General features: G+C 42.5%; 1 protein-coding gene, 4 non-coding genes and 1 pseudogene across 5 annotated transcripts; 2 read left to right on the top strand and 4 right to left on the bottom strand.

Annotated features, from left to right (window-relative positions):
• Window positions 1–120,685: 120,685 nt before the first annotated feature.
• Trnat-ugu lies at window positions 120,686–120,759 on the bottom strand. Its single transcript has one exon. It is a non-coding gene; the product is annotated as a tRNA-Thr (tRNA).
• Window positions 120,760–367,225: 246,466 nt separating this feature from the next.
• On the bottom strand, window positions 367,226–367,299 carry Trnat-ugu. Its single transcript has one exon. It is a non-coding gene; the product is annotated as a tRNA-Thr (tRNA).
• A 94,922-nt stretch (window positions 367,300–462,221) lies between these two features.
• On the top strand, window positions 462,222–462,340 carry LOC124723756 (annotated as a pseudogene).
• Window positions 462,341–472,832: 10,492 nt separating this feature from the next.
• LOC124722245 (zinc finger protein rotund-like) lies at window positions 472,833–979,435 on the top strand. Its single transcript, XM_047247435.1, has 8 exons — window positions 472,833–472,936; window positions 602,400–602,664; window positions 650,047–650,190; window positions 751,054–751,128; window positions 783,947–783,992; window positions 872,951–873,189; window positions 970,875–970,955; window positions 977,081–979,435. The coding sequence occupies exons 1-8, from the start codon at window positions 472,833–472,835 to the stop codon at window positions 978,407–978,409; spliced, it is 2,283 nt and encodes a 760-aa protein (XP_047103391.1). The 3' UTR covers window positions 978,410–979,435.
• Window positions 516,891–516,965, bottom strand: Trnat-ugu. Its single transcript has one exon. It is a non-coding gene; the product is annotated as a tRNA-Thr (tRNA).
• Window positions 794,900–794,974, bottom strand: Trnas-uga. Its single transcript has one exon. It is a non-coding gene; the product is annotated as a tRNA-Ser (tRNA).
• Window positions 979,436–1,153,433: the final 173,998 nt, after the last annotated feature.

The raw sequence follows: 1,153,433 nt of genomic DNA, 5'->3' as shown, positions 1-1,153,433 counted from the left end.
GTTTTCAGTTGAATGGGCAGCAGCAGGATCTCGCGAGTCCAGTCTCCAAGCGTACAGAGACGGTGCGTTAGGAGAAGACGTCATGGGACCTGTTGTCTAGTTTGAAGCGAGTATACGGAGCTCATTTCCGATATCTAGTACATTCAAAATCTAGATAGACATCTTTTGGCAGTTTACTTCCATCTGCTGTCTACGACGCATGGTGTATGCATAAAACAAGCTGGGTTTCACACGAATATTTTCTCATGAATATGTGTTGGTTCTTAACAAGAATCTCGTTTTGTACCAGGAACGTTGTAATGTTTAAGCTTAGAGCATTCTCTAGACTCCTGTAACAGACGAATATCAGCAATATCGGTCGTTAATTCCGAATATCCGTTTCGTACTCTTTTTGTAAACAGGAGAGACTTCCGCTCTTTTGCACTCACGCAGGACCGTACGGTGCGGAAGACAGTACGAATAAAAAAGAAAACGAGTTCGGAAAGAGTCTGATTCCGCAGCGTATTCGTTTAACATCTATTTTATGTAACTGGAATACCGTCAGGACCTGATGCGTTTTCCCATTGACTAGTCTTCTCTGTGTTTCAGTAGCGGTGCTTATACAGGGGTGAACCTGAACTCTAGCAACATAATTTCGAAAGTTGTTCAGAGATATTTTCTGGCTGCTCTCCGTAGTCTCTGGTGACTCATTACAGAGTAATTACATTTCGTCTGATTTCTTACTGCCTTTTATTTTTGCATCTGTACTGAACCTAAACTAGCTGCACAAGGCAAGCGTAGACGGTATGTGCTGTGTCTCCTGTTTGGAAAGAAAATTTTTCCATTCACTCATAGTACTTGATGTTGACAACAATAATGCCGACTGCTCCCCACATCCTGTCTCGGATTTGTATTTTGAGCAATATTAGGGATATCTTTACTAGCGAAGAACTGACCGATGTGCAGTTCGTCTGTAGGATCCCCGAATGCAATGGTGAGCGGCACTTTGCTGAGCTGCTCCCGCATCACAGTATTTATCTATCTGTACATAGACGCCTACGTCAAAGTGGATTCTTCTGCGTTGGAATGGAAGATACTAACCGTCCGGGGTATACCAGAATATCCAATCTGGAAGAGAAGGTAATACACTCGATTGGTGATAATCTTGTTACCAGTAGTCGGCGCCTTGCGCTAACGTAAATCGTAATCACATTATTACACTATAACGAACAATCGGAGACCACTCATCCCATATGCTAAAACCACACTTACTTTTACAAGTAAACGCGGAATTTAATATTTACGCTTTGTGTTTACTGACTTCAGTTTTATGACGAGAGAGATCCACAAAAGACTAAATGGACGTTGTCACAAGTACGCGAAATGCGCCTATTTCTTAGGAGTTCTCCGAACATTTGAACAGAAAGGGAAAGGATTGAATCACGAAACATGTTAGTTCCTTCAACATACGTCTCGGGTAACGACCACGAGGGCACATTAGAAAAATTTGAGCTTGTACAGAGTTTTCTGGCAGTTTTTCTTCCCGCGTATCAGAATAGAACAAGCGGTGAAAATGATATAGGTAGAGTAAGTAACCCCCACCACATGCAGTACAGATGTGCTGAATGGAGCCATTGAGTTTTCTTCTGTGACTCCTGATGAGGAGCGACGCGTCAATGAGCGGCAGGCAGCCTCCGCGTAGCTCTTTGTTGCTCGGTGTTGTGACAGTGTTTTTACAGGAATTCCGTGAATAAACATTTAGAAAAGGTTGGTGCCTGACCGCAAACTACGTGTCGCAGCCGCCAAATTACACAGGCCAGCCTCCTGGCCGCTGCTGGCTGCTCCCTTTCACTTCTGTGGCCTCCACAGCGCACCTGCTCCCGGCTCCACTCTCCACTCGACCCCAAACACATTGTCAACCAGGAAAATGCAAAAGTTATACTAAAGTGGCAACGGCTCGTTAGTACAGAGCACCGAGTTCGAATATATACTGGATTAACTGAACCCCCATTTTCATGTAGCAATAAATACGTGGGTTTCGCCACCTCCACGAAAAGAGTCCTAAACACGATTCTGTTTACCTGCGATGTATACATGTACATATTTACTTGCAATGTTTCTCTCCAAAAAGAATGATTAGGCGTTAACGTCCGTCGACGACCTGGTTTTTACAGCCTGTAAACAATCTAGATTGTGGAATGACAGGAAAAAATTCGGCCCTTTCATTTTACAGAAACCATTCCGGAATTTGTCTTAAGCGTATTAGGAAACTGACGGAAAATCTGAAAGAGCGGACGAGTTGCCTACACACACACACACACACACACACACTACTATTCACCTGAAGGTCTCCACACACGACAACGCATACTAGTCAAGTTCATCCCGTGAAGTTTCATTTCGTTTGCTGCTTCCCTTCTGGGTGCTTCAGACTTTTTGTCAGGCAATGTGAGTAGCGTGCCTACAACGGCCAACGTGTTTTCTTCACTCACTGCCAGGGTCACAACTGAAGTTGAGAACTTCTGTTGCGTCGACGGTAGATCTGTACACGTACCTGAATCCCAGGGTATGTGCTAAGGAATCTGTAAAAGAGAACAAGACAGTATCGCCGACCGGAGAAAAATGTAAATTTCACTTTTTCTCCGTTCAGGAGTCCATACCGACAGGTCTATAAGAATCGCGTAAGCAGGTTTCAAGTCAAGAGCTAGCAGTTTGACCTATGTCTTCACGTCATCGGGTCAGTACGTGATAACTTCAAAGGTGAGTTCTGTTGTTTACGATGTCCCATTTCTAACGCAGTTTTTAGTGGTTTTTGTCCCAAAAACACCACCGACGAACTTGTTGAACGTTATAAACCGTCATCGTGTTTATTGAAATTGAAAGGTAAAGAGTACTGCGATCGAGGAAAGCTAAAAGCTCGTGAAATACACGTCTTGACAAAAAAGTGAAGCACCCAGAAGACGTGGTCGGATGTCAATGTAAGTTCGTAAATGTACATACCATTACAGCTGTTGAGTGATCACCGTACAAGACACAGAGACTCCGCGTACTCGTCTGAGACAGCGTTATCGGCACGTGACAGAGTTTGACAGACCTTACTTTAGGGCGATTCGTGCAATATCCAGATTAGTACGGCATCTATATGTGACAGTGGCCCGCTGCTGGGCTGCATGGGACATTAAGGGCAGGCATACTCGTCGTTAAGGTTGCAGTCGATCACTTCTGATCATCACAAAGAGGGATAGCCGTATTGTGCACCACGCGCATCGTAGTCCTTCATATGTGCACCGGCCACCCAAGTACAATTAACAGTGTCCCAGTCAGATTCTGTGTCATCGCACACCTAGCAGCAGTGGGGGTAGGCAACTACTGCACACGCGTTGGCTGCCTGTAACACAACAGCAGGAACGGCCGCGTCTGAAGCGGTGCCGTAATCGGGAAGGAGGGGCTGCTGGTGAATGGCGTCGCAAGTTTGTTCAACACGAATCGCAGTTCTGCACTCCCCGGATGACCCTCGTCGGTGAGTACAGCGGCCACATGCTGAAACGTCCCACTTTTCAAACGTTTTTGAGAGGCACAGTGGTGTTACTCCTAGCATCGTGACGTGGATCGGATATGACTTCACGTCATGGCTGATGGTATTTGATGGAATTTTTGCGGTACGATGATACGTCACGAACTTGCTGCGTCTTCATGTTTTACCTATCATGCAACAGTAGCGCGGTGCTATTTTTTGACAGAACATTACTCATCCACACACGGGAAATGTCTGTGTCAACTGCCTGGGTGATGTTGAGGTACTCGCAAGGCGAGCAAGATCACCAGATCTGTCTCCGATCGAAAATGTGTGAGACAAGCTCGGACGTCAGCTCGGTGCCGGTGCAAGTATTCGGGATATCGTGTACCAGAATGAATGCCAGAGAACATCTGTGAAGTATGGAAAATAGGAGAAAAGTACCAAAGGAAGCAGAGCAGTGAGGGCGGGTCTTGAGTTGTGCTCGCACAGCTCAGACGGTAGACCACTTGCGTGCTAAAGGCAAAGAATAGTGTTCGAGACCCTATCCGGCACATAGTTTCCATATCGAGGACCAGTAACAACTCCAATCTCGAATAGCGCGGAAAGTACGAACACGTATATATTTCCGTACGAGCTCTGATTTCTCTTATTTTATCGTGGTTAACGTTTCTCCCTATGATGGACGGTATCAACAAAATAATTTAGCACTCAGAGGAGAAAGATGGTGATTGGAATTTCGTGAGAAGATCCGTCGCACGGAAAACGCCTTTCTTTTAATGATGCCCATCCCAAATCCTGTATTATTTCTGTGACACTTTCTCCCATATTTCACGATAATACAAAACATGCTGCTTTTCTTTCAACTTTTTCGATGTACTCTGTCAGTCCTATCTGGTAATAATCCCACACCGCGTACCATTGTTCTAAAAGAGGACGGACAAGCGTAATGTAGGTAGTCTCCTTAGTAGATCTGTTACATTTTCTAAGTGTCCTGCCCATAAAACGCAGTCTTTGGTTAGCCTTCCCCACAACATTTTCTATGTGTTCCTTCCAGTTTAAGTTGTTCGTAATTGTAATAACTGAGGTCTTAGTTGGATTTTCGGCTTTTAGATTACACTGATTTATCGTGCAACCGAAGTTTAACAAATTCCTTTTAGCTCTCATGTGGATGACCCCACAACTGGATCAACTGCCAATTTTCACACCATTCAGATATCTTTTCTAAACCGTTTTGCAATTTGTTTTGATCTTGTGATGAATTTATTAGTCGATAAACGTCAGCGTCATCTGCAAACAAGCTAAGATGGCTGCTGAGATTGTCTCCCAAGTCGTTTATATAGATAAGGAACAGCTAAGGGCCTATAACACTATCTTGGGGAACGCCTGAAATCACTTCTGTTTTACTAGATGACCTTCCGTCAATTACTACAAACTGTGACCTCTCTGACAAGAAATCACAAATCTAGTCACACAACTGAGACGATATTCTATAAGCACGCAATTTCACTACAAGCCGCTTGTGTGGTACACTGTCAAAAGCCTTCCGGAAATCCAGAAATACGGAATCGATCTGAAATCCCTTGTCAATAGCACTCAACACTTCATGTGAATAAAGAGGTAGTTGTGTTTCACACGAACGATGTTTTCTAAACCCATTTTCACTGTGTGTCCATAGATAGTTTTCTTCGAGGTAATTCATAATGTTTGACACAACATATGTTCTAAAATCTGATACATATCGTCGTTAACGATATGGGCCTGTAATTTAGTGGATTACTCCTACTACCTTTCTTGACTATTGGTGTGACCTGTGCAGCTTTCCAGTCTTTGGGTACGGATCTTTCGGCGAGCGAACGGTTGTATATGATTGTTAAGTATGGAGCTAATGCATCAGCATACTCCGAAAGGACTCTAACTGGCATAGAGTCCGGACCAGAAGACTCGCTTTTACTAAGTGATTTAAGTTGCTTCACTACTCCGAGGATATTTTATTCTACGTTACTCATGTTGGCAACTGTTTCGATTCCAATTCTGGAATATTTACTTCGTCGTCTTTTGTGAAGGCATTTCGGAAGGCTGTGTTTAGTAACTCTGCTTTGGCAGCACTGTCTTCGATAGTATCTCCATTGCTATCGCGCAGAGAAGGCATTGATTGTTTCGTGCCGCTAACATACTTCACATACGACCAGAATCTCTTTGAATTTTCTGCCAGGTTTCGAGACAAAGTTTCGTTTTGGAAACTGTTATAAGCATCTCGCTTTGAAGTTCACGCTAAATTTCGAGCTTCTGTAAAAGATCGCCAATCTTGGGGATTTTGCGTCTGTTTAAATTTGGCATTTTTGTTTCTTTGTTTCTGCAATAGTGTTCTAACCCGTTTTCTGTACCAAGGAGGATCAGCTGCGTCGTTTGTTAATTTATTTGGTATAAATATTTCCAATGATGCCGATACTATTTCTCTGAATTTAAGCCACATCTGATCTACACTTATATTATTAATTTGGCATGAGTGGAGATTGTCTCTCAAGAAGGCGTCGAGTGAATTTTTATCTGCCTATTTCAATAGGCATCTTTTTCGTTTATTTTTCGAGGATTTGGGGATTACAATATTCAATCTTGCTACGACAGCCCTGTGTTCACTAATCCCTGAATCGGTTTTGATGCTCGTTATTAACTCAGGATTATTTACTGCTAAGAGGTCAAGTGTGTTTTCACAACCGTTTACTATTCGCGTGGGCTCATGAGCTAACTGCTCGACATAATTTTCAAAGAATGTGTTTAGCACAATTTCGGATGACATTTGATTCGTACCTCCGGAATTAAACATGTATTTTCACTAACATATCGAGGGTAAATTAAAGTCACCACCAACTATTATTGTATGGGTCAGGTACGTGATTGAAATCAAACTCAAGATTCCTTTGAACCTTCCAGCAACAGAATCATCGTAATTGGGAGGTCGGTAAAAGAATCCTATTATCTTATTCCCGTTGCCGACAATGACCTCTGCCCATACTAACTCTATAGGAAGTATCTATTTCAATTTCGCGACAAGTTAAACTACTTCTGACAGCAACAAACACGCCACCACCAACCGTGTTTAGCCTATCCTTTCGGAACACCCTTAGGTTTCTCGCAAAAATTTCGGCTGAGCTTATATCCGGCTTTAGCCAGCTTTCAGTGCCTACAAAGATTTGAGCATCAGTGCTTCCTGTTAGCGCTTGGAGCTCTGGTACTTTCCCAACACAGCTACGACAATTTACTACTGTTATACCAATGGTTCCTGTATCTACGTTCTTCCTGTGTTCAGCCTGCACTCTTTACGACTGAAGCCCTTCTTGCGTTTTTCCGAGACCCTCTAACCTAAAAAAACCGCCCAGTCCACGCCACACAGCCCCAGCTACCCGTGTAGCCGCCTCCTCTGTATAGTGGACACCTGACCTATTCAGTGGAACCCGAAACCCCACTACCCTTTGGCGCAAGTCGAGGAATCTGCAGCCTACACGGTCGCAGAACCGTCTGAGCCTCTGATTCAGACCCTCTGCTCGGCTCTGTACGAAAGGTCGCAATCGGTCCTGTCGACTATGCTGCAAATGGTCACCTCTGCTTTCATCTTGCAAGAAAGACTGGCAGCCTTTTTACTACTTCTGTTAGCCGCTCGAAACCAGAGAGAATCTCTTCTGATCCAAAGTGACACACATCATTGGTACCGACGTGAGCAACCACCTGCAGTTGGCTGCACCCTGTGCTCTTTATTGCATCCAGGAGTACCATTTCCACATCTGGAATGACTCCACCCGGTATGCACACGGAGTGCACATTGTTTTTCTTTCCCTTCTTATCAGCCAAGTCCCTAAAGGGCCCCATAACGCGTCTAACGTTGGAGCTCCCAACTACCAATAATCCCACCCTCTGTGATTGTCCTGATCTTGCAGGTTGAGAAGTTTCCTCTGAAACAGGACTGGCGACAGCATCTGGCTCAGCGACAGTGTCAGCCACAGACAGCACCTGGAACCTGTTTGTCAGAGAAACCGGTGAGGCCTTACATGCGGCCGTCTGGGAAGTCTTTCGCCACCTGCTACGTTCCGGGGCGACCTCCCACTCGACCACATGTGAGGGGTCAACCTCAGTGCGAGCAATAACTGGGCTGGCCACCGGTGAGGACCGATCGAGGGACTCGGACGTGCTGGACGTCCGTTGGATCCCCATGGCCGGCGCACAACAGTGGTGCCCATCCACCGCAGCCTCAAGCTGTGTAACCGAAGCCATCACAGCCTGAAGCTGAGAGCGAAGTGTCACCAACTCGGTCGCTTCCGCCCGCAACAATCGCAGTCCCTGTCCATTCTAAAGAGCGTGGAAAACTAAACTATGCAGATAAGCGCACTATCGGCACGTGCTGCACAACTCTTCTGTAGACCATGACGAAAACGCACGAACTGTGTCTAGTAATATGCAGATATTCAAAAACCTAACTACCGAAGCACTCAGGTGAAACGAAATAATTCGCCTTTGATTAGGAACTCGTAATATGTCACAAAATCGGTTTACCTTCCGATGCAAACGAAAACGCGAGAACTGTGGCTATTAAATATTAAATTTACACGCAGAAACTCAAGAAACTGAACTATTAAAGCAGACAGATGATATAATAAAATTCGCTCCTGGTTAGGAACTCGTAAATGTCAGAAAAGCTGTTACTTCCCTGTTGTTGCGTCTGTCTCGGTCGGCTACTACTGCCTGACTGATACAGTTCCAAACAGAATCATTGCGTGGATCCAGGCCAACGTCACATTGGTAAGTGAGATTATACTACCAAGCCTTTGTAAATTTTATTAAATATCGTATGTTAACCGGGGACCTAGAAACGACGGAGAGGCTCCGTCCCCGCCGCAGCCACAGTGATCGACAACCCCACGACGACTACCGCAGTCCACTTCAACCCTCCGCCGCCCCACACCGAACTCAGGGTTATTGTGCGGTTCGGCCCCCGGGAACGTTTCACACCACACGAGTGTAACCCCTATGTTTGCGCGGTAGAGTAATGGTGGTGTACGCGTACGTGGAGAACTTGTTTGCGCAGCAATCGCCGACATAGTGTAACTGAGGCGGAATAAGGGGAACCAGCCTGCATTCGCCGAGGCAGATAGAAAACCGCCTAAAATCCATCCACAGACTGGCGTGTTCACCGGACCTCGGCGCAAATCCGCCGGGCGGATTCGTGCCGGGGTCCAGGTGCTCCTTCCCGCCCGCACGGCCAACCGGGCGGGCCAATCATTGAAGTAACATCACATGTACTCTCAACCCGTGAAGTTTCATTTCGTTTATTATAGCCCTTCGAGGTGCTTCACTGTTTTTGTAGTTTGCCTACTATGGTCAACACGTTTTCTTCACTCAATACCATGGTCACATCTGAAGTTGAGCACTTCCCAGTTCTACCTTAGCGTGTGTGCGCATCACGTCTGTGGAGGTAAACCTATGCAGGTAAGCCAGGATGTGTCTGGGGCCCTTCAAGTGCCCTATGTTCCGGCGTAAAGTCAACCGCCGGCACGCCAGGCGGGACTGAGAGCAGACGACGTCAGCCAATTGCACGCTGACCTACCCCTCTCCACGACGACAACACGACAGCAGCGCCGTCTACACGAAGAGGACATAAGCGCCGCCCCGCCTGGTCGCGGCCAGTTCTGCGACTTATACAGAAGCATCAATACCAGCGACCTGGATAGAAGCATCCACTGTATTACTTGTATTAGGACTTGTTTATGCTGAAGATATTTCTTGTTTTGTCCGTCGCGCTTCGCTTGCGACACATCTGCATTTCCTAAAGTTAAGTATTGTCATTTATTTTCTGTAATAAATTTCACTAACACGATTTGCCCGAATTGTTATCTAGCGATCCGGGAAAGCAGGTTCCCTAAGCACACCATATTTGGCGAGTAGGCAGGATAAAACACCCTACACACTGTCCTGTGCACGTAACGCACATGTTTACCTCAGCACAAGCTGAGAGCAACCGCTGGCTACAATACAGATGTGTCCATAGCATTGAGCGATAATACAGTTTGGCCATTATACATTTGATACCTGCTTTTTTCTTCATCTGTGTGTGTAAGCAACTACTCGTTTCTGGTACACCTACTATAATCATTCCCACAACAATGCTGGATGCAGAAGTGGCCTCACATTGTCTTTTGGGCGAATGCTGGTTCTGTGTGAAGCATTACTATGGACTTTTCCGCGTGTGGAGTCTCCGAAGACAGGGAACACAGTCGTGATAGTATGGGGTGACGCTATTTACACAACACAATCACCTCTGGTTCGTATAGCCGTTACTTTCGACATTTGCTGTTTCGCTCATGTGCATTGTGCCTTCGAGGACTCCGTGATGTTTTTGTTGTTGCTGTTATTGTCTTCAGTCCGAAAGCTGGTTAAATGCAGCTCTGCATGCTAGTCTGTCCTATGCGAGTCTCTACAAATGGTTCAAATGGCTCTGAGCACTATGGGACTTAACTTCTGAGGTCATCAGTCCCCTAGGACTTAGAACTACTTAAACCTAACTAACCTAGAGACATCACACCCATCCATGCCCGAGGCAGGATTCAAACCTGCGACCGCAGCGGTCGCGCAGTTCCAGACTGTAGCGCCTAGAACCGCTCGGCCACTCCGGCCGGCGAGCCTCTACATCTCCGAGTAACTGCTGCAATCCACATCCATTTGAGCCTGCTTACTTAGATGCGTCTCTTGGCCTCGCTCTGCAATTTTCCCTCCTCCGCCATTCTTCTTACCATTACCACCCTAAACACTCCTAGATGTCTAAGGATGTGTTCTGTCAGCCAATCCCTTTAGTCATGTTGATGTCTACATGCAGACTGAAGCGACGAATGAAAATTTGTACCAAAGTCGGGATTGTATCTCGGGTCTCCTGGTCAGTAGCCAGATGACCTAACCACTAGGCCACCCTATCACAGTGGCTTTGCACAACGTACGGACTACCTTAGCACGCCTCCCACCTCAGTCCCAACCCCCATTCACACCTCATCCTACTTGCTATTCACCCCTAAAGCACAAATGCCTGGGTTTCAGGCAGGATCCACGTTTCGTTCGATGCTGAGGTGCTACTCCAGTACAGTTAGAGAGGTTCTGCAATGCTGTCCGAGTTTAGGGACATAGCAGTTGGGCTGAGGCGTGAATGGGAATTAGGACTCAGGAGGAAGGCGTGCTAGGGTAGTCTGTCCAGTTGCGCAGAGCTAATGTTCCAGGATGGCGCAGTGGTTAGCGCATCTTTGTAGTGAACACGAGATCTGAGTTCGAACCCTGGCCTTGGTACAAATTTTCATTCGTCGCTTCGGTCTGCATACATGCATCATAGATGTTTGAGGCTTGAAAAGGTCTCTGCGAACACACAGTTTCATTCGTTTAGCCCCTGTGTTAGAACACAACGCACTTTTCTCCCCGATTTCATACGGTAGCTCTTCATTAGTTGCCAGTCTAATATTCAACGTTCTTCTTTAACATCGCACTTCAAACGCTGTTATTCTCATCTTGTTAGTAATGCTATCGTTCACGATGATAAAATCTTCTCGGGCTGACAGCCGAGTCAATGCGTTGTTCTCCAGCAGCGGTAAGAAACTTGCTGAAACGTTGCCGGAGAACAACGCATTGACTCGGCTGTCAGCCCGAGAAGATTTTATCATCGAGATACGCCGAGAAAGCCTGCATTCTCATATAGCTACCGTTCACGTTTCACTTTCATATGAGGCTCTACTACAAGACAAATACTTCCAGAAAAAATATCCTAACACATAAATTTGTATAAAAAAAATAGATGCAGTTCATTTTCAAAATGACATCCTAGCTGTTGCAGATATGAAATTTATGTTCTTTATTTCAGTTATTTGCTGCTTAAGTGAGAAAACTCTGTTTCCACCGCCTCATTTCCTAATATAATTTGCTGAGAATTAAAAGAATTAATTCGACTACAGTCTAATATACTGTTCTACTTCGGTGCTGTTCATCATACAACCTTTTTTTCAAAGCACTATCCACTCCGTCAAACTGATCTAAGAAGTCCTTTGCCGTCTCTGGCAGGATTACAATACCATCGGCTAGCAAAATTTTTATTTCTGCTACCTCAACTTTAACCATGTTTGAAATTTCTCCCTGGATTTATTTATTGCTTGCTCTATGTACAGATTAAATCACATTAGGGATTCCTGTACTTAAATTCTCACAACTGCTGCCTAGTTTCTGTAGTAAATAGCCTTCAACGTTGCCAAAAAGCTTTTTTCAAACTGAATATCCTATAACTGTAAGTTTGTAAGTCGCATGGTCGATATTTACTTTGCATGTACTTTCATTTCTCCAGGACCCAAAATGACCATCCTGCAGGTTGACACTACCAATTGTTCCAGTATTCTGAAGGCTGAGAGGAAGAAATTTAGAGTTTATAACGTGCCACTGAGAGTGCGGTCATTAGAACGGAGCACAATCTCGGATTACGAAAGGATGGGGAAGAAAATCGACCACGTCCTTTTCAAAGGCACCCTCCTGGAATCTGCCTGGGGCGATTTAGGGAGATCTCGGAAAACTTCATTCTGAATGGCTGGTCGGAGATTTGAACCATCGCCCTCTCGAAGATGAGTCCAGTATGATGGCCACTGTATTAACTCGCTCGGTCATTCTTCTGAAGATAGTGATGTGATGATAATATTCTATCTCAGCAGTGTAAACAGATGATGTTCCTGTTATGTTGATACAGCCTCTCATGTCTGATGTAGAAGAGCATGTACAACAATTTGGGATAGGGAATGCTAGTCCAAAAACAAATGGGTCGAAATTATAAGCAAAAGAAAGAAAATGTCAACATCCTTCACTGTAGTTCTCCTGATGATGACAAAAATCGAAGGAGGTAATTTCTTTGTAATTTAATTTCTCTGTAACAATTTCTACAACTGATGGAAGATGAGTCCCTCTCTTCAGCGCAAGCATAACATCATATCAGAAAATTTTCTTATAGCCGTATTAACAAACTTGGACTTCCATTAATTTTCTTGTACAAAGGTCCACATTCGCAGTAGACATTATGAAGCTTCATTTGTTTGAAATTGAACGTTTACCTATTTCATCATTACTTTGTGTAGTATCAGCTTATTTAGGCTCGTAATCACTGTCAAGTTTTCCGAAAGGTAAAACATGTGAAGCTAATGGCTGCGGAGTGTAGATGGAGCTTTCATTTTTAATCACTTGGTACTGGTCACACGCCAACGTCAGATGATAATCTACAAGTGACTGATCAAACAAAGGAAAAAATATTAGAAGTAAACGTCTTGTCGACATCGAGGTCTCTGGAGACAGATCACAAGATCGGTGTGGTGACATCCCAGTATTTACCTTAAGTAATTTAGAGGCACCATCTAAAACCTAAATTTGGTAGGCTGGAAGAGTATTTGAACCTCTGTTGTCCCGAATGCGAGTTCAGTGTCTTAACTACTGAAATAAAGAAACAGCGAAGACAGCAAAATAGTTTCAACGTTCAATAGCTCCAGAGTAATTCTGAAAATATCACAACAGTGAGAAGATCCTCTTGAGTCTCCACGAGGTTTTCGTACGCATGACTTTTCATATTCTTCCTACCAGCCTTTGAGGGATCATCTGACCAATGTGTAGATGGGGCTCCGTCTTGTTGGAACCACCCAACTTCACGAAGATTAAGGAGGATATCTTGCAACAACGTGGGAGTATGTCTTAGAAATACGGTGAGCTCTGGTCCAGTTCAGCAGATGCCGGCCTGTTGATCAGCCGTTGACGACGCACACAAGTTATCTACAAATTTGTGTCGACGGCTCTGCATAATCATATCTTGGGATTCTCAACGGCATCGAAGCGCTCGACTTGGTAGTCTTGGCATCAGCGTCCCTTATCTCTCATTCCATTTGCCTTTCGCTACCACCCCTGAAAGTTGTATCACCATCAATAAAGCATCCTGTGCACAGTGTGTCCCATCATTTAGAATTAAACTTATACACACAGTACGGGATCCTAACATGAGTATGCTGAGCTACGGAACCAAACGTTAGAAATTAACATTACAGAGGGTATGGGGTCTCGAGTGAGTAATAAGTTTTATGTACTTATTTTTAAACTGCTTGTGTTTGGTAACGAACATTTGCCATCTGATTCATTGCTGGGGGAGCTACCTTGAGAAACAGTACACAATCCTCTCCAATACGACCTCAGTGGAGTTTACTATTATTTACAGCTCATGGCTGGTATTCAGAGACAGAGGATTACACTTAACAAGAACTTGCTGACACGCATTTCCTATATGGTGCAGCATAGAGTAATGTACAAGAAAAAATTTCGCGACAGGCACCATCATTATTGGAAGAAATTTCTCGCCATGGATTAAATATTACGAGAAACTGCACCGTTCAAGCCACAAGCTGGCCATGATTCTCGCTGAAGAATTATTCGCACTTAGAATCTGAGGAGTTGGTGTTGAATCGTGCGTAAGAAGATGTGCCAATAAATACTTCCCAACTGGACCGTGAAATGGACGCTTCCAAGAATACAGTTGGTAGAGTACTGGTGCAATGGGAACACTCCTATCCTCAACAACGCGTGCAACTAGTGAGGCCAAATGATCTGAAACCCAAATTTCAGCTTTGTCAATAGATTATGTCTAGTGCACGACTTGGTGCTGGCGGTAATTAAGTCAATATAAAACTAAATATTATTTACCAATCTTTAGTACTTAACGAACAATACCAATCTGCACAATCTTGCATTTTGACCCAGAAGGGCTGAGGCATCCAGTAAGTGTTGGAAATAGTGTAATATTAGCAACATGCCTGTACTCATGTATAAAACTAGCCAATAATGCTCCTTCGCAGACATAACAGCAGATACTCCTTGACGATTGTAGCTGTACCTCTCCAGTAGTCGTTAGAAACGGCAATATTCAAAGAATTAACGAAGATGGGCCGTGAAAATTTACAAAGTGGCTGTGGATGCTGGGATACAAATCTAGGTGTTGTAGCCGTGTGCTGAAGCCACGTTAGACGAAAAGGAGACAAGTTGGGGGCCAGCGGCGGCCGTATCGATTCCGGCGTTCCAGCGTATCGAGCAGGTACTTTTTGTCGCGCCGGATCCCGGCGGAGTAAGAACCGCGACACAGGCCCGACCCGGCATGCCCCCTCCCTGCCCCAACAAATCTGGCACAACTACCGCGTGTGACCAGCTAACGCTACAATATCGAAGTAGCGTAGACATTCGTCATTGTCCGGCTACCTCGACATATTTGGACCACCACGCGAGAGGATTGTTACTTGTCGTGCACTCCTAACTAGCTGTGCTATCGCAGAATAGAAATAACGTGGCACTCACTGTTTCGGAATGTCCTCCTCACGGTGGCACGATGTGCTGCTGTATCTCAATATGCGAGTCTCTTCATACCAGCGTGACAGTGGATACCTACTCAACAAATTTCCGTTGTTACAAATGGTCATTTGAAGCAATAACACTGTCTTAGACATATTCTCTATTTCGCATGGTTCTTGAAAATAGAAATAAAGCACCACTCAGAGAATACCAATGTACGTGAAATGTATTCCGGCGTATCCACCTATCCTCTTTGCTCCTAACTTTACTTTTTGGAAAACAGGTTAGTTGAACAAAGAACATTCCGTTGGCCGCACAATGAGCTTCCAGCACTACAGAGCGCCTCCGCGTTCTACCATTCTTACTAGACAACGTTTCAGCCAGTTTCCCTACCCTGGTGTTTGGTCCTGCCCTCCAAGATTTCCAGACCTGTGACGGTTAGATCGTTGGTTATGGTACTGAACAGAGGCATGAACTTTGATTAGAAAGGTGGAAGCACAAGGCTGTCAGCTAGTTCACATCGTAAACACTACGGCAGTCGTAAAGAAACGTAGAGATACACCAAGACAAAAAAAAGACAACTACTTCTCCTGTGACGTCTAACTTAGATCTAATTTCGCGCGTGGACGTTTTTAAAACTTTTTGGACTGTTGTAAATGTGTTATTAATTTCTAAGCTGAAAAATGAATATAAATAATAAAAATTTGGCAGCAGATATTGGGCACTTCCAAGTCGTGAACAAAGTTATAATATTTAGTAATGAGTATGAATTATCTATTAATCATATCTTTTCACTCAGCTTCAATGAAAAAAACAATGAACTGATTCTGTCTGCTTTATTATACAGAAAACTACATAAGTCTGTACTACAACTTCCATTCCAGGGAAATTCGGTACTGAAAGACAAATCAGATAAGGAGATTCCATCCTCAACAGTCCAGGTGAAAAGTTTCTGATACTTAAACTAGAAAGCTGCAGAAGGAATACGTATTACCGGAGTATATCTAAACTACGTTAGTCTTCCTGATAACATTCTACAACGTACTTCGAGCGCAAGTACATTTCAGCAACTGATGATAGAATTTAATACAGAAAGTTCCAAACGCGTCCTTATTATAATCAAACTTAAACAATATTCAATCAACAGAGTGAAAATAAAATAGTACAAATGAAGAAAACAATCAAAGAACTACTGATGAGTTTACGTATTTATGGAAGTTGTGCCGTAAGTGGAAAGGCTACTATCAGTCCCTACAGCCAGGTGTGACTTAAGACATTGAGACGTGGTCTTTTGCTATGAAACCCATTCAAAAGCGGGACGCTGAGCTAGCAGTGGGGAAACGAATGTTGCCAATTACTTGGAGAGATATGGATTAAACAATGGTCAAGGAATAAACACAGATGGAACAGTTGATTTTGAGTGTAATGAAACTGACGTAGGTGGGCAGGACTCCTAGCTAGACCAGTGGATCCTATAAGAACCGACGAGGCTGCTGTCGGATTTCGAGGCATAACAATAGATCAACAAGACTTCCTAATCGAAGGCAGGTATATGACATTACAAACCACGTAGAAGCAGTATGGATGTGTGCTGCTGAAGCCGGAAATGCATGGAGAAGTCTAGGAGAGGCCTTTATCAGCCGCATTATTCTTTTTATTATAACCCATAGACGCTTTTGCCTAAGAAGACTCTAACATTGCTTATGTAACAAAAGGGACCTCTAGGATTCTAAATTACACTGCAAACCTTGATACACTGTTCTGTTTCCAGCCTCAATTTCTTTTCATTTTCATTGTCTGAACAGCAAATGTAATATACTTTTATCACTGGTATGGCTCTGACCCATTTGCTCTAGCTAATTAAAAAAGCGTTTCAAACAGTTTCACAGCAAGTTTTATTTCATCTGTTTCTAATGAATTTTTAACTTCCCCTACGTCATGTCGTACCTGAAAACATCTATAACTTTTGTGGTTACTACTGCATTTTTGTACGATTAGGAAACCTATGTGAATAAGATGTGTAAAAGAGTATGTGTTCCCCAAGGGCAAGTGAATAACTATCAATTACCAGAAAATACGACGGCGTACTGAAAATTAATGCCTCCGAATGTTTTATGCGAAAACTCCTAAAGCTGTTTCAAATAAAATGAACTTTAAAGACATTCTGTATCCTTACTCTTCATGTCTACATATTTATTTCTCAACATAGTCACCCTGGCGACGAATGCATTTCCTCCAACGAGAAACCAGTTAGTTAGTCGACACTGTCGCTGTAGAATGTTTGACTTTGTTGTCGGAGCCACGACATCACCTCTTCTTGCACTGTTTCATCAGTATTCAGGTGAAATCCTCGAAGGCATTCTTTAAGTTTAGGAAAGAAATAAAAATCGGATGTGGCCAAGTCGGGACCGATCCATGACAGTGAACTCAAGGCGTCGGATTGTTGCAGATGTCGCCCATTACTGACGTCGATACAATCATCACCAAACGCAGCCTCATTCTTCTGTGGATTTCAATTGAAGGCGCGTTTTCTGTGGTTAGACACTCGATTACAGCAGGCTATTTCTCACGCAAGTTACATATAACCACGATACGCGCTACAATCCGGAGCCCTCCAGCAGCAGAGGATTGCAACTTGCATCAGCGAAGAGGGAAAGTCGACTGTGTAACATGTATGACATGTAATACCTCAACCAATATTGATAACAAAACAAGACATTACTTTTCAGCCCTCCCACGTATGTACGTAGTAGAATACAGGCGAGTCTGATAACAGGTAGAAGGATGCGACTGCTACTTGCAGCCCGGCCGTGACAGTTAATCTTGTACATACCACTTCGCGTGTATACTGATTTTTTACCTTTTAATTTAAGTTTGTTGTCTATTCTATCTCATGGAGCCTGTATTTTCGTAAACACTTAAGTTCGCAACCGAGCGAGGTGGAGCGGTGGTTAGCACATTGAACTCACATTAGGGAGGACGACAGTTTAATCCCGCGTCCGGCCATCCTGATTTAGGTTTCCAGTGATTTCCCTAAATCGCTCCAGGCAAATGCCGTGATGGTTACTTTGAAAGGGAACGGCCGATTTCCTTCCCGTCCTTCCCTAATCCGATGAGATCGCTGACCTCGCTGTTTGGTCTCTTCCCGCTAACAACCCAACCCACAACTTAAGTTCGGCCCAAGGTCTCACTGCTGTCACTTTCTGGACTGAGTTAACTAGCTGTAGCTAGTATTATGGCAACCTCGCTGCTTTAGGATTGACACTATTTCTCTCGTTGTAGAAAACCGAGGTTCTAAGCGTAAAAATCATATATTTCTTACTTTATATAAAACGTTCGAAACTTTCAATTTAACATCCTTTTCCACTGCAATAGTTTACCATTAGGCTTTCCACCTCGACCTCATTAACGCGCCAACCAGCAAAACGAGACTTGCGTGATATGAAGCAACCGCCATGATGGCGTGAACCTGTTCAGGTAGAAAAACCTTAGTATCGTAAAGAGTGTCTGTCTTCTCGCTGCAGGAAACTTACAGTTTAATGGCGCGATTAACGAGATACCATAACGCCTTCAGCGTCATGCCACGCTGCGGTATAAGCAGGAATGGAATCGGAGAGAATTATGATCTTCCAACTAAATGAAGAAAATGATGTTCCAGGTGTCCCGTTTGGAACGTCAAAAGTGTTCGATCTACCATAGATATGGGTACTTACCACGCGACGAGATGTGTTTACTCCGAGGTTCACGAAACCTGAAGAAAATGACGTTCTGGAGTTCCTACGGGAAAGAGAGAAAAACGTTATCAGTGGTCCCTGACTGGCCTCCACAGCAGACTTAGAGATCGTCTGTGAGCAGATTTTAGCTTCTTATTTCCAAATCTCTTGATAGCTGAAAGAAGGAAAGTGTTTTTTCATACTGCCGATTTCCATACTTTTTGTTTTAACCACAACATGCATTATGTTTTTAATAGGAAATGCGAATCTCTACCTAAGAATTAAAGAAAAACATATGTTATGTTGATAAAATATGCAGTTACAACCTACACACTTCATATGATAATATATTTTCTTTTTGAGGTGTTGACCGTGTGTTTATTTTGCGTTTAGATGAGGTCGTCAGCTAGGTTATCAGAGCCCTTACAATTCTGATGTGGTGAAGTGCACCTAGTCAGAATCGCGAGGTACGGATTTTGGGGGGACGCCGATATTAACTTAAATCAGTAAAATGCAAAACATATTGTTTATTCGGGAGGACGATTTTACTCACACGAAGTGCTGTGTGCTGTTGACAAGAGATTTCAAATTGATTCCATACTTTTAGATTTCCAGAAGGCTTTTGGCACTGTACCTCACAAGCTGCTTGTAATCGAATTGCATGCTTATGGAATATCGTCTCAGTTTTGTGAAAGGTTTCGTGCTTTCCTGTCAGAGAGGTCACAGTTCGTAGTAATTCACGGAAAGCCATCGAGTAAAACAGAAGTGATTTCTGGCGTTCCCCAATGTAGTGTTATAGGCCCTCTGCTCTTCCTTATCTAAACTACTGGCCATTAAAATTGCTACACCAAGAAGAAATGCAGATGATAAACGGGTATTCATTGGACAAATATAGTATACTAGAACTGACATGTGATTGCATTTTCACGCAATTTGGGTGCATAGATCCTGAGAAATCAGTACCCAGAAGAACCACCTCTGGTCGTAATAACAGCCTTGATACGCCTGGGCATTGAGTCAAACAGAGCTTGGATGGCGTGTACAGGTACAGCTGCCCATGCAGCTTCAACACGATACCACAGTTCATCAAGAGTAGTGACTGGCGTATTGTGACGAGCCAGTTGCTCGGCCACCATTGACCAGATGTTTTCAGTTGGTGAGATATCTGGAGAATGTGCTGGTCAGGGCAGCAGTCGAACACTTTCTGTATCCAGAAAGGCCCGTGCCGGACCTGCAACATGCGGTCGTTATGGCAACCTCGCTGCTTTAGGATTGACACTATCCGCTGAAATGTAGGGTTTCGCAGGGATCGAATGAAGGGCAGAGCCACGGGTCGTAACATATCTGAAATGTAACGTCCTTTGTTCAAAGTGCCGTCAATGCGAGCAAGAAGTGACCGAGACGTGTAACCAATGGCAACCCGTACCATCACGCCGGGTGATACACCAGTAAAGCGATGACGAATACACGCTTCCAATGTGCGTTCACCGCGTTGTCGCCAAACACGGATGCGACCATCATGATGCTGTAAACAGAACCTGGATTCATCCGAAAAAACGACGTTTTGCCATTCGTGCATCCACGTTCGTCGTTGAGTACACCATCGCAAGCGCTCCTGTCTGTGATGCAGCGTCAAGGGTAACCGCAGCCATGGTCTCCGAGCTGATAGTCCAAGCTGCTGCAAGCGTCGTCGAACTGTTCGTGCAGATGGTTGTTGTCTTGCAAATGTCCCCATCTGTTGACTCAGGGATCGAGACGTGGCTGCACTCTCCGCTACAGCCATGCGGATAAGATGCATGTCATCTCGACTGCTAGTTATACGAGGCCGTTGGGATCCAGCACGGCGTTCCGTATTACCTTCCTGAACCCACCGAGTCCATATTCTGCTAACAGTCATTGGATCTCGACCAACGCGAGCAGCAATGTCGCGATACGATAAACCACAATAGCGATAGGCTACAATCCGACCTTTATCAAAGTCGGAAACGAGATGGTAGGCATTTCTCCTCATTACACGAGGCATCACAACAACGTTTCACCAGACAACGCCGGTCAACTGCTGTTTGCGTATGAGAAATCGGTTGGAAACTTTCCTCATGTCAGCACGTTGTAGGTGTCGCCACCGGCGCCAACCTTGTGTGAATGCTCTGAAAAGGTAATCATTTGCATATCACATCATCTTCTTTCTGTCGGTTAAATTTCGTGTCTGTAGCACGTCGTCTTCGTGGTGTAGCAATTTTAAGGGCTAGTAGTGTAATTGTGACTGGTTTAAATAAAAGTGCCATTTGCTCTGGACACATACACTGAACTCGTAGGCTATGAACATATTCAAGAGATGTTGTCCTCAGGTAATTAAACACAGGGTGTCTGCTGCTTCCTCCCAGAGTGTCCAGCACCCCTTGCCTGATATCACATCCACAAGCTACAAGAGGGTGCGTTTACTAAATCATTGCAACTTAAAATAACTTTTTATCACATACATAAATATTTATTATATTTTAGCAGAGTCTGTGACTTGTACTGTCGCAATAACCCTCCAAATTCAGATAGGAACAAAATTAAAACATAATTTTTTTGAAAAACGGCTACTGCTTATCAGCTATGTAACACTGAAATGAAAGAACAATAATTCTGTAGCGTTTAGAGCGAACAAATTGACACTAATAATACTAGTAATGATAATAATGTGCTGAAGCCATGGAACTAGTAAACAAACAAAATAAAGTTAAAAGATAACAGTAAATACTCATTCTGTACATTGTGTAATTTAATTGTGAAATGTGTGACTGCATTGGCATGCCTTCACTGGGTTTGCTGTTCAGCAAATCGAATATCTGATTACAATAATAAGTGAAAATAGCATCTAACATCAGTTTTAAACAGAAAATGTAGATTAGTTCTACTGAATATTAAATAATCATATTTCCGGTGTACCTTTGCATTTATGAATCTAAGTTTATGAGTATTAAACCATTGCACTCTACGCTTCAGCCTTCATAATAATAATAATAATAAGAGGAATGGGTATTTCACTCCATTTGGAACCACTTTGACCACGCTCACTTAACATATTCTTGAGTTTTTGGGTGTACTATCATGCTGCTTTCTTGCTATATAATATCATGACGCAACCTCTCCTGTTATCTTCAGTGCTCTGAGCCAGGACAGCTTCAGCTGTTTGTACATACCAATGATTCAAATTAGCTTCACGTCTATTACCCACTGACAGTATTAATCAGTCTCAGTCACTCTGACGTAAGGCAAAAATCAAGCAGCAAAGTTAGATTGCATTAATGCAAGAAAAAAATTATTTACAACTACATAGACATTATAAAAAACTGAATTCATGAGACTGAATGCTCAGCTGAATGCATCATTTCAGGCTTTGGTCTCCTGAATGATGCAAATGATGATTTATGTAATTTATCTAGTTCATATCCTGATGAATATAAAGGAATATAGTGTAATTTACACAAGCACGCGCAAAGAAACACATTGCAGACATTAATAATACCAGATCTGTCCAAGTGATATAATACTACACCCTATATAACTGTTAACTACAACTATTCTAGTCTACATGGCAGCAAACAAATGTTTTATGTCCACACACGCCACACATATAGTACCCCACGTCTCTCATTTGCCATCGCATAGTACCTCATTTTTTTATTCTCATTTCCCATTAATAAGTGCTTTTTACATAAACTACAGAAAATACAATTAATCATCGCCCTTAGAATTATGAATACAATGAATCCTACCCCCCCCCCCCCCCCCCCCCCCCCAATTCTATATTAAACAGTCCCAAAAACAGAAACAATATCAGCTGATAAACGTAAATCAGATAAATACATAAAAAGAATAAAACATCGACAGTCCTTAATTCATTCACACTACCCAGACCCAGGCACTTTATCACACAGTCAGCTCTTGTATATTTCTGATTTCCTGGGCCCTTCCTGGAGCTTTAGAGGAATTAGTACAATACTTTTTTCTAACACGTAAGAGAGTTTCTCCCCCTGTGCTTCATATGTTAAACAACTCTTTCAATTCTCTCGCTAAGTGCACGTAACTCCAGATAAACCCCACAGCCCACAGTTGTCAGAAGACTCATAGTATAGATGAATGGATGCTAAAGCGTCGTTGCCTGACAAAATCTTCTTAAATGGAGCTGTACAACTGTTATTTCCTACTGTAAATTCAGACTGGTTGCCTACTACAATTGATAATGGGGCATACTTTTGTCATTCATTAAATTTGAATTTTATATACCTAATATAAAATTCAGATTTAGATTGCGTATCACTAAACCAAACCCCGACTATAAATTCAATATCGTCTATGCTGAGTGTTAGGAAGAACTGCTTCAGTTCATTTGTTGCTCCTTGCACCTTCACACCAGTGACTGACATCTTAACTAACTCAGTGTGTGCTCATGTAATCTAAAAAAATTTATGACACACCACAAACCTGGACTCCCTGTATTCAGTAAAGCCTCTGCTTCCGCCTATTTTTTACATTACCACTGGCTGTATTCTGGTACTAATTCTATTGTCAAGCTACTCATCCTCTAACAAATCCTTCTGAATTTCCAGAATGAGATTTTGACAGCGGAGTGTACGCTGATATGAAACTTCCTGGCAGATTAAAACTGTGTGCCGGACCGAGGACTCGAACTCGAGGGACCTTTGCCCGGCGATAGGCAAAGGTCCCCCGAGTTCGGAGTCTCGGTCCGGCACAAAGATTTAATCTGCCAGGAAATTTTCTTTCTGAATTTCTTTCAGAATTATCTTCACAACCAACTGACCTGCATGCTACCTACATTACTTTCCTTCTCTGGCGACTATTTCTACCCTCAAAATCTTTTTGTATATGTCTTTTTTCCAAGAAATGTTGTGCCTCACAAAGAACTCCCATGAAAAACTTGAATTTATTAGCTTCCCAATAATTCACACATGTCTTCTGGCACAGACAAGCAAATTCTTCCCATTCCCACTGACTGTAGGTATTTCTATTTATATAAAACCAGCTATCTGTTCTATAGTATCATATCCTTCCTACAGTTTGTTAACTACTATTCTAAGTCTCCTATACCTTTAAATTTTTTCGGCTTAACCAATCTTATGTGCTACATATTCTCTATAATTTTTCTATTACGGCACAGAATGTTCGATCTAAACCTCATTGCTTTCACAATATCATCTTCATTTTCCCCAAATGTCGCATCTGACCTCCACCACTAGAAGGACTTCAGCCCTCATTAACATTTTCCCTATCATCAAAAATATCAGCTACATCAATGCCTGAATCACTACCAACTACATCATTAGCTGCTTCAGAGTCATTCGCTTCATCATTAACACAAATAAAATTATCAACACAAGGAATCAGCAAGGACTATCACAAGAAGTATTTCTTACTTCTGAAACCGCAGGAAACGTGATCTACATCAACATGCATATTCTCTATTCACTTTCGCACATTCATTCACTTTATTTCGTTGCTGCAAACATTTATTCCCATCACTTCCTTCCAATGGTGCTATACAGGGTGAGTCACCTAACAGTACCGCTGGATATATTTCGTAAACCACATCAAATACTGACGAATCGATTCCACAGACCGAACGTGAGGAGAGGGGCTAGTGTAATTGGTTAATACAAACCATAAAAAAATGCACGGAAGTATGTTTTTTAACAAAAACCTACGTTTTTTTAAATGGAACCCCGTTAGTTTTGTTAGCACATCTGAACAGAGTGGGTGGTAGCTGGGGGGGGGGGGGGGGGGGAATATGACTTTGGCGCGAATTGTGCCCTCCGCTACACACCGCTTGGTGGATAGCGGAGTATATATGTAGATGCAGACCACCTAGAATCATTTTCCATTAATCCCTCATTTTCTCCCCATTATGTCTATTCCTTTCTTCTGTCCCATTTCTTACTACGTCTGCATCGAAAGCATTAAAAAATTAGCATTTCATTCTTAAAACTTTTCTTTACGTCATTTCTGATTCTTCGGTGTTCTTTCTTTCCAGTTTTTTCCTTATTTCTGTAATCCATGCTATTGTCGATTTCTTATTCCAGAAACACAGGAATATTGGCTTCGTTATCCTGTTCTCATTCATTCGTCTGAGGTTTCCAAGAAAGATTAATCTTTGCTTACGCATTACTTCTGATATTTTTGTATATTTTTGTAGACCTTCTGATTACTTCTCATTTTCCAACCATCAGTAGCCTGTGTTGCAACCCTTATTTTCCTAATAATCCGTCTTTGAATTACCTCTATGCTATCCAACTTATAGTTTATCGTTAGTCATTCTCATCCATGAAAACATTAAAGTCACATCCCTCTGGTATACTGCTTTAGTTTTGTTTTTCTAGTTATCCTTTTTTTGTAAATACTATTTTGTTGCTGTTCCCATTTTGTTAACTCTACATCTGCTGAAAATTTTTTTAGCCCTTGCGGAGGTATAATTTCCCCAAGATATTTAAATTTACTTATTCTCTATTTTATCTATTTGTGTTCCTATGTATTTTAGTGCATTTTTACATTCGTCATGAATTTTGGTTTTTCAGCTGAAATTTTAAGACCAGTTCTATTTGATATTTTTTCCACGAGATTTATTTGAATAACTTCTTCTGTCGGATTTTGTGAAAGTATTGCAAATTCGTTTGTAAACGCCAAGCATTTTACCTAAAATCCATTTGTAAAATGTAAACTTTATTAATTGTAAATTCCATTTGTTTTCCCCCTCAGAATTATTAGTTAAATTTTATGATTTCTTACCACCAAATTCCATGTCCTTACATTTTTTACTAACAGTGTGAAACAGGAAAGGTGGTAAAGTATCCCCTCGTACAACACCAGTTTTCATTTCAAATGGCTGAGATACTTCTCCCATAAATTTCGCTTTAGATATCGTATTTGTTACAGTTTTATGATTTATATTTGTTAATTTTGCTTTAACAACAAATTCTCTAATGACTTTATCTATTGTTTCTCTGATCACCAAATCAAATGCTTTCTTGAAATCAATAAATGATGCTGTTATGGGTTTGCCGTTTAACGTACGTGATGAATTATTGATACTAAATTAAAAACCTGTCCTGTGCAGGGTGCATGTCTAAAGTTTCTGCAACTCTGTCCCAGAGAATTTTTGATAATATTTTATATGCTACTGGCAGAAGCGACGGTCCTCTGTAATTGTTGACATTTTGTTTGTCTCCTTTTCATGTAGCAAGTGGATTAATACCATGTTTTCCACTCTACTGGAATCTTTTCGGTTTTCCAAATGTTCTCAAAAAGCAATTGTAGATCATTTAAAATATTTGGTTTTGATCATTTCGATAATTTTGCTGTACTGGATTCTTCGCCACTTGCTTTGTTATTGTTGAGCTACTTGATGGCTTCAGGAGTTTCTCGCTACGTTGGAGGGAAATTTTCCTCCAGATTTCGCGACACTGCTGGAAATTCCAATCAGTTTAACTGTAGGAACTGAATAATTAACTATTCTGTCAAAAAAATTTGCTTCTGTTTACTTTTATCTCGATTATTGTTGATTTTCCTTTGTCTCTGAAGTGTTGTAAGTATTGTTGTTTTCTTTTGTCCTCTCCATTACCTCCATTTTTGAGCTCTTTGTTCAAGTGTTTCTTCGCACTCTTCGTTCCACCATGTCTTCTTTTTATCCTTAAGTTCTCTCAGCTGATTTAGTAATTTGTACCTAGAGTTCATATCAATCACCAGTCTTGTTGCCCCCATTTCTTCTCTAAATTTTCCTATATGTTCTATTGTAATATTACCTGTGGTGGACTTGTATCTGATTATTTTCTTAGTTGTCCCTCTTATTTTAAATGGGAGAATAATTATCTGAATCAAATTCTCCGTTTCTGATTACTGTAACATTTATAACTTTCATGGTATTAGATCTACAAAGGCTATACGATCCAGTGGAAGTTTTCCGAAGCTTGCTTTCGGAGATATTCCAATTTTGGCTTTTCTTGGTAGTTTGCGAAAATGTGTGGACACCAGTTTGAAAACTGCACCTCTTTGGTCACTTCTGATGAATTCATCTCCACATGGTTCGTGGATTTTACCATTTCTAGTTTTTGGATTTACATTAGTTAAAACGTCATCAGTACCATTTTTGCGATTATGTCCAAGTTTTTCTTCTAATTTGAAACACTCAGCTCCCAACTTAAGATCTATTCTATTTATCTTGTCCCTAACTTCGTCATTCAATCTTACGCATTTGCTTGATTTACTTTCTCTGACTTCAGCTTGTTTCCAACAGCAGTTAACAGATTATTCCACACATTTTCCGTTACCTGGATGTTATTCTTAAATTCAAGTACCTGTTCTTTAATACTCTCCTTAATCTCAATGATCTGTACATTCACTTTAGCTATAGCTTCCAGTATTAAATTTACTGCATCCACTTTTGTTTCACAGCTACTAGGTCAATGTACGCTAATCTCTCATTGGTTGAAGTTTCGCCACCACTGGTGACTCTTATCATAAATACCGTCTGAATTATTCATTTTTATACGTTTTATGAGCCAAACACGTATTAAAAAACACAACGCTACACAAGACAGTTCACTTTTCGCCGTTTGTACTCAACTTTCGGTGTCTTGTGTCCGTACGCTGCTCTGCCGCTGGGTTTCCCACTTCCTGGTTTGGATGGACTGTTACCGCTAGCAGGGTTTCCCGCTGCCTACAGCTGTTCGGAAGCACAACGTGGTTTGCTGGTGGTTTGTACTCACCAACTTCACTGGACTTCAAACGACCCTCTTGAGTTTCTAGTCGTCTGCATACTCTTCTGATATCGCACATGAAACAATCACGACACTGATTCTTTTTCTTTTTTCCAGTTTTGACAAACTAATCCCCGACAGGGCCCCATACTGTGATGTTCTCGTACTGTTTTAAAAATAGCAACAGTCACATATTTTAATAACTGTAGTGATTGGTAAACTACCAAGAGCCCGAACTTGGAGGTTCCACACCTCCACTGTCCTCCACACCTACAAAACCTTGATCCAACCGATCCTCTCTTTTGCAAATTTTGCATGTATATCTGTCTCACCCAAGTTCTAGAAGTCCCTTAAGATCCTTGTACGCCATACACTCCGACTCGCTTTCGTACCCGTTTACCTCCCCCTACACGAATCTTTTATCACCTCATCAAACTCCCACCTGTCCTCACTCATATTCAACATCTATGAACAACCTACACCATCCATAAACTTGACTCCGATAACCTCATTCATTCCCCTATAATTTCCAATTCTAATACGCTGCCGCGCCTCTGCGGACGCATCCCACCAATCTTGCACCTTCACACCCTCCACATCCTCTTCAAATGGAATTTCAACTGTCACAATGTCCCAGACCATGGACGCCTCCCCGACAGTTAGCTATGCTACCGTACTACCAACGAACTTTTTAATTCATTTGTAAATAAAACACCTTTATTCTTGCTTTTTCTTTTATTTTTTTTAATTTTTTGTTTATTTTTAATAGAAGGCGTAATAGAATACTTCCATGAAACAAATGCCATATCACCAGCAAATACAGAAAAATTTGAGTGTGAATTAATACATGTACTAGAAACTGTTGTACATGCCTTTTAAATGTAGATTACTAAGTGGAAGCATGTCGCGACACTACTCTCATGACAACACTTCGACAAACTTCGAAACATGCTGCAACAGTTCATGAAAGTTCAAGACCCTTTTCTGACCGCAAAACTACTAATCACGTGATATATAACTGCAGATCACATACCCTACCACATGACGATATCATGCTGTGAGAATTAGGACATCCTCAGGCACTGTTGCCACTGCTTGTATGTCTGGCCTCATATTAAGTGAACAAATTTTAATTACAGGTAATAGCTGCAACTGAAAAACTAGAGCTAAAACGCGAAATTTAATGCTAGTTTAGAATTCAGTCAACAACCTTTAGCCTATTTATTTTCTATAACTTTTCCTGTTGAACAGTGTAATCTTTAATTATCGTCTCTGATTGATGGTATCACACACTGTTGACAAATCTATGAAAACTACCCTTGTGTTTATTGCCTCTCAAAGCCATATTCAGTGGTATGTATAAGTTTCAGTATCTGTGTAATACAGGCTGAATCTAAATTGTTACGGTAAAAGCTATGCTCCAACATTTTTGCTAGCGGAGCCAAACTAGGCACCTGAACACATCCCGGGAGGTATTAGAGAAAACAGTGCCAAACGATTTTATTTACAAATCTCCCACGACAGCAACTAGACACGCAGGTTTCTACGCGACTTTTAATTCATCTACACTCTGATTTAACAGTCGTCTGTTCTCAGAACGAAAGTCTTTGGTCAGTAACCCAATATTACGTAGTGTTTCAGTTAAATGAGAAGTACATAAGAAGTTGTGAGTCACTTACCAAATGTAGCTTTTCGTAATCAAATTTTTACAGATATATCAGCAAGAACTTTGTTTATTCATGGTGTATTTTCATTTAAATCAATTGTTACCGAGATGCTTTTGATGTCACAAGTATCAGCAGAAAATATTCCGCGATATTCTTATTCAGTTCGTTCCTTAGGTGCCAATTATCAACTGAATAAAATTCAGTGAAATGGAATGAATGTAATCCCTTAGAATGAATACAGTTAGATACAGTAACGTGAAATGATATCAGTGAAATATGTTCAGAACTTCGCAGCGTGTCGTAAACGTAGTGAAAGTCTGTATCAGACTGGGATTCGAACCCGGATCTCCTGTTTAAAGAATGCAGTCGCTCAACATTAGGGCATCCGAACACATCTCCAGACCTAACAGAAACACAAAACGTCACTACTGCTCCCTTCATTCTCCTTCCGACAATTTTAACCGAACGTTTCCATGCAAGACATGTGGAAATAGCATCACCAGGGGCATGGATATTATAAGGTACAGTGACTTCATTTGTCCTCACATATTTATTACATTGCAGGTTCAGCATTTCTGAACAGATTATTCAGATCTCATTTCTTATAATTGTATTCCATTGAGTTCATCCTCACTGATTCATGCACTCAATTTTAATGCGTTTAATTCTGTGTATGTGCAGGGTATAAAAAAAAGGTAGGGAAAAATTTTCAGAACATACTCGTATTCTTCCACACAAAGAGAAAGAAGAAAATATGTTACACGAAAGTGTTTCTGGAATCGCTTTATTTTCATATTAGAATTAAATTTCTTAACCTTCTCATACAATATTAATAATGGAAAGCACACAGGAAGAGAACGTAGCACATGATACTATTTCTTACATAAAATCTCCAACACACCCTTCGTCAGCACTCACGCATCCATCAACCCCGCGCCGCACTGAATCTCAGTTACGCTGATATGTTTCTTGAGTACTTATTGTTACGCTGCCTTCCACAACAAGGGCACAAAGATTCTGTATATCTTGTACTGGGGTTCGAGGCATAGAAGTTATCAAATGCCCTCATATATTAAAGTCTAATGAGGTTAGGTCCAGAGAACGTCGAGACCAGGGAACAGGCCATCTCCTCCTGTTCGTAAGTAACATAACTTGTTGTACAGAGGCCGTCAGTCATTAAATTGAAACCATTCTTAATCAACTGGTCATCCTTACCATTTCAAATAAGAAAGACTTACATACACTGTACTGTTACGTTCTGTTTATGTATGTTTCCCACGATTGATGTGCTGTGAAAAGTTCTAAAAAATTAACACTAACTTCGAAATAATGAGTATCTGAACCCACGTCCACATAAGATATTTTCCTATTCACCCAGGAGGCATCATCTTATCGTAGCACTGTCCGTGCGGACGGGAGAGTTCGTGCGCTTCAATGAACCCGAGAAGTATACCAGAGCTACCGGTAGGTCCAACCTAATCGGAAACATCTCAGCAGAGGAGCTAGACAAAGTGGGCCTCACTGCAACTCGTATTTCCTATGCCATATTTTTTTGTTCCCCTCGGGCAGAGGTGGGGGGGGGGGGGTGGGGGGCAGGGACATGGGCAGTTTTTGATGTGTAGTGAAACCCATCCGTCTGTGGGAGAAAACACTGATGACAAATTCTGCCAGGTCTGGGCCAGAAGATAGACGTTTCCACAACTGGGCTTATCCTGAGCAACAGCCGAAACGTGGCCAAAGGACAACCTTACAAAAGGTGACAAGTATGCCTCGGAATAGGCCGGAGCACTGTAAGACGAAACAACTAGACCCACTGGTTTACGAGTCGGCACATAGAAAGTTAGAGTACTATACAGACCGGAAGCTGCCAAAATTGTAGAGCTCCAATTGACGCAAAATAAATTTGATGTCACAGTGCTACAAGACACTAGATGGTGTAGGGAAGGAGGTTTTGCGTGAGAATAAATGTCATCATTTATAGAGACTGCGAAGACAATGGACGCATGAACTTGGGGCAGCATTTGTGGTGAGCGACCGTTTGGTAAGGCAAGTGAAGAGCCTCAATGCATTCAGAAAGAAGATGTCATGTGTCACTATATAAGTATGGAGATGCAGCACTTCTTAACGGACATGCAGTAACAACCGTAAGCGACGAGCAGGAGAAAAGTGAGTTTTATGAAAAAGTAGAAAGAACTGTGGAACACACTGGTACCAGAAATATTAAGATCATGTCGGCGGGTTTCAACGCCAAAATGGGGCAGGAAGACATGTATAGGCTAACAATCGGGAAGGAGAGTATACATTTCGAAAATGTAAAACAATGGACATTGTCCAATCAGTTTTGCGCTAAGCTAGAAACTAGTGGCGAACCTGATGACCTTCCCCCACAAACAGATACACAAAGGGGTTTAGATTCTCCATGTGGTAGTACAATCATTATCTCGATCGTACGCATATATATATATATATATATATATATATATATATATATATATATATATATATATATATACTCCTGGAAATTGAAATAAGAACACCGTGAATTCGTTGTCCCAGGAAGGGGAAACTTTATTGACACATTCCTGGGGTCAGATACATCACATGATCACACTGACAGAACCACAGGCACATAGACACAGGCAACAGAGCATGCACAATGTCGGCACTAGTACAGTGTATATCCACCTTTCGCAGCAATGCAGGCTGCTATTCTCCCATGGAGACGATCGTAGAGATGCTGGATGTAGTCCTGTGGAACGGCTTGCCATGCCATTTCCACCTGGCGCCTCAGTTGGACCAGCGTTCGTGCTGGACGTGCAGATCGCGTGAGACGACGCTTCATCCAGTCCCAAACATGCTCAATGGGGGACGGATCCGGAGATCTTGCTGGCCAGGGTAGTTGACTTACACCTTCTAGAGCACGTTGGGTGGCACGGGATACTTGCGGACGTGCATTGTCCTGTTGGAACAGCAAGTTCCCTTGCCGGTCTAGGAATGGTAGAACGATGGGTTCGATGACGGTTTGGATGTACCGTGCACTATTCAGTGTCCCCTCGACGATCACCAGTGGTGTACGGCCAGTGTAGGAGATCGCTCCCCACACCATGATGCCGGGTGTTGGCCCTGTGTGCCTCGGTCGTATGCAGTCCTGATTGTGGCGCTCACCTGCACGGCGCCAAACACGCATACGACCATCATTGGCACCAAGGCAGAAGCGACTCTCATCGCTGAAGACGACACGTCTCCATTCGTCCCTCCATTCACGCCTGTCGCGACACCACTGGAGGCGGGCTGCACGATGTTGTGGCGTGAGCGGAAGACGGCCTAACGGTGTGCGGGACCGTAGCCCAGCTTCATGGAGACGGTTGCGAATGGTCCTCGCCGATACCCCAGGAGCAACAGTGTCCCTAATTTGCTGGGAAGTGGCGGTGCGGTCCCCTACGGCACTGCGTAGGATCCTACGGTCTTGGCGTGCATCCGTGCGTCGCTGCGGTCCGGTCCCAGGTCGACGGGCACGTGCACCTTCCGCCGACCACTGGCGACAACATCGATGTACTGTGGAGACCTCACGCCCCACGTGTTGAGCAATTCGGCGGTACGTCCACCCGGCCTCCCGCATGCCCACTATACGCCCTCGCTCAAAGTCCGTCAACTGCACATACGGTTCACGTCCACACTGTCGCGGCATGCTACCAGTGTTAAAGACTGCGATGGAGCTCCGTATGCCATGGCAAACTGGCTGACACTGACGGCGGCGGTGCACAAATGCTGCGCAGCTACCGCCATTCGACGGCCAACACCGCGGTTCCTGGTGTGTCCGCTGTGCCGTGCGTGTGATCATTGCTTGTACAGCCCTCTCGCAGTGTCCGGAGCAAGTATGGCGGGTCTGACACACCGGTGTCAATGTGTTCTTTTTTCCATTTCCAGGAGTGTATATATATATATATATATATATATATATATATATATATATATATATATATGTGGTAATGTGGACACAGACTGTTACGTAGTAATCGCCAAACTATAGCTACAGTTATAGCACAAAAGGAAGAAGGAAAACATGGTCAGCGGACAATTTGATATTGAAAAGCTTAAGGACCCATAGTTGTAACACCAGTATAATATCAGATTACAACACAAATTTGAGGTCTTGGAATCAAACCACAATGTTAAAAGAAGGCTTAATGATCACCGGAAAAATACACGATCCACTCAGATTAATGTCACCATGTCAACGTGCAATAACCACTCGCAGGCGGCAGGAGACAGTACTAGAAGTGGACGGTATATAAAGCGTGTCGGCGAACGCGGAAAACAGTGCAGCCGTTGTCCAAGGAACTCAGCATTAGAACAAGTGTGGGACAAGGTAATGTCATTTCACCATTGCTTCTTCATTTGCTCCTGCAGATACTAATTCGAGAAATGAAAAAGAGAAGGTAAAGAGGTGAAGCTAAATCGAAGAATACAGTTACTAGGATATGCAGACGACACTGCAGCATTAGCGGAAGATATCGCAAAAACTGTTGGCTACTTAGCAAAGAATGCCAATAAGAAAAGAGTGAGGGTTATTGTGGAGAAGAGGAAAAGACTGAATTGACATAATTATGCAGAGGAGCCCCTAACAACGCCTCATTAGTGGTGGAAATACAGAGTATAACCTGAGTGGAAAATTTTAAATACCTTGGCTCCTGGTTCAACAGGCATAATAATTTAAAACAACAATTTAAACAACGTATTGTCAATAGACCTAAAACTTATTTCAGACTGATGCAGATAATGATGTCAAAAATCCATAAATTTAGAAGCAAAGGTAAAACCTATAATCTTATGATAGTACCAATGTTGTTATAAGGAACAGAAACTTTAACCACAACAGAAAAAGATGAAGAGTGCCTGATGATATTTGAACGGAAAACCGTAAGAAAGATCTTTTCAAGTTGTCCGCGAAGAGAGAACCTGCAGACGTAGAAAGGACCAGGAGTTCTTGGTCCTTTCTACGTCTCCAAGTTTTCTCTTCGCGGACTGATCAAACTACTGAACATCGTGCGGAAAATGGAAACTTGCAGAATAAGCCTGGCAGGACAAAGTTCCAGGAGGCCAGAAACTTGCCTGACCAAAGCTCTGCTAACACAAGGCTCTCATGGTGCCTGTCCATTTCGAAGACCAAGGAAGTAATGGGAGGATGAACTGCAAAAGGACCTTCAGCAGCTGGCTGCCCATGAGAACTGGATCAGCAATATTTACATGCCAACATAGTGTGAACGCAACTTACACACACATGTAGTGTGCAGTTGTGCAGTTACTCACATGTACTCAGACACACAACTATGACAAGCAGTTCATCCAGAGCCTCACGATCGGAAGACTACCTGGCACACCATATGTAGTGTGGCATCGACGACTTCGAGCAGGCACCTCTTGTAATCCTCAATGGTGAGAGCATGTAATGCTGCACGATGCACATCCTACCACTTTTGATGGCACCTGCATCTGTGTTGTACGCATACGTATTTGAATTGAGCTTTATAAACTCCGCAGTTTGTAAACCACTGACCTCTTCTTTGATCAAGCCAACAACCTTCGTGTTCTTTGGTGTTATTCCATAAGGATTATCGACAGCATATCCAGAAGTGTCGAATTCTTCGTGATTGTATCTAATTACTTCATATGGATCGCAGCCATTCACCCAGTAGACGCAACTGTCTTTTCCACATCAGAGTTTGAAGAGGCCCAGAACACACACACCAGTACAGAAAGGTTTTCTGAACAGCACTGAAACCTTGGCCATCTCCACAGTGACTAGTCCTGGCCTATGTAATTTCTTGCGGCATGGCACCCCCCCCCCCCCCACTCCTTACCCCGATAAACTAAATGAATTTCGTTGAATTCCCTAGTATCTGCATTGTTTTTCCGAAAACTGGACTTTTCACCTTTTTTCAAGGTCACACGTCGTGATAGCCCTCAGTCTGGTGCTTACACAAATGACTCCTTCAACGAGCAATGCTGCTTGAAGGAGATACTCTGGATTATTCTAACAAGTTCCATCCCTAAAATGAGACGCTGCTGGAGGTTCCTGTAGTGTAGAATATTTCGCTGCTTGTTCCCCAGCGTTTTCATCAGGTAGCAGCTTCAGGAAAAGTAATTACGCCGGACTAGGCTTTCTGGACAAATCAGTAAGTTGCTGTGCATGTCACAAAAATGGACAGGATGAGCCAGTTCTGCCTCCATAACTGATCCCTCACCAGCATCAGAAGCCACATCATGGATCTTTTCCTTTAGTCCGTCGATTTCTTCCTCAGACAGCCATCAGAACACCCCAAACGCTAGTTTTTTTCATGGTGTACCTGCAGAAATAGTTTACATCCTAGTAATGTATATATCTTAAACAGTCACATGGCTTGTACCCCTCCTGACTCGTTCATGGGTTATTTGCCATGTTGTACCCGTGTACACACTGGTACAGACCCCCGCGAATCCCGCATTCGTAAAAGGGCAGCATGTCAACGTCGGGTTCACACACTGATACGTGTTCTTCTTAACATTGCGTCCTACAAAAGCCCTAATATAGTGTAGTAGAAGGCAGCATCCTGAGAGTATGATCCCAGGCATACATTCCAGAATTTCTCAAAGATGTTTGTGAGCAATCGTATATCAGTCTTCATGTATAACCTTTGCATATCCTCCTAAATCAGATATGCCGAGCTCCTGCCAAACGTTCATCGCATGCTCATACTCCACATCCGTTATGCTAGTGCCTGTTAGTTTACTGGAGAATGCGGTTACGTCGGGCAGTGTGGTTTTGCACAATCTCTCAATCGAATCCAGGTATTCATGTGGAAAGACCCACTTCTTTGTTACAAGTTGAAGGTTTGTATCATTGGCATGTGCTGCTCTGGTGACATGCATGACATCCTGAAACATCGTCTCTGCAAGTTTCTGAAGAGAAGCATGCATGAATTATATATAATCCAGGAAGCAGAGCGATATTTTCGGCGCGATTCTCTTGGAAAATGAGACTTACTTTTCAATGGTGCCAGGAAAACACTGACTTTGTCATCACTCAAGCCAAAAGCACCCAAGTGTTCAACGAGGAAGTGTGTGTCATATCCACTCAAACCGTGAAAGCAGAAGAGTATGTATCATGGCACTTGGTACTTTAAGTTTCATGCACTGTGAGCTGCACCGTGGAACTTCCCTGTTACATGAAAGTGGTCTCTACATGGAGTTTGCGCTCTTCTGTCCAATGGCAGTCTTCAAATATGACAGCCAACTGCGTGCTTGCATAATGCACAATTCTACTGCCAGTCTGTTATGGGAATATTGTTGGGATGGATCCCATCGGGTTCACACGCAAATTTTTCAGGTTCAGAGAGGAGCCATCTCGCAGGATTATCTCCTATGTATTATTACTGTAATTGATGCATACGATAATAATAGTAATAATAATAATAATAATAATCTCCTATGTATGATTCAAATTTGTTGCGATTTGAGTCTTACACTCATACAACTTGACACAATGCCACATACAGTATGTGCCATTCTGTGAAGATAGTATGGCAGGCAGTGGAGTCACCTTCACAACGTGCCATGGGAGGTAGGAAACATTCGAAGTCAGTGTATACGATGAAAAGACTTTACTCCTGCTGGTGGACGTTCTTAAACTTCACGAACTTTTTATCTTCGATAGGCATTTCCACATGTACCCATTCCTAGCTCAAGCAGTCAGTGAGGTGCCATTCAAGATACTTACTCTTGATAACAGGACTGAGGAATCTATGGCAAAAATAGATTGCATCTTTGTTTTTTGACAATTAGGAGGAAAGTAGGCTTTAAATGTTTCTGAACCACACGTAATGTTGCTTCTCACCCTCGGAGAACAACAAGAAATTACGTGTTTTGGGTGATAATGGCTATTTTTCAAAGGTAGATTGGTCCAACTATTTTATGCCTTGTCTCTTTGGTCTACAAGTGTGCTCATGGCCATCATCATCATCTTCCAGTGGCTATTATCACCATCGAGGCTGTATACTTGAACTGAATAATCAGAGTTCTGCGCCTCTCGAATTTTGGTAGGTCCTGGAGTTTTACGTCGAATAAGATGCTTTTGAAATCACAATTCCTGCAGACATTAGGTTTAACGTATTTACTTGTAGGCTACGAATGTTTTGTGTAACTTTTATTTAGAGGTGACCATACAAGGTAATATTCATTCCACTCATCTAGACTCTTAACATTAACACATGCCTGTTGAACGGCAATATCCTTTGGAAGAGGGATGAAAGAGGACCCCCTCCCCCATTAACTAGATCAAAAACTTTTGAGTATATAACAGAGTGAAGTCCATGTGTGAGTGCCTTACCCGACCCTCTTTCCTGCATATTGTAGAAATGGCCGAGTATGGCACTCTTGACAAAAGTACCGAACCACTCTGCGATTGAATCGCCCCTCGATATCATGCCATTTCTCCCCCATATTTGGACGATGCTCTTTTCCTCACCGGCATCACTACTCCCCTTTGGAAGTAGCATGAGCTTACAGTACAGAGCATTGTTACACTTAACGGCGAAATACTGTGTGTCGTTGACTATTTTGGGACGCACTTCTTTCAAATCGCCTTGGCAGGCATCGAGAAAAGCTGGAGGTTCTCGGTAGCCCACATTGTTTTTAATACTAGCCTGTGAGATCCTGTCCAGCAAAATGCACCTGCAGCTACTTTGCAGTCGAATGCGTCTGCAGGATTTACTTGGTGACATAACAAAGTGGGCAGATCTACCGCTGCTGCTATAGCTAGACTGATGTCCAATGACGACGACTGCAAGACAATCCAGGACGCAGAGAACAGCTTCATCAGAAAATGAGCCCCTGTGATCGGCTAATACCACACTGATGATGACGGACACGACTGCGGTGGTGTTTGTGGACGTGGCGAATATAACGTCAGCGAACCAGGCTGGGGTGACAAATACATCATCATTGTCTCAGCTGGTGGAGAAGTTGCAGGTGCAAGCTGCAAGCTTTGCAAATAAAGGAAACATTATTAACCAGCATTAACCAGCATGCTACAGTAGTTATACTTACGTTCAAAATTAGCGGCGTCCGAATAAGTTCAAAATGGTTCAAATGGCTCTGAGCACTATGGGACTCAACATCTTAGGTCATCAGTCCCCTAGAGCTTAGAACTACTTAAACGTAACTAACCTAAGGACATCACACACATCCATGCCCGAGGCTCCGAATAAGTCCACGAGGCTGTAGTAACATTGTTATTTGCCACGATGCCCTGTAATAATATATCCTGCCGATCCATCTCAACATTATCATCGAGTGCGCCTAGAAACAAAAATTCATGATGACTGCGAGATGGTCCAGGGCGTGGAGAGTATGTTGGAATTGGTAAACGAGCTGATGTCATCAGCCCATACCGTAGTGATGACGACCGAATGTGGTAGTGTTTTCATTCTCGGTGAATACATCGTCGACAGAACCGAGCTGGAGTGACGAACTCATCATCATTGTGCCAGGTTGTGGAGCAGCTATTGCAGGTGCGGTTCCACACACAGCTCTCACATATGAAGCAGCAGCAGAAGAACAAATTAAACATCAGATTGCATCTATAACGAACACTCACAAACGTGCAAAACATTCATCTTAAATACATACCTGTAGAATGGCTACAATCAAATTGGAGACGCTTATTTCCCACAGAACCGTCATCATAACCCTTTCATTTATAGCGTTTCATTTCTGCTGATTCTACCAGTGATTCTGATGTTGCTGCTACCAAGTCCCAGGCTGGAATGACTTCCCGTAACGAAACGACTCATATTTATAGCCGAAAAACACGTTCCTCTGCTTATTTCAACCAACAGGAATCGAGTCACGTAGTGTAAGGCAGGATAGCACCGGCTATGTTTAAGCAAGGCTATCTTAACACCACTACCACCGATTGTCTTAAATATAGGGCCATATTTCAGCGCAGGTGCGCGCACTGGTCCATCATATGGAGGGTACATCCACTGATGAAAGAGAAGAATAATTCTCCAGTGCTTTGAAATTTGCTGCCCGCCCCGATCTGCAAAGTAGTAACCACGCATCAGATGCCGCTACCAAAAAAAAAAAAAAAAAAAAAAAAATGTTTCAAATGGCTCTGAGCACTATGGGTCTGAGGTCATCAGTCCCATAGAACTTAGAACTACTTAAACTTAACTAACCTAAGGACAGCACACACATCCATGCCCGAGGCAGGATTCGAACCTGCGACCGTAGCGGTCGCGCAGTTCCAGACTGTAGCGCCTAGAACCGCTCGGCCACCCCGGCCGAGATGCCACTTTCGATTCTGTTCAAAGAATACCACACATATATTAGTAACGCGTCTTTTGCAGGTGTTTGCTAGCGCAGAAGCCACTGATGTCACATGAAAGCATCAGACGTCGCTCAAAGCCCGGTAGCTATCACGGTACGCATCACTTCCGCATTATTATGAGGACGTCCTGAAAAGTAATTCCTCAGAATTTTTTTGTGGGAAAACTACTGAAGCTTTTTAAATGAGAAAAATTATTAACATTCCAAATCTTTATTCATGACGCCTGCTTATTCAGTTAACATAATCATGAGGACGACAAACACATTTCTCCCAACAAGAGACCAGTTTGTTGATACATTACTGTAGACAGTTTGGCGTTGTTGGCAGAGCCACGTCACATCTGCTTCACTATTAAAGTGAAGTCCTCCAAGATGTTCTTTAAGTTTTTGAAACAGTTGAAAACTGGGTGTAGTCAATTAATTACTGTATGGTGATAACCAGTGACAATGAACGTTTGTTTCTCACGCAATGATACAGTTATGTTACAAGTCACATGCTACAATTGGGAGCCCCCTAGTGCCAGAGCGCCGAAGCCATGAAGATTAAAGATGCAGAATATTTATAAAAGCTATTTCATTTAAAAAGTTTTAAGAACTTTCACATAAAAATGCTGAGGTATTAATTTTCAGCACGCCTTCATACTTCACAAGATTTCTCCACTATTAAAAACAAATATACCTAAAATACCACAAAAAGAAAAACATAATGCCTCCATGAGCCACATACAGTTGGAATCCACCCGTCACGGCTGATTGAGGTTCTGGTTTCAGTATAATGACGTCATGTGCGATCTGAATCGCCTATGGTCTAGGAGAATAGGTTCTGGCGTGCAGGTATGCGGAGATGTTTGTTGGTGCTTTAAATCGTTCGGTTCTTTTGTGATTCATATCAACCTTTGAGGCTTACACTATCCGTAGCAGCTGAGTGTTAATACTTAGATGATGATGATGATAATGATGATGATTGGTTCTGTGGGGCGCTCAACTGCGGGGTTATCAGCGCCCATACAAATTTCCAACCTTTGCTCAGCCCAGTCTCGCCACTTTCATGAATGATGATGAAATGATGAGGACAACACAAACACCCAGTCATCTCGAGGCAGGTGAAAATCCCTGACTCTGCCGGTAATCGAACGCGGGACCCCGTGCTCGGGAAGCGACAACGCGACCGCGAGACCACGAGCTGCGGACTTAATACTTAGAATTGTGAACAAATTTTGCGTTCTTGATGTGTCAGTAACTGCAAAAGTGAATAACAAAATAAACTTTTTTTTAATTCCCAGGCGATGATGATAACCTTACGAAATCTCCATAATCGAGAGGGGATAAATTCCGTTCCAAGCATTCAGAGGTAAGTAGATACATTTTTAATGTAAGTGTCTCGTAGTTACAGTTTGGTTCGCAGTATAAATTTAAGCTGTGAAAGTACAAAATGTTGTTCTGGTCTTCAATCAGAAGACTGGTTTGATGCAGCTGTCCTTTTTATTCTACTCTGTGCAAGCAAGCCTCTTCCTCTCTGCATAGCTGCAAACTGCATCCGTTTGAACCTGTTTGCTGCGCTCGAGCCTTGGGCCTCTTTACCATGTTTATCTCCGGCACTTCCCTCCAGTAGGAAACTGACTATTCCTTGATGTCACAGAATGTGTCTTATCAACCGATCCCTCCTTTTAGTCTAGTTGTGCCATAAACTTATAGTCTCCCCATTTCGATTTAATGTCTCTTCATTACTTACACGATTTACCCATCTAAACTTCAGCATTCTTCCGTAACACCCCGTTTTTAAGGCTTTTATTCTCTTCTTGACGGAACCATTTATCTTGCACGTCTGTATAAGGCGACAGGCCAGACAAGTACCTTCATAAAGGACTTGTTGTTGTTGTGGTCTTCAGTCCTGAGACTGGTTTGATGCAGCTCTCCATGCTACTCTATCCTGTGCAAGCTTCTTCATCTCCCAGTACCTACTGCAACCTACATCCTTCTGAATCTGCTTAGTGTAGTCATTTCTTGGTCTCCCTTTATGATTTTTACCCTCCACGCTGCCCTCCAATACTAAATTGGTGATCCCTTGATGCCTCAGAGCACGTCCTACCAACCGAACCCTTCTTCAGATCACGTTGTGCCACAAACGTCTCTTCTCCCCAATCCTATTCAATACTTCCTCATTAGTTATGTGATCTACCCACCTAATCTTCAGCATTATTCTGTAGCACCACATTTCGAAAGCTTCTATTCTCTTCTTGTCCAAACTATTTATCGTCCATGTTTCACTTCCATACATGGCTACACTCCATACAAATACTTTCAGAAATGACTTCCTGACACTTAAATCTATACTCGATGTTAACAAATTTATCTTCTTCAGAAACGCTTTCCTTGCCATTGCCAGTCTACATTTTATATCCTCTTTACTTCGACCATCATCAGTTATTTTGCTCCCCAAATAGCAAAACTCTTTTACTACTTTAAGTGTCTCATTTCCTAATCTAATTCCCTCAGCATCACCCGACTTAATTCAACTACATTCCATTATCCTCGTTTTGCTTTTGTTGATGTTCATCTTATATCCTCCTTTCAAGACACTATCCATTCCGTTCAACTGCTCTTCCAAGTCCTTTGCTGTCTCTGACAGAATTACGATGTCATCGGCGAACCTCAAAGTTTTTATTTCTTCTCCATGAATTTTAATACCTACTCCGAATTTTTCTTTTGTTTCCTTCACTGCTTGCTCAATATACAGATTGAATAACATCGGGGAGAGACTACAACCCTGTCTCACTCCCTTCCCAACCACTGCTTCCCTTTCGTGTCCCTCGACTCTTATAACTGCCATCTGGTTTCTGTACAAATTGTAAGTAGCCTTTCGCTCCCTGTGTTTTACTCCTGCCACCTTCAGAATTTGAAAGAGAGTATTCCAGTCAACATTGACAAAAGCTTTCTCTAAGCCTACAAATGGTAGAAACGTAGGTTTGCCTTTCTTTAATCTAGCTTCTAAGATAAGTCGTAGGGTCAGTATTGCCTCACGTCTTCCAACATTTCTACGGAATCCAAACTGATCTTCCCCGAGGTCGGCTTCTACTTGTTTTTCCATTCGTCTGTAAAGAATTCGCGTTAGTATTTTGCAGCTGTGACTTATTAAACTGATAGTTCGGTAATTTTCACATCTGTCAACACCTGCTTTCTTTGGGATTGGAATTATTATATTCTTCTTGAAGTCTGAGGGTATTTCGCCTGTTTCATACATCTTGCTCACCAGATGGTAGAGTTTTGTCAGGACTGGCTCTCCCAAGGCCGTCAGTAGTTCCAATGGAATGTTGTCTACTCCGGGGGCCTTGTTTCGACTCAGGTCTTTCAGTGCTCTGTCAAATTCTTCACGCAGTATCGTATCTCCCATTTCATCTTCATCTTCATCCTCTTCCAATTGTCCTCAAGTACATCGCCCTTGTATAGACCCTCTATATACTCCTTCCACCTTTCTGCTTTCCCTTCTCTGCTTAGAACTGGGTTTCCATCTGAGCTCTTGATGTTCATACAAGTGGTTCTCTTATCTCCAAAGGTCTCTTTAATTTTCCTGTAGGCAGTATCTATCTTACCCCTAGTGAGATAAGCCTCTACATCCTTACATTTGTCCTCTATCCATCCCTGCTTAGCCATTTTGCACTTCCTGTCGATCTCATTTTTGAGACGTCTGTATTCCATTTTGCCTGCTTCATTTACTGCATTTTTATATTTTCTCCTTTCATCAATTAAATTCAATATGTCTTCTGTTACCCAAGGATTTCTACTAGCCCTCGTCTTTTTACCTACTTGATCCTCTGCTGCCTTCACTACTTCATCCCTCAAAGCTACCCATTCTTCTTCTACTGTATTTCTTTCCCCCATTCCTGTCAATTGTTCCCTTATGCTCTCCCTGAAACTCTGTACAACCTCTGGTTCTTTTAGTTTATCCAGGTCCCATCTCCTTAAATTCCCACCTTTTTGCAGTTTCTTCAGTTTTAATCTACAGGTCATAACTAATAGATTGTGGTCAGAGTCCACATCTGCCCCTGGAAATGTCTTACAATTTAAAACCTGGTTCCTAAATCTCTGTCTTACCATTATATAATCTATCTGAAACCTGTCAGTATCTCCAGGCTTCTTCCATGTATACAGCCCTCTTTTATGGACTTATGGACTTATTAATGCCTAAAATGCTATTAGATGTTAAAAAAACGCCTCTTTTTCAGAAATGCTTTGCTTGCTATTGCCAGTCTGTATTTTATACCCGCTCTACTTCGGCCATCACTAGTTTTTTTCTACCCAAATAGAAAAATTTATCTACTAGTTTTGATGTCTCATTTACTAATTCCCTCGGAGTCGCCTTCTGTATAGCGTTTACACTACATTACCTTTGTTGAAGTTCATTTTACAATCTCTAGTCGACAGGCGTATTTCCTCTAGTGTTTCGGCACATAACTGCAGCTTCGTTTTCACAATATGTAGGCAGGAGATTCCCCAACAAAAATGGCGTACGACATGATCCAAGCAGCCCCCACCGTCAACGGAAACATCATCTGTTTATTGTTGCAAACATTTCTGTAATTTTGAATTTTATGTGCACATTCAACGGAGCGGTTCAAAATTAGTCTAGTCCGAAATGCGCTCTAGTACTTATCGTACTAGTAAACATTTGTTAAGCACGTATTTCTTGTCCGAATCGGCCATTCTCGTTTCGTGTGCCAGCCGGCTCGGGGATGTCTGATTGTAACAGCCATGCAGCAGTGCTACTCAGTGGCTGCTCGGGGTCTTGGTGTTCTTCGTGTCCTAAAGTCCCTGTTAACATGACGTATTTTTAAATCGAATGGCGCACTAGAACGATTTGGAATCATTCTGTCGAACGGACAAAATTTCAGTGATTCGCGTACTTAAGAAATCAGGCACAGATGGTCCAGCCAGCAGATGGCATTTCGGTACGAGATCCTTGACTAATGCTCGTCACTTAATGAGACTCACCAGAATTTGAAGAGGAGGTAGCCGTGATCCAGAGAAGAGCGGCACCTTTCGTCAATGGTTCATTTAATGAGAACGAGAGCGTCACGAGGAAGCTCGTCAAACTTCGACTGCAGCCACTACAAGAAAGACTTTGAGAGTCACAAAAATGTTTAACAAGAGAATACGTTCAAAACTGATCACGCAATTCCTCTCACATACATCTCGTCAAACGACCGTGGTTAGTTCATACGCAGGCTTAGCGCTGTCGTTCTTCCCGTGCACTGTTCATTCATTTAAATATTTTACGAAAACATTCGGTTTGCACTATTACGCTGAGAAAAGTTCATATAACATACCCAGCTCATACGTATATAACTGAAGTTCACTGCCGATACGATACGGACGTTGGGACTGATATAAACCAAATAATCCTGGGATGCGTGAGGTCCACCGCTCAGCAAATAAATAGAGGACTGTATGTCTCTCGACTTATCAGAGGATTTACTTCGCTACAGTGCAGTCGATCAAGGAGAGCATATCTCGATGGCCATGTACAGGTGGTAGAAGATTTTTTCATGTGACAGTGAAACAATATAATTCTATAAACGACTGTGTGTCTATAAGTGATAGACTGAAATCATAGTTTTTAAATTATAAGTTTATGTAACATCTTGAAATTTATGCTCGTGCGCACGTGTGTGTATGCGCGTCGGTGTGTGTGTGTGTGTGTGTGTGTGTGTGTGTGTGTGTGTGTGTGTTTTCATTTTGAACTCGTTTGCGCTAATGACTGTCACTTAAAATTTTTTCATAGTGCTTCATTTAGTCGCTGAATAAATTTTAAACTTTTGAAAGGTCGACACAATAATTCACACTCATGAACTATACACGTACTTGCACTTGACGTCATGAAATTTTGAGCCCTGAAGTGGACTGTTCATTGAAACGGATAGCTACAGACCACAGCATGACGTTAATCGTTCAACACAAAAGTGTCTTTTTCATTTGTAGTTAGTACGTGATGTTTGTTGTTGCTTTAGGTGCTTGGCTATTAACACCAGCTCCAAAATTCATTACAATACTTAGGCTGCAGTAGAGATAGCAGGTGTATCATACACAGTGCGAGAGTGAAATAACGTGGCCACTGGAAACTTACTTCAAAGCTGAAATGCGTCGGACAGGGTAGGGCAGGAAAGTATTTCATAACTTCTAATCGGAAACCCCGCTCGTAACGTTGTATTTCTCCGACATACCGAACAGGAGACTACTCGACACGCCACTGTGGTTGTGGCTTGAGGCGAACGATGGTCTACTTTTCCAATTAGAGTAAGTGTTGAAACGAAGTTCCACCAACTTCAATACACTTAGGATCCGATTTTCAAATGACCGCATACAGGACAGAAGTATATCTGCGGGAATGTCAGCACAGGCGTTTCTGATGCGGTCGACCAAATCTTCGAGGCCTGTTGACACTTGCTGGTACACCTTCACTTATAGCTGTCCCCACAGAAAGAAATCGGGCGACGTCAAATCCGGCGACCTAGCGGGCAAATTAATAGGGCCACCTCTGTCGATCCACTGATCAGTGTAAACATCTAATATATACCGTGCTTCAGTTGCGTAATGCGCTGGACAACCGTCATGCTGATACGTTGTCGAACGTCCAGGGCAACTTTCATTCGTCAGCGCTACCTACCGTGGCAACGATGCATTTGTGGACACATGTTCGTAGGACAGTTTTCCCTCCATTTCCGGACAGTAATCTGTCCCTGCAGTTTGTCGGTGTTATTAATGTCGGTCCTGTATACGAATGACGTTCCACTTAACATTCAACAAGCAAAACTGGTACTAAATCCCACTAGAGGGAAAGCAACAGAAGAGATTTTTAATGATTTTTTCAAAGAATTATTAAGTGATTCTCTGAAAACGAACTTTCCCTTTTTTGAGAAAACACACTACAGAATATTCAGTTCTGTACAACAAACAGAGTCATAACAAAACTTGATGTACCACATGAACAGGAGTGAGTTAATAGGGTAGAACGCTCTAATTTTATTGGTGTACATACTGATGAAAACTTGAACTGGAAGAAGTCTATTACTGAGCTTCTCAAACTATTAAATTCAGCTATTTTTGGTCTTCATATAATTTCTAGCCTTGTAAACAAACGAATCAACCTCCTAACATATTTTGCGTATTTACACTCTGTAATATATCAAGGAAAATTTTTCTGGCGTAACTCACGACTTACAAAGAAAGTATTGCTTGCACGAAAGCAAGCAGTAATACCTACAACACTACGGGGAAAATGACCTTTATTGGGTTGGGGTTGGGTTATTTGGGAGAAGAGACTAAACTGCGAGGTCATCGGTCTCATCGCATTGGGGAAGGATGTCGGCCGTGCCCTTTCAAAGGAACCATCCCGGGATTTGCCTGGAGCGATTTAGGGAAATCACGGAAAACCTAAATCAGGAAGGCCGGACGCGGGATTGAACCGTCGTCCTTCCGAATGCGAGTCCAGTGTGTAACCACTGCGCCACCTCGCTCGGTAAATGACCTGTATTGTCCATTATTAAAGCTGTCAGTGGCTCAGAAAGGAGTTCAGTGCTAGCAACAAGGAATTTTGATCATTTGCCTAACAAACATAAAATGTGTCACAGGTGCAAAGAATGTTTTCAATCTAAGGTAAAATCTGTTTTTATGGACAAGTCCTTCTATTCCGTCGACGAATTTCTATTTAAAAACTGGTAGCCCGTAAGAAAAAATTAAAAAATTAGTTTTTAAGCGTAACTGCATAAGTAGGACTAAAAATAATGATTCATTAATTTTAACACTAAATAGATACACATATCCTGCAAACTGACTCGTTTATTATCATTCCGATGAAAGAATAGTTCAGATGATCCATGTAACATGGAACATGTAACTAACTAACTAGTCAACGAGGAACTGAAGACTAATGACCTTGGAAGTTAAGTCCCATAGTGCTCAGAGCCATTTGAGGAACTGAGCGATTGATGGAAGGTTACGATCGTAGTTGAAAGTGACTTGGCTACTATGTTGAAAAATAGTGTGAGGTATCTGTGTCACTTTGAAATGTGTTGCAGCACTGAGTAAACGTTTGTTGTCGTGCCATTATCATGTATAACTTACTTTCTGAAGTACACTAGTAAAGTCTTCTTCATCTATATACGCATTCTGCATGACTATAAGTGGTGGAGTGCGGTTCAAAACGGTAAAACTATTAAAATAATTCAGCAAAAAAGAGAGAGAGACAGAGAAAAGCACCAAGATCATGTTTACAGTCAGTTTTAAAATCATTTTTTAGAAATGTGACAATGGAAAGATCTAAGGTAGTACAACAGATAATTGAGGCTCGCTGATCACTGTACTAAAAAAAGGATGAGAAAGACGCTTTGTTACACAGTCAAGTCTCAAACCTAACGTTAAGTTCAGCCACCGACTTCTTTCCTCTTTGGTACGTCCTTCCTCGCTTCTACTGATTTCTGATAGTCCACGTATCATTTCTAATAGTGCCGTGCAACAGACGTACACTATCAAGTACCTCCTCCTGATTTTCATACTAATATCTGACATCAGAGGACCTCTTTCATTAAACAAAGCTTCCTTCGTTTTTGTCAGCCTACGCCTAATATTACCCTTGCTTCTGCCACCGAATGTAATCTTGCTTCCTAGATAGAAAAATTCTTTCACTTCTTCCAGTACAGTTGTAGATCACGATTTGATGTTCAGCAAGTCATTATTCTCCTTCCTACTGCTCTTCTTCATCATCCTTCTATTTACTTTGTTTACCCTAAAGCCGAACTCTGTTAAATGTCCATTCCTTTCAAAGTCCTAGTGCCATCTATCCAGAAGCTCTACGTCCCCTCTGAAACACAGCATTGCTTTTCGTACTCCTTGCACGTTTATTCTGCAATATTCTTTCACTTCCATCATCACTTGTGCGGGGTACAAGATATCAGACATGAAGACTCATTTGGTGAAGTACGTCGCACTTGTGGTTTATGCAAAACCTACAAAACGTACTGCAAATATTCGGCTACAATGTGATAACACAGTTAAGTGCGCGTTTTTTATCCGCGGCGTGTGTAAGTGGTGTTTCCCTCGTTGTCGTGCTGAGCACTGAGCCGCAAGCGCAGCGGTCGCCTCCTAGCGAACGCCCAACACTTAAAATCAGCTGCCGCCTGACAGGGTGCACGAGAACCTGTTCCCTGCGACTGGCGCAAAATAACGGGCTCTGGCACGCTGGAGCCTTCTAAGACGAGAGCTAACCTTACCTTCGACAAAGCCGCCAATACCGTCACCACGTACCGAAGACCCAGCCAACGTTGTTTAGGATCCAGCGGCTCCTTACAAAATAGGCTCACCGCAGAATATGATATCTCAGTTCTGTATTCTTCAAAGACACTTATACCAGAGAAGCAGCACCAACGGCAACCTGTTCATTTCACCCTCGACGCTCTGTTACGCCAACAGGTCTCTCGTCGGTATCTCGCTAACGATTTCGGAATACATCTCTTATTGTTTGAGATTTCTGCAAGTCATTATAGATGATTTGGACGAGGATGGTGGAAGTAACATTGTGTGTCTCTTGCATTTCTAACTAATCACGGCAAATATCTTAACACCTAAATGTGAAATCAGACCTCACTGCGCATACCAGCTAAACCACACAGAAACAAACATTATTCAGTAAGTCTATCATCATTTTTCGATATGACAGCTCACAAGAAATTAAAACCTTAGACTAACATACACACTAATTCGTCTAGTACTATCAGTTCCCCATACAAACTCAAAAAGTTGGGTAAGAATATCCGGACTGCCTTGATTGAAGACTGAGCTGACATTTTGTACGAAATGAGCTCGTAATGGTCTCAGTTGTTGCATGAATTCTTATGTCTCCTCTTACGAGAGTAAGAGAAAATTTATAACTCCAATCTATGCATTTAGAAAGTCACAGATGGTGTTTTCTCGATAGAATTTCTATGCCTATAACAGGGAAAATATCAATGGACAGATGTACTTCTACAAGTCACAGTGATGTTGACAAATGCAACCTTTAAACGAGTATACACTAATCAGCCAGAACATGATGACCGCCTAACTAGTAGTCTGTATGTCCTCCTTTGGCACGGAAAGCAGCGGTGACGAGACGTGTGATGGACGCAATGAGGCCCTGATAGATCGCTGGAAGGTGTTGGCACCACATTTGCCCACACAATTCACCTAATTCCCATTAATTCCGGGGAGGGGTGCGATGAGCTCTGACTCCACGTTCAATCATATCCCAGATTGTTTCGATCGGGTACAGATCTGAAGAGTTAGGTGTCCAGCACGTCAACTGGAACCCGCCACTATGTTCCTCCTAACACTCCAACACATTCCCGGTCTTGCAACGTAGCGCATTATCTTTGTGAAAAATGCCACTGTCGCCGGGAAACATGGTCCTCATGAAGGGTATACGGGGTCTACGACCAGTGTACGATACTCCTTGGCCGTCACGATGCCTTGCATGAGCTCCACTGATTCCATAGATGCGCAAGTGAATGATCCCTAGAGCGTAATGGAGCCGCCGCCAACTTATCTCCGTCCCGCAGTACAGGTGTCAAGGAGCAGTTCCCCTGGAAGACGATGGATTCGCGCCCTCCCATCGGCATTACGAAGGAGGTATCAGGATTCATCAGGCCATGCAGCGATCTACCACTGCGCCAACGTCCAGTGCAGATGGTCACTTGCCCTTTCCAGTCGCAGTTGCTGATGTGGATCGTCGGCTGCAGAGGCCAATCGTTAGTAGTAATCGGTGCACTGTATGTTCAGACACAGTTGCACTCTGCCCAGCTTTAACGGCTAATATTATTTCCGCCACAGTTCACCGCCTGTCCTATTTTACCAGTTTATTCAGCCTATGACGTTCAAGATCTGTAACTAGGGCTGGCCGCCCAAGCCGACGACGTCTGGACTTGATTTCACATTGATTTCGCCACGTCTTGAAGACACTCACCACAGAGCTCCTCGACCACCCAAGTCGTGCAGTTTCCAAAATGCTCATGCCGAGCCTCCAGGCCATCACAAGTATGAAACTCAGCTAGATCGGGTGCCTTCTCAGTTCTACGCACGGACACCACACTCACTGGTATCAGATGCACCGTTCGTGCGTCTGACTATCAGTCATTCCTCGCCCAGCTGCCGTTGCTATCACCTGGATGGGTTTATATCAATAGCAGGTCGGTGGTCATAATGTTCTGACTTACCAGTATATATATGGGAGCGAATTTTGCATCTGTTCGTAAACCATTCTCCCAGTATTTTTAGACGCGTTCCATTGTTGTTGCCCTGCATACGCAATTTTGGACGCTACACAAGTATAAAAGTCTTTGTATAGAAGGTTCAGAGTCGGACATAACATTTTAATTGCTTTCTTTGTTTCTGATCGACTGTCTCATTATCAAAGTGTATTTTATTCCATTATTACACTTTCTACATCTGTATCTCCATAAAAGTCGTGGTACAGTGAATAGCGAAGTGTGCTTCATAATAATTTGAGAGATTCTCTGTTCAATTTTAATCACGTAGAGATCAACAGAATAGTGACTGCCTATATGCCTCTGTACGTAGCCTAATTTTTCTCTACGCGATATACACTATGGATGTAACAGAAATTCAATGCGTATGGCTGCTCTATATTAGCGTAACAGGAATGCCGTATAAACTTGAAGCTGTGCAGTTCGCAAATATTAAAAATATGCTGTTCTGCAAAACTTAAGGACGAGATAGATAATGCAATAACATATTAGTAACTCGGTGGGAATGAATGAAAGTGCGGGAGCATTTTACCAGAGGTCTCCCAGTCGGGAACAGAGAGATGGACGAAAGATGGCGCGAGATCAACGTGACTGTAACGGCAAAAGGGCTGACCCCGCATCATGAGACAGTTGTGGAACGGCAAAAGACAGTGTTTTACGATGAAAGAGCAGTTACGGTGCACTGCGGTGGTCTTCGACAACACTTCGATGACTTCACACAGGGAAGTACCATCGAAAAAGTGGAAGAAGGTCGCAGTTTGACGAATGTAGCCCTGTAGTTTGGTACTGCTCACAGCACTGTTTCACACGCATTAGGATCGTTCCGAACCAGAGGCAGTGCTGCCCGAAGCATCGGAGATGGTCGATCACGGGTAGCTACAGCAGCAGAAGATCGCTACAATATGCAACAACAGGCAAGAAGGGACCCACGTCAAACAGTGAATGCAGTTGCTTCCACATTCAACATAGTGCAAAGCACGCGTTTCCACGTTCCACAGTTGCACAACGCCTGCACGAGGTGGTCTTTTTGCCTGTAGACAAGTACACTGTGTTCCGTTGACACCCACATCCGAGATACCGGTCGCGATGGTACTAAGAGCATAGGAATTGGGCTGGAGGGAATTTTGGTCATGTGCTCTTCTCACATGAGCGCAGATTCAGTCTAACTAACGATTCTCGACGTACTCCTTTATGTCGAGAATGGGAACACGTAATGCAACCAGGAACATTGTAGAACATAATCGTTTGTGGTGGTTAGGGTGTTATGGTATGGGGAGGCATAATATTGCACGGGCGTACTGACCCACAGATCTTGGAATACGGTGCACTCACCCGTCGATATTGTTGGGACACTATACTCCTTCCCAATGTACATCTTTTCAGTGGTGCGTTCGGCTCTGACTTCATGTTTATGGGCGACAGTGCGTGACGATATCGAACAGTGGAGGTGGAGGAGCTCTCGGAACGAGAGGATATTCAGCGAGTGGAATGGCGAAACCCACTGATATAAACGGCTTTGAAAAATGGCAGATTGTTGTGATTTGACTCTTGGGAACGAGCACCTCGGAGACGATGAATCTGGTCGAATGTTCGCGTGCTGATATCGCGAGCATCTATGGAAAGTGGCTGAAGAACGGTGTAACCACGAGTAGGCGACAAGACACTGAATATCCACATCCCATCACAAAACGTGCAGGTCGGAAGGTAGTCCGATCTGTAAAGCAGGATAGGATGCAATGCTGGTGCAGGCACAAGTGTTTTGGAACACACACTTCAGTGAACTTTATTGAACATGGAGCTCCGCAGCAGATGGCCACTACGTCTCCCGCGTTGACCCAGTATTGTCAGTTACGATTGCAATGGCCACGGGATCATCCAGATTGGGCCTTGTATCAATGGAAACGTGTCGTCTGATTGGATGAACCACGTTTCTAGTTTCGATGGTTGTGTCCGGAAACCGTCATATAGGAGAACCCAGCTGCTCGGTAAGTGCACCGCGCCACGGGCGCAGGCCGCTGGGGCAGTACCGTGCTGTGGGGACAATCGTGACAGCTGTACCCCACCTGCATGACTTCACGACTGATGTCTTCCACGACGATAGTGACATCTTCCAGAAAGAAAGCTGGCGCAAGGCCAGAAGCGGTTTTAGGAGCAGGATAGTGAATTCGCCAAATTCACCTGGTCTGAATCCAATGTAGCGCATCTGACACGCTCTCGGGCGCCAGGTCGGTTCCTTTGCGTAGACATTCGCAGCCACGTGCCTCCGGAAACCTGCATATTACTGGCTGAATCCGTACCACGCAGAATCGCTGGTTCATTGTGTTCCAAAGGTGAATCAACACGCTGTTAAGCAGCTTGTAATAATGTTATGGCTCATCAGTGCATAATAAGAGAATATATTTTCTATATTATTTCACAGGATTTCACGAAAGCAATGTCGTCTTTTTTCGGTTCCCATTTTTGTTTCATTGTCATCACCGTCAGCGACGTGTTGCCATTAAAGGCATGTGTCTGTGAGATGGCACAACGCCTGCCGTCATGCCTACCTAACAAGGGCACCGAATGTTAGTACAGTACTCTAGAATGGGTCGTGGCAGAGTCTTTTATGCAGCTTCTTTTACAAAAGTACACTACACTTTTCAGAATCCTTTTAACAAATCTTACTCTTTCAGTCACCTTCGCTACCAGTGATGTTATTTTTTTTCGCCCCATTTAACATTACTTCTCAGCCGACATCACCAGCCACTTGACATGTGCTGCTACATAAAGGCGTCCTCTGGACTTTGCCGTCTTCAGCTACATATCTTCAGCTACACGCACCCGTATTGCTCCTTCACGTTTTGTATTAGGTCGTTGTCTCGGACTTTCCTTACTTCTTAGAATGCGGCAAAGAACTTCCTCGAGTCATCTGCCATCTCTTTGCATTGCCTCGTGACCCGCCCATCTCTGTTTCATTTTTGTTACAGTCAGATTGACGTCCTGCACGACAGTCTCTTTCCTGGTCCATTGTTTTATTTTTCTGACCCTCCCGGTCATTCCCGTTCCGCGTATCCACTGCTTGCTCAGTAACCGTCAATGCTTGAATGGATTTGACGTTAAAAGTCCATATCTCACTGCAATAAATGAAATCTCGTAACACTCACTGACGTAATCATTCTTGTTCAGACGCACCAGAAGTTTAGTTTAGAACACGTTAGCTATTATAATTGCTCGTTTTTACTCTTCCGTTTATTTCTTTTGTAGTCACCACAGCCGTTGTCTTCAATTGCGCTAATTATGAAAATTCATGAAGTGCTTCTAGCACTTCGTAGAGTATTTTTACAGTTTTCTTTTCGATGTTTTCACGGAACATCACTTCAGTATTATTAGCATCAATCTACTGAACAACTTTCCAAATTTCACTATTTTTGGTATAATCCTTAAATACTCAAACGGCAAAATGGGCTCCACCAGTTTACCATTAATCTTGTAATCGGCGATTATCAGTATTTCTGTGTTTATTATAGGCACTATCTGGCGTTCATCATATCGGTGATCTCTCGAAATTAAGTAAGGAAAGAGCTGCGGCTAGAAGGCGATTTACACTTCGTCGTTCCGGAAGGACCCGGCTCTCACACTCTCGCGGAAACGGAACAGCTGCTTGCGGAATGACTTACGAGCGTCATCGCATTACTATCGCCCGTTCTTTCGAGCACAGAAATATCGTGCTTTTGATAGCTCCGTGTCCGTTTGTTGAAATACTAGGCTTGCATTCGAGTGGCTGAAGTTGACCTCAACGTCGGATTGATTTGAAAATCATGGCGTTCCACTGGACGCGGTACGCTATGATCTTCCTCCGAGGTCTGAAGTGAGTTAAGGACGGGTGCACTGGATCCCAACGGACCGTGACGGAACGGAATGGAAACTCTGCGTCAAAGAGCGGTGTGTTCACATGGAGCACAATGACACGACGCTCAGTGCAATACCGAATGTTGAAAGTGAAGTTATGAGGGACCGTTCGCCTCACAAGGAGCCCTAAGGTAGAACTAGGATTAATTAACTTCCGATGGTAGAAGAGAGGTCAAAGACAAAGCAAAATTCGTAGTAGGTGCTCTTGACGAAGGATGTATGGTATATCTCACACACTGTTACGAAATTAAGAGAGCAGGGAAAGTGGCTTGAAAATATTTCAAATGGACAAGGTTTATATATACATACAATATCCAGAAGGCATTATCTAGCGCCTTTTCGTCTTTACCTTAGCGTCTTGTATTCGTTTTAACTGTTGACTAGCTTCAAAAAACTATATTTCTCCCTATCCACAGAGGTAACTTATTCGCTGTCGAAGAAATTTTCTCTAAACAATATATTTTTTCTATTAACGCTGCTTATGCACAGTATAGGCTTTTTAATAGGTGGGTCCGCCTTTTCGCAAGTACACAAATCATTGTTTTGCTTTATCACCCTTTCTTCGCTTTCAGATATTGGCTCATCATGCAACCTTCGTAAACGAATCGAGCAGTAAAATAAACACTAAGAAGAAAGATGAGCAAAAAATTCCGGTAGACTACTAAAACATGAGAATAAGTTTAGTGGCATCTAGACACGAGGCCGTTCCTTCAACTTCAAAATGTTCTTCCCGAGGACCCTTGACGGTGAAGCTCCGTTTCGCTGACGGCATGTGTGAGTGCTGTTTTGATGCTGGCTCCGTGAAGACTATCGTGAACATATCTTTAGCCACCCCGTGATTCCTTTATAAATTCTGTAATGACACCGTAAATTCATAAACCTAAGAGTACTGTGGTAGCGCAAAGAGATAGGGCTGATTTGACGTTCTCAATTGTATTATAAATTCCTAGTTTATACGATTTAAAGCTTTTACGATGTCTCATCGCAGTGGAGTGCTGTGTCTCTGACACACTGCAGATCATAGACGTTATAATATTTCTGGGCATCACACTATTGGAATACTACACTTCTATGGGAATAAAGCGCTGTACGCAGGCGTACACCCGTCCTCTAGTGGTTTTCGCAGTATCCCATCCCCCTTGTCAGAGACGAATTACACGAGTCAGAAATTTCTCGCGGCAGTCCGTGTAGGGGATTTTCAGCATTACTGCTTCGCTAGTTCGTGCTGCTTCTTTTGCTAATTAACTTGCCTTTGCACTGTGTGTATTACCGAAAGGTAACAGCCATTCAAATTTAATTACCTTTCCCGTTGTTACTGCTAGGAAATAAACCCGTCTATTATTTCCACAGTTTATTTATGAATACGGCAACTCCACTTCAGATGCGTTACAGCTTTTAGAACTCTCTCGGAGACACCAATAACTAAAGCCTTCAGTAATTCAATATATTCTGCTTATTTAACGACCTACATTGTAACAGTAGTCTCCGACAGGAATGCTGACAATTCTTAAGGTAATTCGATTGCTTTTCAGAAAAGAAGCGATAGGACCGACTCATAATCGAACCCCGGACGTTTGGACATGTAGTCTGACGCTTAACCATCTTTTTTCAAAATTTAGTTTTTATTTTCTCAAGCCAAAATACCTTATTTTTGTGTATTTTCACAGACTATGTTTTTTACATATTCTTATATTGTCTTGTATTCTTGATTCTTACCAAGGCACTTGCCCCTCACCAATAAAATATTCGTTAACATTCCACGAACAAGCTTAGCCGAAGCACACGAGTTTCGAGGTCTTAGTAGGCTGCAGTGGGTCAGCGAAATAGGAGATGAAAATTGACTTTCCCCTTCTGTCTGCAGTATTCCACAGTATGTGTGGAACAAATATTTGTCAGAAATGCATGTAAAATACCACACATTAGAACAACAAGATCGACACGATTCAAAGATAAATTAATGATGTCATGAAGTATTCGAAAACAGTTATCCATGATTCCGAATTGATTCCTGGCTAATTTTCAGCGGTAATAGAAACCTAGCCTATCCATCTTTAAATTTTTTTACTCTATAGCTTGATGAAGTCCGTTCTTAACGTAATCATCTCCAACGAAAACGTACAGTAGGATAGTCTCCGAATCACCTGCAACAGGTTCCGCATGAGTTAAATTCAACTGGCAACAAATTACTTTGATATTGGAACGTTCATACGTATGTCAACTCACAAGGGAAACATGCATTCAATGGGTCATCCAGTTTGCTCTTCTTTCACACTATTGTAGTGCTTATTAGATGTAACAATGCGCTTCTCACGTGTTTTCGAGAAATCGAGGTCCAAAGTTCTTCTAGTGTGTTGAATAGAGTATGTGGGCGCCAGTCATAAGCAGTGCCGTTAATGCAACTGGTTACACATCGTAGCACCAATATTACTTTTGACCTAAAGAACAGTCAAAGGATGCATTGTTTGAAATTAAAACATAAACAATGGCAAAAGATCCTAATAATAATAATGAGCGTATGGCATTGGTGGCCGGGAGACCCCTCGCGAGGCGGTTCGGCCGCCGCTCCACAAGTTCTTTAACGCCACTGCGGTGACTTGCGAGCGAATGAGGATGAAATGATGATGAAAGACACAGAACACCCAGTCATGTCGAGGCAGAGAAAATCCCTGACCCCGCCGGGAGTCGACCCAGGACCCCGTGCGCGGGAAGCGAAAACGCTACCGGAAGACCACGAGCCGCGGACTAAAAATCGTTTAATAAATTTAGTAAATTGGTTTGTTCATTAGGTGGACGCTTCAGATATTGTTAGGTAAAGCTAATATCGTCCGTACTATATTTTTTGAAGTGGCAAGGCCGGAAACTTTGTAATTCCCCATCAACTGGGTCAAAATAAAGTTCAGGACAAAATTTGTAAAAGAATTTCTCATGGAAACGAGCTACATACGAGAATATTGGCAGCCTTGAAGGAAAAAAAAAACAAACAAACAAAACAAAAAATCAAATGAGGAAGTCAATGAAAGAGGAAACAGTGGGAGACAAAATAACATTGAGGAAAAGTATGCTGATAAAAACTGACCATAACACTAAAAAAAAACCATAAGCAACCGACTTCATACATCTTATTTTAAGCCGTCGTGGTACAAAATAGTTCCTGGAACTGCGCGACCGCTACGGTCGCAGGTTCGAATCCTGCCTCGGACATGGATGTGTGTGGTGTCCTTAGGTTAGTGAGGTTTAAGGAGTTCTACGTTCTAGGGGACTGATGACCTCAGATATTAAGTCCCATAGTGCTCAGAGCCTTCTGAACCATTTTTACAAAATAGTCAATAAAGTAGTAGCTAAATGATTTTATTACGTTTTTGGTCACAATTACACAAGCAACGAAAGTTTCACCAGCCACATACGGGAATATATTAAACACACTTTTCGCAGATACTGCTTAGTAAGATGACATGAAAAAAAGACCTTTAATATCCAAACTATGATCAGAGACGTCTAAAAAGCGAAATTGGTCGAAAGTGCAAAATGGCTAGGCATAAATGGCTGGAGTCCTAAAGCAAGTCCATAGATGCATACACCGTATTTTACGGACTATAAGACGCACTTTTTTCTTCGAAAAATTGCCTCCAAAATTCAGGTGCGTCTTAGAGTCAAAATTAATATAAAAATGTTCAATGCTTGATTTAAAATTCTCGCCAGTCTTAAAAATGACCAGGTATTAGATGTCGCGGGAAACATATCTCTATCTGGCAACATTGGATTCAACTGGCAGCAGCAGTGCACCGATGCGACGAATTGTGGGTATTCACAAGCTTGCAGTGTCTCCCTGCCGCTCCGCCATCACAAACCCTGAACACTGTCTAGCCTATGATGCGTCATTGCAGTCTACGGTGCCAGTGAACTTAACTGATAATGATTTGTGTTATCGGTAACAGTACAATATTTTTGTTAGTAGCTGATTCCGTAATGGAAAAAATAAAAGGTATTTGTATGATGCAGGCTACAAATTGAAAGTAATAGCATATGCAGAAGAACATGGAAACAAATGAGTTCAGCGGCATTTCGGCCTTCCACCACAGAAAAAACCATTCGTGCTTGGCGGACTAGTAAAGAACTGAAAAAATAAAGACTACATGTGCAAACAGAGGACTGAATGAAAAATGGCCAAAACTAGATAACCTACTGAAATGGATTCAAGACCACCGTCAAAATGGCATTGGAATTAATATAAAAATGATTCTAATACACGCTCGTAAACTAGCACTACGGTGGCAGTTAACAGACTTCAATGGTGGAGTTGGTTGGTGCTACAGGTTTATGAAACGTCATGGACTTAGCATGCGAAACAGCCGGCCGTGGTGGCCGAGCGGTTCTAGGCGCTACAGTCTGGAACCACGCGACCGCTACAGTCGCAGGTTGGAATCCTGCCTCGGCCATGGATGTGTGTGATGTCCTTAGGTTAGTTAGGTTTAAGTAGTTCTGAGTTCTAGGGGACTGATGACCTCAGCAGTTAAGTCCCATAGTGCTCAGAGCCATTTGAACATGCGAAACAAAACCAAAATATCTCAGAAAATTTCACTAGAGGATGAGGAGAAAATATTGTCTTTCCATCGCTTTATTATTCAGCATCGAAAGAAAGCCAGTGTGGAACTAAGCCTAACAGCGAATGTAGACGAAACTCCTCTGACATTCGATGTGCCGAGTAACAGAACTGTTGCTATGAAAGGTGCTAAAACTGTAACTATAAAAACAAATTGACATGAAAAAATTGCAGTACATTATTGTCTTTTCATGTTGTGCTGATGGTATTAAAATGATCATTTTCAGCCGCAAGACAATGCCGAAACCTTCTGAAATAGCACCAGGTAGTGTTGTTCACGTACATGACAAGGGTTGGATGCACGAGGCTGGTATGATATTATGGATTAACGGAGTCTGGGAGAGAAGTAAAGGTGCTTTGTTGAAGAAGAGTTCCCTTCTTGTGCTACATGAGTTAGGTAGTCAGTTGAAAAATTCTGTGAAAGAGAAAGAGAGCCAGGGAAATACAGAGCTTGCTGTTATTTCGGAACGACTTACTTCAAATTGCAGGCTATTGACGTCTCGATAAATAAATCAGTCAAAGTGTATATGAGACAGGAATGGAAGAAATGGATGATGGATGAAACTCAACATGAATTCACGTTGAAGGTAGTTTTAAAACGATCTACAAGCAAACACGTGTGACAGTGGATAAAACACTCGTGGTCTAGGGTGAGAAAAGACATTGTTAAATCTTTCCAGAAGTCTAGCATAAGTGACGCTCTGTGAAGACCATCTTATATATGAAAAGGACAACGATAACGACGAAGAGGAGGAAGAAGAAGAAGAAGAAGAAAGTTCAGATGCCGATTTTCAGGGATTTTAAAGGTTACTTCGGTTTTATAAACTAAGAATTTTTTTAATTTGGCTTTGCAATGCAATAATAGAAATGGTAAAAATGTTAATTTTTTTTAAAAAAAAGCTTAACACTTAAGATGAGTCCTACAGTCGGTAGCGTCTTGTAGTCCTTAAAATAGGGTAGAGGGTGGTCAGAAGCAGTCTGAAAAACTTGTAATGGTGCTGCAGGGTAGGTTGTGCTGACAAACAATTGTTAAGAAAAACTTCGATATGTTGCGCCGCTTTCGAGCCAGTTTGCATTGTAATTAGTCAATCAGGCCGTTGCGAGCAGAAATTTAAGTGGACCACCAGATAAAATTAGTCTCAGTTGTTTTCATAGCGTAGATGAAAGAGCACGTGACTGCGTAGCCTTTGGCTCAGGTTCGATCCTTACTAACGTCCCATGCTCTATCACTGTATCGCTGACCTGTCGCGTTTTAGGAAACCAAACGAAGAACACATTCGGCGTCACCGTCACTGGCGGCCGCTAGAGCGCGCAACGACTTGATTGGATAACTTCAAAGCTAACTGGCTCGGAAACGGCACAACGTATCGAATTTTTTCTTAACAATTATTGGTCAGCACGATATACTCTTCAGCAACCTTATAAGCTATTCAGACTGTTTCTGACTACCCTGAATGACTCGGAGTAAGATCGATACCGCCTAAAATTTAATTAGAGCGGCCTTCGGAGAAAAAAATAAGCAGCTATATGAATAACAAGAGCTCATACGGAAAACCAGGACTAAGCAAAGATAGGAAAGCTGAAAGGTAGAACTAATACGTATAGGGGCTGCACAAGGAAAATGAAGGCAAGACTATTATGCGATGAGGAAGTAGATTTAGATGATATGGGACATATGGTATTACGAGAAGAATTTGACTGAGTGCTGAAAGACCTACGTCGAAACAAGGCTACTGGAGTAGACAACATTTCCTCAGAACTACTGATAGCCTTGAAAGAGCCAGCCATGGCAAAACTTTTCCACGTGGCGATCAGGATGTTTGAGACAGGGGAAATACCTACTGACTTCAAGATGAATGTAGGACTGTCATTTCCAAAGAAAGTAAGTGCTGGCACATGCGAATATTACCGAATAATCAGTTTAATACGTCACGGTTGCAAAATACTGACAAACTATTTACAGAAATATGGAAGACGGGGAAGATCGCTTTGTGTTCCCCTCCACATTTGCCAAGGTTGTTTCGACTCCGCTGCAAAAGTCCCGCAGCGAAGCCCTTACACATCCTCCATACAGTTCCGGTCTCTCCCCAAGCTATTTCAACATTTTTGGAGACCTGAAGGAAGACGTTCGTGGCCGTCTATTTGCTATAGACGAAGAGCTGAAAAACTGGGTGCAATCACGGTTCCGTAGGCAACCGCAAATATTTTTCCTTGAAGACATAACCATCTTGTCTCACAGTGAGATAAAAGTATTAACAGTTACGGCGATTACTTTTAACATAATAAAGAGTTTACTTACTTTTTTCTATCTGACTGCCCCTTACAGAGACACGCGAGTCAATACTGACATTTCGATTTATCTTAGAAGATACATTAAATAAGGATGAACTTACGTTTATAGCTTTTGTATACTTAGAGAAAACTTTGAAGATTGTTGAATAGAACACACTCTTGGCAATCTTAAATGTTACAGAGATAAAACGCAGGGAGCGAAATGTTATATTCCACTTTTATAGAAACCAGACGACAGTTGTGAGACTCGGAGGACATGAAAAGGAAGCAATGGTTGGGACAGTAGTGCCTGTCCCCGATGTTATTCAATCTATGCACTGAACTTGCAGTAAAGGAAACCAAAGGAACATTTGGAGAAGAAATGAAAGCTCAGGAAGTAGAATAAAATTTAGAAGTTTACCCACGATTTTGTAGTTCTGTCAGAGGCAGCAAATACTTGGAAGAGCAGTTGAATGAAGGATATAAAATGAACATTAACAAAAGCAAAACACAGGCAATGAGATGTAGTCGAGTCAAATTAGGCGACGCTGAGGAAATTAGATTGCGATATGAGGCATTGAAAGTAGTAGATGGGTTTTGCTTTTGGGCAGTGAAATAACTCATGATGGCTGAAGTAGAGAGGATGTAAAATGCTGATAGCAATTGCGAGAGAATAATTCCTGGAAAACATCTAATATCAATTTAAGTGCTAATAGTCTTTTCTGAAGGTGCTTGTAGTGTACCCTTGTACTGAAGTGAAACGTGAGCGATAAGACGTTCAGACGAGAAGAGAATAGAAGCTTTTGAAATGCAGTACTAATGAGAAAGTTCTGAAACTAAATGGAGAGAAAGAAATTTGTGGCATAAATTGACTAAAATAAGCTATCGATTGATGATGAACATTCTGAATCAGTTTAGTATTGGAGGGAAGTGTGGGGGTAAAAACTGTAGAGGGAGACGAAGAGGCAAATACAGTAAGCAGATTCAAACAAATGTATGTTGCAGTAGTTATTCAGAGAATAAGAGTCTCGCATAGCACAGAGTAGCGAGGAAAGCTGCATCAAACCAGTCTACAGCAGCAACAACAACACAAGAGCTCACTCTATATACAGTGTATAAATAGGCTGGATTAAGCTTAGTTTAATTTAAAAATGTGTATATATTAAAGAACGGAAAGGTTTCTGGTGCGAACAAAGGAAAAAAATTAGTCGTTCAGTTATTTGTTTAAATCACATTATTATGATTTATTTATTCAGTTTGATGTAACGCGAGGTCACTTACTGTGAAGTGTCGGCTAGGCAAGAATAGGCCTCACCTCTCCAGAGACACAGTCGAAGATTCAGGGAGAAAAGCTGCAGATAACAAAGACAGAAATATCCTTTGTGAACCTCCAGTCTTAATTTATGAGTGAATTGAAATCAAATGTGTGTGTGTGGCTAGCGCCTACCGTCGGATAGATCAGTCGCCTCATTCTAGTTGACGCCCTTCCGGCGACTTGCCTGTCGATGACGATGACATGATGATGAAGACAATACAACATCTAGTCCCCGAGCGCAGAGAATCTCCGACGCGGCCGGGAAATGAACCCGGACCCTCGCAAGGCATTCTACGGCGCTGCCCACTCAGCTAGAGAGGGGAAAAAACGCTGTCTGAAATTATGAGTCGGGCAAGGAACACATGTCACATTCAAAAGGGCATATAATATGCTGTAATATACGAACTTCATTTTTATTTTGTATTTTATTATTTTAAATAAACTTCAATTAGTATCAAAAAATGTTCACATGCCAGACTAGAAGTCTTTCTTTTTTCCAAATCTTACACCAAGCACCTGTACCATTACAACGAATCATTTTTTTCGGAAAGGAATCATAATAATGATAATACTTATCGATACATTTGTGCACTTATTCCCATGAAGTCATTGCTCATGGAAAGCAGCTGTGTTCCCTAGTCGTGCAGGGGGCCGGCTTTGCCTGTTTTCCTAACTGCTGTTTTACAAACCGTTTCATTTCGATGCTAGAAGTGAGCCAGCTGTTATACAATTGTTCACAAGCGCTCAGGACGATAGTTCGCTACTGTGCACTGCAAAATTGGAAAGGAGCTGTGACCGGGATCTTCAGCTGAAGAGTCATCGTACGATACTAAGTGGCTGACTAGAAAAAAAAATGATGAGATTCAGCCTTAGAACGGAAGGATTGTTATCTGCAGCCTTGGGGGAAAGGAATAGAATGCCAAAATAATCCATAATACATTTCAAATGGCGGCATTCTCAAATGCTGTTAATGGAACGGGATGTAAACAACATCGGACTTTTATTTATTTTGCCAGATTGCATAGGTTACATTATGACTTCGATATTTCCTGCGACTGTTCGTGCAAAAGAACAGGCCAGATATCTGAAAGAGACAGATATTTAGATTTTACAACATCTAGACACTAACAGAGCGTATATTCTGAGTACATAGGAGCATAAATTGGAGAAATAATGTTCATTGAATAACTTTTTTTTAACAGCGATAATGTCAGTTGTATTGAAATAGAAAAATGGAGTTGTTTTGACGTTACTTGGTACCGAGATATATGAGTAAGGTGCCGGGAAGGCACTTTTTCTATTGCTTGACTTCTCAGCGGCTTACCTTACAAATTTCGTCAAGAACATCCGTTATGAATTTCCTTTGATCATTAATATATTTTATCAGTGCTATTTCCTTAATTCTTATATAATCCGATCTTTTGCATAACGGACGTTATCTCATAACTTCACTTTCCCTGTCCGCTATAGGCCTAAGTGAAGAGACTTCGTGTTGACGTTCCGTCTAGTTTGAACACGATTTGACGTTCCGTTCTGTTGACGTCCAGCGTGAATAGACCTTAATGCTGTTGCGCTAACGCCGCTACTGACGACTAGCGCTTTCGTACGTACCAACAGCCTTGTAAAATTTCGAACCTCGATATCTCAAAAACGGCAGAGAAGCCCATCGTTCTAGAGCAGCGTTTGTTACAAAAGCGTGCGAAAGATGAGCGGGGTGGGTGGATGGCAGATAAGGTGATAGTCGGCCTCAGCAGGTTTTGTGGCGCAGCCTTGGAGTCAGAGTGGCCGGCAGCGGCAGTGAAGTCGCCGCCAGCGCTGCCCGCGGCGGAAAAAGTGACGCGCCGGCCCACCAAAAGAAAAAAACACGCCGCTCTCCCGCTCATCCGGAAATGTACGGCAATCACTTAGCCCCAGCTCCTCAAACTACACTCGTGTTCAGCTAGCGAGTATTTCAAACTACATCTATATCCATACTCTGCTAACCACTATCAAGCGGTACTTCCCACTGTAACATACTTTAGGGTTTCTTCCTGTTCCATTCGTTTATGGAGTGTGGAAGGAACGACTACTTAAATGCATCTGTGCGCTTTGCGCGCTATAATTAGCGACGTTCCGATATTACTTTTACGAGTGAGAGTAGTTTGTTATACAGCTTTCATTATCACCTCGAAAAAATAGTTATATAATTAAGTCGTTTGTCGATAAAGCATACAGGGATTTTGTTTCGGCTCCTGTACTGGTGTGCTACGATACTGCAGCGGGCGCTTTCAGTTTGTACCAGCACCAGCACTGCAAACATGTACCTCCAATTTAAAAAGAGGCTATTACGAAACTTTTATTTCGAGGTGATAACTAAAACTTTATTATCACTCCTTGTAAGTACAATGGCACAATAAGTGACATAAAAATACGGGAATTAAGTCGAGAATGTCTACGTATTTCATGCCACCGAAGATGCATCAATAAATAATGGTGCAGCGCATCTGACAACACGAAATTTCTGTTTACTTAGTTGCACATTTACAGAAATAAACTAAGACTTCTTAATATTAAATCGGTAATTCTGTACTATCTTAGGAAATATCAGAGTAGCAGCATCGGAAGTATCGCGTGTGTATCGTGGACAATAACAATCTTTCGCAACAAAGTTAATAAGAATTTAAATATATGCAGTATCTTTATAGCATCCTGGAAACACAAGTGTAGTAACTTGAATTGCATTCCATTTGCAGTCTGTAATGAAATGGTACATGGCTCTTAGCACTATGGGACTTAACATCTGAGGTCATCTGTCCCCTAGACTTACAACTACTTAAACCTAACTTAAGGACGTCACACACAACCATGCCCGAGGCAGGATTCGAACTTGCGACGTTCGCAGCAGCGCGGTTCCGGGCTGAAGCGCCTAGAACCACTCAGCCACAGCAGCCGGCTATAATCAATATCTTTGATTTCAGAAAGGTATATCATTAATGTTAAGTATCTATGTAGTATACAGAAAACACAAGTGCGTTCCCGAGAAATTCATTCTACAGTGTACAGCTCAGGTTTCAGAACTGTGTAGCACTAATATTACGTATCTCCTAAGCTGCCTTGGTAAAGTGATTCGAATACTGATTTCGTACAGAAGTTGGTTCATGACAACATAAAAATTTCCATATTTTTCCTTGTATTCCAAATAACTCCTTTTGAATTCAAGATAAACTTAAAAAAAGGAAAGGTATATTAATTAATAGCTAACGACAATTCCAGTATCAATGCTTTTGTTATGATGTTGTCGAGGTATCGTAAAAAAATTGTATTGGTTTCAGTACCAAATACCTTAGCGAATCCTATACTGAAACGTCCTTAGTCTTGTTTTGCCCTCGCAGTAACTACGGAAGCGATGTGCAGGGAGTTGTAGTTTATTCCTAGAGTCGCCCCTTAATGCTGAGTCTTGGAATTTTGAATGCCAGCCTTTGCGTGACAGAAGGCGTCTTTCTAGAACCGTCTACCACTTGAGGTTTCTCATTATTCCCCTGACACTCTCAAACAAATCTTTGGACCTTCGCCGTCCTTTGTATACCGTGTTAGACCTATTTTGTGTAAGCCTTTACACATTGCAGAAATATTCGTAAGCAATCTTCTTTGATGACTGACTGCATTTTGACAATACACTAACAATATACTACTCGAGTATAAGCACAACAGGGAACTGCACGGTTAACGAGGAAGAATGTACGTAGACCAGCTAGCAGCAGGGCGCCTCACGCCGCTAGAAGTCAATATTGGCTGGCCGCGTCGTCCTGTCTCCACAAGCTTCCTTTGTCAGCTCCCTGCACTTCGCACTCGATAACGGCACGCGAGACAAGACGTTGGAGATCTGTTGTACGAAATGGACAGTGGCTTCAAAACAGAGCATTAGATGTACAGCAACAAAAGTATGACACGGGTAATGGAGCGTCGTCGTATCGAGACAGGTGGTGCTGACGGAACTGAGACACAGAAAGTGTAAACGAGTTTTGATATTCGGGCGGCCAAGTAACTGACAACGTGAGAACTAAACAGAATACAAAATACAAAATGGCAGCAGCAAGAAACACGTTCCTATAACGGGGAAATAAATTAACACTGAATATAAATTTTAACTGTAAAGAAGTCTTTGTCAAAATTATTTGTTTGGAGTGTAGCGTCATATGGGTGATAAATCGCACATGGAGGAAGGAAATAGAAGCTTTTGAATTGAACGCTACCAAAGAATATTGTAGGTTAGGCGAGTAAATCGGTTATTTAATAAATATATGCTCAAACAAATCATTGGGAAAACCATCTTTAAATCACAAATCGAGTAAAGGAAAAAGTATGCTGATAGTACACTCCCAAGGCATCAAGATTAGTTAATGTGCTAATGGAGTGTAAGAGGTACTAACTAAAGAGGGAGATGATAATTTGAATACAGTAAGCAGATCAATTGTTTGTAGGATGGTAGTTATGTAGTTATAAAAAGACATGCATGGGGCGGAGAGCTACATCAAAAGGGTCTTCGGACTGAAGATTAAAACAAGTATGGAATATATGTTTCGGAGACCGCTCATAAGCATTCGAGGGGCTAGTATACCATCGACATGAGTAAGCAATACTGAACAATAAAGAAGCGTTTCATTGTTGTTGAGGTATGACGCCTGAAAATATTTTAGACATCCCACATTTTAGTCATACAAATCATGCAGACGAAAAAGGACTGTTCTAAGACAGGGAATCATTGATCAAAAACAAAGTATTTCATGTGGTATGAAGTCTTCAGTGAACAATGGCTGCAAGGCACGCATGTGTCTGCTGTTTGCGTTTCGTAACAAGCAACTGAGTGTCCCACAGACGTTGGTGACGCTACATTGAAAAATAATGCACAGCCGTCTATTACGCGCCAACAGCGGAGTTTACATCAGTTTATGGTATATGACTTTTTGTCGACGACGGAGTATTACTCGTTGTGGAAATTTTCAGACATAATTTCAGTGTATGGTGCAGCAGGATGCAGTGCCCGAAAAGGCGAACAGAAGTTCAGATAAAGCAACAGGGGCAAATTAACGTGGAAAAAATTTATTGCTATGAAAATTAACGTACGAAAAATTTAGATATTTCAAGCCACCTGGGAAAGGTTCTAAACAAAGAATGAGTCGCCACCTAATATTGAGAAGGTAGCGTTGGATTGCGTCGGGAAAGACCCGTCCGATTGCCCGTGAACCACACGCTTCGAAAAATACGGTGTAGACCGCTGGTAGCGCAACAGTTACACTCCTATAACACAAACCGTGTTCAGCCAATGGACCCACATGATTCTGAACCAAAAGCTCAATTACGGCAATGGATTACGTTGTAGGTCATGCACTGATAATGGGAGTCTTCTCTTTGAACGTTTGTTATGAGCTCAAGTTGTTGCTATAAAGGGTCAATTTCTTTTGTAAAAAAAAAAACCAAATATTCATTTCCGACGACTGGTGCCTTATATCAGAGAACTCAGTCTAAGATCATCTAACATCTGCGTAATTTTCATCTCAGAGGCTATAGCCTGTGTAACTCTAAAAATATGTGTTGTGAACTATGCGTGCGTGCTATAATAAAACACAGTTCTATACATTTTATAAGTTGTAGTAACTGCTGATAAATCGTCTATTCCAGTGTCAATAGTCCAGTTAACATTTATTCAGCAACGCTGATTGAAGGGAGAACATCAGTTACTATATTCAATCTAACACAGTGCAAAACAAGAACCCTGACAATGTCAAAGGAAAAACCAAAGAGGTAATAGAGAATTCGGAAAGTGTGAATTTAAAAGAATGGTAACACGCACGCATTGACGACTGCTGAACAGTCCCATCATTTAATTCTGATTTACACGAATTTAGATACATCGAAATCTATCTACCAACATTTGATAAAAACTAGAATGTTTTACAGTTAAGACTTTTTTTAGAATTGAAATACATTTATACTTACCTCTGCACTGCGTTACGAGTCGTTAGGTACATAGAAATAGGTAGGGTAAAGTATTATTGACTGGTCAGTAATATAATACAGAATTTTGGCTTAAGTCTTTCACTGCTTCGAACTAGAGACAATTCTGTCTTCGCGTACGGTAGGCATAAACTGTGCTCTATAGCAAGCAGTGACCAGTATGACAGAACGATTTGGTGATGGCTATCTTACTGTTCGAGTGCGCCTTAAACGTAGACAAACACGTGGCGCATATAAATTCATACATTTCTTCTCTCGAGGGGCAACGGAAAGAGTTCAGCACCCTGAAGTGGCGATTCGGGAGAAATCGCTCTGGTTCTGGCAGTGTAAGAAACGAGTAAACAAAGCAAGGAGCGCATTTCGGAAGGTAATTTGGCTGTAGATGTGCTGCGATATCGAGCAGCGTGGCAGCGTGCATCGGAGCGCAGCGCATTATGAATGGCGCTACGCGAGTGGTAGCCGCGTACATGTGCCAGCCGGTGGTGGGGGCAGCAGCGGGGCTGGAGGAGGCACCCTTTCCGTCATCACGCACGACAGTAGCCGAAGGGGGCAGCCGAGAGCAGCCGAAGTGCCGCCAGCCAGGCGAGCGGGAGCGGGAGATCGGGGTGTCGCGTGCGCCTTCTTGTTTGTATTTCGTGCGGTGTTCCAAACGAAACGGCCAGATATACACCTCACGGCCGCTGCCGCCTGCGCTCCCGCGTCACATTTTCGCCCGTTATTCTGCATGTCAGCCGCTGCGAGCGCCGTAACGATGAAGAACCCGCCGCCGGCGTCCGACGCTCGCATTTCGAAGCGACTTGCCGCCAGACAGTGTCGCCCGCTGTTAATTTGAGTGTTATATTGCCCGAAAGCAACCGCGCGCGCGCGCGGCCGGGTATTTTGTGAAGTTTCCGACAGTTGACAGTCGTCTGCGGCGAGTGACAGTTGCCGCGAACTCCAGTGTCGTCTGCACGAAGCAGAAGCACTTTTCCTGCAGGGGCCTAAATGGCAACAATAGCGATGGGAAGCTGTCAGCACGGCAACAATTAGGCGCGCGGTTGGGGAGCTGGCGCCAGGAGAACTGGCGCGCCACCCCACCGTGTCAAAACAGATTTGCAGCAGCCGACATCGCGTGTGCCAGTGCGTTTGCCAGCTTGTCAGCATAGTTAAACTATATCTGTCTGTTTCTCCCGACATGTACGTTACGACATTATCGGGGTAGACTTTGTACCTACGTACATACGTCATCGTCCCAGTACTGCACCGCCGGCCGCCGCAACAATCGACGCCAGCGAGATGTACCCGTGGTATCGAGATTCTGTGAGCCAGCTGGGGCAATTCTGCCCGCCGGCGAACCCCATGTCCACAACCATCAAGACGGAGAACGGCTACAACGACTGCATGCTGGCGCTAGATTACGCTGCACAGACCAAGGTAAGTCCAGTGCACAATACAAATAGCGCCATTTTCAAACGCACCTGTTTCCCGTGCATACCTGTAGTTGTCAAACACAACCCGTGGTACCGGTATGCAAGATAAAAATACATGTCTTCTGTGTGCTAGGCCAAGATAATCTATCAAAGTAGATGAATACAAAGTGATAACTTATTTATTTACTAATATGCAAGTACAGATAACTAGTTAAGCACGTAACAGTCATTGCGAGTGTTGCATGTAGTTGGCGTCGTAAAAATTATAACTGGCATTTGACGCAAAACTACATGGAAACTGCTGAAACGATATGCACATGAAATTCTTTGAAAACAAATTTACGAGTGTAAACGTACAGAGTTTTTTTTCCCTGTGTATGTAGTATGAGATAAAATTAGCTAGAAAAATTTCGTTTACAAAACATAGTCTTTGATCATCTATGCCTGTGAAATACAGAATAATAAATACAGTAGACGAAGCGAGTCACGAAAATGTTTGGAATTTGCTTCTATTATCTGCATCGCTGACTTTTCTACAAAATTTCATTAAGACTGTAATGCACTAATATAAATATTATTTTTTAAACAACATGTCGTTGTAGTGATTTGTGGATAAGAGCAGCAGCGTTTTGTGCTTAAATCTTGGACAATACAATTGAATCATAATTAGGTACGAGTATTTCGATGGTAAGAAGTGACCATGTTACACCACCAGTGAATGTGCTGCCCAACTGGAACTTAAAATTACTGTCCAGAAGCAGCGCCTCTGATGGTATGCCCCCTGAGCATTTTTCGCAAACAATACTTTGATAACGTTTAGCCACATTTCTTGGAAATTTTCGTCAGTTTCACAAATATTGAAGACCAATGCTCGAGATGAGTATTATTAGCCAACGTAGGTGCATTCAGACATGATATAGTTGCGCAGCCCAGTTACGTACTTACTGAAACATCTTCTACTTTTGTTTAATTGTGGGTTATGTTATGAATTATAAACTGCTTAGATGCGCTGTGGTATTGAGTATAGCAGTGGAAAATTTTGATCCAGTCCACCTGCTGGCGGTAAACGTCTCTGTTGTCATAATTCTAACAAAACATGAGGCATGAATCAGATTGAATCCGTTTAACGTCAGTGAAAAAGACACGTGAGCTGACAGATTGATTCCCTCGTCGTGTAAACATGCGCGGATAAAAGTCCATCTCTTTTTGATATGCTGTAAAATGTCTTGCGTATTGTTTTTGCATTCCTCTGTGTAATTTCGCATTTGATTTGCGTAAAACCATAACATTTGCAACATGAAGTGCGCAGATAGGCGTCGTTGTTCAATTCCTAAATTTCGCTTTTAAACATAGTCACCCACTTCCCACAAGTCTTTAGTTTCGAATTAAATTTTTTGTGCGCTTACTTTCCGGTTGTTATTGTTACGGGTTATAAATTTCATTTTTTCCTATTAACGTTTTTTATTCTTCTATTATTGCGGAAGAACTTGTTGAAGATCAACATTAATTTTTTCAGCTACAACAGTGACGTTACATCTTCTAGCAATTATTATAATTAAATAAATACAACAAGCAGCTGAACAGCTTATAACACATGTCCGCGTGATAGGCATTCGAAAGATATCAAGATATCCACTCTTCGGTCTTGCGTAGAGTATAAATGAAAATATAAATATTCGGAATTGTAACCTGACATTTCTTTGCACCCGAGTCAAATGGAACATCAGCGGGAAACGTGGAATATTGTTCCATATTGGAAGGCGATGTGTTGGCCGACACTTCTGTGGTGATTTGCAACTAAGAAATATATTTCCCCCTCTGGAAACATACACTACGAATGTCATCAGCAAGTGATGTCAGTTAACACACGTTGTATAAGTAAAATGCAAGTTCTCTGTTGTGATTCGTGTAGGCCCGTTAGTAGGATCGTGTATCTATTGTTGTACAGCTATCCGATGAAATGTTCATTTCGTCCCCACATTTCAGTACGCTAGAAGGTACTAAGACAGTTAATTTGTTAATACACTGCACAAAACAGACACGAAGTATCTTTTTACAAGGATCTTCTGAAACCCATTTCCTCCTTTGTTGTTCTTCGTTTTGCCGCCATCTGGCAAATATTTATAATTCATGTTCGCTAGACAAGAGAGTAGTTAATCTTATAACAGAAGGGGATATTGCAAACATATTACGCCACCTTTACTTTAATGGTAGGCACATACAAATTAATTGAAACATAAATCATGAAAACCAGTCGGGAAAACCTTAAAAGTCTTTTTCTGTAATGTTTACTAATTAGAGAGAGAGAAACGAAATTTAGTAGAGGCTGAACGCGCCAGTCCCCTTTCCTGTGAAAACTGAGTTTTCTTTGTGTTTTAATATGAAACAGAAAAACATATTTGAGTGGCAGGGGGGAGGGGGTGGCAGCGTCAATAAACTCCTGCAGTGATAATGCTACACCTAAAATATTTTCAACAACATAAAATATTAACTTATCCTTTTCATCTAGCAAAATAGGTTTTATTATTTGTCTGCTGTATGATCTCGTCCGTGTTGTCTACCACATTTTTTCCAGATATGAGCAATATCACTTACTACACCAACCTCGTTTTATGAGCGTTCCTTGCAAAGCTAAGTAATGAAAAATTAAACACAGATTTTACAACATACTGCCACGCTCCACTTCCGTTCTTTGAGCGATTTTCTAAATAGCCGGAATTCGTTTGCAGACTTCTAGCTCCTGAAAGAATCAACACTTCAGATTCATCATTTATCATCGTTTTAAACAGGTAAATTTGAATCTCTGGACGTGCAATGTGTTGCGCGGGAAAATACCGTTCGCAATTCAGCCGCCGGCTCGGCGTTATTATATTCTACAGACAAGACCACAGTTAGGCCTATACCAGGCAGTTTACAGTTCGCTACTGCATTTCTTCTTCAATCAAGTATGAAAGTAATACTGTAAATATGTCCACTAGTGCGTTCTAGAAAATTCTACTAGCAAAGTAACAGATGAAAAGTAGTCGATTCTTCTGTCGGTAGTAGGAGATACTAAAGTTTGGACAACTGGATGCGTGTGCGTGCACCACTTCCAGATAGCTTTCCATCCACATTGAAATACGGAGGGCACTGTACAAAGCTAACAGTTTTCAAGTGTATTCAGCTCGCCATCCCGACGCAGTTGTCTTTGTCCACATCTTATGTCTTTGCAGGTAATTCACCTAAACTGGCAAATGTTCTTCTCAGTATCGATGCCCAGACCATATGAATTTCTGGTTTCCTAATAAAACTTCGATATGACTGGAAAAAAGCAACCAAGCCACTTATCCCGCTTTACAGAGTACAGTGGACAGTGAACAACGTAAGATGCCTGTAAACGCGCTTGAAAATTTCTCGGGAATGCTTACTTCTTTCATGTATCGTAAAGGTGGTTTTAACCAAATAGTAGAGCATAAAAATTTCGTAATAATTTTAACCAAGAGTGAAGGTTGCAAACACAGTGAAAAGGAAAATAAAAATAAAGTATGAACTCTGGGGCAAATGGCAATGGCAAAGTAGATAAACATAATATTAACTTATCTGTGTCGCTACTACATTAATTTGCTATTACGTGTCATGTATTACAAGAGCTGATCGTAAGTATATCTAAATGCTCCTTATGGGGCGTCGGGTACACCAGAACAAAAAATTAGTGCCTCGAAAAATTTTAAATGTAAAGGAGAACAGTTTTGTTTACAGACGTCTGAAAGAAATTAACTTCACTCGAAGAAAATTCAAATTAGTAACATTCAAATATGCTGTAATTATGTTCAGGCCCAATCCTTAAACGTAATTTTCAAACATATATGATGTTCTTACGACAAGATTTCCATTTACGTCAAACCATTTTCTTTGCGTGGCTGATTTGAGTTAAACGACAACAATAAATTATACGTCAGGATGACAAAGAATTATGTGGACTAAAAACAGCCGTAGAGGAAAATAGTATCATTTAACAAACATTAGTGCGAAGTCAGTGCGGTCTTGGGCAGAATGAGATTACTGTTTCAAGTAACAGAACATTATGAACTTGTGCCTGAAGATGACATAGCCCACATTCGTAAGTGTGGTAGACAACCAAAAGTACTGTAACACGCACAGATAAAAGAATATATCGGTAAATCTAAGCAGTATGTACCAAATAACGTCAATGAAACGTAAATGTAATGCGGCTAGCAAGTTTTAGTCCAGTGAGCACTGGCGGCTAGATTGGCCGAAGAAATGTTCACAGAACGGATCGGTCGGGCGCCCTTCAGTCGGCGCAGTGCATTAAAAAATAATGGCCCGCAACAGTTTGTGGAAAGAAGAGGAGCCCGTGACGCGGCCGTGGCCGGCCCAACTCCTTTCTTCTCGCTTCTCGCCGAGAACGGCCGAAAATTTGTTGCTCGTCCGCTTCTTTTTAACATATTCCCGGCTGAGACTAATCGGCGCGACAGAAGGGCCGCATTAGCGACGCGCCCTCACACCGCCTCTTTCAATCAAACATCCTCGCCTCCACACCTGTAGCCTGCAACCTACTCCACATCACAGCCCGTGCAAAGCAAATTTAAATTGCTGCTCTTTACAGACGATTGCTAGATTCGTTTTCATTTGACAGTTTCGCCCTCTGTGCCTTATATGGAAGCAAGTATCTGGAACCACAAATAACTTTTGTACAAGGAAACAGGGTGTCCGTTAATAGATGAATTTGCATAGTGTTCTGTTGCAGTTTGTCGTAATATATTCAGACAAACTGAAACTGCCGCTTGTTATGGCGGAATGGTAACTTCGTGTCCAGCTGATAATTTTCAAGCTGCAACTTAATAACGGAAGCACGCATCAGAACTCAAAACTGATTTAGGGTCTCGGGAACATACTGCTCATATATGTATAAATTTCATCGATACTAAGAATCACTTTATTTTTATAATAGTAGTGAACTTGTATAAATTAAATTCTGCTCCGGAAGAGAAGGCGATGCCATTAATAAATATTTCGAATTTGTTTGTGAAGCTAATTTCTGCACTTGCTAGTTAATTTAAAATGTAAGGCAAGTGGTCGAAAATTTTTTTCACAGCGTAATTCACTCCTTTTTTCGCAATAAACGTCATTGTAGCAATGCACATTACTATTCGTTTTGGTTCACAATGGATTATTTGCGACAAATTTCATTAGATAATGTATGTACTGCATCGGTAGGGAAAATATTTAGCGCCTCACAAAGCCTTCGTCGGATTTATTATTTGTACGCTACACGTATGTACGCAGTTAAAAGATTTAGTCTGAACTATTATCTGCCCAGGAATATTCATCCAAAACTCACAATCGGTATAAATAGGCAAAACATATTGATTTGTTTGTCTCCAATACTTGCGCTGACAAGAAGGACTAAAGTTGGTGAACCTAGTTGCTCTGTGTGCTAAGACAAGCTCATTCTACAGCTTGGTTATATCGCAGTTTTGGCTTCTCCGCGGTGTCAAATTTAATCACGGCTTCCGGCTTTTAACTGAAAGCTAAATATACTTTTATTCAAAAAACAAAAAAACTTTATAAATACGATACGTCCCGCGTCTGGTTAGAACAGGTGGTCTTTCACACGTAGCAGCTGCCTTCAGAGCCTTGTACAATAACTACACCGTCAGTGAATTTTAAACATTTAGTTAAGCACCTATAGCACTAAGTGCGACTCCCTGGCCAAATATCGAAACAAGGACCACGTTCGCTTTTGCTACCCATTTCTGCTCCGGATAATATATTATAAAGGTTTCCAACGTTAAATGTTTAACTGCCATTGTCGAGTATGAGAAACTGTTAAGAGAAGGAACCGATCCCTAGAACTAAGTGTTGTGTACTTCGTTTCTCTGACAGTATCCATTGCGAAACAATAATTTCAATGTTGTAAAGGCAGAATATTTGTTACCGTACGATTGCAGCGTTGCCATTGTTGGATTTCTTATTATTTGATTTTATATTTTGTGCATCGCTACATTTCTGTTGTCTAAATCAATCTTACTGTAACATTTATGATATAAAAATCATACAAATTATATGTGCCGCTTCTATGCGCTACTGACGGTCTCTTTCAAATATTCTTAAAGCTGCCATCAAAGTAAACTTTCATCCCATTACGTCCAATAGCAAAATGTTGGTGGAGCCCTGTGTGCTTGCTATGTATTATACAGAACACACTTCCAGCCTGCTGGCACTCGTACCCATACAGTATATGACAGAAATTGTTTAAGTATTATTCCTTTTAATAACAGTTAAAATTAATCTCTAATAAGAAAAACGGGAAACATATTTCGCGGCTTAGTCCAAACCGTCATGTAGCGCCGTGGTTATATTACTGAGCCCGCATTGATAATGTTTTAAGGAGCGTTGCGTTACTTACTACGACTCAATTTAAAATTCCATGTGTAGCTGTGAAATATTCAATAAGAGCTAGAAAGGATAGTGTTTCACGCGAACTTCTTGCCTTTCCGAAGGACATCACCAAGCGGGTATGAAATAAATGATTTCAATTTACATCACGTTAACTGAAAATAAATATGCGGCAAAATTTACTTTCTGACGCTAAACAAAACGTCATCATTCTTTAGACTTTCTTAGTTTTTTAAATAAACGCAAACCAAACAATACACTGTAGAAGTGAGCCCGGCGAGATTTACTTCAATCAAGCCATACATCGTCCCAAACCGTATGTACTGTCTTCGGTGGAATATTCTTGGTGACACTAACAGTCACAGTTTTTGTGTGTCTGGTTAAGAAAAGATGTTTATATCTTTTTTCGAGCTATTCTTGCTCTATGTTATTTTATGCGCGAAATAGGGAGGTCTTCATTCGTGTATCTGCTGCAAACAGGACATGTTCATTGACATCACTGGCGAACCACACACTGTACAATCACTTACAGTTTCGCTGTTCACTTCTCCCAACGTCGTATGTTGGTCCTCGCAGTAGTTATAGCTGTATTCATACGATTGGTTGCAACGCAGAGGTATTGTTCTTTCTGACTCTGAAGGCTTGTTGTTAACACGTCAGCCTATCAAAACTAATCCAGAAACCCATCGCGTCCGTATTCCTTCGGTTATGAGACAGCTTCAGCTTCGTACGTTCTTGTTTTACTACTCTGTCACCTCAATCTTTTAGAAGCTTTAACAGGGTAGTCAGACAGCAGTGGAAAAAGATAGACCAAAATTTCGTTCCGTTTTCTTTTCATCTCTAGCTAAATCGGCCTGATCTGGCCACTTGTAAAAAGTACAAAACTTATCCTTTCACTGTCAGACCTCTAAACAAAAATTGAAGAAATCACCAAGTTTCGTAAAGACGATTAGGAGTTATGAAATATCTTCTGGCTGTTATTTTTAGAGGTATTTTAACGTCGTTTGGTAGCTGAACTTCATTTCTAGAGTTAATATTCAATTTTCTTTTCCGTTAAATCTCACTTTACACATATCTCTATATAGTACCGTACGTCATCCGAAAACAGACTGCTGTTTTATTAAATGTTATCGCTGCAGGCTTTGCTTTTTGCTGGTAATAGGAGACTGCTGGAAACTGACTGAGCATAAAAGATTAGTTTTTATGGATGTATAAAACTGAATGACAATGAACCAGAAAAAGCTAAGCGTGAATGAGTTACGCGACAGCACTCTTAAGGAATGTCATCTTTTTTATCACCCTAAACAAACATACAGAAGTACGACACGTCCGCATGCATTATTAACATTTCTGTGCCTCAACTTAGACAAATCCTCAAGGAGAATTTCTGTGTATCATGAGTCGATCTTAACTTGTTTCGGATTTTTTAAAAATAAGTTTCTGCTCTCCTACAGTTTAATAATAAATTATAGATTGGTACACATTTGTAATGACACGCGAGAAGACATCTTTTCTGTCACCCGGTAACTCCGACAACACTAAGAACAGAGGCATCCGGCCAACGTCACATATCGTATTACTTTGCAACAGCGTCAAACAAAATTCGATCCTTTGTAGAAAGGTCAACAACGAGAAACATCGCTGAGATGAACAACAATCTTTTGATGTGGCTTCCACTATAGACGCCAGAACATGGCGTGTTTCTCAATAATTTGGTTCGTGCTGATGAAAAATAGACTTTATTCACCAAGTGTTTCGGCGCCCATAGTTCAAAATCCTGTAATGAACTTTTTTTGTTCAGTTTTATACCTTTCTGGCATCCTGAACCTATGTAAAAACCTGTTGCTCACTTCGTATAATTAACGGATTTTGAAATATTGTCTCTTTCAAATCAGCTATATTGTTTCCAGACAGAGGCACTTTTTTTAAATTGTGCCACGAAATATATGTGACCAATGACCTGCAATGAAAAACTTAACCGATTATTAGCGTGTGCTCCCATAGAAAGGTTAATCAGTCTAAATTTAGCACAGTCAATAACACATTTTAAGTGATTTTTCATTACCAATCAAATGAGTGCTAGTGGGTATGTAATTGTAATTTACGCCATTGTGTAGAAACACGTTTTATGCACGCTCGTGTTAAAATAATAATTAAAATGCAAAGACTTATTTCACACTCTAACCCATACGATACATGAGTCAGCTGTCAGGTAGCTTAACTTGAAAGGGGAGTTACAGTTACTTGACAAAAGAAGTTTTAATATCAATATTAAAGCCAATAGCAACACGTTACTCGAAAAACATAAATTTTTTCATTACGAGGTTATCTTGGTTTGGACGAATAAAAGCTAGGTCTTTAAATACCCACGTAGTTAAAATGGCAATACAAAGAAACATTATCAATAACTAAAGTATAATAATTACCCAAAAAAATGTTCATACACACACACACACACACACACACACACACACACACACACATTTTTCTATAACGAGGATAAAAGCATGCGAAAGACCTAAAATACTACATCAGGTAAATGCGGCTGTCCAATCACTAGACTAAAACAGAGTGAAAACCATTCTGCAACTCATTTTTTCAAAAGTTTTTCCTGACTAGTCTCGTCGAAAGCCTAAGCAGAAGGTACGTCTCCATCTAAACTTACTTCTGACCCCTCACCAGTGACTTTTACGGACAGGCAGCACAGTCTGGAGGAGTATACTCCCCACTCACCATGAAATCTTTGTATATTGTATATATAAATAGAGACACTTGAAGTTTGAATGTAGCTAATTCATCTGCCCAGCATATATAGCAGAAAGTTACATTATCGACAAAAATCTCGATCACGGTGAAAAATCAGAGAAATTAGAGCTCATAGGTGGGTTTACAAAGAGTCGAGCTCCCTACACACCAATCGCGAACTAATTTGGATATTGGCACGCGAAGTACCTTCCGCCATATATCGTAAGGTGCCGCGCAGAGCACAGATTTAGATGCAGATTCTGTATTTTTCGCTGATTTCTCCGATAACACAAATACATTTTTGACTCAATATTAAAGAATAAAGTTCTTTATTTCCGTCTATGATCACGAAATTGGTAGATCCTTTTCCTAATAATTTTGTGATTATTGACGGAAATAAACTTATTCTACATTTTTCTGGATCACTGACCATGTCGTATCTTGGCAATACTAAAGTTTGACTTAACAGTTACCGGTTTCAGCGCTAGAGATGGAAGCACGCAGAACACTGTGGCTACACTATACTAAATATAAGAGTAGTCACACCTAGTGACACACACAGTCAGCAAAACACACAGAGAGCAAAATTCAACAGAAAATATAATAAAAGTATTTGACAAACTTACGACAACTCTAGCGAATACGACGTAAGTTCGTATTTGTTGATACACAAAATTACCTTTGCAAGTAGTTTCGTTCAATAAGACAGAATTGAACTGATGTTCTGGAATTAAAAGTACTATCTTAGTAAACTTCAGCATTGTTGAATCCATCAATTTAGTATTGGTGTATGACACATTTTGCTTTGTACTTCTGAACTACCCGCGTGGCACTGAGGACACTAGAATAGCACGCTGTAATGAGAAATATCTAAGTCTCTTTTTGATTGTTGCCGTACAAGAGTGTCTATATGAATTTACCACAGTAGCTAACTACATTTATTATCGGCTACAATTACATTTGCATAAAAATTTCGAGTTAAGCGTCTGTTTATTGGCTACGGTTTATTACTAGTCCACGATCGCACGTGGTTAAAGCGTTGACGCTAGAAGGCCGCTATGCAAATCGCCCGAGACGTATACCACTGCTTGGGCAGGTGACCCGCGCGGGATGTCTACACATGCGCCGTGCTGGGCTGTTCGTCTCCTGTCCTCCAACCCTACCACTACATCAAATGCCCCAAGTTTTCTTTTGGAAAAGCGAGTCGTTATATCGGAATACCGGGATACACAGTTCTGTAGTAGTCACGTGTATTATCGAATCATTAAAATTTAAGTGGTTGGCCAATCAAAGAATTATTGTCAGTAGATATTTAAGCAACTATTGCCAACAACAAAAGGTTAATTTTTATTGTTCTTTCTGTTCTTTCGAATAGCACGAATACCTTCCAAATGCTATCTACTAGCGATTCTGGATATAAAAAGACTATCGTGTAGGATATTTATCTCATACCGAGTCTTAACAAGAAAGTGTCACATCCGCTCCTAATTAAAACTTTTAAAGGGTTGGAATTCCTCGATACGATGCTTAGAGACATACTGTAATCTGACTGTCATTTATTCTCTGTCTATATCAAAAACTGAGTTTGTCGCTATCTTTCAAGAGCTTCAATTGTTATCAATTAAACTCTGCTGCAGTTGATGTGTTCTGCCACGAAATATTTCACAAATGCATAATTTTTTTATGGCTTCTATCAATGGAAGGACTGTTCGCATCGTACCTTCCACTCTGTGCCTACCTAAAGCTCCTCAGAGTGCCTCGTATTAATTTCTACAAAGCTTAAGTTCTGTGGTTACAATATTCTTGCGATTACGGAACTCATTACTTCTGAAGTAATTCTTTAGTCGAATCATTTAAGTCAATTCACAATACAGTACTGATTTCTCTTCCTTCCATAATTTTCATCGCATTTCAACCGCTTGATTGAATTAACTTAATATATTTCTGTAACTCTAAATTAAAGATGTCGAAGTGATATAGAGTGAAAATCAATCAAAAGGTTATTACACTTCTTATGCCGATCTTCCACTTTCGAGGCGTAGGGGATTTTTCTTCTGAGTCACAATTAGGTGTCGTGTTTATTGCAACAACGTTAAAGATCTTTAAAATTGAAACCAAATCATGACTCGTGTACTATCGTTCTACAAGGTGATTTTTTTGCAGCTTCTACCGAAAACTGAGTTTTTCTTATTCCCTCGACCGCTGCCATGGTGCTCATGTAAATGTTACTGTATTCTACGTATTCTGTCATCAAATGTTTCAAAAATGCATCGTGACAGCACGGTTTATGCAACCGTTGAAACTGTTTTGCAACTGTCTCTTCATTCACTACGTATATAGAATTTCTCAATATGGCTGATATTAACTTCTGGAAAGTCTAAGCTCTGTGGCTGCGATCGGCTTCGGAACACAGAACTCAAACTTTACGTAGTTACATATTTGGAGCACACGTCACATACTCTCTCTACATCTGGCATAACTTTCTTTTCTAATAATTGTATTGTCAAATTAGTTAAATCCCTCTTCTGCATTGAATTTCGAACTATCGACTGGATGATGTTAACATATTTTTGTATCCTGAAGTCCAATACAACGAAGAAATATTGGGTGAAAATAGAAAAAACAGTAGATCTAATAAGAGGGAGGATGTGACCCTGTTGATGGTGACTCGTCCGTGCAATGAGGCGTGATACGAGTTTTTTATTCTCGCCCTTCCTTTTATTCTATAACAAAATCAACAAAACATCCTTACCATAGTCATTTAGACAAAAAAAACCTTATAGCTAAGAGAAAGACTTCCACTAGGACGTTGCTCGGGATTAAAGTGACTCAGTGTGAAACTGATTTCGGCTTTGTACTTGGCGCAAATAGTCAGTGTACGACGTGCAACTATTACGGTTTTAAAATAATTGTTTTGCACATGTTTCAATGTTTATAACATTTAGCTCTAAGTAACTGGACACATAGAAAAAGCTGCAGTTCATTATTAATAGTAATAAGAAAGCACCTTAGTAATACTGGTACAAATTTATTATCTCACAACCTGTTTCGTTAGAAAGGACATTGTTAGAATACACAACCAACAGTCTTCATAACAAATTCCCACAGATTTCTGCCAATATCATGACTTAAGAACGCTAATTATCTTATATAACATTAAAGGCGAATTTTGGACCGTGACAATCATAACACTCACTCCGGCGGTCAAATTTCTGTAACATGATAGTCACGAGCTGCAAATTAAAAGGACCAGCACTATAGTACACTTGTGACAACATTCCGTGGCGTTTAGCAGTTTACTAAATCGACTGTGCATCGCGCAGACCCCTGTACCGTGTTGGGAGAGGAACAGCGCTGATAGTGCGCTGTATTAAAATGTAGGAAAGATATTGCGTAAAAGATGTAATACAGTTCACTTAAAACTGAGAAGCAGTTAACACGATGCAGCTAACTTTGATACGTGAAACATCTTGTTAAAAGTCATAATTAAATTAAAACATTTATTGCACGCAGTTTTCGCCTGAGGTGTACTTTGAGCTGAGTGTGCCTGCAGCCGCGCTGCCAAGTGCGGCACCCTGCTACGACTCTTCTGCCGCTTTCACTATAGCAAAGCTGCTGACCAGTTAAATGTCATAAGATGTTGATGTCTAAAATGAATGATGCATTTTGTAATGTTCTATACCTAGAATTACTACTGCTTAGGAGTTGTTTTGGTAGTAATACATTAATGATTGTTATCCTACGTCTCTTGGCAATTGAATAAACGCAGTCCTATATCTCTAAACCCATTTCTCTTAATTTATTAGAGCATCTTGGGCGGCCTGAGATACATTTTTTTATTTTAATGCAGCACTTTTAACTTTCCTGTACACATATGTTTTGTTACTTATAATGCCAGGGGAAGAACATTTTATAGTACATAAGTACAACGGCACAATAAGTAGGTTAAAAGTACTGCTTTAAGTAAACACGAACATGTACTTCATGATATCTCAGTAAATGAAGCCGAAACGCTTCTGACAAATAGGCATTTATTCATTTGCACATAGACATAACCTAATTACCCCCAGCAAATGAGGACTGACAGAACAGCACCTGTACTGGCGGAGGACGTGAGGCAGGTACTCGCACACAATACGTGCTTGCTTGCAGCTGCCTAGATCAGTCACCACAGACAGTTTGCGTATTCTGTGCGTGTAAACTTATGAAGGCGGGTTAACCTTATGCGTAGTTCCACAGTAGGCGTTTCCCTTGATCTTGAAGTTCTGTATACGGAAGCTCAAGTACTGTCTGCGTGCTGTGACTCAATGCAGGACGTAGACGAAACTTTGTATGCAATTCCTTTCGGAGTGCATACTTTATTTTATTATTTCATAACCACCACACTGCTAAATCAATGAAGTTGGATACTATTTTCATTTGACTGCAATATTATACTAGTCCTTGTCGTCCAGTCAGGGCGTTTGGAATATTTTAGAGCTGTTAATTTAGTCGTTAGAGATTTACGAAGAGGACACCATCATCTAAGGACTGCTGTTACAACCTATTATCGAATATCAAATTCATACTAATTTTGCTTGTGTTTTGGCAGTGATGTTGACGCGAAGCATGTCCATTCCAGCAGAAAGTCTAATATCATCGTTGTTTTCCAGGATCTTTTAACCAGCTCTACGCTTTTGTAACACTGTAATCTTCATTTTTCACATCATATTGTTTTATAAAGTAGTTTAACGTTTTAAACGTAATCTTTTAAACGTAATCAAGATATTAGTTTCGAAGTTTTAGAAAATCTTCGCTTCTTAAGTTTGAGTAAATAGTTATTCCACGTTAACATGTACAACGACGAACAAACTGACGTTTGAGAAGAATTTATTAGTCTTATAGTATGTTATCACTGTGTCATTTCCTGAGATCAAGATACTGAATAACAACAATGCTGCCATCTGCATTCTTTAGGCCATTCGCTCACAAGGCGAAAATTAAATGTATTGTCTCCTTATTATGTGAGGCCTGTCCCTGAGAGTCTGTTTCTTCCATTGTCATACGTGTTTCGTTTCTTTTATTTTGAAGCATTCTAAGTGGAAAAAATTTTATGTGTTGTTTCGTATATTGAGATAGTGGAGAAGCTCTTCTTCAAGGAATAAAGAAGATGGCTTTTTTTTGTAATATATAAAATGGGCCTCCTACCTCCCCTATAGCCCTACCTTTTCCTCTCCAAATATGCCGCCATCCTCTAGTGTCGACGCAGCACGTAAAGCAGGGTGCTGTTAGTAGCAAGATTTATTGCCATAAACCTAAAATAAAAGTGGAGGCATACTCTGCTATGCCTCAGGGGGCGACGATACACTACTCAGAAACACACCTCCCTCTGCAGGTGTGAAGCAAGTGATGATTTTAGAAACTAAAAAGAAAGAAAGATATCGTCTGAAGCTGCATTTTCATGCAGGTTGTATTCCTGGTGTCCAACGTATCTATACCAAGAAAAAGTTTCTGCATTCGGATAGTCTCGTCTTCAAGACAGGTGACAGACCCGCCGAAGGATGTGTTTTGCGATCGAAGGCTCTTTTAACACGTCACTAAAAATATTTTGCCGTCGTATTTCCGCATTTAGTGCTAGCGCGAGTGGGGTAACAATTGTTTTACATCTTTTTTTTACGTTTCGTTACATTAGTATATGTTTCCAGCATGTAACCCAAAGTTTCAATACCACGATGCAGAAGATTCTGTAGCTCTCTTCGCTAACTTATGGAGACACCAGACGGTTGTTTACCGTATTGCTACTAGCTATTACCTAGCTAGAACACAAAGTACGTTCTGTATTTTTAAAACCGTACTTTCGTCTAGCTCATGCCATTCCATTATTTTACTTCAAAATGATCGAAATTACATCAACTGTCGATCTTGAAAAGTAGCTGTTGTCTCCTCTACCTTTAAAATAGGTACCCCGCCTTATATTTGTAAGTAGCCTAGTCGTACTGCTGTCATAAACCATTCAATTGACTTTTTTTCTATTTCTAATTAATGAAAGAATTTTTATAAAAATGTAACTTATCTACGGACGAGTCCGCTAACTAATCTCTCTTCCAAGTTCTTCGTGAATACTGCCTGCTTTTCAGCCTGTGATCGTTACCGAAAACGTTTAACCAAAGAAATGGGAAGTGTCAAGGGAGAGCTTATCGGTTTGAAACGGAGTTTTCTAGCCTGAGCTAGTCGAATATCATCGACATACGAATCTACGTACCGAAAAGAGTCGAGGGATCCATTACAACTCCTCACCTAGACTTCGCATGTCACGGTGGTAAAATTAGAGAAATTTTACCCATACAGAGGCGCCAGAAACATGCTCTTTCCACACAACATTCACAAACAAATAGAACGGAGGTTGTTTATGTTGGTAATTTCCGCGAAATATTGCATAATGGCAGACAGAATGCGAAGACAGGCGTTGATATAGAACAGATGCATAAATTTTGGAAAATTAAACAATAAGAACAACGATGGTGGAATGCGAAATATTTGAAGAACGCACTTTTTTTTTTGGATGATTCAACTCAGCTTCTACAACGTTTGTATGATTTCTAAATTATTTGCATAACGCTATAAGTCTATCTCAATCGAAATTTATTGTAAAATTAACAGTATTTAGTTTTACCACCTAGGAAACAAATCTGAATAATGCTTTTTAATTATACGGTATAGAATTGTATTTTGAAAGTACCACTTGATATAAACAAGACGTTACCGGTGAGTGAATTTCAACCGATCACATTTAATCACTTACAATTGATAGTTTCTTTCAGTTTGAGTCTTAAACACAATATGAACGCTGAAGCACTCAGAAATGATTAATGTTTTTAAAGCGTTACCATTAGTTGACAAAAATGAAGAACCATTACCTCTCAAAATGTCAAACCCAGAACTTAATAGTTTCTCCGCCACTTCCTAGAACAATCTTAAGTATTTCACTTTCTTCCATCGGAACCCGTCTTCATTAAACGTTAGCAGCATTCAGCATCAGACTTTCGTGATGTACATACTCTTGTGAGTCGACGGGAATAACTTGCAATATGCCGCGCAGGATTAGCCGAGCGGTCTAAGGCGCTGCAGTCATGGACTGTGCGGCTGGTCCCGGCGGAGGTTCGAGTCCTCCTTCGGGCATGGGTATGTGTGTTTGTCCTTAGGATAATTTTGGTTATGTAGTGTGTAAGCTTAGGGACTGATGACCTTAGCAGTTACGTCCCATAAGATTTCACACACAACTTGCAGTATTAACATAGCGAGTATCTTACGCGACGTGAACTAGTTTTTTATTTTTTTTTTAAGATAAACATGCCTACGAACTTGCGATTCTCGCCAGTTCTTGTAGGAGAAACACGTATTTATTCTTCCCTGAGGCCCATAGTTATCTAAATCGCTTGCGTGATCAAAAAATTAAATGTAATTGTACCACTGGTATTTGCTCAAGGTAAGACAGTTGTACATTAGTAACGTAATATTTAATGTCAGTCCTACGCCCTCCCTTCTAACTGAATCTGGATACTTAAGAGTGTTTACATTTCACCGTCTCATCGAGAACATTGCCCTCAAAAGATGTGCTAGACATAAGGCAAATAAGAAGTAGTAAGAACGCAATAACGTATCCGTAGGGCTTCTATTTTTTCATAATAATCTCTAAAGGCAGGGTGTTTCTTCTTATCACAAGCTACCGACATGCATACCTGTTTGCGACACCACACAATACAGCTAAATGTTATACAGGTTACATTATTTAGCTGCATTCACCATTCCAAACGCAAAACTTACAGTACGCAATCATTCCGATAGCTCGTTATAAAATTTATATTTTTAGAAAGTGGAGTAATATATGGCGAATTGTGTACCACAAACATGCAGGGAAACCAAAGATCACCCACGGACAGATTCGCGTACGCTTGCAAGCTGCAAGGTCTCTGCAGTCAACCTCTGGATCGCTGTCTTCGGAATTTGTTTCAGCTAGGCGTATGGCCAGGCATACATTTCACCGAAAACATGCTAGTCCTGTACACCAAATTAATTCTCCATTGTGGACCTGACTTGACGTTGTGGTTGTGCACACAAATTTAGGTCTGATTTAAGGAGACCTTATCGAGTCATTCATCTGTTCTGTGGTCAGATGGTTGTGAATTTGTTTTTACAGGAAATTCTTTTTTCGGCAGTCAACGCTCATTCCTGTTTCACCATTGCAAAAATACTGTTTGATAAGCACTATGTTCTAAATTCCTTATTAATGAGCTGTGAAATTAAGATGAACTCAAATGCAGCTACATGTTCATATTGGTGTAATCACGTGGGCATATGAACGTTATGTATGTATTTTGTGTCTTTCGCCGCTCTGAAGTACATAGTAGATATAAGAATAGGAGAATACAGACGTGTCACAAATGTTCAAGAGCTCTTACATAATTTTCATTACTCGAATGTAGTGAAAAACAGTAAAAAATTAAGTTATTTCGTTAAAGTGATTTTGCGTCGGTCTTATACACGTTAAATATATATATTTTTTTAATTTTACAGAAAGGAAAATTTTTCGTTAAAATTTACAATTATTATGACAGTAAGATGTATTTGCTGATAATCTCACTGTTTTGCAACGTCTGCTATGGCGCATAAGAATATTTCTTAATGACATTAGTAGGAACTTCTAAAACAGTCTTTCCACGTAATTTTTTGCTTCGTATGGCATGGCCGTTGATTTCTTACATCTTGGGTAAGATAACATATCTTACGAAGAGGGAGGACAATTCTTTATACTGGCTATAATATTCACGAAGGTGGCAAGATTTGCGATGACGTGTAGGTATGTTTGTACGTTTACCATCCATGTAGTGTGTTGTTTTGGATGCAATGTTTAACGTAAAAATTGATCTCGCATACATTGGCGCTCGCGTAGCTCCACCATCTTTCATTTGTTTAGCTTTTACCTGATTACATTCAGCCGTTCTTAAACAAGAGGCACGGTTTATTCTTCCCGTACTAGTAACATCTATATCGGCACCTTTAAAGTTATAGGAATCTATTTTAATTTTCCCTTCCAAAAAGTAATATTTGTAAGATTAATTTCTCGCAACTATAATGGTTTTCGAGGTGCAGTTAACATTATAATCCGTGCACTGTACTCAGTAAATAGATGAAACTAATGGATTAAGGATCGGTGACTACGTTATTGCCTCGAAGAATTTCTTAGTACTTTAAATCAGGCACGAGATTTAATAAAGTACCTGCAATTATGGCTAGCCATTTGCCATTATGTATTTATCTTTTGTTTCAAAGACGATATGAACAGAAGGTTCGTCAGCAGCAAGTCTGTGAGTAACAGTTATTTACTTTTAGAGGCGTAACAGTTCAAAAAGACATGCTACTCCCGTATCATAAACCGTAACCACTGTCAATTCCGCTTTTCGTCTCATTCATCCCTTCTGTTTGAGATAGAAAATAAAGTAACACCGACGTCTTCGTAGAGCTTTTACATCGATGTCCACCAAGGAATACGAAAGGACATACCATGGGTGGGGACGACGACGCAAACAACGAAACTGACGTCGTCAGAAACTGTACGTATGTTAGTATGAACATATATGTGGCTAGGTAATTTCAAGCGCACGTACAAAAATGAGATACAACTGCTTAAAGTGCATTTCTGTGATGTATAGAAAGTACTTCGTTGTGCTGACGTCTTCGTGTAACTGCATGAAGAAAAAGCTAAGGCGTGAAGTCGGTGGTAATCGGTGCACTTTCACAGGCCTCTTCTTCTACATCCCTACCCTTAGGAATTTGAAAATAAATGGAAAATCACTACGCACTCACGAAAATGATATCACACTTCTTACAACGCAAGCCACTGGGCGTAAAATCTACAAGCAAAGAAGTTCTTATGCATTGACTGCCTGTTAGTTTATATTAAACTCGTAAGCTACACACCACGATAATTATCAACAGTTTTATTCAACAAGCGATCAGTACAAAACTCAAATAATCAGTTACTTAAAAGAGCTTTCCTTGTTTTCGGTACCGCTGTTCATGAGTTTTGCTACTTTTCTTTATGAAAATGGCAGAGTATGGGGAATGATTGAGTATAGGGAAACGTGTACTAAAATCCATGTTAACATCATCATCAGAAGTAGCAACTTGACATCCACTACGGAGTAAACGCCTCCTTTAGTATTTTCCATTATTACTGTTTCAGCAGTACGCATCCAAGTGTTTTTCCCATATTTTGCAATGTCTTCTATCAATTTTCCATAGGTCGTCGTTTCTTTAGTTTCTGACCTCTTAGAAACCCGCAAGGAAATTCCTCGGTTGTTCTGCTGTCCATTCAACTTGTTATGTGTCCTGGCCACCTCCATTTATCATTTTCTTTTTTTCACGATCATAATTATGCCATCCACTTTTGTCGCGTCTAGTAATTCTGAAAATGCATCTCTTCATTGATCGATGGTCCGTCCTCAGTCTTGGATTGCTTTACGCATTAAAAGTATCAGGCTTTATAATAAGCACTAACTGTAAACTATCCTCTTCCGACAGAATGGCAGCTTTCATCCGAAAATCCTGTTTGATTTATAAAAAACTCCACTCAATTTTTATCCATCTATTTCTTTTCCTGTCTATCCAGGCATTATCTTCAACTGCCCTCTATCTAAAAACTCATCCATTGGTTCTATGACTTTATTGTTAATATGTAGGGGAGACTGGGGCTAGTTGACACACAGCTTGTTATGTCCTGCCATCGTGATAGTGGGGAGCGTATGTAAAAGATCACGATCCACCGCAACTTTAGTCTACTTGGAAGCACGACGAAGGAAGGACCCCTATTTTATCGTTTCTATGACTAGTGAGTAAATGTTTTCGTCTTTTTTCTGGTGAATCTGAAAATCTAATGGGGGCGCTACTAAGAGCTATTTTCAAAAGAGTGGTTAATTTTTGTTGTATGTACCTATCATAATCTTTTTTTCTAATGTTTGGGATTGTGTGGCAACCATTTCCTTTTTTATATCGCCTTGGGATTAGTTGGCATAGTTAGACATGGGGTCAGAAGGCATACATATGGCAACTCATCCAATATGTATGTCAACAAACGCCCTCGATTAACATTCGTTATAAAATAAACACTTCCTGTAAAAAGTACATAAATACACATCACCCCAGTAGAAAATCGCCCAGCCCCACAGCTATGCCAAAACAACAATACATCCATGGGCGAAAAAGAAGATTCACTGCAATTCTGACAGACAGTCCTATGAAGGAAGGTGACGTGGCTAAAGTTGACAATTCGAAGAAGAAAAAGCTTCCCAGAAAACGTCCGTCTGCATTTTCTTCCACGTATTATGATGACGGCGTGTCAGACATTAGCTACGTCGAAACTGACAAGAGCTAGGCCTTCCTTAATGATAGTTCATAGGCTGAAGAACTTCTCCGTGGCGAACATCTTTCATCCTCAGCCTCGCACCTAGACGATGGTGAGGGTTCTCATTCGACAGTTCCCACACATCCTGGAGAACGTCAAAAATATGCCAACACGTCACGTCGAATAAGACCAACAAAAAATCCCCCACAATCTCGAGGACATCCTAATCCCGCTGAATTCCATGTAAATGACTTTCCTTTGATGAAGTACCAGCCTCACCAACACCTTAGAAAGATAGTCAAAAGTGGAAAGAAATTCGAGTGTCCACCACAGACAAAAAGGGTAGAAATTAAACTCGTGTGCTTCATTAATTTCTGGCGTTATTCTATTGCTTGTAAGCAACTGAGTATACTTTTTTAGCCAAATAATGGGCCATATTTAAAGAACCACTTCACAGTTCTTTTAAAATACTGTTAAAATTTCTTCTGTTGTTTTCCTTTTAACAGGATTAATTATAACACGTATAAAGTCTGTGGACAGTACAAATTCTGCTCGAGTTATGTTCAGAGGAGGGGCATTCACCTACGTGGGGAATAGTAGTGAACCTATCATCGAACCCTCTGGCATTCCCCTTCGTAATTTCTCCAAAATCACTAAACTTTTCGCACGCTTCCAGCGTTGTTTAAATTATTCGGCAGAATATTTTGCTTTACGAGTTGTTTATTGTAATAGGGATGTGCTGCAGTAGGGTACGAAGTGCGACAAAAGAACGGCAAGCAGGACTTGCGATGACGGGGCGAGTTCCGCAACAGAGATGGGATAGCCTTGGCGCCTGTCACGGCGCGTTCACCGCAACATTGCTCGCCACGTTTAACAGCCGGGCCGCAGGCGCTACTACCAAGTACGTGCCTTTTATAAAGCCTTGTAATTCAATAACCGGACAACTAGCCAATATTCGCGGACCCATAACTTACGATCAAAACACATATCATTCGACACGTCGTAAACCAGTACTTGGACAGCAATGCTGCGAGCTAGAAACTCCAGGAACGCTCTGCACCACTGTCCAAAGGGCTGCTTCATATGCCTAAATGAACCTCAGGAAAAACAGACGTGAAAGTAGATGTGTTTCGCAAGATTTAATTCTTTGTTGGGTTATCTGTATTTGCAGCTGCATTTTTCTGCTCACTGTCTGTCGGCAAGTAATGTGCAATCTGTTTATGATGCTTACAAAGCCCGACTTTTCAAATGGTTCAAATGGCTCTGAGCTCTATGGGACTTAACTTCTGAGGTCATCAGTCCCCTAGAACTTAGAACTACTTAAACCTAACTAACCTAAGGACATCACACACATCCATGTCCGAGGCAGGATTCGAACCTGCGACCGTAGCGGTCGCGCAATTCCAGATTGTAGCGCCTAGAACCTCTCGGCCTCCCCAGCCGGCCCGACTTTTCAGTACATTAGGTTCCTTACTGTTGTTCCCTCTGACAATGACGCCATTTTAGATAGAATATGTAGTTACACTCGATAATGATATGATCTGTGCTGACAAGCCTCGCAGAATAAAGACGATAACTGATGATCTGAAGTAGGAAAGGTAGACCCGTGAGAAAGTGGTCCAGCGCTCGATATGTGTCCCCTCGCTTCACCCTATGCCGCTAGTCAGTTGCAGACCTTTATTTCTCTAGGAAATTCATTTCCTTCTGTACCCATGTTGATCTTACAAAAAAGGAAAAACAGGAACTAGCCAGTGTTAATAACGCCATTTTCCGAGAACAAACAGTGCTGTTGCCGGTTTCGAACCGACAAGTTTATCATCACGCTTATAGTGACATTTTGATTCTGCTTTACATGCAGTGTCGGCTGCTTTTCGTTGTGGCGCATGTTCCTCGAGATGATGCTGCGCTACAGCAAAAAAAAGCGATGTAAGAAAAAGATGTTACGTCGAAAATCCTGCATTATTTGATGGCACAGTCAACAGTGTCAATCAAATTGACTCAGTCCTTATCTTAGTAAGCTATCAGTGTTGTTTTAGTTGTATGTTACATCCAGTTACAGTAACGTAGCCCTCTTATAAATCGTTTTTTGCTGTAAGGTACCACCAACGCGAACAACTTTCGCCACAAGGAAAAACAGCCTACACCTCATCTGCAGCATAAGCCACATGTAGTTTGAAACTGGAACAGCCGTCTGACGAGGAACTTGTGACGGCAACTGCGTCGTTAGTTCTTAATAAATAGCATTATTGACAGTGACTGGTACCGAGCGGGTTGGTGCAGTCATTAGCACACTGGACCTGCATTCGGGGGGCGAAGGTTCAAACCCGCGTCCGGCCGTTTAGATTTAGGTTTCCCGTAGTTTCTCTAAATCGCTCCATCCAAATCCCACGATGGTTCCTTTAAAAGGGCACGGCCGATTTCCTTCACCATCCTCGATGCCATTCGAGCTTGTGCTCTCCGTCTGTAATGACGTCGATGTCGACGAGCCGTTAAACCCAATCTTCTTCCTTCCTTTAACAGTTCCTGGTTCCCGTTTTCTTTTCTTTTCTTTTTTGTAAGAATTAACCTATATTATTACACTGCACTAGTCTCATCATGTCAGTTTTTAACAAAACAGCATTAATAATGTGTTTAAGCTACCCGACATCTCTGCTAAATACTCAAATATAATTAATTTAACTCAACGTTATATTCAATTTAGCGAAGCAAAGGTTATGTTTATCACCATCTTAAAGAACAGTGGCTAGTTTCGTTAATACACTGCTGTCGGCGATTTAATTAAAACATGTGCTTATAAAATTCTAACATGCCTTACGAGCCATGTATCAATCGCTTAAAGTAATAACAGTTGATATTACACTCAAAGAACCACTAATACGAACCATTTACACGCATAAAATGTCTGTCGTTCGCCTTCAGATTTGTCAATATTATTGTCTTGTTAGTTTTAATATGTGCATCTGTTTTAGCGTTAGTTATCCTCTTAAAGTTTAGGTGTCCGGAGTGCGTTTGTACAGCCATACGCGTACAGTTCTTATTTCATACGCTTCTCAAATAGCACAAGGAAGTGGGATATGTACCCCTTTCCTTCTGTTCAGATTTTTAATTGATCATTAAAGTTGATTTTAATTGCCACTACAGACAAGGATGCTGTCGTAAGTGGTGAGCAGAGAGTATTCTTAAGATAATTTTCACCTATTAGCGGTGTACTGTATACTGCTGAATCATTCGCACCTCGAACTGCTACGAAAGTACTTGTAATATCGTGTGCTAATCTCTGTGCCAGCATTTACACTAGTTTTTAGAGTAAAAACCCGTTAATCATCTTTGTGCCATAGAGTCCTCAAACTAATAAGCTTTTTTTAGTATTCAATAAGAAACACTCTTTTCTGTTCCGCTTAATGCAAGCAACCTTTCATACAGACCGATCTCGTGTTCGGATATCAAGAGCTATCTCGAACGAGTAACAAATAATTGCTGTAGCTATGCGACAATCCACGTGAGAACATAATTGCACACGTCGGGCTGTTTCTCAGTTATTTCGTAAAATGTCTGGAGCTCGTGCTCTTGTGCTTAGCGTCGCAACCTCTAGATCGCAGGATCCCAGGTTCGATTCCTAGCCGGGTCTTGAGATTGTCTTCCCTCGGGGACTGGGTATTTGTGCTGTCCTAACCATTTTATGTCATCTTCATCGCCGAAGTGATGTCAAATAAAAAGCCGTCCACTAGGCAACCGAACAACCGCAGACAGCACATATCATTTCATTTCGTAAAATTAGCCACCATCATTTCATTTCATTTCGGAAACTTAGCCATCAGAGTTATTATGTTTCCAAAACACAGATATAATGTTTCTTTCCACAATGGCGATTGAAATTAAATCGAATTTGAGATTTTATGGACTACAGGTGAGTAAAATCGTTATATGGTCTCAAAAATCTCAATCATAGCTAATAACTTACTCATTGTCTAACTGTCAAATATAAGCGATGAATAATTTGTTTTCTTGTATCACCTGTTACTGCTGTTTGGTGTAATACAGTCTGCTGTTAATACATCTAATAAAATAATTCATAGTCGTGCACTGGAAGGACAGGTCTTTCATATTTTACGATCTTCCAGTCGACTGTTAAAAGGCGTTTTCTTTCAAATACATCCAACATCTGAGTTCTGCCGTTCGCTATGCTTAGTTACTTGTTTGAATCACTTCTCAGTATCTTCTCTACTTGTTATGTCTCAACAAAATGATAGCCTACAAAGTTTCTAAGCAGAACAGTTGCTAAACCAATGCCTCCACCATCTATGCAGACTGAACCACACAACTGTAGTCAATTTGTCTCCGGAGTGGAACTCTTTGGAAATACAATCGGCTTAAAGCTTTTAAATTAATCTTTCTGGCACCGGATAGAAGTAATTCCTCTTGCCACGATTTCCGGTAAACAAATGGACTCTGCTAACATTTAGCGTCCCAGTTTTATGAAACGAACACTCCGAGCAACGCGCATACGAATCAAAACAGAGCAGGCTCAAACAAATTGTAACTTCATTAGCTCTAAAGTACTATACATTAAAGTTTGTAAAGTAGTAACACAGTACTAACTTCGCTCGTTAAGACACAATGTATCAACTAGATATTTATTTGTCTTCTTTTGTGGTCTTGCACGCCTGAAGTTATGTAGCGTAGACGTCGGTGTAGTACGCCTCAAAGATTTTGTACTTATTACGGACTTTACAACGCTTTGGTACAGGCGCGGAAGAAGATGGCAGCGAATGTCCATCCACAGAACCTGCACTTCCTGTAAATTCCGAAGAAGCGGTTTGTAAGCCATGAGCTAGCATGTCCAGGAGAACTAGTATCCGGCTGAGTTTAGGTACGGGACAGAAACCGGAGTTGATCAAACTGTATGGCACACTTATATTCTAACATGTTGGTATAACCAGTTGTTGCTCTCGTGAAATCCTATGCGCTGAGGACGACAACATCCACAAACGAATGCAGTAAAGGTAAAACTATCATAAAACCAAAGGTTGGTTTGAACACCGCAGAAATATACTGGCCATGTTCCTGGTACGCCCTTCCCTTAAGAAAAACTTTTGATCTCTTAAGTATAAGAGGACCTACAGTTTCATATGGACTCAAAACAACGGTGCAAACTGATAGTTTTTACAATAAGAAATCATTGCCACAGGTGTAAGAAGGGATACGTGACAAAGAATTTCCAGCGTCAGATAAGAATTGAAACCCATATATTCGGATTTACAGTTTTACATAACCTATTGAGCCATGCATGTGCGCAGATTGTGTAACAAGCATAGGTTACCTGCAGCGGCATATTGCCATCACCTCTCGTGTAATTATCAGGTCACGATTAAATAACACCCATAAAATACACTTCATCTTTTCACCTGCTTTTAATCTACGTTCTCAGTATCATTTGTGAATTCTGTTTTCATTCAATACATATTTCTGTCTCTTTTCTCCTTTCTGCGTAGTCATTTCTCGACTCCATATATTAGCATTAGCATTTTTTTCACACCATAGCTGCTACTCATTGTATGTTTACGTCTTTGTCGCTTTTGTGATACATTTACCACGCCTGCTACACGAGATTTAAACTTAAGTGTTTGTATCATTATTTCACCAGCTTCCTAATGTGTAAGGTATATGCAAAAGTAAATAAATTCACACTACCACAAGCCACTGCTCTTACACAGAACGTCACAGCTTTATATTATTGAGTGGGTTACATCTCACGTAAGTAGCTTTGAAATTTTCATTTTCAACGTTTGTCAGTTTCATATTTACTTGTGTTTACTGACTGCCTTCAGAATGCTTGAAAATGACCACGTTTCGAAATTGCAGTAAATAATGATTTAAGAGCCTAAAGTGGAATTATTTCATTTAAAAATTTCACGATGGCTGTGAACCCAGTCATCGTCAAATTTCTAGATCCTTTTATATGACAGACTCGGACGACACCATGGGTGTGATGTTCCAGGGAGAGCGAGTCATGTGGCCAGGTAATTTAATTCCCACGATATTCCCATGTCAACTCCAATCGTCATACAACGCCACCCTGTCATCAGGAGCGCAGATACCCCGAGAATTCCCAATCCAATAATGCTCGAGTAACGGTGAGCTGCGAAAAAATTATGCTTTCTCAGCACTGTATTCAACGGCAGGCACACAACAGATTGGCGCCCGCACTGCTCTACACAGGAAGCAAGCCATTGATTTACATATTCTTGGGTGAGATCCTCTGTCGTTTACTTATTCACTGTTGCTCATATAGTTACGATACTGGTGACGGCATCATTCTGGGGAATCGGTGTTCAAATCCCGCTATCTGGCTGTTCAGATTTAACTTTTCGTGGTTTCCCGAAATCGCTTAAGGCAAATGTCAGGATGGTTCCTTTAAAAAAGACACGACCGAGATCGTTACACTTCCACGATATGAGCTTGTGCTCTGTCTCTAATGACCACATCGTCGACGGGATATTACACCCTAATTTTTCTTCCCCTCCTTTCTTCTCCGTTTCTCTGATACTTCCCTTCGTCCCGCGCTCTCACATCGTCTCTTGTCAAAGTATCTTAAATCACCAACCTTCCGTACGCCTCGTACACGGAGTGAAGGCCCTCAACTGTTACACGGAAAGTTTCAAATCTTTAAGAGGAAAATGACACAAATGGTGGAGGATCCTAAACTGAGTAGTATGAAATGAGCATTAAATGGTGGGAAATGAATATCTGCTTTTTATTGACATAAGTAACTGTCATCTGCTAACAACATGGTAAACTCATAGCAACTTTTCAGTGTGACTACCGCCAGTGTGAATGCACGCATTAAAACACAGTGACAACACAAATGAAGCCTGATATCTAAACCATTTCGCCCCAATTCTTGCACACTTTGTTCATGATGGGTTGCATTTGCAGCTATGCCGTTTCCTACGAAGTGTGCTTTTCACGGGAAGAGGTAGAGTGCTTCGCGATTGATCTTCGTAACTGCAACTACGAGTATCGGAAAAATTCTTTATCGATAACCGCGGTCAACTCTACGTCGCTTCAACGTCCCAATATGTCACTGTTTCCAACCACAGCGGGAAGCTATATATACATATTGTCCACTAGATTGACGTTTGTTGCAGAATTGTTCTATGTATGAACGTTCGGCTTTCTAGACAATACGCCCTGCTGCACTCCAAAGGGTACATTAAATATGTTTCTGTAACGAATAATTCTCCATCTTCGGCAACTGTTCGTGGACCGTAGAAGAGTCCACCAAAGACACATTACAGGCCACTGTGTATCGTCTGTCAGTGTATGGAATGCGGTGAACAGTTGACAAAGACCTGCCTCACATGCGTTGCTCATTCGGGACCTAGTATCGTCTGAAATAGTCATACCCGACCGTAAACGATATTAATTCTGCACATTTTCATGTGAGTTATTACCACTTGAGTTGTGCGTTTTTAATCCCAACTGTAAACTGTAAACATGGTTTTCATAAGACTGCATTTATTCTATGGAAGATCTGACTGCTGCTAATCCCGGAATACTCTGGTACTAACAGAATACGGCGGTTTGTGAAAAGGACGTCGTTCAAGTAATATTTAGTAGCTTCAAGGCTTGCAACCCAGCAAAGTTTAATAAAAATCAGATAGAAATTTCTTTGTTACATTGTCGATGAATTTGGGACTATAATTAGCAAAAACGCGAATGACGGCTGCACATGCACTCAGAAATCTTTATTTGCCTTAGATTAGTCTCAAATGTGAAGATATTTTCGTATCATCCGTACAACTGCTGAATAAGAAGGACCGCTGAGACTATTAAACATCTTTATTAAAATACATTTCGGGAACTACATTTGCATCATCAGATATTAATAATCAGTCCATAAAAGCGATATGTTTAAAAGCCGGATAAGCACCTTCCCCAACATTCTCATTAAGGTATTTAAAATTTCTGACTTTTTCCGGCTTTTAACCAAATCGCTTGTATGGATTCGTTGTAAACCCCTGATAATGGAAGTATAGCTTGCAAAACGGTCATGTCTTTGAATAAAGATTTTTAACAGTCGCAGTGGTTCTTTTTATTCAACATGGAAAATTTCAACTGTGGATGCCCTATATATAAAGCGTTATATTCAAACACATGTACAGTTGGCACGCCCAAAACGGAATTTCAGTATTAAATAAAACGTTGCTAACTGGAAAGCTCTTTGCAGATAGCTGACAGTGTCTCAATAAACCGATAGTTCATATGCTCTTTACTTTTTTAATGAGTACTGTATGCGAAATAAGTGCAAGCACGCTAAAATTCTCTTGAATGTAATTTCTAGAAGTATATTAATATGTATTAGATAAACTAGTCAGCAAATTCGAAACTGTTTAAAGGCACGAAAACATCAATGGACGAAGAAACCGACAAAACCGCACCAAAAAAAAAAAAAAACATATATCAATTAAATGACAGGTGAGACTCCCACCGATGCAGTGCAGCAATCTAGGATGCTCTCAGAGTTATGAACATACTGCTCAGATTCACGCGAAGATTAACAACAAAGCCTCGAAAAAACAGTCAAATTCGTCAAATTGGTTTGCGTAGAATGACATCCCCTAACTTTAAGGAGAAATCTGGGTTCTTTTTTCCTGAAGAATAGATTGCAGCGTGATCCTACGATTTGTATTGACACAAGAATCGCACAATATAATATCTTTGCAGTATTGAAATATGCTAGCCTCCATCATATGTCTACAGCGAAAATAAAATGTTACTACCGTATAATAGCGAGTCTACACGATGTGGTACATGTTTCGAATTAAGGCACGTCAACTTTTCGTACAGAGCAATTAAAAATGGATACAGCGATTATAAACGGCTATAACTATTTAATTACAAGTATGCACCGATAATAATTACAGAGAAGGCAAACTAAAGTTATTTTTTTACACATTTCGTAGGTTACACGAATAATATGAAGTGATAACCCATTTCGCGCCGTATATGGAGCTAAAACCATTTACTTGCACATGCATCAACAATGGCCATTGCCACAGTTTGATCCGAATTTCACAGATTACAACTCTCAGCAAAATGAAGCACCACCTCATTAGAGTAAGGAATTTCGCACATTTTTAAACCAACATCTTCCAAATCGTTGGATCGGTCGCGCTGGGCGTGAAGAAGTTCAAATGGCTCTGAGCACTATGGGACTTAACTGCAGTGGTCATCAGTTCCCTAGAACTTAGAACTACTTAAACCTAACTAACCTAAGGACATCACACACATCCATGCCCGAGGCAGGATTCGAACCTGCGACCGTGGCGGTTACGCGGTTCCAGACTGTAGCGCCTAGAACCGCTCGGCCTCTCCAGCCGGCCGTGAAGAAGTGCTTGGGATCTTACACCCCTGGATTTACTTTATGGGGTCAAATGAAAGACCTCGTGTACGTGCCACTTTTGCAAAAAATTCTAAAATTCAAAATGTGCGTATCTAATGCTCTTGCTTCGGTGACTCCGATATGGTTCAGAATTTACGGCTTATCGCTTAGATTTATTTATGTGTATAAGGGGAATAACATAGCACACCTGTAAACCATATAACTTTTTGTAACTTTCTTTTAGATTATTTATAGTTATTATTGATATATCGCTATGTTTTAAGAGTTGTTTTACATTTCCTGTATTTCCGTTTTTTATTTACCTAAACGTCTTTCTGAGCGAAAGTTCCAACTACAGGTCTTGCAAGTACGCCAAAAATGTAAATAAAAACCGAAATGAAGACGGTTCGCCAACTTTTATTCAGAAAAATGTATATCTGTCTACTGTCTCTCCGTACCAAGCGAAACCATTATGAATTCGTTGAAGTACACAGTTTTGGTTTGTAACAATCAGATAATAGCAAATGAATTTCACTAAGAACCTCAAGCGAATAACATTAGCCTCGCATGTTTTAATAACTGCAACTGAGCGCGTAGCATTTCCTTAAACCCTGTTTAATTTATCGCTGTGGTGGACTGAACTATGATGGACTATTATATAGCACGACACTAAAACACTCAAAATATATGGCTACGTAACTCTTTGTACAGGTATGTTTCTGTGTGTAACCCGGGAGACAGAATCTTTCACTGTGCGTCCGTTTCTCAAACCGGCAGCTCTTGGTAAGCGACAGTATTCACATAAACGTCAAATTGGAATAATTACCTGTGTACGAAAAGTCAGCTGTCTCTCTCATAGTTTTGTAAATTGTATTCACTGAAAATGGACAGAGAATGAAAACACAGTTTAACGTCCCGTCGACGACAATATCAATACAAACGAAGTACAAGGTCGTATTGGAGAAAGATGGGGAAGAATATCAGCTATGCCCTTTTTAAAGGAACCATCATGGTATTTACCTTAAGCCATTTACAGAGAACAAGGAAACCTAAATATGGATTGCTCGATGGCGAATTGAATCGCCGACCTACCGCAACCTGGTCCAATGTGCTAAACCTAGCTCCGCCTCGCTCTTTCTAAAAATCTAAAGCACTATAATGTTGGTCTGAAAGAACATAGTGATTTTCTGACAACGAATTACTCTTTTGACTTCTTAAAAATCTGGCAATTATCTGTGGAAAGTTTTGCTTCTCGCTACAAAATAAAAGATAATTATTGAAAATTTGGTACAAAATTCAGAAATAGTCTCCATTATTAACAACAGTTTTCATGGAATGAACGTGTCTTCTAAACAAGTAACAATTACCACTGGAGAACTCTTAACTTAATTCCCAAGACAAACAGTGACTTTAAGACACTCCACCATGGAATCGCATGATGCGCCTTTGACACTGAGTTGCGGTTTCACACTTACTTTGCCGGATTTCCTTCTTGTCTCTACACTCTGTCTTACTTCTCTCTAGGTGTAATTGTCGTACATATTTTCTCTGGTTGCTTCACTAGCTTTAAACTCTCCCTTTATACTGTTTTGTTGTTTCGCATCCTTAGAGATTACACTCGTACAATGGAAGTTACTTAAATCCTTCTTGTTTCTGCAATTTCTTTGAACAGAGAAAGACTTCAGACATGTCGGACACGATGTAGTGTTCATGTAATATTTGTACAGTAATAGCAATTTTCTAGAGAACTGAATTAAGGTTCGACAACACACGTGGCCATCTCTCGCTACACTTGGAAACGGGAGGGTTAAGTCACGCAACGCTTTTTGTCCTGCTTAGCAAAGTAGATGTATATTTCCTATACAACTTGTATGAAGAAAAAGTATTTACCAAAATTGAGCAGGTCTTAAACAGAGGAGGTTTTACTGATACTTTCTGTTTTATGTACTGCTTCGGTGCATACGAGAGGAAATGGCGGTGTGTTTTAATGATCAGTGTAACATTCCCACTGATTCAAGTATTTCGGTATCGAAACAAAGTTCTAAAGCATAAACAGGTAAAGAAGCAACTCTATAATAAACTTACTCTTTTGTGACTTGAGCATAGATTTCAATTTCTGAACACGGTCCTAATAAAACTTTTAAAAAACTAGCTGCAGGCATGCTGCACGCATTCGCGACATCGATTTTTTCCTTCTCCTACTACTTTTTGCAAACGTGTGCACTTATTAGTTTCAATAAATGACGGAACCGTATTTTAAACAATCAGTTCAGGTGCTTTATAGCAATACCTAGCAAACTGCATTATTTCGGACTTTTGTAAACAATCATAAGATCATACTCGTATATTTTGTTCGTTTTTCTTCCGTTACACGTACGTCGTTTGCAATAAGATTTTTAACTACAGAATCGAAATATATCTTTAAAATACGATTAGCCACTGCGGGGAAAAAGAAATGTATTCGCAGTACATTCATATAGGAACTGTTTGACATGACTGCCTCAGACATACAGTCTATAGGATTATTTATCGTACACATCACTAGACGCCATCCTCTCTGTGCTAACGTACGATGATTTACTATGACACACGGCTACTAGTACTAATGTGACGATGGACAATATCCATTCGAAGTTCATAATATTAAATTACATTTATCGCTCAGACAACAATTCAAATAATTTTCTTTCAGAAGAAAATAATCATTCGTTACTACCACGTGTAAGAATGGTTGACCCAAGTTCTAGTGTAAGAATATTCGTAGGGAAAGAAAAGGTTGTCTTCGAAAATCAACCAAGTTTCACTGAAACACTGCTTGATTTAACTAAATTGAAAACCATTAGCTACCGGTAGTACACATCGATCGTCAAATATTCGATGTAAAGAAGGACAGCAGTCAGCCGCCGAATCCGCAACTTATTGCAGAACTATATTTCGACTATAACAAAGTCATCATCAGTGCATTACCAGAAGGACGACGTACGCATAACCATGTCAGGGCATAAACATGTGACATTTACATTGCATAAACAAAACTGCTTGCTTTTCTCAACGCAATAGCCTGCAAACTGTGGACACAGACAAAGAGACGGATACAGACAAAGAGACAGATAGTGTATTCGTGGTTTCTCGGAAGGCGTATCATACTTTCTAGTGAAAACAAAGGTACGAGTGCATGGTATTATCTTCTGAAATACGTGAGTGGCCTGCAACATTTTCAACTATTAGAAGCTAGTGCGATACTGTATACGGGGAGCACCCCGAGGAAGCGTTTTTGCTTTTACTTCGGGTGAGCAGCACTTTCAGGCTGTTTACTTGTGATGTTGTTACGAATATATTACTGTTGATAACTGTAATGAAAATCAGAAAGCCTCAGACAATCATGTCTTTCTGCAGATGAGCGTGGATTTGGTTATATGTGAATAAATGTAAAATATTGGGCACGAATAGGAGGTAGAAATCGTTAACGATCGCGTGCAACATTGGTGGTCCACCACAGGACTAAGCCACATCGATTACATTCCCTAGTGTAACGTTCTAAATACTACGAATGACTTCATTTACCTAGGAGACACAAAGGAGATTGATTACAAGAAATTAGTGCGACCTGTTCTTTAATAATACGCATGCGTTTAGGAACCTCTCCCGACAAGGATAAAAGACTAGACGGAGAGCGTTAAGAACCGGGCTGCTAGATTTGTGACTTCCAACTTTTTCATGATGAGTGTGTTTATACGGAGATCTTCATGGAAACCATTTAAAGAAATTACTTTTGAATGCATTAAGGGAACAGCAGTGATCAATAAAATTGTAAATAATTACTATTAAAAACAGTCTTGATCACAATTTATTTTATAAGGTGACCGGTTTCGACCACTGCTGTGGTCATCTTCAGACCATTGAGTGGAAACCCCTTTCTGTTGGGTTTCCACTCAATGGTCTGAAGATGACCACAGCAGTGGTCGAAACCGGTCACCTTATAAAATAAATTGTGATCAAGACTGTTTTTAATAGTAATTATTTACATTTAAAGAAAGTCAATGTTTTTTTCCCAAAATGCTCACGAGTAATTGTAGCAAACCAATGTTTTGCGTAGACAATACAGTAATTTTAGTGCATCTGTTACGTGTTTCGTTTAATAATGAGCATAAGAACAAGTCAAAAGAGATTAGAACGCACACAGTGATATTTTCCTCTTACTCTGTCAATAACGACAGAACCAAGCACCTTATACTACGTAGTACTCAATGGTTTTCAGGGTATATCGCCACATGCAGCTCAAGACATACATAATCGTCTTCCGTTCTTAGTATCAACATACATATGAAAACTGTCATGTCACTTTGTTTCGAATAACAAAAACACATTTGATTGTCATCATCACCACCACCACCATCACCACCACCACATCCACAACCACCATCCCCACCATTCCCACCATCATCATCACAACCATCACCAACCATTTGACATCAAACGCAGTTTTCCATGCATTACGGATTTCAGCTACAAGCATCTTTAATGTCATCTACCCACCATCCGCCGTCTTGGCCTTTCCGTCTCTCGTAACCGCGAAAAAAATTCTGTTGGTGCATCTGCCATCTACTCGCCTGGCTAGAGGTCCAGCATACCACGGTTTCATTTTCACTGTAGTCATAATTACGTCTCCAGTCCGGACTGTTCTGTGTACTTCTTTTGCTGTTTTCTTTGTAGAGTACTTCCCAGCAAGCAATTCACCATTGTTGGCCGAGAAAATCTAGAATAAAACATTTATGACCTTTCATTTTCAGACTTATCAGAAGCTTTGTTTAGAAAACTCTGTTTATGCTACTAGAAGTGCTGCAGGCCATTTTCACTATTCTGTTCATTATTTTCTTGTCCATCCAGTCACTGTCTTCAACTGCCCAGCACAAAAAAAAAATCATCCACTCGTTCTAAGACTTAATGATTACTTTTCGCTATTTCCTTTTCTATATGTTGCTTACATATTATTGTAGTCTTAACATAATTTCGAAGCCCATTCTTAAATTTTTGCCGGTTACGTTTTTCCATTCATCACTGGATTTTATCTGCACCTGTAGCAAATAGTACCATGTTGCCCGCAAGACGAAGGTATTTCAGATGTGTTACATTAACACGCATTGCTTCTTCATTTTCCCAGTGTCAGCATTTGAAGACTTCCTCTAGGACAGATGAGACTAGTTTTTATGACATTCAGCCTTGCTGCATGGCTCCTCTTTACGTTCTCAGTTTCTCATTGGTCTTATTATGTCTGTCTAGTGGTAGCTGTGGCAATGGTGTATACGTTCTTGATTATTCTGACATAGATTGAATCCCTGACTTACTTCTCAACGGCGATTATTAAAAATTTTTCGAAATCTAGTCAAACGCTTCTCAAAACATAGTAATCGGAGACAAAATGATAATTCATACTTATCGCCCTGTCCTATAATGTAGTTCTCAACTCGCTGACTGTCCTATATCCACTTCTAAGCCACCATGTGCTTCTATTTAATTAACCTCATTTTTTGCATAATATTAGTGGATTTCTTTGTATTACCTAGAGAAGGATGATAGATGTATAGTTCTTTATCTCTTGTCTGTTCTCTTTCTTGTGAGCGAGAATAATTACAGCGTTGTTCCACTTTTGGGGAACCGTTTTTTGTAATCATTCTGTAAGTAGTTTTACGAGTTTCTGTTATTATTTTCATCATTTCTACTGAAACCCCACGATTTCCTGTCTTCATGCTTTGTACACTGCATATGGCGTCACTTTCGGAATTTCATTACATTTCTTATGGTCTGTCTGCGTTTCCCTCTCATATAATTAATTATACAACCATTTTAGGTTACTCTGCTCTTTTCCACCTTAATTGACGAAATGTGGTGTTTCCCAATAACATTATTTTTTGTTTTCTTCATAGTTTAATTATTTGCAGTTGCATCTCATACCAAATTTTCGTTCTATCCTACCACATCCTCTCGTCGGACAGGCTTCATTTTCATTACGCGAGCTCGATGGATATTATTGCATTATTTAGCGTCCATATGGTTCAAATGGCTCCGAGCACTATGGGACTTAACTTCTGAGGTCATCAGTCCCCTAGAACTTAGAACCATATAAACCTAACTAACCTAAGGACACCACACACATCCATGCCCGAAGCAGGATTCGAACCTGCGACCGTAGCGGTCGCGCAGTTCCTGACTGCAGCGCCTAGAACCGCTCTGCCACCCCGGTCTGCTTAGCATCCAAAACCCTTTGTGTGTGTCTTAGATATTAATAGCTGTTTTCCTCTTGTTCAATAGAGTATTACAAACAAAAAATATTAAAGGCCAATTTGTACATGAATCTCGTTGTTTCATGTAAGCAATAATGTTGCACAACTGTAATCTGAGGCATTTTGTTACGGGTGTACGCCATTTCCGTAAAACTGTTGCCTGTTAAACTACGGTAACAGATGTTTATAAGGCGAACAGAAGTGTAACGGAGTCCGCATTCTGTCATTAAATCGTTTTCTGTTTGCTTGCGCCTGTAAGTTTGTGTTGTTTTCTTCATAGTTTTCTTGCTAAAAATTTTTCTTTAACAAATTTTTTGTCTCTTCCTACATCCTTGCAACACCACTTACAAATAGTTTTGTTTTATTCAGCATATTCTGTCATAAAAACTGCACTTACATCTGTAAAACTGATCGTTAGTCGTCCAGAGTTGCGGTTCATTTCGTTGGCGCTTCCCGCCATGTGTTTTGCCACGTTCGTCCTGTTGTTTCTTATGCGGTATACTTTCATAAGCAGATGCTCTCGGCAGTCGTTAATAGCTGCGAGATATAAAAAGGAAGGCGCTACCTGATAGTGCAGCAGTCGCAGCTATTTATACGGAGTTTCGTTTTTACTAGCGTGGGCGCACGTCTTGTGAGACACCTGTCTGGCACGCCGGCTACTACTCCAGAAATCAGCTAGTGGCCTATTGTCTCACCATCTAGCACTGACAGTCTATAATACAGCGGGCAACGTTAGCAGTTGGCGACTATTACACCTCTTCTTTCGCCCCTCGACTCTTGTCCACGTCACGTTAATTCCAAAGATTTGAAAAAGGAATTGTCTTATTTTATGAAGAAAATACCATCTTACCATTAAATTTTGAATATGTTAGAATATCTTGGGTAGGCAGAAGTACTTACCGAACTACAAGAGAGCTCCTGTCTTCTGCACGGAAGCCTAGAAGAGCTGTGATGATTCTGTGTTGTGACTGACTCACCTCATTCGTGGACTGCTGAAATCCTTCCTAGACTTCACGCCCTGATTCGCATAGGTTTCGCGACGGATTGACACTGAACTTTGTTCCAGTACGTCAAAGTTTCGATTTGATGATGGAAGTAGCAATTCTTGAACAACGTAATAAATTTAAAAAAAATATTACGCGATCTGAGCAGCATTATTCGCAAAGGCGTGCAATCATCGCAGACTTCTTTCAGGAATTTATTGACTCTATTAATAACGTAAGCCGGCCGGAGTGGCCGAGCGGTTCTAGGCGCTACAGTCTGGAACCGCGCGACTGCTACGGTCGCAGGTTCGAATCCTGCCTCGGGCATGGATGTGTGTGATGTCCTTAGGTTAGTTAGGTTTAAGTAGTTCTCTAGGGGACTGATGACCACAGCATTTAAGTCCCATAGTGCTCAGAGCCATTTGAACCAATAACGTAACTCCCTGTTGCGGCCACTAGAGTGGTTTGCGTGTCAGGTGCCTTAACCGTAACTACTTCCTGCACGTGACTCTGAGAAGCGCACACATACTATAGAGTCTGTGTTGTTGATCCTGAGGGAAGGAAAAGGACGAAAGCTAGTGCCGCCAGAGGCCTACTCCACATCCTCATCGCCACCAACGGTGTCATATGTCCTCACTCCATGACACAACGCAGAAAAATTTTGGATTTAACCCAAGTCAAGGTTGCAAAACATGTGGATCAGACATTCTATTACAGAAGACACACAGTACTGCATTCCATCTAGTATATTTTTACTTAGGTAGTGCAAACAACTTGTAAATGTAGACATAACTTCGTATTCATCAATATAAGCTGCTGACTGAAGTAAATTTTATTTACTACCAATTTCAGTCACACAGATAATAGTCAGCATCTTGAAAACATGTAACTTCCTTATCATAAAAAAAGAAATGCTTTGTAGTAACATACAAATAAAACTAAATTACTAACATGAAATGAAAATACAGCACATTTAAAATAGGTAATATATGGCCGACTAACAAATATAACATTCAGTGTTCTTTTAGAAGACAATCTCAGTTGAAAAACAGGGAAATTTTTATATTGATCCCTAAAATAAAGGCCGGTTGGTGTGGCCGTGCGGTTAAAGGCGCTTCAGTCTGGAACCGCGTGACCGCTACGGTCGCAGGTTCGAATCCTGCCTCGGGCATGGATGCGTGTGATGTCCTTAGGTTAGTTAGGTTTAATTAGTTCCAAGTTCTAGGCGACTGATGACCTCAGAAGTCGCATAGTGCTCAGAGCCATTTGAACCTAAAATAAATGTGGACAAAAATTTCGCTATATCCGTCATTATGTGATCAAAAACATGTAGCATTAATAAACACGAATCAAATTATCATACACATCACGTTCTTTTGACTATCAACAGCTCTTGTCATTATATGTGCAGTAAGGATATTTGAAATCACCCGAAACAGCTGAATTACTCTGATGAGTCAATTAAGAAATATGCATGACAGTACTCAGTGAACAGTGTTAAAACGTAACACTTAAAGATCATGGAGGAGCTGTTCTCCTCACTGACATTCAACCGTATTCATGAATAAACTAAAAAGAATCATAACAGACTTAACCATTACACATTATGCGACGTAATACCATGTGTATGTATCAACAAGCGGTATAGGTATTTACGACTTACAGTGCACACACATTTCGCATCCTTACCCAAAGGATTATGTGATATTACACACCATGACCATTAATGAAACCAGAAACGTAATAAGAAAACAGAGCGCTGCAAATTTACATATTAAGTAACAAACGTTATATAACTGATTATCTTAATATTTGCCGTCAAACATTCAAATTCAGTACGTATATACCTAAATGCATTTAATGAACACAGATGTTAATGCCACACGAGTGCTCTGCAGACTGTTATACTGGACATCTAATGATGATCTGTGTGGTCGAAACCACTAGCAAACAATTCATTCAGTTCCAAACGTTTTGGTAAAAGAAATCGCGTTTTTCGAAACGAGTTTGCTGTTCATTGGTGCCTAACACGTTAAATTAGCAGTGTAACGTTGTTTGTAAACTTTGTTGGTTGGCATACGCGTTTGCTACCCAGCGAGGTAGTGATGAGTAACTTGAAACCAACAAACACCCGGCCGATGCTTCATGACTCTGATCTAATCCCTTCTCGATGGAGTTAATATCATAACCAGACTTGCATCGAGGTTATCCTTCGCCCCTACCTGAACTATACACCTGTGAGTCCTTTCCCTTAAAACTACAATACTTTTCTGCGGTTTTATCTACGCTGATTTAGCCTTTTTAAAGTCTGTAAGTGGGTTTAATGAAAATGAAGCATTACTGAAATTACTATGTAAATGAACTACACTGATATTGCACATAACAAATTGAACATATCATTGCAGTAAATAAATTATAAATTTTATAAAGTACTTAAGAAATTCAATATAAAACAAAATCTCAGTCTTATCGTTTATTATAGCTACTATTCATTTCCTTTAGCACGAGATGTAGTAAACAACAAATTTTATTTTCGCCTTATAAACTATTAGTATTGCTTAAATTATTAATGTGAAATACATAGAAAGAGGTTTAGTTGAAAATTAAGAAAAAGTTGCTATTACGTTCGTTTGCATGGTGATTCAACAGAAGGCTTATTCTTGAATTCTTTTTTATTGACACTGTAGGAAGTATCAACCGAGACATGGGAGCAGCAAAACTGATGGCTGGAAGAGCAAATAAATTATATACCTCTCCACGTTTTTTCATTGATTCCTCCAATGACGTGCCTTGCTCCAGACCTCAGTCGTAGAAATCAGCAAGAATCAGAAGCCTTCGGTCCAACAACATATTTACCTCAGCACGCTCCCGCCGACCTTTGGGACTGCAGTGCCGTAGCGAAGTAGCAGCTACGACTTCATTGTTGATCATAAGCGAGCTGCGTAGGCGGCAGCTGAATGTGTGTGCACTGTTGCCACATAAATCACGTTAGCGGTAGTTGTCTGTTCGGTAGTAGTCGTTTCCTTATGATGCTACTGCAGAAATGTCGTTTTAAGAACAGCGTGCGTTCACAGTCGCGGGCCGAGGGAAGGGCTTTTTTCTCGTACGCAGGAGATAGGAACACGAAGGGTGAAAACTCACGTGCCTCTCTCGGTAATTTTTTTCTTTTTTAATACCGTGTCATTTTCATACTTCCGTGAGTTTGTCATACATTTTTGTCTTTCCAACAGCATATTCTGCTATTAAGATCGTCGCTTTGCATGGTAGTAGAATATAGACAGACATAGTAGGAAACTGCTAGTTCCCAGAGACAGACCTTTGCTTATTAAAGCCGACAGAGTTTCTACCAGTGGTGTTGCTCGTTTGTAACGGAGAGTAAAATCACAAAACCAAACCTATCCACTATTCGCGACAGCAACTGATCTGCGACTAGAAACATTTTTCAGTTTTATGGTGAACTTGAGTGACAAGCATAAGACTCTTATTCTAGTCAAATTTTAAGACGGGTAGAGTGTTAAGAAATAACTCTAGAGAGTGTAGCATTTTCACTGAAAGGTACGTCCGGAATTTCTACCGACAGAAGGATCAATACTGCAGTTACCTTTGACAGTAAAAGCTAACATATGCAGCTTGCAACAAAAATGTTTCTGCCCTTCCCAAACATTGTCAACTAAATTTTAATGTTTACGTTGCTTCCTTAGCTCTTTTACTACTTATTCCAGCTTAAACAACCGTTTTATGTGAAATGATTCTCTTATCTGGTCGGAAACATTTAGTATTCTTAACGTGCTCTTTACAGTGCAACGTCTCAAAAATGAAACCTCGAAGATGAGACGGTTATGAAATGTGTCATACCGAGGGAGAAACCATAGTTTCACTATTTCATAGTTTCATACTTACATATAAATATGGGTTATGAGCTGTTAAATTTAAGACATGGATTTAGATTCGACATAATAACGCACTGCTTAGCTGGGGCGGTCAGGTAAAAGCTTACATTATTTTGTGTGTACTTTTCGCTTTACGTTCATTATTTTCACGGTGTTAAGACTTGACTACGTGTAGAGATATTTCCTCGCTCCAACAGTGAACAAAACAAAGTTATATGTACGTATAAACGTTGATGGACTTTATTTCTTCCAAAACAGCTAAATGTGTTAAATTACCCCTTTCCACAATCCCCTCCTGTTCTCAGTTTCTTAGTTACTTATGGTTTGGCACAAAGTGGTCATGCCAGAGCAACACAAGAATGTTTCTTTCCCTGTTTCGTGAAACGTTAGCTAACGAAACAGCACTGAGTAAACAGAAAGTGCGAATCGGCTGTGTCGAGAACGGCACACTCCACCGTGTGCTTACTGTCTTTCTCGCCTTAAGTTAATTACAAGCAGCGTTACATGCATTTAAAGTTTGTTTAATTGCTGCAGCTCTGCTCCTACCTCCTAATCAGTTCGTGACTTTGCGCTCTGGCCCACATTCCTTTCGGTTAGGGCTAAACCTAAGATTTGGAACGGTTGTGATGTTTCAACGATTTGCAATTCTACTTCAGGCTGTACAAGGGGCACAGAGGCAATCAGCAAAGGCGGTTCGTCGTCGTCGTCGTCGTCGTCGTCGTCGTAAACGGAAAAATTTGGACACTATGTAACGTGGTAGTGGAGGGACTACTACCTTGGACCTACAATGCAAGCCTGCTAAGGTTACACAAATTCGCAAAAGAAAGACAGCAGAGCCTACGGTAAATTATTCCCTAGATCCGCGGATGTACTGCCTTTCAGTTTGTCTTAAGCCACTAACATAATCTATAAATCACGGACTCTATATCACTGAGGGGCATACTATCTTTTACTAACGAAATTTCGTAACAGTTGGAGAACTTTGCGGATTTCATGGGAAGCATAATGCAGTAAGTTGTTATCAATTGATACGGAGGTCACCTAGCGTACGATAGACTAAGAGACTAATGTTACTCACTTATTCACTAACAACGTGGAATTCTGTGAATTTTTAGTCCTACAAGTCTATAGTTTTCTGCCAATAATGGAAATTATCCCTAAAACAAAACTATTTTAGTAAAATAATGCGATGTTAAAAATATGGCAGCCTTCGAGAAGCGGAACTGGCTATCTCATATAAACAACTGCTATTAACAATATGTGGAGGAATGAAGTGTCATAATAACATTAAGTAGAAAACATATCCTGGTATTCGAATAATATATGATGGTCTGTCAGAGGATACTGCCCACATCATGTGATCTCTATTAACCTGGAACAACATACCGTATTCTACACATCGGAAGCCACAGGATTGTTCAGTCAGTTGAATAGTACACATATACTGCACGAAGATGTAATTGAAAAAAGAAATAAAATTAAAAAATTCGAGAATTTTGTTCTGTCAGTGAACTTCCTGCAACAGTGATCATGCCTTTTATGTAGGAAAGCTGAAGCCATTGTCCGCCTGAGTGTCAGACATCGAGATAAGTACACAAATATTAAAGTAAATGACATCGCAAATTTATGTCCTTTGTGTGAAGTTACTGACTACTTTACTGTCTAATCAGAAACTATTCGAACATTTTCTTTTGTCTCTGGAGATGCATACTTGACTCACTAATCAAAACCTATCTGAACACTTTTTTGTTTAGGGAGATGCATAGAACTACAATCATGCCAACATATACTCAGAAAGAAGAACGTTCTGTATTCTTCCTTAATAAGTAAAGGGCTCTCATTCTTCTCATTGTACCACCTTTTCTGCTTTTTTGAAAAACAAGTATAAATATCCCTGGAATTATCGCCGACGGCTTTTGCCCAAACTTACGAACAATACTGAACAACGTATCGGCCATTTGTGATTTAAGCAACTCCTTTCGCGGGACAATTACATTCTCCCAATAAAAGTCAGTCTACTACCGGCCTTCCTCAAGACTTGATTTATGTTGGCTTACGCCTCAGTCGCTTCATACGGATACCCTTAGACATTTGACGGTTGTAACTGGTCACCGATCGTGTAGTCAAATGATGACGGAGTTTTCGCCTATCTGATCATTTCTTGGTCTTTCCGCCCTTCGCACGAACTGTGTAGAGTTGTGATCTCCATATGTACAACTTTGTCATCAAATATCAGTTCTCGCGTTATCTAAGTGTGTCGTAAGCATATATAGAGTGTAAAAAACTACGCGTACAAAATCTCAGAGTTTTTAGAGAAGATAAAAAAAATACTCCTTGTATGTGACAATGTGACGAAATGTTTCAGGTTCACTGTTTCCTAGCAGTTGGTCCATGAAGATCTAGTAATGATAAGAGACGGTGTTCAAACTGGTGTCTGATGAATCTTATTTTAGAGATGTTCCTGGACAAATATGACTACTTTTCATGGGAAGATGAATGGTTTGGTATACGAGACACCGATAGATGCTCCAGAAGAGCTGGTTGCCTTTTTAGCTGAAAAATTCAACTGGATGTTTCGGTCGTGTTAGGCAATCATTAGCATGCAGATGGCAGTTGAGCATTAATGTAAGCGGACGACATTTTTAGCAACATCTCTAAAACAATATCCTTCACACTGCAGGTTGAACACCGTTCCTGATCATCACCAGTTCCACAATCTTCATGGACCCTTACCGGTGAGACTGTTTACCTGTGGCATTTTTGTCAAAAAATGTGTTTCTTTTCATCGCCTCTAAAAATTCTATAATTTTACATACGTTGTTCTTTTGCACCCTGTACCCGCCAGGGTAGCCTAGAACGCTAACGCGCTGCTTCCTGGACTCGGGTGGGCGCGCCGGCCCCGGATCGAATCCGCCAAGCGGATTAACGATGAGGGCCGGTGTGCCAGCCAGCCTGGATGTGGTTTTAAGGCGGTTTCCCACATCCCGCTAGGTGAATACCGGGCTGGTCCCCACGTTCCGCCTCAGTTACACACGTAGCAGACATTTGAAACACGTTAGCACTATTTCACGATTTACACTAGATGCAGACAGCTGGGGTACACTGATTCCATCCCTGGGGGTACGGGGTGGCGGCAGGAAGGGCATCCGGCGACGCCTAAAACTAACCTTGCCAAATCCGTTCTAACCGCGCCGACCCTGCGATTGCTGCGGGACTGTCGGGTAAGCGAAAGAAAGAAAGAAAGAAAGTTCTTTTGCACCCTGTATAGTGAATGCATTGTGCATATTAACGATCCTAACACTTTGTGACACGCCGAACGCTTCTTTTACTTCTGACAATGCTTGAAAAGAACGCCTATACCGAGTATCATGTGATAAGTCGCATGAGACGTTTGGTTGCTCGGAAATCTACGATAAACTTTTGCTAGATCATGTGTCAATGTCTGCTAATAAAGCACTTTTCTATATCTTTGACTTCTACTGCTCTGTTCTGTAATGGATGGGATGAGCGCCAGTATAACACCTCAGCGAGGCGTAACAAAAATAAACTTTCCTTTATAACTGAAAATACTATCGAAGGGAGAGTCACAGCAGAATTATAGCAGCAGCCTCGCTCTAGAAATCATTTTGAAACTTACCTGGACAGGAAGCTGGACCACGGAAGATTTGAATCAAAATCAGGGATGGCAATGATGAGGTAATTATTGTGAGGCGTTTCGCCGTAAATATGAGGTATGTTGGACATGGAAGTAGTTTCCAACCGTGCTACTCTGAACTTACTTTAGTTATTTTCTCTCGCGGTTGCCGTTTCTTGAGAGACTTGACAAGTGGTCAACTTGTGTAACGATCTTGTAACGCACAAAACGGCAACAAAGTAATGGATCTACAATTTTGGATGGAGTGGCGCCTTTCAGAAGCTATTACGTACGACTCACCATGTAGATAGTACAATGGTTAACAAATTAGACTTCTAATTCCTATAAAAATTACTTGGCGAGTCCCTAAATGATACCATTTGAGTTGTGACGAAGATTATATTACATATATATATACAGACATTCTTGTAATTGCAAATATAAGTTAAAAATTCCAGAATATAATGGATAAATTTTGCCATGTTCAGGGCCATAGTTTGCGCCGTATTCTCTTTGTCTTCTTTCTATACTTTGCAACGGATCATAACGGAAGACCCCTTTCGTGTTTCAAAAAATTTTGCTCTCGCCGTTAAACTGAAACATTGTTAAGGGACGAGTATTTTCTTTTTATTTTTGGTTTTACAGATTTACAGCACTTTTAAAGTTCTTTATTGTAAGTATAGGTACTCCCCAGCGAACTTTTAATTTTTTTTATATGCAGAAGAATTGTCAGTTCGCGGGATACTACAGCTTTTAGAAAGCTTGCTGAGTTACCTGCAAACAGCTATATTGGTATCTTTTTGCAAAGAAGATTTCTTTGGCCATGTAAGAATGCCTAAGCTTCGACGGACGGCGCACAGCGATAAGCGAGCCGTACTGTTCGGCGGGCTGCCTGCCACCAATGACTCATCGACACTGACACCAGCCAACGTCTGCATTCACCATGAAACTCGCGAGTGAGCGTACATACTGTGTATTTCAGCTATGAGTACAATGTGCGAGTGAAATTCAGACGTACGACCGACAAAGCAAGGCAAAGAGGGTGACCAAGTGAACAATCAAACCAACTGGTTTGACGCGTGTACTACTAAGTCTATGCTGTATCAGAAAGCAGATCTTTTGTAGAATAGAAAAGAGCGAAGAGACTTTTCCGACTTGTCTTCGGTATGAAAAATCTTACTTGGTAGACTACTACAACGGTAGTGTTCGAAAACTTATAAAACTTTCCATCCAGTATTGTTTATGGACAATCGTAATTGATTTTATAAGCTTTAACTTCACTTCTCTGGTAGATTTTACTTTCAAAAACAATCCGAAACTACGGATCAGTATTCATAAGTGCATACCGTTTAATTAATACCAAATTTACACTTTATAAGCAACCGAATTGTGCATTGCGAAGCGTACACATTATACGAGAATCATTTTTCTTCCTTCCCATTGTCTTTTCAGATTGGCGAGGCAATAAAGAATGCCAGTGCCTCTGAATTAGGGTAATTTTGCAGCCATGGTCATTACGTTGGATGTAAAATGCGAAAGCTGGAAACATATCCTGGTGTTCGAGTAAGAAATGGTGGTCTGTCACAGGATACTGCCCACATCATATGCTCTCTATTAACTTGGAACAACATACCGTATTCTACACATAGGAAGCCACAGGATTATTCAGTCCATTGAATAGTACACATATACTGCACGAAGATGTAATTGAAAAAATTAAATTTCAAAAATTCGAGAATTTTGTTCTGTCAGTGAACAAAATGGTTCAAATGGCTCTGAACACTATGGGACTTAACATCTGTGGTCATCAGTCCCCTAGAACTTAGAACTACTTAAACCTAACTAACCTAAGGACATCACACACATCCATGCCCGAGGCAGGATTCGAACCTGCGACCGTAGCGGTCACGCGGTTCCAGACTGAAGCGCCTAGAACCGCACGGCCACACCGGCCGGCTTGTCAGTAAACATCCTGCAGCAGTGATCAGGCCTCTTATGTAGGAAAGCTGAAGCCATTGTCCGACTGAGTGTCAGACATCGAGAGAAGTACACAAATATGAAAATAAATGATACCGCAAATTTATATCCTTTGTGCGAATTTACTGCCTACTTTACTGTCTAATCAGAAACTATTCGAACATTTTTTTATTATTTTTTTTCTATGGAAATGCATACTTGACTCACTAATCAAAAACTATCTGAACACTTTTGTGTAGGGAGACGCCTAGAACTACAAAGTTCTGTATTCTTCCTTAATAGGTAAAGGACTCTCTTTGGTTGGTGCTTTACTGTGTATGTTCCTTTTGGAAATCGTATGTCCTCATCTCCTTCTGGACTGTCTATTGATGTATGCAGTCAGTTATAAGTAGATGTACAGTTCAACATGCATTCCGTTCCATAGTTCAACATAAGATTTCTCGCATATACAAAGCAGTGCCAAACATATGAGAAACTACACTGCCTGACGAAAAAACAAACACCCAGAAGACATGGCCGGATGTCAATGTACGGTGGTACACGCACACACCATCTCTCTGCGACAGGTAGAACGGCCAGCAGACAGCATTACTGCTGTTAGTGTTTTGTGCTGTAAAGCCGGCCGATGTGGCCGTGCGGTTCTAGGCGCTTCAGTCTGGAACCGCGTGACCGCAACGGTCGCAGGTTCGAATCCTGCCTCGGGCATGGATGTTTGTGATGTCCTTAGGTTAGTTAGGTTTAAGTAGTTCTAAGTTCTAGGGGACTGATGACCACATATGTTAAGTCCCATTGTGCTTAGAGCCATTTGAACCATTTTAGTGCTGTAAACAGGCCTGTCATTGTAGCTCTCAGTTTGGCCGGCAGGCCGAATCGCGAGGTATTTGTATGTGGCAGTAGAGCGGGATTGGACTGAATGGCAAGCTGAGTGCAGGCATACCACGTCTGTTCAGCACAAGGGAGGATCGCCGTGTTGAGCACCAAATACATAACATGCCTTTCAGATTTGCGCTAGCCTTTCGAGAATGAGTAATGGAGTCTCTGCACCATTCTCCGTCGTCTCACAATATTGGTCCAGATTAGCACCAGCTGCACTAGGGAATTAGGGTGACATGCTTAGGCCGTCGTCAACATCACAGTACAAACGGCTGCGTTTGCAATGGTGCCGTCACCGAGAAGCACTGATTTCTCGCCGGCCGCGGTGGCCGAGCGGTTCTAGGCGTTTCAGTCCGGAACCGCGCGACTGCTACGGTCGCAGGTTCGAAACCTGCCTCGGTCATGGATGTGTGTGATGTTCTTAGGTTAGTTAGGTTTAAGTATTTCTAAGTTCTAGGAGACTGATGACCTCAGATGTTAAGTCCCATAGTGCTCAGAGCTATTTGAACCATTTTTTTGAACGGATTGATCGTGGATGGCGTCGCATTGTCTTCGGCGATGAATCGTATTTCTGTGCAAGTGTGTATGATCATCGTCAGCGAGTACGGTAGCGACTTGGGGATAGATCCCATTTTTCGAATCTTTTGGAGAGGCAGAGCGTTGTTACTCCTGGCTACATTTTGTGGAAAGCCATTCGTTATTTCCTGAGGTCACGAATGGTAGTTATTGAGGGAGCTGTGTCAGCACAACGGGACATCACGGACATTCCGTGTCCTCATGCAACAGTGTCTTACGGCCATTTACCAGTAGGACAACGCTAGTCCATACGTGAGACGTGTTTCTATGAACTGTCTACGCGATCGTGGGGTACTCTTGCGGCCAGCAACACCCCCAGATGTGTCCCCGACAGAACACGCATAGGACCAGTTCGTACTTCGAGACCGTCCCAGTACCAGTACGCTGAGTATAAAGGACCAGCTACAACAGTTATGGGCCAACTTGCCTCAGGATGGGATACAACGCCTTTATGACACCCTTCCGAACCGAATCAGTGAATGCACCCAGGCTAGAGGGGATTGCAACGCTATACTGCCACTTTCTTCATAAATTCGACTCGATTTTGTGATCACTGAAAAAAACATCACATACATTGTCAACTCGTGATGCTTTATTTCGTTTCCTCCTACGTTTCTTGGTGTTTCACCTTTTTTGTCAGGCCGTGTTTACAAATTGCCGAAAGTTATGGACAGGATTTCACTAGTTTGCTCAGAGCGATGTATGTACAAACAGTGTTATTGTAGTATAAACAGCAAATTGTAATTGCTAGTGATGTTTTACATTACATTAAGTGATTAACTGATAAAAGCAGACTCATGTACGGGCACACGTTGCAACAGCTTGGACTGGAGCTAATAGCTGTAATAGGTACGAGATCTTTCCTTTCGTAAGTTAGATCGTTCTAAACAACTGATTCTTCTCAACGATCTACTACTTGTAACAGTGGCTACCGCTGTTTTCTGCAGTGAATAAAGGAATAACGATGTTGCTGTATAAAAAATATTCTACCTAAGGCCAACAATTGTATTGATTTGTTGTACAATACTACATCTACATACAGGTGTTGGACAAAAATATGGAAACTCTACGAGGAATATATGCTCGAATATAATTGCAGATGCTAGCCAAGCATGCACGTTGCACTGTTCTATTTTATCACGAATGATACCCGGCAATGTCCACACTACGTTACTACTATCAGTCGTGGTCACAACAGTGTTCTGGCCGGCCGGAGTGGCCGAGCGGTTAAAGGCGCTACAGTCTGGAATCGCACGACCGCTACGATCGCAGGTTCGAATCCTGCCTCGGGCATGGATGTGTGTGATGTCCTTAGGTTAGTTAGGTTTAAGTAGTTCTAAGTTCTAGGGGACTTATGACCACAGCAGTTGAGTCCCATAGTGCTCAGAGCCATTTGAACAATTTTGAACAGTGTTCTGTGTAGTTGTGAGTGCATTACGACAGAGCTTAGTGAATTCGAATGTGGGCAAGTTGATGGTGCTCATATGGTGGGTGCTTCCGTAGCCAAGGTAGACAAAGATTTATACCGCATACAGGGAAGGCGGAAAAAATTCATCCGCCAAGTCACAACGCGGACGAAAGTGCGTGCCGAGTGGTCGTGACGGATGACCGTTGAAAAGGAATGTGACAAAAAATAAGAGGACGACAGTTGCAAAAGTTACTGAGGTACTGAATGTCGTACCCGCAAACCTTGTCAGTACCAAAACAATACGATGGGAGCTCCATAATCTACGATTTGTAGAGCGAACTGGAGCTGGAGCTCCAAAACCACTCATCAGTAGTGCAGATTTCCATAATAGGAAAACGTGGTGCTTAGACGTACAACCTGGGCTATTGAGCAATGGAAGAATGTCATTTGGTCGTAAGAGTCTTGTTTCACAGCTTTTGGCCGAGTCTCCCTCCAAAGAAAGAAATATAGAGGTGGCTGGGTAACAGTTTGGGCAGTCTTATCGTGATATTCCATGGGCCCCATGGGAACCTTGCAAAATCGCATCAATGCCAAGGATTATGTGAGAATTCTGACTGATCAGTTCCATCTCATGATACAAGGTTTGTTCTCAAATGTTGGTGCAGTGTTTCAAGACGACAGGGCCTCGCATCGTCCAGGACCACCTTCTTAGCACGAAAATCAGTTGTCGCATGTCCCCTGGCCACCAATCACCTGATCTCAACATTACTGAGCCTTTGTGGAGAGAAGGTCGCGTTAGCGCTATCCACCTCCATCATCGTTACCTGTGTTACAGTTTAGTATGCGCTAAACTCACCTATTACGAGCCTAGAAGCGCCTCTCTGAATCATTTGATATCTGCTGCCAGGACTCCAAACGCTGTCGTAGTTTTCTAGAATTAAATTACAATGAAATCCAGACCATTAGCTGCTTACAGGCGTTTATAAATATCAACGAGGACGGTTGAAAATGTATGCCCCGACCGGGACTCGAACCTGGAATCTCCTGCTTACATGGCAGACGCTGTATCCGACTGAGCCATCGAGGCCACAGAGAATAGTGCGACTGCAGGGACTTATCTCTGGCATGCTCCCCGTGAGGCATTCATTTCCAACTTACTGTCCACACAATGTGTGTGGCAATGTGAGTGCATCTGCACTGAAGAAGATCATTCGTCGGTAAGCCTTATCTATATGAAGATGGTATCTGTTCTTTCGGACTGTGTCCTCGAAGGCTCAGTCGGATAGTGTGTCTGCCATGTCGGTAGGAGATTCCAGGTTCGAGTCCCGGTCGAGGCACGCATTTTCAACTGTCCCCGTTGCTATTTATCAACGCTTGTAAGCAGCTAATGGTCTGGATTTCATTGTAATTTCATTTTTCGAGAGCTGCAAGATCACCAATGGTATCTGTTCTCTTGGACATGTCCGAAAGAAAAAAATGGCTCTGAGCACTATGGCTCTGAGCACTATGGGACTTAACAGCTGTGGTCATCAGTCCACTAGAACTTAGAACTACTTAAACCTAACTAACCTAAGGACATCACACACATCCATGCCCGAGGCAGGATTCGAACCTGCGACCGTAGCAGTCGCGCGGTCCCGGACTGCGCGCCTAGAACCGCGAGACCACCGCGGACGGCACATGTCCGAAAGAACAGATACCATCTTCATTTTCTAGAACTGGTCGCACTAGCATATTGTATGCGGTTTCCTTTACTTATGCAATCAGCTTTCTTACAACACTTTCAGCAAATAAAAGTTTTCCATTCGCCTTCACTACTATCGATTCACCGCATTTCATACTGCTCCGTGTTATTATTCCAACAGATGTAAACTAGGTTATGGGGCACCAAGTGTAAGTTTTAGCCGCTTCTTCTTACATTTCTTCACGATCGTCCAAAGCCGATAGCTTCCTGTAGACGAAAGCATCACCGATGAACTACTTGCTGCTGATCATATTCAATAAATCCAGAATGTATATTGAGAATAGTACTCTCCCTGTTGCACTTCCTTGGCCACAATATTCATAATGTCCTCGTTAGTAAAAGTAGTAGCTTGTTTGCTGGTTTTTACAAAAGGAGAACTGTTGTGCCAGAAAAACTTTATTTATTTTTCAATTTTTTTTTTTATTCTGTTGTCGCCCTGTTGTGAAATAGTCAGACAAAGATCTGATAACAGCCTCGCACATTTTTGAATGATACTATGTAAGTATTTGGAGCAAAATTGCATGAAGTGTAAATCGGGAAGTAACACAACATCCGTTTGTCTAACTGCGAAAAAGCTACATGTGGTTTCTATCTTTAATTCATCCCGTCGACTAAGTGGACACGAGAAGGTATATCAGTACGTCAGTTTCAACAATGTTGTCTTAAGAATAGACCGCAGCTGTATCCACATAACTTTTCACAAGGCACCAAAAATAATGTAGACAAGGCCTATCACACTGGCACATAGATCTCCCAGTGTTCCGCGTCGCTGAGTAAGTTGCTACTCCGCATAGGTCTGCGCCAGTTCAACAGTTCCAGCCAAACTAAGGCGCAATTCCACAACTTATAGAAACCCGTATGTCCTACGTATACTCTTTCGTTCTGTGCCATTATAGCGTATCTATTAACCAGACGCATCTTTGGAAAAATACCTACAACCTAACATTAGCAAATCAACAGCTTAAAACATGGTTTGGAAAGAGTGGTGTGTCAATTACGCATGAACGTTTACTAATTATGTCCCGAAAGTAAGAATTACAACAGCTATAACGTAATGGATCACTCGTTTTCCTTACTTAACCATGAAAACCGTGCATAATGATCACTTTTTTGTTATCGTCATTGTTCAAATAGATTACATTGTTCACTGACATTTGTCTCGCAATCGTAGCCTATTTAATGGGGCAACGGACAGTTTTGAACTAACTGTTCGTTGCTTAGTTTACAATTCCTATTTTCTCGAGAGGCGTCGAAGGTCAGAACTGATTATTTCCACCATGATTTTTATGTCACTATCTTTGGATTAAAATTCCTTTGTAAGTTACTTTGTTCTCCATCCTAAGGACGTGCTATTCTCTTAAATCTAACCACTTGCGAGAAACAAGACGCAATTTCCATTGCAGTCATGTAAAATGGAACATAGTTATATATTCTCCGACACCTGTCTTTAAGTCGTGAGACCATTTGCACATACTTGCTATAAAATACAGTAAAATTAATTGCGACTGCTCTGATGAAAATTTGTGGTAAGGTACTATGGGACCAAACTGCTGAGGTCATCGGTCCATAGTCTTACACACAAATTAAACTAACTTATGCTAAGAACAACACACACAACCATGCCCGAGGGAGGACTCGAACCTCCGGCAAGAGGGGCTGCGTAGCCCGTGACAGGACGCCCTAAACCGCACAGCCACTCCGCGCGGCTCTCTTGTTTACTCTATATTGCGTACTATTAATGTACTAAAAGTAAGTGAAATGTCCCAAAGTTTTAGTGACCCGTTATTATAGGCTCCGTTTCCAACTATGTCCTCCCCACAGTCTTAAAGCGAATCAGTCCGTAGGACACTCAGCAACTAGATATATCTTTTATTATTTAATTATATTATCTGTATGATAACTGCAACACTTACTCGAAATTACGTCAAAACTATAACAACGAAAGCAACAGATTCACTGTTTCACATCAGAAGCACCTAAATAAGAAAACGAGGTAATACCTATTGTGGTTTATCTCTTCAGGTCTGCCTGGCTGAAAACGTAGGACTAAAACCACTCTGTGTGCCATTATGTTACGCTAAAAACAAAGAGAACGCATAATTATGACCTAACACGTCGAATACGATAGTGGAAGGGGAGAATCATCTGGTAATTTCTGCATTCTGACAATAGTCGTAAACTATTACGGACGTTTCTCTTTTAGAAGTGATTGATTTTTTATAAGTAACACGTAGCAGTGTAGCACTCATAATTGTAAATCCATTTAAAGAATACTTCATGGCTATAAAAGTTACGAGGTGTCCCATACAATTCGCATAGGCAATGACTCAGACCTTATTTCCCTTCCTTGCTCAAGTAGAACAATTACCCAGAATGAGCTGCTGTTGTGAATCGCATAATTATACTAAATTCTTCTACTAAAAGATTAAAATGTACATCACTAGTTTTGTAGATTCAGACCTTAAGAATATTAAAACTATAGTAGCAGAATCTTCTCACCACACGGACGTGTTGCACAAAATACTTCAGCTTAGTCTGGTGTAAAGCTGTCTAATACTCCAGCTTTAAACCCCTTGTCATGTTACTGTAGACGCCACAGAAAGCCTCCAGGTGAAAATGTCCTTTCAAAATTACAGAGTGACTGTGACATCAGCCGAAGTTTCAAAAAATAAAATGAAATAAAACTTTGTACAACGTACTTTTCGTGTGATAAGGGCACGCCAATCTGCCTATTTTTTGGAGTTCATTCTCTCTCTCTCTCTCTCTCTCTTTCTCTCTCTCTCTCTCTCTCCCTCTCCCCCCTTCAGTTTTCCAGGCTGTTATTGAATAGAGACTCAAAAACTTTTAAATACTGTGCAAAACAAACGTAGCAACGTTTCTATGGGTAATTGTATAATCTTGTGTATTTACGATAACTATCTATTCGCCGGAGCTTCTTGTATAGTTTAAGAAGCATTCGCTCGCTTGCGTGTCAGAGAGGTGAGCGAGACCTGTAACTAGTCCATGTGGCACATTAATGACCGATCAGCCGGAGTGTGGTTTCACGTGATTTTCTACGCTCGTTTTGCAAATACCGGGCTGTTCCCGATCACCATCTCACAAAGCACGGTACGTTAACACTTAAAGTACGATCACACACAGAAGAAAGTTTCCGCGATTCGCAGACAGATGGCGCCCACCATTTGCCTCCTTATATGAGCTTTCGACTGTGGCGGCAAAGTTACTATAGGTCTGACAAATCATGAAAACAGCGAACACTACAGAATGGGACAAACGATAGAAAAGGAAGAGATATTAATATTTATTCTTGGATCCTGTAAGCCACCTCCACGTCCTAGTATTTTATTTCTTTTCTCTATGAATATAGGTAATTAATACTTGCTATAGTCTAGCTGATTAGAAAAATTAGGCATCGGGCATTAATAAGGAGCAGTTATAGAGCACATACTTCTTCCCAACATACTGCGCCGCAAACTGAAGTTGTGACAGTTAGCACACGACGTATGTTCTTTCTGTTCCCACATTGTTCTATGATTCTGTTCCTTCCAAAACATTCTATTAATAATGAAAACTGGTTAATACGTGAACACTTTTGTACGATACAGTTATTTTATTCTGCTTTAATTTCAACTAACACGTCTCTACTGTTTCAGATTTCATCCATATTGCAATTGCAGTCATTCACTTAGCACGCGCTTGTATGAGTTCACCATTGCTGCTTCATTACCGTACGACAGCTATTTTATTACGCAACAATTCTCCCGGACACGAAATATTCTTCTGAACTTGAAAATTCTAACTTTGTTCACACACATACGCGTTCTACTCGTCTTTAACCGTGGCGCGACTATCATTAAGGTCTTTCACTTTTATGCGCGACAGCGAGAAGCGCAGGCACTCGAGATGTACCCTGTTAAGCATGCTCCTGCACGACTGACTCACTGCTTCGCGCCAAAGATATCCAGAAGCCATCTCTCCCATCTAAAACTTTGGGGCATCCCTGCCAGCTATGCCGCTGCCCTGTAGTAAAAGCGCGTAAGGGTAGATTCGATCCTTCCAATTTAGGATCGATATCTCTACCCTTACAATCCATATTTCGCAGAAGTTAAGTTTTTCTACACTATCAGAGCTTTCCGTTCATCGATAAAGGTTTTGTTTGTTGCTCCATTTTTAGGCACTGGAATTATATTATTAGATTACAAGTTAAAAGTCGCTCAGCAGCTTATTGTGTTTACCGCATTTTTATTAACGTACGCGGCGCCGAAGAAAATTCGATTTGCGGCTTAAGGATGTAAACGTGATTCATTTATGTTAACTTGCTTTACCACAAGAATCAAGCCCCATTTAGAAAGCTATTTGAAGAACCAGGAGGTGCTTTTCCAGATTGTTGCAGCTTTTTCTAGACGTAAAGAGTACAGCGCACATTACCGCGGTATTTTGTTTGAACATCACAGTACGTTATCGGGCATGCCCCTATTGGAACATGCCTGTTCAGAGTATATTTTCCCTCTATAAGACGTAACTTCCGAGGCCACTGTATTACAGACTATAAAATTTTGACTCTTATTGCATCACGCAAAGCACTGAAATTAAAAAAACAAAAGGAGATACCAAAATCACTCATTACGTGTGGAAATGAGGGTGTTTAGATACTCTGATAACACACAGGCATGATATAGCAAAGTTGTGATATCGTCTTTCCATTTATACATTCCACGCAACTAGTGTTCATTGTTTTCACGACATATATCGAGGTCCAAAAACTAGCGTGAGAAAGAAATATAAGTTTTAATATTCCACAGCAAAAGCAGAGAAGTAACGCGTACTGATACAATTGAAAATCGGATTGTGATCTAAAATTTTAACCATTATGAATGAGGATCACTGCGACTGTGATGAATAAAGGTTACTTGAAATTACTGCAACCAGCCGCTTTTTATTTTGCTCTTCAATTTTTACTATCCCATTTCCATTTTCGAACCACCTAGCGATTCATGATCAGATGGTATATAGGCATTGACTGTTTGTAGCAGTGTATAAACATTTTGCCACAGCTACACGACTCCCACACACTGCTGCAAACAATCAATAAATACATATCATCTGATGATGAATCGCTGGGCGGTTCGAAACCGGTAATGGGATAACAACAATTGAAGATTGTGGTCTTCTTCGACAAAATGGGCTCTTTCAGTAACTAAGTGTGCTTCAAAGATAAAAACATTTTTGAAAGCTTATATTCCACTTTTTACGAGTTCCCCTGGTTTCTTATTGCGTGGGGTATGGAAGAGTAATAAAATCAGAATGCTGTCGTAGAGGGAAGGAACCAATGGTTTCTAAGCAAGTAATTTATTTCACGGTGCCTGCGAATATTAAAAGTAGTGTTATAATTTAGGTGTGAAAGAAGAATACCGACGTCTTAACAGCCTGAGGGCTCCACTCGAGCATTTGCTCAAAATTACGAACAAAAGAAACTTTCTAATCTTTCCGTGCAACGAAAATTAGTGAACCAAGTTGGCTGCAAGTTATTTTTCCTGTAGTTATAATCGACAAAGGAATATTTCAAAAACGGCAGATAATGTTTCGATCAACTGACACTGGATTGGAACGGTACAGTCTGATACAAATTAACGTGCCTCCTTACTTTATGGGCTCAAAGGAAAATCTCTACCTCTTCTCCGTCAGTTTCAGAGCTATAGATGGAGCTGCATGTTGAAATACGATCGGACAGTACCCGCTAGGGATGAGAAATCGTTTTAACTACCACCGTAAACGTTCGCAGGGTTCTGCTTCATGCATTCTATAGAAGGAATGTGCAACAAACGTCATAAATTCCAAATTTTTCTCACAATAATGAATAACACCTAAAAGTTTAAAAAATTAAGTTTTTTTTTACTTTACTTCTGTAGGCAGTCAAATTTAGAAAGCATTAGCATTTCTCATGTGAATTAGCATGGCGATTGAGGGAGAGAGAGGGGCAGACGCGTAAAACAACGTTCGTTGGTCTCAATACACTGTTGTCTTTACCATCTGCTGAAAAAGTTCCTTCTGGGCAACTTCCTCTACTCGACAACAGAATTTTTATTTAGAAACTTGTAGTTTATTTAGTACAAAAGTGCCGCGCGGAGTGGCCACGCGGTTAGAGGCGCCATGTCACTGAATGGGCGGCCGCTCCCGCCGGAGGTTCGAGTCCTCCCTCGGGCATGGGTGTGTGTGTGTTGTTCTTAGCATAGGTTAGTTTCAGTTAGTTTAAGTAGTGTGTAAGTCTAGGGACCGATGACCTCTGCAGTTTGGTCCCTTTAAGAACTCATACACACATAGTACAAAAGTGTTACATATTTATGTCTGTAATTAAAGTAAATGAGTTTTCTGTTTGTGAACTCATCCGCAAATGGTCAGCATTCAACAATATTTAAATAGCAATTAAAATGATAATCTGAAAGCTGAATCGTTGCACGTCATTACGCTATATCGTGCAAGGTAGCCCATGGAACAGCTAACTATGTAACTTACAACTCGACAGTAACCATTGCTTCTGACCAAACCATACGAAAACAAATTAATTGGCTCGAAATTAAGTTTTTTCGGTATCTACTTTTCCCTAAATCTCTTTGTGAATTCGTTTTCTCAGTGTAACTATTTCGGCATAAACAGAATACAAACATGAATTATATTACTTTCTGAACGATCGTATATGTGCCTCAGAGAAGTGTTTTAACCGGTACATTATGTTGATGATTATGACCACCATATCAAACAAGTTCACAAATACAGCCTACAATCTTCTCAGTTGGTAGCAATGTTTCAGATGACTTCTACTCAGTATTTCGATAGCGTTGCTGTAATCTTCAGCAATGTGCGTCTAATGTAACTGAACACTCCTCGCCCATAACGTGAGATGAAAAAGGATTGGGCCGTACCCGAAGACAGTAACATAGGTCCAACGCTGTTCAGGATGTGTGTAAGTGGTGTGAAACATAACATCTGAAACTCTGTAATGTTACTTGCGGAAGAAAAAAAAATGTTCATATGTGTGTGAAATCTTATGGGACTTAACTGCTAATGTCATCAGTCCCTAAGCGTACACCCTACTTCACCTAAATTATCCTAAGGACAAACACACACACCCATGCCCGAGGGAGGACTCGAACCTCCGCCGGGACACTTGTGGGAGATTCTGCTGTTTTTATGGAAGTCGTAACGCCAGAAATTTGTACCGAAATTCAGTAACACTAAAAATAGACGCTTAGTGCAGGAATTTGAAGCTGATCCTCAATGTAAAGAAGTTAAATGTGAATGTGGATTGCCTTACTGGTAAACAATTACTAGAGACAGACAATCGACATTATCAAGACTTACTCGTCAGGACTGATCCAAAGTGGAACAAGCGCATTAAACTTGTAGTAAAGGCATATACCAGGCTGAGATTCGTAAGAAGAATCCTAACGAAAAGCTATCCACCACGAAGGATGTAACATCGTAGCGCTGGTGCTTGAGTACTGACCGTCAGTATGGGCCTATCATTAATGACAGAGGGAGAGGAGCAGCACGTTACTTTACGAGAGCGTCATGGAGATTTTCACCCATCTCCAGAGAGAGACGCTACGAAAGAGGCTTTGTGCATTACTCAGAAGTCGTCGTCGTCATGGAGCTACGTTCAGGGAAACGGCCATCTTTCCTTTGCCTCTCCTTCCTTTCGGGATTTTCATGCTTAGTCTTTCATCTCTTATTGTATTCACACGATCTTTCCATTTGTCTCTGTATATAGTGGTTTCCTCATCAACAGCAGGAACAAGTACATTCAAATCATTTCGAACGTTACCGTTTATATTTAGATTTCTTTTTGCACAGCTTTGCCCTTTACTCTCTTGAAAAATCTCATCTCAGCTGCTTGCATTCATCTTTCTTTTTTATTTATCCAGCTCTCGCATAAAAAACACAATAATAGCGTTGCCAGGGTTCTATGAAATAAGATTTGGCTATCTTCTCGAGTTTTATGCTTAAATTTTCTGTTGTTGTTCCATATACTGCTTGAAATGTGTGCAGGGTTTGAACTACGTCACTACCACTTTCATAATCGCTGTTGCATCAGAGATATTTAAAATGTTCAAATTTCTCGTTGTTGGTTACTGTCTCCTATTCTATCGTGTATTTACCGTAGATTTCGTCTTATGTGTTGAAATTTTAAGACTTTATTCTGTACGTTATTCTGTAAGGCGATGTACTGCACCTACACTTTCTCTATCTCTACCGAGAGTGAGAATTTATTTTTATTGATTCGATCGAAAGATTTCTCAAAATCTATAAAAGCGATGTGGGTTTCAAGATTAAAATCTGTTTGTTTTTCTGGGAGTCATTTTATTGCAACAATACTGTTACTTTTCTAAATCCACTTTCATCCTAAAGAGGTGTCTCAGCTAGAACTGTTATCCTAATGTTCAAGATTTTTCAGTAGATTTTGAACGAAAAGAGTTAAGTAACTTATTGCTTCATTGTTGATACTTCTCACGAAATGATCTTTATGGAAAAATCAGCGAAATTCAAACGGACAGTTATACCGACAGCTGTTATTCCCTGCGGCATTGATGAATGGAAAGGAAACGAGGAAATGGTTGGACGCAAACGAAGCCCTCCGTCACACACCGTAAGATGGTTTGGGAAGTATAATCGTAGATGCGGAATGTTAAAAATGACTATCGAAAGGTTTCATGTAGTCTGAGTAGTTCCACAAAAGCCTCCATACGTACGAAGATCAAGTATGTTAGCAAACTTCTGAAATTAGTCGTAACCCTTGGAGCCTGCTTCAACTATGAACGTCTGTAGTGATAATTTGTTGCGCGAGCTTTTTAAGACTAATGCCTCGTGTTTGTTCAACAACGACATAAGTTCTTCCTCTTTCCCAGTAGACTGCAGATGAACAAGGGTCGAGGTGCTCCGAGGTTTCGCGATTTGCATTCCATTGCTCTGCGTGGTAAAGAAACTGGATAGAAAAAGGAAGCGCGCAGAAACCGTTACTGCAAATCAATTTTTACGAGTTCTTCTTCTTCTTCATTCGTGTTTGGGGGTTTGCAGGTAGTTTTTCCTCCAAACTTACGCAGCTCCGTGCACTATGTATTACGTCAGCGAAGGGACAAAAAGTGGAAACCCCGACATTAAGCATGCGAATACTAGGTTAACAGAAGGAGTACACCGTGGACGGTACGAGATGCACCGGCCGCGGATCTCCCCGTTGTTATTTTGGCCAGCAGCTGACCATCTGATGATTCACATTATTCTTATCGTTATTTGCATACACTTCTTCTGCGTGCTCCGAGGCGCCGCCGTAATCGTAAGTGGCTTTCCCAGGGCTGCGGCCAATGTGAATATTAATGCGTCTCTCCCTCGCGAATACGCCACAGCCTTCATTTTACTCACCTGCATGAAAGCATACTGTTCCAGCGAGGCTGAAAATTTTAGCTCCAGTTTTCTCAGTCGAGGGTTGTTCAATCAGAAATTTTGCTCGGAATGTTTATGAAGGCACTTGTAAACAGATAACAGCTGGTCCGCAAAATGCGCCAATTTACATTTCGACGCCGGATGTGAGACTCGGCGCTAGACGCACGTTACATTATTCACACAGCGCGCTCTACCGAATTTTGCAGTTTGATGAAAGAAGTGCTGGATCGTCCTGAGCACGTACAACGCTTTCCCTGAGTATTGTAAACAAACAGTCCACTGTATTCGTGTTAAACTCTAGATGTTAACAGGAAACGTCAGATTATTATAAATCGTAGTGAAAAGTTTACAATAAAAGTCAGCTGTTTGTGACAATGAAACTGCTTTCTGGATGTTGATGCTGTTCATACTGCATAATCATTAAATAAGTATTTCCCTTCCTCTGATGTAACTAGTCATTATGTAACTTTTCTTAATGTAACTAGCCTTCCTTTCGACTACTGTATTCTTTTGGAGTCTCCGATTTCATTATTAGTGTGGCAGCTATAATCCAGATTTTATCGAACATCAGGTAACTTTTAGTTGATGTACAGATCGTTTATTACATACAAAACATTGCTCATGTTCTTTTAAAATCCAAGGAATCCGTGGACTACGTATTCTGGTACGGTTTTGTTCGTTTTGAAAGAGGTTTATGCGAAGTTACGCGTGTTAGAAACAATAACTTGAACACATGTACGGATTAAAATGTCATACAAAACAGGCTAAAAGCGTCTGTCTCCTTCATAAGGCGTGTTCGATACATTTTGGAAATATTCGTAATGAATCCTGCTCGTCCGGAAATGACTTATCAAGAAAACTCATTTGCCCATATGCAAGAAATTTAGGAAGCAGGTGTTTTATTTCTGTTCATCAGCCAACGCCCTTGCTAACAGAAGAACTACAGTATACAGAAAAATACTTTACCAATTATAAACATAAAACCGCGAATACTATGAGGGACGAACAAGTTAGTGTCTACTCATTTAATGACCGCTAAACGATTTCTTCCTAAAAAAACTAACTCGTACCGTCTCTCACTCTCTCTCTCTCTCTCTCTCTCTCTCTCTCCCTCTCCCTCTCCCTCTCTCTCTCTATTTCACTTTGATACGCATTTTCGTGGTTCGTGCGTCGTAGAGCTTCATCCCTCCTGTATTTTAGATTATGATATTTTTGTGACCGCATCCTAATAATGCCATCACGACTGCACTGTAACTTAGGATGGGAGTGTAAGTCGTAAATGCCACCTGTCAGGGAATAACGAAAATCTTATTCAGTATGTTTTAATGTTGTTTGAACGAGAGACAGTTCATCTTTTGCCCTGATAACTATATGAAACTGCCTTAAAACCGACCCAGTCGGCACACGGCTCCATTCGAGTCTGGTCTACCTCCGCGTCTCGCCAACTAGCGCTCTGTGCGTTATTTTATACGAGCATGTTGTTTTATCGGTACATTTCTTATTTACAGTGAACAAAGTGCGACTATCACAAAATTTCAGAGTTCAGATATTTCACATGGAATGTTAGGAATAACAAAAGCACACCTTGACCGCGATTTGCCTTTTTCATAAACACAGTAATACTAACATTGTAACCCTATTTTGTCAAAAACTGAAATTTTGCGCCCGTGGCTATGTATAGAATATGGTTTGACTCTTACACAGAAGATTACAGCAACCAGCCACTTTTTACAGTGTTATTTATTGATTTAAACAGCGCCATTACCGGTTTCGAACCACCAGGTTCATCTTCAGACGACTAGTTCACGTTAAACATTACATTTCGTCTTTTGCTTCCCCATGTGACGAAAATTCCTAGCCAGCCGGAGTGGCCTAGCGGTTCTAGGCGCTACAGTCTGGAACCGCGCGACCGCTATGGTCGTAGGTTCGAATCCTGCATCGGGCATGGATGTGTGTGATGTCCTTAGTTTAGTTAGGTTTAAGTAGTTCTAAGTTCTAGGGGACTGATGACCACAGCAGTTAAGTCCCATAGTCCTCAGAGCCATTTGAACCATTTTTGAAAATTCCTAGGGGTGGTGGTACCGATGAAGAATTATGTTCCACAGCAGGTTGCTCATCATCTTGCAGCAGCGAAAGCTGTATAATGCACTTTTTTGTGTACATTTATGCACATAATATAAGGCACCACTCCCACACTAAGAAGTTTCGTCACATGGAGGTATCATTGTATACAACATTATGTGCATATATATGAACAAAAAGTGCATTATGTAGTTTTCGCCGCTGCATGATGATGAGCAATCTCCAGTGGAACATAACGGCGCGGATTCTTCATCGGCACCACCACCCCAAGCAACGTCAGGTGGAGAAACAAAAGGCGAAATCTAATGTAACGTGAACTAGCCGTCTGAAGATGAACCTGGCGGTTCGAAAACGGTAACGGCGCTGTTTAAATAAATAAATAAATAGCATTATAAAAAGTGGCTGGTTGCTGTAATTTTCTGTGTAAGAGTCAACCCATATAAAATTATAAAAATGGGGCTGTATATGGAACTTCAAATTTCTTTTAGAATTATGGTAGTTCCAACAAAATTTAAAATAAAATTTAACCAAAGTAGAACCGTGTCAGGATAAAGGCCTCGAGTATTTTAGGCCGGCCGCTGTGGCCGAGCGGTTCTAGGCGCTTCACTCTGGAACTTCGCGGCTGCTACGGTCGCAGGTTCGAATCCTGCCTCGGGCATGGATGTGTGTGATGTCCTTAGGTTAGTTAGGTTTAAGTAGTTCTAAGTCTAGGGGACTGATGACCTCAGATGTTAAGTCCCAGAGTGCTTAGCGCCATTTGAGCCATTTTTGAGTATTTTAGATCAAGTGTATCCATCATTATATCAATACGTATCGAAGGGTTTGGAATACACACAGTTGCCTCAGCTGTTTATGTAATGAAAAAAGCTACTCATGAGGTGCAATTAGTGAGAAGATGAGTCAGTAAACAAAGTTTGCAGGTGGTGCAACGTTGGATGCCAATCAAAATGGCTCAAATGGCTCTGAGCACTATGGGACCTAACATTAGCGGTCATCAGTCCCCTAGAACTTAGAACTACTTAAACCTAACTAACCTAAGGACATCACACACATCCATGCCCGAGGCAGGATTCGAACCTGGGACCGTAGCAGTCGCGCGGTTCCAGACTGAGCGCCTAGAGGGTGCCAATCCATCCGCGGAGTTGTGCAGACAATCAGAACTCCTCATCCATGTTAGGTACGCCAAGAATACAGCACTGAAGGAAGTCAAGACTGCTGGCGAGGAACGGGGTTTACATCTCTACGTGATAATCTAGATTTAGGTTTTCCACGGTTTCACTTCATCACTTAAGATGACTGCCAGGATGGTCTACTTGGAAAAAGAGTGGCCGATTTCTTTCCCCGTTTGACCTCAGACCCAAACTGCACTGTGTCTTCTTCGTCGGAAGGAAGTGAAGTCTAATCTCAGTTCCTTTTTATAGGAACGCCTGCCTTCGTAAATACATCTATATCTATGCTGTAGAGTTTGCTGGTGACGCTCAATATATTACGACGAACTCTAGGCCGAGACCCATTCCATGGCCTGTCAAAATAAGGAAAAAGTCGAAATCGCTGTAGCCGCAGCATTATTTTACGCCGCATTTGCCCGCAATAAACTTGATTGTTAAGAAAACCGCACGGCGTTGTTCTCCGCCTTAACAAGTCACATATGAAGGCCAAGGCTTTCAGAAGAACAGAAACTTTTAGGATTAAGATCGGTTTAGATTATTCAGGGGTAGAACTAGAGTAAGACGTTTGGTACCTGGGAGTGAAATCACTTGACCCGGACGGAGATAGACTTACTAAACTGTCCACATATAAGTACATTAGTGGAGCAGTAGAAGGAACATTTTGAAAAGAAGTGACATGAGAAACAAATTCAAAGTTAAACCTAACGTGCCTTCCACGATGTTTACGTACGACAGGAAACATTCGGTGTTTACCAAAACAGATACAAGGATGAGCCAGAAAACAGAGATGAAGTTTCTGAGTAGAGCCCGCTGAATTGCAGTGTGAAATAAGCGCAAAAAATCCTAACGGAAAGATAAAAAAATATTTTCAACATAAATGATAAATTCCGGAAAAAAGGTAGGAAATGGAAATCGTATCTGCAACGAATGGATAATCAAAGGTACGCGAAATATTTATAATCATACGGTTCGACAGAAAGAAGCAGCAATGGATCATATTTAGAAAGATTGTAAGATATGGAAGATACATAAAGATGGAACAGGAATTTATGCCTACTCCGTGAAACGGAGACGACGGCGTCTCTGTTACACTTGTTGAAAATCTATGTCATGGTGCATAAAAACATTTAGTTCAGTTGAAATGGAACTCACCTAGCCTTACGTACCTATGCGATGATGTGTTCCATTAGTAAAGTTTACAATCTTCTCAACTGAATAATTTCCTACAGCATTTGATAATGCCATTTGCTATAACTTTTTACAAAACCAAGAAATTCGTACAAAACGCTAAGGGAATGTTTGCTATGACCCCACATTGAACGAATAAGAACAACTGTGCATTTCATCTCAGACTGCAGTACGATATTTATTCAAATAAAAATTTTCAAGTCAGAAAATAAAACTTCATGACGATCTAGCCTTTTTGTTTTTAATTTTTAACGAATCTTACATTAAGAAAGTGGGAGGAAGGAACGGGGACACTTTCTAGGGCGCCAATATTTAATGTTTTTAGAGTGTACTAGATACCCGACTCGCCTTCGCACGGCTGACACCGAGTACCTACGGCAGGATGATTTATCTGGCCTAACGGCAGCAGACTATAGACACAAATCTTCCTCACGAATAAAGTGGAAACCATATCAACATCCCTTAAGTACTTCCTGACATACAGACAGGAATATACGGTGGGAGACTTTAATTTAGTATTATGTACAGATTATTGTATTTCAAGCTGAGGATGTCATACACTATTTACAGAACAGTATAAAAATGAGTGAACTTGCAATCATATCTGTGGCTTTGTCTATATATGTTATAGGCAATCACAGCACTAAACAAGTAAACAAAAATATTTTTCACTCGTAATAAATGCTTTCCTTCCGGGCAATTCGGCAACAGTATAAAATCAATAACAATTAGCAAGACAGCTCTTTGTCATTACCGAATGCTATTGTTTCCCAACAAGTCTCCCAAAAAGTAATTGCAAATAAGCACGAATCCTTGTACAGTCGACGACTGCATCTTTGCGTTCAGTTGCCTCAGTCGGTATCACGCGCCTGTGCACTGGGGCTCGACTCGGTTGTAAGCCGTTTCTCACCCTGATGGTGGCTGAAATTCTGTCAGTATTTGGCTGGAAAGGGGAGGAGATGTGGGGGCGTCAAGTTCCTATCACCAGTCTTTCAGCCAATGACCTCGATTAAATTCCTAACACCTCCGCAGTGTCTCCCGAAATGAGGGCATGTGCTCATTCAGATCCACGTCTAGCAAAACGTCTGGCAAGGCAAGACGCTGTATCTTTCGTGCTTCTACAAAGACTTTGAGACTGCAGAGGGGACAACACGTGATCGAGCGTTCTATTGTTCAACTGGAATACCAGAAGCGAGCTGAGGGAACGATGTAGATTGGTGACCGAGTTTACTAACTACTTGTAGCGTCTGAGAGCGTCGATGGTAAGAACAGTGTTGACCAACCCATCAGAAACTTGAAAAAAATGACGTAGCCTAACATGAAAAAAATAGTTCTCAAACTAAATGTATTGCATACAACGATGTGCTCATTGTAATAAGAAATATCGATACTCGAGAAACAAAGGGGCCCCATTAAAAGATGCACTTGTACGCAGTCTTTAAAACAGCCAATAACGCGGAAGAAATATCTTACTGTCTTCTCCCGCTGTTGGGCAACGCTCACAGGTCTATAATAGGAATCACGGCGCGGTTTTTCCTTCGGACACACACTACACCAATAAAGTAAAGTAAATTCGTATGGCATTGTTGATTGGGAACCCCAAGGGACAGGCTCAGCCGCCAACATGTTTTCCATTCTTCATCTCTACATTCCGAAGTGTGAGTGTTACGTCTTAGGTGAATCTGTCCAGTGTCTTTTTCTGTGCGAATAGCACTTAATATCAGGTTTGTCTTGCTGATGACGATGAGAAAGAAAGGAAATGGTGTAATTTGATGCAGGGGCATAGCCTAATGTTTTCGAATAGCAAGAATGGGGCTGCCGAGCTTAACATCCCAATCCCACGGATAGGTCACCATCAACAGTGTATCATGCTGTTACACCTCGAGGCACCCTAAAAGCGTGCGTTGGTCAGCCCTGATACAGAAGCGGGTTTTCTACGCCGTTGAGACACAGTGACATCTGTTAAACAGTTCGCATCTCGCAGTCAACGTATCTACTGGGTGTGTAGAGACATCGCGGAGTAGCTCAAGCATGCCACCTGACACTGTTGTGTTAGCTGATGATTGCTTTTCTGATATGATTTCCTTTTGACAATGTCTTCGAACTTTCGCAGTTATTACGAAATTGCTTGTAAATCTAACTCAGAACGTCATGTCCTTCTTTCTTTCCTTTCACAAACTAAGAACTAATTATGGTTTGAACACCACATCTAATTACGCGAGACAATTTTTTTTAAATCCTCGCAGCAAATAAACTAACAACATTGTTGAATGTCATCATGTTTACTCAAAACTGCACTGGCTATGAAAGACCAGAATTTCCGCCATCTTGTAATCTTCAAGCAGTCCGCGGTGCTACATTCAACGTCAGGATTCACCTTGGAGGCGACTTGATGTTTAACGCGACGACATGGAGATAACAGGCCAACAACAACGAACCTCAGCAGCAATCGCTGAAACGGTGAGAAATTTAAATATGAAGAAGAATAACAATAAGTATCAAAGACGATGATCGTCAAGACACACACGTTCTAGTTCTCCGTCCGTGGTCCAGTCAGTTCACAACGCTATGTAGTCCTAAGGTGACCACCATGTTGCCCCCTAAGAGCCATAGCGATTCGTGGCCTCAGATTCACTTTCAAGGAACTTTATCTTCTTTTGATAAGACTTATGTTAACAGCCCTATTCGTGTAATTAACCACGACTTCGAAAGAGAAGAAGATGAACTTCATCCAGCGCAGAGCGACTAGTATCACACAAACTGTGACCAAAAGAAAAAAAGATCTGGCACGTGAAACGGTAGCCCAAGCTACTTATCACTCTCCATAAGAACCATTATTTGTTACCCAAGTCACCTGGCAGCATGACAATTACAGTTTCCACCATTCTTACCATTTACCACCACGTCGTGAATTGCAATCTTTAGAAAGTTTTTTTTTTTTCGTTGTTTCTGGTAAACACACCAGTAACAATAATTATGAAGGAATACAGGATGATTACTGTTTACTTCCCGTCGAGGGCGAGGCCATTACAGAAGGAGCATAACTTCTTCTTTTCGAAGGACTAACTCTTGATTTAGGGGAAGTAGATTGTGATAATGGAAAGGGAATTTGAACCGCAGGCCTCCCACTGCGAATTGAGCGCCTTAACCATTGTGCCACCTCGATAGGTAATAATTTTGATTGCCACTGACGATTAAATAAATGAACATATCTCTGTACTATTATGTTTATGATACTGTGTGATCTCTAACCTGACGATATACCCTCTTTTGTACTGAAAGCTGGTTTCGCAAGAGCTATTTACATTTTTGGTCTTGGGCCACCCTTTGCACACCTGTGCTTCTCTAGCACATAAGTGGAAGGAGACTTTCGTCTGTTATTACTCTAAGACGTTATATACTAGGCATAACAGTTATTTTAATCGGTGTATCAATGACTTCCGACTGTAGCAATGGTCTTACAAATGTTTTGGGTCCTGACTAGCCCATCCTTATCTTCTAACGCTGGATGTCAACGGGCTAGCAGTCTGAAAAAGAAATCATTTCCCTTGGCGAGGTGGTGCAGTGGAAGACACCAGATTATCATTCGGGAGAACGCTAGTCCAATTCTAGGTTTAGATTTTGCGTGCTTTCCTGAGGTCACTAAAGGCCGCTGTTCCACTGGCGAGCTTTTACTCCGTCTCTGATGACCTCGTAGTTGACAAGACATGGAAACTTGATATTTCTTCCTTCTTTGGACCATTTTCCAGTGAATATAAAAAGAAATATTAGAATTTAATGTCCCGCAGACATCGATATTATTAGGGACGTAACACAAGCTCAATTCGACAAGAATGAAGAACGAATTCGGTCGTGGTCTTAGTGAAAAAATCAACCCGTCGTTCACGTGTATAGATTGAGGGAAATCATGAAGAAACTGAATGGCTTACGGAAATTTGTAACTCTCTGTTCTCGAATCCGAGTTCGATGTCTTCACCACAGACAAAGTGAAGTCCTCAGAAACGGCCAACCTATTCGTCCCGTATTTGGAAAGTCGCTTTTGTACAACCTAAAATGATAGAGTCTAAGGCATTTTGGCCAACAACCCTGCCACCCCCCTTTTTCTAGAAAATTGCCCTAAAGTTCAAGACGCGCAATCGGCTCTTAATTTACGGAATCGTCAGATAATTGGAAACTGAATTTTTTTGTTTCAACGTAATATAAGGGGTCAGCAGCCACATATTTTCGTACAAATCGAGGAAAGAAACTTTTTTGACTGCCACTTACGTAACGAAAAGATAGGCGCTGTGAAACGTAAGCGCCGATGGCATAGCGACCGAGGCAACTGAACCTGTGGAGAGGACCTGTGTCCAATTACCAGTTGCAGTCTGTAGTTTCTTTTTCTTTTGCATTTTTCCGCATCGAAAATTGTAGGAATATGAGGCTTTAATAAGATAAGTGAATCAGTAAGAAACAATAAGAAAGTAGGTAAATCAATTTCTCAAACGACTTGGATTAGTTACGAATTAAAATTTTAATCCCTGTTGTATGCTAATAATAGCGAATAAGATTGCTAAGAAGACAAGCATCCGGCGAACGTTATGGCATAAGGTAGGAAAACTAACCGTCGTCGTAGTTGGTAGTGCATATAAAATAACGCATTCGTACACCGCGCAGTATTCCATCATACTGCCTAAAAATTTGTTTCCCACAGTTTATCCCTAGTTGTAAGAAACTAATTATGAATTTGGGCCTCGGGATACGTAAGAGGTCAAGCGTCTAATCGACTGGTTAAAAATTTTTACTTGACTTGCTCCAAATCCGGTAAATAGATCAATTCAATTCACAAAATATATCTTTAGAACATTTTAAAACCATACGTTGCTGATAACACGTTTTGTCTGATATTGGATTCCTGGAGTGGATAAACTAATCCATCACGAATGACAGCATGCTCATAAATGACGAGGGTCAACCGATACGCACGGTGGAAGTAACACCGCCAAATTGAACACCTGTGTGCTATCCATGTGATCCTTATTTTTACCACCAAGTGAAAAACTTTATTTTGAAGCTTCAAAATTACAGTCTGCATCTGGAAACCACGAGGGAATAGCACAACCTAGAGGATGCAATAACAATTGAAAGGATCAACTTTCAACACCGATTTTTCAGATACTGTTATCGTGTAAGTAGTATGCTCAAAATTAATTCCCGAAAAAGAAATATTTTTAAAAGTAAACTAAGTTTGTTTTCCTTCGAATCTTCCAAAGAATCGATGTAGTTGTACAAAGATGCATTCGTTTGACGTTCTTCATGTCGCGAGTATATTTATTTCGAATGCTTATATCCATCTAGTTGTGAATGAAAAACTCATTGTTAAGCGACCACGATTAAATTTTTAATTCCTTACTAATCCAAGTCCATTGAGAAATTTATTTGCCTACCTTGATATTATTTCACACTGCTTTACATAACTTATTAACACTCCTACGCCTTCCAGTTTCGAAAGGGAAAGAAGTACAAATAAAAAAAATGCAAAATGGAACTGGGAATCGCACACAGGTTCATAGCTCCGCAGGCCGATGTCTCGGTCGCTACGCCAGCGTTGAACGGCGCGTACCTTACGGGTGCATAAGTGGCAGTCGAAAAAGTTTCTTTGCTCGATTTCTAGGAAAACATGAGTTTGCGGATCCCATACATGTCACGAAGATTGCTCAGGTTTCACTTAGCCCGTGATGGCTGGGTGTTGTGTGATGTCCTTAGGTTAGTTAGGTTTAAGTAGTTCTAAGTTCTAGGGGACTGATGACCTAAGATGTTAAGTCCCATAGTGCTCAGAGCCATTTTTGTTTCACTTAGCTATCGAGCCCGTCGATTATGAGTCGATTGCCCGTCATGAACTTTACGTGTAATTTTCTCAAAAACGAGGGTTTGATGACCCTAAATATCTTGGAGTCTTTCATTTTATGTCTTACACAAGCGACCTGCCAAATATGAGCCGAATCGGTTGGCCGTGTCTGAGGTCTTTCCTTGTCAGCCATCTCGCTGTGTAACAAAATTTATATTTTCCACGAAATACGACAGTATTCTTGTATAGTAGATACGATTTTCAGTTACCGTTTCTTCCCCATTTTCTTCTATTACTGATCTTAGGTAGCAGCATTAACGGCAACTGATGGTGTTTAGCTTATTCTAAGCGATACAGTGACAGAGCCGGAAGGTTTCGTTTCCTTCGGCATATATTCATCGTGATGCTGACGAATAGTGCCGGGAGCACTGTTATATCATTAGTCTGCAAACACGGTGCGCAAAAGACCGTTATTACTGGTTGACGCAGAAAGAACAAAAGATTTTTCTGCCCAGAGAGTATAAATCAAAGAGCCATTACACAGAGCTACAGGCGGTACGCGTAAGAGAGCAGAATTGATTACCGGCCGCAGCGGGAAGTGTTGCACAGGAAGCTGGTGGAAATCAATCAACTGCATTACATAGCGAGTTCGGAAATTCCCATCGCAATTCCAGACCGGTCGCCTGGCGCGACATACCTCACCGCTTCGCCCGCTGCCACCAGTAAGCGTATGTTTGGCCTTCTCACTCACCTGTATCTATCCATACAACTATTTGCACGTTTATCGTTGATTTTCAGTGAAAGACAATGTGCCCTGATACGTGCTATTACTAAAGTGTTGTTCTTATTCAGTATTCAGTAGCGCGTTTATGGAGTCTTTTTTTTTAGTTTCCTATGGAATAAGCAGAAAATTTGAATTTGAGTGAATAAACCACAAAGTGTCCCCTAGATATGTGTTGTTAAGTAGAGTTTTTAAGTCATAGGATCGGCCTCGGAAAAGGTCCGTCACCCACAAAGGCTAGCGTCTAGAAAAACACAAACATGTGTTTTAAAATCAAGCAGTTGGTCCCAGAGCAACTAGTTTTCACGTCAGTAGTGAACATGAAAGAGTTTATTCTAAAGCAACTAAATTCATTTTTATTGCCTTCAGAAGGAAGAAAGTATAAACTAATTTTGTCCATGTTGGACTCTTTCTTTGGTTTGTTTATGTTATTGGTTCGTGTTTTGTGAAAAATTAAGTTAAAAATGTATATTTATGACGATCCGCAGGGTTCTGTGCGCTGAAACAGTTTCAAAATGAAACCACAACAGACAACTGGCTGCATACAGATAGCAAATATATAAAACAATATCACTGTTCCAGCTGCAGATAGAAGTGTAAACTCTCGAAACGCGTCGTGGAATGAAATAAAAAGGAATATTGACACAGATAATTATTTTATTTGAACTTTTCTGAGCTATAAGCTTCCAAATTTTGTGAAAGAAGTGCCATTTAGCAGTTTCAGAAATCGGCATCGAATTTTTAAGGTTATATCTCTGTAAAAGCAGGTATAGCCGCTTGTGACTTTTGATTTATTTACTGTGCAATGATTACAGAAGCAGCATACACAGCTGGAACTAGGATGGATTTTGCCTCTAGTAATGTTTAAGTCTATGACGCTGGACCTTTTCTAAAAGTACTCTTAATATATCTTCATAATACGGCATATTTTTAGACGGTATCTGTTTCATAACCTTCTCGATGCCTTGAATTTTCGTACGCTTCATTCGAACGCTTCTGTCGTACATTGACCGACCAGGAATAATAACACGTTTTGTTATTGGCAAACTTGAGACTAAAGTATGTTTTACAAGCCCACCAATTAATATAAAAGTGATGACTGTGTCAGCTCTGAACAAATAGAAACAGAGCGTCCCACTTTCCTTCCTCGAGATTCCATGGAAAGTCGTCCCCTCTTGCAGAAGTTCGACCACCACCCCTTAAAATCTAAAATTGCCGCAGGATTTACGATGCGGATCGTACATTTGTTATTCTTAGTATGTTAACAATGACGGTTCTCTGTTAAATTGCTTCATCAACAGGAATAGGGGCCTTTCCAAAATGAATGAAAAAAATTTTGTCATCCTCTCATAAAATTAGCAGCCTTAAGAGCCCTCTTTAGTATAGTGTGATTAATTACTCCTGGAGACCGCAAATCACAATTAAAATGATTGATTCAATTTCGTTATGGCCTTCAATTTAGTGCGCCTGTTAGGTATATTGACTCATATACCATATAACAGAAAATAGTACGATGTTATGCATACATTGTTCATGCTTCAAAATTGGTCTGACGATCTTTGACAAATTGTCTTATGTGATAAGCACAAAACATTCGTGCCAGTAAAATAAAGACATCTTAGCAGTAGGAGGTACATCCAAAAATGATGCTGAAACATCCCTATCCCGTTATTATACTACTTAAAACGACTGGCGCTTGAAATTATAAAGGAGAAGAAAAGGTATCTTTTATTTTGCTCTTGTTGTTACACTTTTAACCGGCACAGAAGAGCCACAAATGACAGCCATCAGAGCTAAATCGACAGAAACACTTTGTTCAAAGTCTGATCGCATTCCTACGAGGTACGAGGTCAAAGCCTCATGATTTGTGCAAAGCGCATGCGTTAAATATGATTTAGGCAACAACTGAGCGTGGCTTTCAAGGGCTGGGCATTAAGAGCACGCTAGCGAGGCTCAAGCAAATCATAGATGGTGTGAAAGTGCCTCAAAGCATCGAGTAATATAGGACAATTTGCACTGAACAGGTACGGACAGAACACCACTTATTATATTTTCTCGTCTGAGAGCAGGTGACGTAGTGTATACAGATATTATCGTAAGCCAATACCAAGTGAGAATAACCAGACTTAGAATTAACGCTAACATTGTTTAATAGATCGTAAAACAATATAAATACATTACCCCTAATCTCAACAAGAATAAAGATGAATGAAACATCATAATAGTAATTTTGTGAAGAAGCGGCCATGTGAGTACAAAAATGGCTCTTCAGAAGCGAGGGTAAAAGAAATGGAAACCACAGTTGTAGTAAACCACCAGTTTATATCATTGCGTCTTATATGGTTTCTCATAACCCCAAGCGAGTTGATCACACGTAATTAGATAAAATTAAAAAATGCAGAAGACTGGAAAAGCAAGTTTGTGAAAGTAGAATATGTATTAAAACTGTGTGATTTATCTTTGTTTATAACGACTAACAGAAATGTATGTGTCAGATCATTTCGAATTACTATGAAAGAATATACCCGCTTGAGAGTTTTGCAGTGGCAGTAATGTTGTCCAGCTATGAAGAACTTCATTCCCATATTGCAGCCGCACGGGTTTTCCACTCGGTCTCAGGCGCCTTGTCATGGTCCGTGTGCCTCCCCCCGTCGGAGGTTTAAGTCCTCCCTCGGATATGGGTGTGTGTGTGTTGTCCATAACGAAAGTTAGTTTAAGTTAAATTAAGTAGTGTGTAGGCTTAGGGACCGATGACCTCAACAGTTTGGTCCTATACGACCTTACCACAAATTTCCAATTCCATATTGCAAAAAATATTTTTGAAAAAACAGAAACACACATCTCGTGGATAATTAACATAACTACAATTGTGCCTGAAAGATATTCAGTATAAAGTCGAATGACAAATATAACTGCACACATTTATTCACTCCACCCTTGGTTTACGTTTGAATCAAAATTCTAACGATCCTCAAAACAGGACTGAAAGTAAACGCTACACTTTTATTATTATTTAGTTTTTCATTACGTTCTGAGAAATTATTATCCGTACTCGTAGTTTTATTGTTGTAATTAGTTATTCTTCTGGAGGAAACATTTTATTGGGAGCTGACGTGCGTGTAGTCACTTACTTGTCAATTATATTCAAGGATGCTGCGTAAATTTTTGTCATCTGTAATAATAATAGAAGTACGTGTAACACATGTTAAGTGATCTTATTGAACAAAGGATAGCCAACAAAAAATCATTTATTTGGAATTATTTGGCCGCAGTGTAGCTCGAGGCTCATTCGTGTCCAATTTACACTTGCAAGAATAAGTTTCTTGGGAACACAAACAATAGCAATAGCTGCTATGCAGTTTCCGTTCTGGAAGAATTGTAGAGAACAGTTATTGTGCCGTACGGCCTTATTCGTGGGGTAATTTTAAGTTACTTAAGAAAGCTGAAATTCAGAGTGTTATTCCTTTTCTGCTATGTGCAGGAAGCCGACAAATCATTGAGTCATTAGGTGATAGTAAACTTTAGGTCCCTGGAACTTTTTACATGCTACTAGATTTTGCAGACTTGACGTGATATCGAAAAGTTATTTGCTGTTTGGGTTTTGAGGACTGAAACCGCTGAGGGGTAGTAACGGCCCTGAGCAAAACTTACGCCGGCTGCACAGTATCTGTGACCTGTGTTTCGATCTAGACATTCAGTAGCCAATTTATTACAGTTATTTGATGCCTCACATGACAATGATAAATTGCCTGCCATTATTACTTCATTTCTGTGAAAAGAATCCACACTTTTAAGGTCCCGTACTTCAATTGGTAAAAAAGAGACCATTATGGCGTCACTTCGCTGTACTCATTCATTAAAACCCGTGGGATACTTTCTGTTTAAATAAATCTTGAACTTTGTCTAGAAGGAAGGTTTCACAGTACACGATAAGGAAAAAGTCCTAAAATTGTTAATTTATAATTATAGCACATAAAAAAACTTTTTTTTTTTTGGCATCACAAACTTACATTTCATTTGTAAACCATCAAGAATCTGAGGAACTACAATAGAGATTTTGATCTAGTTTTCATTAACATGTAGAGCGATTCACGAGGAGGGGTTGTGTATACAATTTATAAATATTTCGTGCTAATTCGCAAAACTACAATGAATAGAAGTCTCCTGTCGCTGTAAAAACGATGCCTTTGTCATTTAGCTGTGATGGGCCTTAGGCCGGTCGACTTATGCGATTTACTTGTTGTCCGTCTGTCGGTCTGTCCGTGTGTCTGTCTTCCTTTTTCTCAGGAGAGGGTGGAGGTATCAAGTTCAAATTTATGTCAAATAAACTTGGCGATGTGAAAAAATTAAGACAGGAAGTCAATGCAGTCAAAAGCTACGGCCATTTATGTCTAATATTTTGATACTCTCAAACCTACACATCAAAACCTATAAATGAGCTGTCTATGTACAAAATTAAGTTTGTACGGGAATCTCGGAGCATCATTCCTACTCGTACTTGTCAGATTTCTTTTCTCAGATATTGATACTAATTTTCAGTTTGTTTCACACATTTAACACAAGGTAAATGCCGATCCACATTAATTAATTTGTACAAAATAGCAACATTTTCTTTTTTGCAAGTAAAAATATTTTCGTTGCGTGTACGAGTTGTGGGTTAATTCGGTTCCTGCATTTCTTAAGGAATAAAGGTATTTGCTCCAGTGAAGTAGACGTCATCACATACGAAAATATATCTACTAAAATTTAGATCTTGAAAAAATCATTAGAAAACTGGAGTCAGAAACGTATCTCAAGGCTACGAAGAAAATGTGTTTGATTGCAACGAACCAATGACGTAATTCTAGACCTTCAGCGTTATATCCGTATTGCATAAGCTAAAGAAGGTGTCGTTTTAGATGTACAGGAATGTCAGATTACATTTAATGAAACGAATTTACATCAGCTCACAGTAAGTGGAGCTTCCACTTAAATTATCTCACAGCACGAAGCAGCACTGTCACAAAGAAATGTGAAAACCAAATTTAAATCAGCGATACAATCACACACATCCGGAAAGCACTGCATTACAAAAAACACGAACGTTTGTGTGGTGAATGAAATATGGACCGATGACAAAGTTGTTCATAATCTTTCGCTCCCTGTATTTTATCTGTGGTATCTTCAGAATTTCAAATAACGTATTCCAGACAATATTTTCAAAATCTTCCTCGAGATCTACAAATGCTTTAAGCATAGGTTTGTCTTTCCTCATTCTACCTCCAAAGATATGTCGAGGGGTCCGTATTGCAGCATGGGTTTTCCTTCCTTCATTATATCTTCAGAGATAAGTCATGGTATCAGTACTGCCTCGTGTGTCTCTAAACTTTTCCAGAACTCCCTCGGCTTCTACTAGTTTTCCCTTTCTCCTGTAAATAACTGTTGTCACTATTTTGCAACTGCGATTTGTCAAACTGACGGGCACGCAGAGCATTTTAAAACTGTGGGATAAGTGAAGTGAGCTCTTGTTACAGACGACTGGCAAAACCTATTAAAGGTGATCTGCATATGATTCATGATAGTCTGAAGTGTTTATGCTACACAATAATGAAAGCCATATTTTATCAATAGTAGTAGAACGAAGAAAGTTATTTAGTAGAAAGACCAGCATTTTATCGCAAGGGTCGTTTATAGCGTGTGTGGGTGTAATATGTGATCTCGCTAGCTTTTACTATAATCGGAGCTGCAGGCTCAGGCGTTCTAGCGAGGTTTGTTTGTTTACTTTATGGCCAATCACACTGTAAACCAGTACAACATGATGCGGCGTCCGTCATGCCTATCGCAAAGTGCCCGCTTCAGCAAGGCTTACTGATGTTAAAAGCTCTTTTGCCAATTCTCCGTGTTTACATACTAAATTAGGTTTTAAAAACTCCACCTTTTGCAAAACGAAGGGTTTCTATTTTATCTTATTATTTAGGAATACATGTTTCTCCATTTTGGACAAAAACAACGACATTAACAAGCTACCAACTGCAGCAACATAACTCCTCGATGAATGTCGCGCCGTGGGTTACTCTAAATTCGTTTTGAGACTGACACTCCGCGATACCAGGTAGCAATGAAGCGAAAAAAATGTGGAAAACGGCGTTTACAGTTACACTCTTCAAAACTCACCGAAGATGCACAATATGATAAAAAACGTATCTATCTAACATCCACTATTGTTACCACAGGAAGATGTATACAAAAACAGTTACTTTCTGAGTAAGGCAACACACTTTTTTCCGACTCCTTAGCAGATAAAAAATGGTTCAAATGGCTCTGAGCACTATGGGACTTAACATCTGAGGTCATCAGTCCCCTAGAACTTAGAACTACTTAAACCTAACTAACCTAAGGACATCACACACATCCATGCCCGAGGCAGGATTCGAACCTGCGACCGTAGCAGTCGCGCGGTTCCGGACTGAAGCGCCTAGAACCACTAGGCCACCGCGGCCGGCTAGCAGATAAAATCCTGTCAAAGCATGAAAAGAATAAAAGTATGCCTTCATTTACAATCAAACTTCGAGTGAGCAGTCGCAATAAAATAAATGCACATGTTATAGTTTTAGGCCTAAAATAGAAAATCAACAGAAGTTTGTATATTATATAAATATACATAAATAAAAAAGATATCCACAGAATATGACATATAGGCGATGAAACATGTAATGATAAATAACGAAAAGAAGAAAAACATTGTGCTTTAGGCACTGCAAAGTTTTTCAAAACAAAATTTTCAGACGGCTGTTTACGCTTCCTTATTGGACAAAATCGTAACCGAACTTTTCTTCAAAAGATTCACTTTCGACACGATGGAACTGCCAGTAGCTTTCGTACGACATCCATCTGAAATTAAATCCAAGCTTCTATGTTTTTGAGGATGTTGAGAGCAAAAGTCGTTGCAGGTGCTATTAGATGAAGAACCTTTTATGATCAGAGTATATTTTGGTTACTAAGAAAACATGTTAGCAATATGCCAACAGATCCACGACAGAATGTTTGCCGGCCGTGGTGGCCGAGCGGTTCTAGGCGCTTCAGTCCGGAACCGCGCGAATACTACGGTCGCAGGTTCGAATCCTGCCTCGGGCATGGATGTATGTAATGTCCTTAGGTTAGTTAGGTTTAAGAAGTTCTAAGTTCTAGGGGACTGATGACCTCAGCTGTTAAGTCCCACAGTGCTCTGAGCCATTTGAACCATTTTTGAAAAGAATGTTTGAGTAGATTTTGTAAATATAGCTAAGAAAATCACTTATGCTGACTGTAGCAGTAGAGAAGAAAAGGAAACTCAATCAGATACAGAAGACAGAATGTTACCCAGTCACGAGAGATGAATTTATAGATCCTTCAGAGCGATTAAAGTTTCCGTTGAAAGAGAACGAGACGTATGGCTGCCTAATATCAAACTTTTCTGCCTTCGAACAAACTGGCCCTTTTCCTTCGCGAAATGTACCAATTTGTCCTAAGTGTACCTGTTAAATGTAGATGACTGTGATGAGAATCCTTGGAGTTTTAGCGTTGTTTACGAAGTTAACAGTAGGAAGTCACGTAGCCTATTCTTCTGTAATAGCACCAGTGGTGCCACTGGGCACAATGTCCCAACCCGACGGACGGACCACCAACAAGTGTCTCATACCTTCATTCCATGAGATACAGCAGAGCTGTTTGAAATATAATCCAGGACCAAGTCTGGAGGTATGAAACATAAAGCCACAGTCTCTCCTTCCACTCCCAGCGAAGTACTAAGGGTTGTTCAAATGTGTGTGAAATCTTATGGGACTTAACTGCTAAGGTCATCAGTCCCTAAGCTTACACACTACTTAACCTAAATTATCCTAAGGACAAACACACACACACACATGCCCGAGGGAGGACTCGAACCTCCGCCGGGACCAGCCGCACAGTCCATGACTGCAGCGCCTTAGACCGCTCGGCTAATCCCACGCGGCTGTACTAAGGGTGATCATTTATTTTACCACAAAGAATCTAGCGCTAGCTCCGACTCGAAAACCACTACACAAGCATACTCCAGCAACTTCAGCTACGATTATAGTTTTCGTTGTGAACGGAAATGATGGCAAAGCATCTAACGTTAGTTTCTAAAACTGTATTAGTGGTAGGTAACCAATGGAAGTATATGGAAGGAATTGTCAAAAACAATGCAAAGTCCTGGTGGTGTTCAGAGATTTTGAATGGAATGAACGTGCAATGTTATTTTCCCGCACGTATGAAGTCAAGGCTCTTGGGGGTATACTCCCCCTAGATAAAAATTAACTGTATACTAATGTGAAAAGCTAGAGACATTTGCAGTGCCGAAGCAGCTGGCGGGGAGCCTCTCCTAACAGATCCCGCTTTCCTGGAAAGAAGCCCAAGACGAGGGTACAAAAACTCTCGATTCGGGAGAAATGAAAAGAGGGAGCACCTTCCAAGAAAGTCTTTGCACGCCACGCTACGTACGTTCTTAGGACACCATTCTTGTTCTTGACGCTGGCTATTCGTAATTGCGAAACCCGTTAAGAACGTAGCAGAAAATCTCCTACGCATTTCACATACGCCAGTAGTTGAAATGTAACCGTCCTTAGAAGTTTCTTCTTATATTTCCAGACTTCCAGACACATCCTTTCAACAAATGATATCTTTTTCACCCACTTGTAGAATATAAAATTATTTTCTTGCGATCTGTCACCGTGGATTATTAATGCTTACAGTATATACACCGACGAGCCAAAACATTATGGCTACCTGTTTGATAGCGTGTTGGTCCACTTCTCAAACACACTGCAGCAGCGATGCTGCTTGGCATGGACTCTGCAAGTCGTTCATAGGTTTCCAGAAATATTTGGCACCAGATGTCCACTCACAGGTCACTAAATTCCCGCAAATTACGGGGCGGTGGTTTTTGGGTACGCAGCTGGTGCTCGATACGTATTCCAGTGGGTACAAATGAGGTGCATTTGCTGTCTAAGACATCAATGTAAGTACACTATCGTGCTCCTCGAATCACTGTAGTACGACTCTGGCTTCGTGTCTCAGAGAGGTACTCTGCTGGAAGATGCCATCGCCATCAGAGAAGACTTCAACCACGAAGGGATGCCAAGTGGTCCGCAATGATGTTCACCTAGTTCGCTGCTGTCACGGTGTCTTTGAGTACTACCATAGTTTCCACAAGTCCAACCCAATGCACCCCATAGCAAGATTCTGCTCTCACCAGCCTGTATCTGTGTCGCGGTGCGCATTTCAAGCAGCCATTCGCCTGGATGACGACGAATAGGGATCCAACCACCGGCCTGGTGTAAAAAGAAATGCGATTGTATTGATCCACGGTGAAAACTCAGTGATGCTGTGCTCTCTGCTATCACAGACGATGCTGTTGGGTCAACACTGGAACACGTGGGGGGCGTGTGATGTGGAGCTCCATGTTCAACAACGACCTTTGAACGGTGTGCTCTGAATCATTTGTTGCTGCACGAGCATTGTTCTCTGTCGTACGATCTGCCACAGATCGCTGCCTATCCTGGATTACACAGTGGGTAATCCCCGACGTCTACGTTTTGTGACGTATACGTCCAGTATCAACAGCCTACGTGTTATTCCCCCATCCTTCAGTCACGTTCCACAGGTGTTCACGATAGTAGTACGCAACAGCCGACCAGTTTGGCCGTTTCAGAGCCACAGCAATGTTCCCCTTGTCGAAATGCGTGGTGTCTGTTCTTTCGTACGTTTCCGAAAAATCAGACACTACGCATTCATATAACTGATTCGCCGCGATGGGCAACGATTCCGTCTTCTTCAGTGCAGGGATACACGATTACGTCTGACGTCCTGCGGGAATCTTAAGCAGCGAGCATGGGGGACGTGGACAGGGACTGCAGATAAGTGGCGCTAGGTGGGAATGTGCGTCGGCCGAGAGGCCTACCGAGATAGTGGACTCAATTACGATAAACGCTGTCTCCGGGTGGTACGGTGGTTAACGCAACTGCCTAGTAAGCAAGAGATCCCGGGTTCGAATCCAGGTCCGTATTACATTTTCACTCGTCTTCGCTGATTCTGCGAAGAGTCCCGATGCAGCTAGCATCAGTAGCGCCTTCCCTTTCCTTTCCTTTCTACCCCGCAGCCTTCAATTGACATATAATGTGCCCCTTGTCAATACCGCGTCTATCAGTCGATTTCCGCATCTGCGGCCCGTATCTTCGCTATAATGTCTGCCCATTCGTCTCTCTTCCGCTTATATTCTTCCCTTACTGCGTCACGTGCCCTCAACACCCCCAGGAGGTTTTCAACCTCGTGGTGGGCAGTGGGCAGAGCGTTTTGGCTCATCAGTGTGGTCGGCTCGGCAAAACTTAAGGACGAGACATACAAAGTGAGTGAATTCCTAATGGACTAAACTGCTAAAGTCTTCGGTCCCTACACCTACACACTACTTAAACTAACTTATGCTAAGAACAACACACACATCCATGCCCGAGGGAGGACTCGAACCTCCGGCGGGAGGGGCCGCGCAGACATATAAAGTAACGTAACATGTTAACAACTCGGTGAAAATTAATGAAAGCGCAGAATATTTTCTCGAGGTCTTCCAGTCGTGCACAGAAAGGTAGGGGTTACATGGCGTGCGGTCAGCGTGACTATAGCGCCAAATGTGGCTGGCCCCGTAATCTGTCCCCACCTTACCACTTGCAGCTACTATTCACATTAGTCTTTTATGAAGATTTGAGAGGAGCGAAGATTACAATAAACTTTCTAGTTAACTTATCTTTTCACGTAGAGTTGGCTTCAGTTCTTCTCGTCTAGTGGTCTGATTCTTGACGCTGAAATTCACACATTTTAGGTCCTAAATTAATTTGAAGTCTTTTGGTGCAGAATTTTTGTTGTTACGTTAACATATTTTGTCACATTTTAGCATATCATAGTCTTTTGATTTTTCACATTAACAAAGCCGAACTTACATTGTTCACATAAAATACAAAACTACGTCTGATCACATCAGAGGCATGCTTACTACTGTCTCACTCACCGGAAATAACAATATTGCAAAGGGTTTACAATTTTTCTTGACAAATTAATTTCTATCAGTTTCGATTATTATTTAATAAATGAATCAAGACGTGAACATAGGAAACAGTACTAGACTGCGTAATTAATAACAGAAATTTTAAGTGTGCCAAATAACTTGTAATTTCAAATGTTTCTAAAAAAACTTTAACTGTACATTCAGAACTAGTAATTATCGATTATAACATACAAAATATCGACAACTACTGCTGAGGAAAAGTAATACTACAGGAGGATGTCCCGTTACACCCCGCAACGCGAGACAGCTGAAGAAACGGGAAAAGACCGCGTGTGTCAATCAGCGAGCAATTATGGTGCAATGAGGTGGTGTTCTTCATTAAAACACAGCCCGGCGACAACATTTGGATGATTTCGCACTGGAAAGAATCATCGGGAAACTGGAAGAAGGCGGATGTGACGACTACAGCCTAGGTGTTTGGTATTGTTCACAGCATTGTTTCACGAGCGTTCTGGATCCAAGGTACTGCTGCCCGAAGCAGAGGAGGTGATCGACCACGGTCAAATATCGCAGCAGATGACCGTAACGGGCAAAAAGGGACCCACGTCAAACAGCAGGTGCAATTTCAACAACATTTAACAGGACAGCAAGACACACAATATCATTCTCCACAGAGACACGGCGACTGCATGGGGGTGGTCTCTGCCCAACGACCAGTTCGTTGTATTCCGTTGACACCCGCACATCGGCGATGGTGACAAGACAACAGGAACTGGACCAACGAGGAGTGGGGTCGGATGAAAACCGATTCAGTCTGAGTAGTGATTCTGTACGAACTCTCATTGGCGAGAAATGGGAACAAGTAATGTCATGGTCGAACATGATCCTTTTGGTGGTCTAGGAGTTATGATGTGGGAAGACATAACGTTGCATGTCCGTAATGGCCACAGAATCATTGATCACGGTACACTCACTTGTCGACGCTAATCTGACACTGTACTCCTGTCCTACGTGTGTCTTTCCAGGGATCCATTCGGCGCTGACTCCATTTTTATGGATGACAATGCGCGATCGCATCGGATAGCGCAGGTGGAGGAGCTCGTGGAGCGAAACGTTATTCGGCGAATAGACTGGCCTACCCGTTCCCGCGACTTCATCTAATCGAGTAGGTGTGGGATATATTGGTGAGACGTATTCCGTTACGTCCACACGCACCAGCGAACACACAGCAGTTGTCAACCGCGCTGGTGGAGGAATGGAGCGCGCTACTACAAGGACTCCGTACTAACCTTGTAGCCGACATGAGAGCACGTTGCAGACCATGTAATGCCTTCCGTGGTGATCACACATCCTATTAGGAACAATGTTCCACCATTTGTAATGTGTTGCGGACCATAAATCGCGGTGACTTTTGTGGGTCTTGTCTTTGAATAAAATGTCATTTCTATTCGTCTCATTGCGTATTTTTCAGCTACATTCTATACTATACTGTAGCTGTTCTTTGTACGAGGGCTTCTCAGAAAGAAATGTCCGATCGATCCCGAAATGGAAACCACAGTGAAAATCAGAAATGTTTTGTTTTGAACAGTTAAAACTTCTTCCTGGTACCTATCTCTATAGTCGCCGCTCCGACGTAGACATTTGTCATAGCGTTGTACCAACTTTCCAATACCCTCACTATAGAAGGCAGCCGTCTGTGCTCTCCACCACTTCCTTACGCTGGCCTGCAGTTCGCTGTCTTTGCCAAAATGTTGTCTACGTAGCATAGCATAGTGGTTCAAGTGAGCATAGACAAACATCAGAAGGAGCCAAGTCCGGACTGTAGGGTGTGTGGTCAAACATTTCCAATCGAAAACGCTGCAGCAGCGTCCACATTGCCTCTGCAGTGTGTGGCCGAGAATTGTCATGAATAAAGTAATACACGACTGGTATATTATGTGGAGCTGCATTAAATCAGCCGAAACTTCGCGGCCGATAACCATACTTGGCGGGAGAAACTATTGTTCTATGCATATTTATGTGCTCACTGTGCACTCAGAACTGGAAAGAGCAACGTGACGCGATCGACAGGGATACTAGAGACACTGCCGAACATATCTGTGCAAATCTTCGTAGGATTTTTACTTACGCTTCCATCTCTCGACCTATCCGAACTTACTTTCCGAATAGGTTTCCTGCACGTGGTAAAAGTTTCGACCTATGTTACTTGGCAGTAACATATCTTGCGAAAGTTACATTCGTTACATACATCAGTGTTCAATCAACAGTGAACACCACAAGATCCTGAAGAAGATGCCAGCAGAGGGGTCGAAACGGCGAGCGTTTAGAAGAAATATGACGCGGCCTAACAACCCAGAATTTTTAACGTCAGTTACAATGGCCACTAAAGCCTGCAGACTTATGTATATATTTTCTGCCCTTCTCAAATGTTTCAGAAAGTTTATATTGGCCTAATCTTTCTTTTTTAAAACACCATATACATATATCTGAACATCAGTAAGTACTTACGTTTGCATCTACATATTTCTGAAATAGTTGCCATATCATCATATGAAATGACAGGTTTGTCACCGTTTATTCGCCAGCTATTTCTTAATTAACTACTAAGTCTGAAATAACATACTTTCGGTCATTAAATTTTCCTACAGTTATTGATATCTTGTTAAGATGCATAATAACTTTTCTTGTATTGAAGTCACCTCGTTCTTTTCTCTTTAATATAAAAGTCTACGGTAAAAGAAATGGGTACCTGTTGATGTTAGAGTAAGATTACAGGCTGTTTATGAACTGAAAAGATTAGTAGTAGTAGTAGTAGTAGTAGTAGTAGCAGAGGGTTTTTTTTGGGCGCACGACAGCAAGGTCTTCAGCGCCCTGAACAGATTAGCGTGGTTATATCGATGGATTTATGGATCTCATCTATCGAAGTATTTATTACAATCACGAGAAATGATACTTACTTCGCAATCACTGCACAGGTTACCATCAAAGAGACAAGGTACTTAAAGCGATCACCGAAGAAATTTTACGTTTACGTGTATACTGCGCCGTTCACTATAAAGTGCGTAACAGAGGTTCCTTTTCTTTTACTCTATCTTCACATTTCGTCTCATTCCGGAGTGTGGCAAGAATGAGTGCTTGTCCACCTCTGCTCGATTTGTTGTTTGCTTCATTTTATCTGCACGATTCTGCAAGAAACATACATAGGGGCTGAAGAATATTTATAGTTCCTGCGCTGAAAGACCGTTCTTCAAATTTATTAAGTTCTCGGCAGATGTACACATCTGTTACGTCCTCTCGCTAGTTTAGCAGGTTTATAGCTGTTTCCGCCGCTCTTGTCTGTGTTCCATGTAAATCCGACCTGATCTGTGTCCCACACACCTGAACAGTATTCAAGTATGCAATTGCTTTTGAAGGAAAGCTGCAGTTGCCCACAGTCATACCGCGAAATCGCATCGTAACCTGTCATTTGCTTACCTACAACTGAGCCCATATGGTCGTCCACTGTATATCACTACATAATTTCATTTCCTAATATCTATGCGATATCACTGACTATTTGTGACTCAGTAATCCTGTTGTCAAAATTCTCCATGATTTTTACGTTTAATGAAGTGCAAATATTATAGTTCTCTACATTAAGATATATTTAATTTTCATTATTTGGATTAGGATGATATTTTGTCGAGTTATAGCTGGATATTAGTACAATTTTTACGGGATAGAATATTCTCGTTGACAGCTGCATCAACTGAGAAAATCTTGAGATTGTAGCTATTATCATCCGCAGAGTCATTAATGTATAACACGAGCCGGAACTCCCTTGGGATGCACCACATATTACTTCAGTGACTGAAAGCTACGGATTTTGTGGCCAGGCGCAAACCTGGGCAGATATCCTACAGGATGATTTGGATTATACGATCGACCTCCAGCTTCCACAGTTCAGATGACAAGTCCTCCAATCGGAGCCTTTAACGATCGTGGCGTTGAATCAAAGAGGAAGTATTTGCTTTTCTGGGGAAGCTTCATTGCGCTGTTCCGCATTGCTTTACCAATTGTTCTTGTAAAACCATGGCAGACATGTCACGGACTAGAAGCATCCCAGACACTTTCGACAGACAACATACCAAGTGAATATATTGGCCTAAGGGCAGCAGCACTCATTGTTATTAGAAAAAGGTTGTGGTGTGACTGTAATCTGCCGTACAGGAGGACTCTAAAACAGCTCCGATATGGCGACTGCTTTTCAGATTTCGCTCAATACGACCGAATCAGTATCACACATTGTATCCTGTTGTGTCTCAAACCGTAACATATGTATCTTGTCAGCTATGACGGTCACCAATGCCGGATGTCTGATTATTGTCAACGTAGTAGCGTCTAACAAGTATGCAACCATCGTTGTAGGACACCTTTCCACTCAGCACGCCAGAAATGACATTCACGCTTCCAACGTAATCTGACGCACTTCAGGTTTCTTGAGAATGGAGTACAATGAAGGTTCAGATTTGAAGTCCCATCGATGACGAAGTTATTACAGGCTCGGACAGGAGAAGGATAGGAAAGGAAATTAGCCGCGTCCTTTACACCATAAGATGTAATGGGTTAAGTGAAAACATGGAGAACCCATCTCACGATGCATGTAAGGAGACTTGATTCCTGTTGCTACCGAATGTTATACCAGTGTTTTAACCACTGCACCACCTCACACGGTCTGTGCAATGGAAACCGATGCACTGGCGCGCGTGGCAGAACTCCAACCCACATACGACGCCGTCCAACAATCTACGCAGATAGCCTGTTGGATTACTCCAGCGTCGAGCAACACTCAACACGAATCCGTAAGGTCTGTTGTTGCCATGCGGCCATCTCTCGCTATAGAGACACTAAATGTCCAGGGATGCCTTCTGCTAGCAAGATATTTGTCCACCGGTTCTACGCATGCGCCACTTTCTTCGCAACATGCACTGCACAAGCTGAAATGGCTTTGTGTAGCAAACACATTTCCCGGAGACGACCGTTTTACCCCAACTGAACTATTTTACACGCTCCATTTGAAGGCTACGAGGCATATTACGGTGATGCTCATATGAGACGACGAACGGGGGACCGATGTGCAGGAGTGATTCACAGTGGCTACTCCCGTCATTAGCATCATATTCAGTTGGGCGTAGAATACTTAGCGTTGGTATTTCGTGATAGTCTATCTATCTGTTTCTCCAGTCTAGTACTTATTGCTAGAAGCACATGACTGTTACAAGAAATGTAAAGTTCACAAGCCACAGCGATACTTTCCAGGTGTGTATATATATATATATATATATATATCTCCAGACGAACGAAAATGAGAAATAGAGCCCCAATACCGCAGCGTTATTTGTTGTCACGGGAGCAGGGGATACAACAACGGGAGCGTGTGGTGTGGCAGGCTGTCAACACATTATGACACTGTCGTTTTACTTGCACATTGCTGTAGCAAAATTTTTGTAAACTTCTGGTAAGATCTTATGGGACCAAACTGCTTAGGTCATCGGTCCCTAAGCTTACACACTATTTATTCTAACTTAAAACTAACTTACGCTATGGACAACATACAGACCCATACCCGAGGGAGGACTCGAACTTCCGAAGGGGGGAGCCGCGCGGGCCGTGACAAGACGCCCTAGATAGCGCGGTTACCCCGCGCGGCCACTGCTCTAGCACTTGCCACTGCTGAGCTTCATTTAAAATCTCTTCAGTGACTGACTGTGGCGTAATAGAACCATTCTTTACAGAAGGGTAAAAGCTACTCGACATCCACGCCAATGTTCTATCTGCAGTCTTATTACCTGCCGGCATTACACCGTTCTACTTTCTCTCCAAATTTGGATTCATTTAGCTCTTTGTTTCTAGTTCCAATTTTCCTAAATGATAGTGACATTTGTATAAATTTATACTTTTTTCGTAACTAAAACCGCCTTATCTTCCTGCAACTTAATTTATTTTTTTCCAGACGTGTTTCACCTTTTTCTTGCTCTAAGGCATCAAAGTGGGATCTATATCGATACAGTTTTGTTATTTTTAGATTATCAAACAGTTCACATCGCAATTTTTTATGCCAATAAGATATTACTTACGGTTTTATGTGATCTGCGTTTCCTCTCATCTGGTCTGGAGGACGCACTACCAAAGGTCGCACTACCACTTTATTTTTAAGTCCCATAGTGCTCAGAGCCATTTGAACCATTTTGAGCCACTTTATTTCCGACACATAAGCAAAATTTTGTATTCCAAACTTTTTCATTCTGTACACCATGTTTCTCCTTTTTTGTAGTGTACTATTATTCTTTTGACACTCGATATAGCTATTTCTTCAGACACTGTGCTTTTAACAACGTAAATATTGTAACTTCATTACGTGTTTCCTCCTCTTTGGTGTCTGTGTGTGTGTGTGTGTGTGTGTGTGTGTGTGTGTGAGAGAGAGAGAGAGAGAGAGAGAGAGAGAGAGAGAGAGAGAGAGTGTATGTGTGTGTGTGTGGGGGGGGGGGGGGAGGGTTGGGGGGGGGGGTGGAGTTGGTGTGATTTGAGTTGTAGAGTGCTGAATATGAACGTAATGGAAGCTTTGGTGACAGTTGATTTGACTTTAAGTTTCAGTGTTCAGGGTTTATTGATAAGTGAGTCTAAAGATGTCGGGTGGTATTATTGTTATATTGGGCGGTATTATTATATTAATCCTCTTTGGAAGCGTTATTCTACTATTTTATCTATTAGTGTAAACAATGTATTGTTTGGCATGTTAACTTGATAATTCGACAGGGTTTTCCTTTTTGCTTTGGTTTCTGTATGTGGTAATGTTCTTGCATGGTTAGGAGGTGTTTTTTTCTTGTTGATTCTAATTATTTTCATGTCTTCTTCTCTAGTGGTTGGTTTGTGGTTATGTTCTCTTAGGTATTCTGCAAATGTGGAGTGGTTTGTCCCATATTTCCAGGCACTCATGAGTTCTTTGTATCTCACATCAAATGTTCTACCTGTTTGTTCTATGCATCTACATTCACGAGTATTACACTGTAGTTGATATATACCTGCTTTCTGGTATATGTCTATTTTTGTACAGAATTGTCTGTATGAACATCATGAGTAAAAGTTGGTTTTGAACATATACTTCGTTAGGTTGGCAACATGTAGGTAAACAAACCAAAGAGGAGGAAACACGTAATAAAGCTACAATATTTACGTTGTTAAAAGCATGGTGTCCGAGGAAATAGGTATATGGAGTGGAAAGAGAACAATAGTACACCACAAAAAAGAGAAACGTGGTGAACAGGGTGATGAAGTTCATAATACTAAACTGTGCTTGTGTATCGGAAATAAAGTGGTAGTGCGACCTCCAGACCAGACGAGAGGAAACGCAGATCACAGCAAACCGTAACTAATTACTTACTTACATAAAAAAATCGCGACGTGAACTGTTTGATAATATAAAGATAACAAAACTGTTTCGTTATAGATCTCACTGATGATGTCTTACAGCAAGAAAAAGACTAAACCGCCTGCCAGGGTGGCCGAGCGGTTCTAGGCGCCACAGTCTGGAACCGCGTGACCGCTATGGTCGCAGGTTCGAATCCTGCCTCGGGCATGGATGTGTGTGATGTCCTTAGGTTAGCTAGGTTTAAGTAGTTCTAGGTTCTAGGGGACTGATGACCTCAGATGTTAAGTCCCACAGTGCTCAGAGCCATTTGAACCAAAGAGTAAACGCGTCTGGGAAAAGTAAATTAAGTTGAAGCAAGATAAGGCTGTTTTATTTACAAAACAAGTATTTCTGTGCTTGCTGCGGAGTATGGGCACGCAGATAAGCTTTTATAAAATTACTGTGAACTGTTGACTAGGCATTGTAACTGGATCCTACTTCTCGTCGCCAGACTCATCGGCAGAAGTAACTCGAAAATTCAATCAAGACATTAGTTCACTACAACGTATGTTCTATCGATATTCGTAATAAATGGAAGGATTTTAATCATTACAAAGTAAATTGGGAAAGTTAAAAATTCAAAAGTGAGGAAAAAATGAAACTTTACAAAAACGTGTTCATTATGGGAAAAGCCCTTCTCGGAAACGTTTTGTTAGAACTTGCTGTGTGTAGCACTGTGAAATTTTTCAATTGACTGGAATAAAATATTTTTCAAATAACGGCACCGTTGGCTACTTTTCATTTTTCTTTTCCAAGAAAACAGTTACTTGTCGCTGATGTGAATTTTCGGTGTATGCAGTCTCTTCTAAATGAAGTGGGAATTAATTACATTACTGTCGTTACCTTAGCTTATGTTTGATTACTTGATAGCCTGTTTGCCATTATATTCGTCACAGAATGGTGACTTTCGATGTTAAAACTGTTTTCGCGCTGGGGTGCTGAGATGATCATTTCTGTGCGTGTTCCATCTTAGCAGATGTTGGTGTTTCCAACATGAATTTAACGAACAGAATTTTGCCTTTGAGGTTTTGTAATCCTCCACTAATTTTTCTGGTCGCGTTACTCACTTGTGCTTTCTTGAACAACCAATTTTGTGGCACACAGATAAAGCATGAAAATGTGGTGTACAAGGATCCATGTATATGATGACACATATTTCTCTGAGAAAAAGTCCTGATAATCATTCGGTTTTGTGTTTGCGCTGGCATTCCAAATATGGACTATATGGCCTTAGAACGGAAACTTTTTTGTGGCCCCTTATATCGGACAAGGACCTGATCTATAAAGTATACAAAAATAAAGGTTTCAAAAAATCAAATTTGATAAATACTTCGCGTATGTTTAAATAACGTCAATATTTAGTAGCTTGTGTAAATACATAACCGAAGTATTTTTTGCGAGAAATAAAGCCAGAAACAGATACGTAGTACTCAAAAAGCTCCAGATTTGCAGACTGAATCGTTGTCCAGACCAGGAGCCGGCCAGAGTGGCCCAGCGGTTCTACGCGCTTCAGTCTGGAACCGCGCGACCGCTACGGTCGCAGGTTCGAATCCTGCCTCGGGCATGGATGTGTATGACATCCTTGGGTTAGTTAGGTTTAAGTAGTTCTAAGTTCTAGGGGACTGATGATCTCAGAAGTTAAGTCCCATAGTGCTCAGAGCCATTTGAACCCGATCAGGACTGTTGCTGAATAGAAAAAAAGTTCATTCCAGTTTTGATACTACTGACAAGCCACTGTACGTATCTAAACAAGAACTCACGAGTACATTGTATTGAGTATAACATAAAGCTTTCAAATATAAATGTGGTGACAACAGCGTAAATGAAATCATAAATATGAACATGGTATCACAACATGTGATACACATTTTCTGGTGGTGGAACTCGAATGCATCGTAAATCAGATGGGATTCTTCCGCGTAAAAGGGCACTATGTGTCAAAGAGACGTCTGTAGATTCACACAAACAATGCGCACTGAATGTAAGGTGAACCACAATAAAAACCTGTGTTCTGAAGAATATTCGCTGTGAAAACGTGAAACATTCTATGGAGGAAGTTGTTGATTAAAATGGAGAATCTGAAATCAGAGATGTAACTATTGATTACAGGGCATTCAGCTCTGAACGGTGTTGTTACAGGTGTCTCGGATGACATTGGAAAGCGCTAGACAGTTATCGACCACTCAACTTTTTGAGGAATTGAAACGATATGGTGGTCCAGTACAAAAATATATCCGAACTAGTTACATCAAAAGGAGAATATGATTTTATTCGAAACATTTTAAATTTAAATTGGGATAAACGGTTACGCGATGTGAAACCAATTGCAGGAGCGCACAGATTATCATAGAAAGCCATAGGAAAGCTGCAAATATCTAACGATCCTGACATTATGCTAAACTCGTGAAGTTTAGCAGAAAGTCGAACGTCAGTGTTGATGTTTTTCAACCGAGACCAACTCCGAATATAACAATTGCCCAACCGATACAGACAGACCGTGTAAATAGTACAATACGCGTGAGATAAAAGGAGGCTCTTGCAATCGAAGACGTTTTGAGCGTTTATATACTGGGAAAACTCAAGCTGGGTTCAAAAATCTTTACGAGGCTGAATTTTTAGAACAATGTTTGCATGGAAAACTCGAACACTGTTATAAAAGTGCAAACAGTGTCTTTGGGGCAGTATTCCTTAGAGTGTTTCTGTAAAACTGAATACTCTGTACCCATGTAATGGAGCCGTTTCATGGATCAGTAGAAACGTAATTTAGTGTAATGCGTAGACAAGCATAGGAGTGGAACCGAGGCACTTTATACCCACTTCAATGTGCTGCCGTGTCGACCACTGCGGGAGGGAGGAAGAAGGTGAAAGCAATCCGAAAATGGCGACGAAGCAAAAGCGTTAAGAGCAAATTTCAAGGAGTACGGATGACGAGGTAACTTCTTCCCTTGTCCCACAGTCTCAAAGCTTTGTTCGTTCTATCTTTCAAAGTAACATTATTTGGTCCACAAGGACCATTGTCACAAAATTTAAATACTTAGGAAAAATCGTCTTACACAAAGAGCACTTTTACATATGTGTATTTACCCTGAACTATGAGGTGTTCAACGACCTTATGTTGGGTCATGTAATAATGACAAAATTATAAGCTGTTCAAGTTTCATTTTAATAGTACTAATGATTTGCAACAGAATTAATGTTCTTTAGAACAAGGTCGTTTTTCATTGTCATAGAACACCCTTACGGCCCACTTTCTTCGATCACTAGCAGCTAGATGTGTTATTCACTTGCCCTTCTTCTAATCGTGTTTTGATGTTCTGTAGGCAACCATATACATAGCAGTGAATTACTGAAGTTGCCGTACTGAATTTGTATGATCAGGGATGAAAACGGCAGACCTTACCAAACTGGTACGATAGGAAAGATTCAAATAGCATTTGCAGGAATTGTCGTGGATTTGTTTACTAGTAGTTAGCGTACGAGTGTCACAGGTAAGTTCAAAACAATTCTGTGGGAGACGCTACAAGTTCAACGTTATGCAGCGCGGAGAGACTCACGTTCCGGAGCAGACAAGAAACGTAATAATCTTGCGTGATGACAACTATGGTAAAGCTACAGAAAGGAGACAGTGTTTCTTCACATTAGGGAGGAGTGGAGGGGTGGGGGGACACTGATATACTATGCTGCTTCCGCCATACATAGACTAAAAATCGACATTAAATTCAAAAATTAAATTCTGTAACATAATACGTCGCAAAAATTAAAATTTTAATCATTGGGGCTAAGGACTACGAAGTCATCACCCTCCTATTCTCACTTTATGTCAGTTTTTAATAAACGTAGACAATATGCACGGAAAGATAACAACTACGTGATACTTCACTAAATCGTTTATTTGGCTTGCACAGAATTCTGGTGAAGTAATGTAAACACGTCACTTATCATTGTGGTCGGTAATCTAGCGTTGGAAATGGCTATCAGTGAGTTCTGAGTGGCCCACTTAAGCCTTTTTTTCAACCGGAATGAACCTGCGAGTCAGTTCGGATGATCACAAAAAGTACGACCAGATTATGTAGAGAGTAAAATAGTTGACGTATGACCTCGCGATTTGTTAACAGCTCAATAAGGCCAGTACAGGAAACACGAAACATTTATCTCGGAAGGGAAGGCCGGGCGACGGCACTGCCAGAGAAAGGGACAGGGCATCGACGTACGTCGAACGAGGAGAAGTAAGTTATCGGCGTCGAAAGAAGAGCGGTAAAAAAAGCCTGGCAAAAAGCTGGAGCGCGTCCAAAAACGGCGACGCGACAGGAGGCGCCGCCTCCTTCACTTCCGTACGCTATCGAAGCCAGTGACCAGAATTGCAGCTGCGGAATATCTGTAATAATGAGAAAACTGGCTTCTTTCACTGGGAGTGGGGCCTAAGCTGTTCCTTCCTGTGGAGATATTTTATTTGTTTTTGCGGCGGCGCTTAATGATGTGTTCCCGGCGCCAGCCGCGCTCTGCGCTCTCCCGCGGAGCCGTTTTTGCCGCCCCAGCCACACGCGAACCTTCTTACGGCCGCTAATGTCTCCATTCCGTGTTGCATCGCGCGCTGATGACATGCACACATGCGGCAAAAATTAATGCCTGCACACCTTACGTAACAACCCCGCCGGCAGATAAAAGCTAATTGCGAAAGGTGCTAAACAAACGCGCCGCGTCTCATCCGCACCTTCTCCTGATCTTTCCGCCTGCTCTCCCGTTTGTGGGATCCTGCGGGCTCAGCATCGGATGGCCCCACTCCGTCTTGCAGTTTCCCTCGCCAGCTTCTCCTCCTTCGATATAAATAAAATACTAGTAGCAAAAGTGGCTTACTGTTTCCATCACGCAGTCCTTATCTGAATCACTAGGCCGTAAGTATCGTCAACACTTACTCGGTGGTGTGAAGAACCTAATAGGTAATGAAATTAACTTCTAACAATGACAGAAACCTATTTACTTGACAATTCGTGTGTGTGTGTGTGTGTGTGTGTGTGTGTGTGTGTGGTATGAGAGAGAGAGAGAGAGAGAGAGAGAGAGATCGTTAGAAGCACTTAGAAAGATTTAACGTTAGTTTAAGACTGATGTAAAAGAAGATCATGTACATTGTCAGCATATTGCTATATTTTTCATTGAAGGGTTATTACATTTGTAAATTAACTGGTACAGGTTAATTAACGTTAATTTAAGACTGATGTAAAAGAAGATCATGTACATTGTCAGCATATTGCTATATTTTTCATTGAAGGGTTATTACATTTGTAAATTAACTGATACAGGTCGGTTGAACTGCCAATACCGGACGTTAGCTTGGACCCGTAAAGTAATGTGTTGGAGCGTGATACGTGTGATAAAAGAGATGGGTAAGAACATTAATAATGTTTAACTTGCTTTTTATGAGTTCAGCTGAGTGGTCAGTGTGGCTGACTGACATGCGAAGGACCCGAGTTCGATTCCCGGTACTCCCATCTATTTTCCGTTGGTCGGAGGAATGGAGCAGGGTGCATTCAGTGTCGTCTGCTCACCCGACAACGTTCGGGATTGTTCTGTACCCTCCATATCGCATCTGCATGACGCCATTGGCTACTGGATGACACGTCGATCGGTTGCCCCGATCGACTATCCGTCGCCAGAACGGCGGTGGTGTTATCTTTTTGGGATGTAGCTTGTGATGTAAGTAGTGTAAGCTGAAGCATAGGTTAGGTTGTAAGATCACAGTTTGATTGTCAGATGCTGAAGCATACGGATGTGAATGCGGAATCTTCATTGTGTTGACATAGTGATATCTAACGTAGCCCAGATCTATGTTAGCACAAGTTCAATAGCCTGGGCTGAGCTGACGATACCAGCAACGTGAAGCGATGGGAATAATTAAAATTCTTGTTATGGCATGTATTTCACGCATATTCGAAGTCCACGAGTTGCTTGTTTCCGCCATTTTAATGAAGACACAGGTCAAAACAGGCGTGTGGCATTTGTTTATTCAATATTTTCCGCACACATTCCACATTATGTTCACCGTTACGATCCACGGAATATGTAAAGCTATACTTTACCTCTTATTCGCCACTGCCTGCCTTTCCTTCTCTCTAATTGGGGCTTTGCGCAGTTACTCTCACGTTTCACAAGTCATTTACTGAAGTTAATTCATCTATTCAACATTTAACGTTTGGACTCGAAGATCATCATCTTTCATATCTTCCAACGAACATTTTTGTTCAATCAGCAGAAGAGGAGTCAACTTTTAGCCAAACTCCGAAAGTAGCAACTCACTCTTTATAATCTTCGACATAACGATGTCAAAACTTTGAAACGTATCGTTGATTATACTATTTGAGTTACTCGCCATCGAAATTTCAGCTTTCAAGACATTTCCATGTCGAAAAAAATGCTCTTTTGCTATTGGTTTCATTTTTCGTCAGTCTCAACAAAGAATGTCGTATAGTATCCCGATTATCCCCATATTCCGTTGCGGTATTATTGCTGTTTTAGTAAACATCCAATGTTTTACAGACAGAGGCGAATTTTGGAGTAAAATGCTGTTTGTTTTTGCCGCACTTCACTCCTGTAAAGATAGAAATTGGTCGCAATGACACTTCAGAATGTGTTTCCAGTTAAATTTCTCATTATCTTTCTTTTTTTTAGTTTCACTTCAGGCCACGGCATACGAGCATACGGCAACACTGATGGCATACCCCTTCTGCATGAATGCCAAGTTCGGCGGCCCCTTAGGCTGTTTCTCATACGCCCTTCTCTCTCTCCCTCTCTCTCTCTCTCTCTCTCTCTCTCTCTCTCTCCACATATTTACCTCATATCATTATCAACAACACAACGATATCACAAACATGCACTTACCACAACTACCCATACGAAACGGTTACTCTTAAGACACGAAATTCACATAGCTGGATGGAGGGATACCAAGTGCGTTCGAATAAGAAACCATCTTCCGGTTTGGACAGCTGATATCGCATTGACTATCGCAGTCAGTAATGCCACACTATAGTTACAATAATTTGGTTGGGATTAAATTTTAAATTTGCTTATCTTTTTGAAATGGTGATTTTTTCAAAGTTTCTTAGTCGTGGCATTGCAAGACGAGGACAAAGTCTATCCCTGATTACAAAAATTAATTTCTAATGGATTATGCTAGATACAGCAGATACACTTCCCCGTTCGTTGCACGTGGAACGTAATACTAGCAGCCGCCTGGGGATGCCAGAGACGACCCAAGTGCCAAATTTGTACACAGAGTATCGTAACTAGTAACAGAAATAACCTATTTCTAGGATGAATTACTTTAGATTTATTTTTAAAAGCCTTAGCAGGAGCCCAAAGAACGGCAGCAAATGTACGAAGGCGGAAAGGGTGCCAAATAAAATGTTCGTTTGTGTGGAAAAATGTTCCGGAACGTCTAGGCGGTACTCGGATTCTCTCTATGTCTTTACCAACATCCCTTCCGTCGCCGCCTCTACTGCCTTGGTGTCCGTGCCAGTGAATTGTTGATATAGTTTATTACGTGACCCGTTACAGCAAAGGGAAAACTGTTTGATCCTCTCAGTGCCCGTTGACTTTCGTGATTTTTTTATCGTACCTGATTACAAATAAGCGATCATTCCAAATTTTACAAACGAGGGACAGTCTATGACAGTTTCTTCCGACACAGTTAAACACAAAACGAGAAATAAAACGAAGGGGAATATGTATCATTACGCTCTGATACCGGTCACACAGTGATTCACAAATGTACTTTAGGCTATGCGAATGCTTTCTTGCTAAGTGTAATCATTTCCGAGGTTGACTGAGTGATCATCTATGGAAACTACAATGAATTAAGCCAGTGTGGAAAATTTTACTAAAGAACTGACTGAAGCAGTGACAAGAGAGATATTAATATTAGTTGTGAAAATGCCATAGGTGTAATCACCCATTACACACTCAAGTCCCAAAAAAGACTGAACACACTGTGGGTTGACAAGGCCCCGTTTTGCAGTACTCTCAAATAAAACTCATTCTGTCCGAAAAAAAAAAAGATGCAGCGTAGGAACATATGAGAGGAACACAGATAGATGGGTGCGAGAACATACAGGATGCTTCAAAATTCTACGCGTAGTAGAGGTCCCTAAACTGAGTACTTTGAGATCGAGAACTATTGTTAGGAATATAGTATTTTGTTTGTTACCAGCACAAAGAACATAAACCGTACAGTAACAATTTAGAATCTAAGCAACTGTTCACCGCGATTGCCGCCATTCGCAATGCACACATTACAATAACGCATAATATTTTTGCACACTCTCTGAAATACGCCTGCCATCTTCTTTACAATAAGGCATAAAGCTGGGACCCAACGAACACTTTCCTGTTCTTTATATGCTGAGCGTTCATAAGCCCACGACATGCAACATCATACAAAGTGTACACCGTGGAGTATTGTCTTTCAAGGTACAGCCACCATCATCGACGCATAAACATAAAAGCTTACAAACATGCTGCACACACGGTATGCTTATTCAAGAAGTTGAACTGCCTGAAATATTCATTTCTCATTATTGGGTTGTTATCTGAAAGTATTTCGTTTAGGATCCTCTACCGGCTGTATAATTTTGATCCTAAAGGTTTGGGACACCCTGTAGAAAATAGCACCGGGGTAGTAGACAAATACAGTACAGGGACGGTAAGCATGTGGGGATAATTTTTGCCTAACGTTTAACATCAGGTTTTGATTTAAATCGAAATGATTGCGTCTCTTTAATACTGAAAGAAATGATGAACAACAAATGTACTTTAATAGTCATCAAAGACATGAAAAACAACATATTAGCAACAACGCTGTTGATAATATTAAATGTAAGAATAACGGTACTGAGTGCTGAAGATTAGACTAGTAAATCGAATAGCTAACGAAGAGATGCTCAATCTAATCGTGAGAAAGGTGTAGTAATGGAGGTAACTTGACTACAGCAAATACGTTCGAATGGATGTAGGTTGGAGTAGTTATCAGATATGCAGAGACGACGAGATCTTATCCAGGATAGGCTAGAGTCAAACCAGTATTTGGGATGAATACCACAAAATAAAAACTGTATTTAGAGTGGCAGTAACAGCGCAGATATCAGGGAAATTTACTTTTTTTCTTTCAGTATTGTCGAACATTTCGGAAGGTAAAGTCTCATCTTCACTAACTATATCTGGAGAGCTGGCAAGTAAAATTAAATTATCTAACTAACAGAACTCAAGGATCTTTCAGCATCAGTTTATCAGCACTTCTCCTACAGTGCAACATTGACGGAATATTATGTGAGATTTTTTCATAGGAAGCTGACCCTTTTTTATTCAGTAATTCTCGAAGACCTCCAAATGCACTAACCGTTAACGAGAAAAAAAACAGCTTAAATCCAGAAAGGTGAATCGAACTGTACGTGTTTCCTGAAGAATTTTTGATACAATCACGGCTCCATAATCCGCTATTCGCTTCCCTGCAGCGAATAATCGTCCAAGCTTTGGCAATTTAAGATATTCTTCGTCAATAACACGTTATCTAAAAGTACCCATATAATGACATTGTGACATACACGAAATATTTGTACCGGAGGACAGGCCAAAGTTTCAATGACTCAGGTAGCTGAGTCTTAACCGAAGATCGGTCACAAAAGGTTTAAGACTATCGCTTATTTGACGTCGTAAGTTCAGTTATTATTCTGTCGCAATGGCATCAAAACTAAAAATAACAAATGGGAAACTTAAACCTGCAACGATGTTTTTAGAACCCGGATTATTTTTTTGTACATTCCTTCCGAAAACTTAACAAAATTGAGCAAATAATGGCTTACCAACAAATGCGCATTCTGTTCCTCATATTTGGCTATAGAGAACCGTCAAAGCTATGCAGATATATCCGACTGTAAAAGCTTTAGTTAATATATGTCACACGACGAGAACTGTAAGGCGAGTCTGAAGTAAGCAACGACAAAATTTTCTTGCGTATTCCAGCTTCGGCCAGCCATATCTAGGTTTCTCGTGGTTAACATAAATCGCTTAAGGCGAATGGCGAGATGGTTCCATTAAAAACAAAATATGGGTAGTTGCTTTCTTCAATCTGCCCCAGTCCTAGCATGTCCTCCGTCTCATATTCGGGACGTTAAACCCTATCTTCCTTCCTTTGCGTTCGCAAATGTTTTTTTTTTTTCTTCCGTCCATAATTACAGCGGTCATCAAGGATACTTTACCTTTCAGATCAGCAGCAACTCCAAAATTATCTAGGAAAAAGGAAATAGCAGGGAGACAATTCTATTTCTGATATCTGCACCCAAACCTTTCGCCGACTCGGAAATCATTACTTTTAACATCATTATAGCTACTGTGCAATATTTATTATGATCAATGTGATGTTATAGCTGTCCATTGTAAAACGCCTCCCTCAGTGAATACCATTACAATTACGGCCTTCATTTTTCTGAAAACCGATTTGCTGCTAGACGTAGATACTTCAAGTTATTCTCGATAATGCCTCTTCCTTCGCAGGAACCGAGCCCAGAAAGAGCTGACATATAAGCGCTTATTTATTCTGTACTGTTCGTTGATGACAACGGCCAATTTAACTCCTTCTTCGGAGGATGTAGTTGGATGTCTTGTCATTTCTTTGTCATCCAGATCTGTCCAAGTGTTTTCTAAACACTCAATCCATTCGCGTGAACTGTTCCACATCGCCGTCTCGTCGCAGAAGTTCAGGACTTGACAAAAAAAAAAAAAAGTGGTTCAAATGGCTCTAAGCACTATGGGACTTAACATCTGAGGTCATCAGTCCCATAGACTTAGAACCATTTAAACCTAACCAACCTAAGTACATCACACACATCCATACCCGAGGCAGGATTCGAACCTGCGACCATAGCAGCAGCACGGTTCCGGACTGAAGCGCCTAGAACCGCTAGGTCACATCGGCTGGCTCAGGTCTTGACACATACTCACAAGTCAAAAACCTGTCCGGAGTTCTGTGCTTACTTGCGCTCACGGTAAGAACAACAGTGTTTACTGTCGAACAGAAGGAAATGAATTGCCCGGAAACTTCTAACGTGCGCTGCCCAACGATAACTGCGCCTAACCTTACCTTCCACGAACAGAAAGCAATTTCACCTAGGCCTACCAATAGATTACAGATGCGATCATAGGTGTCCGTAGACTTATATTTTTCATTAGATGCTTTCTTGCTGCAGGTTCCTATTCATTTACTCCTAATGAATATGAAAATAAGAATGCGCGTGAGCAACAATGAACAATATACTGAACGCCTTACGGTAGCCACATGACGGCAACACCCATCACAGAGGTCCAAGTTTATATGCCATCTAGCTCCACAGATGATGACAAGATTGAAAGAATGTATAATGAGATAAAAGAAGGGAATACAGACATCTAAAAAATGAGACTGAGAGAAAGCGCAATATTGGTATGAAAAAATGGCTAGAGGAGAAATGTGCATGATCGATGGTGTCTATGTGGACCGCCTCGTGCCGCCCCCATCTAGGAATACTAGCAGTGAGAATACAGCTACGAACTTTGGACGACGTTATTAACATTCAACAATGATACACAACTATTTTTGAAGCGCTGTAGAACAGACAAACAGTGATAATGAAGATACGTATAATTTTACTGTGATGCACATACTGTAAATAAATGTGTTGATGTTTTAGTCGTTTATTAAATGTTTGGTTGAGGTCGATAACGCACACTTGTCCGGTGGCGCTCGACCTGTAAATAAATGTGTTGATGTTTTAGTCGTTTATTAAATGTTTGGTTGAGGTCGATAACGCACACTTGTCCGGTGGCGCTCGACCTGGGGGCAAGATGGTTCGAATCCTGGTAGTGGAAGAAATTTTCGCTACCAGTATTTAGCCGGTAAGGGGAAGAGAGATGGTTGGTTCAAATGGCTCTGAGCACTATGGGACTTAACATCTTAGGTCATCAGTCCCTTAGAACTTAGAACTACTTAAACCTAGCTAACCTAAGGACAGCACACACATCCATGCCCGAGGCACGATTCGAACCTGCGGCCGTAGCAGTCCCGCGGTTCCGGTTTGCAGCGCCTAGAACCGCACGGTCACCGCGGCCAGCAAGAGAGATGGTGTAAAGTTCCTGATCACCAGACTTCACGCCAATTTCCTGGTTTAAATACAGTGCTGAACCTCTCCGCAATGTCTCGTGAAGTGAGGGCATGTGACACTGTTGGTGATTCCTCCGTCGGGTGGGGACGTTAGACTTGGCGGCCTCCTTGGTGCTATTCGCGAGAAGTAGGCTATGTGCCGGCACAAAGTTTCACCCTCTCCCTTCTCATCGTCGTCGTTATCATCATCATCCAGCACAATCATTTTTTACACACAGAAACGCACACACGCACACACACACACACACACACACACACACACACACACACACACACACACACATGTAGTATGTAGTAGTTCTAAGGGTCAGTTTTCGCTTATAAATGATCGTGGTTGGCGACCGGACTCGTAACTGTAATTCTCGGACGCTTCCATGCAGTAAGACCTCAGTGTTGATTTCACTAATCGCTCTAAGCTAAGCTCCTACCCCACAATATTTAATTTTGAATAATGAGAACCGATATAGTAACTCGACGAGCAGTCAAGAGGGAGGAGAGTACATAATAGAAGTCATAACCACTTTGAAATAGCGACATACATTGCATTTGGACAATATGGATCCTACACATGTATTACTTTCACTACGGCAGCAAAAGACACTTTCATCAGCACAGAATAAATCTATTTTAAACTTGAGACACCTTTGTGTAAAATAACACTGAAATGTTGAGTGAAATATCCTGCTAAACATTGAAGTTGCGTAGCTACCGTGGTAGTGTTATTTGTAATTTTTATAATAATAAACATCTTTCTCTAACCTTATCTTTACACAGAATTGACCACTGACTGAAAATGAGTTTTTACACTGATGTTTCCTGATAATTTTCAACGTGAAGAATTTTTGAACTGATAGTACTTCAATGAAATGTGACAATAACACTTTCCTGCACTTTTTTTGAAACAAAAATTTAGTTCGTCAGGCGCAATGAATTAAATCGTATGTTCTGAACACCATAGTAATAATCTTTTTTGTAGTAATGAAAATGTGCACAACACCTTTTGTTGTCTTTTTCTGCAACTGCTTTTATTATCCTTGTCAGTGTAATAAAATAGTACTTCGTACACAATCTGATGCTTTGCTGAATAGGGCAATAATAATTTTAAGCACTTGATATAGGCCTAAATATAACCAGCTTATGACCTGAAAATGTTGCTGATTAAATATCACAGCATGTGAAAAGGACACACTAAGTATCTACTGAAATAACAACACTGCCATAAAACTTGTTGCTTTTAAACACTTAATTTTGAGTACTTAACTTGTGCACAAGGACGGCGAATCACGACGTTTACAATATGTCCGTCACTATGAAAAACAAAATATACTTAACTTCACTATAGCAATAAACACTTCAGTCCTTTTGTGGTGTTGAGCAACGTATTGCAGCCACTCATTTGATTTTGGTACCGATGGATGGTTTAGCAACTTGTACACAGCGGCTTCCGGGTCGTTCCGAGTCGTAATTCCCATCGTAATATTTGGCCAGTGCAGTGGGTAATGCTGCAACATAATGTATGCCTCCTTCACAGCAAACTACTTCCCATTGGTCCTCGTAATAACATTGCCACTTCTGCTTGGTTGACAAACAGCTTCTTCATACTGTCAAATAATGTGTAGCAATAATTTCCCGACCATCCGACACCGTTTAACAATTATTGTGCTCATTTTAACCACCACACAGTACAGTACGTGGGCATCGCACCACACACTTCTTCACAACCCTCACAAAGAGAACTGTTCTGGAACTTTCTGTCGCAATGTTTCTCCCGCCTTACCCTTCCGCAGGGATGTTCCTTTACATTTTAACTTCAGCCTATAGCCATGACTCGTTACAGCTTTAAGTATAAGGGTTCATAATACACTCCTGGAAATTGAAATAAGAACACCGTGAATTCATTGTCCCAGGAAGGGGAAACTTTATTGACACATTCCTGGGGTCAGATACATCACATGATCACACTGACAGAACCACAGGCACATAGACACAGGCAACAGAGCATGCACAATGTCGGCACTAGTACAGTGTATATCCACCTTTCGCAGCAATGCAGGCTGCTATTCTCCCATGGAGACGATCGTAGAGATGCTGGATGTAGTCCTGTGGAACGGCTTGCCATGCCATTTCCACCTGGCGCCTCAGTTGGACCAGCGTTCGTGCTGGACGTGCAGACCGCATGAGACGATGCTTCATCCAGTCCCAAACATGCTCAATGGGGGACAGATCCGGAGATCTTGCTGGCCAGGGTAGTTGACTTACACCTTCTAGAGCACGTTGGGTGGCACGGGATACATGCGGACGTGCATTGTCCTGTTGGAACAGCAAGTTCCCTTGCCGGTCTAGGAATGGTAGAACGATGGGTTCGATGACGGTTTGGATGTACTGTGCACTATTCAGTGTCCCCTCGACGATCACCAGTGGTGTACGGCCAGTGTAGGAGATCGCTCCCCACACCATGATGCCGGGTGTTGGCCCTGTGTGCCTCGGTCGTATGCAGTCCTGATTGTGGCGCTCACCTGCACGGCGCCAAACACGCATACGACCATCATTGGCACCAAGGCAGAAGCGACTCTCATCGCTGAAGACGACACGTCTCCATTCGTCCCTCCATTCACGCCTGTCGCGACACCACTGGAGGTGGGCTGCACGATGTTGGGGCGTGAGCGGAAGACGGCCTAACGGTGTGCGGGACCGTAGCCCAGCTTCATGGAGACGGTTGCGAATGGCCCTCGCCGATACCCCAGGAGCAACAGTGTCCCTAATTTGCTGGGAAGTGGCGGTGCGGTCCCCTACGGCACTGCGTAGGATCCTACGGTCTTGGCGTGCATCCGTGCGTCGCTGCGGTCCGGTACCAGGTCGACGGGCACATGCACCTTCCGCCGACCACTGGCGACAACATCGATGTACTGTGGAGACCTCACGCCCCACGTGTTGATCAATTCGGCGGTACGTCCACCCGGCCTCCCGCATGCCCACTATACGCCCTCGCTCAAAGTCCGTCAACTGCACATACGGTTCACGTCCACGCTGTCGCGGCATGCTACCAGTGTTAAAGACTGCGATGGAGCTCCGTATGCCACGGCAAACTGGCTGACACTGACGGCGGCGGTGCACAAATGCTGCGCAGCTAGCGCCATTCGACGGCCAACACCGCGGTTCCTGGTGTGTCCGCTGTGCCGTGCGTGTGATCATTGCTTGTACAGCCCTCTAGCAGTGTCCGGAGCAAGTATGGTGGGTCTGACACACCGGTGTCAATGTGTTCTTTTTTCCATTTCCAGGAGTGTACTTTTAAAACTAAGATCTACTTAACAATATATAGATATTAATACAAAAAACCATTCTTGACAGCTATACATTTACAACACAGTTACAGATTACTAGTTGCGTGCTTCGCAGGCTGGTGGTAGTACGTTAGAGCAGCGAGCTGTCTTTTTATCCCACTGCATATGCGCACTCAGCGCACTGCTAGCTTTATACAGGTTTTTGCAACTTCCCTGCTACTGATCGTATTTTTTTAGTTATGACAAAGAATAACGAAATAACTTCTAAAAAATGAAATGGAACAATTCCTACACTGTGTGACGTATACTTGTGTCGTTACAAGTATTACAAATAATGTAATGGAACATGTTTAAATAAATAAACAAAATGAAAACTCTGCCTAACCTCCAGCTCCAAATTTTGTTGGAATACTTATTTATCGAGATAATATGGTCTTTGTTCGTGTTCGGGTTTTTGACTCACAGAAAAACATAACGGGTGCCATACATCCTATAACCACAAAAGGGGGGAAAATACGCGTTTCATGGTTTAATTCTTTTGTCATTACTGGAAGACATACTTCTGTGGCGCACTGTGTGTCCGTATAGACAAGAAAGAAACAAGCTGTAAACTCGACCGTGACAATACCACAGACGACACAGTACCGTTTTTAAGGTAGCGCTAGTAATATCCTTGATGCAGCAGTTTACAAGCACGTGCTTCACACAAATTATTCATTCGAGACATTGTAGCCTGAAATATTCATTTCCGATCATTAGTTTCTATCTCAAAATATTCACTTTGGGATCGTCTAGCGCCTGTTTATTTTTGGCCTGAAAGGCCCTTTTTAAAAACTGTGTGACGAAATTACTGTCTTATTTCCATCTGACGAATTGTTATTTGCAATGAAATGATAAGAACTAATGTTTTATGAACAGCGTGTCTAGCTTCTAATAAAAATTTCCCGAATTACATAAATGTCATGAACACCACATAGCTCCCACAATACTTCATCTATCAACACCAGAACATGTTTCGGAGTAAATCCATTTTTAACTGTGAGACGTGAAAATGTGCAGCGTTTAAGTTGTATACACACAGATGCCACGTTGAAAATACTTCTTAACTACATAACTGTGAAGTTTTGAAGGTAGCAGAAATTAAGGCCCTGAATGGTGCCGCCGCGCGGTCTAGGGCGCTTGTCACGGTCCGCGTGGCTGTCCCCGTCGGAGGCTCGAGGCCTCCCTCGGGCATGGGTGGGTGTGTTGTCCATAGTGTAAGTTAGTGTACGTTAGATTGGCTTAGGGACCAATGAACTCAGCAGTTTGGTCCCATAAGACCTTACCACAAATTTCCAAATTTCCTGAATGGTGCCCAGATATTTTTGCTGATACGAAATTGCCCCCGAAAGTTTAGATGCTGCCTCGAGTCCTAATCTGACACACATTTTTAGTCTGGCAGGATGTTTAAGAACAGCTTATACAACGATGCTGAGTGCAGCACTCATTATGTAAACCACTTAAGATTTTAGGATGACTTCCTAGTGGCAGCGGGACTCGAGCTCAATTTCTTTTTCTGCGCGTGATCAGTTGCACTGCGTGAGGCATAGTAGCTGTAGTAGGTGAACATATAAGCTGACCGTCTCTCAGACAGTACTGGCAGATCCGAAAAGGTTTCCGCGAAGAAAACGAGCGGATCATTTACGGAAATGATGGCACAGACAATGGGAGGGGAGGCTGCGCACAAGTTGATACACACGAGGGCTCGCGTGACGCCGGCTCCAGACATGCGAGTCGACTTTTATTTTTCGGATCGCTAAGATGTCGACTCCGGCTTCACGGAAGTGTCCAGTTCTGCCCCTCGTCGGACGTCTGCAGGGCCCCAGACCCGACAGCAGACACACGCACCGCCATATACTCGTTCCCCCGAGCAACCCAGTCCTCTTCTTCACTATCGTTATCTGTAAACGAGATCACTTACAAAACTCCGAGTGTGATCTGTTCTTGACTAACGCTCGTGTGCTCACTCGCGGGTAGGGTTCAAAGAGGCGATCTTAGTTATTTGGAGGCGTGCTGGTAGACAAGTAAACTCCGTGATTAGTCAGCACGGGAGTGTTTCGGAGATGATTGAAGACCTTATGTGCGGACTGTGTGAAGGAAGGCAGGAACCGTTGACGAGTAACTGTGGAAAAGTATTTTAATCGTATTCAGCATTACCCTACATAGTCCAGTGTAAGTGAAGAAAGATTAGAAACCACAGAAACAGACATTTTTTCTCAGTCTGTGAATAACGAGTGAATCAAGCATCTTAAACTACGTAATGTTCAGCGTGTCAGTGTCATCTACCCACATTTCATTAGCCGTGACGTTTAAGAAGTTTCGAACCCCAGACGTCAAGTAATGCAAAGTTAGAGCTGCCTACCAACCCCAAGACTGGTTTGAAGAGAACAGTGCTCAATTAGGTGCGGTCCAACTGGTGGTGTGCCCCTACACACGGTTCCGTCCCATTAATGTGATCACTACTTGGTGTTTCGGTACATGCGTGGAGAGAAGATGAATGAGGAATCGCTCTAATGTCGTGAGCATCTATGGAAACTGGCTGAAGGGAAACCACGAATAGGCGACAACATGTTGGACGTCCACCTCTCATGGCAGAATGTGGAACTCGAAAGCTCGCCTACTGCATAAAGTAGGATGGGTGGATATCTGTGGCAAATCTGGCGTGTCATTCTTTAGGGCTCCAAAAATACGGAAATCGAATGGAAAGGGATAGAGACTGTATGAAGGATGTGTAAGAGGTTCCGAGAAAAAGTTCTGCAGCGTAGTCGAAACAATGTTGGCAAAATGTGGGCGGACATTATCCTGCAACAGAATTATGCCGTCTGTCAACATTTCTGGGCGTTTGGACTTGATCGCATGCTTCAATGTCTCCTAAGTGTCCACGTACCATTGTGCTTTAATTGTGGCGCCGTGTTCCAGAAATTCAGTGAGCAGTGGGCCCTTGCAGGCAAACAACAGGTCATATGCCTGTCTCGGAGCTGGCGTGTCCGTTGTTTCGACTACGCTGCAGAAGTTTCGCTGGGAAGTACTTACACATCATCCATACAGTCCCGATCTCTCTCATGCGATTTCCAGATTTTTGGAGCCCTGAACGAAGACATTCGTGGTCGTCGATTTGCTTTGCACAAAGAGGGGTGGTGGGGGGTTTAAGGTTGAAAGGGAAGGGACCAAACTGCATGGTCATCGGTCCCAGGACGAAGAGGTACTTGCCTGGGTACAATCACGGTTCCACAGATAAACCGCAAACATTTTTCCATGAAGGCAATGACTGCCTTGTCTCACAGTGGAATAAATGTATTAACAGTTATGGTGATTACTTTTTAAAGAATAAAAATGGTTCAAATGGCTCTGAGCACTATGGGACTTAACATCTGAGGTCATCAGTCCCCTAGAACTTAGAACTACTTAAACTAACTTACCTAAGTACATCACACGAATCCATGCCCGAGGCAGGATTCGAACGTGCACCCGTAGCGGTCGCGCGGTTCCAGACTGAAGAGCCTAGAACCGCTCGGCCACACCGGCCGGCTTTAAAGAATAACGAGTTCACTTAAAAGAAGTACTACATGGAAAACAACTGACAACACACATCTTCACATAAACACCCCATTAACAGAACACAGTGGAATATTTAAAGTTTTACTATGTTCTACGTAGACAAAACAGGAAGAACTTCCCATACGCGTTACAAATAAACTAATGGTGGCATCCACAATAGTGTAGCTGTGCTCCACACACAATATAATCGAAGACAACTTGATCTGGTAGAACGATTAGGAATACTGTTACACAAAGAAATGTAGTCCGAAAGCATGCTGAATGAATAAACAATGTTTAACAGCCTATTTTTCAGTAATTTCAAAAGTTTATTTTTTCTAAAGAAACAAGTATTTGATAGTTGCAACTTTTCATAACATAACGTCATATCTGATATCTGCACAAATAACTGTTTCATAATGACATCTATGTATAAATAATAAGGTTGCATCTTTCTGTCATCTTGAAATAACAACACCTGTGCAGAAATGTAACGCTTTACATTCGGATATTCTTTGAGTTGTTTGAATTTTGTTTGCAAATGTGCTATGAGCCGAATACATAACGTACTTAAAAACTTTGTAACCACTACTGGAAACAGTAAGTAAATTTTTACTTTTGTAAAATTTTTAGTCACAATGAGACGCTTTGTAATACACCTACGCACTCTTAACAGAATCAATAGTAACCTGAGCTTGAAAAATTATGAATTCTGATCAATCTCTTGAAGATGAGCCCTAGGGCTCTAAATACATCGTTATTGATATAAATATCACGATTCGTGACTGAAGACGGTTTGTTCTGAGCACTATGGGACTTAACATCTGTGGTCATCAGTCCCCAAGAACTTAGAACTACTTAAACCTAACTAACCTAAGGACATCACACACATCCATGCCCGAGGCAGGATTCGAACTTGCGACCGTAGCGGTCACGCGGTTCCAAACTGAAGCGCCTAGAACCGCACGGCCACACCGGCCGGCTTATCAAAAGGACTGCAGGATGTTTTTACTCCTGTTTTGTATCCTGCAGTTATCAACTACTCTAAACCGAACAATTCGTCGTTTTTTCTACGAATTCATCGTTAATTTCAGCTATTTAGTCCTCGATATGTAACATAAACATCGTTTTTGTGTTATTACCATTACTTCCTAAGTCCATTTTCAAACTTGCTACATGGAGTAGAGTATAGTGCCATCAGTGAAACGAATGCGGTTCCAGTGGGATGTGTTAACAAGTATTTCTCCTTCGTATTCCAAGTTTAAAGATCTGAAACTTTCTCTACAACTCTTGAGAACACCTTTCGTAATGCGATATCTTCTTCAATGGCTCATCTTTTAGTTCAAATTTTTGTTACCATGTTGAGAGTCTAATGGAAGCTATAACCTTGACACATACATTCTTCAGTATATTCTTGTATCAGTGCTTCGTGTTTCTAGAGGTATTGCTAGAGACTGAACCGAAATTAATTCAAAATCTTTCTCAAGATCTATGAATACTGGACAAGTTGGTAATTCATACTCATTGCCCCGACCTATGATTTTGTTCTTAACTTGCAAATGGTCCACAGTGCTATATCTACTTCTAAATAAGCTTTTCCCTTCTCTGATGTTTCCTTTCTTTGCATTTGGTGATGAGTTTAATAAATATCTTATACGCTACGGAGACGGAGCTAATAGAACTACATTTTTTTACCTCTTACGCGTCTCCTTCATTGTGAAGTAGAATAGGTACAGGATTGCTAAAGTATTGGGGGATTTTCTAACTCCACAGACATGCTGCAAATAATTTCACATGTTCTTTTCGTATAATTTTTCCTCCAGTTTAAATCATTTATACTGAAAGCCTGTCATCTCCAGATGTCTACTCTTTCTCCATGCGTCGAACGGCTTTTTGTAGTTGTAATAGCTGGTATTTGTTTGATTGCTGGAAAATGGATTTCGTGCACCATCGTGTTATTTTAAATAAACAGTACGATTAAGTGATTACCTCGCAATATATTATGTTTATTTGGAATTCAGCATCGCTTCAAGACATTCTACACTACTGGCCCTTAAAATTGCTACACCACGAAGATGACGTGCTACAGACGCGAAATTTAACCGACAGGGACAAGATTCTGTAATATGCAAATGATTAGCTTTTCAGAGCATTCACACAAGGTTGGCGTCGGTGGCGACACCTACAACGTGCTGACATGAGGAAAGTCTCCAACCGATTTCTCATACACAAACAGCAGTTGACCGGCGTTGCCTGATGAAACGTTGTTGTGATGCCTCGCGTAAGGAGGAGAAATGCGTACCATCACGTTTCCGACTTTGATAAAGGTCGGATTGCAGCCTATCGCGATTGCGGTTTATCATATCGCGACACTGCTGCTCGCGTTGGTCGAGATCCAGTGACTGTTAGCAGAATATGGAATCGGTGGGTTCAGGAGGGTAATACGCAACGCCGTGCTGGATCCCAACGGCCTCGTATCACTAGCAGTCGAGATGGCAGCCGTATTATCCGCATAGCTGTAACGGATCGTGCAGCCACTTCTCGATCTCTGAGTCAACAGATGGGGACGTTTGCAAGACATCAACCATCTGCACGAACAGTTCGACGACGTTTGCAGCAGCATGGACTATCAGCTCGGAGACTATGGCTGCGGTAACCGTTGACGCTGCATCACAGAAATGAACGCCTGCGATGGTGTACTCAATGACGAACCTGGGTGCACGAATGGCAAAACGTAATTTTCTCGTGTGAATCCAGGTACTGTTTATAGCATAATGATGGTCGCATCCGTGTTTGGCGACATCGCGGTGAACGCACATTGGAAGCGTGTAATTGTCATCGCCGTACTGACGTATCACCCAGCGTGATGGTATGGGGTGCCATTGGTTACATGTCTCGGTCACCTCTTGTTCGCACTGACGGCACTTTGAACAGTGAACGTTACATTTCAAATGTGCTACGACCCGTGGCTCTACCCTTCATTCGATCCCCGCGAAACCCTACATTTCAGCAGGATAACTCACGACCGCATGTTGCAGGTCCTGTACGGGCCTTTCTGCATACAGAAAATGTTCGACTGCTGCCCTGGCCAGCACATTCTCCAGATCTCCCACCAATTGAAAACATCCGGTCAATGGTGGCCGAGCAACTCGCTCGTCACAATACACCAGTCACTACTCTTGATGAACTGTGGTATCATGTTGAAGCTGCATGGGCAGCTGTACCTGTACACGCCATCCAAGCTCTGTTTGACTCAATGGCGAGGTGTATCAAGGGCGTTATTACGGCCAGAGGTGGTTGTTCTGGGTACTGATTTCTCAGGATCTATGCACCCAAATTGCGTGAAAATGTAATCACATGTCTGTTCTAGTATAATATATTTGTCCAATGAATACCCGTTCATCATCTGCATTTCTTCTTGGTGTAGCAATTTTAATGGCCAGTCGTGTAGGTTAAGGAAAGATAAGGGAGAAAACTAATAAAAAATCTGCGATTTGTTGCAGCTGTGTGAGATGTACGGTTGTTAGTTTTACTATGACGTGGAAGTTGGAGATTAAAGAAATTGAAATAAAAGATGGGAACAAGACTTTCCTACTTATTATTAAATGCTGAACAAAAAATGGCCGCATACCTATACAAAGTGCTTTGACCTTACATCGTTGTAATGAAAGAAATTCAATTGTCACTGTTTCTCTAATTGACAGTATGTCATAATAGTGCTTAAGAAGGGAACACGTCGCAGTTTACGTAGTTTTTTACTGTTGTACAGGAAAACATGTTATTTGTTTATTGTTATGAAGCAACATAGGATTAGACACGGAACACAAGCTCTGGTCGGGAAAAATGGTAAAACTAACTGACCGCGTGCAGTTCAAAGCCACCATCCCTGCTGAATTAGAGAAATCGGGGAAACCCTACATTCGGATAGCCGGACGGGGCGTTGAACCGCCGTCCTCCAGAATATGAGTTTAGTGTCTCAATCATTGCGCCACCGTCCTCGTGGATTTTATGTTTCTTACACATACCAAGGCGTCCATGACAATTCTGGAATGCTGGGGCGCTTTTTATACAATGGTACTTTTATCTTCTAAAAAGCCTGGGCCCTGAGTTTCATTATCGATGTTCACATTTACTTTCATTCAACTACAGCGATGTTCTAATGTTCTACTTTTGTAATCGCGAAGGATTTACAAGCACTCCACTGTCACAAATACCCTCTCACATAGTGGAAATGCTGGTTCACTGCTGCAAACTCCAGGCTCACAGTCTCTCCTATCATTTTTAAAACTCTGCTCTGGTAGTATTCTACAATAAATTGCATTTTTCACGTTATGTGAATACTATGGGCTAAAAATGCTGTAGAGTGTCGTCTCAATTATGTACAAACGAAAAATTTACACTACTTGAAAAATTCATTTACAGACCATCATAGAACTTCTCCTCTATACACCCGGCAGGTAGGTAAATACAACTGACATACAAAACCGTCCACCTCCTACGTTTTGCGCATACACACGAAACCTCAGATGGACGCTGAAACTGGAAATGTCTGCTGCAGCTGAAAACAGTACAACGAAAAGTCATCATTTATACATGTAAAATTATTTCCCAGTGGGGCGCTTTCTAGTAAAATATTGCAGGAAACATCACGATAGGCTGATTCACGGTACAGTTATTCCACGTAGGAGAAAAAGGTCAGTTTTCATGGAAGTTTATGACCATTGTGGAAGCGTATGAATAAATTTATCTTCCGATGACTGAATAAAACTTAAAATACATTCAGTAGTTTGTGCGAATAGGAAATACATACGTCAGAGTATGGATTATAAAGAAATTTTGTATCGCTGCTAAATTTCACGATATGTGGCTATATAGGTGTACCAGCTCAAAATCATCGAAAGCAAGCAGGTCAGTACTTCACAAAAGACACGAAATTTTTTAAAAACCCTGACAATTTGTTTTGGAATCAAGCCGTTATTTCAGAGTGTGAAAATACCGAGACAGTGCTAGACAAGCAACTACATGTCTAACCGAGATAGCGCATACGTCGACTATGAATGCAACGTTTCTCCAAACAGTTACACCATTGGCAGCGATCCTCGTAAAAAATATATCGCCAAGTATGTGCACCTTATAATTCAGTCCAATTACGCTACACTGTAACTCCACAGATAATGAAAATAATGCAAGATAATTACCAAAAAAAGTCGGATAAGTGCGAAAATACTCAAACGCTAGCAGAACATCAAAAAAAAGCATCGAAAAGCCGGTTTCCGGAAGAAGACGAGCGGTTTTAACTCTGCGTTATAACGAAGAGTATTGCGAAGCTCGTGTGTACGGCGAATATTTCATGTCAAAAATGGCGCGTCGGGGTTGGTCGGCTGTTTCCGGCCGCTCCCTCGCCTTCGATCCCCTTGAGCTTCTGGCCGCCTAACCAGGTGGCAGCACACGTCGCGTCGAACGAAGACTGCCCTGACGAAGACATGTGATGTGCATCCCTCAAGTAGGATAGCGTTATTCGATTTTCAGCGTTTCTACGTATATGTTGAGTAAAATATGAGAAATCTTTAAAAATAATTTCTTAAATGGACAATAGTTCTTTCAACGGTAGACCACTGTGCGCGCCCACTTATAATCTAGATACAGCACCTGAATAACATTCCTGAGTGAGGTATAACCACCAGAAAAGGGTTAAGGATCTTATTCCGTGTTTATTAGCAAAAGGTAAAAAAAGGATGAAACCAGATCAGTACTAACAAAGTTGTATGCTTTATGGATTGAAAAGATTCCTGAGTAACCACGTGAAGCATTGCCATAAAATGTAGCAACTTTTGTTGCTTTTTTTCCTTTCTCTCTGTCGTTTACGCCTGTTTTGGATTTCATTCCATATATTTCGTGATGTAAGGATAACAACTATGATAAAAATACCGACTTTGCTTTTGTATCCATTGCTAGTAAATATTTGTACAAACAGCTTATGATGTGGTATACAGTGAAGATATAGTCCTTAAAATCGCAACGATAAAGAGGTGATATTACACACGGTGTTTGTTAGCTACCACAACGTTTCCGAATACCATCAGGAAACGTTCTAAGATAATTAAAGTAAATAATAGTTTGGGACCTTATCTGGCAACAACCGTTGATTACGGCTCCGTACATTACAATATTCTGCTTCTCTGGAAGATATAATTCACCAGAATCGCAGTAAATTATTTAAGCCATCTACGCCAAAGACCGACAATTGCAACAATGAAATTTCAGTATCGTGGCAGAACACATTCTATACAGGCTATACTGAATACGTCAAGAGAGATGTAATAAGCATTATGTGCCACCCCCTACCATCGAAAATATTAAAAAAATAAAACTAGGAACAGGTAAATTCTCATTTGCGGAAACGACACGAATTGCAGGTGAATTCGCCTTGGTTCATGCTTCCAGTTCATTCGAACAGAGGGCGCCGCCACGCTTGTAACAAAGGAGCTACTTCCAGTTTCTAACGCCTTCTCTTTTAGTCGGCAATTAAACTCTGAATGACACAATTTCCCATGCAAGACGAACACAGTGATTCATGTGCACCTACAATGATCTTATAGCATCTGACTTTCATTTAATTAGACTATACAGTCATCACCTCACAAGTATTGGAATACCACGAAGAAATGCACTTACAGAAACAGAAAGTAGCTATAAAGGTAAATTACAGAACGACAGTATAGACATCTGGTGATTACTGCCCCTTACTATGTAGAAAGGGCCGCCGACGGACGTATGCGTAGCGCGACAGGTTACTACGCTGCTTCAAAACTGAAAAGAAGCAATCCTTTTAGTTACGGAGTAAAATCTTAGGTGAATGGTTGAACTCCATGAACGTGGTTTGTAATTTTCTGTAATTACCGCATACAAGATGTGTAATGCTACTACAGTGATATGGGCTGAGGGCAACAGGATGTTTTCCACTATACCCTTACAGCAGACTGGAACAGTAGATGATGTGTTGGAGCGTTACGACAGGTCAGTCATTGTCTGCTTCCAGCACTAGCTAGCACAGTGTACTGTGTATGGCAGTTATTTTACGTAGGACACCGTTCCTCAAAACACAAGACGTGTCCTAATACAGTATGCTCGTCACTGTATAAAGCGATAAAACCGTTATCAGCAGATTCTTGTTTCAGCTATAGCATGGCCGAGTATACCAGAATCAGAGACACATTCCATCCCGATTTGAGCCCAACTTGCAGCCTGGAGCCCATTGCACAGCGTGGCCGAATTTTTAAAGCGATCACGTACATTAGCACGTGTGTTCACTCCAGAAATGTTTCCCTATTCTGTACATTTCTGAGGATCTGTTTCTACAAGGAACTACTTGCCCACATTCGAGCAGTGTTCAAGACTTCTTTTCGCGGTTCGGAAAGAAACTGTCTGACAAGGTAATATTCAGGGACATATTCCAAGCCATTATGACTATATTCTTCAGAATTTAGATGGTGTTAGTGAAGCGGATAGAGTTTTCACTTCTCGTCACGATACACTGCTATATAGCTCTCTAACTTCTATGATTCTTTTTCGTATGGCTATATAGTATTTGGACTGTATATTATTGAGTTTTGATCATCACTTAATGTAATTTTTACAAATAGTAGTGCGGTTTTCCATTTGAGGTCTCGTTCCAAAGTTCAATGAAAAATGAAAGAGCTCGAGGCTCCTTTTCTAAATGTATAATTTGTTCCAGTTTTCTCTTTTTATTTCACAGTGTGCGAAAGCAGACATTGTACAGTTTGTGACAACGCATAGTCCTCAACTAAGGCATGCCAGTCGTCAACAAAATTACAGTAATGCACACTGATCGTAAGACGGCAGTTTGACACGGATGAAACTGTTAATATAAAAACATAAATGTGAATCTGTCAAGAAATGAAATTATTTTAGTATATGTAGCCATCACAGTCTTCTCCTCCTCCTACACTTGAAGTATTGGGCGATTGCCTCTTGCGGTACACATCGTTCCCCCGGTCCTCCTCGATTTCCTCTTCCTTTAGGTTTGTGTTTTATAATTTGGAGATGAGGTCTTTGGCTACTCATCTCATTCATTCCATTTTATTCTGTTTTCATGGAATATATTTCCTAATTTATACATATTCAATTCATTCCTAATGTGATCATTATTAATTCTGTCTACTCTCGTACATACTTCTACAGTTCACAGAAACTCATTTCTGCTGCCTCAGTTCTGGTCTCTTATTGTTTATATGTGATCTATAACTCACATCCATACAATAAAGTAGGAAAAGAACATGGTCCTATAAAATTTCTGTGGTTTTGCTTCCAATGGATTTTTATCCACGGACCTGCTTATTTTTCCACATTACAGTTGTCTCCCTGACGAAAAAAAGCAGACACAGTTTCTATAGGAAAAAGACAAATTAATATATTATAATTATGATAAATAAAACACTTCCAGAATTCATCCAAAATATTTGTAAACTGAAACTATGCGGCATATTACGAAGGCTCTTGTATGTCGGCTGTTATATAGCACGACCAGTTCAGAATTTCTCCTACATACTCTTTCTTAATGCAAGTACGGGTGGGGCAAATAAAAGTATCCCGAAGAACAGAGTGCCAGGGTACAAGGAAACACGGCAGAGGAAAGGAAATACAGTATTAACCTGACTATACCAGATGTTGAAAACGACCACCATTAATCTCTCGGCACTTTTGGGCCGTGGTCAGCAAGTTGCTGAAGGTCGATCGAAGCTGAACTGCTGGAATTGCTGCAGTCTCATTCGAAACGTTCTGCCGTAGTTATTTAAGACTACGAAGGTGGTTGTGATACTCCCCACAGAAAGCAATCGCACACTGACAGATCAGGTGACTATGCTAACAACTCTGTCAAACGTGAAGATTATGCAAATTAGCTCCACGGTTCGGCCGGCTGTATGGACAGTTGCTCCATTCTGTTGGAAGTAACTGTCCGTCTTTTCTTCCTCAGTTAATGCTTTCACAATTGGTTTCAAACTGTTGGCAATGTAACGTGCCAAAGTCCGAGCCACTTTTATTTGCTCCACCCTGTATAACGAAAAACTTGCTGTTAATTACACCGATGATTTTTATTTGCAAGCTTATCGGCGATCCCAACAATAATCTTAGGCTGTCCCGTAGTTTTTTTTTGTATGCTAGACTGTTTTCTATAGGTATCTCCAGTTTTAGGTTATCTTTAAGAAAACAGGCCAGAAATCAGGGAGGGAAGACAAGTGTAGCGTCCCATCGGCGATAAGGGTATTACAGACGTAACACTAACTCGAAATAGAAAATAATGGGATGGAAATCAGCCTTACCCTATGCAAAGGAATCATCCTGGCACCAGCTTAAGCGATTTAGGGAAAACCTAAATCTGGATGGCTGGATCGGCGTCTCTTTCCTTCCGAATTTGACTCCAGAATCTCGACCACTGCGCAACCTAGGTTCGATAAGAAGCAAGCTGATCGTGGGAGGAGCTTACTGCGCCTCCTTGTGGAACGTTGATCTCTAATCGGTTTGTCTGTACTCCTGGATAATGTAATGAGGAAGCATGTCGAGCGGTCCTGTCTCTACACTTAGATGACTAAAGTTGTGTGTAAGAATCAAAATAGTGTGTGCCGTGTCAGTACAGAGAACCACGCGAGACTTCTCAGGCTACTGTTTAATGGTCCACGCACAGGTCTCGCCTGTTACGTGAGCAAGAAGGTGAGGCTTCCCAGCAAATGGTCATGTACGCACTTCATCCAGAAGAGGGAACGCGTTCACTTTTTTTTCCGCCATACCCTTTGCAACGATAAATTGTCGCGAACAGTAACTGTAGCGCCTTTTGTTCCAGGCTACATCCTAAAATTACCGCGATTACACTTCGCAAGTTGACTGCGGTGAAGCTTTCGGCTCAGAATTTTATTCTGGATTCGTCAAAATCTTTTCATTTATTTCGACAATAGCCGGCATGAATGCCACTGCAACCTATTTCTATACACCGTTAAACTTCGGATGAGTGTCCCAAATATCGCACATCCTAACTGCTTTTTATTTTCCCCTCATGTGTATTCAGATAAAGCGGGAAACTCAGAGGCTGGTAAAATATCTATTCTGCTTCAGTTTTCTGTGTGAAATTATTCAAACGACTTTAAAAAAATTGAAGATAGGAATTTTCCAAATAACTGATCGCATTTGCGCCATCTGTTATAGAAGTTGCCAGTTCGAGAAACATATCAGTTACAAAATCAAGGTTATATAACGTTAACTGGATTTGAAGACTAACACACAGCTGTTCTAATAGTTTTGTTGAAAACAATCGGTAAACAGTCTGTTCTGATTGTACTTTATTTTCTTATAAATCAGTTTTTTAGACTGAGAAAGTGAATTTGCGTTTTCTTCAATGTACCTTTAGACCCTAGCTCTTGAAAGGCTCTGACAAAAATTTGGATCCTTCTACAAAACTAAAGCCAACTATTTCCAGTCAGCACTGTCGTTTACTTTAGAAACCAAATAAGGGAAACGGGTCCTTATAGTCAGTCGGAAAGTCATTTGCTTTGACATTTCGTAAAGGTCGAAGAAATTATTTTGCATGCCGATGCAATAATTAGCAAGCTCTGTTCCCACACACACTGTCGGCACTTGTTTTCTATAAACCTTTTTCATTTCTAATTATGATTTTATGTCATTTGTTAACAGTCTTTTCTTTTTAATAATCAATTAAAGAGGGGGCGGTCTTCTTGCAAGAACACAATTTTTTAATATTCTTTTGTTTCTTTTTACTGCAGTTACTGCATTTTCCCTTTCCTTACTTTATTGTACAAAGTCTGGAGTAGTTAATCTTAGTACACCTAACGTTTTGTTAGCTTTCAGCGTTGTTATTTCTTTATTCTGAATAGCCCTACATGCAGTCGGAAAATGTGATGTGGACAAAGTCTACCGTTTCGTACTCTTATTCCTCAACATCTTACTAGCCTCAGGTAACAAAAACATAGCGGAAATATATTAAATTGATAAAATTTAGATGACGATGATGATAATAATAATGTCGTGGTGGTCACACAACGGTGTAAGCCTTGCGATTTGACGCCATATCGGCGATTCGTTTCGATAAAAGATTTTTTGTGCAAAATATACTGCTGGAGTCTTCTTTCACATACTGTTACAAGGAAGAAGATGTGTTGTACGCACCTGATCTTTCCGCAGCCAGAATGGAAACACAAAACGGCGAACGAGACTAGAAAGCTTGAAACTCCAATGTTTTATCTGCCAGTGAAAACGAGCTCGATGCTGACGCAGTCTGCAGTCGCGCCCAAAGCTCAAAGTTTACCTTATCAAATCAAGGGTACATACTGCCTTCAAAACAGATGTAGGCCATATTTTTTTTCCATTGCAGTTCATCAACACACTGTGTTTAGCACGGCGGTCATCTGACTATTTGGTACCAGTTTTCGCAAACATGTTTAGATTTCGTGTCTATTGCCTGCATACTCATTTATTCGCGTCTTTTTTGACATTCACGTACCAGGGTATACTTGTTTCTATCTGATGTGTTGAAAGTAAGTTTCGTCCATTTGGAATCGTACATGCTTCATGTGTGGTCGTAACGTAAAACTTTACGTATGTGCATTGTGTCCGTAATTTTATGTTAGACTATGTTCATTGTTTATATTGTTGTTGTCGTCATTGGTAGTTGCCATTTGCTCATATTGTATCACACACTAATTTTATGAGTCGTCTGTCGGATCTTCCACATGACACATGACACATTTTCCCTGCACTGGCTATTTCTCTTTATTCACTCTATTCGTTCCTGTCTCTTTGAAACTTAATTTTCCGACTGTACTAACAAACAGTCTACCTACTGACTGAAAAAGTTCCTGTTTATTACTTCTACTTATTTTGCGTGGGTCTTCTCTAGATGTTGTGTGTACATTTCGTCGTTAGTAGTCTTTGAACGATTCATAGAAATTTCGATCTGCATTTTATAATATCTTCGGTTAGGTTAGACAACTTGCCTGTTGTTTTACAGGATTTCAGTTTGGTCCATCTCAATAGATCTAAGGCTAAGCATTTTCTTCATAATCCTCCGTTCTTCCTTCGGGATGTTTTCCAGATAACTATATAAATAAAAGAAGAAAGAAAAAGGAAAGGTATAGCGAGGCGAGGGGTATGGTGTGACGCAGATTCGCCCTCATTAGCTACGTTCTTCCGTGTGAAACGGACTGCTTCAAAGCAAACTTATAACACCTACATCTACATCTACATCGATACTCTGCAAATCACATTTAAGTGCCTGGCAGTGGATTCATCGAACCACCTTCACAATAGTTCTCCATTATTCCAATCTCGTACAGCGCGCGATAAAACGAACACCTGTATCTTTCCGAATGAGCTCTGATTTCTCTCATTTTATTATTATGATCGTTTTTCCTTATGTAGGTCGGCGTCAACAAATTATTTTCGCACTCGGAGGAAAAATTTGGTGACTGAAATTTCGTGTAAAGAATCCTCCGTAACGAAAAATGCCTTTGTTTTAATTATGTCCACCCCAAATCCTGTATCATTTCAGTGACACCCTCTCCCCTATTTTGCGATAATACAAAAGGTGCTGCTCTTTTTTGAACTTTTTCGATGTAATCCTATCTAGTAAGGATCCCACACCGCGCAGCGGTATTCTAAAAGAGGACGGACGACAAGCGTAGTGTAGGCAGTCTCTTTAGCAGATCTGTTACATGTTCTAAGTATCCTGCCAATTTAACGCAGTATTCGGTAAACCTTCCCCAGAACATTTTCTGTATGTTCCAATTTAAGTTGTTCGTAGTTGTAACTCCTAGGTATTTAGTTGAATTTACAGCCTTTAGATTTGACTGATTTATGGTGTAACCGAGGTTTAACGGATTCCTTTTTAGCAGTCATGTGGATGACCTCACACTTTTCCTTATGTAGGGTCAATTGCCAATTTTTGCACCATACAAACAGTTGTAACCTACGTACTGCATTTAAGGACAGTTATTATGTTTGGTTTATGTAAGTTACGAAGCGCCTTTCTGCTTAAGGCACATCAGGCTATATTTTGACTAACTAATACCAAGTCTCTTGATGTTAATGCTCACACCCATATTGTTACTTAGCTTCAATACAGCTATCAACATTAAGCTAGTGAAATAAATTCGATAAGGAAATTGTTTTAAATATTAGGTTCAAATGTGTGTGAAATCTTATGGGACTTAAATGCTGAGGTCATCAGTCCCTAAGCTTACACATTACTTAACCTAAATTATCCTAAGGACAAACACACACACCCACGCCCGACGGTGGACTCGAACCTCCGCCGGGACCAGTCACACAGTCCATGACTGCAGCGCCCTAGACCCCTCGGCTAATCCCGCCGGCTTAAATATTAGGGGTTTTTTTTATTTTTGTACCATACACAAAGCCAATAATCCCTGTACTAAATCAATTAAACGTGACGGTGAATCATTGTTTAATTTCGCGCACGTAAGGACACTGCGAGAAAATAAACTATCACACGTAGAATTTTAGCAATAGAGGGATGAAATTTAATAATTGCTCTAAATGTAATTTGACTCTTCACGAAATTTCGCTAACATCTATGTCAGGTTAGCAGTTTAACTGTTGCTAATTGAAGTTATTTAACTTGCAGCGCATTAGCTTACTCTCCCTTAAATTATCACTATCTCCATTGGAAAGTAATTATTCTCAGTATAAACTGTCTATTCAACGAACGATTCGAAGTTAACATCGTCAGCAAACACTTCCTAGTTGCAAGAGCACCAGGATGCTCGTTACCTCCTCCACCTGAGTCCAACAACCAAGTGTATCTTTCTGGATGCTGTCCTGGTCATGCGCATTCAATGTTGTCCGATACATCAGCAGTGCTTCGCTTTTCCTCGCGCTTGCTTAAAGATCTCAATACCACCTCAAGGCATGGATATTCAACTTAAATATTTTAAGAGTATAAACATGAAAGTGGTGGTTTTTTTTACTCGTTCCGAAGGACCATAGATGCGAAAGTCAGTTGTCCAAGGAACGAGTCAATGCGCAGTGCACAAAATGTCTGTTACAAATTTATAAACAAAATAAACTAAAGAATTAATGAAACCCAAAAAGTTGAGAAAGAATATATGAATAAATAACACATCAAAGAAAAATGTCCGAACTACTGCATCCAACATCTGTACTGAATAAGTTTGCCATAAGGAAATCTTTCAACTTGGATTTGAAGACTTAGGACTTGTAACTCAATGTTTCCAGTTATTTCGAAATGTTACTGGATATGAAACCTGCTGAACAGTGCACACATTTCTGTGCAATGGTTAAGAAAGTGTTATCCAAGTGCGAATATTTTTCCGTCATATGTTCACTGAATGAATGTCGTTGCTTATTCTGAAGGAGCCAATATTGTCAACAACAAATCCACCGGTGGAGTACATGAACAGGGATAGGAGTTAGGATTCCAAGAAAGGAAGGAAGGAAAATTACGGGCATTTGAGAGAGAGCACAAGCTCAGAATGATTTAAGGCTGGGGGTAAGAAATCGGTCGTGCCCTCGTGAAGGACTATCCCGAAATTTGCCTGGAACAATTTAGGGAAATCACGGAAGATCTAAATCTGGCTCTGGATGGCCGGACACTGGTCTGAGCCGTCGTCCTCCGGAATGCAAGTTGAGTGTGATCACCATTACGCCACCTCGCTCGGTGGATTCCAACACACATGAACCACGACCTACACTGACAAAAGGTAAATCTGCCTGACTTCTCTTTCCTGGGTAAAACTAATACTGAGAAGTCGACACAATTGTCCCAAAGCATGATGCCTTAGAAGAGAAACAGAGAAAGTAAATTAGCTTTCCCGTTCCAGTGTCAGAGGCAGTGGAGATTATTCCAACAGTGAAGACAGCGGCATTCAGTTTTTGCACAAGATCTTGAACGCGATACTTCCAAGAAAACGTCAATCCTTATCATTTACAATTGTAGACTTCACAGACTAACCGACCACGTCGGGACGATATAATTCAGCTTTTATAACACTTCCATGTTAGAAACTGCATGCATTGTGTTTTGTTACAGTTACAAGCTAACCCGTTACCTGAAAGCTACTTGTTGATGTTACGCTAATAGCCACAGCATTTATTGTACGTTCTACGTCTTTCACAGCACTTGTGTCATCCGCTAAGAGAAGAATTTTTTGAATCATTCATCATGTTTAGCAATATCAAGAAAAGCAACGGAACGAAAACAGAACCACCTGCAACCGCCCCCCCCCCCCACACACACACACACACACATTACTCCAGTAAGATTCATATCTCTTCCCTAGTTGTTTGCACTGGAGGACAACCTTCTGTCTCCTTCTTTCCACAGGTGACGTATACAACTGTTAAGGTTGTGCCGAGATCCTACAATATTACTACTTTATCAAAACTAGACATATTCCTCTTATTGCAACTAATTTCGTAAGACTTTTGAACCTTAGTAAACATACATCCTAAACCAGTTGTAGTTCAAACCAATTATAGTTAAAGGTTTTCGCAACAGACCTGAAAATGGGCATTCCCGAAACCGGTCATACGGAAATAAAGGAAAGCGATCTGGAGACTGAATTTGAACAGTTTTATACTCAACTCAGCAGTTTTCGAATAGAATTTGAATAGTTTCTCAGCATAGAGAGACAGTCCCAAGGTGATACGCATCACACCATTGATGCTCGAGTCGAAGACAATCCAGTATGAAGCAGACACAGTTCCCTTCCAGGAGCGCTAATCGGTGCCACGGACGCGGCCTGCTGTCGTCTCACTGAGGCCCGAGCAGGATGATCAGCAGACAACGCAGCAGGCGCGTTCTTTTGGCATATTTACGTGTCCTACCTTCCGCGGCATAAATTACTCTTAGGCTACACCACGAGCCCTTCATCTTATCTCATCTCGCCTGCTGACTTAAGCGTCATCTCGTGCAGGCCACTTGTAGAATTTCCTTAGCGTTCCTCGTAAAAACCTGGTTCTCATGGTTGAGTGTTCATCGTCCGCCTTATAAGGAGTACGCCTACATCTACTGCTCAAGCCACTATAGGCTGCGTGGGAGAGGGTACTTGGTAACAATATTAGAGATTTTCTGTTGTCTACACGGCTCTCATCGTGACCCAATATTCCTTGAGTTATTATCATAACCTCTGAGAGTGGTATACGATACTGGCAGAACAACTGCCGCACCGTCTTCCTCAAATATCGTTTTTCTAAATTTTGTCCAAGTGGGATTCGCGAGAACGATATCGGTTTTCTTCCAGCGATTCCCATATAAGGAACTTGTACATTTCTGTTACAATTACAGTATGGACTACACCGACTCGTTGCGACCCTAGTAGCGCGGCTCTGAATTCGTTCATTGTCTTCTCTCATACTTACTTGATAGTTTTCTCAAGTCTGGAGGAATGAAGCTTCCTAGCAGATTAAAACTGTTTGCTGGACCGAGACTAGCTAGAGACCTTGAAGCAATGCTCTAGATTTTGCCACAGTAGCATCTTCTATGTGATATTCTTTACGAAGGCACTACTCTTCCTCAGAACGTTTCCAACATATCTAAGTCTTCTGTTCACCTTCCCTGACACTGATTCTACGTGTTCGACAAATCTCATATCGCGTCTATTATCTGTAAATGTTAAAATGATATGATATAATCTAATCTTGCAATATGATAGTATCGGCTGCTTTCTCTTTGATATAGGCATTTTCTCACGTTTAAAGAGGTCTGCCGTTCCTTACACCTAGTGGAAATGTTGTCTAAATCTTTCTGCATTGCCTTACCATAGCCCAACGACGACACTTTCTTGTAGACGACAGAACCGTGAGCGAACATTCTTTTTGGGCTGCTGGGCTAGAAATCGGTTATGTACAGTATAACACAGCTCAGAAACCTAAAATGCAATTGGTGAGAATTTTTCATTTTATCTTTAAATTATGTGTTCCCTGATATTGCCAATTATGCAATTGCTTGGTACTACAACATTTAACTCAAAACTTGATACACGCTGTTAGTAGTTTATAACTATTCGGTGTCCTTTATTATATTCGCACGTTTATGACGTGACGTTTCTGGTCCTAAGTAATGAGTTTAATAATTTATTCATTTTACGCAACCGTTTCTCGTGCAATGTGTAAAACGCGGAACACATCTGGCATACATACGTACATGGCCGATTGCATGCAGTCGAAGGATTTCCTTCATACCTCTGTTTCAACAATCTCTCACTATAAACAACTTGTGTGAGTATACTTCAGCATTATGAAACTTAACGCTGCGTCCCTTAGTAACAGAGTTCTATGCTTTGTCCTTAACTTTGTCTAAGTGCGTTGCAATTCGAAGATGTATTTTTGAATGTGAGAAACCATGTAGTGTACGTGATTACCATTAAGAACACATTATTCCAACATCAACAACTGTTATTCGAATAGCCTTAGGAAGTTTACCTTCACAATTACGCTATCTGTCGAGGTGAAAGGCGCTCTGTGAAAGGTTTCTTGCTGATTTTCCAAACTCATCAACACAGTTATTGAATCTGTGTACTGACAACTTTTCTTCACACAGACACATCAAATAATACTTCGTTCCAACGACCGACTTAATACCCCTGCTTGTGATAGTCATAGTCATGTGTAGGGACTGTGGTTGTTGTGAGCGGACGCAAGGAGAATTGGCCACTCTTCGGGGGCAGGTGGAGGCTTTGTCTGTTAGGCTCATCGAGCTCGAGGCGCAGGCGTCGGCTCGTAGTGGCGTTGGGGCAACTGTGGTGAGACCTATGCCTACTTCGGTGGCCTTGGAATCACATGGAACCCCTGATGTCGCTGCGTCTTCCGTCAGTGAGCATCTTACCGGTCAGCCATCACTCCAGGGTGAATGGCGGACAGTGGTGGGCTCGCGCGTGCCTGGCCGAAAGGCGAAGGTGGGATCTGGCCGCGTGGCAGCTGCCTTACCCCTTTCCAACAGGTACGGGGTGCTTCCTAGTGGTGATGACATCGTTTCCGAGCCACCACAGGATGCCTCGCCTGTTGGGCCAGTGGCCGATTCTCCGGCAAGGTCCCGACAGTCACAGAGGGCGGGCCTATTAGTTATAGGGAGCTCCAACGTTAGGCGGGTTATGGAGCCCCTCAGGAAAATAGCGGGTAGGTCGGGGAAGAATGCCAGTGTGCACTCGGTGTGCTTGCCGGGGGGTCTCGTCCGTAATGTGGAGGAGGCCCTTCCGGCAGCTATTGAACGCACTGGGTGTGACCGGCTGCAGATAGTAGCACATGTCGGAACGAATGACGCCTGCCGCTTGGGTTCTGAGGCCATCCTTGGTTCCTTCCGGCGGCTGGCTGATTTGGTGAAGACAACCAGCATCGCACGCGGAGTGCAAGCTGAGCTTAATATCTGCAGCATAGTGCCCAGAGTCGATCGCGGTCCTCTGGTTTGGAGCCGTGTGGAGGGTGTAAACCAGAGGCTCAGACGACTCTGCGACTATAATGGTTGCAAATTCATCGACCTCCGTTATTGGGTGGAGAACTGTAGGGCCCCCCTAGACAGGTCAGGCGTGCACTACACACCGGAAGCAGCTACTAGGGTAGCAGAGTACGTGTGGCGTGCACACGGGGGTTTTTTAGGTTAGAGGGACCCCCCCTTGGGCGAAACGATAAAATACCTGACGGCTTACCAGAGAGGACATTATCATCGTTGATAAAGAACGTCCGTCCTCAGAGACCAAAAACAGGAAAAGTTAACGTAATATTGGTAAACTGCAGGAGTATCCAGGGTAAGGTTCCTGAATTAGTATCTCTTATTGAAGGAAATAGTGCGCATATAGTATTAGGAACGGAAAGTTGGTTAAAACCGGAAGTGAACAGTAACGAAATCCTAGACACAGAATGGAATATATACCGCAAGGATAGGATAAACGCCAATGGTGGAGGAGTATTTATAGCAGTAAAGAATTCAATAATATCCAGTGAAGTTATTAGCGAATGCGAATGTGAAATAATCTGGGTTAAGCTAAGTATCAAAGGTGGGTCAGATATGATAGTCGGATGCTTCTATAGACCACCTGCATCAGCAACCGTAGTAGTTGAGCGCCTCAGAGAGAACCTGCAGAACGTCGTGAAGAAGTTTCGTGATCATACTATTGTAATAGGGGGAGACTTCAATCTACCAGGTATAGAATGGGATAGTCACACAATCAGAACTGGAGCCAGGGACAGAGACTCTTGTGACATTATCCTGACTGCCTTGTCCGAGAATTACTTCGAGCAGATAGTTAGAGAACCAACTCGTGAAGCTAACGTTTTAGACCTCATAGCAACAAATAGACCGGAACTTTTCGACTCCGTGAATGTAGAAGAGGGTATCAGTGATCATAAGTCAGTGGTTCCATCAATGACTACAAGTGTAATAAGAAATGCCAAGAAAGGAAGGAAAATATATTTGCTTAACAAGAGTGATAGGGCACAAATCGCAGAATATCTGAGTGACCACCATCAAACGTTCATTTCTGAGGAAGAGGATGTGGAACAAAAATGTTAAAAATTCAGAAACATCGTCCTGTACGCCTTAGATAAGTTCGTACCGACTAAGGTCCAAAGCGAGGGGAAAGATCCACCGTGGTATAACAATCATGTACGAAAGGTACTACGGAAACAAAGAAAGCTTCATCATAGGTTTAAGAGTAGTCGAATCATAGCAGATAAGGAAAAGCTGAACGAAGCGAAAAAGAGCGTAAAGAGAGCAATGAGAGAAGCATTCAACGAATTCGAACATAAAACATTGGCAAACAATCTAAACAAGAACCCTAAAAAGTTTTGGTCATATGTAAAATCGGTAAGCGGATCTAAATCCCCTATTCAGTCACTCGTTGACCACGATGGCACCGAAACAGAGGACGACCGAAGAAAGGCAGAAATACTGAATTCAGTGTTCCGAAACTGTTTCACTGCGGAAAATCGTAACACGGTCCCTGACTTCAGCCGTCGCACGGACGCCAAAATGGAAAATATTGAAATAAACGATATCGGAATTGAAAAACAACTGCTATCACTTAGTAGCGGAAAAGCATCCGGACCAGACGAGATACCCTTAAGATTCTACAGTGATTATGCTAAAGAACTTGCCCCCTTTCTATCAGCAATTTATCGTAGATCGCTGGAAGAACGTAAAGTACCTAGCGACTGGAAGAAAGCGCAGGTCGTTCCCATTTTCAAGAAGGGTCATAAATCAGATGCGAATAATTATAGGCCTATTTCGCTTACGTCAATCTGTTGTAGAATAATGGAACATGTTTTGTGTTCTCGTATTATGACGTTCTTAGATAATACAAATCTCCTTCATCATAACCAACATGGATTCCGCAAACAGAGATCATGTGAAACTCAGCTCGCCCTATTTGCCCAAGAAATTCACAGTGCCGTAGACACTGGCGAGCAGATTGATGCCGTATTCCTGGACTTCAGGAAGGCATTTGATACGGTTCCGCACTTACGTTTAGTGAAAAAAATACGAGCTTACGGAATATCGGACCAGGTTTGTGATTGGATTCAGGATTTCCTAGAAGAAAGAACATAACATGTCATTCTTAACGGTTCAAAATCTGCAGATGTAGAGGTAATTTCGGGAGTACCGCAAGGAAGCGTGATAGGACCTTTATTGTTTACAATATACATAAATGACTTAGTTGACAACATCGGTAGCTCCGTGAGGCTATTTGCAGATGACACGGTTGTCTACAAGAAAGTAGCAACATCAGAAGACTCGTACGTACTCCAGGAAGACCTGCAGAGGATTAATGCATGGTGCGACAGCTGGCAGCTTTCCCTAAACGTAGATAAATGTAATATAATGCGCATACATAGGGGCAGAAATCCATTCCAGTACGATTATGCCATAGGTGGTAAATCATTGGAAGCGGTAACGACCGTAAAATACTTAGGAGTTACTATCCGGAGCGATCTGAAGTGGAATGATCACATAAAACAAATAGTGGGAAAAGCAGGCGCCAGGTTGAGATTCATAGGAAGAATTCTAAGAAAATGTGACTCATCGACGAAAGAAGTAGCTTACAAAACGCTTGTTCGTCCGATTCTTGAGTATTGTTCATCAGTATGGGACCCTTACCAGGTTGGATTAATAGAAGAGATAGACATGATCCAGCGAAAAGCAGCGCGATTCGTCATGGGGACATTTAGTCAGCGCGAGAGCGTTACGGAGATGCTGAACAAGCTCCAGTGGCGGACACTTCAAGAAAGGCGTTACGCAATACGGAGAGGTTTATTATCGAAATTACGGGAGAGCACATTCCGGGAAGAGATGGGCAACATATTACTACCGCCCACATATATCTCGCGTAATGATCACAACGAAAAGATCCGAGAAATTAGAGCAAATACGGAGACTTACAAGCAGTCGTTCTTCCCACGCACAATTCGTGAATGGAACAGGGAAGGGGGGATCAGATAGTGGTACAATAAGTACCCTCCGCCACACACCGTAAGGTGGCTCGCGGAGTATAGATGTAGATGTAGATGTAGATAATATATCAAAAATTGGTACATTTTCCATGTGAAGCTACACAGTGTAAAATGAAAACACAAATTATGACTTTTATAATAATTTACAGGGAATGTGGCGAGTTTCCGTAAATTCGAAGAAGTTTAGTAAAATTTATACCGATTCAAATGAATCGATATTCCACCTGCGTACAGATGAAGTAGCAAACTACAGTTCTCATTACACTGCCTCAAGCACCTTCTTTAAAACCACTCACGCACAGAATACGCGCAGCAACAATCAGATGACTGTATTTCGTTTCGTCTAACACCACTAAAGGAATTGACTGGGCATATCTTAACATGCGAAATAGCTCAGAAACCTATAGAACATGAACTTTGAACTACGTATTAGCAGGCGCCGGCCGGAGTGGCCGTGCGGTTCTAGGTGCTACAGTCTGGAACCGGGCGACCGCTACGGTCGCAGGTTCGAATCCTGCCTCGGGCATGGATATGTGTGATGTCCTTAGGTTGGTTAGGTTTAATTAGTTCTAAGTTCTAGGCGACTGATGACCTCAGAAGTTAAGTCGCATAGTGCTCAGAGCCACTTGAACCATTTTGAACGTATTAGCAGCTGTTCTGCTACAAATCATTCGTACCGTATCAAAGGTTGTACTTAATTTTAGGACACAGAATAAGAGGTATTCCATTAATCTAGCTACCTAATCTATTTCTCAGGAATGAACCTAAATAGATTTGTCATGTGCAGTCATGATTTGGTCTCCATTGTTGTACGCATCTCTTGTTGGCGAGTCATGTGTTTCAAGCAAAAAGTGGCACGGCATGTAGTATAAATGATTCCATTTTATGAAGGTTTGTTGATGGAGTTGTATCGTTTCCCAGATATAAATGAAGTTACATGTTTGTTGCAGGAACAGAGGATCTAGTATTAGCGCCATTTTTATCACACTAGATTTACTAGGCTTTTTGGTCACGTTAGTTCTACGTTTTTCTTACTGACTCAGAGCTCATATTTCACCGAGTCACTGTAGCTTTGAAACTTCAAGGTATTATCGAGCTGTTAAACGAATAGGACGCGAATGAATCAGGGCTGAATTTTACTGAACACGTTCGAGAACATGGTCTTCAGCAAAAGATGAGATTCAGACTAAGAAATTAAATGGCTACCGACCCCTATGTCTCTAAATCAATCATTTTAGCTGCTTATTTATAAATAACAAACCATCCATATTGAACGCAGTTTAGTCATGTTCCTTTATCATTTCGGTAGCTTGTGCAGTAACAGCCATTGCTCTGCTGTTTGAATCCTGAGACTTAACAATGAGAGGGAGGAATAAATTAACACAGGCATTAAACAACGCGTTAAGAGCAGACACTTAGCGCTAATGTGGTCATTAACGAAAGCATTTACTCGTGATGGGAAGGGGTAATAAGTAGTATGTTAATGCCATTTTGAGATACTCAAGGTGCCAAACCCAGGAGCGCTCCTCTGACGTTTACTGTTTTGCAACTTCTGTGTTCTACCACAAGCAAGGGTCCAGTAATCCAGAGCAGCCATCAGTTTGTTAATTTGTATTAATCTATCCAGCAACGGAACCATGTATAACAATCCGTCTACCAAATGCTTGTTAGCGAATGGAAGAACTTTGAGGACAACTCTATAAACGCCGTATACGTATGAAAAGTCTATGTATCGAACAATAGCAAATTTTATATTTATTTTTTGGCGTTAACAGTAACAGAAAATGAAAGTATCTTACTGCCTGCGTCTCGAATTTCATTTCTTCGGGCATCAATAAGAAAGTTTACTCATAATATTTGTTATCTTATAAGGTTTGCACATAGGTATGTGTATGTGTCGATAATGTAGTCTTATACGATTAACGTCGACATCTCAGTTATGTACAATGCTTGTCTTGCAATGTATGCCAGTGTTTGATGAACATCAACCTAACGATCTCCCACGTACTAAAGATGCCGTTGACGAAACGCCCCGATCACCTTTGGATCTCCTGTCTTCTCTATTAAACCTAATTGGTGCCGGCCGCCGTGTCCGTGCGGTTCTAGGCGCTTCAGTCCGGAACCGCGCTGCTGCTGCGGTCGCAGGTTCGAATCCTGCATGGATGTGTATGATGTCCCTAGGTTAGTTAGGTTTAAGTAGTTCTAAGTCTAGCGGACTGATGACCTCAGATGATGTCCCATAGTGCTTGGAGCCATTTGAACCATTTTTGAGTATTTTAGACCAAGTGGATCCACCGTTATATCAATACGTTTCGAAGGGTTTGGAATACACACAGTTGCCTCAGCTATTTATGTAGTGAAAAAAGCTAGTTATGAGGTGCAATTTGAACCTAATTGGTAAGCAATACTTAAGACTCTAAAGAACGAGTGCTTTGTAAACAAATGTTTTCATTGATGAATTACATTTCCTTAGGACGCTTCCAGTTCTGGTTTCTGCTTTTCCAACAACTGGTTTTATCTGGTCGTTCAACTTCAGGTCGGTCCGGATGGGAACTCCTAGGCATCGTATGGCTGTCGCTTTTCCAGTGATTTATGGTCACTAGTGAAATTAAAAAAGCCGTGAGTCTTTCCGCTCATTCATGTGCAACAGTTACATTTATTTGCGAAGAGGGTCAGTTGCCAATACCATCACCAAGCGTCGATCCACTGCAGGTCTTCCTGGACTTCACCACAGCTTTCTGACTACAACTTCCTTATATGGATCATCTACATTGAGCTTCCAACGTAGTCCACCAGATCGTTCGTACACATCGTTAAAAGTAACAACCTTCCAACACTCCACTGGATAACTTTGACGTCGCCGATTTCTCTCCGTTAAGAACGCGCTGTTGAGTTCTATTGGCTAGGAAGTCGCGAATCCAATCACGAAGCTAGTCTAATATTCTATATAATAATATGTTTTGGTTAGCGACGTGTGAGACTGTATCGAATGCCATCCGGAAGTCAATAAAAACTGCGCAACCTTGGCTTCGTTATCTACAACCTTTGGACCCGTGGATACACAGAGTGAGCTGACTTCATAAACCCTCTTCTCGTTGAACCTATGTTGATTCCTGTTTTCGTTTTCCGAGAAAACGTGCACCATAATTCTACAACAAATTGTCAGTGGTACAGGATTATAAGTATGCGTATATGCCCGACGACCCTTCGTGAAGATGGAAAAAAACTGTCCATCGAAAGCAATGCAAGACACCGTACAAATAGTGTACAACATTGGTCGCCGCCGCGAATGCTCCCCAGCCACGTTTAGGGCACGTAGCACCTAATAGATCGTGAACAGAAAGAAGCCAGAAAACAGACAACTACTCTAGAACGGGAGTGACCGCAAAAATGTAGCGAATCCGCTGCGAGATACTTGTGATTGCGCAGGCCGCGTTGCTGGCTACGACTTTGCACCTGAACCGTGGGAAGTGCCAGCTTGCAGCTTACCCTCCGCAGTTAAGCGTTCCCAATCGCTCATCAGCGACTGGGCCTGAAACGCAAGAAATCTGGCGTGCTTTTATACTCGATTAGCTCCATTGCTACGGAGTTGGGTAACATTGCCGATGTTTTATGACACGCTTCTATAGATTTAAATCGAAATATAATAGCAGACTCGACGTGAGGCAGTGCTAAGAGCGATCCCGTAAACCCGAGCGCCGTTAAAAATGTGTAATTAAACGCTACGCCCCGGGAAATTAACGCATCGGCTATCTTGATAGCGCGTTTTTTCTTATTGCAGCGAGCTTAATTTAATTGAACCAAGTTTCCGAGGGAGTCGTATATGGTTGACCAGTTGATCCGGTTCCAGAGCAGCGGCGCGCCCCATTACACGGACAAAAGCCGCGGCGATCGCATTTTGTAAGAACGAAATTTTCAGTCGCGGATCCCTCCTTGCAGAATACGATGCGATGCGCTTCACTACTAATTAGGATGGCAGACGGCGATCGGCTGGACAAAGAATGTTGCCAACTGCGCCGGTACCAATAACTTGTGCAGTAAGGCAACAGAAACAGACAGCAGAAATCGAAAACTCTGCAAAACTCTGGTGCGGTTGACGCAACATAGTGTATTTATCAGTAAACTCTTCCGGGCTAAGTTGCCGTGGTCGATCTGTAGAACTTCTTCTCCCTGACGTTTCGTTCTCAACTACGGAGAACATCTTCCGAGGTGAGTCGACGACTGGCTGCTAGGACCTGGGGCCGCCGCTTATATAGAGATCGTAGGGGGCGCCACCACACGTCACATGGCGTCGATGTGCAGCTATCTCTGGCTATCGTCTGTTCTCTCGATTGCAGGCAATCGATTGTCACGTGATTGATGCAACGTCGACCGCCATATCTTATCCAATTTTAATCCTTCTTCTTTACGATTAAAATTGTATTGATGTTTGTGGATTTCAATTGCCTCTCTATACATACGTGTATAATAGTGCGACGTCCTCGCTAGCACGCTTGTTTCACCAAATTTTATGTCGTGATCTCCATCCTTAAAAACATGTTCCGCTACTGTGTGTTCGTATGATCGGTGGATTTCTAGACAAGCAACGATTTGCAGCCTTTATCAGTTGAGGACATGACGTTAGAGTCCAAGTTCGTGATCATTTTCAACGGCTCTTCATTCGTGAAGATTGCATGAATGTATCGCAACCAGTCACAAAGTTTACAGATTATTAATCTTAGAACATTACATTATTGGCGACGTGCCACTAGTGCTGATCTTCAGGCATCAAGGCCTACAAATCACGTGAATATTATTCATATTACTACGACTGTTAACGAGATTATCGCTAATTTGTTGAGTTGCCAGGATCTTCCACATAGAAATGGTAAAAAAATATTGTGCATTCCTCGCCAAACAGTTGTGCTTAAATGGAGCTGTTTATCGGCGATATTATGCTAGTGACAAACTTTGCAACTTTATAACACAATCAAAGAAAACAGTTCTGCCAGCATGACTATTGATCAGCGTTTTATTTGTACTTTGCGGTCTAGTTCGTTCCGTGGGCCATGTAGTTCACAATATTGCCGAATTTGGCCCAAGCCATCATAATATTTTAAAGTGAAAAAACTCTAATATGACAATAATCAAATGGTTTGAACGTGGTCTCAAGTGTGTGACTAACAAATTCGTACAATTCTTTATTTTTTAAAATACGTTCCATTCTTTGCACCTAAAGATAGACGGGGCGAGCATCTTTCCAGACAAACTGCAAGCAAGATGGCAAAGAGGCACACAGTTTTAAAAGGGGATTTTCAGGTTTGGCATTTGCCTTACAACCAACGGAACTCTCCCGAAAACATTGGCCAGAGCGGAGAAATGGGAAATATTTTTATTTACTTGCAGAAAATTATATCCCAGATGGGAACAGCAAAGCCTTGGATATGTGTAAGAGTACTTGTTTATGAGAATAAGCAGTAAAGTCGATGACTTGCTCCATATATGTAGCGTACCTGTGTCGTTGCCGGTATCAGGCGATGCGATCAAGTCGGCGAAGCCGCGGAGTTAATGGAAGATAAGGTATCACGCTACACATATCAGTAACATGCATACCTAAAAACAGAATAAATATAATTAATTTTAATATGCTAAATATTTTTAATAATTTATGGGCACCACAGAGGATATAAAAACTCAAAGTTATTAATATCGAATGGCTCCAAGTGCTATGGGACTTAACATCTAGGGTCATCAGTCCCCTAGACTTAAGAACTACTTAAACCTAATTAACCTAAGGACATCACACACATCCATGCCCGAGGCAGGATTCGAACCTGCGACCATAGCAGCAGCGCGGTTCCGGACTGAAGCGCCCAGAACCGCTCGGCCACAGTGGCCTGCTGTTATTAACAGTGATCAAATAATATGAAACAGTGACTATTCAGCTAAAAATGTAGTTAGTTTTTGACCAATGTAGAGCAAATTCCGGATGGTGTCACAATTTCGTCTGTGTGGTATGTTTTTCTTTGGCGTTGCTTCCGGACCAAGGCTCACAGTGTACTTATTACGAATTGCTATTTGTGTTTTAGATAACAGTAACTATGGCCATCATGTGCATCTCTCTTTCCCCACTCTGATTCAACCTAATTGTTATAGGCATCGTCAGCAATCTACAAAATAAATAAGAGAAATAACTATGTGCTTTACTTGAGTCTTCCTGCCCAGTCTACATCCTTTATTTGTAAATAATGTTGAGATTAACTTAAACTAAAAGTGGTGCTAGGAAACGCTGTATCTCAAAGCACAGTAATTATAGTTATGAAAAGTATTAAGTCTTTAATTTTCTTTGGCACTGAAGATGCCACCAACAGTTAGGTTACATGTTTGATTAAAATCAACGACAAAATTCAGTAGTAGCTTTTCTTTCACAAGATAAGCAAATCTTTTCTAGCAACTGAAAATAATGGCAGAAAATATCAATATTTTGTACTGCTTGATACTTTCCTCATTAGTTGCTTTTTCCGTTCTGTTTAACAGAATCTAATGGTAGGTTAGGCTAAAACAGAAAATATCAAGAAATATGTCTAGCAAAGTCCTACTTTTACTGACAATTACAAATAAAGATTAGCATGTGTGTGATGAAACAAGAAATTAGTTCTAGACTGACATTTCTTATTGTGAGTTTGCTCCGTTTTACACAGCCTACTCAAGATACTGGAAACATTCAAAAATATAATGACAATTCACGTGTCTCACGCTGTAAGTACGTTGTTCGATTTGTGTGTTGAATTCCAGGGTCTTACACATGCCACTCTTGAACGAAAATGGATTTACGAGTAACTTCAATAAGAAGCGTACGGTGCGCAAAGTGCTACTAAGCATGAACATCTTTTAAGTTAGCGTCTCATACAGACCGAAGTCTAGAAGGGTAGAGTTTAAAATGCTGTAGGTGAAAGATTTGAAATTTTGGGTTAAAGGAGACCATTGACGATCAGAGAGATTGATCGAGTAACGAATTAAGATCTCCTTCGGCGAGGAAAAATAGCCTAATAAAGAATATAATGACTCGATGAGACAGAACGATTGTGAAAATACATAGCACAGAAGAACGTACCTGATAATGACAGGTCAAGGTAGTGTACGTCAAAACGAACAAAATTTGTCATATAATAATCGGTCAGAGATCTACCGTTGTGGCCACAAGACTGCAGCCAATTTACGAAAAGTGCGCTCATCAAGAGCTGATCACAGTAACGTTTGAGGCGGCAACGAACGTTCGCAACATGCAAGGAAACGTTGAGAGGGTGATCAATAATTTCTTCCTTTCTTCGACGGTGTCACCTTTGTACCACTGGTAAAGGCGGAAACTTCGAGTATTTATTGTAAGCATATTTGAAAAAATTAAATGTTCAAATTTAATCGCTGTTTTCTTTTAGGTCAGTCTCTTACTTTACATTTAACTATCTGCTTGTTAGAAGAAGAAGAAAATGATGATTTGGGTTGAGGGGGCGCTCGACATCATGGTCATCAGCGCCCCGACGGAAAGTCAGCATGCAAATCTACTGGGTGGGGACAAAGGCTGTTCCCACATGCGAAGCAGTTTATTACGTATTAAAGTCTGCCGCCCTTCTCCACCAATTTAGGGATGTGACCTGACAGTTCACAAAATTTCACCACTCTTGTAAGACTGTCATCGGTACCTGCAAGGATGGTGGGCAGATCTCCAGCGAGACTGAGGTCTGCCCTCATATCAGTATATAGGACACACGTAGCCACAATATGCTGAACTGAAAGCGGCACGCCACAAACTTCACAGAGTGGTGGATCCTCCCGCCGGAGGAGGAGGAAGCCATGTGAGAAAAGGCTATGCCCGATGTGCAGTCACTTGTTAGAAGAAAAGCTTATTCATGCTCTTTACACGACAGTCAATATGAAAACAAGTGACCTTTAAAATTCAGTATTAAAAACACTGCATCTCTTATGTTATGTCGACAAATTAATTCCAGCACTGCTCTTGTAACGCGGCTAATACCTAGACAATTTAGTTTTATTACGGAACGTTGAGCGTAGGCTTTACCCAGTACACATACAGAAATCGCGTCTGATGAAACCAGCCGTGGACAACAGGAATTTAGAGTTTGTCTCACTTTGCCTCTTCGGCCAAAACAATTACCTTGAGCCAATTTAAACAACAGCTGTCCCCCTCGGCATAACAGGTACTAGGTGGGAAAGTTAGCTTGCGTCTACCTTTTATGCCTTGTTATCCACAATGGTGCATTTCCGACCTATGCTCACACATCAAATTTTGCTCTATTCGGCGTTCTGTATCCTGCGCTGACCTGCAATCTTTACTCGAAAGGAAGGAGGCAGGAATAGATCGCAGGGATGTGTCTAGAAGTGAGTATATAAAGCAGACTGTTACTATTTCACAATATAGCACATACGCGGAAATTAGGGGAATGGCTGGCATGTGACAAGTAATGTAGAACCACTCAAACTAAAAGTTACCAGACTGAATTTTCACTCTGCAATGGCGTCTGCGTCGAATTAAAATTTCCTGATAGCGTACACCTGTGCGCGGAACGGGGCGCAGACCTGCAGCCTTTCGCTTAATTTAAGAAAAGAGTGAAGCTGTGGGGACGGGTTGTGAGTCGTGCTTGGGTAGCTCAGTAGGTACAGCACTTGTCCACGAAGGGCAAGGATTCCTACTTCGAGTACTAGTTAGTCACAGTTTTACGCTTTCAGGAAGTATAAACCATAGTGTTGATGATGAAAACAACAACTGGAGGAAATTGGTGGTGACTTTGTATAGGAACTACCGGCATAGTGATTTGGGAAAACTTAGACAAGCAAGGCCGTATGGAAATTGAGCCCCACTCTTTCCAAGCATGAAAGCAGTGACTAATCGCGGAGCCGCCTCGCTCTATACATAATAAAAATACCAATTACATCAGATGAGAATCACAATTATGAACCAAACAGTCTTTCAAGATGATAGTGAAGGATACTACAGGAAGAACTCGATGCCCAATTACGACCAAGGGCTTCAGCCTAGACAATAAATTGTTAAAATTATCTTGATTCATTAATGGGGTAGAATAATAAGTGCGTGTGGCACAGTGGCCCAAGGAGCCGTTCGAATGAACGCCTTTTCGGTGATGCCTGTACCTAACGCACCCCAGTTATCCGAGCGAAGTAAAGGTTTCTCCACTTCAGTATGGTATCCGAGTCACAAGTCGTTTCTAGCGACTCTTCACATCGTTCAGAGCTTAATGTTAGATTAACGGCAGACTGAAAACTTCCGTGGTCCGGCTGGATTCCAGTCCGCCATCTATCGGTTTCCAATCAGGCACCTTTTGGCAAGACTACCAAGCCCGACAATGATGGACAAAACCATAACAAACATCATTACAGATTTCGTTATGGCAACTGAGGAGAACTTGAACTAGGAGCTCCACTAGCTGAATACCGTGGTCGGTTTAGGAAAGCACGATCGTGCACAGTCTGAGAAATTCGATTGAATATTTCCGCAACACAGCTGGTAAATGGTATTTCATCTCGTTTGTCGATATGAAAAAAAAAAACATCACAGACCAAGAATCATTTAGTAATAGGCCTACTATTTGCGTTTGGATTAGAACAGAAGACCACACACATTTTAAAAGAGAATCTCACAAAGTCAAAAGTCAAATTTATGGAAGAACATGAAAAAATTATTTAAAACAAACACGGGGACATGCAAGGCAATGGTCTACCCCCATTACTATTCAGATATGCCCATGAACAAATTTCAAGACGATAGATGTTCCGACACATCGACTCAAAAATGTAGAATTAGATTGCCTAGCCTCTGCAAATAACATGGAACCATTTGCTAAAAACGTCAGCTGCGCACAAACAGAACTTGAAGTGTCACACAATCAAGTAGGGTAAATGGAACTACCAACATCTGGTTCACGACTGTTGCCAATACAGAAGCAAGTCTGGTAAAAACTGGGAAAACGTACTCCGTGTCAAAGAAATTAATTACATAATTGAATGTATCACAGAAAATTGTTACGAAAAAAAGTTCATAGAATACAGTCTTGATAAAACAGATTTCATCTAACAAGAACGCCTTTCCCGAAATTTATGCACACATAAAATACACTTATTCTGCAGTACAAAAATATTTAAAAATCCCATTTAGAAGACCAAGAACGTACTCGTACAATCGTGTGAAAATCTTTGGAGCAAGATAAAAAGCTGCATCACCAAAACCATAATACAGAAATCGACAGGAAAATGCTTAAAGTCATTGTTACAGTGCATGTACTAAATATCCACCTCATAGGGTGCACAGGAAACCATGTTTCAAACAGACGACCTCATCAGATTTACATATTCTTCAAAAAGACTACTAGACACAAACAAAGAGAAGAGTACATTACGGAATCTGAATCGCAAATCTACAGGCCTCAGATGTAACCGGGGAAGTCATAGCAACAAGCAGTTTCCAAGAACAAAATAGAGCAAAACAACATACACGAACAAAGTAAGATATTCACTTGTTGCGCACAAATGAATATTGGTGAAATCTTTTTATAAATCTACAAATGGTATTACAATTATTTTTTAATAACGTATTACGTAAAGGAATAGTCACAGTTGTGTATAAAATTAGAAATACACAGTGCCTTGTTCACGAACTTCTAACCTGCAAATATTGTTAGAGGAAAGGGTCCATATATTATACCGTGTTTCAACAGTAACGCTCTCATAATTAGTTCTTATTTCATTTCCATGAATATAGAGGGTGCCTCAAGTAACATATTGGGCGCAGTAATACAGAAGAGCACTCTTACTAGATAATCGAAAGGCTGTTTACGCGCGCACTGAAGCAACGAGGGCGAAGAGCGTCGATTTGGCTGATACGTGTGAGGGAGAGCACGCCATCTGTCGTATGTAAGAAGGCGGAACACTTGACAGGCCAGTTCCCGGGGGAGCCACTATCGCCACGGGAACCTCGTCGCATCAAAGAGCGTACTCACAGCTCTCCACCTCCATCTTTCCTTTCTGCCTTCTACCATTCCCACCGTACATCATACATACATACAAACACACACATTGCACGAGACTTCCGTTGTATTCATTTGGATTCATATACCTTATCTCACATCGTATGCTGAATCTCGCGTCGTAAACTAATTAGATATTTAGTAGTATATTTAGCGCAAGTATTCATAACATGATGCGCATGGATTTGCACTCGACCACAACCATACCGCTAGCTCAAAATCTTCGAAAGCCATACACTCCGCCCCGCCTGCTTCCCCACTCGCATCCTTCATGAATTTATTTTTTTCTTCCCACCCCCCACCCCCCGCCCTACCACTCTCAAACTGAATAACTACCGATGCAATAAACTTCTCACTAACGTGACACCGATTGCAATATCTTTCATCACTAATTATCAAACCTCGTACTCTGCACATCCGATCACTAAAACGAAATCTGCTGAGATGTCTACCTATTCTTTCTTCCGGAAACACTCTCCCAGTACAACGCTCCTAATTCACTGCTCACTTCCTCCTGCTTAGTGTAGTAAAGTGGTCCTTTTTTCTACAGGGTGACAATTACTAAACTACATGAAATAAAATCGTCATAACTTCTGAACGGTTTGCGTTAGGACGTTAGAACTGCACAGTTGGCCGCGGGGGTTGATGGGAATTAGTATGCGTTGTATGGTTTGGTTTAGCGACGAAGCCCACTTCCATTTGGGTGGGTTCGTCAATAAGCAAAATTGGCGCATTTGGGGGATGGAGAATCCGCATTTCGCGATCGAGAAATCTGTTCCAATTTCAGTGAATTTGCTGCTTTATTTTTTCCCGATCCATCTCTTTATGGTGATTGCTATCTCTTTAATTTCACAACCAAAAATTAAACGATTACATTTTTAATACGATCCATCAATGACATATTTTGATAATTTTAAAACCACTTGTAAATGTTTAACCTATTAAATTCTACTGTTTGAATTTTGCGTATATTAAAATTCACCAGTGTGATGACACTTCCTCCCCCCCCCTCCCCCCCCCTCCCCCCCCCCCGCTCTCCCACACACACACCCAAAAACATACGTATCAGGCGAGAGAGATGAAACAACAATAAAGGAGAAATACCTGTTTATATAAACAGCAAATCAGAGTCCTGTTAATGGACGACTTTGGCGTCTGTAGGAAGGCTGCAACCCGAGAAGACTGTAGCGAAGTACAGGAACACCGGCAGAGGTTCGATAACTGGCACAGGGCCGGACATAGGTAAATGTAGCGTATTACGTACAGACAGGCTAAGACACCAACTAACTGTTCGATTACACAGTTAGTGACAAATCACCGCAAACAGTAACTACCGTAAAATAACTACGAGTAAATATCCATAGCGACCTGAAGTGAAATGACTTCATAAAACAAATAGTAGGAAAATCAGATGCCCGGCTGAGACTGATTGGAAGCGTTTTAAGGAAATAAAGATCGTCCACAAAATAAGTAGCTTACAAAAAAAATGGCTCTGAGCACTATGGGACTCAACTGCTGAGGTCATTAGTCCCCTAGAACTTAGAAGTAGTTAAACCTAACTAACCTAAGGACATCACAAACATCCATGCCCGAGGCAGGATTCGAACCTGCGACCGTAGCGGTCTTGCGGTTCCAGACTGCAGCGCCTTTAACCGCACGGCCACATCGGCCGGCAAGTAGGTTACAAAACACTCATTTGACCAACTCTTGAGTATCGCTTGTAACTTTGGGACCCTTACCGGGATAGGGTTAGTAGAGGAGGCAGAGAATACTCCACCACGAGGGACGCGTTTCATCGTAGTATCGGTTACTCGGTCCGAGACAGTTAACAAAACGCTCGACATACTGCAGCGGCAGACGCTACGAGAGGGGGTGGGGGTTGTGCATGAGGGCCACGTTCAGTGTTGAAGTTTCGAGAGTATACGTTCCAGAAGCCCCGCCGACAACGAAGTCATTAATGACCAAGAAGAATCTCGATTTATTTCAAAGGATGGAAAGGAAATTGGGAGTGTTCTTTCAAAGGAACCGTACCGGCATTTGTTGGGAGCGATTCAGGGAAAGCGCGGAAACCATAACTCAGGAAGATCGGGCGCGTATTTGAAACGCCGTCCTCCCGAATGCGAGTCCAGTGTTCTAACCACTGTGCCACCTCGCTCGATCATGCGTTCCATCAACAGTTGGGCAACATATTGCCACCTTCCATATACGTTTTGGTGGGAAGTGAATCAGAAAATTCCAGCACATACTTAGCTTTGTCGACAGTCATTCTTCCCACGCGCAAGGTGGCATATGGCGTGGAGATATAGCTTTAATTGTGACTACAGGCACGACTTCTGTCAGTTATTGTTTTCTTAACGTAGCTAATTTTACACTGTCATTGTAGTTTCAGGAAGCTGTGTTGTCAAGGCGCACAAGAAACTGCCATTGCAATGTCTTCAGCGAACAGTAGTATAAGTTATTCTTGAATTCCAGGCAAAACTATAGGGTATATACGAGTTTCAGAAAGGAATTTGTGAGGAGTCGATCTGTGCACCACTGTAAAAGCAAAGCAAAGCTCCACGTTCAGGCCTAGGCCGACCGTCGTGTCAACCTCTGCCAATACGTCATTCTGACGCGGTATGGAGAGACATGGGGTCAGCACAACTCTTTCTCGGTAATTATTGCTTTGTTGATCTCGGAGCCGCTTCTTCTCACATGAGTAGCTCCCCCATTGACATTATGAGGCTGAGTGCCACCCATACCAGTCCTCCAGATAAGGAAAAATCCCTGTCACCACAGGGGATCGATCCTGGATACCCCACGAAGCAGCCAGACACGCTGACCACTCAGCTATGGAGACGAAATACGAACCAGTGTATAGCAGTATATCCCAGACTGAACCTCGTCAATTTGAGAAAATGAGATTTATCGTTGCCAGGGTAAAACATGCCGGTCGGTCGCTACCTACGGAACCGCTAGGGACTGTGGGCGTAGTTTGCGTTGGATGACCGTATGCAGGATGAACCACAACTCCACCGACACGATTAATGAGATTGTTCAGGGATGTTTCCTCAACGGTAAACTGGACCTGTGATCTCCGAAGACTCGTTACAGAGTAATTATGTAATTATAATCTATTCGGCTTCGTAAAGAGAATCATCTTTTTTTTCTATGGAACTACTTTCACAACAGTGGAAAAGCCTGTAATATGCAGTCACCAAACCGTAGTAGCGCAAAAGGATACGGTTATTCGTGGGCGCCTATATACAGATGCAAAACTACTGTGCTGTGGTTGCCGTGCCGGCCGAAATGGCCGAGCGGTTAAAGGCGCTACAGTCTGGAACCGCACGACCGCTACGGTCGCAGGTTCGAATCCTGCCTCGGGCATGGATGTGTGTGATGTCCTTAGGTTAGTTAGGTTCAAGTAGTTCTAAGTTCTAGGGGACTTATGACCACAGCAGTTGAGTCCCATAGTGCTCAGAGCCATTTGAACCATTTGTGGTTGCCGTCGCTGCGGGGACAGTTGAGAATGGCGTCGTTGTACACTATGTGATTAAAAGTATCCGGACACCTGGCCGAAAATGACTTACAAGTGAGTGGCGCCCTCCATCGGTAATGCTGGAATTCAGTATGGTGTTGACCCACCCTTAGCCTTGACGATAGCTTCCACTCTTGCAGCCATACATTCAATCAGGTGCCGGTAGGTTTCTAGGGGAATGGCAGCCCAATCTTCACGGAGTGCTGCACTGAGGAGAGGTATCGATGTCGGTCGGTGAGACCTGGCACGAAATCGGCGTTCCAAAACATTCCAAAACTGTTCTTTAGAATTCAGGTCAGGACTCTGTGCAGGCTAGTCCATTACAAGGATGTTACTGTCTTGTAACCACTCCGCCACAGGCCGTGCATTATGAACAGCTGCTCGATCGTGCTGAAAGATGCTTAAAACATCAATGTAGGCCTGTGCTGTGATAGTGCCATGCAAAACAACAAGGGGTACAAGCTCCCTCCATGAAAAACATGACCACACCATAACACCACCGCCTCCGAATTTTACTGTCGGCACTGCACACGCTGGCAGATGACGTTCACCGGGCATTCGCCATACCCACACCCTGCCATCGGATCGCCACATTGTGTACCGCGATTCATCACTCCACACATCGTTTTTCCACTGTTCGATCGTTCAATGTTTTCGCTCCTTACACCAAGAGAGGCGTCGTTTGGCATTTACCGGCGTGATGTGTGGTTTATGAGCTGCCGCTCGACCATGAAATCCAAGTTTTCTCAATTCCCGCCTAATTGTCATAGTACTTGCAGTGGCTCCTGATGCAGTTTGGAACTCCTGTGTGATGGTCTAGATAGATGTCTGCCTATTACACATTACGACCCACTTCAACTGTCGGCGGTCTCTGTCAGTCAACATACGAGGTCGGCCTGTACGCTTTTTTGCTGTACATGTCCGTCCACGTTTCCACTTCACTATCACATCGGAAACAGTGCTCCTAGGGATGTTTAGGAATGTGGAAATCTCGCGTACAGACGTATGACACAAGTGACGCACAATCGCTGGACCACGTTCGAAGTCCGTGAGTTCCGCGGAGCGCCCCCTTGTGCTATCTCACTATATCTAATGACTTCTGAGGTCGCTGATATGGCGTACCTGGCAGTAGGTGGCAGCACAATGCACCTAATATGAAAAACGTATGTTTTTGGGGGTGTCCGGATACTTTTGATCACATAGTGTACCTGTTTCCGTTGCTTTAGGTAAATCTGTAAACGATATGCACATCGGCCGATTTTCCAGCACTAAACCTATCCATACTACTATGTATCACTGTTAACGTACAACAAAACTACCTGGAAAACAAACCCGAAACAGGACCGAAATTTTCTCAATGCAAGCTTGAGGACCAAGAGTAAAGTAGGCCTTACTGTTCTCAGTAGCAAGTACCGCGTGTGAATGGAACAAGTCTGTTTCTCAACAAGACACACAGCGCATAAAGTCGACATTTGCACTGTTGTGCAGATATCTTCAGTGCAATACCAATACAAAGCGTAAAAATCAAACTAAATGATTATTACTCTGTAACAAGACACCTCAGACCACGGGTCCCTTATACGAAAATACTACGGAAATACGCCTCAACAACATCAGAAATACTGTCAGTGTGGTTCTGGTTCACCCTGTATAATTCGTATTCTGGAGACGACAGCATGCTTACAAATATGTTCCAAAACGCCGCATGTAAAACCTGGATTTTCCGATGCTCATACCTCGCGGTCTATTGGTGAGAAAAAGGTAGGGTCAAGCGTTTTGGATAGTCCTTGGGTTAAGGACCATTTGAATACCAAAACAGGGGGATCGTCTTAGTGCCATTCTTATAAAGTACAGGTCAAAGTGTGAATATTACATACTTATTCCGTTTGGTTGACGATAACATTATGGATAAAATTGTTTATTACAAACGTTATGTTGACGACACTCTGTTACTTGTCGATGGTTCCCGTGAGGACATTGAGGAAATAGTAAAAAAGTTCAACGACGCACATAATAAAATAGAATTTACCGTGTAGTATGAAACTGACAATTGTTTACAGTTCCTGGACCTGAATATAAAAAATCAGGGCAACAAACATGTGTTCTCCGTTTATAGAAAACAAACTACGACTGATGCCGTGATCCCGAATGATTCATGCCATCCGCAGGCTTATAAAGAAGCTGCTTTCCGTAGTCTCGTGCATAGGGCAGTCAATATACCTATGAGCGAAAAAGATAGGGAGACTGAAATTAATACCGTTAAGAGAATAGCGATGAATAATGGTTACAGAATAGATATGGTTAAAAAACTGTTACGGAAAAGTAATAAGCGCAAAAAGAAAAAAACCTGATGGAGAGAAAGAGAAAATTATCACGATGCCATACTACGGAACAGTCTCACAAAAGATAGCAAATATTTTTAAGCCATACGATGTTAAAATAGCTTTGCAGACTAATAACCTAGTGAGGTATAGCCTTAAGCACGATATTGGTGAGAAGAGAAATAAGTTTGAAAGATCGGGAGTTTATAAGATTCAGTGCAGAACTTGTGATGCAAAATATATAGGGCAGACAGGAAGATCATTCGCGATCCGGTATAAAGAACATAAAGATGCGTTCAGGTTAGGAAATTATGACAAATCAGCTGTTGCGAACCATATATATGAAACAGGCCAGCCCCTTAATAGCATAGAAGATAACGTGGAAATATTGCACGTAGAAAAGAAAGGGGGGAAACTTGATTTACTAGAGGAATTCGAGATAGTTATCCATGAAAAGAAACAAAGCAATATTCTAAATGCACAAGATAATTTTAAAGAAATGAGATTTTTTAGCGGGTTTTTAGAATTATTTTAGGGTAGGTATGCGACTTTAAGTTGGTAGCATGTCACTGACGGAGTTGCTAGAGGCTAACGATGGCAGACCAATGCAATAAGGAAATAAGGCGCCCAACAGCATAGCGTTAATGTCAAGCACACGGCTGTAACCACGCCACACCACCTAGGCACGTCAGTCCACAACAGCTCCCGGGCTGGCACAGTGCGACAGCATACTTGGTAGCTATGGGACGGCCATCGACTTGTGTCAACAACTTCAATGTAAGACGAGAACCCACAGTCCGATATACTTTCAATTCTGTTTTACTATATGGACTTCACAACTGTTTGTGATGGTATTTTGTCTTTTTAGTCCGTTTAATTTCATGACATAGACTTTACAACCTGATGATGAGAGCATTGTCTCTTGAAACGCGTTGTTAAAATATATGTATAAGAATCGCGGTTGAATGCTAACAGTGATAACCAGTATAACGACAACTGCTACCTCGACTCCATGATGGATTATATTAAATACTTATTCCGTGTTAGGCAAATGAAGAAAATCGGTTGGTTCTTTTTGCGTTTGATGTAGCCTACGGAGGGCTTGGTGGGCACCGTTAGTTCATGGGAAGATACTCGGAAAACCCAAAAAAAGGTGTTTTCTTACTATATTTTCGCCGTTGCCAGTGGACCAAAACCCACGAGGATTCCAAGATGGCTATGCACAGCGAATGATTGAAATTTTTACAATATGTACCTAAGATCCCGGTCTCCAATAACGGTCAAAATTTTCTTGATATCTTTATCGCTTTTCCAGATACAAAGCTTCAAATTTACCCTACTCGTATACGTAAAATATGCACATAAAAATTAAAAAGATAGATCGATGACGGGTATACTCGTGATAAAACCGTGATTAATTACACTGACGGATATACCCGTGGATGGATGAATGAGTGAAATGAATTAATTAACGATGCATTTGCGAAAATTCATGGGTGGTTCCTGAGGAAACCCCAAAAACAGCGTTTTTCACCATATTTTCGCCGTCAACGACAGACCACACCCCAATCGCGGATTCCAAGACGGCTATGTACAGAAAACGGTTGTAATTTTTATGATATATTCCTAAGATTTCAATTTCGAACAACCATGAAAATTTTCCAGATCTCTTTATCCGTTTCCGAGACACAGAGGTTCAAAGTTAGCCTCTCTGTGCACGTAAAATACGCACGTAAGATGGGTGTGAGGCGGAAACGTAATTTATGAAGTGACGTAGCACGAAGAAATGTGGTGTAAAGTGGTACCGTTATCATCAAAACGGTTTTGGAAGCCCCACATTGTAGTGCTGAAACACACGCACGTCTGTGCAAGTAAAATCCGGCCTGAGGTGTAAAACTAGTTTTGCGTTATTTCAGTTTCACATAAGTAAACTATCAAAATTTTATTGACCAGTTGAGTTCTTTTCATATGACTGACGTGCCCTGCTGTGACAGGAAACACAAGGGAACCAGCGGAAAAATGTTCCTATCGGGGCACAAAAAAGACGAATATGCTCCTCTTTATTAAAAAATTCTGACTGAAAAGCGAGGTACCAACTGCTTCAGTGTACCTTCCTCATCACCTTTAAAAATGTTCCTAAAATTTTTGGCATGCAGACATATTCGCGCTGTTTTATGCTGAGAAAGGAGAAGACAATGGCAGCGGGAAAGAGATGGAGAAGTAATGAATATTGGAAGATAGTAGACAGTAGTTGTGGTTAGAGAGAGGAATGCGGCAAAAATATTATGAGACAAAGAGAGGGACAAAGTGGCAGTGAAACATAGTACTGTAGACAGTGAGAGAACAGTGCTAGGAAAAGGATGAAGGAGACAGTGCCACAGTGCCAGTGGGAGAGGAATATAGAGACGGAAGTGGGTGAGAGCCACTGATAATGAGAAGCTGAGTCTGTGACAGTGACAACGGGGAAGGAAGAGACAGTGACAGTGAGAAGAGACAGCAGTAGTAGGAAGGAATGAATGAGATAGTAGCGGTAAAAGAGAGCAAAAGGGAGGCAGTGACAGTGAGAAGAGACACTAATAGGAGAACAGAACATTGGAGACTGTGCTGAGACAGGAGACAGTGACAGTTTGAGAGCCACAAAGAGATAATGAAATCGAGTTGGGCCAAATGAGTGAGCGAGAATAGGCAGTTAGAAGTGGATGGGTATGAGAGATTTACAACGATGGACTAGTGAGCGTGAGCGAGTTGGGTGCTTGTGGGAGGGAGGAGTGACTTACATGTTAAAAAATAGCGTGAATATCTTCACATGCCAATATTTTTGCGAAAATTTTTAAACACGCCGAGGAACGTAGAATGAGACACCTGGCACCCCACTTTTCAATCAGATTCTTTTAATAAATAGGAACATATTCGCCTTTTCTATGTTCCGATAGGAGAATTTTTCCTCTGGTAGAGACTTTCAACGTGAGATACTATAGTTTCCTCTGGCACATTATCAAGTGAAAACTGATTCTTGTTGTATGTTTATTCAACACCTTACATTGAACACTGAAGAATTTTTGAATGTCTTTTTCATCTAGAACTCGTTCCTCACTCCAGAAGCCACGGCAAGCTGTGTGCCAGACTGTACTAATATTATTTCCCACCCCCATTTCTAGCTGAGTTGCGTACGATACGCGCCGGCTGTTGGTCCCCTCTGCATGATTAATTTTGGCGTCGTTCTCTTATGTAGTACGAAATATTGTGATTCTTGACTCGTTTTGGAAGATAAACTGTCGGAGTTTTTGAGACCAATTCTTTCCGCGATGCAAACCGACTTTCTTTATGCATCTCCGACTGAAAGTTGTTAACGAAAGGAAGATTACTCTTCAATGGCCAGCGAAGACCTAAAATTCCTTCTTGTCGACGACGTTGCATGTCTTTTGCCGATTATAAATCGTGTTTTTCCGTCAAATATGAATTCTGAAGAGTGAAAAAGCTGTATTCGAGTGCAGGCATTCTAAGCATCGTGTGTTAGGCTTACCTTCATTTCTGTTTCCAGTGTCATATTATGATTTCCAAAACACTGTTTCGTACGTTTAACTTTTTAATTTCACACGGTCGTCTTGCTTACACTGCACTGGAGGGCCAACTGCCTGGTACTAACACGGCGGTCGCCTTACACACACTTCCTTCAAGTCTGAACATTTCAGATACGTCCATCATGATTTCCTGCTTCCTGAAACGACCCTGTCTCAGACAAACGGCGAAACACTGTTGCAAACATCGGATGCTGTAGTTGTCGTCGGCGGGGACAGGTCTCCTGATACAACCATGGTGCCCGTCACCCACTGCCATTTGCCTTTCCGTAAGTAAACATCATGTCGTCAAGCTCTCGATTCGAATACTGAACCATTGTGTACAACGCTATATCACATCCACTTCAAGGTGAGTCAGAAAGAGAAGTGAATCGGACACAACATTACCAATTACTATGGCAGGAGAATACGCTAGGGCATGACGTATGAGGAACAGTACCCCGTTCTAGGAGCAAATCATGCGTACTGTAACTGTGGCTGCATGGTACAGCGTGTATTAGACCACACTCTCTGTAACGGGGGTACGACTGAATGAATGGTCTCTAGCATGGAAACCATACATTTCCGGAAATCAGTTCATTAGACATTTTTTGTACCGTATCCTCTCATCGATCACTCCCTAGAGTTTGTACATGTTGGAAAAAATCACCCTGCATAAAAAGCGTGATTGCAGAAAGTGCAAAACGGCTAAGGAAGAGTGGCTAGAGAACAAATGCAAGACGCTGCGAATAGGAAAATTAAAGGGCCCTTTGCAGTTAAGAGAAGCAGTAACGTGACTGTCAAGAGTTCCGATGGCGAAGCCAATACTAGGCAAATAAAAGAAAACTCAGAGACGAAAACAATATATAGAATGTTTATGTAAGGGAAACAAACTTGTGGTCAATATTATAGAAAGAGAAGAGAAAATAGGTGAAGATGAAATGGGAGATGTGACACAACACTGAAACACCTGTCACAACTGACAAAATTATTGCACCTGGTGTGCAAGATGTATGGAATAGGCGGAATAGATTCAGACTTCAGGAAGAATGTAATAATTCCAATGCTAAAGAAGGCACGACCTGAGAGGTGTATATGCTAACGAAACATCAGTTTAACAAGAAATGGTTACACGTTACTGAGACGAATTATTTAGAGAAGAATGGAAAAAGTGGTAGAAGTCGACTTTGGAGAAGATCTCTTCGAATTCCGGAGAAATGTAGGAACACGTCAGGCAATACTGACAATTCGACTTATACTAGAAGATAAGTTAAAGAAAGGCAAACCTACGTTTATAGTCTTTGTAGCTTTAGAGAGCGCTTTCGGCAGTTTTGACTGGACTACACTCTTTGAAGTTCTGATGGTAGCAGTGATAAAATACAGGGAGTGAAAGGTTATTTAAAACTCGTGCAGAAACTATACTACAATTATCCGAGTCGAATGAGACGAAAGAGTTGCCGTACATGAGAAGGGAGCGAGAAAGGGCTATAGCCGTTCTCCGATGTCAATCAGTCTGTACATGAGCAAGCAGTAAAGGGAATGTAGGAGAAATTTAGAAAGGGAATTCAAGTTCATGCAGAAGAAATAAAAAAAGCTATGCGGTTTTCTGAACACATTGTTATTCTGGAAGACAGTAAAGGTTCTGGAAGACAGCAAAGGTTCTGGAAGACTATTTGAATGAACTGGATAGTGTCTTGAAAGCAGATTGTAAGATGAGCATCAACGAAAGTAAAACAAAAGGTAATGTAGTGTAACCGAATTAGATTAGGCAATGAGATATTAAAAATTGTAGATGTGTTTTGCTGTTGGGGAAATAAAAAACATGATGGCTGAAGTAGAGAGGACTCAAAATGCTTATTGGTTATAGCAAGGAAAGCATTTCTGAAAAGAGGATCTCTGTAACATATAATATAAATTTAAGTATTAGGAAGTCTTCACTGAAGGTATTTCTCTGGAGTATAGACTTGTACGCAAGTGAAACGGCCATAGTAAATAGTTCAGAAAAGGAGAGAATGTAAGCTTTTGAAATGTGGCGCTACAGAAGAATGCTGAATATTACATGGCTAGATCATTTAAAGAGGGTATTGAATCGAAATGGGCAGAACATTTATGGCATAGATTGAGTAAAGGAAGTGATCGGTGGATAGAACGCATCCTGAGGTATCACGGAATTGTCCATTTGGTAATGGAGGTTAAAACCGTGGAGGGAGACCAAGGCTTGAGCACAGCAAGCAGGTCCAAATGGATGCAGGCTGTGGTAGTTAACTCAGAGGTGAAGCGGCTTGCACAGGATAGAGCAGCAGGAAGAGCTGCATCAAACTAACCTACGCACTGAAGACCACAACAGCAACAATTCCTCAACAATTGTATTGTATAGAACGGTGTTCACAATTAAGCAGATTTCATTTTCAACAGGCTTCCCAAAAAACTGAAAAAAAAATGAGTTATACACCCCAAGTCTTCAAATCTAAGCAAGGCAGTCCTCGCAATAGTTGATAATTTATCCCTGTATTGCGTTATTAATTCGTACAGTCTTTCACAATTTTTTGTGTTTTATTCATTCTTTCGTTCCTTTTATTTATCAATCTTCTAATCAGCATTCTATAAGCTACTTACTGAGTCGTTCGATGACCGTGTAGTTCTGGCCCGAATGATCCCAGGGAACCTGACAAATAAATGCACACTCATGAGCAGTTGAGCAGGTAACCATTGTGGTAGGGCGATGCAAACATTAGATTGGCCTGTACCGTAACTGCAATGTCGGGGATTTTGCCTGCAGACCGGAGAGACAGGATGGGCAAGGCGCGAGGTATCGGCGCATTTGATCACTTTTGGCTGGTGGCTATCCATGTTGTTGGACAGTCCATTCCCGGCGTGGTGCAGGTAATGGGTTTCCTACGTGCCATAGTGGGATTGCATAACGAGAGCACTTCGGTTCGAGGAAATAGTCCCCGACGGAGTCAACTGCCGTGAGCAATAACGTGTTGACCACTAAAGTCACCGTCGACTATCGCCTAAAAACCGAGCACAGCACAGCAAGCTACTCCCCAGTCCAACAACAATCGGTGAGCAGTCATACCAACCGGCCCAGTCTGTAGCAGCACTACTCAGTCGCTTCTGGTGTACTGCTTATTCTACCTATTTTGTAGTCGCTGTTAAGATTCAGTTTCCTACGGGACCAAACTGCTGAGGTCATCGGTCCCTAGGCTTACACACTACTTAATCTACCGTAACTTAAAACTACTTAATCTAACCTACGCTAAGGACAACACACACACCCATCAACACCCATCACTCACCCATGCCCGAGGGAGGACTCGAACCTCCTGGGGAGGGGGGTGGAGGGGGGGGGGGGGGGGGGGGGGGAGCCACCGCGCCAACCGTGTTAAGGCGCCCTAGACAGCGCGGCTAAGATTCATTTGACACAATGCTCCACTACAAATTGTTAACGAAGGTACGAGCATACGTTATATGCTCCCAGATAATTGATTGGCTCCAAGGCTGCTTAAGTAATACAACGTTGTCCTGGCGGCGAGTGGTCATCAGAGACATCAGTATCGTCAGGACTGCCCCAGTTACGAGTGATAAGAAAGCTATTATTCTCTGCATACATAAATGATCTTACGGACAGGTTGAGCTGCAATCTGCAGCTGTTTACCGATGATGCAGTGATGAACAGGAAGATTTCGTCGTTGAGAGACTGTAAGAGGATACAAGATGACTTAGACAAAATTTCCAGATGGTGTGATGAATGGCAGCTAGCTCTAAATGTAGGAAACTGGAAGGTACGCAGATGAGTAGGGAATCCAGCAAACGTTCGATTACGACTTTAGTAGTGTGCTACCTTACGCGGTCAGGCCGATTAAATATCGAGGCGTAACGTTGCAAAGCAATATCAAATGGAAGAAGTATGTAAGGACTGTAGTGGGCAAGGCGAATGGTCGATTTCGGTGTATTGGAAGAGCTTTAGGAAAATGTGGTTCATCTGTAAAGAGTACTTGTGCGACCCATTCTCGACTGTTTGGGATCCCCATCACGTTGGATGAAGGGAACACATCGATGCGATTCTGGGGGCGGGCTGCTAGATTTGTTACCGGTAGGTGCGATAAACACGTAAGTATTACGGAGATGCTTCGGGAACTCAAATGGGAACCTCAGGAAGGAAGCAGACTCTCTTTTCATAAGGCACTATTGCGGAAATTTAGAGAACCGGCAGTTCAGGCCGTCTACACAACGCCTCTACTGCCACCAACGTACATTTAGCGTAAAGATCATGAACATAAGATGCGAGAAATAAGAGCTCGTACGGGGGCATATAGACAGTCGTTTTTCCGTCGCTCTATTTGTGAGTGGCTTGCGGAGTATCTGTGATATCCTAAATCGAATATCGTACTACACGAATTTACGGCAGCTCTATTCATGTCAGTTTTAAAAATATATAATTTATAAAGAGAAACAGACAATAGTTTTCCGCTGACGCCGGGCGTCGCAGGCATTATGTGATGAACAGTATTTTATTCTCCTGACGCTATCTACGTATTGCATAAACGAAACTGCAAATATCTATCAAAGCACGAAGGGAAATGCGCCTGACGACTTTTAGAAGAATTACACGGTACATAAGCTACACAGTGCGACCTTTCCACGCGTACGAAAAGGATGCCTGGGTAAAGAACAGAAAATTCTCAGACGAAAATCCCTCTTCCATTTGTTGTACGATCAATGATTTAGTCAGTATTTAAGCCAAAGTATATATTTTTTTCAAGGAACGACCTTTGGAAATTACTTGGTGCGAGAACAGGTAGACGAGTGAAGATGTCAGAACAACTAGGAGCGCAGATGAGTTCATAGTTCACGTTCACAATACGCAGTGCATACCTACAAGATTATGTATGTCGCATTTTCTCCGCGACATTCGACAAGTAGTATTGGCAACCAAGCCCCAAAATACAGTGTTTCCAAAGTTACAACCTACTTTTGCTTTGTTCAACACTGAAAATTTTTGTGCATTTTTCTTTCTGTTAGACAAATCATCTCCATAAAATCTTTGTAATGTTAATTTACGTATGAATTAGTTTTTTTCTCTTGTGACTAGCTGTTTGTGAACTACAGGAGTGCAGCTATAGCTCCACAAAATTTAATGTACTTGAAAAATGAAACGTACCTTTTCGATTCCAATCAACGTTTTTTCCAGAGATAAAATAAAGAATGTATCGAGCAAATGTTGTGTGGCAACCACGGGGACAGTAACCAGCACGACGGCATTTCTTGTAAGTCTGTCATTACGAAGATATGAACAGGAGTACTTCTTTTTTAAATAGCACCCAATATTTTTTTATTCGGTAATTCACTTCCTCTGCTCAAGACCGGCTCAAAAACAAATCACAATGTACCATTAACGTAAATACAAAGTTGTTAAAAACGTAACATAAAACTGACTTCGACTCTCTGGAGTTAGCACACAATGCAGATATCCGGGAAACAGAAAACGTCCACTTGGTGGAGTTTCCAGTGCAAAAATGGAAGCGCACGTAATATGCACACCGGTCATTCACTCAATCGTTTTCATTTCTTCTCCACAGACAAACAACATTTCGTTATGGTACATTCTGTTCACACAAACCATCAACTCAAGAAGGTTGACTGAACGACTATTTGTTAGCCTCTGTGTACTGTCCACTCCAGCTAGTGAAACAGCTAGTACAGGACATTCAAAATCAGTTTTGTGTTACTTTTCAAATACTGTCATGTTTACGTTAATCGTACAGTGTGATATGTTTTATCAAAAGGTCTTGAGAAGAAGAAGTAGCTTACCGAATAAAAAGTGTAGGGTGTTATCTTAAAAAAGAGTTTCTGCCCATATCTTCGTAACGAACAAAGGTACAATAAAGGTAATCATACTGGTTAATGTCTCCCTGGTATGCGATAACATTTGCTCGGTATATTTTCTTTACTTTGCTTCTGGACGAAGAGCTACTTAGAGTGGTCAATATAAACGTATTTAATATATAGGGTGACTATATATATCACACTTCAACAGCCATCTAACACCCTCCAGTGAGCGAGGTGGAGCAGTGGTTAAAACTCTGGCTTAACATTCGGGTAGATGGCTGTTCAGATGCCAATTTTTTCTTTGTCTAGGACACGGCCGACTTCTTTCCCCATCCAGCTTCAACCTTAGCCTGAACTCAGACGCTAATGATACCGTTTTCAATGAGCGTTAAAAAGTAATGTTCGTTCCACATCGATTTCTGGATATAGGCATTGTTGGCCTTCATGTGTACACATCTGTGTTGCAGGCTTCTTTCTTACTGGCATCTGCTCTCTTTCCATTACTAAACTTTATTACTTTTACACTTTAGTACGTCACCAACAATGTATCACCATTTTAACTTTCCCATCTGTCCGACATTTTTTACGCCCTTCAGACTCATCGGTATCAGTGATGCGCCCTGAAGATCGTTCTTTGGACTTTATGAACAAATTTGGTGTACCAGCAGCTTCAGATGCGACTTGATAATTACATATGCTCCTGAGAAATGTTCGTGTAACATTCACTAAGAAGGGAATTAATGGCTTCAAATGCTCGAGGAAATTGTGGCAGCAGTAATATACATACTGTAATCACTGCTTGAAATGTTGTCTGAATCATTTCTAAATCTAACCGTAGTCATTGTCTCCAGAATAAACAAAAGATCATTTCAGCAATAATTCATTGGAGGATAGTGGTCGACATTCCGTAAAAATAACAGGGATCTAAATACACTACTGGCCATTAAAATTGCTACACCACGAAGATGACGTGCTACAGACGCGAAATTTAACCGACAGGAAGAAGATGCTGTGATATGCAAATGATTAGCTTTTCAGAGCATTCACACAAGGTTGGCGCCGGTGGCGACACCTACAACGTGCTGACATGAGGAACATTTCCAACCGATTTCTCATACACAAACAGCAGTTGACCGGCGTTGCCTGGTGAAACGTTGTTGTGATGCCTCGTGTAAGGAGGAGAAATGCGTACCATCACGTTTCCGACTTTGATAAAGGTCGGATTATAGCCTATCGCGATTGCGGTTTATCGTATCGCGACATTGCTGCTCGCGTTGGTCGAGATCCAATGACTGTTAGCAGAATATGGAATCGGTAGATTCGGGAGGGTAATACGGAACGCCGTGCTGGATCCCAACGGCCTCGTATCACTATCAGTCGAGATGACAGGCATCTTATCCGCATGGCTGTAACGGATCGTGCAGCCACGTCTCGATCCCTAAGTCAACAGATGGGGACGTTTACAAGACATCAACCATCTGCACGAACAGTTCGACGACGTTTGCAACAGCATGGGCTATCAGCTCGGACACCATGGCTGCGGTTACCCTTGACGCTGCATCACAAACAGGAGTGCCTGCGATGGTGTACTCAACGACGAACCTGGGTGCACGAATGGCAAAACGTCGTTTTTTCGGATGAATCCAGGTTCTATTTACAGCATCATGATGGTCGCATACGTGTTTGGCGACATCGCGGTGAACGCACATTGGAAGCGTGTATTCGTCATCGCCATACTGGTGTATCACCCGGCATGATGGTATGGGGTGCCATTGGTTACACGTCTCGGTCACCTCTTGTTCGCATTGACGCACTTTGAACAGTGGAGGTTACATTTCAGATGTGTTACGACCCGTGCCTCTACCCTTATTTCGATCCCTACGAAACCCTACATTTCAGCAGGATACTGCACGACCGCATGTTGCAGGTCCTGTACGGGCCTTTCTGGATACATAAAATGTTCGACTGCTGCCCTGGCCAGCACATTCTCCAGATATCTCACCAACTGAAAACATCTGGTCAATGGTGGCCTAGCAACTGTCTCGTCACAATACGTCAGTCACTACTCTTGATGAACTGTGGTATCATGTTGAAGATGCATGAGCAGCTGTACGTGTACACGCCATCCAAGCTCTGTTAGACTGAATGCCCAGGCGTATCAAGGCCGTTATTACGGCCAGAGGTGGTAGTTCTGGGTACTGATTTCTCAGGATCTATGCACCCAAATTGCGTGAAAATGTAATCACGTGTCAGTTCTAGTAAAATATATTTGTCCAATGAATACCCATTTATCATCTGCATTTCTTCTTGGTGTAGCACTTTTAATGGCCAGTAGTGTATTTCCATTTGTTCTTAGTTCGCCGTATATTTATTAGTTACGCAGTTTTATCATGTTTGAAAGGATAATCTAACACGCATCACAAATGTGGTCACAAAATTACTTGTTTGGAACTCGAAAACTACATTATTGTTAGCTATAGTTAGTCTGTTATCATAGTAAGTGCAACGTGGGTTTGTGTTCGTCCAGCTCGAGGACAGTACGTAATGCTTCCTGACGTTTGCCTCTAGGTAATGTTTAAGTATCTTCTATGTTCTGTGTTGTAACTTCTATTCGATTCATCAGCCTGCTCATTAATGTAACGGATTTATGCAAACTTATACATTTCTATAATTGTTGGAAGTATTGTGAAAGACACCTTCTATTGTGTATAGAAATTACTCGCAGCACTTGAGAACTTTCCTCTTTAATTCTCTCCTGCAACAGATTTTTGCGTTTTCTTAATTTTTTAGTTTTTTTACATTATAAATTTTCTGGGCAACATTCTGAAAACAATGATTTGACAGGTTCATGACCAAGTAGCTTTCGTTCACACGGTCCCACGAAACTTGATAAATGAATAATTCAACTGGTTTCCTCCAACAGAAAACGCTACATGTAACGCAGCTGTGTAGCACGAGTCAGGTACAGAGTCCTACAGTTCACTCTTCCGTTAGCCATTACCCTAAACCTTTAAGCTACGAGAACTGACGCATTTATCATCACATTCGTCTATTAAATTAGTACCGACTGAGGTCGAGGTTACTGACGACGTTGGACTCCAGTTCCAGTCCATACACTGATTTGGCTATTCCTAAATCACTTGAAAACTCGCTTGATGTGAATGCCGATCAACTTTTCCCAAGCTTCTCTTTCAGAGTTTGAGCTTCGCATTGCATCATGACTAGTTGTTAAACTCTCTCCTTCAATAAGCATTGCTATTGAATCTTTACGCCTGATATTTTATGTTCTAACGCTCTGTCACTAAGCACACGCCAAGCTAACGTATCTCGCCTCTAAACCCAAACAGAAGTTGCGGCTGTGGTGAACACTGACATTCTTAACAAGTGAGAGTGTAAATGCGTTAGGGAGCATTTTCATTCACACACAGCGATTTGTTACATGGGTTACTACTACTGCGCAACGTTTCGATGTAGACAAGTTGTTAAGCTCTTCTGTACGGGAGAATATAGGCCATTTTACAAATGACTTGCTACGATGTATCACATCTGCATTTTCCCTTACCGGTGGCGCTGGTACGCAAAGTGTTGTCGCGCAGCTACATGACTTGCTCCCCACAGTGGTGACACTAACAGCTAATTGTTCATTCGGCACACACTGCAGCCTCTAGCTTGTACATCCTTTTTGACTCGGGGATACACAATAATGTAAAGGCAACGGACGTGCGGGCCATCATTATGTAATTATTTATCAGACAATTGATGGATTCTTTTGATCCGAGCCGCGCGGACGTTTGGAAGTCTAAACTGCCTTTTTGTATGCTTATACGCCCCTTACTGCAAATTCTTGTGCGTGCGTTCTTTGTCTCGGCTCTTGACGTGAATTCTTTTTTTCTTTTTCTTTTTTTGATGCTGCGGTCAGTCCGACCTGTAACTTTGCGAAAAACAGTCTCCTCCTGCTTTCTCGCCAATGCGGTGGAAGACAGAGCCTGTAATGGACTCAACTCTTCTGTAGTTTCTTATTTTATTCTATTTCTGACGCCAGAGATCTGCAGAAGCCATCGTTGAGCGAAACTCACCGTGCTACTGATCTTCCGACTTGGGTGACTATCTCTAGAAATTTACTTAACTTGCTTCAAAAATGTTTGCGTCGGGGTTTCTGCATTAAAACAACAACAAATTAAGATACTGCATTCAATGCACACAGCTTTTACGCAGATTTGCTACAAGCAATAAATTTTTTCAGTACATATGTACATCAGACAATTTTAAGAGATTCTTTTATTTATTGTGCCCAGTTAGAGAGCGCGTCGGAACTAATGTTCCACTTTATTTCGTCTTGTCTTCCCAGTATCTCTTCACCTGTTTGCTTTGTTTCTTTTACCATCCATTCGTCCACCCTGAGCATAATTTGTCAGAGGCGGCTTCTCAGAAAATTGTTTATTGTTAACTATGGCTCCAAATATTTTTCTGTCTTGCAAGATTTCTCCATGCATGTCAGTTTCCCTTAGGTTTTCACACATTTCTGTTAGCTATTTTTTTCAGTTATTCGAAAACAAGGTAAATTTCAGTATTTTCTTTGTGAGCCATTTATATCCATTCTATGAACGTGACCACGGCGTTGTAATCAACATTTTGCGATTGTGACGGTGATTTTTTCTATAACTTCACAGGTTTTATATGATTTCCTCTTCATCTAAATTACGTTTTCACATTTTGGAATTTATATTTGACGATTTACGAGTGTTTTTATTTTATTTGAGGTATGTCACCAATTGTAATTGTCATAATTACAAACACACAAAGAACTCCTTTGTAATAATTGTAATACAATGCCGCAAGTTTCCTTTTTTTAAAAGATTTTTATTATATTTGTTCCAAATGAGGTTATGTGTACTTTCTACTTTTGCAGTTCTTTGTTTGTTAGCTTCCCCTTTTATCCCTGCAGATTCAGTAATCTAATGGAAATATTTAATGACCAGTTGGAAGATTTTCCCGAATCTAGTTAGTAAAGGTTGATTGTTGAATCCCGATCTTGTTTCTGCTGTAACTGCGTCTTCTTTTACTATATTAGGTGTTCGGTTTTTTCCGCTATTTTGTGTAGTTTCTATCATTGTGTGATAGCAATATCATCAGGAAATCCTTGGCAATGAAGATGAATTTTATAATGGAGACATTTACGAAAAATCATACGCTTACATTCATTGTACCTTCTTCTCAACATTTGATCTCAAGTTTTATCCCATGTTAATTATCATTAACTGTGATAAATTGAAGTATGTAAGTATAAAAACTACCTTCACTGCAAAAACTTATATTGTTTACGTCTCATGATATTTATGGTGCCATGATACCAAAGTCAAGTGCAGGTAATTTTCAGTAACTGTTATCCTTTCGATAATATGAAATAACTAACATAGTAAAATACTTATTAATTCTACCTGCGCACAAACTAAATTTGCACTCTCGACACACATCACCGTGTCAGCATCACCTTTGGCATTCTGTGCTCAGTACACGAAGCAGTGCCGTTAAATAGAAATAAAGTATCATCAACTTGTCTCCTGTTACGTAGTATTTGTCAAGTCATGACTTACGGCAAAAAATTCATTGATATTTAATGGCACCGAAGAATAAATCATTAATTTGTTTGCTGAGTTCAATATATTACACAAAACCATCACATTTACTGTAGAGCGTGAAGCAGGAATATAATAAAATCCTCAAGCAGGTCATAATGAATAAATATCAAGTACACCACGTTCTAATCCATAAAAGAAGAACGAAAGAAGTTCACATTTAGAGCTGTATTACATGGAAAAACGTTGTCTTTAGCGAGAGCTTAAGGCCGAGGTTCCGATGTTCATGCAGAAAATTCGTGATCATTGTCGTTTAAAGAGCATGGATGTATAATAGAGTCATGAAGGCCATTTAAGTAGTATCGCATGTAGTACTTATTATTAAAGACAACAGTTATCAGGAAGTTCTAAACAGTTTAATGTTTCAATTAATTATTATATACCATAGTAAGGAAAACAAAAATTCTGTTACTTGTGGAGACCCCTTACCAAGGCTTTGTGTCATTATCATACTAATTATCAAGCATTTGACACGAACAACTGAATAAAGGCGTCCTGTAAACTATTCTATGCATTACGGACTTCATTACCACGCATACATGTTGCTCTTACTTGTTTGCGAAAGTCGTGTACCAACTTTCTGTTATATCGTAGTCTCAGTCTTTCTTACTCCTTGGAATCCAAAAAAGATTTTCCTCGGTCCAGTTTGGATTTTTCGGTTTGCAACATATGCTGGCCACTTCCATTTATTCGCACTGTGATTATCTATTACTCCTGTCTGTCCCCTGATCAGTTTCTTTCTTTTCATATCTCTTCGGTTTACAAACAGAAATAAATACAATTAAAACCAATGGAATCATTATCATAAGGATAAGAGATATCACAGTCCAGGTAGTTGAATTTTCGGACTTGGTCCATTATGTTTATTCTCAATCATGATTTTTAGTTCTAACGTCCTCATTTTCCACTAAAGGCCATAACTGTAATTTTCTTTGTGGCTACGGTGAAATTACATTTTTCTGCCATTATATGTAAGAACCATACAGCTCGTTGTTGGTTGTCTTTCGTATCCGCCTATACAGCCTGGTCATATGCAAAAGGAGTGAATTAAGGGCTGCACATTTATTTGAGCACATATCTTACACTTTTTTAGCCATTTATCGACAATGTGATTTCCACATATGTTAAATAGTGTGGGTGATAAAGGACATCCTTGTCTAACTTATTGCGTGATTCTTCTCATTCCTGTACTAATGGTTGAACTGACGTTTCTCTTGATGTTGTTATCGGCATGCAAACTCTGAATTGATCCTATTAAATGCTGAAGAATACCATACTCTTTTAAATATCCAATAACTTATAACGCACCACGTGTGACTGCCTTTTCATAACCAGAGAGCGAGATGGCACAGTGGTTTAGCACAATGGACGACCATTCGAATCCGCGTCCGGCCATCCTGATTTTGGTCCTCTGTAATTTCCCTAAATCGCTCCAGGAAAACGCCAGGACGGTACCTTTGAAAGGGCATGGCCGACTTTTCTCCCCATCCTTCAAATAATAATTTCAGCCCGCGCTCAGTCTCTATTAACCTCGTTGTAGACGGGAGGTTAAACGCTAATCTTGTAGACGGTGCGCTAAACACCAATCTTTTCTTTTCATAATCCACAAAAGCTATATACGTCGGGATATTAAATTCCCTGTGCTTTTCTGTTATCTGGTTTTTAGGGATAACTTCAAACAAAATTACCCTGAAAAGAATTAAAATGTTAGGTACGATTAAGAGAACGCTCCTGAACAAAGCCTGCAAAGAGACAGTAGTTAAATTCTATAATACTATGATTTACGTTTACTGCTCTATGGATCCAAAGTATGGAATTTAACAACCAAACAGTTAAAGAAATTTGAATCTGCAGACATGAGACTTCTAAGACCTTTGGCAGGATACAAATTAGAAGATCATAAGAGGACCAGTATGATAAGAGAGGAGCTTCATGTTGTACGAATACTAGAAAAGATCCCACAGTATAGAAAGGAATGGCATGGCCATCTACTACGCATGGCCAAAACGGTATTCAAAGGCAAACTTATGACTACGGACGCTAGGTTCGAAGAAGGGTATGACGACCACGAAGAATACGGTGCTATGGGCTTTAAATTGCTTGCTATCGGAGAAGGCAAAGATGTTCATCTTAAGATGTACGAGATGTCTTGATGATGGTAAAACCTACCTCTACGTCTACATTTACGCACTGCAAGCCACTTGCACAGCACATGACGGAGGATAATTCGTGCCGATATTATCCAGTTTTATCCAGTCTCATTCGTGTGCTGAACAAGAGAAAAATGTGTAAATGCCTCCGTACGCGCGGTAGTCTCTCTCATCTCATTCTCATTCTCATTACACTACGCGAGACATACGATGGTGCCAGCAGAATGATCGCACTGTCTTCTTCGAAGTTTACCCAACAGGAAATGGATACTCAAACAGGCCCCCTGGTTCGTTATGGTTGCTGTTCCAGGTACCCACAAACACAATTAACATACAAGTGATACTGAATCAAGGAAATATATCAGCATCTCCTCACACGACGATTTATCTCAAAAACTAGAATATTTATTTTAGGAGACTGATATATATGCACGTACCCTTTTAAATAAACGTCTCCAGCTTTCATTAACATACAGTTTAAGGTAATATATATAGGGATCTGGTATGTGTAGTTATATTACAAAGACTACTTTGCTTTACACATGGTACAATCAGAGAGGAGGTTCGGATAACGTTTCAGAAAACACGGAAGTGCTACTAGTCTACATTATTTTGATACATAATGTGTGACGATACACAAGCAGGATGCTCCTATCCACAAAAAAGTGTCTGTTATATAAATTGCAGGTTGAAATACAAAAATAGATTTACTTCAAGAGGTCGGAACTTATTTACACTAAGTAAGATAGCTGAATGGTATTAATAACTAGAAATCAAATTTTATTTCCACCATTTCTTCCGTAGTATTATGTACACATTGCCCAACCTTCTGCCCGCACCTACAACGTCATCTATATAGTGGTGTTTATAGTGTCAGCGGCCAGGGAGAAAGCAAATAGACTAAAATTGTTGCATGCTGTATACTTTGCTAGGTTGTGTATCTTTGAACTGTTTGTCGCCTGTAGCTAGACAACATCTGCGTATGTTGTATACATTTGACGTGTTTATGCTTACACCACGTTGTACCTGTCTGTTTGCCTTGACTGCACTGTTCTGTGTACTTTTTATACCTCGATGTACAGCAGGACACTGAAGCTGACGCTGCACGAAGCGGAAGTGAATGTTAAGCGTGCAGTTTTCGTTTGTACACCCGCAAAACAAATTTTATTATACAATTTACTTCATGTTACCTCATGTTAACAGTGTGTTTTCGGAGCAGAAGGTTGTGAGGTTTCAGTAATTCCCAGATTACAATGGTACGCTTTTATGAGGACATAGTTTTGGACAATTGTAAATGAATGGTGCTGAAAGTTAGGCAGCGTTGTAGGAGCCACAGTGAATCTGCGAGGGCGCGTTGAACTGAAAGGCAGTAGCCGCGGCGCGCGGTCGTGAGTTGTGTATTAAGCGACCGTTTAGCTAAAGTTAAATGTCAAATACTGTCACATCAATTAATAACCAAATAATTAACATTTAGTGCTCTATGGAATTGCATCATTCTTGCGTTTACTGCAGACCAGAAGTAGCTGCGAATAAACGTCAGTTCATAATTTATGTCTGGACGACTCAGTTTTAAAATGTGCTAATCGGGATCCCACAGGGTGCGTGCAACAGTCGAAAATAGGATTGTGACGTCATATACTGTACGTACTGTTGACTGCACCAGAATCCAATTTACTCCTTAGCTTGCATACAATCGGCTACCTAAGGCAGCGAACGATCCTTTATTTCTGAGGGACCATATCTTCGGAACCTAATAAATAATAGGATCGTCCTAAAATTTCTCTGTGAAGTTAACAGCTTGAAAAGACTCATACACTGGCATAATACGTTGTAGAAGTAGATGAAACACTGAATAAACAAAGGGGAATAACTTCATACTCATTATGGTACTGCTGATTCCGTCGAGTGTTGATAAACTTCAACAATAAATGGAGTAATTTAACAGAGAGTGTTTGAAAGCAGGCCTGAAAACTATGATAGTAAGACCAAATTAACTTGTAGACAATGCATCAAAAAGAAAATTCTTCGAATGAGCCATGACGTCAAGTAATTAGTTGATTTTATTTGGGGGGGCGTTGGGAGTGGGGGAGGGGGAGGGTAGCTGAACACCACGACTGAATGGGCAGGAAAACAAAAATATACAGAACAGTAAAGTGAACCTGGAGCTCTTCTGCTCTTCTGGTAAACTAAACAGTGCCCAATGTATTGGAAAAGAAAAGTTTACTATCCAGTGTATTATCAGTTTTTACTGACGGCGGCGAGTCATGGACTTCAATCGCGTAAACCGTTTATGAACTGAGTTTTTCACAGCGAGAAATGGAGAGATGCAAGTTAGGAAGTACGAGACGAGACAGAAATAGAAACAAATAGATTGTGGAACAGACTGCTAATAATGACCGTAGTGAAAATGAAATTGAGGTGTGTGGGACATGTCAGACGAATAAACAAGAAATGGATAGTGGAAGTTGAAGTTTCTATGTCAAGTGATAATAACAGAGCGTGATGGAAAGTGGGCAGACGACTTTCGAAAACCCACAGGAGCAACATGGATACCCCTCACTGGATTGAGAAGTCACGGGAAGTTAACTGCGCCCTTTGGCTGTCAAGAAGCAGCATGTCTTTGCTTTGGGGTCATTCATCACATGACACCATATGTAATGCACCGACGGAACCAGTTTCACAAGGATCTGGAATAACAATTATTCCCTTAAACGATGAAATGGCACAGCAGAAATTCCATTATTGCTACAATTTTTCACTTCACAGCCAGCAATGTGCTTTCGATAACTGAAAAAACTCACTGAATTATTAACACTTTAATTTCAAATGTATTTCATTGGTTCACTGCACACCCACTTCGATTTTACGTCGTCGATAAATACAATCAATCGTAAAAGAAAAACGACGCGACGCAAAAATGCTCAGAAACTTACGGAAACGCAAACTTTTTCTGCAGTTCGCGTAGGTTACTGCTGTCTGAAGTCGATATAATTATTCAGGGAGCACTGAAAAGAAGAAAACAGTGGAGAAATGGATATTCTATAACGTAGATAGCACGTATTGTCGCCACGAAGCTAAAAGTATAGTTTAATATTACGGAATCTGATAATGATTTTAATCTTCGCATACTGTATATTAAAGAAGCATATTATCACTTGAATACACGCGTTAGCACTTTTAATTTGAAGGGACTGATTTCACTTTATACTTTAATGAGTTACGGCGGGAAGGTATTTGTGATGTTGCGTTCGGCTGTATAGGAAAGTCAAGATCGCTGCAGAAGTCCATCAGCTTGAACAAACAGGAAGACAGCGAGAGCGTTTTTCCACTTCCCGCTCGTTTGCTGCAGCGTATGCCTGCACTCACATCCGTGTATATCTTTGCTGGTAGACATGCTTCCAATGATTACACTGTAAGATGGGAAACAGATTATTTACGGAACTATTTTTCAGACTCTAATTAGCACTTACGACCTCCGACAATACCAAAAATGTTAAACGTCACTGCGCGCAGGGAAGTCCTGCGAAAACCTGAAGAAGCGAGGTAATTAAATTTCTAATTTTCTGGTAAAGGTGACCGAGAATCCCACAGAGCACAGGCGACCGAAAATCTCCCAGAGCACAGTCAAATTGTTCTTTTGGCACTCGGACACGCTACCAATGTCAGCAATAGTCTGGCAAAACCTCGTATTCTTTGAGTTAACGATCTAACATACCACAGTTTCCACTGTAGTACGAGTCAGAAACTCTAACAAAATACGTTATATTTGGTAAATTGTTTTCTGCATTTCAAAGTTTTAAATCAGTCAGTGACTATCTGCGGGACATAATAAGAATTAAGAAACACGGCGCCTGAAAGATTCTTGATGCGCAAATCGTGTGTGGTTGCTAGTGGTGATAGATGCCAGGACATGTATCTATTGAAACTACGTGTAAACATGATTCGTTCGCTGTGTGGTACTCTACTTTGAATTTGCAGTTTAACTTCTAAATTTCTACGTTCCTCACTGACAGACAGGGTTTCATTAGTCTTACAGTTGAATTAATCTTGACTTTCAGCATCTTCTTGATAAATTTCCATAATGCAAAAACACCAATATTCGTAACTAAATTTGAACAAGTACAAAATTGTTAATTAAGTCTTTTATCGTATCGACGATAGACTACACTTTAAATCAGGTTATCTTAAACGAAATGGTTTTCTCGTAATTACAGTAACGCAGGACAGAGAAACTCCTTAGCATTTTAGCATTTCTGTGAGAAATGCTTCAGTTGTGAATCATTTGTCTGTTAGAAAATAGAACAAATACTTTTAAGTGGCGCAGTCGTTTGGTAAGAGATTTTTATGAGCATGAGAGAGGCCTCTCACCTTGCTGTATGAATGATCAAGTTGCTAGCAAGCCACAGTTTGTCAAACCCCGTTCGACCGTATGAAATACGCCACAGCAGGCACTGCTTTACCACAGTCTTTCCAGGATGAAAGGCTCTGTAGAGACGACACTCGTAGTATAGCATCTACTTTTCGTCGTATGGCACTATCCTATACGAAAGAATGCACAGACATCCTTTCAATAAGTAATCCATCTACCCATCTTATTCCAGGTTCTTGTGAAAATGCAGAATGACGTACAAGTAATGCCGCCACTATTTACCTTACAGCGAGGTAAGGATAAAAGACTGTTAGTTCATGTACTGCACTACTATGGAAAACCGCAAATGCAAATTGTCTAAAGGATCGTAACGTCGTGCGGCATCGATTATAATCACCACCTCACGGGTTTTTCAATTGCTGTATAGGTATAAATATTGACATATCTGGTCGCCTCTGCTTCATAGTGACCAAACGTACTTACAACCGTTAACTAGAAGTAAGCGAATTTGATTTACGGCCTTTGGTATATACAGACATAAAGCGGCGGCTGCCCATATGCACACATGTTCGATACTCCCTTCTCAATAGACAGCCACCTCCTAGCAGCAGTTTCGTAATATCGTTTCTCTCATTAATGATTACACATCCAATAACACCTCAGCTTTGCCATTACTTTAATATACACGTTGTAAATTTTAAGTTTCCAGTGAGTCCCCTCGCCTCTCACTTTCGGCCTGCTTGTTGTCCGTAAATCCCTTGCATCTCACCGTTTTATGAAATCAAATGTTCAAAGTGATGACCTCCGACTCGATGCATTTATTGTATCGTGCAGGAAAATCAGTTCAATAACTATTGTAAAATACTAACAAGAATTATTTACAGAATAATGGAAAGACCACTTGAAGCAGGTTAGTTTGGATTCTGGAGAAATATAAGTACACACTAGCCAATGGTGACACTACGGCTTACTTACAATGTACACTTTTTAGCATTTTTAGATTGAGAGGAAACTTTTGACGTTGTTGACTAGAATAAACTATTTGAAATTCTGAAGCTTTCAGGGGTAAAATACACTGATCGAAAGGTTATCTGCAACATACACAAACCAGACAGGGGTTATAAAAGTCGGAGGACAAGAAGGGGAAGAGACTGAGACAGAATTGTACAGAAACCAAAGAAATTTGGAAAGGGAATTAAAGATCAGTGACACTGTAATTCTGTCAGAGATTGGAAAGGACTTGGAAGAGCAGTTGACCAGAATGGATAGTGTTTTGAAACAAGGTTACAAGGTGAGCCTAATCAAAAGTAAAACAAATGGTATTGGAATCTAGGATTAAAACGACTATTCTGAGGGGTTAGATTATAAAATGAGACACTAAAGCAATAGTCGAGTTTTGCTATTTGGGGAGCAAAGATATGACTGAAGCTGCTAGAAAAGAGAGGATGTAAAGTGCTGACTTGCAAGAACACGAAAGCTTTTCTGTAAAAGAGACACGTTTTAACATTTAATATGTATTTAATTTGTAGAAAATCTTTTCTGAAACTACTTGTGTGGAAAGTAGCTTTGTACAGAAGTAAAACGCTGTCGATGAGCAGGATAGATACGATAAGAATAGAAGTTCAAAATTAGATGGGTATATGGAGTAAGCTATGAAGATATACGTAATTAAATCGGTGAGAAACGAAATTTATGGAAAACCTTGAATGGAAGAAGGGATGGAATGATAGGATACTTCTTGAGGCATCAACGATTAGTCAGTTTGTTATTGGAGGGAAGTGGGGAGAGGGTGGCAGAGGGGTTGAGGGGGGGGGGGAGAATTATAGAGGTAAGACAAAGCCTGACGACAGTAAGTAGGTACAAACGGATTTATGTTGCAGCAGCTATGGAGAAACTTCCACAGGATAGATTAGAGTTGCGAGTTGCATCAAACCAGTCTTCGTACTGAGGTCCACGAAGGAAGAACACGAACAGATAGGTCAAATCTGTATGTTTCACAGGACATTTGGATAACATTTCATAAAGCGATGATTTTAGGAAGAGCGGCTCGCAAGGAGGAAGCAGAAGGCGCGTCCCAATTAGGTCGTGGTTGCGGGTTGCGACGGTCGGCGGTCCGCTTGTTTGCAGACGCGACGCACATGTGCGCCGCTTTTTGCGACCGCCGCGTTCTCACACTCGCCGCAGCCACCGACGCCGACGCATATGCTGCCTTATCGCACTCTTCTATGCGTGCCTTGCGACACCAGCCGTTATCTGCACCCACCGACTGACATTTCCACTCTTGCGCAGAGGTTCGCTAGGATTTTCATTGCCAGTTAGGCTGGCGGTGACTGCGCTCTTAGGCGACAGCCCGATACAGTGCTGGCGCGAAGCGTGGAGTCCGATATTTAAAATGTCATAAAGATAACCAGAAACAACGAGCTCTCTTTTGGCAATAGCGAGATATCTCTTAGTAGTGCCAAAGAAATCAGATAAAAATTCTTTCCAAAGAAAATGAGTCGACTCGAATGCACTTTCCGTTTCTTGCTGTTAGAAGACATATTTCAACCCACAGTACTGAATTCGAATAAACAAGATCTTAAGGCGTATCTAATACACATAACGAAACTAATAATCGTATAGAGAGTTTTATAGGGCCGTTACCGTTTAACTGTACATAAATGATCCAGTTGACGACGACGGAAGTTCGGCGAGGCTGTTCACAGACAACGTTATTGTCTAGAAGAAGGTTTCGACGCCAGAATATGCATTGGATTCCGCCAAGAGCTACACAGGATCGGCGATCGGTGCGAGGACTCACACTTAACCCTGGACGAAAATAAATATAGCCTACTGTTCGATCACGCTGTTAGAAGTAAATCACTGTAAACAGAAATAACTGTAAAACATCTAAAATTGACGTTATGCGAGACCTGTAGGAACAGCAGCTGACAACCTGAGATTTATTAGATGAACCTTAAGGAAATGTACTCCGTCCAAGAAAAGAAATGGCTTACAAAACATTTGTCGCACCGATTCTTGTTTATTGCTCCTCCGTTTGGGATCGTTCCAAGTTGAATTAATAAAAGAGGTAGAGAAGATCCGACTAAGAGCGGAGGGTTTCGCCACGCTTTGGCTGAGTCAGTGCGATGGCGTTACGAAGGATTGCAACAAAGTTCGCTAGCAGAAATTAAGAGAGAGATATGTTGTGCCTCACGGACAAGTTCATTATTACAATTCCGAGCGCATATGTTAAAAGAAGTGACGGGAAACATATTAGTTATGTATGGTGAAATAAGCACGAGAGAATCAGAGAAACTAGGGCTCACACGGAGGATTACCGACAGTCTTTCTTCCCAAGCGGCGGTAGTGAATGGAACAGAGAAAGCGAGTATAAGACAGTGGTACCACAATTATGCTCTACCACAGACCGTAAGGTGGCTTCCATAGGTCGTATAAAGTCAGTTTAACACGGTGACCGCCCGCACCTTCTCGTCATCACCAGTTTCGTTCAGATTTATGCTACATACAGGGCTTGGCCACAAACGGAAGAGGCAGAACGGGAACTCCAGATGGCTAAGCGTTTAAAAAAATAGCATTTATGGTGTGGGTCGGGTGTGACATGAGCCACATGTGTTTGTGTAGTTCCCAGGCAGCGGAAAGAGCACAGAATGGCTCTGAGCACTATGGGACTTAACTGCTGAGGTCATCAGTCCCCTAGACTTAGAACTACTTAAACCTAACTAACCTAAAGACGTCACACACATCCATGCCCGAGGCAGGATTCGAACCTGCGACCGTAGCGGTCGCGCGGTTCCCGACTGTAATGCCTAGAACCGCTCGACCACCCTGGCCGGCAAAGAGCACAGAATCGGGTCCATGTGCGGAAACGTTTAGTTGTTTTCACTCTGAAAATAAACCGAAATAACGCTCAATATATTGTATTTATTCATATTTTCATTAAAGTCATGAAAAGAATAGCTTCAAAACTTCCGCTGTCTCATCGAGAGAGAAAAATACACTCCTGGAAATGGAAAAAAGAACACATTGACACCGGTGTGTCAGACCCACCATACTTGCTCCGGACACTGCGAGAGGGCTGTACAAGCAATGATCACACGCACGGCACAGCGGACACACCAGGAACCGCGGTGTTGGCCGTCGAATGGCGCTAGCTGCGCAGCATTTGTGCACCGCCGCCGTCAGTGTCAGCCAGTTTGCCGTGGCATACGGAGCTCCATCGCAGTCTTTAACACTGGTAGCATGCCGAGACAGCGTGGACGTGAACCGTATGTGCAGTTGACGGACTTTGAGCGAGGGCGTATAGTGGGCATGCGGGAGGCCGGGTGGACGTACCGCCGAATTGCTCAACACGTGGGGCGTGGGGTCTCCACAGTACATCGATGTTGTCGCCAGTGGTCGGCGGAAGGTGCACGTGCCCGTCGACCTGGGACCAGACCGCAGCGACGCACGGATGCACGCCAAGACCGTAGGATCCTACGCAGTGCCGTAGGGGACCGCACCGCCACTTCCCAGCAAATTAGGGACACTGTTGCTCCTGGGGTATCGGCGGGGACCATTCGCAACCGTCTCCATGAAGCTGGGCTGCGGTCTCGCACACCGTTAGGTCGTCTTCCGCTCACGCCCCAACATCGTGCAGCCCGCCTCCAGTGGTGTCGCGACAGGCGTGAATGGAGGGACGAATGGAGACGTGTCGTCTTCAGCGATGAGAGTCGCTTCTGCCTTGGTGCCAATGATGGTCGTATGCGTGTTTGGCGCCGTGCAGGTGAGCGCCACAATCAGGACTGCATACGACCGAGGCACACAGGGCCAACACCCGGCATCATGGTGTGGGGAGCGATCTCCTACACTGGCCGTACACCACTGGTGATCGTCGAGGGGACACTGAATAGTGCGCGGTACATCCAAACCGTCATCGAACCCATCGTTCTACCATTCCTAGACCGGCAAGGGAACTTGCTGTTCCAACAGGACAATGCACGTCCGCATGTATCCCGTGCCACCCAACGTGCTCTAGAAGGTGTAAGTCAACTACCCTGGCCAGCAAGATCTCCGGATCTGTCCTCCATTGAGCATGTTTGGGACTGGATGAAGCGTCGTCTCACGCGGTCTGCACGTCCAGCACGAACGCTGGTCCAACTGAGGTGCCAGGTGGAAATGGCATGGCAAGCCGTTCCACAGGACTACATCCAGCATCTCTACGATCGTCTCCATGGGAGAATAGCAGCCTGCATTGCTGCGAAAGGTGGATATACACTGTACTAGTGCCGACATTGTGCATGCTCTGTTGCCTGTGTCTATGTGCCTGTGGTTCTGTCAGTGTGATCATGTGATGTATCTGACCCCAGGAATGTGTCAATAAAGTTTCCCCTTCCTGGGACAATGAATTCACGGTGTTCTTATTTCAATTTCCAGGAGTGTACATCCCATCCCGAGAAGACTGCATCAAAATACATTGCACTGCACATAATCAAATATACTCGCCAGTATCTGGCGAAATGATGCGTTGTGCTCGGTTTGCTGCTACACTGTGCGATTAAACAGAAACTTCTATAAAAGTAATACAAGTTTTTTGTATAGAAACTTTAAAACAACCAAGTAATTGTAAAACGCGGCGATTATAAAGTGTGCAAGACGCCGAGAATATTACTCCTTTCCTTGTTTTTGCGATAAATATACCCCCAACACTTGTGAATCATCGACGGGAAAATAATAAAAGTATCTGATTTTATGCAGACTACGAAGTTCTCATGTACGCTTGCAATTCCTTCCAGGAAATTTATTTGCAATTCTAGATTTTCCTTTGGCTTTACGAAATTATTAATAAATCCAATATCTTAAGTATTATTTTTGTTCATTTTCAACGTAAATAACGTAAAACATGAAGATAAAGGTATAAATTGTTTATGCATAGAGACTTGACTCCACGACCTTTGGATTACGTTTATGTACTCTCTCCGCTGGGCTAACGCCTGCCTGCAAATTACGGTGAGAGATGGCTCACGCCTTCCCCGACACGCGCCAAAAATGCTTTTTTTTTTTCTAAATGCTCCCACGCCTGTCGCTTTCATTTGTGGCCTAGCCCTGCATGTACCATAAATTGAAAGAAACGGATGAGAACGAGTAGGCACGCCCCACTTATAAGTGTAATTTCAAAATGTAATTCGTCACCAACTGTGTTCTACAATGAATTGTGGCCTACTCAGTATACACAGAGGATATTTACCAAAATCCTCTACATTTCTTAAGTTCAACATTTGTAGCTATCTTTTTCTCGGTCCTCCGAAGATAACCGATCGTTACTACGTCACGCGATTTTCAGTCTCTCAAGATGTGGTGATCTTTCCAAGTGTTTAGCTGTTGTAATGTTTTCTGACATTTATCCAGAGCTACTTTTTCGTTCTACAACTGACACTCAAAACTTGTTCTTCTGATGTCCCAAACTGAACTACAGTGTCTAACTGTGATTTTCAAGCTTTTTTTTTCTTTTTGAAGTGTTTGGAGGACTTTGTCTGCAGTAATCATGCAGATTTCGCAATGTATTTTGTGGCTCGATTTGCCGTCGCCGTGAGAGGATTTGAGAATGCGTCCCGAAAAGTTTAGGTCATGCAGCGTGTATTCAGTACAATGTTATGTAGTTAAGCCTATTCTACGTTTAAACAAATACCTACATACGTTTCCCCTTTGCTAGTTTTAAGCTATAGCCCCACTTCTGAAAACTCAAAAGTCGTACATTTATTTATTTTCTCTACCACGCAGGAAAGAGTTTATAAACATGAAATGAGGGGGATAGAGCATGAGAATAATGAGACGCACTTTTTAGGTTCATATTCTGGGAGCAGAAGAATTGTGCAATTGAATTACTGCCTGGATAAACTTCAGCAATGAACGAACCGCCTTCGCCGGTAGTCGCTCGTATTAAAAACACCTCGTAATTCTCTCGTATACATATTGGCGAAGTACTCTCTTGCATTGTCCAGGTCTTTTCGTTAGTTGTTATTTCACTAAAAGAATGTTTCCATATATTGTTCACATACCTATTGGAAGTTATGGTTTGATGGAAGAAGTCAGTCCAGTAATCCATGTTTCCACAATTTCACATCACTCTCCTCTTTTCAATTATGCAAAATCTCTTGATGTAGCTGATGAAGATTTTCATACTTGTGATACGCAAGTTCGCACGTTCCAATAAATGCAGCCAAGCTTCATCAGTAAAATAGATGGGTTTCAGGATCAAACTTTCCGTCACGCAAAGACAGCAATGGCCAGGTGCAGCAATGATGCTGAGGAACACTATATGAGTTGGTCAATCGATGCACCATTGTTACTATATAAGATTTCAGTATGAATTTGTGCACAGCACCGGCAGCAGATGATACTGACGCCAACTGCTAAATGACGCAGTCCTTTGTTTAGACTTCTTGGTAAGGCTGCACTTGAGTTTTACAGTTTATTGTCGGATGGTTTTCTCAGACTTCTTGGCAAGATCGAACTTGAGCCTTACAGTTTATTCTCGATTAAAACGGAAGCGCTACCTACCGCTGTATTCGAGCATGAGCTGGAGCGCCATGAGTTGATCAGAGCCTGCTTAGGGGGACCTGCTTCCCAGGCAACGTTGGAGACAACACTTGCGTCACACAAGAACCATCACATCTGTAATAAGTTAAGAACAATAAAAAGTATTATGTTTTAATACAAAGTCATCTCAGTTAAAAGGTGGCGTAACTCTAGCCAGGAAAAAATGAAAAACAAAGAAAAGGTAATAATTCAATCACCGATTCGTGACATTAGTGAGGAGCAACAAGCAGTCTTACTGAGTATAATAACAGTATATTTCAATTTACTTTTCTGGCGTAACAATAAGCCAGCGTACAATTTCAGGCATAAAATCTGGCCGCCAGCCGGCCACCGTAGAGAGTATTCGAGTCGTTCACTTAAGACTCGAATTAAACTGGCCACCCCTCAGAATACTTTATCCGACCATCTCCACGATCTGGAAAAATTTTACTATGCAGAAGTGTCTGAAGGAGGTAATGTCTTCCACTCGAGATATTACAGTCCTGCATCTGAGCGTCGTCTACTGGTAAAAGTCGCAAGATGTAGACGCAAAGTAACGAGTTAAAATTCACTCAGTTCATTAATTTTTAACCGTATTTTAGCAAACGTTTACCTTTCAGACTCTGTGTTGAAAAAATGTCAAGACAATTCCCCTCCGGACGAATACGCACCACAAACCTGGCGTGATGACACCTTTCAAGTAGTTTTCTACACACGTGTAAGCGATAAACTGCCTGAGAATTGTCAGACTGTTGTAGATCGTGTTAGAGAATATATTGTTGAAGACTAATTTTTCTCTTATGTTGACTGTTGTGTTCAATAAACTAATGGAAAAACGCTATTAAAATGTCCTCTACACTAACACAAATGAATTACAACTTACTGCACCCACCTTACGACGGGAGTCTGTTTTAATAAAACGTTAAGTATCTGTAACACGAACGTATCTAAACCAGCATGAATTAGTAAAATGCTAAGCACTTTGGGCTTCTAAACGGTCTTTGTTTATGTGTTGTTCTGTGTCATACTCAAGTAGTATGGAATTATTCAGTGCCACAATTTCAAAAATAAATTTTTGTATCCATAAAAACCATAAATTATGTCGATAGAAGCAGAAAAAGCATTACCAAGTTTGAACACTACATACGTTTTTCGCCCTTACACTATGGGCTACTGGAAGTAGAAAGCGGGCTTAGAATGGAGACATTTTCTTACGACATTCTTATCGATTTTTGATCTGGCTTATGGACGGTATGTCACAAAATAGATAAAAAAAACTGGTCTCCATCCAGGCTGGAACCAAGACTAAACACAAAAATGGTTCAAATGGCTCTGAGCACTATGGCACTTAACATCTGAGGTCATCAGTCCCCTAGACTTAGAACTACTTAAACCTAACTAACCTAAGGACATCACACACATCCATGCCTGAGGCAGGATTCGAACCTGCGACCGTAGCAGCAGCGCGGTTCCGGACTGAAGCGCCTATAACCGCTAGGCTACAACGGCCGGCGACTAAACACAGAATTTACTTTACAGCACAACCATACTGCCTCAGTGATAGCGAAGAGTTGCGCTATTCATCTCTTTCATGATTCTCCAGATCAACTGCGACGTGTAAGACAATAGCAGCTGCAATTTCCGCGTGACACGACTTCCCTAGGTCCAAAACAATAAATTGATAACCCGAAGTCACCCCTTAGATGAAAATCCCTGAGACTGTTCAAAGAAAATGACAAGAAAATAGCCAATGAATTTAGCAGGATGATTTTCTACCATCTCCGAAGTACCTCAGAAGTAACACAATTGCCCAAACATTTTCTACGTTGTTGCAAAGTTTCATTTACACTACCAGCAGGAAGAAATCGTTTCACCAGCTGATATATTCCATGATCGGGAGCGGAAGATACTACAGCCTATGTTTGAGAGATGTGGCCACCAAGGTCCACAATACCAAAATTACATATCATTGAGCTTTAGTCCAATTTCTGTAACTAGGCTTAGAAAGCAGAGAGTAATATTCAGATGTACCAAATACAAAATAATCATAAATCAATAACTCTCATGATTACTTTTGTTTGTTCTGTCTTATGCATACTGAAAACTGAAAAGGAAACAGATTTATACCTACTTTAGCAGCTTCTTGTTACAAGTTTTTCTGACTGGGTATTCTGCTGTTTCTCTCAAGATGAATAGTTAAGGTAAAAACGAATATGCTGTCAACTAGCATCCCATGTTTACATTCATCCAGTTCCACTATTAAAAAGACGGTGAAAATAAGTGACAGAATACTGTCTACGTACTAATAAATAATAATTTAGTTATAACTAGTGAAGTCTGGTAAACTCCATCAGTCATCTGACGATTATAAAAATTTTTATGTACACAGCACTGCAGTGCGAACTCAAGGGTTTTCTTCACAATTCCATTACTTAATTTCATTGTGGTTCTTTTAGATTACAGTAAAGCAGACGAAAAACATCTGACTTTAAAACACATGTCCAAGTAAATATATAGTGAAATTATTCGATGGTTTTCCGGAACTGAAGCCGGATTATCTCACTATCACTGATTTGCCAAACTTTTTCTGGATGTCACTTTACAAATAGGATATATATTTATTTTTTGTGCATTACAGGTGATTTACGAATATTTGTCTTGTGTAATAATACTTGAACGGCATTCTCTCATTAGTCATTGTTTTGTGATGGTACCAAGCCATGCCAGACACACGTGATTCAGCGTGCGCCACCTATTTTGTAAAATAACTTATGGTCAGTATATTTAAGAACAGTGGAAGTAGGAGTGCAGTGAGCTGATTATTTACCTAAATGTAACATATAAAACTTCTTAGTGACTGTCATTTCAGTTGCATAGGGGACAGTAGTATAAGTTATGCAGATATCTGCAGAATTAATGAAATTAAAACAGTGAACTTTGTTGTCATCTTTGTATCATTAGCAGCTCAGGAATTGAGAAATTCGTTATATCAAATTTTCAAACTGATCCCAAGTACAGGAGACTTTTTCAAATTGGTCTTGGTGTGTGTGTTACAAACAGCGGTGCACGATTTGAATGCAAACTGAGCACTATTTAACCTGTCGCATAATACGTAACAACGTTATTTGTGAAAGGGGGTGCATAAAGAAGCATTACATATGAAAAAATGGTACTGCAACAGGCGAGATACTGTGTGAATGCAGCAGTGCTGAGTAGTATTACTTATAGTAATTGCTTATTTGGAGAAAAATCGCAGCTACCATCTCTAAGTACACTTTTGACTAATTTGCTATACAAATGCGTGTTGCAACTACACAAGGCAAATTTAAGTTAATTTTCTATCAGCAATGCATTTTAAAGGTGTCATGGAAGGGTTATTTGCAGTTTCTCAGAAACTAAGACGCAACAATTTATATCTCGACGTTTCGCGATCAGAAATGTTGCAAGAACGAAGAAGTTCTCCATGCTTCCATCCCACAGTCTGTTTCCATTGTTTCCATTCATATCGCTCGCAGATTCTTTTTTAAGAAGTTCCTGACCCTAAGCTTTCCACCCGAATGAGTCTAACGGTATTTTAATAATTATGGAATGGGGAACATGCAGGAAAGGAGAGTGACCTCCTAGAACAGCGAAGATCTTTGCGTATGTCTGGATTCAGCACTGACTGCCAACTGCCACAACGCTTTACACAATTCCTGAGACAGGCAGCACAACAGTCAGAGCAGTTCGGAAATAATTCAGGATGTCGAGAGGAGATGGACTGAAAGTCGAATTAACGTTGCCTTCCGAATCATATTCGATGCCAAATGGAGTACTGCTTAAGGCAGTAGTGTTATAGTTATTACACTTGGATAATTCCTATATCCATAATCTTATACCCTAAAGATCCCTTAAAGTGAAACTATCAGGAACTAATTTAAACTCAGACTACAAGGACTTGAGTAAATGGATGAATACTTTTACATTCGCTGAGTATGTTTAATCTCTTATTGTTATTTCGGATTCTCTCTGCCTAAGGCATACCGCAAACAGGTAATCTCAGACATAAGGCGCTTTGTGCTCTTCGCTTTTCTTGGAAAATCTTCAGCAGCAATTATATTGTAATCTTTGCGAGTTGTTGATACAACTGTATGGCCAGAATGGCATGGGTGTTCAGTGAATTGGGTGGTATTACACCGCCTACCTGCTTTAAATGAAATTAGTGGTGGTGCATGCCATGACATATTCCAATCCTAATGATGTCGTTGATTTTCTTATTTCGCAGTTAGCCTGTTAATGTAATGCCGAGTGACAGTTACAAGCACCACCAAAGTTAATTGTTTCTCCTTCACTGCTATTTAATGTTTATTTTGATCCTGATACTGCAAGCTTATGTCTATGGGAGTAAAGATAAATTTTGGCTATAGTCCTGGGCAATCTATCAGTTCTGGAAAATTCACTTACCCTATTATTGCTACCATCTCGCTTCGTGGGAAGTATACTTTTGACTGTAACAAGAAACTTTACAGCTTCTACAGGCTGACAAAAGAAAAACTAAAGACCCATATAATATCTCTGTAACTATGCAAACTCTTCTGTGCTGCTTTCAGTGAAATTGTAAATAAGTGTTCCATCACAACTTTACAATAGCAAACTGGAAGAAAGAAAGTTAAATTTGTCCGTTGTAGCTGTAATACATACTCATGCTGCAGTTTGGTCAAAAGGATACTTACAGACAGTAGCTGCAATCTTTCATCAAGTAATTAATTAATGTAAACAGTAACACTCAACACAGTTTGCTTCACACTTCATTTCACCTGTTATAGTACCATTTTTGCACATGTAATGCTTCTTTATGCACCTAATTTCGTAAATAATATTTTTACACATTAAACATTGATGGCTTCGCAGTTAAATCATGCATCGCTGTTTGTAAAACACATCTCAGGATCAACTGGAAAACAACGTTTCCTACATCACTTTGAACAATCTGACCTAGCCCTCAATTTATGAGCTACTAATGATACAAAACTGGCAATAGAGTTCATTACTGATGATATTTGTTGTATGGGCTTGGTCGAATGCATATTTCACTGCTCATAAAACAAATATCACCAGTAACGCAAATACCGGTTGTGAAAGACTGCATTCTATGATTAAAGAGAGTTCAATGTTGTAATTACACTCATTCTGCTGATAAGTGTACAACAAATATTACTGTCTGCTATGCAACGCAAATGACAGTCATTACACATCATCTGTATGTTACAGAGAGATAAATAATCACTTCGCTACATTCCTGCTTCCATTGTTCTGAAATATACTGCCCATTAGTTGTTTGAATAAATAGGCGCTGCATCTGATTCACGTGTGTTTGACATGGCTTGTTGCCATCACAGAACAATGACTTACGAGTGTAAAAATGCGAAACGGGAAAATGTTTTCAACTCACTGGTAGTAGGATAGTCCAGTTCCAGTCCTCTAAGATCGTCATATAACGTCACTAGATATTTGCTTGAAAATCTAATGAAACATTATGAACAATTCTTGTATAGTAAGAGACAGTAAGTTAGAAGATTTAATTTTTCGACTGCAACAAGTTTATTTTACACGTAAATTATAATTTCTCTCATCTTATATTACAGGAAAGAGACAATGTTCACATTATCGCTGCTTCGATAGGTGTGTGCTACTGCAGCTATAGTCATAGAGTCTCACAGGAAGAAATATTTGAAGTTAGATGTTTCTGAAACGACCACAACGAAATTGAATAACAAAGTCCTAAGAAACCAAACACTTCATACTGCAGTGCTGTGTAGATTAAAAAAGTGGATTTTCATAATCGTCATATGACTGATGGAAATTACGAAGCATCACTAATTATTACTAAATTATTCTTTATTAGTTTGTAAGCGCTTTTCTGTCGCTTATTTTTACCATTTTTTATGGTGGAGCTGAAAGAATGAAAATACCGGATGTTCGCTACACAAAATGTTCATATTTGTCTTAAGTATCTATCTTCGGAGCAACAGCAGGATACCCAGTTAGAAATGCTGACAACAAGAAACCAGTAAGACATTGTCATAATTTCTGATACATTCACAGTGGGTGTGCTGGTCGAGGGACGAAGTGGACCTGATCGGTGGTGCGGTAGACAGTAACATATCCACAGTGACGTGACAGTCTGCAGGAAAGAAATTGAGTCACTGGCAGAAAGATGAAAGCATAGGGCATTTCGTTGTGATTAATTGGCATACAAAAGGCCGTATTATGTGTGGATCATGATGCTATTCGCCCACTGTTGAGAAGTTCTTTCACAGGCAGATATTAAGTTCAAATGTGTGTGAAATCTTATGGGACTTAACTGCTGAGGTCATCAGTTCCTAAGCTTACACACTACTTAACCTAAATTATCTTAAGGACAAGCACACGCACCAAGCCCGAGGGAGAACTCGAACCTCCGCCGGGCCCAGCCGCACAGTCCATGACAGATATTAAGTCTCGGCTATAATTCGACATAAAGGGTAACAGAAGAAGTACTTCAGCAGGTACATTGAAGAATACAGAAATACGAGTCACTGAGGAATGAAATAAATAGGAAGTGCAGGAAAGCTAAGATGAAATGGCTGAATGAAAAATGTGAAGAAATCGAAAAAGAAATGAATGTCAGAAGAACTGACTCAGAATATAGGAAAAGCAAGACAATCTTCGGTGAAATTAAAAGCAATGGTGGTAAAATGAAGAGTGTAACGGGAATTCCACTGTTAAAAGTAGAGCGGATAGGTGGAAAGAGTACACTGAAGGCATCTATGAGGTGGAAGATTTGTCTAATGTGATAGGAGAAGAAACAGGAGTCGATTTAGAGGAGATAGAAGAGATAGGACATCCAGTATTAGAAACAGAATTTAAAAGAACTTTGGAGGACTTAAGATCAAATGAGGCAGAGGGGATTGATAACATTCCATCAGAATTCCTAAAATCATCGGGGAAAGTGACAACAACACGTTTGTGTGTCGAATGTACCAGTCTGGCGACATACCATCTGACTTTCGGAAATATCTCATCCACACTATTCGGAAGACCACAAAAAAGAGGTGACAAGTGCCAGAATTATCGCACAATCGGCTTAACAGCTCATGCATCGAAGTTGCTGACAAGTATAATACACAGAAAAATGGAAAAGAAAACTGAGGATGAGTCAGATGACGATCAGTTTGGCTTTAGGAAAGGCCAAGTCACCAGAGAGGCAGTTTTGACTTTGCGATTGATAATGGAAGCAAGACTAAAGAAAAATCAAGATACGTTCACAGGATTTGTGACCTGGAAAAAGCGTTCGTTAATGTAAAATGGTGCAAAATGTACGAAATTCTAAGCAAAATAGCGATAAGCTGTAGGGAGAGACGTGTAATATACAAGAGCCATGAGGGAATAATAATAGTGGACGAACACGAACGAAGTGCTCGGATTAAAAAGGGTGTAAGATAGGGATGTACTCTTTCGCCCTACTGTTCACGCTGTACATCAAAGAAGCAATTATGGAAATAAAAGAAATGTTCAGGGGTGCAATCAAAATTCAAAGTGAAAGGATAACAATGATGCGATTCGATGATGACGTTGCTGTCCTTAGTGAAAGTGAAGAAGAATTACATGATGTGCTGAATGAAATGAACCGTCTAATGAGTACAGAATATGTATTGAGGGTAAATCGAAGGAAGAGGAAGGTCATGAGAAGTAGCAGAAATAACAGCGAGAAACTTAATATTACGACTGACGATCACGAAGTAGATGAAGTTAAGGAATTCTGTTACCTAGGCAGCAAAATAAGCGATAACGGTCGGAGCAAGCATGTCATAAAAGCAAACTAGCAATGGCAAAAAATGCATTCCTGGCCAACAGGAGTCTACTAGTATCAAACATAGACCTTGATTTGAGAAAGAAATTTCGGAAAATGTACGTTTGTATGGTAGTGAAACATGGACTGTGGGAAAGACGGAACAGAAAAGAATCGAAGCATTTGAGATGTTGAAAATTAGGTGGACTGATAAGGTAAGGAAAGAGGACGTTCTGCGCAGAATCGACGAGGAAGGGAAATGTGGAAAACACTGACAAGGAGAAGGGACAGAATGATAGGACATCTGTTAAGACATCAGGGAATGACGTCCATGGTACTAGAGGGAGCTGTAGAGGGCAAAAACTGTAGAGGAAGAGAGATATTTGAATACATCCAACAAATAATTGAGGACGTTGGTTGCAAGTCCCACTCTGAGATGAAGAAGTTGTCACAGGAGAGGAATTCGTGGCAGACCGCATCAAACCAGTCTTTGCTGTCATGAATCAGCGGCGTATGGATAGTCTTTGCACATATTAGAACCATCTGCCCATATCTGCCATCGCATTACACCTCGATAACTCTCATGTGAATATTGTAGTAGCCTAGAGGCATCATTCGTATGAAACCATAAGTGACCCAATTAATAACACACTGCTTCGACTGTGAAGCGCTGCGTAGAATATGAGCACTAACCTCAGCTTGGTGAACCCATTGTTATTTCAGGTTCTTTCGGTCAGAAGAGAATCGTAGGTTGAAAAGCACTTCAACATAGGTGCTCTTCGCTTTTATTGACAAAACATCAAGAGCCGTTATACTGTAATCAGAATGAGTACGTGATACTTGTTATTCGCTCTGTATTTATAGCCTCAATGACAGTTTTTTAAAGCATGACTTAAGTTGTACATTATTGTCTGTGTTTTGTGTTCCTTGTTCAACATTCTGATGAAAACAGCTTCTTCTCTCGTGTAGCAGATTCTGGAATCGAACTCGTACTGCACATATTCACTGGTATCACTTTCTCCGCAGCTTTTTAAGCGCACTCTTTCGGTCATTCTTGATCTGGAACTTTATATTAGTTGTAATTTATGAAGTCTCTGCGTGTCGCTGCCTCGTGATGACTGGGTGTTGTGTGCTGTCTTCAGGTTAGTTAGGTTTAAGTAGTTCTAAGTTCTAGGGGACTGATGACCATAGATGTTAAGTCCCATAGTGCTCACAGCCATTTGAACCATTTGAATCTCTGCGTGATTGTTTCCGTTTTGCAACCAATTCTCTGTTACTGTCTTTTCATTTCTGCCACTCTGTTTTGGGTTCGAATGGTTCAAATGGCTCTGAGCACTATGGGACTTAACATCTGAGGTCATCAGTCCCCTAGAACTTAGAACTACTTAAGCCTAACTAACCTAAGGACATCACACACATCCGTGCCACAGGCAGGATTCGAACCTGCGAGCGTAGAGGTGGCGCGGCTCCAGACCGAAGCGCCTTGAACCGCTAGGGCCACAATGGCCGGCTCTGTTTTGGGGATAGTGCCAATGACAGCATCTTATGAAAAACATTTACTAAGCCTATAACGACCAAAGAGCGTATCGCTTACTCATAATGTTACAGTACAACCACTGGAGGCATTCCAAGCATCCGAATTGAACTGGTGAATTACCTTTACAATTTTCAGTATACAAGGGACTGAATAAAATATTCGTGATAATGATTTATGACGTTTAGTTTGGAGTTGGTGCATCTGAATGTCATTAATAGCTGCACTCTACTCGCTAAACCTAGTTACAGAAACAGGAATAATGCTCATTGACATGTACCTTTGGTATTCCGGCCTTCGGTGGCCGCGTGTCTCAAACGCTGGCCGTAGTGACTTACGCGCCCGCTCTAGGAAAACATCGGCTGGTGAAACGATTTCTTCCTGCTGATAGTACGATTGAAATTTGGCAAGAACGCAAAAGATGTTTGGCAGTTGTGGGACTGTATATACATGATTGGTGTCCGGCAGAAGAAACACGACTCAGACATATAAAATGCTCAGGTAGTTTACCGATTCCACGCCTGTAGAAATCTACTGGAAAGATGGCATCAAACTAGATTAGAGGTGGGTTTTCGTACGGATAAGAATTTTTATAAGTTTTTTTCGATACGGGGCGTGAAAGGTTTGAGGGCGCAAGTTCATATGAATAAGTGCTTGAGAAATGGCTTCCTAAACAACCTCCTGAACAGTTCTGCTTGTTAAATCAGCAGAATGCGTTATCGTTTAGTAGCGACACTTGATGCAGTTTTGTTGATCGTTTTTCCTACACTGCAACCAAATGCGGTATCGGCCGTCATCCGGTCGGCCGCACTATAAAATACGCGCGCCGCCGCCACTGTGGCATGAGGGTGATGCCACGGACGCCTACACCGCTGCCAGTGATATGCAAGCATCCCTCTCCGGAGCTCCAGCGGGGAGTTTACGTAAGTTCAAACGCCATTTTCTGTGTTTGCCACTTCATAACATTTGCAGACTTTCATAGCGGTCAGGGCTCCTCGTCTACGGAACGGCCATTGTACTGAAGACTGACTGAATTGTAAATCTTCGTAACTGTATATATTCCAACATTCAAACTACTGTTAGCAACTGACGCTGCAATTACAGCAATCGAAGTTATGTATTACTTTTACTATTTGATATTAGATGTAGAGTAAATTAATGTCTGAATTCTCTGTCCACGAACCGTATCTGTTCCTCGCTCCTGTATCCATTAAAGAAACACAAAGCGTGCAAGTTACAACACCAAAGGTGTCTCAGTTGTTGGCAAAAATGCGAGCTGCGATGGAAACATCCCTATGGAGGTGTCTGTAGTGTGCAACATTATTTTATGCCACTAGATGCAAGATATTATGTGATCGCAATGCCTGTTGCTCGATGGACTGTCTTTATGACGGCTCACCATTAATTCTTTCTTAATAAGTTAACATAAAGGTACCGCAACTAGTCACCGCTAACAGAATTGCTTAGGAATGTTCATAGAGCAAAATGATTACGTTCGTACGAGAATTTAGTGACAGTCACACCTTTAATTTTTGTTGCTTTGAATTAGCATACACCCTACTTCTGAACGTAGCCTACTGAATCCAAATGCCGTTGTTCACCACATATATCAACCATCGAGACTTCCTGAATGTGGAAAACCATTCGTGCCTGAACGATGTGTCACGAAACAAGAAAACCGTTTCCTTACGTGATTTGTCCGGTTGCACTAGTTGCACACACCGTACAAGTGTTCCGATCAGTTTCAGCTTCCTGTACTCCTACATTAAACCCAAAGCGACCAATATGTCGCAAGCGTTAAACTTTTTCCACTATCGACTCTATTTTATAGTTCTCGATAAATACACCCGTAGCAACCTACATGTCCTGTGTAACAATGCGGTGTTCATTCAGTTTATCGAATTTATTTCACTTGGAATGTCGTACAACAATAAGAAACTATGTTTGATAACAATGCGAGAGCAAAAACGAGCCGAACTGCGCCGCGGTCACTTGATTGAGGCGGCTAGTGTCGGGTGGACGGCGGCCGCTGTAGAGCGGGGAAACACGAAGGTATTTCTATTAATGGTCTGTTAAAAAGTGGAGCGAATTATGTTTGAGGTTCCTCAGAGCGATACCTTTAGCAGACAGTGGGAATGAGGTGGAAAAATATAATATACTGGGTGGATTCGAACGGTCTGTTTCGCATCTACACAACGCGACTTTGCCATTATACTACGAGCAGGCATATCACTGTAACATTTTGAGCAGCAGACAACTGACTGATGACCTCAGAAGTTAAGTCCCATAGTGCTCAGAGCCATTTGAGCAGACAACTTTTCCTCCAGACAGTTTTGCTGGTGCCTTAAATGGAAAACTCGCACTAAGTCTCTGGGGTGGTCAGCCGGTGGCCAGGTTTCGTGTCTAAGACTGTACGTCACTTTATACGTACTAATTAAAATCTTACTTATTTACTGATGCAGTCTTATTGTCACGATGATTATAAGTAACTGAATACATATAATTAGCAACTGTGTTGTGCAAAATAATACAGTTTGTAGTAGTAGATGATTTTCGGCTTTTCGTTTTGCTATCGTCTGCAGTTTCTTCTAGTAGCGTATATACTTCAATAATTTTAAAATCATCAACCTTTAAACTTATTCAGAAGAATCCGAGAGTACTGACACTCATAATGGTCAATAACCTTTCTCGTATAACCATCGTTAGCAATCACTGTACGTTGCTGTAGAAAGTATACGGACGTCTGTTTTTCAAATGGCGCATCTCACGGAACCACATTAGAAACCGGCGTTTATACCGTGGCGACGTTTCGCTGTGCATTCCCGTGCTCCTTTCTCCAAAGCTTACGTTTTTAGTTGTAGATCAAGAGCAGCAGAAGTAAAAACTGCTGTGAAAGAGGCGGCATCAGGTAGCGATATCGCCGAAAGCGGTTGCGAGCCTTTCTCGCTGCAGCAAGTCACCTCACTCTCGCACAATGTAACAATGAACTCGGTACATTCTTTAGTAGCATTTTCAGTTCTGGCTCTACTGCTCGTTACAGTTATTCAGCACAATGTCACATGTACTTCCATCCTTTCCCGTAAAGAAAAAAGGAGGAGACGAGGGGGATAACGTCACGTCAATGACGACACTATTAAAGGCAGAAAACGTGCTCGGATTGTGAAGAGACACTGGCCGTGTCCATCCCAGCATTTGTCTGAGTCGCTTCGGGAAGCCACGGGAAACGTAAATCTGTTTGGCTGGACAAGGTTTCGAATCGCCAAGTCAATATCTTCCCTGTTGCGTTATGTTACTAATAGAGCATCCGCTATACTTTCTTCTCCGATCAATCTTCTTTTCTTAAACATTTCCCGTTTCATCTAAAGAAGTGTCGGCACTAGAACTGTAACTCCACGGCGGCCCCGCTCATTTTCTGGAATCTGGACATCTCTTTCGTTTCAAATCATCCCACTTGTACAATACTCTGCTCCTATTCTCCCACTTTCGACATTACTTCAGAGGTCTTGAAAAATATTTTGTAAGCGTCCTGTTTCATATAATAAAAACTCTTCCTGACGATTCTTCCAATAAATCCTTGGCCAACGTTAGCTGTATGTGTCCTTCCCGCAAACAAATCGCTCCCGGCAGATACTCCCGGTCGTAGAAGGATAAGCCACGGTCCTCCAATGAGTCCACTACGGCAGCGGTGCTGTCCCTCAATCCTCGTAGGAGAACCTCTGCTAGTAGTGCGCGGAAATCATAGAACCATGACAATTAAAGTTCGATCAGGCTCGGATAGGCTAATGGTTAATGCGCCTACTCTCGACGAGCAGAAAATTCGGATACGAGTCCCAATTTGGCACAGATTTTCAGTTGCGTCTACATATTCATTACATTCCAGGTTCAGCATATCTGAACGGTTTATAGTAATATCCTTTCATGTTACTGCATCTTTACTGATTTCGTCCTCATTAATATATTCATTTCATTTCAGTGCATTTAATTCATCTCACATTTGACGCTGCATAAGTCCGAGATGAGGCCACAAGCAAGAGTATACAATAACGCTGTACACAGGATGGCAGAGATGTGACTGATATAAATTTGAAATCATTGACCACGACTAAGCGTGGAACCTATACTTCTTAATGCACTGCAAATTCTGTGGATTTCACGCTTATAGTCACTTTACAGCTATCGAACGACGTGTCGCAGTGATTAAGACACTGCACTCGCGTCAGAATGTGCTGGTTTCGAATACCTGTTCGGGCAGCCTCATTGTGCATTTTGCTGGATTCCCTTAATCGATTCTACATCTACGTGCCTTTGAATGCGAATTAATCTCTTACCTTCTCATGGGCCCTACGCAAAAATGACTGTGAGCACTATGGGACTTAACTTCCGAGGTCATCAATCCCCTAGAACATAGAACTACTTGAACCTAACTAACCGAAGGACATCACACACATCCATGCCCGAGGCAGGATTCGAACCTGCGACCTTAGCAGTCGCGCGGTTTCAGACTGTCTCTAGAGGAACGGAAGGTTCCAAATTATTGGAAAAGAGCACAGGTAGTCCCAGTATTCAAGAAAGGTCGTCGAGCAGATGCGCAAAACTATAGACCTATATCTGTGACGTCGATATGTTGTAGAATTTTAGAACACATTTTTTGCTCGAGTATCATGTCGTTTTTGGAAACCCAGAATCTACTCTGTAGGAATCAACATGGATTCCGGAAACAGCGATCGTATGAGACCCAACTAGCTTTATTTGTTAATGAGACCCAGAAAATATTAGATACAGGCTCCCAGGTAGATGCCATTTTCCTTGACTTCCGGAAGGCGTTCGATACAGTTCCGCATTGTCGCCTGATAAACAAAGTAAGAGCCTACGGACTATCAGACCAGCTGTGTGGCTGGATTGAAGAGATTTTAGCAAACAGAACACAGCATGTTGTTATCAATGGAGAGACGTCTACAGACGTTAAAGTAACCTCTGGCGTGCCACAGGGGAGTGTTATGGGACCATTGCTTTTCACAATATGTATAAATGACCTGGTAGATAGTGTCGGAAGTTCCATGCGGCTTTTCGCGGATGATGCTGTAGTATACAGAGAAGTTGCAGCATTAGAAAATTGTAGCGAAATGCAGGAAGATCTGCAGCGGGTAGGCACTTGGTGCAGGGAGTGATAACTGACCCTTAACATAGACAAATGTAATGTATTGCGAATACATAGAAAGAAGGATCCTTTATTGTATGATTATATGATAGCGGAACAAACACTGGTAGCAGTTACTTCTGTAAAATATCTGGGAGTATGCGTGCGGAACGATTTGAAGTGGAATGATCATATAAAATTAATTGTTGGTAAGGCGGGTACCAGGTTGAGATTCATTGGGAGAGTCCTTAGAAAATGTAGTCCATCAACAAAGGAGGTGGCTTACAAAACACTCGTTCGACCTATACTTGAGTATTGCTCATCAGTGTGGGATCCGTACCAGATCGGGTTGACGGAGGAGATAGAGAAGATCCAAAGAAGAGCGGCGCGTTTCGTCACAGGGTTATTTGGTAACCGTGATAGCGTTACGGAGATGTTTAGCAAACTCAAGTGGCAGACTCTGCAAGAGAGGCGCTCTGCATCGTGGTGTAGCTTGCTCGCCAGGTTTCGAGAGGGTGCGTTTCTGGATGAGGTATCGAATATATTGCTTCCCCCTACTTATACCTCCCGAGGAGATCACGAATGTAAAATTAGAGAGATTCGAGCGCGCACGGAGGCTTTCAGACAGTCGTTCTTCCCGCGAACCATACGCGACTGGAACAGAAAAGGGAGGTAATGACAGTGGCACGTAAAGTGCCCTCCGCCACACACCGTTGGGTGGCTTGCGGAGTATAAATGTAGATGTAGATGTAGTGCCTAGAACCGCTCGGCCACCCCGGGCGGCGGGCCCTACGCCATCGTATGTCTAATACGATGGCGGCAACAAAAACGTCTCACACACATCCTCGAATACAGCTTCTCTGAATTTCCTCAATAGAGATTCGCGAGAACAACGTCGCCTGTTCCGAAAATTCCTACTTACAGTCAGTCCCAGAACGTCTATGTTATACTTCCCTGTAGGTTACAAGGACCCGATACGAACCTAGAAGTAGACGTCTCAATTCTTTCGATATCTAGTGTAATGCCTACTTGATAAACATTCGAAAATCTGGAACAATACTCTAGAACTGGTCGCAATGTCCTCTGGTATGCGACTTCATTTAGAGATGCTCTGCACTTTCCCAGAATCCTTGCAACAAATATAAGTTTTCAATTCGCGTTTTCTGCTATTGATTGCCCCATTTAATACCGCTCATTAATATTGGCACTAAACATATAAAGCGAATGGCGGGTCGGGGTTTTTGAACAAGACAATGCCGATTTACTTTCTAGATCTTGCTTTGTCCGAGTTTGTGCTCCGCCTCTAATGACCTCAACGCGTGACGCTGCACGATAATCTTCTATATCACTTCGATGAACTAGCATCGGAAAGTCTACCGTACACTGGAGATCAGTATGCTTTTCTCTCGGCATTTCAAGCGCTAGAATTGTCGCGGCGGCTAGCGTGTTCTTGGTCCGCAGTATTGACTGCAGTGACGAACTTGAAGACTGCAGCTGGGGAAGTTAAACAGCCTTGACCGCAATAACTTCACTCTGGATTATCTCGGCAGAGATCGAGCACACAAGACCCGGCTCGGAATTCATCCGAATTTCGCCGGCTTGCAGATACGAGCGTAGTAAGTCTGAAGCGATTAAATCTGCCGACAATGCTTAAAAAATTTTCAGAGATCGAAAGCGGCCTCCAGCCCCCCTCCCCCCCCCCCCCCCCCAAAAAAAAAAAAAGTTGTTTCGGGACACCGGAAGCCTGCCCTCGAAATCGACGGCACAACCGTAGACAAACAACCCGCGTCTTACTACGGTTGGGCAAAATAAAACTCAGCCAAGCCACTCACTCGGCAATGTTTTCTAGTGCTCTAACTCCTTTCGGATAGTTACGGTTTTATTTGCTACAGAGCCTGTTTCACGCCATTTTGCATTGCAAACTTTGCTGGAGGTTTTATCAGGACAGTTTCAGTCTTAAACTCTTGCGCAAACAGTGACGCGTATGTTTTCCACGAATTGTGCTGTCCATAACACGCGCTGTTTTATCGTAACCATAATTTTGTGTTGCGTTCAGCTGGTCACTAAACGCGTCTGCTCACCTCATTCGCCGGCCGCGGTGGTCTAGTGGTTCTAGGCGCGCAGTCCGGAACCGCGGGACTGCTACGGTCGCAGGTTCGAATCCTACCTCGGGCATGGATGTGTGTGACGTCTTTAGGTTAGTTAGGTTTAAGTGGTTCTAAGTTCTAGGGGACTGATGACCACAGAAGTTAAGTCCCATAGTGCTCAGAGCCTCGCCCTCACCTCATTCGCATAAACGTGATGACACATCAGAATACTCGTGACAGAGCATGTGGCAGATGCGCATGAACAGACATGTGGCAGTAACCGATTTGTGCATAGAAATAACGATTTCCGGCATTTTCTATGACGGGCAGTTCTGTTCATTAACAAGCGTCAGTTCCGCGCAGTGTTAGAATTATTTTGCGGCCTAGTTTTATTTTCACATCGTTATATTTACTACTTATTTAGCGTATGACATAGTGACTCACTAAATATCTTATATATGTGACCAAAAATACAAAAGAAGGTATAAAAGTTCGTAAATTGTTCAAAAATAATTTTGTACCGAACTCGTGACTTATATAGTTCGTGATTCTTTGATCGAAACCTCTCTGTCAATATTCTTCCTATTTTAGTAATTGCTAAGCACAGTCGTCTATGTCATAGGATTAAACGTGAACGTATATTCTCAGTAATCGATGTCGTGAGACACAAAATCATTGAAGATCTGCCTCTTAATGGCCGCCAGTGATCAATAACACCAACTGACAACCACAATCTACGAATTACGGCTCCCAGGTACTCCGAGAGGAATGCAGCAGAACTGCGGACTGCCTTTCGGAGGCTGTGTCGACCGAGACAATACTCAGCCGAATCCCCACAATCAGGTTTCGTCTCTAACCGTCAATGCCCGCAGCACCATGATGCGCGAAGAATGTAGGCAAAGGAGCTCATTAAATCAGTGGCGTCTGGTTCTCTTCATCAACTAGCGCAGAATTTGTCTGACGCTGATGATAGTGATAGAACAGTGTGCAGGAACCAATGGATGTCTCACGCATGCATTTCAGAAGAGGGAACATCAGTCGTGGTAGACGACTATCATCGCTGTCGAGGTTAAATTTAAGGGCTGGGCAGTATCGGGATTTCTTTCTTCAAAATACTGTCGAGCCCGACAGTCAACATTTCGGCGGTTAGTTCAGCTGTGAAGACAAAGTGGTGCTAGCACATCGCGTCCTGGTCTAGGTTATCTGGCGACGTGAGTCCGATTGAGCATGGACAGGATTCGGCAGCAACATTTGACCACCTGCTCGACATCATTCCGATGAGGATCCAGCTCAGTACTGAGTGTTACCCAGCAGTCGATTTTGATTTCACATATGTGTACTTTCGAAGGGAGAGCGATTATTTTTGTTAGTATTTTGTTTTAATTCGTAGTGAAGTTACTTTTTCAGTTTTTCGTTTCCTGCTCCCCTCGAATTTGCGCCCGCAAACTTTGTACATATGCCACTAATGTGAAACTTTTTCGAGACGATTTTTTAAAAAAAAGACTTCTCCAGCATGTATGTCAACATTGTATGCTGAGCATCCCATATTTTCCGATAATTTTCGTATTGAAAGTACATGTTTGACTATCATAATGCCATACGGCAACAAAACTGCTAATGCACACTGATTGTAAAGTTAAACTTTCAGACACATCATGAACTTAGTTTTGGAAACTGTATTTAGTTTGCAAAAATCACCCCGTATCATTTTTATTGTTCCATTTATTTCTTTTCCTACACGTCCAATCTTTTTCTTAAATTGTCCTAAACATAAAAAGTCGTCAACTGACACTGGATCTCCATTACTAATTTCTACTGTTCTTTTCGATATGTGCATTATAAATTATTTTAATCTTATTAAAATTTATTTTCGAACCTCCTCGATGACTTTTTTTTTTACATTAAGTTATTTAGCTAGTTACTGTAGTTAGTTCGAATTAGAGGCAAACTGTAAAGTATCGTCAGTGTGACGAAGCTACTTTGAGCAGTTTTCGTTAACACGCATGCCTTCTTCTTCCTATTCTACTACTAATTCCCAGTTTAGCGATCTCAAAATTTTATCTACACCTGTTGAGATTAGTTTCTGCAGTGACTTCAAATGTCAGCGTTTTTGTTTGTTTAAAATCCTGTGTTACTGGCGACAATTTCAGCGAATATCCTATACATTTCTAAGAAGAAGCTATTGATGTCTTGCCTTTCTCCTTTCTTCAGAAGTACAATATTTTAGGGCTTTGCTTTTAATTATGGGAAATTTTCTTCCACAGACTCTATAAGTAATTTGCAAGTTGTTTTTATATAATTTTTCCACCAGTTTGAATCATCATTATTTTATGTCTAGACCTACATCCATACTCTGCAAATCACGGTGAAGCGCAAGACAGAGTGTGCTTTTTGTCGTATCGTATAGTAGGGTTCGCTCACGTTCCATTCGCGGGAGGAGTATGAAAAGAACAACTGTATGCCTTTGGCCGAGCTGTTATTTTTTTTCGCTGTCTCCACGGGTTTACGTAAAGGACTGAAGACTATTCGTAGTTTCTGTTTTTAAAGACGATCCTTCAATGCTTGTAAGAAGGTTCTTGCGAAATGTAGGCCGTCTTTCAAGTAGTGTCTGTCAATTAAAATTTTCACCATTTGTGTTACAGTCTCTCACCCGAGAAACAAGCCTGTGACCCCTTACACATCACTTCTTTGTGTGTACTTTATGTGCCACGTAAGTTCAACCTGATGTGGGTCCTATACACCAGAGCAGTATTCCGTATGAGCCGCACAAATGTTTTGTATGCAATCTCTTTTGTAGACAGATACCCTGAATTCCATCAATGAATCGTAGCCTGACATTTTCATTTGCTACAACTGAACCTGTATAGTCGTTGCACATTATACCTTACGCATTGTTGGTCTCCACCATTCTTATGACATGACTGATTTGTGTCATCAGTTCAGTATTCAGAAGATAACATGGTTTTATGTTTAGTGATTCATAACAGACGTAAAAGTAATTTCACGCGTGGAGCACGGAAGTGCATTGAGACCCTGTGTTGCTCATCAACGAGTTGGTAAACAGTAGTAACCTCAGACCATTTTTTTGCAAGTGACGCAATTACCTATAATGAGTGCTATACCATCTGATCTTGATAACGTTTCAAAGTGATGCAACCATGGACAACGTGCTTTAAATGTCCAGAAATGTAAAACTCTGCGCTTCATAAAACACATTTAAGTAAGTATCCTACGACTACATTAACAGTGAATAACAAATGGAACTCATACAATATAGGGTAGGTGTAGCAATTTCTGAGAATATGAAATGGAATGACTACATAAACCTATCTTTAGTTAAAGAATGTGTCAGGTCGTGGGTTGCAGGAGTCAAGCTTCATTCTGTTGTTATCATAATGGGAAAGTGCGGTCTACAAAAAAGTTTGCTTACGTGAGAGTCGTACGACCCTTCTTAGAATATTTCTCAAGAGTGCGCGACCCACACTAAGTAAGTCTAACAAGGGATTTTGAAAGCATACAGAGGAGGGACGCACGAGTGTTCACGGGTTTGATTAAATCTGGGGGGGGGGGGGGGGGGGGGGGAGAAACCTGAACTGGCAGCGACTGGAGGTAGACGAAGACTATACCGCCAAACCTCGCCTACAGAGTTTAAAGATCCAGTATTAAGTAATAACTCTAAGAATACGCTACGACCGCTCTACATGTCGGTCACGTAGGAACCACCAAGGTGAGATTAGTCTAATTACAACCCGCACAGACCCATTGGAGCAGTCATTCTTGCCGCGCTCCCCAACGGGTAGAAACCCACGCAAGTGCTACAGTGAGGAGTACCTCCTGCAAACCACAATTTTGTGACGAGCAGAATACGGCCAAAATTTAGAAAAGGTTCAACTTCGCATTTCTCGAAACACTATCATGTCCCAACTCCTTTCTTACTTCATTCCTCAGATGACTTATACTCCTTATCTGGCAATAGTTTTGTAATTCTGACCACCAGTAGGAAACGAGATTAGGGTGCAAAGTTCTGTCCACAACCGAGTCATTGGAGACGGAGCACAAACTCGGACAGAGGAAGCGTGTGAAGGGAACTGTGTCCTGCTCCCGGTATTCACTTTAAGACGAGTGCAGCCCTCGGAACAAAAGCTGGTACGAGCTCGCGGCAGCGTCTGTCGCGGCGCGGCGCTGGGCCGCGTGTGTCGGCAGCCAATGAGGCGGCGGCGGCGGCGGCGGCGGCGGCGGCGGCAAGGTCATTTGCCCCGGCGAAGGCCTAGCTGCGGTTTCCGCCGCTGCGGTCGCGCTGTCGTTTACCACATCCCCTCATAAAAGTGAGCCGGCCCGTACTCCCTGCTCCACTGTCACTGGTCGTTGCTCATTACACGCCTGCACTCCATCTCGTCCGCTCCCGACTCGAGAGGCGAGTACGTGAAGACCAGTTCCATCGCGCAACCGCTAGCAATTTTAACTTCGCCGTATTTTATTTACTTATTTGTTTATTGCCCCTATCTGTGGAGAAGTGGTTAGCGTGTCAGCCTCCTATATCTTAGCTCGCGGATTCGGACTTATCCTTTTTTTTTAGTTTAAAAAACCGACTCCATGATATGCCTACTGAAAGCTCGTCTCCTCGAGCTCGGAAAAAGTAAACTTTTATTTTTTGCGTTCGAGTTCGAAATCGCACAGAGGACCATTTTTCTTTCATTTGCTGTCGACGGTGATGTCATAAGTTAAAACTCTATGACTTTCTCGAGGTGCTCTTAAAAGATAAAAGTCGATTTTTTTGTGATTTGGAGGCGAGCAATACGAGATGGAGTTCCACCAAAATGACGCAGCCGCAGCCCGTACGAAGTGGAGAGGGGCCTGCGACATTCTGGCTTGGCCCACTACCTGCGTGTTTTAGTACTGTGGCACAGAAATAACTACACATATATACCTGCAAACAAATAATAAATTGATTATGTAACCCAATTTATTCGAGGTTGTAATCAAAACCTTTATCAGTTACCCTTATATGTCAAAAGGATTTTTGTGCAAGGCTGCTTTGCAAAGGATACAGTATGAAGAAGGTAGGGATGAGAACAGCGAACAGAGATGATGAAGAGGGGCGAGAAGAAGTACACTGACATGGACAAGAAAGACGTATTCTTTTGGGCGGCTTACATCTCTACGCGGATGTCGCGCTCAGGTAGGGCGACGAGCTTAGAGTATTGTTGGGATAGGATTTTGACAGTATGTATGACTGGTTGTCAGTATCTGCTGGTGCAAGTGCGGCAGAATAAGATATATGATATTCGAGGATGAATTAATTGGATGATTGGTGTCAAGTTCACGGCAAGTGTAGAGAATCCCTAGGTGTTCGGTGAGAAAAAGGAGAGCCGGGGTTCTATTGGGGGAAGCTAGACGGGTGCTGAAGTAACTCACATGTTATAGCTAAAGTGACCGATGTCTACAACAACTAACATTTCCCCTCCTGCATTTTGGAAGTTAATGTAAAGACAAGAAAAAGACTTCCTTTCTGCTCACTCACTTCCATACGTAATAAGAGCCTCTCAGTGGACATTTGTAGCTATGAGTACACTAATTGATCAAAAGTATCCGGACACCTATTAGTGGCCATTCATATGGTGTGCGTCCACTCTTCACCTTATGACGGGTGAATTCTGCTGGGACACTTCCAGTGAAGTGACTGAATGTGTGTGGGCGACTAGCAGCCCGGTCTTCCTCAGCAGCCGGAACCAGAAGTTTCACGCTGGCGTCTGGAGCGAAATGACGTTATGACTCATCCCAAAGGTGCTCCAGTGGTGTCCGGTCGAGACTCTGGGCAGGCCAGTGCATTTCAGCAATGTCACTGTCCATAAACCATTTCCTCACATATGCACTTTCATGGTGATATAATCATCGTCTCCGAACTGCTCCTTCACTGAACACAGTACAAAATGATGTTAAATATGTTCACAGCCTTCCGCAGTTACGTTTTCTTAAGCAAAATAAGTGGAGCACACCCTAACTACGAAAAACAACCTCATACCGTAACACCATCTCCTCCGTTCTCCACGGCTGGCATTGCACGCGATGTCAGGTAACGTTCTCCATTCTTCCGCCAGACCCATACCCTTCCATCGGATTGCCACAGGCTACAGTATAATTCATCACTCAAAATCATTCGTTTCTGTTCATCAGCAGTCCAGTGGTGTTGCCCTTTACACCATACCGAGCGTCGCTTGGCATTTACTACAGAAAATTGTGGCTTACGGGGAGCAGCTCGACCATTGTACGCCATCCTTTTTAATTCCCCGCGCTCTGTCGTTGCGCTAGATGGACTGCTGGTTAACACTTTGGATCTCTTATAATTCTTTCCGCTGAATTCGTGCGACTTTTATAGCCAGCCTCCTCGACGCTCGACGGTCCCTGTCCGTTAGTAGATGGGGTCTGCCTTGTTTCGCCTCAGCTGCGGTTCCTTCGAGTTTCTACTTCGTAGTCACACCACCAACAGTTGACTTGGGCTCCTTCAGAAGAGTTGGAATTGTTACGCAGGTGACATCCGGTCACTAACCCATGTCCGACGTCAGTAAGCTCCTGTCCGACCCATTCTGCTGATACCGCTTCACTACTGACAAATCAGTACTTCACGTCTCCTTCTACACCGGCGGATCCACCCTTCGCGATATCTAGAAGTCACTTCTGCATTACATAGGGCTGCCCAGGTACTTTTCATCAGATAATGTATTTCCTTCAGAGATCACATCCAGATTTAGGTTTTCGCTAGTTTACCTAAATCGCTTAAGGGAAGTGCCAGTATAGTTCCTTTGGAAAGGACATGGCCGAGTTCCTTCCACTACCCTTCACCAAAATCGAGCTTGTGCTCTATCTCTGTCGCTAACGAGACTTTAAACTCTAATCTCCCTCCATTTCCTTTCTTTCTCAAGTTCCTACTACATTCCTGCCAACATTACAGTTACGCTATCTGAGCATGTCTCCAGCCTCGATTCAAATTTTTAGTTTCGCTGTTTCCTTCCTATTATTTCAGAACTTAACAGACATATGGTCTGACGCAGGTATGTGGGAATAACGTCACTGGGGGAATAGATTTGATGAAGTACTGTGCCTTACGCAAACATATACTCGGTCTAGTCACATTAATATGACCAAGGCCTGTGTTGGACAACAACGTGCAGTAACCACTCACAACGGCAGGTGGCAGCACTAGCTGTGGAGGGCATATAAAGCGTGTCGGAGAGGGATGCACAAAACATCGCAGTCGTTGTGGTAATACGGAAAGCGTGTCGGAGAGGGATGCGCAAAACATTGCAGTCGTTGTGGTAATGCGGAAACGGTGCAATTTATCTGACTTCCAAACGGGCACGGTCGTTGACATTCGTGCCTAGGGTGGAAGCTTTTCCGATGCGGCTAAGGCTGTAAATTGTTCCCGTGCACGGCAAAATGGCCCTATCCAAAACCTGCGCTAAGGCAACTGTGGTGCACCGTGCGCCGTAGACGACATGAGTGAAGGATGGCTGAGGCGATGTGTACGGCCGACTAGACGTGGAACTGTTGACCAAATGACCGCCCATATGAACCAAGGGGCTACGAACAGTATCTCCTCCACGAGCTTTCAGCAAACGTTGCAGCGTGTGGGTCTCCGCAGAAGGCGCCTAATTGACGCACCCATGCTACTACCTGCAGTTCATCGGCGACGAAGGCTGGAATTTGCACACCGGTACCACAACTGGACGTCCACTGACTGTGAGTGGCGACAGGTAGCCGTTTCAGATGAATCACGGTTCATACGCCATCGGACAGAAAGCAAACAATCTGCACCAATTGTCGGAAGGGTCCAGGCCGGGGGAGGGAAAGTTACGGTCTGGGAAATGTTTTCGTGCCATTCCCTGGGCGATATCGTCATTCTGGAAGTTACAGTGGCTCAGCATACGTACGAATCTATCCTTGGAGATCATGTCCACCCATACATGCACTTGACACGACGGCATCTACCAACAGCACAACACGATGTGCCACACAGCTCGCAGTGGAAGTGCGTGGTTCGAAGAGCACCAGCATGAGTTTATTGTCCTCTTTCGACCACCGAGCTCCCTGGTTTTAAACTCAGTCGAGAATCTGTGGGACCACTACGATCAGGCTGTTCGTGCCATCGATCCTCAACCGAGAAACCGACTGCAGCTATTCAAGGCACTGGAGTCGGCATGGCTCTGGATCCCTGTTGGTCTCTTCCAGAACCTCATTAACTTTCATCTTACAACTCTCGCAGCAGTCAACACTGCAAAAGGTTGACAGGTGATCACATTAATTTCACTGAAACGAAATGGAGGTATCTAATGAGAATTAAGTGCAATGACATGAAATGATGACAATGACATCCCATAAGAAACGGTGAACGACCCTGTCATAGAAAATAAAAATTTGCGCTAGACAGCGATTCGAACCCGGATCATCTGGTTATGACAAGTAGTCGTGATAAAAATATAGATCATCTGAGTATATATTTTCATTTCTCATGATACGTTCATTTAATTTTGGTGGCTCGTTGCGAAACATTAGTCTACTGCTTAAAAAGTGCTGAACATAATTCCCTTGTACTTAACTATGTTTCCCAGTACCTAATAATAGTGCAGATCTCATATCTACTAGAAAACGGATAACTCTGAAGTAAGAGTAAATTCTCTGCTCTACAAGTAAGCTGGAAATCTTGTCTCGTCGTCACAGTAGCCGTGGCTTCTGGCTGCGGAAGGCTGCAGAAGCACGTAGGAGTTAGGCCATGAAACTTACATCGTAGGGACGTAACTTTTGAGTCTGGAGAGGCTGACGTTTACAACGTAATCTGCCTCCCGGCTGTTCGGCGGCGTCTTCTCAACTACCCACACAGGAGCGTAAATAGCGAGCCACAGCAAGCGGAACGTACGCATCACAGCTGATGTGCAACCAATGCTGAAATCTCCGAATGCTTGCAATCTTGCAGTTCGAAAAGGTCCACCAAACTGAAGACGTGTACACATCCTATATTCTGTCACAGACTCTTAGTTACACGCACTTGACGTCTACTGCTGAATAAATGAGTCATCGTCAATATTAACATCAAAGATTAAATTATCTCCGGTTTCTTCCACTCACAAGTATTTGCCGTGATCATCTTTCCGTTGCCTGACCGATCGACCATCTCCTTTGTTTTGGCTTGTAGTTCAGCAGCGACTCTGTTATTCTTACACGCTCTGTCCATTTCTTCCGATAATTCATTATTTTTTCATTCAGTATGTTTATTTTTCTGGTATCTTCACTTCTCTGCCTATCAAATAATCAGTAGCCAGCTATTACTCTCAGAAATCTCATACCTGCTTACTTTCGCCTAGCGTTTATCACATCCATTTCGGGGGACACTTTTCGAGGATTTGTCCAATTTTATTTTGTTACAAACTCTCTGGGGGGAGCCCTAACTAACGCCACAGTCCTGAAGCTAACCTGAGAGAGGGAGATAGTGAGTGCCTTCTGTCTGTGTATTCACCTATGTAACCGACTGCGTTTCTGCTCTGAGACGGAAGCTAGGGACCAGTGCAGCATTTGCCTAAACGAAAATGAGAAACCGCTTAAAACCACTCTCAGGCAGACCGGTGTCCCACCCCCGGTCGTTAATCCGCCGCACGGATCTGGCTCACTTCCCTGTCTCGTAAGCCAGCGCGCTGTGCTTTACATTATACACTGAGATGATAGACGTCATGGGACAGCGATATGCACATATATACGCATGGCGGTATTATAGCGTATACAAGGCGTAAAAGGGCAGTGCATTGGAGGAGCTGTCCCTTGTTCTCAGGCGATTCATATGGTCGTACGACGGACATTAACAGACTTTGAACACGGAATGGTAGTTGGAGCTAGACGCATGGGAATTCCGTTTCGGAAATAGTTAGCGAATTCAATATCCTGAGATTCACAGTGTCAAGAGTGTGCCGAGAATACCATATTTCAGGCATTACCTCTCACCATGAACAACGCATGAACTAAACGACCGACAGCAGCAGCAACCGCATAGACTTGTCAGTGCTAACAGTCAAAGCAACACTGTGTAAAAATAATGGCAGGAATCAATGTGGGACGTAAAGCGAACTTAGGACAGGACAGTGTGGCGAATTGTGGCGTCAATTGGATACGGCAGCAAACAACTGACGCGAATGCCTTTGTTAACAGCCCGACATCGCCTGCAACACCTCTCCTGGGCTCCTCATCATATCGGTTGGATCCTAGACGACACCATGGCCTGGCCTGATGAGTCCTGATTTTAGTTGGTAAGAGCTGATTTTAGGATTCGAGTGTGACGCAGATTCCGCTAAGCCATGAACCCAAGTTGTCGACAAGGTATTGTGCAAATGGTACTGGCTCCGTAAAGGTATGTGTTGTGTCTACATGGAATGGACTGGGTCTTCTTGTCCAATTGAACCGATCATTGACTGGAAATGATTATGTTCGGCAACTTGGAGACCATTTGCACCCATTTGCGATGGAATTTTTATGGACGACAGTGCACCATGTCGCTGGGTACAGTTGTTTCCGTATGGTTTGAAGAACATTCTGTACAACCTGAGAGAATGATTTGGCCACCCAAATCGCCCAACATGGATTCCACTGAACATTTATGGGACATAATCGAGAGGTCAGTTCGTGCACAGAATTCTGCGCCGGCAACACTTTGGCAAATACAGATGGCTACAGAGGCGGCATGGCTCAATATTTCTGCAGAGTCTTCCAGCGACTTGTTGAGTGCATGCCAAGTTGAGTCATTGCACTAAGCCCGGAAAAACGGAGGTCCGACAGGATATTAGGAGGCATCCCACGACTTTTGGCACCTTGCTGTAGGAACAGGTCATAAATCTCACATCCGCACTTCCTATTATTTTGATCTGTCGTTTAGTAAATGTCCACAATTGACACCCGTACAAAACTCTAGAACTGTCATTAGTTTAAACAATGTACTGTTCTGTTACTTTTAAAATACCGTTTGATAGCTCCACATAGATACTAGATTTCTGTAACTTTCTAATCACATCATCAAGTAATTAATATCATATGAAAAATAAAGGAAATTATGTTAACGCTCCCCATTGTTTCGTTACTAATCACTATTTTGACCCATTGCTACACACCATCTACACTGAAGAGCCAGAGAAACTGGTACACATGCCGAATATGGTCTAGAGCCCCCGCGAGCAAGCAGAAGTGAAGCAGCACAACTTGGCATCGACTCGACTAATGACTGAAATAGTGATAGAGGGAACTGACACCATGAATCCTGCAGGGCTGTCCATAAATCCGTAAGAGTACAACGGGGTGGAGATCTCTTCTGAACATCACTTTGCAAGGCATCCCAGATATGCTCAATAATGTTCATGTCTGGGGAGTTTGATGGCCAGCGGAAGTGCTCAAACTCAAAAGAGTGTTTCTGGAGCCACTCTGTAGGAATATGGACGTGTAGGATGTCGCATTGCTTGCTGGAATTGCCCAAATCCGTCGGAATGCACAGTGGGCATGAATGGATGCATACTTATGTTTCACATGTCAGAGTCATATCTAGACGTATCAGGGGTCCCATATCACTCCAACGGCACACGCCCAACACCATTACAGAGCCTCCAGCAGCTTGAACAGTCCCCCGCTGACATGCAGGGTCCGTGCAATAAAGAGGTTGTCTCCATACCAGTACACGTCCATCCACTCCATACAATTTGAAACGAGACTCGTCCGACTAGGCAACACGTTTCCAGTCATCAACAGTTCATTGTCGGTGTTGACGGGCCCAGACGAGGCGTAAAGCTTTCTGTCGTGCAGTCACCAAGGGCACACAAGTGGTCCTTCGGTTCCGGAAGCCCATAAGGATGATGTTTAGTTGATTGGTTCGCACGCTGACAGTTGCTGATGGTGCAGCATTGAAATCTACAGCTATTTGCCGAAGGGTTGCACTTCTGTGACGTTGAACGATTGTCTTCAGTCGTTGTTGGTCCAATTCCTGCAGGATTTTTCTCCGGCCTCAGCAATGTTGGAGATTTAATGTTTTACCGGATTCCTGGCATTCACGATACACTTCTGAAATGGTCGTACGGGAAAATCCTCACTTCATCGTTACCTCGGAGATGCTGTGTCCCATCGCTCGTGCGCCGACTGTAACACAACGTTATAAAGTCAGTAACGCCAAACGTGTTCTTCGTTTGGTTGCCTAAAACCGAACAAGAGAGCGATACAAAGAAAGAACACGGGATGGTACTAATGATCGAACCCGAGCCATGGGCTGAACAGTATTTAGTGCTATAATCTACACTATGAGAACAACTGACACTAATTGTATCTGGCGGGACGCTTGAATTTGTGTGCGCAACGGCCTGTTGGTTAAATTCAGTGCTAATTAACTCAGAAATGGCGTAACGTACCGATTTTTTTCTCTTAACAATCATTTCTCAGCTACACCCTGACAAGATTTTCAGGCTGCTTCTGACCACCCTGTAGACAACCAGAACGCACCTGCCACCGTTCTATGGGGGATTCCTGCCAATACCTTTGTCTCTAATGAACACTCGCCGCACAGAAAAACGTACTGGGTTCTATTGCTTGAAAGTCTTCGAACTACTCACATATCTGAGAACCTATTCCATGGGAGCAGACCATCGTTAATCGTTCACAATGCGGCACCGTGTCAAATATTTACAGAAACCTAGAAGTATTATACCTCCCTGTTGTTCTTCATCCATGGTCTGCAGGATGTCGTGCGAGAAAACGGCAAGCTGAGTTTCGCACGAGCAACGTTTTCTGAATCCATGCTAATTTGTGGATAGCAGCTTTTCTGCCTCAAGGAAATATTTTATATTCGAACTTACAATATGCTCAATAATTCTGCAGCAAACCTATGTTAACGATATTTGTCAGTAATTTTGCGGACCCGTTCTTTTGCCCTTCTTATATACAAGAGTCACCTGCGTTTTTTCCCAGTTGTTAGGGACTACGGTTGGCGACAGATTGACAATAAATGGAAGTTAAGTAAGGGCCAATGCCGTCGAGTACTCTCTAGGAAACCGAATTTGGATTCCGCCTGTACACAGCACGAGTTACCATCCCACTTTCTATTATTTTCAGAGATACGTACTGGTCTGAACCCCGTCTATCTATGACCGGAGCTGGTTACCAGAAAAATTAAACACCATCTGCAATCTGCTTTTTGTTATGCGCCACTTTCTCTCCTCTACAGTTTTGATTTAATTTAATATTTTATTTTGTTGATTTCAAACTTTAAGCCGATGAAGAAATTCTGTGTAAAATTTTCACTGAGCTGGTTAATCCTTTCGAAACAATTTTTGTTATAATAGACGCGCATTTCATTAGAACAGCTGAGAGACAGTGACATAGATGATTCAAATACAGACCAACATTCGGTTTGTGTTAGCCAACAGTCTACTATGGACGAAGTGATGAATAAATCTATTGCTACAATCCATTGTAGAGTATCCATCATACATTATAAACGGTGTCTAGATCTTTAAGTTTATTACTTTGAGATACCCAACTTTATCTTTATAATCACGTAAAAAACTTAGGAATAATAGTACAAACTAAAGTTCATAGAATATGTTAAAAGTGACAACTGCCAATCTCGAACCATGCACCACAATGGCGTATAAATCTTTGAAACATTTTCTCAAATATTCTTGTTACATGACGGCATTCAAAAAGTACGTAATATTATACTATAGCAAGCCAAGTAACTTTAATTGAATGCTGCGTTAAACTTTAAAATTACTCAGATACAAGACACTATTTTTTAACGTGGTCACCTCCAGATGAAACAGAAAACTTAACAAAAAATCTGAGTTCGCTAATACGTGTAATCCCCCAATCATGCTGCCATCCTTGGAGGAGACTTTTAATCATCTAATATCAACTGGGAAAATTACAATTTTGTAAGTGTTGGGCGTAACAAGATATTCTTTGAAGCATTACTAAATGCGTTCTCTAAGAACTACCTAGAACAGACTGTTTGGAATCCCACTCGTGATGTAAATATATTGGATCTAATAGCAACAAATAGATCTGACCAATCTCGGGATTTCCACATAGAAACTGCGATCAGTGACCACGAAATAGTTGCAGTAACAATAATTACCAAAGTACATAGGGCAACTGTATTGTTATGGCCGTAAATCCGAAGACTGGCTTGATGCAGCTCTCTACGCTACTATATTCGTCTTCGACTAACTACTGCAACCTACATTCATCTTACTGTATTCGTCTCTTAGTCTCCCTCTACAATTCTTCCCGCCGCACTCCCTTCCCCCCCCCCCCCCCCCCCACATACTTCCCACCAATACTAAACTGATGACTCCTTGCTGTGATAGAATGTGTCCTGTCAACCGACACCTTCTTTTAGTCAGTCAAGTTATGCCAAAAATTTCTTTTCTCCGCAATTTCGTTCTGTACTCCCATCTAATATTCGGCATTCTTCAGTAGAACCACAGATCGAAAGCTTCTATTCCCTTTTTTTCTGAACTGTTTATCATCCACATTTTACTGACGTACAAGGCTACGCTCCAAATAAACACCTTCAGAGAAAACTTCTTCACGCTTAAATCTGTATTCCATGTTGACAATATCCTGTTCTTCAGAAACGCTTTCCTTGCCATTGTCCGTCAGTCTGGACATCATCAGTTATTTTAATGGCCAAATAGCAAAGCTCATGGACTATTTGCTTTAAATGTTCAAAAATGTAAAATTGTGCATTTTACAAAACGAAGAAAAAGTACAACACTATCAATGAAGCACAGTCAATTCACATAAATACTTAGCTATAACATTTGTTGGGATATGAAATGGAACGATCACATAGGCTCAATCGTAGGAAAAGCAACCGGCAGACTTCGAATTATTGGTAGAATATTAGAGAAATACAATCAGTCTACAAAATATATTGCTCAAAGATCACTCGTGTGACCATCCTACAATATTGTCGTCACAGGTTTGTTTGGCCCTTGAGAGAGTGTCACAGAGATGCTGAAGAAATTGAACTGTCAGACTCTCGAAGACAGACGCAAACTATCCCGAGAAAACCTACTTACGAATCTTAAAGAATCGCCTTTAAATGACTACTCTAGGAATATACTACAACCTCCTACGTTCCGTTCCCTCAGAGATCGTGAGGAACAAGATTAAATTGACTACGGAGCGCACGAAGGCATCTAACCATTCTTCCTGCGCTTCATACGTGCCACTGGGTTGCAGAGTATAGATGTAGGTGTACAAGTACCTACGAACAACGGTTAGAGCGTTCTACCAATCGTTCAGTTCCTCGACGATAGAATTCCGCTCCTCGGTCACGGAACAATTCGACGACTGAGTGAACACCCTCATCACCGGAAACCCACGTCTGCTGCCAATCAGTTCCTCGATTGTGTGTACATTGCCATCTGTTGTCGATGTCGATGGTCTTTCTTCCTGATCGGTTTCACCCACGTCGATCAAGTCGTCGGTACCATTTCCCTACGGCTGAACGCAACATTCCATTCGGTCGATATACTACCAGCATTTCACAGTGAATCAGCGCGGAATTTCCCACCAGAATCGTACTGTCCTGCATACTTAATCTCTGGAGAACGTTTCCAAATGCCTCGCCACTTCTTCGCCACGGTGTGAGTCACCTGTTATCCGTACCGCAATAGAACTGCGCTTGCAGGAAACCTAGAACATGTACTCTCTTCTGACAATGCGTCAGTCTTGTTGCACGATGGTCTTAATGTGGAACGACAGGTGTAACTAACTTTCTGACGTCCCCCCGTAGATATGAAACGAAATTGCTATTATAACCTTACCGAAACAGTTCCCTTCTAAATTCTTCTGAAGTTTATACACTAACACCTTCATGTAAAACCAAAGAAGAAAATCCAGCGTCGACACGCCAGAAATGAATGTGTATTTTTTCCAGGTCAGTGTGACCAGTGTCAATGCAGAAACAAGCAGTTTATTGCCTGAAATACTGATTTCCGACCATTCTTCCGACGCTCAGTTTATGTTCCTCTACCGTCTGCACAACTGTGAATCTTACGAATCTAGGACAACCTTTCGTCTGGACCACAGGTAGTGTAATTATGAACGGCCCAATAAGAACTATACTCTATTCGTCTAATAAACTGTATCATTACTGCGCTTGGAATACTATCGTGTGTTACAGTCTCTTACATATCCTCACGGTTTTGATCCTGAAAATATTTTTTGAATTTTTTTCGACATGAGAAAAAAGCTATTAAAGCACTGACTGTTAGATGAAATTGGCACGAGACATTCTCAGCGTTACAGTTATTTGGGCAGGTCTTCTACTTTCGGACTGTATATCAAATATTAAAAATGTTACCCCATAAAACATTAAGCAACTAGAAGTAACATGAACATCCTTCAGCGAAATCAATAAATTCTAAAAAACAAAAGTTCATGTAGTTTTGACGGAATTTCAAGCAGAATTATGAAAAGTTGTTCCTATTTTATAAGTAGTGTCCTCAGTGACATACTTCATGCATCACTGGCACATCAGAAACGTGACAAGGCAGACTTAAACAATTACCGTCTAGTTTCCTTACTGACAGATTTCCAAAATATGGGAAAAAGTAAGGTACTCCGGAGTAGTCTCACACTTAAATACAAACATTTTGCGTAACATATCACAGTTTGGATTCCAGAAAGATTGTTCGGCTGGAATGCTGTTTATACATTCATCAAATATTACAAATCTTAAATAACAAAATTTCGCCACTTAGTATTTCTTGTTACCTTTTCAAGGTGTTAGATGGTGCAGATCATGCTATTTTCTTAGGAACACTCAAGTTTTGTGTGAGTGATAGATTTACACACAGCTGATCTGAATCACAAGTGACAAACAGAATGCAAAAGGCTGTCCTGAATAATTCAGACAATGTCGGAAAGGTAGAAAATTTTAGTGACTGGAGTAAAATCATAATCGGAGTGCAACAGGGTTCAATTTTGGATCAACTCCTATTCCTTATATATGTTAATGATCTTCCACTTAACGCTCAACAAGCAAAATTCGTTCTTTCTGCTGATGAATAAACGAAAGAAAGAAAGAAATATAAGAGATTTTAAATGATGTTTTCCAAAGAATTATAAAGTGGATCTCAGAAAATGAATTATCTCTAAATTTTGAAAAAAAAACACACACTATGTTCAGTTCTGTCAAGCAGATAGAGTCATACTAACAATTAATGTAGCATCTGAGCAGGAGTCAATGAATAGAGTAGAATGCTCCAAAGTTTTGGTTGGAAATATTGATGAAACTCTGAATTGGAAGAAGCATATTACTGAGCTTCTCAAACAGTTAAGCACAGCTACCTTTGCTCTTCGTATAATTGCTAGTCTTGGAAACAAAGATTCAAGCTCCTGACGTATTTTACATATTACGGCTTAATAATGTCTCATGGAATAGGTTTCTGGGGTTACTCACCTATTAGAGAGAAAGTATTGATTGCACAAAAGCGAGCATTAGGAATAACATGTAGTGTTCACTCGTGGACAGCAGTGGGTTCCTTTTCAACGAGCTAGGCACTTTAAGTATGCGTCCACGATACATACATTAGCTAATGGAATTCGTCGTAAATAATCCATCACAATTTGACAAGAACAGCGATGTCCATACCTACGACACTAGAAGGAAAAATGACCTTTATTATCCATTGGTAAAACTGTCAGTGGCTCAAAAAGGAGTTCAGTATGCAGCAACAAAAAGTTTTCACCATCTGCACAATATCATAAAATGTCCGACAGGTTGCAAAGCAAGTTTTAAATGTAACTTTAAGTATAGTCAGCTGACTAAACACGGATCTTGCCGGTTACAGACAACCATAATGAGTGACTGTTGTAATATTATGTTCAGGAGATGACAAAAGGAAGCAAGTGGACAAATGAGATTTCCCGTTTATTGCTGTACTTGTAGCTCAGCCAGATTTTGACGTTGCTAACCTCAGTGCAAAGAGGCCTAGATTTCTGTTCACGCACCAGTGCAGCTGAGCGCGCCACCACAGAGACAAAGCACTCTGACGTTCTTTTAGCCTTTGTGGTTACTCTAGTAGAAAACTGCTTCCGAGTTGCTGTTTTGTCCCAATTCCCCGCAGCGGAGAGCGCTTGGTATGCAAACACCTACCGACTTGTGCGACAACTATCTTTCTCCCTCCCTGCGTATTTCCTCACGGTGTCTCAGGTAAAGGCTAATTTGTTCACCATGAGGTACGAAGTCGCACGTGATCATTAAAATTTATTCGTCATCGGTTATAGATGTCAAATGTCCATAGCAATCTTTCCTGCATATAGGTTACTGGCACTAATGGGCAAGCTCTAGAAGAAAAGTAAGTACCTACGAGGTCAGGCTGAAAAGTGATGCCTTCGAATTTTTTATGTGACAGCAAATGAAGCTATTTAAATAAAAAACGTTATTAATGTTCTGTATATTTATTATTCATATCTACAACTTTTTAGCCCTCTGCTGGTAGAGGGCTCCGACTTGTATCGTGTAACGTGGCTGTATATAACGTAACTGTGCCTGTGGGCAAGAAACAGCATGCTGTAATCGAATGACGAATTCGAAGAATACGTCCACATGTGGAGCATCTCTCCTTATGCATGACAATGACAGACCACAGACAAGCGCTGCGACGTCTGCAGCAATCCGACGACTCGGGTTCCCTGTCATCGATCATCACCCATACAGTCCCAATTTGGCTCCATCCGATTCCAAACCTTAAAGAACAGCATCGAGCACTTCACTTTGATTGTGATGAAGCGATGTAAACGGAGTTGAGGTTGCGGCTCCGTCAACGAAGTCAAACATTCTACAGTGACGGTATCAACAAGCTGGTCTCTCGTTGGGAGAAATGTGTTCGTCGACAAGGTGGCTGCATTGAGACATAAATATGTAGAGATGAAGAATAAAGATGTAGAATGTTAATAACGTTTGTTTTACTTAGAAACCTTTACAAGTTTTAACATAAAAGATATGGAGACATCACTTTTGAGCACGGGCTCGTATATCATTATTCCGGAACACGATACGAGCAGCAGTTTGCCTATGTAATGGCTTCCAGGGCAACAAAACTTTGATTTTCAGTATTTCGCGGAACTACTGACCGAATTAAAAAAATGAGATGCTGTCATATTCTACTCATTAAAAGGTATAATGTTATTCTAAAATTTTGACACAATAAGACAAGTATTGCAGGTAGAAATTGTGTGTGTGTGTGTGTGTGTGTGTGTGTGTGTGTGTGTGTGAGAGAGAGAGAGAGAGAGTGTGTGAGTGTGTGTCTAGAGAAAGCGTAAATGGCGGCGCGCCAGATACCCCGACTTGAGCATGAGAGCACTTAGTGACTTCCACCAAACTTTACACATAATTGCAAATCTTTATGAAACTTTTTCTCGCTGACACCCCTACAAAATGATGAAAGGAAAAAATGTTCATCGTTTACTACATAAAGTCACACTTAGGCATCAGCATGACGTTTTACCAAGAGCAGTCAAATGAAAATGAGAAACATCTAAGAAAAGCAGATAAATTGTTTGTTATTTCAAAAGTAATTGCCATAACCGTTAATACAACTATCTCACTCTGAAATAGGACGGTCAGTGCCTTTACAAAAAAAGGTTTGCGGTTGCCTGCGGGACCAGGACTGTATATCGGCGTGCATCTCTTCGTCCGAAGAAAATCGACGGCCACGAATGTCTCTCTTCAGGACTCCAAAAATATGTAAATCGCTTGGGGAGAGATCACGACTGTATAGAGGATGGATAATGGCTTCCCAGCGAAACTTCTGCAGCGTAGTAGAAACAACCTTAGCAACATGTGGGCCCGCAGACTGCTGCTCACCCTGTCCGTCAGTTCATTTGTGTACACAGAGAATGAAAACGTTCCTATCACACTCCCATGGGACACTCCTGAAGATGCCGTTGTCTCTGATGCGCACTCGCCGTCAAGGACAATATACTGGGTTCTATTACTTAAGAAGTCTTCGAGCAACTCGCATGTCTGGGAGCCTATTCCGTGCGCTTGTACATTCTAACAGCCTACAGTACGACAACGTGTCAAATGATTTTCGGAAATTTAGCATCGTCGTGCCGCTCTTTCATAACGTTTAGAGTGCTCATATTCGGGACGCTTGTCGGCAACTCTTCATCAGTTAACCTCGCTGTTAACGCACAGCTGACGCTTCGGCAAAAACAGACTCGAGCAGTACTGAATGGAAGTTTTGGGGCGGGATGTTAAAGTGAGCTGTTTTCAAGAGCATGTACCGTGTATGAATGGAACAAGTCTCTTTCCTAATCAGGCAAACAGCGCATACTGTCGGTATTTTCACGGTTGTGCATATATTTTCATTACAATACAGATACGAAGATAAAAGGGAGTAAGAAATCAAACAAAATGCGATTACTGTATAATGAGCCACCGTAGAGCACGTGTTGCTTGTACCAAAATAGTCAGAAAATATCCGTGTACGACCTTGTAAATTTCATCGGTGAGTTTCCGTTTCTCTCTACAGATGAGTGACCCCGATACTACCTGGATGTAGAGCTCCGCGTAGTCGTCATCATACCTGCCGATTCCTGTTGTCGTATTATTATTGTTAGGCAAAAAGTTTCAGTCGGTCAATACGGGACTATTTACACATTTCTGGTCATTTATTGTAATGGTCTCTGAAGCATGGAGCTATGCGTTAGAAGAAGCCCATAAACAAAAATAATTTCTTCCTTCGGGTAAGTACCAATTTTACAATGTGTCTTGTTATTTTATTCCCGCATATTATTAGAAAATATTTAGTGCTCCAGGAATATTTTGCTTGCTTTTTATCTTTACTGAGTATACCTTGCAGGAAAGTGATAAGCATCTGCTACATTATTCCCATTGTTCGTCACCTGGCAAATGTACTTATGTTATCAAAATAGGCCACGTTTGGTACTGAGAAGTGCAGATAATCTCCGTGAAACTTATATATCTAAGGTCCTACTGACAGAAATATATTGTCGCATTTACAGTTAGTAGCAGCCACCTTGAAATTAGGCAAATAACGATGTACGAGGATTTATGGGTGGCACGCTCAGACAGTAGCCCACTGTCATAGATGTAAGAAAAGTAGTACCAGTTTTCAAGTGACTCGCTGCTATTTTTTAATCGAATATATTGTCCACAGTTGCTGTGAGATATTACAAACGCGCGTCCCTCGAGTTCCACACTGTGAGTTGCTTATGTGACTCTGTTTCTGTGCCACAGGTTGGCGTACTGACCCTGAAGACCTAGGTAATGCTTTTTATTTCATCACACTATGAACGATGGAACAAAAATCACTAATTTCTTTCCCACACGTTTATTGAGTAATGCCACAGGTTTTTGGGAGCATTCATTTCCACTTCCTCGATTGCATCGAGCGATGTACCTTTTCCTACCTGTGTGGCACTTTTAACAATTTTTTATTCCTGCGTTGTCGTGGCCTAGGATTTCAAGAAAAGTGCCACAGTAAGGGCTCTATCGACTGTAATACCCTCTATGTGCTCACACAGCCTATATTTTACACTTTACATACTTCTTTTGTGGAAAGTATTAAATGTGTGTACCACGTCTAATTGCCGTAGAGCCGCGTTAAGGGATAAATTGTCTTCTGCGGGTGTAACAGCGTCGAGGTTGGCTAGTCGAGGACAGAAGAGCAAGGGAAGATAAGTTGCCGGATTGTGCTCATTCGATTCCCTCCTTCATAGGTCTGCAGTCTGAAGAGCTAGCATGTAATTCCCCGCTCTATCTGTGCAACTATGTTACAAGACGCAAGTACAGGATGTTTCACAAAGTTATACCGACCCTGCGCAGTGCGCGCGCCTTGTGAACACTGGTGATGCATGTGCAGGCAAGCACGAGGGGTGGGGGCTATTTTCAACAAATTACGTTAACACTACATGGAATACGGACGGAATCTCTGCACACTGTTCTACACTGCTGCAGGGTAAATTAATGATCAGTCATCCTGCACAGTAGCTTCGTCTTCCTGTACAGCAGTTGTAACATTCTTCTGGGAAAGGAACCACGAGCGCTGCGGTACCCTTCCTGTTCTCTGATGTGAGTAGACAAATTAACTTCACTGAGCTCGAGTTTATATACTGGAGTTATTTTCTGTGTATTTCAGGAGTACATATTTGCAGTTATTGTGTTCAAATGTGTTTGAAATCTTATAGTACTTAACTGCTAAGGTCATCAGTCCATAAGCTTACACACTACTTAACCTAAATTATCCTAAAGACAAACACACACACCCATGCCCGAGGGAGGACTCGAACCTCTGCCGGGGCCAGCCGCACAGTCTATGACTGCAGTGCCTTAGCCCGCTCGGCTAATCCTGCGCGGCTTTGCAGTTATTACATGAACATTTATACACCTGATAAGTGCGTAATTTGTAAGTATGATGTTGTCAGTGACCTTTGTAATGTTGGTGGGAAAGGGACTGGATTGGTAAATGTGGCACGTTGCTGCTGTCTATTGTTGGCAGTGTATTGTAAAGCCGTGTAATTGTATTGTCGTCACTTGTTGGTGAATTAATGAATGACCAGAAAGTTACTGCACTTTTACACCATCAAACTGTGTTACTGACAGACTTCATGAATATCTTCCATTGAGGAAATGCAGACACTTGTATAATGGGCAGCACTGAGTGAGGCCACAGGGTATCTTCCAAGCTGAGTGTGAATATGGCTGATGGAATGGAACTGATCAAGTTCAAGTCTAAAACAGTAATCTACTGTTATACATTGCTTGGCTTATGGTGAAATATCTGAAGTTCCGTAACACCTTGGTGACCTTCTTCTGTTGCAGACGGAGTTAATTAAAGCCTCTGGGCTTCTTCAGCTGTTGGGAGAGCTGAGGTTGGGTAATGCATCTGATGCCCCTCATGCTGGGAAAAGTTTTCCACCTAATGATAGTGAAGACAATAAAATCAGCGTTGACGAGTACATATTAACAGCATTTTACAGCTGCGACAGCCTCGAACATTTTCACAAAATGGCTCACTTAATAATTGTAAATGAGGTCTCTCTTAATAAACTGAAACTCGCTCCACGATATAAACACGATCTCGGTGAAGCTAAGAACCGGTCAGGAAATGCTGGGGACGTATAGACTGTCTACAGAATGAAAAGAGAGCAGCGCTCGTGACTGGGGAAGCTGTCTTTCCCTGAAGAACGCTAGACTTGCCGTAAAGGACGATTAACAATCAGTTTCCCGTCTATCAGAGTAGAACAGCGTGTAAACATTTACGTACATCTTGTCCATATGCATTTCTTGCGTCAGTACTATAAGTAATTCATATGTGTATTCCATGTAGTGTTAATGCACTAAGTGAAAAATAAACACGCCTTGGGCATGTCCGCGCATTGCGTCGCCAGTGGGTCATGAGGCGCGCTACAAAGGGTCGGTATAACTTCGTGATACACCATGCAGTTGTTTTTTGTGACGTAATGGGATTGATAGAGTGGGAAATCACCTGCTCGTCTTCAGTTTGCGACCTATGAAGGAAAAAAGTGCATGACTCCGACTCGGCGACATACCATCCTTCACACTTGTACCATCCATCCACGCTCGCTTCACCGTGTTCCATGCCCAGAACACAATTTATCCCTTAATACGGCTCTACTGCAAGCAGACGCGGTACATACTTTTAATTTTTGTTCTTAGCTCTCACTTCATTTAATAGAAACATTACTTTTATACTGTTAAAGCAATATTTTTATTTATCTGCGATTTTGCATCCCCTGCTACGCGTAGGCTATTAGTCCTAGAGAAAAAATGAGTAGGTCCTTTTTTGTAAGAATTTATTTAATTTAATTTTGTGTCGGGAAACATTTTCGCTAAAATGCGGTGTTTCGAATTATTCAAAAAACACGTAACTGGTGACCTTTAAACGCCCCCACCATGCTCACTCCCCATCGGTGGGAGTTTTTAGTATGTTGTTTATTCAGTCCCTCCAACCACTGTACAAAAATTTGCAACTACAGGAATTTTCTTCCCTATTCGACCTTTTTTGGACTTCGTTGAGTAGATTATCTGAGATTATTTGTAGAAACATCATACCCAGAAAACGGCCAGTGTTACACGTAATCCACATTTACGTATTGCTCTAACCATTCTGCGGGAAGACCAAGCAGATCAGTCATCCCCATTAAAAAGCAGCGCAATGCAAAAACGCCACCTGCCGGGCGGCTGCAGTTAACGCGTGACGTGTAATAAGGCGACCAAGAGGTTCGTTTGTGTTATGCACCAGCGAAACAATGGTGGCCATTGATAAAGGCTGGCCAGGGCACGTAGCGCGGCCGAGGACACGGCCTATTAGACGGCCTGTACGCTTCACGGCTCACGATGATGATTCAGGTTAGATACTTGGTGGTTTTGGTTTTCTGAACCAGATTCCGCGCCACTCTCTTTTTATTTCCTCCGCGTTCGTACCGTTTCTTTTTGGGTGTCTGAGAATGGTAGTTTGTGGTGAGTCATCTCCCGGCCGGCTTTTTATCTACAAAAAAATCCATTTTAGGTACGCTTCGACACCGGGGATAGAATGATCCATTAGCGTTCTGCACTCCAAGTCCTTCGTTGTGCCTAACGGAAGACTAGTCGCAAAAATTACGAAACATGTGACGAAAGGGTGCCTACTCTTCTTTGCCAAGGGCGCTTCATTCCATTGTGCCCCTTCTCAGAAGACGAAGAACCATAATTCATAACGTTTTCCTTCACATAGAAGAATTAAACCTGGCCAGTGCTCCCGAAATGTTGCAATTCATCGTTATACCAGTCTCAGTGTGTTACGCTGACATATTTATTATAAGATTAGGATATGAAAGAGACGCAGTAATAGACAAGGGAGTGAGGCAAGGTTGTAGCCCGTCCCCCCATGGTATCCATTATGTATATCGGGCAAGCGGTACAGGAGATATTTGAAATGTGGATTGAAGTTCTAGAAGAAGAAATAAGATCTTTGAGATGACATTTGACAATGACTTTGTACAGTGAGACGTACCGCTGCCATGCACTTCACAGTGGTTAGCATGTGGATGGGTATGCAGATGTAATTTTGTCAGAGACGTCAGACTTACGAAGATCAGATGAACGGAGTGTCTCTTGAAACGAGATTATAAGATGAATATAATCAAAACTAAAAGGGCGTTCTCGAATTAAATCAGATGATGCTGAGGGTATTAGACTAGGAAATGAAACGCTGAAAGTAATATACGAGTTTTGTATTTGACTAGCAAATTAACTGACGACGGAATAAATAAAGAGGATAAACACCGTAGGCCCAACAGCAAAAATCTTTCGTCTGAAGAAGAGACATATGTTAACATCAAACGTAAATTTAAGCGTTATGAAGTCTTTTTGAAAGTATTTATTTGAAGTGTAGCCTTATATGGAAGTGAGACATGGACGGTAAACATTACTGACACAAGAAGAGAATAGAAGCCTTTGAAACGCGATGTTGCAGAAGAATGTTGAAAATAAGTTGGCTACATCGGTTAACTAATGAAGAGGCACTGAACAGAGTTATAGAATAAAGTTTTTTGATAGCATAAATCTTGAGACATCTAGAAATAGTGTATTTGACAACAGAGGGAAACCGTTTGGTATAGGTTATTTAATATTGCAGAGAAGTGTGGAAGGTAAAAATTGTAGAGGAATACCAGGGTTTGAACACAGTAAGATGGTTCAAATGGATTTCGCGCGCAGTAATTATGCAGATATGAAAATAATCGCGCAAGACAGATCACCATTGAGAACTGTATCAAGGCAGTCTTCGGACTGATGATTGCAACAACAATATAATAGTTCATAAAACCACCATAAAATTTTGGAAACTAAGAAACAAAAGGATGATGTTGGTTTTTGCGGATTCTATGAAGACACATGACCCAGTACGCAGACAAACAATATTTAATGTCTAAGATACATTCGACATAGACCACATGGCTGGAACAGCGATCAAGGAAACGCTTATAATGAGTAAGTGTGATTTACGATTCCAGGGAGAAGATTGCCATGGAGACAGGAGTGAGACAAGGCGACTGACTTTCACCAAACATTTTTTATGTAGTTTTGGAAAAAAACTATCCGGAAATGGAGAGCAGACTGTAAGAAAGAAAGAGTGACAGGCAAAATACTGGGTTCAAGAAAGACGATTTGAACATAGATTGCTTAGCCTTGGCTGATGGTATAGTTATCCTAAATGAAACAGGAGAATAGGGAAACATGACGTTTCATAAGCTCCAGAAAACAACCCTGAAAATTTCTTAACAAAATAAACAAGTAATGAATGTAATGATGGACTGGGGAATTACAAGCGGAATAATTAAGCAGGTATACGGATTCGAATACATGAAAGAGTGGATACAGTCAAAAGGTGACGACAAAGAAGACAATAAGAATTAGACTAGGGAAATGGAACTGGCAAAGAAACCCACACAGCAGATTTACACTATCCGCCGAAGTGAAACCGATTCAGAACAACTATAAGAACGAAAGTATTATATGCATGAAAACGTCTAAAAGAACAAAAAGTTTTAGTCATAGAAGGTTTAAGAAGTACTGAAACCATAATTTTTCGTTACTAAACATTGACAAAGTACAATGCGCATTTTCAATATTTATGGAGATTCTTTACACACAAACCGATAGCTCGAACCAAGGCAGTACAGTTCACTCAGGCGTGTTTCTCCAATACTAACACAGCTATCAACCCCACATATTTTGCAGCATTTGTTTACAATATAGACCCGGGCGTAGAGCACCTACTTTTTGACTAGCGACAGCGTTGATCAGAGACAAATGGAGCGATTCTAACTGGACATAACCAAGTGAGACTGGAAAACACATAAATGATTCGGAAACAAACTGGAGCGAATGGCATAATTATGGTTCGTTGGTCTGAGGGAGGGGACCAAACAGCGAGGTCATTAGTCCCATCGGATTAGGGAAGGTTCAAATGGCTCTGAGCACTATGGGACTCAACTGCTGAGGTCATAAGTCCCCTAGAACTTAGAACTACTTAAACCTAACTAACCTAAGGACAACACACACATCCATGCCCGAGGCAGGATTCGAACCTGCGACCGTAGCGGTCGCGCGGTTCCAGACTGTAGCGCCAGAACCGCTCGGCCACCAGCGGCCGGCGATTAGGGAAGGATGGGGAAGGAAATTGGCCGTGCCCTTTCAAAGGAACCATCCAGGCATTTGCCTGAGGCGATTTACGGAAATCACGGAAAACCTAAATCAGGATGGCCCGACGCGGGTTTGAACCATCGTCCTCCCAAATGCAAGTCCAGTGTGCTAACGACTGCGCCACCTCACTCGGCACGTAATTACGACTGTAATGATTATTACATGGAGGAGGCTGAGACATGTAACCGGTGAAAGATGGTACGACGTTATCTGGATTCCAAGTGATAAAAAGGGAGTGATACGATGGGCTTCACAATGGTAGGTACAATGGATCAGAAGTCATGCACGAGCAACGTGGGTGTTACAAGAATACCGTAATGTATGCAAAAGTCAAGAAGAGGGCTCATTCAACAGTAGATGTCAAATGACTGATGATTCTGATTTTACTGTTTCGGTGTCTAGGAGTGAAGTTTCATACGCCGTTGTGTCAGAAAGTAGTTTCGAGTCTATGGCTTGTGACTACTCGGATGCGGCAAGATAGACAATATTACAGCGTTTGTATTAGTTGGCGAACAGTGAATTGCAAACGTTGCCAATGATGGTATTCTACTCAGTAACAATAACTTCGTGTGGCTCACAGGTCTGATACAAGTCTTTCAATTGGAAACCACTTCGGCCACTTGCGTATTCTTAACCTACCCCCAGTTATCCAACTGGCGAAAGGGGACCTACTTTAACGTGGAATCCAAACCACGTGTAGTTTCTGTTGATCTTCACATCGTTTGGAGGTGAAGGCTAGGTTAAAACGCAGGCTGAAAAATCCAGGAATCGGCAGTGATTCGATACCGCGACCTCTCGATTTCCAGTGAAGTACTTTCCTGCTAGACAACTACGCCCGACATTCTACTCTATTTGGTGAGACATGCACATAAGCCTGGACGGTACAGTGCGAGTTTTTGTTTAGTCGTGGCAGTAGAAAATTCACTGAAGCCCCAAAGACACTGGTATAGGCATGCGTATTCAAGTACGGAGATAGGTAAACAGGCAGAATACGATGCTGCGGTCGGCAACGCCTATGTAAGACAAGTGTCTGGCGCATTTGTTAGAGCGGTTACTGCTTCTACAATGGCAGGTTATCTAGATTTAACTGAGTATGAACGTGGTGTTATAGTTGGTACACGAGCGATGGGACACCGCATCTCCAAGCTAGCAATGAAGTGGGGATATTCCCGTACGACAATTTAACGAGTGTACCGTGAATATCAGGATTCCGGTCAAACATCAAATCTCCGACATCGCCGAGGCCGGAAAAAGATCCTGCAAGAACGGGAACAATGAGGACTGAAGAGAATCGTTTAACGTGACAGAAGTGCAACCCTTCCGCAAACTGCTACAGATTTCAATGCTGGGCCATCAACAAGTGTTAGCGTGCAAACCGTTCAACGAAACATCATCGATATGGGCTTTCGGAGCCGAAGGCCCATTCGTGTACCCTTGATGACTGCACGACACAAAGCTTTACGCCTCACCTGGGCCCATCAACACCTGCACTGGACGGTTGATGACTGGAAACTTGTTGCCTGGTCGGACGAGTCTCGTTTTAAATTGTATCCAGCGGATAGCAATTCCAGCAGTACAATGCGACACCCCAAACGTCCAGAATTGCTACAGAGTGGCTCCAGGACACTCTTTTGAGTTTAAACACTTCCGCTGGCTACCAGACTCCCCAGACATGAACATTGTTGAGCATATCTGAGATGCCTTGCAAAGTTCTGTTCAGAAGAGATCTCCACCCCCTTGTACTCTTACGGATTTATAAACAGCCCTACAGGATTCATGGTAACCGTTCCCTCCAGCACTACTTCGGACATCTGTCGAGTCCATGCCACGTCGTGTTGCGGCACTTCTCCGTGCTCGTGGGCGCCCTATACGATGTCAGGCAGATGTACCGGTTTCTTTGGCTCTTCATTGCAGATTTTAAATGTAGCTCGTCCATTGAACACCTGGCTCGGTACTTAACTGAGGCGGCTCAGTAGTGAGGCCGACTTGTCGTGGGAACAGTTAGTCTCCTTTTCCACCTCTGCATTTATTGCTGGTCTGCTGAGCTGGGCTAACCAACACACGGCTCTTCCATAGCTGCCTCTTTGCATGTGCTGGACTGGGGATGAAAGCCACTGCTGACAATAATTTCTATGCTGTATGAGGATGGGTCGCCTTGATTCTTTTCAATTAGAGTGCTTCGTGTGTTCACAGCGATTAAATCGCATCCATTACCTCGTGCTAAACACACTCATTTTCAATGATGTAAACCCTGCAGTGCAGGTAAGTGGGGCTCGTCACGATACTGTTACATATTACACGCCAGGTTACTGATGAAAATTCTCGCCCGCAACGAGTGCCAATAAATTATTTCAAAACTGCGGTACAATCAATTCAGATGAGCTGGACGTCCGGACTAGGAAGTATACACAGTGAATATCTCAGAAATGGAGCAGAAAAACTGTCTGAATTGCTGTTGTAACTATTTTCATTCATTCATTCACGCACGCGTTTCGAAAATCCCACCATGAAGGAGAACATTGACGGATGCGGAGATTGTCCAATTAGAAACTAACAGGCATTAGCAGTAGTAGCCACCGCAAGCTATTTGCGTGAAGTATAGTAACAACCGATTACAGCTAGACTACTGAGCATGGTTAATTATCGGAGGTGTTAAAAAGTTATGAGGTACCGATTTCCACATATAGAGATGGCGGTAGAATCGCGTATGCAAGATATAAAAGGGCAGTGCATTGGTGGAGCTCTCATTTGTACTCAGGTGATTCACGTGAAAATATTTCCGATGTGATTATGGCCGCACGAAGGGAACTAACAGACTTTGAAAACGGAATGGTAGTTGGAACTAGACACATGGGACACTGAAATTCGGAAATGGTCAGGGAATTCAACATTCCGAGGTCCACAATGTCAAGAGTGTGCCGAGAATACCAAATTTCAGGCGTTACCTCTCACCACGGAGAACGCAGTGGCCGACGGCCATCACTTAACGACCGAGAGCAGCAGCATTCGCGTACAGTTGTCAGTGCTAACAGACAAGCAACATTGTGTAAAATAATCGCAGAAATCAATGTGGGACGTATGACGAAAGTAGCCGTTAGAACAGTGCGGCGAAACGTGGCGTTAATGGGATATGGCAGCACACTACCGACGCGAGTGCCTTTGTTAACAACCCGACATCGACTGGAGCGCCTTTCCTGCACTCGTGACCATATCGGTTGCACGACTTCGTGGCCTGATCAGATGAGTTCCGATTTCAGCTGGTAAGAGCGGATGGTAGGGTTCGAGTGTTGCACAGACTCTACAAAGCCGTGGACCCAAGTCATCAACTAGGCACTGTGCAAGCTGGTGGTGCTTCATAATGGTATGAGCTGTTTTTACATCGAATGGACTGGATCCTTTGGCCCAGCTGAACAGACCATTGACTGGAAATTGTAACGTTCGGCTACTTGGGGAACATTTTCAGCCATTCATGGACTTGATGTTCTCAAATGTGACGGAATTTTTACGGATGCCAATACGCCATGTCACTCGGCCACGCGATTAATTTTAAGAACAATTTAGACAGTTCGAGAGAAAGGTTATGGCCACCCAGATCGCTCGACGTGAATCACATCGAACATTTATGGGACATAATCGAAAGGCCAGTTCGTACACAAAATCCTGCACTTCCGCAATTATGAACGGCTATAGAGGCAGCATGGCTCAATATTTCTGCAGGGGACTTCCAACGACGTCGAGTTGCTGCATTAAGCCGGGCAAAAGGAGGTCCGACACGTTGTTCTGAGGTATCCCATGAGTTTTGTCACCTCAGTGTATACGGGCAACTACTTTTAAGATTCATGTACAGCTTGCCGTTCCAAACTCGAGAGGAAACTGCCATGGCATGGGAACACATGTTGCAGGCAGTACTCTTCATATTACGCAGTTTGTCGATGATCAAGTTATTCTAGCCATAAGAGAGAATAATGGTCATCATAAACTATGCAGATTAATACAAGAGCATGAGAATTGGGATTTAATAATTAATGTAAATATGTCATAATAGGTTGTAGTTGTATACAAGGGGCGTCGTCTGCATATAGGTCGGAAGTAATCAAAATTAGTGTATTATATAAATAAGTAGGAGCGTCAATAAAAACAAAAGGAGGCAACGAAATAAGTAAGAGAATAAGAACTGAAATTTATATTGCAAAGACAACTGAAAAATAACGGCTCATGTGGTTTTAGCACGTTGAGAGAATGTCTTTCGACTGATAGACCAAGGAAATAATACTGTGAACACCGCGATGAAGACAAGGGAAAAAGGACGGCTAGACAGAATTCGAATAAGGAAGATCAAGCAACCAAGGCAGCGCGAGGTCTACAATCGGGGAATTGGGAGGACTGACATGAGTGGCTACTGAGTTGCGAGAGACGGCAGCAGCTGAAACAAACCCTCCGGTGGATGGAGATGGTGATGATGATTATCATAATGGCGCTGAAGATAATGATGCTAACTTTGACCACGCGTGATTTCTGGATTGTCCCCACGCTTTCGACACTCTGAAACATGTATCACTCCTTCCTCAAATGTTGTGCATTAGGAAATCAAACTAAATGTGTTATTAATTTAGGATTTAGAATTAGCGTACTTTCTTCGTTTAAGACGAAGATATTATTTTAAATATACTTGGAAAATGAGAATGCACGGATAAATCTTTAGAGGAACTGCTGTCACTGCAGCAGCTTTTTAGAAAACAACCGAGTAGCTCCGTTTACACACAAAAACACTATAGTAGGTTTAATTAATTTTCTTTGCGCTACTGGATTTCGATGTTTCTTTCATTTGTTAACTGCCTCTGAGAGCGGTATTTAATAAATAATCTTTTTCTTTACAGGTAAGAGGTCACACCGAATGGCGAAACGTACGCTCGATTTCTTCTTGTGCCTTCGTACGTAAGTAGATCTAAATTGTTTAATATAATCGAAGTATAGAGAGAGTGTAGAAAACAAAAACGAAAGTAATTTACTGTTTCCGAAGATCTCATACGCTGTCTCATGGCTTTTAGCTATTTTCGAAAATAGTCTTACATTACGCGAGAGTCCGCAAGGATTGCAATATATACCACTGGCTGTTCCTGTATTGCTATTTTTTTTTACACATGAATCCACATCCTTCCGTACATGTCAGCACCGAGTGGCAGCAAGTTTTTACGGAGTTTAATTGAAAGTAAGTCCGAATTTCAATTTGAATTGCAGACACATTTCAAATGCCCCGTCCACAGCCACCTGCATTGACTTGTTTGTTGGCACCTGTAGCTGATTCCATATTATGATCAGTAGGATGCTTTTCATTTCATTACACTTTATAGATATACATTAGTCTCAAAACTGCATTCTTGATACACTAAAAATAGTTGATGTTTCTAAGAAAGCTTTGCAATCACAAATCAGTTTCGTTGTTTTGTTATTCACAACAACAGTTATATAAGTCCCTTTTTATACAGGGCGAATCAGAAGGAGAGCTACATGCTTTGGGGCGTGATAGTGATTCGGAACCAAACACTTCATATGGACATAGAGCATATTCCGAGATACATGGTTCAATCACATTAATGTGATCGCCTGTCAAAAGGCAGAATAATGACCTTTTGCAACGTGGACGTGAAGGAAGAGAATTAGTGAGATTCTGGAAGGTCCCGACACGGATGTGGATCCATGTCGACTCCTCTGCCGTGGCCATCTACGCTAGCTTTCTCGGCTGAGGATCCATGGCGTGAACCGTCCGATAGATATGTTTCCACAGACTATAGATTTGATTTAAGTCCGGGGAGGTTTGTGGCGAGGGGAGTGCGGTAAACGCATCCTGATGCTCTTCGAACCACGCACGTGCACTTCGAAATGTATGACACATTGCATTGTCCTGTTGGTAGACGCCATCGTGCCGAGGAAAAACAGACTCCATTTAAGAGGGATCATGATCCCCAAGGATAGATTCATACGTGTGCTGACCCTTTGCACCTTCCATAACGATGGGATTGCCCAAGGAATGACACGAAAACATTCCCCAGACCATAACGTTCCCTCCTCCGGTCAGCACCCTTCCGACGACTGATACAGAGTGTTTTCTTTCTTTCCGATTGAGTATAAGCTGTGATTCATCTGAAAAAGCCACTTTCGTCACACAGTGGACGTTCAGCTGCGGTACTGGCTTGCAAATTCCAGCATTCGTTGCCGATGAACAGCAGTCAGCATGTGTGCATGAGCAAGGTAGCTGCTGCTGAGGCTCATACGCTGCAACGTTTGCTGAACTATCGTTAAGGAGTGCTGTTGGCAGGCGCCTGGTTATCTGGGTGGTCAGCTGCAAACAGTTGCACGTCTATTTGTCCGCACGCACATCCGCACCAATCGTTCACCCCTGTCATCTATGACCGTGCTGCGCCATAGTGGCCTCGGCGCCTGTTTCTGTAGCGTCATTTTAACACTTTAATAACGCGAACAGTTTACAGACTTAACCGTTTCGTAAATGCTTTCACACCTGGACCGAAAGCGAATGACTGTGTCCTTTTGGGCGTCAGATAAATCGCTCCGTTTCCGCATTATGACAATGAATGCAATGTTTTCCTAGTCCCCCGACACAGTGAATGCTAGTACTGGCTTTTTGCGTCTGTGTGTGGTTATTGCACTAAGACGTCGAACGTAGGTGGTCACAATCATGTGAGTGGTCGTGTTGAACACATTTAATATCACTTTTGTACGTTTTTCTTTAATAACTCGAAAACCGCACCCTCCAGCGAAAACGTATCCCAGCACAAAATTAAACTAATTCCGTACAAAATAGGTCCCATTCATTTTTTCTGTAGGACTAATAGTTTGGGCGAAGATAGTGCGAGGATACTGAAAACCTCGCTTGACGTGTATGCGCTGTAGCTTAGGTGTGTCCGGTATTACACTATCATATTTCTTTGTCAGAGTTGATATGTCAAATATTTATTTCAAAGAAATTTGATAGTGTAATAGGGAACATTGACCAATGTCGCCTCTCCTCAAATAAATATGATCAAATCTAGGGCCTCGTCGTAGATTTGATCATAAAAGTCGTTCGTCTTCTGTTCACTGCAATGCGAAATGTAACCGCTTGGAGCGATGGCGTCGCTACAGCTATTTGACGTCTCTGTAGAGTGTTTGTAAATATGGCTTCAAAGTTGGTGCTTTCCTTCGACTCTTTTTTTTTATTTTTATTTTTAATAAACTTGCCTCGACAAGGGTGGGGGTGAGCAAGGGGCACAGTGCATGCTATTAATTGTGTGTTGATGGGCAAGTGGAATATGCTGCAGGCGACTTCATGTACACGTTCACAGCTACAGCCATCCACCTCTACATCTGGAATCATCCAGGCAGCTTTTCAAATGGTTCAAATGGCTCTGAGCACTGACTTAACATCATAGGTCATCAGTCCCCTAGAACTTAGAACTACTTAAACCTAACTAACCTAAGGACATCACACACATCCATGCCCGAGGCAGGATTCGAACCTGCGACCGTAGCGGTCGCGCGGTTCCAGACTGTAGCGCCTAGAGCCTCTCGGGCACTCCGGCCGGCGACAATGTTTGAACGATACAGAAAGTAAATAACAACGTTCATTAAATGTGTTCACTCTCCGAAACCATAGGGCACATGTCCATATGACGTTTTTGTGTTTTTTGTTCAGGATCACTAAAACTATAACCCACCCGCCCAAAGCATTTACCTCTCTGCTGACTTACCCTGTATAACTGATATTGCAAGCCGCATGTCCGTGCTGAAACGAGGGGAAACCTAGTAAGAATAAACTTTTTCGTACAATATTCTTTTGTTTAAAAACAAACTTATCATGAATTATAAGTTCCTTTTCATTTTTTAACACCTTTTCTTTTCTAATGCTCTATAAATTGTAATTTTACGCTCAGTGATGGTTAAATTGTTGTCTTTTTAATTTAATTGATATTTCGATTTTGTCGACAATGCGGTACTTAGCAGCGTTTAATTTGTGTTATCTTACGTTTAATGGAGGTGACATTCGCGTTTAAGTTTTTAATCATTGTACGGAGGCTTTTTTATTTATGTTGTTTTTTGTTTAATGGAGGTCACATTTGTGCGATAAGTTTTCAAAGTGAAATTTTTCTGTAATCGAAAATTGTATTCCGCTGAATTTTGAATCCTGTAGATCAGCCTGGAAATCAGTGTATCCGTACTTTTAGAACAGCCATTCCTGATTAGGCTTGTGTGTTGTTTCTAACGGAGACACCGACCATACTACTTAACTGACATGCAAAATACGGTTCTCAGGATGATACTTCTTAGAACCCAAAGTCTAAACTGAAACACCCCAACACCGGTAAGTTTCTAATCAACTGCAAGGAAAGTATAGGTTCATTTATTGACTCTTTAGTAACACGACCAATAACGTCAGTAATATAAGGTAATTGAAAGGTATTACATAAATCCGAGCTCCTTTGACAATGCGTAAGATGTCCCACGAGTAATTCATCTCCTATGCTTTGACTAATGAAACCCAGATTTCCTGCTCTCCGAGAGCAGTCGCTTCAACCACTAGGCTGTTGTACACAACTCCAGCCTAAATGAAACTGATCTTTGCACCAAGTCCTTTCCTCAGTGACATTAAAGACCTAGAGCCGAGCTCAGATAGTATAATGGTTAATCCTGTAAGTCATAACAATATGAAAAAAGTATAATTTTAAAATTTTTCAAAAACTTAACCCTCATTATCACAGTAAGCAATGAATATAAGAAGAAATTGGCAAAAAGTAAACAACCAACAGTTGTAAGGTTGGAGGTCGTTTCACTTCCAAATAAATTTTCAAAATTTCACAAAATTATTCATTATTATCACAGTAAACAACGAATAAAGCAAGAATTTGGCAAAAAGTGAACAATCAGTTTCTTAAGGTGGTGGTTTCACTTTAGAACCAAGTTTTCAACCACCCTTCATTTCATGTAATATACACTCCTGGAAATGGATAAAAGAACACATTGACACCGGTGTGTCAGACCCACCATACTTGCTCCGGACACTGCGAGAGGGCTGTACAAGCAATGATCACACGCACGGCACAGCGGACACACCAGGAACCACGGTGTTGGCCGTCGAATGGCGCTAGCTGCGCAGCATTTGTGCACCGCCGCCGTCAGTGTCAGCCAGTTTGCCGTGGCATACGGAGCTCCATCGCAGTCTTTAACACTGGTAGCATGCCGCGACAGCGTGGACGTGAACCGTATGTGCAGTTGACGGACTTTAAGCGAGGGCGTATAGTGGGCATGCGGGAGGCCGGGTGGACGTACCGCCGAATTGCTCAACACGTGGGGCGTGAGGTCTCCACAGTACATCGATGTTGTCGCCAGTGGTCGGCGGAAGGTGCACGTGCCCGTCGACCTGGGACCGGACCGCAGCGACGCACGGATGCACGCCAAGACCGTAGGATCCTACGCAGTGCCGTAGGGGACCGCATCACCACTTCCCAGCAAATTAGGGACACTGTTGCTCCTGGGGTATCGGCGAGGACCATTCACAGCCGTCTCCATGAAGCTGGGCTACGGTCCCGCACACCGTTAGGCCGTCTTCCGCTCACGCCCCAACATCGTGCAGTCCGCCTCCAGTGGTGTCGCGACAGGCGTGAATGGAGGGACGAATGGAGACGTGTCGTCTTCAGCGATGAGAGTCGCTTCTGCCTTGGTGCCAATGATGGTCGTATGCGTGTTTGGCGCCGTGCAGGTGAGCGCCACAATCAGGACTGCATACGACCGAGGCACACAGGGCCAACACCCGGCATCATGGTGTGGGGAGCGATCTCCTACACTGGCCGTACACCACTGGTGATCGTCGAGGGGACACTGAATAGTGCACGGTACATCCAAGCCGTCATCGAACCCATCGTTCTACCATTCCTAGACCGGCAAGGGAACTTGCTGTTCCAACAGGACAATGCACGTCCGCATGTATCCCGTGCCACCCAACGTGCTCTAGAAGGTGTAAGTCAACTACCCTGGCCAGCAAGATCTCCGGATCTGTCCCCCATTCAGCATGTTTGGGACTGGATGAAGCGTCGTCTCACGCGGTCTGCACGTCCAGCACGAACGCTGGTCCAACTGAGGCGCCAGGTGGAAATGGCATGGCAAGCCGTTCCACAGGACTACATCCAGCATCTCTACGATCGTCTCCATGGGAGAATAGCAGCCTGCATTGCTGCGAAAGGTGTATATACACTGTACTAGTGCCGACATTGTGCATGCTCTGTTGCCTGTGTCTATGTGCCTGTGGTTCTGTCAGTGTGATCATGTGATGTATCTGACCCCAGGAATGTGTCAATAAAGTTTCCACTTCCTGGGACAATGAATTCACGGTGTTCTTATTTCAATTTCCAGGAGTGTATTAGAAAGGAATTTCGCATTTCTCGAAGACAAAATCCCATGTCTCGAGATTTCCAAGAACTCATAATACCTAAAACAAGTTATTGCCCTAAATAACAAGCAACAATGGTTCTAAAATATAATAAATGTACATCAAAAGTCCATACTGCCCGCAGTTCTTCATTTCGAAACCACTCATAAAAGTAGTAGTACAGACTCAAATTTCTGTTATAATAACTTTAGATATACTTACATTTACTGTCAATGGCTCCCTCAACATGGCCACTATAAGGAAACTCAATGTCACGATTTCCGATAATCACGTAGCATATTCTTCGCGCTGACGGATGCTTTGAACGCTGTGAGTGAGTGCTACAATTCAATGTCTTCATAGAAGTACCTCAGTATACCACTAGTTGTCTTTGTCTTGCAACAGCATCGGTGGTTTCATGCGAAAGGCAGTGGTACTTCGAAACAAAATCAATAAAATGGTGGTGTGTGGCTGAAACCATTGGTGCTCAAATGGTTAAAGCGACTGCTCGCGAAGAGCAGAAAATCCGGTTTCACGTCCCAGTTCACCACAGATTTTCCGTAGTCACAGCATATTCATTAGGATTTTTATGAGGTAAAAATCACCATAATATGCAAAGAAAATGCTGTTATCAGCAAAAACATATATAATAAGCGCAATAACATAAAAAAATATGACCGAACGATATTAAGATGACGTAAAACTTCTGTTGTAAAATAAATTAATAAGTCAGTTTAGTATAATGAACCATTTATTTGAGAATAAAATGCACATGAGAAGCAGGCTAAACTATGGAATCTGATGTTGTGGTATGATTTTTATTAACAGTATCAGAACACAGTTAAACTTTTGTTTGTATCTGCTCATTTTTACTTCACTTTATGAGGCTTGAGTTACAATATACAATGAATACTTTGTGCAAATTTTCAGATAATAAAGGTTTTCTACTGTCAGCCAAAAAAGCCTTGTACTTCAAAACATTTCATTCTGCTTCAGCTGACCCAAGAGGAGCGTATTTAAAATGGACGCTATCATTTGAATGTAAATCTAAATGATTAATACAGGTCTTTTCGCCTAACAAATTGAAATGAAACATAGTTTTTTCCAACATATTTTCTATTTTCTATGACACTTCTTTTCTACTTTACCGTAAAGAGCGTCTAATTTACTCATATTTTTTCTATTTATTCTACCTGCTTTACTAGTGGCACCTCCGATTGCTACTAAGCAGTTTTTGCAGCAGGAATAAATCCAAAATTTCATTTTATTTACGAAGGTGTGCCCGAAATTTAAGCACCGGACGTTAATTATTGGCCTGGCCCAATTGAAGCGGCTTCTCTGGTACCGAATGAATCTATATTGCTTTTCACAACTTTGAAGTTACAGGTATCAGTCCAGAAAACCCATTTGTCAGAATGGGAGATGCTGGTAAGGAACAACTTAAATGCTGCAACACGCGAAGGTACTTTCAAAAACACCAATTTGACACCCCCAATAAAATTCTCAGCATCTCTGAATTTACTACGAATCTCTTCCGTACTTATGTGGGAGGCGTGAAATAAACATGTCACATGCACCATTTTTCTGTATAATGCTTTTAGTGAATCTTCAGCTTCCACCATATAAAGCGCAGCATCCGATATGAAGATTAATACTTTGTCATGCCCAACGGCGTTGGACCATATGACACGCATAGACCTGTCGATCAATTTACTAATGGTGGAAAAATTTACTTTTTGTACGTGTTCAGTGTTCAGCGTTCATTACAAACTTTTCGCCTGAACCATCTTCTTCCAAAATTCCTACAGCGACATTTGCAATATGTGTAGCCTGTTTATTCATCAATGCCACATTTTTTACTCACAACCCGTAGTCTGATTTGTTTCATTGTTTCTTCGTAGTTTCTGATGATGTAATCCTTTCTCAGTGTCGAAAAACTGAAGGTGTTGTTTATTGAAACTGGACAAAAAGTGATACGAAACGAGGTTAATGACCTGTCTGTCGCTGATCCGCTATTAGCTGGAAAATTAATCTCACCTACTAATCCTATGTTCTTTCGACCGTGGTGACACTGAACTTCTCGCCTAGCAAGTGATTCAACTGCAAAGTAGGAATTTATTGATATAGGGCAAAAGGGGAATGTTACATACCAGCAAACAGACAGATTTGGTGCATAATTCAGATTCATTCACCATGAAACTCAGGAAATGTGAGGTAGCCTGTTACATTCTACGAGAGATCGATTCAGTCTCAGTTCAACAAATAACCAAGCCCGACAACGTCTTGCTGTAGGTCAAGATAAAACAATAAAACTGAATCGAACATAAGAAATGAAATACGAGCATTTCGTCCAGCCCTTTTGAAAGTGTGTGCTCACAGAAAATCGCAAGGAAATTTTAGAATTTTTAATCAAAAGGGAAACAGTTAATAGTCATGAGTTTTCTGTCTGACAGATAGCCCGGACAGAGGCACCCCGAAGTAGCTTATCCCACCAGCACGGTAAAATTCGTCATGTCCGACGATGGTGACGTGAACAGTTGCATCGCAAAGAAGTTGGAACCGAAATTACCGCGAGCATTCCACTGAAAAACTGTGATACTAAGACGAACTACTCTGCCCACTGGTGCTACTGAGTAACGCTGGCAAGTGCACAGACGCTGAAAACGGCACACCACCTGCGCTACTGCTAACACCATGTGGCTCGGTCTAAGAACTGCAACGCAGTGGGGTGCTGAGAGTGTCTTTCAGCACTTTTGTAGATTCGGACGCCTCAGCACAGTAGTTGTCCCCGGCAGAAAGTGGTCCCACAGCCAACCTAACAGAGCTGGCGGTTGCAGTGACAACCCGGAAAGGGGGAAGCCTCGAGTACTAGCGCGCTGACGTAACTGTGGCTTGAAGTTCAAAGAACGTCTCGAAACCGCTACACAGTTTCACCATTTTGTAAATTATTAGCAATAATTAATCCACAGGCCTTAAAATCTGTCCGCCTTCCCAAGTCGCTCTTTATTCAGGCAAGCTATCGGTGGGCTCAGATTCGCGGGGAAAATTGATTTAATGTCGTTTACTCAAGAAATAATTTTGTCGACTTTCAAATTACTTACTCGATCAACTAGTGACGAATATCATTAGATCCGTAGTTCCAAAAGCAATCCGAATCTGTGATCGTAAATGTAAATTACATTTAATTAGCGACTCTCTTTTCGTCAGGAGACCGGACAGAGCCTCTCACGAAAAGCATCTCTGAGTTACAGATTCACTACAGGATTTTCCTGCGTATTTTTCAAAGAATTCACGAATTTTCTGAAGATTCAGTTTAATTGCGGGAGTGTCAGCACAAAGGAAACCTGTACGCAGCTCTAGACAGTTTGATGAATAAGATTGGCAGGACTCCTCTAGAACAATTCGCTGTAGTGTTTTCACCTTTTCAATTTGTTGTATTCCACGTTTGTGTTTCACTGTTGTCAAATGACTTCTTTGCAGCTACTCTTACGACGTACAGTTTATAACATGGTATTTTACCGTCAGTCGCAAATACTTCCTCGTCATATTGAGACTCGAGCTATTGTAATTTTACTCGAATAATTTGCTTCCCTTTAGACATATTTTCTGAATTATTCCGCACACACTTCTGACTTTAAGAAGACACTTGTCTTCAATCGGGGGTCCACCGTGGCCTAAGCAGTTACCTGCTCATATACTAACTATAGGCTACACAAACTCACTACTGCGTAAGGATGAAGTCTGTATAGTAAATTCGAGCAAAATACGATAGTAAAGTGGATATTTGCCATTTTCCAGGAAACAAGATTAGATGCTATTCTAAGAAATATAGCACCCAAGAAAGACATTGAATGTGAATAGCTCTTTACGTCTCGAAAGAGAGAAAATATAAAGAATATGGGCATTTACTTGCTAAAATACGTTCTATTAGAGAGCAATGGCCATATATTCACAAATGTGACTTAACAAATTACAGTAATTCAGTTAGTTTTGTCATAACAAGCATTTATATGTATTTAAGAAAGCTGTCAGTCTTGCCGAAAAATATACGCGCCATCATAAAAATCTAACCCTATTCATTACACTGGCGTTCAACGTTTCTGCTCAGTACTTCACTGACGTCATGTCATTGCATCTCCGTTGATTTCATCCTCATTATCTCCACCAATTTCACGTCAGTAAATTCAATGGAATTGTTAATTTAGTTCCGCCCATTCCGCTTACTAAGTAAGCTACCAAAATCTGAGCGGCATGAGCACTTTCCGCACTTTTCGTGTTCTACGTGTTTAAATACTCTTCTTAAACTATACAAAAAGCGTGACGTCAATGTGCTTTATCAGCCCCTCTCATCCGAGTCGGCTAGCTGGAACCCGTTCTTCCAGGGCTAGGCGCACATAGAGGGAACAGTGGACTGGAGCATTGTCCTTTACGTTTAAGATTATTTTCCGCTAAAGAACCAGAATAGATCCGCAACAAATCAACACACAACTAACACACGAGAAGGTATTTCATAACGAGATTCAGACGCAAGATAATGCTATTCATTAAGCTACACAAGAGGTTCAGTTTGAACCATATGACGTCTTCAGATCCACAGATCCAGAAATTACCCAAATTTATTGCACTGAAATGTGGATTATTTGTCCATATTTCACATAACAAATGCAATAGAGCATTCCTTGCCGATTAGTTGCATCATATCACAAGAAAACCTTTGTTTTGTCGACTTGGTACGGAAACAGCAGCTAACCAACGCCATTCACAGAAAATGCAAACTTTGGCTCCTGGTGGCTTAATTAGGTACCAGGCAAAATACGCAGGTTTCAAACGTAAACAATAAACCAGACAGTAAATTTTACTTTTACAGCAAAGAATGTGGCCGACATTTTAGTCCGCTCTTACGGCACTAGCTGAAGGATAATGCACCTTTCTGAAAGTACACTGCGCAACAAAATTAAAGTATCACTTCTTAAAAACCCCATAATTGTCCCCCATTCTGACGTATAAGTTTCAAATTTGATGAAAGATGCCTACAACCTTCCTCTACAATGACGCACAAGCGTGGCGGCTTGCGAGGTTACCCTCAGGCTCGGCGATGCTTCAAAAAGCAAGCTGATGACACATGTAAGGAAAAAGTCCACAGCTCGGAACGTAATGTAAACTGTAAGGTGGCTTAATAGTGCCACATGGGCACCAAATTTGACCACAATTCTGCTCAACCCCACCATACACGTGTCAGACGATGAGAAGGTCGGTCACACCCGCACTTACCGACATTTCAGTCCTTCTTTTGACGCCACAGCAGTGGAGTTCAGAACTGCGACAACCAGTGTTGAAATCACACGGTTTTATTACGGATGGTTGAGGAAAACATTTAAGACACTCCGCCGCTCAGAATCAACACGAAAACGCCTCAGGGAGTGGCATAAAGGGCGTCAATGAAACCACCTACTAGGCTTCGGTCGTTGGTGCCCATACATTTGGCTGTTGAAAACGGCAGTTCACAGTGCGATGAGCAGCGGGTCGATGTTCTTCACGACGTCCGACACTGCTGCGGCCGTATTCTCAGCACATCGTGGAGGAGGAGGGGGGGGGGGGGGGGGTATTTCTGCTTCGAATCACATTTCAGATTTCGTCGAATCGTTTTCAACGGTCTCTAGTATCTCCATCATGTATACTAGAGCAAAAATTGCAGTCGCACTACACTCCAAACGGGTCAGATCACGTTCAATGTGATTTCAGCCCCACGATGTCCTTAGACTCGGGTTGAAACGTCCGGGTGGTAGCAGGAGAGTAGAACTCTGTCAAGGACGTCATCGTGCTGCTTATCACACTGCGAAATGTCGACGCTCCTGAGACGTTTTCGTGTCAGTTGTGAACGGCAGTGTGTCTCAAATGGTTTCTTCGGCCACCCGTAAGAAAATCGTGTGACTTCAACGCCAGTTGTCGAAGTTCTGACCTCCACCACAGGGTGACAAAGAAAGAGGTGAAATGTGGGTAAGAGGGGGTGTGAGGATCTACTCATCATGTGACACGTGCACGATGGGATCGCGCAGGAGTGTGGTGAAAATTGGTGACAGCGTGAGAGCGGTACCCTATCTGACAGGTCTCATGAACTACTGAGCTGTGACCTTATTTTGCGTGTCGACACCTTGTTGTCTCAAGCGTCGAGGAGGCCGAGGGTGAGGTCGCAGGGAGCCACTCTCTTGCACCATTACAGAAGAAGATTGTACGCATATTTGAGTCAAATTTCGAACTTATGCGTCGAAATATGTCCCCTTGAAACGCAAAGCATTACTTCTACTCTCGCAAGGAGTTATCAGAACTACGTGGCACCAATTTTCTATACCACGTGTTTCTGCTTCCAGGAGTTTAATTATTTTCTCGGATTACCTGCAATTTAACAAGTTCATTGCTTTCTTTAGTCTTTTGTGTGTGTGTGTGTGTGAGAGAGAGAGAGAGAGAGAGAGAGAGAGAGAGAGAGAGAGAGAGACTGCTCCTGTTGGAGTCTGAAAATCTTCTCTTTTGGAATTAAAAGGTTCTCTGCAATGAGTTTTCAGTACTAGATGTTACAAATTTTGTCTGTCATGTGTTTCTGCTATCAGGATTTTAATTATTTTCTCGGATTGCCTGCTATCTAACAGCTTTCTCTGGGCTTGTGTGTGTGTGTGTGTGTGTGTGTGTGTGTGTGTGTGTGTGTGTGAATGCGACAGAGAGAGAGAGAGAGAGAGAGAGAGAGAGAGAGAGAGAGAAGACCCTGGACGTAAATAAATTCAGCGCACTGAGCTTATATAAGCGTAAAGGTCCATTATTCGCTGATTACACGATTGGCGACCAACCACAATGAAACATAACAACCGTAAAATAGATAGTAACATGCTTGGGGGACGATCTATAAAGTGGAACGATCACATAAAACGAGTTGGAGGAAAAGCAGATTCTAGAATGAGATTCACTGGCATAATCTTGAGGAAATGTAATTCACCCACAACATAAATCGTTCAACTAATTCTACAGTACTGTACGTCAGTGTTAGGCCATTATCAGGCAAGATTCAGACCGGAAATGGAACAAGATGCAATGAAGAACGGAGAGATTCGTCACGAGATCTATTAGTAAGCGCAACAGACGTTACAAGTAAGTCGTAGTACAGCAAGTAGAGGTTTACAATTAAGATTACAAAGGCGTATGTTACATAAAGAGTCAGTCAACATATTGCTCTCTGAGGAAACTGGGTAACAGTTTATTTCAACCGTCTCAGTTGCACTGATATAAAATTTTGTATCAATGCAACTGAGACGGACGAAATAAAACAATTACTCAATTTCCTCAGTACTGAACAGCTGTGGACCTACCATCGAATAATCAAATATTGCTTTCTACCACCAATATTTCGCGAGGTGACCATGATGGCCAAAATCAGGTTTATTCGAGCCCATACGTGATGCTTGCAATTCGATTATTTCTTTTTTTTATTCGTCCTACGAACGAGAGCTATTTCGGTCTCCTTGACTTCGTGCGTGAAAAATGTTGTGAATAAAAAAACAATCTAAATTTAAAACATTTTGTTGCATGTGCGAATTCAAGGTCTCAGTTCATAAGACTGGGACCACACACTGGTGAGCGTGGCGCCGAGTTTCATTGGAATTTTATGCGCACCAAACTTCCAAACGGCCACCGCACTTTGAATCATTGATCTCAGTCGGCTATATAACTCCAATTAAATTTTATTATTACTTAGTACAAGCGCTAAAAGTCGTCGTTGCTGCAGCAGGGTGTTACTGATGAGCAAAAAATGTCGGCTCCGAACAAAGCCGCTTCGTTTTCGAAAGACATTCGCCACGATAAGCGACAACACGCCATCCGGTCCTCATTAGCCCGTCTTCTTGCTGTTTAGCACGCCCTCTGCAACAGCATGTTGGTCGTACGGTAAGAAACGTGCCGAGGCGTTTTCCGTATAGTAGGGGCAGTATTACGCTCTTTCCCCAGTCACGTTTTATCTACTCACCCGATAAACACTCTTCGCTGCCTTGCACTGCATGAAACGCTATGTTTATGAAATTTATTTTATTTATCTGCATTCGTAAATCGTGTAACCAGAGCAGTATCAGTGTTAAACCTAAGAGGATTTCTTTGCTTACTTAATACACTTAACTTGCTATGTTGGGACGTAGTATCTAATCGACAGAGTCGTCATTAGGGGTGAAGAATTAGCGCACTTTGAGAAGAATGGCTTTTATGTGAAAGAGATGAATCTTACCGGAATTCAAATGGTGATTTCTCGATTGCGAGCCGCTACTTTTGGTCGCTACAAACTCCTTTTGGAAAAGGTTATTGTCTCTCTTTACAAAAATGATCCGATTTTAACAATTATAATCAAATACTACTTGAGAAAGTAACGCTGATATAGTTTTTTCACGATATCTGCTATTGGTTCACATGTCCACTTGTTACGTAACCATACAAAAATTTGAAGAGATAGGAAATCTGATGCCGACAACGAATTCTCATATTCTCTCTACTCTTTTATTCATGATGACTGAGTGGTGTGGGTCGGCAGCCATGCAAACTGGGATATATGCGAAAAAGTATTTTTCGAACAGTTGCCATTACTATTTCAGTAGCTAGAACGTAACTAGTTTGATAACGTAGTAGTTCTGTTATCAAGCGTATATCGGAGCGCAGTGCTCCAACATCTAATGCCTGCAAATTCAAAACTTGATAGTATGCGTTTAATACGCCGCTTATGCTCTCATAGATGAGACAATAAGGAAAGAATTTCTTCTCATACATCTAAATTCTCGTATTCATTCTACAGTATGGACAAAATCGCAGCTTACTGAGATTTTTCTGAAACGTAAAGCAGTTATTGGGTTTGCAGTTCCTTTGCGTATCAGCAGTTGATTAACAGGATTTCCAACTCGCATTCAACTAAGAAACTGTTTCAAAACTTTCGGTAAGTGGTAGTTCGTACAGCTCCAAACCGCTCCTCTCTGTTTACCAAAAAAGGCAGGACAAACTGGCCAGACAGAAGTTTTGATTTCCCCACTAAGCTATCTCTATATCATCACTTCGATAATTTTTACTATTTCCAAAGTTAATTGAAGGAACTTATGGTAAGTTCTAAGGTCAACATGTGAGAATTATACTGCATCTTTTCTCTATCGTCTTTTACTTATTTAGTTAATCATGACCTTGCTTTCGGTCTTACACCCACCCTCATTCGTGGGGTATGAAAGTGCTCCAGTTCCACTTCTTTGACTAGCCGTCGCCTCTGACTTCCACTGTGAAAGCATCGGAATGCATTCCACACATTGACAGAATAAAATCTTCAATGCCTTGAATGTACTACGTAGAGGTATGTAGCAAAGGGTGTCGCTGTCACTGCACCCATATTTTTTTTTTTCTGTTCGCGGATGGGTCGCAGAAAAAATTGCTGTTGATAAACCCTCAAATGGGCTCAGTATCTCTAATTTTTTCATTACGACAGTTTCACTAGATTTGCGTGGTAGGAACTAATATGTTGTGTGTGTGTATTTGGAATGCTCGAGCACGAAAATTTTAATATAAACTTCACCATGGTTGACAGAGCCTCTGTTATATCATCTGTCGTTGAATTTAGTGAGTTTCCTGTATGAACCCACAACGAAATACCGCACCCTTCTTACTCTTCTGTGGACGATGTCTATCCCCCTATTACTCCACCTGTTAAGGGTCACAGACTGACCGGAATACTAGAGACACGGTCGAATCGTTATGCAAGCTACCTCACTAGTGAGTCAACAGTATTTCAGCCATAAGACGTGACCCGAAGTCAATAATTTTGTATCCACACATACCATCGGCGAAAAAGTAAATGATTACAGTTGCAACTCTCTGTCAAAGGTACAATGGACACCAGAGTGCATTAGTGTAGTCTGTGTTTAGTGTCCTTGCCAGGATTTGTGGGATACATAAAAAGTGTGAACGGTGTGAGATATCGAGTGATTAGTGTGAAGGATACTGGGATGATCTATATCCCGTCATACAGCGTTATCAGCACGTAACAGAATTTGAAAGGAGTCTCATTGTAGATCTCCATTTGCCAGCTGGACAAATCGCACAATATCCAGATTTTTGGGCATTCAGTTGTGACAGTGGCCCAATGTTGAACTGCACGGGTAGGTGAGGGCAGGCAAACAAGTCGTCAAACTTCCAATCGGTCACGTCTGGCCAGCAGAAAGGAGGATCGCTGTTCTGTGCACAAGGCACATCGTAAGCCTTTCACGTCTCTGTCTGCCATTCGAGAACAAGTAATGAACTCGTAGAAACATTGTGTCATCCTGCCCTTTGGTCAGAGAGTAACAGCAGCAGGACTAGGACTTACCGTCTACAGTATAGGCTGCCGTTAACACCAAAGTATGTGCGTTTCGATTGGTGCCGTGACTGGGAAGTATGGAAGGTGATGAATGGTGTCGCACTGTGTTCAGCGGTTCTGCATTACCCCATATGCCTTCTTCCAATGTTCTGGAGAGGTATAGCGGTATTACTGATGGCGTCATAATGTGGACACCAATCGTATATGACTTTGGTCGTGGCTAGTAGTGGCTGAGGGAACTCTGATGACACAAAGATGCAACACAGCCAACCTCTTATACGACAGTATCGTGGTGTCATGCTCGTCCACATGTGGCACACGTGCCTACGTTGTCAGCATGATGCTGAGGCACTTCCGTGGCCAGCAAGTGCCCCAGATCTGTCCCCGGCGGAAAATACTTGGGACCAGCTCGGATTTCATCTCTCTCCCAGTGCCAGTATCCAGAATATGAAGGATCGGTCAGAGCAGTTGTGGGTCATCTTGCCTCAGGAGGAGATATGACAGCTTTGGGCTCCTTTCTCAACCGTATGAGTGCATGCATCCGTAACAGAGGGGGTGGTACGTCGTGGCTCATACTGCCAAGTTGTTCGAAAATTTCGCTCGGTATTATATTCACTGAAGTAGCATCATATACCCTTTCTACTCATTTAGTTTGATTCTGTTTTCTCCGTCCTTTTTGCATATGCACGGTGTCCCAGGAATATTGCAACGAACTTTGAGGGTTTGTATATGGTGTTCTGCAGATAAGATTCCATGTCCGGAGACGTCATCTAACGACGCTACAGAGGCGCCGGCGCTGGCCACTAGGTCCCTCTTTCTTCAGCAAATGTAACATTGTACGCAATGTTGTTTGTTATTCAGTGACTGCGACTGCTGCCACTATCGCCAGTGGAGAAGTGGCGCTAACTGCTACATAGAAAGGCCTTGTCTCCAATGAAGGTGATGCTCTGTTGCCTCGGTGGATGAGTGTTTCTCGCACGGGTTTCCGTCTGCATTTTATTTTTCCCCTGTATACCGAAAAACACTGAAGATTTTAAAACAGTTGCTTTCGCTGCATCCCAGAAGAAAGGTTCAGGTGGTGTTAGGTCAGGCGATCGTGGAAGCCAAAGTCCCTGTGAAATTATGCGATCACCAAAAACATCAGCAAGCAGTGACGTCGAAACGCGAGCTGTATGCGCGGTTGCACCATCTTGTTGAAAATAACCGTTTAGTATTTCACTTAACACAAGTTCTCCTGTGAATGGGTACAGAATATCACTACAGTATCGTTGTGCGTTTATTGTTTCGTTGAAAAATATGAGACCCACAATACGACGTCTAGAAATTGCAATCCAAACTCCTATTTTCATGCTGGATAAATGAAACCACGCCTCATCAGTGAAAAACGTTCCATTAAGAATATCCTTTCCATTTTGTTGAACGAAATTTTTGAACCATCGACAATAATGCAGTCTCTTTCCAAGATCAGTATTTTTCAGTTCTTGCACGACTGTCACATTGTGTGGGAAAAGTTCTAATTTTTTCCTTACAGCAGTGTGGGCCGTTCAGACACTAACATCGATTTCCTGGACGAATTTTCTTACTGACTTGTTCGGACTCATGGACATTTCATCGGAAATACCCAGTAGTGTATCCTCAGACAAAACGCTAGGACGACCGCTTCTCGGTGCATCTGTCACTGAACCCGTACTTCGAAAGTTGTTAATCAAATCTCGCACAGTATTGCGTTGTGGGAGTGTTGTCTCCGAAAAAACTGAATTAAATGTTTGACGAACTGAAACAGTGTATTTACCGCCAGCTTTGAACACTTGTTCGACTAAAAACAAACGTTTTTCAATGGTTAGCATTTTAACAGTGATAAAAACGAAACAAACGAACAAAAGAACTAAACTTAAACGTTCACGTCAACACGTAACGACACACACCAACGATACTACTGACGCTGGCTGAGATAAACGAAACAGTGGAATGCTGGGAGAGTCCACTTGAAGGGAAGTAACCCTGGCAGGCGAACAATCATACGGCACTCGCGGCTAACAATCATACGGCACTGCGGAGAGACTTTTTGAACACCCCGTATATACAGGGTGTCTCTCCTAAGAGTCGTCAGGCGCATTTTCTCTTGTGTTTCAGCAGATATTTGCAATTTAGTTTTTGAATTGTGTAGCTACAAATAGTGCTCATCACTTCTTGCAAGCGACGCCCATTGTTGACGAAAAACGTCGGTTTGTTTCCCGTCAGAAACAAAATCATTTTTAAAGCTGAATTTAACAGGCCAGTCGATAGAGTGGTCCCAGATTTGCCTAGTGTGATATTTGTTTTACCGGTATGTACAGGGACGGTAAAACACGAAGAATTAAAAGCTGCCCAGCAGCGACGCAGTAGCGCTGCATGCTCGACTGTAGTAGTCAACGAGGCCCAGGACGGTGCTGTCGCTGCTAGAGTCCTGATTACTCTTGGAGTTTTTTTTACCTCTCTTAATACTTAACGATTAAGCAGATAACGCACTAGACTAATCTGGGACTGCTCTATCGCATGGCCATGCAAAACTCTGCTTTAAAAATCATTTTGTTTGTAACAGGAAACATAACGACACTTTCCACAGACAACGGGCTCCGCATGTGAGAAGTAAGGAGCACTATTTGTTCGGACTGACTTCAGCTTTAGAACGCAAAATCGAAATTGAAAGTATCTGCCGAAATACCAGAGAGAATGCACCTGGCGACTTTTAGCATAGATACCTACATACCTATATACGAGCGCTGCTCGGAAAGTAAGGTCCGATCGGTCGCGAAGTTAAAACCACAGTGAAAATCAAAAATTTTTTATTCGCAACAGTTAGCAACACCTTCCACGTACCTCTCTAAATAGTCAGCACTCCGACTTAGACATTTGTCGTGGCGTTGTATAAACTTTCAATCAACTTTCCGGTACCCTCGTCACAGAAAGCAGCCGCCTGTGCTTTCCGCCAATTCTCTACGCCGGTCTGCCTTTCGTTGTTTGTGCCAAAATGTTGTCTTCGTAGCCAGCGGTTCATGTGAGCAGAGATGAACAACGGGAAGAGCCAATTAAGGGCTGAATTGTGGGTGACTAAACACTTCCCATCGAAAACGCTGCAGGAGCTTCTCCGTTGCCCCTGCAGAAAATTGTCTTGAAGAAAGAAACGCATGACATTAATGGTATGTGACCTGCATAGCTTCAGGCGAAATCTTTCACCAGATCCACATACTTGGCAGGAGACACTGTTGGTTGATCACTTTGCGCTCTGAACTGAAAAGAGCGACTTGAAGCGATCAACAGGCACACTGAAGAGACTGCCCAACACATCTGTGCACAGTTCCATCGAATTTTCACTTTTGCTCATATCCATCAAATTATTTACATAGGTGTTACTTAAAATCCAGGAAATTCAGATCATCCTACAGAAAAATATATGTGGTGTCCTGATAAGAATATTGGAGAAAGTAACATTATGTCATTTCAGGACATAATTAAAACGAAGATACAATTTAAAAAACACAGAACGCACTCCAAATATGTACAAATTAAATTTCAGTACGATAGAATACGGTAATACCGTATCTTAAAAGTATTTTCTTTTGTTCTACATCTACATCTAAATCCATACTCCGCAAGCCACCTGACGGTGTGTGGCGGAGGGTACCCTGAGTACCTCTATCGGTTCTCCCTTCTATTCCAGTCTCGTATTGTTCGTGGAAAGAAGGATTGTCGGTATGCTTCTGTGTGGGCTCTAATCTCTCTGATTTTATCCCCATGGTCTCTTCGCGAAATATACGTAGGAGGTAGCAATATACTGCTTGACTCTTCGGTGAAGGTATGTTCTCGAAATTTTAACAAAAGCCCGTACCGAGCTACTGAGCGTCTCTCATGCAGAGTCTTCCACTGGAGTTTATCTATCATCTCCGTAACGCTTTCGCGATTACTAAATGATCCTGTAATGAAGCGCGCTGCTCTCCGTTGGATCTTCTCTATCTCTTCTATCAACCCTACCTGGTACGGATCACACACTGCTGAGCAGTATTCAAGCAGTGGGCGAACAAGCGTACTGTAACCTACTTCCTTTGTTTTCGGATTGCATTTCCTTAGGATTCTTCCAATTAATCTCAGTCTGGCATCCGCTTTACCGACGATCAACTTTATATGATCATTCCATTTTAAATCACTCCTGATGCGTACTCCCAGATAATTTATGGAATTAACTGCTTCCAGTTGCTGACCTGCTATTTTGTAGCTAAATGATAAGGGATCTATCTTTCTATGTATTCGCAGCACATTACACTTGTCTACATTGAGATTCAGTTGCCATTCCCTGCACCATGCGTCAATTCGCTGCAGATCCTCCTGCATTTCAGTACAATTTTCCATTGTTACAACCTCTCGATACACCACAGCATCATCTGCAAAAAGCCTCAGTGAACTTCCGATGTCATCCACAGGGTCATTTATGTATATTGTGAATAGCAACGGTCCTATGACACTCCCCTGCGGCACACCTGAAATCACTCTTACTTCGGAAGACTTCTCTCCATTGAGAATGACATGCTGCGTTCTGTTATCTAGGAACTCTTCAATCCAATCACACAATTGGTCTACGTTGAACACAAAAAATGGACTTTTGTTAATGTCTTAACGAGTTTTTTTTTTTTTTTTTACAGTAACATCGCCACTTCATCACATTCAGAGAGGTAGCTCATGGAATATTAATGTAGACGAATTGCTTTAGGCTCATGAAGGGAGCCAAACAATCAGCGTTCGAAATTACACCTTGGTTTCCAGCTGTAGCAAGATACAATACGGTTTCTGATGAAAGTGTAGTGTAAAAGGGTTGCACGATAACATTTGTAAAAGCACTTCATGCCTTCTCTTTCTCTTAGTGGTATTAGAATAATTGCAGCGACTGAAACGACGACGAACACTGTTACGTTGTGGGTAAGATTGCCCGCGGGACTGTTACGGTCGCAGGTTCGAATCCAGCCTCGGGCATGGATGTGTGTGATGTCCTTAGGTTAGTTAGGTTTAAGTAGTTCTAGGTTCTAGGGGACTGATGACCACAGATGTTAAGTCCCAAAGTGCTCAGAACCATTTGAACCAATTTTTTTTTTTTTTTTTTGGGGTAAGATTGCAGCTCGCTATTGAGGGTGTTTCCGTAGTACTTAGGTTTCCTGTAATACTGGGGTTAGTTGTAGAATTGATTTTGAGAATTAATTTTGTAGCAGAGAACGTCGAAAAGTTCGACTTCTCTCAAGGAAACTTAGTTCTGAATCTGAAGAGTAAAGAGTGCATTTCAAAACGGTTGAATGCACCAGCAGGAACGAACGTAAACCATCACCGGCCAGAGTGTGAAGTGACAGCTACGAGATAGGAAGTTCGCGAACGACGAGAGTTTTCCAATGTAAATTAAGTTAGGCAGAGCAAAATAGAGACAACGTAATGCCTTAACGTGCAAGGAAATGCTGTACCACGTTTTGCTTGTGGAACTCCAAAATATAACTTGTCATATTAGAAGAGGAAACACCTCTTACGAAAAAAAATTGTTACGCACAGCTATACAGGGTATTTACCTACGCCCTTTAACCACATTAAAGGCTCATACTGCGGGTCGACTGGGTGTTACTTCAGAAAACACATCAGTGCTGAAACAGAATTGTCTGCTACACACAGATGACGCACTCGGAATAATTTAAAATCATTCGAGGTCACTACAGTGCTAAAGATTCATTCAGCTTTCGAGTCAATTGCTTCTTTTTTTCCTGAATGATTTCTGTTCTCTCATTTGTAGAATTCAGTGTATGTAGTTGGAACTATTTCGCGAGTTTAGCAGAAAGTTTTTACGAAAATAATTGGCCTTCCTGTAATTACATACCCAATTGACCCACAGCGTCATTTCAAAGATGTGATCCATTATTGTCTTTGTGTAAGTACCCAAATGGGGAAGTCGCTATTCTCTTAGCACTACAACTTATGCTAAGATCAGAAATTTCCGCAATGATTTCTTCATCTAGTGAACTTTCGAAATAATTTACGCAGCGGACGGTCTACTGAAGCGTTGTTCTCATGACACTAAAGTACAAAAAATTTCCGAGAACATTTTATTCTTTCAAAAAAGAACTTCCAGAGTTCAGTTCCATGTTTATAAATTGTAGTTTATCTTCTCTTAAACGTCGCTCATTAGTCTGACGATAGTCCAAATTTTTGCTTCATTAAACCGTCACATACAAAGACAATGTTAACGACTGGCAGGTCCGGTCAGACCCTTAATTAATGGCGCAGCCCAGTGAGAATCAGCTAATCATCTTGTGCAAGATACGAGATTTAAGCCTTGAATATTGTTGTGATCGCAAAAAGTTGTGTGGTTATTTTCAGCGGTGGTATCTTCAATTCTTCTCATATAATGCAACAAAACTAGATTCTTAGTTCGACCTCTGCATTACTTATTTTTGACTTTCTCCCAATTTTTGCTTCGTTAAACACACGTTGATTATGCTGGAGGGCTGTTAATTGCAAGTGTTTCTAACAACCGTGTTTTGTGCACGGTGCACAGTGGAGCAAGTTTCCACTACAACTCAACGCGCCAGTTCTTAAGCAGGAAATGAAGCAAGGACTTAAGAGCAACAAAAAAATAACTGAATGGCTGTCATGACCCTGGTTTTCTCAGAAATCACCTTTACTATGAACCATGGCTTCTATAGAGTTTCTTTATGTCACGGCAAATAATATAGTTATTAACACAATTCCTGTTTAACTGTTACTTGTCTTCCACACTAAATTTCATTTGTTTTTACCAAATACGTTTCACCTAATATTTTTAGGTTCCTATAGTCGTCCATGAAAGAAATACAACAAGTAATTGTTTCCTTAACTATAAATATTTTGCTGCATGATAGTTGTGTTCGTCAGTAGCAGTCCTAGGTTAATTTAAGATCCACATTATTTATAAAGATGCAGAGTAACCCTTACTTTGATTTTAGAAATGAGGCTTTATAACACCATTAGCGGCTCTTTAAATTATACTTTAATTAGAATACCAAAGCTGGAAAACACATTAAACAACAAAAAAATTACTTTTATGCTTCTTATTGTACATCCGTTAGCAGCTGTGAAAGAATGGCTACAAATATTAACAATAAGAAATAATTCAGGGATATGTAGAAATTGCATTAATCGTTTCCATGACCCCGTGCAGAGGTGTGTCTGAGATGTAGAAAGTAGACAAAGCTGTACAGTTCGTTTAAGTACAATACAATGAAATGACTTTACATTATAAAATATAATTGTCTTACAATGCTAATGTTCATGTGAAATAACCTAAAATATAAAATTTAAGAGTTTCGGTGAAAGTTGGCTGCAGTAGAGTAGATGAAGTTACCGCAAAAAATTAATCTTTATTGCTTCATATACTATTTTACGTAAATGAACCATGATGTCTGTAATACGTTTCCCGTTTTGTGCTTTGATAAAAACCCATAGGGACTTTAAGACGTCTGCAGAATTACAAATCAGTTCATTGGAAATAGATCAAAGTCGTTTATGAACACGATAGAAGCCGACTTCTGCTTGCAAATCTTTAGAACCTATGTTAATATTATGCGTCGGTAGTCTTTGGTCTCCATGCAAATACGTACGTTCCTCTGACCACCAAAAAGTACATAATAAACAACAACACAGAAAAATCGTCATCCGAAAGTGATTTATATTCTGGAATCTATTTGTATGTAGCTTGTCATCTGCAACCAAACGATGTTGATGAGAACTTATGTTGGGCGTTAACATTTTATGCCCTAAACGTGGTTTAGTTTGTCGCGATATTTCGCGCCTATATTCGTTATTACTTACGTTTTTCTGTGGCAAGCCCCTTTTTCTCAGCTTCATGGTGATATGTTGTGAAGTACACGTAAATATAACACATATGTTCACAAATATGTTCGTAAAAGCACTTTTAACTTCACAAAAATCCAATGTAATTGTGGTTGTTGTGTGTCCCAGCCCGGTCAATGTTCACATGTTCACCAGTGCGCGCGCGCGCGCTTGTGTGTGTGTGTGTGTGTGTGTGTGTGTGTGTGTGTGTGTGTGTGTTCTGTAGCTTCTTAGCTGTTTGTGTTGTCTTTTACGTGATGTTCCTTCAGTGTGTAAAATGGTGAGTCTTTGCAGAGTGTAGTGGATCCATTTATCGTGTATGTGTGTGTGTGTGTGTGTGTGTGTGTGTGTGTGTGTGTAGACTTTTAGCCGTTTGTATTGTCTTTTTTGTGAAGTTCAGCTAAAAAGTCTACCACCCCACCCACATATATATATAATGTAAACAAAATTCGAATTTGGCGCCAAACACACTGGTGAACAAATGAACACTGACTGGACTGGGACACACAACAACCACAGTTACAGTGTATTTTGGTGAAGTGCAAAGTGCTTTTACGACCGTATTTGTGAAAATATGTGTTATATTTACGCGTGCTTCAAAACACCCCACCATGAAGCTGAGAAAAAAAGGGCTTGCCACACAAAAACGTAAGTAGAAACGAATATAGGTGCGAAATAGCGCGACAAACTAAATCAGGTTTAGAGCATAAAATGATAGGTTAATCCCAAACAAAATTTCTCATCAACATCATTTGGTTGCAGATGACAAGCTACCTGTAATAAATAATACGCAACTGGTCCTGAGAAACGATGCAAACCGAGTGTACAGGTATTAACAAAAAGAAACGAATTGTTGTTTGAACTAAATATTCCCGTAATTTTCTAATAATTTTGTAAAAAGGTTCATGTTACAGATTAAATAAAACAGAAACCCACTGATAATGGCACAATGGTGCTGAAACATGTTTGAAAACGTGGGAAAAACGGTGTTTTGCATAACTGGCGGACCTTACATCCAACAACTTTATAGCATTTAACATTAAATCAACTTCTTGCGTGTGTTAATTCGATGAAGTAGAGATATTGAGAAGGAAATGATACCCACGAGTCGAAAATCTTGTACTGTTAGCTTGCAGAAAATTTGTCGGCAACCATCTAAAAGAATGTGGTTTGACAATCCTCAACGCGAAAGGAAGGAACGCAGAGTGAGACAGGAGCACGCTGCTGGAGACAATCAACCCACCGCCGCGTTCCTCTCCTGAACCGCAATTAAGGGTAGCAGTGAGCGCTAACACTAATGAAATTCTTCCTGGTTTTGTCTAAAATGCTCAGGGAAGCGGAAAAAACCAAATCTGATCTAACCTGAAGAAACTGTACCGATCAACCGGCATTCTTGCACACGATACGAAAAATTGGCTGCTCATATGAATGGTAGACTGACATTGTTCTGACAGTACAACGCCATATTTCTGTTTTCTTTTGATATACGGAAATTATTTCACCGAAAACATTTTGTGTCCCGGAACCACAACTTGTGCTCCAGAAATTCTTATCTAAAGTATAGAGCGAGTGAGGTGGCACAGTGGTTAGCACACTGGACTCGCATTCGCGTGGACGACGGTTCATATCCGTGTCTGACCATCCAAATTCAAGTTTTGCATTACGTCTGCAAATGCAGAGATGGTTAGTTTGAAAGGGCACAGCCTGTTTCCTTCCCCACCCTTGAAAGAATCTACATCTACCTCTAAATCTACATAGATGCTCCGCAAGCCACCGTACGGGCGTGGCGGAGGGTACCCTGTACCACTACTAGTCATTTTTTTTCCTGTTCCACTAGAAAATAGAGCGAGGGAAAACGCCTGTTTATGTGCTTCCATATGAGCCCTAATTTCTCATTCCTTATTATCTTCGCGGGCCTTAGGCGCAGTGTATGTTGGTGGCATTAGAACCGTTCGCCAGTTACCCAACTCATCAGAGGACCCAAAACAGAAAGTTGTGGTACACCATGTCTGACCGCTTCAAATTCTGCATATGTATTGAGCGATCGTATGGGACAGATACGCTGTGCTGTCTATCATTCAAGTATGATAAAAACAGTGAACCTGCTGTGTTTACTATTCCTCAGTATTTTAATTTTCGCATTTGGAGGCTGCACATGCAGACATATGTTTCACCTATCAGACTAATAAAAGAAAATTAATGGGAAACATTTGCACAGAATCCGCATCACAGTCGATAGCAGGCAACGTTCATAAACCATCGGCGTCAAAGAGCTGAAACAGACTGGTCTAAGGTCCTCGTGAAAAGCGACCCACTTTACGACGTGGAAGGCATAACTGAGACCAAGTCGTTTTTTCGGCGTGATATACAGTGTAAACTGTGCTGCATGCATGATGGCTAGCGACGCATGATGGCTAGCGACACTCCACGAGTGATGGGCGGTGGCACTGATAGCAGGTTGTTTACGTTTCGAAGTCTCTTTCGGCAACGGTAGAGACAGGTCCAGCAGCCCGTGGCCTCGGCCGCAAGTCAACGCTCTATTGCCGGGGGCAGTCGAGGTGTGACGTCACGCCGCAGGCCGAGTGAAAGCCGCGTCGCGGAGCGGCCAGTTAAGATTCTCGGTTCGGCCATCACTTAGGCTTTGGGCTGCTGCTACATTACTTGCAGCTGGATTTTAACGCGGCTACACTACAGGTCAACAGCCTTCTCCCACCAATCTAGTCTACGCCCTAGCAGTTATGGCTCACCACGTCGCTAGTAAGTAGGTAGTAGATACCAGTGCCCTGGTTGATGCTTCAGGAAGATGTTCGACGGAGTTCCTACTGTAGCTTCAAGAACAACTTGCGAGCGTACGTAATATAAGACTAGTTTTCTGACTGGACTACAAATTTCCTGTAAAGTTGAATGCAGCATGTCGTTCTCAGCAGAGACAAATCTTACGATGTAAAAGTACCTTCGAACGTACCACAGGCTAGTGTTAAAGGATTATTATTGTTCACAATATAAATAAATGACCTTGTAGGCAACGTCGAGAACTCCACGAGGCTGTTCGCGGATGCTATTGTTGTATACAGATAAGACGAAACGCGAGAAAATTCTACTGAAATGCAGGAAGATCTGCAGAGGAGCAACGCTTAGCGCAGGGTTTGACAGTTAACCTTCGACATAAACAAATGTAGTGTGTTGCGTAAAAATAGGTGGAAAGACCTGTTATTGTTAGATTACACGACTGCCGAAAAAGCACTGTAAATATCAGTTAAATATTTTGGATAAGTGTTATAGAGCGATTTTAAGTGGAACTAAAGTATAGAAGAAATCGTAGGAAAGGCAGATGCCACGCTGTGAGTGATTAAAAAAATCCTCAGTAAGTACAGTGCATCCACGAGGAGGTCTTCCATAAAACCTTCGTTCGTCCGATATTTCAGTATTGTGCTTCAGTCTGGGACGCTTACCAGGGAAGACTGGTAGAAGAAATAGAAGAGGTCCACACCAATTCGTTACTGGTTTCTATAGTAAGCCCGAAATCGTTAAGTAATGCTCCTCTCACTCTAGTGGCAGACGCCGCAAGAAAGGTGTTGTCCAACATGAAGTGGTTTACTACACACATCAAAAAAAGTTTTGCATCACCTCGGTTCCCAGAGTTCCAGAACCTGTGCACAAAATTGGACTAGAGATCAACATAAACATCATTTCCGCCCTTTTTATTGCTCATGAAAACCACATATTGCATGTTGTACCACCACACAGCGAGACCTTCAGAGGTGGTGGTCCAGATTTCTGTACACACCGGTATCTCTAATACCCAGCAGCACGTCCTCTTCCATTGATGTATGACTGTATTCGTCGTGGCATACTATCCACAAGTTCATCAAGGCACTGTTGGTCCAGATTGTCTCACTCCTCAACGGCGATTCGGAGTAGATCACTCAGAGTGGTTGGTGGATCACGTCGTCCATAAACAGCCTTTTTCAATCTATCCCAGTCATGTTCGATAGGGTTCATGTCTGGAGAACATGCTGGCCACTCTAATCGAGCGATGTCGTTATCTTGAAGGAAATCATTCAAAAGATGTGGACGATGGGGGCACGAAATGTCGTCCATAAAAACGAAAGCCTCGCTAATATGCTGCCAATATGGTTGCACTATCGGTTGGAGGATGGCATTTACGTGTCGTACAGCTGTTACGGCACCTACCATGACCACCAGCGGCGTATGTCGGCTCCACATCATACCATCCCAAAACAGCAGGGAACCTCCACCTTGAAGCACTCACTAGACAGCGTGTCTAAGGCGTTCAGCCAGACCGTGTTGCCCCCAAACACGTCTCCGACGGTTGTCTGGTTGAAGGCATATGCGACACTCATCGGTGAAGAAAACGTGAATCCTGAACGGTCCATTGGGCATGTTGTTGGGCCCATCTGTACCGCGCTGCATGGTGTCGTCGTTGCAAGATGGACCTCGCCATGGACGTCGGGAGTGAAGTTGCGCACCGCGCAGCCTACTGCGCACTTTTTGAGTCGTAACCCGACGTCCTGTGGCTACACGAAAAGCATTATTCAACATGGCGGCATTGCTGTCAGGGTTCCTCCGAGCCATAATCCATAGGTAGTGGTCATCCACTGCAGTAGTATCTCTTGAGCGGCCTGAGCGAGGCATGTCATCCACAGTTCCTCTCTCTGCATCTCCTCCATGACCGAACAACATCGCTTTGGTTCACTCCGAGACGCCTGGACACTTCCCTTGTTGAGAGCTCTTCCTGGCACGAAGTAACAGTGCGGACGCGATCGAACCGCAGTTTTGACCGTCTAGGCATGGTTGGACAACGGGCAACACGAGCCGTGTACCTCCTTCCTGGTGGAATGACTGGAACCGATCGTCTGTCGGACCCCTTCCGTCTAATAGGCGCTGCTCATGCATGGTTCTTTACATCTTTGAGCGGGTTTAGTGACATCTCTGAAGAGTCAAAGGGACTGTGTCCGTGATACAATATCCACAGTCAACGTCTATCTTCAGGAGTTCTGGGAACTGGGGTGATGCAATACTTTTTTGATGTGTGTATAAAACTGCGAGAGCGTACGCTTGCACGAAGTCTCAAACAGTATGTTTTTTCCTCCTACATCTGTCTCATGAAGAGCTGAAGAAGGTAAAATTAGAGAGAATCTAGTTCACATGGAAGCTTACCTGCTGTCGTCCAACCATCATCCCATTTGCAACCGGTCCAGAAAATGACAAGCACACTCAGTATGGTGGCTTGTGGAGTATAAACGAGGCGAAATTCTCATATGTCAGATTAACTTCAGGGACTTTCCAGAGGAGCCTTACTGTGCAGTTACTTTCCACAATACGCGTGAATGGACGTCTATTGTTCCGCACTTACCCGAGTATAAAATCATTTAAATGTTTCAAAGTTCTCTCGGAAGAATTTTTCGATGTGGCAAACATAAACCGGATCAACGAAATATTTCGATAATTGAAAAATGTTTCGAGGAAGCAACTATGATGATCGAGTGGTCCTTTGTGTACCGAAATTTCATGTTTGTTTTATAACAACCGCTCAGTAATACAACGGTTTCCTCTCGTTTTACACTATTTCAGAAAGTTTATTGCAAACCACATGTCTGCTGCAGCAGGGCATTACGTCGAACGTAGCACAGAAGAGCAGCTAAAGAAACGCCGTTACAAATATGGTGCACTGAGTGACTGGGCGCAGGCACTTTAGTAACGCGTGTCAGTTGTTGGAGCGATTCAGCTCAGACTGTGCCATTCTTCCTCACTTAACAGTTGTCGTTCACGCTTGACCGAACTGCCTGTACTTCTTGGAAGGCCCGGAACAGCCCAAAAGCGTGGCCGTTAGAACTCTGCGATATTTCTACGGTGACCCAACAACAGTCATTGAAAGGCTTCAGTTAATGGACACTGAAATTGTAAGCAGAAGGACTCACATCTCAAATTACACTTCGGTTGCGGTAGTTTAAGTTTCCTGTGCGACTCTTAGGATTTTGTTCACTATTTCCTTTCCAGTTTCGTATACTCGTTAGGTACAGCGTCGTAGTATATTTTGCTGGAAACACAATTTCGTTATTCATCATGGTTCAAATGGCTCTGAACACTATGGGACTTAACATCTGTGGTCATCAGTCCCCTAGAACTTAGAACTACTTAGACCTAACTAACCTAAGGACATCGCCGGCCGCGGTGGCCTAGCGGTTCTAGGCGCTCAGTCCGGAAAAGCGCGACCGCTACGGTCGCAGGTTCGAATCCTGCCTCGGGCATGGATGTGAGTGATGTCCTTGGGTTAGTTAGGTTTAAGTAGTTCTAGTTCTAGGGGATTTATGACCACAGATGTTGAGTCCCATGGTGCTCAGAGCCATTTGAACCATTTTGAGCCTAAGGACATCACACACATCCATGCCCGAGGCAGGATTCGAACCTGCGACCGTAGCAGCCGCGCGGTTCCGGACTGCGCGCCTAGAACCGCTAGAGTCTAGACCACCGCGGCCGGCTGATATTCATCATCTTCCACCGTTGGACACTCACTCTTCGCTAAATTCCAAATGCCCCCTCTAGTCTATTAGGTGCGTTACGGTCTTCTCTCCATGCTTATCGTATATATTTTCTACTGTCATCTGCCCATCGCTTGGTCTTTTATTATTTTCTGGAATCAAGTAAAAAACAAACTTTAGTGGTTCATCTACCAGCTATTCGGTTGGTTACATATGCCACTTACCTCAATTTCATTTTCACTGCGGTCATAAACATATTTTTCACTGCAGTCCAGTGCCTTGATTCATTCGTTTGCTTTCATTACCTCTCTCCGTAGTTTTCCCTCATATATCTCCTCATTGCTCAGTGAGCGGACCTAAAATATTGAACGGTCTTCTCTTTACAAGTTCAATTTGAGTACCCATTTGTCAAAACAGATGCATCGCGCTCTGTTTCGGACACTTCCGTTTAACACAAGTACTTAATGCCCTTTCTACTGTTACGTTTATTTTCTCCGGTGTTCGCTACGTCCCTGTGCACAACTGCCCCTAATTACAAAAACACATTAGCTGTTTCTATAACTTCATTGTTAATATATTCTATTTTACTCGATGTGTTATGCATTATTTTTATCTGGCTGTTATTAAATTTTAGGCCTGTTATCAAACGTTGTCTATTAAGTGCTTCCATTCGTTGTTGAAGTCTACCTGTACCTGGGAAACGAAGGTGGTTCAGATATGTTCCATTATTCTTCATCCTTTATCCCAGTTCAGGGATCTGAAGAGTTCATTTAAGGCTGCTGAAATTATTTTGGTGGTAAGGACTCACCTTGCCGGGCGCTCTGTTAATTCTGAATTTCAGCCCTATCGCGATGAATTCTGATGGAAAATGTTGCACTGACGTATGCTAACATAGTCAAATCAACGCTGGTAATTCATATCCAGTGCTCCGTTCTATAATTTCGGTTACGACTTACACAAGCCAGCGTTTGTAAATCTACCTTTCTCGTTTCTCAGACTGAAGTTCAATAGATTATCTCAGCAGATGACGATAATTTTATTGAACATTTACATTCAGCACCGTAAAAAAAATCAAATCATGATTGCATCTGATCCCTTTGTTCTTATACATATGCATGAAACGATTGTACCTTGAGATGAGAACTCCAACAGGCATAATTCATTTGTTTCATTCGGTATTGGTTGGACTATGAAACTGAAATTTCTAGCCTGGAAAAATAATTACGGATTCGTTAAACTTCCTTCGTTGAAATCTTTATCAGTTAACCATACATCCCACGCGTCGCGTTTCCCACTTCATAGTCAAACCACGTAATATTTTAATCTTTTGGTAAAGATTGTACGCAATATCTGTTCTATTTCTTCTGTGCCCTAAGAAGTCGAGCAAAAACACATTAAAGTAACCTTCTTAACGTTTTCTCTCGGCCTTTCTTCTATCTGAGATGATGTAAACGTCTCAAACAGATGTTACACCTCTCGCTAGAGAGAAACGGGCTTCAACTAACTCACAAGCTATGACAGGGAGCCTTACGTGCATTACTACAGTCACAGAGATATTTTTCTATGACGAGGCCGAGTGCGACTTATGCGGTATAGAGCAAGTGCAGGATGCTCGCTGTACGAAGTGTGGGGACCCAGGGCAGTGCTGAAGCGAGATGTGATCTTGGGCCCGGGGCTGCGTTCCGTGAGTCAGGCGCGATGATGTCACATCCGCCCAATTGCTTAAACAAAGCCGACATACAGCAGAGTATGTGTCAGCTGGTGGTGGCCGCCGATTGCAACCTGCAAAATAAACCCTCCCTGGTCCACGCCTATCGTTTAAAGCGCCCACTTCATGCTGCGCCTATATCACAAATTGTTGGACGGTCATTACCTCCTATACTAGTACTGCCTGTACCTCTATAAGCGGTCGGGAATGATTATATTCCAAAACAGCAATGGAATATGATAAGTCTCTGATAATACTGTCTTTGCAGGGAATGTAAGCTCGGTGTTCTCATAAATAGATAGAAAATTGGACCCAACGGATACTGACGCTCTATATCTGACAAATACTGAAGAACAGTAACGTTATTCATTCGTGCAAGTACTAAAATCAAACAGATCCTTAGCGGCTTTTCTGTCAAACTGTATTACCTTTGCAGTCATACCATAGGAAGACCTGAACCGAAATGAGAAAAGCTACGGAATACCGATGGGCGTGCGCCGATAACCTTTTTTCTCTTACTTTATTCCTGAAACATGTAGCAAGAGATACAGCATATCAAGAGCGAATGTCTTGTGACATACTGATATGGTTCTATTGCTGCCGTTTAGCGGCATGCTTCCAAAGATGAAGCAAAACCTTCCGTACCTGAATTTGCATCTGTATCACGTAAACGTTTCTTACAAGCATAAGCTGATTCTGACGTTGCTGTCTACTATTCCAGGTTACATGCTCAGCCGAAGTTCGTCCTCTGAATAAACACAAATCGATTACACACCTTGCACGGAATATCCCATTGTACAGTTGGCAGAAGGTCCTAAACATAGTATCTTGAGCTAAAGAAATAATGTTCGTAAATCAACACGAACTATATTAACGTAAACAACTTACACTTAAGTTGATAACAACTGTTCAAAGTTACGACCGCCAGTCTGAATTCCTGCATAATCCAATATTAGAACTGAACTCTGGATTCAAAATCATTTGACTCCACCGCTTGCACATGTTTACGATTCGGATGTAATTGCTACCACACAAATGTCATTCGCATTGATTCCTTCGAAGATTGCCCTTCACGAGTGCTCATTGATAACTCTTCAATCACGCGAAGGAACGCCATGCCTTCAGATTCTTGTGTTCGAACAATTCTTTTGAGGTTTCAGTGAGCCAGTTTCTCGCAAGTTCGTATGCGTGGTGATAAATTTCTTCCGATTAGGATGATTCCTGTTGCGAAACGTTTCTCTTTACGTTGGTTCGGCTTTCTGAGTACTGACTGCATCCTCTTGCACCATACATTAAATAGAGTTGCAGGTTCCTGTAACAAATAATGCTCCACGTCAGTAACGAACTATCAACAGTGAGACAAACTGATTTTGAACGCAGAGTTCAGGTATGTCAATGGACTATGTTGTAACGCTTGCATTAAAGCTGGTGGCTGTCAGTTTAAAAGTTGTTTCTGAAAAACAAAGTAATTATTCGATTCCAACCATCAGTTATTAACTTCAAATACTCGGTTTACGATCTCCTACCATATATAATATTTTGACCCTATGGTGTTGGGACACTTTATGTATTCACACACTGCAGCAAAGAATTTTTTCTCTTTCATTATGGGTAATTGCTTCAATTCTCGTAAAGCTTAGTAACTGTCCCTACATTCAAATGTCTCATTTCTATTCAGGGGATTTTTCTTGGTGTATGGTACCAGCTAAGTATGTAATCTGTGCTGTTTTATTTCTCTATTAATGTCGTCATTAGACTGTAACCAACGACTGAGTGTTACTGGTGACGAAGTAACTGACTCCTGCCAGATGCCAGCTACGGTGATATCCGATTGAAATAAAATTTTGCGTAAATCAGCGTTTAATGTTTCATTATTATTATTATTATTATTACAAAACGCCAAAAAATGAAATGGTGTCATCCAATTTCGACAAATGAGAAATACCAGGACTCTTGGGTGTGAGACTGTGGGAAGCACATAACTCTCAAATTTTCTTACCACTGTCGTTCAAGAATCTTTGGATCTTGCCTTTCGAATGACCTTTTCACCACCGAGATATTATCCAATGTGAAAAAAACGCGTTTTTGGTTGACGATGAAGATTAATTCAACGGCTTCTTGGTTGGCTGGTTGCATGTATAAGGCGCTCGACAGTGAGGTTATCAGCGCTTTTACTAAACCAATTTGATATGAATATGGCACCCACGTTTAAAACGGGCTGTGCTGAAAAGTAATACCTCCGATTTTTTTATGTGAAAACTCTTTAAGCTTTTAAGATAAAACAAACCTTATTAGTATTGTACATCTTTATTCTTCATGTCTACATATTTATTTGTCAAGATAGTCTCCCTGGCGACGAACACAATTCTCACAACGAGAGACCAGTTTGTTGATACCGCCACTGTAGAATGTTTGACTTTGTTGACGGAGCCACAACCTCACATCAGCTAGCCCCTCTTTATCACTTATTGTTGTTTTTGTTGTTTTTGTTGTTGTGGTCTTCAGTCCTGAGACTGGTTTGATGCAGCTCTCCATGCTACTCTATCCTGTGCAAGCTAATTCATCTCCCAGTACTGACTGCAACCTACATCCTTCTGAATTTGCTTAGTGTATTTCTTCATCACTATCAAAGTGAAATCGTCGAAGATTTTCTTTGAGATTTGGAAACAGATGAAAATCTGACGAGGCCAAGACGGGACTGTACAGACGATGATCGATTACAGTGAACAAAAGGCATCGGATTGTTGCAGATGGCGCAGCGTTCGTGTGTGGTCTGGCATTGTCATGCTGGAGGTCAGGGTGCTCCATGTGTGGATGAACTCTTCGAATTCATGCCTTCAGTTTTCTGAGGGTCTCTCACGCACCATCATAATTACGTTACACACTGCCACGTTAGAGGCTACAGTTCGGAGCCTTATAGTAGCAGATGTTTGCAACTTGCGTCAGCGAAACGGGCAAGTCGACGAGCAACATGCACGACATGTAATACCTCTACCTGTACTGACAACAGAAAAAAAGTCCGGAAGCATTACTTTTCAGCACGCCGTCGTATATTTCAAAAGGTAAAATCCGTACGTATTATATAAGTGGATGTATGTATGTATATTCCACATCTCCTTCTAAACCCCTGGATCGATTTCAACCAAACTTCTTACACCTACCACTTTCTATCTGGAAAGAACCACTGTGAGGGTAAGGGCCACCTACCCCTAAAAAGGGTAGGGTGTTTGGGGGGGTGGAGGAGGGGTGGGGGGGGGGGGGCGGGTGAGAAAGAAGCGTAGCTCAGGACGCGCACATATCCAGACTACACTGAGGTGACAGAAGTCACGGGATAGCGATATGCGCAGATACACATAGCGATAGTATCGCTTACACAAGATATAAAAGGGTAGTGCATTACTGGAGCTGTCATTTGTACTCTGGTGGTTCGTGTGAAAAGGTTTCCCACGTGATTATGGCCGCATGAAGGGAATTAACGGACTTTGAACGTGGAATGATGAGCAGGGCTTTACTCGGAAATATGTTTTATCAAAACAAGAGCAATAGTGCTGCTGCTCTTCGCGAGTATCGACTCATTAAAGGAATACGGAGAGGTCCTCTTTCCGCACCGTCGTTGAAAGACGTGATTCGGAAGTTCGATTTAACTGGTGATTTGTGGATTGCTCCGACGGTGAAGCGGCACGACAGTTTATTGAATATGTTACCGTTGCCACGGCTGAGAATTCTGGACGCAACGTGCGGTCTTCAAGCTGCGCACGAGCTGTGTCAGGATAGCTGAACATTCCGTGGTCCACCGTTCGCAAAGTGCTGAGAACAGTATTATAGAATGATATCTCTAGTGCAGATCCAGGCTGTTGTTGATCCAGATGGTCGTCACCCAGAACGTAAACATTGTACGCAAATATTACACTCGTGTGCAAATTAAATGTGTTTCTTTCACTGACTTATTCGTTATTTATCCTTCCCATGTCCTTACAAATGTTTCCACAAAGTTTCATTGCCCTACGATCACCAGTTTTTCATGGGGCCCCTCTCAAGTAGTAAAGATGAGCACAGAGATGACGAGATGAACATAGAGAGGGCGAGGGGAAACGGACACACGGGAGGGAGAGGAGGAGATGGGCAGAGAGAGGCAGGAAGAGCAGATGGACAGAGAAAGAAAAGAGGAAGAAACTGGAGAAATTTTAAGAGAGGGGGACGAGGAGATGGACAGAGAGAGAGGGGGAGGAGATGGACAGAGGAAGGGGGAGGACAAGATGGAAATAGAGAGGGTGTGTGGCAGATGGACAGAGAGAGGGGCAGGAGGAGATGGAAAGAGAGTGGGGGGTTGAAGAGGTGGAAGAGATATAGGGGAGAAATATAACTACAGGGAGAACGAGGAGGAGATGGACTAATAGAACTGGAATAAAAATATACCTGTGCATTACACGACATTTAAATCAATGTAACAGCGAATTGTGACTGATTGATGAATCACTAACCCTGAAGATACATTTAAAATCCTCTTTCTAATAACATATTCAGAAGGTCATACATTACACAAAATCTTAAAACACAAACCACATTCGTTTCATAGTCACCCAAAGTAGAGGGTAGATCAGCTGGTAATTTAGTTGCAGCCCTCATACACTGACAAAAAACCCATTCTTTTCAAGTTTAGTGTAAAGATAACAAGCATTTCACACGGGCAGATTCTCTGGTCAGAGGACAGGCGCGATAGAAGTACTTCCTCCTGCTTCAGCGGCCGGAAGGAGGAATGGCACGGCCGTGTCACTTATTTCGCCGACAGTAGCTTATTTACGTCTCAGTCCCAATCACTTCGCCTCCAACAAAAAAAAAAAAAAAATGGTTCAAATGGCTCTGAGTACTATGGGACTTAACATCTATGGTCATCAGTCCCCTAGAACTTAGAACTACTTAAACCTAACTAACCTAAGGACAACACACAACACCCAGTCATCACGAGGCAGAGAAAATCCCTGACCCCGCCTCCAACAGATGCAAGATCTTGTGTCTCAACAAACAGAGAATTGCATACAAGGGTGCAGCACATTGGAAAATTGTACTTTCCACGCAGGCATACTTAGCTGCTGCCACAACATGTAAATCTAATTCAACACACATAGCCCACAAGCCACTACTAGTCATTTTCTTTCCTGTTCCACTCGCAATAGAGCGAGCGAGAACGACTGTCCACATGTCTCTTTACGAGCCCTAATTCTCTTACCTTAGCTTCGTGGCCCTTACGCAAAATGTACTTTGGCGGCAGTAGAATTGTTCTGCAGTCAGCTTCAAATCCCGGCTCTCTAAATTTTCTCAACAGTGCCCCTTGAAAAGAACATCGCCTTCCCTCCAGGCAATCCCGTTTGAGTTCCCAAAGCATCTCCGTAATACTTACATGTTGATCGAACCTACCGGTAACAAATCTAGCAGCACGCCCCTGAATTGCTTCGATTTCTTCCTTTAATCCGATCTCGTGGGGATCCCAGGCACCCGAGCAGTACTCGAGAAAGGATTGGACCAGTGTTCTGTATGCGGTCTCGTTCTATTTACAGATGACCCACACTTTCCTAAAGTTCTCCCAATAAACCGAAGTCGACCATACACGTTTCCCACCACAGTCCTCGGAAGCTCGTTCCATTTCACATCGCCTTGTAACGCTACGCCTAGATGTTTAAATGACCTGACTGTGCCAGGCAGCTCATTACTAATACTGTAGTCGAACATTACGAGATTCTTTTTCCTACTCATCTGCATTAACTTACATTTTTCTGAATTTGGAGCTAGCTGCCATTCATCACACCAACTAGAAATTCCTTCTTGTCATCTTGTGACCTCCTACAGTCGCTCAAAAGCCACACCTTCTCGTACACAACAGCATCATCAGCAAACAGCATGCTGCTCTCCCAGTCCCGACGGCAATCAGGTAGATTTAAATTGAGGGCACTGCCACCGACGGACCTGAGGGAGGGAGTGGCAGAGAGAGAGAGAGAGAGAGAGAGAGAGAGAGAGAGAGGACAGTCATAGCACCGAAGAGAGTGGGAAAGAAAATTACATGACTGGCTGAGAAACGAAGACAGACGGAAGTGTAACTGGGAGGCTGTGGGGGCATTTGCTTTACTTGTATGATAGAGGCAAAATACGCCGGATGTGTTGATTGTTAGGTAAAGGTCATTACGCTGACAGAAGGAAGTGCTTCAGCATTTATCAAGTGCAGCAAAGCACTGAATTGTATGTGGAATGCAGAGTAGCTTGTTCCAGAGAGGGAATCTGCCAATGTTTTCGTTTTGTGCGTGGTGACAGCTAGAATACTTACAAAAGTGAGACTTTCCACATCTACATCTCCAACTATTAGTCATTCCCGTTCCTATTCCACTCGCAAATGGAGCGAAGGAAAACGACTGTTTATATGCCTCCGTCCGAGCCCTAATTTATCTTATGTGGTCTTGGCGGTCGTTACGCTAAATGGATGTTGGCGGCAGTAGAATCGTTCGTCAGTCAGTTGCAAATGCCTATTCTCTAAATTTTCTCAGTAGTGTTTCGCGAAAAGAACGTGTTCCCTCAAGGAATTCCCATTCGAGTTCACGAAGCGTCTCCGTAATAGTCGGGTGCTGATTGAACATACTGGCAACAATTCTGGCAGCTTGCCTCTGAATTCTCCTTTAATCCGACTTGGTGGACCCATAACACTCACGCAGTACTCAAGTATGGGTCGCCACAGGGTTCTATACACGGTCTCCTTCGATGGATTTCTGTTTCATAAAACTCCAATAAACCGAAATCGGCCATTCGCCTTCCTAACTTGCTCGTTTCATTTCGTGTCACTTTGCAACGCTACGTCTAGACAGTTATACGAAGCGACTGTGCAAGCAGTACACCACTAACACGACATTAGGACATTACATGAATGTTTTTCCTATTCACCTACATTAACGTACATTTTTCTGCATTTAGAGCGAGCTGCCATTCATTACACCAACTGGAAATTCTGTCTAAGTCATGCTATTTCCTCCTACAGTCACTCAAAGACGACACCTTCCCATACACCACAGCATCGTCAGCAAGCAGCCACAGATCACTTCTCATTCTGTCTGTCAGATAATTTATGTACGTAGATAATAATACCGGTCCTATCACAGTTCCCTTTGCTTCTTCAGAATTTTTCGAATTTTGTTATTAAATCACGGTGAGTCTTTTGCGTCCTTAATGCACTTAATCTGCACATACTTCTCGAGAGCGCGTTTTGTAATCCGTTTTAACTTCGCCCACAATTCCTCTACGTCCACCATACTGGAACCAAATGGAATCAATTCACTGTTTAATTGGGATGATAACAACTGCTTATCTTCTCTTGCTAGCAAAAATACTCTCCTAGCCTTCTTGACTGATTTATCAACTTTAGTAACCATCGTTGCAGTGATGACATCAGGATCACTAATCCGTGTCTTTCTACAGACACCGTCGATAAAGTCGGGCCAGTTAGTAGATATAAGGTCTGAAACATTTCCATTGCGTCCGAGTTATGTAACTATCTGTTCAAGACGGTTTTCGGAAAATATATTCAAAAGTACCTAAGAAGACTGCCTGTTCATATCCTCTGCAATGAATCTATAGACTTCCCGTTCTGTACTCGGCAGGTTAATGTCACCTCCATTTAATACTGCCTGAACTGGGCATTTCCACGCTACTGAGCGTAGACTTTCTTTGAATTCCCACGTGCTCTAGCACCCAGTGAAATGACGGCACCTATCCCCTGGTTCAGTAGATAGAAAAGGCCGTCGTGGATGATCTGTATACTTTTTTCCCCTTTGAGCAGTGTGAGGACTAAATGCAGACTTGTGTAGCCTCAAATGAAGTCGACCACCACGAACTTGAACATCTTAAGTTGTTACATAAATTACCAGGATCAATCCCGTAAAATATGAAATACAAATCTGGTACACTCTGCTCCATTCTTTTATTTGATGGACATCGTGAAGGGCTCTTCGGCAGTCAGTGCAGAGTATAAATTTGGTAGTAAGATTACAGTTGATTTACTCCAGCGCCCTCTAGATCGTATATAATTCAGCACCACACATCGTGAATCCACTAGATAAGCGAATCTTAATGCTATGTTCGGGAAATAAAACAGCGCAGCCCATGGAAGTCATCTGGCGCTATTATGTTAAGCCTCGCTTCCATATCAGTGCAGGTTCCGCTGTGTAACACGCATCAAATTACACATTATCGATGTGATAGACCCCTTTTCAGGTCCATACACTGACGCCTAGTTGAAGCACGTTATTTCAGTCTTCTATAGCTCTTCAGAGACTGTGTGAGTTGGTACAGTATTGCACCGACAGTGAGTCGTTCTCACAGTCCCGTCGCTCACAAGACAAGTACCTCCGCTGGAGCGGCTAAATCCGAAGAAAAAAGTTACTTTAAGATACAGAAATGTGTCTGTTCTCTCACCTTTCAAGACGATGTATGTCTATAATTCGGCATTTTTTTAAAATCTATGGTTGAAAGTTAACGAATTTGAAGACTGCAGAATCCGAACTCGATGACGAAACAAAAGCGTCTAACAGCAAAAGTTTGAATGAACGAAAACAGGGCTGTCAAATTGACCAGAGTGAAGTAATGAGAGTACTTAAGAACAAATTGAAAGTTAGAGAAAATTCCGAAATTTTTTTTTAAATAGTTTGTCTAAAAGTGAGAAATAAAACAATATAGAGAAACATTTGTCGCGCCTTTGAATGATGCTGAGTTACGTAGAAAGATCATTAAGTTGAATCCGTAGTTCGAATGAAGCTGCTCTTAAATTTACTTTTTTATTCTTTTGTCGGGAAAAGTAAGCATGGACAATGACTTCGGCAGCAGACATTACTTCTTGCGCCACACGCATTCTCTTTCCCGCTTTCCTGATGCACTTGCGGCACACATCTCTGTTGCTCTTGAATGTTTTTCAATGCAGCTAAAATTACTAAGACAGAAAAACTGTTGGACCTTTTTTTACATCTTCGGCATAGCTGACAGAAAGACTTCAAGGCCCCACAACAGTACAACAGTAGACTGCATGTCTACATCATCCGCCAGATCTTTAAAATTCTGCCGCGCGTTATTAGCCGAGCGGTCTAGGGCGCTGCAGTCATGGGCTGTGCGGCTCGTCCCGGCGGAGGTCCGAGTCCTCCCTCGGGCATGGGTGTGTGTGTTTGTCCTTAGTGTGTAAGATTAGGGACTGATGACCTTAGCAGTTAAGTCCCATAAGAGTTTACACACATTTGAACATTTTGATTTTAAAATTCTACACTCCTGGAAATGGAAAAAAGAACACATTGACACCGGTGTGTCAGACCCACCATACTTGCTCCGGACACTGCGAGAGGGCTGTACAAGCAATGATCACACGCACGGCACAGCGGACACACCAGGAACCGCGGTGTTGGCCGTCGAATGGCGCTAGCTGCGCAGCATTTGTGCACCGCCGCCGCCGTCGGTGTCAGCCAGTTTGCTGTGGCATACGGAGCTCCATCGCAGTCTTTAACACTGGTAGCATGCCGCGACAGCGTGGACGTGAACCGTATGTGCAGTTGGCGGACTTTGAGGGAGGCCGGGTGGACGTACCGCCGAATTGCTCAACACGTGGGGCGTGAGGTCTCCACAGTACATCGATGTTGTCGCCAGTGGTCGGCGGAAGGTGCACGTGCCCGTCGACCTGGGACCGGACCGCAGCGACGCACGGATGCACGCCAAGACCGTAGGATCCTACGCAGTGCCGTAGGGGACCGCACCGCCACTTCCCAGCAAATTAGGGACACTGTTGCTCCTGGGGTATCGGCGAGGACCATTCGCAACCGTCTCCATGAAGCTGGGCTACGGTCCCGCACACCGTTAGGCCGTCTTCCGCTCACGCCCCAACATCGTGCAGCCCGCCTCCAGTGGTGTCGCGACAGGCGTGAATGGAGGGACGAATGGAGACGTGTCGTCTTCAGCGATGAGAGTCGCTTCTGCCTTGGTGCCAATGATGGTCGTATGCGTGTTTGGCGCCGTGCAGGTGAGCGCCACAATCAGGACTGCATCGACCGAGGCACACAGGGCCAACACCCGGCATCATGGTGTGGGGAGCGATCTCCTACACTGGCCGTACACCACTGGTGATCGTCGAGGGGACACTGAATAGTGCACGGTACATCCAAACCGTCATCGAACCCATCGTTCTACCATTCCTAGACCGGCAAGGGAACTTGCTGTTCCAACAGGACAATGCACGTCCGGATGTATCCTGTGCCACCCAACGTGCTCTAGAAGGTGTAAGTCAACTACCCTGGCCAGCAAGATCTCCGGATCTGTCCCCCATTCAGCATGTTTGGGACTGGATGAAGCGTCGTCTCACGCGGTCTGCACGTCCAGCACGAACGCTGGTCCAACTGAGGCGCCAGGTGGAAACGGCATGGCAAGCCGTTCCACAGGACTACATCCAGCATCTCTACGATCGTCTCCATGGGAGAATAGCAGCCTGCATTGCTGCGAAAGGTGGATATACACTGTACTAGTGCCGACATTGTGGATGCTCTGTTGCCTGTGTCTATGTGCCTGTGGTTCTGTCAGTGTGATCATGTGATGTATCTGACCCCAGGAATGTGTCAATAAAGTTTCCCCTTCCTGGGACAATGAATTCACTGTGTTCTTATATCAATTTCCAGGAGTGTAATTTAAACATTAATTTTTAAATTCTCAGTCTGCACTTCCATTGCTATACATGATTTCGAGCTTCCTACAAATACGTGTCAAATGTTTCTGCAATCTATTTTTTGTCATACTTTTAGACAACTCATTTAAAAAAACATTTGACAGTTTTTTTCTAAATTTTTCTTAAACATGGTGAAAACTCTAAGCCAGACGTTTTATTCGTTTCCTACGCTTCAAAATGGCAAATTGCTGGTTAAATGATACATATTTCATCATCCGTTCTCATTCTGTTACCTAAAAAGAACTTTCCGTATCGAGATTTAGAGCCGTGCCAATGTATGTGTAGCTGATAGCTTCGTAATGAAGTTGATATTCCTGTTTCATGGTAACATAATGTGATCACTGTGGTTTTTGATACTGGGAGTAATGCAGTGCGGTTTCTTTACAAATGATGTAGCATGTCTACAAGTTTTTGTTGTCAAGTGTACATACTGTTTCATTCTGCTATGTTTTAATCACATCATTCATATCCCACATTTACAATTCGATGACGAATAAGGAAGGAACGTGGGACAATATAGCAACTTCTATTTCTGGATATAACTCTGTAAGTACTGAATGTGTTACTACAAATGTGTCACGCAAATATTTAGCATTTTGCCCAGCAATGAATCATTTACTACTCGTGTCAATCTGCTGGTCATAATTGTGTGTCAGATGGTATAACCTCTTCAGTGATTCTCGATTCCGTAGTCCTTAGATTGGTTAATAATCGAACACCGATTACACATAAATAAAGAGCTTTACAGATAAATAACTGGAAGAACAGACACATGTCCACATTCTGATATCATATTAATTCCGTTTTAGTCATTCCAGGTGGGGTACTCCCCTTGTAAGGAACCTCATCAATTGATTCTCGGCGAAAGAGTCAAACGTAATGACGAAACGTAAACGAAGTAACACTTATACTGTTTTGTTAGTAACTTGTGATACGATCATCATAAGACTGATCCCTCCCCCCCCCCCCTCCTCGTCTCTCTCTCTCTCTCTCTCTCTCTCTCTCTCTCTCTCTCTCTCTCTCTCTCTCTCTTACGGGATAAAATTAAGTTCATCCAAAGAACGGTAACATCGTATACCAGAAGAGACGTCCGTGTGCAATGGCAGAGAGCGAAGACAGTCTGGAGTAGACGAAGGCAATGAATAACAAGGGCGCAAAGAGAAATGAGAACGAAATTTGTGTGTCTGCACGGCCACTGCTTGATTCAGGCCTGCTCCACATTTCTCCCGTCTTCTTCCATACACACCTCTGTCGCTGTTTCTAACGTCGCTACCAACAGCCGCTTCAGTCTTTTCCCCATCTCTTGAAATCTAACAGAAAATTTCCTTGGTTCACCTGTCATTCAGTGTCCCGGCCACATGTAACTTCCGAAACCATTTTATTTTCATCCGTTGCTTGCTGAGCATCCCTGAATTATTGAATAGTTTACTCGTATAAAGCTGAGTGTCTCACTGCTACAAGACAAACTTAACAGCACACACTAATTGTAAACCTCAGGTTTCAGACATGTCGAAAGCTTAGTTTTCAAACTCAACTTAGTTTGATAACATAGGGTGAGCCAATAAGTTCTTTTTCAAGGTCTTCCCGTAGATTTTGTTGATATTGCGCCGAAAGCTTTTTCAAAAACTGTGAATCCCAAGAGAAACTGGTAATTCACACTTATCCCTTCGGTCTATGATTTCGTACACCACTTGCAAATAACCTATTCCACTATATCCACTTCTAAAGCCAGCTATATCCTTTCTACTCATTAATAAGAGTATCAAAAGTTTCCTCTAGGTGGTTGGCGGTAATTTTAGTGAATACGAGGATGCAGATGGATACACAGTCTCTTATATCTTGTCAGTCTCAGTTGTTGGGAAGCAGCACTGTTACAGTTCTCTAAATAATTTTACAAGATCATTTCACATTTTCTCTGGCTTCAGTCACTCCTGTGGTGTCATCATCATCTCCTGGTGCCTTCCCTTTCTCCAATCTTGAACGGTTTTATACGTTTCCTTAAACATCATTATTTTCATTGCGAAATATTTTTATTTCTGATTCATCTCTTCAGCTATACAAAACATACAAATCTGATGTCTACTCAATTTAAGTTTTTGTTTTGTCTTCTACATACTCTAGTTTTTTGCAGTCGTTTCTATAATCAGATGTTCATTATATTGTCGCAAATGATATCATGATATATTTATTACTTCATGAAAATAAAACATTTTGTCTGGCTCTTCGTAATCAAAGAGTAGCATGCCCTTTTTTTCTTATGGACCTATATTCCAGTATAGCTCATTTCACTGGAATGCTTACACTAGTTCGATAATCTAGATGTCTGGAACTGTCTCCTTCTCATTACGCATGGTGTGTGTGTGTGTGTGTGTGTGTGTGTGTGTGTGTGTGTGTGTGTGTGTGTGTATGCTGTGTATGTTACTGAACCGTTGCGAATAAAGCCTACGCTAAATAGCCGGCCGCGGTGGTCTAGCGGTTCTAGGCGCTCAGCCCGGAACCGCGCGACTGCTACGGTCGCAGGTTCGAATCCTGCGTCGGGCATGGATGTGTGTGATGTCTTTAGGTTAGTTAGGTTTAAGTAGTTCTAAGTTCGAGGGGAATGATGTCCACAGATGTTAAGTCCCATAGTGCTCAGAGCCATTTGAACCAACCCTACGCTAAATACCATCCACAATCTCACAATGCAACTTAGTTTTGGAATCCGCGGAGGAAAGCGATAATGCCACAAGCATGTCCTCATCGCGACTGCACACACAATGTGTGAAATCGATTCGGAGACATGTAACATACGTCAATACGGACGACACGCTGTCGGCAGCGCTTTAAATTACGATCATTCCACAGCCGGCAACTCTCATAGAAGCTCACTTTCCCCGTCACCACCAGCTTCACCAGTAATTATTCTTACAACAGAACGGACCACTACAATTAACAATACGAGACAGTTTTCTATTTACGTTGTTCTCTACGCGAAAGCATCGTCGTTGAATGACTATAGAGGGATTCGGGATGACTTGGACTGAATTTCTGTCGGTGCGATGAATTACAGCTTGCCGTAAGTGTGGATAAATGGCTGTTAATGCCGATGGGAAGTACAAACATTCTCATAATAATCAACTTCAGTAGGTATCTCTTTTTACGTGACATGTACTACAGCCATAAATTTATTAAAAGAGAATTCCGTTTTGCACCGTAGCTGTCATTTACATTACACGATCACCTAATTTCGCCACTGTGCAATTCTCAACTGCTATACCTATCGTCGTAATTTTACATCGTCGCCTAGTGTTGGCGTACAGAAACGTGCATCTGTCATTTTAATATGTAACTGATACAACATTAGGCACGAGCGAGAACAACGTTCCATATTCGTCGACGATTTAAAATAACATTACTGTGTCAGTCAGATCGATTAAATATCTAAATTAAACGACAAATAATGGAAGGAAAACGTAAGGGCATTTGTAGGGAAAGCGAATGAGCGATTTCTGTTTACTGAGACAATCCTGGGGAAGTGCAGCGTACTTTAGTTCATGCGACCCGGTCTTGAGTACTGCTCAACTATTTGGCATAACCACAAAGGCGGGCTAAAGGAACACATCGAGGCAATTCAGAGACGTGCTGCTGCTAGATTAATTGGTTCAAATGGCTCTGAGTACTATGGGACTTAACATCGGAGGTCATCAGTCCCCTAGACTTAGAATTACTTAAATCTAATTAACCTAAGGACATCACACATATCCATGCCCGAGGCAGGATTCGAACCTGCGACCGTAGCAGCAGCGCGGTTCCGGACTGAAGCGCCTAGAAACACTCGGCCACAACGGCTAGATTAATTACCCATCGGTTATATCAGTAGGAGAGTGATACGAAAATTCGATGGGAATCACCCGAAGGAAGAAGACGGCGGGCCGGGGTGACCGAGCGATTCTAGGAGCTACAGTCTGAAATCGCGCGACCGCTACGGTCGCAGGTTCGAATCCTGCTAGGGGACTGATGACCTCAGAAGTTAAGTCCCATAGTGCTCAGAGCCATTTGAACCATTTTTTGAGGAAGACGATCTTTCGGGGGAAAACCGTTGAGGAACTGGTTTGTTTGCGTGGGTATCTTCCGCACCAAGCACAAAAATTTTTGATTTGTAAATAAAAAACACCTTCTCTTGCTGCACTGCATTTTGTTTCTCTCACCCAGACGCGTTTCGCCTTTTTTCACTTTAAGGCATCATCAGTGGGAGTTTTTAGTTGGCATCTGCGTTCCCCCTCATCCGGTCACATATTGGAGACTGCACTAAAGCTCTATTTACTGTCACTAATTACGGATAATTGATCGAAAACTATGGGTTCACTCAAAGTAGTCTCGAAACCACAGTTTTCAATCGATTATCTATAATTTGTGAGAGAAAACTGATAGTGCGTCGCAACAATAGGGGCAAACAAGATGGAAAATGGGAAGAAAAAAGTTAGGAATTTGAAAACATGCTCATGTTTCGTAAACAGAATTTTAGTGCGACCTCCAGCAGGTGACAAGAAGACAGCGAACCCAGATGCCACCTAAAAACGCGAGGAAATATCCCACTGATGACGCCTTGAAGTGAAAAAAGGCGAAAAGCGTCTGAGTGGGAGAAATAAAATACAGTGCAGCAACTGACGGTGTTTTTTACTTACAAAACAAATACTGCTCTTGAGTACGTTCACAGAAACAGCTTTTCAGGCAGATTGCAGAACAATTCTACTCCATCCGTCATTTATATCAAGTGATAGGTAAGAACAAAATAACGAAAATTGGGCTCATACAGAGCCATTCAAACAATCATTTTCCCTCGCTCCATTTGGGAGTACAATAGAAACTGGAAGACAGTGGTTCATAAAATAGACAAGAAACCAATACCTACCATAGTTGTTGTTGTTGTTGTTGTTGTTGTGGTTTTCAGTCCGAAGACTAGACTGATGCAGCTCTCCACGCTACTTTATCCTGCACAAGCCTCTTAATCTCCGAATAATTGCTGCAACTTACATCCTTCTAAATCCGCTTACTGTATTCATCTCCTGGTCCCCTCTAAGATTTTTACCCCCCGCGCTTCCCTCCAGTACTAAATTGGTGATCCTTTGATATCTCAGAATGTGTCATATTAACCGATCCCTTCTTCTAGTCAGGTTTTGCCAGAAATTTCTTTTCTCCCCATTTCTATTCAGCACCTCTTCACAAGTTACGTGACCTACCCATCTAATTTTCAACATTCTTTTGTATCACCACATTTCAAAAGCTTGTATTCTCTTCTTGTCTAAACTGCTTATCGTCAATGTTTCACTGCCATATACCATAGTATACAAGTTTATATGCCAACTAGCTCAGCAGATGATGAAGACACTGATTATGTAATGGTGAGACAGTGATTTCGGAACCAGACTTTAAGCTGTGAGACATTTCCAGCGGCAGATATGGACTCCAAAGATAATTTGTTGGTTAGGAACTATAAATTAAAACTGAAGACATTGCTAAAAGGCAAGAATTAAGGAGATGGGACCTCGATAAGCTGAAAGAGCCGAAGTTTCTTGAGAGTTTTAAAAGGAGCATTAGGGAAAGGAAAACGATATAACACGAATGGGTAGCTTTGAGGGATGAGATAGTGAAGAAAGCAGAAGATCAAATAGGTAAAAATCGAAGGCAAAGTAGAAATCCTTGGATATCGCAGGAGATACTTAACTGATGGAAGGAGGAAATAAAGAAATGCAGCAAATGAAGTAGACGAAGGTAACACAGTCGACAAAAATGAGACTGACAGAAAGTGCAAAATAGCTAAGCAAGAATGGTTACAGGACAAATGCAATTCTATAGAAATGCGTATAACTAGTGGCAATAAAGGTAGCCTACCACCTCTAGGAAAATTAAGGACAATCTTGGTGGAAGGAGTTGCAGCTGTACGAGTGTGAAGACCTCAGATGGAAAACCAGTACTAAGCCAAGAAGGGAATGCTTACAGGTGGAAGGCGTTCAGGGAAGAGCTCGTAGATGAAGATGAAATGGGAAATACGATACTGTGAGAAGAATTTGACAGAGCACTGAACGGCCTAAGTCGAAACATCTCTCACAACTACTAATGTCTTTGTGAGAGGCAGCCATGACAGAACTTTTCCACCTGGTGTGCAAGATGTGTGAGACTGGGGAAATACCCTCAGACTTCTAGAAGACTGTAATAATTATAATTCCAACGACATAAGGTGCAAGACAGTTTAAAGCAAGGCAAACCTGCGTTTATAGCATCTGTAGACTTGGAGAAAGGTTTTCACAGTGTTGACTGGAATACACTCCTTGAAATTTTGAAGATAGTAACGGTAAAAAATAGGGATCAAAATGTTATATACAAGGGACAATCAAAATGTTTCCGCTTATGGGTGTTGCTGCGGCGTATATGCAACGTACCGCGACTATAAGTACCGACATGTAGCCAAGGGATTAGTAAGTCATCTGTCTCTTTCCGACAAGCGTGTGGTAAATGCGGGAACGTGAAGTATGGCGATGTTATTACGAAATGCGGCCAAACAGGGCCATCGTGCTTTTATTCTTTTCTTTACTGCCGAAGGACAAACACCGGTATACATCCATCGCAGAATGAAGACTGTGTAGCGGGCAGCAGGTCTGTCTAAAACCTCCAGCCCTATAGCCCTGATCTCTCTCCATGCAACTTTCACGCCTTCAGTCCCTTCAGAAATGCCTTAAAGGGTCGACGATTCCTACAGGACGAGGACGTGCAGCAGGCAGTTACGGACATCTTCACACAACAGCTCAGGAGGTTTTACCAAACAGGCAATAGCTTGAAAAGCGTTTCTAAAAAAAAGTAATTTTGTTAACATTGAATACACATTTCAGTATTAGGAAGTCTTTTTCGAAGGCATTTGTCTGGAATTTAGCCTTGTGTGGAAATGGAACATGGACAATAAGCAGTTCAAACAAGAAGAAAACAGAAGTTTTTAAAATGTGATGCTACGGAAGAATGCTAAAGATTAGACGGATAGAGCGCTTAACTAACGAAGAAGAACTGAATCAAACTGGGGAGAACACAAGTTTATGGCATAACTTGACTAAAGTAGGGATTGGTTGATAGGAAACATCCTGAGACATCAGGGAAAAATCAGTTTAGTATATGAGAGAATTGTGTGTGCAGGGGGAGGGAGAGGGGCAGAGGCGGTTAACAGTTCTAGAGGGAGACGAAGAGGTGAATACAGTAAACAGGTTTAAATGGCTGAAGATTGTAGTAGTTATTCCGAGATGAAGAGGTTTGCACAGGATAGAGTAGCATGAAGAGTCGCATCAGAACTGTCTTTGGGCTGAAGACCACAACAACAACAACAATGACACGAAGTACCTTCCGACACCGAATGAACAGTGGCTTCCGGAGTATGTATGTAGATATAGTACGTGATTCATCTTCAAATGAACGCTCTTAAAATTTTAAGAGCAAGTTTTCATGGCCTTGCTCCACATACACAAGATTTGTTATGCAGGACATCCGCAACCAAGAAGCATGATAATTAATTTAGAGAGATCTGCTTCAGTTGTACTAATTATTTGTTTAAACCACGACCGGTTTCAGGATATTAAAATCCCATCCTCAGGCGTATAACACAGTAACATGCAAAGAAGATCTGGAGGCGCCAACGGTGTACAAACAAGGAAACTGATGTTGGTTAAAATGGCTCTGAGCACTATGCGACTTAACTTCTGAGGTCATCAGTCGCCTAGAACTTAGAACTAATTAAACCTAACTAACCTAAGGACATCACACACATCCATTCCCGAGGCAGGATTCGTACCTGCGACCGTTGCGGTCGCTCGGTTCCGGACTGTAGCGCCTAGAACCGCACGGCCACTGCGGCCGGCGAAACTGATGTTATTAGCGAAGATAAAAACAGTAATTTTTATCTCTGTTGTTATCTGCAGATCTCCGGCGTGGCCCTCCACTCAGTCGGCTGCCGGACGGCACACAGTGTGAGCACAGCGTTCGTTCTAGGTTTCTGTTTCCTTCGTCCCACCCGCCCGGACGTTACACTTTTAGGTCAGTCTGATTATCAGGCCCTCTTCTTTTTTCTAGTTCAGCCAACATGCAGCGATATGGAGCTACTGCAGTGACTGGTACGACCGCATGTTAATGCATTAGCAAATACAATAAGAGAGTCGCCTTGTTTTTGACCTGATTTTTAGAGGTATGTTGCATTATATTTCTTCCCTCCTTTCCTTTATATGTTACAGTTTTATACACCCGAAGATTGGATTTTAAAATCCCGACACTCCTCGTCGTTTGAATAAATAATTAGCACAACTGAAGCAAATCTCTTTCAGTTAATTGTCGTTCCTACAGACGAATGCCCTTAATACTTGAAGGTTGTGTCTGTATCGAACTGAGCCCAGTAGTACGTATCTCCAGACTGCAGGTACTCTGCATAATCTCCAGTCATGGGTTGTGTACCAGAGTGCTTCGCTAACAGTATGGGATACTGAGAGAGAATGTATGAGAGCAGAAAGCTGTGGGTGAGCTTCGCCAACGCCACTTCAGGCCGGCCGCAGTTAGCGCGGCTCTGCCTCCAACCGGTCATGGGCTAATTAATGAAACGACATTAAATAATGTTATGTAGCCAACCACGAGAAACTCACTTTTCTGTTAGTCCTGCGATGAACCATGTCTTTCAAATTTGTCGCGAATAAAATTTCCGTGAATTCTTACGTCTTTTACTAGGTTCTGAGCTGTGGAAAGCCGAACGATATTGCCGAATGTTTTCACATAAGCACGTACGCGTTGGTAGAGGTCGTCATTATCCATAACAATAAAAATTATGGGAATGTTTAAACATACGTCAACACAACTGCATTTATAGCAGCAGAAATGGGCATTGCAACAAACTACAACAGTAGACATTACAAGAGATACGTTGTACATCACGGAGAGATCTGCTACTGAAATTTCGAGAGATTACATTCCGGTCAAAAGTCTGGCAACATATTGCTTCCTCCTATGTACGTCTCGCCAAATAATTACAACGAGAAAATCCGAGAAACTAGAGCTAATACGGAGATTTACATGCAAATACTCTCTATTGGAACAGGGAGGGGAATCAGTTGTTGGTACCAGGAGTACCCTCCGCCATACACAGCAAGGTGGCTGGTGAAGTATAAATGTGGATATAGGCGTTACTCATAAAATACTAGCGAAAATAAAGAATTCAGCCAAGTGAGCTGCCATCATTCTCCAGAATCTCGTTACAAAAAATGAAAAAAAAGAAAAAGCCTACAAAAAGCGGTCGCAGTTACAAACTTGTTAAGAGGACAAATATGAGAGAAGTGGCATATGGCGAAAACAGACGCATCTCCACTTTCAGCTGCATATCTTCCTTTATTCACACATCCAGTCTATTACTAGTCGTTAATATGTCTCACACAGACTGTGCTGCAGAAGCAGCTTGATGCCGATATTTTGTTGCAGGGACCACAAATATATCCTGTTTAATGTAATGCATGTTTGATCTTTCTTTGAGTATCGCATACTGTTCAAACATATTCTTAGACTGACTATATTACCATTGGTTTTTGTTTACACACTGACAACACCTACAAAAATCTATAAAATGGCGGCAACAAAGGCAACGAAAATACTTAGTAAAAGTTGTTCGTGATTTAATCATATCAATTTTGTCACATATATACAAAATCATTTATACCCCATTACAGCTATCCGATTCCAATTACGTCACACGTACTAGAAATATGCACTGACTCTCCATTTTTCTAGACTTTATATTGAAATTAAATCTGCAGCGGCTTGTGGAATATCGCCTCAGTTGTGTGACTAGATTCGTGATTTCCTGTCAGATATGTCTCAGTTGGTAGTAACTGACGGAAAGACGTCGAGTAAAGCATACGTAATGTCCGGTGTTCCCTAAGGAAATGTTAAAGGCCCTCTGCCGTTCCTGATCTGCATAAACGACATAGGAACAATTTGTTCAGCCACCTTAGATTGCTTGCATATGATGCAGTCATTTACCGTCTTGTAAAGCCATCAGATGACCAAATCCAATTCCAACATCATTTAGACAAGATGTCTTTACAGGGTGAAAAGTGGCATTTGACACTAAATAATGAAAAGTGTGAAGTCATTCACTTGAGTACTAACAGAAGTGCACTAAATTTCAGTTACACAATAAATCTCATAAATCTAAAGGCTGTAAATTCATATAAATACTTAGGGATTAGAGTTAAGAATACCTTAAACTGGAACGATCACGTACAGAAGAATGTGGGTAAAGCAAACCAAAGACTACGATTTACTGGCAGAACACTTAGAAAGTGAAACAGGTCTACTAAAGTGACTGCTTACACCACGACTGCCCGCCCTCTTCTGCAGTACTGCTGTGTCGTGTGGCTCAAACTCAGATTGGATTGTCAGAGGACATCGAAATATCTTAAAGAAGGCCAGCTCGCTTTGTATTATCGTGAAATACGGAAGAAAGCGTGGATTGGGGTGCAGTCACTAATACAAACGCGTTCTTCGTTGCGACAGGATCTTCTCGTGAAATTTTAATTACCAACTTTCTCATCTAATTGCGAAAATATTCTGTTGTCGCCTACCTACATAGAAAGAATTGATCATCATGGTAAAATAAGAAAAATCAGAGCTCGCACAGAAAGATTTAGGTACCTCACTTTTCCTGCATGCCGTTCGAGAGTGGAACGGTAGAGAAATAGCATGAAGGTGGTTGGATGAACCCTCTGGCACGCACTTAATCGGGAATTGCAGCGTAATCACGTAGATGTAGATGAACAGCTGCAGTTCTTTAACCAAATTGATAACATAATACCTCCTTTCATCTGAGATTTTCTTTTGCTCTACTTACTTCGGCTCTGTACCGCATTTTGTTACTTCCTCTTCTGTGGTTACTGCTTTCATTTTAAATATTCGGAAACTTTTGCTAATTATCCTGTTCTTTCCCTTCTTAAATAGATTTACATGAACAGCATTTCTGCATTCCTGCCTGGAGAACATTTTTTATAGCTTTATATATATATCAAAAAAAGTTTTGTATCATCCCGGTTCCCAGAACTTCTGAAGATAGGCGTTGACTGTTGATATTATATCACAGACACAGTCGCTTTGACTCTTCAGAGATGTCACTGAACCCGCCCAAAGATGTAAACAACCATGCATGAGCAGCGCCTATTAGACGGGAGGGGTCCGACAGACGATCGGTTCCAGTCATTCCACCAGGAAGGAGGTACACGGCTCGTGTTGCCCGTTATCCAACCATGCCTAGACGGTCAAAACCACGGTTCGATCGCGTCCGCACTGTTACTTCGTGCCAGGAAGAGCTCTCAACAAGGGAAGTGTCCAGGCGTCTCGGAGTGAACCAAAGCGATGTTGTTCGGTCATGGAGGAGATACAGAGAGAGGAACTGTGGATGAGATGCCTCGCTCAGGCCGCCCAAGGGCTACTACTGCAGTGGATGACAACTACCTATGGATTATGGCTCGGAGGAACCCTGATAGCAACGCCGCCATGTTGAATAATGCTTTTCGTGTAGCCACAGGACGTCGTGTTACGACTCAAAAACTGCGCAGTAGGCTGCATGGAGCGCAACTTCACAAACGGCGTCCATGGCGAGGTCCATCTTTCCAACGACGACACCATGCAGCGCGGTACAGATGGGCCCAACAACATGCCCAATGGACGGTTCAAGATTGACATCACGTTTTCTTCACCGATGAGTGTCGCATATGCCTTCAACCAGACAACCGTCGGAGACGTGTTTGGGGACAACCCGGTCAGGCTGAACACCTTAGACACACTGTCCAGCGAGTGCAGCAAAGTGGAAGCGACCTGCTGTTTTAGGGTAGTATGATGTGGGGCCCACGTACGCCGCTGGTGGTCACGGAAGACGCCGTAACGGCTCTACGATACGTGAATGCCATCCTCCGACCGATAGTGCAACCATATCAACAGCATATTGGCGAGGCTTTCGTGTTCATGTACGACAGTTCGAGCCCCCATCGTGCACATCTTGTGAATGACTTCCTTCAGGATAACGACATCGCTCGACTAGAGTGGTCAGCATGTTCATCAGACATGAACCTACCGAATATGCCTAGGATAGATTGAAAAGGGCTGTTTATGGACGACGTGATCCACCAACCACTCTGAGGGATCTACTCCGAATCGCCGTTAAGGAGTAGGACAATCTGGACCAACAGTGCCTTGATGAACTTGTGGATAGTATGCCACGACGAATACAACCATGCATCAATGCAAGAGGACGTGCTGCTGGGTATTAGAGGTACCGGTGTGTACAGCAATCTGGACCACCGCCTCTGAAGGTCTCGCTTTGCGGTGTTACGACATGCAATGTGTGGTTTTCATGAGCAATAGAAAGGGCGGAAATGATGTTTATGTTGATCTCTATTCCAATTTTCTGTACAGGTTCAAGAACTCTCGGAACCGCGGTGATGCAATACTTTTTTTGATGTGTGTATAGCACCGTCAAAAAATGGTTCAAATGGCTCTGAGCACTGTGGGACTCAACTGCTGAGGTCATTAGTCCCCTAGAACTTAGAACTAGTTAAACCTAACTAACCTAAGGGCATCACAAACATCCATGCCCGAGGCAGGATTCGAACCTGCGACCGTAGCGGTTTTGCGGTTCCAGACTGCAGCGCCTTTAACCGCACGGCCACTTCGGCCGGCATAGCACCGTCACAAACCATGCAATGATTATATTGACCTTTCGGAAGACTGTACTGAGGGCAGCCATGTTGATCTTCTCAGTGAATTCTACTGACGTATGAGTTCTCTCATTCCTGGTGTCGTATTCGAAATTTCCTAATAATGAATTCTACTTTCGCATAAAAATTCCGTATTATTACCTTTTAGCGGAATCTGCTGTCACTCTCCACAGAGATCATCTACCTGGTCTCCAGAATATGAGCACGTTCGGGCACGCACCTGAATGATGTATAGGGAATATCTTTTGGAGCGGACGTCATTTCCGTGCGGGAGCTACCATCCATATATATATTTTTAAAAAGAAGTTTATTTCTACAGTCCCACTTGCATGGCATAAATGATGACTAGTTTCGATTATATACGTACAATAATGACAAGAAATCAGCGGAACTAGTCAGCAGTGATGTCATGTAACTGACACGGTAAAAATTAACTTTTCTTGAAAGCGATACCTTTCGTGTATTTTTAATATAAGTCTTGTTATTGTATCTCGTTTAAGAACCATAAACCGCAGAGGCGAAGATAAATTATTTTTCGCCCATTACATTCGCAAATAGAATAACAAAGGAAGTAACATTGGTATGAAGCACCTTCTGGCAGTGACAGAATAGGGGTCGAGGGAATGCAGATAGGAATCTACTGAGGCGATAGAAGCTGCTTTACTGTCTGCTCCTACCTCCAGACAGGTGTCGCCGCTTCCGGCGCCTGCTCTCTCGGCAGGTGAACATCGTCGAACCGGGATTCCGATTGCACACTCGTCCTCCTATTTTAAGCTTTGTAACGTCTCTCAAAAGAGGTATAAAGCCTGTTTCTACTTGTTCTTCATTTAAACAGAAACTTTTACTTGGCAAGTACTACACTGAAGCGCCACAGAAACTGGTATATGCACGCGTATTCAAATACAGAGATATGTAAACAGACAGAATACGGCGCTGCGGTCGGCAATGCCTATATAAGACAACAAGTGTCTGGCACATTTGTTAGATCGGTTACTGCTGCTACAATTGCAGGTTATCATGATTTAAACGAGTGTGAACGTGGTGTTATAGTCAGCGCGCGAGCGATGCATCTCTGAGGTAGCGATGAAGGGGGGATTTTCCCGTAAGACCATTTCACGAGTGTGCCGTGAATATCAGGAACCCAGTAAAACATCAAATCTCCGACATCGCTGCGGCCGGAAAAACATGCTGCAAGACGATTGAAAAGAATCGTTCAACGTGACAGAAGTGCAACCCTTCCGCAAACTGCTGCAGATTTCAGTGGGCTATGAACAAGTGTCAGTTCGCGAAACATTCAACGAAACATCATCGATATGGGCTTTCGGAGTCGAAGACCCACTCGTGTACCCTTGATAACTGCACGACACAAAGCTTTACGCCTCGCCTTGGCCCCTCAACACCGACATTGGACTGTTGATGACTGGAAACTTTTGCCTGGTCGGACGAGTCTGGTTTCAATAGTATCGAACGGATGGACGTGTACCCTTATAGAGACAACCTCATGAATCCGTGGACGCTGTATGTCAGCAGGGGACTGTTCAAGCTTGTGGAGGCTCTGTAATAGTGTGGGGTGTGTGCATTGGAGCGATATGGGACCCCTGATACATCTCGATACGACTCTGACAGGTGACACGTAAGTAAGCATCCTGTCTGATCACCTGCATCCATTCATGTTCATTGTACATTCCGACGGACTTGGGCAATTGCAGCAGAACAATAAGACACTCCACACGTCCAGAATTGCTACAGAGTGGCTCCAGGAACACTCTTCTGAATTTAAACACTTCCGCTGGCCGCCAAAGTCCCCAGACATGAACATTATGGAGCATATCTGGGATGCCTTACTATATGCTGTTCAGAAGAGATTTCCACCCACCCGCACTCTTACGGATTTATGGACAGCCCTGCAGGATTCATGATGTCAGTTCCCTCCAGCACCATTTCAGACATTAATCGAGTCCATCCCACGTCGTGCTGCGGCACTTGTGCGTGCTCGCGGGGGCCCTACACGATATTAGGCAGGTGTGCCAGGTTTTTTGGCCCTTCCGTGTATATGGTCCATGTTTTAACGTCATTAACACTAGGAAGATTATAATTACTTTACAGAAATCGGTTAATAAACTTGAATAATCGGGTGGGGATTTATAGGACACCCTTTGATACGTCAGGAGTGCACCACACGAAGGTAGCAACTACTCGGGTAACAGAGTACTTGTAGAGTGCACATGAGGTTTTTTTAGACTAGGCGGTAGTTTGAGGTACTCTTATGAACACTCTACAGTCGATACGCATCAAGGGAGTCAGACCGCGTTCAGAGTAAAGACGCTTCGACTGTCAAAATTTTATCAGTCATTTGTCGAAATATTCGTAATAAAGGACCCGAATTTACTGCCATCCAGAGACGTTCTCGCGCTCAAATTATTTTTGGGACTGAAAGCTGGCTGAAACCCGAAGTGAAAAGCTCTGAGATATTTAGTGAGTCATGGAACGTATTTCGAAAAGACTGATTAGAGGCCATAGGAGGGGGAGAGTTCATTGCAGTTGACAAAAATAAATATTGCCTCTATCCAGGTCGAAGATGAGTGTGACAGTGAAGTCATCTGGTCGAGTATAATATGTTTAGTTGAAACCAGGTCAACCGTTGGATGTTTTTACCGGTCGCCCGATTCTGATGTAACAGTTCTAGAATCATTCAAAGAAAATCTACGGTCAATAGCGGGCAAATACCCAGATCATGCAATACTAGTTGGAGGCGACTTTAACCTGCCGAGTATAGACTGGTATTTCTATCGATTCATTGCAGGGGGAACGGACAGACAGTCGTACGCGATACTTTTGTACTTGTTTCCTGAAAACTGTCTTGAACAGCTACCTCGATAGCCCACACGCTGTCGTAGACCTTGTAACTACGTATAGGCGAGATCTTCTCGACAATGTCAGTATAGAATCGGGGATTAGCGATCATGATGTCATTGTAGCAACTCTGGCTACGAAAGTTAATAAATCAGGAGCGTATTTCTGCTAGATACAGCAGATAAGCAGTTGTCAGCATCTCAGTTATAGAGTGAATTGACGTCAGTTAGTTCCAGTAATATGGACGTAGAGGTTCAAATTGTTCAAGTGGCTCTGAGCACTGTGGGACTCAACATCTATGGTCATCAGTCCCCTAGAACTTAGAACTACTTAAACCTAACTAACCTAAGGACATCACACAACACCCAGTCATCACGAGGCAGAGAAAATCCCTGACACCGCCGGGAATCGAACCCGGGAACCCGGGCGTTGGAAGCGAGAACGCTACCGCACGACCACGAGCTGCGGACTGGACGTAGAGGGATTAGGGGCAAAGTTCAAGCATAATGAAAGTTTCACTCTGCAGCAGAGTGTGCTCTGATACGAAACTTACTGGCAGATTAAAACTGTGTGCAGGACCGAGGCTCGAACTCAGGACCTTCGCTTTTAGCGGGCAAGTGCTCTGCCAACTGAACTACCCAAGCACGGCTCAGGAAACGTCCTCATAGCCATACTTGCTCCAGTACCTCGTCTCCTGCCTCCAAACTTCACAGAAGCTCTCCTGCGAAACTTGCACAACTAGCACACCTGGAAGAAAGGATATTGGGGAGACATGGCTTAGCCACAGCCTGGGGATGTTTCCAGAATGGCTAAGCGATGTCTCCCCAATATTCTTTCTTCCAGGAGTGCTAGTTCTGCAAGTTTCACAGGAGAGCTTCTGTGAAGTTTGGAAGATACGAGACGAGGTACTGGCGGAAGTAGGACTGTGAGGACGGGTCGTGAATTGTGCTTGGGTAGCTCAGTTGGTAGAGCACTTGCCCGCGGAAAGCAAAGGTCCCGAGTTGTAGTCTCGGTCCGGCACACAGTTTTAATGTGCCAGGAAGTTTCAAAATTCAAGCAGATTATAAATCGTGGTCTGCAGAATTCTGTCCCTAGTTACTAGATAAAGGATGGGAAAGACCCGTCATGGTTTTATAAGGATATTCGGAAGATGATGGGGAAGCAGGGGCTGTTGCACTTGTGCGTCTGTGAAAAGATGTATGCGCGAAGCATACAACTACCACTGTCATACCTTAGCAAAAGAGCTGGCAGAGAACACGAGAAAATTCTGGTCCTATGTAAAATCGGTAAGCGGGTCTAAGGCTTCCATTCCGTCCTTGGTTGACCAGTTTTGTGTGGCAGTTGAAGACAGCAAAACGAAAGCCGAAGTTTTTCATTTCGCGTTCAAAAAAACGATCACACAGAGGAATCGTACAAACATATCGTCATTTGACCATCGGACAGGCTCCCGTATGGACGACATAGTAATAACTATCCCTGGCGTAGAGAAAAAACTGAAAGATTTGAAAGCAAATGGGAATAAGTCACCAGATCCGTTTGGAATGCCAGTTCGGTTTCACAAAGGGTACGCTACGGCATTGGAATTGCATTCATCTCGAATCTCTCACCTAGCAAGAATTCCCAAGCGACTGGAGAACAGCGCAGGTGACTCCAGTATTTAAGAAAGGTAAAAGAATGGACCTGAAAAATTAGAGACCAATATCCCTAACTTCAGTTTCCTGCAGGATCCTTGACCATATTCTCAGTTCGAATATAATACATTTTCTTGACACTGAGGAGCTTACGTCCACGAATCAGCATGGTTTTAGAAAGCATCGCTCATGCGAAACTCAGCTGCCCTTTTCTCGCATGATATAATGCGAACTATGGATCAAGGGCAACAGGGAGATTACGTAATTCTAGACTTCCAGAAAGCATTTGACACGGTGGCCCATCGCAGGCAGTTAACGAAGGTACGAGCATATGGAATAACTGCACAGATATGTGAGTGGCTCGAAGACTTCTTTAGGAAAAGAACTCAGTATGTTTTACTCGACGGCGAGAGTTCATATGAGACAAGGATACCTTCAGGAGTGCCCCGGGCAAGTGAGATATGACCACTGTTGCTCTTTATGCACGTAAATGATTTGGTGGAGGGGGTAGGCAGCAATCTGCTGTTGTTTACTGATTATGCTGAGGAGTACGCTAAGGTGTCGAAGTTGAATGACTGTGGGAAGATGCAAGATGACTTAGACAAAACGTCTAGTTGGTATGATGAATGGCAGTCATCTCCAAATGTGGGGAAATGTAAGTTAATGCGGATGAGTAGGAAAAACAAACCAGTACTGTTCGGACACAGCATTAGTAGTGTACACTTTCACGTCGTTTAAATATTTGACCGCAACGTTGCAAAGCGATATGAAATGGAGCGAACATGTGAAGACTGCGGTACGGAAGGCGAATGGTCGACGTCGGTGTACTGGGAGAATTTTAGGAAAGTGTGGTTCATCTGTAAAGGAGACCGCATATAAGAGGCTCACGCGACCTATTTCTGAATGCTGCTCCAGTGTTTGGGAGCCATACCAGGTCGGACTGAAGGGGAACATCGAAGCAATTCAGAGGCGGACTGCTAGATTTGTTATCAGTAGGTTCGAACAACACATAAGTGTTACGGAGATGTTTCGGGACCTCAATTGGAAATCCCTGGAGGGAAGGCAACGCTCTTTTCGAGAAACACAAGTGAGAAAATTTAGAGAAGCGGCATCTGAAGCTGACTGCCGAATGGTTCTGCTGCCACCAACATACACTCCTGGAAATGGAAAAAAGAACACATTGACACCGGTGTGTCAGACCCACCATACTTGCTCCGGACACTGCGAGAGGGCTGTACAAGCAATGATCACACGCACGGCACAGCGGACACACCAGGAACCGCGGTGTTGGCCGTCGAATGGCGCTAGCTGCGCAGCATTTGTGCACCGCCGCCGTCAGTGTCAGCCAGTTTGCCGTGGCATACGGAGCTCCATCGCAGTCTTTAACACTGGTAGCATGCCGCGACAGCGTGGACGTGAACCGTATGTGCAGTTGACGGACTTTGAGCGAGGGCGTATAGTGGGCATGCGGGAGGCCGGGTGGACGTACTGCCGAATTGCTCAACACGTGGGGCGTGAGGTCTCCACAGTACATCGATGTTGTCGCCAGTGGTCGGCGGAAGGTGCACGTGCCCGTCGACCTGGGACCGGACCGCAGCGACGCACGGATGCACGCCAAGACCGTAGGATCCTACGCAGTGCCGTAGGGGACCGCACCGCCACTTCCCAGCAAATTAGGGACACTGTTGCTCCTGGGGTATCGGCGAGGACCATTCGCAACCGTCTCCATGAAGCTGGGCTACGGTCCCGCACACCGTTAGGCCGTCTTCCGCTCACGCCCCAACATCGTGCAGCCCGCCTCCAGTGGTGTCGCGACAGGCGTGAATGGAGGGACGAATGGAGACGTGTCGTCTTCAGCGATGAGAGTCGCTTCTGCCTTGGTGCCAATGATGGTCGTATGCGTGTTTGGCGCCGTGCAGGTGAGCGCCACAATCAGGACTGCATACGACCGAGGCACACAGGGCCAACACCCAGCATCATGGTGTGGGGAGCGATCTCCTACACTGGCCGTACACCACTGGTGATCGTCGAGGGGACACTGAATAGTGCACGGTACATCCAAACCGTCATCGAACCCATCGTTCTACCATTCCTAGACCGGCAAGGGAACTTGCTGTTCCAACAGGACAATGCACGTCCGCATGTATCCCGTGCCACCCAACGTGCTCTAGAAGGTGTAAGTCAACTACCCTGGCCAGCAAGATCTCCGGATCTGTCCCACATTGAGCATGTTTGGGACTGGATGAAGCGTCGTCTCACGCCGTCTGCACGTCCAGCACGAACGCTGGTCCAACTGAGGCGCCAGGTGGAAATGGCATGGCAAGCCGTTCCACAGGACTACATCCAGCATCTCTACGATCGTCTCCATGGGAGAATAGCAGCCTGCATTGCTGCGAAAGGTGGATATACACTGTACTAGTGCCGACATTGTGCATGCTCTGTTGCCTGTGTCTATGTGCCTGTGGTTCTGTCAGTGTGATCATGTGATGTATCTGACCCCAGGAATGTGTCAATGAAGTTTCCCCTTCCTGGGACAATGAATTCACGGTGTTCTTATTTCAATTTCCAGGAGTGTATATTGAGCGTAAGCACCACAAAAATTAAAAAACGAGAAATTAGGGCTCATTTGGAGGCATATAGAGAGTCGTTTTTCCCTCACCGTATTTGTGAGTGGAACAGGAAAGGCTCTGGCTCTGAGCACTATGGGACTTAACAGCTGTGGTCATCAGTGGAACAGGAAAGGAAATGACTAGTAGTTGTACAGGGTATTCTCCGCCACGCACCGTACGGTGACTTGCGGAGTATCTCCGTAGATGTATATGTAGATGTAGGCTTGACAGCAGTCACCGAAGGAATACAGATACGCGCTGATTGGAGATAGTGATAAGTTTTTACATATTCATCTTTTAGCAGCAGTTGCATTAGGTCATTAAAGTTATGAAATTATTTAATTTTATGGTCTTATTCATGATAACATTCTTAACTTCTGTCTCTATATTATTAACTTATAACCGAACAAATAATTTACTTTTTGAGTAGAAGTGCTGTTTGATTTTTTTAACTTTTTTTGTAGTGATACCGAAGTTCAGCCATCTGTTAAATAACATAAATTTGTTGTAACTGTGTTAAATGCGACATTTATTAGCCAGGTTACAAGAAAAGAGAAGCAAATAAATAAACGTTTTGGCCGTAACAGAACACTAAACTCATAGGAAAAGAAATTTAAACAGGAATTTTTGTAAGAATAGCTTCGTAGTTCTCGCAAAGCCTTGTTCGTAAATTTAGACAACCGGTAAGGACACCATCGCATTTTTCATGTAGTGATGGTAAGAATAAAATTTGAGAGATTAGGATGAGTAAGGAGACAGTCATTTTGCCCTCACTCCGTTGGCGAACAACTTAGGTATGTGTATGACCAATACAGGCCCTAGTGCCCTCCGTGGAGCTCTGTATAATGGCTTTCGGAGTATGTAAGGGGACGATCAGAAAATTACCGTTTCAGTGCGTTGCTGCAGCTATAGGCAAGCCAGCGCTACCCCAATGTAGGTATATAAGCACCGACATGTGAACAAGGATTTAGTGTGGCTTTCGAACTGAAAGTTCCTACAGAAATGCCCTGTTCTTTTTCCTGTAGGACTAATAGTGGGTGCGTAGCGATCGTGAGAATATGAGAATCTTAAAATCTGGCACGTAGTTTTTGGCTAGATATAACAATTGTGGACTGCATAAAATGACATCGTTTTGAAGGCCAGATATAAAATTATGGGTTGCACAAGACGACATCGGTAGGAGAACCTCATTCACCTTTTATATGCAGATGTAGACCGATAGCTGACTAAACAGTGGTAAATTCAGCGTGGAAATAACATGGAGACGAATATGCGCTGTTTTTATGATTATAGACTCAGCGATAAATCATTGACGTCGTTCCAGTATCGTGGTGTAACGTATTAAGATATGCAGTATTAGATGTAATGTTTACGGGAAAGTGATTGTAGCCTGTGCTTTATTGTCAGGGCCTCGGACAGATGTAACGGAATATGTATTATTAGCGCTTGTCATCCTTGCCGGTTTAACGAGTGGAACTACTGAAACGTCTCTGACAATATCTGCGGAATTGGTTACAGCTTTCTAGCTTTCTGTATTGGGGGTAGTGCGTTACGGAGATAAGCAACGAATTGCAGTGGGAAGCTTAAGCAAAAAAGTGCCGTGCTCCTCTGAAGGGCTACTGAACTTTTCTCTGAGGAACCTAAGAATGCACTATTTTTCTTTACACACGTGTCGCGCCAAGACCTCAGTAATCAGCGAAATACGAGTGCGTTGGGAAACCTGAAACTTCAGTGGTGTGTTTTTGTGCGAACGTCTTTAACAACGAAAAATAGATTTTTAAATGTTTTGTGGTTATTTCTTATATATCCGAACGTAATGCACCATTTCAAATACAGAAGTTTTAATGAAAATGGTTCAAATGGCTCTGAGCACTATGGGACTCAACTGCTGTGGTCATAAGTCCCCTAGAACTTAGAACTACTTAAACCTAACGAACCTAAGGACATTACACACATCCATGCCCGAGGCAGGATTCGAACCTGCGACCGTAGCGGTCGTGCGGTTCCAGACTGTAGCGCCTTTACCCGCTCGGCCACTCCGGCCGGCTTGAAAATATAAGAGATGTACTGTCCATACGTGTGGAAACTGATATCGAAAATTACAAGGTGAGTCTGAAAAGTTCGGTGAATTGACCCAGAAAATAAATGAAACAAAATTTACAAACAAAATACCTTTAATGGCCGTCAAGGTAATCACCAGTAGCTACAACACACGTCTGACATCGGTTGTAAAGCTGTTGAAGACTGTCAGCAAACTCTTCTTGTGGAATCGCTCGAAGCACCGTGGTCATGCGCTAATTTAAGGCGAGGAAACAAAAAGTAAACTGCCGGCGTCAAATCTGGAGAATAAGGAGGGTGTTGAAGAACAGTCGCCTTGCACTGAGCGAGAAAGTTGAGCACACAGGAGTTGCGGATGTCCAACAACTAGTGAGCACGTTACTTCGAGCGATTCCACAAGATGTTTCCTAGAGCTTTACGACCGATGTCAGAAACGTGTTGTAACTGCTGGCACATCCTTGAAGGTCAGTAAAGGTATTTTGTTTGTAACTCTTGTTTCCTTTACCCTGTGGGACTATTAATCGAACTTTTCAGACGCACCTTGTATTCAGTCAGGCACTGTTTGTTATCAGTTTATCAGATTCATTACGAAAAGAAAGATCATACACTGCCAGAAAATCTGTCCGTTGAGAGTTGGGTGGTATATGTACATTCTTGATGTGGACGATCGTACGTAGTAGAAGCTAGCGCGTTTTCAGACGATAGGACAATGTAGCAGCGTTATGACACATCTAAATTCAGTTCAGGTATTCTGGCTGTTTCTAAGCTGCAAACGTAAGAGCAAACAGGGAGGAGCGGAGGTATTATGGTCCGAAAATTTGCATGATTGTAAATTACTCCCTCCTTCGTACGCGTGTGTGTTCCTCTTTCATTATGCGCTATTATTAAATAAGTGACCAAAGGCCCGTACACACAGCAAACAAAGCTGCTTAGGAGGGTCGCAAGAAGGGCAGCGCTGACGAGGCAGCGCGGCATTGCTCCCTGGCTGCAGAATCGCGAACGCTCACTACTCAAGCCTTACGCCTCAGTCTTCTGCTTTAGGTAACCAGTCACGAATCTGCTACGGACATAGGATCCAACATGACGCTGTACTTAAATTCATATTATATCTTTCACGAAAGAGAACATTATTTCTCCTTAGCCTTTATAATTCCACAGAACCGTGCTTATTTAAACCAGTTTCGACTGTGTAGCCATTCTCAGATGCGAAAGTCAATGAATATGTGTCATATGCCCTACAAACAACAATCAGGCATCTAATCCTGCGGACTATCACACAGCTGGGAAATGTGTAATCGCAAGTTTTGCAAAACTGAGCAAAGTACACGTTATTAATTATCCAAGATTCACACGAACCGAAGGGAAAGGGGGATAGGCAATCGGCAATCCGCACGTCAGGTGATAGGACCAATAAAATTCGAGCTCCCACTCCCGCTAATCATCCTTTGTAATTACTTCAGTTGTGTAGGCCTCTCCATTCGAGGTCTGTGCATTGTGGGGGAGGTTCAGGTATGTTATAAACAATCATTGACAGTAATTTTATAGTGGAAGGGTTCGGAAATAAGAACAATGATACAACATATTAACTAATGATTTATTATTAACAATTTCTTTTGCAATACAATTTTTACAATAAATTTTGTTACTTGTTAACATTTTTCCTATTGCGTTGTTGTTTGCAAAGCTATTTGCTTCTGATGACATACACACAGTGGTGTTTCTTTTACAAAGCTATTTTTTCTTATGTATTGGGTTGGTGCATAAGATCGTAGGGTTTTTCCATCTAAGAAACACAACAGACGCACATAAGCCGGCCAGAGTGTCCGAGCGGTTCTAGGCGCTACAGTCCGGAACCGCGTGACCGCTACGGCCGCAGGTTCGAATCCTGCCTCGGGCATGGATGTGTGTGATGTCCTTAGGTTAGTTAGGTTTAATTAGTTCTAAGTTCTAGGGGACTTATGACCTCAACAGTTGAGTCCCATAGTGCTCAGAGCCATTTGAACCATTTTGACGCACATAACAGAGTCCTTAGTCATCAATATGTTATCCTTAACTGTCTACAACTGTCTACCAACTCTGGGGTAACTTTTCGATTCCACCACTGAAGAAATCACTTGGTTTTGTGGCGACAAACTCGTCGAACCATTTTCGGAGCGCATTTTCATCTGGAAAGGAGGGTCCTTGAAATTTCTTCGATAGAAAGCGGAAAAGATGAAAACCTGAGGGCGCAAGATCAGGTGAATAAGGTGGGTGCGGAATGGCTTCCCAATCCAACTCCTGTACAGTGTATTTTGTCAGTCTAGCAGAATGCGTGTGGGCGTTACTGTGGAGTAGCATCACTTCACGCGGTCTTCCTGGCCGTTGTTTTTGGACTGCGTTTGCAAGACGTTCAGTTGATGTCAATAAATTCCGATAGTGGTGGTTACACCTTGGAGAAGCAATTCGTAGTACTCCACACCGTCGCTGTTCCGCTAGATGCACAACATTATCTTTTGTGGGTGCGCGCAGGTTTTGTACGAGAAGCTCTGCTTTGTTTGGGCTCAACCATTCCATGCACATGTGGCCACGTGCTGATTTTTGTGATTTTGACTAAGAGCATGCGGTACTCAAACCCCCGGGTTTTCAACCTTCCGCATTGCATAAAAATGTCGCACGTCGGCGGAATGATCACAGTTCTCCATTACACTGACGTAGATCGTTGTGGATTAATGCATTGAAACGATTTTCATCAAACCTCGAAGGTCTCCCTGAGCGTGGAGAGTCACCAATTTCAAAACGAGAAGGGCTGGCGGTAACACTCCACGGAGGCTCGAATTTCTCTAATTTTAGCACCATGATGTTTATGTGAGATGTATGTTTTAAAAAAAGAGTGCGTTTCTGGATTTATTTTGAATCGTGGACTCCAGGAACTTTGTGAGGAAGTCGCTCTGCGATGATTATCACAAACTTGCAACGTATCGTACTATAATTTGTTGAGTACATTCGTTATGCTCTCAAGACGGCTTAATAAACATGTGACGAGTCGTGCAGCTCTTCTTTAAGCATTTTACACGTCATCCGTTAATCCAACTTCGTAAGAGTTCCAGACTGACGCACAGTACTCAAGAATTTATCGAACGACGGTCTTGTAATTGATGCGTTCGTGTGTGAGCTAGACTTCCGTAGATTCCTCCAATAAATCTGAGTCCAAGATCTACCTCCGCAAGGCAGATTTGCAGCTGATTGCAGTGACTGAATGCCAATCGAGGAGACTAACCACGTAGGACAATTGCATCCATTTCCACGCATTACATTACATTTATTTACGTCAAGCGATAGCTGCCAATGTTTGTTCCAGACGCTGATTTCCGCAAGTCGCTCTGCAGTTAGTAACAAATTTTAAACAGTGTCACGTCCCTGTACACCAATGCGTTGCCTGTGAAAAGAAACAGAACATTATCAGCCAGGTTATTTATATAGATCGTATCGCTCACTGCGTCCATCACTGGTAGCTGAATGCTCAGCGCGACGGAATGTCATACCTAACGGTCCGGGTTCGATACCCGGCTGGGTCGGACATTTTTCTCCGCTCAGGGACGGGTTGTTGTGTTGTTCTTATCATCATCATTTCATCCGCATCGACACGCAAGTCGCCGAAGTCGGGTCAACTCGAAAGACTTGTACCAGGCCAGGGCCCAACGGACGGCCAAATAGCAGAAGATGTGTTGCTGCTGGCGGCGAGAGAGCCTCGGTGGGGCGGGATGGGTCCTGGCGTCGAGTCCTCAGCCCTCTGCCTCTACTGCTTTCGCATCACAGCCTTCCTGGCAGCCCGCCGGAGTGGCCGTGCGGTTAAAGGCGCTGCAGTCTGGAACGGCAAGACCGCTACGGTCGCAGGTTCGAATCCTGCCTCGGGCATGGATGTTTGTGATGTCCTTAGGTTAGTTAGGTTTAACTAGTTCTAAGTTCTAGGGGACTAAAGACCTCAGCAGTTGAGTCCCATAGTGCTCAGAGCCATTTGAACCATTTTTTGAGCCTTCCTGGCGTATTTTTGCTGACGCCACATAAGCCAGTAAGATCGCCGCGTACTCTCATTTCCAAAGGTCGAATCCCAGAAACCGTTGGTGCGGCACAGCACCTTTGTTCAGGAACACTGTGGATGCCGTGCTTTGCCACTACAGAGTTCTCGGTTTGTCCGAGGCGAACGCTCCTCACACGTTCTAAGAGGCGCTACGAGATGCAGCTCTGCGTATGGTCGATATACTGCATACCACACTCGCAACTGATGTTGTAGACGCCAGCTGCCCGCAGCCCTAGTTGTCTGACTGACCCAACATATTCGTGATGTTAACCGTTGAGCTGAAAATAGTTTTTACCCGGTGGTTCTCCACCGTCCTGACAATGTTGGCTGTGGGCGGCTCTGCGTAGTGGAGGAATGCCAAGCGTTTGGTTTCTTCTTCTCGATTGTTTTCTTTCTTCTTCTTGTTCGGATGGAGAGCGCGTGTTATATGTATCTCCGAGTATCCGGAGGTTTTGCGCAGATGCTGCAACTCGGTAGAGAGACTTCCTCGTCGCATGTGGCTCACGCTGCGTGTACCAGGGCACTCCAGTGTAAAACGCTCACGCGAAGATGGCAGTATGGTTGTCAGCCGAAATATTGTGGCAAGGTGTCGAAGCCATCCGGTTGCATTCCTGCAACTTTAAGTATCGAAGATTTTTCGATGTCAAGAAACATAGCTTCAATCTGATTCTGAAAATCTCCAGAACGCGTAAAAACTCAGATTGCACAGCGTAACTGTCGTCGCAACTGGTTTCGCTATAGGTCCCAATGTTCGAGTTCTGTGAACGTCCGTACGCACTGAAAATCTCCTCTTGCGTGGTAAACTCATTGCTGTTGCACAAGTTTTTACTTCGCTTCGTACTTTAGTATACAGCGTGTTGTGAACCGACGCCGGGATGTTTGCTGCGACTAATCCATTATATCGGGGTTTAATAAAACCCGGAACGGCCCGTGGAATGCAAGTCCAGAAGCTAACACTTCGCGCTGTGTCATGCCGATGTGCTCACCTGCTGGGAGAAAGCCTCAACAGCGCCTGGCAGCATTCACCGGAAACTACGGGCCTCTGGTTTTGCTACCAACGTTTCCATAAACAAATCAACTCTTCGAGTAACCAAGATACTTTCATACTTTTCACTTCGTGTCCTCAAAAAAAGCTCTTAAGCTCTTATCTCTTAGTTGCGATACTGTTCACTGGAGAAATTGGTGAAAACGTGATCAGTTGTTCATCTCGCAAAATCCCCGCAGAACACGTTTTTATTTTTATCGTTTAGATATACATGCCATTTTCGTGTAAGTAAAACATCAATAATTATATGGTAATGGAAATATTGGGGCTAGGTCTACCTGATCCCCATAACACAACGACAAAAAATAAATTTCACCTATTAGTCCCTAAATGTTGTAATATAGTACTGTGGATGTCAGCAGTAGCTTTATTGTGTGTGTATCTTCAGCTACCAATGACGAACAGTGGTTTTCGCAAAAATACTCTAATAACACTGCTCAGGAAAGAGTCAAAACGGGCTTTAAGGATATTTGCACCTAGCAGTGAGGAAGCCGACTCGCTTAAAAAACTGGACAACTGTAAGTAGGACTGGCGCCCCGCCAGTTGGGTACAAACGTATATGGATATTGATAGCAATAATTATTTCGCGTGGCTCAATGGCCTGGTGCAAGTCTTTCCATTCGACGCCACTTGGGTGAATCGCGTATCCTAACGTAACCCAGTTATACAACCGGGGAAAGGAGACCTAAAGTTAAACGTGCAATACGAACCACATGTAGTTTGTGGCGACTCCTCAAAACGTTAAGAGGCGAAGGCTAGGTTAAAACGAAGACTGGAAAATCCTTGGTCCCTAGGAGATTCGAGGCTGCAATCTCTCGGTTTCGAGGCACGCACTTTACGGCTAGGCCACCAGCCTCAACATGTATGTAGACAGCTTATCTGTAGGTTTTGATGAGTGAGTTTGCGCGTGGCAACGTATGTGAAGTTTGTGGCCGTATCTTCTGATTGCATTGACTGAGAAGTTTAAATGTTTTACACCGCTAAGGGACCGTAGACTTTAGTATTTGACATAAATGTCAACTTCCTGGAAAAAGGGACTGTTAACGGACGGACAGACAGACAGATGGACTGACGGAATGGCAAAGAATTTATTTTCATGTGATATAATTACAATTCACAATTGTAATTTTGACATTTTTGCTCTACTCGTACTGTGAAACCTGGTTTCTTGTCTAATTACATGAGTTTAAGTCAACAGGAAGTGCGCTATAGATTCTGATGAATGAAGTTGCGAGTGTTGAAATATGTGACATAAACGGCCGTATCTTTTGAATGCATTGACTTAGAAGCTTAAATCTTTGATAGCGGGAAGGAACCATAGATCTTTGTATGTGACACAAATTTCAACTTGACACCTCTAAGCGTTCCTGAGAGTAAAGGGGATCTAACAGTCAGACAACCAAGCGATCCTATGAGCGTTCCGTTTTTTACCGACTGAGGTACGGAATCCTTAAAACGAACCGAATATTGGCGTTTAACATCACGGCGACGACGAGTAAATACACACGACAGATAAAGTATAGGGAAGGAAATAGGTAGTGTCTTTTAAATGAAACCGTTTAAATATTCATCTTAAATGACTTACGGAAATCACGGAAAATCTAAATTAGCATGTAAATGCGGGGATCTGAATGCCGCTCCACCTCAATGTGAGTCCAGTGTCTTAACCACTGCGCCATCTCGCTTAGTAACTCATTGCAGTGTATCTAGCTACGACGTACACTTTGTTTTCATACTGTTGTGTAGAGCTGTTCGTTTGTGCGTGTCCCGAAGAAGGCAATTCATCAGTAACGAAACTGAACCATACTTAAAACGGAATTAGAATGAAATTAATACCTTCAGCTGCTGACGGGCGTTGATATTTATCAGCGAGGATAGGTGAAAATGTGTGCCCCGACCAGGACTCTAACCCGGGATCTCCTGCTTACATGGCAGACGCTCTATCCAGCTGAGCCACCGAGGCTCAAAAGATAGTGCGACTGCAGGGACTATCTCGCGCACGCCTCCCGCGCGACCCACATTTCGGACATATCCGAAAGAACAGGCATCATATCCATGTAAGTATATAGTTCTGGCAATACCGGCTATGACCATCTTCTGTGCGGATGCACACATATTCCCCGAACTCTTACGGGACTTGGTAAGAATGTCTTCCACGAGTAATGAGTGTGTTTGGATGGGACACTACGAATGTAGTGTGTGGACATACAAGGTGAGAATGTGGGTCTCGCGGGAGGCGTGCGCGAGATAGTCCCTGCAGTCGCACTATCCTCTGTGCCTCGGTGGCTCAGATGGATAGAGCGTCTGCCATGTAAGCAGGAGATCTCGGCTTCGAGTCCCGGTCGCGGCACACATTTTCACCAGTCCCCGTTGATATATACACTCCTGGAAATTGAAATAAGAACACCGTGAATTCATTGTCCCAGGAAGGGGAAACTTTATTGACACATTCCTGGGGTCAGATACATCACATGATCACACTGACAGAACCACAGGCACATAGACACAGGCAACAGAGCATCCACAATGTCGGCACTAGTACAGTGTATATCCACCTTTCGCAGCAATGCAGGCTGCTATTCTCCCATGGAGACGATCGTAGAGATGCTGGATGTAGTCCTGTGGAACGGCTTGCCATGCCATTTCCACCTGGCGCCTCAGTTGGACCAGCGTTCGTGCTGGACGTGCAGACCGCGTGAGACAACGCTTCATCCAGTCCCAAACATGCTCAATGGGGGACAGATCCGGAGATCTTGCTGGCCAGGGTAGTTGACTTACACCTTCTAGAGCACGTTGGGTGGCACAGGATACATCCGTACGTGCATTGTCCTGTTGGAACAGCAAGTTCCCTTGCCGGTTTAGGAATGGTAGAACGATGGGTTCGATGACGGTTTGGATGTACCGTGCACTATTCAGTGTCCCCTCGACGATCACCAGTGGTGTACGGCCAGTGTAGGAGATCGCTCCCCACACCATGATGCCGGGTGTTGGCCCTGTGTGCCTCGGTCGTATGCAGTCCTGATTGTGGCGCTCACCTGCACGGCGCCAAACACGCATACGACCATCATTGGCACCAAGGCAGAAGCGACTCTCATCGCTGAAGACGACACGTCTCCATTCGTCCCTCCATTCACGCCTGTCGCGACACCACTGGAGGCGGGCTGCACGATGTTGGGGCGTGAGCGGAAGACGGCCTAACGGTGTGCGGGACCGTAGCCCAGCTTCATGGAGACGGTTGCGAATGGTCCTCGCCGATACCCCAGGAGCAACAGTGTCCCTAATTTGCTGGGAAGTGGCGGTGCGGTCCCCTACGGCACTGCGTAGGATCCTACGGTCTTGGCGTGCATCCGTGCGTCGCTGCGGTCCGGTCCCAGGTCGACGGGCACGTGCACCTTCCGCCGACCACTGGCGACAACATCGATGTACTGTGGAGACCTCACGCCCCACGTGTTGAGCAATTCGGCGGTACGTCCACCCGGCCTCCCGCATGCCCACTATACGCCCTCGCTCAAAGTCAGTCAACTGCACATACGGTTCACGTCCACGCTGTCGCGGCATGCTACCAGTGTTAAAGACTGCGATGGAGCTCCGTATGCCACGGCAAACTGGCTGACACTGACGGCGGCGGTGCACAAATGCTGCGCAGCTAGCGCCATTCGACGGCCAACACCCCGGTTCCTGGTGTGTCCGCTGTGCCGTGCGTGTGATCATTGCTTGTACAGCCCTCTCGCAGTGTCCGGAGCAAGTATGGTGGGTCTGACACACCGGTGTCAATGTGTTCTTTTTTCCATTTCCAGGAGTGTATATCAACTCTCGTCAGCAGCTGAAGGTATTAATTTAATTCTAATATCGTTCTAGACGGCTGAAGGTCATCAATGGTGTCTGTCCGAAAGAACAGACACCATATCCATATAAGTACATACTTGAAACGGTTTACCGAACGGTGTGGATCCCGATCGGGGAGAAGGAATGAGGTGGCTCTGTGATACGGCGCTTGACACCCCCGTCGGGGCGTCCAGATTCAGGTTCAATGCTTTCCCTAAACCGCTCAAGGCAAATACGGAGGAGATTTTTTTCCTTTGAACAGTTCATTGCCAATTTCATCATATCCCTCTATCGTAGTTTCCAAATCCGACACTGTGCTCCGTCTTTAATTACTTGCACGACGACAGGACATTGAAGCCTAACCCTTCTTTAGTTTTTCGTAAATAAGTAAGTCTGAATCAGAATACAGTCGACAGGAAACTGTGACGACGCAATAGAAGGACCAAAGTGTACGCTTCAAGAATTCTTTTGCTGCAAACTATAGAATTTATGCAAAAATTAACAATTACTTCTCTAAAGCTGTCAACTTAAAATGCCTGTAAAACTATTAGCAACAGAACGATACCAGTTGTTTTATAAGGGTGATTCGCCACACTTTTACTGAGTTGTGTGTACAGTAAACTTGTCACAGTGCTCATTGCACGTAGTTCAAGAAAAGATGAATTACAGCTTTGTCACTGAAATATACCTATCATTTACAATATTCCATTCAATTTTTCGTTATATTTCTTGCCAATTCCATTAATTAACTATCTAGGATAAGTGTTTTAGTTCTGTACGTCTCAATTCACTGCCAGCCTGAACACGTTCTTTTTGTCAGAACAAAAATACTAATTTGATATTGTATCTTTAATTTTTGACGTAGCAATGTAGCTTTGTATAGTGTGGTCAGTAACAGTCTGAAAAGTCTGTAAGGGTGTGGCAGAGTAGTCTGTGCTGAGAAATAATTGTCAAGAAAAAAATTCGATAAGCTGCGCCGTTCTAGGTTTAATTAGCACTGAAGTTAGCTAAATAGGCCGCTGCGCGCGCAAATTCAAGCGGCCCACCAGAGACGGTGGTGCCAAACGCGCTCTTCATTTGTTTTTCTAAAACCAAACTAAAGAGCGATACAAAAATTGGACCTGGGACGGTAATAAGGATCGAACCCGAAGCAAAGGCTGAGCAGTCTCGTGCGCTGTCATCTACGCTATCACTAAATGTACCTGGCGGGCCGCTTGAATTCTCGCGCGCAACGCCCTGATTGGATAAATTCGATGTTAATTAAATCGGAAAATGCACAACATACCGATGTTTTTGACAATTACTTCTCAGCACAACCTCCCCTGCAACACCCTTACAAGCTCTTCAGGCTGTTTCTGACCACCTTGTATAATTAGCGGCATAAGTTTAGTCATAGGCAATTAAATAATATGATTAATAAATAATAATATGTACCTTGATAAAAATTTTAATTTAACATTTTGGTCAGTAGTGCAGTATTAAATTAGATTAATAATCCTGATTCACTGATCAGGATTCAGCGACCATTCAGTTAAACCGAGGAGTACTGTTGACGGCAAGAAAGGTCTTTTCTGAAGCATTAAAATTCACAACTAAATATTTGTGTCAACATAATGTATCTATCACCTAATTATGAAACTTCGGTCTTAGTACGAAAATGCGAGTGCATTTGCTAATCGCCGTGCCACTTCGCACGGCGAATGGAAGAGTGAGGAAACGAAGGTTCAAATGGCTCTGAGCACTATGGGACTTAACTTTTGAGGTCATCAGTCCCCTAGAACCTAGAACTAAGGACATCACACACATCCATGCCCGAGGCAGGATTCGAACCTGCGACCGTAGCGGTCGCGCGGTTCCAGACTGTAGCGCCTAGAACTGCTCGGCCACCCCGGCCGGCAACGAAGGTGGAAAGGGAAATTCAGTGAGAGTGCCAGCACAGGACTCTATGTACCCTACGTTTGAAGACTACTGCGCCCCATAAACGACACGTAGGTTCGTATAAAGAATGCCGAGTGTTAACTGCAGTCCCCATAATATATGAAGGATGAAGGATGAGGAAAGTGCTTAGGTAAATACACACTTCACCCTGAGTCGAATGGCAGTGGGTGTGTAGATTGCGTCAACGCAACGCATAGTTGGAAATTACAAATGTGCATGTTTCTTATTAGCTGTATATTGTCAAGGATTTATCCTTTAGAAGAATTTTGATTCTTCTTGTTCTTTCTCATTGAAGATTAACGGAAGCCTGTTGATTCACCAATATATTGATCTCACGTGTGCTTTAGTCCAGAGAGGGGCTAAACAGGAGTATGTACGCGGGAGAGAGTGAAATGGGAGTGGTTTTGGAAGTTAGTGGGTATGGCGTTCAAGTCAGATACGGAGCTCATAACCATTTCAATTTCTTTAAAGATACGTGATCCTTTAAAGGAGTTGATATTTTGGAGGGCGGTAGAGGAAAAGAAAAATGTATTATGTATTCAGTGGTACGTGCGGGGCGAAGGGAATATTTGGGTGCAGTGGTGTATCGATTGGACGGATCGGGACTGTTGTTTGAAATATTATGGTGAGAAGGCTGTGCCTAAAATGTGTAGGAGTGTGTCAGGTGTGACAAATTACAGAAATTCTGTTTAAGTGGTGACTGCAGGTTGTGGTGAAGCGATGTCCTGGGGCCACGTGGAACGACGTGTGACCGTCTTCCAAACTGCTTTCTGGAGTCAAGCAGCGATGATCGTTGGCGAGTCCCGTGTATCGTCCGACTTCGACAGTGTACAAAACTTGCGATAATCCTGAAGTGAAATGTTTACATTGCAATATGTATGTGAATCGTCTACAATGGTCAATGTGGCCAATGAGTTATTCATGATTCTAAGCTGTGTGTTCGCCTACATAGTTCTTTCAACGGCCAAAGATTAATCAAATGTCGAGTCTGCCAGAAGTCGTCCATCGTTGCTATCAGCGCTTTCCATTCAGTGTGGGATGAGTTCTCAAATGTTGGAGGAAAGTAATGAACACATTCATCTATTCTACAACATTTAGGATGAAAATAATTTTAGTGAAGCATTGTAGTTCCATTTTAAAATAATATCGTTTGAGAATAACCCCTTTTACATTTCAAAGGACGAAGTCTCTTTATCGGTGTTTCAGCCGGTAATGGTGCGGTGCCGGATGAGGTTATAAATAGAAATGCTTCAATAATCATTTATTTAATTAATATACTGGTTCTCATAAAAACTTATTTTTCTTAGTTTAACCCCACGATTACATTTCGGGTCAAAGAGTTTGGAGCATATTATCAGTGGAATTAGTGCGTATAAAGGGGTTGTTCCTCAGTTAAAGCCACGTGGCGATGCAGCCACATTACCCATTCTCTTGAAGAAGCAGTTTGTGCGAACGCCGTACAATTTGTAAAAGCAACGCAGAAGCATGCAGGGGACGCTGCAAAGGGATTTCGTAACGCACGTCTCCCATTGCGGCCGTAATTCGGGCGCCGCTATTCTCGAACCTTTTGCTGCTTTACGAAAATGTTCTGACACTCTCTCCTGCTTTTTATTAATGATTATGAAAAATAAATTTTTTTAGTCGTGTCTCCCACTCTTCAGTCCATTTCCTATATGTTTTTATGCGGATTACGAAGTAACGGCTTCGGTATACACAAATATTTTTGTATTATCTTTGACACTTCGCCGATTTAGTTCATTCTGTCGCTTGTTTAGTTTCGTCGTCCTTTTGGATGCAAGGAAGAAAAGTTACAGTTTAACGTCAATTATAGACGGAGCACAAATTCAGACTGGAGAAAGACGAAGAAGGAAATTAATGGTGTTCTCTTCAAAGAAACCACTCCGGAATTCGTGTTAAAAACATGATAGCGGTTCGGGGATTCGTCGACAACGCGGGGCAGTAGTTCAGACGCTAGATTCGCTTTGGTGGCCTCCGTTTGATTCCCCATCCGATCAGTGTTATTTACGTTTCCCGTAGCTTCCTTAAAATGCTTGAGGCGAATGTCGGGATGGGTGTTTGAAAAGGTCGCAGCCGACTTCCTCTCGCAGCGTGGCCTCTGGCTCTGCTAACGTCGTAATCAACGAGACGTTGAAAACTAACGTGCTTCCCTCTTTCTTCGTGATGCGAATCTTGGTCCTCTCAAATGTGAGCCGACTGCACCACTTTACTCGGCTATCGAAAAGATCACCTACGACTGTGTTCCCATTTTCTCTCTGAAACCATGTATTTCCCAGCACTAATTTTGTTCTTGAAACCGTGTTGCTGAGCTTTTTTTCTGCTTATATCTTTGACTTTGTGCTTTTCACCTAGGAACACCTATTTTCCGTTCCGTGTGTTTCACGACTCTGTGATGACATGCAGGTTGAGCAGACTCAAACTGACCTTGAAAATATTTCGTGCAAACCATTTTCCATCATCCGCTGCAGGATACGGATGATGTAATCTGGGTTACCTGTCGTAAGGAGCGTTGTAACCGCCCTGTACATACAGGGTAAGCTGCGTAAGACGTAACACCGCTTTCATTTCGCGAACGGTTCAAGAAATCGAAACAACGTTTTCAGAAAATGAGAGGGGGACTTAATTTTGTTACATGGTCAATGTCCTTAACTCCTGTATCGACCGAGATGGTGAAGGAAGTATTTTTTTAAATGTAACAATATATTTTTAACGGTATTCTAAAGCTCTTGAAAGAACAAATACAGTGATGTAACACTTGTTACTATTAAACAGTTACGCAAAAATATGTGGGAAGCGTGCTAATATTGAAAGGCGATGTCTCTCAATTGCCTTACGCCGACTCATATTAAAATTTTCAGATGATTTTTGTGTATGTCCTTTGTTAATCGGGATATCACTTCCTTATCTTTAGTGGACACTTCAGCTATTTAAGACACTAGGTTTTCGCTGCTTGTTCTTGTCCATATTCATGATCCTTTGTGTTGCCCTTACGTTTGTTTGCGTAGTCTAGTCCAATGGGCAAGTCTCTGTAGCCACTTTGACTTCGTTCAGATGGTTCAAATGGCTCCGAGCACCATGGCACTTAACTGCTGAGGTCATCAGTCCCCTAGAACTTAGAACTACTTAAACCTAACTAACCTAAGGACCACACACACATCCATGCCCGAGGCAGGATTTGAACCTGCGATGGTAGCGGTCCCGCGGTTCCAGACTGTAGCGCCTAGAACCGCTCGGCCACTCCGGCCGGTCTTTGACTTCGTCTTGCTGCTGATCCCATCTTTCACTTTATGCACGTTTTCCTCTGCAGAAAAGAGTATAATCTTTGAGATATTCATGTTGTGTAACGCGAATGTGCAAAAACGCGAAATACCTACTATACAATAGCTAAATAGTACTACAGTATAGTTACGTAGTTTTAAAAGGTGAATTAATTTTGTTCATCGGTTTACAGTCAAAAATAGACGAAACAAAACTTAAAATGCAGCACATCACTCGGGACTATCAGTCAAACAGAGGATTACATATAAAAATGTCAGAACAACATTCACAATATGAGTGCTAACATAAATTTCTTTCTTTTTAAGAATTAACTTATATTCATACAGTCACACGGCGTCCTTCCACCATTGTATATAAACCACTGTATGAAAAAAATCTAAGTTCACTTTTTAAAACTATGTAACTGTACTGTGGCAGTATTTAGCTACTGTATAATAGGTATTTCGCGATCTGGAACATCAGGGTCACACAACATAAATTATTTACAAAAGAACACGGATATCTCAAAGATTATATACTTCTCTGCAGATGAAAACGTGGCTGTGGTGAAGAGGGCATCAGTTATTTCACGATATTTTATTTTGTCAAAACGTCTGTAATTGCCGGCCACGGTCGTCTAGCGGTTCTAGGCGCGCAGTCCGGAACCGCGCGACTGCTACGGTCGCAGGTTCGAATCCTGCCTTGGGCATGGATGTGTGTGATGTCCTTAGGTTAGTTAGGCTTAAGTAGTTCTAAGTTCTAGGGGACTGATGGCCACAGATGTTAAGTCCCATAGTGCTCAGAGCCATTTGAACCATTTGAACCGTCTCTAATTCTTCTAGCAGGTGCATTCTCTGGCCATTGTTCAAATGATGGAGCGCAATGAGACATGTCTGTTATGGGTGCACAAAATTGATGTGTTCACTGTATCCGGTTCGAGAATCATACATATGATAGGGATAGACACACTGGGGAAATAAAAGCAAACATTTCCAGTGCTTTTAGCCCGTCTGAACAAACCCGTTGTGAATAATGTTTCTTATTGATTACAAAGTGCAGTCTTAAATTCTGTAGTAAAACTAAAGTCTTTAAGACACAAAGGAGTTACAGACATTGGTTGCGAGTGGGCATATTGATGTAATCAGTGGGGAAAGTTGAAAATTTGTGCCGGACCGAGATTCGACCCGGGTCTCCAGCTTACTAAGCAGATGTGCTGACCACTGCGACATCCGTACAAAGCGGTCATCGCAAATGCACGGACTACTGTAGCATGCCTCCCGTCAGACCCATATTCTGAACTTATCCAGGCAGTACTAATGTAGTGCCCCTTATTACTCGCAGCATCTTCACCAGTTCCCAAACAGAGGATTACATCTGCACTGAGGAGATCGCTGTTTGTCCTCGCCTTAAGTATGTATAGTGGTGTCTGTTCTTTCGGACATATCCAAAAGAACAGACACCATGTAAAGTGTTTGTGGTTTCGTCAGCTGTATAAGTAGATTGTGGTGGCATATCGGTAGTGCTTCCGTCCGATTCCCTAGTTAGTTTCTTGATCACTAATTTCATGTTCCAACGGCATTACTACCATTTAAAATTCCCACCTTATTAAAGTATCACAATGGTGACATTCCTGCGCCGTATTTTTAACATTTGCATATGCATTACGTGTGACTCTGTCGTTAGGCGGCCAAGTGACTTACTAAAAAAAAGTCCGTGAATAATATTTTGATTTTATTAGGAACACCCAATGTCATTATTTTAAAGAGTACTTTCTACGATGATTTGATTTGCCAAGTAATTTTTAAGCTTTCCAATGATGTCCTGAAAATGCTTGCTTCGGTAAACCACATTATATGTTGAGAAAAAAACCTACAGTAAGTAATATCCTGGATATTGTTTATTTACTGTAAATACAGAAGCTTGCATTTCAAATACTTTTGTACTAACGAGGGCAAAAGTGTAGACTGAAGCTAGTAGCGGCTCGTAACTTCACATTGGCAGTTACGTTGCACACAGCTCGTTTGCGGACCCATGTTTACCGCAAAGTGTCCGCTTCTGTTATGGATTATTTTTACCTGTTACCTGTGTCAGTTGTCGCTATTAATTATGCTACACCCCGTACAGGCCATACCTATTGCTCAGAACAAGGAGTCTCTCACTCCCTGTCCCTTGACGGCTCGAGCAATTAGTTCAGATACTTACCACCGCTAAACGTATAACAAAAAGTCTTTATAACTAGGGGTCTTTTTCCAACAAGTTAGCAAGATATTTTTATATAGCAGCTGTCTTGCCCTTACTCAACAGTGACTGAATAGGTGGTGCAGCATTAAGACACTGGACACATACTTGGAAGGATGGCGGTATATATCATTCCCTCTAGACTACCTGAGTAGGTGTCCGATAATTTCCGTAAATCTATCAAGATAAATGCCAGAAGGTTCCTTTGAAAGGGCACTACTGATTTTCTTCGTCATCCTTCCCTCACCCGTGTCCAGCGAACGCGAAGTAGACGGGACATAAGAGTCTAATCATCCTTTACTTACGAGCGGGTTGGAAGCTCAAGTCGGAGGCGAACAAACTTTTAATCTGTTGATGGCGTCTCCGCAGAGTGGAAAAACACGCATCGGTGGAGCGGGCGGGACGAGCACATGTGTGCGTTCAAATACTGTTGGCAGCCTGCTCTGACGGCGGCGCGGCGGAAGTGCCACGTGTGACCAGCAAAGCCGTAATGTGTATCGCCGCTGTGGGAACGTAATAGACGGCTGCCACACAACATCCTTCTCCTTCTTCTGTAAACGTATTCTCACACGGGGCTACTTTAACTAGGTACTCTAGGTGCTCGGTCACATCCATTAGGAGGGAAATGACCGTAATTCTGTTGATTCAAATGAATGTATAATTGAACTCCGCCTTCAATCGCCCGTCAAGTACTTCCAGAAGTTGATTTTCGTACTAGTATTGTATTCACGTTCTGCACTATTTTTTGAGAAAACAGAAATATTGGTAACGACAAAGGACTTTAATTAATGTAATTATGTATTGTGAAGCAGTTGTCGAAATTTCAAGTTTTTTTCGAACGGTCTCTACATGTTGTTGTAGAATTAATACCAAACGTAATTCTAGTACCACACTTTTGTATTCTGTGTGTTACAAATTTCATCTTTCGAGCACACCTAATTTGTCGGTTTGACTAGAAAGATCACGAGAATAGGATAGGGGACCTTGACTGTTCGACTTTCGGAAAGATTGAGCTTTCAGAGCTCTGTTACAGATTGTGAAAAAACTCTGTGTTCAGTACATTCTATACTATGTCTTTGTGCATACAAAAGTTCTTGGAACGAAAATTGTCTTTATTGCCCGGTAACGTAATGAATGGAGTTTCAGTACAGTCACCAGGCTACAGCGCAGTCACGTTGTAGTTTGTCTTCGTTCAAATGGTTCAAATGGCTCTGAGCACTATGGGACTTAACATCTGAGGTCATCAGTCCCCTAGAACTTAGAACTACTTAAACCTAACTAACCTAAGGACGTCACACACATCCATGCCCAAGGCAGGATTCGAACCTGCGACCGTATCGGCCGCGCGGTTCCAGACTGAAGCGCCTAGAACCGCTCGGCCACTCCGGCCGGCGTAATTTGTCTTGTTTTATACTTTTTGAACTCTTACAACGGCTTGGTACAGAATTTATGAAATTCGAAGCCGGATCGATAGTTATATGGGTTTTCCTTCCGTGGATTTCTGAAGGCCTGGGGGCGAAGAGAGTATGAGATGACTGGAGAAATAATCGATCAATGCGTGCATTCCGTGGAAACTATGGAAGTGCTGCCAATAACTTGTAAAGCACTATTTCGCGGTATGTAATCGCCAATACAACTATTATAACATAGAAATATGTTCTTCACTTGAAAAAATCTTCTGCACTTTGAGTCCGTTTGCAACAAAGGTTCCAAAAACAATCAACAGAGACATATTTTTATTTCCGTTGAACTGCTCTCTCTTGTTGTCGTCAAGGAATCGAAACAGTGCAAAACTGCTAAGTGTGACGAGAAACATACTTTTATTCGGTCAAAGAAGTTTGTGTGGTATTATGCTTCTGTTAAAGTTGCTAAAAGGCGATTTGATAGAAAGTCAAATAGACGGTAATGACAATGAGCGTTATTTTGGCTAGCACTGGGTCACATTTTGCTTTAATTATAAATATATGTTACTTACCGCATAAAGAGTGACGGCAAACATAAGCAGAATAAAAAACTTATATAGTGAACATTACTTCCAGTTTTCTTCCACAGGATAGAAGATTACAACAAATACAAAGACAGATACAGTGTTGTTACGAGAGGCACGTGCGGACGAAAGGAAAGAAGGAAGATTTGGGTTTAACATCCCGCCGACATCTGGGCCATTGGAGACGGAACACAGGCTCGGAATGTTACAAGGATCCGAAAGGAGACTGGTCGTGCCCTTTCAAAGGAACCATCCCGGCATGTGTGCAGCAGACGTTGATGAATAATGAGCAATGCACACTAAAATAGTATTTATCTGAGTTTCTTCTGATATGGTTCACAAGTATCAGCAATAATCAGTTACAATTTTAGAGACAGTAGTTAGTTACAGTTCAGTAGTTATCAATCGTATCACGTTTTTCAGAGGTCAAATGTCACCATCACACTAATACATAGCTTACAAAGTTGCGCAACAAATTCATTACGTGGTATATCAGTTCACATTTCAGCCAATATGGTAAGTTTCAATATTCTAGTTTTGTATTTATTCTGTGTTGGAAATAATAATTATAAAAGCTACACACACACACACACACACACACACACACACACACACACACGCACTAGCACACATGTTGATGATGAAATGTACATTACTCATCATTGTACATTGTTTTCTGCGGTTTCAACCATGTAACGTAATTTCATTACCTAGTAATATATTTATACATAAATTGTTCTATATATAGTACAGGGCTATTACAAATGATTGAAGCGATTTCATAAATTCACTGTAGCTCAATTCATTGACATATGGTCACGACACACTACAGATACGTAGAAAAACTCATAAAGTTTTGTTCGGCTTTGGCCGCACTTCAGGTTTCTGTCGCCAGACCGCTCGAGAGCGCAGTGAGACAAAATGGCGACAGGAGCCGAGAAAGCGTATGTCGTGCTTGAAATGCACTCACATCAGTCAGTCATAACAGTGCAACGACACTTCAGGACGAAGTTCAACAAAGATCCACCAACTGCTAACTCCATTCGGCGATGGTATGCGCAGTTTAAAGCTTCTGGATGCCTCTGTAAAGGGAAATCAACGGGTCGACCTGCAGTGAGCGAAGAAACGGTTGAACGCGTGCGGGCAAGTTTCACGCGTAGCCCGCGGAAGTCGACAAATAAAGCAAGCAGGGAGCTAAACGTACCACAGCCGACGGTTTGGAAAATCTTACGGAAAAGGCTAAAGCAGAAGCCTTGCCGTTTACAATTGCTACAAGCCCTGACACCCGATGATAAAGTCAAAAGCTTTGAATTTTCGGCGCGGTTGTAACAGCTCATGGAAGAGGATGCGTTCAGTGCGAAACTTGTTTTCAGTGATGAAGCAACATTTTTTCTTAATGGTGAAGTGAACAGACACAATGTACGAATCTGGGCGGTAGAGAATCCTCACGCATTCGTGCAGCAAATTAGCAATTCACCAAAAGTTAACGTGTTTTGTGCAATCTCACGGTTTAAAGTTTACGGCCCCTTTTTCTTCTTCGAAAAAAACGTTACAGGACATGTGTATCTGGACATGCTGGAAAATTGGCTCATGCCACAACTGGAGACCGACAGCGCCGACTTCATCTTTCAACAGGATGGTGCTTCACCGCACTTCCATCATGATATTCGGCATTTCTTAAACAGGAGATTGGAAAACCAGTGGATCGGTCGTGGTGGAGATCGTGATCAGCAATTCATGTCATGGCCTCCACGCTCTCCCGACTTAACCCCATGCGATTTCTTTCTGTGGGGTTATGTGAAAGATTCAGTGTTTAAACCTCCTCTACCAAGAAACGTGCCAGAACTGCGAGCTCGCATCAACGATGCTTTCGAACTCATTGATGGGGACATGCTGCGCCGAGTGTGGGAGGAACTTGATTGTCGGCTTGATGCCTGCCGAATCACTAAAGGGGCACATATCGAACATTTGTGAATGCCTAAAAAAACTTTTTGAGTTTTTATATGTGTGTGCAAAGCATTGTGAAAATATCTGAAATAATAAAGTTATTGTAGAGCTGTGAAATCGCTTCAATCATTTGTAATAACTCTGTACAATGGCACTTAAATTATTATATACTGTTCTCTATACATCCACGTCTCTGGAAACTAGCTGTGTACTCATGCAAGTTTGTAGTTCACACTCCAAGCAACAAACCGTTTTATGCAGATACTGATTGCTTATGACAATTTTTTGACACTCAAAGAAGACTCGACTTACATCTTCTTCACTGCAACAGAAATTTAGGGCATACACCGCTTATGTTCGGGACACATGTTTCTTATAGCGCCTTATAGCATCCGCCCTTGGGAAACACTTGCGTACGAGTATATATTTGTGTTTGATTGAATGGTTCTTGACGAGCTTGTTTCACATCAATTCTTTGTGGTTATGGGACGAGGATTGAAGAACCAAAAACAATATGAAAGTTGAATACCTGCCTCAGTAGTACACGATGGAAGGAAGTATGCCTCGGTGGCGTGCTAATTCTGCGCTTTTATGTACCTTATTCGAGCGCTATAAAATGTTCTTCATTAAATTTATATTTACGTACATTTTTATTTAGTATTTCACTGATTTTTCATCGTGATTTTTTAAAAAGAATCAAACCGTCAACATATACAAGTGCTGTTATAGAAGTTGATGTACTACTGGTTTCGGATGAATGACATAGTAAAATTTAGTTTAATATTGCATCATCAAGTCTTACTATGACTAGTCGAAGACGGTAATATGATGATTGACACTAAGTCAGTGTGTACTAAATTTATGTTTACTGATTGCGATGGTTTTATCGGCCGGAAACATCATCTACAGTAGTAATATATAGTATCAACGCAAATCTTTGGAACAATAGAGGAAATACAAGAAATAAAGCAGTCAGTGGTTAAAATATGCAAACAAATATCATGGTAAGTGCTGTGTAATCCGGCTGCGGACCCAACAAGAATCTAATCAGTTGGAAAATAATCTCGATGAAGTATGAGAATGCAGGTGATTTTCTCCGTTCGTTTGGATGCACGCGGAAATTTATCTGTACACACGAATTTAATGCTCTTATAGTTATTGTAGCGGTATGATGATTAACTACGAATTTTATTTGAGCGTCCCACAACTGCGTTCGGGTTTTCATTATGGGTACACAAATTTCATCATCACGCTCGTAATGTTAGCGTTAAGTGCTCTTTCGCTAAATTTTTTGTTGAAGCCACAGCAATTACTGATTTTTTTTTCACTAGACAATAGTCCTCTAACAAAATGATAGCGCCTGTCTTCACTGAGGAATACGAGAAGAGAAGCAGTAACACAGAAGTGTAGGAAAGGAAATGAGGATTCACATAAAACTCGAAAAACTAAAGACTAAAATTTAATTATAAACCATTTTCAATTTCTTCCTGCGACGAAAACGATGATTTGAGCGTTTCAGAGAAGTGAAGTTTAAAATGAAATATTTCATATCTTTAAAAGCTGATTCACCGTAAAGATATCCTCTGATTCTGTTCATCTTTTAGGAAAGATTTCTCTCGGATGAGAGACACTAATTCACACGGTGGCATATTGTGCACTCTCTTTGTGGCAATGACTGAGCTGTGTGGACAAGCGACTATCAGAAGAAAAGTGCAGGAGGACTGTGTGGCTAGAAAGGGAAGGGGCGTAATGTTTTACGCATTAGGTAGCGGAAGAAAGTAGTGCGTGCTGGAGCTGAGTTCGGCCGCGGGCAGACTTTGGCAAATCGTCCCGAATTTCCGTCTCCCCTCTCGTCCTGCCTTCCTCCTGCTCGGCTGTGAAATTAACATGGCGCCGGAGAGTCCAAATGACTTGTGACAGGATGGGGGCCGGCCGCAGGAAAAAACTTTTCGCTGAGCCGGCAGGCGGCTGCACATTTGTCCCGTGTCACTTTTGGGGCAGAAAATCGGAAGAGAGGAGGACGATAATGATTAACGAGTGCCTGGGGAGCTCGTCTTCAATCATCGCGGTCATTATCATTATCGCCGCACGATTAATGTGGTTTCGTGGAAAACGGGCAAGTAGGTCCGTAGTGTGGTGACACTACACTAATTGTGATCTGCCCCAGTTGTCTCGGCATCCGTACCTGGGCACGCAGAACGAAATGAGAAAAGAGATATCGGAAACGAGGAAAATCTCTCCTCTCGTCCCCAGCGTTTATCCCGTATTGTGCCTTCTGCTGTCTTTCGTAATTTGGAAACTTTATTTTTGTTTAACTTTGTGGCAAAAAGTCTTTCTCATCTCCAACGGAAACGAGGTGAATGTCATTCTTCATTCGTTCGCCTACGAGTGCTCCAGCGTGACATTGACCGAGTTATAAAATTGTTGTGAATGAATTATCGATGTTACGACATATTGAGTGTTAGTACACTTTCAGTCGCATAGTTCCAGAAGAAACTAAGGCAACCAAGGACTGAAAAGCACTTACAACATGGTGCCGTGAACAGGTGACTGTTCTCCTCGACAGAGATAAATGACTGGCTACCAATAGTGTACACAGTAACTACCAGAGACAAGAACAACACATGGTAATAAATTATCCACGAATTTCAATACATATTCGTCTATTACCCGTATCCTGCACTCTCCTTTAATTTCCGAATGACTTAATCTAACCTTAGGATTCTTAAATATTTCTGTAGATCAAGTGAAGTTATTAAGTTGCTGTTTATAAGTATTTGAAAAGTTATATATAAGTTTTTATTTAATATAGACTATATTTATGTGATTTTCTTGAAGGTTTCTCATTAATAAACGTATATCATGATATTATTCTTATGAATTCACCAGTTTCTGCATTCAAAGACTGCTCGATAGCAAAGGACACAATCGATAATTGATCAATTGCTTCAGATGAAAAGCTCTTTTGTTTTTTAAATCAAGTTTACTCGTATTAAAAGTTGGTTCCGATATAGCATAACGTGTAATTCTGACTATAGCGTATAACTGCTTTCGTGACATGCCAAGTATTTAATATACATTTACTCTCTCGGGAAAATGCAGAAAGGGCTTCAGTTCAAAGAGTGCAGAACTAACACAGATAGGGGGTAGACATAGGAACAACCCACACTGTAGATATCGTAGCAGTGTTGGAGAAGAATCAGAGCTCTAAGCGCTAAGCGAAAGCACTGGATTTCCAATCGTTATAGGTACGGAACGCTGGCTAACGCCAGAAATAAATTCAGCCGAAATTTTTGCAAAGCACCTAAACGTGTTCAGAAAGGATAGACTGAATACAGTTGGTGGTGGAGTGTTAATTACTGTCAGAAGTAGTTTATCTTGTAGTGAAGTTGAAGTAGATAGTTCCTGTGAGTTAGTATGGGTAGAGGTTATACTTGACTACCGGAATAAATTAATAATTGGTTCCATTTACCGACCCACCTCCGAACAGATGATACAGTAGTTGAACAGTTCGAACAAAACTTTAGTGTCATTTCAAATAGATACTCCATTCATACAATTATAGTTGGAGGTGACTTCAATGTACCCTCGATATGTTCGCGAAAATACCTGTTTAAAGTCGGTGGTAGGCATAAAACATCGTTCGAAATCGTGCTGAATGTCTTCTCAGAAAATTATTTTGAACAAATACCTCAGAAGCCCACTTGAAGCATAAGTGGTTGCGAAAATATACTTGATATCTTAGCAAAAAATAATCCTAACCAAATAAAGGGCATCCTGGCAGATACAGGGATTAGTGACCACAAGGTTGTTGTAGCTCGAAAGAATACTGTAACATCCAAACCCATCTAAAATGAAAGCAAAATACATCTATTTGAAAAAGCAGATAAAAATTCGCTTGACATCTTCCTAAGAGACAGCTTTCACTCATTCCAATCGGACTGTGTAAATTTAGACCAGATGTGGTTTAAATTCGAAGAAATAGTATCAACGGCAGTTGAGAGATATATGTACCAAATGCATTAATAAGAGATGGTATTGAATCCCCCACGATACACAAAACAGGCCAGAGAACTGTTGCAGAAGCAACGAAAAAAACACGCCAAATTTAAAAGAACACAAAATCTGAAGATTGGTGAAGTTTTACAGCGGCTCGAAAGTTAGCGCGCACTTCAGTGTGCTTTTAATAGTTTCACAACGAAATTCTGTCTCGAAATCTAGCATAAAATCCAAAAATATTCTGATCGTATGTAATGTACACTAGTGGCAAGACGCGGTGAATACTTCCATTGCCGGCCGGAGTGGCCGAGCGGTTCTAGGCGCTACAGTCTGGAGCCGCGCGACCACTACGATCGCAGGTTCGAATCCTGCCTCGGGCATGGGTGTGTGTGATGTCCTCAGGTTAGTTAGGTTTAAGTAGTTCTAAGTTCTAGGGGACTGATGACCTCAGAAGTTAAGTCCCATAGTGCTCAGAGCCATTTGAACCAATTCTTTCGATGCGCGCTAACATTGGTGATGTTATTGACGAAAGTGCCAGTAAAGCAGAGCTACTAAACACGGTTTTTGCCGAAATTCCTTCACAAAAGAAGACGAATTAAATACTCTAGAATTCGAATCAAGAACAACTGTCAATATGAGTAACTTAGAAGTAGATTGCATACCAGTCAGTTTCCTTTCAAAGTTGTTGATACAATAGTTCTGTACTTGCAGATGAGCTGGAGGCCATATTCAGACATGGGCTTGCACCTGCAACTTCTCCGCCAGCTGACGCAACAATGATGCTTTTGTTGCTCGAGTCTGGTTTGTCAAAGACGTACTCGCCGTGCTCACAAAAACTATCGCAGCTGGGTCTGCCACTATCAAATTCGAGAGGCTGAACCCTGATTATTCTGCCCACCTATACAGCCTGGATGTTGATGACAGCTGGCCAGAAGAAGAAGAAGAAGAGAAAAGTAAAGCACAAAGTTGAAGGCCCTTGCTACCATTTAAAAATTAGTCAGTGGCACAAACTTGTAGATTAGTTGCTGTTCTCCAGGGGCAAGCGTGGATCAAAAACATGTCCCGTCAAATTGTCAGAAATTTGTGATAAAAGTCTTTTGGCATAGATTTGAAAGACACGTCATTGACTGCCCGAGCACAGGAACCGATAGCCGTGGGAATCCCTACCATGGAGAAAAAGTTCTTAGAGCTTAAGAACACCAACAATCAGGAGCGCTTTTCCTTTGTCGTACATGCAGACTTCGAGTGCCTCCTAGGTACTGTGGCACACCGCCTCCCATACTGCCTTCACAGAACGGCATGTACTCTACGTGACAGCCTATAAAGTTGTATGCTGGTATGACTCCAATCGCAACAAGTTCGAACAATACTTTGGAAATAGGCCTGTGGGATGACTGTTGTTTAAGTTCGAAAAATTTAGAAAGTTAATGGGCTTTCTTGCAAGAATATTCTCATGATTGACTCGCAGGAGAATGATGCCCTGTATGAGAGGCAGTTGATTGTCATATTGTGGGCTGCTGTTGGATAGAAAAGAGGAAACTCTACATAGAGACCACTGTCGTCTAATGGGGAAGTTCAGCGGTGCAGCTCACAATGCATGCAACACGAAGGACAACTGTCAAGACAAATACCAGTCTACTTTTACAGGTTGAGGGGGTATGATGTTCACTTACTTGCTGAGCACTTGGGTGACTTCGGCTTTCAAGATGACAAGGTCAGAGTCATTTTTGGCACCCCTGATTTTCGAAGCAAATCATGCCAAAAATGTCACTTCGCTTACTCGATTCTCGACGCTTGATGCATTTGTCTCTTCAGAAACTTGCTGAGATAATGTTTCAGGTGGATATGCATATCATCAGAGCCACATATCCCGATGAAGCAAAGTTTCAGCCTGTGACGAAGAAAGGGACTTTTCATGTGAATACCTGGATCTGGTGGAGAGACTCAACAAAACCATGTTGCCCTATGTAACCTCATTCTCCAGTAAACTAACAGCCACTACCATAATGGATGTGATGTATGACCATCTCTGATTTAGGGGAATATGCTTGATTACACATGAACACCGATGTACACCTGCTCGCATACATCTCCGAGAAACTCCGGAGTTTAAGCCTAGACGCATTTTCTGGATCCTGGCTTCCATTACAACATGCCACGGCTTTCGTGGGATGCAATGTTAAGAAGAACACGTGTCTGCATCCAAATGTTTCTCGCTGGTGACAAGCTGCTCTTCTTTGAACACGGGATTTGTAGGGGACATAACCACTGCATGCACAGGTACGCCAACGCAAATAACATCCATATGAGCGAGCTGAAGTACAAGCCATCAGATGATTTAAGTTAAATCATTTACTTCGAAGTATACAACCTCTACGGGTAAACTATTCATTGAGTGATTGAGTGTTAGGCTGTTATTTATTTATTTGCAAATTGTGGATGTGTGTGTGTGTGTGTGTGTGTGTGTGTGTGTGTGTGTGTGTGTGTGGATTAGTTGGATGAACTGCTTTCCACTGTTGTATGTGTGTGTCCAGTGATTTCCCGCCAGTTTTATATCACGTGACGGTATCGAGTTATGACATGATCTGGTCCACTGGCATAAGGTATGTGGATAGGACAGAGGTTCCCCTGGCTGACCTTGATCAACTATCAGTGGTTGCCCCCCTGTTAGGAGGTGAGTGGGGGGGGGGGGGTGAACTTGTTTATAACTATCCAAAGTGTGGAACCTGATACGAAGTCCTTATTAGTGACCTTGAGATAAGATCATTATCTGGGCCATAATCAGTACTGATGACCCACTAATTATCAGTTACAGCGTTATCTGATCACCAGAACTGTGGGTTGCCTATCCCCTTGCTCTGGGCTTTCACATACACTGTGTAGCGTATCGACCATATTTGGTCAAAAAATATGCCAGAGCGGAAGTTAGCTGCAACAGGCAAGAGTGTTATGCATTGCTAAGCAAAACACGGCCGACAGGTATTGCGAAGCAGAGCCATCTGGGTGCGGTATAGCAACAGATGTTGTTGCAATACACTAACGGAAGGCTGGAACCATTCTTGACTTGCCACCACGAAAGTATTTAGAGTACGTGCCGTAAGCTCTGTCCTGTCTTGAGCGTGTAAGTTCTCAGCCATTCGTGTACTAAAATATACTTGTCTCAGTATCACAGCCTATACAAGAAGCCTGTGACACCTGTAATGACATCCTGGAATGCAGTACGTGGTCCGCTGTTCGACCATGTGACAGGACAGCCTGCCTGAGTTAGAAGCGAGCCGCCCCCTGAGCAGAAAGCATCCTTCTTGCTGGAGGGAGGTCACTGCCATCGCCGCGGTATTGTCAGTTGTGTTGCCGCGCTGCCACCGCGGTCGCTGCCAGAGACGCCGCTGACAGCGGCATTCGAGTGGCGCCACGCTTGGCCCCGCTCTTTGCCTGACAGCAATGCCAGGCATCCATCGTTTCGCATGAGAGGCAACTGGACGCCTCCACCAACGTGTTCCTGATGTACTCTGGCTGAAGGCCGGAATAAAGAAGTTAATAAAACTAACCTACTGCCATCCTGATATCTTATTTCACTCTCCATGGAGGACAATCCATCCATGGGTCATCTAACACTGGTGTCATCAGGGCCGCTCTGCACCATGAACAGAATCAGTTCCAGTAAAACGTTATACATGTAATCATTGGGGGCATATAGCTGGGAAATGCCAGGGGTTGAGATGGCTCATGATTAGACATAAGAATTAAGTAAATGTACGAGGGTTGGCCAGAAAGTAATGCACCGCAATTTTTCTTCAACAATCCTTTATTCAACAAAATGAGATTTACACACACGAAAGAATGTTATTTCATCACACACCCAATTTTTCCACGTAATCTCCATTCCGTTCTATAGTCTCCTTCCAGCGCAAAAGACCGCTACGGTCGCAGGTTCGAATCCACCCTCGGGCATGGATGCGTGTGATGTCCTTAGGTTAGTTAGGTTTAAGTAGTTCTAAGTTCTAGGGGACTGATGACCACAGCTGTTAAGTCCCATAGTGCTCAGAGCCATTTGAACCATTTTTTGTGTCCTGTCGGTACCAGTCCTTGTCCTGGTGGCGGAGGCAGTTCTTCATTGTGTGAGCTTCCTTTGATGATTGACAGATGCAACGCCAACTGCCGAGTTGTAATGCGTCTGTTCTCCCGAATGACAACATCAGCTCGCTGTAACATGTCAGGTGTGACAGCCATGGATTTTCTTCCCGACTGCTGCAAATCGTGAAGCTCCGCTGAACCGCCTGTTGATGACCTCACCCTCCATGCCTAGTGACTTGTATCCGATAGGTACAAGTGAATTTCTTTTATATCTTACGATCACATAATCAGTGAAGATGTAATTCCTTGACAGACAATTTCCTTCTGTCGTCAGCAGATGCTCCGTATATTTTGCGCAAGCGTTTCGCATGAGAGGCAACTGGTCGCATCCACCTCTGCACTGAGAAATTCAATGACGGCACGTTGCTTGTAACGCATATCACCTACAGACGCCATTTTGAAGCTGTCCTACAGCTACACTATCTGTCGGAAGTGAGGGAAACTTGGTGCGCTCACTCAGGAGACTTCAAATAATACAGGCGTAACGTTTCGCATTCGTAGCATTGTTTTCGCCTGAGAAAGAAAATGAGTTCATTACTTTGTGGGCAACCCTCGTATTTTGTTTTCTTGTCTTGTGTTAATTCTCAAAATGGGTGTCGTCATGGACAAAGCTTCGGTAGATCCAGAAATGCAATGTGTGTCAGAGGTGGAAGCAGCACGCATGTTGTTAGAAAAGGTAGCACAATTTACTGAGGATAACACACAAATGTGTGGGTTGGTAGAACTGCGATCGTCATAGTGGGGTGAAGATTTGTCAGTCCCAACTTTAATTTCTCCATTTTCTGGTAAGGCAGCGGAGGTTGTGCAGGCCTTTAGGGGAGTCCAAATCTGGCTGACATGGAAGGTTGGTCTGACAAGGAATTATTGAGTGCTGCAAAACTGAGACTAACAGGGGAAGCTAAAACTTCTGAAGCGTATACAGAAGCACTTAAGGGAGCCGCAACATTCGAAGAATTTAAGAAAGGGTTAATTCAGAGATATGCGAAACGAAATAGTGCCGGACACTATATTGAACAATTGGGGGTAATAACTAAGAGAAATACTGTACCTATGAATTAGGGCAGGATTCTGCAGTCAATGAAATTATTTTGCAAGAAACTGAGCAGATGGCGCCTGATGATTTTTAGAAGGGTTGCATGTGAAAATGCCAAGACTGTGTACGGACAGGGGTCCGACGGATTTGCGCAGTGCAGTGCGGTTAGCTGTAGAGTGTGAGGAGATCGATTTGTCGACTAGAATGCAGGGTAACGGACAATGCTTGCAGCTAGTATAAAATATTTCAGGTGTGGACGAAGGGGGCATGTGAGGAGGCAGTGTCGACAGCCTCAGAGTGATGTGAGTAAAGTAAGAAGAAGTAATAGTTTTAGAAGCAGAGGACCGGAGAAGAATAAGGTGTTAAATGCCAACTGGAACCCAGGTCCACCTACGGGCATTTCCAGTAACATTAGATGCTACGAAATCGTATGCAGAGGTGGATTGTGAGGTAAGAATAGCACGTAAGAAGCGTTACAGAATATTGCTGGACACAGTCGCCAGTGTCCGCTCCGATAGCTGAGTGGTCAGTCGTCCTACGGGCCCGGGTTCGATTCCCGGCTGGGTCGGGGATTTTCTCCGCTCAGGGACTGGGTGTTGTGTTGTCTTCATCATCATTTCATCCCCATCCGGCACGCAGGTCGCCAAATGTGGCGTCGAATGTGTAATTAGACCTGCACCAAGGCGGCCGGACCCGCCCCGCAAGGGGCCTCCAGGCCAATGACGCCAAACGCTCATTTCCACAGTCGCCAGTAGTGATCTGGTGAAACGCAAGCAATTGCACTCACCATAGTACAGACTGCATGGAGTGGGGGATAAGATGTCACACCAACAGGATCGGTGGACATGGACTTTTGCCTGGATGTGGTTCAATTTTAAACAATGTGCAAAGAGGGCTACAACGTGATTCTAGGATCAGATTTCTTATATCAGCAGTGTGCCATAATCAGTCTTCGGCAACATAGGGTGGAACATGAAGGGAAAATGTTTCAGTAAGGTGACGCCATTGGCTGTGTAGCGATGTCGCGATGGAAGTCTGTCGCGAAAGACGAACATATTAAACCGCGAACGATCACATTAAGACTTGATTCACACGATTGTATGCCTAAGGGTGCTGGGAAATTACTTTGGGTCAGTGTTGAGTCTAGCTTGCCAGCAGGAATTTTGTGTGTGGTGAAACTGTTAGAAGATACTGACGTATTAGATCAGGCGGGTTGCGTAGTACCCACGCAAGAAATAAAGGGTAAAAAGAAGGTACGTGTTGCTAGAGATAATTTAGGCGCAGAGGACACAGGATTAACAAAGAAGTTGTTATTCGCTATTATGGATATCCTCGAGGAAGAAGAATGGGACACGAATTGTGTTAGCCACGGACAGTCGTCTGACGCAATTGAAACTACAGTACGAGGACAAATGACGCACCTCGAGGGAAGCAGTAGGAAACGGATGGAAAAATTAGTTTCGAAATTTAAGGATTCATTTTTTCCAAAAGGGCCATTACCATCTACGCGTATTATACAGCACTGCATACCGACGAGAAATGAATCACTAGTCTACCTAAAACCGTACAGAATAGCTAAGTTCTTGCAAACAATTCTGGAGGAATTTAGCGATCAACAGCTAAAAGATGGAATAATTGAAGAAAGTAATATTGCAAAATATTCGTCGTGCCAAAAGTCAACGGATGGAGCACGAAAATATAGCTTTTTTGTGATTACAGACATATAAATGTGAAAACCATAACGGACTCGTAGCGTTTGCCAAAAGTCACAGAAACCATGAATCATTAACGGCAACGCAAATATTTTTCAATAATGGATTTCAAGAGTGGTTATCACCAGATGGATGTTGCACCGCATGATGGACATGGAAGAGCGTTTTAGGCACCGTGGGGCACTACCAGCTCACAAGCTTGCCATTCGGATTAAAAAATGTACCTCGAACGTTTTAGAGATCGTTTGACGGAGTACTCGTAGACTTAAAACAACGGCAATGCTTAGCGTATCTCGATAGGAGTGATATGGAAAAGCATATCCAGCAATAACGAGAAGCATTCCTGAAGTTAAAAAGCAGCGAAGTTAACACTGAGAACAGAAATGTGTAATTTTATGATGGAAGAGATAGCACAACTAGGTCATATCGTAATTATAGAGGGGGTTAAGACAGAATCTGTAAAGGAGTTGCAATCATTCTTAGGAGTCACGAACTGTTACCGCTAGTTCGTAAAAGAATTTGTAATATTGACAGACCGTCGACACAGTTGTTAAAAAAGGGTACTAAATTTGTGTGGCCAGAAGAGTGCTAAGTCCGATGTTGGTACTTCCGAATTTTAACAGAGAATTTGTTTTATCATGTGATGCATCAAACCACCCCCATGGCTGTGTATTGTAAGAGGTAGAAGGTGTAAAACATCCTGTAGCTTACGTATCAAGACAACTAAACGCCGGCCGCGGTGGTCTCGCAGTTCTAGGCACTCAGTCCGGACCCGCGCGACTGCTACGGTCGCAGGTTCGAATCCTGCCTTGGGCATGGATGTGTGTGATGCCCTTAGGTTAGTTAGGTTTAAGTAGTTCTAAGTTCTAGGGGACTGATGACCACAGATGTTAAGTCCCATAGTGCTCAGAGCCATTTGAACCGTTTTGACAACTAAATTCTGCAAAAACATATTATTCTAAAACGGAGAAAGAGATTTTAAGCCTTATTTATGGAATCACATATGTAAAATATTTTATACGTGGTAAAAAATGTAGAATAATAACAGATCATGCGCCATTAAAATGGTTTGTTGGGGGTAAAGGATCCTTGTAGTAGGTTGACACGATGGGTAGTGAGACTAAGTGAATGATTTCGAAGTCACGCATAAACGTGGGAAGAAGCACGGAAATGCTGATGGCTTAACCAGAAAAGTAGCAATCGGGGGTAATGAATATAAGGAATGGCAAACTGCACAGAGAGCGGATGACGAATGTAAGCATTATTTTAAGCAGTCACAGTTTTGTATGCGGGATGGGTTGCTATGTAGAGAAACCAAGTTGAGACCGCGGGTAGTGTGGTCCAGCGAAGGTAAGGAAGTGAGTATTACAGGAAGCTCATGTTCACATATTAGCAGGTCATGGAGGTAGCAGATCTACCAACAGAAGAGCAGCAGAAAGGTATTAGTGGAGGAATAGACAGACGGGCGTAAACAAATACGTGCGGAACTGCATATAGTTTGCACAGAGCGGGGATTTCTGTTGAACAAGAGTATCATCGCTCATGTTACCTGAGGTATCAGCTTCATCCGAATTTCTGGGTACTGATGTTTCAGGTCCGTTCAGTAAAATACCTGTAGCGAGTAAGTACGTACTCACAATCGTAGATCATTTTCGAGGTACATAGAAATGGTCGCAATGTCAAACCAGCAGACAGCAACAGTGGCACAAGCACTTGTGAATAATTGGATACTGAAACAAAAGTAACAGACCAGGGAACGAACTTCATATCAGATCTACTAAAGGACTTGTGTAAATTACAGAATGTGAAGAAGTTAATGACGAGTCTCCTCCATCCACAAGCTAATGGAAGAACTGAAAAAGACTGCATAGGACAATCGGGAAGATGCTTGGATACTACGATGACTCACTTCACGCCAACTGGGCTTGGGCTGTCTATTTGAAGTACGTCATCTTCTTCTACAACTCAGAACAGCATACGAATACAGGATTATTGCAGTATGAAGTATTGTATGGTCGTAAAACCCTTCGAGATATTAAAAGCGAAGAAAGGGGAGATTACTGAAGCTGAAAGGAATTTGCCAGAGTGAATGGTAAATTTGGAATAGAGTACGGGGGTAAATACACGAGCACTGGAGAAATAGGAAGAAGCAGTGGACCGTATGGCAAGAATGCCCCAGTATAAGGTTGATCAGTGGATGATGCTATCAACTTTGTGTGCGCCGAATGGAAAGACAGAGAAGTTTCTTGTGAAGTATGAGGATTTGGCTGGCCCTGAGCACTATGGGACTTAACTGCTGTGGTCATTAGTTCCTTTGAACTTAGAACTACTTAAACCTAACTAACCTAAGGACATCACACACATCCATGCCCGAGGCAGGATTCGAACCTGCGACCGTAGCGGTCGCGCGGTTCCAGACTGTAGCGCCTAGAACCGCTCGGCCACTCCGACCGGCAAGTATGAGGAACCATATCACGTGGTAGAGACTACGTCGCCAGTAAATGACAAGATTCAGTTGCCGACGTGAATGGCAATTGTGCATGTAGGGTGGTTGAAACCTTTTCAAAGGATTCCGGAAGTTATTCCAGGGATAGGAGATGCGGACCGGAAAGGGAGAGAGACGAGGAAGGTATCGGAAGATAAATAAGAGGAGGTGAATGAAATGGTAATGAGGAACCCGTATGGATTAAGGCCTAGGAGATAGTCATTTAATATTTTTTTAGGTTAGGTATAGATTTAGGGTGATTAGTTTAAGCAGCTGCGGAGCAGCAATGAATTTAAGGGGGAGGAAAGTAATAGGTATTCTTGCCCGTAGGTGAGGTGAAGAGAAGGCGAAAAAATGCGGTTCATATCGGCACTACTGATCTTCGTCGGTGTGGAAAGCGTTACGGAACCAGCACCTGGAAGGGGGAGGGCTGTTCGCCAAGCAGGAAGTAGTAGTGATCACCACTCATCTCTTGGTGATGCACGTGGTACTCAACGCATGGGGGATGTGTAACGAAGTGAGAAGATTGGAAGAAGCGTTCGACAAATTCCGTTAGGGAACAGAAAGGCACAGGATACTCAAAGGCCGTGCGGTTAAAGGCGCTGCAGTCTGGAACCGCAAGACCGCTACGGTCACAGGTTCGAATCCTGCCTCGGGCATGGATGTTTGTGATGTCCTTAGGTTAGTTAGGTTTAACTAGTTCTAAGTTCTAGGGGACTAATGACCTCAGCAGTTGAGTCCCATAGTGCTCAGAGCCATTTGAACCATTTTTTTGATACTCAAAGGAAGTGCCGGGGTATGTGAGAGAGTGCAAGGAGCGTACGGGAAATTAAGGCGTAAGATGACCCAGGTACTGGGGGTTATTCCACATCCGCGAAGAAAAAGGGCTTGGATCGATGCTGGAGGTCGGCTTATCAAAACAATATATGGCACTACTACGAGGAGGACATTCGAAGGGTAAACGACACCTCAGAAGTGTTGAGCAGTGGGCAAAAGGGAACAAAGCAGTGAGTGACTGGCACACTACATAAATTGCAAGTTTAGAGAAGTACGTAGTGAATAACACACGGCTACTACGACAACTGACTGCAGAAGTAACGCGGTATACCAGACCTGCAGAAGAAGCAGTTATTCTCATCTCTGTTGCAGCCTATGGAATCTACAGTTTGTATTAGGTTCTGCTGCAGTAAATATGTAACAAAAAAGTGTTTTCTGATTGCTGTGAATAGGGTTATGCCACTCAGCAAAGTTCACGAATCCAAAACTTGGAAAATCTCATCGAGCTCACATACAACGTCTTTTACGATTTTCTAGTCAAACCTGCGAACTAATAGCGCCTCTAGAGTTAACAAGGAAGTTTCCGTTCCATCTGGTGTTAATGCAGTATTGACGAATTTCTGATATGACCCAGTGGCCATTACACAAAGTTGAGACGGCATATGTTTGCAAACTGGCAGTACGTGATTATTGTTGTAGTTACAAGAGTCTATGTAATTTGTATTACAATGAATGAAATTTGGGAGTAGCAATGCGACGAGATGTGAAGTGCAACAATCGCTCAGAATCACCTGTAGACGAAGGAAATGGTAGGCTTCATTCACGGATAGGACACTGCAGTTTTCTACAAAACAGAGTGCATACCAATTATTTGAATGGTGGTCAAGTGAACGGTTTCCATTTCAGGGTATACAAAGAAGATCGGGAAGAACCATTCACACTTCATGGGGCTTGACTGTAGATCCAGATATGATCGGATAGTAATGTAATAGTCTCAAGAAGAAATCATCCTTGATTTCTGAAAGGAATCACATTTCAAAATGACCCTCTGTAATCCTTTCTGGAGTAACTAGCGTAGAGAAAGAGGAAAGAAACGGAGTTTATCTGCGCGACACAAAGGAAAGAGCAGAGGCTGGAACTGGTGGTGGCGGGATGGCGGCCTTCCGGTATGCGTGCCTTCCATCCGCTCAATTAGCGCGCACTTGGCTGCGTGGCGGCACCCCGCCGCTACACTGCACATATTGTCAGGCTACGGCTCCTGTTGCGTCGAGGTTATTCCTTGCACCATGAAATTGAAACAATTTACATTACAACTGCGACTCGTAGGGAATAAAGTGATATTAAACACGCATTGCGTAGACGACTCATTCGTAGTCAAGTGACACTACAAAGCTAAATACTCTAATGATCAAATCAAAAAAAACTATTAGGCGCATTCTTTTGGTCGTTGTTATCGTGTCACGGGTTGCCACTGTGTTGTTATTCCCTTTATAGCGTGGTTCCGTGGACAACTCGTATGGAAACTGAGAAGCCTCTTTTCGGTTAGGAAACTAATCGGTTTCGCAGATAAGTCCGTCGTCAGGTTACGTGTGAAAATTGGATTTAAGTATCATTTGCCAAAATGGATCTTATTTGATAGATTACTTAGGTTTCAACGAGGTGACTTGTCTCCTTAAAAAATTTCGTGTGTCACAGGTTCCTTAATTTTTGCGCTTCAGAAAGAGCGCGTCATTATCTGTTCTACTGATTAAATTTCCCTGGGGTCAATTCCATGTCAGTAAAATCAACTACACAGTCGCTCCAGTTCGGTACCACACGTTTCTCACATGTTGTCAGGCGATGCCACTTAAACTAACAATTTATCGTCGCCTCGAAGTTTACCGAAGCGCTTATTCCTTGCACGATGATGGTTTGTCATAAAGGCCATACGGTGATCGGGGGATTACCGAGAACGAGGAGCCTATTATTGCTCCGTATGTGGGAACTGCTATTTGATCATGTTAACCCATAACAGGAATTGAAAGTCAGCATGTTCGAAATGTACAAAACATACAAAGTTGTGAGCTTTCAGACGATGTACATTGTTCTTGATGAACAGATAATAAACGAGAAGAACACAAGAACGGAGCGGAAACGCATACTTGAAAAACAGGTAACTGGAGTAGCTACTGTTACAGGTAAACAAGAAGCTATACTCAGGCAAATTATAGTCTGTAGAGATTAAACATGAAAGAGGAACAGTAAAAGAAAATGACTGACAATACTTGCCATACGCTATTTTGTCGAAAGTCGACATGTTGAGAAACGTGGCTGTTGTACTTAAGGTTTATAATTTATATAAAAAACAGCTACCAGCCACATGTATGGTTTAAAAGGTTTATTCTCTTCAGACCATGACCGGTTTCGGATTTTTCTTTACAAATCCATCTTCAGATGGCAGATTACAAGCATTCTTGGTTGGACCTAGTTTTGTTTGTGTTATTCGTTTGCTGCACTAGGAAAGAAAAGAAATATTTTTGTTGTCATATCGGTAATGGTATTACTACGAAAGATTTACTTCTTTTACAAAATCTAATTGCTCATGAGATGGTTTTATAAACATTAGTAAACTTGCAGGATTAGTGTACTTACGAGCTGTGTAGTTCTGTCTGACGAAATATTCGTGCGTTTATGTTTTCGATCGCCAGCTTAATACATAAGTGTATTAATACATAAGTGTATTAAGCTGGCGATCGAAAACATAAACGCACGAATATTTCGTCAGACAGAACTACACAGCTCGTAAGTACACTAATCCTGCAAGTTTACTAATGTTTATAAAAACCATCTCATGAGCAATTAGATTTTGTAAAAGAAGTAAATCTTTCGTAGTAATACCATTACCGATATGACAACAAAAATATTTCTTTTCTTTCCTAGTGCAGCAAACGAATAACACAAACAAAACTAGGTCCAACCAAGAATGCTTGTAATCTGCCATCTGAAGATGGATTTGTAAAGAAAAATCCGAAACCGGTCATGGTCTGAAGAGAATAAACCTTTTAAACCATACATGTGGCTGGTAGCTGTTTTTTATATAAATTATAAACCTTAATACTTGCCATGTTCGTAGGGAGAAGAGTGGAAACACTTTCTTCCTAAGAAAAATGCACGGAAGATAGAGTGAAATGTTATCAAATATGCACTGTCGTATACGATAGCTGATAAAGAAAACTGAGAAGACATATATTGAATGATCACTGAATTATTACTATCTGACCAAATCTGTAAACCCTGCTATGTCAGCAAGTGACGATCGCGTTGTGTCATCGCACAGCTACAAAACCTGCAGTAACGGTGGAACTCAGGTTGTCACTAGTTTGTATTGAAAACCTATGGCGAAAGAATGTCGTTTCTATGGTTATTACAAGATACATAATGAAATGCTGTCTCCATACCCGAGTGGTAAGCGTGTCTAAATGCTTTGCGGAGGTCACGGATTCGACTCGTGGAACAGCTATGGATTTGTCTTGGTAGAGGAAAGGAAAGTGGTGCACTTAGCCTCGTACGGCCAAATGAGGGGCTGCTTGAGCGAGATGTAATTCGGAAAGCTGGTAACGGGCGAGAGAGCAGCTCCTCAACCCACCGAGCGTTGGGACGCAAGTGTAAGCCACTGGCTTCGTAATCTGGATGACGGCGGTTCAAATCCCCACATGACCATCTAGAGTTAGGTTTTTTTGTGTTTTCCTAAATGGCTACAGGGGAATGCACGGCTGATTTCCTTCATCGTCCTACCCATCACGAACTTATATTCCGTGCCTAATGACTTCGTCATCGACGGGACAGCACGGCGTCCGGTCATTGTCGTATCATTCTCTGCTCCTGGTCGGGGAGCCTTGTTTATACACTACAATCCCGTAGGGCTGAGTGGAGTTCCTATAATGAATCGAAAGTATTGCCAATAAAGGGAACAATCTCGACTTTGGACACGTGTTATGAAGGAACAGTTCTAGGGGAAAGTACGTATTTAAAGTTTCTACATACACTAGAGTGAAAATTGCAGCACCATAAAGAAATCATTAGACAACACGTAAATTTAATTCATATGTTATCCAAGGTCATGCGAAATCCAAAACTTTTATTTAGTGAAACTGCGATCCGGTGCATTTACAGTGCGACCGACCCCGCCAGCGTTCGAATATGTCACTAAGGAGTGACATTCCAGATAAATTCTTTGGAATCTGTATTGGATACCGGTTGAGGATCTTGAGCAAGCCGGCCATCGGCGAAACTGCGGAATGGGCGAACAATCATTGCAAAGAATACTCACATCAAAGGCATAATGTCCAACGACAATAGGTAAAATGATAGACGGAAGCTGGGAAGCTTGCTGATCGTTGACAGCTGCTGAGAAGATGGGCAGGAATTCGTTTAAAACAAAACGATAAGTATTAAAAATATTTAAAACGTAAACTGAAAATAGGAAACTGGCCTCTTGTGAAACAATTTGTAAACAAGGATTTTCCTGTGATTACAACACTAAAGTGCACAATGTATGAAGGTACAACTTCAAGATCTGATGCTGAAGCACTTAGTATTTCCACATTTTTAAACAAACTTGCCCGAACACAAACTTGGTGCATTGCAGCATACCAATACACATGTGCAGTTTTCGTATTTTTTACATTACCCACGCTTCCCGCTCTTCGTGTAATTACTTTCATTTTGTCACACTGCTTCGTTATTGCGCGGTATACAGAATGAACCGCGTTATAGCTGCTGTTTGACAAAGGAAATTGTCTGTCAAGGAGTTACATCTTCACTGAGTATGTGATCGTAAGATATAAAAGAAATTCACTTGTACCTATCGGATACAACAACAAAAAGTAAATTATGAAAATGTGAGTAATTAAGTGCCACTTGATGCCTGTACGAATTGACCAGCATGCTTCTACGTACATGTTTTGCATTTCATATCATATTCAAATGCTTCAGGTTAGGCCACCGACGGGAGCGGCAGCTAACGAGTTATATGTCCGGTGGATTGGCATGTGTGTTGCTCTAATCGTATCCTGCAGCGACTGCTGAACATTGAGGATGCCACGATTATAGTTCCAGTGTTGTAGCCCCATATCAGATCGATTTTTCTGAGTGACATGGCAGTGTTTCCGTATTTGTCGTTTAGAGATAGTCTAAGGTCTTCTTAGCGTCGTTACGTTGCAGCTTTTATTTTAATAAACCTAAAATTCCTTTCTGTTTCTCCTCAGGTGCATTACGGCATTTCATTGGTGTACCTTTGCACTTTAGATCTTAATCATGAATTTGCATCACCTTCCGAGCGGCAGCTGCGACAAGAAACATCTTAGCGCTTAAATAAATAGTTGGTATGTTCTTGTGTAGTGCAGCCAGCAGCTGCACTGTTTGCCCGAACTGACTTCCACTTAGCGCTCACTTACGTCTTACTTGTCTTAATTAATTAATTATTTAATTGGTGTTTCTTTTTAGTTCTCCCCTCTCCACGACGACGTGCTAGAGTAAAAAAAGGTGGTGATTAACGACATTGTGGGTCATACAAGGAGGTGTAGCAAAGGGGAGGACGAAAACAGCGACAACGGTTCTGTCACCAAGAGTTGTAGAGGCAAGAGGAAAATTCACACACTCTTAATTCACAGCAGGGTTATTTCCATATTAGCAAAACGAAAATGTCAGCAACAACATTTCTTCGCGTGCTTTTTTCGGTAGAAAATCGACGTCTAACGGTAGCAATGCGGTAAGACTGTAATTACGTGTACGACTTGCTTTTTGATTCAAGACAGTGTGTTCTGGATTCAAATGTAGTACGAACATGAAGTTGTGCCAAACCCTTAAATCAAGCAGCTATGTGATGTTTATGGTCGAAGGGAATCTACAGAGACGTATGAATTCAATAGTTGAAGAGAAGCATATGTTAGTCCAAAAACGAGACGGGTTAGTTTCTTTGTCCTTTAGGGAAAAGGATTTAACTGAAGAAAGGGGAAGCAATAACGACAAAAGGCTGAAACCATTGTTAGGTATAGGTAATAGAACATAATAAATTTTCAAAGCCAAAACGCTCCTTCAAAAGAGTAATAATAATAATAACTATAGTACACTCATTGCTGTGTCAGTGTTACTTAATTGCATGTTTTAGTACAGTACGTTTTATAATTGCTGTACAACGATTAAGAAATCAGATGCTATACCACGCAGAATAAAATAGCAAATAATAAAAAAAATAAGCTACTTCCGGAATCTAAGCATTCATGTCGGATTTTCTAACCCAACACTCTACTATCTGCAGTAACTGGTCTGAGCTGCTATTCCGTTTCCAGTAAAGATACTTATTATTACAGCGTTGCCCAGTTGTCATTTGTCATGTCTATTTCTTACCGAAAATACGATGAAATTTGTTGCTGAAAGCAAAGAATCACAGTGTGAAATGAGAGCGCGCAAATATTTTTTTCACTCTTTGGGTCCAACTGACCCTAATCACAAAGTAGTTTCACAACTGCTCGCTAGAGTGTTCTGCGCGTAGGCTCTGCAGCGATAATTAATTTTAATGCTGTCTGCTGTGTGTCATCTGAAATAGTAACTGAAAACTAAAGCCATGGTGGTGCCTAGCGATCTTGCTTGCCAGCAAACAACGAATGAAAACTAAGTGAGTGTAATAAGGGAATGAAATTTGATTGATGCAGATGGTCACAGTCTTTTTAGAGTGAATTGGAACACAGAATAAGCTGAAAAGAAAGCATTTCATTTCCCTCCAATTCGAACTCCGACCGTATTTCCATTTCTCCCTAGTTTTCTTTCCCTTTTCGGCTGACATTATAGTACTGTTTGAGAAAGAGAGGAATAGAAGTGGATTCCCGAATTTTCGTTTTTGTCCTCATTGCAGGAACTAATATTACTAGATTAGTACAGAGACTGACATCTTTACGGTTTAGCGAGTTACTATCATATTTTGTATCATGCAAAGTCAACTGTATTTATAACACAGTTCGGGAAACTGCGAAAACAGGTCACTGGCCTATCGATGTAGTACGAAAGTGGAATAGCTGTAATGAGTATTTGCATTTTTTTCTTTCTAGCGAGGTGTAATCAGTTCCGCAGCAGAGCAACAGCGTGCGAAAAACACGTATAAATTTGCCGTGTTGAAACAGTAACATGTTTTGTCTGAAATTCTCATTGTGTTATGTCAAACCTAACAACTAGATGAAGATACGGTCTCTAAAAACATGTGGTCATTGTCTCAGGTTTCCTTCTGCTGATGAAACAGCAAACCGTAAATTGCCGTCCCATACGCTATTAGGTGTCGTGTATATAACCAGGAGAATGGATAGTAGAGGGAAAAAGAAAGATATCTGCCGGATTCTAAGAAATAAGGAAAGACCGAGACCGCTATTTAACTGAAGGTGTGTGAATGAAATTAGCAAACATGCAAGAGCACCGTGAATGGTCACAGCTAAAGACCGTAATGTTGCTGCTGCTGATGAAGATGATGCCTTTTAAACTATAAGGATTAATGGCTGACTGTTGATTAATACTGTAACTTTACACATTCGTAGCATGTCACACGGATTGTATCCCCTTCTCTGTTGTGTATGTGCCCTATGTTTTAGTGTTTATAATCGTGACATAGATGAGTGATTATTTTGATGTGGTGAGACCGTTCGTGTTGGATGTTCGGTGCTACTCAGCTCCTTTAACATGTTATGTTAAGACAAAAACTAGATCTACGGTTTGCCAGTATGTCGATAAAAAAATTGGAATTTTTTGCTCAGTATTTGCCTACAAACAATATTTACCGATCAGATTGAACAAAAAAAGCTGTATAAACGGACACTACTTACCATCTGCCTTCATTTGCATATAGTCGTAGATATTGCATCTCTAACCATAGTAATGGAGCTGAGAGTAACGTGAAAAATGAAATTCATTCGGTCATTGGCCAACAAATTAGACTCTAGTAATTAGTAGGTTTCACACAGTGGCGAGAGCATTTCATCGATGATTTCACCGTCTTTGTTCCACCATATAATGCCAGTGATACGCTGTTTTAGTAAAACATTCCGTTGTATGGGTCACCAATATATACAGCATGTCACAAGTCCCTTGTCCGCCCCCGGTAGCTGGTCGTCCTGCTCCTGCAGCGGTTTCTTAAAAAAGTGGTTCGCGCGACAGAATGTCAATCCTAAGGGCCCGGGTTCGATTCCTGGCTGGGTCGGAGATTTTCTTCGCTCAGGGACTGGGTGTTGTGTTGTCCTAATCATCATCATTTCATCCCCATCGACACGCAAGTCGCCGAAGTGGCGTCAAATCGACACACTGTGCACGCGGTGAACGGTCTATCCGACGGGAGGCCCTAGTCACACGACATTTACATTTTTTTACAAGTCCCTGAGGTCAAAATTGTACAGATGCTAGGGATCTCAGAGTGAGTACTTTGATGTAAGTAAGAAATGGCCAGAAATAAATATATGGTTCCTTACTGACATGAATAACTTATCCCTTATAGCAACAACTTAAGCTCATAGCAGGTGTTCAGAATGACGACTGTTAGGTCGCAATGCATGCATTACAACGGTGCGTGACATTTTGCGGCACACACTGTTGTCTGTTGCGGTACCTACGATCGAACAAACAGTTCGCCTTCAGTTTCTGCTGCGATTTCATCCACCGACGACTTCCAGCAAGCCGATAGAACGAGAAACTATCTTCTACTCGACCGAAGAAGGGATCTGTTGTTCAAGTGCTCGTGGACATTAATATGGATGTGGCGCGGTGAACAATCCTGTTGCAACCACACCCTCTCAAGGGAAGTAAGAGGTACTGTCGCAAACAACTGTGGCACAATATTTCTAATGAGCACAGGTGACCTCCCCCCTTCAGAAAATGCAGCAGCAAATAAGATCCTACTAGTTGATCTTGAAAAAATTGTAACACAGGAGTTGCTGAAGATTTGTTACTCATGATGCAGGCCAGCGACGTTCACAGATTTTCATTACTCCAGTCATTGCTGTTCTAGCAGTTGTCAGCACCAGTACGAATGAAAAGTAATTCACATGTGGGCAATACACACTGTGGGAAGATCGGCATTGCAGTACAGTGCTGGGTAATTCATTTGTGGAACTGAACACTTTTAAGTTCAAAACCGTTTGGCTCCACTGCTTGCTCACGTTGTTTATATGATAGGGGAGTAATTTCTCCCACATCACTGCTCTCTACTTTGTATTCTTCAAAATGAATGTTTCGCGAGCAAGTTGGCGAGTGTTTATTAATGAATACACTTTCACATGATCAGCACGATCTCTTCAAATTCTACTTTGGGTGCATTTTTTTGTGGATAACGTAGACCAACTCTCAATGGCTTGAACGATCCAGTTTCTCTAAGTTTCTTTACACGGTGGTTAATTTCTTCCAGTAAGGCTGATGACTCTCGGGGAATTTTTCTTTGTACATTCGTCTAGTTTTCAGACCACTACATCCCACTGCACCACACAGTAAATGCACGTCTACTATTTCCTACAATGAGTAAGTCTTCATCTTTGACAACCCCTCATGGTCTGTAAACACCGATGAACCCCACCTGTGATACATTACAGACGGCTATGTGTTGTTTTTAAGGTGACATCAAAAACATGATTCGGCACAGAGCAGAAAGTTATCAAATATGCATTCACAAATAAATACGTGGCTCACGCGCATGGATCACCGAAAACCTCCTTTTGTCAACGGTGGTGCTGCGGTGGATACAGTGGTTTCTGTCAACGCAACCATGTGAAGCAATATCGGGCGTGGCCAGTACTTGCACGGGTGATCGGGTACGACGCCCGCTGCTGACAATTTTCCCTTTGCCTTTTCAGCAGGGGGGAGAAGATTGCTGGTTGAGTAAAATCCCTGATTTCCAGTCTTTGCGCCAGTATCCCAGATTAAATAGCAAACCTCTCTGCAGTGTCTCTTGATGTAAGGACACGCCACACTGTGGTGTTGATGGTGGTCCATCCGTCGGACGGGGACGTTAAGCTTGGCAATCCCCTTGGTGCTATTCTAGAGGAGTAGACTGTGTGCCATCACTGATTTTCACCTTCTCCCTTCTCTCATCGTCATCCTACACTTACAGAAGTTGGACAAAAATATGCAAACACCGCCAGAAATGCATGCTTCAACATGAATGCAGAAGCTAACTGAGCCTGTAGGTTGCGCTGTCCTGTTTGACCACGTTCAAGTGTTGTGTTGAGAACAGTGTTCTGTGTAGTTGTGAATGAATTATGTCGGAGGTGAGTGAAGTCAACGTGGGCAGATTGTAGGCCCTCTTATGGTGGGTGCCTCTGTAACCGAGATGAACTGTGCGGAAACTTTAAACCGCGTACAGGGAAAGCGGAAAAAACATCCGCTAAGTCACAACGCAGACGATAGTTTGTGTTGAGTGACAGCGATGAACGGTCATTGAAGAGAATTGTGACGAAAAATAACGAGGACGACAGCTACGAAGTCACTGCAGAACTGAATACCACACACGTAAATCCTGTCAGCACCAAACAACTCGAAGGAAGCTTCATAAGCAAGCGAGCCAGAATTCTAAGACCATTCGTCAGTGGTGCAAATGTTCTTAACAGGAAAGTGTGTTGCCGAATCCGTAAACTCTGCGCTGTGGAGCAGTGGAAGAAAGTCCTTTGGTCGGATGAGTGTTGTTTCACATTGTTTCCGTCCCAAGAGTGAAATGTGATGAGGGTTCGGTGGTGATTTGTACAGCCGTGTTGTGGTATCCCATGGGCCCCGTGATTGCTCTTCGAGGTGGTATTACTGTCAACGATTACGTGACTATTTTGGCTGATTAGGTCCATCCCATGGTACAATGTTTGTTCCTCAGCGATGATGCTATCTTCCAAGGTGACAGGGGCTTTGTTCACATACATCGCATTATTCAGGACTAGTTTTGTGAGCACGAGGATGAACTGACGCATCATGCCTGGCCACCAAAGTCACCAGATCTCAGTATCATTGAGCCTTTATGGTCTGCTTTGGAGAGAAGGTTACATAATCGCTTTCCACCGTCATCATCGTTGCCTGAAACTACCACTACTTTGTAGGAAGAATGATATAGGATTCCCATGGAAACCATGAAGTACCTGTATTTATCCGTTTCGAGACGAATGGAATCTGTTTTGAATCCAACGGTTTTCCTACACCGTATTAGGCACGTTAATGTGTTGCATTTTTGATACAGTATTTCTATATTTTTTTCACGCTCTGTACATGACATCACACAACAGAAACATATTACAGTCGCCTACACTTAACAGTTACACTTAAACAATACAAAACGCCCATACTTCGTGTAGGAAAGATGCCTATGGATGCGAAGGATATAAAACCTCTTTCAAAATGGTTCAAATGGCTTTGAGCACTATGGGACTTAACATCTTTGGTCATCAGTCCCCTAGAACTTAGAACTACTTAAACCTAACTAACCTAAGGACATCACACATATCCATGCCCGAGGCAGGATTCGAACCTGCGACCATAGCGGTCACGCGGTTCCAGACTGAAGCGCCTAGAACCGCACGGCCACACCGGCCGGCAAACCTTTTTCCAATTCAGGCGATTGAACGTGCGCTAGGGGTATCCCAGCAGATCATGCCAACGGCTTTACTTTACCTCTTTATCACCTGAAATATTCATTTCCGATCTTTGTTTCTCTATCTCAAAATACGCACTTTAGGTTGGTCTACCGTGTGCTTTATTTCGATCCTAATGATTTGGGAAACCCTGCATATTTAGGAATATAGGAAGTAAGTGCTGTTTACCGACCGGAGCAATCCCGGTACCCCTTTTCAGCATTATCGTCATGGACAGAGCAATAAGTACACCGGTATGGTGTCATGTGTGAGATGACATGTGGAAGTGGTGGTGTGAAGCTGAGACGGGCACCGGAACAGAAAGCACCTATAAAAGCTACAGATGCTACGCTGCGAGTGCCGTGACAATAAAGCCTGTCGGCAAGATGTTTCGCTTACGTAGTTTGTACGCAAAATCTAATCCTTTTACTTTAGCCGTTATTAACATTTCTTCATTTCTGAAAAGTCGCGGCAAACGATAACTTACTAATTCTCTGGAAGGGGAAAAAGAGTGGCATCGTGAATATCGGGTTTTCACGGGCGTTGTGCTTCAGCGGCTGGTAATTTGCGTGTTTCGAATGACATTTGTCATAGAGAGGGACCCCGTTCGTCGTTACATGGGCAGAGCTCGCGTGAAATGCGACCGCCTCGTCCAGGATGTCATTATACCAGCGCGCCACTTCCCTTTTATTTCAAAAAGCTCGTACGAACGTCCATTTTTCTAGACGCCCAGTCACGCCAGCTTCACCACATACCTGCACACGACAGTTACGCCGTCTTCCGTATATTCTACTCTAGTGTTTGGCGACATCATATGTCCGTATGAATTTGCGACACGGAAGACGACATAACGGTTAGTTCCCTAGATAACCTATCTACCGGTTGTATCGCTATAATCCATGTAACATCCTCCTTGCTTGTGCAACATGAATATTGAATTTCCTGAACAATTCCACAACTTTGTTATAAATATTCACAAATTAGGATATTCTCAGATATTTTGAATAGTGTTACTGTTCTTATTGTTTCGCGCAGGCCGAGATGATTCCTTCAACGATGCCATCGACGAATTCTTCCAGGTACTAGCTCGACCGAACGATTGCTTGGTTTTTAATTAGTTGGTTAGATTAGTTTTCCACAGATCATTTGCACGATCAGTCGTAATGACGTGGAACGAGTCATTTTACATTCACATCGCAACTAAAATTTTTAAAATGGCTACATGCTGAAAATTTATAACTTGAATGTTTTTTGTTGCTGTTGTTAATGCAGATATCAGTTAATAATTCCTACCTACCGCCTTTTACATATTACAACAATAGAAATTATTCTACGGAATAGGAGTTGTAAAGGAGAAACTTTTTCAGTTTGTTTTAAATTTTACTCTGTGTATCAGACATTTTATACCACTTGATAAGTTATCAAAAATTTTAGTGCAGCATTGTGCACGCCTTCGTGTGCTGAAGACGACCTTAATGTGGAGTAATAAATGTCATTTTTCTTTCTAGCATTGTAATGATGTATATCATTGTTCCTTTTCAATTGGTGTGGATTATATAAAATAACTTCTTAATGACATCAACAGACTATGAAGCGGTAGTCAGAATGCCCAACTTCTTAAACAGACAATGAGACGTTCAGTCCTAAGAGCAAGGATACTGTTTGCATTGTGGATTCTGTCGGGTTATACTAACAGCGACTAATCAGTTACGTTATACAAATAAATGTGTACATAAATTCCGCCGTCAGTATCAAAACCACTTTATTCTATTGTTTTATGCATTTTGGTCAGAGAACACCACAATTGTTTTCATAAATTATACTATAGGAAATACTGCAACCAGCCACAAGTTTCTGTTGTGATTTCATTGTACCATTACTAGTTTCGGGCCCTAGCCTATCTTTAGATGATAACTTGATGTCTTTGCAGGTTTTACATTTATGTCCTAAAACATAACAAAGTTTTTGTGACGCAAAGTTTACAAAAGGTTTTACATTTGCATCCTAAAATGTAACAAAGTTTTTGTGATTGCATAGTTTTACACTCATATATGCTCTATACATTGTACTTAATTCTTGAAAAGCCCTCCTTTGCAAATTGTAAGACAAAGATTTGATTCTCTTCTATAATTCATACTGATCAGTGAACTGAACTAAATGCAAGATGACGGATACATTTTTTGTTTACGTTGGGTGCTGATTGTATGTGCCAAAGAACGTGATATTTGTAAAGATATGGCGCACTTCTGGAAGTACTTCAAAGATATTTCTGCATAGAACAGATAATTTTATACAGTTAGACATTAAAGTATTTGGGTTTTAAAGATGCTAGTAATGGCCACTGAATAATTGACTCTCTGTCAATTAATTATTATTTCTGTCATTTCAGGTTATAGGAATTGTATGAAGTTCCGGAGCCACATTGTATTTTGGTGCTAGTTTATCATTCAGTATGCAGCCAGGTTTATTGTAAATGTGGTTGTATGTTTCTAATTCCTCTAACAAATTTATCTGTACACCTTTTAAAGACCTAAATTATTAAATGTCTGACTGTATAAAATAATATATACTATGCAGAAGTATCTCTGAAGTAACACCAGAAGTGTGCCATATCTGTATACATATCACGTTCTTTGGCACATCAAATCAGCAGCCTATGTCAACAAATGTATCCACCATCTTGTATTTAGTTCAGTTTGAATTATAATCCTGTGTCTTATAATATATAAAGGAGGGCTTTTTAAGAAGTAAGTTCAATGTATAGAGCGTAATATAAGTGAAAAACTATGTAATCATAAAAACTTTTTTACATTTTAGGATGCAAATATAAAACATTTTCGTAAACTATGCATCACAGAAACTTCGGTATGTGACTTGTTGAAGTATTTCCTTACAGTGTAACTTTATTTTAAATTATACACGACGACATTTCTGACACGTGAAATCAACCTTTAGGTTAATTGGCTTGTACAGCTTCTGCGTGAGTCGTCCTCTGTAATTACACGTGTCTGTTGTTAACAAAAACGATACTATGCAGAAAAAAATATAAAAATATTACTATACAAATCGAATGTTAATTATTTTACACAAATTACTTTGCCTTCTATGGTAACCTGAATCCAAGACAGATTACTAAGTGACATAGTTCTAAATCAAAACTAACTTAGGAAAATTACAAAGTGTCAACAATCCGTGTTAACAAAGCAAAGATAAAAGCTTATGTTCAAAGACGTTATCATAAAAAAATACCTGCTATATTTAAAGACAAAATTTCGTAAGATATTTTATTGTTGTATTTTCGGACATCCCAGTTAATTAGAGATATTAAATGCACGCGGGTGTCTAATTAGCGATCTTGATCTTTATCCAAAGTGTTTTAGTGTTCAGCATAATTGCATCAGGAAGGTGACTGATAAAGTCGTGGTTGTGGAATTCAGTTCCCTCACTCAGCAGATCTGTTGGCTCATGGAAATGTGGCAGTAAATTTCAAGCTTTTCTAGTAAAACTAATGTTTTTGGTCTTTAATATGGTATCACACATACTAAGTGTTTTATCTCTTGTATGCATTTTGTGGGTTATGTCCTGCATGCATGTCACTATGGATGGTTTTTTTAAGTGACTCAGTCAAAACCCGTAAAGCTGCCTTTCAAAACATTTTTTAAAAATTCGTTCAGTCTGTCCTATGTAATGTGCAGAACCATTTACACAACAAACTTTGCATACGACGATGTTGCTTTTTTGAAATGGTTCAGATGGCTCTGAGCACTATGGGACTTAACATCTGAGGTCATCAGTCCCCTAGAACTTAGAACTACTTAAACCTAACTAACATAAGGACATCACACACATCCATGCCCGAGGCAGGATTCGAACCTGCGATCGTAGTGGTCGCGCGCATCCAGACTGAAGCGCCTAGAACCGCTCGGCCACATCGGCCGGCGCTTTTTTTAAATTCTGTGTGTGTTCCTGTGTTGTGTATTAACTGTTGTTCTAGTTTTTCATTGGTGTATGCTACGAGAATACTGGATTTCCTGCATAAGTCGACAGTTTTCTGGTGTATACAGAGTGATTCTTATTACCGTTTACAAATCCTCTAATCGACGTAGATGACGCTGAGACAAGTAATTTAATATAAGACACATGGGGCCGCAAAAGTCGGGAAATACCCAAAAATGGGATGACAAGTGTTGGACATGGGAAGTCATCAGATGAAGTACGTCGCCGCACGTGCAGCCGTGGAGCCTGTCGGTCTGTCCCATCCCAAGTCAAGTCAAGTCAAGTATCCACGTCGGCGTGGCTCCGGGACCACGTCGGCTACTTTAGCGTGTCGATCTCATGGATCAAGTCTTGTGTCTGACAGGCAGCATTTTGCGTTAGACAATTATGTGTTTACATTGACGCAGTATTTATTATTTTATTTAGCCGTCTCACGGCCTCCACTGGTTACCTGCAAAATACTGTACAGCAAAAACCTACTATATTGCGTCACAAATAAATAACTATATGCTTCTGAATTGCATCGCTACCAGTAAATTACCCACGTGTTCTTAACTAAATAAGCTCTATTAACAAAAAAAGAAGGGACAAAACGAAAGAAACATAAAATAAGAGCAGCTTTTGCTTGTTTACAGCGAGGACAATAATTTTGTAGCTTCTACGTTTACAACAGGTTTTCTAAAATAGAGAAACCTAGCGGAGAGATGTGTAGCACTGACCGCTACCGGCGAGGTTAGGATCGAAAAGTCAAATCTCTGTACGTGAGGTGAGGTACGTCATTTGGTGACGTCACATGTCCAACATTTGTCATCCACTTTTGCGGTATTTTCCGACATTTGCGGCCCCATGTGTCTTATATTAATACTTGTCTCAGCGTCATCTACATCGCTTCGGGATTTTTTAAACGTTAACAAGAATCACGCTGTATATATTCATATGACTGTCACAGTCATGGTTATTTCCAGCACGTCGCGGGTACGGAGCCATATGCTACTTCGACAGAAGAAACTTTTGTTGCCGGCCGCGGTGGTCTCGCGGTTCTAGGCGCACAGTCCGGAACCGTGAACTGCTACGGTCGCAGGTTCGAATCCTGCCTCGGACATGGATGTGTGTGATGTCCTTAGGTTAGTTAAGTTTAAGTAGTTCTAAGTTCTAGGGGACTGATGACCACAGCAGTTGAGTCCCATAGTGCTCAGAGCCATTTTTTGAAACTTTTGTTCTAAGTACGACTTATTTCGAAAATTTATTGTGATGCTAACATTTTTATATTTAGTTGTCGATGTGACTGATTCTTCCGAGTGGGGAAATGCATTTTATTCTTTTCTTCGTCTTTATCTCAATGCAAAAAAAGAAAACGAACTTAAGTATATTATTATATTCAACAATTTTTAAATCTGTATTTAGGACAGCGATAACATTTATTTATACATATTAGACGTTTTGCGCTGAAGAAATTGGCTTGTCCTCTCTGTCATCCCGCAATGGAAATGTGGGGTCCTGACCACTCGTCGCTTATAGCCTGCCTAAGGGATGCTGCGTTCTCGGAATGCTATACAACAGTTCAAGTAAATTACATTAGTAATTTTATTTCAATAAAGCAGATTGATAATGCTTAACTTTGAATTTACACTGGAGTCGCAAGCGATGGATGACATGCAAACAAAGTCCTTTGCTGTATACAAGATCCATTTAAGCACTTGGTATGGATCACACGTCACTTCCATCGTAGTATTGTCCTAGTACTGTGCGAATACTGTCCGGACGAGGCTGGCAGGAGCGGCGCTTGTATTCACTTCGTCTAGATGTCGCTCCTATCGTTGTGACATCCTGGTCAGCGCGCTATTGGCTGACGTCGTCTCACCGCCTGCTCTGGTCTTGCGTTCTTCGCCTTCGTGCCGGCGCTTTTCGATACGGCGGAACAGCAAATATCACAGGAGATTGATATTTGAAGGATACTATATCTAGCATCATGCTCGAAAATATCCGAACGACCTGAATTACATTCCACCTGAGTGGCGCGCAACCCTCATTACATAGCTTCCTTGCGGGTTCTCTAGTCACTTTTCGGTATAGTCCTTTGACTATAGAAAATAGCTACCACAAGTGACCGCTAGAGAACAGTGTTCTGTATGGCAATAATTTAAGATGTAAATTAATAACACGTTACTGTAAATATCAGAGAACGCCGTAGTAGTGGTGAGATAGTTCTTAATGCTAGTAAATTCAAATTTATTGCAATAAGTGACAGTTCTAAAATGTTAACACTCTCATTAGTATCTGAGACTACCAATGCCCGTAACTCTACTACAAAAATTATTCCTTAATCCTTACTCAAAAATAATTAGATTTGGGATAAGGTATTTTTCAAGAAGATTTTATCTCCAGAAGTTCAATGATATTTTGAAGTGTTCTTGCTCTCTAAAAGGTTTTCAAAGTACCTATTAACCGTCGTTCGCTTGACGAGTGGTTTTGTATCAACTGATTAATGCCCTAACGAGACAGACAGAGCGCGATTAACAGTGTGTAGCGCTTTATGGAAACCTCACGATCAACAACGTATCATTAGTAATATGACCCGTCTCCGCAGCCGAGGTCGCTAACGCACGCTCGTGCGGTGGCGCTCGACTCGGAGGTAAACGGTTCGAACGGCGGATGAAATTTTCACTGCGAGTATTTGGCTGGCAACGGGGGAACAGGTGATGGCGTAAAGGTTCTGGTCACCAATATTTGCGGCAATATCTTGGATTAAATTCCAAAGCTCTCCGCAGTGTCTCTCATGAGCATGTCACGCTGTTGATCGTGATCCGTTCGTCGGATGGGGACGTCAAACTCGGCATCCGCCTTGGTGCTACATGTGAGGAGCAGGCTAGGTGCCGGCATCGGGTTGCACCCTCTCCCGTCTCTCATCATCTCCGATACGAACATGACGCTACACTACACACACATCAGTCACTTACGCTTCACAGGTACACTTACCCACATAGCTCTCATACTTGGCGAAGCAAATGTGCCTGTGGGCGCGAAGAATAAGAAAAAGTTTTACAATTAGGTGGCTAAACCTGTCCTTCGGGATCTCCCATTCGTGGCATATGACTTTAATTACTAGTAATATCGCACTATTCATCATGATAAGTGGATCTAAGTACAGTTCGGAAGGCACCTATAGCCATAGTTATCTATCAAAAAGTGACATTAAAAATGTAAATTGTCCGTGAGCAGCAAATTGTGCATATGTTTGAACTTTAGATGATAATGTGAACTGTTTACTTCTGGAGATGAATTCAAATCTAACATTCACGGGTAATGAAAACTAAGCAAAATTTTCGTGCCTGATCGAGAATGGAACACAGAACAAATCGTCATTACTGACTTGGCATAAAGAATCGAGGTGTATCTAAATTTTGAAATAGTATCAGTTTGCAAATCTGAACTTGAAATCTGATGACAAAACTCCTAGTTTTGTAGCCACGAGTGGACATTAAACGTAAGTTTCTTTCCTCAGTAGCGAGATGGGCTCATGTCTGAATGAGAAATAACATGATGGAGAATTCACTGCTGACTGGGAGTCGGGCCCCACACATATCGTCGTTGACTAAACACCAAGAACGCATTAAGTATCGAATTATGTTTCATCAGTAGCTGGGAGTAGCATGTTTGAACTTGAAATAATGAGACGAAAAGTTACGTGTCACACTGGAAGCAGAAGTCCTCACATGTCGTTATTGTTGAGAAAGGATGAAGAGATGCTAAAAAGCAAAGCTATTTCCCATGAGCAGATAGATCTGTTCATGCTATAGCTTGAAAAACACAAAGAAAATTTCTATGCCAGACCAGGATTCCAACCACGACAAGCGCCTGACGTGAAGACGTTGGGGTGTTTGGAATTTACAGCAAAAAAACAATTTATGGAACCGTGTCGCCATGAAACGATCAAATACCGCTAGACGAAGGATCCGAGGTCGAATCACAGTCGAGAAGCAATACATTCAACACCTCATGCTCAAATCAAAAATGGAATAACTACCTTATGACCGTACATGGAGTCTGGTTTAGTAACTGAAACAGTACTGGTATTAGAATGGTTAATGGTGACAGAGTTTCTACATGCCGTATCTTCCGTCTATGTCGTGGTCCAACCTAACCTCCGCTCGGCAGCGAAGGGGCACCATCAATATAGTGAATATAGAACTACGGTACAATCGTACATTCTTCATTGGTGTAAGCAGAAGTTAACAGGATCTGTTTGTGGGAAGTAACTACCTTCAGTTGAAGCGAGACTCGAATCCACACCTAGCATCAGTCCACCACATCACCGTGTTCTGTATGTGACCGATCACCATTTTGGCGTAACGCAGAGCCTCGTACTGGATGCCACTAGGTCCCGGGTTCGATTCCCGGCGGGGTCAGGGATTTTCATCTGCCTCGAGATGCCTGGGTGTTTGTGTTGTCCCCCTCATTTCATCATCATCCAGGAAAGTGGCGAAATTGGGCTGAGCAAAGGTTGGGAAATTGTACGGGCGCTGATAACCGCGCAGTTGAGCGCCCCACAAACCAGACATCATCATCATCGTTCTGGATGAGAATGATGACTCTCTGGAGCTGATTACATATGTTCACTGCATCCATTTATTTGTTCGAGCGAATCGCCATTAACTAACTGCCTTAACTGTCCAATGCTTACATTAAATCTCATTTTGTAATCCATACGTATTATAAAAATGGATGTACGTGTATATGTATATTCCACATCTCCTCCTAAACCACTGGATCGATTTGAACCAAACTTGGTACACATATCACGTATTGTCTGGAAAGAATCGCTGTGGGGGCAAGAACCACCTACCTATTAAAGGGGAAGGTTGAGAAAGTTGCGTCGGCCACGAGGAGCAAACACGCATACTTCAGTCACCCAGTATTCGAGAATGAGATCACTTAGAGACTTGCCACTAACTTTACACAGATTTTCAAACCTTTACGAAATCTTTTCTCTCTGGTGATCCCCACAAACTGAAAAATGGTGAAAGGAAAAAAAAGCTTATCTCTTAGTACATTTTCGTTGTTCACGCAGTTAAACTGTCGAATGAAGTATTGACATCTCAGTTTATTACTTGTTTAACTAACTATATTCGCGACACACTCTGCAGACAGTATTCACATATACCACTGAGTGTACCAGAAAAGTTACACTATGTGATCGAATGTATCCGAACACCTGGCTGAAAATGACTTACAAGTGAGTGGCGCTCTTCATCGGTAATGCTGGAATTCAATACGGTGTTGGCCCACCCTTAGCCTTGATGACAGCTTCCACAGTGGCAGGCATACTTTGAATTAGGTGCTGGAAGGTTCCTTGCGGAATGGCAGCCCATTCTTCAAAGAGTGCTGCGCTAAGGAGAGGTATCGATGTCGGTCGGTGAGGCCTGGCAAAACATTCCAAAGGTGTTCTGTAGGACTCAGGCCAGGACTCTATACTAGCCAGTCCATTACAGGAATGTTATTGACGTGTAACCACTCCGCCACAGGCCATGCATCATGAACAGGTGCTCGATCGTGTTGAAATATACAATCGCCATCCCCGAATTGCTCTTCAACAGTGGGAAGCAAGAAGGTGCTTAAAACATCAATGTAGGCCTGTGCTGTGACAGAGCCACGCAAAACAACAAAGGGTGCAAACCACTTCATGAAAAACACGACCACACCATAACATCATCGCCTCCGAATTTTACTGCTGGCACTACACACGCTGGCAGATGACGTTCACCAGGCATTCGCCATACTCACACCCTGCCATTGGATTGCCACATCGTGTACCGTGATTCGTCACTCCACACAACATTTTTCCAGTGTTCAATCGTCCTATATTTACGCTCTTTACACCAAGCGAGGCGTCGTTTAGCATTTACCGGCATGATGTGTGGCTTAGGAGCAGCCGCTCGACCATGAAATCCAAGTTTTCTCACCTCCCGTCTAACTGTCATAGTACTTGCAAGGGATCCTGATGCAGTTTGTAACTCCTCTGTGATGGTCTGGATAGATGTCTGGCTATTACACATTACGACCCTCTTCAACTGTCGGCGGTCTCTGTCAGTCAACAGACGATGTCGGCCTGTACACTTTTGTGCTGTAGGTGTCCCTTTACATTTCCAATTCACTATCACTTTGGAAACCGTGGACATAGGGATGTTTAGGGGTGTGGAAATCTCGCGTACAGACGTATGACACAAGTGACACTCAATCACCTGGCCACGTTCGAAGTCCGTGAGTTCCGCGGAGCCCCCCATTCTGCTCTTTCACGATGCCTAATGACTACTGAGGTCGTTGATATGGAGTACGTGGCAGTAGGTGGCAGCACAGTGCACCTAATATGAAAAATGTGTGTTTTTCGGGGTGTCCGGATACTTTTGATCAAATAGTGTTTATCATTGCACCACACATAGTTCAGGAAATCTGACGCTATAAACACTGAGTTGCGTGAGAAACTGCAGAGACGCATGACGTGTTATTTCTTTACTGCTAAATCTATTCGCAGCACATTTCGCAGACAACACCCACATATACAACTGGATATACATGCAAAATTGTATCATTGTACAGCACATAGTTCAGGAGATACGTCATAAACATTGAGCTGTATGAAAATGAAAAAAAAGGCGAAATTCGTTAGAGATGCAGGTGAAATACGTGTGCAAATATTTGTGAAATACGTGAAATATATGTGAAATATATTTGACATGTGCGTGCGTGGGAAAAGCCACAAGGAAAATGCTCGTCCTGTCATCCTGAACCCCTGGAATGATTTCAACCAAATTTGGTACACATATTATTTACAATGTGGAAATAAATACTGGCTGAGTGAGAACCACCAACCTCCTATTTTGGGGAAGCGTGATAACGTGAAAAGAGAAGGGGCAAGAGGAGGAGATTGGGACAGACAGGGGAGAGGAGGAGATGGACAGAGAGGGGGGGGGAGGAAGGGGACAGAGAAGGAGAAGAGGAGGAGCTCGATAGATAAAGGAAATAGGAGGAGTTGGGAGGAAATTGAGACAGAAAGGGAAGAGAAGGAAATGGACAGAGAGAAGGTTAGGGGGAATTACAGGGGGAGGAGGAAATAGACAGAGGAGAAAGGAGCAGATGGACAGAGGGGGACGCGCAGGTTGACACACACAGGGAAGAAGACGAGACTGACAGAGAGTGTGGCAGGGGTTGGTTGTTTTTGGGGGGAAGGAGACCAGACAGCGAGGTCATCGGTCTCATCGGATTAGGGAAGGAAGTCGGCCGTGCCCTTTGAAAGGAACCATCCCGGCATTTGCCTGGAGCGATTTAGGGAAATCACGAAAAACCTAAATCAGGATGGCCGGACGCGGGATTGAACCGTCGTCCTTCCGAATGCGAGTCCAGTGTGCTAACCACTGCGCCACCTCGCTCGGTGTGTGGCAGGGGAAGATGGACAGAGAGTAGGGGGTGGAGGAGGTGTACAAAGAAAGGGGGTGGGGAAAATGGATATAGAGGGGGTGAAGGAGGAGATCGACAGAGAGATGGGGAGGAAGAGATAGACTAATAGAAGATAGGAATAGATACACACCTGGACAAAGCTGAGTACTCATCTAGATAGAGCCTTCCATCCCAGCTGCTCTGCTTTACAATCTGTTCGTCGCACAGTGCAAAAGAAAAGGTGAGTTATTGAACCCACTCTCTCTGTAAGTTTTTAAGCCACGGAGCTCAGAAATAATTCACTTCGTTTTCTAACCCGTGAATAGTAGCAAAGGCCTGGAACAACATTTCCTTGAAAGAGCTCGTGACTGCCTTTCCTAATCAGAACAATTTCTGCACGACCTATGATCTACAGCGGACGTTCCTGTACTCACGTTGGCTAGCGTAAAATTATTTCATATTGTACTTTGGTTTTCAGCGTGAAATATTTTCGATAAACCGAGTGTACTCCATGCAGTAAAAACAACTTTGTAACCAGTGTTCACACAGCACACGACGTGAGGTATATTAAGCACGCAATCTGTCATTGCGGGCAAAAATCATCCGAAAAAAGTAGGTTGGCCTAGAAGTTCGGGGCGACGATGTTTGGTGTGTTAGTATGCGGGTTGCTGTAAATGTATATATCAATCGTCATTTTTTATTCCTGTTAGTGATCCTGAGTTGACATCTTGAACGTTGCATATTTTAAGGTTTTGATTAGCGTTGTTTATGGGTTAGAAACCGGAGGATTAAACGGAAAAAAGGGTAAAATTTGTAACTTTCTTCCTCTTTGGATTTAATAGAGGGGTAAAGGGAGTTGAGGTAGCTGGAACATTTGTGCCGAATACGAGATGAGTGCTATCACATCAGCAAATAGTTTTCTCACGTCACATAGGATCGTTTTGACATGAATTATTCGCCACATTCAGGAATTCTAACGGCTGTAGTTCTGTCACGTAAGTGGTCAAACGCTGGTTTCTCTCAACATTGGAGCCTAGAACCAACACAGAGTTGGCTTGGAGTAAGACGACGTTTGCAGCAGGACGACAAACCACAAACGTAGCAATCGGCTGCAACAATTACTGCTCCCTCATTGTCTTAGTGATAGCTAAGACAGATAATTCGTAATGAGAAAAAGGGAAATTAGTTGTATTTTGTACGTATAATGACCTTCCTGGACTGATAACATAAATTTGATAGTAAAATGACACACCATAATTGAAAATCATTCAGAATATTTAATCGAAATACCAATAAATATCAAGTGAATGTAGCAGTATAATTCTGTATCATTCCAGGAAGTTACTCGAAAATTATAAGGTGGCCAGTCCTATCCTACGATGTTGTCAAGTCCCAGTGATCCTTGCCGCAGGAAGGAATACGTTTCCACAACTGATGTGTTTCTTGAGCGGGCTAGCATTCCAGGAAAAAGCTTTCGCATCGAAGACGAAATGGAAACTGCCGCCAAACTGACATAAGTTTGAAATACGACAGATATAGGGCAAGTTGTGTAAGCCGCCCGTGACATCATAAACAAAGAGGAGGGGAAGTTAACTGGACGGCCCTCCTTGTCATAGCTGTCGTTATTTTAATTTTGTTAAACTCCACGTTTTTAGTATATTTGCATGAGAATTATCGAGGAGTAATTGTTAGAACAGACTGCTGCATTAAGTGTAAATAAGGAAATAACTTAGTGTTCATTCTGATGAATGGCTCAATGACAGTAAATCCTTAAATAGAAGGAAATTTTAAAAAGCAGACTGGAGTGTCGTTTACACGCATTGACCCACAACAACGTCTGGGAAAACGAATACGTCGGTGCAGATGGACAGACGGTACTGGAGTGTGTGTAGACAACCCAGATGCTGCTGATTCATTAAGCCAAATTACAAAGTCTGTTTAATAGCGATCATTGTCAGCTAAGTTAAAATTCAAACTAATTTTCTACGATTGGAAGCATTAGTCAACGGTGTGTGGACAGCATCAACACCTTTTCTATCCCACACACAACACAGCCTCATCACATTCTAGTTAATCACAGCAATACGCTCTTTACTTGTACCTTTCTGTAGACGATTTTCTTCGTAACAGGGAGACACCTCTCATTTTAGGGGCGTATCTCACCGCTGTCCGGGGCATCTCCAGACACCTCTTCTGTTGGAATCTCATTGAATGGAATATAATTGAATTCAGTGATGAGTTCCGCTTCGAATAGACCCCGACCAGCGGACACGTGTCTGGAGACGCCCCTGTCAGCGGTGGGATACCAACCTTAGTATCGCCCGCTGCACAGCTCGACAACCAGTGGTGATGGGCTGTGGTGGCATTTGTTTTCGTAGCAGGACCCCTTCGGTGATCATCCGCTGCAACCTTGCGGCACAGCTGTACGTCGACGATAGTCTACGTCCCGTTTGGTTGCCCTCCAAGGCAAGCCATCCTGAGCTTATATTTCAACAAGAAAATACCCGCACGCACTCGGTGAGAGTTTCTACTTGTTATCTTCGTGCTTGCCAAACCCTGTCTTGGCCAACAGAGTCCCCGGATTTCTCCCCAATTGAAAACATTTCGGACATTATGGGCAGGGCCCTCAAACCAGCTCGGGATTTTGACGATCTAACTCACCAGTTGGACAGAATTTGGCACAAATCCCTCAAGAGGACATCCAACAACTCTGCCGATCAGTGGCAAGACCAATAAATGCTTGCATAATGGCCAGAGGTAGACCAACACGTTACTGATTTGCTTAGTTTGTGAAGCACTTTCTCTCGAATAGATCATCCAATTTTTCTGAAATTCTTTTCATTTGTTTGCCTGTATGTGTACACCACATCTACCGATTTCCGTCCCATTCGGATCATTACTTCGTGGTGCGTCTTTTTTGTCTTAGAATGTACGTAGTATCACGTCACAGGATTTCAATCTTAACATTGTTGATAAATTAAGATTGAAATCGCGTGACACAACACTATGTTTTGTGAATCATATCGTCTAGACCACTTAACATATTTCTTCATTGATTAAGAAGGTTTGGCTACTGCCATTATCAGCTCAAAAACTATGTATTAAAACATTTTATATGAGGTAGCGATGATGTGCTATCCCGAAATGCGTAAACAGATTTTTAACAATAAGTAGACAGTTATTATTTCTACCAAAAGAAAGAGTGGTGGTACCTGCTCAGTATTCACCATCTTATGATGGGACTGTGATGAGTGTAGGATGCAAGACCGCGGAGGCTATTCACACTCTATTGAGCAAATTTGAAATATAATCTGGTTGTTAACGAATCATGGTACTTTAATGTAATAATTCTACGACGTCTGGATAGTCTCCACACACTCCAGCATCATCTTACCCGTCTATACCGACGCATTCAGTCACCACATGCTGTTGTGCGACATTGTGTGTAAATACCATTCCAGACTACTTTTTTTTAATTGTTTTCTATTTCAAGACTTGCTGTAACTGGGCTCTTCCACAGAATGAGCACTACGTTATTATTTTTATATATACTTTTATATATACTTAAAGTAACCCCTGGATTGGTAGTCCACTCAGGGAACACATCAGCTGTGGAAACGTATTCCTTCACGCTGCGAGAAGGATTGGGCCTTGCCAACATCGCACAATAAGCCTGGCCACCTTGTTATAGTCAAGTTACTTCCTGGAGTGACATAGAATTATCTTGCTTAATTCACTTGATATTTATTGGTATTTTAATGAAATATTCTGAATTATTTTCAATTATGGTGTTTCATTTTACTATAAAATTTACGTTTTTAGTCCAGAAAGGTCATTACATGCAGAAAATACAACTAATTTGGTTTTTACTCATTACGAATTATCTGTCTTAGTTATGACTAGGACAATGAGAGAGCACTGATTGTTGCAGTTGATTGCTAGCTTTGTGGTAATGTTGTCTTGCTGCGAACGTCGTCTTGCTGAAAGTCCAACTCTGCGTTGGTTCTAGATTCCAATCTCATGAAAGACCAGCGTTTGACCTCGTACGTGACAGAACTACAGCCGTTGGACTTCCTCAATGTGGTAAATAATTCATATCGAAACCATCCTACATGACCCGAGAAAACTATTTGCTGATGTGATAGCACTCATCTCGTACACGGCACAAGTGTTCGAGCTACCTCAGCTCCCTTGAACCCTCTATTAAATACAAAGACAACGAAATGTTACAAATTGTATCCTTTTTTCTCTTTAACGTTCCGGTTTCTGACCCATGAACAACACTACGCAAAACCTTAAAATATGCAACGTTTGATATGTCAACTCAGGAACACTACTACAAATAAAAAATGACGGTTGATAAATACACTCACAGCGTCTTTTAATGCCTATTCAGCAGTGATGATCAGTGCTGTGGTCGAGTCTCGATCAGAGAGCTTTGCTTAGTTTGCATTGCCTACTTATGCTGTGTTTGAAGCCATATCCAGATCAAAACAGTTCGAATGTTATTTAAAGTTCAAACATACGCACAACTAGCAGCTCATGAAAAATTCTCGTTTTAATGTCACTTTGCGTTAGATAACTAGTGCGATAAGTGTCTTTCGATCTGCACATAGATACACGTGCCATGATGGATTCAGTGATGTTACTAATGATACGGGAAATTGAAATGTAAATGTCGTGTGACTAGGGCCTCCCGTCTGGTAGACGGGGTGCAAATCTTTCGATTTGACGCCACTTCGGCGACTTGCGCGTCGATGCGAATGAAATGATGATGATTAGGACAACTCAACACCCAGTCACTGAGCGGAGAAAAATCTCTCACCCAGCCGGGAATCGAACCCGTGCCGTTCGCCGGGTGCAAATCTTTCGTTTTGACGCCACTTGGGCGACTTGCGCGTCGATGCGAAAGAAATGATGATGATTAGGACAACTCAACACCGAGTCACTGAGCGGAGAAAAATCTCTCACCCAGCCGGGAATCGAACCCGTGCCCTTAGGATTGATGTGCTGTCGCGCTGACGACTCACCTACCGGGGACGGACAGTAAGAAGGTATCGATGGTGAGAGTTCCATTGAGCGCTACACGCTGTAAATTGCGGTCTTTCCGTAACTAACTGATACAGAACCACTCGCCAAGCAAACGATGGTTAATAGGTGGTTGGAAAACCTTTTAGAGGGGAAGAATACTTCGAAATATCATCGAATTTTTTGGAGTTCAGGTGTTCATGGAAAATGTCTTATTCGAAAAAATTGATTAAGGATTAGGGAGTGATTTATGTGGTAGAGTTACGAGCATTAGTCATCTCGGATACTAAATAGTGTGTTAACAATTTAGAACTGTCACTTATTGTAATCAGTTTGAGTTCATAAGCGATAAGAGTTGTCTCACCTTTAATAATGTGTTCTCTGATATTTCTAGCATCGTGCTATTATCTTATATCTGGATTTGTTATTACAATACAGAGCAGTGTTAGCTAGTGGTCCCTTAACTCTTCTGGTTATGAGCGTCCCACTTCCTCGAAGCCGTTGTTGTAGCTGAGCGAAAGTGGTAGGTGGTGGACTGAGGTGAACCGGAAAACATTATCGGTAATGCGGTGTGCGGCTCTACCACTACTTTTGTAACGTGAAGTGGGAGATACGAAAGTCATTCATCTTCAAACTTATCTTATATCCAAACTGTACAGTTCTGGACGTGGGCATCTTACCTAAACTTTTTCTACTAAATCCCGTCTATTACCCCTAGAATAGGAAACGTGAAACATCCTGTATAACCTGAACCTATGTGAACGTACTCTCATACAAGAAAGTATCCAAACGACCTGAATTGCTTTCCGAGTGATTTGTATTATGCGACATACGTACTAAATGGCTATTACAAGTCATCACCAGAGAACATTGCTCTATATGGGAATCAGTCCAGAAGTAAATTATTACCACGATACGAGTGCAGTAAACAGTAAATACGTTATTAGGGGTGACGCAGTCTTTAATGCTTGTAAACTCAAATTAATTACAATAATATTCATTTAAAAACGCAAGTTTCAACTTGAAACTGCATTACACAAGTTTTTGTTCTGGACCGGGACCCGGGACTCTATTCAGAAACTATTGTCCGTGTTAACTACTCACGAAAGTTCTTAAAACTGCTTTCATCCACAAGTGACAAAGTGTGCGTATATTTAAACTGGAGATGATGTACCTTACTGTTTTGTATTGGGCAGTGATTCGAGCCCAGCACCTTCTCGATTGTTTAATAAGCACAACCAAATGTTAGTCGACATTTTTCACCAGTAGCGAAATGACGATACGAAAGAGTTTTGCTTTACCGAGACTCGAACCCGACACCTGTCGTCGATCTTTGCAAACCACGAATAGACATTGAATATCTGTTTATTTCACCAGTAGTCAGATGTGTCTATGTTTGAACTGGAAATAATATAATGAAAAGTTGCGTGCTGGTTACGAGTCGAACCCACACATATAATCGTTGTTGGCTGCACACGAAGAAACTTTAACTAATGGTTTCATTTGGCTACTAGCTAGGAGCGGCATGTTTGAACCAGAAATGATAGGGCGAATACTCTGTGTAACGGGCACCGATGGTTACTGTTGATAACACACGGAGCAACGTTAAAAATCATAATTACTTTTGACCTCTAGTTTTGTTTGCACATGGTAAAGCTCAAAATGGCATTGGCACTAGTTGCTGAGTCCTGGTCCAGTACAAACATTTTCGTCATGTAATCAAGTTGAAACATGCTTCTTGAAATGTCATTTATTGCAATAAATTTAAGTTTGTACGAGTTTAACACTGTCAACTCCAGTAATGTGTTTCCTGATATATGCCTTATGGTATTAATTTGCATCTGGACTGATAGCCATACGGACCAGTATGCTCCAGTGGTCTCTTGTAGTAACCATTTTGTATAGTCAAACGATTGTACCTAGAAGAGATTAGAGGCACTGCAAGAAAGTTACCTTATGTGAGTGGAATACCAATCACACGGAAAGAAATTTACTTCTTTCAGACACTTCTGAACATTAGAATACCATCATGCTCAGACTGCGTGGTATCGTCACAGCCCACATAACGTAACTATGTTCCAGGTATTCCACTCTCTTTTAGGCACAGTCGTGTGACTGTAAAATGTGGTTATTATATGAGATCGCAAGAAAACATTGCCCTGCATGGTAACCAATTCAGATGTGAATTAATACCATTATATCTGTTCTATAGTTCAAACCCTTGTTTCTTGCTGCAGTCTACATCGTACTTACTTTCCACGCACATTTCGTCTATTATAGTAAGATATCTTCAGTGGATTTAATTTCGAGTAATACAGTTTTGTTTTTATATACGAATCTCAGAAAATACTTCGCGTCATAATTTTTACATGAATAAGTTATTACTTACGGTTATTTTTTTCCCATCCGAAATTTACGTTTTCTCCCATGTCGCCATTGGTTAGAGATCACACCATCATTTCACTTACAAAATATACACACATTTTCATGTCACGATATTTTGGTTATGTTGTTGTGGAACACCATCACTAATCTGGCACTAACTGCAGATTTTTGTTGCGATAATTGTCAGTGATTTCCACTATATCAGTGCTGAGCTGGTGTCTCTTTTTTTATTTTTTTTATGTAAGTGTTGTCAACCTAATGAAATTCTTGATGCAAACCTAATGTTACTTTATTTTTTTCCTGTCTGTCTCTGTATATGTTGTGTGCGCGTGCGTGTGTGTGTGTGTGTGTGTGTGTGTGTGTGTGTGTGTGTGTGTGTGTGTGTGTTTGTGTTTGTGTTAGTTGCGCCACGGTTCGACCTGGCGTAGCGGACGGCTCTTGTGACCGACTCAACAAAATGACGTGACGAGTAGGGTATCGCAAGACGCGTCACTAACTAGGGCGCCTGGCACAAGACCGAGGATTCAGTAAGCTGAAATTGCCAAAGACGCTGCACAGGACCTCTGAAGAGGAGGAGGTCCTTCACACTAGAGCAATGACAGACCTGGAGGAGGACTGACACTTGGCCAGCGCCTCAGACCTGTTGTTACTTAGAGGTCAGGAACGGTGTCGTTTCAAAAACACTAGCCGAACAAATTTGTATACATACCACCTAATTAAGACAGGCATTACTGCAATCACCAGCAACGCTAAAACAGGGGAGGTCCACGTTAGTCGTGGAGCAGAGACGAAGTAAACTGCCTCCAGCTGACTCTTATCTTCAACAGCGCCGCGCCGGGTAGCCGCGCTGTTTCAGGCACCTCGCCACGGTCGCTCGGCTCCTCCGTCGGAGGTTCGAGTCCTCCCTCGGTCATGGGTGTGTGTGTTGTCCTTAGCGTAAGTTAGTTTATGTCAGATTAAGTAGTGTGTAACCCTACGGACCAATGACCTCAGCAGTGTTGTCCCATAGGAACCTACCGCCACCAAAAATTCTGTATGTAACATTTGGCTCTGGTTAGTTTACAGTTTGATAGTGGTATTTCCGAATCCATGTCCAACAGGATTTAAGGGGTGCACACTTTGTTACTTGTAATGAAACCATAGTTAACATCTTTCGTGGTTAGTTTACAGAGACAATAGTTGCTGGATAGGAGTCTCGGACTAGTATATTTTTCGACATGTAATTTCATATAACTTCCTTGCAGGTCATCTACTACAGTCTTGTGACCACACAGAATGGTTACAACACACCCCTAGAGAACACATCTCTGTATGGTAATCAGTACAGATACAAATTAAAACCACGATATTTCAAAATAATACTGGCCAAAAAACATATATTTCACGTCTGTTTATCCCTACTCAGCAATGACAGTCGGTGTATGTTCGAGTGTTAATGTGGCACGAAAGTTTTGGTTGGTTAGCATTGGCCATAGGTGCTAGATTGGAGACCAAATCCAGAACAAAGCAATTGGGCATGTCATTTAAAGTTCAAATATATGCGCAAATACCTGTTTTTGAATCCGTTGGATAACAAGGGCGAGAGGTGACTTGAACTCATAAATTATTATGATTACAGTGAAATTACTAGTGATATGCTGTTGATTTTAAGATTTCCGTAAAGCACATCAGGCTCTTAACTGCTGTTTTCATTTTGGTTATATCTTAAATGAGATTGTGTAAAATCACCCACCAGGCGAATGACGGCTTTTAGGTGGTTGGAAAACCTTTTAGAATGGAAAGGATACTTCTAATTGTCGTAGAACAGTAGAAGTCCTGGTATTCTTACAAAAGCTCTTATTAAAGAAAAAAATAGTTTTTAGTAAGAATTACTGAAACATTTATGTGACAAAGTTAGCAGTTCTAGTTGTCTCAGATGCTAATGAGAGTGGTTATATTTTGAAAAACCACATATTGTAATAAATTTGAGTTTACAAGCGTTAGGTATTATCTCATCTCTGGTAACCTGTTTCCTGACATTTGAAATATCGTGGTTTTAATTTGTATCTGTACTGATTACCATACAGAAAATTGTTCTCTAGGGGTCTGTTGTAACCATTCTGTGTGGTCACAAGACTGTACGTAAAACAGCGTAGAGGACCAGCAAGGTAGTTATGTCATGCGGGCTGCAAGCAATCTAGGCGGAATGCAATCGAGGACATTCGTATACTTTTGGTCATAAGAGCACATATACAATATTGTTTATAAGAGTGATATAAATGAGAATACCAGTAGTTACAGTATATCTGAAAGACATTTGAGACAGAAAACCGATCCGGGCATTATATCCTCTCAGTGTTCAAGTTGCGTTAAATCTAAGTAAAAACTCGAACTTTTGAAGATGTCCACACCTTCTCCGTCAGACCATTCGAAACCAGTTTTCGATTCACTTTCCAATTTTGAGGATAAGGGTTCGTAAAACAAATTATACTTTGTACTCAGGATGTGTTTCCTATTGAACCTTTTATAGAAGAGTTCACGACTGAGTAAGTTAGCAACTAATTATAAGTTAATCTGGAGTACTGTGTGCGAGGAACAGGAAAGCTACAGTTTTAATCCTACATGTTTCAGTGGAAAATAATAAGTAACTACCGTATCGTTCAAACATATGAGGCGTACATACATTTAACTGTTATTGAAGATAAAACGAGAGTTATCACTGTCGACGGACAGTGGGAGAGATTATTGGTATTGACATATGCGGCAAGACTAGTATAAAATACGTTATTATCAAAAAAGGCAATATGATCTTAGATAAGATCATAACCGGCCAAATTCATTTCGTGGATTCGGTTCTTCAACAGGATATGCAATCCACTCATGCATTGAACTGAATCAAGCAACAGAACGTTAAAGCAATGAGAATTTAAAAATCAATCTACCGCAGAAACTATATCTCGATTTTTAACCCATTTCGTTATTGATCATATGTATGCCACAGAACTTGATGAATCCTCACGTGCGTATGAATAACACAGGACTGTCACGCTGATGATGCAGTGCAGAATTCCAGAACACAGAACTATGGAGAAGCGACATTTCACACGTATTCTCATCTGAAAATCTGAATTCCATTTTTTTCTACATAAATTAACGTAAATCGAATTTATTTCTGAGTTATTCTTAATTTGATTTGTAGCAACTGCCTACTAAAATAAATGTGTGGCTAAATTTTCATTTGTCTCGGTGAGTAATGTGCACAAATGAATAGCAAGTACTCAGGATTACACATGGTTTTGTTTTGCGACTTTCTTTTCTTTTTATGATAAGCATTCTTCCTCCTGACATTGTATGAGTAAATGTACATCTGAATATCTTGCTCACAAGATCACTGTATAAATCGTATTTTCTTTCCACCGTTTATATTTTCTTTTTGTCTTCAAAAATGATTTTACATAAAGTAATGGACTTTTTTCAGTTGAAGTATGACGTATCTGAAATGCACAGTTGCTAGATTGACCGGTTTGTATACTAAGACAATTTGCATATCTAATATTTCGCAATGTGCATCTTACTGGCCTTTTTAGGTGGTTGGGGGTGGGGGGGAGGGGGGAGTGTCATCTGTCACTGCATGGCGTCACGAGGCGTGCCAGATTTCCTCTCCCGCGCCGAGCTCTTATCTCAGAGTAGCACTTACACCCAACGACTGCAATTATTTGTTGAGCACATTCTAATCTTTGTCCTCTCGTACAGTTTTTAGCCCTCCATTAACATGGAAGTTATTTCCTGTCATGTCCCTTCTTATAGTAAGTGCTCTCCACATACTCTGTGACAACCTCGCATTTTTATGTAATTCGTCTATCTCGCTGAATAAGATAATTACATAATCACCAAAATACACTTGTACACAATTATTCTCAGCGTTAATTATGAATGAACTCAGTAACTGTAGTCTGTCCTAGCGCGTTACATGTTCCTACACGACGGTGTTTGATATTCTTCTCTGTGCTAATGTAAAATTCTCTATTCATCCATCATCAATTTGACCCTGAGTTATGAAATGTGGGCTAGCTCATGATGTTTCTGCTACTCAAGTGTATGTATCTCAAGGCATAATTTTTCCGAATTTCAGCAAATTCTGTGACGTGATTTGGGATTAAAAGGTGTAATTCAAGTAAATAAGGGTAGAAATGCGGTTCAGATTGTTCGAAATTTGACTAACTATATCGGAAAACTACATCTTCTAAACTAGATGTAGGTTGTGACCGTCATATCATTAAATCAGTTTGCTGTTCTTGAGTTTACATTACACAAATTAAGACCTGCTGGATACTTGATTTTTTCATATATATTCCGTCACATAATATATGTCACGGTGCATTTGATAATTCTAGCAATAGTTAATTATGTATACATTCTTGGCACATTTTCGACGCTGTGACGATACATTTACAACTGGAAACAACTATCATACATTTTTCTTCGTAACGCACATAATTACTTTCAGTTTAGACTAAGAAATTTTCTTTGCTGTACGTGGAAGTTTCTAAAATGCTTGCTAATTTGTGCTTGGCTCCGCCTTTTTTAAGTGCAATAGACAGAGCAGTCCATAAATGAGAGCGCAGTTCCTGTTTAGAAGCCAAGTGAGGCAGTTCTGTTTCAATATCGAGCTTAAATTCTTGCTAAAGTACGATGAACTAAAATTCGACTAAAAGCTATTTAAATACCGTCATTTTACAACTTGCTAAAACGCCACGTCAGTGTTGAATGAGAAACAGGTGATTGGTTTATATTTAAAATTGGTGAGCTCAAAAAGCATTGTAGGACTGCCATCAATGTAAGACGTATTCGCGTAAGATTTTACTTTGTTACATGAATAAGCAAATTATAATAATTTTTATGTGTTTATTACGGTAAATTAATACTTCGGTGAATATTCTACGTACGTTTTGAATACTGTTTTGGCTAACCGATAATTCATGTTTAATTGAACAACTGCAACATTGTTTCTGAGATAAGTTTACTACTTAAAATAGGCCGCTGAAACGTGAACGGTCAACGCATTCCACAGTCTGTTGTATACCCAAGGGTTAAGAGTGGATTAAACATAGTCACCTGAAGTTTTTACAAACCACCTGCCTTAGTAGCAGTAGTGGCGGAGCATTTTAGGGGAACTTGGAGAATATTTCGTGTAAGGTCATGTTATAGTATTAGGTGGAAGTTTTAACTTACCAGCTATAGACCGGGACGCTCAAGTGATTAAGGCGGGTAATAGGGAGAGGGAATCATGTGAAATTGTTCTAAATGCCTTATCCGAAAATTACCTGCAGCAGCTAATGAGAGACCCTGATCCGAAAAATATATTTGGTCTCCTAGTCACCAACTGGCCCAAACTTTTCGACTCAGCGTAGGACAGGAAATCAGCGATAATAAGGCCGTTGCAACATCACTAAATACGGCTGAGAATAGGATTATGAATAAAAGCAGTAAGATATTTGTGCTTCGCAAGAGCGACAAAAAGCAGATTTCAGATTATCTGAACGGTCAACATAAGATTTAATCTCCATAACAGACAATGTTAAGCTTCAACGGACGAAGTTCAGAAGTATAGTACAATACGCTTGAGACAAGTATGTACCGAGAAAAGTTGTGATGGATGGGAAAGACCCACCGTGGTTCGACAGTCGTGTTACAAAGCTGCTACGACAGCAAAGAGCGCTTCAGTGAAAATTTAAAAGTAATAAAAACCTTAAAAACCAACAAAAACTGAGCAAACACAAAATTAGCGTAAGCAGATCCATACGTGAACGGTTCAACGAACTAGAAAATAAAATTTTATCTACCAGCTTGACAGAAAGTCCTAAGAAGTTTTGGTCTCACGTTAAACCAGTGAACGAATCGAAGCCGCTGTACAATCTGTGAGACTGCAATGGTATCGAAATAGAGAATGACAGAGAAGGCAGAAATACTGAACGTCTATTTCCAAAACTGATCCGGTGAGAAATATAACACAGCATTTCCTCGTTTAAACTGTCGCACGAAAGTCAGAATGCCAGATATCGAAGTAAGTGAACACGATACAGAAAAGCAACGGAAATCACTCAATAGAGGCAAGGCCATGAACCTGACCTGATACCAATATGATTCTACACTCAGTATGTGAAAGAGCTTGCTCCTCTGCTAGTAGCAATTGTACTGTAGGTCGCTAGAGTTTGGAGAAAAGCTACGGTCACTTCCGTCTTCAAGAAATGTCACCGAAAAGACGCAGAAAACTGTAAGCCTGTATCTCCGACGTCGATCTGTTGTAGAACTTTGGAAGATGTTTTGCGCTCGGGTATTATGACATTTTTGAAGACCGAAAATCTCGTCTGCAGGAATCAAAATGGGTTCCGAAAACAACGATCGTGTGAAACCCAGCTCGCTCTGTTCGTTCACAAGTCCGAGAAACCAGTAGGTACCGGTGCCTATTTGATACTGTGTTCGCCGGCCGGAGTAGCCGTGCGGTTCTAGGCGCTACAGTCTGGACCCGAGCAACCGCTACGGTCGCAGGTTCGAATCTTGCCTCGGGCATTGATGTGTGTGATGTCCTTAGGTTAGTCAGGTTTAATTAGTTCTAAGTTCTAGGCGACTGATGACCTCAGAAGTTAAGTCGCATAGTGCTCAGAGCCATTTGAACCATTTTTTGATACTGTGTTACTCGACTTCGGGAAGACGTTTGATGCAGTTCCTAATGAACAAAATACGAACGTACGGAATAACAGACGAGTTGTGTGATGAACTGAAGAATTTATAGCAAAATGAACTCAGCATGCATGCTACTCTCAACGGAGAGTAATCTTCAGACGTAAAAGTAATTGGGGCGAACCGTAAGGGAATGTTGTAGGACCATTACTGCTTACAATATAAATAAATAACCCCGACGATACCTGGGAAGTTCTACGAGGCTTTTCGCGGATGACGCTGTAGTATACGGAGAAGACGCAACGCTAGAAAACTGTAGCGACATTCAGGAAGACCGACAGGGGATCGACGCTTGGTGCAGGAATTGGCACTTAACCATCAGCATAACGTACTGCTCGCAAATATACAGAAAGGCCCATTATCATATAATCACACGATTGCAGGACAATCACTGGTTTATCTAGGAGTACGCGTACACTACAGTCTGGAACCGCACGACCGCTACTCTCGCAGGTTCGAATCCTGCCTCGGGCATGGATGTGTGTAATGTCATTAGGTTAGTTAGGTTTAATTAGTTCTCAGTTCTAAGGGACTGATGACCTCAGAAGTTAAGTCCCATAGTGCTCAGAGCCATTTGAACCAGTACGCGTACGGAGCGGTTGAAAGTGGCACGACCACGTAGAACTAATGGTAGTTAAGGCAGATGCCACACTGGGATTCAGTAGAAGAATCCTCAGAAAGTATAGTCAAACCACGAAGGAGGTACCTTACAATGCTCGTCAGTGGAGAATCCTTACCAGGTAGGACTGAAAGAGGAAATATGGAAGATACAAAGTAGTACAAAGCGCTTCGTTACAGGTTCATTTAGTAAGAGCAAAAGCGTCATGGAAAAGCTCAGCCAAATCCAGTGGCAGACGCTGCCAGTGTGGTTTTCTGAATGGCTATGCCGTTTACTGTTGAAGATCCGAGAGCCTACATTGCTACGAGAGTCAACCAAAATATTGCTCCCTCCCAAGCTTATCTCACAAAAAGGCCATGAACATAAAATTAGAGAGGTTCGAGCTCACGCAGATCGTCAATAACTGTTCTTTTGCGAATGATTCGCGATTGGAATAGGAAACGCGGGAAGCGGCAGCAGCACCCAAAGCACCCTCTGCCACATACTGTAAGATTTAGACGCAGGTGTGCTTCGCATCAGGGTGTTTTGAGGAACAAACAGAATGTAAAGCTGGAATTCGGCAAAGGTGCACAAGTTGCTGTAAAACTAACATTTTGAAAATACACTGAAGAGCCAAACAAACTAGTACACGTGCCTAATATCGTGTAGGGGCCCCGTGAGCACGCAGAAGTGCCGCAACACGACGTGACATGGACTCGACTAATGTCTGAAGTAGTCTTGGAGGGAAAATACTGCAGGGTTGTCCATAAATCCGTAACAGTACGAGGGGCTGGAGATCTCTTCTGAACAGCACGGTGCAAGGCATCCCAGAAATACTCAATAATTTTCATGTCCGGGGAGTTCGGTGGCCAGCGGAAGTGTTTAATCTCGGCAGAGTCTTCCTGGAGCCACCCTGTAGCAGTTCTGGACGTATGGGGTGTCGCATTGTCCTATTGGAATTGCTAAAGTCCGTCGGAATCCACAATGGACATGAATGGATGAAGTTGATCAGACACGATGCTTACGTACATATCACCTATCAGAGTCGTATCTAGACGCATCAGGGGTCCCATATCATTGCAACTGCACACGCTCCACACCATTACAGAGCCTCCACCAGCTTGAACAGTTCCCCGCTGACATGCAGGGTCCATGGATTCATGAGCTTGTCTCCATACCGTAAACGTCCATTCGCTCGATAAAATTTGAAACGACACTCGTCCGAAGAGACATGTTTTCAGTCATCAGCGGTCCAATGTTGGTGTTTCCGGGCCCAGGCAAGGCGTAAAGCTTTGTGTCGTGCAGTCATCAAGGGTACACGAGTGGCCTTTGGCTCCGATAGCCCATATCGATGATGTTTCGTTGAATGGTTCGCACGCTGACACTTGTTGATGGCCCAGCATTGAAATCTGCAGCAATTTGGGAAAGGGTTGCACTTTTGTCACGTTGAACGATTCTCTTCAGACGTCGTTGGTACCGTTCTTGCAGGATCTTACTCCGGTCACAGCGATGTCGGAGATTTGATGTTTCACCGGATTCCTGATATTCGCGGTGCACTCATGAAATGGTCGTACGGGAAAATCCCCACTTCATCGCTACCTCTGAGATGCTGTGTCCCATCGCTCGTGCGCCGACTATAACACCAGTTCAATCTTACGTAAATCTTGATAACCTGACATTGTAGCAGCAGTAACCGATCTAACAAATGTGCCAGACACTTGTTGTCTTATATAGGCATTGCCGACCGCAGCACGATATTCTGTCTGTTTACATATCTCTGTATTTGAATACGCGTGCATATACCAGTTTCTGTAGCGCTTTAGTGTAGTACTTGCCAAGTAAAAGTTTCTGTTTAAATGAGGAACAAGTAGAAACAGGCTTTATACCTCTTTTGAGAGACGTTACAAAGCTTAAAATAGGAGGACGAGTGTGCAATCGGAATCCCGGTTCGACGATGTTCACCTGCCGAGAGAGCAGGCGCCGGAAGCGGCGACATCTGTCTGGAGGTAGGAGCAGACAGTAAAGCAGCTTCTACCGCCTCAGTAGATTCCTATCTGCATTCCCTCTACCCCTATTCTGTCACTGCCAGAAGGTGCTTCATATCAATGTTACAAGACTTATATTAAAAATACACGAAAGGTATCGCTTTCAAGAAAAGTTAATTTTTACCGTGTCAGTTACATGACATCACTGCTGACTAGTTCCGCTGATTTCTTGTCATTATTGTACGTATATAATCGAAACTAGTCATCATTTATGCCATGCAAGTGGGACTGTAGAAATAAACTTCTTTTTAAAAATATATATATGCATGGTAGCTCCCGCACGGAAATGACGTCCGCTCCAAAAGATATTCCCTATACATCATTCAGGTGCGTGCCCGAACGTGCTCATATTCTGAAGACCAGGTAGATGAGCTCTGTGGAGAGTGATAGCAGATTCCGCTAAAAGGTAATAATACGGAATTTTTATGCGAAAGTAGAAGCCATTATTAGGAAATTTCGAATACGACACCAGAAATGAGAGAACTCACACATCAGTAGAATTCACCGAGAAGATCAACATGGCTGACATCAGTACAGTCTTCCGAAAGATCAATATAATCATTGCATGGTTTGTGTCGGTGCTATACACACATCAAAAACAGTATTGCATCACCGCGGTTCCGAGAGTCCCGGAACCTGTACAGAAAATTGGAATAGAGTTCAACATAAACATCATTTCCGCCCTTTCTATTGCTCATGAAAACCACACATTGCATGTCGTAACACCGCAAAGCGAGACCTTCAGAGGTGGTGGTCCAGATTGCTGTACACACCGGTATCTCTAATACCCAGCAGCACGTCCTCTTGCATTGATGCATGGTTGTATTCGTCGTGGCATACTATCCACAAGTTCATCAAGGCACTATTGGTCCAGATTGTCCCACTCCTCAACGGCGATCCGGAGTAGATCCCTCAGAGTGGTTGGTGGATCACGTCGTCCATAAACAGCCCTTTTCAATCTATCCCAGTCATGTTCAATAAGGTTCATGTCTGGTGAACATGCTGACCACTCTAGTCGAGCGATGTCGTTATCCTGAAGGAAGTCATTCACAAGATGTGCACGATGGGGGCTCGAACTGTCGTACATGAACACGAAAGCCTCGCCAATATGCTGTCGATATGGTTGCGCTATTGTTCGGAGGATGGCAGTCACGTATCGTAGAGCCGTTACGGCGTCTTCCATGACCACCAGCGGCGTACGTCGGCCCCACATCATACTACCCCAAAGCAGCAGGGCGCCTCCACTTTGCTGCACTCGCTGGACAGTGTGTCTAAGGCGTTCAGCCTGACCGGGTTGCCACATTCTGGAAACATCCCCACGATGTGGCTAAGCCATGTCTCCCCAATATCCTTTCTTCCAGGTGTGCTAGTTGTGCAGGAGAGTTTCTGTGAAGTTTGGAGGCAGGAGACGAGGTACTGGCGCAAGTATGGCTATGAGGACGATTTCTGAGCCGTGCTTGGGTAGTTCAGTTGGCAGAGCACTTGCCTGCTAAAAGCGAAGGTCCTGAGTTCGAGCCTCGGTCCTGCACACAGTTTTAATCTGCCAGTAAGTTTCGTATCAGCGCACACTCTGCAGCAGAGTGAAACTTTGCCCCTAATCCCTCTACGTCCATATTACTAGAACTAACTGACGTCAATTCACTCTATAACTGAGATGCTGACAACTGCTTATCTGCTCTATCTAGCAGAAATACTCTCCTACCCTTCTTGACTGATTTATTAACTTTCGTAGCCAGAGTTGCTATAATGACATCATGAACGCTAATCCCCGATTCTATACTGACATTGTCGAGAAGATCTCGCCTATACGTAGTTACAAGGTCTAAGATAGCGTGTGGGCTATCGAGCTAGCTGTTCAAGACAGTTTTCAGGAAACAAGTACAAAAGTATCGCGTACGACTGTCTGTCCGTTCCCCCTGCAATGAATCGATAGAAATACCAGTCTATACTCGGCAGGTTAAAGTCGCCTCCAACTAGTATTGCATGATCTGGGTATTTGCCCGCTATTGACCGTAGATTTTCTTTGAATGATTCTAGAACTGTTACATCAGAATCGGGCGACCGGTAAAAACATCCAACGGTTGACCTGGTTTCAACTAAACATATTATACTCGACCAGATGACTTCACTGTCACACTCATCTTCGACCTGGATAGAGGCAATATTTATTTTTGTCAACTGCAATGAACTCTCCCCCTCCTATGGCCTCTAATCAGTCTTTTCGAAATACGTTCCATGACTCACTAAATATCTCAGAGCTTTTCACTTCGGGTTTCAGCCAGCTTTCAGTCCCAAAAATAATTTGGGCGCGAGGACGTCTCTGGATGGCAGTAAATTCGGGTCCTTTATTATGAATATTTCGACAAATGACTGATAAAATTTTGACAGTCGAAGCGTCTTTACTCTGAACGCGGTCTGACTCCCTTGATGCGTACCGACTGTCGAGTGTTCATAAGAGTACCTCAAACTACCGCCTAGTCTAAAAAAAACCTCATGTGCACTCTACAAGTACTCTGTTACCCGAGTAGTTGCTACCTTCGTGTGGTGCACTCCTGACGTATCAAAGGGTGTCCTATAAATCCCCACCCGATAATTCAAGTTTATTAACCGATTTCTGTAAAGTAATTATAATCTTCCTAGTGTTAATGACGTTAAAACATGGACCATATACACGGAAGGGCCAAAAAACCTGGCACACCTGCCTAATATCGTGTAGGGTCCCCGCGAGCACGCACAAGTGCCGCAGCACGACGTGGGATGGACTCGATTAATGTCTGAAATGGTGCTGGAGGGAACTGACACCATGAATCCTGCAGGGCTGTCCATAAATCCATAAGAGTGCGAGTGGGTGGAAATCTCTTCTGAACAGCATATTGTAAGGCATCCCAGATATGCTCCATAATGTTCATGTCTGGGGGCTTTGGCGGCCAGCGGAAGTGTTTAAACTCAGAAGGGTGTTCCTGGAGCCACTCTGTAGCAATTCTGGACGTGTGGAGTGTCGTATTGTTCTGCTGGAATTGCCCAAGTCCGTCGGAATGCACAATGAACATGAATGGCTGCAGGTGATCAGACAGGATGCTTACTTACGTGTCACCTGTCAGAGTCGTATCGAGATGTATCAGGGGTCCCATATCGCTCCAATGCACACACCCCACACTATTACAGAGCCTCCACAAGCTTGAACAGTCCCCTGCTGACATACAGCGTCCACGGATTCATGAGGTTGTCTCCATAAGGGTACACGTCCATCCGTTCGATACTATTGAAACCAGACTCGTCCGACCAGGCAACATGTTTCCAGTCATCAACAGTCCAATGTCGGTGTTGAGGGGCCAAGGCGAGGCGTAAAGCTTTGTGTCGTGCAGTTATCAAGGGTACACGAGTGGGTCTTCGACTCCGAAAGCCCATATCGATGATGTTTCGTTGAATGTTTCGCGAACTTACACGTGTTCATAGCCCATTGAAATCTGCAGCAGTTTGCGGAAGGGTTGCACTTCTGTCACGTTGAACGATTCTTTTCAGTCGTCTTGCAGCATCTTTTTCCGGCCGCAGCGATGTCGGAGATTTGATGTTTTACTGGGTTCCTGATATTCACGGCACACTCGTGAAATGGTCTTACGGGAAAATTCCCCCTTCATCGCTACCTCAGAGATGCATCGCTCGTGCGCTGACTATAACACCACGTTCACACTCGTTTAAATCATGATAACCTGCAATTGTAGCAGCAGTAACCGATCTAACAAATGCGCCAGACACTTGTCTTATATAGGCGTTCGCCAACCGCAGCGTCGTATTCCGCCTGTTTACATATCTCTGTATTTGAAAACGCATGACAATAATAGTTTCTTTGGAGCTTCAGTGTACATAAGAGGTTTGCAACAACTGCTCGAAAGTATCATGGTCCTAAAATAGCCTAAATCTTTGGAATTTACTTTATGAGCTTAACATGGAGTCATGGGAACAACGACATACATGGGACAATTTATTACCAAAAATCATCCCTAAAGTAAGTTATAATGCGCCTAGTATATCTACAGATATGACGCGCTCCTCAATGAAAATCACAAGTGTCACTAATGTATCCAATGTATAAAGCTTCAGTTTTAGATACTTGAAAGTTGCCTAAGGCCAAAATTGTATAATCGTACATTAAATAAATAGAGTGGCAGCTGAAGGTATCACGAAATCATTCAAAAAATTCATCGCAGCTGCAGACCCTATCGCACTGAAAATTATACTATCGAAAGGCTCATTGGAATTCGGAATCCACCTATGTAGACACTTTCAGAGGAGGTCTGGGTGAGCTAGATTCCTATAAATTCACTTCATGGCTTCCATAACAGCTTCAGGAATAGAGTTCTTGTGTTCAAAATACACTCCTGAAACTTCAGCCTTCAGGAATCTACACCATGATGTAGGTCCAGGTTGGTGAACTGAGTGCGTCGCTTTTCTTTCAGTAGAGAATTTGTGGACTTATGAGATCAAAACTGCTTTCTTCATCCTTTCTAAATCATATTCGTTATTCCTGATGGCAATTCTATAATACTGCTGAAGCTGATCTATTGTTTTATCAGTCAGGCGACACCTCAGTAGGTTCACCATCTGCGTGTTATTGGCAATAATTCGTTTCAATTTGCCCATCCTATTTTGTACATGTCCGTCGTATTCCAGTTTCTTTAACTCTACATTTTCATACGTATTTGATTCAACTACTCCCTTACAGGCTTTAGAATCGCATACAAAGAGATGCATGTCCGAAATAAGGTCGTGTCGGAGATCCGCAAGTAATATAATAAAATTAAAAGTAAAATACTTCTAAACGTCACAGAAAGATACGTTATACAGCATTTTGTGCAAGAAAGAGTGAAGAATATTGTTCAGCTTCTTTTGTAAAATGTCAGAAATTTTGATTTTTTGCCTACAAACTCCCCTAAACGATTAATTAACAAATAACTGTGTACTAAAACAGTTTTTTTGGTTAATGTCGGCAAAAAAATATTTTCTGATGGACTGTAACTCTATGCTTTCAGACCTTTCTGTAGGCAGTGAGCGTGTGCATAAACTACCCGAAGCTGTATTGGATTGTGCACATGAAAATCAATAGCGTTGTTAGCTTACACCGCCACGATGCCAGAGGAACGTTAGTTGTGGTGACAGCACACAACTGGTACGGCGACCAGCGTTAGGTACGGCGGCAACACGAGGCGAAGGAGAGAGCGTGGCGTCGTTGACAGCGCAAGTCACAGCTTCCGTTGCGTCAGTGCGCCGAGGTCGCCTTCTGACGTCCGAGACAGACAGAGAGAGAGAGAGAGAGAGAGAGCCCTTAGATGCATACCGCTATCGTTAGCGCACCAGCCTCACTAACAAAAATGCCGAACGGTGATTTTTTGCACGAATCACTGGAGCTGCTATTAAATGTCCATTTTATTGCCGGCCGCGGTGGTCTCGCGGTTCTAGGCGCTCAATCCGGAACCGCGCGACTGCTACGGTCGCAGGTTCGAATCCTGCCTCGGGAATGGATGTGTGTGATGTCCTTAGGTTAGTTAGGTTTAAGTAGTTCTAAGTTCTAGGGGACTGATGACCACAGCAGTTAAGTCCCATAGTGCACAGAGCCATTTCCATTTTATTCTCCAGTACACGTTTTGATTTCCAGCTTCATTTCCGGTTAGTTAGTTCCCTGTACGCGAAAGTGCTAGCAAAAATTATTTCAGTCGATTGTAGCATCAGATATATATTTCCATGAAATGTCCTATTTCTATGACTTTATAACGTCAAGCTGGTCGTTGGCATTAGAAATGACAATCGGAAGTGCAGGCGTCATCGACTTGAAAGCTAGAGCTACATTCAAAGAACCTTGATGTGTGCAGCGAAGGGCACTTGAGAGATCATTATTTCTTCCTTCCACTCCCCTCCCCCTTCTCCCATTTAGGAATGCTACGCGCGAGTTATAATTTCTCTGTAATTCTCGTCACCTACACATCGCAACTATCGTTAGATGTACGTTTACGACTGTAATGGCTTCCTCACTCTTCTCTGAACGCATTGTCTCTGAATTTTAACAGTAAACTTCTCCGAGCTTCACAATGCCTCTCTTGTAGTGTTTGCCAGTGGCGATGAATGAGAATCACCGCGAGCAAAACAAACCGTAACGAAATGCACCGTCTACCTCTGGATCTTCTCTATCTTGCTATTAATTCTGTGTGTTACAGGTCCCAAACTGGCGAGAAGTGCACCACAGACTATTGAACGAGACTTTTGTAACGTGTCTCATTCTTGGACGAATTACGTTTCCTTATGATTCATCCAGTGACTCTTAACTGGCCTCCAGTCTTTCCTATTATGTGGTCGTTCCACTTTAGGACAGTGCGAACACGTACTCCTAGTACGATCAATAACCTTGGAACCGAACGATAATCGGTCTTTAACGCCTATTTGTGCACAATATGCTCGCCGTCAATTCTCAGCACCTGACGAAGCTTCTATTCGTTTCTTCTATATTTTGCTACGGTTTTCCAATGCTGCGAGTTTCCTGTACATAATTAATGAAAATGTGACTGCTTGAAAATATATTTCTTCCCATAAGTCGGGTAAACATTTTTGCTCCGTAGGTTTCAGTGAAACTAACCAGCGATTTAATCGCCTCTCGATGTTCCATAACAGCGTGTGCTACTACATGGTGCTTCTCTAGTGAGTAATACAAATATAAAAGTTGTAACAGCGTTAAATATGGCCCGTTTTAGACGGTAAACTATACGTTAACAGCTGCAAGTAACGAGTAAATGTTAAGAGTCTATGGGCGTATTAAAAGAATGGAACCAACCAGACAAACTACACAGGTTGCGGAATCATATGGAAGGCACAGGAATAATAAATTTAAATACCAGAAGACGTTAATAAAGTTGGAATAACACAAGTTGATATGCCACGCAGAAAAAAAATTGGGACTGGACAGTTGGCCTGGCAGAAAATAGAAAAGTCGGGAACAACCTGGTCTTTTAGATTAGATTTACTTTCATTCAAATTGATCCGTAGTGAGGCGGGCCTCCAGTCTGTACAACATGACAGAAAAACAATAATACATGACAAACATTTACAACTAAAACAAATAATTTAATGTACCTTCCACAGGTACCAAATGGAATGATCGTCTTTTTTTAGATGTACACTATATGAAAGGATCATTATACAACACTCATTTACTAAGATCGCATTAATGCACTGAATTTAAAATTAAAAAAAAGTTTTTATTTTTAAGGTAATAAACATATAATAGAACTACTACAATACTTATTTAGAATGAACACATTAATGCTCTGAAACGGTCCACAAGTTCGATTACACACACAAAATCAGTTGGCTCTACTGAGAAATTAATCAGTGGAGTAGAAGGTGTTGGTCACCAATAAATCCTTTAGGCTTCTCTTAATCTGAATTTCATTGGTTGTCAAGCTTTTTATGGCTGCTAGCAAGTTATTGAAAATTTGTGTTCCTGAATAACGCACACCTTTTTGTACAAGAGTAAGTGACTTTAAATCCCTGTGAAGATTATTCTTATTTCTAGTATCAATTCCATGAACTGAGCTGTTGTTTTGAAAAAGTCATATATTTTAATGACAAATTTCATTAAGGAATAAATATACTGTGAAGTAGTAGTTAGTGCCCCTAGTTCTCTTAAACAGGCCTCTGCAGGATGTTCTTGAGTTCGCACCACGTTTAACTCTTATTGCACGTTCGCGTGCCCGGAAAATTTAGCTTGGCTGGATGAATTGCCCCAAAAAATAATCTCATATGATATTATGGAGTGAAAGTAAGCTTTGTATGCCAACGTTTTCATTTTATATCACCTATGTCTGACAGAATTCGCATTGCAAATAGAGATTTGCTTAGACACTTCAGCAGTTCTGTGGGTGCTCCTCCCAGTTGAACTTATTACCAAGCTGTAATTCCAAGAATTTAACACTGTCCACTTCTTCTATCTGCTTGTCATCATATGATAGGCATATACTCGTGGGACACCCTTTACAAGTTCTGAACTGCATTACCTTTTCTAAAATTTTTGAGAATGCTGGCAAAAGTGAAATTGGATGGCAATTTGACACTATTTATTTATCTTCTTTCTTAAACAGTGGCTTAACTTCAGTATAATTCAAACATTCAGGAAATATTCCACTGATAACGACTTGTTAAACACATATCTTAATATGCTACTTAACTCAGAATGACATTCTTTAATTAACTTCGTCGATATTTCATTATACCCACTAGATGTTTTTGATTTTAAAGATTTTGGTTCAAATGGTTCTGAGCACTATGGGACTTAACAGCTGAGGTCATCAGTCCCCTAGAACTTAGAACTACTGTAACCTAACTAACCTAAGGATATCACACACATCCATGCCCGAGGCAGGATTCGAACCTGCGACCGTAGCGGTCGTGCGGTTCGAGACTGAAGCGCCTAGAACCGCTTGGCCACAACGGCCAGCTTAAAGATTTTATGATGGACATTACTTCTGGTGGGATAGTGAGGATCAAATTCATATTATGGAATTTAATTGAAATGTCTGAGCCGGCCGGAGTGACCGAGCGGTTCTAGGCGCTACAGTCTGGAACCGCTCGACCGCTACGGTCGCAGGTTCGAATCCTGCATCGGGCATGGATGTATGTGATGTCCTTAGGTTAGTTAGCTTTAAGTAGTTCTAAGTTCTAGGGGACTGATGACCACAGCAGTTAAGTCCCATAGTGCTCAGAGCCATTTTAACCCTTTGAAATGTCTGATTTGCGGTATCCCATGGCAGCATCTACAGAACCTGACAACCCCATCTTTTCAGTAACAGTTATAAAATGTTTGTTAAAAAGTTCTGCAATACTATACACATCTGTCACCAATGTGTCATTTACTCTTAATGCTATTTGCCCCTCTTCATGTCTGGTTCTTCCGGTCTCCTCCTTCACTATATCTCATATTGTCTTTATTTTGTTATCTGATATGACTATCATTTCCCTGTAATATATTTGCTTTGATGTCCGTATTATAGTCTTTAATATTTTGCAGTATTTCTTGTAATATGCTGTAGCATCAATATCAGAACTGTTTCGGATTGACAGATACGTTTTCTTTTTATTTTACAAGATACCTCAATTTTTGGCTTATTGATCACCCTCTTGAGTTCAGATTTCACAGATTTTATATCCTGTTCAGTATTAACATTTAACAGAAGGAACTGCATGTCATGGTCTGAGAGGTCATGGACTATTGGTTTTGTAATATAATTTTGTTCATTGGACTTATCTATAAAGATATTATCAAAGGCTGTTTGTGAGCAATTGGCTACCCTAGTTGGGAACTTCACAGTAGGAGTTAAGTTGAATGATAGTGTTACCTACTCATATAAGTTTTTATTTGGAGAGTCTTTAAGGAAATGTACATTAAAGTCACCAGCAACCACTATTTCTTGGTTTTTGGTTCTTAAGTGGACCATTATAGCTTCAAGGTGGTTTATGAACACGTTAAAGTTACCTGCAGGTGCTCGATATACTCTTAATATTATGAAGGACTTTTTGTGAAATTCTACTTCTGTTGCACATGCTTCCATATGCAATTCTAGGGAAAATTTATGAATGTCGTATGTTCTTAAATTTATGACAATTCCTGATGAATGTGGCAACTCCTCTTTTTTCCAATTCTGCTCTACAAAAGTGAGATGCTAACCTAAATCCTGTAACACTTAAAAGTTCTATACCAGTGGTCACATGATGTTCGGAGAGGTAGATTATGTCAGCTGGGTTTGAGGAATCTGATACATATATGCAGATAATTAATGAATTAATTTTATTTCTTAGTCCTCGAATATTTTGATGCAATAAAGATAGCTGACATTTCACAATGACTGAGTTAAAGTTGGGTAGAGTTGAAATTTCTGCTGAGTGTTGAAAATTCTTAACCAACAACTGTTTACGCTGATATAATAAGCTAAAATTATGCTTTTTGGTTTCTTTCTCAGACTGAAGGTTTGTCTCAATCCTAACCTCTCTTAAAACTTGGATTCTTTCTGTCCTCCCTATCCTAAAAAGGATCTTTTCTGAACCCAATAACTACTGGTATTTTATCACTCATGACAGTGCCTCCCGCCCTTTAACTTTCCTGCTATTTTCCCAGCCAGTTTAGCCTTCCCTTTCCTGTTGAGGTGAAAGCCATGCCTAGTATAATCCCACCTACTGAATCAACAGGACCCACACCAATGTGTGACCTTGCACTAGACATAAGCAGCCGTTCCAACTCCAAATTAACTCTCCCGACAGAAGAGTTCAAATGAGGTCGGTCATGGCGTCCACGAACAGATACAAACTCAACACCAGTATGCTTCGATGCTGATGCAATCTTTGCCAGGTCGCATTCTATACTGTACCCAGGACCTCTGTCAATTCCATTACCGCCGGCCGGTGCGGCCGTGCGGTTAAAGGCGCTTCAGTCTGGAACCGCGTGACCGCTACGGTCACAGGTTCGAATCCTGCCTCGGGCATGGATGTGTGTGATGTCGTTAGGTTAGTTAGGTTTAATTAGTTCTAAGTTCTAGGCGACTGATGACCTCAGAAGTTAAGTCGCATAGTGCTCAGAGCCATTTGAACCAAGCCAATTCTATTACCTGGCCCACCCACTATATTCACGGTGTCTTCCTTGGCAATATCTTTGCAAAGTGATCTTAAATCCTCTGTCACCTGCTCCAGACCAACACTAGGTTTAAAAAAATTGGTGACCTGGTATTCTGATCCTAGTTCATCCTGCAAACGTTGGCCAACACTTCTTCCATGGGAACTACCTAACAACACTTTCTTCCTCTTTACTGATTTCCCTGCAGTCTTACTTTTCAATTTTGCTGCTAAAAGTTTGTTGTACCCTGTCTACACCTTCAATTGCTTGAGGCTCGCCAGCTTCTAACTGAAGCAACAGGTCAAATCTATTTTCCACATTCACCACGAAGCTGTCAGACAAAGTTCTAGGCCTTTTCCTCCTGTTGCCTGTTGACACTTCCCATCTCTCTTTACCTTCTCCCTCCTTTACCTGTCATGATCACCCCTGGGCTTGTCTAACTCAGGCTGAATGGCGGCAATTTTCCCTGCTGTTCTAGTATCTTCCTATCTCTACTACATATCCTACAAAACCACTGATGAGTCTCATTTACTTCCCCTACTCCCACGCCACTACAGTCACCCACATGTAAAAAACTACAGCACACGTCACACCAAAACTCCGACCTAACAATTCTACGGCAAATCAAGCACTTGTCACTCATGATAAACGTAATGGTTTATTAAGAATAAGTCAGTTAAATTACAGATAAACACGAAAATTTGATTCCACAAATTTGGCCTATACGCAACTGTACGTAAACAAAAACAACAGTGCAGAGTTTCTGAAACAACAACTTAAACTTTATGCTGTTTTTCCGGAAATGTGAGTTAAATAATGAAGAAGTATGCTAAAGCTAAATTACTGGAGAGAGCAAAGAACAATTAAACGAAATTCTATAGATTTTCTGCGGCAAAACGTAAACAGGAAATACAACTATATCCCGACTGTACGATTTTTCGCGTTTGCTGCTATATTACGTAAAGAAAAATGAAACCTTTCATGCTACGCTTAAAAAGTACACTAATACACCTATTTATCACGTAATCAGTACTAAACTAAATGTTATTATAATCTAAAATAACTTATCTTCACGAGAACACCAAAACTCGCACTAGTTGCCTGGCTGCAGGGCTGCCAACCTCCAAAAATGTATTGACAATAGGAAAAGACTGAAGGTCATACAGTCACAAAGAAAAGCTGAAACAAACTCTGAAAATGGCCTTTATTGGACACCGCGTTATCCAGTAGCATCCAAACGTAAATAATGATAAATGTTTTGAACGTAACAGATCAGTATAAACCATACAAAACTGCAACGGAGATGGTCAAGAAACTTAAATCGGAATCTCTATAAAAATAACGACATTATTCTCGAGAAAGCTTGGTCGCAAATTTATGTACGCAACAGGATCCTCGGCGAAGAGCATATCGGTGCTTCCGACGTTACACCTATATCAGTGCAAAGTGAATGAGTTGAAGGAGACTCCTAAATAACAGCACTCAACACTGTTCTTCAATTAGTCACCTGAGATATATTCATAGAGCTACTGCGAAACTTCGATTCCATTGAGAAAGGCATCCGAGGACTTTCCCTCTGAAACCGCCCGGATGTTCGTGATTCGTATGACACTGGAGGAATATGGGGTATGAACATGTACAAAGAAGCGCAGGCGACAAGATTATAGATTTATTTGACCTTACGGCTTCTCAACGATAGGACATGAAGTGGGGTGTCGGGATTTTGCGGCAGACATGATTGTCGAATGTATTCCATGTTTTCGCAGATGTGTGAATACTATATCAGTTAGTACGGGATATACGGCATGCGACGTTCATACATTAAAAGTAGATGGACATGATTCTGAACGTACAAAAAGGTATAAGCAATCAAACATCGCAAACGAGAGCCATTGGGTGTAGGTTTTCTCTAAATTCCTCTATGCAGTATTACTGTCCTTAGCTACACGCATCCACATAACTCCTGTATGCTTTCTATAAATGTTCAATTACGGCGTCCTCTCAGTTTTTTTTTCGTCTCTTGGAATTCACGAAAGTATTTATTTGGTTTATCGATCGACCAATCATTCGCCTGATTGTATATCGTGTGCACCTCCTTCTCACTCTTATAGCAATTATTTATGTATTCCATTCCAGCCTGTTCCTTTTATAGTTATTTGTTTTCCCATTTCTTAGTAATTTGTAACATGCATCTCTGCATTGCTCACTACAGAGGTAAATAGCGTAATGTCATCAATAAAACAAATGTGAGTTTGGTACGTTCCGTTAAAACCTACTCCAATATTCATTTCTTCGTTAAATAGCGATCTTGTTTTGAGATTGACATTAAAACTTGAAAAAGTCGTTAGTTAAACTATATTGTGTGTTATTTTATTCTTACAGGTACGTCAATCTGCGATGCTTCTGCACTGATACGGTGGAAAAAAGTTTCAGCACTTTTGGAGGTAACGTACAAGCTTTGCCTAAATTTATCTTATGTATGACACGGTCCGTCCGAAAGTTCCGAGGCTGATTTTATTCCTGGCGTACAGCCGATGGTAGCGCAGTAACTGCGGTTGCAGCTTGCACTAACAGTACCTGTAAACAACCGATGTGCATTCTACCCGTCAGATGAGAGTTGGCAGAGTGAAGTAGTGGACGTGCGACCACCGAGTGTCAGCGTTCTTTTGTCACAAATCACAATGAAGCAACATCTCTAAATCAAATTCTCAAGACATTCTCCAGAATATTTTGAAGAAGAGAAAACTGTGTGCACCGTTCGTCCCGCACACTTTGACTTGCAAACAAAAACGACCTGGAAGCCGGCCACTACTTGATTGAAATCAAAAACGCAGCAAATTATTTTCTGAAAAAAAAAGGTGGTAAGACTTGATGTTATCAATGCGAACCTAAGACAGAACGACAAAGTGTGGAAATTCACAAGAAGGGTCAATGCTTTGACGATGTAACCGAGGGGCGTGCCAATGTGGCGCGCGAGTTGAACATCGCAAAGAGCGACTTTTTGAGAGTTTCACATGGTTGTACGAACGTTCTGTGCGTTGTACACAAGTGGTGGAAGACTATATAGGACACCTGAAGCATTAAAACCATCATCTTAACGTATTTCTATTTTTTAAATGTCTCGAAACTTTTATGACTGACGGGGTACATAAGATTAGAGTAAAGAATGTAGAAGAATTCATTTTAAATCCTCTGCGAGTCGATTCTAATAAGTTACCTTAGCCAATTTCTGGATTCGTGCGAACACAAGACTATTACCAAAACAGTGGTTCCTGGGCAAGGGATGTAAGACGTAGCACGGGAAAATTTCTATTGATAATACGATCGCATTGGATCTTTAATATCGGGAACAAGAACATAAATAAAAGTAGTACTACAGAAAATATGTGACCTCATGGACAATCCACAACTTAAATCGTGTGTACATCTCCAAAAGCATGCGAACACCTGCGCAAAACTGAAACAGATAACACTACAGAAGGGGTCTCCAGTAAAATCTCTATGGTAGATAAACGTAATTGATAAAAGTAACGAAAATATTAGGATAGAAAAGTATAGCAAATATCTCTTCAAAATTTCCGGTTTAAAATTTTTTATATATATTTTAATGATTTATAGAACCATAATAGCGGCTGGGGTACTGTGCTAACTATAAAAATCGCGAGATATTATTGAAATTGATGGAGTGATTGGATATACATTTGGCACTTTGTTTCAAGGACCGAAAAGAAGAATATACACTCATCTTTCTGCCAAAGGGGTGCAAACCCGTCCCTTCCAGTTGGAACAAATACAGCCCCAATTCCCCATCATAGTTATAGTTTTATCATCATGATTACTATTATTATTATTATTATTATTATTATTACAACATACACAGCAAACGAGATCATATGTTGCATTTGCTATTTGGTCACTAGCAGCACACTTCAGGTCGGCCTACAGTTGGTGACGATCAGCGAGTAATTCGTGCAGATCCCAGTATATCGAATTTTTGTAATTAGTGGGTAAATCATTGGCATTGATGTTATACCCATTGGCACTGCTCCCACTGCGCCGAGAACCACAGGGACGACTTTCACTGATTTTCGCCATGCTCATTGTACTCAATTTTAAAGTCTTCATACCTCGTAAGGAGTTTTTCCACTTGTTTCTCGTCGATTCTGCTATCACCTGGGATGGCAGTATGAATGATGTATACTTTCCTTTCTTCCAAAATTTATGATGTCTGGTGTGTTGTGTTCTAACATTCGATCTGTTTGATGTCGCAAGTCCCACAGTAATTCGTTATTTTCGTTATCAATGACATTTTTGGCTCGTTCTTTGCAACCGGTAGATGGCAATTTTGACATAAGCTCAAGTGGATCATTCGTGCCACATCGTTGTGCATCTGCTTATAAACATTCTGGGGGCTCTTTTTGCAACAACTCAAGAAGTAGTCAGTTGTTTCCTCAGCTTTTTGGGAGAGTCTGCAAGTTTGATCTTCTGCTGATTTTTCTGTTCTGGCTTTGATAGCGTTAGTTCTGATGACTTGCTCCTGAGAAGTAAACATTAGTCTTTCAGATTCTTGCTTTAGGGTTCCGGTGGTCAGATAAGACCAGGCCTATTCTTTGCCTATTATTCCTCCGTTCTTATCCAAAAACTGCCCAGCCGTTGCTTTATTGCGAAGGCTGTTGGTCCGGCATTGGAGTACAACTTTCTAGTATTGATTCTTGGTTTGTTGTACTTTGAGAAGCTTTCTTTTGTTGACTTCGGTCAGAACTGATTCTTGTCTGTCTATCATATAGTCTGCCAATGCAGTCTTCTCTTGTTCCACTGCTGCCTCACTTTTAAGAGGCTTCTACCGCCTGTTTTTCTGGGTAAGTACATAAGCCTACTATTGACGTCACCACGAGAGTGAAATACAAAGTCAGTTACCACAGTTTTCTTGTTTTCCTGTACAGAATATACAACTCCACTGGTGTTCAGTTCACTACGCCCAAAGTGTATCTGAAGATGGATATGGACCAAGTATTGATTGCCTTGAAGGTATTACCGCCACTCAGTTTGACGTTAGAAACTTTACTGACCATTTGCGTGTACCCTGTTCTGTCCACACTTTAAACATACACATACTTGTTGTCGCCCAGCTGCAAAATGCCTACGCAACTGTAGGCTATGGGTTATTGGCACCTGATAGCTTGCCCATCTGGCATACTGATCCTTCAGTTTCTGAGATTTTGCCCTTGTTTTGTGCCAGTGTGGCGTACTCGTCGAAGCCGAATTCCATGCTGTTGTCACTGATGAGGATTCGGGGTGTGTTCATTTTGGACTGGATTTCCAGTGAGCTTCAGGTCATCCATGCGAATCAGAAGGAATATTTTCTGAGAATTTCTCGCTGTTTGATAGCACCGATTTGCTTTCTGTAAAATGTGTGCCAGTGGGGTCAAGGCGATGATGAACAGCAGCGCGGAAGAGTCCTCCTGACAAATGCCTCTCTTCGTGTAGATTAACCGTAACTTTCTTTTCAGTTCTGTCTTCTAGTGTTTCATCGGATTTTCTGTGAATTTCATGACCTTTTTGCTAATCTCGACGGTTTCTGGGTATTTTATGATCCAACTATGTGGCCGTGAGTCAAAGACTACTTTGTAGTCAATTCAGGTCATGCGTAGATTTGTTTATAATAATAATTATTATTACTATCATTATTACATATTTTAGATGGCATTGTGATACTGTGAAATAGCTATGAATAATCTGCATCCTTGATGCTGTTGCCGACTATCAGTATCTAAATTCATAACTAAATCTCAATGAGTTTTTCTGGTTAAAGCTTTTGTAGCACTTAATTCGCAGTTAATTAAAAATTAAGAAATGTAAGAAGAATATTAAAAATACAAAAAGAATAATTAATTAGAGAAGCTACAAGAATTAAAAAATCTACCCCGATAGTGGAGTTTCCGAAAGATACCCTCACATCCGATCTTTTCCTACAAACGAAAATGTAAAGGCTCTTCCAGTCTTGTTTTACCTGCACTTGCGCCAATATTGAAAAAAAAAAGGTTCAAATGGCTCTGAGCACTATGGGACTTAACTTCTGAGGCATCAGTCCCCTAGAACTTAGAACTACTTAAACCTAACTAACCTAAGGACATCACACACATCCATGACTGAGGCAGGATTCGAACCTGCGACCGTAGAGGTCGCGCGATTCCAGACTGTAGCGTCTAGAACCGCTCGGCCACCCCGGCCGGCGCCAATATTGCAAGATCCTGTAATTAATTAACTTGGCGAGGAGAAAAATTGAAAAATCATTCTGCAAAATCTAAATTTCAACCATTAGTTCGAGCAGGAAAGGACGGTTTCTTTTTAGGCCACCTAAAGCTATAAATTTCGAACGAAAAATGGAACAGAAATTCAAAAACATACAAGAAATGAAGAGAATAATCGAAGAAGGGAAATTCCAATCTTCTTCTAAACGTTTTACTTAAAGAGAAACAATAATCCATAAAGTCACTGAAATCAAGGAAGACAGATGTAATGGCTACTGTTTGCTGAATTTCAAATATATCTAGGAAATTATGCCTGTGGTTGCTTTAAGATGGTCTGTACCAACATTCTGAATGCCACAATGGATACCACACCAAATTTATTGCGACCCTAACGCCAGAGAAGTGGATTGACAATCTTGCATTTTACCAACCAACTGTGCCAGACGGTACATTCGTAATGTCCTTTATTTACATTCAGCAGTTTGGTCTTAGATGCCTTATACCTGTAAAGAGAATTCTCATGAATTATTTTATTCTAAACTTAACCACACACACACAGGATTTTTAAAAAAACTAAAATACTGGTAGTCTTCGTTGCATGATTGCCCAGTATGTCACAATGTGTTCAGAAACATATTTCGAAATCTTAAGAGAACCACCTCTTCTTCAAAGCTCATCTAACCCATGGAAAATGTCACGAAAATTACATATTTGAAAATTCTGTCAGGACATACACCCAACAACCAATTTACTATCAACAAAATATAATAATAAGACAGCTACGTATTGAGCACACATTTAATCTATACTACATAGAACATTATTTCAGCTATGAAACTTAAATCCTTATACGCCGATGACATACCAACAGTCATATAAAAATTTTTCCTCGAAATCGAGCTGAAATAGAAATTTGTGTGTGAAATTTTAAATCAATATAAAATATAGTAAATTCGCGGCGTTCAACGCGAGAACAGCCGTGTGGCCTGAATGCAGCCTCAGTAGGAGGGGGAGGATGGCGAGCCCATCCTGGAGGGACTGGAAAGACGAAAACTCCCCGCCCCTTCCTGGGACTGAACCCGGGACCTCCAGAGCTGGAGAGGGCTCCGCCTACAAGATCACCGCGGCCACTCTTTGAATAAATTTAACAAAGATACAATTAACTACACAGTATGCTAAAATAGCCACTAAACAGTCCAGCTCACGGTTTCAGCATGTCACGTATCATTGATGCAGACTTTCATACTACAACGTACAAAGAAAACGCCTATTTTCAAGACAAATATCTGACATTGGCACGAGAAATCCTCGATACCGTCTGGCGATGGCCCAGTCCCGGAACAAATTATAGTGAAATAAACCATTCATTCGCCGGCCGGAGTGACCGAGCGGTTCTAGGCACAACAGTCTGGATCCGCGCGACGCTACGGTCGCAGGTTCGAATCCTGCCTCGGGCATGGATGTGTGTGATGTCCTTAGATTAGTTAGGTTTGAGTAGTTCTAAGTTCTAGGGGACTGATGACCTCAGATGTTAAGTCCCATAGTGCTCAGAACCATTTGAACCCGTTGGCATTGACTATAAGCACCAAAATCCTATATTGGAGGGACCATGAAAACAGAACAGGGGCAGGTTGAAATTTCACCGTAATTACCTAAAAGATTCTATAACGCCAATTACAGTGTAGCAGCAATTCAGGAACGGCGTCACCTAAACAGAATTTGAAGTAGCCACCATAAAACTGTATACATGCTACAGAAATATACCATCTTTCGTGGCCCTGTAAGTTGTTGTAGCGCGTCGAGACAAATAACTGAAATGGTATAGTTAGAAAATATTATGGATGGGGAATGTCATACTGGAAAAGCTACATCTGCAGCCGTCACCTGGTTGCAGAAGATGAACACAGTGTTCTACCTCACCCTGCTCTCTTATACAGCCCTCGTAATCCCAGGACCGAAAATGTAAGAAGTTTGCCCCAGTTTGTGGTGTGGTAAATATTACAGGTCGCTGAAATTTTAAACTGATCCGAAAACGTAAGGCATCGGCAATGTTCCTACTTGCAGACGGTCCCAGATTTGTTTGGGTACTAGCAAAGGTGAGAGGATATCACAAAACTAATAAAACGAAATAAAGAGTCATAAAAATAGGGACATATTCTGAAAGTAAAATGGTGCAAACAGAATATTTAGTCTAGGGCATCCTCCACTGACTTTACACAGTGATAAACGACAAAGAGGGTATAACATTGAAACTGTAGCTAGGCACACACAACTGCGATCAAATCGGAGAGAGAATGCTGAACAGTGGGAAGCAGATCAAGGTGAGAAAGCTGGAGATTTCGGTGAATCTTACCACAAGCCCGGGGCCGCTGGTTTGCTGTGTTCTGTTTAAAGCAGTGAACAGCTAACCTGCTACTATTATGTGGCAGCAAATTCCTACAGCAAGACGCGGTTTCGATGGTAACGGTGAACGGAAGTTACACTTTGTGCCTACTTAGAGGACGTATAGTGGCCTGTTCTTTCACTTGGCTCTGCACTACACACAGAGGCAGATATGGGGTGCCGAATCTGTCACATGAGTGATTGCTCACGGTTCGTCACGTGGTGGACCCGGAAAAGCTCGACGTGTTACAATAGTACTCTCACTTTGTTCGCTGCCAGTGCAGTTGTCTACAGGAAAGTATCATCGTTGGATGCTCGTAAGGTAATACAGAACGATGTGGACAATATTTTCCACACATGATTACAAAAGAAAAGGTATGTCTGGTGGACAGCTCTGTGTGACACCAAGACACGGACAAAGAACAACACATAAATGAAACGCTCGGACATTTTGCCGGTGAATATGTAGTTATTAGGTGAAGATGGCACCAAGTCACTTAGCCGCAGATTCGTGCAGTATCGTCTGCACCTGGCTAAACACCCGAGAAGAATTTGAAACAAATAATAAGATTAAAAGGCTTTCAAATCTGGTCTTACAGGAGTTTGTTAAAGATCAGATGGATTGGTTGAGTCAGGAATTCAAAATCCTTGCAACGAGACAATGAGAAAATAAACCTGCTACAGAATATTTTGAATCGAAGGAGTAGAATGTTTAGGCATATATTACGACTTGAGTTGATAGAATCTGTCGTTGAAAGAACGGTGGAAGGAAATAATCACGAGAACAGACTTGGATACGCACGTAAGGCAGATCGTACACGATGTGAGAAGAAGCAGCTATTCTGAAATGAAGATGCTATCTGGCTAGCGACAGCATTAGATAACCGCATAAAAGCAACGTTAGGGTTGATGACGGAAACCACGTGAGTTTGTGGTAGGAAGACGCTAATGGAAGAAGCACGCCAGAGCTTGCGTGGTGCGGGGGCGGGCCGGGCCCAGCAGCTGGCGCCAGCATGGCCCGCTGTCAGCGACAATATTTGTGGCAACAGCTGCCCAACCTCATTCTCGCCAGCTTAAGCGCCACCACATCGTTTCACCCTGTATCAGAGGAGATAGAGGCTTTCTTAAAAATGTTTATTTAACCGACAAAACCACCATTATTGCAATGTATTACTGATTTCGGTTGATACAACAACAGTCCTCCGGTCATATTACTGTCACGGTAGTGTACTAACTAACAATTGCCAGTTCAAATACATGTAACGACAAAAGTGAACGTTTTGTTAAAATAGTAGTGATATGATCTAAAAATAGATGCTGTGTGAAGCGAAACCCATAACACAGTGTAATAACTAAGTTTCTCTTGTTGCAATAAAGCGGGAGGAATCAACCAGTTATTCGTTCAAGTATCCTGTAAGTATGCAGAAGTGGTGAGGAAACAAACAGCGTTTGGCGGTGCAGTAGTAACAAGGGGCTAAAGTTCCTGTCGGCGACGAGGTCACTAGTTCTCCTCCTGAGAGAAACTTTCTTTTCGTTTATTTTATTGAACCATATTTTTATAGTCAGTTCAACATGTTATGCACTGCTCATGTGCCATTCATATAGATACGACTATTATTTTTTCATTGGTTTTGGCCTACTAAGGACCACATGAAATAACTTATGTCTTCTTTTGTTTCTTCTTTTCTTCTTCCCAGTAATTTTTCATTCTTTCGCTAACTTTCTCTCTTCCTTCTTCTGTTCATACTGCGCCCGTCTGCTTTGTTTTCCCCTGGAAGCCTTTGAAACTATTTACTTTTGCTCCGAAGTTTCCTCGTTCTGCTATTTCTTCCCCCGTTATTTCCATTTCTCTCAGGTATGCTTTAACTTCTTTGATCCATGTCATTGATCTTTTGGACTTTCGTCAATGAAGTTAAAAATTCTTTTTGTTATCCTCTTTTCATCTAGCCGCTTCAAGTGTCCATGAAATACAACTTTCTCTTCCTCATTGTGTCTGATATTGGTTCTATTTTTAATAAATATCCTTATTACTTCCTAATTTTCATTTCCCATTCTCATGTCTTCGTCCCAAGACTTTCCTGATTATTTTTCTTTACTTCCTTTGTTTCACCTGATTTTTTATCTGTATTCAGTGGAAGCCATTACAAAGCATACAGGCATTCTGGTTTAATGACAGTGTTGTGATGCCGGAATTTTGCATTTATGGAAATAGATTTTTGTTATACAGGTCTTTTTTAGTTGGAAAGCACCTACATTTTACTTGTCCTTGCTAAGTTTGCTTCTTTGTTCAAAATATTTCGTTGTATTATTATTGTTTTTATTATTAATCTCATTAAGTACTATGAATAGTGCGATGTTAACTCACCAAGGATGCCTACAGGCGTTAATTTTGCCAGGTGAAATAAATGCGTAACACAAATAACTATTTACTTCTGAGCAGAGGCTAATTTTCGGCTCTGTGTTGTATTTCGAAGCTTCCCGATAAAATAAGGCAGTTGTTCGTACGGTATCAATCAGTGTTGGTAAAGAACGTTGTGCCGGACCACTTGACAATTGCCATCTATAAGTAGAGAAGTTAATATACTTCCGTTGCATGTGTGACGGCGTGCTGAAAAGTAATGCATCCGAATTTTTAATGTGAAACCTCTTAAAGCTTTTTAAATCAAACAAACTTTATTAACATTCTACATCTTTATTCTTCATTTCTACATACTTATGTCTCAACGTAGTTGCCCTGTCGACGAACACTTTTCTCCCAACGAGAGACCAGTTTGTTAACACCGTCACTATAAAATGTTTGACTTTGTTGAAGAAGCCACAACCTCTCCTCTACTTGCACCGCTTCGGCACAATCAAAGTGCAGTCCTCAAAGGTGTTCTTTGCGTTCTGGAAACATATGAAACTCGCATAGGGCCAAATCGGAACTGTATGGGAGGTGATCGATTTGAGTGAACCCAAGGCGTCGGATTGTTGCAGATGTTGCAACGCTCGTGTGTGGTCTGGCATTATCGTGCTGAAAGAGAGGGTGCTCCATGTGTGGACAAACGCTTCGAATTTTAAACTCGATTACAGCACGCTGTTTCTCGGACATCGACATAGTTACGTTACACACCGCTGTGTTACTCGCAACAATTCGGAGCCCTCTAGCGGTAGAGGGTTGCAAATATGTAGACATGAAGAATAGAGATGAAATGAAATGTCGTGTGGCTAAGGCCCCCCGTCGGGTAGACCGTTCGCCTGGTGCAGGTCTTTCGATGTGATGCCACTTCGGCGACCTGCGCGTCGATGGGGATGAAATGATGATGATTAGGACAACACAACACCCAGTCCCTGAGAGGAGAAAATCTCCGACCCAGCCGGGAATCGAACCCGGGACCTTAGGATTGACATTCCGTCACGCTGAAGAATGGAGATGTAGAATGTTAATAACCTTTGTTTTATTTAAAAAGCTTTAAGAATTTTGACATAAAAATTTCGGGGGCATTACTTTTCAGCACGCCCTAGTAAATGTAAGTCATTGACTGTGCGATAGATAAGTGTCTGATTCTTGTACGTCGGATATAATTAAATCTGATATTTGTGGGTTTGGCCGTGTTTATTGTAAAACAGCAGTTGCAATTATTCTTAAGAAATATATGGATCCACCGAATAGGAATCTGCAGAGATTTCGTGAACGTGTAAATGTAATGAATGAACCACAATTATAGCAATACTCATCAAGATCTTGCAAAATATCAGCCTAGTGCAAAGACTGGCAATTAACTCTTCATGCAGGAAAAGTCGAAGCTGTGTCACTTACGAAACCTACCCTTTGGCTTCATATTTGACGGGTGGGTCAAAACAAGAATCAGAAAAATCTTATAAATATTTGCAAGTAACTGTCTGTTGAGATACGAGGTGAAACGACCAACAGTGTCAGTTGCAGGTATAGCAAATGGCAGCTTTCGATTCCTCGGTATTATTGTAGGCAACTGTAATCGCGTATGACGAAATAACATACAAAACTCATCTACGGTGCTCACTGTAAGACTGCTCAACTGTACGGGATAGATACCAGGATACATCGCGTTCGTAGAAAGAAAAGCAATGTCAATGACACAGGCATATTTGAGCAATAATCGAGCAGATAAAATTAGTCACAGTAAGATTCGCACTGACTCGTACATATCTTTCCACGCTTCGTACGTGAGGGAATGGAACGAAATATTAAAACATAGTCAATAATAAGTACATACTGTCATATACGTCATTGTGATTTACAGAGTTTAAATGCAGAAATGGATTTATGTGACCGCTCCACGTTAGGTCACAGCGGATGGATACCACTAGATACTTGACTGTTGGGACTGATTCCTGTAATAGACCGACTTTTTATGCTCAAATAGGCGTCTTTCGGCAATTTTTATCCATCTTCGTGTTTATATCAGTCGAACGTGGGTTATCACGTGTCATAGACATTTCAAGGGGATTAACACACTGAAATTCGATGGCACTAGTGAAAGCGCAGTCCAGAATACAATCGTCCTATGGGATTCCAAAGGAAAAGTGCTTATAACTGAAGTAGCGTTCTGCTTTCGCGATGGGGAAAAGTAGGCATTAGAACAATAATTTGTCCCCCTAGGTACTTAACGAACAGAGGACAGAAACAGTTTTAATCTTGCTATTCTTAGGAATACATTCCTTTCTACGGCATCGATTCCGTGCTTTTGTGTTGATATAAAACGGGAAGGCAGCATTTACTGCAGCGAGGAACTCTATGCAGGCCAAAAATCGTGGCGGCACCAGCTATGTTGGTGTAATTGGCTCACTTACCGTTGACTCCCAGAGGCCTTTCTCACGATGTGTCACGAACATCGCAGTCCACTAATTCCCCTAGATTAAAATTTACGGCAGGCGCAGCCGAGAGCTGTTTTCGAGTAATCTGCTTTATTGTTGTATCATACTACTAGACATAAAAAGTAAATGTACTCCCAGGAGCTGACACACGTGTATGAAATATTGGCTGAGATCGTTTTGTCGTCAACGACTCTTTCTGCATGACGTAATAAAAAAGCTGAGCGATGTTCGAACGTCACAGGTTTATATGAAGTCGGGTGCAGAATAGCACATTCTCTTCCACCTCCACTTCCTCAGGGAAGTCCATGCTAGTCAGTCTTTCCCCATTCACACTCAAGCATTTAAATCGCCAAACAAGTGGAGAATATGAGGATAATTTAACTTTGGCTAACATTTACAAATACTATTGCAGAAAGCATCCATGCGGTGTGTGGCGTGGGGTACTTTAATACCTCCTTTCCGCTTCCATTCACGTGTACCTGGAAGGATGGCCGATTGCCCGCAAGTCTCCGTATGAGCTCGGATTTCTTTAATGTATGTGGAACGACTGTTCTTGAATGTACGCTCCAGATATTTTGACACTCGATGAGGCACGTCGTCTCCCCTCGTGTTGGCTGGGCACCTCCACGATTCTCTCGCGTTTACTAAACGAACCAGTGGCGAAAGCAGCCGACGTTCTTTACATCCTCTCTATCTCCTCCATGAAAGCGACGCCGTGTCCCAGACTAACGAGCAATACTGAAGAATCGGTCGCACGAGACTTTCCAGAACTGTTCCCCTCGTGGATGAATTACAAATTCCTATTGATTCTTCCAATGAATCCCACGGTGGAACTTGATTTTGCTGCTACTAGTTTTTGTGGTCGTTCCATTTTGGGTTGCTATCACAGTTACTTCCAGATTACTGTTGTAAGTGTGATTTGTCGCCGATACTGTCATCGAACAGTAATGGGTCTTCCGCTTATTCATAACATTTATTTAGGTCGAGGGTCAACTGCTAGTCTCTCTAACAACTGTCGATCCTATCCCAGTCATCTTACATTTCGCGTCAGTTTTATGACGGTGCAACTTTCTTTTATTTTGCTTCCTCATCCACGAACAGGTACGATTCCTCCTGAAATTTTGAAGTATCAAGAGCCACTCAGACTCTGAAATCTATCGAAAAATATAATAATCGAGGTGTAAGTTACACAGCGCTGAAAGAATCAGTAACATAATTTTTAGTTAGGTTGAAACCAAGGGAAACGTAAGAATACTGATGTAGAACGCGACTGTCTAGATTGTGGGAAGCCATTATTGTTGGTCAAAGGAACGGTCTTAAACACTTAAATTTTCGTGCTTATTGAAATCCTTTTCAAAACAAAAGTAATAATTAATCGTATACTGGATAAAGTTCCACTCAACTGTCTTATCTTTTCATTATCGATTCGGGATGATTCAATCCCGTCTTGAGACGTCCTGCAAGATACGGAAATGGACACATTGCAATGCACCAACACGTTAAATATTTGAAACAACGTGGAATATCGTCATATAAAAATTATCAGAGGTACATCTTTCTTCTGAACAATCGTGATTTGGCACGATATCTGTTGTCACTTCATTCAAAATACCGGTTTCGGTCTAAAAATAGATCATCTTCAAGATGTAAGAAATGACATTAATTAAAGGGCATACGTCGAATCATCATAATTTGTATCTGGATCAACGTTGTGGGAATTTCATAATGCAGCAGTGTCTGTTGTTTGAAAGAAACTGGTAGTTTTAGTGAAGAAAGTACAGCGATTGTGCCAGATGATAATTAAAAAGAAAAAAAAAATAAAATATGTAAATACTTAAAATGATGTATATCTTATTTTCTATTAATTATCCAGCTTCATAAAAATATTAAAAAAATATGACGCGTTCTTCGATACAAAAAATAGTCGCACGAACGTACTGAACTGAGATCTTATTACCTAGCACGGAGTTTACCTAGTTAGTTTGGGAGGAATGCCTTCGGAGAGCGACGAAAAGTGTGGGGTGATCAGTTTAAATTCAACAATTGTGTATAGTTAAAGGATACTTGCTAGTCACAGTTCTCGGTTCTGGTACCAGTTTGTGTAATTCTCGTTAAAACTGTGCAGGACTGTAGGCTGTGGTGTTGAGTTGCAGATCGGTAGGCGGCGTGAGAAGCGGAGTACTTGCGGCGACACGTGTTGGGGACGTACAGTACGCTGCGGCGGCGGCGGCTGCTGCCACGTGACGGCCAGATGTTGCCGGCACCGGGACGTGGGAAGTGCTCAGTGCTCGCGCAAGCCTTCTTTAGCACGCGGACCTTCTTTTTCTCTTTTAACTCGATATAACAGCTACCTCGAGTGTGCTAACAAGCGGCTAATCTGCTCGCGTTTAGGATACCTACTTATGTTGTAGTACAGGCGCGCACTTTTAACGAGCAGATATTACAGCTGATGTGCCCCATTTGACGCTGCTCCACGTTGTGCGTGGCATGAGTGGTACGAGATATATTTGCTTTTGTGCTACCCCGAAAAGTCACCCGCACGCTAGAAAATTATCGTAAATTTATATAAATTATTTCTGGGATTATGCTACAAACTTTCAGTCGTGATAAATCTAAAAATTATACCCGAAAGTGAGGAAGGGTCCGCCTTCTAGAAAGCAGTTGATAATTATCTTCACTCAAACGTGTTTCACCACAAATGTAGCATTCTCAGTGGGCATTTGTTTATTTACTCTTAAAATATTATTTCATAAATTGTACTGATTTGGAATATCTAGGTCTTAGGCTATTTCTATTTTTTCCATTTCTATTATGGTGTTTTTTAACTGGCGCACCATCCATAGACTCAACACGATGTGAGATCTGATACTACCGGGAGCTAAAGCTTACGCTTTGTGAGACTGGTAGCGAAGTAATTTTTGTGTTTCACCCTGCAATGTTCGCCACACCCATTTCACCTGCGTGTTAGTTGAAGTCTTGTAGCGAAGCGAACCATCTGCAGAGCATTACTGGAAATTCCTACCCTTATAGCTAATGTTTTACGCCTTGTACGCCTACCTGTTGGACGGGTTTGCCTACCCTGCGGTCTTCGCAGCCAGGTACACGGCAAATCAGATTATTACATCACATTAACGACTATTCGTAGGCTCTCGTATTCCACGGCCAAATTTATGCCACAACAAATCTGGCATCGTAGGATTCGACAGAGTCGTTTATGGACCAGGGTTTCTGATACGTATGTCCTTCTTAATCACCCCTGAAAGCTTGTATCAACATCCGGACACATCCTCCATATGATAAGAGACGTTTGTCGCGTGTGAACAGTCGGTGTCTGGGCTAATTCCATTAGAGAAGATTGTGACATTAAAATAGCAGATGAGCTGTAGCCAAGTGCGGCGTGGACGCAGATAGAGAGCAGTGCCACCCGTCACCTACAAATGTCGTTAAGACTGGTGACATGCTTATAATATACGGAAAGTGAAGTCATCAAAACGTCAGTCAGCTACTACCACATGACAGTAATCGGGGAGCATTTGTTCGCAATGTTTGTTAAGTTCGTACTTCGTCGCATTTTTCTTTCACTTAACAAGCAACCTATTGCCAACGACCTTGCCGCAGTTGTAACACCGGTTCCCGTTAGATCACCAAAGTTAAGAACTGTCGGGCTTGGCTAGCAATTGGATGGATGACCATTCGGAACTACCGAGCGCTGCTGGCAAACTTGGTGCACCCAGCCGTTGTTAGGTCAATTGAAGAGCTGCTTGGCTGAAAAGTAACGGCTCCGGGGCCGAAAACTGACGACTGGGACAGCAGTCTGCTGACCACATGCCCCTCATATCCGCATCCAGTGACGCCCATCGGCTGAGAACGACACAGCAATCGGTCAGTACTGTTGAGCCTTTCGAGGCCTCTTCGGGCGGGTCAAGTAGCCTATTACGCAAGTACATCACCTCAAATTTGCATATGACATTACACATACCACACAGATTGTTTTGCGAAGTCAACTCTGTCACGTGTAAAGCACATCGTAACATCATTTTAACTGATTGATGAAGGTTTCTCGGGTCCGAGAAACCTTCATCAATAGTTTACGCCGGGAAAGCCTACAGTCACATGTCATTTTAACTAACACGCGACTTGGACAACACATGTAATGCACAAAACGACAACAAATCCTTGATGCCAGGTATGGGTCAGTTGTGATACGTAAAATTAGTTGTAAAATCTGGGAAAATACATGAACTTAAAATGGAGGGTAAATATTCCTATGGTCCTGCCCCTTCACACATTAGTGTACCAATTTCCAACCGCGAAACCCTGGGTTTAAACATAGAGTGTCGAGAAACTATAGTTTCCAGCTGCGTATGTCAAGCGTTCTCAGTTGAATACTGTGTAACTTCGTGTCATGGAGTTAATACAGGGCCCTTCTGGTACGAAGGATATTGAAACCTTTTGTGCCATTCCGGTTGAACTATGTGACGTTAGATCACTTCGCATTTTCTAAGGCAAAACACCCATTCACAGCTTCCAGAATGGTACATTACTTAAGCAAAAGGCATTAAGATATTGATCAGTATCAAAATATTCACGAACGTAATCAGGATAACATGGCTCCAACAATTTAAATATAATGCGAATCTGGTAACTACGTCACGCCCTTTTAAGACTGCCATATAGCGGGATGCTTTTGTGAATAGTTCGGTCCATTGACGAGCAGTCTGAATTCTCGTGTTTCACGCAGCTTGTAACAACAGTTACAGGAAAAGGCTGAGGCAATATCATGTCAGAAAGAAAAGACTCTGTAATCGAATCAGTACCCATCTAAATGACGCTCGGGAATTACGATCCGATGTCTATCCCGATCTAGGTCATTTAAGATTTAGACGCTTCTATAATATCTTCAGAAAAGTCCCGACTGCAACCGCAGAACCAAATCGTGCTCCTGTGTCTAATAACTTCGGTGTCGACGAGACGTGAAGTCAAAATGTTCCTTCTTCACTCCTCGAATCTTCCGGTTTCGTCTCATAAGATAAAGACCGGTGCATTTGTAATCGCGGTAAAATGGACTCGATGTCAGACAAGCTTTGTGTCAGGATTCAGGATTTCTTAGCAGATAGTACTGAACAAGTCGTTCTTATAGCGGACAAGTCGTTGAATGTAAACGTAATTTTGAAAGCACTCTAAGGGATGTTACTGGGCCGTTACTATTCGCGAAATATATAAAAGATTTAGTGGAAGCACCGTGAGGTTGTTCGCCGATGATGCTGTTGTACAGTACATAGGAAAGCTGCAAAGCCAAAACGTTATAGCGATATTTCGTAAAATACCTGAGGGTAATACATATGTATCTAAAGTGAAAGGACCACAAAAACTATTTGTCGGAAAAGCAGTTGGCACACTGAGAGTTACTGGAGGAATTGTAAGTAAATGTAAATCACCCACGAGAGATGTAATCACAAAACGCGCGTTCTGTTGAGTATTACTCGTGAGTCTGGAAACACAAGCAATTGCATTCGTAGAGGAGGCAAAGAAAAATCCAAAGAAAAGGTGTGCATTTCGTGACGGGTTCGTTTAGTTAACGCGAGAGCGTGGCGGAGATACTCGTGAAATTCCAGTGGCAGAAGACGCTTCGAGAAAGATGCTGTATACCGCGGAGAAGCTTACTGTCAAAAATTCCGCGGACGTGCTTTCCACGAAGATCCGTGCAGCACGATAATTCTTTCTACATACGTATTGCGAAGTGACCGTGTCGGGAAATCAAACAAAATCAAAGTGTTTTACTGACAGTCTTCTTCCGATGCACCATTCGCGAAACGAAGAGGGGAGGTGCGGCAGCCGGCAACAACGTTTACATGGTGCGGCCTGGGGCCTGACAGACGCGGCGGTCTCAGGGGGCGCGAGGATCGTGAGGGGATTCTGCTGCTGTCGCGCGCTTCGTTACCTCCCACCGACTCAGCCCATTCAGCCCTCTCCGCTCCGCCCGTAATAAGCGTGCGACTGGCACGACTGTCTGTGTGACGTTCGCTCAGTGCCTTCTACCAACGCTTACCTATTCCCTGTTTCGTACCGAGGTTTTTCAATATTTTTTCTAAGAAATTAAGAACTAAAGCGTCGATAAAAACAAAAGGCATAATCTACAGGGTGTAAGCGGTAACTGTTTACAACATATCACAGTGATGTAGGGGATATCGAGACAAAAAAATAAGACAAACTGGTCTACAAAAGGCACATAAGCTACATCGTGTGCGTGCCGCGCGGGAAGTTGAATATCCTCCCGCCCTCTTACATCATCAACTTTAGTTAACATTAGTAAGCTGACCTTTCTTGAATCTAATTAAATTTCCAGTCCCATCTAATCTTAACCCTAATAAGCACAGTAGTCTCATAGTAAGAGGGCCAGGGAAACAAAACGGTTTACTCGTTAATTTGACGCTGCTGAAATTCACAAAATTCTGGGTTAAGACTTGTACAGACGTGAATTTTTAAAATTTCTAAGTGCCCGAGTAATCCAGGGCCTGAGAGAGCGAGAAGATATTCCGACACCTCGCACGATACGCCTGCGCCGTAGCTTAGGTAGTTTTTGTAAGCAAATTTGAGGTTCTTCTCTGGCTTGAGAGAACGTAAGTATCCTATTTCAAATTATTCGTCTGGACTTGCCCTACACAACTGTGAGATGCAATAAACAGATAACGTTTACACTCTGTACATCTACATAAATTAGATTACGTTTCATGTTCTTCTCGCTTGGGCGCAGTACAAACTTTCTACAGACTGTCGCAAATGTTTGTTCTCTAAACTTCTTCAATGGCGTTTCGTGAGAACATCATTTTCTAAAGTCAGGGAGTATTTCCTTAACGCTCTCATATTGAGCGAAGCGATCGGCATCAATTTTAGCCGCACGCTTCTGAATTGTTTCGGCGTCTTCCTTTAGGATCCAAACATTTGACCACTGACAAGAATGGTTCCCACAACCGTTCTGTAGCAATCTCATTTATAGGTGCGCTACACATTCACTCACTCACTGCCCGCCATTCACTCTTCTAAAACTGACCGTATGTTCTCTTTTCATTTTATGTCGTTTCACAACGTTCCTCCTAAATATTTAGTAGACTTGACTGCGTGAAGCAGCAAAATATTAATATTTTATTCGAACATTCTAGGAATATTTCTTCTACCCCTCTCCAATACATCCTGAAACCACCTACACTCACTACACGGCAACGCCTTCCCCTGTCCAAGAACTTCATCAGCAAACAGTCCTAGTGTGATGCCTGCTACTGAGTTCTATGACTCATAAAAAGCTTTGGGCCAGTCGCATACTTGAAAATTTATTCTGTTGGTTCTGTCAATGTATCATTAGAAGAAAGGCATCTGGATCGAGTAAAACAAGTTATGTACTTAGGGAATTGTGTAGTAGACAACAGAAGCTGTATGGAAGGAATGAAAAGTAGATTATATGAGTAAAAAGGCTTCTTAAATATTGAAAGGTTTGGGAGCACAACTAAGAATATCATTCATAATATGTACCTGGGGTGTAGTATTACGTCATGGAGTGGCCAAAAAGAACGCAAAAAAATATTTTCATTGTTTAGAAATATGAAATGTGAAATGGACTGAGCGAACGAAGGACGAATACATGGTTAAAATATATACCGGAAAGGAAGCTAACGAGAATGATTAGAGCGAGAAGAATATCTTGGCGGTGACATTATTTCGAAGACTCGTTGAATGAATGATTTCAGGAGAATCAGGATAAGGATGAAGAAGACTTGAAATGCTGGATGAAATTAAAAATTGATTAAGGGAGAGGCACAGGGCTGCGGAAAGTCGAGAGCGTCCTGTCACAAGGCAGAGCCACCATGGCGAGAATATCTCATTACACAGCACTGCAATATCACTACTGAACCTTCCGGAATTCGACGACAGAGAATTACTATGGAAAGCGTGGGCGTGGGCCACAAGCTGCAACGAAGCCGCATAGCGCATGCGTATCAGCATCAAGCGACATGTTCTTTGTGTGACACGAGATGAGGAAGTAAGGAAGTCTTTTCAGGAAGCTGCCAAGTAAAGTAAGAGATGATACACGAAAAACAATACAGTGAAAGGAGCCCATCCACAATACGAAATTCAGTGGCAGCATTTTTACTAAATCCTTTCAGTGCAGTATTCGTTACCCTGCACCAAATTCCATTTCACATAACAGGCGATGTTATGCAAGCGGACTTGTATGAGACCGAAACCATGTTCCGATAGCTGACATAAGTTCAGTGTTGGATTTCTGACAGAGAGCACAGGTTCATAGTTCCACGAGCGTTCCAATGAGACTGTTACGGCGCAAAGCTAGCGCCGGCACGCCAGTCGGGAACGACTGAGAAGATACGGCTGTGAGAAGAGGTCAGCCAATCGCACGCTCGTCGATCTCCCTCCAGGACGACAACGCGACAGCAGCGGCCCCTACGTGAAGTGGATACAAGCGCCGCGCCCGTCTAGTGGCAACCCACCTCGACAGCAGCTTGAATGTTAGCCACTTCGTTAACTGGCGCATCGTACCCTAGATCATTTTACTCTCTACGTAGCACAGACATGTGTTTGTCTATTCTGAAGAAGACTGATTATTTTCTATGTCGCCCTTTGCTTGCGACAAATCTATCAATGTTAAGTATTGTATTTGCCTTGTTGTAATAATACGAGTTGTTTGATTCTTTGTATAGCGAACAGAATACACTGAATTCTTAGGCACAACAGAGACTATCTCACAGACCACGCGATTTGAACTGCGAATCTATTATTATTATTATTTTATTATTATTATTGTCGTTTCAGGATATATTTGCAACGTTACTAGAATGAACAGAAGACAACATACTCATGACAGAATATAGCGTCAGGGTTTTTCTGTATACGTTCAGTTTAAATCAAATGTGAGTAAAATAGTTGTTACTAAAGACTGTTACTAGCACTAGACAGTTCTGATACTGCAGGAGAACCGAACCTTCTGCAAATATGGCACGTGGAGAAATGACCAAATTCAGAGCAGTTACGAACTCGTTCTTCAGTTTCACAAAGGACAGAATAGTCGTAAATATCTCCCATTTTCCTTCGGAAAGATCTCATGACAAATAACTTTAACGTTACTGGTTCCATGCTAGGCTCATCCACCGCATTGCTTCCAGTGCTTAACACAAAGCCTCAAAATCATGTGAGTACAGCCACCTTGCCTTTGACGGCACGATCTCTTCCGTGGCCTCTATGTTCTCTCGCCGTTGTAACTCCAGTCTCAGTCTCAAACGATCATTCACTAGAAAAACACCTGTACTCGTAAACTCATGGATTGCGAAACCTGATAGATTGTTACACCGTACGCTTTTTACGTGGTGGTGTCGTTTACGTCTTGCGGGCAGCTCGCAGGTACAGTATTAACGCATGCCTTTCATTTGTCGGCCAGCGAGCTTATGACATTTAGCACTTGTACAAAGAGTTTAATAATCGCTCTGGTACTGATTTCGCTGCCTTATGTATCTGACATGTTGCATTATAAAATGTTATATTTTTATAACAAGCATTTGCAAGGTTAATGACATTCAAAAAATGAAAGAAATTCATTGCATTACGTAAATTATATTTCATTGATCAGTAAAAGGCACCAATGCGTCCTGTTATGCGGTGTTTTACCTACAATATGTATCTCTGTATTAGCAAGACGCATGTCTGTGACATTTGTGACACATTATGGTGTCTTCTCTTCTTGCGAGTCTTCTTTGTTTGCCTGAGACTCTTCTGTTTACCACAGACTTGGCAAGTGTAACTTGAAGAAAAACAGGTCGAAATATCAGCACTTTGGATGGCTCCGTTAAAGCACCTATATTTACATCTAAATCTACATCTACACGAGTAACATACAAGTTACATACGGCATGTGGCGGAGGGTATATAGTGTTCCAAAATCCATCCCCTCCCTTCCTATTCCACTGCGAGTGGAACGCGGTAAGTGCGATTGCCAGAACTCGACCGTATAATACGAAATTTCTCTAATTTTACAGTGTAGTCGTAACACGAGGGGAATGTTGAACAAATTACAAAGCTCTTCTTTGAGTCATCTCTACATCTTCCAATATTCAATTCTGGCAACAGATCTAGATGAACAATACTCACTCAAGAAGTGGTGGGAAGAATGTTTCGATAGCGACATCATCGGGAAGAGAACGCCGTTAGTGGTAGTCTGGCATCTGCCTTCTACGACCACATTTATGTGGATAGATACTCCTAGGTACCTGACAGTTATGACTGACCGAGTAACGGACCGCCAATCGTACGGTCAAAGGATATCGTATCTTATCTATATTACATTTATTGACGTTGAATTAGACGTCAATTTTTCCACTAAGCGCTGGTGATATGTAAGTCTTTCCGAATTTTATTTCTTCCTATAGTGAACTTTGTTATCCTCATACATCTTCATTTGTCTACACACGTTTAAAAAGTATTTACTGAGTTCTGTTTCGTAGCCTTCAGTCAAACTGCACATCTGTTCCGATGTTCCAAGTACTTTGTTTATTAGGTGAGGGGGGTCCTCTGTCAGTAGCCTTCCGGAAATTGGAAATTTGTCATAAGGTCTTATGGGACCAAACTGCTGCGGTCATCGGTCCCTAAGCTTACGCACTACTTAATCTAACTTAAACTAACTTATACTAAGGACAACACAAACACACATTCCCGAGGGAGGATTCGAACCTCCGACGGGTGGAGCCGCGCGGACTGTGACAATGCGCCGCAGACCGCGCAGCTGCCCCGCACTAGCCTTCCGGAGTTCGTAAATGAGTAGATCATACTTCGATGTGTGAATCCAGCGTAAGCCACGAATTGTGAAGAATACATACGTTTTAACGGAGAATGCACACACGAAGCCTAAGTCACGCTAAGACTGAGAAATTACAGCTGTCTTCCGGCTGTACCTATGCGGCAACCGAGCTAACAAACACAACATTGTTCTGTATTTTAAGGTGATGGAGAATTTTGTCTCGACGAGCGTCTGGATGGTGTTTACCTGCGTTGCTGAACGTAGATCTGGAGCGAAAACGGGAAATGGACGCAGATGTAGGTTTTTTGTCGTAGAGTGCTACATTAACAATCTATCCCAATAAAGTTTGTAAACAGAAATATATTTACTGTGGTGTCACCGCCAGACACCACACTTGCTAGGTGGTAGCCTTTAAATCGGCTGCGGTCCGGTAGTATACGTCGGACCCGCGTGTCGCCACTATCAGTGATTGCAGACCGAGCGCCGCCACACGGCAGGTCTAGAGAGACTTCCTAGCACTCGCCCCAGTTGTACAGCCGACTTTGCTAGCGGTGGTTCACTGACAAATTACGCTCTCATTTGCCGAGACGATAGTTAGCATAGCCTTCAGCTACGTCATTTGCTACGACCTAGCAAGGCGCCATTATCTTTTGCTATTTATCTTGTGATGCATGTACCCTCAGACCGATGTTCACCAATTATAGTTAAGTATTCCAGAAGCTACGTACCTTCTTTGCTAGTCTCAATTCCTTGTCCTGTTCCAGACCTCACGCCAGCCTGCGTGAGCTTAAACGCGTGCCTTTCGGCTTCCTCCTAGTGGCTTGGCTCTCTTGCCAGGCCACAACATTTACAACATAAGAAATTCAAATACAGCAATAATAGAGAGCTTTGGGCACTCCGTGGGTTTATCAGAAGCTGTCCTCTCAGCAATGTAACTGCCTCAAGGGATACTACTTCGCCGGCCGCCGTGGTCTAGCGGTTCAGGCGCTCAGTCCGGAACCGCGCAACTACTACGGTCACAGGTTCGAATCCTGCCTCGGGCATGGATGTGTGTGATGTCCTTAGGTTAGTTAGGTTTAAGTAGTTCTCAGTTCTAGGGGACTGATGACCACAGATGTTAAGTCCCATAGTGCTCAGAGCCATTTGAACCATTTGATACTACTTCCAACACCACAGCGTATCCTGCCTAAAGTTTGGTCCAGGTGGAACGAGGAAAGTTGAAGCCAGTCATTTCTGAGCAATGAACGCGGGAGCTGATAACGTCATCAAGATTTGTTTGAGACCGTGCATGTCTCCACGCTTTATCAGGTGTAAAAGACAGGTCGACTGGCTCCTGGGCCTTCATCCAAGCACGTTTATAGGATTTCAATCTCACTACAGCAAGTGCTTCTGTTCCTCGCTGCATGGGATGACAGCAGTTGTTCAGTATTCTGGACAATAGTCTGTAAAGAGCGCTCTGCAGTCTTATGTGAGAGAATATGTTGTTCTATACGGGCGACCATTGGATGGGAGTGGAGAACAGCGTATCAGATTTGATTCTCACTGTGTGATGCAGTTGGTGAGAGAGGGAACTGTTGTCATATAGAAGAGCATGATTCAGCTGATGAATATAATAATGCTATAGAAATTGTTCGTATGTTCTCCCCACGAAGTTCCACAAGGCGTTGTTAAGGTTTTCAAGTTGAGCAGCTAGTATCTGAAGATAGAACCAATACGTGAAAAATGTTTTCTAAGACTACACGCAAGTGCTTGTGGTCGTATCGTACCGTAATGTGTGACTGCCGAACCTGAGCAAAGACGAAGTTTGCTGTGGTACTGGCGTGGTGGACCTCACGACCGCGACATTCCGGAAAGGAACCCAGAGTTCTATCAAACCGTTCTTTTGACCACTCACAACTCCACATCTGAACACTCGGCTGTCAGTTAACTAGTTACGAACCTAAAATCGAAGAGAGGTTACTTAGTTATTTCTTACATTGTAGCCTTTATTCTCATAACTTAAATAGGCCTACAGGCTATTGACTGTAGCTCAAATTACTTCCACGAAGAGTTAATATTGTTTTCTGTACATCGGCAACTAATGAAAGTACATGTACTGCTGCAGCTAACATAATACTACTTGCCACCACTACAGAAGTTACTGAAAATAATTAAGGCTACACCTACTACCATAACTAACTATATGTACTAATACTATTGCGCTACAACTAATTCCGCTGCTGTCTAACAGTACTAGACATTACATCTATCTGGAACTTATTATAAACAGTAATAACAACAGGTTTTTCATAACAGATTCCGCAAGACACTCTGCTTTTCATAAGTGAGTACTGTGGATATAGTCGTACTGGAGCATGGGAAATGAGCGCCGCTTAAAAATTTTGGCTTCGGTCGTTCTCCAACCGGCGGACAGGTATTTTCTATCACACTTAACAATATGACTATTTATATGAGATCGTAAGCATTCCAAGGCTACAGCATCAGGCAGCCATTGGTCGCAGCTCTGTATAAACCACTGGAGAATGAAATTCTGCGCCACAGAGGTTTCCTCTCAGTTACAGAAGTAGGGGCCTACTAGCCGTGCTCTGGCCAGACTTCACCTATTACCTACATGCGAAAAGCCGCTTATCGAACTACCGCGAAATTCGAATGAAGTTGTCTTCTAGAAAACTGATGTGCCCTCTCTCAATTCTGCAGTCGAACTTCGAAAGGACAGTAGCAACGCCTCACATATTTGCGGAAAATTATTTTACTCGCGTGTCGATAACGCTCGACCCGCCCCCTTCCACTCTATTTTAAACTCAGTACTGTGAGTGTTCCCCGCAGCCAATGATATCTGCAATTAAACTCGTAGAAGAAACAGAGTACTTCGCAGGTGATGAAGCTCCGCAATCGAAAGGCACCTGTAATAAACTCGTAATGGTGTCGAGATGTGGAGACGCGAACAGCTCTTCGCTGAAATCTCTTCCTTTGTATAGAATTTAATAGCTGCCTGAGGAAGAAAGAAGGCTCTCTAGGCGGCGCAATGTGGTGTTAGGCGTTCTTGCGAAATAGGAAGGGAGACAGACGGGTTTTACTGCCATAGGTGGACAAATATATTGGACGGATTACGTTCACATTAATGTCTTTGACTGGAAGCTGCGGCATTAAACAGGATAAGCGACAGCTCGCGCGGCAGCTGCTCGGTCGGTCGATAGTCTCATTTTTGCGGACTTTCCGCGCCCGATGAAAAGCGCGACGGCGGCGGCGGCCCGCGGCGTAAAGTGCGCAGCTCAGGTCGCACCGAGCCGGTCCGTCGGGTTCCGCAAAATAACACGGACACGGACGCCGGCGTCGCGACGCCGCTCATAAAACGCGGCTATAAACTGCATTCGGCGTGCGCCGCGGCCACCGCCTGGATTCCAGCCTAATGATGTCGGAAGAGCGGCCGGCGGCCGTGGGAAGCAAAACTGAAAGCCTGCGGCTGCCGCTGCCGCTGCGGGCACGATTAACAAGCGCCATTATGGGCGCGCCTCGGTGACATCATCCAGTGTCCCCTCACTGCGACGACGCGCCGCCACAGTTGGCCAGAATACCCTAACTTGGTAACTAAAGTGGACAGTCCTCCAGCGATCAGACTCTAGGAGAGGATGCGGACAGTCGCTAAAACTTTTCGGAAACCTCAATAGTTGAAAAATGCCTGTAGTAAGAATATTCGAAAGAACAACCCTAACAACATATTTCTTATATCTGATTTAACTTTGTCGAGTATGCATATTGCTCGGTAAAGAGCATTACAGTGACGGATGTGCATTTAACACGGTGAGTTCTCTTCCCGATCGTGACGAGGATTAGAGACAGAAAGTGCCAGGAAGCTACGAATGAGAACAAATTTGTAACAGCGGCATTCTGTTCCGTATTTCTATTGAGAAACCGTGAGGTAAATCGTGCCCCAGGCTGGAAATTGGAAATTTGTGTAAGGTCTTATGGGACCAAATTGCTGAGGTAATCGGTCCCTAGGCTTACGTGCTACTTAATATAACTTAAACTAACTTACAATAAGGACAACACACACACCCATGCCCGAGGGAGGACTCGAACCTCCGACGGTAGGAGCCGCGCGGATCATGACAAGGCGTCCCAGACCGCGTGGCTACTCCGCGCGCCCCCCAGGCTAGATTCCATAAAATAGTCTAAACGGAAGGGACCGACGAAAGACTGAAAACTAAGAACAAATGTGCAAATCTGCGGTCAGCAAAACTAAGAACCACCCGTCGATTACTGTCTACACCTGCAACTACATACTCGTATATACTGCACAGATCACTGTACGGGGCGCGGTGCAGCGTAGTTCCTACCGTTATTAACGACTTCCTGTCCTATTCCACTCACCTACTGATAGAGCGAAAACGAATGTTAACAACTATGCCTCTGTCTTACCTTATTTTCGCGAGATATACGATGGTGCTAACAGAATTGTCGCACAGTCATCCTCGAATATCGGTTCTCATAAATTTGGCCAACAGTACAGCACATTTCATCTAGATACCCATTTCAGTTCCCCGAACATTTCCGTTACACTTTCGTACGGACTATACCGACCAATTACGACGCTGGCAACGTACCCCTGAGTTGGTTCGATGTCTGCTAACGTGCCTACTAGATAAGGACTCTAAACGCTGGAAAAATACTCCGCAATTGGTCGCATTAGCGTCTCGTATGCGACGTTGTTTAGAGATACACTGCACATTATCGGAACCCTTCCAAAAAATAGATATCCTACATTCATCCTACTGTTACAGATTTTGTGTGTTCGTCGTATTTCATACAGCTTGTTAGTATTGTCCCTAAATGTTTAAACAGTACGAAATGCGCCAGACGTTCACCACTGTTCCCGTAATCTGATACTAGCGGATCCTTCCTCTTTGATACAGGCACTATCTTGCCACTAGAGAAAGCTGCCAGTCATTGCACCAGATATTTTGTCTAAGTGTTTCTACACTACCTTTCGATTGTCCAATGACAGTACTTTTATGTAGACAACAATACAGTCATGTAACAATCTGATGGATCAGTTAATTGTGGCTAATAAGTTGTCTATGTATCTTGGGAATATTTTTCGAAGTATTAGGCTTCTTGCCGCGCGCTGCAGCCGCGTTGTCTTAGACGCCTCGCCACGGTTCGCGCGGCTCTCACCGTCGGAGGTAAGAGTCGTCCTTCAGGCAGGGGTGTGTGTGTGTGTGTGTGTGTGTGTGTGTGTGTGTGTGTGTGTGTTATCCTTACCGAAAGTTAGTTTAACTTAGATTAAGTAGTGTGTAAGACTAGGGATCGATGGTCTCAGCAGTTTGGCCCCATAGGAACTTACCACAAAAATTAGGCTTCTTTGGGACACATCCGATGTTACTTTCGCTTCTGTTGAAAAATGGTTCAAATGGCTCTAAGCGCTATGGGACTTAATATCTGAAGTCATCAGTCCCCTAGACTTAGAACTACTTAAACCTAACTAACCTAAGGACATCACACACATCCATGCCCGAGGCAGGATTCGAACCTGAGACCGTATCAGCAGCGCGGTTCCGAACTGAAAGGCCTAGAACCGCTCGGCCACAGCGGCCAGCGTTTCTGTTGAACATTCGCCGTCCACTATGTAGAACTGGATTTCACTGGTCAAAAAATGATAAATTTAACGACATATCTGCGAAGATACTCCGTGTCATCGTGTCTTGGTTATCAGTCGACGATGCGGTACAGTATCGACGAACTTCTGTAAAGCTAAGGTAACGGGATCTAACAGCTCACCTGCATTTTGCTGTTTGCAAAGTATCGTGTATGTTTCATAGAAGTGTTTTTTTCCGGGTCCGTGCTGATTCTCCGAGAAAAGCCTCTTTTCCTCCAGCAACTCCATTACACTTAAGCTCAGAATATGTTGCAGCATCCTGTCCATGGAACAGAAACACACCCTACATATCATAAACGATACTACAGTAGTTCTTTTTTGTGTGCTGATACTGTCCGTCGTTGGTTTACAATTATTAAAGCAATTATTAAAGGTATTTCAGATCCGTCTTTGCAACTAGTAAAAATGCCAAATGTGCCATGTTGTACACATATGGCAAGCCACAGATCAAAATAAAGTATTTTAGATAAGGTGAAAAACTGAACTTCAGGTTGACAGTATTACACATACAAAACACACACGTACATAGATGTAACCACGTGTCGCGTTGAACGTCAACAAATTTGTAATACTGCAATCCAAAATGAACGCAGGAATACTAGAAAAATTTGCATGCAGACGACACGCCCATGTAAGTGATCGCCAAACCGTCGATCGCAAGCAACTAGTAGTTCGCGGGTACATTTTCGGTAGATGGCGGTAATGCTCAGGTTGGCTAACCTGGATTGCTTCGCGGAATTCAGTAAAGACCGCACTCATGACAACAACTGCTCGATTCTCCCGCGCAACTGCCACTGTCATTCACGAATACTACATTGTCAGCCTCTTAGTTCATTGTATATGCGGGAAACTGTGGACGTTATGTTTCTCGTGCGTATATCAGACATTTGATAACGTGGATAGTTTTATTTACGCACTGATACTAAACTAGGTTTATCGTATGACGTGTGGAAACAAAAAGTAAAAAAATTACCACTTTCATTCTGAATGGAGACCCGATTACTCCTTTAATCAGTTGTGTGCTTACTGTGCTATGCAAATGTACCAGTTGGGAAGAAAGGAAACGTCGAACGTCACTTCAAAACCGTTCACTCAAAGATTGGACGCCGGCCGCGGTGGTCTCGCGGTTCTAGGCGCTCAGTCCGGAGCTGCGCGACTGCTACGGTCGCAGGTTCAAATCCTGCCTCGGGCATGGATGTGTGTGATGTCCTTAGGTTAGTTAGGTTTAAGTAGTTCTAAGTTCTAGGGAACTGATGACCATTGATGTTAAGTCCCATAGTGCTCAGAGCCATTTTTGAAAGATTGGACAGAATTTCCCACTGGATTCTGTTCTAAAGAACTTTAAGGAATGGCAGCTAAAATCCAAAATTAATGCTCAACAATCAAGATTTTTTTAAAACCATTAGACAAGACTAAAGCAGCAAGTGGAGCATTCTGAGTTTCAAATATTATTTTTCATAATAAGACACAATAAAATGACGATGAATTACTCGAAACTACGTTTCTAAATCTGCAGATTCATTATTTGACAGTTTCACAGATAAAACTGAGGCAATGTCTGCTATCAAATGTGTACAGCTTTCTGCAGATATACTAATGAGAATGGTTGAGGTATTAGTTTTGACAACTTAAATTTGACTTTGATCGCTGCAGCTATTTTTCCCTACAACTTGATCAATCGACAGATATAGCTGACATAGCTCCGTTGCCCATTTTTGCAAGAATGGCTTTTGCTAATTTCGAAATAAGAGAGGAAATGTTAAAGATTATACCACTAACATGACACACTAAAGCACAGGACATATTTTTAGCAGTTAGAGATCTTATAAACTCTGAGAATATTGTAAAGAGCTTGGTGGGCTTAGCAACTGATGGAGCTCCTGCGATGGTAGCGCGAGAGAGAAGGGATTATGTCTAAACCAACACCTTTCAGTCTTATCGTTGTGTAAGACTTTAGCAGTCACTGTGTGGAAAGTTTTTAAGTATGAACAGTATAATGCTAACAGTCATAAAAGTAGTGAACAAAATAGGAGACGTTTGTTCAAGGTGCCGGCCGATGTGGCCGTGCGGTTCTAGGCGCTACAGTCTGGAACCGCGTGACCGCTACGGTCGCAGGTTCGAATCCTGCCTCGGGCATGGATGTGTGTGCTGTCCTTAGGTTAGTTAGGTTTAAGTAGTTCTAAGTTCTAGGGGACTGATGACCACAGATGTTAAGTCCCATAGTGCTCAGTGCCATTTGAACCATTTTTGTTTGTTCAAGGCACTGACATGGTGATCTACTGCTTCATACGGAAGTTCTTTAGCTTAGTAGAGGCAGAGTTTTACAACGTTTTAAAGAGTTTATTTCCACCTTACTAGAATTTTTTCAAAAACGAGGTAAATCCTTCTGTGAACTAGAAGATCTTGTTTGGCTGTCATGACTTTTTTTTCTCTCAGACAGCACCGAAAAGTTAAATATCCATAACTTGCAGCTTAGAGGTAAGGATAAAGATATTGGCGGAACAATTTCAGATGGTGCTTCATTCTCGAACGAGCTGGAACTATGGGACAAAAATCTTGTCCAGGGTGAATACAAACACTTTACCTGCTTGAACTCTGTCGTTTCTAGGTCCCCGGCTAACATAAAATACAATACAATACCTGTTTGAAACAAACCCTTGACAAGCAAGGCTCCTCAACACCTCCCCACAACAGCAAACAATACCTCGAAATTCTTTAATGTTTGAGAAGTCAATTCAACAGACACTTTCAAGTTTTTCAAAAGAATTTGAACTATCGCAAATTTTGTCAAATCGCACTCTACAGAGATTTATGCCGAAGAGCTCTCTACTTTTATCGTGAAGTATTTTGTTCCTAGAGAAAAATATCCAACTTTGGTCCGGGTTTGTCTCAAAATGAAGTCAATGTTCAGCTCAACATATCTATCCGAGGTTTCTTTTCCCAGCATAAATATAATTTAAAAAAACACCCTCTGAAACAGACTGACTGATGAACACTTGGACAACTGTAGTCGAATGGCAGCCACTACTTGTTCTCCCACCACTAAAAAAATTGTGATGACAAAAAACACTGTCGTCCTTCTCAGTAAAGGTAAAATCTGTTCTTACATCTGTAATCTGTTTGCTAACTACACTTCAGTTTCTTTCTTACGTACAATTCAATTTCAATTTATTTTTCTTATGTGCAGTTTATTTAAAATTCATTTCAAATTTATTATAAATGTGCGTTTACAGGCAATAAACAATTTTTTTAAAGAAGTTCTTACTTCCGTGCTAGCTTCTTTTGGTAGCTCGCATTTGTATTTGAAAACAGTAGGGTAGCTCAGAAGCTTCATAAGTTTGGCAACCACAGTTTCAAATGAAAAAAATAAAACGCATATGGCGAAATCAAAATGTATTTTTATTAGTGGGCAAAACGAATTTGATATACCTATGATAAAAGTTGAACCTTTCAGTAACTAGTGTGGCTATCACTGAGAGAGTATGCTGCAGTGAAATTTATAGGGACTAAAACTCGTTCATGAAGGTCAGTATACCAAATGAAAATTCCGTTTTAAACGTGCACTACGTAACATAGAAGTATAGCTTACAACTAGTTATCACCAATGCAACAGTTGTGATACACACAATTGCAATGGACTAATTACCTAGTTTTTACTCTTAATGATTAAGTTTTCATCTTGAGATCGAGCCCAGTAAGTGAGTAACACATATTACGCTGTCTTAAGCCTCTGCTAAGAATCACATTATTGCCATGAATTCGTATTTTGTAAAACCGGGTGTCCTAAAATTCTAAGGAACAAAAATGAACAGATGTTAGATGATACTAAACTGAGTGCTGGCGAAATAAATGGTGGAAATGAATGATTCGTTTTTTACTGACATAAACAACTTTCAGTTTGTAGAGTAATCATAATAACAAATGAAAAACACTAGTTTCCTTTTGTTCTACAGTATTAATTTTTTGCGTTAACCGGTTTTCGGCTTGCAAAAGCAAACTAGCGCTTCTCATTTATTATAATGTTTTTCTACCAACAGCGTACGGAAGATTCAGTCAACAACCACAATAGTTCAGAATGATTACCGGCCGGCCGGTGTGGCCGTGCGGTTCTAAGCGCGTCAGTTTGGAACCGCGTGACCGCTACGGTCGCGGGTTCGAATCCTGCCTCGGGCATGGATGTGTGTGATGTCCTTAGGTTAGTTAGGTTTAAGTAGTTCTAAGTTCTAGGGGACTGATGACCTCAGTAGTTAAGTCCCATAGTGCAACAAAAAAAAAAAAAAAAAAAAAAAAAAAAAGATTACCGTCTGTCTAAGTACACTGCAACATAATCCTTTGGTCACTATTGCTTGCATACGTTGTTTGTTCAAGAATGGCTCTAAGCACTATGGGACTTAACATACGTTGTTTGTGATAGGGTTAATTGATGTTACAAAAGTATTCTCTCACACTATTTTTTGCAGTGTGTTGTGTGTGGCCAAGTTAATGTACGGTTATTGATGCATCTTTTCCCACATGGTCCAATACCATCTCTCACAATTTTATTGTGCGATAAATTTGTCCTCGACTACACTGGACATCTCTATGTGCCTGTAAGTTTCTTGTCACTGTAATAAGTTTCTTGCAATTAAAATAACACATGTTATGAAACTTGTCTCCGAATATTCGTTCGGATTTCTATGCACCACATTCTAGTGCACCATACATTAATTGCAAGTCCGAAGTTCCTGCAACGAGTAACGCTCCGTCTTCGACAAGCAGTCATACTTTTAAAATTTACCTCAAGTGTCTGGCTTCACAAATTTAGAAGATATAACCTTGATACCCGCAGGACAAAGACAAATAAGGGCAACTCACTGGCTCCGTCACTAGCGTGATGGAAGCGTTACTTCACTCACTCAGTCATGGCATCATATACTGTTTCAGTGGACATGATCAGGCAACCTTCCAACACAATCTCGCAGTGTTCAGAGCTTTTCTTTTGGCTTAAGATCATGCCATCTGCGTATTTCTTCAGTTGCTAGTTGGCTATTTCTGTAGATTGTTGCCGGCCGCGGTGGCCGTGCGGTTCTGGCGCTGCAGTCCGGAACCGCGGGACTGCTACGGTCACAGGTTCGAATCCTGCCTCGGGCATGGGTGTGTGTGATGTCCTTAGGTTAGTTAGGTTTAAGTAGTTCTAAGTTCTAGGGGACTTATGACCTAAGATGTTGAGTCCCATAGTGCTCAGAGCGATTTGAACCATTTGTAGACTGTTGCCGGCCGCGGTGGTCTCGCGGTTAAGGCGCTCAGTCCGGAACCGCGCGACTGCTACGGTCGCAGGTTCGAATCCTGCCTCGGGCATGGATGTGTGTGATGTCCTTAGGTTAGTTAGGTTTAAGTAGTTCTAAGTTCTAGGGGACTGATGACCACAGAAGTTAAGTCCCATAGTGCTCAGAGCCATTTGAACCATTTTTTGTAGACTGCTCTTCTTTCCTGTGCGGATATTACTTCTTTTCGTGCCTCGATGACTCAGTGGGCAGGTATCAGGCTATAAACCCGGAGGTCAGCATTTCAGTCCCAGCTCGGTCCACCGAATCTTTTCCTTCACTTACCGCTTCTATCGTCCCTGGCAATGAACTGTTAAAGCGAAAAGTACTGAGCTGCGTCACGGTTCGCCGTCCACGTTAAACTTAACACCCCCTATAAATGGCAGGCAAAGCAATTCAAAGTTTGAAGGCAGCGGCGCAGCACCCCCGGAAGGAGCGAGCCTAATAATGCACTGCGGTATTCAGTCCAAACTTCGTGTTGATGGTAGCTTTGATTTTTTTTACTCCGTATTTAGTCATGACAGGACTGCTTATTATAATGGTGCTGCCATATACTAGTTCCCCTTTCGAGTGCAATTGTCCGCTCGAAGTGGGCTGTAATTACTGTACCGCCTCATTCATTGGTAATATCCACTGAGCCTCAAATTGTCTCATTCCTCTGCAGCGTTCGCACTAGCGGCAACAGCAGTAAAAACGGCCGCCTGGTTGACAGAAGAATGCCCTTCACCGGAAGAGCCGTGACAATCGCATTAGGAGTTACAGTCTGCTGGTTGGAGCTTCAGCCGCTACCTTTCCTCGGCAGACCACAACAGAAGCAACTCCCTTTCTAAGGAGTCTCTAACGGCCTCGTCGTCGACGGGGCGTTAAACCTTAATCTTCTTCCAGGGGAATTCCTCTGACTTACTCAACAGTGACGCAAACATTGGTCACCTTTGACTGGACACCTTTAATATACGCACGTACAGTGTAGTGCACGTCCGAGAAGCAAATGGGACAAATAGAAGTTAATAGTCTGACATGTTCTCCATAAACTGCGCTGCTACATATAGAAAAACACCGATAAACATTTTCAAAGTATGTGTAGAATTCACTACTCATTTCAGTGTTAAGTGAGAAGTCTTCTACAGTCAGTGTAAAGTTGAATAAAATCATTTTGGGTATCATGTAGTGTCATTCTCTAAAACTAACGTAAAGTTCCGCGTTCTGGCCCTAGACAGGCCAATCGGGTCCGACCGTCCGCCGTGTCATCCTCTGCCAATGGCGTCACAGGATGCAGCATGGAGGGGCACGTGGTGAGCTCAGCGTTCTCCCTGTCGTTGTCGGGTTTGTTCACCCTGGCACCGCTACTAATCGGTCGTGTACCTCCTCAGTTGACCTCACGAGGCTGAGTGCACTCCGAACCAGTCCTCCTAGCAATACGGGGAATCGAACCCGAGTGCCCCGCATGGCAGTCAGCCGCGCCGACTACTTACCTACGGAGGCGGACGTCTAAAACTAAACAGCAATTATAACACATAGACCAACGTTTCGTCCGAGTTGGAGAGCTCCTCTTCGGGGCGTTGGAACTACTAGGTTCTGATATCGCATGAGAGCCGAAATATGACGCATTGTATAGAGATGATAACATTTAAATCCCAATAGTTCCGACGACCTGAAGAAGAGTGCTGCAAGTCATTCAAAACGTCAGCTTTAATTTTATAGTCGTTAGTTAGTTCCACAAAATAACTTGGCCTTACGCCCAGTAAGTTGTTGATCTAACTGCTCGTTCTGTTTCGAAACAGCGCCGCACCAAATGAGGCTTCTCCGATTCTTCTTTTTATACTTGTAAGTCTCACACGATGAATTGCAGTGCCGCGATTCTCGCCAGCTACCGTCCTTTAAATTTTCGTGTAATTTTTCCCGCTTCCCCTTCGGTAAGAAAAACTATCTCAGATCAACTCCACGGGAAGTTTTCTTACCTTCTATGCCCATCCATAGACGTGAAGTAAAGGAAATTTATTCTATATTCGGGTAACTGTTCAATTCGTGACCATGTCACAGCTTATGATACGGAATAAGTTCTCAGATTGTTGACTGGCACGAAGAAGGTTTGAGCAGTAGAATCCAGTACGTTGTTCCGGACGGCTAGTCTTTATCAGAGACGAAGATAACTTCAAGAGCGTCTGACAGGACCGCTCCTGTTCTCCATATACAAAAACTACCTGTCGCATAGGATCGGCAGTAATCAGAGACCTCTTGCTGGTGGCACTGTCCTGTGCGGGAAGGTGTCGTCGTTGAGTCACTATAGATGGATTCCGCATCTGCATCCATACTCTGCAAACTACTGTAAAATTTTATGGCAGAAAGTACTCTCCACTGTAGCGCGTATCAGGTTCTCTTTCCATTCCATGTGCGTGTTTAGTGCCGGGAGACTGACTGCTGAAACACCTCTGCTGTAATTAGTTTTTCTCGACTCCTTCAGGAGTGATACGTAGGGCGCAGTAGTATACTCCCATTCCATAACCTTGCACTAGTTCTCAAAACTTTGTGTGTATGCTTTCGCGTGTTAGTTAGCGCCTACCTTCATACGTGTGCCAGTTCTGTTTTTTAACATTGTGGCGCTAACCCACGGGTTAAACAAAACTCGACCAATCGTGTTGTCCTTCTTTGTATAATAATCCCTGTCAGTCCTATTTGGTATAGGTTCCACACATCTAAACAATATTCTAAGGCGTTTTCTAATGAATAGCCATAGCTTGGACAGAGTTTGTATTTAGTGCGAGTAATGGCAACTTGCTTTAAATCTGGTTAAACCGGAGTTAATGCAGGCAGGTAGGATGTAAATTCTTGCAATGTCCGAGTACAGCCTTAATGGTGTGATGATTGACTCAGTCATGTCGATTAAGTATACAGCAGTAACGCTGCGCAACGACGTGAAATTGAACGAGCACAAAGGTCAGCTGCTTGGAAGGGGAATGGTTAACGGCGATTTGGAAAAGACTGGAGATTCAGCACCAATTCTAGAATTTTTTGGGATATCCAATAGGAAGGACCACGGGGACGAAATGAGGGAGACTAGGGCTCTTGCAGGGACGTAAAGGCAGTCAACCTTTCCTCGCTCCATTTACAAGTGGGAAAGGAAAGGGAACGACTAGCAATGATAAGAACTATTCCCCGTCATGTGCTGTACACTGAGTGGTTTCTCATCCCTCATCTCGATCTACAAAGATATTCCGCTAACCTCCGTAAAATGTATGGCAGTGGGTACTTATCACTTCCATTTCCATGAGCATACGAACCTCGCGAAGAACGACTGTGTAAATGCCTCGGTGCACGCTGTAATTAGTGTAATCTTGTCCTCGCGGTACCCACAACAGCAATACCTTGTGGGCTGCAGTATGTTCCCAGATTCTTCACTTAATACTGGTTGCGCGAACTTTGTTAAGTACACTCTGCCGGAATAATTTGCGTCTTTCTTCAAGCGTCTGTCAATTTCGGTTTTTCACTATCGCTAAGTTATAGAACTTTTCACGCGAAACAGAGTTAATAGACCGTCTTCCCCTATAGGCCCAATCAGTACACAGTAATTTCCTTGTGTTCGGGACATGGTAGAAGCAATGAGTAAACCCAGTTCGCCTTCATAATCGATAGGCAGCTGTGTTGATGAAACAAATGTTTCAACAATGGTAATCAGGTTGAAGTTTAATGTGTACGACTGTTATGCATCAGTGTAGCTCTCTGTAAAATCCGAAAAGAGAGTTTTAGATTAGAGTTATTGTTACAGTACTTTTGAATAAGCTTTGCCCAAACCGTAGCTCAATAACGAAGGGAAACTGGAACTATGTTCAGCCTGATATTTTTGTTTCGTATCAGCGGGACACAGTAATCGCTTGGTATAAATTGTCTGCATCCATTTCTCAAAATTTGTCAAGAGATTACATTTTTCTATGTGAAAGTGTGACGAATGCCTCATGCAGCACACAAATGTGATGATGATGAGGTCCCATACTTCGAGGAGCGTAAGGGACGATGCGGAAGACTCGCACCGCCGACTAGGCAAGGTCAAACTGTGTACCTTATAAATATTAAGCACTTGTTTAGAAATAGGTTAGAAACGATTGAAGATGCGTAAGTATAGATAGAACCCTTGCATGTTTTCTAGCGAGGATATCAAAATTCTTCACGTAACACAGCAACTCATGTTTCTGTGTGAGAACTGTTTTGGAACTACACAGATTCAATAGAGAGTACTTTGATGGAGATTTGCCTGTTGATCAATGTAGGATTCGATCATAGTTTGTCAACAAATTGAATTGCCTATTATTAACGCTCCATTCCAAATGTGAATTTTATGTGAATATTTCTGCTCTGGGACGCGCTTTTCTTCGTTTTCAGTGTCTTCCGGTAGGCCGGCCGAAGTGGCCGTGCGGTTAAAGGCGCTGCAGTCTGGAACCGCAAGACCGCTACGGTCGCAGGTTCGAATCCTGCCTCGGGTATGGATATTTGTGATGTCCTTAGGTTAGTTAGGTTTAACTAGTTCGAAGTTCTAGGGGACTAATGACCTCAGCAGTTGAGTCCCATAGTGCTCAGAGCCATTTGAACCATTTTTTTTTTCTTCCGGTAGAGTGTTCTTGTAAAAATTCGTGTTCCACTGTCTTCCAACTACAGGCACAATAAATTGCTAAAACTTTAATTCTCGTAACTCCATCTTTTTTAAAGTATTCAGTTACATGGCTTGCCACGCACTTTTACAGATCCGATCACCTAATTAACGACTGTGAATGTAAGAAGCACATAAAATGTGCTCTGGTCCTTGCCCACTCGATGACTAATCCTCCTGTATCTTTGCACGATTATACTCATACTCAATTCCAAATAATGAAAATAAAGAGGCCTTTGATACCCCAGTGTGAATATAAATTTGACATGGAAAAAAAACACGAAAACCTGCCTGTCCTACAATTTATGAATCTGACTTTATACCTCAAGTAAAACTGTCATCTTTTTCCAACTGACAATGGGTTATGTTTATTTTAACAGCTGTCAAACCGAGCTTCTTTCGCTATTACGCTTTTAATTACCAGTAAGGGAGCTTCACGTTTTAGGTTCCGCTTCGTTAAAGAGGAAGCACAAGCTCAGATTGCCCAAGAATAGGAACGCGGAACTGGCTTGTACATTTCAAATGACCCGTCTTTGCATGATGCCTGAGTAATGTAGGGAAACCACGGAAAACTGGAGGAAAGTCGACACGCCCGAATACGCGTCCAGTGACTTAACCATCCCGCCCATTTGCTCTTTTGATCTTGTTTTCGCTTCTACACTCGTTCACCTCCCTTCATTACATCTTATTTTTCTGAATTTACTCTCACTCTTCCTACGTCCAGTAAGAAACAAAATATCTCATATGTCACTTTCGCAATACGTTCTCATTTGTAGCGCGTTTTACGGTGACGTTTTTCATACCGGTACTAAACTGTGAGACACAGACATATATTCTACTTACCGCGTTTCGTCCAAGCTGGAAATAGAATATCTGGCCATGAAGTGGCACATGTAATCCTTCTTCAGCGCAAATCGACGACTTTATGTGACATCCCGCATCAAGGCAGAGTTGACTGCTTCCTACCATCAGAAATACGATCGTCTAGGAAAGAAACCGGTTTGTTCTGGCCAGCTATATGTCCGTGTTACGCCTTATATCTGAAAATTATTGCTCCTTCGTATCCATATTTAAATGGTTCCCCAGCCAGGTTTACATGTACAAGCCCAATAAAATATCGGAGACCAAATGTTGGATATAATTCAAAAGATGTTAGTTGGAGGAAGAACACTAAGAAACCAAATGCATGGCACCTACCCATTTTTTTAATTAGAAAGTAAGGAGATCACCGTTTTGATTAAAGCACTATGATTGTTATTTTCGCTCTTCTCTCCTAGTGGATCGTATATGAGTCCTGCCATTTATTGTATGTGGAAAGGCGGTAGAGGAATCATGTTTTACTGCCAGAGAAGATTAAATGCATGCAATCATCACTCAGAGAGATCAATGTAAAGTCGCACCTACTTCAGGTAGCCAAATGGATTACTGTTTTACATTTTTGGGCAGGAAAACAAAGCACACAAACAGATAGGGATGCATTGGTAAGAGACTGGAGGACGCTAAATGCTCGTCATATGTCACTTATTTTTATTTTTCCTACATAGCTAAAGGCAAATTCCTTCGGACAAGATACTGCAGATATCCTTCCTCAATCTGAAAAACAGGAAGGAAAATTATAGTTTAATGTCCAGTCGACATCGAGGTCATCAGAGACGGATCATAGCTCGGATTAGGAAAGGGCGTCGAATGAAATCGGCCTTTGCGTTTTTTAAGGGAACCTTCCCGGCATTTTCCTTAAGAGATTTAGGAAAATCATGGAAAACCTAAAACTACATCACTAGACTAGGATTTTAACCGTCGCCTACCCAAATGTTAGTCCAGTGTGCTAACCACACTCCGCCACAACGCTCGTTTCCCAATCCGAGCTTGTGTTCCGTCTCCAATGACCTTGTCATCGGCGAGACGTTAATCCCAAATCTTCCTCTTTTACGATCATATCTGTGAATTGTGCCAGAGGAGGAAGGGGAATATATGGGAGGAAATACACAAACCTGCAGTTCCACTTCTGCCTTATGACCGAACAGTTACATGTAATCTCCAGAAGAAATCCACCATTTTGAGAAATGGGCTAACGTACATTCCTAATTCTATCGCGCAGTTAGGCTGAAGGAAGGGTTAAGTATCGTAAAATGAATGAGAAGCAGTCAGTCGAAAATTCAGAAATGTACTCTACCCGATCACTTGAGTACTGATTATCGTGGAATTTTACCCATTAATGTTAAAACTGCCTCACTTCCAACCAGCCCGCGTTTGGAAACAGAATTATCTCCCAAGAGTGCCACTGGGGAGTTATGGGACCTGTTGATAGCAATGTAAGTTAGCAAACGCCAATACTGAGCACTGAACGTGCCGTTCTCATGGTCGTTTTAAGCGATCATGAGCAGACTCATTCAAGACAACATTTATAACGTAAACGCATTTCCACATTAGCGAGGTAGTATGCTGCACTGCTCTCCAGAAGCGCTTAGCCGCTCCAGAGGAGAAGTAGATCTGACATGTTTTGTATACAAAAACACGTAAGAGTATGTTCTCATTATTCACCAGGAAAACTTCTTTAACAATGTAGAAAATACTCCCTTGCACCACGCTTATAACTATTTTATCGTAGTGAATAGGTCACCTAATCTCAAAATAAAAGCATTTACTTTCCTGTTTCTGTATGTTGTCGTGGAACAATGAGATTTACTTTACGATCGAATGCTTCCTGAAGGATGCTTCGTTTCTTGTACCAAAGCTGCGGTGTGTATTGAAGCGCCAGGCAGATTTGTTGTAAACAACCCATTAGAGTTCAGAAGGAGTAATGAAGTCCGTAACTGCAACACCAGCAGATAAAATCACTGCCATTAGTACTGACTTTAGCTCAAAATGTGGTGAATAATGCTGCTGCCGAAGTTTTTGGAGACATACTCAGTTATATTAATAGAAAATCTGCATTTAACGTAAACTACAAAATTTATTCTAGGCAGGTCCAATTCCATAGAAAAATACTTACTTGGAAACTTGTAGCTTATTTAGTGTACTTATTTCTGTTTTTAAACAAAATATTAATTTCTGTTTGTGAACTGCTCCGTGAACGATCAGCATAGTCATATTTACATAAAAATTATTACAATTATGATGCCCCTTGAAAATATTTCTTCGCTTTACTAACGACCGAGCGGTCTGCCGCAGTGGTAAGACTTAGGACGGGCATTCGGGAGAACGACCTTGTAAATCTCCGTCCGGTCACCCAGAGTTTGTGTGTCAGTGGCTTCTTTACATCGCTTGAGCAACTCGGGAATGGTTCTTTTGAAAAGGATGGGGATATAGCCTTCCCGTCCTACCCCCTTCTAAGGACCTAGTCCTCTACCTCCCTTCATTCTTTGGTAACGGTCAAGAGAAAAGAAACAAAAGGTGAGACAAACGGTGGGTGTTATAAAGTATGCGTACCTTTCGCTTTCCGATTCTCTCTTTTTGTCACATCATAAAACGTCAGTGCTACTTGACATTAGACGGAATAAATTCTTCTCTCGTGTATAAGAGGCAGTCAAACAAAAACTAGACAGATTTATTATTTCAAAAATAATCGCCATAACTATTAATTCATTTATCCTACTGTGAGACAAGACAGTCAATGCCTTAGTGGAAAAAAGTTCGGTTTTCCACGAAACCGCGATTGCGCCCAGGAGTGCACCTCTTCGTCCGAAGCAAATCGAGGGCCACGGACGTCTTTCTTCAGACAGTGGGATAAATGTATTAACAGTTATGGTAATTATTTCTGAAATAATAAACAGTTTACTTACTTTTTTCAATGTCTCATTTGACTGTCCCTTATAGTTCATCGTTTAATTTAGGTACGCTTGAAAACACGAAGCCTGGTGGATATTTGGAGTGAAGTTGATGAGGTTGCCGTTAGCGTCAGGCGGGATAATCGTTTCCCGCTACTGTAGGGAACAGGTGTTGGCCGAGGCACGCGAAACCGAGAGCAGGGAGGCGGACCGAATCGCTCACGGACGTTCTGGCCACCTTGCTACGTGGACAGATTGCAAAAGCACAACAAAACGGAGCTACAATTAGTTAGATATTGACGTGTGTGACAATGATATATTCTCTGTTTACACACCGCTTGACCCTTAAAACAGAGTGTCTATGTGCGATGTAATCATTTTGGATTGTCAGACGTACAAAGTAATTTAACATCGAGGAGACTTGTGTTGTCATATTTCCTTTTCCGATAGGAATTAGATACGAGATGGAGAATGCTTTGACGCGGGACATATTTACGCAAACGGTTTCTTTCTTTTTTTTTCAGTAACTACCTCATCTCATAACGTTAATGATTTGAATCACGATTTCAGTAGCGATAATTAAGGGTGTATGGGCTGTTATGTGAGCGTGACGAAACAATATTTCAAGGAAAATCCAACGGTGTGCAGTTGGCAGTGCGACCTTGTCTAACTAATGAACAAAGAGGAAGAAAAAGGATAGCAGGCTGCCGGCAGATGCTTTAACTGCTCCGTGCACCTTCCTCCACGCTTCAAGGATGCCAAACAAACGAAAACGTACAATAGAGCAAAAATATTTGTAGCATCACTTTCGATGTAATTCTGCTTCCTATTCCCAGTTTTCTATCCCGTACTAGCTCTATTTTTTGTATATTTAGCTCCAATCGAGCCTTCACAGTCGAATTACTTGAAGTTACTAGTACCTCAAAATAATACCGAGAAATACAACCTGTGGGCTGTATTGAAATATTAGTTTTATTACGTAGAACTAATGAAATGGGCATGCGCGAGAGGTAGAACCAGTAAATATTTGGACATCCGAATGCAATTCCCTGGCTACGTGTCAGATTGCAAATCCAGATGTTCCAGGTTCAATCCCGGCGCAGACCTAGATTTCTTTTCAATCATTTATCACTTTCTTAACCTTTGGCAGTTATTCGTATATAAGAAAAATCCTAAGTTGCACATTGTATCGGAGGTCTGAATAAGTCAATCCGCAAGTTCGAAAGAGGGTAAGGCCTACAGCTTCAATTTTACTCAGTTGCATGAAAAACCGCTAGAAATACAATAGCTCCAAATTGAAGAACCTGCCACGTCAACAGATACTGTGCGCGTCCAGTTTAGACAAATATGTGCTTTTTGCCCGGTAGCTCACTGAGCGCTCTCGCTCGTGAGCAGTGTAGCTACCACACATCTTTCTCTCTCTTTCTGCCTAGAGGCGAAATTTTACTGTCACATTCTGATCAAATAATCGGCGAAGTTGCACATTTTAATTCTCAGGACTGAAGATAGATGAAAAACTGTCTGGGAATTATCACATACAGGTGCTTGTGCACAAACTAAATGGCGCTGTCCTTACTGTAAGAATAACCTGCACAGTCTCTGGTACTGAAACGGAGAAGCTAGTTTACACTACATTCTTTTATACAACAACGTGCTATGGTATTGCATTTGTTGGCAACTCTGTGTGGGCTTAGTCCAGAAGAGGGCAGACTGAACAATGTCTAGTTTACCAGTCCACTCAACAGTCGCTCCTTCCAATCAAAAGAAAATTTATAGTTAACTTAATCTCCGGTCTAAACTGGCAAATGTCCCCAGTGAAATATGTGATGTACACACAGGAAGTATAAGCATACAGAAAGGAACATAAAGATACGTATTTCATTGCATACACTGTGTATACTGGGCTATTTTAGGCACAGTTGTTGATTTCTAATGCTTTCTACCAGCTCTAATCAGTAGAGCACGTGGAAATGTGAATAGTTGTTTAAAAAACCGGGCAAGTGTGAGCAGGACTCGCGCTCTGAGGATAATAACAATAATTTGGTGTGGCTGTGGCCCGATGGCCTGGTACAAGTCTTTCTGTTGGACGTCGCTTGAGTGACTTGTGTGTCCTTCACCTAATCCAGTTATCTAACGGGGGGAAGGGGCCTACAGTTTAACGTGGAAACCGAACCACGTGTAATTTCTGGCGACTAATCACATCGTTAAAAGGTGAATAGTAGGTTACAACTATGACTGACAAATCCGTGCTCCGACAGAGATTCGTGCCTGAGATCTCTCGGCTTCCAGGCACGCGCTTTACCGTTTTTTTTGTTTTTTTTCTTTTCTTTTCCTTTCTTTAATTTTGTTCGATCTAGTTCGTTGCGTTTGGTCTGGGTGGACGTCACAATACATCTGTTCAAGTTGATCGTTGATTCCTTGACTCAGTTTTTTATTACAGAGTGCACGCTGCCCTCTGACCGAGCATGCTGAGCTACCGTGCCGGCATCCGTTAGACCACCAGGCCTGGCCTCTGAATAGATAGTTCATCCATAGGTATTGATGAGCGAGTTTGCGCGTATCGAAATATGTATCTTCTGACTTCGTTGGCTTAGAAGCTTAAAATATTTACACCACCAAGGCACCGTAGGCTTTGATATAAATTCACACACGTTAAAAATCTCCCCGACAAGACAGGAGAAATATTTATATTATTTGTAACCGTAATACATTCAATAATATTTTCTTTAATAGATGCCAGCGCAGTAAAGGATGAAAGTACTTGGGAAGCCAAGACACACTCATTCCGCTTTCTTGCGTATTCAGCTTTAGGATGAACCGTAATTTCCTTGAGACTTTGCTAGCTATAAACAATTCTCAATAATTTTAGTACAGAAGCAACAAAAGAAGTTGTTCTTCGGGTAAGGATCATGACGTTGTTTGAACATTTCATCGTATTTAACGTCATGTGCTTTCCTAAATGAGATAACTGTTTCGAAATCTGATTGAACTGAGACGTGAGAATATCCAGTAAGTCCTGCAACGGCGACCACGTATTCTACAAAGTAAAACAATTACAATAGGATCATTAGATCTTCGCGCGCTACACTCTCCAGTAATATCAAGTTTCGATGTGTGGCCGCTAGGCAGTGTCGGCGTCGCGCTGACTTGTTGCCCTGCGACGAGCTTCCGCGTACTGGCACCAGAATGCGCCACGGTCGTGTTTGTCGCCACTTCGCCTTCCATTGGCGGTAGCTGCAGATGCAAAGTCGAGGATCCCACACATTTTTACAAACTTCCTTTGCAAAGGATAACGTACAAGCGTTCAGCATCCAAATATTTTACCGTGTTTATACGACTGGAACCTTTCAGTTAAAAAGAGTTCTTCTTCTAAGAAGATACAACCCCCTCCCCCCTTGAAGAATATTTTAGTAAGTGTTATATTTTGGACCGTGAAAGTTTAAATTTTACAAAGATGGTCTTTGTGTAAACGATTATTAAAACCCACGATTGTTACATTTTATTTCGCTACCATAAATTTCAATAAAACTCATTTAACGTCTCATACTTTTTGTCTATCAAATATTTAAGACGCTTATTTTGCTCTCGTAGCCCAAGACGTACGTACTGGAAGAGAGCTACTTTCGCACTGCAGACAAATGAGACGAGGCATCAATCACGAAATTTTCAAATAGCAACACCACGTATGGGTACGTAAAAATGAATGCATGATATCTGGGACGTTTGGCATTTATAATTTAGTGCGTCTCCCTCTGAAGTACCAAACCCGTAGAGAGGAAAAAGGTATCGCAGAAGAAACGTATCCTGCGTCCAGCTGAGATGTTTCTTCTAATTCTGATGACGTTATCGCGAGTTCTCCGGAAAATGGCACAATAACTCCGTCTCTGTAAGATTAAAATCGACACACATTTTATACAATGCGTCCGGACCGAAAATTGTTATCTGCATTCCGTAAATACGTGATCAAAACAGCACAGATGTTTGTCGATAAACTAACAGAAGACGGCCGAGTGCACCGATACTCAGCAAGACGAAGCAATAGCTGTCATAGCTCAACGAATGTTTGCACGGGTTCATTCGGTTTTGTAACTAGAGGACAGTAAAATCTCAGTCGTTGTGTCAAAAACACAAGTGCTCATGTGCATCACAACTCATGCATATACGAGAGGAGCGTTACGGATTTGCTGCACTGAGGATAACAGCAGTCGTGATCATTCATGCATCATGATAATTCATCGGCATCACTATCATCTTCTTCATTAGTCATTTGACATCAACTTTACTTACATCCATTTTGTTCCTGAATGTTTTATATCCAGCTGTTTCTCGGTCTTATCTTATTATTTTTTTGCATTATCAATCCAAATCCCAGTGGCCTAAGGCAGAAGTGGTAATAACCACTGACTTTACATTTTTCTTTTCATACAAACGGGAACCCCATAGCTTTTAAAACGCTGCTTAGTATATCAAAGGGGATTAGTGGCCATTTCTCCTCTTCTGTTCATTTCTTTTGCTGTCCGTACTGCGATTGTCTTCAGCTTCCCTACAAACAAAAATTCACGAAATAGTTCTCTGACTTCCTTGTTTACTTCTAGTATTATCTTTACGATATGTTGGTTATAGATTATTTTAGTCTTCTTGAAATTGATCTCAAGCCTAATTTCTGTAATCATCCAAACGAAGGTGGTTCAAACAATTCCACTAGCACGTCGTATTTCTTCTCTGTTTGGGCTAGTTTTAAGGATGTAAACACACGCTATAGGACCCCTATGAATTCTTTCAATTCTGAAGTTCTTACTATCATTATATATACACCAGTGCACTAACATAGGTTTAATCAGTTCCTTGTTTCTCAAAGGCTGTAGATGTAGATTTTGTTGAAACTGAGTGAAATGTTTTCTCGAAATCATTGAATCCGAGACAAAGTGGTAGGCAATCCACATTCACTGCTACGTTCTACAATTGCGTTCACAGCTTTGAAAACTTCAGAACATAATTTTGCAAGTTTTTTTGGCATAACGTTTTCTTCAGCTTTAACCATTTTCATTGAAACACTATCTCCTCCAGTTCCTTTCCATCCCTTCACTCATCGAATGGCGTTACTCAGTCGAGTCTTGGTAATGTGGCTGAGCGTGGTAAAACTATGGCTCGTTATGTCCTCTATTAACGTGAATGTCTATTTTCCAGTTTAAAAAGAAGTCGTATCCCAAATATACTCTAGACGCTATACTGGGTAACTAGCGAGGTTCGATACCCAGATGGTCAAGTTGAATTTACTGTAAGAGGCAGATCAGAGCAAGGAAGAATTATGTAAAGGTTAGAGATTACGGTCTGTAGGAAGAACTGCGTCGTGGATTTGTTGACAGAACCTTTATTAAATTCGTAGGAACTGATTTAAATCACGATGGGCTGGCGGGAATTTGAACCATACGAAAAATGTATCTAGCGACGTCAATCTGACCAAGACAAAAGCTGTCGTAGAATCAATAACTAAACGTCGATATTTAGTGATCATAACTGATGTGACAACATATACAGGGTGATTCAAAAAGAATACCACAACTTTAAAAATGTGTATTTAATGAAAGAAACATAATATAACCTTCTGTTATACATCATTACAAAGAGTATTTAAAAAGGGTTTTTTTCACTCAAAAAAAGTTCAGAGATGTTCAATATGGCCCCCTCCAGACACATGAGCAATATCAACCCGATACTCCAAGTCGTTCCACACTCTCTGTAGCATATCAGGCGTAACAGTTTGGATAGCTGCTGTTATTTCTCGTTTCAAATCATCAATGGTGGCTGGGAGTCGATTTTCCTGGGCTGCGAACAAATGCTTGCTGGATGCGTGCTACATTTTCATCACTCGTTCTCAGCCGTCCAGAACTTTTCCCTTTGCACAAACACCCATTTTCTGTAAACTGTTTATACCAACGTTTAATACACCACCTATCAGGAGGTTTAACACCATACTTCGTTCGAAATGCACGCTGAACAACTGTCGTCGATTCACTTCTGCCGTACTCAATAACACAAAAAGCTTTCTGTTGAGCGGTCGCCATCTTAGCATCAACTGACGCTGACGCCTAGTCAACAGCGCCTCAAGCGAACAAATGTACAACTAAATGAAACTTTATAGCTTCCTTAATTCGCCGACAGATAGTGCTTAGCTCTGCCTTTTGTCGTTGCAGAGTTTTAAGTTCCTAAAGTTGTGGTATTCTTTTTGAATCACCCTGTATTTTTAGCTGTCCATGCCGCGCATCGTAGCCGTCCCGTCTTTGTAAATTAGTTTAAATTAGATTGAGTAGTCTAAGCCTAAGGACCGGTAGCCTCAGCAGTTTGGTGCCATAGGAACTTACCACAAATTTCCAAAACTAAGTCCATGCATATTTTAAAAATGGATGTATGTATGTATGTTTCACATCACCTCCTAAATCACTGGATCGATTTCAACCAAACTTGGTATAAATCTCACTTAGTGTCTGTAACTGACCACCTACCTCACAAAGGGGTAGAATTCATGATGTGGAAATAGCCAGGATTTGAGAATGAGAGCACTTAGTAACTTGCAGCCAACTTTACACATAATTTCAAACCTTTACGAGACTTGTTCTCCGTGAGACCTCCTACAAAAGATGATAGAAAGAAGTTTATAGCTTCCATTTTCGCTGTTCATGCAGTAAAATTGCCGCATCATGCATGACGTTTTAATTTATTACTTCTTTACTACTAATTCTAGTCGAAACACATTTCTCAGACCGTGTCTCCATATACCATTCGACGTACCTGCAACATTATATCATTGTACGACACATAGTCCAGGAAATATGACGTCATAAGCAGTCAGCTGCGTGAAAACGGAATTCGTTAGAGATACAGGTGAAATGTGTGTGTAAATATGTGTAAAATATGTTAAACGTAACTCAGATATATGTGACTTGTGCGTAAGTGGTCAAAACCATTGGTAAAAGCCGCCTCCTAAATCCCTGGATAGATCTCAACCTAACCTGGTAAACTTATTGTTTACTATCTACAGAGAAATACTGTGGGATATAAACTAATAATCTCCTATTGGATTGGGGTGATAACGTGTAGAGAGAAGTGGGGAAGAAGAGATGGACAGACAGAGAGGGGGAGGAAAAGATGAACGGAAGAGGAAGGAGAAGGAGATAGAGGAGATGAGGTGGAGATAGTAGGGCAGGAGGAGAAGGGCTTAGGTGGGGGCAGATGAGATCGACAGAGGGGGAAATAGCAGGTGGACAGAGCTGAGGGGAGTAGGCGGAGAGAGGAAAGAGGAGGAGATGGACAGAGACAAGGGGATGAAGAGATCGTCAGCGAGAAGATATACCACAAATTTTTTTGTGCTAACATACAGTTTTGTTTTTACGTTTGTTAAAAATAGAGGCTGAACAGTTCATGCTCTATTTTATTACGTAAACAAAATGTTACAACTCTTTTTTTTGCCCAATCAGGAAATGTCTGCGTTTCCTCTTTGCATTGACATGTATAGTTCACAAGCCACCTTACAGTGAACTTCTGGTATCATAACCACTTCCCTTCTTCCTGTTTCGTTCACGAATGGTGCGTGGGGATAGCGACTGTCGTTGAACCTCCGTGTAAGCTCTTTCTCGTCGTGAGACGAAGTAATATGTTGGCCGACTCCTCTTAAAACATATGTTCTCGGAACTTCAACCTCTCCGAGATGCACAACGCCTCACTTGCAGAATCTGCCACTGTCACTCATTGAAAATCTGTGTAATGCTCTCCCACCGACTAAACGATCTCATAACCAGTCTTATGTCGTCATAAGTTAAGAAACCCGCTTCCACTTCACATAAGAAAAATCGAAACGTATTCGCGTCGAAATTTTCGTTTTTCATATTCCTCCATGATTCGTATTGCGTGTACTATACGGTGAGAAACACTTCACTGGTCATCTGGCAATTATTTGAGACTGATAATCAAACTATAGCTTTGTTAGTTGAGCCTAGTTCGCCTTCCTCCATAACGTCCTTCTTCCTGCTACAATCACTAACTTCGTGCATTTAAGTGTTATTGACTCACTTCCCGTCCCTCAAGAAACGTATTCAAAATTCAGGTGGTAACTATATCGTGTTTTCCATCTGAACAACGTCAGTCGTTGTCTTATCGATATCTACGTCGATACGAAACCTACGCACATAATCTGGCACGTAATTTTTTCCCTGGAAATGCGGAAATTACAACAAAATGATGTACCCCTTTAATTATGACAATATATTTCACAGATGGGTGGCCTATCTCGGTGTCGGGCTGACATTTGGCAGAATATCCGTGAATTATTTTGTCAGCACAAAATTAAACTACTGATAATTATGGAAACTGTGTCAATACATTAGCATAAACATAAGATTAATTTCAATGTAGTTGTCTGTTTAGTATGTGCTTTCACTAGAAATTTGCTCGTTTGTCATTATTTACTCATCGGTAGAGAGTCCATTTTTTAAATACGATTATTTCAGCTTCAGCGAGAATGAGCGTTGTGTAAAGAGTCGAGCAGGGTGGAGCAGTGGTCAAAGTAGAAGGAAGGCTATTTCACTCCGTCATTGTCCGGTCATTCTGACTTACGTTTTCGTGTTTTGCTTTAGCTGCCTAACAGTATGGCTCTACATCTAAATCAACATGTGCACTTACTGAACCGGATTACTGTCCGTACCACTACAGCGTCTCCCCTTTCTTGTTCCATTCCTGAGTAATGTGTGAGAGAACGACTGTCTCTAAGGCTCTGTAAGAATTGCGAAAAGAGGCAATTCAATATTATATTCAACAGTTCTACAGGTGCAATACATAGTAGACTGAAGAATATTTCCAGATGCGACACCGAAAAACTGTTGTTGGGCTCTTCTAAGTAATTTTTCGCGACATTTTACACGACTTCCCGTAAGTACATGCCAGCTGATACTCCTGTGGTATTCTCCCGCAAGAAAAATGGGTCCGCAAGCATTCTCATTTCCCTCCTTTGAGCACAAAATAGTCAGATTTTCAGATTTTCACAGAAGACTTTTTGCTCCAACCACCAGCAGGTCAGCTCAAAAACTAATACATACTTAATCTAACAATATTTATTAGAATACATTTGAAATGTGCCGTAATCAGCTACACTGTAGAAAGTATAGAGGAACTCTAGAGACAACGAGAGCAGTAGTTCAAGTTAATGGGAGGCAGCCGCACACAGACACACAGTTACTCAGAACATTTAGAAGAATCAAATTACTGCAAATGCAAGGTCGTATTTCGTCAAAGATAAACACGATATGAACAACACTGCGACAGGAACGTAGTTCATCACGCTCTCTACTTCACCCGCAGAAACAACTCAGAGATATTATTAGTAAATTCGGAACAGAAGGAGTTAATACAAATGGATGACGTGTCATGGCTGAAGATCGCCGATTCCATTGCTTTTGGTGCTCGACATAATAAAAACGTGGAGAACGTATTAACCATAAGAAGCGAGTCTTAAATTTTAGGACCGATTGGCAACAAAATGACTGTCTGCAGTCATCAGTTCGAGCCTGTCCACTAGCATGCTCCGGTCCTCCGCGCGTGCGTAGCCCAAACTCCTCATATTGTTTCTGCTTTCTCTTTCTGTCATACGCAGATGAAAAGATGGCAGAAACAGGTAATCCCTATGGTCAGTTTTAATTTACCCAGTACAAACCAGGCGTAATACGTCTGGAATCCACAGTGAACAGAGTGACATCTATGGACCTTAGCTACGGTTCAAAGAATATTAAGACAACAGCGTCGCGCATTTAGGGAAGGTCGTCCCTGTGAGGAGTAGCAGGCCAAGCAAGATTTGAGAGTGGAAGAGTGCATTTCATGATGTCTGAAACATTACAAACATTTGCAGTCTATTGTCAAATAGTTTCGAAATAGTATTATCGCATTCGGGACGGAAGACGTAGAGAGTCGACATCCAGAACTGCCTTGATTCAGAAAATGAACTTCCACCCTTTAGGGTGCAAAATCTGCCTCTTTCAATCCTCATCCCGCAACCAGTTAGTAACATCTCTTATTATATCCCAAGAAATGGACTGATTCTCAACATTTCGAACATAAGAAAGAGTAAAATTTTATGCATTGCTATGGTCTGTGCAGCCGCCGTATTAGAAAACATTCCTTCTTCGCTCACAGTGGCATATTTCCTCCGCGTACTGTTAAGTGTTTTGTATTAAACCTCTCGGCTGAATGTGGGGAAGTGGAAGACCCACAAGGGGTTGTTCAGCAGCCTGATTGGAAAAGTAATCCTTTTACGCGCACAGTGGCATATTTCCTCCGCGAAAAGTGTTAAGCGTATCTGCTGAGTGCAGGTGACTCTGATAGTACATCTAGATATTAGTGATTTTATGACGATGATGAGAGAGGAAAGGGAGAAGATGAAACCCAGTGCCTGTATGTAGCCACTCCTTTCGATTAGCATCAAGTGGGCCGTCGAGCTCATCAACCTGAGCCAACGGATGAATCACCATCGGTAGTGTCACATGCCTTCGTTCCATGAGACACTGCGGAGAGTTTCGAAGTTCAACCTAGGATGTGGCGGAAGGTTTGATGATCAGGAAATATACGCCACTACCTATCTCCTCCTTTCCCGTCAATTATTGGCGATTAAAATTATATTATTAGAAGACCAGTGGGAGTTTTCAACGACATCGGTTATGGAGCTGGATTGCTTTTAAGATAATGAACTGTTAAACATGTAGCTTCGACATTTCAGGTAACATACTCGAGTATCGTTATCACAAACAAGTTACGTACTGCGGGTATTTTTACAGTCAATCCCTACGACCAATGAAGTATAAGAGTTTCTTAAATTTTACAGGGGTGGGCTGAAAAAATAGACGCGCGGGGTGGTGCATTTGTTAAGTTCCTGGAATCGAGTTCTCAAGAACTGGTATTCGTTCCCCGTCAGTCTATTCAGATTTAGGTCTTCGTGGTTTCGCAAGATCGTTTAAGCCCAATAGTTCCTTTGAAAAGAACACGGCAGATTCTCTTCTTCTTTCGTCCCCAGTCCGAGACGATACTCCGTTGCTGTTGATGTTGTCACCTACGCGACCTCAAATTATCAACTTTCTTCCTACTTCTGCCGAGTGCCAAGCGGAAATTTCACAATAACCAAATCGTATGCCAACTCCTCACGACAATATGTGACAGCTATGGAAAAGATTCTTGAGATGTATGCAGCGTAAAGCGCCGACAAAACTGAAAGCCAACGGCTTAAACATATCGGTTGGAATTATAATTATTTTCCTATTTGGACTGTTTTTCATTTTCTTGGAAGTGCAGTTTCTTATTCGTCAATGCTGCTGTATAATTCCCAAAAAACTTTTCTATGCTTTTCAGTGACAGTGGTTACTCTTTCAAATCGCAAGTGACTATGTTATCCATCTAGTGACAGTGAAATTATGTACCACATATTGTTAAACAAGAGTTGCACGTAGCGGAACAGTATGACACAGTACTTAAATTTGATAACCTTACATTAGTCATTTCATCCGAATGCCTTGGAGTAACAGCATGAGGTTCCATAAATCCATAAATCTAAATGGTAGAATGCATTTACCTCGATGGAATGTTTTGTGGCATTTCGAGGTCTTTATAAAATTGTAGCGTCGTATTCGAAAAAATACCCTTTATGACTACTTCTGGATCACACATTCAAACGACACGCAAATGTTTAGTGTTACATGAGCCTAATAGCATATACATGGGCTTATCGAATGGCAGGTTGTTGAACGGAATTGCAAAATATTGTTTAAATGCGAGATTCCTATAAATCAACTATAGCATTTGCATTTAACGAAGAGCTGCAGCTCATTGCGTAGTAGAATACAAACGTCCAAAACTCATCACTCCGACCCACTCGCAGTTTCGACTCAGTAAGTATCAAAGAAAATTGTATCTGCTATCGATACAGCGACGTAATATTTTCGAACAGCATTTTCTCATCGAGCTACTAGTAATCATGCGATGCTTGGCTTTAACAAAACGACGAATCTGGATGGCGTTCGCCGGCCACAACAAATCTAGTCTCTGAGGTTACGTACTAGCGGACAACTGCAGGTGTTTCACCGATCTGGAGTAACCTCCTGGATTTTATCACAATGTCCAGTTCGTTCCCTGTCTCCCTTTTTTTAAAAAAATAAACTCCCAATACCCTGTGATGCAAGACATATTTCATACCCACCTCTTTCTCATGATTGATTTTTGATTATACGTGAGTAATTACATCAGAGAACTCCGGTTACTATTAATGCTCCGGCGCACTTCCAAATACTTTCTCCTTTGCTCTGTTTTGCGTAGCAGCGTAGCTATTATGGCTCATGCCGCCATGAATGACGCTTGACGCGGGTTCAGAGGTCATCCTCGATCCCTTCAGACGGCTGCACGAACCAGAGAAGACAGACTCGGGGTGGAAGCTCGGCTCACTATTTGTAGCATTGTACCCCAGAACTGATCCTGTGGTTTGGAGCCAAGTAAAAGGCTTAACACTTCAGGGTAGACTACTCTGTAACGGTTTCGGATGCGAATTTCACACGTCCGATATGAGTGGCGAAATTCCTTCTCCCCCCCCCCCCCTAAACCTTTAACAGGTCAGGTATCCACTACAAACAGGTGCGGCTACTCGGGTAGCAGAATACGTGCGGCGTACACACGAGAAATTTGTAGGATAAAGGAACTCCTCAACAGGCTTGTTCATCAATTACGTGACGTATTCGGAGAGAAGAGTAGATCGACCTCATTAAATACGAAATGCGATAATATTGATCTGGTATATGTTAACTACAGGAAAGGTCCCAGAACGTTTAAGAACCTTTACCGAAAATAATGTTACGTGCTGCGAGCAACAGAAAACTGATGGAAAACAGAAGTGAAAAGCAGCGGTATTTTTTAGTCCGAACGGAAGACAAATCGCAAGGATAGGCTGGACACTGATGGTGGCGACGTGTTTATTGCGGTAACGAACTCGATCACATCCATATTACAGATACCGAACACGAAATAATTTCGGAAGCAGTGAGCTCGCAGATGAGTCAGACTTGGTAATCGTGTGTTTTAACGACCACCTGCCTCTGGAGCTGTGTACAGAACGCTTCGTGTAAAACATGGATAATATCGTACGTAATTTTCCTATCATGAAAGGCAATTGGGGAACACTTCAAACTATTAGCTATAGACTAGGACATTCGCGCGATTAGAAAATGTGTAAGTGGCAGGGATCTGTGTATATTGCACTAATCATCACATCGGTAATACATGAACAGCCAGAGGACCGATTTATTACGATAGCATCTTAATTCCTGTGGAGGCAAACAGACTCAAAATTTTCGATTCAGTTAACGTAGAGTCACTGACCATAAGTATGTTACAGCAGCAGTCACTACAGGTGTCGACAGGAATTTTAAGAAAGGTACGAAAATATTTGTGCTTAACTAGTATGACAGGAAGGAAGGAAGATAACAGCTTACGGTCCCCTCGACGATTAGATTCATAGCGACGGACCATATACTCGAGTTGGGAAAGCATGGCGAAGGAAGTCGGCCGAGTCCTTTTCAAAGAACCATCCCGACATATGCCTCAATCAGCTTGATGGTTGGACGAATGCGTCGTCTTAAGAACCACGTCACCTCGCTCGATAAGGGCGACTACCTGAGCAATCGACATCGAACATTTATCAGTGGGGATGAAAATGTGCAGTACCAATGTTCAAAATTCGAGAGTGGTGGTTCAGATAGATACGTATAGATCAAGGTTGTGAAAGATGTTTCAATACTCGTGTTAGACAGCTGCAATGAATACAAAGCCACAGATGCTGTAAGCAAGGCCATCCAATCCGATAGTAAAATTCTATCTGTCGAGCTGAAAAGAAATCCTAATGACGATTTGTTTTTGCGTAAAATCAGCAAACCTGACAACTCATCTATCTAGTCGGCCAGTGACCATTCCGGCACCGAAAGGGAGGATGATACAGAGAAAGCAGAAACAATTAATTCTGTTGTCCGAAACTCTTTCATCGAGGAAGATCATGATATAGTGCCTGTCGGCGATCTTCTGAGTCTCATCTTGTACTCTTCATCTGGGGTACCCAGCAGAAAGCAGTCGCAGCTCGATGCCGTGTTCCTTGACTTCCGGTGAACAAAACATGAGCTTCGGAATATTAGAGTAGCTTTCTGAGTGGACTGCAGACTTCCAGAATGGCAGCTGATCTTCAAAGGAGACAAACATAACGTAATGAGCATAAGCAGGCGAGCGACCCACGACTGTTCGCTAACACGATTGGCGACCCATCACTGGCTACAGGAGCCACCGTTAAATATCCAGGGGGGAAGTATGCAGTGCGATTTAAAGGGGAACAACCACATAAAACTAGATGTAAGAAACTCAGATACTACAGCGAAGTTAAACAGAACAATCCTAAGGTAACGTATTCCACTCATGAGAGATAAATCTTACAGAATCCTCCTTCGACTTACTCTTAAGAATTACGCTTCATTGTAGCACCCCTACCATGTAGTATGAATGGAAGAGCTGGAGGATGATTGAAAAAGGAGCTGCGCATTTCGTCACAGGCTTCTTTGTTGAACACAAGAGCGTCACAGAGGTGCTCGTGTACCTCTAGTAGCAGGCGCTGCAGCGACGTGTTGTGTTGTACTTACTGTTACAATTCAGAGATCGTGCATCCAAAGAGGTTTCAAGCAATATATTACTTCCACCGAAATTTATTTCGCGAAATGAGCATGACGATAAAAATGAAAGCAATCTGAACCCTAATGAAGTCTTTACCGCCATTTCTTCTTTCCGTGCACCGTTTTTTACCGTAATAGGAAAGGATGAGGTTATAGCGGCGAGTCAAGACTTCCACCACATGTGGTTAGGTTGATTATAAAATATAAAGGTACGATTTTATAGGTCACAATTACAAAAGAACAGATATCGAAGTACTGCTGTCATCTTTGTAATACGTATAAGAATAATAACCATTGGTATGAGTTACTGAGCGCTTCCATTTCAGCAACTTTTGTTGGGTTTCTTGCCGTTATCGTACTTTAATCGAAATATCCTAGGGGTGAAATAGTGAAGAGGCACCTATCTCGGAGTCTTTATTTGTTTTATTTGGTTTCCGTGACAATTATAATTTTACCAGCTTCAATTTGTCTGTACATATCGAGGAAAAATGGACTGACTGTAACGTTTATAGGGCAAAAATTCAGTTAAAGACAAAACTTTAAAAAGTAAGTCTGTATCCCAGTATAGTGCTTTCTTGTAGAACTAACAGTAATAATAAATGATTGAGTATAATATGGGAAGATGCATTCCGTAAGTTTGATTCCTGGTTTAGAGCAAACGTAACTCATATAACTACAGCGTCTCCCTCAGTTCTCTTACTACGAATACTTCATAGTGTTCGTCTACGTATGCGCAGATATAGACATAAGATTCATCCATCAGACTTTTCAAAAATGTTTCATAGGATCTTATTACGCTAGTGTATTCTCCGACAAGCAGAATACCTCGAACACGAATATACGATAAACTTACGAAGATGTTTGTCAAAAACAATCAACGAAGAGTTTTCTGAAATACACTGCCGGCTATTAAAGCTACAACACCTTGAAGGCGTCATGCAACTGGCATCAAGTGTATGTGCGTCCTTTGACATACTAATTATTAGCAGTTTACAGCAACTGCACAAAGTAGTTTTGAGTAACGCCTCCTACATTCTGTATTCGAGAAAAGATAACATTCTCGGTTTCACATTGAATTGTAGCATATGAATGTTGGTTGTTGTCGGCCGATGTGGCCGAGTGGTTCTAGGCACTTCAGTCTGGAACCACGAAACGCTACGGTCGAAGGTTCGAATCCTGCCTCCGGCATGGATGTGTGTGCTGTCCTTAAGTTAGTTAGGTTTAAGTAGTTCTAAGTTCTAGGGGACTGATAACCTCCGATGTTAAGTCCCATAGTGTTCAGGGCCATTTGAGCCATTTTTGTTGGTTGTTGGTGAGAAGATGGTGTTATGCCTCGGGTAAGAATGAGAAACATCTGCCAGCACGTATCGCAGTTCATCGTTTCGCGATATTGCTGCTCACGTTGGTCGGGATTGTACAGCTGTCATTCTAAAGTGGAAGCGATGGGAATAAGATGGCCATATGATATCAACGCCCCAGGTGACTGGCGCCAAGTGGACTGACACTCGGCCGTGTAGGATCGTACATCCAGATGGCCTGGCTCGAGCCAGGAAACGGGCTTGTTTGCAGAAAGACGAGTACCGCTACGGACGATGCGAGTACATCTGACATGTGGAGCACCACGACTGGCAGCGCAGCAGAGAGGTGCGGGGAATAGCATCGTGGCGTCTTCTCAGACGACTTTCTTTTCTGCTTACAGCATCACGATGAACATGTACACCAATGGCGGGTCTGCGGAGGGCGAACATTCATTATCATCGTATAGGTCGAGCACATGGTGTGACGGAATTGGGTGCCACTGGGTACACAGAAAGATCACCTGTGCTTCCCATTGCCGCGAATGTGGACAGAGGGCCTTACATTTTTGATGTGTTACGACCGGTGGCTGCGTTTTACCTTCGAGGTCTCTGTGGCGTTAGCTTTCAAGAAGATGACCCGACACCGCTCGGTGCTCGTGCTGTCCTGACCGACCTCTGTGCAGACGGTGTTCGATTGTTACCTTGACCAGCATATTCTCCACATCTGTCACCAACTGAAATGCCTTGTCATGGATTGCCGACATCAGAGATATTGCTGTACCAACACTCGCCACCCACTACGATTGATGAACTCCGGCATACTGTTGAAGCAGCATGAAATGACGTACCCGTTTCTGTCATAGAAGCTAAGTTCGACTCGATGTCCATTCGGATTAGAGCTGTTACTGCTGAAAGTGATAGTCCTGCGTACTAAATTTTGCACTCTCTATACCCCAAATCACCTACAAATTTGATCATGTTATTGTTATACTTCACTGTCCAATCACACCTGTCAATAGCTTGAATGACCACCACCTTTTGCAGAGGCACCGCTGCGAGACATGCAGGAGAGAGTCAGTGAGGTTCTGGAAAGTACTGACAGGGATGTGGGGCCGTGCCGACTCCAGTGAGGTGCCCAGCTGCGCTAGGTTTCTCCGTCGAGGATCCACGGCGAGAACAGTCCGATCGAGGTAGTCCCACATATTTTGGACTGGGTTTACATCTGGAGAGTTTGGTGGCCAGGGGAGTAGGGTAATTTCAACCTGGCGTTCTTCGAACCACACACATACACTGCAAGACACATTGCATTGTCCTGCTAGTAGATGCCATCGTATCGAGGGAAAATAAACTGCATTTAGGGGGTGGACATGATGCCCAAGGATAGATATATACTTACGCTGATCCACTGTCATTCCAGAATGACGAAATTTCCTAGGGAATGCGACGAAAACATTCCCCAGATCGTAACGCTCCCTCTTCCTGCCTAGACCAGACTGACTATTGTTGCAGGGTGTTTGCTTTCAGACGTTTCACGTCGTACACGTCAACGGCCATCTGTTCGATGGAGCATAAAACGTCATTCATCTGAAAAGGTCACCTATCGCCACCCAGTGGACGTCCAGTTGCGGTACTGGCGTGCATATTCTAGCATTCGTCCCCAATGAACAGCAGTCAGCGTGGGTGCGCGAACCAGGCACCTGCTGCGGAGGCCCATACGCAGCAACATTTGCTGAACGGTACTTGAGCAGACTCTGTTGGTAGCCTCCTTGTTCATCTGGGCGGTACGATGATCGACAGTTGCGCTTCTATTCACCTGTACGCATCTCTGCAGCCGTCGTTCACCAGTGTCATCTATGGACCGTGGTGCACCATAGTTTCCTCTGCGCCGGTTTTGGATAGCACCAATTTTGCCACACACGGTGCATTTTAAACGCGGTGGCACTGCGAACAAATGGTTCAAATGGCTCTGAGCGCTATGGGACTTAACTTCTAAGGTCATCAGTCCCCTAGAACTTAGAACTACTTAAACCTAACTAACCTAAGGACATCACACACATCCTTGCCCGAGGCAGGATTCGAACCTGCGACCGTAGTGGTGGCGCGGTTCCCACTGCGAACAGTTTACAAACTTTGCCGTTTCGGTAATGCTTCCACCCGTTGCCCGAAAACCACTGATGCCAGAAAGATAATGATCGTGCCCTTCTGGACGCCACATAAATCGCCCAGTTTCCGTATTACGACAACGGCTGCACTGCTTTCTGCGTTACCCCGACACGCTTTACCCTCCACTACTAGTGCTGCCACTTGGCTTCTGTGAGTGATTATTGCACGTTGACGTCTAACATAGGCGCTGGTCACGTTAATGTGACTGGACCGTTTCGTAATTCCTCACATTTGTAATTTTAATGGCCAGCAGCATTTTAGTGAAAGACAATACAGTTCCTTGTAAACAGCCTGGCATCAAAGGTTCGATTCCCGATCAGTTCAGTATTCTTTCCAAATAGCTTGCCCTTGGTTCTCATATGCTTTTTAAGGAAAACCAGGACATTTTCAAAGTATTGCACAATATATCTTAGAGAGCTTTTTCAGTATTAGGACATGACTAAAATTTTCAGTCATATACACATACTACTCATTTATTCAAACAAAATAGAACAGAAATAAATTATTGAGCATATAACGTAGACTCCACAGAAACATTTCAAATTCTGGACTGAACTTGATGGGAATATTATGATACCATTATGTAGGAAAACAACAAATAGACGAATAGGTTTGAAATCTGCGTGGTCAGAAGAGTAAATAGTTACTGAAATACTTTTTACTTCTTTTAGATAATTTCTTAATTGTTCCATATCAAATGATGTAATTACATTCACAGTCATTAAATTAGTTTCAGTTTGAGAACATGAAAGCTTCTGGAGCAATATCTTTATAATTATATCAGACGTGCAATTCGACAATCTAAGACAATGGTTGCGCATCACAGTGTAATATTCAGACGTAGCTACTTGACTAGCAAGTCGTTTTTCCGTGTCTGTAACTGGCTTCACCAACATGCAGTTACCAATTTTAAACCTTGGCGATTTAATTGGAACAGAAATTTCATGTTTGTTTGCCTTCGCATGAGCTATAACGTTTGTTCCTCTTCCGTATCTAATTCTAAGTTTCGCGCCAACATTCTCACCCTCTCCGTTATGAACTAAATGTGTTGCAATAATTTACTGTTTACTTTGTACTTTTGTTTTCCAAGAATAGAAAATAATTCACCATGTACGGAACTCGAACCTTGACACTGCTTAATTTTTCGGGACTACGAAGCGTTATGTCAACATTCTTCAAATTCATACAATAATTAAATTAACGCAAGGTAACTTCGACCATTGTTCTGAAAGAGGGCATCCTGTACAGTCGGCTGATTAGTTTAAATATGAAAATGGAAACGTACGCTTCGTAACACGAAAATGGGAACATTTCGCTGTTCCCAAATAGTATGTGGCGAGAGCGGGGCAATTTGTTAAAACAAGGGTCCGCCCCGGAAAGTTGTGAGTGGTAATTGTCCTGAGCGAGAAGAGAAAGTGTCATTTGACGAGCGGTGCGCGGGCAGTTAGCAAGGAGCGCCGCAGGTGCAGGTCACGTGGCCGCCTCGAGGTCGCCCCACAGGGACAGCTGCGCCTGCCCGCAAGGTCCTCGTTTTACAAGTGGGCGAAAAACTCATTTCGAAATCAGTCAACGCGAAACGCCACACAACACAATACGCTTCGATGACCAAATTCCCCACCGTTGTTCCGTAGGATGAAAATTACCCGCTTGCAACAGCGTCTCACGTGACGTTTTAAACGACTAGAATCAAAGCTCCCTACAAATTAATTTATTCCTAACAATGTGTCGACAATTGTAGATCCTCTGCCAGAATGCAGGGATGCAATCTATCAGCGAAAAGACAGAAATTTATCGATATTTTCTTGCGAATATTGCGTGAATCATTCGTACGATTAATCGAGATGTTGTGGAACGAGTTATTTTACGTTCACATTACACATTCATATGTAAATATGGTTCCATACTGGCCATTTGCTGGTGTGTTTTTTAATTTGTTACTTATTTTATTTTTTCAATACAGATATGAATTGTTAATTCCTGCTTACAACCTTTAACACAGTACAAAGAAATAGTTCTTCTACGGAATAGAAGGTTTTGTCAAATTTACCTTAGCTATCTGCTAGACAAATTATGTCAGTAGGTAGTAAGTCATCAAAAATTTTGGTGGCAGTATGGTCCTAAGGACAATGTTGATGCGGAATAATCACTGTCTTTTTTCTTCTGGCATTCTAATGATGTACATAATTTTTTCAATTGTAGTGGGTTATTTGCAACAAACTTCAGGCGGGAATCAATATAATGCAAACCAGTAGACTAAATACCCAATCCCTTTGTGGTGGTAAGCTACTATGGGACCAAACTGCTCAGGTCATCGGTCCCTAGCGTTACACGCTACTTAATCTAACTTAACTAATTTAAGCTAAGGATAACACACACACACACACATGCCCGAGGGAGGACTCGAACCTCTGACGGGGAGAGCCGCACGAACCGCGGCAAGACGCCTAAGACCGCGCGGCTACCCCACGCGGCCCCAGTTCCTTAAACAGAAGTATACAAGATGATCCTGGGTGAGCACTACGTATTATTCCTACAACACGTTCCTCAGCAATTCTTTAAGACGAGTTGCCCCTTCACAGCGTGGATTACAGAGAATTTGCTGTTTTGCTTCCATCATCTGAAGCCACCTTCATTCCTCACTGAGCATTCCAAATACTATTAGATGTTGCTGCTTCCTTTCTGTATTTTACCGCTTGAGTGGGATGGTTTTCGTCTGCAGAGCGAGTGAACGCTGTTGCTGTTTTCTTTTTCTCAGCATTAAACTAATCTATCGCTACATTTTATTTATTACACTGCTTGTTACGAAACAATCCTTTTTCCTAAAATATTAGGCCGGAAATTTTACTGGTCATCACATGATATTACAACATTTTGTGAGCCATTAAAACCAAATCATTTCCATGCCTGCGTCTGCCATTACTTAACGGTGTTGGTTCAAATAGAAAAACACATCAAAACATAGAAAAAACGATACATGGGTTCCAAAAATTGCCATCGTATAGATGAAAGTAATCATTGTGCAACAGTTCACTTGAAATTGCCGTTAACAATGATACAATCAAACGGAGCAGCTTCATGAATATGCGACTGACTCGATAAAAATTTGAGTAACCGTATGCAATACGTCATACTGGACGGCGATTTTTCAATAGAAACGAACGTAACATACTACGTGTCCCAAGAAATCACAATTTAAATCTCTAACATTCTCAATACATATAAAATATTTGTCAGATAAGGTCGACAAGACTATCAGAATCAGGGTGTATACGACCCGGGACAACAGGGAGATCCGGGAAAAACCCGGGAATTTTTTCATCCGGGAGAAAACCGGGAAAAAGCCGGGAATTTTTTAGAATTCCGGGAATTTTTCATTGTTTTAGTTTTCAGTTAAATTTTTGTCATTTTGACTGGTAAGAATCGATACTCTAACAAAGGATATTAGTGTATGCCGCTACTGCAGAATAATACTTCAACAATAAAACATAAACGAGAGAAAAAACGAAAATAACTTAAATTGCAAAGGAAATGCGCCATATACAAATACACACAGACTCATGCAAGCGTCTCCCAACAGCAACATGTGTCAAAGGCTTTAGGAAGACTACGCGATGCTCCATAACAACAAATTGCCTCCGATGAGCGTGAAGTCACAACTGTTTACATTTGATTCATTTTGGCAGTTACGAGCGGGCTCGTGCGTATGCGCAGGTGAGTCGCGTTTGAGTAGTAGATTCTCTCGCTTCTGGCTACAGGAATGTGGCTGTTGGCTGTGCAAGCAGTCGCAGCAAGCAGCTAGATGCTACCGGGAAAAGGGGGCGCCAAATTCATGTTCTTGAGGAAAAAATCTTGTTTCACAAAGCGCGTAGCGTCCAGAGCACGTTTGTCTATTCATATGATTTCGAAACGCTTCCCTGTTGGTTTTTGAACATTTTGGAACACATTTTAAGTTGATTTCTGAATGAATCATAAGTTGATTTTTAATGCTTGCATAGTGTATGTGATGTCTCTGTCAGGAGAATCCTCGACGCATCTTGAAATAAACTTTCCGCAGACAAAAGAGGACGGGGCTATACGAGCTGAGCGGAGTAAAGCCCAACGGATGAATGAGAATCGCTGTCTGATTATGTGGTTGATTGGGTTTTCGAATGATCAGCATTGAATCAATGGATTTCGCCAGTAATTATAACAGACTACCAAAATGGAAATAAACGACTGGCAGGAATAACAGGTGAGAAAGATTACGTATTATCTTCTCGGTGTATCCAAGAAGATGAAATTTTGACAGAAAATTTTTGCTCAGATCGCTACACTAGTAAGGACCAGTTGTACAGTCCCCGGCTAGCAGCCGCTTAAGTTATATTCTGGAAGTAACGCGGAAAACGTGTTGTACGAACACGTAATAACGCCTAACCGGAAAATAATCGCGGTATAACTAAACCTGTGATTCTGGCGGGGTTAGTAAAGTTAATCGGCGAACAAATTTTGACAATGGCAGGAATAGCTACAAAATCGGTGATGACAAGATTGTTTGTTAGAACGAGGAAGGAGAAGAAACGGGGAAACGGGGACGTCACACAAATTATGGAAGAATAAAACTACTCCAAATTTATATAAAAATTTCGTAATACCACTTTTCGATCTCATGCTTGAGAAACTGGTGCGTATGAACGAAATGTGAAACTATTTCCTAACATAAAGCTTTTTGCTTGTAGTAGGCCTAATAGGCATTTGATATTGGTACTTCGTGAATTATATTCCGTCGTGTTATGAAAATGACCATTTGTGCCAAAACAGTTTCGATTATTTGGTGTGTTTCACAAAATTGCTGCAATATTAGAAAGGCCTATTTTGTTTTATCTAGAAGACAGTCACAGAATAGACGTAATCAGATCGAGAAACCACACCAGTCTTCGTTATTATTTGTGTTAACACCTTTTCAGTATTAAATAACGACATTTCGATTTTTCATTTAGCAAAACGTTTGACGAACTTTGATGAGGTAATAGATTCTTTCGCAGGAAGGAAAGCACGCCATGTAAAGTTGTAGCAAGATTAGAGAGAAAAAAATGCTAGGAGCTAAGGATTGAAGAAATGTGTACTTTCTTGCTTGTCTCTTGTCTTTATTGGTTTTATGTATCCTATATTTAATTTTATGTCACACAAAACAGCAAGTTTTTAGCTAATAGGCAATAAAGAGTGCAAATTTTCTGAAGAGTTCGTGTTCTCCCGATTACAAATAATCCCATCTGCTACTAATCGCGAGATATTTTTTAAGAGGGGCAGGCTGTCAACCCAGCCGACTGGGAGCAGGAGAGGCACCACAGGGCATTTCAATTTCCACTGTCCTGAAAATAGTTTGATGGCATACATTACAAAATATACACGTTTCAATTCCACAGAGCGAAATACAGTGACGTGTGATAGAAGAATGCTTTATGAATAGGCGTGGCACTGCACGTTGGCACACTTCAGACCAAACAATATGTCTTACATTTCCTCGAACACATATATCCTCTGATGTCTTATTTCTTTTATGACATAATGTATTATCTTTCAATGTTTTACACGTATGTACATACACGCTTCCTACGTCATGATAGCAAGCGCGGTGTCGCCTGTTATCTGCGCTCTCTGGTAACTGCCGAAACGAAACTATTTCTAATAGGTCACGGGAAAACACTGCGAATGGTGGTTTGAAAAGCGTTACTTTCAAAGTAAGTATCCTTTTACGTAAGTTGAACTATGTGCGAGAATGTACCATGAATATCTTAATTCACAGAGCGTTTGACTCTCATTTAAAAATCAACTCTTTGATGACGAGCCATTTAGAAGAATTTCAAACCCTTAAGATCAGACATTTATGTCATTATTAAAAATTTTACTGGCACATTTGTGTGATATATCTTAAAGTGTAACACGCGCGAGAAATATCAACATTATATGCGAAAGCTCAGCTTCTCTTGCAGCTTATTAACCTTAGAGACCAATATTATATGTGAAAGCTTTGCTTTTCTTGTAGTAAGACTATGTATATTAATATAACTATTAACTTTTCCTGTTTGTGTGTTCGTGCTACTTAACAGTGATGTTGCTGTTGGCTGACTACATCACCTGTCCTATGCTCTGAATATCAGCTGTCATCGGCTGGCGAGATCACGTGACATAAGCTATAACTGGCTTACAAAAGCGCTTCGCAATCTGGAATTCAATGATTCGGAAAGTAACATGCGGTGTTTGGTGGAATTCCAATGTATGCTTTCGTAATACAAAAATACGCAGCGTGCATGTTGCTGCACATCAAATATATTTCCAAAACGTGTCTTGTTTCCCTGAGTTTCGTTTTCTAAAGTGCCGGGAAATTCTACGCCCGTGTGTAAAACCATAACCATTCAAAGGATTGATAAGGGAAAATATACTGTCACTTAACACGGAAAAAGCGTGTTTTCATCCGGGAGAAAGTGTATTTTTAACCGGGAAATCCGGGAAAAATCCGGGATTTTTTTTTCCTTGTCCGCGTATACACCCTGAGAATGTTTGCTGACCATGCTGTTGTCCGTAGGAAAGTATCTTCGTTAGAGAAAATGTTCGCTCGATGTAATAATCGGCAGCTCTCTTTAAATTCAAGGTAAGGCCGACGCGAAAGAGAAAGAGCCAGATGGTGCCCTATAGCATGATTAACGGGGAACATTTTGAGAATGTCACATCGTTCAAGCACTTGAGAGTTACCCACTGCTGGAAAAAAATGCAACATCCTCAAGTACTGTGTTCAGGGGCACCAAGGTGTATTATATGCCTACTGAGGGGCTATATTATAGTGTTAAGTGTTTCATTGGCCGCTGTCATCGGCGATCACACTGTAGCCGGTAACTGTACTCAGTTTAGTGGTGAACAGTATTTGCAACAGTCATTTTGGGATACAACTCTGCCACACTGACGAGTATGTGCTCCTACATTAGCTTCAGCCATTTGAACAGGCTCGCATAGTGGGATGCAGGAAGCTGGATGGACGTGTCGACGGACTGCTGCATATGTTGGCCACAATGTGTCGCGGTGTGTCGTTGTTTCAGCAGTGGTCTGTGAAATAGTACCACACCTGTAGATCAGTTTCTGGGCGTCGTCGTAGTACAGACATACGTCAACATCGATGCATTGTGCGAGCAGCGGTGGCCGACCGGTCATCATCCAGGGACCAAATCCGGGCACATGCTGCACCTGATATGCCATCAGGGACCACTGAGAACCATCTGCCTACAGTATAATTTAAATCACGTGTGTCTCTGGTCAGGCTACCACTGACACCAGGACACCTCCAAGAATGAATCCTGTGGTGTCGTGAAGGTGTCAACTGTAATGCGTAATGTGTAATGTCACTCTAGGACGGAGATAACGGCCTGTGCAGTGTAGCGGACACTGGCTTCTTTACCCTGCAGATGTACCAGGTGTGAACTCAAGTTGTAACTGATTGGCCAGCACACCACGAAGCCTGAGATGGGACCTTTGTGACGCGAGCGAATGAATTCTGAATATGCAGCTCACCACTTCTACGCCATGCACGTGTACGTCCATCAATCGCTTACAGATAGAACCTATTCTCATCACTGGAGACAACAGCCATTTTGTCGACAGGAAAGTGATGCTCTTTTTCAGCAAGACAGTGCACATCCACATACGGCTGCTGCAACGCAACGTGCTCTTAATGGTGTACAGAACTGCCCTGGCCAGCAAGATCACCAGATATCTCTCCAACTAAACACGTATTAGTGTCAGTGGTATTGAGAAACAGCTGAAATCGTTAAAATTGAACAAAACTCCCGGGCCCGATGGAACCCTGTCAGATTCTACACTGAATTTGCAGCTGAATTAGCCCCCACTTCTAACTATAATCTGTCGTAGATCCCTCAAACAAAAAACCGAGCTCAGTTCTTGGAAAAAGGCACAGGTCACACCCGACTACAAGAAGGATACCAGAAGTGATACACAAAACTACCGTCCAATATCCTTGATATCGTTTTGTTGTAGAATCTTAGAACATATGCTGAGTTCAAACATAATGAGATATGTTGAACAGAATGACCTCCTCAATGCCAACCAGCATGGATTCAGAAAACATCGATCATGTGAAACCCAACTCGCACTTATCTCACATGACACAAAGAAAGCTTTAGATCGCGGCAGTCAGATAGATGAAGTATTTCTTGATTTCCGAAAACATCTGACTCAGTACCACACCTAAGCTTATTGTCAAAAGTACGATTATATGGGGGAATCAAGTGAAATTTGTTACTTGATTGAGGACTTCTTCGTAGGGAGGACACAGCATGTTATCTTGGATGGAGAGTCTGGGTCAGATGTAGAAGTAACTTCGGGTGTGCCCTAGGGAAGTTTGTTGGGACCCTTGCTGTTCGCCGGCCAGAGTGGCGGTTCTAGGCGCTTCAGTCTGGAACCGCGCGACCGCTACGGTCGCAGGTTCGAATCATGCCTCGGGCATGGATGTGTGTGATGTCCTTAGGTTAGTTAGGTTTAAGTAGTTCTAAGTTGTAGGGGACTGATGACCTCAGAAGTTAAGTCCCATAGTGCTCAGAGCCATGTGTGAACCTTGCTGTTCATGTTGTATATTAATGACCTTGCAGACAATATTAATAGTAAAATCAGGCTCTTTGCAGATGATACAGTTATCTATAATGAAGTACTACCTGAAAAAAGCTGCATAAAAATTATCAGTCAGATCTTGAAAAGATCTCAAAGTGCTGCAGAGATTGGCAACATGCTTTCAGTGTTCAGAAACGTAAAATTTTGCTCTTCACAAAACGAAAAAACGTAGTATCCTACGACAATAATATTAGTGAGTCACTATTGGAATCGGCCAACTCATACAAATACCTGGGTCTAACGCTTTGTAGGGATATGAAATGGAATGATCACAATAGTTCAGTCGTGAGTAAAGCAGGTGATAGACTTCGTTTTATTGGTAGAATACTGGGGAAGTGCACTCAATCTACAAAGGAGATTGCTTACATATCACGTGTGCAACCAGTTCTACAATACTGCGCGAGTGTGTGGGAGGCGTACCAAATGGAACTAACAACGGATACTGAATGTATACACGGAAGGGCAGCACCGGTTTGTTTAATCCATGGGAGACTGCACATAGGTACTGAAGGGACTGAACTAGGAACCTCTTGAAGACAGACGTAAACTACCCCAAGAAAGTCTATTAACGAACTTTCAACAACCGGCTTCAAATGATTACCCTAGGAATACACTACAACCCCCTACGTGTCGCTTACACAGGAATCGTGAGGATAAGAGTAGAATAATTACTTCACGCACAGAAGCATTTAAACAATCATTCCTCCTGCGCTCCGTAAGTAAATGGAACGGGAAGAAACCCTAATAACTGGTGCAATGGTTCGTACCCTTCGCCATGCACCTCACGGTGGTTTGCAGAGTGTAGATGTACTTGTAGATGTATGGGACATGATGCGGGAACTTACACGTTGTCCAGAGACTGCAAGAACCATTGCCGAATCGCAACAAAGGGAGCAATTGCTTGAGACAATCTGTCGCAGGATGTCATTCGATACGTTTATGATGGTTTGCATGCGAGGATACACGTCTGCGTTGCCGGCAGGGAGAGGTACACTGTGTATTGATGGAACTGTTTAGACAGCCTTTAGTGTGACGTGTGTCACATTTGGTCTGAATTTGTTATCATGCACTCCTAAAACGATGAACTACCTCTCACATCGCGTGTCAGTAAAATGACATTGCATATGAAGATAGTAACTGTTCTCGAAAGAACAGATACCATTGATGACCGTGCAGCTTCTCTAGAATAAATGATAATTAATAGTAACCCTCAGCTGTCGACAGGTGTTGTTGATATACCTCGATGGGGACAGTGAAAATGTGTATCCCGACCGGGATTCGAACCCGGGATCTCCTGCTTACATGGCAGACGCTCTATCCGTCTGAGCCACCGAGGACACAGATGAATAGCGCGACTGCAGGGACTGCGCGACTGCGCACAGATTGCCCGAACTCTTACGGGAATCATCACCTTAGTGTCCGGGAGTAATGAGTGGATGAGCGAATATCTATTAGGTACATTACATACGTAGATTGTGGACAGTTGGTAATGTGGGTCTCGCGGGAAGCGTGCAAGGGATAAGTCCCTGCAGCCGCGCTATTCATCTGTGTCCTCGGTGGCTCAGATGGATAGAGCATGTGCCATGCAAGCACGAAATCCCGGGTTCGAGTCCCGCTCGGGGCACACATTTTCAGCTCTCCCCATAGAGGTATATCAACAACATCTGTCGGCAGCTGAGGGTTTCAATTAATTATCATTTAACATGACATTGTTCTTCAGGGCATTGCAGTTTCTGCCGGCAGTGTATTATGAAACGATATGAAGGCATGGTAAATCAGTAGCAGAATAGGTAAATGGAAGACTTACGTTTGTTGCAAGGGCTCTGGGAATGCAAGTGTATCTGTAAAGGCGCTAATGAGACAGTTCCCGGAGTGCTGTTCTTATGTTTTGAGTCCTTGTCAAATAAGCACAAATGCGCCCACAGCGAACGAATTCAGAGGCGCGCTTCTACGATCGTAAGGGACCGGTACAGCCCATATAAAAGTTTGACAGAGATGCTCTGGGATCTTGAAGGATTGAAAGATAGGCAGTATTGTGAATGTAAACTTCCCCACGCGTAGTGATGACGAAATCTCGGGTTTCCATCCGGGTGCCTGCGTTGAAATTCCGAGACGTTAATATGAATCTCATCTTCTGATGGTGATGAGATTGACACTCACAGAAACGTCGTCGAATTTCAGAGCACCCACATTGATAGAAGGCCGAAAAGAGCTCGTCAAAGTCCATATCGTTTTTTTGTAAACCGTTTTGAGTAGGATTTGAGAACTAGTAGTCAAGGAAGACTGCTTCCACCATCGCGTATTTCGAGTATGAGAGTTACAGACGCTTGAGTCATTCGCGTTTCGTTACTTAATAGACGAATGGAATGGGACAAATAAAAATCACTAATATTGGTGAGAAGTATCTATTACCGTGCGGGGAAGCCGCGTGTTTTAAGGCGCTTTGCCACGGTTCGCGCGGCTTCCGCCGTCGGAGGTTAGAGTCCTCCCTCGGGAATTGGTGTGTGTGCTGTCCTTAGCGTAAGTTTGTTTGCGTTAGATTAACTAGTGTGTAAGCCTAGGGACCGATGACCTCAGCTGCTTGGTCCCATAGGAATTTACCACAAATTTCCAAATTTCAGAACAAACTTTTGGCTGGTTGCTGTATTTCCTACTGTATAATGTATTTTTCTATCAATTAAACTGTCTTTTCATGTTAACAGTCGATGGTAATTGATGATTCAGAGGGCTAATATTTCGTAGTAACGCTATTAATGTTTCCTTCCGGCATATGCAACGAAAGCGAACGTGATTTAAAATTTCCTCTCCAGTCCAGTCCCACAGAGAAGTTGAAGTTATGTTAATGCGAAGGAGGTGTTATTTGTATCGACCGTGGTTAAAAATTGTATGGTATACAACAACTAAGAATTCGTATTCGCAGCTGAACTCACGGTATCAAGGTTAGGTTGGTATAGCTGGTATAATCACTAGTGTCTTCCCCTTGTTACCTGCGAGCCTCTCCGCTCTTTGTCCCAATCTTTTCTGACGAGTTGCTTTGTCTAGCGGATAAAGTCTCCCAATGGCATTTTGCCATCGCAAACAGCTTTCTTCACAAGAGTGTCAGCTTTTTTATAGTTTCGTTTGTTGATATGGCCTCTTATACTACAAATCGCGAAATGGTGTCTCTTTATAGACAACCGACATTTATAAGTCACTATCTAGCACACATCGGGTAATTTGAATGTCTCTTCAGGTTTTTAAACAATGTTAATACAGACTTGTCCGTTAATAAATGGTCGGCAGCAAGCTCTGCAGTCACGATAGTAGTGTCATTATTCAGTTTGGATTTGGCTTTTGATGTCGTATTGGGTCTCAGAAAGCACATATTATGCCATCCGCGTTTTCTGACTCATATATACTCTAACTTGCAGATACTCTGTCAGCTTTTCACTGACATAAGCTCTTTTTCATGCCTTTTGTAGTAAACAATAGGCTCACTATTACGTCTCAAAGCGGGGAGATCCGCGCAAATCGTGGCAAGGCACCTCAGTTTTTTTAAAATTATTATTATTTTATTGTACCATTACTAGTTTCGGACCTGAGCACATCGTCAGGTGGTAGCGTCGACTTCTTTGCAAGTTTTGCATTTGTGTCTTCATGAAAAGCCATTTTGTATTATAAGGCAGAAGTTTGATTTTTTTTCTGTCTTACAATATTTAAAGGAGGGCTCTTGATGAAGACACAAACGCAAAACTTGCGAAGAAGTCAACGCTACCATCTGATGATAGGCTCAGGCCCAAAACTAGTAATGGTACAATAAAATAATTTAAAAAACGTTTGGATGGTTGCAGTATTTCCTGCAGTGTAAGTTATGAAAATAGCTGCGGTGTTCGCTAACCAAAACGGATAAAATAAGAACAATACTGAATATACCTTCTCATTGGAAGCAAAAGTAACAATACAAATAACATTTTTTAAATACAGTGTAATCAGATTACCTGCTTCTAAGTACTAGTTATTCAGCTACTGTAATTGTGCCTCCCATTTTTTATGTTTTGGGTATTACACGCTTGCGCTGCAGGAAGGGCCGCACACGTGTACGCAGGGTGTGCGATGCGGGGGCCTTGACACTATTCGGGTTACGTGGGCCATCGCTTCTCCAGCGAGCTTACACTTTATTGCTGATGCAACTCCGCTGTCAGTCAATATGCTAATGGATGGCTCACCATTCTTACAATCTGTACCTGTCACGGCGCGCACGTCAAAGCCTCTTCATACGTATTCATCCCGCCTGCGGCATTAGCACACCTGAAACCAATTCTCGGCCGAGCTCATCTGCCAGTCTCTTAAACACAAATGGTATTCGCAGCAGGAATACCGACAAATTTGACATATTTCATTGCATAATTGCGATGAAAGTCTCTAAGCATTCTGGTCAAAATTATACGATGGTAGCTGATCCTAAAGTGAGTACTTTGAGATTACGAACTACGGGTAAGAAATTAATATTTTACATGAATAGTATTACCCAAAAATAACCAACTGATATAAATATCGAATATCTGATCACTAAGCCAAGTATTGCGCCATCGCACAGTTACAGTATGCCGATTAACTGCACAACAATGAAGTTTTCAAAGAAGCCTCCTAGTATATCCAGGTTAGCGAGTAACACATCTCACGCTTCCTTAAAGGTTGGCTAACAGCACATTAATGTCGTGAATTCGTAATTTCTTAATACATACTGTCCCAAACATGTAAGGTTAAAATAATACAGATGTAGACCACCCATAACTGAATAAAAAATGGTTCAAATGGCTCTGAGCACTATGGGACTTAACTTCTAATGTCATCAGTCCCCTAGAACTTAGAACTACTTAAACCTGACTAACCTAAGGACATCACACACATCCATGCCCGAGGCAGGATTCGAACCTGCGACCGTAGCGGTCGCGCGGTTCCAGACTGTAGCGCCTAGAATCGCGGCCGGCCAGAACTGAATATTTTAGGCTAAAGAACTAATGCTTGGACACGTGCCCCGTCTATGCAACTACATGAAATGCTGCTTACTTTGTGCATTAAGCGTTTCGCTTCTTTTTCTTTACGAAGAATGTTCAGTCGCCAGTAACACATATTTGTTTCTTGGATACAGGGTGTCTGTATTACCTTTCGACAACTAAATATCTCGAAACCGACGCAACGTACGGAAAAAATGTTCTAGGTGAAAAATTAATATAATTAAAATGGACATCTGCCTGTGCTACAACTGGCGACCTACTAACCTCACCTCCTGCGTGGGCGGGGTCAGCTTTGTATTTTCAAATGGGAACACGCTATTTTATATTGCATATTCGGATTCTAGGCCATAAAATACGCACGGTTTACTCAAACTATTGTTTTCCATTCGTGGTAGACGGCGCTATAATCGACAAATATCAAGTGTGCCTGTTTTTGCAATTAAGAACTGGCGCATGTTAGTCTACATTTCATTTACGATGTAAATGTAAACCTTTGTATTCCAACGGTTGATATTTATGTCCATAATTTACTTTATTGTTACAAAAATTGTTGGGCAAGGCAATATGATTAGCCTTGTCAATGTCTGGTTAGAAACTACGTTTAGCGTGATCCAGGAACAACGACTTGGATGTAATAGTTTTGTGTTCCAATCGGGATGCCTGATTTCGGTGAGTGTCCTTGCTCCTCACCATTGTGGTGCTTGATTTCGGTGAGTATCCATGGCAGGTGCGCCTGTCTCTATCACTTCATGGACATTTTACCTTATTACAGTGGTTGTGGTTTGTGTTTCGTTGGTAGACTCTAGCAGCCTGCTTGAGAGTTACGGCGGTTGGATGGGAGCACAAAAATCAGGCACCCTGACGGCGGGGTTCGAGGGCGGCCACCGAAATCAAGCATCTGGAGACGCGCCATAATAAACTCCGCAGGGAACAGAAAACTACGTTACCATACAAGTAGCTTAATTGTCAGACATGACAATGTCTAGCCATATTATCTGTACTGTACAATCACACACGACTCAAGTAACGTTGGAACATCAGTATCGACCGTTAGAGCAGAAAGGTTTACATTTACATCGTAAATGAAACACAAAATGAAATGCATCGGTTCTTAATTGCAAAGACAGGCACACTTGATATTTGTCGATTACAGCGCTGCCTACCGCGAATGGAATGGTTTCACTAAACCGCACGTATTTTTTGTCATGGAACCCGAATACGCAATAAAAATGGGGGTGGTTAGGAGCTGGCGAGCTGAAGCACAGACAGATGTCCCCTTTATTACTATTAAGTTTTCACCTAGGATATTGTTTCGTACGTTGCGTCGTTTTGGAGATATTTAGTTTCCTCAGGTTACAACAAACATCATGTATAATAATTGTCTTATATAATGATTCTACATATGTTACTATGCTACATTTTTTGTTATTCTCTCGTGGTTAAGTCAGGAACAACTCTTAGGAGCGTGAGTTTCGTAAGGTTAAATCCGTATTTGGTTCTGCTTGCTGTATTTTGATCTTATTAGTTCATATTTGTCGTCCTGGAGTTGTACTTGGTTGGCGTACAGATACCAGGATGCCTGGTTTCGATCACATTTCAGTATTAAACAGTTCTGTTTCACTGTATATAGGAGGAGGGTGTTTTTTGATTATAATGTTGCCAACTGCCGCTGTGTTTTTCGTTCGTTTCTTTTTTGGTAGTGTCTGTATGCAATTTTGTTTGATTGTTATTTGTTGTGTGTCAGTGTGTTATTGTGGGTGCTGGGGCCTGCTCCGAAGAGGAAATCGGTTTTTTTTGCACTTCTGTGGTGGGAGATTAAGTTATTACTTAACTCGGTTACGTCCTACATTTCTGTTTGCTATTGTTTTAGTGTCTAACATGATCAGGGAGTTGTTACTTATATTCATTATGTCGTTTACTACGTTCTTGTTCATTGCAGTGGCTCCTGTATGTAAACGTTTTTCTGTAGTGTTAGGAGTTTTCTGTTGTAATTGTTCGTTCTAATAATTTTCATACCATGTTCTGCGTTAGAGCGTACATGCCAAGGCTTTATTAGATGTTCAGCAAACGTAGAAAGACTATTTTCATACTTCCATCATCTTATGTGTACTTCGTATCTAGTTTTGATATTTCTGCTTGTTGTCCCCGGATACAACGATTTGCAGTCTTGGTATTCTAAGCGGTATGTACCAGCTCCTTTCTTTTTCCACTGTGTACAAACTGTAGGGATTGATCGATGAGGCTATACGGAACAAAAAAGGTCTAATGAACTTATTTCCTGAAATGCATGGTTTCCATGCTAGAGACCATTTATTCAATCATACTTTGTCTAATACGCGCTTTACCATGCAGCAACTGTTATAGTATGCATGGTTTCCTCCCAGAGGGTGGTACTGTTCCTCATACGTCATGCCCCAGCGACCTCTCCTGCCATAGTAATTGGTAATTTTGTGTCCGATCCACTTATCTTGCTTACTCACCTCGTAGTTCATGTGATACAGCATTGTACACAATGGTTCCGTATTCGAATCGAGGACTTGCCGACAGCGTGTTTACTTACGGAAACGTAAACAGCAATTGGCGGCGGGCAGCAAGGTTGTATCAGGAGTCCTATCCCCGCTGACAACAACCACAGCATTCAATGTCTGCAACAGTTTTTCGCTGTTTGTCCGAGGCATGTTCCAGGAAGCAGGAAATCTTGAAGGGCTTACCCGAAATGATGGGACACCAGGCTTGGAGGAAAATGTGATTAACACTGTGGAAGGCGACCGACGTGTCAGGACCAGGCAGTTGGCCCGCCAGTACAGGGTAAGCCCGACGACCGAGTGGAACATTCTCCATGACAATTGTTACTACCCTTACCACGTACAGCGTGTGCAGGGCTTACTAGCGACAGACATTCCACATCGGGAGCAGTTTTTTCACTGGTTTCCCCAACAGGCATTCCCCAACGATTCGGGGATTTGTGTCAGCCATCCTATTCACAAACGAGGCAATCTTTACGCAGAGTGATACCTTCAACTTTCCTAGCAGTTATCTGTGGGACAGTACGCACAATCCCCTTGGTATGGTGACAGCGATTCATCAACATCGGTGCAGCCGCAATGTGTGGGCTGGGATAATTGGCGACCTATTTTGGGACCAGTCTTCCTTCCACGCCGCCTAACAGGCCGGAACTATCGACGTTTCTTGCTGGTGGCTTTGTGTCCACTGATGGAAGAAATGCCACTGATGTTTTGAAGGGTTATGTGGCTGCTACATGATGGTGCTCCAGCCCATTTCGCCGTTAACGGCGGGACGCATATCAATCGGGTCTTCCCTTGTCGATGGGTAAGACGAGGGGGTACAGCTGCGTGGTCTCCTCGTTCACCGGATCTCAACCCGTGCGGGTTCTGGTTATGGGGGCATCTCGAAAGTATCGTGTATTCACAGCCCATTCCAGATGTGAAGACACTGGACAGTTCATTAGAGCTTATTTGTTCCTTATCCTCTCATCGATCAATCCCTAGAGTTTGTACAAAGTGGGAAAATCACCTTGTATAACGCAGTTATTATGTACATAAAACAAACATAAATTACAGGCTACTAAAGATGTTTCATAAATACAAAGAAGTGAAATGCAAATGGCACAAAACAAACAGCCTTTCACTTAGTTGCATAGACGGACCACATGTCGAAGAATGCGGAAGAAACTAACGAACGACGTAAAATACAAAAAATGAGGAAAGAGCTAATTAAATACTCAACTTTTTATTGATGTAAGCAACTTAAACCTTGTAGCAACGACGATGGATAGCAACCGCTCTAAGTGACTTGCAATCCTTTGTGGAGGACCTCGGCCTGCTCTCAGTAGCGTAAGGGTCGCGACAATACCGAGCGAGGTTGAAAAGTGGTTAGCACACTGAACTCGCATTCGGGAGGACAAAAGTACAGATTTTACATTTAGATTTTCCGTGATTTGCCTAAACCGCTTGATCCAAACGTTGGTACGGTTCCTTTGAAAGGGCACGGCCGATTTGGTACATCGTCATTAACCAATCCGAGCTTGTGCTCCATCATTAACAATCTCTTAGTTCAGTGGACGTTGAACTCTAATCCTCCCCTTCCTTCCTCAGTTCTCGCTTTGGTCATAATATTAATTAAGTGTTCGCTATGGAAACAAGAAAAGAACGAATGGAGAACTTCTCGGTCCTCTGAGGCGTAACACTTTTTGCGTGATAGAACATGCATACGACTCGGGAATATGACAAACAAATCAGGCCACACTAACTCAAAAGCGTACTTTACAACTAAGCTATTAGTATACTACCACGAGGAAAAATCTGCTGTACAATGTGCCTAAAACAAAAGAATGCCATCGAGGTGTGCGGCTTCGTACTGGTAGCCCTTTCACGTTAAGACGCTGTCGTGGTGGCCGAGCGGTTCTAGGCGCTTCAGTCTGGAACCACGTGACCGCTACGGTCGCAGGTTTGAACCCTGCCTCGGACATGGATGTGTATGATATCCTTAGGTTAGTTAGGTTTAAGTAGTTCTAAGTTCTAGGGGCTGATGACCTCAGCTATTAAGTCCCATAGTGCTCAGAGCCATTTGAACCATTTGGCGTTTGGAGTGACAACGGTGGCAGCTGCGATCTGCTGCGCCGCCCGGCCCGCCCGACTGTTGCTTTTTATTCCGGTACGTGCCCACACAGCCACCTCAACAATGGGAAGGCGATACGACTGTGTGTCGCGACAATTCAGAACATTCTGTACCGATTGGAGAAAATCTCCGACCTGGCCGGAAACCGAACGCGGGTCCAAGCGGTTAGCAATCCGCCGCGCTGACCCCGCAACTACCGAGGCATTGTGCCAATTCACCAGCCACCTGCCCGCTGCCGACCCCCGACTGCATTGCGAGTACGCACGGACCTCCCGATCGCAACTGATTCGGCCACTTACCGGCTGGTCAACTCCAGCGCCAGTCTGGCGCGAGCTACATTTTCTGTGTGGCCTTTCCCTGCATTTCCCAACATAACAACGCTACAAAGCGCTCGCTGCCACGCGAAATCAGCACGATGCACATTCTTTCGAGCAACATTGCTACAAAGTACCCTATGCCACGTAACATTAGTACCCGCCCGACAGCAGCGCCTGGCCGCACGAGCTACCATAATCCCGAGGAGCCCACTAGATAGGAAAGGCATCGTTTGCACAACAGTGAGGGAATTAACTCATCATAGTTCAGCCAGTTTGCACGAAACATTTATAAACTCTACAAAGAAACGTTTCTTGTAAATCATATTGCCCATCTGTAAAAACAGTATGAAAATCCCTACAATAGTTCCTCAGCCGGCCGTTGTGGCCGAGCGGTTCTAGGCGCTAAGTCCGGAACCGCGCTGCTGCTATGGTCACAGGTTCGAATCCTGCTTCGGGCATGGATGTGTGTGATGTCCTTAGGTTAGTTAAGTTAGTTAGGTTTAATTAGTTCTAAGTCTAGGGGACTGCTGACCTCAGACGGTAAATCCCATAATGCGCAGAGCCCTTTGAACCCTCTTTGAGTAGTTCCTGAGATTAATGCGAACATACAGACGTAACTGTGGCATGGGACTCGATTTACATCTCTGAAGAAAAGAAGATGATAGATAAAGAGATCACCTAGTACACACCGATTATGGAACACGCAGGAAAGTAAAAAAGTCATCTAATGCCTTTTTCATTCTTATTTCCATATAAGTACAAACAAACATTCACTGCATCACTTTAAAATCTATGAAGCCCTTAATAATTTTTGCAAGGAACATTATAAATCTTTTAGTGTCCAATTTTATTTACATATTTCTTGACTTTCCTGAATCGTTTAATATCAATGTCTGGTAGCATTGCACAAGACGGCAGTTCAAGCTCAGCATGTTTAAAGCATTTGCCAAATTCGAAAAAATGGTCCTTTGTGTAATACATGTCGCTAAATTCTAATGCAGCATTGGGCGACAAACAAATGTATAGCGAACTGTAATGTGATAAAGTGACTCGTTCCATATAATTTCGATAAAAGAGTCGTTCAAATGATTTGTGGAACATGTTACTAACTACCTGCAAGTTTCATTCCTCCGAACCGTAAGTCCTAGGACTCAAAACAAAAAGGACAGTATTGGCTGCTGCAAAGAAATACTCGTAAGACCTGTTCGCCAGTACAGGAAGTCTCGCGGCAGCGACAAGTGAACGCGGACAACTTTTTACGTCCACAGTAAAAAACTCTGCTCTTAACCATGAGAGTTATTAAGACTGATCACGATTACAATAGTGTGACTGCTATTCCCAGTCATCATCTGTCTCTAAACGTAAAGTCTATGGTATTCCCGTCAAAGATTTCTCGTGCCAGAGAGTTTTAGGTCATTTTTACTTTTCAATCATAAAGGTCTTCCTGTTCGTAATAGGTGCTCTTTCGGTGGCGGCGCTACAATTCTCGACTAGTTTCGAAAGTGCTATTTCGGAATTTTAAAGAGTAAGCCTTCACATAACGGCCCACCTTTAACATCTCCTGCTAAGAATTGCTGAATATCTTTGTGGCGCTCTCGTGCCGATTAAATGAACTAGGGAAGAATCGAGTAGTTTTTATCCCAATATTCTCCTTCGTTTGCGACGTCCGTCGTATCCCCGTCGTCAAGCGTTACAGAGATGCGCACGAACTCGAACACCTAGACATTAATCGCACGGCCGTTAGTTCCGCCAATGCTGGGCACAAACATAGGAATCGCGGTAAGCACGTATCTAGTGATCTCTGTACTGAAATGGACGAAGAACAAATGTTAAATCTGTATATCTCACCTACGTACAATAAAATCGTATTAAGGGACAGATTGTGTTTTTGGAGGGAGGGGGGTGGTAATAGGATGGAGCGGGCGGGGTTGGAGGTTAGAAGTGCGAGGGAAAGTAGGTCGCTGGATTGTGGCCATGCGCTTCCCTCCTTCATAGGTCTGTTAACTGAAGAGCGCGCAGATTCTCCACTAAGTCACAAGAAGCAGGGTGTTTCACAGAGATATACCAACCCTCCGCCATACCAATCACTGGCTACATGGAATACCGATATGAGTTACCAGCAATATTAACAGAGAATCTCATATAGTAATAGACGGCCAATCATCGAGTAAAACTGAAGTGATATCAGGTGTTCCCCAGGGAAGCGTCCTGGGACCTCTGCTGTTCCTGATCCATATAAACGACCTAGGTGACAATCTGAGCAGTTCTCTTAGGTTGTTCGCAGATGATGCTGTAATTTACCGTCTAGTAAGGTCATCCGAAGACCAGTATCAATTGCAAAGCGATTTAGAAAAGATTGCTGTATGGTGTGGCAGGTGGCAGTTGACGCTAAATAACGAAAAGTGTGAGGTGATCCACATGAGTTCCAAAAGAAATCCGTTGGAATTCTATTACTCGATAAATAGTACAATTCTCAAGGCTGTCAATTCAACTAAGTACCAGGGTGTTAAAATTACGAACAACGTCAGTTGGAAAGACCACATAGATAATATTGTGGGGAAGGCGAACCAAAGGTTGCGTTTCATTGGCAGGACACTTAGAAGATGCAACAAGTCCACTAAAGAGACAGCTTACACTTCACTCGTTCGTCCTCTGTTAGAATATTGCTGCGCGGTGTGGGATCCTTACTAGGTGGGATTGACGGAGGACATCGAAAGGGTGCAAAAAAGGGCAGCTCGTTTTGTATGATCACATAATGGAGGAGAGAGTGTGGCAGATATGGTACGCGAGTTGGGATGGAAGTCATCAAAGCAAAGACGTTTTTCGTCGCGGCGAGATCTATTTACGAAACTTCAGTCACCAACTTTCTCTTCCGAATGCGAAAATATTTTGTTGAGCCCAACCTACATAGGAAGGAATGATCATCAAAATAAAATAAGAGAGATCAGAGCTCGAACAGAACGGTTTAGGTGTTCGTTTTTCCCTCGCGCTGTTCGGGAGTGGAATGGTAGAGAGATAGTATGATTGTGATTCGATGAACCCTCTGCCAAGCACTTAAATGTGAATTGCAGAGTAGTCATGTAGATGTAGATGAAAAAAATATATTTCAAACTGTTCTACACTGCTAGAGGGGAAACTGATTCTCAGTGATCTTGTACGTCAGCTGCAGCGTTCTTCCGAGAAAGGCAGCTTCCACAGCAAGAGCGCTTCTCCATTTTCAGTTAACAGACAGGACCACCTCCTCAACGTTTTTTGTACACTTCTCTAACGTGCGTACGCAAAGTAACTTTATTGAACTCGTGTTTATATAGTCGAGTTATTTTCACTTTATCGAGTTAATTTATTTTCTGTTGTTAAGTGCGCTGATATGTACAAAGGCTCAGTAGCTGAAGCTGTCAACTGTCTACCAAAGGACGTTCTAAACGGAACACTGAAGGCAATCTTCCGAGGAGATAACATAGCGTACTACTTTTGACTCTGTGGACTATTATAAGAGGGGTTCCCAGTTCCGCCATAACAACAACCATTCTATGTCCACCATCAGACAGGCATAACTGAGCTCAAAGTATTGATTAATGGTCTCCCTCAAAAACTTAAAAGAAAGATATCAAACAAGACATACTTACACAAGGACTTCAGGTTACTGAAATCCACCAGTACATGACGACAGATGAAACGACAAGAGAGATCATCCGAAAGGCCACCTTCACGGAGACATTCCCAGTCACCCAGCGGTAGGTGCAATTTACGACGTCAAATGTATGTTATACACCAGGGTGAGAATGAAAAGTACGTGTCAAGGGACGAAAACCTAAATGTAAAAATTTTCATCGCTGGAAACAAGTAACTACTGTTTGTTACCGTCGTCCTGTGTTAAGTGTGGAGACAACGACCAAAGACAGACATGTAAACTGAGAAAAGACCAACAAACAAAATGTGCCAATTGTAAGGAGAGAGGACATCCGGCGTTTTCAAGGCATTATAAGCCTGCATAGTAGTAGCGAACATATCCATTACAGAGGCAGGACAGAAAAGTATTATCAAGAAAAGAACCGAATGGGTCCCATGGGTGAACAAAGAAACCAGGAAAGAGATGCAACATCCACAGGACAGTAACAAGGACGAAATCCACCTGAGATCGCAGTCACCATCAAGGAGAGGAAAACTCTAATCTAACGTCCTACAAAACAAGGAGGAAAGTAAACAGCAAGATACGCCACCACATCAGACAATACCGAGACAAGTTAAGAGATCAGTGAATTTGCTGATTGGGTCCACTTCTTGCTTATCGACAATCTTTGTAAAAGACCAGTAGACGAGAAAGGTAATAAATCGAACACCAGACACAACGTCCAAGATCATCACCTCGATTAAGGAAATAGTGAACTGTTTTGAGTAAAGCACAATGGCCAGAAACAGAACAAAAGACCTAAAAATCTGTATCTGGACCAGCAGCAGCACTCAGAAAAGGAAAAGAAGAACGGCAAGACATCCTAATATCCAACACAGTAGACTTCGTATTTTTAACCCAAACCCACCTCAGACCACCAAACCACTCTAGTTGAGGAACACGATAGGATATCCAGCAGACAGAATAAACAGAAGAGGAGGAGGAACCGCCATCTTTCTCAAACAACATAGCACACACCAGGAACAAAAATTATAACAATTACAACAACTGTAAGAGACAGCAGTCACTGTGCTCGGAGCAGCACTTGAAATCTATGTCCTCAATTATTTGCTGAATGTATTCCAAGCTCTCTTTCTCTACAGTTATTGCCCTCTACAGCTCCCTGTAATACCATGGAAGTTATTCCCCGCTGTCTTAACAGATGTCCTATCATCCTGTCCCTTCTTCTTGTCAGTGTCTTCCATATATTCCTTTCCCTGCCGATTCTCCGGAGAACCTCCTCATTCCTTACCTTATCAGTCCACATAATTTTCAACATTCTTCTGTAAGACCACATCTTAAATGCTTCGATTCTCTTCTTTTTCAGTTTTCGTACACTCCACATTTCACTGCCATACAATGCTGTGCACCAAACGTACATTCTCAGAAATTTCTTACTAACATTAAGACCTATGTTCGATACTAGTAGACTTCTCCTGGCCATGAATGCCCCTTTTGTCAGTGCTAGTCTGCTTTTTACGTCCGACCGTCATGGGTTATTTTGCTCCTTAGGTAGCAGAATTCCTTAACTTTATCTGTTTCGTGACCACCAGTTTTGATGTAAAGTTCTTCGCTGTTCTCATTACTGCTACTTCTCATTACTTTCGGCTTTCTTCGGTTTACTCTCAGACCATATTCTGTACTCGTTAGACTGTACATTCCATTTAGAAAATCCTGTAATCCTTCTTCACTCCCACTGAGGATAGCAATGTCATCAGCGAATCTTAACGTTGATTTCTTTTCACCTTGAATTTTAATCCCACTCGTGAACCCTTCTTTTATTTCCGTCATTGCTTCTTCGATGTGCACATTGAACAGTAGAGGTGTAAGACTACATCCCTGTCTTACACCATTTTTAATCCGAGTACTTCGTAGCATATTTAATACCAAATGCACAGTTCGTTGCACAGCACTCCGGGGACATTTTGATAGATATAACGGATTAATTGTAGGAGGCAACTTATACGCCGAGAACCTAAGTAACTGGTGCAATGATATGGGACCCAGTAGACCCAACACTCATGCCAACATAACGAGACCAAATGCCAGACGTAATCGACATTGTGATGATTAAGGGAGTGAAATGCGACCCTGAGCTCATGACAGTTAACAAACAGTCATCGGATCACCAGCCAGTACTTGGAAAAATACGAGTAAGGACAATACCAACACTGCGTACTAGACGCGAAACGGACTAGGAGAGATACTCCAGATATCTAAATCACAATACTGTCCCCACATTCGCCGGCCGGAGTGGCCGAGCGGTTCTAGGCGCTTCAGTCTGGAACCGCGCGACCGCTACGGTCGCAGGTTCGAATCCTGCTCGGGCATGGATGTGTGTGATGTCCTTAGGTTAGTTAGGTTTAATTAGTTCTAAGTTCTAGTGGACTGATGACCTAAGATGTTAAGTCCCACAGTGCTCAGAGCCATTTTTGTCCCCACATTCGAACTGAGAACACCAGAACAGATTGACAAAAATGGTTCAAATGCCTCTGAGCACTATGGGACTCAACGTCTGAGGTCATCAGTCCCCTAGAACTTAGAACTACTTAAACCTAACTAATCTAAGGACATCACACACATCCATGCCCGAGGTAGGATTCGAACCTGCGACCGTAGCAGTCGCGCGGTTCCGGACTGAAGCGCCGAGAACCGCTCGGTCACCCCGGCCGGCCAACAGATTGACAGAGCAGTGCATTATGTGACCGAAACTGCACAAAGCGGAGAACTTAGCATCTATTACAATAATATATGTTAATCTACAGAATGAATCCTTACCGCCACTTCTCCGGAAACTTAACCATAAAAAAAAAGATTCTGTAAACTCTGGCAAGAACTCAGAAACCATAGGGACAGAAGGCGAATTCATGGACTGCAGAGTAAGCTCGACAGACGATTAATAGAGGAGAGACAAGAGAAGTGTGAGGAAAAAACGAATAATTTTATACCACAAACAAAGGAAGAATGGCTATAAGCGAAATGGTTACGGTTGCAAAAACCACACAAGAACACCTTTCGCACCCACCAAGGACTCATAACAGACCCAGTGGCCAAGCAGAAATCTCCAAAAGATGTATACGAAGATCAAAACACACTTCTCGAGGAGGATCCCACCGTACAAGAACGAGAACGGGATATCATAATCAACCAGGTGGCGGAGAGAATAGCAAATACGGGCATCAACGTCCAACCCAAACAACTACACCACGAGAAGTAAGGGCGACGATAAAAATTGAACAGTTCCAAAGCACTGGGATGGGACAGTATATCTAACAAGCAGCTAAAATGGTAACCGAGAAAACCAAAGGAGTTCTTAACCAGAATTTATAACAGTTGTCTACTAAACTGCCACTTCCCAACAAAATAGAATTTAGCAAGTATCGTACCTATCTCTAAACATAACAAAGACCTCTCAGGAGCGGAAAACCATCGGCCAATAAGCCTTCTAAGCAGTCTAGGCAAAGTGTTTGAAAGTTTGCTCAAGGAGCGGATCCAAGAACTCGCCAATGATGAAACCATCAGAACAGAACAGTCTGACTTCCGAAGGACGATCTCTGCGGAGCTTCAAGTGCACAAGCTGACATTGCTAAGAACTTGGAAAACCAACCTTATACGGAAGATACATGACCAAACAACAATACCACTTTGGGACACGAAGCTCATCGCCAGCTTTCTAAAAGACACAACAGTGATCGTTAAAATCGAGCGAAAAAGAACAGACACCAAAAGACTACGGCCAGGAATGCCACAATGTTCTGTCTTATCACCTGTACTATACACAATTTACGTTAATGACGTGCCGATGACCAGTAACACCTCATTGACACTATTTGCTGAGACACGACCTCCCTGACTATAGCCCGTTCAGCATAAGAATAAACCTGATGTAAACAAACACAAACGCGCTGATTGGTCAGAAGCCGTAGCACATGTACACTGGTGTTGTTACGCTCTTGGAAGTAAGTCCTACTTATGTATTAGATATCTTATTACTAACAAGGGAACCTCCCCATCGCACCCCCCTCAGATTTAGTTATAAGTTGTCACAGTGGACAGGCCTTGAAAAACTGAACACAGATCAATCGAGAAAACAGGAAGAAGTTGTGTGGAACTACGAAAAAAATAAGCAAAATATACAAACCGAGTAGTCCATGGCCAAGACAGGCAACATCAGGGATAATCTGAGCTCAGGAGCGCCGTGGTCCCGTGGTTAGCGTGAGCAGTTGTGGAATGAGAGGTCTTTGGTTCTAGTCTTCCGTCAAGTGAAAAGTTTACTTTCTTTATTTCCGCAAAGTTATGATCTGTCCGTTCGTTCATTGACGTCTCTGTTCACTGAAAATATTTTAGTGTCTGTGTTTTCCGACGCACCGCAAAAGCGTGCGAGTAGTAGACGAAAGGACGTGCCTCTCCAATGGGAACCGAAAACATTTGATCGCAAGGTCATAGGTCAACCGATTCCTCCACAGGAAAACACGTCTGATATATTCTACACGACACTGGTGACGGCATGTGCGTCACATGACTGTAGTATGTTGTCGACCCACCTAACTTGTACACTTGGCGAATGGGTAAAAAGATTCTTCTACCTTCCCCGATTTAGGTTTTCTTGTGGATGTGATAATCACTCCCAAAAAAGTGATGAAAACTTAAGAGTTTGTCACATAAACTGCAACAAATGAATGCAACAGTTTCACAGTCGCACAGTTTTCCCTGTGATCTGTCAAAACATATGTTTTTAACGTTTTCAAATTTTTTCGTGTGTAGACCGTCAAATCCTGCATATGTCCAAGCAAATCTCAACATGTCCTGGAATTTTGGAGAGTGAAGTTGATTATATGTGAGTGCCTGAACTTTGATAATTGACACAGGATCACGTAAACAATACTGTTCTGTGTACCTGTGCAGCTTCGCAAAATCATAGAATGTTTTCACAAAGTATTTCACTTGCCGAAAACCAAACACATCTAACGGTTGCACAAGAGGTGTACAACCTGGAGTAATGGTAATCACGTCTACTCCCACACTAAAATTGTACAATGCCTGATCCTTCTGTCCTGTATAGCTGTCAAGGAATAAGGCAAAACTTTGTCCGCGTAAGCAGCAATCACACGTTCATTAAAGTCTTTCACTAGTCTTTTCTCCATTTTTCCTGACGCACTGCAATTCACAATGACATTCGGCGGACAGATAATAATTGTCTGAAAGTAAAAAATTAAAGTTTTTCCTCAAGAGAAAACTCGAACCAAGGTCCTCTCGTTCCGCAGCCGCTCACGCTAACCACGGGACTATTTTTTTACGCTACCCCATTTTTTCTCTTTTTTCTTTTTTTCTTCCTTATTTTTTTATTTTTTTCTACCAACTTTTTTATTTTAATTTTTTTGTTTGTTGTTTTTTTCTCTTTGTTTTAACATTTTCTTTTCTTTTTGAAAACCCTTTAATAATAATAAAAAAATAAATAAATAAAAAAAGAAAAGGGCCAAGTGCCACCGCCACTTTTCATCCTATAACAAAAATTCTGGTCCACTTCTGGCGTTGGCTCCTGACGAAACCTACCCCAGAGAGCTGCCTATATACCAGGGGAAATATGGGAAATGAAGGTTAGGGCTATCCTTACAAACAAAACAAAACCTTCCTTTTCCTGAATTATATTTTTATTGTTTTTATGTTTTTTTTTAGGTTTCTTGTGTAATTGATCAGAGGCCTTCTGCGCCCCGCTGGTAATATGTTGAGTCACGTCTTCTCGAAATTGATGTGTTCCGTTCAATTGATCAGAAATGTTCATTGGTTCAAACAGGAAACCTTCTTCTCTCTTGGATTAACACATTCCAGCTGCGAGGCGGGTCGTGGAAAGCACTCCCAAGGAAGTTCGAGAAAAATTTTCTGTATTTTGGGTGACGGACAACGACATAATGACGGTCATTGAGGTATGTCCAAAAATCGAGTACAGAGTTTACAGTTTGTCCAAATAGGTAGTGAATGGCATGTCCGCGAATCCAATTCACAGCATTGGTCTTTGTCCGAGGAAAATATTCACGTTCCGGAAATAATAATGAAAGGGGAGTAATCCGACCCGGAATGTCCCGCGTTAGAAAAGCGACAATACGACGAATCTAGTGCCAAACCTCCTCCGCCGGTCCGCAAACAAACCGATGTTCATCAGTGTCTGGCACTCCACACGTGGAACAGAGAGGTGATAGGGCGAGGTGGATACGATGAATGCGGAATTGGTTAATTTGCTTACCATTGACAGTTAGGTACCAGACAGATTGAACATTCGTGTCAAGGTAACAGGCGAAAACCGCCCGCCATACATGACGCCAGTCAACCTGGGGGAACTTTTGTTCAGTCGGGTTAGGTAGACGACCTAATTGGAGGACATTGTATACTGCCTTTGACTTGAGTAAACGCTGTCTTGGTAAGGTGATGCGTAGATAACTGAGTTCAAGAAAGAAGTATCGTATATAATGGAACTGAGCTGGAACATCCGAGATCATCACTGGGGCTGACAGTGAGACCGGCGAATATGCCGACAGGAGGAGACCAGTGAGGTTCGTTGGGCAACGTGTCCATACTGTCATCTGGGAGCTGACAAATAGGGCGCGAGCTCTATCCGGCACATGCAACAGACCTATCCCACCTCGTTCGCGGGGAAGAGTAAGGGTTGCATAGTTAACTTTGAACAACAGCCCAGAGCTGACGAAAGATGCCATCGCTGCCAACATGCGACGTGCCACAGTAAGCGGGAAAGGTAGAACTTGTGCTACATGGGGAACTCGGGATGCGATATACATATATATTGACATATCGAGCTCACTGGAGAATATCTAGGGATCGAAGGCGATGGTCCATAAGACCTGCTCTGATCACTAAAAGGAGGCGTCGACAGTTGATGGCGGCTGAACGCCGGAGATCAGATGAAAAATCTATTCCCAAACAGCGAAAGGTATCAACGGTGGTGAGAGGTGTAACGCACTCCACGGGAAGTCCCGTGCCAATGAACATAACTTTCATAGTTCTGAACAACTTCTTCCTGTTTTCTCGATTTATCTGTGTTCAGTCTTTTAAGGCCTATCTACTGTGCCAACTTATAACTAAATCTGAGCGGGGTGCGATGGGGAGGTTCCCTCGTAAGTTACGTCAAATGAAACTTACAGATATTCAAATATATTAACCGCCATCAACGTTTTTCTTAATCACGCTTTAGCTACATAGTTTTTAGTTAAAAAAATTGGGTACAGCCACAGCCTCTGCAGCGTTGTGCTCTGACTGTCGCGCTGATTAAGCGCAGTATGAAAATGGCCGTGGCTGCTTTCTGTTCCGTAATGAGACAGTTAATAAGTTCCGAGAAATAGGCTGTTCTTAATGTTTTTCATCAATTTACGACGATAATCGGCTTTGAAGTTTTCCCAGTGGTGTATATATTGCAGTTGACAAAAGAAACTCACATTCAAAGTATAGCGCAGTCGGTAGCGTAATTAAATATGAACCAAATGCGTTTGTTCGTGCTGTGGTTTAAGCCTCCACAGTATCATTTTTTTCTCGTTCAATTTGAAATACCTACATCTCGTAATTATAAAACTCACCATCATTTTTTTATGAATAATGCACGACTTCTTGTTTCTACATATTGGACGCGAAATTCCTGTTTCCATTTGCAATACAAATTCTTAATTATCGATGTTTCATGAAAGACTGTTCATAAAAGTTGTTGAAATTAAGAAAACATGACAGTTTAATTTTTTAAAGCAAAAATGAAAAAAAAACCAATCCTCTTTATTTGGACTATGCCCATCGTTTTATACCACAATGGTAGATACGTATCACAGAAACATGAAAACCAATCATTTTCACAGCATCGAATACATCGTACAAACGCTGCATTTTTACATTTGCTACTGGCCCATTACAATATGAACTCAACAGAACTGATCTGGAGTCAAGCTGCGGGATTTGGCCCGAGAAGTAACAAGACTGTTAAGCTGCCAAACTTACTGGAACTAACGCACGCAGCTTTTTCACACGTCGCTGCCGATCGCTGGCGGGATATAGAACAGCTCGTCATAAAAGAAGAAGAGAATATGCTGCGCCTGGTTGGCTTCGTGGATTCTGTTGTTTTACGTGTGAACTACAGCTGGTCACGTCAATGCTCTACCAGCTGAACGGACAGTGCTGTCCAAGTTAAATGTGCCGGTAAAGCTGTTGTCCCGTATTATCGCTAAGTCAATGTGCGAGCAAAGCAGAGCACAAAACGTACTCTTATTATCGTACTTGACAGTACTCGAGACAGCTGGGCTGAAGTCCTATGTGAAACGGAAATCCAATGAGGTTCCAGCAAACGCGCAAGAATACATAATGCAATGTTTAATGAGGTTTATTCTTATGGTGAATGGATTATAGCGGAGGAACACATAGCAAGTTCACCTTAATTTAATGTCTCAATGGTGTCGGAACATCAAATTTAAAATTAGCTCCCTAAATACAACAGCTGTATATTTTAGCAATAAATGCCCTAACAGGCCAAACATTAAATCTTCACGGACAGAATTTACCATAGGGCCCAAAGGTCAAGTAATGCATACACAACTCTTATTCCATAACCATGTCATCAGGGCTGGCATCTGGTTTTCGCAAATAAACGTTTCTAGTGCAGCTCACCGTATACAGAGAAAATGGTTCAAATGGCTCTGAGCACTATGGGACTTAACATCTATGGTCATCAGCCCCCTAGAACTTAGAACTACTTAAACTTAACTAACCTAAGGACAGCACACAACACTCAGTCATCACGAGGCAGAGAAAATCCCTGACCACACCGCGAATCGAACCCGGGAACCCGGGCGTGGGAAGCGAGAACGCTACCGCACGACCACGAGCTGCGGACCGTATATAGAAGATGTCCTTTAATACATAAGAATTAAAACCCTCCCGCTGCCACCTAGGAAGTGTGGATGACGGAAGTGATGGAACCACCATAAAAAAGCAGGAAACTATCAGATCCTTGAAATGCATTCGTAGTTGCAAATAGCATCAACCATCACCTATATAAGAGAATGACGACAATGAAAATTTGTGCCGAAGTATTGTTGTATTGTCAGTACGAGAAATATTGACGATCTAAATATCCTCAGTATTACCAATGCGTATTAAGCGTGTGAGGGCGAGTATTATCGATTTGATAATTCGCCATTCTGTTGTTCGCATTTTTCCAGTTTTTCTTCAGTGTGATACAGCCGATATATGCTAACGTCAATCGATTTAGACTTTTAAACTTTTTATAATGAACAAATAGATGATGGTTTAATTTATTTAATGTTGCAGAAGCAACCCATGACTATGTGATCAGTCATCAAAAGTATTTTTGGACAAATATTTTTTAATAATGCTTGCTAACAGTGTTTCTCGATATTAACACATTCAAATGATCTGCCTGTGATTAAAAAGTTCAAAGATATTCTTGATTGGTTGCGGCTGGGACTGCCTATCTCATTGCCTTATTCTGTTTTTCTAACCTTTCTCGTATTAACATTAGTAAATATTTCTTGTGCATTGTGGACGTACTAGAACACTGCAAATGTTGAAACTGAAGGTACTTTGTAATGATTTAGCTGCAAAAAGTTTTTATACCCGCTAATTTTTCGCAATGATATTTCAGGTTGACTGGTATCCAATCTTCATATATTTACATTTATTTATGTGTCAGAACATTGTTTCTTTACTAACGGTGGTGAGAATTTTGCAACGGAAGTTTTTAATACACCTATTGTAAAGCATTGTAAGTAACGAAACAGTGTTCATAAAGCAAAAATAAATTTAAACATCTTAAGATGGAGTGAATATAAAATGATTGTACTCTCAAAAACGCGTGTTTTGAGGCACACTTTGTTGGTGTGACGTGTAGGGAAACGGGTGCCATTCATATCTGTGCGTTACCCCACAACCATCAACGTAGAAAGTAGGAGGAAAGTTCTGTTTTTAGACACTAGCCATGGAAGAGGTGTGGGCCACATCCTGCTGGAAAAATTAGATGACAGGTACCAGGTCACAATCTTTTTCAAGCCCAGTGCTTGTCTTAGCCAAGTGATAAAGGATGCAGGGTCATTGTGCAAGCATTTTACAAAGCAGGATCATGTTGTGATAGCGGGTGGAGCAGGAAACAGTATTCATAGGGATCAGGGCAACAATATTGAGAGTGACCTGGTTAAAATAGCATCTGCAACGAACCATACAAATGTTGGCTTCTTTCCTGCTTTCATGCAGTATGATCGGCCCCAATTGAACAGCTCTGTCAGGAGGGTCATCATGGAGCTACACCAGCTGCTACGGGCGGTTACTTTGTCAGGCATACGTTTAGTTCCTGTTAATGGTACTGGAGACGAGTTCATAGAGCCTTATGATTAAGGCGACTGCTCGCGATAAACAGGAATTCCGGGTTCGAGTCTGGTTTCTTTTTTTCTTTTTTTTTCGTTAGTCGCATTTTCGTTAGTATCCGAATACTTACTAAAATCGTCTCAGACTGCCGTTGGCATTTATCTCCTCTGAATGACAGAATGTGGTGCCTTACGTGAAGTCCCACTTGAACTTGTCTTGCAGTCATGGCCTCATACATATCAGATGCCATCATGCTGACCGGAACACAGGCATCTTTCATGGCTGACGATATAAATGAAAACTGTATGATGGTTTGGGGAGCTATTAGAAACAACATGTGCCCTCGACTGCAGTTTATTAGCGGTAATTCGAACAGCAACTGATGCATCACACAAGGCAACCTCACATGCTATATTTGAGCAGGAAAGTGCCTAGCCACAAGTGACGAAGGACGTGCAAGTCTTCTTCGAAGAATGGCAGATATCACTGCTTCTCTGACATGACGTCTATCGAATATTTCTTAGATTTTGTTGAGCGGCAACAGTTAACCAGTGAAACCTGTTGATAGTTTGTGGCTTAGTTTTAAAATATAGTAGAATGAAATTCCCAAGAAATGGATATGAACGTTTCTTGAATTAACTTGCACGACTCTTAGAGACTCTTCTTTGCAGTAAACTGAGACTTCAAACTATACTATATTCTCAAAGTAATAGACCATTTTCAATTCTATAATGCTAATCATTTGTATATTGTTATGTACAAAATCCCTTTCAGTCACTTGTGTTCTACTGGTTTAGCAAATTTTGACAGAAGGCATTGTAAGTATGCATCGCAGTCCAAATGAAATCGTTGCAGAGTCTATTGATTCTATTTATTGCTTATTTAGCCTGACGAGGTTATGACCTTAAGGTCATCTCTTACATCTAACCAGGGGCAACACATACCTAAGATACTAAAATATCTTCCCAATAATAATAATAATAATAATGTACTTTATAGACGCAAATGTGTTTCCGGGCGCAAAAGACAACGAAAATAGCTTACGGTCCCCGTTGCTCGACTTCTGGGGCGTTTCGAGATCATCGCCCGAGGAAAATTCCGACAGGTCGAACTACGATATAAGTGACGAAAGTTGTGGTAGTTTGAGAGCCCGCCAGCGGATCACCTTGAAGAAGGCCTCGCCTGAAGGAGAACCAGTGCTGGCAAATCACTCGAGAGTTACTGAACACATTATATTCGTACTAAGTATATTGCATGCTAGAAATGAGGGGGGCGTGCACTCGGCGTGCTGCTGAGACAATGGGTACCTCGACAGAGCGGGACTGCAACTTTTGCTCGGGGCAAAGTCCAAGTGCAGTTGCACCGTCCGTGTTCTTTCCACGTCTCGCAGCTGACGGCCTTGGGGAACGCTCTCGACCACGGCGCTCCGCCAGAACTACACATTTCTACAGACCAGTGAGCAGCAAATACAAGGTTTCCCCAGCGAAGAAGCTTTATCGTCTAATTATATCACGATACAAGCCGTTTTCTACCACAGTGATACACATTGTAGTTCAGTCTTTCTTGCTTACTCGTAGCTGTGTAACTACAGAAAAGTAGAGTAAGTGGTTTTGCTGTCGAGTAATCATAAATGTTTCCTCTGTAAAGCTGGGCATTAATTTACCGTCAAATAAAAGCGTGCATTAATCTTTCGATCTCTGTGATCTTCAGAGAGACGATATAATTTAGAACGTCTATTCAGTGAACTATTTTCTTTGGTGTATCATTTTGAGACTGTTTACAACCCCATGTGAAAACTAACGAACCACGACTCGATAAATGGACACACACTTAACCTACAAAAGAGCACAGTTCATTCAGTTCCGTATAAAATTAGCTATATCATCGTCAGTGATAAAAATAGTGAGGAAATATGTAAAACTGATTGCTGAAATTCCAGGGCGGGCGTACTAATTAGAACTTCAATAGGAAATAATATATTCCGTAAGTTTTAAACACCCGAATTCAGGTAAACTTGCTCTCCCTGTAATTACTGAGTTTGGTGGTAAAAAATCAGAAACTTGGCTTACTGCGCGTAACTCCATTTATTAATGTCACATGGAATAATTTTCTAAGGCAATTCCACATATAGATGTCAATCGGCCGTTGCTCGGAAGCGTGCTATCATGAAATTCGTGTGAACCGTCGAACTGTAGGCAACTGTTTAGGCACACTGTCAACAGTCTTAGAATATATGTTCTGCCTTATGAAGTTTGTTGTGAAGAACAAATAACTTCCAGGCTTTTAAAGGAGGAGAATTAATAGTCCGAAACGCGAAATTTGTCGTTTATGTTGAGTATTATTTTCTACATCCTGGTTGAACGCTCGTAAGACGTAAATTCTTCGGCAACTAAACGTGTGATATTCTACTTTAACTGCTCTTTCCTAGGCTTCCTTCTTCCGTCATGTAAGCAAGAAATGACGTGGAAGAGACGAATAATAGATAGTGAAGCATGATGGCCGGCCGGTGTGGCCGAGCGGTTCGAGGCGCTACAGTCTGGAACCGCGCGACTGCTACGGTCGCAGGTTCGAATCCTGCCTCGGGCATGGATGTGTGTGATGTCCTTAGGTTAGTTGGGTTTAAGTAGTTCTAAGTTCTAGGGGACTGATGACCTCAGATGTTGAGTCCCATAGTGCTCAGAGCCATTTGAACCATTTTTGAAGCATGATGTGTGGACGACTGGGGTGGATGCAAGTGAAACGAAGTGAATTCTGCGAAGCAAAGCGTAATATATGACAGGGTTTTGAATTCCAATGAAAGAAGGGTTGAATGAGGGGCATTCGCTATGGCTTGCTGTTCACTCGCAGCCCTGCGAGGAATAATTTGCGCTTCCTGCGATGCTACTCTCTATTTGGTGTGACTTTCACACTACAACCGCGGACGACAGCAGGTATAGAATTAGTTCCATTTTCGGGCAGTTCTGTTAATGTACATACCATCTTCAACATTACAGTTGGCGTTAGACACTTACGTGGCAGACGTCAAAAACAATCTTACAGTTTTTAGAAAAATAACGTAGCTTTTTTGAGCGTGCAAAATGCCTTGTCACATTAAATTACGTGGTGTAAAAGAAGTGAGGAACACAATCACATAAAAATTTTATCGTTTTCAATCAACATAGAACATGTGAACAACATTATTGTTAGCTTGTCCAAATTCCAAACCAACGAGCTAGGAGTTGGAATAATATCCGCACTGAAAGCTTGCATGCGTCAGCTAAGACACACTCGATATTAGCACTTTATCTTCTTAATATATTAATGTAGTCACTGGAGGATAGAACTTTCGTGTGAATACGACAGAAACAATCTTTGGAGTTGTGATGGACCGAAAAAATGCCGAGAGTGAAGAACAAGACTCCACTTCATATCTGAGAAGTCCTGCACAAAACCATCATTGGTAGCAATGATTAAAGAATCATTCTGTTCTGTGCTGGTAAATACGGAAGATGAGCAGGTTGATAACTTCAAAACCAACATCCCATCACGTTAAGTATCATTCACTGTCTCTTAGCGATGCACTGCCCAACTTGGTCCATAAAATAAGAATTCAACTTATAAGTGCTCACTATTTAGCTAAGAACAACATCTCTTCCGTCAACTTACGGCGTCAGAGGCCCTGCACAGCCAAGCAGTGAAACTCTGAACTCAAATGACGCAGAAGCATGGTTTAAAGCAAACCACAACACCCAAAGTTAGCTTCTCTGTAGTTTGCTAAATAAATTTTGTGCGAGGCCTCCTTCCATTCCTGACAAAAAAGGAGACTAACTTCCGCAATCCAGCCCGTCCACCGTAGATTGTTCCCCAAATCCTTAGGGTTAACATTATGCAGGTGGTAGAGGATTGTAAACTGAGTGTTTGGTACTAATGACAGGAAATGAATATATACTTTTTCACCTTACACTTCATATGCAAAAAAACTTAAGGTATAGCAACTGATCAAAGTGACGGCCATCAGTCTCAGTACATGCATTGCAAAATAGTCCACCGACGGAATTGAACCGTGCACACAAAATCATTTGGTCCCCACGGTTCACACACGTTTGTTTGTTGCTCCACAAGTATTCTTCGCACTATTCTCTTTTACGGTGAAGCTTAAGGATGTTTACTGATGAATCTACTCCCACACGATACAGCCGACGACCAAGTACTGTGTACCAAAGTGCGGCTACCTTCGTTGACGCGGTAAGCAGTAATTTTTTATGAAACAAACAGTTTACAAACACTTGCCTCACACACATTGGTCATTCAAGATCTCGTAGCGCCTGAAATACTCATTTCTGACCACTGATTCTTTATCTCAAAATACTCAGTTTACTATCCCTTATAGCGTGTATAATATTAACCCTAAGGGTTTGGGACGCCCTGCGTGTAACGTAAAACTCGAGAGTAATGTGCTGGCAACACTCAGAACAGAAGGCTCGGATGATGTAACTAGAAGCCTGAGTTCAAACTCGCGTTTGAAACGCTCAAGAAGTTTGCTATCTGACAACATTTCGTAATTAACTGTAACGGATACACTCTTAACGTCTTTACTACCAATAAAGCTACGTCGGACCGTAAAGGATTGCTGGACTACATCGATGACTGCTGCCGAACCAATTACCGCCGACACTAGGTTACAGTCGTTAGTACAGTTTAGAGTCCCAAGAAATACAGAAACAAACGACGGATAAAATTAAACACTGCTGAAGACAAGCTCGTGATCAGTGAAATAGTCAACCCACAGATCTGCAGTAAGAAACAATAATGAACTGCAAAATTTGTGGCACTCCGAAACATTCACTGATTTATAAATAACAACAGAACAATTTAACTAGTTCTCCGTAGGTGCGACATTCGTAAGCTTTATGAGAAATGTGCTATGGCTGCGCAAAGACCAGAGTTCTATCGTCCTTGCACAATGAGACAAGGAGAAATAGAGCAGAGCTATAACCAAACAAACCGTTACCCTTACCCTCTTAATGAAAAATCTGCGTTCTGTACTTAGCCTCTCAGAAGTGTAAGAGGATGCCGCAAGGAAGAAGTTACAGGTGATTGCGGAAAGAAATATCCTGTCCCTCATTCTGGCGACCTGCTATTCGACGGATAACTTGTACTACAGTGTTATCGGACTCGGCGAAGATGAAGTAACACCTAGTTCCTGATAAAAGGGTCTAAAATCAAAAGACACATTAGGTTTTAACGTACCGCAGATACCAAAGGCATTAGATACGAAGCATAAGCTAGGACTGCGGAGGGAAATTCGCCTTTTCGAGGTAGTCATCTCGACATTTGCCTAAGGTCATTATTGCTGTTAGAATATCGTAAGGAGCTGCAGGAAGACTTGAATAAAATTTCCACAATTTCCACGTGGTGTAGTGGACGGTAGCTCTCTTTAATTGTGGCTAAATTCAATATAATGCCTATAACAAACACAGAGAACTCAACAGTATCTGATTAGAAGATTAATGGCGAACATCTGAAGCACGTCACGTCGTTTAAGTACGTAGGCGTAATAGTATAACTTGATATGGAATGGGACGAGCAGGTAAAAGCATCAGAGAAGGCTAAAATGAAAGATTTAGAGTTGTTGGAAGGGTTCTGGAGAACAGCAGTGCATATGCAACCGAAGCCTCAGACAAGATGCCAGTACGTTTAGTGTTCTAGTTAAGTAGGCGTGACATCAGACGTGGATGCATCCATAAACGGGCTGCTAGGATCGTAACAGGCCGATGTAGCACAGAGAGATGTTCAGGAAACTTGTGTGGGAACCTTTGGCGACCTAGTACTCTCGAAACACTCATGGGTGAATTTAGAGAATCGTTATTAGAGGACTAGAGTCCGACAATTCAGTTACCACCGACCTGCATCTCTCATAGGGGCCGTTAGAATGAAATACGGGAGATTAGGGCGCCTACAGAGCCGTATACAGATTGTAATTTTTTCACCGCTAAGTACACAAATGGAAAAGGACACAAAATCGACAATATAGCTACGAAGAACCCTGCACCAAACATTTCATAGTGGCTTGCGATGTATATACATGCATGTGCATGTAGATTTTTGACTCGTGTGCCTCGTTCTGTATAGGTTCCACGTCCCGATTAATGAACATGCTGCCGGCCGGTGTGGCCGAGTGGTTCTAGGCGCTTCAGTCTGGAACCGCGCGACCGCTACGGTAGCAGGTTCGAATCCTGCCTCGGGCATGGATGTGTGTGATGTCCTTAGGTTAGTTAGGTTTAAGTAGTTCTAAGTTCTAGCGGACTGATGACCTCAGATGTTAAGTCCCATAGTGCTCAGAGTCCCAATGAACATGCTATTCCTGGGCAAAGGCCAGATTACAGTTTTTCTCGAACAATGTCGCACTAAGAAAAACAGAACAGTGCCAACACTATATCGGAAAAAACAACTGCCATCTTAATGACAAACCATTTTTCAGTACTTTTACCGACAGAAGTCTGTGAAGATAGAGTACAGATGGCTGTGGAAGGAACATGCTGCCTCTCAGCCTGGTGAGTTTATGCTCGCTGCATAGCTTGTGCTACGTGTTATAAATGTTAAGGGAGACGCACTAACACCCAGTTATTGCTTAATGGGTTTGAAAGACAAAAGGAGATTAGGATCTAACGTCTCACTGGCAACGAGGTCACTGATGATGGAACGCTGTCTCGGACTGAAGTAATCAAATTCCACTATGGCAACAAAGTTTTATGTTTTCGTCCTTCCCCTAAATCGCTTAAACCTATTTCAGCTGTGGTTAATCTGAAAATGGCAAAACCCTTTTTGTTTTCTACGCACTCCGAGGATGAGTTCTTTCTCTAATGGAGACGAAGTTGAAGCGACATTAAACCGTAGTTCTCCTCCGTTTCCTTCCTTCAACCTCAATTCTTTCCTCAAACTGTAAGTTCCCTTCCTTTCAATTAACAGCCCCGCATTGATGGTCAGAGCCTTGACGACTCTCAAAAGGGAACAGCCTATTATCTGATTCTTGTCACCCATACGACCCGTTTCCGTAATATCTTCGTATCATTTATGTACCTTTGGAATCGGTGACACATAACGTATGTCTGGGAAATTACATAAACTTACTCGAAAACTAATATCAGTTAGTCTGTTACGTGGCTTTCACCCATTTCTCGCTTAGTTCCCATCTCGACGGTAAGCGCACTTCGGCTTGCGCTATACTAATAGTTTCCTTTCTTCACACTTCTCTCCCACCGTCGGTTTGTTCCTTCGAAACGTTTCTGAAATAGTTAAGACTGGAAAAGGAAGATTCACTTTTGAGAAGGAAATCAGAAGCAGTAAACAATTTACCGTCAAGGACATGCGACCACAACTGCAAATCGCTGCTCTCTGTTGTGAGAATTTCATTTACAGAGAGCAAATTATGAACTGTGTTTCGCCTACCTAATCATTTCCTCTTGGTTTCTTTCTAAGAGGAACCACCCGGTGTGTGCACAGAACGGCCCAGTGGTGGCGTACCAGACAGAGCTCTATTTGCTGCGCTACATTTTGCGGACGACGTTTACATCCTTTTTTGCCATTTCCTGTGCGCTTTCACATCGCATACCCCCAGATATCAGTTCTGCCGTCTGGTCTAATGCTTTGCTAGTTAAAATTAACAGAAAAAGTAAAATACATCGTCATTTTAAGAATTTCACCATTCAGTTTTCACATTGATGTACAGCTCAACGTGACATTCATTATGCAATAACAATTTATTAACAGAATTGTTACTTACTTAACAAGTGGTTAGAGCTTCATTTGAGTCAATAGTTTGTTTATTGGATTAACAAATCTGACAGTTCTGTATATTTACACTCACAAAAAGCCAAAGATATAGAGCGTATGTACATGTGCCATTTAACAGTCTGTCGCATTATTTCACATACGAACAGCTAGCAAATACACTACTGGCCATTAAAATTGCTACACCACGAAGATGACTTGCTACAGAAGCGAAATTTAACCGACAGGAAGAAAGAAGATGCTGTGATATGCAAATGATTAGCTTTTCAGAGCATTCACACAAGGATGGCGCCGGTGGCGACACCTACAACGTGCTGACATGAGGAAAGTTTCCAACCCATTTCTCATACACAAACAGCAGTTGACCGGCGTTGCTGGTGAAACGTTGTTGCGATGCCTCGTGTAAGGAGGAGAAATGCGTACCATCACGTTTCCGACTTTGATAAAGGTCGTATTGTAGCCTATCGCGATTGCAGTTTATCAAATCGCGACATTGCTGCTCGCGTTGGTCGAGATCCAATGACTGTTAGCAGAATATGAAATCGGTGGATTCGGGAGGGTAATACGGAACGCCGTGCTGGATCCCAACGGCCTCGCATCACTAGCAGTCGAGATGACAGGCATCTTATCCGCATAGCTGTAACGGATCGTGCAACCGCGGCTCGATGCCTGAGTCAACAGATGGGGACGTTTCCAAGACAACAACCATCTGCACGAACAGTGCGACGACGTTTGCAACAGCATGGACTATCAGCTCGGAGACCACGGCTGCTATTACCCTTGACTCTGTATCACAGGCCTGCGATGGTGTACTCAACGACGAACCTGGTGCACGAATGGCAAAACGTTATTTTTTCTGATGAATCCAGGTTCCGTTTACAGCATCATGATGGTCGCAACCGTGTTTGGCGACATCGCGGTAAACGCACATTGGAGGCGTGTATTCGTCATCGCTATACTGGCATACCCCCCGCGTGATGGTATGGGGTGCCATTGGTTACACGTGTCGGTCACCTCTTGTTCGCATTGACGGCACTTTGAACAGTGGACGTTACATTTCAGATGTGTTACGACCTGTGGCTCTACCCTTCATTCGATCCCTGCGAAACCCTACATTTCAGCAGGATAATGCACGACCGCATGTTGCAGATCCTGTACTGGCCTTTCTGGATAGAGAAAATGTTCGACTGCTGCCCTGGCCAGCACATTCTCCAGATCTCTCACCAACTGAAAACATCTGGTCAATGATGGCCGAGCAACTGGCTCGTCACAATAGGCCAGTCACTACTCTTGATGAACTGTGGTTTTGTGTTGAAGCTGCATGGGCAGCTGTACCTGTACACGCCATCCAAGCTCTGCTTGACTCAATGCCCAGGCGTATCAAGGCCGTTATTACGGTCAGAGGTGGTTGTTCTGGGTACTGATTTCTCAGGATCTATGCACCCAAATTGCGTGAAAATGTAATCACATGTCAGTTCTAGTATAATACATTTGTCCAATGAATACCCTTTATCATCTGCATTTCTTCTTGGTGTAGCAATTTTAAAGGCCAGTAGTGTATATTTAAATAGTTATTGATGTCATCTCTAGTACCACTTTGGCGCTCTGTGAAAGTCGTACCGCGCTACTGAAAATACTTACCAAGTTGCTAATTTTTTACTTTTTCTGTTACTCTTGCGCCACACAGTACGTACCAGGTGGCTATAATTGAAGTGAAGCTACCCGCGGAGGTCCAGTGGGAGCTGTAATTATCGTATGGCAGCGAAACTTGATAGATTTTCTAATACATTAATGCGGAATCGACTTACGCTGGAAAAAAATTTGTTCAAATTTTGGCCACCAGGTACAAATCTGGTGCTGTACAGCATCTCGTCGACGTATCTGGCGCTCATAGTGAACAAATTGTGTAAGCTGCGGTTAATAATAAAATCAACATTATGTCATTCTCGGTTATCTGAATTTCCTGCACACGTCCCATTTCTAATGCACTACATATGGAAACATTTCTATACGTCTTTCTTGCATTCACAGCGCCAGATTTGCATCTAGTGGACACAATTTGAACTAATTTCCCCCAGCGTAGATCGGTTCCGCTTTAAAAGATTAGAATACATACCAAGCTTCCTTGCCATACGATAATTGTAGCTCACACTCTGTGAGTAGCTGCACTTTAATTATAACCACACGATACAGTAGGAGCAACTGTTTTTTCGTCATCGGTTGCAGAGGCCCATTATTTTCGAATAATCTCGATTCTGAGAAAGTGACTTCTGTCTGGTAATATTGCTCCAGACATAATGCAACTGCAAAACATAAATCTGCAGTCTTTTTCTCCTATTGTATCTATTAAGTACTAATGTTTTTTTAAAACGCTAAAGGGCACCCATTTTTTCCAACTTTTCGCGTTACATGGGCAAGACTTGGTCTTAAATTTGATAGTACCCCGTACCCCCAAGAAGCCGCCGAACAGAGCAAACGGAAACCTAAATATTCCACCACAATCGTTTAGGAGATCATACGGAAACGATTGAAATAAGAATGTTATCGCTTTCTGTTGCAACAAATTTTGACTAGCGTATACAATATCAGTCACTCTGAGTGTGCTATAGGAGTGCAGTATCATTTAAAAGGGATATTTTTTCTCAGAAACTGTTTTACCTTATTCTATGAGTCAAGACTTTTTGTGACTGGCGAAGTAAACAGATAATGTGCGAATCTGGGGAATACAAAATTCACGGGCTATTATGCAGTATGTTCGCAAGTCACCAAAGATTAATGTTTTATGAGTTTTATCGCTTTGAGAAACACAGCGATCTACGAGGTGTAGATATTTTTGTTTATTTTCAGTTAATTATGGCAGGCAAATATGCGTAGATTATAGCTTTCAGTCGACTATATGATGCTAACTGCACTACATTTTCTAGTTTCTTTCTATGTTGCATTGATTCCGCAAAAGTAGACCGGGTAACAAATGAGTCACCCCAAGAGCCATGAAGCTATAGTGTAGAACATAAGCTATACCTTTGATAAAGGAAGAAGAGACTCCACATGTTTGTTCACGTATACCATATCCTGCAAAGCCACTCACTGATAATTAGATTCCGTAAAGCTACTAAATTGCGCGCAATTTTATTTGTTACATTTGAGTCGCTGTTCCAAACAGTCCCAGACAAGATCGGCTGATTTAGCGGTACACTGGAGATGCCTGCATGTTCGTCAAAGCAGCACGTTTGCCTACAGGCCTCAAAACACGACAGTTGTCATCTTAGTAGATAAGATTGTCCACAGCATACTCATCCTGAAGATGAAGAAGAAAGGGCAACACCAGAGCACCGAATGTTAAAATAAACATCGTGGTTGACGATCACAGTTACGTGAATGAGTGGCCCAAGGTATGATACGAAAAACTGGTGCCAGTTCTCACCATCAACAGCACTCCAAAGTGACCAGTGTCTTCTTTTAAGGTGACTAATGCTTTCTTCGGTGAAATTATCCTGTTATTGGATTTCATTTTGCTGATATATCTCTGTTTGTTTGCTTTTTTCCTTGACTTCATATTTGCAAGCATATCTGAAGATGGTTATTGCTGACCGAAAATGATATTTTTATAAGGTTTTGCGGTCTCATTTCCTTCATGGAGCGGAAAATTGTGAGGATATGTTGCGAAACTGGCCTATACGTTAGCTTGAGATGGACAGCGTGGACTTCATCTACCGACAAGATATTGGTTCACCACATATCTGTCTCTATGCTCGTCAATCCTTAAACACAACAGATGGATAAATCGTGGTGGGGATGACGATGAGAAATTCCTACAACTGCATCCGCAATCAACTAACTTTGCTTCAAGCGATATTCTTTAGCGCTCGTGCCATCTTTACTAGGAGACCTAACATACCACCAGCGCCTTCGAAAAGACTGATATGGATATGTTACTTTGAGTCTCGTAATAGCTTGATTACAGACTCGATATCTGCAGAATTAACTACAGCACTTTTAACGGAAGCTTTATACGATCCTCTGTGTGACTGTAAAACCCCACAATAGTATGTCAAAAACTACAGCTACGCTGCAATGGCGAAGCTGCGTCATTCATTTGTAACCACCCTGTACACAGTCAGTATGGCCACAATTAACAGTCGTATTTCTGTTCATTTCATTGCTCACCGTGAAACGAAATTTAGTGATAGAAGAAAAGTGCTACTGTCGGACCATCAAAGCTCATCCCATATTGAGCTACATTCCTTGCTACACTTACTACACTGTTCTCGACGGAACTATTCGTATAAGTGCTGTGTGCCATTACATCTGCGTTGTTAGAAGTGACATATTGTTATAAGAGTGGACTTTCGATCGCCGGCAGGAGTGGCCGAGCGGTTCTAGGCGCTACAGCTGGAACCGCGCGACCGCTACTGTCGCAGGTTCGAATCCTGCCTCGGGCATGGATGTGTGTGATGTCTTTAGGTTAGTTAGGTTTAAGTAGTTCTAAGTTCTAGGGGACTGATGACCTCAGAAGTTAAGTCCCGTAGTGCTCAGAGCCAAAACTTTCTATCATAGGGACAGCCTAGGATAATCCATGGCAAAGAAAAAGAACCCAGCATAATCCAATTACAACATTAGTGGTTAACTTTTGGAGTTCGTCAGATAGTTTTGAATATTTATGTATTTATGTATAATAACGAGAAGTGATTAGAAATGGCATGAATATACAGTTTAAAATAAATAGCGTACTAAGGAATACGAAGGGAAGAGTTACATAAATTGGAAGGATTCTGGGCAAGTGTAGTGCGCATGTAAAGAAAAATTTATACCAGACACAAGTGTGGCCAATTCTGAACTATTTCTGCAGCGTTTGGGTACGTTATTAAGTAAAAATTACACCAGACATCGAACGAATACAGAGAAGCGCTGCTACGATCGTAGCAGATCAGTATAGTCTTTGTGTAGTAGTAATAGAGGTGCTCAGGGGATACAAACAAGAAGAAAGGCGACGTTGTTCCTTTGATTACGTGTGTGGAAAGGGAAGAAACTCTAATAAGAAGTCCATCAGGAAGCGCCTTCTGCTATGCATTTCACAGTGCTTTGCAGACTATGTATGTAAAGACAGATGCAGAAACCGTATTGGCAAAACTTAGAAAAGTGGCATTTTAAACAGAGTTCTGCTGCCACTGTTGCATAATATGCAAAGGACTCGTGAAAATAAGGGAGATTGGGGGCGTACAGAGCGCCTTTCATTGTAGCGTGGATTGTGGAGAATATGTGTAGATGTGGACGTAAGTTTTAAGATGACGATGTAGTGAATCTCATTGTTCCAAATTCCCTTTGCGCCACCATTGTCTGCGCCCCTTGGCATCCATTTAGTTCTGTGCTTCGCGGGACGTTTCCTGTTGTTTAATCATTTGCAGTAACTGCAAAAAACTCTATCATTATAAGTAATACAGGAGTCAAGTTGCTTGTAGGTTGTGTTGGTAAGAGTACATAGCAAGACGATGAGATGCGTTTTTAAATAAGCGTTGCCCAAGCGCTGGGCACTGAGATGTGTAGACGGGAAGCGAGTTCGAATCCCATTGCGAACAGGCGTAAGTATGGTCGCCGTCGGCGTAACGTGACGTAGCTAGCAATCCAGCTCCGTATTTCATCAAGCCGCGCTTTTTGTAGCTTCTATCGACGGTGTGAGCAAAGTGGAATTGTATACGGCGTTCTCATCTTTTAAAGTTGACAGGATACGGTAAAAATATTTTTTAATCTTGTTCAAAATCTTATTACTTGCTATAAAAACAGAAGCTATACCTGGAGCTCAGAAAGGTCCATGACTTTTACTCTCCTTTGTAGCTGAACACGTCACAGGAGGCAAACCTGTTTGAAAGGCGAAGCTGTATATATGTTTGTGTTAAGTTATTTACAAAACGCGTTATACGCAGAACGCGATAGCCGAATAAAATTCGTGGAACCGCGAAAGTTAAGAGCGCTTCCTCAATTTTTCGCGTTCGTCACTCTCGGCATTTTACGACCTACGTCGGTGCAACAGGGCCTCATTAAAGCTCTGCGCACAGCGCTTCCTTTTTGCACTCGCTGTATTACCAGACAGGCGCCGCTTTAAAAAAAAATAAAAAATATATAACAACAATAAAACGCGCGTTCCTCAGTGTTTATCGCGAAATAGCTCTCCTGCCCCTCTGTTATTTATCCGGGAATGGATAGTCCGCCTTCACAGCTCGGGCTTCAAATCTAGAGCAGAAGCTGCGAAATTTGTTGCACAAAGATGCGCTCAGTCAATTACCACACGAAAACGCGGGTTGTAAAAATGCTGGGCATTTTTATCGATTTGCGGTGTGGCGGGGAGGGCGCACGATTCGGCGCCCTGCTGCCATCTGCCGACCGAAAGGCGAAGTTGCGTGGCGGTAACTGAGCAACGCTAACAGTAGACAGTCGGCACTCTCCCCTGCGCCGGGCTTTATTTTTTTAGCGCAGCCCTCTTCTTCTCGCCTTCACGATGCTCTCCTTGCGTTCCTAGTTTCTCGGAAGCGATTTTCTCGGTGGCGCGAGTGTTTGCGTTTATGTGAAATGACGGAGGGAAGGATCGCAGGGTAAGTGTAGTATATCATTGAAAATTACCGTTACGTAAACCGTTTCTTCCCTGTATTCTGTGCGTAGTTTTTATCTGTAAGTTTCTTTAGTAGTCGTTTAAATATCAGCGTTCGTAGCTGCTCTTACGCACACTAAAAAATCTGATGGACTGTGGCTCAGCGCAGAATAGCTCGCTTTGTACCACTAATGCAAGAGGCTGTAACATACTAAACAATAAATGTTCGCCAAATAGACCTTGCGATTATGTTTCAAACGTATTCCTACTTCGATTGAGCGACAATATCCTCGATACCTAGTTCCAGTGGAGAATGGTCTTCATAACGAATACGTGAGCGAGTCAGTTGGTGAAGCTGATGGACATGTTGGTTAGACGCGCACCCTGCAGCAGCCCTGAGGACGCGGCAGCTACGGCGTCGCCAGGACTCAGCGGCCACGTGCTCCTCCAATTTCTCCCGAAACACCCACAAGACTCTCGTCATATCGCAAATATCTTACCAAAACAGCTACCAGTACATATCATTAATTTTGCTTCCGTCACTGCACAGTTTAGACTGTGAAGCGCTTTTCAAATGTTTGTATGTACAAGTTACCAAATTTGACACTTTTGTCTAGAGCCCAATAACTCATCAAATCACACAATGGTGCAAGCGTAGGAGGTTGGTCACAATACTGGACTTCACAATTAGAGACGTGATCAGGCATATCTCAGGTGACGCGTTGCTACACATAGTCCAGTTAGTAAACATCCTAATGCTACCGATTCATAAATACCTACGACGTACAATGTACTTAACTGCGGTGTACAGTTTGTATGACATTCGTACTATTGTTTTTCTGCCAGGAAAGTGACATTCATACACGCGCGAATACTTTGCATTTTCACGGTTTAGTAGAGTAGTACCTGAAAATACATCGTGATCTGAAACAACAACGCTAAGGAAAGCTTCAAGGATCCAGAGACATCAGCCATTTTCAGCTGCAAGGAGAATACTGATGAACGGCGAAATAGTTTTAAAAGTTCATGACAAATGGCTGTTGGTACACTTGCATCTAGTCAGCATATATGACGCGTTCTGTTCGACTTGAACTACGTCGGTCTGTGTGCCGGACAGCATAAGCCTTCAGTTGGCGCAGATCATCATTTTTCTCTAGATAAGGGATGAGACAGCTGCCCTCCTCTGTCCCTTTCTGTGTACGTCCTTGGTAATCCCACGTGTTTTGATGAATTGTGGGATTCTAGCTGAAGTACTTTCATTTTTACAAATAGAACATTTGTAAATTAGTTCACTGCCAAAATTGTTCAGTAATAATAATAAAATGAAGGGACTTGTAATGCGCCCAGTGGTAGCCGTTGTGGTGAAATGTTATCATTCAGACAATTGCAGTGGCTGAGATCAACTTTGAAATGTGTTATGACTCTGGTAGACACCTTATTCAGACAGGGTATACCCAAACTAAGCATCTACCTAGGGCGCGGAAATCTGGGAAGCGTCAAATTTTGTGCGGAAAACCACAGTTCGCATTATTTACGGACCGGTAACATGTGGCCATGGTTTACATTAACACATACCCGTCAACACTGAAAAATACTACTTGGTACAACTGTACCGGCTAGCCGATACGACGGACTACGAGCCAATGCTAAGAGGAGAGGAGCCCTTCAAGCAAAAACAACTTAATTGACATTCAGTTAATGTCTTACGTGACCAAAAAAGCATTAAATGAGCTTTGCTTGTTCACTTAATACGTTAATCGCTTAGCGAATAGTATTACTTGCAATCCCACGCTTCCCGCGAATGAAATACTTTCTGGATAAAAAAGTGCTGTGAAAGTGTGTGGCCTCGTCTTCAAAGTAAATGCCGATCTCTTTGGAGTGAGCCCAGAAACTGTGAAGGATACCGAATTTCTGCCTGCATTTTATGTGACACTGGTAACTTCTGTGAAAATGCAATGAAAAATCTGTTTCTCGCGACACAAATCGTTTAGCGGACACTTCTGACAACATCGTCCGTATTTTCGTTTCCCAGAATTGCATTTTTTTCCTCTAGCTTCTTACTATTTCACACGGTTTTAAATCTACACTGCCTGAAAGAACAGTTCAGCAACATGAAGGAAAGGAGAAAACAAATTGAGACAGTATGTGATGATGTTTCGCTGATTACAAATTCAAGAAAAATTTATAAAGAAGTTGGCAGTATTAGCCCACTTATCAGTATGACGTTTCATCTGGATGCATACACTGATTCGATTGGGAAGGATGTCATAAAGCTACTGTATGTTGTTCTGATGCACCCTGGCACACAACAGTTGCTACTGGTGCTTGATATCCCGGCTACGGACACTGGGAACTAGTCACATTTATGTTCTAATGGAGACAGATCTGGAGATCTGGTTGGCCACGGTGGTACCTCAGCATTATACAGGCAATCCTTAGAGACACATTTTATGTGAGGATGAGCATTGTCTTGTTGAAAAGTAGCACTACTAGCTAACGCATCACAGGTAACACGCGAGGATGCAGAATGTCTGTAACGTATCGTTGTGCTGTCTGAGTTCTCTCGGTCACCACCGGCCATGACCAGAAGTCATACACGATGGCTCCCCACACCATGACGCCAGGAGTAACAGCACCGTGCCTTTCCAAAACACTGGAAGAATGGGACCACTCCCCAGGTCGACACCATACTCGTTGACGATGGTCATCCAGGGGTTTCGCAGAACCGCGGTTCACCGCTGAACACAATGCGATATCATTCGTGAGCTCTCCAAGATTCCAGATCATGGCAACATTCCAAATGCAGCCATTTCAGTTACTGTGCCAACGGCAGCCTACGAATGCGACGGTAATTCCCTAGTCCTACTAGCCTCCGACCAAAGTTGTGGGATCACACAGAATGCTGCAGGGAGACCATTACTTGTTCTCGGTTAGGAGGCGCAGGCGTGAAGGGTTTACGAAGTGCTTGGTGCACCGTACGACGATCCTCCCTTGTGGTGGTGAGACGATCGGAATCTTGACAACGAATATGCCTGCCCCCATGTCCCCATGCAGCCCAACGTAGGTCCAGTGTCACATCCTAATGCCCCACAAAGCTGCATGAAGCACGATTCGACCAGCCAGTGAAGTGGAGACCCACAATGAGCCCGCTTACAAGATCTTGTCAGATGCTGATAACGCTGTCTCGTGCGAATATGCGGTATCTCTGTGTTCTTGACAGTGATTGCTCAACATCTCTCGCTGTTGTCGCTCCCTTTCATACTCTGCCAGGTTTGGTGAAAACACTAAACACTAACATCCACTAGTTGCCGTTACACGTTCACAGAAAATTGTGACTCTAATGATGGCGATGGTGTGTACGTGTACAAAGTCACATCGACATTCGACCATTTCTTCTCGGAGCTTCACATTTTTTCTGATTAAACCTATATACAATAGTCTTCACTATACTGGTAGATCTGCCAATGGTTTCTCCGATTTATCGAAAAGATTTTCGCCGGCTTGTGTGGCCGAGCGGTTCTTGGCGCTACAGTGTGGAACCGAGTGCCCTCTACGGTCACAGGTTCGAATCCTGCTTCGGGCATGGATGTGTATGATGTCCTTAGGTTAGTTAGGTTTAAGTAGGGGACTGATGACCTCACATGTTAAGTCCCATAGTGCTCAGAGCTATTTGAACCATTTTTTAAAAACTTGATGCAGATTTCTTTTGTAATATCGCGACGTTTTCGGCCCATGCTACTTAAGTGTTTGAAACAGAGACGGAACTATCCACTACAGTCTATGAAACACAACTGCGTAAGGAAAGGGAGAGGGGCGTGTGTCAGTGCGGCACCACATCTGGGATCTTGTTTATTAGGAGAATACTTGTTTGACATCAACAGGGGCATGATGTTAAATAACGTGGATTTATTCATAAATTAAGCGACATACGAACCCAAATAGAGTTTTATTTCTGTATGTTGATATTAACCGATGCAAGGAAAGTGGATACTGTTCGTTTCTTAGCTACATTTTTATAACTGTGGTTGCTTACATTCTATGCGCTATGGTCGGATGAATACTTTTTGGAGTCACTGTATATGTATGATAAAGTAACATGTTGTCAAACACTTCTTTGAAAGTACGCCCACGGAACTGTAATAGCAAGTACAATGATATTCTTTTACTCGCACGTATTAAACGAAGCCCTGATGAAACGAGTTCATCTCTGAATCTTTTCTACCTCCTCCAAGAAATTGGAATGACCAACACTTCTCAAGAATTGGTCGAACGAGATTTTTATAAGTTATCTATTTCGCGGCCAAATTACGTTTCATTATGAATCTTTTTGTGGTCGTTACGCTTGCAGGGAGATTGAAACATAAACGTAGCAAGACTAAATAAGAGCCTCGCTGAGGCATCTTCTAAGTGAGGTATAAATAGCACCAAGCAGCAGGACAGTAAGTAACGCTGGTAACATGTAGAGGCACACGACAAGAGCTGCTTAAGACAATCAGCTGGAGTCAGGAAATACGGCCGAACAACTAGCAATTGCTTGTACACTCCTGGAAATGGAAAAAAGAACACATTGACACCGGTGTGTCAGACCCACCATACTTGCTCCGGACACTGCGAGAGGGCTGTACAAGCAATGATCACACGCACGACACAGCGGACACACCAGGAACCGCGGTGTTGGCCGTCGAATGGCGCTAGCTGCGCAGCATTTGTGCACCGCCGCCGTCAGTGTCAGCCAGTTTGCCGTGGCATACGGAGCTCCATCGCAGTCTTTAACACTGGTAGCATGCCGCGACAGCGTGGACGTGAACCGTATGTGCAGTTGACGGACTTTGAGCGAGGGCGTATAGTGGGCATGCGGGAGGCCGGGTGGACGTACCGCCGAATTGCTCAACACGTGGGGCGTGAGGTCTCCACAGTACATCGATGTTGTCGCCAGTGGTCGGCGGAAGGTGCACGTGCCCGTCGACCTGGGACCGGACCGCAGCGACGCACGGATGCACGCCAAGACCGTAGGATCCTACGCAGTGCCGTAGGGGACCGCACCGCCACTTCCCAGCAAATTAGGGACACTGTTGCTCCTGGGGTATCGGCGAGGACCATTCGCAACCGTCTCCATGAAGCTGGGCTACGGTCCCGCACACCGTTAGGCCGTCTTCCGCTCACGCCCCAACATCGTGCAGCCCGCCTCCAGTGGTGTCGCGACAGGCGTGAATGGAGGGACGAATGGAGACGTGTCGTCTTCAGCGATGAGAGTCGCTTCTGCCTTGGTGCCAATGATGGTCGTATGCGTGTTTGGCGCCGTGCAGGTGAGCGCCACAATCAGGACTGCATACGACCGAGGCACACAGGGCCAACACCCGGCATCATGGTGTGGGGAGCGATCTCCTACACTGGCCGTACACCACTGGTGATCGTCGAGGGGACACTGAATAGTGCACGGTACATCCAAACCGTCATCGAACCCATCGTTCTACCATTCCTAGACCGGCAAGGGAACTTGCTGTTCCAACAGGACAATGCACGTCCGCATGTATCCCGTGCCACCCAACGTGCTCTAGAAGGTGGTAAGTCAACTACCCTGGCCAGCAAGATCTCCGGATCTGTCCCCCATTGAGCATGTTTGGGACTGGATGAAGCGTCGTCTCACGCGGTCTGCACGTCCAGCACGAACGCTGGTCCAACTGAGGCGCCAGGTGGAAATGGCATGGCAAGCCGTTCCACAGGACTACATCCAGCATCTCTACGATCGTCTCCATGGGAGAATAGCAGCCTGCATTGCTGCGAAAGGTGGATATACACTGTACTAGTGCCGACATTGTGCATGCTCTGTTGCCTGTGTCTATGTGCCTGTGGTTCTGTCAGTGTGATCATGTGATGTATCTGACCCCAGGAATGTGTCAATAAAGTTTCCCCTTCCTGGGAGAATGAATTCACGGTGTTCTTATTTCAATTTCCAGGAGTGTATATGGCCGACATTATCCGAAGAGTAACAGTGAGATTCGAATCCAATTTATGTCGGATCTCGCACTGTTTTGGATCAAAATTTATTGCAGTGATGTGGAACTGAGTCGCAGTAGCATTCCGTTTGCATATTTTTCACAGGTGAAGACGGCTTACACCACAGACGAGACAGAATATGGTCTCGAACAAAGAACAGAAATCCTAAAATATTTTAATCAGTGGGTTTTAATAGCCTTGCAGGAATCTAGAGCCCATTCGTTTAACTACAGGAGGTAATGTGTAGTCGGGTCGAAAGTTAAACAGTGAAAATGCTAAGGATAAAATCGAAGCAGAACAAAACTGAAGAGTCGCTGGGAGAGGATAATAGTCAGGTATAACATTATGGCTACATTTTTTCGTGGAAATTGCTTTCTTTTCGTGGTGAACCTTTCCGAGATAATGGTTTTGGAGCAAGGTATCAGTGTGAGGTAAAGAACCATGGCCAAAAAATTACTGAATCGAAAGTTACAAAGTAAAACATGTTGTGAAATAACTCTGCCAGTGGAATATGAGTAGTTGTTTTTACGATGTACTAAACTGATTTGCTATTTACGTGGTTGCTAACACTGGTAAGTAGGCAAACCCAAGCAACACACAGGCGTACGCCGTGAGGAATCCTGTATGGTGACCAGCTCGTTCATCTGACCTGAAACCACTCTGTCTGTTTGAGGGCCATGTGAAACGTACAGCATTGGGATTTTCCAGAAGAGTACGACCGAACTTTGTGCCACAATGACGTGGCTTCACAGAATCTGGAGAATGCTAGTTTGAATAAATGTTGTGAAGCGCAGGTAGTATAGATAAATGAAACTATTACAAAAATGTATCTACTTGCATTTTTACTATCGTCAACATACCACTCGTAAATTTTCTCACTTTCGCTAGTAACTTCGAATATGCCATTTCCGAAGTAGGGTTTCCTATCTCATATTAATAAACTGGTCCTAAGAATTTGTGTCATCGTCTCTGAAACAACCTGGGTCTCAGCGCAACATACACCTTTCTAAAATATGCTACGAGTGCCGTGCATTTGATATAACACAGCATTCACCGCTCATATTTGCACACGGGGCTTTGCAACAACCGAACCGTATGCGCGCTCTTGCTGACAGCCCAAGTAGTGAATCGCTGTCGACGGGAAATCAGGACATTGAGGAGTATAACTTTGCTCTCTGGAGCTTCGTAAACGTAAAAATCACTATTACGAGATTTCTGACGGCGCCTAATCCGCATTGCACTGTCACACATAATCTGATACAACACGTCATAGTGTATGACAAACTTAAGGAATATCTGATGCGTACGTAGCCATCATTGTAACAGAAGCTAAGCGAAAATGCGTTCTGCTGAGCAGCATTACTCCACCGGTCTTTTGGATGCATAAAAAGCTGTCTACATCGTCGAACCTTCAGTACCATTTTTAAGCAAGCGGTTGAAGGATTTATCGTCAACACGACCGATACAAATTGCGGGTTCTTTGAATTGAAATCGTCAACTATACGAAAGTCGTACGTTTCGTTCAGCACATTTCTGGCGGTAACCGAACCAGGTGGTGCACTCGCAAGATGTAGGCGGTTCAAACACCCAACCAGTTTATGATTTTTTTCGTGTTTCCCCTGAATCAAATACTGGCATCGAGTCTTTCAAAGGACGCGACCGATTTCGTTGTCTTTTCTGAGATTGTGCTTCGTCTCGTATGACCACATCGTCGTCAGGACGTTAAAACCGAACCTTAAATTGTTTCTGTAAGAACGATCAGAACATCGCAGCAGAGCAGGAAACGATCACTTAGGTGTTTGCCAGGCAAGTCGCCAACTGTATACCTTTGGCTTATAGTCGCTTCTCAGACTGCCCAGGGAGTAGACGAACTACCAGATGCCACCGTAAGTGGGACAGATAATGGGTAGAAAACTTGCAGTGTTGTATTTAAAATGAAATATACGTCCTAACCGACTTTTCCGAGGAGCACGAATGCCCATAATCTTCATTATACCTGGACTTCCTGACTCACTCATTTTGACTTCTCTAAGTTTAAAGTGCATAGGTTTATTGTAATATAAAGCAGACTGACACGATAATTTATAATACGCACTATTCCATACCGTGACGAATACGATCTTCACAGTGGTGGTGAGATCTACTGTTAGATCTTTCTGCAAGAGAGTTTGTAAGTCTAAGTCGATGCTAAATATCTCTGGATGTTGTCCCTGGCAGTGAAGTGATCATTCATCACTAACTTCGTGTACTGAGAATGTGGCAGTAATATTTCTTAGATTTGCCTACACTAGAAAGGTGTTCTACGAGACCATCATTAAAAAAAAAAGAAAGAAAGTCTATGATCATGCTCTGAAGACTATGCGACGTCGAACAGCCGGCGCGTCACCTTGTGCTACTATGGTGGAGCGCAACGGCGTCACAACAGCGCTCCCCCTGCCGTTGGTGACTTCCAGAGGTTGGAGCCACCACTTCTAATTCAAGTAGCTCCTCAGATGGCTTAGTGTATCCCATTCCAGTCCTCCCACGATGGTTCAAATGGTTCAAATGGCTCTGAGCACTATGGGACTTAACATCTGTGGTCATCAGTCCGCTAGAACTTAGAACTACTTAAACCTAACCAACCTAAGGACATCACACACATCCATGCCCGAAGCAGGATTCGAACCTGCGACCGTAGCAGTCGCGCGGTTCCGGACTGAGCGCCTAGAACCGCGAGACCACCGCGGCCGGCCCTCCCACCATGGAAAAATCCCTGGCAGTACCGGGAATTGCACCTGGATCTCCCGCATGAGAGGCAGACGCGATCACGACGTGTTTTTTTATTACTTTTTAAATGGTTACTTTGTCGTTTTCCTTCTGCGGAGAGATCAGTGTTGTTTGTAACTCACGTAACGTCTTTCACACATTAACGTTGACATCTTTACTTAGATTTTATTAGATCATTAAAGTAAATCGCAATTGCTTTCATTTAGCACGAATAATCCATTTTGAAATACGGTTTTGTTGGTCGCGGCTTCCTGGCAGCGAGTGGGCCAGGCTACACCGAGCATTTAACAGCAACGACTCTGGCCTCGAGTGTAAGTACTGATAATCTGGCAAAATCTTCAGTGCCCTTCCAGCAAAAACAGAAGTGCCTCACATGAGATGCAGTAACGAAGTGTCCCCTGGTAGCAGAGTATCAGTTTCTTGTCTCCCCTGACATACTACCAAATTTTCCCTTTGTGTGTCTTTACTTCTGATAACCAACTAGTATTCTGAGTCCCACAAATTCTAACATTAGCTAACTTACTACTACTGAGTAATGTCCTGTTTTCCCTTGCTAAAATGCACACGCATCAAAAAATTTCCCTCCAAAAGTAACGCACAATAGTGCTTAGTTTACCAAAATCTGCAAAACTCTGTGTCCTGTCAGATCATAAAGATTATGGCCCTTCAGGAAGGGCTCTGGTTCATCCATTGTGCACTATCGTCGCTGATTTGCAGACCAGCAGCAAGCCGAGGTCCCTTACACGACTACAACAGCGCTCGGGAGACGTCTGGAGCAGCACTGCCTGGTAAGATGGTTTCTTTCCTGTATATTAAGGCCTCGTATTGGATAGAGACATCACACACCTTTGAAATTTAAATGCAGCTTCAACTCGCCTCAGTACTGAATGCTAGATGCGCTGATGTATCCCTGGCGTATTGTGTATAGTTCGGTTGCTTTCCACAACACGGGTACGAAGATTTCCTGCGCATCAAGTTGGTGCGTGTATCGGTGCTACTAATGGAACATATTTTCAACATTTCGTGCAAGGAACAATTTTATGAGGTATACTACAAGTACGTTCTGTTCCCGCGTAATTCCCATGAGTAATGTACTTTGAACGTTATGAAAATGAGTTCTAACCAGGAAATAAATCGCTTTTCGACCCCAGTCGACGTAAAAAATTTTGTTCTTTCCTGTGCCCCGCGCTAAGTGGCCACGCGGTTACGGGCGCCATTGTCACGGATTGCGCAGCCCCTTCAGCGGGAGGTTCGAGTCCTCCTTCGGGCACGGATGTGTGCGTTGTTCTTACCATAAACTAGTTTATGTTAGTTTAAGTAGTGTGTAAGACTAGGGACAGATGACCTCAGCAGTTTGATCCCTCAGGAATTCACACACATTTGAACATTTCTCTTGTGCGAGTGATTCAGCCTGAATGTTCTTTTTACCACTCACGTTTTTCACTAACACTGACGCTATCAATTTCTGCTCTTTCACAATCAGTTTAAACACGTCGTCTTTCTAGCTGACTATGAACTGTTTCCCTACTTTGAGTGTTACGTGTGAGTTGACGTCGTCGGATTGATTAAGAGGTAACTAACTAACTATGGTGAAGATAACATCAGTTGTCGAAACTGCAAATGACAGTGTTAGAATCCGCTATTGATAGTAATAAGTGAATGTCAATATATTTAATGTATTTGATGTTCATTTAAAGAGTATTTTGTGAAAACACATGCGACAGTAAGTATTGACACCCTCGTTGCTTTATTAGGCACAGTACTCGTGGATGTGATACGCTAGGCCGCGCGGAGTGGCCGCCCGGTTAGAGGCGCCATGTCACTAATTGCGCGGCCCCTCCCGCCGGAGGTTCGAGTCCTCCCTCGGGCATGGGTGTGTGTGCTGTCTTTAGCGTAAGTTAGTTTAAGGAGTGTGTAAGTCTATGGACCGATGACCTTAGCAGTTTGGTCCCTTAGAAATTCACACACATTTGAACATTTTTGATACGCCAGCGAGTTATAGGCAAACGTAGACTCTGGATCACAGCGCAAGTTAGCATTGTTCACATACATAAATTATGCCACAATTGAAATAAACTTTTACCATTAAAATAATCTTAAGTGCTACCGGGAATCGAAACCCGCACCTTCAAATTTGGAGTCCGAAATTAATAGCTGGTTATTATCCCGCATAGTTAACAGAATCATGCAGACAAGAATGAAACAATATCACGAAACTTTGGTTTGATACCTCGAAGAGCGCATAGGTAATGGAGTACGGCTCGGTCACTCCTTCCAGATGTGTGGGGACAGGCGTTAATACGTACAGTTTTTCCGCGTTACGAGGCGATCGATCAAATGAATGGCTGCGAGGGTGCGAGCCGCGATAGAGACGCGTGCGCCGCGGCCGCACCCAGCCTGCGGCGCTGAAAACACGCCGGGACAGCGCCGACGGCTGCTCACTCCTCCACATTTGATTCGATAAACTGATAGACGACTTTCAGCGTCAGCCGTTAGCGGGGGAATGGGTTTGCGACATTGTACGAAATTAAACCAACGTACTTAATTCGAAGAATGGAAACTCAAACCCTTTGTTCTGGTGAAGTAAACTGCAAAATTTCAAAATATATTCCCCAAACAATACATGAAAAACCCAGATATGTAGTCTACTGCTCATTAATACATTTGTCTCTAAGAAACTGCCTCAGAGTGCCAACAAAAGTGATCAGACTACACCAACAGACCGTGAGATTGTTCTGACAACCGACTATTTTTAGCGTATCATTGAAGATTTCCATCTGGTATTAAGCTACCAGAAAGTTTCAGACTTCAATGCCGAACACTAAAAGCTGCACTGCTGCTGATTGCAGGTACTGACAGACGACGTGCCTAAAGTTTAATGGTGAGAACTACAATAGCGTCGACTGAAAGCTAACCATCACAAGTCAGGACAACAACGTAAAATATAATTCCAGGTATCCTTGTCAGAAATTCCAACTCCATTCCTCCCTACAGTGAGTCCAGAACCCTAACCAGAAAACCATCTAACTCGGTGAGTTGCGTGGAGCACACGTGTTTTGGGTACATACGCTTCGTCATAAATACCGTTATGTCTTAACTATCTGCGATGTTTCCTAATTTCAAATATAAACTGGAATGATGTAACAACTAAAATCCACCACTAATAATGTGATCGACAAAAGAGTTTTTGAAGCAATGACCAGCCTAGATGTCACAGACTAAACAGTAAGCTACATTGAAACCTACTTATTGTACAAGTCACTCGTCCACTTCTGTAGCTGAATGGTCAGAGCGTCTACCTGCTATATGGAGAATGTGGGTTCAATTCCCGAAACTATCAGCTATTTTTCCTTGGTAGGAGGACTGGAATATTTCTCGTTACTGTGGTGTCACGCATACTGAATGTGTTATCTGTTTCATGCGTTTTGTGACCTCTCCCCTGCATGTGTGATACTATGGATAATTCATTGAAGTGGTTCAGTCAATATCCGTCAAGGTGTCCTTCAAAGCGTTTTTAAAACTTCGTTCAGTCTGTCTTACGTAATATGCAGAATCATTTTCACAGCAAACTTCGTATGCAACACTGTTGCTTGTTTTTTATTCTGCGTGCGTTCTTGTGTCCTATATTAATTCCTCGCCCAGCTTTTGACTGATGTATGCTACGCGGATACTAGATTTCCTGGATAAGCCGACAGCTTTTTGGTATATATGGTGCATATTCATCGGAATTGTCACAGTCATGATTATTTCCGGCATACGATTGATGTCACAGATTTGGAGCAATATCTTATTTCGAGAGAAGACATTGCTGAAGAGGTTACCATGAATGTTTCTGCTCGGAGTTTAACATTTTGCAAGGAAACTTGTGCGCCTCATGTCAGTTGGTTTCAGCATTCTATAAGGTCATCTTTCATGGTAAATAGCTGCACTGCAAAATTCAAGGACGTGGTAGACAAAGTAATATAAAGTGTTAACAACTCCGTGAAAATGAAGAGAAGTGCGGAATCATGTTGCCAGAGGTCTCCCAGTCTTGCACAGAAAGCTGGACGCCACATGGCGTGGGATGAGGCCTATGAAAAATACGGGCCCTGAAACATACTTGTGACGTCACACTAGTCAGCTTGTCCACCATACTTCGCGAACACTCGACTCCTTGTAAGGCCCACGAGAAATCAATGTGTAATTGAAAAGACCCTCACTAAAGGCCTTGAATTTATTGTTAGCTATCGAGAGCTTGCATGTGTTTAAACGCGTAGTCAAGAATTATTAAACTCGTCTGAAGTAGTTACTCGCTCCCCGCCGGAGACGGCTGCTGTCACTTGTAAGACCTGCAGTGTCACGTGCTGTGACCAACGCGCCGCGGCCTGTCTTTCTCGTTGGCCTCGGTGTGAGGTCAGAGTGACTAAACCGCCAAATGGGGCTGGCCCCGCAACACGAGGCAGCTGAAGGAATGGGGAAAGACAGTGTGTGTCAATCAGAGAATAGTTACGGTGTACTGTGATGGCGATCTTCATTACAACATGGCCTGAAGACAACCTACGGACGACTTCACACGGACAAGAATTATCGGGGAATCGGAAGAAGAGTGACGAGTGTAGCGCAAGAGTATTATTTCATGTGCGTGGGTAACGTTCTGACCCATGGGCATGCTGCCGGAAGGAGAAGAGCTGATCGACCACGGACAACTACAACAGCAGACGACCGGTACATAGTGCAACGGGCGAGAGGGAACGCACAAACAACGGGTGCAATTGCAACCCTATTTAACAGGACTGAAAGGCACGCAATCTCGCCCACAGTGGCATGGCGACAGCATGGGGTGGCCTCTTTACGCGACAACCAGTGCGTCCGTTGACAACCTCACTGTTTGGGATGGTGCCAAGAGCACAGGCACTAGACCAATGATGAGTGGTGTGCATGCTCTTCTCGGAAGGGAGCAGATACAGTCAGAGTAGTGATTCTGCGTGCACCCTCATGTAGCGAGGGGTGGGAACATGTAATGCAGCCAGAAATATTGTCGAACATGATGGTTTTGGTGCTCCAGGTGTTTTAACATGTGTCTGTGACGTACTATTGGGCCTTCAGAGTTCCCTGAATCACTAGCAGAGGTGGACTCAAGTCATACCCGATGGCTTCCCACACATTGAAGCTGTGGATAAAACCCATTTGTGTCTCCAAAACATTGGCATAATGTATCCCCTCCCATCGGGGCCTTCATACATGCAGAGTGTGGTTACCCAAGGTACTGCAGAAGCGAGATTCATTTTTCACGATGATGCGACGCCACTCGTCAGCAGTCCACGCCCCCAAGTGCGGCACCACTCTTAAAGGAAGCCACCTGTATTGCGGTGTTAACGGCAGTGTACTCACTGGATGGCGATTCAGTAGCCCAGCTTCAGCTAGTCTCCAGACAATGGTGCGGGATATTGTAGGGAGTCCATTACTTGTGCCAAGATAGAAGGTGCGAACATGAAGCGGTTACGGTTGGTGAACAATATGGCTGTACTCTATCAGTCGCTCAAAACATCGACGGCTTGTGTGGTTCACCTCGTGATCCCATTCAGTCCAACAATGGATCACGGTCACATCCAAATGCCTGAATATTGCGTAATCGAGCAGCCGGGACATGCCGACCCACAACGATGCACTTTTAAAATTGTCAAACGCTGATGTTGTCTCATGTGAGCACAGAGCACTCTCCGTGGTCCTTCAAAATGTTCGTCAACGATATGATGCACTGCACACCTATCGTATATACTGTCAGCCCGGATAACGTGGTCACACAGTGAAGAACTAATGCAGTCTGGCGGACATCCTAGCCATCACAGACGATTGCAACTCTTAATTACTGACATACCTCTAGTGGTGCGTATGTGTAAGGAATCGTATCGGCATCGGACCTTTGCTTCTAGATACTCAACCCTCTTTGTCAACAAATATAAATAGCAAAGATTAAACTAGCCTTGTTACTTCTGCACCTTTCGCGATTATGTCGCACCTATTTGGTACTAAATCTTTAAAGTTAAAATAAATCCCATTACGCGTTGAGACAGCTCCTTTCTGAAAGCGGGAAACCCTAGCAGAAGCGGGAAGCATCGAATGTGCTTGGTCAGCGGGCGGCTGTTTAGCGGTGAGGGCGGACGAACGTGCTGCAGCGCTAGCGGCTGGCAACAAATCGGGATTCGTGATTTAACGGTATCACATTTTCTACCCGGGCCGTGTCAAATCGTTTAGAGAGCATGCCCCGTGCGGCTTTGATTGTTTCCGTGCATTCGCCGGCGTTTCTTGCCGCTCCCGCGCTATACGAGAGCTCGCAGCGGGCACGACGACGCTACACGTAGTTTCCTCGTCCACATTATTTCCGGCCTGCTGAATCACTTGTTTCATAGCACAAGTTTCTTTAAATGGACTATTTTTGTAAGGTTTTGGCGAGTCATTTATTCGGGAGTGAAATTCCGTACATACTCAATGAGCTCGTTCTCGAGGAACACGAACGGTTTTAGCGGCGACGCTCGTGCATGATTTCAGATCGGACTGCGAGAAAGCTGCAGCGTCACAAAAACTTTGTAAACATGCCTATGACGTTGCAGCTACAGCGGTACCAGCTAGTGGCGAGAAATCAGGCTGTCCACAAAGCCAAAATGGTAAATCAACTACCAGGTCGCTAGGTCCGCGTTCAATACGAGTTTCTCACATTACAGAAACCAAAATGTGTGGCTGCTTATTATTTAGTGTGTCCCTGGTTGGATCTCAACAGATTCTGTGGTTTCCCTAAATCTCTCAAGATGAATATCCACATGGGCATTTTCAAAAGGACACGGCAAATTTGCTTCCCCAACCTTGTTTATTCTGACGTTGAGCACCATCTATATTGGCCCCATCGTCGGTGGGGCATTGAACCCAAATCTTCATTCCTTACCCGCAGGTTTGATATTTTGTAGTGCTTAGAGTATGTGCACAAACTCAGTCGTTTGATGGTTCTGATGCCACGTTAAACCGTGCTCCGTTAGAAGGGGGAACACTGGATCTTGAAATCAAGCTTAAGAGTGTACAAAAATTCCCAGCCTTTTTGCCGCGTCGAATTAGAATAAAACTCCATCGTCTTTGCTAGGAATAACTGACTCATGCTGTGATGGCCTTACGCAACGAATAATCGGCCTATGATTGGTCGACGTACAGTATCATGACTTAATGCTACCAGAGGTCGTGTCGATGTGTGTGATGCCGGCACCACCGCTCCCGATGGAACGTAGACAACTCGACGAATACCTCTGTAGCGACTCAACGTCGACAGCCCGCTTCCGTGCAAACACTAAGATAGTAGCTGTTGTCCCGATTACAGCCATTGTTGCACATTCCGGTCTAGTGGCCCCTGTGACCAACAGGTCACTACGTGAGACAAGAGTTTCGTTTCGTCAAACATAATTTTATGTTTATTCGTGAGACAATTTTCAGCAACCGCTGAATTTTCTAATAAGCCCTGGCGGTACACGATTTTTAAGGTGTCCCAGGTATTCTGTACAGCGTTTGGAAATTGTACGGATTGAATGATCGACAAAGTTGCTTCAGTAATACACCAGCGATGCTTTCGGCATTTCAACAGGAATGGTGACATCGTAACACTGTAGGTACCGACACTATCTCTGGCAGCACGGCACTATATGATGTAAGTCCGTCAATCACACGCCGACTGTTCGTTACATACGGTCACCACACAACACTTAAGACTGTCAGTGGCTCCTGACGAAGAAGATGGGGGTTCCATAATGAATTCTCCGTCTGCACCGGAGTGTGCACTTATTTGAAACTTTCTGACGCTGGAGTTTTTATTCTACTGTGGCAACGGGCGAATACTGAGACATTTCATATACTTATTATATTCTTGAAACTTGGTTCGATTTTTCGTGATCTGGCAGACTTCACATCTCAAAAGCAGTATGAAACACGCGTCCATGATTGCACTGTGTGTTAAATATGTTGTTAATATTGAGGAACGAAGTGTACGGCACGACATCATCTAGCTCGCAAAACAAATCTTGGATCTTTGGGTACTGGGTGATGATGTGATATACACTAAACCCACTTACTTACGCAACATTAACTATGTATTACACATACATTGCAATCACTGACACGTGGTTTATACCACTCAGAACTGTAAAGTCTGCCAGATGATGACGAACAGTGGAAATAAGTTTCGGCAAAATATAGTTATATGCAATAACAGCTTTCGGTTGTATGCACAAGTATAGCTGTACCGAAATCTGATCTGGGTCTTCTAATCAACGTTTCGTGAAACAATAAGCCGTGTAATTTATCGCATAATTTGGTTCGCGCACCGCACACTGTCAGGAAGTAGTAATCCCGGCCGCGGAGGAGCCTCATATTTGTACATAACGAAAGACCGGGAAAGGAACATTTCCAAACGAAACGGAACGGATGTTACACAGGATTTCTTCGATGAAAATATTTTTTCAATTGCAGATACTCAGAAGAAAGAAGAGATGCCGTGATTGCGTCGCCACAAGTAAACATGAATATGTTTGCTCACAATAAACACCATAGCATGGAGAAAAAGTCTTGTCAGACGTTGTACTAGACAAGGAATGGCTTTAAATCCTTGTCCGACCATTGTAATTAGGTTTTCTGTAGTTTCCTTGAGCTATTTAAGATGAATACCGAACGTTACTTCAATATCGCTTCATTACACTCTTTCTCTCATTGCTTTTAAACCAAACGAATTCTTTGCGTCTTGTTCTCATGTAGGTGGCGAGTTCTCTTAACAAGAATTTGAAAGAAATCTTTGTCACACTAATCTACATGAAATGAACTCGGTAAAATATTGTCAATGATGCCCTCTGAAAACTTTTCAGAGAGAGGGACAATCCTTGGTTTAAATTCGTCGATGCATTATTCTGGGGAATTCAGCTTAACAGATGTGATAAAATCGAGTAAAATCTGAAACATACTGGCAGCATAAGCTCCTAGAATACGATGCTACCGTTTCATCCCCTCGTTCAGGAAATGTCATCATTTTCAGTATATCACAGAAAGTAGACACACGTCAGTGGATAGAACACCTCCCTGCTTTGTCTGCTCACATTCTAGTTTCTGAATGTGGGTACCGTTCGCGACCCAACCATATTACAGACACGTCCCAACATGTCATGGTCCTAGTGACCGCGCTGCTTGTCTTTCCTTGCAACACTTCCAAAGCAAGTGTCGGTGGAAGCAGGAAGACGTGATGACATAATCCTATAAAAAGATTACGGGGAGGTAAGTCAGGTGACCGTGGAGACTACTGACGAAGGGGACAGCACATGACTACCGCAAGCATGAAAGTTAATGAAAGCTTGGAATGAAGTTCCATGCGTCATAAATATTCTATAAGCAAAGTATTGCTAAAAGAAGACGTAGGAATATTCCGACCAATATTAATGAGCCGACTGTATTACTATTTCCCAAATGTTATTTTTTAAGACCCTTCAGAGATAATATCCGTTACCTTCCTATACAACGAAGTCTAGCTATACGTGTGAGAATGTTCAGATAATACGTCTTGACAACTGCCTACTATGTACTTGAGTGACATTGCCACTGAACCAAACTAACGATAACATTTTTTTTACTTTCTGTTTAGCAGCCGTTATAAACTAATTAACCGTTCGAATCATGGTTCAGTCGACGCTGTAAGCTTTTGCCAGAAGCTAGAATTATTGGTACATCATGACTGGCCAGTGAATTCAAGGGATACAACGAAACAACAGTCAGAAAGCGCAGCACGTGACTCAAATTCGTATTGATAGCCACAAGTACGAGAGTTAGAACGTTAATAATGGCAACTGTTTACTTATCACTTATACAAAATACATTGTCTGGGAAAAATCGCAACACCGAGAAGGAGTTGTGTGACAGTAACGAAAGCTAACTGATGTGTTTCTACATCTGAAAGATGATGACTATTCAAATTTCGCGCCAGTCGCATAAAAGCGGTGCTTGCAGCGCCACTACGAGGATGCAAAATAGGTTTGCTTTAAATACACGCTGTAACTGTCGTGAGTCTTGCCTATGGAACTGGACGTGGTGAGTTGATTTTAGTCAAGAATGTCTTTAAGGCGACAAAGACGCCTTTATCAACAACTCACTGAGTTTGAAGGAGGTCGTGTAATAGGGCTACGAGAAATTGATGTTTCTTCTGCGATATTGCACAAAGACTTGCCAGGAGCGTAGCCACTGTACCTGATTGCTGGCAGCAGTGGTCTTGAGAATGTACGGTCGCTAGAAGACCGGGCTCCAGATGGCTACGTGGCACTACCGAGAGGGAAGACCACCATGTTCGGCGTATGGCTCTGGCGCATCGTTCTGCAGCTGCAGCAACAATTTGAGCAGCATTTGGCACTACACCGCCACAATGAACCGTTACAAATCGGTTACTTCAAGGACAGCTCCGAGCCAGACGACCTGTAGCGTGCATTTCACTGACCCCAAACCACTGCCATTTGCGATTTCAGTGATGGCAAGCGAGAGCTCGTTGAAGGGCAGGATGGTCTGTTGTGTTTTCTGAAGAAAGCTGGTTCTACCTCAGTGCTGGTGATGGCCGTGTGTTGATTAGGAGGAAGCCAGTTGAGGGCCCGCAACCTAACTCTCTGCGTGCTAGACACACTAGGCCTGGGATGCGATTGGTATGACAGCAAGAGCACTCTCGTGGTTTTCCCACGTGTCCTGACTGTAAATCTGTACATCAATCTGGTGATTCGACCTGCTGTCCCGCCATTCATAAACACCGTTCCTGGGGATGTTTCCCGGCATGATAACGCTCGTCCCGTCATGTTGCCGTGGACTGCTTGACCACCACATGTCTCCAGTCGAGCACATATAGGACATCATCGGTCGACAACTCCAGCGTTATCCACAAATAGCATTAACCGTCCTTCTGATGACCGATCAAGTGCAACTGCCATGGAGCTATATCCCACAAACTGACAACCAGCATCTGTACAACACAATGTATGCACTTTGCATGCTTGCATTCAACATTCTGGCAGTTACACCGGTTATTAATGTACCAGCATTTCACGTTTGCAATAGCTTAATCTCGCGCTTACATTAACTGCGACCTTGCAATGTTAATCACGTAAATATATTACCTAGACACACGTATCCCCGAAATTTCATTACTCTACATTAATTATTTTTGTGTTGCGATTTTTTCCGTCTGTGTAGACACGTGTTTCAAATTTTTACTGCTTTAAAAGTTGTCACTAGGCTTGCATATTACACTTGGGCTCAGGCTATGTTCCAAAAATGAACACCTTAGCGAAAGGAGCGGTGACACTTTATGAAAGACTTTCCCATCATTTTGCAGGACAATGCTCGGCCGCATACGGCGCAAGTTGTGACTGATTTATTCGATCAATGTGGCTGGGAAGTGCCGTTACTACCCACGACACTCCCCGGACTTAAACCCTTGTTACTTCAACTTGATTCCTAAACTGAAGGAAGCGCTTCATGGCATTCGCTTCAGACCTGTTGCACAGATTCGTCGGGCAATAGACCGCTCCACTCGACCTATCAACAATATTGGCGCTGCTAAGGCTATCCTACGACTTCCACATTGCTGCCAGTTGGTTATACACAATTATGGTGACGACTTTGAAGAACAGTAAAACACTGAAACATGTATCTACTTTGCATTAATTATAAGCAAAAGTTTCCCATTACTAAAAGTTTGAACCCTCGCGTTACCTGTCACATGCTTGTAAATCAGGCTCAGTACGTACCGCGTGAGAAGCGCCTCTAAGGCCAAAACTAACCAGTCATGATGGACAAACATGTTTTAATTTTTGGCAGGAGCTCGCAGCCCCGTAGAAACATGGTTTTAACAGCGAACTAATTACGAATTCCCTGAGAACAATTAGGCCGAAGTGTTCACATTTGTTGATTATCGATCAATTCTGAGCTTACTCCATCAGATTTTTTCCTCGTAAGTATTAACAAAAATTGAAGTTTACAGAATTACAATAAACACAATTGACGAATAAAGGTAATAGACGAGATCAACATTGCCGCCACCGTAGTAAAACATACGAGCGACCTTGGAACAATGATATTGCACAATGGTTCGCTGCAGTTGGACGTTGTATTGTTAAAAAATTTATTACACTCCTAGAATTTACTTGAATACTTTCGGACAAATGTCTATCATCAAGCTACTGCCCTAGAGTTGCTAATTTCTGTGATTGTTTATATATATATATATATATATATATATATATATATATATATATATATATAACTGTAACATTCGAAATTCAGTGCCTAAGGACCACAGAACACATATATGTATACAAAAGCTTTCGGCACTACCTTCTCAAATATTCGCCGTATCCACTGAAACAACATGTGTACAACTGTGCATTAGTGACGAGTGGTGATATGTGAGATTGTTTGTATTTAAACCTAGCTACACACTCAATAGTTGTTTAGTCTGCTTAACAATTGACAAACACTGACAACACTGTCAAAGACAGAAGAATGTGATTACTAAAAGAAGTGCTTAGCATCTCAGGAAAAGAGGTGCCCGAATTGTCTTTGACTGATAACTCGACTTCGCTCCATCCACTTTGCCCTTCCTTCTCTGTTGTTCCCGCAGACAAAGATCATTTCGCCTAAGGGTGTTGATGAACTGGTTAACTCAAACAACCTTTCGCTCAGAACTTCAGTCACATGCTATTATGTCATCTCTGCATTTTGAAATCCGTTGGACGGTGGAGCACTGTTTCTTATAGACGCCACAAATTTCCTTACACTTTACGACCATCATGTATAGGTTTCGGGGTCGTAGCTTGCCACGTTTTAGTAATCCATTGACGTTATTTTATGCCTTGCACCTCATCACGAGTTCTTATAATTTCTTTCTCGTTGTCGAGATTTTCGTTACGATATTTCCTTTTTCCTAGTATATATGATTACATTTATCGATGATTTGCGGTTATACAGGGTTTGAAATTTAATAGACAGAGCTGCCATTTCTTGTCTCTAACCCGGCTGTATTTCAGATACCCGTACCTCTTTCTATGGCAGAGTAGCGGCTGACGATTGTGAGAAAACCAGTGTCTCGCCAAGTCGTGGCAGATGTGAGCTACGTGTCGTCCAGGGCGCTAGCCGCGTGCAGCCATTGAGATATGGTATACGTCGAATATGGCCCTCCCGAGCCATATTCGCTTGAGAGTCGTGTGATTCAGACCAACGTGAGCAACGATAAGCCGCAGTCTCGATAAGTCACCTTCCTGCCGACAGTGCTGGCTGACATTTCTGCTTGTTACAAACAACTAACATTCAAATGCGATTTCTAATTGAGTAACTGTGAAAAATGTGTGTGATATCTTATGGGACTTAACTGCTAAGGTCACCAGTCCCTAAGCTTACACACTACTTAACCTAAATTATCCTAAGGACAAACACACACCCATGCCTGAGGGAGGACTCGAACCTCCGCCGGGACCAGCCGCACAGTCCACGAATGCAGCGCCTCAGACCGCTCGGCTAATCCCGCACGGCTAATTGAGTAACTCGCTGCCTAATTTTTCCTTATATACATAATGTGGATAGCGTTGCTCACACCTGCGGCTAGATCTAAACTCTTCTCATTTTGATATCCTAACATGCAGTACACTTCATGGCAATCTGACGTTTGTTAAAGCCGTCATCGCGGTGCAAAAATATTGGTGACCAGCAAAGTATATTCCTGTAACTGCACTACTGGCCATTAAAATTACTACACCAAGAAGAAATGCAGATGATAAACGTGTATTCATTGGACAAATATATTATACTACAACTGACATGTGATTACATTTCCACGCAATTTGGGTGCATAGATCCTGAGAAATCAGTACCCAGAACAACCACCTCCGGCCGTAATAACGGCCCTGATACGCCTTGGCATTGACTCAAACAGAGCTTGGATGGCGTGTACAGATACAGCTGTCCATGCAGTTTCAACACGATACCACAGTTCATCAAGAGTGGTTACTGGCCTATTGTGACGAGCCAGTTGCTCGGCCACCATTGACCAGACGTTTTCAGTTGGTGAGAGATCTGGAGAATGTGCTGGCCAGGGCAGCAGTCGAACATTTTCTCTATCCAGAAAGGTCCGTACAGGACCTGCAACACGCGGTCGCGCATTATCCCGCTGAAATGTAGGGTTTCGCAAGGATCGAATGAAGGATAGAGCCACGGGTCGTAACACATCTGAAATGTAACGTCCACTGTTCAAAGTACCGTCAATGCGAACAAGAGGTTACCGAGACGTGTAACCAATGGCACCCCATACCATCACGCGGGGGGTACGCCAGTATGGCGATGACGAATACACGCTTCCAATGTGCGTTTACCGCGATGTCGCCAAACACGGTTGCGACCATCATGATGCTGTAGACAGAACATGGATTCATCAGAAAAAATGACGTTTTGCCATTCGTGCACCGAGGTTCGTCGTCGAGTACACCATCGCAGGCGCTTCTGTCTGTGATGCAACGTCAAGGGTAACCGCAGCCATGGTCTCCGAGCTGATAGTCCATGCTGTTGCAAACGTCGTCGAACTGTTCGTGCAGATGGTTGTTGTCTTGCAAACGTTCCCATCTGTTGACTCAGGAACGGAGACGTGGCTGCATGATCCGTTACAGCCATGCGGATAAGATGCCTGTCATCTCGACTGCTAGTGGGATCCAGCACGGCGTTCCGTATTGCCATCCTGAACCCACCGATTTCATATTCTGCTAACAGTCATTGGATCTCGACCAACGCGAGCAGCAATGTCGCGATACGACAAACCGCAATCGCGATAGGCTACAATCCGACCTTTATCAAAGTCGGAAACGTGATGGTACGCATTTCTCCTCCTTTCACGAGGCATCAAAACAACGTTTCACCTGGCAACGCCGGTCAACTGCTGTTTGTCTATGAGAAATAGTTTGGAAACTTTCCTCATGTGAGCACGTTGTAGGTGTCGCCACCGGCACCAACCTTGTGTGAATGCTCTGAAAAGCTAATCATTTGCATATCACAGCATCTTCTTCCCGTAGGTTAAATTTCGCGTCTGTAGCACGTCATCTTCGTGGTGTAGCAATTTTAATGTCCATTAGTGTATGACAAATAGCTGTCACATTTTTGAGTAGTACGGGCAATGAAAGATAGCTGTTGTCACGCAGTATGCCACATGCTAAATGTCGCCGTACGTCACTGTGCGAGGTAGTCGTGTAGACATAGTCCCTTAATGGAAAAATCACTTTTTTGAAGAATCGTGACATTACTCACAACCAAGGGGTTTACACATTACTGTATCATTGTTATTACGGTAAACCCCCAGATATCTCAGCTGCTGAGTCCTGTATGCAAATCAGAAAGAAGAGCAAGAGAAAAAACGTTGGCACGGACCAAATAGAAAACAATTGATCAGATTCTCATGAATATTAATTAAATGGTGGAACATGGTGACTAGCCCGTTTACCACCACTGAAACTGCTGATGTGTGGTGTTCTGCCAGCGTCAAAATCACCAGAAACAAATTAACCTCAGTTACCTAACATCTTCATGATTCTCGGAAAGTAAGCATCTACCTGCTGTGTAACATCAAAATAGGGAACAACACACTAGTCAAAGAACTGAAAGCACTCACGCATCCAGGTACCATTCTTAACAAAACAGCTCCACTTGTGTCAGATACTGATACGGTACTGACAAGGGAAACTCCCCATCGCACCCCTCATATTTAGTGGTAAGAGTGCCCAGTGGACAGCCCGTCAAAAACTGCACTCAGATCGAGCATGAAAACAGGAAAAAGGTGTACTGAACTGTGAGAAAAAAACCAGAAACAGTGAGCGGTCCAAGCAAAAAGTGCAACATAGAGCAATGCAGAAGAGTAACGGAGTCGTGGTCAAGTGGTCACGGTCTTAGACTACCAAGCGGGTGAGCCCTGTTCAAAGCTCGCTTGATTCTTCCGCTGTTCGCTGTATTGAAATTCGAGTCTGTTTCGTGATGTAACGTCCGTTTGCATCAACGTGGTGTAAGGAAGGGACCTATAATGAAAGTTGGTTCTACACAACTACCGTATTAGCAGCCGAAAGGAAGTAGCATTCGAATGGGAACCGCAAACGTTTGATGACAAGGCGACAAGTCAACAGAATCCTCCAACGGAAAACACGTCTGGTGTGTCATACACGGCATTAGTGACAGTACATCTGTCTTATGATACGAATCTCTTATCGACGCACCTAATTTATACGCGTGGTGAGTGAGTGAGATATGCCTCCTTGCCCGATTTAGGTGTTGCGTATGAATGTGAATGTGACCTCCCCCAAGGAAATGATGAAAACATAATAGTCCGTCACATAAGCTGCAACAAATGAATGCAACAGTTTCACAATCACACAGTTTATCTGTGCTCTGTCAAAACATATATTTATAACGTTTTTGAACTTGCGTTCCGTTTCCAAAGTTTTGACTCTTCAATTCCTTCGTTACAACATAGTTCACAACCGTTTATTTGTTGTTTTCATTTTTGTGATAAGTCTACGACGGATCTCGCCTGCTCTCACTATTCATCACTCGTACCTGCAACGGTAATACACTGAAGCGCCAAAGAAACTGGTATACACGTGCGTATTCAATAACAGAGATATGTAAACAGGCAGAATACAGCGCTGCGGTCGACAACGCCTATATACGACAACAAGAGGCTCGCGCAGTTGTTAAATTCGGTTACTGCTGCTACAATGGCAGGTTATCAAGATTTAAGTGAGTTTGAATGTGGTGTTATCGTCTGTGCACGAGCGATGGGGCACAGCATCTCCGAGGTAGCGAAGAAGTGGGGATTTTCCCGTACGACCAATTCACCAGTGTACCGTGAATATCAGGAATCCGATAAAACATCAAATCTCCGACATCTCTGCGGCTGGAAAAAGATCCTGCAAGAACGGGATCAACAATGTCTGAAGAGACTCGTTTAACGTGACAAAAGTCAAACCCTTCCGCAAATTGCTGCAGATTTCGATGCTGGGCCATCACCAAGCGTCAGCGTGCGAACCATTCAACGAAACATCATCCTTATGGGCTTTCGGAGCTGAAGGCCCACTAGTGTGCCCTTGATGACTGCACGAAACAAAGCTTTGCGCCTCGCCTGGGCCAGTCAACAGCGAAAGTGAGCTGTTGATGACTGGAAACATTGTCTCGTTTCAAATTGTATCGAGAGGAAGGACGTGTCCATACGGGGACAGCCTCATGAATCCATTGACACTGCATGTCAGCAGGGAACTGTTCAAGCTGGTGGAGGCTCTGTAATGGTGTGGGGCGTGTGCAGTTGGGATGCTTGGTGCGTCTAGATACGGCTCTGACCTTGTGACACTTGCATAAGCATCCTGACTGATCACCTGCATCCATTCACGCCCACTGTACATTTTGACGGACAATGTGACACCCCACACGTCCAGAATTGCTACAGAGTGCTCCAGGATCACTCTTCTGAGTTTAAACACTTCCGGTGGCCACCAAACTCCCCAGACATGGACATTGAGCATATCAGAGATGCCTTGCAACGTTCTGTTCAGAAGAGATCTCCACCCCGTCGTACTCTTACGGATTTATGGACAGCCCTGCAGGCTTCATGGTGTCAGTTCACTCCAGCACTACTTCGGACATTATTCGACTCCATGCCATGTGTTGCGGCACTTCTGCGTGCTCGCGGGGGCCTTACACCATTCCGCGCGGGGTAGCCGTGTGGTCTGAGGCATCCTAGCACGGTTCGCGCGACTCCCACCGTCAGAGGTTCGAGTCCTCCCTCGCGCATGGGTGTGTGTGTTGTCCTTAGCGTAAGTTAGTTTAAGTTAGATTAAGTAGTGTGTAAGCTTAGGGACCGATGACCTCAGCAGTTTGGTCCCATAAGATCTTCCTACAAATTACCAAATTTTCCTTATACCATATTAGGCAGATGTACCAGTTTCTTTGGCTCTTTAGTGCATATTCTTATCACACGACTCATATTCTATAGCGAGTGTATAGTATGACAACTGCCAGCACTACAGAAAGAGAACAAACATTTCAATGACCGGACGGATGTCCGTTATGTGAATAAAAAATAATAAAAGTAAATGGAAAGGTAGGTTTGAACACGGCTCGTCCGGTTAGCAGTCCAACACCGTAGCCACTTAAGCACCTAGCCACTGCTACTTCTCTTCGCTCGATGTTACACTTGTTGAACTTGGACCGTTCACTATTTCTATATTCTTTCCTCTTTCTTTCTTTCTTTTACAGCTCAGAACGCCTTCTTGCTGTTTTCATGTTTGATTTGTGTTTAGTTTTTCACGGACTATCCGATAGACCATCTTACCGATAGAAGGTGGTGCGATGGGGAGATTCCCTTGTGAGAAGAAAGTGCCTGAAAGTATACGTCTGGGTACGTTAGTGTGTGGACGTGTAACGCGAATGATTAGAAATCCGAGGAAGATGAAACTAAACATTTTTTAAATGTGATGCTACTGTAGGATGTAGGCAGTTAAAACATGAAATAAAGAAGTAGTATAGGAAGTGATGAGGACATAAGGCTCTGTAAAACCCTTACCAAAAGAAGGGTCAACTTGATGGGACGTGTGCTAAGGCATCTACGGATAGATAACTTTGCGCCTGTAGTAGCAGCAGACTGAAAAAATAGTAGGGTTAAACAAAGACTAGAATGTTATAGAGAATGTTAAGTGTAGTAGTTGCTTATAGATGAGAAGCTTAGTACACATATAATGTGACGGACTGCAAAATAAAAACGTGTTTTAAAAAAATAGCTGTTGTGATAAAAAAATGGCTCTGAGCACTATGGGACTTAACTTCTGAGGTCATCAGTCCCCTAGAACTTAGAACTACTTACACCTAACTAACCTAAGGACATCACACACATCCATGCCCGAGGCAGGATTCGAACCTGCGACCGAAGCGGTTGCGCGGTTCCAGACTGCAGCGCCGAGAACCGCTCGACCACTCCAGCCGGCGCTGTTGTGACATCTTTTGATAAATCGCAAGTTTCGTTACATTTAATTGGTGTCAAGTGCATTTCTCACAGGACACGAGAGTGTGGTGATTGAAACTCCGCGTTGAACACACTTGTTTCAGAAGTGTTGGGATGTGAGGGTTTAGCTGGCAGAGGTAACCTTAGAACAGCTTTCACTCGACCCCCACAGCCGACACATGGGCTGCTAAACGTCCACATCGCTCACCGGTTATCTGCGGAAGGACGTCGTCGCCTACCTGTAATTACTGTGTTGCGGGAGGCACAGTAATTTTAATTATTTAGCTTTTTGTATCGGAAAGAAAAAGGAAAGAACGGACGTGGGCTAAAAGCTTCTGCACGCAGGTCGCGCACTCTCCATGTAATGCAACGCGCGGTAGGCGGTGTGAGTGGATCGAGACAGCCGTCATTCTATGCTCTTCGCCATCGACAACATTCGACTAACTTCGGAACGCTGCCCACGCGTCTTTCCAGGCGATATCCACAACTTCGGTCCCAAAACCGTCGCTCATCAGGTATACATTCGTACGGTTATGAGACATAACTCGGCTTCACATATAGTTGGGTCATTCAGACAGCAATAACAATAGTGTTTATTTAGCATGCGAGTACACTGCTGGTCATTAAAATTACATCAGCGTCATGGCGTCAAACTGGCATAAAGTATACTACACACTTCATATGTATGGCACAGGGTTCCATTATTAGCGATGTTCTGTCCGATTGCTTTGGCGTATTGTGTAAGCGGAAAATGATAGCCTCTATGCCTTTGCACCCGCCCAGATCAGTTTTATTTTATTTTATGGTCTATAAGCGAGTTATACGATGATGGCAGCACAACTGTGTCACTGTCTTCCTGCAATATCGAATCCCAAAATTTACTCAGTAGAGTTTCCTGAGAACAATGTCCCCACTATTCTAAGTTTACAGAGCATGCTTGTTGCATTTTCGTCTGGGCTCTACCGACCTGTTGCAATGCGAGAAGCGCGTCTCAGAATTCGTTCCAGCGGTCACACTAACGATGCGAATTCTCTTACAGACACCTAGCACTTTCCCACCACCCTTCCAATAAATTTAACTCTTACATTCCCCTTAACATTGATTTTCATTTCTTCATATTTCATAAAACTTCTTATATTATTCTCGTTATGCCAAGAGGAAATTTTCTTCAAGTTTTTTCTGCAATTTCTTACGATCATCCAACGAGAATAGTTTCTTGTAGACAACAAAGGTCGGCGCTTAATAATCCCATAGCGCTTATGATAAATAGTTTATGAATAGTGAGTAACCTATATTATAGGTCTAACCATGCTAAACAGTTGTACGCCCGATATTAGAGTGATCCTGTTGAAATTTCGCCGGTTGGTATAACGTACTTGGCTCTATTAGTCAAAAATTCACCGAGCCAGTCGCTTTTTTATGAAAATACTCCGTAGGATTATATCTTGCTTATTAGTCGACGATATCGTATTACTTATTCATATTCTAGGAAACGCAACGAACACTAGCAATAGAACAGAACACTATGTATGTCTGTGTGGGACGTCTCTGCCGTGTTAAATTAATGTCTGGCAGCTATCTCAAAGGAGCTTCTCCTAAACATTCCTTTTAAACATCTATACTCGTAATCTGCGAATCGGAGGATCTTTACTGAGTGATTAAAGTTCTTTAAATGTTGTGTTTCATTTCTATGCGCCATAATTAACAATAGTTAATGGACTTGATCGATCCAATGAATAATTCTAATTCGGGATCGTCTTAGCGGATAAACGTCGCGGCCATATGCTGTTGGTGCTCTTTGTATTAAGAAAGTAAATCTTAGTTGTTAAAAGTAATGACACGTTTAAAATCCGATGTTCAATTTGCAATAGTTTATTACTATCTGCAGCACTTTTCCAACGCTCTCGATATTTGTAGAAAATAAGAGAACCCTAAATTCCAATTTATTTTTTCAAAACTTTTAATTACGGGTAGTTAAAAGAATTTTTCCTCGCCACTTCACAAAAAATGATCGACCAGTTTCTGACGGACCTAAAGATGCACAACCAGGAAACAATAATAATGCAGAAAAGTGTGTCAGATTACATGCAGACCGTTTTTAGCAACAGCATTTACGTTTGAAAAGACCGATATTAATCTGAAATTATGCGCCAGAGTGCAGATGACTCTTACATGTGGCTTGTCTGGAGACTCGATTCGATATAAAATACTCCGCTCAGTGTATTTCCCAGGGCAGCGAGTAACTCTTATTAACTGGTTTTACGACAGCAGTAACGTCTTGAGTAATCTGACACGTTCAGACACTTTTTCTTTTTCCGTCATGTTTCTTTTTATTTATTTCGCTGATACCTTCCACACGACTACAGACTCGGTCAAGTAGTTGCCGCCTCCGTCACTAGATGGCACGGGCAGATCGGACGCCGTCACAGGAGCTCGATTCTTTGGGTAGCAGCCATTTCGCAGGTTATCGCAGCCACTGATACCCTTATTCTACTTAAGTTACAGCTCCCTGTTTTCTACAGTTCGTGAAGAAGGGAGTCGTTCATAGGCAGAGTGACATTATTTAAAACTCATTGTAGAGCTGCCTCCTGCAAAAAGCTCTATGCTTCCATTTTCGTTCATACATTCACTTTTACGATGCGTTAGCCAATAATGACAACGAATGACATTCCGCTCGAGACCTTAGCAATAAGTTTTGCCTACTCTTTGTCACCGCGTTATCCTAGCACCGGTATCGTCGACGACTGTTGTAGAGAATTTCCCAAAATGCTACCAGTTTCGCTATGGTCGTTGATGGTCGTGAATGAGATAGGAAAGAAAACTGACGTGGAATGTTAACTCGTAGAATTCAGTTTCATCCCCCCTCAACTCAAAATTCGTTTGGGAAACAACTATGTCATCTACAAAACCGTATTCCTCAAGAAGTAGAGCTCGCAGGGTAGCTTCATTCTGTACTGACGTAATCAGTCCTTCCTTTAATTTTCTGATTATGTAATGGTGAGCACCATCATCGTTGATATTTCCTTGATTAGAGTCCTTGACCCATTTTTTTAAAATGTAAGCACTTTGTGTGTAGGTCGTGCTTGGGGTTGTTGATTTTAATGATCATGTTACGTCATAAAACTTTATATTCATGGCTTTAAGTTTCTGTTGAATCAGTTGACATCAGCTAAGGAAGGAACTTCGGCTCTGAAACCCGATGTGGTGAGTTAAAAATGTAAAATGTAATGACTGGTTCCAGTTTCTTTCTTCTCGTTCATTTTACTTCATGCAATCTGAAGTACGTCAAATGCGTGGTTGCCATTTAATGTTTAATAATATTCGTAGTTTCTGCCCTTGAATCCGGTCATTGGAGTTTTCTGAGCAGGGGGGGGAGGGAATGAGAGGGGGTGGATTTCGTCACGTGTCTGTTTGTCTCCAGTTAAAACACATGAGCTGTTAAACCGCGACAAAAAGGAAAATACACTGAAGACGACGAATTACATTAGGTTCTATCTTGATTCTCGAGAACAGATCACCTCACCAAACTGAAATAATGTATTATCAGAAAGAGCAGCTACCTACAACGTGTGATATAAATGGTTCAAATGGCTCTGAGCACTATGGGACTCAACTTCTGAGGTCATCAGTCCCCTAGAACTTAGAACTACTTAAACCTAACTAACCTAAGGACATCACACACATCCATGCCCGAGGCAGGATTCGAACCTGCGACCGTAGCGGTAGCGCGGTTCCAGACTGTAGCGCCTAGAACCGCTCGGCCACACGGGCCGGCCCGTGTGATATATTCTCATAGATCCTGACCGTAGAAGTCACGATCATTAGGGAAAAACAAGTCAAAATATACTTCTTCTCATCTGAAAATTCTCTCAATTTCATGTATTATTTCGATTTCATCCAGCAGACGACCAAAAATTAAGAGTGTGTAGGAGAACATACATTTCAATACACTATTCCGTACCATACCATTTTTTCCCGGTAAATTCACGAAAGGAGCGTGGGAAATATATAACATGTTCGTCTCACTTTGACGACCTCTACGTAATAGATACGAAGAGGCTGAAGAATATTCTTATTTTTTGGTCTCGAAGCCGTTTCTTGGAGTTCGTTAATCAGCTTTTTGCGAGTTGTACGGTGTCCGCCAGTTGGTATCACATTTTAATCCCCTATCTGGAATACTCAAAAGGAAGAGCGCCGTGTTCCACAAGCATTGTCACTCAAAGCTCGCCGCCCTCTGCCACGGAAGATGTTTGTGTCTCGACAGACCCACGGTTCCGACGATTTTCTGACTAGAATGCAGGCGGATAAATGACGTAATACTAAAGACTCTAAAAACAAAACTAGCTTTATAGCACTCCAAGATTACCATGGTGTCTGACCTTGAAACAGAAATAGATCACTTTGATCAATCGAACTACGCTAAACTCGTCAGTGATTGGAATATCGACATTATTACAACTTTTGAAAGTTGTAAGATCATCTTTACCAAAACTGCTAGTCAGTATTCCGACTTAGCTTCAAAATGTAGTTCTTGTGAACGGGTGGCGACAGGAAGGGCGCCTGGTCATCCTCTACCACTAAGATTGCCAAATACAGGTTAATATACCGACCCCTCCAAATTATGGGTAAGGCCAGGAAAAATAGAAGAAGATTTGATATACCTTGCTCATCTGCAGAAGTTTCTTCGTCTGCTTCGAAAAATTTCTATTGTGCTTTCAGAGCAACATCATATGCTTAACAATGAGATGTTGTTGCAGGCATAACACTTGATTAGAAATTAAAGAAAAGGGGAGCCGACACTGATCCATGGGCAGCCTTTTTTTTTTTCAAGTAAATCATATAAAATGAATCATGGCAAGAATCATATGAGCCAGTCATATCACCTAAAGACATGCAGCCACGGAGAAAAATCTGGAGCCACATGAGTCGCACAGAACCAGGCATGAAAGATTCAAACCATGGGATTTTGTATTCTGTCGATAATGTGGCAAAACAGGTCGAACAGTAGATCGCATTATTAACGAATGCCCAGTAAGAAGATTTTAGGGAGACTGGAACGCATTCGTACAGGCCTCTGCAAAGGCTACTGCGTGGTTACAGGGCCGGTTTAAGGCCGAAGCGGCCCAAGTCGTCGCTTAAGGCGCCAAGCTGTCGGGGGCCACAACTGTATGATTTCTGTACAGGACGCGCCACAATTAGCAGCTGCCGCTTGGGGAGACAACCCGAGAGGGGTGCCACGGGCATCCAAGTGCAAGACTTTTTTTGTTTACCGGTCGTGGTGTACGAGAGAAAAGAGGGAAGAGGGATGCAGGTATCAAGTAAGTCGCTATTGTGGGAAAACATTCTCAAACCGACTCTGCATGGTTAAATTTCTCGGGCATAGAGATTTAATGAAACTGTAATATTAATAACGTTTCTAAATGTTCACTCGCTATAATTTTACACTAGTTCCTTAATATTTCGTACGTTTTCTTTACGTCTTATTTTTCTCTTTTGTAAATGTCACGTTTTCTGCAGTTTTCCCATACGCTAAATAATAAACGATAATAATCTGATGATAAGTCTTCAGTAGCTAAGGGGCAATAAGAACTAAAAGATGTTAGTCATCTCATTTAAAACTCTTTGCCGCCCTACTAGCAATTGGAAGGCTCTCTCCTATAGGTTTAAATGATCAACCACGGCCTTTCGTGTAGCAACGTTCTAGTATGTGTGCCAATTAAACATTCCCCTATTCAACTTTCTCGATTTCTCCGTTGAGTCTTCCGCATCGCAAGCTCCACGCCTCTGACAATCGCTGGCCACGCGACGAAGACTCACTGCTGGCCTTCCCGGGTTTAGGGAGGGGAGGGGATAGCGTCGCGTTCATTAAGCGCCAGGAATTCCCATCTACAGCGAAATAAAGTGTCACCACAACCAGCAAAATCGGATTTCCTCCAAACTACGCCTGATCTGCAAGATCTTGTGTCATCATCAACTATGTCTTCTTCTTATTCCAGTGTATAGCCACTAACGAATTTTTAGCTCTTCTGCTGAGTATATCAGTGATTGCATATCTTTGTGTCCTAATACTTTGCAGCCGAAACGTCCTATATATTCCAGTTCGTCTTCCGCGTTTAATTTTGTATTCAGGTATCAGCTTCAAAAAATGGCTCTGAGCACTATGGGACTTAACATCTGTGGTCATCAGTTCCCTAGAACTTAGAACTACTTAAACCTAACTAACCTAAGGACATCACACACATCCATGGCCGAGGCAGGATTCGAACCTGCGACCGTAGCAGTCACGCGGTTCCGGACTGAGCGCCTAGAACCGCGAGACCACCGCGGCCGGCTATCAGCTTCAAGAATCGGTATTTTTTTTTATTGGTACGATATGTCCAAAATACCCGTCATTCTTTTCTTTATTTTACTACGTAGATCCGGTCTCTATTGATACACTTAACGAGTTCCTCATTTGTTATTCCAGCTGCCTACGGTATCTTTAAATGCTATGCGTTGCATCTACATCTCGAAAGTTTCTATTTTGTTGATGGTGTTTACTTCTTAGTGTCCAACCTACTCCGTAAGGATGTATCGACTGAACGTGACATTTTAAAAACCTATTTTCTTAAGTTCCGTTCAAAATACCAACTTGTAAACACTTTAAGACCGCTTGTCTAGCTCGTCCAATGCGGAATTTTACTTCACTGCATGATATCTAGTCTACAGAAAGCCATTTGCCACATATTTAAATTTGCTGACTCTGTATATGGGCATTGCACTAAATTTAACTGCATAGTTTTGGTACAATTTAATGTCCATCGACATAATTATGAATTTAGTACTGCATCGCCAATATCGCGGTTGTTGTTGATCCAGTTTATTTTCAAATTCACCGTGGTGGCCGAACTGTAACAACAATTTTGAATATCACAATTAAATTTAATCTACAACAGTGATTGAATATTCTGGTAGTTACAGTTCTGCACATTCATACTGGAAAGCAGTTAGTCGCATCCTGCATTTCCACACAAGATTAGTGTGATTGACTCATTACCAAAGACGTCATCCAGTAAGAAAATGAGCGGTTCTGTTATAATTTCTTCTTGGTTCTACAGACGGCCCTCTGAAACACGAATTTCTAGCTCATCAGTCTTAATGATAAAGAAGGTAAGGCGGATAATACTGTTGTATTCTTCTTCTTCTTTTGCTACTGCCTTTATCCTGCATCGTACGCGGCCGGCCGCGGTGGTCTAGCGGTTCTAGGCGCGCCGTCCGGAACCGCGCGACTGCTACGGTCGCCGGTTCGAATCCTGCCTCGGGCATGGATGTGTGCGATGTCACTAGGTTACTTAGGTTTAAGTAGTTCTAAGTTCTAGGGGACTGATGACCACAGATGGTAAGTCCCATAGTGCTCAGAGCCATTTGAACCATTTATTTGCATCGTACGCAGGGTCGGCAAGGTTAAGTACGGATTTGGCATAGTTAATTTTCCTGCCGCCACCCCGTACCCCCCGGGACAGAATTAGTGTACCCCAGCTGTCTGCGTATAGTGTAAATCATGAAATAGTGTGAATTTGATTCAAATATCTGCAAGTCGTGTAACTTAGATGGGACGTGGGGACCAGCCCAGTATTCACCTAGTGGAATATGGAAAACCGCCTAAAAACCACATCCAGGCTGGCTGGCACACCGGTACTCGTCGTTAATCCGCCAGGCGGATTCAATCCGGGGCCGGCGCGCCTACCCGAGTCCAAGAAGCAGGGCATTAGCGCTCTCGGCTATTCTGGCGGGTAGAATAATACTGTTGTGTATAGGGAAGTTATAAAGCATAAAAAGTAGATAATTAGAGGAAGACCCGCACAGGATCTAATAGCCCACAGGTGGACTCCTAGTCCAGCAGCGCGCAAGAAACAGCCAACTTACCCTGTACTATGGACCGGTCTGTATTTAGCATCAGGCATTGCCTCATTCGTTTGACATTCTGTTTGAAGTTATCGCATTCCGTGAGAGAATTTACAGCTGAATCACCTACGTAACACACTCCGGTCTCTAAATACCCTGCAGAGCTGTAATTCGGTTTTATGGTTGAGAGATAAACCGCGTGCAACTCGCCACCTTTCAACGAAGTGGGATGAGATGGGGGTAATTACGTACAGTGCCCACTATCAACATTGCCTTCGTCTGGCAATGCACTTCAATCTATAAAGGAAGCATGCAAATATCTTCGCACATAATCCATTTTCTTAGTGTGCAGTTGACGAGTTTCCTTCAAAATGTTTCGTACCGTGTGCATTTGCATTTAGCAGAGACGATACCGGATGATTTGCTATATAATCTCTGCAAGAATTTTTTCTACTGTACCACATCACACAGGATTTCTTCGATTTATCGTTTTTAAGATACTTGACAATTACAATTTACACAAAAATTCTATTTGTCGAGGTTCGACGTAGCAGCAGCCGACTATTTCAATAGTGACTGTCCATACTACGTGAGTAGAGATATCGCTTCTGTGTCCACCGAACACCCCACCTTTGGATCTGTAGCCTGACGAATTTTAATTTTACTGGCGAATTACGCCGGCCGCAGTGGTCTCGCGGTTCTAGGCGCGCAGTCCGGAACCGTGCGACTGCTACGGTCGCAGGTTCGAATCCTGCCTCGGGCATGGATGTGTGTGATGTCCTTAGGTTAGTTAGGTTTAAGTAGTTCTAAGTTCTAGGGGACCGATGACCACAGCAGTTGAGTCCCATAGTGCTCAGAGCCATTTGAACTGGCGAATTACCAAGAGCACTAACAAATGACTTGGTGCTGTTAGGAATAGAGGAGTTAAGGCACGTACACCGGAGGTAGAATGGTTAATCTATTCCACATTCTAGTAAAACTCCGGCTTTCAAGCTCTTTCATACGTTTAACACATCCAGGCGGATGGGTTTGTCACCGGTTACACTTCCAAAAGACGTGACAAATTGAACTGGGAACATTAAACTCATCCCCGAACGTTTAGATTTTATAATTAATGGTAGAACTCTGCATGCGTTCTTATGGGGGAGAAGTCATCAGATGTGGAAGTGTCTTCGGGCGTATACAGTTGAAACGCCAGAAAACTGCAGAGAATTTGTATTAGTCCTTAATTTTTCCTTTTACTCCTCTGATCCTACTTGAAGCAAAATTTTTGTATACTTTAAAGCTCTAGTCAGCTAATTTTACTTTCTTTTTCTCAAACTGATGCACCTGAAATGGGAAACATATGCTACGACTTGCGGCTGGCGAATGTGTTTCTCTTTTTTCGGAGGTTTCAGTTGGCTAAGCAGAAGCTACAGTGTTTTTATTTGGCTCGCCAGTTAGGACATATCACTAATGTTGCTCAGTGAGAAACGTGGTTGTAATTTTATGTATGTCTCCGGTGCTAAATATTCACTATGTGATCAAAAGTATCCGGACACCCCCAAAAACAAACGTTTTTCATATTAGGTGCATTGTGCTGCCACCTACTACTAGGTAATTCATATCAGCGACCTCAGTAGTCATTAGACATCGTGAGAGAGCAGAATGGGGGGGCTCCGCGGAACTCACGGGCTTCGAACGTGGACAGGTAATTTGGTGTCACTTGTGTCATACGTCTCTACGCGAGATTTCCACACTCCTTAACATCCCTAGGCCCACTGTTTCCGATGTGATAGGACACGTACAGCAGAAAAGCGTACAGGCCGACCTCGTCTGTTGACTGATAGAGACCGCCGTCAGTTGAAGAGGGTCGTACTGTGTAACAGGCAGACACCTCTCCAGACCATCACACAGGAATTCCAAACTGCATCAGGATCCACTGCAAGTACTATGACAGTTAGGCGGGAGGTGAGAAAACTTGGGTTTCATGGTCGAGCGGCTGCTCATAAGCCACACATCACGCCCGTAAATGCCAAATGACGTCTGGCTTGGTGTAAGCAGCGTAAAAACTGGACGATTGAACACTGGAAAAACATTGTGTGGAGTGACGAATCACGGTACACAATGTGGCGATCCGATGGCGGGGTGTGGGTATGGCGAGTACCCGGTGAACGTCATCTGCCAGCGTGTGTAGTGCCAACAGTAAAATTCTAAGGCGCTGGTTTTATGATGTGGTCGTGTTTTTCATGGAGGGGGCTCGCACCTCTTGTTGTTTTGCGTGGCACTATCACAGCACAGGCCTACACTGATGTTTTAAGCACCTTTTTGCTTCCACTGTTGAAGAGCAATTCGGGGATGGCGATTGCATATTTCAACACGATCGAGTACCTGTTCATAATGCACGGCCTGTGGCGGACTGGTTACATGACAATAACATCCCTGTAATGGACTGGCCTGCACAGAGTCCTGACCTGAATCCTATAGAACAGCTTTGGGATGTTTTGGAACGCGGACTTAGTGCCAGGCCTCACCTACCGACTTCGATGCCTCTCGTCAGGATGGGCTGCCATTCCCCAAGAAGCCTTCCATCACCTGACTGAACCTATGCCTTCAAGACCGGAAGCTGTAATCAAACCTAAGGGTGGGCCAACACCATATTGAATTCCAGCATTACCGATAGAGGGCGCCACGAACTTGTAAGTCATTTTCATCCAGGTGTCCGGATACTTTTGATGACATAGTGTAAGCAGCTTGTTTCAAATAATCGTTTTTCTTTAATTTAAACATACATTTATCCGATTAGCCCTAAAATTGCATCTTTTATGGCCGTTTCTTCAGTTGCAAATTAAAGTGTATTAGATTATGAATGAAAAGTTTCGTATTCTGGATGTCCCGAACAAGAGCATAGCTCTGAATAAAAAAGTGGGGAAATGTCCAAACACACTATCTGCAGCTGTTCGTATTTCTTTTTTCTTCTAGTAAGATGCTGAACATCAAAGAACCAACGAGGAATATCGTGCGAACAACAGGACGACAGTCGGCAGGAGTAAGTTGATAGGGATGTCACGTTAATTCGTCGAAATCTACTTCTACAATGACCAGTCAATTCTGCTGCATGTCCGAGAGAGGGCACCATCTTCATACATCTATGGCTGCGCTATAAACCTTTTATTCGTGCTGAATATGTTTCGAACCGAAGTCCATTTTCAACAGTCGTCGCGATAAAATAAAGGTATGAGGATGCGTGCATTTAACAGTCTCACAGTAAGAAGAGGTCCCATATTCATCGATACAAAATACATGTGGAAAAAGGATCAGCAGTCAAGATAATATTGAAGCAAAGAACGAATACATGGGTTACATTTGAAATTCTGAAATGTTTTTGTTCCTGCTTTGGTTGTCTTATCTTTCGTGCTGTCCCTTTTTCCATTTGTATGTTATATTGATGTATTTACGAGATGAAATAACCGAACTTAAGTTGGTTCTTAAACCCAGATGTGTAAGTAGGGGCCGGCCGAAGTGGCCGTGCGGTTAAAGGCGCTGCAGTCTGGAACCGCAAGGCCGCTACGGTCGCAGGTTCGAATCCTGCCTCGGGCATGGATGTTTGTGATGTCCTTAGGTTAGTTAGGTTTAAGTAGTTCTAAGTTCTAGGGGACTAATGACCTCAGCAGTTGAGTCCCATAGTGCTCAGAGCCATTTGAACCATTTTTTTTGTAAGTAGGGTATGGCAGCCGGGGCGCGATCCCTGGGCGCTGTTTCCGTGTGGGCGCAGTTTTGTGACGAGTGGAAAACAAGGAATGGCCAAAGAAAAAGGGAAGAGGGAAAGCAGAGCAGAAGGTGGAGGAGGAGGAGGAGGAGGAGGAGGAGGAGGAAGAAGAAGAAGAAGAAGAAGAGAAAGGATTGGAGGGCACTGAAGTGGTAGGAGGGTGGAGGTGTAGTTACGTAATCCCTAGCTCTCGCTGGCACGGGGAAGCGAGTATCTTCTTGTCGGTTACAAGATGGAGACACTCTCGTTATGCCAGCTGAGCCAAGGCAATGAAAGCGTAAGTAGTATATTTTGCTTCTCTTAGGGCTTTGTATTGGTCAGCAATTAAAACCGAAAAAAGAATAGCGTTACTGTTGCAGGCAATGTGACTTTGGACTATGTGTTTTCCATATTTTGAATTATATCATAGAAAAAAAGAGATACCGAAACGGGCAAGTTTCACTAAATAGAGGTGACGTCGACCGCGAGGGGAGGGCGGAAAAGTCGGAATTTACTCTGGGAATCAGTTAGCCTAATTACACCACCGCTCTTAGTTTTGTTTTATTACGTCCGTTGAAAATGCACTTTGGTCCAAGATATATTCAGTATGAGAAATAGAAATTTATCGCACAGTGTAATGTGAACAAACAGTTTCTTTCGGTTGACAGGCACGGACCCTACAAGCTGTCTGAAAAAATGAATTTCCTTCGAAATGTATCCAACCACGCGAGTCGGATTTTCAGTGAGCCCTGGGCTCGTTACTTTTACACGCACGCTTCAGAGTTTTCACGTGAGGCGTTCGAGCATGTCCTGCAAAATGATGGGCGGGTCCTGCAGGGAGTGGCGCCGCTTCTTTCTCTAATCTGGTCCCGGATGTGTTCCAAGAAAGTGAACAGCTCGTTCACTAGTGAACGCCGACTGGGATGGGAGACACAATAACAATTTTTGCACTGTGTTTGTAACAAACGCTTTTCACTTTGCCAAAACAAAGTTCTGCAAAATATGTGAAGTATTTGTGTGCGGTTCTCAATAAGTGGTGACAACGCAAAAGAAAAAGGATCTGCCAAAGAAAAACATGACAAGTTACCAGTACACGATAATGTACAAATGTTCCAGTATAACCGATAATGTAAAAATTAAAATTTGAATACAGAAAACCCACTGATGATAGCACAGAGATGCTGAGACATGCTTGAATCACATGAAAAAAAAAAACAAGTGTTTCGCATGATAGGAGGATCTGATATCCATTAACGTCGAATATTGTTCAGCTACCTGGGTATCTGTCCAGTTAAGAAAGCGTAAATAAAATTTGGCAATTAGGTGCCACAGAGATACACAGACAGACATTCTTCCAACGCATAGTCAGTGAATGAAATCCAGTATTGCGGTACAATAAAAGGCACAACCAGCCAAGCACTTCGCAGAGATTTCTCTATCCTCGTCCAACCCGAGCTACTATTCCATCGCTAGTGACGCTATAATAAATTCGGACAGTCCTTCCGAGATTTTCGAGCAAGTTCTTTCTTCAATGGGATAAAATTAGTTCCACTAATAACAACTTACACCTTGTGAAATAAACATCTAGTCTTAAGTAAAATCTAAATATCATACACTGATGAAGTAACGGAAGTTTAGTGTTCTATGTCACGACTAGGTATGGAGTACATGTATATGTACATCTACATATATTCCGCGCAGACCGAGGTACATTGCGTATTCCATTTGCGTATCGAGTGACTGAAAAATAACTGTTCGATATGCCTTTGCACGCAGTCTAATCTCTCTTGTCTTCTTCTCACCATCCCTACGCGTGATACGTGAAGCTGGCAGCGCAGCTATTGCGCACTCAAGTACCTGTGCTCTAAATTTACGCAACAGAGTTTGACGAGAAATACGTCAGCTTTCTTCCAAAGATTATCATTTAAGTTCGCTGAGCATCTCTCTTACACCTTCGTACGCATTATACCCATTTGTTACGATCCGAGCGTCGCGTCTCTGAATTCTTTAGATATGTGTACTCGTGCCTACCTGATAACAACCAACGCTGGAGCAGTGCTCTAGAATTTGTCGCTCTTTCGTCTTTTATGCGGTTTCTTTTGCAGAGACAATGTATTCTCTCAGAGTCCATCAAACAAATGCAAGTCTCCAATTCGCCTTATCTCTGATAGATTTCACGTATTCGTGCTATTTAATATCGATTCTTAGTATTACTCCTAAACATTTAAACGATACAACGGACTTCATAAGCTCCGTACAAATCTTATAGTCATATACCGTAGGATTCTTGCATATTACTGCATTTATCGACGTTTAAAGAGACCTGCCATTCATTACATCGAGTGGAAATTCCATCAAAGTGATTGTGCATGTTTCCTCTATCTTCCGTTGAGGATGCACTCTTGTAGATAGGTTCAGGTTAGACAAGGACAGGAGAACGAAAACTGCGCTCATCTTTTTTCAAAGAAAGCGTCCCGTCACTCGCCCTAATAGATTGATGGAAGCCTCTGTTTTTCTTGCTGTAGTCCAAGACATGGTTGGACTTCGTATGTGTTGAAAAGCAAAAGCAAACAAAAAGCGTGCGCATAAATTTTCTTGATTTCTTTCTACACAGTAAAGCAGAATGGCAAGATATCAGTGGTTAGAGGCTATCCAAGTATAGACATATATCATTGGATGGACATAGACGGTACTGGATCCCAGGTACGCCTGATGATGGGGTGTGCATTTCGAAGCTGATTATGTATCTTGCATGAATAATAAGCATCAATAAAGTACATCTTTAGGAAGTCTTTAATATTTCACACAGGCTAATAAAATATATTTCGCTTGCGAGCCTTCGAGATCTCATCGTCGAAAATGATGGAGAGATTGTTGTTGCTTTGGTCTTTTGACCAACAAGTAGTTGGATGCAGCTCTCCACGCAAGTCTACCCTGTGCCAGCCGCTTCATCTGCGAATGACGACTGCAACCTGCATCCATTGAACCTACTTGCTGCATTCGTCCCTTTGTTTCTCTCTACAACTTTTACTCGCAACACTTCCCTCCAAAACCAAATTTACGATTTCTTCAAGAATCAGAAATTTCTTGTTAACCGATCACCTCTTTCAGTCGAGACGTGCCATAAATTGCTTTTCTCCCAAATTCGATTTAGTACCTCCTTAGTAGGTATGGGATCTACCATATAATCTTCAGCTTTCTTCGGTAGCAGCACGTTTCAATTGTTTTTGTCTGGTACGTTTATTATCCATGTTTTACTTCCATACAAGGGCTCCATTACAGAATAATACCTTCAGAAAAGAATCCCTAACACACAGATTTTTATTATATGTTAACAAACTCCTCTTTTTACTACGTTTTTATTAGATTGTCTTCTTTTCTGTTTGTTTGGTGCAACTTTTGCAGTTGATTTTAAACTAAGTTCCCAATGAGCTAGAGACTTGTAATTTTAAACGCAGCTCACAACTGCATGTCAATGCAATATTAACTCGCTTTCTTGTCTGTCTGATCCACCTAGGTCCCACAGGGGTGGGTGTGGGGTTGGAGATGAAAAGGATTAGTAACGCCTGACATCTCGGCTGCTATGCGGGACCAGCTCGTTGTGCAGGTAATATCGGAATGCTTTCCAGGTGGTATGTGTGGAACTCGATGTCGGCAGCCAGACGGCACTGCTGCATCTGTGAGCGCCAGCACTGCCTCTGCAGCGTATACCTCGCGGAGCCGCAGGGCCACGTCCACCTTACTGTCCAATTACTGCACTCGACTGCATTAAGCTCTTGCATCGTTCTCATTACACACTGACCCACTGACAAATTTCACACTTACAAGGCTAAGAAGCTGCAAATGATAATTTAAATGACATACATTTTTAATGTAACACTCTTTTACCCGCCCGGATAGCCGAGAATATAACACCTCCACTTCCGGTACAGGAAAGTGCGCTGGTCCCAGATCGGATCCGCCGGGCGGATTAACGACGATGGTCGGTGTGCCGATCAGACTGAATGTGGTTTCTAGGCAGTTTTCCACATCCCACTTGGTGAATACCGGACTGGTACCGAAGTCCTGCCACAGTAACACGACTTGCAAACATTTTGGGAAAAATTTCATGACCTCCACATGTACACTGATGTGACAAAAGTCATGGGATAGCAATATGCACATATACAGATGGTGGTAGAGTCGTGTCACAAAGCATAAATGGGCAGCGCATTGGCGGAATTGTCATTTGTACTCAGGTGATTCATGAAAAAGTTTTCCGACGTGATTGTGGCCGCACTACTGGAATTAACAGACTTTGAACGTGCAATGGTAGTTGGAACTACACGCATGGTACCATCCAATTAGAAAGTCGTTTGGGAATTCAGTATTCCGAGATCTGCAGTGTCAAGACTGTCCCAAGAATATCAAATTTCAGGCATTATCTCTCACCACGCACAACTCAGTAACCAACGGCATTCACTTAACGACCGAGAGCAGTGGCGTTTGCATATAGTTGTCAGTGCTAACAGACAAGCAACACTGCGAGAAATAACCGCAGTAATCAATCTGGGACGTTACAACGACCGTATCAGTTAGGACAGTGCGGCGAAATCTGGCGATAATGGTCTATGGCAGCAGACGACTGACTCTAGTACCTTTACTAACAGCACGATATCGCCCGCAGCGACTCTCCTGGGCTCATGATCTTATCGGTTGGACCCTAGATGACTGGAGAACCGTGGCCTGATCAGATGATACCCGATTTCAAATGGTTCAAATGGCTCTAAGCACTATGGGACTTAACATCTGAGCCGGCCGGGGTGGCCGAGCGGTTCTAGGCGCTACAGTCTGGAACTGCGCGACCGCTACGGTCGCAGGTTCGAATCCTGCCTCGGGCATGGATGTGTGTGATGTCCTTAGGTTAGTTAGGTTTAATTAGTTCTAAGTTCTAAGCGACTGATGACCTCAGAAGTTAAGTCCCATAGTGCTCAGAGCCATTTTGAACTTAACATCTGAGGTCATCAGTCCCATAGACTTAGAACTACTTAAACCGAACTTAACATAAGGGCATCACACACATCCATGCCAGAAGCAGGATTCGAACCTGCGACCGTAGCAGCAGCGCGGTTCCGGACTGAAGCGCTTAGAACCGCTCGGTCACAGCAGCCGGCTACCCGATTTCAATTGGTAAGAGCTAATGGCAGGGTTCGAGAGTGACGCAGACCTCACGAAGCAATGGACCCAAGTTGTCAACAAGGTACTGTGCAAGGTGGTGGTGGATCCATAATGTTGTGGATTGTGTTTATATGGGATGGAGTGGGTCCGCTGTTGCAACTGACTGGAGAACATTTGCAGCCGTTCATGGGCTTCATGTTCCCGAACAACGATGGAAATTGTTGGCGATTGGTTTGAAGACCATTGTGGACAATTCGTACGAATGATTTGGCCACCCAGATCGTCCGACATGAATCCCATCGAACATTTATGGGACACAATGGAGGGCTCAGTTCGCACACAAAATCCTGCTCAGACAATGCTTCCGCAATTATGGATGCCTATAGTGGCAGCATGGCTCAATATTTCTGCAGTGAACTTCCAACAGCTTGTTGAGTGCAGGCCACCTCGAGCTGCTGCAGTACGCCAAGCTAACCGATGACTTTTGTCACCTCAGTGTACAACGCTAAAAGTAGACAGCTGGAGTACACACACTCCGTCCCGTCCCTGGGAGTAACAAGGTGGCGACAGGAAGCGCATCTGGCCACCCTCTAAATAACCCACGCCAAATTCGTTCGTAACTATGCCGAGCTTGGGACAAAGGCACAAGAAAAAGAAGAATGTAACTCTCTTTTAAACTGGACTAAAAGGTATAAAAAAGTTCTCCTAGTCCCATACAGATTCCACTTCTATGATTTATAATGAAAGACCCTGGGTACATGTAACAGGTAATAGTTAGGAGGTGAACTATTCATGTATCAATTATGTATTGCACGTGCCCATGTTCTTCATTACAAATCCTACAAGTATTTTCATAGCTATTAAATATTCAGTCACAAATTTTCAGAGCTATATGTATGGATTACGAATCTATATGTAGCTAGGAGAAATTGTTTTATAGCTTTTAGTCCGGTTTAAAAAGTGTTCTATCAAACTTCTATTTTTATTTAAATAATTATTCATAAACGCTTTCCAACTTACAGCCTCTCTGCATCTGGAAACATTTCAGACCTTTTAGCTACAAACAGACCTGACCCTATCGAGAGTTATTTCCACCAAGCGAGGTGGCGCAGTGGTTGGCACACTGGACTAGCATGCGGGAGCGTGACGGTTCACGTCCACGTCCAGCCATCCAGATTTAGATTTTCTGTGATTTCCCTATACCTCTCCAGGCAAATACCGGGATGTTTCCTTTCAATAGTGCACGGCCGATGCCTTCCGCATTCTTTCATAATACGAGCTTGTGCTCCGTCTCTAATGGCACGCTGTCGACGGGACTTTGAACTCTAAATCTCCCTTCCTTCTTTCGTTTATTTCATTTAGTTCCGATACGACGGACCTAGAGGAATTTTGTACAAAGTTTAAAGTAAATGTAAATCGCACTCTAGAGTAGTATGTGCCGAGTAAGTGGATTAAGGAAGTAAAAGATCCACTGTGGTTTAATAACAAAATTCGGAAAATAGTAAGGAAACAGAGATTCTAGTACTCTCGGTTTAAAAAGGAACGCATAAATGTCGACAGGCAAAAGTTAGTAGGACTTCGTGCATCAATAAAATGATCTATGCGCAAAGCATACACCAAATTCGAATGTCACATGTTAGCGAAAGATCTTGCCGAGAAGCAGAGAAAATTCTGGGCCTACGTAAAATCACTAAGCCGGTCGAAGGCTGCTATTCAGTCATCGACCAGTGTAGCGTGGCAACAGAAGATAGCAAAAGGAAAACTGAAGTTTTAAAGTTCGAGTTTACAAAAATCATTCACGCAGGAGGATTGTACAGACATACGATCGTTTGACCGTTGTACAGACTCACATATGGTGTACATAGAAATATTCATCCATGGCGTTAAGAAACAACTGAAAGAGCTGAAAACAAATAAATTGCCAGATTATGATGGAACTCCAGTTCGGTTGTACAGAGAGTATTCATCGGCACTGGCGCGTTTCGTAGCTCGCATTTATCGCGAATCTCTCGTCCAGCGTGAAGTTCCAAGCGAGTGGAAAAAAGCGCGGGTGACTCCTGTATATGAGAAGGGTAGAGAAACGGACCCGGAAAATTACAGACCAGTTCCGTTAACCTCGGTTTGCTGCAGAATTTTTTAGTATAGTCTAAGTTTGAAAATAATAAATTTCCTTGGAACAAAAAAAACATGTCTCCACAAATCATCACGGATCCAGAAAGCATCGCTCGAGCCTGATTTAATTATCTTAATTTCCATTTCTTTTGTTTTACTTTTGCAAATGTTTGTCTTATAAGCTACTTTCAGGACACTATCCGTTTCGTTCATCTGCTGTTCTAAGCGCTTTGCAGTGTCTGATAGAATTACAGTCTCATAGGCAAACCTCAAAATTCCTATTTCTTCCCCCTGAGCTTTAAACACTTTTCCAACCTTTTTTTTAAATTTGATTTACTGTTTTATAAATGTGCAGACTGAATAACATCGGGGATATGCTTAAAACCTGTCTTACGCTCTTCTCAACTATTGCTTTCCTTTCATATCCTTCGACTCTTATAACTGCAGTATGGTTTCTGTACAAGTTGTAAATAACATTTCATTCCCTGTATTTTATCTTTGATACCGTCAAAATTTGAAGGTGTGTACTTTAATCGACATTGTCAAAGGTTTTCTCTGACTCTACAAATGTTATAAGCATCGAGTTGCCTTTCTTTAAGATACCTTCTAAGACAGTATCACCTTGTATTTTCCTACATTTCCCCCGAAATCGAACGGATGTTCCCCGAGGAAGGCAAATACCAGTCTTCCCTTCTGTTAAAATTCATACCAGTATTTCGCAAGCGTTAATGATACCGCGGTAATATTCACACCTGTGATTTATTTCATTCTTGAAGTCTCAGGGTATTTCGCCTGTCTCACATACATCGCCGAGAAAAAAGTGAAGCACCCAGAAGTGGAGGAAGAAACGAAATTTCACGGGCTCAGAGGATATGCGGTGTTATTTCAGTGACTGCAAATTGGAGTCCGTTTTACGAAGTACTTGGAAGTGTGAGCCCACTTATCAGTATGACATCTCCTATCTCATCTTCATCTACTTCCTATTACCTTTCTACACTACTGCCTCAAAGTTCATTTCGCTCGTATAGCCCCTCTCTGTATCTCTTTCACCTTTCAGTTTTCCATTATTTGCTTAGAAATGGCCTCCCATCTTAACTCTTGATATTTACACAGTTGCTTCTCTTTTTAGGTTCAAATGGCTCTGAGCACTATGGGACTCAACTGCTGTGGTCATAAGTCCCCTAGAACTTAGAACTACTTAAACCTAATTAACCTAAGGACATCACACACATCCATGCCCGAGGCAGGATTCGAACCTGCGACCGTAGCGGTCGTGCGGTTCCAGACTGTAGCGTCTTTAACCGCTCGGCCACTCCGGCCGGCTCTCTTTTTAGGAAGAGACGTTTTAGAAAAGGAGAGATTAAAAGGCATTAATTAGTTACTTTGCACCGAGAGAGGTGACGCAGTGGTTAGTACACATTCAGGAGGGCTGCGGTTGAAATCTCCACATACGAATTCGGTTTTAGGGAGTCTGTGGTTTCCGTACCACGTTTAAGGTCGAGTGTCGACATGGCTCCTTCGGAGAGGTTGCGGCGGATTTCTTCCCCAGTTCGAAGTTTTGCTCCGTCTCGAATGACCTCGCCGTCGACGGTAAGATATATCCCGATCCCGCTTCCTCCGCTGTTATCTACTAGTACCTGTAGGTGGTGGGTAGGAGAAAGAGATCTCGCGTTTGTTTGGCTGTATCGGCAGCGGGCCCGGTGCGCAGGCGTGGCCTGGTGGCGCGGCGCCCCAGTGCAGCGGCGGCGGCGGCGGCAGGTCGCCAGATGCGGGCCGCGGGCCCCGCGGCTCGCGCCGCCCCCACGTCCCGCGGCTCCTCTCCCCGCTCCGGCGACGACGAGCGCGCCTCCGCCCCCGTGTCCAGGCCGTTCCAGCTGCCGCCCGCGCTCTACAAGAGCTTGCTCAGCAGCGCTCTGCTAGACAAGGCGGCCAGCTGCGTCTCCGTGGGCGTCCCGACAGCCCTCCGTGCGTCTTCCGCCGCCGCCGCCCGCGCCCCTGAGGTACGAACAAACTTCGGCAGTCGCGTATACGGGGCGTCCCAGATCTTTTACACTGGCCGTACTAGATCCCGAACTCGCGGGTTGGAATACAGATTTTACTGAGGTGGTTTATCGGTGCTCGAGTCGGAGTCGGAAGCTACACAGTTGTACTCTAAGTCGGAATCGTTATGTACGAAATTATCATTTACGAACAATAACAACACTGCGTAAAATTATCGGTCTATTTACTCGTATAACGAAACTACTTTCTTTGTAAATTATTTACGAAAGAAGAATGAAACTTTTCGATTAAAAGATGCAATCGAACTGAGTTAAATCAAATTAACATGAATGTAAAACTAAATAATGTAATCCGTCTACTGTTTTTAATAACGTTTTTATTTCGCCAGTGTACATTTCGATGACACAGTTTCATCGTCAGAGCTCCAGTTGTTATCTAAGAACCTTCATTAGGATGACAAGAGATCAGCAACACCAATCTGTTGGTGCGGGGGTGAAAGGATAAATTTAACAAATGTTCAAATGTGTGTGAATTCCTAAGGGCCCAAACTGCTTAGGTCATCGGTCCCCAGACGTACACACAACTTAAACAAACTTATGCTAAGAACAACACACACACACACCCTTGTCCGAGGGAGGACTCGAACCTCCAGCGGGAGGGGGCGCACAGTCCGTGACATGACGCCTCAAACCGCGCGGCCACTCCGCGCGGCTATGTATTTAACAAAGAGACATCTTGTAAAAATGCCAAAAGTTATTTGAGGTGAAAACGTTGGGCGCCTCAGCCTGTATATTTCGCTTCTTCTGCTAGCTCACTTTCGTATCAACGGTGATGTTATCAGAAATGGATACCAGCCCAGTTTCGGTGACAAATGTTAATGAATGAGTTGGGTGCGGCATATACACAGGAACTAACTCAGCACTCGTGTAGACTAACTTATCCAAATCGGGAAACGCAAAGAGGTATGGCTCGCGCAAATCTGAGTCTATAACACCTCGAGAATACAGGTTCAGACGTTTATAGTTCTTCCACTTAGTTTTGGTGATTTGCAGTTGATAGTAATGCCGAAGACAATTTCACAGCCATGTACCCCAAAAATTAATACAGTTTCTAAACCTTGGAAAGAAAAAATGTATCATAAAAACCCTCTTTCCAATCTCCCGTGGATCAGTGTGGTGTTGAAAGTGAAGACATCACAGAGCCCATATATGAACTTCCTTTATTAATACTGAATTCACGCAAAAAGAAATTATCACACTTATATCAACAATTACATGACTACTCTCCAAGTCACGGTTAAGTGCCTGGCAGTCGGTTCTTCGAAGCATTTCGACTGTTTTCTGTTCCACTCTCGAAAAACACGCGCGAAAATTAACACTTAAAATCTCTCCGTACGAGCTCTAATTTATTTTATTTCTTTCACAATTATCGTTTCTTCCTATGTAAGCTGGGACAATAAAGTACTTTCGCATTCTGAAGAGAAAGGTAGTGATTGAAATTTTGTGAAAGATATCGCCGCAACGAAATAGGCCTTTGTTTCAGTGATTGCCAGTCCAACATATTCGTGAGTCTCTCTCTCCCATTTCGCGATAATACAAAACGCGCTGTCCTTCTTTGGACTTTTCTATGCCCTCCGTCAATCCTGTCTAGTTAGGATTCCTTAACGCAAAGCAGTAATCTAGCAGAGGACGACAAGAGTAGTGTAGGCAATCAGTAGACCTCTTGCGTCTTGTGAGTGTTCTGTCAGTGAAACACAGTCTTTGATTTATCTTTCTCATAATATTATCTATATGATCGTTCCAATTTACGTTGTTCACAATTGTAGCTCTTAGGTATTTTGTTGACAGCCTTTAGATTTATGTGATTCATCGTGTAACTGAAATTAACGAATTTCTTTTTGTACTCGTGTGAATGACCTCATACTTTTCATTGTTTACGGTCAATCGCCACTTTTTGCACCAAACAGATGTCGTAACTAAGTCACTTTGTAATTGGTTTTGATCGTCTGATGACTTTACCAGACGGTAAATGACAGCATCATCTGCAAACAGTCTAAGAGGGCTGCTCAGATTGCCTCCTAAATCGTTTGTATGTATTATGAACAGCAGAAAGCCTGCAACATTTCCCTCGGGAACAATTAATCTCACTTCTGTTTTACTCGATGATTTTCCGTCTATTACTACGGGCTGTGACCTTTCTAAGAGGAAATCAGGAATCCAGTCACACAACTGTAACAATACTCCATAGATATGCAAATTGTTTAGAAGTATCTTGTGAGGAACGGCGTCAAAAGCATTCTGGGGATCTAGAAATATGAATACAATATAAGATCCCCTGCCAATGGCACTCATTACACGACATCGTTTGGTCACTGCACACGCTCACCTGTGTGAGGCAATTGAAACCAATTAACACTACTCTAGTCCAAAAAGGCACCAGGTCCTCACAGAATTCCTGTTAGACGTAGTACTAAATTAGTTCCAAATCTACTAAGAAAATCTTGTGCGGCGAATTGTCCTGTGTGACGGAAAAAGCGCACAGGTCAAAATGGGTATAATCGCAAGATGAATGGGTATAAACGCTGTAGGATGCTGCAACGCATTGTGCGGTCGAACCACTAATTTAAGACACAGATCGCTTTATTCACACACACAAAGTCTTGTAAATAATACATGCAAGTGAACGGGAAGATTCCTGATTCCAATATACTGTCGACTAATAATCAAAAGACGATTATACCTAATATATTCACAGACATGTGAATGGGTTTAAGAATTTTGATTACAGAACCCAGTACGTTAAACTGAACAGCGTATGATCGACAGAAACGTATGTAATACCGGCTAACCCACAAAGTAGCAGGATAGGAACATTTACGTTTCAATATACATAAAAGATTTATGAAAAAGAGAAAGAAGCGGACGTCATTGGATTGTGTGTGGCTCGGTAACTCAAATCAAACCAGGAACTGAAGACAGTTTTACATTTAGTACATGATTAAAAGTTAGTGATATATTTCTGGAGCCCAACGTTTAAAAACTTTCAGTTAACGCTAAGAAGCGACATGGCATGTGACATAAACGTGAAACTAGTGGTAGACTATGTCAAGGCCCATCCATATATTTGCAAGCAGTGTTCTGGGACAGTGCGGCGCACCTGTAAAGAAACCACATACAAAACACTAGTCGACCAGTTCTACAGTACTCTTCCTTATTAAGTATATACACTCCTGGAAATCGAAATAAGAACACCGTGAATTCATTGTCCCAGGAAGGGGAAACTTTATTGACACATTCCTGGGGTCAGATACATCACATGATCACACTGACAGAACCACAGGCACATAGACACAGGCAACAGAGCATGCACAATGTCGGCACTAGTACAGTGTATATCCACCTTTCGCAGCAATGCAGGCTGCTATTCTCCCATGGAGACGATCGTAGAGATGCTGGATGTAGTCCTGTGGAACGGCTTGCCATGCCATTTCCACCTGGCGCCTCAGTTGGACCAGCGTTCGTGCTGGACGTGCAGACCGCGTGAGACGACGCTTCATCCAGTCCCAAACATGCTCAATGGGGGACAGATCCGGAGATCTTGCTGGCCAGGGTAGTTGACTTACACCTTCTAGAGCACGTTGGGTGGCACGGGATACATGCGGACGTGCATTGTCCTGTTGGAAAAAATGGCTCTGAGCACTATGGGACTCAACTGCTGAGGTCATAAGTCCCCTAGAACTTAGAACTACTTAAACCTAACTAACCTAAGGACAACACACACATCCATGCCCGAGGCAGGATTCGAACCTGCAACCGTAGCGGTCGCGCGGTTCCAGACTGTAGCGCCAGAACCGCTCGGCCACCAGCGGCCGGCCGTCCTGTTGGAACAGCAAGTTCTCTTGCCGGTCTAGGAATGGTAGAACGATGGGTTCGATGACGGTTTGGATGTACCGTGCACTATTCAGTGTCCCCTCGACGATCACCAGTGGTGTACGGCCAGTGTAGGAGATCGCTCCCCACACCATGATGCCGGGTGTTGGCCCTGTGTGCCTCGGTCGTATGCAGTCCTGATTGTGGCGCTCACCTGCACGGCGCCAAACACGCATACGACCATCATTGGCACCAAGGCAGAAGCGACTCTCATCGCTGAAGACGACACGTCTCCATTCGTCCCTCCATTCACGCCTGTCGCGACACCACTGGAGGCGGGCTGCACGATGTTGGGGCGTGAGCGGAAGACGGCCTAACGGTGTGCGGGACCGTAGCCCAGCTTCATGGAGACGGTTGCGAATGGTCCTCGCCGATACCCCAGGAGCAACAGTGTCCCTAATTTGCTGGGAAGTGGCGGTGCGGTCCCCTACGGCACTGCGTAGGATCCTACGGTCTTGGCGTGCATCCGTGCGTCGCTGCGGTCCGGTCCCAGGTCGACGGGCACGTGCACCTTCCGCCGACCACTGGCGACAACATCGATGTACTGTGGAGACCTCACGCCCCACGTGTTGAGCAATTCGGCGGTACGTCCACCCGGCCTCCCGCATGCCCACTATACGCCCTCGCTCAAAGTCCGTCAACTGCACATACGGTTCACGTCCACGCTGTCGCGGCATGCTACCAGTGTTAAAGACTGCGATGGAGCTCCGTATGCCACGGCAAACTGGCTGACACTGACGGCGGCGGTGCACAAATGCTGCGCAGCTAGCGCCATTCGACGGCCAACACCGCGGTTCCTGGTGTGTCCGCTGTGCCGTGCGTGTGATCATTGCTTGTACAGCCCTCTCGCAGTGTCCGGAGCAAGTATGGTGGGTCTGACACACCGGTGTCAATGTGTTCTTTTTTCCATTTCCAGTAGTGTATTACAGCGGATATCGAACGAATTGAGCTACGTACTCCTAGAATCGCAGAAAATCATTATAGCCCATTCGAAAATGTGACAGAAATGATTATGCAACGTAAATGGAAATATTTTGAAGAAGGGTGACAGTGTTCTCTCGAAACGCTATTGGTTAAATTTAGAGAAGCGACATCCGAGGAAGAAAATGTGATAAAGCCACTATTTCCATCGTATTTCTTGCGTAGAGTTGTTGTTGTTGTTGTTGTCGTCGTCGCTATTGTGGTCTTCAGTCCGAAAACTTGTGATGTAACTCACCACGGTAGTGTATCCTGTGCGTAGTTACTGAAACCTACACGCACTAGAACCTGCATACTACAGTCAAACACAGCTCTTCGTCTACAATTTCTACACCCACACTTCCCTCCATTGCCAAAATGACATATCAATCGAGCCCCTCGTTTACTCTTGTGCCATACATTTCGTTTCTCTCCAGTTCTACTAACTAATTCTTCATTACTTATCCGATTTACACATCTAATCTTCAGCAGTCTTCTGTTCACATTTCACATTTCAAAAGCTTCTATTCTTTTATTATCTGTAATGTTTATTGTTAACATTTCTCTTCTGTACAAGGCTACACTCCAAAAAATACTTTCAGGAAAGATCTCCTTACATTTGAACTCATATTGTATGTTAACAAATTTATCTTTTTCAAATACCATTTTCTTGCCATTGTCAGAAGGTGTTTTACATCCTCTCTACTTCGGCAATCTTCAGCCAGTGTTCTGATTAAATCACAGAATTCATCTACTACTTTTAGTGTCTCATTTCCTAATCTAATTCCATCACCAGCACTTGTTTCAGTTCGACTAAAATCCATTACTCTCATTTTACTTTTGTTGAAGTTCATCTTATAACATCTTTTCGTAACACTGATCATTCGTTCGTCTATTTATTTGATCTTCCATCCCCTTTGTCGTCTCTGACAAACCTCAAAATTTTTATTTCTACACCCTGAACTGTAATTCCATTCCGATATTGCTCTTTGGTTTCATTTACTGCTGCATATGAACTGTCACTTTCCTCTCATTCAATACATGAGCCGAGTTGGGCAGAAAATCGCTAAACTTTTACAAAGTGCCGTTCATCAGGTATTTTTCAGTGGCTTGCGGAGTATATATGTAGATGCAGATGTAAAGAGATACAGAAATCGTGAATAATAATGCCAATAAAAGCCAAGTGCAACTAATCCCGGCTGTAGGCGTTAATCTTCACGTGAGACTATTAATTTCGTCGATATTAGTCGCAAAAATGATTACACTTATACACTTGTTTCGTAATATCGTCATGGCTCCATTTCCACTGCCGGCACGGTAATTCCTGCTAGTTGTTTGTTGCTAATTCACGGCCACTCGAGACGGAAGTTCCGCGTGACGCCACTGAGCGGGCGCGACCTTGTTGCACTCGAACCTGACTTCCAGCATCCGCTGGGAATATTCAGGTGGCAGCTTCCAGTTGCAGACGGGGGCGTCTAGGAGCGAGTACTAATGGCTGGAAGTCCCGGGGAGCCGGTTTGACTGCGAGGAGTGGCCGCGCGCTCCGAGCACTCCATTTACTCTTATTATAACACACCAGCACTGCCTCTACCTCTCTCTGGTCGAGCCCAAATAGTTGAACATACATTTCAGTCGATTGTCGGAGCTGTACAGCGATAACGATCACAATCTTTACCGATGTAAACAAAGTCTCTCTAGCAGATGCATAGGGCTATAAAAATATACTTCAAATTTATTAAAAGTTAAAAAATTAGCGGCACAATGTAAGCAGTAGAAACTATAAGTTCTGTCTAACCTATTTCCATCACAAGTTACAGCTGCTCATGTGTTCAAGTTTGACCTTCACACGTTGGAATAGGTCCTCGTCGGTGGTCTTCAATGCAGCAGCAGTGCGTTCCAGGAAAAGGAAGAGTAGGGGTTTGGGTTTAACGTCCCTTAGGTTATTAGAGATTGAGAACAAGCTCGGAATAGAGAATGCTAGAAAAGGAATGCTGTTAGCTCTGTTTGAAATGAAAAATGATGGTATCTGCGTCATTTTGTTTCATGAAACATCAAGAAAAAATAAATACTGATGATATGTCTTGTTTGAACCCGGCTCCACCCGAAAGCAGGTACAGTGTCTTAATCGCTACACCCGCGGTTCTGTAACTTCTGCAGTACACAAACTAAATGTTTTGTCATGCCCTTAAATTAGTGCGAACCTTGAACTGTAAGATCGAGAGAGTTAGGGCATACTTTACGATATTTTCCATTTCTGTGACATAGCTCTTCTTGCTCCATTTCAAAGAGTGTCTTTCCTTTTACTGATAACCAGACAGCAATGCAATGCTTACCTTCGGAGGAGTTCTCAAATTCTAACACTCTTTCTAGAAACCATGTGCAGGAATGTAACAAGTAGCAACTGTTTCCTCACTACAATAGCTGCTGCCACCACGCGTCGTCCTGAGGGCAAATATGTGACCTCGTAGTTCGCCTCCTTCAGAAATATCTGCCTGGAAGTTTGCACTCTGCCCGCTTCTTGGCTAGAATGTGCAACTTCGTTATTTCGGCACTATGTGAACTGAAACGAACCATTCCTCCGTAGTGTCAAAAGGTGGAATGTGGGCTACATTTCAGTTCCATACCACGAATTCCCGAGCTTGGATAGCCTCCCTGAAATCCTCTCCCACGTATCTCAATATGCTATAATATCTCACTTTTGTATCCTTACTTGCTTTCTTCATTGTTAGTTCCTAAGCAGTTTTATTATTCCCAATCGTATTGCACATGTGCAAATTTTATTAATACAGCATTAATTATTATTACTATTATTATTAATTACATTATTTTTTCTTGTTTATTTTTAATTATATTATTATTAGTTGTAGGATCCCAAACAAAATTTTTCTTCTTTTCGTTTCGGTCATCTGTGGACAACATTAATTGGGATCATTTTCTTTTCTTTCGCTCTTTATCCTCGTCCAGTATGCCTTTGCTATCACACTTTGCAACCCTCTTCGCGCCTCTGTCAGTGACATTCTGGTCATCCACCTATTGCCCTAGGAAACTGTGGCAGCATCGACTTTCATTTGACGTTTATCCTGTGGTATGCATCTATTTCTTGTGCTCATGTTTCTTCTATAGCTCTTTGTACCTCTTGTATCTATCGCTCTTTGGATTTCTTGCTCACAATAAACTGTTATGTCCACCTTCGCTGGTCCATTCTACAGATGTGTTCAAAGAAAATAGTCCATTTGTTCATGGCAGTGTCCGAGATCTTTTCCATCCCGATATGTTACTCTTGATTAGCTATTCTTCTAAATGAACAGTCTACAGTTCTTCGAGGACACAATATTTTTCAGAAAGTTCCAAACGTTTTAGCTTCCTAATAGAGATTCAGACTCCCAGCAGCTTACAAGTTTTCAGGTTAGATCACAGGCTGATAATGTCTTAACTTTATATTGATCGAAAGCTGTTCATAATGGGTTGATTCGTACTACCGTAATGTGTTTCTGTCACATAAACATCTATCCACTCTCCTAGATGTTTAAATCCCTCTACTTTCTGAATTTTGCCTCCTTCTAAGATAAACCATGAAGAAATGGTTTTAATGTTCTTCATATATGGTGTCCCAAAGATGGAGATCTTTAATCCTGTAAGAGATTGGGTGGCTTGATTAGTCACATCCAACGATTGCAGCCGGAATTATTAACTTATAAACAGGCACTCTTTTACTCTTCAGTCACGTTTCAGTATCAGTATTTACTTTGACTGGAGGCGCTGGGTAGAATGCCGCCGTCACCAGATGCTCATCTATTAACCATACATTATTTTGGTTGAGTACTTTGTCATAAGTTCGATATTTTTGTTATTTAATGTGTTGGCTAGGTTTTGTGACGAAATTTAGTTATTTGTCTGACGAGGAATCTATTTCTTGCACAATAAACCAAATAGCACGCAAAAAACGAAAACACTGCACTTATGGCAAATGCACTCAGGGAAAATAATGTCTAATTAGAGGATAGCTCGTCGTGTCGAACTAGACTTTGCTTTTAAATGCGACTAAAGCAGAAAAGTATCTTGCTTCTAATGTGCTTCCGAGATTGATGGTGAATAAGGCAACCAGTCGTAAATGCTTTTAAAATGCTTTATTTCAGTACCATAACATGCATAACATGTTTCGGGCTATTTTCAGATGGACAACGTTTCCGATTACATTAATGTTTATTCTTAAGTTCGATATAACACGGATAAATTGAAGGAATCAGTTCGTCTAAGAAGGTAGCAGGAGATCACAGATATTTCACAAGACCTACGTGCAAGCATAATCGTAGTCGAGGGCCAACAGTCCCAAGAGCATAATTTCGTTCTTACTAGTGTGCGGTTGTAGTTTCCGGATAGTACCATCACTCCCCTAGCGGCTGAGGAAGGGGCCATCTAATTCTGAATCACTTGCTTAGGCAGAAGGGAACGTCACGTGGAAACTGACGTATCTCATGCGATTGTTATCGGATAAACAATGGTAAACCGTGCTGAGACGATGAATTGAAATGCTTAAAAACAGGTTTTCTCAAACTGCTACCAGTAACAACTCTTCGTTAACTTGCTAAAGTTATTTAATATTGCAACATGTTTCGAGGAATGACCTCATCAGTACGTCAAAAAAGGCAATACAAAAAAATTAACAACATTACACGTAGATCTTTATTTAGTTACTTTTATTTTGACATGTTTTATGGCCTGCTATGTCCATCAGAAATGATTGTCTTCTTGAGGCGTATTTCACTTCTTCCGTTGTTGTGGCTATCTGGATTTTTGTTGTCCACTGTTTATTTGTGAAGAGCCATTACAAAACGTTTATTATAATCAACACCACTACGCACTAGAATGAAGATTCTAGTGATTGATCGTCATTCTAGAAATAACTTACGAGAATGCAGCCAGTTAACGTTGTCGGCAACGGCCGATATTTCGGCAGGAAACACTCCCCATTTTGAAGGCACAAACGAAACGGGAGATTGCTGTGTGTGGCAAATTAAACCCTCAGTGGACTGGGCTACGTCCACCAGAAACAACAGAAGGCGTACGAGTAAAGACAACAGAAGCTGTAGCAATAACCAAAAATAACCAACGCCAGAAGTTATCGGTCGCAAAATATTAATTAATGACGGATGGGAAATCAGCGGTGACTGTCCCTGGCCAAACAATAGAGTGACAGAGTTACTGCCACTTCCTAACCCTCTGTTAAGTAATCTTTCGCTGTCGATAACTTCTGGCGCTGGTTATCTTTTGCTCTTAGTTGTTTAAAGTGCGGTTTTCTATACATGCTGCTTTTCGCTTCCGGTTGACGCAGCGTGGCCCACCGAGGATTTAAGTTGCGAGGCAAAGGGGCCTCTCCTTTCATTTGTTACTTCTTGTATTCACCTGTCGAAATATCGGCTGTTGTCGACGACGTAACCCGGTTGCATTCGCGTAAGTTACTCGAACATTCGACATGCCGGGAAAAGCTCGACTTCCACAACTCGATTCTAGTCCACAGTAGCGCTGATTATAATAAACAACATGTAATAAGAATTATTCACAAGTTTGTAAAGAGCGGACAACAAAAATTCAGATTTACCAAGTGTAGAAGTATAAAGCCGGAATTTTGTTGCAATAATTACACGTCTGTTGTTTGAAACTGATAAACAATATTTTATACAAAATAATCTCCGTTGCTATTATACATTTCTCCCACCTCTCCGGCAGGCTATGGATGCCACGCCAAGAAAACAGTTCTACGTTTGAAGCGAAAATGTCAGCGAGCCATTTTCGTACCTTTTCATACAAACTGAAGCGTTGTTCAGCGAAAGCGTGTCCCAGTGATGCAAATAGATGATAATCGGACGGAGCCAAGTCTGGAGAATAAGCCGCATGCCTTAATATTTCCCAACTGAATGCCTCGATCGTTTCCCTGACCCGGTTTGCTGTGTGCGATGGGGCGTTAGCATGGAGCAATATGACTTTATGTTGTCTTTTTCCATATTCCATTCGTTTTTCACATAATGCTCGATTTAAATCGATCATCTGCTGTTGGTAGCGATCAGTGTTAACAGTTTCTCCAGGTTTTAGCAGCTCATAAGAGATGAAACCCTTCTGGTCCCACCAAATACAGAGCATTGTCTTCTTTCCAAATCGATTTGGTCTTGCAGTGGATGTCGATGGTTTCCCTGGATTCACCCACGATTTGCGACGATTAGGATCTATTTTTCATCGCCTGTCACTGTTCCATGAAGAAACGACTTTCTTTTATATCTGGCGAGCAGCATTTCGAAAGTAGTCTTTCGAGTTGCTGGGTGTCTTTCATTCAGTTCATGCGGAACCCATTTTCCCACTTTCTGAACCTTTCCCGTAGCTATCAACATTCAATTGTTCCGCGAGTTCCTGTTGAGGATGATTATCACCTTTATCCAATAAGGCCTGCAGTTCTTTGTCTTGGAACTTTTCCGGTGGTATCTCGCGCTCGTCGTTTCTCAAGTCAAAATAACCACTTCTGAAGTTTTTGAACCACTCGAAACACTGTGTTCTCCCAAGAGCATGTTCGCCGAAAGCTTCGACAAGACTTCGATGCGATTCTGCAGCAGGTTTCTTCAAATGATAACAGAAAACCAATGATGTCCGAAAATCGTAGTTGGTAGGCACAAAACTCGACATGTTTATGGGTTTTAAACAGATACCGATGTACGGAACTTGGGCTACTGTGTGTTGACATTCGTCGTCAGCCGTTACAGGAAGCAGATGGTGCTGCAGACACTGTCTCATGGGCCCTACACTGACGGCTAGCACTATCTATAGGGAAATTCCGGTTTCATACTTCTACACCTGATATACAGAAATCCAGATTTATTTAGTACACGCAGGCATCGCTTGCTGTGGACAGAGCGGTTGTTAGGAATTAATGTCCAGATAGTATCATCTGAATCACAGCTAGTTTCTAGTGCTAGCAATAAAGCAAATAATCTTTAGTTGTTTATGAGAATATCAAAATACAAATAGCCAAAAATAATTAAAGAAGGAGAATACACCGCAAGAAGAGAGCCAATTCTAACGAACAGCACATGCCACAGCACATGCCAAAGTAGAAAACTACTACATTGAGATCTGTGTGTATTCGTGTCAAATGCTTTTGTACTGCTACCTTTCGCCTGATGATGAAGTGATACCTCAAACCGCGTTGCAAAAATAAATAATTTAAGCAAGTTAACGAAGAAACTGTGACCGGTAGCGGGGCCTGGTAAAGCTGTTTACAAAATTTTAAGAAACAGTCACGGTTTTAAAGAAGTGTGAGTGAGGAAGCTGGTGGGAAGTGTGGCGCAGCGCGTGTGAAGTGTGGGCCGGCGCTGCCGTCTCAAGGGCAGGTGTCGCCCGCGGCGCTGCGCCCGCAGACACGCTCCCAGCCTCAGCACAATAACCCACAATCCAGCTCCCAGCTTCAAACGTTAAAGGAAAAGTTCACAGAAAGCTTGAAATTGTGCTTAAAAGTTGTATTATGGAACACCGGATGAATATAAACTAGGCAGTTTGCGCTAAGCAAAAGCGAGTTTGTCAGGCATCTCCGTGTTCATGACGTCATGTCTCCTGAACTGTGTGTCGTACAATGATGTAATTTTGCACGTTCAGTAATATGCTTAGATACTGCCTGCAAAATGTGGTGCGAGTAGAATATGTAGTAAAGAAATGGTAAATTAAAACATCGTGCCCGATGTTGAAAATTTACTGTGCGCCATTTTAAGCAGAAGCTAATTTTTCAGGCATCTAAATGTCTATGACGTCATATCTGTCAAAATACGTCGCACGAAATGATATAATATTGCAGGCGCGTCAGTGGTATCTGCGAATACTGTCTGCAAAAAAAAAAAAAAAGGTCAAATGTATGTGAAATCTTATGGGACTTAACTGCTAAGGTCATCAGTCCGTAGCCGGTCGGAGTGGCCGAGCGGTTCTAGGTGCTACAGTCTGGACCCGCGCGACCGCTACGGTCACAGGTTCGAAGCCTGCCTCGGGCATGGATGTGTGTGATATCCTTAGGTTAGTTAGGTTTAAGTAGTTCTAAGTTCTAGGGGACTGATGACCTCAGAAGTTAAGTCCCATAGTGCTCAGAGCCATTTGAACCATTTTTTTTTTCATCAGTCCCTAAAATTACACATTACTTAACCTAAACTATCCTAAGGACTACACACACACCCATGCCCCAGGAAGGACTCGAACCTCCACCGAGATCAGCCGCACAGTCCATGACTGCAGTAATGTCTGCAGAATGGGTCTCAAACAGGGTCGGTAGTACGGAAGTAATAAAATGAAACGTTTTGTCCGACGATGAAATTTCACTACACGAGCAGCGAAAATGTAATACGTTATAAATTTTTTTTCTTTCTTCTCGTATGAGGGAGGGGTGACAGCGAGAAAAAGTTTCGTAAAGGTTTGAAATTATGTGTAAAACTTGTTGGAAGTCGCTAAGTGCTCTCGTTCTCAAATACTGAACGAATAAAGCCCGAGTACTTGCGCAGCCTCAGGACAAACAACTGTAACAAGTTATTTATTGTGTTAATGTTTTAGCGTACGATTATACGTCTTTATGAGCAGATAATGATGGTTTTTTAAATTTGTCAAATTCCCCCCATAATTAAGCGAAATACTGAAATAAAAAATTTTATTGCTCCTAGAAGCCGTAAGATATGCAACCTCACCTGGTACTGAATTCCAGATTCCCGGTTACTCGCTTAGTAATATAAGAGGTTTTTTTCTTCTCTCCAAGGTCCGATCGGTCGCGAAATGGAAACGACAGTGAAAATCAAAACTCTTTTATTTGCAACATTTAGCTACATCTTCCAGCTACTTGTCTACGTAGTCGCCACCACGACTTAAGACATCTGTCGTAGTGTGGTACCAACTTTCCAGTACTGTCTTCACAGAACGCAGCTGCCTACACTTTCCGCCAATTCCCTGCGCCGGCCTGCAGCTACAGAGCAAGCAGATGAGTCAGGGGGAGCCAAATCTGGAGTGTATGGTGAGTGATAACACATGTCCCACCGAAAACTCTGCAGGAATGTCTTTGTTATAGCTGGAGTGCGCGGCCGAGCAATGTCACGAAAAAGCACAGTGGTAGATGACAACATGCGAATCGCTTGTTCTGAACTACCCTTCGTAGACGATTTTCTCGACTTTCCTTAGGCACGTTTCTGTCAGAAATCAGGAGGCGACCCTGAATGACAGCACGTACTTCGCACTTGGCGGAAGACTCTATGGTTCTAAGCACCTTTACGAGCTCACTGCGAGCTCACAACTCGAAAGTGCAACCTGATGCGGTCGATGGGCAAACTATAGAGACACTGCACAACACATTTGTTCCAAGTTTCCTCAGATTTTCACCGTGGTTCTAATCTCACGACTGATCGGACCTTGAAAAGAAAAGTTGCCGTTGTACATTGCAAGAGAGAAATGTGGCCTTCATATTTGATCTACAACATCATCACCATTAGCCATCCGACATCCGGTACTGATTAAAGACCTCTAGAGTTTCCCATGTATTACCATCGTCTAGCATACGTCAATGCACATTCCATTAAGTCGCCCTATCGTCTATTATATTTTGGAATGCAGCACAGAATTTTACTGCTTTACCCACTTTTTTTAAGCCTGTCAATCCCAGCAATTCCCAAAATGATGCATCTCTCCATTTCTCGCTGATCAGCCGTCAATTTTTGAAAAGTTGTCGCTTTAAGTGTGCACGTTTCATTGTAAATAATTCAATACTGGTACCTTGTATTTTCAGATATATCGGAAGTTTCAACTTAAGAAGCTCATTTAATTTACCAAAAGCCCTCCAGGCTATCACCCGTATCAGTTTTTGCTATTAATTATCATACAACCTATATAATTAAATTCAGTGTCTTGTTACTAAACAACTGTTAGTACTGATTTAGAGGAAAGTGAGTCTAAAGCTTTCTCAAAATGTATAAATCCAAAGTAAAGTGGTATTTCATACTCATTGCTACATTCTACAGTTTCATCCAGGCGAGGCTTGTACTCCATTGTTCTACTTCCACTATTAAAGCCAGCTAGTTCCCTTACTTGACTGAAATCCAACATTGATTTATAAGTGTTTGGTATTACTTTAGGTGAATTATTCGTACATAACGGAGGGGAAGCTGATACCTCTACAGTTTTTTACGTCTTGCAGTTCTCATTTCTTGTGAAGTTGAATATTAACAACATTGTTCCAAATTTGGAAGACTGTCCTTCTCCGCAAACACTCCGTAAACAATTCTTCAAGTTTCTTTTGTATTACTTTCCCTCCGACTTTAATCACTGCTCTGGAGAAACACCATCTTCTCCAGACGCCTTCTCTTTCTTCATACTCGAATGGCTTTATCCACCTTATCTGTCATTATACGTTGATTAAACGTCTCTAAAAAGGTCACCATCATTAACAGGTGATGTGTGAAAAGCAATAATGTAAACGTGCAAATAAATTAGAGTGATAGTGGCACACGTGTCTCCTACTGACGCATGCTTCATTTTTAAAGAAAACACCGCGAAAAATACAAGCGACATCCTTCAATGGTTCAAATGGCTCTGAGCACTATGGGACTTAACAACTGTGGTCATCAGTCCCCTAGAACTTAGAACTACTTAAACCTAACTAACCTAAGGACATCACACACATCCATGCCCGAGGCAGGATTCGAACCTGCGACCGTAGCAGTCGCGCGGTTCCGGACTGAGCGCCTAGAACCGCTAGACCACCGCGGCCGGCCATCCTTCAATACTACGATATATGTGCAGGTATTGAACCCTTCTCACCGTTGCATTACCAAGAGCGGGCAATTATTTCATATCTAATATTTCAGATTTGCATAAAGCTACAAATTACAAAATTATACTCGTAGAAAAAAATCGGGCGCATGACGGCTGTTACATTTGGCCTTGTTGAGCAACGTTCGCTACACGTGTTGTTAATCGGGCAAAACTGGTTGCAGTGAGTCTATTACGAAGAGTTTCGCAACATCTGATTTCATCTCTTGTTCGCGAAGATATTCGAAGTGATAGTCTGAGATTAAATGTACCACCTAGTTTTGTTGTTCATCTTACAGTTTATGATCGGAAATGTAACTGATTAAAACTTTTAATTGACTTGATTCACAGCTGCGTCACAGGTGGCATGCATAAATAACAGCGAAAAATAACGGACGGAGGATTTAATGAGGGATTTAATGCCCCACTACCAACGTTCGTAAATTCATGGAATGGAAGGATCACATCACACTGTGACCATCAGTCAGGTTCATTCCAAAGGATAAGGTTTTGTGAAACTGCAATAACTGTTTGCCAAACTATCATTTCAACTGTCCGGCAACACGTACATGGCATAAATTTATGATTGATGGTATTTTACGAACGCATTGTTAACTTTTCCACAGTCTTTGTCGCTGTCTGAGAATAAATAATGTGCTGTGACAAAATCCATTTCTTCATTATGTACGACAGAAAGAGGTGCCGCAGCTGTTAGTCACTGCATCATATTTCGCGACAAACATGATTTAAATCCCCGCATGTCATGCTTATTTCGGTTCAGTGGTTTCCATATATCGACGCAGGTGATTGCTGAAATTTAGTTTTAGTAAGCACATGAGCGATTTTCTTCCTTATCATCGATCAGTTGAGCTCCAGTACAGTGTCTCTAATAATCTAGGCGTCGACGAAACGTTAAACTCTATAGTTCCTTTTCTTTTCCTTTAGGATCTACTAATATATTTCAGCTAGCGAATATTCGTGATTTTAACAGTTATTTCGTGTTTTCATTTCACAGAAACGCTTTCACTCACAGAAATAGCGCATAATTAACAAATTAAAATGGCACATCATTGTTTGACAACCCCTGGTTTTAAGACGCATTTCGAATACTGCTGCTGATAAATGTTTTGTGACACATTGCAGGTATGGTACCAAGCACAAGGACAACAATGAGGTTCGAGACAAAAAAGTTTCATGCGCAACCGATTTGAATTACTTTCCGCATGGACGGACACTCGACTTCCGACACTGCTGGAAACAAGAAGAATAACAGACCCAGGCAGCCGCTGTTTTCCCTTACACTTGAACAAAGAAAAGCTAATTATACAGGGCAAACCACTAACATGAAAGCGCTTGGGCGATAAAATGGCCAACTATGCGGAAGTTGGTCGTCTAACTGGAAAACCGGCAGATGCAGCGGAGCGCACCATATTCCGTTGACCAACAGCCCCTTCCTTTCCAAAGAAAGCTGTTACCCTTTCCCCACAAAACACGAGAACGCAATTCGGAATTCTCCACTAGAAAAAAACTATATAAGTACAAAAAAAGGACAAGAAAAGCAAAAGTAAAACATGGAGATGATCCCACAGAGTTACATATTTTAGACGGTGTGCAGACATTTTGAGATAAATGCGTTTGTGAAACGATGAAACACATGAAAAGAGCGTATTTCGAAGTGAAGAAACGAAACAAGTGACGGAACAAAGGGTGTGGACGAAGGGGGGAAAGCAGAGTCATAATTGTTACAAATTTCAAACAGACTGGTTTTTTTTGTATATAAAATTCTACGTTATACCACCACGATATATATACAATGAGAGTCTGGGGCGAGGAGAACGAGAAAATGTATCAATTTGACATACGGAACCTTGGTCCAAAATTGTCTGAGTCGAAACATATTAGGGAGAATTGTTGGCAGCAGATTCTCTTCAGTATCGATAGGTACCTCGTACGCAATATTTCACGGGGAAAAAATGAAAATTTTAAGGGTTTCCGAAGGCATTATAATGCTGTCAGAAACGGCAAAGGCCTCGGAAGATCAGGTGAACGGAATGGGTAATGTCTTGAAAAAAGCTTTAAGATGATTATCAACAAATATAAAATAAGGGTAATGGAACGTAGCCGATTTAAATCAGGCGTTGCTGAGAGAACTAGAATAGAAAGTGAGGCACTAAAAGTAGTAGATTAGTTTTTTTTTTATTTGAACAGCAAAATAATTGACGGTGGCTGACGTAGAGAGGGTATAAAATGCAGACTTACAATAACAAGAAAAGAGTTAACATCGAATGTAAATTTAGGTGTTAGGAAGTTTTTCGGAGGGTATTGATCTGGGACTGTAGCCATGTTTTGAACTGAAACGTGGAGGTTAAACAGTTGAAACAAGAAAAGACTAGAACCTTTTAAAATATTCTACTACAGAGGAATACTGAAGATTATATGAGTAGATGGGGTAACTAATAAGAAAGTACTGAGTAGAATTGAGGAGAAAGGATATTTATGGCACAGTCTGATTAAAAGAATGGATAATTTGTTGAGAAACATCCTGAGGTGTAAAGAAAGGGTGTGTGGCGAGAGGTAAGATGTAAAGAAAATGACGGCTTCACTACAACGAGCAGGTTTAAATGGTTGTAGGTTGCAGTGGTTACGCAGAGATGAACGGACTTGCGTACGTACAATGGATTAGAATAGTGTGGAAAACTGCAGTGAAGCAGTTTCGGACGGAAGATAACAACAAAAAAATCGCAAGACTTTTCACGTGGTACAACAATAACAAGACAAGTATTGTCGGACGTGCTGGCCATGAGACGATGCCTCTCAGAAACACAGTATTCACCGGAGGGATTGAAAGGGGGGTGGGGGAGGGGGGAGGGAGGGAGGAAGGAGGAGATACGGGCCTATTATGCAACAATTGAGACTGGCCGCCCCTATGTTCACTACAAGTCTAATGACTTTTCACTACCATAGTCTGGGCAGCCTCAACGGCTCATACAGATTATTGCGACTACGAACATTCCATCGTTGCTTGCACGGGCTTCATTTCAGAAGAGAAGGTTTGCAGCAAGGCAAGGTGCTGCAGCACCCAGTAGCTTGAGACGTCGCGATGCCGGAGGTCATCAGGCGTCAAAGTTTGTACTTTTTGCTGTTGTTCAGTTATAACTTTACATATAGGACACTACACGAAACACATTTTATAAGCAAGCGGTCGACTGCTGATTGAAGGCCCATCTTCCAGAATAGCAAGAGCAAGCAGGCTGCTTCCGATTTAGAAGCCTGTACAGCTCGTTATTCTCCTCAGTCGGTACACTGTGGTACCACTTATCATGTTTCCTACAATCTTGGAAATATGGTGTGCGTCGGATGTCTCCTACGTGGATACTTATCTCTATAGCACTTGTCACATTCCCTGCATTTTCCGTTAGCTTGTGCGTACACCACTATTATGTCTGCTAATTTTCAGTACACCGCCAGTCACTATGGCTCATCGACTATACAACTCAATTTATTAAGTCAGACCGTTACATCAAGACCCGTTATGCCACTTCACACATAATGCCATCTGCAGTACATTAGTTTATCTCCCTTTCCTCTAGGTTGGTCGGGTTTGGCTACCTTACTCTGTTGGTAACTAAATAAAAAATAAATCAGTTCATTACGCTGTACAAACAACGATTTGTAGGTTCTCGTATTCCGCTGATAGAGTTACCTCATTACACTTTTGGCTCTATAATGTTCGACTCAGTCATTCTCGAACCATAGCCTCTCATCTTAAATTGAAATATTTGCTCTTCTATATCATCCCTGAAATTTCGTATCATCATCACGGAAAAACACTGCTTTCCTAACAGTATCAAATTGGGAATAATTTTTGGTGTGGTCTTATTTAATGTGACACACTTACATAAAAGCTTTTTACTAGCAATGTGTCAGTGCTCTTCTTGTCTCTTTGTAACAATCATCGTACTGTAATAATTACTCATATGTTTTCGAAGCCGCCGGCCGAAGTGGCCGAGCGGTTCTAGGCGCTTCAGTCTGGAACCGTGCGACCGCTACGGTCGCAGGTTCGAATCCTGCCACGGACATGAATGTGTGTGATGTCCTTAGGTTAGTTAGATTTAAGTAGTTCTAAGTTCTAGGGGACTAATGACCTCAGAAGTTAAGTCCCATAGTGCTCAGAGCCATTTGAACCATTTTTTTGCATAGGGCCAGTGTGTTGATGCATTCCGTATATTGAATGATTTTCAATTTCAATTTCTACCATGATCGATATTGAGTACCTCACATGGATTTCTGCACTCTCCTGTGAACGACTACTGGGCTTCGTTGCTATATATACTGAAAGAGGTGGCGCAGTGACCAGCACGCCGCCAGCCGGAGTGGCCGTGCGGTTCTAGGCGCTACAGTCTGGAGCCGAGCGGCCGCTACGGTCGCAGGTTCGAATCCTGCCTCGGGCATGGATGTGTGTGATGTCCTTAGGTTAGTTAGGTTTAATTAGTTCTAAGTTCTAGGCGACTGATGACCTAAGAAGTTAAGTCGCATAGTGCTCAGAGCCATTTGAACCAGCACGCTACATTCGTATGCAGGAGTAAGACGCTTCAAATCCCCTTCTCGTCCACTTATAAGTGATTAGTGGTTTCCCTAAATCTCATAACGCAAATGCAGAGCTAGTTGTTGCGAACAGGACACCATCGATTTCCTTCCCCTTACAATAAGTTTGTAATTGGCGTTTCAGCGAGTCGTTTGGAAGGGAGCAGTCTTTCTTTCTCGAACACCACGTGGACGTTTTATTGCCTGTTTCGCAGGCATATGAAGTGCCCCAACACTGTACTATACTCCTTCAATCTATCAACCACAAAGCTATTTTATCCGTGCTATAACGGCCTCATTGAGCGAGGTGGCGTAGTGGTTACGATACTGCACTCGTTTTCGGGCGGACCGCGGTTCAAATTCCCGTTCAGCCATTGAGATAAAGGCTTTTTGTGATTTCCTTAAATCACTTTAGGCTAATACTGGGGGAGGGGGGGGTTACTTTGAAGAGCAGCATGTGCTGTGATCTCGTCGTCGTTTCAATACTTCTGTGGCCGCGTGATTTGAGGCGCGTATCACGGATTGCGCGGCCCCTCCCACCGGAGATTCGAGTCCTCCCTCGGGGATGGTTGTGTGTGTATGTGTGTATGTGTGTGTGTGTGTGTGTGTGTGTGTGTGTGTGTGTGTGTGTTTTGTGCTTAGCATAGTTTAAGTAATGTGTAAGTCTAGGGACCGATGACCTCAGCAGTTTGGTCCCTTAGGAATTCACACACATTTGAACATTTAAATACTTCTGTGTTGAATTAATACATTACATATGCTCCCACATAGTTGGATATGGAAGCGACAACACGTTAATAAATTTGTGTTTTTTGTAACACTTATAGACCTATTATAAAACATGACACTAACAAAGCAATCCAGTTGCTCATAAATACGATCCTGGTTATTTACAAAAGAACATCACGGTATTCCATTTACGGTGTCTTACTTTATAGTTCAATCCACTTGCTCAAAATAACTAATATGTCCATTTCGTATATAGTTATGAACTATGTGATCAAAAATTTTCTGGGGTCTCTTACTACCTTCTTTCTTCGCGCTAACTGAGGCCCGGGTGCTGGTTTGTTTAGTATTAAATTATTCGGGGAAAAGAGACTCATAGAATGAGCAGAGACACGCGAAGCACCGGAGGACACTGTACAAACTTTAATAGTATTCACTCTCGTGTAGTCATGGTGGATGCTGTAGAACCTAAAACATGGGCCCTTCCTGCAGAGTAATTTCTTTCGGAAGCCAAGCAGGACGGTACATGTGGCAGTTCCCCGTACGTGGTGCAAACCTAGCTTGAAGGCCGCACCAAGCAGGTGAGAGACCCCTATTGACGGGCCTTCTTTGCCCCGTGGACCAAGAGTAGCTAAATAGTACGTAGAAAATATTCTGCACCTGCCTCACTTTCCTTCTACATGAAGTGCTGCAGAAAGTAGCTTTCATTTAGAGAACAGTGCAGCTGGAACAGAGAACTTTCGGGTTTCTGTAATATATATTACTTCCATTTACAACTAAATGTTGAAAAAAACTTTGGTGTTCAATCAAGCAAAGGAACAAGCTGGCTTTAGAAGTGGGCACTCAGATGGTGGCAGAAATTACAGAATAAGTGTGAATTACCACTTCGCCTGGGATTCATAGTTTTTTACTCACTTTCATCTAAATTTGTACTAACTGCTTTTCAGAAACAAGGCATTGGTGCAATTTGGGTTAGTAAACCGAAGAAATTATGTATGTCAGCGATTACACTTCAACGGAAATGCGGAAAAATTAGAATTAGATGTAGAGTAAAACCATTCTCAGCAGAACTGGAGAAAATTCCCAAATCCTTAAACTAAAGAAACAAAGAAGGAATATGTGTTAATGGAATATAACTAAACCACTTTTTTGCGGATGACTGTTTGCCTTGAGTGCAGATGAACTTCAACAACGACTGGAAGAACGTTAGTATCGAAAGAAACGTAATACAAACCAACAATGAAATTATAGAACCGCTTATTGAGCTTTTATATTTAGGACTGCTGATGACATCGACGGGATAGACAAGAAATGAAATACACACAATAGTAAATTGACGAGTGCTTGTGGCAAACGAGGGCTAGTAGAAATCCTTGGGTGACAAGAAGAGAAAAAAATGGTTCAAATGGCTCTGAGCACTATGGGACCTAACTTCTGAGATCATCAGTCCCCTAGAACTTAGAACTACTTAAACCTAACTAACCTAAGGACATCACACACATCCATGCCCGAGGGAGGATTCGAACCTGTGACAGTAGCGGTCGCGCGGTTCCAGACTGTAGCGCCTAGAACCGCTCGGCCACTTCGGCCGGTGACAGAAGAGATATTGGATTTAATTGATAAAAGGAGAAGATATAAAAACACAATAAATGAAGCAGGCAAAAAGGAATACAAACGACTTAAAAATGAGAGCGACAGTAAGTGCAAGATGGCTAAGCAGGGATGAGGACAAATGTAAGGACGTAGAGGCATATATCACAAGGGGTAAGATAGATACTGCCTACAGTAAAATTGAAGAGACCTTTGGAGAAAAGAAAACCATTTGCATGAATATCAAGAGCTCAGATGGAAAACCAGTTCTAAGCATAGAAGGGAAAGCAGGAAGGTGAAAGGAGTATATAGAGGGTCTATACAAGGTCGACGTACTAGAAGGCAATATTATGGAAAGGAAGAGGACGTAGATGACGAAGAAATGGGAGATATGATACTGCGTGAAGAATTTGACAGAGCACTGAAAGACGTAAATCGAAACAAGGCCCCGGGAGTAGACAACGTTCCATTAGAACTACTGATCGCCTTGGGAGAGCCAGCTCTGACAAAAATCTACCATCTGGTGAGCAAGATATATGAGACAGGCGAAATGGCTCTGAGCACTATGCGACTTAACTTCTGAGGTCATCAGTCGCCTAGAACATAGAACTAATTAAACCTAACTAACCTAAGGACATCACACACATCCATGCCCGAGGCAGGATTCGAACCTGCGACCGTAGCGGTCACGCGGTTCCAGACTGAAGCGCCTTTAACCGCACGGCCACAGCGGCCGGCACAGGCGAAATACCCTCTTACTTCAAGAAGAATATAATAATTCCAATCCGAAAGAAAGCAGGTGTTGACAGGTGTGAAAATTACCGAACTATCAGTTTAATAAGTCACGGCTGCATAATACTAACACGAATTCTTTACAGTCGAATGGGAAAACTGACAGGGGCCGACCTCGTGGAAGATCAGTTTGGATTCCGTAGAAATGTTGGAACACGTGAGGCAATACTGACCCTACGGCTTATCTTTGAAGCTACATTGAGAAAAGGCAAACCTAAGTTTCTAGTATTTGTAGACTTACAGAAAGTTTATGACAATGTTGACTGGAATACTCTTTCAAATTCTGAAGGTGGCAGGGGTCAAACACAGAACGAAAGCCTATTTACAATTTGTTCAGAAACCAGATGGCCGTTGTAAGAGTCGTGGGGCATGAAAGGGAAGCAGTGGATGGGAAAGGAGTGAGACGGGATTGTAGCCTACCTCAGATGTTATTCAATCTTTATATTGAGCAAGCAATAAAGAAAACAAAAGAAAAATTTGTAGTAGGAATTAAAACCCATGGAAAAGAAATAAAAACTTTGAGGTTCGCCGATGACATTGTAATTCTGCCAGAGACAGCAGAGGACCTGGAAGAGCAGTTGAACGGAATGGACAGTGTCTTGAAAGGAGGACATAAGATGAACATCAACAAAAGCAAAACGAGGATAATGGAATGTAGTCGAATTAAATCAGGTGATGCGGTGATGCTGAGATAATAAGATCAGGAAACGAGACACTTAAAGTAGTAGATGAGTTTTGCTGCTTTGGGATCAAAATAACTGATGATGGTCGATGTAATGATATAAAATGTAGGCTGGCAATGGCAAGAAAGCGTTTCTGAAGAAGAGAAACTTGTTGACATCAAATATAGATTTAAGTATCAGGAAGTCTTGAATGGAGTGTAGCCATGTATGGAAATGAAACATGGACGATATATAGTTTAGACAATAAGAGAATAGAAGCTTTCGAAATGCTGAAGATTAGATAGATAGATTACGTAACTGATGAGGAGATACTAAATAGAATTGGGGAGAAGAGGAATTTGTGGCACAACTTGACTAAAAGAAGGGATCGGTTGGTAGGACATGTTCTGAGGCATCAAGGGATCAATAATTTAGTATTGGAGGGAAGCGTGGAGGTAAAAATCGTAGAGGGAGACCAAGAGATGAATGCACTAAGGAGATTCAGAAGGATGTAGGTTGCAGCAATTTCTTGCAGATGAAGAAGCTTGCATAAGATAGAGTAGCATGGAGGCTGCATCAAACCAGTCTGTAGACTGAAGACAACAACAACAAGAAAACAATCAAATGCATCGCGGAATAAACGGGAGTGGAAGATATAAGTATGACTATAATGAAATTGGCATGACTGTGGGCTGGACATGTAGCCAGGCGGAAGGTTGGTAAAGGAAAGAAGGGAGATCTTTGCTGGATTCCAAGAAATACGAAAAGTCCGAAACTATGGAGAAGCAGGGTTCTGGGACCTGATCTCAGTTTGCTGTGGTGCCCCTAAATTAGTTCATGTGAAAGCTTGGATGGTTATTTCTACAAGCAGCGATCTAAAAGTTCCCGTTTGAGGGCGTTGCTGCAGCCTATATGCAACGTAGCGTGAAGCTGATGCTGGCGTATAAGCACCGACATGTAGGCAAGGGATTGGTGTGGCATTTGTGTCTTTCCTACGTGGGTGCGATGAATACGGAAACGTAAACTATGGCGACATTATCACCAATAGGACTAACGTGTTGTTATTTTTTTTCTTGGCTCCCGAAGGACAAACGCCGCTAGATATTCATCGGAGAATGAAGAATATGTATTGGATAGCATGTCTGTTAGAACCCACTCTTGCGATAAATGTTGCGCCAAGTTCCGTGCTGGTCGCGAATCGACAAAAGTCGCCAGGCCAATCGCAACGCAGAAGTTAGGCCAACTCAAGCGGGAGACACTCGAGCACCCGCCCTATACTACGAGGGGTGTCCAGAAAGTAAGTTCCGATCGGTCGCGAAATGGAAACGACTATGAAAATCCGATAAAGCTTTGTACAGATGTGTTGGGCAATGTCTCTAGTACGACCCTAGATAGCAACACGTCGCACTTCTCATTTCTGAGGTCACAGTGAGCGCGTAAAGATGTCTAGCAAATAGTGTTTCCCGCCAAGTACGAGGGCCTGGTCAGAAATTTCGCCTGAAGCTATGCAGCCGACATTATGTAAGTGACGTCCGGTTTCTTCTTCAAGACAATTCTCAGCCGCATTCTGCAGGGGCAATGAAGATGCTCCTGCATCGTTTTCAATTGGAAATGTTTGATTACCCACAATACAGCCCGTAATTGTCTCCCTCTGAGTCTCATGTCTGCTCACGTGAATCACTGGCTATGAAGACAACATTTTGGCACAGACAACGAGCTGTGGGCCAGCGTAGAGAATTGGCGGAGAGCACTGGCGGCTGCTTTCTATAACGAGGGTACTGGAAAGTTGGTACAACGCTATGACAAACGTCTAAGTCCGATCGGTGACTACGTAGAGAAGTAGCTGGAAGGCGTAGCCAACTGTTACAAACAAAACATTTCTGATTTTCACTGTGGTTTCTACTTCGCAATCAATTGGAACTTACTTTCTGGACAGCCCTCGTATCTCTCCTCATGCTATTATCACTCCTTCGGTTCCTTAAGAAAGGACTGGAAAGGTCGACGATTCCTGTCCTACGAGGATGCGCAGCAGGCAGTTACTGACTCTTCCATGCAGTAGGACAGGTTGTTTCACGAAACGGGTATCTCCGCGGGATTGGCCGAGCGGTCTAAGGCGCTGCAGTCATGGACTTTGCGGCTGGTCCCGGCGGAAGTTCGAGTCCTCCCTCGGGCATGGGTTTAGGTTAAGTAGTGTGTAAGCTTAGGGACTGATGCCGTATCAGTTAAGTCCAATAAGATTTCACATACATTTGAACATTTGAAACGGTTATCTTCAACCTGGTGCGTCGGTGGGATGAGTGCCTCAGTGCTCACAGCGGTTTGGCGTGATTGTCATATCGATTCTGCTCTGAGCGACCTTCGAACGGAAACTTTTTGATAGCCTCTTATACATACCAACGTTCACTTGGTCGTCCAGCTATGTTAGTGCTCTGTTTCCAATGACGTCTGATGTCAACAGAATATGAATTCTATTTTTTCTTTGACTTTGGTTTTGTGGAACTTCACATGCTGGCTAAACACAGTATGTAAAAAATGAGAAAAGCCAAGTACTATCCCTAGACGGTCTCTTCATTAGCACTGTCTGTAACAACTGGCCACTATTGCCGAAGTTGCACTTATGTCCAAGCTCCAAATATCCCTAAACTTGGCGCAGCCAAGCCAAAACAGAGGGCCAAATCACAGATAAATTAGTTCTTTAAACAAGACTGTCTGCCTTATCAACATTTTTCTCATGCCGCGTCCGAATGTATAAGTGAGAGACCAGCCACGACAGTTACAAAACCTAATAGCCCGGTTCTCAATCTGGATACTTGATTTTGTCGTCCATTTCCGGTTAATTTTGTTAATGCGCAACTCGGTTCCGTCATTTGAGATATTAGTCAGAAAATCCTTGTTAATAAACACGTAAGTTCACCAGACGATATGTAATATGTTACATTTAGCACCCCGAATAAAAGTCTTGACGTGTTCAGTAGGTTGCATCTTACAGCTCTCAGACACTGTACAAAAGACATTTTAAAATATTTAACACTCAAGCTGCCGTTTATTTATTGGCTGACTAGTTTCGGGATTTTCCCATTTTCCCAAGTCGCGTATCTGCGATGGCACAAATAGAACTATCCACACCAAACATATCTTAAACCCAAATAAGCGGCTTTTGAGAAGGGAAAAACCCAAAACTAATCGGTCAGTAAAGAAACAGCAACTAGAGTCGCACTTGGGATGTCGATAGGTCGAAGTCTACCACGTAAATTCAACAGGATACCGTGGATGAGAAAAAAGTATTGCAACAATAATATGTGACATTGCAACAGCAGTTTCCGTAATTATACAACGGTGATGGCAACGAAACTACAGTAAAAAAAAGCAAAGATAAATTTATAAGTACACGGACACATCGTTTTCGGACAACATAACCAAGGTATATGGCTCAAGGCCAAGCTCGCCAACCCGTATTTGCTTCATTAAATTGTTCGTTTTTTGCCTCTTAAGATTATGGTGGACTGAATTCCGTGTGTGCTTCGACGCCCGCATGTTCCGCTCACGTGTATCACCTTACTTTTGCCTTACTGTGAAAATGAGGATGTGGGACTTGCCGGCGGTTGTAAGGGGGTGGGTAGAGTGAGGACTGCCTAGACTCTGTTAACGGATTCTCTAACTCTGCTTCCCAATAACGTCATATAGAAGTACTGAATTCTTTTCAAAATGACATCGGAGTTCTATAGTACATGAAGAGTGATATCAAACAAGTAGTCCAAGGTAAAAAAAAAATCATTATTTTATACTTGAGCTTTTCTGTTGTGTAGCATCATAGACATTTACGAAAGCAGTGTCCAGCGAAGTAAATACATACTATCCCAGATGCATTGTTCACCTCTGCGGAAAGCACAACATAGAAAATGGAGCCGGCCGAAGTGGCCGTGCGGTTAAAGGCGCTGCAGTCTGGAACCGCAAGACTGCTACGGTCGCAGGTTCGAATCCTGCCTCGGGCATGGATGTTTGTGATGTCCTTAGGTTAGTTAGGTTTAACTAGTTCTAAGTTCTAGGGGACTAATGACCTCAGCAGTTGAGTCCCATAGCGCTCAGAGCCATTTGAACCATTAGAAAATGGACGTAACTAGCTACAGCTTACAAAGCCTATTGCAAATATCTACAGCTGCACACCTCATGAAATAATTTGGTTCAAAGATGGCTCTGAGCACTATGGGACTTAACACCTGAGGTCATCAGTCCCCTAGAACTTAGAACTACTTAAACCTAACTAACCTAAGGACATCACACACATCCGTGCCCGAGGCAGGATTCGAACCTGCGACCGTAGCGGTCGCGCGGTTCCAGACTGAAGCGCCTAGAACCGCTCGGACACACCGGCCGGCATATAATTTGGGAAATTGCAGCTTACATAGAGCTTTAGATTAAAACAATCATTTAATTTTTGAGTCAATAGTACTGTAACGGCCAACCACCGGCTCAGGAGGTCAGTGGGCGTCGAGGTTGGACAGATGAGACGGTGACACTACAAGTGTCGGAGGACGAGCTTTGAGTGCTGGTGAGTGTTTCAGTCTTAGCACCGAATGCGTCACTGAAACAGTGGTATCTGCAGTAATGTTTTATTTACGTGATTTCTACAATGCACACTGTCTTACCTGGTGCACAGGAAACAGGCTGGGCTCCTCGGTTACATATCGGCGAGAAATGGTAGTCACCACACTCCGCAGCTCACGTAGCTTGCGACAGGTCAGGCACACTGCCTGGCAGCAAGGTGGCGTGGAGTGAGGCAGAGGGCCCACAGACCCACCTCTGCGGATACAGTGGGTATCAGGACTGTCCAAGATGGATACACGTTTACACCTATACCCACAGCATCTTCCGGATGGCAGCTGTCGTGAAGGTGGAAACCCAGGGCTCGCTCAGCACACGCAGCATACAGTCAGGAAGGCAGTAATCTTAAAGCCGGGCGGCACTCCAGCAGAAGGGAAGCTTGCAGTTAGTCGGTTTGGCCCCTCATCAGAGGAAGACCCAGTAGGTCCGCATCTTCTATCAGTCACGGCTGTGGCAGTAGCGCGCGGCAGTGGAGTGGTTCAAATGGCTCTGAGCACTATGGGACTCAACATCTGAGGTCACCAGTTCCCTAGAACTTAGAACTACTTAACCCTAACTAACCTAAGGACATCACACACATCCATGCCCGAGGCAGGATTCGAACCTGCGACCGTAGCGGTCGCACGGCAGTGGAGTCCCACCACAGCCGACAGGCTGCAGTGTCGTAGTGGAAGTGTTTAGACTGGCAGCAAGCAACAAACCACGGTTGGCCAGTAGGCCTAATCTGTAATTAGCGAGGCTGTCATTCCGTCGGGATCGGTGATGTAGACAGAATGATCACACACCGAGGAGGAGATGTCTGGAACTGAAGTATTTAAAGGCAGACATGAAGTCTTTGTAGCATGTTAGGCGTCCATTTGCCCTCGTACAACACTTTGGAGACCGCCCACTTAGAAGAATATCGGGCCTAGGAAACTGGACAAAAAGGACCTGGCTTCAAGATTTATTTCTCATATATTCTTTAGTTCTTTAAAATAATGATGACAGAACGTATAATTATCCTTCCATGAAAAAATTGTGGGGTGAGTTGTTGAGCAATTTCTTCATCTTAAGCTTCCAAAATTTCTTGCTCAAGCAACAAACGTGGTGGATTTGTAGCAGAATTACAGCAAACTGTTAAACCTAGCGAGTACACACCTTCAGTGCGCTCATACTGGCTCAGCCATTCGTGTCAGTAGCCGTAACGTTCGCCAATGTATCTTTCGAAATAATTCTAGAGATTTACAACCGAAGGCAGTAACAGTCAAGAGACAGATAGCGAGACGCCCGTACATTGTTCTCATACGAAATGAATCCAGTTTTAGAGCGATAGGTGGCTCAGGAGCGGTGTTTTTAACATAAAGTTGTGGACCGAGCTATGCTCGGGATTCTTTTCTAAAGTGTTAACCAGAGGTGTGAGAAGACATTTTGGATGCTGTCATACTGCACCATTTGTGCTCCTTGCTATGGCTCTGCTCGCTCTGTGGGAATGAGTTACAAGCGTTGCCCTGCTTTTGCAATATTGGCTCTCTTCGTGTGCTCTAGGTTATGAGTGTGACGCACGGTCGGTTGTTTGTTTTAACGGCTGTGTCGAGCAATAGCTTCTTTTGGCGACAGTGTCGAACAACAGCTTTGGAAATTTATTAGTGCACCTGGAACGGCTGTGCAGCAGTACTCGGCCTTTTCAGCGTCGTTCCATCTCACAGAATTGTGTGCAGGAATTCAGGCTTATGTCTCAGTAATTTCCCCTTCTACTGAGCCAGAAAGTTTGCCCGTGATTAGCTAATGAAATCAATTTCAGCTGATTTGACATTGTGAAGACAAAATAGCTTCTCAAAGGAACGGAAGTTCGACAGTCAGCTACAGACGACTTGCGAAAAGACCCCACTTCGGACTCCTGTTCATTGTTTCATGTGCGATGATTTAAATCCTCCTGAGGAGCGCGTTGATTTGTCTATAACACAAAGGAAATTACTGTTTATTACTTTTTTTTGTAGAAAAATAAATGTCTATTACAGTAATACATTGCTGCAGAAAACACTGCAAAAGTTGACTTGTACTAAAGTATTGATACTCCAAATACAAACTGCTGAAAATAAACTTTTACACCACCCTCATTACTTACATGGTTGGTGTTTTTTTTTTTTTTTTTTTTTTCATTGGACACTTCTTTCGCAGTGGAGTGAGCGCTGATATGAAACTTCCTGGCAGATTAAAACTGTGTACCGGACGGGTACTCGAACTCGGGACCTTTGCCTTTCGCGGGCAAGTGCTCTACCAACTGAGCTACCCAAGTACGACTCACGCCCCGTTCTTCATGTCAGCGCACACTCCGTTGCAGAGTGAAAATCTCATTCTGAAAATGTATGCTACCTGCGACCAGCTAACTTCTCGTGATTTCATCTGTAGTAGTGTCAATATGTGATGCATGTGTATCGCTTTTCGTTTATGAAATCATACCACTTTACAGTGCATCCAAAAACTTTTCGATTTCAAATAAATATGTCTTACAAGTTGGGAGTTTTGGGAGAGAATACCACAGTATTCATAATCCAAACAAATAGTATTATCGTTTCATCAGGCACACAGTAGTAGTGCGAGTACGACAGTTTCGTCTTGACACTATGTCCCTCTAGAATGCACCATTTATCCACTATTGAAACATATGTGGCGTCAAAATCACTTTTATATACATCCGTTACATTAAGGATCACTAGTCCCTCTCTACGACATATTCCAATTACTCCATCTATGTAATGCTGTTTTATTTCTCAATGTATGTGTGGCGTCATGTCTCTTCCATCTCACTTTATATGTAACAAACTCCGTATATTTTTGCCAAGGGGTCTACGAATCCCTCTCTGCATTCAGCGAAGAGCTCTCAGTCATTTTGGGAGCAGATGGTGCTGTGATTCTAATAGCTTTCGTCCTTGGTACAAACTTGCAGCTTTCTGAGAAAATATCAAAGAACTCTTCAGACACTGTAATCTACTCCTTATTTCACAACTTTCGACTACTTTGTATGTATAAATACAAATATCCTGTATGACCATATTATATCCAGATTTTACCGTATTTTCGACATTTTTTACTGTGGTTAAACTGCCTGTTGGCTTTTGTCTTGGGTTCTCCGGCCGACGTTTGTTTGTTAATTTTTCTGACGATTCGCTAGCGCGACTCGCTGGCTTTGTCAACGCTTCACCATGCACTGCTGATCGCGGACTGAACTCGAACTCACGGCAACAAATTATGTGACCTGGCGCGCCCGCCCAGTGGCTTTTCCGTGGGCATTTCCACTGCTGTTGCCGCCTTGCTACCTGCAACAGTCGTTCGCTGCAGCACGGGAATCCAGGATCCGTCCACCTTGAGGCTTCCTTATTTCTCATTGAAGCTATTGTCGTGTTTGTGTGTTTCTATAGCTTCTCTGAATAAGCGGGTTTGACAGCTCTTCTCTACAGCAAGAAATTCCACGTCAGCGAATTTTACTATGAGGTGCCACACAGCGCGTTCTCCGCCACGACCGAATTCCCCACCTCCTCCAGCCTGAAATGCCGCTTATGCTCGGCGACCCTGGTGTTGTCTGAGCGTCCAGTCATTTCAACACAGGCTTTTCACATGTACATAGTACGCTGTATATTCTGGACATTGCAAGTGGGTCTCATTTCTCTTTTACCGATGTGAGACACTCTTTGATATACTTTGTCGGCTTATAAACAGTCTTCACGGCCTGTTTGCGCAATATACGGCCGATTCTGTCCGTCACTCTGGGAATGCATGGCAGAAAGGACGTACCCGACATTTCGTTTTCCAATGTTTCAGTCCCAGTACGTTGGATTCTGTGACACTTCTGATGCAACAGGTGGTGTACGTGTCCCTCAGGACGCTTTCCAGGTACTGCATCTCGCGTATGAGGTGCTGCGGCTCACATATTCGTCTTGCTCGCGTTTCGAGCGTGTCAATCATGCCTCTTTTTCTGGCTCGGGTGAATATTTAACACTTTGTCCAGGTATCGGTCCGTCTGTGTCTGTTTTCGGTACACGCTTTGTCCTAGGTTTTCACCATCCCCCGTGACCAGCACATCTAGAGAAGGTAGCTGTTGGTCCTTTTCTACCTCCATGGTAAATTTTATGTTGGCATGGAGGCTGTTCACGAGTCTTAGAAAGTCACCGAGCTGCTCCTCATCATGGTTCCACACAACGAAGATTTCGTCGACATATTTGTACCACACCTTAGGTTTACAAGGCGCCAAGTCTAGCGCCTGTGCTTCGAAATTTTCCACGAAGAAGTTGGTCATCACTGGACTAAGAGGTTTATCCATGGTGACACCTTCCAGCTGTTTGCAGAAGTTGACATTCCACATGAAATAGCTCGCGGTGAGACATGCATGAAAGAACTTGATGATGTCTTCTGGGAAAATGGAACCGATGTGCTCCAGAGTGTCACTGAGCGGTTCTTTGCTAAACAAAGGAACAACGCAAAGCTGACCAGGATGTCGTTTGATCCAAATTTTAGTTTCTGCAGCTTCTCAATGAGATGTCCTCAGTCCTTTTGTATGTATCAGGCTTTCCCACGTGCAGCTGGAGCAGAGAGGTCAAGTTTTTCGCCAGTTCATACGCCGGTGAGCCATGGGCGTTAACAATCGGTCTTAATGGAACATTCTTCTTATTATCTTCGTTGATCCATATAGCCGACGTGGTAGAGCTTGTGTGTTATGTAGGTCCATCTGTATGTCGGCCGAGAGAGAAGACGCCTTGCCGGCCGCGGTGGCCGAGCGGTTCTAGGCGCTTCAGTCCGGAACCGCGCGACTGCTACGGTCGCAGCTTCGAATCCTGCCTCGGGCATGGATGTGTGTAGTGTCCTTAGGTTAGTTAAGTTTAAGTACTTGTAAGTTCTAGGGGACTGATGACCTCAGATGTTAAGTCCCATAGTGCTCAGAGCCATTTTGAACCATTTAGAAGACGCCTTGATTAACCGATTCGTATCCCGTATGATCCGCTGCTTCGGATCAGCGCTTATGAGCAGAACATCCGGGACCTATTAGATCCGACTACTTACCGAAAACTAAACGCTGATCCGGCGCAGCGGATCACAAGAAATACGAATCAGTTAATCAAGGCGTCTTCTCTCTTCGCCGACATACAGAGGAACCTGCGCAACACAAAAGTGTTGTATGGATTACCAAAGATCCATAAAAATAATATTTCATAAGACCTATTGTTAGAGCTCCTGGCTCATCAATGTATAAACTGGAGAAAAACTTGGCCTCTCTGCTTCATCCGCATGTGAGAAAGCATGATACGTACCTAAAGGACTCAGGACATTTCATTGAGAAGCTAAAGAAACTAAAACTTGATCACGAAAGATGGTAAAAACCTGAGACATAGCGTGTATCGAAAACACACGGGCCGATACCTGCACAAGGTGGCTCCATCAGTGATACATTCGGCATATTACTCGGCGTGGGTGCACCGAGGTTAATTCCAGGTTAATATCCGCCAGTGGATCCACTAACATTATACCTGGGGTATTGTTCGGAGTGGATCTAACTGCGCTACGTCCGTGTTTCATAGGAAGAATCTCAAGGAAATGTAACACATCCTCGAAAGATGTGGCTTAAAATGGGCTCGTTTGACCGATTCCTGAATATTGTTTGTCAATCCTGGTCTCTTATCAAGTAGGACTGGTAGATGATATAGAGAGGACTCAATGAAAACCAGCACGTTTCGTGACGGGTTCATATAAGTGTTGATGTAGACGTGGATATAGGAAGTGTCTGAAAATGGATCCACGTATGTTAAGTTCAGGGCAGCATCCTAATGTGGGACAATGTCCACATACCACCAGGGATATAGTCCGAAGGTGGATCCACTGCAGTACCCTTAGGGGAGGAAGGAGGGGGGGGGGCGGAGGGATGTAGGAAGAAATACTGTCAACAAACTCCCTCCATAGCAATCGATCTAGGTGTGTGTGTAAGTGTATTAGCTCTGTCTTTGGCAGTTAGTGTAACGTAATTTGACATTTAGAAGAAGTATAGCTTGTAGGTACTCTGGCTGGGTTTGGGGTTTGTATCTCAGTTCCATAGTAATAATAGCAACCCACACCTGGTAACGTAAGAAATAATAGCATATATACACTTGTGCATTCACCTACTGAATATAGATAAATGTGGAAAAATGGCAAAATACTGAAAAACAGAAGAAATGGAAAAATATGGGGAAGACAGTAAAAAATGTCAAAAATACGGTAAAATCTGGTTGTGATACGGTTATACAGGATATCTGTATTAATACATAGGAAGTAATCGGAAGTTGTGACTTAAGCAGTAGATGAAAGTGTCTGGATATCTCTTAGATATTCCCCCAGAAAGCTACAAGTTTGTACCAAGGAAGATAACTATTAGAATCACAGCACCATCTGCTCCTAAAATGACTGAGAGCTTTGCGCTGAATGTTGAGAGCGCTCGCAGACACCTTCGCAAAAATATATCGAGTTTGTTATTTATACAGCGGGGGGATGGAGAGATATGACGACACACATACGCATAGAACTAAAAAGCATTATACAGACACAGTAATCAGAATATGCAACACCGCATATGCGTTAACAGTCGAAAGATGCGCACTCTAGTGAGACATAGTAACAAGACGAAATTTTCATTCTCACACTAGTTCTGTGTGCATGACGAGGCGGTAATGTTATTTATTTAGATTCTGAATGCTATGGTATTTTCTCCCAATACACGTGCGTTGCAAATAGTATGTATTTAGAATCGGAAAGTATTTAAGTGGAAGATTATGGTTTAACGTCCTGTCGACATCGAAGTCACTAGAGACCGAGCACAAGCTCGGAATGTTTCAAGGATGGGGAAGGAAATCGACCGTGCCCTTTCAAAGGAACCATCCCGGAATTTTCCTAGAGTGATTTGTGAAAATAACGGAAAACCTAAATCTGGATGGACGGACGCGGGTTTGAATCATCGTTCTCCCGTATGCGAGTCCAGTGTGCTAACCACTGCGCCACCTCGAGCGATGTCGGAAAGATTCCGTAAACCTAAAGTAATACACATGAATTACATATTGACACTACCACAGATGAAATAATGAGAAGTTTGTTGATAACGTGTAGTATCTCCCCATGATGTGCAGACTCAACTGAAGTAGTCATGAACAACGATAAGGGAGAAGCGGAGCTTGAATCTTATTGGTGCAGGGGTGAGAGGTTTCTCGCGATCAGTCTAGGGACTCCCCACCAATTTTATATCACACGGGCCGGCCGGAGTGGCCGAGCGGTTCTAGGCGTTACAGTCTGGAACCGCGCGACCGCTACTGTCGCAGGTTCGAATCCTGCCTCGGGCATGGATGTGTGTGATGTCCTTAGGTTAGTTAGGTTTAAGTAGTTCTAAGTCTAGGGGACTGATGACCTCAGATGTTAAGTCCCATAGTGCTCAGAACCATTATATCGCACGACCAATATCGAGATACATCATCACCTAACCTACATGCCTAAGGTGTGTTGGTACAACAGGAATTACCCCAAGTGATCTGGATCAATTGTTGGTAGTCCCCCGTGAGGGGGAGGCAGTGCAAGTGTCCTTGGATTTACTAGCAGAAATGTGTAACCTGACACTTGAAGTCCGTATCAGTAACCTTGAAATAAGATCGTTATCTTGGCTCGTATTTTGTACTGCTTATCTGCTGACCCTTTGAATCATATCTTTTCCTTTAAGCCGCTGTTGTCGAGCGGTTCTAGGTGCTTCAGTCCGGAACCGCGCGACTGCTACGGTCGCAGGTTCGATTCCTGCCTCGGGCATGGATGTGTGTAATGTTCTTAGGTTGGTTAGGTTTAAGTAGTTCTGGTCTAGGGGACTGATGACCTCAGATGTTAAGTCCCATAGTGCTTAGACCCATTTGAACCATTTTGTTCCTTTAAATCGCCTCCATTTACAGTATGTTCCATTAAATCTCGAACTCCCACTATATGACTACTATTCTGTCTGTAAGCAATTTTGTTGTATTGCTCAAATGAAAAAGTCAGCGCTCGGAAATTATAAGACTTCTGCTTGAAATCTATAAGGAAATTTAAAAGGAAGATGGAAAGCAACATCTAACACATGGAAGTCCACCAGCAAAAATCCGCTTAGTCTGCAGTGCTATCAGGATGAATGGAGTTCACTGATACTACACAGTGGGCATGTTATCAACTGTATTTGAGATAAAAGAAGAATAAATGCCAGTCATAGGAGAGCGTTTGGCTCGGGTGATCATGTGCACATCTTAAAAAACAAAGAACGTTTGCTTGCTTCCTTCAAGTGGTGATTGCTACGTAACTGTAAGTAGAGAGTATCTTTTCGTTCATTTATTTTTCTGTTACATTACTATTTCACTGGAAAGACTCCGTTTGAAAGCTAAAGTAGATAAGAACAACAAGTCTGAAAAACTATGTCCGTGTATTTATGTTTTACTATACGACTGCACGTGTACACATTAAGAATATACTGAAGGTTTACTTAGGGCTTGGATACTCACGAAGAGGAACCTCAGGACGCGAGAAGAAGACTATGAAAGGTTCGGGGATCGGATGCTCTATCGGTCCCAGAATTTTTTCTAACACTTATTGCATCTTTACTTATGGCAATGTTTTGTTAATGTGAAAAGTGGCAAGTTGCATCGTGGTTCGGAGTACACTTTAAACTGTGGATCCCCGAGTAGCTAGCTGGGTACGTCACTTCAATCGCCGGACGAAGAAGTACGCATTATACGTCCAGAACGCCAAAGCGGCGTTCAAAAGAGTCTTTTCGGGTTTACATACTAAGAGAAAACCACTTTTCTGCGAAGTTCTGTGTCAGTAATCAACAGGTCAAACCGTCGCGATCGCTAAAGGCAGAGCTACCCAAATATTTCCCGACTGAGTCCCGCTCAAACTGTTTGCTTGCTAGAAGGATTGAGCCATTGGTGAAAATCCTGTACCCCTTCACTAACTTAGTAAACTGGACTGATATTCTGTTAATATCGAGAAAAACTTTATATTTGTCTCCAATTATACATTTTGCTACTGCAGTCTTCCACGCAAACTGCGCCCCGGAGTAAGTCCTTGTTTGTTAATCTAACGGATGAGAAGAATCTCTTCGTCGTACGCTATCACATCAGGGGTCAACTTCACAACATAACTGGCAGCGGCTTATCAAAGAAGCATCTGGTTCTCAAAGAAAGAGCCGTTCTGCGAGTTTGGCCCACAATTTTGTGTATCCTACAGCCTGCACGTTGGCAATAACATATAAAAGTCACCTGCAAACATTTCCGCTATGAAACGGAACACAACATCTTGTCAATTCTTGGTTGGGCTTTTGCTTATCTACACGCCGCAAACCTGCTTACGGATTGTAGCGGAGGGTACTTTGGGTGCCACGATCACATCCACTCTTTCTAGTTACACCCGCGAGCAGCCAGCGTCATCAACTGATATGAATAATATATCATCTGACTTTTTTTTCAAAAATGGTTCAAACGGCTCTGAGTAATATGGGACTTAACATCTGAGGTCAAATGGTTCAAATGGCTCTGAGCACTATGGGACTTAACATCTGTGGTCATCAGTCCCCTAGAACTTAGAATTACTTAAACCTAACTAACCTAAGGACATCACACACATCCATGCCCGAGGCAGGATTCGAACCTGCGACCATAGCGGTAGCGCGGTTCCAGACTGAAGCGCCTAGAACCGCTCGGCACAACGGCCGGCCTGACTCTTCTTGGAAAGTACGTTCTGGTATCGTTAACAACAAACCTCCCAGTGATGCGCAACAACTCTCTTGCAGCCCCTGCCAATATTGTGCGATGTGCATCTCCGTGATGCTGTCGAGTTTAGTGTGACGAAATTAATATTATGCGGTAAGGGTCCCGTAATGACAGTACTCAAGAATCGCTCAAATAAGAGGTTTCCAAACCACCTCTTTCGTGGATGAATGCCATTTTTTTTAAGTCTTCAAATAAATCGCAGTCTTTCGAAGAAAACATTCTTGTGAGCGCATTTCGGGTCCGCACCGTGGATTTTTCGTGAAAACGTAAGGATACAATCATAATAAGCGTTTCGTATTAGTACATAATTTCATTATCAATCTCTTTAATACAATAGTTACAAAGAGAAGTGTAATGATTCAGAATAAATAAATCACAAGTCCGAACGGTCGCTAGTCGCTGTAGATCCGATGAGCCAGCTACGCAACAGCTTTGTGCCGTTTTTTCATTTACTTTCCGACACTGCCGTAGGTCTTGCATTCTCCCAGTATAAGACCTTTGGGATTCCTTTCGACGTGAGCTTTCCTCTGACTTGCATTTTTTATAATTCCAAGAAAATTTAGGAGTCGTATGAGGCGACATCTTTTTTTTTTTTTTTTTCAATTTAATACCGATTTGCACCTCTGTTCCGGCGAATATTTTTGTTGTCTCATTTTGTGTCGTAGTAGCGCTCCGCAAAAAATGCCATCGGAATCAATGCTCTAGCTAAAAGTATACACACGCAACACCAATTTATAACGTTACCCAATGCTAATTCGTAACAATCACGCGCATGCGCCTACGACGGTACGATGACGTCACAGGCAAAACAAATACCGCGCGACAAACACACACAGACAGGATCTATCCCTTGTAGGCTCAACTATTGTTTACGCGTTATTAATCTCGTCGTTATTAGCAATTGAAATCTGACAGCATTTTGTCACACAAGAAAGTTCAACAGACGATCAAAATAGACGTTTTCACGTCAACAATAACATTCTGCCATCGGAGACCGTAACTGGTCATATATATATGCCTTTATTTTGTTATTTAGCCGGCCGCGGTGGTCGTGCGATTCTAGGCGCTGCAGTCCGGTACCGCGGGACTGCTATGGTCACAGGTTCGAATCCTGCCTCGAGCATGGATGTGTGTGATGTCCTTAGGTTAGTTAGGTTCAAGTAGTTCTAAGTTCTAGGGGACTGATGACCTAAGATGTTAAGTCCCATAGTGCTCAGAGCCATTTTTTTATTTTGTTATTTACGCAGTTACTGTTCACAGTGCAACCGGTTTCAGTCACACTGTTTTCATCATCAGACACTATAAGAAAGAAGAAAGCGGGTTAGTTATAAGGAAATCTGCCAAATCTCCAATTTTAAGACACAAGGAACATAAAACAGTTTGACACCTATGCTTACACGTTGCCTACAGTGTTACCAGGTGCCCACATTTCTTCGTTCTACTGATACATCTAGTCTATCCCAATAGAGTACTGGATCAATGCTTTTCGATCGGGTTCTGAGACAGAGGCCAAGGCAATAAAATCTAGTGTGAGGTATTTCAGTCTTCTCGAGTTCTGTAGTCACGACAGGGCACAAAGTACGAATATAGATTTCTTTATCTGACAGGAAGGAAGACTAGGGTTTCACGTCCTGTCGACATTGCGGTCGTTAGAGACGCAACACGATCTCTCGGGCTGGTTCAGGGCGGGAAAGAAATTGGCCTTCCGCTTTCCAAAGGAACGATGCCGGCATCTGCCTTTAGCAACTTAATGGAGCCATGGGAAACCTAAACGTTGATGGCCAGACGAAGATTTAAAAACCGATCCCCAGTCATGGGAGTCCAGTACTTGAGCCACTGCGTCACTTCGCTCCGTTCCCGACTCTCCTATGGTGTCCCAGATGTGACCAATAGCATTTAGGGTTGGGGTTGGGTTGTTTGGAGGAAGAGACAAAACAGCGAGGCCATCGGTCTCATCGGATAGGGAAGTGTGGGGAAGGAAGTCGGCCGTGCCCTTTCAAAGGAACCATCCCAGCATTTGCCTGGAGTGATTTAGGGAAATCACGGAAAACCTAAATCAGGGTGGCCGGACGCGGGATCGAACCGTCGTCCTCCCGAATGCGAGTTCAGTGTGCTAACCACTGCGCCACCTCGCTCGGTAGCATTTGGTAAACAAAGGTTGTACACCGACAATTACCTTTAATCAAATATTTTATCGCTCGGTTGCACAGATTCTGTCCAAAATCGAAAAACAACGTTTCTGTAATTTCACTGAACTTAGACCCCAACAAAACGAGATACTATGGAAGACGCCCCTGATATTTACTGTGCTGGCGCATGAGTACCAGAAGGTTCGCTTTAGTGATTTCCTAGACTTGCAACCAGTATCTGTAGTGTCATTCGCCGATGATATAGTCATAAAGCACTCAGACGAAAATGGTAATGCGTGTGGCCAAGCTGGGAACTCCACCTGCGGGTTGCCTTGCCGCCTTTTTAGTTAACACCACTTCGGCGACTTACGTGTCGATGAGGATGAAATGGTAATGAAGGCAACACAACACCCAGTCCCCAAGCGAATACAACAAACTTTTTTAGCTCCATTAACACCCTCACTAAACGGAAGATCATTGCTGAAAAGAAAAAAAGAGACAATCTCTTATTTTACAAATCGATTCTAAGACCGGTAATGCCGCATGCCTATCCCATACAGAACTTCGCATACGCTCATCGATAAACTCCATACTTTCCGAACAAAACACAGCGAATAATACTACATACCCCGCGGTTTAGTAGAAACTCAACAATACATAATAACCTAACAATCAAAGCATTTCAGAAGAAGTTCGCTCTATATCTGAACGCTTAGTCACCAAAATACACAGTCATGAACTATCCTACTATGACATCTATGATCGACACGAACATGAACCTCTAAACCGGGTATTACTTCCACGTCGGAAATATTAAAAATGATAATGACGAATAACAGAAGAACATCTATTTTAATCATAGATTCAAGGTAAAAAATATTGTAAATGCCGAGACGTCTTTTTTTCTTTTACAATAACGAATCACGTGGTCCAGTAACTAAGTATAAGAATCCTTGTGAAAGTTGTGAATGAAGAAAATGTAAATTACAAGTATTAAGTCCTGTCGACGCCGAGTTTGTCAGTGGTGGACGTAAGTTCGGACTGGAGAAAGAAATCGAATGTGTCCTTAAAAAAGTAACCAACACGGAATCTGACGTATCTGATTTAGTAATTATGTTACTCATCTAGACTTTGCTATGTTGTGATTTTTTAATTACTTAATCGTGAGTAGTCTTCCCCTATATTCATGAAGCGATAATTATACTAAATATTTTTCTTGTATTAGGATGTGAGGATCCTTGGTTTAGAATCATAGAAAGAAGTGTGACAAAAAAGCTCTAAAGATGAGCTGTCTCGGTAGCAACCCATGCGCATCGTCAAGTGATCGAACTTTGAACTATAGACACTGCAATAACTAGATTGCTTCCGGAGCTGTCTACAAATGTGCCTCGTCAAAAACAGTTAAAACAAACGTGGAAACTCGTTTTGCATTCTAACTGCATACGAGATTAGTCGATGGTAGCTTAACGTATAAGTGTCATACAACAAATCCAGGGCTCGATCCCCACACTGTCTAAGGACTTTGGTAATTTATCGCTTCTTTTAGCTCCGGCAATGATTTGTGTGTGAAAAGTACCATGTAACATTGTGATTTGGAGTCCACGTCACACTGTATATCCCTATAGAAGGTGATTCAGTTTCCCCTACGGATATCATTTCATGCAACCCCTAATGTTACATCCGGCCTTCAAAAGCCACGAGCGAGATTTTCGTATTCTCTTGTTCGCTACGCACAAATTATTAATTCTAAAGAATAAACCAATAGGACTTTTTTGTAGTAAATTTAATATAGTTAAATTTTGTACTGGGATACGTTTTCGCTGGATGCCACGGTTTCCGAGTTATTAAAGTGACCTTCAAACGCACCACTAACCCGATACTCGATCCTCACCAGACGGGAATAATAGTATGTTGTTCGTGCCACTCCCTCCTACAAAATTTCCTACTACTCGAACTATTCCCGATATTCGACCTTTTTTGCTTTCTATCGATTGGGCTATTACGCCATCAGCATATTCGGCTACTTCGTTAACATTATCAATTTAAACGTGCCTATGAGGGTAATGAAAGAAAAACGACTTTTGTAAGTGTTTCGCTGGAACTAATTACGTTCACAATTCGATGCAAAGCTAACTCTTATGAGTACAGTAGTTTCGTGTCAGAAAGCCTGAAGAATACAACGATGTACCTGTTTATTTTACGTTGTTTAAATTTACAGAGATATTAGGTAGAACTTACACAAACGTCAGTTTGAAAATTTGCAAGTGCTCGACTAAAACGGTGGCATAAAACGCCAGTCAACGGAGACCAAAAAAGGTCGAATGTGGGAAATAATTAGTGCAGACGCGAGTTTTTGTACAGTGGTAGGAGGAAGTGCATAAAAAACATATTAGAAATCCTGACCGGTGGGAGAGGAGTGTGCGTGCGTTTGAAGGTCACTTTTGTACGTGTCTCTCGAATAACTCGAAAACTACTGCCTCTAGCGAAAACACATCCCAGAACAAAATTTAACAACATTAAATTTCGTACAGGATTGTCCGATTTCTTTTTTCTATATGACTAATAGTTAGCGCGAAGCGAGCGAGAGAATATGAAAATCTTGCGCGTGGGTTTTGAAGGCCAGATGTAACATTGCGGGTTGTATAAAACTACGTCGGTAGATGCAGGTGAATCACCTTATACGACTTGGTGGGTGAATCAGGTCGGAGGAAGACAAGGATATACCACCTCTAACTGGACCTGTCTAGTATTGCGGTGTTCAAACCAAGCATCTTGTTCAGATGGCTCTAAGCACTATGGGACTTAACATCTGAGGTCTTCAGTCCCCTAGACTTAGAACTACTTAAACCTAAGGACATCACACAAATCCATGCCCGAGGCAGGATTCAAACCTGCGACCGTAGCAGCCCCTGGTTCCGGACTGAAGCGCCTAGAACCGCTCGACCAAACATCTTGTTATTGAAAGCTTTCGTTATATTTCTCGTATAACTATAGGGTTTCAAAAATTTTATTTTTTTCACTTTAAGTGGTTATTGGATCTATGTGATGACTATTTTTTCCACAGCCTGCCAAACGTCGTCGTTGTTTATTTTTATTTTTTTATTTATTTACACGTCTAGTTCCGTACGACCAAATTGAGGAGCGAATCTCCGAGAACATGGAACGTGTCAGTACATGAAATTACAACATAAAAGTAATAACAGATAAAATAAAATGTTGATAAGCCATAAGTTTAAGTCAACGCAATAGAATAGAATAGAACATAAGAATCAGCTTGATTTTTCAAGGAAATCCTCAACAGAATAGAAGGCGTGACCCATGAGGAAACTATTCAGTTTAGATTTGAAAGCAGGTGGATTACTGCTAAGATTTTTGAATTGTTTTGGTAGGTTATTGAAAATGGATGCAGCAGTATACTGCATACCTTTCTGCACAAGAGTTAAGGAAGTGCGATCCAAATGCAGATTGGATTTCTGCCGAGTATTAACTGAGTGAAAGCTTCTAATTCTTGGGAATAAGCTGATATTGTTAACAAGAAACGACAGTAAAATATATATATATATATATATATATATATATATATATATATATATATATATATATATATTGATAGGCCAATGTCAGAATACCCAGACTAATGAACAGGAGTCGACAAGAGGTTCGCGAACTTACACCACTTATTGCCTGAACTGCCCCTTTTCGAGCCAAAAATATCCTTCTAAAATGGGAAGAGTTACCAAAAATATTATACAATGCGACATAAGCGAATGGAAATAAGCAAAGTAGATTAATTTTCGTGTCGAACGATCACTTACTTCAAATACGGTTCGAACAGTAAATATGGAAGCATTAGGTCTTCGAAAAAGATTTTAGAAATTTGAACTGTTCAGTTTCACTAATTATATGGCCGTCCTGTGAAATTAAAACGTCGAGTTTGGTTAAATTGTGTGTTAGAAACTGTGAGCACCGAGTCTTACTGTGATTTAGCGTAAGTTTATTTTCTACAAGCCATGAACTTATGTCATGAACTGCACTATTTGAAACAGAGCCAATGTTGCATACAACATCCTTTACTACCAAGTTAGTGTCATCAGCAAACAGAAATATTTTAGAGTTACCCGTAATACTAGAGGAACAGAAGTGGCCCCAACGCTCATCCCTGGGGCACCACCTCGTCTGACCGTGCTCCACTCAGACCCCACATCACAGCCATTCTCAACACTGTGAATAATGACTTTTTGCTGTCTGTTGCTAAAGTAAGAGGTGAACCAATTGTGAGCTGTTCCACATATTCCGTAATGGTCCAACTTCTGGAGCAATATTTTGTGATAAACACAATCATACGCTTTAGTTAAATAAAAAAAATGCCTAGCGTTCGAAACCTTTTGTTTAATTCATCCAGTACCTCACAGAAAAAATAGAATATAGCATTTTCAGTTGTTAAACGACTTCTAATGCTGAACTGTACATTCGATAGCAAATTATGTGACATCAAATGATCAGTTATCCTTACATACACAGCCTTTTCAATAACTTTAGCAAAACTAATGGCATAGGAATAAGTCTAAAATTTTCTACGTAATCCGTTTGTCCCTTTTTATAAAGCGGCTTTACTACAGAGTACTTTAATCGTTCAGAAAACTGACCATTGAAAAATTGCAAATATAGGTAAGTACAGGACTAACATGTGCAGCACTGCACTTTAATATTCTGCTAGGCACTCCATCATATCCATGAGAGTTCTTAGTCTTCAGTGATTTAATTATTGACTCCATCTCCCCTTGTCAGGTTTGAAGAGGACAGAGGAGCATTTCAGACATCATTCTCGGAAAGGCATTTTCGAAGAGAGTTATATGATTCCCAGTAGAAGCTAAATTTTTTTTTAAATCATCAGCAATGCCCAGAAAATTATTGTTATATACTGTACATATATCTGATTTATCAGTAACAGAAATATTTTTACTGTGAACTGACTTTATATCGTCGACATAGTGCTGCTGACCAGACACTTCCTTCACAACTGACCATATGGCTTTGATTTTATCCTGCGAATTAGCCATTCTATTTGCGTACCTAATAACATTTTTAAGCACCTTTCAGTACTATTTGTAATGGGCTACTGTAGATTGATTCTAAGTATTTCTAAGATTTTGATATAATTCCCCCTTTGTTCTACATGATATCCTTATCCCAGTAGTCAGACACTCAGGCTACCTTTTACTGCTACTAGCCTGTTTAGAACGATCTAATGGTAATCAACTCTCAAAGAACATGGGAAATGTGTCAAGGAAAGCATTATATTTGTCACCTATGTTATCGACACTATAAACATCCTGCCACTCTTGCTACTTAACGAGGTTTAAAAAACTCTCTATTGCCGTTGAATTAGCTTCCCTACTTAGTTTGTAATTATATGTGACATTTCTTTGAGTACAAAAGCCTTTTAATGTTAAAATTTGTGCATCATGGTCTGAAATGCCATTCACCCTTTTACTAACAGAACGCAAATCTAGTAATGAAGAATTAATAAAAATATTGTCTATGGCTGTGCTACTGTCCCCCTGCACACTAGTTGGAAAAACACAGTCTGCATCAGATCATATGAGTTAGGGGGAGGACCAACATAATTTTTCTTGCACAATCCTATACAAAATTAACATTGAAGTCAGCACATATAACTAATTTCTGGTACTTCCTATAAAGTGAGGCAAGAACCCTCACTAGCTTGAGCAGAAATTCTCTGAAGTCAGAGTAAGGGGACCTATAACCAACAACAATTATAAGTTTAGTTTCACTAAATTCAACTGCCGCTGTACAACACTCAAATATCTGTTCAGTGCATTGTTGCAGTTGGAAGTGTGAAACGTCGTTTGATGTGACTTCTCGAGACAGTCACTGCAGCGCAAGTCCCTTCATGTGTGTACAACTACAGCAGCCTACGTCCACTTAAACTTGCTTATTGTATTCAATCGAGCCTTAGTCTTCCTCTACAAACTCCACTTCTCACTTTCTCTCTATTGCCAAATTAACCATTTCTCGATGCCTCTGGATGTCCAATCAAATTATCCTTTACTTTAGTCTAATTTGGTTTCTGTATTAATGCAGGTTTAATGTAATCACCCATCTCTGTAGCTTCTAAACTTCTTCGTCCGAACAGGCCTCGGAAGGCCCAACGGTGTCAACCGACCGACGTGTCATCCACGGTCGATAGGCGTCACTGGATGCGGGTACGGAGAGACATGTGGTCAGCACACCGCTCTCCCGGCCGTTGACAGTTTTCGTGACGGGAGCAGCTACTTCTCAGTCAAGTAGCTCCTCAATTCGCCTCTCAAGGGCTGTGTGCCTCCCGCTTGCTAACAGCGCTCGGCAGATCTGGACCGTCACCTGACCGAGAACGAGCCAAGCCCGGTGTTAACACAGTGCCAAGGTCGTTGGCCCAACTCTATAAAGTTTCTTTAATTTAAAAGAAATGAAAATATTAACATCTGTTTTTATTTTTTAGATTAAGCATATTACTCGACAAATCTCGTGAATAAATTGATACTCCCTAATCTATGATAAAACAGACTTGTTTTTTTGAAACGTGAGGGGTGATGCCCGGTGCTGGCGGCTCTGTTCCAGAAGGCAGCGTTCGTGTGGGGCGGCGAGTCGTCGTCGGCGCACCACCACCACCAGCAGGCGCAGCACCAGCCGCAGCAGCAGCCGCCGCCGCCGCAGCAGCAGCCGCAGCACCAGCAGCCGCAGCCGGCGCCGCAGCAGCAGCAGGTGTCGCAGCAGCACCAGCTGCAGCTGCAGCAGCCGCACCCGCCGCACGCGCCGCACCAGGGCAAGTCCGCCGCGGCCGCCGCTGCCGCTCTGCACGCGCCGCCCGCCTCCGCGCAGGGCCTAGTGCACTGGATGTCCGTCATGGCCGAGCACATCAACACGCCGCACCACGACTCCATGCACTACATGTGGAACGGCGTCGAGGTCAGTCACGCTACCCTAGTCTCGGCCAATCCGACAATCGACGTCTCGCAACTTGTCTTTTAATTATTTTACTAGCTGTCGGGTGACCCCGCGTCAGCTGCCTGCATACGATGGATGGGCATAAAGTTTTAACTATCACCTCGAAAAAAAATTACGTAATTAATTGTTTGTTTTACAGGTACTGGTACACCTGAAATTCTCCCGACACGGTAGGTCTAGTAGGCTGCTAGTGCGGTCAAAACAACACGGCACATCCCGTTTATAAAATACACCATTGTGCGATAATTTGCTTTCCGGTGAATTGGTGGAAGTGTACGGTAACAGTGCAACACCAAATGACCCAGTGGTTACGTCATGCAGACAGTGTCAGTGATGTCTGAATTGTGAAGAACTCAGTGACAGACAATTTCTCCGTGAACAGCCAGGACTCACGAGAGAAGTAGGAGCCCTAATTTTCGAAAACCGACGTGGCGCAATCGAGGCGATAGTGGAGAAAATGAAAATCAGTAGTGGGTCAGTTTTCACCACGTTGCACGAAGTTTGAACACGACGGAGGTCGCACCCATCGTTCACTGTATTCCACAAATGAACACTCCGTTTCAAAAGACCCGACGAAGCAAGGAAGGAAGATTAGAGTTTAACGTCCCGTCGACAACGAGGTCATGAGACGCAGAGAACGAGTTCTCGTTGTTTCGAGCACGGGGAAGGACATCGGCCGTTCCGTTTCCTGGGAGCGATTGAGAAAGCTAAGATAAACCTAAATCAGAATGGTCTGAACCGTCTTTCTCCCAACGAACCGAGGCAGTAGCGGAAACTTTTCGGAAGTGGCAGGCCAGTCCAGATGACTTCCTTAGCCGTTTAATCATAATGGATGAGTGATGGGTGTTTCAGGATGACCCAGACACAAAACAGCAAAGCACGCAGTGGAAACTTGTAGATTTACTGACGTCGAAGAAGGCGAACACAGAACATTCGTCGATCGAGGTGCAGATTACGCTCGTAAGCGGCAAACTGCCACAAGGTCATACTACGGCACTCTCCAGATGAGGTTACTCGAGCCTGTCAGTATGCAGCGCCACAGGAAGCCGTCCGAGGGATTGTTTTTGATCCACGACAACGCCCCAGTACATTCTGTATAGGAAACAGTCACACATGTTGTTGCTTTGGCCATCAAATTTTGCCTCACGTCCTGTGTTCTCGTGACGTGACACCCAGTCAGTGACTTCTTCCTGCCGCCTCAGATGAAGAGACCATCCAGTGGCAGACATTTCCAGAGTGACGACGATGTGATATCTGTGATGCAACGTTTCGTGAACAGCTAAAATCAGACTTACACAACCGTCTCCGCCGAGTCATCTACCGTTGGGAAAAATATTTCCATTGAAGAGTGAATACGTAGAGAAGGTCTAACACGATCACCTACATCATGATCACAGCTTGATTCGTTGGATGCGATTATTAAAATTTTACGACTACCCCTCATACATGCCAGTCTTGAAGGAAATATACTCAAATGTTATGAAATAGTACGCTGCACAACACATTTAAAGGGCCATCTTTTCGAAACGTCGTAATTGTCTCCCAATACGGCCTATGAGTCTGAAATTTTTTAAAGGTACGTGCAACCATCCTCTGTCTTGGCACAAAAGCGCGGCGCCCTGCAACGTCATCCTCGAGCCCGACAATGCTTCAAACAGGACACATGCGAAATAAAGGCCAAAGCTCAGAAGCTCATGAGAGCTTTAATGTGGGTTAATAGTGTCACATTGGCCCCAAATTTCACCACAATTCTGCCCAACACCACCGTGGAAGTGTTACACGGTAGAAAGGTCATCACACTCCCTCTTAACCACATTTCACTCTCTTTTGACGCCTAGGCGATGGAGGTCAGAACAGCGACGCCTAGCGTCGAAATCACACGGGTTTCTTACGGGTCGCCGAGGAAAACATTTAAGACGCACCGCAGCTCAGAATCGACACGAAACGCCTCAGGCTCTGGCTCTGGCTTTGAGCACTATGGGACTCAACTGCTGAGGTCATTAGTCCCCTAGAACTTAGAACTAGTTAAACCTAACTAACCTAAGGACATCACAAATATCCATGCCCGAGGCAGGATTCGAACCTGCGACCGTAGCGGTCTTGCGGCTCCAGACTGCAGCGCCTTTAACCGCACGGCCACTTCGGCCACGCCTCAGGCGATGGTGTAAAACGCGTGAATGAAATCACCATTTTCCTTGGGGCGTTGACTCCCACACATTTCGCGGTCGAGAACTACACTCCGCACTGTGATGTCCAACAGGAATACGTTCCCCGCAACTTTTGACTCTAGTGACATCCCATGGACGATACAATCCTTCTCCAAGGACATCGTGGGCCACAAATCCCACCGAACAAGATCGCAACACTTTGGAGTGTAGCATGGCCGCAATTTAGCTCTGTTGTACGGAGTGGAATCATTAGGGTCCGTTCAAAACTATTCGACGACGTTTGAATGCGGTCGGAAGCAGCAAAGGGCGCTTATGCTTTTTCAGCCCTCCTGTTTCGCGCCCTCTTTCCTCTTGTGGCGTAATCACAGGGGAAGAGTGAGGGTGCAACGTTGACACATGCATGAATAAAATGGCAAAGGGTCCCTCTAAGACCACCCATTATGGCAACACCCTCGGTGGCATCGGCACACCTTTATTGAAAACTTTAAAAATGTACCCGTACAGAGACAGCCCTTGCTGTAGTCCTAGGCTCCTCCAGGCTGACAGCACCCTGACGCCCCACCGACTCAATATACCCGCTATCATCGGCTAGCAGCAGCGTAGCCTGTCTGCAAGTGCCTATGACTCCGTCACGGGTTGTCTCTGTACAGACACATTTTTAAAGTGCTCAACGAAGGCTGACAGGTGACAACAAGGGTGTTGCCGAACTGGTGGTGTTAGAGGGACTCGTTGCCACTTTCTTCACCCATGTACCAATGTCGCACCCCCTTCCCCCCTCTCCCTCCCTCAGACGAGTGTCAAAGGTTTTCAAGTACGTCGTTGTTGCTCATCGCACTGCGAATTCTAATTTTAAACCGCGAAATGTGTGAGAATCAACGCCCCAAGGAAAGTGGTGGTTTCATTCACGCCTTTTACGCCAACCCTTGAGGTTCAAATGGTTCAAATGCCTCTGAGCACTATGGGACTCAACATCTATGGTCATAAGTCCCCTAGAACTTAGAACTACTTAAACCTAACTAACCTAAGGACATCACACAACACCCAGTCATCACGAGGCAGAGAAAATCCCTGACCCCGCCGGGAATCGAACCCGGGAACCCGGGCGTGGGAAGCGAGAACGCTACCGCACGACCACGAGCTGCGGACCAACCCTTGACGCCTTTTTGTGTCGATCCTGAACGGCGGTGTGGCTTAATTGTTTTCCTCGGCCACCTATAAAAAACCCGTGTGATTTCAACCCTTGGCGTCGCTGTTCTGCCCTCTGTCGCCTAGGCGTCAAAAGAGGAAGTGAAATGTGGGTAAGAAGAAATGTGATGACCTTCCTATCGTGTGGCACTTCCACGGTGCTGTTATCCAGAATTGTGGTGAAGCTTTCGGCCAATGTAACACCATTAACTCAAATTACAGGTCTCATGAACTTCTGACCTTCGGCCTTTATTTCGCGTGTGTCGCTGTTTGAAGCGTTGTCGAGGCCGAGGATGACGTTGCAACGCGCCACGCTTTTGTACCATTACAGAGGATGGTTGCAGGTATCTTTAAAAAAAATTCAAAGTTCTAGTTCGCAATGGGAAACAGTTACGGGGTTTCTAAAAGTGACCCTTTAATTCTGTTGCGCAGTGTAGATACATATTTAAACCACCTTGATAATATAGCACTAGTCTTTACGATCGTATTATATTCTCACATCGAAATCGTTGCTTCATATTTCATGAAGTCTCCTATATAATTACTGTTGCTTTCATTATGGAAATTCTGTATACCAAAATGTCTTCCGATGAAACAGTACAGAGCCTAAGGTTGACAACTAATGTTTCAGACGGCTGAAGTTTCTTAGTAACGCAGCTGACATGTCGTTCCAGCGTATGCAGCCAGATACAATGTGATTTCGATCTTCCTCTTCATCGCGGGACGCACAGAGCACCTGAGAAGTTCTCGATTCCAGCACGTTCTTAGTATTATCGAGAACTAACGAGTTTTCAGCTACTACATTCGAAAACAAGACCTCGTTTGTGTAGCGTATCGGCTCGTTTCGGTAGCACTCGAAGCCAAAAGGAGAATAGTTGTTGGCTGTTAAAACTTATCAGTTCACGAATGAGTATTCATTCCCGGGTGTTTTGAGCTGCCTCTTCCTACGGAAATTTGCTCCACAGATTTCACTTGTTCTCTTGTTATACAAAACCGTCCGTTTCACTGATAAATGTATTAAAAAACAACACTAGATCATACATACTTGATATTTGCATCAACATAACTCTACAGAATTTCGCTAAGAACTGTTTCATTAATTTTAAAAAATAACTCGGAAACACAGGAGAATAAATATTTTGGAAACAAGTTTGATGAAAATACAGAAGTTGTTTAATTTTCAATTTAAATCTAGATTTAAGTTCTATTCTTTAACCTCTTTTCAACAGAACAAAATCACACAGTAATTTTCCCGACGAATAGACGTCGACTTAATTGTCAATTTTAAATTAACATTAACAATGATTTTTACAGAATAGTTGCTTTACAATCGCATGAGAAAGACTGCAAAATAAGGAATACACACTAATCCAGAAACTACCTTATTTTTGCATATGTACAAACAAAAAAGAAGATGACATCCGAAAAACGAACTACAGAAACAAACGTAGCTTTGCTTCACTAACATAAAACTAATTTCCTTAGGGGCGCAGAATACGACATAGACGCAGGCATGCTAGATATACATCGGGTCTCGTGAGTTGTCACATGGGGATAATGAAAAACTTATATCTTTCTTTCAGTGGTTCATGACTTCTGTAACTCTATATAATAAAGAACTCTATGATTGGTTTCCGTTCGACGAGGCAGGCCAATAGTTTAGCCTTGTTGGATATGTGAATGCACAGAATTCACGTATGCGGGCTATGGAAAATCGACACAAAACCTGAGTGTTTCGTGTGCTGACGACATTCTTTCCTGATACAGTGCACAGTGAAAAGCTACATCTAGATGGTGCAACAATTTTTAAACTCAGTATTTGAAAACTAGGTGCAGTACACATAGTTTCAGCAGCACAACCTACATCAACATGATTACTCTGCAGTTCACAATTAAATTCCTGGCAGAGAGTTCACGACCTCTGACGTCCCACTAAGGAACAGTGCGGGGGATATCAAACACTTAAATCTTTCCGTGCGAGTGCTTATTTTGTTATAATGATCATTTCTCCCTACTAAAATTTTTTCGCAATTTGAGGAGAAAGTTGGTGATTGAAATTTCATGAGAAGATCTGCCGCAACGAAAAACGCCTTCGTTTTAATGACTGCCACCCCAATTCGCGTATCGTATCCGTGGTACTTTCTCCCCTACGCAGCGAAAATACAAAACGAGTTGCCCTTCTTAAACTTTTTCGATGTCCTCTGTCAGTCATATATGACGTGAATCCTATACCGTGCAGCAATGCTCCAGAAGAGGATGGACAAGCGTAGAGTAGGCAGTCTGTTTAGTTGACCTGTTCCATCTTCTAATTGTTCTGCCAATAAATCGCAGTCTTTGGTTCACTTTCCTCACAACGTAATCTGTGTGAACGTTCCAGTTTTAGTTATTCATAATTATAGTCCCTAAGTATTTAGTTGGATTCACAGCTTTAGATTCGTGTGACTTATCGTATAACAAAAATTCAGCTGTTTGCTTTTTGAACTCATATGGATGACTTCACGCTTTTCATTATTTAGATTCAGTTGCCACTTTTCGCACTATACAGGTGTCTTGTCTAAATCATTTTGCAGTTGGATCTGATCATCTGATGACTTTACAAGACGGTAAATGACAACATCATCCGAAAGCAGTCTAAGAGAACTGTTCAGATTGTCTCCTAAATCATTTATATAGATCAGGAACAGTAGACGACCTATAACACTTTCTTGGGAAACGCCAGATATTACATCTGTTTTACTCGATGATTTTCCGTCATTTACTATGAACATACATTCTGACAGGAAATCACGAATCGAGTCGCACAACTGAAACTCCGTATGCGCGTTATTTGATTAGAAGTCGCTTGTGAGGAACGGTGTCGAAAGTCTTCTCGAAATCTATAAATATGAAATCAATTCGACGTCCCCTGTCTATATCACTCATTATTTTGTGTGAATGAAGAGCTAGCTGTGCTTTACAAGAACGATATTTTCTTAATCCGTGTTGGGTATCTGTCAATAAATCGTTTTCTTCGAGGTAATTCATGATGTTTGGGCACAGTATATGTTGCAAACTCCCACTGCAAATCGACGTTAGTGATATGGGTCTGTAATTCAGCAGATTTTTTCTACTTCCTTTCTTGGGTATTGGTATGACTTGTGCAACTGCCTAGTCTTAAGCTAAGGAGCTTTCGACGAGCGAGAATTGTATATGACTGCTCAGTATGGAACTATTGCATCAGCATACCTTGAAATGAACCTAACTGGAATATACAGGGTAGTCCATTCATCGTGACCGGGCCACATATTTTCCGAAATAAGCGTCAAACGAAAAAATTACAAAGAACGAAACTAGTCTAGCATGAAGGGGGAAACCAGATGGCGCTATGGTTGGCCCACTAGATGACGCTGCCATAGGTGAAACGGATATCAACTGGGTTTTTTTTAAATAGGAACCCTCATTTTTTACTACATATTCGCGTAGTACGTAAAGAAATATGAATGTTTTAGTTGGACCACTTCTTTCGCTTTGTGATAGATGGTGCTCTAACAGTCACAAACATATGGCTCACAATTTTAGACGAACAGTTGGTAACAGGTAAGTTTTTTTAAATTAAAATACAGAACGTAGGTACGTTTGAACATTTTATTTCGGTTGTTCCAATGTGATACATGTACCTTTGTGAACTTATCATTTCTGGGAACGCATGCTGTTAGAGCATGATTACCTGTAAATACCACATTAATGTACGGTCGCAGGTTCGAATCCTGCCTCGGGCATGGATGTGTGTGATGTCCTTAGGTTAGTTAGGTTTAAGTAGTTCTAAGTTCTAGGGGACTGATGACCACAGCAGTTGAGTCCCATAGTGCTCAGAGCCATTTGAAGCCAACCACATTAATGCAATAAATGCTCTAAAGATGTCCGTCAACCTCAATGCATTTGGCAATACGTGTAACGACATTCCTTTCAACAGCTAGTAGTTTGCCTATCGTAATGTTCTCACATGCATTGAAAATGCGCTGATGCATGTTGTCAGGTGTTGTCGGTGGGTCACGATAGCAAATATCCATCAACTTTCCCCACAGAAAGAAATACGGGGATGTCAGATCCGGTGAACGTGCTTCGACGACCAATCCACCTGTCATGAAATATGTTATTCAATATCGCTTCACCCTCACGCGAGCTATGTGCCGGACATCCATCATGTTGGAAGTACATCGCCATTCTGTCATGCAGTGAAACATCTTGTAGTAACATCGGTAGAACATTACGTAGGAAATCAGCATACATTGGACCATTTAGATTGCCATCGATAAAATGGGGACCAATTATCATTCCTCCCATAATGCTGCACCATACATTAACCCGCCAAGGTCGCTGATGTTCCACTAGTCGCAGCCATCGTGGATTTTCCGTTGCCCAATAGTGCATATTATGCCGGATTACGTTACCGCTGTTGGTGAATGACGCTTCGTCGCTAAATAGAACGCGTGCAAAAAATCTGTCATCGTCCCGTAATTTCTCTTGTGCCCAGTAGCAGAACTATACACGACGTTGAAAGTCGTCCCCATGCAATTCCTGGTGCATAGAAATATGGTACGGGTGCAATCGATGTTGATGTAGCATTCTCAACACCGACGTCTTTGAGATTCCCGATTCTCGCGCAATTTGTCTGCTACTGATGTGCGGATTAGCCGCAACAGCAGCTAAAACACCTACTTGGGCATCATCATTTATTGCAGGTCGTGGTTGACGTTTCACATGTGGGTGAACACTTCCTGTATCCTTAAATAACGTAACTATCCAACGAACGGTCCGGGCACTTGGACGATGGCGTACAGGATACCGAGCAGCATACATAGCACACGCCCGTTGGGCATTTTGATCACAATAGCCTTACATCAACACGATATCAACCTTTTCCGCAATTGGTAAACAGTCCATTTTAACAAAGGTAATGTATCACGAAGAATGCTGAAGATTAGATGGGTAGATCACATAACTAATGAGGAAGTATTGAATAGGATTGGGGAGAAGAGAAGTTTGTGGCACAACTTGACCAGAAGAAGGGATCGGTTGGTAGGACATGTTCTGAGGCATCAAGGGATCACCAATTTAGTATTGGAGGGCAGCGTGGAGGGTAAGGATCGTAGAGGGACCGAGCGAGGTGGCGCAGTGGTTAGCACACTGGACTCGCATTCGGGAGGACGACGGTTCAATCCCGTCTCCGGCCATCCTGATTTAGGTTTTCCGTGATTTCCCTAAATCGCTTCAGGCAAATGCCGGGATGGTTCCTTTGAAAGGGCACGGCCGATTTCCTTCCCCATCCTTCACTCACCTGAGCTTGCGCTCCGTCTCTAATGACCTCGTTGTCGACGGGACGTTAAACACTAATATCCTCCTCCTCCTCCTCGTAGAGGGAGACCAAGAGATGAATACACTAAGCAGATTCAGAAGGATGTAGGTTGCAGTAGGTACTGGGAGATGAAAAAGCTTGCACAGGATAGAGTAGCATGGAGAGCTGCATCAAACCAGTCTCAGGACTGAAGACCACAACAACAACAACAACAACAACGTATCACGCAGCAAATACCGACCGCACTGGCGGAATGTTACGTGATACGACGCACTTACACGTTTGTGACTATTACAGCGCCGTCTATCACAAAGCGAAAAAAGTGGTCCAACTAAAACATTCATATTTCTTTACGTAGTACACGAATATGTAATAAAAATGGGGGTTCCTATTTTAAAAAAAAACGCAGTTGATATCCGTTTGACCAATGGCAGCGCCATCTTGCGGGCCAACCATAGTGCCATCTGGTTTCTCCCTTCAAGCTAGACAAGTTTCGTTCTTTGTAGTTTTTTCGTTTGATACTTGTTTTGTGAGATATTTGGCACGCTGACTATCAATGGACCACCCTGTAGTCTGGACCTAAGGCCTTGCTTTTATTAAGTGACTTAAGCCGCTTCGTTACACCGTGGATATCTATGTCTAAGTTACTCATGTTGGCAGTTGTTCTTGATTATAATTATGGAATATTTACTTCTTCTCCTTTGTTGAAGCAAGTCCGAAAAACCGTGTTTAGTAACTCTGCTTTAGTGACACTGTCAGCAGTAACATTACCGTCGCTATTGCGTAGTGAACGTATTAACTGCATCTTGCAACTGGTGTTCTTTGCATACGATTAGAATCACTTTGGGTTTTCTGCCAGACATCGAGATAGAGTTTCGTTGTCGACACTATTAAAAGCACGTCGCATTGAAGTTGGTGCTAAATTTCGAGTTTCCGTAAAACTTCGCCAGTCTTGGGGATTTTGTGTTCTTTTAAATTTGGGATACTTTTTTCGTTGCTTCAACAGTGTTCCGACCCGTTTTGTTCAACATGTGGAATCAGTGCCATCTCTTATTACTTTACATCTTTCAGTTGCCGTCGACACTGCTACTTTGAATCTAAACAAAATCATGTCTACGCTTACATAGTCAGATTGGAAGGAAGGGAGGCTGTCTCTTCGGCAGGAGTCAAGCGAATTTTTATCTCCTTTTTCAAGCAGACATATACTACGTTTAATTTTGGTAGATTTGAATGTTACAGTATTCATTCTTCCTACAACAACCTTGTAGTCACTAATCACTTTATCCGTCATGATGCTGCCAATTTGCTCAGGATTATTTGTTGCTAAGAGGTCAAGTACGTTTTCGCAACCATTTACTCTTAGAGTGGGCTCCTGAACTAATTTTTAAATATAATTTTCTGAGAAAGCGTTATACAGCTAAATCTACACCGATAATCCGTAATCTACCCTACGGCGCGTGGCGGAGGGTACCCTGCACCACTATTAGTCATTTCCTTTCCTGTTCCTCTCGCAAATAGAATGAGGGAAAAACAACTATCTTATATGCCTTCGTGTGAGCCATAATTTCTCTTATCTTACCTTCATGGTCCTTACGCGCAATGTATGTTGGAGGAAACATAATCGTTTTGCAATCAGTTTCAAGTACCTGTTCTCTAAATTTTCTTAGTGGTATTCCTCGAAAAGAACGTCGCCTTCCCCACAGGGATACCCATTTGAGTTCCCGAATCATCTCTGTAACACTTGCGTGTTGTTCGTACCTACCAGTAACAAGTCTAGCAGCCCACCTGTGAACTGCATCGATGTCTTCCTTTGATCTGACTTTGTACAGATCTCAAACACTCGACCAGTACCCAGAACAGGTCGCACTAGCGTCCTATATGCGGTCTACTTTACAGATGAACCGCACCCTCCCAGAATTCTCCCAATGAACCGAAGTCGATCATTCGCCTTTCCTACCTGTCCCCACATGCTCGTTCCCTTTCGTATCGCTTTATAGCGTTACGTTCAGATATTTAAAGGACGTGACTGTGCCAAGCAGGACACTACTAATGCTGTATCCGAACACTAAAGGTTTGTTTTTCCTACTCATCCGCATTAACTCACATTTTTTTACATTTAGATTTAGCTACCGTTCATCAAACCAACTAGAAATTTTGTCTAAGTCGTCTTGTATCTTCCTATACTCACTAAACGTACCGTTCACCGCAACACCAGCAGAAAACAACAGCAGACTGCTGCCCACCCTGTCCGTCAAATCATTTATGTATACAGAGAACAACAGCGATCCTATCACACTTCCCTGGGGCCCTCCTGACGGCACCGTTGTCTCTGATGAACACCTATTGTTGAGGACAACATATTGGATTCTATTACATAAAAAGTCTTCGGCCACTCACATATCTGAGAACCTATTCCATATCCTCGTACCTTCTATAACAGCCTGCGACGGGGCACCGTGTCGAACGTTTCCCGAAAATCTAGAAATACACACTACTGGCCATTAAAATTACTACACCATGAAGATGACGTGCTACAGACGCGAAATTTAACCGACAGGAACAAGATGCTGTGGTATGCAAATGATTAGCTTTTCAGAGCATTCACGCAAGGTTGGCGCCGGTGGCGACACCTACAACGTGCTGACATGAGGAAAGTTTCCAACCGATTTCTCATACACAAACAGCAGTTGACCGGCGTTGCCTGGTGAAACGTTGTTGTGATACCTCGTGTAAGGAGGAGAAATGCGTACTATCACGTTTCCAACTTTGATAAAGGTCGGATTGTAGCCTATCGCGATTGCGATTTATCGTACCGCGACATTCCTGCTCGCGTTGGTCGAGATCCAATGACTGTTAGCAGAATATGGAATCTTTGGGTTCAGGAGGGTCATACGGAACGCCGTGCTGGATCCCAACGGCCTCGTATCACTAGCAGTCGAGATGACAGGCATCTTATCCGCATGGCTGTAACGGATCGTGCAGCCACGTCTCGATCCCTGAGTCAACAGATGGGGACGTTTGCAAGACAACAACCATCTGCACGAACAGTTCGACGACGTTTGCAGGAGCATGGACTATCAGCTCGGAGACCATGGCTGCGGTTACCCTTGACGCTGTATCACAGGCAGGAGCACCTGCGATGGTGTACTCAACGATGAACCTGGGTGTATGAATGGTAAGACGTCATTTTTTCGGATGAATCCATGTTCTGTTTACAGCATCATGATGGCCGCATCCGTGTTTGGCGATATCGCGGTGAACGCTCATTGGAAGCGTGTATTCGTCATCGCCATACTGGCGTATCACCCGGCGTGATGGTATGGGATGCCATTGGTTACACGTCTCAGTCACCTCTTGTTCGCATTGACGGCATTTTGAACAGTGGACGTTACATTTCAGATGTGTTACGACCCGTGGCTCTACCCTTCATTCGATCCCTGCGAAACCCTACATTTCAGCAAGATAATGCACGACCGCATGTTGCAGGTGCTGTACGGGCCTTTCTGGATACAGAAAATGTTCGACTGCTGCCCCGGCCAGCACATTCTCCAGATCTCTCACCAATTGAAAATGTCTGGTCAGTGGAGGCCGAGCAACTGGCTCGTTACAATACGCCAGTCACTACTCTTGATGAACTGTGGTATCGTGTTGGAACTGCATGGGCAGCTGTACCTGTACACGCCATTGAAGCCCTGTTTGACTCAATACCCAGGCGTATCAAGGCCGTTATTACGGCCAGAGGTGGTTGTTCTGGGTACTGATTTCTCAGGATCTGTGCACCCAAATTGCGTGAAACTGTAATCACATCTAGGCGCTCAGTCCAGAACTGCGCGACTGCTATGGTCGCAGGTTCGAATCCTGCCTCGGGCATGGATGTGTGTGATGTCCTTAGGTTAGTTAGGTTTAAGCAGTTCTAAGTTCTAGGGGACTGATGACCACAGATGTTAAGTCCCATAGTGCTCAGAGCCATTTTGTAATCACATGTCAGTTTTAGTTTGTCCAATGAATACCCGTTTATCATCTGGAATTGTTCTTGGTGTAGCGATTTTAATGGTCAGTAGTGTAGAATCTGCTTGTTACCTTTCATCCACAGTTCGCAGTTTATTATGAAAGAAAAGGGCAAGCTGAGCTTCGCACAAGCGATGCTGTCTAAAACCATGCTGATTCGTGGACATAACCTTCTGAGTCTCAAGAAACTTTATTATATTCGAACTGAGAATATGTTCACAGATCCCACAGCAAGCCGATGTTAGGGATACTGGTCAGTAATTTTGCGTGTCCGTTCTTTTGCCCTTCTTATACACAGGAGTGACCCGTGCGTTTTTCCAGTTGCTGGGAACTTTGTGCTCGGTTAGAGATTCACAATAAATGCAAGCTAAGTAAGCGGCCAACGCCGTAGAGTACTCTTTAAAAAATAGAAACGGGATTCCATCCGGACCTGGCGACTTATTTCTTTTCAACTGCTTCAGTTATTTCTTTAGCCCAGGCATGCTTAGTACTATGTGCTCGTTGCAGGAGTCTGTTCGATGGTCAAACGATGGTATATTTGTACGTTTCTCCTGCGTGAACGATTTCTTGAACGTGAAACTTAAAACGTCGACTTTCGTTTTGCTACTTTCAACTGACACACCAGGCTTGTCAACAGCTAACTGGATGAAAGGTTTCGACCAACTTAGTGATTTTACATACGACCAGAATTTTTTCGGGCACTCTGCCAGATCAGTTGCTAGTGTATGACGGTCGTAGTACATTAAGTACGAGTATAAAGGGCAGGCGTGAGGAAGTGATCTCCACATGCATGGGTCAAGGCACCGCAAGGTGTGTGGCGGTGATTGCACAGTGTTTTCCCATGGTTCCTATTCCATTCGCGAGAGTTACACGTAATTGTCACATAAAAGATATGAGCCCGAATTTCACTAATTTTACCGTACTGAACATTACGCGAGATGTATGTTGGAGAGAAGGAGTAAGTTCCTTGACTCATAACGTGAATTTTTGGAATTTTGTAAAGCTCTCCACGGTCCATAAAGTATTTCACGTAACATCTGCAGTTCGTTGAACATTACTGTGACATTCGGGAGGACGACGGGTCAACCCCGCGTCCGGCCTTCCTGATTTAGGTTTTCCGTGATTTTCCTAAATCGCTCCAGGCAAATGCTGGGATGGTTCCTTTGAAAGGACACGGCCGACGTCCTTCCCCGTCCTTTCCTAATCCGATGTGACCGATGACGTCGCTCTCTGGTCTCCTCCCCTACAACAACCCAACCCAACATCTCTGAATCTTTTCTGTTTCTTCCGGTAAAGTAACTTGGAAGGGCTCCGAGATCTACGAGCAATACTAAACAATTCTCTGAACGAAGATTTTGTAACCGACCTCTATTGCGACTTTAGGATTCCTTCAATACATCCGAGACTGGCATCTGCCTTCCTCACGGACAGTATCATGAGGCTGTTCCGCCATGGACCACTTCGGACAGAAAATTATAGATACTTAAAGACCGTGAATGACTGTAGCAATTAGTGGGCGACAGTGTAGTTAAATGATATCGAATCGATTCGTCTGTTTACGCACATTATAGTACGTTTATTTGCATTTAATGCCAGGGCGCTAACGGTCTGTCTGCATTTTTAAACAAATTTCTAACGCTGTCACCTCCCTATGCAGAACTACGTGATCTTGAAAGGGCCTCATGCCAGGGCGCTAACGGTCTGTCTGCATTTTTAAACAAATTTCTAACGCTGTCACCTCCCTATGCAGAACTACGTGATCTTGAAAGAGCCTCATACGGCTACAGACTCCATCTGCCACGTAATGTAAATGCGCGTGTGGCTAGGGCCTCCCGCCTGGTAGACCGGTAGCCTGCTGCAAGTATTTTTAGTTGAGGCCACTTCGGCGACTTGCGTGTCGATGAGGATGAAATGATGATGAAGACAACACAACACCTACTCCCCGAGTGGAGAAAACCTCCGACCCGGCCAGGAATCGAACCTGGGCACCTGGCATGACTTTCTACCGTACTGACTACTCAGCTATGGAGGCGGACATCTGCCAGGTTATTTATGTAGGGTGAACCCAATCACGAATTTTTAGATGTTGTTCAGGACTAATTTATGAGCATTTTGTTACAAGGGACCCGTGGTCTCCGTTGGCTGGTAGTTGAGAGGCAGGGAGACTATGAGGGCAGATGATGATTTTATGTCAAGGTCACAGCCACACTTCCGAGAAATCCACCCCCCTCTCCTCAAACCTGTCAGCCAGTTGGGTTTGGTACATTCAAGGTCAGGATGTAACTTGAAATGTGTCAAGTTTTCTCCCCTTCCACTGCCCAAATCTGTAAGGTAACTGTGTGTGGGTCATTGAAGGTCCGGATGTAAGCAAATACCTCACCCGTACTTTTAGGGTACTTACGTGACATAAAAAGGGCGGGGAAACGAAGGTCACCAGCCCCCTCTGTCGCCTTCTTCTTCTAGTCCAATACGAATCATTCTCCCCATGCCCTCGACCCTATTTATTACTATTGCAACTGTAAGTGTTTCATCACTCAAGGCCAATATACCGTAGTGAAAGGATCATGAAGCGCCATCAGCCACTGTCTCTGACCAGAATAGAAAAAAGTCTGTCACGTTCGAAAGTAAGTATTAGTACATACATCTCTCTCATTATTAATCAGTTATTAATATCCTATGTATTTTTAGATATACCAACGATTTTTCTTTTTTCCACAAATGAGTATATATTTATTAATAGTCTATATGTTTTTTGGAAATTCTGACGATTTTTATTTTTTATTTTCCAAAAGAGAAAAGCCCCCGTGATGCGGCACTAACTAAAATGTTGGACCAGAACATGCAGGTGTTTAAGATTCTATTGTCTGCATGACCACCACGGCAGCAGATACCTGAATTATGGGACAGGGAAACGCGGCTAGCATATGCACTGCAGCAGCAGTCACAGCGACAGGCTAACTGGTATACGACAAATATTCCCAGACATTGAGTTCCCATTATCGCCATCATCAGCACCACTCATCAATCTGCTACCATGGCATAACTCGCCTATTAAGGTGATGTTATTTTCTGTAATGTACAGTCTAAATATGAGTGGTAGTAAATGTTTGGTTGTAGGATTATACTCAGATTGTGAGTTCAGCAAACTGGTAATGGTTGAAAAGCCCAATATAGTGATATGACTGTAAAGATTTCACACTACGAATGGCATATATTATGCTACAATTTCTCAGATATATCTACAATGGCAGGCTCTGAGCACTATGGGACTCAACTGCTGAGGTCATTAGTCCCCTAGAACTTAGAACTACTTAAACCGAACTAACCTAAGGACATCACAAACATCCATGCCCGAGGCAGGATTCGAACCTGCGACCGTAGCGGTCTTGCGGTTCCAGACTGCAGCGCCTTTAACCGCACGGCCACTTCGGCCGGCTCTATATCTACAATGGTCAATGGTCAAATGTCTCCTGTGTTACCAAATTACCACATAGTATGTTATTTTATTTACACGCCAAGTTTCGTAGGACCAAATTGAGGAGTAAATCTCCAAGGTCATGTAACGTATCAGTACATGAAATTACAACATAAAAGTAGTAACAGATAAAAATAAAATGTTTATGAACCCGAAAAAGCCAATCCATAAGTTTAAGTAAAAGCAATTAACAATACAACAAGAATCAACTTTCTTTTTCAAGGAAATGCTCGCCAGAATAGAAGGAGTGACCCCTTACGAAACTCTTTAGTTTCGATTTGAAAGCGCGTGGATGCTAAGATTTTTGAAATCAATGGTCCAACTTCTGGAGCAGTATTTTGTGAGCAACAAAATCAAACGCCTTAGTTAAATCAAAAAATATGCCTAGCATTCGAAAACTTTTTTAACCCATCCAGTACATCACAGAGAAAAGAGATTATAGCATTTTCAGTTGTTAAGCGACTTCTAATGCCGAACTGTACAATTGAAGCAAATCGTGTGATATAAAATGATCCATTATCCTTACATACACGGCCTTTTCAATAACTTTTGCAAACACTGATGCATGGAAATCAGTCTAAAATTGTCTACGTTATCCGTTTCTTCCTTTTAATGAAGCGGCTTTACTACTAAGTACTTTAATCGTTCAGGAAACTGACCATTGAAAAATTACAAATGTAAGTAAGTACAGGACTAACATGTGCAGCACAGCTCTTTAATATTCTGCTAGGCACTCCATCATAACCATGAGAGTCCTTAGTCTTCAGTGATTTAATTATTGACTCAATCTCCCTCTTGTCTGTATCACTGAGGAGTATTTCAGACATTAATCTCGGAAAGGCATTTGCCAAGAGAGTTATATGATTCCCCGTAGAAGCTAAATTTTTGTTTAATTCACCAGCAATGCTCAGAAAATGATCGTTAAATACCGTACATATATCTGATTTATCAGTAACAGAAATATTTTTACTGCGAACTGACTTTATATCGTCGACCTAGTGCAGCTGACCAGAAACTTCCTTCACAACTGACCATATGGTTTTAATTTTATACTGTGAATTAGCTATTCTCTTTGCATTCCACATACTCTTTGCCTTCCTAATAACATTTTTAAGCACTTTCTACTACTGTTTGTAATGCGCTACTGCAGCTTGATTGTGACTACTTCTAACATTTTGATATAATTCCCGCTTTGTTGTACATGATATCCTTATCCCACTAGTCAGCCACCTATTAACTGCTATTACCCCGTTTAGAACGTTCCAATGGAAAGCAACTCTCAAAGAGCATGAGAAATGTGTTAAGGAAAGCATTATATTTATCATCTATGTTATCGGCACTATAAACATCCTGCCACTCTTGTTCCTTGACAAGGTGTAAAAAACTACTTGGACAAAACACAGTCTGCCTCAGATCATACTAATTTAGGAGACCTACCAACATCCTATTTCTTGCACCATCATAGACAAAATTTATATTGAAGTCACCACATATAACCAATTTCTGCTACTTCCTACAAAGTGAATCATGAGCCCTCTCTAGCTTGAGCAGAAATGCTCTGAAGTCAGAGTTAGGGGACCTATAAACAACAACTATTAGAAGTTTAGTCTCATTAAATTGAACTGCCCCTGAACATTATTCAAATATCTATCTGTTCAGTGCAGTGCTGTGATAGGTCTATGGACTCAAAAGGAATACTGATTTTTTTACGTACATAGCCACTCCCCCACCCCACAAGGAAGTCCTTGAAAAACAGCCAGCTATTCGCGAAGTTAAACTTACGATCACCTGAAAAATTTAGATGTAAAGAAATACACTTACTTTTCTAAATAATACTCAGTTTTAGCTTTTGAAGTACTTTTGGCTTTTAAACAATGGTTGTAAGTGTTCCAGACTGCTAATAGTTGTCAATAATCTCGACAACTTAATGTATACTGGTATTTCAGACCAAAGATAAATAAACGAGTCAAACCATGGTTTGTTCGCTAAGGTGTCAATACAGGTGTCAAGCGAAAGAGTCCTGAATTCAGAATTAAACATCTCAAAAGCTAAGATCGATAGACGAGTGCAACAAAACGAATATTTATTGTGAAAGCTGTGAGCAGTTTGTGCAGAAGTTACACAAAAGTTTCTAAATAGTTCGAAAAGCTGCTAACAGATGGCACTGTAATCGCAATACGTAGTCTCTATAACTTGTGCGCCGCAGTTCAGTGCTGTCAGCTCCACCGTTAAGGCGTAAAAGGCGGTTAGCGTACCGAAGGAAGAAGTATAAATCATGTATTCCACTGAGCAACGTATTTTTCTGGTACAGGTATACCACAGGTTAGAACACAGCCCTGCGGCAACTAGGCGCAGTTTTCAAACACGGTTTACTGTTGCAACAGGACCCGATGTGAAAACCATTCTCAAGCTCATCGCCAAACTCCAACGGTCAAAAATGGCTCTAAGCACTATGAGACCATCTGAGGTCATCAGTCCCCTAGACTTAGAACTACTTAAACCTAAGTAACCTAAGGACATCACACACATCCACGCTTGAGGCAGGATTCGAACCTGCGACCGTAGCAGCAGCGCGGTTCGGGACTGCAGCGCCTAAAACCGATCGGTCACAGTGGTCTGCTCCAACGGACAAGTAGCGTTGCTGATGATCTAGCAGGGTATACTCCTGAAAATATTGCCACGATTTCTTGGATTATTCAGCAAAATCCAGGGACATCCGTCCGAAGCATTAGAGTAGAGACTGGTTTGAAGTGTTCCAGCACGCAGAAAATACTCTAACACAGCTACACTTGTTTCCACGCAAAATCCAAAGCCAGCACGCCATAGCTGAATTGTGTTACAGAGGGCTGATTTTGTGAACCGTATGACTGATAAGGAAGGTTTTGCTGTTGGCTGTATGTGGTTCACAGATGAAATGGAGTCGCTAATAAATAAAACTGGCGATTTTGAGGTTCCGAAAATGCCCGATCACTAGTCAACGTTACGTTGCTATTTTGGAACAATTGCGTTGCATTATTGCAAATTTACCGGCACGTGTATGGATTGACCTCCATATTCTTCTGATCTGACTTCTTGTGACTACTTTTTGTGGGCACATTGAGAGACACTGTCTGCCGGAACCATCCCACCAAGATGAACGAGCTTGAATAGGCGATCTGTGTGGACTCTGAATGTATTTCCCTTGAGACACTGCAGGACGTGATGGCAAATTTCATTGTTCGTTTGCACCGCCTACGTCCTACGATTAATGGACATTCCGGAATCATTGTGAAGTGATTGCACAGGTAGCTTGCAGAGGACAAGTTTAATTACGCATGCTGATACTGAACGAGCCGCACAGCGTACAGCGCCATTTGTTAAAGGCTTTTCAGACTATTCGAAGAATCTGTATAACATTTTTACAGCTTTCATAATAAGCATAGGTACCTTTGTTGCACTCGTCGCTCTTAGTTTTCGAGATATTTAATTCTGAAATCAGGGATTCCTTCATGGACACCCCGTATGAATTTACAGAAGAAGCTGCGTTTCACACGACCGGTGTTTGCAGTTGCTCGATTTCCCGAAAATTCATTATAATTCTCACCCATAATTTTTGTGGCAAGAAATTTAAGTCAGTGGGATATATTTTACGTCTTTGTGTGTCGGTCTTACGATCTTGTTCGTAGGTAGGAACGACCTGCGCGTATTTCCAGTCATGTTGCACACTCCGTCGCTCCGGAAAGCTAAGGTAAACTTATGCTATACTAAAATGAGTTTAAACTGAAGACATGCGTCGATAAACTCTTTTATCGCGCTCTGCTTAGAAGCAAAGGCAGGAGGAGGAAATCTAACGCTGAATCACACGTCACTCACCAAGATTCCTTGTGAAGAATTCTCACACGTAAAGATCTCGCACTAAGTTCTTTGAGATTCACTCTGAATATCCACGAAGCATTACTAACATCACAAAGTTGTCACTTGTACTTACAAGTGATGTGTTTTTGCTTCGGTGATGATTTGATGCAGCTCTCCCTCCAATCCTGTCATTTTCCAGCTATCCATTTCAGCACAACTGCTACATTCCACATCATTGCTGATCTATCTTTTTATGCCTTGAACTAAAAATTTCACTAATGACTAATGTCGTAAAATATGAGAAACCAATCTCTCTCTTCGGTTCATTATGTTCTTTGTTAGGCATTTTTATCGTTGACTCGTTGCAACATGTCTTCACCAATTGCACGATCAATCCATCGATTCTTTATTCCTCCTCCGTAACACAACACTTGAAAGGCCTCCAATGGTTTCATTTCTGACGTCCCCATTGTTAATGTTTTGCCACTATAGCTGTCACAAGGTTTATATTTTTCATGTCTCCGGTTGCTTCTTTGTATAGGAAGCCCTTTTTGCATTGTGCAATCCTTGCTGGTCTGTCTACCCTGTATTCTCCTTCTTTGTCTATTCTACAATGATGTGCAAAACTTAAGGACGAAAGTAATTCTCACATGACGTGTCACAACCAAGTAATATAGCTCGATGAAACTTAGACCCTGTATAGAGATGTACTACAGAATAGTACTGAACGTAAATGAAAGAAATACGCAATGAGAATATTTACACTGAATTCACCGCGGTTCGTGATGGTCCTTTCGTCATTACCAAAGGCAGAAAATAGTTTTTAATTGGTGCGTGATCGCCACAGACGGCAGTGCATGCACTGCAAGGTGCTCCCGTGTGGCCACAAGGCTGGTAAGCGGTTTCATTCCACCACCAGCGAGGCTGACGACAGCTGGATGGTCGTTGGTGCATGTGGACGTGCTGCAATACGTCCCTCCACCACATCCCACAGGTGCTCGATGGTATTTAAGTCGGGGAAGCCGCTCCATTCGCCGAATATCCTCCCGTTGGAGAAGTACAGTGTCACAATAGCGTTGACCAGTGAGTTACCACGGTCAAGGCTTTGGAGGTCAGCCCGCCCATGCAACATTATGCCTCCCCACACCATAACACCTGGACCGCCAAAACGATCATGTTCGACAATGTTCCTGGGTGCATCATGTGTTTCCACCTCTCACCGTATGAGGATACGTAATGCACACAGGAACATCGTCGACCATGATCGTTTTAGCGGTCCAGGTGATGTGGTGTCGATAGACACAACGTTACATGGGTGTCTTGATCCCCAAATCTTTGATCATGTTACTTTCACCGGTTAACGTTACTGTGACCTGCTACTCCTTCCCCATGTGCCTCTTCTCGGGATGCATTCGGCCCTGACTTCATGTTTATGGATGACAATGCGTGATCGCATCAAACAGCACAAGTGAAGGAGCTCTTGCAACGAAGGGATATTCGGCAAATGGCCTGGCCTGCCCATTTCCCCGACTTAAATCCCATCGAGCACGAGTGGGATGCATTGGGGACACCTATCGCAGCACATCCACATGCAGTAGAGACCATCCAAGAACTGTCAACCGCACTGGTGCAGGAATGGAACCTCCGACCACAAGAACTCTGTACCAACCTTGTGGCCAGCTTGGGAGCGCGTTGTAAAGCATGCAGTGCCGTCGGTGGTGATCACACTCCACGATAATATCTAAGTTCGGCGTTTTGCAGCGTCCAGGAGGCCATCGTGGCTCCCTGTGACTACAGTATAAATATCTTCTTTGAACTAAGTGTCATTTTTGTTCATATCATTGCGTATTACTTCAGGTTACCTTGTGTTCTATACTATAGTAGTTCTCTCTATGTTTGGTCCAAGTTTTATCGCGATACAAAAAATGGTTCAAATGGCTCTGAGCACTATGGGACTTGACATCTATGGTCATCAGTCCCCTAGAACTTAGAACTACTTAAACCTAACTAACCTAAGGACAGCACACAACACCCAGTCATCACGATCGCGATACAGCTGAGTACCCGGCGTTCCCCGTGGTATGTATTTATTTCAGTCTTCCATGAATCCATCTCCTCCTCCCCCTTCTCTCTCCCCATCTTTTTCTTCCGTTCCTCTCTGGTTGGTTGATTGATATGGAGGAGGTGACTAAACAGCGAGGTTATCGGTCCCATCGGATTAGGGAAGGATGGGGAAGGAAGTCGGGCGTACCCGATCAAAGGAACCATCACGAATTTGCCTGAAGCGATTTAGGGAAATCACGGAAAACCTAAATCAGGATGGCCGGACGCGAGTTTGACCCGTTGTCCTCCTGAAAGCGAGTCCAGTGTGCTAACCACTCCGCCACCTCTCTCGGTCTGCCTTTCTCTGTCTATCTCCTCCTCCCCTTATCAGTGACCATCTCCTCCTTCCCCTCTCTGCCTGTCCATCTCGTCCTACCCCGCTCTCTCCCCACGTTATTACCCATATCTCAATACGAGATTGCTGGTTCTTACGTCCACATAGTTTCTTTCCAGACAGTAAGTAGTATGTGTACCAAGTGGTTGAATTCTATCCAAGGATTTAGAATGAGCTTTCACCCGTGGCTTTGCCCGCATACACACGTCATATATATTTAACATATTTCACTCAGATTTTTGCACAAATAATTCACCTATGCCTCTAGCGAATTTCGCCCTGCAATTTCGTTTTCACGCAGCTCAATATTTATGGCGTCATATCTCCTGAACAAAGTATCGCACATTGAAATATGTTATGGGTACGTCCAGTGGCGTATGTGGATACTGTATGCGAAATGTATTGCGAATAGAGTTAGTAACAAATAAGTAGTAAATTTAAACGTCATACATGATGCGGCAGTTTTTCACGCATCTAAGTGTTTACGACGTCATATCTCCTGAACTGTATGTCTAATAATGATATAATCATTCTTGTACATTCAGTGGTATATGCTGGAAACCGTCTGCTAACTTTGTCGTGAACACAGTAGTAAAGAAGTAACAAACTAAAACGTCATGTCTGATGTACAGTTTTACTATATGAAGAGCGAAAATGTAGTAAGCGATAAACTTATTTCGATTCATCATTTTCTGGGGGCTGTTAGCGAGAAAAAGTTACGCAGAGATTTGAAACTATATGTCAAGGTTGCTCCAAGTGTCTACGTCCTCTCATTCTGAAATACTGGATGACTAAAATCTGCGTATTCTCGCGTCGTGAGCCACACTTTTTTTTCACCTCCACCCTCACCCCCACACCTTTGTGAGGTAGGTGGTTTTTACCGCCATAGCGATACTTCCCAGACAGTATGGCCGGCCGGGGTGGCCGAGCGGTTCTAGGCGCTACAGTCCAGAACCGCGCGACCGCTACGGTCGCAGGTTCGAATACTGCCTCGGGCATGGATGTGTGTGATGTCCTTAGGTTGGTTAGGTTTAAGTAGTTCTAAGTTCTAGGGGACTGATCACCTTAGCAGTTAAGTCCCATGGTGCTCAGAGCCATTTTGAACCAGACAGTATGTGATATGTGTACCAAGTTTGGTTGAAATCGGTAAAATGGTTTAGGAGGAGATTTGGAACAAACGTACATACATATTTTATAGTATAATATGTATGGATGTTACCTAGCAGTGACACATTATGTTAAAGTCTGTTTCGTCCTTTAAGTTTTTCACACCAATGTACATGCAAGACTGCAAAATTCGTCCACCTTTTTAAAACTTTCTTGCCCAAGTTTAGCATTAAACGTACAGCATGTCCACTGAACATGCTATTGCTCTAGTTTTCTTTTTCTTTATCTGCATATTGCTGCGCGTTCTGCGACGTCCGTTGTCACGTAGTGGTTATAGTCGATGGATGAAGATGTGCGGATAACTGCTTCGATGTTCACCTACTGAAATTATTTACCATTTGTGATTTCTATTAAGTTCTGGGACTTCTTTATGGAATTAAATAATTTGCTAGAATATTCTACGTATATATGAATAGGAGCACATTGTACGTGTATACAAATAGGAGCAGTCTCCGCTGAGACAAGGAAGTTCAGGTCCGGCTTTAGCTTCCTGTGTGCTTTAAAAAAATGCTTTCGGTGCGAAGTATTAATTTCTATTGACGGTCCTGCTCTCCTGACTGGTACTTGATTCCGCATTCTACGTGACGATATTAGAGCCGTCAAATACACGTTTCACAATATTAAGCACCCGACTCAGTTCCTGATAACTTTCGGCGACCACTGCTATTTCATCAGGGAACCATATCATGCTGATTTTTTTCCATAGCAAACAACTCCTCGATCGAGATAGTTCTTGGTGCTCTAACTGCCCCTTTTATATACAAATTAAGCATCAGATTTGTCTACGAGCAAGTCTGCCTTTCACCCTCCCTAATTTTGTCTTCTTGTACAGTGCCCTCTGTGCTTATTATTCCAACTTGCTTCGCATAAAGGAAATGCATTTCAATTTTTCAAAAGTCCTTCTCCAAACTCCAAATCTACGATGAAATATGTGTTCCTCGTTTATCGTAAGCTTGGCTCGCGGTGCCTATACTTCTCCTAAAGCGCTCCAGATCCTCGTTGTTGTTGTTGTGGTCTTTAGTCCTGAGACTGGTTTGATGCAGCTCTCCATGCTAATCTATCCTGTGCAAGCTCCTTCATCTCCCAGTACCTACTGCAACCTACATCCTTCTGAATCTGCTTAGTGTATTCATCTCTTGGTCTCCCTCTACGATTTTTACCCTCCACGCTGCCCTCCAATACTAAATTTGTGATCCCTTGATGCCACAGGACATGTCCTACCAACCGATCCCTTCTTCTAGTCAAGTTGGGCCACAAACTTCTCTTCTCCCCAATCCTATTCAATACCACCTCATTGGTTACGTGATCTACCCACCTAATCTTCAACATTCTTCTGTAGCACCACATAACGAAAGCTTCTATTCTCTTCTTGTCCAAACTATTTATTGTCCAGATCCTCACCTAATCTAATTCCAATTCTCCGTGATACTCTTCGATGAAGTACCCGAGCGATTATTTTTATGCATGTGCCTATAGACTGATTGTACAGTGATCTTCACAACCACCCACTCTTTCTTTCTTCTGAAGTGTAACGGTTACAGTCTTTTCAAAACTTGATAGAATACACCCAGTTATGTTAATGTTTTTAAGGGTTTGTTTTTTCGTATTCGTACTTATACAAGGAATATTGTTTATAGACCATCTTTGGCGACTATAATAAAAGTCATATTTAGACCATAGTTGTTTCGCTTTATTTTAGAGCATCGTCAATGGTCACTGTAATAGTTGGATATTTCCTACAGACTTGTTTGTCAAGATCTTAAATAGGTCTTATGATTTACATTACTACTATTAAACAGTATTAAATTACAATTATTACTCAAGATTTTTGTTTCCTACTTCATTCCTAATATTCTTCCACATATAGGCGCTCGATTTGTTGAACACTGTCTTCACTAACACTATATATATTTACGTCGTCATATTGTGCAGTTACAACTTACGCCCTCGTACAGTTTGTTTTCATGTTGCTCAAAATGGTTCAAATGGCTCTAAGCAGTATGGGACTTAACATCTGAGGTCATCAGTCTCCTAGACTTAGAAGTACTTAAACCTAACCAACCTAAGAACGTCACACACATCCATGCCCGAGGCAGGATTCGAACCTGCGACTGTAGCAGCAGCGCGGTTCCGGACTGAAGCGCCTAGAACCACTCGACCACAGCGGCCGGCTTTCATGTTGCAAGATGCGATTGTCTTATGTTTTGTTTTCTGTGGTTGTGGAAGTGTCTGCTGCTCGTCTGTGTGTGCTTTCATTAATTTCCGACTAGTATGTGTGACTGCATATATATATAACGAGAGACCAGTTTGTTGCTAGCACCGTTATAGCACGTTTGACTTTTTTGACGGAGCCACAACCTCACCACTGCTTGCACCGCCTCATCATTGTCAAAGTGAAGTCTTCGAAAGTGTTCTCTACGTATTTGCAAAAGACGAAAATCGGAAATGTTCAAGTCGGGACTGCATGGAGGGTGATCGATGGCAGTGAATCCAAAGTGTCGGATTGTTGCAGATATCGCAGCGCTCGTGTGTGGTCTGGCATTGTCACGCTGAAGGAGAGGTACTCCATGTGTGCACGAATTCTTCGAGTTTGAAACTCGATTACAGCACGTTGTTTCTCACGTAGCGACTTAGTTACAACACGCCGCCATGTTACATGCTACAATTTGGAGCACTCTAGCGGTAAAAGACTTCAAGTACGTAGACACCAATAATAAAAAGCTGTAGAAATGTTAATACCGTTTGTGTTATTTAAAAAGTTTTAAGAGTTTTTACAAATTCGGAGGCATTACTTTCCAGCACGCCCTGTTTGTTTGTGTGTGTGTGTGTGTGTGTGTGTGTGTGTGTGTGTGTGCAGGGGAGACATGTGTTCTAATTTCTTTGTACACAAATTATTACTTTGTTAAAGCTTCTCTACTGTGGTGCCGAAACAGTGATCATGCCTGGGAATGTCGGCTGTTTTATATGACACTGTTCTTGTGTTGTCTAGAGGGATTGTTATTTACGGTATCTACTGAATGTTTTATAGTTTAAATAACGTTTGGTTTCTGATGTTTGTTGTGGTCGTTTATTACCTGTTTCTTTTCTGTGACTGCGTTTTGAATTTGGATGTTTTCTTGTCGTGTTAGATGTTGATCATTGCTGAGTTTGATTGCTTTCATATCTGTTTCTGTAGTGGTTGGGGGAAGGTTTCCCTGTCGGAGGTGTTCTGCAGTTCCTGAATGGCTGGTACCATATTTCCATGTTCTTTTATATTCTTTACTTCCTGTTTAAAATGGTTTCTGGTATGTCCTAAGTATAGAACATCACAACTATTTTATTGGCGTTGGTAAATATAATCGCTTTTTTCCGGTGGGTGACTGTAACGTCACTGTCCTTTCCTGAAATTTCTGAAATAATATACGTCGAGTTTCTCTTGTTGCTAAACACAAGATACGTCAGTGTCATCCTCCTTCTTTAAACCTTTCGATATTCAGTTATAACTTTGGCAAGTTATATTTATTCCTTGTTTCTTAAAGATAATACCAATTCTATGTGTCAGCTTGTTTCCATATGTGAATATGTACTAGCTTGGTTGTTGAGCGTTAGTGATGTGTCCTTGTTGTGAAGTAGTGGTGTTGTTAGTATGTGTGTCTGTGGTGAGTGTTTTGAGTCCATGGATATGTGTTGTCTTGTTTTACTCTCTTGGCTTGTTTTATATTTATTGTTTTCTGGATTTTCTTATTTAATTTTGTAACGTACCCATGGTGGCCGTTGTGGATGCTTTGAAATAAAGCGAAAAGCGTTTAGTCTGAATAACACTTTCACTGCAGTCGCAAAAGCGTGATACAAGCTACATTAGTTGTGCGTAAATTTTCGTTCACGAATTTGTCTAATTCTTGTTCCACCCTTTAGCTCTTCTGGTACGGATGTGGAGGTGATTAAAATAGAAGAAATGCAAACACTGTTGTAAACAATGGAGCACGGACTTGCCGGTGCTGTGATGGGTACAGGCTGCGCAGAGTGAGGGACACGCACCTGGCGTTCGGATACCGGCGCTTACAAAAGCCGTGCCCAGCGTCCCATCCCCTCGCGCTACCAGCGTTCTTTAATCTCTTGGCCCCTTTCAAAGCCTCACACCTGAACCCATAAAATACGCTCACGACCTAGCCCACAAGCCACACCATAACAGCTCGTGGTAACATCGGGGAAGCGGTGGACGACGCACTAAATTTATACCAATGTTTGCCGGCCAGACTCAGTGTTGGCTCTAAGGCATTTATCTCAGACGAGCATGAAATACCACTATGTTTCTACGTAAGTTATCGCTTTCCTTTAGTGGGTGACTGCAACGTCACTGTCCTTTCCTGGAATTTCTGAAATAGTATACGTCGAGTCTCCCTCGTCCACACTTTCCACGTTCCTTGTACAATAAGACAGATTCCAAGGTTAAAGACAGTAAATCCAGTATATACTTGTCGTTTGTTTCCCTGCATTGTGGTTTTTTGCAACTACTTGTGCTCCGCACGCCATTAAACAGTTTGTGTCGGGCGATGCTTCGTACCGATTTCAGTGATATTCTGTCCGATTGTCCGATTCGCGTGTGATATTCTGTCCGATTGTCCGATTCGCGTAATGAGTGACGGTAAATGACTGTCTATTTGTCGACGTATGCACCCTAATCTCTCTTATCTTACTCTCGTGGTCTTTTACACGCGGTATGTAATGGTGGGCTACAATGTTGTCGCACAGTCTTCCTGTTCGAATGGCGATTCTCTAAATTTTGCTCAACAGGGTCTCGTGACTGTTACAGTCTAAACAGCGTGTGTCTGAATTCGGTGGATGTCTCTTCTCATGACTTCTTAACACTGACTCCAAACTCCGGAGCAGAAATTTAGAACTGGTCGCAAAAGCGTCTTGTACGTGACTTTTGCACTGCACTTTCCCGGAATCCTTTCAACGAATCCAAGTCTTCCATTCACCTTTCGACTACTCATTTTACGTGATCGCCCCATTTAATATCGTTCCTTACCATTACCTCTAAATATCTGCGAGTAAATGCTGTAACGGTTTCCAGAGATTCACTATTAATCTTGTAATAGGATATTGTCACATTATTTTTGTTATGGACATATTCTTTCATTTATACTTAAAGAGAGATCCTATTAATTGCACCGAGCGTAAATTACAGCCAAGTCGTTCTGGATTTCCTTATGATCAACGAAAGATGATATTTTCCTGTAGAAAAAATCACTGCAAGTGAACAAGCTAATTTTTCTGCTGACTCTTATCTGATAAACCGTTTACGTGTATTGAGAATATTGTTGGTCTTATTACGCTTCCTTATGGATTATACGATCTTACTTTTTTCTGTTGAACATTTCCTGTCCGATGTGATGTGTCAGTCATAAGACTGTGAAATACTTGGTCTGATCGTATCTAGTTTACAAGTCGGCAGTGTGGTACGGTGTTAGTACAGTTTTGAAGAAACAGGAATATACTCGTAAAATCTGTCTATTCAACTGCATCCACTATTTGCAAGATAATTAAATGGTTCAAATGGCTCTGAGCACTATGCGACTTAACTTCTGAGGTCATCAGTCGCCTAGAACTTAGAACTAATTAAACCTAACTAACCTAAGGACGTCACACACATCCATGCCCGAGGCAGGATTCGAACCTGCGACCGAAGCGGTCGCTGCTCCAGACTGCAGCGCCTAGAACCGCACGGCCACTCCGGCCGGCTGCAAGATAATTAGTGTGACCTGTGTTACACAAAGCTGTTATATCCCGAAGCCGTGCTGATTCTTTCAGAGCAGCTTCTTTTCCTCTTTCTAGACCCATACAGCAGACCGATGTATGTAACTCAATGCATTCGTCGTGTTACCCTTTTCGAAAGAAGGGGTGACGTGCGCTTTTTTCCGGTCACGTGAGACTATTCTCTGAGCAAGATTTCCTCGATAAATATGAGCTAGTAAAGGGGCAAAATCCCGCAGCGTATTCAATGCAAAATCTAAAATAAAATCCGTCAAGGCGTAGTGACTTGTTCGCTTTGAATAGTTTTACTCGTTTGTCAATACTGGATGGGAGCTTATAGAATATCTCTCATCTGAGTGAGTGTTCTGCTGTCGAACATTTGTGTGGCTGTCTTCTCTTGTGAGAATACATTTGTAAATGCTCTGTCTTCACTTTAACACCAAACAGATCCTCTTGTGATTCGATGAAAGGTTTGAAAAGAAAGGAGCGAAGAATTTAAGGCTTAACATCTCGCCGACGAGGAGGTCAATAGAGACAGAGCACGGGCTCGTACTGGGGAAATATGGGAAAAGAAATCGGCCTTGACCTTTCCAAAGGAATCATTCCAGAATTTTCCCCAATCGATTCAGGGAAACCCCAGGAAGACTAAATGGTGAGAGGGGAAATTGAAGCACCAGCCCTCCGAATTCGAGTACAGAGTCTTACCACTACGGCACCTCGCTCGGTGGAAAGGCTGGATCCATTCATTAACCTTAATGTTACATGTGACCACTACTTCCTAGGATATTTTGGTATGTTTTCACCAGGATCTGAAAATGAAAATTATTGCATGCATGATGCAAAGTCCTCTTAAAGATGGCAGAGTTACCATTAACTTTACTGTATAAGTTACTTCTATTCTCTTTGTAACGAGAGTCCAAAGTCCATTCTCCAGATAGTACCATTAACCCAAAGTGGGACGTGTTTAGCTAGAAAACAATTTAGGTGGATGGTTAATCTGCGTTTCTCGTATTCGAACAAAATGATCTCAGTTCGTCTTTTAAATAGGCTCTTAGTGACACAATCACTTCGACCAGACACACATACTCTTCCAGCTGTTTTGACGATTTTTTTCACTTTGGTGAGCATCGTCCCTCTAATAGCATCATGATCACTAATGATTGGTGACGGACTTGAAAAGATGGGACCCGCTTCTAGCCAGTAGGCCTAAGACATTTCTTCCGAGTGTTGGCTGTCGGACAGGTAGTTTCGTGAATGGTGCAGATTCTCTAACACCACTGTCGGGCGCTGCAACATCTTCGACGTCTATCATGCATGTACTTTCTCACTGTCTACCGAAAAAAGAATTATAGTTTCGTCGTGAAGGGGCTTTGATATCAGTGCATAAACAAGTACCGTCTGTTTGCATTCCCGAAATTTCATCTAATTAGCAACATCTGTAAAATACACTACTGGCCATTAAAATTGCTACACCACGAAGATGACGTGATACAGACGCAAAATTTAACCGACAGGAAGAAGATGCTCTGATATGCAAACGATTAGCTTTTCAGCGCATTCACACAAGGTTGCCTCCGGTGGCGACACGTACAAAGTGCTGACATGAGGAAAGCTTCCAACCGATTTCTCATACACAAACAGCCGTCGACCGGCGTTGCCTGGTAAAACGTTGTTGTGATGCCTCGTGTCAGGGGGAGAAATGCTACCATCACGTTTCCGACTTTGATAAAGGTCGGATTGTAGACTATCGCGATTGCGGTTTATCGTATCGCGACATTGCTGCTCGCGTTGGTCGAGATCCAATGACTGTTAGCAGAATATGGAATCGGTGGGTTCAGGAGGGTCATACGGAACGCCGTGCTGGATCCCAACGGCCTCGTATCACTAGCAGTCGAGATGACAGGCATCTTACCCGCATGGCTGTAACGGATCGTGCAGCCACGTCTCGATCCCTGAGTCAACAGATGGGGACGTTTGCAAGACAACAACCATCTGCACGAACAGTTCGACGACGTTTGCAGCAGCATGGACTATCAGCTCGGAGACCATGGCTGCGGTTACCCTTGACGCTGCATCACAGACAGGAGCGCCTGTGATGGTGTACTCAACGACGAACCTGGGTGCACGAATGGCAAAACGTCATTTTTTCGGATGAATCCAGGTTCTGTTACAGCATCATGCTGGTCGCATCCGTGTTTGGCGACATCGCGGTGAACGCACATTGGAAGCGTGTATTCGTCATCGCCATACTGTCGTATCACCCGGCGTGATGGTATGGGGTGCCATTGGTTACACGTCTCGGTCACCTCTTGTTCGCACTGACGGCTCTTTGAGCAGTGGACGTTACATTTCAGATATTTCAGATGTGTTACGACCCGTGGCTCTGCCCTTCATTCGATCCCTGCGAAACCCTACATTTCAGCAGGATAATGCACGACCGCATGTTGCAGGTTTTGTACGGAGCTTTCTGGATACAGAAAATGTTCGACTGCTGCCCTGGCCAGCACATTCTCCAGATCTCTCACCAATTGAAAAGTCTGGTCAATGGTAGCCGAGCAACTGGCTCGTCACAATACACCAGTCACTACTCTTGATGATCTGTGGTACCGTGTTGAAGCTGCATGGGCAGCTGTACCTGTAGACGCCATCCATTCTCTGTTTGACTCAATGCCCAGGCGTATCAAGGCCGTTATTACGGCCAGAGGTGGTTGTTCTGGGTACTGATTTCTCAGGATCTATGCACCCAAATTGCGTGAAAATGTAATCACATGTCAGTTCTAGCATAATATATTTGTCCAATGAATACCCGTTTATCATCTGCGTTTCTTCTTGGTACAACAATTTTAATGGCCAGTAGTGTAGAATACAGATCAACGTTCCTATTCACAAGGGAATCACGTTTACTCGTCATCACCGATTTCGTCCAAATTTATGGAGATCCCGGTCTTGGACAGAAGCGGGACCTCCAGATGACCAAGTGTTCAAAAAAAATAATATTTTTGGCGCGGGTCGGGCGAGGCATTAGCTTATTATGTTAGCGTTGTTGTCAGACAGCGGTTGGTGCAACATAGAGAGTACGTTAACCCGAGGGTTGTGGAATCAAGTCCCTATGCGGAAACTTCGTTTCTTTTCTGTATTCAGTTTTTACGGTACTTACACTGAAAATAAACTGAGATAATGCTCTGTGTATTGTATTTATGTGATGAAACACTATGTGCAGAAGAACGAATTTCTTCTCATAATTTTCTGTTAACTGGCTCGTGAGGAGGACACACAAATCCACAATTATACGACGAGGTGAAGAATGATTTCCATCGTGCAGTATTAAAGGGATTCCAACCAAATGCAAACCGCTAGTACAACCCTGCAATGTCTATTTTTATCGTCAACGAAATAATTTTATCAGAAAGTTGCATAACTGACCTTACCCTGTCGAGACAGACAAACAAATCACATTACGAGAAGACTGCATCAAAATACATTCCATTGTACATCACAAGCTAACCTCACCAACATTTGGAAAAATTATTCGTTACACGTAGTTTACAGTCAATCTCTTCGATGAAAGAGAACCTTTTACGAATGTAAACCAAGTTTTTTATTTGAAACTTTAAAACAACCGTGTAACTGTAAAGCCGCGCCGCGCAGCGCCTGTCGGAAACGCACTGGGCAGAATGGTGCACACCAGGGCAAAACTGTGCAGAATGGAGCAGTGTCTGTGTGTACGTAGGTGTGAGGCAATTGTTCCAGTGGGCGCGCGCGCGTCGATAAAAATGGAGAACGGGAAACGCCGAATCTCTTTCCTCGGTTTTAGGTGGAGCGGCTTAAAAATGCAGCGTTTATGACGTGTGCTGAAAGCCGAGAAAATTACAGCTTCCCTTGTTTTTTCGAGGAATATTACCCAAGCACATTTAAATCATCAACTGTAAAATAGTAAAAGTATGTAATTATATACACGGAGTTCTCGTGTAAGCAGTACAATCCCTTCCTCGAAATGTTCCCTTGCCTTTCCTTTATAAATACAATATATTGAGCATTATCTCAGATTATTGGCACGCTAAGTAATTTTAAAACTGATAATTGAAAAAGTTTCCTCATAGGGACTCGATGCAGCGACCCTCGAACTATCGGTCTGTACTCATTCCACTGCACAAACAGCTGATAGAAGCTACGCTAAAATAAATGGCTCTTTTCTCGCCTGACTTGCAGCAGGAATATTATTTTTTTCTAAATACTTGAACATCTGTATCTCGCACTTCTGTCACTCGTTTCTGCGCAAGACCTGCATGTATCATAAATTTCGACGAGCAGGTGCCGTCCCCTCGTCAGCAAAGTGGCACAGTGGTTAGCATATTGTCGGACTGATGGCCAGTTTTCCGCCTGCACATCCATATCTAGATTTTTTATTTTTATTTATTTTTATAAAACTCATTAGACGTCAGTGTGTGAGTATTTATGTTATTACTACCAGTTTCGGTCATTAGCCATTATCATCCTTCGAAGGTGCCATACATCAACTGAGCATCACAATAGTTTCAGAGACAGAAAACGCAATTTTGTACGAGGCTTTTACAGTACAATAATAGGCAATGACCGAATCTGGTCGTAGTAAAGTAAATACTCATACATCTGTGTGCCATGAATTTCTTTAAATATTTAACCATTGGTGGTAGTCGACTAGTACAAATGTTAAATTGCCTTGGTTTGTTCCTGAGAAGAGGATAGGGCCGATTTCCCCGCCTGTACCCCGTGTCTAATAGCCCAACAGGATGTTACAACTTAATATTCTTGTTGTCTTTGTTCAGGAAACTGCGCTGGTTAGCTGGGTAGGTGATGGATCATATTCATATCTGCATGTCTGCGTTAGCACATCGGGGGGCACTCTGGAGTCTTCATTGTCCTGTGTGCCTGTAGGAACAATGGATACAACGAATTAAAATTACAAAGCGCGTACCGCACAGTAATATGAGGATGTATGCGTTAAGCTTCTGGAAGAGCTGCTCACTTTATGTAGAATCGCATTTTATGACCCTTTAATATTAGGCTTTCGAGATACCAGACATTACCTACTTTTTATGTTGTTTAAATAACATACTGAATTTTCATTATTGTGAAAGCGACGTACTTCAAGAATGTTCCAGTCCATTGTTTTTAACGTTATCAAAATGGTCCAAATGGCTCTAAGCACTATGTGACTTAACATCTGAGGTCATCAGTCCCATAGACTTAGAACTACTTAAGCCTAACTAACCTAAGCACATCACACACATCCATGCCCGAGGCAGGATTCGAACCTGCGACCGTAGCAGCCGCGTGGTTTCAGACTGAAGCAACTAGAACCGCTCGACCACAGCGGTCGGCCTTAACGATATCCACTACAAGTTACATGGTAATGTGGCAGAGTGAGATGACGCACACCGAACTCGTAAACGAGTGGAGCAAGATTAAAAGCCCTGTTCTACTATACCGGCGTGTAACTACTTTCTGCTGTTACTGCTACTATCTGACGCCCATATATATATATATATATATATATATATATATATATATATATATATATATATATATATATATATATATATATATATATATAATTTTGAGTGTTTCACAGCAGAGAAATAACACGTGGGCACTCTAAGTAACCGTCCGCCAATAAATAACAGATATGCATTCGAACAATTGATTGTGAACAAGTAGTGTTAAGCAGCGAACATGCGGCAGCGTTGTTGCATCACAAATCGTAATGGAGTACTATATTAAAAACCTAGTGTTCAAGCCTTTCTTGAGAATGTTTTGAAGAAGAGAAAAGCGTAAACAAATTTTGTTCCGCACACCGTGACTCCCGTACAAAAACGTCGAGGCGTGGACGCCTGCCGCGACTTGATTGAAATATAACACGCGAACAAGTCTTTTCTGTAAAACATCATCACGGTTGGCGAGACTCGGTGTTATCAATACGAACCTACCACAAAACGACGAAGTGCAGAAATTCACATGCAGGGTCAACGCTTTGACAGCATAACTGATATTCAAGCCAATGTCATGCGCTAGTTGAACAACATCCCAAAGAAGGACTTTTCTGAACGTTTCACATGGTTGTATGAACGTTCTGTGTGTTTTATGCAAGTGGGGACAGACTATGTAGCACACCTGAAGCATTAAAGTCACCATATTAACTTTTCTCCAGTCTCGAAACCTTTTGGACAGACAAGGTACATACTGGTTTAACAATGCTCACATGCGACGTAATAACTGCTACACTGCCTTGAGAATCGCATCATATATTCACTTACGCACCAGACAAACGATGTACGGTTTGGCTGAAACCTTTCACTTTATAGCAGACAATAACGGGATCAACACTCCAGATTGACCGTTGCACTTTTGGACCACGAAGCACTGTGTTTCCACCTCTAATGACCTCGTCGTCGACGGATCACTGAACCGCAGACTTTCGTCAACTGTTTTCACCACTGTCACTATTCTCCGGATGCAATCGTGTGTAGTAGATATGATCTCTGTCGGTGTGATGCCTTGCATCTGTTGAACAATACCTCTTGGAACGCACACCAGGGACACACGGCAGTTCTTTCTGTCGTTTACAGCTTTTTGTGCGGTACACAGTAACTTGCTTGACATTTGAATTTGCTGCAGCTAGCAGCCTGCTGTTCTCATTTTGTAATAGCTCACCAATGCACACCAACTGTCTCGATGGCTATCGCATTTTCCTGCTCGTCAAGTAATGTTGCTTTACTTCTATTTTCGAACTGCCCATTCAGCAGTTCATTATTACTCACGTGGAAGCGATATGTCTGTCTCCGCACAGAAGTGTGATCCGGTCATACGCAGTCGACACGGCTAAAGACTATTCACATACGTTTTCTGTAAATCACTACATTGGCACTCACTGTCCCCACATGACGAACAACAGGTAGACGTAACTCGCACTATTTGCGTACTAACAATTCCGAACTGGGACAATGCTTATGCAGCAGGCTCGCAAGAGGGATGAAGCTTGGTGTTATCTGGACGATTCTGTAGCTAAGCGCTGACTGCCACGGCTGTTTATTGCTCGCGCGTATTTCCAGTCGACCAATGAACAAGCACTCAAAAAACTGCCCCCACCTGGGCTGTATTCATTCAATACGCTCTGCGGTCATTGAGATGGCAGTTTTTTGTTGTTGTTTTGCCAGCTTTTGACACTACTCGGACACCTGTGGCTTGCAAGACAAAGCGCTTTTTTGCTCTCCAGCAATTTTTTCTTCCTGAGGGGACACTACGGAGGGCTCGGCCGTGTACTGGCTTAAGCAGTCACACTTGCATGCAGTTGAGATACAAAGCACTTACCACGTTCGCAGGGAGTCGCAGATCTGGAGAACTCTTTTGACTCAGGTTTAAGAAGATACGTACTACGAGTACATAACGAAGGCATTGATTCAACCTATGTTGTATGTTGAAGAACATATACATAAATGCTACAATCTCCATTGGTCTTCATTTGGAAAGAGCGAAATTCAGAACTGAAAGAGGCATCTGGAAAGAAGGCGATATGTCACCAGTAGTCTGTATCACGGGACCTATTTTCGGCGGTCCTGGAGGACGTTATTTGATCTTTAAACTAAGTTATTTGACCCTTAAATTGGGAAGACACCTGGAGGAACGCGTGTTAAGGGAACATATCCGAAGCACATTCATTTTGTCCATAAAACCGTACTGTTTGTATCTAGTGAATGTAAACTTCAATAACGAATGGAAGAACCTAAAACAGCAAGGTTGGAATCAGGTCTGAAAATAAATTATAATACGATTAAAATAAAGTATGATGAACAAATCTGAAAGAAAGAAGTACAGATTCACAATGAAGTAATGGAAATAGTTGACAAGATTTTTTTATAATTTTGTATTTTGGGCATCTGGAAACGACAACTAAATGGAAAGTAAAAGAAATAAACATGAAATTAAATGTGGCCTGCAGCACTTAAACTTAACCTGGTCTCAAACTAAGCTTTTGTACTGTCTAAACATAAAGTTTACAATCAGTTACATTAGCAGTTTTAATTTATGGGAGTGAGATACTGACTCTCTACGCAAAAAGGTATACACGTAGATGTAGGATGTTCAGCGATCAATCGAGAGATGCATAAGAGAATCTGGAAAGCAAAAAAATGGATCAGCGTACTCACTGGAATGGAAGACGCACTTGTGACTGTAATAAAACTGAAATGTGATGGATGCGAGATGTAAGCAAGTGAACAGATTGTAGGTGGACCAAAGAAGTTCTTCGCTCGATTCCAAGAGATAAAAACGACGGAGACGACTACCGAATAGAAAGCGGGTAAATGATATTAAGGAAACATGCAGGAGCAACATAAATGCGTGTAGCTGAAGAGAATAATGTATGGAAAGGTCTATCACTGGGTTTCAAACGCCATGATGATGATGACAGTTGTAAATAACGCGATACTAGTGGTATTTTAATACGAAATTAATGCAATTTACAAAATTGGGGGGGGGGATAGCGGTCTGACAAAGCGAACACGTTTTGGGGATAATTACGTCCCTTTTTGATAAACTAGCCTTTTACCACCTGAGACGTTCTAAAAGCTACATGGATGTGGAACCGCATGTAAAACAGATGTGGTTAAGAAAAATAAAAATTGTTGACTGTCTATCCAGGGACGAGAGATTTGTGTAGATGCCAAAGTTTCCAGAATTCAATAGCATACGTATTCTGCTTGCAAGAAATATCATCATGCCAAGAATTAGGACAGGGAATGAGAAAGGATCTAGTAGCAACCGCCTGTGCTGAATGGAAATGACGGCAAGTGGTCGGCGGCAGACCGGTTCGGGAGTTGTGGGAAGCTGCGCTGTCGCTCCCTCCCTTTGTACGCGCGCCCGTAAACATACACGGAAGATAACATCCCCACCCAGACGGGACGGCCCTTCGCGGCGCTCTTTCGCACTTAGGCATTCCCACTGTTCCGCTGTTTCCTTTTGTCTTCATTCCAGGCACCCGAGTAAAAAATAATCTGCCGGTGGTAGATGGCTGTAAGAACATAAGCGGTCTTTCTCTAACGGCTCCGTATAAAAAGAGGGGCCGGACTTTTTTGTGCAGCGTCTTCGTGCGTGTGTGTGTCCGAGTATGCAAATATATTTCTCTGCCGGGGTACGGTGATCAGAGAGGCCCCCGAGAAAGATTAGGGTTAAGTATGCAAATGGTGTTGTCCTATGCGAGATCTTTACTAAGGACCGAAGGTATACAGGGGTTAAGATAAAAGGCTTGTTTTCAAAGGCGCTGGGGGAGAGAGAGAGAGAGAGAGAGACAGAGGGTCCATAAGGAAAGGATTAGTGGTCTCTCGGAGAACCCTCAATCAGCAAGAGCCAGCGCTGGGAAGGGGTTAATAAATGAATAGGCAGTAGACATTCAACTGAGAGAACACCGTACTCATCATTTATAACGCATGCAAAGTAAGAACTAACCGAGGTGGGGACCGCGCCGCTTTCAAGGCGATGAGAAAAAAATTCGCGTCGCTCTTGTCCCTACGAGCATAGAAAAAACGCCGAAGAAAAAGCGGGAAGCTTCGTTCTCACACCTCGACTCGTCCAACGAATCTCAACTGCCGAGTCGTCGTCCTGTCTGAGCTTTTTATACCAGTATTAAACGTGAATCTGTGAGTGGTATCTAGGTAGAGATCTCTTTCGCTGTGTTTCAGTTCGGCTCATTTGTACTCCGGGAAGCTGCCGACAGTTACAACGAGACCGTTGGTGGATAACGAACTGGACCAGCGGACGCAACTTGGCTGAGGTTTCATTGTCTCGTACGTGAGTCAGCAGGGCCACCGACGGTTCGTTGGATACGTGTTGAGCATGTACTACCTGCTGCATCTCAGAGGCGAACCGCCGGCAGTGGCTTCCTGAAGAATTTAGTTTGGGAAGAAGAAGAGCTACCCAATGATGAATTATTTCGAAGATCGCCATGATCACATGAGTGTATAGCGATCTAGCAAAACCACAGTCGGTGAGGAGTCACAGACAACAGTTCGTGGTGTAGCATTTTTCCGTTGCGCTACAGCGCTGGATAATTTCACGTAATGCCGAGAGTTCATTTCTCCTTAATTGTTTCTACACAAGTGTCGGGTGGCCGTAGTCAATTCCTACTCTTCACGTGAAAAGTAGCGCGATCTCTCGCTGAAACGTGAGGAACATTTGCAATCCTAAGATCTTAATTAACCAGTGTTATTAGTTTTGTTGTGAAAGTCTCGGAAGTGAATACTTCTCTTTCCTTAGTGGAGTATAATATCACGAAGTGTGGTTCAAGACACTATTGTACCGCCAAGCCTGTTTCAGTTTTACGTAAAGGACTTGCCCATTAATGTAAATTCTATTTGCAGACGATTCATAAATGTTGACAGAAGGTAATGGCGCTGCAAAATAATCCAAGTTCCAGTGTGATAAACCTCATTTTCCTAGAAACATGGTGACAAATCTATGGATTGAAACTGAGTATCTTCAAACTCTGTATTGAGCACTTTAGAGCCAAACATTAAAATTTCCAGAAAATTAAAAAAGGTCAATACAGTCAACTTAACAAATAACCTGATGCATCCAATTGCATGGACTACATACAGACTACAATTTAAGCTTTAACCATGTTCAATTTCTAGCGAATAAACGGAGCAGTTTTCAAATGTAAATATTATCAAATGCTACTGACACGTAAAAAATAATATTTTGTAGTTGTTGAATCTGTCATTAGATATGGCACTGTGTATTAGGAAAGCTCAAGGGAGCTATCTTTGATATTGAAGTCGCAGAAGAAAATTTCTTAGATCCATGTGTATTGCACAGCTAGAAGATTATTATCGCAATCTTCAGTCTGCTCCCTGTACATGTGTGAAATTATAATCTTTTTATACAGTGGACTGAAATTATTTGAGAAAGATCATTTTGACCTTTTCTATTCAACAAAGTGTGGGTCGGTAAGTGCTCACGGTCGATGGCCGTAAGAAAATTGTTCAATACCTGGTAGAAAACTCAAAACTTTAAAGCAAAATGACAGAAGTCAAATGAAAGATGTTATGGCACAGTGAAAGAGTCTTTTCTTTGTATTTTTTTACAGTGTGTGTATGATAAGTCAAAAACACGGAAAAAAGAAAGAAATCAAAATTTATAACAGGAAACAGTTCCAATGAATTAGAGTTATATAGGTGGCAAAACGCGGTCAGCTGCAGGGAAGAAGACTTGAAAGAGATTATGAATAACGTGAAGCCAAAGCTGCCCATGTGAGAAGCGTTCGACGAATTCGAAAGTAAAATTATATCTATTGACTTGACCGAAAATCCTAAGAAGTTTCAGTCTTATGTTAAGTCAGTAAACGGATCAAGCCATCTGTCCAGACACGGTGTCACCATGACGGTATCGAAACGGGGGATGGCACAGAGGAGGTCGAAATACTAAACGTCTTTTTCCAAAACTGTTCCACTGATGAACATCACACTGTAATTCCTTCTTTAAACCGTCACATACACGCCAGAATGACAGAAATCTAAATAAGTGTCCGTGCGACAGAAAAGCACATGAAATCGCTCAACAGAGGGAAGGCCACTGGACGTGGCGGGATACCAATACGGTCCTACATAGAGCATGAAAAAGACCTTGCTCCACTTCTCAGCGCACCGCAGGTCGCTGAAAGAGCGAAGCGTTAGTAATGATTGGGGAAAAGTGCAGGTCATTCGTGTTTTCAAGAAGGGTTGTCGAACTGGCGCACGAAACTACAGCCTGTATCTCTGAGGTCGGTCTGCGGTAGATATTTGCAGTATCTTTTATACTCAAGTATTATGACATTTCTGGAGTCCTAACATGTCCTCTGTAGGAATCAACATGGGTTTAGAAAGTGACATTCGTGTGAAACCGAACTCGCTCTGTTCGTCCTCGAGACACAGAAAGCAGTAGATATAGGCGCTCAAGTTGGTGCCGTATTCATTGGCTTACGGAAGGCGTCCGATATAGTTCCGCTCTGTCGTCTAATGAACAAAATACGAGCGTACGGATTATCAGTCCAGCTGTGTGGTTGGATTGATGAGTTTCTAGCAAACAAAACAAAACATGTTATTCTCAGCGGAGCTAAATCTTCATACGCGAAAGTAACTTCAAGTGTTTTAGGACCGTCACTTTCCACAATATATAAATGACGTAATGGATGGCGTCGTAAGTTCCATGAGGCTTTTCGCTTACAATGGTGTTGTATACACAGAAGTACCACCGGTAGAAAATTGTAGCGAAATACAAGAAGACCTGCAGAGGATGGACGCGTGGTGCAGGGATTGGCAGTTGACCATCAACATCAACGAATGTAACGCATTTAGCATAAACAGGCAGAAAGACCCGTTCTCGTATGATTACATGATCGCAGAACAATCTCTCGAACCAGTCACATCCATAAAATATCTAGGAGTGTGAGTACGGTGACATTTAATATGGAACGACCACAAAAAACTAATTAAAGGTAAGGTAGATGCCAGACAGATTCATTGACCTCGCTCAGCCAGTACCTAAATACTGTTCATCTGTCTGGGATCCGTACCATATAGGATTGATAGAGGAAAGAGAGAAGATCTAAAAGAGAGCAGCGTGTTTCGTTAAATGTTCATTACTGCATCTCGAAGCTGCCAAAGAATTGGGTTTGCTGACGGGCTGTTGTGCATGGCGTCGTATTGGTAATGTTCATGATGTCGGTCTGCTCTAGTTTCATAATGGCGGATTCCAATAAGTGCTTTGCGTGGGATAAAGAGTTTCAGCTAAGAAAAACATTGTATGCACGTATCATGCCAGCAGCTTTTCAAGAAGTAGTGAATCTTATACACGTCCTTGGATCCTACCAGATGCAGTAATAAATTGTAAAGTCATTGTTTCGAAAGTTCTTTGTAAAGTGATCTGAATATTTTGGTTAACTTGTCCTATAGAAATCATGGAAGTGCTGTGACTACATTCCTCTAAGTATTTCAATGTCCTTCACATGAATACGGAAAATATGCAATTTAATACGTACTACATTAAAACATATTAGTTGAGGCTAGTGAGTTGAAAATTTCGTGATTTATTTCAGATGTCTGGTTACACACCAAAAGTGCTGCTGATACAACAGATACACTGTTATAATCAGTGACATGTATCTACAACAGTCTTACAATTTGGAGATAAGAGTATTGTCTAGATCTGTTCCTCATTCAGCCCTATTTATCATAATGCCACAGACAAATGAACTGGATTTTGAAAAACTACATATAGGAAGATGAGATTGTCACATGCAGTCGGAATATATCTCTTTGTTTTCACAATAAAACGACGGAAATTTAAGCATAACACATATTTGGCCTAGAGTGTTATACTGGAAACCCTTCCAGGGAATCTTGGTTGTGGTGACAGACTGATCTGTAGCATATCCCGAGGTGTAGGGTAGGTTGAAACGTAGTAATGTGGTTGTGAGCTGGCGAAGCCACTGAATGTTAATGCCAAACGAAGATTGTGTTGACAGGTTTAAGTGTAGCGCAGCCTAACATTTACGTAAGCCTCATATTTAAATGACGTTTCTATATTTAACTCCCTTTTCGCCATAAAAACTAAAACGGCAAAAACAAATCAGAAAACGTATATTAGACAATGAATAAGTCTCCGACGAGTATTTTGATGCATATTCCTTACGCATACCGTAATAAACTGCAAAAAAATAAATAAATAAAAAGCAAGGGTGTCCACTAGATAACATTTATCCATATTTAGCCTATTTTCCGCATTTGCTATTGCCGCTAAAGATGCAGATTTACGGAGACTGTGTTATGCTATAAATCAGTCTGTCATTCGACTAATAATTCGTAGTTACATTCACTGGCTTCAGAGAATCGTCTTACAATCTAATCTTTAAGTCCGGCTACGCTGCGGTTCAGTCTGTCACCACAACTGTGGTTTATCACAATCGAATCTGGCTTGTACATTTCATTTTTATAACCGAAGTTCCAGTCCGAATCTGTATTGACTAGAAGTTCCGTAATAACAGCTGAGGTTCGGTCTCTATTAAAATGATTTGGTGAATAGGTGAGTGACGTCACTTTTGTCAGTAGAGCTCCTTACAGGCCAAGTCACGAGGCAGTGCTCTTACAGACTTTCTGCCTTATGACGTCATGAACGCCAGCCAATTACCAACCAATACCCTGGCAGCCCGGGCCAGGCTGATGTAGTACGCGCGATAGCTAACTCTAGTGACAGACGCTGCAAGAGAGGCGTTCAGCATCACATTGTGGTTTATCGTTGAACATCCAAGAGTGTACTTTCCTAGAAGAGTCAGCCAATATATTGCTTCCTCCTACGTACATGGAGAGGACACAAATATGGAGACACCACAAACACGACACATTACCATACATAACGCGTTGTATGAAACTCTTTGGCATACAAAACAGCTTCCAGTCGTCTCAGGGAGATGCGACAGTTCATCCTCGTGCTCACAAAACCAGTCCTGGACGATGCGAGCTGTGGAACTCAGCATCACCGTTTTGGAACAAACACTGTACCATTGGATGGACCCGATCAACACAAAATCGTCATATAATCCTTGGCAGTAATGCGACCTTGCAGAGAACCCATTAGGTTCATGGAATACCAAGTTATGGCTGCCTAAATCATCGAAGAACCCCCGCCATGTTTCGCTCTTGAGACGTAAACTCGGCCAGAAGTTGGAAACAGTTGGAAACAATATTCATCCGACCAAACGAATTCTTCCAAAGCTCCATAGTCCAGGCCTTACGACTTCGGAGGCAAGTTTTTCTGTTACGGGAATTTGCCTCGCTGGTGAGTCGTTTTGGAATTCCAGCTCGCTCTGTAATTCCCCGCTGCTGGAGATCCCTTTGTAGTGTTTTTGTGCTGACAAGCTTCGCCAGTGCGATGTTGAGTCTTACAGTGACTTTTGCAGCTGTCATCCTCTTATTTCTCGTCACAGTACTCTCCAGTGACCGTCCGTCGTAATGAATCAACACACATTTTCCTTCGCGATGTGACTTGCGGTTGATATTCTTCTGCTTTCCCTGTAAGAGGTAAAAATCTTCGATACGTTGAAGCACCAAACGCTTGGGCTACCTTGGGTACGGAAGCACCCACCATACGAGCACCAACAATTTTCTCACGCTCGAATTCACTTAGCTCCGATATAACGCACTCACAACTCCACAGAACACTGTTCTGACCACGATTGGCATTTGCAACAAATTGAGGACATTGCACAGGTATAGTTCGTGGTCAAGTAGAATAGCACAACCTGCACGCTTGGCTAGCATCTGTATTTATGTCCATGCATACATTTCTCACGGTGTTCCCATATTTCTATACAAACCCTGTACGCTTCGCCAAAAGACCGTAGATTAGAGAGAATCCAGCTCACACGGAGGCTAACCAGAAACTTTTCTTCAAGCGAATCTTTCACGACTGACGCAGGTCAATGGATATGTGAAAGTGGTACACACAGTACCCTCCGCCACGCGCCATAAGGTGACTTGTGGAGTACAGATGGAGATGTGAAGCTAAAAGGAATATTAAGATTTCGTGGAACAGAATAAAACACCTTCCGTCAATAATGCTGAAACAGATGCTGGGACCATAGAATAAGTCGCTAATTATATTGTTGTTCGCAGCTTCCCCGACGTAATGCCTGCTTGAAAGGTTCTCGGGTGTCGCGTTGGATGGTGTTGTGGAAACTGCACAATATATCAACGCTGCAGCTGCTCGTCATTGTACAGTTTCCGTAACAGCATCTGACGCAACGCACGAGGAACTTTCAAGCTTTTATATTGCTCTTTAAATTTTTAACAACTAAAGCAGGCAATCTATAACGATTATAATATTATAGGAATATTTATTACACTTCCGTGTGGAAATTATATCATCTGTTAAAACACACAAGCCGGCCGCGGTGGTCTAGCGGTTCTAGGCGCGCAGTCCGGAACCGCGCGACTGCTACGGTCGCAGGTTCGAATCCTGCCTCGGGCATGAATGTGTGTGATGTCCTTAGGTTAGTTAGGTTTAAGTAGTCCTAAGTTCTGTGGGACTGATGACCACAGATGTTAAGTCCCATAGTGCTCAGAGCCATTTGAACCATTTTTTGAAAACACACAAAATTTTCGTAAACAGTCGCAGTATTAATTCGTTCTACCCAGAAACTAGAGTAAGTTTGAATAACGAACGATGATAAATAGCCATGGGAAGGTAACTTTTATACGTCGCCTTTCAGAAACGAGGTAAAAAAAGACTATGCTGACTTATTATGTTTCGAGAAAATACAAATCTGCAGTTACATCCGGGTGACTTTGAGCGTATATTAAGAGTAAATACACAGAATACGAGGCAATAGTTCTACAGAAGAAGTAGATAAGAAACAAAAGAAATCACACGTTTATCTGAAGAAAAGGTTTCCTCTGAAAATAATTAGAACAGATAGTTCAGGGAGGGCAAATAGTCTCCTTTGCTGATATTTCGGCTGAGATCCGTCCAGCCAACTCCTGGGCCGTAAAACTGTATCTAATAAGATGGCTGGACGCTTTACAGCGGAATAAAGTATTTTGTGTTATCATAGGAGTCGAAGGCTGGAGGACCTGAATATCAACCAAAACTTCACTTGTGACTGTTTCTCCATGTATGTATGTATTACAGTACTTCCTGTGCACGCTCGAATTTAATGCTGTAACACCATTGTCGTGCAGAGACAAGTAATTAGACGTCAGACAAATTAGATTTGGATTAGCCTAATTAGTCTCCACGTCAGAGAGAGAGAAGGTGAAAAAGACGTTCCACACTTCGTACTGGGTTCTTTTTGTGAGAGTCAGAAATGCTCAACAAATTGCAGTGGGAGACGCTGTGTATGCTGGAGAACCTTCCACACAAAATTCCGAGTTCCAACATACATATCAAGCAATTATCACAACGGTAATAACAGATAAATTCAGGCATACACTGAGAGGATTTCTTCCTGTGTACTATTTGTGAATATTATACGGCAGGGAGGACACGAATCTTGTGCAGTACGTACCCTACGCCAAACACCGTACGGAGTACAGGTGATTACGGACAGCTAGATTCTTTCATTCCCCGAAATCACAGCAGCAATCTATACATGAAGGGAACATATTTCCTCCCCAGAAGGCGTCCAAGTAAAATTAAAGTGAACGTAAATGAAATTTTCGTGGGACTAACTGACTGAGATCTCTTCGGCCCAAGAGCGCGAGACCGAGCATACAGACGCCAGTGTCACGCAAAATAATTAGGATGGATCCCTTTTCTTCGCTTAGAGAGTGATGAATTGGTTTTCCTACTTGTGTATGCTAAACCGTCTCAAGTATTACGAAAGGCGTGGAAGGAGATGGGGTGGGGACAGCATAAAAGAAGTCCCGACAAAGCCCTTTCCGTTTCAGACGGAAGGGGTTATTAAGCACAGTTAAGTCTACCGTTATTTTCTTTCGTATTCAGAGTCCGTGCCCGTATGGAGAGAAATAGGGGTAGAGACAGCATGCGAATATGTACTGTTTAATCACTACTACCTCTGTTTCGTAAGCAAAATTTATTTTTGGGTAACAGTCGTCGTGAAAGGCACGGAAAAAATAATTGTTCTCTTGGTAAAACGCTTTCGCAGCGAAGCTGCATCACTTCTGATTTCTCGCATACAGTAACGAAGATTCCAGAAAAACACTCAAATAGTGGAAATGAGCGTTTGGCGTCATTGGCCGGGAGGCCCCTCGCGGGGCAGGTCCGGCCGCCATATCGCAGGTCTTATTACATTCGGCGCCACATTGGGCGACCTGCACGCCGGATGGGGATGAAATGATGATGAACACAACACAACACCCAGTCCCTGAGCGGAGAAAATCTCCGACCCAGCCGGGAATCGAACCCGGGCCCAGAGGACGGCAATCCGTCACGCTGACCACTCAGCTACTGGGGCGGACACTCAAATAGTGCAATACTTTATCAACATACGCCGTCGCAAAGACTTCGAGATTTTTTTTGAAGTCACAATTCTGAATGAATATAGCACTAATAAATCAGGCGATGTTAATAGACGCGAACTGGTGGCCACATGGTTTAAAGAGTCTACTCAAACCAACTAATAAAACATGTAGACAATTGTAAAGTTGTGGAATTACAGATAGATCACAGCCTTAATTGGAAAACGCACACCCTAAAATCAATGAAACGCCTTAGTTCAGGTACATTTACAGTATGAATGATTACTTCAACAAGTGATTTAAAAATGAAGTAACTAATTTATTCTGCACATTTTCATTCATTAATGAGGTACAGAATCATGTTTTGTGGAAACCCAACTCATAAGGATATTATTTTCAGAATGAACAAGTGATTTATAACATTTTATCTGCTGTCAGTCCTAGAACAACCCGTAGAAAACCCTTGAAAACAATTGGTATTGCGACAACGGCTTCACAAGTACACACACATTCATCAGTGTCCTTTGTCGTTACAAATATTCCTGTTTTTTCAAAGAGTAACGAAAACCGTGAATGTTATACTAGGACTAAAAACCACCTCAACAAATACTTCAAAGGGGTTGACATTAGTAGAGAAAGGGTTAGATACATGGGTACGTATGTATTCAACACGCTGTCAGACTATATTAAATATCTAGTAGCTTATGTGGCGGAGTTGAAGACTGAATTAAAGAAGTTTTCTTCTACTACACTGAATAGTTCTCTACAGAATCTCTTAAAATTGATGTTTAGGTTACTTTGCAATTCAGGTTGGCACTGTGCATCCCAGAGACCCCTCTCAGCGGTATCCACGCCATACGGTCACTGTAATGTAACGTAATGCCGTCAACTGGACAATGGGGTGCCAGATATCCAGGAGTTATTTTGTGAACCGAACGCTTATAGACAGTCTAATAGAGCGTGGTCGGAAACAGTCTGAAAAGCTTGTAAGGCCGTTGTTAGGTAAATTGTACTGAGAAATACCTGTTAAGAAAAAAAATCTATACGTTGCGCCGTTTCCGAATTAATTAGAATTGAAGTCAGCCAATTAGGCCGTTGAACGCAAATTCATAGCGTAGATGATAATGAACGAGACTGCTCAGCCTTTGGTGGGTTAGAACCTTAATGCTGTCCCATGTCCAACTTCAGTATCGCTCTCTTGTTCGGTTTTAGGAAACCAAACGCAGCACACGTTAGGCGACACCGTCCCCGGCGGGCCGCTTGAATTTGCGAGCGCGGCGGCCTGAGTGTCTAACTTCAATGCTACGAGTAATTAACTCGGAAACGGTGCAGCGTATCGAATTTTTTTCTTAACAGTTGTTCCTTAGCACAACCTACCCTGCAACACACTTACAAGTTTATCAGACTCTTTCTCACCACGCTGTGTATCTAACAAGGGGAAGGCGTCAGACACGGCCAACCGATTCGGCTCAAATTTGGCAGGTCCCTTGAGTACAACCTAAAACGAAGGAATCTAAGATATTTTGGGTCAACACTCCCGCAATTTTGAGAAAATCACCCCTAAAGGTTATGACGAGCGATCGACTCAAAATTGGACGGATCGATAGATAATAGTAAATAGAGCATTTTTCATAATCGGGTATGGTGTCCGCAAACGCCAACTTTTCCAGAAATCGAGGAAAGAAACTTTTACAGCTGCCACTTCTGTACCCACATGGTACACGCTTTTCGGCGACAGCGCCCTTAGCGCAACGGCTAAGGTAACTAGCTAGGAGTCGGAAAACCCGGGTTCAAATCTCGTAGAAACCTAGCGGATGTTCTTCTTTTCGTTTGTATTTTTCCGTATCTCAACTGATAGAGATAGGAGAGTTAATAAGGTAAGTAAATCAATAAGGAATGATAATAATAAGGTAGGCAAACTAATTTGCCAAACGCCGTGAGTTAGTAAAGTATTAAACTTTTAAGCCTTGTCATATGAAAACAACTCCGAGTAAGAGTGCTACGAATTCCTCACGAGGGATTACAGATAGCCAACTGCGCGACGCTTGTTTACAGCGAGGCACGGGACAGAATGCACGTGGGAGAATATAATCTTCTTCCGTAAGTAACATACGACGAGGGTCAGACGACGTGCACAGTAAAAGTAATGCCGCTAAACTGCACACCTGTGTACCAGCTGTGTGATGTTTACTTCTATCGCCAAGTTAAAAACTTTATATCCAGTCTTCAGTGTTGCAGCAGTCTGCCTTCGGCAGTGACACAGTGCGGACCGTGTTCCCTGCCGGCCGCGCTGTGGTGCGCGCGCCTCTTTATTTACGCCGGAGCAGCTTCGCGTGTGCGGTGTTGTGAGTCTAGAACGAGATGGCACACTCGTACAGAAAAACGACTTTGAAGTTCAGTTTTGCGAACGACTATACACGACCAAAGGCACACGAGATCGAACGTTTCTTAAGAGAAGAGGTAAAAATCGATCCACAGGAAATCATGGGAATCAATTTATCGATCGTTTCAAGCGTCGTCTATGTCAAGCTTGTTGACGAGGCTGCTTGCGAAAGACTTCTACAACGATCACCGAACGGGTATCGTTTCTCTCATGCCGACGGGAATGTTGGTGTGGTTACGGTCGATCACGCGGGAATGGGGATCCGCACTATACGAGTCTTGGAACTTCCGTTTGAGGTCCCGTCTGAACTTGTTACCGACGCCTTTCGACCATACGGTACAGTTCTATCGCATGTGGCCAAATAATGGACGAGTTTTACCACGTACCCCGTTTTAAATGGGGTGAGACAAATACGGATAGAACTGCGAAAGCACGTTCCCTCTTATTTGTACATGGGAGGTTGTCGAGCGATTATAATCTATGATGGGCAACCTCGCACTTGCTCGGGGTGCGGGAAGGAAGGTCACGTCCGCTCGGAATGCCTCCAGCGACGTTTAGTGCAAACCCCACGGGATGACGTTCAGACACCACAACAGATGACTGTCTTACCGTTGTTGACCTTTGTGGAAGCCCTGAGAGGCGACGTGAGTGAGATTTCCGATGGGCACCAGCAGCTGCCCCCTATAGAGAACATGGACACCAACGGACTGGAACTCAGACCACCGGTTCCACCACAGCAGACACAGGACAGATGACAGTTGTCCAACATCAGATCGTTGACAACGTTGCCTCCCATCCTTCGACCAGTTCCGGAAATACGCTGGGGGACTGGGCGCAAGAATTGGACCAACAGGAACAGAATGAAAATACGAACGCGACGATTGAGAATACTCCTGGACAGAGATCGGGAGGGGTCGGGAAATGTTGAACAACTTAGTGTGGTGAGGAGCGCCGGGGGTGCAGATAGACGCTTAATGACACCGCCCTCCAACTGATGAACACACGCCAGGCGTACTGCATTGCAACGATAAACATTAATGGTATTCGGACACCGCTTAAAATTCAAATGCTGAAAGATATGTTGCGCGTTGCGGACGTGGATATTGTACTCCTACAAGAAGTGCGTTTCACATCGCCGCCAGAGTTCTACGGCTACGAGGCACATTATTCAGTGCACGATGAAAGTGGATGCGGTGTGGCGATTCTCACCAGGGAAGGAATAGGACTGGAGGACGCTATGTCTCTCCCTTCGGCACGTGGCATAGCGATCACTGTCGATGGCGTTCGTTTCATCAATTTATACGCGCCATCTGGCTCCACAAAACGAAGACAAAGGGCGACATTTTACACCGAAGAGATAGCACCGTTGTTCGCTGGACACTATGATAACTATACAGTGGGCGGCGACTTTAATTGTGTCGTCGACAAAAAGGACCAAGTTCCTCATTACGTGCCATGCATGGAACTGCGTGCGTTGATTACCGAGATGGCGCTTCTGGATACCTGGGAACTGCAGCATGGCGACAGACCGGGATACACGTTTGTAACGGGACACTCGGCGAGTAGACTTGATAGAGTATATGTGACACGAGCTCTACGGACGGCGATACTGGATGCTGAAATCTGGCCAGCGGCTTTTACGGATCATATGGCGTACGTCTGTACGATTTCACTAACGCGTCAGAAGATATGGCGGAGTAAGGGTCCCTGGAAAATGAATTGTGCACTTTTACGTGACGCTGCATGTCGCCGGTCGATAGAGGCGGCATGGGAGACCTGCGTTCGCCGCCAACGAGCATACACCTCAGTTCTCCAGTGGAGGATCAAATGCGCAAAACCAACGTTACGGAGAACGTTGATACGATACGGGCAGGACAAATCGCAGTGGAATCGCACGACGGCTGATTTTTATTTTACAGTCCTGAGGGAGCTGATGACCCAACAACCATCGCCGGAAAGGCACACGGCCATGCGCAGGATAAAAGCCAAGTTATTACAGTTGACGAGACTAAGAATGGAAGGTATAATGGTCCGGGCGAGATTGGCGGACACAGTTACTGCCGAAACCCCCTCCATGCACCACGTAGTACGTGAACGCCAACGACGACGCAGGACATTGATCAGGGAACTAATCTCTGAAACTGGCCAGCAAGTTGTGAACCAGCGTGATATTGCTCATGTGTTTACTATTTCCGTCAGTTATATGGACCTGTACAAGTGAACCACGAGACACTACATGATGTCATCTCGGAAATGCCAGATAGAGGACCACCACTGGATGCAGAGACTTTCATCACAGCGATAACAGAGGACGAGCTGACAGATGCAATTGCCAGGGGAGCTCCGAACAAGTCCCCAGGACAGGACGGCTTCCCAATTGAATTTTACCGCGCCTTTGCATACCTCATGGGACGGACCTGGATTCATATGTACAACGAACTCCTGTTACCACAGACTGAGATACCTGCCGAATTCACGGAGGGTATCATCATCCCAATACCCAAACCACGCGGTGGCAGAAGGCCAGGAGATTATAGACCACTCACTCTCTTGAACTGCGACTATAAGATTTTCGCGCGCATCCTTGGGGCCCGCCTACGGTCTTCAATTTCTGATAGACTCCTCATAGATCAAACTTGCCTCGGCGGTAAGAGTAACGTACATACGGCGCTCGGTGACTACCGAGATATCATCGCATTAGCAGCGTCATGCCGAGTGCGTGGAGCACTCGTCGCTATTGACTTCTATCATGCGTTCGACAGAGTGGATCATACCTTTTTGCATGCGGTGATGGGCAGATTGGGAATCCCACAGGCCTTCATTCTAGTGATCATGCGACTGTTACACGGCGTGCGATCAAAGGTCTCGGTGAATGGACGGGGCATTGACTACATTGTTATTTCAAGGTCAGTTCGTCAAGGTTGCCCCCTTTCGATATTTTTGTATGCAATGGCTTTGGAACCCTGTCTATATGGTCTCCGAAGACGGTTGGAGGGAGTGCCGTTGCCACAACTGACCTTTCATTGCCGCGCTTATGCTGACGATGTGATGCTGGTGACAAGGACAGGCGACGAAGTACGTACGGCGTTGGCATGGATACAGCGATACGGGATGGCGGCGTGAGAGATGAGATAGACGAAGAAGCCGAGATAGACATCGATCACACTTACGGACCCTTAGTTAATTTCGAGAAGACGACCCAGTCTTACACCAACGTCTGGGGAACGAGTCGATAGATGGCTCTCTTGCTCTATCGAACGTCGGGTCGTGAGCAGGTGTCGCCCCCGACACGAATTTCATTTCATTGCTACAGAAGCATGTTTCTTTTGTATCTGTCCTATCCGCAATGTCTTCCTGTCGTTCATTTGGGCATTTTCAGTTTTCTTCAAAAATGGTTCAAATGGCTCTCAGCACTATGGGACTTAACATCTGTGGTCATCAGTCCCCTAGAACTTAGAACTACTTAAACCTAACTAACCTAAGGACATCACACACATCCATGCCCGAGGCAGGATTCGAACCTGCGACCGTAGCAGCCGCGCGGTTCCGGACTGCGCGCCTAGAACCGCTAGACCACCGCGGCCGGCACAGTTTTCTTCATTTCCTTTATTAATTAATTTTCTAACTAGCCACTATTTGTCAACATATGGACATTGTAGACACAATTTATGCGGTAGTACAACAAAATGTATGTCAGCAAAGGTGGTAAGCCTGACATTGAAAAAAAAAGCGTCTTCGGCCAGAGTGTTAGCTGCCCTAAAAAAAAAAGTTGGTAGAGCACTTGCAATTTTAAAAAAAAAGATGGATAGAGAAAAAAAACAAAAAAATAAAAATAAAAAAATAAAAAAAGGTAACTAGCTAGGAGTCGGAAAACCCGGGTTCAAATCTCGTAGAAACCTAGCGGATGTTCTTCTTTTCGTTTGTATTTTTCCATATCTCAACTGATAGAGATAGGAGAGTTAATAAGGTAAGTAAATCAATAAGGAATGATAGCCAACCGCGCGACGCTTGCTTACAGCGATGCACGGGACAGAATGCACGTGGGAAAGTTACGTTGTCCCTCTTGCCTCTTCGTCATATCATAGTTGTGAACCTGCAAGAGTGAAGGTGTCCAGTACGAGCCTTATAGAAGTCAATCTGAAAGAATTGTTTTCCGTCATTAGGCTGCCGCGAACCTCTCGGATACATGTAGTGATTTTTCCATCGCTAATGCGCCGAATGAAATACGTTATTGCATGAATACAATGTTCTTCCGTAAGTAACATACGACGAGGGTCAGCCGACGTGCACAGTAAAAGTAATACCGCCAAACTGCACACCTGTGTACCAGCTGTGTGATGTTTATTTCTATCGCCAAGTTAAAAACTTTATATCCAGGCTTCAGAATTGCAGTGTGCTTCTGGAAACCCAGCGGTGATGGCACAACCGCACGGACGCAATAACTATTCACAGCATAATTCATAACCAACTTTCAGCACCGATTATTCAGGCAATGATATCGCATGCGTGGTGCGCATTAAAATTAATTCCCGAAAAAGACATATTTTTAAATGTAAACAAAGTTTGTTTCCCGTCGACTCTTCGGAAGGAATAGTGTAGCTGTCGAAAGATTGCATTCATTATATGTTCTTGGTGCCGTGAGTATATTTGTTTCGAATGTTTATATGACAAGTACCATCCATCTAGTTGTTCGAAGAAAAGTGAGGACACGTAACAGTGACTGGAAGAGCCATTGTAAAGTGACCTGGAGTAACATTTTAGTTCCCAGAATGAGATTTTCACTCTGCAGCGGAGAGTGCTGATATGAAACTTCCTGGCAGATTAAAACTGTGTGCCCGACCGTGACTCGAACTCGAGACCTTTGCCTTTCGCGGACAAGTGCTCTACCAACTGAGCTACCGTAGCACGACTCACGCCCCGTACTCACAGCTGTACTTCTGCCAGTACCTCGTCTCCTACCTTCCAAACTTTACAGAAGCTCTCCTGCGAACCTTGCAGAACTAGCACTCCTGAAAGAAAGGATATTGCGGAGACATGGCTTAGCCACAGCCTGGGGGATGTTTCCAGAATGAGATTTTCACTCTGCTGTGGCTGTGGCTAAGCCATGTCTCCGCAATATCCTTTCTTTCAGGAATGCTAGTTCTGCAAGGTTTGCAGGAGAGCTTCTGTAAAGTTTGGAAGGTAGGAGACGAGGTACTGGCAGAAGTAAAGCTGTGAGTACCGGCCGTGAGTCGTGCTTCGGTAGCTCAGTTGGGCAGTCTGCTTTCCGCAGCGCTGCGGCGAGGACGTCTTGTTTACGTCCCGTCCGCGCGGTCGCGAGTGCCCGTAGTTGTTTACTACTTCGTCGCCGCTAGTTTAGAGTCCATCACTACCGACGCAACATGGCACATTCATACAGACAAACCACCATCAAGATCAGTTTTCAAACCGATCATGCACGACCGCGAGCTTTTGAAGTGGAACGTTTTCTACGTGACGACGTTAAAATTGACCCGCGAGACATAATTGGTATCCATCTCTCTATCACGAGCAGTGTTGTCTACGTCAAGCTAGTAAGTGACGCGGTGTGCAACAGAATCGTGAGCGCACATGCGAACGATCTTAAATTCAAACATTCTGATGGCCATATTGGGGCGGTCTCTATCGATCACGCGGGGCTTGGCCTCCGTACGATACGCGTCTTCGAACTCCCTTTCGAAGTACCACCGGACGTAGTCACCGCGGCTTTCCAGCCCTACGGCAGAGTGATCAGCCATATGGCCGAAAAATGGACCACCTTTACAACGTACCCCGTTCTTAACGGGGTACGACAGATTAAAATTGAACTGACCAAACATGTTCCGTCATATCTTGTCATCGGCGGATGTAGGGCGATCATTATGTATGACGGTCAGCCACGCACTTGTTCTGGTTGTGGCCAAGAAGGGCACGTCCGGTCGGATTGTCTCCGACGACGGCTTACTCAAATCCCGACAGGTGAATCTATGACTCCTTCTACGGTGACGACCCTTCCTCTCAATTACGCCGAAGTTACACGGGCAGCAACTCTTTCCGATGCTGACGACAGTAGTCCGATAGCCGCCCCCGATGGAGAGACCAAAATGGCTTCTGCAGTACAGGATCCGGCCTCTACAACGGCGCCCCCACCTGAAGATAATCACCGATCGACCTTGCAAGAAGGCGTGGATGCCAGAATGGACATTGACCCACGGGTTGTGCCGACAGCGGCTTTTCTTCCAGACACCGGAGCAGCTGACGAAATCCACCCACATTCAGATACTGAAACACACGTCCGTAAACAGCGTTCCCCGCGGAAACACAAGAGACGGCGGTGTGCTCCATCGGACGAGTGTTTGCAGCGATCATCTGACATGGACTATGGAAATTCCAACGACGGTACCGGCGGTACAGAGGCCGCTGTAACTTCAAACTCAACAGATCGCCGTGGTGACGGCTTCAGCCCCTCAGACCCCACAGCACAGCAGGATCACAAGCAGACATCCGCTGCCGATTCCCAGCCAGCAGAGCCGATGGAGTCAGCGCCGAGTGCCGCAGCAGCCACTAACAGCCACCAACAGCCGATGGTGTTTCACGGCGACTGGGCGGACGACTGTGAGGAACACTCCTTGCCCATCGTGTCGGACGACACGGGGGGAAATTTACCCCACCAGTGTTGATCCTTTCCCGCTGTCAGTTACAGTGACGAGACAGCCTTACCAGGGTATTGATGGCCAACACGGATGCTGTGGATAGACCTCAAACTTATCGCGTTGCAACTATAAACATCAACACTATACGGACGCGCGCTAAGTTATCCTTGCTTCAGGATATGTTGAACTCTGCTTCCATCGACATAGCCCTTCTCCAGGAAGTGTACGTCGACGACTTCCCAGGCATGTACGGTTACGATGCTTGCGTCTCTCCAGCTTCCCCAACAGGCAGCGGTGTCGCTGTACTTCTTCGGGAGGGATAGTGACGGACGATATCCTGTTTCTGCCTGGGGCAAGAGGAATGGCACTCACAGTACTGGGGGTCCGCCTTATCAATATCTACGCACCTTCCGGGACGGACAAACGTCGCGAACGTTCACGATTCTTTGCGGAAGACGTCGCCCCGCTCTTCCAAGGCCGCCACGACCACCTGGTGTTTGGAGGTGACTACAATTGCGTACTGGCGCCCAGAGATCAACTCCCACGACATAATCCGTGCCCGGAACTCGGGACGCTAATTCGAGACCTGCAGATGGTGGACACTTGGGAACATCTTCACGGCCACCGACCGGGATTCACGCACTTCACAAGTCACTCTTCCAGTCGTATCGATCGGATTTATGTCTCACGCTCTCTCGCCGCTGGAACACAGGATGCGGAACTGTGGCCTGCAGCATTCTCGGACCACTCAGCTTACATTTGTGCCGTCACCCTGCGGCGGCAACAAGTGTGGAGAAGCCGCAGCCCGTGGAAATTAAACATCGCTCACCTGTCGTACCCGGATTGCCGCCAAGCCGTTGAGGATACGTGGCATTCGTGTGAAAATCGCCTCCGTGCATATCCCACAACGATCCGCTGGTGGTTGGACTGCGCCAAACCGGCACTGAGGCGAACGTTGATAACCTACGGTCGTGACCACGCTACCTGGCGAAGACATACACTCGACTTTTACTTCCGGGTCCTGCGCGACTGCGATGCTATGGCGCCGTCTCCGGAACGACAAACGGCGCTCCACCGTGCTAAGGCTCAGATCCTCGCTCATATGCGACGCCACCTAGAGGGGGTAGTCATCCGCTCGAGGACGCAGGATCGGATACCGAGCGAACGCCCGTCAATGTTCCACGTCCTTCGTGAACGTAAACGACGCCAACGAGCGCTGATACGCTTCATCGACACGGAGGACGGTCATCGCCTCACCACGCAACAAGACATAAACACAGCGTTCTACAATCATTACTCCCAACTCTATTCCGCTCAGACCCCTGATCCGACAGCACTGGAGGACGTCTCTCAGACGATTTACGGCACCGTCACCCCGGCAATGGAAGCGGCCTTGATGGAAGAAATTACAGAAGAAGAAGTGATCGACGCCTTTCGAAAAGGTGCTGTCAACAAGTCTCCGGGTCCTGATGGCCTCCCCTTGGAATTTTACCGGACTTTTCAATATTTATTAGCCTCCCGATGGACGGACATCTGTCGCGAACTCCTATCCCCGGACGTGCCGCTCCCTGCGGCCCTTGTGGAAGGAATGATTATTCCTATTCACAAACCGTCCGGTGGCTCACGACTGCAGGACTACCGCCCGTTGACGCTATTGAACTGCGACTTTAAGATCTTTTCTCGACTGTTGGCGGCGCGGATACGCCAGACCCTACGAAATGTTATCTCACCCGATCAAACGTCATTAGGAGGCGACAATAATATTCAAACAGCACTCAGTGAATATCGTGACTTGATCTCACTGGCGAGGGCATGTCGTCTGAAGGGTGCACTGGCGGCAATCGATTTTAGTCAAGCTTTCGACCGAGTGGACCACAACTATTTGGAAGCGGTTCTCCAACATATGCGGTACCCACAGCCATTCGTCACTGTCGTCATGCGACTCCTCCGTGGCGCGACGTCCAAGGCGACGTCCGAGGCCACACTTTCCGGTGTAAAGCGTACGCTGACGACCTGGTGATTGTCATCCGCCACGGTGACGACACCGCTAGCGCACTAAATTGGATAACGAAATATGGCATGGCCGCTGGTAGTCGTATCAACGTCGCAAAATCGGTGGCGATGAACATCGGGGTCGGATTGTCTGAGAACAGTGTCACCCCCTTACAGCTCAGAGATAGTTTGAAATGTCTCGGCATTGACTTTACAGACGATATACGACGGACCGCTGCTCACAACTTTCGACGGCTTTTACGGAATGTTCGGACTGGAATTGCCAACAACCGCCTACGAGCCCTGGACATCGTCCAACGGACCCAGTATGTTAACTCACATTTAGCGTCACGCATTCCGCACATCGCCCAGATATTACCTATACCGGTGATGTTAGCACGCCGTATACATGCGGCTTTTGGGTCCTTCGTGAGTTCAGGAATGCTTTTCAAGATCAAATATGAGACTCTCACCCTTCCTCCGGATCGGGGAGGGCTTGGCCTTTATCACGTTTATGACAGAGCGGTCGCCCTATTCGTGAACACATTAGTCAAATTACGGCACCGCCGTCCGGACAGTCTGACCAGTTTGTTAATAGAAGAACTAGCACCGCCCTCCCTGTTGCCACCTGTGCCGATACACCACGTCCCCCCCTCGCTCTTCTACATCGGTGTCTTTTACCTCGAACTCAGTTACGTTCAACTTGCCTTACCAGCGACTCAACTGGCGACGGCAAAGACGGTTTATAGGGTCCTACAACGTGGACGACCCGATAACGTCGTGGAGAGTAAGCACCCGAACGTCAACTGGCGAGTAGTGTGGAGGACAATTCACCACGTAACACTGGACACTGACGTCACGTCGATGTGGTATATCACTGTCAACGGTAAGCAGGTGACCAGATCAAGGCTACATGCGATCCACATGGTGGACTCACCCACGTGCACGTACTGTGGCGTTCAAGACGACGATGAACACCGTCTTAGCTGTGGCGAGTCTACGGCAGTGTGGCACTTAGTGAGGCAAATGTCAGCATACTTCCTTCGGGTAACGCCGAATCATATCGACCCCAAGACTATCTTATTCCCGGATGAAACGTATTACCCACGCACTAAAACTAATGCAATGACGTGGCTTCGTGGACATGCAGTGCATTATTTGTTTCAAGACGGCACTAAGGACACTTTAGACTTTTGGAACTATTTGCAGGAACGACATTGCAAGATCCTCCGTAACCCTAAGTATCGACAATATTTTTCCAATTTTTTGTGGAGTGCGTTCCACGACCCTCCACGTAGCTGGAACATCACGGGTAAGAGAAGCTAAAATTACAATACGATGATAGAACACTACACGGTACGACGTGGGATCTACTTTCATCACTACGAGAAGTCATACCTGGATGATACAGCAGATGGAGAGTTTCGTTGTGAACCCTCACACTCTGTAGCAGTATTTGCCCCATTTCCTCTTTTTGTCCCCGGTGCGAAAAGGTCTTCGCAGTTTTAGTTTCCCCATCCGGTGCAAGATGTAGCACTGGTTAATGGTGGTATGGATTCCACCCTTCAGTTTTGTTTCATGGTTTCCTTCGCCCCGCACTTTGTTCTCTTTCTTTATGCCTTTTTCTACAACTATTAGCATGGTTTTAGTTATGTGCCTCCCCAACTCGACGCAAAGAGTGCACTTACTAGTTTTCAGTTCCTTACTGTTAAAAAAAAATTTTAAAAAAATGAAAAAAAAAAAAAAACAAAAAAATGAACAAAAAAATAAAAAAAATTCAAAATAAATAAATGAATAAATAAAATTAAAAAAAAATCACAATAATACACCAACTGCATCCTTTGTACCACTTCACATCCCCAGGATGGGAGGGGGGAGACATCGTGGACAGGCCTCGGGTCGCGACCCCTGCCCACCTTGCCTCCTCCAGCCCCTCCAGCCCACTACCTGATTTAAAAAAAAAAAAAAAAAAAAAAAAAAAAAAAGTTGGTAGAGCACTTGCCCGCGAAAGGCAAAGGTCCCGAGTTCGAGTCTCGGTCGGGCACACAGTTTTAATCTGCCAGGAAGTAACATTTTAGTTGTTTACTATCCCAAGAGGTTTGAGAAATTTATTTGCCTTCCTTATTATTATCATTCCTTATTGATACATACCTTATTAACCCTGCTATCCCTATCAATTGAGATATGGAAAAATACAAACGAAAAGAAGAACATCCTCTAGTTTTTTTTTAGTTTCGAACCCGAGTTCTCCGATTGCCAGCCAGTTACCTTGGCCTTTTTTTTTTCTTTTTTGGTCATAATATTCCACAGTAGTACACAATTTTCAACAGACATTTAAAAGTAATAAAAGAAACTAGTCGGTGAACAGCGTGTACCATGTGGGTACAGAAGTGGCAGTTGTAAAAGTTTCTTACCTCGATTTCTGGAAAAGTTTGCGTTTGCGGACACCATACTTGATTATGGAAAATGCTCTATTTACTATTATCTATCGATCCGTCCAATTTTGAGTCGATTGCTCGTCATAACTTTTAGGGGTGATTTTCTCAAAATTGCGGGGGTGTTGACCCAAAATATCTTAGATTCCTTCGTTTTAGGTTGTACTCAAGCGACCTGCCAAATTTGAGGCGAATCGGTTGGCCGTGTCTGAGGCCTTCCCCTTGTAAGCTGCGATGAGAAAATTTTGCAAACTGTTGTTAATAAAACTTTCGGATAGATACACTTTCCTTTAAAAACGCAACTTTCAGCATTAGCCTAAGCAGTATTCAGAAAATTAACTATCAACTCAACCACACATAAGCTGAGCAAAACTGGTGGAGGACGAATGGACAGGACGTAGACCAGAATGTAAGGCATTTGGTACTATGTGCGCAATATGCCGATCTCAGTCATCATCATAAAAAGCGCAAAGAGTACTGAGGGCATCCAAGCCATTCCAAATGGTGGGAATGGACATTTTGGATCGATTCAACCTAACACCTGCAGGTAACAGCTATGTGTTAACCATCATATTGCACATCTAACGTTATGCCACAGTGTTTGCAGTACTGAATGAGCAAGTGAGTAAGGTGGCACGGACAACAGTAAACAACTGGTTACAGAAATGTGGTATTCCCAACACAATAATTACACATCGGGGCCCGAACTTCATGTTCAAGCTGATTAAGCACTTGCGCCATCTATTGCGAATCTGGAAGCTAAGAAGTTGTCCTTACAGCCTCAGTCTTATTGAAGAATGGAACACATCCACTGGTCTCTCACCAAAATGTTAAGTTATTATGTGGACGCCCATCGTAACAATTTCTGAAGTTTATTTACTATATGTTGTAGCTGCATACAATTCTAATGTACATGATAGCATTGGGGTCTCACCACAGGCGGTAATGAAAGAAAGGTGCCATGGTCTTTTGAAGTGATTGAGCCTCGAGTTGGGAAAATAGGGAGCCATTGAAGAAGTTTGTGAAGATGTTACAGGGTATGTGGAAATGGGTGAAGAAAGCAAACACTAAAATGCTCGAGCATCAAGAGCAAGTGAGACGATTTGTTGGTAAATTACCTGAGAAGAGACTCTGTCATTGGGTTACGCTGGTGAGACCCTGCACACTGACGGGAAAACGAAACTTTCCTTACGCAGTATCAAGTCATAGAAATGAAACCGCCCATGAATGTAAAGTTACAGTTAGTAATAGATCTACACTAATTAACCATTAACACAACAACAAAAATCTTAAAATTGTTTTGTTGTACTTTTACAAATTTGTTTTTTAAAATTATTTCATGTAAATTCAGATTAAGGGCAGCTATGTATTATTGTAATTGCAGCAGCAAAAATTGTACAGAAAGAAGTCTGAGAAAATGGTAATGTAAAATTGGATGTATGATATCACCATGAGTAGTATCAATAAATACGTATCTCTGATATGGGAAAGTACTGATGATGTGGATGGCGCAAAAAGTTAGCATGCGTACAAGAATATACAGAGAGATGAAGACATTGTATGAAGTAGACTGCCAATAAAGTAAGATGTAGTGAGGATGGTCGCTCTGTGGTGTCAGAACTTTGACTAATTGATAGTCTAACAACAGTAAATTTGATATGAAGTGAGTTGTAATAAGTCAATAAGAGACTGAGTACTGCACTATGAATTTTATTTAGTGGATAAAGTTAATTTGTGTTAATTGCCATACGAGTGCAGTGGTAAAAACTGTGATGTGTGCTCTTGTAAAGGTATAGATGATCTACGATGTGTGGCATGAAAAATAATAGAGCAGATGTATTGTGGAGGTATTCCGCTTTAAACACCAATTACCAGCCTCTACTAAATTGTCTACATCACATACAGCAAGCAGAGTATAAATGCACATACTGGTACTTCAAGATGATAATGTGTATACTAACATGTGATATGTATTGTAGAGAGTTGTATCTAAGAGCAGCCGCAAAATGAGAACATACTTCGTCGACCACAATCACCAAAAGGCAAGATCTAAACATTGTATACATTATTTTTGTATACATTAGTTTTGTAACAGGCTTCAGATAAGTTATGTTTTGTTAATTTGAACAGTTAAAATCAAATAGGTATTTAGCGCCTGTTATTTAATGAAAATTACTAACAAAGTGAACATAATTACTGATTCACAGTAATTGAGAGAGTGTGCATTTTTCAAAGCGATTATCATTAAATATTTTACATATACTGGTACATATACCAAAATCCATCAGTCATTCCACATGGAAAAGCTTCTATACATATACATTAAAGTGAGAAGTAACTATTTATAACTATTTACATGTTTACATGTTCAGGCAGCAAATACAATAATTAATATTTTGTAGAAAATATCTGACAGAAACGGTGTTTTCCATGCCATTAATTCTATTATAGTAAAAATGGTTATTCCATTGTCCACAGAAGTTCATGAAAGTAATAACAGATCGCTATTAGTTAATTGAAGTTATAACTGCTTTTGTTTGTACTTAAAGTGTACTCCACTGAGAAGCAATTATGTGACCACAGTATTATAGTGGAAGTAATGAGAGCGTGTTCGGTACAGTAACATACTTAATGCACCTATATTAGTGTACATATACATGTAAAAGTTACTGTACTACTGCTGCTTTGGTTCATGCAAGATAAGCTGTAGTGATTCTCAGTGAGTCTGGAAGTTTAACTATTTTTCTACCCAGATATTCTTAGCTTTGTCAGTAAATACATAGAGGTAGTACGTTGCTTAATTCTTGCAGGCAGAAAACTTTAAAATCTTCACAGTGCTTTAATTGACAAAGTATTGGCTTTAACACAAATAACAGATATCCCGTGTTTTATCATGTTTTAAGATACCACAATTGCTTTCCAAGTTATATTTTATGCTTCTTTATTTGGGACTTGCATCACCTTTCAAAATGAAAGTTAACTTCTCCAATCACGTACTGGCACAATCAAGTTTTTCAAGTGAAAAACTTTCATGAAATCATTAGCATCACTAAACTTTTAGATTTATGATTTCATGGTAAGTATTGGCTTCTGTCTTAGCTGAGTGTACTGCACTGCCACAAAATGTACTGAAGGAGGAGCAGAACAAGAGGGTTGGAAGCAATGGTGTTTATTAACAGCCAATTTACAGTGTGTTGTTGTGTCTTCGGATACTGACTGCCTATGTGTTAGCTAAGTCACGGTCTAGGTACATTGTAATTATTTCAGTAGTTAGCTCGTTAGTTGCTGTATACAAGATACAACTCTCGTTTATTTATTCTTTTCGTGTAAAGAAGTAGGGTAAGGTTAGTATTGATGGGCCAGCTCCATCGATAAATCGGCTTGATTTCTCTCCTTATATTGACAATAGGCACATTCTAGCGGTCATTAAGTGCACCCCATGTTGCCAAAGATTAGCTATCTTAGTTGTAAGTCGTTCCACGAAAACACAAAGCAACCGTGAAATAAGGTAAGATTTTCAGTATGTTCTCGTAACTGAATACTGTTAAAGACTGAAACATTGGAGTGATACTGTAATAGTGATTAAATTTCTGCTGCGATAATTGAAAAGTAGGAGGAGTTCACACCATTTTGTCATATTCACAATACGTGCTGTGGACGAAGACTAGGTATTCTTAAGCGATGCCATGCGAGTTGTCTTGAGCGAGCCATTTTCAGTTTCTGTGAATACGTTCGTGGCCCAATATGGGAACTATCTCTACACATACTGTCACAACAAGAGTTCGAGTTATGTACCAAACAAATGCGATGGTTGACTCTAAGTTTTAAGTAACAACTAACTGACTAATAATTTATGAGTAATAAGCAACTATTTAATAACAACTATATGAGCAATGAATAGTGAAAAATCAATTTAATAATAACGATAGATCTGATAAAAAGAATTGAAAAATTAATTTACAACTATCAATTGAATAACTGTTAACTGAGTAATGATTAAGTACATGACAAAGGATAATATTTAATTTCATAAATCATATATTATTCTATATTTGGTGTTGTTTACCCCAGGCAGTACATGAGCTCTCACGTGCTGTTTTCCCTTGATACGCAGTCTTATGGGGCTATTTAATGTCACACGTGGCGTGGAGTGGCCATGTCACGGATTGCGCGGCCCCTCCCGCCGGAGGTTGGAGTCCTCCCTCGGGCATATGTGTGTGTGTGTGTGTGTGTGTGTGTGTGTGTGTGTGTGTGTGTGTGTGTGTGTGTCGTTCTTAGTATAAGTTAGTTAACGTTAGTTTAAGTAGTGTGTAAATCTGGGGACCGACGACCTGAGCAGTTTGGTCCCTTAGGAATTCACACACATTTGAACATATGAATAATCTCATAATTAATGTGATAATAGTGAATTACTTAATTAATTAATTGATACTAGTACTAATACATGCATATATTACTTGTGAGGTTTCTATCCTGGATGCCTCCAGGACTGAAATATGGAGAGTGGCAGGAAGTCGATATGGATCGTGCATTAGCTGCAGTACGAAATGGTGATATGGGAATCAATGCGGCTACCAGAACTTTTAGCGTGTCGACAGCCATTTTACAAAGACATTTAGTGAGGAAAAACTACTTTCCTCTTGACAACAAAAGAGTTATAGGCTGTACGGCTGACCGGCCCATGGCAGTGGAGGAGTAACTAATTGTGTAGGTCCTGAAACTAGAAAAATTAATATTTGGCGCTATACCAGAGGAATTATGTTCATTAGCTTTGAGATAGCGAACAGAAATGATATTTAACACAGATTCAGTACGGCAAAGAGAATCCCCAGGGAAAAAATGGTATTATTCATCAATCGGGGGGCATCCTGAGCTTAGTTTGCGTCAGCCAGAAGCGACTTCGTATGCTCGAAGTAAGGGTTTTAACAAACAGAACTTGATCCACTTCTTTGATATACTCGAAAAGACCGTTGATGAAATCCAGCTCAGCACAATACGAGTATTCAGCGTTAACGAGACAGGTTTATCAACAATTCAGAACAAACCAAGAAAGGTACTTGCCCTCAACTGTAAAAATATGGTGGGGTCAACAGCCAGTGGCGAAGAGACTAGCCAGTACGTCCCATCTTTAACGATTTACAAACGTTCCTATTAGGATGAAGGGTTAGTAGAAGGAACAATTTTTGATTGCAACCCAGAAAGTGGATTTATCAATAAGGATATATATGAGAGGTGGTTAAGGCATTTTATCAACTCACTCCACTCCTCAAAGGAGAGAAAAATATTGCTTCTACTTGATGGTCACTCAACCCACACCTAGAATCTCGATGTCCTTTATAGTGCTCGAGAAAACCATGTCATCCTGTTGTCACTGCCAAACCACACTACCCACAGGTTACAACCACTGGTGTCTCAATTTTTAAGCCTTTGAGTAGTTATTAAATTGCAGAGATGGAGGATTTTCTAACGCAAAAACGCAGTGAAGGGAAACACGAAGTTGTTACGCAGTTTCACCTTGGGTGTCTCTCCGGTAAAGCACAGGGACAGGTTGCAACGTAAAGCACAGGGACAGGTTGCAACAATAAGGGGTGCAGTAAATGGTTTCGCAAAAACAGTAGTTTGGTCAGTAAACATGAATGTTTTCCGTACTGCCATTATGTAGCTGTGATGCAGTTTGAAACAAACAATATTTCTATAAGAGAACGACAAGCTAATGAGTTAATTTTGGTAAGGCATATTCCTAGGCCCAATACAGTCGTCCCCGCATCTAGAAGTCAAGATAGGCCGGAATTTATTCCAGTTGGCGCAGCAACATGCGCTTCGAAACTTTCCTTGCATAAAATTTTTCCCATGCTGGAAAAACTCTCTCGAGAAATAAACTTGAATAAGGCTCAGAAAGCCATAGATATCACAAGCAGTCCATACAAACTGAAGCTGGAAAAAGCGGCAAAGAGAAAAAGTTGTAAAAAGAAAACAACTAGATCTAAAAAACGTCTACAGAAACATGCACCCAAGAAGTTAACTAGAGCTCAACTTTCGTCAAATGATACGGCCACCCAGATCGACCGACATGTATCCCATCGAACATTTATAGGACATAATCGAAAGGTCAGTTCGTGCACAAAAGCTTGCACCGGCAGCACAGTCAAAATTATGGACAGCTATAAAGTCAGCATGGCTCAATATTTCTGCAGGGACTTCCAACGACTTGTGGAGTCCATGTCACGTCGAGCTGCTGCACTACGGCAGAAAAAAGGAGTTCCGACACGATATTAGAAGGTATCCCATGACTTTTGTCAGCTCAGTGTATTCTAAATGCAGTCCAGGGATTGGTTTAGAGCTTAAACTTCATCATCCGAGAGTGCGGCACTATGCGGTAATCGCTTATACTTCTTTCTCTCAGAAGATACAAACACTTTTGCCTCCCAAATGTGCATTTAGGTCGTTTTCTTACAAAATAGCGCTTGTACCACTTTTACTCTAAGCCCTTCAGTTGTTATTTATATTATTTACATGATACTGGTGATGTGTAACTTAAAACAACACGTCATGTAGACAAATATCTTACTAATAGATAGCTCACTAGTCCTTGCAGATTCGTCTAACAGCATATCGTGTACATATACATAACTGTCCCTGTAAAATGACAGGCGTACACTTTTTGATCGATGCATGGTTCCCGCGAATTTTAATAATTGTAGTAGTAGGGTATTTGTCTGCATTATGTGTTGTGAAAATGGTGCATGTAAGCTGACTGCTGTGTGCAAGACTATATTTGTAACATTCGAGATGTGTATGTCTGGGAACATGCCTGTCGCCACATAACACGAAAAAAAGTTTTTAAATACGACACTCACATTGCTAATATCATGTAAGTAATTTAAATAACAATTGTAATACGCAAGCGTAATGTTAGCCACTAATGTGTCTTACCTGTTTACTGTAATTTTGGTATTATATTGCGGACAGCCTACGGTCGAAACTACTCAGTACTGTAATTTATATGCATGGTGCGTTAGAGGAATAAAACGGACAACATACGGTGCTTAATATGATTCCATCATTTAGAAGATACAGTGAGCCTGTGGACCCGAACATGAAGAAATTATTGGTAAAGTATTTGGCTAATTGTGTCATTGTCTTATTGTAATTGGCTTATATTGTGATTTGCTAATTTTTGTGATAAATTTTTATTAGTTTCTAAGTGAACAGGAGCGCGCTGTTGTAATTCGAAGTTGGTGAAGTAGTGAGTCACGTACGCCTGACCTTGCGAGAGGTGATGGATAGTATCGAGGTTTACGAGTCTCGTGTGAGCGGTTAAGGGACTAGTTGCGTCATATGATGGATTTGGCACCACGTATATTGTTGAATCGGAACAGGCGGTGTTTAAACGCAGATGAAATCACAGGAGCTGTTCTTAATCTCCTAGGAGAGGAGTAACTGTGTAGTGATGTAAATGGCTGAGATCCATTTGTGCCACAGAGAGTATTGCGATATGTCCAACTAGGATAGTTCAGACCGGCATAGGAGCATGTGCAATGCAGTTATTCTTAGGTTAAGACGTAGCTGCAGGATGTCAGAGGGATGTTCTGATGGAACATCCATACTTTCAGAGGGTGGGCATGCAATGGGTTGTTTACTCTGGAGGTAGTGAAAGTGAACTATTGCTAACAAGGAAAGTCCAAGGGATTGAAGAGATTGGAGCTGCAAGGTAGTGGAGTATTAATCAATGGTACGACTTGTGATACAGCAGATCAAACGTTCCGTCTTCCAGCTACCATCACTGGAACCAATTACAATAAACCTGACACAACCCTCGTTGTATTGGCTAGGAAGCCCATTAGACGTGTTGCAAACCCAGAACTTGATATACTAAATCACACCCTAAAACCACACCTCTTACATTTACTGCATGAGTTTATAGCCTCCCACAAGGAACATATTACTACTGGAGTATTGCAGTAGGTAGCGCAATAACATTACAACCTTAAGCGTCTTGGTTTCTTGTACTATTGTGGTTCTGATTTTGTTTGTGTAACCTGCATCTACAGCAAGTAGAAAATCACCCACCCCTGTGAACTCTCAGTTCATCAACTACCAGTGGACTAGGTTACCCGTAATGGTTCAAATGGCTCTGAGCACTATGGAACTCAACATCGGAGGTCATCAGTCCCCTAGAACTCAGAACCTAACTAACCTAAGGACATCACACGCATCCATGCCCGAGGCAGGATTCGAACCTGCGACCGTAGGAGTCACGCGGTTCCGGACTGAAGTGCCTAGAACCACACGGCCACCGCGGCCGGCTTACCCGTAATGAATAATTATTATTTAAGTAAGAATTAAATGACAAGCCGCCAGGCAAACACGGACGAGTGCTAAGCACGAGGAAAAAATTGTCGAAACTATTTGGTGTTACATGATTTGTTACAGAAGTTCGCTGACAAAGAAGAGGTTTGGTAATTTATTTTATCAGTTTGCTACGAGATGATGTGGAATAACGTAGGTTAAAGAATAGCCAATGAAACATGTGATTTATGCTTAATAATAGAAAGTGGGAGGGGAGAAAACTTCCATTAATTTTTTATCATTCTGTCAACTCGTAAAACATATATTCAGATGGCTCTGAGCACTATGGGACTCAACTGCTGAGGTTATTAGTCCCCTAGAACTTAGAACTAGTTAAACCTAACTAACCTAAGGACATCACAAACAGCCATGCCCGAGGCAGGATTCGAACCTGCGACCGTAGCGGTCTTGCGGTTCCAGACTGCAGCGCCTTTAACCGCACGGCCACTTCGGCCGGCTATATTCAGATGTTTTTTTTTTTAGATATGAAAAGAGGTACTAATCTGAAGCCTGGATTTCTTCAAAGAAGGGAGGAATGTTGCGCCACAACTAAGACCGAAGCATTGCATTGTCTGGCACTAATGCAGCAAAACGATATCACAGGGAGCGAGGTGCCTTCAGAACGGTGACCACGCACTGTGAAGTAAGAGGACATATTCAGAGTGCAAGAGTACGTATTCACTAAGCCGATGCTGCAAAATGGGCCTGCCACCGCTTCCGAAAAGCGAATTTGGGACACCTTTCAGCTATAACAGAGCGTCCGGGAAAGCTGGCGGGACGAGAAAAGACGGCCAAGTAAAGTCACTCTCGCTTCACGGTGGCGAGCGAGCACGCAACTTGTTTTGGGTTTTCGGCTAAGGTGCTGGCAAGAGGAAAACACTAGCCGGCCTACTTCACAGGACCAGTACTTGCATCTGAGACTCTCCCTGAGTGTGCTCGGATGTTGTCAGACAGTAGCCAGGTGTGCTCACGATGCCGAGCTACGTCGCCAGCGTAATGCACGGCGCCTACTCTGGACTAGGCTTCAGAAGCTACAAGCATCCGCCTGGACAGAAGATCGTATGCAAGCTACCTGACATACTCACATTGCTGAGTCACCTGTTGGTGACAAGTTCCTGAGGGCGTCCACCTCCCAGGAGGGACGCGTCTTCATGCTGGTACCTGCCCGGCTACCCTGTCACTGCACTCTGGCCCTTGTCTTGTAGACCGCCTTGTCGCTGCCCGGCGCCGAAGACTGGCACACGCCTTCGACGTCGATATTACTGGGACTGCGGTTTGAGTAGCGTCCGTCGTTGTGCTGCATTCCGGGGTCCGAGGCGGACAAGCAGCGGGCGCGGCGCTCGGTGTCTGCCCTGCTGACACCAGCGAATGACGCCGTCCAGGGGGTGATGCTGCAGTCTCGCTGAGCTTCTGCGCCTCAGAGTCAGCCTGGGGTCAACGGCCTCCACTCCACTGGCGAACTCACCTCTGTGCCTAACGCGAATAGAAGTCTAATTCATTCGGGGGCGCCTTAATAGGGGCCCGCTGCTCGATTCCAGTCACCATCTCCACCTTCAAATTATGCTCAGACGAAGGACGCGGTGCTTCATCCTGACCTTCGTACAGCAGTTTCCTTCGTCGCTGTTGGGTCATTCTCAGCCCAAACAACGCATCTGTTAAATGCTTTTCCACAGCACACGCGATATGCATTTGTCAGCGCTGTTTTAAAAATATCCCAAGTGTTTTCGTTGCTACAGATGACTTTTTTAGGTCCATCATGTCACTCCAGATTCGACAGAGCTATGAAAGCAGAGCTATGAAAGCAGCGTGTGGAAGCTGCTTCAAATAAGGCGATATCGATTTTATATGCCGAAAAGATTTCAGTCAATAGTTTTGGGAAGCAATTTCTTTCCTTTTGAGTACCTTGCAGAGTGTAAAGCTATAAAAAATTTAGGATACTCGAGTCTTCCGGAGTAACTGGGTGCAGAAACATGCGATAGGACGTTGGGACTACAAATGTTGGGGAATATATGTACGAAATGTTGGAATATCGATCCTGTTCGTAAGATTTAGCACCTTCTGACTGTCTATTTCCAGTTCTGAAAGAATGTTTTTTTTACATCTACATCCATACCCTACACATCAGTGTGAAGTGCGTGGCAGGTTCTTTTTAACGCACCACCATACATTAGGTTTTCCTCTCGTTCCACACACTAACAGAGAGTGGCGAGAATAACTACTTGTACGCCACTGAGAGAACTGTAACTAGCACAATTTAAATCTATAAAGAAATTAAAATCTGCTCTATCTGAATGGAATAGGTATGTAGAGCGAGAGAGCACATAAGTAGTTTTGTGCCATGTAAGTCGTTCCTTTAACCTTTTTAAGCAAGCGCTCGCTAAAAGCAAGGCGTCATTCTACGAGTGACTGCCATTTAAGATTTTTTTTAGCACTTATACTACCGTCTCTCACCAGTGAAACTCTCATTTGACGATTCGCGGCGCCCTTCTTTGTTGACGGTTGATGTACCCTGTTAGTCAGGCCTCATAAGGGTCCCATAAGCTTCAGTAGTATTTATGCAGGTTAGTACAAGTTTGCCGGCCGGTGTGGCCGAGCGGTTCTAGGCGCTTCATTCTGGAACCGCGCAACTGCTACGGTCGCAGTTTCGAATCCTGAAAGCCGGCCGGAGTGGCCGAGCGGTTCTAGGCGCTACAGTCTGGAGCCGCACGACCGATACGACCGCAGGTCCGAATCCTGCCTCGGGCATGGATGTGTGTGATGTCCTTAGGTTAGTTAGGTTTAAGTAGGTCTAAGTTCTAGGGACAGATGACCTCAGATGTTAAGTCCCATAGTGCTCAAATCCATTTGAACCATTTAGTACAAGTTTTCTGAATGCAATTTCTTTTGCAGACAAACTGCAGGTTCCTACCATCGTGTCAATGAATGCGCTTTACCTTCAACTGGCCGAATGTGCTCTTTCCACTTAATATCTCTAGATATCGTTATTCCCAAATATGTGAACGACGTGATTGGCTCTTAGGTCTGACGCATTATTTCCGTAGTCAAAGAATACCAAGCTTTTAAGTTTCGCGAAGTGGCCACATTTTACTACCAGTCTTTACAACACGCTAATATTTGAGTTCGAAAGTGGAAGCAACGGCAGCCGCTGTCGTTGTTGTATTCAGTACGAAGACAGGTTTGGAAGAGCTCTCCACGCTAGTCTGTCCTGTGTAAGCCTCTTCATTTCTGCAGCGCACATCCATTTGATCCATTTCTGCAGCGCACATCCATTTGAACCCGCTCACTGTAGCCAAACGTTGGGCACCCTCTACAATGTGATCCCTTCTCCTTCTTTTGGTCAGATAGTGCCATAAAATTCTTTTATCGCCAATTCGAGTCAGTATCTCTTTCTTAGTTATCTGATCTACCCATCACATCTTCAGCATTCTCCTGTAATACCACAGTCCAAAATGTTCTATTCCCTTCTTATCTGAATTGTTTATCGTACACGTTTCACTTCCTTTCAAGGCTGCACTCGAGACAAATACCTGCATTCATGATTTCCTAACACTTAAATTTATATTCGATGTTAACATGTTTCTCTTTTCCGGAAACGCTTTTCTGCTAGTCTGCATTTTATATCCATTCTACTTTGACCATTGTCAGCTATTTTACTGCGATAATAGAAAAACGTCTTATTTATTAGCCTAATTCCCTCAGTAATACCTCATTTAATTTGATTGCCTTTCATTACCATTTTGCTTTTGTTCACGTTCGTCTTATATCCTTTCAACTGTCCATTCCTTTCACTTGACCATTCACCCGTTGATAAGTGTTGTCGAGTACTTGACGCATAGAAGATACTGACAAGAAAAGCAGGAACAAATTGTATGGAATTATTTTTGCTGCTGATGGTGATGGGGTAGTGTTTTATTTTGGGCAACGGAAGAGCACAGGGAGGACGCATCTACTTGTGCAACGGCCCCACCGAACAGAAGGGGCGGCGTACGCTTAGTATTCCAGGCAGGGCTTTATCTCGCACTGCGACTCGACTAATGCGCCGACTCGCGCTGCATACGTTAGCGCGGTATCAACCGTTAGCGTCTGCTGATGAGTTGCTACCTTCCGCTGTTTCCTCGCGGATAGCTGGCCTGCCAGATCGCAAATACAGGACGACAATTATTGAACTATATGAAATTAAATCGTCATAACTTCTGAACGGTTAGCGTTAGAGCGTTCGAACTGCACGGTTGGTCGCGGGACATGATGGGAATTAGTATGCGCTGTATGGTTTAGTTTAGCGATGAAGGCCACTTTCATTTGGATGGGTTCGTCAATAAGCAAAACTGGCGCATTTCGGGAACTTAGAATCCGCAATCGAGACGTCTCTTCACCCTTAACGGGAGACTGTGTGTTTTTCAATATCAAGTCACGGAATAATCAGTGCGATATTCCTTGATGGTACGGTGTCTACCGAACTGTAAGTGAAGGTTTTGGAAGATGATTTCATCCTCATTATTCAAAGTGACCCTGAGTTCTACAAGATGTGGTTCATGCAAGACGTAGCTCGATCTCATCGAAGCAGGAGAGTGTTTGATGTCGTGGAGGAGTTCTTTGGGGACCGCATTCTGGCTCTGGGGTACCCAAAAGCCACTGGCATGGACCTCGATTGGCCGCCATATTCTCCGGATCTGAACATATACGACTCCTTTTTGTGGGGTTATACCAAAAACAAAGTGCACACCAATAACCCCAAAACCATTGCTGAGCTGAAAACAGCCATTCAGGCGGTTATCGACAGCTTCGATGATCCGAGACTTCAGCGGATCATGCAGAATTTCGCTATTCGTCTGCACCACATCATCGCCAATGATGGCAGTCATATCTAACATGTCATAACCTAAATCCGAATATCTCTAGTGACGTTTACATGTCGAATAAAATGTGTCCGCGCCGAAGTTTGTAACTAATTTACGTTTTTTTTTTCATATAGTTCAATAACTATATAAACCTTGTTGCTCGATACAGTCGCTGCCAGTGGGGACCGGGACATCGACAGCCGCATCCGTCGGATGCGAAAGTTAGCGTTAGAGAGGCAGCATCCCAATTATATTTTCTAAAGCAGTTCACGTCCATTTGCTCTGTTTGGTAATGCGTGAACGCTGGGTTCCAAATTTCATACAACTGTTTCAGGCACGCTGGAACAAAATGATACGGCCGTATGTTCGTGACATATTGCTTACACTCAGACGAACAAAATAATGTGCCTGTACGTGGGTCCGGCAACGCTTAATTTTCATGTTAGAATTCATTTTATAAACGTCTATACTGCATTAATCATGGTAATCACATATGGACAGAACGTATCAGCACGTCATATACAAGTTTCTCTTACATAAAGTGTCTAACATGATCTCCGTTAGCTTTGATACATGATCAATTCGTCGTCAGATTGATTATCACATGCGCTCATGATCTCTGAAATCCTGCGTACGGTTTCGTATCTTTACGCATTAGTGGCACGAAGACACTGTACCTTGTAGCGGAATTCTATATACAAGAGCCCTAAAATTTTTTTCAAAAATAGAAGTCTAGTGGATTTAGGTCCCGAGAACGTGGGGGCCAGGGTGACTTAAGAGTAAATCTTACCCTGACGCAACCGAGCTGGCAATTCGAACCGTTCATGTAAGTAAGGTTCTACGTGAGGTATGGTAGTACGTTCAGTTCCTGTGTGTTCCTCGTACCTAACGCACTATGATGAATTGTAGAATCTTAAGTCAGACTTGGAAATAAAGCTTTCCAGGCCCTTGTCCATTTAACATACTCGTATTTTCTGTTCGTATGTGCGAAGACTGTGTCTTTAAAGTTTGAAAATACGTTTTCGTTACAAATGGTTCAAATGGCTCTGAGCACTATGCGACTTAACTTCTGAGGTCATCAGTCGCCTAGAACTTATTAAACCTAACTAACCTAAGGACATCACACACATCCATGCCCGAGGCAGGATTCGAACCTGCGACCGCAGCGTCACGCGGTTCCAGACTGAAGCGCCTTTACCCGCACGGCCACACCGGCCGGCGTTTTCGTTACACCCTGTACAGTATGGGCTTTTAGTATCTCCCAGTTGGGTTACACAGTTATTTTATGAATTAAATATGATAACTGCTGTGAACACAATAGTAAACTAGGACGAACGGCAAAGGAAAGAAAAAAGGAAGATTGCTTAACGTTCGCCGACGTTGAAGTTATGAGAGACGGAACGAACGGTAAAAGGTGAATTGGGTAGGAAAACGAAACCAACATCTTGTCGAACTGTGACAGTGCTGTTAGCTGGTAGTGCAATGAGATGTCAGTAAGCCGGCCGCTGTGATCGAGCGGTTCTAGGCGCTTCAGTCCGGAACCGCGCTGCTGCTACGGTTGCAGGTTCGAATTCTGCCTCGGGCATGGATGTGTGTGATGCCCTTATGTTAGTTAGGTTTAAGTAGTTCTAAGTCTAGGGGACTGATGACCCATTGTGCTTAGATCCATTTGAACCGTTTGAGATGTCAGTAGAGGAGAAACCCATGAAGTCCATGCGCAACTTAGTGAAATTAATTTTTCGGAAGATATGACAACATACATCAAAACGCACGTGAAAGGAAATAGACGTATTAAAGAACAACGGACGTTTCAACCTGCTGTCTCATCAAGTATACAGCCGACGAAACAGAAAAAGCACTATATACTGAATTAAAAAAAAAAAAAAAACATGGGAATAGAGTATCGCTGTTGTTTCTGAACACAGAGGGGGGGGGGCAGGACAGGTTCCTCGAGATTGGGGGGAGGGGGGCAGAAGATATCAAGAAAAGGAAAACAACGAGAAAAAGTAGAAGAGGTAAAATGGTAGAGCTGTATTTTGCCTGTAACTTCGCTGTATACATTTTACTCCAACTCATTGGCTGGCGTGCAGACCTCTGCATGAGACAAATCGTTTCCAGTACCTACGTAACCTTGCAGAGTACAAGAATTGGCGCTGAAGTTGTGCAGCCATTCGGTCGTGAGAAATGCGGTTTTATTCTTGATTATTCATTAAAATGTTCATGGCAAGTTCAGCTCCCAACGATCTGCAAGGAAAATACAACAACAATCTCAAAATTATAGGTCACGCAGAAACCTATAACCTCAATCGTGAAGTTATAGGTCACATGGATTACTATACATTTGTATCTGCAGATCAGTTTTCAATAACATAATGCGGTGCTAACACAGTTTTCTTGAGTTAATAAATGATTATTCCACGGGTGTTGTTGATATTGTTGCAAATTCACATCATCTTATTACACACTACTATATACTTATGTTGATTTCTCCGATATTTTCGGAAACCAAAGGTCGATTGCGAGCACAGTTTGCAATCGCATGTTTCAGAAGGAAGTCTCTTTCTTCATCATAAACAACATTTTCGACTGATGAATCTGATTCTGATATAACATACAAGACACAACATTACAAGACATAACATTACTTCAAATTATACATTTTCTTCCATATAGATATTTATAATGTATGTACTTTATCAGCTTTTTCCTATAATTCAATTTCTTGTAATTAGGTTCCTTTTTAGAAATTATCCCCCCGTTACTAATATTTATTTCAAGCTAGAACCACCTCTCATCCTGCGTGACGTAATAGGTTTTGTACGGAACAGTTTCACGAACTACGAAGCCCCTCTATTTACTTTTCGACAGATTCTTTGAAAAGCATTGTGAAGAAACTGAAGTTTCACAGTCGATGTACAAGTTCGAAATACCTCGATAAAGATATTTTTTTCATACAAACGACAATGTTCTAATTATTATAATTAATTAAAACATTGACACAAATGCATCGATAACTTACGAGATACTTTAATCACATTTGTAATTTATCATTAAAATGCAATCGTTTGTATTGATGCAATCGCTTGTGCTGACGTTTCTTTTTGTATGATCTTAGGCCCTCTATCCCCACGGCAACCCGGTTCAGTCAGTACATTATAGGTATGATTTGGGTGTAAGGAGAACCGACAATCTGTTAGGGTTCCTGAATTCTACTTTGATCCACTGAATCATACTGAACACTGATATTCATTGCAAAATGTGGAACTGTACGAGTATATTTGATCGATAATACGCTTTGTAATTCTGAAGTAGGGCTTGTTTGACTCTATGGGAATTACATCACAGGCCACCATAATAAAAGAAGCCGGCTCACCATGAGGTGGGCAGTTCTGGAGAGTGTATTGTTAGTTAGGCCAGTTACAGGCATAATGATTCTTAAGATTCGATTCTATTAAATATTATGGTGGCAACACTGACTGCCGAGGCAGAATTGAGTAATATATCTCTGTTTACCAGTCTCAGGACTGAAGACCACAACAACAACAGCAACAACAACATCTGTTTTGTGGTGAACGGTGATAAACAAACATTACGAACTTTTTTTTTTGTTTCTACAATTTAAATTCACTTCAAACATTATATGAAGCCGTAGATCTGCAACCATGTCCAAACGAAGGACTACAAGGTAAGTATAAATAAATCCATGGGAGGTGTGTATTTGAGAGTCTACAGAAGGAGGGGTTCGACTTTTATACATGGAACAAAAAAGTATAGGTAAATCTCCACACTTCCCTTGCAGAAGTCCTTTGAAATTGTCTCCAGCAAGCCAAAACATTTGTGTGTGTGTGTGTGTGTGTGTGTGTGTGTGTGTGTGTGTGGTGGGGGGAGGGGGGAGGCACTATCTTATTAGGTTTAAAAGAAATCCGAACTACAACGAACGCCTGTGAGCTGAATATGTGCTAGTCAAACCATAAATTTGACTGATCTCGTACACAATATTCTTCTAATATAAGAAAACTTGTTCCAGCGTTGAGTGCTTACACCAGGACACTCAGAAAACAGGCATGCCGTGTAATATTTATGACTGGAACGAGACGTTTTATGAGAAAACGGAAGTGAATGTCGTGCAGTGGCTCTTCAGTAGCGATGTCTTCACAAACGTAGTACATGCTCAGTTAGCAAGTAGGGCGGAAAATATTGGCCATGGTTTCCTTGATCAGACAGCTCACACATTTCCTCATGTTTATTTATCACGCTATAATGGTCGAAGGACTCTGCGACTATTACTATGGGTGAGGATGAGGAGCAGAAAATAAATCAATAAAACCTAGAAAAACACTGGCTCATCCTTTCACCAAATCAGCTAGTTTCTTTAGCTGCATATGAGTCTTCCGTAATGTATATAATATTTCGCAAAATTTTCAGTGCAGTTTTAGTAGAGGCAGAAGATGTATTCACACAAAAGGGAGAGCGGTCTTCATACTACGAATATAAGAATTTAGATTGAGCCTAACATAAAATGCTGTTTACTTTTTAACAGTCGCTAGATTCGTTATTATCAAGCAAGTTAATGAGGAGTGTAAAGGTTGACGCAATATGGGATGTAAATGACATGATAATTAAATGGACACCCTAGCTGCAAACAGGCGTTGATGTACTTCATTGGGGACATGTTGAAAATGTGTGCCCCGACCGGGACTCGAACCCGGGATCTCCTGCTTACATGGCAGACGCTCTATCCATCTCAGCCACCGCGACCACAGAGGATAGTGTGTCTGCAGGGACTTATCCCTTGCACGCTCCCCGTGAGATCCACATTCCCCACGGTAACTGTTCTATCAGGAACAGATACTACCGTCATATATAGTTAAAATATGGCTTCCCGGCCATTGACCTTCTTGTGCGAACGCACACGCTATGCCCGAACTCGTACGGAACTTGGTAGATTAATCTGCCACGAGTAATGAGTATGATGGGCAAACATCTATTAGGCGCACTACGAATGTAGTGGTGTGGACATGTTGGGAATGTGGATCTCACGGGGAGCGTGCAAGGGATAAGTCCCTGCAGACGCACTATCCTCTGTGCCCGCGGTGGCTCAGATGGATAGAGCGTCTGCCATGTAAGCGGGAGATCCCAGGTTCGAGTCCCAGTCGGGACACACATTTTCAACATCTCCTCAATGAAGTACATCAACGCCTGTTTGCAGCTAGGGTGTCCATTTAATTATCATTTCATTTCTAGCAAAGCTGCATGGTCATCCACGATAACTGTTCTATCGGGAACAGATACTACCGTCATATATGGGATGTAAATCATTTTTCCTTTGCTTAAAAGGCGCGTAGATACCACCAAATAACGATTTTACAGTTGTTAATCAGATATAATTAAGCCGATTCAATCTACCACTATCAACCAGCTTAGCAGTCCTCCTTGGTCAAAATTATGTTGTCAAATTGAGAAACACAACAATACAGCTGTTCTAAATAACTAATATAGACCTGTAATGTCCCAATAAAGCTCTAAAACACAGAGACAACTATACTGACTATATAACTCAAATACAAAATAAACGTGCGAGGGAGGGGAGGGGGGGTACAGTGATTTTACTTTTCCGAGAACGGCACCAAGCTGATAAGGATGTGCGAGGAACGAAGAATCTTGCGGAGAATCATAATTGAATTGTAAGTTGATTGTAAGAAAAATAATATCTAGAGTTTTCGCCTTATTTGAGGGTCACGAGAAGTGGATCGAAGTCCAGCTGTTGTTTATCGTTCGCTGATATCTGAAAGAAGCTAATAAGGTGTATAAAATTAAGAGTAAGTCACCGTCGTTATCGAGAATACTCCCACGGGAGACATGGTAAACAACAGACTTATGGCACCAATGCAGATTTTTTATTCGATTTGGAAACAAAAAAAATTATCTCTTCGTTTTATTCTTATACAAAATAGAGAATGTAGCAAATAATCGTGATCGGCAAAATGTTGTGTTCTTTTATTTTAGGAAGCTTCTGACACAGTTCTCAACTTTTGTTTAATGAACAACTTACGTTTTGACGGAATATTAATGAGCTGTTAGCACCCGTCGCGTTTTTCTTTCCTAGTTCATCTTAAGTACTCTCTTTTGTAACCGTCTCTTCTGTCTATCGTCTTACTTTTTCTTTTCAGAAAAAAAAGAAGTCGACGTTGAGGCAGTTAGAGACAATCCTTCTCTTTCAAGATACAGACGGACTAGTACACTCAAACATGGCACTAATTTGTCGTTCTCCCGTGGCAGCTCATAATACATTTAATATCATTAACGGCGAATCACTATCACAAAAGCAATATAAATATGTAGGTACTCTGAGGACACTACAACACAGTCATAAAGGAGTCTGGGAATCTGGAACTGTTTTATCTACAATAGTACATAGACTTTGTTGGGTCACATTGGTTAATGCCGTACTTCGTCGTGTTGCGTAAAACAAAGGTCGTTAGATCTTTTAAGAGCTATTTGAGTGACAGTTGTGTATGAAATGGACAAGGTGCGCGAACTCACATGCCAGACTATCTCAGAAGTCGTTCAGGCACCATGTGAAGAGTCTGTAGTGAGCCACTCAATCCAAGTTAAATTGGCACCAGCAGAGCCAATTACCGTCGTCAGTAACACAGTGATGATGGAGGTCACTAGCTATTAGCTTATGGCGCAGCAGATAACTTATGAGTCATAAATTAATACACTGACAAAAAATAGCAGCAACTATTATTAACCACAAAGATGTAGCACTATCTCTTTACTACTGGATACATGAGGCGTAATTCCACACGAGTCTTACTGTTAACGACACGCCAAGGTGAAGACAGGTTAGCACGAGTCTGGGAACACCCCTGTTGGGCACCTGAATAAGCGAAAATGTCGCCCACGCAGATTAGCGGAACATATCTTGCTACACACCACTGACAGAGTGCACAAGGTGACAAACAAATGGTACATGTCATGCTGGTAGTAGTATCCTCGTACGGAGACTGGTAACGGATAACGAAATCGCGCACATGACAGATGTAGTCGAGAAGTGCTCTGGAGTCTGCTCCGACCAATGTACCAGAGTTGTGAACGGTCGCAGAGCAGACGTGCCTGTAGACCAGCGTGGCTCCCCTCATGCTTCCCGCCTTGTATGCCACGTGGAATCGCTGCCATCTTCAGGGTGAGGGGGGTTGCTGCACGCCACGTGCTTTTAGGGAAATATTCAACTAACACGAGCCTACATTACACGTCCATTGCTTCCTTCATCTTATATACACATAAAAGTTAAGCTCCTGTGTGCAAGAGTGAGCACAAGATTTGAGTGGTTCCCAAAGGTAAAAATAAAGTTCCTTTTGTATTAGGATTCATAAGAATAGTGAACGCATAATTTTTGTGAAATCTGGCGCGCTCAGCGAGAAAAAACTCATACAAGTTGTAAACTCTGAAGCAGCAAAAAATCACCAGGCGATAGCATGCCCACACTCACGACTAATACTTGTATAAAAGAAAAAGAGTCGTTCATTGTTCGATAACCGGCGGCTCAGCTTCCGAAAGCAGGTGTCCAAGGAAAATGAGTGGTCTGCTCTCACCCGATTACAATATGGAAACACACGAACTAATGGTGATCAGACTGTCACTTCAGATCGGGGATGGACAATCAAATACGTGCGTAAGTCTTGAGCTAAGAAGCCAAGTTACTCCTGAAGTTCGTTCCTTTAACATTCCGAGCCGATAGTGCAGCCTGTTACTAACGTAAATGCTACAGAGAAAATGACTTTTTCCTCGCTGCTCTACGTGGCAGTCGCTTTTTTCAGAGCAAGCGGGCGACCTTGGCGCTGTTTGACCCAGTATCGGGGTGCGCCTGCGCGTTGCGTCCTCTCGCCTTATTGATTTTCCTCCCTCGTCTGGCTCCCCACCCAAGTTAGAACCCTGACCCAGCCTACTGCAGCAGACAGTGCGTGCGTGGGCAGGCGCTCCAAACAAAATACGGGACTACACGTCCATAAGAAACGACTCGTGGCTCTCCTACGTTGGCTGGCAGCCTTTACGCTCGTGACTGTACGCTTCCATTGTAATGGAGTATGAGGCACAGTAGCAGTTTGTGTAATGTTTCCTTATACGTCGCGCTGCGTTTAACGACTGACGCTCTCTCGTCTTATTGTAGAGAAGAATATCAGAATATCGCTTCATCTACTTCGGTTTCTGTTAATCTATCTTTGTAAGGGTTTCTTAAAAATGTTGATAGGCTTCTTTCAATTGCCTGTAAATATTGTTAGTTAAACTCCTTTATAGCTTCATTTAAAACAGGATTAAGTAAATTTAATAGCATCCGAGGAGAATATTAGCAACTTTCGTATCGATATGGCTTCAAAAGAACTTTCTGAGTAAAGAAATCGCGTTGTAGCAACTTTTCTCGGTGTTATATTCAGACTCGTGAGAGTTGTTTAACTCATAGCGAGTTTCTTCACTTATTCTCGGATATATTCCGAGTGTCCATGTGCGTAGTACGAGGGTCGTTTGATAAACGCACTGAAAATAAAATATCAGTTTAGAAAAAAAAATTCATTTTGTTTTTCAACACTGTCTCCATCCGTGACTATTCCTGTTGCCCAGTGCGCTGCAGATTCTTTAATTCTGTCAGAGAATAGAGTTTATGAAATTGCAAAATATTGGCGCCAACGACTACTTCCTCATGAAATATAAAAGGTTCTTCTGCGCAAACCAAATTTCAAGTTGAGTAATGAGAAAATGTCACTTGGAGCTAAAGCAATGGAATACGCCTAATGAGTAACTAATTCGAAGAACATTTCACGCATTTTTACTACTGCGATTACTACAGTATTTGAACGATGCATTATTGCGGTAATCAAAATACCTTCTTGCCTGACAATTTCGGTCGATTTCGCTCATCTTATATTTCAGACTATACAGAAATAAAGCATAGTAAGTTGTGGGTATGATTTCGATCTTTCCAAGTAATGTACGATGATTATATCCCGGGAATACAAAAATAAAAGTGACCATTACTTCATTAGCCGATGAGCAGTACGTAACTTCTTCGCCGCAGTTCTCAATGGCCTTTGTCCATTGTTTTGGCCTGCGTTTCATCGAGTCAGGAATCAGCTAAAATATCCTATAGTAAAACATTCTTCCAAATGCGTTTATAGTCAACAGTCGGTACCGCGGCACACGTCGCGCATGCAGCTTTCTGATTTCCAGTATTTCGTCCAGCTGAGATTCCAACACTCTCAACTTCTTGGGGCTCTTGGCCGCGTGCTAAGTATGCCAAACGGCATTGCTGGCTAATCATGCTGAGGTTCCGAGATCGATTTCCGGTAACCATCTCAGGTTTTTGTAGGGTGGAAAGATCTGAGAAGGAGTCCACTCAGCTTTGCAAAGGAGTGTAACAGAACAAGTAATTGAACAGAAGGATGAAGTGTCGACAAATGAAAAGGCTTGCTGCCCGCGACTCGGTGGTCTTTCATTACAGTCATGGAGTTTGTTTCAACGATTTCAGTTCAGGTGGCCACGAGTGACAGGATGAAGCACGCTTTATCTTCAGTCCATCTAGTTCCACGTTCTAACTTATTAATCCAAAAGTAAATGGCTTTCAGTTTTGGTTCAGAGACCTGGTGACCTTCATCCAACTCAGTTTTGATCTGTCCAGCTATTCAACCATCCAAATGAAAATGTTTAATAATAACACGGAACTTTTTACAATGTCCCACAGCAGCTACTACACTGATCATTTCAGGTGGCTGTTAACAATGATGTGGCTGACGTATCCCATTCAAACGGGGTTTAAAATCGTTGAAGGAATCACCCTTGCCTACGACGAAGCAGTTGGAAAAATTCTCTGCTATTTTTCCAGCCATAAGAAAAGATCTTCGGCTATTTTTCCGGTATTCCTAGTCAGGAAATGTTTAAGTGAAAACTTTCGTCAGAACATTGTCTTTATCTCTCCTACACTGTATATCAGACAGAACTCCACATCACGGAGGAAATTCAAAAAATCGAAGGAAATTTAAATATGGCTGGCTATTCATAATAATCTAATTGTGCTACAGGGCTTTTGCACACTTCTGTGATGTCACAGAGCAAGTAGGGCTGTTGTCCTAAGCATAAACTGGTGTGAAATGCAAGAAGGCACATTCTCCTGTAAGTTGAAATCCAAGATGGCAGCCATATAATGTCAATTTGGCTGGACTTGTGTACTGGCCCACTTCTATGACATCAGAATTCAAGATAGCGCTCCAAGGCGACTGACTTGGAACACTTGCCCAGCCCTATGATGCCAAAATTCAAGACAGCGATCCAAGATGGTTGATCCTGGGATACTGGCCAAGGCTACACGGTGGGCACATCACTTATCCTAAGTTTAAGACGGTGGGAAATTCAAAAATCAGTGACTTTCCCCTGACATCACATACTGCTTGTTCTCAGTTCAAGTCCACTTGTGCTAAGTTTAAACAATTAAATTGCTGGAGAAAATTTAAAATTCTAACATACACGCCGCAGGGAATTTCAGCAATCGGGAGATGCACATCCGTTGTCCTGGAGGAATACTTGTGCATTGACTCCGAACAAGATGCAAATATGTTCTGGTATATGCTTGTAAAATTTACCACAAACAATCAGTGTGTTGTATGAGTGGCAGCTCGTCACCCCCCCCCCCCCTCCCCCATACACATTCTTTTTTTTTTCTGGCATCAGCATAGGCGCCGCTCTTCAGCCAAGAGACAGAACGGAAAAGGGAGACATTTGAAACAACATAAAGAAGGAAACATGGCGAAACATACATATAAAAGAGGAAACATAATGGAAGATAGCGTAAAAAGGGGGTGGCTGTAAAAATGGAGATGAAAATCTAAAAAAAAAGTGTGACGAATAAAAGAACACAAGGCGAAGTACGGTCTGAGCATAAAAGTTGCGATGGGCGGCGTAGCACAGAACAATCACGGACAGTAACACTATACACGAGTCCAGCACACGATTAAAAGCACAGCACTTGACGTCACTGTAGAATACATACACATTCTTTTTTTCTTTATTGAATTTCCATTCCCCTGAGGAGGGGGGGGGGGGGGGCTGGCTGGCAGCGTAATATGCCGCTCTGCAGCCTACAGATAAAATGTTAAAAGCATAACAAGGAGATAACAAAACAATAAGAACACGCGACAAAACGATCACTGGTTAAAACTGGAACATGGCGAAAATTTGCGAAGTGAAAATAAAAAAAGAGGTTGGTGATGCTGATTACAACACATAGTAATTAGACAGTCACAATTAAAAAACACGGCGACAGTCTGGTTTCTGTTCGCAAGAGTTAAAAAACACACCCAGCGGCAGTATGGTGTCTGTTCGCAACACTGAAAGGGGACGCACAACACTGAACACCCACTTAAAACTGCACCGCAGAGGAGACACGACGGCAAATGGTGGCGGAGGCGGGGGGGGGGGGGGGGGGGCAGACTTCACTTTTTTTTTTCTTTATTGTATTTCGATTCCCCTCCAGAGGGGGAGGCGGGCTGGCAGCAGCGTAATACGACGCTCTGCAGCCTACAGATAAAGTTAAAAAACATAATGAGGAGATATAACAACAAAAACAGGTTATAAAACTGACTGCTGAAATCGAACATGGTGAAAAGTTGCGAAGAAAATATAAAATCAAAGGGTGGGTGATGCTGATTAAAACACATAGTAATTAGACACGCACAAATAAGAAACACAGTGACAGTCTGGTTTCTGTTCGCATCACTTAAAAATGGGGACACACAGCACTGAACTCTCTCGGAAAACACTACACTATAGAGTACAAATGCAAATGGGTGGGGGGTGGGGTGGGGGGGGGGAGGGGGGCATACACATTCAGCCATGTGAACATCACATACATCTACATATACACACCACTTCCGAGAATCAAATACATCCATGTGAAGAGAAGAGACGAATCATGATAATCACGAAACAGGAAATATAAATGACTGGAAAAGAATGAGATTTTACGACAGCAGTGGCCCATACCCTTTCTTATGTCCAGCATTTCAAAGGAAAACCCCTCATATCACCAGTGATAGGGTGCAACCCCATCTAGCGACTAGATGCTGATCAGCTACACCATTAGCACACAGTATACCCGAGACTTGAAAGTGAGTGAAAGTCACTACCCAGCTGGAGGCAGGTAGCCAATGTGAGGTACGCCTGAAGTGCACCTGCATTGCACTCTCGACCGGTAACTTTCTGTCGGCGCTGTGGTTGTCCAGCTAGTCAACAGCCCTACCTCGCAGTCGCTGTGTTTATGAGAAGAGCCGTTTTCCAGTCATTTGCAGTTTCGGAATACGTCAGAACAATTTGGAAGGGCAGAGGCATTCTTTTCGTGAGCAGTTATTGAAAAAGGTTAGGGAACTTACACTTGCAGCAGACTGCAGAGCGATTTACAGCCTTGAACGCCTGAAGACATGAGAAATCAGGACTTATATGGAAGTATACACTCGTTCTCTCCTCACTAAAGTATCGCTACTTGATGGTTAAGATCATCACGCAGAGTACTTCATCATTTGTACAATAACCCGAAAATATACGAGATTTACTGCTCGTTCTAAAAAAAATGGGAGTGACTGCTTAAGAGTGTGTCACTATACATATTACAGTGCTGATTCGGTGCTACAAAAGACAAGAACGTTGCTGACAGTAGTGATATGTCTCGAATTTCACACACAAAACCTAGAAACCACACTGTAATGTATAATACTTTGCTGTAAGAGTTGTACTGTTTGTAGTCAATGAACAATTTCCCTGTACTTGTGAAATAATAATAGTTTCACGTGTTTTACACGGTCTAATGACACAATTTCATCTGCCTGTATCGCCATTGCCAAACAGAAAAAGGGTTGAGAAACCATATACGGAGGAGTGTTGAAGAACAACGTACTTAAGGCAGTAGTTTGGAATATTTAGCTGCACTTCAACTCTCAAGTACATTATGTTTCTGTATTTAGTTGGTGATATATGTTTCGACTCTGGATATCTGGAGAATAATATTGTACACAGTGTTCACATTTTTCAAATAAGTCTTTGGTTTTACCTAATACTTGTGGTTGTGTCATTTGTCACAGTTCGTTATCGGTTTTACTTAAAAGACTATTATCTCCTTGTAAGGAATAGATACGTGCAAGGCAGCAGTGTTTGAGGTTTGAAATAACAGTATTCTGCCGATATTTTACTAATGTCACGAACAGAACTGAACAGAAGCTCACCCAATCTCTGCCACACAATAATCGTCAAGGACGTGGTTAGAGAAAATTCTGCATGGTGCTGGTAGAATCTTACCAGTTCCTGTCACTTATTCAGAGTCACTACAGCTATGAAACTGAATGATTCAGTTTATTTCCAAATTGCTTACAAGTATCCTAAATGTGGTGGAGAAAATTCCTCTAGAAGTTTGATACAGCATTTCACAGTAGGGCATTCCCTGTAATTCATCTTTACATAACTGCAACACCCTCGACCGAATAGCACACAGCTTACATAACAGAAACCTGAAGTGTCCTGCATATATTAGACTACCATTACATTGAAGCCTATTCAACCTCAAACCAACATTGCATGATTCAGCCTTTATACCACAGACGGAATACATCTCATAACACTGGAATCTGAATGACACACATCTCAATATACATGAACGACAGACATTGACATCAAATCCACAGGATTTTTATATCAGTGCAGATGAGCAGCATCTACGATCACAGTTTCTAGCTTGACACAGGTAGTTTGAAAGTCTTGTCTCAGCAGCACTGCAAATAGTTCTAGACATGGAAGAGTATCCCTTTCGATTGATGAAAGTGAAGTGTTGCTACATACTAGATGAACGACGACAAGTGTCAGAGGTTTGCAATCGTAGACAGATGGTAGCACAGTACAACCATTTGAAACTGTCGCAGAAGATATGCTGTGAGTTAATTGTCAGATATATATTTCACATTCTTCCTTAGGATTTCTAAATCATTTCTAATGAATGCAGGTTGATTCTTTCTACAACACACTTGCATTGCAAGTCTTTGCTGGCCAAGGTTGTAGATGTTCATTATAGAGAGGTCTGCTGCCATGACTTACCTTACATTCCACACACAGGCTTACGGTTGTTGGCAGATCCAGCATGCAGATGAATCAGTTCTACACCCGTTTCTTCTGGATGTATCTGACGTTGTATGTTTACATAAACTCCTGTAAATTGCTGTTGTAGCGCTAACGTCCAATAGAATCCCAGATGCATTCAGATCAGACGAATTTGATCCCTAAAATATCAACGTGAGTAGACTTTAAACCACTCTGGCACAACTGAGGCTTAGACCACAGTCAGTCATAAGACTTTTTGTACACGAAAATATGTTATAGTAGCTGTTAACGACGTTTGGTCTGTGTGGCTCAGTTGGTAGAGTAGTAGTGGTTGTTGTTGTAGTAGTACATTCATTACATGGATTCAAACAGTAGGTCATGGCGAATTCAGTAAGGCAGTAGCAGTAGATTCGTACGAAAGATTGATCTAGGTTCCCACTAGCTATACTAGTAGGGTAATACCATAGATTCTCAACTAGCTGTATCGTAACGACCACAAACTTTTTGACAGTATTCTTCTTTAACTAACATTGATTTTCGGTTTAGGAAAGCCTTGGTGTGATGGCAATTTCATATCGATGTAGACACAACGGTAAGTTCCAATTACCTTTCCTATAAACATAAAGCAATCTAATATCCATGTTAGCGCTGCATTTTTAAATGATTTTATGGCGATTTCTCTCATAAATTGCCTTTTAAATTATACGTACAAAGTCTAACATTTCCAGCGGATTCATAAGTGGGGGTAGTTGAAGAATCTGAAGATGTGAGCGACATGTGAAAAATGTTCATAATCAATTGATGGATTAGGGGGGATTCAGTGTTGGAGATATTCTACAAGTCTGCTAAGATATGGGACACTGAAGAATGTTCAACTGTAGCGAGATATTTCCGACAATCTCCGAACTATGATTTATTCAAGTTGGTGAGGAGTTCTAAGGCTACTCCGAAATATATTGAACAAAGTTTGGACTTCGAACATTGCATATGAAGTGGAAACGTGGTGGGAAATTGAACAATTCGAATGCTGCATAGTGGGGGCTACATAGCACCTCACCCCATACATTTAAATGTCACAGCAAAAGCTGTAACAAAGTGCTCCAAAACTGAAGCATTCGGCATAGCGAACAATCCAAAGAAGAGATCCTGAAGGTATAGGCACAGTCTGCATAGTTCTAAGTTTAGAATTCAAGGTGGCGATCTGGGATGATAATCCATGAAGTTATCAATGACATCAGGATCCAAGATGGCGATACAAGATTGTTGACCTGGGGATATGAGTGCAGACTGCAACATTGCTACTCCAAAATACTTGTTCCAATTTCTGTAGAGCTGCACTCTACCTTCACACCGCTCATTCTCAGTATCCACTAATCAGTCGAGCTTGGCAGACATATTCAGTACACCCTAGTGAAAAGCTGATCATCATGAAGCATCATCAGAGATCTGCCACCTCCAGACAGAAAAAAACTAACTTATACAGTGGATTATAAGTATTAAACCGTGTTTTCTCTCAATCTTTATTATTATTATTCATTGTGTGTATGTGTACATATTTTCAAAGTTTTCATTTAATTCTCCCTCAGCATAGCAACCCCTTACATAGATGATGCAGTGGCTGATGCAGCTGAGCAGCAGCAGAAATCACGTCAGCATGCAGCCAGACTCCGTGATACAGTGCCTGATATATGGGAGCACGATACAGAACTGTTTCCAGACTTCAAGTTTCTAATATATCAAGCATATGCACCGACAATCAAGCCACCAGCACTGCACAGTGCACCTGATACTTCAGAGTAGTAATCAAGCCAGCATTGTAGAATTATTTCCAGACTTTGGGTTTCCACTATCACCACTGTCTGCACCACTCTCCGAGCTGCTACCATCATAAGAAGCAACTATGAAAGTGGTTTTATTCTTGGCAGCATACAAGCTGAATGCAAGTAACAGTAAACACATCACTTTAGGCTTGTTCTCAGATCACGAGTTTGGGGGACTGATGACCTTCGCTGTTTAGTCCCCCTTAAACATCCAACAACCACCACCACGAGTTCAATGTAGTAGTAATTTTCGAAACTTCACTATTTAGTGACATAACAGTACTGCTTTCAGACAATGAATAGTATCCGTTATGTAAGAATTCAACACAAATAACTGCAGTGTTCAATCTTCAAATGCCTGCAGTGTAACTGAATTGTCATATAATGTGTGCTGGGGACTACCCAAGAATATTGAAAGTATATAACAATGAGTATACCATGCAGTGCATTCATTTTCAGGAACCTAGGTTCATAAACTCCATGTGTCGTTTATGAGCATCTTGGGTGTACAGAATATCTGTATGGATTTTTTGGATATATATCGCATGCACTTACAAAGCTTACCCATCATTACATTTCAGAAGAAGTCTTTTCTGCTAATTTTGATATGTGGTGCACTTCAGTATACAATATGTATGATGAATCAGGATCGTCTCAATCTGACATTGCTAGAAAATTATATGCACATTTGTACTTATTTGTATAATCTACAACATAGTCTCAAGTTAAAAAAATAGAAAATAAATTAGTATTTATTTCTCAAAACTGTATTCCATTTCGTCAAAAATCTCAGACTTGTTGAATAAAATATAAAGTTAAGATTATTAAAGTGCAAATGACAATTAGAATTATTTACATGTCCAGTAATCATGATAAAAAGGCAGTCGAGATATATCTTAAGGTGAAAGTGAAAACAGTGAGGTTTGCACCTACAACACTAGAGGGAAATTGACCTTCACTACCTATTATTAAAGCTATGAGTGGCTCAGAAAGGAGTTCAATATCCAGCAACAAAAATATTTGATCAGCTGCCCAGTAACATCAGATGTCTGACAAGTATAAAAGCAAGTTTTAAATATAACCTAAAACATTTCTTCTAGACAACTCCTTCCATTCCATGGGCGAGTTTCTATTTAAACACTGGTAGCTTGTATACAAAAAAAATCTTGTTTTTAAGAGTACTTGCATGATAAAGGCTAACAAAATAATCTATTCATTAATGTTGACACCAATCATGTATACGTATCCTGTAAACTGACTTGTACCCCATCATTTCAATAAATGAATCATTTAAATGATACCTGGAACATGGAACTAACTAGCTGACTAACTAACTTTACCTACGGACAGGAGCACGCAGAAGAACTGTAGCTCAAGTTTAAATGAACAGTTGCCTATGTACAGGTTACATACATATCTAGTAGAACAGTTCTCACATCAGATACCTGCCTCTGGCCACGATGCAGCTCTTGCTCATATCGTCATGTCCTAGATATGTGTAGTGTAGTGTGTGTCTGCTAGCGGTCTACTTGTTCAATGTCTAGTCATTAGATTGGGGCTGCACTCTATCTCTGGTGATAACAGAGTTTTTCATGTTGAAATGCTGTGCATAAGAAGGGTACAGACCACTGCTGTCATAAAATCTCTTTCTTTTCACATCTATATTTCCCATCATGATTCGTCTGCTCTCTTCACGAGTTTATTCCGTTCTCAAAACTGGTGTGTATGTGTGGGTGCATATAATCTTCACATGACTGAATGAAAATGTTGGGCTGGTTATTGACTAGCTGCTACCGATACAATGCATTAATTTTTCATGATGAATTTTACAGGCATAGTACTCCCCAGACTGGTATTTGTTTTAATAAAGACATAAACACTCCTTTCATACCCCATCAGTGGCGCCAGTAGTTTAAACATAGCACAAGCTGACTTAAACTTAAGACAAGTGATATGTGACTCCAGGCGAGAATCAATGATTTTCGATATTCCCACCTCTTAAATTTAGGATAAGTGATATGACAACCATGCAGCCTGGTTCAGTATCCGGTGACTTGGCAGCCAATATGCCAAGGTCGCCATCTTGAGTTAGGAAACTGAATTCTAACATCATCAGGTTGAGGAAAAGCTGGCAACTGTGCAGGCTGAGCCAGTATCACAGGGTCCACCATCTTGGATTTTAGCGACCAATAACCATGCAGGCTTTGCCAGTATGTCGAAGTCGCCATCTTTAATTGCCATCTGCGACTGTGATGTGACACAGGCTGGGGAAAACCTGACAACTTTGCAGGTTGGGCCAGTATCCCACATCAGCCATCTTGAAATCTGACATAATAGGGCTGACCTCTTGAGTTTTCAACTAACAGAGACAATGCGCCATCTTGAATTTCCCACCAATTTATATTTAGGATAAGAGCCCTATTTCCACTGTGGTATCACAGGAGTGGGGGAAAGCACTGTAGCACAATTGAGCTCTTTTGAATTTGCAGCCATTTTTTAAATTTCCCACCAAGTTCTGAATTTCCTGCCATTCCATGCAGAGTGCTATTACCCATCGTTAAAGTGGGAGAAATCTGGCAGCAATGAAGAGTGGGCCAGAACTGGCACAGTTATAATGCACGTGTAAGACAACTAAATCCAATCATTCTGTGAAGTCCATTACTTTGTCATCCACTCAATAAGCACTGGTCCACATGACAGATATTATGAGTTTTGTGGAAGAGGAAGTTTGGTTACTTCAAATGGCTCTAAGCACTATCGGACTTAACATCTGAGGTCATCAGTCCCCTAGACTTAGAACTACTTAAACCTAACTAACCTAAGGACCTCACACACATCCATTCCCGAGGCAAGATTCGAACCTGCGACCGTAGCAGCAGCGCGGTTTCGGATTGAAGCGCCTAGAACCGCTCCGCCACAGTGGCCGGCGTTTGGTTACTGTCTCATATATTTACAGACAACATAAACTGTGGTACAAATACATTTAACCACGCTATTATTTATATACTGCTACACTATAGTGCTTTGACATTCAAGCAACAAAATCTCTCAAAAATATTGCCATTCAGATCGATTCATGCACAATGGTGCACGGTACCAATACATTCCAAAAAGCCTTCTCATAGTCACAGAGCTAAGGGGTCACATGTTTTGGATAGTCCTTGGCCTAGCGACTATGTTATACCTATCGGAACAACGGGAATACTGTAGTTATCCTCCAGTACAGGGTCAAAATTTAAACATTTCACACTTCCTCCAGACCAGGCAAATTGAGCAAATCGGTTGGTTTTTCTGCATTAGGTGTGGTCTAGGGTAGACACTGCCGGTATATAAAAGCACCATTTGTTCACCAGCGGTTCCTGAGAAAATCCCGAAATACCGTGATTTTTTGATACGAGAGGTGCCAACTCCCGGAAGAGTCTCTTCTATGATTTTTGTTCATGACAAATTGTCGAATTTTTTACCATATGTTCTTAAGATGATATTCTCGGGGAATGTCGAAACTTTTTCGGTATCATTATTCGTTAATGAGACCAAGAGGTAGAAAGTTACTGTACCTATGCAGAAAAACGCAAAAAACGGTTGTTAGCAATTTCCACAAATTGGGCCACATTTATCTAAATAACTAACCTTAGCAGATGGCTCCAGTTTCAACTGTACTTTCTTTCGACATTCGTTTAGAAAGCCATTTTCCCCATTTTCGAAATCCTGTAGCCCTTACAAAGATAAACCTGATTTTTGGGTACCAAAAGTACTAATTGTGGGTATGGCCGCTTCCATAACTTCTTTTCATGGTAAAACGTCGAAATTTATACCATGTGTTCTTAAGATGGTGTTCTCAGGAACCTTGAAACTTTGTTCAGTGTTATTATCCATTATCGAAGACCAGAGGTTCAAAGTTACCACACTTAATGCACATAAATTATGAACACATGACAAGGATCCTCAGACCATCGCAAGGGTTCTGTGGTCACGAAACTATGTTTTTAGTTGTCATTTTCAATTGTCATTTTTTCATCAATAAAACTTTATTATGTTCCATAAAAGTAAACGTGGTCCGTCGTAGGCTGTATTGTGATTTTAATCGTGTGATTAGTTAATTTCGACTACCTGTCACTGTCAAGTGCCTGTAAAACCAACACAGAAAAACACTACGTTGTCTGCATACATTGCCATGTATAAATAACAGTTTACACACCTCACATTAAGACAAAACTTTACTGCACAAATTTCTTACAACCACATGGTAACTGACAGCAGCTGGTAATTTGTTGTAATAGATTCATTTTCATCCAAAGACCTTAAGACTCTAGATTGCATGTATCATACGCACATTACATATTTGCTGGCATGCCAGACTTAGTTGATGTCATGTATAAAAACAGTCATCGACCAAAGAATACATTACGGGTATACAAATGGAAATAAAATATTATATAAAGTACATGGCCTATCACAGGGCAAAGTACATTATTTTAAACATCATATTAACAAAAGTATACACGAGGTACATCCAAAGTTCCACAGATAACAGAAATAGAATATTTCATCAACTGCTGGCGTGTCAGATATAACGATTGCCTTATATCGTAAGTAATCAGTGTATGAAAACTGTTTCTAGGCACACAGAAGCCAGACCCAACAACCAATATGCAATGCTGAAAGGGTGGTGACGAAATGTTACTGCGCTAAAAAATGTATCAGCCAGTATTGGGATCATAAGGTACTTCATGACTTACGGTGTATGACAGTATCATAATATAAAATACATTAAAAATCATGGGATCGGTTCAATATCAAGAGAAATAACTATACATGAGAAGAAACAGAAAGAGTTATGTGGCCACATAAAGTAAGCATAACACTAAAATGTAAAATGTGTAAAAATCAATTTCATAGTCCTAAATTAATAGCAGTTTGTTACTCAACATTCACTACATCAAACGTAATTGGATACATAGAGCTTCCAAAACAATGTTCTCACAATCATATTCATGCTTATAATGTTGAGCAAATACATGGTAACACATCATATTGTTTGAGGAAAGATATATAGTAACCTATAGCAGAATTACGACGGAAACAGGTATACAATATTATATGACGCATATCAAGTAAATGGATGAGCTAATACACACTACTTATTCAGAATAAAAAAGGTGTCAACAATTGTAAAATGTAGGGAGGGACAGCAAATAATGCTTGACTTGCAACGAGAAGTGTGGGAGCCACCACTGTACACGACATAACATGTATACTGTTATCATGATATAAATTCCGTTGTAATATTGTAAAATACATATAAAAACATTTTGGTCAGTTCAATAAAAATACGCCATATTGCAAAATGACGCCCGAAAATAATGGCAAAAATAAGAAACTGAGCATAACACTAAAATATGAACCATAGTCCTAAGGCAGAGCAGTTTGTGAAGATAACATTCAACATTACTGCGTCACACATTATTGGGTACGTAAAAATGTCAAAAATTTTTTCTCACTATCATATACGTGACTCTCATGTTGAGCAAGTACATGGAAACGCATCACATACTTTGAAGAGAGATATATGGTAACCAATAGCAGAACTAAGGAATTAACAGGTACGAATTACTATATGTACATCGACTGATGGACGAGCTAAGGCATGTATGATGGGCACTCCACGCCAATAAAGGCTGTCTTGACCTGTAATTTATTCGATGATGCCACCTGGCAGCGTAAGCACCTTACAAAAAATTATTTTGACACAGAAATTCTTTGTACTTGCAAATCAAATACCGCATTTTTGGTATATGGAAGGTATGGCCTAAAAATATTGTGTATTTTCATGTAAAGTAGTGTAAAGTGAACTTTCATTGGATGCGAGGCGATTTTGTGTTAACCTTATATTATGAGTACTTATTTGTTGTTTATGTTAGTCAAAATAATTAAATATGTCGAAGTATATAAACAAAATGTGAAAACTTATCTACACAGTTCGTTTTATATGAACAGCACACCTCTGTTGCAATAAGGAAAAATGTTCATGTCAGAGCACAAAAAAGACGAATATGCTCCTTTTTAAAAGATTCCAACAGAAAAGTGGGTAACCAGCTGCCTTAATCCTCATTCTACCTTCCTCACCAAAACTTTTGGAGTGCGAACATATTCTTGCTTTTTTGTGGTGGAAGAGAGTAACAGATAGACAGTGACGGTGGAAGGAAGGGGAGACGGTGCCACTGGAAGAGAAAGAGCGACAGTGAAAGAGAAAGAGAGAAGAGAAATGGATGAAGACAATAGCAGTGGGAGCCAAAGAGAAAGGAGAAGTGATCATCATAGTGGCAGTAAAAGAGAAAGAGAGATGGTAGATGGATGGAGATAGTAGCAGTGGGAGCAAAGGAGAGAGGAGGCAGTGGAAATGAAAAATAGAGATGAGTGGAGATCATACATGGACTTGGAACGTCTGGACCTCTCCCCCCGACCGCAGCGAACTTAAGCACGTAAAAACTTGCTCACTTTCCCACATTTCCCAGTCTAGAGGTCAAAACTCTGGGCAGACCATCCCCATGAATATGCGTGGAGAGGAGACAATGGTGGCTGAAGTGAAAGACAGCCGACTGTAAGTGAGAGAGAAAGAGACAGTGAGAGACAAAGAATGGGACAAGTGGCAGTGAGAGGGAAATACTGTGTATGAAGCCAGAATGAAATTTTCACTCTGCAGCGGAGTGTGCGCTGATATGAAACTTCCTGGCAGATTAAAACTGTGTGCCCGACCGAGACTCGAACTCGGGACCTTTGCCTTTCGCGGGCAAGTGCTCTGCCGTCTGAGCTACCGAAGCACGACTCACGCCCGGTACTCACAGCTTTACTTCTGCCAGTACCTCGTCTCCTACCTTCCAAACTTTACAGAAGCTCTCCTGCGAACCTTGCAGAACTAGCACTCCTGAAAGAAAGGATATTGCGGAGACATGGCTTAGCCACAGCCTGGGGGATGTTTCCAGAATGAAATTTTCACTCTGCAGCGGAGCGTGCGCTGATATGAAATTTCCTGGCAGATTAAAAATGTGTGCCCGACCGAGACTCGAACTCGGAACCTTTGCCTTTCGCGGGCAAGTGCTCTGAGCACTTGCCCGCGAAAGGCAAAGGTCCCGAGTTCGAGTCTCGGTCGGGCACACAGTTTTAATCTGCCAGGAAGTTTCATACTGTGTATGAAGGCTTCACTAGAAAGAGAGTCTGGGTAAAATGATTCAAAATGTTCTGTATTAAAAGTGCGTGAATATGTTCGCAAGGCAAAATTTTTGGTGAGTACGGCAGAATAAGGATTGAAGCAGATGGTTCCCCATTTTCCTGTCAGTCTCTTAAAGAAGAGCATATTCGCCTTTCTGTGTCTGACAGTAGCGTTTTCCAGCTGATAATAGAAAACACCCAGTTTCACAACTACAAGTAAAGTGGTCTTTCTTATGAAGTTTTAAATTTTGTTATTGTGATGTATAGGAGGTAGCTTCATCACAAAGAATAACTACAGATGAGGCATTTCATGCAATGCAAAATGTCAATGGACAAAAATTTTATTGTTAACAGTTGCGGTCATTCTTCCTCAGTCACTAGTCAAGCAAAAGAATAATTATTCATCGTCTTTAGCAAACGAAATTTTAAAAAAGCTGCAAAATACGAGCAGCAGTTATTTTTGTCAGGAAGATAAACAGTGTAAAATACCTCGTTTTGCTTCTCACTATACATGAAACTTCTCTACACTGTAATTTCCTATGTCCAATCGATAGAGCAACCTCCAATAAGTCTGCTACAGTATTCAATTCAAGTGGATTTACTGAGGCTGCCAGCAAAGCATGAAGGACAATTGATGTTTCCAGCAGCGGTTGAATACCACAGCTGTGCCGCGCAATACTGACTTTTTTACCGCCCCATTGCACAATAGTACAATGGAGCTGAGGCCAGCGTGGCACAATATTGGCATATTGGTATGATATTGCTTACAGAACACTCGTTCGACCAACACTTGAATACTGCTCGTCAGTATGGGATCCGTACGAAATAGGACTGATAGAGGAAATAGAGAAGATCCATAGAAGAGCAGCGCGTTTCGTTACAGGTTCATTTTGTAAGCGCGGAAGCTTCAAGGAGATGCGCAGTCAACTCCTGTGGCAAACAGTGCACGAGAAGTGCTCTGCATCATTGTCTACTGATGAAGTTCCGAGAGCATACGTTCCTAAAAGAAACAACTAATACATTGCTTCCTCCTACGCATATCTCGCGGAAAGGTTGTCAAGATAAAACTGCAGAGATTCAACCCCACACGGAGGTATACCAGCAATCGTGTTTCCTGCGAACGACACGCTACTGGAACAGGAATACACAAAGTACCCTCAGATTGCGGAGTGTAGATGTAGACGTAGAATGACTACGGAGAATTATCCCACCCCTATACACCTGCACCCATATTCAGCAAATAACTGTAAAATGTAGTACTTTTTATTGTACCGTACATTCATGTTTCCGGAAGTTACCATTCCAGGATGGAGGGTGGGAACAATGACTGCTTGTAGCCTGCGTTTGAGCTGTTAACCCTTTGTGCGTCACATTTAGATAAAAAATTGGGGAAAATTTTTTTGTAATGAATATTTACTGTACATGTTGCATATATGCCATATCCATTGCAAAAGTTCTTTTGAAGCTATTGGTTAATAAATAAAATAATGATTCCAAATGGCATCATTAGAAATTACATAATAATTACTCAAAAAATGCGTATATAACTGTATTGTAAACTTACCGTATTTCTTTCCCTTGCCCTTGAGGAACTACGTAAAGTTGGTTCCATAACCAAGAATTTCACTACACACAGCATAAAACTAAACACAACAGTTATTTTTCACTCACAAATTCAGTAGCACAACTCACGACACTTCTCTGTTCTGCACTTCAAACAAAGGGCGAGTCACGAAAGCAAACGCCACTGTGATCTGTTGGAACTACGTGAAGCGATGCCAAACGGTATCATTGAAGCATTAGGAAGCTAAAAAAAGCCATTTTGAATCGCAAACGCAGAAAGGGTTAATTGCCTAACAGCATCCGCACGATCTTTGCGGTACAAATACGTAGCTAGGTTGATGAATTTTCGTAGTTTCGGTTCTGAAAGCCGGTTCTTGAGGTTTTCCTCGCATGTTCTCTCGATATGTATAGCAGACGTCTTCACTGTCTGCCAGTTAATCGTTTTCAACGTATCTGATACACTCTCGCGAAAAACAGTCATAGGACCACTGCAGCGCTCTTCTTTGTAGACACTCGGTATTCCCTATTAGACCGACCTGAAAAGAACCCCATATGCTTGAACAGTTTTCTAGTATGGAACGTACAAATATTTCGCATGCGATCTGTTTTTCAGACAAACTGTAGTTTCCCGGTATTCAATCAATCAATTTAAACCTGCCATTGCCTTTACCTATAACTGAGACTATATGATCATTCCATTCGTAGATCTGCACATTTGTACTCGGAAATATTTATGAATCTTGACTGGGTAGTCGTAACTCATTAATGTTGTAGTCGAAGGATGTCAGATTTTACGCTTGGTGAAGTATACATCTTTGCATTTGTCAATATTAATAACTAATTTTACCAGGTTGATGAGTTACCGAAATCTATTTGAAAAGAGTTTCCTCACTGCTAACTGCATCACATTCGAAAAGTCTGGAATTACAGCTAACATTACCCATTAGAGATAACTTGTACGTTATACAATAGTAAACATCTACATCTTACCCCCGCAAACCATCTTAATAAGTATAATAATATTTTCGCCTCCTCCAACTCCATTCGCGCGGGGTATGCGGGAAAGCAGAATTCCTCTAATTTTAGCGCAGTCTTTATTACTTTGTAGGAGGTCACAGGTTTCTCGGCTCGTCTTGTAACATAGGCTGATGGAATTAGTAGAGTAAGGCACTCCGGGATTTACAACACTTTAGTTGTTACCTCTCCCACTGTAGTTTTTCGAGGATGTCTGTGACGCCGTCGTGCCGACTATACAAACCTGTGACCAATCGTGCTGCTCTTCTTTGAATCTTCTGTACCTGTTCCATTAATCAAGTTGATATGGGCCCACATCAGCGAATAATGCTCAAGAATTGTTCGAACTAGCGTTTCGTAAGCCACCTTTTTGGTGCGCCTGATGCACTTCTTCAGCGTACGTACAATAAAGCTGATTCCGGCATGTGCCTTCCCCACAGCTGGATTTATGTAGTAGTTGCTTCTTAGATCACTCTGGACGGTGTTTCCCAGATTAAATTGGTGACTCATTCCAGTGACAGACTATCTATCGCCAAAGTCTCGTCTCATTTCCTCCGTGCACGTGCTTTGTTTACTAAGGGTCGGTGTGGAACTAATCTAAGGGTTTGTTGAAGTCACAAAATACAATATCAACCCAGCTCCAATATCTCTGGATCTCATGAATGAACAGAACAAACTGGGTGGCACACCGTCAGTGCTTGTGATATCCTTGTTTATTCCCACGTAGGAGTTGTTCGATTTTCAAAAAAGTCATCATTGCGAGTACAATATACGTTCCATAATTCTGCATGAAGTTTACGTCAACCAGATACTTCTACTCTCTTGCGCATCGTTCTTGCTGTCCTTATTATGTAGATCGAAACGATCTGCAAGTATTTTTTCATAATATGTGTGACATATTTACCGGAATCACCCTCTTATGCTCATTGTACATTACTAGAACACATTTCAAACTGAAACATAATGCACGCATGAGGTATATAGCATCTTTTTAGACGTAGCAGATGGTTTGGCCTTTAACCGTAGCTGTATTTACACCCGCTTCTTTGTTGTTAATTACCAGGTGGCGATACTGATGCCTTGTTTGCTAACTGGTTGTTATTTGTTGGCAGCAATGCGGCCCCCACGGGAAGGAGCTGGATTACGCGTGGTCGCGGCAGTCGGTCGTTGCAAAGCAGGGATATGAGGTGAGTAACGAATCTCTTCTTACCCATTAATAACTGTAATCCTGAGAAAGATCCGTTGTGCTATTTAGTGAATTACCAATCTAAAGAGCATTTCGCCGTTGCTCAAGCAACACACAGTTGCGTGTTTCCCTCTCTTATAACAGTGACTAAAAGTGCAGTCTCTGTAGTGCCACCATTCTAGCAGTCACATTCCGTAGAAAAAAATGTCAGGGTTTCTAGATCTGTTAAATGCTGAAGTACCAAACACACAACCGAGCCCAAAGAGATACGAAACGCTCATGACAGGTATATATGAAATCTTGTGGAGGTCTGCACGTCAGCCACGACACCTTACCGTAGATCTTGCCGTAACTTTCCATAGGTAAAGAAAAACCTTTTAGCTGACATATTAGAATCGAGAAATCGATTTATATTATCATTTGCATCAGCGAAAAAGGATTTCAAAATAACTGGACTTAACCATAATTCTTGGCAATCGGTTTGATGGTCAGCAACGTTCCAATAAAATATTGTCCCATTCCAAAATGAAGGAAGATTAGGGTTTCACGTCCCGTCTAAAATGGGGTTATTGGAAAAGGGAATAAGATTAGGGTTTAACATAACAGTGAAGTCAGTTAAAACCTAAAGTTGGGTGACCAGAAGGGGTTTGAGCCAACGGCATTGCCGCGGTGTTAACATCGGTTCCCGTCGGATTACCGAAGGTAAGTGCCGTCGGGCTGCGCTAGCAATTGGATGGGTAACCGTCCGTTCTGCCGAGCGCTGTTGGCAAGCGGGGTGAACTCAGCCCTTGTGAGGCAAACTGAGGAGCTACTTGATTGTGAAGTAACGGCTCCGGTCTCGTAAACTTACAAATGGCCGGGAGAATGGTACCCTGTTCAGATGCTCCACCATATTCGCAACCAAAGGGGCTAAGGATGACACGGCGGCCGGTCGGTACCGTTGAGCTTTCATGGTCTGTTCGGGCAGAGTTCAGTTTAATTTAGTTTAGAAGGGGGTTTGAACCATCGTCTTCCCGAAAGCGAGTTCACAGATAGTGGAAGCGTAGGGAAGGAAATCGGCTTCACGGTAACTACCCCAGTCTCTGTGACATCCTGGCTGAACAGGCCATAGATTTTCAGCAGAGAAGAAAAAGCTTCAACATGTAGTATTCTTGAAATTATACAGATTGGCCAAAGTAAAATTCGCCCGATATATATATATATATATATATATATATATATATATATATATATAATTTACGTTTGTAAGTGAACAGGAGACCTGCTCTATACGCAAGATGCTGGAAATGACCGCTGTGAGCGGTTAGTCACACTATGAGACACGCCTAACAGCTCCGCGTCAAATATGGCAGGTGTATCGTTTTTTACGTTCTGTTGCTGTGCGTTGGGATTGTTTAAGAACACCTGATCCTTGAACTCTTCCCGCAGACAAAAATTACACGCATAGAGTGAGATCAGGCGATCTTGAAGGCCAGGAGATTTAACTGCCTTTTCCGACTGACATCTCCTCAACGATCACCACACGAACTCGTGCCAGAGTTATTTGCGGCATGCGGTGTTGAAGCTCTGTCTTATCAAAAGCATCCACATAGTCAGTTTCTGGTAACTGATTACAGACTTTTCGGACAAGTTTTATTTTGGCCATTCTGTGTGAGCAGACGACGTGTGTCCAAATTATTAAAAAAGAAGTGAGTGATTGCTCCACCATTTTTCAAAATCTCTTAATCGTGGAAAATCTGAGCCAGATCCTTAAACTATTGTAACGCATTATTTGAAGCCGCATATTATCGATCGGCGATATACCGTTAATCATCAGGATAGAGGATGAGAAATTTGGTAGTGTTAATTAGCTACTGCGTGCCAACAGTGAAAAACAAGCACTTGCGCATCAAAAACTTTCCGGACAAAAGAGCTTTCCATAACTGAGAGCACTGATCAACGATACTGATGTTCGATTACCTTCCCATTTGGCTGTCTGAACCTGAATTTGTTTCCTCCGGGGTTTTGCAGCGCATTTGAGAGTTACGGACATGCCCTCTTCAAGGGCTATGAGACACGCTTGACACATAATTCCTGTATGACAGACATACATGTAAGACTTTTAGAAAAGAAATGAAAGAGGCTATGCTGTAAAAGAATACGTGATAATCGTATACTTGTGGTAGAAATGTATTAGACAAGTGTCTAATAATTTACGCTGTTCTTTTCTGAAAACTATTGACGTGCACCGACTCCAGACACATGTGCGTATTATGTAATTTTTTACTAAAATGTCATTATGACAAATACGCTTAAAAAGCGAAAAACTGTATCATCCAAGAATGTGAGACAACTCGTTTACATAGTAATAACATAAACTGCGAATATGAATTCATTTGTCGGTGTAGCTTGTAAGTAGGAGAGACTTTCCAAACTTCCATAATTTTTTACTAAAGCTTATACGCTCAATAGAAGTATAAGGAGCAGAGACAGGCAAGCAAAATCTAACAGAGGTACACTTACGCTCTTGTAGTCTTGCTTCAAGAAATATCGACAGATGAGAAAGAAGAACTTTTCACCAGATTGGTAGTTACATGTCTGTCTCTGAATGCACACTGTATAGACTAAATACAAAGCCACTACACGATTACATGGAGAATAGCTCCAATATTTCTCAGTCGTCGTCTTTCAGATATTAGGTACGAATAAAATTTATGACCTCATTAAAATTTGCCGTAAATTCTACGAAATAAATGTCAGTTATAAGTGTCGGACCAGTGGAATAAAGATGTCAGAAATACGGCTTCTTCGGTCGATTTGTAATTTTTATTGCCTAGCTCTTGCACGGGTATCATTAAAAGCGCTCGACGTATTCTCCGCCAGAAAGTCTCGACAACTTGCAGAGCATTTAGGAAAAGAAGCATGACACACAGACACCTCAAGATTTCGACTAAATTACAGTCAGCAATAAATTTTCTTACTTTGACTTTTAATTAAGTTAGGATGGGATGACGTCAGATATCAAGTTCAAGCAAAAGACGTGTCAATTAGCGATGAAAATGCTATAACTGACAGCTAATATCGTTCTATTAACAACTTAATCTTTTAATGCAAGCGCCTAAGGCCCTTGTACCTAGACATCATACGTTTCGAGTGTGCTTCTCTTGTGCTTCGATTTCTGATCGATACCTGTCCTTCCTCAAACTGAAATGCAGAATGATATTTTGCCTTCATTTCACCTCGATATGAATGTTTATATCTAAATTTCATTTCACTGGCTACACTGCACACACTTCGTACACTAAATGTAGTTATAAAACCTAGCGATGTACCTTGAAGGCGGTGAACTTTGTGGAACGGCCATGCAGGTACATCGTTTTATACACCGGGTGAAAACATATGACGTTGTCAGCTGAGAGACCCTATTTGGATAGGTTTCCATTCCTTGCACGCAGTAGCAGCTTTCCTTCACAAAGCACAGGTTTTTTAAGTAGTGTCCAATGTAGGTGACTATGACGAAAGCATATAGAGTTTATTGTCAAGTTTTCGTTATTGATGTTGATGAGGATGAGAAGGGAGGTACAGTTTCAAACCCGATGTCGGCAAATAGCCTGCTACTCTCGAAAAGCGTTAAAGGGACCGCCGAGCTTAACGTCCCCATCCTACGAATAATTAGCAGCTGTACCTCACCACATCGCCTCCACTTGGCAGCCGAATGCTGACGATGAAAACTTCTTCCACCACCAGTATTTGAACCAGCTATATCGTTAGAAAATGTAGCTAAACCGAAATGACTCTGCAAACGAAATACAACATTTTGATCTAAGTAATTTTGCCGCCACAAGTTGATTCAATGTTCGGTTGTGAGGGAGATGGGAAAACAGTTTGTTACTGTCTCTCACCGTCTATTCTCCGTCCCCCCAATCCTACCACAACTTGCCGTCATCCCTGCTTCTAACGTGTGTACGATTTTGTTAATAACACCAATAAACAATATAAAATGTTATAATGTAGTAATAATAAATTATTTATCTCAACAAATGCATAAAACCTTTTTGATATAATAATAATAATAATTTGTTTAGATCGGTGATTAGTAGATTGCTTTAACGTAAACTTACGACAAATTGGAGTTCAGAGAAATACAGCATGTAAAAAGAATTAGTCCAAAAATTTGAGATGTACATACAGCGTGCAGTTGATTTGAGAACTAGAAGATTAAGAACTGTCAAAACTTTCACGTCATAATCTACACGATATAAAATTGTTGTGTGCTCTTACCGTTTCAGTATTCCACATAGCAGTGCGACTGTGAACAGGCACTATCTGATCAAAAGTCTCCAGACACACTTATGTATTGCGGTACTGACCACTAGATGTCACGACAGTAGAAAAGGAGGCGGAGAGTATTGTGTTGTCTGTAGAGACGCCGTATCAGCAGAATTGGTCGATCAGGAGAACTCAATGACTTCTAAAGTGGACTAGACACTGGATATCACCTGAGTGGCAGATGGGTTAGGGACCTTTCAACCCCTCTGCAGGTGCCCAAGTCAACCGCTAGTGATGTGATTGTGAAGCAGAAACGCGAAGAAACAACAACAGCTAAACCGAGACCAGCCAGCACTCGTGCTGATGGACAGGGACCGTCGAGCATTGCAGAGGGTGATTGTAAAAAAAATCGCATGAAATCAGCGGAAAGAATCACTCTTACGTTCCAAAATACTGTCAGCAATCGGGCTAACACGTTGACGGTGTGCAGGGAGTTAAAAGAATGGGCAGAATGGTCGAGCACCTTCTCGTAAGCCAAAAGTTTCTGTAGTCAGTGCTTAGCGGTACTTGTGGTAGAGTAAAATGCGAAGTGATGAATCACACTATACCATGTAGCAGTCCGAAGGAAGGGTTTAGGTTTGGAAAATGCCTGGAGAACGTTTCCTGCCTTCACGTGCCAACAGTGAACTGGGGCGGAGATGGTGTTACGGTAGAGGGAAGATTTTCTTGTTTGGGGTGTGCTCACTTACTGCAGTCGAGAAAACGCTAACTGCTGAAAGACTCGAACACATGTTGCAGCACTGTGTAATGCACACTGTAGAGGAACAGTTTGGAGATTATGATTGTATTAGCATGACAATGCACTCTGTCATAAAGCAGTGTGTGTGAGACAACGGTCTGTGGCCAATAATTTCACTGAAATGGACTGGCCACTCCAGAGTCCCAACCTCAACCCAATGGAACGCCTTCTGGAAGAGTTGCAACGTTGACGTCAGCAGGTTAACATTGTCGGGTCTGGTTTCAAAGAGACACTTACTTCAAGGTCACTGATAAGGTTACACACTTGGTTTAGTTATAATAAGGGTCACCCCCTCCCCTCCCCTGGGGAATCACCGGCAGATGAGCAAGCTCACCCCAAACCCTCTCCCTCTCGCCTCCCCTCCTCCCAGAGAGGTGATAGAAAAGCTAGGCCCATATGAATCGATTGCTTCCCTTCCCTCTCCTTTATTATACTGGGTGTTCCATTTCTCTGATAACTGCCTATGTGGCGCAGTAGATGCCAGGCAGCGAGCGCTCCGCTGCCCAGCGGTCAGATGCCGTTGCCCGGCGATCAGATGCCGTGTCGCCCGTCTATTGCTGCGGTATGACATGACCATATTTAAAAGATAAACAAATAAATTTTGTACTCGCGCAAGGAGATGCTGGAACCGCCTGCCATTATTTTCCACGCATTTCTGACATCTACTCAAGAAATTATACATCACATGATGTAATTCTCTGAGATATTGAATTAACTGATTCACAGATATTATATCCTTGAGTTTCTCTATCGTGTGAGAATTTGTTGTGTGCACTTTGTCCTTCAATGCACCCCAAAAATAAAAAACGGACTGAGTTAAATCAGGACTTCTGGGGGGTCAGATATCGTTCCCAATCATTCTTTCATCGAACACATCGTGACTTGCGTGCAAAGAAACACTGGCCGTATGAGCCCTTGCCAAATCAAATGGTTCAAATGGCTCTGAGCACTATGGGACTCAACTGCTGTGGTCATAAGTCCCCTAGAACTTAGAACTACTTAAACCTAACTAACCTAAGGACAGCACACAACACCCAGCCATCACGAGGCAGAGAAAATCCCTGACCCCGCCGGGAATCGAACCCGGGAACCCGGGCGTGGGAAGCGAGAACGCTACCGCACGACCACGAGATGCGGGCTTGCCAAATCCTCTTGAAGAAATGCGAAACTCCGTTCTCTTTCACTCAGTTCATTACAAACGGTCAAAAAAAAAAAAAAAAAAAATTTGCACATATCTTTCACTTGTAACTGTCATTAAAAAAATGGGCCTATTATTCTGTCACCACTAACTGCGCGCCACACCCCTATCTTCTGATCATGAAGGGTTTCCTCATGAAGCACAACAAGTCTATCTGTGCTCCAATGTCGTCAGTTTTGGGAATTAACATACCCGTGTAAATGGAAACGAGCCTCGTCTGAAAACAGAATGAGGTGAGGATCCATTTTACCGTTATGCATTTGTTTTAAAGTCCATTCGCAAAACTTAATGCTGTGCACAGGATCACCAGGTCGAAGTTCTTGTACTACTTATACTTTATACAGAGATGCACGATATTTGTGTTTGCTCCGAAAGACGTCTCAGGGATTTTTAGGGGAATTTTCCAGGCGGTAAGCAATGTCATCGAGACGAGCTGCTGTGAGCACTGTACGTCATCGTTTGCGTTTCTTGTCTTTAACACTTCCCGTTTCACGAAATTTATTCACTAATTTGTGAACTGCATCACGATTCTGAACTCGAATACCTGCAAACTTCTGTTCAAACAATCTCCGAACGGTACGAGCGGACTATGTTCGCACATACGAATCGTAAATAAACACTCCTTGTGGAATTGAATAATTCGCTCTTGCCATTGCTGTGTTCGCAAAACTTCCCTGTTACACTCGTGATGCCTGATTCACTGCTCAAATGACATTGTCTGACAAGGTGCGTATGTCTGTACATTCTCCACAAAAGAGGGGGGGGGGGGGCATGGGTTAGTCTCGTGGGACCCATTCGACCGGCAGGCGCGATTTCCGTGGCCGGCCTGCAATACCCCTGCCAGGCGGTCATAAGATAAATGGAAAACCCTGTATTATGAATCCAGCTGCCCGAAGCCCTCCACCCTCCACATTCGAGGTCTGATCTTCACAGTGCAAGGATGTAGCTCCAGCAGAGAGAAGCCAACACTTACAGGCATAAGAAGAATAAGACTGTTTGACTTGAAAGTAAGTATCTATGAATTCTGAAATTATTAACATTGCTATTCATAAATATATTCGATTATACTTAAGTTTTGTTACTTTTCTTCCTCCAGTGCAACATGCCCTTGATCTAGTACTGAGAGAACAGCTGGACGAGAACACTGACATACCATTAGCTACACTGCCACACCAGCCAACAGATGGTCTTGCTAATTTATCAGACCTGGCGTTCAACTGGCACAGCTGCAGGTGTGTCCCTCAAGAGTGCTACTGTTTGCGAACACTTATGACGTGACTGTGAGTGGATCTAAACATGTAAATATAAGCCTGGTACAGGACTTCGACTTTGGTGTGGTAACTGAAGCTGAAATGTGGAACATGATGATGCCAAAGTCCAATAGTCGTGATGTAAGTGGGACTATCTGTGTAATATGATGGAGTATATAAAGAATAAGATGATGGACGAATATGTTCCATCCCATACTCCTAAAGAATTTCGTATGTATGGCTGTAAAGTCTCTGTATTAGATATTTACGATGAGGCAATACTAGAATTAACTTCATGTGAGACAGGCATGTACTTAAAACATTCGAGTGCTGTGAAATTAGATGATCTGTACTTTCCACTATCAATCACCACAGATACATTGTACCGCAGATGCCCATATGCAAGGGGTTTTACTGCAAGTTTGTTCACCATTTAAGCAAAAATACCGTAACTACGTACCAATTAGAGCAGTGTATTAATACCTGCATTCCCCCTGTACCAAAGTGTGTTAGCGTATAATCTATCAAGTCTACAGAGGCTGTATTGACTGAAGAAATTCCTATATACATTATCCCATCTACTGGACTGAATGCAATACAAGTCGAATTTAAGGGTTACAGAAGGCAGCTTTTTTTCAATATGCAGTGAAATTTGTGTACATATAAATCAATAAAATATTATATATATATATACATATATAAATTCTTTTTGTTGTTATTTCACACCTCAGTGTCCTATCAAACTACCTATAAAAACATAGCTTCTTACCAAGAGTCAGCCCTCACGTATCCCCGACACTGCAGCCCCTGATGCCGCCAGCCCCGACATATCAGGTCTCAATGGGCAGCCGCCATCCACAGAGCGCTGTAACAATGGGCAGACTGACATATAGTCACGTCTTCCTCATTAACGTATGAAATAAGAGACTGTGATAATATGTACACACACAAAGATTTACACACAGCAGCTTAGTGGGAACCGCCTTTGATTCCTAAACATTACCACATACTTGCTAAGCCACTGTGTCTAACATATTTTTATTATACTGCTAATATAAGTACACTGAGTAAAAGTAAGTCATTTACTTTCCTTTTTAGAACCAGCAAATTGCCATTAGGTAAAAGGAGGCCCATCAATCTGGCATCATGCATTCACATCATAATGTCTATATAAGGACTCATACATAGAAAGAAGCAGATCATTTTTAAACGCTTGAGGCAGTAAGTAAAATTTGTGCGAAATATCACACAGTGAAGGTGTAAACCACTCAGGGAACAAATAATAGTTTACAGCATACAATCTGTGGCGTCTTTCAGTGTGTTTCCTATAAAAGTTCACAAGCACTTTACATGTATTTCGTGATTTTAACAACTCGAACATGTAATAGGCAACAATTCGAATATTGTCGTCTTGGAAACAATAGTCTTCCAGCTGAAGCACTGTGACATGATCAGCAATACACAAAATAGCTGACGCCTCACTGGACATCACTTACAACATTCCCCCCACAAAAGTTAATGCCGAGCATTGTCAGTCTGCAAAGGATCATAACCTTGTTCATTCTGATGATGAACTGGCAGTAGAGGCCAGCATATTCGTCTTTTATGTTGTGATGATAAATTTTTAAAGTTGGATACAATGCTGTAAATAATGTATATTAACAGCAGATGATAAATCCACTCATGAGAGAAATGGCAAGGGGTGAAGGTGTTGAGGTGCACAGCAGGTGAGGTGAAGCAGCCACGTGACACAATAATTATGTTTTTTAACAATGCTATAGGTTGTACAATAGAGGCTGTAAATGCACCAGTGTCAGTGCGACGTCAGACCAGGAGCTGTATCCAGTGGTTTCAAACACATTTTAATGATGATAGATATGTATTCCAAGTTTGCCTAGATCCTTCCTGTGAAAGTAAAGACTGGGAGGGAAGTTACACAGATGTTCGAACAATTTCTGCAGACTTGGACGAATCGGTGCCCTGAAAACCTACAAACCAACCGCGGAAGTGAATTTCAAAATAAGTGTTTCAAATTAGTACTCAACATTCTCCCTCATGAAAGCAGGTAATGTGGAGTGCCTGAACATAAAAAAGCTCTTTGTGTATGCAATTTAAACTCCATGGTTCATACACATCGCTAGACACTCTCCCACAAATTACATTCTTATTGAACATCATATAGTTAAAATGAAACCTATTGATATATACAACAGTGGGCTTCTAAATACAGCATACAATCGTATTAAGATGGATCCTTGCAAGCAGAAATTCACCGTAGCTAATTTCTAAATACAAATCTGTGTTTCAAAAGTGTTACTTTCCTAACTGGTCAACGGAGATATTTACAGTGTCCAAAGTACATAGAACAAACCTAAGAACTTTCATCTTAAAGGACAACTAAAGTGCGAATATTGCAGAGAGTTTTTAAATGGAGGAATTATGGAAAAGTTCTGAACCGAACGTGTTTCTCATAGAGCGTGTCACAAGGCATCACGGGATCAAGGCTTTAGTGAGATGGCCTAGTTTTCCATCATCACAAAACAGTTGGGTGAAGGTTCACAATTTGGTAGTTAACAGAGTGCGCAACCTCTGACAGTGCAGTAACATAACATGACTGCTAGGAAGTGCACCAGAGGTGGCGATGATATTCTTGATAAACTCCCACTTGAACTTTGTATCTCTGGATACAACTTCTATGGACCTGGAACGAAACTAAAACAGCCTGGCTCATGGTTATAAGGCTATTAATCTGCTTGACAAACGATAAAACCGCGTATATACATCGAAGAAGGAACATGGGAATTGGACAACATATTGCAATATTCACAATTGATAAAGCAATGGATACGAAAATTAAATTGGGTGCTTGAATAATACCGAAAAAATTATGAATGCAGTTGGTCATACACTAAAGAAGAAACCCACATGTTTAAAAAGTTGCAGTCCTATCAGCAGTGATAGGGACATAAAGTGTCTTCAAGAAGAAGAAGAAGGAGAAAGGAGTAAGAAGAAGAACCTGTGTTAAAACGCCTAGGGTTCTGTGGATTATCCCGTTTCTAATTACAGTGTTGGCGGGGCTTAGGCAGTTGGTCATTAGCAGAAGAAACTGCTGCCATATTCTGAGCAGTAAAGAACGCACAAAACTCTCAGGAGCAATTACAGGAAACCAAAATGTCATAATAGGATAAAACCATACCAGAAATGACTTGGACTGCTTATTTGAAAAAGGAAGTCCCCTAAGTATTCTACTGGACAGACGACTTACCAATATAGATCTGCTTGGATTCAGCAAGAAACTGAAAATGTCAAGATTCCGTGGCGTGTTTACGTGGAATACTTTGCCGAAGACGAGCGTTGCACTGATGAGTCTGGAAATTTATAACAGCATTCCAAATACCTCTGAGGCCAACAATAAACTTTATCTATGAGGTGGCAAAATTGTGGAGATTCCTTCTGACTCTTCCAGCAATAATGATCTAAATGCAATTATAATACAATCTGTAAAAATATTTGACTTATATACAAACATTAATACATTTAAAACAGAGGTAAAAACGATAAAAACAGGTAGTAGACATTAGCCAGGACAGCTCAACAAGATCAGTATTTGATTTCTTGAGGCATTACATTTTGGTTAATAATACCGAGAAAATTTACCAGTCAGATCCACCAGTGGATATTCCACTTGTTGGCACGATACATGTCGAGTGTAATATCGCAATGAATTCATACGTTAAAAGATGACTAATACATACTATCTACAAACATTTCCCAACAGTGGAACCAGGATATCCATATTTACATCATACTCTGCAAGCGACCTGACGTGTGGCGGAGGGTACTGCTGGGAACACTAACTGATCCACCTACCCTGTTCCATTGGTGAATGGCGTGTGGGAAGAATGATTGTCACTGAGTCACTGTATTAACTCTTAATTTTTTGAATTTTTCTCGTCATGGTCATTTCATGAGGTACCGAGCAGCCCAATATACCTTCCAGTGACTGTACACGCATTAAACCATTTAAAGTGGAACGTTATTGACCAGGACGGAAATCCAGTAGATTTTCCGAGCAGAGAAAAGCATGGTACATTTTAATTTGAATCAGCGCTATGGGCATAAGGTACAAAACCACTCCACACACCTGTCAGTACTCAACTCTGCAACAGCAGGCAGTGTGGTAAAACATAAGAATTACGAGTTCCTCAAGTCAACTGTACTGAAACCTCACAATGACGTCACACCATATAACAACATGATGAACAAATCACTTTCAGAAATGTATCTCACACAGACCTTTCACTGAAGCGACATTCGATAATAACGACAAAATAAGAATTCTGATTCAGTTTCAGAATCATTTAACAATTCTGAACAACGGTTTCATCTACTTGGAAGGCACATTTATCAAGAATGATGGAAGCTCTTCAGCAGAAACATTGCAACTTACACATAACGCTTTCCACATTCTGTCTCAACATATTTGATACAAACGTAATGACGTCGAAGTCAACTGCACAAGAAATACTGGAATCATATCAACACTCAGAACTTATGTACGCGCATTAAATTCAGGCCTGAATGCTGTACAAAATACAGTATGGTTCAATCACAGATCTTTAAGTAATGACTTCAGTATGTTTATCCCTTTAAAATGTCTATGGGTTCTTTGAGGATAATAAGCGAGTCTTTTTGAACGCCAAACGAGAACTGACTCTCATTCAAATTGCTTCAGACAGTAATGTGTACATTCGACAAGTGCAAACAGCAGAAAATAAAATTGTTTAGGATAAGTTCCGCACATATCCATATCAGATGAGGACCATTTTAGACTTTTACATGTGGTAAATTCTGGAGTTCAGCTGCCATTAAGTTCTGTTAGTGGGAACACTACAAGTATCCAGTTCTACCAACAACATCAGGACATAGCTGGTCAATAGAGACAACTGTTCAACTATAAACTCCTCAATTAATTATTCTGGTGCCGCAGACAGACAGGAGAGGGAATGTGAATAAGGATTCCAGCGTATTCAACAACTGTAACCTAATCAGTTCAATAGTGTTACTGAATTCAGTATATTACCCACATGATAATCTGCAACCTGACTAGAACAATTACAAAATAAGTTTACTGTACGATATGTAGTCAAGGTTTTGCTGTTCTTACTATGTGGGTGATGAATTTGGATGCATGCTCAGCCCACAGTAGTTTAAAGAATTAGTCGAAGATCTCATGATCGACTACTCCGAGCAAAATTAGAGTATTAAGATAGGCCCTATAGACATCCTTGTTGAATTTGGAAAGGAGGAAGGAGGAGGAGATTAATGTTTAACATCCCGTCGACAGTGAGGTCATTAGAGCTGGAGCCCAAGTTCAGATTAGGGATGGGTGGGGAAGGCATTCGGCCATGCCCTTTCAAAGGTACCATCCCAGTAATTTCCTGAAGCGATTTAGGAAAATCATGGAAAACCTAAATCAGGATGGTCGGATGCACATTTGGCCCGTCTTCCCCTCGAATGCTAACCACTGTGCTAACCAGTGTGTCACCTAACTCGGTCCTGAATTTGAATCATTAGACTATTTCCCTCCAAGCACCATAGCGTACGCATTATTGTTACATAATCACGTGATAAATTACTCACCTCACACAGGTTTTGTAGAGTGATTAGTATAAATGTGTCAGTGCGGCTTCACACCAGAAGCATTCCATGACGACACCACAATGAGCGAACATCGTCACGGAAGTGCAGGGCTTTTAGGCCTGTGTGGACAGTTTGTGTCTAAAGACGCTGCATTCCTTTCATTCGCCAACACTTGAGAGGTACTGAATATCGTCGCTTCACCCAAACTGTTTAGCGCAGTATAGAGTGCCAAGATTCTACAGACAGCTGCTTGGTTGACTCACTATCACCACGGAAAGTGGTGGGATGATGACGGATTGCAGTATTAAGAAACAGCGACACCGCGCCGAATATACGATGATAAAGACAGCAAAGTTTGCTGGCTTAGCGACAATTTCAAAAGTGCATCAACAAGGGATCTTGAAGATTATAGCTGCCCAGCCATACAGAGACTCAGGAAAAAGTGTGGTAAACAGATAAGAGATAATATGTGTGCTTCAGAAAAGCACAAAGACCTTTAAGTTGGAGTATCAATAAAAGATATTGTCTTTTTTTTAAACTGTGTATTATTTTATTTATTTCACAATGCACTTAGAGGGTTCAGGTAGGTATTCATTATACACTGCCTGTGAGGTTCACTGAGTACAGGGGTTGTAAGTCTCCTCTAGACATTTTTGAAAGTGCCACCTGTGCATAGTCACCTGCTTCCAAGGCACCATGCGGGTCTCTCTGTACACGATAATGGGCCAATAATTTTTAGTATGTGACGTGAAGTGCACACCTCATCTGGAAAGTGGACTTTCTTCATCATCACTGCGACGTCTATGTCACAATTTTTTTTATATACAGACGTGTGTAACCGCACCACAGCATGTGACGGCGAATGCCTGTAGTGAGCCGCCCTGGCAAACGCCAGCTCGGAGCAGCAGTGGCCGTGTCTGCCCAGGTGGCCAGCGATAATGGCCAGCAGCCTGGGTACAGCTCTGCAGATAACTACATCGTGGCAGTTGGCAGGGGCCATCTTTCTCATCTCTGGTTCGATCCTCTACCGTTGACGTATAACACCACAAAGTGTCTGAAAAATATTCTTCACTGGGTGGGATGCAGCCCACGTATGACAAATATGATATAGTGCATACCTGCAGTGAAATGTACACCAGTGTGATAGCGCTGCCGTTTACTGGGTGGCACAAAGCGTCGGAAGAAAATATTTTTCTATTGCTCTCAGTATGAGGCTAAATTCCACCGCCGCTCAAGTTATTGACCAACGAACACACTAGCATGATAGCGAGAAGGCTCTGGCATGCCCGAGACTGTGCATGCAGGATCCAACCTGTCTACACAGCTACACAGCGATAGGCAGCCTGGATTCCTGTTGGTTGAAATAAACAATGGAACGCAGTTCTCGCCTATAGAAAGGACCACATTGTCGTGGATTGTCATTCCGGTCGGATCACTAACAGAAGGTACTTACCTTCCTGGCTTCTGAGTAGACTGTACGGAGCCACTCTTCGGTGCTTCTCAATACCTATCCCAGTCTTCCCTTCATTCCTATACTGAGTAGACAGGCTAGAGCAACTCTCTAGTGATTCTCAATAGCAACCATCCCACCATCCCAGGATTCCTTCCTTCCCACTGAGTAAACTGGTTAGAGTACTCTCCAGTGCTTCTCAGTACGAACCACTACTCCTCCTTTTTTTTTTAAAGCTCTTTCCCAGAACTAGTCATCGTTCAGTGAGCTATGGTGGTGCTAATAAGCATCCCACACTGAACTCCAGTGATTCTACAGGTATGTGATGATGTAATAAATCCTTTATTGTAATAACGTCACAGTTGCGTTTTAATATACTGGCGACTAGTTAGGAACTACCAAATTTATTTTAAAGCCAGGCCTATTAAAGCTGCACTAATAGTGCTTGGTTAAGCGATAATCCATTCACACATAGGTAATAAACACGTGATACATATTCACACTGAATGTTAGACCACTTTCACAGTGTAGATGTATTCATGAGGTGCATTTGAACCTGCTAGTTCGAAACTAGTCGCCAACATAATAAAACACATCTATCACGGAATTACAATAAATAATTTACGTTATCCAAGTTGCTGACGCTGTCCTGACTTCATGTTGGAAATACATAGCGTGTGATGATGATTTCTGTCCATATTGTTATTTTTGTCTTTATGTTTTAGCTACAATCTGATGACTAATTTCTCTTTCTGCTGCACATGGGTGCATACCGTCAGCTCCGATGAATGACAGTACACTTGAGGATTTGATGAAGCGACTTTGCATTCCAGAGGTTGGTACATCGGTAACTGCCGAATCTCGTGAACGTAAGCACCCATTTTACCTCTCCCTCTCCATGTGTGTGAATAATGCAGTTACCGAACGTTATGCTTGTTTTATGTTTGTTGTAGAATTCTTCAACAAAATCGCACTTATGGGCATCGATCAGGTATTGCCGATTTCAATAACAATTAATTCAGTTCTGCAATCACTTACTGAGATGGATTCAAAGGATGGCGTTCACATAATAGCGCCAATGATCCTCATAATTGAGCCATCGGCTTTCTCTACTATGAGGTCATCAGGAACGACTCCAGTGATTGATGGGCAAATACATAAGTAGTAGTTTTTTTCTATTATTCTCCTACAATAATATGCTTGTTACCCATACGGCTGTATGCATTACTAATGTGATATGTTCTTGGTTGTTTGTGGATGCCGTTGTGATGCTTCAGAGATAGAATTAGCTCATTCAGTGCTGCAGTCTATGATGGAGACTGGACCCTCACCATAGTCTCCAGAATTAGCTCACGGGGGTTGACTCGAGTCATTGAGGAATCAATACGTGGGCAGAAGTTGTTTCTGTCTTCTACAATCTCATGCTTGTTACCTACATAATTGCATGCATTACCAACATGAGGTGATTTTGATAGTTTCTGCGTGCACTTGATGAAAATATTGCCATGACCCAAGGGGAGTGCGGATCGATCTGAACGTAGAGTTGGATAGGATCTTATGAGAGATAGCAGCCAATAGTGGTGTGACGAATGTCTCATGGACTGATTCGGGCGCTTCTAATCTGGAACATATGTGAAAGTACTTTAGCCAACTTGCATATATCTTTCTTTTCATTACACATGATACATAAATTTTTTGTTTCTTTGCAGGTGGCATGGATGAGATATGTGGGCTTGCGCCTGTGACAACAACTGATATAAATGACGGTGCAGCAGTGACCAGACTGTTGCTGACTGGCCTCTCACCGACAATGATTATGCACCCATTGCTGGATGTGTCGCAGGCTGGCCCATCAATGACAATGTTGTATTCACCCCGGGTTGGTCCATCATCGTCACCATGGCTTTGCGTTACAACTCAAGTTCTTTTTCCAAGGTCTAGGCCACCCTCTCCACACCCTGGCCCATTACATGAACGTTGCCATTGGGCATCACTAAGACACTGCCCTGGGTCTAGCAGCAGCAGCACCCCCACCCACTCCATTATGGGTCACCAAGTAAGTCCTGCAGCTGCATCGGAGTACTTCGTGGTTGCTGGCACAGTTGCTGACAAGATATCACAGGATCCCATTGACAACATTAATGTGGGCAACAGAGATCCTGCCACTTTCCTTAATGGTGGTCAAGTCGTCCTGGAAAGGCACCTCCCCGTATTCATCAACGACTCTCGATGTCCTGCCTTTAAGTGCAAAGCGGTTATGTCCTGTGAACTCACGCATCCTGTGAAAGAGGGCAGCGGTACTGTTAAGTAAAAAAACCATCGTCCAAACTTGGGGGTACTCGGATATTTTTCCGAAATGCTGGAAAGAGGGTCTGGTACGGCGCTCAGCCATGTACCCCATCTTGATTTTTACTCACATGCCTTTGATCCATTTAGTGGTGGTCCAGTTTCACCCCTGTCCCAAAAACTATTGCTCCTAAAAGCATCCATTAAGATTTATAATCTTAAGGAGAAATATTGCTTTGCATAGTTGCTTCTTGCTTGCAATAGAAATTACCCTAAAAATGCAGCTGATACGAAAACATATCAAACATCTCATGTCCGTGAGCATTACAATGTCCAAGGCATCTCGTTCCCCATAAAGGTACAGGAGGTACCAAAATTCGAGAGGCAAAACCCTGATTATTCAGTTCACATATACGGCCTAGATGTTGATATCAAGGCAGAAGATAGCCATGAGCACACTGTACAGGACAAAGAAGTTAAGTATGAAGTAGTTGGACACCTCTAATTTTCAAATCTAGCCAGTCAGCGCCCTAAACATGTAGATTTTTTGCTCTTCTCTGAGGGCGAGAAGCAACACTTAATGTGTGGATCAAAAACGTTTCCTGTGTCAACTGTCAAAAAATAAAGAAGTAAGGTAGTTCTGCTATAGATGTCTCAGCTCGTTTTCCAAGAGCAAGAATTTTGGAAAATATCTCATCGATTACTCAAACCAGGAACTAGTACATGCGGAAATGCCTACCGAGGATAAAAAGTTCTTAGACTTTAGGATGTCACCACCAGGAGTGATGTCCCTTCATCATATACGATGATTCTGAGTGCATCCTAGCTCTTGTGGCATGTTGTGAAGGCAACTCCAATGCCTCCCATACCACAGAACAGCACGTACAGTATGTGGTAGCATATGTAATTGTATTCTCATATGACTCCAATCACAACAAATTCGAAAATTACGTCAGGGATAATCCTGCAAGATGGTTTGTCACTGAGCTCGAAAATCTTGTGTGAGAAGTTGATGGGATTTATCACAACAACGTTCCCGTGACTGACTCATAGCAGAATGATGCCTTACATGAGCAGGCAGTTAATTGTTATATTTGTGTGCTGCCACTGGATAGACAAGCAAAAACTCTACATAGAGCCCTATTCCATCTAACAGGGAAGTTCCACACGCAGCTCACAACCCATGCAACTTGAAGTATCAACCGCCATGGCACATACCAGTCGTCGTTCACAGTTTGAGCAGGTATGATGCCCACTTTCTCGTTGAGCATTTGGATGGTTTTGGTTCAAAGTATGAGAAAGTCAGTGTTATTCATCACACTGTTGAAAACTATACTTCTTTTTTCCAAGAGAATCATGCCAAAATTAACGCTCGGCTTCGTTGATACACTACGTTTCATACACTCATTTATTCAGAAATGTGCTAAGTTGGTGTATCAGGAGGACATGCTTATCACGAAAGCCACATATTCTGATGATCTAAAGTTTCATACTGTGACCGAGAAGTGAGTCTTTCCATACGAATAACTGGATTTGATGAAGAGACTTCATGATACCACGTTGCCCGACATAACCAGATTCTCTAATAAACTGACGGGCACTGCCATAATGGATGTGGAATATGAGCATGCGATGAATGTTTGGCAGGAGTTTGGCATCGCTGATTTAGGAGAATCACCAACATTGTAGATGAACACCAATGTACACCTGCTTAAGGGCATTTTCGAGGAATGCCAAATTCTATGCCTAAACACAGTTTCTCTGGTTCCTGCCTTCTGTATCACCGTGACACGGCTTTCGTGGGACATAATGCTTTGAGGAACACGTGTGAGCACCGAACTGTTGACCGATGTTGAAATGCTGCTGTTCTTTGGACGCGGAATTTGCGGGGGGATTTAGCCAGGGCGCGCAGAGGTACGCTAAGGCAAATTGCCCGTAAATGAGTGAGGAGAAGTACAGGGCATCTGAACTATTAACTTACATCCTTTACTTGGATGTAAACAACCTCTACAGGAAAGCCATGCAACAAACTCCTTCATTTGGAGGAATCCAATGGCTGCCTGAAGAGGACATTATCATACTAAAAGAAAAGATCCATGACGTGGATGCTAATGCTGGTGAGGGATGTGTTCTGGAGGTAGAACTGACACATCCCACCCATTTACATGACACACACAGTGGCTCGACATAGTGTCCAAAGTGCTTAGTCCCTGAAATGACCCCATCCCGAAGCTTTTTGCAATGCTGTGGAACAAGAAGCGGTATATTCTACACTACAGAAACCTCAAGTAGTGTGGAACCCGTTAAAATCACCTGTAACACCTCCTTCAAGCTGCGCTGCTGGTGAAAAGACTATAGTGATCTAAACACCGAACAGAGGGCTGTCGCGGTGTGTGACTTTGCAAAAGTGTTTTACAAATTGATTATTAATTCATTTTTTCGGAAAAACGAAGGAGAACGCGGAATTCAATTAGTTTATCGTTCGGGCATTTGTCGTGGCGCAAGAGATTACTTCTCCGCGACAAATTCCATGCATGCCGCCATTTTCAATGAAGGACTACTCAATGCGGAGATGGCCAAGGTTGCAGCGCAGTTCACAAAACCTGTCTCTATCGGTACGTGTCTTCTGGACCTCTTCAAACTCCACATGTACCGATTCTACTATGAGTTTGCGAAGCCAAACTTCACCTATTACAAGTTATTTTATATGGATACAGACAGTTTCTTCTACTTGGTGAACAGCTGCGATTCATATGAAGTAATATGGTACAGTCACATATAATTCAACATGTCTGAATGTGCAGTCGATAATCCTTTTGCAATAACACCACAAAATAAGAGAGCTATCAGCCTGATGAAAGACGAGACGAATGGTTCACAGTTTGTGGAGTTTTGGGGGCTAAGGTCGAAAATGTATGGGTACTGCATAAATGCAGGTGCCACCCAGAGGCGGGCTAAGGATGTGTATTGCGGGGCCTCAAAGGCTCTCATAATCGAGGATTACAATAGATGCCTGCTCGAGAGCGTTGGCGCCACTCCATACGTGGTGCACCAGGTAGTGTTTCAATCACGAGGCCATGAGGTACATACTGCACTGCAGCTGAAAGTAGGGCTGTTCCGTCATGACGACATATATATCGTACATAGAAATATGAAAGGAAAAGTATGTGTAAAATGTAAATATTGTACATAGAATAATCAGAGAGAAAATCATTAAAATGTAAATTTTGTGTAAAAGAATAAAAAGTGTATCTAGAAACAAAAATGGGAAACGTAGGACCTAAGCTGTTCGTCTCTCTACTAGTTTTAGTATAAATAAATGCTTCTGATAGTCATAAGTCATCAGAAAAAATAGCTTTGTAAGGAACTCAATGTATATTACTCATCAAAAAATTATAGATTGCATCTGTAAATAAAATCATAAAAGAAAAAAATTTAATAAACAACAAAAAATATTGTAAAAAAGTTATATTCCAAAAACGGAATTGTTAAGAATAAACCATTAGTTATTTGCCACATCATTGTTATTATTTTCAAACTCTTTCAGTATAGAATTATTCTTAAAAATAACTTGTTTACAGCAAACCTGAACCTTTCCCCATGATGCAAAGAACTTGAATGAAGAGGCTTACTCAACTGAACTAGTTACAAAGGCTGATAAGGGGGAGAAGGAACCTGAATCTTATTGGGCCAGGGGGAGAAGGAGGGGTTTCCTGCGATCTCAATGCTTCCATTGTTCCAGGGGTTTCTCACCAATTTTATATCACGTGACCATTCTCGAGATATGTTATGACCTTGAATATAGCTAGTCCATTTGCCTAAGGTGCGTGAGTAGGACAGGGCTTCCCGTGGATGACCGTGGTCAATTGCTGGTGGTTCCCCAGGAGGTAGGGGAGTTGGGTTAACCTTGAATATACCTAGCACAAGTGTATAACTTGACAACAGAACTTTTTATCAGTGACCTTGATATAAGTGTCCCTTTAAACACAGGGGGGTTCCATGACGCTGGTCGCAAATCGTGGGGTTGTCTATAAGAAGAAGATAGCAAAGCCAGAAGACTATACCAAATTGCAGAATATTGGTAGAGGGAGTGGCATTTGACACTGGAGGCACGTAAACGTAATGTACTGCATATAAATAGGAGAAGAAACCCGCTCACTACTGTTCTATTATCACTGGTGGCAGTAACAATCGCAAAATATCTAATACCATCTAGACAGACCTAAAGTCGAACAGCCATGTAAGACAAATAGTAGGAAAAGGGGATGCCAGGCTGATGGGAATCTTAAAGAAATGTAATCCATTATCGAAAGAAGTGGTTTACAAATCATCTACCTGACTGATTTTTTTGAGTATTGCTTGTCTGCCTGGGACCCTTCCCAGGTTGGATTAATAAAAGAGACAGATAAGATCCCGTGACAAGTGGCATGCATGTAATTTCTTAGTCAGTGCTAGAAAATTACACAGATGCTAAAGAACAACTGCAGTGGCAGTCGCTACAAAAGAAGCATTGCATATCACGCGAAGGGTTTGTTGAACTATTGGGTATGTACATTCTAAGAAGATACAGCAACTTATTACTTTCTTCCACACATGTCTCATGAAATGATCAAAATGGGAAAATCAGAGAAACTAGAACTATTATGAAGTTTACTAACAGCCATACGTTACGTTCAACCTAGGAATCCCAAGTACAGTCCTGTATATATGTACAGGGTGTTTCAAAAATGACCGGTATATTTGAAACGGTAATAAAAACTAAACGAGCAGCGATAGAAATACACCGTTTGTTGCAATATGCTTGGGACAACAGTACATTTTCAGGCAGACAAACTTTCGAAAGTACAGTAGTTACAATTGTCAACAACAGATGGCGCTGCGGTCTGGGAAACTCTATAGTACGATATTTTCCACATATCCACCATGCGTAGCAATAATATGGCCTAGTCTCTGAATAAAATTACCCGAAACCTTTGACAACGTGTCTGGCGGAATGGCTTCACATGCAGATGAGATGTACTGCTTCAGCTGTTCAATTGTTTCTGGATTCTGGCGGTGCACCTGGTCTTTCAAGTGTCCCCACAGAAAGAAGTCACAGGGGTTCATGTATGGCGAATAGGGAGGCCAATCCACGCCGCCTCCTGTATGTTTCGGATAGCCCAAAGCAATCACACGATCATCGAAATATTCATTCAGGAAATTAAAGACGTCGGCCGTGCGATGTGGCCGGGCACCATCTTGCATAAACCACGAGGTGTTCGCAGTGTCGTCTAAGGCAGTTTGTACCGCCACAAATTCACGAAGAATGTCCAGATAGCGTGATGCAGTAATCGTTTCGGATCTGAAAAATGGGCCAATGATTCCTTTGGAAGAAATGGCGGCCCAGACCAGTACTTTTTGAGGATGCAGGGACGATGGGACTGCAACATGGGGCTTTTAGGTTCCCCATATGCACCAGTTCTGTTTATTGACGAAGCCGTCCAGGTAAAAATAAGCTTCGTCAGTAAACCAAATGCTGCCCACATGCATATCGCCGTCATCAATCCTGTGCACTATATCGTTAGTGAATGTCTCTCGTGCAGCAATGGTAGCGACGCTGAGGGGTTGCCGCGTTTGAATTTTGTATGGATAGAGGTGTAAACTCTGGCGCATGAGACGATACGTGGACGTTGGCGTCATTTGGACCGCAGCTGCAACACGGCGAACGGAAACCCGAGGCCGCTGTTGGATCACCTGCTGCACTAGCTGCACGTTGCCCTCTGTGGTTGCCGTACGCGGTCGCCCTACCTTTCCAGCACGTTCATCCGTCACGTTCCCAGTCCGTTGAAATTTTTCAAACAGATCCTTTATTGTATCGCTTTTCGGTCCTTTGGTTACATTAAACCTCCGTTGAAAACTTCGTCTTGTTGCAACAACACTGTGTTCTAGGCGGTGGAATTCCAACACCAGAAAAATCCTCTGTTCTAAGGAATAAACCATGTTGTCCACAGCACACTTGCACGTTGTGAACAGCACACGCTTACAGTAGAAAGACGATGTACAGATTGGCGCACCCACAGACTGCATTGTCTTCTATATCTTTCACATCACTTGCAGCGCCATCTGTTGTTGAAAATTGTAACTACTGTAATTTCGAAAGTTTGTCCGCCTGAAAATGTACTGTTGTCCCAAGCATATTGCAACAAACGGTGTATTTCTATCGCTGCTCGTTTAGTTTTTATTGCCGTTTCAAATATACCGGTCATTCTTGAAACACCCTGTATATTACAAATGCAGTAACCTCATTTTTCTCACTGTCAAGCAGTGCAGAGTTCAAATTATTGAATCCGCTTTTTGTCACGTGTACATCTACTTGTATATATATATATATATATATATATATATATATATATATATATATATATATATATATATATAAACCCTGTACATGCCGGAAGCTAACACTAGAGATTTTAGCAGCTTTTCTGCCATGTACAGATGTTAAGCAACGGGACAGTGACTGTCTTCATACACTGTGATCTCTTTTATCTTATTCCTATGGCATCTGCATGACATATACAGTGGCAGCAGTAGAATTATTGTACAGTCTACATCATAAGCTCATTCCCCAAAATTACACAATAGGATTTTTTGAGAACCACATTGCCTTTCTTCCATGGAATCCCATTTACTGCAGAGACGAGATATCAGCCTGGGAATTACATATGCATATGTCCAAACATCTCTCAGGCTGATCTGTGTACCAGACAAATAGTAGCAAATACAAAACACATAAGTAATGACTTTGTTTACATAAAAGTTCTTTCTTCACTGAGTAATACACTACTGGCCATTAAAATTGTTACACCAAGAAGAAATGCAGATGATAAACGGGTATTCATTGGACAAATATATTATACTAGAACTGACATGTGATTACATTTTCACGCAATTTGGGTGCATAGATCCTGAGAAATCAGTACCCAGAACAACCAGCTCTGGCCATAATAACGGCCTTGATACGTCTGGGCATTGAATCAAACAGAGCATGGATGGCGTCTACAGGTACAGCTGCCCATGCAGCTTCAACACGGTACCACAGCTCATCAAGAGTAGTGACTGGTGTATTGTGACGAGCCAGTTGCTCGGCCACCATTGACCAGACGTTTTCAATTGGTGAGAGATCTGGACAATGTGCTGGCCAGGGCAGCAATCGAACATTTTCTGTATCCAGAAAGGCCCGTACAGCACCTGCAACATGCGGTCGTGCATTATCCTGCTGAAATGTAGGGTTTCGCAGGCATCGAATGAAGGGTAGAGCCATGGGTCGTAACACATCTGAAATGTAACGTCCACTGTTCAAAGTGCCGTCAATGCGAACAAGAGGTGACCGAGACGTGTAACCAACGGCACCCCATACCATCACGCCGGGTGATACGCCCGTATGGCGATGACGAATACATGCTTCCAATGTGCGTTCACCGCGATGTCGCCAAACACGGATGCGACCATCATGATGCTGTGCACAGAACCTGGATTCATCCGAAAAAATGACGTTTTTGCCAGTCGTGCACCCAGGTTTGTCGTTGAGTGCACCATCGCAGGTGCTGTTGTCTGTGATGCAGCGTCAAGGGTAACCGCAGCCATGGTCTTCGAGCTGATAGTTCATGCTGGTGCAAACGTCGTCGAACTGTTCGTGCAGATGGATGTTGTCTTGCAAACGTCCCCATCTGTTGACTCAGGGATCGAGACGTGGCTGCACGTTCCGTTACAGCCATGCGGATAAGATGCCTGTCATCTCGAGTGCTAGTGATACGAGGCCGTTGGAATACAGCTAGGCGTTCCGTATTATCCTCCTGAACCCACCGATTCCATATTCTGCTAACAGTCATTGGATCTCGACCAACGCGTGCAGCAATGTCGTGATACGATAAACCGCAATCGCGATAGGCTACAATCCGACCTTTATCAAAGTCGGAAACGTGATGGTACGCATTTCTCCTCCTTACACGAGGCATCACAACAATGTTTCACCATGCAACGCCGGTCAACTGATGTTTGTGTATGAGAAATCGGTTGGAAATTTTCCTCATGTCAGCACGTTGTAGGTGTCGCCACCGGCGGCAACCTTGTGTGAATGCGCTGAAAGGCTAATCGTTTGCATATCAGAGCATCTTGTTCTTGTCGGTTAAATTTCGCGTCTGTAGCACGTCATCTTCGTGGTGTAGCAATTTTAATGGCCAGTAGTGTATTATTCTTATTTAAAATACTGTGTGCTATTCGACTGATAGAAAAGTACATATTAATATCCAGTAGTATGGTCTGGATACTTTAGATTAGATAATATATGCAGAATGTAAATGACAAAAGAAACTAGCAGAGAAGGAAGTTTGCACATGGAGAATACCAAAATAAATTTGTAATTAGCCACGGTTTTCTTATGTGCTATATATCATTGTCAAAGTATCAACATTCGTTTAGATGCTGTGTCGAGCTGGTGGTATGGGGCCTGGAAGGATGCGTCCTATATGCTCCTGGGTAGAGAGGAGTGAGAAATTTATTTACGAATGTGTGCCGCCAGCTACTCCCTTAGATTCACACAGTGCTGTTGGTCACACTTCACCTCTGAGTTGGCCAGAGGTAGTAGCTGCTGGCTGCCACTATCGTAGTCATATAGAGGACTGCACAGCAGTGAGTGGCACGACGAATTGTGTCGTGCCTGCTGTAGCCTGGCCCTGCTCTGTTGGCATGAAAGCAGTCAGCTGTAGCTCTCCAACATGACACAATCTGGATGGTGTGATGCACCATGTGAGGCACTGCACACTGCAGTGGTTGTTTAAATAACAAAGGTGCAATTGTTCCTATCCTATCCTAGCAGTGGTAGTAACAGAACAAGAGATCTGGCAGCTGATGGGGGAATTTGTTTAAACTGTTTCATCAGAGGGGCCACAGGATTGTTTAAACATTGAACTGTGGGATATCAGTGTAACTTATTGTTTATGCACCTCCATGATGTAATTTAACGATGACTTCTGAGACTTGAAATGTGTATTTTAATCTATTACTGGTACATGTACATTTGTGAAAATATTCCTCCTTTGATTTTTTTAAATTTACAGCCGGTGTTACACCTATACTGTAACATTATGGTGCAGTACCAGGCATGTTTTGATTGTGGTGTCTGTATTTTAGTCACAAATTATAGCAATAAAAATAAGGGTACATAATATAAGAGGGAACATATCCAGCGGCTATATTGCATCAGAAATTAAGATAAGGATGATGTTAATACAAAGGCAGGTCTCTTTCGGTAATGGGGTCATAAATCATAACCATTAAGACAGTTGGGTAATAAATTGGTTCAAATGGCTCTGAGCACTATGGGACTTAACATCTGTCGTCATCAGTCCCCTAGATCTTAGAACTACTTAAACCTAACTAACCTAAGGACATCACACACATCCATGCCCGAGGCAGGATTCGAACCGGCGACCGTAGCGGTCACGCGGTTCCAGACTGAAGCGCCTAGAACCACACGGCTACACCGGCCGGCCTCATAAATTGGACCTAAATATATATGGGAAAATCTGGCTACTATGCAGGCTGCACCGCTATGCCTCAGCGAATAGGATAATACCCCACCCCTAACTTTTTAATTTCCTACCATTCATACCTCACCCAGCTTGTTCAGAAAGGAGGAGGAGAGGTGAAGTTGAGAGAGACTGGGTTGGAGGAGGGAGGAGATCTGGCAAGAATGCGGATTTCACTTGAAATGGAACAGTATCACTACTTTTATATATCAATTTCCTAATTTCTCGACTAAATTTCGAAAAATAAAGTTAGCACGAAAATAAAATGTCACGGAAGTTGCAAGGCACTTACGAAATGTGTGTAACGTAAGATACTTTTCAGTTGCTGGCACACATGTATAAGTTTGCTGCCTACGTGGTTGAAGAAAATATTCCAGCCAGGTAAAAGTGTCGATTCAGAGGGCGATTATACTGTTGCTAACAGTACATCTAACATGGTTCATGAGTCCAGTAGTCGAATCGGCAAACTCCCGGAAGTTGGGTAAGATGTTACAGAAAGGGAAAGACACTCTGCTAAGAAAAACATATCAGGAATACTGGCTATCCCGAATATAGGCAGAAAAACTGAAAGAACAATTCCGAAAGAACATCTCGCAGAATCCGCAGCTGTGGTACAATTATGTAAACTGAAGGTGGACTGGGGAGAAAGGTAAGGAAAGAGAGGGAACTGATGATACCAGCTGCATCGGGAGTTTATACGGTAACTGCGGAGACGAGTCAAAATGTGTGCCGGACCGGGCTCGATCCTGGAATCTCTTGCTTACAAGGCAATTGAGTTAACCACTGCGCCATCAACGCATAGTATTTATCGCGGATATACGGATTACCTCGGCACACTTCGTTTGTATAGCCATAGACTATAGACCTGGCTATTCGTAGTGGTAACTGAAATACTGATAATGGTGAGTGCTCACTTCAATTTTATATCTTGAAAAATATGACATTGTCGAAGCCATACAACTTTTTATATCAATTTCATGACACTTGTATTTCTAAAATTCTCAAATGAGTACTTTCTAAACGTTGTGTTTCTCTGAACCGAATGTTCTTGGAAGTTATGTTAAAGAATTTACTAAGTGCTGATGTAAACAAATTATTATTATTATGTTAATGTATCTGTGGCTCGTTAAAAGCGAGGTTACGGCAAGTTTGTATTAGCGGGGAGGAGACGGCAACAGCAAAGTGTCGATCTCGCCTCCGCCCCTCCCCGTCGTTAACCTGATGAAATCGAAACTTTCGAGTATGTTAATAAACATGAGCTATAAGATGCTATCCCTAAGCGACTGCGCTCTAACTGCGTAAGGTAACTTACTAATGAGACATCTCAAAAGGATCTCTATCGTTGCCACCTGTTCCAATAGCGTGAGTCTGCCATCTGAGAGCAAAAATGGCGTAAAGCTGTAGCGAGAGGGGAGGAAGGCAAGACAGAACACATGGCAAGCTGCTGGCGTCCCTAGGGGATGGCGCCAGACGTCTCAAGCGCAGAGGGGTGCACGCCGGCAACAAATCGTCGCGGAAGAACACTTCGCCATAACTCACCAATCCGCCAGATACTCGCACTCGCTCATCAGTTTGAACACTGACGACATTGCATGTTTAAGTTTTGTCAGGTGGACAGTGTACTGCGATTTAAACAAACTGTTGAGTGATTCTTATGTAGTATCCAATGTTAAATATAGCATCTGTGCAAAACTTAAGGACGAAAGTAACTTTCGCATGATGTATCACTGCCAAGTTAATTTTTTTTTTCATCAATCTTCTGTCTGGTTTGGTTCGGCGCGCCACGAATTCCTCTACTCTGCCAACCTTTTCATCTCAGGCTAGCAACTGCAATCTACATTCTCAATTATTTGCTAAATGCATTCCAATCTCTGTCTTCCCCTAAAGTTTTTACCATCTACGGCTGCCTCTAGTACCATGGAAGGAATATTCTCTTCTGTCCCGGTTTTCGCACAGTCCATGTTTCACTAGCACACAATGCTGAAGCCGCGCGGTTAGAGGCGCCATGTCACGGACTGCGCGGCCCCTCCCGCCGGAGGTTCGAGTCCTCCCTCGCGCGCGCATAGTTTAAGTAGTGTGTAAGTCTAGGGACCGGTGACCTCAGCAGTTTGGTCCCTAAGGAATTCACACACACATTTGAACAATGCTGTGCTCCATACGTACACTCTCAGAAATTTCTTCCTCAAACTAAGGCCTATGTTTGATACTAGTAGATTTCTCTTGGCCAGGAATTCCCTTTTTGCCAGTGATAGTGTGCTTCTTATGTCCTCCTTGCTCCGTCCGCCATGCGTTATTTTGTTACCTAGATAGCTGAATTCCTTAACTTCAGCTATTTCGTGATCACCAATTATGATATTAAGTTTCCCACTGTTCTCATTTCTACTACTTCTCGTTACTTTCGCCTTCTTTGATTTATTCTCGATCCATATTCTGCACTTATTAGAATGTTCATTCCAATCAATTAGCTCCTGTAGTTCTTCTTTACTTTCACTGAGGATAGCAATGTCGTCAGCTAATCATATCACTGATATCCTTCCACCTCGAATTTTAATCGCACTCTTGAACCTTTCTTTTATTTCCGTCATTACGTCTTGGATGTATACATTGAACAGTAGCGATGAAAGACTACATCCCTGTCTTACGCCATTTTTAATCCGAGTACTTCGTTCTAGGTCTTCCAGTTTTATTTTTTCCTCTCGCTTCTTGTGCGTATTGTATATTCCCCGTCTTTTCCTATAGTGTAACACTATTTTTATTAGGCTTTCGAACATCTTGCACCAGTTTACATTGTCGAATGTTTTTCCAGGTCGACAAATCCTACGAACGTTTCTTGATTTCTCTTCAGTCTTACTTGCATTGTCAACCGCAACATCAGAAGTGCTTCTCTGGTGCCTTTACATTTCCTAAAATCAAACTGATCGTCACCTACAGATCCTCAATTATCATTTCCATTCGTCTGAATATTATTCTTCACAGCAACTTGGGTGCAGGAGCTGTTTAGCTGATTTTACGATAAACCTCGCATTTGTCCGCTCTTGCTACCTTCGGAATTGTGTGAATGATGTTTCTTCGAAAGTCTAATGGTATATCTCCAGTCTCATACATTCTATACACCAATGTGAACAGTCGTTTTGTTGCAACTTCCTCCAATGATTTTAGAAATTCCAATGGAATGTTATCTATCCCTTGCGCGTTATCTGATGTTAAATCGTCCAAAGCCCTTTCAAATTCTGATTCGCATACTGTATCCCCTAACTCTTCCCTGTCGACTCCTATTTCTTCTTCTATCACGTCATCAGACAAGTCTTCCCGCCCATAGAGGCCTTCAATGTACTGTTCAAACCCATTCGCTCTCTCCTCTGCATTTAACAGTGGAATTCCTGTTACACTCTTAATGTTACCGCCATTGCTTTCAGTTTCACCGAATGTTGTTTTGACTTCTCTATATCTTTAGTCAGTCCTTCTGACAGTCATTTTTTCCCGGTTTCATCACATTTTTCATGCACCCTTTTCACCTTATCTTCTCTGAACTTCCTATTTATTCCATTCCTAAGTGACTTGTATTTCTGTATTCCTGAATATCCCTGAACATTTTTGTATTCCCTTCTTTCGTCGATCAACTGAAGTTAAAAAAATAAAAAAAATAAACTTCAAATGGCTCTGAGCACTATGGGACTTAACTGCTGAGGTCATCAGTTCCCTAGAACTTAGAACTACTTAAACCAAACTGACCTAAGGACATCACGGGCAGGATTCGAACCTGCGACCGTAGTGGTCGCGTGGTTCCAGACTGAAGCGCCTAGAACCGCTCGGCCACACCGGCCGGCGACCAACTGAAGTATTTCTTCTGTTAGCTGTTATTTCTTCGGACTTATCTTCCTGGTATCTATGTTTTTCTTTCCGATTTCTAATATTTCCCTCATTAGAAATGTTCAAATGCGTGTAAATTCCTAAGGGACCAAACATCTGAGGCCATCGGTCCCTAGACTTACACACTACCTAAACTAACTTATGCTAAGAACAACACACACTCCCATGCCCGAGGGAGGACTCGAACCTCCGGCGGGAGGGGCCGAGCGATCCGTGACATGGCGCTTCTAACCGCACGGCCACTCCGCGCGGCCCCTCATTAGAGATTTCTATTACTGTTCAACAGAACTGCCTAGCGAGCTATTCATTATCGCGGTACCTATATCCTCAGAGAACTTCAAGCGTATCTCATTATACCTTAGTACTTCCGTATCCCACTTCTTTGCACACTGATTCTTCCTCATTAGTCTCTTAAGCTTCAGCCTACTTTTCGTCATTATTAAATTGTGATCTCAGTTTATATCTGCTCCTGAGTACTCCTTACTATCCAATAACTAACTTCGGAATGTCTGTCTGACTGTGATGTAATCTAACTGGAATCTTTCCGTATCTCCCGGCCTTTTCCATGTACACTTCCATAAACAGAATATTCGCTATTGCAGGCTAAAATTTATTGCACAACTCAATTAGCATTTGTAATGTACTGTAGCAGTTCTTTCTACGTGTGGGCAAAGTTTCATCGAGCTATGTTACTTCACAGTGTCATGTGTTGTGAAAGTTAAATAGGTCTTTAAGTTTTGCGTGCCGGTGTATATAGAAGCTTTAGCTTAAAAACAAGTAAGTTGTAATATTACGAGGTGTGCCACAGTACTAACACACTGAGCTCCTATCTGGGATGACAGACGTTTGAACCAGCGTCTGTCCATCCCGTTATAGTTTTTCCGTGATTTCCTAACATTCCTCAAGGCAAATGCCGGTATGATTGCTTTGAAAAGGAGGCGGCCGATTTCCTTTTCTGTCCTCCCCCGAATCTGAGCCTGTATGACGTCTCTAATGGCCTCTTCTTCGACGAGACGTTAAACCAAAACCTTATTTCCTTTTTCTTGGAATATTTTCGACAATAATGAGCGGTGTGGGATCCTTAACAGATAGGACTGATGGAGTACATCGAAAAAGTTCAAAGAAAGGCAGCACGTTTTGTATTATCGCGAAATATAGGAGAGAGTGTCACAGAAATGATACAGGATTTGGGCTGGACATCATTAAAAGAAAGGCGTTTTTCGTTGCGACGAAATCTTCTCACGAAATTCCAATCACCAACTTTCTCCTCCGAATGCGAAAATATTTTGTTGACACCGACCTACATAGGGAGGAACGATCACCACGATAAAATAAGGGAAATCAGAGCTCGTACAGAAAGATATAGGTGTTTATTCTCTCCGCGCGCTATACGAGATTGCCGGCCGAAGTGGCCGCGCGGTTCTGGCGCTGCAGTCTGGAACCGCGAGACCGCTACGGTCGCAGGTTCGAATCCTGCCTCGGGCATGGATGTGTGTGATGTCCTTAGGTTAGTTAGGTTTAACTAGTTCTAAGTTCTAGGGGACTAATGACCTCAGTAGTTGAGTCCCATAGTGCTCAGAGCCATTTGAACCATTTTTGCTATACGAGATTGGAATAATAAATAATTGTGAAGGTGGTTCGATGAACCCTCTGCCAGGCACTTAAATGTGATTTGCAGAGTATCCATGTAGATTTAAATGTAGATTTCCCCTTAAATTCCAGGGTACTAAGAAACTGTCGTTTTGTCGACGAAAATATATGTTTACAAAATAACTGTAAGACCTGAAATGGAATACTGTTGAGATGTTAGGTTTGACACCAAGAGTGTTTGATCGGATAAGGATAATGGCAGTGGAATTACGTACACGATCGTGCGACTAGCGGGTAAGTGTAGGAAAATGGTGTAAAATCTGAAATGATAGTCAAAGAGGTTTAAAATATTTTAAAAGCCTATTTAGAAAATTCCAGGAACCGGTTTTCAGGGCGTAATGTTCGAATGTTTACCCTATATATAGTTCTGACGTAAACCGTGAACACTAATAACAGGTCACATATTGACTTATCAACAGTCGTTTCTCCCTTTCTTAATTAGCAGAATAAGAAGGACAAAGTAATGTACTGTAAATTGAATGCAAACTTTCTGTTTTCCATATAGTTATATGTGGCCAGTGCTCATATTAGGAAATCCTACTACATAATACATGACCTTGTCTTAGCATTTGTCAAATAGAATAGATATATCAATGCGTTTGTGTCTTTAAGACCGATACAGACTCGTAAGATTACAAGGGGAGGTTCGATGTTTTTAATATGGCACTGTAAAAACACCGTTGTTAGGTTGTAGCTCTGATACAGTGTACGACTTACGTTATATTGATTTCAGAAAATAAACTGTACGTGCTTATGTTTAAGAGAAATTGTATTATGTAACTTGATTCTTCAACGTGATGTCTATGTTTAGGCCAAAACAAAGAGTTGTACTAACTCCCATTTTTCTTATTTTCAGGCGAAGATGAGTACGCTGGATCAACATAACCATTCCATGCAGAAAGGTTTGTGTATTGTCTCACATGATTACGTTTGTCACCTGAACCAAGTGCTTCTCTCTTAGATGTGTAGGTGTATCGAACCGTTAATTTTTGCTGTGCTTTTTATTGTGCAATGTATTAATCTATAAAGCATAAAAACTTTTTATTTCTGATCTTCATTCAATATTTGAAAGATAGTGACAATGCAGAGGCAAAGCTATCAATATCATTACCACAGCTCTGAGAAGAAGTGATGTCTTAAAAATCTTGCCAGTCAGAAATTAACTTAAAATATGTATTCTTGGGCGATCATGCCATTTTTCTGTCTTTTACAAAAGAGTGCAGGTCCACTACATTTATGACAGTTTTCTCCAAGTTGTACAGGACACATATGGGTCCTTGCCATTACGTGCACCAGTAATGTCCGTGCTACACTTCAGGAATAAAAAAGATGTAGATCCGCAACTGAATTTTTCAAACGCTGTCCCGTGTTGACTTTAGAACAGTAGGATTATTGTACTATTCATGATTGACGTCAAGTTCTACGACTGTTGTCAGTGAAGACAACGTCCTGTCGATGGCGAAGTTATTAGAGATTGACAGGACTGGACAAGGATGCGGCAGAAAATCGGACGTGGCGTTGCAAATCCCAGCTATGGTTTACGTAATATACCGTCACTATCAATGTTCCTATTACACTTTTTGCCGTTCGCCCGAAGTAATTTTCGCTTCTAACGAGGTACTCCAAATGAGTCTGTGCGCTAGAAGCCGGCCGGAGTGGCCGAGCGGTTAAAGGCGCTACAGTCTGGAACCGCACGACCGCTACGGTCGCGGGTTCGAATCCTGCCACTGGCATGGATGTGTGTGATGTCCTTAGGTTAGTTAGGTTTAAGTAATTCTAAGTTCTACGGGACTTATGACCCCAACAGTTGAGTCCCATAGTGCTCAGAGCCATTTGAACCATATTTTTTGTGCGCTGGAAGTTTACCAGCTCAGTCGCGTATCTAGTCCAACAATGAGCAAAATAGTTTTACTAAATTACTATCTGGAACTGTATCAAAACCTTTCCTATGCATTGAGCTGAGCTGAGCTTTTGATTTCTACATCCTTCGGTATGTTGCGAAAGAAGGGGGTGACCTTGAACTATCTGGTTCGCATTTTGTTGAAGTCATGCTGTTTATAGTTCCTAAAGGAATTCCTCAAGAAGCCGACCATAGTCGAGCAGGTAACTATTATCATATAACAAACTTGCTAATTTTGTTGCGGAATCAATACAACTCTGTCTTTCTTCGTTCGATGATCTATAGCTCGGATTGTGGAATTGTAGTACAACCGTCATTCGAAAAATATTTGGAATTGGTGCAGTTACCTTACATGAGAATCACACCCCCTAACCTTACTTTCCTTCGGTCAAGAGTTGGCTTTCAGATTTGTTGGGGGTGGGTTGTTTGGGGGAAGAGACCAAACAGCGAGGTCATCGGTCTCATCGGATTAGGGAGGGACGGGGAAGGAAGTCGGCCGTGCCCTGTCGAAGGAACCATCCCGGAATTTGCTTGGAGCGATTTAAGGAAATCACGAAAAACCTAAATCAGGGTGGCCGGACGCAGGACTGAACCCTCGTCCTCCCAAATGCGAGTCCATTGTGCTAACCACTGCGCCATCTCGCTCGGTTGCAGATTTATCGCCGTACTGTAGCAAGGGACTCAAGATGCACCCAGAACATGAACGTGAGATTGAGATAACCTTGACACTAAAGACAGCACCAACCCCTGTCAACCCTATTCCCTGTAGGACGTAACGTTGTGATTCGCAACAGGGCAACACAGATCAAATAAATGCAGCTTTTAAAGTTCTCATTACCACCTGGAAGAGGATGCGGTTGGATTGGTTGCATTTTACCACAACAGTTAATGTTATTTATTTTGCCAGAATGGTAGTAGAAACTGATGTAATATAGCTTAGAATGCTTTGCAACTGCGCTGTTCAGTCTACGATAGCTCTCATTTTCCTTCCTTAAATTCCATTTCCTGTTACAGACTGTTGTAAAAGTACTATTACATAATATCTTTAGAGAAGAAAATGTTCTTGATTTAAGACGCCGGAGCTTTATAGAGAGAATTTTGGTATGGTGGAATGATATTCGAGATTCTTTCATTCAACAGCTTACTGTGATCGGAAACAAGTTTTTAGTAGCAATACCACCTTTTGCTAAGAGGGAATCGTATTAGGTTTTCTAGCTCGATGAACCTTCATTACTTGTAGATTAAAGGTGACAGGAATTCTTAGTTAACATCGGAATGTTTGTGGCCTATGTTTAGTTGTTAAAAGCCATTAGAAGAGATACACTTCCGTAGTTCGAAAGGTGTCGTACTGTAGCATCCCGTGAGCTGTGAAATACGTATTTCAGGGATGTGTTCGCCAAATCCAAAGCCAATCGATATTCCGAAGCCCAGTCGGGGATTGGAGTCACGCTCCTCAAACGTGTTTCTGCCCTGCGCTACCTCGGACACGGAGAAAGTACGGCGAGCATATGTGAGCGCAGCGCAGAGGACCGTAACACTGGAGGTGGACGCTGCCTCACGAGAGGGGAGTTATCCATTGGTACTCCCCTAACCTCCTCCACTGCGGCTTTTAAAACACTGGCCAATAGGAATCGACCCGACTCCTTTCTTTTATCTCCTTCCTCCTCGTCCGACTCCGAGGAGGAGGGGAAGTCCAGCTGTACGAACTAAGCTTTCGAATGCCAGCCCGGGTCCAGTTGGCAATGCTTTTGATAGTTGTTCCGGCTTGTTCCACTTGCGTTGGATACATTGTTCGTTACGTGCAGTACTGATCAGTTTTCGGTAGTACCCTTAAAGTATCTGGAATGTCGTTCGGTTGTTGTGGTACTCGGGAGTGAGCGTTGTGTGCTGGCCGACAGGTTCTAGCGCAGTGAGAGCCGAAAGAAAGTTCCGGCATTATGTAAAGTGCAGTGTTTCGTTAAGTTAATTGTTACCCTAGACTGCTGACGTCATTCGTTGGGGGACTGAAACAAGAGCTGCTACTGACGTCACACAGGCAGATGTTGCCGACTGCGATAAGAGGCACTGCATTGTCACCGCGTGGATAATTGTGCGGCACACTAGAGCATTTGTTTGTCATTTGTCTCTGCAAAAAGGAAGAAACCGTTTCTAATGTCTATTGTCGATACGTTAGACATCAAACAGCTTCCTATAAAAGATCAATGTTGTTGGATCTTTCATTAGAGTACGGTGAGTCAACCGCTTATCGCTGACAATTAATGTGTGCATGCATGACTGAATTATTTTTGAATTCTGTTCTGCAGTATTCGAGTGCATGGAATCCTGTCTTCTGCGTTACGTAATCGTTATCTTAGTCACAAGTGCGATGAAAACGAGATTTATCCGGCTTCCACAACTTGTTTCTCTCTCTCTCTCTCTCTCTCTCTCTCTCTCTCTTAGCCAAGCACAGCACAAGTTTCATAGCGCATTTTCTTTATCGAAAAACTGCTATCAGAGAATAAACTGTAACATATAATGAAAACAAATTAACACTTCCACAGTACTGTCCTGAAAATAGTATGTCATGTGCTTTAGTAATATCTTTGCATTTCGAAACACACCTATGTAAACGCCATTATTTTGATTATAGAGCAATATATAGTGGTAATAAAGATAATATCTGTTTTCCTAACACGATTTCGCAATTTGAGTCGGTCCTGATTGTAGGTTACAATACCCTTCGTGACATATCTAGTTCATTCAACAATTACTGCATTTCTATATACTTTTCATTTTCTACCCAAAAATTTGAGTGGGCTGTTGCTGTTCTGATCCACAGTGGCTTTCAGAAGTAACTGGTTCTTAAACACGAGCAGAACGAGAAAACGCAGTAAAAAATCAAACGGGTCAGACAATCTGTTTTTGTCTTCCACTTCTTCGTCTTCTTCTTCTTCTTCTTTTTCTTTTTCTTCCGTTCGTATTTAAGATCGAGTTACTGGACGAATCGAGTTTGCTTTTCAGTAAAAGACAGTAATAACATCGGTTGCCAAACGGCGATGTTTAATTGTTTACACACCTAGAACAAAGACTCTTACAGATAAAAAGATGTGGTGTGCCAATCCACGCTCGATCGCGTGTATATCTCTCTCTCTCTCTCTCTCTCTCTCTCTCTCTCTCACACACACACACACACACACACACACACACACACACGTACTCAGGCTCTGGAACCCGATTATTACCTTCATTTTCCTTCTTTCCCATTACCCACTACGTGTATTTCAGGAATCATCTAAGTACTGACGGATATAGCAGTAAGTCACCAGGCTAAATACCTCAAGGTGAGGCGTGGCAGGGAAAGGCTATGTTTGTGATCGTAAGACTTAAGAAGCAATTTAATAAAGCCGTTGACTTTCGTTCAAGGGTAAACACACCGAAATCCGTCCCTTCTGGTGCAGCTCTTCTATGGTTTCCACAAATTACAGCAGGTAACCAATATGATTTCTTCGTACAGAGAATAGCCGACTTTCTCTCATGTTCTTACCAAAAGTGAACTTATGTTCGTAATACGTCTCTACTGGTCACTGTATCGCCTAAATATTAACCTGTAAACCATATGAATTCAAATAGAGGCGCTGTTGGGAAGCCAAAGATGAAACTGTTTACCTCTTCACAGTTCATCGAAGAATGAGTAAATGCCAGACTAGTTATCCAAAGTTCCCTAGTCCGATCCCCAGTTGGCCCTAAGATGGTTTTCAGTCACTTACCATTTCTTCCATTTCTGGTAACGATTATTACACATGAAAAATGCCATCTTGCACCATGGTTCAAAATCCAGGTTTTTAATGCAGTTCCCCCATACAAATGGCTGAATAAGTCAGTTCAGAAGCCGGAGCAAGACAAGGACATACTACTCCCAATTGGACCATGCTTAATAAGGGACTATGGTGTTCTTACAGATCTTCGTGTACTGTACAGCTATATTTCATTTACTAATCATTATAGCAACAGTGCATGTCCAAAGTAATGCATGTAGGGATGATCTGAATGCAAAGTAGAATTAGTAGTAATCTGTGAACTCTTTTACGCTTCTGCCAAATTCCTGTGTTATCAAACGTTAATTCCGAGCCTACTCTACAAAAAGACAAAATATGGTTTGAAAATATCATTGAGAAACCGAATGCGACAGAGTAAAACAGGTATTCATTGCAACAACAGACACTCCTCGCTTTCGAATGTAGGTATTGCAATAAGAAACGTACAATTAATATTGCATCGACAATTGATATAATTTATCGTGAAACAAAATATAAATTCTTAAAAAAATAACGGTACACGATCATATGCATCTCTTCGTGAGTGAGGACCAGTTTTTTGACAGGGTTAACTGAAAATTAGGTCAAATGTGTGAGAACGCTACGGATTTCATAACAGACGAAACCCGACACGTGATCCTCAATTGGCAGACGTGGTGAAACGTGAAATCAGCGTCGCCGTATTTGGTAGGAGCATTCATCACCATCATCACTGTCATGATCATCAGCAGCGATACGGCAACCACAGATAGATACAGGCCTATTCCAGACTTCTGCATGCACTTTGGTCTTCATATTCTCTAATGTCATCTATCAACCCTCCGTTAGGTCGTCTTCTCGATCTTTTTCGTTACATTCATAATTACGTAGTCCACTCCAGTCTACTACCTGACCCTTTTGTGTTGTTTCTCAGAGTTCATTTTCCGTGTTGTAGGATGCATCAACTAATCGAAATGGGTGTCATTAGACGGACCATAACTTCTTTCGTCTTTGAAGATCAAAGATTCTAATTAAGTCAAACAAGAATGCCATATAGCTTCCTCGCTATTGTTCCTAATCGTTTTCCAGTTTAAGGAAGAGAACCAAGGAACTTCTTGTGCACAATAGAAGCATTTTTATTACTATTATTTCATAGAAAGTGGCACGATGTTTAGTGTGTGGTAGTTTTTGAATAACTTTTTGACGCCACATTACTTAGTTGCCGATATGGGCAAGGAGGAGACAGTATTACGGAAACACAGCATCCAGTTCAAAACTTACGCCATGGAAGGTAATTAAGATACTAACACGAATTAAAAAGTTTACAAAAGCTTGGCTTAATTGCCGGTACCACCTACTGGTGAAAATGTATATCCACGGAGCGTTATGCATGTTGTCATTGTGTCGTATGTGAAAACGCGTAATCTGCCGCCAGTTACCGCGGCTGCAGTGGGATCAGATTCTTGCTATCTCATCTATAGTTTCCACAAACTTATCCAGCTACCTGTATGGGGCGCTGTAGCTTCCTCTGTAATTTAAGTAATTTCTCGAATCTTCACACGATTAATTCATTTTTACTGATGTCAACATTTTTTCCTAAACTCTATGTGCAATGTGATATTATTTTTGTTTCACATGCCATCAGAACCTATAGATTTAGCCTCAATTTCTAGGAACACAACGAACTTAACGCTTAGCTTTTCCGACCTAGAAGACAGTGGTTCTCTGTTTACCGTATTCTTTTCACGTCTACGTCGATCTACGTTGTTAGAGTGTATCAGTGAGGCTAGTTTGTCTTGGGAATGTTAAATTCCCAACAGTGTTAATAGTATATTGCCTGTCAAAGACAGAAGATTTTACGCTTTATTCCTCAGTTTATTTAATTTCTCTATCAACAGCGTAGCACAGGAATTAGCTCAATTTTTTTAAATTTTTCCAGGAGTTCCTCGACAGAGCAAAAGGGGGTAAGCCATGAGGGAACTCTTCAGCTTAGACTTCAAAGTGCGTGGATTGTTGCTAAGATTTTTGAATTCTTGTGGTATTTTATTGAAAATGGATGCAACAGAATACTGCACGCCTTTCTGCACAAGAGTCAAGGAGGTTCTATCCAAATGAATATTGGATTTCTGCCTAATATTAACTGAGCGAAAGCTGCTAACTCTTGGGAAAAGACTGATACATTACAGAAAATATGTATTGAGAGGCTGATGTCAGAATTCCCAGACTTCTGAACAGGGGTCCATGAGAGGTTCGCGAACTTACACCATGTATTGCTGGAACCGCCAGTTTCTGAGCCAAAAATACCCTTTCTGAATCAGAAGCGTAACCCTAAAAAATAAAAACTTACATCATGAGCGATTGAAAATAAACAAAGTGGACCACTTTTCGTGTTGAATTACAACTTATTTCAGATACTGTTCTAATCGTAAATAAAGCGGCATTTAGTTTTTGAACAAGGTCCTAAACATGGGTTTTTCACGATAGCTTACTATCTATCTCAACGCCTAAGAATCTGAATTGTTTAGTTTCACTAATCATATGTCCATTCTGTGTAATCAGAACGTTATTTTTGCTGAACTGTGTGTTAGAAACTGTAAAAACTGAGTCTTACTATCATTTAGCATCAATCAATTTTCTACAAGCCGTGAACTTATGTCTTGACTGCATTATTTGATACTGTGTTAATACTGCACACAACATCCTTCACTATCAAGCTGACGTCACTAGTAAACAGAGTAACTTTAGAATCACCTATAATACTTGAAGGCACATTATTTATATAAATAAGAAACAGAATCGGTCCTAGCATCGACCCCTGGGTTACCCCCAATAAACTCTGCGCCTTTGGGACTGAACATCGTAGCCGTTCTCAGTGCTGCGGAGAATGACCTTCTGACGTGTTTTCTTAACGTAAGAGATGAGCCAACTGTGAGCTACTCCCCTTACTCTATAATGATCCAACTTCCGCAGTATTATTTTGTGATCAACACATTCAAACGCCTTAGTTAAATCAAAGAAGAGGCCTATCGTTCGCAACCGTTTATTCCGTCCAGAGCCTCACAGAGAAAAGGGAATATGTCATTTTCAGTTGTTAAACAACTTCTAAAACTAAATTGTACATTTGACAGCAAATTACTTGAACTGAAACACCTTTGTGTGTACAGCCCTCTCAATAACTTTAGTAAACTCCGATGGCATAGAAATAGGTCAAAAACTGTCTACATTACCACTTTCTCCTTTTGCAGAAAGTAGCTTCACAACAGAGTACTTTAAGGACAGTTTCCTGACCATTCCGGAAGGAAAAGTTACAGATACGACTAAGTACTGGGCTAACATATGCAGAACAATACTTAAGTATTCTGCTAGACGCCCTATCGTATCCATGAGTGCCCTTAGCCTTCAGTGATTTAATTATTGACTCAGACTCTCCCTTGTCGGAATCATGTAGGAGTATTTCAGATAACAGTCTCAGAAAACTATTTTCTAAGACAGTTATATGATTCTCTGTAGGAACTAAACTTCTATTTTGTTATATTCAGAAAGCGATTATTAAATGCTGTACGTGTATATGGCTTATCAGAAACTGAAAAACTTCTGCTATGCACTGTCATCATATCCTCAATCTGATGCTGCTGACCAGACACTTCCTTCAAGACAGCCTTTCGCCACTGTGCTAGGATAAACTCCAAACTTCCCATCGGATGGGGATTTTAACTTCGGCGCACCCGCCATTGTGTTCGAGAGGAGTAGACCTGGTGCTAGTTATGATTTCATACTCTCTCGTCACTCACATTGTCATCACAGTCCTAATATGACGCTAACATTTCACACGCACTCATGACAGTTGCCTGTACTTAACAGGGAGAGCTAAGAAACACAAAAACCGCACTTCACGTGGGAAACGGCATTAGCCGCGCGAGGAAGGAAAGACACTGCAATTAGATTGCTAACAGCCCCCCTCAAGTAACACAACCAATAATACTATACAACTTTTTTTTAGTTTTCTCTTCAGAAAAATGTGAAAGAGCTTAAAAATACTCCCGGTAACTGCCGGCTTAACAAAACGAAAAACTGTTCGTAAAGATCATTATCTTCATGACACACTATGTAATGACGGTTCTGGACCAAATACGCACACTGGCCATTCCTTGGGCTGTCTGAATTAGATGCTCGGACTGTGGTGGATGGAAGCCACACCCCACTTATATCACAATCCAAGGTTGCAGCATGCCACGCCCCTCCTTATCAATGACATCATCAAGCTATATCCTGTTTTGCTCCCTCTTCCCCTTCACCAACCAACCAAAATACAAAATGGAGGACTTAACCCAGCTGAGCTAATGGCAAATTAAAATTAAAATCTAAGATGGCAGAACTACACCAGTTGTGCTTTTTACCCTCTCCCCTAATGAAGTTTTAAAATGAGACAACTGATCAGAATGTAGCTGCAAGTTTTTGACACCAAGTTCAAAAACACGCATTATTTCTGTAACCTCCTCCTCCACTCTTCACTGACCATCTCCTCCACCCCTTCTGGCTGTCTACCTCCTCAAGCCTTCACTCTCTCTCCATCTTCTCCTGCCTCTCTCTTTCTCTATCCATCTTCTCCTTCCACCCTCTTTGCCTATCTGCTCCTCTCTCTGCCCATCTCCATCTCCTCCTCCTCCTCCTCCTCCTCCTCCTCCTCCTCCTCCAGCCTCTGTCGATCAGCTCCTTCTCCCTCTGTCCATCTCCTCCTCTAATTCCATCTCCCCTTCCCCCTCTCTTTGTCCTTCTCCTCCTCCCCCTCACCCTGCCCATCTGCTCCTCCCCCTCTTGCTTTTTATCTTAGCCTCCCTCCTCTTTCTGTCCATCTCCTCCTCTCACCTCTCTCTATCCATTTCCCCTCCCCCTCTCTCTCTATGTCCTACTCCCCTCTTCCCTGTGTGTAGCTCCAACTCCCACTTCTCTGTCCATCTCGAACTCCCACCTTCTCTATCCACGATATCACTCTCATCCCAATAGGACGCGGGTGGTTCTTAACTCATAGTATTTATATCCAGAGCGTAACTAATATGTGCAACAAATTTGATTGAAATCGCTCCAGGTGTTTACAATGAGCTTTTAACCTATGGCTTTGCCCACATAAGCACATGTCAAACATATTTCACATATATTTATAGTATTTCACACATATTTGTAGACATATTTCACAACTATATGTAGCGAATTTCGCGCACAGATTCATTTACATACAACTCAATGTTTGAGGTCATATCTAATGAACTATGTGTCGTACAATGATATGTTTTTGTATGCACATTCGGTGGCATATATGGATACTGTCTGCAAAATGTGTTGCGCATGAAGTTAGTACCAAATAAGTAATAAATTATACGTCATGCATGGTGCGGCAGTTTTTCACACATCTCAGTATTTACATCATCATGTCTCCTGAACTATCTATCGTACAATGATGTAATTTTGATGGTGCATTCAGTGCTGTATCTGTATACTGTCTGCACAATGTGTCAACAATACAGTTCGTAATAAAGAAGTAAGTCTTACTGCATATGGCAGTTTTACTGCTTGAGCTGCAAAAATGCAGCAAGCGATAGCCTTTTTTTCCTTTAATCATTTTGCGGGGGTTGTCAGCGAGAAAAAATTTCGTAAAGGTTTAAATTATGTGAAATGTCTGTTTTAAGTCACTAAGTGCTCTCATTCTCAAATACTGGATAAATAAAGTATGGATTTTCGCAAATTAATATTAATTTGCCACAACTAGGTTAATTCCGCCATGATGGATTTTGATTGGTTGAAGAGAGGGGGAGGTGGGAGGGGGAGATGAGCTGGCCTGATCACACCATTGATAAGAAGGAGCAGGCCTTGCCACCATCTTAGATTGTGGTGTGAGAGGGGCATGGCCGCAGCCTGCCACAGTCTAAGGCACACATATCTACTATCATAGGATGTCAGGACCGTCCTTCCATCCATTACAAAGACATCTAACATCTCTCTGACAAGCCACTTTGCAGATCAGAGCCTTCCGCTCAGACCTTGTGCGTTCATTCGCAATGGTGCTTGTACCAGCTACATTTTTGTTTTCCTTAATTTACAATTACATTAAATATGAAACTTCCTGGCAGATTAAAACGGTGTGCCGGACCGAGACTCGAACTCGGGACCTTTGCCTTTCACGGGCAAGTGCTCTACCAACTGAGCTACCCAAGCACGACTCACACCCCGTCCTCACAGCTTTAATTCCGCCAGAGGTAGAGCACTTGCCCGCGAAAGGCAAAGGTCCCGAGTTCGAGTCTTGGTCCGGCACACCATTTTAATCTGCCAGGAAGTTTCATATCAGCGCACACTCCGCTGTAGAGTCAAAATTTCATTCTAGATACATTAAATATATTTTTCCCTTGTTTGATGCTTTCGTTTCTCATTTTTTCTCTAAGTATATACCCAGTCTTTCTTCTTCATTCAGTACCTACCTTCTCCTTTTACTTTGAAGCCACATTCTCACATCCATACAACTTCATACGCACTGCTACCACACTGTATAAGATATCATACATTATGTCATTAAGTGTTCTATTTGTAAAGCCACTTATCATCATTACTGGAAATCAAGCATCCCACATAGTTAAACTCGCTGAAGTACTCGATTATGCACTGGTGTGCAAAACTTAAGGACAAAAGTAACTTCTCCATGATGTGTCACTATCAAATAACGTAACTCAATGCAACTTGGTGTGTGCATGGTAGGAACTGCTGCAGTATAGTATGTAAGTTAACTGAAAGACATACACAATTGAAGAAAGAGAATTGACACTTTTATTGAAAGACAATCATTACACTGAAGTCATCATGATTGATGATGGTCCTCTGATATTACAAATGGCATAACATGGTTCTTAATAGTGTGTGTGGTCACCACAGATGGCAACACATGCTCTGTATAGTAAGGGGTTCTTGTGGTAGGGCATTCCATTTCTCCATTAGTGCAACAACTGGTCGATAGTCACTGGTCCATAGGGACATGCTGCAATACATCTCCCCAATGCATACCACAACATGTTATTCCACACCTATAAGGACATCACTTGGGATCTGTAGAAGGTACATTAGCAACTTTGTTTTTATTTGTAAATATTTATTGGTGTTTTTGTTTTTCTGGGATTTTTTACATTCTGGAGGATCTCTTCACTATGGCTCCATTAGAATAAAAAGTCTATCTAATCTTAGCTCATCTGAACATGTGTGGGGATTTAAGTTGCAGCAACAGGCAGGCTAGTCAATTCACCGAATATATTCTCTTTCCAAGACCTCTCCACATTCACTGTTTGCAGTCACAGATTTTCATCCATAAAAATGAAGAAATATCTGTACGTACCTCTTACAAGCAGTACAATGTCACAGTGACAATGATCAGTGGGAGTACAGTATTGAAAGATTTAACAGCCAGGCAATATAACCTTATGTTCCCCACACCATAAGATCTGGACAACCACAATGATCACATTCAACAATGTTGGATGTACCCTTATATGGCGAGAGCTGCGAACACATAATGCACAAGTAAAATTGTCGAATGTGATAGATTTGGTAGACCAGGAGTTATGGTGAGTAGAGGGTCACTGCAGGTCCTGGCCCAAAAATTGCTGACATCAGCATTCCTGGAATTGATGACATCAGCATCAGCATTCCTGGAATTGCCAACATCAGCATCAGCTTCCCCTCCCCCTTCCCTCTCCCTCCTTCCCATGGTGACCAATGGTATCTGTGTCAAAGTTGTCACGCGCTGAGATAATTGTGTTCGGCCCCTGAAACACTGGGATTTTAGCCAAGTTCAGCCCCCAAACCTTGAGCAATTTTCATTTCTATACTTTCCTTATGTGTGCAGGATCATTTGTCATCTGTAGTTTGTCCAATACAAAGCACCACCAGCAGCAGCAGCAGCAGCAATCAGCCAGAGAGAAGAAGCCGAACAGTAAGTATCTGTCAATTCTTTCTGTGATAACAGTATGATTGTTAGTAGCAAAAGCTACCAATATGTGCTTGTTTTCACAGCACTCCATTGTGGCACAAGTGCAGCAACTTATGTTGCACTAATTCCATGCTAGACTTAGAGAACTACTGCATGTGTATTTTTACAGACATGGCGACCTGTTGTAATAAATTAATAATGTTATGAGTTTTTCTGTACACACTATATGTATTTATTGCATTTATACTTAGGTTTAGTTGCTAGTGTTACAGCCCCCAATACAGTGTCAGTAGAGTCACAACCATCTACTGAATTTAGGGGCAATATGAGGGAGATAGACAGTAGCCTGTGTCCTGTAAGATGCACAGTATGTAATCTGGATGAACCTCATGCCCTGGAGTGCAATCAATATATGCTGGGGGCAGTTTGCACAATACGTGGGATGTAAGAAAACCTGGTGAGTGATGCCATGAAGAAGAAAGAAGGAATAGCTAGAGGGAGTTTGTGGTGTGGTGTGTGTGTGTGTGTGTGTGTGTGTGTGTGTGTGTGTGTGTAAATATATCATACTTAAATTGCACATACACTGCCTTCAGATACTTTGACAGTATAAAATAATGGTATCAAACCAAATCGGAAATTGGTAGACTAGTCCAAAATGCAGCTGTAGTGGCCGAAAAGAATTGTATATGTGTGAATATTGTATATCCATTCTTCCAGATATACTTACTGTGGTCTCATCCAAAGAAAGGGGTGCTATATCAAGATTAATACCTCACAACAAAACCAAAAGAGTATACTCACTGCGTGCTGCATTGATGAATAGGAAATGCCAGAGTAGCCACGCCTCCTAGAGCTTTGCTACACTATCACAATCGATAGTCTACTTACAGTTGAGCAGAGGAACACTCAGCCCAGTTCTCAGTCAATGATCAAGCCGTCAGCATCTTCTTAGATAGCCTACCAGTGCATAAAATATGTCTCAGGCAGAACTTAATGTGAACATTATTTGTTATTCATCAGCTGAAGAGTCTTGTAAATTTGTCTGCATCAAGTGATACTTTAGTATTCAAGAGACCGCAGGAAATACAACGTTCCTTGACTGTACAAATCTATGTCAATCTTCATCTCTATAATGTAATAAACTGAACTAATATTTTACATGTAATAGTTCTGTTCAATATACTCCTGGAGCAAACCAAAGAACCATCACTGTGCTGGCGAATGTATTTTCTTGTGGCACAACACTTATCACCCCAGTGGAAAAACTACAGAACACTGTTAAACACCACACAGAAGCTGTTCTACAACTTATTCATTGATTGTGTGGTGTCACCGCCAGACACCACACTTGCTAGGTGGTAGCCTTTAAATCGGCCGCGGTCCGTTAGTATACGTCGGACCCGCGTCGCCACTATCAGAGATTGCAGACCGAGCGCCGCCACACGGCAGGTCTAGAGAGACTTCCTAGCACTCGCCCCAGTTGTACAGCCGACTTTGCTAGCGATGGTTCACTGACAAATTACGCTCTCATTTGCCGAGACGATAGTTAGCATAGCCTTCAGCTACGTCATTTGCTACGGCCTAGCAAAGCGCCATTACCAGTTACTATTGATGCTGTAAAACATGTACCGTCAAGAGCGATGTTCACCATTTACGGATTAAAGTTAAGTATTCCAACAGCTACGTCCTTTTTTGCTAAAGTCTAACTTCCTTGTCCTGTTCCAGACCTCACGCCAGCCTGCGTGAGCTAAAACGCGTGCCTTTCGGCTTCCTCTCATAGTGGGTTGGCTCTCTTGCCAATCCACAACAGATTGATACAACATGGAAGTGGGGCATTGAGTACAGTTGTAAATAGTACTTTTTGTTCTTTACACAGGGTGAAACACACAATCCATTCTGTTCCCAGCTACAAGATTCTGTTTTCGCATAAACATTTGGTTGCTAAACTGCTACTTCTATGCATAGGACTAGGTGTACAACATCTAGTCCCCACCATTTAGATGGAATGTAGCTTCCATTTTTTCAGCAGATCTAGGTAAGAACGGAGCTTTATAAACATTTTTCATGTGTCCCTTAATGCAGTAAACGGTCTCCATTCTGACATTTTAGACCAGTACTCCAACATATGGCTATTTTCAATTTTTATGGCTGGAAAAAGCACCATCTTCCAAACGGTTTTCTTTGCTAGGGCTGACAATAACGACAAAACTCAGTAAGAGTCATTGTCTCCATGACAGTAACTATGGGAATGCAAAGGATAGCTAGGCATCTCTAGAGATCTGACTCTTGCTGGCAAAGATATAGATATCTAAAGAAGGCAATGTGTCAAGGAACAAGATGTAACTTTTCAATGTTAATACGCTGAATGCAGTATTGCATGTGTAAATGTACTACAGTTCCACTGTGCTACATTAATGTAAACATGCATCCATAAAAATATCCGCAATCACCAGCCACTTTCGATCCAGTCTCTAATTATTAATCACCTCTAAAACACATTTCTGATTTCTGTGTTGTGTTAATATAAAAAATACAGGAATTTTTCGTCTGCCTAATACACTTATGAGGTTGGATCAATGAATTTGGGGTATATTTATCACGAGAAAATATGATTGAAGCCTATTTTACTGTGGCAATGTAAACCCATGTAGTGTTTACATATACATATGTCTGAACAACTAGCTAATTCTACACACATCACAGATTCTTCATGCTTTACATGGATTGTGATGCAGTGTCATCACAATAGCATGGCACGAACTACTATTCTGCACTTCACATTGATATCAAAGGTTTTTTAATCCAAGCAGTGCACTGAGAAACGACACATGCTGGCCACATGTACAATCTGCATGTATCATCAAGGTCACTCTATCGCTCTCTCTCTCTCTCTCTCTCTCTCTCTCTCTCTCTCTCTCCATCTCTCTCTCTCTCTCTGTCTGTGTGTGTGTGTGTGTGTGTGTGTGTGTGTGTGTGTGTGTGTCTACCTTCTACCAGCATCAGATGGGGAGCTGTACGAATAACAACAAAATCTATAGAGAATGTCGTAACGTTATTAATTTATCACAATAGGTCAGCTCATCAATAAAAATACACATGCTATAGTTCCCTATGTCTAGCATGAAAGTAGTACAATATTAGCTGCTACTCTTATGCAACATTGGAGTGCTGTGTTGCGTACATGCATATTAATACTAGACAAAGTATAGATGGCAAATGATGGCGCACACACAACAGAATTATAAAAATTAAAATTGCTTGATGGGTGGAGGGCTGAACTTGCACACAACTGTCTGAAGCATCACTGCTCCATGGCTCCGACACAACTGGCTGAGAGCGTGATGATATCGACACACATGTAGTGCCATTGGCCACAAGGGAAGGGGAGGACGGAGAGAATGCTGATACTTATGTTGGCGCTTTTTAGAATGCTGATGTCATGAATCCCAGGAATGCTGATACTGACGTCAACAACTTTTGGACTAGAGCTCACAATGATCCTGGGGAGTGGAGACGCATAATATTGCTTAAGTACACTGACTTCCAAACCTTTGAACATGATACATCCGCTGGCCAATACATTGTGACACTGTATTCCTTCCTAATGTGTACCTTCAGTCCCACTAATGCTCATTGTGTGTAATTATAACGTCAGGTTTCGTTGAACTGTGTGTTAGAAACTGTAAAAACTGAGTCTTACTGTGTTTTAACGTCAGTTTATTTTCTACAAGCCATGAACTTACTTCTTGAACTCCACTTTTTAAACAGTGCCAACGTTACACACAAAACCCTCTACTACCAAGCTAGTGTCATCACCAAACAGAAATATTTTAGAATCACCTGTAATACTAGAAGGCATATCATTTATACAAATGAGGAACAGGAGTGGCCCCAGCAATGTACCCTGGGGCACCCCCATTTAACTGTGCCCCACTCAGGTCCCACATCATAGCCATTCTCAGTACTGTAGAAAACGACCTTTTGCTGTCTGTTCTTAAAGTAAAGGTGAACCAATTGTGAGCTACTCGCCATATTCCACAATGATCCTACTTCTGGAGCGATATTTTGTGATCAACACAATCAAACGCCTTAGTTGAATCAAAAAACATGCCTAGCGTTCGACACCTTTTGTTTAATCCATCCAGTAACTCATCGAGAAAATAGAATATAGCATTTGCAATTGTTAAACCACTTCTAAAACCAAGCTGTACATTTGACAGCAAATTATGTGAAATTAAATGATCAATTATCCTTACATACTTCATTTTTAAGGATAAAAATGCGCGAACGCATCGAACGGCGCAGGTGGAGAAGCTTTTGGAATGAGGGGAATGGGATGGCCTGCCTGTTCTCCCGATTTGAATCCCATTCAGCACGTGTGGGATGCGTTGGGAAGGCGTATTGCATCACATCCACATGCACCAACGACCACATAGCAGTTGTCAATCGCGCTTGTGGAGGAATGGAACGTCCTACCGCAAGAACTCCTTACTAACCTTGTGTCCAGCATGGGAGCCCGTTGCAGAGCATGCTGCGCTGTCTACGGTGAGCCCACACCATATTAAGAGCCATATCCCGCCGTTTTTTATGTCCAGGGTACCATAATAAATTATGGTGACTTCAGCGTAATTATTGTCTTTGAATAACAGTGTCATTTCTGTCTCATTGCATATTCCTTTCAATTATCTTCTGTACTACACCATAGCAGTTCTTTCTATGTATGGTCCCAGTTTCATCGAGTTATGTTACTTGGCAGTGGCACATCATGCAAGAGTTACTTTCGTCCTTAAGTTTTCCGCACCCGTGTACCGGTGCATTATTTTCAATTACGATCTTTGAATGGACTGGCTATTTCTCATTATATACCATTACCTTAGAGCTGCTAAAGTATATATCTAGGTTGTAAAGGTAAAACTGAGTTGAAAAGCTGATTTGGGCCAATTATAAGCCAGTTGTCTGTAATTATGGTCTGATAATGAGCAAATGGTTCAAATGGCTCTGAGCACTATGGGACTCAACATCTGTGGTCATCAGTCCCCTAGAACTTAGAACTACTTAAACCTAACTAACCTAAGGACATCACACACATCCATGCCCGAGGCAGGATTCGAACCTGCGACCGTAGCGGTCACGCGGTTCCAGTCTGACGCGCCTAGAACCGCACGGCCGCACCGGCCGGTGATAATGAGCAAATGAAAATGTTTTTTAAACTGTGTTTTCAGTTTGAAACATATTTCTTTAACCCATCTGGTATTTCAAGTAAAATTGTCTTGTCACCCCTTTACGTGTCAAACAAAATCGGTTTGCCACGAGAGGAAGTAACGGCAGTCTAAACATTGGCAAACGATGTACCAAATGTAAACTGCCTGTATCAGGAAGCGATGGTCTATCAGGGGTACCTGGGTCCAGTAAATAGCAGATCCACCTTTTTGTTCTGTATCTTCGAAGTCGAACCACGCCTTCCCCACCTGTCAGACTTATCTGATCTTACCTGCAGGGCAGGTAACAGCACGTTTCACACCTGCATATTAATTCTGGGATCGAATGTGCTACGAAAATAGCACTCTGGTGAAGTGGTTACACCCGTAAATGAATCACAGACAAATCTAGTAAAAGTTTATTATATTGTCGAGGTTCTGTGTAAGTGTACATTCGTTACAGTTGTTGCACACAGCTATAAATGATTCTCTCAGAATTCATCATGTTCTGTCAAACGAATCTTTTTACTTTCGCCCCAACCCTACCGATACACAAGAGAAAGTTACTTGCACCAGAATGTAAAATACTAATCTGCCACAATTCTGCTGTGCTTTGAAACCTGTACCAGCCACAGAGGTCTTGCTACCACATCACCAGGATAGTTTAGGAAATGCTGGCACTGTTTCAACAAACACAACGCTGAAGCCGTAAATACTGGAGTAGCAAAGACACCCAACTTAACTAACACGAATACCGGTAATGGCATCACGACTGGCATAAGCTTTGCGCATTGTCTGACGCTTTCTAAGTCTGCGAATTTGTCACCAATCAAAAATACTTACAGTCACCAAACAAATTCACTTCTTACGCAGCTTAACTTGCAAATACCTTATTTGTGTAATATGAACAAAGTTAAAGCGTATTTTGCCATAGCTGTGCAGCTGCCTCTCACACCAAATCCGACATTTCAGGCCCCAGTCACATTCTTCTGATCAATGGCGCGTCCTCCCAATTGCTGCCCGTCCTAAGCCACAATGACAAAAGTGTTAATGTTTTTGGTACAAGAAAAACTTCCGTCGACAGCTCCATTGCAGAAGGATATCTGTCAGAATTTTGCCTATCTCCTAAGACAATTCCTAACTTTATCATATCCTACTTTTCCTCTGTCTCTATACACTTTGCACTCTTCCACTGCTCGGAGTCTGCCGCTGCAAACTACGCTGTATTTTTGCTTAGTACACAGTTCGAATCCATCCGCCAGCCTTCGAAACATTCCCTACGCCGTGGCTTCTCCCGCATCCCAACAACGCGTTTTTACGACTATCACTGCCCCTCTTGCAACAATGGCGTCTCCCCCTCACTTTCGACACTCATAAATTTAGATCGATCAGCTGAATCAAAACTCTAATATCTCGTGATTCGGTGCTCGTATCGTTGCAGTTTTCACCACAATTGTTGGAATAAAATTTTCTATACAGCTGGACATGCTTATACTTGTTCAGTTCTTTCTTTCATTATTTTAATTTATCCAATTATGGATGACGAGTACAATCAGCATGGGCAGGGGACACTTCCACGTCTAAAGATCTAAAATGTTTTATAGTGCTTTGCATCTAATGGAATTAAAATCCCATAGCATATCAATTTATTCTTCTCGATAGACATAAATTTCTATTAGTCTTGTTGGTAAAGTCTGTTTCTATGGCACGAAGTCGTTATTACGAGGCTTTGTTAGAGCTGCGGGTGGGCATTTCAAACTGCCCGAGCTTTGCATCCTCTTCACCATCACATTTATCTCGTGATCGTAAACGAGTAATATGTGTAAGGCACCCATATAGAGCCAGAGCCTACCTCTAACACCACTTAACCATATTATTTCTCGGCACTGGCCTAAATAAAAACAGAAAATACATTCTACCTATTCGGTTCGCATTAGGGGCGCATTCGCCAATTAAGAAATTCGGTCGATATCATGGCTGTTAGAATCTAACATGCGAAATGATTCTAGCGTCACCTTTTCTTCCAAGATGACAACCTTGTCTTAAACAGTCGACGAATAATCTATCTACATCATTATTCCGCAAACCACCTTACCGTATGTGGCAGAGTGTACTTCGACTTCTACTGTCGCCTACCCCTTCCCTGGTACAGTCACAAAAGGTGCATCGGAAGATCGACTGTTGGTAAGCCTCGTTATGAGCTCGAATCCCTCTAATTTTACGTTCACGATTTTTTCGCGAGGTATGTGGAAGAGGAAGCAATATATTGCATGATTCTTCAAGGAACGTACCTCTAAATTAAATCGTTCCGTGCAATGGATGTGACTGTTTCTAATGATTGTTCAAGAATAGTATAATCAAACAGTAACCAGGCTTTCCCTTATTTATGCGAAATGCGCTCCATTTGTTTGTGTTGAGGGTCAACTGCTAATGCCTGAACAACTAGAAAATTTTCCAGTATTTTGACTTCAGCATCATTCGCCAACAGTCTCACGGAGCTTCTAATGTTATCCACTACGTCATTTATATTTACTGTGAACGGCAATGGCCCGATAACATTCCCTTCAGGTACTTCAGAAACTACTTTTACGTCTGTAAATTTCTTTCCGTTAAGAAAAAAATGGTTCAAATAACTCTGAACACGTAAACAGATGCACGGTAGCAAAAAAAACAAACTAAAAAGTGGACAAACGATTGATTCAAATTCGCACGATTAACATCTATATCTAAATGTCCTCATCGGGAAGCAGTCAAATGAACATGTGGAATGCTGTATTTCTTTCATTTCGGCGTATCTTTTATTATGAAACGTATGTTCCGCGTAGCGGTTATGAAGACTTCGTGGCTTGAATTATTTTCTTGGCATAGCACAGGCACACGGTATTCAATCTTCTGTGCAATTTAGCGCATCGGGCGCCTTTACGTGTGAAGCAGGTTGCATAAGTATGTACCAACTAACAATGGCCTCATCCTTGTGTTAAATTAGCGAGACTAAGAAACATGCAATAGCCGTACGAATGCAAAAAATTCCAGTTGCAGAAACTGCGAAAGGATGGCAACTGTTCTGGTAGCGGCACAGAACCTTCAGAACACTGCACAGTATTCGATATGAGACGAAGACCATTTGCGACTGTACGTCTTCATTGAAAATATGGTGCACTAAGTCGTACTATAAAGAACAGAAGGGAAGCCTGGAATGGCTAGCGGGAAATATCAGCGGAACTACTCATCGATTATCTAGAAAGCTTCTCGAGGGTGAGTTGTATTAACACCCACTGAAGCAAAATTGTACCGATTTCTCCGTTCAGATGTCTCTGTTATATCAAGGCAGCAGATATTCCAGTGAGTTCCAGAACTAAACAGCTTAAATTACGCCCGCCGTTTCCCAAAGCGTATGGGTATGTGCTCATTTATGCAGAAAGTAACAGCACATAGAACGTTATTAGATGTGGAATAAAAGGAACAATTAATGGAACAGATTTCTTCATTGAAATATTTTTTTTTAGGAAGAAGCATAGGAAGAAAATTTGCTTGTCATTAAAAATCGCATCATTTGACACAAATGAAAGTCGTGAAAACAGTGGGCCGCGTTTATAAATGCTTTAGGCAGAACTACGACAAATATAAAGCAAAACGGTCAGAGTGGAACAAACCTGTCCAGTCTGAGAAGTGAACCGATTCTGTATCCTGTCAATCGGTGTACAGAAAGAATGTGTGCCTCTCCGAGACTATTAATTGAACCGTGTAAGAAAGCTACGAAATTTCGTAACGGAACCTGAAGATCAGGCCTGAGGAAGGCGAAGCCGAAGTCCCGTCAAGTTACACGTGAGCCAACAAACGCGTAGTATACTGGCCACGCTGAGATAAAGCAGCACGTACAGCTTACACTGGAGTACAAGTTCGGCTAGAGGTGATGGCTTGGTTCATGCCATCAAATGTAGCTGTTCTTCGTGCAGGCTAACGTTACCTTTGCCTTAACGCATAGATCCAAGTTGGCATCACCTGAAAGAATATTTACGTCGTCGTGTTAGAAGAGGCGTACGTGGAAGATTATTAACAAGCATACCAGTGTTTGTATAGAGCCTCGTTTGAGACGTAATTACAATGGGTCGCAGGAAGATCGAATGATATTTAACTTCCAGAAGACGTTCTATACAGTTGCGTACTGTTGCCTAATGAACAAAATGCGAGATCATCAGATTTGCTATTGTGATTGGCTCAAAGAGTTCCTAGCAAATAGAACTGGCCATGAAACTCTTAACGGAAAGGTCCGGCCGGTGTGGCCGAGCAGTTCTAGGCGCTACAGTCTGGAGCCGCGCGACCACTACGGTCGCAGGTTCGAATCCTGCCTCGGGCATGGATGTGTGTGATGTCCTTAGGTTAGTTAGGTTTAAGTAGTTCTAAGCTCTAGGGGACTGATGACCTCAGATGTTAAGTCCCATAATGCTCAGAGCCATTTGAACCATTTCACGAACGCTACAAACCGATAACGAAAAAAATTATCAAATCATAACCAGTGACTATTTTTCGTTCATTATTAAGCCATCGTGAGCCTATGCTCCTTTCTTTTGTTTTCATCACTATCACACCATCTTACCATCACCATTATCATCATCATCGTCAGCATCATCATTACCAATCATTTGACAATCATTGCTAGATAAAGGCCTCTTCTAGAGTTTCCTGTGCGTTACGGTCTTTAGCTATATCCATATTCTCGCATATTTCGCAAAATCGTCTATGCACCTTCCATGACTGCGGCGTCATCTCGATGTTTACTTATATCTTTTAACCCTGCAAAGAACTCCACTGGTCCATCTGCTATATACTAGCCTGACTACATGTCACACCTCCATTTCATTTTCTTTCCAGTCGTAACTACATTTTCCACTCCAGTATTTATCTGATGCGTCCATTTGTTTCTTTTCCTGTTTCTGACAGCATCACTCAAAATGCATCTCTTCGTTTCTCACTGAACCACTCTCAATTTTTGAACTTTTTCAGATTATAAGTCTGGTTTCACCGCCATTAAATCAAAAGCATTAACAAATTCTGATTGTAAATTATTATAAAGTATGTTATTACAATCAACTGTCGGAACTTTTTCCAGAAAACAGGTTTGACAGAACATCGTTGGGTCAATAGTAGTTACAGAGCAGTGACTCAATTTCACCCAGTATAAACAACGTCCATAAATGAGTAAGGTACCTCAGTGTCACGTGAAAATAGTGTATAGCATCACTGTGGCAAAAGGCGGCAGTTGACTAAAAGACATAGCAAAAATTCAATTGTCTCGAGTATTTCCACTTTACAACGTGCCAAGCTTTCGTAAATTGTTTTAAACTTCCCTTATCTGCCCATGCAGTCGTTGTCTTCATCTGCCCCAAATACAAAAACTTATCAACTTCTTGTGTGAGTTAACTGACAGTTTATACTATTTTCTTTTCGATAAGACGATTGTACATTATATTACTCCTGTTACAATTGATTTTCGGACGTACTTAAAAACTTCCATTCGTTGTTGAAGTACAGTATATCTGCACTAAAGGGAAAGAGTACGAGGCCAGTCCCGGTCCGGTACAAATTTTCATGCATCACAAATAAGGTATAACTACACCTAATGTAGTTGATGTCAAAGAAATCGTTATCAGCAAACAAATTTCGTAATATTCACTGCAGCTATTGATCGTCGACAATGTTTATTCCTTCAGGTAACCAGTGTGAACGAACAGACACTGTAAAAATTAAATGAGCACAATAAATCAGCAAAATGTAATTAGTTTACATTTGTTCAATTAATAGGTATTGCTTTTTCGGTTTCCTAGTTTACGCTTCCTCAAACTTTTTCTACAACTGCAGAGAACAGTTTGAGCGATACATGATTTTGGTGGTATTTCGTCTTACTGCCTGACTCCTCTTTCAATTCTGAGTAGTACACCATTTCGGTGACGTCTAATCTCATTTTTTAATTCGCCTCCTTCCTCTTCGTCCAATATAATCTATATGGTGTTCCTTATGAAAACAATGTTGACTACTGTTAATGACACTGCACGTATACATACAAGAGTATTACAATTAGGAGTCGTTAAAAACGACTCATAACGGTGATGCTCGTAGTAACCATCATAAGCTTCAGGTCATCTCGTTCACGACACTGTGTGCGCCAGATTGCCATCTACACGTAAAAAATGACTTTTGAAACTCAAACGGAGCATATAATCCGCCAGATAAATGGCATAACTTTTTTTTACGACGGCTCCGGCTTAAGGAAGCGACGATTCAATATTCACGCCAAGCATACCACGTCTGTAATGACGGACGGTGAGCACGAAGCGAGAAACGAACGAATAAGTTTGCGCGCCTCAGATGAGCAGCGGCAGAAGGCAGCTGGGAGGGGGGTTGCGCACGTACGCCGTATTTCTGGCTACTGATGTCATTCGTCCAGCACTTACCGAAAATAAAGCAATACAGGCCCTTTGTTGCCATCGTTTTTCGCAGCTGCCGGTGGAATAATCTTAGCTTTGGGATAAAGACATCTCCTTGGGAATTTTTAAATTCCTCACAAAATAACTTACGCTTCTATTACACAGAAGAATATCTAGTTCCGTGTACTGCAAATGTACACTTCAAGCTACTTGTGACTTCTTAATAGCAGTCTTCCATAGAGGGAAACACTTATCTTTGTTATTTTCTTAGGTCGATGCTGACACTAAAAAGTCTGTTTACATATACATCGACACTTAAATTCCGCAAAGTTGAAAGTATTTTGTACCAATGTTTGCGATGTTTTGTATTATTCCATTCGCGTATGGAGCGCGGGCAAACTGAACGTCCATACGCCAATGCCGTAAACTCGAGGAAGCAGAATTATCACACATTCTTCCTCGAATAAAGGTTCTTTAAATTTAGCGACGAGAACAAGGTCATCTTTCATTCAAAGATTGCCATTTAAGTTTCACAGTTTCATTTGGGCTATACGGGCCTGTTGTGATGCTAGCAGCGCGTCTGTCTTAATTCGATAGATATCTGCCGCAATGTTAGGGAGTACAACCGCTGGGGCAGTACTCTAAAACTAAAATCTTTTATCCGGTTTCCTTTACAGATGCCCTGTACTTCCCCAGTACTCTGCCAATGACTTAAGTCTTCCATTCACCTTCCCTACTACTGACTTTACGTGTTCGTCGCATTTCATCACACTTTTAGTATTTGAAGAATATGATGCAGTTTACTACTACTGTTGGAACCGGGCACAGTCTGGTTGCTCCCTTTTTTATCCGCAATATCTTGCGTTTATCCACATTTGTTACATCAAGTGCAAACTTTGTACCGAGTTTCCTTCCTGTCGTCCAGCTACGATACTTTCTTGTAGACAGCAGTATCGTTAGCGAACAATCTGTAGTGCTGCTGACCCTATATGATAAATTACTTACTGGTATATTGAGAACGTCCGTAGCTAGTGGTCTTGCGGTAGCGTGCTCGCTTCCCGCGCACGGGGTCCTTGGGTTCGATTCCCGGCGGGGTCAGGGATTTTCCCAGCCTCGAAATGATTAGGTGTTGTTGTATCGTCTTCATCATCATCATCATTCATCCCCATTACGGTCGGAGGAAGGCAATAGCATACTACCTCCGCTAGGACCTTGCCTAGTCGGCGGTGCGGGCCTCCCGCATCGCCCCCTACTCCTCGGAGTATGGGACGTCATCATAATATTGAGAACATTAGTCGTCCACATACGCTTCCATCGAAGACGAACTACGTTACTGCTGTTTCTGTTAACCTTTCACTACCAGTATGACGTGCTGTGTTCTGTTAGTCAAATATCCTTCGAGACGATCGCATATCTGTGAAGATATCCCGTATGACTGTATCTTCGCTGTTAATCGAAGCTTAAAAGGTATCGTGTCGAATGAAGCAAACTGTCTTTCACACGGCATGACTTTTTTAACCGGTGCTGATACTTTTAGTAAAGCCTGTTTTTCTGGAGAAGCTTCATAATTTTCAGAGTTAAAATATGCTCTAGGATCCTTCAATAGACGAACTTCGGCGATATTCGTTTGTAAATTTGTGCATCCGTTCCTTCATCTTTTTGTATACAGAAGTGGCTTATGCCCTTGTCCAGGTACGTGGGAGCAGTTACGTGGGAGGATTCGCTACGTGAGAAATTCTCTCTCTTTGAGCAGCTGCCGTTATCTTCGATACTGGAATTACACTTTGGGATACCCTAATAACGCTTCACGCTATGATTGACAAGGATCTATATACCAGTGCTACGAATCATAGTAAATCACGTTGCTTTTCTGACACAAATACTGTTCAGCCTGTATGCAAATGATCAGCTGCTTCTCCAGGACGCCAGAAATTTTCTAGACGCAGATGATCTTGCCCTCGTCGTACAAGATGGAACCCTTAAATATAAGGTGCATTCGAAAAGAATCGAGCCGAAGACTGTAAAATGAAAGCCGCTGCCGGCCGCGGTGGTCTCGCGGTTCTAGGCGCTCAGTCCGGAACCGTGCGACTGCTACGGTCGCAGGTTCGAATCCTGCCTCGGGCATGGATGTGTGTGATGTCCTTAGGTTAGGTAGATTTAAGTAGTTCTAAGTTCTAGGGGACTGATGACCACAGATGTTAAGTCCCATAGTGCTCAGAGCCATTTTTTTGAAAGCCGCTGAAGGGATTATACTGTATTGCCTGTGAAGAAGGTGTGGCGCCTATTAGAGGGCTGAGGCCTCAGACTCGCCGCTAGAGGGACATGGGCGCACATCTACGTGACGACAGAGCGAGCACGTACACGCGTCGACCGTCCACTGCACTCAGTGATGCTGAAAACGCAGAAAATGAGGCTTCAAAAGAAAATCAAAGGGGTGTAATGCGTTTCCTAATAGCGGAACGAGTGCGGGAAACGGAAATTCTCCAAAAAATGACATAACTTTGCGAAGAGCACTGCACGTCCATTGCATGGGTCAAGGCGTGTCTCAAGCCATTCAGTGAAGGACGAATATCGCTGGCCATGACGCACGATCTGGAACGCCACACCGCATTTCCGATAACATTGTCCAACAAGCTGACTCCTCATTATTGAAGACCGGTGACATACGATGGAAGCCATTGCTCCAAAGGTCGGACTGAGCGTCGGAATTCCAACGGACATGCAGTACTCCTCGTACAGTTGTGCTCCGACATGCAGTGCTCTTTGAACACTTGTGCTAGTCTCTCATGAATTCCAGCCCCCCACCCTCTTTCCCTGTAAGCATACGCACTACACCCCTTTGCTCTTCTTCTGAAGCCTCCATTCCCTGTTTTCAGCATTACTGACCGCAATGGACGGTCGACGGTCGACACGTGCACGTGACTGCTCTGTCGCCGGCCGAAGTGGCCGAGCGGTTCTAGGCGCTACAGTCTGGAACCGCGCAACTGCTACGGTCGCAGGTTCGAATCCTGCCTCGGGCATGGATGTGTGTGATGTCCTTAGGTTAGTAAGTTTTAAGTAGTTCTAAGTTCTAGGGTACTGACGACCTCAGAAGTTAAGTCCAATAGTCCTCTGAGCCATTTGAACCATTTGAACTGCTTTGTCGTCAGGTCGATGTGTGCCCATGCCTCCCAGCGGTGATTCTGGGGCCGAAGGATCACACTTCTTCCGTAGGCAGTGGTATACGATCCCTTCACCGCTTTTCATTTTACAGCCTCCCCTCGCTTCTTTTTGAATATACCTTATAGGTCGAAGATCAAATCAGAAGAACACTAATTGCGTTCTGGAGGACGGCGGTTCAAATCCTCATCTGGTCAACCAGATTCACATTTTCCTTTGTTTATGTAGACCGCTTAAGGTAAATGCCGACATGATTATTTTGAAAAGATTATGACCAGTTTCTATCCCCAACCATCCATAAACCGAGCTTGTGCTCCGTCTCCAATGACTTCGTCGTCGACAGGGCTTTAAATCCTAAAATCCTTTATCATCTAACACCGACAGTGCAGAGACAAAATTCTTCAGCGACTGAATTCTGTGTCTTCCATCTGTACTCGGGCTAGCACGATAAAACTTAATGTACCGTAGTAAGCCAGCTACTAAAGCATATGCATACTAAAGCATATGCATACCTTAGAGATTGTTCTGCTGGGAAAACGTTTGTAAACATACAATTAAGAATACTGAAGCAAGCTATAGTACACTTAGAAAGTCTGTGCGCCACAAATTGAGTTCAAATCTCCTGCTCTCAAAAATCAGCCAATGCTTGCTCAAACTGGAACAGATCCGCTCATGCGAAGAAAGTAGGTATCATCCTTTATTATACTTGCTAGATAATAATTGATTGCACGAAAGGTGCACATTTGAACAAGGTGTAGAAACCAGAAGACATTTGTACTCCAACAGTGTAACGAGTAGCTCATCAATACCATAGTAAATTCAAGAAAGGCTATGGTGAAAGACGTGAGATTAATTGAGCAGAGGATAAAGTCGGCGTACCACAACTACTAAAACCAAAGAACTCTGTCGCATCACAGCTCAACACAGAACCTTTAAGATGATGTCCACTTCAAGGGGACGAGCCCACTGGCATTAAACTTCCATGGAAGACTTGGAGAATGTTCTGTCTGCAGCGGTGAAGACCAGCCTAGCAAGATATGGCCTGAAGGGTGCCGTCGACATCCTTTGTGACTGCAGTCAGGTACCAAACATACAGCATATCTTGAGTACACTGTTTCACTCTTCCTGCTGTTGAATATCTATGGGAAACGAATAGGGGTTCCACCGGCGTAGATAAGTACTGGCCTAAGAAACTGTAGGAATTTTATGACACCTAGATAAGACAGAGAATAAAAAAAATATTTTACAGAGGTTTTATACCATGTTTACTTAATATTTCTTTTTATTGGCATCTGAGAACGGCTACATGTTATATTAATAATATTAACAGTCTCGATGATCGTTGTAGCCGATACCATTACTTCATACACACACACACACACACACACACACACACACACACAGACACACACACACACACACACACACACACACACACACACACACACATCACTCCAGACCAGACCGGACCACAATGGGAGAAAAAAACGAAATGAAACTTTACGTGTTGAGAGGGTATTTGATGTTATTTCATAGATTGGAATATAGAGTCAAATTTATGAAGTACTTTAGCAGTAGTAACACTCTTATCACTATGACGTTACAGTCTGTCTGTCCTTGATGCATGCACTGATTCGGTTGACACGTGGTAGTCATCAGGTTACAATATAACGTTGAATTTACCACACGCTGTTGTCCTAGGTCCCTAGAGCTCATATGCCCATTGATACCATACTGTAGTCACCAAGGACAATGCAGAACCAAGATTCATCACTCAACACAATGTGACGCATTGCATCAGCAGTCCACACTGCAGCATTAATGGTAGCCTATGCATGGGATGGTAATTTCCTAGGCTGGCTGCTATCAGTGTCCGATCAATGATATGGATGATACAGAATGTTGCGAGGAGTCCACTACTGTTCTCAGATGGCAGGTGTAGAGGTGAAGGGGTTACAATGTGCACGGCGCCCAGTTCATCGATTCTTTGTGACTACGCTAAGGCCCAAAACATACAGTATATTCTAACGGGCCATTCTCAGCTCATCCTGTGTACAACACTAATACATGCCTGCCAATGGTTTGTACGTGTATGAAGTTACATTGACATCAGCCCACGTCTTCTCACTGCTTCACTTTTTTGTCGGGCAGTGTATATAAGTAGTAGCGTAATGGTGCCATGAGGGCATTTTGTTACTGCAGTTTACCTACTTCAGGGGCAAGTATACATTCAGAGACAAAACTGTTGTTCTCTTTTGATTGACAGGTCCTTAACTTATTGTTCTGCTAAGACGTTTATGATTCCCTGGGGACAATCCGACCTTTTCATCGACAGGCTCTTAACCTATAGTTCAATTAAATGGTTTTATAAGAAACCCCCACCGTTCCCCCTCCCATCCCACCTCATCCCTCATGGAAATCCCCACGCTGATACAAGTACACTTTTGACTTCAATTTGATTGACTAGTTAATTAAATCAATCACATAATTAACCCCTCCCCCTCTGGGAAACTCCCACCCCTTCCCGTTCCCTCTCCCACCTGGAAATTGATGGGACAAAGGCTCAGCTGATTGGCCATTTGGCAGGAAATCGATTGCAGTGTATGCAATATTGTTTAAACAATTTAGACAATACATGGAGTATATTTTATTTAAACAAACTATGCGATCCACGACAGTGTATAGAATATAGTTTATTTATTTATTTAAACAATTTGGTGAGAAATCGATTCCAGTGTATGTAATATTGTTTAAACAAAATCTGGAAGACAAGTCAATGTGGGGAATATTTTTGATTTAAAAAATTTATGGGACACAAAGCGATGTTTGGAATACAGTTTAAGTATTTAGTTAAACAATTTGTTGGGAAACTGACTGCACTGAGTGGAATACTGTTTATTGAAGCGATTTGAGGGTAACAAGCCACTATGAAATATTTAAACAACTGTGGCACTTTTTATTCTGATCGTGCATGGAATCGCTGAGGAGGCTTAGGTCATATTTGCTGCCGGAGTCAGAGATGTTAAGATTCTTATTTTTTTGCTCCCACTTTTAGAAGCATACTAGTATCTGAGCACAGACACGAAAATCAGAAAAATTATTTCGAAACCCACCGCCACTTACTGCAGATGGACAAATTACTAGAATCTCAGCAGCAAACTATTTTGTACAGATCGAGAAACACACAGCAGTCATATTGCACTGACAGTTAAACCCTGCAACAGTGGTCTACAGATCATGAGTAGAATGAGGTGTAGTGAAGTAACTACCTCCAGCGAGTATGTCCATCATCATGGCGCCACCACAAAGGTCAAAACAGCCCAATATCTTAATTACAGATCATGTTACTAAATACCATGGACAGCAAATCGGCCTCCGTTCATCTCGCAGCCCCCCCCCCTCCTCCTCCTCCTCCTCCCCCCCCCCCCCCCCCCCGCCCAAAGAAAGCATCAAATGGCAGCATTCTGTTGATCGGGAAATTCCAGTCTCGCTTCCTCTTACTGTCTTTCTCAAGAGACCACTCCCTGTTTGTCTGTGAGAACCAACGTCTCGAAACAAGGTGACGGAGGTTTTCATCTCTCCTCAGAATATGGTGTTCCTATTGGCTAATGCTGGAGACTAAGGGAGAGCTGATGCAGTTTCAATACAAAAAATAGAGTGAAATAATCCATCTGCACTACCCTATCAAATTAACTGTTTAACAATTTACAGAAGTCAAATACATCGCTTAAACCACTCACCTCGACTTTACAACTATCATTCTTCATAATAAATCGTATTTTTAACATTTGAGTATCACAAGCAAACATTATGAAAATCAAGTAATGAAATTTCGACCACAAAGAAATTTTAACGCTACATATATACAAGGTCTTGTACACATCAACGTGCGAGAGCACAAATACCCACCTCCACCACTGCGTTTCTACTAACGATATCTGGTGAAAAATATCCTACCAATCACACGAACTAGCGATCGCGAGGCACGCGCCATCCGCTGACTACAGGGTAGCCCTGTCCACACTGGCCAGGAGACAACCGCACAGAACATGCCTGCCTGTACCAAACGGATGGAGAAACAATAAATTGGCCAATCAGGAATTTGACGTTGCGACTGGGTTTTTAAAACACAACAGAATTCCTAAATTGGTTCTTTCCACTACATGAGGAAGGAGGAGGAAGGGACTACCACGTGATAGGATAGAGACAACAACAACAAATACCTCTGCAAGGCGGAGTCCACAGCGATGTATTGAGAAGGACTAAATACAACACACTTAAATCACAATCCGATCCGTAGCAGTAGTTGTCATTGCTAGAATCTTGAAATCGCAGAAAACACTTGCACATTCCACGCGCTCTTGTCCAGATGCCCACATGCAGCACGCCACTGGCCTCAGCGTTCAGAGGTCAGTAAAAACTATCGCCACAGCCACAGTAATGGGCGTGCATGTGTGCCAGAGTGCACCATCCCTAGCCATGGAGGGCATCTGGGGATTATTGGAGTGGTAGGAATTTGAATGTTATCAATATGTCCAGCGCAAACATCTGTCATTTGAATCTTCCCTCACACAACACACACATCCGCTTCTGTCACCGCTCAAACTGCATACTAGTCGCTTCACGAGCCTCCATTGCCGCGGGAAAGATAAAACGTGTCAGTACATTCTTTGCACCTCGCCACCCGCCACCGGTTGAGCTAATATGCAACTTCCGATTGCCAAAGCCTGGTGACCACTTCTGCCAATAGCTGCAGTGCACAGCGAAACAAACGCCACCAGCAGCGATGCACTGCGAAACAAACAGCTGCAGCTTCGATGTATACAGTAGTTCTAAATAATTCCACTCTGATATAGAGCCGCAACCCCCCAAGCTTAAAAACTCTACTTCACCCAATCCGAGACAGCAACGTTGTTGACCATACACCTGTCAATCAAAAGAATGGATTATCCCCTGGGAATCATAATACTCTTAGCAGAACAGTAGGTTAATGATCTGTCAATCAAAAGAGAACAATAAGTTTACCTCTGACTGTACGAGGAGCTATCCAAAATTTTCGGGACTGGTGCTGCCATCTGTTGAAAACCTCACCTTTGGACTAATGGTCACCATCACCCTCGAAGTAGTTCCCATCCGCACGTACACACCAGTCCCAGCGCTTCTGCCACTGGTCAAACGTTTTCTGGAAGTCCTGATCTTGGAAGAGGGTTTATCACCACCAGCGATGCTTCTTGAATCGTCTCTAGAGTGTCGAACCGACGGCCTTTCAAGTTGAGTTTCAGTTTTGGGAATAGCGCGAAGTCACAAGGTGCCAAATCTGGCTTGTACGGTGGGTGGGGTACAACCGCCATGTTGTTTTTTGCCAAAAAGGTCCTGGTGAGCAATGACGTGTGACAGGGTGCGTTGTCGTGATGCAGCAGCCAGTTCCCTTGACGCCAAAGTTCGGGCCATCGCCGCAGCACGTTTTCACAGAGCCCTCGCAAAACGTCACAGTAGTATGTGGAATTCACTGTTTGGTTGGGTGGGACGAATTCTTTGTGCACAATTCCCTTGGTATCAAAGAAAACGATGATATCCTCTTCACTTTGCTCTTCACCTGTCTCGTTTATTTGGGTTTTGGAGACGATTGTTGCTTTGTCTTTGGGTCATAACCGTAAATCCAGCAAGGGTCTACATAGCACTTTTCCCGAGATTCACACAGAATTTGATACACAAACGCTGTTCTGTTCGCGGATCCATCGTAAAATCGCCACACACAAAACACAGAGTACTATAGAAATCACTGTGGACACACAACACGTCCTCCCAGCTGAATGCCGCTCCGCACACTGACTCATCAGATATGCAGCTCTCGCCACCTAGAGATGCAAAAATCTACTACTCCTACTTTCCAGATGGCAGCACCACTCCCGAAAATTTTGGATTCCACCTCGTATACTTGCCACTGAAGTAGGCAACCCGCAATAATAAAACACCTTCATGACGCCATTACTCTACTAGTTATATATATAATGGGCAGTCAAATGAAAATAAGACAGATGGAAAGAAGTGGGTACCTGCTTATTATTTTAAAAGTACTCACCACAGTTGGTAATACATTTATCCCGCTATGAGACAAGACAGAGAAATGTTTGCAGTTGCCTACAGAACCATGACTACACTTAGGCTTGCACCTCTTCATCCAAAGCAAATCGATGGCCATGACTATCACTCTCTCTCTCTCTCTCTCTCTCTCTCTCTCTCTCTCTCTCCAGGGCTCCAAAAATATGGGAATCACCATGGAAGAAATCGGGACTGAATGGAGGATGTGTAAGGGTTTCCGAGCGAAACTTCTGCAGCATAATGAAAACTACATTGGCACATGTGGGTGGGCATTATCCTGCACAACAGAATGATGGGAGTTTGGACTTGATGGCGCACTTCAATTTTTGTAAAGTGTCCATATATCGCTGTGAGATAATTAGGGCGCCGTGTTCCAGGGAGTCAATCACACAGAGCCCTTGCAGTCAAAGTAAAAGGTTGTCATGACTTTCCTGGAGCTAGCGTGCCTGTTCTTTAGACTGTGGTGTGGAAGTTTCGCTGGGAAGACCTTACACATCCTCCATACAGTTCCTACTCCCACATGCGATTTCCATGTTTCTGAAGCCCTAGTGAATGACATTTTTGTGTCCATCAATTTTCTCCGTACAAAGAGGTGCACACTTCAGTACAATCATGATACCATAGGCAACTCCAAACATTTTTTCATGAAGGCATTGACCTTCTAATCTCACAATGGGACAAATTTATTAATAGTTATGGCGCTTACTTTTGAAATAACAAACAGTTTACTTACTTTATGTCGTTTTCATTTGACTGCCCATTACACACAGAGGTGAAAAAAGTCATGGGATACCTCCTAATATTGTATAGGACCTCCTTTTTCCCGGTTTGGTGCAGCAGCTCGATGTGGCATGGACTCCACAAGTCGTTGGAAGTCCCCTGCAGATATATGCGCCATGGTGCCTCTATAGCCATCCATAATTGCGAAAGTGTTGCCGGTTCACGATTTTGTGCACGAACTGACCTCTGACTACGTCCCATAAATGTTCGATGAGAATCGTGTAAGGCGATCTGGGCGGCCAAACCAGTCGCTAGAACTGTCCAAAATGTTCTTCAAACCAATAGCGAACAATTTTGGCCCAGTGACATTAGGCACTATAATCCATAAAAATTCCATCGTCGTTTGGCAATATGAAGTCAATTAATGGCTGCAAATGGTCTCCATGTAGCCGAACATAACCATTTGCCATCAATGATCGGTTCAGTTGGACCAGAAACCCCAGCTCATTCAATGTAAACACAGCCCACACCATTATGGAGCCACCACCAGCTTGCACAGTGCCTTGTTGACAACTTGGTTCCGTGAGGACTACGGCACACTCGAACCCTACCATCAGCTCTTAACATCTGAAATCTGGACACACCTGACCGGGCCACGGTTTTCCAGTTGTCTAGGGTCCAACCGATATGGCCACGAGCCCGGGAGAGGGGCTGCAGACAATGTCGTGCTCTTAGCATAGGCACTCGCGTCGGTCGTCTGCTACGATAGCACACTAACGCCAAATTTCACCGCATTGTCCTACTGGATACGTTGATGACGAACGTCCCACATTGATTTCTCCAGTTACTTCACGCATTGTTGCTTGTCTTTTAGTCCTGACAACTCTACGTAAACGCCGCTGCTCTCGGTCGTTCAGTGGAGGCCGTTGGCCACTAGTGTTGCCCGCGGTGAGAGGTAATACCTGAAACATACACTACTGGCCATTAAAATTGCTACACCAATAATAAATGCAGATGATAAACGGGTATTCATTGGACAAATGTATTATACTATAACTGACATGTGATTACATTTTCACGCAATTTGGCTGAATAGATACTGAGAAATCAGTACCCAGAACAACCACCTCTGGACGTAATAACGACCTTGATACGCCTGGTCATTAAGTCAAACAGAGTTTGGATGGCGTGTACAGGTACAGCTGCCCATGCAGCTTCAACACGGTACCACAGCTCATCAAGAGTAGTGACTGGTGTATTGTGACGAGCCAGTTGCTCGGCCACCATTGACCAGACGTTTTCAATTGGTGAGAGATCTGGACAGTGTGCTGGCCAGGGCAGCAGTCGAACATTTTCTGTATCCAGAAAGGCCCGTACAGGACTTGCAACATGCGGTTGTGCATTATCCTGCTGAAATGTAGGGTTTCGCAGGGATCGAATGAAGGGTAGAGACACGGGTCGTAACACATCTGAAATGTAACGTCCACTGTTCAAAGTACCGGCAAAGCGAACAAGAGGTTACCGAGACGTGTAACCAATGGCACCCCATACCATCGCGCCGGGCGATACGCCAGTATGGCGATGACGAATACACGCTTCCAATGTGCGTTCACCGCGATTTCGCCAAACATGGATGCGACCATCATGATGCTGTAAACAGAACATGGATTCATCCGAAAAAATGACGTTTTGCCATTCGTGCACCCAGGTTCGTCGTTGAGTACACCATCGCAGGCGCTCCTATCTGTGATGCGGGTTCAAGGATAACCGCAGCTATGGTCACCGAGCTGATAGTCAGTGCTGCTTCGTCGTCGAACTGTTCGAGCAGATGGTGGTTGTCTTGCAAACGTCCCCATCTGTTGACTCAGGGATCGAGACGTGGCTGCACGATTCGTTACAGCCATGCGGATAAGATGCCTGTCATCTCGAGTGCTAGTGATTCGAGGCCGTTGGAATCCAGCACGGCGTTCGGTATTACCCTACTGAACCCACCGATTCCATATTCTGCTAACAGTCATTGGATCTCGACCAACGCGAGCAGCAATGTCGCGATATGATAAACCGCAATCGCGATAGACTACAATCCGATCTTTATGAAAGCCGGAAACATGATGGTACGCATTTCTCCTCCTTACACGAGGTATCACAACAACGTTTCACCAGGCAACGCCGGTCAACTGCTGTTTGTGTATGAGAAATCGGTTAGAAACATTCCTCATATCAGCACGTTGTAGGTGTCACCACCGGCGCCACCCTTGTGTGAATGCTCTCAAAAGCTAATCATTTGCATATCACAGCATCTTCTTCCTGTCGGTTAAATGTCGCGTCTGTAGCAAGTCATCTTCGTGGTGTAGCAATTTTAATGGCCAGTAGTGTAGTATTCTCGGCAGGCAGGCTCTTGATTCTGTGGATATCAGAAATGATATGCGAAATGGAATGTCCCATGCGTCTGGCTACAACTACAATTCCTTGTTCAAAGTCTGTTAATTTCCCTCGTGCAGCCATAATCACGTCCGACACCTCTACACATCAACCACCGGAGTTAAAACGACAGCTCTGCCAATGCATTGTCCTTTTATTCCTGTGTACGCGATACTACCGCCGTCTGTATATACGCATATCGCTAACCCATGACTTTGTAACGTCAGTGTACAACGTATAACTGTATCGAAATTAATACTGACAACAGATGGCGACAACTTCTGGATTTCCAGTACTAGAGAATGCTTCATTCATCACTCGTGATTTTGGGTGAAGTTCGTGATTAACGGGATGCCTTATTTTTCCTTTACTACTGGACACTGCAGAGTCATTGTGACTGCCCTGTAATGGTTCTGACAGTATATATTTAAAGTCGCATAATGCATGGCACCTATGTGCGGACCTTTTTTTGTTCCGTTTCCCAAAGCTTCATCTAATCTGTTAATTAGTTCTTTCCGTTTCGCTATTTTTTTGTTGTAAATATTTACGCTGATCTGACACAGATGCTAAAACGCAGTTTTCCTCTAGCTCAAACTGTATCAGTGGCCAAGTATGAGATGCTGTCCCTGCGGGGCTGAATTGAGTCGTTTCTGCAAAGTAGGCACCGCGCGCCCCGTCCTTGTTTAGCCCGGGTCAATAGATGTGGCCTGTACGCTAACTACACAGCCTAGCGTTTGACTGCACTCGCTTCCGTGTATTTTCTCAACAAAGGAATGTCTAATTGGAGAATCCTGGCCACAGAAGTAAAGCGTGTACACCGGCAATGGCTTGTTTCTCCTCTCATTACGATTACCATTTTATATCTCGATTAATACAAAATTGCTACAATTTACAGAAGTAGAAACAAAACAGAAGCTACAAAACGGAAAACCAAGCGAGGCGGTTCAGTGCTTAGGACACAGGACTCTCATTCACGACGATCGAGATTCAAATTTCCGTGTGGTCACTCAAATTTGCGTTTCTTTGGTTGGCCTAAACTCCTTTAAGGCAAATATCAGGATGGTTTCTATGAAAAAGACACAGTCGAATTACTTTTTCACCCTTCCCCAGTCTGACATTATCTCCCGTCTCAGCTGGCCTCGCTGTCGACGGACTTTACACTCTACTTTTCCACTTTTTTTGAGATGAAAACATGGTCGTGTTTCTTATTTTAATTTTTTAAAATCTAAATAATTTCTACGATTTTCTGAATTTTCTGTCAGGGGAAATCTGAGCATTAGTAAAAGAACTAGAAAATGAAACCAATATCTAGCGAATAAATTGTAACGTACAGTATACATAGTAACCAAAAGTGCTCTTTTTCTGTAATTCAAAAAAAAATCTAGCAACAAGCGTTGACTGTCATGAAATCTAGCCTAAATGCGTATCACACGACAGGCCATAGAAAACACGAGAAAATGCGGCTCCAGATGAGGAATTTAGTATATAAATTTGAAGACGTCTGAAGTGAACAAAACAGATGTTTCATATTCCATCATTGCTTCCACTGCAGAGTGTCTGCTTGGTCCTTTCCAGCTATTGTTAAGGAGAGTTGGTATATCATGTAAGTGTTTCCTTTCATATTCTCTCCATTCCCTACCCCTAGAGGCAGAGCAGTCTGTTCCAGGTCTGGCAATTATAGACTCAGGGTCTTTTCAAATAAATAATGAGTGAGCTAGCAGTGGGGCTCTCGTAGGAGCGGAATTCGAATTCCGGCGTTTTGCCATACAAGGGAGATCTCTCAACCCTTTGATCAGAACTAGGAAATAGTACCTATTTTTAACTTAGTTTTATTGCATGTGTCATAGATGATACAAGTGACACAACAACCCCAATCATAGGTAATACCTGTGTCATAGATAAAAAGCAAACTGGTCCGAGAAGCTATGAATCCGCAATGTTGAAATTCGTGGCAGGTTTCTGAATTTCAGGCAGAGAAGATAGAAACCAGAAATTTGTGTGAGAGCGACTACTTGAAACAAGAGGATTCCGAAAATTGTCTAGACGGAGGCCCTCGTCGCGACTGAGCAGATTATCTACCAGTCGTATATCCAGACATCCTAAATCCCAGAATCTCAAAAGGATGAGGCTGTGAGCAGTGTCTAAACATTGTTGTAATTAATGGAATGACCAGAAGAAACACAATGGTCAGGCACTGCAGGTCTGTTCGGCTGTAGTGGAGAGTGTGCCGTTGGTGTTCGATGTAGCCTTTTTTTGTACAGACCGTGTGGTTTGCCTTATTACACACACGGTAACGCATTATGCGATTTGATAGTCATACATTAATCTGCCAAGACATATGCTGACCCATATTAATATAATGTACTGTGTCTTCCGGTAATGTGATTAGACCCGAATATGGTTTGCAGTCATTCATTCGGAGCGTAGAAATTGGTATTGGCGAATATACGAAATTATGACATTTGATGATTACGCTGTTACATGTTGATATATTCTACACTGTTCTGTCGGTCATGATATTCTTTTGACACATTAGTCCTTTACACTACACATTTTTGTAATGTTTGAAAATGGCGGAGGGGGTGATTTTAGCAAACTGAGCATAAAATCGAGGGTTTCTTCCAAATAAAAATACCCCCTTAGGTAGGAAAAATGATTTAGACCAAGAAACTGAAGGCGGCTGTGGACACAAACGTAAAATGTACAAAGTGAATTAAATTTTGAATTCACCTGGCAGACCGATACAATATACGCTACCCAACAAAAAAAGTGATGCACCCAGAAGACATGGTCAGACTTCAACGTAAAATCGTGCACGTACACACTGAAGAGCCAAAGAAACTGATACACCTGCCTAATATCGTGTAGGACCCCCGCGCGCACGCAGAAGTGCCGCAACACGACGTGGTATGGATTCGACTAATGTCTGAAGTAGTGCTGGAGGGAATTGACACCATGAATTCTTCAGGGATGTCCATAAATCCGTAAGAGAACGAGGGGGTCGAGGTCTCTCCTGAACAGCACGTTGCAATGCATCCCAGATATGCTCAATAGTGTTAGTGTCTGGGGAGTTTGGTGGCCTGCGGAAGTGTTTAAACTCAGAAGAATGTTCCTGCAGCCACTAAGTAGCAATTGTGGACCTGTAGGGTGTCACATTGTCCTGCTGGAATTGTTCAAGTCCGTCGGAATGCACAATGGACGTGAATGGATGCAGGTGATCAGACATAATGCTTACGTACATAGCACCTGTCACAGTCGTACCTAGACGTATCAGGGGTTCTATATAACTCCAACGGCACACGCCACACACCATTAAAGAGCCTCTACCAGCGTGAATAGTCCCCTGCTGACACGCAGGATTCATGGATTCACGATGTTATCTCCATACCCGTACACGTCCATCCGTTCGATACAATTTGAAACGAGACTCATCTGACCAAGCAACATGTTTCCAGTCATCAACAGCGCAATGTCGGTGCTGCCGGGCCCAGGCGAGGTGTAGAGCTTTGTGTCGTGCAGTCATCAAGGGTACAGGAGTGGGCTTTGCGCTCCGAAAGCCCATATCGATGATGATTCGTTGAATGCTTCGCACACTGAAACTTGTTAATGACCCAGCACTGAAATCTGCAGCAATTTTCGGAAGAGTTGCACTTCTGTCACGCTGAACGATTCTCTTCACTCGTCGTTGGTCCTGTTCTTGAAAGATCTTTTTCCGGCCGCACCGATGTCGGAGAGTTGATGTTTTACCGGATGCCTGATATTCACGATACACCCGTGAAATGGTGGTACGGAAGAATCCCCACTTCATCGCTACCTCGGAGATGCTGTGTCTCATCGCTCGTGCGCTGACTATAACACCACGCTCAAACTCACTTAAATCTTGATAACCTGACATTGTTGCAGCAGTAACCGACGTAACAACTGCGCCAGACTCTTGTTGTCTTATACAGGGTGATTCAAAAAGAATACCACAACTTTAGGAATTTAAAACTCTGCAACGACAAAAGGCAGAGCTAAGCACTATCTGTCGGCGAAAAGCTATAAAGTTTCATTTAGTTGTACATTTGTTCGCCATTTCAGCCAATAAAGTTTTTGGTCCCTTTTTCTTCGAAGGTGCTACTGTAACTGGACTACAGTATCTGGAGATGTTAGAGAATTGGCTGTTCCCTCAGCTCGAACAAGAAGCACAACAATTCATATTTCAGCCGGATGGAGCGCCACCACATTGGCACTTATCTGTCCGTAACTACCTGAACGTCAACTACCCGAGGCGATGGATCGGCCGCCAGGCAGCCCGTGACAGAGCACTTCATCACTGGCCTCCAAGAAGCCCTGATCTTACCCCCTGCGATTTTTTCTTATGGGGGTATGTTAAGGATATGGTGTTTCGGCCACCTCTCCCAGCCACCATTGATGATTTGAAACGAGAAATAACAGCAGCTATCCAAACTGTTACGCCTGATATGCTACAGAGAGTGTGGAACGAGTTGGAGTATCGGGTTGATATTGCTCGTGTGTCTGGAGGGGGCCATATTGAACATCTCTGAACTTGTTTTTGAGTGAAAAAAAAACTTTTTAAATACTCTTTGTAATGATGTATAACAGAAGGTTATATTATATTTCTTTCATTAAATACACATTTTTGAAGTTGTGGTATTGTTTTTGAATCACCCTGTATAAGCATTGCCGACCGTAGCGCCGGATTCTGCCTGTTAACATATCTCTGTATTTGAATACGCACACCTATACCAGTTTCTTTGGCGCTTCAGTGTATAAATGGTTCAAATGGCTCTGAGCACTATGGGACTTAACTGCTGTGGTCATCAGTCCCCTAGAACTTAAAACTACTTAAACCTAACTAACCTAAGGACATCACACACATCCATGCCCGAGGCAGGATTCGAACCTGCGACCGTAGCGGTCACGTGGCTCCAGACTTTAGCGCCTAGAACCGCACGGCCACTCCGGCCGGCAGGTGTATAAATCATTGGAGTTACAATTCTCTGCGACACGCAGAGCGGTCAGCTGGGTGCATTAGTGTTGTTCGTATTTTGCGTTGTTACTAGATGGGTAGATCACATAACTAATGAGGAGGTATTGAATAGAATTGGGGAGAAGAGGAGTTTGTGGCACAACTTGACTAGAAGAAGGGATCGGTTGGTAGGACATGTTTTGAGGCATCAAGGGATCACCAATTTAGTATTGGAGGGCAGCGTGGGGGGTAAAAATCGTAGAGGGAGACCAAGAGATGAATACACTAAGCAGATTCAGAAGGATGTGGGTTGAAGTAGTTACTGGGAGATGAAGAAGCTTGCACAGGTCAGAGTAGCATGGAGAGCTGCATCAAACCAGTCTCTGGACTGAAAACCACAACAACAACTAGACATGTTTGGGTACATATTGGGCATGAACAGCATCAAATGATTAGTCTTCACTGTGAAGGACACACAGATGCCACGCATTCGTCTGAGACAGCGTTATCAGCACGTGGCAGAATTTGAAAGGTGCTTCATTGTGTGTCTTCATTTGGTTGGCTGATCGAATCGTGTGAAAGGGGCTTCATTGTGGGTCTCCATCTGGTCGGCTAACCGAATCGTGCAGTGTCTAGACTTGTGTAGCATTCGTATGTGACAGCGGCCCGATATTTCATTGCATGAGAATGTGAGGGCAGGGATACCCGTCGTCAAGGTTCCGTTAAGCACCACGTCAGACCATCACAACGGGTAATTTCCGTATTATGCACCAAGCACATCGTAAATCCTTTACATCCGAGAACAAGTAGTGGACCTCCTGTAATCTTCTGTACCATCCCGCACCATTAGTCTGAGACCAGTAGCATCGGGACTAGGGAATTACCGGCCCGTGCTGTCAACACCGCAACACAAATGGCTGCGTTTGGAGTGGTGCCGTGACTGGGAAGCATGAACTTCTGCGTCGCATTGTATTCAGCGGTGAACCGTAGTTTTACACTACCCCGGATGACTATTGACGACAAATATGGAGGCGAACTTTGCTGAGGTCCCATTCCTCCAGTATTTTGGAGAGGCACAGCAGTATTACTCCCGGCGCTAATGGGGGGGAGGGGGGGGATGAGCCATCAGGTATGACTTCACGTCAATACGGGTAGTGATTGAGGGAACTCTGACAGTTCTCGTCCACACATGAGAAGTGTCTCTGTGAATTGCATGCGTATTATGTGGTTATCCCATGGGTGGCAAGATCCCCAAACCTGTACCTATAGAATCTGTGTGGGGGCCAGCACGAACGTCAACTCCGTCCCAGCGCCAGCATCCAAGATATCAAGGGTCAGCTTGGCACAGGAGAGGGAACAACAACTCTGTGACACCGCTCCCAACAGAGTCAGTGCAAGTATCCATGCCATACGAGGCGCAACGTCATACTCATCAGTGGGCTCATACTGCCAAGTTCTTTGAAAATTTGACTCAGTTTCATAATCACTGGAATAACATCATATACTCTCTCAAACAGTGCAGTTTTATTTCGTTTTCTCCTCGCCTTTGAGTGCTTAACGTTTTTTTCAGGCAGTGTAATATAATACCGGTACGTCTTCGACCATCAGTCACTGCTATCAGTCACAATAGTCAAGTATCTAGAAGTATTTGCCCGGAACGATGCGGAATAAAACGATAACTTAAATCTAGCAGTATATAAGTCAAACGCAAATTCACATTTATGGTAAAAATTAGAAGAATGTGTAATTAACTCTCGAAAGTGACGCTGTCAATACCCTCGTTCGAATTATTTTGTGTCGTCCGTTAGGCTGTGACACTCGCCAAGTTGGATTAGCGGAATAGATGGAAAAGATTCAAAGAAGAGCTGCAATATTCGTCAAAGGTTTGTTTAGCCATCGTGAGAGTGTCACACAAATGCTCAACAAACTGCGTTGAGAGACGTTAAAAAACATAAAGTGCGTCACAGAGAGACTTGCTCACAAAATTTCGGAAGTCTTCGTTGCAAAATGGGACAATAAACATATTTCCTCCAACCTTAATTTCGTGTAATAAAGACGACACTGAAATTAGGTCATTTCGGGCCCGTGTAGGCCCCGCGTACGATTTGTGCATGAAATCAAAACGAGGGGAATGAAATTAGTACAGGTACTTTTCAGCACAGTAGCCTACAGATTACAGATGAATATTTGAATGCAGTTCGGAGAATACTGCGTCAGATTAACGCTGGACGACGATTGGTTTAGCATAGTAACGTGTAATATTAATTATTTTTAGGTTAGAACCGTCCGTTTGCAAATCTATAAAGGCAATATTTGTTTTGCCAGACGCGTTTCGCCTCAGTCTGTTAGGACATCGTCAGTGCCTGTGTATGTTCACATTGTTCTACATGCCACTGATGATGCCCAAATAAACTGAACTAAACGTGTTTGGAAAACAAATACTGCCTTTATTCAGGTGCAAACAGACGATTCTAACCTAAAAGCTTTCAATATAATATTAACAGCAACTGAAAGCTGACAGACCGACAACATTAGAGGTGTTAAAAAGAAATTTGTATTTCTCGAGGGTATTTTCGTAAATAAATACCCATACATAAACTATTTAGTGAAAAAAATTCGCAGAAACGAAAGAAACACCAGTCGTACCCTAAGGAAGAGTGACTGAACCCTTAATGTATGTCAACAGGAAAGTATCTTCGTTTGAGGTCGTAAGGAAATGCAGAAACACTTGGACAAAATTTCCACTTGGTGTACTGATGACTGCTCTTTCTAAACGAATATGAATGCCTTTAATAAAGGCAAATAATCCTACGTTATCCAGTTACAAGATTAGTGGTAAACGTCTAGATCACGAACATCGTTTAAATATGTAGGAGTAATCGTAAGAAGCGACGTGAAACGGGACGAACACGTAAATACATTATTAAGGAAGATGAAGGCAATAATGAGATTTGCTGTAAGAGTTTTAAGAAATTAAAGGAAATCGCATACAAGACGCTGCTACGAGGAATTCTAGAGTAAGTCTAAGTGAGTGTTGAGTCCCTAGCAGACATGACAGCAGAGATACAGGGTGATTCACGAAGATAGGTAAATATTTTAATATGTTATTCTAAAAGTAAAACTAACGAAAACAGTTCTTATAAACATAGGTCCGCAAATGTTTAGTTACGGAGTTACGGCTAATAAAAGTTTTTGTCTGAAATTTAGCAACTTCGCGAATATGAAACCATCGCAAAACTGTACGAGGTTAAAGTAAAGCACGATTCTCATTTATTTTGTTGTTATTGATCTGGTGAATCTAATAAAACATGTCCACGACGTGTATCTGGAGTAGTAGAGAACGTGTCTCCCGTAACATTCGAAATACTCCACTAATGGTTCGTGCATTCGGAATCCTCCGAGTTGGATAACGTATGCGATATTCGTTAACTGCAGCCGTAGCATTAGCATCACATTTGCCATAAATAAACACCATATCGGCGTATTCCTCTTTCGTAAATTTGAAAGGCATCCCTATTTCACAAATAATCTACAAAGTACAACATTTACTATGTGGTTTCAATTAAGTACACTGTTGTTATTATGTTCTTGCACTGAAAAATACAGAAACTGACTCGTTTCAAGGTCAGAAAACGACTGAAATAACCCACTAACGGTTGCCAACAATGACATAAACGATTATACATTCTTAATGGACAGGAAACAAATTTACTTGTATAATAATCTTTGTTTCTCTGGATGTTCTGGAAAACTACTGCACGTACACGTCTGGGGCATGTTTTATTAGATTCACCAGACCAATAACAACAAAATAAATGGAAATCGTGCTTTACTTTAACCTCGTACCGTTTTGCGATGGCTTCATATTAGCGAAGTCGTTACATTTCAGGCAAAATATTTTATTAGACGTAACTCCGTAACTAAACATATGCGGACCTATGTTTATATGAACTTTTTCCTTTAGTTTTGCTTGTAGAATAACAAATTAATATATTTGCATCTCTTCGTGAATCACACTGTATAACGACACCAGAGACGCGTTGCTAACATCGTAAGATGTCGGTAGAACTGACGCAAAAGAGTAACAGAGATACAGTGGAATATTTTTAAAAAGACGACATTATTCGCGTGAAACACTTGTGTAAATTTGAAGAACCGATATTAGAGGAAGAATGTACCACAGTTCTGCTGCGACCATTTTCTACCTCGCATAGGGATCACGAGAGTAAGATACGAGATAACACGACGTAAGTAGAGGCGTATAGACAGTTATTTATCACTCTCTCAATACGCAAATAGAATAGCACAGAAATCGCTACTGTTGTTAACAAGTGTATGTAGGTACCGATCAGTACGTAGGATACTTTGAAAACTTGTCTCTTTGCGTCACAGAGTAAGACACAGAATTGTCAAAATGTCAAGAAGAACCCAGTGTGAGTCATCAGAGGCTGACGGTCGCTAGGAAGAGATCCAGTTTTCGCAAACATTACTAGAGATAAACCACTTTCCAGTACCATTTCCTCGATTTAAACCGTCGGGGGGGGGGGGGGGGGGGAGAGAGGGGGGGGAGGGAAGTCGTGTCGAGTTTGCATATGATGAAACATATCTCATATTATACCAGACGAAAAAGTAACTGAATATATAATTACGAGGGAACTACAAAGAGTAAGTTACACTTCCCGCCCCACGCTAACACCAGAGGGTACATGTTCTGTCTCTCCTGCAGACACAGTTCTGTTGTTGCACGGTACATGCGCATCGTAGTGTCGGAGTAAAGTGGCACGGTAACTTGAAACGTACTCCAAAGTTGAACTATGCGACACATTTGGATTATTATGGACAAAACGTCTAAATTGCACACAGATTCACCGAGTCACTCTGGCGGTATACGCTGACGGAAAAAAAATCCCAATACCAAGAAATAATCAATTTAGAGTAATGAAATTTCGTGAATACATTTGTCTAGCTAACACATTTCAGTTATTAGCAGTGCAAGATCACAGGTAATGTAAACGCGACAAAAGCTGCTGGTACATTAATAACCGTAATCGCCAGAATGTTGAATGCAAGCATTCAAACGTGCATGTGTTATGTCGTACAGGTATCGGATGTCAGTTTGTGGGATGGAGTTCCATGGCCGTTAAACGTAGTCGATCACTAGGACAGTTAATGCTGCTTATGGATGACACTGGAGTTGATGTCTGATGACGTCTCATAAGTGTTCGGTTGGAGACAGCTCTGGTGACCGAGCAGGTCTAAGCAAAATTTCAACAATTTACAGAGCAAGTTGGGCTACGACAACAGTATGTGGGCGAGCGTTATCCTGTCGGAAAACACTCTCTGGAATACCGTTCATGAATGGCAGCACAGCAGGTTGAATCACCAGACTGACGTACAGGTTTGCAGTTATGATGCTTGGGGTAATCACGAGAGTGCTCATGCTGTCATACGAAATTGCAACCCAGACCTAACTCCAGATGTAGGTCAAGTGGGTCTGAGCAGCAGACTGGTTGCAGACGCTCATCTTGCCTCCTCCTAAAGAAACACGGCCATCACTGTCGGTACAGGGTACCCTCCGCCACGCACCATACGGTGGCATTCGGAGTATATATGTAGATGTAGAAGAAGATCACTGGCGCCTAGGCAGAACCGGCTTTCAACAAATAAAACAACATACCTCCAATCCGCCCTCATATGGCGTCTGCAGCTGTAATCTGCTGCTCGAATTGCTGCTGCAGACGTCATATGATGCCCAACAGCCATAAGCGGAACATGACGGTCTTCCCTCTCGTTGCCGGCCGTTGTGGCCATGCGGTTCTAGGCGCTTCAGTCTGGAACCGCGTGACCGCTACGGTCGCAGGTTCGAATCCTGCCTCTGGCATGGATGTGTGTGATGTCCTTAGGTTAGTTAGGTTTAAGTAGTTCTAAGTTCTAGGGGACTGATGACCACAGATGTTAAGTCCCATAGTGCTCAGAGCCATTTGAACCATTTTTTTCCCTCTCCTTAGTGCCACGTGGCCGGTCTTCTTGCGACCGTACCTTCCAGTGACCACCGCTGTAAGCAATCATATATAGTGGCTACATTCCTGGCAAGTCTTTCTGCAGTATCGCGGAAAGAACATTGTGATTCTCGTAGCCACATTACACGACCTTGATCAAACTCAGTGAGCTGTTGATAACAGTGTCTTCGTCGTATTAAAAGCAGTCTTGACTAACATCAATTCATTACGTCCAATCTCAAAGGTAACTAAGGCTCACGACCATTCAGCGCATATTTAAGGCGAACCTGATTTGCATCCTCATAGTGGCGGCACTAGCACCACTCGTAACTTTCGTTTATGTCGCACCACTCCTTCATGGTGTTGGGATTTTTTCCGTCATTGTATGAACCAAATGCAATGTCGCGTCCAACCGTAGTGAAATAGTGGCCTCAATTGACCAAGGCAAGGTCGATGTGGTCATTGCTGATTGGAAAGGGAGGCCATCGACATCGACCGCAGACGATAATGTCCAGGTAGTCGAGGGAAAAATGCGGAGCAATTGGAGATTTTTCGATGATGGAAACGTTCACACAACGGTTCACAAATGGCTCCGTGACCAAGGAATGCATGTCTATCATCGAGGAACTGAACGATTTATAGAACGTTCCGACCGTCGTTTATACAGACTTAGTGACTATGTTGAAAAAGAAGTGTCATGTATCTCTGTCACTTTGAAGTGTAGTGCAAAAGTCAGTAAAAGTTACTTTGCCTATCAAAATAATGTGTAACTTACTTTCTGAGGTCCCTTTATATTATCATTACATTTTTTCTGAATCTCTTGACACAGCTTCAAAACAGAACTATCACCTCCTGATGAAAGCAATGCTCGTCAGCTTTGAGAAAATACTCGTACACTTTCTCACCAACCTCACATCACCGCTGAGGGATCTACTGGTGAGTGGGGGAAAAATAAAGTAGGGAGACTGGATAGATCCCAATATCTAAGAGAAGGATCCCTTAAGTATCGCCGACCGCAGTGGCCGAGCGGTTCTAGGCGCTTCAGTCTGGAACCACGTGACCGCTACGGTCGCAGGTTCGAATCCTGCCTCGGGCATGGATGTATGTGATGTCCTTAGGTTAGTTAGGTTTAGTTCTAGGGGACTGATGACCTCAGATGTTAAGTCTCATAGTGCTCAGAGCCATTTGAACCATTTGAACCTTAAGTATCAACAAGATGGAAATGGCACACCACCTTACCAAAGCTGTTTATAACGAACGATCAGTATCCATCAATGGCTAAGCTCAAACGCTACTATACACAAGATCTATATGCTCAGGAAACTCATTTCTGATGACTGAAAGTCAGCACGTCTGCATAGGATTTATTTTTAAAATTTGACTATCCCTTACTGCTACATTGAAAGAAAAATTCATCAAAAAGAAAGTTCCTGAGTTTCGTATAAGTAACAGAGCATAGTGTTTCTGCTTCTTAACAAATCAGAAAGATCTGCCAAAACAACAGGAAGCCAACGAAAGGAAGAGTCTGAGAAAGAGCTTAAGCAGACAGAGAAAATAAAAACTGCTGAGTAAGGCACAACCGAGTGCTATCACATATAGAGAAAAGTACAGACACCACTCGGAACTGAAGGATTTCTTATTGTGGTAAGCTGAGAATAATGTGACCACAAAAAAAAACTTTGTCCACTCCTTAAATAAAAAATCTATTGTGCTTAGTTCACAGAAGTGGAAAAAGGCTTGAAAAGTCTAGGTATCTTACGTTTCTTCCATTATGGTCTCTGTAGGACCACAGGTAGCCCCTTCATTTTCTTCTTCTCCTCCAAGAACATCATCATCCTTTCTCTTTTTCTCCCTCGCTCTTCTTTCAGCAGAATACTCAGTTTCCTCTTTCAGCCCAAAGTTTAGTTTGGAATCGTCCTACCCATTTTCTTCATCCTACATCCTATCCAAAACACTTTCTCAAAAAAAAAGCTGTCCTAACATACAGCTCACTTCCCGCGAATTAGTACAGGAAAGTGAAGTGTTTCCTGCGAATTAGTACAGGAAAGTGAAGTGCTTCTTTTTTATAAAGACCAGTGTAATTTTTTTATCTTAAAAGACAAACGACTTTTATTTAAAATCTTCGATGAACAAACCGCTAGCTTCGATAATTTCATGCAACTGATCATATTTTAACATTTAATGTTTTAAAAAACTATGCTTGTATATTTTATAATTGCCCGCGGCTGAAAAATGCCGATGTATTGCTGTCAGCCCACCATTGCCTTGATGGCCGAGGAAATGGAGCAACAATAAAGAAAAAAAATATACCGACGTCGCGAAGTTAGCGAAGAGTGGACTACTGCTCACATGCTCAAACGTATAGTATCGGTGTGAAGTCAAAATTTATGACTATGTAATGTTTGACAGTTTGCGTGACCCCGCATTTGTTTGGGCCAGTATGTATGAATGACGTGGCGGATACAGCTGGCGGCAGACACACCCATTAACCAGATAACGTCATTATTTACGATTTAGTATTATCGGAATAAAACATTGCGTTAATTATCGGCAATTTTGCAGCCTGGTTCCGTGATTAGCAACTTGCACTACAAGTAGATAACGCAGATTTGTGCATGCCGCAGAAAGAAATATGATTGTAGCCTGTAATTGAAATGCTTATCACGCAGACCTGACAGAAGTTTCCGAGAAAATACAGACGTGCTGCTAGGAACACGGGTTGGTTAATATACTGAAGAACGTGGACGTTCATGCTACAGCTCGGGTTGTGCTTCACCAGGAGAGTGAAAAAACAACTGCAAGATGATTCCACATCACCAAAAGTATTCTCACTTGGTCTATAAAAATTTTTATATCTTTAAACTGGAAAACGAAGACCGAATATGCGTTAATGAAACATATTTGAAGCATTTCCGTTTTGACGATGACATTAACCTTTTTGGCTATAGTGAAGATCAACATAAACAACAAACGAAAAATCTTAATAGAACCATTTAAAATTACCTGCAAAACAACTATAATATGACTAACATAACGTAAAATGAACACATCGAAAAGTAAATTGTACTAATTCACTATGTTACAGAATCAGTTGATGGATTTTTGATTTTACGATGGTTATGGACAACGACTGGGTGCACTAAAAAAGAATTGAACATAAAACTAGAAATTATCAGGAGTGCTTTCGGTAAAATGCATTTGATTTTCAAACCTAAGCTATCGATATGTCTTAAGAGAAATATTTGTAGTCGGTGTGTATTACTAGTTTTGCCTTAAGGTGGTAGTAGACATGTACGTTAAATGTGAAACTCTTTCAAGGTTTTCTCAGTGGTCAATGGGGAAGTGCGCCCGAGTTGGGAACTACTAGCAGAAAGAGGAAAATCAACGACGGATCAGGTATCTATACACTTCAGTATGGTCGTAATGAAAACGAAACTGAGCTGGCAGACATTTGGCCAGGCGAATGGCTCGTAGATGAAGCAAGCAAGTTCGTGGCTGGATTCCACGCCATCAGAAATGCGCGGGATGATGATAGGCGGATAGGTGTCACTAGAAAACATGCAGCATTGAAGGCTGTCGCTGAAAACCGTAATGTCTCTAGGAAAACATGGGAGGCCTTTCTTCAGAAATAGATGTTAAATGTCTGATGATAATGGTGGTGCTAGCCCATGCGGAAGTGCAACAGAAACGCTCATGGTATCTTTACTGGGAATGTCAAGGTTGTTTCCGCGATACTCTGTCGAGTAAATGCAGAGAACCTGTTTTTGAGGTAGAATGTCCAACAATTCTACTGTCTCCATCGTATCTCTTGCGTAGGGATGATGAGAACATAAGAGGGATTAGCGTGCACAGCGGAGTAGGACAGGGGTAAGTTAATACTGGTACGAAGTACTCTCCGCAGTGCACTTTATCTCGAGTTACTGGGTGTGTGCGTGCACGTAGACAAGCGTCTCACAGCGGGAACCGTTGTCTTACTCTTATTAGCACGTAGGAGTAACAGTACGAACGAGGATGAAGGCGCGCGTTGGGTCGCGGGTGAAGCAAGTAGAAGGCGCAACATGGGGCGCATCTCTTTCGTCCGACTGTATGACTCCGTGACCCTACAGAGATAACACAACTTCCGTTCGGAGTTCTGGGGCTTCTGGTGGCAGCGCTGCGTCAAATATAGGCGCGCAGCGCAGAACGGTTCAGCTTTTCCCACTGTGAATCGTATTACTTTACTTGGGACGGTTAGTCTTGCTCTCTGTAAACCATTAGTGACAGAGTGTTTCTTGAGGATTGGCTTAAGAACTACTACACTACTGTTTATGAAAGAGCAACGCCGCGAACGCAGTTAAAAGAGTAGAATATTGAAAGGGTAAGACATCTTCAAAATTTGAATCTCCAAAAGCCACTATATGCCGCGCATTGAGTCTGTTCTCGTTTTCCACCTCTGCATCTTCAACTACTCAATTTCTCTTGCTAACACCGTCAAGTATTCAGACTTACCCTTTGACAAGAAACTAACCTGGGACACATGCCACCTCACGATCCAAAAAAAGTCTGAAACCGACTAAAATCACTAAAATGATTAACATGACGCACCTGGTGCCTACATCCGTCTACCAACATTCTCACCTGTGAAACTCTTATTGGTCTTCTCCTAATGCGTAACAGTACTGCCTGAATAATTTCCCCTCCAGAATTCTGCAAGTCCCAGACAATACATATCCCTTCACCTCGCCTTCTAAACCCACCTGCATTCCTCAACTCGCCTCCTACACCATCCCACCTATTTCCCACACCTTCTTCTCGTTCTGGGGAACCTTCGAACGCGTTTCATTAAATGACAAATCTACACTCTGCGTGCAATATCTTATTCCCTAATCACCATTTTCAACTTCCCATGTACTTCCAAGCCCTTATCCATCCAATCAGGCGGAACATGAAACAACTTTCACTTTCCAACCGTGACATCCTTCCCGACGTATGCACTTTCTAGCAGCCATCGTAAACAACACTCCATTCTACCCTAATCCCAGCCTATCCTTTCGTTTTTCCTCGTCCTCACCTACCGCATTCACTGTCAGTTACATCTTGCTGTTTTTCACGGCCACATTACAGTTAAAATCACTTCATCTCCATCATGCATCCTGAACTTGATCGTTGAGTCCAAAATTCAGCTTTACTGCCCATTACATTATCGTCAGTCGTAACGGCGGGACGATTCAACAGCTGATATTTCCAATAAATGAGCGGACTAGGAAAGATAATACACCTGCAGTGTAGAAAAATATTTGAAAATTCTGTACATTATGTACGGAACAGCTGGATTTAGTGTCACTTCAGATCCCCATCCCAGTAGCTTGTGCTTTATGATGTTGAATAATCCACTCTGGAAAATAGTGTACATCTCTCATCACGCGTATTCAATCCAAGATAAAGCGAAACGCAAAGAAAAACGATGCGTTGATTTTTAACACGCCATTTGCGCGTCTTCGGTTTGGTTTCTACAGCAGTCTGGACAAGGTAAGTGATCTCGCTCTGTCAGTGACGTCTACAGACGGAGGAGGGGACGCAGACAATGGCATAGCTATTGCAGCAGTACACCTTTGTTGTGACGACATTCGAAATAAACCTGTTATGCAGACGAGGCATCAGTCAACCTGTGCTGATGTCCGATTTCGTGATCGATTGCCTGGATTAAGAGACCCGTCCGATTCTCTTCGGCGCGCAGTTTCTGTACAGGCCTCCCCGTAGCAACATTAAGCCCTGAACAGGCTCAAATCTCTAGCAACGAAAACCTGCTTCCCCGAACGCGGTTCATTCTCCTTCCTTCGAATTATGTAACGGTTTCACTGGTGCCATCTGGTCAGTGACATCTCACTGGGCGTTTACTGCCGGCAGGCAGTGATAAAACGATCTCTGCATTAATTTTATAATCCTAAACGTCAGCCCGTGCATGCACTATTATTGTTGTCATCGGTCTGAAGACTGGTTTGATGCGGCTCTCCACGCTAGTCTACCTCGTGTGTTTTCATACCTGCATAACTACTACGTCCTACAGCCCTCTGAACCTGCTTACTGACTGCAAGCCTTAGTCTATCTCGACCATTTTTATTCCCGACGCGTCCCTTCATTACCAAAGTAAATATTCTTTGATGCATCAGGATGTGTCCTATCAACAGACCCCTTCTTTTAGTCACGTTGTGCCATAAAGCTATTTTCTTTCCAGTTCTGTTCATTACCTCTTCATTAGTTTCTTCATCTATCCACCCAATCTTCAGCATTGTTCTGTAACACCACATTGAAAAACATTCTACTTTCTCCCTACCTGTGCTGTAAATTGTCAAATCTTATACCTTGTTTGAACACCGCACAAGTTTCGAATCATTTGCATCTTTCTTCGTGATAACCGCAAATTTAACTAATAGTTAAGTGGTTAAAGAGAAACAACGCACTGCGGAAGAACAACAATACGCTCCGCACAGTACAGCTATTTCAGTATACATTCGGTTTTCCGTCAAACCCCAAAGACAGACGTCAGTAGGAACTATTATTGGTAAGAGCTTTTACGATCGATGTTAGTTACTTTTAAAACTGTTTTTGTGTAACGTCATTTATTGTACTTGTATTAATGACGTAATCAAGTTTCGGAGAATACTTCGGCTTTCTAGTGTATATACTTCAATTTCGGTAACGTGTTGTTACGGCTGTTAGCAGCATAGATCTTCAAATAGCACCTTTGCGTTTCGTTTTGACGTGACTACGTCTCACCCTAAGGCGTTCGTGTTCGAAACGTTTGAATTGTAAAAATGATCTTACAAAAATAAACCTTTGTTGTTGTGCTCTGAGGTGACAATAGCTTACCACCAGGCATTAATGTCCAAAAAGTTTGCGTTATGCGTTATGAAAATACGTCGCCTATCTTCGGCTATTTGTGACAACATATAAATAATAATAACAATAATCCCGTATCGTACCACGGCCTGGAGCAAGTCTTTCAATTGGACGCCATTTCGGAGACTTGCCAACGGCACCCGGTTGCTCCCAGTCTCCCACCAAAGTACTAACCGGGCCCGACGTAGCCCAACTCCGGTGATCGGGGAGGAACCGGTGTTTCCAAAGAAGCAAGAGCGTTGGCTGACACATAAATTATAATTATTACATCATTTTCTTGTAGAACATCTTAGTTAGATATCCCCGATAAACGTCTCAAAAACCATCGTTACCGGTACTGGGAAGATACGAAACTGCGAATTGGCACATGAATCCTTGGTTAGTTCATGTGGATGTGCCAAAACAAATTAAAAAGATGATAAATTTTTGATATGTTGGCCTTACATTTTTTAAAAACGGATACTCCATAAAATTATATCGTAAGCACCCTGGACCAAACATTAGTCACCCCTCTACCCACAGGGCTGCCTGCAGCTGTGATACAGGCCTCAATTCGACCAGTAAAAAAGAGAGACCACTAGTTTCTTCAAGTACGTCATATCCAGATGAAGCCACTCATTGATGATTAGATCCGGTAGAGATATCGGACTGTTGTGATGTTAATTTCTAAATTTGTCCCGTTGTCCCAAATAGTCCCAGTCATTTTCTATGCGATTAAGATTTAGTGGTTTAACTGGGCAGTCGAGGTGCGATGGATGATTGAATGTTCGTCTAACCTGGTGACTGATTTTTTGTCCGGTGTACTCACCAGCCTCGTGGTATACGAGTCCAACATGTTGTAACGGAGGCAATAGAGTTTAGAATGACGGATCATTTATTTCAGTAAATTATGGGATCTGGCGATGAATTGCTTCAACCACGTGCGAAAACATATCACGCTATATCTCCATTCAAAGATAATCGCATATTTCCGCGCTTTTGGTGAGGTTAATATCATACGGCAGTTTCTTCACCCACAACGTTTCTCAGTTTGGCTAGATTTAAATCTGTGCGAGATTGTTTGATGGCGCAGCGCACAACCGCTAACACGACAAGCCGCTTGTCATATTCACAGTTTGGAGTCCAAACAGCGCTTGAACCCCGACAAAGACGACTTGGGAAGCAAAACGGCAACGTTAACTCAGCGCCAAACCCAAAAACTTAGTATTCAGATTTCAATCATTTTGGATGTCCGTCGGTCCTCAGGCTCCGCAAAAAGTTATCAATAACGACATTGTTCCACAGCAGGCTGAACGTATAACGATCCATTATTCCTCACTACTGTATAGATAAAACAACGAAGCCATTTCCAAAAGCACTCCAGTGGGGACTATTCAGATGTAATGGTCATTGGATGAGCAGGTTGTTTTAAATTGATCCTAGCATATGACACACTTCATTTTTCATTGTGGTGTTTATGATAGAACTTGTTGACTCAAATTATAATGTCTGAAAATGGTTTCATGGCTGCAACTGTATGGTAACGAGGAACAAATTTGCTTTAATGTGAGCCCCGAATTAGTATAATAACAGATAAAAGCAATCATTGTAAAACAATTTAAACTTACACGATTCCAAATAGGAGTAATATTGGTGTAAATTCCCACTAGCGGGAAGATGATGACACTTTCATGTTTTTTCTGTGTAATATATGTATTATTAGTTTTATTTATGTTAATCTAACTATGCTAACTAAACATACTCCAATTAGGGAAATATTATTATAAGATTATAACAACAACATCTGGCGATAAATAGTGAACACTTGTATGGTCTTTTATTGAATTGTGTCATAAATGGAGAGAGTTTGCAGTTATGGATACCGAATTCAGTTCCCAGTGGAAGAGTGACAGATCGTTTATTGTAACCAATCATCTGATGTGCACAGAATTTATTGTAACGTAATATTTTATGTATCTGTAACAAGGCGAGCGCGGCAATAGAACAATAACGCCTCCTGCGAAGTAGCCAAAAAACGGCTGAAACAAGCACGAACAAAAAACTGCTGGACCTGGCTCAGGGCGTGCCTGTGCCAGTGTGCAGTATTGGGCAAGTGCAGCGGTGTTCTTTTTGGCGGCGGCTGCCTGCGAGCCAGCTGTGAGGCAGAGCTGTTGGCACAGTGTGTGGCGCGGCACGGCCTCGGCTCTGCTACCTGCCCCTGTCAACATCCACATTCCTAGCCGCTCCCGCCTCCCGGATTGATACGCTTCTCACTGTTTGCACTCCTCTCACGCCGCTACCAATCTTTATAATCGCCGCAGACGCAACGGCCAGCGAGGCCAACGTGAAACTTCCACCATAGTAGTAAAGCGGCAGGGCAAAACGCATCACAACACCGTTTGTCGGAAAAGGTGAAATGTTACCTGCAGGCGTGAGAGGTCCAACAAATTCTGGCAATCAAATTGGGAGACACAGCACCCAATACAGATCGCTCCTATCTAACTTCTTGTATGTCATTCGCTTCTGATTGATGTCTTTACCATACGCTTCTCTTCAGTCGGATGTGACTGCATTTACAATCCTCCTCAATTGTCTTAAAACATATGTTCTTATCCTTACGTAACAGACTTTGAAGTGGTTCCCTTTGACTTCCTGGACAGTTACTCGAAATAAATAACATCTTGTACATTTATATATAAATCCATTACAAAAGCCTTAAACGCATTTCAGGTATTACTGTTATGCCGCACGGGATTAACCGAGCGCTCTAGGGCGCTGCAGTCATGGACTGCGACTGATCCCGGCGGAGGTTCGAGTCCTCCCCCGGGCATGGGTGTGTGTGTTTGTCCTTAGGATAATTTAGGTTAAGTAGTGTGTTAGCTTAGGGACTGATGACCCTAGCAGTTAAGTCCTATAAGATTTCACACACATTTGTACATATTACTGTTATGAAACGTTCGTAGGCGTGCACTATTTATCTAACGTCTTCTGAATCAGGAAAGTCAGCAGTAGTCGGAATAGTACAGATCACTAGCGTTTCTCTCCGGTCACTACCAGCTTAACAGACGGAAAACAATGGCAGTACTGGGTGTAGTACTGTAGTAGCCACTGTGGCAGTCAGGAACATTCGTGTTTCCAAATGTGTTTTGAAGTTATTCTGGGCCTAGTTCAGAAGCTAGCTATGACTCCAGAGTGAAGCGTGAAAACAATAATGTGAGCGAATGCAGTTTTTCTGAACCAGTGGGAGTATGCGTAGCAATAAGTGTAATTATTGGTTATGAACTTGTCAGTATGGCACCGCTACGAAACATTTAAGTATTCACTACTTCCCTGCAACACTTCTACTTTTCGTACTGAAGTTCAGTACGAAATACGAAACACATAAGAAGCGTTCACAAAAATTTCGACAAATCATTCACTGGAGACCATGTGTCATACGACAAACATCAAACCGATAACCAATTTCTTGCCACACAGGAATCAACGAGACGCTTTTACTGTACGCACCTATATGAGAGGGTATCAGGCCTTCCATTTACATACATTCGCAAACAAATATTACAAAATGGTTCAAATGGCTCTGAGCACTATGCGACTGAACTTCTGAGGTCATCTGTCGCCCAGAAATTAGAACTAATTAAACCGAACTAACCTAAGGACATCACACACATCCATGCACGAGGCAGGATTCGAACCATCGACCGTAGCGGTCGCTCGGCTCCAGACTGTAGCGCCTAGAACCGCACGGCCACTCCGGCCGGCAAACAAATATTACATTGAGTAAGAAAAAATATAGTGTCCAACCGTCAAATGTTTACTGTGACTTTTTTTTCTTTCAGTGGCTGCATCAATAAACAGCGAAAATGTTTTTAATCAACAGCAAGATGTTCTTTTCACTTGCCTCGAGCTACGGTCGCTGATATTTCGGTGTCCACCAGAACCATACTGTAGAAACAGTAATCTCCTACATTCTCCTGCGGATATGGTAACAGTTACTGGCCACCATGAGACAATTTCTGCCATTGCCGTTACAAGTAGGAAATTCATTGTGACGAAGGTGGCATAGCAATGCAGATGGTCACAACAGAAGTGAAGGACGCGCAGGCAAAGAGTGTTGTAGTACGCATATACGTGGTGTATTCTCATCCCATCGCACCTCATGTGGATGAACTCAGGGCCTCCTTGTGGCAACAGATGCGAATGCAAAATGCTCTCTGTGGCACAGTAGGTAAACTGACGAACGAGATCAGATACTAGAGGACACAATACAGGAACTGGACCGCATTGTTTTAAATTTAGAAGACCAGCCGAGGGACGAGCAGGTGTAGCAACCAACATAGATGTCTCTTTAGCAAACCGCGTGGCAGCAACTAAGATTAATAGTTGGCAAGTGCAATGGGGCAAATGACAATAACACAAGGAGACAACCAGAGGAAAGCAAGATTGGGTTAGACATCAGGAAAACGGATTGGGATGGCTTAGTTGCCTACGTCGCAGGATTCCCAATGGAAATGTTTCCGGTACACGTGGCCTTGGGTGCGCAGCTACTAACTGAACTCTTGCAAAGAGTACAGGACTTTTATATTCCCAGGAAAAAGGTAAACAATCAGGCTACGTTCACTTGGAGCTCAGAACTCTCCAAGCTGAGGGGTTCGGTAATATCAAGAAGACCTTATCAACATGCTCTAGGGCAATCAGGCTGCCAGGCCCCATGAATACAGGGCAATTAAGACGCGCTACAAAACAATGCTTCAGGAAATTAAAAGAATACACTGAGGAAAATTTCTATTAAGGCAACTGCAGTTTGACATGGGGAAGACCGTGTAAATTATTGACTGAAAAGGTTAAGGGGCCTACAGTCATGTCCGCAACTCATAAAGAGGATGGCTCAATGATGGCTGGATGGAGGGAGTTAGCAGAATATCTGCTAGCCGCATTGCTTCCTGATGATAACACAGACAGTGAAACTGAAATACACGCACAACTTAGAAGTGAACTAGATAACGGATACGGCAATCAGATGTTGGTGATGCCGTTCACTCAAGAAGAAGTTGCTGTAGCAATTTCCAAGCTCAGAAATGGAAAAGTACTTGGTCCAGATGGCGTCCACCCTGAGGTAGTGTGGAAGGTAGATCCACTAACAGTGCCATATTTGACAGCAAACTAAAATAGGCGCTGCGAATAGGTAGGATGCCGGCGATATGGAAAACACCTAGGGCAATAGCGATTAAAAAGGGAAAGGATAAAGACCCAGCATCACCGTAAAGCTATACACCTATTTGCTTATTAAACATTTTGGCCAAAGTTCAGGAACGTCTGCTTTATGATCGGTTGCAGGTGCACATGGAGCTCTTGGGTCTAAACCAGTGTCAATATGTATTCAGAAAAGGGAAGTCTATAGATGTTGCGGTTAATAGAGCGCTTCAGATTGTAGAAAATTCGACAACGAAGTATGCAGTCTCACTCATGATTGACATCGCAGGAGCATTCGACAACCTTTGGTGGTCTGCGATGGTCGCAAGCCTTCGGGATCTCAGGGCCCCAAATGTCTTATTAAGAGCTTTGTAGATTATTGTGGTGCACTTACTGTTCAGTGATTCGCGGGGCAGAGCACGACAATCAAAAAGGTTAGCAAGGTCTGTTCTCAAGGCACCATAAGTGGTCCACTGTTCTGGAATCGTAATATTGAACCCCAGTATGCATATGCTACTGAGTTGCATACGCAGATGACATCCTTGAGGTTGTGTCTGCAGACTCCAGGGCGAGACTTGAGGAAACGGCGAATTATGTGCTTGCTCAGATTCAGTATTGGTGCAAGAGCATCAAACTACTATAGATTTTCATAAAACCACATGCACACTTCTGAAGGGAAGACTTTCTCTTGCCAGATATCCTTTCCTGAGGCTGAACTGTCTGTAGATATTTAGGCATTCATCTAGACGAGAACAGAAACTTTCTAGAACACGTAAAATCTGTCACTCAGAAAGTGGCCAAAATTATGCATAAGAATGCACGTGCTGTAACTGCTGACTACGAATTTCCGTTGCATGTGGTGCGATCATATCACAAAGCTATCTTCAACGCTATTGTGGGTTTCGCAGCCAGCGTCTGGACGCATCACCTTAGACTAGGCAGCTACGAAACAATACTGCGATGAATTCGTCGGAGCATACGTCTGAGGCTCACTGGTGCTTTTCGCACTACACATGTAGAGGGTTCAGAGGTGATCCTCGGGATATGTACGATGGATATCGTGGTACGTTACAGGGCAGTTCTTTATTGGTTGAGACGTGAGCAATATAATCGAGCCATTTGTACGAGATCACAGGAACGCATATTACTGATAAAATACATTTACGAGCCTGGAAGTCAGATGAATGGCAGTCTGACTGGGACACTAGGAGCACTGCAAGTCCGTTTACGGCATATTACCAAGGACCAGGAACAGGCTCGAACTGCGTGACATTGACCCTACACAAGGTATGGTGCACCTATTGACAGGTGACAGTCCATATCCCAAACATCTTCATCTAGTGGGATGTAGTAACACGCCAATCTGTGAATATGGGGGAGAACGGTTCCGCTGATCACCTCGTTCTCAGATTCCCCCATTTTCATGTAGAGAGACACTGCAGACGATTAGACTGCGATGTGCAAGCAACTGTAAGTGATCATAACCTATGGACTAAAGTCAATATCGTGGCACATCGAATATCTAAAAGGCAACTGCTTAACTTTTAGTCTACAAGATCAAGTTGACGCTCTGAATATCAATAGTGTCAACAGGTCACAAGAAACGTTCCCTCAATTATAGATAATGACAGGCATATATAAATTTAATTAAGAGAAACCTCAAATACAAAAGTTACAAAAAGAGAAAAAAAAAGAAAGAATGCTATGGCCACTCGCACGTGTATTATAGTTCAATGCCAGCCATTCGCTTGCATATAGGCATTCTGGCTTCACTACTATGTTGTGTGTTATAATGCCTTTTTTTGCGTTTTTGGATAGGCACTTTTTTTGTAGAGGTATCTGGTTATACCATATGCTCTTCCCATTTTAAGCAACATTTTCTGTCTTGCAGATCTTTCCAAAGCATTTTCTTGGATTATCTCCCCAAGATATTTGAATTTTTTTATTCTCTCTATTTGGCCAATACATGTTTTCGGGAATTTTGGAGCATCCTTAACGTTTGTCAAAAATTTTGCTTTTGTGTAGAAAGCTTTAACTCTGTTCTCCTGGTTATTTCTTCCACGAGATTTGTTTGCGTTATAGCAGATTCCACGTTGTCGTAAAGTATAGCAAAATCATCTGCAAAAGGAAGGCAGTTGATTTCGATCTTTTTGATTCCTCTTCTTAACATTATCGGCGAAATGTTGTGTTCAATATGTTTTTCGTTCCAAATTCTCACTGCTTCCTGTAATACACTATTAAAAAGATTTTGGAGACAGGCGCATGGTACTCGCCCACTACTACTGCATGTTGCTTCTCTCTTCCAATCTGTGAATTATAATCTCCTACGAGTATCTTTACATGTCTATGTGGTATGTTTTTCAGTGTATCATATAGCTCCTCCCAGAAACTGTCTGCAACTTTCTTGTCTTTCGTGGGTATTGTCCTACTACATTTCTAAATTTCTTTTCTCTGCCTATTTGTGCATTAAAGTCGTATAATAGTAACATGGCGTTCATCTTTGGAATTTTTGATATTTCAGTTTCTAATAATCCCAGAATTCCTGTTTTTTGTTGATTTTTCTTGTTGTCTTCATTTACTGGTGCATGGCAATTAACAAGTGTCTATACCTTATTGTTGCATTTAACTGGTAGGAAAGATACTCTTTCTAAGGTGGATTTAAATTCTGTTACATTTCCTATTATACATTTATGAACATAGAAAGCTGTACCCAATAATGGTATCTGGTTTGTCACTGAAGATTCAGTAGTTGCAAGTATCTACTACATTTTCACCTAGGAACCTTGTTCCTTGCACTGCTAAAATTTAAATTTTGCTTTTCTCTAAAAATATTCCTAATGCTTTTTGTTTACCAGCCTTGAGCAGAAAATTTACATTTAAAGTGTCTGGAAAGAATTTCTTTTTGAATTTTATTTTAGAAGGATTCCACGGTTGCTCCGATTCAACCCTCTGATTGCAGTTGTTGGGTCTCCCCAGAACCCTTGGCCCCAATGCACTGCGTAATGCAGTGGTGGATTTCTCTTTAGTTACCACCTGAGGGAGTGCATTCATTATGTGGACTTTCCATAGTGCAATTGAAGTTGTATTACATACAAAGTAAGGAATTAGATACCACGATAAGATCCGATTGTTAGACCGAAATTTGATTTCTTGTTCGTGGTACACTCCACTAGGCTCTTCCGTTCTCTCCTCCATTGGAAATTAAATCAGACTTCCTCTTCCGCCTTCGAGACCGTTGGCTGTTGAACCTAGGTTTTTAAAGAGGTTGTTACTCCTCCCTCTCCTCCTTCAACGTCATTTGCTAAAGGGGGCCCAGGCTTCTAATCGGTAATAGCAGAGTTATTAATATTATTATTATTATTTTAAATTATTCTTATTTTTCTACTGTTCTGTTTTATTTGTATTTTAGTATTACCAGTGGTTGCTGTTAACATGATTTACTACAGCATACATAATATAAAACATTGTATGTCACCAAGATTAATGAATATGTACGACCAGTTTAGAGTTTCTTTTTAAAGGGGCCTAAAATTCATAGTAACAAATAAATTGAATTGAATTGAAATAATTGAATTGTCCGTCAGATCTCCAGGTCAAAGTGAGATGGCGTTCCCTCATACAGGAAAATTATATCATTCGAATCTTTTAAAGTTGAAGACTCAACCAGATCTGTAAAATATCCACGTCTTAAAATTTCAATTACGTTTGTTTATCGAAAAAAGAGGCATAATTATATATTAGTTACGGAAATGGCGCGAAACACACATCTCCGAGAGAATCTCTACCATGTTAGTCGACCACATAAACGTTTTCACTCCTGTAAGTTTTAAAATTTTGTGATTCACCTCAGCAATAGAATCATCATAAACTATTTGTCGTTTGCTGCAACTGTCGTCCTTCATAACATGCTGGGCAGCAGTATCAGACTGGAATCATTTGTTAGGTTAGCGTACGTAATGCCTGCAGGAGCCGCAATATGCACTTTGTTGTTTACATAGAAATAGTGGAGAGGTCAGTAACGGCTCAAATTATGGATTTCCTTGTATTCTAAAAGAACTCATCGCCTATCAGCTCAACTCCATGTGACGACGACCAATACTTTTCCATTTGCGTATGTAATAAGCTTCTAACTTGTCTTAGTCACTATGCATATGAAGAGGCCACTGTTTCGATAGCAAAAATCAAGTCGTTCTTGAAAAATAGATTTACACTTCCCAAACTTCCACTCGTCCTGAGACGCACCGTATTCCGTTGAACTAGCTGCTTTGAGTTAGGTACGTAATATATTGGTATCTATACCTTTATCAGTCTGTTTAAAATAAATTATCGAACTATAGTAAACGCAACATGTATGTATTATTTCTGCATCATACCTCTGCCCTATTTTAAAAAATCGTGAAGTATCACCCTTTGTAACGAAGCTTACCGAGGCTAACTAGTTTCTGGAGAACAGTATGTGTCTGTCCATCGAAAATTGTTATACAGGACAACGCAAAGCCTGTAAGTTTCTTACATCATGCAATTGAGGAACCCTGGATGCATATCTCTGCCACTTTCATTCACATTCAGAAGTTGCGTTCCTCACTTTTTAAGGCTGCTTTCAAGCTGACGTTAGTCACGCCGATTCAGCCTCGCAATTTTCGCTAAAATGGACGACGATCGCGCCGTCAAATGAGAAATTAGACTGATCAATGCTTAAGAAGTCCCGGTTTCCCGGGTTCGATTCCCAGCGGGGTCAGGGATTTTCTCTGCCTCGTGATGACTGGGTGTTGTGTGATGTCCTTAGGTTAGGTAGGTTTAAGTAGTTCTAAGTTCTAGGGGACTGATGACCATAGATGTTAAGTCCCAAAGTGCTCAGAGCAATTTTTGGTTAAGAAGTAGAGGAAGAAACGGGCCTTTTCGTTTTTATGTATGAGAAATTAAGAGAAAAATCTCCAAAACCATTTAATTATTACACAATGTGTGCAACGCCTTTTCCATCGTGTACTGTTGCTCTCCGCATACTGATACTGGCTGTTCAGTACCGACCGGCCGCTGTGTCACACTCTGCCAATGTCGTCGTTCAGACGCTGTGTGGAGGCGCCGGGCCTTGGAGCCGTTACTTGTGTCTCACGTAGCTCCTCAGCTGGCACCACGTGGCGGATGGCATCGCGCTCCACCGCCCCAGTCATCCCATCGAGGAAAAAAATCCGTGGCAAACCCCACGAATTGAAGATATGTAAATTTTATGAACTTGGACGTCACAGCGGTATTCCTTGCACACTAACAGTCCTAAAAGATCTCTTACAGAATTTTATCCCTTGCATATTTTCGGTAGAAAATGGACGTCAAAAAAAGGCAGTTTGCCAACACTGTAACCACGCATATGACAAGTGTCTTCAGTCAGTACAGTATAACTGTTCTGTCCAATTAGGACGCTAGGTATACTGTTATCATAGAATTCTAGACTTCGTGAGTTCGACTGCGGAGGTAGGTGAATTTTTTTTAATCAAAATGTTTATCACTTTGCGTGCAACAGGCTCTCTTTCAAGTAGACATTTTTCGTCCGAGCGAGCACGTCAACAAACTTTTCAAGAACGTGAAGAAATTATCGCAAGTGTTGAGCAAAGTCCCAGTACGAGCATACGAAGAATGTCCCTATGTATGAGTGTTCCACAGACATGTGTATGGGAAACATTAAATGCGGAAAACCTGTATCCATTTCACATACAGCGTGTCCAAACTCTCCACGTTGGCGACAATGCCCAACGACTTCAGTTCTGTCACTGAGTAATTGAGAACAGCCATTTGCTTCCATACGTACTGTTCACTGACGAAGCCCAGTTTTCACGACTTGGAATAAGCAACACACGCAATAATCATCCATGGTCACGGGAAAATACTCACGCTTTAGTGTATAGCAATTTATAAGTTCGTTTTGCCATAAATGTTTGGTGCGGCATGATCGGTACCCTTATGTTAGGTCCATTAATTATCAATCAGCGACTGACGGGAGAGAGGTACCTGCATTTTTTGGAAAATTCATTTGTGGAACTATTGGAAGACGTTCCCTTAGCCAAGCGAACTGGAATGTACTTTCAACATGACGGTGCCCCTTCACATGTTACCTTACGTGTAAGGGACCATCTCAACCGCACCAAACGTAATCGCTGGATTGGCCGTGGCGGTGGTATTAACTGGCCTCCAAGATCAACTAACCTTACACCTTTGGATTTCTGTTTATGGGGTTGGATGAAATAAGAGGTGCACAAAGTAAAGGTAAATACACGAGATGAACTGCTTCGTCGCATCATGGACGCTGCTGAATCCATTAGGAACCAACCACAGGCAATTGAACAAGCAACACAACATGTTATCGCTAGAGCGCAAAAGTGCATTGATGTTCATGGTGGGATATTCGAACTTGTTCTGTGAACCGTACTACGTTTGTACGATAAGTGTTAAAACCGTTTGTAAAAGACGTGGCACGTGTATTTCAACTCAATAAATGTAACATGCATGTTGTAATGCATTATGTACTAAATGCAAAGAAAATAAACAGTATGTAAAAACGTGTAACGTAACTGTACTTCTCTGTAACATTGTTTTCAAGAAAATCAAGTTACGGTCCAGTTGCATTGCGTATACGTTCACTTAGTGCACATCAGTTTTGTAGAATTAAAGTTTCTTTCAATACCCATACCTCCCTAACGAAGCATTTGCGGACCTACGTTCATATAACATTTTTTGTTCAGAATTACTTATACTGTCACTGTGTAAAATATTGACCTTTCCTCCCAGAACACTGTGTACAGCAATGACAGCAATTCTTTAAGAACAAAATATTCCTTTTTGGGTGGAAACATTTACTCTGTTGTGTTCCACATACTACACCCCTACATGCTTTCCGGCCGATTGTCAGCATTGTATTACTTTTCTTCAAATACATCCCACCCCCTCAACAAAAAGTTCCTTCTTGGAATATCATTGTTTCTTTTACCCTAGATACTCCCACTGCAGCCTGGAAAATACATAGTCACATCGCGTAAGTGTATTGTCTTGCCCTACTTCATCAGCTACATTCGAACCCAGTTTGCAGTATAGCCTCTGCCATAGGTCCTTTCGATTAGTAACAACTATCATGCTTATCAATTCCATGTCCGTTACATTTCTTTACTGCATCTTGTCGCCAGTAGGTGTAGCAATCCCCTCCGCAGGTAGTTTCCACACTCTGTTGCTATTCGACTAGTAATGCCTTTCGGCTTTCAGTCTACTACCACTACTACTACTATTACTATTTTTCATTATATTATTGGCAAAATTAGCAGCAAATTTTTTATTTCTTGTTGATTACATAAGTTCACGACAAGTTTGTTTCGATATCTGTGGAGTGACGTCCATGAATTATCTTGGAACGTAGTTCCTTCTATGTTCTATGTTGTTAAAATAGATCACACATTTACTTTTTATATAAATTTCGTGTTACTTTTTGGCAGTTGAAAACGACAAATAGTTTCAATGATGTTTTATTGCCATCATCATTATTATTATTGCCTACATAGTTTGGATTTCGTAGAAATGTAGGAACACGCGAGGCAATGCTGACTACGACTTTTCTTAGAAGAGAGGTTAAGGAAAGACAAACCTACATTAATACCATTTACAGACTTAGAGAAAGCGTTTGACAATGTTGACTGGAATTCTCTCTTCCAAAGTCGGGGAGCGAAAGGCTATTTATAGTTTGTATAGAAACCCGATAGCAGTTATAATAGTCAGAGGGCATGAAAGGGAAGCAGTGGTTGGGAAGGGAGGGAGACAGGGTTGTAGCCTATCCCCGATGTTCTTCAATCTGTATATTGAGCAAGTAGTAATGGAAACAAAAGAAAAATTTTGAGTAGGAATTAAAATCCATGGAGGAGAAATAAAAACCGTGAGGTTTGCGGATGACATTGTAATTCTGTCAGAGACAGCAAAGGACTTGGAAGAGCAGTGAAAAGGAATGGACACTGTCTTTAAAGGAGGATATGAGATGAACATCGACAAAAGAAAAAAAAAGGAAAATGGAATGCAGTCGAATTAAATCAGGTGATGTTGAGGGAATTAGGTTGGAAAAAGAGAGACAAAGTAGTAGATGAGTTTTGCTATTTGGTCAGCAAAATAGCTGATAATGGTCGGAATATGAAATGTAGCCTGGCAAAGTCAAGGAAAGTGATTCTGAAGAAGAGAAATTTGTTAGCATCGAGTATAGATTTAAGTGTCAGGAAGTCTTTTCTGAAAGTATTTGTATGGAGTGTAGCCATGTATGGAAGTGAACATGGACGATAAACAGTTTAGACAAGAAGAAAATAGAAGGTTTTGAAATGCGATGTTACAGAAGAATGCTGAAGATTAGATGGGTAGATCACGTAACTAATGAGGAGGTACTGAATAGATTTGGGGAAAAGAGGAATTTATGGCATAACTTGACTAGAAGAAAGGATCGGTTAGTAGCACACGTTCTATGGCATCAAGGCATCACCAGTTTAGTATTGGAGGAAAGTGTGAAGGGTAAAAAACGTAGAGGGACACCAAGAGGTGAATACACTAAGCAGACTCAGAAGGATGTAGGTTGCAGTAGTTACTCGGAGATGAAGAGGCTTGCACACGATCGAATAGCATGGAGAGTTGCATCAGACCAGTCTTTGGACTGAAGACCACAACCACAACCACAACAACAACAACAACAACAAAACACAGATGAGGAAAAATCTTGTCTATTGCTGCTAGGGAAACGGCGTAGTTGAAAACTGACGCCTTTCTCGCAGCAGTGTTGAGCTGAATAATGGAGAACAAAAGCTGCTTTCTACAAAGCTGCATTCTACACAGCCGATTACATGTTAAGAACATCACATACATATGACTCTTTCTTGAATCATTAATTATTCATCGTCATTCTGTTTCCTCCAAAAGCACTCCCAAAGTGTTCTGAAAATCTTCACATCGTTTTGAATTTGTCAAGACATGTGCTGCTACTTAAAGTTCGGTTTTAAGAACTGAAAGTTTATCTCCATAACTCCGTTTGTAAAAACACCACCAAAAACAACCCGCAAAATCACAGGTGCCGACTCCATGGGGCCTGAGCTCACTCAAAAATTTGTTTGGCGCGGCGGACCCCCCCCCCCCTCCCCCCAATAATTTAAGAAAATTATTAGTTATATTATGCTTTGTAAAATCACAAAATTATGTTGGAATTTTTTATTTTCCTTGTTTGACGGTAGTTATCTTTTAAAATACATCCAGTAATGAGTTAAAACAAATAATTTTTACGGTAGTAAGCAGGTTAACTGAAGACGAGTGGTGTGAATCATGATACTGTTACGGTGCTGCGGGCACACTTAGAATTTGACCCGTTGCGCTTCGGGAAAAGTTTGGCGCCGGCGGGCCAGCTCTGCGTCCGCGGCGACATCAAAAGGACTCGAGCAAAAGCGGCTGGAACCCTCCGCCTCGTGTCGCCTTGACGCTTCCAGGCAATACGGCGCCGCGGCTATATAAAGCCCACCCTGCTGTCGCAGTCATTCCGCGTGGATAGTTTCGTTCAGTGTACGCTGAAGATGTGTTTAGTGTTCCGACTTTAGTGTCTGGTGGACTATTTTATATGACTATATTTTATTTGTTTATTTTGGTCTCTTAGTGTATTGTGAATTAAGTTTGCAATGGATAAATTCGTTACAAAAAGGGGCGCTTGGAAGTTAATGATACTGGAAGTCAACCTCCATCAATTACTGTGTCGTCAATTGCTTCGTCGTCTTCGTCTTCAGGAGACAACCGTTCACAGTCGAAACCTGGACAATTCGGTAAGGGAAGATCATTTCAGAAGTCGTGGTTGATCAAATATACATGGCTAGAATATGAAGCATCTCCCGAAAAAGTTTTTTGCAAAATCTGCAAAAAAGCAGATGCTAAAAATCTATTACAATTTTCTTCAAAAAAAGAAGATGCATTTACTTCCATAGGGTTTTCTAACTGGAAAAAGGCTTTGGAAAAATTCCATTTTCATGAAAATACGTTTACGCATAAAGAAGGTGTTCTGCAACTAAATTCTATCACTGACCGAAGTGCGGCCTCCCAGTTGAATGAACAGTTATGAAGAAAGGCCGTTTAGCTCTTGACACAATTTTTACTACACTTTTGGGAATTGTGTTTAAAAGAAAAACCTTCACAAGTTGATGATCCTTCGCTTCCTCGGAATCGAAGTATACCAAAGAAGTATGAAAACAACGAAGCCAGCTCACCGCACACTTTCAAACCCCCAAAGGAATAATACAAAGCTATTTACATTGAAGTTTGTGAAACGGTGCAATCTTGCATTACTGAGCGGTTTGCTTCAACTGGACTCACAGAGGTCATTGCAGTTGAACAAGAGTGCTTGCTTTAGAGCGGTGATAAAAATTTGGCAAAATCAACTGAGTTTTTCAAAAATGACCTAGACATTGAGAGAAATGTTTTGTGAAGTAGTGAAGTGCATTAAGCTTCTCCGAGTAGTTCCATTCATGACAGCAACAGCAGAACGGTCATTTAGCGCCCTTAGATGTCTGAAGTCATATCTCCTATCAACAATGAGACAGAAGAGATTGGACAACTTCGTTATTCTTCATGCCCACCGAGATGTTTTGGATGAATTGGATATCCGACCAGTCATCAACGACTTCATATTCAGTAATCCAGTCAGACAGTCGACATTTGCACCTTTCTAAAGACACTCTAGCCCTAATAATGGCATTTAGAGCAATATTAAAAATCTTTATAAAATAGAGAATTAAATACATAAATAATGTTTTCAGTTTCAAAATATTAGTACTAGTTTAGTACTATATTACTATAGTACTATATTAGTTATTTTCAAATACTTAAATATTTTTCGGCTGTAAAACCCAATTAAAACGCGCTATTTACATACTTTTTGACTGAAATTATTAGGCATACTGTATTAACTTTATTAACTGTATTAAATCATTAACTTCGAGATATTGTTTTTATTTAATGAACCCTGAACCTTATTCAAAGTAAGCTTAAATTAGCTATTTCACTTATTAATCAAAGTGCTATCACTGTGCGACAGCAATATTTTATGTTTTATTCTTGTAATGGTGGTTTAGGATTTATTTAAATATAATTTATCTCTTTTCAGAGCTATATATTCACTGCTCTGTAATAGTCTATAAGCATGATTACTACTGTTAAATTAAATTAGCATTTTACGAAAATACTGTGCGTGTTTATGTTTTGTTTCTTTTTTCAAAGTAAAAAATGTGTAGGCTTGTCGAATTTCCCGCAGTGTCGAATTATCGAGAGTCCAGTTTTCGGGGATCTAATGTTGATCATATGACTCTACAATTCTTTAAAAAGCTTTAAAATTCACTACTTTTCATCTAAAATTTAGAAAATTTCTCGGGGCAAGACCCCCAGTATGCCCCCCCAAATATTTTTTATAAGTCGGCGTCTCTGCGCAAAACGGTTAACGTACGGGTAGGGACAACAGTCCATTTAGACTAATGAAGTGTTCACGTGCACTTTTCTACGCATTTGCAATGTGGAAGATCTGATAGCACGTTCCATCCTGCTCTAATAATTGGCGATGCAGTTATGCTCCGAAGCTTTCAGAGAGGCACGAGCCAGTGAGTCGTTAATTTTTTTAGGGTAGGCTGAGAATTAGAATTGCGATAAATGAAAAAAAAATCTTAAAACAAATCTTGTAAAACGGAAACACTGCCCAAGGAACTTGGTTACATATTTCTACTAAGACTGAAACTACTACCGAAACTGTGATAAATAAATGCATAAAAATATCAAGCATCTACACAGTCATAAAAATCGCCAAGTTTGACAGTCTGTCATTTGCCACTGTGGTGCGAAGGTAGGCTTTAACGCGTTTTGATGTACTCTCGCTTCTTTTGCAAGACGCAGTGGTTGTTGGAATTGCAAGAATCAACGACAGTAATTTCACACATTCAGAGAACATAATTTTAATCCATTGTTTATAATGGTAAGGAGGTCCTGAGGCTCCAGAAGTTTATCCTCACTGCTGTAAATAAACATAAGTTCTCTTTTCAGTTTTCCATTGTCAATAAAGGATATGCTTTACGTAGTTCTTTAACTTCACGTATAGGGAAATTGTTCGTCCTACGATAACCTGAGAACGTTTTCTCGATTACACGTTCTGTAGAATCTGTTTCATGGAAGTTCTGGAATCTAGCTTCAATGTTTACTACTACTGTGTCAATTATTTTGAATACTACCCTTCTCAATTTCTGTATACTTACTTCTGTTCGTTAAAATTTATTTCAGATACTTCTGTTAAATGTATAAGGCTCTTAGCACCCTCTATGCATTTCAGAATAATTTCCTCACATATTAGTCATTCACCAGCTTTAATACAGTTTTCAATTTCAAGCTTACAGCGTCTTATATCCACAGTTTTACTTTGAAACATGTCAAACAAGAAGCTTGTATGCAGGAAAATGGAACTCTACAGCTGCAGTAGAAAAAGAAAAGTCTGGTCATCTGAATACTATCTAGCCCAATTGCTTGATGTAAAGAATTATAATCTCAACCTTCATTGGTTATCAAATCATTAAATGCTGCCCTCAGGTCTTTATAGTGAAGAATAATGATTTGTACAGAGCGTGAGTGAAAATTCCACCTTGTTTCACATGGACCTGGTAGTTTAAATCACCTTTCCCAGAGAAGTTCACTTCTTTTACTGGAACGGCTAAAAGATGTACGAAATCCTGACAGATTTGCCTCAAAAATTTCTAATTGCGTAATTTTTTTACGAGCACAGAGGAGGACTAGGTTCAACTGATATGCATAACAGTCGATAGAGAGAGTATGAGAATACACTTGTTTCACAATAGAATGGACCCAATAATTTTTCTGTGCCATTGCACTGTAGCCGTCGTATGTTTGCGACACTAATTTGTTTTTATAAATATTCCAACTGCTTAGCACTTGCAACAAAACATGGGCTATGCCTTGTGCACGCCGGTCTTTAGATACGTCATAAAACCCCACGAATCTCTCTTGCATTTCTCCTGATTCGCTATCTGAAAAACGAAAAATTACAATCATTTTACTTCTAGCTGAGACATCCGTTGTTTCGTCGGCTTGTACTGTTATAAAAGGCCTATTTTTAAACTTCACTTGAAATTTGTTCTTTAACAACATCCGTAATGTAAGCTATTAAATCATTCTGTGTGTCGGAGGAAGTGCCCTTAAATACTGCATCGGATGATAAATGATCTTTCATTTATGCTTCTGTTTCGATCAACCTTCTCGTTGTCTTTCAAAGCTTCCAAGCCTGCTGCTTCTGAAACAGCATGGTCAATTCTTACTGTACCTGCCTGATTGTATGTAACAGCTGCTGTGATATGTGAAGTGGAACATTCATGCGTTTTAGCTTTCGTGAGTAGATTTTGAAGACTCTCTTCGCCTACTCGCCACTTATGCAATTTAAAATCGTCATTACCATTCCAAAGAGTACACGGTAGAAATAAAAACGTTTTTTTCTTACAACGCTGCCACTTAACCTCAGTTTTGAATTGTACCATTCTGTTCGGGAAACGTCTTACAAATTTTTCATAAAATTTTTTAATAGAAGGACTTGGCGTCTGCTTTCGTTCTTTCACCAGGAATTTATCTCCAAAAGAAAGACGAGAGAAGAACTAAGGGTTTTCAATTAAAAATTTCATTGGGTCTTGTGATGAAATAAACGCGTCCGTAGTCAGCATTTCTACGCTTTACAACATAGTGATTTAAATATTAGACAACTTATAGCTTTCGTTTCGACAACATAGTGTCAAGACAGATTGACGTGACAGGATACACTGAAATATGCTTCACTAATAAGTTAATCACTACCACTACTTTTTACGCTACCACAAAATTCTTGTTCAAGGTTTCACCATATGCATGTCTAGTACTGTTGATTTAAGTACGGCTACTAAATTTTAATCTGAGGAACAATGAAAACACGTAGGCTATTTTCTGTCATCTAGCAACAACATCCAATGATGCATTCACATCTATTTTCTTTAAATGATGAATGTCTTCTTGTTCTTTGTGTTATAAATAAACACTTAAATTAAGAGTGAATGCTTTCTCATTCTTGCCGGCTATCTGCCCGTGTGCTAGACGATGCGAAGTAGCGCTATCTGTTAGGGAACTGCTGAAAGACTTGTCAATGACAGTTGCGCTTGTATCCACCTGCTGGCGAAAAGTAGAAACAAATCAAACGCTAACTCTTAGAACCCTTGTGCAGGCTGTAGAACTCCAGTCCGCCACGTGAAAGAAACGGGCTTACTGCGCATGGTCGTAACAAGCACAGATTTCCGAGCTGCTATTGGTTATAGAACTCCAGTCCGCCACGTGAAAGAAACGGGCTTACTGCGCATGGTCGTAACAAGCACAGATTTCCGAGCTGCTATTGGTTACAAAGCAAGAGGAGTGATGCATTATACCGGCGGGTGAATATACGAAGTTCAGTCGTAAAATACACTCCTGGAAATGGAAAAAAGAACACATTGACACCGGTGTGTCAGACCCACCATACTTGCTCCGGACACTGCGAGAGGGCTGTACAAGCAATGATCACACGCACGGCACAGCGGACACACCAGGAACCGCGGTGTTGGCCGTCGAACGGCGCTAGCTGCGCAGCATTTGTGCGCCGCCGCCGTCAGTGTCAGCCAGTTTGCCGTGGCATACGGAGCTCCATCGCAGTCTTTAACACTGGTAGCATGCCGCGACAGCGTGGACGTGAACTGTATGTGCAGTTGACGGACTTTGAGCGAGGGCGTATAGTGGGCATGCGGGAGGCCGGGTGGACGTACCGCCGAATTGCTCAACACGTGGGGCGTGAGGTCTCCACAGTACATCGATGTTGTCGCCAGTGGTCGGCGGAAGGTGCACGTGCCCGTCGACCTTGGACCGGACCGCAGCGACGCACGGATGCACGCCAAGACCGTAGGATCCTACGCAGTGCCGTAGGGGACCGCACCGCCACTTCCCAGCAAATTAGGGACACTGGTGCTCCTGGGGTATCGGCGAGGACCATTCGCAACCGTCTCCATGAAGCTGGGCTACGGTCCCGCACACCGTTAGGCCGTCTTCCGCTCACGCCCCAACATCGTGCAGCCCGCCTCCAGTGGTGTCGCGACAGGCGTGAATGGAGGGACGAATGGAGACGTGTCGTCTTCAGCGATGAGAGTCGCTTCTGCCTTGGTGCCAATGATGGTCGTATGCGTGTTTGGCGCCGTGCAGGTGAGCGCCACAATCAGGACTGCATACGACTGAGGCACACAGGGCCAACACCCGGCATCATGGTGTGGGGAGCGATCTCCTACACTGGCCATACACCACTGGTGATCGTCGAGGGGACACTGAATAGTGCACGGTACATCCAAACCGTCATCGAACCCATCGTTCTACCATTCCTAGACCGGCAAGGGAACTTGCTGTTCCAACAGGACAATGCACGTCCACATGTATCCCGTGCCACCCAACGTGCTCTAGAAGGTGTAAGTCAACTACCCTGGCCAGCAAGATCTCCGGATCTGTCCCCCATTGAGCATGTTTGGGACTGGATGAAGCGTCGTCTCACGCGGTCTGCACGTCCAGCACGAACGCTGGTCCAACTGAGGCGCCAGGTGGAAATGGCATGGCAAGCCGTTCCACAGGACTACATCCAGCATCTCTACGATCGTCTCCATGGGAGAATAGCAGCCTGCATAGCTGCGAAAGGTGGATATACACTGTACTAGTGCCGACATTGTGCATGCTCTGTTGCCTGTGTCTATGGGCCTGTGGTTCTGTCAGTGTGATCATGTGATGTATCTGACCCCAGGAATGTGTCAATAAAGTTTCCCCTTCCTGGGACAATGAATTCACGGTGTTCTTATTTCAATTTCCAGTAGTGTATTTGAAAACATCTACAAAGGTACGTGATCAGATTGGATTAAATTCAATATGGACGAATTGGCTCAAATGGCTCTGAGCACTGTGCGACTTAACTTCTGAGGTCATCAGTCGCCTAGAACTTAGAACTAATTAAACCTAACTAACCTAAGGATATCACACACATCCATGCCCGAGGCAGGATTCGAACTTGCGACCGGAGCGGTCGTTCGGCTCCAGACCGTAGCGCCTAGAAGTGCACGGCCACTCCGGCCGGCTATGGACGAATTATTTTGAATTTTTTGGGTAGGCTCGGCCTAAGAGCCTTAAACGTATAAAGTGCAATTCGTCTCATATTTGTACTGTCAATTGTGTCAGTCAACAAGATCCCGAGAATGAGCACTGCAGCGAGCCATTAACTTTGTAAAAAGTTTTTTCTGAATTTAGGATCAAGCCACACGACTGAATACCACATTTTAATTTAAAATCCTCTCTGGAGTCGTATGGCGTAAGACAAGAGAGAATCGGGCATTCTGATATATGTGGCATATACAGGGTGATTCCATGATGATATTACAAACCTTCATATAATTTGTGGTAAGGGACCCTGTTCTGGAAACAAATGAATCAAAAGATATAAGCAAAAATCCATATGATACCTCTGATAGTTGAATACATGTGCTGTTACAGCAGCTGCTAAGATTGTTAAATTTGCAGTGCTGGCATGGACTAAAACAAGAAAAAGATGTCTTGCAAACATTGGCTGTAAAACTCATACCTTATGAGCTGTGGACATTTGTTCAGCAGAAGATGTGTTTCACAGTAGCGAAGATGAACAAGTGCCCATAGCTCTTACAGTATGCATTTTAGAGAAGGATTTTCACTCATAACTTTCGATTCCGTCGTTTCTGGACGAGGGCCCCTTACCCAGAATTAATACATTTACCCTTCTCCATCATCCCAGAAAGTTTTGTAATATCATCATGGAATCATCCTGTATGTCACGTACCTCTCTTCACTAGGACCCTGGATTGATTTCAAAAGAACTTGGTACACATACTATTCGGAAAGAAATCTTATGCGGGTACAAATCACCAACCTCCCACTATGGTGGGGGTCATGGACTGAGAAGGGGGAGGAGGTGGTGGACGGAGAGGCGAGATAAAGAGATGGACCGAGAGGGGATTAGGAGGAGTTGAGCAGAGGGAAAGGGAGGAAAAGTTTGACAGAGAGAGGGAGGAGGACATGTATAGAGAGCGGGAGGAGGACGAGGTGGATAGAAAGAGGAGGAGGGGGAGACTGACACTGAGGCGTGGGAGGAGGAATGGACAGAATGAGGAGGGAGGAGGAGATGGACAGAGACAGGAAGGAGGAGATCATGGACTAATACAAGATTTGCATAGATATATACCCGGGCAATGCCGGGTTTCTCAGCAAAAAAATAAATAAATAAATAAAAAATAAATAAAAATAAATAAAAAATGCATTTAAACCAGGAATCCAGTTTACGAACCAAGTATTGTAACGCAAAACCCTAGCCTCTGCCCTAACTGGCAATACAGATATACAGTACTGAATGAAGATTCTTGCTGCACACGTGACTAGTGTTTCCAAATTGCCTTTCTCTCACGTCCATTTTCGAACGAAAATATGCACGGATGAAATTTTCTGGGAGACACTTTTTGACTGTTAGTATAAAAGGAGTAACGCTGTGGCGTCAAAAGTGCGCGGTTTGTAGTTCACCTTGTAAATGTAAAAAGATGCAGGAAGTGCGTGAAGCATCAATCACCAACTGCTAACGAACAAACGCAGTGCAATCTGCCTTGGCGGCAGCGGTCTACAGACTGTCTACTGCAAATGGGATCACGTGACGAATGAGCGCTGTTGAATTTGCTAGTGAGTTATGTCGTCAAATGCGCCATTCGCTGCTATAGGTCGCGGAACAGGCGGGTGCACTGCTTTTGACACATGATGATGTATTGCGAGAACAGTGTACCAAGCGACAAATGCGACTTATTCGCCGTGCTAATCCCACGACCAGTTCGCCAATGTGACTGTGAGAAGGGAGTCTCATGTGCCAGTACGAGTATAATTCTTCACTGAACCGTCTTTAAAATTCGAAGAAACTACAATCTGACAACATTTTCCGTCTTCCTGAGCTTACAAGTCATATTGACTCCACATTCAGTGAAACACTTGTTATAGTTTGAAATGAGAACTATACAATAAAAGAAAATTTAATCAATAGTAGAACCTAACAAACGTAGACGTACGATAGTCGATTTCCCAGTCGAACACTGTTCAACAATTCGCAATACTTTGCTATGCGAGTAACATGACACTACTTACAGTTCCGATTACAATTAAAAAAGAATTATTATCGAAGTGAGAGAAGCTAGAACTTTTAACAGGGGTTATTGACATTTCGCACGCCGGCAAGAAAAGTGACACAGCTCAACAACACAGTACTTCAGAAAACTCGACTTTAAAAATGAATTCTACGAAACTTATACCAAAACAGTATAAGCTTCTTTTAAATTTCAAGTATGTATTGTTGGCAGTAAATTCCATTATATTTTTCTAGTGCAAGTTGTGGCACTTCACACGTATTTTTCAGTGACAAATTAAAAATTGCCGTTTGTCGACAAGTGTCACTTTTCTTGCCGGCGTGCGATTTATGTAGTTGCTACCTGTTGAATTTCAGTGCCATTACGTTTTCCGGCTACAGTAAGGCTACGTTCGTGAGGGACGGAAGCTATATTCGATGGGTTTTCCTTACCGAATGGCTCATACATATTTATTGGTCTCTGTAGGCGGATGTCTTCGCTCCTTTAAACAAAGTTATGGATCTGTGTGGTTTAGCGAAGCAGTTTTCCCGTTCGGCATACAAGTTGTTAGGCCTCCGTTAAGTGCGGCAGGAAACAGGTGTAAAGGATTTCCTTGCCACGTTTTGCTGGAGGCCTGCATAAATCGAATGTTAGCTCTCCGATTCTACTTCACAGTGATGGCTTTGCAACAATGGCGCTAACAGCTCGTTTATTCCTCGAGCGTCCCGGGACACGAATGCCATTTGTAGTGCAACTATCAAATACGCAAATTTCTGCCCTGTTATGTCGCAATTTACTTGGTTCGCCGTTGCGACACCTTCTTGTGTGAACACGCTATTCTGTTTCACACACAAGTGTCTCAGTGAAAAACGGCAGTGGCATCTACATCTACAGACATACTCCGTAAGCGAAGGTGACTTTGCACCAATATTTGCGATTTACTGTCCTATTACATTCACAAATGGAGGGAGGCCAAATTAGTGGCTATATGCCTCTGCACGCTCCTTAACCTCTCTCGATTTGTTCCCATCATCGCTATGCGAGATATATGATAGTGAAAGTAGAATTGTCGCGTAGTCTTCACAGAAGTCATCTCTAATTTTGCGCTACAGGTTTCGCCAGAACGTTATCTTTCCACGTAAGACAAACAGAGCATTTCTGTAACAATGTTGTGTGGGATTTACTGACCTGTTACAATCCTGACAGCGCATCTCTCTACACCTTCCATGTCTGCTGTAATACGCTGCTGCCGGCCGGAGTGGCCGAGCGGTTAAAGGCGCTACAGTCTGGAACCGAGCGACCGCTACGGTCGCAGGTTCGAATCCTGCCTCGGGCATGGATGTGTGTGATGTCCTTAGGTTAGTTAGGTTTAAGTAGTTCTAAGTTCTAGGGGACTTATGACCACAGCAGTTGAGTCCCATAGTGCTCAGAACCATTTGAACCTTTTTTTTTTTTGTAATACGCTGGAACAGTATCCAAGAAATGGTCGCATAGCCGCACTGTAGTGTTGTATGCGAAGTGACTTACTAGAACTGGTCGGACTAGCTTCTGAGAAGTGTTTCCAGACCTCAGCTACCGATTTTAGATTCTGAACACATCGATTTGTAAACTTGTTGTAGTTTTATGTTCAAACAGTACCGCAGTATTTTCGAAGAGTACGAATGCCGACGCACTTGTTCATGACGTCTGACTATATAGTGGAACGTGTCAGTTGGTATAGAAGAAACCAGACAATTGCGAGTAGGACTCGAGGTCTGACGGTTCCGCACCAATTACATTATGTATTTAGACAGTTCATTTATAGGTCCTGACAAGTGAGTTTGCGAGTATCAAAATAGGAAACACAAATGGCCGTATCTTTTGATTACATTGACTTAATTTTTTACACCGCTAAGGTCCGTAGACCCTAGTATTTGACATTCAACTTGATCCATCTACCGATTCCTGAGAGACAGACTACAAAGTGAGTCTACAAGGGTTCCGTTTTGAACGACAGAGGCACAGAATCCTAAAAAAAGATATATTTTGTCAATGAAATACTACCATATGTTGACCTTTTACATGAGGGGCTTAAATATATTGTTACTTAATACACCAACATTCGTTTAAATTGGCTACATACACACACAAATAAATTCTAAATGTGCCTAGGGTGCAAAATTCATGTCCTTATATTTTGCGAGTGTCTAATCGTTTATATTCAATGCACCAAATCGGAAAATGAAACTTTTTTCGCCTTCTTACCATTATGTTGATAGCAATTAATGTTTACCGCTCGGAAAATGAAAAAAAAAAAAATACTGTAAAACCAATGTGCACTCAATAGACACGTGGTACCATTCCTTTTAAATGCAAGCAACTTTTAGTCAAGTTTATGTAGGTTATGTAACCTATTATACAGCCACTAAATGAGTTTATAACCTTAAAAATCAGAAGGAAAAAACAGAAAAAGTTCCCATTTCGGTTCGATGAGGAACGATTTGGAGTTTAACGTCCGATCTTAAATCAGTACATTTTTCTTGTTTCTTTCATCAATTTAAGACGTACTCTTGAAAATATTTTAATGTACATTTGAAAATACACTTACTGCGAATATACAGCTGCAATGACGTGAATTTTCATTCCTATAAAATATAAGTAAAACGTGTTAACATTCTTCCGTTAATGGCTGAAACTTACGGAAAACATGTCACAGATGTAACAGCTAACAAGCTATTGCAAAGATGTTAACTCTGTATCGATTCCAGAAGCCATGTTTTCTTCAGACTGTTAGAAATAGACTTAATTTTGTAAATTAGTTTAGTTCTTTTTCCTGCCGATCCAAGAACTCCGTTTATTGCGTTTATCGTGTCATTAGATGCTTTTAAAAACTGCGACCGAATTTTCGTGCGTAAATTTTTAAATTCACACGTATGTCATTTAATTGTTGTCCAGAGGTGTCAATATGGTTAGCTTTCGGCGATTTGTCGAAATGGTTCGGGCTGTTTAGTTTTTGAGCACACGTGGAAGAGCTCGAGGAGTTTACGTCACAGCTGGGGAAATTTCGGGCTCGACCGGAGTTTTGGATCGCGATCTCTAATGGTACTAGCGCCACGACGAATCTTAGCGCGTAATTGATTCTGGCGGTTGTGATCATAATTTAGTATGAGAACTCTTATTGAAAAACTGTTCAAATACAACAGGTGTTCGTGCTGTATTAGAACTGAATGCTATTTATTTCTGTGTTTTTTTCCCGAAATTGTCTAAAAACTTGTTGTTGCATCTAGATCGTAATTTATCGCGTACTGCTTGCTCTTCGCGACGCGCGAGTCAAAGTAACGTCACTGTTCAGCCATGCTTGATGAGCGTCGAGCTCTGCGACGTATCAAGGAATTTCGGCTCCCTTAGACAGCGAGTTTCATTTTTTTCCTCATACAGACAAAATGCATCCATGAAATGCGTGCCGCACCTTGTACCTGTTTCGACAATATAGTGTGCAGGACTGCATCTATAACGTACATAATTTATGCCACTATTTTCTTTTTTAGATTTTATGTTATGAATTAGTGGATGTTTGAACTCGTTGTTCCATGTGTACGATGCCCCCCCCCCCCCCCACACCAAAAGAAACTGGCAATTTAAGTAAGAAAATAGATATGAAACTGTCTTTCTCCACCAACAATTTATTCATCCATTCAGTCAATGCCAAACAGCATTTGCACGTTGAGTGTATGTCCATGAATGTATTTCGGAAATGTAAGGAGTTCTAGAGAACCTTTTTGCATTTCTTGCACCTCTGTTTTTCAGACCCAGATAGAAGCGCATTCTTATCACGAACTACTTTTTTCTTTCACAATAAAATCAAACATTTGTTGAATTTATTGTGTGTTAGTTTTGTTCATTAGCGGACTAATAGTGCATCACCTAAATATGGAGTGACTCATTTCACCGCCGGCCGAGATGGCCGAGCGGTTCTAGGCGCTACAGTCTGGAACCGCGCGACCGCTACGGTCGCAGGTTCGAATCCTGCCTCGGGCATGGATGTGTGTGATGTCCTTAGGTTAGTTAGGTTTAAGTAGTTCCAGGTTCTAGGGGACTGATGACCTCAGACGTTTAAGTCCCATAGTGCTCAGAGCCATTTGAACCATTTTTGAACTCATTTCACCCATCCTAAATTAGGTTAACCCTTTTTGTCACAATTATGGTTCACGTAGGTACTGAGGAAGCAAGATCACACCCGAGACCTTCTTATCTTTTCCTGCATGTGGCAGAGGAAAACTGTGCGCCTAATTGGGATAGCTGTTTTCACGAGCAGTGAACGCAACGTATTGACCGACTCAAATCTTTAACTTGCCACTGGCTTTTCTTATTTCAAGTTGAAACCTCGTGTTGTTCGAAGAGCTGTATTGTAGCACAACGTGTAGCGGAAAGCGGGACCGGGGTACTCAGCAGCACACGTCCCTCACTCTGTTTTATCCCTTAACGTCCTAGGCGCGGTCTCAGAGACCACCAACATTTATTGTTACTCTGTTGCTAATGGATAGAGGTGGGGTAGGGGATTACAGCGTTGTCTAGTTGTTCTTTTCTGCCGTGGTTTCCTTCGTCAGTAGCCACTTGAACGTGATGTCGATCGATGCTATTACTGCTTCTTTCATGCTAGCGGTCTCTGGGTCTTTGCTTTATAGGTCCAGTAGCCAGGTCTTCGTCTACTGTTCTTGTTACAGACCCTGACTTCGAGGGTACGGTTGTAAAATGGTTTGAGGACAGTTTAGGAAGTGTTTGATCAGATAGTAACAGCTGAATTGAAAGTTAACATAATTAAGAATCGGAACAGTGTGAAAGTGCAGATGAATTTGTTTTACCACCTGTGAATCCCTTGAATGAAACAAGTGATGAGACTGATGAGGACATAAGGAGAGAGACTGAACTTGTAGCTAAACGTTCTGCTAGAAATATATTTGGTCGAAACCAGTATCGCTCGTCGTGAAAGCCTTTTCGCGAGCGATATGGTGTTCAGCAGCACAACATCATTCGTTTGCTGACAGTGCAGCCACCTGCTCAAGTAGGTAATAAACTAGATCATCTTGCTATTTGGAATTTGCTTGTGACTGACGATATTTCGAGTATTCTACTGAAATAGACTAGCGTAAAAATAAAGAAAAGTCTGAAAATGATGCAAATGTTAGGTATGAAGCCGATTTATGTGAACTAAAAGCGTTTTTCGATTTACTGTTTTATTCGACTATTTTCAAATTCAGCAGATAAGATTACAAATCATTGTATGCCACAGATAGTACTGGACATGATATATTTAGGTGCGTTATATCCAGAAACCACTTTGGTGTACTCTTAACATGCTTGAGATTCGATGGCCCTGCAATCCATACTGAATTCAAGCAAAAGGATCCTTTGGCTCAGTGTCAGAAATTTTTACACAATTTATTGACGGCTGTCAAATGTTGTACAACGTTGGAGAATGCACATATATCGATGAAATGCTGGTATCATTTCGTGGCAAATGCAGATTCAAAATGTACCTGCCGAACAAACCGTGCAAGCATGCCTCGAAAGTCATGTGCCTTACTGATGACCGAGCGAGGTGGCGCAGTGGTAGCACACTGGACTCGCGTTCGGGAGGACGACGGTTCAATCCCGTCTCCAGCCATCCTCATTTAGGTTTTCTGTGATTTCCCTAACTCGTTTCAGGCAAATGCCGGGATGGTTCCTTTGAAAGGGCACAGCCGATTTCCTTCCCAATCCTTCCCTAACCCGAGCTTGCGCTCCGTCTCTAATGACCTCGTTGTCGACGGGACGTTAAACACTAACCTAACCTAACCTAACCTTACTGATGCTCGCACTGGTTATCTGTGCATATGTTTACACAGGAACGGATTCCGATTGAAAAATCTAAGCTCAGTAGAAAAAAAAAAGTTCCATAAAGCAACTCAGACTGTGATTATATTAGCTAAGCCAACTGAACAGACTAACCGCAACATTACTGCAGATAAGTGGTTTAGCTCAATCGAGTTAGCAACATGTCTCAGATCGAGAGGACTAACGTACGTGGGAACATTGAAAAGCCGGCCGCTGTGACAGAGCAATTCTAGGCGCTTCAGTCTGGAACCGCGCGACCTCTACGGTCGCAGGTTCGAATCCTGCTTCGGACATGGATGTGTGTGATGTCCTTAGGTTAGTTAGGTTTAAGTAGTTCTGAGTTCTAGGGGACTATGACCTCAGATGTTGAGTCCCATAGTGCTCAGAGCCATTTGAACCATTTGAACATTGAAAAATTTAAAAAGTAAAAGAGAAATACCAGAAGAATTCTTACCTATGAGAAGAAGCAAGGAAGTCAGTTCTTCAATGTATGCATTCATGCATGATCTAACCCTAGTTTCATTTATGCCGAAAAAGAGTAGGGTAGTGACTCTAATATCGTCTGTGCACCATGATGAATGTAAAGATGGTGATGGAGGAAACCATACATAATACTTCATACTATAATGACAGTAAAGATGGTGTAGATGCCCTAAATGAGAAGTGTGCCAAGTATTCCTCTGCACGACGTACCCCATGGTGGCCAATGGCATCGTTTTTCCTCATGTTGGACCTAAGTGGGGTAAATACCTTTGTCCTTCATTACACGAATAAAGACACTACCCAAATCAACCGCTTTAAGTTTTTGAAGAAGCTTGCATACACATTGGTGACACCACAAATGGAAAAGCGAGTCAACTACTCTCACATACGTTGTGAACTTCGTGCATCCATTCGTAGCAGAACCAGGAGCAGAAGTCGTCGTAGAACGACTGGAAAAACGCAAGACATGCTCCACCTATGACCCAAAAAAGAAGAGGAAGAGTTGTTATGTTTGCCATTGTAAGCAGCAATCTGCCTTGAATACTGTACAAAAATTGGCAGAGTGTGCAAAGAAAGCTTCTGAGACGGAAACTAAACTCCAAAGAAGTACTAGTACAATTTTTATTTTTTTATGTTGCATTGGAGATTCTTATGTTTTTGTTATATCTTTCCGTACGATCTCTGATTTCCCTTATTTTATCGTGGTGATCGTTCCTCCCTATTTAAGTCGGTGTCAACAAAATACTTTCGCATTCGGAGGAGAAAGTTGGTGATTAGAATTTGTGAGAAGATTCCGTCACAACGAAAAACGCCTTTCTTTTAATGATTTCCAGCCCAAATCCTGTATCATTTCTGTGACACTCTCTCCCATATTTCGCGATAATACAAAACGTGTTGCCTTTCTTTGAACTTTTTCGATGAACTCCGTCAGTCCTATCTGGTAAGGATCCTACACCGCGCAGCAGTATTCTAAAAGAGGACAGACAAGCATAGTGTAAGCAGTCTCCTTAGTAGGTCTGTTACATTTTCTAAGTGTCCTGCCAATAAAACGCAGTCTTTGGTTAGCCTTCCCCACAACATTTTCTATGTGTTCCTTCCAATTTAAGTTGTTCGTAATTGTAATACGGGGCGTGAGTCGTGCTTGGGTAGCTCAGTTGGTAGAGCACTTTCCCGCGAAAGGCAAAGTTCCCGAGTTCGAGTCTCGGTCCGGCACACAGTTTTAATCTGCCAGGAAGTTTCGTAATACCTAGGTGTTTACTTGAATTTACGGCTTTTAGATTAGACTGATTTATCGTATAACCGAAGTTAAACGAGTTCCTTTTAGCACTCATGTGGATGACCTCACACTTTTCGTTATTTAGGGTCAACTGCCACTTTTCGCACCATTCCGACATGTCTTCTAAATCGTTTTGCAGTTTGTTTTGATCTTCTGATGACTTTATTAGTCGATAAACGACAGCGTCATCTGCAAACAACCGAAGACGGCTGCTCAGATTGTCTCTCAAATCGTTTATATAGATAAGGAAGAGCAAAGTGCCTATAACACTACCTTGGGAAACGCCAGAAATCACTTCTGTTTTACTCGAGGACTTTCCGTCAATTACTACGAACTGTGACCTCTCTGACAGGAAATCACAAATCCAGTCACATAACTGAGACGATATTCCATAAGCACGCAATTTCACTACGAGCCGCTTGTGTGGTACTGAGGAAACTGAACGATTTACCTAATTCAAAGAAGTTTCTCGATGAATGCTTCGCCGCATAACTGATACAAGGAACGGGAAAAAGTAGGATTTAAGGTCCTTTTGACGACGAAGTCATTAATTAGGACAAGTTCCGAATGTGGAAGAATGGAAACTCAATGTTTTATTTCTATTTTTTATTTTTTATTTAAAAATAACCGTTGCGGCACTCAGCACACATTATTTAGAAATGCAACGGAAAATATAATTTGGATGACCGGACTGAGATTTTAAACCCTCTGCATTCAAGCGTAAAAGCTATACGTCAACTTACTACGTCATAGCGTGAGACGAATGGCTGCAAGCTGTTAGAGATTTCACTGAGCGTCAGATAAATACGACATTTCCTCTTTTAGGAACGTGTCTGCCGCTTCTAGTGCGAATAGGCTATACATCTGAGTGCAACGGAGTTGGTGCTTACTGTCGACACAAGCGAGACGTTATTACGCGCACACTCTTTGAGAGGCGCGGAACAACCTCGCGAACGGATTATGAGCCGCTTGGGGAAAAACTGACACAGATAGCTTTCCCTTTATTTAGGATACACACTGTATAGCCGAGGTGGGATACGGTGAAATGTGTATTCTTAGAAATGTAGCTAAACCGAGGTACGATACACAACATTATGATCTGAGTAATGTTCTCGTCAGTCGCGCATTCAGGGCTCGATTTTGGGAGGAGGGGGAGGGGGGGGGGAGGAGAGAGATCAGTTTGTTAATGTCACTCCATCCCTCCGTCACTCCTAACGGAACTTCCCGTCACTCCTGCTTCTAAAATGACTACTATTTTTGATAATAACGTCACTACAAAATATAAAATATTTTAATATATTAATAAAAAGTGTATATTTATAACGAAATATATATAATGTTTTAATGGAATAATAATAATGATAATAATAATAACTGGTTTGCATTAGTTAATTGGAGCAGCGTTTGAAAACAATACATCAAACAATTTGAGAACTACTTATATCATGCAGTTGATTTGAGCTCTACAACAGCAACAAAATCTCTGAAACCTTTCACAACGTCATAATCTACACGCTATAATATCGTAGTATCCACTTACCGTTATCGATATTTCACTAAGCATTACGACACTGTGAACGTACGCCGCCTAATCAAAAGTATCCAGACACCCCTACGTAATGCTTAACTGACCGCTAGATGTCACGAGGAAGTCAGCAGAGCGACAGTAACACCAGGAAAGCTCATGACTTCCAACCTGCGCTATTCACTAGATATCACCTGAGTAACAAATCCATCAGGGACATTTCAACCCTTCAAAAGCAGCCCAAATTGACTTTTGCTGATGCGACTACGGAGTGGAAATGCAAAATAACAACCACAACTAAATCGAGACCAGACGATTATCACGTACTGACGGACAGGGGTCGTCGAGCACTGCGTAGGGCAGTTGTAAAAGTTCACACGAATTCTGAGGAACGTGGTAGTGGTAAGTTCCTATGGGACGAAAATGCTGAGGTCATCGGTCCCTAGGCTTACACACTACTTAATCTGACCAACTTACGTTAAGGACAACACGCACATCCAGGCCCGAGGGAGCACTCGAACCTCCGACTGGGGGAGCCGCGCGAACCGTGGCAAGACGCCCTTGGCCGCGCAGCTACCCTGCGCGGCTTCTGAGGAAGGAATCACTTGGAGTTCCAAAGAGCTCTCAACAGTAAAGCTAGCACAATGACTGTGCTCAAGGAGTTAGAAAGAATGGGGTACCACGGTCGAGCACCTCTTCGTAAGCCACACATTTCTGTAGTCTGCAAAGCGAGCTTTCAGGTGGTGTAACGAGTGATGTGGAGTGATGGATCCCGTAGCAATCCGATGGAAGGGTTTGGGTTTGGCGAATGGCTGCGCAGTGAAGTACGCTGGAGGTTGTCTTACGGTACGGGGTTGTTTTTCGTGGTTAGAGTATGATTCCCTCACTGCGCTTAATAAAACGCTAAATGCGAAAGGATATGAACATATTTTGCATCGTTGTCTACAGAGTATGTAGAGGAACAGTTCGGAGGCGACGGTTGTTTGTACCAACAGGACAATGCACTACGTCATAAAGCAGCAGCTGTGAGGCAATGGTTTGTGGAGATTAATATTCCTGAGACGGACTGGCCAGCCGAAGGTCCTGACCTGAACCCAGTGGAACACGTTTGGAATGAGTTAGAACGTCAACTTCCCTCGGCACGCCAGCATCCAACGTCACTACTTTCTCTGGTTACGGCTCTCGAGGAACAATGGTTTCACATTCCTGGACAGTCACTGATACACCTTATTGGAAGTGTCCTCAATAGATGATGATGGTGATGATGATGTTTGGATTGTGGGGAGTACAAATTCCCAACCTTTTCTCAGTCCAATCTTGCCACTTGCATGAATGATGATGAAATGATGAGGACAACACAAACACCCAGTCATCTCGAGGCAGGTTATTCAATAGAGATCGAGCCGTATGTAGGCGAAGGGTGTCCGGATACTTTTGTTCAGCTAGTGTACTGTCTACCGCGTTAATGAGTCGAACGCTGTTTCCTTCAGTCGTTTGTGTCTCAGTTCTCAAAGACGGCCTTTCTGTGTTGCCTTACTCAACTTGCTGTGATTTGCTGTTTCTGGCTGTGGATTTGTTGTTGATAGCGAGTACGGTCAGGCTGTGGAATGTTCCCTGCAGCCCTTCCACGTGGCCAGGCACTCACACAACTGGAACTTATCCTGTGTTAAATTTTGCGGCATTTACAAGGCAATTAAGTTTTCATTCTGTTTATTTTCCGTAGGTTAGTTAAGGCATTTAGAAAATGATCGACGTAGAAATATAAAAGAATTTCTGGAGCGTAACGCGTGTGTCGGCGCAGGCGGAGGCGGCGGCGCCGAGGACCAGCAGCTGGGTGGCGCGCTGGCGGCGCGCTCCTCCAGCTCCAGCAGCTGCGCCTCTCCGCCCACGCACGCGCACCCGCACGCGCACGCCGGCGCCGCCCCCGCGCCGCCGGCCGCCATGCTCGTCGTGCCGCAGCCCATCAACGCCTCCAAGCAGGCGCCCGCCACCAACGGCGGCCCGCCCCCGCGCAAGTACCAGTGCAAGATGTGTCCTCAGGTAAGCCCAGCCCTCAATTTCTTCTTGCAGAATGAACCTCAACACACGTTTCAGGCCCATTCCGGTTCGGGATGTTGAAAACTAACGTTCTTTTTTTTCTCCTCGAGACCGGTCGGCTGTTGGGGGGTTGAAAGGGGCGATATCAGCGCTCTTCTGCTTTCGAATAAATTAAATTAAATCTACATAATATACGTTAATAGGAATAAAAACGACGGTCTTAAGCTCGATGAGATGTTTGCGATGTGTGGGTCTCGAAACCTGTAAGGACGGCGGTGCTGTGCCCTCCTGATAACAGTTGCTAGCCGAAGGATTTAGATGCACGAGAAAGGGTGTGGGATAAGTATTGGCAAGAGCCTAGGGGGAGGCTGTAGGAGGTAGAGGATGGAAGAAACACAAAGGCGTACAACGAGGCGAAACGAAGATACGAAATGACACACATCAGGGGCCTGCGCTACCGAAAGTGCAAATTAAATGCCACGTGAAGCTCTGTCTGTTCGTAATCTCTATATAGCAGGTACCAGTGCTCGAGGTCATCATTTTGAGTACTTTAATTGATAGTCATAATAAGGAACACAAGAACTGTACCAGAGTTACGTGTTTATTTTCAACAGGACAGACGTTTATAGGACCTCTCCTCCTTACACACCTCATTATTGCATCAAGTTTCACAAATGTTGTATCACTGAAGTCCTCTTCAAAACTCTGTTTCCAGTGCCACATAAAAAGTACGCAGTTTGTTTGTTTCATATTCCATGGATCGGTAGATCGTAATATTGTGAAATGAGTTTAGATTCACATCACAAATTACGGGGGGCGTTCAGTCAGTAATGCAACACATTTTTTTTCTGAAACCAGTCTAGGTTTTTCAGGATTTCAATACAGCATACTGTTCCCCACTCCTTTGGCTGCAAAACCGTATTTTTCAAAATTATCTCTGTTCAGTGCGACTGCCTTACGTCACCTCACCGCGAGGGCCTGTATTCCCGCGCGGTACCACTCTACTGGTCGCCGTCATGCTGCATCAGTAACCTCCCCATCATCGACGTGCGAAGTGCAGCAGTCATCAGGTCAAACAGGCAGAAGTCGGAGAGTGCGAGATGCGGACTGTAGGGTGGATGACGAACAACAGTCCAACGAAGTTTTGTGACCTCTCGGATGTGCAGACTGGTGTGAGGCCTTGCGTTGTCATGCATAAGAAGAAATTGGTTTGCTTTTTTTTTGTGACGAAGAACACGCTGAAGTCGGTTCTTCAATTTCCTCAGTGTAGCACACCAGACTTCAGAGTTGATCGTTGCACTGTGAGGGAGGGAAGCAAACAGAATAACTTTCAGAGTCCCAGGAGACAATGACCATGACTTTGCCGGCTGAGGGTGCGGCTCTGAACATTTTCTTCGGAGGAGAAGTGGTGTGGCACCACTCCATGAACTGCAGACTTGTTTCCTGTTCTAAGTGATGAACCCACGCCTCTCACTATGTTCGTCAAAAAAATGTCACGATCGTCCTCATAGCCCGCAAGCAACTCTGCAAAGGTGTTCCTTTGTTGCTCTTTATCGTCTTCTGTTAGGCGATGAGGCACCAGCGGGCACCCACCTTTGAGTACCCCAACTGCTGGACGAGTGTCAGTACTACCAACAGAGACGCCCACTTGAGCAGCGAGGTGTTTGATTGTGATCCGTCGAGCACTCCGAATAAGAGTCTACCCACGCATCAACAATCCAGGCGCGACAGCTGTGTGCGGCCGGCTGGCACGCGGCGTATCGGATAGGTGTATGCGACCTTCTTGCGACAATGACAGACGCTTGGCCCAACGGCTTACCGTGCTTTTGTTCACTTATAGGTCTCCCTAGACATTCTGTAAGTGGCTATTAATATTTGCGATTCTCTGGTTTTCCGCCAAAACGAACTCAATGACACTTTTCTAATTGGGACGCACCTTCGTTACAGACGCCGATTTGAAAGCTACGTCTAGCGCCGCCACATATCGGAACTCCATTGAAACTATAGGGCCTGAAACGGGAGTAGTCTTTGATGCCCGACAACAACCGCGTTTTCGCAACCGAAAATGGCCGAAAATAATGTGTTGAATTACTTGGAGAACTCCCTTCGCAATTTGTAAATATGGCTACATGCTGATCATTTACACTGAAGCGCCAAAGAAACTGGTATAGGCATGCGTATTCAAATACAGAGATATATAAACAGGCAGATTACGGCGCTCCAGTCGGTAACGCCAATATAAGACAACAAATTCAAATGGCTCTGAGCACTAAGGGACTTTACATCTGAGGCCATCAGCCCCCTGGAACTTAGAACTACTTAAACCTAACTAACCCAAGGACATCACACACGTCCATGCCAGAGGTAGGATTCGAACCTGCGACCGTAGCGGCCTCTGGCGCAGTTGTTAGATCTGTTATTTCAGCTACAATGGCAGATTATCAAGAATTAATTTAGTTTGAACGTGGCATTATAGTCGGCGCACGACCGATTGGACACAGAATCTCCGAACTAGCGATGAAGTGGGGATTTGCTCGTACAACTATTTCACGGGTGCAGCGTGAATATCAGGAATCCGGTAAAACATCAAATCTCCGGCATCGGTGGGGTCGCAAAAAGATCCTGCAAGAACGGGACCAACAACGACTGAAGAGAATCGTTCAACGGGACAGAAGTGCAACCCTTCCGAAAATTGCTGCAGATTTCAATGCTGGGCCATCAACAAGTGTCAGCGTGCGAACCATTCAACGAAACACCATCGATATGGGCTTTCTGAGCCCAAAGCCCACTGCTGTACCGTGGATGATTGCACGACACAAAGCTTTACGACTCGCCTTGGCCCGTCAACACCTACACTGGACTGTTGATGACTGGACACATATTGCCTGGTCAGACGAGTCTCGTTTCAAATTGTATCGAGCGGATGGACGTGTACGGGTATGGAGACAACCTCATGAATCCATGGACCCTGCATGTCAGCATAGGACTGTTCAAGCTGGTGGAGGCCTTTAATGGTGTGGGGCGTGTGCAGTTTGAGTGGTATGTGACCCTGATACGTCTAGATGCGACTTTGATAGGTGACACGTACGTAAGAATCCTGTATGATCACCTGCATCCATTCATGTCCATTGTGCATTCTGGAGGACTTGGACAATTCCAGCAGGGCAATGCGACACCCACACGTCCAGAATTGCTACAGAGTGGCTCCAGGAACATTCTTCTGAATTTAAACACTTCCGCTGGCCACAAAACTCCCTAGACAAGAACATTATTCAGCATATCTGGGATGCCTTGCAACGTGCTGTTCAGAAGAGATCTCGATCCCCTCGTACTCTTACGGATTTATTGGCAGCCCTGCAGGATTGATGGTGTCAATTCCCTCCAGCACTACTTCAGACATTGGTTGAGACCATGCCACGTCGTATTGCGACACTTCTGTGTGCTCGAGGGGTCCTACACGATATTAGGAAGGTGTACCAGTTTCTTTGGCTCTTCAGTGTATAAATTTTATTTATTATTATTATTATTATTATTATTAAATATACAGGTATGAGTTAGTAATTCCTACCCACCGCCTGTAGCACATTACAGTAATTTAAATTCTTCTACGGAATAGGAGCTGTCAAGGAGAAAATTTTTCAGTTTGTTTTCTAATTTTGCTTTGCTGTCTGTCATACAGTTTATAGGACTGCGTAAGTTATCAAAAAATTTATTGTGGCAGTGTGTACCCCCTTTTGTCCTGAAGACTCTAAATTCTTACTGGTAAGGAACGCTTAGAATTTTGAAGTATCTGCCCTATTAATTATTTCCTCGCCATGTGTTCACTTATCAGTGGTTAGTACCCCTAGTTGTACAGAACTGAATATGTTGTGCCTTTTTAGAAATGAGGGTGATCAATTCGCATAGAACCAGTCAACGATACTTTTAAGGATACTGTTTACCATTTCTTCTCTTTCTGTGTGTATGCCCTGATTGAGTACAATACTAGTGTCTTCTGCAAAATTAACTAATTTTCCTTGTTGTATATTAGACGGAAGATCGTTTACATATATAACGAAAATAGTGGACCTATGACTGAGCTTTGGGGACCCCTATACGTGGTTTCTCCCCAATCAAAACAATGTCTCCCGACTACGTCGATTGAATTACTAAGTACAACATTTTGCATTCTTTTGGTTAGATATGACAGTGTCCACTGGTTGACTATACCACCAATCCCATAAAACTTCAGGTTATCTAAGGCAGTGGTTCCCAGTCTTTCTTAGACCATTACCCTTGAGTGCAATCAGACACCAGCTACTACTCCTACCTCTGCCATCTGTTGCCTCCCCTGGGCTACGGTCAACTACAGCACCAGGTGACCGCAACGCTGCGGAAAAAAAAAAAAAAAACGGGTGCAGTTGCAACCACATGTAACAGGACTGCAATATCAGTGACACGGCGACTGTATGAGGGTGTCTCTTTGTTCGACGACCTGTGCGCTGTGTTCCGTTGACACCTGCACATAGATGGCACTGTTCGCATTGCTGCCAAGAGCAGTGACACGTGACATGAAAGTTACTTTCGTCTTTTAAGTTTTGCATACCAGTGTGATCTGTACAGAGCACATTGGTACATGTGCTCTGTAGTTTGTTGAACTCCACAACCACCAAAGTTTGATGATGCGGGATGACCCCATTTCTGCAAATTGTGGTTTGACATGCAACTCATGTTCTGAGCCAGTTCAGAGCTTGTCACACGCGCCATTCTTCAGTGAAGCCGGCAGTTAGATTTTTCGGTGGAATCTGTAAGGAAATCGCATACAAAATGCTACTGCGACCAGTTCTAGATAGGATAGGCGTTCCAGCGTTTGGAGTCCTGTCGTGCCAATGACAACAGACATCGATACAATTCATAGACACGTTGTTAGGATAATTCTAACCACTCTGCTTCCACTATCGTATATCTCGCGTAGGGATCATGAGAATAAGAGTGTGATAAGGGTGCGTACGAAGACGTCATCTTTCACTCGGATGGATTGCTCTTTTATGTTTCCTAATCTCGTGCTGCCCTTCGGGTGGTCGTCTCGGTCTTTTCGTATTTCTCAGCGAAGAGCGACTGTGCCTGGTATCGTGTCCCGCTCACCTTGATTTCATTCCCATTACGACTTCCACTCCAGTCTCTTCCGTATGCCCTTTTTTTGTCTCTACTAGTAATTCCCTACATTAATCGCCCCATCGCTTTCTGTGCGAAACTCAGTTTCTGAATAGTTTTCGCCTTGAAAGTTCAAGTCTCATTGCCGTAAGTCAAAACTAGTAATACATATTAATTTCAGATACATCAGAAGCTTGTTTTGAAAACACTAATTGTTTTATCAAAAGCACTCTGCGCTCTATTTTACTTTTAAATTTAATGCTAACGGAGACAAGAACTAATGAAAGTGCTATTATTGTCAGTTTTACAGTCCATTCGAGGCGTAAACAGGTAAATGAATATCTCAGTTGGTCACTAACTTTAAAGAAAGAGTAGCTGAAAGCGGCATTCTTACTAATTTTACAGTCCATTCAAGACATTAGGAGGTGTGAAAAAATGTATGCAGTGACTAAGAACATCATATGTCCAGTTCCCATGAAATGTCAGCTTAGAACGTCATAATGTTCAATTCCCACAAAATGTCAGCTAATTACTTCAACAAGAATAGTCCGATATTTCTTACAGCATTTACTGGGTTCGTTCTGAGAAGTAATACATTAGAAAAATCAGAAGCCATTATATAAATATATGTTATCGACTGTTGCGTATTATAGATGACCACCTGAATGACGTTCGATTTTAACAATTTCATCCATTATGAAGTATGTTGTGAGGACTGCGGCTGTTCATTAAAATGAAAAAACATTAGGTGAAAGGCAACTTTTACGTAGCTGTTTTTAGTTGAAAGCACTCAAGGTTTTTTGGGAGAGCGTTTGAGATTGCCTTGCGTCTTGCTCTGGTAATAATTAACCGAATTAGCCACAACGTCTATAGATGCAACAAACTAAATAGCTTAAAGATATGAAAAGTATTTACAGCACAAGAAGAACATCATTTGTGTTGCATTTTGATATACAAAATCGTACATGCTTCTCACCGTACATAAATGACACAATATTGTTCTTCCGGTATATTGCAAACGAACATAGTTTTTTTCAAAGGTTTAAAAGCCAAAGTATTTACATATCAGCTTCACAACAAACAGGTTATGCATTGTGTAAAAGATGCCCTACATTTAGAGTTTAATACGCTTTATTTTATTCGTAGGAAGTAGAAAAGACACAGTAAAATATTAGTATTAGTGAACAAATAAGATAATGATAAGATCCAATCGGGGCGGATATCCGTAATAAGTACAAAAAAGTGAGCAGGTATATAGATCACTCCCTGAGCACAAACTGTTAAAAAATGAAGGCGATATTGTTACCACTCATTATCGAGGTCATTTACTAAAACACTAGACCCGTCGTACAGTGGCGATGCGCGAAGTTTTTGCGCGTCATTCCGAGTTGCCGCGACCTTGGCGTAGTCCAGCGGCAGTGAATCAGCGCCATTGGACAGGTAGCTGGGGCATTGTGGCGCTAGCTAACCTGTTACCCGAGAAGCGGACGCGCCCTCCCTGCAGATAAACTGCATTTTTTATGAGCGATTTCCATTCGCCCGAACGTGCCGATCGCCCTTCCCGTCGGGTTAACAAGTGCACTCCTATTGTGGCTGGTTGCCGAGTGAAAGCAATCGAGCAGGTTTCACACAAAGGTCTGTGTTATGCCACAATGATTGTGTGCCACCGCTCACCCTAGCTCTCTGTCAACGATAAACACTTGCCCTGTGGGTTACAGCTGTATTATAAAAAAAATCTTCAGCCACCAGTCACACTGGTTCCTCCTGTTCGACGTGCTCTACTGTCAAACACTTTGAGCAAGTTATTTTGGAAGTTAACCAACAGTGTTAGGACATAAAAAAGTTTTGTATGTGCCAGTGGAAAGAGTTAGTGTAACAATTAGATAAAATTTGAGATCTACCGAACTACATGAGTTTGTATTAAATACGTATTTCACCTGAATAAGGAATGTATTTATCAGCCAACAGAGCAGTCTGAGAGTAATGTTCAACTCATAAAGATAATTTGTTCAGAAGAGGTGGCGTAACGCTATTTATGGCATATATTATTATCCGAAAATTATGGTTCCAGTTTTACTTGAGGTTAAAATGTGAAATTATTACTATTATTGTGTTATTAAAAATATGAATATTGTGTAACGCATAGTGCAGTTTCCCGCTTCTTCATTCACAATCGTTCTCCTAATGCGAGAAAATTGGAACTAGCCGGTCATCTGCTGCGCATGGAAGTGCTGTTCATGCTACTGTATCGGCAGCTCGTGGCTCTAAGACAACATGTTGTGTCTGCTGACACCAGTTTCGAAAGCATAGTTTGTTCTTATTCTAGGCATCATGAATCTGAGAGTCATGCTCTTGGTAAGAACTGAGACTTACTCCCTTACGAGCCTTCCTCTGCTGTCAGGGAATTTGCGAAGATGTGCATCACATATTCCGCAGTTCTCGTGTCGTACGGAAAATAGAGAGATAAGCGCAGGCAGAGATAAACGCAAGCGGGGAGGAGGTATTTTCATTACTTGACCCACTGTTATCCCTACTTCAATATTTTTTTCTTTTTTTTCAATATGTGCTTCCTAACTGGAAGCTCTGTCTTTCACAAAGGGTAATTGCTTAAAAAAAAGAATACACGCCATTTGACTGTATGTTACAGTACTTTTCTTCTGTACGATCTAGATTTCAGCTTTTGCGCCATTATGGAGTACAATGCTGAAAGTTCTTACACCATTAACACGTCATATCTGGTAAAGTCAGCCTAAAACAGGCAAACAAGACTAGAACATGCATTTAAGATGTAACTATAGAAGTAACATCTTAAAGACATGTGCTAGGCTTGCTGACCTGCTTTGGGCTGACTTCACCACATGTGGCGTGACATTGGCCTAATAACTCTTTGCATTGGTGCTCTATAACAGCGTAAAACACGAAATCTAAATTGTACAGGAGAAAAATACAGTGATAAACAGTCAGATGGCGGTGTATTCTATCAAAAAACACTCTATGAGTGAGGCTCAGCATCATCGAAAACTTTTGTAATAGTTTTTGTTATTTGTTTTTGGGCCTCATCTTCTGCACCACTAAATATTATCTCTCCTGCAGTCATTCCGCGAAGATTATCAATCGCACTATAACCCACTACATGATTTTATATTGTTTCCAACAACAAACTATCACAAAATTCGGTGATGTTAATAAACAAGTTCACCGCACATTGTTTGCCTTGGGGCTGTGGATGGTGTAGAACTGGTAATGCCACCATCATCCGCTGAGCTAACAGTGCTAGTCGCTTGTATAGAAGTTTCGGACTAGACGGAGTGGTATACCACCAGCAGCCGTGCGACGCGGCGTAAGAACTGTGATCGTAAAAAGATCCTAAGCAACAGGGACCTTCTCACTGATGAATCGCTTCAAACCAGACAGGAATTTCTGCTATCTGTGAATGCAGGTTCATCTCAACATGCTTCCGACCGAACATTGGGAAGGGAACTGCATGCAACGGACATTTGTAGTCGAGTACCTCGCAATAGGCCATTGCCCACACCGGCACGTCTTCACAGGGACAACCAACACAGAAACTCGACAGTAGCGTAGTGTCGTCCGATGAGTCACCATTTTGCCTCTTCGCAAAAATGTTTGGAATGCGACTAGTGTGTGTGTGTATTTGTGATTGAATACACTTTTTATTTACTAAAATAAGCGTTACTAACAGTAATTTGAAGCATGCTACGTATCGAAAGCTGGCTGAGTGGATCGTGTCCGATATCATCTACATCTACATCATACTCCGCAAGCCACTTAATGGTGTGTGGCGGAGGGTACTTTCGGTACCACTATCTGATCCCTCCAACCCTGTTCCACTCGCAAATAGTGCGTGGGAAGAATGATTGTCGGTAAGCCTCTGTATTGGCTGTAATTTCTCCAATTTTCTCCTCGTGGTCAATACGCGAGATGTATGTGTGTGTGTGTGGGGGGGGGGAGGAGGGGGGGGGGGGAGTAATATGTTGTCTGACTCCTCCTGAAAAGTACTGTCCCAAAATTTCAATAGTAAATCTTCCCGTGATGCACAACGTCTCTCTTGTAACGTCTGCCAGTGGAGTTTGTTTAGCATCTCCGTAACGCTCTCTCGCCAGCTAAACGATCCCGTGACGAAACGCGCCGCTCTTCGTTGGAACTTCTCTATCTCGTCTATCAGTCCTACCTGATAGGGATCCCAGATAGATGAACACTCCAGAATCGGGCGAACAAGCGTCTTATAAGCCACTTCTTTCTTTAAGATTCTTCCGATGAATCTGAGTCTGGCGTCTGCTTTTACCACTATCTGCTTTATATGGTCATTCCACTTAAGGTCGCTCTGGATAATTACGCCTAGATATTTTACGGCAGACGCTGTCTCCAGCTGTTTGTCATCAATAGCGTAGCTGTACAATAGTGGATTTCTTTTCCTATGTATTCGCAATATGTTACATTTATTTACGATCAGGATCAACTGCCAGAGTCTGCACAATTCATCAATTCTCTGCAGGTCGTTCTGCAAATTCTTACTATCTTCTGGCGTTGCTACTTTGGTATGAACAACTGCATTATCTGCGAATAGCCTTAAAGAGCGTCCGACGCTTTCTACTAGAGCATTTATATATATTGTGAACAGCAACGGTCCTGTCACACTTCGCTGTGGTACTCCGGATATTACCTTTACATCTGTCGATTTAGTTCCGTTAAGAGCGATGTGTTGAGTTCTATCTGCAAGAAAGTTTTGAATCCAATCGCAGGTCTGCTCCGACACTCCGTAAGCTCGTATTTCTTTTCATTAAATGGCAATTCGGGACGGTGTAAAATGCCTTACTCAAATCAAGGAACACGCCATTAACCTGAGCGCCGTTGCCCACTGCGCTGTGGCTCTCCACCTTTCTTAACATTCCTTGTAGGACCCGTCCTCATAGATGCTGTCACAGCCTTATGATCACGGATACCTTTCTCTACGTTAACTAATTCGAGAAGTGCAGGTCTGTTTTTTGCCAGGAGGTCTAAGACGTTACCCTCACGAGTTGGTTCTCTAACTAACCGATAACCACAGATAGAAAAAAAATGATGTAAGGTGTCGAGTGGACGGACGGTTTAATGAGCCGTTTAATGCACAGTCTTTAGTTCAGCAGAGAGATGTTTCTCTGGTGTGCTTACCTTTCAGATATCACCATCTTATCGAATGATTTTCTAAAAGATCGACTTCCCTCAGTCAATATAATTCTGATGAATCATTTAGGGCATAAATGTTCATTAACCATCTTTATGATACTTTACTCTTCTCGCCGATGCCTTATCCTCTTACTTTAACGGAAATTTTAAAAACATATTCGAGTTTTCGTTTTTCACCGAATTTGAGACAAATGCACACCCAGGAGCAACTTCATTCTAATCTAAGTATATGAAACCAGGCAATGTTGTGATATATTCATGCTTTACTCAAACTTTTAACGAGTTATTCATCTAAGTGCGAGTAATCAAACTAATTTTCATGCCGATCAACGGGGAAGCTTCATACAGGTTATTGACAAATCGCGCACTCACTTTAGACTGGTGTGCCGTGCAGTCTCACCGCTGGTTCACCCTCACCGGATCTGAATATTAACTTTGTAAAACTCACCAGAGCATAGCGACTTGCGAAATTATCCTTGTAAAAATCAACCACGTGATAAACCTGTTCCATCCTGAAAGGTGTAGATTTTACTAAACCACCACTTTAATAAGTTGTGGTTGCAAAATGCCAACACGAATTGTCTATATAAGGGTGGCAACGACTCGGAGGACTCGGCCAGGCCAGATCAGTTTGAGTTCCGGACAAATGTGAGGTAGTAATGACAATACGACTTAACGGACTGACTAAAGAAAAACAATCCTGCACGTATAGAATCTGCAGATTTAGAAAAAATCTTCTGACAGTGTTGATTGGCGAGAAGCGAATGGTTATCTACAACTTTTTAAGAAAAAAAACCGGACGGTAGTTATAGGAGTGGAAGGACGGCAATTGTTGAGGAAGGTGTGAGACATGCTTATAACCTATCCTCACGATATTCGAACTGTCTACTGAGCAGGCAGTGAAGGGAACCAAGAAGAAATTTAGAAAGGAAATATAAGTCCATGAACAAGAAATACATAAATGTTGAGATTTGCCGATGACATCGTAATTCTCTTAGAGATCGAGTGGCTAGTGTGTTGAAAAGAGGTTGTAAAATGAATATCGTCAAGTAAAATAACGGCAATGGAATATAGTCGAATTAAATCAGTTGGTGCTGAGGAATTAGATTAGGAGATGAGACATTAAAACCAGTAGATGAGATGTACTAGTCAGCGAACAAAATAACGGACGGCGACAGAAGTAAGGAGAATATACAGGTCAGACTGAATATCAAGAAAATATTTCTGGTAAGGAGAAATTTGTTAACATTCAATAAAAACGTAAGTGTCAGGAAGTCTATTCTGAAGTTATTTAACTGGAATCTAGACTTATATGGAAGTGGAAAGCGGCCGATAAACAGAAGAGCATAGAAGCATTTGAAATGTGATACTACAGAAGCATTCTGAAGCTCAAAGTCAAGTAAATATCGAATTTATTTGGATAGAAAAGAGCTTTAAAGCACAAATTGACGAAAGGAAGATACAGGTTGACAGGACACATCCTGAGGAATCAAGGAGTAATTAATATGCAATGAAGCGAGTTGTGAGTTTCAAGCTCAAATGATTCAAATGGCTCTGAGCACTATGGGACTTAGCATCGGAGGTCATCAGTCCCCTAGAACTTAGAACTACTTAAACCTAACTAACCTAAGGACATCACACACATCCATGCCCTAGGCAGGATTCGAACCTCCGACCGTAGCGGTCGCGCGGTTCCAGACTGAAGCGCTCGGCCACACCGGCCGTCGAGGGTTAAGCTATGTAGATGAAGACCGAACGTTGACTGAAGTCCATGAGGCTGTAGAGTGCAACTGTTATGCAGGAATGAAATGACTTGCACAGGACAGATCAGACTGAACAGCTGCAGAAAATATCTACTTTTTTTTCATATTGTCGCCAAAAATTACTCTTCGCCAAGCTGTATTGTATTCGACATAGGTGTAACCAACTTTTAGGGGGAAACTGCTCTAGTTTCGAGGGCGTAATTCATCATATTCTACGACGGGTATACCGTTGATACATGTATGTTTGATCGCAACCGAAAAAGGGGGAAAACATTATCTCTTTCTCACTAACTGATCTGCTTCCGTCTTCTTTATCTTTCCGGTGACCATTCTTAGTTGCTTACGTGTCTGACGCACGTTCTACGTTACTAGGGTGCTATTCCGGAAGGGATATCCATTTCAGATATGTTATCCGAGACAGATAACCACCCACCCTAAAAACGTGAGTTCGTATTCTGAATGTATAGGAAGATTTTCGATTCGTCAGTGTGACATTGGTAGAAAACCACGATTGGAGAGCCTCTTCCAGTAACAGCTTGAATGGACCCGCGAGAACGACTCAGCATACATCATCCGTAGGCCTGTTCTTTTCAGATGCTCCCAACGCTAAGAACACGGCCTGTAGACGAGCAAATCCGCCCCGTACTCAGCCGGAGCCACTTCCAAGAATGAGGCACAGAAAGCTTTGCGCCCCCACCTCTGTACCAGCCCCAGGCTATTACTAAGTAACAGTGCTTGCTTTTTAATTAAAGTACCGAATTTGATAAGAAAAATTAATCTGGTGGCTCTCCTTCGTGTTTCTCTCTGGATGACAGAGTTCAGGATGTATTTTTTAGTCCGTCGCGTTAACTAGACTGCGTTGTGTGACATACACGATCATTTCAGTCAATCAAATTATAAACTGTCGATCCTCCTCAATGCATATACGCGATTTTACGTCTCCGTATAGCCGCTGCTTGACTTTTCTTAATGTTATTTTGATGCACGAGCAGTGAGTCGCTTAAACTGGCCTTCGCGTTGATGAGTGTGTTACTACCTGTTTAGGCTAACACTGCACCACCTCTCGAATTTTTTAAAGACACATACACAGTTATAAGTAGTTCGCGCATAACAGGTAGAAAACACGAAATACGCCATATAGTTGTTAAAGGGCTAGCTCTAATAAACCGTGCCAGATGTGTTCTCTAATACCATATGCTCAATACAACAGTATTTTGCTTGGTGTGTTCTGGGAACGGAGGAATTACTTCCATACCCTCTCAGCACCCCCAGCGTCAAATTAAATTACGCATGTAGTACAAGACGAGGTTTTCACATGTCGGTGGTAGGCACTGAGAACCGTGTACCTTCATTTTGTTCAATTTTACAGGTGCAGCAATAACGGCTTCTTACAAGCCGGCCGGAGTGGCCGAGCGGTTCTAGGCGCTACAGTTTCGAACCGCGTGACCGCTACGGTGACAGGTTCGAATCCTGCCTCGGGCATGGATGTGTGTGATGTCCTTAGGTTAGTTAGGTTTAAGTAGTTCTAAGTTCTAGGCGACTGATGACCTCAGAAGTTAAGTCCCATAGTGCTCAGAGCCATTTGAACCAAGCTTCTTACAAAAATAATATACGTGACTCAGAAAGATCCTACATGTGTAACTGTATAGTAGAAGCGTAGTTATTGATGGATTAGAGAAATCGATGCACTTTCAAATCTCTCTTTGATTGTGGAGTTACTGGTTACTGAAAATACAATTTTTTACAGACAGACGGAATTCAGAGATTTGATTGCTCACCATCGATGTGCGCCACATGGGTAGTACCTATTCCCGTACCTTATGTCTTATACTGAAATATATGCATCTAAAAACTGGAACATCTTCACTGCTGTGCAGCTACGCAACATACCGCTCGTTATAGCATCTTGTGACAGACAATATATTTTTAACGATGTGGTGACGCTATTACCGATTTATCACGTTGCGGCTGTTTTGTGAAGACGCCTGCACAGATGTCTGTTGTAGCTTACTCTTACCCTGTGGGGGAGATATGTAGCTACATGTTTCCATCTTATTGCGCAGTAAGGATAGTGGCTAATCAAAATTCGTTTGCTGTCGCTATTGCTAATGCGGCATGTTATTACAAGAACACATATTTCCACAAGTTTCCAGTCATAAGCAGCTAGCAGAGGGGGAAAACATGAGCAATATTACTTCGTAGACGGCCATCGATTCCTGCTGATCGTACCAAGACTGCAGGTTCAGATGCAGCTGCTAAAATGCATACGTTAGGATAACATTGCTTTTTTAGTGATTTGCACGCACTATGTGTACATCATTTCGAGAGGGTACATCATTCATTAAGGGCTTCATGCGATTTTATTAAGCGAGCGCGTAGCGTTAACACTGCACGTCAGTCTAATTAACTGACTGTCATGTTGGTTTTATGAGTATTCCCATCTTGTCTGGACTAAAAGTTTTTTTCAGAAAACAAATTCACCCTTAACTAAGAATAAAGTCTTAAGAAGATAAACACGAAAGGGCAGTTGCTTTATTAAAACTGTTTCTCCCAGGAAAAATGGGTCATTCAAGAAAAAAATTGGTAACCATCTCACTTTGTAACACATCGTAGTCGCTATTTTGTGAAAGATACTATGATGGATTATAGTTTGAAAACAATACTAACATTCATAGACCTAACTCTAGCCTGGCAAACGATCTGATTATAACATACGGCGTAAATAAATACTGTATCGTAAAGATATTCAACCAACAGAATTGATTTCCAAAAATTAATACGTGGAAAAAGCAAAATATATTCTGCCTGAGAACTGCTTGACTTCGGCTGAGCAGCGGAGCAATCAAATATCATTGTTGTGCATGTAAAAAGGGGAGAGTACTTGCAAACGAATAATTTAACTTAATTTTTCTTAAATATAATACGAACAACACATTTATAGCCGCGCAAGCACTAGAGCAGTGCGTTGCCTCGGTAAACATATTGACACGTTCCATATTGTGACAAATTTCCGTTTATGCGATCAGAATAATATACAACTGGCTCACACGTAGCTATTAACTAAAATTTGTTACCGAGCGGCGTTGCGCAGTGGAGGAGCAGATCAGTGTTTAACGTCCCGTCGACAACGAGGTCATTAGAGACGGAGCACAGGATTAGGGAAGGACGGGGAAGGATATCGGCCGTGCCCTTTCACAGGAACCGTCCCGGCATTTGCCTGAAGCGATTTAGGGAAATCACGGTAAACCTAACTCAGGATGGCCGGACGCGGGTTTGAACCGTCGTCCTCCCGAATGAGTCCAGTGTACCAACCACTGCGCCACTTCGCTCGGCCGTTGCGCAGTGGTCAGCTCACTGATCCCCGTCCGCCCACACGGATTTTTCCCTAAATCGCTTCAGGCAAAAGCCAGGATTTTTTATTGTGTTATTTAGTTTTTGGTCTCACATATGATTCACAAACGCGCCAAGTCTTTATTTCGGGCCAATTAGTAATTACGAATTATTAAATTCTTCCTGAAACTGAGTAAAAATCAATTGTTAGGATAATCTCAGTGTGGCAGGCGTGGCTGTAAACAACAATAAAGACAAAATTGTGTCTATCGGGCGTACATAAGACAATTATTTGTAAATTATGTCGACAGTCGACGCAACTTTTCGATTGTAAATACTTTTCGCAGTCGAGATAACATTTTGCATAATGAACAATATACTGCTGTTTTGAGGGTACTGAGTATCGGAAGGGTTGTTCTACTCGAGCTCCAGCGTCGCTCACAGGTGAAACGAAACTCGTCTTCCACGGAAGTAAAAGTAGCTGGCTCGGCGATAAAGCGAGGCCGTGTGTACTAATTTGGCTGGTTGCGCTAGCCGCGGGCACCCTCCCCGCCAGACGTTCCCCCTCCACCGCATGTCCCCGCCGTCCCTGCTTTTTACCTGAGGCACCGCTGAACACCTGCATTAGCTGCTCTGTGCCTCCTGCAACTGGACCACCGCTACCGCCCGGCACCGCAGCCTCCGCTTCCACACACGTTCACCCGACAATCCTGCCTGACAAATTGTCCTACGAGGCTTACATTATGTACCGAGAATGAGCTTTAACATATATTCCGCACCAGACCGTTCTCATATCTTACATCAACACCTACGCGCCACAGCACGCTTTTTCCCACTAACATCTGTTAATAAATTTCACGTGGTGAAATACAACTGTACGCTTTGCACTGTATTAAGTTGCCGCGGTGGCGATATTCGCACTAGTGTTCTTACTTCTCCGTCTGACAAATAAGACAGTCTGCGCGGTGAGTCTGCTGCGAGATGCGACGACGATCCTAATGTAGTAGCTGTGTGGTAGCGACGTGAAAGTACATTAATTATAGCCGTGGCGGGCCCATTCGCTGCAAACGTGAACCTGTCTGTACTTTCCCGTAGGGAGGAAGCAGACCCGTGTGAACCGAAAACCAGAAAAGGACAGACTTAAAAAGAAGAGTAGGCCCGCTTGAGGGGAACGAGTTGCTGGTGATTGAGTAACAGGCAGTGTGCTGTGCCTCCGGGCTATACAGTCGCTGACCAGCCTCTGTATTTATTGAATTCTTAACGCTGCCCGTACGCAGTACCGAAAACCGATGCCAGGGATCGCCGCTCTTAACTTATACGTGGAGTGCTAATTTTTGAACGCCAGCAACACGTTCACTTGCGGCATTTAGGTACGGCTGCAGCCGAACAATAATACATATACAAATATGTATAAGGTAATACTATACTAAATGTCTTAGTTATGTGAGTCCGTAAACTAAAAAGACATTTTTAATGTAAGAAATATCGAAAAAATTAGGCAATCAACTTCATTTCTGATTTTTAACAACGTGATGTAGTTCACCTGATAACTCCGTATTAAGAGACGGAGAAATAATGCACGAAGCGGGAGCATCAGAAAAATTTTCAGTCGCTAACTACGAAATCGTAAAACTTCTAAGCTGGCTGAAACTAAATAATTAGATCATCAACTTCCTAATGGATCTATGCTTTGTGTCAGAATCATTTGTAGCTGCAGAGGAAAACGCACCGATTTGTTGGAAATAATTAACACAACCTTCATTAATAAATATGTTTTATGAATAAAATCACCGTTCCAAATACATCATTACATTGCTTTCGATTTTGAATCCATATATATATATATATATATATATATATATATATATATATGTGTGTGTGTGTGTGTGTGTGTGTGTGTGTGTGTGCATGTATGAATGTATGTTCCTAATCCTGGACCGATTTCATTCAGACTTGGTATGTATAACACTTACTGTCTGGAAAGAATCGCTTTGGGGGTAAGTACCGCGTACCTATCAAAGGGGTGAGAGTGAAAAAACCGTGTACCCCATGACGCGCGAATTTCCCTACATCAGTCATCCAGTATTTGAGAGTGAGAGCAGTTAGTGACTTCCAACAAACTTTACACATAATTTCAAACCAATGCGAAACATTTTCTCGTTGAAAACCCCCACAAAACGATGAAAGGAAAAAAGTAGCAACGTGTACACGACCGAATATACCTGCAAAATAATCTTTGTACAGCACATAATTCAGGGGGCATGACATCATAACCATTGAGCTGCAGGAAAATGTAACTGCAATGGGGCGAAATTCGCAAGAGATACAAACGAAATATGTGTACAAACGCATGTGAAGTAAGTTAAATATATGCGAAATATATTTAAGAGCAGCCAGCCTGCTGTTGTGTGAGAGTCATAACGTGGAGAGAGAAAGGAGGTGAGGAGACAGACAGAGAGAGAGGGGGAGGCAAGAGTTGGTTGGACGGAGATAGGGGTTAAGAGGTGGTGACAGAGAGAGCAAGGAGGAGCAGATAGACAGAGAGAGTGGACAGAGAGTGGGTCATGGAAGAAGTGGAGAGACAGAGGGTGTAGAGGAGATGGACAGAAAGGGAGGAAGGAGGAGATGGACAAAGAGTGGGTTGTACAGAAGGTGGACAGACAGAGGGTGTGGAGGATATGGACAGGGAGTGGGTTGTAGAGTAGGTGGACAGACAGAGCATGTAGAAGAAATGGACAGAAAGGGGGGAAGGAGGAGATGGACAGAGAGTGGGATGTAGAGGAGGTGCACAGACAGAGGGTGTAGAGGAGATGGACAGGGAGTGGGTTGTACAGTAGGTGGATAGACAGAGCATGTAGAAGAGATGGACAGAAAGGGGGGAAGGAGGAGATGGACAGAGAGTGGGATGTAGAGGAGGTGCACAGACAGAGGGTTTAGAAGAGATGGACAGGGAGTGGGTTGTAGAGTAGGTGGACAGACAGAGCATGTAGAAGAGATGGACAGAAAGGGGGGAAGGAGGAGATGGACAGAGAGTGGGATGTAGAGGAGGTGCACAGACAGAGGGTGTAGAGGAGATGGACAGGGAGTGGGTTGTAGAGTAGGTGGACAGACAGAGCATGTAGAAGAGATGGACAGAAAGGGGGGAAGGAGGAGATAGACAGGGAGTGGGATGTAGAGGAAGTGCACAGACACAGGGTGTAGAGGAGATGGACAGGGAGTGGGTTGTAGAGTAGATGGACAGACAGAGCATGTAGAAGAGATGGACAGAAAGGGGGGAAGGAGGAGATGGACAGAGAGTGGGAGGTAGAGGAGGTGTACAGACAGAGGGTGTAGAGGAGATGGATAGGGAGTGGGTTGTAGAGTAGGTGGACAGACAGAGCATGTAGAAGAGATGGACAGAAAGGGGGGAAGGAGGAGATGGACAGAGAGTGGGATGTAGAGGAGGTGCACAGACAGAGGGTGTAGAGGAGATGGACAGGGAGTGGGTTGTAGAGTAGGTGGACAGACAGAGCATGTAGAAGAGATGGACAGAAAGGGGGGAAGGAGGAGATGGACAGAGAGTGGGATGTAGAGGAGGTGCACAGACAGAGGGTGTAGAGGAGATGGACAGGGAGTGGGTTGTAGAGTAGGTGGACAGACAGAGCATGTAGAAGAGATGGACAGAAAGGGGGGAAGGAGGAGATGGACAGAGAGTGGGATGTAGAGGAGGTGCACAGACAGAGGGTGTAGAGGAGATGGACAGGGAGTGGGTTGTAGAGTAGGTGGACAGACAGAGCATGTAGAAGAGATGGACAGAAAGGGGGGAAGGAGGAGATGGACAGAGAGTGGGAGGTAGAGGAGGTGCACAGACAGAGGGTGTAGAGGAGATGGACAGATGCGTCTCGCAAGATACAGATTAGGACCTGGTTCACCCTTGACGATGCATTTAATATCGGTACCATCTTAGTACAGTTGTTGCTGTTGTGTCCGACTTCATGGACACTGAGGTGGCTAGTAATAACACAGTTAATTAGAACGCTATGTATGAGAAATACTTTATTAATTACAACAAAACTTATCTTTGTTCGGCTGTAGCTATGAAACTGCACACACGGACTTGCGGTTCAGAACACATTAAATGAGCCACGATTATTGACTGGCGAATTGACGCAAGTGGCTTCAGTACAGTGTGAGAAAACACAAGTACGTAGACACTTGTTGACACAGTTCTGATAGCATTGGCGTGTAGGCACAGTTCACGGGAGACGGAAGTCTCTTCACTCCCCGATGGCTGAAACGGCGGGTAGACGGCACAACGACGTTATACTCTGACAGAAACTTTCTGGAATTGGACAGGATCCTACCTCGGCTAGAACTGCCCTGCTGGACACTGGGGACGATATTTCACGGCAGAGACCGAGCGAGGTGGCGCAGTGGTTAGCACACTGGACTCGCATTCGGGAGGACGACGGTTCAACCCCACGTCCGCCCATCCTGATTTAAGTTTTCCGTGATTCTTTAAACCGCTCCCCGTAAGTGCCGGGATGGTTCCTTTGAAAGAGCACAACCACTTTCTTCCCCATCCTTCCATAACCCGATGGAACCGATGAGATCGCTTCTTTCTAGCATTCCATTGGCGCCGCTTGCTACCGCGTTACTATGCAGTATCTCTGTGGTGGTCGATACTTCTTGCTCCGCTCTCGAACCTCGACGACACCGCAGTTGTTTTTTGATACGAATGTATGTTTTTCCATGGATATGCACCTGCATTTACGATTTGAACGTTGTGAAGATGGTTGTTATACGCAAACGAAACTAGGCAGCATGTTTTAATTGCCTTGCCAATAAAAGTTTTTCGTATAAAACCTTTTTTGATTTTAATATATTACGTTAGGACCGCTGCCGTCTTTCCCGATAATGTCAGGCTTTTTACATAGTTCAATAAACAGTGATACCCATGTGCCTCCACGTCTTCAGTTTGTTTGCAGAGCACGTAAGTCAGATTTATAGAACTCGATTTACTCACTAATTCATCTGTGACCGTTAACACCCAAATCGAATTTAAAATGAAAATGTCGTGTGGATTTTTGGGCTGGGGAGTTCTGACGGGCAGCAAAAGGCTTTCTTAATGCGGAAGGAAGGAATATTGGGGTTTACAATCCGCTCGACATCGAGGTGAATAGAGACGGATAACAAGCTCGGAATGTTGTAAGGATGCTGAAGCAAATTGGCTGTGCCATTTCTAAGAACCGAACCCGATATTTCCCTTAAGCGATTTAAGGAAACCACGGAGTATCTTAGTGTGGATGAGCGGACGCGGATTTGACTTGTCGCCCTCCCCGAATGAGAGTCCAGTGTGGTAACCACTGCGCCATTCCGCGCAGTTTCTTTATTCGAAATTACTCGGTGCTTTTCATTTGAGAATCTCAAATTTTACACTCCAGTGGGTCTCTGTCCAGTATATGGTTGCATTTAAATTACTGAAACGATACGAGAGAGAATAGAAGGGTGACTCCGGATAGCACGTAGCTGGCTCCTTTCAAATAGTATCAACGGTTAATGTGGGGATAGTAGCGGCTTGCATGGGACCTGCGGTAGTAATCGAAGGCAAGCTGACAGCTGCGAACCGCCTGCATCCCCTTATGCTTGATGTCTTCCCCGACGACGACGCATCTTTCAGTTCGTAAAGGAATCGACTTATCAGGTCCCTCACTCCACAGGTCATTGTGTCGAGGATTTGGTATCGTGGCATAATTAGGTGATCGGGTACCTTACACAACTATCTTCCATTCTCTTGCCAGCCATATTCTTGCAATGAAAATGTATTCACCAGGCGAGTGCTACCGCAGTAGCGTTCTATACCGGCCGCTATTGCAGCGCGGGGTAGTATTGAATATGTTGAGAACAGTACTCTTTAGGATTTTGGCTCCTGCCGATAAATTAGAACCAGACTTGATTATGCTGTAACGTGCACTATCGCATTCTCTATTGGGATGTTAAAAATGTCCATGCCATGGCAGCGTTTGCAGACGCACATCCGTGCTTAACAAAAAAAAAAAATGGTTCAAATGGCTCTGAGCACTATGGGACTTAACTTCTGTGGTCATCAGTCCCCTAGAACTTAGAACTACTTAAACCTAACCAACCTATGGACATCACACACATCCATGCCCGAGGCAGGATTCGAACCTGCGACCGTAGCAGTCGCGCGGTTCCGGACTGAGCGCCTGAACCGCGAGACCACCGCGGCCGGCCGTGCTTAACATTCCACACATAACAAATAGTAACTGCCTATTGCGCCTGTCTTCCAAACCTTTGAGTCCAGGTTATTCAGTTACAGAGCATCTCACAGAAGGAGAGATACAAATTTTATAAATTCTGCAGGAATACTTACAACATGGCAAATGATGCAACACGCAGTACTTCCATTTTCTTTTATGGTTCAAATGGCTCTGAGCACTATGGGACTTAACTTAGAACTACTTAATCTTAAATAACCTAAGGACATCATACACATCCATGCCCGAGGCAGGATTCGAACCAGCGACCGTAGCGGTCGCGCTGTTCCAGACTGTAGCGTCTAGAACCGCTCCGCCACTCCGGCCGGCTTCTTTATCTGAGTCCAGTTTATACGCTGATGAAGAACAGGAGATGAAGACAATGTCAGAATGATTCCAGCTTGTGCAGTGGGCAGTTGCACCTCATAACTTCCATATTCGAAGGGACCTTAAACGCACCTCCGAATAGGGCACTGTCCTCTGACGCATGGATTCCTCCGCCGGTATGCAGTATTTGTCATGTATAGGCATCTGAACACATTTTAACAACATGCGTTTTATATCAATACATGAGGGCAGAGATTAAACTGCAGCTGACCTGCCCTCTATTTAAGATGGCGAAGACACGGATGTAGTCAGTGTTTTAAGCTTCTTTGTGATGTCTTAGGCAGAAGACTAGCGTGTTTCCAAAGCGTTTGCTTCATTTTTTTATTTTATAATTGATAAACCAGGCAAAGCTCCCTGTTTCACTATTTTAGATGTTGTGTGGTTGTAGTGTGTGTAATTTACTCACAAACTGTCTTGAGGGTTACATTTTTTGGTGCTCTGTGTAAAAGTATGAGAGTGAATAAGAGAGATTGTCCCAGGAGGGCTGAAGATTACATTATATATTTGACCATCTGCATACTCTTCACAAAACAAACCACATTAGTGTCCCATCAGTTAATGGGAGAATAATGAGTCTGAATGAAGAAACGGAGCGTGGCAGCACAGTGGTAAGCGCACTGGATAAATACTCACGATTACCCGTCATGCTTGTTTCATCTATAATTATTTACCACTTTCATACCACACTTCGGGAAATGATTCGGCGTTTGTGCTCTTTTACGTAAAAACATGAGGTTATTATATTTACTCGTTGGATTAATAGATGCGATGTATAATTATCACAGAAGCTACCTTAAACAAATGTTCCCTAAAAAATTATGCAGCAGAGTTCTGCGAGAACTGTGTTCTGGCTCCAGCCTATTTTATTGGGGAGACGGAAAGCCAGTCCAGGGTTTACGTATGCATGTGTCCGCACAACTGTAAGACTGAAGCGCTCGCCAATTTTCCGCGCATGTCGCAGATTTCTTCGCGTTTTTTCATTGCTGGTCCGAACTGCAGCTCACCGTACGCCTATACGTTGGTCACATAATCATGACGTTCGTCCCTAAATTTTAGAACGAACACACTCCACAAACCACCGTGTGGTTCCTGGTGTAGGGCAAAAACAGGTCGAGACTTTTACTACAGAGTTGGGGAGCCAGCTCAAGGTTTACATGTGCATATATCGGAACAACTACTCGACTGATATCCCAAACAGACAGATGTTCCCTATTTCTGCACACATGTCGCAGATTTTCCGTGTTTTGTAATGTCTCTGTTAATATACCTGTATATAATGCATATAAGTTGGTCACATGGTCATGAGGTCTCTCCCTAAGTGTCTCAGAACAAATGTACTCCGCGAACCAGCCTATGGTATCGGATGGAGGAGATTAATCGTCTTCTTACCCTGGGAACTCTGGCTGATAAAGAGAGATATCGCCCACAGTTTCTCTGGTATTAAAAGCAGGGTAATTGGAGAACCTTGTTTCTTATTCTCTGTTGGTCCATCATGGACAGGGGACATCAGCTGTTTAAGTAATTGTCGATATCAATTAAATTCTCCAACAGCCGTGTAACTAAGATGTTATTTTATTTTATTTTGACGACAACCAGTTTTGGCACTCCACTATGCCATCTTCAGGGCCCATGTGCATCTCTCAAAATAAACGATAATGCCACACAGTGCCATATATCCCTGCGCTTAGTGAATTCAAACCGTTTCACAAGTGCTTCATTCGAGGACAAGTCCTGAAGTTGACATAGTAGAATGCCGAAACTGGTTGTCGTAAAAATAAAATAAAATAACATCTTACTTATAGGACTGTTAGAGAATTTCATTGATGTTTGCAATTGTTTCTTATTGGTCGAAAGCGACGGGGGGCAGAGAATGGCTCTTATCTGCAAAGCCGACCACCTATTTCCGCCAGCGCGTCACAACCTGTTTCTTGATATTCACGTTTCCAGGATGGCCCTCATTGAGTTTCGTACCAATTTCTTCTCTACCAGCATTTAGGATGGCCGCACCTGGCACTCAGAGGATTACGCATACATTGTTTGTTTGAATAAAATGTATTTCTTGACCGCTGCCTGCTCGGGTTCGTTCGGTCGCGCCAAGATGGAGTGCCTGCGCTACAGGTGTCGCATTTATTCTGAGAGTTCCGCGTAATGTAGGTGTGTATTGTAACAGCGTAGTATTTGTTATATACTGATAAGCCAATACACTATGACCACTGATATATGAGGTCTTCACGGGTTGTCAGCCGAGTAGCGTCGTCGTGTCGTAGCAACGTTTCGATGGAATGCGTCTCCATCATCTTCAGGCGAAGTGTCGGGATATCGTCGCCTGAAGATGTTGGAGACGCATTCAATCGAAACGTTGCTACGACACGACGACGCTACTCGGCTGACAACCCGTGAAGACTTCGTGTATGAAATTCGCCGAGAAAACCTGCGCTGACATTATGACCACTGCCCACCCCGACGTTGGACGCCGCCTCCTGCCGTTGTCGTCACGTGACGCGGCAACAAAAGTATGTAAGCGGAGCACACCCGGCCGGGGTCACTCTAGTGAAGGTATGCTCTGCACTGAGATAAACTATCTCGACAGAGCGCAGATTATTATTACGCACAGCCTGTGGACGAGTATCTCGGAAACGACGAAGCTGTTCGAACGTTCACGTGCTACTGTCGTGAGCATCTACGGAAAGAGGTAGAAGGACAGTGAAACTACCACTAGGCGCTAAATGGTTCGATTTCCACGTCTCTTCACAGATCGTGAGGTTCGGAGGCTTGGGCGCTCTGTAAAAGTAGGATAGATGGTGATATGCGGCGTCTTTGCCGAAAGAACACAATTCCGGTGCACGCCCAAGTGTTTCGGAGCACATCGTTCATCGTATACTGTTGAACATGGAGCTCCGCAGCAGACCACCCCTACGTGTTCCCATGTTCACACAACGACGTCGTCAATTACTATTGCAGTGGGCACAGGACAATCGGGATTCGATCGTCGATCAATAGAAACGTGTCGGTTCTTTGTGTGAATCACATTTTTGCTACCTTAGGTCGATAATGGTCTCCACAAACGCCGTCATCGAGGTGGGCGGCGGCTCGAAACGTGCAGCGCGCCGCGAACGCAGGCTGGTGGGAGTGGTATTATGCTATGGGAGACATTCTCTTGCTTTTGCATGGGACCTGCGGTAGTAACCGAAGGCAAGCTGACAGCTACGAACCGCCTGCATCCCTTTATGCTTGATGTCTTCCCCGAAAAATGATTCAAATGGCTCTGAGCACTATGGGACTTAACATCTATGGTCATCAGTCCCCTAGAACTTAAACTACTTAAACCTAACTAACCTAAGGACATCACACAACACCCAGCCATCACGAGGCAGAGAAAGTCCCTGACCCCGCCGGGAATCGAACCCGGGAACCCGGGCGTGGGAAGCGAGAACGCTACCGCACGACCACGAGATGCGGGCTCTTCCCCGAAGGCGATGCATCTTTCAGCAGTGCAATTGTACGTGGTTTGAGGAGCATTATAGTGAATTCACTTTGACCTGATGTAGATTCTATGGATCTGATTCGCTATCGGGCGCCATCACCGCGTACGCAAATCAGCGTACTGTTATTTAGGCGAATTACATGATCTATGCGAAGACATCCAATTCCACATACCTCCACAAACCTACCAACAAACTGATGGATCCGTGATACGCTGAATCAGTGATGTATTTCGTTCCAAAGGTGGCAAGCTATTAAGCAGGTGGTCATAATGTTTTGGATCATCAGTGTACATACAGTGTTCGTGCACGCCTTCGGAATAGATAAACCTCAGATTTTTATTATGAGGTCATCAATTTACCGAGATTTTGCCGTGAACTCGTGGTTTTTACTAATAGGAGAACAGAGATACTATGACGTCACACACACTAGTAATGTATGGATGGCGTAGCTAGTTTATTTTGTTTATCTATTGTGCAATGGTATTTTTATAACATTTAAAGTCTTTACAAGAGTACATTTGCCGTTAAATAGTCTCTGAAACAGAGTATTTGTCATTAAATGATGTGCCGGCCGCTGTGGCCGAGCGGTTCTAGGCGCTTCAGTCCGGAACCGCGCTGCTGTTACGGTTGCAGGTTCGAATCCTGCCTCGGGCATGGATGTGTGTGATGTCCTTAGCTTACTTAGGTTTAAATAGTTCTAAGTCTAGGGGTCTAATGACCTCAGATGTTAAGTCCCATAGTGATTGGAGCCATTTGAACATTAAATGATGTGCTGCAATAGGAGAATATATTCTTGTACATTTACATATAAACTAAGGAAAATATGACAAAATGTTTAAATTGTGGAAATATGGGAAAACACAAAAATAAGACAAATGTGGCAAAATATGGAAAATGAGAGTTGTTACATATTTGCCTGGGGGTGCTCGTTGGTCTCTGCTGGACCCTCAAATGACAAAAATTGCATATTTGTGATAATATTAAATCTCTTATTAACAAACACCCACAACCTAAGCCTCTCCATAGACCTCAAATGACGAAACTTATGTAATTACAATATATTAAACTTAGCTAATTGTAATAAATTTAATTATTATATTTATAACCAATGCCGTATCCAGACCCCAAACAAATCTGTTGGTCCTCTCACTTGATCCACAGAACTCGAACGATGCAGCCCAGGCATTTTCTCTAGTTATAAAGGATGAGTAGGAAGAGGAGGAGGGAAGCATTAATCCCATTGGTCGAGGAGGGGGTGCGAGGGAGGGGGCGCGAGGGAGGTTGCATGAGCAGGATGTCTAACATGATACTAATGGTCAAGGCGATCTAGTATGCCCAGTTGCCTCATGTGTAACCTGATACCCCCTCTCAAGGTCAAGTGCACCCCAACGCCGGAAGTGCGTCATCAGACCTGCTATAACTTGTTCTGTGCTTGTGCCGGCTGTACTGGATGTGTGTGGACAGGCCTGGCGAGGAGGGGGTATGGATGACCTTGAATACACAACATACAAGTGTGTAGGTAGAACGTTGGTTCCCATGGATGACCTCGAGCATAACTCTCTCAGTTGTATAGCCTGACACTGGAAGTGACTTCATCAAACCGGTTGTATCCGGCTCTCTAGCCAGTCATTTGGTCAACGCTATCTGTTGAAGCTAATTCTCTTGTTCTGACACTAGAGTTGTCGTCAACCAAGCGAAGAAGTTCTTCCTCCCCTCATCTTTCTTGGCCTCCCTCCAGTCACGAGCATGCTGCCTACAACGCGACCAATCGCTTCAGACGTCCTCTGTCGTAGCACTGCCGTTCTGGGAATACGTCCCGATACGAACGTATAGCGCCACGGCCATTCCCATCTGCTAGTCAGTACAGAAAATCGGCAGCTGCCAATTTCGCATTTAAGTGCGCGTACATTGCAGTGTACCGGATACTTTGACCGTGATGATCACTGAACAGTTGATGATACGTGCTTGATGCTCGTAGAGCAATGAAGTTAATCGCATGTCGACACAAGAGATGAAATGAGTCACATGTCGACATTATGTTCGTTCAATTGGAACAGCAAACAGTTTCTCTGAAACTACGAATTACAACTTACTATACGTTCTAACAAGACGTAACCAAGAGGATATTCTCAACATCTCATGCAAAAAAGTTTAATGTAATGCTGGAACGTTCTGTTTCCCACGATTAGTGTGATTATGAAGAGAAGTAGAAAATGAGCTCTAACGTGGAAATAAAGCATTGTCTGATTCATGTCCGTATAACACACATTGTTCCTCTTCGTGTAGGAATGCTTCCTGAAAATTTGGTCATAAATTTTCGTTACACCCTGTGTGCTGGAGGAACCCAGTGAAAGAAACTTTAATTTACTGCGAGAAGGATTTTAACGACATCAGCCTCATGACAGGAAGAGAATTTTCAGTTCACTTTTCGGAGGGGACCAGTTTCGATTCCTCACTAAACGTGTGGTAGAAACCTGGACGGTCACTGATTCATTAAATTTCTGCGTATAATACGCGATAAACATCTCCTAGGAAGGCGGTACGACGAGTGAAAAGATAAAAAAATGTTCAAATGTGCGTGAAATCTTATGGGACTTAACTGCTAAGGTCATCAGTCCCTAAGCTTACACACTACTTAACCTAAACTAACCTAAGGACAAACACACACACCCATGCCCGAGGGAGGACTTGAACCTCCGCCGGGACCAGCCGCACAGTCCATGACTGCAGCGCCTTAGACCGCTCGGGTGAAAAGATAGCACGCAAGGAGGTAATGGAGGATAAAAAATAAACGCGTAAGGATCACACTGAAAATCCAAATCGTCGGGACCCAGTCCTGTGTGCATCGAATTTGTTTTAGGAGTGTATCCCTGCTTTCACCAGTCGCAATGATTTGTATGTGCCAGGTTGCACCGCGGTTCGGATTCCACCTTAAACAGTTGGTCCCTGATAAATGGCCGGACACCTCGGTTCAGAGGCCGGGACACACCACCATCCGCAGTAATGCACTGCGATGGTCGAGTTGAGGAAATGAACGCTGGGTCCAGGACGCGAGCACCGCGGTACTGGCGGACGCCCCACAGGCCAGCGACAAGCGCATTAATCAAATTATCCCAGTTGCGAAACACTGCAACTATTCAAATAGCCTCTTCCTGTCCGGACATGACTTCATTTACGCACTACACATTACACAGCTGAAATATTTTTAAAGCTATTATTTCTTGCTGTGGTTCTGTTTCTACCCATCCTAAGGTCTCGGTTTCGTTCCCCAGTCAGTATTACGATTTTCCTCTGTAGCTGTCACTTTTGACACCGCTAACAATGCTGGATAAGTCATTTCGAAGGTCGAAGGAATGTCAGAGGCATACTACCTGCAACAGCTTTAGCACAGTGGTGATGGAAGAAGCCTTTGGGTTGATGACAACTTCATTTCGCTATCATTCGTACGACGACTAAGCCGAAAGCAAGAACCACACAATCACTACCGCCAAAACTCAACTTATTTCCTCCAAGTTTATTTCAACAAATCAGTTGTCGCACCTGCATGAAGTTTTGGCTATCGGCAAGTGGAGCCTACTGGAAGCGAAAAACCTTTTTATAAGATATAATTGCTCTCATTTGCTGAATATCTTGTGTGTTGTTGTTGTGGTCTTCAATCCAGAGACTGGTTTGATGCAGCTCTCCATGCTACTCTATCCTGTGCAAGCTTCTTCATCTCCCAGTGCCTACTGCAACCTACATCCTTCTGAATCTGCTTACTGTATTCATCTCTTGGTCTCCCTCTACGATTTTTACCCTCTACGCTGCCCTCCAATACTAAATTGGTGATCCCTTGATGCCTCAGAATATTCTCTACCAACCGATCCCTTCTTCTAGTCAAGCTCTGCCACAAATTTCTCTTCTCTCCAATTCTATTCAATACCTCCTCATTAGTTATGTGATCTACCCATCTAATCTTCAGCATTCTTCTGTAGCACCACATTTCGAAAGCTTCTATTCTCTTCTTGTCTAAACTATTTATCGTCCACGTTTCACTTCCATACATGGCTACACTCCATACAAATACTTTCAGAAAAGACTTCCTGACACTTAAATCTATACTGGATGTTAACAAATTTCTCTTCTTCAGAAACGATTTCCTGGCCATTGCCAGTCTACATTTTTTATATCCTCTCTACTTCGACCATCATCAGTTATTTTGCTCCCCAAATAGCAAAATTCATTTACTACTATAAGGGTCTCATTTACTAATGTAATTCCCGCAGCATCACCCGATTTAATTCGACTACATTCCATTATCCTCGTTTCGCTTTTGTTGATGTTCATCTTATATCCTCCTTTCAAGACACTGTCCATTCCGTTCAGCTACTCTTCCAGGTCCTTTGCTGTCTCTGACAGAATTACAATGTCATCGTCAAACCTCAAAGTTTTTATTTCTTCTCCATGGATTTTAAATCCTACTCAAAACTGCTTGCTCAATATACAGATGGAATAACATTGGGGATAGGCTACAACCCTGTCTCACTCCCTTCCCAACCACTGCTTCCCTTTCATACCCTTCGCCTCTTATAACTACCATCTGGTTTCTGTACAAATTGTAAATAGCCTTTCACTCCCTGTATTTTACCCCTGCCACCTTCAGAATTTGAAAGAGAGTATTCCAGTCAACATTGTCTAAAGCTTTCTCTAAGTCTACAAATGCTAAAAATGTAGGTTTGCCTTCCCTTAATCTATTTTCTAAGATAAGTCGTACGGTCAGTATTGCCTCACGTGTTCCAACATTTCTACGGAATCCAAACTGATCTTCCCCGAGGTCGGCTTCTACCAGTTTTTCCATTCGTCTGTAAAGAATTCGTGTTAGTATTTTGCAGCCGTGGCTTATTAAACTAATAGTTCGGTAATTTTCACATCTGTCAACACCTGTTTTATTTGGGATCTTGAATAGGTTCTTGGAATAGTTCACGTATTATTTCATATTTCTTATGAGCGGTCCCATGGGAGGTATGTCTGATTTCGCAGAGTTTATAGAAATGCATTTTGATTGCTCTATATAGTGCAGGTAAATATACACTGGCGGAAAAGAAATCGCAAAACATAAGTGAAAGTTGGTGGTTCCTTATAAAAGGCAGCTACTGATGTACTCTCTCCACTCTCATCAAAACAGAGCTTTTGTGTCACCTCTAACGACATCATTATTGACGGGGTGTTAAACAATATCTTCCCTTTCTTTCTTTAGTGTGGTATGAGTGGTGGATCGGAAATGTTGGTTTTCCTTTATAGTGTTACCCATGAAGATTGTCCTATCGAGTCCCGCAATCACTCACGCTTACTGAAATAAAGTCCCAGCAATTGGCTATACGACTGTTTAACGTGAACAGCAGTTTCTAATCGTCATTTCACGATTGCATTAAAGTTCATCGGCAGAAAGTCTACTCGATAGCGTAGTCATTTATGCATGTGATTCATTACTAAACTTAAAGCTCAAGTTTACAGATAATATACCGAAATATTTGGAGAAGGAGCTCAGTGGCACCAGCCGTTTCAAAATGATCTCTCTATACTATTTATACTATTTATTTAATATATTAAAATATTTTCAGATTTTATTTTTATGCTGTCAAAGAGTTAGAAAATCCGTAACGAATTGTTTTGCAATGTAATGCTTTCTCAGCACTCATTGATATGTCAGGATCCCTTATGTCACTCCTCTTGCAGTTTCCAATTATTTTTCGTAGATTTTTGTTTTTGTTTTTGTGTCAGGTCTATCTCTTACTAGCACGCCTGGGGAAGAATCGGAATAATTTACAATTTTTGCCTCGGCCTGCTTGTAATGGACTCATTTATTGCATCGTACTGACGTTCGTTTCACTTGGTACGTGTTTCTTCTTGTGGGTGGGGGATATCGTGACGACAGAGCTGCACTCAGCTAAGGTCTTGAATTACCCACTTGCTTCGGACAAGAAATTTGAATGGGGCACCGGCAAACGTGCACCTGCCCCCCGCCCCCTCCCGCCCCTCACAACCCTCCCAGAAAAGCTGCATGTCCTCGTTTCTCGTTTGGAATAAGACATCCTTATTTATACCCGCATCTGCACCGCCTCTCCCTGCCCCAATGCCGTATGAAATCCGGGAAGTATTATTGGCTGGAATTTCTCTGACTACGTGATATGCCGTTGTGAAATAATAATATGTTCATTAACTTTTTTCGGAAGTTGGTTTATAAGTAATCCTTTCCGTTACGCATAACGCTTTTGTTGCAGCATGTTCCGAAAGCTGCACACTAACAAGGGAACCTCCCCATCGCACCCCCCTCAGATTTAGTTATAAGTTGGCATAGTGGATAGACCTTGAAAAACGGAACACAGATCAGTCGAGAAAACAGGAAGAAGTTGTGTGGAACGATGAAAGAAATAAGCAAAATATACAAAGTGAGTAGTCCATGCGCAACATAGGCAACATCAAGGAGAGTATGTGCCAAGGAACTCCGTGGTCCTGTGGTTAACGTGAGTGGCTGTGGAACGAGAGGTCCTTGGATCAAGTCCTTCCTCTAGTGAGAAGTTTACTTTTTTTTATCTTCGCAAAGTTATGATCTGTCCGTTCGTTCATTGACGTCTCTATTCACTGTAATAAGTTTAGTGCGACCGCATCGCAAAACCGTGCGATTAGTAGACGAAAGGACGTGCCTCTCCAATGGGAACTGAAAACATTTGATCGCAAGGTCGTAGGTCAACCGATTCCTCCACAGGAAAACACGTCTGATATATTCTATACGACACTGGTGACGGCATGTGCGTCACATGACAGGAATATGTTGTCGACCCACCTAACTTGTACACTTGGCGAATGGGTAAAAAGATTCTTCTACCTTGCCCGATTTAGGTTTTCTAGTGGATGTGATAATCACTCGGTAAAAGTGATGAAAACATAACGGACGGACAGATAATAATTAACTGAAAATAAAAAATTAAAATTTTCACTCGAGGGAAGACTTGAACCAAGGACCTTACATTCCGCAGTCGCGCACGGTAACCAGGGGACCACGGCGCACTTATCTTCTAGTGTCCTTGATGCTACTTATCTTCCACATGGACTACTCAGTTTGTATATTTTGTTTATTTTTTTCATAGTTCCACACAACTTCTTCCTGTTTTCTCGATTGATCTGTGTTCCGTTTTTCAAGGCCTATCCACTGTACCAACTTATAACTAAATCTGAGGGGGGTGCGATGGAGAGGTTCCCTTGTAAGTACTGTGCGCACGGTAATACCAAACTGCCTGACTTAGGAATGCTGGCAGGGACAGTCAGCGGATGGCGATGTTTATTCACGGAAAGTGTGAACACTACAGCATCCCCTCGTCTTGGCTGCACGCCGGGCCGCTCTGAACAGCCGCCCATATCAATAATTCCTTGCAAAAGATTCTAGACAAAACAGTGCGAGACAGATTATTTACAAGTACAAAAATGATTCAAATGGCTCTGAGCACTATGGAACTTAACTTCTGAGGTCATCAGTCCCCTAGAACTTAGAACTACTTAAACCTAATTAACCTAAGGACATCACACACATCCATGCCCGAGGCAGGATTCGAACCTGCGACCGTAGTGGTCGCGCGGTTCCAGACTCCAGCGCCTAGAACCCTTCGGCCACCCCGGCCAGTTTTACAAGTACAGCGCGGTGCATTTTACAGCCAGGGAATGAACGAACAGATTTTAGTCAATGATATAATCTCGAATAATTCTTTGTCTGTAAATCATCGTGAAAAATTAAAATAGTCTGCCTCACCGGTCGCGACTACGGATTTTTTCCTTCTGTCGCCAACATTTTGCTTGCGAAAATAAAACGACGTTGTGTCTATCGATCTGTTTATGTCAGTTTATTTCTGTTAAAACTAAAAACGACGGTTTTTGTAGTTTTGCGTGTGTAGAATTCATTGTTAAGTTTCTCTTCTTCGAGTATTTGAATGGTTTAAAGATTTGATGTGTCATTCTCAATTCTTTATTGTGCGAGGGTGCGTAGTCAAAGATTTACTGGACTTCCAGTAGCTCGTCCTCAAATTACGCTTTTTTCCTCATTCAGCCATGCTACGATGGCCGCGTAAATGACGTGCTTCTTTTCCGTTTTTTCCTTCTTTTTTGTTTAATTCAGACTAAAAATGTTATTTAAACTAATTCTGTCAGAAGCTTTAAGTGTTTGTAATAGGAGTACAAGTAATGGTGTGTAGAAACTGTACGATGAATTGGTTTGAAAGATACGAAAAAGTAGTTACTACATTGTTAACAAGAGAAATTTGTAGGATTACATACAAGTTAAAAAAACAATAATAGGATGCACTGCCTCTTTACCAAAACATAACTACATTATTTTTAGTTCGCGATATTTTTTACACTCAATGCGTATTACGTTTTGATTTATTGCTGGTCGACATGGACCTTTAATGCTAAAACCGTTTAAAAACTGAGCGTTTTTCAGCGAGCAATGGAGAGATACATGCTATGACTTACTAGTAGACACAGGATAGCAAACACAAACGTTGAGAGACCAGACCGGATTGGAAGATGTACTTACGACCGGCAAGGAAATGAAATGGAAAGGGCGGGAATGTAGCTACGCGAGTGGATAGTTGATATAACAAGAAAGAGGAATGAGACAATGACCTAGAAGAGGGTGTATAGACACCGTTAGAAAACACGCTGCACCAGCAGTGTAGAGGCAGCCGATGAAGATGGTGATCCAGCAACGGCTTCTGGCGACGCTATTTACATGAGGCTGGCGTTAAGACAGGGAACGAAAGGCGTCTGGGCTGCAGTGGGCGGCATTTACTCCTCAGACGAGTGTCTTATTTTCACGGCAACGAATTCGCCTCCACGACATTACAGAACAATGTTGCACTACGCACCGCTAGAACTTACTGGGGTACGTCTGCAGTGTGAGAAGCGCATTATTCTCAGAAGGCTGCCCGTATGCAAATGTTATAGGTCGCACAGGCAGCCAACCTTGTGTTCGTGCATTCTATAGCTCCTTCGTTTTTTACACACTCCCATGCTTATAAATTCCGAGAAGGCACATTTGTCAGTATTTTATTACGTATTAAGTACGCTAATAACCTCGCCGTTAATGTGCCGCAGCGCACGGCAGCCAGCGTCGTAATATTTCATTATATGCCCACCAAAGAGAAAAATACCCCACCAGTTGACGACTTCCGTTTCTGATGTGAAGGGAGCAAACACTCCTATCCTTTTAAGTTATACTTAAAACATACAGAGAATATCACTCACCGAAAAATGCTGCGCGTATGTATTCCGTGATGGGTCGCCCGATAGGCCTAAATCGGAATTTGAAATTAGGCGACCAGCGGCAGACTTTGTGTGGGGAAACAGTCGACGGAGGCAGCAATTTGCGCAGTCACAATTAAGAAGAAATATAAGTCGTGCCAAGGCGGCGGCCTTGGCGCCTAACAGTCGAATTGCTGGCTGGCCCGCCAGTCCTTCACAAACATCCTTTCTCTTACGGCGAAATAGACACCCTATACATCACTGCACGCTGCAGATACGATTGTCGTGTTTCGTCTGCATCTACATTTATATCAGCATTTGCAGCTGTTCAGTGTCTAAGCAAGGATACTTCGTACCAGTATTATTCGGTTTCTTTCCTGCTTCGTTCACAATTGAAGACATCGGCTGTAAACAATACTAAGGAACAGTGGATGAGAAACATAGTTGGTAGTGGTGGTAAGTTTCTGTGGGACCACTCTGCTGACTTCATCGGTCCCTGGGCTTACTCACTACTGAACCTAACTTACGCTAAGGACAACACACAGCCGGCCGCGGTGGCCGTGCGGTTCTGGCGCTGCAGTCCGGAACCGCGGGACTGCTACGGTCGCAGGTTCGAATCCTGCCTCTGGCATGGGTGTGTGTGATGTCCTTAGGTTAGTTAGGTTTAAGTAGTTCTAAGTTCTAGGGGACTTATGACCTAAGATGTTGAGTCCCATAGTTCTCAGAGCCATTTGAACCATTTTGACAACACACACATCCATGCCCCGAGGGAGGACTCGAACCTACGACGAGGGGGGGGGAGGGGGCGTGAACCGTGGGAAGGCGCCTTAGACCGCGCGAGAAACATTTTTATTGTGTGAAAAACATGGTAAGTCATATTCTTTATTAGTACTAGTTCATAGTTCTACGATCAACGTTGTCGCTTGGCAGCTTTGTCAGAATATGTGCGTGTAAACAGTGGTGAGTGGCACAAGTGCGATTACCACCAGTAGGGGTGATTTTTATGAATCTGACGGTGATGTGCACAGCTACGGCTCAGATAACGATCCTGAACGCGAATGCGCTTTAAAAGTAGTTGCTACTCAGGTAAATCTGAATAAAGCGAGTAAACGGTGTTCATTTGTGTCCCTTACCAAAGTTTACATGACGGGGTGATGATAATGTTGAGGGCCAACACTGTTTACGTGCTATAGTAAGGTGCTTGTTGAATTTAATTTTATACTGTGCCGAATCGTAGACTGATTTTTGACGTTGTCGTATTTTATTATTGCAAAAATTGTTAATGAAAATCTTAATATCAGAAGCTGAAAAAATTCGGAACTTTTAAATTTGTATATTTTTGAAAGGTTTCGCAGAAATATTTCGTCAATTTGGCAAGCAAAGAAACAGTGGTAAGCCAGCACTAATCCACGATAAGTGCACTGGATAGAAAAATCACATTGGACGTACTTGAAATTTCTTGTTTGAGAGACTTTATTCACTGTGCCGTTTCTCAAAACAACCAGCCTGTTCCTTGCCGTTGTTTACAGCCGAGATCTTCAGTTAGTACGGTGGAGAATAGTTTCTTGAGAGCTCCAATCTTTCTTAATTCGTCCTTTTGGCTGCTCAACGAAACACAGAAAATTCTACTGTATCGCTTCGGTAAAAGTATTGTCGGCTAAGAGATGCGTTGTGCAACCGCCAAACTGGAAAGGTTTTTCTTTCTCACTCAAAATAGCATCTTTCCAAGGCAAAGCGTGAGTACTGTTCCTACGGTGTATGTGTCCTGTGTGAGCGACTGTGAGGAGTTTGCGTATAATTCAGTGTCACGTTTGTGTTGTTAGAGGGGAGAGGGAGGGCGAAACTCGGCGACAGCAGACAGCCGCCTCCTCTCGAACAAGCCCAGCTAGACGGACAGATCATTATCAACATACTCTCACTCCGTGACGCAAACCGGGGATCTTTGGAATTTAATCCAGGACACTGGCACAAAGGCGGATAAGCAGAAACTGTACACCACAACCCCGTCCGGCCAAACGAAGAAACTTTCTTCCACACGGTTCGCACCACCTATCTCTTACTCGAGCACCATTGTAAAACCTCGGCTTGTTTTTGTAACTGCTTTTGGTCATCTCCCCCTCTCTCCCCCCCCCCCCCCCCATCCTCAGCCCTTCCTGTTTCCACTATCAGCTTCCTTCATTTGTGTAAGTTCGCACTTACAGCTATGAGCGCTCTTACCTTCTCTCGAAATTTGTTCTATGGATGAAGGTTAGACGAGCTCTGGTCTCAAAGTGCATGTATATTGACATAAATACCCCTTAATATTTTTTTTTTGCAAATTAATGATGAATTATCGCCAAATGTTCCAAGGCAAATAATGCGGAGAAAGTGTGCACGTTGCGTGTATATACGGAAGAAAAGCCCTGGTCTTCGGTTATAGCAACGAACATAAGGTAAATAGAGGGGACAGTTTGCAGGCCGAAATGAAGAAAACATTTGGTGACACTCAAGAACGAGTCCGCTTAATAGAACAAATGAAGTATAGGGCCCTGCGTCATGCAAAATTGTGAATGTGATAGAAGCTGACAAAATCTCACATTTGATGAAAGGAGTCGCAGAAGACATATAAGCTACTATACTCTCCTGCTAAAGGACAGCATAATTCGTCAAGTGGTGCCACCGCATCGAGAAAATGCAAAAGAAAGGAAGAGAGAAGGAGAGAGAGAGAGAGAGAGAGAGAGAGAGAGAGAGAGAGAGAGGTGTCGGACGAAAGTGGTATGGTTGTCTCCCGGATGTGGTCACAACGGCAGTTGTGGAAACCAATCTCCATACCAGTTCAACGCTTATGAAAAATGGTCTCGGCTAACGCTGGATTACGGTGCAACTAACTTGTGACAGTGCAGGTGCAACCAACTCCTCCCCCACGTATCACGCCCCGCAGAGAAACAGACAACACAGGGTAACACGCCGGTGGGTCCCCACTATGGACGCCCTGGACTCGTTGTACGTTACTGCACAGAAAGAAGGTGAGTGATCGACGACTAGTACGCCGCAAGACGTCAACCGTCATAACAGTCCTATTCGCATCAGTCAACTGCAGACGCTCGGTCGACCTCTGGAAAAAAATTCATCGCCGTACCCTGACCGAGGTCTCTCCCCAACATGCCGTAGCTGTTCCCCGTCGTCGTCCAGAGATAGCATCTCGCCTACATCTACATGATTAGTCTGCAACTCACACTTTAGTGTCTCGCAGAGGGTCCAAAAAATCGACTTCAGACTATTTTTCTGCCTTCATATGCCGCGCGGGGTATCCGAGCGCTCTAGGCGCCTTGTCACGGTCGGCGCGGCTGTCCCCGTCGGAGTTTCGAGTCCACCCTCGGACATGGGTGTGTGTTGTCCTTAGCGTAAGTTATTTTAAGTTAGATTAAGTAGTGTGTAAGCCTAGGGACCGATGACCTCCGCAGCCTGGTCCCATAGAACTTACCACAAATTTCCATATCGAACACCGCGCGGGGACTACGAATTCTTAAGTCCTTCCGTGCGAATTCTGATTTCTCTTCTTTTATTACGATGGTTCCTATGTAGATGTACAACAAAATATTTTCGGAGTCGAAGGAGAAAGATGGTGATTGAAATTTCGTGAAGAAGACCTCGCCGCAACGTATACCCTTTTGTTGTGGTGATTCCCATCCCGCTTCACGTATCACGTCCGTGACCCCCCCCCCCCCCCCCAATCCAAGCTGCAAGCTGGTCTTCTTTGAACTTTTTTGATGCCCTCCATCAATCCTAGCTGGTAAAGATACTCTGTCGTTTACCGTCTAGTAAAACCATCAGAAGATCGAAAACAAATGCAAAATGATTTAGATGATCTATTTGTAATGAGTAGTATATCAGTGAGAACTCTGAGACAAATAATTCTCTTATCTCAAGGTCACGGGTACACCTGTGCGGTTACCTCCCTCTACCCACCCTTCCGAGGCAATTGCATGTGGTACGTTGAAGGTAAGGATGTAGCCTTACATCAGTCACGTGTCAAGACAAACGCTCTCTTCCATCCCTCGTGCCTCTCGGGCAATTGAGCGACATAAAAATATTGGAAAAATGAAGGTCAGTGGTACACTATACCCAGGTAATTACCGAAGACAAGGCCACCCTCACCCTCTCCCTTTTGTGTCTAGGCCAATAGGTAAACTTAAATCAAGCCCCACTCCCCCTGCACCATAATGAAAGGATCATCAGCAGTAGACTTATCCTACATAAAATGATGGTAAATACATTACCATAATTTATGAGGTAAGACACTTACACATTAGAGTGTGTGACTGGAGTGTGGGTGAATTGCTATAATTTAATGACATCATGGCATGTTCTGGAAAATGGTGGGGAATATTAACATAATTTATGATGTAAGATGGTTTGACGTTGCAGTGCATGACTGGGACACAGCTGAATTACCACAAATTAATTATATCATGACATGTTCTGTAAGCACTCCAGCACGTATGTGCAACTCCTATTGCTACCTACAATTTTAGCATAATTTGTTATAATTTTGCCTATTTTTTCCAGATACCTACTTTTCAAGATGACACACATAAATAAGAGACTTTAGTTGTTGAACAAACAGCACAGCATGATATTGAAACAAATGCACCACTGTTCCATGTTAAGCAATGAGCATTGTGCGACACATTAATAAATACACTGATATTCCACGTAAAACAAATAGTACACTGCAACAAATATGTACGAAGTCTATAGGGATCTCACCCCTGCATTATTAGTGTGTTAAAAAACAATGAATTCACTATAAGGTCGCCTTACAGGAGTATGACAGTACAGGGTTATAGTAGTGTATGTACGCTCAAAACACTTTAAGAAATGTACACTGTAATCAACTACCACCTCCACCTTCTTTAGATAGGCATGGTCTACACTTTATTTTAAAAACAAGCAAAAATGTGAGGTGGAGATGCACATGTCATGGTCTCTTGTGGTCATGTGTGAATCTGCTCAGAAACTAGTGCGGCCACGCCTCGCTACAGTATCTGAGCACAGCCGCTGGTTTTCTGCCAGACACCTCTCTGCCTCATGTATATATAACAAATGATTTTTGTTTGTTTGTGCTACATATTTTCTATCAATGGAATGACTTGTGCAACATACCACATTATGCATAGGGCCGCCGGCCGGAGTGGCCAAGCGGTTCTAGGCGCTACAGTCTGGAACCGCGCGACCGCTACGGTCGCAGGTTCGAATCCTGCCTCGGGCATGGATGTGTGTGATGTCCTTAGGTTAGTTAGGTTTAAGTAGTTCTAAGTTCTAGGGGACTTATGACCACAGCAGTTGAGTCCCATAGTGCTCAGAGCCATTTGAACCATTTTTTTGCATAGGGCCAGTGTGTTGATGCATTCCGTATATTGAATGATTTTCAATTTCCTTGTTTTCTCGTGTATCGGAGCACCTGTAGCTTTCTCTAGCATATTTTTCCTATTTTTTCCATATTTTCCATATTTTCTATATTCTATACTCTATATGTAAATGCACAATAACATTTATGCTCCTATTCATTACCTTATCAGGCTTCCTTAGCATCCAAAATTGATTCAGATTCCCCCAACAAGACAGAGAGAATCTACAAAAGTGTATACAAGGTCACTTGTTCCTCTTGCTTTCCCAAATGTCAACCCAGAACAAAACCTCCTGTCAACACACAATGCTAAATACCAAAGGTAACCCTAATTTACTCTAAAACACACATGGGTTGTGGTTGAGATAGAGTGCTAACTTAAGCTTTCTTAAACACAGCTTCATGTTCACCGAGTCTGACAAAATCTACCTCTATGACCACCTGACAAAGATGACATCTATCTGTACTTTCCCGTACTGGGATAACACAAGTGCTATCCGGCTATGGTTGTCAAAGCTTCATATATATTCTAAAGATACTTGATGGAAATTATGTTTGGGAAAGTGACACACACACACACACACACACACACACATACACACACACACAAACGCGCGCGCGCCGTCCTGTCACATCAATGTAACCACTGTCTGTGTTCAATGTCGATGTGCAATAATCACTCACACAAGCCACTAGCAGCGGAAGGTATATAAAGCGTGTCCAGAATCCACAGAAAACAGTGTAGTTGTTGTAATGCAGAAACGGAGCAGTTTATCTGACATCTAGAAGGGCATGACCATTGACTTTCGGGCCAAAGATGGAAGCATTTCCAAAAACGTTAAATTTGTAAACTGTTCACATGCTGCCATGGTTAAAGTACACCGTGGATGGCAAAATGGCACTATCCAAAGCTGGCGCTGACGCGACTGTGGTGCACCATAGGACATGGAAAACAGGGGTAAACAGACGCTGCGGATGTGTGCCGGCGAACAGACGTGCAGCTGTTGAGCAACTGGCCGTTCAGATGAACCAACGGACTGCCAAAAGTGTCTCTTCAACGACTGTTCAGCATGGATTTTTTGTCATTATTTACAACTCTACTATAATTCAAAACAACCTTATAGTGACAGCATTGTTTGTAGCTCACTAATAATGCAGGAGCGAGCTTGGTATGTATTTGTTGCAGTGTGCCAGTAGTGCATTTGTTTAAATGCCAATCTGCGCTAATTGTTCAGCATTTAAAGTCCCATATTTACATGTGTCTTCTTGAATAATGGGTGTTTGGAAAAAAATAGGTAAAGTTATAACAATTTCTGCCAATATTGCAGATAGCAAGGGGGATACTCATACACTGTTGTGCTTACAGAAAAATTCAGGACCTCATTAACTTATAATAATTCAGCAATGACCCGATTACACTCTAATTGTCAAGTGTCTTATGTTATAAACTACTGTAATACACTAAACGATAAAGAAACTGATACAGACATGCGAGTTCAAACACAGAGATATGTAAACAGGCAGAATACAGCCATGCGGTCGACAACGCCTACACAAAACAAGTGTTTGGCGCAGTTGTTAGATCGGTTATTGCTGCTACAATGGCAGGTTATCAAGATTTTAGTGAATTTGAACGAGGTGTTATAGTTGGTGCTCGAGCGATGAAACACACCATCTCCGAGGTAGCGATGAAGTGGAGATTTTCCCGTACTAGCATATCTGGGATGTCTTGCAACGTGCTGTTCAGAAGAGATCTCGACCCCCTCGTTCTCTTACGGATTTATGGACAGCCCTGCAGGATTCGTGGTGTCAATTCACTCCAGCACTACTTCAGATATTAGTTAAATCCGTGCCACGTCGTGTTGCGGCACTTTTGCGAGCTCGCGGGAGCCCTACACGATATTAGGCAGGTGTACCAGTTTATTTGGCTCTTCAGTGTTCATCCTGTCATTTTGCAGAATATGCCATGACGTCATTAAATTATAGTAATTCAGCCATGCCACAGTCATATACTATAATATCAATGTGTCTTATATTATAAATTACTTTAACATGTCCTACCATTTTGCCGACTCAGCTGCGCCCCAGTTACACACAGTAACTGCAGGAACCCTGACAAATTACAGTAATAATTACTGTCTTTTTGAAGTAGGAAAATTCTGGTTGGTGATGATACTTTCGCTATGCTGCACAGAGCACAAATGGCCAAACTCACACAACTGGGTAAAAAAGGGGGAGTGAGGACTTGGATTTAATTCTTCCTATTGGCTTAGAGGGAAAACGTTGATAGCGGTGGGTGACCTTGTCTTAGATCATTTTTTAGGCCAGAACCAGCACAGTGAATGGTGACGTTCATTTTCCCACCTTTTTTATGTCACGCATTTGCCCGAGAGGCGTGGGTGGTGGCAGGGAAGGGGGTTATTTTGACACATTACAGACATCAGATTACATCCTGACGAGGAGTTTACCATAGGCAACAGCCTGAGATGTGAGGGCATAGGGGGTTTGAGCGGCGGATGTTCCCCTTAGGGGGTCTCCCGTGACCCTGAGATACGTTCATTATTTGTTCCAGAACTCTCACTGATATACTACTTTTGACTGGAGTAAAAGCGGCAATTGAATCCAAACAATGAAAAGTATACGGCCATCCGAATGAGTTCTGAAAGGAATCCGTTAAATTTCGGTTGCACAAAAAAAATGGTTCGAATGGCTCTGAGCACTATGGGACTTAACTACTGAGGTCATCAGTCCCCTAGAACTTAGAACTACTTAAACCTAACTAACCTAAGGACATCACACACATCCATGCCCGAGGCAGGATTCGAACCTGCGACCGTAGCGGTCACGCGGTTCCAAACTGACGCGCTTAGAACCGCACGGCCACACCGGCCGGCTCGGTTACACAATAAACCATACAAATCTAAAGCCTGTCAGTTCACTGAAATACGTTGGAATTGCAATTATTACGAACAATTTAAACTGGAATGATCACATAGAAAACGTTGTGGGGAGGGCGAACCAAAGACTGCATTTTATTGGCAGAACACTTAGAAAATGCAATAGATCTACTAAAGAGGCTGCCTACACTACTCTTGTCCGTCGTCCTCTGGAACATTGCTGCGCGGCAGAGGATCCTTACCAGCTAGGATTGCAAACAATAGAAGAGGACTGTTAACATTTTCCCCTAAAAAGATTTATATAGAATAGGAACGTTAGAGAGCTTATAATACTTCCTTGGTGAATGCCAGATAGCATTTCTACTTTGCTCGATCATTTTCCATCAGTTACTACGAACTGTGACTATTCTGACAGGAAATTACGAATCCAGTCGCACAACAGAGACGGTGCTACATAGGGACACGCATTGATTGGAAGCCACTTGTGGGGAACGGAGTCGAAAGTCTTCTTGAAACCTCGAAATATGGAATCAGTCTGAGATCCCATTGAGATAAGACTCATGTAAGTAAAGAGCTAGTTGTGTTTAAGAGAAACGATATTTTCTGTATCCGTGCTGACTACGTGTCAACAGATATTTTTCTTGGAGGTTATTCATAATGTTCAAACACAGGATATGTTCCAAAATCCTACTTTGAATCGACCGCCATTGATATGGAGCTGTAGCGGATTACTCTTATTTCCTTTCTCGAGTATTAGTGTGACCTGCCTTCCCAGTCCTTAGGTGAGGATTTTTCATCACCGAGCTGCCGAATTCAGAAAACTAAGTGAGGTGACCAACTATGGAGGAGAGACTACAGATGAAAATCCTCCATGGACGGTAGTTACCAAAACTACAGAAAACCTCATCAACATCATTATCGACGGCCAGCCTGTCGTATCGCAAGTAGACTGAGGTGCTGTAATGTCAAATGCTTATTGTCATCAGCTAAAAATGACCGGGTTCCGTGATACGAAAGCGAATCACCTGAAGGCCGCAAATTGGAAATACATCCAGCTGATAGGAAAATGTATTGCAAGAATAACTATCAATGACAGAACACAGAACTTCAAATTAGTTCAAAAATGGTTCAAATGGCTCTGAGCACTATGGAACTTAACATCTGAGGTCATCAGTCCCCTAGAACTTAGAACTACTTAAACCTAACTAACCTAAGGACATCACAAACATCCATGCCCGAGGCAGGATTAAACAGTAATAGACTCTGGAAGACCAAAGCTTCAGATTGACGATGCTATTGTAACACGTCCACTTTACAGAGACTGCCCCGGGCGGTTGCTTGCCTTTGAAGACGTTGTTTATTCTGCCATAATCAACTTGACGAGTGCCAATCGTCAGTCGAGATACTCAGTTAAACTGTGAAGCTTTTGTCGATTGCAAAAAGCTGGTTAGGCTCACAGTATAAATCTGCATCCCATCGACGATCGTAAGCATTGTAATTGGTCACGGAGAATTGTGGATCACTGCGACGAGCACCCACAACTCATCCTTAAAGGTATTTGCTTAGGGACAGCCTAGCCAGTCCAGGGAGGGCATGACGTTGATGAAGAACCGTGCTCCGCTACCACTACAGACAATGCAGGAGAGGAAGGTACTATCAATAGGATCTGGCCTGACGAATGAACAACGTTGGAGAGTGGTATCCATTCTGCTTCAGATTTCGGATGCTTTCAGATCTGGAGTGTAGAAAGACAGAACAAGCAACCGGTGGCAAAGCATCGTAACAGCGCTAGGGATCATTCCGCAGTTAGCCAGCGCTCATATAGAGCGTCTACGGCTGAATGACGGATAACCCGAGAGGAAGTGAAGGAGATGCTGCAAGGTGGCATCAGTGAACTTTCTGTGTCCCTGGTCCTCACTGGTGGTCCTGCTGGCACATGGCATTTCTGCATCGACTACTGATGACTGAACAAAATCATGAAGAAAGATGTCTATCCATTGCCGCGCATTGATGACGCCCTGAACTGCTTGAAACGATCAAAGTACACTGCTGGAAAAAAATTATTGCTCCTAGAAAGACGACGTCGATTTTAATCCGATGACGGCATATGCCACCTGGTAGATAACAGACGTACTGATAATCGTTTCAATGTCGTCCGCCAACAGATAGCGTATTGGCATAGCTACCAGAGCGCCATTTGTCCCTACCCTTTAATACGGAATGCTCACAGCGAGAAGGCTCCTGGTTGTTCAAAGCACCCGGCTACAGAGACGCACTCGTGCTTCCTACAGCCAACTGGGCGAGTTTGAAAAGAATCAAATTGTAGCCTTCCGAGTGGCGGGATGGTCCTTTCGGAAAACTGCCACATCCGTTGGATGTGCTGTGTCAGTTATACAACGATGCTGGTATCAGTGGTCACGTGAACATTCTCACATCCGTATACGAGGTTGTGGACGTCCACGCAGTAGAGATGCCCGCCAGGATCGTCATATTATAAGGGCAGCAGTGGCAGATCTTACAGCTACCACGGCGTAGATAAGACGGCTTGTGAATTCTGACGTGTCCACACGAGCTCTTGCGACCCGGTTATAAGCAGTGGGACTTCGGGCACTAACAGCTCTAGCCCATCTACTCACGCCACACCATCGACGTGCATGGCTCAACTGGTGCCATCAGAGGATCACTTGGAAGATGGAATGGCAGCAGTGGTCTTCAGCAATAAAAGCAGATTCTGTTTGCACGCAAGTGATGGCCATTTGCGCGTACGACGTAGACCTGGTGAGCGCTGTCTCGTACAGTGCATTCGCGCAAGACACACTGGCCCTAAACCAGGTCTTATGTTCTGGAGTGCGATGAGCTACAGCTCCCGTTCACCTTTGATGTTCCTGGAGGGGACGCCAACCAGCTCTCGGTACGTGCAGAATGTTGTTAGACCTGTCCTTTTGCCATTCTTGCAATGGGAAGGTGATGTGTTGTTCCTACAGGATAATGCTAGCCCATACACTGCCGTGCTGTACAGTGTGTGCAGCAACTTCCCTGGCCAGCACGATCTCCAGTGGAGCACGTGTGGGATATGATGGGACCAGAGGCGACTCGCAGGACTCTTCAACCAACAACTCTTACAGAACTACGTGGACAAGTCGAGCAAGCGTGGCATAACGTATCCCAGGACGTATTCGCCACCTGTACAATCGACTGAATGCCAGAGTGAGCGCCTCCATCGCCGCCCGTGGAGGCTACACCACGTGCTAATACTGGTATTTCAGCATGGGTCCATAACTGGTACCTCAGAACCGCTTGTGCTATTGATCTGTAAATGTAATCGTTTCATATACTCCACATGCCCTGTTTCAACAATAAGTTTTAAGTGAATTGGAAATCTCTAAAAGGGTGTGCTAATTTTTGTTCAGCAGTTTATTTTTCACCTGTGGATATGCCGACAGGCTACGGCCAGATCGAGACTGATGACGCTGACTGGGAAAAGAATGTCTTCATAACACCTGACGGCTCTGTGAGTTCGAAGTTATGCCGTTTGGTCTATATAATTCTCCCGCCACCTTCGAACTTATAATAAACAACCTGTTCCGATACCCTAAATGTATGACGTGCTATTGCTATCTGGATGACGTTGTCGTTCTTTCTAATACATTTAAAGAACTTCAACCCTGTCGAAATGTGCTCAGACTGCAGATCTCCGCCTTAGTTCGAAAAAGTGCCTTTTTGTCACGTAAGGAATAAATATCATGGGGTACCTAGTAAATGGTGATGGAGTCCGCCCCAATCCAGCGAAAATAACACCAGTCGCAGATTTTGCAAGAACTACTGTAGGAGGATGCCGTATTTTCCTGGAACGAGTCGCAAGAGAGATCTTTCCTTGTCTTTACGGAAGCGCTAACATTTTCTCGAGTTCTATGATTGTATGACTGGAATGTCAAGGCAGAACTTCACATTGACACTAGCTGGTTTATGATAGGGGCAGTTCTATTTAAAATTCTGGAAAGTGCTGTAAGGAGAACTCTCCGAGATGAACTACTCTACAACTGAGGAAACGTACCTTGCAGTTTTTTGGGCCGTCAACAAGTTCCCGCCGTATTTATTTGGTGAACCATTCACCATAGTACCGGAACATTGCTGGCTGACTAGCCTGAAGAATCTATCGGGGCGACTGGCGAGATGGGCAATGAGACTTTAGGAGTACAACGTCACAGTGCTATACAGAAGTGGACACTAACACAATGACTCTGACCGCCTTTTAAGGAATCCTTTGGCGGAACACTAAGCGTAGACGATATCTCAGTCATCGCTGCGTTAAATGACATTGCTGCTGAACAGAGGGAAGATCCAGCATTGCTGAAAACTATAGAAGCCTTGAAGAATGATGAACCCCCGGCCGGTGTGGCCGTGCGGTTCTAGGCGCTTCAGTCTATGACCGCTACGGTCGCAGGTTCGAATCCTGCCTCGGGCATGGATGTGTGTGACGTCCTTAGGTTAGTTAGATTTAATTAGTTCTAAGTTCTAGGAGACTGATGACCTCAGAAGTTAAGTCGCATAGTGCTCAGAGCCATTTGAACCAATGGGGAACCGAGCAAAGTAGGATTCCTGTTAATAAACTGAATATTGCGTAAGAGTAACTATGATCCAGTGGGTCAGAAATAGTTGCTCGTCATTCCACCTCATCCGTCATTCCAGTTCGGGTGGAAACTTCAAAATGTTTAGGTGGCAACACTACTGAGAATTTAAACTAAAAAGAAAACAAAAGTTTGAGCTCCTAAAACAACTTATTTCAGCCACATTTGCACTTCGAATCATTGTAAATCTTGTTGAAAACAGTAAGTTGACATATTTTGTATATTTTCATTCAATAATGTCATATAGACTATTTTCTGGGGTAATTCGTATTTGGGAAAGAAGGTCTTCATTGCTCAAAAACGTGTTTTAAGAATAGTATGTGATGCTATGGGACTTAACAGCTGAGGTCATCAGTCCCCTAAACTTAGAGCTACTTAAACCTAACTAACCTAAGGACACCACACACATACATGCCCGAGGGAGGATTCGAACCTGCAACCGTAGCAGCCGCGTGGTTTCGCACTGAAGCGCCTAGATCCACTCGCCCACCGCGGCCGGCCAGATCAAAAGGAACGATGATGTGCATAATTAAAATACCAGAAGAAAAAAAAAACATTCATTGCTCTATTTTAGGGCTGCCTTAGCACAAAAAGGGGCGCATAATGCTGCCACCAAAATTTTTGATTACCTACCCATTGACATAAAATGTCCAACAGACAGCAAAGTTCTATTTGAAAACAAACTGAAGAAGTTTCTCCTTCACATCTAATTCTATAAAAATTTCTATTACTGTAATGTATAAAATGTGGTAGGTAGGAATTACTAACATCTGTATTTAGAAAATAAATAAAAATACAAAAAATAAAAAAGCCAACCTTGTAAACGGTCTGCGTGTAGCCATATTTACACATGAGTGTTTCATGTGCGTTTAAAACGACTCGTTCGACATCATTACGATTAAACGTACAAGTGATCCATGGAACGTGAAACTAACCAACGAATGTAATAGCCTCGACATTGAATGTTCTGACAGCATATGCGAGCGCAGTAAAGTCGGTATCGAATTTTGTGTAAATGATAACATCTTCTGCAAAAACGCATATGAACCTGCGTAATCAATGTGTTACTATAACTGAATGTTCAAGTTGACACAATGTTGCGTGGAAACCGAGTCACAGGTCGTGCCGAAACGGAAAAAGCACATCTTTTCAATAAACCTCACCTGCCAATACGCAACCACAAAACTTGTTCGTTACGAAGCAACTTGAGTAACCGCTCAATTGGACAGACAATGACTTGATATGATTCAAAAACTCGACAGAAACGCTAATTCAGGATGTGAGAACGACGGTTCGACTCATGTCCCTGCCGATATTCGATTTAACTAACTTAACTATTGCCACAACAATATCGATATGTACTTTTACGTCGCAACAGAAACTTTCAGGCGAATTGCAATTGATATCTCAGATCAGAAATGAAGGAAGGAAGATAAAGGTTTAATGTCCCGTCAACGACGACGTCATTAGAGAGAGAACACAAGATCGGATCTGACTGGGGAAGCATCGGAAGGAACTCGACAGCAACCTTTTCAAAAGAACCGTGTCGGAATTTGCCTCACGTTATTTCCGCAAACCATGGAAAATATAGATGTAGATGGCCGGACTGGGATACTCCCGTGGCGAGCCCTGTGCCATAACCACTGTATCACTGAGCTAGGGCTGGTAGCAGAAGCTGATGAGAAACTATCATCAAAAGCCATTTCATGTGCACCAGCAGTAAACGCTTCCTTTAGACTTTTCCTCGCATTATGCATCCATGTTGCTGTTGCACGTTTCCCAATATCATCTTCCCATCTCCCATTACGCCGTTGTCTCGATCTTTTCTTATTTCTTGGCCCCTCGGCCTCGTCCGTTCCTTGATATACAGCTTGTTTTCCCGTCTCCTCCGAGTAATTCAAAAAATGGTTCAAATGGCTCTAAGCACTATGAGACTTAACTGCTGTGGTCATCAGTCCCCTAGAACTTAGAACTACTTAAACCTAACTAACCTAAGAACATCACACACATCAATGCCCGAGGCAGGATTCGAACCTGCGACCGTAGCGGTCACGCGGTTCCAGACTGTGGCGCCTAGAACCGCACGGCCACTCCGGCCGGCTCCGAGTAATTCCCACCATACATTTCTGCACTGATCGTCGATAACACTCCAGTTTTTGAATGAATACTATATTCTGATTGCCCTGTGTCAAAACTGGTGATACACACTGACTGTACGCTTTCCCTTTTAGACACAGCAAGGGAAACTTCCTTTTGAAAACTTCATTTACTTTACCACAAGCATTCCAGAGCATTTCTACTCTTCTGTCCTCAACTGACTAAAACATGTCAGCCGGTTAATATGTACAGTTTTCTATTTCCATGTATTTATTGTACATTAATTGAGACTTGTTATAATTGATTTTCAAACTCATTGTCATCGTCCTCCGTGCTATATAGAGCCAGTCGCAATCCCAGTTAAGTGACAGAGATTTTTCTGAGCTGCAGATCACTCTACGTAGATGTCAGATCCATTCAGCCTACTGTACAACTGATTATCGGAAATGTTAACAAATTAAATATAATGTTGACCTCATGATTCTCTGTGCATGCTACCTCACATTTATTCGTCCCGAATGTCAGCTACGAATCTTTGCGCAAGCAGCTCTCTCTGCATTTTACAAGAATTTTCCAAGATGTCTCCACACTGTACACAGCTGCGTCGTCTGCGGGAAAGCTCTGGGAGACACCGGCGTTACACATCACTGACTGACGATGCGTCTCCATTAAGAACGACGCATCTGTGCGACGGTCCAAAGTTGGCATTGTTTTGTGATCTTCGCCGAAGCAAATTAGGAAGGCAGAATTTCCTGTTTTAGCCCTCGTTTTGGCATCCGTTTCGATGTCATCATATCAACGAGCACAAGGGCAGTTCCATTTATCGATTTTAAGTAGGACCAAAACTTTTTAAGATTTTTGCATCTCAGCAGGTAAGCTCTTACTTTAGAATGATTAATCTCTTCCCGCAAAGCTTTTGTTTCATTTGCTTTGTTTGTTTCAGTCTTTTTTTTTTTTCGCCAGTAGGGACTCCGTTTCACTTGCTTCTGCCACGCTTCTCTCTCTGTTTTCTTAGTAACGTAGTTAAATAAGGAAAAAAGTAAAATAGCCTTCTGTCAACAGGCTCGTTTGTTGAGACGTTGTGGTCGAATTGTAGACGACCGACCGAACAACTAAAAAGGATGACTGGCAATAACCTCGTTTGTTGAATGAGAAAGATTTGTGGAAGAAGCAGCTGCTCGATATTCGGCTGGATCGACGCATCGTTTGGAGCTGCTTAACATAAAGGTTTCCGAGAGAGTTACGGCATGTGCGTAGCCTACCAACTTGATTTCAGATGCCAGCCCCACTGCACTGTCCCACCACCACTAGGTCCCTCTGCTCGTGCTGTGACGTTGACCCGCGAGGACAGTGGATGTTCATGGAGTTGTATAGAGCAGGGCCATGCCTTATTAAGCCGCAGATCCGGTTTGGCTAGCTGGCCGTGGCCTTCACCACGTGTACAGTAAAATGCTCCGCGACACCCTCCATCTCACGCACCATCGTAGAGGGGCTTTTTCGAGACCGACAATTAAAAAACAATACAAACTTTTTCATATAGGAGAGCCTCATTCCTCTCGCGACCGGGAGGTGCGATTGACAAACAACGCTGCACGCACTCCGGTTGCCGACTAAAACATTGCACGATGTCGTACTTACTCGTCAGACTGTCGCATAGACCTGTATCATTACGATAATTCTCTTTTGCTGAGGTGAAGGTTGAAACGGCGGGAGGGAAGAGGGAATGCATTAATGTGACGTATAAATGAAAAGAGCTTTACTCTCGATCTAAATAATAATTATGATATATTCCACAATTACTTCAGAATGACTCCAGCCTGCTAATGCTCTCATAAAACCTACATTTTTTATTCGTAATGTACCAGGACACGAAGTAGGTAGCGCAGACAATTGCGTAGCAATAATCATTGCCGACAGATAGATTTGCTACTGTCGAAATCAGAGGTGTTGGGAGGACAGTATGCGTTACAAGAGATATTCGTCTTCCCCTTTATGAAAGGTTGCTTTTCTGCGCCAGTGTTTGTTTTAACAGTACATATTCTGTCTTGAGAAAAACTTATTTTCTTGTTTTTCCTTCACCCATGCGATCATGTTTCACTAACTTCATTGAAGAAGCTTTCAAAAAAATGTTCAAATGGCTCTGAGCACTATGGGACTTAACATCTATGGTCATCAGTTCCATAGAACTTAGAACTACTTAAACCTAACTAACCTAAGGACATCACACACATCTATGCCCGGGGCAGGATTCGAACCTGCGACCGTAGCGGTCACGTGGTTCTAGACTGAAGCGCCTAGAACCGCACGGCCACACCGGCCGGCAAGCTTTCAGAGTATCGCGTCTACTCGAAAATAGCCGGTGGCTCCTCTTAGTTAAAATCGTAAACTTAAAAAAATTCTGAGAGTAGCGTGACATAACAACAAAGCTACAACTTATTTTGGTGCGATCAATGATAAATTCTCTGCGTTCCCGGCTTATTAAAAACGAGACAAGTAAGTTGTTACATCATCACATTATTGAATCTGGATACACTCGAACGCCACATAATATAATTCACTTTTTATACATTCCCGTTACTGTTTTAATTTGGAAAGACTGCATCAGTAGATATAACAAAATCCACTCCTGTTGTTGTTTAACTTAAAGGTTATGTCAATAACACGTATCAGTCGTATTTGTGTGGGATGAAATCTCCATCCATTCAGCAGTTCGCGGTTTCGGCAGTGATATTTTGAATCACTCTGGTTGCATAACGACCTGCGTTCACAAATGTCTGCATTGCGTGAAACTAAGAATTCGCACAACTACACTTAAAAATCCCAACACAATGGCAACTGGTCACACGTCGCATTTATACGCACATGGTACTATGACAGATTTGTACGTAGCGTTAATTCTTCTACTGCTATGTACGTGTTGTGATGGACGCTGCGATACCCTGCGACTTCGAACGACTGAAAATGCTGCAAGCACTCACCTTAACGCAGTCTAAGTGCTACAGTCTGGAACCGCGCGACCGCTACGGTCGCAGGTTCGAGTCCTACCTCGGGCATGGATGTGTGTGATGTCCTTAGGTTAGTTAGGTTTAAGTAGTTCTAAGTTCTAGGGGAGTGATGACCTTAGAAGTTAAGTCCCATAGTGCTCAGAGCCATTTGAACCATTTGAACCTTAACGCAGTCTAGCGTCTCGTCACGGAGCAGATCATTAGAGACGGAGCACTCGCTCGGATTGAACAACATTCGAGTAGGAAATCAACCATATTCCACCATCGTTACCTTCACCTTAATCGATTAGAAAAAACAAGGAAAACATAAATAAGGATGGGCCGAATCCTACAGAATGAGAGTATTGCGCCTTAATTATTCAGTTTCTAGAGTTATCTCACGTGATGATAATTCTAATATTAAAATTCCGGTACAGTTTTATCCAACACGACACCACTTCATCTACGCCGGCCGGAGTAGCCGAGCGGTTCTAGGCGCTACAGTCTGGAACCACGCGACCGCTACGGTCGCAGGTTCGAATCCTGCCTCGGGCATGGATGTGTGTTATGTCCTTAGGTTAGTTAGGTTTAAGTAGTTCTAAGTTCTAGGGGACTGATGACCTCAGATGTTAAGTCCCATAGTGCTCAGAGCCATTTGAACCATTTTTTGAACTTCATCTACACTACGTTGTCAACAAATTGTTTTGTCTAGCGATGTAGCCTCTGTGAAGGTAGTATCATTAGGGCAAGTAAAAGTTTCGGGCAGTTTCCAGCGTGCCACGGCTGGTATATACTTATGTTGTACATAAGTCAAAAGAATTTCTGAGACAGAGATCTCCGGAGGAGATATAAAATATCCCCTGACACATAGCCGTCATAATTTAAATGGGAGAGCAGCAGTATTTTCTCTTTGGAATCTGGAGAAGGCAGTGAAATGCTGTTGGTTATAAGCTTTGATGTTACCGAGTTGATGGCTAGTGCAACGAGATGCAACAGTTACCTGATCTTGTAAGCTGCGCTAACTCAGACTACAAGCGTAACGGTTTGCGGCTTTCCTTTGCTCCTATACGCTGCCACGGCGAGAAGCCGGATAACGTCTTAGCACACGGATATCTCAGCTGTATAGAAGAATGTAACTACTTGGTTACACAAGAAGCCAGACTGATGCTGTATACATGTGTAGACACTTCAAATGAAACCATTTTGGTAAACTTAACTTTAGACGGATTGTCACTTATATAAACACGCAAGTAACTCGAAAGTGATACAATTCGTGTTGACTAAATTTTCGTCGAAGTATGGGAGAGGACAAGTTTGATGCAATGATCATTTTTCACAGCAGCTATAGTGATTGCATTTTCTGCGATAAAAAAGGACTTTTTCGTGCTGCAAAATACTAAAATCTGTTTCAACCCAAGTGGATTCGTTTTTATTTAAATGTAGACATATAGAGAGAAAAATAACTTTAAACATTTATTCATTTAACGTGGAAACTAAAACAGAAACTATTTTTGGTTTATTTATGACGCCAGAAGCAGGGTAATAATAGAGCACATTTACCGAAGATTTCCCATAAATAAAACTGTGCAGACAGGGGTGAGACGATTGACAAATTTTCGTGAAGAGTGCAGAGTTATCTAGAAAAGCTAACAGGAACGGAAACTTACACAAAGAAGCAGAGAAGTAACTGCAACATGGTTACTATAAAGATATTGGTGGGAGAAGTGAAGGAAAACAAGACGGAGGCTGGAGGGATCCAGGACAAGTTCAAAACTCCAGTCTACAGTAAAAGATCGGCACGAATCAAACGTAAAGTCTGCCTACCAACATTTAAATCGTTTTGTTTCGTTATACGGAGAGAACTGCTATGTTTAAAGAGACACAGTTTGCTTAATTATCATAGTTGACTTAGGAGCAAAATTTTTTATCGACAGTGCTTTGCAAACATGGAACTATCCATTTCATAGTTCACAAACCTCGTTAAAAATCTTGCGAAGTATATTACCCCGTTTCGCTGTGTACACTGCTTTCATTATTACTGTGAATAGTCGTTTGTACTGTACAATCTTGTGCCAAGGTTAACCTCGAGCGTAGTCAAGGAAATAACTTATGTAGATGCACAGATGATGATAAGAGACGAAGGCGTTGCGGTAAAACGGAAGCCAACGGGCGTGTTTGTACGATTCTCCTTTCACGTTTTGGAGATCGCTAACGGGAACGCTAGGCGGCTGCTCTTTTGTGAAGACGCAGAGGGTGTCTGCACAGTCTCTCCCCCTCTCCCCCTCTCTTCAAGTGTTGGTATCCCTCTCTTACGCCACCAGCGCAACTACGGCAAATGCTCGTTAATCACAGGCCCGCGTCTATTACAACCTGTTAGCCGTCACTCGGTACCAAGTGACAACCGATAACTATCACTTGCTCCGAGTGGAGAAACGCACCGTCTGCTAATGAAATTGAAGGGACTGCTGATACTGCTGAATGTTCTACACCACTCTGTCGAAGAGGATGTATAACCAAGTGAAGATCAAACTGGAGCTTCTAGCAAGAGCATTCAAAAGAAGAAGTGTTCAGTACCTCTTTCAGTACTATAATATATGCTGCTGCCGAGGCGTAATTTTTAAGTAAAATGCATCTGTTGTAGAACAGTCAGTTTGTAGGATACGCGCACGCTTTGTGATGAAGCAGACATCACATCTGAAGTCAATTTCATCACAGACTCGTGCTAATTGATGGAGTGTCATTTCTACAATTGCGGCATAGCTGCAATTCACGGGAGATAACCAGGTACAAGTGAAATCGCGAAACAAGAAGTCTATAGTAGGCAAGTTAGGTCAGTGTGAAGGTCACGCAACAGGCTCCTGACAGCCAATATAACACCATGTCGAAGGACCAGCAAAGGTGGCATCATGGTTGCATCCAGGTTTCGTACTCGGAGTCCCTGTCCGGCTGCCCACATTTTTGTTTCCTGTGATTTCTCTAAATCATTTCAGACGAATGCCGAATTGGTTCCTTCTAAAAGGCCAGGTCGGTTCCCTTCCCATTCTTGTCAAACTCAAACTTTGTCCTGTTTTTGAGGGCTTCGGTGTTGCCGGGACGTTTTCTTTTTTTTCCGATGAGAGATGCCTTCGGCATGTTAACTGATTTGTGTTTGTACGCAACTACGGCAAATGCTCGTTAATCACAGGCCCGCGTCTATTACAACTATTCGGAAAAAAATGCGTGAGTGAAGCCTGATTTATGTGGTTGTAATATGACATCTTAATTTTTCTATGAGAATAATTGCTGTATGTACTGAAATTTGCAAAGCTCGCAGTGATTTGCATTACACTCCATAACTTTAAAGAGATCCGTTTGTGGTACACTTGTTTTGTAGCTTCAGGAGACTCATACTGAAGAATTATGTATGTATTTGTTTCGATGTTCAGTGCAGAAAGAGATATTTAACATAATTGAAGAACGAAGCTGGGGGTTTAATGTCCCGCCGAAGTGAGGTCATTGAAGAACTAACACACACAGATAAATACTGCTCGCATATGCAGATTGGCATCGTTTGTTACTGAGCCCATTTTTCTGAACCTAAAGAAATAACAAATTGCCACAGAAACTTACTATGCCACAGATTTTCATTTATGATGTATTCGCCCCCAAATTTTAGATGGCACTTCGAACTCGAAAAACCGATCGTTGTTATGTATGAAGTGTACTTGATATGCTGATGACGAACGAGTTGAAAGGTAGGTAACGTTATACCGTGAAGCCGAGATTAAATGTCTATACGGTCCGTAAAGTCTTAGGTTGAATGCGATCTCCCTGCAATACTCTAGAATCTAAATGAACACTGAACAAGTTACTTTCAGTTTCCTCATCCCCGTCAGATTAAAACGATCGCCACAACGTTAACAACTAACAGCAGGAATACAGATCGAAAGATATCTCGGTACGTGAATTCAATTTCAAGCAACTAATGTAAATATTCTGTACTCTTTCATATTGCTGAACATTTCAGTATTCAGTAGAAGAGTTTTACTTCTTGTAGCTTCAGAATCTACTTCCGTGATTCACTGTGAGCAATAAGTTGAAAGCAATTCAGTTGCTTCGAGAATAGAATTATGTCGCACACAAAGTTTAATACTGAAATTTAAGTTCGAATCTAGCGCACATTCTATTCTTTAATTCACTGATTCGTTAGTAAGATACCTATTCGCAACTACCACATATAAAGTGAGGCACGAAACAGGAATGCACTTGTGGATAAATGAGAATTTGGATTTGCCCTGAGACATTTCCTATATTACATTTCTTAGCAGCCAGTAATAACCACGAAATAACGTGTAAATAAGCGAAACACTTATTCTATTAATCAAAATCGTCTATACGAGACATTTTCAATCTGCAGATGCGTAAAAATACCAAGTACATAGTTTGGCTGATTTACACGAGCACTGCCAGAAACGCCGTATATTTTGAATGCGTTACTATATTTTTTTACCTTAAAACGGTGTGCCATGTAACGCAAAGTTAGCCGACGTCATTCTCTGAAAACTTTTCCTTTCAGACGCGGCTTCGTTGCATGCCAATAGCGAAGGTCGAATACGTCTATTGCGGTAACGCTGCACGCAAGGAGAGCGAGGGATTAACGTCTCTACAGCCTCTTGCATCGAGATTCTTTTGCCGCAGTCTTATTTATTGGACCACATGCGAGCAGGAAGAGGGTGGCCATCCGCACAGCCACTAACTGATGAACGAGCGTTATTCTCGGCTCCTACTTCTCCCCCCTCCTTCTTCCGTCAGTCTGGGCGCCCCACCACGCTCGCCCGGCCCCCACCACCCTCCGTCTTCCCTGGCACTTTTCACTCCCTTTTCTCTACCAAACTAGCAGTCTGCTTCACGGCGCCGCATTGTGGGCTTCTCTAAATAACGAAAAAAAAGATGTTCTGAGTCGCCCCCTCGCGCGTCTTCCTCTGCTTGCTCCTGTCGTTCTCAACTGACGGTATTCCCCAGACAACATATCTCCGTTGTCGCGCCGGGAGCAATGTTATCGGCCTGCTGACAGTGTTTCGGGGTTGTCGTGCGTGAAGTGTTGCGTAGTGTACCACGGATTGAGACGCCTCACGCTGGAGAGCACGGTTGTGGAATATCGCCGGGCGGAGTTGGAACAGCCTCCGCTAGGTGTCGGCGTCGGACATGACCAGCATTCCGCCCTCGCAGATTATAAACGACTCAAGCTGTGCGTCGACGCGACAGCCTACAAGGGACATGACCACCACGAAGAAAAAGACGTCAAGTACACCCACCGGGAGTACGCCGGTGACAGTACAGACTATAAGTCTTTCAAGCTCTGCATCGATACGGAAGTGTACAAGGACCATTCGCAGACGGAGGCGGCGGACGTCAAGGGGTGTTACAGTGCACCACCATCCCCCCAAGTCGAAGCCGAAACCAAGGTTTGTTTCAAATAATCTGAACCTATGAGGCGCGAGCAGAGTGCATTTGCTATAGGTACTTCTTCGGGGCATGAGTTTTGTGAAATTAATGTCCTTCATCTGTCAAGTACATGTATGCAGCTCATAATGTCTGTATTACGTTGGACATTTTAAGATTTTTTCACATTTTGTGGAAAACATGAGGATATCATCACGGAAATTAGCTCAGTCCATTACTTTTCTACAGATTCATCACACTGCATGTGCGAATCAGCTTGAATTGCACGAGATGCGCTCTGAGTAAATCTTTGTTGTTCTGCATTTTAATGGTATATTTCACTGTTCTCATAAAAAATGTTTCATAACGCCCAATGTCATGTCTATCAAGCAATTCATCGACTTTTTAAAAATATTCTAACAATTTAATCATACATAACGAAGAAAATACATGACACGTAAGTATCCATAGTTGTGTACCAACTTGCGTCCTTCTACTGCACCGGTTTTGTTTGCCTTTTGTTGCACGCGTGCATCAACAATGAGCTACAAGGTAAACAAAACGATAAATTTGTGTATCACGTTGTTGAAGAAATTTGAAATTACTTGGAGTAAAAGAGATGGGTAAACACATTAAATTGTAATTACTTTTTGCAATATGGTCTAACTAAAGTTTCGAATATCTCGCACCCTCAATTCTCATTAAATAAATAACATTTCCAGTCTTCTGTTTATTAAATCTCAAATGTAGCGAACCGAAGATACATAATGTTCCTAATGAATTTGTCCTTGCCACTTAAACGTTTTATGAACATTACGAGCGGAGGCGTATCGGCAATATCAGAGCGCAGAAATGGAATTAAGAAAACAATATATTGGGCAAAACGTTTGGGAGTGTGCTTTGTTTACAGGCCGGTCGTGTTAATGCTTCCTCTCAGTGAAAGAGTCCGTATCTGGGGTTTGGGGAGCTCCCCCTCGGCCATACATGATTAGCTGAGGAGTTCAGCGGAAGTCCCCCGACGGGGGTGCAGCCAGCCGACATTCCTCTCCTCTCTAGCATCCATACAGGGAAAAAATAAAGCAGTTTTGTACGCGTTTCACAGAACGCAACTGGAAAGAAGTCTGTCTACGATACGCCTTCGAACGTGTAGCCAGAAAGAGCTCTTTCATTTCCACTGTAAATTTCATACCGTTAAAGGCCCATACCGCTAAAGGCCCGAATAAAGAAATTGTGTAGTTTGGTTGGTTGGTTTTTCACTGTAACAGTTTTACAATCGGATCTGAAACTAATGGAACAAGGAAGTTTGACGAGAAGACTACGTAAATGAACTAGGGATGTGTTTAAATCGCACTTTTAACGTACTCGTATCCTCATTACTGCGGGTTGGTCAGATGTTCTCTATTAGCACATGCGAAAATGAACAATCAAACGAATGCGTTGTGCACATGAATATGGTGTACGGATTCCCACACACTTACAAAGATTTATCTCAGTAGCCCTGTCTGCCTTTGCCTACATATCGGAAGTCCAATCAAACCTTTGACCACATTCTGTTGATGATGTGTCCATGTAATTATCCAGTCGATTAGTACATAGTGTTTTAGAACGCTGAATATATTCATATGCAGAACTTATGGGAGCAAAGATGAAGTGTCTATTGCCCGAAAAATTAAATTCTAACTGTTATAAATATATCGAATTCAAGAATGTGTTTCGAAAGAAAGTGCCATGTTTTTATAACGTCCAAAAGAGTAACTAGCATTTATCTTGGATGACAAATGTATCAGCACACAAAGAATATTTTTTTTTAATTGATAGTTCCAAGACAACTTATTGACTGATCCATTACGGTTTCTCTATAGGTTTGCAAAATAAAACTTGACACATCTTCAACCTATCACCAATTTTAAAGAGTATTCGTTTTGTGCTAGACGCGATAATGAAGCCATTGTTACAGCTACTGTGATGCGTTATTGGTTATAGTTCACAGCGCAGTAGAATAAACACGAAGGGATGATAAAATTATTAGTAGCCATTCCTGGTGTGCCTACTCCTGTGGAAATGCAACAAATAAGACTGCAGGATTCAGCTCCTTTCCCGATACTTTCTTAATATTATTTTTTCCAGACTTCGTACGATATTTAATTATAAATATATTGTACTAAATTAGACGACGCGTTTCCCTATCCATATTCTGTTGTCGTGTGTTTGCTCGAATATCGCTTGTGTATTGCATATACTGTTAAATGTTCTGCCTCAGAGCCCATTACGAGATGATATTTTAAAGAGACGAATGGCAGTTACTGACTGAAACAAACGATAATATATCATACTATTTGATGACCCGAAAACGAACTAATTTGATTTATAAGCAAACAGATATCAGTTCTAGCCATACATCACCTCGCTGATAAGTGTAAGAGACTAAAGAGACCACAGTATCCGGAATCAAATATCAACTCTTATTGCGCGTTAATGACCTCAAGTTGCTTGGGACTGCAGGAGAATGCAGAGTCCTTCGCAGACTCAGATGGGTCAGATTTCGTATTACGTCTGCCTCGCTTAACTTGCGGAAGGGCGGGCACTGTTTCACGCTTCTTCGGGTACTAAAGGGACATCAGGAGAATGGGACAGGAATGATATTAACAATGGGTCTTCTCATTGCTCCAGTTTTTCACCACGAAAGATTTCGAAAATGATACCAGACTACAATCTTGTAAGGAAAGACCTCAATAACATTTGGTGTCCGCTGAATTGTATACATTCGGAACAGTTTACCCTAACACAGGTATCCTTGTCGCCGCGTGTAAAACCAATGTGCACCACAACTTTGTGCACACAGTGAATGGCAAAGGATGCAGGAGTGGCGGAGGGGCGTGTCAAATTAGCCAGGCAGACTACCTAGAAAGGGCAATAGATGGATCAGCTGCAAGGATGAGGAGATGAATGCATAATTTTGGATCACACCAATTGTGAAGTTATTACAAACGGAGAACATGTTGAGTACTGACAACGACAGGGAACGATTCGAGATTTCCTGGGAGAGAAGTCGCGGCCAGACCAATTTTCAAATACCAGTAAGATCTTCTACTCAAATTTTCCGCGGCTTTCCTAAGGAACTACAAGTGAATGTCCTAATAGTTCCTCCGAAATTATCACCTCGCGGATTCATTCTGTAGTTCTAACTTTTTAAAGTAAAGGTAAAATGTTAAGTGCCCCTTTCTCACCCGATCGACCGCCTGTCATTCTCTACCAGTGACGTCATCGAATGCGGTTCGCTCGCTTATCTGGCAAGTATTACTTGCGCGGCATGTGTGCAGGTTTAACATCGAAATATTATTGCTGCTGAACCTCTCGATGTGGCGTTACGACTACCTGACTTGCAGGATTAGCCTCAGGTGATAAGCAGATGCTTTTGTCCTCGAGTTGCTGCGGGGAAAAATTTCTCGCAGCGATATTGGCCACAGGAGACGCGAGGATGAACTGTCCTCAAGCTGCCAGCGTCATCGGGGTACTTGACCTTGCGTTCGCTACTAGTCGGTCGAGCAGCTGCTCAGTTGGCCTGACGAGGATGAGTGCACCTCGTACCATGAAAAATCCTTGGCAGTAGCGGGAATGAAACCCCGGACCTCACATGGCACTATGTCGGGCTGACCACACAGCTAAGAAGGCGGCGGACAGCTCTTTAAAGTAGAGTGCTTAAAATTCGGTGGCGAAGTGAAATAACTCGAGCCCCTATGTCTTTCGGCGAGTCCATTGGCAGTAAACAGATTTAGATACTGTATCTCGTTACTGTGCGCCTATAGTGATGTACGGTTCTAGCCGCTTCAGTCTGGAACCGCGCGACCGCTACGGTAGCAGGTTCGAATCCTGCCTCGGGCATGGATGTGTGTGATGTCCTTAGGTTAGTTAGATTTAAGTAGTTCTAAGTTCTAGGGGACCGATAACCTCAGATGTTAAGTCCTATAGTGTTCAGAGCCATTTTATAGTGATGCAGAGAAGCTTCAGGAAATCGTGGCTGAGACTGTCACCCGGCAGTTCTGTCTGACTGCCACACAATTGAGAAAAAAGATATTGACCAGCTGAATTATTGCCACCACGCGCCCGGCAACATATCGCTTCGCTTTTAAATGCAATTCGTTGTGACCTATCGTTCAGCCAGCGGTGATGTACAGTTTAATTCTGGATGTCAGCCCACACACCACGTCGTCCCTGTCTAGTGTGAGTTTGGTACTGAGCTACGATCGGGCTTCGTATTCCACTTATGATCGTCATGTTTGATATGCCTTTTTCTGGAGTCCATCACGCTTCTCAGACCAAACCAGTGCGTTCTGACCTAGGGATTTGGCAGTTTCTGTCCGATTCGTAAACGTCGTGCATAGTGAAGAAGATATCTTAGTGGTCAGCAACAAAATTAGCATGTTCAGCGGCATTCGAGGTGTCTTCCGTAACGCTGAAAGGCTCAGAATTCGCTAATACGACCACTACCGCAGTGTGTTAGTATCGCTGCGCATGTTTCGAGCATTTGTCCTGGAACGAAAGAATGTTACCGCTTGATATTCCGTCTACATATCTCATCGAAGACGGAGCACTTGCCCAGCTGAATCGTATCGAAGGAAGGAACTGACCGTCGTCAGGTACAGGACCGCTAGTGAGGTATACCACATGAAACTAAGCCAGGATGGCCGCACACGATTTAAAGTTTTGAAGTTAGGTTACGAATTTCGTGCCGGCCGGTGTGGCCAAGCGGTTAAAGGCGCTACAGTCTGGAACCGCGCGACCGCTACGGTCGCAGGTTCGAATCCTGCCTCGGGCATGGATGTGTGTGATGTCCTTAGGTTAGTTAGGTTTAAGTAGTTCTAAGTTCTAGGGGACTGATGACCTTAGAAGTTAAGTCCCATAGTGCTCAGAGCCATTTGAACCATTACGAATTTCGTAAGTCTAACGTGGAAAATATGCGCGAAATAGTGGAAAAGATGAACAGTGTAAACTTACCAAATACTCCAAGAAAAGCGTTTTTAACGTTTTAGCACCAGCGTACGTTCTTTTCTCTATCGTTTTTTACATATCACTTCACTCAAGAGGCACATACGCACACACATATTTATAAGCACTTTACAGATGTTTTTGTACACGGTGTGGTCAAAGATAGATTTTCCATAGTGCTAAAGATATAATTATTAAACAGTTGACACATACAGGAAACAACTGACATATGCAGGAAATAACTTTAGCATAGTTATTTAAAATTACTGAAATAGCTGTGGCTTGCGAATCTGTTTGTTCATTTAACATCAATTCTGTTTTTTTTTTTTTTATTTTGTGGAGGTATATCTCCAGTTGTTCTAATAGATTTAGGATCTTACCATTGGCTTCATTATGTAAGATTACCAAATTGTTTTTTAGATTGTTGATGACATGTTTCGTTTCCAACATATATTGTGCAATGACTGATTTTTCAAAGTGGTTGAGCCTGATGGCATTTACATATTCTTCAAAACGGGTTTTGAAGCTTCTGCCTGTTTTCGCTACATAGTAAGCAGGACAACTAGGGCATGATACTTAGTACACTCCACTGTTGTTGTATGTTTGCGTGTGTGACTTTACACAGCGGACTGTACAAAGTATCATGCCCCAGTTTTCCTGCCTACTATGTAGCGAAAACAGGCAGAAAATTCAAAACTCGTTTTCAAGAACATGTAAATGCTTCCAGGCTCTACCACTTTCAAAAATCAGTAATTGCACAATATATGTTGCAAACGAAGCATGTCATCAACAATCTAGAAAACAATTTGGTAGTATAACATAATGAAGCCAATGGTAAGATCCTAAATCTGTTAGAACAACTGGAGATTTAGTTGTTTCCTGTATATGTCAACTGTTTAATAATTGTATCTTTAGCACTATGAAAAATTCATCTTTGACCACACGATGTACAAAAGCATCTGTGAAGTGTTTATAAACATGTTTATGCGAATGTGCTTCTTGAATGAAGTGATATGTACGAAAACGATGGAGAAAAGAACGCATTCTGGTGCTAAAACGTTAAAAACGCTTTTTTGGGATTATTTGGTAAATTTACACTGTTCATCTTTTCCATTATTTCGCACATATTTTCCACGTTTGACTTACTTTTTCTTTTTGTGTACACTTTCTTTATACACTTTCTTTATCTATACACTTTCACATGTGCTTCGTTTGTTGGCTGTAGAACGTTCAGGCGATACTCAATTACTCTCCAGGCCTTTGCCTGCATGTCTTCTGTCACCGCTCCAACAGTATCTCGTATTCGTCCTGTAAGAATTTGCTAAGGTAACCCACAAAAGAGTCAGGAGAGATTATATCCGGTGGCTGTGACATCGGACCGCCTCTGCCGATCTGTCTGCTCGGAAAGGTTTCACCCGAGAACTGGCTGTGTATTATCTTGTTGAAACGCCACCCATGGTAGATATTCCTGTAACGGGGATGCAACGTAAAGTTCCGACATGTCCAGGTAAACTGTTCGCGTGCTGGTAGGCTCACTGAAAAAGAACGTTCCAGTAATTGTGTTGTGCATTAAGTCACAGCACACATTCACTTCGGGGCTGTCACTGTTGTACCACGATATGTCGGTTCTCCGATCCCCTAGATACGGACATTATGCTTGTTTACTTTCCCGGAGATGCGAAAAGTTGCTTCGTCGGAAAATAAAACTTCGTTAAGGCAGTCGTTGTCGGCATCGGTTCGTTCCAGCATAATAAACTCAGTGCGTCTGGGTCATCATCTGGCTGCAAAACTTTCACGAGTTGCACTTTACATGCACGGAAAGGACACCGTTTGTATAAAATCTTGACCACAGTATTCTAAGGTACGCCGCTTGCTGTGGAAACACGACGCGTCGATTTCCGCTGACTGCGCTGAAATGCTGTACACGTGTGTACATCTTCTCGCCTTGTCTCCAACACTGCCACTCTCTTTAAACATGCTCTTCTTATTTGGCGGCTCTCGACCGTAGTCGCTTTGGAACTGTCGCCGAATTGCAATAGGCGACCGTGTTTGATGACACCACAAAACGCACTGTGCTTCCTCCTGCATAGATGCCTCTGTGACAGCAGCACTCCGAAATTATTCTACCTGCATCGAGAGAGAGGACAAAATAAATTAGTGTCTGTAGGAGCACATGTAGAAGTGTATCCATAAAAACCTTGTGAGTTAACCGACAATTTGTAAATAGAGGCACGGACATATGGAAATATTGCCATAAAATTTTTATGGGTTAAGCTACCATTTGCAATAATCTTGCGTACTTGTGTCTAGCGTACTTCCTTAGAAATAATTTCAGGGAAAGATTTTATGCCCACCCTGTAGTAACACAGTGCCCTTAATCATTTCCTGTTGAACAGAAGTTAAGAACTTCTTTTCTACTGCCGTGCGAGAAGGAACATATTTGTGAGGGAAGAAAGTTCAGTCAGCAAACTTACTGGAAACGTTAGTATACCCCTCAGTGCTATTTCACACAGCTTTGCTCGCTGAGAAAATCTGAAGCAAAATCATCCTTGACAAGGAAGTTGGCCACAGTGTGATCTCTGTGTTCTGAAGTGTTCGCCTTTCTTCTTGTAAAGAGTTCATTGCGCTCTAAATTATCTATTTAAACATATTCCAGTTTCATAGGTAGTCGCGAGATGGGTTCGAAACTCGGAATCGGCCCCGAAATGTTTAACGAAGCTTGTGGCCACACTAAGTAAACGTCTGAGAAGCCATACCTCAACGCTGAGTACTTCATCCTGTCGAAAAGCAGAGTTCGCTGTCAGAATGTCCTGATTTCTCTTCTGTTTTGTTATCAGATATTGTTCTAATGCTTAAACGGATGAGGCGAATGTCGTTCTGATTACCTTCGACAGATCCCTTGAGCGCGATGCTTGGACGTCGGTCGTGTCTAAGCTATCAGCTTTGCGGTTGACGTTCCAGGTTGAAAATAGTCGATTACGTAAGGTAGCGTTGTACAACCAGCGATAGTTTTGACCACGTTTTTGTCCAGCAGATGTTTCTGATGAGGAGGATGGATAGATGTTTCCAGGTCCTCGACGTCATGATCTTTAGCTCCGCACCGAAATGCTTACGAGGGGCGTGCAATAAGTAATGCAGCACATCTTTTTCTCTGCCATTTCAATTGCAAAAATGAGGAATATGTTGTGTAATATCTTTGAATATTACCACTTCAGTTTTATGAAGTTGCGATAGGTGGCGACGCTCTACGTAGCCTTCAAAATGGCGTCTGTGACGGAGATGCGTTCCATATTGAGAGCTGTCATTGAGTTTCTTTTGGCAGAAAACCAGAGAATAGTAGACATTCGTAGGCGCTTCCAGAATGTCTACGGAGACCTGGAAATGAGAAAAGGCACGGTGAGTCGTTGGGTGAGGCGTCTGTCATCATCGTAACAAGATCACGCAGAAATGTCGGATCTCGCGTCTGCCGGCCGGCCGCACACAGCTTTGAGTCCTGCAGTGTTGGAACGTACGGACACTCTCATTCGAGGTGATCGGCGGATCACAAACACCTCGCTGCACAACTGGACTTCCCTGTTGGTAGTGCTGACACACTCGTCCACCAGTTAGTGGTGTATGCCCGCTGGCTTCCTCACCACCTAACAGAAGACCATAAACAGCAACGAGTTTGGCTCAATGAAGGATGCGTCCGCTGCAAGTAGTACGTGTATGACGCGGAGATGGTTGATGCAGCAAGACGTTGGTTAGGACTAGTGGTACCATGCGGACATACAGGGCCTCCCAGTAAGGTGGCGTAAGGTCATCGCATTGAACGGATATAATGTTGGAAAACAGGATTTTGTAGCCAAAAGTACGGGAATAACATGGTATATTGTAATCCTGAATAAAACAAATCTGATTTCAAAAATATGTGTTGCATTAGTTATTGAACGCCCCTCGTAGAGACAAGCGTTATAAAAGGCGAGGAAAATTTTAAAAAAGTAGAAAATAATAATGCTCTGAAGTCGCATGCACAAACGCCCTCATAAACGTGTTAAAAACTTGAGCTATGTCACATTTGAAAACTTTAGATAAAAGTAAAATAGATTTTTGGACAACATGGTTGTGGAGAGAAGCAGCGATTAGTATGATTAATCAATAATTCAAGAACAGTCTTAATCGCATTTATTATTGTTATAATACCGCCAACCGGTTTCAACCAGACGTAGGGGTCATCTTCTGGGCGTTTACACCATTGGTCGACTGCTGGTGGTGTCACTCCTGTCTACATAACGGCAGGAAACTATCAAAAGCAATAATTCAATAATTCAAGAACAGTCTTAATCGCATTTATTATTGTTATAATACCGCCAACCGGTTTCAACCAGACGTAGGGGTCATCTTCTGGGCGTTTACACCATTGGTCGACTGCTGGTGGTGTCACTCCTGTCTACATAACGGCAGGAAACTATCAAAAGCAGTCGACCAATGGTGTAAACGCCCAGAAGATGACCCCTACGTCGGGCTGAAACCGGTTGGCGGTATTATAACAATAATAAATGCGATTAAGACTGTTCTTGAATTATTGGCAAGTAGAATAGATAATGCTCGAAGGGAGAGATAAATAATGCGTCATATTTATTTAGCCGACTGATCACTGAACTGAGGATTCATGAACCGACCGCTCTTCAAAACACTAAAGCCTCGAAGCGACGAGTTGAGGCTGAGTTTTGGACAGATCACAAAATTTTAAAACATATGCTACACTCGTTTCGTCAGATGAAATAAGACGACAGCCCCACACTTAAATTCCCTTCTGCCTTCGTGTCATAATGTGAAACGCACTCCGTTAAACTGTGTCGCATTGAAATTCATACTCGACGAACATTATAAATGGGAGAAAGTCAACTATGGCTTACTGTCACTTGATTCGGCCGCAGCTTATTTTGCGTCTCTTCCAGCCGCACTTCCTCCCAACCGCTTACGGCTAGAAACTTAAAACGATAAAGCGAAACATGATCTGCGAAATCGGTGGGGTGCAGTGCGAAATTTGGCATTTTCCCTGTTTCTGTGTAATACTATCTGAGGGCGACAGCTTGTTAGTATTGATAGCTGACAGTTAATGAATGCTGATTTAGATATTCACTTTTTTCTCGACACTGAAAACCGTACGTAATCTTAAAATGACAGCTGATTTACCGTATTAAGAACTAAGGCTTTAGATGTTACGTGAAACGAAGATACTTTGGTGATTTTCGCATTTATACTCATGTACTACAAAAATATGGAATTTAATTGTGCATCGCATTAGAGATCTCACAAAAACGCCTTCGTTTTGGCTCGACGTTTTGCACAAAAATATCAGGAAATATGCCTTCGCTGGACTTGTATTCCAAGCTAAAATCTAAGATTCCTTCATTATTGCGAGAAAATGAATTTTTAACGATTAAATGGGAAACTTCTGAGAAATAAGAAGGGTCGCATACTTCAGTCAGAGGCGAAGGAAACACCGAAACACGTTAGACTGCACCTTCAAATAAGGATAATAACTCACATGGCCACACATCCCCGTAAGTTGTGTTCACTGCTCTAGGCTCTTGTTTCAAGCATAGGATGATGAACTCTGTGAATGCAAAGAATGCTAAAGAGTCTGTTCATATGGTCAGTTTCAGCCACGTAAGATATACTGAAGTGGTACAGATCCCTTCATAATTTAGTCAAAAAGCAAGCAGGCTATGAGGGTATTGCGAAACGTCTGGTGTTGTACTGAAGGCAGTGTATTTAGACTCTGGAAAGCTGTTCCACACTATAGCGAAGTGTTGACGAAAAAATTGTTCAAATGGCTCTAAGCACTATGGGACTTAACATCTGAGGCCATCAGTCCCATAGACTTAGAACTACTTAAAACTAACTACCCTAAGGACATCACATACATCCAAGCCCGAGGCAGGATTCGAACCTGCGATCATAGCAGCAGCGCGGTTCCGGACTGAAACGCCTAGAACCGCTCGCTCACAGCGACCGGCCGAAGTGTCGACGGATCGCCTCCATAATGTCTGAGAAGAGAACTTTTAATTTACGACAATGCTTTCTTTGGAAATATTTTTAACAGTATATGGTAGCAAAGTTATTTTTTGTTTAACTTGTGAGATTCAATGGGTTTAATATAATAGATCCCTTTCTTAATCGTGTTAATAAATGTGGTCTTCATGTCAATAAATGTAATGTAATTGGTGGGTATATTTTCATTTTTTTCTTCACACTGAAACAAGTAAGACTAGAATAACAGACATGTGATACTTCAAAAATAACCCACAAGAAATTGATATCAAGATCGGCAAAAAATAACTCAGAAATTGGCAGAAAATAACGCCAGAAATGGCATAACATAACACCGAAATAGACAAAAAAACCACCTTAACTGTCCTTAAAAATAAAAGACCGTCTGGGTGAAGAACAAGGAAACGGCTCGCAAGGGAACGGCAGGTATTTCCGCAGTGTGTCCTTGGGTGCTGCGTCACCTTCCTCATTACACTCGCACCCGCCACAATATTACTTCCTTTTCCCGGCCGTTAGGACAAGCGAGTCCTGGGTCATCTGACTCGTTTCTCTGGTTTTTACATTTGTGGAATCGTTTGGCAGACACAAAGGGAAGTGTGGTGGATGAGAAAATTGTTTGCGATTCTTCACTTTCTATCGGCACCTTTTTCTACTGCTACTTGGTGTGGGTGAATTTTATCTTACACGTAGGACAGCAAAGTTTTTATCTTCAAAGAGCCATCCGATTTTACAAGGATATACAGATACATGCTTGCGCAGACAACTTTAGGGTACTTTATAAAATCACGTTTAGGATCAAAATTTCATAGACCATTCTTAAATGTTACTGAACCCACTACAGACATTCAGACGACGGTCAAACTCGTGCCACACTTTTGCGAGCTTGTCTGCGTCCACTGTTGTAGGCGTTTGGCGCCGCAGTTGAGGCAGCGTTGTTGGAAGCGGAGGCACACAGTCTGTCACAAACCGTCAGATGAGGCGACGTTCGACGCGAGATTCGTACGCCCGTTACGGTGGGCGCAGTGCTGTACTCTCGACGAAAATCACGCGGCACTGTTGTATTTGAACTGAACCTGCCGAAACAGAAAGCAAAAGTTTTTTTTTTTTTTTTTTTTTTTTTTTTTTTTTTTTTTTTTTTTTTTTGTCGTTGTGTTATCATTATCGCGATTCGGCGCACGTGGGCTAAAGAACAAGCGAGAGGGATTACCGGCAATCACATCAACCAGCAACTTACAATGTAACAGGATACATTCTTGTCAGATGGGGTGATTGGTTGATGAAACATTTTGCCCGTTCGACATCGAGATTCGGCCGCACAGTCGTGAATAATTTTGTGCAGAAAATTCCACCTTCTTTCAAGCGTCAATCGCTTTCGCGATCTACGTATACATACGTACTCTGCAAACCACTGTGCACTACATGGCTAGGGTACTTGGCATTGTACTACATATTAGGGTTTTTTCCCGTTCCAACCGCGATGGGGCAGGTAAAGAATTATTCATGTTACTAAGTTTTGAAGCTCCTCTTGATGTTTTTCCGTGTTTACGATTTAAAAATGGGGTTGTTTTGAAAATCAGCCTTAAGCAAACACAATTTATTTTTGCATTTACCCAGACATGTTTCGACACCTATGTGTCATCTTCTGTGGGTCAAATTTTTATTTCTGTAAAATATGTCAAATTTATAATAATTTATCTATTGTAGGCCTAAGAATTACAACATGTGCCTTTTGCTTTGTTTTGTTAACACGCTCATCTTAAATTACATCGCTAGATGAACTGCGTTATTATACATCGGTTTTTGTGCCCTTTTTCGTCGTTTTTTGACATCATATCATTTGCAAACTAGCCATGAATAAAATTATTGTGTATTTGTGAAGAACTGTTTCGTGGGTAGAGGTTCTTCACAAATTTGACATTATATTTTACAGAAATAAAAATTTGACCCACAGAAGATGACACATAGGTGTCGAAACATGTCTGGGCAAATACAAAAATTAATTCTGTTTGCATAAGACTGATTTCCAAAACAACACAATTGTCAAGAATGATGCTTAAATGGTCTTGTGTGCGTTTTAATTAGTTTAATCTTGTCTTTTCTGCCACAACGGGACTGGTATGTAGGGGGCTCAATTACAGTCCTAGGTTCTCCACTATTTTGGAAATAGGCTTTAGGAGGAACGTTGTCACCTACCCAGTTCACGTTTTCAGCATTCCCGTAACCCTCTCGCGTAAGTAAAACAAATCTGTAAGCATTCGTGTTGTCCTCTTTTCCACACGTTCAACGTTCCGTGTTAGTCCTATTTGGTGTGAGTGCCACACTCATGAGAAACGATCTAAAATGGGACGCACAAGTGCCTCCTTTGTAGACTGCCTGTTTTTCGTAGTATCCCATACAGGCCTGCACTGTACCGGGTCAAATCGTACGACATGAGCAGAATAACCAAGATGTGCGTCTGTGTAGCTCATCATTATGCATTGTAATAAAATTGGGATGATAGGGGCTAAAAATTCGTACGTATGGTTTTCCATTATAAATAAAAAATGTGCGATCGAGACGGAATATTTAATAATCGCTAAAATGACGTTGCTTGGGTAAAATATAGGAAAGACACAATTTTTTTAAAAAAATCGTAAAATTTTTTGTAGCAGGCTACACATGTGGGAGAAGAAGACACAAATTAGAGTGTAAGATGACTTCCTCTGTGGCTTATGACTCAACTAAAGCCGTGGAGAAACGGTACATGGTAAAGGGATTGTCACAAGAACGACACTAGCTACAATGTTCATCAACTGCTCCCAGGCAGAATGAAGCTGCAGTATGTTACCCCAAGTATGGGCACGATCCATTTGATAACGGCACGTGGGTCATACCTTCTCTGCCTGCGTAAAATCGGCAAAAGACGATGGACAGATAAGAAAGTGGAGGAGCAATCCATTGGAACGTCGCCTCTAAACAGTGATACTCTGTTCACAGATGTTCGCTTTGCATTAAGAAATCCTGATTTCTGGCCAAATATTAGTTCCAATGGAACTGTCGAGATCGAGGAAGAAAACGGATTCAAGTAGCTGAAGCGTCATGCGCTTCTCAGGCTACCTCTGTTATTCAGGGTGATTCAAAAGTCGTGTCCCACAGGACGGTGACTACATTGGTGGTCCGCAGGACGAAGCCGTATTCAGCGATACGACAGGAACGCTCATTCGAAGCAAAACCTCTAGTAAACTTGTGCTCTAAAATGCATACCATAAGAGCTGTGAGCACTTGTTCATCTTCCCTACTGTGAAACACGTCTCTTCTACTAAACAAGTACACGTCGCTCTTAAGGTTTGCGCTTTAGATTCAATGTTGACCAGGCAGATTTTTCTTGTTTTCGTCCATACTACTTCCCTCCCAAGTACGGAAAACGAAGAGCTTGCAGTAGAAGAGATTCGTTTCACAGTATCGAACATAAATAAGTGGTCACAGCTCTTAAGATACGCATTTTAGAACCCATGTTTACTAGGCATTTTTGCTGAGAACAATCGTTCCTGTCTCTGAATAGGGCTTCGTCCTAGAGCTCAAGACTATTGAATCATCAATGTAGACCTTGTCCTATGGAACATGACTTCTGAATCACCTTTATATTCACAGCATTAGTGTTTCTTTCGCCATCATCTTCGTCTTAAATTGAATTAACATTACCTTAGCATACGGAACACATGTTTATCGCTTGTTTCAACTCCTCTTTATCCCTGTATTGGTGCCCGTAGTTTAATTGCTATTCTACAGGCTGTGACAAGGCGCTCCACCCGAAATATGGGAACAATAGAAAAAATATCTAGGGTCTGTTTTCTCTTAAGTTATAGCAGCCATTGTACCGAATTTTCTTTTGCACGATAGTAATTTCAACGCTTATAGATGCCGAATTGAGACAGGCTGCCGCATTGAGACACCGACTAGTTTTTTGTGGAACTGTATACTTTTTTCTGTGGCATTATGAAGAGCCTTTGAAGAGAACTTCTGCTGCTGTCCCTGCTGCCCTGCTGTACCAAATGTAAGCAAGCACGCAATCTGTGCTTGAATCCCAACAGCCTACGCTCTGCTGTTGAAGCAGTCAGGCAACTTGCTCTTGAACCTATTCAGACTGTATCTGCAAACATTTAAAAAAAAAAAAGAAAGAAAGAAAGTGGAAGTGTGAGAATAAAATGCTGTAACGTAAAGGAACAGCAACTGACCAGATACATACACAGTCCAAAAGTCACTACCAGGCCGCTTGACTGGCCAGTGGGGGCAGCCAAAGGAGGGACCATCCTTCCAACATTTCATTCCATCAACACTTCGTGGCACTGACTTTCGAAACTGCGAAGAGCAAATCAATTTTTCCCAATATGCAGTACTGGTCAGTTGAGAATCCACAGTGGCTGAGAGAAATTGATAAACAACGACCTGGGTCCAATATGTTGTGCGGGCTTTTCAAGAATCGTGTCGTGTCATTGGTCCCAGTTTTATTAACGGGCTCTAAATTGGCACAAGTACCCACTGTTGGTAGCAGATATGGCGAACGCATTTCACTCGACATAAGGCAATACACGTGCCAGCAAAATGAAGCACGTTCCGACCATTCCGCAAAAATAATTTTAGGCCTCCTTAACAGAACATTTAGAAACTTCCTGGCAGATTAAAACTGTGTGCTGGACCGAGACTCGAACTCGGGTTCCTTGCCTTTCGCGGGCAAGTGCTCTACCAACTGAGCTACCCAAGCACGACTCACGACCCGTTCTCACAGCTTCAATTCTAGCAGTACCTCGTGTCCTACCTTCCAAACTTCTTCTGTGAAGGCAAGGGTCCCGAGTTCGAGTCTCGGTCCGGCACACAGTTTTAAGCTGTCAGGAAGTTTCATTTCAGCGCACACTCCGCTGCAGAGTGAAAATCTTCTGAAAATATTTAGAGATTGTGGTATCGGTCGTTCGAGAATTACAAAATGGCTTGCATGCTTACGAGATCTAACACCTCTGAATATTTATTTGTGGAGAAAATTAAAACAAGAAGATTAGAGGGAAACACAGACGACCCCTGAAAACGTGAAAAATCGTGTTACAGGGTCTGTACTACGGTAATTCCAGACGGAAATCAATGTGTAGTGTTAGCCATCGGGAATCGCTTTATACCAAGTATCCATGGTCATACTCATCATTCTGATAACTTGACATGAATGTCATATTAGTATATATACGGGCCATGTATGAGTTACATATTTTGATTACATTTTGGTACAGCAGGGCAAAGTTCTTGGAACCTCTTCTCCTGACGGCTGGACAGTAGTTTGCAGCGGTGTTATCTTGGTTCTATTTCATCAAGTTTTTTTAATATCTTGATTTTTGTTTTATTGCAAATATTAGTGTTACCGTTATTAGTGATTAACATAAAAATGTCGCAGCATTTGTCTACGTACTACAACTTTCATGCTGTGGAAGCAGAAAGATGTATTAATACGGCCTGTCGCAAGCAGCAAGGTTGGAGATGTCGGCAGCTTTCTCACTCTTTACATACTCTACTGCTTTCGTGAATGTCCCGACGATCACAAATATTTTGGGTTCCACATGCATATAGTTCCCAGACAGCTGACCAATCTTTAATTCAAGACGTAATTGATTTATTCCCTTTCAAGTCAACGCTATTTGCGCCACTGTTCCCTACTTTTTGATAAATACGTTGCGTAGTGATGGACGAATTAAGTCATGACGTACGATTTTATTACGGATATTTCGACTATAGGGTTGCTGAGTTATCACTTTTCGAGTTACTATAGATAGCCTCGAAAGTCAGACTCTGTATCTGTCAGCTGTAAGAAAGCTGGGCATAAACTAACCGCACTCAGAGAAAGAGTCTGAGTCACATGCTCGGTGTTCATTCCGGCACCCAACGGTAAGACGGTTTGCTCCTTCCGCCCGAATGGAGGGGTGACAGCACGGCGGCTACAGCAAATCGTGTACGTCAAGCAACGCCTGCAACCACAGATGTTCCACAATCCACGGTTCCGTCTCGATAGACAGGAGCGAAAAGCGAGTGCTTGCCTCATCAGCCCTGCCAGATGTACAGGGTGTTTCACTGTTCATGTTACACACTTCTACAGGTGGAATACAGGTACCGGTACTGTTGTTGCTAACAAGGGAACCTCCCCATCGCACCCCCCTCAGATTTAGTTATAACTTGGCACAGTGGATAGGCCTTGATAAACTGAACACAAATCAATTGAGAAAACAGGAAGAAGTTGTGTGGAACTGTGAAAAAATAAGCAAAATATACAAACTGAGTAGTTCATGGGCTACATAGGCAACATCAAGGAAAACGTGAGCTCAGAAGTGCCGTGGTCCCGTGGAAGAGTGAGCAGCTGCAGAAGGAGAGATCCTTGGTTCAAATCTTCCCACGAGTGAAAATTTTACTTTCTTTATTTTAGCATAGTTATTATCTGTCCGCTCGTTCATTGACGTCTCTGTTCACTGTAATAAGTTTAGTGTCTGTGTTTTGCGACCGCATCGCAAAACCGTGCGATTAGTAGACGAAAGGACGTGCCTCTCCAATCGGAACCGAAAACATTTTATCGCAAGGTCATAGGTCAACCGATTCCTCCACAGGGAAACACATCTGATATATTCTATACGACACTGGTGACGGCATGTGCGTCACATGACAGGAATATGTTGTCGACCCTCCTAACTTGTACACTTGGCGAATGGGTAAAAAGATTCTTCTACCTTGCCCGATTTAGGTTTTCTTGTGGATGTGATAATCACTCCCAAAAAAGTTATGAAAACATAAGAGTTTGTCACATAAACTGAAAATAAGAAATTAAAGTTTTTACTCGATGGAAGATTTGAACCAAGGACCTCTCATTCCGCAGCTGCACACATTACCACGAGACCACGGCGCTCTTAGGGTCCCAGTGTCCTTGATGTTGCTTATCTACCCATGAACTACTCAGTTTGTATATTTTGCTTATTTTTTCACGGTTCCACACAACTTCTTCCTGTTTTCTCAATTGATCTGTGTTCTGTTTTTCAAGGCCTATCCACTGTCCCAACTTATAACTAAATCTGAGGGGGGTGCGATGGGGAGGTTCCCTTGTAAGATTGTAGAGTTTGGCAACTTTCAAAGGCGGTAGTATGGACCAAACCAAAAAAGTCTAGTAAACATGGGCTCTAAAATGCATACCTTGAGCACTTGTTCAATAGGAGACGTGTTTCACAGTAGCGAAGATGAACAAGCTGTCACAGCTCCTCAGGTATGCATTTTCGAACCCATGTTTACTAGACATTTCTTCTTTTCTTGGCCCATACTACCACCTCTGAAAGTTGCAAACCCTACAATTTTAGTAGCAACAATACCGATAAATGTATTGCACTGTCAGCTGTATCAGAATGATTTTCCCTTCTAACTTACGACTCATTCATTTCCAAAGCAGGGACGCTTACCTCAAATTGGTACATTTATCCGTCTCCATCACCTTTGAAAATTTTTGGAAATTTATGGTAAGGTCTTATGGGACCAAACTGCTGAGGTCATCGGTCCCTAAGCTTACGCACTACTTAATCTAACTTAAACTAACTTACACTAAGGACGACACACACACCCATGCCCGAGGGAGGACTCGAACCTCCGACGGAGGGAGCCGCGCGGACCGTAACAAGGCGCCCAAGACCACGCGGCTACCCCGCGCGGCCAACACTTTTGAAAGTTTATAACATAATCACGGAATCACCCTGTATATACATATATATACAGGTGCCGGCGTCTGTAACTTTGACGCTCTGTAGCGTCATTGGATGGCGTTTCCGGACGTGTGTTCCTACGTAAAACTTCATCTACAATTTCATCTCTACATCTTGTAGAAGAGTGTAACACGAATTGTGAAACACTCTCCATACGACGACCGAGGCGAGCTTGAGTGGCAGTCTCTGACAGCAGTGCCTAATATCTCAGGCGCGGTGAGCGCCATGTCAGCTCCGGAAGACACGGCGCGGCCTCAAGTAAGAAGCTGCTTCGATATTTCACATTGTATTATTACGGTAAAGCATCGCGAAACTGACCCCAATGTCACATTGACGGCCACTACTCCTAGACGGTCAGAGAATGCTCTTCATCAATACTCTGCGAATCCCTGTGAAGTGCGTGGCAGCGTGTACTTTTTATTATAGCATATACAGGGTGACACAGAATAACGGGAATGTTTGAAATGAGCAGTGGCATCCATGGGCAGGTGGCAGCACTGCGGGTAAAGCGAGTAAACAGACCGCCATTTCAGTAATCATGGATCAATGGAACCGACAACAGCGTTCGTTAGCCATAAAAGTGTTTTATAAAAACAATGATAGTTTGGTAGCGGCGCAGAGGGAGTTTCGACGTTTTTGTAATTTAGGGCGTCATGATGCCGTTCGGTCGAAAGACGCGATAAAATGTTGGATTAATAACTTTGAAGAAACTGGATCTGCCCTCAAGAAGAAGCCAACAGGACGACCAAGAAGTGTTCGTTCTCCAGCGAACATTGATGTCGCACGCGAGTCTGTCTTACGGAGCTCACGGCATTCAATTCGTAAGCAAGCAGCAGTGGTTGGAATATCCCGGGACAGTCTTGGCAGAATTCTTTATCTTGATTTAAAATGTCATCCCTACAAGCCACAGACGGTGCAACAATTGAAGGACAACGATTATCGGTTACGATTAGGAGTCTGTCAACAAATGACAACAAAAATAAACAATGACGATGAATTTATAAACAAGTTGTGGATGTCAGATGAGGCACATTTTCATCTCACAGATTATGTGAATAAACAGAACTACTGTTACCGGGCAAACACAAATCCTAATGACGTTCATGAGCACCATTTACACGCTAGTAAAGTGATAGTATGGTGTGGGGTTTCATCACATGGGGTTATAGGACCGTATTTCTTCGCAAATGAACAGGGACACACAATTACTGTCAATGCCGATCGTTACGTGGAGATGTTACGAACTTTCGTTACACCCGCATTGAACAACAAAAGTTCAAGAAGCGTGGTTTCAACAGGACGGAGCGACATCACACACTGCACTCCAATCAATGGCATATGTGCGAGAATTGTTTGGCAACCGTGTGACCTCACGATTCGGTGACATTCACTGGCCCCCTAGATTGCCAGATTTATCCGTTTGTGATTTTTTCTTGTGGGGCTACCTCAAGAGCAAAGACTACACGACTCGACCAAGAACCCTGGATTAGTTAAAACAGAGAATTCGGGATGCAATTCACATATCCCAGGTGAGATGTTGCAGCGGTCAATGAGGAATCTCAACAGCAGATTTCACGAATGTATTTGTACAGGAGGATGCACATCTAAAGGACGTAATTTAAAAAAAATGATAAATGCCATCAATGTTTCGTAAATGGCAGAGTTGTAAGGTTTCAATTACTATGAATGCAATTTCTTTCCTTCATCGCTTCTAGTTTTATTGAATTTGGAAATGTTCCCGTTTTTTATTAAGGTTTCTTCCCATTGCATTCACGGATGGAATACTGATGATACGCCCCTGTGGGAGCTGTTACTTGCCTAACTCTATAAATACTGGCTAAATAGGTGGACAGCTAGAGGACAAATACATAAAATAAAAACTCGATGTGTACGATCTTTACGGGCTTGGTACGTAGAGGGCTGAAGAAATTTCGCAGTTTCTACCCTCGTCGAATACCAGTCAGTTACGTTTTTTCGATATTTCTGTTACACTCTCTCACCTGTCAGACAAACCACTGACCATTCACTCTGCTCATCTATGTACAGACTTGACGTGCTCTCTTACTTCGGCTTGACGTGACATAAACTGAGGTGACAATAGTCATGAGACAGAGATATGTACATATACAGATGGCTGTAGTATTGCGTACACAACGATAAGAGAGCAGTGCATTGACGGAGCTGTCATTTGTGCTCAGGTGATTCATGTGAAAAGTTTCCGACGTGATTACGGCCTCGCGACGGGACTTAACGGACTCTGAACGCGGAATGGTCGTTGGAGCTAGATGCATGGGACATTCCATTTCGGAAATCGTTAGGAAATTCAATATTCTGAGATCGACAGTGTCAGGACTGTGCCGAGAATAGCACATTTCAGCACTACCCCTCACCACGGACAACACAGAAGCCGACGGCCTCCACTTAACGACCGAGGGTAGCGGCATTTGCATAGAGTTATCGTGCTAGAAGACAAGCAATACTGCGAGAAATGACGGCGGAAATCAATGTGAGACGTACGACGAGCGTATCCGTTAGGACAGGGCGGCGAAATTTGGCATTAATGGGCTATGACGGCAGACGACCGACGCGAGTGCCTTTGCCAACAGCAGGAGTTTGTCCGCACAGTCCCTTCAGGGCTCGCGACCATATCGGTTGGATACTAGACGACTGGAAGATCGTGGTCGGGTCAAATGAGTCCCCATTTCAGTTGGTAAGAGCTGACAGTAGGGTTCGTGTTTGGAGCACACCCCGCGAGGCCTGCCCAAGTTGTCAACAATGCACTGTGCAAGCTGGTGGTGGATCCATAATGGCGTCGGCTGTGTTTACATGGAATGGACAGGGTCCGCTGGCCCAACTGAATCGATCATTGATTGGAAATGGTCATGTTCGGCTACTTGGAGACAATTTGCAGCCGTTCGTGGACTTCATGTTCCCGAACGACGATAGAATTTTTATGGATGACAATGCGCCATGTACTCGGCCACAATTGATCACGATTGATTTGAATAAAATTCTGGCCAATTCGGGCGAATGATCTGACCACCAAGATCGCCCAACACGAATCCCACCGAACATTTATGGGGTGTTATCTATAGGTCAGTTCGTGCACGAAGTCGTGCACCGGGAACACTCGCGCAATTATGGACAGCTAGAGAGCAGCAAGGGCAAATATTTCTGCATGGAACTTGGAACTATTTGTTGAGTTCGTGCCACGTCGAGCTACTGCACTGCGCCAGGAAAAACGAGGTCCGACACGATAGTAGAAGGTATTCCGTGACTTTCGTCACCTCAGTGTAAGTCCCATACACTCGAATTCAGGCCGACGTGAAATCTCTTTTGTAGACAGATTGTAGCTCCCGCTGTCCTGCCAATGAATCGGAAGCTGGCATTTGCTTTTCCTGCAACTGAGCCTACGTGATCGCTCCATTGCATATTACTACACGATGTTACTTCCAAATACACTGCCTTACAGAAAAGGTGAAGCACCCGGAAGGGGCTATGTCCGCAATTGCTGCGCAAACACTGTCTCCACGTACACGTACACCATAATTACTCTCCCAGGCAAACATTTGGGGTTACATTCGTCTGGTATGAGACGTTACCGGAGAGGGGGGGGGGGGAGGGAGGGAGGGAGAGGGTCCACTGGAGGCCCCACAATAACCCTGGGTTCGGTGTGGGGCAGCGGTGAGGCGGGTGGACTGCTTTGGCCTGTTGTGGGGTTGTGAACCATTGAGGGATACTAGGTCCCCGGTTCAATACACAATACGCACACCCAGAAGGGGAGGAGGAAACGAAATGAAACTCCACATGTGTTTACAAAATCGATTCAAAGTTACAAAGAAATTATTAGTATGAATCCATTTACCAATAAGACGTTGCACCTCTCCCCCCCCCCCCCCCCCTACCCATCTGTCGTAGATACATGCACCGATTCTGTTGGGAAGTGCATTATAAAGGCGTAGTATCGTCTCCAGAGTCAATCCGGTTCACATCTGTTGTAAATGGCACTGAGATGGAGTTGACGTGCTAGCCGGTCACACACGTTCTACGGAGACAGACCCGGGAATCTCGCTGGCCACAGGAGTACCTCAGTATCAAACAGACAGTTCATACAGACTAGCATTGCACCACGATTCTGTCGCACTGGAGGAGCACAGGATGTCCGTGACGTACCGCTGTGCAGTCAGAGGTCCCTCAACCAGTACCAGTCGTGACCTGAGGTCATACTCGATGGCTCCCTGCACCACGACAAGAGGATTAACACCGCTGTCCTCTGCAAAACATTGCAAGAATGGGATCTCCCCCCAAGTCGGCACCATACACGACGACAATTGTCATCCGGGATAGTGCAGAATCGCGTGGTCAGACGTGTCCGCGCGGAACTTCGTTGACGAACGTGCCTAACCTCATGTTCCCAAGATCGGGCCACTTTTATATGAGGACTTCCCACAAATCTGGCTATTGCACGATTCGACCAATTCTCCAACTGGGGACCCACACTGAGGCTCCTGTCAAATTCTGTCACGTACTGATAACGCTATCTCATACGAGTACCGTACGCGGTAACTCCGTGTCCTTCGCAGTGACCACTCAACATCTGAAGCTTTTCACACCTCTTATACACACTAAACACGAACGACACTAATGCACTCTGGTGGCCATTCTAGCTGTCACAGAGAATTGCGAGTCTAATCATTTACATACCCGCTGATGGTGTGTATGTGAATGGTAAGAAGTTACACTGAAATCCGGACACATCTTCTGAGTGCTCCATTCTTTCTTGTCACGCAGGGTTTCTTTTTATGTCATAGCGTTTCGTAGTTGTGCCTCTTAACGCTGTAATCGAAGGATCGTACACTTTTTGTTTCATGAAGTTCACAACTTTCCATTACTCATCATTAATAATTATTTCCACCGTGTTGATATTTTGTCAAGATACAACTGGATATTACTGCATTTTTATCCGACAGAATGTTCTCATTGAGTACTGCATTATGTGTTAACGGCCTGAATACTATCGGCTAAGACATAAACGTGTAAAACGAATAACAACGGACCTATTTCAGTCGGTTGGATCTTACCGGATGTTACTTCAGCGTCTGTAAATGACCCTCCATTCAGGTTAATGAACTGCGCCCCGTCTGTCACAGAATTTTCTATTAAGTCGCAAACCTGGTATATCATACTGTTTGCATTTAATCTGTACGGAGGGGCGTCACATGTACCGTTTCGCTGAGATTCAAGTACAGTGTGACGGATTGACGTAATGAAAGTATTACTTATTGCTTCTCATTTCTGTGTGTTTATTTTAATTTATGTCTCATAATGTGTTCATTTGTTATAATTATACTTAATTATTAACTACAGGATACTGTAACTTTTAAAGTTAGTTGGTTTTGTCGCCCATATGTCATTTATACAATGGTATTTGACATGTCATTCCAAGGCAGTGAGATAAACAGCTGAAAAGGTAATTAACTCGTACAAACAGCGATATTAGCTGCCAGCAAGGCAAAGGTGCAGTAGAGACTCAGTACCCTTCCTGATCAATATCGATTATATCGTTTAGTTCTGTGAACCGTTAAATTCAATTGCAAAAAATCGTGTGAACTGGGCCATGCGAGCCACACATTAAGAGGTCATTAAAGAACTCGTTCCACGAGAATCAGAAGTGAAAAAATTACGCATTAACTGGAAATAACTGTGGTGCGCACACTTTACTGTAAAGGGGGCCGTTCCACACTGGAATTACAGGAATTTACGCGATCACTGTGTGGGTCACTCGTGAATTGAAGCAAATGTAAAATCGTAGCTATCCCGAAACGTCCGTGGTCACAAAAAAAATAAATAAATAAATAAACCGAACTACAGTACTCTGTTCATCACAAAAATAAACCTGATGTAAACAAACACAAACGCGATGATTGTTCAGAAGCCGTAGCACACGTACACTGGTGTTGTTACGCTCTTGGAAGTAGGTCCTACTAATGTATTAGATATCTTATTACTAAGTTACGTTAAATGAAACTTCAAGATAGTCAGCTCTGGTAACAGCCATCAACGTTTTTCGTAATCACGCTTTAGCTAAGTAGCTTTTATTTCAAAAATCGTGTACAGTCACAGCCTCTGTCTACACTGTTGTGCTCTTTACAACTTTCGCGCTGTTAATACGCAGTGTGAAAATGGCTGGACTGCTTCCTGTTCTGTGGTAAAACACGCATGTGGAACACGGTTAAAAGTGCCCAGAAATAGAATAGTCTTAACTTTTTCCATAAATTTAGAGAGATAATAAGCTTTGAAGTTTTCCGAGAGACTGTATTAGATACAATTTACATAGGAGTACATATTGAATGCATAGCAAAATCAGGACAGTAATAGATAAATAATTTATTGCAGGTTATGGTTCGCTGGTTCAAGTCTCCCCTAAGTCATTTTTTTATCGTTCAATTTGAAATACCTACATCTCCTAATTGTAAAATTCATCACCATTTTTATGGATAATGCACGTATTTTTGTTTCTAATTAAATATTGCAGGCGAAATTCCTGTTTTCATTTCAAATATAAATTCTCAACTGTCGATATTTTCTGAAGCACTTAATAAAGATTCGTTAAATAAGAAAATATAACCATTTAATTTTTAAGGCAAAAATGAAAAACTAAATACTCTTTATTTGGACTATATCCATTGTTTTATACCACAGATGTGTATAAGCGTCGTAGAAACATGAGAAACAACCATTTCACAGCATCGAGCACAGCATGCAAATGCTGCATTTTTACATTTTCCACTGTACCGTTACAATATGAACCCAACAGAACTGATCTGGTGTCAGTTTAAGGGATTCGACCAGAGAAATAACAAAAGTGTTAAGCTGCCAGACGAAGTGGAACTAACGCACGCAGCTTTTTCACATCACTGCCGAACGGCTCGTCATAAAAGAAAAGGAGAAAATGCGGCGCCGGGTTGGCTTCGTGGGTTTTGTTGTTGATCGATTCGTTATCAACGTAGCAGATGTCAGTTCCATATCTGAAATGTATTTCTCGGATTCGGATAAGGAAGGAGCTAAGAGAGTTGGGTTGATTTGGGGGAAGAGACCAAATAGCGAGGTCATCGGTCTAGGGAAGGATGGTGAAGGAAGTCGGCCGTAGCCGGCTGGTGTGGCCGAGCGATTCTAGGCGCTTCAGTCTGGAACCGCGCGACCACTACGGTCGCAAGTTCGAATCCTGCCTCGGGCATGGATGTGTGTGATGTCTTTAGGTTAGTTAGGTTTAAGTAGTTCTAAGTTCTAGGGGACTGATGACCTCCGATATTAAGTCGCATAGTGCTCAGAGCCATTTTTTTTTAAAGTCAGCCGTGCCCTGTCAGAGGAACCACCCCTGCATTTGCCTGAATCGATTTAGGGAAATCACGGAAAACCTAAATCAGGATAACCGGACGCAAGATTGAACGAATGTGAGTCCAGAGTGCTAACCACTGCGCCACCTCGCTCGGTTGGCTAAGAGAGTAATAGACGACTGACTGTAATTAAAACCTTCAGTGGCTATAGTATTCAACACTGTGAAATCCCTGCAGTGTGCTTTTGCATCACACATTCCCCACTCAGAAAAATTACCCTGTGTTTAAGTTAGGAATTTTCATCACTCTTGTTTGTAATTAGAATACTACGAGGGTTGCCCAGTAAATAATGCCCCATATTTTTTTTCTCCGGAAGTATTTATTCCACAACAATCAAATTTACATATGTGAAAGACTGATGTTTTGTCTACTTGCTTTATTTTTCCACATAATCTCCTTCAAGTTCGACGGCCTTTTTCCAGCGAGACACAAGAGCGTGTATTCCCTGCCGGTAAAAATCTGTACTCTGCCTACGGAGCCAGGTTGTCACTTCGTGAATCACTTCTTCGTCATCGGCAAAACGTCTTTCACGAATGAAATTTTTCATTGGCCCAAACAAGTGAAAGTCTGAAGGAGCCAAATCGGGGCTGTAGGGTGGATGGGGTAACACTATCCAACCCAGTTTCGCGATGTGTTCACAAGTCCTCAAACTTGTGTGAGGACGAGCGTTATCATGCTGAATCAAAACATCCTGTGGGTTAACATGACGCCCAAGGCGCCGGAAGCGCTGCTTAAGTTTGTCTAATGTTTTGACATAAGCCTCTGAATTAATGGTACTGCCTTTTGGCATCACATCAATGAGAATTACGCCCTCGCAATCCCAAAACACAGTCATCATGACTTTTCCGGCTGAAGGAACTGTTTTGAATTTTTTCTTCTGTGGAGAATAAGCATGACGCCATTCCATCGACTGTCTTTTTGTTTCGGGCTCAAAATGATGCACCCAAGTTTCATCACCTGTCACAATCCGTGACAAAAAGGCCTCCCCGTCAACGTGAAAGCGTCGCAACAAATCGAAAGAAAAGTCTTTTCTTTGGGATTTGTGATCGACAGTAAGACACCGAGGAACCCATCTTGCACACACTTTTGAGTATCCAAGCTGATTGATAATCACATCCACACTTCCTTTGCTTACTGACAACTCCAGTGCCAATTGTCGAGTCGTAATGCGTCGATCCCGTCGAATGAGAACATCAGCCCGCTGCAACATGTCAGGCGTGACAGCCGTGGGAGGCCTTCCCGACCGCGGCAAATCTCGGAGCTCCGCAGCACCGCCCTCTGATGCTTTCACCCGCTGTGCCAAGCGACCAACAGTACTCCTATCGACTGCAGATGTTCCGTAGACTTTGCACAAGCGTTTATGAATATTGCCCACGGTTTCTTCCTCTGCTACGAGAAATTCAATCACTGCACGTTGTTTATGACGGATGTCACCTGCAGACGCCATTTTAGAACATTCCTACACCACCGCTCTCTGTCGGAGGAAATTGAAACTTTGCGTACACACGCGGGAAACTTCAAATAACTCGCACCTAAAGTGTCACATTTCTAATATTTTTTATTTCGCAGAAAAAAAATATGGGGCATTATTTACTGGGCAACCCTCGTATGTTAGGTGAGAACGAGAGCATTTTATGCTTTCCGTCTAGTCACATAAGAAGGGCGTGGTAGTGCTGGAATTTTGCCGAATATTATTTCATTCTCTTTAAAAATGAAATGATATTCGAAGATATATTGTCTGTTTTTAAGTCTGAACTGCAATGCTCACATCATTGCAGGTTAGTTGGACCGCTGGCTGGCCAGAGCTACGCAAGTTTAATGCGCCGGTAAAGCTGTTGTCCCGCGTTATCGCTCCGATAATACACATGCACAGCATACAACGTATCCTTACGATCGTACTTGACTGGACTGGTCACCGACTGGCTTCCGCTCCACGTGAAACGAAATCCAATGAAATTCAAGCAAACTCGGAGGAATACATGGCGTAATTTTTACATTAGGTTTATTCTTATGATGAACAGAGTATAGTAACCCACAGCCCATTGTCGGAAACAAATATTTGTTCTTCCTTTGACCAGATATTTGACGAACTATCGTAAGTTTAGAAATCGATGGCGATAGCTATCCAATGACCAAAATGAAAGAACAAGTAATTAGAATTTCCAAAAATTGTATCAAGCACGACGTCAGAGGACGCAGGGTGATAACGACACTTCGTAAAGTCGTGGAGAGTACTGGCCAGTATTTGTAGTGGCAACTTCATAATTTGCTGTTGCTCTGAACTCCTCTACGCACGGGGAATTACTGTTTCTTTATCCTGGATCGACCTTTATTTCCCCGTTTACAGAGATCTTATTCCTAGTTATGTTGCAACTATAAAATTCCACAGAATTGCACACAGTATTCGTGACCGTGGGTGGTGTAGCTACAGTTCTGTCAATCTTTTGTTAAGGAGACATTACTCTCACTTGAGAGACAACCCCATCTTGGCAATAGACGTTATTTCTATTACAAAGTTGTTGAAGGCTTCGTGGCCACTTGGTGATGTATTGCCTGTCGGCTTTTGGCTCGAAATTTTCGGTCTACGTTTGTTTAACGATTTTTCTGTCGTTTAGCGACTACGAGTGGCTGGCATTCTACATTTCCATCGCCAATGGAGAGTGAATCTTTAAAAATGTCAGCCACTCGTGCTCGCGACACGTCAGAAAAAAGCATTAAACAAACGTCGGCCAAAGATTGCGGCCAAAAATCGACTAGCAATGCGCTGTTTGTTTTGCACAGAGAGAGAAGCACTGTCAGAACTCATTGTTATTCGTGCTGTTACTGGCCACCACGCTTTTCGGAGAATGATCTCCGTTCTTTGAATTGCTTGTAAGTGTTACTCGAGAGCACCAGTAAGGGCCCGAGCAAGAGCAGAACAGTGAGCGTTTGCGCTACGTGAAAAGCTGGCTGATTATCGGAGTAGATAGGCTGTGCTAGTTGTGTCAAACGTCATCCTCATTTCCTGCACCAGCCGCCGTAACTGGTTTCTCCGCCCCGCCACCGATCAAATATCCTGTTCTACACGCGGCAACCATTTCCTGGCTGCGTCTTACTAAGCTAGCTTACAGGAAAACCTATATTATCCTCTATAGACAATTTTGCAATGATAACGCGTTTGGTTTGCAGCATATTTGAATACTTTGCACAAAATAAATGGAATACTGAAGATGTGTCCGCAATCCGAGCACTGGTGTTATACAGGTCTGTTCATCTCTGGAATCTACATCCATTTGTATCTGCTTCTTGTATTAGAGCCGTGGCCGTCATCCAGAATTTTTAGCTCCCATACTTCCCTCCTAATGAAGATACATTTGCGACATTTCATTCGGGTAGAAGCGGAACAACAGTTTCTTTCCAGAATGAAATTTTCACTCTGCAATGGTGTGTACGCTGATACGAAACTTCCTGGAAGATTTAAACTGTGTGTCGGACAGAGACTCGAACTCGGAACCTTCGTCTTTCGCGGGCAAGTGTTTTGTCCTTGAAAGTTGTTATTTGCGTATAAGTACATAACCACTGTTCCAAGTTACTTTTCATGTGCCTCGAGCAGTCAAGTAACGTTCTACGTAGATGTGCAATCGAAGCAAGTTTTGCGGGTCCGACGTATAAAAGACGTAATTGTTTTTCTTTTTATGCGTGTTATTGTTTTTCTTTTCTTGGTGTTAGTGAATCTGTAGACTGAACCGTATTGTCACACAGGTAGCAAGTGAAAGTGTAACGTTTTTTCGACTCACGTAGAATCTCCTCACATTGGATGAAAATGATTACTTTGCTATAGGAGCCGACGACCCGGACCTTTCCTGTCAATGTGTAGTCTATTAACAGCTCGCAACGTGTCACTGTACACGACAACTCGATGAGGGGAAAAAAGCGACGAGGCGACCACTTATGTATATGTAGAGAGAGTCCTACTAGAAACCGTGCTATGTTGTTTGCTCTGCAAGACATTAATGTGTTCTAATTGGAAAAGGATCGATATTTTGTATAAGACTATTACTAGAGAGAGAGAAACAGGAATAGCTTAAATTATGACACTTAAAGCATCCTCGTAATCCACAGTTGGCAAAAAAATTTCGTTTTCAGTTTCATTATAATTTAATGTCGTACAGGGCCTTCTTCCACTTCTCTAAAAAATACCTGGCAGTTCAGTCTTCGAGTTATTCAATTCTTTATGTTGATAAAATTTATGGAACAATTGCTTGTCAGTGGCATATTGATTTCCGCTGCTTGTTCACTGGGAAGTGGGCAGTGAGGCGCAATGGTAAGACAGTGGACTCGTGTTCACATCCCTTTCCGGCCGGCCAGATTTAGGTTTCCCGTGCTTTTCAGATGGTTCAAATGACTCTGAGCACTATGGGACATAACATCTGAGGTCATCAGTCCCCTAGAACTTAGAACTACTTAAACCTAACTAACCTAAGGACATCACAAACACCCATGCCCGAGGCAGGATTCGAACCTGCGACTGTAACGGTCGCGCGGTTCCAGACTGAAGCGCCTAGAACCGTTCGGCCACTCCGGCTGGTCCGTGCATTTCCTAAAAAGCTTAAGTCAAATGCCAGGATGACGCCTGTGAAAAGGACATGGTCGATTTCGTGCCCCATCTTAGCCCAGTCCGAGCTCGTGCTCCGTCTCTAATGACATCGTCGGCGGCGGGACGTTAAATCACAATGTTCCTTCTTCCTTTGGTATTTCACCTGTAATAATGTCACGACATGACATCAAAAGACACTGACGTGTAATACTTCTGAATTACAATCTCTTTAACCGTTGAACTTGTCACAGTGACGCACAAAAAGAGTCTGGATTTCTGTTTTCTGTTGGGATTAGTATGATTGTCTGTCTTTCAGTGTTATCATTTTGAGAAACGGGTGTTCTTTACTCTGGAGCGAATGGCGATTCACAGAGCGATCAACAATTCCCTCTTCGATCACTCCCGTTTGTGTTCTGTTTCTTCGATAACACAACGGACGTCTTTCTCGGCCGTCTTTGTCCGAGTAATAGTTTTTAGTCTGTGCTTAGTGACGGCGTCAAGAAAGACGTGTTAAATCCATCGAGAAAGACCTGTTAAATCCAAGGAAGTGTCTCGTCGTGTACTAACTCGACACAATTGAACGAGAACGCTCGCTTTTCTAAAAAAAATTGTGTCGTGGAGTATTAATGTGCGACTGTTATCCGACTTTAAACTTTTTCCTTTCTCTGTGACAAGTTTAATCGAAATAGGCCAACTCACTGGTAGTGTACAAGAATTTAATACAGGAGCGGTATTGCGCTCCGTCGGAAGGAAAAGAAACGTCTGATCTGTACCGTAACCTCACAGACAACAAAAATTTTAAGCTCAAGCTAAAATCACAAATCAGCTGTGTAGTACTGCTTTATCTACGGCATTTTTGTTGTAATCTTGTGTACAAGTCTCCTCCTCTCTGCCCAAATACTGCAACCTACATCGATTTAAATCTGTTCCCTTACTATAGTCAAGCCTTGGATTCCGTCTATAATGCGGACTCCCCATACTACCTTCCCTTACCAAATCGATTGTTCCTTGATACTTCGGAAAGTGTTTGTCACCTACTCGCCAGTTCGACTGAGTACCTCTTTTTCAGCTGTCCGCTCTACCAGTCTCGTCTTCACCATTTTTCTGTCACACCACATTTAAAAACTCGTGTTTTCATCTTGTTTGTACTGTTTTACGGCCGAAGTTATAAACGTAAGAGGATTCTAAATTGAGTATTTTGAGATAAGACTATAAAACTACATTCCAAAAAAAATACTTTCAGAATCGACTTCCATATGTTAGATTTATATTTAGTGTTAACATTCTTTTCTTTTCCAGAAAAAAACAATTCTCGCTGTTGTCAGTTTACATTTTATGCCATCTTCCTACACCGTTAGGTATTTTGCCGTGCTAATAGCAAAATTCATCTACTACTTTTAGTTTCTCACACCCTAATCTCGTTTCCCCATCCTCACTATCACCATTGTTTTCCTTTTATTGACGTTAATCTTATAATCTCTTTTCAAGACACTATCTATTCCGTTTAATTTTTTCTTCCAGCTCCTTTGCTATCTCTGACAGAACTGTGATGCCATCGACAGACCTTAAACTTTTTACATTTCCTCACATTTTCCAAATGCATCTCTAGTTTCCTTTACTACTTACTCTGTGTAGCCGCGCGGGATTAGCCGAGCGGTTAGGGGCGCTGCAGTCATGGACTGTGCGGCTGATCCCGGCGGAGGTTCGAGTCCTCCCTCGGGCATGGGTGTGTGTGTTTGTCCTTAGGATAATTTAGGTTAAGTAGTGTGCAAGCTTAGGGACTGATGACCTTAGTAGTTAAGTCCCGTAAGATTTCACACACATTTGAACATTTTGCTCTGTGTATACAGCGCGTGCCAGTGGGAATGGTCAGTATTCAGGGATACGACAGGAACGATCACTCGAAGTAAAAAGTTCTAGTAAACACGGGCTCTAAAGAACATACCTTAAGAACCATGAGCACTTGTTCATCTTCGCTACTGGGAAACACATCTCTTCTACTGAACAGGCGCTCATGCCTATTAAGGTATGCGTTTTAGAATTCATATTTTTCTTGTTTTGGTCCACATGATCTCCTCCTAAAATATGAAAAGCAAAGAGCTTGCAGGACCAGAGATTTGTTTCACAGTATCGAAGATGATGCTCGTTGCTGTTAAGGTGTGCCTTTTAGAGCCCGTGTTTATTAGGCTTTTCTGCTTCGAAGATCGTTCCTGTCATATCCCAGCCCTCCTGGGACACCCTGTATATAGTAACTATATTTATTGTTATGCGGCCCAAAGAATTTGTCATCTCCTAATGCAGTTTGCACTTTTCTTCGCGATATTTTAGTAGTAGGGTTTACATCCCTCATTTTACCAATAAATTTTCTCGTTTCGTATGGTCTGTAGGAATATTCTCACAGATCGTGTATTTCGTTTCCAGTAACTGTTTAACAGACGTTTGGTTCCGGTTTTTCGTTCTTAATGTTAATTTGTCTTCTTGCATCACCGTGAACCCTACGCCAGGATCAGGGCCCGATATTATCTTATCGCTGACTCTTCCCGTACACTGGGTTCGCTCAAATACAGTCCTTGACGAACATTTTGTCGGAGTCTGTATTTTCCAATCCCCGTCCGACCATCCAAATTTAGCTTTTCCACCATCTTCCTAAACAGATTAAGGGGAGTGCCGGAATGATTCGTTCAAAATGACACGGAGGGTGCTGTCCTTCCCAGGCGGAGCCGCTGGCGCTTCTCTTAAATCTGTACTCGCATTCAGATCCCCCTCCCCCCTCTTTCGGCTTTCCCGAAGCAGATAATGGTGAATGCCAGGATGTTTCCTTCTTCACCCTATCCGAACGTGTGACCCGTCTCGAATAATGTAGTGAGCGCGCTGTCTTACCGCTGTTTTCCTGCACGTTTGACGTTTGCTGTAGGCTATGCCACTCGCACTGCGCGGCATTTACGTACGACTCGATGTAGCGGTGCTGCTGCCGTCCGTACTTTTGCCCATTCAGTGATTTCCGTTATCACTCTGCAGTGCTAAATCTGATGAAGTGCTCGTAGGGACACATAGTTGTTACCGGGTAAAGCATACCTGCTCACATTCCGACTTAAACAGGCCGCCCATAGTCTTTACGGTCAAAATTATAGACTTAGGAGGATCCTAAACTGAGTATTTTGAGACAAGGGACCGATGGTGGGGAATGAATATTTCAGGTGTTACGAGGTCTCGAATGAGCAATGCGTGTGAGTACCATGTTTATGAACTGTTTGTGTTCCATAAAAAACAAGATCGACATTCTTTCTAGATATACAACCTCACTTGTTGGAGGCAGTAGGCCTACCTATTATCCGCGAGCACATTTGGTTTCGACGCAATGGTGTACTAGGCCTGTTTAAAGTTAATGTCCGTGTGAGCACCTGAGCAACGGCTACCCATATTGTTGGGTTGGAAAAGGTCGTCCTGTCCCATGGCTAGCGCGATCTATGGCTCCCACTCCTGTGTTTTTTTCCACTATCGAGGGGCGAATGGTTGGGATACATGAAATCATTGGTAGGCCCCTAGCTGCCTGTACAATTTGGAGTGTTAGAAAAGACACGGCAAAATTTTATTCGCTGTTGTAAGTCATGCTTTGGCATTGGCGATCTCCACTAGTCGCGGTCAGGTGTAAGTCGTTTACATCAACATAAAATAATTCTTCATCTTATGGTTTGGGACACACTGTACAACAAAGAAAACGCGTTTTAGCTATCAACTGTTTTTATTTGAACCTTAATATCTACCTGTTTTGGTAGACCATTTGCACAGGATTAAGGAAAGGAAAGATCTGGTGAATACGGGAATCATTTTCTATTCTTGCTGACAGAAAATCCAAACGGTCATAATAGGTATAAGAAAAGAATAGATGTTCCACAAAAGTCTAATAGATGTGTTCAATGTAACAACAGTTAACTGTAGTTACATTGAGCACATCTCTGCGTTGTTTCAATTACCGCTGAATGCCATCTAATCAAGACATTAACAACTGTATAGCGTCCGAGCGACTTACAACAAAACCTGTAGAAAGGCGAAAGAAGAGGTAAATTCGAAGAAGCTGAAGACAGGACAGTAGCCTAGTTTCTGATATGGATATAGAGAAGTAATACCCGTGCCTCTGCATGTCTCCCTGTTAGTCCACATGATCTACGTGAATTCGTTCAAACTTCCGAGCTAATAGTCGATTATCTAGTTGCCCGGGTGTAATACGAAGAGTTTCGCTCCAGGCTCGCTAGGTATAAAAAAAGAATGGGAAGAAATACTCGAACCCAGCTAATGTAGAGCGAAGAGAGTGTATGGGGAGGATAAAACCCTTGACATGTATAGGAAGAGACGGAGTTCGTCAAATCTGTGCAAGGTTGTCCAGATGTAAACGGGACTCATTGGAGGGGCGCTTGGGAACGCCCATTTCACTGTTTCATACAAATTCGGGGAGAAAAGAATTGTACATTTAGAAACACGCGGTCGCGTCCATGCCACGTTCGCGTTCAAAAAAGGGAACTGCATCTGGAGAGGAAAACTAAATTAGTTTTTCAAAAACTTCAGGTTATCCTTTTCTCAACAGTTTCACACAGCGAACCCATGCAAATGCAAGAATGGATCACAATGCAAGCTAATCTGTGATCCGCTTTGAATGTAAGTACAAACCGCTTCCCTCTATAGACCGTGCCATCAGAGGTACCGGTTTGCTATAATTAAACTTTCCCAATTTAACACGTTATAACGTGGAAACCAATTACCGTACGATGACCAAAGTTGGTAGCGTTAATGTCAAGGACACGGAGAAAAGAAATAGCGCAGAATAAGTTTAATTGAAACACTTTTATGTGCTGCTGCAAGTACATCATAATACCGGTATTATTATTGCTACAAAAGGGGCTCAACATGGCTCCCGTCAGTGTCCAGAAGAGTCTGAAAGCGCAGCATTGCATTCTGCATAGCAGAACAAAGCACGGCCTCTCTTGATATGCTGCGCTTCAGATCAGCACATGTGTGAATATTCCCCTGGTAAACCCTGTCCCTCAGGTAGCCCTATAACCAGAACTCAAAGGGAGTGAGATCAGGTGATCGTGCCGGCCAAATGTGTTTTGGAGAAGCAGGTGAACTTCATGAGCGATGTGCGGTGGGGCCCTGTCTTGCATGAGAACTGTTGAGTTCAATGCATCTCTCTCCTGTAGGGCGGATATAACGTGCTGGCGAAGCATATCGCAGTAATGCTGGCCTGTCGCACTGCACATCTTTGGTCCTTGAGCGTCAGCCTGTTCAAAAAACAATGGGCCAACGATGAACGTAGCCGTGAAGCCACACCATACGGTGAGACATTCATGACAGTGACTGGAGGTGAAGATCCCCATACTCGGCGATTCTGTGTGTTCACCTCACCCGTCACAGAAAAATGAGCTTCGTCTGTCCATAGGATGGTCCAGAGCCAACCCTCGTCAACTTTAATCCTTGTGAGAAAGTGGAGAGCGAAAACAACACGTCGTTGTCCGTCCTGTGGTGCAAGCTGCTGTACGATATGGATCCTGTACGAATACCATTTGAGAATGGTTGGAAGCACCTGCCGTACAGTGGACCACGGGATGTTCAACTAACGTGATACAGCACGCGCGCTGCCTGACGATCGGGAATTGCGCGCAGCGTTGTCTGCCATAGCTACAGCAATTTCATCAACCACCTGTAGTGCGACCGTCGCCGGCCTCTTCCCCGAGCGACGCCCAGTTCTCTAGTTGATTCGAACTTCCTCATCATACTCCGCACAGCAGGAGGAGAAAGAGGACCCCTCCGTAATCCTTTCACCAGGCGATTTTCTCGAAGTGAAGCTGTAGCATTAGTTTTGATAATAGAGCTTCACCAGTAATGCCCTGCTCCTTTTGTCCGAGCTCATGTTGACACCTCAACAAGTGCACTGCGACTGGTCAGATGTATGAGGCTATGAGTCACGATGACTGATCACGGCACCTGGTGGGCATAGTTGGAACTTGGCGGTGGCACTGTGACGCTTGGAAATCATATCACCTGGTACATAAAAGTGCCAATCCTATCAGCTTACTGCAGTTGTCGCTAGGGTCTTATAGAGGCTTCTCGCACGTTACCAGCACATTCCAGCACTCGATTTTCAATGTAAAAATGTAAAGAATTTTTAATTCTGCTAATAAATGTGTGTGCGTTTCAACTCACAAGAACACAGTAAGAATATCTGTGGAGCGAGTATAGCGTACTGTACACGTCGCCAACATCAGGGGAGAAAATTCACATAAATTTTGGTTTAACGCAGTTGTTTATATTTTGCGAAAAAAACGGAGACTTTGATATTACAAATACCAGTCTTGTTTTTGAACATTTATTTATTAGTAACAGCAATGGTGAATAATTGCAGCTGCAACGGATGCAAATGGAAATATGTAAAAGGCAAACCAGTCACCCTTCAGAGGTTGGTACCAAAGAGTGATGTGGCCTGGGAGGCAGTACATGTTGACAATAAAAATCATGTTCAGTGCATCTGAATGATCGCCGCGTTATTGCACTATGTACTATGGGGATGAAAGAAGTCCAGACGTATTTTTTTTCTTTATTTGTTGGTTTTAAGTCAGTTAAATCTATATTTAGTTATCTCATTCGAAATTATTAAATGTACTGAAACCAGTAGCGGAGGAGAAAACAAATTCGTAGTGGCTCAAATGGCTCTAAGCAGTAAGGGACTCAACATCTGAGGTCATCAGTCTCCTAGACGTAGAACTACTTAAACCTAACGAACCTAAGGACATCACACACATCCATGCCAGCCGGCCGCGGTGGTCTCGCGGTTCTAGGCGCGCAGTCCGGAACTGTGCGACTGCTACGGTCGCAGGTTCGAATCCTGCCTCGGGCATGGATGTGTGTGATGTCCTTAGGTTACTTAGGTTTAAGTAGTTCTAAGTTCTAGGGGACTGATGACCACAGCAGTTGAGTCCCATAGTGCTCAGAGCCATTTTGAACATCCATGCCCGAGGCAGCATTCGAACCTGCGACCGTAGCAGCAGCGCGGTTCCGGACTGAAGTGCCTAGAACCGCTCAGTCACAGCAGCCGGCCAAATTCGTAGTGAATCGAGTCACAACGCGTTTTAGCCTCGGATAAGGCTGGATTACCGGACCAGAATCGCTTCAACTCTGAGATCCTCTCTAGAAAGTAGACTTTCCATTGCTGTGTGCAGCCAATATTGAGATATCCAACTACAAAATGCCACGTGGTCGTGCCACATTTATTTTGATTTTCAAGTGTTTCATATTTTTACGTAGTTTACGAGGGTTGGGAATTTGATAGTAGCAACTATGTATTTCCAGCTTATACAAAAGAGATATATGTTTCAAAGTTTTACTGCCCTCTAAAATGGTCACGAACATTGTGTATAGCCCGTTGCCAGGGATATGGAAGTCGTAGTATATCCTTAGCAGCGCCAGCTGTATTGATAGTTCGAGAAGAGCGAGCTATTGCCCGACGAATTTCTGTAACAGTTGTGAAGCGAATGTCGTGAAGTACTTCCCTCACGTGAGGATTCAAGTTGAAGTCACAAGTTCTGACGTTGGGAAGTGTGGTGGATGGTACAGCACTTCCCAGCCCAATCGACCGAACAAATCAGTCACAATTTGCGCCACTCCCCGAACGTAATCCCAGATGCCTTCTACTTGAAGCCTCAGGCGAATGAATTACTTGACGGCATTCGCTTCAGAACTGTTACAGAGATTCGTCGGGCAATGGACCAATCCACTCGAACGGTCAACACAATTGGCGCCGCTAAGGCTGCCTACTACTTCCACACTTCTGTTAAAGGGTTATACACAATGTTGGTAACTTGTTTGAAGGACAGTAAAACTTTGAAACCTGCATCTATTTTGTATAAGTTGTAAGTAAATGGTTGCCATTATTAAAGTTCCAACGTCAGTAGTTTGTGAAATCTTTTGAGTAGTGTCTGATTTATTTCAATATATTTTGAGGGATGAGCAGAGCAGAGCAGATGAGTAAGAATTAGTTACTGACATCGCATCTACAGACTCCAGGTAGTCTGCTAACTGTTTTGATTATCATGGCATTTTGAATGTCCATTGTTGCACTTCAAACGTTGATCCACTGAAGATTGTATAACATATTGTATTTTAATAATGCACCTTATCGCTGCCCTATTGTTGACTGTATATCTGGCATGGTGAGAAGTGTACCTGTGTTGGCAACTAATACTTGGAACGCGAGCAAGTCAACAAACTGTAAAGGAGAGGAAAGTGCTTTTGAGGAGAGCACAACTACCTACAAGTTTTGGTAAGAAATTCGTCAAGAAAAAAATTTACACATTATTGTAAAATACCATACAGTACTTTTGAGGAGCTTTCAAATTTGGCTGTGTTGGTTTGTCCGCGGTCACAGAAGAAAAAGAGGATACCATAATTTTAATTAAGAGGGAGCGTGTTTGGACTATCAAAAGAAGTGGTTAATAGTTCAGATGATGTCGAAGAAGTGATTTTCTGCCTAGGATTATACATGTCTTGTTGTCTCTCTGTTGTGGCAGCTCCGAGGTTCTGTCTCTAATGACTTCATCGATGGGACATCAAACCCTAACACTGATTTTTTCCTTTTAGGTCGACGGTAGAAAGCAAGCCGGATAAGAGAAATGATTTCTGCTTAGGATTTTACATATCTTGTTGTCTCTCTCTTGTGGCAGGTCCGAGGTAGGAAACGAGCTGGTGCCAAAGCGAGGGATGGCAGCTTATCCTGGCCAGGCATTGACCATACAAACCCGGAGGTAGGCTCAACACCTTCTCTTAGCATGTTGTAGTGGCATGTGTAGAACAGTCTGTTTGGGACCACCTTTTTCACCTCAGGTTAAACTTCCCTAAAGACCCAATGTTTTGAGGTAGAACAGAGGCGTGTGCAGAAATTAAATGAAATGGGTATAGGGTTTGAAACTATTATTTTACTTGGCTCGTGCATCTTCATTTACAATTCAGCTGTTACCAGATTTATTAAGCTTCTACATTGTTAAATGACAGAAATATCAATTTTGTTCCATTTCCATTTAATTTTCCATATAAATCAATTGAGAAATTCAAATTATCCATAGAAATGAAAAACTAAGTATTTGCAAGATGACAACACAAATGTCATTTGCTTAATGTATCAACTGATGGGTACCAGTAATTAGTGTTTATTCTCAAACACTGGCAAAAATTTAGTGATGGACCATTATAAATTACTCTTAACCATTTTGGGTAAACTTCTACAATATTTGATATGTCATATCCACCCCAACACCCCACTCCTACAATATTTCTGTGGGTCCATTTGCAACGAAGTTACATGGTCTGGAATGAGTTCTACATATATTATACACAAAAAGCTACTAGAAGAAGAAGAGAAATGTATTTGCTTTAGTACGTTCATACGAGTTCTATATTACAGCAAAAAGGCTCTAAGCTAATCTGCAGAACTCTTTTGCAGGTTTACATGTTATTAGTTGTATTCCACATATCCTTAAAAGAGGGTCTCAGGGATCTGGAAGTAAGGAATATGCCATTTGATGACCTTTTAACCTAGAGATGAAACTACAAGATTCATTGCTCTCAATTTTGAATTATTTTGAAAGTCTTCTTGACATGCAACTTGCAGAATAATGGCCTATGGATCTTTCTCTGCAATGAACAAGAAAATATTCTACAAGTGCAGATACTGAATTTTTTATGTCTACAGCCCTTGTGTGTCCATTTGAAAGAGTTCATATTATTAACTGGAAGTATCACAGAAATGTGAAAATTCCTATCCTCTTTTGACAGCAGCCTGGATAAAGTTTTGTAACACATATCACAGGTCATTCTAATAGCCCTTTTCTGACATAAGAATAACTTCTATTAATCTGTAGACTTACCCATAGTATAATACAGCAGCGAATAATAAAGTGAAAATAAAGAAAGTAAACAAGTAATCTTTTGAATCGTGCGGCGAAGACTTTTATGACTGGATGTCATACTTGCTGATGAGTCTTTTGAGCTGTATGGTCATGGTCAAAGAAACTTTTTGGTTCCTGAAGTTTCATCCAGCACTGCACTGAACATCTTTGGAGGTGCTCCTGGCAACTCTGAGGCTTGCCAAATCTTTTGAATGACAGTAACACTGTAGACTGTCCTGGTGGTGAAGACAGCAGTACTCACTTTATCCAACATGTACCAAAATATCATTCTCCTCAGAAAACTTTTTCTTTTATCTTCAGTGTTAGACATTTAAAATGTTAGATTTAACTGATTATCTGATCTTCTTGTGATTATCAAATTTTACTTTAACAACATTCTCTGTCAGTGTTCTGTTATCTGTAAGCTGCTTATGAACGTTATACTATTCTCTATTTGCTAAATAATTTATGTAATATTCTACAGTTTTCATAATCAAAGTCTTTCATCCACAAATAAGAAATTTTTGGATTTATCTGCCATGTTAAGTAGTACACCATCGACACTTTTCAAAAAATGCTGTAAACCAAAAACAAACCAATGAGACATCTTATGCATTTAGACCAACCAATAAAATTAAAATTTGTTCCCTGTTTGTTCATCCTGGAGAACAAATTTCTGCTTCTTCTTAACTGAATTTAGAAGGAACCAGTGATCACCTTTCCCCTTTAGTCCAAAATGTATCAAATCATGCATGTGTGGTTCACACAGTTAAATGCCTGTGTAAGTCATTGAAGGTAACTACTGGCCTCAACTGCTTCTTAGAGCCTACATGTATCACACACGAAATGATTATTTCATATTCTGTTAATAGACCTTTCCAGAAGTCAAACTGTGGGTGTGACAATTTATGTTTACTGATTTGTTTTACTGTTATTATATCCATCATCTTCTGAAAAACATTGTATCTAATGAACTTGACCCCTAATTATCTAGCACATCTATTTCCCCCTTTATATAAAGTGGTCTTACCAGTGAGTATTTTAATCTGTGTGGAAACTGACTTCACCCGAAAAAGCACTGATGTATGGTGCAGTCATCTTTGTAAGACTATTAGATATATCTTCATTCTCGTATCATCATCATTCAGACATTTAATTTATTCAACCTTCTTCTTGTTTTTAATCTGAAACTTGAAACACTGAATTGTAAAAGTTTTGGAAGTTTTTTTTTTAAAAATTTAATTTGCTAACGATTGATGGGAAATGCTCAAAGTATTAAATATTACCACGTGCCTTTAGTGAATCACTAAAATATTCTTTATCCCCATTCATTTCCAAGGAAGCTAGTGCTCTGGTCTTACACAAGTAACTTCAGTGCTTAAGCTACACTTATCTCTAATGTTCTTCAAATTTCACTGTGCTTATCATGATTCATGAAGACTATTTCTCATCTGTTCATTCCATTAGATATTCAGCAGCTGGATTACTTTTTATACTAAAATGTATATTACTATCATTAACTGGGGAAACGAGCTGTAAAATACTCTTTATTACACATCACCTTTTGTCTCAAATATTTTTGTTCAATGTTCAAAGACAAGAGTCCTATAAGCAGACATTTTTGAAAATTCATAAGATAAATGTTATTTTAAGAGTTATATGGTTCTCAAATGATATCAATATCATGTCTTTAGGAACATCTGGATCTGTAAAGCATTTCTTCCTTAGTATCTTGTTATTTCTGTTGGAAGTGCAGTAAATCAGCTAGTGAAGTTAGATGGAAGGTTAACACTAAAGTGCATGGTTACATTATGCTAGTGTACATATATTGTGGAGAGAAGGTCTTTCTGTCCCAGAAGCTTGTTCGCATGTTAAGTCTGTGTACTGCTTGCATGATATAACTTACCAGTCTATTGCACGTTGACTGCAGGTAATACTGTTACTTCCTTCCATTGAGTCATGTAATCTTGTAAAGATAATCAGTCAAATTCTTGTGCTCATAAAATGTTGGTTAAACATTCATGTATAAACTGGATAGGTGCACATGACCACCTACTAGCCAAGCTGACTTCTGTCACTGTTCACTGTGCATTTGCAATTGGCATAGCATGTCTCATAAATGAAAGACTATTGCTTGCAAATTACTTCCTTCCCTCACCCCACACCACCTCTCTCTCTCTCTCTCTCTCTCTCTCTCTCTCTCTCTCTCTCTCTCTCTCTCTCTCTCTCTTTCAAAAGTAGGACTGAAGGGGAAAATGGACAGTTGAAGAGGGGTAGCCTTCCAAACTGTGTGTATGTGTTTTTCTGCATGATTTGGAATCAGTTGTTTTGCTAAGCGTACAGTGAACCAGTGAACAAAATCTGGCAATTTTTATACTACCGTAATATGTTCATAATGTAGCTTCTACTCTGAGTCCAGTTTAAATCCATTTTCTTCTGGTGCTCTTTTAAATTAATTTCGCAGCCATACACCAGCATAATTCTACAATAGTTTTGGGACTTCATTCATAATAAAAGTAGAATCACTATTACTCTGCAACAATGATCTGTAGATTATGTAAGATTTTATGTCACATTGATGACTGGCAGTACATCAATGTTTATAGATAAAATGCATAATTTTAACAAAGCAGTAGGAGGGAGACGTGTGTAATTTAAGATGTAAGAAAGTTTATTTCTCAATCTTTTTAACTAAATATTGGTAAAGATGAAGTGAATGTTTCCGTCTCCAATTACCATATGCATATATTTCATCATCTGTGTGTTTCTTCTAAGAGGATGAATGTTCTAATAGCTTAAAAAGTACTTAGCTTCTTATGTACATTTTCATAGTTCATGCATCCCCTTTTGAACTCTCTCATCTGTTGTGTATGAACTCTTCTTTCAAGTGTTTTGAGACACACAAAATATATACACACTTTGAAAAAGTATGATCACTTGCGTTTTGATATTTAAAGTTAGCTTACAGTTATTTGTTAAGGCAGACTTAAATGACTGCTCATGAACAACTACTTTTATATCAAAGATGAGTTCCAGAATGTATGCACATGATCAGTTGCACATTTGTAAGCAGTCAGTGTGCAACTATACATATTTTTATGAAATATATGTGACTGGTGTAGGATTTAATATGTCCAACATTACAGTACTCATTGAAAATTCCTCAAATGAAACATTAAATTAAATAATTAGCCAATAATAGGCTAACCGGCTGCTTAAGTGCTTTTATTATTGAAAAGGATGAAAATTTTAAACATAACTATGATTTAAAAACTTTCCAGTGAACATCTGGACCTACACTATGTGATCAAAAGTGTCCGGACATCTGGTTGAAAATGACTTGAAAGTCCATGGCGCCCTACATCGATAATGCTGGAATTTAGTATGGTGTTGGCCCACCCTTAGCCTTGATGACAGCTTCCACTCTCGCAGGCATATGTTCAATCAGGGAATGACAGCCCATTCTTCATGGTTTGCTGCACTGGGGAGAGGTATCAATGTCGGTTGGTGAGGCCTGGCACAAAGTCAGCATTCCAAAACATCCCAAAGGTGTTCTATAGGATTCAGGTCAGAACTCTGTGCAGGCCAGTTCATTACAGGGATCTTATTGTCATGTAGCCACTCCGACACAGGCTGTGCATTATGAACAGGTGTTTGATCATGTTGAGAGATGCAATTGCCATCCCCAAATTGCTCTTCAACGGTGGGAAGCAAGAAGGTGCTTAAAACATCAATGTAAGCGTCTGCTGTGATAGTGCCATGCAAAACAACAAGGGGTGCAAGCCCCCTCCATGAAAATCACGACCACACCATAACACCACCGCCTCCAAATTTCACTGTTGGCACTACACAGGCTGGCAGATGATGTTCACTGGGTATTCGTCACACCCACACACTGCCATCAGATCTCCACATTGTGTACTGTGACTTGTCGCACCACACAATGTTTTTCCACTGTTCAGTCACCCATTGTTTACGCTCCTTACACCAATCGAGGCGTCATTTGGTGTTTACTGGCGTGATATGTGGCTTATGAGCAGCTGCTCGATCATGAAATCCAAGTTTTCTCACTTCCCGCCTAACTACCATAGTACTTGCAGAGGATCGTGATGCAGTTTGGAATTACTGTGTGATGGTGTGGATAGATGTCTGCCTATTACACATTACGACCCTCTTCAACTGTCAGCAGTCTCTGTTAGTCAGCAGACAAGGTCAGCCAGTATGCTTTTGTGCTGTACATGTCCCTTCACATTTCCACTTCACTGTCACATCAGAAACAGTGGACCTATGGATGTTTAGGAGTGTGGAAATTTTGTGTACAGATGTGTGACACAAGTGACACCCAATCACCTGACCATATTTGAAGCCCGTGAGTTCTGCAGAGTGCCCCATTCTGCTCTCTCATGATGTATAATGACTACTGAGGTCATTGATATGGAGTACCTGGCAGTAGGTGGCAGCACAATGCACCTAATATGAAAAACGTATGTTTTGGGGGTTTTCCGGATACTTTTGATCACATAGTGTATGTCCTGATCCTCTGTATGAATTTCTACAAAAACTAGTTAAAATATTGTGCAAAGTGCTATTTTCTTTGCCATGTGCTTCATGTTTAGTGAAGCCCTGTTTTCTGCAAAGTGATGTCTTTAAGTTACCGAAAACCTGTCAGGAAAACAAAATCCATTAACTGAATAATTCAGATGGTCATCAGTTTCTCTGTGTGTCTAAGGATACATACACATTTTGTTACATGAATCCACTGTCATTTATGTAATATTTTGAAAATAATCTTGTTAAATAATTTTCAGTCTACTTGGATCTGTATGCTGCTTCATTATTAATTTTCAGTTGATATATATAAAACTTTTTGTAAACAGTTTGGGTTATTCATATCTCCACTGGAAAATTAATCTCGCTTTGTTTCATAATAAGCAGTGTTTTGTATTAAATGCACTCTTTTAATTTAATTTTTCTTCTGTTTACAGATATTTGGTTCAAAGGCTGATTTGCAGCTTCATACCCAGATCCACATGAGAGAAGCGAAGCCATACAAATGTTCTCAGTGCAGTAAAGCATTTGCAAACAGTTCTTACCTGTCTCAGCACACGAGGATCCATCTGGGCATCAAACCGTATCGGTGTGAAATATGCCAACGGAAATTTACACAACTTTCTCACCTGCAGCAGCACATTCGCACGCATACTGGAGATAAACCGTACAAGTGTCGTCATCCTGGCTGCAACAAAGCCTTCTCTCAGCTGAGCAACTTGCAGAGTCATTCAAGGTGTCACCAGACTGATAAGCCATACAAGTGTAACTCGTGTTACAAGTGCTTTTCAGATGAGCCATCTTTACTTGAACACATTCCCAAGCACAAAGAATCAAAGCATTTGAAGACACACATCTGCCAATACTGTGGAAAATCGTACACACAAGAAACGTATCTTACAAAACATATGCAAAAGCATGCAGAAAGGACTGACAAGAGACCACCTATAACAGGTATCGGGCCTGATGTGAGAAACACCGGTCTCGGAGGCGGCAATGGTAGCTCAGTTGCTGACCCACATCCTTACTGGCCTAAAGTATCGCCTGACACTGCTAGCTCACTGGTTGAAGCAATGAACCAGCACGAGGTATGCATGCAACACGCCAGCAGTGGAGGTCTCGGGGAACACCACTTGGCCGTGTCACATCACAGGAGTCTATTGGAACACGGGAGTCGCCACGTGAACGGTTCTGGCAGCGATGGAGGTGGTAATGGAGGTAGTGGAAACAGTGAGAATCTAGTGGTGATCCGGAGTCAGCAGGGTGGAGCTGCTGGTCTACACCAGCAGCATTCGGTTGCACCACCTGCTCCACCTCCAACTCCCACCTCACAATCGCAACAGCAGCAAGCGACAGTGCCATCGTCACCTTCCTCTGTCTATGGTGATTCTACGGTAAAGACTTCAACTACTCCATCGTCAGCTTCTGCTTTCACTCCTATACAGTCAATGGGTGGCTTGACACAGACCCACCATCATCTCAATCACTTGAATCACCACCAGCTGGGGATAGCTTCACCTCCCACTCGGCCACCGTACATTCCGTATGACGCTATACCGTTTCCACCGCCAAAAGTTGTCACGTCGGCAGCAGGCCAACTTTCTGGCATGGGTGGAGGTGGTGTCGAGATGCCAAAGACTGGTTCAAACACGTTCCCTAACCAGCTGATCTCTTTGCACCAAATTAGAAACTATGCTCATCAGCCATCAGCCTCTTCATTAGTAACTGGTGAACATCTGCTCGGTCTGAAAGAGAAGGGACAGTAATGATATCCTCTGAATGAAGTGTTGTTGTTTTAGTAAATGTTTTGAGGATTTGTTGTTGAGACTGCTCAAATTTTAGCACAATGGAACTGAAAGAAGTGTAGAATCTGGACTGTGAGAAGTATTTTCAGAGGGTGCCTGTGCGTCGAGTAAATTAATTTGTAGTTAAGCAATAATGTGCTCAATTTAGTAGAAAGAACTTTGAGGTTATTATTGTTTCCTAAATTTCACCTGTTTTGCTGTGTAACCTGACAGTGTATTTGTTTCGTTATTTAAGTAACGAACTGTAAACCAAAGAGCTGTGGTGTGTCAACTGTGTTAGTGTTGTCAGAAGAAGAAAGTTTGTTTGTCATGAAGAAAACAAATAATTTATCTCTTCCAATGTAAACAAAACATTTTAAAACACCAGTTTAATTTTTCCAGGCTTTATATTTAAGTTGGGTATACAGCATAATAGGTTTCAAAATTTCCTGTAGAAATGTCAACTGTTACTTTTGAACATTTAGTTTGAATATGTATACTACAGGAGAAATGAAATGAAAACTCTTGTGCAATTAATTTAAATAGAACTTACCATTGTACGTCTGTCAGCAGTTTTATTGTGACAGTTGAATTTCTGGTAAAAAAGTTCTGTTTGTACCAAATAAAAAAAAAAACGTGGTTTACAACATTAAACCTAAACAACAACTTTCAGAAAAATCATTCTTTAGAAGAATTTATGTGATTACTCAAAAAAGATCATATGTTGTTCCTGAAGTGAGAAAAAACCATTTCTGTGCTCATGGAGTTGTTTACAAAGAAACTTGGTGCTGGCATTCCAGAATATACAAATGAACTGATAATAATATGTAAAAAAATCTTTTCCATTTATGATGTTACAATTTTGAACAATAAAAGGCTCCTTTAAAGAGAGCTGCAGAGAAATACTGATGTGCCGTCTGTCTGTCTGTCTGTGCACTATAAACTTAATGACTGTATCATTGTGGATTATCATATGTTTCCTATAAAATGCATTCTATATGTTTTGAATCTCATTGTTTTACTTACAGTGTCATTATCTTTCCTTGGGATCTGTGAGCTAGTGATGTTTTGTAACATCACCGAAAGAACTTGATGTTTAATGCAAAAAAATGATTTAGAAAAATTTTAACAGAATTTCTTGGTGTTAACTGTAGATGTGTATGAACTTCTTGTGAATTTTTCTCATGCGAAATATCAGACACTGTAATTTTTCAGAAAGAGATTTTAATTTTGCATCTAAAACACACATAATATGTGATGCAAGTCTTATCAGAAAATAGAACATTCCTATGCAATGAACCATTTCATTTCAAAACATCTGTTGCAACAGTCCCACAATAAAGCAACTAAATACTCATTCACAACACAATATGTGTGTGTGTTTCATTATATGAAGACATAGATTTAGCTAATAACAGACCCAGAACCTATCATTACATTCCATAACTTTTCTTGCTGTATCTAAATGTTAGGCTGAAACTATTTAACACAACCATTGTTCTCTTAAGGACTGACTTTAATATACAAAAATCAAGAATTAATCAATTTTTTCCAGAAGACGCAAATACAATGGTCAATCTCAATAGACATATGACAAGAAAAGTTGGAAATAATGCAATTTAAAAAAGCTGCTTGGTATTATGCAAATGGATCTCTCATAATTAGCAGAAAAATTAACATATTCAGTTCTGGACAATAAAGGAAACAATACTGATAGCTTTAGAACACAAACATAGCAAATATGACAAGATCTTAGAAGTTTTTGTTGTATATACTGGGTGTCTGTCCTAAGAGTTGTCAGGCACAATTACTCTGATTTTCAGCAGACAGTTGCAGTTTAGGTTTTGCAATGTGTAGATGCACTCAGCCCAAAAAAATACTGTTTATTACATGTTTCATGCAGTGCACATTGTCATAGAAATATGCTAGTTTGTTTTGCATTATGTTCAAATTTTTCTCTAAACTGGAATTTTATGTGCTCATGACATATATCTCCTCATGATATCTTATTTTCAAAACCTTTCACTCACTTCATTCAACTGAATAATTCAGAATAACTAGTTACTTAAGAATTACTGCTAAATATATTTATTTGTAAATAATCAGCACATACTGCTGGAACATGTAACAAGCTAGTGCTATAAGCACTCACAAGATAGATTATACTGAGCCAAAAGGCATTATGTGTCATAAAGGTAAAGAAACAATTGGGACCAGTAACATTAGACTTTTAACTGTCTTAACAATCCTTCATTAAAACAGAAAATACAGAAATCTGAAGTTGAAATGCTGTCTTTGAACTGCATGGCAGTCTGTGTCACTGAGTGCTGGTGTAGAGGCACTCACATCCAATGTATAGTGCTGTTATCGTATGAAAGGGCATACTTACTTTTTGATGTCTATAGGATGGATGATCGTGCATTCATATCAAAAAATAAACATAAATTAAGATATGATCTTAGTACAGTTAGTGAAGACAGACACTTTTAAATATTAGCTATTGAATTAACAAGGCTTGAAATCAACGAGAAATTAACCAGTTTGTGTGTGTGTCAGTCACCTAGCCGTAGCGTGGATACTTTTTTTAATAAATTAACAGAAATTCTAGATATAGTCTCAACTACAAAAGTGAACATAGTTTTGTATGGAGACATAAACATAAACACATATACCACATATCAAGTGAGATGCACCGTCATAAACATCCTTCACAGTTTTAGCATGTCCCTGTTGGTCAACAGTGCAGCAAAGGTAACTACAACAATGGCATCAGTAATCAACAATGTGGCTACAAATATGGAGAAGGAAAAGTATGACATAGCTGTAAATGATCTCAGACTCCCAGACAATTTCTGACAAATAGTAATAGTAAAATCAGGTCCAACAAAACGTCCTTAACCTTAAGTCTACAAAGGACTCTCATCAGACATCAGCACACAAGTTTTTTCAAGAGAACTAGCAAACCAAAGACATGATGAAGTGAACAGAGAAACCAATGTAAATACAAAATTCTCTAAGGTCTCAAAAGTATTTAAAATGAACTTTTGAAAAGACTTTTCTAAAAGTAACCCCTACACACACACACACACACACACACACACACACACACACAAAGTAGCAACATCTCACAAAAATAAGACATTGACAGCAGATATTAGAAAATCCTCCCAGACTTAAGTCTCCGTTTCATGAGTAAAGGTCATAATGATCTACAATTTCTTGATGAAAAAGTAATATATAGTACAGAAAATAAAAAGCATTCTGGGATGTCATTAAACAGAAAACAGGGAAAGACAAATGAAAGAATAACAACATACTGATAATGGAGGTGGATAAAGCAATAAGTAATCCACATGAACAATCAGACTATGTGAACAAGCATTTTTCAAGTATTACAGAGAAATTACACCATAAATTCCCATATACAAACATATATCTATAATATTATGTACTAAGTACAATGATAGTATTGCCAGCAACAGAGCATGAAGTCACTAAAATAGTACAAAACCTAAAAAGTCAGCAGGATTAGATAAAGTACCAATCTGTGTGCTGAAACAATGTCGAAAGAGACTACAAGTTCCCTTAACAAGCATAATTAATGACTCTTTTGCATCAGGAAACTTTCCAAAGTGTTTAAAACAGCCAAAAGGCATGCCTTTGATAAATAAAATTAATGCAGTAGGTGAAAAAATAGAGCTTCATTAACTGAGAGAGTATAATGTTATTTCAGTGATTCCAAATGCGAGTCAAAATGACAAAGAAGTTGGCACTATGAGTCCACTTATCAGTGTGATACTGCAACTCCTCTAGCCTGGATACATGCAGTGATTTGGTTGGGAATGATGTCATGAAGCCATTGCATACTCTCCTGAGACAAGCTGGCACACAACTTTGTAACTGGTCCTGGATACTGACACTGCGACGGAGTTGGCATCCGAACTTGTGCTTCACATGTTTATCAGGGACAGATCTGGGGATCTTGGGTGGCCACAGTAGTAACTCAACATCATGCAGGCAGTTCATATATATATATATATATATATATATATATATATATATAGGGTGAACAATACTATACAAAATACAGATGTGCATAGTAGACTACATAACATCAGACCACATTGAAATAGCATGTACAACTTTGATTATTTACATTGATGTATGAGAAAGACTTTTTACATGGAATACACAGTTGATATTTAGATATAACACGTACAATTCTAGCACTTTTGTACATATTATTTATTTAGATCATAGCAACAGTCAGATAAAAATTACTATTGGCACAGAGTACATAAATATAATTGTTTAGTATGAAGCTATTCCAGGTATTCTTTTACACTATAATAGCAGTTGGTCATTAAAAATTTGAATACTGCTTCTTTAAATGAAGACAATTTTTTTATTTCTTTTATCTTTACCGGTAGTTTGTTATACAATCTGCTTCCTTGTATGTTTGCTTATTTCTGCGCCAAAGCCTTGTTAACTCTTTTTATATGAATGTCATTGCACTTTCTTGTGTTGTAAGTATGTAGATCCGAGTTGGATTGGAAATTGTTAATATTTCGTTTTACATTAATTACGCTTTTCTGTATATAGAGGCATGGTAGGAGTAGAATATTCAGCTGTTTAAATAATTGCTTTGAAGGAGTTAGCCTTGAACTGTTGGTAATTATTCTAACAGCTCGTTTTTGTAGAGTGAAGATGGTTTTGAGATTTTTCTTACTATGACCCCAGAAGATGAGGCCATAGGTAATAGCAGAATGTATATAAGCAAAGTAAACGGCTCTGCTACATTCCCTACTACATACAAAGCTAATAACGCGTAAAGCAAAGCAAGCAGAGCTTAACTTATGCGAGAGATACAGGATATGGGATTTCCAGTCTAAATTTTCATCTATATGTACACCTAAGAATTTTGTGGTAGCAACTCTCACAATTTCTTTATTTTGTATTCTGAGATCTAGATCAGAGTCGACTTTGCTTTCCTGTAATGGATATAATTAGTTTTAGAGATATTTATGGTTAATTTGTTCACTTCAAACCAATTTTGCAAATATTCTATAACTCTGGTTGCAGATGTTGGCAATACCCGGTTTATGTCAGTTACTACAAAGTTTGTGTCATCCGCAAACAGGGTTATATGAGTACCATTTACTGGAATCTTGATATCATTTATGTAAAGAAGAAATAGGAGAGGTCCTAGAACACTCCCCTGCGGTACCCCCATTGGCACAGTCTGAATATCCGATCTGTAAACAATACTTTGGTTTTTACTGTTTGTTTGTTATTGCAATTTCTACTACCTGTTTCCTTTTATGGAGATATGACTGAAACCACTTTTTAGCTACTCCTCGTATACCGACATATTCTAATTTGTCTAGCAGGATATCATGTTGGACAGTATCGAATGCCTTTGAGAGGTCCAAATTTATTCCTATTGTACTGTTGTTCTTATCTAGCCCCGTTACAATATTTTCAATGAATTGGGTGATGGCTGACTCTGTACTCATTCCTTTGCAAAAGCCGTGTTGGTTTACAGACAATAGATTGAATTTCTCGAGGTAATTTGTAATTCTGTTTTTCATGACTGTCTCTATCACTTTTGAAAATACCGATAATAAAGCTATTGGTCTATAGTTTCCCACTTCATGTATATTGCCCTTTTTATACAATGGTTTTACTTTTGCAATTTTTAATCGTTGTGGAAAGACACCTGAAAATGATATGTTTATGATGTGTGAGAGTGGGTCTGATATGACACTAGCACATCTCATCATGACTGAGCAAGGTATCTCATCAATCCCTGAGGACATTTTATTCTTCATTGTTTTTATTATTTGATTAACTTCCAATTTGTTTGTGGGAGGTAGCAATAATGAATTAACACTTTGTTCTTCTGGGATTGATGTTCTACTAATCTTAGAACAATTTTTATGCAGATTGATTGGACTATTTATGAAGTAGTCATTAATGTAATTTGCTAAAGTACGATTTCTGACTGGCACACCTTGATCATCTTTTAAAACAAAGTCATCTGGATATCTAACATTTTTGCTTGGGCCTATTTCTTTTTTTACTACATTCCATATAGCTTTTGATTTGTTTGCTGACCCAGCAATTACACTGTCATTGTGCATTGTCTTGGCTTTTTTGATCTCCTTCCTGTAAATTTTCTTGTATGTCTTAACATAATCTGTGAAGTGTTCATCTTTGTTATCTTTTTTGAGTTGACTGATATGTTTTAGTGTTTGACTAGATACTCTAATAGCAGGTGTTATCCACTGGATTTTGTTCCTAGGCATGACATTGATCTTTGTGAGCTTTTTTGGGAAACACATCTCAAATAGGGACATGAATGTACTAGAAAAAGCATTGAAAGATTCCTCGGTTGTTGTTTGTGCAAAGACATCTTCCCAGGTTTCATTAGCTAACAACTGAATGAAAGTATTTACTTTTTCTGTATAGAAGTGCCTTTTGTATCCCCACTTATAATTTACTGCCTTGAGGATAGAGTAATTTATGTAAGTTAATAGTGTATTGTGATCCGAAAGACCTAAGTTTACGTTTAGTGGCTCAGTGATACCATTCTCCATATTTGAGAAAATATTGTCTAAAAGAGAAGATGACAGTTCTGTTATTCTGGTGGCATCTGTAAATAGTGGTTTCATGTGGAAGCTGCTGAGTATACTCAAAAACTGTCTTTTTTCATCACTTTCAATTAACAGGTTAATATTAAAATCTCCACATAAAAATAATTTCATTCCATTACTATAAAAAGTGTTTGATGCTGCTTCTATTTTTTTGAAGAATATGTTTTTGTCACCCAGTGGAGATCTATATACTGTAATGACAACTAGTTTTTCACTCTTCTCCTCAGTTTTTAACTCTATGGCACATGATTCAAAATGTTTTTCTATATTTAGATGGTCCAATTCTGTTTTCACTTTGAACTGCAGTCCTACTCTAGAGTAAATGCATACCCCACCATTTTTAAAAACACTTCGGCAATAATGTGTTGCTAAATTAAACTTGCTTATATTTATGAGACTTAATTCACTAGCCTTGCACCAGTGTTCAGATAAACAAATACAAGAGACATCAGCAAGATTATTTAAAGCTACTTCTAGATCTAGTACTTTGTTTCTGAGGCATTGAATATTCTGACACATTATCCTGACTGTTTTGCAAGTATTTTTTCTTTTGTCATTACCTGGTAATGTGCTGCTTTTTCCATAGTAGTTGTGACTTACCTGCAAATTTTTTGTCAATCACTACCAGCTGTAACTTGAAGTCATACCTGATGGTTCACCACACCATGATGCCAGAGGTAATATTCCTGTCTTTCTCTAAAACCTTGTAATAATGGGATCTCTTCACAAGTCCCACCATACTCATCAACGATGGTCATCCAGGGTATTGCAGAGCTCTGATTCATTCCTGAATACAATACGGTGCCATTCATCATCAATCTGTACTTCCCAGTCACAGAACCACTGCAAATGTAGCTGTTTGTGTTGTGGTATCAGCAGCAGCCTACGCATGGCACTGTAATTCCCTCATCTGGCTCCTGATAGTCTCTGACCGATGGTGTAAGATGACATTACTTGCTCTTGGATGGCAGGCACAAATGTGAAAGGGTTACAATGTGCCTAGTGCACAATACAGTGATACTCTCTTGTGGTGGTCAACTGGAACCTTGACAATGAGTATGCCTGCTCTCACGGTCCCATGCAGTCCAATGTCAAGCTACTGTCACGTATGAATGTTCCACATATCTGAATATTATTTGATTCTACCAGCCAGTCAAATGGAGACCCACAACGATGTTCCTTTAAAACTCTGTCAGGAGTTGATAACGCTGTCTCACATGAGTACACTCCATCTCCACGTCCTTCACAGAGATCACTTAGCTTCTAAAACTGTTCACAATCTTTACATATCCTGCAATGCCTGATAACAACAATAAATGCAAACAAAACTAATGCACTCTGATAGGTCATAGAGATTTGATATTCTAATCATTTACATACCTGCCTATGGTGCGTACAGGTATAAAGTTACATTGACACCTGACCATGTGTTCTGGGTACATTACTTTTTTTGTCAGGCAGTATATGATGATATCGTTTATGAAAGGCAGATTAATGAATTATTTGATTAAATGAAACCTAAGTGAATCATAGTTTGGGTTCCAAAGTCGTAGAAGTACAAATTCATCGATAGTGTAGCTCACAAAAGTGGTATTTGTTGCTCTTCAACAGGCTGAGTGTGTTACAAGCATATTCTTAGATCTGCCTAAGGCTGTTGACCACAAGACTTACTAAAGCTTGAATCATTAGGAATAAGAGGTGTAGCCAATAACTGGTTCAGATCATGTCTAGCAGACTGTGTACAGAGAGCAGAAATGACACAAATCTAGTGATACACTTATTAGAATCAAGATACATTAACATAGGAGTTACTAAGGGTAGAATATTAAGAACAATACTGTTCGTGATATACATCAATGACTTTCGCAAAAGTGTGAATCATAGGCAAAAAATTTCTCTGTGTTGATGACCTCAGTATTACAGATACTGAAAAACCAAGATAGTTCCTTACAGAGAAAGTAAATGAAATCCTCAAGGAAGTTTACAATAATTGTCAATACGAAAAAAAAAAGAGCCATGAATTTCATTTTGAAGACTGAAAATGGGACTGTTAAATTAAATGTAGTTGGTACCCCTATAGACTGCATAAGAAACACAAAAATTCTAGAAATGAATATTGATTCACAGTTGAAATGGTGCAAACACACAAAGGTACTTGCAAACAGAATATCATCAGCATGTTAAGCTATTAGAGTCCTGGCATATGGAACAGCCAGTGTCTTTTAGCCATATACTACTCATATGTCCACTCAGTTCTTAGTTATGGAACTCTTTCCTGGGGAACAAATGCACAAAACATGAACACAGTTTACAGACTACAGAAAAGGGCCAGAAGAATAATAACCAAAATAGCAATTGGGCTAATTCTAATGATCTGTTCAAAGCACAGGTGATTTTAACCACACCATGGAAGTAGATTTATAATTGAGTCATGCGCTTCAAAAAATAACCTTGGAAATCACTGCACAAACAGCTCTGTCCACAATCATGGAAAAAATCTACACCGAACTTACATTTGCCAAGAACAATAGATATAAAACTCAAAACAGAATTTTCTGCCAAGGAATGACCCTGTAAAATAAATTACCCTAGGAGATTAAAGAGATTACTGTCAATAATACAAACTTATTTAAAAAAGACAGTTTAAAAGTGTCTGTTAAGCAATACATTCTATACAGTGATGGATTACTTGGATTGCACAAAGTAGGGGTTTTATAAAAAAAATAACACAAATAACAACAACAACAATAATAATAATAATGATAGTAAAACACATCTGTCATTTCAAACGACACTTTTGCTCTTTAACATTTATTATTTTTTTCATTTCAAGTAAACTCTACTCCAAAGCTCTTTCTAAAGTCAACATCTCTCTCGTTATGGAGGTATACTAACTTAGACTTTTAGAGAGGCAAATAGGAATTTTTGGAACACAATATGGAAGAGAAACATTATTGCTGTGGTCCTTAGGCCAAATAAAAGTGTGTGTGATGTTACATCATTATGATACATGAGTCAAGGCCGACCCAAGAATGTTTTACTACACAAGTGACTTATCATTTGGTGCTCCCTTCCCCCCCCCCCCCCCCCTCCCCCCTTATCCCTTCACATACTTTATTCAAATCACTTTTTGCTGCTAATTTTAATAGGTAGTGTGTATACATCTTGCACTTCAGCACCCATCTTAGCTTGGGCTCCAAGCAGCTGCTACTAATTCTGATACATCCTGTATAGAAATCTCAGTTGTGGTGCCTCTGACGCCCCTCTCAGCATGGTACCCAAGTGACGATTTGTGGCACTTCTTAAACCGACCCTGTGTACAGTGTGTGCAGTGATCATTATTGACAAATGAATGAATAATGTAGCACTAGCTTTTTACATTATTACATAACTTCTTTGCAAGGGCTAAATCAAATTAGATCACTCTGTTTTAAACAGACTGGCCTTATATTTGGGAGGATGGGGGCCTGAGTCTCCATTCAACCACCCTGTTTTAGGTTTTCTATGGTTCACCTAAATTACATGAGATAGTTGCCGATTAGGTTCCTACTGTAATGCCATGGCCAACTATCTGTCCCATCCTTATCAAACTGGACAAATATACTACTTACTACCCATCTCATCCTCATTTACATGCTTTTTTCATTCTGTAATGTAGTCTTTAAGCTTGTTTCCCTTATAAAGATACTCTATCTATTCTTTCCACATTCCAGCCTTCCCTTATTTGATTGGTACAGGCTATCTGAGCTCTTAATATTCATACATGTGTTTATCTTTTCTCGAAAGATCTCCTTAAATTTCCTGTTCACTACATCTTTCTTACCAATAATCATACATGCTTCTCAGGCCTTGCATTTTTTGCCTATCCATTCCTGCTTTCCCGGTTTGCCATCTGTCAGTCTCATTTTTTAAGAATTTCATTGCTGCATTTCACTTGTGGTATTTTTTATTTTTTCTCCTTTTGTCAATTAGATTCACTACCTTGTGCCTTAACCAGGTATTTCTAATAGACTTTGTTTTTTTTTTTAAATCTATTTAATCCTCTGCTGCCTTCACTATTTAATCTCTCAAGGCTACCCATTCATCTTATATTGTGTTCCTTACCCTTGTTCTAGTATCATTGTCTAACGTTCTCAACAAACTCTGATTCTTTCAGCTTATCTGGTTCCCATTTCCTTAATTTTTCTAACTTTCTACTGTTTCTTCAGTTTTAATCTACAGTTCCTAACCAATAAATTATGATTAAAGTCCACTTCTGCTCCTGGAAATGTTTTGTAATTTCAAATCTTGTTTTGAAATCTCTGTCTTAACATTATGTAATTTATTCAAAACCTTCCACTCTCTCCAGGTCTCTTTGCCTTCACTATATTTTTAAATACAATACTCTTTTTCTGGTTCCTTCATTTTTTACAAAGTGCCATAGTGAAATACACAATTACTGTCACTGTCTGCTTTGATTGCATAGAGGTTCAGTAGTTTCTTCTTCATAAAATACAGCTGTAAAAGGTAGAGACTTGGACAAGATGGCCAGTTAATTGTTCCCTAACAAAAATAAAACAAGACATGCTCTTGCTTAATTTTTTTGTTTTCATTAATTGAAGTTTAAGAGACAGATTAAGTGTTTTATATGTTAATAAAATCATAACAGACAATGAACACAGTAATTTATTCTATGAAACAAACAGAAATGGGTTACAGAAGAAAGCAGACTTGTATTTTAAGCAGTTGCTGGTGTATTACTCAATTTTGGTCTACATTTATTTTTAAACATCTACTATCACATTCTATATTCATTACACTTTCTTCATTGAAACATTTCTGGATTTGTGGCTGCTTCATTATGTTTTTATATAGACCAACAAACTGAGCACTGTTTCTAGTGGTCTTCATCAAGAGGCAGCCTAGGATCTGATCAATGAACACAGGGAGAAAACCACCTCGCTCTTAAGCTTGTGTAGTCCAGATCACTTTAAAAATTATTTTATTGATATTGTGGAAAATGCTGTAAGTAAAATCCCATACCTAAATACAGACCCTGCTGCTACTGTTATAAATAACAGAAGATGCACCCTGATGAACTGGAGAGAATTACAAAAAATGAAATAATAAAGACTGCAAAATCTTATAAACTTTCTGATAATCAGGAAATATATGAGATGTTCACTAATGTCCTCAAGATAATTATCTATGAAGTTTCTCAAACATTAACTGTGGTAATTAATAGGTGTTTCACTGCTGATGTATTTTCAGATTTTCTGGAACTGCACAGTCAGTGTCAGTTTATATACAGGATGACCCAGCCATGGTGGCAAGCTTCAGACCAATCTCTATAATTCCAGCCTTCACTAAAGTCAATGAGACTGCAATGAAAGACCATATATCAAGTTACTTTGACATTAACAAACTCTTCACAGATCCACAGCATGGTTCTGGAAAGACAAATCTATAACAACAGCAGCACTTGATTTGGTTACTAGGGTAAAGCAAAGTTTTGAGAAAAAAGAATCTGTAGCATTGACACTTTGTGACCTTAGTAAGGCATTTGACTGCATTCCTCATCAAGTATTCCTAAACAAGCTCAGTAAATATGGTGCTGGAGGCACTGTTCTGGCAACCCTCAAATCTTATTTGGATAACAGAAGGCAGACGATTTACGCTCTCATGGACAGTACTGGCAATTTGCAAATAACACAGCTCTGTACTTGAAAAGCTTTGATGCCAGTAAGGCTCAAGAAGCAATAGATGCTTTGTCTGATGCTACAAAGTTGTGGTTTTTTATAAACAAAATGAAAATAAATGAGGGAAAAAAAACATTGGTATATTGCCTCAGTGACAAAGGATACCTAAATAGTGCAGGAAGTGTGAAGCTTCTGAGGTTCATGGTTGATAGTAAACTCATTTGTCAAGAACACACTGTGTATGTATGCGACAAACTGTCACAAGTCATATGCCTTCTGAGGCAACTGAAGCATCTGGTAACTGCTCATTATCTGCTGATGGTGTATTATTCACTGTTCCACAGCCACATCAGCTATAGCCTGTTACTTTGGAGTCACTCTACAAGCTGCAAGAAAATATTGCTACTATAAAAAACACAGTAAGGATCATAACATCAAGCAGAAAACTGGGCCACTGCAAACCCATCTTCATATGTCTAGGAGTGATGACAATTTTCAGTCTTCAGCTGTCTCATGAACATGAAAGAAAATCATGAAACATTCACCAACAGCAGTAACATCCACAATTATAACATACATAATAAGGAAAACATAGACTCCCAAGCTGTTGACTTTCCATGACACATGACAGTTTTCCATCAGTAGCTATTAAAATGTTCAACCATCTAAATACTAAAATTCAGTCATTGGAATTGGTGTAATTTTAAGGAAAGATGTCACAAAACCTACACCGAAAACCACTGTATAATTAAATGAGTTCTTTGACAGTGAAACAGCAAACTGTACTGTCTAAGCAATGCACTAACATATGAAATGAAATGAAAATGTATTCGTTAAAAAGTTCTCACTCCATATATCATTGTTATGCTATACCTATGCAAATGTGTTCTTGTATTATTATGCATACTTACACTAATTAGTTCTTGTGTTATAACACTTTTGTAATCTTAACCTTGTAACACTGATGCAGTCCAACCAATCCTGACTGGCAAATAATATTTCAGTGGTAATAAATAGTGGTAATAGTAATAAATATTATGGGAAAGGTTCTATTGAAGATGACCACAGCCACATAAGCTTATTCTTTTCTGTAATGTTATTTTTTATTCCTTATTTAGACAGATAAGCACATACGTAGGAATATGTGTGCTGCACTGAATCATGCTTCTGCTCAGATATGTAGCAAATGTCCCCCCCTCCCCTCCCTCCCTCCAGCTACAGTTTTGGGGAACTCAAGTCATGTGTACAGTAATTTGACCCCACAAATGTCACTGTCTGTTTTAGGACTTTTGTACAACATGTACAATTCTATAGAAGTCAAGCTCAAGCTTCCAACAAAGACTACTTAGGTCAAACTTGGAGTTCAGGCTCAAGTAACCATTACACTCTTCACATTTCCCTTCTGCCTCATTTGAAACAGCCACAATACCCCTTACTGCCAAGTTAATTACAGAAATTTGGTTTTATACAGACCGGGTACCATCAATTGTTCATACTGCATACCACTCACAAGTTGAGTAGGAAATAGGAGGGGAGGAGGGATGATATCTGTCACACATTGTGTGCTGAGTACAAATGTATGCCTGGAAAGTAAAGCAGTTTTTCTTTTGATGCCTCTATTATTATCAGTGCATTTAGACCAGGTAGATAAAGTGGAGGAGACACTTAGCTACCTCAGTCCGTTCTGAACTATGGGAGGGTTAGGATTACTGTTTTCTTGAACTTCCTGATAATGCACTCATCACAATGTGGAATGAAGTCAACTCTCAAAACACGACAGCTGCATTTTAAATAAATGTAGGCTAACACAAGCACAAGACTCCAAAAAGCTGGTGTAACGTATGTTAACAATTAGTAAAGCATCTGTGATATTTGCTAACATTGTAGTTCTACAAATGAGTTAAGTAAGATGCAGGTGTGACATTATTTGCCCAGATGATTTACTCATTGTGTGTCTGATAATGATATGAGGATGTAAGCAATCATCCATATAAACTCAATTGATTGTCAAGCTTTTGTAGTTTTAATACAAAATCTTTATTAAAATATGTTATCAATCAAACCAAATAATGAATATGTAATGGAGATTTCTGGCAGAATTTAGGAGTAAAGGCCAAGAGCAATGTTGACCATCCAGTGACAGAACACACTGCCGAGCACAACATGCTCAATTTCAGTGCCTGCTTCACAATCTGTGCCATCTGCATCCTTTCCCCATTACCAGCTTTTTGAAACTACATAGATGAGAATTATCCTTGTAACATAGCCTTCGCCACAGTCTCCTCTTCCTCTGTTCTGTCACAGTTTCCCAATCCACTCTCCTATGTCACCATTGTTGTGTGCTGCACGAACACACTAGCTCCAGTGCCTGGGTTTCACTTTTATATCCCATGCACCTGAGGCCTCTTCCTCTCACATTCCTGTCTTCTACATCTGCTGCCTCTCTGTGAGCCGTCAGCCACTCTTTCCCACATCTGCCTCCCTCTTCCTTCCCTCTTTTCTCCACACATCCATTCCACCCATTACAATCATTCATGTCAGTCTACCTGTCTAACTGCAATCCTGGCAGTGTGTATTCAGCCAGTACAATGTAGCTGTACAGCTGTGTGCACATGTATTTGTATGTAAATGAACTATAGCTCGATAAGGGATTCCTCCGAAAGCTAGTGAAGTTTTCAGTCTCATTTGTGTGCCTGTTAACGTCTCCATGCCTCTACTATTCAGTGAGTTCTTACTATTACTTCTAATTTACATGCAAACTAAGTAATGAAAAATTAAAAACTCAAAATACTTGTAATAGGTAATAACTAAGGCACGTCTAAGAATGCAATCGACTTCACATGGTCTTAGATATGTGTAAAGTTGACAAATTTTTGTACCTTTACAATGGAAACCAAAGTGGAGTCACAGAAGAATACCACATATCATCACATCATGACCACAGTCAAGTGTTAATCAAAAAGAAGTGTCACCAATGAAGTACAACACTTAGTACTGAAAGAGTGTTTGTTGTGGACACCAACTTACAACCAGAACACATCTGCCTTCTGGAGGACACCGCTGCTGTTTATACAAACATTGAATATTAAAGAATATGCAAATATTAGAAATATAAAAACATTGAAAACTTTCCAGAAATGATAAATATTAAATAAAATATATTTGCCAGATATTGGATTTGGACCGGTGACCCCACAGCCTGCCAGCCAGCTACACTAGCTGCTACTCCATTCTGCATGTGACACAGTTCATTGTATTGCTCCCTCTTCTGCAAAAATGACAATCAAATGTTTTAGAACATCTCACTGGAGGCAACTACAGCATCCTACATGTAGAACTTGTCAGTGGTCTAGTCCATGGCAACACTGGAGGATCCTTGCATTTGGGTCACGTTTTCACATTCTCTTCATTATGATGAACATCAAAGGTAGCCCCTCTCATTAAAGTTACATGACTATTGAGTGGACCTTTGGTTTCCTTGAATGAGAAGCCCCCGTTGTCGATCTATGCCTAGTAGGGTTTCACGCGGAGGACACTGATGATATCTTTTTGCTTCTGTCTTCTTGGTGAAGGGTTATAATCCTTGACTTTGTATATGACATCTCACAAATGATCAGGGGTTCAATATGCCCCAAAATAGCATTTTAGTAACTTTTCCAATAGTTTTACTTCTTGCATAGGATAAAACTCCATGCAACATCCCTCAGGCTGTATTTCATTGGCCGGTGCTTGGTGTAACAGTGCTCTTGATGTTTCTTTTGGGCATCCGGGAACTGTATTAGAGCCAACTGTCTTGCTTCTTTACTCCTGGTGATGAGGTGTTTTCCACCTAGTCATCCTAAGTATCGTACATTTGAAACAGAAACAGTGATTCCTTTGTTGTTTCAGCCTTGCAGCTGTGTAGTAGAAAAACGGTGTGAATCATGTAGTGTCTCGATTCCCTGTGTTATATGTGAATGTTGCAGTGGGCAGTATTGTAGCCAAAGTTCTCTGTTTGACACCGACATACGTCAGGAGCGTATCGGACCATGTATAATTGAGGTGTGCTGTGAGACCATTCGTCTGAGTGTGGTGGTCACTCATTATCCTGTGCATGATCTCACAGTGTGACATTATCTCTGGTGGTAGCTTAACCTGGAAAACTTTTCCGTGATCAGAGATCATAGCATGGGTCACTCAGTGCTTCAAAATTATGTCTTCTATAAGGAAACTTTCAATCTTTCGGACATTCAGTAGTCAACACAGTTTTGATTGCAGTGCAGCATGTGAAGCAGTCAGTGATGACTATTATCCATTTGTCAACTGCAGGAATCTCCCCAAAAGGGCAGTTCAAATGTGATGGAATGGTGTTGCTGCGGGTGGAACTGGTATCAAATGCCCCAGAGGTAATGGCAACACAACTTCTATTGTTGGCATTCGTTACAGAGGCTCAAATAATATCTAATGGTTTGGCAAAGACCTGTCCACTAATATCTGTTTCTGATTCTATCTAGCGTCTTCAATAATGCTGTGAGTTATGATGTAAGTCGATAGTCGAGAACTACTTTGCTCCTTCCAAGCAATCCACAGTGTTGTCAGTGTGTGGCAATGGGGACACATCTTTGTTCACAATTTTGTTCAGTGGCTGGTCGACACAAATGCCATGTGTCATCCTCCTTTACTAGGGCCACAGGAGTGGGCCAAGAACTCCATGAGGGTTCAGTGATGTAATATTGCAGCCACGTCTTCACTATCTGTCAAATTACACTCTGTTCAGTCTGCGACATCCTCTATGAGCACTGGCTAATTGGTGGTTGGCCCCCAGTGTTGACACAGTTTTGTACTATGGGCCCCTTGTTCTGTTTTTTCTCCACTCCAGATTTGAAAGCATCTGAAAATTGGTGCAGAATTGCTAACACTCACTGAAGTTGTTCACTGGTCAGGCCAGATCCTATCAGCAGTTCGACAGTAATTTTCTCCTCTGCATAGTCTGCACTGATAGCAGAGCACAATTCTTCAATGATGGCACTGAGCTGTCCATCCTGGGCTGGTTTGGCTATTCCTGTGCATGTACCTGTAGGGATGAGTTTTGGCTGCTCGTGACAATTAGTGTCCTATCCTTGCCATCTAAAATGCTTATGATTGTCTCTTGTTTGTGAGTCTGAGTAACTTTTTGCATTCAACAAATTCTCCTCTGTTTGAATGAGCATCTAGATTGATGGTTGGAGCTCATCTTGTTGATGTTGGTGGGACATCATCATCTTCAGTGACAAACAACTACCCAGAGCAACCTATTTATGTGTGCTTGTTGAAATAGCTTCATGAATCTGGAATTCTGATCTACCACAGTCTGTGACTGCCTGTGATGCCTGCAAGAAGTCCTATCCAAGAATAACATCATGACTACATTCTGTTAAAGTGATAAATTAAAAAGGCTGTGTTCTGCCATTGTTCTTGGAATATACGTTCCTATAGGCTGGACATATTTCGCATTTGTGACATTCAGCACAATCAGTTTTGTATTGTGGAATGTAGCCTTCCTTAGCTGGCAGTGATAAGTATTCCACTGAGTTGACTAGTGTCTGGTCAGGCTGACTGTCGATATTAATGTTGATGGGATTTCTTGACATATTGTTAACTATCTTCCCTTGACAATTTTCATCTGTGGCAGCCTCATCTCCATAGATGACCGCGTCATTTAGTTTTCCTGATTTTGGCAGATAGGTGAGTGGGTGGAACCTCTGTACGGTGATAGGGAAGAGCCACAGCATGTTGAGGAGTGACCTCATTGAGGGTACGGTGATGGGCTTTGTCCAGTAGGTGGATTACCCAGTTTACTAGCATCAATAGGGCAGTTGTGATGTTTCATGTCTTGCAGTGTAATAGTTGTTGATAACTCTTTTTCTTTCTCCACAGTAGTATGCAATGTATCCAGGGTATCCACAGTGGAAACATAACAGTGTGTTGTCTTGCATCCCTTGCATCCTCCAAATGTTGTTCCTACAGATCGATAAGCCTCTGCTTCAACTTTCTAATTTTCCCTTATGAACTAGAGTGGCAACATTCATGGCAGCTCTCTCTTGCTTATTAGGTCTGATTTTTCTGACTACCATAAACTACCATATCTCTTCTCTTACTACCTGGCATATAAGAGAAGTGAAGTAGTGGTGGTCTTCCACAACTGTCATAGTGACGACATTTGGGGGTCTGTTATAGTTCATTCACTCAATACTTTTCTGCTACATTTTCTTGATGTGCTGACACCGTTCAATGAATCCCTCTTTTGAGACATCCTTTCCCAGAAGAGTGTGGTGCATGTCTTCTGTGACTACTGTCCTTAAGTGTGATATTTTATCAACTTCTGTCATATCCACATTCACAATGTGGCATAGTGCCTAAACATGTGTGTGGTGTTTTCCCAAGACATTGGCTCTTGTTCTTCTACTAAGCAGATTTGTTGCACATTGTCACCAAGTGGATTGTTTTTCTTTTTTTCAGTTCAGCTTGGAATTTATGTCAGCTATTGAGTTTCTCTTCGATGTTACCAAACCACTGCTGGGCAGTGCTGTTTAAGTAAAAGTACACATTTATCAAACACATCACATTATCCCACCTAGTGTATCTGGTGACTGTTGAATCCTTTCAGCCATTTTGTCAGGTCCTGACCAGCGTTTGTAGAAAACGCTGGTGAATGCCTAACGAGCAGTTGCATCACTGCTATTTTGGAATCCATTTGTCTCTTGGGTGTACAGACCACAGGAATGATGTACTGCTTGTATTCTGGTTTCTGTCTGTCTGTGTGGGTGACAGCTTTTACATTGCCTAATTGCAGCCTTCTGGAAGCAGGGTCGTCACTGAGGTACAACACTTAGTGCTGAAAGCACATTTATTAAGGACTCCAACATACTGTCAGAACAGAACTGCCTCCTGGATGTAAAGGGCTGCTGTTTATAAAAACATTGAATATTCAATACATGCAAAAATTACAAACAAAAGAGATATTTAGAATTATTATAACACTGTACAGACACAACACCACAAGTAACACCAACTGAGTTTTATTTTGTTCCCACATGAAGATATCCACAATAACAATGAATGAAATATAGAACAGTACAGCATGTCATAACTACAGAACACATCAATATATGGTCTCCTAGGTGAACCTACAATAAGCATGTAAACATAAGTGGGTCTGAGAGTCCAGTGCACTGGGCTTATATTGGGGTGTTGTGCACACAGCACAGTGCTTGCTGTGCCATCTGTCCAGGTTATGAGGTGGCCTCTCGAGGCTAGCCATGGAGGTTCCTGTTTGCATGCTGTTTGATTATGTGCACTCACACTATAGGTTTACAACACTCCTTCCCCTCCTTGTAGAAGAATGTTCACGGTAGAGATGTCCACATCTTCATTGGTAAGGGATAATTACTGGAGCCCATGCTGTGCTGTGATAGGAGAATATTGTTCGAATGGTGGTGGCCCGGTGCTGACTACTCCGTGCAGCAGTGGTGGCACCCAGAACGAAGACAGCACCAGAGCTGAGGAGGCGTTAACTGCACTGCAAGGGCTGGTGCAGATGGTGGAGGTGGCCTCGGGGGCAGAGGGCTCTCCAGTGTGTGGTCAGTCACACACAGATGGAGCTGGTTATAGTACCGTGACACCAAACCGTCAGAGGAGTGCACAACACAAAGGCATCAGCCTCAGCAGTGATGGATGACTGCTGGTACCCACTTAGGGTGCTGGCCAAACCCACAGGCCCAGACAGCAGGGCCCAGATGGAATCACTGCAAGGCAGGTGCTGGCACGTGGCTGGGCATCAGCTGGAACAGATGAAGCAGCATATAGGGCTGGCAGTCATGAAGCAGCTCCACCACGTTAGGGTCAGGGACTGGAGTGAGTCTACACAAACTGGAGAACCTATCGAGGGCTCCCTCAGGAGAAGATTCAGTGACATATTTTTTCATCTTCACTTTGAATGTATGGATCAGCTATTTTGTGTCTCAAATGGACTGGGGATAAAAATTAGGCTCCACAGCATGCTGGACGGCACTCTTTGTGCAAGAATTTTCAAAATCATCAGACAAACTGTTGGCCATTGCCCACCATAAGCATATACCGCAATTCTTCTCAGGAAAAAATCTTCGAGAGAGCCACGGCCATAGCCGTCGTGGATGTGGACGGCCGACGAACTGTATCGGGAAGTTTTGAGTAAGCGAGCCAAAAGGAGTTAAGGAATGGACCAGGAAAATCAGCACGAATTCACCCCTAGGCCACGGGGGGTGAGCCACGTGGGAAAGAAAGGCCTGTGGTGCCACTTGACGGGCAGCGCACTGTGGGGACGATGTGCACGATATCGTCAATACCTGTCCAAAACACATGGTGGCAGGCCAGCAATTTTGTACACCACAGGTGCAGGTGGAGAGGCCACTTGCCATCCTGCCAACTCTTTAGCAGCCAACAGTAACACACCATCAAGAACTGAGAGGTGCAGGACGAGAGCATAACAATCACACAAAGGATCAAAAACTCAGTCCAGCAGCCATTGAGCAACCTGACTTAAGACAGGACTGGCCATGACAGCTGCACAACAGCACAGCACAACATCCTGATCAAATTCTGGATTGGGGCCAGTCGGTAATTGAGACGGAGCATCCGTATAACCGTGTTGTGCTTTGAGTTGAAATGAATTCGTAGTTATAGAGTGACAAAAACAAAACCTAGCATTGCAGCTGATGGGCCACTCTGTCCGGTAAAGATGCTGAAAGACTGAAAAGAGAAACCAGAAATTTATGATCAGTAATAAAATGAAACTTAGAGCTGCATAGGAAAACATGAAATTTTTGGAGTGCATACACAATAGGAAGGGTTTTTCTTTCCTGCGAGTAGTGCTGTTTGGCCTGATTCAGAGTTTTGGAAGTGCACACAGTAGGGCATTCAGAATTGTCTGCATATTTGTGCACGAGAATGGCCTGAAGGCGACCACTGAAAAGAAACATCTTTATGTAAGAGAACACGAAGTGGCTGGACTAATGTGGCTGCACCAGGAAGATGTTTATGGAAGAAGGCAATCTTTCTGAGAAAGGCTTCACATTGGTAGGATGCAGTAAAGCCATAACGGTACTGACACGTCGCTGTAACGGCTCGATGCCAGCATGCGAGACGTCAAAACTGAGATACGGGATAGATTGCCGAAAAAATTGTGATTTGTCCAAGTTACATTTCAACTAGTGGCCTGTAGCAGTGTCCACAAGGCGTGAAGGTTCCACAAATGTTCATCTGTTGTGGAACCTGGGACCAAAATATCATCCAGGTTCTTAACCCATCCCAGAGCAGAGGCCGTGAGCTTTTTTTTGCAACGGGTGCTCATCACTCAATACTTTGGGTATGCAGCCCACTCGACGTTCGACAAAAAAATAAGGGCACGGCAGAAGAGGAGCGCACAGCCACTGTTGTGCTGCTTAGCACGGCACTGACCGAGGCGGCGTGGAGGCTGCAGTTGCACAGCCGCCACATCTTCCCCTGTCCCCAGCAAACGAGGAGAAGAAGCGATGGCAACTACCTCACACCGGGGTTCTATATGCTGTCCTGATGCCCTACATACTTCAAAAGACTAACAAATCTTCAGAAAATCTGTGTGACAGGGATGTTCATATTGTAAATCCCATTGACAAACCTCCCTGTGAGGGGCCACGCACATTATAGCATCACAAACCGTCAAATCGGCATACGAGTTCCAGAGGGCCTCAGTAGCACAAACTGTCAATGTTGGCTAAGCCAGTGAAGTTCTAATGCTCGAGCTCTGTACGACTGTTGTGACTGCTTTTGACAGTGGTAGAACTCAATGCGAGCAGCAATAACATGAGTATGTTTGTAATGATAATCGGAGAGCAACTGACACATTTCATCAAAAGAGAGACTGGCAGTTTCCTGAAGATGAGCTAGCAGACACAAAAGGTTATAAACACAAGATAAAATCCATGACAAAAACAAAGCCTTACACAAATTGGGGTCGGTGACTCCAATAGCTTGAAAATGTTGCCGAAAGTGTTTTTCATATATGTCCCAGTCTTCCACAGAATTATCATTTGGAGGCAATGGTGGGGACTCAGCCAATGACAGTGGTACTTGGCACATCAATGAGGCTGCCAAGTTGTTTAGTGCCATGGAGAGAGCCTGCTGTTGGTGAGAGCTTGCTGTTGTTCAACAAGATATTGAAGAACTTCTTCCACTGACCAAAGAAACGAAACATGCAGAGTAGAATACTGCAATTGTTGCCAAGTATATTATAATGTTGTACAGACACAATATCAGAATTAACACAAACCAAGTTTTATTCTGCTTCCACATGAAGATGTCAACAGTAACACTGAATGAAGCACTAAACAGTACAAAGTGCTGTTCACCTTTATTCTTATTCTTACAAGATGAACTGGGAACCTCCATCAGTTTAATTTCCTTTAAATTCTGAATTTGACCTAATGCTGGAGTGTCGGCTGACCCAGTAACCATAGGGATTTGCCTTTGTGTGCTAGAGGCCATCCTTAGATTTTCTGCTATATGATTTGCTTACTTGTCCTCACCCCTCCCATTCTGGTGTAGACTGTAAGATGTATATTTCCATCTTCCTATAGCAACTGTCGGAAGAGAACCAATATGAGATGTGGTGGCCCTCTGAAGGAGCCCTCCTTCTGCTCCATATTTACTCACTTCACCACAGAATTGACTGAGGCTAGTCATGGTGCCACAGAACTTCCACAAAACCCACATTTGTGTGCTCAATAGCTGCTCATATTTTGTTCAAGTGATCACTAATACTGCTTTTTTCATTTTTAGCTTGGCTGTTTGCAGCTCCCCAGTTATAAGACCTGATCTTCTTTGCTAAATTCCTTACACTTTCATTCAAAGTTTTCCTTTACCTGGCTAAGACAAGCACTTGGAGTCATGGAACTTGTACCTAGTACTCTAAACCAATTTTTCCTGTAACTTCTGATGTGCACCTCTCCCATATGAATGCTGCCTAGCAGCAACTCTCTTTTTTTCCTGTTCTGTTTTTTGCCTAACTAATAAGTGTTTTTATAACATAATTTCTTATGTGCTTGACAGACATATTCACTGATGTAATTTCATTTGTCACATTAACTAAAACATATGTTCTTAGTTGTGCAGAGATATTCACTTATGCTGTAATAACATTTGTCAAGCATGTGGTTCTTTATATTCTAAAATAGCTGAGCATAGAAATTCACTTACACTGTAATAACATTTGTCAATCATGTGGTTCTTTATAACAGTTTTAAATTTATCCTTATTTTCCAGCTCTTTGATATGCTTTGGTAGTGCATTAAAAAGTTTGATGCCTTGATTACATACATGTTTCTGACTTCGGGTCCTTGTTACAGCTTGTACGTGGAGATCTTTACATTGCCGTGTATCATAATTATGGTCCTGTATTGGTTTTTATTTTGTCCTGATTTCTTTTGATCACCAACAGACATTTCAGAATGTATAATGATGGAATTGTTAAAATTTTCAATGCTTAAAGACCTACAATGTGTTTGAGGTGGGCTCTGGGTCATTATCCGAATAGCACATTTTTGTAATTTGAAAATCTCATTTAGATGACAATTTGTTTTTCCCCAGAATACTATCCCATGGGATGCAATGGACTGAAAATAGCTAAATATACTAATCTGGTACAGTCATTACTACAAACTCTTGAAATTATTCTAAGTAAAAAACATGCTGAATTTAGTTTTAGTGCTAAGCTCACCACATGGTCCTTCCAGTTAATCTTCTCATCAATGTGCATACCCAGGAATTTTGCACACTGTAATCTTTCAAGTTATTTGCCCTCCATGGTGGGATTTAGATCGTCATGTTCACTTATTTTTCCATATTGCAAGTAATTGTTTTTTTTTTTTGTATTCTGTGTTAGCTTGTTAGCACTAAACCATTTTTGTATATCTTGTAGGACATGGTCCAGAGTACTGTGCAATGACTGCTTCATATCACTAACTATTAAACTAGTATCATCAGCAAATAACATGATTCTATCTTTTCTCTCTGACACCTGAATATCATTAATGTAAATGAGGAACAACAAGGGGCCTAATACACTTCCTTGGGGTACTCCTACTGTGACCTCCCTTGGATCTGATCTTAGTTTAATTTTTTGGTTAATATTTGGTGCTGTAATTTCAACCACCTACATCCTCTTTTCCAGATAAGACTCAAACCACTTTTTTACTGGTCCTCTGATACCTATAGCTTCAAGCTTTTCCGAAAGTGTGCTGTGGTCAACAGTGTCAAAGGCTTTTGACAAATCTAGATTTATCCCAACTACACTTTTTCCCTCTTCCAATTTACTGATTGATTCTTTTGTGTATTCCAGTACAGCTGTTTTGGTACTTCTCCCAGCTTGAAATCCATGCTGATTACTGTTTATCAGATTGTGGATATTAAGATAATGTGTGACTCTATATTTCATAACTATCTCTAAAACCCTAGAGAAAGTTCCAAGAAGTGAGACAGGTCTTTAGTTTTCTATTTTAAGCTTATCACCCTTTTTCAACAGGTGAACGACTTTAGAAATTTTCAGTTTCTGTGGAAACAAGCCCTCAGCCATTGACAAGTTTGCTATATGCGCCAATGGTTTTGCTATTTGATTAGCTGTTTTCTTTACTAGTATTATTGGCACCTCATCTACTCCAGCTGACATCATGGACTTGAGACTTTTAATCACTTTTAAAACTTCCTTTTCATTTGTTGGAACTGCCATCATACTGCCAGCTGCCTTGGGTGCTTCCATCTTAATCTGCTCCCGAAAATTCAAATGTTTGGGGTACATTTAAAAAGTAATTATTTATATAATTAGGCATGGCATATTTATCTACCATTTTATTCTCCTCATCTTTTATAATAATTTCCTTGTCTTTGATAGGTGCCCCAGTTTCTTTTCTCACAACTTTCAGAACTGTTGAGGGATACTAATAAACTGATCTTTATTAACTGTCAGTTGTGATCATCCACAGGCACCATAATGCTATTTGCAACACCCTATGTTAGCTGTGCATGCAGTATATCAGTGAGCAGAATGCAAACCTTACAGTGTGTGAAGATTGTAAGTAGCTATATCAATGCATTTTACTGTTCCAATTTCCTGGAAGATTGAAACTGTGTCCTGGCCTGGCATGCAAACTTGGAAACCTCACCTTTTAGCTCTCCTGGCTGAGCTATCCAGGCTCGATGTTTAATGTGATCGCACAGCTTCACTTCCTCCACTACCTCTCTCCAATCTTTGAAGATTTACGGCAGTTCTCCTGCATGTCTAGCAGGATTAGCACTCCTGGAAGAAATGATATAGCAGAGAAATGGCTCAGCCACATGCTAGGGAATTGCTTCCAGAATGAACTTTCTTTCTGCAGTGAAGCAGGCACTGATTTGAAACTTCTTGACAGATTAGTCGACGAGTAACTCACAACAGTGCTATAGTGCTGGTGGTGTTTATACAATGCAGAGCAATGGCAACGATAAAGGAAACGTTGCATTATATCTACAACAACAGTTGCCGAAGTTGACATTTCACCAGAAAGGAATCCAAGGAATTTCGCAAAAGTGAGAGAGAAGTGGCAGACGAAATACAGGGTGAGTCACCTAACATTACCGCTGGATATATTTCGTAAACCACATCAAATACTGACGAATCGATTCCACAGACCGAACGTGAGGAGAGGGGCTGTGTAATTGGTTGACACAAACCATAAAAAAATGCACGGAAGTATGTTTTTTAACACAAACCTACGTTTTTTTAAATGGAACCCCGTTAGTTTTGTTAGCACATCTGAATATATAAACAAATACGTAATCAGTGCCGTTTGTTGCATTGTAAAATGTTAATTACATCCGGAGATATTGTAACCTAAAGTCGACGCTTGAGTACCACTCCTCCGCTGTTCGATCGTGTGTATCGGAGAGCACCGAATTACGTAGGGATCCAAAGGGAACGGTGGTGGACCTTAGGTACAGAAGAGACTTGAACAGCACATTACGTCCACATGCTAACACCTTTTTATTGGTCTTTTTCACTGACGCACATGTACATTACCAAGAGGGGTGAGGTACACGTACACACGTGGTTTCCGTTTTCAATTGCGGAGTGGAATAGAGTGTGTCCCGACATGTCAGGCCAATAGATGTTCAATGTGGTGGCCATCATTTGCTGCACACAATTGCAATCTCTGGCGTAATGAATGTCGTACACGCCGCAGTACATCTGGTGTAATGTCGCCGCAGGCTGCCACAATACGTTGTTTCATATCCTCTGGGGTTGTAGGCACATCACGGTACACATTCTCCTTTAACGTACCCCACAGAAAGAAGTCCAGGGGTGTAAGATCAGGAGAACGGGCTGGCCAATTTATGCGTCCTCCACGTCCTATGAAACGCCCGTCGAACATCCTGTCAAGGGTCAGCCTAGTGTTAATTGCGGAATGTGCAGGTGCACCATCATGCTGATACCACATACGTCGACGCGTTTCCAGTGGGACATTTTCGAGCAACGTTGGCAGATCATTCTGTAGAAACGCGATGTATGTTGCAGCTGTTTGGGCCCCTGCAATGAAGTGAGGACCAATGAGGTGGTCGCCAATGATTCCGCACCATACATTTACAGTCCACGGTCGCTGTCGCTCTACCTATCTGAGCCAGCGAGGATTGTCCACGGACCAGTAATGCATGTTCCGTAGATTCACTACCCCGTGGTTTGTGAAACCCGCTTCATCGGTAAACAGGTAGAACTGCAACGCATTCTCTGTTAATGCCCACAGACAGAATTGCACTCGATGATTAAAGTCATCACCATGTAATTGCTGATGTAGCGACACATGAAACGGGCGAAAGCGGTGACGATGCAGTATGCGCATGACACTACTTTGACTCAGTCCACCGGCTCTCGCAATGTCCCCTGTACTCATGTGTGGGTTCATGGCAACAGCAGCTAACACACCAACTGCACCCGCTTCTCCTGTGACGGACCTGCTACGGACCCGTTTGCGTGCTACGACCATACCTGTTGCATACAGTTGGCGGTAGATGATTTGCAATGTGCGGCACGTTGGATGCTCTCTGTCCGGGTACCGTTCTGCATACCCCCTGCAGGCTTCAGCTGCATTTCGTCGACACTCGCCATAGATGAGTATCATCTCCGCCTTTTCAGAGTTCGAATACACCATGGTCACAGTTCCTACAACACTACACTATCACAGACGTCTGGTAACACGGTGTACTACAGTTGGTCTGCGTGCGGAGACGAATGCAGAATATCAATAGCAGCAAGCGCTACATGCGGACACTGCGAAAGCTAGACCAAACCACAACAGTGCACTGCAGCCACACTTGTAAACACGGTCGTCATCGTAAACATGTCCCAGCAGATGTTGCTCGCCGACCGTGGCCCGTGTTTGTTACAAGACGCAACTGAACGTCGGAGGTTTCAAGCGTCAACTTTAGGTTACAATATCTCCGGATGTAATTAACATTTTACAATGCAACAAACGGCACTGATTACGTATTTGTTTATATGTTCAGATGTGCTAACAAAACTAACGCGGTTCCATTTAAAAAAACGTAGGTTTGTATTAAAAAACATACTTCCGTGCATTTTTGTATGGTTTGTGTTAAACAATTACACTAGCCCCTCTCCTCACGTTCGGTCTGTGGAATCGGTTCGTCGGTATTTGATGTGGTTTACGAAATATATCCAGCGGTAACGTTAGGTGACTCACCCTGTATAAGCATTTCTGCAAGATGTGTCAGTGAACTGTGTAGTGTCGTATACGCTCGGCTGTGCGGACAATACTTGCTTAACAAGTGAAAGTGATTTTGAAATAGGTGTCGAGCCACTTAATTCATCATCCTTGTCGGACAGGGAGTCACAAATCCCGTCTCCAACGAAACGTAATGGAAATGAAAATGAGCGTTTGGTGTCATTGGCCGGAAGGCCCCTTACGGGGCAGGTCCTGCCGCCTTCGTGCAGGGCTTATTACAATCGACGCCACATTGGGCGACCTGCGCGCCGGATGAGGCTGAAATGATGATGAAGACAACGCAACATCCAGCCCCTGAGCGGAGAAAATCCTCGACCCAGCCGGGAATCGAGCCTGGGCCCGTAGGACGGCAAACAGTCACGCTGACCACTCAGCTATCGGGGCGGACATGAAACGTAGTAAAGGACAATCTTTGCCCAAGGAGCGGATACTAAACGTAATTACGTAATGCAGTAAAGTAAAAAACAATTATGAACAGATTTCGAATAAATCTGCAGCAACATGACCATGTAGCGCAAAGGAAAAACTACGGGTATTCGAGGGAGGACAAGGCGCACTAGTTACGAAAACTGGTGTTTGCGAATTCCAATGATGCTCGATAGAATATACAGGGTCCGCATGATTACACGTATCATAGATTACAATGATTTCAAGGGAGCAATGGATGGTTGCATAATTCAAACAGTGCTACAGAAATGGAAGACATAAGATAACGGAATTTCAAACAAAGTGTCAACTTTAGGATGCACTGCAAACTGCGGAATAGGGCCAAAATTTGTAGATGAGATAAACTTATCCCATCGATCAGTAAGGAAATTGTTTTGAGCTCCGACCAATCGGGATTTGAAGAGGAAATGTCTTTGTCGAGATCAATTAACGTCATTGCCTTTATGCATCCGTATAAAATTATGTCGACTGCTAATCTGTATGGTAAACTGGCTGGAAAGTTATTTATTTGCTGCGAGTAGTTGGAGGTGCTCTGTCTCCTACGATTCTTTTTTGTGTGCGTGATCTTGCACGGGCAGGAGGGAATATTTACGTCACTGTAAGCAAGAGTGGAAAAATGGGCGTAAGAGAACTACAACTATGCTGTGAGCACTGCTTTTCGACAATAACTGATCAAAATAAGTTGCTTTTGCTCGATTCCTGGTCTGCGTATAAAAATCGTACTTGTTTAGAGGAAACTATCCCGTCTAAAAAGTGAATGACATTGAAATTCGTACCACCTGAAACCACTGGACAAATTCAGCCCCTGGATATTTGCTTTTCTCGTGTCTATAAAATACACACCTGGAAATTGAAATAAGAACACCGTGAATTCATTGTCCCAGGAAGGGGAAACTTTATTGACACATTCCTGGGGTCAGATACATCACATGATCACACTGACAGAACCACAGGCACATAGACACAGGCAACAGAGCATGCACAATGTCGGCACTAGTACAGTGTATATCCACCTTTCGCAGCAATGCAGGCTGCTATTCTCCCATGGAGACGATCGTAGAGATGCTGGATGTAGTCCTGTGGAACGGCTTGCCATGCCATTTCCACCTGGCGCCTCAGTTGGACCAGCGTTCGTGCTGGACGTGCAGACCGCGTGAGACGACGCTTCATCCAGTCCCAAACATGCTCAATGGGGGACAGATCCGGAGATCTTGCTGGCCAGGGTAGTTGACTTACACCTTCTAGAGCACGTTGGGTGGCACGGGATACATGCGGACGTGCATTGTCCTGTTGGAATAGCAAGTTCCCTTGCCGGTCTAGGAATGGTAGAACGATGGGTTCGATGACGATTTGGATGTACCGTGCACTATTCAGTGTCCCCTCGACGATCACCAGTGGTGTACGGCCAGTGTAGGAGATCGCTCCCCACACCATGATGCCGGGTGTTGGCCCTGTGTGCCTCGGTCGTATGTAGTCCTGATTGTGGCGCTCAGCTGCACGGCGCCAAACACGCATACGACCATCATTGGCACCAAGGCAGAAGCGACTCTCATCGCTGAAGACGACACGTCTCCATTCGTCCCTCCATTCACGCCTGTCGCGACACCACTGGAGGCGGGCTGCACGATGTTGGGGCGTGAGCGGAAGACGGCCTAACGGTGTGCGGGACCGTAGCCCAGCTTCATGGAGACGGTTGCGAATGGTCCTCGCCGATACCCCAGGAGCAACAGTGTCCCTAATTTGCTGGGAAGTGGCGGTGCAGTCCCCTACGGCACTGCGTAGGATCCTACGGTCTTGGCGTGCATCCGTGCGTCACTGCGGTCCGGTCCCAGGTCGACGGGCACGTGCACCTTCCGCCGACCACTGGCGACAACATCCATGTACTGTGGAGACCTCACGCCCCACGTGTTGAGCAATTCGGCGGTACGTCCACCCGGCCTCCCGCATGCCCACTATACGCCCTCGCTCAAAGTCCGTCAACTGCACATACGGTTCACGTCCACGCTGTCGCGGCTTGCTACCAGTGTTAAAGACTGCGATGGAGCTCCGTATGCCACGGCAAACTGGCTGACACTGACGGCGGCGGTGCACAAATGCTGCGCAGCTAGCGCCATTCGACGGCCAACACCGCGGTTCCTGGTGTGTCCGCTGTGCCGTGCGTGTGATCATTGCTTGTACAGCCCTCTCGCAGTGTCCGGAGCAAGTATGGTGGGTCTGACACACCGGTGTAAATGTGTTCTTTTTTCCATTTCCAGGAGTGTATATTATTTCACTATGTGCAGCTACGCCTTAGAACAGTCAGTTTCACGATAAGCTCCACGACAGATTGTTTCGCGTTCGGTTTCTTGCTATCACATTCCATCAGTTCTCATCAACCCGTCACACAAATGTGGTTCTATATGCATTCTCTAAGAGTGGATACATAGCTGAACGTCCTGCACGGTTTGTAACTCCCAAGGAGTTCATCTTCGATCTCGATAGTACGAACCTTTGTGATCACTGTGGCACGTCGTTTTTCATTTGGTGTTCATGGCGCAAACAATGGTTTGTTTTGAACATTTCGAGAAATGTAATACGTATATCCTCTGTCTCGTGGGCCCCTACCACCACGGGACAGCGCGTCCCCAGGTTGCGGATAGGGGATACGACCTTCAGATATGAAGGGTAACTGCGAATACAAAAAATAAGCAGTCGCGGACAACCGGTGGGGAGCAGGCGACATCCGTTTCTTCTTCTCTTACTATCAAAGCTATTCATCAAGAATCAGCAACATTAACGGGCATGTGTCCCTTTGAAGTAAAATATTCAGGAGGTAAACTAGGTTCCCATTCGGATCTCCTGGCGGAACCTACTTCGAAGAGATTCAGGCCGAAAGGAACTTTCAGGTTGGGAACATGGAACGTTAAAAGTTTGAACAGGCCAGGAACGTTCCAGAAATTATTAGACGATGTGCATCTTCAGGTTTTGGCGGCGCAAAGACTGTTCCATTAAGTTTCGGGTGTGCAGCCGCAAGAAATCTCCTTCTTCTTCTAATATTTCGGCTGTATAACGTTCAGCCATCTTCAGAGTGAGCCGCAAGACTGCCGCTCCAATTTTTTTTTCTTTATTGCTATTTTCAAACCTGTTAACAGCCAGGCCAGCAGCAGCATGCTACGCCGCTCTTTGGCCTCAGAGAACACACAAGATACAAATGAAGACATCGAGAAAAAAAAACATGGTGGACATAGAAACGGAGACAAACACTCTTTTAAAATACAGGGAGCCGTTCACGGGCGGAGAGTCCAAGATAAAATTTGTTCAGACACTTGGACAGAGACGAATATTGTCACACGTGAACGTAGGTGCACAAAAACGAGTAACACTGAACCACTTAAGCACAAAACGACGACACACACAGAACACGAGACGTTGATCTCCGGCGCGCGAATGTTCACTAACCGTGTACGAGTCCGGGGACCTGGCAAGAGAGGAGGAGGGGGGTGGGAGAGGGAGAGGGGAGAGCAGAAGCCAAGGGCAGGGGAGACAGGGGGAAGGGAGGAAGGGGGAGGGGAAGCCCGGGGGAAGAGGGGAGGAGGGAGGGGACAGGGGAAAAGGAAAGAGAAGGGAAGGGAAGAGAAGGGAGGGAGGGTGCCTAAAGGAATGGACACAGGAAGTGGGGGGGAGGATCAAAGTTGATAGGAGGGGTAGATGGAGGGGAGGAGGACAACATCAGGGAGGGGGAGCTGGCGGAAGCCACCTTGGGAGAGGGTAAGGAGGATGGAGAGATGGAGACCGGGTGGGACGTGGGAATACAGGCGCGGCAGCGGACAGGGGTGGGAGAGGATTGGTGAGACAAGCGGGTGAGGAGGATCGAGTTTGTGGCAGGTGTACAGGATCCGTATCCTTTCAAGGAAGAGGAGGAGGTGGGGGAAGGGGAGGAGATCATACAGGATCCGCGTGGGGGAGGGGAGATGGATGCGATAGGCGAGGCGGAGAGCATGGCGTTCAAGGATTTGGAGGGATTTATAAAAGGTAGGGGGGGCGGAGATCCAGGCCAGATGTGCGTAACAAAGGATAGGGCGGATGAGGGATTTATAGGTGTGGAGGATGGTGGAGGGGTCCAGACCCCACGTATGGCCGGAAAGGAGCTTGAGGAGACGGAGTCGGGAGCGTGCCTTGGCTTGGATTGTCCGGAGATGGGGAGTCCAGGAGAGGCGACGGTCGAGGGTGACGCCAAGGTACTTAAGAGTGGGAGTGAGGGCGATAAGACGGCCATAGATGGTGAGATAGAAATCAAGGAGGCGGAAGGAAGGGGTGGTTTTGCCTACAATGATCGCCTGGGTTTTGGAGGGATTGACCTTGAGCAACCACTGGTTGCACCAAGCGGTGAGCCGTCGAGATGGGATTGGAGAAGGTGTTGGGAGCGCTGCAGGGTGGGGGCAAGGGCAAGGAAGGCGGTGTCATCGGCAAACTGGAGGAGGTGGACGGGGGGTGACGGCGGCGGCAAGTCCGCCGTATACAAAAGGTACAGAAGGGGGAGAGAACGGAGCCTTGGGGCACACCGGCCGAGGGGAAAAAGGTGTAGGAGGCGGTGTTATGGATGGTGACGTAGGAAGGACGGTGGGAGAGAACGGAGCCGATCAGACGGACGTAGTTAATGGGAAGGGCGAAGGTTTGGAGCTTGAAGAGGAGACCGGAATGCCATACGCGGTCATAAGCTCGTTCGAGGTCCAGGGAGAGGAAGATTGCGGAGCGACGGGAATTAAGCTGTTCGGAAAGGAGATGAGTGAGGTGAAGGAGAAGGTCGTCGGAAAAGAAGGACGGCCGAAAGGCACACTGGGTAAAACGGAAAGGAGGCGGTGCTGGCGGAGATGCTGGTGGATGCGGCGGGTGAGGATAGATTCCAGGACCTTACTGAAGACCGAGGTAAGGCTGATGGGACGGTAGGAGGAGACGGCGGACGGCGGTTTGCCAGGTTTAAGGAACATCAGGATACGGGAGGTGCCGCTCCAGTGCTCGCTTCGTCCCTTTATACTCGTGTACCGAGCGACTGCGCATGCGGCCACAGATGCAAATGCGCCAGAGACGTTGGTCGGCGGCAGAGACGTGGATAATGCACGAGTTGTATCTATGACTCCGCAGTTGATCTGTGTTGGCATATCGATATATCATTGTGAGCTGCACTGTGACGACGTCTTTGTGAGTTTATTACAGCAAGTGCCAGATTCCATGATTTATCAAGATTGAAACCACTATCTCTATTAATTAAATTCGTCGTCAAGCGAATTTCAATCGCCTCCTTCACTATCGAGTCCCAAAAGGACTCAGTATGGTCACAGTATGTTGAATGACAACGTCAAAATTTTGGCAACTACATCATCCTTTTGGGACTCGATAGTGAAGGAGGCGATTGAAATTCGCTTGACGACGAATTTAATTAATAGAGATAGTGGTTTCAATCTTGATAAATCATGGAATCCGGCACTTGCTGTAATAAACTCACAAAGACGTCGTCACAGTGCAGCTCACAATGATATATCGATATGCCAACACAGATCAACTGCGGAGTCATAGATACAACTCGCGCATTATGCACGTCTCTGCCGCCGACCAACGTCTCTGGCGCATTTGCATCTGTGGCCGCATGCGCAGTCGCGCGGTACACGAGTATAAAGGGACGAAGCGAGCACTGGAGCGGCAGTCTTGCGGCTCACTCTGAAGATGGCTGAACGTTATACAGCCGAAATATTAGAAGAAGAAGGAGATTTCTTGCGGCTGCACACCCGAAACTTAATGGAACATTATTAGACGAATTAGATAGATACGATGTAGACATTACAGTTATTCGAGAAACTCTGTGGCAGGGGGAGGGTAGCATAAAGAGGGGTAACTATACATTTTTCTATGGAGGTGCGGAAGCTCACAGTTTCGGAACAGGTTTCGGAGTACAGGGAAAAGTGTTTCACGCAATCAGAGATATAAGGTTCATTAGTGACCGACTATCACTTATAGTGTTGTCCGGCAGGTGGAATAGACTAGTAGTAATTAATGTACATGCACCAACTGAGGACACTGAACAGGCTGTTAAAGACGGCTTTTATGAAGAACTAGATCAACTGTGGGATGAGTTCTCCTCGTACGATACAAAATTAATCATAGGTGATTTTAATGCGAAGATAGGAAGGAGGAAGCATTCCGGCCTACAATTGGGAAAGAAAGTTTGCATAACATTTCGAATGATAATAACTCAAGGGTGGTTAATTTTGCTGTTTCAAAAGACACGATTGTTGAGAGCACGTATTTTAAAAGGAAGGACATTAATAAAGCAACTTGGGTCTCTCCGGGTGGACACACCCGAAACCAAATTGATCATGTTCTTGTAGATCGGAGATGGCACACTAGTATAGAAAACGTTAGGACTTTCAGGGGAGCAGACTGCGATTCTGATCAGTTTCTTGTAGTTGCCAAAGTTCACCAACGGTTATCTACAGCAACATCAAGGTGTCACAATGCAGAACTTGTTAGGTTCGACACTGACAAGCTAAATGATGAAAACTTTTGAAGAAGGTACATGATAGAAATTTCAAATAGGTTTGATGCTCTCAGGACACACGAAGATCAAGACGAGCATGTAAATAAACAGTGGATCACTGTGAGGAATAATATCAAAGAGGCAGCGAATGTCACAACAGGTACAACTAAGAAGGACAGGAGGAAACCGTGGTTTGATGAGGAATGCAAGAAATTGGTAGAGGAAAGGAGAAAAGCGCGATTAGATTGGGATAGAATGGGAGACAGAACACGAGAGGAGTTCTTGAACATGAGAAGGGAAGTTGGTCGTAGGCTATGGGCAAAGAAGAGGAATTATTTGAACAAACAAATTAAAAAAATGGAAACAAATAGTAAAACAAAAAACATTAGGGAACTTTACCTAGACATAAATGGGTATAGGAAGGGGTTCAAGGCTAGGACAAATGCACTTCGAGGGGATGCCGGGGAAATAGTGACAGACTCCAGTGCTATATTAAGTAAATGGAGGACGTATTTTGAGCATCTATTAAATGTACACCAGGAAGCAGGAAATGAGCAGGCGTACGAAATACATACAGCAGAACCCTAGATTCCTGAGCCAACGTTAAAGGAAGTAAGAGATGCAATCAACAAACTGAAAAACCTTAAAGCACCAGGATCAGATTGCATAACTGCAGAATTAGTTAAAAATGGGGGACAGAAATTGGTGGAAGTAGTTCACAAAGTGATAACTAAAGTATGGAACTCAGAGATGATACCTGAACAGTGGCAGGAGTCGATTCTGATCCCAATTTTTAAGATGGGCGACAAAATGTATTGTAATAATTATAGAGGGATATCGCTATTACCAGTATGTTCCAAAATTTTCTCGAATATTCTGCTAAGCAGGCTTACACTATATGCAGATGAAATTGTGGGGGATTAACAAGCTGGCTTTCGGAGGAACAGATCAACTATAGGCCAAATATTCACCCTGCGTTAAATTTTGGAAAAGAAATGGGAATACAATAAACCAGTTCATAATCTTTTCATAGATTTTACAAAAGCATATGATTCAGTATTGCAATCAAAATTGTACATAATTCTTTTGGAACTTGGAATACCAAAGAAGTGTGTTAGACTTACAGAAGCGAGTTTGAAAAGCACGAAAGGTAGAGTACGCGTGGGGAAATTGGAGTCAGAAGAATTTGTAATAAAGAACGGACTTAAGCAGGGAGATGACCTGTCTCCGCTACTTTTTAACTTAGTCCTAGAATATATTGTACGAATGGCAGCAGATAAGTCAGAGGGTGTGGAGTTAAATGGAAATATTAAGATATTAGGATATCCAGATGATCTAAACATTATTAGCGATAGGAAAGAATCTGTAACAGCAAATGCGAATGCCTAAATCAAGGGTAGTGAAGATGTAGGTCTAAGGATAAGTGAAGACAAAACTAAATACCTGGTTACTACTAGAATGCCAACAGCAGTAGATCAGGAAATGTTAAGAGTTGGAGACATGCAGTTTGAAAAAGTGAACACATTTAAGTATCTAGGCGTGGACATCACTTCGAGAAATGAGATTGAATCCGAACTGAAGAAGAGATTACGGGCGGGAAATGCGTGCTACTACTCACTGAATAGATTACTTTCATCACGGATATTGTCTAGGAATTTAAAGATTAGTATACACAAAACTATTATTCTATTAGTTATGCTGTATGGGTGTGAGACTTGGTCTCTCACTGTGCAAAATGAAAAGCCGTTTTGAGTATTTGAAAACAAAATTTTGAGGAAAATTTTCGGAGCAAAAAGGGATGACATTAGCGGAGAGTGGCGAAAACTGCACAACGAAGAGGTTCACGAACTCTATTCAAGCCCTGACATAATCAGTATTATTAAATCACGTAGGCTGCGATGGGCGGATCACGTAGCTCGAATGGATGAGGGCAGGGCAGCGCGCAGAGTACTGGTAGGGCACTTAGAGGGAAAACGTCCTGTGGGGAGACCCACGCGTAGATGGGAGGACAATGTGAAGGCTGATTTGGGGAGCCTAGGTATTGAAGGTGAATGGAAGGAAATAGCCCAAGATAAGGACAGATGGCGAAAATACGTTACTGCGGTAATGGACTCTCGAGTCCGGTATGACCAGTGAGTTAGAGTGAATACGTACATCCCATAGAAGGTTGATCTCTGCACCTTCCGGACACTCATTTTCTGTCGCACTCCTGATGCACATGGCGACTCATTGGCAGTTAATATTTTTCCTGTCATCATTGTTAACACAACTCTTTCAAATCAGCCTTACGAAAGATTGAAGTTGCAACGTCGCACTCAAGGCGCACATTGTGAGATACACTGAAGAGCCAAAGGAACTGGTACCACTGCCTAATGTTGTGTAAGGTTCGCGCGAGCACGCAGAAGTGCCGCAACACGACGTGGGATGCATTCGACTAATGTCTGAAGTAGTGCTGGAGGGAACTGACACCATGAATCCTGCAGGGCTGTCCATAAATCTTTAAGAGTACGAGGAAGTGGGTATCTTTCCTGAACAACACGTTGCAGGGCATCCCAGATATGCTCAATAACGTTTGTGTCTGGGTAGTTTGGAGGCCAGCGGAAGTGTTCAAACTCAGAAGAGTTCTCTGGAGCCACTCTGTAGCAATTCTGGAAGTGTGGGGTGTCGCATTGTACTGCTGGAATTGCTCAAGTCCGTCGGAAGGCACAATGGGCATGAATGGATGCAGGTGATCAGACAGGATGCTTACGTACGTGTCACCTGTCAACAATACACGTATTTAAAATATGTTACGACACTCTCACCCTCCCCCTGCACGATGGAGGACTGGGCAGGTTAATGTGCGGCCACTGTCAGCTGTTTTCTGTATGAGCAATATGTGGAAATGTCTGCTCAGCCAACACGTCTCCGTAGCGGGTCGTCTGCTAGGAGTTGTGATGCCGGTCTCTCACGACCTGCCAATGTCGGTGGCACACGTCGCGACACAGCTCTCCCGCGTATCGACATTTATTCTCGAATACAGCCATGTGATATCGGATCTCCCTTGCAATGCGCCCACTGAAGGCAAGAGACTTTAACACCACCCTCCTGTGGGCGGTTCCGAGTAACGTGGTAGAAACCGAGTACCCGACTGTCCGCTGGCCACGAGTATGGAAAAAGATGTACCACCACATTCTGCCCACCACAGTGCACACGACTTGATATCGTGTCACCTACAAAAAATATGCGACGAGACACCCGGTTCCATTAACAGACTGCCCCCTTTGTTCTGACTGTCGCCTCCCGTACACTGATGAACATCGTTTCACACGCGTACCCTTGCCCGGCGTTTGGTGACTGACAGTAGATTTTAGCTTGTTACTTCTGTGTCACGCCTGACGTGACAGTCTCGCACCCTCCTCTGCCTGAATGACTATTACTTTCCTCCCGCAAAATATCATGCGATTGCTGGGTTCGAGGGAATGGCCATTGACTATGTGTTTGGCGAAGAGGAAAAAGTGGAGCTGGGTCACTGGTGGTACCTGCAAAACGCCCACAACGCCCTCTAACACACACATCGAGGTACTGTACACTCTTCACAAATTATTTCGTTTACCCCTTCCTCCCCCCCCCCCCCTCCCTCCCCAGTTGAGCAGTGCCAGACTGAGTCTGTTGTAAATATTTTTACACGGCATTGTTGCAGGCAGAAGACGCCGATGGCAGCGCCTGAAGAGGGATAATTCATTTTTCATGGTTGGGTAAAAGTGGCGGTGCCAGGTAAGGGTAGCACTGATTTTTGATTCATTTTTTTGTTTGAAGATTAAACTTAGGCATGACTGGTAAATGAGAGGTCGTGGGATCCAGTCCTGGTAAAAAAGGAAAAAAGTGGCGGTAGTGTCTTTGGCTAGTGATCTGATGAAAACGTCGTGGGCTCGCCATTCGAACCCAACCACTGCTTAACTTTTGAATGAAAATCATCAGCATAAGGAGTAATTTCTAGTCTGCCAACGGCCTTGTCAAGGAGGACGGAGGAGCGGACATAGGTGCAGGGCACTTTCTTGCCCTCGGGCTGGGAAACAACTCCTAAGGCGAAAGAAACAGCATGGTCAACGGCATGAGAATGCAGAAGGCAATGGAAACCACTGCATTAGAGACACATAATGTGTATCCACATGACATATAATTGAAAAAAAAGTGTCATGACGAACTCTCCATCAGCAAAAGATTCCGCATTAGTCTCCTATTGGGATCTCTGGTATGGGCTGCCGAGGAGGAAGTGGCCATGAGAAAACGAATAACCAAAGAACGGATAAAATTCAGCGAGTCAGAGCATGGAATGTCTGAAGTTTGAACTTAATAGGTAACACAGAAAATCTAAAAAGGGTGTAACAACCGAACCACGAAAGGATGCTAGAAAAAGAGGAGATCATCTGGGTATAGATCTTAGCTGTAAGACTTTTAACTCAGGTGGAGATGTACAGTGCAAACCGCTTTCGTCAGCCTATGAAGAGGTCACAAGCAATGGGAAGCTGCTGATTTCACGCTTACCGACTGCGAATCGGAGGTAAAAAGCGACGCAAGCAGCCTCAAACGCCCTATGTAGAGGCCCTCAAACGCCAAGCGAGTTAGAGTTGGAGAGTTCCAGCGAACGACAGCAGCCACGGGTGAACGAGCCTACAATAGATGCCATGTAAGAGAGCAGCCAGACGCAGTTAACTTTTTGCACCAAGAAGGGCTTGCAAAGCTTGCCTGTACGTACGTCTGAGTTACGGTTATTGTGTAAATTTGTCTACATGTAACCATGTCTGCTTGTCACTTAAATTGTGACGATTACTTGAACCTAAGGCTTCTATTAAGGCAATGGAATCTGGCACTTTCATGGTTCGTGGCCTGTAGTGTCATATACACTCCTGGAAATTGAAATAAGGACACCGTGAATTCATTGTCCCAGGAAGGGGAAACTTTATTGACACATTCCTGGGGTCAGATACATCACATGATCACACTGACAGAACCACAGGCACATAGACACAGGCAACAGAGCATGCACAATGTCGGCACTAGTACAGTGTATATCCACCTTTCGCAGCAATGCAGGCTGCTATTCTCCCATGGAGACGATCGTAGAGATGTTGGATGTAGTCCTGTGGAACGGCTTGCCATGCCATTTCCACCTGGCGCCTCAGTTGGACCAGCGTTCGTGCTGGACGTGCAGACCGCGTGAGACGACGCTTCATCCAGTCCCAAACATGCTCAATGGGGGACAGATCCGGAGATCTTGCTGGCCAGGGTAGTTGACTTACACCTTCTAGAGCACGTTGGGTGGCACGGGATACATGCGGACGTGCATTGTCCTGTTGGAACAGCAAGTTCCCTTGCCGGTCTAGGAATGGTAGAACGATGGGTTCGATGACGGTTTGGATGTACCGTGCACTATTCAGTGTCCCCTCGACGATCACCAGTGGTGTACGGCCAGTGTAGGAGATCGCTCCCCACACCATGATGCCGGGTGTTGGCCCTGTGTGCCTCGGTCGTATGCAGTCCAGATTGTGGCGCTCACCTGCACGGCGCCAAACACGCATACGACCATCATTGGCACCAAGGCAGAAGCGACTCTCATCGCTGAAGACGACACGTCTCCATTCGTCCCTCCATTCACGCCTGTCGCGACACCACTGGAGGCGGGCTGCACGATGTTGGGGCGTGAGCGGAAGACGGCCTAACGGTGTGCGGGACCGTAGCCCAGCTTCATGGAGACGGTTGCGAATGGTCCTCGCCGATACCCCAGGAGCAACAGTGTCCCTAATTTGCTGGGAAGTGGCGGTGCGGTCCCCTATGGCACTGCATAGGATCCTACGGTCTTGGCGTGCATCCGTGCGTCGCTGCGGTCCGGTCCCAGGTCGACGGGCACGTGCACCTTCCGCCGACCACTGGCGACAACATCGATGTACTGTGGAGACCTCACGCCCCACGTGTTGAGCAATTCGGCGGTACGTCCACCCGACCTCCCGCATGCCCACTATACGCCCTCGCTCAAAGTCCGTCAACTGCACATACGGTTCACGTCCACGCTGTCGCGGCATGCTACCAGTGTTAAAGACTGCGATGGAGCTCCGTATGCCACGGCAAACTGGCTGACACTAACGGCGGCGGTGCACAAATGTTGCGCAGCTAGCGCCATTCGACGGCCAACACCGCGGTTCCTGGTGTGTCCGCTGTGCCGTGCGTGTGATCGTTGCTTGTACAGCCCTCTCGCAGTGTCCGGAGCAAGTATGGTGGGTCTGACACACCGGTGTCAATGTGTTCTTTTTTCCATTTCCAGGAGTGTATTACTGTGTACACCCGAATCCAAACAAAGTTACAGACCGGGGTGGCCAATTGTTTTCGTAACTGATAGGAGAATCTAGTAAGCCTCTTCTATGTTTTTATAAACCCCCCTGTGCTCTTCTGCATGTTCATGCAAACACGCGAAGAGCCAATAAACCAGACCAGTAAGCCAACCCAGAGTTTCAAAAAAATGTGTGTGAAATCTTATGGTACTTAAATGCTAAGGTCATCAGTCTCTAAGCTTACACACTACTTAACCTAAATTATCCTAAGGACAAACACACACATCCATGCCCGAGGGAGGACTCGAACCTCCGCCAGGACCAGCTGCACAGTCCATGACAGCAGCGCCGTAGACCGCTCGGCTAATCCCGCGCGGCCCCAGAGTTTCATTTCACTGTCATTACCATACCTACCTCCTTTAGCCTGACATCCAAGTTTTTCTGTACTGTCTCGAACCACAGAGATCAGAGATTGATGGTGTGTCGTCTATGTGAACTTCAAAGGCATTCAGGGCCATTTTATCAGGTGAGAGCAGTGGGACAAGGACCACGCCACCCCACTCTGCATTGCTAGCAAATTCATCAAAGATGGCGGCTATAGATATGCCAATGTTGCTATAGATATGGCAATCATGGTGGGAAGTTCAAATTTTGGCAGAAGAATTGGTAAACTGGGCTACTTCCACTAAACTAACCCCCTCCCCTCCCCCCCTCCAATCACCTCCTCACCTCTCCCATCTGGAAACTGGCGGGCAAAAGGACTCAGCCTGTGCTGGGCTACTGGATAGGACAGATGCAAGTATGCATTGTGTTATTTAAGCAATTTGGGTCGTCATAGACAGTAGCTCCATCCAGCGTGTTCACCACGAGGTCAGGAGTCCAGCTGACCTAGTTCACAACACCGCCACCAGGGTGCACTGTCAGCTCTCCCACTCCCCCCTCTTGTGACGTAATCTAAGATGGCGGTCAGGGGAAAACACAGAAAAAGGACTCACTCTGTGTCTAGCTGCTGGACTGGGGGGATGTATGTAATTGTTTACTGTGTTCAATCGATGAGATGGCTATGCTGGAGAAGGAGTATTTAACAGGTATGTTACATGTAACCATGCATTGAGGACTGTGTCGATAGCAATGATATTTGGTGAAGATGAATACATTTCATGTAGGTATGAAGAAGGGGTTACTATATTTTCAACAATCTAGTTTCAACTACTCTTCAAGAACAACAGGCTACCCACTTTCACCGTCCCAAGTACATGCACATGGGTCATTGTACATAGGAAATGTCTGAGGCTTTTTGGTAGATTAGCGAATAAGACAAGCAAATAATCTAGTACGAAATTTTTATTCACTTTTGCATCTACAGAAAAGAACTCTTTCCTTATTTTTGTTAGGCATAGTGTTAATATAGCCCAATTTAATTTTTAACTTTTAACTTAAATCCACATCTGAATCATCTGTTTCTTTCTCCAGCTAATAATTTGACATGTTCACGAATATATATATCTAATTTCTTTCTGCAAACTACTTCTTTTATGGCTTTAACAATTAGTTTTGCTCCTTCTGGCAGTTCTTCTAGACGAGAGCATTCGGGGATTTTAATTTTTCGTCTAATTTCCTGCATGACATTGTTGTTATAACACTCCACATCTTCCTGGGTGTAGGCTGCCAGTTCTTCTGCTGCACATTCTTGTAGAATTTCGGTGCAGAACTTTAAGCTTACAACTTTTGCAAACGAGTTGCCATTAAAGGTTGTTATTCCGTTGGTTTTAAGCACTGCAAATGGTTGTTCTGTTGCTAAGTTTATGACATCAAGCCCACCACATTTCGATATAATGTATCCATCCTTTTTAAGCAGTTACCAGAGGGAATAGAGTTTGATAAACAGATTTTTCGTGTGTCCTTCAACATACTAAATGTGATCAATACGCTGTTTTCGGCCAGGACTTCAACATATGGCCACGTACCTCTGTTCTGTACACTAAATGCTATTACCTTGAATTCCCCAGTCGTACCAGATGTCTCCATACACTGTGTTTGAAGACATATGTAAATCTGGCCTGCACATCCGCAATAGCCTCTTCTTTTTCCATTCGCAGCCTATATTCTTTCTTTATGGCAGTTGCTTTCTCCATATACTCCAGTTTTCTTCTCTTTCATTGATGTCTTCAATTTCTAGTTGCCTTTTCCGTGCACATAACACATTAACTGTACTTAAAGGTGTAATTTCTTTAATGGGGAATGGTTTAAGCCTGTGTGCTACATTGACTTTTTTCCTTAGAACTTGTGGAGTAACGCTGCTCGTATCAATGAGTCACAATCCTGTAATATCTGTATCGGACGGTATTGTGGAGAACAATGTTCTAGACCGAGAAAAATAAGTTTTAACGTAATAGTTTTGTGTAATAGTTATATCGTCTTTATTGGAGTCAGAGTTAAGAACCTCCACGTAGTTTACAGGTAGATAATTAAAACTGTATGCAGACAGAACATAGCATTTCTCGGTCTGGGGTATCTGGAAAACGTACTTGTATACTTGTCAATTTTCGGGTATTCTTATTAACCCAGCACACAAAATGCAGAACGTTATTAGAAACAACACAAGAGTTGTTCTGTACGTTATCCATTAATTGACGCCATATGGAAGCCAGTGGCACACAGTAAAGTGAAGCACATTGTAAATACTGTTTGTTGGTGTCCACCATACGTAAACACACCTGCACATGATCGAATACACGATCCATTCTTTAGTTGTATGTTGTAGCCTCCAACCTGGTAATACCACGGTGCTTAGCAAAGGAAGATCTAGAAGTTCCTCGTAGTCGCATGTCTGGACACTTTATAAAATCTATAATGTGGCTACCCATACCTTTGTTCACTCCTGGACTTGTGATTTGACATACAAATTTCTTATATATCTTTACGGTTGGAGGTTAATCACGTTAGACAGTCTATTCCAATCGTCTTATCGTTGTCCACAATCACATTGCTGTTCCCCTGGTGATCTCCTTCCTTGCCGAAGTCGTGGGTTGATATTAAGTAGTCGCACATCTTCAGTTTGTTAAAAATTCCGGCGAACTCTAACGTTAAGTCCAAATCCAAAAGGGAATAGTCGTCTGCACGTAGCTGTTGAAATATTCCAGGCAGCTCTTCCATTAGAACATCCATTTTAATGTCAGCTAATTCCACTACATATAGTATAACCACAGGATTTTTATATTGTCTCGAAATAGTTTCCAGTGCTTCCACGCCGATTTTTTCCCCCGTATCCCTCTTGCTGTCTTCGCCTTGACGCAATGTCATGCAGTGATGAAACTGGAGAACCAGATTATCCAAGTTTTGATGTAGTAACCATAAACTGAAGCGTTGATCTGTTGTTCTTGTCTTCCTCTCTAACAGCTGTGGGATGTTTAGCACTTTTGAGGAATCCATGTTGACACTTTCAACTGCTGCGGAGGACTGATCAGTTGCGGGTCGCAAGCCTCCTTTTATACTCTAAATATCCAAGATGGCGGCACTTCCGGTCACGTGCTTTCCGGTCATACACACTACTTAACCCTCCCATAACCAAGCTTTTTCACACCTCTATTTTACCAAGTGGGGTGTTTGGACTACCCCAAAAGAGTTTTGTGTTTTACTGTAATATTTGTTCTCAGATTTCGTTATTTCCATTGAATGGGTTTATTTAGTATTGAAAAACAGCTTTTCAGGTTATTAGAAGTATTTAATCAGATCACAGATACAAGTACAAATTTTTTTTTTATATCTTTCACTAAATTCAGTACTCAATGAACAGAAAATTAATTATCTATGTACCTCAACAGTCACTGCAGTAAAATAACACATGACTTTTTTCAACTTTTCAGTCAAGTAAATTTCTGCACTGGATGCGCTTCACAGTAACAGTTTCTTCTCTGTGTATATTACAAACAGGTTTCTTGCACGTTACACAACAGAATCTTGTTTTCCGATCTTCGTTTCTCTTGCAGTCTTGACATTGTTGTGATGTTGATAACTTTGAACATTGGGTCTGGATCACTGCTGTAGGAACTGCAATACCACAAGCTTTCAGTGCATCTTGTACATCTTTATGAAGAGCGTTGATATTTTTGGCTCTTTCTTCCATGTTGTCTTTGCTGAGTCCAAATGCCAGTTCAGTCGTGAAGAGTTTACGTCAGCTTCGGTTATTCTTCTGCCATCCAGGAAATCTTTGAGTGTACAGAAGATATGCATTCAGTGCTGCAATATCTGTCATTCCCATGAATATTCTTAGTGGCCACCGCCTCGTTCCTCTAACACAACTGTATTCTCTCGCCATTTTGTCCCCATTATCTACAGCACCTTTGGTTTTGTTGTAGTGCAATATGATTTCGGGTTTGTGTTCACTTTCTTCACCACTCACTTGTCTCTCATTATGCTGAGTAGAGAGTAGTGTTACTGCCTTTCCCTTCTTTGGAACATAGGAAACAAGGGTCAAGTCATTTGTGAAACCAAACATTGAAGAGTGAACTTCTCTCTTTCTGTTTGGCAAGAATTCCTTCGGAATCTCTTTCTTATTGGAACTTAAGGTACCAATCAATGTCGTGTTTCGTTTTATTAGTTCAGCAGCCAATGGAAAACTAGTGAAAAAATTATCAGTTGTTACACCATGACCGTTATTCAGAAATGGTTCCATCACATCCAAAACAACTCTCTGTCCTTGATTCACTTCCAGGGTACTGTCCACCATTCCTGTGTAAATTTGGATCGTAATAAGTAAGATGTCTTCACATCAGTACAAACCCAAATTTTAATGCCATACTTGCCAGGCTTGCTCTTCATATAAACCCTAAAAGGGCAGTTTCCTCGGTACGTTGCTAATCGTTCATCAATAGTCACGTATTCATAAGTTATATTGCGCAAGTTATATTGAAATTTGTCGAACACTACCTTGATGGCTTTAGCTTGTCCATGGTTTCTTCAATTCTCTGTGTTCTTGTGTCTCTGTTGTCAAATCGCAAGAATTTCAGTATAGACAAAAATCGGTTTCTTGACATGGCAGCAGAAAAGAATGGTTGCCGAAAGGCAACATTACGTCCCCACAGATCGGAAGCAGTTGTGCAATGTCCATGAGTTTGACCATCTCCCATTAGAACTGCTAATACATCGTACACTTCAGTTGCATTTATATCTCTCCATGTCGTTTTGTTCGAAGAATGAGCTGCACTCCACAAAGAAATTACTCGTTTGGCTTCCCTGTTCGTTTCTTCTACAATGATGCTCACGATTTCCGGTGAGATAAATAATAAAAATGACTCTATTATTGTTTTGATTGTTTTTCCATCATTCACTGGGCCAGGTGTTACGTTCAAAATGTTGCAACGTCGACGCCGCCCACCTTTTGGTGGTTCACTAGAAAATTGTAGTCCACTTCTAGAAACAAACAAATCTCCAGTGTCTTCGTCTTCATCTTCTTCTTCACCATCTTCTTCTTCTTCTTCTACTTGTTCACGTGTAGTGTCTTCTGATATTTCATCATCAGCTTTATCTGATGCTATGATATGGTCTTTGTCAAGAGGCTCCATATATTCATTCAGTTCATTATCAATGTCCCATTCGCTTTCATCGTCCCTGAGATCAGAATTGTATAGAATTTCCATGATATCTTCGCTAGAAAGTCCTTTGGACATCCTTACTTGCAGATGAAATACTGACTCGTGTAATGTCACCTCAAGAGTGAACATCAAATAATTGTTCAAATGGCTCTGAGCACTATGTGACTTAACATCTGTGGTCATCAGTCCCCTAGAACTTAGAACTACTTAAACCTAACTAACCTAAGGACATCACACACATATATGCCCGAGGCAGGATTCGAACCTGCGACCGTAGTGGTCACGCGGTTCCAGACTGAAGCGCCTAGAACCACAAGCCCACACCGGCCGGCCAGGTGAACGTCAAATTCAACTCAACAATAGTAACCAGCAACAATAATAACATTGGATCTATGGCAAAACTCAACAAAGAAGATGATGACATATATTTCCCAAAATCTTCTTTTTCTACAAATAAGAAAATAAGATGTTTCATACCAAGCGGAGTAATCTTACAATCCCACCAATAAATGACTTGAATAACAATGATAAAGCCAAAAAATTGGACAGTCGTGAGTGTGAATTCAACATCAATCATTTTAGTACGAAGTCATGAAACCACAGGCATGTGGCCCTTCAGATAACATTATTATAGGGAAAAAATCAACCTGCGGTAGTCAGAATACCCCGCTTGGTAATGCGAGGGTGAACTCCTAGCCCAGTTGCGCTATTTTGTGTGCAATGTATCTGTGGCAGGAATGGAGACCGCCCCCCTCGCTAGCACCGCCCTATCCCACACCGCATAATCAAAATGGCTCTGAGCACTATGGGACTTAACAGCTGTGGTCATCAGTCCCCTAGAACTTAGAACTACTTAAACCTGACTAACCTAAGGACATCACACACATCCATGCCCGAGGCAGGATTCGAACCTGCGACCGTAGCAGTCGCGCGATTTCGGACTGCGCGCCTAGAACACACCGCATAATCCCACTATTATGAGGGGGTACAGTGCTACACTACTGTGTCTGTCCGTCGCACTTTATCATCCCTCACGAAATCGTATCCCAGTACAGTGTTATACTCAACTGCATGAATATTGCGCTGTACCACCCCATGCAAAGGAAACGTCCAAGTACAGCGCTGTACTACGCATTCTGGCTAATGTACTGGCTCTATCCCATACACAAGGATTGTACTAGTGAGGGAGTGTGTCTAATGCAGGGAGGAGACAACTGATTCAGATGTGGATTTAAGTTAGAAGTTAAAAATTAAAATGGGTATTATTAACACTACACCTAACAAAAATAAGGAAAGAGTTGTTTTCTGTATGTAAATGTATATGCAAAAGTTAGTAAAGATTTTGTACTAGAATATTTGCTTGTCTTATTCACTAATCTACCAAAAATCCTGAGACATTACTTATATACAATGACCCATGTGCATGTGCTTTGGATGGTGAAAGTGGGTAGTCGGGTGTCCTTGAAAAGTAGTTGAAACTAGGTAGTTGAAAATATAGTAATCCCCTCTTCGTACCTATATGACACAGGACATGAGAGATAAGAAAAGATATTTTTCTACCTGACGTGAGGATACTTAGAGGGAACATATCCTATGCCATAGTTCTATACAGGATTTTCACAACAATTAGTATTATTTTAGCGATGTGAAACCGCATATATGGTCCAATCTTCCAAAATAACTCGTACAAAAGGGATAAATATATATTTCACGTGGGATATTCGAGGTCTATGGTCAACAACATCGTTGGCTCAGATTTGGTTTTTTAATCTGGTGGGTCTATGTCGGGGTGGAATTGTTTAGAACTACTGTATATGTCCAAGCTGCAGCTGTTTGTTGTGCAGTGTACCGCAGCTGGCTGCAGCGGCGGCCACGACGAGTCGGGAACCGGAAGTAACGGATTAGCTCAGCGTGGGCCGGTGCAAAGAATGCGCCGACCTCTCTGACCTTGTCCCCGGCAGCCATGGCTGGCGAAGTGACCAGTGTGCTGGGTGAGCGCGACAGAGGCGGAAGGGTGTTTGTCGCGTGAGAGAAGATTCAAAATGATGGATGTTTGCACTGGACGTATTGATGACATCCGAATTCCTACCATTCCAATCATCCCCGGACGCCCTCCATGGCTGGGGATGATGCACGCTGGCATACACGCACGTCCACGGCTGCGGCCGCGGCTTTAGTTTCCTCCGGTTCCTGAACGTCGGCGCTGGTAGTGTACGAGTGGACAGGCGCCTGTGTGTGAGAGTCTGGGAGGTGAGTGCGCGGGATGTGCAAGTGTTTCAGCGATCTCCGACATCTACCCACAGCAACTACTGCTACAGGCTGGGTCATGGTTTAAGTGTGTCATGCTTAACACTTCTCAGTACATCACAGTAGATTCTATCTTGCAGTGGTGTTTGCTGTTGTCTCTATTCTATCACACAGTAGAACTTTCCTCCCTCCTTCCTTCTACAGCGGAGAGAACCAGTTTAGGAAATCTGTAGCACTTTTAAAAACCCAATCGTGACGTCAAACTCCCGATCGATCAATTTCTTGTTTTTGATTGTTGTATTGCATGCATGCATGAGTTCGATAGAGGCGGGCATGGCTGGCGCGGGTGTGGGTGTCTCTCGCTCTCTCCCGGCCCCCCCTCCACCCCCAGTCGTGCAAATGAGGCTACACTGCAGTCGGCAGATAGCACCATTCGTGATCGGGAGTTTGTGTGATCGTCTGGATGTTCCTCCCACCAGATATGTTTAGTGGAAACGTCGTGGTGGAGGAGGGTGTTTGTGCTCTCAAACATCGCTGCCTACAGGACCTCGGATATATTTAGCACTATGATCTATTTGTGACGGAAATTTTATTACTTGATTTGCATAATGTTTACATGTGGTACATGGATTATTTCACTCTATTTTTGATATCGAAATTGCGTCAGCTTTCCCTTTGTATCCACATTAGCCAATAGGAATGTAGTGTTCTGAGGAGAGATAAAAACCATTATTTTTGTGTTTGGAGACGTTGGTTCACGCAGGAAAGCAGGGAATGGCCTCTTGACAAAAACAGAGACAGAAAGCAAGTCTGGAATTTGACAATCAAAAGTATGCCGTCACTTGACGCTTTGTTTGGGGGGCGCGAGATCAGAGGAGGCCGATATCGAGTCTGTGGTCAGTGGTATTTAGTAACATGATCTGTAATTACGACATGGCCGCATGGGGTAGCCGAACAGTCTGAGGCACCTCGTCCCGGTCTGTGCGGCTGCCCCCCCCCCCCCCCCCCTGTCGATGGTTCGAGTCCTCCCTCGGGCATGGGTGTGTGTGTGTTGTCCTGTTGTCCTTGGTGTAAGTTAGTTTAAGTTAGATTAAGTAGTACGTAAGCTTATGGACTGATGACCTCAGCACTTTGGTCCCATAAGACCTTACGACAAATTTCCAAATTAGGACATGAGCTGTTTTTACCTTCATGGCAGCGCCCTGACGATAGACACAAGCGCAGGAGACCCCAAACAGTGGCTACTATATCACACTTCGTTCCATTCCCTGGTGATTACAGTTATTATATCGTGGGGAACAAGAGGGGGTGTACCCAAGTGGGTACTGTCTCCTGCAAACCGATTAAATAGAGAATATGTATCAATATATTATTGACTTTGATTTGAATTTCGTGTCGTGGCATCCTTCCTCTTCACAAAGTAAGTCTTTTTCCCACCAATTTTTTCTGGGATGGGTGGGGAGGGAGGAGGCGAGGGAGTACTAGCTCAGTCGACTCCTGCATGTAAAGGTGAGCACACACGAAAATTTTCCAGTAAGACGACACCTCCAATCTGCAGTGGTGTAATTATGTAATTAGGACATGTAGTTGCTGGATGTGAGCCTTTCCCACCAAATAAAAGTGAGATCCAGTCCCTGCAAATTGAATTTTATAAATAAACGGTATATCATATGCTATGTGATTGAATTTCTTGTTGTAAGATCCATCCTCTCCAGCACAAACGGCAGCTTAGAGCCTATGGCAGAATCCATTCTCAGTGAGTCAGTTGCCTTGGAAGTAGTTCTTGTGTGCATTGGTATTCCACAGGAGCTCGCTGGGTAAATGCTGCTTTGTTTGCAGTTTGGTCCGACAGTGACCGATGGCACATGCAGGCCTGGCATTGGGACGCTACAGGAGGAGAGAGAGAGAGAGAGAGAGAGAGAGAGAGAGAGAGAGTGAGTGTGTGTGTGTGTGTGTGTGTGTGTGTGTGTGTGTGAGAGAGAGAGAGAGAGAGAGAGAGAGAGAGAGAGAGAGATCATGTGTTTCGACAGGAATTTCTCATGTATCAAATATCGAATGATTGTCGCCGCCTGATGCTTCTGTTCGGGGATTAGCGTGACATCTGGTCCATCAGTTGGGGGCCCGAGTGGACACTCTTGGATACAGGGGTGTGGCGTGGCCGCTGATGGACACTTAGCTTCGTGGGGCCTCCAGTGTAGCCTGACTCTGGGCAGTTTGTGTGGGTGACACAAGTTAGCACTAGGTGTGGGCCAGCAGATGGTGTGTGCTTCACAATCAAAAGATTTTTTAAGAGTGTAATTATGTGCAACGGGTGTTTCATGACAGTATTCCTTGCGTGATCAGAATAAATAAAGCGAGAGATTTAACTACTTATTTTCGACGTGTTTTACAAGATCCTTCCTCTCTAGCACAGAGCTGCCAATTTCCACTTAGGGGAGGGGGTGAGCTGGGTATACCAGAGAGGTAAGGGTTAATTAATTAATGAATTTGATTAAGTAGTCAATCAAATTCATAGAGTGAGAGGGAGCATTCGAATAACTCAGGTCGGAAAGTGTACTTGTATGAGCGAGAGGAAATAGGGGGCATTGGAGGTTTCCTGAGAGATTATGAGGAGGAGAGGGAGGGAGAGGGATGGGGGTAGGTTTCTCAGAAGGACAGATTATCCTCAGGGGACCATAATTCACTTAGCAGAACAATAGGATAAGGACCTGTCAAACAAAAGAGAACAATAGGTTTGCCCCTGAATGTAGGCAACCCACATTAACAAATTGTCCTTGTGCCCACTTTGTCCCTCTACTGGCAAGACCGTGATATGTTACGTTTGTGAAGAACCAAGACACTTAGCCTGACAGTGTAATATCGATGCTAGACTAGCAGATATGATGGCTCAAACTGGGAAATGGAAGAGCACCAAAGTTGTACGCAGTAGACTGCAAGGGAAGAAATGATGTCATTAATATGAGATGCACACATGGAATCACTAGTTTCGTTGCAGACAGTGTTGCTGGGGTGAGTGAAATAAAGGATCCAGCATTGAAGAGTGTGGTGAGCAGTCACTCCGTGGAAAGAATAAAACTTAAAAGGATCACTGAAGGAATAATAGACGCTCGTAGAGCCGCAATGTTAACGCTGAACATAGATGAAGGTGTGTGTGTGTGTGTGTGTGTGTGTGTGTGTGTGTGTGTGTGTGTGTGTGTGTGTGTGTGTATGTGTGTGTGACAAGTTTCATATAGTGGAGGACGAGCTAGAGGTCCAATATGAAGGAATATTAGTCAGAGACTTCTGCGAAAGGTTAAAAGTAATCGTAGATTACGCAGCAAAGACGCTATGAGTGAAGGGCAGACCAGTACGGTTACGAACAGAACTTGAACGGAACCGGCAAATACTGGCGCACCACGAGAGAACAGCGCCGAGAGACACGGGTCACGAGGGCAAATGTGACACCAGAAGTATCAGGAGGAATTCAGGCAGGATCAAACTTAGAGTCGAGAAGAAAGCGAGGAATCAGAAGAAATAAAAAGCGATAGGACACCGCATCTGAAGGAAGCGAAGAACAAAGATGAGCAGCAGACGGAAAGGAAAGATGGCCTATGTGATGTTATACTAACAGGCCCACTATAAAAAAAAGATTTTATAGATTAGAGTGCAGAACACAGATCTGACCGAAGGGATAGTGGAGAAGAAGCAGTTGCAAATGGGCGTGTATTTGCCTGCAGCCTTGCTGACCATGCAGGGAGGTACTTGGTTCGCGAGTATTTTGAATGCCACGGAAGAAAAAGTCATATTGAAATGTCGCAAAGTGAAGATAGAAGCAGTGCCTGACATAGGACATTCCAAGGAACGCCACATACGTGGTATAGTTCCAGTGGATCAAGAGACTTGGTCGCGAGTTGGAGGACTAAAGAAAATGGTGTGAGTGGATCGCTTAAACGAAGAAGGAAGGACTTTGATTATTGAACTGTGTATTGTATATTATGATGTATTTCGCCTGCCCAGAAATAGATTAACATAACTTGAGACAGTGAAGCAACAAATTTAGTTAAACCCAGAGACGGGGGATACAATGATCAATATCCGACCGTATCGACTATCAGGAGCACAAAAGGCAGCCCTCCAAAACAAGATACGCGCAATGTTCAGGGAGGCCATCATTACGCAGAGCACAGTTGGGCTGAATTTCCCGTTATTGATGATTCCGAAGAAGATTGACGCTTCAAGGAAATGAAAGTGGCGAATAGTTGCGGACTGCTGGAGATTAAATGACATTTGCGTTGGCTCTGCATTTCCGCTATTCCCTAATAATGATATTTTAAATAACTTAGGAAAAACCAAGCACTTCACCACTTTAGACCGTGCAAGGGTACGAGATACTCTTTAAGAGGATGATAGAGAGAAAACAGCCTTCTCTACTCCAGAACGGCATTACAAATACAAAGGATTACCGATGGGAATAATAGATAGTGGAGCTACTTTTCAGACACCGATATACACAGTACCAACTGAGTTTGAGGGACACAAGATGTTTGTATATTTAGATGATGTGGTCGTGTTTGGAGCTACGTTGGAGAAACATATTTCCAGAACTGAGGAAACGATGGAGAGTTTCCGATTGCACAATTTAAAACTGCAGACTGACAAGTGAGTTCCTACGGAATAAAGTAACCTACTTGGAGCACGTAATTATAACAGAAGGATTAAAAACCAAACCGCAGAAGGTGAGTGTGATAAAAGAATATCCAATACCCAGTACCATAAAGCAAAGAGCTTTTTCTGAGACCGTGTCATTTTATCATCGTTTTATCAAGGACTTCAGTCGGGTAGCGAAACTGTTGCACGAATTACTGAAGAAAGGAGCAAATTATGAGTGGTCCGCTCAGCAGGAAGCAGCTTAGAGAAAAGAGTTAGCCCCCTGATCTTACAGCATCCTCACTTTACGAAGCAATCCACAATTACATTGGACGCTAGTAAGCAATCTATTGGTGTCTTATTGCGTCAAGGAAAATTAGGACAGGATGTGCCAGTAGCGTTTCCGTCCAGAGCGCTGTACCCCGCCGAGAGAGGATGTAATACGATCGAGCGACAGCTCTATGCCATCATGTGGGCAATGTAGCGCTACCGACCTTACGTCTACGGCAGAAAATTCGGTGTATGTACTGACCACAAACCCTTGAAATGGTATACGCGTGTAAGTGATCCACCGTCAAGATTAATGAAATTCAGGATTAAATTGGTAGAATACTACTGTCAGCTAATATACATAAAGGAATCGCAAAACACAGTAGCAGATGGATTGTCATGGAGACCAGAAGACCCAGCTGCAGTAATTAGGAATGTGGAAGAGATCGACAACCCACGCCCGGGTTCGATTCCCGGCGGGGTCAGGGATTTTCTCTGCCTCGTGATGACTGGGTGTTGTGTGATGTCCTTAGGTTAGTTAGGTTTAAGTAGTTCTAAGTTCTAGGGGACTGATGACCATAGATGTTAAGACCCATAGTGCTCAGAGCCATTTTTTTGAGATCGACAAGGAAAAACAAGACGACCAGCAACCAGGCATTAGTGAAGAGGAGAAGCGAATTGAGAAGCAATTTCACGATTTCCCAATAGGTGGACACCAAGGAGTCAGCTACACATATGACCGAACTGAAGGGTATTGATCATCGGGAGGTATGAAGATAGACAGAAGGGTACATCCGAAGTTGCGAGAGTTGTCAGAAGAACAAGATTACGCAGAGCAAGGTTTAATTACCCAAAAGCAGCTTAGTACGCTGTTGAGCGGTAGGGCCGCGCCAGAAGGCAAGAAAGCAGCGCTCACAGTCGAAAACATGCATAATCTTTTATTTAAATAAAAGTCAACAATTTATGACGTCTGTAAAGGTGCCTTTTAAAAACAAGTAAGAAATTAAAACAATTTGTCTAAATTAACGAAGAAATGACATCAGCGATTGACGTCAGCAAAAGGGCTTTTAAACAATTAAGAAACTAAGCAATTTGTCGGACATTAACAGGTATCTGATGTCAGTCAAGCTCCATTAATAATCAAAATCTTAACGTTTAGAAAATTTTTCAATTGGCTTTTAAATATAATTTCTTAACCAACTGCAGCACCTTTGGTAACAACAGTGTCAACATAACGCCGGTGAAGAAACAATACCGCGTAACTGACAGATTATCGATGTTCCGTTTTTCAGTCATTTCATATCCTTGACTCTCAGCGCATCTACTCTTACCGCCAGAATGCCGATTGTTTTAATTATCTACATATAAAGTGAACTAAATCAATGCCATGTATATGACACAGCGAAAAAAATGGATGGAAATACCGCGTAAGTGCAAAAGAATGAAATACTGCGTAACTGGATTGGTTTGGATGTGGTAAACAATACCGCTTAAATGTAAAAGCTTGCGCAGCCGCAGCACATTGTTATTGCTTACTACGTTTCTTCCAGAGTTCGAAAATGGTTCCTTAGTTCTGCCTCCAGTTCATGAAAATGGGCAGCGTTTTACAAGATGATCTTTTTACTGAGGAAGAAATTGTTTCTTAGCTGAAGTTAGCATATCAAAGCGAAGAATCCCTCTCGAGGGTAATTCACAGTGGTAATAAAAATTTTTTTGTTTACCTCGCATTAACAGCAGTCCGCAGAAACTCTAAAATTTGATAGCTCCACAGCTATTTTACTGTAATACCACACTTCACTTATTGTGCTCTTTAGTCCTTTCTGCAAAATGTTTTGAATACCAACTTTATTATAGGTTCTCATGTAAATCCAGAACGAACAACAGACAAGAACAGTAGTAACAGTGAAGTTACATGCACAGGCGAATTGATTTCGTATAAGTAGTTCTCAGTCACTTTCCCTGGTTCGTCTAATGACACAGGTAAATTTTATTGTGACTATTAGTGTTATTAATGATGTTATAATCGTCGTTATCATGAGGACATGAATCTGAAATTCAACTTTGGTCTTCTTAAAATAATTTTTCAAACGTTTCTGTTCTAGAAACGTCACTCACTGCATCCAACAATGCTCAAAATGATACAGCAGTCATAGCTGCCACTGGAGACGACAGTACTTCACATTTATTGCTACATGATAGTGCTGACTTTTTATCAGTCAATTCAGATAACTTATCGGAAGTTGACGGAAGCAAGGGTGTTGAAGGTGGAGGCCAAGAACTTAGTTGTGACTTAAGCAGTGGCAGGAAAAGAAAGTCGAAAACCTGCCCTGAAGATAGGATGAAAAACGCCAACAAAACGCTGCGATTCCGCAGACAAGTGAATATCGGAAATAAAAGAAGGCGAAGTGACAAAATTACTCATAATAGACTAAGAGAGGCACGAAAATGAGGTCCGATGTGTACTTCAAAGATGTGTCAGAAATCCGTTCAAAGGAAGTGTCAAATTTTTGCTGGTGATAGATAGGCAGGCAGTTTTCAACACTTTGTGAGAAATGATGTCATGGGTTCAGAGGAAGATTTACATGATCTTGTGGACATAATTCCAACCAAACGTCCAGCGAAGGTCACTGGTGAATCCAGGAGAAAAGGCACGCTTGTTTATTTTCTGAGAAATGATACGGGAAAACATCAAATATGCAAAAAAAGCTTCTCAATAGTCTTGGCATTAAAGAATGGACAGTGAGCTATTGGTTGGCTAATTCCACACATGGGGTGAGCCCTGATCCAGAATCGGCACGTTCCCGAATAAAACAAACGAAGAAGAAAGATGAGAAACGCTTCATAAAAGAATTCCTGGACGGTCTTCCTCCTCCCGGTTCTGGACGCTGCAGTCTCGAACCGCGCGACCGCTACGGTCGCAGGTTCGAATCCTGCCTCGGGCATGGATGTGTGTGATGTCCTTAGGTTAGTTTGGTTTAAGTAGTTCTAAGTTCTAGGGGACTGATGCCCTCAGAAGTTAAGTCCCATAGTGCTCAGAGCCAGGGCCAATTCCTCCTTCAAGCCGTATCTTGAGCCTACTGTACAAAGTAAACAACAGCTGCATGGACTCTGTGCCGAAATATGTAGTAAGGAACAGGTTTCACCATTAAGTCGGGCCATTTTTAACTTTATTTTCGACGCGGCTAACCTTAGCTTATTTTCTCCAAGACCATTGCGACTTGTGCTGTAGTTACATGCCAGAAAACTTGAGTGAAGACATGGTGAAGCAGCCCATACAACGGAAGGAACAGGCAAGGTTGCAGAAAGATCTAGATAAGAAAGGTGCCCAGCGCGAGTTCTCCCCAGTCTACACTATGAACTTACAGTCCGTGAAAGTAGCAACACTTTTACAGGCAAGTGCAATTGATTATAAAACAAAATTGGCTGTCCATAACTTCACAATGTAGAATTTAGAAAGCCATGACGCAGTGTGTTACTGATTCGATGAAACGCAAGGTGAAATTGTTGCATCAAGTTTTGCCTCGTGTATCGTGGACACACTATTCAAAACAAATAAGGAAAATCCTGTCCCTGTCATTTTGTATTCTGACAGCTGCACCTGTCAAAACAGAAACGTGATATTATCAAACGCTCTTTTAAGGTTAGAAATTGATTCAGGAGTATCGATTACGCAAAAGTTTTTGGAGAGAGGTCATACTGAGATGGAATGTGACTCAGTTCACAGTTCCATAGAGTGCAGTCTCAAAGGACGTGAAGTTACACTTCCCAAGCAATATGCCTTGATATCTAAAGAGGCGAGAAGAAAGCCACGATTTTACAAAGTCAATTACCTAGATTACTCTATTTTCACTAACTATGCAGAGAAAAGTTTGTGGCTGCATGATTCAATTAGGCCCGGAAGAGCTGCAAAGAATGATCCAACAGTTACGGACCTGAGGGCGCCACAATACAGTCCAAAAGTTGTTATTTACTACAAATGGACTTTCAACGAAGAGTGGCAAGAAATACCAATACGTCTGAGAAAAATTCCTAGAAAAGCTTGCATCCCGAAACTACACAAGAAAGTCTCAAAATCGGGAAAGCCAAATGGGATCATTTACAACAACTTAAGGTCGGTGTTTCTAAGGATCATTGCTATTATGACAATATTCTTTACGAATGATCATCATCTTGAACATTACTGTTTCAGGAGTGACAATGAGGTGTAGCTCTTTGGTTGGCAGTTTTTTCTTTAAGAAATCTACAGACATCAGACCTACAGGGTGTTTCAAAAATGACCGGTATATTTGAAACGGCAATAAAAACTAAACGAGCAGCGATAGAAATACACCGTTTGTTGCAATATGCTTGGGACAACAGTACATTTTCAGGCAGACAAACTTTCGAAATTACAGTAGTTACAATTGTCAACAACAGATGGCGCTGCGGTCTGGGAAACTCTATAGTACGATATTTTCCACATATCCACCATGCGTAGCAATAATATGGCGTAGTCTCTGAATGAAATTACCCGAAACCTTCGACAACGTGTCTGGCGGAATGGCTTCACATGCAGATGAGATGTACTGCTTCAGCTGTTCAATTGTTTCTGGATTCTGGAGGTACACCTGGTCTTTCAAGTGTCCCCACAGAAAGAAGGCACAGGGGTTCATGTATGGCGAATAGGGAGGCCAATCCACGCCGCCTCCTGTATGTTTCGGATAGCCCAAAGCAATCACACGATCATCGAAATATTCATTCAGGAAATTAAAGACGTCGGCCGTGCGATGTGGCCGGGCACCATCTTGCATAAACCACAAGATGTTCGCAGTGTCGTCTAAGGCAGTTTGTACCGCCACAAATTCACGAAGAATGTCCAGATAGCGTGATGCAGTAATCGTTTCGGATCTGAAAAATGGGCCAATGATTCCTTTGGAAGAAATGGCGGCCCAGACCAGTACTTTTTGAGGATGCAGGGACGATGGGACTGCAACATGGGGCTTTACGGTTCCCCATATGCGCCAGTTCTGTTTATTGACGAAGCTGTCCAGGTAAAAATAAGCTTCGTCAGTAAACCAAATGCTGCCCACATGCATATCGCTGTCATCAATCCTGTGCACTATATCGTTAGCGAATGTCTCTCGTGCAGCAATGGTAGCGGCGCTGAGGGGTTGCCGCGTTTGAATTTTGTATGGATAGAGGTGTAAACTCTGGCGCATGAGACGATACGTGGACGTTGGCGTCATTTGCACCACAGCTGCAACACGGCGAACGGAAACCCGAGGCCGCTGTTGGATCACCTGCTGCACTAGCTGCGCGTTGCCCTCTGTGGTTGCCGTACGCGGTCGCCCTACCTTTCCAGCACGTTCATCCGTCACGTTCCCAGTCCGTTGAAATTTTTCAAACAGATCCTTTATTGTATCGCTTTTCGGTCCTTTGGTTACATTAAACCTCCGTTGAAAACTTCATCTTGTTGCAACAACACTGTGTTCTAGGCAGTGGAATTCCAACACCAGAAAAATCCTCTGTTCTAAGGAATAAACCATGTTGTCTACAGCACACTTGCACGTTGTGAACAGCACACGCTTGCAGCAGAAAGACGACGTACAGAATGGCGCACCCACAGACTGCGTTGTCTTCTATATCTTTCACATCACTTACAGCGCCATCTGTTGTTGAAAATTGTAACTACTGTAATTTCGAAAGTTTGTCCGCCTGAAAATGTACTGTTGTCCCAAGCATATTGCAACAAACGGTGTCTTTCTATCGCTGCTCGTTTAGTTTTTATTGCCGTTTCAAATATACCAGTCATTTTTGAAACACCCTGTATGTGAACCGGTGTGTATACTTGAAGTTTTTTATCAATTCTTTCAATAAAGTATTTCCGAAACGATGTTGTTGCTGTTTTTTTCAGCACAAAAAACAAAGTAAAAGTGGTAAGTCGTACAGGAGACCGAGAAAGCAATACCGCCTAAATACCGTTCCACTTCAATAAATACCGAGACAATTCTGCGTATCTGCCGTAATTAAGCTTTCTAAAGAGTATTTTCTTCGTTTCACTTTTTGTTACGATCCGGAATATCCTTGCAGTGCAACAATGCAAATTTCGTGTCCTTGTGGAACGTATCAGCTATTCTAGACAGTTTTTAGTCTATCCTGTAAAATACATGTTTTGCTACTTACGCGGCATTGTTTCTTCACCGACGATAAGCAATGAGTCACGTCCGCTGGTGACTCATATTTCATTATACACTGAAGCGCCAAAGAAACTGGTATAAGGATGCGTATTCAAATACAGAGATATGTAAACAGGTAGAATACGGCACTGTGGTCGGCAACGCCTATGTAAGACAAGTGTCTGGCGTAGTTGTCAGATCGATTACTGCTGTTACAATGGCAGGTTATCAATATTTAAGTGAGTTTTAATGTGATGTTACAGTCGGCGCACGAGCGATGGGCTGCAGCAACTCCGAAGTAGCGATGAAGTGGAGACCTTCCCGTACGACCATTTCACGAGTGCACTGTGAATATCAGGAATGCCGTAAAACATCAAATCTCCGACATCGCTGCGGATGGAAAATGATCCTACAAGAACGGGACGAACGATGACTGAAGAGAATCGTTGAACGTGACAGAAGTGCAACCCTTCCGAAAATTGCTGCAGATTTCAATGCTGGGCCATCAACAAGGGCCAGCGTGCGAACCATTCAACGAAACATTATCGATACAGGCTTTCGAAGCCGAAGTCCCACTTGTGTACCCTTGATGACTGCACGACACAAAGCTTTACGACTCGCCTGGGCCCGTGAACACAGACATTGGATTGTTGATTACAGGAAACATGTTGCCTCGTTGGACGAGCCTCGTTTCTGTTTTTTCGAGCGGATGGACGTGTACGGGTATGGAGGCAACCTCATGAATTCATGGACTCTGCATGCCAGCAGACTGTTCAAGCCGGTAGAGGCTCTGTGATGATGTGGGGCGTGTGCAGTTGGATTGATATGGGACCACTGATACGTCTATATAGGACTGTGACAGGCGACACGTACGTAAGTATCATGTCTGATCACCTGCATCCATTCATGTCCATTGTGCATTCCGACGAACTTGGCCAATTCCAGCAGGACAATGCGACATCCCACAAATCCAGAATTGCTACAAAGTGGACCAGAAACACATTTCTGAGTTTAAACACCAAACTCCCCATACATGAACATTATTGCGCATATCTGGGATGTATTGCAACGAGCTGTTCAGAAGAGATCTCCACCCCCTCGTCCTCTTACGCGGGATCCCAACGCGATATTAGGCAGGTGACCCAGTTTATTTGGGTCTTCAGTGTATTACCATTTAAGAGCAACCAAGTTCGCTATTTATGGCTAGTGTTTTACTGCAAAACATGTCAGAAGTCAGCGAGTTTGAATTTTCTTCCATTTCAAAATAGTGGTAATGACTGTTTCTGCTGAATAATTAGTACAAGTAACTGCCTGACAATTTTCGGGGCACCTAAGCCTTATTGGTTTTCTCATTCCTGTAATCAGAGTGCTACGCAGTTGTCAAGTGCTTTGTTGCTTTTCACCATATTCACTGACTGGGCAGACGTTGGTGTGTTTATGTTTGGCAACCGAATCTCAGATGTCAAACTTTGTTTACCAGACTGCCCGTAACAACTAGAGTGGAAAAGTACATTCTTATTTTAGCAGAATCTACCACAGAAAAACTCAGGGCGGGTCAACTAACAATCCCACCAAAATGTTTTCCAAATGCTTAACAGAAATGGTTACAATGAAAAGGCACTCTGGTAAATTGACTAACCCCACTAAAATGTCTTGCAAATGCTTAACTAAAATGATTACAGTGAAAGGCACACTGATCAAGTTAGACTTCACTCTATTTTAAAAGGAAGAACAACACACAGTTCAGCCCTCAAGACGGTCCACAGAAAGCCACTCGAAATATGACCAATTTAAATAGGCAGTTCTGATTAATGTATCTCCTCTAGCTCTGTAACACAGACCACATATCTTCCACGCATTTCACAAATAGTTGCGACTAACGTCTGTAATTAAAGAGAGTTGCTTCCAATAAAGTACACTTCAGTTCTTTCGGAGCGAACCCCCATTAACAGCAAACACAGCAGACCTTCCGGGAAGGAGAATCTTGTCACAGCAGTACGAGCCTAACAAAAGAGTGCGCAGAAGCCACAGAAAGAGTTGGTTTGTTTGTTGGTTGGTTGGATTAACAGAGACGGGGGAAGGGACCAAACTGCGATGTCATTGGTCCCTTATTCCCAGTAAAATAATTACACAAGGGAAAGAAAAAAAGGAGACTTACAGTACAGTACAATAACCAGAAGAACGACAGAAGGACACCCAACACTACTATGAACAAAACAGAAAAAGAAAACCACAGAGAGAAGCAAGAAACAGGTAGAAGGGGTAAAAACAAGAATAAATAAGAAAATCCAGCCACTCTGTGACATTAAAACATCCACCCTAAAAGCATTAGAGTAGAGAACACAATGGGACAAAGGACATTCACTAAAACTTACATAGAATGATAGAACCCACCGTCATGTATAAAACGTAAAACTAAATTAGCCAATGAGGCGTTGTCAGCTAAAATTAATGGCAACGAGTCCGGTAACTGAAGAGTCCGTCGCAGGGCAGCCAAAGGAGGACAGCTCACCAACATATGGACCACTGTCAGCCGGGCGCCGCACCGACACTGAGGTGGGTGCAGGAGGTAGCCGTGTGTCACCCAAGTGTGGCCAATGCGGAGCCAGCAGAGAACAACAGAGTCCCTGCGAGAGGCCCGCATGGAGGACTGCCACACATTCATAGTCTCCTTAATGTCATGCAGTTTGCTGTGTGTGCTGAGGTTATGCCATTTCGTCTCCGAGAGTCGCAAAACCTTGCGGCGTAATACTGAACGCAGGTCAGTTGCAGAGAAGCCGATTCCATAAGCTGTTTCCGCGTAGCCTGTTTGGCCAGCCTGTAGGCAAGTTCGTTGCCTGGGATTCCGACGTGACTTGGGGTCCAAACCAACACTACTGAACGACTGGACCGTTCCAGGGCATAGATGGACTCCTGGATGGTCGCTACCATAGAATTACGAGGGTAGCACTGGTCGATGGCTTGTAGGGTGCTCAAGAGTCACTACACAGAAGAAACGACTCCCCAGGGCGTGAAGAGATGTGCTCAAGAGTACGAGATATAGCCACCAGTACGGCAGTGGAAACACTGCAGCCAGCGGGAAAGGAATGCTGTTCAATATGTCCTCCATGGACATACGCGAGCCAGCCGGTGTGGCCGAGCGGTTCTAGGCGCTTCAGTCTGGAACCGCGTGACCGCTACGCTCGCAGGTTCGAATCCTGCCTCGGGCATGGATGTGTGTGATGTCCTTAGGTTAGTTAGGTTTAAGTAGTTCTAAGTTCTAGGGGACTGATGACCTCAGATGTTTAGTCCCATAGTGCTCAGAGCCATTTGAACCATTGACATACGCGAAGCTGACATGAGCATCAGCCATCGAGCCATCGGTGTAAACCACTTCGTGGCCTCAGTACATGTAAAGAATCGAGAGGAAGTGGCAGTGGAGAGCTGCGACGTTAACTGAGTCCTTAGGGCCATGTGAAAGGTCCAGGCGAAGCTGCGGCCTAGGCGTACACCATGGATGTGTACGTCAATGGACCTCAAGCATAGGTGGTAAAGGCAAGGACTTCAGTTCAGAAAGAAGGGATCGGACACGAACTGCAATTGGAAGCCCAGACCTGGGCTGCCGATGCAGGAGATGAACTGCCATGGGTGGGAAAAGGAGACGGTGATTCGGATGCACAGGAGAACTACGAACTTGTCCAACACAACTGGCCAGTAGCTGTGCACGCCTAACCTGCAATGGATGGACTCTGGCCTCCGGACTCATCCTAAAAGCTCCTGTCGCTAGGCGAACGCCACAGTGGTGCACTGGGTCGAGTAAACGCAACGCTGAGGGCGCCGCCGAACCATAAACCAGACTCCCACAGTCAAGGCGGGATTGAACAAGCGCTCTGTAGAGCTGCAGCAGCGTAGAGCGATCTGCACCCCAGTTGGTGTTGCTCAGGCAGCGGAGGGCTTTGAGGTTTTGCCACCACTTCCGCTTAAGCTGACGAAGGTGAGGAAGCCAAGTCAATTGGGTGTCGAAAACCAGTCCTAAGAATCGACATGTCTTCACTACGGTGAGTGGATCGTCATTAAGGTAAAGTTCTGGTTCTGGATGAACGGTACTACGCCGACAGAAGCGCATTACACACGACTTTGCGGCCGAAAACTGGAAACCGTGGGCTAGAGCCCATGACTGCGTCTTGTGGATGGCTCCCTGTAGGCGCCACTTAGCAATACCAGTACTGGTGGAGCGGTACGAAATGTAAAAGTCGTCTGCATACAGAGAAGCTGAGACGTACAGCCGGCCGCGGTGGTCTAGCGGTTCTGGCGCTGCAGTCCGGAACCGCAGGACTGCTACGGTCGCAGGTTCGAATCCTGCCTCGGGCATGGGTGTGTATGATGTCCTTAGGTTAGTTAGATTTAAGTAGTTCTAAGTTCTAGGGGACTTATGACCTAAGATGTTGAGTCCCATAGTGCTCAGAGCCACTTGAACCATTTTTTTGAGACGTACAGCCCTACAGCTGCTGCTAGACCATTAATGGCCACTAAAAATAGAGACAGACTCAATACAGAGCCCTGCAGGACCCCATTCTCCTGGATATGGGGGGAAATATAGGAAGCACCAACTTGGACATGGAAAGTATGAAGCAACAGGAAATTTTGGATAAAAATCGGGAGCGGGCCTCGGAGACCCCACTCGTATAATGTTGCAAGGATATGATGTTGCCAGGTGGTGTCATACGTTTTTGTAAATCAAAAAAGACGGCAACCAGATGTTGGCTTCTGGAAAAGGCTGATCGATGGCAGACTCCAGGGACACAAGATTATCAGTGGTAGAGCGACCCTGGCGGTAGCAGCCCTGACATGGAGCCAGTAGGCCACACGACTCTAGGACCCAACCCAACTGTTGACACACCCTACGTTCCAGCACCTCACAAAGAACGTTGGTGAGACTGATGGGCTGATAGCTATCCACATCAAGTGGGTTTTTACCGGCTTTGAGCACTGGAACGATGGTGCTCTCCCACCATTGTGATGGAAAGACACCATCGCACCAGATCCAGTTGAAGATGATGAGATGTCACTTGTAGTCAGACGAGAGATGTTAAATCATCTGACTGTGGATCTGGTCTGGCCCAGGAGCTGTGTTGGGGCAATGTGCAAGGGCACTTAGGAACTCCCACTCTGTAAATGGGGCATTATAGGATTCACTGTGGCGTGTAGTAAACGAAAGGACTTTCCCTTCCAGCTGCCATTTGAGAGTGCAAAAGGCTGGGAGGTAATTCTCCGACGCAGAGGCTCGAGTATAGTGTTCAGCAAAGTACTCGGCAATCGCGTTTGTGTCGGTAGGTAACACGCCATTTATCTTAACACTGGGATCACCTTTTGGGTTCTGATACGCGAAAACACATTTAATCTTTGCCCAGACTTGGGAAGGTGACATTTGGCACCCAGTGGTCGAGACATATCCCTCCCAACACTCCAGCTTCCGTCGTTTGATAAGATGGCGAACGTGGGCACGGAGCCGTTTAAAGGCTATGAGGTGCTCCACGGAAGGGTGCCGCTTATGCCACTGTAGAGCTCGCCGACGCTCCTTAATTGCTTCAGCGACTTCTGGTGACCACCAAGCGACTGCCTTTCGCCGGGGCACCCTAAACTGCGAGGGATCGTGTTTTCTGCCACAGAAACGATTGTTGTAGTCACCTGCTCAACAATCATATCGATGTTACCGTGCGGGGGAGATTCAACGGTGACAGTAGAGATGAAAGTTTCCCAGTCCGCCTTGTTTAAAGCCCATCTGGACAGGTGTCCATGGGCCTGAGACCGGGGCAGTGACAGGAAGATGGGGGAGTGGTCACTACTGCACAGGTGGTCATGTGCTCTCCAGTGGAGAGATGGGAGAAGTCCTGCACTGCAAATTGATAAAGCAATGGCAGAGTAGCTACCATGAGCCACACTGAAATGTGTAGTGGCCCCAGTATTTAAGAGGCAGAGGTCGAAATGAGACAGTAAAGTTTCGACATCTCTGCCTCAGCCAGTAAGCACGGTGCCACCCCACAAGGGATTATGGGCGTTAAAATCTCCCGAAAGTAGGAAAGGTTTAGGGAGTTGATCAATCAGTGCAGATAATACATGCAGGGATACTGCACCATCTGGAGAAAGATATACATTGCAGATAGTTATTTCCTGCGTCATCGTTATTCTGAAAGCCACAGCTTCAAGAGGAGTTTGAAGGGGCACAGTTTCACTACAGACTGAGCTTGGACATTAACGCAAACTCCACTTGACACTCGATTATAGTCGCTACGGTTCCTGTAGTATCCCTTATAGCTGCAGAGGGTAGAAGTCCACATTGCCAGGAACCAGGTTTCCTGGAGGGCACTGCATAAAGCAGGTGTAAAGCTTAACAGTTGCTGTAGCTCAGCCAAGCGGTGGAAAAAACCACCGCCATTCCACTGGGGGATGACGTCATCGTGAGACTGGGAAGGCATGGAACATTCAATGAGCCATTTACGCCTCAGGGTCACCTGTTACCACCGATGTTTTGCCTGAGCAGTCTATATCCATTGTGTCTGAGGGTCTGGCGAGATCTAGGTCCTCAGTGGACGCCAGAATCTCCACCTCATCTGCAGACACAGAGCTTGTAGGTAGCGGTGATGTGGGTGCCACCGCAATTCCTTTGGTCTTGGGGACCATCTTTTTGGATTACTTTCACTGCCCCTTGGGATTCCCTGGCTGGGACAACTTCACTGATTCACTCTCCGGGACTGAGGATGATTGTGAAGACCTATGACCAGTTGCTTTTGGGCACTTCAGCCACTGGCAGGTGTGATCTTTCTCACTAGCAGAAACCTAGGAAGGGAGTGACCCAAGGGATGCCTTCCTACAGAGAGGAGCCAAAGAAGTCTTACACTTCTCCGGCTGAGAAGTGGGGACTGATATCCCTGATGGTTGGGGGGGAGAGGTGTTCTTCCCAAAGTAGGTGGTGTGGGAGCAACAGGGAGGGAAGTGTGCCCCACCATCAAGGGGGCAGGAGTAGGCTTCTGGTTCTGAAAGGAGACAGGAATGAGGGGAACTGATGGGGCGACAACTGTTCTCCTAGTGGTGGCATAAGAGGAGGTCATAGTCACAGGATGTAGGCGCTCAAAGTTCCTCTTCGCCTCAGTGTAGGTCAGTCAGTCCAGTGTCTTATATTCAATGATTTTCCTCTCTTTCTGTAAAATCCTGCCGTCTGGCGAGCAAGGTGAATGATGCTCTCTGCAGTTCACACAGATGGGAGACGGGGCACATGGAGTATTGGGATGTGATGGACGTCCCCAATCTCGACATGTGATGCTGGAAGTACAGCGGGAAGACATTTGGCTTAACTTTCAGCACTTAAAGCACCATAATGGGGGAGGGATATATGGCTTGACGTCACAGCGGTAGACCATCACCTTAACCCTCTTGGGCAATGTGTCACCCTCGAAGGCCAAGATGAAGGCACAAGTGGCAATCTGATTATCCCTCGCACCCCCATGGAAGTTCCGGACAAAATGAACATCTCGCCATTCTAAATTGTCGCACAGCTCGTCATCAGACTGCAAAAGAAGGTCCCTGTGGATTATAATACCATGGGCCATATTTAAGCTCTTATGGGGCGTGTGGTATCAGAAACATCCGCAACTTGTTGCAAGTGCGTAATGCCTGTGACTGGGCAGAGAATGCCGTTTTTATCAAGACTGACCTACAGCGCATTTTGGACAAGCCCTCCACCTCCCCAAACGTGTCCTCCAAATGCTCCACAAAAAACTGAGGCTTCATGGACATGAAAGATTCCCCATCAACTCTCATACATTTGAGGTACCGAGGCGAATAAGCTTACTGCCATCCTTAGCCTTGTGTTCCTCCGATGGTGTGGCCAGGGAGGGGAACGATTTGAGGACATATTTCTCAACATTGAAGTTGCTTGCTTAGAGACTGCTGGCGGCGGACCACCAGCAAGAGATGACATACTTCACTTCATGCTGTGTCATCTGCCCTGATGCCACCCACTCCAACCAGGGGCCCTCCCCACAGGTGCCATCCAGCCTCAGCAAGGCCACCTGGCAGGATGGCCATTGCCCAGAGTCCTGATGCCCCAGGGGGATGGGCATCTACTCCATAGCTTACATGGGGAGTTAACAGCGCAGGCATCAGCAGAGTGATCCCTGTGTGGTCAGGGGGCTACAACCTACAGGGTAAATGGTGGCCCCACCACAACGGACTGGCTATCATGCTGGATATGAAGTGCAAAGAATTCCATGGTCCTCGTTGGCACAGAAAACGACACTGCACAGTGGGTGGAGGAAAATGCACCCAGGAAGGTGTCCTCGCTCAAGAGATGGAGGATGAGTGGGACTGCATGCCTCGATGAGAAAGTGGGCTAAAGATCTCAATGCACGATGAACATGATGCACCATGTAAAGTGCCCTTCCTCAATTGGCTTGCTCTTCAGGAAAATTTTGAAAAATGGTGGTCAAACCCTACAAGGGACCATCACACAAAGGCCGAGAAGTGTGAGACTCCTTTTAGTCGCCTCTTACGACACGCAGTAATACCTTGGGCCTATTCTAACCCCCAGGCCCACATGGGGAACAAGAGGAGAAGGTGCATATACTTGGGAAAGACCCAGACACACGGGAAGATTTCAGCTGGATTACATAACGGTCGGACAGAGATTTCGAAATCAAATATTGGATTGTAAGGCGAGCCCAGGAGCAGATGTATGTTCAGATTACACTTTAGTAATAATGACGACTAGACTGAAGTTTAAGAGAATCATCTGGAAGAATCATTGTAGGTGAAAGTGGGATACTAAAGTACTGAGGGTGTGGATAGTACGATAAGGAATAGGAGAGTAATCAGTTCAGTTTAAGAGGAATGGACACCTTTAAAGCGATAATCATAAATTTTGAACAAACAAACATAGTTAGGAGGAAGTTAAGTGCAAAAAAAAAAAAAAACCAACATTGGGTAGCAGAAGAAATTCTTCAACTGATAGATGAAAGAAGAAAGTAGAAAAATACTCAAGGAAAGACAGGAATACAGCAATATAAATCAATCAGGAATGAAATAAATAGGAGGTGCAGGGATGCAAGGACGAAATGCTGCAGGAAAATGAGAAGAAATTGAAAAAGAAATTATCGTCCGAACAACTGACTCAGCGTATAGAAAAATCAATGAAGGGGAAAAGTACACTGAAGGATTCTATGAGGGGGATGACTTGTCTGACGAGATGACAGAGGAAGGAACCGGAGTCAATATGGAAGACATAGGGGATCCAGTATTAGAACCAACATGTAAATTAGTTCTGGAAGACTTGCGGTCAAATACTGTAGATAGGATGGATAACATTCCATTGTAATTTCTACAATCAGGGGGGGGGGGGGGCGGGGTGAAGTGGTAACCAAATGAAATTCAAGTTTCTATGTAGAATATATGAGATTGGTGATGTACCATTAGACTTTTGGAAAAATATCATCCACACAATTCCGAAGATAGTGTAACGTTACGCAAATGTGAGTTATTCGGCTGCCTAGGATCGATTGGAGGCAAGGAAAATTTGTTTTGTACGGCTGTAGCTAAGCCACCAGACTGAGGGGCGAGAGAGTGGTGTGACCAGTCCAGCCGGAGCGGCCTGAGTACAAAGGCTGCTGGCCTAGCAGGAAGCGGGTAAAACCCGGTGCAGAGAATCTGGGCGACCGTCACTCAAGTAGCAGAAGAACAGACGATGCCCTAGAAATGATAGCGTGTCAGATAGTCTGAAACTGGGCTCCTTATAACTCTTAGAAAATCTATAATAAAATTCACAGTTACATAATAATGCAAATCTGAATACATCATTGATCTCAGATGAATGAGATGCATCCATTGAAACAATTATATTTTCAATATCTTTAAAACTAAAAAAGTCAATAATGTACAGCTGCTAAATATCACAATGAACTTTAGAAGTAACAACTTTTAAACGCTTCATGTAGTTTCAGCAAATGATATCTCAGGTGACAGCATTGCACGATAGCTCTCATCCCCGAAAGCCACTTATCAGAAACTGTTTTATTTGTTGACTTACGTTGTTCTATCCTTTTCATTACACAAATGTTTGTCAAAACACCGTATCCTCCACAACAACACAGCAACTGAGTGCAGAATGAATAATTTTTATTTTCTCATACTTGTACAGTTATTTAAGGTATATGCTACTACCTTGTCAGTATTTTTACTTAAATATAATTACAGTCGATAATACAAAACCGTGCTAATTTAAGAAGTGGTCCATCACTCATGTTAGTTGACACAATAATTGAAAAGGATGCCAAAAGAGGCTTCTATCAAACAGACGTAAATAATTTGAACAATATTTAACAGCATTTTGTTTTCAGTTAATGTGAGCACTGTGCAAGAATGCTAGCTTATTTATTTACGAACAAACCTGATTCATATTTACTGTGAATGTTCTGTGACCGAATGTTTATAACGTTTCTTTATTTAAATATTGTCGTAATATATTAGTTGGTGCAGAAAGCGGTCAAGTTGAGTCAAATCATGTTTATAGAATATAAGAACGATGTGCTTTTGGTGAGGATGGCCTTAGGCTAATGTAGAAGTAGGCAGTGGCCGAACACTGCTGGGTTCAAGTGGAGACGGACACTTAAGAGTAGTGCACTGAAGGGAGCGATTGGCACAAGTTACGCTGAGACTCTTACGTTAGCTCTGGAAGAAGGGAGACCTTCCTGAGGGAACATGTAAGATTTAGTCGTGTAGGTGATTGATTCTGGGCAGTGAACGGCCATTAAAAAACTTCAACTTTTGAGGGGACTCAAAATTTCTCGAGGTCTGAATGTGCTCTAGTGCAGAACTTTACCTTTTCCGCTTGCTGTATGGAACTGAGAATAGATAGCTTTGAGTTTCTGCTCGTTATCTCTCGTGTGTTATTGTGTAAATTGTCATACTGACCTCTGAATTATGTTGAGCTGGTGAAGATTTCGTGTATTGTGATCACGTAATGAACATAGTTTTCATGAGTCTTGGATGATTACTTAGCTTGGGGATGTCGCTACGACTCTCGTAACGCTCTAAGCGCAACTTTACTCCGTTTAATAAGGTTATTTTATGTCTGTATTACAACTGGTTGCCGTAGGACCACATTCCGTATATTTGAGATTTATTTTCTTGAATAAACATTATTCATCAGAATTCTCTGATGTCGTCTACATCAATTACTGACGTTAGAATAGGACCCTCTTTATTAATTCTTCATACGTCTTTTAGTTACTGACGTTAGAATAGGACCCTGTTTATTAATTCTTCATAGATCTTTTAGTTAATGTTTCTGTTTATGTTGTTAATTTGCAGCAAATTTTCTGCTGAGCATGAAAGCAGACGTGGGTGGCTCGAGCTATTCATTTTAAACAGAGTCGTGCGTAAACCAATTACGTAAAGTAGGAGTAACCGCAGTTAAAGTTACAGTTTGCTCGTACGGGATTCTGGTTAGAGGAACTACTCAGCGGAATATCCATTAGGCAACGTCGCAATAGTAAGGGCGTATAAGTGCGACAACCATCACAAACAGTTTAACAGCTCATACATCCGAGCTGCTGATAAGAATAAAGTGCAGAAGAATGTAAAAGAAAACTGAGGCTCTGGTAGATGATCAGTTTGGGTTTGGGAAAGGCGAAGGCACCAGAAAAGCGCTTCTGACGTCGCGTAACAAACATGTATGAAATAGTCGCACGCAGAACCACGATTTGGTGGAGGGGGGCGGGGGTCTTTGTGCTCCTATTTGAGCTAGGAACATGGGATAAAATGTCTTTTGTTTAGCCCGGAACAGCGGCCATTTGCATAGCTCTTCGAACATGTCTCGCTGTAGCTATGTTACAGTATGTTAAACAAGCTTTGAACGGTGAACAGGAGCTGGCGGGCTGGTAAATTGTGCTAATCGACTAATTCGTTTAGAAAAATACTTTAATAGGGCTAAAGTTAATTCTCAGCTGCTGGCTTCCCTTGTATGAGAGCACCGTTCGGATTTTTCGTGCAAAAGCAGTCACCCTCACTCGGATTTCACTCGTAAATAACTGCGGACTGGATCGAGACTAATGGTTCAAATTTGATCCACCAGTGTATCGGACCTTGGTATAAGCTAAGTTTTAACAGTGTGAAAAAAATCTTGTTTCGTTTGAATTTTACGCGCAAAAAACACTTTTTCTGGGAGGTTTTTGAAGCGTGCCACTTCTATGCTTAAAACCTGTATGAATCGGTTCAAACTTTGCACGAAGATAGATAAATGGATAAAGTCAAAAGAAAATTTTTTCACCCAGTAACCTTTACCCGTTGTCGAGATACGATGGTTTAACGTCGAGCTAAATGTAGCACGTAAAATTCGTTTTCAAGTGAACAGAACGCGTGGAAACGGTTTAAAGTGAATCAGATAAATAAAAAAATTCATTCTTACGATAAAACTGAAAACTCACTTTCAAAAATCTAGCTTCATTATGATATTATGTGCAAAAAATATGTTTTTTGTGACGTTTTTAGCGCACGCCACTTGTATTTCAAACTTGTGCGAATCGGAACAAATTTTGAAGACAGTAGATAGATACATGTAATTAAAGATCGTCCTGTTGTCTTGTGAAAGCTTTATCTGTTGCCATGATATGGCAGTCTAAAGTAGCACGTAAAATGTGCGTAAAATTCAGTTTAATGCTTATCGCATGTGCTTAGACGGTTTAAAGTGGTACAGATGACAATAACAAAATATATTCTTATGGTAATTATAAAAGTGTTTACAAAAATCTTTCATCGTTCGGTTTTTACGTGCGAAAAATTATGCGTTTGCACGTGAAACTATGTTTCGTAGAAATGTATTGCATTTTAAGTGTTGCCTTTGGATATAACTGAAAAAAATGGTTATTGCAGTTAATTATCATTTCGTTGTTTATTCGTTAAAGATTTTATTCATCAGAGGCTTAAAATCACCGAAAAATCTTTGGACGTGCAAAACAATGCATGTACCAAACCAGAATTATGCACAGCCCTTTACAACATGATATACTGTTTCACTGAACATTTAAAGCTTTATCACGATCAAGCAGGAAATTAAACTAAGCCGAAAACTTATATAAAATAATTATCACAAGAAAGGTTGCTTATTTCTAACCAGCATAAAATGTTTTACTCCATTTTCTTCAAAAACTGCTACGTTATCTTGTAAAAAGTACGGTAGTTGGGAATCAGAATGAAAATACTCCTATCATAGCACAAAAAAAGGCAAATTCTTCCTGGGCAGAGTTAGGGATTTAGAAGAAGGGAAATAGCTTCTCTACTTATCTGGAAACTTCGAAGGCATTTAAATCACAACATATTGACATATTCGCGCACACTTTTTTACGAGTTAACGCAGCTTCCCCAGTGCAGTGAGCTCTCTTATCTGCAAGGTGTTGGCAGACTTGCAACTTGCAATTTATAGGCTAAGGTCCCCGATCCTGTGCCCAAAATCCAGACGATTCGCCAGCTGTAATAAACAATACATAACATCATATGGCTGAATAACATAGATGTAATAGTTAAAGAAGTTAAAATTTCTGGGAGCGGATTTGTTCTCGTAGGTACGCTAAAACAATTTTTTGATTTCTGTGTTGGGGTGGGTGATTTTTTCCCCAAGGGACCATTTCTCCCGAAACCCACCTTCTGTTAAATGTATGGTGAGGGTTGTAGGAACAGAAAGACACAAGTTTATGTTCTTCTAGAGAGTGGTGTTCATCTACAGTAAAGGTTACCCGAGAGAGGGGTGCATCTACAATAGAAAGTATCCCAGAGTGGGGATTCACGGGTCCTAAACTTTAATGACACGTTGTGTCACAACATGACAAATGCCATGTTGGATGATGTGATGGCACGTGTCATGTTACATGACCCTCACTGTGCTGCTATTGGTCGTCTCCCCCCCCCCCCCCCACTCCCCCCGCCGTCACACCAACCGCTCTCAGTGTCTTCCCAGCATCCCGAAACTGGCGTTCTTAACGTGGACCTAACTGGAGCAGCAGCAGCATCAGTAAATTCAGGTGATATTGCAAATTTCCAGCATAGTGTAGCACCTAGTGGTATTGGCCTAGTTTTCACAAATGTTCGGCATCCACTCTATTTTCTGCAGTCCGCCCCTAGTAGCTGAGTGGTACTGAGTAAAGGACTCAACGATCACCTTGAACGGATGTCTTGTGACGTCCGCCCAGACCAAACGCAACGAACAATACCGAACAAAATGAAGAGAGCGAGAGAAAAAAAATATTGGTCAGCGCGACGGACTGTCATACCTAACGGCCCGGGTTCGATTCCCGGCTGGATCGGAGATTTTCTCTGCTCAGGGACTGGGTGCTATGTTGTCCTTATCATCATAATTTTCATTCCAATCGACACACAAGTCACCGAAGTGGCGTCAACTCGAAAGACTTGCGCCAGGCGAACGATCTACCGGACGGGTGGCCCTAGCCACACGGCATTTCCATTTTATATTCTGCAAAATACGACGCTGTTTACGGTTTCGTGGCTAATTTTTACCGATTTTTAAGAAGAAGCACATTTCATAATTTTCTTCTTATTAGCCTACAGTTTTCGAGAAGATACACACAAATATGGGATCCGCTGCTATTTTACCGATTTTCAGGAAACATATGTAAAATACGTTCTTTAAATGGCTATAAGAACTATCACCAGTGCTATTTGCAGTTTAAAGAAATTCGTTAAAATTTTATCGGTATTCCAAAATACCTACTTTTACAAGATGACGCACTTAAATACGAAATTTTAAAGGGTTAACAACTAACATCATATTTAGCAGTACGAGCACACCAACATATGATATTATTTACAATTTTTGGGCCAATCGTTAAAATTTTGTCGATTTTATCCGGAAATAGGCACTTTTTTTCCTCAAGTAGACACACCAAAACGAGAAATACGCAACAGGACGTTTCGGTTAAAACGAACGAACTTATTACCTGCACGTTCAGTGTGTGATTTAATTATCAGCTCCCATAACGCTATATGATTATACAGGACTTGTAAAAAAGTAACTGCTGGAACGCTTGTACAGACGAAGGTATATGTTCCATTCACAAAGCGCGTACTAGACTGGCGGAGCGTCATGTTTCTGCATCTGCCTACCGTATCTAACCGTCACTCCAGTTCGAAACTGCAGCCGCTGCTTTGCTACAACAGGGGGGAAGACCTGTGGTGGCGCTGGTAGTTGACACGAACGTAAATAAATCTGTTGCACGTTAATAAGACTAGAAATCCTCTTCACTCACATGAAGCATTAACCGCAGTAAGCACCTGGAGGGAGTTGAAGTAGAATGCATATGTCGGACTCAGATTCATTTGATGGGATCTTCAGGGAAGTAACATTCATTTTTACTCGATCTTTACGCGTGTGAGTGGAACAGGAGTGAAAAAAATCAATAATACTTCTACGACATAGTCCACACGGCGCACCGAACAGTGGTTTGCGGAATGTGTATTTAGATGTAGGCTCCTGTCTATAGCAAGGTTGGACAACAGTTGGTATAACGATTTGCAGAGGACTGAGGATCGATGCGAGCTGGAGGTGAATGTAGATAAATGTAACTATTGAATCTAAAATAGCCAAACAAAAAAATGGTTCAAATGGTTCTGAGCACTATGGAACTTAACATCTAAGGTCATCAGTCCCCTAGAACTTAGAACTACTTAGACCTAACTAACCTAAGGACATCACACACATCCATGCCCGAGGCAGGACTCGAACCTGCGATCGTAGCGGTCGCGCGGTTCCAGACTGAAGCGCCTAGAACCGGTCGACCACCGTGGCCAATAGCCAAACAGCCCTGCTACTGTTCTGTTACGCCATTGGCTACAAATCACTGAAAACAATCTCCATCGTAAAATATCTGAACATAAGCATCCGCATGGTGACGTATTTCTCCCTGCACATTAGTGTGCAACTTTTCTCTATTTGTGATGGCTCTCTACATAAGCTATGACGGGTACAGGGCTAGACAGCCTTCGAACTATTGGAACAGCGCAGTCAGATCATGTTGGGATTTTGAGAAAACTAAAACGGCTCTGTGACTTGGCTGGGGATATCTACAGCGAGCCTTACTCAACAAAATCAGGCAGATGCACATGCTAAATATCGAAGCCTGAGAGATTTTTGAGAATATGGGAGTACAAAAAACTCTGACAAAAGGGAGGCAGGGATTTGATCACGTTACAGCTTCTTGTGAGTGTTGTTAGCAAACATATTACTCCCTCCCACATATGACAGTAGTAGGGCAACCTGTGTTCTGAGACAATTTGGCTGTGCAGGTTGCCAATATCAGGGGCAAGCATACATTTAGGGGCAAACCTATTGTTCTCTTTTGATTGTCAGGTACTTAACCTATTGTTCTGCTAAGTGGATTATCACCCACTGGGGATAATCCATCCTTCCGAGAAACCCCCCACCCCTTCGCCACCTCCTCCACCACCCCTCTGGGAACTCCCCTCACTGATACAAGTACTCTTCCAGGCATGAGTTATTCGAATAGCCCCCTCCCACTCTATCAATTTGATTGATTAATTAATTAAATCAGTGATTTAATTAACCCTTCCGATCTTGGAAATAACGAAGCTCTCCCCTCCCACCACAACGTGGAAATTGACGGCAAAAGACTTAGTTGATTGCCCATTTGGCGGGGAAATCGATTGCAGTGTATGGAATATTGTTTAAACAATTTCTAGTAGACAAGGCAATGTGTGGAATATTGTTTATTTAAACAGTTAATCGGATACAAGGTAATGTTTGGAAAGTAGTTTATTTATTTATCCAAGCAATTTGTCAGGAAAGTGACTACAGTGTATGGAATATTGTTTATTCAAACAATTTGTGGGTGACAAAGCAGTATGACATTTTTTGAACATTAGAAGCACTTTTTTATTCTGATCACACAAGGAGACGATGAGTGGATGTAGTTTATATTTGCTGCTGGGGTCACAGATGTTAAGGCACTTATTTTTCATTTCCCTTGCTCTTCGAAGCACGTTGGTGTCTAAGCACAGATGGGAAAATCAGAATAATTACATATCTAAAAGTTAATGACATATTTCGAAACCCACAACAGAACGTGAAAAAAAACCACACAAACAGAATTTGAAGCGCTATCTTACCAATGAGAAAAATGGCTGGAATTTTCGGAGAATTTTCGATGTCATATGAATGCTGATCTGGAGATACTGTAAAGCTACAATTGCTGGTGGGCGACAGCATTCCACCTGTCAGAATCAGAGGAGTCTGGTCTGCCTGCTCATATCTCTCAACACACTAATAACAAAGAAGATATCACGTGACTCTCTGACGTCACAGAACTCTGTGCACATATCACACTCTGAACCAGTCTGTAGAAACTCATATACCTCCCACAAAGAATGTTTTGTGACACTCTGAGGTCATGGAACTCCCTGTGAATGGAGAATTCTGATTGGTTCATACTGGATTTACCTGTCAAATTGCTGCATTCGGTGTGGGAACACTGTCCACCACTTTCTGCAGATGGACAAATTACGAGAATGTCAGCAGCAACCTACTTTTTACGATCCTAAAACGTACAGCAGCTATATTGCAGTGACGGTAGAACCCCTCAGAAGTGGTCTACAGATCAATAAATATACAAAGTATCGCCAAAGACACTTAGTCAATTACACTGCTCTGCTGTTGTCGAGGAGAGCTTGAATTTTTCGGCGTGAAACCGATCTCCATCCAGATTATATCAACACAAACGATTGTACCACCAAACCATATCGATGTATTAAACACAATTCATGTCTTGCAACATACAAATGCATCACTTCTGCATCCTGCAATCGACCACCAAACAGTCATACATCCACTGCGAAGACGGACAGATCCCAGAAAACAAAAGCACATGCACTGTATACAGTCTCATCAGTAGGTATTTCCCGTGTGGTCTGTCGGTCTTCCACAGCGGACAGTGGTCACGATTCACGAGGCAACTGCTCTCACACATGCTGGCCTGATCAGAGCAACCTTTGCGGATAGTGGCCACTCTCCAAACTGGTGTACAAAGATAGGGCACGAAGTCTTTTGCTAACGGTACTGTTTCCGGTCTGGCCTGATTGATACAGTGGTTTCTGCAACGAGTTACAATCATCTCCAGATGCTGAGATTACAAGATAATTTACTTTCTGAGCCCTTTCGATGAAAAATGCTTTGATAATCGCGAATTAATTTACCGATATCGAAAAAGACATCAGCTGCAATGTCCAATATTACACGCCAAAAATATGATGTATTTATGGCACTTTTATGCTGAAATCACCGTGTAGCATATGAAAATTTTCGGAATTTCATGTATTTTCACATGTTCTGCCAGAATATCATACCATTTACGCAATTGTTCTCGATATCAACCACACAGTAGTGTGCTACCGATCGCTTGAAAGTATAATTCCGAATATAAAGAGTGGAAATGGTATCTCTAGAAACCCAAAACTTTAGGGAGGTAATTATGTGAGACGTGCTGCAAACCTTTAAGTAACTAGGAACTTATTTCATCTGCAAAGATCCTTACATGAAAACTGGAAAATAGCAGAAACTGGTAGTTCTATTCGTATTTTTTAACTAATACCGATGTCAAAGGTATAACGTGTTCGAAGTCATCCTTGCACTTTACAAAGCAAACTAAGTTTTTTTTCTGCATTGTATTTCAATGTCCCATATGGGGTGGGCTGGCAGCAGTATAGGCGCTGCTCTTCAGGCAAGAGACAGACAGTAAGTACATAACATGGAGACATTGAAAACAGCATAAAGGAGGAAATACAGTGAAATAGACATATAAAAGGTGAAACATAATGGAAGATACCGTAAAAAGGGGGTGACTGTAAAAATGGTGATAAAAATCTAAAAACTGTACACAAAAAACCACACACTGTGACGATTAAAAGAAACACAAGACGAAGTTCGGCCAGAGCATGAAGGTAGCGATGGGCAGTGTAGCACGTAACTATCACTGACAGCAACACTATGTACAAGTCCAGGGCACGATTAAAATCACAACTCTTTACATCACAGGAGAACAGCACCAAACACATGACTGATGCAGCACACTGATGACGATGAACAAACTGAGAGGATCTGCCAGTGGGATGGAGACGTGGGTGAAGGGAAGAAAGAGTGGAGGGTCGCTGCTAGAAGGGGGGACAGGGGAGATGGGCAGGGGACGAGCCTAAGGGGGCCGGGGAAGGAAGGACGTGGGAGGGAAACAGTCGAGGAGGGGGTGCAGAGACTCAGGGGGGAAGGAGGAAAATCCGCTCTGGGAGAAGGAGGGGAGAGGAAAAGGTGGGGCCCTGGGGAAGGGGGGAGGGCAACAAGGTTAGGCTACATTTGGAAGGAAGGGTAAATGTCATGGGGAAGATCAACATCTGTGAGGGGGAAGTGCTAGAAATTGGCCTGATGAAGGAGATGGAAGGTGTGAAGGTAGGGAGAGGGAGGGATACAGTGATAGATGCACAGAGACAGGTGGTGATGGAGAGGAAGGAGGAAACCAGGGGGTGGGGGCGACCAAGCCTGCCGATAGTGTAAAGGATGCACATATGTTGGAGGAGAAGGAGGAAGTGAGGGAAGCAGATGAGGTCATACAGGATTTGTGTGGGGAAGGAAGGCAGATATGGAATGCAAGGTGGAGCGCGTGGCATTCTAGGATTTGGAGGGCCTTATAAAAGTGGGGGGAGGGGGCGGTTGGCAGAGATCCAGGCAACACTGGCATAGCAGAGGACGCAATCCCCATGTCTGGCCAGACAGGAGTTTCAGGAGGCAGTGGTGGGAATGGACTTTCTGCTCAATGGTCAGGAAATGAGGGGTCCAGATGAGGTGACCGTCAAGGGTGAGGCCAAGGTATCTCAGGGTGGGGGTGAGCTGGATGGGACGACTATAAATGGTTAGGCAGAAATCATGAAGACAGAAGGAGCGGGTGGTGCGGCCTATGATGATTACCTATGCTTTGGAGGGGTTAATATGAAGTGGTTAATTGGTCAAGATGGGTTTGTAGGGTGTGTTGGAACTGTTGAGGGGTAGGATAGAGAGTCAGGAATGCGGTGTCATCAGCATATTGCAGGAGGTGGACAGGAGATAGAGGAGAGGGGAGAGAACGGAACCTTGGGGGACGCCAGCAGTGGGATAGGAGATATGGGAGTTGGTATCATGGAGGGCGACCATAGGAAGGACAGTGTGAGAGGAAGGAAGCGACCAGATGGACAAAATTGATAGGCAGGCCGTAGGTTTGGATCTTAAAGAGGAGACCAGGGTGCCATACACAGTTGTAAGCATTTTGGAGGTCGACAGAAACAAAAATGGCGGAGCGACAGGAGTTAATTTGGAGGGAGAGAAGGTGGACTACATTAAGGAGTTGGTTTTCAGTGGAGAAGCAGGGTCAGAAGCCACAATGGGTGAGGGAGAGGAGGTGGTGTTGACTAAGGTGGTGATGGATATGACAGGAGAGGATGGATTCGAAGACCTTACTGAAGATGGAGGTGAGGCAGATGGGAAGACAGGAAGAGGCACTGGAAGGGGGTTTGTTGGGTTTGAGGACTAAGAGGATGTGGGAAGTCTTCCACACGTTGGTGTAGAAGCTGGTAGAGAGGATGACGTTGTAGAAAGCGGCAAGGACAATCAGGAAGGAGAAGGGGCATTCTCTGAGGCGGCGGTAGGTGACACAGTCGTGACCAGGGGCCGCGTTGCTTTTTCATCGGAGGATAAGAGTGATGTCTTGTGCTCAGATCAGAGTATTTATACTAAGGTTTTAATACTTATAATCATATGTGTTCTAGATGCAAACAACACACATCGCAATCGCTGTTCTTTCAACCAAATAAAGACGGAAAATGTGTAGAACGGCAGTACAAGCAGTCAACCGATCAATTTACATGGGAGGGAATAATTGTCCAATGCAAACACTCACCCGTAATGAATATTCTCACATTTCCACGGAACATAGTCGTGACACACACGATCACGAAGGTTGCCTAACGCATACTGAGTTGGTTTGCTATACACCCCCCCTAGAGGGCAACATGGTTAGATCAGCTGCATTCTTGTACGACGCCTATCCAGCTCGGGTGACTCAGCGACGGCCCAAGCCTTAAACAGGATATGTCAATTCATTTCGGTCACCGGCTACCTCTGCCATGCACTCGCTCACCAGGCAGAAATGTCCTAAGAAACCAGCCACATACTTATCAGTGTGATTACAATTAAATATTACGATCCTAGTGACTTCTGACAATGAGTAAAGTATCAGAAATACCTCCTCCTGACGACTGTGGCTCTAGTAATATCAATATCTATACCATTCTTGTGACTGGACATGATTTTCCACGTAAAATCCTTCATCCCCCTCACGGCTATCAATGTGCTGAAATCACGATTCGCCACGTCGAACCTATACCTCCTTTACGACCGGACAAAGCCATTTTCTTTGCACATGTCAGAACATAAGCTAAAGAAACTTTACATTCCAACATATACACATTTCACGCAAGCAGTGTAGTTATCGTTTATGTGTGTCTAGCACGCGCCAAAAATTCTGATACACCCACACTCACACCGGCTAGGAGTCTCAATTCTCCCCAGTGCCAGGAAATTATTTGACGTTTATGCCTTCCAGTCAACGCTTCTGGAAGGTGCTGCAATTCGCCAAGACTCTTTCAACGAGTTTTGTAAAGCACAGACATCTGGTGCCATGTGATAATCAACAGCACTCCCATGGAAGAAAGGGTTGGAAGGACATCAACGATATGAGTTGGTGTACTGTAATAAACATCGTTGTCGATACTGCAACAGAGAACGCATGAGGATCTGCTTAGGGGAGCCGATGAGAGAACCTTCTTTGTTTCCATTTTGTTCCAGCCATATTGCCCGTCCTGTTTGTACTCTAGAACTGATCCAGTTAAGCACATGCATTGCGATATTGTGCAGCTGTTTAAAAAATGAATCTCTCACCTCTTATGGCTAGACATACTTCTCAATGCACTGAAATCACAGTTCAACACGTCAAATCTATCCTGCCCTTACGATAACACATACGTAATTTTTTTACGTGAGTAGTAGTATGATCACTTCCCACAAACGTCAGGTGATATGTCGGAACATAAGCCACAGTATCTTAAAGTCGAAGCAGCATAACATATCTATCATTTATGGGAGTATAGCGTCCGAAGAAAAGTATGGTATGTCCACACTCCCACCAGCTGTGTGTCGTTTCGCACTGCCCAGCAGCAAACAGCCCCGCCCCTCCCCCCCCCCCCCCCCCTCCCTCCTGCCCTGACCTCGTCATATCGTCGTCGTTATCACATATTTGTCGAGGAATAAATGTGTAATTACAATTAAATAAGCCCTCGTGTCTTTTTTATTTTCTCGATTTCGCCACTCCCACGAAACCTTTTCGTATTTTTGACAACTGTAAATCCAGCCAACACATTGGTGATTCTATATATTTTGTTATCTTCCATCTTAAACTTCACCTCCATAATTGCACTCATCTTCAGAAAAACTAACCTCATTTATGTCATGCACATACTTTATATGCACATAATACAATAGGGGTAGGTTTCTTTTGTAAATAATTACAACAAAGACAATGGTAACGAATTTTTTCCTTTATTCATTTTACACAGATACAATTTAATTTTTGAGAATCACTTCAGTTCTTGAGATGAAATTTGACTCTGATGCTGCAACGCAGAGATTCTTTTATCTTAAAATTTCGTACGTGCGCTGATGGCCGCTCAGTTGAGCGCCCCACAAACCAAACATCATCGTCTTTTATCTTACACGCTACGACAATGACACTGGCTAAGAATGTTTTTCCAATTTTTTTATATATCTACACTAAAACTCAATGCAGAGATACTTGTTTTTCTTTTTTTGCTACAACTACATTCCACAGTCCCAGTAGCATAGGTTAAACAGCAATTCTGATGGATTGCATACACTTAGAAACGCATAAGTCTTGGACAACTAGCAACAGGTGAAACTAAAAAAGCTATTCTCTTTCCATGACACACACGGTGCTTAGATACATATATTTACACAGTACTCATACATTATGTAGGAATAAATAAATATACAAATATTTTTTGTTAGTTTATGCTTATATTCACATTTTTAAATTTTATTACACATGATGTGCATATATATTTACACATAATATACATATTTTTTTTTGTTTCATGCTTTTTTACGCACATGGTGTGTGTGTGTGTGTGTGTGTGTGTGTGTGTGTGTGTGTATACATAAATAAATATTTCCATGAGACACACACACACACACACACACACACACACACACACACACACACACACAGAGACACACACAATTACTTACACTATGATAAAAGGGTCATACTACTCTGCAGACACAGATTATCTCTCTCTCTCTCTCTCTCTCTCTCTCTCTCTCTCTCTCTCTTCCACACACTCACACTCACACACACACACACACACACACACACACACACATACACTTATTCCCTACCACCCAATCAGAGTATCCTGTCCCTACAAGTGAGTAGTGTGAGTACAGGAGAGTTTCAATCACATCTTCACAAATGAACCTTTTATCGTCATGAGGTATCCTGTGTCCTCTCGGTCGAATACACGCTTCCGGCGGCTACGGTGCAGCTCCACGAACACTGATATGCAGGCACAGCAAATTGTCTTCGATACAGAGGGCTCTCGATGCCATACGACGCACATCCTTAGCCTGCCTCTGAGTGGCACCTTCCAGTATGCAATACGCATACATTTTTAATTCCAGACCTACAAACTCCACAACAGCAATCCATTCGCCTCGTCTTTCATAAGGCTGATAACATTCTTGTTCTGTGGAACAATACCATAAGGATTATTGGCCGTGTATGGGGATGTCTCGAATTCATTACCGTGGTACCTCATTACTTCATCTGGATCGCAGTTCTTCACCCAATGGATGAAGCTATTTGCATCCATATAAAGTAATTTAGGAACTCGTAATGAAAGCGATACATGTTGACTTTGGAGAGGTCTAATATTCACATCCACACATAAATAGGTTTCGTAAACTCTATTGCAGCCTTCGCCATCTCCACAGCAACAGAGTTCTTATTGAATATGGTGACCCGTTTAAAATTTGGTCTGGCAGTGCATTTTCTTATGCCCTAACGCCCATTCCGTTCGTTTCTAATCAAAATTTCACGCCATTTCTTCAAATACTCTATTTTTTACCGAAAATTGAACTATTCATTAATTTATAAAAATCTTTCTCTAAGTCGCACGTTGTGTAAGCTCTCTGTGTCGTATAATCCTTCATCCAAGGGGACTGCTTGAAAGAGATAGTCCAGCTAATTCTAACCAGCTCCATTCCCAAGCTGAGACACTGCTGGAGATTATGGTGATGAATAATATATCTCCGTTAATTCCCCAACGTCGTCATCAATTTTTCGATGGAACCTCCTCGCAGAACTTGTTGCTCTGGACGCAGCGGCAAATCAGCGTGCGCATCATGGAAGCTACTAGGGTAGATGAGTTCTGCCTCCAACACATACCTCACATCAGAATCAGCCGCCATATTCCCCTTGATTTTTCCACCTAATCCCTTGCACTCGTCTTCGGGCATGTATCAAAACTCCCTAATTAGCAGTGAATGTTGTTGTAACTTTTAAGTTGCTGACTTCCAAGGACATGATGTAACTTTAATCAAGAAATGTGTTGAACTTGTCACCAATCCATGGGTTATTTGCCTTTGCGTGCTTATTGACACTTTGGCAAATTCCCCTATGGATCCTTCACAGAAAGAAAGAAGCATGTCAGCATCAGTCAATAATTTATTACTGCACTTCGTTTTCTTGTTCATTGTGTCCCAAGGCAACCAAGGTTCCATGGGATAACAGGTGGTATCTAGAAGAATACGTTGTCATGAATAGACTTCAGAATTTCTCGACAATGTCCGCAAGCAAGTGGGCATATGTGTCCATGTAAAGCCATGTGTACTTTTCTGAAGTGGAGATGTTGAATTCCTGCCGCACTTCACAGCATGCTCATACTCTGCATCCATTATGATATCGCCTATAAGGTTGCTGGAGAATGAAGTTGTTTCGGGTAGCGTGGTTTCGTTGAGTTTTGCCGTACTATCCACATACTCGTGTGGGAAAACCCGCCTCCTAGTCACAAATTGAAACTTTTACTCGTCGGGAAATGCAGCTCGAATTTCTGTAGTGTCGCCTACATAAAACGTAGCGTTGTCAACAAGGAAGCGGAGAGTAATTCTCGCGTCGTTCGTTTGGAGAATAAAATATTTTTCTCAACGCTCTCAGGCAGGACACTGACCTGATTTTTCTCCCAGCCGAAATCAGCCAAATGCTCAACAAGAAGGTGAGCGTCGTAGCCACTTAAATTATGGGAGAAAACGGGTATGTGCCTCGGTAGCTGATACTTCAAATTGCACTTATTATGAGCTGCACCCCAGAACCTCCCCGTAACATGACAGTGGTCCCTGTGAGGAGTTCCCTTTTTCCAGTCTAACATTAGCCTGCAAATATGACAGTCAACTGCGTTATTGTACAAATCTTTATTCTCCTTCGATCTGGTCATGGGAACGTTGCTGTAAAGCTTATCAACCTCCCATGAAAGCTTTTAGAGCTCAGTGAGCAGCCAAGCCTCAGGATTATCACCGACATAAGATTTGTAGTGGTTAAGACTTGAATCATAGAATGATACAATTGGTACGCTGCCGCATATGGTATGCGTTTTTCTGTAAAGGTGGTACATGAGGCTGCAGGGCCACAGGAGTGAGGAGGCATCCAATGTCAACGTACACTACAACTGGGCATATTTCCAGATGGTGAGCATTTTTAAACATTATGAATTTGTTTTCCTCAGTTGTCATAATAACACATAGAAGGTCCTTGGAAGAGCAATCTAGTTGATGTGCTGCCGATAACTTGTCTGAGGAAAAATGATTGATGTACCTTAAGCAAATATGCTTTACATAACTATTGGTTGATGATTGGGAGAAAAGAAGTTGGGACATGCCTTTGACCCAAACACAATGATAAATGCCTTTTCCTTATTTTACTCATCGCAAATTTTGAGATATGGAGGAGGCCGACGACAATACGGTTGTCCTGCTCATCTGGCTTGTTTTTCTTCTCCTGGACTTATACATGAACCGATATTCCGGTATTCTAAGCCTCCAATTTAGGTATGTCCTGGATCTTGATGGGGAACTCGATACAATTAAAGTTATAACACTTATGAACGTCAAGATATCTACCGATTGAGATGTGCCCTGTGCATGTACCTTAGAATTTCTTTCACAAGGATTGACCTTGAAAAGCATGAATGAGCGTTTTCATTTTGGACATTAATACATGTCTTCTTATTAGTTATATCCTTAGGGAGCTTGATGTAGCTGGACCCTCCATTTTCAGGATCCTAGACATGTGTATGGATGTCCAGGTGTAGTATTCAGCTGAGTGCTTTAGCTGACCCTCCAACTTCCATCGTGGAAAACCAGGCCAGTATAGCTCTCAAGGTGGATTCACGAAACAACTCGGTGTTCGATGTGCTCCCTGTTATCACGCCATTATCTCCCCAAAGATGATGAACATCTGTCCCTTCATATTTTTTTTGGGGGGGGGGAGGAGGGGAGGTGGCTGTTTGATGCACAACAGCACATTGCATTTAATGGCGGGATACTGCATATCATTGATGACCTTGAGGAGCTCCATTTCCAAGCCATGAAGGCCACTCTTAGAAACCCAGCAGGGCCGCGGTATCCTCCTGCCAGATTCTCGATCCTTGTATACAAGATTTACTGCTCAAAGGCTTCTGCAATCACTAAGTATTCTGATCGCAGTATGGTGTCACTGACCTGATGTCCTTCACTAAAAGGACTGGAGAGGGAACTGCCACTAGCCACAGGATCGTATCTATTTTTAATAGTACTACAATTACATGATGAGGCTGCTTGAGGTGAGACGTTGAGGGGTATGTGGCGTACCTCGCGAGATCGGCGAGGACAAAATGGTGGAGGAATACGAGTAGAAGCTGCAGTATCGGGCCAGTGTGAGCAGCGTGGCTGCTGCAGCCCCCACCCGCTGGCCATAGCGAGTGGGATCCACGGACAGCAGAGCGGTGCTGGCGTGGGGGCGGAACGGCTTCCTCGGCGCTTTTGGTGGCGAGGCATGCCGCACCAGGTCCCGCTTCGGTGGAGCAGGCCTCGCTGCCCCTGGTACCCACACCACGGCGTATTGCATGGATGGTGATGCTGTAAAGAGAGACAATAACGAACGGAATTAAGTACAACATTCGAGACATCACCAGCTGCCGCTGCTGCAAGGAAAGAAAGAAAGAAAGAAAGAAAGGATACTGGTTATTTGTAAGCAGAGTGAGTGTATTTTACCTATTTCGCTCTGGCTTCGTGGCAACTCCCTCATTTCCTCATGGTGACGAAGGTCTCTCTATGACTCCTCCACCCGTAGTGGTATTTCGTCCTTGTCTGAAATGGGGAAGAACCATATGTCCAGTTGCCCTACATCACCTGCAACATAATGATCTAATAATAAAAACATACACATGCAAAAAAAACTACGGCTTAAATGTAACAGCGATGGTTCCTGCTTATCCCAGATACATACCCCTCCCTGTTCCCCTTCTTCCGCCAGGAAATCATCAACAACAAAGAATATGCACCACATTACGTATACAATCAAATTTTTAGAGAGAAATTTCTTATACACAGTAATATGGAGATGAAAAAAAGTTAATGAATATATACTGAAACAACCCGAAATTCTTAATGAAAAGAAAAGAAATATCGTTTATCAATTTTGATCCCCGAAATCATCTACAACAAAAACAAAATTTACGTATATGTTGAATTTTTTTTAGAAAGGAAATATTTGTACACGACATATACTGAAACTTTACGAAATTCTTAGTGAAAAAAGGCACATTTAAAGATTTTGGTCCCTTAATATCGTCTACAACCACCTCAGACTCGTTGGTCGCAACATATTACGTATATGATGAAAAATATATGTACTACTTACGATGATATTGGTGATGCTGCAGCAGCTGCCACTGCTGTTGCAGCTGTTGCTGATGCAACTGCTGGCACTACGTTGCTGTTGCACCTCAGCAGTCATTTCGTCCACGATTCGGTGGGCATATGCTGAAACAATAAGACAAGTATTCAATACGAAATTCTTAGTGAAAAAAGTTACAGTTATCTATCCTGATCCCTCAAAGTCATCTACAGACTCGCTGGTCACACCAGTACTACAAAGACGGAATATTTATAATGCCGCCGATGCTGCTGCTGCTGCAGCTGTTGCCACTGCCTCTGCTATTGCTGCCGCTGTTGCACCCCAGCATTCGTTTCATCCACGATTCGACGGATAGGCACTGATAAAATAAGAAGAAATGTCTTTAGTACTGATACTACGAAATTCTTTATGGAAGAAAAAGTTACAATTAGCGCTTTGAATCTTTAGTTAGCAGGTAATTCTCCATCCTGCTCTAACGTCTCTGTCGTTTACGCCACTGGCACTACCGCTGCTGCTTGATGCCGCTGGCTGCTTCATGTTGGATGAATCAAACTAACGATTAACGAACACGAGCGAGAACAAAACAGTCAACCGCACACAACGGCGGATGAAGGCAGAATGAGGCTGGGAGTGGAGGAGGTAAGCTTTATATGCCTTCACTGATTCAGCATCAGCCAATGGGAAGACAGTCTTCTGGAACATCTGCTCAGCATTAGTCAGTAGGAACGCTGCATTTGGGTATACCTTGGTCGACAGGTTTCGACAGGTTGGTCGGAATTCTCCCTTGCTGCAACACAATGCATCATAATTGATGGTGGTTCATCGCGCATTCGAGTCATAATGCTTAAAGCAGGGTTCCTAATTTGAAATGAGATCATTCCTTTTAAATAAGTCAGGTAGCAAAATAGAATCTGTGTGATATATCACATAGTAATTGTGATGTCACCGCCAGACACCACACTTTCTAGGTGTTAGCCTTTAAATCGGCCGCGATCCGTTAGTATACGTCGGACCCGCGTGTCGCCACTGTCAGTGATTGCAGACCGAGCGCCACCACACGGCAGGTCTAGAGAGACTTACTAGCACTCGCCCCAGTTGTACAGCCGACGTTCATAGCAATGGTTCACTGACAATTACGCTCTCATTTGCCGAGACGATAGTTAGCATAGCCTTCAGCTACGTCATTTGCTACGACCTAGCAAGGCGCCATAGCATTTGATAATTAATATTGTGAAGCTTGTACAGTAACGAGAGATGTACACCAATTGTGGATTAAAGTTAAGTATTCCAACAGCTACGTACTTTATTTGCTAGACTCAAATCCTTTAACTGTTCCAGACCTCACGCCAATCTGCGTGAGCTTAAAAGCGTGCATTTCGGACTCCTCTAGCAACACGGTGTTGGCTCTTCTGCCAACACTACAGTAATAATACTAGTTGTGTAGCGAACATTTAGTAATCAAGAACGTTCACGTGGCGACGACTCTTAATCAGTTTCATGTAAATATCCGAGAGCACGTTAAGCACATTTCTTGATTTCACCTCCTCAAACACATTGTAAGCAGTATCATTCTCTTTTCCCAGCGAATCCGTAGTCCTCAACGTTAATTGTCGTAACATATTGAGGAAGTAAGGACACTATAATATTTTTTCTAATGTGAGGGCATAGCTGTGTTCTTGAATAAAACAGAGTTGTGCAGTCGCTATTTCCCTGTAATGGCTTTGAAATAGCGAGAACTAAATTAGCATTCACGACCATACTTTGCACATTACACTCACTACCACTCCTCAAATCGACTATCAGAATTACGACAATACCTTATTCACGGACATTCTGCACATACTTGAAGTTGAATAACTGAATGCCGATGGATTTACATTGGTTATATACAGTTGGTGTGCCGTAGGGCAAACAGAAGTTGTGCTGCCATTCTACACATTTCCTGTCTTTATTTGGGTGAGAAAACATTGATTGAGATGTGTGTTGTTTGCATTTAGATGGAAGAGACGTTTGCTGGTTCCCTAGAAATGAGAAACACATACGGTTACAAGTATTAAAACCTTAGTTCACTTTGTAAAGTGCAAGGATGATCTCGAATCTGTAATACGATTGACATCGTATTCATTAAAAATTAATGTGGAACTGCCAGTTTCTTCTATTTTCCAGTTTTCACGTAAAGATCTTCACAGACAAGATAAGTTTCTAGTTACTCAAAGGTTTGCAGCACGTCCCACATAATTACCTCCCTAAAGTTTTGTGTTTCTAGAGATATAATTTACGCTCTTTATCTTCGGAATTGTACTTGCAAGAGATCGGTAGCACTCTGCTGTGCCGTTGATATCGAGAACAGTTTCGTAAATGGTATGATATTCTGGCAGAACATGTGAAAATACATGAAATTCCAGAAATTTGCGTATGCTACACGATGATTTCAGCATAAAAGTGTCATAAATACATCGTGTTTTTGGCGTGTATAACTGGATATTGCAGCTGATATCGGTTTCGATATTGGTAAATTAATTCGCCATTGTTGACGCATTCCTCATCGACAGTGTTCATAAAGTATATGTTCTTGTAAATCCAGAGTCTGGAGATGATTGCAACTTGTTGCAGAAACCACGGCACTAAGCAGGCCAGACCGGAAACAGTACCGTTAGTGGACGCCTTTGTGACAGGGGAACCAGCCCAGTATTTATACACCAGTTCGGAGAGTGGCCGCTGTCCACAGACGGCGCTCTGATCACGCATGGCCGGCCGGTGTGGCCGAGCGGTTCTAGGCGCTTCAGTCTAGAACCGCGCGTCCGCTACGGTCGCAGGTTCGAATCCTGCCTCGGGCATGGATGTGTGTGGTGTCCTTTGGTTAGTTAGGTTTAAGTAGTTCTGTTCTAGGGGACTGATGACCTCAGATGTTAAGTCCCATAGTGCTCAGAGCCATTTGAACCATTTCTGATCACGCATCAGGCCAGCATGTGTGGGGTAGTTGCCTCGTGACCGTTGGCCGCGATGGACGACTGATCGACCTCGTGGGAAATTTCTAGTGCTGCAGCTATATACAGTGCAGGTGGTTATGTTTTCTGGAATCTGTCTGTCTTCGTGGAGTATGTATGAGTGTCTGGCGCTTGATAGACACATGCAGGAAGCAGAAGAGATGATTTTCTATGGTGCAGGATACGAATTGTGTTTAATACATCGATATGGTATGGTGGTACAATCGTTTGTGTTGGTATAACCTGTATGGAGATCGGTTTAACCCTGAAAAATGCAAGCTCTCCTCGACAATAGCACAGCAGTGTAATTGAATAAGTGTCTTTGGCGGAAATTTCTGCATTTCTTCATCTGTTGATCACTTCTGCAGGGTTTAACTGTCAGTGAAACGTGACTGCTGTATGTTTTACGATCTGTACAAAACAGGTTGCCGCTGAAATTTTCTTAATTTGTCCGTCTGCAGAAAGTGGCGAGTAGTGCTCCCACACCGGATGTAGCAATTTGGAGGGTAAATTCAGTAGTAACGAGTCAGGGTGCCCCATTCACAGGAATTTCCATGACACCGGAGAGTCATAAGACATCCTTTATGAAGAGCATAGTGGTCTCTACAGACTGGTTCGAACAAGAGGAGGGAGAGCAAGGTATCTACAGAATGTTCCGTGACGCCAGGGAGTCACGTGATATCTTCTTTGTTCGAGTGTTCAGAGACAAGTCCAGGCAGACGAGCCTCCTCTGGTTTGGACAGGTGGGACACTGTCCCCCATTCGCCACTGGGCCGTTATAACATCTCCAAACCAGCTTTTCAGGACATCGAAAATTCTCCGAAAATTCCCGTCATTTTTCTCATCTGTAGGACAGTGCTTCGAATTCTGTTGGTGTTTTTTTTTCACATTCTGTTGTGGATTTCGAAATATGTCACGAACATTTAGATATGTAATTTTTCTGATTTTTCCCGTTTGTGTTTAGGCAGCAGTGTGCTTCGAAACGAGAGGGAAATGAAAAAAGTGCCTTTATATCTCTGACCCCTGCAGCAAATATAGACTAAGCCCAGTCAGCGTTTCCTTGCGCCATCGGAATAGAAAAGCGGCGCAATTGTTTAAATATTCCATAGCTCCTTGTCACTTACAAGTAGTTTAAATAAACTGTATTCCATACACTGCAGCCAATTTGTGGACAAATTGTTTAAATAAGTAAATAAACTATATTCCAAACACTGCATTGTATCCCATAAGCTGTTTAAATAAACAATATTCCACACAGTGCCCTGTCTATCAGAAACTGTTTAAACAATATTCCATAAAATGCAATCGCTTTACCGCCAAATTCGTTAAATAAATAAGTAAACCATATTTCATACACCGCATTTTACCCCATAAATTGTTGAAATAAACAATATTCCACAAATTGCCTTGTCTACCAGAAATTGTTTAAGTAATATTCCACACACTGCAATAGATTTCCGCCAAATGGCCAATCAACAGAATCTTTTTCTCGCCAATTTGCAAGTGGGGGCAGGGAGGGGGATGGCTGGGGGATTTCACAGAGGGGAGGGTTTAATTAATTGATCGATTTAAATATTTAGTCGATCAAACTGATAGAGTGGGAGAGGGGCTATTCGAATAACTCATGCCTGCAAGTGTATTGTATCAGTGAGGGGAGTTCCTAGCGAGGTGGGTGAGTAGGAAGGGGAGGTGGGGTTTCCCAGGAGGATGGATTACCCCAGTGGGTCATAATCGACTTGGCAGAACAACAGGTTAAGGAGCTTCAGTAAAAAGAGAACAATAGTTTTGCCCCTGAATGTATGCTTGCCCCTGATGTAGGCAACTCACACTAACAAATAATCGCAGAACACAGGTTGTCCCACTGCTTACGACTCACTAAGTGAATGCAGTGAGAAAATTATAGCTTTATACGAAGGTTTTTAGCGAGAGATGTTCAGCAGCAGAAGTTCCATGTTCCATTTTCTTGATAAATGTGTTAGGGTAGGACAGGAATTGAAGAATGGCGATATTACTGTTGCTGTGTAAATCTATATATCGATGGTTTAAGTATTTTGATGGAGGAATTGTTAAAGGCGAAAATATGGGAGGAAAAACGGTGTCATCCACAAAGGAGCAAAACTCATATATTAGAGGTGGCTGGAGGCCCTGCTCATATTAATTAGCACTGTGAAGCCATCGAATGGAAAGTAATTTTTTTAATACGTCCTTTTATTTTCATATAAAATGTTCAACTGATTCAGCACTCCCAGTTGGTTATGGAGTCGCCATTCCCACTTCTCTCTATCTACAGTCACACCACTGACTGTACTAAACCAGCAACACGTCTTTAGAAACTTTAAATTATATGCAAAGCAGATAGCGACAAACAACATTCTTCCTTGAGTGTGGTGCAGATCCCACAAAGTCGTAGACCCTAGTGGTCAACAAGGCTTAGTGCAAGCTGGCGATGGCTCCGTAATGCTTTAGGCTGTGTTTGCATTGAATTGACTGGATCCTCTGGTCCACTTGAACCGACCATTGACTGGAAACCATTATGTTCGGCAACTTGGAGAACATTTGTATGCATTCATGGACGTCATGTTCCCAAAAAAGATGGAATATTTATGGATGACAATGCACCATGCCACTGGGCCACAGTTGTTCGTGACTGGTTTGAAGAATATCCTGTACAATTCGAACAAATGATTTGACCACCCAGATCGCTTGACATGAATCCCATTTACCATTTACGGGGTATAATCCAGAGGTCCGTTTATACACAAAATCATGCATTGGCAACACTTTCGCAGTTATGGACAGCTACAGAGGCAGCATGGCTCAGTATTTCTGCAGGGGACTTCGAAGGACTAGTTGAGTCCATGCTACATCGGGCTGCTGCACTACGTTGGGCAAAAGGAGGTCTGACATGATGTTAAGAGTTATGGCCTGACTTTTGTCACCTCAGTGTAAATTTAAATTGTTGACTCGTACGTAAAGTCCTGTGAATAAAGCTATTGCATTGCCTACCAGCTCAAAAGTTTTGATCAACAAAGAGTCAGTCTTTTCACCCATAAAAATGAGCAACGAAAGCAGGTTCTAACGTATTTATGTTATATTTAATGTCTGTTAAACAACAAATAACTGATGTTGGACCAATAGCATGAAGAAGCTTGCAGCACGAAGTTAAATAGGGAAAGGTTTCCAAGGAATTTTTTGTTGACTTATGAAAGAAAATGTTAAACATAACCAATACAGAGTTGACTTATAATTTAACGTTTTCTTTCAACTTCTCATCTATGGAATATAATTACGTTACTTCTGCAATTATTATCAATTCTCTGCTAAGTTGTAGCAGAGACTTCGTGACTGACTGAGAAGACTGGATGGATAGTGCAGATTCTTCCATAAGTTTTATCTGTCTATAAATGGACTGACATCGTAATGGGCATGTTTCAGGTGCGCCAAGAAATGCACGAATGCTACAGCTGTAGTTACAAGCAGTAATACTGGTGGTGTCCAGTATTTGCCGGGGTGCTGCAGACTTTTGTCAGGCGAAAATTTGGCAACAGTGTGAGGTGCGTGGGGGCGCTGGACGCAAAATGAGCTGAACAACTGAACATTGTAGATGCCTCCCAGTAGTCTGAACTCCCAAAAACGCGTACCTGATCATTTAGACAGTGCTGTCCGTTCGTCAGTCTCGTTTTATGTGACTCTGGTACCGCGCGCCGCGGAATTTGAATCCGCGCCAGACGTCATGGACGTCGAAGATCCATAGAGGTCTCTGCACCATCGCCCCGTAAGCTGTGGCGGCGCGCGCCTCCTGGCCCGCTTTTAGTGTGAGGGCGCCACAGTGGAACACGTGGTCCCAGTGGACAACAGTGGAGCCCCCGATAGCGTACTTAAGCGCCTGCCTCGCGCTCAGTCAGTACGCGGATTCTCTATGATCTCATTCCCTTCCCCCATCTGCCCCTATTCCCCGAACATATCCGCATCCTCTACACCTCCCGCCGTCTTGAGCCCCCTCACCCCCTGGTTGCTCCTCTCCTCTCCAATCCCCGCCCCCTGCCACGTCTTCACCATTGTATCCCCCCTACCCTCCATCTCTACACCCTACATCTCCTTTCCCAAGGTGGCTTCCATCAACTCCCCCTCCCGGATGATGCCCTCTCTCCCTCCATTTACCCCTCCTATCAACTCTGATCCTCACTCCCCCTCCTTTCCTCTGTCCTTTTCCCGGGCTCCCTATCCCCTCCCTTCCATCCTCTTTCTTCCCCACCTCCCCTCTCTTTGCCCCCTTCTCTCCCCCGCGTCCTTTTCCATTTCCCTCCTCTGCCTCCTCTCATTCCCTCTCGTGTCTGCCCTTCTCCCCCTTTATTAGTCCTCTCCCTCCTTGGTTCCCCCCCTTTTCGTTTTTTTCCTCTCCTCCCTCCTTGTGTTTCCCCCTCCTGCAGGTCCCCCCCCCCCCATCTGCCTTTGGCTCGGGAGTGTCGTCTTTGTGCTGCCACTTTCGTGCAGTGTTCTACAGTGAGTGTTCTACAGTGCGTGTTTTACAGTGAGTGTTCCGTGTTGTGTTTTTTGGGACTTGTTGCGAACAGCCATCATACTGTCGCTGGGTGTGCCTTTTATCTCTTGCGAACAGAAACCAGACTGTCGCCATGTTTTTTAATTGTATGTCTATTATGTTACTTGTCTGATTCCTGTGTATTTTATCTACATTGCCAACCCCTTTTGCTTTCTGTTTTAACTTTCCGCAATTTTACGCCATTTTACACTTTAAATCACCATTTTATCGCCTGTTTTTCCTTGTTTCTTTCTTCTTCCTTTATTTAAAAAAAAGTCTGTAGGCTGTAGAGCAGCGTAGTAACGGTTTACACCTCGCTTCGCGCTAGACAGCTTTCTTCCTTGTTTTGTGTACGAGTGGACTTGTTTGTTTCCTTGTGACTTCGTTGTTCGATCGTGTTGTATTCGTTCTTCCTTTCGTTGGTCGTGTCCATCCTCTCCCACTGTGTTGTTGTTCGCAGGCCTCTCCGCGGGTCCCGCCGCGCTTTCCGTCATTGCTACCCCGCGACCGTCCTGGTCGCAATTACAACAGTGACCATGAAGTATATTGCACCCCTTGGGTGGGGAAGACGGTTATCGGTTTCGTCTACTTGCATGTCCATTGTTTTTCCCACGGCTTCGTGATCGGACAACATGCTCTGTCACTAAGGAGTTACACCATCTGGGAACAGTGTTTGAGCAGATCTGTTGTGCGATGCTCATTACTGTGATCAAGCGGTTTCAAGAGAACACTCTTCTGCTATTAGAAAATATTGTTAGTTGGTTGTGTATTGCTGTACTACAAATAAATGTATCACTGTGAGAACACATTCTGTTCAGTTACTGTCACCATGGCCAACACCCTGAGCACCGTACGTGGGAGAGGCAATAAAATGGTCCACTGCACCACTAACTTGTAAGAAGTGATCCTACATGTTGTCACTTCAATGGTGATGCCAACACAAGTGTCAGCCTAAGCACGTGGTTACTACTCTTGTCAGCTTGTGTGAAGTGGAACTGTGAATGGAGTGACGCTGATGTCCTCATGTGTGAAGAGTACCTTGTTAGCAAATAAACAATTCTGTACTCACCTGTATTCATATGTGAAAAATATTTGGATTTTGAAAATTTACTTTTTTGTGTCGAGTAATTTTTATTGCATCCTTTATACTTGAGCGAGGAATTGACTTTAAGCCAAGTAAGCGACTTTACAGGAAATGCAAAAAACTATAGAAGATCTGGTAGTGTGCAGCCAGAGGCTGGAGCATGAGTTGCAGGTGTACCCTGCATGCACAAATTCCACACACCCAGGGAGGGCTCAGGAAAATCTCAGCACGCAAAACATTGCCACACCAACTCTTTCTCCTGTTACTGGAGCAGTGACAAACATAGGATGGGTGCTGATCGGGATGCCTCCCTTTTGTCTCTGCAACCAATTCATGTGGTTCAACATTGTGGAGGCGGTTTTCCTGAGTAAAAATGTAACCTAAGAACTCGTCAATTTCAGGCATGCGAGAACTTTGCGGCTGAAGTCCTCAAATAAGCAGTTAAAGGGGGAGTTGAATGGTTGGCTTTCGGTGTCGCAAGAGGAACGAGTACATCAGTTGCTGTGCCAAAAGGAACACGGTGGCAGGAAGTCTTCTCAGTTCCTGCACCATCTGCGGTGCCTCGCACAGTCTGGCATGGTCCCGGATTCACTGGTGCGTGCTATCTGGGTGTGCAACATCCCAGCACAAGTGCAGCTAGTGACAGCCATGCGGACAGAGGTGCAGGTGGACTCTGTTGCAGACTTGGCCGTTCAGGTGCACGATGTCTATTACTGCAGCCCCAGCAGCCTATGACACTGTACCCCCACCACCATGGTGATACACCCTTCCCACAGCCAGCACCTCAGACACTGACCTACTCCACCTAGTTCATAACTTGGCCACACAGGTGGCAGCACTCAGCAACCAGTCAGCATACTCACCGACAGAGTGTGGCAGGCACCATAGTGGCAGCTGATACAGCCACTGCTGAACTGGCTCATGCAGCTGGCAACACAGCACTAACGACTTTAGTGGTACGCCTCAGATGTCTGATCAGCTGCCAAATGGCTTCTGCTCATATGATACCTGCTGCAGCAATGACACGACAAATTGCCAGCTGCCCTGCTCATACCCAAATGTCAGCTGCAACCAGGCAAAGATGCACCAAGGTGCAGTGCCATACCAAAGTCTTCTCAGTTCCTGCACCATCTGCGGTGCCTCGCACAGTCTGGCATGGTCCCGGATTCACTGGTGCGTGCTATCTGGGTGTGCAACATCCCAGCACAAGTGCAGCTAGTGACAGCCATGCAGACAGAGGTGCAGGTGGACTCTGTTGCAGACTTGGCCGTTCAGGTGCACGATGTCTATTACTGCAGCCCCAGCAGCCTATGACACTGTACCCCCACCTCCATGGTGATACACCCTTCCCACAGCCAGCACCTCAGACACTGACCTGCTCCACCTAGTTCATAACTTGGCCACACAGGTGGCAGCACTCAGCAACCAGTCAGCATACTCACCGACAGAGTGTGGCAGGCACCATAGTGGCAGCTGATACAGCCACTGCTGAACTGGCTCATGCAGCTGGCAACACAGCACTAACGACTTTAGTGGTACGCCTCAGATGTCTGATCAGCTGCCAAATGGCTTCTGCTCATATGATACCTGCTGCAGCAATGTCACGACAAATTGCCAGCTGCCCTGCTCATACCCAAATGTCAGCTGCAACCAGGCAAAGATGCACCAAGGTGCAGTGCCATACCAAAGCATCTCTTTGTGGTGGAATGGGCTAGCAGTCTCAGATACCCTGTACACACTGACCTGTCAATACTCCTGCGAGCTGTGCTCGGAGGATGCAGGACCAGCGAGGCACTATCTCTCGTGGCTGCAAGCAGTTTGACAATCAAAACATATGGCACACAGCAACAAAATGTGGATGTCAGAATACACCACACATTTGTGTGGTCCTTCACTGTGGCTGATGTCAAGTAGGCAGTCCTGGGTTCGAGTTTGCCTCAGACAGTACAAGCTGCTTGCTGATGCCTCAAACGCCCAGCTGATAAACGCAGCCACAAGTCTGAAGATAGCATTACAGCAGTGCAGGCCACTTTCTTCAGTGTAAAACCAGTCAAGTGCCCCAGACTACATTGATATCCTTGACAATTTTCCAGAGCACACTCAACTGTCTGGGGCTCTGAGGGACGTGAAACATTTGACCGTCCACCACATTATAACTTTGCCCAATTCTCCTATCTCATGCCATTATCATCAACCTGTGCCTGGTAGGATAGCTACAGCAAATCTGAGTTCGAGGCCATTCTGTGACATGGCATTGTCATACCATTCACCATCCCACAGTCATCTGCCTTGCACTTAGTCCCTTAAAAAGACAAATCATGGCGCCCATAACGCAACTCCCCTGCTTTGAATTCACAAATGGTCCCAAACCGATATCCAGTACCACACCATCAGAATTTTAACCATGACCTGGCGTGCTCAGTAATTTTCAGCAAAATCGACTGCATGAAGGCATTCACGCAAATTCCACTGGTGCCTTAAGACATTCAAAAACGACTATCATCACACCATTCGGACTCTTCGAGAGTATGTACACGACTTTTGGCCTTGAAATGCTGCCCAGACCTGGTAGCGTTTCCTGGATAGCGTCTTGCAAAGTTTATCATGTTGTTTCGCCTGTCTTGAATACATCCTGGTTTTCTCAAAGTTGCCCAAGCTCCACTGCCATCACCTAACAACCGTCTTTGAGCGTCTGAATGAGGCTGGCGTTCTTGTTAATCCCATGAAGTGCGTATTTGAGACCACTGACATAGAATTTCTTGGGCATCAAATCGCACCAAGCAATCCGCACAGCTACCTAACATGGTACAGATGATCTTAAACATACTGCGGCCAAAGACACATAAAGAGTTATGCCACTACCTTGGCATGCTGAATATGTAACTGCGCCATCTCCCTAACGCTGCTACCAGCCAGAAATCGCTGATAGCAGCTCTATGTAGCCTCACCATGAAGGGATAGACTCCCAAGCACTGGATGGGTGTAATGGGAAAAAGCCTTGCTGAAACCAGACAAAACCTTGCAGAAGTGAAGCTGCCCACTCACACATGTATAACACTGACCTGGTAGTGCTTGTGGATGGTACCGAACTGTCATAGGCACGGTGCGTCAGCAACACAGTGGTGGTAGATGGCAACCACTTGGCTTTTTGCAGAAGCTATCGACGTCGCAATGAACATGGACTGCCTATAACCACGAGTTGCTTGTGGTATATCAGATGGTAAAATGCTTCCACCCATCAGTAGAAGCCCATTCCTCCATTATTTGCTCCTACCAGAAGCCCATCTCACACACACATTGCAGTTTTCCATGCCAATCTTGGGAGTTGGAGTATGTGTCGCTGTTCTCCACAGGCATTCGTCATAGTTCTGGGACAGACAACATCATTGCCAACTGCTTGTCCTGCACTTGTTCCTTGTCTCTCATGTGAAATTTGAGGACACAGACCATGATAGGAGAGCGACGAACAGCTAGATAGCCTCTACCACAACACCTTCAGCAGCCTATGACTCGAACTAGTGCCCCTTCCATGCTACATGCATAAGATTTGGTGTGCTGTATCTATAGGCATATGCTGCCTGCTTCTCCTAGAGAAATTCTGCAGCAGCGATTTCGACTGTGTCCATGGGCTATCACAACCTGGTGTCAACACTACTGTGCCACTCATCATCATACATTTCGTCTGGCGAGAACTCTGGAAAGACTGCCATCAACAGGCATACACCTGCACCCTATGCCAATGTGCCAAAGTCTAGAGACAGACCCATGCACTCGTTGGTGCCTTTCCCAATTCAAGTCCTCTGCATATCTCCATATGGACATTGTGAGCCCCCTTCCTCTGTCCCATAGCAAGCAGTACCTGTTAACGATGGTGGACCATTTCACTCACTAGCCACAGGCAATCCCCATAGTGAATATTACCAGTGAGACCATCGCCACCACCCTTGCTGACATCTGGGTGGCACCCTTCAGACATCTCAGTTGTGTCACAACAGACCAAGGCCGCCATTTGACTGTGCACTGTTCAGACATATTACTTGAATGTGTGGTGTGCTGTTGCACAGAAACACTAGCTACCATCTGGCGACTAGCAGCAGGGTGGAGTGGCTCCATATGTCTCTGAATGTCGCCCTAACTTGCCACACTGCCTGGACAGAAGCACTCCTGCTCTTACACCTTGGACTGCGAATATCATCAAAGGAAGAGATTCTTGCTACACCTGACGATCTTGGCTATGGATAACAAATCACCATTCCTGGAGATTTCATGGAGGAAGTACCACCACACACTACACCTCAACCCAACTATTGGTAGAATGTCTGTGTGCACTGATGTGTAATGGCACCAGCAAAGCATTTGTACATGCCGGTCTGCAGTGCTGTACATATATGATGTTGTGCACTGACATGGCAGAGCCACCACTTTGGCCATCCTACCTGCAGGCCACATCTTATGATCACCTCTAGTGAAAGAACACAATGGGAAGCTGACCAAATTTTCAATTGACTGAGTCAAACAAGCTTGTGTCTTGTCCACTCCAGCTGATGGTCATTTCTTCAAACCAGTGGAAGAAAAGCTGTCGATGGGCGACGCTTCCTCTGCTACTGGACAGGGAGACTCTCCAGCAAAGTGTGCGCTGACACATGCCACTGCCGTATGTAAGCCAGAGCCTCTCCCCTTGTCCAGACACTGAGCACAACCACCCAGGCCATGTCTATCAACACATGCACCGATCACTTTGTTCAAATGGCTCAAATGGCTCTGAGCACTATGGGACTTAATTTCTGAGGTCATCAGTCCCCTAGAACTTAGAACTACTTGAACCTAACTAACCTAAGGACATTACATGCAGCCATGCCCGAGGCAAAATTCGTACCTGCGACCGTAGCGGTTCCAGACTGTAGCTCCTAGAACCGCTCGGCCACACCAACCGGCAGTCAGTTTGTTCACTTCGAATATCCTCTCTGCGTTATAATAACATCTCATGATGCAACATATGTTGCTTGTGCCCCTGCCATCATACAGGGCCAGAATCCACCCTCTGAGTTGCTGCTAGCTGGAGAGACCCTGTCTCCACCAGGCAGCATCACTAACTGATGTGTGGTCGAGCTTCAATCGTCACCACATGTCTCACTGGCTGCTCGTCTGTCACAGCTTCCGAACCCTCACTCGCATCCCAGTGTGTCCATCATGTCGGACGTCAAGGCCACATTGACTGCTGGGGCAGTGCTTTAATGTCCTCTCAGATGAACCATCTATGAGTGTGGACTGTGAGCAGCCTGCTGGTGCTGTCACTAGCTGGCTGCATCTGGACACAACCACTGTGGACTCTTCATGATAGCCACAAGCTGACATCATTATGAAGTACGTGCGCTCCAAACACACTAGCCACAAGCTGTCATCACCACAATGCACATGGGCTCTAAACACACTAGCCACAAGCTGGTTGCTGCCACCCTCCCATAGCTCCTGAGTGTCGATTTCCAAGGGGAGATCTGTGTGGCATCCACCCCAAGAAATGCATGAATGCCACAGCTTTAGTTACAGCCAGCACAAATCAGTGGTGTCAGAGATTCACTAGCATGTCTACAGATTTACTGTTAGGCCAAATATTGGCAATGGTGCGACACTCACAGGCGTGAGGGAGATAAAGCAGCAGACAGTGTGAACTGAACAACAGAACAGTGCAGACGATTCTCAGGAGTCTAATTCAGCTTGCTGTATACCACAGGGGTCGAGCCTAATATGAGCTTCCCTCAATGTGTACTGGATTATTTAGCAGTGCTGTCCATTTGTCCATCTCATTTCATCGTGACTGCAAAGTACATAACACTCCTTGGGTCAGGAAGATGGTTATCGGTTTCATCTGATCACGCATCCATCGTTTTTCCTGCAGTTAAGTGATCAGACAGTAGTAGGGCAAACTGCGTTCTGGCACACTTTTGATGTCAAACTAATATGCAAATTAATTAAATTGTGATAGCTGATTCATTTATGATCTTAATGTATTATTCTGCTAAGTGGTTTTTCATGTAACCCCTCCCCTCCCTTAACATATTGTTCTGTTAATTGATTTATGAGCCCCTGGGGATAATCTGTTCTTCAGAAAAACCTCCATATTTCCCCCTCCAACTCCCTCATCCCTCTGGGAAATCCCCTCATCGATACAAGCACACCTTTGATATCAAATTAATTGACAAATTAATTAAATCGATAAATGGATTACCCCCTCCCCCTCTGGTAAGTCCCCCGGAACCCTCTTCCTTCCCACACCTGGAAATTGGTGGGAAAAAGACTCAGACTGTGCTGGAGAGGAAGGATCCCATGACATGCAATTCAAATCAATGTCAATTCCATAGCAAACGGTATATTGTTTATTTATAAAATTTAATTTGCAGGGATTGGATCACTCTTTTATTCGGCGGGAAAAGTTTATAATTCTCTACTGTTTTGGAAGATGCTGATCCTGTAAAACATATCGAAAAGAAGTAAATGAATAGATCACTTTTTTCTGATCATGCAAGGAATACCATCACAAAGCACTCTTCACACATAATTACACTCTTAAAAAAATCTTCTGACAGCTTCTTTGCACTGACTGTAGGGCAGGTGAGCCAGGAGCCATGCCAACTGGGATACTGCACACCCACATGCCAGCCACCTTGCGTATTACCATGCATGCAGGTCGGGAAGGAGGCCCACATGCAGGGCTGGCTCATGTAGTGTGCACAAAGGAAGTCGTGCTAATTCTCGAACAAAGCATCAGGGGGTGGCAACTCTTCAGTATTGATACCTGAGAAATTGCTGTTAATACACAAGTTCTCTCTCTCTCTCTCTCTCTCTCTCTCTCTCTCTCTCTCTCTCTCTCTTTCTCTCTCTCTCTGTCCCCCCCCCCCCATACCTCTCTTAAGTGGCTATTTCCTGTTTGAGCATGCATGACTCAACCTGTCCAAACCTGCTGACCAAGGTATCCCTGAATATTGCAAGCTGACTAGTTCCTGCCAAATTATGCTATCATTCACAGTTGGGTCAGCTCAGTTTGATTCCTCCCTCATGATTAGTACTCTGTTTGCTTTTTCATCATCTTTTCTATACGAATGTGAAGCATTCTGCTGTGGCATCAGGCAGTAACAGTGGCAGTGCCACTGGCAACAAATGCCTGAGGCAACGGGAATTACCTCGTAAGTTAATGTTCAAATCGGCAACTGTAACTTTTTCTTTTACTAAAAATTTCCTAGTAGCGACATGAAATACATTTCGTCTTATTGTTTGAGCATATATCCGCCAAACTGTCGATGAATTGGAGGCAGAGAGGCTACAGTGGCAGCAATACCAACAGCGTTATAAGTACTACATATGTATTGCTTCTTTGTAGTATTGTGTATACCTAATATGTTGCTGTTTGACAAAAATTTCATTGTATATGTCACATGGTGCATATTCTTTGTTGTTGTTGTACACGAATTCCTGGCAGAAGAAGAGGAACGGGGAGGGGAATGTGTTAAGGATAAGCAGGACCCATCGCAGATCTTCTATGAGTGCTGCAATTGGGAGGGTGTAAATGAAGTTGGTTCTGTCTCAGGAGGCACTCTCCCTGTCCGCTCCTTCTCAGTTTTCCTCGGTAGGATACTATTGACCTCTGGTCACTGGTAGACACACTGAAAGGAGATTTAAAATTAGTCATTTATTTCCATACAATACAGGTAGCTTCTTGACTTGTGGTTGGCAGAGTCTGTCAATGACCACTGAGGCATTGCATCAAAAGTGGCCTTCAGCTCTCTCACAGCAGATGACACCGCACACTTTGTTCCAGCCAGCTGCTACACTGGCGGTTGACCTGACATCATTCATCATGACTGCATCATGCTTGCTATTACGAAGATATCAGCAATTTTCCTTCTGATGTGCTTGCCTAACGAGTTTCTTATAGCATAGAACTGGTTCGTAAAGGCTCTAGGTACCATTTGTTGCATTCATCGTAGTCTTTTTTTCGTCACATAATGAAGGTGATGTGACCCTGTTTGACTGCACTGAATCACTATATTCTGCTGAAGTCTGTTGCCTGACTGGCCAGAAACGCTGATGTTATGTTTTGCCCTGACTCAGTCTCTGTGGCGAAATGTTTCCATTGCAGCTGCCTCATGTCGACATTGCCATAATGTAGCGAGATAGCTTTACTCTGGGACATTGAAAATCATACCTTTTTTATTCCCTGTACAAGGTTGACATGCAAAAGTGCATATTCTAAAAAACATTCTTTTTCTAGTTTGTTTTGTGGGTGTATATGTTTTCATTTATGTTTTAGGTGACATCAGTGAGATGAGCAGATAGCTCTTCCCCAATTCAGATGTAATCCCCCCAGGGTAGAGGAGATAGAGAGAGGCCTTTGTTATGAAGAAGTGTTGGATGACCCAAGGGAGGTACCGAGGAGCCAGAGGGAAATAGGTAATTTATATACATGCACTCATTCTACTCAAAATAATAATAATATGTATTCTTTCTTTCCTTGCTGGAACAGGAGAGCTTCTGTAAAGTTTGGAAGGTAGGAGACGAGATACTGGCAGAAGTAAAGCTGTGAGTACCGGGCGTGAGTCGTGCTTCGGTAGCTCAGTTGGTAGAGCACTTGCCCGCGAAAGGCAAAGGTCCCGAGTTCGAGTCTCGGTCGGGCACACAGTTTTAATCTGCCAGGAAGCTTCAGAAGGTGGCAATGTCTGGAAAATTATATTTAATTTTCGTCATTCTCTCTCTTCTACAGCGGCTGCGTCAGGGAATACACCATGGTGCAGGCTTCACCAAAGCGGTGTCCAGTGAATCATGCCTCGCCAGCAATGGCGCCATTAGTTGGTACACACAAAGTCACAGCCACTGCCCCTGCTGCTGCAGCCCCGGCACCACTCTGGCATCCATGGGCCACCCTCCCTCCAGCAAGCAGGTCATGGGTGCAGCATCAGTAGCAGCATCCAAGCCACGCTGCTCACACAGGCCCGATACCACATCGTCTCCACCTCCTCCACCCTGTCATTCTCGCCGATATTGCAAGGCACAGCACATATCTCTCAACACCGCACTGCAAGCAGCTACATCATCGTCATCATCCAGTTGTAGTTATATTTGGTGACTGTGGATGCCTTTGAGAAGCGAATCTTGTTCACTAGGATCAAGAATCCAGCAGGAGGGTACCACGACTTTGGGTTTCTAATAGCGTGCCTTCCTGTCATGGAAACAGAGCTCCTCAATGCTGTGAATGATCCGCAGTGTCCTGATATTAAATGAAGTGCAGTGCCATGCATATATCTGTCGCACTCCTCCCCCTTCTCCCCCCCTCCCCCCTAAAGTTGCCTCTGGTGTTGAAGAGGTAAGTCTTCATTATCTTTGGGATGATAATGGCGTGATAATGCGGAGCACATCAATCACTGAGTGGTTTCGTGATTTCGCCTTGAGAGCTATACTGGCCTGATTTTCCAAGATGGAAGTTAGGGGGTCAGCTAAAGTACTCAGCTGAATAACAAACCTGGAAAACCACACACATGTCTATGATCCAGTAAATGGCAGGTCTAGCTATACAGAGCTACCTAAGGATATAGCTGATAAGAAACCATGCATTAATGTCGAAAATGAAAAGGATGGGGCTTGTTTTGCATTTTCAATTCTAGCTTGCAAGAGGCATTCCACAAAAAATCCGCAGTGCACATCTCAGCATGCCAAAGGTATTGACGTTCGTAAGTGTTACAGCTTTCATGGTTTCTAGTTCCCCGTCTACATTCAGGCCATACCTAAATTTGAGGTGCTAGAATACCAGAATATTGGGTCATGTTTATGGCTTGGAGAAATGCAAGTCAGATGAACAGAACAAGCATACTGTCGTCAGCCCTATCCCTTTCTCAACATTTGTCAGTGAGCAAGACGCATGTTAACAGGCTCTTTTTCTCTGATGAGAAAAATAAGGAGAAAGGCAATTATTATTATGTTTGGATCAAAGACATGTCCCAAGTCCTTTCCTCCCTACTGTTGGCAGCTCATTGTGTGAAATGTATTTGCTTAAGATGTCTGAATTATTTTTCCTCAGACAAGTTATTAACAGCGCATCCACTAGACTGCAATGCCAACGACCTGGTATTTGTTATAATGTCTACTGACGAAAACAAATTCATAAGGTTTAAAAATGCTCACCATCAGGAGCGATGCCCGTTTGTGGTGTATGCCGATTTAGAATGTCCCCTCACCCCTGTGATCCACTATGAAGATGAACCCACAGCCTCACGTACTGCCTTCATACAAAAACACCTACCATATGCAGCAGTATACCACATTGTATAGTCCAATGATTCATGTCTTAACCACTACAGATCTTATGTCAAGAATAATCCTTTGGCTTCACACTGAGCTTGAAGTATTTTCAAGCTAGGTTGATACAAGAATTACAGCTACAATGTTCGCATGACCAAATCGAATGGGAATGAAGATTTGTACAATAATGTGGTTGACTGTCATGTTTGTGGGCTGCCGTTAGACAGAAAAGCAGAAACTTCTCTCTGGGATCACTGTCAACTTACGTGGAAGTTCCGTGGCGCAGCCCACATTACATATAATTTACACTATCAGTTATCAAGGCACATACCCGTTTTCTTCCATAATTGAAGCTGGTGTGACACTCGGTTTCTTGTTGAGCACTGGGCTTATTTCGGCATGGAGAAAAATCAGGTCAGTGTCCTGCCTGAGAAAGTTGAGAAATATATTCCATTCTCCAAACGAATGACACGGAGAATTATGCTACACTTCCTTGACTCGCTATGTTTTATGCAGGCACCACTCCAGAAACTTGTTGAAACTTTACCTCACGAGGATATGCACATCACTCGAGCTGCATTTCCCAACAAGGAAAATTTTCAACTTTTGAGTAGGTAGAGGGTTTTCCCAGACGAGTATGCGGATAGTATGGCAATACTTAAAGAAACCAGTCCCGCCAACATAACTGCATTCTCCAGCAACCTTACAGGCGATGCCATATCAGATGCAGAATATGAGCATGTTGTAAATGTCTGGCAGGAATTCAACATCTCCACTTTAGGAGAATATGCACAGTTTTACACAGACACAGACGTGCTCTTGCTTGCGGATGTTTTCGAGAAATTTGTCAGTCTATACAGGATCACATTCTCTGGATCCCACCTCCTATTACACAGCACCTGGGTTGTCCTGCTATGTTATGCTCAAGGAAACGAAGTGCAATATTGAATTACTGGCCTATGCTGACATGCTTCTTTTATTTCAGCAAGGGGCCCGTGGGACCTTGCCAATGCATCCATATGCATGCCAAGGCAAATAACTCATAGATGGGCGACAGGTTCAACGCATCCCTTGATTGAAGTTGCATCATGTACTTGTATGTCAGCAACTTGTATGGGCATACCATAAACTTCCACGAGGAGGCCCCACCCCAAGACTGACGAAAACACTGGGGAATAAGGGGAAATATATTATTCAGTATCATATTCTCCAGCGATGTCTCAGCCAGGGGTTGGAGCTAGTTCAAATCACCTGGTCTATCTCTTTCAAGCAGTCGCCCTGGTTGATTTGAATAGACGACAGAGAACTTCTACAATCTGTGAATTTGAGAAAGATATTTTTAAATTAATGAGTAATTCAATTTTAGTTAAAACAATGGAGAATTTGAGGAAACGGCGTGAAATTTTGATTAGACCCGAATGGGAAGTGCGCTATGGCATATGAAAATGCATCGGCAGACAAAATTTTAATCGGAACATTGTTGCTGTGGAGATGATGAAGACTGAAGTATAGTTTACGAAGCCTGTTTATGTGGGGGATATACATACTAGACTTGTCGAAACTCCATATGTACTACTTTCATTATGAGTTTGCGAAAACTTATTTCACAGATCCAAAGTTATGTTATATGTATACAGATAGCGTCATATATTGGATTAAGAACTGCAATCTATATGAAGCAATGAGGTACCACAGCAATGAACTTGACTCCTCATACACAGCCGATAATCCTTATGGTATTGTTCCACAGAACAAGAATGTTATTGGCCTTATGAAAGACGAGATGAATGAATTGCGGTTTTGTGGAGTTTACAGGTCTGCAGTCAAAAATCTATATGTGTCGCACATTGGAAGGTGCCACCCAGAGGTGGGCTAAGGGAGCACCTCATATAGCATCGAGAACTCTCTCTACCAAAGACTATTTGCAGTGCCTGTGCAGGAGTGTTCATGGTGCTGCACTGCAGCCGTCATATATGGCATAGAAAACTAGTATTCGATCGAGAGGACATAAGGTGTACCCTTCTGCCAGAGGTTCGAGCCCTCCCTCGGGCATGAGTATGTGTGTTGTTCTTAGCATTAGTTAGTTTAAGTTAGTTTAAGTAGTGTGTAAGACTTGGGACCGATGACCTCAGCAGTTTGGACCCTTAGGAATTCACACACACATTTTCACATAAGGTGTACACTATGTTGCAGTCTGAAGTCAGCCTGTCGTCTCATAATGATAAAAAGAGTCATTTGTGAGGACGTGATTGAAATTCTCATATACTCACTCTATTCACTTATAGTGAGAGAAGAGGTGGGGGACTCTAATTGAGTGAGATGGAGAGAATGAGTGAGAGAGAGTGCGTGCCTGTGTGTGTGTGTGTGTGTGTGTGTGTGTGTGTGTGTATGTGTGTGTGTGTGTGTGTGTGTGTGTGTGTGTGTGTGCTTGCCATGAAAAAAAAGCAAAAAAGTGTAAAGAAAATGTAAAAAAGCGTAAACAACTATTTGTGACTTCAATATTTATTTATTCACACACAGCGTGAGTGTAATGGTCACACACATGTGAATATATCTATGCACCATGTGCATCATGTAAATAGAATAATTTATAAGTTTCACTGCCACTAGCTGCCCAGGACTGATTATTTTTTAAGTGCATATAGCCCAAGTTCCATAAGAATCATTGTTCATCCTATTGGGACTGTGAAATTTGGTTGTATTACAAAAACGTATCTCCATATTAGTTTTTAGTGTAGACTTACAAAAGTTGTAAGATATTCTCATCCAGTGCTACGGGGAAAAACTTAAAATATTTTCAACCAGTGTAACTGTTGGGAGGTTCTTTCTGTCCTAGTTATTAATAATAGTGTGTAAGTTAAAATTATCTCTGCATTGAAATATCGGAGTCAAAGTGTATCTCCATGTCTTTGTTGCTGTTATTTACAAGAATTCTATCCCCCATTGCATTGTGCACATAAAGAGTGTGCAGGATACAAAGGACATCAGTTTTGAACCTGAAGGCGATGTTTAGCAAGGAAAATAACAAAATATAAAGAATGGTTGCATGAGATTACGCCTATCATGCAGAATGAATTGGCTTATGAGATCAGGAGGCACGTGACCATGTCCAATTCCAAAGGCATATAGAAAACATGTCTAAAGCTATACCTCCTGTGTTTGAAGAAAACCACATACATGGTATCTGGGCAAAATTGTATACTATCAAAGTGGGAACAGTGAGAAATCAGTAAAAAAAAAAAAGGACACACACATTGTGAGGTAAAACTTCATTTATATCTCATCCAGTTTAAGGATATTTTGCATTTTCATAAGCAGGCACAACACTACTTTTACACAGCTTCCTCTTTGCCTTGAGTTGATGGAAAGCAGGACACCCACAGAATACCAGGTCTTGAGTAGCAACAAACTTGAAGATTCGACACATCCATGTGATCTCCTTCCTGTCGTAGATTATCATATCTCTGTGGTTGAATAATCACAGCGATGTCACCATATCTTTATAGGGTATGGCAGGATCATCCCAATGAATTCTATGGTAGAAATCTGTTAACCACTGTGCACTCCATATTTTAGCACACTTCACATTCTTGAAAGACCACGGTGATGTGATGTTTGCTGAGAAAGTCTCTTTTATACCTGCATCTTCTGTGTATGAACTGTCTACTCACATAATCACAGAGACCCTGAGCATCCGCAATGATGTTAACACCACTGTGGAATACTACGGGTATGGCGCAGCACCTGTTCATTGATTCAGCTTGTTGCACAACACTAGTGAGCGAGCAGTAATTAATCACACAGTCACGTAGAGCTAGAGCATAAGCTGCAGTGTGTTCTGGGAAATTTGCCAAAGATTAAACTTCAATTCATACACCTATAGGTTCAGATTTAATTATCTTGTTCCGTTTTGAGCAGTTGTGATGCCATGGCCAATAACGAGATGTATATTTTTTCCCCTTTGTTTTACTGCTTTGTACTCCTTAGATATATTTCCGATGATGTAGAATATTTTTCATTTGGTTATATAGTGTAGGACATGAAGTGTGTGAATATGTTTGCTATGCTATTTTCTGTACGAGTTCCTTATGAAAAGACTTGGATTTGGTTCTGGTGATCTTTCAAATAGTGTTATTAAACGTATTGTGTGAAACAGAATGCAATAGGCAGAAGTGTGGTAAGAACTGAGGAGCGAGAGAGGTATCGATAGTTGTTGGGTCGAACAGTGAGACAGACAGTGGTAGATGGTGAGGAAGCATGGCGGTATGGAGGAAAATACTGAATACTGTGTGTAGAAATGGTGTGTTTTTAACGCGATATTAATACCGGACGTTTTTATGTTAGACCCGTTTGTAATTCGACTTTATGATGGATATTCTTAAAGGGCTTTGCATTACGCAAACGCTTTTGGTCTTTGCATAACGATGCCTGTGGCAGTGACAATGCACTCGTGAACAGACAGTATTGTCGTCGATTTAGAATTGAGCTACATTACATAAACTGTGAATTTAATATTGCCCATTTTATTGACTACGATACATGATGTGTGCTAAAACACTAACTACCAATGTGGAAACTGTGAACTGTGTTGCTACGTAAGTGAATGTTTTCGCGGGAACTGTGAATATTAACAGTAGATGGACTGTCTAGCTTCGCAATTGGCGAAGTATAGCAAGCGGAATGTTAATTTGTGAACTGTGCCAAACTATTGTGTGTGAAAGTTGCAGTTAAACTAATACTACCTTCAGGTGCTGCATAAGCAGTTACTTTGTTCTGGCCTACAACAAGTGGATGCTACGCCACTTACTACCACCGCCAGCCGAAACAGGATGTAAGGAAAGAGGATATTTTAATGCCAAGGACACGACTGGATGAACTTATACGATTCATATCAGGAACTTCAAACTGCTTCTACCGCCATCGCCACATCACGCCGACCCACAACAGATAAGAATCAAAAACATTCCTCTCTTCGATCAACACAATTGCAACCAATTTAATTGTTTTATGCTTTGTAATATACTATCTCTTAACGTTTCTCTTTGTAAATAAAAGTAGTGTATTGCAAAGACTGTTCACCTTCATTGATTGTTGACCCCACCCCTAACATCAGCTATTGCCATCATTTATTTGTTTTTGATTTCTATTGTATTTGTAATAGTCGTTGCATGCGTTGTATGTGTCCTTTGGAAGGGCGTGCTTCGATGTGTATGTACAGTAATTCAGACAGGAGAATTTATGTGTTGCACTGTGAAATGTGACCAAATGTGCAAGTTGAGCCATCTGCCACTGAAGTTATTTACACCGACCAATTACAAAGAAGTATCTTATTCACTACTGGTTCAAGTTAGCGTATTGGAGGGAACTTTGAATCTAACAGTTGTCAAAGTAAGCGATCTTTGTTTACATGCCACTCAATGTCATATTCTCATTCATTCATGTTTAGGTGCAAATTTATCTGGGTTTAACTGTTACTAATAGGCAAAATTACAGTACACTGTGTCATTATTTATCATATTAGTTTCAGCGTGTTTTACTGTTTTCCACCATCAAAGGTTTTTATTATCAGGATTTTAACAAGATTCGGAAACTTCTCATATAGAGGTGTACTTTTGGAGTTTCCAGAAGTAAAACGGGTTCATGAGGTTTACACAATATTAATTTTCTTCATGCAGTTTTTCTTTAAACATTTTCTGATTACAAATTCATGGTCATAGTAAATCTCCAGGAATAGTTTTCTTCACACAGTGTATTACAAATATTGAATTTCCATTGACTGAGCAGACATTTGCCCTCTTCATGGCATGAAGTGCAGAATCTCGCATACATGTCATATGCTAGACTGTAAACATTTTCATTAATGCAGATATAAATTCTCATACAGTTAGAATTCGGAGTTCAGGTAGGCTCTGTAATAAGTCAACTTGCAATCGTCAAGTTCAGTGGAATCATTTTCTATATTCCCTCTCCTATTGGTCTGAAACGCAAGTTTTATGAACTTCGGCGTTCCAGTTGAGCGGAGGTTCTAATGGACCACATTTATCTGCTTGCTGTTGGTAGCACTGGGTGCTCAAAAACCTCCCATGAACAGTAGAAATACACAAGCATTCAAAACTTTTAAAAGCTTCAAACGCTGGTCATCTGATACTAAGATGTGTGGCATTTTCCAAATTATTTTGTTGATGGTGATCTCGATCTCTTCTTGAGCTTCTTGCATGTATGAATTGTTATCCATTGGACATTGTACCAGAATAAGTTCCTATGTAGCATTCAGAACAATTCGCTGCATGTCCTCAAAGTACGCCATAAGCAATTTTAAAGGTATACATGCAGTAAATCTCTTGTACTCTTCCACTGTTATATCCACTCGCTTCTTATGAACCATCCAACATTTTCTAAATCCGAGGAAGAAGCAGAGACATACGTTTTAAGAGTTGAAGTTACGTCTGCATTGCGTGTATTGTGAATCTCGACCTCGTTAAGTTCATATTGTATCTCAGGAAACAGGAATGCCAAAGCCATATGTGTAAGGTTCGATGACACTGTAGCAGTACCATCCCTTTTCGTAAATGATCCATTAGGACATATGAAACTCTAGCATGGGAGGCTTAAAGCATCATGGTGTTGTACAACAATCCTAATTTCATCGTTCTTGTTGAATGTGGTTGATGCATAAGGCTTAAGCGAGAAATACTCCTGGCATATAATACACTTACCATATTCCACCAGGCTAGTTATACAAATGACGTCATTGCGTGTCTTCATACGTACTGATTTAAGAAACTCGTAGTTTGTACTTGTTATCACTTTGATGTTTTGTTGTGAAATGCCACACTGCCCATTTTGCCCTTTGTTTTGATACCTTGCACCTATCATGTCTTTATTGTCAATATGGGGCTGCTGTAATCCCTGACTGATTGAAGCTCGCCACCGACACTTTCAATCCGGCAAGTTGAAGGTCGTTGCTCCTGCCTCCAACAGGTCCTGGCTAGTTGAAGGCCACCGCCTCTGCTGGGGCTCTGTACATTCAAGGTCACTGCTGCTTCTGCTTTAGATGTAGCTGAACAATGATTTCCTCGCCGCAAAAATCGACAAGTTGATTATCCTGGTCCACAATACATATCTCCAGATAGTCCAAAGCCTGAACCTTTACTGGGAGGTAAACAATGTTGGTATGGGTCTCAACAACCTTATGCCCTGTTTACCCTGCTTTAATCGGTCCTGTATATTTCAGGGCACTTTTAGCCGTGTACATCATTGTCATGATACAATTTTTTAAACATCCCTGTCTTGTTTTCTTCTTCTTTATTATTGTCTTCTTCTTCTTCTTCAGTGCACGATGTGCAATGCTCATAATTTGATTGAAATTTACACCCAAACCCAACTTAATTTTGCTTGTATGGGTTTGCCAATTACAGATGCTGCAATGCTCTGTCCTATACCAGTATCCTTTATCACACGTATTGCCTTAGTTGTATCAGCTAAAATTCGATCTACAGCATGACATCCTGGGAGATCTTTATGTTTTGTATATGCACCATCGTTTTCCAAACATGCCTCTTCAAGCAGGTTAATCCTCTAATCACAATGAGCTAAACGTTTTTGAAGCTTCGTACCAGCTCCATAATAATTATACCCCAGAATGTGCAATTTGATGGAAAGTTTGTCGAGAGTACCACAGCCTCCGATAGTGTCTCCCTTCATGCGTGTTATGCTACTGTACTGCATGTGCTCTGTGGACCCTATTATATAGCAAATCATCAGTGTCAATCTAGCTGTTTAGTGTTTCAGGAAAACCAAGCCATTTAACTAGTGCTCCATTCCCTCGATGTCTTATGACAGGCTCTATGAGAAACATGTAGTTCTGAGCTCTTCTGCATTTCCTTGGTGTAAAAGCTTCCTGAAATTTCAGTGTCACTGCTATCCTTTAAGATGTAACTTCTGGGAGTTGTTCTCTGCACTTTGGAAACTGTGAATGTCTCACTTGACCTGTTTTGGAGGTATGGCTTCTCAAATGCTGTCATGTGTTTTGAGATATGTACCATATGACCCACATGAAATTTCTGTTTACGTGGACCCAGCATTTTAAGGAGACCACACCCAGCCTATCTAACCCATGTTAATTTAGGCAAGTATTTGATCAATTTCTGGAAAAACTATTTGTTGCGGGACCTTAATATTTTTACTGTATGTTACATGATGCTAATAGAGTCAACTGTACTAAAATCTACTTTATCCATTTTATAGTTTTTAAGAAATACTTTTTAAATTTATTAACAAAAAATATTAAGTTTTTTCTGCAGAAAATATTTTTTGTGAACTTCCTAATGGGGGAATATTAACGAATGGAGTACCAGAGATGGCTTTTTATGTTATGCAGAGTCTCCGAAAATTTCATTCATTTATCTATGATGGTTTCTGATATAATGTGGCATATGTACTGAAAATTTTAGTTTGTGGGAAATTGACTTTAAAGAAAGAACATTTGAAATTTGTTACTTACAGTTAATTAAAACTGTCCTGCTGCATATGATGGCCCTTCTTTGGCCTCTAGCAGGTCTTCCAGCTTCTTTTTCAGCTTCCTGGATGTTTGTCTTGCTTTCTTGGTCATATTAGATGCAGACCTGCCTGCATCGGCTATCCTCATTTTATCGCAATGTTGCAGCCCAGTTATCATATTTTCACCAGGATTAATTCCCAGCTTTTTCAGTACCCAACACTTTCCAATATTACCACAATCGAATGTAATAATAGCATCATGAACTCCTAATTTCATTGTATGCATGCCTACAAATACAGTTTTAGAAAGACAGTTTCAAATTATGCTGTTCAAACATTCATTTGGGTTCTGTGCCTGCCTATGCAGAAATTTCCATATAAGGTCAGGATAAGCCAAGTCTCTGAAAATAGGTTTAATTGCTGTAATAACAGCAGCAGGAAGAGAATGGTGGTGAGAATAAGATTCTCCAGTTGCCTGAACCCTATTGTATTTGTACCACGAATTTTCTTCTGATGGACACAATTCATGACATGGCTTATCATCAGTAGAGGACTTATGGAAGAATATGGCCCGAAAACCTCTCTTCATTGCCTCCAGATTTTCTTTATTTCTCCTAATTGATACCTGCAAGTTTTCTATTTCAGTTTTAGTTAACCGACCCTGTCTGGTCAACAATTTTCCATCTTATAATTTTTTTCTCTCATATCAAGAGTAAGTTTTCTCAGCCTTGTTCCCAAACGTTTTTGAACATGGCCTACACATTCTATTTTGATAATAATGGCATCTCCATGTGGCTTAGAGTTCACCATATTGTTGTACGCCTTACTGTCACCATCACCCAAAGATTTGGTGTACCGTATGCCTCTTGTTTCTAAGGAGCGATGAAATATTAGTTGTACTCCATGAACTTCCATGCCACCACTTGTTCCTCTAAAATTAGCCACACAGTTGTGTTCTTTATGTTCATTGACTTTACAACATTTGCAATATTTAGACATTATCTCCACATCTAACACTTTACCAGTGTTTACACTCGTGGCAGTCACTACTCCATTCAGAGAAGTATGCCCTCTTTTCTGCCAACTTCCATCAAGTGCAACTGCAATATCCAAACATTCATCGCAGCCAGTTTCATGCTTTCCTCACTGACCTCACATACAGCTTTCTCTAAGATTGCAGTCAATTTTTCAAATTTATTTGGTGGTTGATGTAAGTTCATCACTGAACAAAATGTTCTCCTTGCAGCCATGCCATTGCCAATGGATCATAAGGCATAAACTAATCTAGTATTGATTTCATAGAGGCCACTTGCATCTGGTTTTGAAGAACTCATAAATGAAATCACAGCTGAGATTTAGTGCAAATTAAATCCAAAGCAGTTGCTAGGCCTTTTCTCCCACAGGCACTCTCACAAATTTTCGCACTCTGTGGCTCACCACATTGTCTACATTGTACAAATTTAGAAATTACATCTTATAATATTCTCAGATTTATAATAATGTTACTGCACCCATTGTCACTTACAGTAAATTCGTTGTAACTCTCTTGAAATGGTGAGATCTTTGATGATGCACTTGTTGAAGAATTACAATTAGAAACATCGTTGCCAGGCGACATAACCTCTAATACAGAAAGCTTTCTAAACTTATTTCCTCTAAACTGTTGTCTCTTGAAAATGCCTTTACGTTTCGTCCTCTTCAATAAACACAACAAAACAGACGTAAACAAGCACTGCAAACGTAAGTATGACAACTACTCGCAATTACACTTGAACAAAACTAACTGCATGCTTGAAAGTGTGTTATTTACAAACAGCAGAAACAAAAGAATACCGACCGTTGCATTCCAAGGATAGTCAACACACTTGGGAGTAAAAAAAAATACAAAACGTGTAGGGGATATAAAGATCTAAAATATATGCAGAACAGTGGGTGACAGAAAAGTGGGCATGGCACATAAACACACGTGGTAGGAAAATGCTCTTTAAATGCTCGAAAAAAAAATTTCTCAGCAAAATCCTTTTCAGAGTACTTAAATAAAACCTTAATCTATCGAAATATGATGAAAACCGAAAATCGATTTCTTTAGACCTGAACCACAGTGTACGCCATTTCCATGAGTCCATTATGACGAACATCGATTGGTCTCATTTTTATTGTGCCATGTTCGGTTCGATTATACTGTGCAATTATTTCTGGGAATATATCCGTCCATTTGTACGAGCTATGAAGATTAAAACGCATGTTTCACCTTTTATTGTTCTGTTCAGACGTTCCATGATACTTGCACCTGGGTAGGTGCATGTTGAGTAGTGATGTATTCCATATCACTGCATCGCGGTCTTCAAATACCTATTGTAAAACTCTCCATCATGATCGATTTGGAGATTGTCCAAGTATTAATTCGTCCCTGTCTGCAACAAATGCTCAAACATATCAGTGACATTTCTCTCTGTTTTTGTTTTAACAGGTAATGCCCATGCAGATTAGGAGTATGTATCAATAACCATTAATGAACCTTTGAATTCATTATTCTCATGTGAATATTGCCTCATATCTACGAGATCAGCCTGCCATAAGTAATCTAAGCCTTTAATCATAACATGTCTATGACAGTATGTTTTGCTTGCTTGTTTGTGTAGTTCTCAAACTACTGGCTCCATACTCATTCGATTATACATCTCTCTCTAAGCTCTCAAATTATTGAGACAGCCTTATTCAGCTGAATGGTATTGCTGCAGCAGCTGATGCAGCAATACTCATAACTTTTTTTTATAGCTGTATATATGGAAACTCCAGGAAGTTCTGTCTATACCGACCAGTTTTTTGATTTATCAATAGCAAGAAACCCCATACTCTGTGTGATTCTAGCAATCTGCACATATCTTACAAAATCACTGAATGAGATGTCAGTTCCTAAATGCACCTGGTAAATATTTTTTTAGATTCAGATTGTCTTGTTTGATAGCTGTAATGAGATTTGCATTATTCCTCACCAACTGTTTCGAGATTCTGGGATATGTCTGACTCAAATAAAATACATCAATACCCATATGACGACCAAAACAGAAATATCATAGAATTTGATCTTAGTTTCCCACAGCAACATCGTGAAATGGGAACACAGTGTTTGACTTTACTTTTTCTGGCAGGGGGACTTTACTGCTTTGACTGAACTTCGTGAAAGTAGGTTCTAAGGAATGAAACCCTGAAAGTTTTTTTTCATGTACACCGCCACAGCGTAGTTTGGTAATTTGCCGATAGTCAGCGCTAGTCACAAACATAGCGAGTTCAGGTGCTGAGCGAGCTTTCTGTGTGTTGAAGTTCGGCAAAAACAAGTGTGCAACAGCTGTTCAACGGATATTTAGAACCAAGTACGGCAAAAAGCCACCAACAAGGAAGGGCTTTTACCATTGGCACAACAAATTCGTTGCGACAAGTTGCTTGTGCCCAGCAAAGAGAAGCGGCCATCGCAGTGTGAGTGAAGTAAATGTGGAGCACTTACGAGAGACATTCATAAGGAGCCCGAAGAAATAGGTGCATCGTGCATCCCACGAACACGAAATGGCTCCAATGACAGTGTGGAAAGTCCTGCGACAGAAGTTGTCTATGAAATCATTCAAACTGGAACTAGTGCAGAAGCTCAATGACGACGACAAAGACAAGCGTTTTGAGTTTTGTTTGCAGTTACAACAATTGAATGAGGGTGGGGATGACATTGTTGATCACTTAATTTTTAGTGACGAAACCATTTTTCACAGTAATGGGAAAGTGAACAGGCATAACTGTCGAATCTGGGGTACAAACCACCCACACAAATGCATTGAATTTAAGCGTGATTCCCAAAGGTAAATGTTCTTTGTGCCTTGTCACGTAGAAAACTGTATGGACCATTCTTCTTGGCTGAGAGCACTGTCACTGGATATTCGTATTTGGACATGTTGCAGCAATGGCTGACACCTCAAACGCAATTGGACTCTCCGCTCATGTTTCAGCGGGATGGGGCTCCACCCCATTTTCATCGTGAAGTTCGTGGGTACGTGAACACGGAGTTCCCGCACTGATGGATCGGTCGTGCTACAGAAGGGGACAGCTGTTTCATGAAATGGTCTCCCTGATCACCAGATCTCACTCCGTGTGACTTTTTTCTGTGGGGACACATTAAAGATCTGGTATACGTACCGCCCCTACCACGTGATGTAGCAGAGCTCTGGGAGAGAATAGGGGAAGCAACTACACAGTGAGTGGGCATGGCAAGAATTCGAATACCATACTGACATCTGCCAGGTCACTCATGGTTCGTATATCGAATGTTTAAAAAAAAAACTTTCAGAGTTTCACTTCGAAATACAATATGTATGACATCTGTACAATGTACAATAAATAACTGAAAGTTTTCCCGGACTCTATGGACACCCTGTATTTGTATTTAAATTCCGTTAAATGATGATTATGTAATAAATGACGCTAGACAAATAGCATGAAACAGTTTGTAACATCAGGCTAAATAGACACCAATTTCCAAGGCATTTTTCGATGACTTTTGAAAGAAAATGTTAAACAGTGCTAACACAGAGTTGACTTGTAATCTATCATTTTTCTTCAACTGCTGAGTTACGAAATATTACATTACTTCGACTTGTAATCTAGCATTTTCCTTCAACTGCTCAGTTATTATTAATCCTCTGCTAAATTATAGTAAAGACTTCGTGAGTGACTGAGAAGACAGTGTGAGTAGTTTATACTCTTCTGCGACTTTTATCTGGTTATAGAACGATGGACTAAATTTGTTTTGTTGATTCTTAGATAAAATCCAGTGAATAAGGTTATAAAATTATTCTGCAGTGCAAAAAATCTGACCGACAGACAGACATTCTCTCCACCCAGCAAAAAACAGCAGATGAATGAACCAAACAGCAACAAAAACAGGCCCTAATATATTTGTTTTATATTTAAAGTCCTTTAACTGATCATTATGGAATAAAAGATGCTGGACCAATAGCCTGAAGCAGCTCGTACCATCAGGCTAAGTGGACAAAGTTTTCAACGTTTCTCGATAACTAGTGGAATAAAGTGCTAAAGGTTGGCAACACAGAGTTGACTTACAATTTAGCATTCTCTTTCAACTGCTCACTTACGGAATATAATTACTTTGTAGTAGAGGTTTCGTGAGTGGCCGAGAAGACTGAGTGCATGGTGCGAATTCTTCTGTGATTTTTGTCTATCTATAAATGGATGGACTGACATTTTAATTGGCAGACTAAATTTATGTTGTTGACTCGTAGATAAAATCCAGTGAATAATGCTATAGAATAGTCTACAACGCAAGAATTCTGACCAACAGACAGGCATTCATTCCGTGTGCAATCCAGGAATAGTACTAGTTGCAGACGTAAAACAAATGCGCTTGACAACTCCTAAGAGTGACAAAGTGTATATCTGATCGCTACAATAATGAAACTTAAAATGAGGGGGGACCCACCTGCCGGATTTGGAACACCGGTTCATTCATCGACGATCATTCGGTTGGAACGACAGGGAAAAAATATTAGAATTGTCAAACCGTAATTGAACATGAATTTTCGTAAAACAAATTATGTCACATACCTCTGGAAACGTATACAAGCTTCCAGTATGGATGCAAATTCGCGTATGCAGTCTGCTCGACCACAAAGGGGGAGGTGGGTGGGGAAGCATGTGGTTAAAGCAAATTTTTTAGTCGTGATACATACGGCACTATCTCATAGAGGCTTGAGAGCAGAGTTGGATAGATGTGTGCGCCAGCTCGAGGACGATGAGGCAGGGAAGGGCTCTTTGCCGGTGGGAGAATGGCCAGCCCCAGATGGTCGCGCACCCCAGATGGTCGCGCAAAGCACCTGTCTCCTTATATCCGTTTCGTTCGGAGGGCCAGGGATGTGAGCAGCCATTTATCGAGCCAGCGTCTCCTTGCATCAGTGTTGCCAGCCGGTGAGATTTATCCCATATTGTCCTACATTTCATCAAATATTTTTCAGGAAGAAGAAAGGGATTTTTTTTGCAAACAGTCAGATGAATATGGGACATTTAATTGCAGCTCCTAACATAGTGTAGTAACGGTTATGGTGCATATTACGGCGTAAAATCAAGTGTCAGTATGCCAGTCGGGAACGACAGGGAAGAGAAGGCTGTGTGAAGAAGTCAGCCAATCGCATGCTGACCAGACCCCTTTCCAGGACGACAATGCAACAACAGTGGCCCCTATGTGAAGATGACTTAAGCGCCATGACCGACTGGTGACGGCCTAGTTCAATAGCAACTTCAAGATTAGCGAGTTCAATAGCAGGGGCAATGCTAGTCCCTTTACTTGTACTCTCTATGTAGCACAGACTGGGGATTGTCTATGCTGAAGAAGATAGATTATTTTGTATGTCGCCCTTTGCTTCTGACACATCTGTGTAATTGCAAAAGTTAAGAGCTGCAATTTTCTTTTTGTAATAAAACTCATTAATACGATTTGTTTGAATGTTTGTCTAGCGAACCGATTATGCAGGATTCCTAGATACCACATATTTGGCGACGAGAAGGTGAACGAATACCACAGGAAACCCAGAGCATGCCACAACTTTTGTTTTTTCGAGGGCTTTTGTTGCTGGCACCTTAATTCTACCTTGTCTTTTCTTTGCAGGAGTGTGTTTACGTGTTTTAACAGTGTCTCTTATAGTGTTTTTTCTGTTCAGTGTTTTCAGGTGGGCGTTGTAGAAATGTTCTTTGCTTGTATCTTTATTTTTCTTGCTTGTACTGTCTGTTTATTGCATTTGCCTATTCCAAAACGAGCAACCCGCCTCTTCCACACCCTGCTCAGGCACCTCAGCTGCAAACGATAGATGCAACACAGCTAACACAGATGTTTCAGTTTCAGATGCAGCAGATTGTCACTCTACTAAACAAGGTACAGCAGTTTCTGGTGAACCAAGTTGCTAACGTAGCGCCACAAGCAACAGCTGTAGCTCCTAGTGCCATACCGCCTTTTCGCCAGTTTAATGAAAAAGAAGAGGAATGGCTCGACTGGTTGCAATAGTTTGAAGCCCACATCATTGCTCACAATGTATTGGCTACTGTGAAACTACATAACTTTTTGCCAACGGCAGGAAGTGCAGTCTTTCGCCTCATTCAGAAATTGTGCCCTAACGCCACTCCGAGTTGTTAACTAACTATTATGACCAACAAGGAAATTTGGCGGCAGCTAGGTACCAATTCTTTTGTTGCAAGAACAGGTCAGAAAAAAATTATCTCGTGTGGATAACAGATTTGCAGGGTATGACGAGGAAATGCAAATTCAGATGCGCTTTATATTCCGATAAATGTTGCGTTATGCGATCATGTACAATGTAACTGATGTCAGACTTAGAGAACAGAGTTTGAAACAGTCAGATCCATCATTTCAACACATTGTGCAAATTCTAGATCGGTATGATTCAGGTGGCATTGCAGCTGATAAATTTGAGCAGCCACCAATTTGTTGGACTGAGTCGTTCCTTGCTGACGACCGGCCCAGCAGGCAGCGGCAGCACGCATGTGCCACACCATATAAACTGCTCTCTAAACAGCTGAACAGAATTACGTCACGCCCTCCGTGCTATTCATGGCACAAACACCAAGACTGCCCATCCAGACAAGTACAGTATTACACTTGTGGCAAAGAAGGTCACGTACAATCCAAATGTTTGCAACGGAACAAACATGAGAATTCTGCCCACTCACAAAAATGTAGTGACAAGGCCCATGTAATCAATGCCTCTGTTACATTGCTGAATCGTAAAACATATGAACTATTAGGCTCCCCACACCTGTCTAAAACTAGCATGCACCTGACTGCTTATAATGGACAAGATATTCCTGTTCTCGGTACTTTGCCTGCTCACATATGTGAACTGTGACTTTCACTGTGCTACAATCACGCGATTGTGAGAACATATTTGTCCTTGATTTGTTTGATTTGCTTGGCTTTCAAATTCAGGAGAATGTATTGTTAGTGATTGCATTCAGTGCCAGAGACAGTGTAGCTTGCTGTAAGAATTTCCTGAACACTTTTCTGAAGGTTTAGGCAAGGCTAACAATTTTGTTGTAAATATTACTATGAAAGACAATGCTCAAACGAAATTTTTCCAGGCCAGACCTGTTCCCGTTGCATTACGGGACAAAGTCACTGCTGAACTTAAAGAATTGCAAAGATAGCGGAGCTATTGGGCCCATACAAGCTAGTCAGTGGGCAAGTCCACTGGTTTTGCTGCCCAAACCTTCAGGTCGCATTCGCCTCTGTGTTGACTTTAAGTCTACAGTCAACCCGCAAACTGTGATTGATACTTACCCATTGCGACGCCCAGAGGATATTATGGACAGATTAGGCGTTGGTCGCTACTTTTCTAAAACTGATTTTCGCGACGCATATCTTCAAATACCGCTAGATGAAGAATCTCAAGTCGTGTGTGTTGTGAACACTCATTTTGGCTTGTTTATACATTTGCTTTTGCCTTTTGGCAGGGCTTCCGCACTCGCCATTTTCCAATGGTATTTGCAACAGCTGGCTGCTCGAGTACCAAACTGTTCAAACGTTTTGGACGATATTGTCGTAGCAGGCCGTACAGCTGAAGAACACATTGCAAATTTGCGTGCTTTGTTTCGTGTGTTATCTGATGAAGGTCTAAAATGTAGACTGTACAAGTGTGGTTTTTTTAAATAGGAGTTGCAGTATCCTGCTCATGTCATAAACAGTCAAGTTGTACATCCTCTACAGTCACATTTGTTAGCCATACGTGCCGTGCCAGTTCTTCCCAATGTCACAGAATTGCAGTCAGTTTTAGAGAAAATGAACTATTATATTCGGTTCATACCGAATGCTGCACAAATCGCAGCTCCATTGCATCGCTTGCGTCGCAAGAAACTCCCCTTTGTTTCGACAGATGAGTGCCAAGAAGTTTTCCAAAAATTTAAAGATGCATTGCTCAGTGATCGATGCTTGGTTCACTTTGATCCTGACAAACCAGCTGTGCTGCAAGTTGACGCTTCCTCTTACGGAATCGGTGCAGTGCTTTCGCACAGATTTGCTGATAGAGACAGGCCTATTGCTTTCGCATCAAAAGTGTTGTCCAAAGCTCAGTGTAACTATTCAGAGATAGAAAAAGAGGCATCGGTTATTGTGTATGGTGTCACCAAATTCCACCACTATTTGTACGGCAGAAAATTCTACTTAGTAACGGATCACAAGCCATTGCAGTCCTTGTTTCATTCGACAAAGACGGCTCCTGTACGAACTGCCCAAAAATTGCAAAGATGGGCTTTGTTGTTGTCTCAATACCAGTACGAGATTGTGTATTGTCCGACAGCTCAACAATTGGCCATGATACGGACTTTGACGCTTCTGGTGCATCTTGTTGTCACATCGATGCTCAGGAGTCTGAATTGCTTCAATCCTTTCATCTGAACTATAGGAAAATTGCACAGGGTACGGAAGCTGATTCAGATCTGAGCATTTTGCTAAAATACATTCGCACATCTTGACCTCGCTCATTGGATAGCATAAAGAACTCTGTATTGCGCCAATACTCTGCACGACGGCATAGCCTCGCTATACAGCAAGGTGTGATTCTTGTTCAAAATGACAGTGGACAGTGACGTATGTTGATCCCTAAAGCTTTGCAAAAGGAAGTGTTGTAATTACTGCACCAAGGACATTGGGGAATTGTTTGTGCGAAACAGTTAGCTCGTCGACACTGTACATGGCAAGGTATGGACACCCAAATAGAACAGATAACGCCACAGTGTGACGCATGTGAGGAAATCAGTCCGCTCCACCACAAAAATTGGCCTCAGTCTCAGTCACCATGGCAACGTGTGCACATAGACTTTGAGGGACCTTTTTGGAACATTCGTTGGTTGGTTGTGGTAGACTCTTATAGCAAGTTTCCTTTTGCTGTGCCAATGAACTCGACAACGTCTCCTAGCACAGTTCAGGTGTTGCCTCGAAGGTTTGCCTGAAGTCATAACAGTGTCAGACAACGGGCATCAGTTCACGTCAAATGAATTTGAAACATTCTGTGAACACAATGGCATATAGCATGTAACTAGTGCACCGTTCCATCTACAGTCAAACGGCGAAGCGGAACGTTTTGTCAGAAACTCCAAGTAGCGAATGGCCAAACTTCGCACTGCACACACCAGGATCAAGCATTGCAACTGTTTCTTGTCTCGTATCGTTCGCATCCACGAGATGGTGAGCGCGCGGTGAGAACCTTCGTCGACTTGGCGCTTGCATATATCTCATTTCAGGCCCAGACGGCTTGCAGCGCCGACACCACACTCGACCTCGCCACTGTCATGTGTACGGTGATCCTTCTGTATCTTTTCCCCCAGATTCACGGATCCCGAGGACGGCGCGACCACAGCAGCCGCCAGAGGACGTCATGACGACACCGAGGGACGACCCCATGCAGACAGAGCCTTCGCCTCCTCTCGTCCTAGCGAAGGAGCTGGACACCGTAGCAGCCGACGCCTTCTACATCTTGCTATGGTCCTCTAAAGGTCGACGCATACCCTTCTGGGCGTTTTCTGGGAGGTCTCGTCCGCCAGAGCGAAGGCGGGATGGCCGGCCGGAGTGGTCGAGCGGTTAAAGGCGCTACAGTCTGGAACCGCATGACCGTTACGGTCGCAGGTTCGAATCCTGCTTCGGGCATGAATGTGTGTGATGTCCTTAGGTTAGTTAGGTTTAAGTAGTTCTATGTTCTAGGGGACTGATGACCTCAGATGTTAAGTCCCATAGTGCTCAGAGCCATTTTTTGAAGGCGGGATGGTGGGGTACGACCGGAAGTCTGATGCCCCTTGCAGCCACAGCTTCCGGTCCCATAGGGCGTCCACACTCCTGCCTCCCCTTCCGTTGTCGTGCTCGCTATACGACGACGGTCAGTCGCTTTGTCGGTGGAGGGGGAGGGGGGGGGGGGGGAAGAGGAATGTTACGGCGTAAAGTCAAGCGCCGGTACGCCAGTCGTGAACGACAGGCAGGAGAAGTCTGTGAGCCAGTCGCACGCTGAGCGCAGGACGACAACGCGACAGCAGCGGCCCCTATGTGAAGAGGACTTACGCGCCGCGACCAACTGGTCACAACCCCGGTTCAATAGCAGCTTCAAGACCAGTGACTTGGATAGCAGCGTCAACGTTAATCACTTCGCTTGTACTCTTTATGTAACACAGACTTGGAACTGTCTATACTGAAGAAGATAGATTATTTTGTATGTGGCCCTTTTGCATGCGACACGTCTGTGTAAATGCAAAAGTTAAGTACTGTAATTTTCTTTTTGTAATAAAACTCATTAATACGATTTGTTTGAATGTTTATCTAGCGAACCGAGTATGCAGGCTTTCTAGACACCACAGTACATACAACAGTGAAGATAAACATTTCACGGAAGTTAAGTACACGACACACAGCAACTGTCATTTGCCCAACCAGCAGTCAGCACTCTCCCTATGGGCACAATAGGTTTGCTTATACAACAGTAACACATGTGCACTGTTATAGGTATGATTGTCACATACCAGGAAAATAAGGCAAAACAGTTCACGGAAGTAATTATACGACACCCGCTGACTATCATTTGTTCAACCAGCAGTCAGCACTCCCATTGTAGCAGCTATTGTTAGTTCAAATTTCCTTTCGAATGCACGACTTAAATGCACCATTATTTATGAATGAGTGACACGTGTGAAACATTGTCGAATTTCCGAATAAACAATGAACCTCAGAATGCAAGTTAGACGGCCGGCCGCTGTGGCCGAGCGGTTCTAGGCCCTTCAGTCCGGAACCGCGTGGCCGCTACTGTCGCAGGTTCGAATCCTGCCTCGGGCATGGATGTGTGTGATGTCCTTAGGTTAGTTAGGTTTAAGAAGTTCTAAGTCTAGGGGACTGATGACATCAGATGTTAAGTCCCATAGTGTTTAGAGCCATTTGAACCATTTGAGCAAGTTAGACGGCAGGCAAAGTCAAGCGGCTTGCTAAGCTGTGAAGTAGTACATCGTTATACGGTATTGTCTGAAGTGGTTTAATTTTCTCGTTCAGTGTCACTCGAAGTTATTACACGTTGGTTGTCGATTCGACTTGAAGTCTTATGTGCGAATCTCGATCTTATTAAAAAATAAATCGAAATCCGGGTGCAGCGAATTAGATCCGGAGAACCATACTATAACTTTCGAAGGCTCTTGGTTTCAAATTGACAGATTTAAATGGTGGCTGGAGGCCGTTGAAAGTGTTAACAGAAAGGAGCGTGTAAAGCGTGTAACGTGCTTGGTACCTGCGCTAAAAGCGAACTTGAAAAACATGCTTCTCGAGTTAAACCCATTAAAAAATGTAAAACTGTGCAAAGTAACAGAAATGTCGTTGATTGTTTTTCGAATGTGATGAAAGCAAAGATGCGGGAAAAGTGAAGACAGCTGAAATGAAATTAGTATAACTTTTTTCTCGGAGCTCAATATTGCGTTTTCAACAGTGGACCATTTCCTTCCTATATTAAAAGACGTTTTCCCTGAACCCAAAATTACTTCAGAGGTGGCTTTAGGTCGCACAAAGTGTACCAATATAGTAAAAAATTTTATTGTAAAGGTGGAAATTGATAAAACGGTTTATTTACTAGAGGACATTAAATTATCTATTCTGGTGGACGAGAGTAAGGACATATCAGATAGCAAACATAGTTAGTGTCGTCAGTTAGCGACAACTTCTGGACTTGATCCCTTTGGACGCCAAAGAGTGCTCGATAGAAAACCTGCTCATAGCTCTGGAGAGTATGTTGAATGAGAAGGATGTAATTGGCATGGCTTGTGACATTGCATCTGTAATGGTGGGAAGCCGTAATTCTATCATAACAAGACTGAGAAATGTTGTTCCAAATCTGATTGCCCTCAACTGTATACGCCATTCATATGCTTTTGTTGCAAGAAAGGTTTGTGACAAGCTTCCTAGACCCTGCGAAGAGTAAATTAAAGAGTTGCTTAAATTATCGGGTAACGATGGCTTGTTTTACAAGCATGTGTTGTGCGTCCGTTGGAAAACTGGGATGTATTTTTGCACTACTTCAAGCAGACAACTGTTGAAGATAAATTAAAGTCTGCAGAAATGATTCTTCGTGAATCAGAAAATTCGAACACTAAAGCTTGTATGTTATTTCTAATTAAGAAGACTCTTTGCGTCTGTTTAAAAACATTGGTCAGAACTTTCTGAAACCTGGTGTTCTCAGTGACATGCACAACATTAATACACTTCAACCATGCCATTATCTCCCATTAAAATCAGCGTGTCTTGGCCCCGAATGTGAACAGTTATTACAAACCCTCCTTAGAGAATGTGAAAAGGGAATACGTCAACTAAGACTTAAATGCCTTGATTTCTACACTGAAGCGCCAAAAAACCTGGTATAGGCATGCCTATTGAAATACAGAGATATGTACACATGTAGAATATGGCGCTACGGTCAGCAACGACTATGTAAGGCAACAACTGTCTGGCGCAGTTGTTAGATAGGTTGCTGCTGCGACAATGACAGGTTATCAAGATTTAAGTGAGTTTGAACGTGGTGTTATAGTCGGCGCATGAATGATGGACATAGCATCTCCGAGGTAGAGGCGAAGTGGGGATTTTCCCATCATGAATATTAGGAATCCAGTAAAACTTCAAATCTTCGACATCGCTACGGGCGGAAAAAGATCCTGCAAGAACGGGACCAGCGACAACTGAAGAGAATTGTTCCACGTGACAGAAGTGCGACCCTTCCACAAATTACTGCAGATTTCAATGATCGGCCATCAATAAGTGTCAGCGTGCGGATCTTTCAACGGATCATCATCGACGTGGGCTTTCGGAGCCGAAGGCCCACTCGTGTACCCTTGATGACTGCACGACACAAAGCTTTACGCCTCGCCTGGGCCCGTCAACGCCGTTGATGACTGGATACGTGTTGCCTGGTCGGACGAGTCTCGTTTCAAATTGTATCGAGCGGACGGACATGTACGGATATGGAGACCTCATGAATCCATGGACCCTGCATGTCAGCAGGGGACTTTTCAAGCTGGTGGAGGCTCTGTTATAGTGTGGGGTGTATGCAGTTGGAGTGGTATGGGACCCTTGATACGTCTAGATACGACTGTGACAGGTGACACGTATGTAAGCATCCATTCATGTCCATTGTGCATTCCGACGGACTTTGGCAATTCCAGCAGGACAATACGACACCCCACACGTCCAGAATTGCTACAGAGTGGCTCCAGGAACACTCTTATGAGTTTAAACATTTCCGTGGCCTCCAAACTCCCCAGAGACGAACGTTACTGAGCATATCTGGGATGCCTTGCAACGTGCTGTTCAGAAGAGATCTCCACCCCCCGTGCTCTTACGGATTTATGGACAGCCCTGCAGGATTCATGGTGTCAACTCCCTCCAGTACAACTTCAGACATTAGTCGAGTCCATCTCACGTCGTATTACGGCACTTCTACGTGCTCGCACGATATTAGGTGTACCAGTTTCTGTGGCTCTTCAGTGTATATCGCAGCAACCGACGAAATGAAGACACGTCCACCTACACACGATGAATTTTTTGGAAACTTCATAGAGCCAAATATTGCATTAACAGCTGAGAGAAGGTCCCAGGTAAATGATGTATCGTGTTTTGCATCGAAGTTTGGAGGATTTGATCTAAATACCGTAGCAGTTGAATGGAGAAGTCTTCCACTTGTGACTGAGGACAGGAAGAAGGAACTTTGAGAACTGGACTTGGATTGTATGTGGAGTGAAATCTCAAAATTGGAAGACTTCCAGGATCAGCTGTGCTTTCAAAATATCAGCAAACTCGCTAAGCTGCGTCTTTCACCTCCATTTTCTATTGTAAATGATGTAAAAATAAGAAAAGGTACAGAACAGGAGGTGAGAATTTAGATTCCATATGTGTTGTGAGATCATTTCAAGCAAATGGAATTGACTGCACAACTTATGAAATGGAACAAATGGAGAATTTAAATTCCATATGTGTTGTGAGATCTTCATTTCAAGCAAATGGAACTGACTGCACAGCTTATGAAATGGAACAAAAACATCTTCACAATAAGATAAATTTGTATTAAGTGGAAGTTTAAGGGTGCGATGGGGACTGAAAGAGGGAGGAGTATGTATTTGGGGAGTAACATTTCTACAAAGGAAAGCTGTATCTACTGAAAGGAGAAGCAAGCACTTCAGTAACTTAAGCCCTGGTTTTACATTATATTATGCAGTATTGCAAGCTTGCTAGTAAGTATTGCAATTGTGCACCATAAATTCTACTACTAGTTTATCATCTTGCATGTGGAATTGTAGTCCATTATTTCTATTGTTGTACCTACCGTCTCTTTCTCTCTCTCTCTCTCTCTCTTTAGGCAACACATGTTTTCCTTTGCCATGGGGCGCTTTATACACCGTGGGGCACTTTATACAGAAAAGGGACATTTTGAGTACCCGGTTGGGACTTTTGAACTTCAGAGGTTGGCGTAACAAATGGCTCTGAGCACTATGCGACTTAACTTCTGAGGTCATCAGTCGCCTAGAACTTAGAACTAATTAAACCTAACTAACCTAAGGACATCACACACATCCATGCCCGAGGCAGGATTCGAACCTGCGACCGTAGCGGTCACGCGGTTCCAGACTGAAGGGCCTTTAACCGCACGGCCACACCGGCCGGCGGTTGGCATAACAGCATTAAATGCAGGTACTGAAGGCCGTGCGGTGCGGTGGAGAGGGAATGTGCCCCTGTACTATAGGGACCACTGTGCGGAGTATGGCAGTTTATTTTTTTACCTGTTTTTAAGGAGCCACTGCACTGTCGGTTCCCGGCGGGGTCAGGGATTTTCTCTGCCTTGTGATGACTGGGTGTTGTGTGATGTCCTTAGGTTAGTTAGGTTTAAGTAGTTCTAAGTTCTAGGGGACCGATGACCATAGTTGTTAAGTCCCATAGTGCTCAGAGCCATTTGAACAACTGCACTGTCGAAGCAGCGGCGGCAGTTGCGAACTGGAGCGAAGGTTAGATACGGTTTGCAGATGCAGAAACGTAACACTCCGCCAGTCTAGTGCGAGCTTCGCAAGTGGAACGTATACCTTTCCTTGTAAGAGCGTTGCAGCTGTTATTTTTACAAATCCGGTATAATCATATAGTGTCATGGCAGCTGATAATTACGTCATACACTAAAAGTGCAGGTGATAAGTTCCTTGTAACCGAAGCATAGACTTGCTACGTATTTCTCGCAGAAAAAATCGACAACATTTTAACGATTCGACTAAAAATAGCAAATAGAGTCATATGTTGGTGTGCTCGCAGTGCTAAATGTGATGTTAGTTGTTACCCATTTAAAATTCCGGATTTAAGTGCGTCTTCTTGTAAAAATAGGTATTTTGGAATATTGAGGGAAAATTGATAAAATTTTAACTTAGTGCCTCAAACTGTAAATAGCGTCAGATGTTGGTAGTGACAGATATTAAAGCCATTTAAAGCCACGCATTTTACCCGTATTTCCAGAAAATCGATAAAATAGCAGCGAATCCCATGTTTATGGGTATCTTCTTGAAAACTGCAGGGGAATAAGAAGATAACAATGAAATGTGCATCTTCCTAAAAATCGGCGAAAATTAGCCACTAAATCGGAAATAGCATCGTACGTTGCAGAAAATAGAGTGAGTGCCGAACAAATGTGAAAACTAGGTAATTTGCAATATCACTTGAATTTGCTAATGCTGCTGCTGCTGCCCAGTGAGCTCCACATTAAGAATGCCAGTCTTGGGATGCTGGGAGGACACTGAGGAGGGGTGGTGGTGAGGGAACGGCCAATAGCAGCGCAGTGGGGGCAATGGCTGCAGGAAGACATAACTTTTTTGGGTCATAAATTACCACCATCAAAATGACAGTTATCACTTAAAATTAAAAGCATTTGGACTCCTGGATAAAAATGAACCAAGGCTGCTATCTTCCCTACAAATTATGGTAATTATCATGCCAGTTGTCAGTTGTTGTCCATTAATTATGCGCTAATTACACAAAACATGCGCCAAAGTGAGCAGGTTGCTTACATAGGAGTCATTAAATTAGGCTAGAGCACTGGCTGCTTTGTTTACTAATAGAACAATGTCCCTCATTCAGGTAGAACCAGTAAATTGCCATTAGCGCCGTGACATTTGCATACAGCAAGGTGAAGTAAATCACTCCAGGATTTACACTATTCTTTCTACATCAAGGTGACAAGGTCGAAAAGACAACGAGTACCATGTCCTCGTCTCAACCCGATGATACTCAGGATGACTACGTGAAGCACCTGATCGCCAGGACCGAAGAAGCAAGAGGCGAGGCAGCTGTATGGCTTACGAAACACGGATGCCCAGGAGACGGTCCGAGAGCCCTGCAGCGCAAAGCACGGACCACTGGGATACTGGCCTCGAGACCTGGCAAACATTCTCATGCCTTTGCGTAAAGTGGGACTACTGGAAAAGTTACTAAAACACTCTTTTGTGCCGTATCGTAATATTCATCGCTTGTCAGATGTCACGTATGAAATCTTGGATTATGTGCTTCATCAAGAAGACAAAGCAACAAGACTTCAGACTTCGCCCATGTTGCTCATGTCGCCCAGGCCCGGATCTAGGGGGAGGGGGTGCGGGAGGGGTGGTTCGCCAAATTCGTATTCTTGAAGAAAAAATCCATCTTTCAGAAACCGTCTAGCATTCAGCCCACGTTGATCTATCGATTATTCATATGGTTTTGAAACGCATCCCTGCTGGTTTTAGAACATTTTTGAACACATTCTAAGTAGATTTCTGAACGAATTTTAGGTTGTTTTTAAATGCGTGCATAATGTACATAATGTCTCTGCGAGGGGAATCCCCCTCGCATCTAGAAATAAAAAGCTTGCCCAGACAAAAGGGGACGGCGCTATCAGAGCTGAGCCGCATACACCAGCACGGGAGAATGCTAGTTGCTGTTTGTTTATGTGGTTGATTGTGTGTCTGGATGATCAATGTTGTTATAATTATCAGCGAAATCCACAAATTCAGACTATCAGAATGGAAATAAACGACTAACAGGTAAGAAAGATTACGTATTATCTTTTCGGTATGTCGAAGAAAGTGAAATTTTGACAGAAAACTTTTGTCAGATCTCTACACTTAACGTTACGAGATCTCTTCAGCAACACATCTCACCGAGAGCTACACATTGCTAAATCATCTACGACAGAATGTTTAAAAACTGAAACTGAATTTATAAGGGCTAGTTGTACAGTCCCGATTAGCAGTCGTGTTAAGCTCTATTCTCTGAATAGCGCGGAAAACGCGTTGTACGAACACGTAATAACGTCTAACCGGAGAATAAACGCGGGATAACTGACCCGATGAATCTGGCAGTGTTAGTGAAGTTAACTGGACAATAAGTTTTGACAATGCCAGGAATAGTTACAGAATTACCGATGACAAGATTGTTTATTAGAACGAGGAAGCGGAAGAAGCAGGGACATCACTCGAATTATATGGAAGTATATGACGATTCCAAATTTAAATGAAAATTTCCTACTACTGCTTTTCGATCTCATACTTGAGAAACTGGAGTATATGAACTGAATGTGAAACTGTTTCCTAACATAAGACATTCTGCTAGTAGTAGGCATTTGATACTGGGACTTCGTGAATTATATTCTGTCGTTCTATTTATGTAAATGAGGTAGATAAAAATGACCATTTACGCCAAAACAGTCTCTCTCATTTGGCGTGTGTTACAATTGTTGCAATATTACCAGGGCCTATTTCGTTTTATCTAACAGATAATGACAAAAAAGGCGTAACCAACTCGAGAAACCACACCAGTCTTGGGGATACCGTACGTATGAACAGCTTTTTCAATATTAAACAACGACATTTTGATTTTTCATGTAGCAAAACGTTTGAAGAACTTTGATGAGGTGCTAGATTCTTTCGTAGAAAGGAAAGCACGCCGTGTGGAACTAAAGTAAGATTGGAGAGAGAAAATTGCTGGCACCTAAGGATTGAAGAAATGTGTACCGTATTGTCTTGCTTGTCTCTTGTTTTACTGGTTTTATGTTTCCTATATTTAATTTTATGTGACACAGAAGAGAAAGTTATTAGCCAACAGGCAATAAAGAGTGCAAATTTTCTGAAGAATTCTTATTCTCCTGGTCACAAATAATCCCATCCAGTGTTAATTGTGAGTATTTTTTAAAGTGGGGTAGGATGTCAAACCGGCCGACTGGGACCAGGAGAGGCACCACAGTATATTTTAATTTCCACTGTCCTGAACGTAGGTTTGATAGGTTCCATTACGAAATAGATACGTTTGAATTCCAGGTTCCATTACGAAATAGATACGTTTGAATTCCATAGAGCGAAATACAGTGACGTGTGATAGAAAACTGCCATAGTGAGAGGTGGTAGTGGAGTGTCTAGTGTTCCTGGACTTGAAAGTTTTAATGATAGAGACGTTATTGCATATCGTACCTACCATATGTTTGAAATTGCTAATAAAGACTTTGGTAAATCTGCTTATGACTCTACGTCTCCACTTGTGTTGTATACGCGTAATAGAAGAAAAGTTTGATAGGTTCCATTACGAAATAGATACGTTTGAATTCCATAGAGCGAAATACAGTGACGTGTGATAGAAAGCTGCTGACTGAAGTGGCGTGGCACTGCACTTTAGCACACTTAAGACCAAATACCATGTCTTACACTTCCTCGAACATAGATGTTTTATTTATCAAACTCTTCAGAAAGAGGTGCGGTACAAAATGCATATATTTTTGAAAAATCGATTTTCTTTTAAATTTTTGACGTCCTATTTCAGACGCTCGACGGGAGGAGGGGTCGCCACTATCAAGTTTTTGCCCCGGTTCGGAAATATCGTAGTTCCATGGCTGCGAAGACCTGCTACATTCCAGAGATCGACAATGGGAGTCTCAAGGAATCTGAAGACCCACTCAACGATCATCCATCTTCAATAGGAGGCTCTACGTTCGATGTTTATCATAGTGAACACGACCAAGGCGCCAGGATCTGCCAGCGCAGCCATAAAGTCTTTTTAGACCTATCAAAGGCCTTTGACTCTGTAAATCATTCCATTCTTCTATATAAATGAGAAACTTATGGAGTCAGAGGAGTGGCATTAGACTTCTTAAGATCCTACCTTGCTGACAGGAGACAGTGTGTTAAGCTGTATCATACAACTGGTGGACATACACAAACAGTAAAATCATCTTATAAAATTCTTAACTGTGGAGTAACTCAGGGAAGCATTATTGGTACTTTTCTGTTTATTGTGTACATCAATGATATAATAATTCCACAAAATTCAGACCTAGTAAATTATGCCGACGATACCTCCTTCATAAGCTGGGGCTTTAAAAAAAACTTTTGGCAGTGCAAAATAATACAGAGGACATTAGCCTCATCACAGAATATCTCACCAAAAACAAATTGGCGCTGAATAAGGACAAGACAATTCTCATCGAGTTTCTGCTAAATTTTTAATCAAGATAAGTGTATACTGAGCCACAATTATCAGTTGAACAAATTGATAAACTAAATTCCTGGGTATTATAGTAGATGAACATCTTACATGGAAGGAGCACATCAGCTATATGTGTAAAAAAGTCTCCTGGAACACCTACCAGCTAAAACGCCTTTCTAGCACAATAGCGCCACCTGTCTTAAGACAAATCTATTTTGGAATCATACACTCCCACCTACAATATGGTATTGACATTTGGGGTGGGCCACCAATGGCATACATTGATAGCGCTTTCAGAGCCCAAAAAAGAGAAATTAGCATAATAGCTAATATTGGTAAACGTCAGTCCTGTAGAGAATACTTCACTACGTATAACTGTATAAAATACTAACAGTGTATTCATTGTATGTTCTCTGGACTATACTGTTTGTAAAGGAAAATATGGAACATAGTATAACCAATAGTCAAATCCATAATTATATAACAAGAAAAAGAGACGATTACCACATAAATTTTAGCAATAAAAGAGCAACAGATCATAGACCATTTTCTGCAGGAAGACATTTTTATAACAGGTTGCCAAATAATATAAAACTGTTAAATGGAAACATATTCAAGAAAAAATTAAAGGAACTGTTAATTGCTAAATGTTTGTACTACATCAAGGATTTTTAATGATATTGTGTATAATTTATCTCTATTTCTAAAATCTTATTACTGTTCAAATGTTGATAAACAGACTATGGTCAGTTTAACGTTGAGGGCTGTTTACATTAGAAATCAATGCGTCAATGTTATGTTACTGCTATACTGACTACTTTCCTACTCACTGTAGTCGGCAGTTATGATGCGTCTGAGAACAGTGGCCCTGCGGTCCTTTCCTACTAGTCGACTCGTTTGTTTACTGAAGTGGGCAGGACTGTAAGATTATTCGTGGCTTAGTATGGCAGTTGAGTGCACAATCTTGCTGTTGTAAAGTAGTGCTGACAGGCCTAATTGACTGACTGTTGGAATCAAAGGGCATCTAACAAAGCTGTGTTCTGTACGACTGTGCAAGATGTAAGAGGAAAATTAAGTGATGTAGTCAATTACGATTGTAAATGTACTTCATTAAAGGAAGCATGATGTTTCGAAAATGTCCGATGCTATAGCCCACTCTTCAAACTAAAAATGTACAAAGTTTGTCCAATGCAAACAAAATAGTTATATTCTTGTTTACAACATTTCCACGATGAGAAGACATAAATGCTCTGTCAAACGAAAACTGTACACATGGAAAATTCACTGCCATGTCCCTGCGACCAAAAAGTGCACTATTTGCGTATTCATTTGATCAGGACAGTTCCACAGCTTACCATTTATTTCTGTGACTTTTTTGAAGACCGTTGTAAATTTATTTTAAGAAGTTAACATCATTTAGAAAATACATCTTTTCGCCCTATTTTCTTGTGCTGTCTTCACAGACTCGGTACCATGACAAAAGTGTGTGTATGCCAGAGTAATTGTTAGACCTTATCTGAATATATTACAGTAGTCTCAAAAAATATTTTGTGTGTATATCTACACACAAACATATACATACTTTTATTGGAATACATATATATAAAGAGAAACCTTGAAAGTTCTTTTTCACGTATACCGCCACAGCAGCGTAGTTTGGTAATTTGGCGATAGTCAGCGCTAGTCGCAAACATGGCGAGTTCAGGTGCCGAGCGAGCTTTCTGTGTGTTGAAGTTCGACAAAAACAAGTGTGCTACAGCTCTTCAACGGATGTTTAGAACCAAGTACGGTAAGAAGCCACCAACAAGGAAGGTCATTTACCTTTGGCACAACAAATTCGTAATGACGGGTTGCTTGTGCCTGGCAAAGAGAAACGGACGTCCCAGTGTGAGTGAAGTGACTGTGGAGCATGTATGAGAGACATTCATAAGGAGTCCAAGGAAATCGGTGCATCGTGCATCCCATGAACTCGAAATGGCTTCAGTGACAGTGTGGAAAGTCCTGCGACAGAAGTTGTCTATGAAACCATTCAAACTGGAGCTAATGCAGAAGCTAAATGAAGACGACAAAGACAAGCGTTTCGAGTTTTTTTCGCAGTTGCAACAATTAAATGAGGATGGCCTTGTTGATCGCTCAATTTTTAGAGACTAATGAGAAAGTGAACAGGCATAACTGTAGAATTTTGGGTACAAAGCATCCACACGAATGCATTGAATTTAAGCATGATTCCCAAAGGTAAATGTTTTTGTGCCTTGTCACATAGAAAAATGTACGGGCCATTCTTCTTCACCAAGAGTACTGTCACTGGATATTCCTACTTGGACATGTTGCTGCAATGGCTGATTCCTCAAACGCAATCAGACTCTCCGTTCATCTTTCAAAAGGACAGGGCTCCACCTCATTTTCATCGTGAAGTTCGTGAGTATGTGAACACGCAGCTACCGCGTTGATGGACTGGCCATGCTACAGATGGGGACAGCTGTTTCATGAAATGGCCACCCCAATCACCAGGTCTCACTCCATGTGACTTTTTTCTGTGGGGACACATTAAAGATCTGGTGTATGTACTGCCTCTACCACGTGACGTACCAGAGCTCCGGGAGAGAATACGGAAGTGGCTGCCACAGTCGCTGATGCCACGCTGGGACAGGTATGGCACGAATTCTATTACTGTATTGACATCTGCCGGGTCACTCATGGTTCGCATATCGTATGTTTGTGAAAAAAACTTTCAGAGTTTCTCTTCGAAATGCAATATGTATGATATCGCTACAATGCTATATAACAACAAGGATGCACTTAGTGAAATCATTGATGTTTCCTGTGTTCTTGTGTGGTTGCGAGACCTGGACTGTGAAAGTTAGTCGCAAGAGGTAAATTCATGCCTTTAAGATGTAGTGTTGGCAGAAGATGTTAGAGCAAAGAGGAACCAGTGCTCCCATTATAGAAGAACTTTGCAGCACAAGAAGTTTATCTTTGTGTGTCATCAAAAGATACTTCAGGTTCCTTGACACGTTTTGACAAAATAAGGGGATAGCTTAGAAAAGACCACCTTGCAAGGCAAAATGGAAGGCAGAAGACCACAAGGAAGAGCAGCAAGTAGATGACTGGATATGGCAGAGAAGATTACTGACCTACCTCTTCACAATACATTACAAAGAGCTGAAGTTTCCTGTGGATTGAGATGTCTAGTCGAAGATTTGATTGTATAAGAAATGAATGAAGAAATGAGGTCACAACACTCAGAAATGAGTAGACCGATTAACAAAGATTATATGTGTATGTACGTGTGTATGTGTGTGTGTGTGTGTGTGTGTGTGTGTGTGTGTGTAAATATTCATATACATAAATGTATGTACAAACAGAAAAATATTCACTGCAAACTGATAAGTCGCTGTATTGATATAGTTGTTATGCATATGTAGTGACAATGTCGTGAGTCCTCAGTTATACTTATGCATTTATGTACTCATCTCCTTTCAGTGCTGGTATATTTCACTTGCATCCAGCAACAGACTCAAGTGACGAGTTTGCAGTTAATGGGCACTAGCGGGACTTAGTGGTCGAGTATCCATGAGTGTGAAGACGGCAAGTCTGGAGACCAGTTGTCAAGTTTAAAGGTAATTTCTGATCTTGACCATTATAATGGAACTGATCAGTGCTCCTATCTCTGACATAGATTGTCGAATATGATACTTGCATTAAAGTCGTGCAACGAAATCAAAATCATAAATTTAATAACATAATTCATTCTTACAGTTTTCATAAAAAGAAAAAAATGTATAAAGTTGACAGAAGTTTTATTTCCAATTTAATGTGAAACTATACTTATATATTAAACTATTATCATTACTCCTATTTGTATAATTGATTCTAAAAACATTTATAAAAGAAGTATTTAATTTTCTATGGAACTCCTTGGATGTAAAAGATCAGTGTATTATAAGATCGCTTAACTGCTCTTTTTTGTATCTTTGCATCTGTTGATTTGCTGCATTCACAGTGTCATTGACAACAGTCGTCAGACGCTGACGCCAAAGGTTGCCTGATAATGTTGGCAGACAGCTTGGTCACGGTGCAGCCCATTTCCTCTGACAGTTTTTGGTGGGATACGAAGGTTAGTTTAGGTTAGGTTAGGTTAGAGTCTATTCTGTGTATGAAGTAGGCTAGATTTTAACCTTCTAGGATGGGACAGATACGATGATACCTCTGTGCTTGGAGACGAGTGCTGTAATGAAGGTTGCCGGCCGGCGTGGCCGAGCGGTTTTAGGCGCTTCAGTCTGGAACCGCGCGACCGCTACGGTCGCAGGTTCGGATCCTGCTTCGGGCATGGATGTGTGTGATGTCCTTAGGTTAGTTAGGTTTAAGTAGTTCTAAGTTCTAGGGGACTGATGACCTCAGATGTTAAGTCCTATAGTGCTCAGAGCCATTTGTAATGAAGGTTTTGCTGTTGAAACGATGACGAGTGCGTGGAAATGTCTGTCTCAAGAAAAACGTTGAGGGTACTGGACACTCTGTCCTCAGCTATTGGAATTACCAGACAATGCTTTATCGATGCATGGGGTAAAGAGAGAAACGTACTGTTACAAACTCGATGTGATTCGTGGTGACGGTGAAAAGTGGGATCACAAATACTCGGTCCTGCTGAATTTACTTGAAGCTGTAAAGACATACGTCAATTAATCTTCAGTAACTGTCATTCAGCATAAATGTGAAAGACGGACAAAGTTCAGAATAAGATTCTCTGAAGATCTAAATATGGACACCATATTTGCAAATCTCTTCATATAACATAATGACCACCCTACTGGCTAAACACGTCAGTAAGCAGCAGTGATTTGTAGATAGCTAATGTCCACCTACCACAACCTAAAAAAATCCACTATAGTAACAATAAGCATAAGATATGCCAACCTTCTCACATGAACAAATTATTTTTTGATATAGTAATATATAACTAAAATTTCGGATAAAGATTTTGCCTACTTGTGGTTTCCAATAAACCTGCACTTTCAGTTCATAGATTCCGAACTAGATCCGGGTTATGACATTTTGTAAACTCATAATGCCACAAGCTCCTTCTTTGCCTAAACTTATCACTTTCTCACAGTCCATATTTCGTATCGTATCGGCCGATACGACCGAACAAAACAAATTGATTTGAATTCCACCGAATGGCGTCCACAGTCTAAATGTTCGGGAAATGATATCGGCTACATTGTGAGCACACTCTTAGTGATGTACTGTTTGGAAAAGATCGGCCGATGTCGGTTGGCGGCGGAATCCACCGATATCGCTGCCATAGGGACTACAGCCCAACATTTATTAGTCTGAAGAAGTTGGAGAGCTATGGCACGGACAGATGGACTACGAAGTAATTTTGTTTTGCCCGGAAGCGACCTGATTGGTGTTTGTAATTGTATGGAACTTGATTTATGCAGTCGTGTACAAAGTATACATGAAATGCAGAAAATAAAAACGAAAGATTAAGAAACAAGTACCAGCAGTTTTCACATTCCCACAACACACATGATCATATTCCTAGATATGAAAATTAATGTTTCAGCGAACCATGATACTCAAAGAAGCAACAAATTCAACTAGGAGCAGCAAGAAACAAGTACTGAGCGCCTTTTCCCTTCTCGCCTATTTGTCAGCTGCATGTACCTCGTGATATAAGCTAGAAAAGTGCACTTCAGGTTGGGTGCTTATATGCGAGATCTTTCTGAAGAAAAATTTTGATACTGCTGTTAATTCATGTTTTGCAAGTTATGAAGGAGAAATTATTCGTGAATTTATATGGAAAGCAGCAACAATGCAAAAATTATAGAGGACTGATAACAGCCAGAAGTGGTGGACGACGATTATGATGGACAGTAAAGGAACTGGCCTGTAAACAGAAACATCAAGATAAGTAGAATCATATATATACCTTTTCAGTGTTTTCTTCCATTGTGTCATATGCCAAATTTAGCCAAAATTACGAATTTAAAGCCGAAGTTAGAAAATATACCAGACAGGATTAAAAGGTTATCAGATATTGGGGACTTAGACATAACAATCAAGGACAGGGATGAATCATGAGAACTAGCAGAGCTGAGAGAAGCAAATAGTATGACAAAAAAGAGGAAAAAGATTTAGATCAGCAGACATGACCATATGAGAGCAGGATATATATTGGTAAGAATGGGTCAATTTTTGGAGAATTTTCAGATAAAAAATGAGAAAGCTTTGAAACGACAGAAGAATTGTGGCTAAAAATAAAGAGAATTTAAAAACTGTGAAACAACACCTCAATGTAAAAATCTTAAATTTGGGATAAGACCTAAAACCATTTCACAGTGTAATGCACAATCTTGAAAGACTGCTGATGAAGAACAAAAGATGTTGGTACTAGAGTCAAAAATTCAGGAATAGATCCTAGTCTTAGTAATCAAATCAAATAAGCCAAAGACGAAATTGGCACTGACTGGGAGAAAAATAAAATTGTTCTGGGAAATCAGAAAAGACAGAGATTCAAAATGTGGATGAGAATATAAAAGACCTTATTCTTGGTATTGAAATAACTGTCAACACCAAATTGATGCGAAAGTAATAGTGGTTAGTCAGAAGTTAGTAGTTACTCGAATAAAGTAACTAGTAAAAATAATGTGTCAAACTTAGAAATTAATATTTCTGTACTTGCTAAGAAATTTGATGACCTTAATAATGACACAATAAGTAGAAATTTTGCTAATAATATTGGTACTATGTGGTGTAACATTGCAGTTGTGGCGTCTCTGCCGCAGAGCGCCATATCTTTCACTCTTATTTCTTTGGACTGCTTTGTTCTAGTTCATTCTCAGCACGTAACTTGTTCTTCTGCCATGTTTGTTCATTTTGTCTCAGTGATTAATAAATGCATATACGATACTCAGTGTGTGTTATTACCGACCAACCATACGTGATAACCACACAGTGAAAAACTTTTCAGATGTGGATAGTTGCACCCAATTGCGTTTTCACAAAATTGTATTGAAAACTTTTTGTCTAATATGAGTGACTACACGGAAATTAAATTTTTCAAAACATTTTTGGAAGGTGAATTATTGCCATGGGCTAATCAGAATTTTTCTGTGGGCATATCTTCTTCAGAATTTGCTAAAAGAGTTTTCAAATAAGTTGTAGTAAGAAACTGGACAGTTCAGAATGAAAAGCTAATTTTAGAATGGACTAAACTATAGGGAAGGACATGATAGCATGAAACAATTCTGCAAAGATCAGGTAAAGAAGTAAGAACACTTACTCCATTAGATGAGTTCACATAGATGCTTTGGGAAGGAGGTTGCCAGCTGAAATACAATAGGACTTAGTGTATGGGCCACATGATACTATAGACAGGTTTTTACAATATGTGGTCAAACCAGACGTAATTATCGAAAAAATGAGCAGACAAACAACACAACGAACCATGGTCATTTACAAAGGAGAGGCAATCAAAATTGGGGACGTGATGATCATCACAGAATGGAACACAATAGTTACAAACTTTCAGTGAAGGGACATCAGTAATAATAAAGGTAATAATTTTCATTCAAAAGAACACTATGGAAATGGTTGGAACGGAAATGGGAATAGAGACTTTGACGTAAATGTAGATGGCATCAACACAATGACATAAAGAGACAAAATAATGTAACTATTCATCAAATAAAAAACAAGCATGCACTACATTGTGGGCCCAGAAGGTAGAGGTGAATTAACTAAGTAATAAATGGTCCAGTGATAGTAATGACACAGAACAAAAAGATTCATGTGAAGTAGTTACTATTTCAAACATATGTACTATCCTATAATATAATATCTGTTTAAAAGAAGTATGTCGACCAGCCAAACCAAAAAGAAATAAGTCAACCAGCGAAGCTGAAGATGGCAGGTAAGGAAAATGAACACACATACAGGGTGACAGTTATTGAGCTATATGAAAAAAAGTTACTTACAAACTACAGCGTGCACATGCTTTATTCAACATGTAAAAGTCATTACAGATATTCAGATTTAGGTTATGACATGTTAAATATGTCTGCCATCATTGGTGATGATGTGGTGCAGACGAATAGCGAAATTCTGCATGACCCACTGAAGTGTCAGAACATCGATGTTGTCGATGGTCTCCTGAAAGGTTGTTTCCAGTTTAGCAATGGTTTTGAGGTTATTGCTGTACACCTTGTCTTTAATATAGCCCCACAAAAAAGAGTTGCAGGTGTTCAAATACAGAGAATATAGCGGCCAATCGAGGGTCATGCAGGTGGCCACTGGGTACCCCAGAGCCAGAGTGTGGTCCCAAAAGTGCTCCTCCAGGACATCAAACACCCTCCTGCTTTGATAATGTGTAGCTCTGTGTTGCATGAATCACATCTTGTCGAAATCAGAGTATCTTTGGTTAATGGGGATGAAATCATCTTCCAAAACCCTCACGTACCATTTGGTAGTCACCATACCATCAAGGAATACTGCACCGATTATTCCATGACTGGACATTGCACACCACACAGTCACCCACTGAGAGTGAAGAGGCTTCTCGATCGCGAAATGCGGATTCTCAGTACCCCTGATGCGCCAAATTTGCTTCTTGCTGAACCCATCCAAATGCAAATGGCCAACAACAACAAGGCGCTTGTACATTATACCCCGCGGCCAGCAGTGCTGTTTGAACGTCCTATCATAAACTATCCAGAAGGTATGACGATTTTATTTCATGTAGTTCAATAATTGTCGCCCTGTGTGATGTGGAAGAATATGAAGTTATTAACTTAGTGGAATTTTATAATTGGATAGAAACGTGTCACTTGTTAGAAAATGACCAGGTAACTAAAGCAAGGTAAAAAAATATGTGAGCTCTGTGTTGCTGAAAATAATTTAAACGTAATGGGGTGTACTATCAATACTGTAAGAGTAGTGGGTTGAGAAGCTGATGATGTTTGTGATACTAGGAAGAATGATGAACATGGGAACTCAGTGGTAGATGGTGAAGAGAAGAAGTATTCTGTTTGTTTTAAGTAGGAATTAGCAGGATTCGGAATTGATTGATAAGTGGTTATAAGTTAATATACCCAAGGACAGTACTGAAGAAATGGGTAACATTAATGACAGTGTAGCATCCAGTGTGTTTCTTTATCTGATTTATTGTAAAGATGATAAAAATATTTCATTTACCAAACACGACAGTGAAGGTAAATTGCCTGTTGAAAGGGGAAATTTCAAGAAAATGGTTCTTTCTCTGTCATACAAGCTCAAATAATAAAAATAACAGTAAATCTGGAACTCATAGTTTTAAAGAAAATGAAGATGACTTATTGCATAAAGATGTCAGCTATGAAAAAGTTATGAAATGTGTATTCCTTTTATGTAAGTACAGACTGTTTTTTGGGGAGGTAGTCAAAGTAGAGACAGGTAGTCATGTTTTAGGAATATCAGAAGCATTAAGTATGAAACTGAGACATGAAAAAGGTTACTCTGAGTTGCCTTAGTTAGTGTAAAAATAAAATGTGCAACAGCAAGACACAGTAAGGTAGCAAAAAAACAAATTTTATTAAATTTTATTATCGAAGGATGACTTTTTATACATAGACGTTTAACTACACCTGATGTCAGTGAAGATTTTATTCTGGTAATGACTTGGACAGGAAGTGTGAGTGCAGGGTTTGACTGGAGAGTACAAAAACATTGCATAACAGCAGCAAATAGGGAAGGTATTTGTACTAACTTCATAAAATCAGGTGTAACTTGTAATGACAAAATTAAGAGCAAAATATTTTCGAAAGAAGGAGAACTTGTAGAGAGGGATGTATCAGGTCTGGACACAAATTAAACACCAATTCAAAAGCCTTGCAGACATAAAGGTTTCCGAATCGTGAGGGCTTACTGACAAACAAAAGCCGGCCGCGGTGGCCGTGCGGTTCTAGGCGCTTCAGTCCGGAACCGCGGGTCGCAGGTTTGAATCCTGCCTCGGGCATGGTTGTGTGTGATGTCCTAAGGTTAGTTAGGTTTAAGTAGTTCTAAGTTCTAGGGGACTGATGACCTAAGATGTTAGGTCCCATAGTGCTCAGAGCCATTTGAACCATTTTTTTGACAAACAATAGCATGAGTTGATATATTTATTGCTGGAATATAGTGATGTTTCAGTAACATTCCTGGGAGAGTTAAAGAGTACCAGTGTAATTTATGGTTAAAACCAAACTGATCATTTTTTAAAAAACCATATGAGGCATCTATAGCCAGACGAGTAACTGTTGAAAAGGAGTAGCATAAAATGGAGGTGTGTGCCATTATTGAGAAAAGTGTTAGTTCATACTTTAATCCCCTTGTAATTGTTTCAAAAGAGATGGAAGACTGAGGTTGGTTTTAGATTCTAGACGTTTGAATAAACTTTTGTGCAGCGAAAAAGACCATTCTGAGATTATTTCTGAACTTTTACACAAATTGAAAAGTATTCAGATTATGTCAAACTTAGATTTAACATCATGATTTCATTAGGTTCTTTTAACAGCAGAATCCAGAAATATACTGCTTTTTTTTTTAGAGTAAACAATGCAGTCAATATTGTGTGGTAACTTTTGGATACATTCATCTGCAGCGGAATTCATTACAGAATTAGATTATATATTGGTACAAGAAGTTGTATATAAATTACCAGTTTATGTAGATGACATTTTGGTAACTGGCAAGTTAGGAATGAACATATTGAAGTTTAGAGGCAAACGTGACAAACTTAGGCTAGGAGCTCTGACACTAAAATTAGAAAAATGTAAATTTGCAGGACCTGAATTAAACGTTTTTGGACATATGATTACTAAACCAGAATTTTTGGCAGATTCAGAAAAAATCAAAGCTATTTCAGACTTTCCAACTCAACATAACAGAAATAAAATTGAAATCATTTACTGTTTATGTTGTTTTTACAAAAGATTCATAATATGAAAAAATTTCAAATGTTCCCTGTCTACATAACTTGCTTAAAAACGATAATGTTGTGGTATGGATTAAAGAATGTAAAGAGGCTTTTGGAAACACCAAGAAAAATTACGTTACCAACATTTGGAACATAGACCTGATTGTAGTTTACCATTATGTTTACATACTGACAGCAGCAATTTTGGTTTGAGCGCAGAATTATTTCAGGAAATAGAAGTTAAAAGAGCAATTATACGTTAAACAATTGTTTTTACAAGGAGAAAGCTTTTAAAACATGAAAAATCTTACACAGTTGCTGAAAAAGAGTTATTAGCAGCTTATTAACAATACATTGGACAGTTTAGAATGTATTTGCTGGGACAAAAAGTAAAAATATATTCAGATCTTAGGGTCTTAAGCTATCTTCAGGACTGTAGAATTCTACTGTAGTGGATTCACCAGTTTGGCAATGTACCTACAACAATTTTATTACGAGACAAAATACACTCCTGGAAATTGAAATAAGAACACCGTGAATTCATTGTCCCAGGAAGGGGAAACTTTATTGACACATTCCTGGGGTCAGATACATCACATGATCACACTGACAGAACCACAGGCACATAGACACAGGCAACAGAACATGCACAATGTCGGCACTAGTACAGTGTATATCCACCTTTCGCAGCAATGCAGGCTGCTATTCTCCCATGGAGACGATCGTAGAGATGCTGGATGTAGTCCTGTGGAACGGCTTGCCATGCCATTTCCACCTGGCGCCTCAGTTGGACCAGCGTTCGTGCTGGACGTGCAGACCGCGTGAGACGACGCTTCATCCAGTCCCAAACATGCTCAATGGGGGACAGATCCGGAGATCTTACTGGCCAGGGTAGTTGACTTACACCTTCTAGAGCACGTTGGGTGGCACGGGATACATGCGGACGTGCATTGTCCTGTTGGAACAGCAAGTTCCCTTGCCGGTCTAGGAATGGTAGAACGATGGGTTCGATGACGGTTTGGATGTACCGTGCACTATTCAGTGTCCCCTCGACGATCACCAGTGGTGTACGGGCAGTGTAGGAGATCGCTCCCCACACCATGATGCCGGGTGTTGGCCCTGTGTGCCTCGATCGTATGCAGTCCTGATTGTGGCGCTCACCTGCACGGCGCCAAACACGCATACGACCATCATTGGCACCAAGGCAGAAGCGACTCTCATCGCTGAAGAGGACACGTCTCCATTCGTCCCTCCACTCACGCCTGTCGCGACACCACTGGAGGCGGGCTGCACGATGTTGGGGCGTGAGCGGAAGACGGTCTAACGGTGTGCGGGACCGTAGCCCAGCTTCATGGAGACGGTTGCGAATGGTCCTCGCCGATACCCCAGGAGCAACAGTGTCCCTAATTTGCTGGGAAGTGGCGGTGCGGTCCCCTACGGCACTGCGTAGGATCCTACGGTCTTGGCGTGCATCCGTGCGTCGCTGCGGTCCGGTCCCAGGTCGACGGGCACGTGCACCTTCCGCCGACCACTGGCGACAACATCGATGTACTGTGGAGACCTCACGCCCCACGTGTTGAGCAATTCGGCGGTACGTCCACCCGGCCTCCCGCATGCCCACTATACGCCCTCGCTCAAAGTCCGTCAACTGCACATACGGTTCACGTCCACGCTGTCGCGGCATGCTACCAGTGTTAAAGACTGCGATGGAGCTCCGTATGCCACGGCAAACTGGCTGACACTGACGGCGGCGGTGCACAAATGCTGCGCAGCTAGCGCCATTCGACGGCCAACACCGCGGTTCCTGGTGTGTCCGCTGTGCCGTGCGTGTGATCATTGCTTGTACAGCCCTCTCGCAGTGTCCGGAGCAAGTATGGTGGGTCTGACACACCGGTGTCAATGTGTTCTTTTTTCCATTTCCAGGAGTGTATATTAAAGGTTCTGAGAACATCTATATCTACATCTATGTGACTACTCTGTAGTTCACAACTAAGGGCCTGTAGAGGGTTAATCAAACCGCCTTCAATCTATTTCTCTACAGTTCCACTCTAAAACAGCGTGTGGGAAAAATGAACACTTAAATCTTTCTGTGCAAGCTCCGATTTCTCTTATTTTATTACAGTGATAATTTCTCCCAATGTAGATGGGCGTCAACAAAATATTTTCGTGATTTCGAAGGAAAAGTTGGTGATTGAAATTTCATGAGAAGTTACTGCCACAACAAAAAACGCCTGTGGCGGCCGAACAATCCCTGTTACAAATTACTTCGGCTGGGAAGTGTGTCATCTCTTTCGATCTTTGATATTCTTCTGAGTTTTAGCGCCTTTTTCCTTTAACGTTCTGATTTTGTGAGGTTCTAACTGTTGTAATAAAGATGTACAATGCTATCCAGGGTGTTTGTACCCACTCAACAGTGAAAGCTCACATGGAATTGATGACATTTCCAACAGAGTACTAAAAACGTATTCCCAAGTGATAAGTAGGAGTGTCAACAACATAAGTAGTAGCTCATTGAAACAGTGAATTTTTCTGGAGAGACTGAGATATGCTATTGATAAACCATTGCATAAACATGGGCCTAGGTTTGAGGCTAAACCTACTGCCCAGTATCACTTCTGACAGCTTTATCCTAAAGTCTTGAAAAAGTAATGTAATCAAGAGTAGCTTCACATATTTGTAAAAATGAAGTACTAAGAAAACGTTTCCAGAAAGGCTTTTCAGCAGAAAATGCTGTACATAGGCCGAACAAATATTAAATGCGATACCTTTAGCATGTAAATCACGAAGTGAAATTGTGAACGGCCGGATCAATTGGTGCCACATTGTCCTTCCTGTCAGCAGGTAGCATTACTTTTGCCAGTATAGTTTACTAATCTTCTTGCTCCGTGTACGCTAGTCGGCGCTCTGCGCTCGCTGGTGCTACACCGCGTCATATACTGGTCCATCGTAGCGGTTGGGCTCACAGCACAGAGCGTAATATAAGTGTCCTAGTGTCCGCTGTATATTTCTTTACCCAATCGTCCGTTGTATGGTCTGATGTTGCCTAGGCACTGACACAGGTTTTACCGCACCTAGTCCAACCACTGTTTTCTAAAATGTTATATGGAACTTCCTTTTCGTTTTCTCATGAGTACTACTGCATGTCAAAATTATTGTTTATTTTCAGTATCACACCTAATGATGGGCATGTAACAGCCTGAAACCGGTAGTGGTTTAAGCATTTGAAAATAAAAAGAGTCTTACAACTGAAGTGGTTCTTTCAACCTGAGTTATTCCTTAATGGTTTTTGTTGCTAGTAATAATCCTTTTCAACTGAACTATGATATACAAACACAAAAATAATTTTCACGTAGACTTTCTTTCCATGTCCAGGTTTCAGAATGTAATTACGTGCTCTAGTGGTAAGACATTTAACAAGCTCCATTACATAACATTAATTTAATACTTGTTCCATAGGTTATGAATACAACATTTCATTATGGTGTGGAATGTGTCAGGTTAATACACGGTTTCTTTAGCAGTATCATTAATTAATATCACTTTTATGACTGCTTAATATCTAAAAATTCCTCGATTGAGTAAAAAGTGGTTGTCATTCAGAAATTTGTTTTTAAATGCTGGTTGGCTATTTGTCAGACTAATAATGCTATTTGGTAAATGACCAAAGACTTTTGTAGCAGAATAATTCACCCGTTTCTGTGGCAAACTAAGAGTTAACCCAATGCAGTGAAGATCATCCTTTCTTGTAGGGTTGCAGCCATGCACTTTGATATTATTTTTACTTGAGGTGGATTATTAATAACAAATTGGATAAGTGAATATGTGTATTGCCAAGGTACTGTGAATATCTCGATTTCCTTATGCAGGGTGGTCCATTAATAGTGACTGGGCCAAATATCTCACGAAATAAGCATCAAACGAAAAAACTACAAAGAACGAAACTAGTCCAACTTGAAGGGGGAAACCAGATGGTGCTATGGATGGCTCGCTAGATGGCGCTGCCATAGGTCAAATGGATATCAACTGCGTTTTTTAAATAGGAACCCCCATTTTTTATTACATATTCGTGTAGTACGTAAAGAAATATGAATGTTTTAGTTGGACCACTTTTTTCGCTTTGTGATAGATGGCGCCAGATGGGTGTCAGCTATTGTGCGTTTACGACCGAGCCCTGGCCTGCGGCAGAGCTGAGGCCAGCGAATGAACTTATGTTTATCACGGGAGATTGGTTGAGAGATAACTCGCTTCGACATGAAATATACATTTATTGAACACTTGTACATACGACATGTATGGCTGTTACACATATCATGAGCAGAAATTTCACGCCAGACTCGCTAGTCCAAAGAAAAAGGTTCCCAAAGACAGGAAGCTCAGTGCCAGAGACGCCACAGAGCCCCCCCCCCCCCCCCCCCCCCCAGTAGTGCGGAGCACGGCGGAGGGAAGGCTTACGGGATGGGGTCGTAATCTCGGTGCCAATGTGGCGGGTATAGGCAGCAGCCGACGTGGGAAGTGGAGGTGTCGGTGTCGGCGGTGTTGTTCCAACGGCTACACGTGAGAGGTGACGGTGGGTGAAGACGAATCGGCCGAAGGCAGGGCGGTTGCATTGGGAGGAAGGTCGTCGTCGAGGGCCATGTCGGTTTATCTGTTAACTGAGACTGTCTGGGGCTGTCTGAAGAGGTGGATGACCAACGTGTTGGTACTGCAACATAGCACACGGTGAGGGCCCGAATAGCGTGGCTGAAGGGCTCCCCACACAGTGTCGTCCCGCAGCATTACAAAGTCGCATGTAGCAGGGTCCTTGTGGACGAACACACGGGAGTTGGTGTGGGGGCGGGCAGGGGGATACAGAGGTGTGTGACGTGCATGCGGACACGCTCGACCAGGGCAGCGAGATCCCCGGATGTGGTGGGAGGTGAATCCTCGACGAACTCGGCGGGGAGGACTGGCTCGCCATACAGAACCTCGGCGAGCAAGGCACTAAGATCTTCCTTATGAACCGAGCGAATACCCAGCAGGACCCATGGAAGGGCCTCTGACCATAGGCTTCCGTGGCACATTAGGGCGGCTTTGAGTGTGTGGTGCCACCACTCGACGAAGCCGTTTGCCTGCGGGTGGTGAGCTGTGGTATGAAACTTGGCGATGCAGCAGAGTTCGCAGAATCGTGCGAAGAGTGCAGACTCAAATCGGCTTCCCTGTTCGGTGGCGAGACACAGGGGACAGTTGAAGCGAGAAATCCACGCCGAGATGAAGGAACAGGCGACGGTCTCAGTTTTGATGTCAGTAAGGGGGACCGCCTCGACCCAGCGGGCCACACAATCGACGACTGACAAGATATATTGTGGCCCTTGGACGGAGGAAAGGGACCAACGACATTGATATCACGTGTCTGAAATGTCCCTTAGGTATGTCAGACTTGTGCAGAGGAGGTTGGGCATGTCAACTATTGATGCGCTGGCACAGAATGCACCCACAGCTCCAAGTGTGACAGTCGTACTTGACACGAGGCCTGACAAAGTGCTCCGTAACCAGCCACATCGTGGCTCGTGTTCCAGGGTGAGCTAAGCCATGCAAGGCAGTAAAGATCCTATGGCGTAGCGTGGCAGGGACCAGGGGGTGAAGTGTGCCCATAGCGGTGTCACAAAGGACAGGGATTGCTGAACCAGGTAATATATGGAGCTGGACACAGATCAATGAACCGTTGTCTCAACTTAGTTGCTGTATATTGTCGTCGTCAGCTTGTAGTTGGGCGAGCTCCTCCAGATTCAGGAGTGTGGTTAGCACGCAGATGCAGGAAAGGTAGTCTGCCACAACATTCCCTGTGCTGTGGATATAGCATGCGTTGGAAGACTGCTGACAGATGTAGTCCATATGGCAGAAATTCCTGGGCGGAAGGTCTTTAGCTGGATTACAAATAGCATCCTCAAGTGGCTTATGATTAGTGCAGATCGTGAAGGGTTGCCCCTTGAGGTCACTACGAAAATGTTTAATTGCCTTGTACACTACGAGCAGCTCACAGTCAAATGCTGACCACTTACACTGGCTCTTAGTCAGTTTCTTAGAAAAGAAGCGGAGGGATTGGGTGGAGTCGGCAGTGTGCTGCTGTAAAACGGCGCCCACAGCTGAATCACTGGGATAAGTCGTGATTGAGACACGGGCCCCAGGGTCAGAGTGTGCGAGAGTGACAGCTTTGGCTAGGACAGTTTTAAGGTTACCAAAAGCATCGAGCATTGGTTGGGTCCACTCCAACTTCCGTTTGCTAGAGAGAGTGTAGGTGAGGGCCATTTGGGCAGAGGCAGCTTGAGGAATATGGGGGTGGTAAAAGTTTGCCATACCCAGGAAACGACAGAGCTGAGCATAATCCTAGGGGCGAGGAAGTTTAAGTATGATTTCGACACAGGAACTCGTTGGACAGATGCCTGAGGCAGGGACGGAATGACCGAGGAACGTAACTGATGTGGAAAATAGTTGAGGTTTATCATGGTTGATCACCACGCCTCAGCAGAGAAAGAAAAGACAAGGATATCGTCTAAGTAAGCGTAAGCAAAAGGCAGAGGAAGGAAAATGGAATCAATGAACCGCTGTCATGTCTGCGCAGTATTTTTCAATCTGTAAGGCATGTAAGAGTATTCAAATAGGCCAAAGGGTGTGATGATGGCCGTCTGGTGGGTGCATAGGAATCTGGTGATAGGCTTTGGAACAATCTAATACAGAGAAAAAGGTAGAACCATGAAGCAACTTCTTGTTAAGGCACCTGGCCTTATAACGAACAGGTGGGCCATCGGTAGTGTGAATCTTATGGCAAGTGCCATTACTGATGGCCAATAATCGTGTAGGGGAGTTGGCATGAGGGTTCAAGAAGGTATCCATAGGCAATGTCAGTTCACTGACCTTGACGAACTGGGCTGACATAGGTGAGGTATCGACTGTTGTCGGCGACGGTAGGTACAATGCAGGAGTGAAGCAGTGTGGCACATGCAGATGTGTCTTGGAGATCCGTCCTCAGCGATGCGAAAAAAAACAGCTTGTGATGGGATGCTCGATGCTGGAGCAGGTTGTCAAGAAGATTCTGTAGGGGCGTGTGCTGGGCTGCCTCACTGGGGGACTGCAGATAGGCGATGTATGATGTGCTGTGCATGTGACAATTTGGCTGAGGCAGAGGTGATGTGGGTGCGTAAGTCATTGTTCTGGGTGTGGAGTTCGTCGATCTGGGAGCGCATGTACGACAGATCAGAGAGTCATGAGGGCATGCGCCCGACCAGGGAAGCACATGTGGAAAGACTAGCCAAGGAGGGGGAGAACAAAGTCGTTCTGAACTCGGGTGTGCACAGAACTGTGGAGCTGGACATGTGGCTGAGTGTGGAAGCCTGTAGGTCTGGTGAAAGTATGTAATGGTGTAGAAAATCCAACCTGATCACAGGTTCATCCAAGTGGAAGATCCAAGGGGAGGTGTTAACCCGTGAGAGGTGATGCAACATCTTGATGCAGCCGTGGACTGCAATGGGAGAACAGTTGGCAGCGATCAAGGTAATGGTAGTGGGGGATAGCGCGTTGACAGCGTGCTTGGCCAGGATGACACTAACATTGGTGCCAGTGTCAATGAGAAAGAGAGGATGCTGGTCAAGGTATCTGTGGCATTGAGGGATCGCCGCTGAAGCAGGTGGTGCAGCATCGGAAGATACGTGCCGTGAAGGTACATGGAGGGACGTGGCTCCTAAACGTGACTGCCAGTCTTGTTTGGGCAGGTGCAGGGCATGCAGCAGTTGCGGGCAACATACCCATAAGTAGTGTGGAATGATCACAGTGGGTAGGACAGGCGGCGGGCAGATGTGGTGTGGGTGGTGGCAGAGGCTGGCTGCGGCGGGACCAGTAGCTGATCAGGCCACTGCTTGGGGGAAGTTGGATGCTGTTGGGAGCCCACTCGCAGTACATCCTGTAGGCCGCTAGGTGGCCGCTCCTGATGGGCAGCTGAGACGAGTGAGCTGGTCTCTGCCGGCTGGGCGCGGAACCAGATGCGCAGGTGAGCCAACTGAGTAGAATCGTGGAAGTGTCGTTCATGACAGGTGGTGTCAGTGACAAATGATGGTGTAAGCCTGATCTGCCATACATAATCGAACCTCGAGAGAGTCAGCAGTGTGAGACAGGAAATGAAGCTGCAGATCTGAAGCCATTTTGACCATCCACAACGTCCAAAGAGTGGCGTCAGGAAGTGCGTGGCCATCGATTAAAGCATGTAGAAACCGTCGAAGTTGTGAAATGGAGCGGTTATCAAGATGCTCCTCATGTATAATGTGAAGGATGACCTCTGCTGGAGGGGGGGGAAAGGCACTCAATGAGCAGCGATTTGGCCGTCGAATATTTGTGCGAGTCACGCAGTGAGAGGAGCAAGTCACTGATGAGGTCCTCATGGACGTGGAGATGGCTGACCAGGAAGACAAAAGGGCGCCATCGTCGAAAATGCCGTGAATGTCCAGGATGTGCTCCACTAAGGTGAACCAAGTTTTTGGGTTGTCTTTTTGCAATGCAGGTAGTAAGGGAAACTGCCTGGTAACAAACATTGAGTCTGCACCAGCAGCTGGAGATCGGTGCATAGGGAGCAGGATGCCTCCAACGCCAAATGAATCACCTGAGGATTGGGTGGGGCGGTTGCTGCATACAGCACACAATATTTAGGGAGCGGAGGCGGTAGTGGGCGTATAAGCCAGCAAAGTGTGTCCAGCAGGCAAACCTGACGACGAACATGGGACGGGTGTAATGGTCAGTGCCGTTGCAACAGCGGGCGGGGGGCGTGTCGTGGTGGAGCCACGATGCAGTGGTCCCAGGAACAGGCAAAGGTGGAATGTCCAGCGCCGTTACGAAAGCGACGGTGCACGATCAAGGCGACTGACGTCGCCGAAACAGCGTGTGTGTGGGGGGGGGGGGGGGGGGGGGGGGAAGGCGGGGGGGGGGGGGTTGCTGCTGCAACACTATGTAAATGAAAATTGAAAATGTGCTACCCTGTGCTTTGTAATGTTCGATTCTCAGTCCTGGAAATTTGCTGGTATGTCAAGCCATCCTAAAGGTAACGATGTACATGGAGGGTACACCATAATGTCTTTAACTGCAATGTCCTCCATGTTGTGGTTAGGCAGCGGGCACTCTCCATGTTATGGCTGTTGTTATGCTGCCACGCTAGGCGGCGGCCATGTTGAACTGGGTAATGTTAGGTGGCCGCCGGCCTGGCCGAGTGTAAATAACTGTTCACTTTCAACCAAGTTCGAAGGAGGTACACTTGTCCACTCATGTTCGCTATCGGCAGAGTTAATGGGGCCCATTACACTTGCACCCGAAGTCGCAGGTAGATGCATTGTGGCGTAAACAATGCAGTCTGGCACCCAATGTGAGTGAATGACGAAAACAATCACAAATAACGATGGATGAGACGTCGACGGCGTCGGGGTCACCACTTGGGTTATCACGGGAGATTAATCCAGAGATAACACATTTAGATATGAAATATACACTTATTGAACACTTGTACATACGACAATTATGGCTGTTACACATATCACAAATTTCGTGCCCAACTCGCTAGTCCAAAGGAAAAGGTTACCAAAGATAGGGCGCTCTGCGCCAGAGCCGGCACAGACTCTTGTCAGCGGGAGGCTACTAGCTCTTTCTCGTGTTCTGAAGAGTGCCTTCAATATTTAACAATCTTATGCTTTCCTAAACAAATACGGTTTGTATAAAAATGAAGTATGTAGCCTTGGGCACAGTTTTTCACTTTCAGATGACCTCAGATGCAATGCTAGTTGCTGGGCGCGAAAATTGCAATTGATAGTAATGTTTGTAACGTCAGAGGCGACAGATTTTTGGAAGCAGAAGGGCGAATGAAAAGGTCATTGCTGTTTTATTGCAGCGCGTTTTTCTTGGTGGGATTTTTGTGCCTGGTTGTGTGTTCATGTTCTGTGATTGGCGGGCTTGTCCTGTTTGGCCGGAAGGAGTTACAGGCTGTATGGTTCATCTAAAAATCTAGGAATTCACTGGGAGACAAGGAAGTGTTCGCGTCTTGCGCGCATCAGTAGCGTCTGTTCAGAGACAGAGAGCCGTGCACATATGGCGCGCTTCTTAGCAGACGAGCAGGTCCAGAGTTCATGTTGACAGAAGCTTGACCCTTGTCCTGTACTGCAAAGTCACACCCTCAACGGTGACGTTCTATACGTCTCATACTGATTAATTATGGTGAGCATAATGAGTAGCACCAGCATCCTAAGACAACTCTTGGTCCACATTTACTGAAGTTATTGCGATCATCAGTCTTGAGCCGTGTTATCCACTCCATTGTGCGCAATAATTACGGTTTGGGTCTTGAAGGCGTGTCCGACTATTAATCAACATTCTGGGTCAGGATAAACATTTTTACACGCAAGGAGTTTTGCAGAAATTGGCGCACCCATGCCAGGATAGGATGTTTAGGATTTTCTGGGAAAAGTCAGTAACATTAATGTCAGTATTTACATAAATTCAATTTGCATTCGTTGTATGAGACTTGACAAGAGATAATACACAACACCATGACAGTTTATATTACTTTGCTGGTACGAGTAAATGACACATGTAATTCGAGTTCTCTTTAGCTGCATGTTTTTGGTTTTGTATATTTTGCTCCACGTCTGACTTATTACTGGTGTTGTAAGTTAGAGGTGCAAAATTTTGGATGGGTATATATTATGTTGAGGGGATCTGTGACAATCTGTGATGGGAACAGATAATGAGGATCTGTTAACTGGATTTCATGTTTCTGAAAGTATTAAATTTCGAATGTGGACATAAAACAAAGTACAACTTGAATTAGATCAGAGTGAGAATAAAAGAGATAGCATAATGGAACAAGGTAAAGCAAGGTTAGGAGAGGAACAGATTATTTATCCCTCTGAACATTCAAGCCTGATTGGTAGAATGACGGAGATAGTGTAATGTATACCACACCAATAGAAAATGAGGACAATACAGTGAACTGCAGTACCTGCAAAGACGAAGATGAGGTCACACCACAACATGTAGAAGCAGTGGTGATAATTAGTAACTGCTAGAAGAAAGTAGTGGGAAGTCGAACCAGGCAGAGACAGATGTCATTTAGGTTCATGCGCATCTTCGGCAGACCCGAGTAGTGAGACAGGAAATAAAAATTGAATGCTATATAATTTTTAAAAGAATGTGGAAAGCAAGTAAGGACACCGGGGAGAAGAAATGAAATGTTGTGAAGGAAAAATCAGAAACTGGCGGAGGGAACTATGAAAATTGTTGAGGAGGCGAAGAACAAAGCACGAGAAGGAAGCAATACTAGCGAAGGAAGATTGTGAGAAAACAGTTAGCCTAAGGAAAGTCGTGAGGCGATAACAAAAATAGCAGCAGAGTCGAAAACACGAAGACACGTCAGAAAAGAAGAAATAGAGAGAGAAATAGATGGATAAGGGAGAGGAGAATATTGGCAATAGAAAAAGAGACAAATTGTTTGGCAAATGAGAATCTTGGAACCGCAAGAAAATAGGTCGTGAAATTCAGAAACTCAGTGCAGGATCTGATATGACAATCACGGTATCAATTGCAGAAACTGAAGTAGTAGAGAGCCTTCTCGCATTCGAGAACCAGCAAGAAGGTATAACATACAGTAGCAGAAGAGTATCGAGGAAGCATATAAAAATAGAATACCAGAAAATAGAAAGTGAAATTCAGAAACTCAGTGCAGAATCCGGTATAACAATCCCAGTATTTATTGCAGAAACCGAAGAATTACATAGCCTTATAACATTCATGAACCAGCTAGCAAATACCAACATACAGCAGCAGAAGAGTATCGAGGAGGCATAGAAAAATCACATTAATCTGCAAAGACGGTCAGGGGCGCATTAGGAGAGGATACCGGATCAAATGAATTGTGTGCCACTGAAGAGCGGTCACGATTACGATGAAAGCGAACGTAGCTATAAACTTAGCAATGGTGAGAAGTTGCAAGACAGCAGGCCCTCTGGCCTCTTCATATAATTATTAAACGCCATCCAACCAGCCTGCCTTGCATTTCTGAAATCTGAATTTGCATACGTACAAATTAATGTCATTTTGTTACCGTGCTGCACTGTCGTAGGAAGTAGGTAATCGGATACCATGCACCAGAATGTATATGATGGGGAGTAGGATGCATGCATATCATAATTCTGTTCATTTGATGCTGAAGACGAGGGCCCATCTGCAAGCAGAGGAGCAGAGCAGCAGCCTCCGCCAGCATACCACCTTGCACTGCACTGTAGACCTGTAGGATTTAAGGTGGTTTTTTAGCTGCCCAAAATTCGAATTGAGGTTTCTCAGTGGTTGCCCCTTAGCTGATATTGTGAAACTGTATCCGACCACCCACTGGTTTATCGATATTATGAATTTCACTTGATGTATTTGGTCCCCCTTCTCATAGTAGAGAAGCACACTAGATTTCATGCAGTGTCACTTGTACGAGTTTCTTGCCAACATCTCTATCAGATGAGAACTATTTATGTATTTGGTCTATGTTCATCTACATGACTGCCCCTTGTACAAATTCGTGATCAGTTTTGTGTTCCATTCCAAGAAAATATATGTAATTTTAATTTTTAACATGGTATTTGTCTCTTAAACAGTCAAACACACCAGAATCCTTTCCCATCGTCATTTTTGTAGGAGATCTTTGATCAATTATTTTAATGAATAAATTGTATGTGAAGCTAGTCAGCCTATGTAGGGTTTATATCAGGGCCATTATAAGATTGCAATACATACATAGTGCAGATTCAATATAAACCCCACTTGGGTCTGATTTGTATAACATCGTATTTCTGCCCCCTAACTCGCGTATCAGTTAACGGTCCTACAATAGCAAACACACGGATATTTTATAAAGTTTTATGACAAACCTAGACAGGATGGTGTGACAAGAATGTAAATGACAGTCAGGACAAGCGCAACTGTCGAAATGCCGTTTGATTAAAAACGTTTCATGCAAGTATGGAAGTTCCAAAATTATAAAGACGAGGGAATACGCATCACCCTAAAACTTGGATTTCTCAGTTTGATTTATCGCTACCTCCATTATAGCCATTGGCGTACAAATTAGAATTTGTGTGCACACACCCAGAAGGAACGGTAGCAGAAGAGATGAGAAGCATAGCAGCCATGTATAGTTTGTAAAAGGATTTAGAGATGGTTTCCTGGTGAGCAACTGGTCATAGGAGACTCAAGAGAGAATTAGACATGAAATAATAGTTGGCAAATAATACGCAGGGTCAGGCTTTAAAAGCCTGTAGAAATTCCTAGAGGCAGTGGTAAAGAAGAACCAATTCCTAGATCTACAATGCACTCCCAGCGAGATAGGGGGTACTGCTAAGCAAAATTACCGTTGCATTATCAACAAGTTGATGCAGTGAAGATGTAAGCACATTTTGCATCATGCTACATGAATTGGAATTTGCAGTCAGTGAACAGAGTAGCATAGACAGGAGGCGTGATCAAGAGAGGTACTTTAGTGGATCGTTGTGACATCAGAACAATAAAAATTACGACGGCAGGAATGGATCCTCGGGTGTTGGCAATCATTTACAAGGTGCGTCAGGAGGCGGAGATTATGGGTGTAATTATGGATTGCAGAATGGCGGCTGGAACAATGACAGGACCAACAATTATGGACCATGAAATAGCGGCTGGAACAATGAACAGGAGTAAGAATTATAGACCGCAGAATGGCTGGTGAAACGGTCACAGGAAGGAAAATAATGGGCAACGATTTATGCAAAATGGTATGGCAGGTGATAAGACCAGAGTTCAGGGAGAGATAACTGAATTAGGGCGCCAAACCAACATAATGAACAGCATGGAAATAGTCCAAAATGACACTGACTGCAGGAAAAGGCAGGAGAGGCTGATTTTATACCAGCCATACAAATCAGAACCAGCCATGTAAATGTTATAAAGTATTATGACATTTCAAACATATTATTAGAAAAGAAAAAGGTGACAATAACGAAAAATTAAAGTCATGATCGGAGAAATAGAGCTGCAAGGTATTTTGGATAGCGGGAGCTAAATTTCAGTGATAGCTGGTGGTGGTAAGTTCCTATGCGACCAAACTGCTGAGGTCATCGGTCCCTAGGCTTACACACTGCTTATTAGGGCAAGGACAACTCACACACACACACACACACACACACACACACACACACACATGCCTGAGGGAGGACTCGAACTTCCGACATGGAGCAGCGATAGCTGAGACCACGGACACGCAGTGAACTTCAGTTGACGAGTATTATCGTTAAGATACACTAGAGTAAAAGGTGCCACACTGGGTAACATTACGGAACTAAACCGACAAGAGAGGCTCGAACTGGTGTGCCAAGGACACACGCTGATAGGAAATTTCCTTGTGGTCCCCAAACTAGCGACTGATTTAATTAATGTATGGACTTCCTCTGTGACTACGGTGGACTTTTAGACCTACGAGGTGGAGAAGTCATTTTGCAAAAAGCAGAGAAGATTCATACTCGTTTTTAAGAACAAGTCATTCAGGCGCAAATAGTGGCGATATGTTTGAACCTCTGCATGGAATATGAAGAACATAAGGAATTGCAACGAACCAGAAAAGGGAAGAAAGGGAATCTGAGCATGAAGAAGAGATGATAAAGCAAGAAATCTGTCAGGCCATCAACGAATGAGTGATGCAGGTAACAAACATCGATGCGAAGGGTAGGGAATAATTGCAGGAAATATTACTCGAAAACCAAAATATATCTCTACCGAAACCTGACACCATTAGTAATTTCCAGTATGCATTCAAGATAATGGATCAAAAGATTAAGTGATGGAGTAGTCAAACATGCGGTTTCTACCTATAACAGCCCTCTGAGAGCTGTTGAAAAGAAATACAGGTATATACACAACATACTAGATTCAGGACACATTAATGTCATTATCACACCAGAGATGGACAGGCAGAATTATTGCAACGATTTCACAGGGTGAAAGTCTTCTCGTTGATAGATCTAAAAAAAAGTTTCTGGCAAATAGAACTGCATCCTTATTGCACAAATATACTGCATTTCTCGCATTTGGCCGTTGTTATCAGTTTTCACACCTACTATTCGGACTGAATATACCTTTGGCTGCATTTATTCGAGGGTAGTCAGAATATCTGACAAGACTGTGAAACAAAAGGTGACATGTTATGTTGATGTTTTGCTGATTGTAAAAAAAAATTGTGGAAAGACCATACTAGAGCCATAACGGCGTTGCTCAGTGCTCTAGTGAATTAGGGGCTAACCGCCAAGTTAGGCAAATCTTATTTTGGAAAAGCAAAGTGGAGTTCCTAGGACATATGATAACAACAGAGTGGATATCATTGAACCCAGAAAAGATAGAGGCCATCACTCAGTTTCCCACATCACAAACCATAAGAAGTCTGAGGCAATTTCTCAGGATCATTAATTTCTACAAAAAGTTCATCAGGATGCATACACTGGTAACACTGAGATGTGTGCATTAACAGACAAGAAAACACTATGGGTGTGGGATCATCTGTCAAGAACGAGCTTCAGGCACTGAAAAATGTGGTGGCAGATTTTTGTAAGTGCGAAAACGGGAATCAGATTTATGATCTTTCAAGAGGTTGAGGAGAATCGGAAGTATGTAAAGAAGACATAGCGACTGGTAGTCGGATGCTATCAGAGAACAAGTGAAATTATTCACTTAAAGAACTCAAGGCCTCAGATGTAATATGGAGTTTTAAGAAGTTTCGGTACCTTCTTTACAGACATTAAACCAACGTTTACTCACGCCACAGACTGCTGGAGTTCCTATTAACGGCCAAATTAACCCAGGGCAGATTCATGGGGTGGGTTCTATTCCTTCAAGAATAAGACTTTTCACTTACGCGCCGCATGAAACAAATGTGATAGCAGATGTACTGTCTGGTTCACCAGCAGGATTAAAAGAGGACATAACTAAAGACACTGAGGATAATCACTTCAGGTTATTTTATTTCAGGAACATTGTCTATGAAAATTACATTACTGTGTCACTAAAGGAGACTGAGAAGAAACAGGACGAGGATCTGGGACTTAGGCGGCTGAAAGAGAAGTGGAGAGGTAGAGATGAAGCTAGAATTAACCAATTTTACTTGGTGAGAAGTTTTCCACCACAGAAGCATGACTGATTCGCTGTGGGCCCTCTGTATACCAGACAAATTGGTAAACGACGTGATATTGTACACTCACTTTAGTACTCATATTCTGGACCAAAAAATTTTTCTTAAAATTGAAAACCTTGTGTCACTTCAAAAACATGGACCACAGGATAAGGAAGGTCCTTTAAATCTGCAAGGCATGTCAAAAGGCAAAACCATCTACTCAAGTGATGCAGGCCCCTCTCTGTCCGAGTGTGCCAAATAAACTATGACATCTTAGAGCCACAGACTGAATGGGACCCTTGCGTGTAACTACAACTAATATGTAACATGTTACATATTAGTTGTAGTAGAGTTCATGTCAGAGTTTGTGACTCAGATCACTCCACAGAGCTACAGCATTTACCATATCAAAGGCACTAAGCAAGGACTTCCTGGCCCAGATAGGCCACATTGACGAGATCGTCACAGACGATGAGCCTCAATTCAAATTATGACAGCGGGGAGCTACACTGAGAAGACACAGGATGCAGCCTATATATATCTTATTGCACCACCTGAGTTCAGACCCCACATGATGCATGATGAGAGATCTTGGTAATTTGTGCCGAATATACCGTCACAAAAAACGCCCCACGTGGGACGTTTTGTTGAAGAACTTCCAAAATGTAAAAAATGAGATGCTGCATAGTTCATCGCTATTGCCATGTTTATTTGTCCTAGAGAATCGGATGCCACCAGACAGATTGAGGGAAGCTGTTAACTACGCACCAAGAATGAGAGTACAGCATCGGGTACTGAACAGGACATGAAGACAGGAAGAAAGAGAAAGGAAAGAGCCGCTAAGGAGGCGAAAGCGAGAGACTAACAGGTGGAGCAAAGAGTCCTTGTCAAATCCCTCCGACCTTCAGACAAGCAGAAGAGATTGTACAGCAAGTTTTTCTCAGTATACAGCAGACCACTCAGAATTGGACGAATTGCACATGTGAATACATTATGAAGTCCAAGAAATCAGTTGGTGTGCATCACATCAGTCAAATCAAGCGTTTCTTAGTATAGGCGAAATGGAAGATACGAAAAGCAGGCAAAGCAGGGAAGACGAGAGGAAATTTGCAAAAGATTATTGCTCTACTATATATGAGCGTACAGTAATGAAAGAAACATCAAAGCACGATGTATGTAGATGATTGGAGCCTGTATGGAAGAGTAGCGTTCAGTGAGAATCACAAGGAAGAACCCATGTAAATACATTTGTTTTATCTTGACTTGCAGATGTTCTGGGGGGGGGGGGGGGGTGAGGAAGAGTTATGTTGGATTCAAAAGAAGTATGTATGTTGAGGAGACACACCGACGTCTCACATATATGAATTATTATTACATGGGGAAGATTGCCAGACATAGCTGTGTGAGATACATTAGGAACCGTATTTGGGTTTCATGTCTATGACTGTTGCATGGGATGAGAAATGGACACTTAGAGTAGATCGGGGGAAGATGCCATACTTAAGGTTTGGAGGATCAAAAGGCGAGTTAGGATTGGAGATATATGATCAGCACTGAAATATTGTTCAGTGATGAGATTTTTCTATGTAAAGGCCAGTTAGCGTTACGAAACCATTAGTAATTATATGCGTATTTAATTTTTTTATAAACAGTGTCGTTTAGGCATCTCACCCCAGGCATGGGGGTGAGATGACAGTTATATTGCAAGGAAATTCCAGCACTAGTTTTGTGCATTTATGATACAACAGAACTACATAAGTAATTCAGAAAGCAAATTTATTACGTTTGTAAAGAACAGAATACAAAACAAATATACAAACACATTTAAGAATAAGCAAATGACAGGAAAGCATCCAAATTAAATCAGAATTCATTTACACAGTTATTGCACATGTTTTCTTCCACTGTACAGGTTTCATGCAACCATTTATTGCAAATGACACACTGAATCCAATCCACTTGTGGTCCATTTTTATCATAGTAATTTTTGGCACACTAAGAACAATAATCACTGTCATCTGCTGAGATACTTGGTGTGCTAAACTTAGACTGACCTGGAGTTGATTTTTTGCTTTTAATTCCTTGTGACCCAGCTCTTGCTGCTTCTTTTCGACTCCCTTCTGTGAGAACTTCAGCGGTTTCTTTCTGCACTTGGATGGTAATGGATCCAAGACAGGAATAGGAGTAATTTCTTCAAATGATGTTCCTGGCATCGGCTCGTGCTTCAAGTCTTCTATTGCCTTTCTGTGGGAGAACAACCTGAGCACATCTTCTACAGTCGGTGTTATATCCTTCATTCTTGTTTGCCACACCAGTAGCAACCAGATCAGAAACTTCCTGGCAGATTAAAACTGTGTGCTGGGCCGAGACTCGAACTTGGGACCTTTGCCTTTCGTGGGCAAGTGCTCTACCAACTGAGCTACCCAAGCACGACTCACGCCCCGACCTCACAGCTTTACTTCTGCCAGTACCTCGTCTCCTACCTTCCAAACTTTACAGAAGCTCTCCTGTGAACCTTGCAGAACTAGCACTCCTGAAAGAAAGGATATTGCGGAGACATGGCTCAGCCATGAACCAGATCAGAACTTTGAAATGCCTCCTCTGGAATTCTTTCCAGGTTCAAATGCAGATTGAGCCTTGGATGGAACTGCAGCTTTCTTCCAGGCTTTGCTGAGGAAGACTGGGAACTGTGCTCTAGAGACTTTACATCCAGGGTGACACAATGTCCAGTTTCACATTGTCCTGTAAAAAGCTTGTTTCAGTGATTTGAAAACGCACCTGTCAAGAGGCTGAAGGTAGTGTGGAGAATGCAGAGGTAAGCAAATCATGATCACATCATGTTCTGTTGTAAGATCAAGCATATCTGGATCAGTAGAATATGAGGTGTGCCTATCGAGAAGCAGACCTACTTTTCCTTGTTATTTTCTGGGAATAAAGTGGTCTTTCATCCAACTCATGAATATATCAGAGTTGACATACCCTGATCTTTCATTCATAAATACAATTGAACCATTCAGAAGTCCATCCTCCCATTCAGACTTCTTTTTTATATTTTAAAATGCATGCTGGAGGAATGAAGTTGCCTTCAGCATTGCAGCAAGTGGTTACCATTATGGTTTCCCCTTTTTCTTGGGAAGTTACTTGATACAAAGAAGGAGAATCTTTTTCCGTTATCACTCTGTCTGGCTTAGAATTCATCTGAAACCCAGTTTCGTCCATGTTGTACAGGTAGCCAGGCTTATCCAGAAAGAATGTGCTGTTAAGACATCCAGAACTAAAGAAAAATATGCTGCAATAGCTTCTCTATACATTCCCATAGCCCTATCAATAGAGAGACCTTGTAGCTTCTTCATAGCTAGCTGTGGGTTACGTTTCAGAAAGGACTGTAACTAGTCCAGCATATGAAGAGTTTCTCCAGTTGGTGGAAATCCACACATTTGCAACTGTTTATGTAAGTGAGCAATTGTTTCTCATTCTCTTCACCAAGGCTACCTATAAATAATAACAATAATTATAATATGATAGTTATTCATCACTGAGAAAAGTTTGAGGAATTAAAAAGTGTAATTCGATCATTAATTTTTATCTGAATTAATATTTCAGTTAGAAATTACTCTCATTTTGCTCCATAATCAAAGAAAACATTATAATTAATAGAATACTGCTTACTTTTGTGCCCATGCCATGCTTCCTTTCATCTTTCTTCGCCAGACGTCGTTTCAGAGTTCTATATGGGATCCCATGTTCATGGGAAGCTATAAAACGATTCATTCTACCAGTCGCTACATGTTCCATAGCCATTTGTAGGGATTCTTCAGACCACTGACCCCTGTTTGATGTTGTAACATATGTTCGAGGCATTTCCTACGAAAAGAAAGTCTGTGTACCTGAGGGGTACGATTCGGCGTCTTACCCCGAGAAGACAGTGGCGTCTCTCCTGAAGATCGGGGTGAGATGCCACTTACCGTGACTGGCACAACATGGCCGTTGTGTGGCAACTTAAACTACAAAGTATCTTCTACACTCAACATGTGCAGCACTTGGCTCTACTACATAATTCAGACGCTCGTACTCTCTTGGAAATAGCTGTGCACTATTAAGAAGGCGTCAGTTTTAGCTCTTACCTTGTATTTGTTGCTTCCAAAGCGGAGAAACAATTACCACAGCAATACACGGAGCTACCTTCGCCCCATACTACAGCTACCGATTGCCGTGCAGGTTGGTGTCGCGATCTGTTGAGAGCCGGCGGAAATGCCAGCTTCAGGCATCTCCCCCTGTGCTAGGATGTTGCTTTTTGTGTTGTGAGATTTTTGTCAATAGGTAACCCTTGTAGCATATGAAGCTCTAGTGAAGGAGATATTGTAGGAAAGAAGGATAAATAATGATAGGTAGATACGTAAGGATAGTACCATACCAGAGGGGGAAAAAACCTCGGTTTAGATACCAGTATCTTAAATTGTTCAATTAATGATTATATCTTCTAGATTATTTGCGTAATCTACACAAATAACTAGATTTAATATGTTTGCAAATTAACTGGGTGGCATGAGTGTAATGTGGCATGAGTGTAATGTGGACTAATACTAATTAACTAACAACCCTTATACTAAACTCAAACTTCATCTATGATAAACTGGCATGATACAAACGATGAAAGGATCCTGTTGCCATCAGCAGCACTTTCAGTCAATTATAAAGTCATTAATGAAAAGTTTTTTTTGTGAAAATCACACAATTTTCGATGTTGTAAAGAACTCTGTATATTTGATATTGATTACCATTCGTGGTCATTATTTTGATTTACTGCTTACTATCAGAGTTTCGGCATATGTGTACAGTCATTCTCATAGAGATATTTCTTAGTTTGTAGTTAATACTGTAATAGAATCGTGTACAGAGTCTGGTGTTGAGGAGTGTGAGTGGTTATACGAAGACGGCATGCTTCACTGTCGCCGGCCGGAGTGGCCGAGCGGATCTAGGCGCTACAGTCTGGAATCGCGCGACCGCTACGGTCGCAGGTTCGAATCCTGCCTCGGGCATGGATGTGTGTGGTGTCCTTACGTTAGTTAGGTTTAAGTAGTTCTAAGTTCTGGGGGACTAATGACCACAGCAGTTAAGCCCCATAGTGGTCAGAGCCAGAGCTTCACTGTCCGGTGCAACAGGTCGTAGAAGACGCTGGCAGCAGATGCAGTCGAGATAGCCCACCTACCACAGGTGGACAGGGTGCTGACATGAAAGGTGTGCTGCAATTTCAGAGGATCGACAGGGGCTTCCTAAGAGGTGAGAGGTGGAGGACAACACAGGAGACTTCAGCATAGTGACAGAGGCAAGCCGCAGTCTGGAAAAACGAAGCTGCCATCGCAAATAATGATTCCCGTGCGCTACGGACACCTTAAATACTGGCAATGCTGGCGCTGGCGCTGTACCACAATAAATTAACATTTAACCTTTGTGAATTCGCAACAGAAAGTGTCTTCATTACCATAACGTGAACTCATTTTGTCCACCTAGACATTTTTATCCGTTAGCCACTCTGAACCACAACACGGTACTGTGTTATATAAACCCCTTGCAATAGTTCTGTCCCGAAGCGAGAATATCCTGATACTGTCTGCCATTAGTCGGTATCGATCAGCACGACCTTTTCAAACTAAACCCTTGGATCCAGAATGAAATTTTCCCTCTGCTGCGGAGTGTGCGCTGATATGAAACTTCCTGGCAGATTAAAACTGTGTGCCGTAGTGAGACTCGAACTCGGGACCTTTATCCTTCGCGGGCAAGTGCTCTACCGTGTGAGCTTCCCAATCACGAGTCACGCCCCGTCCTCACAGCCTTAGTTCTGTCAGTACCTCGTCTCCTACCTTCCAAACTTTACAGAAGCTCTCCTGCGAAACTTACAGAACTAGCACACCTGACAGAAAGGATATTGCGGAGACATGGCATTGCCACAGCCTGGGGGATGTTCCCAGAATGCCATTTTCACTCTGCAGCAGAGCGTGCGCTGATATGAAACCCTTGGATAGTGACGAATGACTATCCGAGCAACTCCACAACTGGCTACTATTCACCTCTAGTAAGTGGATTAGCAACAAACTGTCATGTTACAGCTGAACCGGCAAATAAACGACCAGCACCAGGCACAGCACTATGAACAATGGAGACACCACAGACCGCATCGCATGTTCCGCGCACCTGTTGCCATATGACCGGTACAATGGGGAAAGTCGTCACATGTCGTCACTGAGTGAGGTGAAGTCACATCCAGCATCACCGTCACCCCTCTCCACATTATACCTGGGCATCTACATCTACATCTACGTGATTACTCTGCTATTCACAATTAAGTGCCTGGGAGACGGTTCAATGAACCACCTTCAAACTGTCTCTCTACCGTTCGTCTATCGAACGGTGCGCGTGAAAAACGAGCACTAAAATTTTTCTGTGCGAGCCCTGATTTCTCTTATTTTATCGTGATGATCATTTCTCCCTACGTGGGTGGGTGTCAACATAATGTTCGTAATCGGATGAGAAAACTGGTGATTTAAATTTCATGAGAAGATCCCGTCGCAACGAAAAACGCCTTTGTTTTAATGATTGCCACCCCAATTCACGTATGTCTGTGGCACTATCTCCCCTATTTCGCGATAATATAAAACGAGCTGCCCTTATTTGAACTTTTTTATCATCCGTCAGTCCCTCCTGACACGAATCCCACACTGCACAGCAATACTCCAGAATAGGGCTGACAAGTGTAGTGTAAGCAGTCTCTTTAGCAGATCTGTTGCACCTTCTAAGTTATCTGTGGGACCGTTCCAACTTAGATTATTTGTAATTGTAATTGTAATTGTAATTGTAATTGTAATTGTATTTAGTTGAATTTACAGCCTTCAGATGTGTGTGACTTATCGCGTAATCGAAATTTGGAGGATTTCTTTTAGTACTCATGTGACTAACTTCACACTTTTCTTTATTCAGGGTCAATTGCCACTTTTGGCACCACCATTTAAATCATTTTGCAATTCGTTTTGGTCATCTGATGACTTTACAAGACGGTAAATGACAGCATCATCTGCAAATAATCTAAGAGGGCTACTTAGATTGTCTTCTATGTCGTTAATATAGATCAGGAACAATGGAGGGCCTATAACACTTCCTTGGTGAACGCCGGATATTACTTCTGTTTTATTCGATGACTTTCCGTCTATTAATACGAACTGCGTCCTTTCTGACAGGAAATCACGAATCCAGTCGCACAACTGATGCGATATTCCATAGGCACACAGTTTGGTTAGAAGACGCTTGTGAGGAACGGTGTGGAAAGCTTTCTAAAAATCTAAAAATATTGAGTCAATTTGACATCCCCTGTTCATAAGTATAAAGAGCTAGTTGTGTTGCGCGAGAACGATATTTTCTGAATCCGTGCTATGTGTCAGTAAATCGTTTTCTTCGAGGTACTTCATAATGTTGGTATACACTATATGTTCCAAAACCCTACTGGAAATCGACGTTAGTGATGTGGGCCTATAATTCAGCGGATTACTCCTATTTCCCTTTTTGTGTATTGGTGTGACTTGAGCGACTTTCCAGTCCTTAGGCACGGAACTTTCTGTGAGCGAGCGGTTGCATATAATTGCTAAATATGGAGCTATTGCATCTGGATACTCTGAAAGGAACTTGACTGGTATACCATCTGGACCGGAAGCCTTGCCTTTATGAAGTGATTTAAGCTGCTTTGCAACACCGAGAATATCTACTTCCATGCTTCTCATCTTCACAGTTGTTCTTGATTGGAATTCGGGCAGACTGGAAGGTGACCGGCTTGCTGTCCACTGTACCGCTAGAATCTATCCGATGTGTCACCCCCACGCTGCAAGTGACCACAAGTTGGTGACGCAGTGAACTGATCCACTTGCCCCCCTCCCCCCACATACGACCTACCTCCCTTCTAATTGTTAACTAATTTTATGTTTATAATCCCAAAATTGCACAAAAGATTCAAGTTTAACGGGCAATGTATGTTTAAGTCGAATGACAGTGACATAAAGCCATAGTAAAAAGTCCACCTAGCAGTAATGTTGCGTAATACCCAATATGTGGTCTAGAGTGTGAAATGACACGACAAAGAGATACCAGTTCTTCTGTCTCAAAATACGTTTTATTCACCCTTTCACATAACATACACATGCGTTTTCAAAAGTGTCACAAGCAAATATCAAAACACAAAACTCAGAGCTCATCACGTGTTGCAAGCAATTTTTCTAGATGTTTACTCAAGCCATGTAGAAACTGTACATACGAGTCTGACCTGAACTAAACAGTGAACTGAAATTAACTGACTCAATTGGCACCAAACAAATATAATATAGGCTGCATAATCGTTTTTTGAACATTCCAGTTCATTTGATGACTCAAAATATTATCGTGGTGACTTCCTTTTTTTTAAGTTATACATCTGATTTAGTTTACAGAATGTCTCTTGAAGATATATATTTATCTGAAGGTTTTTAGCAATGTTATTTGATAACGATTGTTACAGAGCTTGCAATTACAAAATTTGGAAACTGCCTGTTATGTTGCAATATTGATCATATATCGATAGTGGCAGGGATAAAATACAGGGAGAGAAAGGCTATTTACAATTTGTACAGAAAGCAGGTGGCAGTTATAAGAGTCGAGGGACATGAAAGGGAAGCAGTGGTTGGGAAGGGAGTGAGACAGGGTTGTAGCCTCTCCCCGATGCTATTCAATCTGTATATTGAGCAATCAGTAAAAGAAACAAAAGAAAAGTTCGGAGTAGGTATTAAAATCCATGGAGAAGAACTAAAAACTTTGAGATTCGCCGATGACATTGTAATTCTGTCAGAGACAGCAAAGGACTTGGAAGAGCAGTTGAACGGAATGGACAGTGTCTTGAAAGGAGGATATAAGATGAACATCAACAAAAGCAAAACGAGGACAATGGAATGTCGTCGAATTAAGTCGGGTGATGCTGAGGGAATTAGATTAGGAAATGAGACACTTAAAGTAGTAAAGGAGCTTTGCTATTTAGGGAGCAAAATAACTGATGACGGTCGAAGTAGAGAGGATATAAAATGTAGACTGGCAATGGCAAGGAAAGCGTTTCTGAAGAAGAGAAATTTGTTAACACCGAGTGTAGATTTAGGTGTCAGGAATTCATTTCTGAAAGTATTTGTATGGAGTGTAGCCATGTATGGAAGTGAAACGTGGACGATAAATAGTTTAGACAAGAAGAGAATAGAAGCTTTCGGAATGTGGTGCTACAGAAGAATGCTGCAGATTAGATGGGTAGATCACATAACTAATGAGGAGGTATTGAATAGAATTAGGGGGAAGAGGACTTTGTGGCACAACTTGACTAGAAGAAGGGATCGGTTGGTAGAACATGTTCTGAGGCATCAAGGGATCACCAATTTAGTACTGGAGGGCAGTGTGGAGGGTAGAAATCGTAGAGGGACACCAAGAGATGAATACACTAAGCAGATTCAGAAGGATGTAAGCTGCAGTAGGTACTGGGAGATGAAGAAGCTTGCACAGGATAGAGCAGCATGGAGAGCTGCATCAAACCAGCCTCAGGACTGAAGACCACAACAACAACAACATCGATAGTAAAATAAATAAAAATGGAGATAGAAACGTAAGCTTTACCTGCATTCAAAAGTGAATGGTAAAAGTACTAAAGATAATGTACATTTGTTTTTAGAGAACCTGCTGTCAATTATTTTCCAGCTAATTTTCATAGGGTAAGATCGAAGTGTGGGAACATATTGATACATAAACGGAAAATTGTATTTGTGGAAAAATGGCACTCAGTGAATGGATAACTCTGTGAACATCCACAGTCATGGAATACATAATTTATACACGAAAACCAATTCCAGTCTGGCCAGAATTAGGTGGTATCACATAGTGGGAGTAGCCAGGAGAACATATGTGAACGCACAGTGAAGTGCAGCATTATTCTGTGGCGACGAGCCCACGGACAATCTGCTTCACTCTTTGATTTTTATGATTCTTCTTTGTAATGACTTAGGTTTTTCAGTTGATTGGTGACTGAGCTTAAAAAATAAAAAGTTATTGCCTGACTACTTTGTTGGAGCAGAGATAAGTTGTAGTTAGCTAAAGTGGTGACCCCGTATATTGAATTCTGTTGTAGACGAACAAACGCAGCTCAGTTCAGCATCGTCTACCGCAGAGTCGGCGCGACACTGAGTACTACGATCGGCGCGACGCTTGGTTGAGGCACATCGAAGATTTACGACGCGACATTGAAAACCAGGAAAATGCTGCGCTGAACTTTTCATTGCATCAAGGAACGGCCGTTTGGCGGATAACAGTAGCAAGATGAACATAAGCCCACCGCAGTTCATTCCCGATAAACCTGAATTACGGCTTGCAATGCTCAATCTGACTTTCGAGGACCACGGCATTCTAAACGAAGATACCAAATTTATGATCGCCGTTGTTGCGCTCGACAATAAAACAGCAACGATCAGCGCAGATATAATACCCCACCCGCCCGCCACACAGAAGTATTCACAGTTTAAACAGTTACTCCTCGAGCGGTTACGTGGCCGGTGGAACAAGTATCCAACGAGCACTGCATGGTGAAAAGAGAGGAGATAATCCGCCTTTGGAATTTTGGCGGCACCTGCGAAGCTTTGTCGACCACACCGAGTTTCCATATACGACACTGCAGCATGTATAGGGCGTACAGTTGCCAGAGGGTGTTAAAACAGCTGTGGCGCTTTCCGATGCACGCGATATTTCCTCTGCTGTCACCAGCAGACGAGTTCTATGCCTCATTAGATGCAGGGCATACGTCGTCTGTAACGTGCGAACGCGGTAGTACAGACCTCCAGGAAGCTGCAGCGATACAACGACGCCAGCAAACGGACGTTGCATTGTATATTGTTGTATGTTAACCGGGGACCTAGAAACGACGGAGGTGCTCCATCCCCGCCGCAGCCGCAGTGGTCCACAACCCCACGACGACTACCGCAGTACACTTCACCCCTCCGCCACACCACACCGAACCACTCTTTCAGGGTTATTGTGCGGTACGGCCCCTGTCGGACCCCCACCCAGGGATCGTCTCACACCAGACGAGTGTAACCCCTATGTTTGCGTGGTAGAGTAATGGTGGTGTAAGTGTACTTGGAGAACGTGTTTGCCGACATAGTGTAACTGAGGCGGAATAAGGGGAACCAGCCCGCATTCGCAGAGGCAGATGGAAAACCGCCTAAAAACCATCCACAGACTGGCCGGCTCACCGGACCTCGACCCAAGTCCGCCGGGCCAGTCCGGAAAGCCGTGCGTGGGCCGCACGGCTAACCGGGCGGGCAAATGAACATTACTCCAGCTGGACGAGTTTACAAAATCACATTGACAGCTTGCGTCGGGCGCCAGATACCGACGTTGCTCGGAGGCAAGGCAGGCACGTACAAGAAGAGCTAGGAAGATGACAACGTGTTAAGGAGCGTATCTGGTGGTACCACCGTCGCCTCGGGAACGAGGCGACGCGGCGCGCATCGCCCT

This window comes from Schistocerca piceifrons, chromosome X (assembly GCF_021461385.2).
Source record: "Schistocerca piceifrons isolate TAMUIC-IGC-003096 chromosome X, iqSchPice1.1, whole genome shotgun sequence".
In the NCBI taxonomy this organism is placed as follows: domain Eukaryota; kingdom Metazoa; phylum Arthropoda; class Insecta; order Orthoptera; family Acrididae; genus Schistocerca; species Schistocerca piceifrons.
The sequence above is the reverse complement of the archived record's forward strand: the minus strand, read 5'-3'. Positions and strand labels throughout refer to the sequence as shown.

Bases quoted from the DNA above. Each gene is read 5' to 3' on its own strand.
- LOC124722245 (XM_047247435.1), top strand. From the start codon at position 472,833: ATGTCGGAAGAGCGGCCGGCGGCCGTGGGAAGCAAAACTGAAAGCCTG. The intron at 472,937-602,399 runs GTGACATCATCC...GCGGCGCCCCAG, and splicing joins GCCATTATGGGCGCGCCTCG to TGCAGCGGCGGCGGCGGCGG. The intron at 602,665-650,046 runs GTACGAACAAAC...GCGCCGCACCAG, and splicing joins CCGCCGCCCGCGCCCCTGAG to GGCAAGTCCGCCGCGGCCGC.